Source organism: Triturus cristatus, chromosome 3_1 (genome assembly GCF_964204655.1).
Source record: "Triturus cristatus chromosome 3_1, aTriCri1.1, whole genome shotgun sequence".
Classification (NCBI taxonomy): domain Eukaryota; kingdom Metazoa; phylum Chordata; class Amphibia; order Caudata; family Salamandridae; genus Triturus; species Triturus cristatus.
The window spans coordinates 461,581,118-462,553,764 of record NC_140583.1 but is presented as its reverse complement, the minus strand read 5'-3'; the positions used below and the strand labels follow the sequence as shown (position 1 = coordinate 462,553,764).

At 45.5% G+C, this 972,647-nt stretch overlaps 2 protein-coding genes, 1 long non-coding RNA gene and 1 pseudogene across 5 annotated transcripts; 2 read left to right on the top strand and 2 right to left on the bottom strand.

Annotated features, from left to right (window-relative positions):
• Positions 1 to 43,754: 43,754 nt before the first annotated feature.
• Positions 43,755 to 106,267, bottom strand: LOC146860411 (uncharacterized). The gene is made up of 4 exons (XR_014979146.1): positions 106,235 to 106,267; positions 84,243 to 84,482; positions 51,624 to 51,768; positions 43,755 to 43,941 (listed from the first exon to the last, which is right to left on the bottom strand). It is a non-coding gene; the product is annotated as an uncharacterized LOC146860411 (long non-coding RNA).
• A 42,242-nt stretch (positions 106,268 to 148,509) lies between these two features.
• HDGFL3 (HDGF like 3) lies at positions 148,510 to 389,613 on the top strand. Of its 2 annotated transcripts, XM_085644279.1 has the most exons (6): positions 148,510 to 148,802; positions 236,057 to 236,133; positions 287,118 to 287,256; positions 287,878 to 288,027; positions 312,513 to 312,656; positions 388,416 to 389,613. In XM_085644279.1, the coding sequence occupies exons 1-6, from the start codon at positions 148,719 to 148,721 to the stop codon at positions 388,419 to 388,421; spliced, it is 600 nt and encodes a 199-aa protein (XP_085500405.1). In that variant the 5' UTR covers positions 148,510 to 148,718; the 3' UTR covers positions 388,422 to 389,613. The 2 variants fall into 2 exon arrangements, with proteins under 2 accessions (XP_085500405.1, XP_085500404.1); XM_085644278.1 differs by lacking the exon at positions 287,878 to 288,027 and having other exon boundaries at positions 148,603 to 148,802.
• Positions 389,614 to 448,838: 59,225 nt separating this feature from the next.
• Positions 448,839 to 956,805, bottom strand: TM6SF1 (transmembrane 6 superfamily member 1). Of its 2 annotated transcripts, XM_085644276.1 has the most exons (12): positions 956,265 to 956,752; positions 817,347 to 817,450; positions 810,755 to 810,852; positions 720,249 to 720,352; positions 680,300 to 680,382; positions 652,396 to 652,517; positions 642,995 to 643,099; positions 587,052 to 587,144; positions 565,990 to 566,055; positions 497,945 to 498,064; positions 492,726 to 492,951; positions 448,839 to 450,064 (listed from the first exon to the last, which is right to left on the bottom strand). In XM_085644276.1, the coding sequence occupies exons 1-11, from the start codon at positions 956,354 to 956,356 to the stop codon at positions 492,760 to 492,762; spliced, it is 1,179 nt and encodes a 392-aa protein (XP_085500402.1). In that variant the 5' UTR covers positions 956,357 to 956,752; the 3' UTR covers positions 448,839 to 450,064; positions 492,726 to 492,759. The 2 variants fall into 2 exon arrangements, with proteins under 2 accessions (XP_085500402.1, XP_085500403.1); XM_085644277.1 differs by lacking the exon at positions 565,990 to 566,055 and having other exon boundaries at positions 956,265 to 956,805.
• LOC146860409 (keratin, type I cytoskeletal 19 pseudogene) lies at positions 504,338 to 505,628 on the top strand (annotated as a pseudogene).
• Positions 956,806 to 972,647: the final 15,842 nt, after the last annotated feature.

Genomic DNA, 972,647 nt, shown 5'->3' with positions numbered 1-972,647 from the left:
TTTATATATATTGTTTGGCAAAACGTACAATATATTTAAAACAAATTAAAATGCAAGATGAGAATCTTCACACTGGCTGGGTTGGGTTTTGGCACAGCACTGTTGATAACTCAAGAGGTAGAGAGGAGAGACCTGCAGATCAGCAAAGGGTTGGTAACGGGTATGGAAAACGCATTACGCCTACCAGTTTCAGCAATGAAATTTGCGGCTTATGTCTTTCGAAGCTTGACAATGGCAAACAGTGCTCTGCATGGATGGGGAGAATGCAGGAGGGGAGAGACGAGGGCATGAAGGTGGCTAGTAAGGAGGGGAACAGGCAGTGGAAGGGCCCTGTGTAGACAGAAGCTTAAGAGAGACAAATGACACTGAAAAGCGGGGCACAGGCAGAGGGACAGAAAAGGAAAATATGATGGGCTAGCATCCCATTGACAGTCAGTGGAGTCAAATAAACAATTATAGAATCAGGTGGGTAAGACATAATGGGCAGAGGGGATATGCATTGATGGGGAAATGACCGAAAAAGGGAAGAGGCAGAACGTGGAGTAAGAAAAAAGACCAACAGGAGCGAAGGTCTAAAATGGAGAGGAGCTGCTGTCCAAAGCAAGTAGAATGGAGGGTGCGCGTAGTCCTCTCCAAATTGACAAAAAATGTGGTAAGAGAAGAAGGAAAGCGCAATGAAGCCAAGGAAGTTAGGGAGCTCAGGGGGTAAAAAGGCACAGGGGCCCAGATACAATAAAGGGGTTCTGCTGGTGCTCACGCTGTGCAAACAGCAGCGACAATTAACTTTTTTACGCAAAAGCTATTTACTTTTGAAAGTTGACTCTTGTGCAGCAACAAAACGGCTTTATGTCAAGGACCTTCTAATTTATGCAGGACAGTGCAAAAACTAAAAAAAAATTGGTGTAAAGTCCAAATCTAATCAAGTAACATGGTCTGGCTCTGCACCAAATCCTACTGCCTAATGAAATCAAGCAGAGACTAGGGATCAAGAGATATATAGACCTACGTGTATCCCAGCAGATCTGGTAAAGAGTACTCCCACTATGCTCTCTATAGTATGGTTAGTACTGGGTAGGAGTATAATCATATAGTCGCATAATAATGTCATCATGATTGAATTGTTTACCTTTATTCACCATTTTTGTAATACTGGTTTCAGTGCTTTTTCTTCTTCCTAATCATGGCAGCACATTCCAATAATGCAAGAATAGGATCAATTCAATAAACGTTTGAAAAGCAAAATCGTATATTTCTTGTGTTTCCCTCGGGGATACAAAAAATAAACCATGAAAAGCGCAAGATCTGTTTCCACTTTTTCCCCGGGGTGTCAAAAACTAATCATGTTAGAGATTGCTGATACCATCTGGGACCCTGGGAAGGTTAGGGGTTCAGATGAGGCACTGTGAGCTAGGTAGGAAACAGTGCAACATTTTCTGATGATATGTGAACCTCGGTCCCCATATTCTGAAGCTTCTGTTGTCCAGATGCACAGTCCTACTTAATTCGTAGGAACCGTATAACATTATCACTTATTAACTGTAAGAAGACAATCCAATGATATACTATAGGAGGGGTAGGCTCACAGTAGTGAAAAAATTAATGTAAGTTTTTCGCTACCAGGCTATGTAAAACTTAAAAGTGCATGGCCAATCTTGTAATAACAATGAACCCTTCCCCATGGGCCACCTAGGGCCTGCCTTAGGGGTGACTTATATACAATAAAAGGGAGGTATACGTCTTGGCAAGGAGGCTATGTTGCCAAGTTGAATTGGCAGTTTGAAAAAGTATTCAGACTGCAATGGCAGGCATGGGGCATGTTTTTAGGGCCTACTTAACTGGGTGAGACAATAAGTGCTGCAGGCTCACTAGGAACATTTATTATACAGGCCAATGGTATACCATTATACAAGAGACTTATTAGTAAATTGGATATGCAAATCAGATGCAAGCCAATTTTATCATGTTCAAAGTAGCGAGCACAAGCACTTTAGCACTGGTTAAGAGTGGTAAAGTGCACAGAGTCCCTGAACCAGTAAAATTAATTTCAAGCAAAATGTGGAGGGTAAAGGTAAACAGTTTTGGGGGCAGACTACCCTAAGGCGGACAGGTTTAACACCCTTTTAGGAGAGAGAGTTTTTTGCTTTGCCGACTGTAATTTTGTTTACTAAATAATTTTTATCACTGTATGCACGATAGTTCTCTTGTGGGAAAACTTGCATTCAGTATAGGAGGCCTCAGTTTGTTATTGTGAAAAGCGAATGATAACAGCTCCAGGCCTGATTGGGTCACTAGCAAAAATATTTCTATTGCCATAAGCTTGATCTATTTATTATGAAAAGTTATGATAAACTCATTAGGCCAAACATATTGATTGTGAAAAGCATATGTTAAAATCAATAGGCATTACAAGGTGGATTGTTATTTCTCTGTATTAAAGCCTACAGAGAGATACTTTGTTACATGAAATGTCACAGATTACCTTTGTACGGAACAATTTTTGGTGTTGTTTACTGCCTCTGACAAACCCTATGGGGTAATAAGATTTGCACTCTACTAATTCTTGCTACTGTCTCTTCTTAGCCATATGCCAGGATCCTGTAATAAAACAAAGTCAATAATACATGCGTCCATAAATATAGAAATAGGTATCCACACAGAAACATAGACAGCCTTTGGAACAGCTCTTCTCTGCCATTGGTCTGTCTGAGTGTCATTTACACTCTGCTTCCATCCATGCCAGCAAACTGCTTGAGATAATGGCTCAGTCCACATCAGTCATTGATTCTCTTGCCCTGTGAAAGACGGCATTTTCTGATTATTTGTATCCATTCACCAGAACATTTGTGTGCTTCAGGGTCGTTTGGCAAATCCTTTAGGTTTGAATTTTCTCCTTTTGTAGCCTCCGCATTCATTTTTTTACTTCTCCTCTTAAAAGGATACTACTGCTGTCCAGGTATTGCTTACGCTTAATACATCTGCAGTGCTCCGAATTCTACATGGCCACTCCCTCTAAACCAGGAGACCATTATGGACTGCTGTTGTCCGTAGTATCATTGTTTTACCAATTCAAGATGACCAACACTTTGGTTCTAAATGTGTCTGCCATGCTTGAATTTAAACAACAATAGACTATTTACAATATACCTGCTCACTGCTATGTTCAGTTGTTCTTTTTACAAGCATATGCCTGTCATGTTCAGACAGCAGCATGCTTTCTTTTTTCTAATTGTATTCTTTCAAATTACTTTGGATATGTTGTCGTGTTTGTGTATGTTTTATTGTCATTGTGTCAGGGGATGAATACAAAATTGATTCGGTGGATGGATGAATGGCTACAAAGATGAGGGAAAAAATGTATAATGACTTATTGAGCACTTAAAGTCATCAATAAAACTTTGTTCTCTTCCAGGGGATCCTCATCAATAGTCATTAGAATATTCCCGCCCATGCGCTGGATCCCGGAAACAGTATATTATATGTTCCCCACATATATATATCTCCATACATATATACCTATATGTATAAACAAGCAACTGCAGCCAATAAACACTAGAGCTGAAATATGCTGTAAGGAGGAATTTCCACTATACATAAAAAATAGCATTATAAACATGAGAAACAACATTATAACTTGTTTAGAAACTGTTTTAATGCTCAGAAAACAGCAGAAATTCTTATAAATCACTGAAAGCATAGGAAGCTCCCAGGCTGCATTGCAAATACCCAGTCTAAAAAGACTGAAAAGCTAACTAATAGCTGCATAGCAATAAACTGACACCGTGCCTTTAAGGCACACCTGACCCCCAACTTCCCATCATGCCTCAGGGGTGACAGTTAGGTCCGTTGTTCTTTCCAGCTCCTTCTGGAAGGATCCTGGCAACAGAGCTCCACTTTTTTCTGAGTTTGTCAGAAAATATTGTCTGTTTTACAGCTGTTTTTTCCCTTACTTCGACGTTTTACATCTACAGAAGTAAGAGGCTGTCTTTTTTAGGCAGTTTTGGGCATTTTTTCAACCTTAAAATGCCATCTCTTTTCGATCCTTGCCCTTCTTGTGGCAAGAAGAAGACCAGGACTGACTCTCATAGGGTCTGTATCCTGTGTCTACCGGAGGATCATGATTCTAAGACATGTCCTCACTGCCAGAGACTGTCCAAAAGAACTTTGAAGGACAGGGAGCGAATTCGCATTTATGGCCTGGCACAACCATCAAGAGGACGATCTCCGGTGAGGAAGGGCTCCAAGAGGCCTAGAGCTACTTCTAAAAGCAAGTCCTCTCGTCCTTCCACCTCCGCGTCGGGACCGGCGCTGAGAAAAGATCTTCCGGTAGGTCATGTTTCCATGAAGAGACCTTCGACAGCGGGCTCGCCGTCGAGAGCAGGTACGTCGTCCACGTCGAAGTCTGGACCGCCGTCGTCAACTCAACGGCAATCGGCGTCGAGAACCAGAGCCTCTCCGCCGTCGTCAACCCGGCGACGATTGGCGTCGAGAGACAACACCCCTCCGCCGTCGTCAACCCGGCGACGATTGGCGTCGAGGAGCAGAGAACCTCCGCCGTCGTCAACCCGGCGACGATCGGCGTCGAGGAGTAGAGAGCCTCTCCGCCGTCGTCATCTCGGTGACGATCGGCGTCGAGGAGCAGGGAACCTCCGCCGTCGTCAACCAGGCGACGATCGGCGTCGAGGAGTGTCACCCCTCCGTCGTTGCGAGTCCATCAGCGATCGACGTCGAGAGGGAAGAGTCCAACGCCGTCGTCATCCAGGCGGCGATCGGCGTCGAGGGTACCATCTACGTCGAGAGTGGCAGCATCTCCGCCGGCGTCGAGACGGCGTTCGGTGTCGAGAGAGAGAGAGAGGGCCTCCGTCGTCGGCTTCACACCGCCGTTCGAAGTCGAGGCGGCATTCTTCGCCTGCTGAACATAGACACCGGTCCACATCGAGGCGTCGTTCGACGTTGAGAAGAGGAGAGTCCCGGCGAGAAAGAAGGCGAAGCCACAGATCGACGTCAAGACCACGCTCGACGTCGAGACAGGCCTCGGACAGGTCGGTAGTCCTGGTGACGGAGTCGGCTTCGTGCCATTCCTCCTCACGCTCAGGGGCATCTCCAAGACCAGCAATTCCAAGAGGGTCTACCAGCCAACTCCGCAGGTCTTCCCCTCAGACTCAAGAGACCATTTCTGCGGTACGACTGTCGCCTAGATGGCTGCTGCCAGCACATCATTGGCAGGACTCAGGGGCTACAAGGAGAATGCGGGCATATGTCAGCCAAGTGCATGACTCTCCGCTGCAAAGGTTGGTGGAGGAAGTGGACAGAGCAAGTCCTCCCAGGCCAGCATGTGAGAAGTCACCTGAGAGGCGGCGACGTAAATCGCGCTCCCCCAGGCGGGAGGGGCGTTCAGCCGGATCACGGGCTCGTGATCGTCGCCGGGATAGGAGGTCACCATCAACGTCATCTTCTTCATCCACCAGGTCCTCAATAAGGGACTACTCACCCACGCTATCGGGCAGCCCAGTGTCCAGGGTCTCGCCCATAGACGACATCAACACCTACCATGAGGTGCTGCAGAGGGGTGCGCAGAAGCTGGGGATTGAGATGTCAGTCCCGCAAGTCACCACGTCGGTGATTTTCGAAACACTTCACCAGAAGTCTGCGTCTCGTCCACTACTACCTTTGGTCCCAGGGATCATGGAGCCCGTCATGGACACCTTCCTAACCCCAGCGACCGTAAAAGCGGTTCCGGCTCGTATCCTCAAAAAATATAAGCCGGCTTCCTCTGATCCTGTCTTTGTCAAAATGGACCCTCCTGCCGACTCAGTAATAGTGGTGGCAGCAAGAAAGGGTCATGCTGTATCGGCGTCCTCTTCCTTCCCGCCGGATAAGGAGAGCAGAACCCAGGACTCCTGGGGGCGCAGGGCCTGCTCGTCCGCAGCGGCTTCCCTCAAGGTCTCCAGCGCGGCGGCGCTGTTGGGCAGATACGATAGGGCTCTCTGGGACTCTATGGAGCGGTTCAAATCCAAGCTCCCAAAGGAGGACCAAAAGGACTTCGAAGAAATAGTCACTGAAGGGTCCCTGGTGGCTAATCAGTCGATTAGCACTGCGGCGGATGGTGCGCTGCTATCAGCCCATTCTTACGCACACAGCGTATGCGCCAGAAGGTCATCCTGGTTGAGGCTGACAGGGCTCAAGCCGGATGCGCAGCAAAGGATTTTAAACCTCCCGTTCTCTGGCTCCTCCCTCTTCGGCACTCACACGGATGAGGAGATGGGGCGCATGAAAACTGAGCTGGACACCCTCAAAGCTGTTGGGTTGGAGAAGAAAAAAGAATTCAAGCGCCGTTATAGACCCAACCAACGCAAGGGGCCTCAACAGAGGGTTCAAACACCTCAGTGGTCTCAGAATAAGACCCAAGGAAAATCGCAGTTTAGAGGCGGAAAGTCCACCAGGGGGAGAGGTGGACACCAGCAACAGTCCTCCACTACCAAAAGAGGAGGAAAGTCATGAGCTGTGGCTTCCTCTACGACCGTTGCCCACTCCAGTGGGGGGGGGGGGGGAAGTGCTTCACAACATCTGGCAGAGTGGGACAGCATCACAAAAGATCGCTGGGTGCTGAATATACTGCGAAATGGATTTGCGCTACGTTTTCGAGCGCGTCCAAAAGACATACCGCCAAAAAAGTCCCGTCCTCACCACTTAAAGCTGCTCCAAAAGGAGGTGAGGGCCCTTCATCAAAAACAGGCCATAGAAAAAGTTCCTCCTTCGCAAATCGGAAGAGGAGTGTACTCCAGGTACTTCCTTGTGCCCAAAAAAGATCAAGAGCACAAGTTTCGGCCGATTCTGGACCTTCGTCTCCTAAACAAAGTCATCGTCAAGGAGAAGTTTCGTATGTTGGCGCTTCATCAAATATGTCCACATCTGCAAGTAGGGGATTGGATGTGTTCGGTGGACCTCCAAGATGCGTACTTCCACATTTCAATTGCAAGACATCACCGCAAATACCTGCGGTTTGTGGTCGGAAGCAAGCATTATCAGTACAAGGTCCTTCCATTCGGGCTCAAGTCGGCTCCGCGAGTCTTCACCAAATGTATGGCAGTGGTGGCGGCTTGCCTACACAGGCAGGGTCTATTCGTCTACCCTTACTTAGACGATTGGTTGCTGAAGGCTCCATCCCAGCAACAGGTGAGGAAAGACTTCCAGACCTGTCTGCGACAGTTGCACGATCTCGGCCTTCACGTCAACATGGCAAAGTCCGTGCAGCAGCCCACTCAGACCACCTTGGCTCCGTTCTGGACACAAGCGTGGGAAAAGTGTATCCTTCGGAGGAGAGACTGTCTTCAATGAAGCGGAAATGCAGGCTTATGCAGCAGATGCAGAGGCCGTCAGCCCGGCAGGTAGCATCACTGCTGGGATCCATGGCGTCCTGCATTTTTCTCATTCCCAACGCCAGACTGAGAATGCGACCTTTGCAGCAAGCTCTAGAGGACCAATGGGATCAGTCCACAGGCCGCTGGGGAGATCAAATCTCTCTCTCCCAGGCGGCGAAATCCTCCCTTGCATGGTGGACTCGTCAGGACAATCTGATGGTGGGAGTCCCTTTTCACCAGCCACTTCCGGTGCAATCGGTGGTGACCGACGCGTCTCTGCAAGGTTGGGGGGCACACATGGGGTGCCTCCAGATACAGGGTCGGTGGTCTACAAGAGAGCAGGGCTACCACATAAATATGCTGGAACTCCGGGCAGTCCACATTGCTCTAAAGGCATTCCTCCCTGCAATCAAGGCCGATTCAGTCCTGGTGCAGACCGACAACACCACGACCATGTTCTACTTGAACAAACAGGGCGGGACTCGGTCACGTCCTCTTTCCCTGGAGTCACAGGCGATCTGGCACTGGCTGCTCGCCCGGAACCTCTCGGTAGTGGCAGTGCACCTTCCGGGGGAGTTAAATCTCAAAGCAGACGCACTCAGCAGGCACTTCGAAGATCAGCCAGACTGGGTGCTACACGACGAGGTGATGGCGGACCTGTTCCATTGTTGGGGTCGTCCAGAAATAGATCTGTTTGCAGACGACGAAAATTCAAAATGCCACGCCTTCGCGTCCAGATTCCACCGTCCAGGGACCAGGGGGAATGCTCTTTTGATGGACTGGTCAGTGACATTTGCCTAAACCTTTCCGCCCCTGCCTCTGATTCCGAAGGTGGTATCCAAGCTGCTCAGATCCAACATGAAGATGATCCTCATAGCTCCGGACTGGCCACGCCAGTGGTGGTACCCGGACCTTCTCCATCTTTCGGTGCGACCTCACAGGCGACTGCCTTGCAGGCCGGACCTGCTGTCCAAGATGGGCGGGAGGATTCTTCATCCCAACCTTCCCTCACTGAACTTAACAGCATGGCTCCTGAGGTCCTGTAATACGGACATTTAGGTCTGCCTCCTGATTGCATGCATATTCTGAAAGAAGCGAAGCGACCCTCCACTAGAGCGTCTTATGCGTTTAAGTGGAAGAGGTTTTTCATTTGGTGTAGAGAGAATCACCTTGATCCTACGAAGGGGCAGGAGGATGTCATTCTCCCTTACCTTCTGCACTTAGCAAGATCAGGCTTAAAGTATGCATCAATCAGGGTCCATTTGTCTGCCATTACAGCGTACAGGAGGTCTCCCAATCAACCCTCTTTTTTCCAGATGCAGGTGGTCAAGGACTTCTTACAGGGGTTGAAGAAAGTTTACCCCCCTGTTCGAAACCCTTCTCCGTGGGAGTTGAACTTAGTATTGTCCAAATTGATGGGTCCACCTTTTGAGCCAATCCACAGAGCTTCATTGCAGCGTCTGTCTTGGAAGGCCGCTTTTCTGGTAGCCATTACATCGGCACGCAGAGTAAGCGAGATCCAAGCGCTGTGTACCAAAGAACCTTACACAGTTTTTCACCAGCACAAAGTGGTCTTAAGGGCACATCTGTCTTTTCTCCCTAAGGTAGTGTCTGATTTTCATATTAATCAGTCCATTTCTCTTCCATCCTTCTTCCCGAACCGAGCGACCCCGGCTGAGCGGTCGCTTCATTCCTTAGACCTCAAGAGGGTACTTAAATTCTACCTAGAAAGTACCAAAGGCATTAGGAAGACGGATCAACTATTTGTCAACTATGGCGCCATGAGAACAGGCTTCCCAGCCGCTAAGAGATCCATTTCCAGATGGATTGTTTCCTGCATTACCTTAGCTTACCAGCTGGCGAAAAGGCCCTTACCTTTGGCCCCTAAGGCTCATTCTACTAGGGGGAAAGCGGCCACAGTAGCTTTCTTGCATGACGTTCCAATGGCAGAGATTTGCAAGGCGGCCACCTGGAAATCGGTTCATACCTTTACCAGGCACTACTGCCTAGAATCCGATTCCAGAGCGGATGCTCAAGTAGGCCAAGCCTCCTTGAGGAACCTTTTTGGGTAGCTTGGTCTATCTAAGCATACTGTTCATTCTCTGTTTCTTTCCTTTGCCCGCAGGGGGATGAGGTGAGGCTCGCTATTCTATTCTAATGCTTATGACTATTGACGAGGATCCCCTGGAAAAGAAGGATTAGTTACTTACCTGTAATCCTAGTTCTCTTCCAGAGGTATCCTCATCAACGTCATAAGCAACCCTCCCGCCTCCCCGGGCAAAGGTGTGCTATCTTTTTCAGAGGTTATTATTTCTTTGTGCCATGACTTTTCAGTCTCCGCAAAGAACAACTGACCTAACTGTCACCCCTGAGGCATGATGGGAAGTTGGGGGTCAGGTGTGCCTTAAAGGCACGGTGTCAGTTTATTGCTATGCAGCTATTAGTTCGCTTTTCAGTCTTTTTAGACTGGGTATTTGCAATGCAGCCTGGGAGCTTCCTATGCTTTCAGTGATTTATAAGAATTTCTGCTGTTTTCTGAGCATTAAAACAGTTTCTAAACAAGTTATAATGTTGTTTCTCATGTTTATAATGCTATTTTTTATGTATAGTGGAAATTCCTCTTTACAGCATGTTTCAGCTCTAGTGTTTATTGGCTGCAGTTGCTTGTTTATACATATAGGTATATATGTATGGAGATATATATATGTGGGGCACATATAATATACTGTTTCCGGGATCCCGCGCATGGGCGGGAATATTCTAATGCTTATGACTTTGATGAGGATACCCCTGGAAGAGAACTAGGATTACAGGTAAGTAACTAATCCTTATAAGCCAGACCTATTACCATTGCCAATGCTTGTTTTATAGTACTGCTGGTTTACATTTCTCTTTATATTTAGACTTGGGTACATTGTTCAACGAGATATACAAGCTAAATATTAATCAGATACTAAACCTTTGTATCCAATATTTTCTTTTATTATCTGTTTGAATTCATGAATCGGCCCAAACACATTGCAATTGCAACTAATTTTACAGCCCACAATCTTTATTTATATAATATCTTTTAAGCCTAAACTCAACCAATGAATGCATTAAGCTTCGCTCCAAAAGGAAATGGGCTGCTGTGGTGAAAGCTAGATCATTTTCACAAATATGTTCTGCATGACGTAATTTTAAGAACCTGACAGTCATCCCATTATATTTCTTTCCACACGCACTATCAATTATGTATGCCACAAAGGTACCAAGTCAATCCTTAAAATGTCTAGTGTCATTATTCTTCTCTTTCTTCTCTCCGTTGTTAATTTGTTTTACTGAAGCCCTACCAAAAGAACACATTTTGCAGTGGTCTCATGAGGGAAAAAAAAAACCAGCATTTGCAATGCAATAGGTCTCGAATTACTGATAGTTTGAGGTATTGGCATTGCAAATAATAATGCAATGCCAATAGCTCATACTTTCAGTAATGCGGAACTAGTGCATTGCAAATGCTTGCGTAGTGAGCCAGGAACCAGCATTATATGTCTCAGTGCAGTACCGCAAGCTGCTCCTAGAGGTCCATAGTGAGCAAAGCACCAGCACTGCTGGTCTAGGTGCAGGACCGCAAGCTGTTACTAAAGGTCCCTAGTGAGCAAGGCACCAGCACTGCTTGTCTAGGTGCAGCACCGTAAGCTGCTCCTAGAGGTTCCTAGTGAGCAAGGCACCAACACTGCTTGTCTAGGTGCAGTGCCACAAGCTGCTCCTAGAGGTCCCTAGTGACCAAGGCACCATCACTGCTTGTCTAGGTGCAGGACCGCATGCTGCTTCTAGAGGTTCCTAATGAGCAAGGCACCAGCACTGCTTGTCTAGGTGCAGTACCGCACACTCCTCCTGGAGGTTCCTAGTGAGCAAGGCACCAGCACTGCTTGTCTAGGTGCAGTACCGCACTCTCCTCCTAGAGGTCCCTAATGAGCAAGGCACCAACACTGCTTGTCTAGGTGTAGTACCACAAGCTGCCCCTAGAGGTCCCTAGTGACCTGCTTATCTAGGTGCAGGACCGCAAGCTGCTCCTAGAAGTCCCTAGTGAGCATCATAAACATTTTGGTCACATATTGTACTGCACGCTGCAGAAGATATGGTAAATCCACCCTACCCATAATGCATTGCATGCAAGACAGTACCATGAGTACATTCAAATAGCTATGTCCATATATACAATTAGTAGCTTTGAAATGTGACAAAAGAATTATTATATTAATTCCAGATTAGGTTGTACTCTATGTGTAGCTGATGAAGGGAAATTTATAGAAGGTCTAATATAAATGTAAGATTTGCTGGCGAGTAATGTAACCACTGCCAACCTAGTTTAGGACCAAGTGAGTGTCCTGTCTGAAGGCCCCTAAGAAAATAGTGCCTTGAGGCTGTAATTATAACCTAGGGCGTAACAGCACATGTAACAGGGAGTGTCCTCATGGGAGGTTACAAGAAGAGGCAAGGCGGTACTAAGAAGGGACTACTAAGCCTAATGACTAATGAAAAGCCACCATTTACAAAGGACAGTGACAGGAGCCAATTATAAAGATCGGCGGAAAGTAGGCGGCGCTTTATGCCCATATCCTGAATACAAAAACCTATAGGGGTTAAGCCCAAAGGACCGGTGCCAGGTAGGTCTATTCAAAATTCATAACACAAAACAATTAACCCAGCTCCGTGCTACCGTACACTCCTACTACTCATGGAGTAACGAACAGTCAACTCTTTTATCTGTCCGAATGGAATTTTTATTAGACCATTCCTGTTTCTTTAAAAGTTAATCAAAACAATTTTTTGGGACTGAAAAAGAAACATAGACTTATCAAATGCACACATGGACTTACACGTATATACAATTCACAATAACATACACTTAAAGACAAAAATGGACTTAGAAACTGTGAAAAAATTATTAGCAACAGCTTGCAACATGACAAAATCAGCAAATGAATTCATACCTTAATCTGATACAAAACACATTTTTAGAAAAACAAATCTAAAAATGTGTTTTGCATCAGATGTGTGAATTTGAGAAGTCTGTTTCTTTTTCATTCCCCAAAAAATTGTTTTGATTAACTTTTTAAAATTCCATTCGGACAGATAAAAGAGTTGACTGTTCGTTACTCCATGAGTAGTAGGAGTGTACGGTAGCACGGAGCCGGGTTCATTGTTTTGTGTTCTGCATATCCTGAATACAGCATGTCTCGAAAAGACAGCACAAGCGCTGCCTAGGCGAGACCTACAAAGGGACAAGTGTTTTCTTGAAGCTTTAAACCTCTTAAACCTGTGCAAATGTACACGTGGTCGAATATGCTAATGTTATATGAATGTATTGCATATGACTATGAATTTATAAGTCCTCTTTAGGACTCACGAGGCATCCAATTGGAAGGGTACCCTTACTAGTTACATAAATCGTGCAAATATATTAGATCCAAGTTCATTTTTTCACAAAACAGAAACTAAATACAATAAAAAGGGAAAAAATAAATATGGTTAACTACAGGCAAAAATGTCTAAATAGTAAATCCCATAAAACAGGGAGCCCTAGGGATAATTCATCTGACCTGAAATGGCTCTACACCCCACCCCTACCTGCCAGAAACATACTCCACAGTCACAATTACCATACACCCTACCTGGCTGCAATAACCATGAAGCCCTAACAGGCATACCCTACTCTCCTACCACCCATACACCTGCCTCCTATGATGCTCCGCAGTGAGGTGGTCTCGAGGCAGCGCAGGCAGGAGTCATGGGAATGCCGTTCCCCTGCCGAGGGCTGCAGGAGAGCGGAGCGGTGATGGGGATCGGTGCCTTTAAATAGCCCGTCGCAGAAGGAGCCCTGGGGGTGCCTGGACGGCAGACTCGCAGCCTCAAGGCAGCAGCCCTGGCTGCAGAGGCCTGCCGAGGCCGCAACTGGGTGGAGAGCGCGGCTTCCATGGGTGGAGAGGGGTGCTGTGTGCACCACATTCATTATACATCCGGGCCGGGCACTGCAGCACCTCGCCGGATCGATACCTGGTGGGAAGGGGCGGAGGTAAACTCGCGCGCATTCGTCCTACACCCAGGATAAATGGAAGTCATTTGCAGAGTCATTGGTTATCATGAAAATCTGGCACGGATCGGGCATTCCTTGACCCTTGTGGAACACCTTTTCTCTGCCTCGCGGCAGCACATACGAGACTCTTAGAGGCTGAGGGTGCAACAAGAGGTCAATCCTGTCATGTCACGGGGGTCACTGGTGAGTGAGGCGTCCCCCGCGGTGCTACAGCGTCTGCTGTTGAAAACACAACTCGACCGGGCTAGGGGAAGGAAGCGTTCTACTCTTGACATACTTGTTTTAAACACGTGTGGCATGTTGTATTAAAGCTTCTGTAGGAATATCGGGCTAACTGTGGTATTCAGTATCTGTTCACACCAGGAATGGCGGCCACCAGTGCACTGGACCGGTCTTAACAGCAGCAAGTGACAGTCACATTTGCACAGGCACAGCCAGGAACACAGATTCTTAGCTTCCAAACTTTGCCTTCCTTTTTTTTTTTATCCAAGAGCACTTTGCAGGCTGGGGATTTTGAGCTCAGACTTAAAATATCAAAAGTGAAACTACAAGTCCCATAATGCAACTCAGTGTAGTCTAAATAGGTGGTGCTGATTGGTGGTGTCAAACATGACCTGGGACGACTTGTCAGCTGAAAGGATTTCAAGGGTGAGAAGGCTTTACCACTTCCTACCCCTTCCTATTGTCCCCACAACTCTAACTCTACCCTCACTTAACATCCCTTCTCTGTCCATCACTCCATTGCCTTGTAGTTAGGTTTGAGTTATTTAAATCTCCTTGCATACCTATGCATCTTAAACCCTGAATTGCAATATATAGGCAAGCATCTAAAAACAAGTAACAAGCGGCAGTGAAAGCGATTTTGCAATCGCTATTGTAATTAAAAAAAAAAAAAAAGACACCCACGAGTGGTGCGCGCGTGCCACAGCGAACATGTGGTTTCAATTATCGCGCCCGTGTCTTGGCACGATAATGGAAACCACATGGCCTTTGGTGTGCGTAATAGACACCAATAGGCCATGGGCGGAGCAATGTGTCCGCCTTTGGCCTATTGCGTGCCGTCTTTGGGAAAAACATGCACGCAAAGGCCAATCACGGAAGCCAAAAGGAAAAGCACACGCACAAGCATATGCGTTTCCAGGCTCAGTTTTAAAACCCCATACAAAAGGGCTCTCGCCTGTGCGAGCAGTGCTGCGCACTGCAACGCTAGGGCACAAGCCCTAAACATTAGGAGGAGGGAGAAGACAGGTTTTGGTTTGTGCAATTTTAATCTCAAAATAACTATCAAAGTAACATCTTAAATTGTGTAACTTTTCATATGTAATTGCATTGTAATAAAAAAGCAATACATAAATAAGAGTAGATCAATTTACCCTAATATATGATCTGTGTTTGCTTTAATTGTTTAAATGAATGTTTGGATATATTTGTACTTTCATGTACCTCAACGAATTAAAGTTATGGGCATGTAAAGGTGTAGATAGTGGCTACAACACAAAGCCTAACTCCCACCTTTTTTATGGTGTGTTAATGGTACAAATGAGATGTGAGTACGTGTAATCAAGAGGATGCTGGTAAACGAGTAAGAGTTTGAATGATTCTCTTACAAAATGGTTGGATTGAGACCTGAATGTAAACTGTGACTGCACTGTTGTTTCTATGTCTCACTATACATTTACTCAACTATTATCAAGGACTGGCCTCTGAAGAGCTGTAAAATTTTCTAATTCATTGCCTGTGGAAAGGCAAACTCCTGCTAGCAGGCATGGTGTCACCCTGCACTTATAGTACACTTGAAAGGTGTCAAGTGTGTTCTTAAGTGAGTCCCAAATTGGAGGAAAAGTCACAAGCGACAGGAAGACACACAAGTTATGATAACACTTCCTCCAAGTTAAGAAGACAGTTTAGTTCTAAGATATCATTGCTATTGATAGGTATGCACTTGACCCTTGTTAAGGGACTCAAATGTAGTAAACACTAGTTAAGCTCACTGAAGACCTAGTGACCAACATTCAGTGTGCTTGTTAAGACTCCTAGAACTGAATCCAAAGTGTGGATCCTTGTAGGCTAGGGCTTTTTGAATGTTAGAGATGTGCTTCATAAGTGTCCAAAGATAGGTGCCAGCTGCCTAAATGGCCTCTTCCCAGTAGTGAACAGGGACGTGGGACAGCTGTTAACTATTTTGGGCCTCCGTTTTCTCTTGAAAGAATAAGGTTTTAAAGGGCCCTGTTAGCTGCCAAGTGATTTCTTCAAAGTAAGAAAATACAGATAATGGAGGTCTTGGGCGACCAACAGCTTCCTTGATGTCCTGTTGGCAAACTATTGAGCATGGCAGTGTGGTCAACAGTCGGCACCATCCTGGGTAAAGTAGATCGTTAATATGTGCAATAATTCCCCGTGTCCTACCCTGGGCCATGGCAGAAGGAGCACAACACCACCACTTTGGGTTGGAGGGTGGCCAACAATTAACACCTTTTTCAAGTGGAGACACACAACATTCTTCTGGACCATAGACAAGGTCAGGAGGGCCTGTTAAAATCAAGACATCTGGTAAATTCCTGAGGTGGCATATATAACTCCTCCCTCGCCCTTAGGCAAGGTGCCATCTATTTTTAGAAAGAAAGGGAGCATGGCCAACATAATCCTTTCCAACCACACTGCGAGATCCAATGCCTAGTTGCCTTTGCATATTGAACAGCAGCTCTCCCTCTTTTACCCTTACTTTTTAATATTTGTTACTTTTTTAATGTTTGTTTCTGAAGCTGGCAAATATTGGGAAGTGCAGCAATGTAAGGTGGATTTGAAGAGTGTGTTGCTGTTGTCCAATATGCTTGTGATTAGGGGCTGTGTAATGGTACATCTGGTGTCCAGTGGGAGCCACTTGAAGATTTTAATTAACATGCGAAGGATGTGGAAGCATGAGTAGGAGAGACCTGGGACTTCATGGTGAGGTTGGTTTCCAGGATGAGGACGAGGTTCCTAGCATGGCCGGTTGGCTTGGGTGTGGGTCCAAAATCAGTGGGCCAACAGTTGGAGTACAACGGTGAGCTCTTCTTCCCAAAGATCAGCAGTTTTCTTTAATCCTATTGGACACACTGGTTATGCATTGTTTGAAGGATACCTTGACGGTGATGGTATCGTCTGAGAGCGAAATAATAAGCTGCGTGTCATCGATGTAGGAGATGTTGATACCGTGGGATCTGATGTTGTTTACCAGAGTCATGTATAAGTCGAAAAGTGTTGGCTAATTAATGATCCCTGTGGGATCTGCAAATTAGTTCCTTGGGTTTTAATGTGAACGGTGAGAGCCTGACTCGTTTTTTTCTTCTGGAGAGAAAGGAAGCTATTCATTTGGATGCTCGTCCTTGTATTTCCACTGTGTGTAGTCTGGTGATGAGTGTGTTTGTTGGGAGACGATGTCGAAAGTGGCGTATAGGTTGAGGAGGATGAGAGTGATGGTATGTCTATGGTTGAGGAAGGTGCATATGCTGCCTGTGGCAGTGATGACGGCTGTTTCAGTGCTGTGATTGTTTCAGAATCCTGATGGCAAGTTGTCCAGGGGTTTGTGGCATTCTAGGTGGTTTGAGAGTTGTCTATTGATGTGTGACTTTGGCTGGGAAGGGGAGCAGCTAGATGGGTTGGTAGTTGCTGAGGACTTGGGGATTGGCTGAGGGTTTTTTGAGGAGGGTGGTTATTTCAGCGTGTTTCCAGCTATTTGGGAAGGTGTCTGTTTTGAGGGCGGTGTTGATGATGGAAGTGAGTGCAGGGCTGATTATGGCTCTTCCCAGGTTTTAGATATTGTGGGGGATGGGGTCTGTGGAAGCCCTTGAGTGGATTGTCTTCATTATCATTGCATTGTCCTCAATGGTTAGAGGGTTCCATGCTGTAAATTGGCAGTCTTTGTTTGATTAGATTCACAGACTGGGAAGCATGATGGGTGGTGGCTCGTATTTGAAGTTGCTTTAGATCTTGGTGATTCTTTCATGGAAGAAGTCGGAGAGGTTGTTACAGAATTCTTGTGTAGGGGTGATGGTTTGGGTTGCAGCTGTTGGGTTGGTGAATTCCTTGATGATGGTGAAAAGTTCCCTGCAATTGTTGAAGCTAGATTCGATTCTCAGGGTCAGGGCCTTTTTCTTGATCTCTTTTACTTGATAATAAGTGTCTAAGTGCGGCCTTGTAGATATTTCTTGTGGTGGTTCCTCAGGGCATTCTCCATTTCCTTTTGAGTTTTTGCAAACTCTCTTGGATTCTCTGAGCTCAGCATTGTATCAGCTAGCTTGTTTGCTAGATCTTTTGGGTTTGGTGTTTTTCAAGGGACACCAGGGTATTAGTGCAGGTGGTGATCCAGGTATTAAAGTTGTTAGTGTTTTTTTTATGAGGTCGTTAGTGGGCTCTGGGTAGTGTAGTTGGAGGTCGTTGCGCTGTTCTTTTTCTGTTACCTTATTTCAGCAGCCCCTGGGGGTGTTGCTCGACTCCACAGGGATGATTGGTGGCTCTGTTATGTGGAAGTGGACGATGAAGCGCGCAGACCAAGTTGTTGGAGTGATGTGACAGAATTTAACTGGATCATTAGAGGAGAAGATTGGGTTTAGGGTGTGCCCGGCATTATCGGTTGGGTCTTGTACAAGCGATGTGGTTTAGGCCGATGTTCTGTAGACATTTGAGCAGGTCTATAAAGTTGGACTCCATGGGATCATCGAGATGAAAATTGAAATAGTCTAGGAGTATGAAGTCTTTGGTGCCCATGGTGAGGGGTGCGGTGAGGTCAGTGAGGAGGTTCCTGAAGTGGGTGTGAGACCCTGTGGGCTAGTAGGTGAGGGTGCCTTTAATTGTGGTTTTACTGTCCGTCTGAAGTGTATGTGTTCAATAAAAGTGGCTTCCAGGTACACTTGATGGTGTCTCTGTGGATGATGGCCAGTCACCTTCCTGCTTTATAGGTTCTGTCTGGTGCATGGTTTTATATCCAGTAGTGATGGCTGTGATGATGTTCGGTGACGATGTTGGGTTGAGCCAGGTTTTGGTGAGTAAGAGGAGGTCCCGTGCGCTGGAGTCAATGAGGTCCCAAATTTCAGTGGAGTGCTTACAGAGTGAGAGTGTGCTGAGGAACATACATGCAGATGAGTGTTGTGTGGGGTGGGTGAGTGGTGCTGTGTAATTGTGGGTCTTGAGTTCTGTTTTGGTGAGGGGTGCAGTGTGTGTGGGTGGTCAGAGCAGGTGTGTGGAGGCTGATGAAGTGGCAATGCGATCAGGCAAAGGGGCCCACTTTGGAATGAGGTGCGGCTCGGCAGCAGCTTTCGTGGCTGCATCCAGGGTTGAGCAGGTGGAGTTCAACAGCAGTGTAGCTAAGGGTGGCATTTGGACACTGGCAACGGGCCAGGCACAGAGGGCATGCCTTTGGCACACAAGCAGCGCTGCTGCGCCTTCCCTTCATTATGGCTATGGAGAGTGGGAGGAACGCAGGATAAGGTGAGCGAGCTCAGCAGGAGTGGGTAAGTCCAGTGGGAGTGGCAAGTCGGGAAAAACAGACAGCGGAGGAAGTCAATGGGCAAAAACTGACAGAAGGAATTAATGGGCTATAACAAAAAGAAGAGGGTAAAAAAAACAAATTCGTAGAGACCAATAAGTGAGTGGAAAATACACCAAATTTGTAAAACTGCCCTCACACACAGCAAGCTGTGTCATGCTTCATCATAGGGCTGCTACAACACCTCCGCGCCAGCCAAACGCCTGGAGGTGGAGCAATAGGGGAGGGGACACAAACAAACAACGTACAAAGTAACGTGGAACCAATGGTGAGTTAAAAGTGAAGAACCAGTGATAGAAAGTGATTAAAAACCAATACTGGGAATACCGTAATCCAATTTTAATAATAGGTGCCCAGTTTGGAAATAGAAAAATCAAAAAACGTGGGTGATGGGTTTGGAGAGCTTATAATGAGGTTCCAACCCCCCCACTCTGCATGGATGTCAAGGAATTAATGACCATTTTATTTAGCGTGAAAAAATACCGGAAGGCGTCAAGGCGCTAAAGCAGTTCAACTATCTGACCGGAGCAAAGAATCTCCAAAAGGTCATTTTACAAGGCAAAAAGCCAAGTCTTCAAGGCCGTACAAAAAGAAAGATGTACCTCTAAACAGGAAATAAATAGAGGAAGAGTATTTCAAAGCTTGCCCGCTGCGACTGAAAAAAGCTCTTCCTCCCCATCGCATCCTCCTGTACCTAGGGACAACGAGCTGATTTTTATTAGCCGATCGCAGTTGTGTAGTGGGCACATATTGTTGGAAGATATGCCCGATTCCCTCTAGTCCTGAGTTATGTAGTGCCTTATGCACAATACATAAGGCTTTGAAAAAAATGTGTTTCTCTGCTGGAAGCCAGTGTAGTTTCTCGATGGCAACCAAAATTGAATGATGTTTTGGAACATCTAGGACAAGTCTTGCCGTCGCATTCTGAACAAGTTGTAGCTTATTGATGGAGGCCCTATCTATGTCTAGATATAGGGCATTACAGTAATCCATCTTAGATAAAATAAGTGCCACCGCGGCTTGCTTCCATGTGGTAAAATAGAGAAACAGGAATATCTTCCTAAGGGTCCTTATGACCAAAAAGCAACATTAAACAATCCTATTAACCTGGAGGTTGAAAGATAAGTAGATGTCAACTATGACACCAAGGTTCGTTGCTGAGTCAATGGGACAAGGACATGATCCCAGCATTTCTGGCCATCATGAATGGGTCCATATGGGGTGATGATTACCAAACATCAAAACCTCAGTTTTGTCCCCATATAATTGAAGGTAGTTATTTTTCATCCAGGATGCCACTGACTTCATGCAGTTGTTAAAATTGGCGGCTGAGACCTCTATGTCCTCTGAGATAAACACAATTAAATGTGTGTCATCTGCATAGGATATTACCTCCAGCCCAAAAGATCTGACCAGTTTTGCCAGTGGGGAGACGTATATATTAAAAAGGATAGGGCTCAAAGAGGAGCCCTGTGGAACTCCACTACGATTGAGGGTGGGGTTCGAGTAAAATTGGCCCGTCTTAAATTTCTGTGATCTATTGGTTAAGAAGGAAGCCAACAACTTCAAAGCAGAATCTGTTACCCCGAATTCCTGAAAATGGTTAATCAGCTTTTTTGGCGAAATGGTATCAAATGCCAAAGAAAAGTCCAATAAAATCAACAGCACGGTTTGCCCAGCTTCAGCTGAGGTGCAAATGCTATTTGCTGCAGTTATTGGTGCAGTTTCAGACCCGTTGCAACTTCTAATTCCATACCGAGAAGGATCAACTAGTTGCTGTTGTTCCAAATACATACTCAGTTGTGCATTAAGATGTTTCTCCAGAATCTTAGCAGGAAGCAGAAGTAAGGAGATGGGGTAGTAGTTTTTGAATTCTGTTGAGACAAGAATGTTTTCTTTTTAATAAGGGCTTGAGGACCACTGTTTTCCAATTAAATGGATAGCATCCAGAAGTGATGGCCACATTGAGTGTCGCTGTAAGATAGGGGATGAGAATCTCTCTACCCAACCTCATCAGCATTTGGTAACAAGGTTCCAATGGTGAACCTGATTTAATATCATCTTTAAGCTGGTCAGTCTGTTCATTTGAAAGAGGGAGAAAGGCAGATAGACAGTGATCCCTTTCCATGATATGAGAAGAGCTATGGGATGAGGGATTCATATTTTGGTCAGAATTAAGAGATTTAGAATTAAAATTCTCCAGGGAGGAATACATTTTGGCAATCTTGGAGTGAAAATTCTTTGCCATTCCGTCACAAAAGAACTGTAAGCCCAAGATGCAAAATGCAGCAGTAAGAGGAGCAAAAGATACATAAGGGGGAGTTAAGAGGAACAAAGAATGCCAAAAAGGAGCAGTTAAACAGAGACAGGGGGAAGATAGAACAGACAGCACAAACAAGAGAGAGAAGTTATTGTTGAGAGCAGAGTGAGCAGCTAACAAGAAGAAGCATCGGCAAAGCCAATAGGTCTCGGCAATGCTCGAGCTATTGGCTTTGTCAATGTGAATGTCTTTTAGCTATATTGTCTAGCAGTGCAATCATGGCATGTTGAGCCCCCATGTTTATTGTCCTGCCTCTCCTAACACAAAAAAGCAATATCATGTGGCCTGCACTGTCCTTATCATAGCGCTTTCTTTTCAGTGACTTTCAGCCATGCCATACTGAACAGCAGATATGCTGCTAGACAAATTAGCTAAAAAATAATTCACATTGACCAGGCCTATAGCTCAGGCATTGCTGAGATCTATTGGATTTGCCAATGCTTGTTCGGTGTTGACGGGGTCTTGTTGAACAAATATGGAAATAATAGTGAGAAACAGTTGAGGAGCTTTGAGGCGAGGATGTGACATAAGGCCAGAGCTGCCGTCGGGAACTGGGGAACCCGGTTCGAATCTCAGGTCGGCTGGAAAGTTTGTGATTCTAGGCAAATCGCTTATGGTACCCCCTGTGCACGACAATGAATGTGTCATTGTGTAATGCAACTGTTGAGCACTTAAAGTGCTCCAATACAATCAGGTGGTGTTTGCACTATGGCAAGATTGAGGACGGAACAAGCACTCCAATACCATCGAATCATAAAACAAACAAAAAATTCAAGCAGCGTAGAGTGAGATAGTGCGGGGACAGTTCTAGCAGGAGGTATGCAGAGATGGGCAAGCAACGATGGGAGAGGGCAGGTGGAAGCAATAATGAAGGGGGGAAAAATACCTTTATTGAAGCAGGATCAGCAAGAAAAATGAATGTGTCGTGGAATGTAACTGGTGAGCATTTAAAGCATTCCAATACCAGTGGCTCGTGTTTGTGCTATGGCAAGACGGAGCGAGCGCTTCAATACCATCAGATCGTGCAAAAAAAAAAGTGGTGTTCATATTTCAACAATTTTTTTAAATAAATGCATTTGTTGATGTACTCGCGCATCCATTTTAGTGGTATGTCTGTATGTGTACACGTCAGACTATGGCAATACGGAGGATGGAATGAGCGCTCCAATACCATCGGATTGTACAAAAAAAACGGAAAAAATAGAAGCAGCAGCGATGAGGGAGGTGGTGGGGGATGGGTCAAGCAGGGAAGCAGGAGGGGATTGGGAGAGGGACAAGATTGAACAGGAGTGGGCGTGAGGAAGCAACAATGAAGGAGAAAAAAATTCCTTAATTGAAGCAACAAAAATGAATGTGTCATTGTGGAATGTAATTGGTGAGCACTTAAAGCGCTCCAATGCCATTGGATTGTGTTCGTGCTATGGCAAGAGGGAGGATGGAAAGAGTGCTCCAGTCCAAACAGGCTATTTGTGTTTTAACAGCATTTTAAGAAATGCATTTGTTTATTTACATGCAATGCAGAACGTCATCAAAGAAACTGGGAAGTATGCTGAAATATACCAATGGTAAGAGAGGGGCAGCCTTTAAGCCCACAGATAGAACACAACAGATCTTTTCGAGACAGAGCTTACGCTGTCTAGTCAAGCAGCGTATTCTGGGACCTAAAAACAATAGGTTTCGCACAGGCAAAATTGACTAGCTTTTCCAATGCTCGTTGTGTTTAGAAACAGGGAGATTTAGTAATTTATCTGTAATCACAAAACGTTGATGTAGGAAAGTGCCCCTTTTGACATGATTACCCCCCACTTTTTGCCTGGTATCTGGTGCATCTTTGACTGAGATGTATTGGATCCCTGCTAAATAGGTCCCAGTTTGTGTTCTTTCCCTAAACTGTACGATTGTTCTGCAATGGGAACCCCTTTTAGATACTTGTAAGTCCCCAGTAAGTGGTACCTAGGGCTTTGGAACTAAAGAGGGTCCATAAGGGCTGCAGCACAAATTGTGCCACCCTAATGGCCCCATCACCAAGGTCACGCAAACTGCCATTGCAGCCTGCGTGTCTTGGTGCAGAGAAAACCGAAGAGTCGACATGGCACACATCCCTGTGCGCCATATCAGCAAAACACTGCATGTGGTATAGGTAAGTCACCCCTATGACAGGCCTTACAGCCTGAAGGCAGGGTTCACTATACCCATGTGTGGGCATATCTGCCAGAGTGGATGTTCCCCGGGATATCTGAGTTCACTCTTAGATCTTATGGTTTAACAGGGCAGCCATGACGAGTACATTGGCTGAACACCTGTGGTTACAAGTTCCCCAGCTACATGATGGCTTTACTGTAACCCAGGGTGCTTGGTACCATTCTCCTCAACGTAATAAACCCACACTGATGGCAGGGCTGAATTTATTAATAAATGCACCCAGAGGGAACCTTAGCAGTGCCTTCTGAAAACCTACTGACTATTAGCGTTTTTGACCAGCCAGCCACTACAGACAGGTTTCTGACCTCCTCAGCTTAGAACCTTCACTCTTGGAGGTCAGAAACAAAGCCTGCTCTTGGCGGAGGTGTTCAAACCTCCTCCAAGCATTATGGGCATTCCAGGGCGGGAAGCTTCAAAGGCCCTGCCGCCTTTGTTATGCAACCCTGGGCCTCTACAGATAGTGGAGGTGCCCACCCTCCTGTCTTGACCCCACTTTTTGGCAGCAAGACTGGCAGGAAAATTAGTAAGTTTAGGAGGTATATCCACATTCAGCCAGCCCCACCGCTAGGGTGGGCCAGGTGATGTGGACCCCAATTTTCAGATTGCTTTGGATGGAATTGGCCTTCTAGGGTCAGGGTTATGTCCACCTCCCACAAGAAGTCGTCACATAGTGTGTAGATTCATAGAAGGTAGGCAGCCCATTGGCTACGATCTGTCACTCCCCTTAAACACCCCTAAATTGAGAATGTACGTGGCACTCTTGAACCCAAGAACTCAGATTTGACGGCTAACCAGAAGAAGGACAAAAAAAAGTCACTGCCTGGCGAGAACTGCATCAGTACTTTGGACTTTGGCGCAAAACTCTGCTGTCCTCAGCCATCTTTCAATAATCAGGACAGAGTGACTCATCCTGCAAGCTGAAGAACTACCAAATCCTTGGGTAGCATGCCAGCACTTCAAAACACACCGACAGTCCCCCTCAGGGTAGAGGAGCTACTCCCCTACAGTTCGAAGGCACCCACAAGCAAAGTACAGTCTATTTCTATTGCCTTGCAGCTCCCCGACCGACCAACGCCGCAGATGACCAGGAGAAGGTACTTGTTCTCTGGAAGGTCAGATCTGTATCTCCACCGTGTGAAGACACCTGAACCAACCGGAGTCGGGCAGCACCAACCCCGGGGTACTGGACGCCCTACACCAAGCACCTACAGTGAGAGGGATTCTCACTGCACCAGGACCAAGCAGTCACAGAGGGACTTCAACATGTCTGAAACTGACTTTAAGAGTGTGCGAGCTGCTTTGATTTTGCCTATGCAGCTGTTTGTGCCTGACCACGAGGTGCAGCTTTGCACACCCAGCCATCCAAACCACTCTGCACCCAAGTTACCAGGCCCTGGTCATGACGAACCAGCTGTGCCCCCTTGTTACCTAAGCCCCCATTTGTGAGCCCTCAGACTTGTCCGCAAGTCCCCTTAGGCAGCCTATTTTTGGGTGGCCTCCCCTTCACCGTAGCGCGCCAGATACCAGTCTCACCAGTACCCTGCTCCAGGTAGAACACGGGTAGTTCCCAAAGAACTGCTGGTAGTACTTTGGACCTTGGCCCGCCACAACTCCAAACCTTGAAGGTGAACCCCTGAAACAGACTGTACCTACGTTTATGCATCTTCGATTTTTCCTCCCATAGAATTGTATAGTGCATAAAAGCGCACAGGTTTGAAAGTTTTATTTACCTGTGCATATTGCTATTGAAAACAGTACTCACCTTTGAACGAAGCCCTTGGTTTTAAAACCTATATAAAAAGAAATGTTATGTTTCTAATTTGATCTTGGATATATTCTTTGTGTGTGTGTCTCATTTATTGATTCTGTGAGTACAACAAATAGTTAGCACTACCCTCTGATAAGCCTAAGTGCTCACCCACACTACCACAAACGAAATTGTTAGTATTATTTACTTATGCCTCTGTTAACCAATTGGAGACCCACTGGACTCCCTGCACAGTGTACTACATTTTAGTAGACTATACAGAAAGCCAAATTCCTACAGTGGAACTGAGGCTGAGGCTAGGGAGATGATATGGAGTCCTTTCAGGAGAGGATGGGGTGTAAGGGTCAGAGCTGCCAACTATGGAGCTGGGAAAACCGGTTTGAGTTTCGGCGTCGGCTTAACATCCTTGATTTTGGATAAATCACTTAATCTTGCTGTGCCTAATAGTGTGTCCTCGTGTAAAGTAAATGGTGCTAATGTAAAGCACTCCAATATCTTCTGGTGGTGTTGGTGCTATGTAAAACTGCACAAAGAAAAAGTAACTGGTGGTTATGTAAAGTGCTCCAATAACTTCGGTGATGTTGGCGCTTGTTAGAAGGTGATTCTGACCATCTGAGCCGAACAGATTTTTTTGCTTTTTGAACACATAGGGGCATATTCTCAAGGACTTATCGCAGAGTTATCGGCACATTAGCGCAGCAAAAGTGGCGAAAGAATTCTCTCCCCATTCTCAAGCTGGTGCAAACTGCAGATATCGCCCGTTTTCCAGCGATTGCTTCCGCAAAAAACATGAGAGCGACAACTAACACTAATCATATGCAGAGTAGGCATTCCCGTGCAAAAACACACGAAAACACCACTTCACGATATTCTCAACGACCAGCCAGATCTGCGATCCAAAAACAGGCGATCAGGCGCGTTAGCAGCAGGGATTTAACACCTGCCGTTTGCTGGTGTTAAGCAGTACGACAACCTACAGTATGAAAGGGAGCCCAGACCAGAGCCACATCTGAAGACCAACAGATGCCATGGAGCCAATGATCATGCAGCTTGGAGACCTAAAAGGGCCACATCACCCACCAACCCCACCCGAGCACCCACGGACTACTACTGAGGCAGCGCAGAACAAGACAGCGGACCTTCCGAAATCGCACCAGCCTCAGAGACTTAACGCCAGAGGATGTCATTGCCCACTACAGGCTCAAAAGGACAACCATCCTCCGCATCCTGACACACATTGCCCACAGGCTGACAGTACCAACACAGCGGACAACCAACAACCCTCCACAGACAAAGCTGGTGGCTGTGCTGCACCTGTTGGCCTCTGGTACCTTCCAACCAACAACTGCCAGAGTCGGAGGAGTCTCACAGCCAGCCCAGTCAAACTTACTCGCACGTCTTGGATTCATGTCCACAAAAGCAACGGCGGACCCCTGTATCTGCACCACACGCTAGTCCCAATTTCTAGTGTTCCTGCACAACCAACCCCAACCCCAGCCGTTGCCTGGCGCCTCTGTACTCCAGATCCAAGATTGTAGTTTCTGAAATGGGTGTGTGCCAGGTCATGAAGTCCAGCAGACAACAGTAGTGGAAAAACAGTTCTTTATCACAAAAACATAAATTACCAACACAAAAACATCAGCCGTGTTTCATTCCCACGGGGAACTTCATCAGGGCAACTTGTGGATCCAATTAACTGCATATGATCCGGGAACTCCCCAATACAATTCCATATTCCGAAAGTCCGTATTCAGAAACCTGTTGGATAAATGGTGACAATGGTCAAGTGTCCGTATGGTCACAAATGTAATCTGGTACAGTGTATTGTACTTGGACAAACCGGAATGATAACCGGTATGATCAATCCTGCACAAAAAGACCGTAACAGACGTTCGTGTGGTCGTAACCTTCGTAGGAAAAAAAAAGGAAGGTTACAACCACACAAATCCTGCCTAATGAGACTGTAACAGAAGTTTATCATACCTGTAAGCATCACGGTTTGTATCAGATTGATGCCCCTGCACCGTCACTTCCCCCACACTGCACAGGAACAGCTGGAGACCAAGCAAGGGAACTACGCCATCGCTGGCTTCCCGCACGTGTTGGGGGCAATTGACTGCACACATGTACAACTTGTGACCCCTGCCGACACTGCACACAATCACCGCAACAGAAACCACACGCATTCCATCAATCTGCAGGCAAAAGTGGAGCACCGGGCCCTGTTCACCAATGTCGTCGCAAACTTCTCAGGCAGTGTGCATGATTCCTACATCTCTCGCAAGCACCCCAGACCTGTCTGGCGCCCCGTGATGACTGCCCGACCCTGCGCACCCAGGCCTCAATGCTCACCTGCTGCCACCGGCATGTCTCCAAGAGGGCCCACCACGTGCCGGTGCAACCTCCTCAGCCAACAGCTGAATTCCATGCCACAGGCCCCCAGCGCACCCTGCTGCACCACGCCGCGAAGTCATGTCTGTGCAGTCTGCTGCCTTTGACGTACACGCGGTCCAGCTGGGCTCCCAATTCAAATCGAATCTTGATTGGCAGGACGGCGTATCGAGGTCTACGCATCATTGCAGGCAGCACACCCGCTCAGCTCTGGTGCCACTAACTCTGTGCACTGCATGTCACCATCTCGTGGCGGGAGGCCCGTGCCGGCCAAAGTGCCTCAGCTGCCACCAAATCTGTGCACTGCAAGTCATGGGCCCTTTATGATTGAGTCTCGTGGTGCGGACGCCATCATGTCACCTCCAGGAGTGGGAAATGTAATGTGGTAGGGCCCTAGGCCCTCATGCATAAATAATGTCCACACGGTCACTCTCCGATAGATAGTGGAAATGGCTTCGAGCACGTGCGCCCAGCCCATTTTATTGACAGGGTCACATGTCCTGTGATGCCAGTGCTGGATGGGTGTGGTGTGGGTGTATGGGTGTAAACCAGCCCTCAGGGAGTGGCTGTGGCATGCTGACAACTAGACCTGTGATCAGCAGATTACTACAGGGAAGACCTGGGACATGTAGCGTTGTCGCCACCCCCCCCCCCCCTCCTCCCCTGTAAGCGGAGTGAGCTGGCCTGGGGGCTCTGGGCATCGTTCCGTTCTGGCCTGGACAAGGAAGTAACTAATGCGTGGGTCTCTGTTGTAGTGTCAGCGCCACCCGGACCGCAATCCGTAATGTTGCACCCTGTGACTCAAGTCCCATAACATGAGCAACATGGATGTAAGGGGGAATCCCTGACCCTACATTCAGCCATACTTTCACACTTGAATGATCAGAGACATGACCCATCTGTGTGAATTTGAATGTTTAATGCACATTCAGTGGAGTGTTGTTGCTGGAGCACTATAGGGCCATGCAAACCCCACTTTACATTGTTGGCCCGTGGAGGGCCAGCCAGAGTCCTTCAGGGAATGACAAGTACATCAGAATAGGAAGAGTTCAGTCCGCAGTCTGATAGCTGTGTCATTGGTGACCAAACAGAATATGGCAGTCCATTTTGAGGTCCAAGGGGAGTGTCGAAGAGTGCATCGGGGGACAGTAGAAGTTGATGATGCAGAGGGCAGAAGCAAGCAGAAACAGGCCATATGGCGGAGATGAATGCTTCTGCTTCCTTCTTACCAGTACAGCAGAATCATCCGCATCTTTGTCCTCTAATATTTCATGTGCCTCACATGGTGGTGGTGTTCTGTCTCCAGCACTGTGTGGCACTGACACATCAGGGGGCGGAGTTGTGGATGTTGAAGCAGCAGCAGTATTCGTCTGCGCCAGGCCTTGTGGCAGCAATGCCATGATGAGGGTCTGCAGCGCATGGTAGATACCAGCTACATCACACTGGTGTGCAGCCGTGGCAACCATTCTTTCCGCCTGCACCCGCTCCATGTTCTCCATGGTCCTCCGCATGTGTCCCAACTCCCGGATGACACCGCTGGAGCCACTCTGACTAGACAGTTGTCCTTGTCTCTGAGTCAGGAATCCAGCGATGTCCTCCATGGATCATCGGAGAGCATAGAGCGGACTAAGGTTGATGATTAGGGACTGTAAGTGGTCCCTGATGGGACTTAGACACCCACGTATGGCATCTAGTTTGGCTGCCATGCGGTCGAACCCCACCTGCACCTGATCGGCTATCTTCTCCTGGCACCCTAACACACGTTGTTGGAAGGCCATGTGTTGTTCGTGTGGGTCCTGGGAGACAGCCGTGGTGGTTGGTGCTTCCTGCTGTGTGGTCTGTGCAGGGGGCGAGGTCTCCTCGATGCAGCTGGGCTGCCCTGCTCCTGGGGGTGGGGTGCTGAGAGTGTCCATGAGCTGTTGGAGGGTGTCGGTGTCGAAGGGGGGGGGGGTCCTCTTCATCATCAGTGAAGAGTTGTTGGGTCTGCTCCGCAGGAGGTGTTGATTCTCCCTCTGCAATGTGAAGGGGAGATGCAGTTTAACATTGTGTTCACATGTATGTTGACTCATTGTACAAGTTTACATACAGACTGCATGAAAATGTACATTGTGACTGTTTGGGAGGAGCTGCCTATTTGATGCGGGGCAGTGGACGTTTCGACAACATCACGGATATGTGTTTGTACTTGTACATCATTATCTCACATTTCCCTGCTATGCCAGATTTGATTGGCCAGTTTCTACACACGTGGCAGCAGTTGTGTCCTCTGTTCTGTTGTGAAAGTGTTGCAGTTTGTACCACATTGTTGTCAATGTTGATGTGCTCTGATTCTTGTGTGTGTGTGTGCTGCATTGTGGGCGAGTCGCCCCTGCAGCTCCGATTTTGCTGCCCCTAATTCCTTTCAGGCGGTGTGCATTTCACTTCTGTGCTCATACAGTGCTGAGATGTTGCAGACTTGGGTAAATTGGGGTCTTGGTGGGAGTTGGGACTCTTGGGCATGGTTTGTCTGCAAATATCTTGTTGACGTCAGGGATGATTGTGCACGTGGATGTGTCAGAGCGTGACCTGCTCCTTTACGGATGTTGTCCACAGACAGCCACCTCAGTGTTGTGGCGTGCACCATGTCATGATAATGGGACTGCAGCAATGCTAATCGTCATGCAGTGTCACTTGCATTATCAGTGTCCGGTCCCCCAACTCCTGTCACCGTCTCCACTCTGATGACTGTGGACACCATTTCCTTCATCTCGTCCAGCTCCTCCTGTGGCACTGGACTCGCACCTCCAGTCTGCATTGTTGCCTTCTGGTTGTTGCCGAGTTTCTGCTTGGTTTTGTGCTTCACATCATTCCAGCGCCTCATGACCTCTTCCATTGTCCTCCTCAGCACTCCGATTGCATTCACCTTGTCCACGATGGACTGCCACATTCCATTTTTTGTCGCCAATGACACATTGGAGGTGACAAACAGTTGTTGATGGTATTTTATCACCTCTGTTATCAGAATCCTGTTTTCCTGCGGACTGAACCACGTCTTCCTCTTCTTCTTGTACTTCCCTGACCCCGAGGTCCCGGCCTGGGCCTCCGGGGGACTTGTGGCGTTCTGGTCGTCCTCTGTTCCTGCTACGGCTACCTCCATTGTGCTTCGTAGTTGTTGTTTTTTTGTTTTTGATTTTTTTTTCTGCTTTTATAGTGATTTTTCCCACCTGAAGTGTGTGAATTGCAGGCCTCGCACAGCTTATCACTGATTTTGTCATCGCGGTTGGGCCCAACGCTAGTTTTTTCGCATCCGGGTTTGTATTTGTATTGCCGTCCCGGTAATGTTATCGTGGACATTTGACGCGTTATCTGGACATTATCGCAGGTACAGATAGAATGGTGTGGCACGAATTATGCAGAGTTGGGCGGTGACATGGAATAGGCTTTAGAATGTGGGGAGACACATGTATGGGAAAATCAGTGTGCTTTACTGTTACACGGTAGGAACACTCCATTACTCTCCTATGAAGACCGGTACCACATGGGGTAGTTTCACTGACCTAGGGCTTACAAATTCCAGACACGCACCAAAGTGTACTGTAAGTTGTGTAAAAAGAAGTATATCTGCTGAGTCTAAAGCCATATCTGTACTGCTTCTGGGTCATCCAGAAATTTCATATTCCTCTGACTCCGCTCATAACCAGAGCCTGGCCGGGTGTGACGCTGCCAGGATGGATTAATCACCTTCCTTCCCAAGCTGTAGTATCAGAGGCCCAGCCCTTCACTGCAAGCATTCTAAGAGCGAAGGTCTTCTCTCCAGGAGGGAGAGATGGGGGTGAAGCTGCAGGTTATCCATCAGCAGCTGTCACCCGGTGCCAGGCACCAGGCCTGCTCCGGGTCTGGGCCATGAAGTCAGCAAGGGGGATGAGGGCTTTTTTAGAGACCTTCTGGCATGAGACCCCTGGACGACACCATCTTGAAGTTTCCCAGAGGTCTGTGCAGGAAGGAGGGAGTAGGGGCAGAAAGGTGATGTGTCACTGCAGGGTAGGGCAGAAGTGGCTTCTTGCCAGCCCCCTCCAATTTCTTAAAAGGTCTTGCATAGGAAGGGGAGCTCTCTCTGGGGTGTGGTCTTGCTGAGGAAAACTGGTGTTGGAGCCTGGTGTCATGGGCAGTTGCAAGGATGAACCCCCTGACTGTCCCAGGACTCTGGACTGCGTCTTTGAGGTAGTCCAGGGCCAGTGAGGAGAAGCCTGGACCTCTGCGTAAGAAGAGAGGCCCAGGAGGAAAGCCAGGTGAAATGCTGGCTCAGGGAGCCAGTAAAGACAGCTCCTTGCAGAGTCATCCTCTTGGAGGGTGGTGAAAAGTGCTCCGGGTGGCTAGGGCTGGCCATCAGGAGCAAGAAGAGGCCAAGATGGAGAAAATTGGTACCCTGGGAGCTGAGATATGCCCCCCAGAAGGTAGGCGACCTTTGACCTCTGATGAGACCGAAGACGAAGCGTGTGGCGCTCCGCCACCGGTCTTGAATGTGCCCCAGGGGTTGGTCTGGTACCAGGGGCTGCCCCAGAAGAAAGTAAAGTCGGGGAGTGCCGTAGCGCCCCCTGTAAATTGCCTCCAAGGGGTGCCAGGAGCCCACCATGGCCCCCGACAACAACGGAGTTCGGGGATCACCGTCGCACCCCCCACGAAGAGGTTCCTGAGGCCCGGGACCCCCCAACTCTGGGCCCCACTGAACACGCTCCCCGTGAAGATCTATGGGGCCTGGGATCCCTAACCCTTGGCCTCCGGTGTCTGCTGTGAGGAGGGGGAAGTGCCATCGCACTCCCCCGTGACAACAGAAGACGAAGCCGGAGAGGGCCGTTGCGCTCCCTGTGAAGATCTCTGGGGCCCGGGATCCCCGACTCCAGGCCCCAGTGTCAGCGGGAAGGAGGGGGGAATGCCGTCGCACTCCCCCGTGACAACAGAAGACGAAGCCGGAGAGGGCCGTTGCGCTCCCTGTGAAGATCTCTGGGGCCCGGGATCCCCAACTCCAGGCCCCAGTGTCAGCGGGAAGGAGGGGGGAATGCCGTCGCCTTCCCCTGAGGGGAAACATCCATTAGTACGCGGACATTTGTTTGCGTACCATTACTACGCAACGCGTCGCCTTTAGTACGCGTGCTGTTACATGGCATGTGTTGTACAATGTAGCCGTAGGGGGTGAGCGCCGGTTTTGGAGGTCGTAGGGGGCGGGCGCCGCTTTTGGAGGTCGTCACGGCGGCCATTTACTCCGAGGGTCTGCTGTGGTGCTTTTCCGGGTCTGCTGCTGCTTTTCCGGGTGCAGGCAAGGACTTAGGAAGCCCATGACGGAGGAAGCTGGAGGTACCAGGAAGGGGGAGAAGATTGGAACCACGTGTGGTAAGAGGTAAATGGGGCTGTGTAGGGTCGTGTACTTGTGTTTGTGTAGTGTAGTGTAGAGTAGTGTCGGGGTTGTGCAGGGTAGTGTACCTGTGTTTGTCTGGTGTAGAGTAGGGACAGGACTGGAGCTAGGGGCAGGGTCGTGCTGGGGTTAGTGTTTTAGGGTTTAGGGTAGTGTTGTGGGGTTAGTGTAGGGTAGTGTTTTAGGGTTTAGGGTAGTGTTGGGGGTTGTGCAGTGTAGTGTTTGGGAGTAGGGACAGGACTGGGGCTAGGGGCAGGGTCGTGCTGAGCGTAGTGTTTTATGGTTTAGGGTAGTGTTGTAGTGTTAGTGTACTGTAGTTTACTGTTTTAGTGTTTAGTGTAGTGTCTGGGGGTTGTGATGGGTAGTGAATGAGTGTAGAGAGCGGAGATGGGGAATGTGTAGGTTAGTGCAGGGGGTAGTGATTTAGGGTTTAGTGTAGTGGTGTTTCAGTAGTGTAGTGTTTTAGATGTGTAGGGTAGTGTATTTTCTATAGTGTTGTGTTTTAAACATTTTTTTTTTTAAATATGACATGTTATTCCGCATACCATTTTTATTACTAGGCTAGTTTTTACTTTGTATACATTAACACTTTCAATGTAATGGTATGCGAAGTAAAAACTTGCGTAGTAACGATTATTGTTAAGTAATAACAGCGTAGTAATAGCATGCAAAGTAATGGCATGCGAAATAACGTCTCATATTCTCCCCTGAGGACCCGCCCAACCAGCGGCAGCCTCCATGTCTTCCCGCAGGCAGCAGCAAGCGAGGGTGCTGGCCAGTCCAGGAGCCGGCAGGAGCAGCCGGGGGTGGATCCCCGAGCTGCTCTCCCACTCACCTGTGAGTAAGGGATCTGGGTGGGACCGGACCCCAAACGAAGGGCAAATGCGGTGATACGCCGCCAGCAACAGCAGCGCTGCTCTCCCCGGAGCTGCGGGAGAGCTGTTGCTCGAATATTTTATACGCTGAGTACAAAGCGCCCCATAATGGCTTGCAAGTACCTGTCATTCTAAGGGATGCTTAGACATGTATTCTTGCCACTGTGTTAGTTGAACAACAACCCAGACTGTCCGCCACTGTGATTCAAGGGTGTATACTGTATGGTCAGTATGAGATGCTCAGTCAGGGTTATACGTCACTGTGGCAGGTGTTCCTATTATAAATGCTTGGTGAGATAATGGGGTGGGCCGCCACTGTGATGGTGGGAAAGATCCTCACTCCAGGTTAAGGTAAACTCATCGCATTTGGGGGCAAGATGATGTGCATACATGGGAGTGGTAGTACTAAACCCCCACCCCCCCCCCCCGTGGGAGAGGTGGGCATGTCATGCAAAGTCACAAAGTAATTCCAACAGTTTATGTATATTTGTAAATTGATACATAGTATTGAGGTGTGTGTGTAATAAATTTACTCTTCCTATTTATAAAGAAAAGTATAGACTGGACAATCAATTATTGCGTATTATTTCTGCGTACTTTTAAATGGCGATTACTAGCCCACATCACCTCCCTTGAGTAAGCCTTAGACTGCTCTGCAATGCTACCCTCTGAGAGTGAAGCGCTAGAATGCGGTGTTTGGTTCGCAGTGAAGGACAAATGTAGACATATTGTTTGCGCAGGCCTGACAAATAACAGCGCTACATAAAACTGCACAGAAAAATTTGAAAAATAGTCTGTGCAGGAGGGGATATGTACAACTGAGTTCATCAGGGGCAAGTAGCACCGGGTGGGAGGTGGACAGGCAGCCAAACAGCAAAGACTGGCAGCCACGGGGAGATTAAGTGATTTGCCCATAAACACAAAATATGCAACTGAGGCCGAGGCTAGGGCGAGGATGTGGCGTAATGGCCTGAACTGCTGACTTTAGCGCTAGGAAACCATGTTTTGAGTTTTGGCGTCGGCCTAACATCCTTGATTCTGGGCAAATCACTTAATCTCCCCATGCCTACAAAAATGTATTTGTCCTTGTGTAAAGGAACTGGTGCTAATGAACAGCGCTTCAATACCTTTGGGTGGTGTTGGCACTATAGAAAAGCTGCACACAAAAAAAACTACAAGAATCAGTGTTAGGTTGGTTTATAGTAGTTAACATGAGGAAATACATTACATCGGCAACCACATTAAAAGGTCTGCTTTTGCCAAAGATACTGAGGGACCAGGCAGACATTAATGACATCAAGACTCGGTCTGGCTCCTTTGAAGAGAATTCATATTAGGCTACTATGGCGCACAGAAACACCTAACCGGTGAATGCGGAAATAGTAGGAAAGTGTCCATGTGGGCGAAATTTGAAGAAACAGTCCGACCCGCTGAAATGAACAGCAACAAGCCGAGGCACGAACAGTTCACTCATTTTGCGCTGAAGAAACATGGCTATTAATTGCAGCAGAAGACACCGGTACTTTAGAAGCTCTGACATGACCTGTGACAATGCATACCTGATTCTCTTGAGGTCTGATATTCCAGCTATGAACACCATTGTCGAACAACCACATATCGTGTCTACACACACACCTGGTACCCACGTGTGCAGAAAATAAACAGAGACTACTGATAGAGTGGAAAATTCATATCCTACTTGGGGTACCTGTTAGAGGTGCAATAAAATCATGTGTTGCCTGCACTCGCATATTATTCGTTGTGTAGAGATACTTAAGGTTAGAGACAAGTGTGAACAATCAACGTGTATTGGTGCAAACAAATTCGATTCAATGTGAAGCTTGAGATGTGGCATGTAGAAATGTAATGGACGTGTATAAATTGATGTAATGCATTCACATAGGGCATTAGTGATGTGGTGTGCTGGCACGCTGAATATATTTTGAATGTTTAGTTATTAGATTAATGATGTAAGTGAAATAGTGTATTAATATAGCTAATGATGTGCTCACTGAAAGATAATTAACATGTAAAGTAATTGCTATGTATAACGTTGTACACTTCTTATTTTAGCCTAAGTTGTAGGTCTGATGCCACAGCACATTTAACGTTCTTGTTTCTGAAATGGATGCTTTGATTCTCATGTGAAATGTTGAATGCTGTTTCTTTCTCACGTTTTGCATTGCAGATGAACAGGTGTTTGTTCACGAAGAGCACGGCCTTTGCTTTTTTAGCTATCTGTGGAATGAAGAAAGTTACATTAGTATGGCATGGAGACGATAAGATGGAAGGAGGTGCTTTCACCTGGGAGCAGGAGACTGAATCAAGGACAAATTGATGCAGGGGGAGTGTATGGAGAAGACAATGGAAACGTTTCAGCGTCATGTACATTTTGTGGTTTTATCTATCACAGAGCATGTGCGAAAAAGGCATTATGGGACTTTTGCCGAATATGATTTTGAGAATATGACGCATTGTGACAGGGACATTGCCCCCCTTTATACTTTGCCTCCTGAAGAGAGAGCCCCTGAGAGCTAGTGTCCTCTTTTGCTTGGGATTAGCTTTATGCTGCTTGACCTATCACTTGGTGCGAAGACTTCTTCGGAAGACTCCATCACGGACAACTTTTCTCTTCCAGCCTATTAAAAGTACTTATCGATGTCACTTGTAGAGTTTGTGTAGGGACAGAAAATAACGAATACTTTCTTCTTATGAAGCACCGATGCAGGGAAACTTGGATTCCTGTTTTTTGATTACTTGTATATTGATCATTGAACTCTTTGTTCTTTTCTTGCTGCACCATGTTAAAACGTTCACACGATTTGGTTTCCTGTTATTGCCTCTGTATTTTCACACTCTCATGTTGAGCTGCGTTTATGTCCAGCTATTATTTAAACTGTAATTAACCAGACTAACCTTCATTTGGTCATCTACCTGAGTTTTGTGTTACACTGTATCCTAAATTGACTAACAAAGATTTTCTCCCCTTGACACTTTCATGCTGTTTAAAAGAACCATCGGAAAATTGACATTGAGATGTCACTGAACAAATGGGCCCAGGCCCATTCAATACATTTGTACCAATCAGCACGTCAACTATACACTAAAAGGGCATTAAGAAGGAGAACACCACAACTCACAAGAAGAAAGCAGATTAAAATGGGGGTTTAAAGCAGTGATGGGGTTGGGGGAGGGAGGTGATTTGTTGACAGGGCAAGCACCGGGAGGTGCGACGGAGCAAGCAGAGACAAAGGTAAGATGTTGGGGAAACGGAAAGCTCCAACAAAGGGCAAAGCAGTGACGGGAGGGGTTGATCTGTGGATGGGGCAAGCACCGAGAGTTGTGAGGGAGCAAGCAGCAATGGGGGAGGAGGTGATCTGTGGATGGGGCATGAGGACGGTTGGGAGGAGGCAGAGCTGGTAAAGCACGAGCACTGAATGCTCGTGCTTTACCAGCTCTGCTCTCGGTGGTAAAAACTGGAAAAGGTATGTTTACAAGTACTTGGTCCATGCTCGGGGGCGGGGGGGGGGATTAAACACAAGAAGACGCATGACTATGCATGCCAAGGACAAATGGTGACTAAGAATATGAGACAGACAATGGAGCAAGCAAAAGGTAACCTGTGGGAGGGCTGATACCCACAGATTAAACACAACATGCCTCTTTGAGACAGCACATGCTCTGTCTAGCTGAGACCTAAAAATGGCAGGAGACAGACACCAACACAAGTTAGAAGGGCAAAGTGAGATCAAGGTTCCACAGAAGCAGAAGAACCTAACCAAGCAAGTGTAAAGTGTACAAATGCAAGGACAAATGCAATGTTCTATGCTTCTTTTGTACACTTAACCATTGTGTGCAAGCTTTCGTGGATATATGCAGTACTGCCACGGGCTCACTTCTTGCACCTGAAATCCTGTGGCCAAAATAAACAAACCAGGAATTGAATTAAACCAAGCAATACATATCTATTGCATTGTACTTTGGTTTAGTGGATTTTGACTTCTTCCCGCAGGAATTCACCGACTGCGAGTTCCGTGTTATTTAGAAAAGGGTCGTGTTTGTAACTTTTGAAATCTCTTAAACCAACATGAACAAAAAAATGTGTCGCTCCGCAAAGCTGAATCTTCAAAAGCCGTAGAAATCCTGTTTGATTTAAATTGATCAGAGTAGGAGGCAATGTTATTAATGATCTAACATGTAATTCCCTAGGAGTAAGATGTCAACCTGAACTAGGGAGGTGCACCAGTAAATACACGCTCACACTGTTCACGATTCCCGACTATACGGTGCCCCCCAACAGTGTCAGTTTCATCCCTTGACTTTGCTTGTACATATCAGGTGTGCTGGTTCAATTGGCTCAATTAAAATGAACCAAAACTACAACTGATATGTTAAATGAAATCTGGAACTGGAAAAGGTGTTTCCCAGTGACGTGGAGACACCTGGCTACCCTTCACAACAACTCAGTCGGTCTGAAATCGAAAACTAATGTGCGGAATCGTACAGTGACGTTTTAAGGCATGGGCAAAGTGGGCTCTGGCCCTGGGCCCCAACCTTTCAGGGGGCCCTCTGATAGAGCCAGCTCTGTTCTGCAGATAATCTTGCCTTAATATTCTTGCATAATCCTTAAACAGATTGCTTTAAATACCATTTTCTGTTAATTTATTTTTAATGTGGGTGATGAGTGAGAAGTTATCACAGACATTTTGCAGAAAAATAAATATGTTTATGTTTCATGCAACATCCATAAAAAAGTTTCTTTTAGATCAAACGGGCCATCACATATGAGAAATGGGAGGGTGTCACAGAGATTATTTGCAGTAATATTAGTGAGCTGCTGCTGTGTAACAATATTGAAAACAGACGTCATTGTCCCTGAATATTAGATGTAACACATTAAGAATTTGGACAAGTATGCCTGTGCACTGTCAGTGACCAGGCCAAAGTGGGAACGAAAGAGCTGAAATTGGATCCTAAACTCAAATCTGTTCTGAACGGGCCCCCCAAAATACGTTTGGCCCAGGGCCCCCAAAATCCTTAAAATGTCATGCAGAAAATACAGAAACCTATTAATGAGAAAAATGTTTTTTTTTAAATCTAAAATACACTTTCTCTTTCCCCTCTCTCTGTCGCTCCTCTTTTGACTTTCTAATGCGACGTCAAATCCGTGAAAGATTCTGCAGTAGTGGGACTGTCTTGTATGAAACATCAGGCAAAAGGTATTTCTGTTTTACAATACACAGGAAACGATTCCTAGGACACAGCGACATCTGCTGGAATGAATAATAAACTATAACAGTATCTCTAGTTTTTAGAAATAAATGGAAATGGTTTTTATTTTAGCACATCGCTTCTTATCAAATTAATGAAGCCAGTTATGACCGAATACGTCCACGGATAGATCCTGAATTCGGTGCTATATTACTTTGTCACTTTTGAGAATATACTGTGTTTGTATTTGCACTGCATTTATGCACTTTTATATTTCTAACATCAAAGTATTCATTTCAAAGCTAGTAATGGTTGAACGCCTATCATCACTCGGATTCCATGCCATTCGGAAGGCTGCAGGCAGGCATCACATTAATATATGTGGCGAGTTGTGTTAACACGTTTTCATTCACTACAACTCTTGGAATTTGTTTTGAGTATGTTTTTGTGCTACGTTTAAGGCCCTTGTGTTCGCGCGCTTTAAATGCCCACCTAAAGGGATTACGTTTGGCCCATATTAGCGACGAAGGGTGATAAGCGTTATTTTTAGAGCCTGTCTCTGAACAACACAGGGATTGAAAGGTGTATGAAGGGGAGATCACGAACACAGATGGTCCTTTCTGTCTGAGTATAGTGATTCCTTATACACCATTGCCTCGTCCAGCAGCAACTGGTTCAGCTTTAGCACGTGGCACCAGTCATGGACACAGTATTAGGTCTGGACTAATCACACGAGACAAGACTCGGAAGATAAAGGGAATCCCAGGATCTGCTCCCTATCTAGCAGGGCCCACACAGTTTATTATCACCGATTGCTCCAGTGAAGATCTTCCACAGTCCATTCACACCTCTTCTGTGTGCGCCCTCTGCACCGACACTCCTAGAGCTGGACATGGACACCAGCAGTTCTGTCTGTACTCCATGGCCGCATTCTGTTCAATAATCACTGTATGATTTGCCTTATAACCTTTTTCAGTTTTAAAATGAGTGTGTTGAGAACATAATAAAACATTGGAAAGTGAAACAATATAGTACAAATCAGTCTGCAATAAGAAGAGTTTGGTTGTACAAGCAGAAGAAAACAAGTGTAGTACACATGAATTATATACATAAATGTGTTAACAATAACATATGTAATTATACTAAACGAAAATAAAAAGGGAAGTCAGGGAGGTTGAGGAACTTCTTGTTGGGGGGGGTGTACATGCAAAGGAACGTTGTACACTATCATCTAAGAACTGTGTTACAGGAGACCATAAAATCTGGTGCTTCAAATTTAAAGCAAAACCAAAGGGGATGATGGACGGAGGGTTGAACACTGCAAGCACTCACCCCCAGTCAACTGATCTGGGTTTAATCCATCATCATTCTTTAGCTCACTCCGCCACCCCAGTTCAGATATGGCCATATGCAAATCAGTCTGACCCTGTGCCTCATGGAAACAGTCCAGCCTGAACTGCCAAGCCATGTCATACCTAGACCGGAAACAAGCATCCTGGGACCGGTTTCTGGCTAATCAGCCGTCTTCAAACAGGCTAGCTTGAATCCAGTAGCAAAGTGAGCAAGGGACCCACATCTGGGCATACCCTGCCAACTTGGGGCGAACAAAGCAAAACCAAAGGGGATGATGGACGGAGTGTTGAACATTGCAAGCACTCACCCCCCAGTCAACTGATCTGGGTTTAATCCATCATCATTCTTTAGCTCACTCCGCCACCCCAGTTCAGACATGGCCATATGCAAATCAGTCTGACCCTGTGCCTCATGGGAACAGTCCAGCCCGAACTGCCAAGCCATGTCTTCCCTGGACCAGAAACAAGCATCCTGGGACCGGTTTCTGGCTAATCAGCCGTCATCAGCCAGGCTAGCTTGACTCCAGTGACAAAGTGAGCAAGGGACCCACGTCTGGGCATACCCTGCCAACTTGGGGCGAACAAAGCAAAACCAAAGGGAATGATGGACGGAGTGTTGAACATTGCAAGCACTCACCCCCAGTCAACTGATCTGGGTTTAATCCATCGTCATTCTTTAGCTCACTCCGCCACCCAAGTTCAGACATGACCATATGCAAATCAGTCTGACCCTGTGCCTCATGGGAACAGTCCAGCCCGAACTGCCAAGCCATGTCTTCCCTGGAGCAGAAACAAGCATCCTGAGACCGGTTTCTGGCTAATCAGCCGTCATCAGGCAGACCAGCTTGAATCCAGTGCATTTGTGATCCCGAGTGGTACGGGTATGCCCAGACGTGGGTCCCTTGCTCACTTTGCCACTGGATTCAAGATAGCCTGGCTGATGAGGGTTATGAACCCGAAACCGGTCCCAGGATGCTTGTTTCCAATCCAGGGAAGACATGGTTTGGCAGTTCGGGCTGGACTGTTCCCATGAGGCACAGGGTCAGACTGATTTGCATATGGCCATGTCTGAACTGGGGTGGTGGAGGGAGCTAAAGAATGATGATGGATTAAACCCAGATCAATTGACTGGGGGTGAGTGTTTGATTTGCTCAAACCCTCCGTCCATCATCCCCTTTGGTATTGCTTCAAATTTAAAGACATGGGAGAGACGTAGCTTGTGTCCAGTCTGTGATTATATCAAACCGCATACCACCAAGCCTAAAACACAATTTAGTAAAGTTTTTATAATTCTTGATGATCTGCTGAAAGGCAGCCACCAATAATAGATCCAAAAAACGTGTGTCCCGTGACATTGAGCGCCAAGCTTCAGATAGACTACCTAGGAAGATGGCAGAGAAAGAAAATGGAACTGTAGTGTGAAAAATTAAGTTAACCTGAGCCCAAACCTGTTTTCAGAAGCACAGCACAGAAGGGCATGCAAAAAGTAGATGTTTTAAATCCACCAGTGGAATAGAACATATCCAGCATGTGTGAGATGTAGCTGAATTCATTGTATGAAAAAGTGCAGGAGTCAGTAAGAATATAGCATGCTACAATACATGCAAATACATTGTGTTCCGTAACAACGAACCGCGTTATTACAACAAAATGCCATTACTACGCAAGTCGTTACATCGACTTGCAGTAGATGGCGCTGTAACATTAGGAATGTACAATATACTATTCCAACTCCAGCCTACGCAACAGTAGGGAAGGTGTTGGAATAGTAAATTATACTATTCCTTATGTAAGAGCGCCATCTACTGCAAATTGATGTAATGACTTGCGTAGTAATGGCATTGCGTTGTAACAACACGGTTGTTGTAAAGACTGCATTGTAAAGGCATCGCGGTCTAATGACCGCGATTTAAAGGTTTTTTCCTGTCAGTTAAAGCCTATTATATATTGTTGCAAAGTCATCCTGTGCCGTGGGCACCCCCCAACCTTTTGCTGACTGGTACTGGTGGTAACCTTCTCTGACTGACCCTGGGCTCTGCCTAACCAGGCCCAGGGCCAGTGATATGCTGAAAACACTTAGAATACAGTGAAAACATCTACATACACTAGGGTACACTAAGGGTCGGGGTACCCCTGTGATTGGCATGACCTACCCCATAGGGCCCTAGTACATATTGGGGCAGGGGGATTAAAACTAGCTATCAGTCCCTAGTATAAATAGGGCATGGCATTTTAGAGGCCAGCAGACATTTCTGCACTTGAATGTGTGCACTGCTGAAGCCTGAGGTATCTTTTAAAGTGGCTCTGTGTGGCAGGACTGCTTTTAAAAGTAAATTGTGCCCAAACTCAACTTTTGCATTTGGGGCACATAAAATGGATAACCTACAATGTTTTGGCATATTACGAACCCCCCGGGTCTCCCCTAGGTATCCCAGGGGTGGGGAGTCAGGCATTTATAAGGTGGACCCTTATAAAATGAGTTTTATATGCCCTGGGTTAAGTGAAATGTCACATCACTCCCCACATTATGATAAAGTGCTGCCCAAATTTGACTTTGATGCTAGGAGCACTGTGGAGGGAGGATCTGCAATATTTTTACAGATTCAGAACCCCTAAAGTCTCCCCGAGTTGTTCCATGGGGTGGGGGTGTAGATTTAAGTGGAGTACTTATAGAATATGTTTTTATAAGCCCTAGTGCTGGAAAAATGGCCCAAGTAATTTTTCCCATTGCAAATCCCATGCCACATAGGTTAACATGGCAAGAAGTTATTAACTAATAAATCCTGATAGGAGAATGATAGAATTTCCATTCAAAGACTTCCCAGAATGGTAGTGATAAATGTACATACAAAAAGTTATAAGATTTTCTTGTTTGTAAGTCCAGATTCAGCCTTCCAGTGGTCTCTCCCGATTGGTCAGAGTTAAGTGGATTAGCCAGGCTGCTTTGAAGAGGTGATAAAGAGCCCCTGGGGTTGACCAGCTCTGCTGGGAGTGCAGTGTGCTGCTACACAGGAATTGGTATAGTGAGATTGCCAACAAGGGATTTTACTTGAGGTTACTTAGTTCTATTTCTTTATAATTAAATTTGAAAGTGTACTTTAGATCAATTATACACATGCAATAAATGTTTGTCAAGAACTTATCAAAGATAAAAAGTACACACACGGGATTTGTTGTGAATAAAACACAGGTCTTTTTATATATCAATCAAAATCAAGATAAGGGGGATACAAAAAAGAACAATAAATTTAAAGCAATGTAGCATGAAAGATGGGTTAACTTAAATCCACATTTCATCAAAAAACATCTATTTCCAGGTGGTTTTAACAGAGATTAATTTCATGAATGAAAAGAGATCAGCTGTAATTATCAAATAATGCGGAATTAGATGATGGTGTCGACGTTTCGGTCTTGGTGGCAGAAGTCCGTTAGACCATCTTCAGGACAGTTAATAATTGCACAAAAAAAAACCCTATATGGACATAATACAAACAATTACATTAATGAACACATAACAATTGTAAAAATTACATTCTAGACAACCCGTGTGTGGAGAGTAGTCTCTATATACTGATTTAATCAAACAACTGATTGAATACTGCATAGCAGCAAAATTAAATTAAATATGGAAATTTACCATATTCGAGAGGGATGAGGATCCATTTAAAAATCAGACACAGGAATGCCAGAGCAGGGGGAGGAGTCATAAACCGTGGTCTTCAAAGGGAAAGTCAAAGTGTCATTTACAACTCTACTCTTTTGACCCAAAGTTAGAGCTGGAATTAAGGAAAGAATGAGCAGATGCAAGGGGGAGAGTCTATGGAAAGTAGCCATCCTAGGGGTGTGTTTAGCCAGCTCTTACCTCACTGCTGGAAAATCAGCCATTATGAATTTGGAAGATTTGGTGCACTCTGGGACAAAATTATGCCACACTCTACAGAATGTGGTCATATCCTTGGGGAGTTGCCCTGCTCCCATTGGTCAGGAGTGACCTCCTGCTTGACCCTCAGAACTTGGAATAAGTATCTGAGAGGGGCAGAGTTTCTCAGATCTGCTGCTTGAAACTTCAGCCAGGATAGCCTGATTCCATTGGCACAGTGAGCCCAGGACCCACGTCTGGGCTTACCTGGCTCACTTAGGGCGAGAAAGCAAAAGACACACAACTGATGGATGGAATGCAGAACAAATCAAAACATTCACCCCCAGTCAAGAGATCTGGGTTAAATCCATCATTCTTTTGCTCACCATGCCACCCCAGTTTAGACCTGGCCATATGCAAATCAGTCTTGATCCTGTGCCTCATGGGAACGGTCCAGCCCAAACTGCCAAGCCAGGTTCTCCCTGGTCCGGAAGCAAGCATCCTAGTACCGGTTTCGGGGTTTCACCATCAACTGTTGTTTTTGCATTTGTCACCCCGAGTGGGACGGGTATGCTTAGACATGAGTCCCGAGCTCTCCATGCCACTGGAATCAAGCTATCCTGGCTGAAGAGGGGTGAAACCCCGAAACCGGTCCTAGGATGCTTGGATCCAGTCCAGGGAGGACCTGGCTTGGCAGTTCGGCTTGGCTGTTCCAATGAGGCACAGGGTCAAGACTGATTTGCATATGGCTGGGTTAAAACTGGAATGGCATGGTGAGCAAAAAAACGATGGATTTAGGCCCAGATCTCTGTACTGGGGTGAATGTATGACATTGTTCTGCATTCTGTCCATTAACTGTTGTTTTTGCATTTGAAACTTAAGAGAATCAGAAGGGTTGGTGCTGAAGATTTTGATGTGCATTTCCAAAGGCCTGGACTCTGAGATTGCGCCTTTTTTTTGCACCATTTGAAAATAGGGCCCTGTGGATCAAACCTACTTGAAAAGGACTAAAAGTTTGGACTCGCTGCAATGCTACAGGTTAACAGAGCTCACCTGGACATCACCACAAAGAATCCCCAGCCTGGAGCACTACCAGTGGATTTGTAAGAGTTTTGTTCAAGTGGATTGCGGAATTTAAGCTTCACCCTTCAAGGACCTTCTTGGAGATTCCAGAACCTTGGATTGTGTATTGGATACTTTGGGACCCGCAAGAAGAACTTCAAGGAGTTCTAACTGGACCCAGGCTGCTGAAGGGGGCTTACCAAGAGTGGTGAGAAATCCGTCAGAACAATTGGTAAAGGTGAATGTGTCCCTGTCAGAGCAAACAAAATGACTAAAAGGGGTACTGTTGGTTTCTAAGCACTAGAAAGTGACTAATCTTTAAAAAATCATATCTCTGGTTCCCTGCAGTGGAATGGTTTCGTTTTGGTGTCATTTAAAAGATAACAATATTTCCTATTTTTATAAATTGGTGTTAGATTTTTATTTTGTGTTGTGTCTTAAATATTTACTGAATTGGTGTTTTTAAATGCTTTACATACCTGTCTTTTTAGTTAAGCCTGCCTGCTCGCAGCCACGTTACCAAGGGTGGAGTGTAGAAATAATTTTTTAAGACCTATTCTGCACCCTATACTGTGTTAGTGGCGTTATTGCCAGTGGCAGACCTACCTTTGCCCCTACCAATAATCCACTTTCCAACATATATAATTTTAGAAAAGGGATTGTGTGGTATTTCCCACTCTAGATGATTTCCTGATTTTGGTCAAAATGTTTGTCTAGAGAAGAATTGGCCAGATAACCTCCAAATCAGACTCCCGAAATAACTCCACCTTTGTCTTGGCCCTATTAGAATCAGATGAGAGTAAGTAGGAATAAATAGTAGAGGCTTTGGGCAAAGAATGCAACAGATCGGAACAGTGATTAATAGGGGAAGATGTCGAAGACAGAGAGAATCAAAATTGTTCATAAACACTACAAAGGTCATTGTGCAATTTTCTATACTTGCTCTTGAATGCCAAGGGAAGGTCAAATTGACGGCAAACTTGGGAAAAGGATAAAAAAGTATTATGCTAAACAAGTTGACGTACCCAAATTAAACCTTTATTTCTCCAGGTCTTCCAGGTAAATAGGCTTATTATTAACTAATATAGCCTTATTATGGCAAATGGTAGATCTAAGAAAAGTATCAATGTCCATAGAAAAATTGTGAAGAATGGAGGCTAGTAGTTTGTATGAATGCTTAAGAATAGTTGTAGGGAGAGATTGTGGCTTGCAAGTAAAGGATAAATACTCCTTTAAAGAGAAGGGGAGGAGAAAAGTATTTTCCTCTTCAACCCATAATGGGAACATCGGTGAGGAACTGGAGAGCCATTTAGAAGATTGATGTAATAAAAAAGGCCTTGTGATAATTAGGAAAGTCTGGAAATTTAACCCCCCATCCGACTTTGGACAAGATAATTTAAGTAGGGACATACAAGGTTTTTTATGATTCCAAAAAATGAAACCAGGATAGACTTAATCCTCTGGAAATGTTTAAGGGGGATGGACAACGGGAGATTAGATATGGTAAACAATATAATAGGGCGTAGCATCATTTTAATGGTGTCCAAACATCCCCACCAGGAAAGATGCAAAGGATGCCATCTAGTAGTTAAAGTGGTTAATTTATGTACACATTTTTCTAAATTTAGAGAGACTGAGGAAGAAATAGAGGGAGCAAACCACAGGCCAAGATATTTGATGTGCTGAGGATTCCACGCAAAATTGGATTTAGCAAAATCTTCTTCAAATGTAAATTTTGTCAAGGGTAGTGTTTCACATTTTTCATTATTTAACCTATAGCCAGAGACATTACTGTATGAGGCAACTTCTTGTAAAAAAGCCGGCAATGATTAAAGGGCCTGGGAAAGGAACATTAAGACATCGCAGCAAACGCTTCAAATTTGATCTGCAAACCATTAAAAAAAAATCTGTGAATATCTTTATTCTGTTGCAACCGAGAAAGAAAAGGCTCTAATGCTAAATTAAATAGAAAAGGGGAAAGCGGACAACCTTGACGAACACCCCTTTCTAAAGAAAAATAGCAAGAAGTAAGGCCATTAGCACAAATAGTCGCTCTTGGGACAGAGTACAGGAGAGAAATAAGGGAAATGCTTTTGTGGCCAAAGCCAAATCAACAAAGAGTATGAAAGAGAAAGGGCCAACATGATCAAATGCTTTCTCTGCATCTAAAGCAATTGCCACAATAGACTCAGACTTAAGAGCAGCTTTAGAAAGAATATCAAAAAATAGATGAGTATTATCAGACAAATATCGTCCTTTAACAAACCCAGATTGCTCCCTACCAAGCAGATAAGGGAGGTAGGAATCAATTCTCAGAGCTAAAGCTTTAGAAAATATCTTATAATCAACAATGCCTAGCGAGATAGGCCTGTAGTTTTTCCAAAAATGAGGATCTTTACCTTCTTTAGGGATGAGGCAAATTAAAGCATCTAAAAAGGTGCCCAAAGAAGAACCAGAGCGTGAGAAAGAAATTATGAGATTATGCAATTTGGGGAGGAGTAACTTGTCAAAATATGAATAAAATTCTGCAGTAAATACATCAGGACCAGGGGCTTCATCTTTTTTGTGTGTGGTAAATTTGCGATACATCAGTTTAACAACGAAAGATCAATACACTTATCTGCAGGTCTTAGAAAACATGAAAGATATGGAGAAATGTTTAGGTCAGAAGTTACATTATCAGATGTATATAGAGATACATAGTATTGAACAAATTCATCCAAAAGTTCAGAGTCTTTATATCTTGGTGTTTGAGTTGCATCAATAATTGATTCAATATTACATTTAATGTTCTTAACCTAATTCGCTAATAGTTTACCCCAGTGGTTCCCAAATTTTTTCCACCTGCGGCTCCCTTGACCTACTGGCCGTTGACCGCGGCTCCCCATTATGTTACTTTTTTTGGCGGCTGTGGGAATGTAAGCCCGGCCTCTGGAGTACTTCCATTTTATTCCCTGAAAATAATTGTCATGATGCTGATGAAGGTATTAAAATCATAGATGTAAATAAATAAAAGTATAACAGTTGTTTAATAAAAAAAAAACTTGATTTGGTTAAGTCAGAAAGAATACTCTCCAGCACTGTGGTTTGCATGTAGAATATATATTTTTTTTATTGTTTTAAAAAATTTGGCACTAGCATTGGGTGCTCTCCTACAAATTATTTTAGTTGTTAAGGAGCCACTTTTAATATATAATGCTGCTCCACTAATCCTATTAGCCATTCGTCCACAATAGTAAAGTTTTGGTGTTCTACGTAGATTTATAATTTCTCTTGTATCACTTCTTGTGTTGACGTCAAGTATGGTAATTAGTTCTCACTTTCAATGTGTCTTACGGTTTGAGAACTCTGCAACTGTTGATTTGGTATTGCAAAATGTGACAGACTGGATCTATAAACCTACCCAAGGGTTAAATTAGACAGAGAGACAAGGAGCGGTGGGTTTCTTTAGTGAAAGAACGAAGGCTACAGTTATGCAGTTTACATAAGCAGCAGCTCTTGAGATTGGGAATATACACAGGAAATGCACAAGACTGCTGTTAAAGTAAAACCTAAACTACAGACTTTAGAGGTTGGAAATACGATTGATTTCAAAGTTTTTTGGAGAACAATCAAGAAGCACCGACTTTTACCAACTTCCAGGTTTCAAGAATGGAGGTGTAGATTGCTGCAGAATGACAAGTGGAAGTACAGAGGCAACTGTACAATGCTTAAGTCCCATGGTAAAACAAATCATACAAGCAACATTAAAAAATATAATGAAGCAAGACAGCTATCCCAAAATGGCGCTATTAGCTACAGGTAGCTTTAGTAGTTTTAAACTCACCTGTGGTGGCTGCATGCTTGAAGACAGTCTTTTCGACCAGGTCAGCAGCAGGTAGAGGCTGATCAGGAATTACATCCGAACCCAAGCAAGACAGCTTACAAGCTAAAACTAGAGACTTAACAGGGTCTGCACACTGTTTAGCTTCACCTTAAGTACAGCTTGAGAGGCAGGTACCACTGCCACACCCTCCTTGAATCTCCACTGGAGTGCCTTTTACCATGTCTATTTAATTCTATGTACGAGCCAGGTAGATGGGAATTGTGTTACTTGGCAATCTTCATACAGAAGAAAAAGTGGGACTAGTAAGAAGACCCACTGTATATGACCTGGGCTGCTCGTTGCAGGTCACACTTTCTTTAAAAAAAAGTTTGGGTTACTATATGAAGGAATAATTAGAAATGTGCGTGTCCTTAAAGTGCAGAAACGTCAGGAACTCTTGACAAATCAACGGGCAAATATTTCTAGTTGCTGCAATTTTTGGAGGGTTTCCAGGAAGCACTTGGAGGCCAAGTTTCAAGTGAACTCCTGCTGAGGATATTGTCACGCTTGAATCACTTTAACCACAGACCAGGATGCAATCCAGCCTTGTAAATTAATTCTCAAATGCACACTTAGCTTTCTTTTAGCTAATAATCTCATGAGTCATTCGTGAAGAGTAGACGACTAAGAATAAGATACTTCCTCATCAATTTCATACGTTCCTAACTTCAATAAACTCACCTAATTGCTCTTTTACTTTTTATATGATTTAAACAGCCTTCCCTTGTGCAAGTGTTTATATTTCCTCATCGCTCATACTCTGTGTAAACTGCGTCAATATCTGACAAACGGTAGCAGTGAATGTGCTATTTTACATGTCACACTGCCATCTAGCGGTAGAAGAGGGGGTTTCATCTACCTTTCACAAAACATATTTTAGATAGCGAGCTTACAAAATGCAAGTAATTCCACAAGCCGGGATATTGACGTATTGTGTCGCGGCGCTCCTGGTTTTTTTTGGGGGCGCACCAGGGCGTCGCGGCGCACAGATTGGGAACCACAGGTTTACCCGATTCATTCTGAGCACCATACAACTTTGCGCTAGACTTTAGCAAAAACAAAGAAGCATTATCTGTAGTTTCTTTGTTAAACTGAAGTTTAGTACGGATAAGTTCTGATAAACAGTATTTTGATTTGGACATATAAAAGGAATGTTCCAGTCTCTTTATCTGCGCCAAAAGGTCAGATTATGAATACGTGAAGCCCTCCACTTTTTAGAAACATAGGTGATGAGATAAAATCACGTGCAGATGTTTTGAAGGCATCCGAAATAACAAGAAAAGGGATATTATCTGTTTGATTAATGTGGAAATAATCTTGAAAAAAACAACTCAAAGGAGGTAAAATTAAGATCTAAAAGGAGTGAATTATTAAAAAGTCATCTGCAAGTAGTGCGAGATCAAAAAGGTAGATCCAACAGAAGGGAGACGGGGCATGATCAAATATTAAGAATTGAACCAATATCTGAGGAACAAAGAGATTGTGAGACATTGTGTAATGCAAAAAAGTAGTCAATGCGAGACTGAGTTTAATGAATAGGGGAAAAGGAAGTGTATTCCCTCAAAGTGGGGTTGCAGAGACGCAGGCATCAATTCATTTCCATTGCCTAACAGTATGGACAAAATGTTTGTGAGAATTATTCGGAATAAAAGTAACAGTAGAGTTACGATCGATAAAGGGATCTACTATTTGGTTACAGTCACCAGCAAGAATAAAATTCTCTTCAGGGTATTTTACAAGAATGTGATTCAGGCCAGACCAAAAATGGGATTCATTGACAGTAGGGGCATTAATATTTAACAAAGGGAATCAAACCTTTCCAGTCAGTACTTTAGTATAGAGCCATCTGCCTACATCATCAGATTCCTGGGAAATCAGTTTAGCACACAGTGATTTATGACATAAACTAATAACCCCTTCCTTTTACCATCTGCTGGGGAAAAAAATATGTCACCCTCACATCCCCTCTTTAATTTTAGGGATTCCTGTTCTGTAAGATGCGACCCTGAATTAAAGCTATATTAGCACCCAGATGAGACAAATGGGACAAGACACGCTGTCGTTTGATAGGAGAGTTTAAACCACTGACATTCCAAGGAATGATTTTTAAGGACAGAAACACATTTTAAAAAGTAAAAAGTTTAACAATTCATACCAAACAAGAAAAAAAAGAGATATAAACCATAACATGACAAGTATATACCAAAGGACCATAAAGCATAGATGATAAAGAAGCAGAAGTAGAGAAGAAAAAGAGAGAGAGAAGAAACCATAAAGCAATAAAAGAAAAAAACAGTGAAAGAAAGAGAAAAATCCATAAAACAAGTAGGATACAATGATGACAGGAAAAATGATGAGCAAAACATACCTATGAAGAGTAATAATCCATGCAAGCATGGGGGGGATGAGGCCACATGGGAAAGATGGTACGCCGGGATCCAATGAGGAGAGCACAAGAGGAGCACAGCACATATTACATAAAATGGGGAAGAACACGAATACAAATGAGGTACCTGCAAGAGAAATAAATAAAAATGAATGTTCAATACTAACAATAGCAATGCAAAAGAACATTCCTGAACATTCACAAGGAGTGGCAAAGAGTTGATCATATATAACAGATATATTATATAACCATCATAACTCAAAATCAAATATTCTCAATAAAATAACAGGTTACATAAGTGAACCCCACTTAGGAAGTAGGTTGCCCTGAAGTGTCCATATTTTCTATCCTGCAGGCATTGCTAATGGTCTTCAGCTTGAAAGGATCTTCATATGTAGTAGTCTTGTTTTTGTACATGACTTTAAACTGGCAAGGGTGAAATAGGCCAAAACGAGCTCCAAGTGAATGAAGATCAGACCTCAGAATAATTAATTCTTTACGCCTATCAGCAGTAGTCTTAGCGTAGTCCTGGGAGAAAAATAGAGGATTTACTGACCAAGAGATACGTTTCAGTAACTTGACAGCAGCGAGGACTTTAAGGAGGTCAGTATATTCAAGAAAGTACATGATAACTCCTCTTGGATTACCTGCGTGGGAAATAGATGTTGACTGATGGCCCAACCTATGGTCCCGCTGGATGTTCAGATGGGTATCTTCAGGCATCTTTAAAAGTTTCGGAAGGAAGGACTTTAGAAAAGTGATAGGATCAGATCCTTCCGATCCTTCCAGCAAGCAATAAAGGCAAAGATTATTCATTCTGCTCCTGTTCTCCAAGTTTTCGGCCTGCTTTTGAAGAGAGGAGACCTGGGTGTGAAGAGAGTGTAATTTAATGCAGAACCAAGGTATGCAATGCTCTGCTCTGCCGTATTAAGCCTTTCCTCCATTTGGGACCATTTATCAGTAAGATGCTGCAGGTTAGAATTGGTTTCCTCCGTAAATAGCCTTAAGGCAGGTATCTCTTCCAACAAGAGCTCCATGGAAACAGGTTAAGGAGACTTTGAAGGGGAGGGAGGGTCCTTCTTTAGACGCTTGGCAGTAGCTTTCCTGGTAGTGGATAAGACATGGGTTCTGTTAAATCCAGATGAAGAACTACCTTTGTGTGAAGAAACTAAAGATTCTTCCATATTTAAAAATTTGGAGAATATGGTGGAGATCTTAATGAACTTGTGAGCTGAGGGTGGAAGGGAGGAATTCACTTTTTCAAACGTGCCATATATGTACTGGAATATGTGGAGGTGACTATTAAAAACACAAATATCACCAAAATCCAGCTCCTCAGCGCAAAGTTACACACTCCGACGCAATGTTTGAAGAAAATTTAACAGAGCGGCTCATAGAGACGGTAGTTATGGGGAGAAAATGTGAGGGAAATCCATGGAGAAACAGGTGAAAGGCAGCAGACACAGTAAAAGCCAAAAAACAGGGGCAGAGCAGGACAAAATACCTTCAACAGCTTCAGGCATCATGAAAAAATATGTAAATGTTGGCCCCTGGAGGAATTCACTTCAACATGAAGGGGGATCATTCCCTCACGCAGCAGCTGCATACACAAAATAGCGGCTGGCGCAGTGAGGCGAACCGAGCCGTCAACTGGAACAGAAGCTTCGTGGCGGAATAAAAAGCTGCCAAGCAGGAAGAAATGAAGCCGGGTCTCACCGCATCATTGCTGCTCACACTTGGACCCTCAGAAGTCGCTGGGAGAGCAATAAAGACGCTCACATCCCGTTCCGACTCCCAGAGTTCTACCAGACGCCGCCATCTTCTGTGTGCCTTATAAACTTAATAATAACTATACGATTTATCCTCTATGCACATTGACAAACCGTAAGTTGCTATCAGCCACAGCACATCTCTGTCACCAAAGATGCTTCTGTTATTGCAAATACCATAAGTAAATGGGTTCTGCAGGGCTTGCGTAACACAAACTAAAAACAAAAAGGCCTCCTATCGCTTTTCTCCATCACAGAAACATTTAATCACGAGACCTGCTTTTTATCTTCCCCTACATACAAAACAGCTCATAGACTATATCATTCTTTTCTGATTTCTCATCTTTTTTCTAAAGATCATTTCTTAATTCCTCCATCTGGCATAATCACTTTCTTAAAATTAATAATAAACCCATATTCTGGAAAACTTGGCGAGATAAAGGGTTACTTTGGATCCATCAATTTTACTCTAATGATACTCCACTTACTTTTTCTGAAGCGCAAACTCTTTATAAATTACCAAATTCTTTTTCTGCCAGATTTCATTTGTTGACACAGAGCATCTCCTCTTCTTTATCATCATTATCCTCTGTTCCACCTTTCTTGCCTCTTTATTGTAACATACTTCCCATTTTAAGTGCTCAATCTAGCGCCTCATCTATCTATAAATCTCTTACTATAGCCCCTCATCCGAGATCTAAAACTAAGATAGAACTCCAATGGGAACATGAGTTCCATTCATCGTGGTATGCCACCTTTTGGGATAAAATATGGTCAAAACTTCGTAAAACATCTAGGTCTGCTAGCACATCCCAAACACTCTTTTTTTATCTATAATAGACTTACGTTTACCCCAATGTCCTTACATGCATTTAACTCTACTTACTCCCCAAAATGTTGGTCTCAAGTCAATACCATTTTTCATACACATTTCCCTTACTCACCTGTAGATATTTTTCTGCGTTCCTTGTCTGATCATTGGCACGATTTTCCCTCTAACACTAGTGTGGTGGATTTATTGATTGCGATCGCCTTCCAACAAATAACAAAACATTGGAAACCAGCTGTACAGCTCTCCTTCCAAGCTTAGTGGTATAGTGTTTGCTATAATCACCGTCTCGATCATGCATACATTTCCCCTTTACCTTTACATCTGAAATTACAACTTATATGGTCCCCTGTAACCGATTTTATTGATGTATTAGCACAAAAATCTGCTCAACACCAACCTCTCCTGGAAGAAGTTCCCAAACCGCCCTGAATTGTTTTTATCAACCTATATGTATATCTTATTGTTTATTTAGCTATATAATTCATTCCCCCTTTGTTATTTCATTACACCATTACAGCTATTATTCTATACATGTGATTATCTTTTATAGTGTATTAGGCTCTCCTACCTGTATATTGTATATCTCATTATGATTACTGTTGATTTGCCCCCTTTTTTTTATTTCCTTCCCTCCTCCCTTCCTTTTCCCTCCACTTTCTTTCCTATAATTACAGTATTTATTTTCCCATTTACAACTACTCTGCTTATATTTCATCTTTTTACCTCACTATATAATATTGATTTATTTCTTGATTCTGACCTTTTGTTAGTTTATTCAATGGTTTATACTTGCTTGTATATCTTCCAAAATAAAGATTCTTTGTTTAAACTAAAAAAGAAAAAAAAGAAAAAGGCTCACATTTACTAAAGGGTTGCATTGGCCCTCTTGTAACGTAAAGCATACAGGGCATCGCAACAGCAGCAATGAATCAAGTTGACCGTCGCTCAGCATCTAGACCTTTTTGTGGTAGCCCCCTGTAAATGCCCAGAGGTACCCAATACACCCAATTGGAACCTGGGTTAAAATATACAGTATTTCACAAACCAATGGTTCACTATTGGCTCATGTTAATACTTATTATAATTTTTCAGGCATCACAAGTTACACTGTGATGTCGAAATATGGCTATAAAAATGGTACTAGCCTCTTGATAAACCAACAATTTTAATTAGTGATTAATTATCACTGTTTTTTTGTAGCGTCAAACTTCCAAATTAAAAATACATGTATAAATAACAGACATGTGCTATTCTGAATCCTCAAATGCAAGTGACTAAAGATGTGTGTAGACGAAAAAAGCAAACAACCCCAATCATCAATATGCTAGATATCATAATAAATTTGCTGCAACACCATTTATTCATATAATACAGAAAGAGCTATGTCTTTTTTGTTGCGGTCTCAAAGGCATTTAGGCCTCGTCTAGAATAGTAAGGTGATAATTAGGACTGGGAAAGTATCTGAACTCCTTTATGGAAGAGGGGATTCCTTAACTGAAGAAAAAGCAGTGTAAAAGGAGTTCTTCACCCGTTTGATAAAATTATTAGTCACATTATTAGTCACACATACTGAGACCTGGTAGAGAGCGACATTACCAATATCTAGGCCTCTTATCCAAAATGACAAAGTCAAAAGGTGTGACAACTCAGAAAGCAACAAAAACTTTAGAAAAGTTTGACAGCCAGCTGTCATTGTTGACTGTATTGTCCATCAAACCTTTCCTTCCGTGAAAGGAAACATCATGTAGGTGGTTACTGTCAATATAGAGGGTTGTCCAGAGGGCTGGTGGACAACTCTAAATCTGACAGAGAGAGGTTTTCCGGGACAGTGGAAGAATTATCCTCCACCATCCTGACTGAGTTAACATTGTTCAGTTAACTCAGGCCCATAGTCTTTGTCTCCAGTAAGGCTCTTCTCATCAGGCAGGGACAAGGGGTGCCTCCATTTGGACCGACAATATCAGCACAATCTGTGTAAAGCTCTCCACTTGACTGTCAACAGCCACTTTAGGATCAGCATTTGGGGTAAATAAAAAGTGCATGCCCTGCTTGAAAGGCTGCCTTTACACCTGAAAAGAAACTGCTGATTCACCTCCCACTGCCCACTATCAGCACTGATGGCATTGTTCTGAGAGACATGATCAGCAGGCCATTCCCTTATGGTCACTAATGCATTAGCAAAACAGCCTTGTTTCCATCAGTGTGGGGATTTTCCCTCCAAACCAAGAATGCCAGCAATACAATTCCTTGTCAGGGGAGGATAAACCATGAACTTTATTTGTGCTATGTTGCACCAAGGCTTTTCCTAAATGGACCCCACTGGTCTGGGGAAGCTGACATTTATATTTGTTCCTGCGACTCCAAATTGAAAGTGAAGTCAAATGAATTCCATACAAACCCCCCAAAAAAACATTTTTGCTTGGGTGGGTTTTAAGCACTTGTATGCTGTTCCTATGTTTTACTAAGTTTCAATAAAAATGTTAAATTAGATAAATCTCAAGTCTTGGCCCAGGTATTTCCATGCATTGTGTTTGATGTCATTTGCATTTTGTTTCCTAAGTGTTAGCCAATCATCTCTTGGGATACCTTTGACAAATAAAGACACTGGGAATATTCTGAAGCAAATCATCCCAAAATCTTAAAACATGTGCATCTGAAACCTCAAACTGGTCATTAATATGTGACTGGGGAAAACATAATATTTTTTATGCAGTATTTCCCAATAATTTAGGGACTTAAAGGTAAGGAATAGCCGTTAGAAGATGAATGGGTTCAAACTACTTTGGGATGCGTATACTTCTCTAGTATTCTTTTTCCCTTTCTTTTCTGGCCATTGTTGGTCTTTTTAATTTCTTCTTGTCTTTGTTCTGGGTAATCTATCTCTTCTTGACTAGGATTTAGATCTTGCTATTTTGTTTTTATCTATTTATTTAATCTGTATAGGTGTTCCAAAGTCTCAGGGGGGACTCCTCTGAATTCTAACTGCAATTCACCCATCCCACAAAATCTTGTCAGAAGTCAACAACTCTCCATGAATCTCAAGTCTATTAACAAGTCCTGTAAGAATGATGGTTTTCATCTCAGGTGTGGCGGAGTCTTCAAGAAGCACCCATCCTTGATAGTCTACGTATGCCATATATATATATCAATTTCTTTTTCGTTTTACTTTTTTGGCCCTTGGATGGGTCTCCTTCTGCAGGTGGGAGTGAAAGGATGAAGTTTGCTGGTGCTCAATCCTTTCCAGCTAAGGGCATATTCTCAAATGGAGTGACCCACCAAACATCTGAGCCACCTCATTGATATGAGTTCGATGTTGCATGTGACATCACATGCATATCTGAAGGACAAGAAGAAATACCTAGCTGGTCCCTGGTCCAGCTCCAGGAGGGCACTAGTGGTAGTGTGACAAGCTCCCGCTCCACCGGCCAGAAGCACTTTTTCTTTAGAGGAGTCAAAGGATGGGGGTCAAAGGATCCCTGTTCCATTCACTCTCCATCTCACCTTTCTTCTCACTCAACCAACAGAGGAAATGACCCAGATGGTTGGGATTGGAAGTGGAGGTACTAGGACTTCTCTGAGCACCTCCCCATCCAATCACCATTTCTTAGTTCATTTATTTCATGTTGAGGAGAGCTTCTTTATGTCCATAAGAAGTATTCTGTAAGGAAGGAGCAGCATGCCTGTGTCCCAGCTAGTCACAGTCTGGATTTTCCTTAGCCTAAGAAACTTCTAAACAATTTCTAGCTCTTTTCTGGGACACAGACACTAGTTAGATTTTTTTGTTAGTTAAAGAAAAATCCAAACAGTGCATCGCTCCATGCTGGAGGACAGACACATGGCTCAATCTTTTTAAAGTGGTTTCCATAAAGAAGGAAGCATTCTCAGAGGAAAGAATTCTGTGTGTGTGCCCACACAAGGAGACAGACACTATTTGAATTTTGTATAGGATAGAAAACAAATCCAATCAGCCCTTTGCTTCTTTCTGGGGCACAGATACACAATTAAGTGTTCCATCAAGGACCTAGTCACTGTGTGAAATTTTCTTTATGTTATGAAACAAGCTATACAGTTTCTTGTGCCTTGCTGGGCCTACATGACCCTTTTAGGGGCGCACACTTTCAGCTTCCTCCTCTCACAATGCTTCTGTATTCATTATTAGAGTTCTCAAGTTACTTTCCCAGATACATGAATAAGTAAACCACTCTAAGTTATGATGAGTGGACCTAGATTTGAAATAAAACGCCTGAGATGGATGAAATACTGACATTCCCCATGACTACATGTTTTTCCCTCCTAATTTCTCCCTTGCTCTGTGCTCAGACCTGTATGTTAAGCAATCCACCCCCAACACACATTTTGTGTTAGCCAGGTAGTGAAACCATATACCACCTTTCCCCCCTTAGCAACGGGGATATTCTACATCAGAGAGTGAACGGAGGGTGCTCTGAGACAGCAGTAATCTGCTGTGAGCTGTTTAAGCTGTGGTTTTATAGGGATTGTGCACTTGATTTTTGCCTAGGAGAGTGGGTAAAGTTTTATACAAACAGTGTTGTTAGAGGACAATGTTTGTTAGGCCCTTACCTGCAGAAGTCCAAAGTGTGGATTGAGCCGGTCTATCTCCTAGGAGATTCTGAATAGAGGTGCAGCTTCCAACTCCCAGGCCAGCAAACCTTGCCTGAGGTCACTGGGACCTTATATAGTCTGCTATTGGATGGTATATGTGTGCACTGATTGGTAGTTGCATCTGGTGTTTCTATTGGATTAGGGTTAGTGTTCTCATTGGTTGGTTATTTGAGGGTTCTGATTGGTTCCTGGGTCAGTGATTCTATTGATGTAGGGCTTAGGTTTAGGGTTTCGGATTGGTTCCTGGGGCTGGGCTTTCTATTGGACGAAGGGCTTAGGGTTTCCTGTGTGATTGGTTGCTGGGACTGGGGGTTGGAACTAGGACTAGGGTTAGGCTTTTTATTGGATATAGGGCATTGGGTTTCCTGTGTGAATGGCTGCTGGGACTAGGCATAGGGTTAGGCTTTCTATTGGATATAGCGCTTAGGGTTTCTTGTGTGATTGGTTGCTGGGAATAGGGTTGGGACTAGTGTTGGGATTTAGGCTACATATATTGGATGTAGGGTTTAGGGTTTTGTGCTGATTGAGTGCTTGGACTAGGGCAATTACTGGTTGTAAGTGCTTGGTGTCCTATTGGATCTAGGGTTTAGGGCTAGTGTTGTGATTGGTTAGGGTTAGGGCTAGGGTTCCCATTGGCTGAAGGTGTCGCCTGATTACTAGGGCTATATAAGGCCAGGGATTAGGGTGTCTCAGCCCGGGCGTCTTGGCTAAGGGCAGAGAGGACAAGGGTGAATGCCTGTTTGAGCCTGTTTGAGACTAGGGGTAGAAATGCTGCCCAATTTTATATACACCAGCACCCACCCAACACCACTGCATCCAAAAACAGAATAACACACTCACACCAAATATACTCCACTCATTTACTACAAACTAAGCCTATGCACAATTCAATGTCTCAGCCCCCACTACAAAACCACACAAACCACACCTAAACACCCTTCTATCCCAGCTACCAGACATTTGCACCATCACCTACAAACAGTAAACAACTCTATCCTTTACCACTAGCCAATCCACTCATGACTAACAGAACCCAATCCCACCCACACTGAACTATATCCCATCCAGACACACACTCCCTGCTCCTATTACTCCCTACAGACCTCATTTTGTCACTAACAAATCTATACTCAGGCATCCATCATTTCTCTAACCAACACCCTCATCTTCTTTTGACCACAATAAGACAATCATACAACATCTACACCCCACTACACCACACATCTTATCTCTTGCAGCAAACAAGTCTAAGACAAACACTCACAACTCTACTTCATCCCTTCTTACACACAACATACACTCTACTCACAAACATATCACCACCCTTTTACCTTACAACTTTCAATCACAAACAATACTATACCAATAAATCCATCTCATAAAACAAATACATAGGATCTCCTTTCACTACTCCTCAAAAACAAAACATATCATGCACACCAGCACAACAAAATCTCTCAAGTGCAACACCTCATAATACTTACCATCACAAACTAGAAAAATACACCCACCTTTTCAAATTACACAAATGAACAAACTCTAATACCAAGCTTTTGCTCTCCAGCACAGCCAACACATATACAGCATCACAATCAACTCTCTTTTAACCGCCCCATATCCATTGGACAGTTTAGAACCTTACTACATGACAGACATGCTGCACCACCACCCCTAACTCATACACCTTCCACCCTAAACAGACACAAACAAAATAAACAACATGCCACACCTCACAACTTTGCTTCTCCATGTCTACTGCACAACAATTTTACACTACAAAAACAACACAGCACACCAACTCACTCTCATACACTGTCTCCACCATCTATGCATGCAGACCCATCAAAATGCCCTCTTAGCCTGCTGGATGAAGAACCAATACAGAAAAGCTACATGAGTGCTATCCTGATATACCTAATACCAACACTAAGGACACACCAGCTGCAAATACCACAAAAATACTGCTCACACCCCTACAAAACAAAGTCAGACTATCTCCGAAGCACATTCTCTAAACTGTCTACTAATAAATGCTCGATTGCTCACTTAGAACAAACATTGCATCCACGACCTTCTCACTGATGCAAAGCCAGACATACTATTCATTACTGAATCATGGTTGGGAGATTATATGGCTCTAGTCCTGCATGAAGACGTTCCTCTAGGCTAAACAATCACCCAAAATCATATAGGTAAAAAAGGAGGTGGCCTAGCTGTTGTGTTCAGGCAAACAATTCATATCACTAAAGTTGACAGCGTCTCCATTAAAAATTGTGAGGCCCTTTTGACCAGATGCAATCCTATACCATCTTCCTCCTGTAACTTCCTGCTCCTTTACAGACCTCCAGCTAGCAAGGAAACTTTCCCAGATGCACTTCTAAACATGGTTTCAAACCTGATAACACTACACTTCAACCTATGCGTTCTGGGTGACGTCTACATTTGGTTTGATAAACCAAATATGCCCCATCTAAAAACAATCATCGCTGGCCTAGAAGCACTGAACCTAAATCAGATCATCCAGAAACCCACACACATCGCTGGACACATCCTAAATTTAATTTTTGCTAATAAAGAAGTAGTTACCTTTCAAACAATGACTCCAGTCACATGGTCAGACCACCATTTGCTTGCCTTCCAACATAAAACAACACTAAGTGATGCACCTAAAACCACCTTACATGCATCCACCTATCGGCCGTGGAACAAACTCAATTTGGAACACTTAGAAACAAAACTAATATCTAGTAGGGATCTAGAAACAATACATTCTGTTAAAAAAATATATGAGTGGATACAGGAAGCTTTTGATATCCTGATACCACTAAAAACCACACAACAGAACAAAAGAAAAAAAGCACCTTGGAGAAATACAGAGATAAAAGAGATAAAACAACAAATTAGAAAGCTGCTACGTGCCCGGCTCAAAACAAACGGCAATAAAGACAAACTTTGCCTACAGAAAATTAACAGATTATACAAATCAGTTATCAAAAAAGCGAAGAAACAATAATATTCTGACAGAATTAAAAATGCTAAATGTGCGAATAAAGAATTGTGTGCAATTCGCAATGAATTTTGTAAACGAAATTGCCTAAAAGCAGCTCATCCAATTACTCAAGAGTTCACAGACAAACTGGCAAATCATTACACAGACAAAGCAGACACGTTGGACTCATACTTAAAACAAAGGCAAAGCATCAACACTAATCCTTTTACAAAGCTACAATCCAAAAATACTCTAATCCAGCCTTTTTGTTCCTTCAAACACATTTCATACAATGAATTTATGGACCTGGTCAAAGCAAGCAAGCAAGCCTGCCAAGCAAGCAAGCCTGTCAGCAGACCTACTGACCTGTGTCCATCGCAAACCTTCAAGACAATTCTTCTAACAACCTCTGCTGCCACTCCAGTAAGGAGAATCATCAACAACTCCTTAACAACCGGAATATTTCCATAAGAACTCAAAAAGTCATACATAAGCCCATTACTGAAGAAAACAACTTGGACCAGCTAAACCCTGACAACTACAGAGGGATTTCAAATGGACCTTTCCTGAGCAAACCGATAGAAAGAGCAGTGTTCGCCCAGATTTCACAAATATTTGAAAAGAATGCCATACTTTCAAGCTTCCGAACAGGATTCCGTCCAGGAAGAGGCACAGAATCTGCCCTTCTTGTCTTCTGGGATGACCTGAAGAACACAGTTGAATGCAAAGGGGTTGCTGCGCTAATTCTCTTGGACCTCTTGGCTGCCTTTGACATTGTTGACTATGACACTCTGATACAAAGACTCCACAAAGCTGGCATAGAGGGGACTGCTCTAGACTGGATCACGTTCTACCTTTGCAACAGAACAAATGTCATCCTTACCCCACCTTTGTCGTCCATACGGTAAATCACAAAAGCAGGAGTCCCTCAAGGCACTATTATCTCGCCAATGCCTTTTAACATCTACATGAAATCAGTTCCGGCACTGATCAATTAATTTCACCTCACATGCTACAACTATGCAGATGACATGCAAATACTCCTTCAACTGAAATGCCCAAAAGACATTTGAGTTTCGCCAATTTTCAGTTGTCTCAGAGTTGTGGATCAACGGATGACGTGGAGCCATCTCAAATTGAATGCTTCCAAAACGGAAATACTCATCTGTGGCAATTGGAAACATTATGACCCACTCGCCATGTGGCCTGATGATCCTGGAACACCGCTTAAAATATTGAAGGCGGTAAGAACCCTCGGAATGACCATGGACTCCAAGTTATCGATGATTGCCCAAGTGGACAAACTAGCAAGATCAAGATTTGTTACTATAAAAACTCTGTGACGAATCTTCCCCCATTTGGGATTTCCACAAAAGGTCTAGAATACCATCTCCCTTGTTTTGTCCATACTCGATTAGCCAATAGCCTCTACCATGGATCACCTTTAACGGCCATGAAAAGACCACAACGGATTCAGAACTTGCTAGCCAGACTACTCTTACATATAAAACCGCGAGACCACATCTCCCCTGCCTTGAAATCCCTGCATTGGTTACCGGTTACTAGAAGATCCAAGTTCAAGCTGCGTTGTATCACCCACAAAGCGATACATGGAACAGACCGTTATTCATCAGGAATAAAATCACCAAACACATTCAACAGAGGAACCTTCGCTCTAGAGTGGCACCTAGCTTCAAAATCCCAAGATACAAGAAAAAAAAGTGGGTGGCACATCATTCTCTGTTCAAGCAGCCAAACTATGGAACTCTTTACCCTCCAACATAAGATCCATGGGTGGCCACCTTATCTTCAGAAAACTACTCAAGAATTGGCTCTTCCCCACATAGCCACCATGCTCAAATAGATAGAAATATACAGCATATCTCTCTGTATATAAGCATTTATGTGTACTATAGATATGTACCTATATATATATATATATATGTATTGCTTTATATAAACGTGTAGAATACTTATGTTAAAAAAAAATATTATTTAAAGATATTCATAAGTTATGCTTAACAAATGTACATATTACTGATAGTTACATTATTCTATGTTTTTAACATGTATATAAGTAACTGCATAAATAAGTAAATCTTTTTATCACAACTATTTATCTACAATTGCTTCACTATTGATCTACAAATATATATATATAAAAATAAATAAAAAATAATTGAAAGTACAACAACACTTAAAAGCCAGAGTTTATTTAATGCATCTTTGATCTACATATACTACCTTCCTTTATGCATCTATATACCTTCCATGTACTTATGAATCTATATCTTTATTACTTTTGGATCTATATATTTATTACTTTTACTTAGTTATTACTTTTCTTCTAATTCAGTATATCCAATGCACTACCCTATTTTTCACCCTATACCGCTCTCAATATGTCCTCTAGCTCAACTCTCTGACTCGTCTCAAACCTCTTTCTACTACTCTTTCCAATGCACTAGCTTATTTCTCACTCTATGCCTCTATCAATATATCCATTACCTCCGCTCTCTCATTCATCCCAAACCCCAAAGCACTACTATGGTCCCCAAAATAACCTTTTCGAGACTCTTCCCTACTCCTTCCTTCCTTGCATCATCTCATAACTCTTTTTACTCTTCCGATCCCCCTAAACAAGCCTTTCTAAACCCTCCCTCTGACTCTTACCCCTCCACCTCCGTTTTACTCATCCCCCTCCACCTCCGTTTTACTCATCCCAAGCCTCCTCCTACTGCTAAGAGCTCCAAAACAAACAAACATAAAAAAACAATTTTTCTAAATCCTTCCCTTCTATCCCTCCACTATACTTTTCGATCCAAATAACAGACTAACATACCACCACTCAAATTACTTTCATTTCACTGTACTAATTCAACACTAACACTGTATGGGTTCCAGAGTAGCGTGCTACTCGCCAAAAAAGCGCTTCAATACCCCATCAGGAGTAGCAAACGTTATATAAATGCAAACCTTTTTCACTCTTCTATCCCTCCACTATCCTTCTCAATCCAAATAACTGACTAACATATCCACTACTAAAATTACTTTCATATTTTCACTATACTAATTTACCACTAATCCTTTATGGGTTCTAGAGTAGCGTGCTACTCACCGAAAAAGCACTTCAACGCCTCGTCAGGGATGGTAAGCACTATATGAGTGCCATTACACTACAATACAATTACAATACATGGATGTGGGAAATGTGAGAGCTCTGCATGAGAAGCATTTTGAAAGGCAGCAGCTCTGGGTCTGATATCTTTATGGGGCAGGCACATAGTAAAGAAAAAATCCAAACACTGTCTGGATCCTTGTTGGGGCACAGACACACAAAGCCACACAGCCCTTTACTCACACACAGGGGCATAGCATTGTCAGTAAGATTCAGGGGGAGCGAATCTCAAAATTCCTAACTAAAGAAGCAGTGGGCTGCAGGGTGGTGGGCAATGTTCCCCCTGATTTTTTTCTTCTGTATTTGTCAGTGCCAGATCTCTGTGCGTTGCAGCCAAGGCTATGTGCACAAAGCATGCGAGCGCAGCACACAAGTATCTAAATCTGTGGCAATTACAACTCAAAACTTTTGTTTACAATGAGAACGAAAACAAGTGAATTTCATACATATAGATCTATTAAACAGGGTCTAAAGACAGTTTTGCAATGTGGCTACAGACCATCCTTACATGAATTATTTACTCTAGATGCACCTATACCCCAAACCCGTATCGATTAGGTGGATAGGGGCCATAGAGGAGACAGAGAGAAATGAGAGAGAGAGAGTATATGGCCTGAAAGTGTGTTTACGTGCAGCAAGACTGTAGGAGAAGGTGAGGGAGTGAGAGTGTGCGAGACAATGTTTGTCAGTGTTAGATTTGGGGGTCTCTATTTGGCACAGGTAGGTACTTGTGACAACTAGGGACCCTTGCCTCTAGTCAGGGTAAGGGGGTACACTCCTACAATAACCCCTGCTCACCCCCTGGTAGCTTGCCACGAGCAGACAGGCTTATCTCAGAGGCAGTGTGTAAAGCATTTGTGACCACATACAGTAATCCAGTGACAACACTACAAATGGACACCACACAGGTTTTATATCAAAAATAAGTATACTTTATATAGATTTACCACAAGACCATAAACGACAAAAATACACAATACTATTACTTTAAGATGATAGTTTTTAGCTTAGTTCAGTTCAGTTCTTAAGATGCAACACTTTGCGTCAATGTACCTTACGATGCGTTGCGCTTCCACGACAAGCGATGGAAATGCGGCAAAGTTCTGGTGCAAAGAAATAAAGACGTGAAGATCTTCCAGATGCGGCACGCTTCTCCGGGGATGCGAGAGGTTCTCGGTTCGATGCGTGGACTGCAGCGGCGACACCCTTGTTCAGAAGTGCGACGGCAACAGCTTCAGCTGTGACACTCTTCTCCCAGTTTGCGTGAAGCTTCCGCACAATGCGACAACTACAGCGGCGACATCCTTGTTCAGAAATGAGATGGCAGCAGCTCCGACGGCGGTGCGCTTCTCTTGGGATGCGAGGCGCTTTCCTCGATGCGGTGCAATGTGACAGTTCCAGCGGCCACACCCTTGTTCAGAAGTGCGACAACAGCGACGGCGACACGCTTCTTCCTCGTTGCGAGATCATTCTCTCAATGCGGTGCAGTGCGACAACTCCAGCGGCGACACCCTTGTTCAGAAGTGCGACGGCAGGCAGCAGCGACGGCGACACGCTTCCTCTTTGTTGCGAGACGCTTCTTCTCGATGCGGTGCAGTGCGACAACTCCAGCGGCGACACCCTTGTTCAGAAGTGCAACGGCAGTAGCAGCGACGGCGACACGCTTCGGCTTCGTTGAGTCGCGCTTCCAGCTCCTTGCGACACGCAGGCCCTCAGAAGGCCCAAAACAGCAGCAGGCACTTCCAAAGAACTCTGGGGAGGTGGGGGTTGAAGTCTGTTGTCCCTGAGACTTCAGCAGGAGGCAAGCTCTGTTCCAAGCCCTTGGAGATCCATACAAGTTGAAATAAGCACACAAAGTCTCTTCTCCTTCCTTTGGCAGTCAGGCAAACCACTGCAGGCCAATCTCCTAAGCAGCACTTCAGCTTAGGGATAGTGTCTCCTCAGTTTCTACAGGTTCCGCTCCTCAGTAAAGGTTTCTTCTTGTTCCAAAGTTATCTAAATTCTTGGGATCAGGTTCCCACTACTTATACCCCAAAATCCTTTGTTCTCTGAGGGGAGAGGGGCCTTTGCCCAGTCCAAACCAGTTCCTGAGCACTCTGTTTACCAGACTTCTCCTTTCCTTTCACAGTGTATCGCAGAAACATCAGACGCCCCACATGAGGTGGAGCCAGTATTGTGGAGGGAAAGCCCAGCCCTGGAGCACTTTGTTGACATGATTCCTTCTTTCCTTTCACAGTGCAGGGCAGAGACATCAGACGAACCATAGGGGGTGGAGCCAGCACTGTGGGGGGCAGGCACAGTCCTATTCAGGTCCCAGGTGCAACTCCTCCCTCCCATCTAGATGCAGATCTCTCTATTCACCACTGGGACACCTCACCCTGTCTCCTGGAATTCCCCAGCCCTGTCACTCAAACTCCAGACAGGGAATACACAGCCTAGAAGAGGCAGGTTTGAATGGTTAGACAAGAAAATACCTACTTTCTAAAACACAGAATGTTAAAACCAACTTCACTAAAAGATGTATCTTATCATTCTGATTTCAGGCATACCAAATTTGAATTTCTACCATGTTCCCTGAGCCAGTTTAGGATTATAAAATGTAATAACCAAACTGCCCATTCTGGCCTATAGAGAACAGATAGCCTTGCAATAGTGAAAAACGAAAATGGCTGTAATTCACTATTAGGACATGTAACACACCAGGGCACGTCCTACCTTATACTTACAATGCACCCTGTCCTCGGGCCTACCATAGGGGTGCCTGATATGAAGAAAAGGCAAGGTTTAGGGACTGGCAAGTGGGTGCACTTGCCCAGTCAGCATGACAGTACCAGACTGCACACAGGCTCTGCAATGGCAGACCTTAGACACATTTTACAAGGCTGCTTCTGTGGGTGGCACAACCAGTGCTGCAAGCCCTGGTTTGGATTTACACGCCCTGGGCACACTCAGTGCACTGTACTAGGGTCTGACAAGTAAACCAAATCAGTCAATTATGGAATCACCAATTCATACATCAATTTACAATGCACTTTAGCACTGATCAGCAGTGGTAAAGTGCCCAGAGTCATAAAACAGCCAACAACAGGTCAGAAAAAAAATACAGGAGGAAGGCAAAAAGTTCAGGGATGACTCTGCAAAAAGGCCCAAGTCCAACAGTCAGAGTCTATGTATTCAATGGAAATATAGTAATGGCACATTCTGTGATGTAAAAAGGCTGAACGATAATATCCAGGGCCACTGGAATTATTCAGCAGGGGAAAACACCAAAATATGTGGCGGAGTTGACTAAATTATGCAGCAAGAATAGGCAAATTATGTGGCATAATACAGCACATTTTTTCATAGTGTCACCTAATTATTTTATAATTTTGTTAAACATGGTAATCTTGTCTTGGCAATGATTTCAACTCATTACTACCAGTTTCCCTACCAAATACAGAAATAAGCAACTTAAAGATGCCCAGCTAACCTTCGTGAAGGACCTTCCGTGCATGCAAACATATGTCATGTTTTTGTAACCTTCTTTTGAACTAGGAACTGTTATTTAGGGTTTTAAATCTGTAGATTATGTGGCAGATGATGGATTATGTGGAAAATTCATCCACAACAAATAGCAGTGACCGCAGAATCGCATAATTCCAGTGACCCTGGCAATACCTTATACTTCTGATGCAGCACTGTACCATGTGATTGTGCAAGCCCACCCAGCACAGTTTTAGCCTAGTGATTCTTGTGTAACCTAATAGTGTGTTAAAGGAAGAGAAGGGAGCCCACAGATATAAAGCAGTAGAAGTCTATGCTTGGAGTCTTACAGTACAGCAGCGTGTTTCATAGCTCCTGTGGAAAAGTAGAGTGCTACTGGGACGGTGATGGCACAGAAGTGATAGCAACAACTATTAAATAAACACAAGACTTTTTAGTACATCACACATTCTGAATGCAAGTATTTGGAAATGCTCCCATATGTGATAAAGAACTAACAGGATAATCAGTGAAAACGTATGTGAGCAGTATCACACACTTTGGTCAAACATGAATTGATCCTAGATTTTCCAGTTGCACACTGTGCAATTCAGCCACCAGTTTTATATTTGGGTACTTTTACAAAGCGCGAACCCAGGGCAGATTTAACTAGCGCTTACAGTGATGTCCTCATGTGTTCTTCTTTTCTCACAAAAAGGAATTTACAGTAAATGACATCAGCGCATTATGTGTATATAGGCAAGATTCCCTTTAAAGACTGACTTTAAAAAGGCCCACTTAATAGTTTCAGTGAGAAGCCTTGGATATCTCGGCACTGGCCCACATGAACACATGGAGTCAAGATTTTGTTCTTGGACACTGCAATTAGAGGCGTACTGACTGCTTAGAAACTAGCAGGCCTTCTAGTTTGGGATTACCTGATGTATCACAACATGTTTTTCTATTAAAAGAATGAAAGAGTATGAGAAAATATGTATACTACCCTGAAAACTATGGTAAGAACTACACTCTATGCTGCAGAATGGTGCTGGTTTATGTAAAGCAGAGATCAGTGGTCAAGGTTAAAAACGCGTTCTCCTGTCTCTCCGCTCCTGCCGGGCAGATTTGGGCGATTAACCAGTGCTCAGAGGGGGCCTAGCAGCAAATTTCCCTTTAGGAGGGACGGGTGAAGCAAGGAGTCCCCCCCGGACAAACAATCCCAGAGTCCCGGAGTCATCGCGGGGCGCCTAAGGAGACGGGCGATCCAGCATAGGAGCGGGGCCGGGCTCACGTGGACCCCGCAGATTGGCATAGCAGGCCACGAGGCGGCGAGAGAGAACTGGCAGTGATCTCGGGGACATTGGAGCAGAGAGGGGACACCCTGGGGTGGACCCCTCTCTCCTAGCACTTGGAGGTGCCGCAGAGTACCCGGCCACGTGAACACAGCAAGGGGAAGGAAAGGCCAGGATCGGGCCGCAGTGGAGAGGCCTAGAGGCCCCTGCCTGATCAGGGCATAAGCGCAGGTCCGTCTGGAGGCACCCGGCGAGGCTGCTGCCACTCCTCACCCCGGGACTTCCCTGAAGCGATCTACACAACACAGGCCCAGACTCAAAGGTGAGGTATGCGGCACTGCCCTATGGCACTGGAGGTTGGTGCTGACGGGCTCCCTCTTCTTACTCCCGCTTTGGGGTGTCAACAGCGGCTCACCCTTTGCCTGCAGGGGGTGGAGGACATCAGCGGGAACTAAGGGGCCCCTCCGGTGAACTCAGGCAGGCTAGAGCAGCAAGTGTGGCGGTCCTAGAGGGATGCCGCAGAGTGTGGCCCCAAGTGCTGCAGAGACGGCCCGGTTAGACCAGGTGCGGTTTGTGGCTACCTGGGTGCGCCCCTGCTTGCCAGCTCGCGAGCATCCAACTACCCCTCCTCCTCCAGAAGTGAGCCTCAACAGCGACTCGAGCGAGGACCCCCATCCAGAGCAGCAGAGAGGAGACTGTAGAACCACAGTGAGTTCGCTCCGCCAAGCAGGACCAACTTGCTGCTGACAGCGCACCGAGACCTTGAGGGGACAAAGCCTGCATTATCTAGAGCGCGTCTGCACCGCAGCGAGACATGTTGGCACCGTCAGGGTCAGTATAGAACAATGGGGTAACCCAGTTTTGTGCAGAACCTGGGGATAAGTACTTTAAAGGAACAGTGGTTCTGCCACCTGTTTGCCTAAATGAAGCATAGGATATTTCAATCAATTCTATCTCTCTTTTAAGATGAGACCAACAATCAATGTTAGCTCAATTCCAAACCAAAAAAGTTATAAAAATTCATATGTTCTATTTTCACAATATGATTTTATAGTAAAGTATTTGAAGATTGTGTGATCAATTTAAGCACATATATATATACATACACACACACAGATAAACCATATATAATAACAATTGAAGTGAACACAAAAAGTCACATATATATTTACATATCACAACACATTATGTACATGACACATGAACATGTATCGCAAAAACAAAATAGATACAGTGTGCAGTTCTTTTAAAGAAAGGATCAACCCAGTGTGCGTTTTCTCCTACTATTTTACAAATTATTCTGGGTGATCATATACACTTGACATTAAAGCGTCGATGTTTCGACCCCTGGGCTTAATGGCGATATTCTACTCTGTATGGGGTCTTCTTCAGGACTAGATAATAGATCTGTGTGTGGTTCCACCCTAATATATAATCAGCACTGCAGCTTATACTCAAGCGAGGACGGGAGACCTGATGGTGACGTATGCCTTCACCGTTTTTTCAGTTTGCAGGATAGAAAGCCCAAGAAGTTTCCACAGGTAATTAATCTGCCTATGATACTATCGTCAAAGTTGGTTTTGGAGGCGGAATGCCCCAACAGGCAATTAATTGAAGTTTAAGGAAATGTATCCATGGGACCTCGTGCGCTACACGCCAGAGGAAAGCCTTACCAAAGATGAAATCTTATCGAGTGACCTGAAGGCATACGTCACCATCAGGTCTCCCAGTCCTCGCTTGAGTATAAGCTGCAGTGCTGATTCTATATTAGGGTGTAACCATTTAAGGCCACACACAGATCTATTATCTAGTCCTGAAGAAGACCCCATACAGACGAGTAGAATATCGCCATTAAACCCAGGGGTCGAAACGTCAACGCTTTAATATCAAGTGTATATGATCCGTCAGGGTGGCATGAGCTCCGGGTTATACCCTTGAGGTAATAGAGCAGAGGCGGACTGGCTTGGCCGCCAAGGAGCACTGGCCCTAGTAAGATTGTTCTAAGGGCTGGGCCCTGACCACGACACCTAGAGCCCTACCATAACTGCACATTAAGCCACCAGATTGAAAGTCAAGTGAGGTGGTGGAGACTTTGACCTTATAGTGGTCCTCCCCTCCTAGACATGAGAGTAAGAGATACTAAGGTCACATCCACAGCTACTGAGTGAACCCCTGAGAACTGCGCCTATAGCAGACAAAGGGAGGTGAGAGAGGACCGCAGAAGTGATCCCAGCCATGACAGCAGGCAGACCAAAGAAGGACAGATCAGTCAAAGACATGCTCTTAAAAATGCCCCAATCCGATAACCCATCCATTCAAAGACCCTAGATGGAGACGGAGGCGGGTGGAGATGCCGAGGGACCAGTCTGCCGCTCCTTCTTAGAGTCCCTCTTCTCCTACCTGAGGGAAGACCTCTCCACCATGAAATGAGAGCTGTCAGCAGACATGAGAGGAGTATGACGCAATATAAACTCCCTGGGACAGAGGGTCAGCTCCCTAGAGGACTATGAGTTGAACACGGCGGAGGAGCTTGAGAGCCTCCAACAGGAAGTCATCCGCTTATGAGAGCAAAACTTGGACCTTCAAGGGCACACAGAAGACCTGGAAACAGGTCCCGGCAAAACAACATTCGAATACGCGGCATTGCATCAGGATTGGAGGATACCAACATCGAAGCTATGGTGGTGGACCTGTTCCGCACGCTTCTCGGCGAGTCGGAGGGGTTCTCTATTAAGCTTGATCTTACACCCAAAGTAGGACCTCGAAGGAGCACCTCAGCCCCTCCAGCAGATATTTTTAACCTGTGTCCATGACTACCAGTTAAAGGAACGGATCTTGCGCGCAGCCAGAGACACCCCCACCTTCAAGTATAAATATCAGAAACCTACTTTTTAACAGGACCTGGCTGCCTCAACCCTGTTAAAAAGAAAACCATTTCGACCCATCACCGCACACCTACGATCCATTGGAGTGACATATTCGTGGGGTCATCCATTTAGACTGATTTTCTCTCATAATGGTGAACTTCGCCAACTCCGCTCGGTTGTGGAGGCCAGGAAGCTCCTGGGCATTGCGGATCCTACAGAGGAGGGGACACCGCCAAGTAAACCGACCAGGAACATGTGAAGCGGCCACGATGGAATCGGATCAGGGTCCCTTCTAGCTCACTGAAACCGGACTCAGCCACTATTACCAAAGAGCACCAAGCAGTCTTGGAGTCCCTCACCGGGGGAACATCCGGCGACGGACATTCAGAGTAATAAGCGGTAATAAGTGGACTCTATGAACCCACCTCTGCCTGCATTATTCACTGACGCCTGGTCCGTCCGGTGGGGGTGAAGAAAAACACTGGCCACAGGTACCCCATCCAACTCCTTTTTCACCACCAGGAGCCAGGGCACAGTCCTCGGACCACACACACTCCACGATGTTGGACTTCCGTCCCTTGAGACTTTGTTGTAGGAGTTTCTTTGCTGGGGTTCTTTATCCTTTCCTTTTTTAATTTAGTTTTCTCTCCTGGGTCATGGACCTTTATTGTCCCGTTTGTAGCAGTGGCCATCCGCGATAGGAACGCACCGGATGTCCCGGGGGGGGCGCTAGTTGGGAACACAGGAGGGATCACCAATTTACTCCGCTGGACCTTTTAGGACTCTACAGGTGCAATAGACGACATTAAAATGCTTACCCTGAATGTGATGGGCCTAAATGGCCCGATTAAAAGAAGGGCTCTCCTGTCCTATCTAGAACACTCAGCAGCACAAATTTGCTTATTACAAGAAACTCACCTCCTGACCAGATATACCCACTGACTCAGATTGAGGGCATTCCCTCAACAGGACCCCTCCTCATACACTACCGAAACAGCAGGCGTGGCAATCCTCTCCTCACGCTCTTTCAGGGGCAAAGTGGGGGCGAACAAGGCAGAAATAAAGGGTAGGCTCCTAGCTCTCATGATCACTGTAAACGATCACGACTAACACTTGACTCCATATATGCGCCCAATGAGGGTCAGGAGCCATTCTTAAGATGGGCAGTGATGGATCTCGCTGCCTCTCCAGACTGATTGCTCCTACTGGGCGGTGATATTAATCTAGTGTTCGATAATCAGTTGGATCACTCTGCACATCGTCACTGGGGGACTGGGGTCCGTACACAAGTGGGGAGGAAATGGCGCAAGGTTTGGGTTTAGTAGATATGTGGCGTTCTATGCACCCCAATGATCAAGACTATACTTTCTACTCACATGCGACCAAAACGTATGCTAGGATTGATTATTTTACTGGTTTGCGCTCCCTACTTTCCCACACGCATAGTTCAGACATCGAGCTGCAATCATGCTCTGACCAAGCGGAGCTGACCCTCTCACTCAAACCCCACCCCCAGAACAACCATCGTTCACCTGGCGACTGCACGATACCCTGTTGCATCGCCCGGAGGTGATAAAATGTGTGAATGATGTCATAAAGGAATTCCTTACATTAAATGACACCCCATATCACATTATGGGAAACACTGAAGGTATGCGCAATAGGGGAACCTATAGGTATCTCCGCAACAGACAATAAAATCAGGAAGGAGAGCCAGAGGGATCTCACTGGTCAGGTACAAGAATTAGAACATATTCATAAGCGGACGGGAGCCCCAAGAGTGTGGCGACAGCTGGAGGCCGCTCCCCAACAGCTCACTGGCATCGACTTAGATAGAGCAGAATATGCTGCACTCAGGGTACTTCACTCTGTGCACATGGGGGGTAATCGGTGCGGGTGTCTCCTGGCTAACAAACTCCGAGCAAAACACCAGTCCACTGCAGTTCACATGGTATGTGATGAGACTCGTAATTAATATATAGAAGAGTGTGCTATAACTCAGGAGTTTAGGGATTTCTATGCCAAACTGTACACCGCCCAACAATTAACAGAGCTGGACTAACTCCCTTACTTACAAGGAGCTAGCCTCCCGAGGCTCACCCCAGAACAGGCAGCTAGTCTAGACGATCCCATCCAAACCGAGGAGGTGATCTTGGTCATATCTCGCCTCAAATCTCCAGGCCCGGATGCCTTCTCTAATATGTTCTACAAGACTTTTTGCGCATCACTTGCCCCTATCCTCAGTAGATTAATTAATGCAATAGGAGACACGGGGTCATACCTCCCACAATGCTTGGAGCCTCAATTTTAGTAATCCCAAAACCAGGAAAGGATGTTAGGTTCTGTGCCTCTTAAAGACCAACATCACCCTTAAATGTTGATTTGAAGCTCCTCACGGGCATGTTAGCAGCACACCTAAGCCCGATGATGCCAGGGCTAATGGACCCTGACCAGTCTGGTTTTGTAGCTACCAGACAGTGTAGTGCCAACACAAGAAGGTTACTTCACCTTCTAGACAAAGCGCAGTGCCAAGACACAGAATGGGTCATGGTATCGATTGATGCCGAAAAGGCTTTTGATTGGGTGGATTGGGGGTACTTGAAGATTGTCCTGGAGTGGTTCGGGGTGGGAGGCCGCTTTTTAAAATCGGTGCTTACCGGTTACAGCCAGCCAACGGCCACGGTGTGAGTTAACGGGCGCTCTTCTGAACCCTTCCAGATCTCCCAGGGCACCAGACAGGGGTGTCCTCTCTCCCCATTGCTCTTCGCGCTCTACATAGAGCTGATGGCCCTAAGAGTGCTGGAGAGCCCACAGATTTTCGGGGTGAATTTCGGGGGGAACACTCATGCCATTAGCCTATATGCTGATGACGTGGTCGCCACATTAGAAGAACCTCAGATTTCTATCCCCGCCTTCTTTGCCGAGCTGGAGAGATTTGCAGCATCTTCTGGCTTCAAAGTCAATGTGGCAAATCTCAGGATATGGGGTTCTCAATCCATCCGTCTACCAAGGAGGCTCTGGCACGCTCAATCCAGCTCCAGTGGGACACAGGATCTTTCCCATATTTGGGGATCCAACTTACCAAATCTACCCACAACACAGCAGCCTTGAACTATGAATGCTCCTGTCCAAGGTGCGTGGGGAGTTGGGCGGATGGGGACCCTTCGGTTTCTCTTGACTGGGTAGAGTGGCAGTGATTAAAATGAACTTCTTACCCAAAATCCTATACATTTTTCAGACTCTCTCCATGGAGCCCCCTTCTGGAATTCTTAAACAATTACAGAAGGAGATCAGCTTGTTTGTCTGGGCTAACAAGAAGCCCTGAGTGAGTAAGGAGCAGAGCTATAGACCTCTTAGAGAGGGGGAGCTGGGGGTACCCAATCTGATCCACTACTTCCAGGCCACCCAGTTGCGTGTTCTTTTGGAATGGTCAATGGTCGCGTAGTGAGTCGGAGAAAAACTGGCTCTTCATGGAACGGGCGCTAGCAGGTCGGGCTCAATGGGGGGGTCCCCTTTTCTGCAAATCACAGCATCCAGAAGGCATGTATTATTCGCCAGATATTAGCACTACTTTCAGAGCATGGGATTCCACGGCAATCGAGTACAACCTATCTTCATTTCCATCATCCCCCAAAATTGGGAACAAGGAATTCTCCCCCGGACCAGATTGGAGGGTGTTCTATCACTGGGAGGCCCGGAGATGCCGATCCGTTGGGCAGATGTAGAGGACCCCCTAACGTTTGAAGACCTCAGATCCGCATTTGCTCTGCCAGAAACTGAGTGATACAGCTTCCATCAAGTGAGACACTGGGTGATGCACCCTCAGGTATGCTCTGGGGCCAGAGAAGGTTAACACCATACGAGAAATGGCTTCACACAAAGACAACCAATACGCACCTTATCACTGAACTCTATCATATGCTGTGGCCTCCAGATCAGGCGGCCTCCACGCCAGGAAAACGAAGGTGGGAGACCGAATTGGGCCGAACACTCGCAGGAAGAATGGGGGATATCTATTATTGAGCACGCCACACAGCACGGAACATCTCAAGCATTGAAACCGCAACCAAAATAGCCACCTATTGGTACCTGTTAGATTTGGGGGTCTCTAGTTGGCAGAGGTAAGTACCTTTGACAAATAGGGACCCTTGCGTCTAGTCAGGGTAAGGGGGTACACTCCTAAAATAACCCCTGCTCACCCCCTTGGTAGCTTGGCACAAGCAGACAGGTTTATCTCAGAGGCAGTGGTAAAGCATTTGTCAACACATACAGTAACCAAGTGACAACACTACAGATGGACACCACCCAAGTTTTATATCAAAAATAAGTATTCTTTATATAGACTTATCACAAGACCACAAATGACAAAAATCCGCAATACTGTTCTTAAAATAGCAGAATTAGCTTAGTTCTCTTTAGATGTTAAAATGTGACACTTTGAGTTCAATGTACCTTAAGATGCATAACGCAATACAATGAAGTCTTGCAAGGAAGGTGATGCGTCGGTTTCTTTCACACAAGAACGGTGATGCGAGCCGCGACAGGCCCTGCGACACGCTTCCCGGTGATGCAGTGGCACCTGATGCGACGTCGATCCTCTTCTCTGGCGATGCGAGGTGCTTCGGCAACAATGCGAGCAGCGACAGGCCCTGCGACACGTTTCCCGGTGATGCGGCGGCGTCTGATGTGACGTCGATCCTCTTCTCCGGCGATGCAAGGTGCTTCGGGGACCCTGCGATGATCCAACGGTTCTTCTGGGCCGTGACAGGTCCTGCAAAATGCTTCCCAGTAATGCGGCGGCATCTGATGCAACGTCGATCCTCTTCTCCGGCGATGCGAGGCGCTTTCTCGTTGTGAAGCGATAGCGGCAGTTCGGCGACACGCTTCTTGCTCATGAGTCGCGCTTCCAGCTCCTTGTGACACGCAGTTCCTCAGAAAGCCTTGCAAAACATCAGGCCCTTCCTCTTGGGTAGCTAGTTGGTGAAGTCTGTTGTCCCTGAGACTTCAGCAGGAGCAAGCTCGTTTCTCAAGCCCTTGGAGATCCTTCACAAGTTGAATAATGTATACACAAAGTTCTTTTCTCCTCTCTTTGGCAGTCAGGCAACCACTGCAGGCCAATCCCTCAAGCTTAGGGATAGTCTCTCCTCAGTCTCTCTGGTTCCTCTCCTTGGCAAAGGTTTCTTCTTGTTTCCCAAAGTGATCTAAAGTTCTGGGGTCTGGGTCCCCCTTTTTATACACAGTTTCTCTTTGTTCTCTGAAGGCAGAGAGGCCTTTGCCTAGTCCAAACCAGTTCTGGTCAGTCCTGGGGCACCTTGTGTACATGACTCCTTCTTTCCTTTCACAGTGCAGAGCAGAGACATCAGACGCACCACAGGAGGTGGAGCCAGCATTGTGGAGGGAAGGCACAGCCCTATTCAGGTCCCAGGTGCAACTCCTCCCAACCATCTGCATGCAGATCTCTCTATTCAGTCCTGTGCTGCCTCACCCTGTCTCCTGGAATCCCCCAGCCCCTTTCACTCAAACTCCAGACAAGGAATACGCAACCTAGCAGAAGCAGGTTTGGATAGTTAGTCAAGAAAATACCTACTTTCTAAAAGTGGTATTTTCAAACAGAATGTTAAAACCAACTTCACTAAAAGATGTATTATATCATTCTGAGTTCAGGCATACTAAACTTGAATTTCTACCTAGTTCCTTGAGTCAGTTAGGATTATAAGATGTAATAATCAAACTACCCATTCGGGCCTATGGGGAACTGTTAGCCTTGCAATAGTGAAAAACGAAAATGGCTGTAATTCACTATTAGGACATGCCACACACTCCAGGGCATGTCCTACCTTATACTTACAATGTACCCTGCCCTTGGCCCTACCATAGGGGTGACTAATATGCAGAAAAGAGAAGGTTTAGGGACTGTCAAATGGGTGCACTTGCCCAGTCAGCATGGCAGTACCAGACTGCACACAGGCTTTGCTATGGCAAGCCTTAGACATACTTTAACAGGCTGCTTCTGTGGGTGGCACAACCAGTGCTACAAGCCCACTAGCAGTATTTGGATTACCAGACCTGGGCACTCCTGGTGCACTGTACTAGGGTCTGACAGGAAAACCAAACCAGCCAATCATGGAATCACAAATCCAAAAATCAATTTACAGTAGGGAGCACTTGCACTGTGGCACTGGATAGCAGTGGCACAGTGCTCAAAGCATCTAACACCAGCAAAAACACGAGGCAATAGCAAAAAATGGAAGGGAGACCGACGTCAAGGTGCCAGGTCTAACAGTACCTTACCCCACCCAGAATACATAGATACAAGCCCAACCGCCCCTCACACTGCTAGAGACAATGTGGAGAGGAGGGCACTCTAACTCATTTACTGTGGGGGGGTGTACGCCTCTCCGAGTATTGGGAACAAGTCCTATCAGACATTGATAATCATTTTAACACACAAATCCCGAACTTCCCAGCATATATTGTTTTAGGCTTACGTAATAAGATTACCTTCCCTCTTAAATCTCGCAGAGGTAGGCAGATGGGTTTGGCGCTGGGAGCAGCAATCCAGAACATACAAATCCACTGGGGCACCAATAGGATTCCAACACACCAAGGCTGTTTGGGTAGGTTATGGACTGTGCTGGGCATGGAGAGCATTACACTCATGCTACAGGGGAAGGGGGCCTCGTTTGCAGACTACTGGCGCCCACTTCTATCCATACTTAGTACAGAGATGAGGGAACCAACCTGCCCTAAGTATCTGCGACCTTTGCGACTTGTGGATTGCATACAAGACCCTATCCCATCCACCGCTCTGGACACAGAAGATGAGATACCACAAACAGCTGAGCCTCCAAGATAGAGGGGCTGATGCGTAAGAGTGGAAAGGAGAGAGTTACGACACATAACAGATTAGAACCCAGGAGAACTTTTCCTTTTTCCTTTTGGTTTTCATTTCTCCTGTCAGGAGGAAGGGTGGGAGGTTGGGAGTTAGGACCCTTAATGAAAATTTCATTTTGTAACCTCGCTAAATGCCATGCAGTGTCTCATTGCTTTTTCTGCTCTGTTATCTACAGCATTGTTTGTTTATAATAACTGCAATAAAAACGATTTAATCCTAGAAATCACTGATCTCCTTCTCTGCAAATTCCCTCACTATCACCAGCCGTGGTCCATGCAGGTAAGAGCAGTGGGGCGGTGGGGCCAGGTGGGGGTGCTTTCGACTGACTGCCGATGACGAGAATTTTTTTTTTTTTAATTCCCTTGTCAACGTCCGTTGAAATCCCCCCAAACCGGCTCCACCACTCTTACCTGCACGCGCCGTGTCTGATTATCACCCTCCTTTAGTGCCCCTCATATCTCCAAAGCCCCTCTCTGACGTACATTTAATTTTTTATAGATCTATTCATTGTTTACTCACAGTCAGCTGTGAGCTGCATGGTACACATCAGTCATAAGTTCTTTGCAGCAGGCACATTAACCCTCCGCGCTACTTTAGGATAAGCAGAAACTGCCACTACACAAAACTCCATCTCTCTCACATAGGAACATTAATCACCAGAGATATCTTGACCTTTTTATTGTTGCCTAATGACTGCTGGACACCTAAGGAAATTTGCTGCAACTACTTTTAAGCCCAAAAGTCATTTTTAACACTGTGCCGCCCACCTCACAAGGTCAGTGTCAACAGCTACTCAAACTGGCCCTGATTGAACACACACAGCAACAGAGCAACGCCATAACAAAATCAAAGGAACGCATCATGTGAAATAAAGAAAACATTAAAAAAGCAGTAAAAAAAAGCAGTAGTGAGTGTTTGAAAAACGGCAATATTTACCAACATCATGATTGGGCAAGGCCAGTATGTGAACCTGGCTCCCAGTCTGATCATAATGTTCCCCACCAACAATGCCATTAATGGACTAAGAGGCAAGTCAATAGTTATATAATCCCTCAATGTGACCTATATTCTTACTATAGATAGAGCAACATTATAGTCTATGAAATCAGACATACAAGGTGCTTGTACAGTACACATCCTGACCTAAAGTATTTGAAATGGCTCTCATAGGTGATATGAAAGCAAGGTTGCTCTGTGAAATAAAATGCTTGCCTGGAATCACACAATTGGGACAATCAAGGAAGCTGGTATTGATTCCAGATACATCATTTCACATTTTGAAATTCAGCCACCAAATGTGTTCCTCTGGCTCTCTCTCTCTTCTGTTGTACATCATAGGTCATTGTTTATTCTCGGTGCATGGCAAGAACAAACCATGCAGACATCACAGATCAAACTACCAAGCCATAAATGGCTTTAGTTGGAGGTGTTACACTCCTCCTGAAGCTACACCCCTGTTCACACAATACAGAGGGTCTGTGTATCACAATACAGAGCATGGTTATATGAATGAGCTCAGTGTCTGTGCTCCCACCAAAGGGCTACCAACAATACAGACAGCATATCATATATTTCCTTTAGAGCTATTTCTTTCGGAGTAAGGGTGCAAGGGTGCCACCACCAAGAGGATAAACAGACGGCTAATGAGACGCCCACCCCTGGGTCACTAGCCAAAGTCTATCTAGTGTCAATATGGCCTTCACATAGTCAAAGCTTTGGCCTATTCTTGTCCCATACAATAATACCACCCACATATATGTAGTACACAAGAAAAGTGGGAACATTGGTTGGTAGGATGTGTGCCATTTGCTGGAGGTTCTGTAGTTTCCTGATACAATAAAGTGAGGATATTCTGATATGTGTTTCCCCCCTACTTGGACGACTGCATGGTGTTTCACATAATAAATCATACTGAGGTTCATGCAAGGTACAAATTATATATTCAAATGGGCTCCTGCTTTACAGATATGCGTGGGGTTAGTAGCTTTTCTTGGGTTCTGGCCGACCTATGGCCCAAATACCAATATTTGCTCAATCTTTTTGAAAATCCACACATGCTTGGCATCTTCATGCTCAGTAGCCACAGGGGAACAGATATTTTGCTCAAATTTTGGCAGGAATATAGTGTGGTGTAAGGAACACTAGACAGACTAACATTACAATGTTTTCAGAAAACATTATTCAAAATTGGCAAACATCATGATCAAGGTGTTCTGCAAGCCATCCTATGAGTGATCAAAACCTTAGGATTTGTTAATGTTAAAAATATATGGATGTTATATGTTTCCATACAGTCCAGTCATGATATCTGTAGGCAAAAGAGAGCTACACTAAACCATCATTTCGCTTTCAGTTGCTTTCTGAATTTCTAGAATGACCTGCAGAGTTTTATTGCCTGTCGGTGGCCTGGACACTTAGAAAACAAAGATGCCTGAAACTCTTCTTTTTAGGAGATCCAAAATAACACAAATTTGTGCCAAGCCTTGGCAGGGAAGAATTTCTGCGGGAGGAGGGCTGGAGAAATTTCCATGGTTTGAAAAATGTAATATACAACTAACTGGCTGATCAGGATTGAAGCTATAGGGGACCCAGCTTTAGAAACTTTAGAGTGTAGAGATGTTGAAAATATGTGCTTAGGTAATTTTTCAATACAACTTAGGTGTGATACCTGTGACCATAAGAGAGTTCCCTAAATCAGCATTTTGCTCTCAGTTGATTTCCAAATCCCCTGAATACACTACACCTAGTATATTGCCTGCGGGCATCCCAAACCCGCAGACAAATTATATATGCCTGATATCCCTAGGCTCAAAGGACCCAAAAAACCACAGATGGTGATCAAGTCGTTGCATGAATTTGTTCCCGTGCGAGGGGAACTGGAGGAACATACCAACTTTTGCACAACATTGCTAAAAACCTGGTTTTGCAAACAATTGCTTAAAATCTGGCAAATGTCATCCTCCCCCCATTCCACTAGCCAGTCACTTTTTTGCTTAGATAGTATATAATTAAAAGATATATAGCATTATACTTTCAATTGAATCTGCCACAATGTATTGATCTGCACAATGTTTACATAATTGATTGTGCACTTCTTAGCAAAACCCACATATATTTGGCATTGCCAGACTCCAGAAATTTAGGAAAACATTTCCTTTATTAGCATTTCTCGATTTATGTTTGTTCCTATGATAAATGGAAAAACAAATGAATGAATCTGTACACAAATTAAAAAATCTCCACATGTTCATTGCATTTTTAGACTGCTATTTGATATTGATGTGAAGTTTACACTATAAAGTGCCTAAAATTCTAAAAGGTTTGCATGGGTGCACAGTGTCCAAAGAAGTACATGTGCTTAAACAACTTAACCTCAGCTTTTTTTAAGAACCTCTAGCACAGAAATTGTCAAACAAGCCAGAAATTTAAGGGTTAATTAAAGAAATGTAATTCTGTTGCAGTGCATGATAATTACAGCAGACACCATACTTTGTATAGGTTATGCTGCAGTCAGCATAGATCAGACCAGAACTTGTTGTCTGTCGTTTACATGAATTAACTAGTACGTCACCAGCATTATTTTGTTAATGTATGTATGAGAGTGCAACATACTCATCTGTATTTTTTGACTATTATCTACATTATCAGTGCAACTGTCATTACAAAGAGAAGCTTTGTGAAAATCATAGAAGCACAAATCATGCCTCTCAATTTCCTCTTGTTAAGTTTCATCGAACCCTGACATAAACAGACTGCAACCGAACTAGACGGGTCGTCAGCAGTCTTTTTCCTCTAAATCTTTCCCATATTTACTTGTGCTACCCACTGTGCCAAACTTTGGCAATATTCACTAGTAGGCGTGGCATGGGGGAATTCACAATTGTCCTAGAGAGACTTGCATTAGAAGTCAGTGTTCAACAGATGCTGCTGTGGCTCTGCTGTTGAAAACATATCACTTCAGCTGCCTCTTGTTAAAAAGAGGGAACCCAAAGCTGTGTGAAAGAAAAATCAATTTATTTTTTATAGATGTCCTGCTGCTGCCCGACTTTAAAAGAGGCACTAAAGATTTTAGTGTCTTGTGAGTTAGAGATGACGGACCCTTTGGTTCCTGATGGAATCTGTAGAACATTGAAGTAAGTGCTTGTGTGTGAGTGACAGAATTCATGATGTAGAATGTTGCGGTAACAGTTAAACGCTGAGTAATAAAGACATGTAATCCAATGGTCCGTGTGTGGTGTGACCATTCTCTCCTGGAGAGTTTGCTGTGGTCCAGCAACCTGCTCATGCATGCCACATGTGCCTCACTTGAGTTGACAGTTAGCGTATGTGGAATAAAAGCACTATTTTAGCCAGGGCTAGGCCTGTGAAGAAAGTGAATGACTTACAGAAAGTTTGTTTGTCGTGGGATAGATATTTGCTGATAAGGTCAAGACAAGAGGTACTGCGCCACAACGCGCCACAATGCGCCACAGAGCTGCAAGCAAGCTATAAAAGCAGAAACCTTTCTGACACCAAGAAATGCTAAAGGCTGTGACAACCAGGTACGGAAAGCACAATGAGCGGCGACAGTCAGGTGCAAGAGAATGCTGTGAGCAGAAGCAGGTAAAGGTAGAGAACCATTAGAGGTAATGATGACCAGATATAGAGAATACGATCATGCATACCAGAACCTCAGTAAAGAGTCATCCTACCTCAGTACCAGGTGCCGCAATCCAAGCAGAAGCACGGGAGTTGTGCTTACTATGCTGGTGAATCAAGTTTGACTCAAAGGCCACGAGAGGCAGTCGGAATAGTGAAATATTTCAATGACTGTTGAAAGGAGTGTAATATATGGCCCTGCTGCCTTCTTGAAGCCACTGCTCTCTTCGACGCAAAATATTGGAGACAGATGGACTGCCTGGGTCAAAACCTTTTATGGTTTCATTGATGCACTGGAAGAAGCAGATACAAAAAAAAGGTCACTAAATATGTAAGGAATTTAGCAGTTGAAAAAGTAAAAGAAACGAAAAAGAAATTACCACAAGGTGATGAAGTGATATACCGTCAAATAAAAGAAGCGTTAAACAATCCAATGCCAAATGTTGACTATGAAAGTTACATCTTCAGTCAGGAAGGACAGAGAGCTGGTGAAACAATCGATGAGTTTGTAAAAAGACTTGATTTATTCATAAAGCATTGCAAGTTCAATAAGTTCAACAATGAAGAGACCTTGTATCTCAGGTTAATAGATGGTTGCCTCAGATGGCAAATGCTGAAAGAGTCACTTAGCTTGGAGCGAGTACTCATGGCTGCCAGAGCTGGAGAAAGAGCTGACAGACAAGCAGCTAACATGGAGGTCAGAATGACCCAAAATGAATCAGCGCTGAGTTTGAAAAGTAAGTCAAAATACAAGGTAGAAGGCCATAAAGTACTGTCTCCAAAGAAAAAAGAATCTGTGCTTTCGATGTGGATTATCCTTTCCTTATCAAGGTAACTGTCCCGCCATTGGACAGATATGCAAAGGCTGCGGGGAAAGACAACCATTTTGTGAGTTTCCAAAGTGAGGGAAATAAAGTGCGTCATGTCGGAAAAACAAAATGGAGGCAATATGAAGTGAGTCATGTTGTGAAAAATAAATTGATGTTAGAAAATTGCAACTGCAACGCTCTACGCATGCCCAAAAGGCTAAGCGGCAACATCATTTGAGGCAAGTGAAACTGAACAACGTCGATTGTCATAAAATTCTTCTTCAAAGAGCTCGTCACCGTCATTGTCGAACGACAGTGAGGAAGATTGGTGTGCGATGTCAATGTTGACTGCTGGATGACATGCCCATGTCGGATTAGCTTCGTGCAAGGAAGAATGTCGATCAAAGCTAGGTCGACAAGTGAAAGTGCAAAATTAATTTGGACACTGTCCCAAGATCACACTGAAAGTGTATGGGTGCTTCATACCTTATATCATAGACAGTGGTGCATTGATAAACATTATGCCAGTGAAAAAGTACAATGAACTGTCTTCAGTGCCCCGTTTAACTCTGTTGAAGATCAAAGTCCATACATGGGCTACTTTGACGCCACTACAAAGTCAAGGTTCATTCAGAGCAACTGTGAAGCACAAAAATACAAAAGTACAAGCACCAAATCATGTCTTGCCAGGCACTTCATCAAGTACATGTTTACTCAGTTTCAGCTCTGCTGCTGACTTGGGGTTTATTTCTATAAACTACAATGTCAATGTCTATCATGAGACAGTGAATCAGTTTCTATCTTTATTTCATGGACTAGACAGACTTAAGATCATGAAAGTGCAACTTCACATGAATGAGGACATCCATCCCATTGCATTTAATTTACAAGAGGCTGTTGAGAAAGAACTTGAGATCCTATTAAAGCATGACAACATTGTGCGATCTACTGGTCTGACGCCGTGGGTATCACCCATAGTGGTAATGCTGAAAAATGATAGTGGAGGAGCCATGCACATCTGTGTGGATATGCGCCAAGCAAACAAGGGGATTGGAAGAGAATGACATCCAAGTTCACACATTACTGGCATGATTTCTCAGCTGAATGGAGCCAAAGTATTTTCCACCTTTGATTTGAACAAAAGATTTCATCAGCCTGAACTGGAAGAGAATTGCAGGTACATTACATCCTTTTTGACTCATATTGGTTTATTTAGATACAAAAGGCTACATTTCAGAGTGCCGTAAGCTGCAGAAATTTTTACGGATGTAATTCATTGTATAATACAACCAGTCACAACTGCTTTCAATTACAGTGATGACATACTACTTGTTGGGGCCACGCAAAAGGAACATGATAAAACTCTTGCACAAGTGTGTTGTATCTCGCAGATGCAGGTCTCACTTTGAATTTGGCAAAGTGTGAGTCTCATCAAACAAAACTCAAGTTCTTTGGTCATATCTTTTTTGATGGGAGAATGACCAAGGATCCAAATAAAGTGCACTCCTTCCCCTCAAGATGTAACTATGCTGAGATTCTTCCTTGGTATGGCCAGTTACTGTTCAGGGTATATACATGACTTTGCCACTGTAAGTGCCCCATTGAGAGACTTAACAAAACGAAATGCCCCATTGCAATGGTCGAGTGAATGTGAATAAAGCTTCAAGAAAATCAAGCTTCCAATTGAGAACGCAACTGAAATGGCATACTTTGATCCAAAATTGCAGATGGAGGTTGTTGTGGATGCAAGCCCAATGAGGTTAGGTGCTATCCTTGCTTAGGGGCCCATACTTATAAGATTGGCTTTTCAACCTGACATTTTAATTCCACTGTTTTTATCCCATCTATCTTGGTCTTTCCGTCGTATTCCCCATTCAGCCTGCTACATATACTTATGTAAGTATTGCCTTAGGGATCATGTTGCTGAATTTGGGGCACCATTGCAAGTATAGAGCTGTTTGGATACGTATCTACTACTTTCTCTACTTTAATGTCACTTGGTGGGCTATCCACATTAGAAGGGACATTTTGTTTTGTTATTGCTTTTGTCTATAGGTAATATATTTTTACCTTATACTTATTTCCTCCATATAGACATGTTAGCATTATCCTACTGCATCAGTGTTTATACACCGCGCTGGGTTTTGTTGATTTGTATGTTTACTCATCTGTGAATTCCTCAGCTCTTTTGTGAAAATGTACCCCTTCCCATCATCATCTTATCTCCTTTGTGATCTTAGTATACCATTTGGTTTAGAGCATTCTTTCCTTAGTAGCTATGACTAGCACTCAAGGAACCTCTCATAGTATATTGGACAACCCTGTAGCCATATCTTATAACATAGACATTCTGCAGTTTTCATGTTTCTGACTACCTCTAGTATTGAGCAGTAATTTCGTTTTTAACAGTTTTTTAGTTTGCTAAGTTTCATTACTATTATATTGGAGTCTAGGCTTCACTATTTCGTTTTGTGTTCATTTTTTTCTGTATTTTTACTTTGTTTTGCTTTTGATCTGCTTCTGTTCCCTCAGTCTGTGATTGCCCTATAGAGGTTACCTACTGGCTGTACCTGTCCAAGGTCATAATCCCTGTATTGGATCTTGTTTCAAGTATGTGGACCTTTCTGTATATAACTTACCTTTGGAGGCCGTGCACATGTGATTTAAGACGGTGGCGGCTGGCTCACTCTAGCATCTCTTTCCCCATTCTGTTGTCTCTCTTTATTCTTTAGTCTTCACTTGGTCACCATATATATAACCATATATATAACTCTATACACTCTAACTCGATGTTGGTTATATTTCTCTCATTCTTCTTACTTTTCTGAATCTTATTAGAATGTTTTTTTGCTCATGCCTGCCATGTTTAAGCCTTATATTCTTTTCAAGTATTTATTATATGTTTTTCCCCCCACAGACCAACAATTTTAATGTGAATGAAGCCCGGCATTATTCTGAAAAATATGGTCAGTCCATGGTTTGTTTCAAAATAAACTAACTTATTGCGCTCTGAAGAAGGAGCTCGCTGAGTTGCATGGGATCTCCGAAACGCGCGTTTTTTTCTTTGTTTATTATTTTCCCTATTTGTAGGTTGTATTGTATTTTGTCATTTACTGTCTTGCTGAGTCTTTTTGTTAGTTATTATTGTAGCTTCTTTTTATGTGTACATTTAGGTCCTTTCATGTATTCTCACTTATTGACTCCCTAATTATTTTGTGTGCTGGGCTTAGGTTGTGTTTTATAGTATTATTGTGTCATGTTCTGTATTATATATAAAAATGAAAGAAAAAATGGATATATAATCATCCTGAAAATTAATATATTTTGATAAACAAATACATTTTTTATAATTATACTCTTGGTCTGTGGGTGCTTCTAATTCTATGGATGTATTGCCTATATTTGAAGTATTAGTGTGAGGGAAGTATGTGTGTTCTTTGATAATTGTTATTTCCCTGACTACTTACTCACCAATTTAATTACCTCAGGGTTCCTCTCTTGTGGTTTTGTTGCTATCCTTGCTTAGCACACTGGACATCCCAATGCCCTAAGACACATTGCAACTTATGCTAATCGTAGTCTGTCATTGACAGAACATGCCTATTCACAATCTGAAAAAGAAAGCTTCACTGTGGTGTGGGATTGTGAGCATTTTTATGTGTTCCTCTATAGAAAGCATTACATAGTTGTCACTGATTGCCAAGCATTGCTCACCCTGTTTGGCAATCCTGAAGCCAAGATGCCCTCTCGCATTGAAAGGTGGGTGTTGCAACTGCAGGTGTATGACTACACGATTGTGCATCATCCAGCCAAAATGAAAACCCTGCTGACTACAACTTCTGTGTGCCCGTACAGAGTCATGGCACTACTTTTAAAGCCGCTGATGCTTATGTTAACTTTATTGTGAATTTCAGTACTCCTGCTGCTGTAACAGTTGAACACATCATTTCTGCCCCTCAAATACATTACACATCAGACATTATTACACACCAGTTGTGGCGAAAACATAATCAGCCTCTTCATGATGAACTTGAATACCAGAAATTCAAAAATGTACAGGAAGACCCTTCAGTTACCCCAGAAGGCATCATCTTATGGGGGTCGAGAATTGTCATACCTGAGAGTCTGAGACAACAAGTTATTCAACTGGCTCATGAATGACACTGAGGAGTTGTTGCTATGAAAAAAGCTTTTTGGGACCCAGTGTGGTTCCCGCGTCTTGATAAAATAGTTGAAAAAGAGTTAAAGGCAACTCCACATCCGTGTCAACATGTCTGATGTTCCAAAACATGCATAGGAGAAGATTTCTATTGATTTCTTTGGACCCCTTGACAATGGACATCATCTACTAGTAATTGTTGATGAATATTCCAGCCTTCTACTTGTGGAAGATCTGTCGTCAACTCATGACAAAGCCATTGAGAGATTAGAAAGTATCTTTGCAACATGGGGGGCTCCTTTGATTTTGAATTCTGACAATGGCCCACATTTCAATAGTTGAGAATTTAAAGATTTCCTCACTCAACTAAATGTCGTGCATCAGCAAAGCACTCCTCTCTGGCCACAGGCGAATGGTGTGGTCAAGAGATTTATTAGCACCCTCAAGAAGACAGTTCAGCGCACCCGAAAAGCTGGAACTTAAATGAGTTCTTCAGTCTACGCTTTGTGCATACAGGTCAACTTCGTTTGAAATTCAGCATGGGACTTACCTGATAAAAGTTTGCTTTTAAAGAGTGCTATCCCAGGATAAGCCTGTGCTTTGATGCAAGGAACTCAAATGCTGTTCTAAGATAAAAGAGCTCCTTCTCCTTTGCAAAGATTTTTGTTCTCTTCAAGACTTTAATTTTTAACATAAATGTTCTAAAATGTCAGTATAACAAAATGCAGGACTGGATTCTATTTCCAACAGAAGAAATATTAGGGGGTGTTACAGGATCATTTAAATTAATAATCTCAATTGGTAACCTCGTTAAATTATTTGCAATCCAATTACTAGGGGAAGCACCCTAGTGTGTTTTAGTCATTTTCTGCATTTCTCAAATTCAGTTTGATAGCAGGTGGATACCATAGCTGAGCTAATTTGCCAACCATTCTGTACTGATCTGGTATACTGTAGATTCTATACATCTGAGAGAGGCAGACATTTGTCCTATAATGATCAGCTAATTAATGCTACAATAGGCCTAAGTCCTCCTACCTTTCCATCTGACCTTCTAAGAATAGTGCTTCTCCTTTCTCCCCATCGCAGATCACTTACTTCTGGTCTTCAAGCATCACCATTGTAGTGACCTACCCCAGCCCGGGTACATGCAAATGATCATGCCACACATGGTGCGTGGTATTACATGAATTCTATCACCCATGCACTTATGTCACTGTTCTACGGAGTCCGTCAGAAATTAAAAGGGCCCTGTTATCTCTAACTCACAAGACACTACATCTCCCTCTTTTGTAATAAAAAGTTCTAATATAACATATATACATTACAACTCTTCAATAAGTCATTTTGGTGCTCGAATCAATCGCCCAGATCTGGTCATGTGAGGCTGAGGAGATACCGGAGAAGTGTCCATGACTGGAATTGGTGACGGAGACATTGGTATGGTCATTGGGCTCTCTGGATTCTCAAGTGGCCAAGTCTCACTCTTGACATCTGGAGTTGGTGTAGTGTGAGGTAAGTCCTTGAAAGGCAAACAATCTCACGTAATAGACTTTCCAGGATGGTGAGCAGTCACCATGTGTCTTTTACTAGTCACAACCCTCAGTGGGGCAGCATCAAAAGGCGCGTCAGACTCGTGTTTCCGTTTCTGCCTTACAATAACTTGGTCTCCTCTGTTGAACACAGTGTTCCGAGCACAGCAGTGTCTATGCACATAGGTCTTCAATTGACATTTGTGAGACGAGTCAGTATGCAAAGTTTATCAATGTCAATAAATCTCTCATTGGTCCATTGTTGCCTGTGGCTCTCCCAAACATTAAGGTGGCAGGGCTTTTACCAGTGGTCCTTTGTGTAACAGTCATGCTTCCATAGTTTTCTATGGACAGAATTACTTGAAACCTTTTAAAAGTCATATCTTGAATATTGTATGTTGGATTTTTTTCTTGTTTGATTTAGATACAGAAACGTTATTTTTCTAAACTGGTTTGGTGTCCATTTGTAGTGTGTGTCTGGGTGCAAGTACTTTCCACATTGCCTTTCGGATAAGCCAGTCTGCTCGTACTAAGCTACCAAGGGGGGGAGCAGGGGTTATCTAAAGTGTGTAACTCCCTTAGCCTGACTCAGAGGAAGGTTTCCTACTTGGACTAGGTGCATACCTCCACCAACTAGAAACCCCAATTTCTAACAAGCATCAGTTGTAGACCTTGGGGGTGTAGTATGCTCTCCTGTTCCCTGCTAAACTGTGATGATGGGAACTCCACTCAGTTCTTTCCGGCTCCCAAAGATACCTGGACCTAGTTGCATGCCAAAGAGCAGCCGCCACTGGACCAGGGCTCGGAAGATTGGCTGACCCCGGGGTTGAACAGCCGGCATTCCAGTAGATCACGTAAAAGGCCCACAACCAAACAGGTGGCTAAGGGATGTGCAAAAGCGGTGAAGCAGGTGCTGCAGCAGGCCCGCAATTCCTTTGAGGTCCTGCGTTTGAATCGAGCCTCCAACACCTGCTCAGACACTGGAGACTCTGCTGTTTTAGCCAGTGATGAGCCCCACAGCCTGGCGCTGACACCACATTTGGTGGATGATCTGCTATGATAGGACATTTAGCTCTCCTGGATAGTAAGCCCTATGCCTACCTCTATTGCTGGCCGAACCTCTGAGATACTGGTGGCGGTTGTGACAGGAGGCGGGCATCTAGCGCATGGTAGCTAATGGGCCAGGTAACATTGACTGTTGCTTACCATGCCCGGGATCACCATAATGGACTTGAGTATTGCATTTGTATTTCTGCATTTGCTGCATGTATGTGGCTGGGCCTTGAGGATTTGCTCGGCAAGTGGGGTGGGAGGGGGTTGTTGTTGCTTCTGTTAGATGGGTATTGGAGTTGAGAGTACACGCTTGCCTGACTGTTACTTACACCATTGATACTTACATACTCACTGGGAAAGGATGGAGGAAGGCCACTTCTGGAGAACTACCGTGCTGGTGGGGCATGGCCTCCTTCCTAAATGATGCTCTATATGCTACATGGGCACACCGGACAAGGCTGTGACTCCACAGAATGACGTCTTGACTTGGAGCATGAGCGATATGGCCACTCCAATTAAGTGATACTGCTTTCACACTTACCTTAAGCGAAGACACACACACATGCACTTAATTGTTGGCACTCGTACATATAACAGCTGCCACATGGTGGTGCTTTCTGTCTGATTTTGAAATGAGCACAACAGTTATTTATAATTAGTTATACATTAAAAATGACTAAAACCAGCTGCACAAGCCGTTCTTGAACAAGATGGCCGACAGGTGAGGAGCTCTGGCCACCAGCTCCCAGCTAGGGATTGCCTGTTTTGGCTTAAATCCCCTGATCTCTACCTCCTTATTGGACCCTCTTACTCACCTGAGGTCTTGTTTGCCTGCGGTCCTCGTCGCTTTAATCTCCCGCTTGTGAGCTCGAGATTTTGGGAGAAAAACGGGTGATCAATGCTTTCTTCCGTGGAGAACGACCAATCATGGCCGATGCCCTGTGATCCATGGCCTGCCCAGACAGCTATAGGGGAGACTGGCTCTGGTTCCTCGCCCACAGCCGTCACCTAACCAGTCGGACATCGGGCACAACTCTCCACTGCTTGTTTTCTTCCTCCCCCGCCTTCCCACGAATCTTTAATGACCTGTGGTCGACGGAGCCAGTCTCAGTGACGCTGATGCCTGGTGGAGTTCTCCGGATGGCCGTCGAGGAATTTGGGCTGAGGTTCACACATCCTGACCGTCCCCCTGGCTCTGGGTTCGACTGCTGCTGCTTGCTCTACTGCCAGTCCTCCAGCTTCGCCTCCCGAAAGACGACTGGGACGACTGAGTTTTTTTTTTTTTCCAAATTCGGGGGTGTAGCGGCGGTGAGAATTATGGCACTGTGGTACGGTGCCCTTAAGCTTATCTTCTTCCTTCCGAGCCTGGGAGGCGCGCCCTCCTGGTCCCCGCTGCTGCCTCACTTTCTCTGGGATTGCTGCCTTGTCACCCGAACAGACTTCCCTAACCTGCGGCATACGGATCGCCGACACTGCTGCCCCCGCTGCCCAGAACCTGGGCACGCGGACGGCCCGTTTGTGTTTCGGTAATCTCCATACATCCTCCCTCCCTTGATACTCTGGCTGCATCTCCCTTCCAGCTCCCCCGCTGGAATCAGCTCTCTTGGTTTTCGACTTGGATTTATGTGTACAACGCCATTTTGGGATTATCTTCTATCGGTGCCCATGACCTGGATCCGACATCTTGCGACCTTCGAACTTTCTCTTTTCCGCTGGACTACTCCACGTTTTCGTCTGACTGACCTTTACCTCTACCTCCCCCCCCAGGTTTCCTACACTCCTCTCACCTTTTACTGTCTCCTTTTCCTGGGCTGTTGAGATTTCTGGTCCCATTACCAGTTGTTTATCTTTAGCTTTCACTTTCCTGTCCTGATCTGCTTTCCTTAACCCTTTTTACTTTTCCCCCTTACCTTCTTTGCCCCTTAGGATGTTTTGTGTCTGTTACGCCATGCTCTAATAATTCCATACTACTGTGTAACGTTGCTTCATTATGTATCTTTATTTGCTATTCTTTAGTAACTTGTGTTTTATTGTGGAACACTGTGTAACCAATGTTTAATTTTTTGTAACTTGCAACTCGTTGATCCTCATGTAAAGCGCTCTCATACCTCCGGGTCTAGCCAACGCTATATAAAACTCTTCAAATAAATAAATACATTCTTATAGCTTTGGGCGGCCTGAAATAGTCCAAATTGTGACCTTTGTAGAAGTGTCTTAGTTAGTAGATATTGTCAGCGCAGGCAAGGGCAATGGGTGGCGCAAGCTTCAGTGGCCTACTGACAAGGGCCCTGGCACTTCTTTTTTGTTTTACAAATCAAGCACTGCACACCTGCTACTCTTGCAACAGATGCACATGATGTGAACGGAGCTGCACAGTCTACACGCAAAATGGTGGGGCCGGATTTATGGCACCATGACCTTGGCTTATGCCAAGGGGGTTCTGGTCTGGATGGCCCCAGTAGTTCCATTTATACAAGAGTTGCACAGGTTGACTCCAGTGAACAGATATGTGGTAGTGGAGGGATGTCTGGGCAACAGGCATCTTGTGCTCTTAGCTATTTATGCCCCTAACACTGGTCATTCCACTTTCATGGACCTGCTGATGCCGGCTCTTTTGTGTGATCCCCACACTCCTAACATTTGGGGTGGGGATTTTAATTGCGCCCTGAATGTTAATAAGGACTGGTCAGTCCCGCTGATGGAGGGTCTGACTTGCCACAGAAGCACGCAGCACTTTCGGGACTGGCTGACTAACTACAGGATGTGTGATGTATGGCACTTCTAGCATCTAGAGAGTAGTGAATTCTCGTTTAATTCCCCGGTGCACAGCGTCTACACTTAATTGGACCTCTTCCTGTGCAGTGGATCAATAGGCACCTTAATCCTCCATACGAAATACCTGGTGCGCATGCTACCTAACCACTGCCCGTTCCCAGAAATGGGGGCGCACTCTCCCCCGTATACCGGCATGGAAACTCCAGACTTAATCACTTCTCGATGCCCCCTTCCACGCAGACCTGGCCGCACACTTGGGCCAGAATTTCAAGCATAATGAGGGGTCCGCGCCCTTTTGGACGACAGAATAGGATGCGCACAATGTGGTGGTATGGGTCACTGCATCGCCAAAACATGGGGGTCCATCAGACACTGCATGGGGAACTCCTGACTAAGGAGCAGGATTTGCGTCAGCTGGAGAATGAGCAGTGCTGCATGCTCAAAGGGCGTGGCAACTGTACAAGATATTGTAGTAGCACAGGGACTCAGTGTCGTGATTGGGCCGGCTTGATTCAAAGCAATTCCTCAATAAGAAAAAGGAAGTTTCCCAGCAGCAAAGAAATGGATATAAAAATAAAAATGATTGTGTTCAGGTTTTTTGGCCAGTTAATGGTGATAGTATAGGCCTCCGATTATGCACTCTAAATGTGTGTGGCTTAAATAATTATAATAAAAGGAAGAGAGGGGCTAGAGAGTTACGGCTGGTTCAACCCGATCTGGTGTGTTTGCAGGAGACACATATCTCATGGGCAAAACTGAAGGTTTTAGAAGAAATAGGGTATACGGTATTAGCAGCCTCACGGCAGTTAAGTATGATAAGAGGAGTGACGATATTGGCAAGAAATCATATTCAAACTACTGGGCGCACTTTGGCTGACAATCTGGGATGTTGGGTTATTGTGGAATGCAGGTTAGGGGAGGTGTTATTCACTCTCTGCACAGCTTATGGTTCTAATTTAGATGAAGCTCTAATATTGGAATATTTGAATGGGGAGCTTGCCACTTGGCCCTCCCCTTTATTATTGTGTGGCGACTTAAATATAAACCTAACCAGGGAGGATTTTCAAAATTGTATTGTATTGTATTGTATTTTATTCTTGTAGAGCGTTACTGTCACCCAACGGGTATCCTGGCGCTAGACTGAGATGGTGAGAGAAACTTTAAACCGGTCAGGTAGCCGCATGCAGCCTACAAGAGAGGCCGAGGTCGGCCAAAAGATGCAGGATTAGAAGATCAGGAGATCAGGGGCTTCTCCCTAGGGAATAGCCAGGTTTTCAAGCGGTGCCTAAAGTTCATCAAAGAGTTGGCCTGTCTAATAATCAGCGGAAGATCATTCCAGTACCGTGCTGCCACTGTACTAAAGGCCCTGCCCCCCATCCTAGCTTTCTTGACCTTGCCAGAGGTTAGCAGAAAGGCATTTGAAGAGCGCAGCATCCTTTCAGGCTTATACCAGGACACTTTCTCTTGCAGGGAGATCGGGCCGAGGCCGTGTGCCGCTTTATAGGCAATGCATAAGGCTTTGAAGCTAACCCTTTCCTTTATAGGAAGCCAGTGGAGCTCTTGTAGCGCCATTGTGGTTGAAGATCCGCGTTTCTTATTCAGCGCTAGTTTGGCTGCCAGAGACTGGACCCTCTGCAAGCTCTGAAAGATGTAAAGAGGAGCTCCTAGGTACAGAGAGTTGCAGTAGTCCAGCCTGCTCAAGATGATGCTACGTACCACCAAAGGTCTTTTCTCTGCTGGCAAAAGCGGTAGAATCTTTCGTAGGGCTTTCAAGAGCGCAAAGCAGACCCCCACAGTTTTCTTAGCTTGAGAGGCCATTTGAAGATTGTTGTCAAACATAACCCCCAAATTCCGCACCGTAGCCACAGGGAGAATGGGTTCCGCCTCTGGGGTCAGTCTGAGATCATAGGGCATGTCACATACTCCAGCAGAGGAACAGTAGATCACCTCTGTCTTTCCTCCATTGAACTGCAGTGAGTTGGCCCTGAGCCATTCCGAGGTCTGGCGCATACATATCTGGAAGTCATCCATAGTCAGAGCACCCTTCCCCTCCAATGAGAACACCAATTGGGTGTCATCTGCATAATTGACCACATCGACCCCATGAGACTTGATTATAGAGATCAGTGGCTGCAGGTAAATATTGAAGAGGATGGGGCTAATGGCCGACCCCTGAGGGACCCCATGCTCTACCAGGGTCTTGCTGGAGGTGAAGGGGGACAGGGTGACCACCTGTTGTCTCCCAGTAAGGTAGGAGTGCATCCACCTCAAGGCACGTCCCTTAACTCCCAGAAGTTCCAGTCTGTTCAGCAGGATTCGGTGATTAACCGTGTCGAATGCGGCGGACATATCTAAGAGGACCAGTACAGATGACAGGCCTCTGTCCGCCCGCATCCGCAGATTGTCTAGCACGGTGACCAAAGCCGTCTCCGTACCATGACCTGGCCGGAAGCCGAACTGACTCCTATCCAGAAGATGGAACTCTTCCAGATACCTTGAGAGAGACCTACTCACTACCTTTTCAAGAATTTTTATAGGAAAAGGCAGCAAGGAGATAGGTCGAAAACTAGAGGGATCTTCTGGGTCCAAAGATGGCTTCTTTAACAGGGGCGTGACCACTGCCAGCTTCCATGCATCAGGCACCGCCCCATCCTCCAAGGATTGGCAGCATATCTGCTGCATCCGAGGAAGCAGTGCCTGTGCATGTTCTTTCCAGATCTTATTAGGTAAGGGGTCCAGCGGAGACCCTGACCTCACATTCTGTGCACAGCAATTAAACAACTCCTCTGTGAGCGGTGTAAAATGCTCCAGAGAGGTTACCACCCCTGGTTCTTCCATCGGCCTCTGACTATGAGTATTTTGGGGGGAGACGGCACTCAACGAGAGGCCCCCAACAATCCTAGAAATTTTCTCCTCAAAATGGGAGGCAATTTTGTCACATAGTCCCTGTGAGGCCACCACTTTATTTCCCAGACTAGCGGGCGTAGAGAGGTCTCTAACGATCTTAAAGAGAGCTCTGGCACTATTCGATGAGGACAAGATGGTGTTGGCAAAAAAGTCTGCCTTGGCTTTAACGATCAACTCCTTGTACCGAGCTAACACCCTTTTGAAAGCCTCTTTGTCATGCTCGGCATAGTGCCTACGCCATTTCCTCTCAGCCAGCCGACAGGACCTGCGGGTGGTGCTCAGCTCTTCAGTAAACCACGGTGCAGAATGTTTAGTTTTGACCTTCAGGCGCTTCCGAGGCACGTGCTGATCCAATACTTCATTGATGTAGTTGTGGTACCGACAATAATTTGTCCCCACTGATTCGTGAGGATCAAAAGGAGGCAGGTTTTGAAAAAGCGGCTCCGTCCGACTTTTCATAAGTTTAGCCCAATCTCTCCCCATACGATATTTTACGGGGGATGGCCTAGTTACTTCTCCCGCAGGTATGCGAGTCTGAAACCGGATCAACGAGTGATCAGTCCAGGTCTGGGGTAAAATGTCGGTCACCGCAGTTTCATTACAGTCTGCAAACAGAAGATCCAGAATGTGCCCTCCTTGATGGGTGGGTTGTTGGACCAGCTGATGCAGATTGCAGCTTTCACAGGTTTCCCTGAGATCTCTTAGGTGTCCATCTAAACTGCCATTCTCCCATAGGTTGAAATCGCCCAGGATCAGCATTCTGGAATGTGTCAGTGACTGGGCTGCGATGACATCCAGGAGCGCCTGGTATTGAGTATTAGAGCCCGGGGGTCTGTATCCGACCATCCCAGTAAGGAGCCTTCCCCTCTGTTCTTGTAGGGTGAAGCCCAGTAGTTCAATACCCACCACCTCGTCGACCTTGAACGGGGCAAAATCCCATATATCCCTGAACATCACCCCAACCCCTCCGCCTCTCCCCGTTGTTCTGGGCTTATGAAAGATCTTATAGCCCTCCGGGCAGGCAAGCCCCAGTTCTACCAAGGAGTCACTACTACACCATGTCTCGGTCAAAAATAGCACATCCAGTTGCAGATCTTCCACCAGATTTGATACTTCCAAATGGTGTTTGGCCAAGGAGCGACAGTTGAGCAAGCCACATTCAAGGACCGGGCTGGGCCGCGGCGCCCTAGTGGCCCTCTCTCCCCCACTGACCTTGTTCCTAATATCCAGCAGTTGTTCCTTTGTATATGTAAAAGGACTTTGTGCGGGCCGCACAGCGTATCTGGCGCTAGGAGCGGACGAGGCGCGGACGGGCGCAGACGGGCGCAGACGGGCTTGCCTCTGGCGCGCCTCCGGCGCGCCATCGGCGCGCCCGCTGCGCGCGCGCGCTGCGCGCTAGCATGTCTCCTCCTAAATAGGGCCCGGCTGTGGTATTTCAACTACTAGAGCGTCGACCAAGATGGCGGCGCTCCGGTGTCAACCGGAAGTGGGGGAAAAGCTTCTCGACTACCCGTGCGAAGGACTCAATGTTCCAGCCCAGTGCCCTGTCGCTCGCAAAGTACGAGAGTGGATGAGGAGTTTTACAGTGCGGGTAAGTGCAATATTCAGACGATGTATCACAATACTCCACAGCACTCCACAATGCCCTCCTTCGTCTCTCCCCGCTCCCCAAAGCAATACAGTACAATACACAGTACACAGGAATTAAAAGATAGCAGAGCGCAATACAGTACAGTTCCGATTTAAAAACAGTCTTTGGACCTGCGCGCTAGCATGTCTCCTCCTAAATAGGGCCCGGCTGTGGTATTTCAACTACTAGAGCGTCGACCAAGATGGCGGCGCTCCGGTGTCAACCGGAAGTGGGGGAAAAGCTTCTCGACTACCCGTGCGAAGGACTCAATGTTCCAGCCCAGTGCCCTGTCGCTCGCAAAGTACGAGAGTGGATGAGGAGTTTTACAGTGCGGGTAAGTGCAATATTCAGACGATGTATCACAATACTCCACAGCACTCCACAATGCCCTCCTTCGTCTCTCCCCGCTCCCCAAAGCAATACAGTACAATACACAGTACACAGGAATTAAAAGATAGCAGAGCGCAATACAGTACAGTTCCGATTTAAAAACAGTCTTTGGACTGGAGGGCGGAATTATAAAGGTAGGAAACCCCGGGTTAACAAGGCTCTTTTTCAATTGTTAACTGATCATGGGTTATTGGATGTGTGGAGCAGCCTGCATATACAAAACCCTGGCTTTACATTTTACTCGTATCCTCATAGTCGGCATGTCAGGCTTGATTATTGTGTTGCCCCATCAATACTGTTTACGGGATTGAAAATTACTATATATCCAAGGGTGACTTCGGATCATGCACCCTTGCTAGTTGAAATCCTGATGATTGTTAGATGTGCAGTCCCTCGAATTTTCACATTTGATAGGAAGCACTTGTTGGATGAAAAGTTTATTGAGCATATGAGGGTGTGGGTAAAGGAATTTTTTCAAATTAATAGACATACAGCCCCTTGGGGGGTGGTATGGGATACATTTAAGGCTGGATTTAGAGGGGAACCGCAGAGTTTGGGGTTTTGAAAATATAAAATGGCAAAACAGGTACTGTTGGCTCTCTATGAAGATCTTAAAAAGGCCGAGGAAGAATTAGTTACTGCCCTAGCTGCAGGAGATAATACTACTGTGCTTTTGAATAATTTAGCGAGGTGTAAGGCTAAAATTAATCTGGAATCGAGTAAGGAGATTGCCATAACATATCAAACATTCAAAAAAGAATGCTACGAGTATGGCGAAACTACGGGGCGGTGTCTAGCTCAAAAATTACGAATTAAAGAGGCAGAATATAGAATTAAGGGGATTCAAAACACTGCGGGTGTTATTATATCTGATCCTCAGCAAATTCTTAAAGTATTTCAGGACTTTTATTTAGACTTATCTACTGAGAATCAGAAGGGAAATTGGGGATGCCAGCTGCCTTATGGGGTCAGTTAGATCAAACGGATGTCAAAAGACTTGAGGAACCAATCGCAATGTCGGAATTAGAGCACGCCATCAGCTCATTGGCAGGTGGGAAAGCTGCAGGACCTGATAAACTTCCCTTGGAAGTATTTAAAACCTTTTTTCACGCAATCAAAAACGATATGCTTATAGTGTATCAAACTGCGCAGAAAGGGAGGATTCCTCGAACCTGGTCCGAGGCCAATATCTGTGTATTTAGGAAAAAGGGGAAACCATTGGAACTCCCCGTATCATACCGTCCAATCTCCCCTTGTTAATGCTGATGGTAAAATCTATTAGAAAATCTTAGCCATTCGTTTGGCAAAAATTATACCATCAATAGTGTCGTTAAAACAGCATGACTTTATACCTGGGAGAGGGACGGTAGGTTACGTACGCAGAGTAATAACCCTCTTTGATATTGCACAGGCTGAATCCCGTGAATTAAGTCTGATTCTATTAGATAACAAAAAGGCATTTGACCGGGTTTCGTGGAATTTCCTTTGGCGGGGAATGCAACAAATGGGCTTTGGGCAAGGTTATATACAGGCTTTAACCCCTTCCATGCGGGGCGGATTCCCCCGCGGTGCTGACGGTTGCTTGCGCGGGCGTGGTCATGACGGAACGGTTCCGTCATGAGCACAGCGCAACCGACGCTCATGACGGAACCGTTCCGTCATGAGCGTCGAACGGGTTAAAGGCCCTCTATCCGCTCCCGACAGAGAAAATTTGTTCAATGGGACATTATTCTCATGCTATTGTGATCTCCCGCGGCACACGTCAAGGATGCCCCTGCTCACCACTTTTATTTGCGTTATATATTAATCCTTTTATTCTTATGTTAGAACAAAGTAGAAAGATCCAGCCTTTTATAGTACAACAAGAACGCTATTCTGTATTGGCTTACGCTTATGATATAGCAATTGGCACCTCTAACCCTATTCCCGCTATAGGTGATATAGAATCATTGGCACGGACATTCGGGGCAGTTGCTGGGTATAAACTTAATACTGTAAAAACCCAAATATTATGTACAACTCATGTAATGGATGGAGATGTCAGGTGTGTCAAGGAAGTCACATATCTGGGAATTAAGATCCGCTGTCATGTACAAGAGATTGTTGAAGTTAACTGGGCAGACATCATCTCTGGGCTGAAAAGGTCATTTGAAAGGTGGGAGAATCTCGACCTATCGTTAGTAGGTAGAGCAAATGTGTTGAAAATGAACATCCTACCGCGGGTTATGTATCTCTTTAGGGCAATACCATTGGAGGTGCCACACAAACAAATCCAATATTTACAATCACTGTGTTCTGGGCAGCTCGATATATGACCCTTTCCTGTGAAAGGGGAGGATGGGCCATACCAGACTTTGCTTTCTATTATTATTCATGTATCTTGTGTAATGTGCGATTACTACTTACTGGGGAGGATATCAGTAACTCAGCTGAGGCACCCTCAATTTAGCAGATGATTTTAGGTTCAGAAGTAAAGCAATATCTTTTTAATAGCGTGGATGGTAGCTATTTCAAAAGAACACAATTTAAGGTATTGAATTCTTTGTGTAAAGTGTGGAATACTGTACGGAAGAGTTGTGAGATACCTATACTCTCTATCTATACTCCTATTAATTCAGTAGTACCACCCTCGATTTTCAGGGATCAGGTGGCTATCGGTTGGGGAAAGAGGGGGATTATTTGCCTTGGGGACCTATATTTATTCATTTGCTGAATTGGTGGATAAATGTAATCTACCCTCTATGTATTTTTTCAAGTATTTGCAAATTAGAGACTTCCTGGTGAAACACGTGATTTGTAGTAGGAAGGTTTAAATTGTAGAACTCATCAGGCAACGTGAGAAGATTGGGGCAATTTATAAAGTATTGTTAGAGGGTAGACTTGATGATTTAGAAAAATACAACATGAAATGGAGAGAGTGGTTGGGTAATCCTGGAATTTCATTGGAAGAATCCATAGATTTGGCAAGTAGGATTATATGTGCAGCTAATCTTAAAAGCCAACATTATAAAACGATTTGTAATCTACACCATACCCCGTTAAAAATGATGAAGTGGGGAGGTCAGCATGATGGGAAATGTTTTCGTTGTGGTAAAGACGGTGCTGATATTGTCCATGTTTCTCAGCATGTAAGGCATTGGACCCTTTGAGAGAAGCTATAGAGAAGTTTCTGACAGCAATAACCAGTGAGGTGATCAGAATTTCTCAATCTGTGATGCTGCTTGCTATAGGAGAGGAGGTTGGGGAGCGGCAGCCATTATATAAGTATCGGTATTTAATCTTTATGGCTACCGCTGTTGCTCGATTGGCAATTGCAACTGTGTGGTTACAGCAAGAGCCGTCTTTTGAGCTGTGGCAGGCTAAGTTTCTGAATGTATATAATCTGGAATATAGTTTATACGCCACAAAAGGATCTAGGAAAAGGAAATTAGGATTATCGATATGGGGGGTGATGAGGGAGTATATGACAGGGTAATTTTGGCTATCATATATAACATAGAGGATATAGTTTGATTGTTAATTTGAGGTTACTGATTCAGACTTGGCCTACAAGTGTAATCATTATTGCTGTTTTGTTTTAAGATTTATAGGCTGTATTATATTTCTTTTTTCTTTGTCTGTCATATTTTGCTGCTATGGAACTCTAATAAAAAATTTAAAAAAGCAATTCCTCACCTAGCTGCATGATGAAGGCAACTGTGCCCATAGGATGCTCGTGTGACTGGTTTGTTCAGATGTGGGTGACGTCCTCTACACACAAGGGGATGTTAATGATGCTTTTGAGGACTTTTATGGATTCCTATATGCGGAGGTGGCGGGCTCATCTGGGGCTGAATTGCAAGGCCATTGACGGGGACTTCTGTGGTATTTACTATTGTATTAATTTTGCCATGGCTTCGCCTGGGGACTTCATTCTGTTGCGGAACTCACAGTATGTGTTATGAAGTTAGGTGGAATGTTATACTTTAATTGTAGCACAGTTGGATTCCTGTTGTAAGGAGCTGTCCTACTCCTCAACATGTAGCCTTAAGTATTAAATTATAAGACCGTATCTACATACAGTGTATGAGTATTCACTACAACTTCCACTCCCCCACCTGAATCTGCTACAGCGGACGGAATTGGACACTCCTCTCCAGCTGGAGTAGCTCTGTTTGGTCATCTTCCAAATCGCTGGTAACAAGGCTCTGGGCACAGATGCTTCACCCTTAGAATACTACGCCACTTATAATGCGATCCCGTCCCCAAAGCTGCTGGAGGTCTATAATGAAGTGTGGGAATAGGGCCAACTCCCAGACACACTTCGTGAAGCCCTAATAGTGATGCTTACCAAACCAGGCCAGAACCCGTTAGATGTTTGCTCCTATCAGTCACTATCACTGTTGATTCTTGACTACAAGATCCTGGGGAAGGATCTCGGTAATAGACTCCTCCCCCTTGTTGGTATTTTAGTCCACTTGGATCAAAACAGGTTTATCCCTGGCCATAACACCTTCCGTAGGCTTCTCCGGTTGATGGGGGCTGACCTGGGAGATACTGGGGTACTGGTGGCAGTGTCGCTCGACATTAAAAAAGTTTTTCATACTCTGGGATGGGATTAATTGTTTGCGACACTAGAGGAACTGCAAGTGGGTCCGGGATATCTTTGTGGGATCCGGGCCCTTTATGGCAGCCTCAGCATGAGTTAAGATGGGGCACCTGATATCTGACATGTTTGATATTCACCGGGGCACCAGAGATACCCTCTGTCCTATTGATTTTTGCCTTGGTCATGGAGTTGTTGGCCAGTAAACTGCACATGGAGGCACATCCGTGGGGAATTCAGGCACAGGGGCCACATCCTGTGGCCTCCTTATATGCGGATGACGTGCTTGTCTACTTGCGCGACCTTGGCAATTCGCTCCCTGCAGTGATAGCACTGCTGGATGATATTTGGGCAATGTCGGCCCTCAACGTAAACTGGGTCAAGTAGTGCCAGTTACCACTTGCATGATTCCTGAGCACCATGGGGGGGCTGCCTCAGTCTTGGCTCCTGTGGCAGTTTGATACATTCAAATGCCTGGGCATGCAGATTTATCACACAGGGTGATCTCTTGGAGGGAAATGTTTACAAGGCGCTGGGCTCGGTGCGTAGGTCTATACCGTTTTGGATGTGGCTCCCATTATCTCCGCTAAACAGCAATATCAAATATGTCTGTATTGCACTGCTTTTAAACTATTTTTTAGCCCTTCCGCTCATCTTTGCCACGTGTTTCTTCGCTGATATGAACATGCTTTTACTGGAGCTGATCTGGGGTGAGGGTAGGAGGCAAGTAGCTCTTGCCAAACTGTTTAGACCACTTCATGAGGGTGGCCTTGGTGCACCCAATTAAGAATTATACTACGCGGGCGCTCAGTTACAGTGCCCACTGCGATGGCTTAGGGCGGTCTTGTGTGCACAGAGGGCGGATGTACGGCATCTCCTGGACGGGGTCCTTATCTATACCTGGTTATCGACCCATGGACCTCAGCTCTTGGACGAGATGCACCAGATGCGGATCACCCGGTACAGTTGGCAGAAATATAGTCATGACAGGAGAGCCCACTACCTGTACTGACCCTTGATCCCTGTCTGGCATACAACAGCGCTGCAAGAGATTGACATGCATCATGACTTAACTTGTTGGAGGGAGGAGGGTATAGAACATATGGGGGACTTCTATGCAAAGAGTACTCGTTGGTCCTTTCAGGAGCTCATTAACGCATATGATTTACCAGTGGGACAATTTTGAGATATAGTGCAGTACATCATGCAATCACCTCACGCAGTGACCCACCCATTGCACTGCCACTTCACACAATGCTGTCATATGGTGGCGTGCATGAAGTTATAACAACCCTTTGCCAAGCTCTGTTGGCTCATAGGCAGGTGCTGTATGTTAAGATCCGTGACCACTGTACGCTGGCCCTTCACACGCAGTTCTTTGATACACAGTAAGCCCAGGCCCTGCAGCAGGTTTAGGGAGTACCACAGAATCCCAGTGGTACAAGTTAGTTAGATTGGAAGTGCACGGCGTGACCCTACTTATAAAAATTATTTCAGTCCGTTCCCTTACTTCTTTGTTTTAAAAAAGTATCCCAGAATGGCAGAAATGGTCCTACTTAAAAATTTTAACTTTATCATTCAGCTTGTGTCGTGCACATCGAGGAAGGCCTCTGCAGTGCCCACGACCTACTCCCCCTTTCCCCTATGTATCTAGGGGTCTGCAAAGCAACACTGAAAGGGCCATCAGTCTTAGGTTAGCTTGAAAACTTCTACCTCTGATGGCCCTGCTGCTGCAGTAATTCACGCCTCATTTAGTGAGGAAGGTACCTGCCTGCCCCCACTGTGTCCAATACAATGGTCACATAAGGATGCTTTGGTGGCCCCGCCCTTGACCTCCTCAGCCCTTTATTTTCGGGCTCACGCAGACTGACGGACGCCACTTGGAAAAGAAGAAAAGGGCTTCAGTGAGAAATTCGTGGCTTGCTGTAAATCTGCTCTCCACCCAGCCAGAACTAGAAAATAGGAGGATGGCGGCTGTAGAAGAGGCCCTCCACTGGTCGATGTACCCACAGTAAGCGTGGGCAGAGAACTCCGCTCTACCCGCGGAGTATGCAGAGATTTGCCTACACTGCGTTCCACGAAGAACGCGGAGTAGGCAAATCTCTGCACTCTCTGCGGCGGAGCGGAGTTGACCAGCCCCCGCCTCCAACCCCCCAAGTAAGAATTAAATAAATATACAATATAAGTAAAATAATAAACACTTACCTTGCCTGCGGCGTCCCCGGGCTGCCGTTCTCCTCTTCCTCGGCGCCCGAGAAATGCGCATGCGCGCATGCACAGATCACCGTGAAACACCACGGAAGAGGAGGACGGCAGCCCAGGGACGCCACAGGCAAGTTAAGTGTCTATTATTTTACTTATAATGTATATTCATTTAATTCTTACTGGGGGGCCGGAGGGCAGGCAGCGGAGTAGAGCAGAGTTGGTCCCTAACTCTGTGAACCTCCACGTAGAGCCGCTTCGCCAACTCTGCCGGCTCCGGTCAGGGTTAACCCACAGCTGACCCAGTACCACCAGCCTCTCTCCTGGAAATTGTTCTGCGTGCCTGCCCAGAGGTCCCTAACCCCTCCTTTAAAGCTCTGCTCGTTTCTCTGCACTGGGGCCTGCAAGAGGTGCCTGGACTGCCTCTGAACTCCACGCTCCTAAATACACATCAAGTAAGTTGGGAAAATGAAAGAATACCTGGTGCATTTTATTTTAAATAACTGGATAGTGTCGAATGTCTTATCAGCTGTTTTTTTATGTTCGTATTTTAAATGTTACCACTGCTTTGTCTGTTTTCAGGGATGTGGTCTTTTAAAACAAGCATTTGAAATGCAATAGGTTGCGCATTACTGAAGGTTTGACCTATTGGCTTTGCAAATAATAATGCAATTCCAAAAGATCAAACTTTCAGTAAAGTGAGGCCTATTGCATTGCAAATACTTTGCTTTTTTAGGCACAAGGAGACTAAATGATTTGCCCAGAATCAAAGGATGCTTGAGCCTCCTGCCAGACCCGAACCTGGTTCCCCAGCTTCAGTCATGTAGGTCACTGAAATATGTTGATAATGGCTACTTCTAGAGTTGCCCTTCAGTAGCAGCCTCATTCACTTTGAAGCAAGGTAGAGGTCAGACAGACAAGGGCTGACAAAATACTGTAAATAAGTTTTCAAGCACGTGAGCTGTGCTATTGCAAAGCCAGCGTCGCAACAGCAGCCTGTGGTTCGTTGGTAAATTGCAACATCAGTTCAACTTCACTAGTGTACATGTCAATATTAGTTGCAAAGCGCTTTATACCACTTCTGCCATTTGTGAGCATTATGTATCCAATCTAGCGCTACTCAAATTAACCGACCTGGGAAGGATTAATTGGTTTTGCCAGCGTGATCCATACATGTGAGACGTCAATGACGAGTATTAATTCATTGTGGTATGTTGGCACCTTAGAAATACTGTCCACAGTATCTGCTAGCTGTTTCAGTGCGGTTTGTGTTGGTTACAAGGTGGAAGCCATGCGTGTCACACCCTACCACAAGGGTTGCACAGATACGGAAGAGCGCATTTACTCGGATAGAGAAGGGCACAGGAGTGGTGCTTTATTAACAACCAGGTCAAGTGCCAAATCATGTGTAATTAATCTGCTGGACAATTGTGTACAGGTTTTGACAACATTTTACAGTGATAGTTGCACTGACGATCAGTTACATATCCAAATTTGCACTGATAAATCAGCTAAACATAACATTTTATTTTTCTACCAGTCGGAGGATCCAATTATTGGTACAAAAATTCCCAGCATCCCGGCAAAACTACATGCGACTTGTGCAGATCACGAGACCTGGTCCATAGTATTTTGCACCTGAGCCTCTGTGCTCAAGACAGCCAGTAAAGTGACTGCACTGTCCCTGCTCAGTTCATGATGAACCCTGCAGCCAGTGCTTAATTTGAGCCGGTGGTTCAGAGTGGTTCCATGAGTTAAACACTCACCGCTGAGATCTGCGAACCATTAGTCTGAACCACAGAAAGGTTAACTGAGACCTTGATCCTTCCGTGGTTGGTAAATTAAATATAATTTCACAGGGTATCAGTAACAGATATTGTTTACAATGCTTGAAAGCGTGGGTTGAACCTCGGCATGAAAGGGGTTAATACCCTTAAAATATGGACAATAATAGGAAGGGATGTGAGGAAGGCAGAAGAGAGACAAGGCCACCTGCCTAAAGTTAACTTAATTTTAAGAGCCACTCGTGGCTGAGCACTGCTGAGTGGGTTCAATGAGACCCACCCTGGCTCCCGATTCTAGCCCATTCTATTGACTTCCTCCCCCATCCCCTGTTGCCCACTCAATTCTCAGCGGCCTGGATGCCCTCACAGTCTCAATTAAGAGTCTTCTTATGTGTGAATGGGGCCCTGAATAGTGATGGGTGGCACGCATAGAAGCAGTGTTCCCTTCTGCGTCCCCGTCACCCCTCTTCGCTCATGTTCTCTCTCCCTCACATACCTACACTTAATTCTCCTCCTCTCCATCAGTGCTTCGGAGTGGAGTAGTCAGCCATAAAGCTCATTCCCGCCACCAACTCCATACAGCCCTCTCCTATCCCATTGCAGTGCTCTGAAGTGGCCAGCAGATGACTTGTACTTCTATGAGCTAGTGCATACGATGGCTCTTGAACACCGTGATGCCACACCTGGCCACGCCAAAGATCCATTTATTGTTTTATAAAACACAAACTCCGCGCAAGCAGGTCTCAGAGTGCTGTGCACATAAGGGTGTTCGAACACAAGACAACTGAATTAACTGATGACACAACAGAGCAGAGCAGATTGTTGACAATGAAATATCGGCCCTTGATTAGAAGTGAATTCCAGAACAAGGAGTGTAAATTCCTCTGTGTAGAGGATGCTGTGGTGCAGGGAGGGCAAACAAACTAGTTTATTTTAGCAAACGGACTACACTGAACGAGGTACCTGTGCACCCTAAACTGGAAACACGGTGAATAACACAAGAGACGTGGGATTAGACAGTATCGCAAAATCTGGGACTAGTAGAAAGGCCACGAAGAGGCAGGACTCACAGCTCCTACCCTGAACAGCTGGGAGATCCTCTGCCTTGACAGAGCACCGACTGGGTCACGCAGCTTTCAGTCCACTTATGGCAAGCATGTCTGTGAACCAGCGAGAGGAGAACTTAGCCTCTGGCACAACACAGGAACCTCTGCCTCAGAAAGAGTTCGGCTGGAAGTTACCCTGGCCTTGACCCAAACCCTTCTCTGAACAATACAGCTTCTCTTCAACTCAAAGTCACAGGACTGCAGAACAGATGATTGCGTTCTGCCTTTACTTCTATTCTGTACGGCATGGTCCTAAAAAATTTACAAAATTGTCAAGAAGTTAAAAAAACATTATTATATTTCTTGTTAGAAAGTTTATTTTAAGGGTGCAAACTTTAAAACCTCTGGCAAAAAGAATATGCATAGCAGAGCACAGGCAGGAATTGTACAGGAAGGTCAAAAAGGTAAGTGGTCCTGTGTGAGGGTCCTTAGGAATAACATTAATGTGCTTACCTCAAAGATCTACCCAGAGGCCGCCTTTTGTGTACCAAACTACTCATGTGTATCATTCAGGCGGGAACCCAATTCAAAGGATATACAGGAAGAATCAGTGTCTTACACTAACAGTGATCCGTGACGTTTATATCAAATAAGCATACATATCTGAGGTATTGCATTGAAAAAAGGCTTTACAGTAAATAGGCTGGACTGGCCGTTTCATGCATCAGGCATTTCCCAGGGCAACTGGAAGGGTAGGGGGCCGGTTTCGTTTGTGGGGGGCGGTTTTGCAGCTGTGCAGGAGTTTTAAAAACACTGCAAAGTTCTTTGTATATTCAGCAAGTTTCGGGCAACAATAAAAGTGCCAAGATAGCTCTGATCAAGTCAAGAATAGCTTTATTCAGTTCAAAGAATTGACCATAAAAGTATAACGTACATACAAAAAGAAATGGTAAAATGTGCACATTAAATTTGTTCATCAATACATCATATGACTCAAATACTACATAGTGAGTTTTTTTCCTATTTTAAAAGATTCAAGGTTAAAATTATTTTTTAAAAGCCAAACAGTCATTTCATTTACATTTCATACCGTTTCCATATTAAAAATGCAATTCTAATAAAATTTAATACTGTAGCGCAAATAAATTCAGAGGACAGGGATCGCAGGAAATCAAAACCTTCCTGATAATTGTGGGGGCAACATTTTCTTAAAAATGGCATAAGAAAACGTGTCCTTGGCTCTTTGTAAAGTGCGCAAAAGAAAATAAAGTGCAGGGTGCTTTGTTGTGCTAAACCGTCACAGGGGCAAGGAGTAAGGTTATTGCCCCAGCCAGCCTGTTTATGAAAGGCCACTAAAAAGTGCAATGTGCAAAGCCGAAACCTAGTCAATAAAAATCTGTGCTGCGAGTTCGTAGTAAAGGACAAGTAAAATTGTTGTTGAAAAAGGAACCGATCTTGGAGGGGGTGCAGCCCTAGTTGCTGCCGGAGATTGTTATGCTGAGCAAAATATGCATTTTTTATGATGAGTTTCATATTAGTGTCGATGCTCGATGGATTATCGTAGTAATGCCCTAGGCCTATTTCATAAAATTTTCGTTTCACGTAGCAAAGCTATGAAATGGCCTAAGCATTATCCAGCATCATACAATCCTTAATGATCGCTCTTGTGAGATTTAAATCTTCTGACAACCAGACTTAGGCCCAAAGCATCAATGGGGCAATGTTAATCACATCTGAAATGAAGCCCATCCCTACCTCAAGATGACAAAATCCTGACGGTGCCCTTTTTGGGACCATCAACAATCTTTTTAAAAACTTATTTTCTAGTGTTTGCAGTTGGGTACTTTTGTAATCTCTCCATACTCCCGCCCCGTACGTAGCAATAGACAAACATTTTGCTTTATATAAGGTGATCAATTCCATTACTGGTTTGTGGCCTAACTTACATGCAAAACGAAAAAGGCCTTCCATGGCACGGTTAGTATTCAGCACCCTTGATGTGATAAAAGAGTCCCAGTTCAGTTTTCTGATTAAAAACATTCCACGAATAAGTAAATTTAAAAACCTTATCAATTGACTTTCCCTTTACAGAAAATGTTCTAGATTTGGTGTGTTTTGGACCGCAGACCATAACATAAGATTTAGTGAAGTTTACTTTTAGGTCCAGGGCTGACATAAAATCAATAAAAGCATTCAAGGAGCTATTTCCAGTTAAAGCCATTAAAACCGTGTTGTCCGCATATGACAACAACTGGGCCGGGTTGCCACCGATTTTTGGAAAGTCTAATTTCTGGTCTATCAGGGCTAATTCCAGACCATTTGTATACATGATAAAGAGAAAGGGGGCCAATATGCACCCCTGTGGGACTCCCTCAGTGGAGACGATGGGTCTAGTCCTCTCTCCCCCTGGACATGTCGTATGGCTACCGTGGTGGATGCATGTAGCCTACGCAGGAGGGTGAAGAGAGGTTCCTCGAAACCCATTTCACCCATCATGGACTACAGTTTCCCCCTGTTAACTGTATCGAAGGCGCTAGACAAGTCCATGAAGGCAAGGTGGATTGATCCCTTCCTAGCCTTCATGTACTTGCCCATAATCAAGGCCAAGTTGAGACACTGTTTGTTTGTCTCCATGCCTCTCCTAAATTTGTATTGGGTTTGTGATATTAGCCCCGTTGAATCTGCCCAGGATTCTTGCCGTGCTAAAATGACCCTCCCCATCACCTTGACCGTAGCATTGATCAAGGAGATGGGCCTATAGCAGGCCGAGTCTTCCTTATTACCCTTTTTGTATACAGGTACCACTATAGCCTCCTTCCAAGAGGTTGTAATGGGGCCAATGATTGCGCTCTAAAAACATTTGTTAGGAAGGGTGACCACAGTTGCATATTGCTCTTTAAAAAATCAAGAGGTACCCCAGCCGGCCTTGCAGCTTTGAGTTGTATACCTTTCATAAGAGCATCCTCATCCTCACTTACAGTTAGGGAAGAGCTCAGGTGGTGGGCAGTTACTGGATTTAAGGGGACGTCTAGACTTAATTCCTGGCCAGTGATACCCTTGGGGTTAAATATGTTTGTAAAGTGAGATTCCCATACTTGCCCTGGTATCAGTGAATCCAGCCCCCTTGAATCCAATGTGAATAGGGGCGGTTTATTACCTCCCAAAAGCTCCTACAGTCTTTTAGCGCGCTCGCTCGCTCTAAATCCGCCCAGGCCAGCTTTCTCAGTTCATTCTTCCGCTTAACCACTGCGCTCTTGTAAGCCTGTCTTGCACTCTTGATTACGGATTCATTTCTGGGGCTTATATGTAGTGCCTTTTTAAAATCCTTTTGGGCCCTTGTGCACTCTGTGTTGAACCATTTAGTCCCCCTGGGTTCCCTTGATACTATTGGGGTTGTCAGGTTTTGGGACACATTCCTAAAGATTCTCTCAAATCCCTGTATAACCATTTCTGGGGAGGGAGTCACGGTCTAAGCATTGCAGTTTGGAGTTTAGGTTTGCTTTAACGATGCTCTCCTCAAATTAGTGAGGATTTATCTTGTTCCATTTCATTCTCACCCACTTATTTTAATTATACTGGAGGGGGCGACCATCACCTTTCTCCTCTTGGGCAGTTACGTATAAGAAGGCAGTGAGGAGATTATGATCGCTAGCGTTGTTGGGCTCCACTTTAAAACCATCCACCAGGAAACAAAATTTACTGGATATTAGTATGAAGTCAATAACACTTCCTCTGCCCATGAAGGTAGGATATAGGGTTATTGTGTTACTGACCAAAGTATCGACAAAAAGTAAATCATTCACAATAATTATTTCATTTAAGGTATCTACCTGTGGTGTGTGTACAAAATGCGTCAGGGGTTGGCCCTCGGTGTCCGTTAGCCCGCATGCTCCATTTGTGCTACGCCGACATATGGAGCAATTAAAGTCCCCCACCCAGTATATACACAGGGGCTGCCACTTCCCCGCGATCTTGTCAATTTCCACTTTAAGATTTACAATAATGTCACTACTTTTTGAGTCAAAAGCATTGTAGTACAAATTAATTGAAAGAGTCTTGACCTGAAACAAGTTAGAAATTAAAATCAATTGATACCAGGGTGAGACTTTAACCAAATTCACTTTGATTGACCCATACTTAAGGGATATCAATGTCGCTAATCCTCCTTTCGCTCTGCCTGCTGGTGAGGCAATAGCATGGACATTAAGGGAACAGAAGCCATCTAGTTTGATATTCTCCATTGCCCATGTTTCCTGGGTGCAGATAATGTCAAAAGTATTTATATACTCTAACCACATTTTGTCTTCTAGTTTCGAACAGATACCTGCAATGTTAAAGGAGAGAATTCTGAAAGGACAAGTTTTATTTGTACGTACACCTGGGTTCTTCCTCTTGCTAACAATCAAGAGGTTTAAACCGGACCCCAGCGTCCCTGGACTGTGTGATGTTGAAGGACTAGAAATAACATCCACAGTCTCCCCCCTCCTCGTTGTCAATGTGAGTATCAAGTAATTTAAGTGTAGGGTAGTCTGAATTCTTTGTCCCCAGACTGTTGCCTTCTATTCTAACCTCTCAGGAAAGGTTATCCCTAGTTACCCCCCTGTCCTTAACATCCAGCTTGAGCTATATGGGTCCAAGGGTAGTCAGTCAATTTCTGATCATCCAGATAATGCCTCGAAACAGTTGGGGTGGAACCATACGGGGGCCGAGGGAGCAGGAGTGGGTTTCTAATCTGACGACGCAAACGAGGCATAATGCCCCCTTGATAGGGAGGATAGAAAAAACCCTATGGGCGGGCCTGTATGTGCTTCAATGGGGAGTCTCTAAGATGGCATAGGGCAAAGTCCACCTATCTTTCACCGTTAAAATTCAGGACCACACAATCTCCCTCTCTGTCTTTATATTTTTTCCACAACCAACTTACCCATCTTGCCATTATAATGTGGTTACGCCAGTTTACCTGGGACCCGATTTTACTGGTGCACCAGTTAGCGGATTTATTAATGAGGCTCTGACAGCTTTCGTGATGAACAGGTGGTATGTGTGGTACCCCTGTCAGAACCAATGTGTAGGGGGTGCACTCCCGAGGGAGATTTAATATGATGTTTTTGTCCTGCCTTGTAGACGCAGAGCCCCTGTTTAACCTTTTCCCGTTCCCTGAGCTCACTCTACGATCACTTTCAGTGCTCAGTGAATAGGATTCATTGTGTTCCATCAGACTACAAGGAGCCCTCATCTCTTCACACCTTGCCTGGGTTTGTGGCTCTATTTCAGGATCTATGCAGATGGCCTTATCCCGGGGTAGATCTAATGTGTTGGCCTCTTCACCTCTGTCTAAGGGACCCTCTAAGGATAACCTCCCACTTTTTGGAGCTCCATGGGTGGCCTCAACACCTCTCTCTCGCAGGCCTTTACCCAGGGGACATCTATCAATGAGACCACTTTGCTTGGATGTGTTCCCCTGAGACGACAAGAGTTGGGCCAGTTGCTCCTCTATGCGGGCCAGCCGAAATAAGATAGGTTCCAAGAAATCTGATACTAATTTACCGAAATGCGCTGACATCATGTCCATATCAGACAAAGTCTATGTTTTTACAGGCTCTACTCCCCCACGGGGTTTTCCCCCTAAGGTAGGGGGGTTTTGCCTAGTTCTCTTTGTCTTTGGCATGAGACCCAGGGTCGTTGATCAGTCCTAGGTTTCATTCGGGTCAATGCGCTTCCTTTTTCCCCCCGCCACATTTTGGTCCTCCGTGGTTATTGGGGTTACGACTCCCCTACCTTGTGGCTCTCCATCTGTAACTCCCTGCTTCAAGATAATAACGGTGGGTGAAAGAGCGATTGGTTATTCCTCCTGGGGGGTATGTGGAGATACAGGTATTATTCGATTAGGGTCCTCTACAGTTGTTAGGAGGTCAGACTGAGCAGAGCGCGTGTTCATGGCTGGGAATGGGGGTGATGGACCCAGCGAAAGCCTGCATTCTGCCAGTTCAATTTCCTTGTTTAGGACCCCCACAGCCTTCTGAAGGAAGCCATCTAGAGTGGCTTCAGTACCCTTAGGCATGGACAATGGTTTCTTCCTCCCCATCCTAGTTTATCTTGTGAGTTCTCGGGGTATGCAGAGCGAATTACAGTGCAGGTGAGGGTTATCTCCCCACCACCCCAACCCCACTCCTTACTTTTGGCTCTTTGATGTCTCCGAATATTAAAGCCAGGAGATGTGGCCCAGCCAAGCCTCCTCCGGGCGCGGATGGGCCCTCCCTTGGCCGGGGCTTAGCCCGGGCGCACCCGCGCGTGTCCCGCGAAGTGGGAGCAGCAAGTTACTTTATGCGCTTGAGGGCTCCGGGCTGGTGACGACGCCTCCAGGCGCGAAAGCAGGGCAGACTGGGGGCTGTAGTCCCCCCTGGAGCAGCAAGTGCCGGTGCCAAGATGCACGGTTCTCGCGAAGCGGGAGCCGCGAGTTACTTTTTGGGCCTCCGGGCGCGCTGGCTGGTGACAGCGCCTCCAGGCGGTAAAGCAGGGCAGACTGGGGCTGTAGTCCCCCCTGGAGCAGAAAGTGCCAGTGCCAAGATGCCAATGTACCTGCTGGAGAGAGATGGGAGGGGAGTTTTGTCTAATGGCTATTTTGATTCATCTAAGGTAGCGCAGCGGGTTAATAAGCCTGCAGCAAAGAACGTGTATCATGCATATCAAAGGGCGATATTTTATGTGCATAGCTCAGAGGGTTACTGATTTTTGTTCACTTCCCGAATGAAAATATAATTTTGCCTTTTAATGTCAAGATCTATCTCGTTTTTTGTGAGTAGAAGAGTTGACCAAGCAGGACAATTCAAAAGGTATCCTTTGCAGGACACTTGAATACGTATGTACTATACTATGTTTGAGCAGCTAGCTGGCTGACATGAATATGAAGGAGCCCTGTGGGTTTCCATGAGTCAGATCAGATTCTCCTGAACAGTCCCTTTTTCTTCTGAGCCCTGCTTAACACATGTCTCACGGAGGAGCCCTGTATTCAAGTCCTCAATATTTGAGACGAAAAATACTCATTGATTTCTGAACAATGGGAGTAAAAGCGTTAAGGTAACATGTCGTTCCTGCTTATATTTCCCACGCTTTACATAATCCTGCATTCCCTATGAGTTTTTGCTTTTTCCAGAATGTTGTTACTTTTTTCAGGCAGTGTATAATTTGAATTGAGTCACATCCAGGTGTTTGAATGGGGCAGAATTTGGTTGTAGACAGTGCGAGTTTTGCCCAGTGGGGCAGAAGGGTGTTCGGGGGGTATAAGGATGTGGCACTATAGCCAGAGCTATTGAATTTGGAACTGGGGAACGTGGTTCAGCCTTCATGAGGAGTCCATCAGACCACTCTCCTGAGGGAGCACATTTCCCTGCTAGACACTGAAGCCCTGGTCTCTTAGCACCAGCAGGAGGACCCTACCGGTGACTTTAGTCAAAAAACAGGGCCTCCTTGTCATCAATACATGGCAATCAATACATCACAATCAAAGTACATTACACATTACCAAAGGTGAGGATGGACAGCACAAATGCGATCACAATAACTGAGAGCAAAAAATATATACGTCATGAAAAATTTATTAACAATTTCATTAAAGAAATATATAAAAATTACAATACTGTACTATATATTGTCATATAGCTAATTAAGAAGCAACAACAATATAGACACATTAATACATAATAAAAAGCATCATCAACAATAACAATACAATCAAAATATAAGATTTCGGGACACAATAAAAAAAGGACAAAATGGTCCTATTGGCAGAGGAAGATCACCAAACCAAAAAACTCATTAGTTGCGACCCTGGTTGATATTATTTTCTATTAAATGTGTCACAGAGAGCTGTAATCAAAGATTTTGTGTGATTCCCTCAATTAAGAGCATCGACGTGTTTCGGTGGGCAATAATTCTCGGCCAACACCTTCATCAGGAAAGATAAAAATAGAGCCCCAATAACCGATTACATTAAAACCAATGATCTGAAAAAAAACATAACATGACATATTTTTAGTTACTTACACAATCTATTTGTTCTCTCAGTACTAAGACACATGTATGACTGTCCAACAACTCATCCTCATTAAATAGATTGAAATCATCTATATCAAACAAACACACAGCCGAACCACATTCATCTCAGACATGTTTCTTTTGATAGTGGAAATCCCACCTTTAAAGTGCTATGCAAGGTCTATTTTGATAACGCGTAATACTCGTATAAATTCTACGTAGTAACATAAATTTATGCAATATCTTAAATATATTTTTCATAAGTTCGCGCAGACCCAACTACGCATAGCTATAGACATACTCTCTTATTAGTCTTTTATGTCTATTATAACGGAAAAAGCAGGAAATTCCTTACATTTTATATCCGTGCAATTAGCTATAAAATCAGCACTACTACTTATATTGCGTACTGAAATAGAGTCTATTAGCATTCATAGAGGACCAACTACCTCATTTATTTACGGAGCTGTATTCATACAGGTACCGCCACCAGATCTTTTTATCTTTATCCGCGGCCCAGATAAGTCATTCACGGTGGGTATATGTACACCTAATTAGGTAGAGACACGAAAACTCAAATATTCTGTTTCAGATAACAGTCAGATTAGTACGAAAAAGAACTAATAACGCTTAAAAATACCTTGATTATGTCCACATTGAGTCTAAAAAGACTTCACGGCACATGTATTTCTCTAATTGGGTGTTATTATTATATCTCCCACGAAGACGATTTAGGCACCTATAAACAAAGAATGAGTGCCATGTTGAATTCGTACTAACTCGTATATTTCCTAAGTCATCATAAGGCACCATATCAAGGTCTCACATGATTATCATGAGATGTTTTTTTAAAACACGTTCCCACATATATAAACCTTGAAAAGAAATGCTTTTAAGAGGATACGGAACTATCGGCATTTTTATATGGTTCTTTTACCAAACGGTTCTATTGTTGTCACAGCTATATCTAACACCCACAATTATTTAGAGGCTAGTGTTTCTCTCATTACATTAGAACCCTCAGATACAAGCATCAAAACCCGCGGGAATAATTGAGGGTTACATGTTTACCTTAGGCAACTTTTGTCTATAGAATCCCTGTTTCACCTTCAGATATAGATATAAAAATGTTCGAACCAGGGTTTGGTGCCAATAAAGCACTGCGGAGAAAAAAACAATTTAGTTTAAATTAGAGCAAATCAAGCTCCCACTCTTGCTAGTAATTACAGCTAAGGCCGCCCCTTATCTAAACTTACCTCCGTTTTGCCTGTTGCGGTGCGTGTAGTGAAGCCTTCTGTATCAATACAGCTAACCTCTACTCGAACTGACGGTGTTTATATACACGCGAGGTAACTCATAGCAAAGCCAATGGAAATAGAAACACTACTTCCGGGGCATCAGAGGCATGAAACCAATTATGTTCAAACCTCCGTAAATAACGCCGCCATCTTAGAATTGTCAAAAGACATTCAGTGTCCTGTTTGAAATGCAGATGATTTATTTACCCAAAAACGAGAAACGAACACCAATGCGAACCAGCAATCGCCGATAATTCATAATGGGAAAGTTCGCCCCCAAAAAAAACCTATTATCGACCTAAAAACTACGACATATGTGCGGACGTGTTGTCTGTTGTTGTATCATTCAATAAACCAACAGAATGGCGAGAATTAGAGAAACTCTTTTTAGGAGAAAAAGGGCTAATCCTACATCCTAAACAATCGATTCAGGACTTTTAGGTTATCACCAAAAGGTGATCGGTGCCCCAAGATTCTAGTCATGTTGTGTGGTGACCTTTACATCTATATTCGCCATGTATCCTATGTACAGATAATGGTGCAAACACCAATTGGAGGATCATAAATATATTTTACTGCTGTCTGCTTCCCCAATAAGGGAACGGAGCTGAGAGTATGCATACAATGTGCTAGCGTTACATTATCTTACCGCCAGCAAGTGTTCCCATTCCTCTCTAGAGTTCAATCCTTTACGTGCGGTATTTAAGTAGGAGATCTACCATTGTTCACGTGCTTTTCGCTTATTGGTGATATTACCACCTCTCCTATCAATATTGATCTTTTCCAGGATGAACCACATGAAGTCGTTCTCCCCATGTCCATACTCAAGGAAATGTGGCACCAGGGGCGCAGTTACTTTTCTTGTTTTGATAGCTGATCTGTGCTCTTGTAGTCTCACCCGTAATTCTCTACCTGTCTCGCCCACATATCCAAGCCCACAAGGGCACTGGAGGAAGTAGACCACATTTCTACTCCTACAGTTGTTCAGGGTGTTGGCTCTAATTGTGTATCCATTGTACTTCATCTCTTTGGATTGCAGGCACTGAGGGCAGATGTTGCATGTACCGCATCTGTAATTACCAAATGCTCGATCGTTCGTAATGGTTTGCTGATTATCGGATCTGTCTTCACGATAAGTATGCACTAAAATGTCACGCAAGTTGTTATTTTTCTTAAACGCATACAATGGTTTGTCTAATTTGACCTCCTCCTCATGGTTTAAAATATGCCAATTTCTATTGACAATATTCTTGATTTGGTTGCTCATGTTGCAGAATTTACTAACAAAGACCACTTTGCTGGGTAATTCCTTCCTTACTGCAGGTTTATTCACCAGGGCATCTCGATCATAAAACCTAGCACGTTTTAGAGAATGGGTCAGAAGTTTTTTTGGGTATCCCCTATCTCCAAATTTGCGCTTAAGATCATTGGCGTGTTTGTAGTAGTCTTGTAAGTCCGAACAGTTCCTCCGAAGACGGAGAAACTGGCTAAAGGGGATACTCTCCCTCTGGGATTTGGGGTGAAAACTCGAGAAGTGAAGAAGAGTGTTCTTGGCCATAGGTTTAGTGAACAACTCTACTCCCAAGACTCCATTAACGTCTTTGATGGTGATGTCCAGGAAATCGATTTTGGTCCTGCTGAAATGGAACGTGAATCTTAAGTTGGGATCTCCCAAATTTAACCATTCGAGAAATGTTTCCAGATCCTCAGTGGAGCCTTCCCAGATAAAGAAAATATCGTCAATGTAGCGGTACCAGCCCGCTACATTTTCGAAAAATGGGGCCATCTCATTATATATATGCTTGATTTCAAATTGGCCAACATACAGGCAGGCCAGACTGGGAGCACAGGTGGCCCCCATGCTGGTACCCTTCAGCTGTTTGAAATACTCGTCTTTAAACAGAAAGATGTTATTTTTCAAAATCAGGTTGACACAGCTGACAATGAAGTCAGCATTGGCTCCACCTAGGTCTCGGTCAACCAAAATCTCATGAATTACATTCACTGTGTCATACTGTGGGATATTAGTATAGAGAGACTCAATGTCCAGGGTAACTAGACATTGAGTCTCCCCACAGAACAGTTTCCCTTCGACGAGAGAGATCATGTGAGCGGAGTCCCTCACATAAGAGCGCAACTCACAGACAATGGGGCGCAAAAAGTGATCAACATATTTACTGATGGGCTCCAGGAGAGACCCAATACTACTCACTATTGGTCTCATCGGTGGATCCATACAGTTCTTATGGATCTTTGGCAGACCGTAAATGGCAGGGGTCCTAGGTTCCAAGTTATTGAGGAATTTGAACTCATCCTCACAGATCCAAGATTTTTCTTTGGCTTCTAAAAGCAAGGCTTGGCATTCTCTGGATACAGTAACTAACTGCCTCTCATTTGTCCGTACATAATGTTCCTTGATGTTAAGCAGTTCCAGCATCCTACGCTCATAGTCCAGGGTGTTGAAAACCACCACCCCACCACCCTTATCGGCAGGTTTGATGGTGAGATTTCTGTCCATTTTAAGAGAATTAAGGGCCTGTCTTTCCGCTCTATTGATGTTCTTCTGCCCCGTAAATTTATTTGATTTGTTCAAAATTTTTTGAATGTCACTCTCAACGGCTTTCTCAAAGATTTCAACATTTTTGCCAACCATAGCCAGACTCGGAGTAAATTGTGATTTAGGTTTGAGACCCGAGTGATTAATGCGTTCAAGTGTGTCCCTATTTTCAAAAAATCTCCTCAGTCTCACTTTCCTAAAAAAGGCACGCAAATCTTTTTCTAGCTGAAATTTGTCAACTGATACTGATGGGACAAAGCTTAAGCCCTTACTCAGAATACTAATTTCTGTTTCATTAAGGGACTTGTTAGATAAATTAATCACTGGTGCTCTGTCTGTCGCCAATATCGCTGGCTCCTGGTTCGCATATATTCCTGTTGTTGAGGAGGGCCCCTGTTCATCTGGCCTCTCCCCGAATTCCCATTGTAACGTGACCCCCTCCTCGGGCGCGAGTCTAAAAAAGGCACGTAATCCCTAGTGTTACCCCTATTCCCGGCTTCATCTATTGATATGTTATCATCATCATTGCTAGAGCCAGAAGTATTGGAGAAGGTAACCTGTTTTCTACCACCTCTATTGTATATTTGTTTATTCGGTGGTCTTTCCCAGGCCATGTCATTCCTCTGTTGGAAATAGTTCTCCCTGAGGTAAGGATAAATTTTTTCTTGAGAAAAACGGTCCATATCCTTTCTTAATTTATTTGTTTTTTTGTTCAATAAGTAGTCTCTGTATCCTTCCACGTCTCTATTAATATCCTCTAATTTTTTCTTAGCTTCTTCCAATGCACAACAGTTGTTTAATTCTATCTCCAATTTATCAATGGCCTCTTTTTCAATTATGATGAATTCCTGGGCAGTCTCAATGATCAGAAGCATCCAATCACGGCTACATCTATTGGATATCATTGCCCATGTCTCCAAGAATTTTTTATTTTCTATAAATAGGCCCGGTTCATTACGAACCTGTAGCCCAATGGGAATTGTACCCGACTTTACATATTCAATTAAGAATTCAGCATGGGCCTCAGTGCGTATTAGTTTCTTTTTCAAATTCAGCAGCTTGCCCCAGTTTTCACCTTTCCCTGATATAACGGTAATTTTATTCCCGTTTTTAGTATTAATAATTTTGTTCAGTTGGTCATCACTAAAGCCAAATGTTCTGAATTGGTCCATATGTGGGCAGGTAGCTCTCACTTGGACTCTTAAAATAAAGAGGAAATACCAGCGCAAACTCTCCAGCACTAGGGGCTGTGCACAACGTTTCAGAAGAGACGAGAGGGACCCCAAAGACAAAGGAGAGGGGTACCAATAGTGACTTTAGTCAAAAAACAGGGCCTCCTTGTCATCAATACATGGCAATCAATACATCACAATCAAAGTACATTACACATTACCAAAGGTGAGGATGGACAGCACAAATGCGATCACAATAACTGAGAGAAAAAAATATATACGTCATGAAAAATTTATTAACAATTTCATTAAAGAAATATATAAAAATTACAATACTGTACTATATATTGTCATATAGCTAATTAAGAAGCAACAACAATATAGACACATTAATACATAATAAAAAGCATCATCAACAATAACAATACAATCAAAATATAAGATTTCGGGACACAATAAAAAAGGACAAAATGGTCCTATTGGCAGAGGAAGATCACCAAACCAAAAAACTCATTAGTTGCGACCCTGGTTGATATTATTTTCTATTAAATGTGTCACAGAGAGCTGTAATCAAAGATTTTGTGTGATTCCCTCAATTAAGAGCATCGACGCGTTTCGGTGGGCAATAATTCTCGGCCAACACCTTCATCAGGAAATATAAAAATAGAGTCCCAATAACCGATTACATTAAAACCAATGATCTGAAAAAAAACATAACATGACATATTTTTAGTTACTTACACAATCTATTTGTTCTCTCAGTACTAAGACACATGTATGACTGTCCAACAACTCATCCTCATTAAATAGATTGAAATCATCTATATCAAACAAACACACAGCCGAACCACATTCATCTCATACATGTTTCTTTTGATAGTGGAAATCCCACCTTTAAAGTGCTATGCAAGGTCTATTTTGATAACGCGTAATACTCGTATAAATTCTACGTAGTAACATAAATTTATGCAATATCTTAAATATATTTTTCATAAGTTCGCGCAGACCCAACTACGCATAGCTATAGACATACTCTCTTATTAGTCTTTTATGTCTATTATAACGGAAAAAGCAGGAAATTCCTTACATTTTATATCCGTGCAATTAGCTATAAAATCAGCACTACTACTTATATTGCGTACTGAAATAGAGTCTATTAGCATTCATAGAGGACCAACTACCTCATTTATTTACGGAGCTGTATTCATACAGGTACCGCCACCAGATCTTTTTATCTTTATCCGCGGCCCAGATAAGTCATTCACGGTGGGTATATGTACACCTAATTAGGTAGAGACACGAAAACTCAAATATTCTGTTTCAGATAACAGTCAGATTAGTACGAAAAAGAACTAATAACGCTTAAAAATACCTTGATTATGTCCACATTGAGTCTAAAAAGACTTCACGGCACATGTATTTCTCTAATTGGGTGTTATTATTATATCTCCCACGAAGACGATTTAGGCACCTATAAACAAAGAATGAGTGCCATGTTGAATTCGTACTAACTCGTATATTTCCTAAGTCATCATAAGGCACCATATCAAGGTCTCACATGATTATCATGAGATGTTTTTTTAAAACACGTTCCCACATATATAAACCTTGAAAAGAAATGCTTTTAAGAGGATACGGAACTATCGGCATTTTTATATGGTTCTTTTACCAAACGGTTCTATTGTTGTCACAGCTATATCTAACACCCACAATTATTTAGAGGCTAGTGTTTCTCTCATTACATTAGAACCCTCAGATACAAGCATCAAAACCCGCGGGAATAATTGAGGGTTACATGTTTACCTTAGGCAACTTTTGTCTATAGAATCCCTGTTTCACCTTCAGATATAGATATAAAAATGTTCGAACCAGGGTTTGGTGCCAATAAAGCACTGCGGAGAAAAAAACAATTTAGTTTAAATTAGAGCAAATCAAGCTCCCACTCTTGCTAGTAATGACAGCTAAGGCCGCCCCTTATCTAAACTTACCTCCGTTGTGCCTGTTGCGGTGCGTGTAGTGAAGCCTTCTGTATCAATACAGCTAACCTCTACTCGAACTGACGGTGTTTATATACACGCGAGGTAACTCATAGCAAAGCCAATGGAAATAGAAACACTACTTCCGGGGCATCAGAGGCATGAAACCAATTATGTTCAAACCTCCGTAAATAACGCCGCCATCTTAGAATTGTCAAAAGACATTCAGTGTCCTGTTTGAAATGCAGATGATTTATTTACCCAAAAACGAGAAACGAACACCAATGCGAACCAGCAATCGCCGATAATTCATAATGGGAAAGTTCGCCCCCCAAAAAAACCTATTATCGACCTAAAAACTACGACATATGTGCGGACGTGTTGTCTGTTGTTGTATCATTCAATAAACCAACAGAATGGCGAGAATTAGAGAAACTCTTTTTAGGAGCAAAAGGGCTAATCCTACATCCTAAACAATCGATTCAGGACTTTTAGGTTATCACCAAAAGGTGATCGGTGCCCCAAGATTCTAGTCATGTTGTGTGGTGACCTTTACATCTATATTCGCCATGTATCCTATGTACAGATAATGGTGCAAACACCAATTGGAGGATCATAAATATATTTTACTGCTGTCTGCTTCCCCAATAAGGGAACGGAGCTGAGAGTATGCATACAATGTGCTAGCGTTACATTATCTTACCGCCAGCAAGTGTTCCCATTCCTCTCTAGAGTTCAATCCTTTACGTGCGGTATTTAAGTAGGAGATCTACCATTGTTCACGTGCTTTTCGCTTATTGGTGATATTACCACCTCTCCTATCAATATTGATCTTTTCCAGGATGAACCACATGAAGTCGTTCTCCCCATGTCCATAGGAAATGTGGCACCAGGGGCGCAGTTACTTTTCTTGTTTTGATAGCTGATCTGTGCTCTTGTAGTCTCACCCGTAATTCTCTACCTGTCTCGCCCACATATCCAAGCCCACAAGGGCACTGGAGGAAGTAGACCACATTTCTACTCCTACAGTTGTTCAGGGTGTTGGCTCTAATTGTGTATCCATTGTACTTCATCTCTTTGGATTGCAGGCACTGAGGGCAGATGTTGCATGTACCGCATCTGTAATTACCAAATGCTCGATCGTTCGTAATGGTTTGCTGATTATCGGATCTGTCTTCACGATAAGTATGCACTAAAATGTCACGCAAGTTGTTATTTTTCTTAAACGCATACAATGGTTTGTCTAATTTGACCTCCTCCTCATGGTTTAAAATATGCCAATTTCTATTGACAATATTCTTGATTTGGTTGCTCATGTTGCAGAATTTACTAACAAAGACCACTTTGCTGGGTAATTCCTTCCTTACTGCAGGTTTATTCACCAGGGCATCTCGATCATAAAACCTAGCACGTTTTAGAGAATGGGTCAGAAGTTTTTTTGGGTATCCCCTATCTCCAAATTTGCGCTTAAGATCATTGGCGTGTTTGTAGTAGTCTTGTAAGTCCGAACAGTTCCTCCGAAGACGGAGAAACTGGCTAAAGGGGATACTCTCCCTCTGGGATTTGGGGTGAAAACTCGAGAAGTGAAGAAGAGTGTTCTTGGCCATAGGTTTAGTGAACAACTCTACTCCCAAGACTCCATTAACGTCTTTGATGGTGATGTCCAGGAAATCGATTTTGGTCCTGCTGAAATGGAACGTGAATCTTAAGTTGGGATCTCCCAAATTTAACCATTCGAGAAATGTTTCCAGATCCTCAGTGGAGCCTTCCCAGATAAAGAAAATATCGTCAATGTAGCGGTACCAGCCCGCTACATTTTCGAAAAATGGGGCCATCTCATTATATATATGCTTGATTTCAAATTGGCCAACATACAGGCAGGCCAGACTGGGAGCACAGGTGGCCCCCATGCTGGTACCCTTCAGCTGTTTGAAATACTCGTCTTTAAACAGAAAGATGTTATTTTTCAAAATCAGGTTGACACAGCTGACAATGAAGTCAGCATTGGCTCCACCTAGGTCTCGGTCAACCAAAATCTCACGAATTACATTCACTGTGTCATACTGTGGGATATTAGTATAGAGAGACTCAATGTCCAGGGTAACTAGACATTGAGTCTCCCCACAGAACAGTTTCCCTTCGACGAGAGAGATCATGTGAGCGGAGTCCCTCACATAAGAGCGCAACTCACAGACAATGGGGCGCAAAAAGTGATCAACATATTTACTGATGGGCTCCAGGAGAGACCCAATACTACTCACTATTGGTCTCATCGGTGGATCCATACAGTTCTTATGGATCTTTGGCAGACCGTAAATGGCAGGGGTCCTAGGTTCCAAGTTATTGAGGAATTTGAACTCATCCTCACAGATCCAAGATTTTTCTTTGGCTTCTAAAAGCAAGGCTTGGCATTCTCTGGATACAGTAACTAACTGCCTCTCATTTGTCCGTACATAATGTTCCTTGATGTTAAGCAGTTCCAGCATCCTACGCTCATAGTCCAGGGTGTTGAAAACCACCACCCCACCACCCTTATCGGCAGGTTTGATGGTGAGATTTCTGTCCATTTTAAGAGAATTAAGGGCCTGTCTTTCCGCTCTATTGATGTTCTTCTGCCCCGTAAATTTATTTGATTTGTTCAAAATTTTTTGAATGTCACTCTCAACGGCTTTCTCAAAGATTTCAACATTTTTGCCAACCATAGCCAGACTCGGAGTAAATTGTGATTTAGGTTTGAGACCTGAGTGATTAATGCGTTCAAGTGTGTCCCTATTTTCAAAAAATCTCCTCAGTCTCACTTTCCTAAAAAAGGCACGCAAATCTTTTTCTAGCTGAAATTTGTCAACTGATACTGATGGGACAAAGCTTAAGCCCTTACTCAGAATACTAATTTCTGTTTCATTAAGGGACTTGTTAGATAAATTAATCACTGGTGCTCTGTCTGTCGCCAATATCGCTGGCTCCTGGTTCGCATATATTCCTGTTGTTGAGGAGGGCCCCTGTTCATCTGGCCTCTCCCCAAATTCCCATTGTAACGTGACCCCCTCCTCGGGCGCGAGTCTAAAAAAGGCACGTAATCCCTAGTGTTACCCCTATTCCCGGCTTCATCTATTGATATGTTATCATCATCACTGCTAGAGCCAGAAGTATTGGCCAGTGTAGGTTAACCTTGAAGCCCTGTCCACCACAACCCATACTGAAGTTCACCGCCAGTCTTGCGGGTAGGCCTACGAAGCAGCACACCCTAGAGCAGCAGTGACTTTGTCACTAAGGTCACAGAACCCTTGAGGCTAGTCTGCCTCTCCCATTGGTGCCTCCATTGGCCTTGTTCCAGGAGTACTAATGCAATTCACCAGTGATTGGCATTGCAGGATTTGCATGCACACCAGACTAGGGGGCATGTTTACAAGGGTTTTGCTTCATGCTTGCACCATGCAATGTGGTACATACACAACGCAAAGTTGCCAGTGGCGACTCAACTACACAGAGTATGACCAAGATTTGTACAAAATCGCCCGTCGCCAATACCACAGGTCGATTAAAACGGCCAAAAGGGAATACTACAAGGAAGCCATCAATAATAGCAAGAACAAACAAAAAGAAATTTTCAATATTGTTAACACTTTCCTCAACCCTAAAACTATGCAGAAAGATATCACCCCCTCACAGAGTCTCTGCAACACTATTGCAGACTACTTTGAGGGAAAAATCTTAACCTTGACCAAAGATTTCCCACAACCCCACAGTAATGAGGAGAACAAGGTCATCAACTCCGGACTAAAAATCAATACCTTTGCTTCCTTTCAACCGGTAAGCAAAGAAGAAACACAGACAGAAATCCTTAAACTTACATCCGGATCTCCCTTTGATCCCTGCCCTCCGCTAGTGCTTCATTCACTAATAGTGGTTGTTAATCCATTCATCAATAGCATCATAAACTCTTCACTCACCCAAGGTCTGGTCCCTGAGGAATGGAAAATCGCAGCAGTCAAACCCCTGCAAAAAAAAGCACTACCGGACCCCGCTACCCTTACAAACCTCCGTCCGATCTCCCTACTCCCAGCCTTCTGTAAACTTACAGAGAAAGCTGTTAACAAACAACTTACTGTCTTCATGGAAAATAATAACATCTGGCATCCCAATCAAGCAGGTTTTAGAGCCCAACACTCCACAGAATCAGCCCTGATCTTTTCCTCCGAAACCCTCCGTGGAGCATTAGATCAGGGAAAGAAAGCAGTCCTGGTTCTATTAGACCTGTCCGCGGCGTTTGATACGGTGTCCCATGCCATTCTATTAGACCGTCTAGCCACGGCAGGAATTGTTGGAACCGCATTGGACTGGATAAAGAGCTTTCTCGTAAATAGGAGACAAGTTGTGGTCTTAGGACAGTACAGATCAGAGGAAAAGTTAGTAGGATCTGGAGTCCCTCAAGGATCCTGCTTAAGTCCTACACTTTTCAATATATACATGGCCCCGCTAATCACTCTTATCTCATCCTTTGGCATAGACACCATTGCATATGCAGATGATACTCAGCTCATTCTGATACTGGAAAATGATACCCAAGAAGCCGAAAGAAGGCTCCAAAGCTGCCTTACCGCCACGTTCAGATGGATGAACTTGAATCATCTTAAGTGCAATACTGGGAAAACAGAAATCCTTCCCTTTGGCAAGGATAATTTCTTCAATCCCTCAGTATGGTGGCCTGATGATGCCATTGCTCCCCCTAGCACTGCCTCCTCAGTCCGTAACCTAGGGATCAAATTTGACCCCACCCTGAGTTTCAAACAGCAAGCCTCAGCCGTAGCAGGGACCTGCTTCGGAATCATTAAAGGACTCAGGAAATTCTACGACCTAATTCCCCTTTCCGCAAGGAAAACGGTCGCAGTAGCCCTCATCACCTCCCGCATCGACTATTGTAATAGCCTATATGCAGGGACTAACAAAGAAGTCCGCCATAAATTACAAATGGTACAGCATGCGGCTGCCAGACTAGTACTAGGGTGGAAAAAGAGGACCTCAGCTACGGCAGCAATGAACCTCTTACACTGGCTGCCCATTAACAAAAGGGTGCTCTTTAAAATTCTATTGATCACCTTCAGGGCTTTCAATGGAAAGGGACCCAACTACATACTAAAACTGTTCAAACATTATAACCCCACGCGATGCCTTAGGTCTCAAACGGCCAATCTTCTTACCATCCCTAAGTTCAGACTCAAGACTAAAGGAGGAAAATCTCTGGCAGTACTTGGGTCCAAGGCCTGGAACCTTCTTCCCTCCTCTCTCCGTCAAATCTCTACAGAAGCGACTTTCAGAAAGGCCCTCAAGACTTGGATTTTTGCTCTCCCTGAATGGGAGTGCAAGAATCTAGTCTAATTACCTTCCGCATGGATCATCATCAGGATCTGATTCTTCTCTACAGCGCAAAGATGCTCCCTGGAGTGCAACCTGCGCTTTATAAAAACCCCATTACATTACATTACAAGGGTTTTGCTTCATGCTTGCACCATGCAATGTGGTACATACACAACGCAAAGTTCCAATCATATTTTAAAAGCCACGTAAAGCCACTTTGCATGTCTTTGAATGGCTTCATAAATATGGAGTAATGCAACACACCAAAAACTGCTGCATTGCCTTACTGTGCGCAAGGGAGGTGTTGGGGTGGGTGTTGCGTGGTGAGACTGATTTTGTAACTGGGGACCGGTTTTGCAGCTCTCACAGAATTGGGTGACCTATCCAGAAGGCTGCAGTGGCGTGATATGACCATATGAGGCCGATCGTTCAATACAGATGCTGATTCACCTGGGCCCTTTACTACAACTGCACTAAATGCTGCTGAACGGATGCAGTTTGCTGGTGTAGGACTGCAATAGAACAAAGGCTGTGTTAGCATCAATAGGGCACAGTTCTTTAGGAGCTTAGCAAATAACCTGTAGAAAAGGATGACAATGACTAATGCATCAAATATTTCTAGATGCACAACCACAAACAATGATGAAATAGAATACAAAGAGTTGGTACATAGAATGAAACTCCTGCAACCAGTTTATTGGCCAGATCCAGTAGACATCTTATATGGTGAGGGAGAATTACAAAACCTTTGTAGCAGGTTGCATTTATTTGATATCAGGCAGTACATCATTGGTTTCAGAGAGCGCAAACAAAATAGAAATTGCATCCCTAAAAGCCTGAAACCATTATTGCACATTATAAACACCTTTTGTACCTCCACTGCTAAATGTGAATGGGGCTTTAGTGTAATGAATGATGTGCTCTCACCACTGCGGAACAGAATATCAACCAATCATCTGTCTCCTATAATGGTCATAAAATCGTGGGGCCTCCTGCCATAGAATTTAAACCTGAATTTTATGTTCAGAAATGGTTATAAAAAGGGAGAAGTGCTGATGAAAGAAACTGCATGGCTCGGAGACAAATGGCTTCTGATTCCACTTATAAGTGTATTTGGGACATTCTGTGATTGGAAACATGCCCCACATTGTAACTCCACTCCGCACGGCCCCGTGTGCCCAGATTCTGCTGCTGCTGCCTTCTTGGCCTCTCTTGCTGCCGCCTCTCCTTAAGGCCCCTGCTCTCCAGGCTTGCCCAGGCTTGCCCTCGCTCTACCGCTCTTTCCACCCCCCCTTCCGCTCCCCGCCGCTGCTCTCCTGCGGCCCCGCCCCCTTCTCTTGGCACCCGCTCCCCATTCGCCGCCCGCTCCTACCTCCCAGCTGCTCCTCTCTCCCACTTCGCCATATATGGCGGGGACCGCGCGTACGCGCAGCGGGCGCGCCGATTGCGCGCCGAAGGCGCGCCAAAGGCAAGCCCGTCTACGCCCGTCCAAGCCTGGACCGCGCCCAGCGCCAGAACCCCTGGCCCCCGCCGGAGCCAGCCAACCCGTCAGAGATACGACGCCGCCATCCTCCACGCACTCAACACCGGCCGACGGCCAGCCTGCTACCAAGCCAACCCGAAACGCACCCACGGAGCATTCACCTGCCACGCCTGCAACTTCACCTGCACCCGATCCTGCACCGCAGCCACCAAGCCAGGCTCCAGCAACGACCACCTCAAGTGCATCTTGCTCAACACCCGCTCCATCCACAGGCACACCGTCGAACTCTGGAACCTTCTCGACACAACATCACCAGACGTCGCCTTCCTCACTGAAACATGGATGAACGCCTCCTCAGCTCCCGACATCGCCGTAGCCATCCCGGATGGCTACAAGATCGCCCGGAAGGACCGCGTCAACCAAGGCGGAGGAGGCATCGCCATCGTCCACAGAAACACCATCCGAATCACGACCAACTCCGACGACACCCTCACTACCGCCGAACACCTTCACTTCCAGATACACACCGACCCCAAGACCACCCTCAGAGGCACCCTCGTCTACAGACCCCCGGGACCACGCACACAATTCAGCGAAGCCATCGCAGACTTCGTCAGCCCGCACGCCCTTACCTCCTCGGACTACATCCTCCTAGGAGACCTCAACTTCCACCTGGAGAACAACAATGACAGCAACACCGCCACCCTGCTGGACAACCTCGCCAACCTCGGACTCAAGCAACTGGTGAACACCCCCACCCACATCGCCGGCCACACGCTTGACCCCATCTTCTCCTCCAGCAAGCACATCTCCTTCAGCCACTCCACCGGACTGCACTGGACAGACCACAGCTGCGTCCACTTCAACTTCAGGAGAATCACGACCCACAACCACCCTCAACAGGTTCCCCGCAGAAGCTGGAGCAAGATCACCGCCGCCCAGCTCACCACCTCCCTCAGCCAGAACCCCCCCACCAACACGACGGACCCCAACGAAGCAGCCCGCAACCTCACACAGTGGCTCACCAACTGCGCCGATGACCTCGCACCACTGAAGAACCCCCCAGCAGACACGGCAGCAAGAAAGCCTCCTGGTTCACCAACGACCTCAAAAACTCCAAGAAAACCTGCCGTACCCTCAAGAAAGCCTGGCGCCACGACCAGACTACAGAAAACATGACAGCCCTCAAGAACGCCACCCGCAAACACCACCAACTGATCCGCACCACCAAAAGGACCACATTCAAAGAACGACTGGACAACAATTCCCACAACAGCAAGGAACTCTTCAGCATCGTCAAAGAGCTCTCCAGCCCCAGCGCCTGCAACAATGACATCACACCCTCGCAGGACCTCTGCGACTCACTCGCCTCGTTCTTTCACCGCAAGATTGCCGAGATACACAAAAGTTTTGGCGCACAGACCGCGCACCCTACCACCGATCCGGCGCCCCCCCCCCACCACCCTCCGCACCTGGACGACGGTCAGCACCGAAGATACCACCCACACGATGAACACCATCCGCTCCGGCTCCCCAACCGACCCCTGCCCACACCACATCTTCAACAAAGCCGACTCCATCATCGCACCCCAACTCCGGAACATCATCAACAGCTCCTTCGCATCCGCCACCTTCCCAGAGAGCTGGAAACACGCCGAGCTCAGCGCCCTCCTGAAGAAACCCACCACGGACCCCACGGACCTCAAGAACTTCCGCCCCATCTCGCTCCTCCCCTTTCCGGCCAAAGTCATCGAGAAGATCGTCAACAAACAACTCTCCGCCTTCCTCGAGACCAACGGATCCCTCGACCCCTTGCAGTCTGGCTTCCGAGCAAACCACAGCACCGAGACCGCCCTCATCGCAGCCACTGACGACATCAGTTCCCTGCTCGACAACGGGGAAACAGCTGCCCTCATCCTCCTGGACCTCTCTGCAGCCTTCGACACCGTATGCCACCGCACCCTGATACAGCGCCTCAGCAACATCGGAATCCAAGGAAAGGCCTTGGAATGGATCATCTCGTTCCTCGCCGGCAGAACCCAGAGAGTACGCCTTCCCCCGTTCCGGTCCGTGGCCACCGAAGTCATCTGCGGCGTCCCGCAAGGATCCTCGCTCAGCCCCACCCTCTTCAACGTCTACATGAGCCCCCTCGCAGCCATCGCACGCCAACACAACCTCAACATCATGTCCTACGCCGACGACACCCAGCTCATCCTCTCCCTCACCAACGACCCCGCCACAGCCAGAGCCAACCTCCAGGAAGGAATGAAAGACGTCGCGGAATGGATGAAGCTCAGCCGGCTGAAACTGAACTCAGATAAGACAGAAGTCCTCATCCTGGGAACATCCCCCTCCGCCTGGGACGACTCCTGGTGGCCCCCTGCCCTAGGCTCCGCTCCAAAGCCGACGGACCATGCTCGCAACCTGGGCTTCATCCTGGACTCCTCCCTCGCGATGACCAAGCAAGTCAACGCCGTCTCGTCATCCTGCTTCAACACCCTGCGCATGCTCCGAAAGATCTTCCGGTGGATCCCCACCGACACCAGGAAGACGGTCACCCAGGCCCTCGTCACCAGCCGACTGGACTACGGAAACACCCTCTACGCTGGAACCACAGCCAAACTACAGAAAAGACTCCAGCACATACAGAACGCCTCTGCACGACTTATCCTGGACACCCCCCGCTTCAGCCACATCTCTCCCCAGCTGAGAGACCTGCACTGGCTCCCCATCAGCAAGAGGATCACGTTCAGACTCCTCACCCACGCACACAAGGCTCTCCACGACATGGGTCCCACATACCTCAACAACCGCCTCACATTCTACACACCCACCCGCCACCTCCGCTCCGCCAGCCTCGCCCTCGCCACCGTCCCGTGCGTCTGCAAGACCACCGCCGGAGGAAGATCCTTCTCCTACCTGGCGGCCAAGACATGCAACTCCCTCCCCACCCACCTACGACTGACCCAGAACCATCTCTCCTTCAGGAAACAGCTCAAGACCTGGCTCTTCGAGCAGTAGCGGATCCCCCTCCCCCGAGCGCCTTGAGACCCTACGTGTGAGTAGCGCGCTTTACAAATTCATTGATTGATTGATTGATTGATTGAATGTATTTTAATGTAAACAACTTATATATTAAACCTCAAATAAACATGTGTATTCATTGTTTGAATTAAATAACGTTATAAGCTTTAACTGGTCAGTGAAATGCCAAACGTACTAAAAATTGGTATGTTTTGCTATTTCTAGCCACACCTCTGACTCCGCCCATTGATCCAGTCCTCGGGTTATTCCTGCCCCCTTGACTCTTCGCCCACAGTTCCCCTACTTTTTATCCCCACTACGACCACTGCAGAACCCCCAATTTACCTACCAGCGCCAAACATATCTCTCACCACACCACATTGCACACATGTACCTCACCGCCACTTCATCATGTCCTAGATGTGGGGCTCTTGTTGCAGACTTTCTTCACATGGTGTAGGAGTTTCCGGTGTTTGGGTGGGTTTGGGAGGAGATATCTAGAACTATCTCTACCTTGGATGACAGCATAGTTCTGGCCACTGCTGAATCTTGCTTGTTGGGTATTTGACCCAGGGCCAAGGGGGATAAATACCTTCATAGGTTCACCGACCTGCCATTTATCTTATACAAGTGGAAAATAACAATGGCTTGGGAGTCTCCGGCTGCCCCAGAACTGCAGTACTGGCTCAGCATTTTGTTAAAACAGGCTAAGTCCAAATCAGATGTTCTGGCAGTGTACCGCAGGGAAGTGGCTCCGGACAGGGAGTAACAACATGGGATACATACATCTGAAACTTGGAGACAAAAAATTACATGAGACCCCTGTAGGGACATGGTTATGTACGTTCTTATGTCTTTCTTTCTTCAATTAGACACTGGCGCTCTTCACATTGGGGTACTGCGACCTGAGCTGTGCTCACGCTGGGATTCTATGTTATGATGCATTGTTGTGGAGCAGTTGCGAGTGCAGTTGGTTGTCAGCTGCAGGGCTTCTTTATACTATGGAAGTGGCTTTTCCCCTTCAGAGGTGTATGTTGGCATTTGGATGGGATGATATTTAGTAGGGTGAGATGACGTGCTTAATGTCCGGAATGTTGCATTTGCGAATCTAGGTGCGGGGGTGCTATCAGTACTCCATTGGAAATGTTCTTCTTGTTTTGTACTCTGTAAAATCAATAAAGAACTTGAAAAAATTAGACTGGTGTTGTTCCATTGTCCTATAGCAGTTGTTAATGTTCAGCAACTTGAGACACCGATCAGAATAAAAAGTTACACACTGGATCTGCACATAATACCACAGAGGCCCAAGAGGTAATTGTTACAATTCAACATTAAGGGCTTGACAGAATCCCAGTACATAGGTGCAGGAAACAGTACAGAGGCCCAACAGGAGTCCCACAATCGAGCCAAGTAATATCTAACTCTCCCTAGCTGCAATTAATCAGAGGCCCCTGAAGACGAACACTGGGAAAGGTACATTTGCAACGTTGTAAGGAGAGTTTCTGAAATGAAACTGCAGAAGAAATATAATAAAACTCAGGGCAAAAAAACTTTTGGGACAATGTTCTTGATGTCTGGTTTGAAGATAATCTCTACTGGAGAGCCAGAATACAGGTGAAAAGCTGAGCCTAAACAAAGACACACAGCTGAAGAGCAGAGCCCAAGCAACATCTTCAGCATCATCCAACAATTCACCAAACCCCCAGCGAAGCCACGGACGTCACACCCACCCAGGACCTCTGCAACAAGCTCGGCTCCTACTTCCATCTGAAAATCAAGGCCCTCTAAGACAACTTCAGCGAACAAACTCCAGAAACCACTCCTTCCTCCAGCGACGACAGCCAGCATACCATCGCCACCTGGACCCCAGACAGCCAGCCTACCATCACCACCTGGACCCTGGTCACCACTGAAGATACTATCACGACCATAAAGATCACTCACTCAGGAGCCCCCATGGTCCCTTGCCCGCCACACATCTTCCACAGAGCCGCCGCTGCCATAGCACCGGAGCTACGATGCACCATCAACGCCACCTTCAAATCCGGCACATTCCCTGACGACTGGAAACATGCAGAAGTCAAGCTCCTCCTCAAGAAACCCTCTGCAGGCCCAACAGACCTGAAAATCTACCGACCCATCTCTCTCCTTCCCTTTTGCAGCCAAAGTCTGCGAGAAGATCGTCAATGCCCAGCTGACAAACTTCATCGATGAGAACGCCATCCTCCACCCATCCCAATCCGGAGTCCACAGCAACCACAGCACCGAGACCGCCCTCCTCACCACCACAGACGACATCTGCATGCTCCTTGACCAAGGCCACACGCGGCCCTCATCCTTCTAGACCTCTCCACAGCCTTCCACACCGTCTCCCACCGCACTATCACAGCCAGACTCCACGATGCCGGCATACAGGGAACCGCCCTTGACTGGCTCCGCTCCTTCCTCACCGGCAGAACCCAAAGGATCAGACTTCCGCCCTTCCTCTCCGAACCCACAGAGATTAACTGCGGAGTACCCCAAGGATTGTCACTCAGTCTCACGCTCTTCAACATCTACGTGGCCCCCCTGGCTGCCATCGTCAGTCAGCGTGGACTCAGCATAATACCCTACGCTGACAACACCCAGCTCATCCTCTCCCTCACAAAGGAACCCAGCACCACCAGACTCAGCTTCCAGGAAGAAATGAAAGGCGTTGCATCCTGGATGAGCAGCAGCTGTCTGAAGCTCAACTCGGAGAAGACAGAAGTCCTCATCTTCGGACCCACCCCTCAACTTGGGACAACACCTAATGGCCCACCACCCTCAGTAACCCCCCCGCCCCCACGGACCACGGCCAGAACCTCAGCATCACACTCAACTCCTCCCTCACCATGACCCGCCAGATCAATGCCGTCACCTCCACCTGCTTTAACACCCTCTGCATCCTTCGCAAGACCTTCAAATGGATCCCCCCGAATCCAGAAAGACCGTCACCTACGCACTCATAACAAGCAGACTGGACTACGGAAACCCCTTCTACGCTGGAATCAACAAATCCCTGCTATCCAAACTCTAGACCACCCAGAACACCACAGTCAAACTCATCCTCGGCATCCCATGACATGATCGCATCATCCAACACCTGCGAGACCTCCACTGGCTCCCTGTCAAGGAGAGGGTAACTTTCAAGCTTCTCACCCACGCTTACAAATTCCTCCACAACACCGGACTCAAATACCTCAACCAAAGAGTCTCCTTCCACGTACCCAAGAGAAACCTCCTCTCCGCTGACCTCACCCTAGCAGAAACCCCACGCATCCACAGAACCAGAGCAGGTGGAACAGCCTTCTCCTACATTGTGGCAAAGGTCTGGAATGAGCTCCGCGTCAACATCAGAAGCTCCCCCACTCTGCACACCTTTAGGAAGAGCCTCAAGACCTGGCTCTTCAGCTGACTCAGAGCTGCATCCCTCCCCTCCCCCCCCCAGTGCCCTGAGACCCTCACCGGTGAGTAGCGCGCTTCACAATTCAATGATTGATTGACTGATTGATTGATTGATTGAAGCACACGCTTATGCTCATCAAGAGGGACTAGACTGCAGGATCATTGAATCCTGCAAAAGATCCTCTTTATTTATGTATTGGCTGTTTGTATATTTGTTTTTATTTTAGTGTTGATATGTATTATTTATGAATACTGTTTCGTATCCTAAAAGAATAATACAATTTTGTGGGAAAAACTATGTGGAAATAGATTCCTGTATCTTGAATGATCTTGCTGGGCGTAGGGATGCATATAAGTGTTGTCGTTTGGTTTCCCCCAAAGGTGGCTCCTTCATTATATTCAGGGAAGAATACATTTGGGCCCCTTGGTAACCTTCTTCTGCAATTTTATGATCATACATGCTGCAGGACATTGAGGGGATGATCCTTGTCTCAAGAGGGATCTGCAAGGCATGACAATTGTGACTGCAACTTAAACAGCTAATGAAAGTTGTTATTCTCTGTCTTAAGTGTAATAATAAAGTTATTAAGTGGGCTAGGAAATGCCTTTGGGAGTTCTGCACACTCATCAGTGGTCTCCAGAGGAAAATCTTTGCTCATCTAACTAGAAAGAGCTGGTAGTTCATCGTATGACACTAAAGCCACTCACTCTGGCAAACAATGGCCACCTGAGGTGAATTGGAAGGACAATATGGTGACACAAGCGAATCTGAACTGCATATGATGAGGTTCTGTGCCCTGGTACTACTGGACATCAGGGCTGGATCCAAGGTATGGCACTATGTTAGCATTCTCAGCACTTCACATTAGGGGTGGATAATATGAGAGTGTGAAATGCAAGTAGAATATTTACATCATCACAAGAGTTTTTAGCAATTAGTAAGAAATCTGCTTTTCGTGATGTAGATCTATTTGCGAGCCTGGGCATAACCATCTCCATGTTTTCTGATCTGGTATGTGGAGAATAGTCTTTGTGGAGGTAAACAGTATTATTCCCTTGGCCACATGAGTTGTGGTATACCTTCCATCTGCTCCTACTGATTCCCTTACTATTAATGAGGATTCACAGGGAGGGACAGGGATCCAAGTGACCGTGTGTTTCTGCAATCACCTGGCCTGGTTCCCTTGTTACACCAACAGTAAGTGCCTTCAGATTATGTCTTCCCTTGTGTGGCGTCCACTCCTCCTACCTCTTATACAATCAATAGAGGTTATGGGCATGGATATGAAAACTGAACGAGCTGGGCTCCAAGGGGTTAGGTCTTTCACACGGGGCTCATAGTATCACTTATTTTTATAAGCAATTTTTACAGGATGGATAAGATTTGGGCCTCTTCATAGATACATCAAAGGTCCTTTGGGTGGCTGTTAGGGGCTTCTTTGGAAAGTTGAGGTGACCTAGGAACAGTGGTATCACTCTCAGGTAAACCAAGAAGAGACATTAGTAGCTTATTTAATCCAGGTTTGTTTTTGAACTGTTCTTTGTAATTCAGAAATTATAAAGGAACAAAGAGGACATCAAGAAAAAACTTGAATGGATGAGCTACTTATGCATGATATAATTAACTTAGGAACTCTGTGGTAGGTTTGGCTAATTGCATCACAAGGGTTTTTGCTAGTAGTTAGAGCCACCCATGGGAACTTGTACCCTATTTGGTGAGGCTGTGTCCAGGAGTTCTCCCCACCCACAAGCTGGCACTGGGCATAAATATGACACACCCAGTACCCACCTGAATGTGCCATGTATCTAGGGCACTGGCAGCTATCAGGAGGTCTAATGCTATTGGTGGTTTCCTTCAAGACCATCTGAAACCAGCTGGAATACCCCTTCATATTTCTAACACTGTGGAACGTTTTCTAGAAATACTCCATCTGTGAGAGGGCTAAGGCAGTTGGTTGCTTTGCAGTGCATTTCTTTGCATCTTATTGTTTTCTTGGACATGTTGATTTGCCTAAAACCTGACTTCCTTCCTAGAGTGGAATCTACTTTTCACTTTGAGAAGAAACCAGTATTTACTGTGTCTGTCAAATTTTTCTTGGGCTAATGTAGGAACCCACAGGATGTTCCACAGCAGTGCAAACACTCACAATCAATTTTGGAGCAGAAGGTGGGATCCAGAAGTCCTCAATGCAGGAAAATGCCCTTTTTTGCGTGGTCAACCTCCACTTTTTGGTAGATTTTTCTACTGTCCAGTGTACAGTCTAGGTGCTCTAACACCCTAAGAACAAGTCAAATTAGTATACCCCTAATTGGCATAGTGAAGTTAAATCTAAGTCCCTAGTACATGGAACAAAGTGTACCCAGGGCCAGTAAGTTAAATGTCACTAGTGGACTGCAGCACATATCGTGCTACCACTAAAGTGATAATGCAAAGCATGTCTCCAGGTTTACTCCTGCATACTGGGGGGGCTTATTTACAAGCCCATTGCGCCGCCGGTGCGTCACTTTTAATCTGGGAAAAAATGATGCACGGGCGGCGCAAGAGGCTTGTAAATAAGCCCCTGGGTGTGTAGCTTTAAAACGTTCAATTTGAACTGGCAAAATAAACCTTTTGCCTGACTCACCCTATCTTTTAATACTTTTAGGTCACCCCTAGAGTAGGGGGTAATTGTAAGATGGAAGGTTACATGGTATTTAAAAAGTAGGCCATGTGTATCTTATGTTTTACATGTCCAGGCAGTAAAAATACCCCAAAGTCATTTTTCACAGTGACATGGCAAGGTTGACTATCCCATAGGATGGAACTGGGTTATATTTTAACACCTTATAATACTTAACTTCACTTTGGGAGTAGTTAGAAAAATGATTTGAGGACTTGTTTTAATAGTAATTTAAATCCAACTTAATGTTCAGGTCAGATTTTAAACTTCTATATTGAAAATTACACATTTAGAAAGTCGCCATTTTCCTGCCGTAGTCAAATTTGCCTTTCTGTCATTGCTCACTCTCACCCAGGAGCAGAAAGAATCCTTGATTAGATGTAAAATGGCATCTACAAAGGGAGAGAGGTTGACATTCCCCTGACAGGATGGCCATTTTGGCTGCACCCAGAACATTAATTAACTGCAGAAGATGCCTACTCTGTCACTGGCAGATATAACTCACACCTGGGCCTGCCTACTCCCTTGTCCTGATAGCTAGTCAGGCACCACTCTAAGTGGAAGAAGAGCTGCCCCCAGAACTGGTTTTGAGTGATCACAAGGGAGTGTTTGCCCATTATTATAGAGACACTTCTGGGTGGGCCCAGGGAGTTCTGCACAGGGAAAGAAAGGTTCTGCCATGTCAGATTTAGGTAGGGAGAGGCACTGTTGGATAGGTTACAGTAAAACTCACAGGATGTGCTGCAAAAGTGGATAGGGCCACCCATGGGAACTTGTACCCCATTGGCGAGGGAGTAGCCAGGAGTTTTCCCCACCCACAAGCTGGCAGAGGGCCTAAATGTGGCACACCCAGTGCCCACCTCAACACACCTTCGGACCTGTGGAAGACAGTAGAAGGACTGCACCTGCTGTCGTGACCTGTGAGGGGAACCTTGAGGGCTGGACTGGCTTCCACTTATACCCAGGACTGAGAAGTGGACTCCAACGGTCATTTGGCCTTGAGGAGGACCTAGCAGAGCAGACATGCTGGGGGACCTACTACCAGCATGAATAGGACTAAAGTACGAGCAGGGGCAATAAACTATGTTGTGTTCCCACATCTTCTAGTCCTGACAAGGCAGTTCCGAGGCTCTGCTTTGCTGCTTCTGTAACTGGGCCATAGTTTTGTCTGCTGAGAATATTGGGCACACTATGCTTTTGACTGTGCTAGTTGTGCTGGCTGACACCTCCCTACTGTTCCACTACCACAACCTGCACACATCCATGCTGATGTGGTTTTTTTTTAAATAGTTGGGCCTGCCAACCAGTTGATATCCATGACGGTCTTCCCTGGTGTCATTTTGTCAACCACCGATCCTATCTCTTGAGCTACCATTCTACCTACATCCTCTGCTGTGGTGAAGGAGCTGCTGGGCAAAGTTGCAAAGATGCTGATCTGTTGCATGCACCAATCAAGGATGAATGTTGTCTACATGGCTTGTGTGTCACCTCAGTTTGCTCAGAGGTATGTTGGCTTGCCAATCTGTTGTACTGTACTCCTTGTTGAGGAAGTGCAAGCAGCCATCTTAGCTGCAGTGCTTGGTCACACTTTGATTCCTTTCATATGAAACCAAATGAAGTGTGCCAGCATTGGAGTCAAGCTATCCTGGCTGATGACGGCTGATATCCAGAAACCGGTCCTAGGATGCTTGATTCCGGTCCAGGGAAGACATGGCTTGGCAGTTCGGGCTGGACTGTTCCCATGAGGCACAGGGTCAAGACTGATTTGCATATGGCCATGTCTGAACTGGGGTGGCGTAGTGGGCAAAAGAACGATGGATTTAACCCAGATCTCTTTACTGGGGGAGAATGTCTGCATTGTCAGCATTCCGTCCATCATTTGTTTGTTGTAACGCTTTTCGCCCTAAGTGGGATGGGTATTACCAGACGTGGGACCCGTGCTCACTACGCCACTGGAGTCAAGCTATCCTGGCTGATGACGGCTGATAGCCAGAAACCGGTCCTAGGATGCTTGATTCCAGTCCAGGGAAGACATGGCTTGGCAGTTCGGGCTGGACTGTTCCCATGAGGCACAGGGTCAAGACTGATTTGCATATGGCCATGTCTGAACTGGGGTGGCGTAGTGGGCAAAAGAACGATGGATTTAACCCAGATCTCTTTACTGGGGGAGAATGTCTGCATTGTCAGCATTCCGTCCATCATTTGTTTGTTGTAACGCTTTTCGCCCTAAGTGGGATGGGTATTCCCAGACGTGGGACCCGTGCTCACTATGCCACTGGAGTCAAGCTATCCTGGCTGATGACGGCTGATAGCCAGAAACCGGTCCTAGGATGCTTGATTCCGGTCCAGGGAAGACATGGCTTGGCAGTTCGGGCTGGACTGTTCCCATGAGGCACAGGGTCAAGACTGATTTGCATATGGCCATGTCTGAACTGGGGTGGCGTAGTGGGCAAAAGAACGATGGATTTAACCCAGATCTCTTTACTGGGGGAGAATGTCTGCATTGTCAGCATTCCGTCCATCATTTGTTTGTTGTAACGCTTTTCGCCCTAAGTGGGATGGGTATTCCCAGACGTGGGACCCGTGCTCACTACGCCACTGGAGTCAAGCTATCCTGGCTGATGACGGCTGATAGCCAGAAACCGGTCCTAGGATGATTTATTCCGGTCCAGGGAAGACATGGCTTGGCAGTTCGGGCTGGACTGTTCCCATGAGGCACAGGGTCAAGACTGATTTGCATATGGCCATGTCTGAACTGGGGTGGCGTAGGGGGCAAAAGAACGATGGATTTAACCCAGATCTCTTTACTGGGGGAGAATGTCTGCATTGTCAGCATTCCGACCATCATTTGTTTGTTGTAACGTTTTTCGCCCTAAGTGGGATGGGTATTCCCAGACGTGGGACCCGTGCTCACTACGCCACTGGAGTCAAGCTATCCTGGCTGATGACGGCTGATAGCCAGAAACCGGTCCTAGGATGCTTGATTCCGGTCCAGGGAAGACATGGCTTGGCAGTTCGGGCTGGACTGTTCCCATGAGGCACAGGGTCAAGACTGATTTGCATATGGCCATGTCTGAACTGGGGTGGCGTAGTGGGCAAAAGAACGATGGATTTAACCCAGATCTCTTTACTGGGGGAGAATGTCTGCATTGTCAGCATTCCGTCCATCATTTGTTTGTTGTAACGCTTTTCGCCCTAAGTGGGATGGGTATTCCCAGACGTGGGACCCGTGCTCACTACGCCACTGGAGTCAAGCTATCCTGGCTGATGACGGCTGATAGCCAGAAACCGGTCCTAGGATGCTTGATTCCGGTCCAGGGAAGACATGGCTTGGCAGTTCGGGCTGGACTGTTCCCATGAGGCACAGGGTCAAGACTGATTTGCATATGGCCATGTCTGAACTGGGGTGGCGTAGTGGGCAAAAGAACGATGGATTTAACCCAGATCTCTTTACTGGGGGAGAATGTCTGCATTGTCAGCATTCCGTCCATCATTTGTTTGTTGTAACGCTTTTCGCCCTAAGTGGGATGGGTATTCCCAGACGTGGGACCCATGCTCACTATGCCACTGGAGTCAAGCTATCCTGGCTGATGACGGCTGATAGCCAGAAACCGGTCCTAGGATGCTTGATTCCGGTCCAGGGAAGACATGGCTTGGCAGTTCGGGCTGGACTGCTCCCATGAGGCAAAGGGTCAAGACTGATTTGCATATGGCCATGTCTGAACTGGGGTGGCGTAGTGGGCAAAAGAACGATGGATTTAACCTAGATCTCTTTACTGGGGGAGAATGTCTGCATTGTCAGCATTCCGTCCATCATTTGTTTGTTGTAACGCTTTTCGCCATAAGTGGGATGGGTATTCCCAGACGTGGGACCCGTGCTCACTACGCCACTGGAGTCAAGCTATCCTGGCTGATGACGGCTGATAGCCAGAAACCGGTCCTAGGATGCTTGATTCCGGTCCAGGGAAGACATGGCTTGGCAGTTCGGGCTGGACTGTTCCCATGAGGCACAGGGTCAAGACTGATTTGCATATGGCCATGTCTGAACTGGGGTGGCGTAGTGGGCAAAAGAACGATGGATTTAACCCAGATCTCTTTACTGGGGGAGAATGTCTGCATTGTCAGCATTCCGTCCATCATTTGTTTGTTGTAACGCTTTTCGCCCTAAGTGGGATGGTCATTCCCAGACGTGGGACCCGTGCTCACTACGCCACTGGAGTCAAGCTATCCTGGCTGATGACGGCTGATAGCCAGAAACCGGTCCTAGGATGCTTGATTCCGGTCCAGGGAAGACATGGCTTGGCAGTTCGGGCTGGACTGTTCCCATGAGGCACAGGGTCAAGACTGATTTGCATATGGCCATGTCTGAACTGGGGTGGCGTAGTGGGCAAAAGAACGATGAATTTAACCCAGATCTCTTTACTGGGGGAGAATGTCTGCATTGTCAGCATTCCGTCCATCATTTGTTTGTTGTAGCATTTTGAAGTCAGGCATTTCATCAAAAGTACTGGGGCAAGGCATTGTATCCTGTCTGATATGTGCTGCAGGGAGACTGGCACAGAGATAAAGTGAGAATACTCTGTACCTATTAATATGAAAGCAGCCTCTAACGCATGATTTATTGGGTTGATTGTAAAAACTTAGATCATCCACTGCAAAACTCACAATGTTGAATAAAATAGCGCATGATACTGTTACACCTTACATCCTTGTTTTTGTTGGCTTTAGGACTCTACGCACTTTAACTCTGTTAATCAGTGCTAAAGTGCTTGTGTTCTCTCCCTAAAACATGGTAAAATTGACCTACAACTGATTGGCACAAACAAGTCTGTAATAAAGTGGTACTGCGTTACCCAAGGCCTGTAAATTAAAATCTAATAGTGGGCCTACAGCACTCATTGTGCCACCCACCTAAGTAGCACCTTAAAACATGTCTAAGGCCTGCCACTTAGGGTGTAGTGCAGTCTTAAACTGCCATTTTGAACTGGCAAAATAAACCTTTTTCAAGGTCTTAACCTTCCTTTTTGATACATATATGTCCGCCACAAGGTAGGCCCAAAAGGCACAAAGGGCAGCTTGCGTGGTATCTAAAAGGCATGACATGTGTTCTTAACTGTTATTAGTTGATCATTAATATTAAATTATTAATAGATTTTTAATTAGGGTATTTGTTCATAATTTTGCATACGATATTAATGACTTCTATGTTTCTTACAACAATATTTCTTACCTTAAACTTGATATTCTTGACCACAATATACTTGCTATCGATATTTCTGAGTCACGATATTTCCAACTCGATATTTGTGTAAGTCCACATTTCCAACTCGATATTCTGCCTGAATACCCACAATGAGCACTTCACCTTCATCACAGGGGAAATGCTCATCCTCAACACCCTTGCAAGACCCCACTTTGTGATTTTTTTTTGTTGTACTCTATTTGAAGATCTGTAAACTATGGCAAAGTGACCCTTACGCATACACTTGGCACATGTGCAGTCCTTAGACGGACATAAAATGGCATTTCCCAAATGAGATGGACTGCCACGCCGATAACACTCTAATTGTTTGAATGGATGCCTTTTGATGGACTTGTCTGATACTTTTCCTGTGTCTTCCTTGCCTTTGGTCCTCATATACTTGGATTTTACCGCTAAAACATCATGAGGTTGAGATTCCTCATCTGACACAGTCATTTGACTCATAAAGGATGTTGTACTCTCTATCCTAGAAGCTATTTCCACAGCCTTCTCCACGAAAGCTTAGGTTTTGATAATAACGCCTTCTGGATTTTGTTGTTGTTAGTTTCTCTACCAGTTGGTCCCAGATCATTTCACCCTCAAAATCTCTGTCTTCACATGAAACAGCCAAAAGTCTTACGGCCCCTACATAACTAGCAGATGATTCACCCATAATTTGAACTCTTCTATAAAATGTATGTCTTTCAATTATAACATTTTTCCTTGCTTTAAATCTCAAGTCTAGAGCTCTCATGGCCGTGGCATATTTGCCAATTACACTATGTCCCTCTCCTTTACCTTCTCTAGCCATGATAGGATCACAAGGAATGTGCTTGAGAATTTTGTGCCTTTCTGAACCTAGACAATGACTTAGAATGGCAAATTTATTTTTCTGGGTAAAAGAATCACCTTCTAATGCATCCAAGTACGCCTCAAAGGCTTCCTTCCACAGCCCCCAATCTGATTCAGGAGTGGTAGGACTAGGAGAAAAGCCAGGTAGAGGAACCGGTGACTGCTGCATATTTTAGTAATTCTAGATTGTCTTTTATGCTTAAAATACCCCAAAAGTAAGGTTGAAAAAGAGCTATGTGTGCCACTTGAACAAAATTATTTGAAAAAAATGTAAATTATCTATGTGAGAATTAGAATAGAATGAAAACAGCGAAGATCCAATGACGGGTGAGCAAGTGATGTAAGGTACTGCAAAATGAGGGTGGCAACTTGCTTGAGTATGAGAAATGTGCGTATCACTGATGCTGAATGCAGCAGGTAGGTCTCAGGAAAACAGTTGTAACAACTTTGGTGCTGTCAAATTTAGATTATTGTAATGGCCTATACCTCGGGCTACAGAAACAACATCTGGAAAAACTTCAGATGGTGCAGAATGCTGCAGCCAGGCTTTTAATGAACGTACCTAAGTACCAATCAATCAAAGAGGAGATCCAGAAGCTCCACTGGTTGCCTGTGGCGCAACGTATTAAGTTTAAGGCACTCTGCCTTGCCTATAAAGCAGTGAATAAGATAGGACCGGTACCTCTGAAAAACCTCTTCTCATGGTACCACCCAGGCAGACAGTTAAGATCGACCAATGCCAGATTAATGTTGGTACCTAGGATCCGAACTGTTGGGGAGGCCGTAGTATTGGCTACTGCATGGCCAAGCTATGGAATACACTCCCTGCACACATGAGAGAGGCCAACTCTCTCCTCTCCTTCAGAAAAGAATTGAAAACCTGATTATTTCTAAACTAATCTCCACCTCTCCTACCTCTCAGAGTTATGTTCCAGTTCAGTGCCAAGACACCCCAGGGTATGTGCGCGCTTTAGAAATCATACTAACATTAACATTAACGTCATAGAAGTGTTGCCCCAAATAAATATGGCCGCCAGAAACGAAGAATCCAACCAAAATGGCCTCAGGAAACGAGACAGATGACGTCAGAACGTCGGCGTCTTGTTGATGCGCGGGGCTACGAGCTCGAGCGCAGACACTGCGCGCAACTTGTCGCTCCAGAAATAGAAACATAGTACCTGGATAGGGCCCCTCGAGGATATGGAAGGCCAAGGAGACTCCACGGCCAGGAATGGTACCGAAGGCAAAACAGCAGGGCAGAGATGCAGATGCGAGTCTTCGGAGATCCAGAAGAAAATGAAAAGGCAACTCTTGGAGGACTCGTCCTGTCCCAGTCCAGCTCGTCGCCACTACAAGGACCGGCTCTCGGTAAGTGGAAAAGTCCTTTTTGAGTGCGAGGTAGACAGGACGAGTGTACAGCATACATCTTTACCAACATCCACCACCCGTCTCCAACCGCCTCAATTCCACCGTTCCATTCCCTTGACAACCCCAAGGTTCCACAGAATGTGAGGACCCAAAAAGTCTAGTCAACGGCAATTCGACCTTCCATTGTTCAAGTCATCATCAATAAAGAACAATCAATGAGCATGGGGAAAAGAGGTTGCTGCACAGAAGGATATTCCTTGCTTGCATTTGTCATTATCAGGCTTCCCCATTTGAAATAACCTGGTTCTGGTGTGACACAATTTGATTATATTCTCAGGCACGCCGCACGGCTCTCCAAAACTTACTCGTTGCTATTGTATACTGTGGATCCACGATTGATGTCTTGCCAGGTTAAGTATATATCTCTACAGGTTCCCTGCCAGCTTTCCCATGGCGTGTCTTAATTGTGAATAATAATGGTTCCACAATTGATTTACAGTGCGGTCAACTAAGAAAGAGGCTGTAAGATAGTGACCTTCCATTTCAGAAGTTTCAAGAACTTTTAGAGCTACTCATTACTCAAAGGGTTCTCATTTCTTTTCAGTGCACTTCATTGCTTGGTTTTACTCACCAGAAAGTGTCACATTTAGCAGTTTAACGTCACTCATAAGGGCACTGAAACCATAGAAATGTCACACAAGTAATCTGAAAACGTGGCAGTTATGTGTACTTTTGCAAGAATCTGTGCACCTATGAAATGAACATGCCGAAAAAAATATCTATTTTCTGTCGTTGACTGAATAAGAATTTGAATAGCAAGAGGCATTCATACAGTTAACCCTGCCTCCGAGGCAGCCTGTGTTAGACGTACACCGAGGGCCACCAGGATACGTATCATTAACGCGCACATACGTGTACAGGTGACTGGATTATTATTTCACGCACCATTGTCGACGGAGCATCCGGTCGTCGGACTGAGGGCAAGACGCACAGGTGGATTTTTTCACAGCGTGACAGGCGCGGCCCTGGTTGGCAGCATCAGACGCTGTTTGTTTGCCAGCCCGGGGCTGGTTATTCCGTCATCGCTCACTCTGGCTCAGCGGAAGACTGTCTGTCAGACCGGGAGAGAGCGGACTGTTTTGCCGTCGCGAGCCTTCCTGTGATTGGTTGGTGCTTCGGTGAGGTAGGGTTCCGGTGGTTACAGGGAGACATGGCGCGCCCGCGGCCCCGAGACTACAAGTCTGGAGACCTGGTGTTCGCCAAGATGAAGGGCTATCCCCACTGGCCTGCCAGGGTGAGTACGGAGGCTGGGGGTGCTTATGGAGCAGGAAGGAGGGATGGAAGGAGGGCGGGCGCAGCGGTCCAGCAGCAGGCGATGTGAGATGAGACGCAGCTTTTTTTCTGCTGTGTCGCCTGCAGAGCACAGCACCCCCCAGTTCGCAGTTTTCTATTCGTCATCTTTACCAGAAAGGACCCCTCAATTGCCCACCGTTTGCCCCACTCAAAAAATTGCAGTGCTGCTTCAGGGAGAGCGGCACACTCATCCTCAATTGTGGAAGGCCTGCGCCGATCTTGTACCAGCAGGGAGGCAAGCCCCACCCTTCCAGTCTGGGAGCCGAGCATCTTTTCCAGATAGACACTCTTATACCTCCCCGATAAAAAAAGCTTCGTTTTCGACAGCAAACCACTTATGCTCCTTCTCCCAGGTAGAGACTCACACACTCCGCTCATGCGGGAAACCAGTTCACTCCCCACCTCACATACCACCTAGGAAACTCAGCCAATCCTCTCTCAGGATGTGAACCACGCTTAGAATAACACCACTCGACGCAGCCAGGACACTAGAAACCGACCCCTGTAATACGACCACCCCCTCACCGCCTTCGGGGGAATACGATATGTTCCCTCTAGCCTCTGAACCGGGCAGAGAAGCAGACGTAGTCCAGGTTGACCAATTTCAGACCATCGTAGATCAGGCGCTGTCACCAGTGTTTCTCCTACAGACAGGGAACGTGTTTTTATTCGTAGGCACATAAATGAATTCCACGCCCCCCTGGTTTGAGCGAAGTATCTCCTTTATTAAAGAAGCAGTCGCTTGAGACCAGGTAACCAGGTCTCTGTGTTTTGCATACCGAGACCTATAATGCAAGCACGGGCATCCCCTCGGAGAGTTAGAACCAATGAGCGCCTGTTGGGCGTTAGAACCATCAACGGCCTGCTCCTCCTTCGCAAAACCCCTAAAACTCATCCTTTCAGAAAGAGCCACCCAGGTTTGAAACCCCTCCACCACTACGTGCACACACACACCTCTCCACATAAGTAAATCTTTTCCACATATTTGTACGTCGCGCATGCAGAACTTATGCTTTATTCATTTCCTCGTATGCGTTTAATAGTTATTTCTCTGTTCCTTCTGTTGTTCAAACAACATATGAAAAAAAGATGCCACTGCACTCCCTTTGCCGTTCTTCCAGAGGAGGGACATTCTTATCTCATTGCCACAAGCAGCGCTGTTGAGAATTTGTAATTTTGCATTGGGCTCGTTACAGCTGCAGAGCGCAGTCCTCTGAGGTGTGCGGTAGGAAAGACTGCGTTAATGAGACAGTTGCAATGGCTGTAACTTTAGACGTGTAGTTTAATAACACTCTATAAAATATTCCCTCTTTCTTCTATTCTAAGTGTGTTCTACCTTTCTTTCACTTACATCCCCTCAACAATAAGACCCTATCTCTGTTTCTCAGAGTGTTGAGGACATGCATTTGACGTTGTACTAACACCGTTCAATAGCAAATTATATAGTATAGTGAGACATTAGGTATGTTAAGGTGACATAGTTAGATGTGTTTTTGAGGACTTCCTGAAAGAAGGTAAGGTAGAAATTGTATGTAGAAATTGTATGTTGTTTGGGAATGAGTACCATAACTTAGGAATCACGTGCTGCACAATGGTGTTGCCGATGTCTTCAATTTTAATGCGCATCTGGTTTGAAGAGGTGAAATCTCTGCATAGTGATTTTTCCCTGATTTGTGGTTGGGCTTCACAGCGCAGCTGTCACAAGACAATTAGTTGAGCACCACTAAAGTGGGGCTTTGACTAAGTCTGGGCAGTGAACTCAGCTCCGCTAGCGGAGTTTGTGGAGTTTTCCGCATACCGCGTTACGCAGAGTTCTGAAAAACTCCGGTTCGCAGAGCGGAGCAGAGTTTTTTTTCCTGGCTCGCGTTCGTCAACGTCAAGTTGGCGAGCGAGGAAAATCGACCTTCCGACGAGATTTTTACTCGTTCGTGATCGTCAACATCAAGTTGGCGAGCGCGAATGTGGAAAATCAACCTCCTGGCGAGATTTCTCAACGCAGGCGGTCAGATTTCTCATTGCAAGTGGTTGCGTATGCTCGCGACCGCTCGCATTGAGAAACTGTCCAGTCGCGTTGAGAAAGCTGCCGCTCGAGTAAAATCTATTCGAGCAGCAGAAAGGAAGCAGCACCAGCTTGCGCTGTGCATGGTGCCGTTCGCAATGATTGCACAGTGCGGACAAGCACCTGGCACTGAAAATCACCACAAACAGTATTTATCTAACACACTCTGCTGCTCACAGAGCTCTGCGTAGCGCTGCAGAGTTTTCTTTGCACACGGAACTCCGCAAACTCTTCCCAGGCTCAGCAGCACATATTTTGATTGGGTAGAAGTTGTGTGCTTCCACAAAAAAAGTGCTTGCCCTCACACAACTGTGATCATTTTGTTTATTTATCCAGCTGCGTGGCTTGAATATTCAGGGACACACATGATATAGTAATGCTGTACAAGTGTCTTTGATAACTAGACAATTCATGGTTTTTGTCTTTCTCTGACAGCTGCACAGAGGGGAGGAGGGCAGTCATTAACCTATGTGTATTTATGGGTCTGGACTGACAGTTCAACTGTCACCTGACCTTTTAACTTACACCAATATTATTCTACAGTTCTTTGCTTCCACACAAATACATATCAATTCAAATGCTATTCACTTGTAATGCTTCTCTTTGCTGTACACCATTCCTTTAGAGCCAGACCTATTGACATTGCCAATGCTTGTCTTTTTTAGGTTTGATTGGATTAATCTTTAGTTGTCAACCAGAGCTCAATATGGCAAGGAAAAAAAGAATACAGGGAGGGGCTCTGCTTGTTCTTTGAGCAGTTATACATTTCTTAGAATAACTAAAAGGTAGTTCCATGTGTTATTTCACTATTGTGCTTCCCTGACACAAATGCTGCTTCCAACACCTTCTGGGACATTGATGTGCATCCACAGCAGAGATGAAAGAAACGACCACTTCTGCAACTATAACAGGTACCATCACAGCAACAACGGACAGGACAACAATAACCACAGCTGCTGCAGAAGCTGCCATCATGAAGTGGGCAAGAACAGCTCCCAGAACAGCAAGACCAACAGCAACGACTACTGCTATAACTGCTGCAGTGACCACAGATGCCATCATGACAGGAACAACAGCAGCAATCAGAGCAGCCAGCAAACTCGGGACAACAGCAATACAATAGTAGAAATCAATGTGGTAACAAAACCTGCCATCACAGCAAACACAACAGTTGTCAGTGCCACTTTCTACTTCAGGAGCAACAACAGCTGCATTCACAACAGAGACCACAAGCAGTTTTCACAGCTTTAATGCCAGTAGTGACCACAGGAATGGTCAGAGAAGTGACTACTGCTATATTCACAGTAGAGACCACTGCATCAACCAGAGCTACCACCATAGCCGCGACATCAGCAGCCACAATAGCTTTAATCACAGTATGGATCGAAGAAGATACAAGAGGAGCCATAACATTAGCCACAACCAGCTGCAACCATAGCCACTACAGTTGTAGCAACAACAGTTGCATGCACAGCAGGGACCATATCAATGATGACAGCTATCACCACAACGGCTGCCATTACAGCCAGCTCCAGAGGAGCTACAAAGGCCACAACAGGGACCAAAGCAGCAACCACAGCTGCTACAGTGATAGGAAGGAACAGAGCTGCCACTGTGGCAAGGACCAAAGTAGTGAATGCACCTGTAACCATTGCAAGAACGACAACATTAACCAGACGTGCCACAAAAACAACAACTATAGCAGTAACAAAAGCTTCAAACACATCTGGGACTACGTTAGCAACAATCGTGAGCGCTACCACCACAGCAAAAAAGAAAGTTGCTAGCACATAGTAACAAAAGCTTCCACCACAGTTGTAATTGCATCAGGGACCACTGCAGTGACCACAGCATCTTTGAGGTAGAATCTCTCCGCTCCCCCAGTTTAATATGCAAGCTCCAACGTTTGAGCTGGGCTCTCAACTGCAGTCCAGTCCTTCTTCTTGTTGGGCGGATTGTGCTCAGCTCAATAGGACCCTGGCATCCTTTGATGCTGCTGGCTGAGATCCAAGCCTCGGGTGGGTTAATTCTTGTAGCGCTACCGATGGGCTGTTCATTGAAAGGACAGGGGGGTGTACTCTTTACGGTACTTGTGTGCTATAGACCCCCTGCTGGTGCTATGTCGGCTGTGTCCGAACTTACAGACCTGATTTATGATCTATCTAATTCACACGCCAGACTAATAGTGCTGGGGGATTTTAATCTATGGCCAGGCGGTCCAACAGACTCAGCTTACTCTTGCCTCACTCAGGCATGTAGTAACATCAACCTGGAGCAGTTGGTGGCCTCAAAAACCCATCAGAAGGGCCATGCCCTGGACCTGATCTATGCCAATCATGGTCAGGTAAGGGTGGAAAATATTCTACCACAATGTTGGTCGGACCATGCTTTAGTTCTGGTCTTGGCCGACCTTCCGGAAAATCACCCAAAGTATAGTAGCCGGGGAAATGTCAAGATCGGTAGACAATGGTCTAGGCTCCTGAGGAGTGAACCTCTTCCTAGTCTGCTCCTGAATACCTTCCACCTGGATGAGAATGTGGAGCAAAGCTATGAGATCTTCATTCAGCGTATTACGGCGTCATTAGATAAGTTGGCCCCATTAAGAAAAAGACGAGACAGGAAAAGGGTTGCCATGCCTTGGTTTTCGAGAGAGCTTCTCCAACTAAAACTCCAGTGCAAACGGGCAGAGAGAAAGTGGCGGAAACATTATTTGGCATCAGATCTGCTACTCTTTAGGCGTGAGTTGGCAGCATATAAGATCCAGATTAAAGGCGCAAAAGCAAGGTTCCTTGAGGAGACTTTGTTGTCAGCCTCTAATAAAGCTCAGGCCCTATTTAAAATGGTTAATGAGTTATCTCGACCGGCTAGTGCGTCCACCGCCATTCCTGCCTCTCAGTCACTTTGTGATTCGTTGGCTGCGGCCTTCGAAGACAAGATTGCGACCATCCTGAGTAAAATGAATCCTAACATCTCGGTGATTACTCCCTTGTCTACACTGGAGGCGGAGGATGGAAGAGCAAGGCTGGATAGTTTTCCCGCCCCTTCCTTTACGGAATTTGTGGCTTTAGCTAATAGTGTGTCTTCAGGCTCGCCTCTAGACGTTCTTCCGCACAAGTTCTGGAAGGTGTTTGGGCGGGAGTTGTTTCCTCCTCTCCATGCAATCTGCTGTCAATCTTTAGGCTCTGCCCAGGTCCCGGACAGCTGGAAGCTTGCGGTAGTTTCTCCGCTGTTGAAGAAGGAATCACTGGACCCCTTATCTCCTGCTAATTATAGACCGATCTCATTGCTCCCGTTCCCGATTAAGATCCTGGAGAAATTGGTCACAAGACATCTATCCAATTTCCTGGAAGCTAATGATTATCTAGATGCAGCGCAGTTTGGGTTCAGACCAGCCCATGGAACCGAATCAGCTTTGGTATCCGTTTTGAGCGACCTTCGTTCGCGTGCCGATCATGGTCAGGCAGCCTTTTTAGTGCTGCTTGACATGTCGGCAGCGTTCGATACGGTCAATCATGCCATCTTGACCAGGAGGTTAGAGGAGGCTGGGGTGATGGGCCTGGCCCGAGACTGGCTTGTTTCATACTTGACCAATAGACATCAGGTGATTGCCCTCCCTCCCTTCAAGTCTACCATCAGAAGGGTAGGGCAGGGCGTACCCCAGGGTTCAGCCATCAGCCCTATTCTTTTTAATCTTTACCTCCGTCCCCTGGTCCAATTAATCAAATCTTTTGGCATAACGGTTACCAATTATGCTGATGACACCCAACTCGTCTTCTCCTTTGAGGGGGAGAAAGCGGTGTCATTGGAGGCCTTCCATCACTGTATGGTCTCCACGGCAACATGGCTAAGTAACAACTCGTTGCAATTTAACAGCTCCAAGACGGAGGTGTTGCATTGCTCAGTGGATCGGGTTTCACGTCCTCTACCGCAAGACTTCTGGCCCCCTTCTGTTCAAGGCACAGTAGCAGCAGCAAGCTCGGTTCGCAATCTGGGTGTGACCATGGAACCCAATCTTCAACTTGAGGGTTTCATTGACAAAACAGTGTCTTCCTGTATGGGGCTTCTACGTACCCTACGGAAGATTCTTCCTCTGCTCCCTGCCCATGCCAGACCAGAAGTAGTGCGTAGTATCATTCTTAGTAGACTTGTTTACTGCAACGCACTACTTCTGGGGGCTCCCATCACGGCACTGGGCAAACTGCAACGGGTCCAGAATTTTGCTGCCAAGCTAGCACTCTCTCGCCGACGGTTTGACTCATCATCTGCAGCCCTCAAAGATTTGCATTGGTTGCCTATTGCTCAGCGGGTCGAATATAAAGCTCTGTGTTTGGTCTTCCGGGTCTTACATGGTTTGGGACCACTCCCCTTACAGGAGTTGTTCACTTGGTACAGCCCTGCCAGACTTCTCCGCTCTGCGTCAGCCAGCTTGGTAACGGTCCCCAAAATCCGGAGGAAGCGGATGGGGGGACGCTCGTTTGTCTACATGGCATCTAAGCTGTGGAACAATCTCCCATTGTCGCTTAGATGTGCTGGAGACTTTCTACCTTTCAAAAAACAATTAAAAACTCATCTGTTTCCTAGGATAGAGTAGCCTGTCGCTGTTTATACAGGTTTAGTTGGATTATAGCGCCAGGATGCCCGTTGGGTGATTGGAGCGCTTTACAAATATGTTATACATACATACATATACATACATACATACATGGGCAGGGAGATACAGCGTCTTGGTACTTCACAGGGCAGGTGCACAAACAGCAACTAGCAATGCAGGAACAACAGGATTAACCACAATTTAAACTATAGCAAGGACATCAGTAAAATTGTGTTTCAACATACAAGGGCCACTGTGAGCATATCAGCTCTGGTCCTGCTCCAGTAGGAACAGTCCAGCCATAACTGGTCAGTTGTGCCGCTCTGATTCCGAACACAAGCATTCCCAGACTGATTGGCTTATAGTCAGTTCTTTAAATGGGCCGGTACTGCCGGGTACGGAGAACCGGCACTTATTTATTTTGAGAGGGAGAGTACCGGCACTTCTCAAGAGCGACGTAATACTTTTAATTGGAGAGCACCGGCAATTCTCAGAAACAAGCAGGTACTCTGCTACAGATAACCTTACCTGCACTTCTATTTTTCAATTTCAAGCACTGCTTATAGCAGCACAGTAAATACCGGGCCCATATCTTGGTATACCTCTTGCACGAGGGAAGCTCACTGAGAAAAATATATGAGCATTGGCAAAGCCATTAGGTTGGACCTTAATGTAGTAATTAATGTAAGTAAAGACAGGAATGCACGAATGTGTAGACGATTTTTGCCTCATCTTTGTGTAGACTGCTTTTTTCCTTTTCTCCTGTCTGTGACCTGTTTTTTTTATTTCCCAATATTAGATGCTTGTGGTTCCATACAGTTGATTACACAGTGACTTGGCATGATAGTGTTTGTACATTTTAAATGTCTGGGTTTACATGCATTTTAGCACATTAAAACCAGACCGGTAGGTTTCACAATTTGTGCGTTGTTTCTAAAAGTACATCCGTGGCATAGCATTTTCATTTAAGATTTAATCCATATGGATTTCCAGTTTTCAGCACCATCACATTCACATGAAACATTGCAGCCTCAAATTTCACCTCTATGGCAGTTCAGAAAGAATCACCGACCCATCTAAATTAGTTGTGCTATTTATTTCTGTATATTTTTTATATAATTTGCTGGGCACTAAAGACTTGCAGCATGTGTTTTTGTTGGCTGCGGTGACGTTCGATGGTCGAAGGAGAACTTGGGTGGTATGTGGAAGTGTACCCTTTTTTGAGCATCTCTGTTTTCTGAACTTTCCTGAAACAAATGTATGTTTGGATTTTGCTTAACTGGTTCAATAATAGTAAGGGCTTATTTGAACTGAGTTGTGTTTCATGTCGGCTTTCTTGAAATGGAATCGTGATGTCTAATTTGGATTCATGCGTGGTGGACCATTTGATGAATATATGTCTATTGGGCAGGTGTGTGGAGAGACATTTATAAAACAGGTTAAAGAAGTAGAATCAGCGGTTTAGCTGGAATGGTAAATTCACAGACATTTAAATGCAGAGTAATGTTTTTTTATAACCCTAGAATTGTTATGGCTGCAATGTCTGTGAAATCCTGTTGTGTTTTAATCTTGGTGTTTGCGTATATTGCGTTACAAGAACATATCGTTTGCAGGCCTGCTGTTTTTGCATTATAATTTTCTGATCAAATTGGAAACAATATTTTTTATTTTTCATGGAAAAAAGAATTCTGACTTCTGAGGCTGTTTATTAATGAGTTTATGAACAGTTCCAGCCAAAGATGGGTGTTCATTAGTATTCCTGGGCCTTTTCTTTTTTTTTCTAGAACCTGCTTGTGACTTTTATTGTATGTTGATTTGTGTTACTGTGAATTTGGTACGGAATATGTTTTAGGTGAATTGTGGCAGACACTGTTTTGAAACATATTATTGGTGCTAAGCCATATTTAGTTCTGCTCTCTAAGTGACATGGCCATAGCTTGTACTCACCTCTTTCTGCTCAAGGAGCGTGGATGTGCATGCAGATTATTGGCACCACTTGGAGAGAAGCTTTGTTGGGCGCAAAATATGAGATGCTTGATTTCAGTCAAGGAAACTACATGTCCCATAAATCCGCAGGACTCTCACAAGGCTTGCAAGTCGTTTCTGCCATTTTGAAGTCACAGAGTACAAGTTCTTCCTGGTCCAGAGCGTCCTTGCTTGGCAGTTGAGATACGTTGTTGCAGGTAGCCAGGACCTTGTTGTCATAGGTAGGAAACGTTTTTGGGAACATCCTCAGGAGTGATAAAGTCTGAACTCGTTACATACAGTATTTTTAGGAATCCATTTGTGTTGTGGAGAAATTCACTAATACTAAGTACTGTTTCAAGAACTATCCTAACTTGATTATAAATTTGAATTTGCATCTTCTTATTCAGGGTGAAAATCAGGAATGGTTTTTATCACTTCACAGACTGATACATTTTTGTTTGAAACACAAATTGTATAAATAGTGAGGCAGGTTGGGAAAATGCTTTCTTGTTGTCAGGTGAACTTTATAATTCTAATATATGTATATTATTACAGTTTATGAAATAATTGCTTTTTAAAAAAAAATTTTTATTGAGCAGAGCTTAGGATACATAAGTTCATAGTTACATAATCCGAGAAGAGAAAAGGGGTAAAGTAAAAAAAAAAAAAAGTGAAAAATCCAGTAATACATAATCAATTTGATAGCTTCCATTTTCAAAAATACAACTTTGAATATAAGAAAGATAAGTATTCAATGGCAGCAGCAAATATCATCATCGTCCAGTATTGATCTGGTGCAAATCATTTAAGATAAAGTGCAATAATCAATACGGTTACAAGTTTAAATACATTTAGATAAAATGCAACAGTATAGAGTGCAAGATATTTCTAAAGTACAATACAGATCGGCTAGAACATTGATATAAAAAGTGAGTACTGTAGTCCCTCTCTGAATTTTTCTAAAGTAAAATAAGCAATACGCTTACAGATGTTCCTAAAATACGAAAAAAGTGCAACCATATAAAGTGCAAATGCTACTAAAGTGCAATACAATATAACTAGAACATTAGTATACAAAGTACAACAGTCCCTCTTTAAACTTTTCTAAAGTGCAATAACCAGTGAACTTGCAAATGTTCCTGAAAATATCAATAAAGTTCAACAATATAAAGTGCAAATGCTTCTACAGTACAATATAATACAGCTACAGCATCGATATAAAAAGTGAATACTACAATCCCGCCTTTGACTTTTCTAAATCAATAAAAAACTTCCAATTCTTTTCAAATTTCCTGGATGCCCCAACCCGTCTGGCATAAGCTTTTTCAAATTCTCGGGTCCTTTTCATTTTGTTGAATCATTTCAAATGCGAGGGGATTTCACTACATTTCCAATTCTGGAGAATTAATGAACGAGCTACAGTACACGAAATAAATATAAAAGTTTTCTCTGCCTCCGATAAGATTGTTCCATCTCGACAGATTCCGAATAGCGCGGCCTCTGCCTCGAATGGAGCATGCTTACCGATTGATGACTCAATATCAGCAAAAATTACCTCCCAAAAGGGTCTCCGCAGAGGGCACCCGAAAAAAATATGGTGCCACCCACCTTCCCCATCTGCCTGGCAACGAAAACACTTATACTCAGCTCCTGGATATCTTTTTTCTAAAACGGCCGGAGTTAAATAGGAGAGCAATCGCGAAAGGAAGGCCATCCTTTTAAAATTCACCGCACGCAAAGATTTATTTCCTAGATGGAATATAGCCTCCCAGTCATTCGGGGAAAGGGTACACCCGGTCTCACGATCTATTTTAGCTAAATGACTCACCAACACGGACGTTTGGCCTTGTTTATATATTAGCCGGTACCAGTTCCCCACCCCGCTCACTCTGGCCCCATATAAAGCTACCATCAATTGATCAGGGGTGTCCAAGACACCATTCATTTTTTTTTTTTTTTAAAGTGGCCGATTTGTAGATATTAAAAGAAAAAGGGGTTTTCGATGGTTTTCTGCCCGGGCCATTACCTCTTGCCAAGATATCACCTGATTTTGAATTATAAAATGTCTTAACTCGAGTAATCCACAACTTTCCCAATTCCTGATATATCGAGATTGAAGTTGGAGACCACAGCTGGAAATTTCTCTCAATTTTAAGTATTGGAAACCCGAGGAACCCGTCTTTTTAAAAAATGACTGGAGTCTATAAGCCACATCCTTCAAAGTCTTGTACCTGTTTTTTTTGGGAAGCTTAGAGGTTTTTAAAAATACTGGAGTTTGCGAGTCACTTTCTTGAATCATTTTATCTAAAAAAAGCTATCTTTAATACGTTTAGATCCCATGAGTCCCGAAATTAAATCTATGAAGGCTGCCTCGTAATACGTTCTGAAATGAGGCAAGGCTAAGCCCCCTTGTGCAGTAGATAGTTGAACCACTGTCATTTTGACCCTTGGTACTTTCTTTGCCCAGACAAATTCTATAAATAGACTTTCTAGTTCTTTAAAAAAGGACATATTTATCCTAACTGGGACATTATTAAAAAGAAATATGAGTAACGGGAGTATAGACATTTTAATTAACGAGACTCTTCCTACTATGGATAGGGGAAGTAAAAGCCATTGTTCCAAGAGTTTCTTAATTTTCTCCTTCATCTTTAAATAGTTCAATCTAAATAGCTAATGATATTGGCTAGATACATATATCCCGAGATATCTAATTGGGTCCGATTTAATTGCTTGCCTCCTCAAGCAAGGTGGAAGAGAACTTAAGTCTGCGTTGAGGGCGAGACCTTCCCTTTTATTAGCGTTTATTTTATAGCCACCGATTAACTCAAACCTTTTAAATTCCCTTAGAACCAATTCGAAATCGTTTTTTTCTGGGGTCAAATATAAAATTATATTGTCTGCAAAGAGTTTTAGCTTAGCCATGCCAGAAATTGGAGGTTTAATCGCCATATTATTACGTATTTTAATTGCAAGTGGCTCGATAAAAAAAGTGAAACGCAAAGGCGAAATCGGGCAGTCCTGTCTAGTCCTGCGATTTAAGTTCTTTATGTTTTCAGACCTTGATAAGGGTCAGGCTCTGTTAAAAGAGAATTCAGCAGAGTCTGGTGATTGAATATAGAAGTGTATGGGGAACTACCAGAACTAATGATAATTTGTAGGGTTCCCTTCCCCAAAGATACAATTTGGGCTGGATAGGGAAAATATAATTATCATTATCAATTGAAATGAAGAATATTTTGCCATTAGTTTGTATTAAGATAAATACTTTCGGAAATTATAGAGGGGTCTCCCTTATACTCTGTTTATAGACCTAAGAAGTCAGATGGGATATTTTAAAAAAAAAATTCTCTTTTTGATTACTTTGAAACGTTTTTGTGGGGGGGTTCTTGGGTCGGCGGGGGTCACTTAGGGTGTAATTTCATGACACCCATGAGGGTAGCTGGGAGGGGCGAAATGTGGCCAGCGTGGTTGGAAGGGGTTTCTCCACATTTCAGGGTGGGGATTGCTTTTTTCAGGGTGGTAGAGTGGGGGGGCGCAGGGTTCACTGCAGGGGAAAAAAAAGTAAGAGCAGAAGATACTGAGAATGTACTATTGAAAATGTTGTTAGAAAAATATAATAATGAAAACCAGTAAATGTAAGATCCTATCAGTGAATGTAAATGGAATTTTGAACAAAAAGAAGTATGGTGCTCTGATACAATGGTTGACATCTTTTAACCCTCAAGTTCTATTGTTTCAGGAGACACATTTAAAATCTAATTCTCCTAAATTATTTGTTCCTAGGGTTTTCGCTAATGTTTTTTTGCATCTGCAGGACTTGCTATGAAAGGAGTTGCCATTTATTTTTCTAAACAACTTCCTTGGGAATTTTTACAAATACATAGGGGCTTGCAAGGAAAAATGTTAAATTTTATAAACTATTACGGTCCTGTCTCTGATGATACCTCAGCATTGGTCAAGATAAAAGAGCTTATGTTCGGGGTTCCTGGGCAGTTTATTTTTGGTGGGGACTTTAACTTCATACAGGACCTGAGAAAGGACACCTTTAATAAAAAATAAGACAATTGAAACCTAATACTAAAAAGATAGTGGAAGACATTTGAACAGAGTATCAATTGATAGATCCATGGCGGGAAATGAATCTCGATAAAGAATATTTCACTTGATATCCGCATCGTTTTCGAAGAGCATCACAGATTGATTTTGTTCTTATGTCTAGATCTCTTCAAGTTCTTAAGGCAGATATTGGGTGTAATCCTTTTTCAGATCACGTTTATGTTGGCTTGGAAATGGTACTTTTGAGTGAACGTAGTGAGCGGCCCAGGTGGCAGCTGGACCGACTCCTCTTGCAGGATCAGGACTGGGTCAAGGAATTCAGAAAGTGGATATCTGAATACTTTGATATCAATAAGAACACAGCAGAGCCCTTTGCAGTCTGGGGTGGGTGCAAGGCAGCTGCCCGCGGTCAAATAATTGCTTTTACGGCCGCTCAAGCAAAAACCCGGAGGCTAAAAATAGCTGAACTACAACTAGAGGTGGAAAAGGAATATGCTCTCCAACTTCAGTTGCTTCCTAATCATCTAGATCCAGCAAGAATAGCACTGAAGGATTTTTTTGTTTTGGAGGAGATCTGTAGCTCACAAATGTTCCAACAAAGGGTGTATGAGGAAAGCCAGTTAATAGGTACATTCCTGGCTAACTCAACCAGAAAAAACCAAGAAGCTGCCATAATATCAAAAATGTCCGATCCCCTGACAGGTCTGTATGTAGCCAATAGCAGCGAGATTCCCCAGATATTCCTGGAACACTTCCGCCGACTCTACTCTACTGAATATCTGGTAGAGGAGGAAAAGATCCAGGAGTATTTCTTAAATATGGATATTCCTAAATTATCCGAAAACAGGACTGGTTTAGTTGGATCAGATGTGGAATCAGATGAGATTTCGGCAGCCATCAAAGCAACAGCGGGGGCTAAAGCATGTGGACAGGACGGATTCCCTATTGAATTCTATAAGGTTTTCTTAAGGGAGCTGATCACTCCTTTGAAAAAATTATTTAACTACGTTAAAGGAGGTGGCCTAGTTCCAACAAGCTTTAAGGAATCAATTATTGTATTGTTTGTCAAAAAAGATAAAAACCCGGCGGATGTTAATTCATATAGGCCCATTAGTCTTCTGAATTCAGATTATAAATACTCATGAAAGTGTGGGCTGAGCGTTTTTTATCTGCAGCTCAAGAGATTATTGGTAGTAATCAGACCGGGTTTATAGCGAGCAGATTAATGACGGCGAATACCCAGTTCTTAATACAGGCTTTGGATTTTTTTAATACGAATTCAACCCCGGCCTGCATCGTTATGGTCGATGCAGAGAAAGCGTTTGACCTCGTGAACTGGAGAACCTTGTTTTTCAATTTTGAGCGATTTGGTTTCCCGGTCCAGGTGGTCAATATGCTTCGCAACATATACCAGGGAGCCACGGCCCAGGTAGTCATTAATTCGAAATAATTGCTTTGAAAGTGTTTCCAGAACTTATAAGAAAGAAGGTAGTTTGAAACTCTGCATCTGAAACAGCGATATTGTGAAGATATAGAATGTGTCATAGAGAATATGAGATGCTGTAGCAAGGTTGAGAAGACATTTACAGTCAGAGTGGCAATATCTGGACATCTATTGTATCCAATTCCCCTTTCCATGTGCATTTTACTAACCAATATGGTATTAAATGGATGTTTGCTAGTGGTTTGGAGAAGTGTGGAAACATTCATCAATCCTGTTGGATCCAGATTGCAAAAGTAGTGCTTTCTGACACTAGCAGAGCAAAAGCCTTTGCTGTAATGATGTCTTCTGTGTGATCGTTGATTCAGTTTTCAATTTCTATTTCAATTGTAATATTATTGTTTGATTTGAGCCAACCAAGCTGCACAAACATTAGAAATACTTTCACATTAAACTAACACAAAAAACATCCACATAATTGATCTTACATTCCCACCCCTCTACTCCAATAAAGTGTCCATTGGTTCCTTTAGTATAAAGCGTCTTTGTGTATACATTATAAATATAATAAATAATCAAAGTGCAATTTAACTCCATAGAAGTCGTAATAACCATGATCAATATAATCACACCAATATAGCTTTAAAAAGACGTCAATTATATCACATAGCTTATACTTTATCGGCACTGGCAATACCCACAAATTAAAATTAAAACTCACCTTCTTTGCTCGAACTATTACTATTTCTAAAACTTTACCCACTCTATAGCGTAGTTTGATATTGCTGCATTCCAATATCGAAAATAATAAATCTTGTGCATGCCATATCTGTAGCTCCCTAAAAACAGGTAACATTTTCTTTCTTTTCACATTCAAAAACAAAACAAAAAAGTATTTTTAACATGAGGTTAAAGTGCGGTGTGCACAGTACGTACAGAAAGCCTCTGTCTGGGAATCCTTGTTGGAAATCAAAGTACTATATTTCCACTTTATAAATGACTTCATGGGACCTATTCTCATCTACAGCAGCCAAAGTCTTATGTTTTTTGCTTTTATATCTTTTAGAAACTGTTGTAGCTTGCCTTTGTAATCTGTGTGTAGTAAGTGGGCAAGCTGTGGTTTCTTTCTGCAATCACTAATCTACAATTGCAGAGAATGATTTTTTTATCATGTTTTTTATTTTACTTTTACTAACACTCACTTGGAGTTTGTTATGAATAAAAATTGAAAAGAAATTCATGGCCTGCAATATATTACATAGATTCTTAGTCCAATAGGTTGTATCCCTCCGTTGTAACTGGCATTTTAGGAAATACCTTAAGGAGCCCTTAGGTGATGACCATAGTTTTGCTCCATAATTTAAAATTATCTGCCAATATCTTTGTTTAATGTTAATGATGTCCAATTTCATTACAAGACCGGAGGCTACATTATGCAATAACTTTTATTGCTGCCCAAGACATGCAGCCCTTTAAAGTGTAACAAGTACATCATAGATAACACATTCCAAATAACAATAACAAAGCGCCATGGCAACTAACTATGTTCCTCTTTTAATCACTGCTGCAGGACAGTTAAGTACAACTTCTTCCTATCTCCTACACTTAATGTCTTTTGATGTAATTGTATAGGAGTAAACTTGATTTTATTCAGATTCATCGGAATGGCAAGTAAGCCTATCCACGTAGGCTGCACTTTAGATAATATTATCCTTATCTGGTAAGTTTAACTTTCTGTTCATTGACACCCTTCCAATTTATGGTTGGATTCCCCTCTTTTCCCTTTATTTAAAAAAAAAAAAAAAACTGTTTTATTCAACTTTCGAGCACTTGCTTTTAGCCATTTTTTTGCTAAAAAATCAATGCGTCCACACTGAGGTCAGCTTTCAAACCAATGTGTCCACACTGAGGACAGCTTTCAAACCAATGCGTTCACACTGAGGACAACATTTGCACATCTTTAGCGGACGGCAGACACACTTTAACACAACGTGTCTGCCTCCGCTTTGAATCATAACACGGAGATTACCTCCGATCGCATTAGCTCTTTCCTCAAGCGTTTTACCTCGTTGTGACGAGACGCGCTGCTTCCTTCCCCAAGTGCGGCTTCCCCGAAGGTGACTCACACTCCCGGGCTTTTCCGGCTTCATCGGAAGAGACCCTTTTGTCCAAATTGAGCTTTTCCCTCAATTGTGACCCGCAAGGCACAAATTAGGGGATTTCAAACCCGCTTGTGACTCGCGCTGTGCGTCTCTATGGAGACGCACAGCACTGAGCTAACGGATCCAAAACAGCTGATCTTTCTGCCGGCACGATCACTTTCCTTACTCTTGGTCATTTTAATAATTCCTAACTTGCCCAATAAGGTTTTTGAAAGAAAACTATTTTATTTTTTAAAGGGAAACCTTATTGAAGCAACATCTCTGGGCTTATATTTAATAATAAAAAATAAAAAAAGGAGATTATAAAGGCATTATGTCTCAAGGCGATTCTCAACCTAGTAATGAGTCTCCTCTCACTTAGACCTCTCTGATGAACCGCTTTGAGAGGCAATTAAAGTCCTCCCTTAAGGAAGCTGTGGAGGCAGCACTTGCCAAAAGAAAAAGGGATGTTCCTAGCGAAGACCCAGCACTCTCTTCTGAAGAGGAGCAAGACGCTCTCCCCAAAAAAGGTGGTAAGGTCTTAAAAAAATATAAAAACATTGAGTCTCATGGTAACCTTCGTGCTACCAACGACAGGGTTTTATCGATTGGTAGCCTGTCCGCTACAAATGACCTAGGTGCCCCGAGCGGCACAAAAAGAATGAGCGACCTTCAAGGTGCAAAAAGCACAGGTGTCCCTCGCGGCATACAATGACTAGGTGTCCATCGCGGCACAATAGACATCATCGAAGATAACGATGATTACCTGTTTTTACTTGATATTGATGATGAGGCTGACGAATATGTCTTTGATCTCCAAGAGAAATTTGATGATGACCTCCTTGATGAGGACCTGGGGCAATCTAGCAACAACTCTGACTCTATTAAAGACACGTCAGGGTCTGAGATGTTTAACCCCTCAAAGATCACCCATCCTAGAGGTTCAGAATGGTGGCCTTTAGATCATGTATCTAAATTTATTAAGGCCTGGATAAGGAAACCCCTCGAAAGAGATTCTCGCAATCACATTAAATCTGAGTGTCCAAGACCCTTTTTGGATAACAAGGCTGGCATGACTCCCAACCTTGACCCTGAACGTCTGACTTTCCTATTCAAGACCGGTAGAGATCCTCGCAAGGGCCTGGAACGCTGCCTTAAGCAGTGCCAGGACAAACTATTAGACACACTTGGTCCCCTTGCCAGGATCTTGGACCTAGCTGAGGAGTCCTCAATGAATGGGATCCCGGTTGACACTGAACTCCTACGAGGTTGGAGCCAACGTGCCATTTGCCTGCTCGGAAACGCTAACGCCAATCTAACCTCCGAAAGACGAAGGGCAATATTAATGCCCATAAACCCCAAGTTGGGAGATCTAGCGAACAAAGATGTTCAAGGAGACCCAAATGGTCTACTCTTTGGAGAGACCTTCATTAAGACACTTGGTAAATACGTCTCCACATTCTCTGCCTTTAACAAAGCCCAAACAAACATGAGACGCATGTTCGGAGGAAGAGTTTTTGGAAGGGCTGTCATAGCAGGACCGGCTGCGAGGAATGGATATAACAGGTCCTTTTACCAACAAAACCAACGCGGTTTTTCAAGATACTATCGGGGGAATAACAGCTTCTTCTCCCAGAGGAGACGCAACAGTCGAACACGAGGCGGAAACAATCGAGGAAGATTGCAAGATCAAGGACAACAAGGTAAGGAGCTCTCCTCCTGGTTCTTCTCCCCCAAAGGTAGGGGGAAGGCTCTCTCTTTTCAGCCACAATTGGTCATCCATAACGAACGATGCCTGGGTCCTAGAGACTGTAAAAGGTTTCAAAATAGATTTTATTACTACTCCTTATCAGACCAAACAACCCAGAGAACTTTCACTAGACCAAGAACAATCCACGCTAGTAGATGCCGAAGTGAGTCAAATGTTAGCCAAAGGGGCGATTCTTATTGTTTCAAACATTGGTCCGGGCTTTGTGAGCACCATCTTTCTCGTGAAAAAGAAAGAAAAGGGCTGGCACCCCATAATAAATCTGAAGGAATTAAACTCCTTCCTTGTATACAGACACTTCAAAATGGAAGGTATACATCTTCTGAGAGATATTCTCCAAGAGGGAGATTGGCCCATAAATCTTGACCTCAAGGACGTCTATTTTACAATCCCTATGGATCCAGATTCTCAGAAATACCTAAGGTTTGTATGGAGGAATACAACCTACCAGTTTCGCTGTCTCCCCTTCGGCCTATCCTCAGCTCCTTGGTGCTTCACCAACGTCCCGAGGCCAGTGGTCACCTCTTTAAGGAGAAGAGGAGTACGTCTGATTATCTACCTAGACGACATCTTATTGATGTCTCAAAGCCAGGAAGAATTACTGACTCACATGAAATGGACTGTAGATCTCCTAGAGAGTCTAGGTTTCATTATCAATGTAGAGAAATCCATTATGAACCCTTCATAAAACCTGGAGTTTCTAGGTTTTCAGGTGAACACACCTCTAACTCAATTACAACTTCCCTCGCAGAAATTATCAAAAATAAAGAAAGAAGTTTCCTATGTTTTGTCCAAAGACACAGTGAGCTTGAGGGAACTAGCAAGGATAGTAGGGCTCTTATCTTCATCCATTCAAGCAATTTCCCCAGGACCCCTTCACTACAGGGCCTTACAGAGACTAAAATCTTCAGGAGTGAAGAAAGGTCTTTGGTACTCGGACATCGTTCCACTGTCTCTGGAAGCTCGAGAGGATCTCCTATGGTGGGGCAACAACCTAGACAGTTGGAATGGGAAAGCAATATTCGGGAATACTCCAAATCACACACTGGAATCCGATGCAAGCAATCTAGGCTGGGGTGCCAGACTAGGAAAAATAGAAACTGGGGGGAAATGGTCCCAGGAGGAACTCACCCTACACATAAATTGCTTGGAGATGTTAGCCAGGTATGAATTAATGAAAAACAGTGTCAATAGTATAAGATTAAATAGCCTTGTAATTAATTAATAATATAAGGTCAAATAGCCTTGCCCCCCTTTTTTTTTTTTTTTTAGGTATTGTGAAAGATAAATAACGACTTACGTAGAGAGAAGCAGCTGACCGGGACTGGAGCAAGTAACTGACGTTAGGAAATCTCCCGATCAGTTGCTGCGAGGCGTTGTTGTGGCAACAGGTGTAATACGTTTCATAAGTGAAGCAGAGTACGATGAGGAAGGAAAGGACCTTGGCAACGCGAGTGCGCAATGTCGCTGTTGCTAAGGTTCACTCCTCTAACCCTTAACAACGCTCGTCTGCTCGAGTGAGGGGAGTACGGAGTGATCCAAAAAAGGTAAATAATTAATGTATCTCGCTTGTAGAGACGCGAGAGTCGAGTAGAAGCAACAATAAATATTCCTCAGAGACAAGAATAGTGTTAAGGCATATCGTTCAAAATAGGTAAATGTATATAGGCATACAATAGTCCCAAAATGAAAGGCATACTTACCGGAAGCTGAAAGAAAATGTTAGCGAAAAAGGCAGAGATCACTAATCAAGTAGAGACCACTAATCATTGAAGGATAAATCGTTTAAGGCAAAGGAGAAGGAGGGGAAACATTTCCATAAATTGGAAATCTGAAATCCAGATTCTCTAGTCATGGTAATAGGAGAATCGCAATTTCATTACAAGAACGGAGGCTACATTATGCATGTTGGTAGCTTTGCAAAACTATATTATACATATGCTCGATAGGCTTGCAGTAGTGTCGAGCTAAAGTGCTAGCGTTAGACCAGTCTGCTGCTTTGAGGATGTCATCTAACTTACCTCCAGACCAAAGAGATATACTGGCCATAGCACCTCTAAGTGAATGAGCTTGATATTTTCTTAGATCGATACCAGCTAAAGCCATGACCGTTTTAACCCATCTAGCAATGGAGGTTGAGGTTATACCTTTATGGGATTTAACAAAGGAAATGAGTAATTGCTTTACACCAGGAGCAAGAAGGGTAGACATCCTGCAATCATACTCTCTCATACAATCAACTACACAAAGTTTAGGGCAGGAATCGAAGCGTGGATAAAATATAGACTGCATGGCTGATAAAGAAACTGGCATTATCCCTCCCAACACTCCCTGGTGGATGTTTTATCAATGTTAATTTATATCAAATGTTACTTATATGGATTTATGGAAATAGTCTCTACCAATATTCCTTTTTTCTATTCCAGACTCTACATCTTTGTAAAGAAGTCATAATGACGTTTAACTTGGAAGAAGTTGTCTATCCTTTCGCAGCTCCAAGAGGAACATAGTTAGTTGCCATGGCGCTTTATTATTGTTATTTGGAATGTTTTATCTATGATGTACTTGGTACACTTTAAAGGGCTGCATGTCTTGGGCAGCAATAAAAGTTATTGCATAATATCAGCTTCCGTTGTCTTTAATGAAATCAAGATTCTCTCTGTATGATAATTGGAGAATTGTCATTCCAGTCTAAACGTACTATGAATTGAGCCTTATGAAAGGCTCAACCAGTTTTTCCAAATAGCTATTTCTACTGATTGCAGGTATGATATATCTGCTTCCACCTTGATTTTAGAGCCTTAAAGCAATAGGCTCACAATTTTTAGGGTATATGTTTCTTTTGAAACCTCAACAGACTTGTGCCCCAGAGCAGTATTCATCTTCTTTAAAGACCAGGCGACAGCCTTCATCCTCTGCCGCTGGGAGGCCATATGAGCTTTAAAGTTAAGATTATTTTAAATAATATACCCAAATATTTATATTCCTTTATGACCTCTACTTTATTGGCTCTGATCCACCATTTTAACTGTTTTTGCCTTTTCCTTGCTTTCTAGAATATCATTACTTTAGTTTTTTGCAGTTATAATTTTTGAGCCATTAACTAGGCAATACGTTGTAAAAGCATCCAACTTCTTTTGAAGGCATAATGTTGTACGATCCAATAGAATAGTGTCATCTGCATATAGTATTATGAATTTACTCCCCTCCTAATTTTGGTGGAAGAGTACGATTGGGACATAAATTCACCAGGCTATCTGATATGTATAAGTAGAAGAGCAAAAGTACCAATATATAACTTAAGCGCAACCCATTTGGAATGTGAATTTGCTTAGTTCAGGCTTTTTTGCTTCCTAGTTCTACTTGAGTACAAGAACCACCATGTAGTTGTACAGTCAACTTCAGTAAACCGGGGGTGTATTCCAATTAATATGTTTTTTCAAAGTTTTACTCTATTGATTGTTGTCAGGAACTTAGGGGTAATCAGTTCCCTGAGAAAGAGTTCAGGAAAGAAGTGTAGGGTTGTGATAAAACCCTCTAGTATAAACCCGTGGTATTGACATTGAGGGATAAACGCCATTACAAGATGGCCGGCAAGTGCACTTAGCCTTTTTATTTAGTTGTTCAGAGTTACGAAATCTCGTGAGACTAGAACATACAAGATGCTTGCGCGCGCATTCCACTGCGCACTTCAATTTGCCTTCGTGTGGAGAAGTTCGTTTTTGGAGACGCTCTTCCAGTTAACTCCCTAGGGAAGAGCGTAGTTGAGGGAAGTAGTGCCCGTTAGCCTCAGTTCGGAAATCTTCCCTATTAGTTCCCCTTCCTGACTAACTAGACTCCTGAGAGAAGAGTTTGAGTAAGAGTTCCCCTTTGAAAACCGGAACTCAAACTTTGTGTCAGACCCACGTCGGAGCCTCAGCACATACTGCCTGCACCGCATTGCTCTGGTTGGCTTACCGTGGAGCCCCAGAGTGCGGAATTCAAGAAAACAAGTACATAATCTTCAATTCGCAAGTAAGCAGTAACGATTCCATTTGCTGTCGCTCTGCAATTGCGCACATACTTCATTAACTATCCTACCCAGCGTTCTTTCCTATCACTGTCCTCCCTTTTGTTCCTCCCTTGACCCTTTTTGTGCATTCCCCGCCTAGAAGCTGTGCCTTGAGAATCATCAGAAGCCATTAACAGAATCTACTGGGAAGACTGCTAATGTGAGAGAAGGACTCGCTCAAGTGAAGGAAGAACTGTCCCCCAGAATAAGTTATAAGCTGATTGTACATACCTTTGAGACATATAAATATATATTCTAACCCTTGCTAGAACAAGCAAATTTACAACAGGTAGGGTTACATTAATGTTTTAGTGGGTTAGCGCAATAGAGAGTATGGGAGGATTCATTTGACATTGTTTCCTCTCTGTGAATTAGGATCCATCAGTCAGAACATCTTGTTGATGCTATTAACGAATGAATAGAAGAGGAGCAAATACTCAAGCTGAATCAGGTAGGAGAGGGTAAAGTAGAGAAGTATTTAGAGAGAGAGTAGAAAGGAATAATAGTGAGACTTAACCAAGATTTTTTTCCTCTGTGCATTATGATTTCCCATACTGCCAGTCCAGGTAGAAGAAGAAGTCCAGTTCGGCACTAGTGTCTCTTCTCTGTCCCAATTCCCCTTTCCCCCTTCCTAGAGCAGTTGCTTCATGCAGTGTGTTCTGGAGAGTGAGGGTACTGGGAAAAAAGCACTGTTCCGGCTCCGTGGAGATTTAGCACCTTTGACAATTGTATTGAAAGCAGTAGATACTTATATATACACTGCATAGATGGATTAGCTTCCTTTTACAACTTAGTGCCTAATTACGATGTCAGGCGGACGACACTGTTGCGGAATTGGGACCAACCGACCTCCAGTCGGCAGTCCCAACCGCAGCACTACAATGTGAACGAACATGGTGCAGTCGTGTACTCCTGTTTCTCTATTGGAGCTTGTGCTGCGGCCATAAACTGGCTGTAACACAAGCTCCGATACAGAAATGGGAGAATCTGTTCAACCCTGCACCGCATGGCAGGCATCTCAATGTGCCTGCCACACGGTGCAGGAATTAAGAGCCCCCTCGGCCCCCAACTGGAGGCCACAGGCTGAAGGAGGCCCTGCTAGGGGCCCCCAATGTTGCTTTCCGACAGGCTTTCCATGTCAGAGAGCCCGACATGGAAAGCCTGTCGGAAACCGGCATCGTAATCCCTGCGGTGGAAACACCGTCCATCGGGATTATAGGCAGGCCTCCGACTGGCCGATGGCCCCTAAAGCCCATAGGAATCTAGCCGGAATGACTGATCAGTTTCACTTTCAACCTCCTGCATCGTAACACGGCAGTCGGAACTGAAACCTGCAATGAAACTCGGAAAGTGTCTGAGCTGTGGTCAGAGGCTTTCCGAGTCTCATCGTAATTGGGCCCCAAGTCTTCCACTATAAATTTTAATGATAAAAACATCCATCAACAGTTGAGTGATTCCTTCTAAAACCCAGCTGGACGTTCGGGAGGATATCTTCTTTCTCTGCCCATGCTTGTCCTTTTGCAGATGGAGAAAAAAGGTTGTCATTTTATAATTATTAGGCATTTCTCAAGAACCTTTTTAAAAAATTGAAAATCAAATACTCCCTTGCGAGGACTCTATTCTTGCAAACTATGTTAGCAATCAGGGGGGTTAGAACTCATGCCCAGAGGTCGGGTTCCAATTTTATTATTTCTACTGACAACTCATCAGGGCCTTGGGCACACCAACTCTTTAAGTTCTTTATTATTCTAGCTGTCACCTCCTTTACTGAGTATATTAAATTCTTCTCGTCCTTACGTATATTAGTGATACGTCACCAGATAGCCAAGTATTCATACAAATCATTTTCATTATGATACCTCGCCAGATAGCCAAGTATTCATGCAAATCGTTTTCATTGTTACTTTTATTCTTAACACCGTAAAGGTCGGTATTATACTCAACCCACTGTTCTTCATCAACTAAACAGGCCTCTATGTTTTTTATAGCCCCTAACTCATTACCCAATACTATACAAAACGTTTTACCCCTACCACTGCAGAGGGCTGAAATGACTTGCGTCCATAAAGTCTAAAGTCACCTTCTCTTTCCAATACATCTTTCTTATTTCCTTTCTGAAGTCTCTCCTGTACGCCCTAATCAGCTTATTTCCGATGTCACGATCCAATTTATATGCCTCCCTTATTTTCTTATTCAAAGCTGTCTCTGCTTAAATTTTTCACCCTCAAACCTTGTTTTGACTTTTCTCTTTTTATTAGTATCTCTAGACTAAACTGCGAGTTAGCAATTATCGTTTATCAATTTTTCATTTTCCTTCATCATATCCTGTTATTATATTGTTGAGTGGACTTCTACAGTGTATGGTCAGGAGATTCTGGACCAAATGTTTTACTTTATTCTTAATTTTCAGTGACCACATTATTCTTTGGCCATTCTTACACTAGATATGAGTTGAGTTCCACCAAGTATCTCTTTCTCTAATCACCCAGTCAAGTGTTAATAGAAGAGGACTACGATCACTGCCAACTAATTTCCCTATGACCAAATCAGCAGCTAAATGGTTTTTCTCAATCAATATTATTGCATAATCAATCAAGGAGAACATTTTGCTATTGTCAAATGTAGGTTTATTCTGTTGATCCCCTGTACATCTTCCATTAATTACTATCAAACTAAATTCATTTGAAATATCTCCTATTTTCCTCCCTTTGGCATCGCTAGTTTTATTTATCAATAATTGAGTCGGAATGGAAAACTCATCTCCCGTTCTGCTTGAAATTCGTTGCGCAGATTCAGGGTTAAAAATCTTTGCACTAAAATCCCAAAATAGCAATATTATGCCCTGAGGATATGTTATATTTATCTTATCCAAGAGGAGTGTTAATTGTTGGACTTGCTTGACGCTTATTCAGCGGATAATATGTTTATAACATTAAAAGCATTTGCTCCAGTAGTCCTAGAAGGGAATTTCTGATTAACCATTGTTATTAGGACTGTTAAAAAATCTATAAATTCATTACAGATCTTCCTCCACCTTATGTCTCTCTTTGTCAGTATTAATGTTAGAAGACCACCCAATGCCCTACCATACTGCCCATTCACAGCATTGACATTATAAGAAATAAAATAATTCATCATAACATCATTTGATTCCTGTAATGTAACTGTAATATCACCCATCAGTTTCTGAACAAGTGACTTCTAGTTTCTTCTTAACCCAGCAATATTCCAAAAACTACAACATATAATTTCATCATCGCCTTTTCCAAGGTGGGCATTTCAGTATCTCGCTTTCTGAGCTTGTTGCCGTTGCAATTCAATTCCAATCATCAATTTTCGATGTGAAACTATCATTGCGATTCCTAAGTATTAGGCTTCCCTGGTTGGTTTCTGTTATCACAGTTCGCTAGCTTTCCCCGAAGGCTTGTTTTTCACCAGTCCGGTCATTATCCATAATAGAGGTATTACCTACTTGATTAGAATGACCTAGGTGTTCCCCATACCTCTGGTTTCCTTTTAAATTGGAGACAAAATATCTGTTGTTTTCATAGACATTGTACCAGAACTTAGTAGATCGTCCATGCAGCTTAAGACCATTTCTGCAACTACTCTCCCAAAAAAGTGTATCACTGCGGTTTGGCTATTTTGTTCAAGCAATGTAACCAAGGATATATCTTTAGATGTTATTTTAAATAACTTTTGAAGAGAGATAAAAATTGTCAAAATCCTTGATCGATTTTAAAACGATTCCTGTCCTCCGTCCAAAAATATGTCCACCAACAGCATTATTCTATTATCAATTTCCTGTTTATCTTGGTTCCTCAATTTTACCTAAATGTTCCACTACATCATTTTCTTGGCATCTAGGTTTATCTCCTTGGAACTCATCTTCTGCGACAGGCTTAAGAGAAGATTTATTCATGGCCCAAGAGATAGTAATATGTATTTTTACTGAACAAATTATGGCAGTTAGGGGATCCAATGCTGCACCACCTGAAGTAGTCACTGTGTTGACAAGAACAAGTTGCCCACCTCTAATGGCCAGCTACTCATTGGCCATACGTTAGAGACATTTAAACTATAAAGAGAGTCAACAACCAAACATGTGAGTGCAAAAGCTTAATCTAAAGTAAGACTAGTAGGTCCTTTTCATGTGTATTTGTCTTTTATTCAGGTTCTTCATCCAAAAGCAAAAGCGCAGCCAGTGCATTGCACCTTAACAAAGGATCCCTCTGGTCAGTTTAATCCATACAGATGCACTCTTTTTTTATGGTTTAGTTTCCTTCTCTTCAAGCAGAGCAGTGTGTGTGCATTTTTTTGCCACACAGTAGTGTGAACAAGCAGAGGACAGCGTTGGAACTTAATGCGGCACACCCGATCACCACCAGCCTCTGTTGGCGTGTTGCTAGGCTTGCGTTTCAGATTTAGTATTTTGCTATGTGAAAACATGTGTCTGTGTAGGCAGAGAAAAGCAAACAATGATTTTGAACGTTAAAGTTGCATGTGTGCGAATAGGTAAACGCTTGGTCCTGCCCATTGCCTGCCTCGGCTATGAGTGATTGCGCTGACAGGACTGAGAGGAAAGGCAGCCCACCCTACGTTGGCCGCTTGTCATTGAATGTTGCTGTTGTGCTTGCAGCACCGAGCTTAGCAGCAGTATCTTGTGGCAGGGCCGGGGGTGGGGTGTGCGTCAGTCGTGGGGTGCCCATTGCTGCGCTGTGTGGGTGCCATGTCACTGCTCAGTGAGCTGATCGTGCGCATCTCTTTCCTGACTGCGCCCAACCGGCTTCTGGCCCAAGCCACCTGTTCATGCTGGTGGGCCTGTCTCTTCTAGCCAGCGCTTTGGCCTGAACAGCAGCTCAGCTTGATCTTTGTTACTAAGAGTGAATTGAAAAAAATGTCAAGAAAATACTGGCCACGTGGCATCTCTACGCCCCTCACAACACAGCTCGGTATCAAATTCGAAATCAGTAATGAGGATATTCACAGTCCTCTGAATTAATACAGAGGGAATGATGGATTGCTTCTCTCAATGCTAGTATCTACCGTTGCCTAGAAGTACCTTGTGCTCCTTGCAATAGAATAAATTATAATAAACACTGAAAATAAAATGGTATTTCAAGAAGCTGAGGTTCGGCCTGACTTTGCCGACCTGCCATACTCCACTTTCTTTCGCGATACAGTGACAATATGAGCGTTATAGATACTATACATGAAAGGCGTGGGCTGGAGTCACGTTAAGATCAGGCAGATAGAATGGTACAACTCATTCTCATTGTGCAGTAGGTCATGTATGGTGTTCTCTGCTCATCAGCTTAGCTGGCTAATACATATTTTGCCTGTTCTTAAAATGGCCACCGTTACGGCATAACTCCTCTCACGAGTCCTCCAGCTTTAAGATGTTCCCTTAGTTAGACTGGAAGCATGTGGATTCATGTATTGCACATTCTTTCAGAAGGAGGGGGCAAAGTCTTGGTCATGGGAGTTTTGATCATGGAGGAGGATTGCTCAAGTTGGCCCCTTCGCACCTATTATGGCTCAGAATGTCCAGAATTTTAGATTGTCCCTGACTTTGACGATCAAGTGCGACATCTGTTTGGGCAAGATAGGGTATGGGAAATGCAGACACTGACATACGGGGAAGAGGCGGAAGGTGGAGGCAGAACAGAGATGGAGTTTCATTGCTGTGATGCTTGAGATCTGAGAACTTGCCTAGGCCTGTTGCAGTAATGACCCTTACTAAGAAACATTTTTTTTCACTTCAAATATCACTCCTCTTACTGTAATGCTTGTGACACCTTTATAAACTAAAGTTTTGAAATAGATGTGAAATCCTAGCAAGAATACATGGGCTTAACCGCATTGCTTTGTGGTACATATAGGCTTCTTTTTTAGCACTCTGCACTGTTGGGTAGATATGTAAACAGCTGCAACTGAGAGGACAGTTATGTGGTGTTTCCTGTGGCATCTAATAATAGCTGTTCTAAAAAGGATCCGTGATAGTCAGCCAGAGTTTAAAATTCTCTGAGTGGAGAAATCATGTGCTGGCTGTAAAACAGCAGTTTGTAAAGTCTGTGAAGCAGCAATGTTGTCCAGGTGGGTTGTTTTCTTAGAGGATCTTGTTAAAAGTGAGGAATATGTGGTGCTCCCTTTAATGAGATCTTATTGCGTTCTCTGAGCAGAGTCACAAGGCTGCCCGCTGCGCTTGTGGGCACCGCGGGAAGGGCCTGCTGCTGAAGCGGCCAGAGCGATTTCTCAGATTAAAGAATTGAAAACAAGAACATAAGTGACTACGCTGTTCACTAACTACAAACCTACCCACTGGGGCCCAGTTTTTGAACTTTGGTAGTGTTTTCTTATTTATTACATGCATTTGAATGAATTCCATGGGTGTGACTTGCGCTCCAGACTCAGCATTTGTATAGGGATATCCCTCAAAGCAGAGTAGTTTAACATTAAGTTTGCGTGCCAGCGCAATTGTAGTAAATCAACATTGTCAATATTTTTTTCACAAGGCAATGTAAGGCGCAGTCTCAAACTAAGCAAAACAAAGCAATAATAAAGTAATAACAATAACCCAACCAAGTTCCACATTCTCTATTACACATTTTAAATTTCCTCTTTCCCGTTGTTCTCCCATCCACTCCTTTCATTATATTGTTCACATCCATTTATATAACCATGGATAACTCCTTGACTGTGTGAGGTCTAACTAGTCAAACTGACATTATGTCATAATATTCAGCGACATACTTCCATACATAATGCAGCATCTCATCCAGGGCTCTCCCTATTTCTAGTACATTTTGCTTGGACTAAGATGTACTGCTCTAGTTCACGATGAGCCAGATAAATAGAAGCTCCACTCAACCCATTCCACTAGGTCTTTAGCAAGTTTATTATCCCTCCTTACTTCATGAGGATTTCCTCTGCTGCAGCCAATTCTATTAAATCCCATACCCAGCCATTAGTGGTCGGGGCCTAGTGCTGAAAAAATGTATAGCAATTCTTTTCAGGGCCAGTATTTTCCCTAATATATAACATTTTATGCATGTGCACCCTTTTTTTAGGTCTTGCCTAACAGCGCATGCTTGCGCTGTTACTGCGAGGGGTATTGTATAGAGTAAAGGGTTGGCGCCCATCCATATACCTTTGATAGATTGTCTTTTTTTAACATTCAAAGACCGAGATCTGAAACTTAGCACCAACCTAGTTGTTTTTTTGTCCCCATAAAGGTAAAGCTACCCATTCTGTTCCACACCACACAATTCAGTTCCACACATTTCCAATCTACACCACATAATTTGACACCAAACCACATAATTCAACTCAAAAGCACAATTACACAACACACCACATGCACCCAAACCATACCCCAGAATTTCACAATATACCACCAAATTCAACAGCATGCCACATAATTGAACTCCACTACAAACCATTCCACAACACAAAATACCATTCCACGTAATTACACTCCAGAACACACAATCCCACTTGTTTTAATAGCTTAATATTTGCTTCCAATGATATATCTTCCAACTTTGTTTAGATATTGTTACATTTATCTGATCTTTTCCGGCAGAATCGAAGGGTTTATTTTCCTCATGTTTTTCCATTAACATTGGCCTAAAAATGGCTTAAAAATAGTTCCCTCCCACGCAAGTACTAGTTATTGGGAAAAGCACTCTGCTCAGTTGGGGTGGTGGGTAGTTTGGGAACCGCCGGGCAGGGAGGCAGGGAGGAGGGAGGAAAAAGAGGGACAGTTAATGGTTTTAAGTTTGTTTTGCTTCAGATTATTAGACGGCATACATGACGACCGAATGAGGTGGATACAACGAAATGCTTCACACCCCTACATTGTTACAAGCGCAGATGGCACACACGAACACGCCAACAGACACCACAGGTAACCTGTCCCAGAACTCTGAGGGACTGCCCCCTCCTTTCACGGTGCTGTCATGGAATGTGAACGGACTGGGAGACAAGATTAAAAGGGGACTAGTCCTCCAATACATAAAACGCAAAGGTCCGGCGATAGCACTCATACAAGAAACACATCTGACGGGATCAGCCACTAAAGCCCTAGACAGATGGGGGTACAAAATGGCAATACACTCTGAATTTACCTCCGGCTCTTGAGGGGTGGGAATTCTGGTCAACAAACGCTTCCCGCTGATACTCACTGGATTCAGAACAGATGAACAAGGGCGATTCGCAGTGCTGACATGTCAATGGGAGGGGCGACCATATAACCTAGTCTCAGTATATGTCCCACCAAAACTGCATCAAACGACCTTCCCAGCACTGGGAAAATTTGTACTATCTCTGCCGCAAGGAGAAATTATTATGGGGGGAGATTTCAATGCCATAATAGACGCATCTATTGACAAATGACCGCCTAGGGACCCCGGTAGTGCCAACCTCAAACTAACGGACTTTATTGACGCAACTGATCTAATTGACGTCTAGAGAACCAAGCACCCACAAGACAGACAGTACACATACCACTCGGGGGTACACAATAGTCTCTCTAGAATAGACTACATATTCACGATAGCAGCAGGGTTAGAAAGGGTTTCAGAGATCCAACACCCACCCCGGGGGATATCAGATCACTCGCCTTTACACATTACATACATGTCCCTTAATGCAACGCGACGGCGGCTATTCCCAATACACCCAGGGTATCTCAAAGACCGTAAGATAGACAAGGGACTGCGCACAGCCACAAAGCACTACTTCGCCGAGAACGAACACTCAGTGTCTTCCCCTCTAACACTGTGGGAAGCGTACAAAACAGTACTACGGAGTTATGCAATCTCTCTAATCGTTGGACACAAGAAGTCGCAGAGACAACAGTTGGAAGAATTAGAACAGGGTGCGGCCGAGGCAGAGGGTGATCATGCGCTAGATATCACTGATGACACAACGCATAAGTTAAGTTTAGCGCAGCAGGAATACAAGGCATTTGCACGTGAGGAAGCGAAGGCCAAGCTTACAGCCACACAGCACACCATTTACGAATTGGGCGACAAGGCTGGTAAGCTTCTCGCCTGGTTAGACAAAAAGGATGGGCTCGCAGATGGATAGCCCAACTCCGTTTAGAAAATGGGGATGTGACCTCAGACCCACAGCAAATAGTAGAGGCACTCGCCTCACAATATAGAGCTGTGTACACGCTCACAGCTACAAACACAATTGACGACAATCTAGCCTTCCTGAAAGATATTTGCATGCCCACACTACAGCATGACGCCGCCCTGGCTCTTGACGCCGAGCTGTCCACAGATGAGCTCACCTTAGTTATTGGTGCCCTGAATACGGGAAAAGCCCTAGGACCAAATGGCACCCCGGTAGAATTCTACAAAAGAACAGCGACACAACTCACGCCACACCTACTTAACATGTATAAGGCAAGTCTGGAACTGGGGGAACTGCCCAGGGACAGCGCCTGGTGACCATAGTGGCAATTCACAAGACGGGCAAGCCACCGCAGGAATGCACGTTTTATAGACCTATATCCCTAATAAACGCTGAAGCGAAAATATTGTCCAAAACACTGGCAATGAGACTATAGCCATATCTTACAACACTGATCGACCCAGATCAGTCAGGCTTCATGCCTAATCGTAGCACGGCCCTGAATCTCCGGAGACTCCATAGTGTCATGGCACGAGAGTCTAATATTGCAAAGGACGCAGTTATTTCTCCTTAGATGCATGCATGGCATTCGACATGGTCGAATGGCCCTTCCTCTTTGCAGTTCTCCAACATATGGGCTTTGGGCCAAAATTCTACGAATGGGTACACCTACTATACAATAAACCTATGGCACAAGTTGTAACGAATGGCCGAATTTCGAAGGCTTTCCCCCTTGGTAAAGGAACGAGACAGGGATGCCCACTTTCACCACTCTTATTTGCGATAGTACTGGAACAATTGGTGGCTTTGATACGCCAAGACCCGGTTATCCAGGGGCTGAGGTGGACCATGGGATGGGAAGACCATATATCACTATATGCAGACGATGTATTGCTGTATATGACGTCCCCATCGCGATCCATCAACTGCCTACTAGACATTTGTGCAGCGTATGGTAAAGCTTCAGGTTATACTATCGATTGGTCAAAATCACTTCTCTACATCCTACACGGCCCCCTGCCCAGTTTGCCGCGCAATTGTGAAATCCCGATTTCGGAACAGGGTTTCATGTACCTTGGCATATATATCACCCCTCAAGCCATACACTTCACAGAAGAAAACCTTATGAAGCCCTTGGCCCGATTCCGCCTTGATGTCAAACACTGGCATTCACTACCACTTACCTTATTGGGAAGAGCGGCCGTCTTCAAAATGATGGCACTGCCCAGATTCTTATATATCCTGCAAAATGCCCCTTTCCAGGTTTCCCCCTCTTATTTCACGAAGATAAACACTGAAGTAACCAAACTTTTATGAGACAGCAGATCAGCCCGTATCGCCATGAAGAAACTAGTGAAAGGCTGGAATGACGGAGGAATCGCCCTCCCACACATACAAATGTACTACTGAGCATCACAACTCATTGTGATAAACCAATGGCTTCATGCATCACAGGAGGACCCAGCATTCCGTATGGACCAGCATCTCCTAGAACCCGAAGGGATCATGGGGGCACTCTATAATAGATCTAAGAAACCGATCTACACAGGCCCCACGGCTCACACAATGCAGATTTGGCATGCGGCACAGCGAGCATTGGACTGGGCGGGGACCCTCACGCAGGCGACGCCACTGTGGGACACCCGAGAATTAGGGAGACTAAGAAACACCAAGGGGTTCCAACAATGGGATCTGACAGACATCTCCAGGGTGGAAGACCTGTGGAAAAAAGGCGAGGCTATTCCATTTGCTCAACTACAAGCCACCTACAAACTGGCGCAGACAGAAGCCTAACAGATACGCGCAGGTTAGACATGCACTCATTGCAGTGATCTCGACAGCCATGCAACTCCCGAAGGCTCCTCACTGGAGGACAGACTCCTTACAGATCACCTAAGTAAAAAAGCCATCTCCCTGACATACCGAAAAAGAATAAATAATCAGCCGGTTCCCACGACAGCCCTGAAGGAACGGTGGGAGACAGACCTGGGAGACCTAGATGAGGAGGACTGGCTGGCAGCCCTGGCGTCCCCGAGGGAAGTTGCAATACCTTCTACATTAAAATGAATACAACTAAAAATCCTACATCGCATCTATTACACGCGAACCCTACTGCATAAGTTAGGTAGGACAGATACTCCACTGTGCCTCCGACAATGCAGTGCTACAGGAAACTTCTGGCACGCAACCTGGGACTGCCCAGTAATCACTTGCTTCTGGGAGGCCGTCCTTACCACAATGTCACAAGTTACCAGAGTAGAGATCCCACTGGAACCAAAAAGATGTTAACTTAACATCTGGGAACCCACGGATCTAAATCACACAGATCAAGATTGGGTAACACTGGGAATGACATTAGCGAAGCGTAATATAGCACAGCACTAATTCGGGGGTATCCCCGTCGCATCAGCAGTGGTGCAGGGATATGGACCACACGATGATAACTGAGAAATCAGTATACGTTCACTGGGGTTGTCCCAAAAAATGGGTTCGGTTATGGGGGAAATGGAATCGGTGCCGCGGTGATATTTGTGATCCCCCTCTAGAACAACACGTGCCAGAAGATAGCGATTAACCAGGGAAGAAAGGGTTGACAGGACATGTGCCACAACCCATAACACAACAACAAACACCAAGGGGTTCGTGAAACCTATAAGTTGATGTACAAGATATACCACTGCTAAATATGTCTATATCATCTATTGTATATCCATTGAATAATGCACTGATGTATTGCTTGATTGTATACATATATCTTAAATGCCAATAAAATATTTAACACAAAAAAAAATAGTACCCTCATCAGTGTCAGGTCTAATTATCCTTCTTTTCTAACTGGGGTATGATCCTAATGATTCTCCTACCCTATTTTGTTATCCTTCAATTTTTCCTTTTCTTAAACATTTTTGAATATTTTTTTTTGTTTGCCATCTTTTCCTATCACTATTCTTCTGAAAGATTCAGAAGACATTCTCATATCCCTCATGCTCTTGTCCATCCTCTCTCTCTCAGAGTTAGGAGCTTCGGTAACCCCCTCAATGTCCTTATTCACAATGTTCTTATTAGTAAATTCTGTTTGGGCCTCACGTCTGAGCTTAGCTTCATATTGTGCTAAAGCATTAACCGAAGGAGAATGTCTTCCCCCTAACCTTCCGACATAATCATTGGGATTATCACAATTTTGAGGGTATTTGGGGGTACAACCTCCTACTCCCAATTTAGCGATTTGTCTGGCAGATTTCTCGTTGCTGTTCATGGATTTTAGATTAATTATTATTTGGGAATTGGTGCCAGCTTCAAGATTTACAAGGTGTCGTAACATTAAATATATTTGTATCTCGACTATGATCAATGTAATTAAAAAGTTTCACTAGTAGAAGGGCTATAGATAATGCAGCCATTTGATGTTAATTGACAGTTCAGCCCCTTGCAGGTCTTTATCTAGCGGTGAGCCAATTACCCCTCTTGAGTCTGCTGATCTCTCTCCTGTCATGTTTCTGTTGCCAACCCAAAGTCTTGAGTAGAGGACAAGTCGATGAGATAAAGAAGAGAGAATCTTCTTACGTTACCTAACCTATCTGTCTTCCTGAAGATAGGGTTTACCTCATTCACTTTTATGGGGCAAAGTTTCCCACTGTTGGATATTTTCTGATAATGTTCACTGGTTGTATTTAAAAAAAACTATCATGAACATATGATATTGCAACATGAGGAGATTGTTAATGATCAACAACCAAGTGAAGTTATGTTGACGTTGTCACCTCAGGAAAGTCATCCGACTTATTACCATGCCAGGTAATGTTGTCCACTGCCTAGTCTGGGATTCAGTCAAGGAATGAGATGTCTCAATGCGTTATTTCACAGTGCAAGGCGCATATGGAAGTGCAGCATTGACATCCCGCTCTCAATAACAAAATCGTTTAGAGCATAGAAGCCTGGGCATGGTGGGAGTTCCCTAGACCAATTGGCGAAGACCACATGCTGGTGGATTCACACATGCCCTTAGGTTAGTGATGACAATGTTATGGATTACGACCATTGGCAATGAACTTGAGTGAATTAACGCATTGAGACATCTCATTCCTTGAATGGATCACAGAGTAGGCAGTGGGCAACATTACCTGGCATGGTAATAAGTTGGATGGGGGGTCGAAACGTCGACATAACTTCACTTGGTTGTTAATCATTAACAATCTCCTCATGTTGCAATTGTCATATGCACATGATAGTTTCTTTGTACATACTTACAACCAGTGAACATTATTTTACATTCTTATGTCCTTTTTGTATAATTTATAACTGTTGATACACTGGAGCACAGCGTCGTCTGCACTTTATGTTAAGCACTGCATTATTACCTATATATCTATAAGGAAAGCAATACAAAGAATAACTACAGAAACCTTTTGTCCGCCGTATAAAAAAAAAAAAAGAATTTTTACGTTCTGGATGTAAACGCTACCAAATTCTGTATACCTCTTGGTGCTTCTAAGTAACACATTGATTGGTGGCTTCTACAAATAAATATAAGAGGGTTGCAGAGTGTCCCTAAAGTCATGGCATTTCGTGGAAGATTACATGGGGCTTTGAGTAGTCCTATTTGTAACCATTCCACTGTTATGCCTGTCCCCTTGCTGTCTCCGTACCCCACCCCTTAGTGCAAGATGAAGGTCCCACTGTCTGCCTGTTACCCTCTGTCTGGGTCGGCAAGCTCATGCTTTTGTTTTGCCAGTGCTTGATGAATTCCTTCAGAAGCACTGGCAAAGGCTAACCATTTAAAAATGGCTGCATCCAACTTTCTCAAGTATGAGGTCAGAGCATGACAAAGTTGAACGTATCTAAGGAAATGTCTGTGCAAGCCGTAGCCGCATTGAAGGTCTGTAAACGAGCATGTAATATTTTGTGTCACTACGTCTCCCAACTTGAAGATACCAATGGCATCCTATTCTTTGAATACTTTTAGGGACTGGACTAACTTCAGCATCACACCTACCCATAATGTCAAGTAAGACACCCATGCAGGCGCATCACAGTGGCTACTGTGGTAGGAGGCAAGCCGGACAAAATAGGCCCACCATGAGGAAAGTCTAGTGGGTGGGTGCCACCCATGGATCCCCACTCAACTGTGTAAGTGGGGTCTAATTCTGGGCCATACACCCAGTCACTCCCACCTATAATCTGAGAGGCTTGGTGAAATAATAACATGTGTACCATTCCCAGTATTCCATACAACTGGGACTTGATGTGTTTGTTCATTGCCACTTTAGGATACTATTATGCATAAGAAGTTCTTCATCCCAGAATTGCGGCATATAAATAAATATTAGTGGATTTGGTAGGATAATTTTGGAGCACATAAAAGAGCCTGGGAAGGACACCATCTTAATTTTGGCAACTGACTACGTCAACAATCAAGGGATCAGGGTCCATTATGTGAAATGATCTCATAAGTAATCCAAGAGAGTAGCTATATTCCCTACCAACTTCTGGTTTTGAACCCTTGAACATACATCCTCAGTTATGTAAATTATCGGTCACTGTGGCTTCACCTATTGGGCGTAATACTGATTTAGACTTATTAAATTTCGAAAGGTAAGGGCCTGGTTATTACTCCATTAACCAAGACTTTATCAGTCAGTAAGATGTTGCCAGACCAGATTCAGTGGACCAAAGGGCAGTCAGACTTCCACCGTAACTGTTGGATTCTTTTGCTTCTGGAGACCTGGGGTCCATCCTAGTGTGGAACTGTAAACTGTGTGAGGTATACCCAACCACACTTGACTCAGGGTCAAAAGGGTGAGCAGTCCAAAGTGTCTCGGGACGGTAGTGTGAGAGTGCTTTTCCTTTAAGAAAACCAACAACCAGAGCTGCTTTACTCACACCACTAGTAAATGCTATATATAAGGAATGTGCAGATCTGCTAGGAGGCCATTCTGTGAATACTACAGGGTTACTACACAGGCAATCAAGCTTTAGATTTAAGCAGAGCTGAAGGCTCACTATGGTGAAAGGGGCAGCTTTACTGAGCTCTGTGGCCTGCAGTTCATTACAAATGTTTTAGCTAATCAGAGCTCTTAAATGGATTGCAATAATCTCAACAAAGTTACACCAAAATCTGCTTATCAGGACCTCATTCAGTGTTTTGTTCAGGTTTTACCCTTACCTTAGGTGAACCACAATCTGGATCGTCAAGTGTGTGTGTGTGCTGCGTTCAACAGCATGGTGTGAGTGATTGGGATCACGAGTGCTTGTTTGGGTGGCTTCTCCACTTTTTTTCTGACCAATGGATGCTGGTTGAAGGCACTCTCATCAGGGAGGTCCCTGACTTGCAACCGGGGGATTCTGTTATCCGCTCCAGGATGCAGGGTCATGATTCTTGGAGTGCAGCAAAAGCAAGGTCAGCAGAGAGCCTCTGGTCCTCCTCAGTGGCAGTCACAGAAGAGGTCCCACTGACAAGTTGCAGGTTCACCTTGGCTTGTCTTGGTTATGCAGAGACATTGGGAAACCGTCAGGCACACTCTGTTTAACTCATAGAACATTTCTAGAGTAGACCTCTTCTCTTGGCCTGCTCCTCTTTCCTGACTCAGCAGTTGGGTGTCTCCTCTTCAGACAGACTGCTGTGGGAGGGAATAAGGAGGACTCTGGTAAACCCATGTTTCCTTATTATGACGCACAGACTTGACACAGATGATGCACAGATGATGTACCCTCACCTCTGGGAGACTGGCAATCACTGTATACAGTCCAGACCCTTGTCACAGGAGCTCATTGAGAACTCTGCAAACTCCTGCCTTTCTGGATCAGTGTAGAGGAACTGGAAAAAGTAGGAAAGCTTAGGTCCCACCTTTGTACATGATTTCTAGACAGCAGATGGGAATCAGTTTGGTGCAGTTTCTTTTCAGATTTCATTTTATGGCTGCTGTTCAGACACAGAATTTGTGTAAGGTGATAGCTCTCCTGGTAAGTAGTGATGAGGCAGACTCCTGGGTGTATCCATAACATGTACATAGCCAGGTGAGCTGCTTCACATTTACTATCACCACTCTTCCTGGATGGCCACTGAACGGGGAGACAAATAAGCGAGCACTGCTCAGAAACTTCTCTCGCTCTAACAACTGCATCTGCAGACCCACCCATATTCCCACGCCAAGAACAACAAGCATTGGCAAAGCCAATAGGTCTTGCCTGTATAATTCGGGGGCCTTATCTATTGGTTTGACCAATTCTCGTTTGCTAAGCTTAGTTTTAAAAAAGAAAAATATTAGAAAATGCTGAATACTGCAGGAATACAATAATTTTTAGGTTTTTCAGAATTGCATATTGAATTTAATATTTACAACCTTTATAAAAGGCAAAGTTTATTTTTCAAATATTTTTCACCCAGAAAAAGGTGGAGCTTTCTGTTACTGCTGAGATTCATTCATATGTGCTCCTTTAAAGAAAAACCTTCAAGCCCCTCTAAGTAACACTCCAACATGCTCATCCACCTACTGGTTCCATCAGAATGAACTCTGCTGCCTGATTTTGTCCTCCACGCTACATAATTCTAACGGCACTGAATATAGCCAACATTCTAGGCCATGTTAACATTGCTAACCAGGTCTTCCACTCCACTGCCCAGCTCAGGAGAAAGAATGCAAAGTAAGCCTTAGGGAGCCCAAGCACTTTCCACTGAGACAAGCAACTGGAAAGGATGTCGGGCCCCCGTGTTGAGGGGTTTGCCCTCGGCCTTGCCCAAAGTACAGTGTAGCTGAGAAACATGATTTGAGAAGTTGTCCGAGAACGAAACAAAAGTTACCTGTGAAATTGTTTAGCATCAACAAAACACGGACACCTGTCCTGGGTTGTGATTTCCTGTCATCAAGCAAGAAATGCCCCAAACATGTCAATCCATTCAAATTTATGTTTATTTCTGAAAACTGTGCTCTCCAAGAAGAAAATCCAGAAATTATGAATAATAATACTATTTTTTCATTAGCTGTACTTTGATCATTGTAGCCTACCTTGATGAGCGATCGAAGTTCAATAGAACCAGAGAATAATTGCGAGCACAAAAGGGGGAGGAGGGACTAGGAACGAGTGAAACAGTAAACAAAAACGAGTCTCTTGAGAAACTAAAAGAAAGAAACAGCCCACGAACAAGTGAGTTTGATATTGGCGTAGGAGACGGAGCGATGGGAGAGATATCTATGAGGCACAGATGAAGAAAAAGAAATTACAAAATGAGGAGGAGACGGAAGAGAGGAAAGTCGATATATACATGAGAGACGTTGAGAGTGGAGTGAGCGACAGGAAGAAACAAGGAGAGTATGAAAAGTGAAAAAGAAAAACAGAGAAACGTTAAAAGACACATGAGTCTTCGAAATAAAAAGAAAGAACACAGCACAGATAGGCTGGGATAGAGCGGATACACCCCTCCCCATAGCTGCAAGTCTAGGACTGATTCATGAAAAACCAGGCAGAGTAGAGCAATGCACTGGGCATTCGTAAAGTCAGTGTCATAACCACTAGACAGCTAGAGTAGAGAAGCGAGCAAGTGAAACGGGAGAAAATCTACCGAAAAGTCTGTTTACATTGAAATAACCTGCCTTCGTTCCAGGACGTAAAAACACCTATTGGCTGGAAATCGGTATAATACCAAGCACTTTTGTCGTGTTGGTGGGCTCTATAAAAGAAAGTCGTCAACACAAGGAAGGCGCATGCAGCACTACAGTACATGCTCGTTGCTGGAGACATGTATAAGAATTATCAGGAAACAAGCAGCCGCAAAAGTGACCATGACCGCCATCTGTTTCCAATTAACGCGACAAATGTAAACAAGCGTGGGCGCGATAATTGGAAACAAATGGCGCTGCTGCTCGCTCCGGCAAGGTGGATGTTGTACATGCACGAGTACTCATTGGAAACAGTGCAGTACATGCACAAGTTTTCCAAAAAGTACAGACCAATTCCAAGAGGTCATTTCCTAAGCAGCGCTTGCGCGCTGCGCTATGCTCGACCTAAAAAGGTAGTGCTCAGGAAGGATTAATCAGCAGTTCCCTGCTAAAAAGTTTACTATGTAATTTGTTAAGGTAGCCCTGGCTCCATTCCTCCACACCTAAGTGTGTTGGTGTTCACATTCCATGTCAGTAATGCAGGCAGTATGCTTCCACTGTCTGAGTAGGCTGTATCACAACCTCCATCTTGTGCTTTAACAAGCTTGAGCAATCCAAAATTCATCCTACGGTCATACACTCGTAAACAGTATGGAGTTCTGCTGCCATTTAACATACATACATATGCACTTGACATACAAAGATGTCAGTGCAGGGTCTGACAGGAACTTTACATGAGCAAGCCTGTAGACATTGCACTCTCGTACTTTGAGCTGGTAAAAAATAGGCCTATCCAAAAATGGATAAAAAATGGTATGTTGCTAACTCCACACTCGGTTTATATTCTAGTGACTTTGGGGCCGATTCACAGATCTAATCTGAGACAAAATCATAAACTTACTACTTTGGTATTCACAGAAGGCACTTACGATTTTTGGTATTCACAGAATGCACTTACGACACCTAACTTTAAGTCTGCACTCGGGCCGGAACTTCCACACCCGGACCATACTCTCCGCACCCGGAGCGTTCTCTCCGCACCTGGACCGTGCTCTCTGCACCCGGACCGTGCTCTCTGGCTAGGGCCGTACTCTCCGGCTCGAGCAGTAATCTCTGGCTGGGGCTGGATAAAGTGTAATCAATGGGCCGTATAGCAATTTTTACAAAAAGGAACATTGGGAATTTGTGCTATATGGTACAGGAGGTCATGAAAAACAGTTCAGTCCAGATGACTACATCACATAACCCAGAAAGGTTTTCTCCTCTGCATCATGGTACATGCAGTGCACAATTTCCAGTGGGCCGGAAGGGTGGGGAACAGTTTTGGACTAGTGGGGGCTGTTTTTGCTACTGGGGTCGATTTTGCAGCAGTGCCTCAATATTGGCCCTCTGTAACAAAAGCACTGCAGCAGTGTTTCTGACCAGCAAACGCCACCCCACCCAACGGGCCGGTCCTACATTGTTTGCGTTCTGAGTCTTTGTTAGAAGACTTGTTTTCCAAAGCTGTATGTAAAGTGTGGGGTGTGGGTGTAGGGCTCTTTTGTGTAGATTGATGTGTGAAAGTGAATGTATGAAGGAAAGCCTGTGTTAAAATCGACTAAATAGTCTTCTAAACGGCCATTTTAATAGGTTAATCTACTTGTCTGTTTAAAAACATGGTGGCTATCACCAGACACAAAGATCTATGGTAGCTTTTAGTAGAAGGTCAACATGTTTCTTGCCATTGGATAGTCAATGATAAGTTGGCAATTCGTCAGGACAAAACGTTTTCCTAATCTACACAGTGGTTGGAATCTGGTTATATCAAATGATATGCAATCAGAAATGACCTAGATGTGTCCTTGTAAATGAAGAAGCCGACCCAATTAAGGCGGCAATTTTGTCTCCTCGAGCGGGAGCAGTGGAAACGCTGATTTAGCATGAAAGTCGATATGTAGACACCACCTGACGACCTACTCCTACACTGCTGCAGAGGCCACCAGAACTAGGTCATTTGTGATTGGATATCATTTGATATAACAGCTTGTGCCTGAAGGATCTGCTCCCGTGTAGGCCCTCCAGCAGAAACCCAGGCGCCAACACATGGTCGGCTTTGAGTACTTCATTAGGTGCAGGGGTAATAGGTGCCATTGGCCTGTGCCTTCTGTGAGTCTGCCATGATTATCTCACTACTCTCCTCCGGTCTCTGCACATCTGGGAAGGTCACACTTTCCTCCTGAGACTGGTGTGCAACCTGTGCTCTGGTTAACACAGCTAACAAGGTCCAAGCCTTGTAGACTTCTGGCCCTGTTACTCAACCATGTGCTATCAAGTCATTGCCTAAAAAACATCAAGCATCCTGTTTCTCCCCTACATCTATGACAACTGTGGCAATCTTGTTATTGACTTCTACCTCTACTCCAGCACATAAGTAATCCTTCCTCTCAATGCAGGTACCCTTGCACGATGGTGCAAGAGTGCCAGCGTTGGCGCTAGGCTGCTAAATCTAGTGTCAGCGCAGGGAGAAACACAGGCCTGCTCCCTATTCTTGCAAATACGGTGCTGCCCTGCGTTCCCGAAATGGAGAATTGCGGCGTTAAGCCAACAAGGCTAACGCCGCACTCTGTCACTTCTTTCGTAAATATGCCCCTTGATCTCTCTGGACAGGAACCTTCCTCCCATTAATACCTGCTTCCAACACAAACCAATGGCATTTGGATGGGTGTTATTCATGGTATTGGGTCACATTCCCAAATGTCCATAGCAATTAGGTTAAGAGTGACCAGCCATGTCATCTCTTCTCTCCCACAATTCATGTACTGGTTCCCTAGGTGCAGCAGGCACACAGTATTTTACTTTGCTCTCTTTCTTATAATGCCTCTCATTGCGACACCTAGAACAGGTTACTACATTTTGCATGGAGGAAACTTCCTTCCCTCCTCTTGTTGTTGTAAGCCGTAAAAAAGTGGATTATTATTTGGGGCGGATGTAGGTCATCCATAAGTAACAAGCCCAAAACCTTGTCAGGTGTACCACAAATTTCACTAAATAAAACTGGACTCATCCCCCAGGTAGCAGTAGCTCATAGCATTCAGGCTAAATTGAGAGAACTTGTGTATAGTAGTTAGCAGTTCCAAAACTGTTAATAAAAAGTCAAAATGGAACACCATAAAAAACCTGCAACCAATTCACAAAAATACAAAAAATCTAATAAGTAAAATGGCAGAAACATAACTACAGTTTAATCATGGAAACAGGAGATATAAATCTTTAAAGTTTTTAAGTAAAAAGCACCAAGAAAGAGCATAGCGTGTATGGGTGTTGCTGATCAGGACCTAGGCGTAAATTGAGGCCACCTGTGAAGCACAGCAAACTGGTTCAGGAACCAGTGTCCTTCCCCCATATAAATGGTGTCAGAATGGTATCAAAACACATCTCTCAAAACACCTCTCTTCCCCACATCTAACTTATCATTTCATTATGAATATGTAGGTCTCATACTGATCACTTTCAAGGTAATTAAGTTCCTGGACCCTCCTAGATAGCCTTTCCTGAGATACTTTAAGTCCCATATCCTGCATCCAGGCAATTTTGCCAAGAGGCCCAAGACATTGTCTCTGCTTTGGGAGTAGTTTCCACACCTACTCAAGGGAGAACCACTTCACAGAGAGGGCCGCTGCTGGCAAGATACTGCTAATTAGCCTACTGGAGCTTTAGGTAGGAAAAGTATAACTTTGTAAAATTCAGTTTTCCTCTATAGTTGTAAAAAATTCAACTTCACAAATGAATCGGAGTTTTAAGAAATATTTAAAACAGTGGTCGAAATGAATCTTTAGTTAAGTTGCTTAAATAGTATTTTAATTGCACTTTAGCTTTTCTCATAGAAAAAGATTCTGTCTTAATGCAGTAATAATGGATTTTAGGGGCCAGTCTCTGTAGGAACATGAATACCTTCATTTCCTGCATGTTCCGCTTTTAAATAGCAGGCACACCTTGCCTTGTGAGCTGCAACGGGTGACATACCTAATATTTTAAAGTCATTGTCCCTCTTGTCAAAAGGGTTGTTTTGACTGGTCTACCTACAGGTCTAAAAGTTGCAGTAGTCAGGCTATTCGTGTAGACCTGAAACCTTGTTTTACTAGTCAGCTTGGTGGATGGCATAATACATGTTATTGTATACAGGTGACATTTAACTTCCCTGCCATAGATATATTTCCAAAAAGAACAATTGATGGACAGAATACTGCACAATGCCAAACATTCACCCCAGTACAGAGAGCTGGTCCTAAATTCATCGTTTTTTTTTTTTGCTCAACATGCCTTTCCAGTTCAGACCCAGCCATATGAAAATCAGTCTTGACCCTGCTCCTCATGGAAACAGTCCAGCCCAAACTGCCAGGCCAGGTTCTGCCTGGACTGGAAACAAGCATCCTGGGGCCGGTTTCAGGGCATCACCCTTCATCAGCCAGGCTAGCTTGACTCCAGTGGTATGGCGAACACGGGACCCACATCTGGGCATACCCGTCCCACTCGTCGTGACAAATGCAAAAAGAACAATTGATGGACATAATGCTGCACAATGTCAAACATTCACCCCAGTACAGAGATCTGGGCCTAAATCCATCTGCCTTGTGAGCTGGAAAGGGTGACACACCTAATACTTTAAAGTCATGTTCCCTCTTGTCAAAAGGGTTGTTTTGACAGGTCTACCTAAAAGTTTAAAAGTTGCAGTAGTCAGGCTATTCGTATAGGCCTGATACTGTGTTTTATTAGTCAGATTTGTGGATGGCATAATACATGTTACGAAATACAGGTGACATTTAACTTCCCTGCCATGGATATATTTCCTGCACCATTTGCTATACCTCAATGAAAAGTTAAATGTGCCAACTAGCAGGTAGCCCATTTTGTCATGTCTTAGGGGTCAGAGCACATACAGTGGACAGTGGTGACCCAATATGGAGAATTAAAAAAAACAGAAGCATCAGTAAAAAAAAAATAATAGGGGTGACCACCAAAAGAGAGATATTTTCTCACAAGACAATTCCCTTTTCGTCTTTGTCCACCCTTGGATATTTGGGAAATGCCCTGGTACTTACTCTCCAGTTTGAGACCAGTCTTTTAAAAGTCCTTCTTTCCCTGTTGCTTAAAGAACTGCTACTCCAATCCTTTCTTAACACTCTCCGCTAGTCACTTGTCTGGCAACACTGAATATTTCTGTGGATCCTTGCTTGTCAGATCTGACTAGTATTGCTTAATTAGGACAAAGTGCTCCCTTTAAGACTCTGTTGCCATCAGTTGGTTAATAGAATGAACCTATTCATAAATAGAATGAAAATCCTGTGCCTTCATCTCTTTCTTGCACTCATTCCAGTCATGCTACACAACATGATTATTTTTGCTCTCTTGCTCTTTTTGAGCTTCTGAAGGTACAGAGCTACCTTCATCACAAGCTGTCTAGTCAAAGCGTTCTTTATTCACTCATTGTTCATTTGATCAGCCACAGACTTTCTCTCAACTACAGCTGAACCACCCAAAGGCAAACACTTTTTCTGTCTCAATCCTCAGTTTCTCCTTCTCAAAAGCGAAACCCTCTCTCTCCAATTCTCTATTGTATTCATTCTAGTCTTTCTTCCTTTTCTCTCTCCTCCCGCTGTCTTTTCTTTTCTTCCTGGGCCCATTCCTTTTGTCTCTTCCACCTCGTTTCCTTTTGTACCTTGCGAGCTAGCTTCAGTCTCTCCTTTTCAAAAACTCTTTGGCTTTCTTATCTTCAGCCTTAGCTTTCTGAAGAACCAACTGCAAGTTTGGGGTCTCAGCCAGGCTTAACTCGCACAAAAGAATGACTCTTGGAGTTTGTGACAGAGCTACACCATAGAAATCAGGAGTGGAGATTGTCTCAAGGAAATCACAGAAATCAAATTTATTGAGAAACTTATGTACGCTAAGGGGCTGAGCAAACTTTTTTTTTTTTTTTAAAAGGTTTTTATTGAACAGAAAAAAGGATACAAGCATGGGCCTACAACCATCAGGGCCGGCCGCTAGAATCAAAAAGGATCACACAGTGTTAAAGTCATCAACCGACCCATGGTCCCCAGCCCATCACAGAAGCTCCGGATACTCCTAAGGGAATCAGGATACATACGTTTACCATAAATAACAACTAAAAACAAAAGGCGAGGCGTAGTGACATGAAGTGAGCGTCAGACTACAGCAGGGGGACCCTACATCCGACCACCAGATGGCGGTCAAGGGAAAGGAGGACTAAGAGGTCAGGGGGGGTCACGGGAGAGCCAGGTCTACACTCGGATATTCCAAATACGCAAGGAACCATCAAGGGTCAGGGGGACAAGGCAACCTCGGAAGTGTCCACCAGGGGGGGAGCACAAATATTTCCCCGATACTGATTCCATTGCCCCCAGATTCTACCCCATGCCCCCGGTTTACCACGAGCCACATACACAGTCTTCTCCCTGAACATGCACCAGTCCATGTTCTCCTTCCATACAGACACGGTGGGCGGCCGCTGGGAACCCCAAAGCTGCGCTATATCTCTCTTGGCAATCATGTTCCCCAGGGCCGCCCACCGAGTCTGGGCCGCGTTATAATCATTGGGCTCCCACACATTCAGAACACAGCGACGCACCTCCGGCAACAGAGCGACCCCGGTGACTTGTCCCATTACCACGTGCACCCGGCGCCAGTATTCCGCCACCTCGCGGCACTCCCAAAGGATGTGGAGAAAGGTGGCACTAAGCCCACAGCCCCGCTTACAGAGCCCGTCGTCAGAAAATCCCATCGAAACCAAACGGGGACCCGTCACGTAAACCCGGTGGAGAATCTTAAGCTGGGGGCTGAGCAAACTTGACACCACATTACTCCGTTTCTGGGTTCCTAAAATGGTGCCCTCCCCTGAGTCCATTATAGTATCTCCCCCACCATCCACTTTCTCTAAATCATCCATAATGTACCTCACAAAGTTATCCCTGGCCTTAATTGTAAAAACAGATCCTTGTCATGGCATACTCTCACTAACCTCTCATTTGCAAAGCTGTGTGTGCTAGAGCTGAACCTAATGTTCTCTTGCAGACAGTTAGAACTCAAATTTTCATATCCTACGCCACTTGCTGCAGATTTTCAGACCTGGGGACAGGTAAGAGCTACCGGGCCACAACCATCGGGTTGGGTTGTGGTCTTTTGCCTTTGGTGTCCCACGCTCAATCTCACTGTGGAGCTGTAAACTGGGCCATGTACACCTCTGTACTTGAATCTCGGAGTAGCGAGGGTGAGTAGTCCAAGGAAACTCTGGGACTTTGGACGGGAAAAGACACTTGAGACAGTTAAATTATAGAAACAATAAGTTAATGTTCCGCTCCGTGGTTTTCTTCTAAGGAAAAAAATAACTTTAATTCCACCGCAACACAATATTATACATTAGAAATGTGCAGTACTAAAGGAGCTTTAGACTTAAGTATAGGTACAAGATGTCTGTGGTGAAATAGAGCTGCTTTCCTGAAGCTGAGATCTGTGACCCATTGTCAGTCTGTATGCTTTGCCTAGGCAGTTACATTAAATGTATTTATTGAGCTGCAATAATCTCAACCAAGTCCAACCAAAATATGTTAATCAAGTTCTCAGTCGAAGGTGTTAGCCTTAGCTGAATAGAAGCATACTTCGGATTTGCAATCGCACGTGTGTAGTCTTCAACAACATGGTGCAAGCAATTGCAGTTGCAGGAGGTTTGTGCCTGTGGTCCCTCCTCTTTTCCACAACAGACTGATGGAAGCTGTAGCAGTATGGGCAGAGCTACTCCGATCTGGCAGGTGTGGCGCTCCCAGCTGGGGAATTCCTTCCTGCGTCTGTGGTGCAGGCAGACGCTCCTCGGTGCAAAAAAGGCAGAGCCAGCACAGGCCCTCTGGTTTTCCTCTGTAGTGGTCACTTGAGTGGGCACAGAGGCTAGTCTCTGGTTCACGTTGACTTATTTTGGATCCATAGGGAGGGGTGTAATCTAATTCTTCTGGGCAACTCCTCTCTCCAGACTCATCAAAAGGGCTTCTCCTCTGCCAGAGAGCTCTTGTGGGGCAAGTTGCTTCCTGTCTCTTCTCAGGAGGCAGTGAGACCCACAGCCCTACAATGCGATGCACAGGCTTGAGGTGATGTTCCCCACGTCCAGGAAACTGTCTATCAGTGGTACGGGCTCTGGTTCACAGCAGCTGTCTGCAGAGTCGGCTTGTCCTTGGTCAGTGAAGAAGCTGGGAACTGGAACAAAGTGAGAAAATCTGGGGCATGTCTATATATGCAATTTCAATACAAGAAATGTGGTTCCGCTGTTTAAAGTCTGAGAACTAGCTTGGTGTGGTTCCTTTTCACATTTCATTTTCTGTTTGCATGACAGACACCGTCTTTGTGTACGATGATAGCTCCCCTAGGTGGTAGTGATAAAGCTTACTCCAAGTAGGAGCACCCATCACAAGAGCCCAATAAGTGTGAAGCTCTCCACCTGGGTGCAATTAGCCTTCCTAGATGGGCCACTCAATGGAAGTCAAAAAGGCAGTACTCGACCCAGAAACTTTATTTCTTGTAGCAACTGAGTCTCCTGACAGTCCCGTTCCCGCACCACACCATCAACAAAATGGAACAATTCAGGAATGACTAATCAGCAATCCCATGCTGGAAAGGTTACCATAAAATCTCCAAAGCCAGCCCTGTCTCTATCCACTTACACTTTGGTGTGTAGGCTACCTCTTCCAGCTCAGGAGAGCAGGCAATATTCTTACATTTACACAGTTGGAGCACTGTATCGCAACCTGCATCCTGTACCATGCCAAACCAGGGGCAATCCAAAATGGAGCAAGCCAGAGTTTGGGGCGAGTGTCTGCATGTGCCCCAGTGGAGTGTGCCTGCTGCAACACCAACCGGATATATCAAAGCTAAAGCAAATATCAATGCTGGTTGGGAGACTCTTTTTCTGTTCAGAGGCACGATTCTAGGCTGGCTCTGTGGAATGAAAGAAGAAAGATTTTTGTTGAAGATGAATATGGACATACAGTCAAGTTTCATGGTGCATAGCTTCTTTTTCATCCCATCGAGGGTGTTTTGTTGTTATTTCACATGTTTAGTGCAGTGGGATAAGTCAAGGGTGTGGGGGGATTTGTGCAAGATCACTGCACATGTGGCACGTTCTGCAGGCAAGTTAGTGTCTCAGTCCTTAAAGTTTCAAATCACACAGAATATTCACAACCAAATTCTCAGTTCTTTAAGTTCTTTGAGAATGTGGGTCCATCTGGGCTACAGCTATCACAGGTAAAACGAGTCCCTTAGTGTTGCTCAACACATTTCTCACTAAGTACGGCAGATGAGCACTGGCTGATATAGAATTTTGTGGGCCTTTTCATGGCACAGCATAGCACCTCTAGACCCCTCCAACTCTTATAGGCGGGGCACATTAGCACCGCAATTAAATATTAAAGTGTTTCAAGTTGCAGACCTTGTGTAATAAAGTAACAGGCCTCATCCATCCATATCGCTTTGTCACTTCTGGCCTTTTTCGAAAAATATTCCATCTGTTACTGTGCATGATTGTGCAGCGCATGTCACCACGCCCAGGTACCCTCATTTGTTTAGAGGGTGCATTGTGCCGACTTTGGGCCAAACTGCACGGAACAAACCACAATTGACTCACCATAAGTGTGAAAAAGGCCACTATATTGAAGACAGGTGCACCTTACACAAACATAACCTTGGCCTTTGCCGTACAAAACTACATCTAACTATACAAAATACATCTACGTATTCACCTCCCCCCACCCCTAATGTTTTCCCCAAACACAATTGCACTTTATTTAACATGCCCAAATTAATCAATGACTTTCACCCCTTTAAAACTTTGTAACCTGCTTCTCAACCTATCTAAAGATCTACCAACTTGATCAATAACTGTTCACCCTTAAACCCTGTAACCTCTTCTCTAACTAAGTATAACCTACCTAAACTCATTACCTACCTGTCGCCAACCAAAATTGTAACAGTAATAAACTGGCCAAAGTAGGCAACCGACTCCACTCAGAAATAGTCCTTACGACATTTCTTACACCCCACCCTCTAGGCCTTGTTTAGGATAACGCCTGATGTCCAGTGCAGAATCTAAAACTCCTTTTATCTGAATCAAATGTAACTCCACCCGAAGCGAGACAAATGTACTCCGTCATCCCTGAAAAAATGTTTGACCGATTACTTGTGCTCCGGATAATCCTCCCCAACATACTTTAACTCTGGGTGCTCCACCCTCCCAAAGCCTGGCTCTTTGCAAACACTCTCATCTCCCTGTTTATCTTCCTTCTGGCCTTATCAATGGCCACTGGCCGCTCAGCCCCTCTCCAATGTCTCCTGGGAATAAACTCATTCCAAACTACAAAACATCCAGACCACTGCCTCTTGCGCTCCCTCAAATCCCTCTTAATTTGCTTCAACAGAGACAACCCTTTGCAAACCAGCAAATGATTCTCCCCCAAGTGAAGAACCAGTACATCTGGGCAAATGTGATGGCGCAGTAACTTATTTAAAAGAGGGAAAAGCTTGTGCCACCTCTTGCCTCCCTTCTCGTGCCAAGTAACTTTGAACAAACCCGGGTCCAATCCCAAATGTACTCCTTTTCCTTTGTTACATTTGTGTCTCTCCATCCATTTTACAAAGGAATGCCATATAATCCAGATAGCGATCGCCTCTGACTCGGGCCCAGCCACTGCACCTGAAAAGACACATGCGTGAGAAAAAGCTTTACATGCCCTCTACTTCCCCACCCCCTCCCCCTTCTCCCCGCTTTGATGTGGCGTTTATAACAATCTGATGACCAACGTCCCAGCTGCTTCAACCTCTCTGGGCCCCATCCCAAACTTGCCGCATCTGAAGTCACCCCAATCCTGAAAGAGTGCGTGCCAAAAGACTCAGGCACCTCTCCTCCTAACTGTATTGTCCGCCTCATCACCCAAAGAAGCTACGCCGCCGTGACTTCACGCCCTGATGGCCTGTAGAAAACAGACCCCACCTCCCTCCTTGCACCACCCTGCAAAAAGGCACCCCCATCTCACTGGGCAGGTCATCGGATCCCCTCTAGCCCACATCGTCACCGACCTCCCCATCCCCCTTTGATCTGTCTTTGAGCACCTCAAGAAGATGGAAACTGCTTCACTCCCTGTTTCACAACCCTGTACCTCCTCCCAATGCTGCCCTGGGACCCCTTTCTTTCCCAGCAACTCTGATACGCGGAAAGCTCCACCGTAAAGCCAAGACATTAGTGCAGAAAATAGTAACACCTCCTGCCAACTGCAGCACACCTCTGGCAGCATTGCGTTCAATCTGCCTAATAGCAAAATGTTCACTGGCAACCTGACCTGCTGCTCTCTACCCGACTCCCTGGACCAATCCTCCATCAACCTTTTCCCCTACTCACCCGCCGTTGGAGAATAACCCCACAGTAGCTTGCCAATGAAAGACGTTCCTGCCAGCTTCGCTGCTATGGTAACTCTCGACAAACCCTTACCAATCAAGTCCAAAATTACCTGAACCACGTCTTCTTTCCAGGCCCAAGTCTCACTTCTCCTCTTCGCACCTCCCTGCAGAAACTCCTGCCATGCGAGCACATAGGCCTCCCTTGTGGAAGGTGCTAAAGACCCTACCACCAGTTGCAGCATGCTTTTTCTCTTACGGACCACATCATGTCAGGCACCTGCGTCCTGTGGGTTTCCGCCGCCTCCGTGGCCAACCCATGGAACCTCTCCCACTGCAAACGAGACAAAGCATCAGCAATTTCACTGCCTACATCCAGTACGTGCTTTGCCCTGAACTGAATGTCTTATTGCAAGCAACCCAACATGAATAAGCGCAATAGCTTCAAGACCTGCTCGTCCCTCGCAGACTGCCTGTTGACCACCTGCACCACTGCCACGTTGTCCACCCTGAAAGTAGCCTTTTTGTGCGCCAAGCTACGCCCCCAGTGGGTAACCGCGACCACCAGCGGAAACAATTCCAGGAAAGCAATGCTCCTGCCTCAATTTTTCCAATGATTTGGCCACTCTTCGGCACACCAATTTCCCCTGCCTATACAAATCAAAACCTCCTGATCCTTCTGCGGCAGAGAATATCTGAGCATCTCACTCTGAGTCTTCTGGAGCCGCAATGGGTATCCCATTGAAATCCTCCAAAAACCTGCGCCACATTCTTAGGCCTTCCTTCGTCCCTGCCGACAAACGCATATGGTGGTGTGGCAGAGTGAGGCCTGCCAGTGCGGTTCAACAACAACGGATACTCCCCTATCATATACTCACCTGGGCCCATAAACTTACAGTCCGTAAAACCGCTGTGGTCAAGTTTGTAATTTTTTTTTTTTAAACAAATTTTATTGTGTCAAGCCACAAATATCCCGCAGAGCCCTGAAACCCAGAGAACATCTGCCACATATACGATACAAGAAAAGCATTGACGTTTATGCTTTACAAATTATAAGGCAACATATAATGACAACAAAAGAACATTAATAAACCCCCACCCCACCCCCCCCCCATGCACTGTCAAAATACCCTCCCCCAGCAATTGCAGCTCATCCCTCATAGTGAGAAAAAAACATCACAAAGAAGTACAGAGGAAGGCCCTGGCCAGGCCGAGCCACTCCCGAACTACACTGTAGCATACCTCCTTCAGTGCGCGTCCATACCAAGTGAGGCGGGTTCTAACGAAAGTCCTCTATAATCAGCCCACCGCTTTCAGATCTTTGTGTGTTTACGTGGACATCCCTTGGCCTTGAAGATCGAGAGCTCCAGACCCATATTGAAGTCTAAGCCATTCTTCCATGCCGCCAAGGGGGGTGAGGCAGCCGCCTTCCAATGACGTGCAATGTCGCGTTTAGCTAGCGTAAAACCCAAAAACATTAGGTGGCGTTTGTAAATGTTGCCTCCAATTCCTTCCATAACATGTAAGAGTACTAGCCTAGGTGAATAGGGAAGGTCCCAACCCAGAACCTCCGACAGGCACGCCAACACTCTCTGCCAGAATCTCGCAATCACCCCACACTGCCAAACTGTGTGAAAAAAAGTGCCATCTTCTTGCCCGCAGCGCAGACAAAGCGGAGAGGAGATCGGGCCGGCCCTATATAGATGAGAACGGGTATAATACACTCGGTGTAAATAGTTGAATTGAATTAAGCGGAGCCGCATTGCGATAGCAGCCTCTCTAGGGGAATAAAGAGCCTCCGTCCAGTCTTCGCTTTCCAAGGGGCCTAAATCCTCCTCCCAGGACCCCCGGAGTCTACCCAAAGTGGTGGAACTATTAGTCACTAAGGACAGGTATATTTTGGAGATTTTATGATCCTGGAGATCCCCCATGAACAGTTTGGCTTCAATAGGACTGAAGTCTGGAAGGGACTCCAGTTTAGAAACACTAGGGAGAAGGGCATGGCGGAGCTGCAAATATTTGTAGAATTGGGTCTTGGACATAGTAAAGTCCCACTGAAGTTGCATAAAAGATTTAAGAGTCATACTCTGCATCACATCTCCGAGAGTGGAGATCCCGATGGCATCCCAGTCTCGGAAGCACGCCAGACCAGCCAGTTGGGGCAGCTATCCATTTGACCACAAAGGGGTCTCCTTGGTAAGTCTATCCCACCATCCAATTTTACGCAAGGCTTGCCTCCAAACCCGAAACACCACAGTAGGGTTAGAGGGGAGGACCTGATGCATCGGTGCCGAATAGAGTATGGTATGTAATGAGTGGGTTCCCATGAGTGTTCGCTCCAATAAGTAGGCCGGGCCAGTACGATCCCCATACCACCACTCATTCAGTACAAGCAAGTGGGAGGCCATATAATAGGACAGGATATCGGACGTGCTAAGCCACAGCAATAGGTAGATTGGAAGCAAGTGCGTAGAGCCACCCTAGAGGACTTCCCAGCCCACAGGAATAGCCCCATCACTGAGTTAACCTGGCGAAACCACGACGGAGGGATACTAAAAGGATAATTTTGTAGTTGATTAATAAGCGTGGCAGGGAGACCATTTTGAAAATAGCCGAGCGGCCCGGTAAAGATAGGGGCATACGGGACCATGTTTTCAATTCATCCCGCACCCGCACCCAAATCGATTGGATGTTGCGTTCCTACGAAGTTTCAACAGAAGAGGTCAAAAAGACCCCTAAATATTTCATGCCAAGCGTGGGCGTCTGTACCGTAGAGACCCAGTGTCCAAGAGCCAGCTGATGGCCAAGAACCCAAAGAGTGGACTTATTAGGGTTCATATATAGCCCAGATGTCTCTTCAAAGATCTCCATGATCCGGAGCAATCTAGGGCCGGTCCTATTAACATTGGCCAGGAAGAGAAGGACATCGTCCTTGTATAAGGCAATTCAATCAGACACCCCCTGTGCCCACTCAAAGCCTGCCACCTGTGCATCAACACGTACCCTTGCCGCCAGGGGCTCCATGGCCAGGGCAAAGAGAAACGGCGACAGTGGACATCCCTGTCTGGTTCCTCTGTCCATCGAGAACCTTGACGAGACGGATCCTGCAACGCGGACTGAGGCTGTAATATTCGTATACAAGAGTCTTAATTAGGTTTAAAACCCCTGGCCTAAGTTTAGTCGGTCCAGCAGGGCAAACAAATACATCCAGCTGAGTGAATCGAATGCCCGATCCATGTCTGCGAGGAAGAGGGCTCCCTAGAGACCAAGACGTTAAATAGTATCAACTGCGACCTGGGCGCGGAGGATATTATGCTGTGTCGCCGGATGGGACATAAACCCGGCTTGATCTGAATGAACAACCGAGGTAATATAAGGTACGAGCCTATTAGCCAAGACCTTGGCCAATATCTTTTCAATGTTGAGCAGCGAAATAGGTCGATATGAGGCATGGCAATCAGGGGGTCGACCAGGTTTATGGAAGACCACTATTTCAGCGTGTCGCCAGTCCAGTGGCAGACAACCAAGCTCCCTCGCCTCCTCTATAGTATTTAAAAGATAGGGTCCTAGTTTATTAGAGTAACATTTATAGAATTCACAGGGATACCCGTTCGGGCCCGGCCAATGCTATCCCCAATTCGTCCACCGTAAGCGGACCATCCAGGCTATCGTGAGCCATATCAGAAAAGCGCTGTGGCGGGATGGCATCCAAGAACTGATGACCACCCCCCTGGAACCCCTAGAGAAGCCAGGGTGGACGACCTGTGCAAAACAATAGCGGAGAAGACAGGGTGCCTTGGTACCCAGCAGGTGGGTTTCCTGGAGCATCAGGACATCAGCATGGTCGCGTTTGGCCTGTCGGAGGATAGCGCCCCTCTTGATTTTATCAAGAGCCCCCCGCACATTCCAACTGATTATGCGAATACCTGCAGTATTAGACAGCCGAACCACCCTTGGAGAAGACATGTATAAGTAACATTGCGGAGGTAATGACACCATGGGGCAGACCACCAGGACCCGCCTCTAGAAGACGGCACATTAAGAATGCAATAGCATACACAGTGTATAACAAATAAATGCCATCACTATGGAGAGGACCAGGATCAATCGAGATACGTATATCAACACGAAAAGAGAAGAGACTGTACATAAAAAATCCCCGCCAACCCCAACAACCCCCCACCCCACCAATCCCTCATAACCATTGAAGCATCTGTCACGGTCAAGACAGCCTGGGGGCCCCAACGGGAGCAATGGATCCCAAAGAGCCCATATAACATTTGAGCCCTGACCCCTGGACCTCGGACAGTCAATCAGGGGAGGGGCCTCCTATGGAGCCCCATCGGTCGGGTGATACAATTGTAGAGCAACGCCCCCACATTTCAAGTTTGTGATTTACACAATGTTTAGGATCAGTTATTTATTACTCCTAACTAACCTTTCCCTGATCAATAAGTTCTTTCCTCTGGTCAATGGACCATTAGTTGAACTAGTTGATGGTGATAATTAACTATACCTCTAACTTATTCATTTAAAGGAAATAACCACAAACTCAGGAAGTTTTAAATCTTTATCTAAATTAAATGTATGTGAACCATTTCAAAATACAGTGCAGTCACCGTCCTTCATAGGAGAGAAAATTCCATTCATAAACACCAAGCATATATTTCGGACTCATACAATAATCAATGCTGAGAAAGGGAGAGGACAGAGAGAAAAGACCAACCCCCTGGCCAACTGGCTGGTAAGAGTCCCTCGGCATAGGTCAGGAGACAAAGACTCCAGGACAGGATTCAGGACAGCATAGATGACCTCTCTAGAATACCGACGATTGCGTCGCACCCCTCTCTGACACTCTTACTCCTCAAGATTCTTCCGTGAACTTCTTATCCAACCCAATTAATTAGGATAAAAAGTTCTTCTTCAGTATCTGCATTAGGCTCCTCATCAGCATCTCCCAGCATCTCTCCCAGCAACAGCATCTCCCGCAGAAAGACATCATCCACGACTCACAGCATCTGTGTCTATCTAACTAACTAAAGCTATCTTAATTATACCTTTCGTTCTTCATGTTCCACCCACTAAAGTTTCAATATCTACGAAATATGATTGGTTAGGCAAGGGGGAAGCTCTATCACACCATGCTTACATGTCATTAAAATCAGTTCAACTATTGTTCACAAACCCATCCCCTTAATTTTTATTCATAAATTTGATACTCATACGCTTTCACATGTCACTTTGAAACACTATAATAACATTTTGAATAAGAGTCTTCATCGTTGAACTCTTCACCATCCGTTTCCATGGTGTAACATTCAATCTTGGCTCCCTTTCAACTGCACAGTCATGGCCTTCATGGCTTCACTCAGTGGGCATGCGCAGACTTCGCTTTTTTCCGCATCACTCAGCTTAATCAGTTATATGAGAGTGGCCCATATACGTACTAATGATAGAAGTCAAAAGACAGATGTTACTTTCTAAAATAAAGTGTTTGCACTGTATACCACCCACCTCTACTCTATCCGAATGTATTTATTAATCTCTTTTCCCGCATTAGCATTAGTAAAATAGCTTGTTTTCGTTTCAAGTAAGCAGATGCCATGCACGTGAGTCTTCAAGACTCCATTTGAGTATCTTCTGCTCATGTGCCAGAATTTCCCTCCAAGCATTAATACGTCATACTACGTAGATGCAGTTGACGCATGCGCACAAAAGTTCCCCGTTTAAAGCGGTATTAGTCCGTCTTCATTGTTATCCCCATTAGTACACACATACACAAGGTTCACTAACCCGCGTGTTCGTGTGGTGCGTATTAGTTATTCACAAAACATAATTAATAACTTTGTTAGTGAGTTAACGAGTGGATTGCATCCGGGCAAGTTTCTTTTCTACTAAACCTTGCTCCATCACCCTGCCCAGTCTCAACTCAAAATGTCCGACCCGCACTCACCACCCTGCATGCAAAATTCAAATGCCCCACTAAAACTTGGACCATTCTCACTGTCACTTTCTTTCTGGCCAGCATGTCATCGATCAACAGTCTCATGTGCAATTTTTTGTCCTCCGGCAACCTGGCCTCCATGGCCACAGAATCGAGTTCAATCCCCAGAAGTGACAAAACAGTGCTTGGACCTTGCGTCTTCTCCGATGCCAAGGGGACACCCAGTGTCCCCATGAGCTTTTAGAAACTGTCCAGCTGCTGCTGGCAGCCCGTTGAACCAGGCCGGCCCACCAAGACGAAGTCATCAAGATAATGTGTCACCGTACCTTTACCCGTTTTCCAACAGAAAACCCACTGCAAGAATGAACTGAGCTTCTCAAACAGCGCACATGATATGGAGCACCCCATGGGTAACGCTTTATCCACAAAAATGCTGCCCAGCAACTGGAACTTCTCCGGGTGTACAGGCAAGAGCCAGAAAGCAGCCTTAATTTCGTATTTTGCCATTTCCGCCCATGTCCTACCCTTTCCACCAGTGCCCTAGCTACGTCACTGAAGGGTAAGAGACTGACGCCAAGTCATCAGGAATGAAGTCGATGACTGACCCCCCCCCCCATGCGGCCATTACAAGTGTTGGATCAGACGATACTATCCTCTCTAATTTTTTGGAACCACCCCGACCGGAGAAATAATCAAGTCCCTGATCGGACTGATAGCAAATGGCCCCTCCATGCGCCCTTCCCGTACCTCTTTGTGTAATTTCTCCCAAACGACTGTTTTCTGACCTGCCACTGATTTTAGGTTCCCAGCCCAGCCCACCAACCTCGGTCTTTCGTAACCCAATCTAAAACCCTCTCTGAAACCTGCACTGAGAATCTCTGCATCCTGCTTGCTAGGTAATGTGCGAGCCAGGCCTCTAGGCAATCCAATTTAATGGGTGTATGAGTCTTTGCCCATATAGCCCTGCGCCCACCTACCTCCCCTGCCTCCCATCCCCTGCTGCCCACTGATGGCATTCTGCTGCTGTGGCCCCTGCCCCCCGGCGTGACCTTGTCCTGTGTAACCGGGCCCGAAACACTGCACCAGGGGGTGTCTCCCCGCACATTTTGAGCACTTGTGGTAAAATCTGCAGTAGTTTTGTGCACACATGCCCTTGTTATAATCCCAACAGGTCCCCGGACCTCCTCCTGCGGGCTTTTGTGTGTATCCCATCCCCCCTCCCCCGGGTGGGACGGTTTTGAAAGGGACAGTAAACCAGTGGCAAACTGCTGCCCGTGTAAGTTGTTTTTCCAAACTTCCCTGCCCCCATGGTCTGCTGGTAGAGATCTGCATCAATCTCCCTCCAGTTTGCCTCCGGTTCCTAAGCGAGCCTGGCATGAAATTCTTCGTCATAGTGTGACCAGGCGTAGCCCCCGTACGTCAGATGTGCCCTCCTTACTACATCCATGTATTTAAACAAAGCCACGGACCTATCTGGGTACTTCTCACAGTACACACTTCCAAAATTTAAGAAGTCTGCCGTCCAGTTCTCTATAGTCATGGGTACCCTGGGTCGCCTGGATAACTCCAGCTCTTCTACCTTTGATCCCTCCTTAGAGCGCAATTCCCTATGTAGCAACTTCAACATATCTACATATTCGCCTTTCCATATTTTTTCTTTCGTGGCTAACATGAGGTGCGCTCCCAACGGTTTCGTCACCCCTATGTTCGCCAATTTTGGCAATCGGACCTCCTTGCTTTCCTTGCCTTCCGTCACCTGACCAGCCCCCCCTTCACCTTTGTCACCTGTGCACTTAACAGCTTCTGCGTCCGTCAGTGCCGCTTCATCCGTCCCCCCCCTGACCCCTCCTGTTCTGTCTCCTTGACCCTCGTCTTCCCTTCAGTACCCACCCCGTGTCTCTAACATACCTACCCTTGCATAGTTTGAGCCCGCTGTCTCCTTCCTCACCCCATGTATCCATCCCTGTGGACACCCTCCGTTTTGTGTAATTCATGCCGTTTCGCCCTCCTTTCTTACCTGGCATCAAGGTCGGTGTCCTCACGGAATCCCACCGCATTACCAGTGTTGCCCAGGGTTGAGCCATCCGCGTCGTCGCCGCGTACTCCGCATTGGGTCTCGCCTGCTGCAACAGACTAGGCACAACATTACTGATCCCCCCCCCTTTTCTTCGTCCACTATCTCCCCTTCTTCCAAACTAACCTCCATTCTCGTTACCCACGTGTTCCTGGCCTCGTCCAACAACCTGTCTATTGTGGCTTCAGCCTTCTGCTTCTGCCTGTGCTCTGTCACCACCGCCCTGGAGGGCCCTGCCCCTCCAGGCTGTCGCCCATTCGTGACCATATCCTCGTGCATCACCTTTTCTGTTACCAAATCGGGCATCGGGACGACCTCCGCTGCCTGCCCTTTGATTCCTCTTCTTGCCACCGCCGCCCTAGTAGGCACCTGTGCCCCACTGGGCTGTCGCCCCGCCAAGACCAATGCATACCTCCGTTCCAGTTTGCCACCGTGGTCCCTCGCCGTGCTCCAGCTGGCCGCTGAGGACCCAGCCTTCACTTCTTCTCGGTAGCGAGGAGCCGCATGCAACTCGCCCGCAATGCATGAGCCCCGCGCCTGCTGTACCTGCAACGCAAATGGAAGGTCCGGCATGCCAATGTTAGTGTCCCTGACTGTCCCTACCTGCCCCCGCTCCGGGAACCACTGCCAATATCACCCATACCTACAGCCCTTGGTGGTGCCACTGGGCACCCCCTTCACCCTCCTACCCCTCCCCCTCTCCGGCCCGCCCCACTGAGTGATCCCCCGTGTTGCCGGGCCCACCCCCCTCCTGACACTACCACCCCAGCAGCCCCTGGCTGGCGAGGATCTCTCACACAACCTCCCCGGCCCCTCCTCTTCCCCCTTGCTCCATTCTAAAAGGGAAACCAGCCGCTTTCCCCTTTGCCAGCCTGGGAGGGCCTCCCCTCCTTTACCCAGTCACCCCTCCCCTCCACCCCAGTGGCCCCTGCGCCCACCCCCTCCACAGACCACTTGTCCCCCACCCCCCAGGGTGCACTGTCCAACCACCCCCTGATGACCAGGGCAACCACTGCCGCGTCTCTGGACCCCCCTCCCCCTCTCGTCCTTCCCCATAGGCACCTGGAGCACCCCAGGCCCCCACCCCCCCCTGGGTGGCGCCTGCCCTCCTTGGACACTGGCGAACAAAGCGGTACAAAAGGGGGTGGTGATGGACGGACCATTAGAACCAATCAAACACTCACACCCAGTCAACAGATCTGGGTTTGATCCATCACCGTTCTTTAGCCCACTCTGCCACCCCAGTTCAGACATGGCCATATGCAAATCAGTCTGACCCTGTGCCTCATGGGAACAGTCCAGCCCGAACTGCCAAGCCATGCCTTCCCTGGACCGGAAACAAGCTTCCTAGGACCGGTTTCTGGCATTTCAGCCGTCTTCAGCCAGGCTTGCTTGAATCCAGGGGCAAAGTGAGCAAGGGACTCACGTCTGAGCATAGCCTGGTTGAAGACGGCTGAAATGCCAGAAACCGGTCCTAGGAAGCTTGTTTTCGGTCCAGGGAAGGCATGGCTATAATCAGCCCACCGCTTTCAGATCTTTGTGTGTTTACGTGGACATCCCTTGGCCTTGAAGATCGAGAGCTCCAGACCCATATTGAAGTCTAAGCTATTCTTCCATGCCGCCAAGGGGGGTGAGGCAGCCGCCTTCCAATGACGTGCAATGTCGCATTTAGCTAGCGTAAAACCCAAAGACATTAGGTGGCGTTTGTAAATGTTGCCTCCAATTCCTTCCATAACATGTAGGAGTACTAGCCTAGGTGAATAGGGAAGGTCGCAACCCAGAACCTCCGACAGGCACGCCAACACTCTCTGCCAGAATCGCACAATCACCCCACACTGGCAAACTGTGTGAAAAAAAGTGCCATCTTCTTGCCCGCAGCGCAGACAAAGCGGAGAGGCGATCAGGCCGGCCCTATATAGACGAGAACGGGTATAATACACTCTGTGTAAATAGTTGAATTAAATTAAGCGGAGCCGCATTGCGATAGCAGCCTCTCTAGGGGAATAAAGAGCCTCCGTCCAGTCTTTGCTTTCCAAGGGGCCTAAATCCTCCTCCCAGGACCCCCGGAGTCTACCCAAAGTGGTGGAACTATTAGTCACTAAGGACTGGTATATTTTGGAGATTCTATGATCCTGGAGATCCCACATGAACAGTTTGGCTTCAATAGGACTGAAGTCTGGAAGGGACTCCAGTTTAGAAACACTAGGGAGAAGGGCATGGCTGAGCTGCAAATATTTGTAGAATTGGGTCTTGGACATAGTAAAGTCCCGCTGAAGTTGCATAAAAGATTTAAGAGTCATACCCTGCATCACATCTCCGAGAGTGGAGATCCCGATGGCATCCCAGTCTCGGAAGCCCGCCAGACCAGCCAGTTGGGGCAGCTATCCATTTGACCACAAAGGGGTCTCCTTTGTAAGTCTACCCCACCATCCAATTTTACGCAAGGCTTGCCTCCAAACCCGAAACACCACAGTATGGTTAGAGGGGAGGACCTGATGCATCGGTGCCGAATAGAGTATGGTATGTAATGAGTGGGTTCCCATGAGTGTTCGCTCCAATAAGTAGGCCGGGCCAGTATGATCCCCATACCACCACTCATTCAGTACAAGCAGGTGGGAGGCCATATAATAGGACAGGATATCGGACGTGCTAAGCCACAGCAATAGGTAGATTGGAAGCAAGTGCGTAGAGCCACCCTAGAGGACTTCCCAGCCCACAGGAATAGCTCCATCACTGAGTTAACCTGGCGAAACCACGACGGAGGGATACTAAAAGGATAATTTTGTAGTTGATTATTAAGCGTGGCAGGGAGACCATCTTGAAAATAGCCGAGCGGCCCGGTAAAGATAGGGGCATACGGGACCATGTTTTCAATTCATCCCGCACCCAAATCGATTGGATGTTGCGTTCCTACGAAGTTTCAACAGAAGAGGTCAAAAAGACCCCTAAATATTTCATGCCAAGCGTGGTCGTCTGTACCGTAGAGACCCAGTGTCCAAGAGCCAGCTGATGGCCAAGAACCCAAAGAGTGGACTTATTAGGGTTCATATATAGCCCAGATGTCTCTTCAAAGATCTCCATGATCCGGAGCAATCTAGGGCCGGTCCTATTAACATTGGCCAGGAAGAGAAGGACATCGTCCTTGTATAAGGCAATTCAATCAGACACCCCCTGTGCCCACTCAAAGCCTGCCACCTGTGCATCAACACGTACCCTTGCCGCCAGGGGCTCCATGGCCAGGGCAAAGAGAAACGGCGACAGTGGACATCCCTGTCTGGTTCCTCTGTCCATCGAGAACCTTGACAAGACGGATCCTGCAACGGGGACTGAGGCTGTAATATTCGTATACAAGAGTCTTAATTAGGTTTAAAACCCCTGGCCTAAGTTTAGTCGGTCCAGCAGGGCAAACAAATACATCCAGCTGAGTGAATCGAATGCCCGATCCATGTCTGCGAGGAAGAGGGCTCCCTAGAGACCAAGACGTTAAATAGTATCAACTGCGACCTGGGCGCGGAGGATATTATGCTGTGTCGCCGGATGGGACATAAACCTGGCTTGATCTGAATGAACAACCGAGGTAATACAAGGTACGAGCCTATTAGCCAAGACCTTGGCCAATATCTTTTCAATGTTGAGCAGCGAAATAGGTCGATATGAGGCATGGCAATCAGGGGGTCGACCAGGTTTATGGAAGACCACTATTTCAGCGTGTCGCCAGTCCAGTGGCAGACAACCAAGCTCCCTCGCCTCCTCTATAGTATTTAAAAGATAGGGTCCTAGTTTATTAGAGTAACGTTTATAGAATTCACAGGGATACCCGTTCGGGCCCGGCCAATGCTATCCCCAATTCGTCCACCGTAAGCGGACCATCCAGGCTATCGTGAGCCATATCAGAAAAGCGCTGTGGCGGGATGGCATCCAAGAACTGATGACCACCCCCCTGGAACCCCTAGAGAAGCCAGGGTGGACGACCTGTGCAAAACAATAGCGGAGATGACAGGGTGCCTTGGTACCCAGCAGGTGGGTTTCCTGGCGCATCAGGACATCAGCATGGTCGCGTTTGGCCTGTCGGAGGATAGCGCCCCTCTTGATTTTATCAAGAGCCCCCCGCACATTCCAACTGATTATGCGAAGACCTGCAGTATTAGACAGCCGAACCACCATTGGAGAAGACATGTATAAGTAACATTGCGGAGGTAATGACACCATGGGGCAGACCACCAGGACCCGCCTCTAGAAGACGGCACATTAAGAATGCAATAGCATACACAGTGTATAACAAATAAATGCCATCACTATGGAGAGGACTAGGATCAATCGAGATACGTATATCAACAACAAAAGAGAAGAGACTGTACATAAAAAATCCCCGCCAACCCCAACAACCCCCCACCCCACCAATACCTCATAACCATTGAAGCATCTGTCACGGTCAAGACAGCCTGGGGGCCCCAACGGGAGCAATGGATCCCAAAGAGCCCATATAACATTTGAGCCCTGACCCCTGGACCTCGGACAGTCAATCAGGGGAGGGGCCCCCTATGGAGCCCCATCGGTCGGGTGATACAATTGTAGAGCAACGCCCCCACATTTCAAGTTTGTGATTTACACAATGTTTAGGATTAGTTATTTATTACTCCTAACTAACCTTTCACTGATCAATAAGTTCTTTCCTCTGGTCAATGGACCATTAGTTGAACTAGTTGATGGTGATAATTAACTATACCTCTAACTTATTCATTTAAAGTAAATAACCACAAACTCAGGAAGTTTTAAATCTTTATCTAAATTAAATGTATGTGAACGATTTCAAAATACAGTGCAGTCACCGTCCTTCATAGGAGAGAAAACTCCATTCGTAAACACCAAGCATATATTTCGGACTCATACAATAATCAATGCTGAGAAAGGGAGAGGACAGAGAGAAAAGACCAACCCCCTGGCCAACTGGCTGGTAAGAGTCCCCCGGCATAGGTCAGGAGACAAAGACTCCAGGACAGGATTCAGGACAGCATAGATGACCTCTCTAGAATACCGACGATTGCGTCGCACCCCTCTCTGACACTCTTACTCCTCAAGATTCTTCCGTGAACTTCTTATCCAACCCAATTAATTAGGATAAAAAGTTCTTCAGATTCTGCATTAGGCTCCTCATCAGCATCTCCCAGCATCTCTCCCAGCAACAGCATCTCCCGCAGCAAAGACATCATCCACGACTCACAGCATCTGTGTCTATCTAACTAACTAAAGCTATCTTGATTATACCTTTCGTTCTTCATGTTCCACCCACTAAAGTTTCAATATCTACGAAATATGATTGGTTAGGCAAGGGGGAAGCTCTATCACACCATGCTTACATGTCATTAAAATCAGTTCAACTATTGTTCACAAACCCATCCCCTTAATTTTTATTCATAAATTTGATACTCATACGCTTTCACATGTCACTTTGAAACACTACAATAACATTTTGAATAAGAGTCTTCATCGTTGAACTCTTCACCATCCGTTTCCATGGTGTAACATTCAATCTTGGCTCCCTTTCAACTGCACAGTCATGGCCTTCATGGCTTCACTCAGTGGGCATGCGCAGACTTCGCTTTTTTCGCATTACTCAGCTTAATCAGTTATATGAGAGTGGCCCATATACGTACTAATGATAGAAGTCAAAAGGCAGATGTTACTTTCTAAAATAAAGTGTTTGCACTGTATACCATCCACCTCTACTCTATCCCAATTTATTTATTAATCTCTTTTCCCGCATTAGCATTAGTAAAATAGCTTGTTTTCGTTTCAAGTTAGCAGATGCCATGCACGCGAGTCTTCAAGACTCCATTTTAGTATCTTCTGCTCATGTGCCAGAATTTCCCTCCAAGCATTAATACGTCATACTACGTAGATGCAGTTGACGCATGCGCTCAAAAGTTCCCCGTTTAAATAGGTATTAGTCCGTCTTCATTGTTATCCCCATTAGTACACACATACACAAGGTTTACTAACCCACGTGTTCGTGTGGTGCGTATTAGTTATTCACAAAACATAATTAATAACTTTGTTAGTGAGTTAACGAGTGGATTGCATCCGGGCAAGTTTCTTTTCTACTAAACCTTGCTCCATCACCCTGCCCAGTCTCAACGCAAAATGTCCGACCCGCACTCACCACCCTGCATGCAAAATTCAAATGCCCCACTAAAACTTGGACCATTCTCACTGTCACTTTCTTTCTGGCCAGCATGTCATCGATCAACAGTCTCATGTGCAATTTTTTGTCCTCCGGCAACCTGGCCTCCATGGCCACAGAATCGAGTTCAATCCCCAGAAGTGACAAAACAGTGCTTGGACCTTGCGTCTTCTCCGATGCCAAGGGGACACCCAGTGTCCCCATGAGCTTCTAGAAACTGTCCAGCTGCTGCTGGCAGCCCGTTGAACCAGGCCGGCCCACCAAGACGAAGTCATCAAGATAATGTGTCACCGTACCTTTACCCGTTTTCCAACAGAAACCCCATTGTACGAATGAACTGAGCTTCTCAAACAGCGCACATGATATGGAACACCCCATGGGTAACGCTTTATCCACAAAAATGCTGCCCAGCAACTGGAACTTCTCCGGGTGTACAGGCAAGAGCCGGAAAGCAGCCTTAATTTCGTATTTTGCCATTTCCGCCCATGTCCTACCCTTTCCACCAGTGCCTTAGCTACGTCACTGAAGGGTAAGAGACTGACGCCAAGTCATCAGGAATGAAGTCGATGACTGACCCCCCCCATGCGGCCATTACAAGTGTTGGATCAGACGATACTATCCTCTCTCCTTTTTTGGAACCACCCCGACCGGAGAAATAATCAAGTCCCTGATCGGACTGATCGCAAATGGCCCCTCCATGCGCCCTTCCCGTACCTCTTTGTGTAATTTCTCCCAAACGACTGTTTTCTGACCTGCCACTGATTTTAGGTTCCCAGCCCAGCCCACCAACCTCGGTCTTTCGTAACCCAATCTAAAACCCTCTCTGAAACCTGCACTGAGAATCTCTGCATCCTGCTTGCTAGGTAATGTGCAAGCCAGGCCTCTAGGCAATCCAATTTAATGGGTGTATGAGTCTTTGCCCATATAGCCCTGCGCCCACCTACCTCCCCTGCCTCCCATCCCCTGCTGCCCACTGATGGCATTCTGCTGCTGTGGCCCCTGCCCCCCGGCTTGACCTTGTCCTGTGTAACCGGGCCCGAAACACTGCACCATTGGGTGTCTCCCCGCACATTTTGAGCACTTGTGGTAAAATCTGCAGTAGTTTTGTGCACACATGCCCTTGTTATAATCCCAACAGGTCCCCGGACCTCCTCCTGCGGGCTTTTGTGTGTATCCCATCCCCCCTCCCCCGTGTGGGACGGTTTTGAAAGGGACAGTAAACCAGTGGCAAACTGCTGCCCGTGTAAGTTGTTTTTCCAAACTTCCCCGCCCCCATGGTCTGCTGGTAGAGATCTGCATCAATCTCCCTCCAGTTTGCCTCCGGTTCCTAAGCGAGCCTGGCATGAAATTCTTCGTCATAGTGTGACCAGGCGTAGCCCCCGTACGTCAGATGTGGCCTCCTTACTTCATCCATGTATTTAAACAAAGCCACTGACCTATCTGGGTACTTCTCACAGTACACACTTCCAAAATTTAAGAAGTCTGCCGTCCAGTTCTCTATAGTCATGGGTACCCTGGGTCGCCTGGATAACTCCAGCTCTTCTACCTTTGATCCCTCCTTAGAGCGCAATTCCCTATGTAGCAACTTCAACATATCTAAATATTCGCCTTTCCATATTTTTTATTTCGTGGCTAACATGAGGTGCGCTCCCAACGGTTTCGTCACCCCTATGTTTGCCAATTTTGGCAATCGGACCTCCTTGCTTTCCTTGCCTTCCGTCACCTGACCAGCCCCCCCTTCACCTTTGTCACCTGTACACTTAACAGCTTCTGCGTCCGTCAGTGCCGCTTCATCCGTCGTCCCCCCTGACCGCTCCTGTTCTGTCTCCTTGACCCTCGTCTTCCCTTCAGTACCCACCCCCGTGTCTCTAACATACCAACCCTTGCATAGTTTGAGCCCGCTGTCTCCTTCCTCACCCCATGTATCCATCCCTGTGGACACCCTCCGTTTTGTGTAATTCATGCCGTTTCGCCCTCCTTTCTTACCTGGCGTCAAGGTCGGTGTCCTCACGGAATCCCACCGCATAACCAGTGTTGCCCAGGGTTGAGCCATCCGCGTCGTCGCCGCGTACTCCGCATTGGGTCTCGCCTCCTGCAACAGACTAGGCACAACATTGCTGATCCCCCCTCTTCTTCGTCCACTATCTCCCCTTCTTCCAAACTAACCTCCATTCTCGTTACCCACGTGTTCCTGGCCTCGTCCAACAACCTCTATTGTGGCTTCAGCCTTCTGCTTCTGCCTGTGCTCTGTCACCACCGCCCTGGAGGGCCCTGCCCCTCCAGGCTGTCGCCCATTCGTGACCATATCCTCGTGTATCACCTTTTCTGTTACCAAATCGGGCATCGGGCCGACCTCCGCTGCCTGCCCTTTGATTCCTCTTCTTGCCACCGCCGCCCTAGTAGGCACCTGTGCCCCACTGGGCTGTCGCCCCGCCGTGACCAATGCATACCTCCGTTCCAGTTTGCCACCGTGGTCCCTCGCCGTGCTCCAGCTGGCCGCTGAGGACCCTGCCTTCACTTCTTCCCGGTAGCGAGGAGCCGCATGCAACTCGCCCGCAATGCATGAGCCCCGCGCCTGCTGTACCTGCAACGCAAATGGAAGGTCCGGCATGCCAATGTTAGTGTCCCTGACTGTCCCTACCTGCCCCCGCTCCGGGAACCACTGCCAATATCACCCATACCTACAGCCCTTGGTGGTGCCACTGGGCACCCCTTCACCCTCCTACCCCTCCCCCTCTCCGGCCCGCCCCACTGAGTGATCCCCCGTGTTGCCGGGCCCACCCCCCTCCTGACACTGAGCACCCCCTGGCTGGCGAGGATCTCTCACACAACCTCCCCGGCCCCTCCTCTTCCCCCTTGCTCCATTCTAAAAGGGAAACCAGCCGCTTTCCCCTTTGCCAGCCTGGGAGGGCCTCCCCTCCTTTACCCAGTCACCCCTCCCCTCCACCCCAGTGGCCCCTGCGCCCACCCCCCCTCCACAGACCACTTGTCCCCCACCCCCCAGGGTGCACTGTCCAACCACCCCCTGATGACCAGGGCCACCACCAGGGCCACCACCGCCGCGTCTCTGGACCCCCCTCCCCCTCTCGTCCTTCCCCATAGACACCTGGAGCACCCCAGGCCCCCCCCCAAACACTCACACCCAGTCAACAGATCTGGGTTTGATCCATCACCGTTCTTTAGCCCAATCTGCCACCCCAGTTCAGGCATGGCCATATGCAAATCAGTCTGACCCTGTGCCTTATGGGAACAGTCCATCCCGAACTGCCAAGCCATGCCTTCCCTGGACCGGAAACAAGCTTCCTAGGACCGGTTTCTGGCATTTCAGTCGTCTTCAGCCAGGCTTGCTTGAATCCAGGGGCAAAGTGAGCAAGGGACTCATGTCTGAGCATACCCTGTCAACTTATGGCGAACAAAGCGGTACAAAAGGGGGTGGTGATGGACGGAGCATTAGAACCAATCAAACACTCACACCCAGTCAACAGATCTGGGTGTGATCCATCACCGTTCTTTAGCCCACTCTGCCACCCCAGTTCAGACATGGCCATATGCAAATCAGTCTGACCCTGTGCCTCATGGGAACAGTCCAGCCCGAACTGCCAAGCCATGCCTTCCCTGGACCGGAAACAAGCTTCCTAGGACCGGTTTCTGGCATTTCAGCCGTCTTCAGCCAGGCTTGCTTGAATCCAGGGGCAAAGTGAGCAAGGGACTCACGTCTGAGCATACCCTGTCAACTTATGGCGAACAAAGCGGTACAAAAGGGGGTGGTGATGGACGGAGCATTAGAACCAATCAAACACTCACACCCAGTCAACAGATCTGGGTGTGATCCATCACCGTTCTTTAGCCCACTCTGCCACCCCAGTTCAGACATGGCCATATGCAAATCAGTCTGACCCTGTGCCTCATGGGAACAGTCCAGCCCGAACTGCCAAGCCATGCCTTCCCTGGACCGGAAACAAGCTTCCTAGGACCGGTTTCTGGCATTTCAGCCGTCTTCAGCCGGGCTTGCTTGAATCCAGGGACAAAGTGAGCAAGGGACTCACGTCTGAGCATACCCTGTCAACTTATGGCGAACAAGTTCGCATTTCAGATACCTTGCTTTAAGCCCCCTGCCTTTAAGTTGGGAATGGATGTGGTCTGATGGCTAGATTGACGACTTTGGAGCTGGGAAACCAAGGTTCGAGCGTCGGGGTCGTGTCCACATCCTGTGATTCTGGGCAAATCACATAGGGCCAGATGTAGGTGGCCCAATACCGAGCGTTAACGCAGACAGAAATTCGCAGAATTTCTGCGTTACCGACCAGTATTTGGCTGAGTGCAATGTAGGTGAGTTGAAACCTACTTGCAAAATAAGGAATCGCAAAATAGCGATTCCTTATTTTGCTCTTGCATTTAAGGAATCGGAAATACCGATTCCTTAAATGCAATGTACGTAGCACTAAAAATAGTGCACTTCAGCCTTAAGGAATCGCTAATTACCACCAACTTCAAGTTGGTGGTAAGTAGCGATTTCCTTTGCAATAGCACTTTTTTGCTTTTTTAAATGTGCCATGTGGCACACATCCATGCCCTTAGGGCATGTATGTGCGCCACATGTGCACACATGCACATTTCAGGGGTGCAACAGGGTGTCCTTTGGACACCCTGGCACCCTTGAACTAGCTCCCGCTATTAGCGAATCACTAATAGTGAATATCTTCCCATTTATTCCTATGGGCCTCTTAGCCCATAGGAATGAATTGGTAGGTATTCCTTAATAACGAATCTCAATTACCGATTCGTTATTAAGGAATGTTAAGGAATAGCTATTATTTTAGCGATTCCTACCTACATTCCATTTAGCGAGACCTTAATAGCGATTCGGTAAAAATCGCTATTAAGGATTCGCTAAATTGAAGTTACCTACATCTGGCCCTTAATCTCCCCGTGCCTACCAAAAAATGAATTTGTCCTTGTGTAACGTAACCGGTGCTCGTGGAAAGTGCTCCAATACCTTCGGGTCGAATTTGCGCTATATAAATCTTGCACACACAAAAAAAACAAGCATTTGCAATGCAATATGTCTCGCATTTACGTGAGTTTGAGCTATTGGCATTGTAAATGACAATGCCTTTTATTTATGTTTTATTTTTTAAAACATAAATAAAAGGCATTGTCATTTACAATGCCAATGGCCCAAAGTATATTGAACGGGGGCAGGGGGCCTGGGCAAAAGTGGCCTCACTTGTTTTCAGGTGTGTTTCACCAGTGTAAACTAATCCGTGCATTCCCCCCCCCTTTTTTATACAATTTCGCCGAAGCAGTGTTTTGCTTAAAAGCAATATGCTAATGTGGGCCACTTTTTTTTTGTGTCCGGGCCGATTTTTTTATTCCAATCCAAACCTGGAAGAGGGCGAAGGTCGACAGGAGCGTAGCGCACGCACAGGGTGAGGGGTGCACAGGAGGGGCATGGTTGGGGATCTGTTTATATTTTGACAGTAGAGGTATTCAAAGTAGAAAAACCCAGAGGCGCTGGTCAGCTCTTCTGCACCCAGTGGGATCCCTCCTGCCCCGCGGGCCTTTTGTAAATAAATCTTAGACGACCTCGTCTTCCGTGGGTGGAAGGAGGAGAGCGAAGGATCAAGGACAATGGAGCAGTGACGAACCGAACCCCATTGAACATGAATGTATCATTTTACCTTGGTGTAATGCCACATCCTGATCATCAGCACCAGCGGTGCCGCTCTCCAGGAGAATGCCATACTGTGCTTTGCAATCCTAAACTGCCTCACCCTCCACTCTTTCAAGAGAGATTTTGTCTTAGGAGTAGGACTTGGTTTGAGAATAAATGATCAGCCTCCTTGGTTTCAGTTATAGGCGCCGGCTTCCTAGGGTGTCCCTGCCAGACTCTCTAGCTATTACACCTACACCACAGAAATAGTTTTTGTTTACCATTACATGGTTCTGGGAGGAGAATGAGGAAAAGAGCGAGAGGTAAGGGAGAAAGAAAGTAACAGTGAAAAAGAGAGGTATCCAATGAGACCTAGTCAGAGCGGGACAGTGTGGGGATGAGGAAGAGCAACTGTGGGAATAACACTATTCCGCCGACATTGCCAATAAATAATGAAACAGATATGTTTATAACAAAAGTAAAAAAAAATGTTGATATAAGAAACATGATGTTAAGTTCTGACACGTATTAATTGGACATAAGATAATTTATTCTCGACAGCACGGCAATACATCTTCATGGCAGGCAGCTTCAGGCAAAACTGCCAATACTCTAGAACTACCAACTAACTTCTCAAACAGAACTTGGAACTATACACAAAAGATAACTCAGCACTTGCAGCAGCATGGCTACACATGTAAATGAGCATTTAAAATGACAGTACAATAAATAATAGAATATAAAACATCCCCCTCAATCATAGAAAAGAACAAATAAAAGAAAAACAAAGATGTTAAACATAATCATCCAATTTTTTAGGAAATTGTCTAAGGCGAGTAGACTTCTCAAAACTGGAAGAAAAGGAGTCATCTTTGCCTGTCTTGTTAGATGCAAACACAGATTTTGTATTTGACATGTTAATGTCTCCATTTGCAGCAGAAGGGAAATTAGGAAACATGGCCTGGCGACACTTGGCATCTCTTCTAACATTCCACAGTTTGCCATCTTGAGTAACTACAGAATTTCTAAAAACTCTCTTTATTTGTATGGCAGGACCAAATTTGCTTGAGCCTTTGCTAATGAAACCAGGTTGCAAAATCCTGACCCAGTCACCAACCTTAAAGTTAGGAACCCTAGTTTTCCATTTTCTGTTAAACCAGGATTGAATTTTGTTTTGCTTTCTATCAACTTTGACAGCAGTACTTTCTATACATTTGTTTTCCAAAACATCTTGTTTGCATTTACTTCTAAACCACCAAGGACAAATTTTTTAGGCAAGCTCCCTTCCTTTTAACAATTTGAAAGGACTGACCTCTGTAGTGGAATGAGGTGTAATACGATACATCCAAAGTTTTTCCCTTACCAAATTCAACCAATTTCCCCCATTTTTTACAGCCTCAGAAAAAAAGTTCTTCAAAACTCGGTTGAAACGCTCAACCTGACCATTTTCATGTGGCCCATGAACAGATGTAAAAACATGCTTAATACCGCATTCATTTACAAAAGATTTCATCTCAGATGAAGTAAATTGTACACCATTGTCAGTGACAATGCAAGAAGGACATCCTTCACGTGCAAAAATTTCTCTTAGAAAATTTATAACAGCACTGGTAGTAACCTTAGGAACAAATTTTACCTCGGGCCATTTTGAATGGTAATCAACTAACACCAAAGCAAAACGAAAAGATTCTGGTAAAATATTGGATGGGCCAGAAATATCAAAAGCTAATTTCCTCCACGGTTTTTTAGGCCATTCAACCATCCTCAGTGGAGGAATATGCACACTTAACATTTTATCACTGGATACACAAAATTCACATTCGCTAACAATGCGATCAATAAATCTGTCCATACCAGGCCACCCAAAAAAATTCCTTATAAGATGTTTCATTGAGGATATTCCTGGATGTGTTTTGTGGGCTATTTTAAGAATTACATTCTGCACTACTTTTGGAGGTATGCACTTGCTATTTTTGAACAAAATTTCCCCTTCCAATTCCAGTTCTTCATATACTTTAAAAACTGTAAAAGTTCAGATCTGATCTGCTGTTTCTTAGGCCACCCTACCATAACATACTTTTTGACTTCAATCAAATCATGATCGCTGCTCACAGCCTCATCCCAGATAGACTCAGTGATTTCATCAAACTGTGATGGTATAATGTCACTGTCATTGAGTATAAAATCAGATTCCTTACCAGCACATATTTTATTGTCTGCACATGGTAACCTTGACAAACAGTCTGCTGTGACATTTTTCTTTCCTGGGACATACACGGTTTGAAAATTATATTCTTGAAGTCTAGAGGCTAATCTAGCAATTCTAGCAGTGGAATTCCACCCACCACCAGGGGACAGAATATTGACTAATGGTTTATGGTCAGTTCTCAAGGTGAATTTGCTACCCCACACATAAAGCTTGTAATGCTCTGTAGCCCACACACAAGCAAGTAGTTCTCTTTCAATAACTGCATATTTCCGCTCCGTCTCATTCAATGTCCTAGAAGCAAATGCCACGTTCCATTCATCCTTACCACTTTTTTGTGATAGCACTCCCCCAATGCCATACAGGCTAGCGTCAACTGTAATTATGCATTCTTTTTTTAAACAGAAAGGCTTCAAAGTAGGTGCATTAACAATCTCTTTTTGGATTGCTTCAAAAGCCTTCTCTTGACTATTTGACCAAATAAAATCTACATTTTTCCTTAGGAGTTGCCTAAGAGGTTCCATTTTACATGCAAAATTTTCTACAAATTTGCTGTAGTATTCGCACATTCCTGCAAAACTGAGTAATTGTTCTTTGTTGACTGGAGCAGGTGCATTCAAAATTGCTTCTACATTAGTTTTTTTAGGCACAACTCCATCACCTGATAAAGTGTGCCCTAAATATTCTACAGATTTCTTAAAAAGTTTACATTTGTGTCCCTTCAAAGTAAGACCATGTTTTCCAAGACGCTCACACACTTCATTTAAATGCTGCTCATGTTCACCCTCATTCTTAGAAAATATAAGGATATCATCCTGGAAATATTTGACGAATTGATCAATGTCTCTGAAAATGTGAAACATAACCCTTTGGAAAACAGAAGCGGCCGAAGCCAAGCCAAAAGGCATTCTGGTGTACCGAAACAAACCTTGTGGTGTAATAAAAGCTGCTAAGTTTTTTGAATCGTCCGTTAAACAAATCTGATGATAAGCAGATCTTAAATCCAATGTAGAGAAAACCTTAGCCCCTTCTAACATAGACACAACTTCATTAATGTTAGGAAGCGGATGACAATCTATGACAATATGTTCATTCAAAGCTCTCAAATCAATACACACTCTCAAATTTGTATCTGTCTTCCATACTAAAACAATGGGTGAAACCCATTCTGAAGACTCAATCTCCTCAATTATCCCTTCACTGGTAAGATCTTTTAACACGTTCCTCAATTACTCCCTCACATTAATGGGTACACCTCTGAGTTTTTGTTTAACAGGCCGGGCATTTTCTTTCAAAATTATTTTGTGTTCAAAATTTCTAAGTCTACCTAATTTATCACTGAACACACTATAAAATGTATCCATTAACTGCAAAATTTTGCCTTCACAGTCTATCACGGCTATTCTCCCAGTTGACCAATTTTCATCTAATGTGACAGGTTCTGAAGCACTTGGATTTAATATTGTGCCTAACTTCCATTGGTCGCGCCAACCCAACACATTCACACCTTTGACTGCAATGTATAACTTTATGTCTGCACATCTGATTTTGAAAGTTACGGTAACATTAAAGTAACCTTCCATGTCGATTTTTGACCCATCAAAACTTTCAGCAATAATGTCACTACTATGTAATTCTTTTCCTTTACATAATGTGCTCAACTTTTCAAACCAGTATTGTTTTGATATTATTGTCCAAGGTGAACCAGAGTCAGCCATGAGATGTAATTCTTCTCCTAATATTCTAACCTTGCATTTGGGAGGATCAATTGAAACTTTCCCTCCATTAATGATGGACACTACAAAACCTCTTTCATATCCAGTATTCTCTTCATGACCAATCACACTGCGGACCTCTTTGTTTTCTGAAACAGATGATATTGACCCCCGTAGAGATGGAACAAACTTCCTGTAGTCTCTACACACATTGCTGAAATGTCCAACTCTTCCACACTTCCTGCATTCTTTGTTTCTAGCAGGACATCCATAAAAGGAAGCAATGTGCGATTTACTGCCACACTTATAACATAGATGTTGACTGCCAAAATTATCATTTTGTCTGTTAATATTGTTCCCGTAAAATCTGTTTACCACTGCTTTCTGTTGAACACCCTCTTGCTTATGTTCTTCTTTGTTTTTAACTACGCAGACTTCTTCTACACTGTCTTTTTTAATTTCACATTGTCTTACCGACTCATCCATTTTTCACATTGTTCCAAAGCTTTGGAAGTGTCTATAGTTTCAGACAATTTCGGGTCACCCATAACCCACAAACTTTCTTGTATTTTCTTATTCCTTACATGTACTATGATCTGATCTCTAATCATCTCATCTGCCATAGTCCCAAAATTACACTTCATGCATAGAGATCTTAAAGCTGTGAGAAAATCATCAAAAGGCTTTTCTTCCTTTTGCGCTCTCGTGTAAAATTTAAACCTGTTGAGAGCAATACTAGTGGTAGGTTTAAATCTCTTTTCCATCCTTTGTAACGCTTCTGTGTATACATTTATGTTTTCAGATCCTTCTAGGGGTGTAATCTGTGGTAAAGCCCTGAACACCTCTTGTCCCTCAGAACCTAAACAGTGTAAAAGTATGCTTTTCTTTCTCTCTGCACCCATTCGTTCACCATCAATAGCCTTCATTGACGTCAAAAATTCCTCTTTCCATCTTATCCATGGTAAAGGTGGATCTCCTTTATTCTGTAAAAATTTTGCGGGTGGATCAAATTGCATGTTTTAATTTTTAACTGTGCCTTTATATCCTGACAGTTCCCTTCCTTTATTTTAATAATAAGTTACCAGCTGCAATAAAAAATCTTTCCCCTTTTTTTTTTTTAAACCTCTTTTACATCCCTGTTCATGTTACATGAAGTTTAAAACATTTCCTGCTTGCACCAACTTATCTCTGTGCTCCTCAGCAATCCTTATTGTCACATCTCTTTTGTGTGGTCTTGTTAAATGTTACTTCCTGATATCTGCTGTGCTATGCAGATTAATTCACCCCTTTTTTTTAATTTTGTCATTCAGATCGTTACAATACACTGTGAATGAGCTGTTCTGTTAATTTGCTCGTATCTTGTATACTTTTCTCGTTATAGTAACTATCACACGCAGTGCACTGCAAAACTCGCCCGTAGTTTGTTTATTTGAATTGCCATGACGCCCTCTATTCTCTTAGCGTTGTGCGTATGACTCAGCGCTCATACGTAGATTCTTCCAGCCAAGAGATTCTTCCAGCGCGCACCTCTGACGCTCTGCTTCCTTCGGACTTGCCTCGCGCTGAAACTTTTAGGCTGGGAACACCTCTTCTGCTTAGAATCAACACTCACGGGGCAACATGGAGTAAGCTCTCTCAAACTTTTATTTGCTCACCGTTTCTTAACTTCTTAAATTCACAAGCTCTTGTTTCCTTCTTATAAATCCGTTTTTGATCCGATTTTCGTCTTTGGGTTCACGTAACTCTCCTTCTCCCGTGCTGTCCACGAAGGAGGTTCTACTCGTCGCCAATGTTAAGTTCTGACACGTATTAATTGGACATAAGATAATTTATTCTCGACAGCACGGCAATACATCTTCATGGCAGGTAGCTTCAGGCAAAACTGCCAATACACTAGAACTTCCAACTAACTTCTCAAACAGAACTTGGAACTATACACAAAAGATAACTCAGCGCATGCAGCAGCATGGCTACACATGTAAATGAGCATTTAAAATGACAGTACAATAAATAATAGAATATTACACATGACTATTGAAACACAATCTTGGATAAATGCACATGCCATCAGGGGCTTAGCTCGGGTGGGTGGGTGTTAGTATTACACCTCGCTAAATAATGCGTTTTAACAATATTTCCCAGCTTGATTGCTGGGAAATTCTGCAGCTTACCCCCCACCAAACATACTGACCAGGCTAAGCCCCTCCATGCCCTCAAACACAAATACGTGCAAGAAATAAAACATGAAAAGCCAGTCAAACGTGGCTAGTATTGCAGGAGGCAATTGACGTGTAACGGCTGCTGTGATCGTTTCAAGTGCTTGTTATTACAGGTAAATGGAAAAGGGCAGGTTTCGCCGCCAACAACTGTTTCCACTGTGTTTTTGTAGCTACTACTGTTCTTTCACTTTGCCTCTCACTCGCTGTCCCTCTCTGCCTGTATCTCATACCCTCTCCCCCTCTGTCGCATAAGCATGATGGCAGGGGCACGTTTGCTCACAACTAGAATACGGATGTGGCGCAGCAGCCATGCCTGCTCGAGCACCACAAAGGAAACAAACAGGCCCGAACCAGCTCTCGTGGCGGGCATCGCCTCGCAGCTTTGAACTCGCTAAAACCAACGAGCTGCACTTCCGATAACAAAGCCTCTACCAGAAACAAAACTGCAGGGCTCCTTCATCGGAAACTGCGCCACTTCCTGCCAGCCTCGCGGCCTGCCAGCACTTGCTCTTTATTAGCCCGCCGTTTGCAGCGGAGGGACACTAATTAAGTTTAATTGATCTGTAGTTGAGCTGTGGTGCACTCCAGCCACAGGAAGTGAGGTATCGTGACTTCTGCCGAATTAGAAGGCATCAAACGAAAGTGACCATGCTCTTAACCTATGGTAAGTGTGGGCCAGCTAAAAGCCCCTGCTGAATTTTTTTTTTTAACCACAATAGATCGGTGCCATAGCGACAGCGCATGCGGGCTGCCTACAGACTCGACCTAAAAAGTGCCCATTGCCACACGCGCGATAGAGAGACAGAGAAACTGTGTAAAGGTCCATGACGCCTTATGCATACATTGGACATGTGTCTCTGACCACGGGAGGCCAAATAACGTAGGCAGTCTTTTACACTTATTTGTAAAGTCCAAGAATAAAAACACCCTGACACAAATAACATATATCAGTCATCGGGTGTCTTTTTGTACGTGATTTACATGTGACTGATGGACATTAGTGTTAGTGTTTTCGCGCTTATTTTTATGCAGATCCTTAGTATCAGCCTAAAGCTGGTGGTAAGTGCCCCTGCAAAAACAAGAGTGAGTGCAAATTGCACTCTTCCCCTAATATGAACTAACCAGTTCTTAATTTGGACAATGATATGAGTTGCGTTCCAGGGGCCCAACCTTTTATATTTACATATTAGCAGAGCGACGACCACCACTTCCAGGACTACACATTTCCACTACTGATACCACCTACTGCCACACTGGTACCACCAGCTGCCAATGTGGGTTCTATCCATTGCCTTTAGTGCTAGTACCTCTCAAGCCGTTACATAATATGGCTTAGTGTGTTAAGGAGTGCTTTATTTTTGGCTTAGAGTGTGCCGGTTATTACTCATAACAAATTTACCTTGCCAGGCATGCAATGATGGGTTGTGATGTTTAGATTTTACAGAAGTCATGAAGTATAACCAAATGCTATCAGACATTATGAAAAATAGGCCAGTGAACTAAAAATTTTGTGGTGATAGCTATATACAACCCAAACTCACTGGTTCAAGTCCAAGTAGGTCCATTCAGCTTTTTGTTCTTTTGCAGTGGATATAGTGAGTACCATCGAAATGGGAATAGTAAGAAGCGGCCCCCACAACTGGTTTAGAGTGACTACAGAGGAGGGGTTGCTCTTTTCCAAGGCCACACCTGAGGTGGGCACCCAAGCTCTGTACAGGGGAATAAGGGCTTGGTCATCTTGGTTTTAGTCAAGAGGGATGGGACTGTTTGCATTAGGGCACACAGGAAATGCTGCAAAAGTGAGTAGGATTACTTCTGGCAAGTTTTACCCCATTGGTTATCGGAGAGCCAGGAGTTATCCCCAGCCACAGGCCGATGCAAGGCACTCACAGTACTTTCCTCGGAACATTTCTGGACATGTGGAAGAACAGAAGAGGTCTGGACCTGCTGTCTATAAGTTGAAAAGAGCCTAGTATACAGTTGCTGCTCTCCCTCTCGTTCCCAGAGCAAATAAGTGGACTCCAAGGGTCATAAGCTACAGAGACACAACAAGCTGAAAGAGATTTTGTTCTGCAACTGCCCAGCTGACCAGTTCCTCCTGGACCTTGCTGCTTGCCTGTCCTTGAATGAGTCTTGACCCCCTAAGTGCTGTCCCCAGGGTCCTGGACCCTTGGCCACTGTCAAAGTGTACTCCTAACATTAAATAAAACCTGGAACTTAGAAACATTTTGCACCAACTACCTTTGGAGGACTGGGACCAACCTGCCAAGCCAATCCGACAATAGTGTGTTGCTGATGGGGCAAAGATTGAAGTTGCTACTGCTCAAAGCTTTTCCACAGCAGCAAATCCGATTCAGCGAGACCTTGCAGATAAGCTATCCTCCCTCGTGGATCCCTCTTCAGGTACAGCCTGCAGCCTTGCCCCATTTGAAGAATCTAAGATTCAAAAAAGTGATTCAGTCTGAAGGTAGAAATCTTCACTGGACTAAGGCGCCAAAAGTATCTGGTCAGTGAGGGACCATCCATGGGCTAAAATTCAAATTTCTCTCACTCAGAGCTTTTTTGTCAAAAGTCAGCGGCTTCTTTGGGAACTCGTCCCGTGGCTATCCAACGTCATGGAGCTCTTTTCAGCCATAGCCTGCTTCCTTGCCCGCTGAGCATTTTTGTCTTCTATTTTAGAGACTAAGGGGCTTATTTACAAACCCCTTGCACTGCTGGTACGTCACTTTTTACCATAATAAAAGTGACGCACCTGCGGCGCAAGGGGCTTGTAAATAAGCCCCTAAGTCTAAAGGTTAAACTTCTGACCGTGTCGAACCTGGTTTCTGTATCTGATCCGCACTCCATCACGGTTAGCCTTTACGTTTACCTAGGTACTGTTGAAGTACAACTAGATGGCTGTGGTTGGAGCGTCACCCATTTTCACAATATTTTTATATTTAATCATTAAAAATTCATAACCCCAGTTTCCATGACTTCATTTTTGTTGTTTTGATGTAATTTTATTTATTAAAATGTATTCTGTTTTTCTAATTAATTTTAGGATTTTTATTGTGTGTTATTTCGACCTTAATACTGTTTTGGTGCTGAATAAGTACGTTACACATTGCCCTTAGTTAAGCCTGTCTGCTCTGTGCCATAGCTTCAGGGGTTTAAGCTCAGGTTAATTTACTGGCTTTAAACGTTCATCTTTACAAGTGTTGTTGTTATCACTTGTGGGTTCTGAGCCAGCTCAACTAATGTACCAATTTCTTACAAGCCTGAAATGCAAAGCTGTTTTGTGCTTGCAAAGCCTGCGATTCACAAATTCACAGGGTTTGCAACTGTAAAATGGCTTTTTATTATGCACTAAACCCATGTTGTGATTTGGAAACTAGTTAATAAAATGCAAAATAGGTTTAGAAACCCATAACAAATTGCTATTTGAAAGGCGAATATTTAGGGCGTCCCTTCCGAATAGCAATTCATTATATGTATCAGTGTCTCGCAACCAAAATCTAATCACAAAACATTGAAATTTCATACATCAGGCCCTAAGCATGCTATAACAGTATTCAAAGGTTCTAGCTCTTGTAATGTGGTGCTGATTTGGAAGGGCGCTAGGACCGCCTCGGACTAGGAGGCAGGGAGGGGCGGGACTAGGGAGGGGCAAGGGGATGCCCGGGAAAAAGGAACGGCAGTTAGATGCAGGCTAGCGACGAAGAAGGTCGCGTGTAATAAAGAAAGAGTTGAACCCTCACACGTGTCTGCGTGGTACCTCCGCCGACACTACAACTGGCGAAGAGGGTTGGCCACGAGGCGCATGGTGCATGCCTGGACGGTGGGGCTGCGTGGTCAAGCTCCGCGAGCGTGGAGTGCTCCGGACGAAGATTCGGCGCGAGTCGGGAGCCCACCCCGATCGCGTTCGTGTGTGAGGGCTGCGACGCGGGTGTCTACCCCGGTCGCTTATGAAGTGAGGCCTGCTGTGACTGCGCGTGGCGAGACGCGTCGACGAATTGGGAGCCTACCCCGATCGTGTGCTGCCCGCTCTGAAGTGGATGGTGAGTGGCGGATCGTTTGCGGTGCCCCCCCCCTTCGGTGGAGTTGCTGTGAGGCGGACTGCTCCGGTAGCTGAGATCGTGATCTGGGTGCCCACCCCTGTTGTGTGCTGCCTGCACTGGAGGACTCGTGGTGAGTGCCTCCCCTCGAGGGATACGTGTGGAGCAGTTTGTGGACTGGCTGGAGAGCGGTGGTCTGCGTGTGGAGATCGAGCCTGGAGGGGCATGTGCAACTGAGGCGGCCATCTTGGAGTCAGGCGCCTGCACCTATCCCCTGCGAGGTCGTCCCGGCGGCCATCTTTAAGTCAGGCAGAGGCTGATTTGGGCAACAAGCATTGACACAAGCAACTGCAAGCCCTGAAAATCATCAAGCATTGGTAACATTAAAAGTGAAAGTAGCAACAAGCATTGACACAAGCAATTGCAAGTTCAGAAAACCATCAAGCATTGGTAACATCACGTTGACAGTGGCATCAAGCAGTGACGCATGCAATTGTGAGCCTGAAAATCATCAAGCATTGGTAACGGTTACCGGAAAGAAGCAACAGGCATTGACACAAGCAATTGCAGGCCCAAGAAAACCATCAAGCATGGGTAACAGTAAATTGAAAGCAGCAACAAGCATTGACACGAGCAAGTGCAAGGTCAGAAAACCATCAAGCATTGGTAACATCACATTGACAGTGGCATCAAGCATTGACGCATGCAAGTGCGAGCCTGGACAATCATCAAGCATTGGTAGCATTAAAGGAAATCGTATCAAAAGCACCATCAACGGTGGCAAACGGTCCCTGCCATGTCAACGTCACCGGTCCGCCAGTCTGGGTCTATGTCGCCCACTGCTGGGCAGTTAGGTATGCTTTGGCCGTCTAGTGACAAGAGGGCACAACAGTCGGTGCGTAGGAGACATCGCAGCTCCAGTCGCAACAACAGAAGGAGGGATCGGCGGCTCAAGTGCTATCGCTGTGGGTATGATTTTCCTCACACAGATGGGTGTCCCGCCATGGGTCAGGAGTGCCGTAAGTGCGGAGGGGAAAATCACTTTGAAAATGTTCGCGGTAATCACAGAAGGCGCACATCAAGAGGCCATGACAGGGCTTCTCGATCGGCTGGCACCAGACATCAGGCCAAGGCAGTACGGGATCGGCGGGACTCATCAACGGGTTCCTCTCAGTCCAGTTGTCAGTCATACAAAAGTCACAGACAAAGGCACACGTCGTCTCAAGACTCCAGGTCACTATCGCCCATCTCGCAAGACAGTGACGAGTATGTATGCATGGTCGCGGATCCTGACCGACTCAAAAAGTATCCCCGACTAAGTATACAAGTGGGAAAACATCATACGAAGTTTGTCACGGACAGTGGAGCTTCCTTGAACTACATTCCAGTAGCAGAATACCAGCGAATCAAACCTCGTCCATCACTGCGCCCTGCCCATGTAAAAGTATATACATGGATGTCAAGAAAGCCACTCCCATGCTTGGGGAAATTTTCTACGCAACTCACGTACAGGGATCGGACCATCCCCGCACACATTCACATCATCGAAGGGCCAGAAACTGACTGTCTCCTAAGCCTTCCAACTGCGGAACGACTACGCCTGGTGGACATCCTGTATCGCGTGGATGATGAGCTGGATGTGACACTGAAATTTCCAAAACTGTTCTCTGGCCTGGGGAAGATGACTCACTGCCTGATTCGATTGCATATCAATGACCAGGTAGCGCCCATAGCACAGCATCACCGGCGGATCCCGTTCCACCTGCAACAAGCCGTTGAACGAGAGCTACAAGATTTGCTGGATGCGGATATCATCGAACGGACAGAGGGACCTACACCATGGGTCTCTCCGGTGGTTGATGTGCCAAAGAAGGGCGAACTTGACAAGGTTAGGTTGTGTGTGGACATGAGGGCGCCCAACACTGCCATTGAGCGAGAGAGACACCCAGGGCCGCATATCAGTGATATGATTGCGGCACTAAATGGAGCCACGATATTCTCCAAATTAGATCTAAACAAAGGGTATCACCAACTCGAGTTACACGAAAAATCAAGATACATAACGACGTTTCCCACCCATGTCGGCCTGTTCCGGTATAAGCGACTCAGCTTTGGTGTGTCATCCGCGGCTGAAATATTTCAGGAAGCCATCAGGAAGGTCATCCACCACATTCCTAACACTCTTAACTACAGTGATGACATCCTCGTGTACGGGTCCACCACACAGGATCATGACACTGCATTGGAGCGAGTGTGCCACGCCTTGTTGGAAGCCAATCTCACTCTAAACAAAGCTAAGTGTGAGTTCCACAAATCCACGCTAAAGTTCTTTGGCCACATCTTCTCGCAAGCAGGAATGAGACCGGACCCAGAGAAGGTGGCAGCGCTAAATGATACCCCCAGCCCCTGAGATGTAGGGGACGTTCGATCTTTTCTTGGAATGGCTAGCTACTGATCGCGCTACATCCAAAACTACGCGACAATCAGTTACACGCTGCGGCAGCTCACGAAACAAGGGCACTCGTTTCAGTGGTCAGCGGAGTGTGAACGGGCCTTTAAGGACATCAAGGCAGCTGTGGAGTCTGCCAACAACATGGCATATTTTGATCAAAAGAAGAAAACGGAAATTATGGTGGACGCCAGTCCAGTTGGGTTGGGAGCAATACTGGCTCAATATGAATCAGAGGGAGACCAACGCCACATAATCGCGTACGCGAGCAGGAGTCTGACGGAGGCCGAGAAATCGTACTCACAACCAGAGAAGGAGAACTTGGCCGTTGTCTGGGCCTGCAAACACTTTCACATTTTTGTGTACGGCAAACACTTTACGCTAATCACTGATCATCAAGCTCTTATTACCATCTTTGGCAATCCACGGGCAAAAATGCCCCCCAGAATAGAACGATGGGGTCTTCGCCTTCAAGAGTACACATATACCATTGTGCACAAGCCAGGCAAAGCGGAGAATCCTGCTGACTACATGTCTCGGCATCCCAAGGTAACAACACGGTGCAAATCGTCGGTGGCAGAAGAATACATTTGCTTTGTGGCGGACCAAGCCCGGCCACCAGCTGTCCCGGTCGACGCCATCATCGATGCTACTCTGGAGGACGCCACGCTGATAGAGGTGAAGAGGCGACTGCTACACAATGAATGGAGACATCTGGAAGGTAACAATCAAAACAGAGAGGCTGACAAAACCGAGCTGGCTGCCTTCAGGCACGTGAGAGAGGAACTGTCAGTGGCCCCCAATGGGTTAGTGCTAAGGGACACTCGACTCGTCATCCCCAGAAGGCTCTGTCAGGGAGTAGTCAACTTAGCCCATGAAGGTCATCGCGGAATTGTGGCTACCAAGAGGGCTCTGAGGGAACGAGTGTGGTTCCCAGGTCTTGATGAAATGGTACAAAACACGTTGAGAGACTGTCCTCAATGCCAACTAGTAAGCAGGCCTGATCCTCCTGCACCCCTGCAAATGTCCAGACTACCGGAAGGGGTGTGGCAGCAAGTGGCAGTAGACTTTTTTGGTCCATTTAAGTCGGGACAATACATCTTAGCCATAATGGATGAATACTCTCGCTTCCCCATTGCTCACATCATATCATCCACCAGAGCTTCAAGTCCGATACCTGTGCTAGATGAAGTATTCGCGGCCTGGGGCATCCCTATAACGGTGAAAACAGACAATGGGCCCCCGTTCAATAGTCAGGATTTTGCGGACTTTGCCAAGCATCTAAATTTCAGACATCGCAAAATCACGCCTCTGTGGCCTCAAGCCAATGGGATGATCGAGAGATTCATGTCCACGCTAAAGAAAGCCATTCAGCAAGCAGAGGTGGCCCGGCAAGACATCCAGACACTGCTCAATGAAGTTCTACGGGCATATCGGAACACCCCTCATTCCACGACGGGGAAATGTCCCGCCACGCTAATGCTGGGTCGGCCTGTGCGCACCAGGATCCCGATGGCGGAGTGGTCTGACAAGGCCGTGTGGCCAGAATCAGACACAGATGACATTGCTCGAACGGATCAACTCAAAAAGGAGAAAATGAAAGCGTATGCGGACCATCGTAGGAGGGCTGCTCCATCTGGGATCCAGGAAGGTGACTGGGTCCTGGTGAAACAGGAACAGCAGAAGAAAACGGACTGTCGTTTTAATGAGACTCCTCTGGTGGTCGTCAGACAAAAGGGGACTATGATCACTGCCGAGTCGGATGACAAGAGGATAACCAGGAACGTGACTCACTTTCAGAAATGTAGTCCCAAGGTGCGAGAGTCTCTTGGCAGTGTCAGCCAAAGGGAAACCGGTCCCCGTGAAACTGAGACCAGTACTCTGCCACCAAGAGCGGACTCGAATGAAGGAGGCAGTGATCGTCCTGGAGTCGATGGTCGTCCTCGCCGACACATCAAGAGGCCGAGTAACTGTAACTATGTTGATGTTATTTGAGCATGTACATCAAGTATTAGGATGAGCGTTTTGAATTTTGTTAAGAAAGGGGGAGATGTAATGTGGTGCTGATTTGGAAGGGCGCTAGGACCGCCTCGGACTAAGAGGCAGGGAGGGGCGGGACTAGGGAGGGGCAAGGGGATGCCCGGGAAAAAGGAACAGCAGTTAGATGCAGGCTAGCGACGAAGAAGGTCGCGTGTAATAAAGAAAGAGTTGAACCCTCACACGTGTCTGCGTGGTACCTCCGTCGACACTACAGCTCTCTGCACCAGCTGTAGGTATAGTGCAATAATACAAATGCTGATTTTCACTCAATAGCGTACAGCAGGAGCAGAAAATATTTAAATGCAAAACTACCATCCATCCAGTGTTCCATGGTAGATCTTCGAATAATGGGCACTGGATTCTTAGGCATTAGGAGGACAATAATGTATAGTACTTGAGGGGGGGTCATTTTTATTCACTGCTCTTGTATTCATGCACTTCTTTGTGGCACACAATCAGTGCGCCTCCTGGCTGTCTCTTTGTCTCCGCGCCTGCACCCATAATAAGCAAAAGGCACAGGTGCAGAGGCAAGGTGTGTGCCTCATTAGCTCTAGGGTAGTGAGGGAATGCTCCTTAAGATGACGCCGGAGCTATATGTTCACCAGTGCTATCTGTATTACAGAACGAGACCCAGAAATATCAAGGGCTCTGTGGTTTATAGACAAAAACAAAATAAAACACAAATGATACTTGTGCTATTGAGTTAAATTTTTAGGCCGCACACAAAAGAACTCAAAATAAGATAGTAATATAACCTCGTTTTTGTATTTGATGAAGTGGAATGCTAATAGTAGCATGGAGTAACATGGAAAATTAAATGTCTCAATCTGAAATTGAACTAGCATAGCAAAATTAAATAGTTTAAACTCTTTGGGCCAGACGTATGACCATTTTTAGCAGTCGCAAACAGAAAATCAGGCCATTTGCGACCATTAAAAAGGGTTGTAGCATGTACGATTTTCTTTAAGGAAAATGGACTACATTTGAAAAAAAAAGTTGCTTTTTTTAAACAGCAAACACAGACATGGTGGTCTGATGTCCCCAGCAGGCCACCATCCTCGTGATAGTAGCCCATTCCCAATGAGTCGCAAATTACGAACTGCCTCATAAATATTGATGAGGCAGGTAATTTGCGGCCCCATTGGGAATCGTTAAACGTGTCTGAGACACATTAGTACATTCCGTTTTGCGAGTCGAGACGCGAAAAATTGCAATTAGCGACCCACAAAACGGAATGGTCATACGTCTGGCCCTCTGTGTCCTATTTGGTTTTACAATCAATTTAATGTTTTTTTTTATTTGTTTTGGTATTTGCTGTATGTTTAGAAAATGTTAACAAATGTGTGTTATTGATACTGAAACCACTTTAGTTTCTAAACAATATGTTTTACATTTCTGTTATAATGCATGACTGAAATGAAACACTTTTATATCTACCAGATTGATGAACTCCCAGAGGGTGCTGTGAAGCCACCAGCTACCAAGTATCCAATATTCTTTTTTGGCACTCATGAAACGTAAGTTGGTTACAAGAAAACATGGTCTTTAAAAATTTTGTTGAATTTGATTTAGTTGAAATACCTGATTCATTGCAAAAGAAGTTCTGATTTGGCAAGGAACTAACCATGAACTGCTCAATTCAGTGCTACTCAAACTTCCAAAACTTTGTGGAAAAAGCATCAGTCCTGAATTTGTTAAAGATACCCATGCATTTACCTGGGCCAGTAAATATTTTGCTGTATGGCTAGACCCTTATTTAATTTGTATGTAGACTTTTGTCCTTGTTTTAAATTTGGCTGGCTGATATGAATGGTGAAGTGAAGTCTGCTCTACCACATTTTCATTCACGACAGACTAGTCTGCTTATTTTATAATTGATCCTTGTATGTGGACATTCCCTCCCCAAATTAGCTCCCTCCTCCATGGTGGGAGCTTCTTTTGGGGGAAACGGGCTGTAATGGTTCCTACTCCACTTGACGGAAAAGTGAATCTGCTCTCCCTTTTGTTATTTCCCAAAATAGACCCCAAAGATAGGACCTTTCTTCAGAAATGAACTACCCATAACCCCGCATGCACTGGGAGTTTACTTGGGTGCATTTTACGTTTCTGATGAGGACCACCATGGTCGAAATGGCAGTATTAGACATAGTAGATATCAGCAGGAATGGTGCCCAAAGGCAACCAAAGTTGATGCTCTTGGGCTTTGATGGGCACCTGTTTAAGAATGAATGGGGTGCCAGGGCCATGCTCCAAGCTGGTAGTTTAGCTGATATGACTGCAGCCCATGGGAAAATATTTCTTTAAAATCCATCCCAATATGTGGACTTTTGGTTTCATGTTTGTTCCGCAAGTCCCTTTTGTTCTGGAGAGGGGCTGCACCCCTGAGAAAACATTTTTTCCCGGCGAGAGTGATTGCTGTCAATACCAGAGCCTACCCGGACCCAGCTGGGCCCGAGGCGCAGCCTTATCCTGTGGCATACTGCCGGGGTCAGGGTGGGCCATTTTTCAGGCCGTGGAATCTTGAGAGCTAATTGTACACCAGGGACTGTTGGGTTTCCTGTTTTTTTTAGAGATATGGCACTTCTGCCCTGCATAGAGAGCTAGTGGCCACACAAAAGAGATTGCTGGCCAGTCCTGAGAGATGAGAAATGACCCTCCTTCCTCACTTGCCACCGTGCAGCAGGCCATATCGCTTGAGAACTGCTTCGTGGTCCTGGGGTGGGTAGCATGATGCTTGCTGTGGCCTCTCTGGATGACGCAGGTGGTGTAACCACCCACCATACTCACTTTGATCCTGGGAGGCTCCTGGATGGATTCATCCCCACAGTGTGTGATGTCTCCTATCATGAGCCCACCTGAGGGGGACACAGTTCTTTCGACAGTTTAGAGTGGTGCTCCCCCCAGTAATCTCTCAGCCACACACGTAAGTGGGCTTGTAGGTGGTAAGACAGGGGGAACATAGAGCTGCATCCTGGGAGTAGGTGACTGGGGATCCTGGTCCAGAATGTCAAGCACCCAACTTTAATCTTAGACTTGAAGGGGGGCGTTTGCTTCCGTCCCCCGTGCAGTATTTCCCAGGAGAGCTTGCTACCTTTTTGATTCAGCCGCCACGCAAGAGAAAGTTGCAGCATGAACTAGGGCCCCTGGTCCAGCGATCACTTTAAGCTATGGGAAAAAATTATCCCAAACAGTAAAGAATCCAGTGCGATACACAAGGCCCGAACACTAAACAGTGGAATTCTCCATCGGACCAAACTGAGGCCACCTAAGGAAGAGGAACTGAAGGACCTTCTTAGGAGGTGCAAGTCTGGCTCTTCCTTAAATCCATTCCCCCCTCATATTTTGAACTAAGTAGCTGAGATGATTGGTTCAGTGTATTTAGTTATCCAAAGCCTCCTTGCAGTCTGGGATAGTGCCAGACCCTGGAAAAGGGTAAATGTAATTCCCCTTCTAAAAAACCTAATGCTGACCCTAAATCCTTTTGAATTTTAGACCAGTCTCCCTGCTACCAGCTATTTCAAAGACTCTCAAGATGATTGTGAATACCCAACTCTCAGAGTTTCTAACCATTGGGAATCTTTTCCACCCATACCAATCCGGCTTCCGGGTCTGGCATAATACTGAAACAGCATTACTTGAAATCACGGAATCTATCAAGTTGAGTCTAGATCTTGACCATAACGTTGCATTAATTCTGCTGGATTTACCAACAGCGTTTGATACTGTTTTGCATGAGATCTTGCTCCAAAGGCTGGACACTGTTGGATTGGATGGAATGGCTCTGAAACGGCTGGGCTCTTCCCTAGAGGAGAGAGAGCAAGCAGTATGGATGAAGCCCTTCTATTAAGAGGTGAAGTCATAAAAATCGGAGGTGTTTTTTTAATATTTATATGCCTTCTTTGGCTTTTTTAGCAGAGTAATTCGGCATTAAAATGATCTTGCATGCGGAAGATATGCAGCAGCTGATGTCTTATGAGGGCGTTTGGCCACTGCTAAGCAAACGTTCACATCCTGTGTGACAGCAACGATGGACGCGCTTAGAACAGTGTAACCTGGATATTGCTGTTTTGCCCCGACCCTCTTCAGGGATGGATAGGCACTTGGCCAAGCAGCAGTATTCCACTATCCCCCCATTTGATGTACAGCTCTCCTTCAAAGCCCAAATAGCAGCAGTGGTGAAATCCTGTTTCTGGGTTTCAAGAACGCTGAAGAAATTCCTGGATGCGAGGATAACAGTGGTTAGGGCACTGATTCTGTCTAGATTGGACAACGTCAACGTCCTCTACCTGGGAATTCCAGATTATCTTTTAAACCATCTACAGATGGTGCAGAATACGGCAATCTGTCTTCTGTTCAAACTGTCTAAATGTTCCTTGGTGTCACACCTTTGGGAACAGCTGCACTGGTTTCCGTCCATATGAGAGTGACATTTAAAGCCTTAATGATGGCGCATCGAGCTTTCTGTGCACAGGACCTAAATACCTTAATGAGAGAGTTCTTGAATACTGCCTGACCAGGGCCCTGTGCTCTTGGAATGCATGGATTATAGCTGACTCCTGCTTAAGCAGAAAGTAACAGGGGCTTCCTCCATTGTGGTACTTGTTGCCAAGATTTGGAACCAGCTTCCGTTTCAACATAGAGCCCTCATGGATGAGGCCAGCTTCAAAAAAGCTCTAAAAACCTGCCTGTTTGATCTATAGGTCCTGCTCCCTGTCAGTCTTTTGTCATAGTGCTGGGACACTTGCTGAATAGCTATGCGCTATACAAAACCAGTCATTCATTCATTCATTACTGATGCACGGGATTTTGAACTAAAGACGATATTGGTTAAGATGAAAACCAGTCTGGAAATAATAGATGGGAAAATATACTGTCTAGCCATCCCAGTAGACTACATGCAGTAGAGGACAGTGGACAGATGAGCACGAAACCAGACTGGATGCTGCAGAACAACGCATGTTAAAGACTCTCTTAACACTGGGAAAGTCTGTAAGATAGAGAAAACCCTGAAAAAAGTACAAGCCATAAACCAAGATCTTATTTGGTAGATCCAAGTAAGTAAATGTCAGGATACTTGGTATTCCAGAATTCAGCCAAACTGGTGATGGTTGTATGTGCTTTACCTAAATAAACGGGTTCTGTTGAAATGTTTTAATCGAACCAGTGCTGACAGTTATTATTTTATAAAGAATGGATTTCACCAGGTTGACAAAACCAACATGATGACTAAAACTTCATTTCTTAAGGCAGTTGTTTTTACTCTTTTAAGCAGCAGTGACCACTGCAGGTAAGAGCGGTTTTGCCTCGTGGTCGTCTGTCAAGTCCCTCCCCAACCCGGCCTCACCACTCTTACCTGCACGGGCAGCACCTGCTTTTAAGGAGAGGTGGTGGTGGAGGGCTTAACCCAGTTTATTTTTCAAATTTTTCCAAAGGCCCTCTTCCTTGCCTTCCATGCCCATTATAATATTCCTCCTCCCACTTTAGTCCTTTATTCTTTATAATCCCCTTACTCCTTCTTCCACATTACTCACTGTTGTGATGTAATCCCTTGCTCAAAGCCCCTTCTTCCCCTCCTGCTTAACTCTCATTTTTATACAAGCCCCTTATTACCCCCTATGCTTTGCTCCATTTTAAATATCTGTTACTCACCCTCTTTCTTGCTGTACTCTAGCTTTCTTCACAAACCACGTATTCCTATTCCCACTTTACTCCCTTTTTTCAAATCCTTTACGCCCTCCTTTTTAAAAAAATTTTTTTACAGAGTTTTATATAGCGCGAACTTGACCGAATCCAATCAGGTATCAGAGCGCTTTGCATAGCACCAGTTACGTTACATGAGGACATTTTTTGTTAGGCACAGGGAGATTAAGTGACTTGCGCAGGATCACAGGATGTTTAGCGTCATTACTGCGACTCGAACCTAGTTCCCCAGGTCCGAGGTCGAGCGCCCTAACCGTTAGGCCAACTCCTCTTCCCTTCTTCTTCACTACCGTTTTTTTTACAAACCTTTAACCCCACATCACTACCCTTTTGTTTTTTTAGAAACCCCTAACTGTCTCCACTACCCCATCCACACCTCCCCTGTCCTGTATACCAACCCCATTATCCCTTCTTAATTCTGTCAGATTGTCCTTTAAAATGAACATTTACCTTTTCCAGGAAAGCATATTTTTCATGCAGTAGGAATGTTATTCTTTTTACTTTTCTCTACAATTATATTTCGATAACTTTTTTTAATCAGGCTTACTTTCTTCATCTTAGAAATTCGTCACAATGACAGATCACCACCAATGACAAGGGACAATGAGTGGAGCAACTGTTGAGTACACTTTTTGGTAGAGAATCCGTCCCAGGTATTTTCATTGTTGAGTGGGATCATTGTTGACTCGCTCCTTGATGACCCACCAGACCTAATAACCAAAATGTTAAAAGTATAGCAATAAGGCACTATTTAGCAGCTAGCCAGATTTAAAAAAAAAAAAAAAAACTCTGCATGGGGTACCACAATCTCTTTCTTCCCAGACTACACAGTTGGCTGTATAGGAGGGCAGGAAATCTTTCCTGGAAATTAGGATAAAAACTTCAGGACCTGCAGATTAGGTACATGATGCTCTGCCTTTCTTGACTGCACACTGAAAATATGGGAAACTAGGGTCTGCCCCAAGACGGCAAGATGGCCACACCCTTAGTTTCTCCTGAGAAGGGCGACTGTTTCGGGCTGCATAGCTGTCCATGGGTGTGTTAGACCTGGCATCATTGGCGTGGGTCTCCTTTCCCCTCTTTTTATGTTGGCTGGATTGAGATACTCTGGGCGCCGTGCCACTGCTAATCAGTGCCACAGCGCGAATGCTCCCTGTATATAAATGACTGTATGACTTAGGATAACCATAAGGCCTAGATCTGCGTAGCATGTCCAATAGAGAGTTACCCTCCCTTTCACTGTCGCTACTGTGACACGATCCGTTCTCATAGGCCAGACTGGGCCGGTTGAGGATTACTTTCTATCATTCTATCTGGCCCCAGGAACCTGATAGGAACTTCGAGTTTGATATGTTTGTGCTCAGGACATTGAGAGACACCTTTTAGTAAGGACCGTTTATATATTCCATGATTGATTGATGATGGTCCAGAGCCCAATCGTCCATGGACTCGATAATTCTCGCTTCGGTGCCCACTCTAAGCACGAGTTCACACTATGCAGCTCTGGGCAACAAGCCTGCTTAATCTCCACAACGGCCCCCCGCGGCGGGATGCCTGGCTTTCACCTTGGGGATGCCCAGTACGGGTTATCTTACAGGGAAAAACCAGGACGGGTTCCCAATGCAAGCGCCAAGATGCCCGTAGGGTGATAGCTGCGCTCTATAAGTACATCAATCAATCAATCAATCATATTCCATGTTTAGAAATGCCTCTTCTGAAAACGCAGTAGTTTCTTGCCTAAGCTTTACTGTAGGCTTTGCGAGTATGTGTATTGGCTGTCTGGTTTTGGAGCAGCAGGGCCAGCTGGGTCAGACCTGGTTTGAGATCGAGATCGGTATTCAGAGCCTGGGGAGGGGTGACTCTTTGATCCGAGCAGGGCCGTGCCTGGCAAGGTGAATGATGGCTCTACCTCCCACTGGGCATCTGATAGCAGACCCCCTCATTCTGAAAGGGCAGGATGTCACCTCGTATACCAAGTGCTCTCTGACCCCACCGAACTGGTTCTGACTGGAGTCAGTGATTTGCGACCTTAGAGAAAAAATACTTTTTAGGCATAAAATGCTGCACTGGAAATTTGTCCGTGTGTGTTCCTTCTGGATGTCAAGACAAAACTCTGTCCGAGTGAACAGAGGAAAGGATTTTGAAACTTTCACCAAGCTTGCCGAAGAATGACCTGAATCGAGAGCACCTCCTGCAGTTTTACCAGGGACATTAGACTTCACCCCATCCGCCGTCGGAATTCCTGTGCGAGGAATTCTGCTTGCAGGTGAGGCCTCCGTCAAGTAATCCGGAGTCTCTAGTTCTACTGTGAGGACCACGGAGTGGGCACCTTTGCAACTTTCATTGAACCTGTGCGGGCCGCTGCAGCTAAGAGAGAGCTGCCGCCGCTGAGAGCACGCCTGAATCTGAACCCTTGAACCTTCTGTTGGATCCGTGTGGCCCGCTGCAGCTAAGAGAGAGCTGCCGCTGCAGAGAGCCCGCCTGAATCTGAACCCTTGAACCTTTCGCTGGATTCGTGTGGGCCGCTGCAGCTAAGAGAGTGCTGCCGCCGCTGACTGCCTGCACCCTTGCCAACGTTTGCATCATTGTGGTGCGTCCTGTGGGCCGCCGCAGCTAAGAAAGAGCTGCTGCCGCTGAGTGCCCGCACCCTTTGCCACTGGGCATCATTGTGATTTGTCCTGTGAGCCGCCGCAGCTAAGAGAGAGCTGCTGCCGCTGAGTCCCCACACCCTTGTCAACTTTTGCATCATCGTGATTTATCCTGTGGGCCGCCGCAGCTAAGAGAGAGCTGCTGCCGCTGTGTGCCTGCACCTTGTTCACCCTTGTCGAGGATTGTTGCTATTGTCTCGTGGGCCGCTGCAGCTAAGAGAGAGCTGCTGCCGCTGAATGCCCGCACTTTGTTCACCCTTGTCGAGGATTGTTGCTATCGTCTTGTGTGCTACCGCAGCTAAGAGAAAGCTGCTGCGGCTGTGAGCCAATCACGGAGCTGCATGACGAGAGTCATCTCCACCCCCAGCCCGGGCCGCCGCAGCCGCGTGCTGCTGCCGCTGAGAGCCCGCCTATCCCCGAGTGCCTAAATAATTGTGGGTGCACGCCACGGACCTCTGCAGTCCGGACTTGTGGTCGCTGGCAGTCCGCCTGTCATCGTCTCCGCTTCTTTGAGAAGCTGCGTGCTGTGTCCCCTTTCTCCGACAGGTATCTGTTGCGCAACGGGTCACGTAGGCCCCGGCCTTGAACTCAGTCAGTGTCAAGTTCTGGTGAATACGTATTGCCTTTTGGAGTCCCTACTGGTTGACGTGAATTGTAGTTGTTGAAACGATTTGAGAATTTCAAGTTAAACTGTTAAAGATATTATTTTTCTATACCTACCTGAGTTGTGTCCTTTTGTAGTGTTGTTACTGCTGTGTTGTACGTGGTTATGAATGCTTCACACACTGCCTCTGAGATAGGCCTAACTGCTCGTGCTACGTTGCCACAGGGTTGAGCAGGGGTTGTCAAAGGGGATAGCCCATTTGCCCTGAATTAGGAAGAAGGGTCCCTGTTAGAATTGGGGGTCTCTAGTTGGCAGAGGTAGGTACCTTTGACCAAATAGGGATCCTTACTTCTAGTTATGGTAAAGGGGTACACACTGTTGATAACCCCTGCTCACCTCCTTGGTAGCTTGGCACGAGCAGACAGGCTTATCCCCAAGCCAATGTGTAAAGTATTTGCATCAACACCCACAATAACATTGTGAAACACCACAAAGGGACACCACACAGGTAGTTATCAAAAATAGATTCTTTTTATAGAAATTAGACCAGACCAAATATCAAACGCAAGGCCAGCATACACACTGATCTCTTGTAGCCCAAAACAACGATGTCTGGTAGTGTTCTATTAATTTATAGTTCAATTGTCATCCAACAAGCGCAATCCCAACAAGGGGGGGGGGCTCAATTAAAAATAATGCAGGCAGTCTCTGTGTCCCCGTACTGCAGCGAGTATGGCAATGCTGCTCGTAATTAAACAAACAGGACTCTAACCCTTTTTTTAAGCCCCCGCTGCCCCCTCGCGCTCCCGATCACCTGCTACTGCTGCCGAGTCCAGCCAGGCAACCGGCGCCCCACACAGCCCACCGGCAGTGCCCTCCGTGAGCACTGTGGTAGGTGCTAACTCCCACAAGGGACCGGAGCCAGTTACCTGCTAGACGAGCGCTGGGCAGTCCGGGAGGTTCAACGAGGCTTCCCGGTAAGGCAGGCTCCTTTTTCTCTACGATCCCCGTCCTCCGGCGCAGTTCTCCGCTCCCTGGCAGAAGCGTGGGGAAGCCCTCGAGGCCGGACCAATGGCAGCGAGGCACCACGACGACACTGCGGACCTCTGGAGCGGGTGGGACCAATGGTAGCGCGGCACGCCGATGATGATGCTGCGGGAATCCCGGGCGGCTGGAACCAATCCCAGCGCGGCCCTTCGATGACGAGGAGGGAATCCCTGGTAGTTGAGGCCAATCCCAGCGCGGCACAGCGGTGATGTCGCGGACCTCGGGTCAGCAGCGGTGGAATGTTACGGCGGCTCTCCTCTCCACAACGAACCCGGCCTCGGACTAATTAGCTCGAGATGCGGCGGTGAAGACAAAAGGGGAGATTGCGCAGCGCGCTTGGCAAACGGGGGCCGGTGGTGAAAAGATACTAGCCCTCAGCGCGTACTACTCCTCACGGGTGCTTTCCTTGTGTGCCGACTGCACACCGAAGGACAGACCACTCACAGGCACCGACTGTGCACCCCAACACACGCTCAGCTTGCAGTAAAAGTTTTTTCTGGGAATCTTGGTATCCCTGTGTTCCCAACAGGAGGCCAGCTCTTCTCAGGCCCTTGAAAACTCTAATCAGACACAACACACAGTAAAGTCTTGGTTTCTAGCAGAAGGGCTACTTATGTGGGTGGCACAATCAGTGCTGCAGGCCCTCTAGTAGCATTTGAATCACCTGCCCTGGCACACTTGGTGCACTTTACTAGGGTCTTCCTGGTAACACAAATATGCCAATCATAGATAACCAATTACAATAACAATTTACCTAGGGAGCACTTGCACTTTGACACTGATCAGCAGTGGCAAAGTGCCCAAAGCATCTAAACCAGCAAAAAAACGAAATCCAGCACAGCGTCAAAAATGCAGAAGGTAGAGGCAAAAAGTCAGGGGAAACCACGCCAAAGATGCTTGGATATTGGCGCCCGCCATTGCCAATTAGAGACCCCCATTTCTAACAGGGTGGAATTCTTATAATCTTGAGCAGAACTTTGAAAAAGAAGGTGTCTGCAACATAGATACCAGAGTTTGGATCAGAACACCTCTGTATTCTGTACCAGTTGGTGCCCGATGCCTGCCCACCTTTATTCTAAGACTGCTGACATGACTGCAAGTGACATATGCAGGCCTCCAATTGGAGCTCAAATTAATGCCGTGCTGCGGTGCCCACAGATGTTACAGGGGATCTGTAGTCTTCATGACTCACACCCAAACTGAAGGACCAGTGCATTGTGCACCTTTGGTGAACACAGCATGAGCAGGAGCATGCTGGCAGTTAGGCCACCAGCCTCTTTTCACCCCGTTGGCTAAAACAACATGTATAACATGTGAGCCTGCTAAACCAAGAACTACCCTCAACATGAAGGAGACAAGAGCTATGCAGCTTCGGATCATATGGCAGGATGAGACACACACCAATGTTCAAGCTGCCACCAGACTAACTATGGACAAGGCCTAGAAGCAAACTGAATATACTGCTCGTGTGACAATGAGATCACCCCCGGGCAATCTGGCCAAATGTTGCTTAGCATATTCCACCACTTGGGGAGAAATGAAAGAAACCAGTGCTCCAACACAAGTATGACTGAGAAACCAACACTGCACTAGAGCGTACAACTCCGGAAAAGGAGTACTTTAACTTATCTGGAGTGTACATATATTGTAGCAATTATCCTGTAAGGCATATAAACCGATTTGGAAGAGACATCTAAACTGACCTGGAAGAGGTGTAAGGTCATTCAGGCCCACAATGTAATTCTCCACAGAAGTATAATAGACTGAGGCACAATGAGTCTTAGGAACAAGGACTTGACTTCTGTTCTGTAGAGACTTGCTCACTTACTGATATTCTCCCCAACCACACTAGAGTGCCACAACTGACTCGGGACACTGTTGCCAGAGACTCACATTGCAGTTCTATGAGCTAGCTGTTCCACCTGAGCAAGTGAATGAGAGGCATGCTTGCGTCTCATCACTATGCTGCAAACACACATTCAGCCCTTGAGGAAACATTATGCGTCTCATTCCTATGCTGCAAACGCACATTCAGGCCTGGGGTAAACATTATGGAAATACCGGAATGAGCCTCTTTAACCCCTTCAGTGCCCGCCCCTTTCCCCGCCCTGTGCGGGCCGTTGCATTAGCGGGCGGGGTCTATGACGAGCTGGACTCGTCATGGGCACAGCGCAACCGCGGCCCATGACGAGTCCAGCTCGTCATGGGCACTGAAGGGGTTAAGCATTCATAGCCTACCATTTCTCAAGCTATTTCAGCTCAAGCGGTACACCCGCTGTCCATACTAAGGATTGTCACCTCTCAAAAACCTGTTTGCAGCTCAGTTAGCTTAAATGTCTTTGTCCTGGCCAGCGGGGCAGCTATTGTTTTTAGAAGCAATAGCAGGAATGAAAGAGGAAACAACCACCCTTAATGCTTACCATGCTTTTCAATACCACAGTTACTCTGGCCTTGTTGATGTCAAAACTTTCATAAATTGGTAAATCCATATGTAAAATGAATGGCAAGCTGGGAGGTGTATTAGAAGGGGTGAAAACCAATCTACAAAAGTAGAGAGGGGTTTAGTAAACAAAATAACACCAAAATAACAAAAATCCAAAAAGTAGAACTGGAGATATGAATTTTTAATGTTTTCAGTAGAAATACCACCAAAAAGCACAAAGTGCCAGTCACATTTATCTCATTGTAATAGACCTAGTCAAACTTGAAAGTCAAGGTCAACCTCAATGGAGCACGGGTTGATTACAGGGACCAGGCTCATCCTAGTGGAAGGGTTACCTTCTAACCTAGTCCTATTTCACGTGGGATGAGAAGCTCTTGTCTATGAGGTGCCATTCAGCGGTCGGGCTGCAAGTTGGATCTGGACAGGGTCTTGTTGATGGTGGGTTGCTGAAGTCCCAGGCCTTGGTTGGAGTGACAGTGCAGTTATTGTCAATGTGACTAACTCCGGACGGTGGGTATCAGTGAAGGTCTCGTCAACAGTCAAATGCAGTTCCACCATTTCCCTCAGTAAAGTCTGTTCACATTCTACAGTTTTAAGGTTGGAGGAGTACATTGTAACACGAGCCAAGGGTCCAGGACCGGGTGGGGAGCTTCTTGGGAACGTGGATTTACTCCAGCAGTGGCCAGCAGCGTGGTTCAGGCAGGTCAGCTGGGCAGTTGAAGAGAAAGGCCACGGGAAACTCATTTTGTCCCTGCAGCTCAAACAGGAGGTCAGCCAACTGAAACTTGGAGTCACTTCTGGGGTCCTCGGTTCAATCCGAGCAGGCCCACTTTTCTAAGGCAATCTTGCAGGGCAGTTTTTTTCTGAGTCTCCACAGGTCCAGGAATGTTCTGGTGAGAGGTTCTATGGTTGACAATTTTATATCCAAACCCCAATTTGTCTAACCCTAAATCTGGTTCTGGTCAGTTCTTCCTCTTCCCCTGGGTTTGTCTCCAGTCTGTCTGGGGAAACAAGGGCCTGACAGGCCCAGGTATGGGCTGCATTTGCTAGTGACAGGACAGGCATTTTCTGAAGTCATGAAGGGGCTGGGTACAGCCCTCGGGCTGCCACCCTTCCGCAGGGAATCCTCCTCAGCAGAGCAACACCATTCCACCACACCCAAGGCCCTTTTGTCCCTTGTGTGGTAGGAATACTCATCACACTCCAGGAGAATTATTATCAGGCATGTGACCCTGGACCCTGGCAGAAAGGCACAATTGGTTTAGTCAGAAAAATGGCACCTTCTAAAAGTGGCATTTCGAAGATAGTAATTTAAAATCCAACTTTACCTTTAAGGATGATTTTAAATTGCAGTTCAAATGAGTGGAAGTATTTCTCTAGCTGTTCCCAAATTGAAGTTATCACATAATAAATGTATTAAGGTAACTCAGTGTTAGTCTATGGGTGAGGTACCTTTGCCGCAGTGAAAAACAACTTTGGGGTTTTTTCACTGCCTGGACATATAATCTTAAGTACACTTCCTACTTTTTAAATACAATGCACACTGAGAGTATTTAGGGCCCACCTTAGGAGTGACCTATAAGTATTAAAAAGAAAGTGTTAGGCTTGGCAAAATCTACATTTTAGCAGGTCAAAATGGAAGTTTTAATGCTGCTCTACATACTTTCTTTAGTAGGCCTGAGACACGTTTTACAGTGTTGCATTAGTGGGTGGCACATTGAGTGCTGCAGCTCACTTCTAGCATTTATTGTACAAATAGTACCATTTACGAGGGACTCATAAGTAAATTAAATGTGCCAATTAGGAGTCTACTGATTTTTCCATGTGTGGAAGGGAGCGCTCAAGTACTTTACCACAGGTTAGGAGGAGTAAAGTTCATAGAGTCCTAAGCCAACAAGAGTTAGTTCAGCTGAAAAATAGGATAGTGAATTCAAAAACCTAGGGGAGTACCATGCTAAATATGGTTAGTTACAACAGGTCCTTTTCTGCAGATAGGTTTTTGCGTAAGGTAGCTGTTATTAATATAGTTTGCTCACATTATGCTGCCATGTACCAGTCTATAACCTGGATCCTAGTTAGATTTATATTTGTATCTTTATTCCTCCCAGATCAGCCCTATACCCCCATGCATTTCTCGTGAACACCACCTCCTTGTACCTGAGCCAGCTTGCAATAGACACTCCTCATCTCTGGTTATATACGCTAGGATACCCTTCACTACTCAGATACCGTACATATAGGGGAATCACCTCTCCTAAAATAGCTAGTGCCTGTAAGTCAACATGCTTACAAACAGTGTGTAGTGGTATCTGTAAACGTTAATGGTACGACTCAAGCACAAAATATATTCATGTAACACTCCTCTAAGAAACACATCTGACGGGGACACAGAATCCAGTAGGCTCGGACGTGGTTGGGTAGTAACCATAATTAGTAGCAGTCGTACTGATAGGCTCCACTCACACATCACTAACAAGTGCTATATTTCAAGGAAATGTGGCATTGTCATACTAATAGGAAAATCCCTACCACTTAAAGTCCATAGTAGACTAACTCGGAAGGCAGGTTTGCATTTGGCAAGATAAGAAGATCCAACAAAATGTTTGTTCTTGGATCACTGTACTCTCCCAACATCGACAAAACAGATTTCTTTAATGTGATTTCTCACAAAATCTGACCTTGCACGTATCCTGTTGGAGGAGGAAACAAGACAAATAACAGTCCTTCTTACTGTGGTAATCAGACCTATCTCATGAGATGTTCTTTGGGATTTTGGTCTTACTGACATGTAGAGACCTTTCCACCCTACAGACTACACATGTATATCCGCAGTTCATAACACATAGTCTTGGATAGACTACTTTTTGACCTATGCATACTTCTTTCTGAGACGTTGTTTTGAGACATTTGATAGGAAGACATATCTGATCACACACCTATATGATTGACACCTGAGCTGGGCCAAGTCATTCAGCCACCCTCGTTATGGATAGGGCCACCAAATTGGTACAAAGATCGAGCTGATAAAAAAGACCCATAGAATCCACAGTCAGAATTGTAAAACTTACAGTGAAGGTTTGGTATCCACAGCACAGTTATACTGAGCCACATGCAAAGCAAGCTGGTGAGGGTAATAGAGACTACTCCCTCCCTAAAAAAAGTTTCAAACACAGCAAGGACAACTGGAATCCATAATTCAACACCTCACTGCTAAGTATTGTGTGTCCCAGCAAAGGTACTGCTTTATCCTCAACTAGAAAAAACAAGCTTGCCCTAAATGTATTCTTTACAACTCAGGCAGAAAGCAGGTCTGGGTCCAGACTTAATTTCTAGAGTTAAATGACTCTAACGCATCAGCACAATTAAATTGTAGAGAGCTCGTACCAGAATTATTCCCCATTGTAAGAGGGACAAGGCTGGAATACTTCCTGTTCCCTCTCCTTTTTAGGTCTCGCCTACGCAGCGCGCATGCGTTGCATAGGAGAGACCTAAGGCCATCGGCACAGCTTTGGGGGCAAAAACGTGCACGCGTTGCATTGCTTGCAATGGCAACGCGTGCACGTCTGGCGATTTCCTTGAGGGAGTGCGCGTCGCCATATGGTGGCCCCATATGGACGCACGCTCCCGCAAGGGAATCTCGCAGGCCCCTTCCCCTACGCGATTATAGCAAAAGTAAACAAGCATTGGCATAGCCAATAGCTTTTGGGAACTTATAAGTATGTTTACTTTTGCTATAATCGCGGCACCCGCGTTTTACGTGCCGCGATTATAGCAAAAGTAAATATACTTATAAGGTCCCAAAAGCGAGACCTATTGGCTATGCCAATGCTTGTTAGGTCGAGCCTACAGCGCTTGTGCTGGAGGACGATCTATTGTATGTACTTTGTGGGGGATAACTCCTATCACTTTGGATTGGCTTTTGTCTGTCATTCAAAAAATCATAGCCTCCAAATTGCTAATAGTTGGTACATGTCCCACTTTTTTCTGAAAAGTTACCTCCCATGGAGTATCGCTGCAGCATTTGTCTGCCTCCACTTTTGGTATTGTATTTTGTGTCTTTGAAACTTTTTTTTTTTATTTAGAACGAGCAGCAATGCGCGCACTTTGCTAGTTTTTGTTTGCATCTGCTGGGGCTCAGCTAATGGCTTCCTTTGCTTACACTGGTTACTTTAATTGGTTTGGCTCAAAAACAAATTTGCTGTGCTGAGGACATCATTTTCTTTAATCACACTCAGTTTTCACGTTATAATGTATTGTGAAAAAACACACTGGTTATTACTTTGTCTTGGCTCTGAAACAAACGTGCTTTTTGTTTTCCCCCGACACCGGAGTGAGACGTTCAGTAGAAGTGCAAGGAGGGGAGAATTCCAGCTGTCTTTAAATGCTGGTATGCTGGTATTTGAAGTCTAATTATTGCGCCAACTGTCATGTCTAATTTATGCACAAGTGTCTGATAACAAAAATGAAACCAAACGATTTTGGGTCTGAATACTTTCCCGGAAGACGTGGCATCACCTGACTATCGGCCTAACAACATCACAAGGATTGACTCTCCAATTAAATGACTGAAAGTGGCACCACACAGCTAATAACCTCACCCCTTCCCTGCCCGAAAACCCTGCAGGAAGTAACATCGCCTCCTCCTAGTTTTTACAGAAAATGCTAGCTTGCGCAGTTCAATGGTGCTGAATTTATCTGCATAAATTAAGGCTTGTGCCACCACGCCTGCGCCTCTCCTCTTGGGAGGGTCGAAAGTCACTTGGGGAGTTAATCTTGCCTCATTAAATGTACGAGAGAGTACACATTGCATCAGCAAGGATGGGGAGTGCAAGAGCGCTCCAATCACTTGCTGTGCCAGTGCCCAGCTCCTCCCTGAGAGCACTGACTGTCTCATATCAGACAAGTAACTAACTCTTTTACTTTTTGTGTTATTGCAGCTCTAAATTATAATGAGAAGAGTTAATAGCAGTTACTTGCCTTGTCCAATTATAATGCACTGATATATGGCGGCTCACAAGAATGTCATGCTAACACCTCATAGCTTTGGATAGCACCTTTACCGTGTGTGCTGGACTGGAACATAATCACTTAGGATGGATGGATGGATTGGTTTGGAACAGCTGTACCTTTCAATGCACAGGTAAACCGACGAAAGAAAACAAAGTCCGACTTTTTAAATGGTCCCCAACTTAATTTCTCTTCCCATCACAAATTAATATGAATGAAACAGTCACGTTTCATATTGAAAGCAGACGCATACACCCAAATAGACCCGATTCAGGCTGGAGAATCGATTCTTTTAAAGCCAAACATGGCTATATTTTGGCTAACATGCCTGAAATTGCCTCTGCATCAGTGGAAGCCAATGGGGGCAATATATTCTCCCGAATATTTTTTTTAAATCTCCCACGTTCCTCGCCTGAAATGTTGGTATTTATAACAGAGCATCAATTTATGTCAAAGTAACCAACACTGCTCTGCAGGCATCAACAGAGGGCCTTTAGTCAGTAATGATGCGTGAAGATTGTTTTCACCAGTGTACAGGGCTTTAAGTGGGCCGGTCCCAGTGCTTGATTTGAAGTCATTCCACAAAAGCACAAAGGTGGCAATGCCAATTTGCGAATGCACATCTATATAATACATTAGACCAAGCCCAAATGATGCTGAGGCACAAATGTCAATTGTTGCACCGAAATCACCCCTACATTTGGGAAGCTCTGGAGGTGATACTCTGTCAGGCGCAGGTCTATCCAGGGAAGAATCACCGACATGGGAGGATTCCTTATGCATGAAAATCACCGTACTCATGAGTGCCACACTACGTCCACTAGAAGAGAGACTTGCAAATATTGAAAGCCGACTATCTAACTTTGAACAAGCAACAGTGGGCACCCTAAATAGTCTGGTTAACAATGTATTGGCTCAGGGCAAATCGAACTTGTCGATCCTAGCTGGGGGGGCTGTGACGTACGACAATCCTGCTACCTCTGTGATGCTAACCACACTCCATCTACGGGGGGAACAAATGTATTGTCTTTTAAACTGGGAGTGGGACCCAGGGCTGCCCAGCATACAGTGTCCAGTAGAGCAGGAGGGTCACAGTTCAGTACTACCTCACACGAAGGGCGGGCCACTGCAGATACATGTACAGATACAGGTATAAGCAAGAGGCCTCGTATTGAGCCCTCAGTGGAACTGCCACCAGAAGTGAGTCCCTATCTAATTGTTTTAACAGGGGTCCCGGAAATTAGTATGCCGTATGCTGAATCTTACATTTCTTTGAAAAACAAAGCCATACATTGGCTTAACGTGCATAGACCCCTTCCCCCACATATGACTACTGAAATATCTATGGTCCGAAGGGTGGGATGGGTAGGGCGCACGCCCAAAACTTTAACTGGCGATTGTATACTGGTCAACTTTAGGGATCCAAATATTGTAGACCACATATGTAAATGGAGCTCAGCTAGCACAGACACAAAAATTGAAGTTAGGCCTCTTTCCTATTTCTATTCTAGCAATCAACTGTGTGACTCAGACGAAGCCTGGTCGCTTGTATCACACCGTCGAGAGGGGAGGGGAGGGGTGAACTGGCATGGCCACCACCCATCTGTCCAGAATCAGATCCCATGTTACAATAGGTTCGGCGTCTTAGACCAGGTTGATTGACTGTTTTTGGCTGGGCAGGATATGCAGGATGAGGTCCTGACTCATGAGGAGGCTGCTGGGGATGGCCCGGCTGGGGTGGAGAGAGATCAGGCTTGTGAGCAGCCAGGAGAGCAGAACCCCCTAATAGGTAGCATTAGGAGTGGTGTAATGTCGGTTTTGGGCAGGGAAGTTGATGATCACCTACCAGTATCATCCTTAGCTACCACCAGTTACGAGAATCCTCTAGGGAGAGACGATATTTTGCCCGACAGTATATGTCCTAGTGCGGGGAACACAAAATGTATGTCTATATTGTCATGGAATGTGGCAGGCTTACCAAATAAATTAGCTTGTCCGGAGTGGGGCATTTTTGTGAACAATAGTGATATATGTGTATTCCAAGAAACCTGGGCCAGGGAGGACCGACACAGAGTGGGCTTTGCGGCATTTAATATCGCCGCACAGTGGGGAGGAAAGGGACGCCCATCAGGGGGCCTTACAATCTGGGTTGGGCTACATTTGGGCTGCTCGGGTGAGATCATCCCGACTTACTCTGATGACATTTAGTGCGTTCTCTTGTCCTGGCCAACCCCCTACAAACTTGCCATCGTGAATGTCTACTCACGGCCGACAAGTGTGGCAAAGGAGTCCAAAACAATTGAAGAGTTGTCATCCTTCCTTGGTTCCCTTAGCAGGGATATACATTATTTGGTCGCTGGGGACCTAAACTGTCATTACGAGCCACTTCGTGGCTTAAATGAGGGAGTCCTGACGGGTGAGGACGAATACTGGGGAATTCCGCCATGCCAGTCCCCATATCCGAAGTCCTGGTCCCCACTGGCCATCCAGCTCACGACCCTAACTTTGAATAACTCTATTAGGGCTTGCAACGGTTGGACGCCATCTGATACCCCGTCAAAGTGTACCTTCAATAAGAGGGGACACGAATCAAGACTAGATTATATTATGGTGGAGACATGCCTATGGTCGAAGATTGTCGACTTCGAGGTAATGCCTAGGGTGGACAGCGACCATAATGCACTAAGCCTGAGGATAGAGTGCCCACGGCCTATAGAGAATGAAAAGAAATTTGGCCCGGATGTGGTCGAAGGGCTGACCATAACGAATAATAGACGTAGAGTCAAGTGGGAGAAACTGGTGGTATCACGAGATGCTCTGCCTAAATTATATAGTGCAATTTTACCCTATTTTATGAAGGTGGGCTCTCTAATTTCCCAGCCTCTGGCACTTGACTTTAATGCAGTGCATGCATCAGGACCTAGTAGCCTGTTTAGCGGAATTTTTTAACCCCCCTGGCTCTAACAGGAGGCGCAGGGTTCCTGTATCCACATGGTATAATGCCTCATGCAGGAAGGCAAAATCAGAGCTTATTGTGGCCCTCAAAGATGGGAGGGACAAACTAAAAACTCGCACCCTAAGATCACAATATAAAGAAACAATGAACCTCGCTAGGGAGGAGTGGGATTTGGAGAAATGGTCCAACCTTTCCTCCGCACTGGAAACGAGAGATGAACGCAGATTTGGGGCAATAGTTAGCACGGGGTCAGGAGAGCCCAGATCTGCAATAGAACCCAATATTGGGGCGGGGGTCTGGGAGCTCCATTTTAAGACCTTATATGCGGTAGTTACAGGTCTAGAAAGTCCACTGGCACTTACACCCAGACTGGGGGTACAAAATGATCATGAGTGTACAGTGGAGGAGGTTTACATTGCCATAGGGAAATTGGCCACGGGTAAGGCTCCCGGCCTAGATAGACTCCCCGGTGATTTATTTAGGGATCAACCGGTGATCTGGGCCCCCTACCTATGTGCCCTTTTCAACGCAATTCTGCGAGGTATGGAGGTACCGGGTACTTGGTTGGGAGCAGAGATTGTCCCAATCTTCAAGAAGGGCTCTCCTCTGCTTCCAACCAACTACAGGCCCATTAGCCTCATTGACGTTCCCCAAAAAATCTTCTTGCGTCTAATCCAGGACCGCTTACAGGAGTGGATTGAGTAGTACGATATCCTCAGTCCTTATCAGGCCGGATTTAGGAGGAACACATCGACCATGGACCAGATATTCCGTCTTATGTTATTCTGGAAGACGGTAACACTAGAGGGTGGCAGCCTCTACATGGTCTTTGTGGACCTCCGGTCCTCGTTTGATCTAGTACCTAGGGCCAAACTTTGGGCGGTGCTCTTGGAAATGGGAGTTCCCAACGCAATACTGACGGTGCTGATTAGGTTACATGCACAAAACTACGCACAGGTCAGAAGTGGGAGGGAGGGGGTGCTGTCGTCCTGGTTTCCAGTCTGCAGGGGGGTCAGGCAGGTGTGCGCTCTGGCACCAACACTGTTCTGCCTCTATGTGAATGGTGTTATATCGCATCTGGACGCGGTTCCCAATAATGATGCACCCAGATTGGCAGGCAGGAGGGTGCCAGCGATAATGTTTGCCGATGACACCCTCCTGCTTTCCAAGTCCCCCATAGGGATCCAACGAGTGTTGGACGGCTTTACAGACTTTTGCCGATGCAGCGGACTGGAAATCAATGCCGATAAGACCAAATTTATGATTTTCAGCCCCCCGGCGTCGACCCGCCCAACACCAATCCTGGGTTCGGTTAGACTGGAGAGGGTACAGACTTTCCAATATTTAGGGGTAACGATCAATGAAAATCTTTCCTGGGGCCCCCAACAGGCGAAATCACAACTTAAACTCTCCCAATTAGTGGGCGGCATCCTCAAAATGTCCAAAACATCTACAATCAAGCCAGTGAGCCCCGCACTGGAGATTTACAAAGTGAAGGCGAGGGCATCGGCTCTTTATGGTGGGGAACTCTGGGGGTATACCTGTAGGCCCGAAATTCTTAACGTGGAGAACAAGTTTATGAGGCAGCTACTTGCACTCCCCCAAAGCACACCCCTCCTTCCGCTGAGATTGGACTTAGGACTGAGTTTTATCCAGGACGAGCTAGCTCTGAAACCTCTTAGGTTTTGGCGCAGGCTATGGATAACTCCAGAACTGTCCAATTATAGGCTTGAATTAAAGGATGTGCTGAACCATGGTAGTGCAGCGAAAATCCCCTGGCTTGCATTTGTGAAAAAGGAACTGGGGAAAATGGGTCTATCGGACCTTTGGCATGAGCCAGAACAGGCATGCAGGGGGGTCTCATGCAAAATGCTTGCGAAGTCCTTTATGGACTACAAACAAAATATATGGCTGCATGACTCCAAAGCTGGCCCTCTGACAACGACCTTTTTAACACTTAAACACTCATATGTTTTTGAGGAGTTTTTGAATTTTATTTACCCAGTTGGAGCTATGAAGTTATATATCCAATGGAGATTCGCAACGCTACCACTAAGGGCATTTACAAGTAAGTGGTCTACACCAACGAGTAATTCTTGCCCTGGATGCGGTGCGATTAAGGAAGATGAACTACACATGCTCTTTTTTTGCCCTGCTTACAGTAAAGCCAGAAAGTACTGGTTGGTACTCTTGTGCAAGAACATGGGCTCTGATAAATGTCTTGTTGCAATGAGAGTCCTTAAAACTGACACTTCACCGCACATAGTTTTCGCACTCTCAAAGTTCCTGCTAGCTATGTGGTCCAAGAGATGTTCTCACATTACAGCGGCATCCAGGGGTGATTGTATATTATGATTATCCAGTATTAGGGGTGTCTTTCATAGATTCACATGCCTGAATCATTCCCCGTCGTCGAGACGGGAGCCTCCGGTACATAGAAAAGTAATGTCCTATAGACATACATAGAGAAAAATAGGCCTAAGGGCCTCCCCTTAGTAGCCTATCCTTGTCCTTATGTAAAAAGGACCAAACTCTTAGAGCCAGCCAATCAGCTGTCGCCTCCCTCTAGAACCTTCCTGACAGGAGCCTCAGTCCCTCAGATTTTCTACCGCACGTTGTGCTAGGGAGTCTCCAGCCTGAGTTCTCCTCAGGATTTCTTTAAAACCAGATTGTTCACTTGTTACGTGACTTCTTTCTTCAAGGACTTGAACAGAGATTGCTTCAGGCCACTTATTACTGCAGTGAGTGATTTATTTATTCTAAACTCCTGGCATGTCTGAATCCCAGAAGAAAGCCCTTTTCAGGGCCTGCTCTTCATGTGGGAAGAAGAGGCTACATGTGGACGACAAGCATGACCTCTGCCTATATTGCCTTTATCCTGACCACGTGCCTAAGGACTGTAAAATATGTAGGTCTTTCCCTCACAAGACCTTGAAGGACAGAGAGGGTCGTCTGCTTATCTGGCTGGACAGGCTTAAGGACAGGGAGAGTGTGGTATCCTCAGAGGGAAGCTTTTCTAGAACCTCTGAAGTCTCCCTGAAGAGGCCGAGAGTGACGTCTCCTGGCCCCTCAGACGCTCCTCCTATGAAGACACACAAGAAGTCTTCAGAGGCAAGATCTTCAAAATCTTCAGTGTCTGACAAGGACTCTCAGACTTTTAAGAAGCCTACCCTGTCGGCCAGCAAAATTGCGACAACCTCCTCAGCGCAAAAAAGGGTTGGGGCACCAGGTCATGTCTCCACAGCGACGACAACTGTGTCAACAACGACAGCGTCGTCAGTCTTCTCGTCGACGACGACCACCCCTTCATCGTCGTCAGCAGGTACACCTATTTCGTCTGTTATACTGCTAAAGCCGTCGTCGACGTCTAAGACATCGTCGACGACGAAGATTGTCCCATCGACGACGACATCGTCGATGAGGAGCCCTCCGTCGACGGGAGATTCGACGACGCAGACGTCGACGACGAAGGCATCGACGACGAAGATGCCGACGACGAAGGCATCGACGACGAAGGCATCGACGACGAAGGCGTCGACGACAAATGAATCGTCGACGAGCGCATCGTCGACGAAGACATCGTCGACGAGGAAAACATCGTCGGCGGGGACACCGTCGACGAAGGCCATGCCGTCGACGAGGGTATCGTCGACGGATAAATCTTCGTCGTCCATAGGTATTTCTGAGCCATGGAAGAAATCCAAACTAGTAGGAACGTCGTCTATGACCCTACCACCGTCGACAACAGCACGGACGACGGCAGGGGATCCTGTACAGGGTTCTGGATCTGGCAAACTGACCAGAACACAGATTACACCGGAAACAACGTCTCCAAGTAAGGTGCAAACCCATTTGCCTATGGAGATTCTTCAGAGTGAGGAGTCGGAAGAAGAACTCTTTGATCAGGCTACTTCCCCTTCTGAGCTGCACGTCAAATGTCAGAGCACGGACGAAGAACAGGAGGAGATGAGCGGCCAGGAACTCCCTGTCCGGGAGCAGGTTCGCACGGAGGTCACCCCGATGGTATGCCTTCCCCTGTCGATTGTTAATGACCTCAAATACCTTATCCGGGACTACAAGCAACGTTTCCCGGAATCGCCGGCACTGGAAACAGGGGGCCCGATGCCTACTACAAATCCACCAACGACAGCCCCAAAACAAACACGACCAGCTACTCAGGTCTGCCAGGAGAAAGTGCCACCTCAGGTGATAGAGTCATCGGATGAGGAGGCTGAGGAGATGGAAGAGGGGGAAGTCCAGGAAGACCAGACGGATCAGGATGAGGAGGAGGAGTATGTGGTCTCCTCCCCAGCTTCCCCACAACCGCGCCAAGCTGATTCACCGCCAGTGGATATTGGCGGTTTCCATAAGATAGTTGAACGAGCAGCGACGCGGTTTCATATGGTGATGGAATCGACGGAGACTGAGTGCTTCTTTCATGACTTCAAGGAGCAGACAAAGAAGACGACGAAGTCAATCCCAATTATTGACTTTCTCTGGGACCAGGGAAAGAAACTAATGCTGACGCCGGCCTCCGTACCTGCGGTTGTTCCACGCCTGGATAAAAAGTACAAGGCTCCATCCACGGCGCCAGCTTGCCTTAATGGGCACCCGAAACCGGATTCGGTCGTGACCCAGGCGGCCCAGAAGAATTCTCGCAACCCTTCCTCTTCTCTGTCAGCCCCACCAGACAAGGAAGGCAGAAAGTTGGACACGATTGGTAAAAGGTTTTCTACCACATCGGCAATGACCATCAAGGTGGCCAACTCCATAGCCCTGTTAGGGCGTTATAACCGCCAACTTTGGGAAGATATAGCCCCATATATAGCGGAGCTGCCAAGCGCAGTTCAGGAGGAGGTCAAGGCACTACTTACTGAGGGCCAAACCTCGGCGGCCGAGATCATTGATTGTGCCATAGATGTGGCCATGACAGGCTTTCGTCAACTGGCTGGGGCTGCAGTCCTGCGCCGTCAGGGATGGCTTAAGGCAACGTCGTTCAGGCAGGAAGTGCAGACGAAGGTGCTGGACATGCCCTTCGACGGCCAACACCTTTTCGGGGATAAAATTGACGAGGCGCTCCAAGCTATCAAGAAGGACACTGATACGGCTAGAGCGCTTGGAACTTTGCAGGCAAGGAATCAGTCCTTTCGGGGCAACAAATCCAGAGGCCAGTCCTCCTACAGGGGATCCTACCAGAATAGGTCCTCGTATTCCTTCCAGAATAAATCCCAGTACCAGCAGAAGCAGCAACAAGGTCGGCAGACTTCTTATGGAAGATCAAACTTCAGGGGTAAAAACCAGAAGAGGGGCACCGGCGGACGCCAGTGACCAGTTACTCCAGCCAGTCCAGCGACTATCTCCCTCATCAAAGATTGGAGGAAAATTGACCCATTTCCTGGAAAATTGGCACCTCATCACCACGGATCGATGGGTACTTCAACTAATAAGATTCGCCATTCCCTAGAATTCACCACCATCCCACCTGCAACCCCTCCCCGCAGGTTCCCACACAAACATCTGCGACTGCTACTCCGGGAAATATCTGCGATGTTGAAGAAAGGAGCGATCGAGCTAGTTCCATCGGCTCAGAGGGAGAAAGGATTCTATTCCCGCTTCTTTCTTATACGCAAGAAGGAGAAGAAGTGGAGGCCCATTCTAGACCTCCGGGCACTCAACTCTTTCCTGAAGGGTCAGTCGTTCAGGATGGTGACGATCCAAGAAATACTAGGCATTCTAGAAAAAGGAGATTTCATGACATCTTTGGATCTTCAGGATGCCTACTATCACATCCCGATACTCAGGGGGCACAGAAAGTTTCTACGTTTCGAGGTGGCAGGACAGCACTACCAATTCAAGGTCCTGCCGTTTGGCCTCAAATCCGCTCCGCGGATTTTCGCCAAGTGCCTTTCACCTGTGGCAGCTTTCCTGCGTCAAATGGGTCACCAAGTCTTCCCCTACCTCGACGACTGGCTGGTAAAGGCACTGACAGCTGCAGGCGCAACCAAATCCTCCAACGCCTGCACCAATCTTTTCCAACATCTAGGATTGACTCTCAATCATCAGAAATCCTATATGTCCCCAACAAGAAGCATCACCTTCCTCGGGGCGACCTTGAATACGGAATGCGCAAGGGCATTTCCTTCAGAGGAAAGGAAAAACAAGATAATATCTCTGGCCACGGCGGTGGCATCAAGGAAGTCCCTAAGACTTCGCACCTACAAATCACTCCTGGGAATGATGTCTTCTTGTATACTCCTCATCCCTTACTGCAGACTTCGGATGCGTCTATTGCAAGAAGCCCTCACGAACCAATGGACTCAGAGTACGGGTTCGTTCGAAGACATTGTGAGGATAACACCGCGAATATCCAAGAGCCTGGAATGGTGGAGAGATTACAGGAATCTGTCTATAGGACTGCCATTCCTGCTTCCAGCAGCACCGCTGGTGATCACCACCGATGCATCTCTGGCAGGCTGGGGAGCTGTCCTACAGGACCTCCGAGTAAGCGGCAAATGGTCAGATCAGGAGCAGCATCTCCATATCAATCTTCTGGAGTTGAGGGCTGTGTATCTGGCGCTACAAGCCTTTTTACCATGCATCCAGAACTCCCAGGTGCTCGTCAGAACGGACAACACCACGACGATGCACTATCTCAACAAACAGGGAGGAACGCGTTCGCTCACTCTATCACGCGAATCGCAAAAGATCTGGAACTGGCTTGTTCTCCATGGGATCACTCTCAGAGCGGACTATGTCCCGGGCAAGGACAATACCATTGCAGACGCCCTAAGCAGACAGAAATCCCTCTCCCACGAATGGGAGCTCGACGAGAATACGCTGGCTCACATATTCTCAGAATGGGGTGAAGTACTCCAATTTTTGAGACCCCAGAGGTGCTAGGGGTAGCACCCTATGACTTCGAGTACTTCCTGATGTGGTATTATAAAATTCTGCATATCTTGATAATATCACAAAGAACTTGGCAACAGAAGCTGAAATATGAAAAGACATCTTTATTAAACTCAAATGAGTGAGACTACGTCGCACAGAAGCCTTAGCAACTGAATGAGGCAGTCTCCAGAATAAAAAACAGTCTTCCCTTATATACAGATTCTTGTGCTTCAGGCACACATTCTTCAGTTTATGGTATGGTCATTCAAAAGTATATATTACAAACGAAAGAGCAGAGTCATGATGACCATCCCACATTCCAGTTAAGCCAGCCCGCAATTATTTACCCAGCAAGGCTCAGATCCCACATCAGATATCAACAGGCCCTAGTTGAACACGGGCATCTCCTGTTTAGAAAAACAGGCCATAAAGCAGGAACCGTCAGGTGTGAAAGAGATTAGCCGGAGGCTTGTGTGGGATGAAGAAAGGTTTTATGGTGTGTCATGCCCTTATGCTAATCACAGGTGGCCGGAGGATGGGGAGCTCGTGAGACCGGACTGACCTGGGGCAGCGGAGACCAGCTGCCCAGGTCATGGAGAAGTCAAGCAGAAAGTACATGTATTCTAAAGGCCCGTACTTGCTTATAATGTGTTTGTCTATGTGAGGGCAACTATTAGGATGGCCACCGCTCCAAGATGGAACCCACGGAGTCAATGTATAATAACGTATACATAGTGCATTTGGCAATGGGACGTTATGCAAAGCGCTTGTAAATACCGCATTGACCAATCGCGGTTTGCTAATACATGAATAAACAGGGGTAGGGCCCTGTCTCCTACGCGGTCCCAAATATCAAAGTACGACAGGGGAGTCCCAGGAATCGACCTGTTTGCCACCAAGGAGAACGCCAAATGCCCAAACTACGCAAGCTGGCATCCCCAACCAAGGTCACTCGGAAATGCCTTTTCCATAGGCTGGTTCAGCGTATTTGCATACGCTTTTCCGCCGTTTCCGATGATTTCCAGGGTCCTCAGGAAGATGAAGGCGGAGCCCTGTACCCTGATCCTAATTGCCCCGTTCTGGCCGAGGCAGCACTGGTTCTCGGATCTTCATCGCCTCTCCATCAGGACACCGATTCGTCTGAAACAGCACCCGAACCTGCTGACAATGTCCAACGGGCAGGTGCAATACCCGAACCTGCAATCGCTCAGGTTATCGGCCTGGCTCCTGAGCACAGAGAGTTCTGTCATTTAAACATCCCGCAGGAATGCAGGGACGTGCTGGCAAAAGCGAGAGCGGACAGTACCAACAAAACCTACTCTCTCAAATGGAAACGCTTCTGCGTATGGTGTTTAGGGAAAGGCCTGAGACCACTCCATATCACACCTGAACAGATATTGCCATATCTACTACACTTGGCACAGTCGTCGGGATTGGCGCATGCATCCATAAAGGTGCATCTGGCGGCCATTTCACGTTTCACCAGGACTTACAAAGGCCCGTCTCTCTGGTCCAGTAGGCTTATCAAACAGTTCCTAAAGGGACTATATAGGTCCTTCCCAAGACCTAGACGGGTCCCACCGACGTGGCACCTCAATTTGGTCCTTAACCAACTCATGAAGCACCCTTTTGAGCCCATTCATCGAGCTTCCATCAAGTACATCTCGTGGAAAACGGCTCTCCTGCTCGCTCTAACATCTGCCAGGAGAGTCAGCGAGCTTCAAGCTCTCTCCATTCAGGAGCCCTTCATGCAGTTCAAACAGGACAGGGTGGTGCTGAGGACAAATCCCAAGTTCATACCGAAAGTGCCTTCAGACTTTCACCTCAATGAACCGGTGGTTCTACGTTCCTTCTTTGCAAACCCTACCACGGCAGCAGAGAGGACGCTCCACTCTCTGGACCTCAAAAGGTGTCTTAAGTTTTACATAGACAAAACAAAGAGCTTCAGGAAGTCATCACAGCTATTTGTGGCCTACAGTAGGCCAAGGATGGGTATGCCTCTAACGAAACAGAGCATCTCACGGTGGATCTCCTCAGCGATAGCATTCTGCCATGACGGGGCCGGACGGCCCTTGAGAGACAGGGTGGAAGCACATTCCACCAGAGCGATGTCCACATCAGCAGCACTGTTCGTTGGAGTGCCGATTTTGGACATATGTAGAGCGGCGACGTGGAAGTCACCGCACACCTTCTCCAGACACTACTGCCTGGATGCTGAACTTATGAAGGATGCGGCAGTGGGCCAGGCGGTGCATCGCCATCTATTCCAGTGAGGTGAGCCTTCCAACATCCCGCCATCCTGGTATGCACATCTCTTGCTGATATAATGTATTGATGTATGCCAATGTTTCAAACTTGTATGGTAATATGTGTATTATCTAAAATGACTATATGGCATGTTACATCAGAAATGTGCATAATGTATTGCTGACTACTCTGATTCAGGCATGTGAATCTATGAAAGACACCCCTAATACTGGATAAGAAACGCGTTACTTACCTGTAACAGCAGTTATCCAGTATTGGTGTCTTTCATAGATTCACATGCAACCCTCCCGCCTCCCCTGGAAGGACTCACGTCTCTCTCTAACTATATTACGCCTACCTAGCTTGGTGCGTACGAAAATCTGAGGGACTGAGGCTCCTGTCAGGAAGGTTCTAGAGGGAGGCGACAGCTGATTGGCTGGCTCTAAGAGTTTGGTCCTTTTTACATAAGGACAAGGATAGGCTACTAAGGGGATTTCTCTATGTATGTCTATAGGACATTACTTTTCTATGTACCGGAGGCTCCCGTCTCGACGACGGGGAATGATTCAGGCATGTGAATCTATGAAAGACACCAATACTGGATAACTGCTGTTACAGGTAAGTAACGCGTTTCTTGCATACCCTGTTTGATAATCTGATTTTATGAAATGTTTATTTATCTCTTATGGTTTTATATATGTTTTAACTGTTTTAACTGTAATCTTTTATGACTGAAAAAATTTCGAAATAAAGATCAAATGATGATGATAATACATTAGCTGTCGAGTGTATGAGTATCTGTGTAGTACAATGTGGTTCTCTCAAGGCAGTGAGACCCCTCATTGAAGGCTGGATGCATGCTGGTTCTTTTTCCTTCCAGGCTTATCAGGGCCAAGCAATCAGTCGGTCACCCCTACATTACACGAGTGGAACCAACAGGACGTTTTTGTTGTTCCTTACTGAGACGTGCACTAATTTCTAAGGTATTCTAATAATAAAGAGGTTGAGTACATATTTCCACCTGGTGTGTATAGGACACAATGCTTGCCAACCGCTATTCTGTGACGGACCCCCAAATTCTAGTATGGATTTCCTGCAGGGATGGTCATCCTTTGTTGAAGCTAGAAGCAACTGAACTTCCAATCTTTACACTACATTGTGTGTCTCTGCAGGTATGGGTATTCGTTGTGGAAACTGCGATAGGAGATTTTGAATAAACGCAATTTCTGTGATCCGGCATAGATAGTACAAGAACTTTTGAGTGTTTCAATAATACGACGTCTGCTTACAGATATTCAGAATATTCGCCTTCACATTTTCTACCGGTATGCTGTGCTTTGGTGTGCCGGGTTTCTTTGCCCATACTTCCTAGCCTTGAAAAAGTCCTTTGGATGAAACACGTCGGCTGCCAGTGTGTGTTTTTGTATATGAACCTTTATGAAGAAAAGGATAATAGAATAAAGAGAAAGAAATGCCTTAATGGACTCCCTGTGATTACTGCATTTTCTCCACTGCCTTTGTTACAATATGGACAAAATGTATTTGTGCCTCGGCAAATGTGTATGTCCAGTGCTTGATTTGAGCCAGTGATTTCCGGTGCTCTGCACCCGCACTTAATTGTCAACACCTGTGCTTGTGAGAGTCTGCCACTAGGTGGCGATGTCTGGCTAATTTAGAGAGAAATACAACAACAGTTAATTATATATTCAATATACATTAAAAATGACTGTTATCTGCTTCCCAAGCCATTCTCATTGCTTTGGGGGGCTGAAATAGTCCAAATTGGCACACTTGGAGGAGTGTGGTGGTTAGTAGCTGTGTTGTTACTGTCATTGACAGCGCTGGCAAAGGGAATGTGTGGTGCAAGCAGCAGTAAACCTCCTGACGAGAGCCTTGGCACTTATTTTTTTTTACAAATTAAGATCTAGCCAGTCCAGTCCGTGTCTCAGACCCAGTAGTAATTTAAAAATGGAAATTGAGACGAGTCCCTATCTGGCCTCAAATTCATGCCCTTAACTTTACAGACAAAAACACTGATTGATTTCTAAGCAATGAATGTAAAAAAGTTAAGGTTAATCAATGTCAGCAATGTAATCCCTATTTATATATCACATATTTTACTTAATCTTGCTGTCGCTAAGAGTGTTTGCGTTCTCTATGTTGTGTTTATGTATTTTTTTCATGTTGTGTATTACTCTTGTATAATGCATTCTTTGAACTGAGTCGGCTCCTAGTGTTTATAATGGATCACAATTGAGAGCTCTTGAGCTGAGGCTAAAGGCAGTGCAAGCTTCGTACTATATCAATCAGTGGGTCAGAAAGGTGTTCAGAATAAATGAGCACCCGATTTTATGCCTCTGAAGAGCACACAAAGCAGGGTCACATGTTCCATTTGCAATTGTGATTATGAGTCAGATTCTGTGTGTGGAGGAGTTACACAGTTGTCATAATATTGACTAAGTGAAAGCAAAATAAAATGCTGTGTTTAGAGATGAGTGTGTTGTGTGTGTATATCTGTGGTGCTTATGTTTGTATGTGCATGCATGTGATTTGAAAATATGTATATCTATGGTGCTTGTGATTGTATGTGCATGCATGTGTGTGATTTGAGAGTATGTATAACTGAGGTGCTTCTGTTTGTATTTGCACAAGTGTGATACTATCTGTATATCTTGGGTTTTTGAATATGCACAAGTATTATTTGTGAGTGTGTATATCTGTGGTGCTTGTGTTTATATGTGCACAAGTGTGATTTGTGAGTGTGTATATCTGTGGGGCTTATCTTTCTCCCTGTGTCTGGTCATCTCAGTCAGAACCCCTTCTCCATAAACCATCTCTGCCCCCCACATCCTCGCCACTCCCTTTCTGTGTCTGCTTCTGCTCCAGCACTTCCAAACCCACACCCCCCGCAACTCCAACACGTTCAGTGCATTTGTTATGCGCTCGCAGTAAATATCTTATGATAGCAGAAACCCTCCTTTTGCAATACACCGCCAGCCTTTAGGGGTCAGGCGTGGTGCGCGGAATGAGGCGCTTCCTCTGTTGTTCGACTCCAGATTCCTTGACTTCCGATAAGAGTGAATACAAGTGATCTGCAGCACCTGCAGCTAGCTCGGGGGTAGTGGAGGTGCTTGGCAGGCACTTGGCACATCCTCTGGAGAAGCTACAGGGTGTTTCACTCGAAGCACACAGAATTGCAACAGGAAGCTGAGCTCGCCCTGCTGCTGGCAGTGCTGCTGTGCTGTGCTGGTGAGTCCGCCGTGCACTGGTCTTTTTGTGTGGTGCTACCTGCTGCCTGTAGAGCATACGGCTTCTATGTGATAGTAGCCTATCGTAGCGCTTAGAATGCTCATAGTCCTTTTTGAGGTGCTGAGGGGGTAGAGAAGGGATGACACTACACTGCCTGTTACGTTATTTGGTTTTTGCATAGTGGACCTCTGCTACTGGGAGGGCCTCACATTTTATCCTGACTTTATGTTGTTTGTGTAGCACTTAGAATGCTAATGGTACTAAAGGATTATAGAAGGGATGAAAGTACAATGTTTGTTATGTTACTCAGTTTTTGCATAACGCACATCTGTGACTGTTATGGCCTGGTAGTGCTCGCAACTCCTGCCTCTTGTTTTATACTGATGTTGTTATCTCATATTGGCAGGATAGTGCTTAGAGAACTCATGACCCTTTTCAAAGCACCAGGGGGAAACAAGGGACATGAAGTGTTATGTTATTTATCTATTCCATACTTCAACCATTGCTATAGCGCCATAGTACCCGCAAAATCTGGCATCTGGTAAATCTCCTCTAATATCCTTCCACTACTCGTATTATAATTCATATACTATTTCCCAACCTCTACCCTCCCGTTGTTTATATCTCCCCCTCACCCAAAATAAAACAAGAAAACCTATAACAAACAACCATTAGAACAGGCAGAAAAAAATTCCCAACATTCCAAAAAAAACACAAAACATTTTTTATATGCTTTGTTTAATACTTTGTTCATAATATCATCTTAATTATAGGTAAGGTAACACAAGTACTTATAAAACTTTTTTATTACAACTTTGCAACGTGCTGCACGCAAGCCATACTATTCTTCAACATAGCTTAGACACATTAGCAAAGTCAATAGCTCTGGCTAAACACTTAGAAGGTCCCAGTGGTGAGACCTATTGGCTAAGCCAATGCTAGTTTTCTAATGTGCCTCCTGGAACTCCTCTCTGCTGCGCTACAACAATCTCTTCTGACAAAGGGGATAGTCTGTGTGAAAGGATAGTCTGTGTGAATCAGTAAAGTCATTACGTCTCGCCTAGCAGCGCGCATGCGCTGCATTGCGAGACTTATTGTAAGGGGCTTCAGAAAGCTCACCACACGCACGCTCGTGCACATGTGGCCTATTGCTTGCGGTTACCCGCACGGGCGTCATGTGTTTTGAATTATCGTGCCAAGATGCGTGCGCGATAATTCAAAACACATGGCTCGCAGAAATAGCAACTCCCCAGCACGCTTTCCAGCCTGCTTGAATAACACGCTTTGTTCCGGCTGAGTGCCATCCTCCGTGGAAAGTACGGAATTCAGGCACAAGCCAGGGGCGAGCTCCTCCCAACACAAGGATCTCATTTCAACATCTTGCGACGGCCACGGGCTGACACAACTGTCAAATGTGGGGCCTGAGATACCAAAACCGGGAAACTGCTTAAAACAAGTTACCGATGCTCCAAGTCTCATGGAGAAAAACATACAAAACATTTCTGAATCCTGGGACGTATTTGAATGCCAGCCTTTAAGATGGCTCGATCCAGAGCACACGGTTTGTGTCACAAAATGAATCGCAGCTCCAGTGTGTCATAACTGTTCATTGCATCGTTTTCATAGTTGCCAATATCAAATCTGGTGCAAAAACAAATTTGTGATTTTTTTCTCTTGTAAAACTGCACTTTTCCATTTGTAAGCTATTGCCTACAATTACCACGCAGGGGTTTAATTGGTTCCCAAGACTTTCTTCTGTAAAATAGTTGTACCACTTAGCCACAGTTGATTCAATTGCTCTTTCCGTTTTCAGACTAGTAGCAAGTGTTGAAGCAAGTTAAATTAGGTAATTGGAAGAAATTCCTTCCTAGACCGCATGCCTGAGACTGCTTAAAGTTTGCAGCTGCTTCAAACATGAATAACTATTAAAACAAGCATTGGCATAGCCAATAGGTCTCACCTGTGGGACCTTAAAAGTATTTAGTTATGCAGCACAGTATCCTTACTGCAACAACATTAACTGTTGCATGGTTAAACACTTATAAGGTCCCAAAGGCGAGACCTATTGGCTATGCCAATGCTTGTTTTTATATGTAGATGATATCTCGAGGACAATAACAGATCCATACCAGACCCTAGATGCTCTGATGTCTATAATGGACTCCTATTCAGGCTTATTGGAATATTAGATACACTGGGGGAGCTGCAAGGCCCTAGCAATGTTATGTTATGTTATGTTAACATTATTTATAACGCGCACGGCTACTCACGACTGTCCCAGCGCAGAAGCCAAATGATGGAGGGAAGGAGCTGGACAAAGCAACACATTTATGCCAACAGCCAAGTTTTTACCAGTTTCCTGAACAGCCTTGGGTTAGTAGTGTTCCGTAGTGTGTTGGGCAGAGAGTTCCAGGCTTGAGCTGCCTTGAAAGAGAGGGAGCTGCCCCCCATTTGTACCAGGCGGAATCGAGGGATCACTGCCAACCGCTGGGAGGCTGAGCAGAGCAGTCTTTGTGACACATAGAAGCGGAAGCTAGCAATGTGCTAGATTACCACTGGGAATAGCCTTGGACAGCATAACATGTTCTTGGTACTAGGGCCTTAAAATAGTTTGTCATCGAACTGACAAGGCATTGAATTGGCGGTAAGAGACAATTTGCACCCAGTGATATTTAAAGCACAAAATGACATTACACGTGGGGTCAAATTAGACCTTGCATTGATGGGAGGAGTGTAGATGATGAACACGACAGTTGCGCCCCAGTTCAATTGTGTGTTAGGAATGATACCCCTCCAGACTAGATCTCCGACCTTGAATCAGATTGATAAAGCTATTCAGTCCTTAGTTTGGGGAAAAATGCGGCTGAGAATTAAACCATGTGATCTTCGTGCCCATACTGCAACGACAGATGTGCGAGTCCCGCACACTTGCGCTGTCCTGCATGCATATGCTTTCCCAACTAGTTTACTTGAGGGTCTGATGCTACTGTATGTCTGCTTAAATCCAGTATCGAAGGCTACAAGATATGTCTGGAAGAGAGAACACAGAGAGTTCAGGATTAATCACTTAATCCACAATTATGCTCCTTGAAGGGGAATAGTGCAAGTACGCGCATCGGGGAGCTTGGATAGACTGGATGACGTGGAAGCAAGCAGGGATCACTTTGATTGATGACATTGTTTTCGATTATAAACTTTCCTATACCTGCAAAATCCCTTTGGCAATGCATTTAAATACAACATTTACCTGAAGGGCAGATTTGAAGGGAAAACCATGGTACTACTAGGCTCACCCTTATTATGATACATACTGCCATGTGACACGTCGCGGACTAGTCGCAGGACTAGATGGTGCTGTAATTAAAGGCGTGCATTTTACTCCAATGTGAGCAAGTACCAGATCATATTGGCATACTGTGTTCCTGAAAGAATATGTGAACGACGACAGAGCAAACCTTACTAACCCATCGTCTCAGGTACCTTAGGGAGGTGATATTAAAGTGTTTACATTTTATAATCATCGATAATTGATATTGGACTTCATACAGACTATAGCAAGTACATTGGCCCACCCCACTTGCTGGATATGTGCGACACCCAGATTTGACTTAACCAACATTATATGGCACTGCCCATCCATAACCAGGTACATTTGAGGAAACATAAAAAATGGCATACCTACCCGGATAGAAACGACAGCCCATTTGACCTTCTACATGACACTACTGATTCACCAGGTTTAACACATCATTAAACCTGAGGAGTGTTTAAGGCACTGGTTTCGACAAAACTCTGTATCCTACGGCAATGGGAATAACCGACTACCCTGACACTTTCAGATTGGCTTACATAACTGTTGCAATTAACTATGAATATGAAGTGTACACAATGCAAGACAAAATACACACATTCTTGAATGGTATGGAATCGCTATTTTAATGGCCGCATCCGGTGATGAGATGCACTGATCCACGATCTGCTCCTTCAGTAAGTATGAAATGCTTGATTGAAATGTAGGCAACAAAAACTAATAATCACGGCACAAATCAAAAACGTGGCAGAGCCAAAGCATACCCTGCAAACTCACTGTATAATAATAATATCCAGGATCCATGGCAGTGGGAACAGACTCTCGCCCAGATATTTTCTGTCCCTGTGTAATTAAAAACCCTAATATTGTGCACAAGTATCTATGCATTTGTATTTACAGAGTTGAGTCTCTGTTACATTTATATTTGTGCTTGCAAACCTTATCCGTGGCATAAAAGAAAATATTATAGCTATAAAAGGGGAGTGCTTGACACCTGCATAAAAACGTGACCTGGTCGATACTTGAGAAACTACTAAATAACTCTTCATCTTCATTGAGGTGTGATAATTTGAGCGTTGACAGACACATGCTGGTTACTGACAATGCATAGATAGTGATGTCAATTCACAGGTGACCACTCACTAATATGCTAATAACGAACGTGTTTAATTGACTACAACAAATTTAGGTGCCCTTGATGTGTTACTATTGTTATCTGTATAACTGGGATCATCCATATTACAGGCTAATCATCACAACCATGACAGGACTCTATGTAGGTCTAACATCGCACTAATAGGCCAATAACCTATTTGCCTCCAACGCCAAATGACTTTAGGTGCCCCTTATGTGTCATTGTAGCTATTCATAGAGGCAGAATTACCCCATTGCATGTCATCCCTTAAAACATCACAGGACTCCATATAGATTATTATTGATTAATAATCTTGGACTACTGATAAAATAACGTCCAGCCATTGTGGCAAGTTTCTCATCCCAGCCGAGCCATATGACTCCGGCTTCCCCCATGCCAGGATTGGTCAGCACAGGTTCACCGGTCATTGAGGCAGCATTTCTTTGCCTTGGAGTTTGTGTTGGGCTATAAATTGGTGATTGGGGGCATTGTGGGTGGAGGGTGTAGTTCGGCAGGTAGAAAGTTACAGTGCAGCATGTTACTTGAAAGATAGAGGATAGACATAGGTCACAATTTAATTGACATAGTATACTCCCTAAGGTGTATGTGAAATGATCAATGTGGCTTCACACAGTCAGACCTGCTGAACAATGACTCCCAGAACCCTCGTAAAAAAAAATAAGCTTGAATGTGTGAGGTTTAATAATCATGAAAATGCAACCGGTCCTTACCTTTCTGGACTATCACCAAATAGATATCACACTGCTACAGGGAACTCATTCAAATTCTAAGACAGGTGCAGCATTTGCTCTTAAATGGAGTCAGCTAAGATTTGTCTCTTCCATAATTCGGCCCCAGGGCGTTCATGACATTAATTAGTTGAATTCTTAACTTTCATCGGTGTGACCTCTTGGAGTTGGGTAATTTAGACGTCCTAGAAATAACCCTGGTCAATGTTCATGATCGCAATATGTGTTCCCACAAAGTACTTTTCAGGCGTACAAAACAAATGGCACTCACACAATACATGATTTGGGGCAGTGAATTGATTACACCTCTTGATGCTAACCATGACAGAACCACACAGATTCCCAGACTGCTGCACAGGCATGCAGGAACATCAATCAAATTATGCAAACACAGGGAAACCCTAAGACTAAACACTTAACCTTCTACCAATCAGTGCATAATTCCAGTTCACGCTCAGATTTTCGACTGGCACCATTGGTGGAGGATACAGGATTATTATCCAGAACATTGTCAGACCACTCTCCAACTACATTTGCCTTGAGAAGCTCCCCGTCTCCTCGACGAAGACACACCTTGGGCTTTTGTGGCAATGCATTTTAGGACTCTACATTTGAAAAGGATGACCCAGGAAGGCATTTGTCAGGATGGAATGGTCTTACCTCTTCCAGGTTATTAAATGGAGGACTTCATTAAAAGAGTCCACCTCCTCCATGACCTACCCTCAGCTGACATCAGTTGTCGAGGCTTTTTGTTGCACTCGTTCAGGATCAATCGTGGCACCAAGAAGGGATACCCGCTGTCTCCCTTCTTCTTCTTACTGATGTTGGAACCCCTGGCTCTGGCTCTACGTTGTTCACCTGTAGTTGAAGATATTCGGATGGGAGGTCAGGACATAAAAGCCTTGCTATGTGCAGAGCAAGTCTCCTGATGTCCTGCCCACTACATGTCTCGCATGAATAATGTCTATCATTGATACATTTTCCTCCCTCTCTGGTTATAAGATCAGCTGGCCCAAATGTGAAGCACTAACCATATCCTGGGTTACCTCTCATGTCTGTATAGGGGAATATGATATGAAATGGGTACCCAAAGGACAATAGAGGTACCACCCACATGGTGGAAGACAATTGCGGCCCTCCAATAGAGTGCACAAGACAGGACTTTTTTTTTCTAAATGGCGACACTTGAATCTCTCTAGGGGAGGGTGCAGACAGTTAAAATGACGATGGTCCCCAGATTCAAATATGTCCTGGGAACGTTACCCTTGCAGATCTCCATATATGGTTGCCAGCGATCAAGACTGATATGCGTTCCCATGTTTGGAGCATTCGTAAGAAAAGGCTCAGAGCCTCCCGTTTCTGGGCTGACACAGCATCTGGGGCCCTTCATCTCCCACAGATGACATCATACAGCCTACCTTTTTACGTGTTGCATTTGGCTGCCTACTGTAGTGACTCGAAGGAGATGCCGATATGCGTTTGTGTAGAGCGTCAATTTCTGGGGTACCCTGTCCTCACTCTCAGTTTATCTCACATCAACTCAGGTGTCCTTTGCTAGAAACCAATTCTGTCGCCGACAACACTTGCATGGCACACATTGCACAGATTATTGGGTTTTACCCCACTTCTCCACTGTAAAGCCCCTTTATAGTGTAATACACCTCTATGCATAGGGAATTAAACAAACTATTGGGCTTACTGGTCTAGGAAGGGGATAAAGTACATTGATCAAACGTTCCATAGTGGTTCTCTCAAATCTCTCCCTACCCTCCGAGAGCACTTTGGTCTCCTTAAGACATATGGAAATTTCAAAAGCTCAGCCACTGCCTTAAAGCCACACTTGGCTCCCACTCTATTGACCTGCTTACCTTCCCCATTCCACATTGCATTCAGACATGGAGTTGATATGGGTAGTGGTCTTAGGGCTTAATAGCATCCTGATTGGTGACATACACTCTCGACCTACACTAGCAGTGAGTAGAATGACGTGGCAGACGCTTAAGGGAAGGAAAACATGCCAGAGGCCTGGGCTGTCCTACTCCATTATCACAAAAGAGTCCTTCAGGAATCCAAATAAAAAAATTAAGGTAGAGCACAACTGGTACTGGCCTCCATGGAAATAAAAACATGCCCATCCACTGCCACATGACGGCTGCTAGAGCTATCCTGTAACCAATATCATTTTCGGTGGTCCTGCCCGACCCTACAGCGCTACTGGAAGGAAGTGGGGCAAATCATATGCCACTGTAGCACATTTGGGGCCCCCTTGACAGCCCCTCTGGTGATTTTCCACGACAATGATCAAGTAAGCGATTTGGATGTTCACTCGCATATATGGCTTGTCATGTCCCTAGCAGCAACTAAGTTATGTATCCTCCATCACTTGCGACAAGCTGCGACCCCCAACTTACAAGAGTGGCTTTTGGAAATGTACAGGATTGTGCTCCATGAACAGATCAGTTATACTCTAAATGATGCGCTCAACAAGTTTGACAGGGCTTGGGGCCATGCCTGGTGCAGGAGGAAGACAATCATTTACTGGGGCTGTGTGGTGCCTGGTATCTGTTGGTTGTAACCCCCTTATGCTGCTGTGCAGAACGTATAAATGACATTTTGGATGTGTGTCCCGGGTGGTTCCCTGGGCTCAGTGGCTGCCTGGGGCACTATGTGTAGCGACCAGTGTAATTGTAACCAGATACGGATGACAGTTGTGTAGATGGGGGGAGTCAAACTGTTATCTGCAGCTGTCTATTATATTTACTATTATGTCATTCTGTATTATGCCGTTGGGTCAGTCGGTATAGGAACTATTCTGGGCTACTTGACCTGCACTGTTGTCGTCATTGTTGGGATTCCTACTCCTCCCCATCTTAATTTCTCTTCTTTCCTACCCCCTAACCTCCCTTCTCCCTCCCCTGATACAATGTATGGATGTAATGTTTCAGTTACCGGACCTTCTTCCCACGCCAATACCATCAACAAAACGGAAGTGATCTACCCTGCAGCGGGAGTCTTAATGTGGAGCTATGTTCCTCCAGTTTTTCTTTTGTATTGACTCACGGCACATCATCTGGTGGCGGTGGTCCCCAGACTTGTTTGAATTTTGTCTGCATTTTCCATACAGTTGTAGTTGTTAACTGACGATGATTTATCCCACTATACCTGAATGCCTGTATCATCTACTTGTACATTTCTGAATGAAAACCAATAAACACATTTTCTCTCTAGCTTGTTGTCATCTCTAATGTTCTCAGTTCCGGGGTGAGCACCCTGGCGGGGAGGTTGGGGTGGGGTTGCACTTTGTTACTACGGAGTATCATTCCATATGTTACTTCGCATGCACTGGTTGTTTATTCTCTGATTTTGTACTGCAACAAGAAAACAAATTTGAACCTAAAAATATTAACCAGGTAATGCAAACAAACCATAAGTTTACATCAGGAAAACGTTCCTAGATGGCAAAACAATAACATAAAACGTATTCACTCCTGTATTACAGACGCAGTGATAGCGACTCTACTTATGGTCATGTCAGACTTTCCTTTGAATAAGCAGTTTCTGTTTTCATAACAATTTTGGCTCTATATGAAGATTTTGCACAAGGCTTTTGGAAACAGTACATACACTTTGAGTAGTTTCTGCCAGGTGTTTGTGCAGATTCATCAAGAATGGGACTATAAATAGGGGTTGGAGCGATCCTAAAAGTGGCATTTCTCATTTTAAATCCATAGGATTCTTTGGTTCTCAATAAAGAAAAACCAACTGAATGGAATTACACCAAAGCCAAGCATGTAAATAGAACTTTACAAAAGGAAGTGCCTTTACTTGATTTGATGTATATCTGTTCAGTAGGTTTTGAGAAATTAGCTTCTAAAAACGTGTTCTGGTCTTGGATTGAAGAAGTTAAAACAGAATGTTTTCTTTGTTGGAGGATTTGTGAATTAACATTCGAGATAGCTCTAAAATGTATTCTGTGGGCAGGGATTCCAAATTGAATTCTCTGCTGTTTAATGTAATGCCCTGCCTGCAATTTCCTGCCCAGGGATGGGTGCTGGCTTGGGATCCGGCAGGGACTGCGGGGGCCATGGGGCTCCCCCATGGCCCCCCCTTATGATTTGCCTCATTGTTGTTGCCCCGGGTGGGCACCGGGACACCCACTGTAAAATAACAGTCTGCTCCCACCGGGCATCTACTATGGGTGCTGTCTAAAGGAGCCGTCAGGGGCTCCCCTGTGGCACCTAGTGACTGGTCATGTTTTGGGTGCCATGGGCGGGCAATGACCCTCCCACTTTAAAATAATAGCCAGTTACCACTGTCACCCACTAGGAGAACCAGCAGGGGTCTCCTTGGGGCACCCCGTACGCCCAAAATGTAATACAAAGGTTGGGTGTACTGGGTGAGACTGGCTGATGTGTATGATTTAATGGAAAATCTACCAGAAACCAAAGCGAACGAGACCAAATCATGGGAAACCAATTTGGGAGCCAATAAGGACGTTACACATAAGCTGCAGGGGGTACAGGACTCCGCCGCCAGACTGTTATGTCAAGTTCCTAGAGCTGCTTCGATCTCTAGCTCTCTGCGGGACCTTCATTGGCTCAGGGTAGAGATCCGAATTAAGTTCAAAGCCCTGAGTTATATGTTTAAAATCAAAGCTGGAATGGCTCCTCAATACTTGCACGCCCTGGTTCACCCTTACATGCCTCCATGCCCCCGCCGTTCGGCCACTCAGGCGAAATTCTCCTTTCCAAGAATTAGATCGTCGCGCATGGGCTGTCAATCTTTTGCCAGTTTGGGCCCTTCCTTATGGAATTTACTCCCCATGCCGCTCCGCAATGAAACGATCTACATTAATTTTCGTAGATCCTTAAAAACCTGGATTTGTAACCAATAATTTCCTTCTCCTTTTTGTTCTTTCTGACTGGCGCCGGGAAACCCTTTTTGGGTAGCTGTTGCGCCCTACAAATTAAATGAACATAACATGACCTTATCTAACAACAACAAAAATAAAAAATTAAAGGAAACATTTTAAAGGAAAGATAATTTTAAGGAAAAATAAAAACTTTCACTACACGTGGGTCGAGCTTAGGACTACTGTAAGGGTTTGGGTTCAGGGATGTGTAATGTTTAGGGGGATGAGGGATTTTTAGATGTCAGAAATAATTGGAGTTCGGGTATGGAAGGGTCTTTAGGGTTCAGCGATGGGTGAAGTACGTGGGTGGTTAGGGGTTTTTAGAGTTCACGGATGAGTGGTGTTTAGATGTCTGAGGTGTTTTTAGGGTTCAGGGATGGGTGGAGTGCAAGGGCGTTGATGGGTTTTAGGGTTCATGGATGAGTGCAATGTATCGCTGTTGAGGGTTTTTAAGGTTCTCTTATGGGTAGCAGCTAGGGTGGGGAAGAGTTTTTAGGGTTCAGGATAGGGTGGAGTATAGGGAGGTGAGGGTTTTTAAGGATTTAGGATTGGTGGAGTTTAGATGTAAAAAAGGGCTTTTAGGGTTCAGGTATAAGTAGTTTAGGGTGATGTGGAGTTCTAATGGGTCATGGATGGCAGGTGTTTAAGAGTGGTGAAGGATTTTTAGAGTGCAGGGATGGGTTGAGTTAGGTGTTCTGATGTCTTTTAAGGGCCATGGGATGGGTAGGGTTTAGATGTGGAAAGGGGTTTGTAGGGTTCAGGAATGGGTGGAGTTAGGAGTAGTGAGTGATTCAGTGGTTCCGGGGTGGTTGATTTTGAGGGTAGAAAGGGCTTTTAGGCTTCAGGGATGAGTGTAGTTTAGGTGTGGGGAGGGATTATGGGTGGCAGGGACTGATGGTGTTGAGGGGTTGTGAGGGGTCAATGATGGATGGTGTTTACGGTTGGTGATGTGTCAGTAAATTAAAAGCATCTGAAGTAATTGGCTATATAAAAGATATAAATATGAAATAATGTCCCCTGAAGTAAAGCACTGAAATTAATATCTCCAACAAAACTGTTTCTGAAAGTAAGACCTGCAATCATTGTATTTAGACTTAAAAAATAAGTATTCAAAGGCCATTTATGACCAAAAGATATTCTATTATTTGGTTTCCCCGAAAAGGTCAATGCCATTCATTCCGAAAATTTCCAATAAACAGTGTAGCTGAAATGTTTTCTCAGTAAAGGTATTCCATGATATCACTTTCCTATGAAATCACATGCAAGCACCTTCGGTTTCCCCCGTGGCTGTCGTACAAAGTTTGGGTGAGACTGGAACACCCACCAACTTTTTTTAATGTTGTGGAGGGTTGCAGGGTGTGCAGCAGCACCCCAGGAACATTTTAAACAAGCACTGGCATAGCCAATAGGTCTCGCTTTTGGGACCTTATAAGTGTTTAGCCATGCAACAGTTGATGTTGTTGCACCAAGGATATTGTGCTGCATAACTAAATACTTATAAGGTCCCAAAAGCGAGACCTATTGGCTATGCCAATGCTTGTTTAAGAGTAGGCAATGGTCCGTGGAACAACTGTCTCCACTCAAAAATGTTTTTACACACATTCACAAAGGGGTAGGGGTCCCTTGGGAGCTCTATCCCATTTACAAACGGGTTACTACCAACTTGAAGTTGGAGGTTAATAAAAAATGTTTTGCCAACGTATTTCGGTCACAAAACATGGATACATGCCATAGCGATTCGTTATTAGGAAGGGACGCCCTAAACACGCCCCCTCTTAATACTGAATCACAAACCCAAATTGCGATTCAGTAACAGGTTACCGAATTGCAATTAGGTCTTTGTACATTTGAAAATGCCTTTTTGGGTCCGCAAACAGTCCGATTCTGCGATTCAGGATGTTGCGAACGTAAAAAAGCTTTGTACATCTGGCCTTACAAGTGGCCAAACAAGTGTCCCTTGCGATCAGTGGTGAGGTGCTGTTCCACTGGTGTTCCTTAACTCAAATCAAACAACACTCCCATTCAGTCCTTGGCCTCTCACATAGAATTCCAGTAAAGGGGTTTATAAATGTCAGTGTCAATCCTTGGGCCCTCCCATAGAATTAACTAAAGGGGTTTATAAAGGTCAGTGTCAAATGCAAATGTCTAATGGCTATTGGACGGCAACCCCAGTTCACTGCACAAGTAGAACCGGGTGCAATCCCTCGGTGCGTGCTCTATCTGTACGTGTTTTGATTTGGTGGGCTGACCTTGAGTTGACTTTAGCGGGTGCAGGGAGCAGGTAGATTGGATGCTGATTGGTTTTTGTGTCTGTTATACGTGTTTCCTGCTTTGAAGTAAGCAGCTGGACAGAAATCACATTTTCTGATGCAATCCCAGGAACAATGGAAGCATAAAAGGAGAGAGGTAGAAAAAGATACGAAGGAGCGCGAGAGAAGAAGGAAAGGAGAATGTGAGACTAAAGGACGAAGGGAAGGCAGGGGGAGATGAGAAAAAAGAACTGGAGCTGAATGAAATGGAAAATACAAGAAGGAAGGAAAAGAAACAAGCATTGGCCGCGCGACATTAAAAGTAACGCCTCGCGGCCGTAAAAGCGAAAGTCATCGCGATCACTTTGAAAACGATGATGCGCTAAAGCACGCTAGGGATGCGCGCGCGCTTGTGCGCGTGACAGTAAGCTGGTGGCCGCTTTGGTAGCACTTTTCAAAGCAGCTACTAAATGTCTCGGCCAGTTCAGCGCATGCGCTGGATCAGGCGAGACCTAAAAATGCAGTAATTCTCCTAGGTCATTAAATCCATGACCCTAGGAGAGCTTACCATATTCTTTGAAACTTTAAACTGGAACTGTATGCTCTTTAACTGGAATGTAGAAACCTCTTGTGGTTGGTTTCTTGGCTGCACTTTGTGCCCTGAAAAATGTTAAAAAGAAGACTCAATGACCTGTGTAATGCTTTTTTTTAAAAGAATGCTTTATTGAAAATATGTTGTGACAATTGCGATTATTAAGCATTGCAATGTGAGAATTTAGGATTTGGTGACTTTGTAACAAAGCCGATGGGTCTGCTTTAGATATGTTGATGTGCTGACCCCTTGATAAAGCCTATAGGCCTACCAAGTTTTATATTTTTGTATTCTGACCCTTTAAGAAAGCCAGTAGCTATGAATTGCTTAAAATGCCACCCTTTATATTGTTATGTAGCGGGGGGTTGGGCTCAGGGCTTGACTAAGAGGGTTTCTATCTCCTGTTCTTTGTCCTTTAGTCGAATTGGAAGCTTAGCTATTCCTCGAGTGCTGCCAGTTTCTCATTTAGGTCTAAAGTGGTTGGAGCTAGTTCTATCTAACTCTAGATTCAGGGACCAGAGAAAGTCCCTTTCTGAGTTTCAACCAGCAAGTCCTCCCTCCAGATCTACCAAGGCTGATAGGCTTTCACAAAATGCAGTAGGTGCAAGACCTGCAAAGGGAGCAGCAATCAAAAAACGTACACGCTACCATGGGCAAGACACACTGCACTGACAAGTTTATCACATGTGGAAGTGATTATTGTGTTTATGTTCAACAACGTCCAGGGGGTTACATGTATGTGAGCAGTATAATCTGCTTGGTAAACATGTGAGTTTTGGAGCATTGCAGAGCCATAAAAATTCTGAATAGGCCACATTACAACGCATGCGTGTAGAACACATGCCATTACAACGCGATCATTACAACGATCGCATTGTTACATCGCAGACCATTACGATGCAAGTCATTACAACGGCTCGTGGTGGGGCTCTGGATGTTGGAATAGTATAATTTACTATTCCAACTACAGTCTGTGCAACAGTAGGGACGGTGTTGGATTTAAAATCCAACACCCTCTGCCCCCTACAGCAAGTCATTGTAGCAGCTTGCATTGTAAAGGAATGCAATGTAACAAAGCAGTCGTTGTAATGACTGTGTTGTAATGGCATGCAATGTGTAAACATCGTTGTAAATGATGTTTACCAAAAAATCTTGATGTGAGCTACCCCATGGCCAGGCACTGGGCCAGAGAACATAATCAGCCGGCCAAGCACTTAGAAAATATATTACATTGGGCTTACTGGTAAATTACATTCTCTAAAGGGTTAACTGAGAGAACTGTTAAACCGGGAAACCTTTGGTGTCCTAAAATTGAATGATACCTGTGTAGTTCATCTTTGTTATGCACTAGAAAAATGTGAGTGCAGAATTGAACTCCGCCAGGTATTTTATCCCTGGTATTTATGCTTGTTTTTGAAAAATGGCATCTCTAGATTAGGTTTTGAATTGGATAGCGAACATTGTAGCAATCTATTGATAATAAACATTGAAGCAATCTTAAAATTGATACATTTGTATTCATATTATATTGTTTAAACAGGCCCAACCATATTTATCTTTTACCTTGGAACAAAGTGTTAGGAGATTAATGATGCTACTACTATTGAGCAATTTACCTGCAATGCCCTTGTAGGAAAATGGGCCTCTTGGACAAGTGATCCATATAAGTGCCAATTTTGCCATGGGGTATTGCAGAATATAAATCATGTATTGTACACTTCCCCATTGCTTACAGACCCCAGGAGATGGTTTATGCCACCTTTTTAATTTAAGTATAGCATTACAAGAGCAGAGAAAATTGCGAATTGTATCTTATCACCACCGAATGAACTTGTATGATTTAATCTTTATAAAAAATGTTAAGAGCTTCTCCAAAATATATAAAAAATAAAATTGATGGAACTGTTTTGAATTTTATATTGTATTGTTGACCTAATTTAAGGTCTAAATCAATTCTTTCATATATATGAAATTTGAAATAAATTAGAAATACATCTTTATACTAGTCCTCATTTCTCCCGTGGAGCACAGGTTGAAATGATTGGATTTTGAAAGTCCTTTCTTATTGATGTTGAAAGGAGTTTGGCTTGTTAGTATATACCTCCGTTATTTATGATATTTGGGTGATAAGTCAAGAGTAAAAGAAATCAAGGACTCCAATTTCTAGTGGTGTGATTAGTTATTGAAGACTGGTGTGAACTAAGAAATTAGTCTTTGCCTCATGGTCAAACAAGTCATTTGAACAGAGGGAAATAATCTACCACTGTCCTTTTTATGTGCTTGTGCCCCTGCACTTGTTCATCAGGCCCTATTAGGTGGACTGACATGAAAGCAGAGCAGTGTTGCACAACCTGATTAACTGGCATATCACAATATTACTATTGCCACAGGATTCTTCTATTGCACTTCTTTTTTCTTAGTTGATACAATGGACCTTTATGTTTAAATGAGATGAAATAGATCAACTTCCTTTGACAAGCTATAATGTTGGATCTCAGAAAGGAGAATGTAATTTGATTGCCTATAGACCTTAGGGTGTGTCTCTCTTCAAACTTAGTATTATGTATCTGGATTGCAGTACACAATAAGCCAATTAGAGATTGGCGGTTGTGGTAGGTGTAACTTTGAATATTCTCAGGTTGAAATTATTAAGGCACTTCAAAAGTTATTTCCACAAGTCAAAAGTAGAACAACATTGCAAAGTCTGCCTCAGGATTAGGCCTATCAAGGAAGAGAGGACTTGTGTCAATCAGTGCATGAGAGGTGCTCCAGCTAAATTGCCCATTGATAGTGTTACTTCCTTTGAACACTTAACATTCCAGTACTTCTAGGACAGGGGTAATTTGTCTGGCAAGTTCTCAGACGCCCTTCATTAGAAATCCGACAAACCAAATCACTTTTGCTTATCAGGTTTTTTTAATGTGTGGTTTATATTTAGAACTGCTTTAATTTAACTAACCTTATGTTTAATCATTGGAGATGCTGAGTTTATTCTGCATGTCCAACGTACGAAACATGATGGGTCCCAGCTTGACTACACAAGTCTCAAAAGATCTCCACTCTCATTTCTAGACCATGTTTTTCTAGAATATGAAATTGAGAAACCACAGGGGAGGCCATGTCGATCAATCTGACTATGCTATAAACCTCCAGCTTGCAAGCAAATGGAGGTTGCTGGTGGGGTAGAGTTTGACCTGGGCTAAAGTAAAGTCAGGATCCTGGTGCAGATGTTGGGGTCAGTGGAATCAAATATTGATAAGGGAGCCACATACGTTTCAGATGCAGTAACTCCCATGCCACAAGTGCAAACCAAGATTGCAAAATGCCAAATGAACACTTTGCTCACATTAGATTTGAGGGCGTTGGGTAGAAAGTGTAGTCATCAAGAGCACTAGTAGTGGAAAACCATGTTTCAGCCTAAAAGGCTGGCAGACATGACTAACTGGTCTGGTAAAATTGCCCATTTTATCATTTCGGAGAGATGAGTGTGAGGGTTTGCCTTATACAAAGAAGGTAACAAATTGGCTGATTTTATTTTGGTTAAGGGTGCACACAGCAGGTTAGATTTGGGTCCACAAGTCTCAATTGCATCTCCTCTTCTATATGCATACATTAGTGGAGATGATCAGGGGGGATATGCTTTCTTACTAGATTATGACACATATACGAAGGTACAGATAAAACACGTAGTGGATTTATCACTCAAATACATGACTGGTGGAAGAGATTGTGCACTAGATGCGAGAGAGCAAATTGGTACACAATTTCTTACAAAAATGAAATTCTTGCTATAAAATAAGACAATCCCTCCACACTTCCTTTCAATTGTCTAAATTTGGTGGGAGAAGGCCAACTTTTGGCACCCATAGCAAAAAATCTAGGTGTATAGTTTGATCAGAAATGTATGTGAAGAAACTGATCCCTTGCGATTTTTATAAATCACTAAGAGCAGCGCTTCTGTGGTGTCTAATACTGGTTAGGCTTGATTTTTCATGTGAACTTTATCTGGGCTTACCAATCAACTTCATCCAAAGAATGTAGAAAAAGCAAACACAGCAACCTTATTGCTAACCTGAAAGAATGAGCTGGGCATTAGTCAAACTTTAGTGCCTCGAAGTCAGATATCAGATAGAATTTAAGATACTTCGTTTAGCCTATTAGCCCTCCAGTATAAAAGACCTTTGTATTTGAAAACGGTCTTCAAAACATGCGTTTGAGGAATGGTAACTTCCAGAAAGCAACAGCGAGGGGCATAGTCTGGTAGAGCTGAGGGCAGGATGCCGGAAATCCTTTCCATCATGCACAAACCAATTAGTTTCCAAAGAAAATGTTCAGTGCAAGGCTGCTGGTCCCTAAAGCAGCCCTATGGATGCAAATCTGCAGTAGATATTACAGATTAATGAAGACCCAAAAGGCTGCATATATAATTGGGAAAGGGAAGCACCTAGAAGTGAATTTAGGTGATGGCAACCTATGTTCTATTGAAGAGAACAGCCATGCATTATCTCAAGTTCAGTGTTCTTTTTGTTCATAGACCACTTACGTTTTGACGTGTTGTCCTTTGATTCCCCATGGCAGTTGAATTTGTAATTCGCTGGAACATTGGTGGAGAGATTTGCAGCAGACTGGTAGCAGCTGCCAAAGTTCTTTTATGATGTTTTTAACCTTCTGTTTTACCTTATGAACAGGAATATGTTTTTCACCTTGAGGGACAAATAGTACATGAGCGACCACTCATATTGCAAAGTGGTGGGGCAGGGGGACAGGGAACACAAACAGAAATAACTGAATAATAAATGAAGAAAATTGCACTTAACTGCTCTGACGGCGGGGGCCTTGCTCCTGATCCTTGCATCCCGTCCAGGAACTGCTGCACACTGCGCAGGCTCCCAGCTCCCAAGCCCAGTGCTGCTCTCAGGCTAGGAATACTATTCCCAGCATGTGAGCAGGGCTGATATTGGCCTGAGTGCCTCTGTTCGGTGCTCAGACATAGACTGGGAGCCTGTGTTGGTTTCTCCACACAGCTGTACAACACAGCTCTGGATGAGAAATGCTAAGTGCACATGACGGTTTGCCCCCCCCAAAGAGTTCTGTCCAAACCGTCATGCGCACTTGGCAGTGCCCACTACTTCCCCCTTCTCCCTGGTGCTGCAGCATCAGTGTGGGTGGCAATGCCCCTCCTTCGGTTCACAGTTGCAGCCTGCAGGACGTAGAATAAAATGATAATAAAAATGTTTTATCATTTTATTTTTGTCTTTTGCCTCTGCTCGCTTTCAGCGGGGTGGGGGGGGGGGGGGTGACGCTCCTCCACCATAACGGAGGATCCCCCCTGGTAGTCACGCAAGAGGATATGGATTAAAGTGCCATGTATGGAAGAATGGTGCTGATTTAAAGTTTTCATAGGCAGCTGCTTTATGTCACCAGAACTAGAGTCTGCAGATACAGCGCCACATTAAATGCAGCTTATGGCCTTTCTGCTAGGAAAAGGGTCCCAAGGAAACATTTCTCATTTTGCATCTAGCCCTGAAAGTCCTTGCACTGGGGCAGCCAATAGGAATCTACAAATGAGTATAAGATTCATTGTTATCGTGTGTAGCTATGTCACTTGGTACATACTTTTTCATTGTTTACTCACAACTTGTTAAACGAGAACGTTGGGTCTGTGCTCGCTGTCTGGCTTCCTATTGCAATAATTACACCATTCTTCTTTTGTACCTACAAAGGACATAGCACTCAGGTTTCTTTGGTTTTCTAGAACCATATTTTAAAGTTGCAGTCCTAAATTCTTTGTTCGAAGTTGTTTCTTAAAGGCATTTACATTCAACACCTGCCAGGAGTATGCCATTTTACAGAGTTTGCTTGGGGAGGAAGGTTCAAAAAAATGTGTGCTAGGGTGCTAGAATTCATGGGCCCAATTTACAAAAGTAATCTGAGACAAAATCCAAACTTTACGACTTTCGCTATACACAAAATGCATTTAGGAGTAGTAAAGTTAGGATTCCTAACTTTACTACTCCTAAACTGAGACAAAATCCTAACTTTACAACTTTCGGTATTCACAAAAGGCAATTAGGAGTAGTAAAGTTAGCATTCCTAACTTTACTACTCCTAAATGCCTTTTGTAAATACCGAAAGTTGTAAAGTTAGGATTTATCTCAGTTTAGGAGTAGTAAGGTTAGGATTCCTAACTTTGCTCCTCCTAAATGCCTTTTGTGAATGCCGAAAGTCGTAAAAGTTAGGATTTTTCTCAGTTTAGGAATAGTAAAGTTAGGGATCCTAACATTGTTACTCCTAAATGCCTTTTGTGAATGCTGAAAGTCATAAAGTAAGGATTTTGTCTCAGATTACTTTTGTGAATCGGGTCCCCTGTGTGCTGGAGTTGTCTATTTCTGTTTGTCTGTTAGTCTCTGCAAACCTCTGGACGTGTGGCCTAACTGCTAAATTTTGCACATTTTGAATATTATCTTCCAGATTCTATAGTCAATATAACATGTCAGGTAAACACAGTAGCTCATCCTTCCTGCTCATATCCTCAAACAAATGCCACATGTTTGTAGTGACTTATGTTTTTCAGAAATATCCTCTTTCCGTACAGTGCTCCTGAGTGAGGCCAAAGGAGACATGTGTCCCTATTTCTCAGGTTTACAAAGCCAGAACCCATTAAGGAAAATGATATAATGCATGAGGACATATTTTTATTTACTTAAAAGGAGGTATGTCTGTTTTAAATTGCTAATGTACTTCATATCTGTTTCAATGCAGTGCATTTCTCGGTCCAAAAGACTTGTTCCCATATAAGGAATATAAGGACAAATTTGCCAAGTCAAACAAGCGAAAAGGATTTAATGAAGGCTTATGGGAAATAGAGAATAACCCAGGAGTCAAATTTACTGGATATCAGGTAATAGCTTTGTGTCTTTGTTCTGAAACAAACTGGGTTGTCCAGTTGATCAGTTTTAGCCAAACTTAAACTAGTGTGCATATTTTGAATGGGATTGTCACTGCATTACGTGTTTAGGTCTTGCTTTACAGCATACTTGACTGCAATACAAATTGTTAACACACAGTGGGCTTTGGATTGACCTTCAAGCACATTACCGTCTCACCTCATACTATTGTCTTTTTGGTTTATTCTTGCACTGCTCTTTAAATGCTTAGTTCTTGCAGTGCAATACATGAGGGTCTACTTTACATTTCAAATTTATACTGAATCATTACATGCTTAATTCTTTATCTCATACATGCGCTGTATACAGAGAAGCAACCTTTTTCTGGTTTGTGTGTTTTTTTGCTGCAGCAGGCTTTAAAAAAATATTTTAGTCAGGATTGAAAATGCAAGCCAGACCTACTGACTTTGCCAATACATGTTCTGAAGATGTTTACAACTAATTTTAAATAAAGCTCTTGGAAATATTTCTGTTTTGAATATTTCAGAAGGTATTTAGCGTAAAATATTCATGACTATTGGTATATTTGTTCTTTTAAATGGCATTTGAAAACTGTACTTTTTATGATTTTGTAGGCAATTCACCAGCAGAGCCCTTCCGAAATGGAAGGGGATGGAGGAAATGTGGCAGAGGAGAGCAGTGAAGAAGGTAACAAAGTAGAAGATGGAGATAGCAAGAACAAAAATGAAAAAGGCACTAAGCGAAAGAAAGCATACAATTCAAAGGTTATTCTTTTTTTGCAGATTTTATTAGGCATTACAGAAATTTTGTCATATTTATATATATACATACATACATATATAAATATATATTTAAATAACTGCTGCACTTAACTTCAAATCAAATGTTTACCCTATTTTTCACAGCATCATCAGCTCAGGAAACTCAGTGGTTGTAAATCTGCTCCTCTAGGATTACCAGCTAAGGCAGCTGAGAGGTCTGCTTTAAAGTGGCTTCATCCGCTATGGGAGGAGAAACTTTAGTTCTGAAATATTTCTGTTGGAAATCCAACAATTTTTGTCAGTGCTGATGGAAATTCTGCCAATAAATGTTGGCACTAGGAACGACATCCAACGTGGAAGACACAGCAGTCCCTCCACATGAAGGAAGTATATCCCAGTATATAAGAGACAATATTTTACTGTGTCCTTAAAATCTCCCACCATTTCCATGTTGAACTCCTGTCTGTACCGTGTCTGAAAACCATGAACAAAAGCATCAGATTCTTTGAAAAAGATGTCTCTGCCCCAGATTTACCATCAGTTATGGATATGTGCCATAGTTTTCAGGACATGCATTTTTACATACTGCTCATCAGTAAACATATCAAACTTTTGTGCTTATAAGTCTTAAGACAAAATTAATAGCTGAAAGTCCTATGTTTGGCCTAAAATTGGTGCTACATTCATTTTCTAAATATATGGAGTTGGATGCAGCTTTCCTCTAATGTTACAGCAGTTTTGTTCCTCAATACTTGTGTGACTAGATGATTAAATCACACTCATGTTACAAGGTCACTGAGCAAACCATGATGATGACTCTTCACTGACTCGAACTGTGATGGGTCCAAAGAGCAGCCCCCAGTCGCTGCGCCATCAACCACTGCAGAGACACCTTTGACACTACACGATCTCATGGCGGCAATACAGGAGTTCACACTGCGCTAGAAGTCCAAATCGACTCAACCGCGGCTGAGATTTAATTGCTGACAGCAAATCTCCCTAATATGAACACAAGAGTCAAAGAGGTAGAGGGCTCAACGGTCGCTCTACACCGTGACACTGAAGCCGTCAAGGCCCAGGCCAGTGAGCTACAGGCCAAAATTAAAATAATGAAGGCCCATCTAGAAGGCTATGAAGTGAGATCTCAACTCAATAATGTGTGCATACTAGGGATCCCAAAATGGGCAGAAGGGTCGGCAGTTGACCTATTTGTTGAAGATCTTATCCTCAAGGAACTGCAACCTTGCTGCCTTTCTAAATACTTTTCAGTAGAGCAAGCCCATTGTATTCCAGGCGGACACCCCAAACCGGGAACCTCCCATTGCTCCATTATAGCCCGTATCTTCAACTTTCGGGACCGGAACGTAATACTCCAGATGGCTTGCAATGCTCCTCCAGTGACCTATGAGAATACAATAATAACTTTCTTCCCTGATTTCACGCTTAAGGTCCAGAGGCAACATCACAGTTTTCTCAAAGTCAAAAGGGCCTTGAGGGACAAAGCAGTCAAGTACTCAAGGATTTTTCCAGTAAAGCTATGAGTGGAGTGCAAGGGACGGAATTGGTATTTCTCAACTCCAGAGAAAGTGTCTTGTAGTTCCTAAAAATACTTAGCATCTGTGTGTTTAGACAACATACACTAAGGGATTGGTGTCCAGACTGATTCCAGACACCCCCAAAGGATATGTCAGCCTTCAGACCAGCTAGTTCACAGTGCCCCCTAACCTTACAGAGGAGCGAATAGTTCCTGGCAACTATTGACCATGACAACCCGTTATCCTTCAGGGAATGTGGAAACAGTACAGTACTTTTCGCACAATCAATCAATCTCACTTAGTCTCAGAGAGATACACAAAATAAACGATGGGGACGTTTTCAATAATCATTTATTTAACCATCGTCATTCTAGTATAAAACATGTTTGCTGCGGACAATCATTAGGCAGAAACAGATGTATAAGATTACAAACACCAACAGAGTAAATAAAAGGTAGAATTCTACCATTGTGCTAAAACAGTGAATATATGCAAGCATTTAGATACATGACAGTACTCAAGCGTACTACTAAGATGCTAACCATACCTAGCATGTATGTGGGTGTAAAGCCAAGATTCCCCTAGGAAAGAGCCAACCCCATTACCTGATGGGAGAGAACGAAGGACCACGTTTTGGTCTCGAGTTGGATACTCTGCAAAAGATGTCAGACCGCTGCATTTTGTAGCTTCTGTTGGCCGGTACCTCAGCGTCTAGTGTCAGCATGCAGCTTCTCCTCTACCTATCTAGTCTTGGTATGGTTCTTTTATACCACAAAGATAGCCTCCGGGTTCCTTACAAAATTGATGTGCTTTGTATACGATTATGCAAATGAACCTAGAACAATATCTACGATTATGCAAAGTAGTTATTTCGCCCTAGGATGAAGATGACCATGACTTTTACGCATAATGTGTTCATGCTGTTTTGTACGTCATGTGTAGGGACTTTTCTCAGAATCCTCATGCATAATAAATGAGGCTAGTTTCCAGGAAACAGATCAACATTTATTCAGCACATAACTGGGTAAAAGGTCAGTGCTAGAACCGTTATGCAGAGTAAGGTAGACCAAATGCAGGTAAAAGGTTGTGTAGCTACCTAGGCCTAGAATGGGATACATTGTGGTACACAACATTCCTCATCCGGAGGTTGATAAGGTTAACTAATGCTAAAATAGGCCTGTTTGAAAAGCATAAAAACATTGTCATAAAACTAGTATAAAAAACATCTAAAAACACGGTATATGTCAAAAAATAATGCTATACATAAAAAAAATCCAAAAAAGCTTGATAAGTCTAGAAAATAGTCAATAGAAGTTCAGACCGACTGAGCGCGTAGAAAGCCATGTTGCTCAGTGAGAGTAGAACATTTAAAACAAAACACTGTTTTCACATTCCAATTTGGCTAGTTTTGGAAAAAGGCTATATTGTTCCTATCACACGGAGAGCTAAATGTTTATGTGTCCTGTGTGGGAGACTCAACATCACTGTCACTTGCATCCACAGACGACGGTGCCTGTAACGCCTCTTGTATCAGGTCAATGTAGCAAACATGATCATCTTCAGTTCCCACAGCAGCCGCAGAGGGAGCACTCGATACCTGTGAACTTATTGCCGAGCCGTTATCCGATCCAACAGGAACTGAAGCATCCGAGGGAGCTCTAAGAATGATGTCATCAACATGGGATTATGCTGAGGACACTGTAAAACGTGGGCCTTTAAGGGGTCCAATAGTACATCCATGTCTGGTGGTGCAACCAATGGAAGAGTCAGACATATGTCCAACACGCATTCATATCCGCAGAATAGGCAGCTGAGAAAAGGCAAGATGTAGTCAACCCAGGCTGCTTTGAATTATAGGAACCAATGCTCGCTTAGCTCCCAAAGTCGAGGTGTGCCCAGATGGAGTACCATGCGTTCATGGCAACGTCGCACCAGAAGTGCCTTTTCCATCTCTGGAAGAACTGGGCCGTCCATTTCCCCGACTGGAGCGGGAAGTTCGTACGGACTGATGCCTGTATCTCAGATGAAGACCTTGCAACCTGGAGATTAGAAGTCTCTCGGGCTAAGGTTAAGGCCACATCTTTCTGCAAAAGCATGGCTTTCAGTCCGCTCAGAGAATCTAACTGTATAAAGGAAACATTCGATGAAGGCCTTGGTATTGCCTCCCTAACTGTGTGGGTCGGTGGAAACAATACCTGCATACAGCAAGTAACCCTGAAATGTACTGTGGCTAGATATGCGATGCCCAGTACCATCCCACAACAACCTTGATCATTCAGCATCAAATAGCTTCCATTCGAAAGCAATTTGAACACCGGATGAATTACGGCAGCTGGGGAACCCTTCAAGGGACAGCATAAGTTATCAACCGAAGCATTAAAGGCTTAATGAAGCAAAATATCCTTGCAAACTAGTGACCCACTTAAAGCAGTTTCACAGTCTGAACCTCTGTGAAAACCTTTGGTGCCCCCATTCCTGCATCTAAATCTGTACGGTAATTCCCAGTGCTCATGTATGTATCCCTCTCCTAACGCTTCGTACCTGCCTACCTGCTGGTACTGTAGACAGTATTGAAATTGGAGAGTGTTTTGGGAGATAATGTCCATTCGGGAGCAGGAAAAAGACAGTCACTATACCAATCCAAAGGACTAGGAACAGTAAACCAATTGCAACCCAAAGTTGTATCCAGAGAGAAAGAAAGTAGGTCTTTTTCCGCCAAAGGTAGAACTCATGAATTCTTTGCTTGTGGAAAATAGGCGGTGGCGGTAACTCGTGTTCACTTAGAGCCAAAGAGAAAGTATCAAAATCGATGAAGTAGCCAGATGCAGTTCGATCTATCTTTGGTAGCTCAGCAGGTTTTGTAGAATTGGCAGATGTCTCCATTTGAAACATATTCACATAGATGTCGGTGTTAGGCCGAATTGAGATATGTGTGTCATTTGTAGATTGAAGTAATTGCCACCAAGATGTACCTGTAAGCCCCGTCAGATTGTAAGGGGCCACAGTGGTCCAAATAGAAACATGCAAGAGGTCTGTCTGATATCAGTAATGGTGTTTGTGGCGTACGTGCTACAGTGGAATCTTTCATTTGCTGACATATGTTGCACTTAAGGACATAACCCACGGTCTGTTTAGTAAGACCTGGCCACCAAAAACGCTGCTTCAGTAGTGAAATAGTTGCAGCGATACCTGCGTGTGTTGAACCCAGACCCTTGTGTGCACCTAAAATTAATCCTAATCTGCGATCCATATTTGGTATTACTCTATCCCCTACTCCTGGAATTTGAGCATACTAAATGTTTTGACCATCTAACTTGTAGGAGTACTTGAGCGGAAATGGTGCAAATATCAAGGACCCCCTGTAATACTTCTAGAACTCCTAGGACAGGGTAAATAATACAATGGAAAACAAAACTCCTAGGCAGTCTAAGGTAGACTAAATCGGAACAGTTATTCACTCAGACAGCATGATAAAGAGAACTTAGTGCGAAATTACCTAAACTACATTAAAATATGTTGAAAATGTATTTTATTCATTTTTAATAAAAAAGGGATTATCGTTCAAATGACATTGTGACAAACGTGGTTCTGATACAGCATTATTTCAATACAGTACAAACTAAATACAAATATCACTCAATCAAGACTTATTTGAAAACAGACAAAACATTAATACATATATTTCAGCAAAGTGAAAACAGTGTGAAAAAAAGACTGACAACTTGGAGATCAGAACTCAGGCAGAGGAGCCGCACCGTCTTGAAACAAATTGACTTTAAAAGCTGCTCTCTTATGAGACAATACAAGCACATAAAAATCTCATTTAACAAGGATTCCAAAACTAGCAAGCCAGCTGACAGTAAAGAAGTTGTAATAGTAAGCACACTTCCCAGCCCATTGCAAATAGCATCTTTAGTCTATTTTCCGGCCCACCGAGCCTGCACAGAAAACACATCTCTGTCGTCCAGGACAAGTCCACGCCCTGAAGAGAGTTCTATAAAAATACTGGGAATCAAAACACGTCGGCAGTTTACAGCGCGGGGACCTAGTTAATGGAATTAAGTTTGCCCCAGTAGATATGTTGTGTAAATTCCTAACTACTAGGCACAATGTTTTCTTTCTCCCGTGTATAGCAGCACTGAATAGTTGAAAGACAATTTGAATACAAAAGATTGTCCACTTGCTGATTTTGTTCTATGAACTGTGACTGGTGATGTATCATATTCACTAATTGTTTGTTTGTTGCAATGGTTTTGGCGCAAAGTTGATTTCACTTTTTGTTAAATGGTTTGTTTCAATGTGCACTAATTGATGCGTATCCATGCTTGTCTGACTAATGATATAAATTGGATCAAATTTGTTTAAAAAAAAGAACGACTTTGCAAATAAATGCATAAAGTCCATATTAATTAAGTTTGGGCTCAAGTCTGTTTAATTGCTTTATCAGCACACGAACAAAACGATTAGGACAAACTTTTCTTCTAGTCTAATAGTAAGGCCCTGTCTTTCTGATTAGGGCCAACCCCCTTCCTACTATATCCTTTTTATCACTACAGCAGTCTCTACTGCTTTCAGTATCTTTTCTTTGGATGCAAAACGCATTTCTGCGTTGGTGTACAACTGGGATTTGTATGCAAAGGGTACAGTTTTGGCTTCATTGAAGGTAAGGTGAGTGTACTGTAATTGACCAGCAACTACATGGATCACTAAATTCGTGGTGTGTACACATGTGTGTAAGTGTTTGGAAGCTATCATTCCAGCTTGTACGGAACAGAGAATTTCTGTGTGTTCCTGTGTCCAATGTTGAATTGAAAAATCAGGTCTAATTAAATAATAGAACAGTTTGACCTTTTCTGCATAATCCAAAATGTTGGTTCTTCCAAAATGTAGGAATCCAAAAATGGATTGTAAACCTTTCAGAGTCTTTGGTGGTTGGAGCAGCGCACATTTTTCTGAAAAGGTAGCTGCGAGGCTTTTTCCTGCACTTGTGCAAGTGATCCAATCATTCATCGTCTGTCAGATAAATATCATATACATAGGACAATGCCTCCTCATCACAATTTTGAATTAACTCTGTTACTCTTGCTGACAACAACCTGGGGCTATTCGTATACCCTTGGAACAGTCTACAGAATTGACTATGAGAGCTGAGCGCTGAAAAGGCTTTCAAATGTCTGCTTTCAGGTCAGCTGCAGTCCGTGCAGGTAACAGCGGTGGGGCAGTGGGTTGAGATTAGGTGGGATTTTGAGGGACGATGCAGAGCGAAAATTAATTATTTAATTTTCCCTCTGCATCGTCCCTTGAAACCCCCCCCAACCCAGCCTCACCGCCCAACTGCTGTTACCTGCACGGACTGCAGATGTTTCAGGCGCTATATATTTTGGCAGAAGAAACGATTTGAGATTTCCTGAGTGGTTTTGTATTTCTTCCGCACAATGTTATTCATTAATGCGGCACTGTGTGCATTTTGTACTGCAATTTTTGTGAGCATGTGTTCAAAAGCCTATAGCCTAAAACTAGACTGCATGAATTGTCAAGATTAATTACGGTAAACAGAGGATTATTCATGGGAGAGGTGCAATTTCCAATTACACCTTTGCATTCAAGTTGATCTAAGACCCCCCTGACCTGTTTCTTTGCCTCCTGTTTTATTGGGTACTGCCTCTGTGGTGTAGGAGTAGTTTTAACTGGGATTTCATGGTGAAGTGACTAAGCATCCCATCCTACATGCTTGTGGTAAAGTGTAGGAGCTAGTGCTAAAGCCCACTCCTGCATGTATGTATGTTTTAGTGACCCTAGAACAAGGTCGGAAAAAGCCGGTAAAATAAAATTTCCGCGGTTTGGGCATTCCATGACGAATTCAAGCGCCCAATCTTTTTCAGCTAAAAGAATGTCATATCCATATGTCAGGTTCTCCCAAAAGAGACCATTCACTTTTCTGCGTATGTCCCCCTCCATTTGTTACAAAAGGGGGTGGTGATGGACGGAGCATCAGAACCAATCAAACACTCACACCCAGTCAACAGATCCGGGTTTGATCCATCACCGTTCTTTAGCCCACTCTGCCACCTCAGTTCAGACATGGCCATATGCAAATCAGTCTGACCCTGTGCCTCATGAGAAGAGTCCAGCCCGAACTGCCAAGCCATGCCTTCCCTGGACCGGAAACAAGCTTCCTAGGACCGGTTTCTGGCATTTCAGCCGTCTTCAGCCAGGCTTGCTTGAATCCAGTGGCAAAGTGAGCAAGGGACTCGCGTCTGAGCATACCCTGCCAACTTATGGCGAACAAAGTGGTACAAAAGTGGGTGGTGATGGACGGAGCATCAGAACCAATCAAACACTCACACCCAGTGAACATATCCGGGTTTGATCCATCACCGTTCTTTAGCCCACTCTGCCACCCCAGTTCAGACATGGCCATATGCAAATCAGTCTGACCCTGTGCCTCATGGGAAGAGTCCAGCCCGAACTGCCAAGCCATGCCTTCCCTGGACCGGAAACAAGCTTCCTAGGACCGGTTTCTGGCATTTCAGCCGTCTTCAGCCAGGCTTGCTTGAATCCAGTGGCAAAGTGAGCAAGGGACTCACGTCTGAGCATACCCTGCCAACTTATGGCGAACAAAGCGGTACACAAGGGGGTGGTGATGGACGGAGCATCAGAACCAATCAAACACTCACACCCAGTCAACAGATCCGGGTTTGATCCCTCACCGTTCTTTAGCCCACTCTGCCACCCCAGTTCAGACATGGCCATATGCAAATCAATCTGACCCTGTGCCTCATGGGAAGAGTCCAGCCCGAACTGCCAAGCCATGCCTTCCCTGGACCGGAAACAAGCTTCCTAGGACCGGTTTCTGGCATTTCAGCCGACTTCAGCCAGGCTTGCTTGAATCCAGTGGCAAAGTGAGCAAGGGACTCACGTCCCCCTCCATTTGGAGCGTAATTTTGTATAACTTATGTGGGACACTTACATTCTATCAGGTGTTTCCACCATGATATGTTCATTCAATGTTGCTGTCACCAGAAATTCCATCAGGTTCTGGTAAGCTATTGTTACTTCTGCTAGTACAGCAGAAGTAACAATGGCTTACCAGAACCTGATGGAATTTCTGGTGTAGCATTGTCAGAGCCCATTCCCCGTTCACTGTAGAGTCCTCAGTTGCCTGGGCATTTCTTATTTTAAGGCCAGCCACCTTCTTCTTTTTAAATTGTGGTTTACTTTTTGGTTTATCCTATTGTTTGATAATGTTGTCTGAAATGCGATGTGTGTCTCTTGAGTTTGCTCACTCTTCTGATTTGCGTTCTGACCGTCCTTCCCTCTCCGAATTTTTTGATGAACCCTGAAAGGAACGAGAGGAACATGTATCAGTATCCTGTCAGGTTTTTTTTATATTGACACGGTTTCTAAGATTATATTTTCTATCGGAGGGCTCCTGTTGAGGAGACCCACCCCATGATCCTGATGCATTCTTCTTCTTATTATTTTTTAATTGTTTGTTGTTCCATTTCTTTTTAGAAGAATGGATTACTCGTTAATTGTGGTTTCACAGGTCTAGCTCCCAAGTTATCTCTACCCAAGCGAAGTATAGGTATCTTCGATAATCTTAGGTAGGTCTCGCTCCTGTTGTATTGTAGTGCATTCCCTCAGGCGTTGGCATATAGCCACCGCTGCTGCCTCCCCTTTTATGTTAGCTGACATAATTGTTAATACGTGGGCAAAATTGCCCATCAATTTCATCCCCAAGTCCAGGGCAGGTTCTGCCTCATGCTCATTCTGTATTTATTTCAATACTTCTGATATGACTTCTATTGAGGGGGTACCATGTGTTCTGGTATAAACGGCAACGCAAACTGTACCCCAAGTGGTACAATCCTGTAACGGGGGAGCTATTGCCATTGGCAAGCAAATTGTCAGTATTCTGTGTTTTTCCTGAGGGCTCTTGTGGGGCAACACATCCTCAAGCTGTGCTATTTTCTGTGCTATCCAGAAAGGCATTTGCTCAAGTTTAGTGGGCATTCTTCCCATAATCGCATTCAGCGTTTGTGGGGGGATTTTAGTCAAAGTTTCTTGCGGTTGACCAACTTGAGTACCCTTATTGGTTGAATTGTGAGTGTTCGCATTACGAGCTGTGTAAGGTTTCTCTATAGTTTTACTATCTCCTTGCAAAGGGCACGTAAGTGCTGCTGGCAATGTATCCATCTCTGGATGTGGTGTGTAAGTAGCTAGGACCGTCCAGGTCACTCCTTCTCTGCTGAGCGGACAGAGTCTCTCATTTGTTGTGGTGTTGGGAGGGTACCTTTAAACTAATTAATGTGCTCTTGGTAAATTAAGAGGACTTCTATGTCCTCATATGGAGAGTATTCTTCAGGAGTCTCATCTGGAATGTAAGTAATGAAACACCTTAGTGTGTGCATCTGCAGGTGGAAAAAATTCGACCCATTGATAGAATACCTCTGTCCTGAATGCCTCGTGTGCCTCAATCACAAAGGTAACATGCCCACCCATTGCTGGGAGGCCATAATCTATTAATTTCATAGTGATTGCACGTCTGCAATTTTATGAAATGTTAAGAGCCCCTTCCTGCTCAGCTACCTCTGCACTAGCACCACTCGTACAAGCGTCTCCAGTCTGAGACATTTTGGAAGGAAGTATTTAAGAATATGAGATAAAGTTTTGCACAATGTAGGGAATTATAATCCTTCAAGCTTGAACAAACCTACAGCCAATACATTGGATATACCTACTCAGCTGCAGCGGATTTTCCCTTCCCACTCAAGACGTCTTTGATTGAATATGCGTAGGGGTCTATGAGAAAGCACAACTCAACTACTCAGATTTGACCATTAAATAATAACCAGACCAACGTTGGCTGCACCATGTCGTGTAGTTCCTACAAATACTTAGGATCTGCACGTTCAGACAACATAAACTAAGGGATTGGTGTCCAGACTGATTCCAGAAACCCCAAAGAATATGTCAGCCTTTAGACCAGATGGCACACAGTGCCACCATAAGGCTCCTAACCTTACCGAGTAGCAAAAAGTTTCTGGCAACTATCAAACATGACAACTCTTGATCCTTCACGGATCGTGGAAACAGTACAGTACTTTTCGCTCAGTCATTCGTGCTCACTTAGTCTCAGAGAGATACACAGAATAAACAATGGGGACGTTTTCAATAAGTATTTATTAAACCAGCGTCATTCTAGTATAAAACATGTTTGCTGCGACAATCATTAGACAGAAATAGATGTATAAGATTACAAGCACCAATAGAGTAAATAAAAGGTAGAATTCTACCATGGTGCTAAAACAGTGAATATATGTAGGCATATATATAGATGACAATAATCAAGTGTACTCCTAAGATGCAAGCCCTAACTAAGGGTACCTAAGTGTACCTAGCATGTATGTGGGTGTAAAGCCAAGAATCCCCTAGGAAAGAGCCAACCCCATTACCTCATAGGAGAGAATTAAGGACTCCATCTTGCTCTCGAGTTGGACACCCCGCAAGGGTTGTCAGACAGCTGCGTGTGGTAGCTTCTGCAGGCCGGGACCTTAGGGTCTAGTGTCAGTATGAAGCTTCTCCTCTAACTATGTAGTCTTGGTTTGGTTCTTTTGCACCACAATGATAGCCACGGGGTTTCTTACATAATTGATGTGTTGTGAATTCGATTATGCAAATGAGCCTAGAACAATACCTGCAATTATGCAAAGATGAGGATGACCGTGACTTATACGCAGAATGTGTTCATTCTGTTATGTATGTCATTTGCAGGGAATGAGGCTAGCTTCCAGGAAACAGACCGACATTTATTCAGCACATAACTGGTTAAAAGGTTAGTGCTAGAACTGTTATGCAGAGCAAGGTAGACCAAATATAGGTAAAAGGTTGTGTAGCTACCTAGGCCTGGAATGGGGTACATTGAGGTACATAACAGTGGCTCAAAGGATGGTGGACAGTGGGGGGCAGCGGCTCCAAGGAACAATGGAGGCGACGTGGACAGTGTGCAGAGAGGTCAGCCAGGTAGACAGCGAGGGAACCAGACCAGCATGAAAAAGAATCGCCATAACAACAAGCTCCATGAACAATTATACCTCATCTTTCAATGGCGAACACTAATACTGAACGCTATGTACTCAGTTGGGGGCCCTGAGACTGGGCTTGTTGTTACAGGACCATGTCTACTTCCTTTACACGGCAAGTGGGTACTCAGTCGGAGAGACACTGCTGCGACAAGGGGCTGGTGTGGTTTACTATCCCCTAGGTTACCCCTTTCTTACATCATGGGCCGCTAGTAACACTATGTTTCATAGGTAGGAAGCAGCGGGTGATATCTTGAGTTGACCATGCTCTAGTGTTTTAAGTTGGGTTGGGGTGACAGGCACTCTGCAGAGTTGGGGGAACCAGCAGTTCTAGGACCATCTTGCAGGAGGTGGTGGTGGGGGGTTTGGATTCAACACAGGGGTTGGGAGGAGGAGGGTCAGTTTAGTTGTACTGTTTTTCATGTTTATTTGACTGAATAGCACTGACTTTTCTTTTCCACCATACTGATTGATCTCACAATAGTGTATGTTTGTGATCTGCTCTTTTTCAAGCCACTTGGTGGGGCTGCAGCGGAGGGACTCGATAGACAGAACTGGGTAGGATGGCGCCTACAATGACCTCTTCTGAGATTCGGCCCTTGTCATGGAATGTGAATGGTCTAGGGGATAGAATCAAACTTGGGGTAGTGCTTCAGTATATTAAGAGGCATTCTCCGGATGTGGTCCTTCTACGAGAGCCATATCTCATGGGTAATGCTTGCAAGGCTGTGGACTGGTGGGGATACAAGATGGCGGTCCACTCTGGGTTCACTTCTGGTTCCAGGGGCATGGGAATACTCCTTAGAAAACAGTTACCCTTTACTGTCAATCAAACTTGGTCTGATTAGCTGGGTAGATATATAGCCCTTTCTGGGACTTAGGAAGGCAAAACAATTAATATTCTGTCAGTATATGTTCCACGGGGTATGCATAGCACCACCTTCCCAATTTTGGGTCAACTTTTGCTTGAACTGCCTATGCGAGAACTTATTATGGGGGAGATTTCCACTTAGTGGCCTTCCTCTCAGCCTTAGGAATAGCTGACCTTTCGTGGGCATAATACCCCACTGCACAACTTTATACTTTCCTCTCTGGGGCCTATGGTAGCCTTTCCCGAATTGACTTTATTTTAACATTGGTTTACCGTGTTCCTCACTTTCGAGTTCTACGTCACTCCCCAGTATGGGCAATCTATGGTCTGGACAAGCCACAACCTCAAAGGGCCATTACACCGAATCCCTGGTATCTTAAAATCCCCAGCATGCAAGAGGGATTGGTAAAAGCCATGGAGCACTATTTTACAGAAAATGTGATGTCTGTGGACTCTCTCCCAATTTTCTGGGAGCCCTAGAAACCGTCATTAAGGGAGAGGCCCTCTCTATGATGGTAGGGCCCAAAAAAGAGCCGCGGTGGAGAAGCTTGAACATGACATTTTAGACCTTGTAGCTACTCTGGTATTGGACAAGACCGGGGATGCCGGACACACTCTGGGCCTCAAGCAACAAGAATACAGGGATCTAGTGACAGAGGCATCTAAAGCTCGATACTGTGCGACACAGCATCGTGTGTACGAAGTAGGAGACAAAACAGGGAAACTGCTTGCATGGTTAGACAGACGTGAAAGGGCAACCCGCTGATTAACCAATCTTTGTTCTGCAGATGGGGAACACCTGAGGGATTCACAAGATATTACCAGTGCTTTCGCGACCTATTATACCCATCTTTATTCTCCCGTAGGTACGACTACTACAGTAGACTCTCACGAACTCTTAGCTGATCTGCCCCTTCCGACTTTTTGGAGGAGAGAACCCCCATGGAGAGCAATTCCACATAGGAGGAAGTCAAATTGGTGATTAGAAACATTCAATCTAAGGCGATGGACCCAACAGTCTCCCAATGGAACTTTATAAACTCACGGCATCTAATATAGTGCCTCACTTGTTAGGGGTATATATGGAGAGCCGAACAAAAGGTGCTCTCCTTGAGTATTAAAGGCCGGCCTCAATGACAGTGATACATAAACAGTGTAAACAAACAGATCAATGTACCTCCACCAGACCCATCTCCTCCTCAACACAAAGGCAAAAATCCAAGTCAAGCTTCTGGCATCCCGAGTTATTCAAATAATAAAACAATTGGTGAATCCTGATCAATCAAGCTTTATGCATGGCAGAAATTCGGCCCTTAATGTGCGGCGACTACCATGTTAAGTTCAGTTCACAGAATTCGCGAAAACACAGTGCTCCTGTTGCTTGATGCATGTATGGCCTTTTACACAAATGAATGGCATTACCTATTTGCCATGTTAAAGCGAATGGGCTTCGGTCCCAGGTTTCTGTCCTGGCTGTGACTCCTCTAAGCTAAACCATTAGCTCAGGTGGTTGTGAATGGTCGGACTTCCCAGGTGTTCCCCCTCCAACGGAGTAGGCAGGGATGCCCTCTATCGTCACTTATTTTAGCTCTGATCCTTGAACTGTTGGCTGCTTGGGTGAAAATGGACCCGCTGATTTGTGGCCTACGCGGGACGAAGGAAAGAGAAAATGGGATATCTCAATATGTAGACTACTTCCTGTTATATTTTGGTAAAAATTCTGGATACACCATTAACTAGCCCAAGTCCAGGGTATATGTTCTCTGTGGTAAAATGCCACGCCTAACGCCCGAATGTGGAGCAAGTACAGTGAGAGATGGATTTTGCTGTCTGGGAATCTACGTCACAACGGAACCTGTGATGTTCAATGCTAATAATCTCCAAGGCCCCCTCCTACGTCTCAAAAGTGAGATTCAGTATTGGAAGTCGTTCCCTCTCTCACTGCTCCACAGAGCAGCCTTTTTTTTAAAATATTCAGCGATCCCATCCCTAACCTCATCGCCCCCCCTAGCAATTGACTCTCACCCCTACTTTCTACTCGGGGACCTCAACTTCCACATTGATGACCCAACTGACGCCAACTCAATTACCCTTCAGGAGAACCTGAACAACATTGCCCTCCTCTAACTGGTCACAAAGCCGGACACACACTCAACTCCATTTTCACCTCCAGCGACAGAATCAAATTCAGTCACACCACAGAACTCACTTGGACTCACAACACCATTGTACACTTCACCATCACCACTGACCAGCACACCGTCAGGGGGCGTCATGGCAACGCCCTCTACGCCGGCATCTCTACCCAGCTCATCAGAATACTTCAGACCATACAGAACGCTGCAGCCAGATTTATCCTGGACCTCCCCAAATGAACCCACATTGTCCCCCATCTGAGAGACCTCCACTGACTCCCATCCAGAAGAGATGCCAGTTCAGGATCCTCACACACGCCTACAATGCCATGCATGACCTTGGACCTGCCTGCATCAACCATCTACTGAACTTTCACCAACCCTCTAGATACCTGCACTCTTCTGCACGCTCCCTCGAACAACCCCCTGCATCCGTCGCAGCCTCAGTGGTGGCTGCTACTTGCCCTACATCCCTGCCAGGACCTGGAATGACTTTCCCCTCCAGCCCAGTACAGCACCTCGCTGACAGTCTTCAGATAGAGTCTCTGTTGGGTCTGGGATCTGGCTGAACCCATAAGTGAGTCACAGATAGGTATGGTCTCAAATACCTCAGTACCGAGACCACTGGAAATGCTTCCTTTTGAATTGTTCCCACGAGAAGTATCTTGCTCCTTCTGATAAAGGCTACAGGTTGGTTCAAACCCTCACTGTTCAGCTATGAGAAGACAACCCTAAGGCCATGCTCTGAAACATCCGTTTGATCTAGAAATTCCGTGGTTAAGTCTGGTGCCTTGAGCACTAGTGCTGTGCACATGGCTTCCTCCAGGGGATCAAAAGCCTTCTGGCACTTCTCCGTCCTAATCATATTCTTCAGCTGCTGCTTTTTGGAAGTCAGCTCAGTAAAGGGGGCAACAATGGTACCACATCCCTTAACAAATCTCCTGTTGTACTCAGTGAGACCTAGGAAGGGACTCAGCTCAGTCGAAGCTGCGGGAGGCTCCCAAGCCATGATGGCCTGTATCTGGGGCTAAAGATATGGAACCTTGCCTCCACTGACTAGGTGGCTCAAGTACACCATGGATCCTTGTCCTTACTGGCCTTGATAAGGCTACCTTTTACAGGGCCTGAAGCACTTCCCTGAAGTGGTGCAGCTGTCTCTCCCAGCAGGAACTGAAAATAACGATGTCATCCAAGTAGGCAGCACCAACGTTTTCTAGCACAGCCAGGACCCAGTTGAAAAACCTGAAAGGTGGTAGGCATTCTTTAGTTTCAAAGGCATCACTTTGAACTGAAAGTGTTCCTCTGTGGTGGAGAATGCCCATCTCTTCTTGGCTCCCTCAGTCAGGTTTGGCAGTATCCTGAGGTCAAGTCAAAGTTACTGAGGAACTTGGCAGCTCCCAGTCGATCAATGAGCTCATCAGGTCTGGGGATACAGTAAGCATCCGTCTTGGTGGCTGAATTGAGGCCCCTGTAATCCACACAGAACCTAATATCTGGGGAGGTTTATGGAGAGGAGTTGGCCTAACGGTTAGGGCACTCGACCTCGGACCTGGGGAACTGGGTTCAAGTCTCGGTAATGACGCTGAACATGCTGTGGTTCTGGGCAAATCACTTATTCTCCCCGTGCCTAACAAAAAATGAATGTGTGTCCTAATGTAACTTAACTGGTGCTATGTAAAGCGCTCTGATACCTGACTGGATTCGGGTCAAGTTTGCGCTATATAAAACTCTGCAAAAAAATAAAATAAATGGAGGGCCAGACTTGGGTACCACTACCACTGGATTGGACCAGGGACTACAAAAGGGCTAAATCACCTCCAAATCCAACATCTTAGATACCTCATCCTTGATGCCGACCATCACTCTGTCAGTCAGCTTGTAGATTTTATTCTTGACAGTCATGCTTTCACCTGTAGCTATGGCTTTGGGTACACCAATCCATGAGCCTTAGAGTAACATCGAATGAAGGGGCACACTTCCCCAACAAGTGGTGACAGTCCCTCTGTTGTTCTGGGGTCAGGGTAGGGGAGCGGACAACTCCTTCCACTGACCCATTTTGCTCCGTGGAAGTGTGAAGGTCTGGGAAGGAGTTCACTCTCCTCCTCCTCGCCATCACCTGTCACTAAGAGCATAGTAACTTCAGACCTCTCTAATAGGGACTTGAGGCGGTTCATATGTAGGACCCTTAAGGGGTTCCTAGATATCTTGAGGCCTACCAGGTAGGTGATCTCCCCTCTCGGCTCCTTAATCTCATAGGTCCCAATCCACCAGTAATTTAAGGTGCGGAGCTCCACAGGCTCCATCAACCACACCTTTTGGCCAGGCTGCTACTCTACCAGAGTGGCTTTCCAGTCGGAACAGTGTTTCATGACTTCCTAGCTGCCCTCCAGGTTCTGAGTGGCCTCTTTCCAGAAACACTTTATCTGATACCTTTGGGCCAACATGTAGCTCACTACATCTGGATGAGGTTTCTTGGGAGCTTGCCCCCACCCCTCCTTCACAAGAAGCAGAGAGGTCCATGCACAGGGTGGCCAAACAGAAGTTCAAAGGGACTGAACCCTCCTCCATTCTGAGGTGCTTCCTTTGTGCAGATAGCATATTGCAAGATGATGTCCCACTTAGGCCTCTAGGGCTCTAATAGGTCCATAATCATGTCTTTTATAGTTTTGTTGAAGCTCTCAATAACCGCATATGTCTGGGGTTGGTATGATGTGGAGAACTTGTAGCCTACCCCACAAATGGACCTAATGTAGGCAGACATTAAGTTGTTACCCCTGTCGGGAAACAACCATTACAACGCAGTCATTACAACACACTACCTTTACAACGCAGTCATTACAACGCAACATCCTTTACATTGCATGCCATTATAATGGAGCCATTACAACGCATGTCACTACAACGCATGCCATTACAACACATGCCACTACAACGCATGCCATTACAACGCATTATAAGGTAAGTAATGGGAAATAGTAATTTTTACCCCTACACTATCCAACGCTTACCTTACTGTTGCACTCACTGGAGTGGGAATAGTAATTGTTACCCCTACACTATCCAACACTTACCCTCCTGTTGCACTTACTGGAGTGGGAACAGTATATTTTACCCCTACACTATCCAACACTTACCCTACTGTTGCACTCGCTGGAGTTGGAATAGTAATTTTTACCCCTACACTATACAACACTTACACTACTGTTGCCCTAAAAGTATTATGCGTTGTAATGGTATGCGGTGTAATGGAATGCGTTGTAATGGAATGCATTATAAGTGCAGTTTCTAAAAATGCATTGTGATGGCATGCGCTGTAAAATCATGCGGTGTAATGGATGTTGTGATGTAAAAACCGCGTTGTTAAGGCATGTGTTGTAAAGGTTTGCTTTGTAACGTGCCCCTATTCCCCCTGTCAGACACAACTTACTTGGGCAAACCCACATGGGTAAGTATCCATATCGTTTCCCTGTCCACTGCGGCGGCAGTCACTGACCTCAGCTGATTGTCCTAAGGATTTACCTTTTGTTATGGTCCACAATGATAAGGATGAACCTGTTGCCTAAGGCAGTCTTCGGGTCCAGTGGCCAACAATGTTAATGCCCATCCTCTCAAAGGGTGTTCGCACTACAGGTAAGGGAAGCATTGGTCCATCTGCTTTAACCCTGACTTGCCAGCAGCCTGGAAGTTTGCAGGATCTGCATCCTCATCTGGGGCAAATAAAAGAGGGTGACCAGTCGGTCAAAGGTTTTTGCCTACCCTAGATGTCCTGCCAAAGGGATATAAAGATGCATCTCCAGTGTGAAAGCCCGGTTGCACTGAGGAACCACCAACATACAGGTTGACCGTGGCTCATGGACCCTAAACTTGCTCAACAAGGGACCAGTCTTCCAGTAAATGAGGTGGTCACCAGAGGTGCCGCCAGCTACCTTGGCCTCAGCCTGGTGCCAGAGGCCCTCAAAGCTAGGGTACTCCCCCTGTGCTATGCAGGAATCTACCTGAAACACCCCCTTTCAGTTTATCACCTGGCTCACTTGTGCAAACAGGACAACAATGTCTTCCCCTGTAGGTTCTGGCACCACCCTCAGGATCAGGCTCCTCCCGGACCATAGGAATCTCTGGGTGGGTTTCCCATGCCTCTTGCCCTTCCTCTTCTTGACAGACACCTGGACCACTTTTTCAGGCTCAAGGTCCTTCTGACTCCCTTGATGGGCTGCCATGGACTGTGTAGTCAGGTACACCCACCCAGGTAATCTCAGCAGCTCCAAACGAGACCTGAGCAGGTCCTGTTGTCTTACAGTTTCCACTTTCTCAGTAGGAACCGTTCACTTTTGGGATCGGTTCCTCTGATACCTTGCACCCCCTCAGGATATGTTGACCTATAGACCTTCTAGCTCACAGTGCCACCATTAGTACCCCTAAACCTGGCAAGGTGACAAATGGTTTGGGCAACCTCAGAACATGACAACCCTGACTCCCCAAGGAATCTTCGCAACAGATCTGGAACCTTTTTGCTCAGTCACTCATGCTCGCTCCGAGGGATGCACAAGAAATACACAAAGGGGCATTTTTTATGATTATTGAACCATTGTGATTCTTGTATAAAACATATGTACTGGAATAATCAATAGACAGAAGCAGATAAAAATGATTAGCAATATAAGGACAGTGCAAAGAATTAACAATGCAAAAGCCTGGGGGAATACCACACACAAGGTGGTCATTTCCAACACTCACAATTTTAATTTTGTTTCAAATCCACCTTTATTTCTCAAGCCAATCACACAGGTTTCTTGACAGCATAATGAGCATGTCTTCCTGCTTCTGCACCCAAGTAAGCTTATTTCTTATATATTGCTAACCCCCAGTACTAAGGTATTCAGCAAAATATTGACTGCACAGACCAACAAACTAATGCTGCACTTCCTAGAGGCAAATAAAGTGAGTTCATTAAAAACAGACATAGAAGGGCAGGATAACCTCAGGAGGGTGGCCTACCTAGTAGACAAGGTGGAAGGAAAAATATCCAGCAATACAAATATTTATTGATGCTGGAAAACCTTTTGATCATGAGAGCTGGAACTTTTATTTGAAGTCATATGGAAAGTTGGTATAGGTCCTAATATTGTGGGGTGGGGTCGATTGTAGACAACTATAAAGCTTAGAAAGGGGAATAAAGGGTAAATGGTAGCAAGTCAGACAGCATTATGCTTCGGCGGCGAAAAAGACAAGATTGATCACAATCACCCATGCTCTTTGGGACCCCTAACTATATCAGTACGTATTCATCCTAGTATAGCAGGGATTGTATCGTAGAGGGCGAGAAATACTATATTGTAGATGTTCTGCTAACGGTGACAGTATAAAACATTGATTCCAGTGCTAGCTCTTTTTCTGGAAAGCTTCAAAGAGATTTGGGGCTTTAAAATATTATACTCTTCCACTGGAGCAGTACAAAGTCTTAAAGTTTGATGTCCTTTACAATGGGTGCCTACCAAGAGTAAATACCTCGGCCTTAACATGGCAAATATAGGAGAGGGATGATATCGACCAAACTAGCTGTCGCTGAACCCCCAAACTGTAGAAGACCTGAGACGTTGGCAAGCTTTATACATCTCATGGATGGATAGAATACGTGTGCAAGATGAATACACTCTTGCTGTAACTCTTCTAGTCATGTCTGTTGCCCATTCCGAAACATGAGCTACTTAACCTTCAGGGCAAAATGGTCAAATCTATTTGGTTTGGTAGCAAGACGAGGGTAAGGAGCAGAATCTTATGGGCCAAGATGGAAGGGAAGTCTGGTTTGTCTAGGCATACCAAAGTACTATCAGGCAACACACCTTCAAGTGGACTGTGAGGAAATTGGAGTAGCTGTGGGTATTCATGGACTGGGCAGCAGTGGGGAGCTCAATATAGGTCATGGCTTGGCTGGAAAGGAGTCATCAAAAAATGTGTATATTTTTAACCTGGTAAGAAAACAAACAACCAAAGGCTGGTGCCACTGGAGCCAACCTGTACCTGACTGATAAGACTTAATCAGTGAGACACAGATCTTGGGTTGCGTGTGTTCCAGTTCACAGAGTACAGAGGACCTTTCCTGGCAGCTCCAGCTGGACTGTTCCTATTGGTGCACGGCCAAGACTAATTTGCATATGGTCCAAACTGAGGTGGTATGGTGGGCAAAAGAACAATTATCTGGAATGCTACCCAAGTGATTGCCAGTGATTTGACAAATTACAAGCATTCCTACAATCGCCTTTAGTATGTTTGATGTCAGCCCCTAAGTGGCAAGTGTCAGAACCCCTTTCAGAGGGCCACGAGGCATGCGGGGGTTACTGGGCCCAACCATGGGGTTGAGGCCTTTTACTCTTGTTGTCCTAGAATCCGACCTACTATAGATTCTGAATAACTCTGCCAAGTACCCCTTCTGCACATGACTCTTAGGGTATTAAGGATCGAGCAGTCCAAGGCTCACTCGGCAGGCAGGTGTGGTTACAGGATAGTGAATATAGGCTTACAACTCAAAATGATGCAGCAGCAATAAATCATTGAATAAATCATTTGTATAACAAAAAGATACATATTTTATTTTCCACTGTTTACCAGAACAAAGTTCTTCTGTTTCTTTGGTGATTCCCTTTCCCACTCTCTCCTCGCATTAGCGATCTTGGTTATTCACCATTCAATATTGGTAACATCCTGGTATGCTGCACTAGCAGTCCAAGTCTCAAGAGTCCACTTTGACACCAATTGAAAGTCAATAGTGTTACAGAGTTTCTATACTAACTTAGCAGCAGGTTACCCCTGGGGCAAATAAGTCTGAAACCACTCTTACCTGCACGTGCAGGCGTATCTGGAGTTCCTGAGTGCGCCCCATCAGCAGCTGAGTTCAAGCGAGTCAGTCGTATGCGGCCCAGGCAGCTACAATCATCAGGTGCAGATTCTCTCACTCACGGTTCTGCTCCCCATGTGACCGGAGATTCTTTGTGACTTCATCTGTGGTGTAAGTGTCTGCTTCCTCTCCCAGTGGGGGTTGGTTGTGACAATCCTGTCTAGTGTCCCTCGTCTGGGCAAAGGTCTGCAGGTACTCCCACGTTGTCCTCACTTCTCTGATAGGAGGTGGTGGATCAGGTCACAGTTCTTGATGCTCCCTGTGACCCCTCTGTCATACAGGGTCACCATATCTCACTGTGTTCTGGCTCCTGCCTGACAGCCATGGTGGAATCCTTCTTGACGGCCCCTCCTGGCATACGGAGTTGCTGCCCGCTACTGCACAGGGCTATTACCCTTACTGCACAGCAGTCTTCTTCACGGTGGCCCCAACTGGCATACAGGGTTGCCGACTCATCACTATTCAGGGCACTAGTCCTATCAGCACAGCATGGCACAATTCACAGCTACCCTCTCCTGGCAAACGGGGGTCACCGACTCTGTGCTGCACACGGGCAACAACCATATAAGTGCAGCAGCCGTTTCCTCACACCCCGCACAGGGAGTACTCTCAACTGCTCAGCACTGGACCTTGCTCTCTCCAATGCTCTCTTCCTCCTCTCAGGACACACTCATCTTGGCAAGCGGGCAAGCCCTGGTGCTCCAGTCTCCAGGGCAGGTGGTCTTGGAATCCCTGGGTAACGTGCCCTCACCCAGCAGGGAGACTAGCAAGCCTTTGCTCCCAAACCTGGTTACAGAGATTCTTCATCTCACACAGCCCATCCGGCTGCTTGTCAGAGTACAATATTTTGGGGTCTCAAACTCCCCTTTCTATAGCCCATTTCGAGACACCAAATGTGATTTAGGGTCTGAGCCTTTGAAGTTTTATGTTTGAGTTCTTCTTTTGAAGTGTCCTCTACTCTCTTTTCCTCTTGCAAAACAGTCTGTCATAGCAGGAGAGTCTGCAAAGCTAATAACCCATAACACAGGCCATGGGAATGACTAATGTTCACAACTGGATGTCAGCCATAGTGATATGTGCATCAAAACGTTAGCCCAGAGCCCCCAGTCCTACTCTTTATGATTCTTTTATCAGCCCCATCTCCTTCCTGAGATGGGCCCAGGTCCCTTCCTTGTGACCTCTCACTAAATCAAAAAACACCCATTGACGTGTACAGCGGAAGCCTGGCTCTCCCCTCTCCGGTGTGTGTCCCAGCACAGCACTGTATCCTTGATGTAATGTACCACTCATAGGCACATATGCATTCAGCATATGCATTTAACATGCACGCACTGCATCCTTCATTGTATTGTACCACTCAAAGGTACACATAAACCCAACACATGTATTTATTCCACACACACTGAACAGCATTACATCCTTCCGGCACTGTACTACTCGTAGCCACACATACATTCAGCGAATGCATTTAACATGCATGCATTAAACAGTACTGCATTCTTCCTTTATTATCCCCTTCCCAGGCACACATACACCCAGCACAGATACACCACTGCTGTGCTGCGAAGCACTTCTCACCAAAATGATGTAGGCAATGGGTGAGTTAAGCACTCAGCAACGAAATTTTAGAAATGAGGTGAGATAGGAGGCCTCACTCCAGCGACACAGGTTAAAAAGGACCCGCTCACTTCTACTGATTACTACACGTTATGCTGCCACCACTGTGCTCGTGCTTAACTCCTGGTGAAGGCAGTGGCCTTCGACCACTGAGGGTAGTGCTTTGGGTGCCCCTCCCAGTCCAAACGACTGCAATTCCTGAGACAGACATATGTGATCGTGGACACGCATGATCCATGTTTGCCTATGACAACAAAAATCAGTGTTAGGATCCAGACATCAGTACAGTTGGGCACTCAGGGCAGGGTTGCACGTCCATTAATATGCTGAGGACTTTTCTGTCCCAACAGCAAGGAGTTGCCCAGAGGTTGACCCTGTGCTCACTGTGCACTAGACCCAAACTACACCCAACTGAAGAGCCCCAATCAGTGAGAAACCGATCTTGGGTTGCTTGTGTTCTGCTTCGGAGTGGACTTGGCCTGGCAGTAAGAGCTGGGCTGTTCCTATTGAAGCAGGGTCAAGACTGATTTAGATATAGCTGGGTCCAAACTGATATAGCATACTGAGCAAAATACCGACGTATTGGAATGCTATCTATAGCCAGTAGTTAGACAAATTGCAAGCATTCCTCCCATCACCTTTTGTGTATTTGCTGTACCATTAACTGTCAGGCCTAAAAAGTGCCAAAAGTGAGGAAGGAGTTGATAGAGGAAATGTTTCCTTCTTTCTGAGCTTTGTTGTTCTTTAGCACTAGTATTGAATATGTCTGCATTTCATTACAATTTACCAATTTACGCATGACCTGTTATTTGTTAGCTGAAGGTGGCAAATCATTTAATCAGCCAACAAAATAATGTCTTGGGTGCTTTTCACTGTCTGATAATAATTTTATTGGCAGTCAATGATCAGTGGCACACATATGTTTTGCATTGATTTAAAGTTTCTAGGCATTGCAGTCCTCATGAACTAAAACTTTGCATAATATCAGTGTCTACGTTTCTCAGTATTAGATTTACATTCTTGATGCAGTTCCCAAATCATTTTGCTGGCCCTCTACATTATATAAACATTTATACTTGCAGACAAATGTATCTGATACAATTTGTAGAAATATTTTACTGGAGTGCCACGGGATATACTTATTGATAAACGCAGATGGAAGTATGAAAAAATACCATGAAACTGGAAGTCCTAAATCTGAGATAGTAACCTTTTACTTTTTACAGTACCAACTTTAAGTATCATGGCCAAAGAGGCGAGCCTAAAACTTTTTTTTTAGGGTCCCAATATTCTCTGTAATGAATTTTTAGTCGTTAGGATCAGAGATTGATTTCTTTTGTCTTTACTCTCTAGAAATCATCCAAACAGTTGCGGAAAAGTGCAGGCGGCGAGGGTGAAAAAGATAGCAAGGATGTTGAAAACAAGAGCGGTGCAGACTTTGGAGATGCAAGCAGCGATGCAAAAAAAACGCAAGAGTCACAGAAAATGAATGCAGCGGTACATATGTTTATATATTTGAATCAATCACTCAATTGCAATGTTTATCCAAGAAACTGAGGGTCTGATTTACAGTTTGGCCAACAGGTTATCCCATCACAAACGTGACTGACATCCTGCCCAACCTATTATATTCCAAGAGACTTGTTTGTGATGGGGTAACCGTCCTTCAAACTTTAAAGCATTGTATATTCATTCAAATATGCTTACAGATTGTTATGAACAGTTTTCTAACTGCAAGGTGTGAGTGACTTTTTTCTACATGTAAGTCACGATTAAAATAACAAAGTTTTAAATCCTTTGGGAAGGGGCGGGGCTGGTGGGGCATATGCTGCTGGGGTAGACCTCGCCACGTGATCAGTGCATCAGCTCCCACAAACCACATGGGAAGAGATATATGAGCTTGCTGGCATTAGCAGCCCCCTGGAAACACGCTCAATTATTTGGAGGAGCACATTTGCCATTTCATTTCTGCCACCAGTTTAAGAGTATGAATTAAGTTATGTACACTATATTCTTATGGCCTACATTAGTGCTATTTGACTCGAAATGGGGGGAGGTAGAAGCGCAGATAAGCCTCACTCAGCTTCCAATTAGAATAATATATAAATAAAAGAAGAGTAAGCCACACCAATCTTAGTACCACAGTCTCGCTAATGTTTCGCTAATGTTGTCTCGGAGACCCTCAACCACTTATCATGACCAGCGGTGTATATTATCTCCACTGGAGTGGTGTAGTGGGCAGCGTCATCATCAGGCCTCTCACCTAGTTACTCAGTTCTCGAGGTGAGAAATGCCTCCACCTGGAGGGAGATTGTCTGGGTGAGGATAATGGTGGGAACTGTGCAAAGGGAATACATTACCCTCCAATACCTGTGAGAGTGATTTTGGATGGAAGGGGTATGAGTTTAGCAGTTGAACACTCAGGGCAGACACAGTGCCCATAAAAACCTTAGTTAGCAGTGAGCCCAAGACTATTGTCTAACTAAAAGATTTGAACTTCTCCCATTGCTTCTAGGCACTGCAAATGTTTAACAACTGATTGAGCAGGGGCAGTCCTTTGTGGCCACACCCACTGAAATCTAGACAACATGCTCGAGGTACACAACACCAAAGGGTTTATCAGATGTTGTAGGGAGAGAAAGCGCTGGTCTTACAGCAATATAATGTTTCATTTGTTGAACTATGTTACATTGTTGAACATATTGTTTAGCATTCTTTGGTAAATTTGGCTACCAGACCACTGCTGCAGCATTGCTACTGTCGCACTGATGCCTGCATGAGCAGATGCTAATCGTTCATGAGTTGCCCTAATCAATTATAACCTAACGTTCCCATTACACATTTACCTATCCTAATTCCAAGTATACAAACAATAGGATCTTTGTCTTTTGTGAGACTAAATGTAAATATTCAGAAGGGAAAACATCAGGGGGCTTTAGGCTACATTAATATTTAGAAAGGAATACATCAGGAAGCTTTGCCCCTTTTAAAGTTCACTGTTTCACCACCACTAGACATGCATCAATCTTCAGTTGTGATTGAGTCACAGTAGCAACCTTACAGGTTTGCATCACTGTTTGTTTAAAATCAATAAAAATAAAGTATACGCACCTGATAAATACACATCTGAACGTGCAGCACAGCAATCGCTCAGTCAACTGAGCCATCAATATAAGCCTTCCAACATGTCAGTACTAGAAGTATACGCTCTCCCTATTCAAGTCCAACCAGCACCCTAGGGCTTGCTCAACTTCCTTTGGCTCTCGCTCCCCCATGGCCTCGTCTCAGGCCTTGGGTATGTATGTCTGAATTTCTTCATCCAGGAAGGGGTGTGGGTTTTCAACTCTCTGGAGCGTGATACCACGATACTGGCAGCATGCTGTCCCTATTTCATAATGATTAAGAGAGCATCCCCTAGCTTTGTAGATAGGGATTTCCAGGCTCATGCAGGAGTCCTGCCTAGCATTCCAATGCTCCAAGGTCAGAAGATTGCAGTCTTTCCAAGCTCGGGCAATGTACCTTTTTTTCCAATACTAAGCCCAACCACAACAGCACGGTCCAGTATCTGTCCTCCTCTATCTCCTCTGAAACATGAAGAATAACTATCTTGGGATCCCAGGGCACAGTCCACCCAGTACCCGGTACAGGCATGACAGTACACCCTCCGAGAACAGGGTCACCCATTTACAGGACCAAATAGTGCAGCTCAGGTACCCCTGTTGTGTCAAGCAGCGGAGGCAAGCAGGAGAGGCCACCACCCACATCTTTCACAGCCTTAGACCCAGTGCAAATATTTCCATTGTATGAGATGAAACTGTGAGGCAATGAATGTTTCTCAGGGGATGCACAAGCCTCCCTCCAGTCATCATCGGTGAGGTGTCCCAGCTCTCCTTCCCACGCCCTCCTTAGACTATAATTGAATTAGGAGTGTTAATCACCAGTGAGTGGTATACCTAGGAGATTTTGTAGCTAGTCCGGTCATCCATGATTATTTTAGCTTCCAAGGGGCTCTGTGTAAGGTATGCCGTAGTGGAGATACCAAAAGAACTGTGAGCAATTCAAGTCATATTCTGCTTGCGGCCCCAGAAAGGATTTCAGTTTAGTGCCCAACATAATGTTTCCCAATGTCAAAATAGTATTATTTGCAGCCCTTCAGAGCTGGGACTTGTGGCTCTTAAATTCTGTGCCACAGTGGAGTTTCTTTCGTCAAGCGTCCCACTCACCCAGGGGCGCTATATGTGTCTTTCCATTTCTGAAGAGTTAAGTCATTAGGAGATCATCCATAGGGGTCCCCCTGAATAGGAAATGTAGGAGGGTATCTCCTCCATTGCCTATCTCTTGATATGGAATGCGGAGTCCAGTATATTTCTGCACCACCATTTAATTATTAAAATGAGCTGGGAGGTCCTGTAGTATGAAAGTATGTCTGGGGCCGCATTGCCACCGTCTTACAGGAATTTGTAACTTTTGGTGAGGGCTATCTGAGGTGTATGGTGGCTCCACAGGACGTTCCGTAGTAATGAGTCCAGTTTCTTGAAGAAAGAGGATGGGAGCAGGAATTGGTAGTACTGCAGCTGGTGTAACTGGCGTGGCAAAACAACAATCTTATAAATAGCTGAGCCTCTGAGTGTAGAGAGCCGTAGTGTCTCTCAAAACCTAAATCCTGGTTAATTCGCTCCAGGTGAGGCTGGATATCGCTTGCCCAGGCCCGATCAGGGCTACATGTTACATAGACTTCCAGAGGTTACATAGACTTCCAGATATTGAAAGCCTTCCCGAAAGATCATTATGGCATCTGCCCAACTGAACACCGATGGGTGGCACTCAATAGAGTGAACAGAGGACTTAGCTTTGTTAATGCGGAGGCTCCCATGATCTGGAACACCTAAGGACCAGACTCTTGAGGATCATCTAGAAATATGAGGCTGTTGTCCATGTATAATATGATCCTATCTGAAAACCCCGGGGCCCATTCAAGTCCCCTGACCAGGGCATCCACCCTCAGCCACACTGCTGAGGGTTCAATCGCTATTGCGAGCAGCAGCAGCAACAGGGGACAGCCCTGTGTCATGCCCCTATATATCAGAAATTGATTGGACATCAGACCTTTGACCTTGATCCATAACATGCACGTGGAGACCCGCGTACACAGTTTATACATTAGGTAGACCAAATAGTTCCACCAAACCAAGTCAAATGCCTTGTGGAACGTGTGAATCGTGAGAACGTTCTGTATAAAACACACTCTTATACTTGGGTATAGATAATATGTGTGGTGTTTTGTTGTATGGTTGGTTAAGATTGTTAAAAAGTCCTGTGTTCTAAGTGTAGGATCATTCTCATATTTTATTATCGGTAGTTCGCTTCGAGCCGTTGCACGCAGCACAGATGCGCATCAAGGATGCTTTTTTAGTAGCTGCCTTGTGGGTAGGTATAGGAGAAACTATGACAATCTGTTTCTCCTATGCCACAGTACACTCCTACAATTTGGCCGTCTGTTTTCTATCAACCTATATTAAAACATCACACCCTATAATAAATATAGATAAATAATTAACTGAGTCAAGCATTTATAACAAATATATGATTGTCATGGGCCCAAAAGCAGAAAAGAAGGAAAACAACATGACACTACAACGTGAGATGCCCAACACTAACCTTCCAATACAGATAATAATAATACCAGTATTTGTAAAGCGCAAACAATTACCCGAGGGTGTCAAGGCGCTGGGGGCCATCGGGAAGATTAAGCAGACTATTTCTAAGAGTCTCATGGTACTGGGTCAATCTGCATCCAGCACCGGGGATCGAACCGTGAGCCCCTGTGTTCTGGAGTCAGCCGCCCTGGCCGCTCTACCACACCTCTTGCCAAATGTAACATGATTCCGTGGCTAGGTGCTTTTAAAGGGAGGCAGTTTCAGATGCATGTTATTTACATTGCTACTTTGTCAGACAACCACTAAAACAATGTAAGAAAATGGGTTGTTGGTTGAGGGGGGCTGAAACCCTACTCATGCAACAGCCACAATTCTTGTCATGGTGAACCTGCAAAGTCAATAAATAAACCTGTGCTTACCCTCTGGTAGCTTGGCCCGAAGCAGTCAGTCTTAACTTAGAAGCAATGTTTGACGTTTTTATGCAGCTGTTAAACTATAATAAAGTGAAAACAAAACACAAGAACAATCCCACACCAATTTAGAAAAATAGAGTACGTTTTAATGAATATTTTAACACCAAAATGACAAAAATCTATTCAGTAGAACCAGAGTTTTTAATTTTTAAAGTGAAAAATAGTGTCTAAAAGATCAAATCGCCAACCTTGGAAATCTAGTCATGCGAGACTGGGACAAAGTCGTAAGTTATAGCTGAATGCGATGGAATGTTTGGATAGATGAAGTTGTTTGGGCCTAGTCTTCCAATTTTGGACTTAGAAGAAATTTTGAAGAAAAATATCTGAGAAGGTAGAGTGTAGTGGGGCAAGGCAGCTGGCGGTATCCGGGTAGGAGGCGTCATTATCACGGAGCAGCTGAACGTAGTCCCAGTGAAGATTTCTACATTTAGATTAGTCTCTTTATTGAAGTCGAAAATCTTCAGTGGTACAAAGCTGCATGCTATAGCCAACAGATACCTCTTCTGCGAGGAGCTGTTGAATAGGATTGGCTGCGGCAGAGAAGAGCGTAGCGGGAACTGCCGAGAAGTCGGGCTGACCAGCGATGCACCATCGGCGGATCGGCGAGCAGGTAGGTCCTCTGAGAGTCCTTCTACAGGTCCAGAAGTGAACTGAAGCATGGTCTGAGGGTCCTGATTTTATTACTGGACCCAGCTTTGAAGAGGAAGAAACACTGGAGCACCCCGCCTCCACAGAAGTGGTTGGAATTTCCCACCTCCCTGATCCCAGTCTGTCTACACTCACAATAGGCTTGTGTGACATTTTTGTGTGTGAGCTGAGGCAGGAATCTTTAAAGTGCAAGAGGGTGAGTGAACAACTCCGCCCTCCTATCCTGCTTGGATGGCCCATACTGCCAGCACACAGTCCCTGTGTTGTGTGGCTCTCCAGGAGGAATGCACAAAGGCCAACTACCAACTACACCTAGTCATGTGATCTAGGAAACAGGCTTCAGGCACCAAATAGTTAGTGACTAAAAAATGCCAACGTTCTGAAAGTGGCATTTTCTGAATTCTGACTTAAAATCCAACGTTACCATTGTATAGCCTTTTAAATTGCAATTCCTTAGACGCCAAACATGATATTTCGACCTGCTCCCAATCAAAAGTTATCACTTATTAAATGTAATATGGTAACCCGATGCTATCCTATGGGAGAGATAGGCCTCACAGTAGTAAAAAATGTATTTATGAGTTTTTCACTGTCAGTACATATAACACTTAAAGTTAGATATCCAATGTTTTAAATACAATGCAACCTTCCCTGTGGGCTGTTTAGGGACTACCTTAGGGGTGACATATATTTAATAAAGAGGGCCTGGCAAGAGGTTTATTTTGAAAAGAGGTAATCGCAGTTTAAAACTGCTCAGAGACTGCAATGGGAGGCGTGGGACATATTTTAAGGGGCTACTTAAGTGGATGGCACAATAAGTGCTGGAGGCCCACTAGTAGCATTTAATTTACCAGCCCTGAATATATGGCATGCCACTTTACTAGGGACTTATAAGTAAATTAAATATGCCAATCAGGTGTAAGCCAATTTTGCCATGTTTTAGGGAGTGAGCTCAAGCACTTTAGCACTGGTTAGCAGTAATAATGTGCACACAGTCCTGAGGCCAACAAAACAAGAAGGGAGAAGGCAAAACATCTGGGGGAAGACCACTCTAAGGCTTACAGGTCTAACTGGCACAAAGAGAAACATCTCACAGTGGCAGCTAATAACTGTAATTTCTACACAGAGGGAACAAAACTTATTTCTCTGCTTGCTCAGAGCTGAACGTTTTTTTTTGCTTGACTTGTTGTTGAGCCCTTTGGCAACAACTGTACATTGCTCTCCAAGATTCAATATTCTAGGCAAGGTAACACATTTTCTCCAGTATTGAATCTTTCATAAATTTACTTGTTTAAATCTTCCCCTTTGTCGTTGTGGGAGTCCTGTGGTAATTGCAACAAGCAGGTGAAAGCCAAGCATTTCACAGTAAAGCCCAAAGGAGTGACATGTTATGTTATGTTATGTTACTGCGACTTATAGAGCGCTACAGCTGCCCCAGCAAAGGGGCGTCCCGGCGCCAATACCAAGAAAGACTGACATAAGCAGATGGAATAGACATGGACTATGGTGCAGGGAAGAGGTGGGTCTTGATGGCCTTCCTGAATTCTAGATAGTTGCTAAGGCCACGAATATGCCCAGGAAGTGCATTCCAGAGGATGGCCGCACTACTACAAAAAGAGCGGCCCCCAGCACGAACCCTTCGTGTTCGGGGAATCACCACCAAGTGCTGATCCTGTGAGCAGAGATGTTGTGAGAGGACATATGGTAAAAGGAGATTGGCCAAAATAGAGGGAGTGGTAAGTTTCAAAGCTTTCAAGGAGATACATAAGGCTTTGAATTCAATACGCCTGGCCTCAGGGAACCAATGAAGGCGGCAAATGGCCTTGGACACAGAACAAGGCCTGCGCAGACCTAGAAGGGACCCTGCTGCCGCGTTCTGTGCCCTTTGCAGCCTCGGAACCTCCACCTTGTTGCCCCTCAAATAAAGAGTACAGGCATAATCAAGTCTGGACAATACGGACGCCTGAATGATAACCTGATGCGTAGGTGCATCAAAGAAGCCCAGCAGAGGTCTAAGCCCCCATAGGAGTCCAAAACAGGTCCCTGCCGTCTTTTTGGTTTGGACTCGATAGTTGAGAGAGGAGTCCAGCTATACCCCTAGATTTTTCACTGCCTGCTTGGGGGAGGGGGCCCTGCCCAGGCTAGCTGGCCACCAAAGTTCACTCCACTGCCCATGGTCCTTTCCCACTAACACTACAGCTGGAGACAGTTGGCGGTCATCCACCCAGCCACTGCCACTGCCGCAAGGTCGCCCTGAAACTTAAGGGCGTCCTGCTCGGTGTTATTTGAGAGTGCCACCACCAACTGTGTATCGTCAGCGTAGGAGACTATGGTCAGACCCCTGCTATTGGCTACTGCAGCCAACGGTTGGAAATAGATATTAAATAGCAGGGGACTAAAGGAAGAACCCTGTGGCACCCCTTGTTTAACAGGGTGTTCGCCAGAGGCAACCAGGGGAGCTGTTACCGAGAATGACCTCTCATGGAGGAATGAGGCAAGCCACTCCATGGCCGAACCAATAATTCCGACTTCCCCCAGACGTCTCAGCAGTATGTCATGAGACACCGTGTCAAACGTGGCGCTCAGATCCAGCAGGATCAGCACCGATGGTTGCCCCGCTTCCAGTGCTGACCAGAGATGTTCTGTCACGGCCAGGAGGGCAGACTCTGTACTGTGACCAGGTCGAAAGCCGTTCTGGGATGGGTCCAGTATATTATTCGAGGTCAGGAAGACCGATAAGAGAGAGTTCACATATGCCTCCGTGATTTTTGCCACCCAAGGGAGCAGAGAAATAGGGTGGTAGTTCTCTAATTTGGCTGGATCGAGCGCAGGTTTTTTAAGCAGGGGAATTACCTTGGCCTGCTTCCATGCCCTGGGCACAGTAGCCGTGGCAAGGGACCCGTTTATCACCTGATTCAGGAAGGGTAAGATAGTAGGGAGAACTTTCCTGAATTGGTCTGGTTTAAGCGGGTCGGCAGGAGATCCTGACATGATCCTACTGCAAAATGCTAACAGCTGATCGACAGGGATAGGCGGAAAGGTATCTAGGGTATTAACCTTTTGACAGCACAGCGCCACTGGCACGTTACTGTGTGCAGCCGGAAAGGATCTGTAGATGTCATCTACCTTTCTAACAAAAAAGGTGGCGAGGTCCTCACACTGCTCATTAGATTTAATAGTCGACCCAGCGATGGTCTGCCGGGATTGCAGGCTGGTGAGTATTGAGAAGATGCTCTTAGAAGGATTAGCACTCTCACGGATTTGATTGGCATAAAAGGCTGCTCGTGCCAAATATATGGCCTTGTGATACCTCTTAATTGCCACCCAATAGATATCCTTAGCAGCAGGACTAAAGTCTCTTCTCCATATTCGCTCCAGCCTCTTACAACCCTTGCGCATATCGGCAAGTCCATTTGTTAACCATGGTCACGTTGTTGCTTTACGGTTGACAGACCATTTCTTAGGGATTAGGCTGTCTAACGGCTGGCTTATCCCCTCAGAAAACACCCTATGGGCCTCATTGGAGTCCTCTGGCAAGCTCGAACAGGTGGCCCAATTCAATTTGTGCCAGGGGCGTTTGAGGGTGGTCGTCTGAAGCTCAAGCTGAGCGGAGATTAGGCCATGGAGTGACATCGAGACCAAAAAGTGGTCCATCCATCCCATCGTGATGGGCGCATGCACTGTAATCAACAGTATATTACTAAAAACTGGGTCTAACAGGTGCCCAGCAATATGTGTTGGACCCAGGACCAGTTGTACCAACTGGCAAGCTGCAAGGTCAGCTACCAAATTCGCCATGTCAGTGTCCTCGAGTCTGTACAAATGAAGGTTCAAATCCCCCAGGACTGTGAAGTTGGCGGTATTAACTGCCAATGAGCTGACCGTTTCCACAAGAGCTTCCCTAAATTCTGAGGATGGCTCAGGAGGCTGGTATACTAGGAGCCCTGAAATCGTATAGTTTGGGCTCAGAGTGACCTTGCAGTATGCACATTCGCAACTGGTTACCATCTGTTTTACGAAGGTACAGGGGTAGCAGGTTTTAAAAATAACCGCTATGCCCCCACCTCTAGATGCCCTGTTAAGAGAGAGGATATATAGCCCGCAGGGAGCGCAAAGCCTGGCTCAACTGTAATGACGTCAGAGAGCCATGTCTCAGTGAGAAAGAGGGCGTCCGGAGTAGCGTCCTCTAACAGATCGTAGACATCAGCGTAATGTTTCGCTAGTGAGCGACAATTGAGACTAAGAATACTAATATGCTTTCTGGACCAAGGGAAGTAGCGGCGTGGACGCAGAGTATGTGTTGCCTCGAAGCCACACTGTAGACAGCAAAAGGGGCCCTCCAGGACGTACCCACAAACCTGTTTACAACTGCTCACCACATTCCCAAGCTTCAGCAAATCATTCCGTGTGTAAGTTAGACCTTTCACAAAAAGGGCAGCATGTCTGGTGTCTGGCGGCGCACTGGCCCTGCGCGCGTCTGTTGCGCGTCGGCGCCATAGCCTTTTTAAAGATATTCGAGAGATCGGGGGAGAGACTAGTTCATCACTCCCCCAAGATGGTCACCACTGAAAGTGCCACCGGAAGTGAGGAAGAGCTAAAAACTCCCTCCACAACAAACAGCACAAGTTGCGGTGGAACGGGGAGGAAATGCGACCAAAGGTGAACAAATTACACTTTAAAAGGGTACACAGCACTGTACGGAGTCACAGCTTTTAAAAACACACAAGAATATCGCAAAGTGAGTTAAAAACATGATTTAGCACATAAAACCACTCGCACGCTTCTGACACCTGACAGTATCAATTGCAAATGTCAGCTTTCCATCTGCATTGTTAGCCAATTCACTTCATTTTAGGAAGAATCAAACTCCAGCCATTCAGAGAACAGTCCTTGAATCATCCTTTCCCTCAAGGGTCACCACAGCTCAGATTGCAGAGCATGAGTGAGTAGCCAAAGGAAGCAAATGAGGTATTCAATGTGGTGTGCTCCGCAAAGGGGAGGCGGGAGGATCGCCTGTGAATCTATGAAAGATATCAATACTGGAGAACCACAGTGTACTGGTAAGTAACTTGTTTTTTCTCCAGTATTGAATCTTTCACAGATTCATATGCTTGAATCAAATAGTAAGCAGTAATCAACCTGACAGATAAAAAAGAACATTAGGAGCTGGAGAAATACAATGTACAGCATGTAAGCATTTCTTTATAGGCTAAAGCAGAGTAAAGGTGGCTCACCTCATTGAAATAGGTTACAAAGAACTGCTTGTCCCACAGCCACATCTTGTATGGAAGTAGCATGTAGGCAGTAATGCTTAGTGAACATCACCTAATCTAACTTGGAAGGGAGCACTGGTCTATAACCCTCCTGAGGGAATAAGGACTTCGGTACAAGGCTCATGGAACAGCTGGAACCATTTATCCTAGCATCAGATAATTTTTTGCTCCTGAGGGATTTTTTAATTATCACATTGATAATCAAACTGAAGCAGACACCATGCACCTTTTATCAGACATGCAATCACTTGGTCTCCATCAAATGGTAACAGGCCCTACCATATAGCAGGCCATACCCTTGACCTAATATTTACAGATGCCACTAATTTAGTAGTAGACACTCCTGTTGTGCGGGTGTGGATCGATCACCTCACTGTCGATTTCCACTTAGACATTCAGACTCACAAGGAATCCCTCTGTCAGAGCATTAAACCCATGATATCCTGGAGGAAGGTATTCCCTTCCGCCTTTTTCCCTGTCTTTATTTTCCCTGCCATCAAGGACTATGAAGATATCAATCTTGCCCTAAAAGACTTTGAAGACTCTCACAAAGGCCAAAGACATCCTTTCCCCGCTAAAAAGACAGAAATCAAATGGGTATGACCCCCACCCCCTGGTACTCTGAATCTCTAAAAAAGGAGAAATCCATAGTAAGGAAATTAGAACGCAAATGGAGGAAATCTAAATCAGAGGAGGGAAGACATGCCTATAAAACAGCTCCAAGGACATATTTAAAATACTGTAACACTGCCAGAAGAACTCACATAGCTGAGAGAATTAACTCTTTAAAACACTCTTCTAAAGAGCTCTTTAAAATTCTCAAGGAACTCTCAAACCCGAGCACTATGCCCATTTTACAATCACGTTGCGACAATCTTGCTGCACACTTTGTACAAAAGATCAACAATATCTACAACCCCTTTGCAAACAATATGACGCTAATCATACAGGATCCTCAAGGCCCCTCTCAGCCCTCTACTCTGGAATCATTTGCTCCCATCACAGAGGATCAAACTCATGTCTGAAAAAACACCATAAAATCTGGTTCCCCATCAGATTCTGCCCCCCCCCCTTTATGTGATTACAATTCTGACTTCTTTTTTGCTCACCTCCATTACAGATCTATGCAATCTTTCCTTAAAGTCGGCCACTATTCCTCCTAAATGAAAGACAGCATGCATTAAACCCCTTCTTTAAAAAGCCACCTCAGATCCGCTGGACATTGTAAATTACAGACCTATATCTCTACTTCCTTTCATATCCAAAATCCTAGAGTCCTTAGTGAATCTCCAACTGGTGTCTTACATTGAATCGAATAACCTGCTGGACCTCTCTCGGTCAGGTTTCCGTGCATCTCACAATTTGGAACCAGCGTAAGTGTCACTGACACCATCAAACTGGCTATAGACCTCAGCTTTGCTGGTTCTGCTGGATCTGTCAGCGACTTTTGATACCATCTCCGAGTACAAAAACTAGGGGAGACTGGTATCATGGGTAAAGCCCTGGAATGGATGAAGAACGTCCTGTCTGAACGTACCCATTCGGTTCAGCTGGGCTACTATTCATCTACATCCAAGGTCCTGGACAAAGTGGTGCCTCAGGGTTCAATTGTGAGCCCCACCCTGTTCAATATCTATGTGGCTTCCCCTAGCAAAACTCATCAGGTCATGTGGGTTTGAAACTATCTCTTATGCTGATGACACACAATTGGTCATCACTATGGACCATAACCCAACGCTCACCAAAGCCAAATTTAAGAATTGCTTATTATGAATCTCCACATGAATGACTAACAACTTTCTACAGCTGAACACGAACAAAACAGAGATCCTTTTATTCTCAAAAGCTCATTGAGTCTGGTTGGCCAACTGGTGGCCATCGGAGTTTGGCCTACCACCTATCCCTAAAAAATATGTAAAGAACCTAGGAGTACTTATCAATGATAATCTTTCCATGAGTGAGCATGTCAAAACCGTTTCCGTAACCTGTTTTAGCTTCATGCGAAGGCTCAAGAAAGTCTTTCAATGGACACTACTACAGGCCAGGAACCCCTTGTTCAAGCTCTGATAATAAGTCACATTGATTATGGTAATGCCTTATTGGTGAGATTCAATGAAAGCCTCTTAGCTAGGCTTCAGATGGTGCAGAACTCAGCCGCATGACTTGTCCTGAACCATCCCCCTCGCTCTCCTTCGGAGCCCACCCTCCGCTTCCTCCATTGTCTTCCGATTAACAAGCACTTCCTCTTTAAACTTTTGTGCCTGGTCTGCAAAACTCTTCATGGAAACGGCCCACTCTACCTCAGGAACAAATTTCAGCCATACGTTCCGGCTCGTCAGTTCAGATCCAGTGACCTACTACTTTTACACCCCAAACGTATCCGAACAACAAGGTTTGGGAGCCGCTCTTTCTCATTTCTTGCCCCTCATCACTGGAATCAGCTGGTCTTGTCTATTCGTGCATGCTCTGACTTTACTCTTTTTAAAACACTGAAAACCTGGTTATTTAGTCGATAATCTCACTTCATTCAATGTGATATCCCCTGCTGCAAAGGCACCAAGCGATCCCATAGGGGATGATTTGTGCGCCTAATAGATGAAAAAAAAAAAAATGTATACTGATTTGTCCACATAGCCACTATGCAAATATCAGGGAATGATAGTCCAGCGAACAATGCCGTAGTGAAATATGACTCGTTACTACGCGAGTCATTACATTGCATGGCATTACAACGACCGCGTTGTTACCACGCAATGCCATTAATTCGCAAGTCATTACATCGACTTGCAGTAGATGGCGTGCTAACATTAGAAATGTATAATTTACTATTCCAACTCCAGGCTACGCAACAGTAGGGAAGGTGTTGGAATAGTAAACTATACTATTCCTTATGTTAGCGCGCCATCTACTACAAGTCAGTGTAATGGCTTGCGTAGTAATGGTATTGCGTGGTAACAACGCGGTCGTTGTAACAACCGCGTTGTAATGGCATCACAGTGAAATGACCGCGATGTAAAGGTGGTTTCCCGCCATAGTGGTCGCTATACTTCTAGTCATGTGGGATCTAACCTTAGTGCCCAGTCTTTCTGCCTTTCATGACAGAAGGCTATAGCCGGCGAAACTCATCTGTCTGTGCTGGACCATGGCAATGCTTATTCCTTCTTTGGAGGGGCAAAAGTGACTAGAAGTTGGTCAGACGTTGGATATAGAATTTGAGGCACTATTTACCGTCCAGATAATGAAGTACTCTTTCAGATGTATTTGACAGATTTGTAAAAAAAAAATTAATACAACTGGTTGGTTGAGATGAAAGTCTGTTGGAACCTTAGGAATTAATCAAGGGTCCATCTGTAATATAACCTTGTCCTTTTAAAATTTCATATAAGTTTGCTGAATTGTAAAGGCCTCTATTTTGCAAATTCTCCTTGCCAACATCAATGCTAGAAGGAGGACCATCATCCGTGAGAGAGGTACTGGCTTATGAATTGTTTCAAAAGGCCTTCTCATTTACTGGACCAGTATTGTATTGCGTTGCCATGCAATTGAAGGCTTCTTGATCAAAGGATAAGTTCTAAACAGTCCTTGTAAAAAATCCTTTTAAGGATATATTACACACCAGTCTGATTCAGTACTTGGAAGGGACTATGTAACTTGTTACTGAATCACAATTTCTTGTTTGTGCATAAGAAAAGGAATTCATGTAATCACAAACGACCCGATCCTGCAAATCGGGCTGTTTGCAACCACAAAAATGCTTTGTACATCTGGCCTATTGTACCTATCTTAAAACCAGCCTCAATATAATCTTCCCCATCACTCTTCTCCAGCATTGGAGTTTTCATAAATTTCCATGCTTGACTTAATCCCTGATGTCAGACTGGAACCCTTTGGTAATCAGTGTTAGCAAAGCAGAGAACATATACAAGCAATCAGCATTAAACCAGTCATAGACTGCATGTAGTATTTTATTATCTTATTACTTTAGGCAATTAGGCAGAGAGATACAGAATTACACTTTCTCTCAGATGCTGAGCTGCTCAGAATTTTTAGCACAGCTTTGACTGGGTGGAAGACTCCAGATATTTCTGCTGTTACTATGACAGATACTCCTTAAAAGAAGAAAATATTTGTAAACCTTGCAACAACGGTGAGGCCATAAAAGTTGTGAGTGAGCCTCATTCAAAATGTTTTTTTTGTCTCCACAAATGGAAAAAGCGGGACATTGTTCCTCAGAATGTTCTGCTTATCTGTGGGCGGGATTCAACAACATATTTATCATTGTGTCCCAGAATGCAGTTTACCAACTCCATTTAGTATGCCCGGTTAGGCTGCACATCCAGGATCTTTTTTTCTATTTGATACCTCATAGTCGCCAGCTATCATAAACATTGAGGACATTTTCAAGCAGAAATTGTTGATATTCTTAGCAACTGCCTCACTTAAGACCTACCTTCCGAAGCAGTGGAACGTGCCAGTCTCTAATCTCAAGATTTAGACCTTGTATGTTTTAGTTGTTGTTCACAGCAATATGTTATCATAGTGTTCATTATTAAAAAAAGGGCTTTGCTCTCAGAACAAGGACATATTGATTTTTCTAACATAGAGAGTGAAATATTTGGGGCTTTAGTAAACATTTTCTCCACTGGATCCCTCTAATTTGAAAGTGGATAACTGTACAGTTGTCCAGCCCATTTGGGTATTATTTAGAGTTGTTTACAGGTGGGCTATATATTGGAGGTGGTGATTACTATTGTGTAAATATCTAGTGTTCTAGTATTTGAACAGTTCTCAAGTTCACTTGGCTGGTGTTAAAGATACCAGAAGGGTGGATAGAGAAGCCCTGATTTCTGGTTTTCTAGTTTGTTTTTTTAATAACATAATTTATTAGGTTATTTGCATTAGGAGGGGCAGAAGCACTACAGTGACCTGTATGGATGAAAGGATAATTATTGCATCGGTAACCAATTTTATGATAACAAACAATACCTGCCAAACATGCAGGTAAAACAATGCGAACATTATGCAGACAGATTTCGATCTCCTCAGTAAGACGCATGGTACACCGGATTCAAAATATACATCATAGCAGAGCAGCAGTATCACATAACGTGATACATATCAAGGGGTTCCACTTATGGATCCACCTGAGACAGGGGGGGGAGGGCAGGTCAATTCCTCGGTATGTCGCCCACCGTGTCCAAATCTTACGATATTTCATTGGGCAGCCCCTTGGTTTTCTAGTTTTTGCACTTTTCTTTTTACAATCTGTCCATGTCCTAGGTTCTAGAGTAATTATGTCAAACTGAGGATGTTACATTATTGGCCAAGTATAAAGAGTTGCCATTTCTGGTGGCCTTTAATGTGATGGTGGCGGACTTGAAGATGATGCAGGCGGGACAGGATCGTAATTCCTTCAGAATAGAGGTGATATGGTCACACTCTTAAGCCCTTTTTAGGCCTTTTAGATAGTCTTGATGTGATTTTTTAAAATATAAACGATGTAGGTATCAGAGAGCTGTTTATATTAAGACCTGAGGGAGGTTCAGCAAAGGACTGTTAACCTTAAGTTTTCAGAAATCTTCCCATGGGCGTGCATATAGGCGAGGAGGTCAAGAATATAAACATTGCAGTTGGCTGCCAAATTTGTTAGTGGAGAACAGCAGTTCAAGAGAAGGTTCAAATTAATTTTGCTAAAAGGAAAGGGTTGGCCTGAATATTGTTATGAACTATAAACTGAGCAACAGATTTACCATGAAGTTAAATTTCAAAATCACCAATTTACAGGCTATCCCAGCCCTTTGTAAAAGAGATATCCTAACATTTCTGGATCAGGAGACTACACATTCTAATTTTGCACACTCTAGTTTGAATCCATATGAAACGACCCAGTTTTAAACAGCCCAGTTTCACGAAAGACGCAAACTTTTATACGTTTTATATTCAGCCTTTCTATTTGAAGTCATCACTGAGGGTAATTAGCAAATACACTATTGTGTTTAAGTTTCAAATGTGTTTCTCAAGAAAGGGACCCTCCACAAACTGATGAACTTTATTTCAAAAGAATTCCTTAAGGTCAGGATGGATTGTAAATATAACTCTCATTTTATAAAAAGGTTTCAGCACAGATCTTGCTGAAACAAGGCTTCCAGATCAACCCCAGAAAATATAACTAGGTGGTTCGATGTTTCTTCTTCTGCGACATCCGGTGCAGCCTCAACTAGCATATTTGGCACAGACAATTATAGTGTCAAAACTGAAATGCATCTACAGATTTGAAATTTCCTTTTTCCATAAGTGCCATAACTTTTCTATTTGGATGTAGTCTAGATGAAGACCTACAGAGGGTGTAAATTATGCAGCAGTGGTGTGCTCAGTAGGCAGTGGTAGCCCCTACCTTTTACATGTTTTCATGGTGCTCTGACAAGAAGCCTTTAAATGTGTGGTCAAACTGAAGGCTGACCATTTTATCCACAGCCTGCTTTCACCAGAGGCTGAGGTATTGGCAGAAGTAGGGGTAGAGCTTGGGTCATAATCACCAACACAACCTGATAAAGAATAACTACAGTTGTGCAATCCTCATCCACAGTATACAGGAATGACTTCAGCCGTGGCCCGTGCAGGTTAGAGCGGTGGGACATGGGGGTGGGGGAGGATTTCGACAGTCGACAAGAAGGGACAATTAAATAAATAATTAATTCCCCCTCATTGGCTTCTGTTGAAATCCCCCCCAACCTGGCCCCACCGCTCTTACCTGCACGGGCCACAGCTGTATGACTTCCTGAATGGGCATGGCTAAATTCTGATTCTGAAGTCGGTTGCTGGTGACCAGCTGGTTAACCAGTCCTAAGGTACACTTCCATGGAGCCTGCAGTCTTTAAAATATTAAAACAATAAACCACTGCTGATCAAACAAAATAAGTATGTCTAACATATATATAAGGAATTATAGGAAATGCTTGTATAATATGCATGAAATTGCATTGAACCAAATACCCAAATTGCAGCAATAATGATATATAAGTAAACATGGAAAAGAAAATAATAAACAGAAATTTATAATATGAAAAATATATCTCATACTTATGCACTATCAGAATAATGCAGACACACAACAGTAAAAAACACAGAAAACAGAACAATTTTATTTGCACATTGACTTGCATGGTTATCACGTAGTGGCACAATCATTGGTCCATACAAGAACATATTTTGCTGGTTTTCAGAGCACTTCACTACTTTCAGATTCAGCAGGGTAATCTTCAAGGTCATGATCATAATTCAATGAGGCAGTTTACTCCACAATCCTTGCCTTCTTGGCCGCTGAACTCAAGTGACATATTCCAGGTCCTCCTTTATACTCCATGCATCAATTTTACCTACACTTGCCCAAAGCTAGAACCCTTATCTATTGGGACAAGTCATTCTCTGAGGCTGCAGAAAAGGGATATAGTTTGCTACCACTCTCCTTACGAATATAATCAAGTTTGCCAAGATTTAGGAAAACTCATAAATCCTAACTCCTCTTTTGCTCCTTTTCTCTGTAGGCATGGCACGTTTTTCATATGTTTTAATTGGGTGAAGTTTTTGGTAGTGTGCATTCCTGTATAGAGAAACAATCTTTATATATAAGCACGTAAGTTTGAGATGCTACTATACTGCAGGAGAAACTCCTGGTTAAGCTGATATTTAAATATTAGATAGTGGTTCATGATTTCAGTGTGCCAAGAATAGGCCTTCTGTCGTTTATTAATTTCTTTATATCACTGTTGCATGATCCAAAATGAGGCATGCAGAATAGTGGAATTTGGGAAAAAGCTCTCTTTTGCCAATTCCTTTATGATATTTTCTTATGATAATTTAATAATGTGCCTCAGCATAAATGCAATAGTCCTCTCTACTGAAGTATTTGTGTCTTGTCCTGAGACATTGTCCGTATGGCAAATTATTTCATATGTTCCTTGGATGGATGCTCTGAGAAGGGAAAAAGTTTTCTTATTAATGCTTTTGTTTATGAAATAAATAATTGTACCAGAAATCATAGCAAAATAGATATTAGGAAGTCTCATTCAACAGCCTGTGCTTCCAGTTCCATTGTTGAGCCCGACCCAATACAGAATACAACATAAATGTATCTCTTCCAAAGGGCAAATGAAGAATTGACTGTTGTCGAAGACTCATTTGTTCCTGTATGTTGTCATGAACAGTTAGCTAACTTGGTGGCAGTTTAACATCCTATCATGGTTTCATTTTACATGAATAGTAAGACACAACCTGAGACAGTTGGTCTAACTGAGGGCAAGATTGCATTCTTATGAATTACGGATATAGTGTTCATTGTAGATATGTTTGTTTAAGATGGTCATTTTCTTTTTTGGCTTAACCAATCATCAGCCTTTCCTTACTCAAAGATCTGCCTGAAGTTTTTCTTATTTGTGGTATTGTTCATGACACATTATTTGCATGTTATAGAATTGAGTGTTGTGAATGACAATTCCTCTACCATTATCCAATAGCCTATTTGCAGATGCTCGATTGTCTTTGAGCTTATGGGTTGCCTCAAAATGTTCTCTCAGGTTGCATCATGGATAACTCAGTTATATCGTTCTTAAAAAAGATGTGTTTTCAAACGGAAACATTTCTGCAGGCATTGCTTAAGTAGGAGGTACAAATTTGGAATTGAGAGGAAAATCAATGTCTATGATGTTCAAATAGGGGGCACTTCTTTGTTATTAAAATTCTTTTATAATCTTACAGATCTCAATAAATTGAGATTTTCCAGCACTGAATCTTTCATAGATTCACATTCTTGAATCTTCCCTGTCACCATAGTGGGAGTCCCACGGTAATGATTACAAGTAGTTCATAGAGAATTATTAAAAGCAATAGTAAAATCAAGTGACCGTGTTAACCAATTCACATTGCTTTGCAAGAACCAAAGTTCAGTCAAACAGAACGCATCTCGCTGAGCACTCTTACCCTGCAGAGCCACCATAGCTCTGATTTCTAGCTGCACAGTATGTGTGAAGGAGTCTCCCTGAGCTCTGGTCAGTTCTTCATTGCATCCAGTCAACTTCTTATTTTTTGTCTTCCGTGATTCAGATGTGTTCTTCAAGCAGCAGTTAGGTAACTATTGGCTGTGTTTTTCTGACTGACCATCAAGTCTGAGGGGTTTAAAAACCAGGCTTTTCAGGCCATGTGATTCATGTGGAAAACCAAGATTATTTTCAGAAGATCCACACAAAGAATGTACCCTCTTCATATGCCAAAGGAATGCAAGCATTGCTGGACATTTGTGGCAAAAACCTTAAAAGATGGAGAGGCAATATTACTCCAATGGCTTCAAAAGAAAAAAGCCTGCAACTAGTGATGAAGGATCAGAGTCCATCTTCACCCTCCAGAAAATGCAAACATGAAGGGGATACCTCAAATGGTGGAACGTCTAGGTTGCTTAAACATCATAAAAATCAGCAGTCCAAAAAGGTGATTCAGTCTCTTCTTCCTCTAAAAAACGACCTGAAAAGACTACATCGGAACTTGCTACTCTCGTCAAGGAGTCCTCTTCTCAGAAAACATTGTTAACAACAAACCCGCTATCAAAAAGCAGACCATTGACGGTTGTCACCTTGATGAAGAAATTGGAAGCGATGACAACCACAACTACATCTTCGGACATGGCCTCAAAAAGAATGATGACAGCCACATCCTCATCATTGAAGACAGTGACCACGTCGACTTCATTGACAAAGACGCAGACGGCATTCTCGACTATGAAAATTTTATAGGGAACTCTGAAAATGGCTTCGTCCCAGAACCATGAAGCTACCAAATACATGAAGCCTACTCCGTCGACAGTACTGTCAATGGGCTGTCTGACAGCACATGAAACCTCAATTTTTTATCAAACAGGAAGGTGTCGCTGTGACCATTCAACTGCATCAGACCTCCCAAGGTACTGTGTCACCACTTCCACCTACACATTTACTGTAAGTAGATGATTCAGAGGAAGATGATGGACCCTTTGGTCCATAACACAGTCCCACACAGCTGCACGTGAAGTGCCAGGAGGATGATGAGGATGATACTAAGGACGCATCCTCTTACTGAGATAGACAAGGATCTAAATCTCATCAGTACGAATCTTTTCAGGAACATTATCCTTCTGAGGTGGTATATGAGGAACATCCTCTGTAGTAAAAGAATACCATCCGAGTGCCAATCACATTAGTAACAGATCTACTTCATATGCTTGATGACTATTATAAATGATCCCTGAAACAAATGCACCTGCACTGACAACTCAACAGGCTACCCCGGTATGCCTATACTCCTGGTTCTTCCATTGTGCAACCACTGCAGGAGCAAACCACAACAAGTCACCAGCCTCTATCAGAGCCTCGAGTGTTACCAACCATCACGGTTCACTATGATTATGTGGCAAGTGGGGGGGAACAGCAAAAAATATAGTCAATCTCGTCGGCTGTCCCTGGCGTGACATGCGGCATAGCAACACTGTCCGTTCCAGTCCCATCAGAGTCTGTACCCAGCGATCCTTTCTCTGATTTCGTGTCTGCTACAGATGGGAACAAATGTTCTTGGAAAAGTTCTGATACTACTTGCAGAGCGGCTGATCTCTCTAACTCCGTTTGGGACGCTGTAGGGCCCTGCAGGCCGTTCGGCGCCGCCTCATCCGCTTCGACCTTCGAGGCCATTGGCCATCCGCTGTTGGTTTCCCGCTGCATCCCGCCGCCCCACTCCCAGAATGATAAGACTCCAGCCGGTTCCATGCTTCCTCTGGGTTCCTACAGAAGTGCGTTTTCTCGTCCAGAATTATTCGCAGGCGCGCAGGAAACATTAATGAGTACTGTAGGCACTCATCGCGTAGTGTCTTCTTCACTGCTAAGAAAGAGGACCGGCAGCACTGCACCTCAAGGGTATAGTCTGGCAACAAAGACACTTTGCTATTGTCCACCTTATAGGGGCCGAGGAGCAAGCCTTTTGTAGCAGGAGATCCCTGTCTTTATAATGAAGCAGGCGTGCTACCACAGGTCTAGGAGTCCTGCCCGGCGCCAATGGGCGAGCAGGAACTTTATGCGCTCTTTCTAGGGTGTAGAATTGTGTCAGACCCTCCGGTGCCACTTCAGTCCGCAGCCAGCCTTCCACTCCTTCCGGCAAACCTACTACCCTTATGTTGTTTCTGCGGTTGCAGCCTTCCGTGTCCTCAGCTCTCCACTCCCAACGTCTGGAGTCTATGCATGACATCCCCCATCTGAGCCGCCAGTGCCTTCTGGGCCGGTTCCAGGGTCACCAACGTCGCTTCCGTTTGCTTTACTAGGTCAGCCAGCTTAAAGTGCTCTGCTCTAAGAAGGCCCAACCCCGCCACCACATTAGCAACATACTGTTGTTGTGCGTCCCTAGTGTCCATAATGGCCTTCAGAATTTGGTCCACCTGTTGCTGCATCAGGGTCCCGGGTTGCGGTTCAGGGGAGTCCTGTTTCCCACAGTCCGACGGCAATTCTTCAGGCTCCGGTGGAAACCCCCCCTGCTTTCCTCATGCTTTCCCCATGGCCTCGGGTCCCCAGAGGTTCGAGCCGGTCACCGCTCTCACTCAAAACAGTCCCGCACCTCCAGTATGTGCTTGTGAAGCGCAGATTCCTCGCCACACAGAGTCTGCAGTGGGGAGCCCACCGGACGGCAGAGAGTGACAGGGCTTCGTCACTCCCAGCTGGTGTCCAACAGTGCGCCTCACTCCTCAAGGCCTCCCTTATGGGTGCAGGACTCCGAGTCCACTCAAAGTTCACACCAGCACCCCCAGTCAGCGCAGTACAGCCAAGTAGGCAGCGGAAGCGGCGGCCGCCACAGCTAATTATCTGCCCCCTCACTCGGGTCTCGGTCTAGCAGGGCCTCTCACCTCCGAAGCATCATTGTTCCTGTCAGGGTTCCCACGATCAGCCTGGTGCATCGCCCCAGTGCCTCTTCAGCCTCTGCTGCGTGCCTCAGTCCCGCCACCAACTCCGCCCAGGCGCTTTGGGTCTCTCGGGGCGTTAGCCTCGAGCTTGGCGTGGTCCGCCGGTTCACACCAAAGACAGGCCCATCAGCGATCTCGTTTGTCGTGCACTCAAAATGGCGGCTGGCGCCACGTAGTTCAATCTGGCCAGGGGCATCAACCGGCCTTTCGATGGGGGGGCCACCCCAAAGTCTGCCTCCCATTCGACCTCCAAGAAGGGAACACCAGTATGCTCCGGTAGTCACTCCGTTCTCTCCCTCGTGTAGCGGTGACGCAGTGCCCCGCCCCAGTCAGTGTGAGTCCCACAACAGGAGTAGTACATCAGCAGCGAGGTAACAGGGTCACCAGCTCTACGAACGCCGCTGCAGTCGCTGGATCGCCGCCATTGGGGCCATTTTGAGGAGCTCGGGCTGGTCTCACTGCCACTCTCGGTCACCGCAGCTCGGCATCAGCCTAATTCTATGCTGGATCGCGGCTGGTGGGTCCCAGATCCTTTATCTCTATGTCCTGGCCCTTAATTCCAGAGCAACAGCTCTCTGTGCAGGATAATCGGCGGGGTTGGCGGTAAGCTCCGAGCTCACGCGACTGTCTCCATCGGCTCCGTAGCCACCAATTCAACAACATGATATTGTTGGATTCATCACTACCATTCTGGGAAGTCTTTGAATGGAAGATCTATCATTCTCCTATCAGAAGTTATTAGTTAATATCTTCTTGCCATGTTAACCTATGTGGCATGGGATTTGCAATGGGAAAAATGACTTGGGCCATTTTTCCAGCACTAGGGCTTATAAAAACATATTTACGTACTTTGCTTATATCCAGAGGACCCCCACCCCATGGGACAACTAGGGGAGACTTTAGGGACTCTGAATCTGTTGAAATATTGCAGATCCTCCCTCCACAGTGCTCCTAGCATCAAAGTCGAATTTGGGCAGCACTTTATCACAATGTGGGGAGTGAAATGTGAAATTTCACTTAACCCAGGGCATTTAAAACTCATGTTATTAGGGTCCACCTTATAAATACCTGACCCTCCACCCCTGGGACACCTAGGGGAGACCCTGGGGGTTCCTAATATGCAAAAACATTGTAGGTTATCCATCGAGTTTGGGCACAACTTACATGTTTTAAAGCAGTCCTGCCACACAGCCACTTTTAAAAATACCTCAGGCATCAGCAGTGCACACATTCAACTGCAGAAAGGTCTGCTGGCCTCTAAACTGCTATGCCCTATTTATACTAGGGACTGATAGGTAGTTTCAATCCCCCTGCCCTAATATGTATTAGGGCCCTATGGGGGTAGGTCATGCCAATCACAGGGGTACACCATACCATAGTGTACCCTAGTGTCTGTAGGTGTTTTCACTGTAGTATAAATGTGTGTCTTTCAGCATAGCACTGGCCCTGGGCCTGGTTAGGCAGAGCCCAGGGTTAGTCAGAGTCAGTTACCACCAGTACCAGTTAGCAAAACGTTGGGGGGTGCACAGGGCATAGGGTGACTTTGCAAAAAGCATCTATTGCACTTCCCATTTTGAGGAGATACAACAGACAGATGTGGTCTGATATGGCAGTCTCCCTCAAGTTCTTGCATGAGGATAAAAGAAAATGGCTACAAAAGTACTGTAGGAAGGGAAAAGGGCATCCTCCGAGATTATTGATACTGCAGTGGACGTAGCGTCTAAAGTCTTTTGAAATGACTGGTGTTGCACTTCTACTCTGACAAGGTTGGCAGAAATGTACTTCTTTCCATTTGGAAGTTCAGGCCAAGATCCTTGATATGCCTTTAGGTGGGGAAAATCTTTTTTGGCAAGCATGTGGATGTCACCCTGCTGTCTAGAAAAGCTAATACTGAAACAAACTGTACATTCGCTGGGATTGTCACAGGACTGCCACTTTAAACATTTTGAGGCAACAGAGGAACAGGTACATTTTCCTCTAGAGGCCTGAATTAGCCATATAGATAACATTCTTACCCTACAATCCAGCAGCGGTTGTGGCAGCGCTATGCACCACAGCAACAATATAGAGCACCACCAGCTGCATCATTTATGAGACAAATAGCTCATAGAAGACCCTCAGTGGGAGAAAAAGGTCCTGAGGCGTCCAGATGTCAGTGACAATTAAACAGGCACCAGTCACTTCACTACTACAAACACACTGCATCACATTTGAACACTTATTACAACCAGTGGAAGGACGTCTCCTAGGGCAAATAAGTGCTAGATGTCATCCATCATAGTCGCACCCAGAAATGTGGTCAGCCTCCAAGGAACCCTTCTTGAAAGAGGTCACACCAATTTCTCAGTCTGTTAAAACATCTTGCTTCTCACACAAATGGATTTAAGACTTTTGAACTCATTCATAAATAAACAACAGTTGAGGGTGCTTTCTCTCCAGGAAATTCTGCATCTTCTAAACAGGAGATTTTATGACTTTTCTAGATCTTCTTGGTGCTTATTTTCACATCTCCATTCATGTATAATGCAGAAAGTATCTAAGGTTTGAGATGGAAGGGTGCAATTATCAGTTCAATGTTCCTCATTCGGATTTTGATCTGCTTCCAGAATTTTCACCAAATGTATTATCAATCAAAGGTCCATTTTTCTGCTCTAGAAGAAAATCTACGATGGTCTGCAAACAGCTTTTCAAAGCTCTAGGATTGAAGCTAAACAGGGAAATGTCCCCACTTATCCCATGCAAAAGTATTTGGTTCCTAAGGATGAGCCTGAATACAGAGAGATGCAAAGCATACCCAACAAAAGAAAGGATACAGGGTATAATACATCTAGTATCATCCCTTTCAAGAAAAGAGTCCATTTCTATTTGACTATTCAAATTAATGCTGGAAATGATGTATTTGTGTGTCCCACTAATCCCAAACTGCCAGTTGCAAATGAGACCACATTACTATTGCTTTCAATAATTCTCTAATCACTACTTGTGATCATTAATGTGGTACTCCTATCATGATGACAGGGAAGATTCAAGCATGGAGAACTACAGTGTACAGGTAAGTAACTTGTTTCATTTCAAAACTTATGTCTGGTAATGCCCATGAACCATATTAGGACAAACGACACTTGCCAACATTTCCTGATTTTATCCAAGCCCTTATTCTGTCGGAAGCATCCCCTCCATTTTCTGTGACTTCTCCCTCTACAAAGTTGGTTTCATATACTGTGAGTCGGGCCTGAACGTGTACTTAAAAAGTCAAAGAGTCAGTTAGCTGATATTTCTATGATCAAGTCAGTAGATGATGGGAACACATTATACTTGGTAGTGTTGTAGAGTGTGTATGTTTTCATTTTTTCTGGATAACAGCTTGACTTCAGGTATAAGTAGGTAAGTCTTTTTTCAAAATTAGTAATGTCTGGTATTAATTATGATATTCTTTTGTATGTGTTCTTATAATATTGAGGGGCATATTTACAAAGAAGTAACAGAGCTAGGCATTAGCCTTCTTAGCTTAACCCACGCTCCGCCACTTCTCAAACGCAGGGCTGCACAGTATTTACAACAATGTGGTGCAGCCCTGTGTTTCCTCCTGCACTGGTGCTAAAGTTAGCTACCAAGCCGCAACGCAAACAACCTTGCACCATAGTGCCAGGGTGCCTGCATTGTGGGGAATGATTGTTTATGTGCAGGAAGGTGTCCCTTCTTGCGCATAAACAATCTTAAATGGCGATTTGTAACTTCTATGTGTGCTGCTTCTTGCAGCACACATAGAAGTTGCAACTCGTCATTTTTAAAATGATTGTTTATGTGCAGGAAGGTGCACATAAACAATCATGCATGGCGTTTTGCTGTTTATAAAAACAGCAAACACCAGGAGAAATAAAGCATTTCTCCTCGGTGCGCCCTGTAAAGACTAGGTTTTCCCTGGTCTTAATTTTGGTGCTGCCCCAATAATACACCACTTTTGTAAATATGGGGCAGCGTCAAAATCAATGGCTGTTGCAGCGGAACGCCCACTGCAACATCCATTGCCCACCCCTTTTACGCTAAGTATAGCGTGAAAGGGTGCCTTATTTACAAGGCAGCGTTAAACTAAGCCACATTAAGTGGCTTAACACTGCCTTGTAAATAAGGCCAAGCATGTATCACCATGACAACGTCAAAAAAGTGATGTTCTGGTGGCGAAAGGGGCTTGTAAATATGTCCCTGAATCTGGGGGGCGCAGGCAAGATGTCGGTCGAGCTTCCGTGAGGCTCCCATTATATGGGAGCCTGAAAGCCACAGATGATCCCCCTCGATTTCAGCTGTTCTGGGTTGTTATTCAAGTACGACAGATGCTTCCTGGAGGGAAGTGTGGAGTGGTGGGTGTTGAGTCGATGTACCAGTTGGGCCTTTGGGCTTTATTTGCTGTGTTAACTGTTTTAAGTGTTTTTCCCCTTCAGGTTGTCTAAGGCGAGCACGTACATTACTATCATCACAGATGTAAGGCATGACACAGCAGGTCCTCAGGCTATCATGTTAGACCCTGCTTTCTGGCAGGAATTGCCTCATGCTCTCCGTATACATCATGAACACCCCCCTCGCCCCCCCCAGACTAACGGTGTTATGCTGCAATGTGAAAGACTTGCTAGATCATATTAAATGCTCAGCAGTATTACTGTGTTGGAAAACCACTCCCACACTAGAAGGGGTGGTGGTGGTCTTCCGGACACACTGTGGTAGCTTGGCTCGAGTGGTCAGGAATCAGGCTCCGTGCTAAGCATACAACATACCCAAACAATAATCATGCGTGCATCCGTTCCAAAAACGACTCTACACCGTAAAAATTATAAAAATAACTTTCTTTATCTGCTTTTTCTCTTAGTTGCTGATTGGAGAAAATAAATAACAATCACAATATACAAACTTTTTCGAAAGTGCAGGACAAATAAATACTGGCTTAATGATTCAATAAATAGGGGTGATCATAAATACTGAAGGCATAAATACAAGTGCAATACATACAGGCAATTAAATATTCTGAGGCAATAAATACTGTAACCCAATAAATATTGTGCATCAATAAATACTGTGGACCAATAAATACAGTGGAACAATAAATAGGTTAAATACAATAAATACAGTGCCCCTAATAAATACTTAAAAGCTGACAGTGACACTCATGGAATCAGATCACTTTTGAATTCCTAAGGGCTGATTTGGCCCAGGCACAGCTTGTGGGGATGTGGAAGGCTTGGGGGTGTCTACTCCCTGGCTTGGTCAAGGCTGAGGCCTAAACTGAGGTAGATCAAGGGGGGAATACCAGAGACCTGGCTCTCTCTCTCCACACAACCTCTCTAGATTAGTCCCAGTTCACCCCTGGCGCAGTCAGGTTGGTTCCAGCACCTCCCTAGCCCCTTAGAGCAGTCTCTCAGGTCTCCACAGGGCCTTAGGCGCCCTCTACTCCACTTACTGCCCTTTTTCTGATGCTCCGACGCCGCTGGAGTCGTGTCGACGCCGTGAGGCGGTTCCGGTTCGATGTCGGCGGCCTCGGCATAATGTCAGTTCTTGACGACGCCGGTAGGCGGTTCCGGTTTCGATGTCGGCGGCCTCGGTTCGATCTCGACCTCCGATTCGATGGCGTCGGGCAGTCTTTACTCGATGTCGACTTCGGCCGGCTCCGGTCCGATGGCGACCTCAACTTCGATGACGTCGGCCGGCCTTGACTCGATGTCGGCTTCCGGCGGCTCCGGAGTGCGATCCTCACTCCCGACCTCCGGTGCTCCTCTCCTTAGGTTTCCGGCGACTCCGGAGTGCGACCTCCACTCCCGACCTCCGGCACGATTCTCACAGGTTCCGGCGACTCCGGAGTGCGATCCTCACTCCCGGCCTCCGGTACACCTCACCTCGGTCTCCGACGACTCCGGAGGGCGGACTTCACTCCTCCGATGACGCCGCTCACTCGACCTCAGGTGACTTCCTCCTCGACCTCTGGTACTCCTCACGACCTCTGACGGCGCCCTCTCTCGACCTCTGGCGGCTCCGGGTACGACGTCTGCTTTTCCAGTCAGCGCCGCTTCTCCACCTCGGGCTCCAGGTCTCAGGCTACTCGACGTCGGACTCCAGGGAAACCAGTTTTCAGGTCAGGATCTTGCTGTTCTCTGTTTCTAAGGCCTGTTCCTGCTGTCCAGGTCCTTAGGATGGTGTTTCTGACTTCTTCCCACACAGGGCTCTAGGCTGGGCTCCGTCAGTAGGGACTAGTATCAAGGGTGGGTTTATGGACCCCACTCCAGGCACAAGTTTCCACCCCTGCTGCTTCACTCCTTCCTCCTTCAAGTTTGTGCTGCTCACCCTTCACCAGTCAGGTGCCAACTGCCAGCTCCAACTGCCAACTCTCTGTCTTAGCTTCCCAACATTCTAAACCGCCTCCAACTGTCACAGGGTTCTGGAATGTTCTGGAAGGTGCTGGTAGGTTCCAGTGGATGCTGGTGATGTCACAGGTGGCCACCATTTTGTGCTTCAGGCCCTCAGACAGAAGTTTCAGGGGTAGGTAAAATGGCTCCCTGAATCTGTAGCAACACTAAAAAGTCTGGTGGTTCCCAAAAAGGAAAAATTCAAACAGGGTTTGAGGCAAAAGTGGGACAAAATAAATAATGATGAGGAGGGACCACCCAAAGGGCGGACAGGTCTAACACGCGTCCCCCCCAGCTGAAAGTGGGGAGAGCTACCCAACCCCTTGGGAGTTCTCATCACTAAGGCGGAAATACCTTGAGAGACCGTCTGCATTGGCGTGGTCCACTCCAGGCCGATGTTCCACCTGAAAGTCCATTCCCTGTAGGGAAATAGACCACCTCAACAACTTGGGATTCTCCCCCTTCATTTGCATCAGCCAACGAAGGGGTCTGTGGTCGGTCTGAACCAGGAAGTGCGAGCCAAACAGGTATGGCCGCAACTTCTTCAGAGCCCATACCACTGCAAAGGCTTCACGCTCTATTGCACTCCACTTCTGTTCCCTGGGAAGTAGTCTCCGGGATAGGAAGACCACGGGCTGATCCAGACCCTCTTCGTTGAGTTGCGATAACACTGCCCCAATGCCATGTTCTGATGCATCTGTCTGGACAATGAACTCCTTGGAAAAGTCTGGGGCCCTTAAGACAGGGGCCTCGCACATGGCTTTCTTCAATCTCTCAAAGGCTTGCTGACAAGCCTCCGTCCAGACTACCCGTCGAGGTTGTTTCTTGGACGTGAGCTCCGTGAGGGGGGCTACGATGGTACCGTACCCCTTCACGAAGCGGCGGTAATATCCCGTGAGGCCCAAAAATGCTCGGACCTCAGTCTGTGTCTTGGGGGGTTCCCAGGCCATGATGGCCTCGATCTTCGCCTGGAGGGGTTGCACCGCTCCCCTACCCACCAAGTGTCCAAGGTACACTACCGACCCCTGCCCGATCTGGCACTTGCTGGCCTTGATCGTCAATCCAGCTTGTCTCAGGGCCTGGAGAACAGCTTGCAGGTGACGCAAGTGATCCTCCCAGCTGTTACTGAAGACGGCTATGTCATCCAGATAAGCAGCAGAGAAACTCTCCATTCCGGTGAGGATCTGGTTCACCAGGCGCTGAAAGGTGGCAGGTGCGTTCTTGAGCCCAAAGGGCATCACACAGAACTGGTAGTGGCCATTGGGCGTGGAGAAGGCTGACCTTTCCCTTGCTCCATCAGTCAAAGAGATCTGCCAGTACCCTGAAGTAAGGTCAAAGGTACTTAGATATTGGGCAGCTCCCAGCCGGTCAATCAATTCATCCGCCCTAGGGATCGGATGAGCATCAGTTTTGGTCACTGAATTCAGTCCCCGATAGTCCACACAGAACCTCAGTTCTGGTTGGGCACCCGGTGGTGCAGCTTTTGGTACTAACACCACCGGACTGGACCAGGGGCTGCTAGAAGGTTCGATCACTCCTAGCTCCAGCATCTTAGTGACTTCACTATGAATGCTGGCCTTCACCTTGTCTGACATCCGGTAGATCTTGGACTTCACAGGTGGGCTGTCTCCTGTGTCCACGTCATGGACGCACAGGTGAGTCCTACCCGGGACAAGGGAGAACAACGAGGAGTACTGCCCCAGGACCTGGCGACAGTCCTCCTGCTGTTCAGGAGTTAGAGATGGGGAGAGAATCACTCCCTCCACCGACCCATCCTTCTCTTGAGACGCAAACAGATCAGGGAGAGGCTCGCTTTCCACGTCCTCTCCTCCGTCAGTCACCATCATCAAGATGACTTCGGGCCTCTCGTGGTGGGGTTTGAGGCGGTTGGCATGCAGCACCCGCAGGGGCTGACGAGGGGTCTTCAGGTCCACCAAGTAGGTAGCCTTACCCTTCTTCTCCAACACCTCAAAGGGTCCTGACCAGCGATCCTGGAGGGCACTAAGCTCTCCTGGTTCGATCACCCACACCTTCTGGCCAGGCTCCAACTCCACCGGGTGAGCGTTGTGGTCATACCACGCCTTCATCACTGCTTGGCTGGCTTCCAAGTTGTCAGAAGCTTGCTTCCACAACTTAGCCATTTGGCTCCGGAAGGCCAGCATGTAGCTCACCACATCCTGGGGAAGCTTTCTGGGAGTTCTTTCCCATCCGTCTCTCACCAGGTTGAGAGGTCCACGTACAGGGTGCCCATACAGAAGCTCGAAGGGGCTGAAGCCCACTCCCTTCTGTGGCACTTCCCTGTAGGAAAAAAGTAAACAGGGTAGGAGGACGTCCCATTTCCTCCGCAGGCTTTCAGGCAGACTTCTGATCATGCCCTTCAAGGTTTTGTTAAACCTCTCCACCAGACCATTGGTCTGGGGGTGGTAAGGAGTGGTGAACCGGTATGTCACTCCACACTCCTTCCATGTACGCTGACATGAAGTTGGTCCCCCTGTCGGACACAACTTCTTTGGGAAAACCCACTCGGGTAAAGATTCCCATCAGGGCCCTAGCCACAACAGGTGCTGCTATGGTCCTCAGAGGTATCGCCTCTGGGTACCGTGTGGCATGATCCACCAGAACCAGGATGAACCTGTGACCAGCTGATGTTGGCGGATCTAATGGACCCACAATGTCGATGCCCACCCTTTCAAAGGGGGTGCTAACGACAGGAAGTGGTTCCAGGGGAGCTTTCAGCTTCACCCCTGTTTTCCCACTGGCTTGGCAAGACACACATGTCCGGCAGTAGGTATCGGACGACACTTTCATCTGAGGCCAATAAAAGTGTGGGACAAGACGGGCGAAGGTCTTGTCTTGCCCCAGGTGTCCTGCCAATGGTATCTCGTGAGCCAACTCCAGAAGGAAGGCTCGATAACGTTGAGGAACTACCAAGGCTCGTGACGATCCATGTAGGGGTGCCTTGGGTTCACTGTAGAGGAGGCCATCCTCCCAGTAAACACTGTAGTTCCCTTCAACGTTCCCTGCTGCCTGGGCTTCGGCCTGTCGCCTCAGCCCCTCAAGGGTAGGGCACTCCCTCTGGCCCTGGCAGAATTCCTCCCTGGACGGGCCTCCCTCCACGTGCCACTCGGCCGGGGTGGGTAGGTCCTCCAGGTTGGTAACGTCCCCCACCGCAGACTCCTGGTCCACCACCTCCGGTGGCCTATCCGTCCTACGGGGTGGGGACGCCGAGGCAGGCTCCTCCTGTCCTCGGTTCTTCCCTTGACTGGCAGCTGGCTGGGCCTTTGTTCCAGGCTCCAGCCGAAATGAACTCCCTCTTCGGGTAGTCGCGGACCTTGTGCTAACACAGGCCCAGTCAGGTGTACCCAGCATCTCAGTGTGAGTCCGGTATTCCACCTCCTTCCAAGCGTTGTGCTCCATGTCATTCCCCAGCAGACAATCGACTGGCACGGCAGGGCTTACGGCAACTCGAAGTGAACCTGCAACCCCCCCCCATTCAAAGGGAACCTCGGCCACTGGATAGTGGCCTGTTCTGCCGTCAGCCATCGCGGCTGGGTGGAGTACATCGGGAATTACCTGCTCTGGAGACACCAGTTGGCTACGCACCATAGTCATACTGGCTCCTGTGTCTCTCAGAGCCTCCCCTCTTTGGCCGTTGATGGTGACCCACTGCCCATACTTTGCGGTATTTGCGCGCACCTGGATCTTGGGAACCATCTCCCGTTCTCCCAGGGACACTAAAGTGACACCCGCCCACTCCCTTCCCTTAGTTAAGGGCATCTCCTCCCCGAGCACTACACTAGCTACTCCGGGGGTCTTTCCTCCAATGGGAGGGGGTGGTCGTTTCAGGCACTTCGGATCTCCTTTATAGTGTCCAACGCCACCGCACTCGTAGCAATGGACAACCCTTGGCTGCTGACTCTGGACAGGATTAGGGTTTCTGGGTGGGTTAGCCCTAGGGGTGAATCCTGTTCCCTTCCCTTGGAAGTTATTTTGGGGGCCTTTGGAGAACTCCTTTTTCTTTTCCCCTCCCTCTTTCTTCTGGGGGGCGCCCTGTCCGGCCTTTTGAGTATCCCCTCCAGTCCCCCTTGTGGACACCCGGGTACTAGCCCAAATGTCCGCCTCCTCAGCAAGCTTCCGGGGACTGGTCAGCTTGCTATCCACCAGGTGTTGCCGCAGTTCAGGGAAACATTTCTCGAGCAGGTGTTCCTTCAGTACTAGGTCAAACAACCCCTCGTAGTTCCTCACTTCACTGCCCTGAATCCAACCTTCCAGTGCCTTCTTTGCATAGTCCAGGAAGTCCACCCAATTCTGTGTGCCCAGTTTGTGACTACCCCTGAACTTCTGTCTGTACTTTTCAGGTGTTAGTCCAAACTTTCTGATGAGCGCCAGTTTCATGGTGGGGTAGTGGGTCTGCTCATCCTCCTCGAGGGCCAATAAAGCATCCCTACCAGCTGGAGGCATGTACTTGTACAATCCCCCTCCCCAGTACTTCTCTGGAACCCCATGGGCCCTCAACGAGACCTCATAGGCCGCTAGCCACTTGGCGATATCGTCACCCGCCCCATAGCTAGCTACTATGTCCTTTGGCAGGTATGGTTTAGGTTCCCTGGTGATCTCTTGGGTTTGGCTGCCACCATTAGGAACAGGTTGTGCCCCGATTCTCAAGATCTGAAGATCTATTTCTTTCAGTCGTAATTCATGGGCCATCCTCTGCTCCTCCTTCTCCTTCTCCAGCCTTGCTAAGTCCCATGTGAGCTGTCTTTTCTCCCTCCGGTCTGTTAGCTCCACTTCAGACAAGCCACCGCTAGAGGCACTGCTGCCCTTCCTAGAAATGGTTCTGGGCCCTGCTGACAGGTTCCCCACCTCAGGTTGGTACATTTCAGCCCCCTCGGGGTCAGGCTCTCCATCCCTGTCTTCCTCCTCAGCCTTGCTTTCTCGGCGTGCCTCCCCCCAAGCCCTTAAGCTGGTTTGGAGTGCACCCTTCTTTGCTCCTGGGGGACAGTACACCCCCTCCCGCTGGCAAAACTCCCTGAGCTGGGCCACAGTGTACGTTTCTAGATTTTCTAGTACAAACTCCATCTTGCCCACTCAGGTTAGAGGACAGGTTTTGTGCAGTAACTATGCAGGGGGGTACCTTTAATAATACCTCCTCCCACCACCAGAGTAAATTTGGAAAAAACAAAAACCCACAATTAGGAAGGCCGCTTTGAGAAAACTCCCGGTGTAGGCCTATGGACTACCCACAGTTATTGTTGAGTATACGTAGGCACAGCTCTATCCCACCGCTGAACACCAATTTATGTTGGAAAACCACTCCCACACTAGAAGGGGTGGTGGTGGTCTTCCGGACACACTGTGGTAGCTTGGCTCGAGTGGTCAGGAATCAGGCTCCGTGCTAAGCATACAACATACCCAAACAATAATCATGCGTGCATCCGTTCCAAAAACGACTCTACACCGTAAAAATTATAAAAATAACTTTCTTTATCTGCTTTTTCTCTTAGTTGCTGATTGGAGAAAATAAATAACAATCACAATATACAAACTTTTTCGAAAGTGCAGGACAAATAAATACTGGCTTAATGATTCAATAAATAGGGGTGATCATAAATACTGAAGGCATAAATACAAGTGCAATACATACAGGCAATTAAATATTCTGAGGCAATAAATACTGTAACCCAATAAATATTGTGCATCAATAAATACTGTGGACCAATAAATACAGTGGAACAATAAATAGGTTAAATACAATAAATACAGTGCCCCTAATAAATACTTAAAAGCTGACAGTGACACTCATGGAATCAGATCACTTTTGAATTCCTAAGGGCTGATTTGGCCCAGGCACAGCTTGTGGGGATGTGGAAGGCTTGGGGGTGTCTACTCCCTGGCTTGGTCAAGGCTGAGGCCTAAACTGAGGTAGATCAAGGGGGGAATACCAGAGACCTGGCTCTCTCTCTCCACACAACCTCTCTAGATTAGTCCCAGTTCACCCCTGGCGCAGTCAGGTTGGTTCCAGCACCTCCCTAGCCCCTTAGAGCAGTCTCTCAGGTCTCCACAGGGCCTTAGGCGCCCTCTACTCCACTTACTGCCCTTTTTCTGATGCTCCGACGCCGCTGGAGTCGTGTCGACGCCGTGAGGCGGTTCCGGTTCGATGTCGGCGGCCTCGGCACAATGTCAGTTCTTGACGACGCCGGTAGGCGGTTCCGGTTTCGATGTCGGCGGCCTCGGTTCGATCTCGACCTCCGAATCGATGGCGTCGGGCAGTCTTTACTCGATGTCGACTTCGGCCGGCTCCGGTCCGATGGCGACCTCAACTTCGATGACGTCGGCCGGCCTTGACTCGATGTCGACTTCCGGCGGCTCCGGAGTGCGATCCTCACTCCCGACCTTCGGTGCTCCTCTCCTTAGGTTTCCGGCGACTCCGGAGTGCGACCTCCACTCCCGACCTCCGGCACGATTCTCACAGGTTCCGGCGACTCCGGAGTGCGATCCTCACTCCCGACCTCCGGTGCTCCTCTCCTTAGGTTTCCGGCGACTCCGGAGTGCGACCTCCACTCCCGACCTCCGGCACGATTCTCACAGGTTCCGGCGACTCCGGAGTGCGATCCTCACTCCCGACCTCCGGTACACCTCACCTCGGTCTCCGACGACTCCGGAGGGCGGACTTCACTCCTCCGATGACGCCGCTCACTCGACCTCGGGTGACTTCCTCCTCGACCTCTGGTACTCCTCACGACCTCTGACGGCGCCCTCTCTCGACCTCTGGCGGCTCCGGGTACGACGTCTGCTTTTCCAGTCAGCGCCGCTTCTCCACCTCGGGCTCCAGGTCTCAGGCTACTCGACGTCGGACTCCAGGGAAACCAGTTTTCAGGTCAGGATCTTGCTGTTCTCTGTTTCTAAGGCCTGTTCCTGCTGTCCAGGTCCTTAGGATGGTGTTTCTGACTTCTTCCCACACAGGGCTCTAGGCTGGGCTCTGTCAGTAGGGACTAGTATCAAGGGTGGGTTTATGGACCCCACTCCAGGCACAAGTTTCCACCCCTGCTGCTTCACTCCTTCCTCCTTCAAGTTTGTGCTGCTCACCCTTCACCAGTCAGGTGCCAACTGCCAGCTCCAACTGCCAACTCTCTGTCTTAGCTTCCCAACATTCTAAACCGCCTCCAACTGTCACAGGGTTCTGGAATGTTCTGAAAGGTGCTGGTAGGTTTCAGTGGATGCTGGTGATGTCACAGGTGGCCACCATTTTGTGCTTCAGGCCCTCAGACAGAAGTTTCAGGGGTAGGTAAAATGGCTCCCTGAATCTGTAGCAACACTAAAAAGTCTGGTGGTTCCCAAAAAGGAAAAATTCAAACAGGGTTTGAGGCAAAAGTGGGACAAAATAAATAATGATGAGGAGGGACCACCCAAAGGGCGGACAGGTCTAACATACTGTATATCAGGCGATACAGGCCAGAGGTTGTCTTATTGCAGGAGACCCACAAGATGACTCCAGAGGAGTCGCCATACTGCTGCATAAATCTCTTCTCCTTGCAGTCACGGCGCAACACATTGATGCCCAAGGATGTTACGTGGGTATTGAGGGCCACCTGGAAGCAAGGCATAACAACTTTGTATCCTGTTATGTTCCTCTGCCCCTGCTGCAGCCCTCCCTATAATCACTGCAATCTTTCCTTGTTCCCCGCCCCTCGCTCAGGTTTTACGTGGTTGGAGGAGACTTTTAACGCAGTCCCTGATCTGGATGCCTCCACTGCCCCGTACCCTGGTAGGCACGCCCGGTCAGTCTGTTTGTCCTTGTGGGCTGACTCACTGGGCCTCTGCGATGTATGGCCCTTCTGGCATCCTGCCCAGTGGGCCTGCAGTAACCAATCGCCGGCACGCACAGCGGAGTCCCATATTGACCTGTTGTGTGTAATGGTGGCGGATCTTTTTTTGGTCCAATCTGTGTGCATCCTCCCATGTGGAATCTCTGATCATGCTCCGCTTCTGTTTTCTTGGGTAACCCAACCAGCAGCCCTGCGCCCCGCTTGGAGATTCTGTGCCTGGCATTTACAAAACCTTGAGTGTGCCATTTTCGTTGATGAAGAGCTACAGGCGTTCTTTAAGCTTAATGTAGGCATAGTCTCATCGGCAGCGACGCTTTGGGCATCTAGTAAGCCTTCCTTAGGTGGCCGTCTTAAAGGCTTTGTATGTTGGGTGAAGGCTCATCGCGTGGCACAGCTGACTGACCTCGAAGGTCAGATATTGCGCCTGGAGGCTACCTGACATCGTTGTGACACTGAAAGCACTCATTGTCTCCTGGCCATAGCCCGTACGGAGCTGTGACAAGTCTCTCTTGATGAAGCCAATCACTGCTGGATTTCTTCCATGCATAGGGTGTTTGCAACCGGTGACAAGTTTGGCAAAGTACTGTTTTGGCTGGCGACTCATGGTATCTCAGCCCGGGAGGTCCCAGTGATTTGGGATGCCTCCGGGAGGAGATTCCAGCTAGTGCTCAGACTTTTGCTGATTTCTATCAGGGGTTTTACTCACACCATCTCCCACTGCCTGCAGAGGTCGCGAACCCTCTGCCATCCATACCCAGTGCTCTGGCTCAAGAATTAGACCAGGACCTCATGCTAGAGGAGGTGAACTCCGCGGTGTTGAGATTACAAGCTGGGAAAACTGACTGCCATGACTGGTATCCCACTTAGATAGTGCCACAATGATAGTCCTGCCCATGGAGGGTCTTCCTATAGACCAATGTTCTACTTACCGCCCGATTTCCTTTATTAACATTGACATTAAGATTTATACAAAAGTTATAGCGACACGGTTGGGTCGGGCATTACCACACCTGATCCTTCCAGATCAATGTTGATTTATGCCGGTTGACACCACGCGACATTGTATAAGAAGGGTCCATGTGGCGCTATCCCGGGTGCAGGACCTTTTGTTAGTTGATTTTACCATGGCCTTTGACACAGTGTCATGGGATTTTATGGATAGAGTCTGCCAGCGGGTAGGAATGGGAGAGGGGTTCCGTCGTATGGTCCATCTTCTTTACCATGCCCGAATGCTCAGGACCATGTAAACCGTTTTTGTCTTACGCGTTTCCTAACGTAAACGGCATACACCAGGGGTGTCCGCAGTCCCCAATGCTATTTGCCTTGGTGAAAGAGACCCTAGCACGATGTATACACTGCGATGCCCAGGTTCGGGGCTGGCAGTGGGGCAGTGGCTTTGAGGACCACATAGCGCTATATTCAGGCGATATCCTTCTGTTTCTGAAAGATACACAGCGTTCCAGCCCCTGATGCCTGTCCCTTCTTCGACTATACAGCGAGGCCTCTGGGCTCTGAATTAATGAATGCAAGTCCTGTCTGGTAGAGGTGAAGGGAGATGCCCTAGGGCGTGTTTGGTGCCCCAACATTCCCACTTGGCACAATTCCTTTAAGTATCTAGGGATCCATGTGTCCTCCCTCCCGGAGCTTGCCTGGGCTCCTAACAGCCCTGCCATTGAACCCCAGGGGACGTACTGCCCTCTTTAAGATGGTGTGCCTGCTGCGCTACTTGTATACTCTGGACAACTATCCCTACCACATACCCCGCAAATGGTTTCATTCTCTGACCACCAGAATCACTAATTTTGTGTGGCCGGGGGTTAGGCACAAGGTAGCTTTTCAGTCACTGCGTTGATCCCGCTTTGACGGTGACTTGTGTCTATCCGACATTTACCTATACTACCTTGCAGCCCACTTGGTGGGATGACATAGCGTACCACCTAGAGAGTCACTTGAGGAGTCTGGAATGTCTGCTTGATCTTCTGTATGGGGCTTGGCTGCCCACCACACTACCTTCTTGCACGCCGGTGTCCCTTACCCACTGGAGGACGGCTCTCCGGCTCATTGGCTGGGACCACCGTCTCACTGAGATGACCCCTTTATGGCGGGGCACATGGCTTAATCCGCTCGCGACCGTGGAGGGCCTGTCCCCTGGGACTGAATTTGGATTTCCTATCTGTGGGACGTCTACAGGGGAGCTAGCCTTGTGACATTACAGGACTTAAAGGCTAGATATTTCCTGGCCAATTCACAGTTCTTTTGTTACCTTTAACTATGACATATCCTGCAGGCCCACAATCTCCCAGGCGATGCGCTACCCGTGTTTAGTCTGCTTGAGGCAAAACTTTCTTGGGGCGTTTGAGTAAAGGTGCAATTTTTATGATCTATCGCTCACTGGTAATCCATGCCTCTGACAAGCAAAAACCACCTGCTGTCAGGTGTTGGCACAAGGGGATGGATTGGTGCACGCACCAGCAGAAACTGATTTTTGAGGCCTGTTGCCGTCTTCAAAAGCATGGCCGAATATAGGAAAAATGGTGTAGCTATTACAGACTGTCGATTTGACCCTGAATTGTTTTGCAATATTGATGACTGGGCATGTTGTACTGTTGTGCGTGTACACTGTACTCTTGTGAACTGTGATGCTATGTGTCTTGCTGCAAAATCTTAAATAAAGTTGATTATAAACAAAAATATTGCATTTGTTTTTAATGGTTTCCACTAATTCTTTAGTCTTTGCTGTTGTCCTGATGACTCCTTTGGATTTCTCTTAGTTCTTCTACCTCTTTCAGGCTTTTTCTCTATGTGGTTTTGATGGGAAGGACCATCCAGTTCTTACACCAGTTTTCTAGGGTGACTATAATTTAGTTTAGATTGTGACTGAATAAATGATTATAATTTATTTTGGTCCCAGATCTAAGACAACAACATAAAACAAATGACATATTCGCAAAATAAATAACCCTTCCAATCAGACTGCAAAACAAGGTCCATACGTTGAAAATCATCACCTTACATATCACTTAATTTGGTGAATTCATCAGTATACAATCCTTCCATCTATAGTATAAAAATTGCATATTGTACAAACAAATTTAAAAAAGCGATTAACGAATTTTAATATCTTGTAGCAAGCAATTTCATTTAACGGATTGTATAAAAAACAGCTTGCATTATGTACAGTGGAAATCTTGTTACATATAAAGGCTTTAAAAACTTTTGTTGTTGCAGATGTAATGCTGGAGAGACACAAATTGCATGACTAGTTCCTGGATTTCCTGTGAACAGAGAGGGCATAATCTTTCCTTTCTCTTGATATTACCCCAAGCCCCTTATTGGCAGCATTTCAAGTCTGATAAGTAAAAACAGACGGAAAACTTTGTACTCTATATTCCAACTCAAATAAGGCTGCACTTCTTTTATAGTGTGTGAGGATTGAACCCATTTATACCTGACCTGGTGAAAGCAACGGGCATCTAATTCCATACTTAACTCAGGACTTGAGCCCTTAAGGAAAACTTTTAATTCCAGAGCAGATATGGCCCCCAGTGTGTCTTGCTTTAATTTGGTTTACATTGTTTGCCATCTACAAAGATGATTGGGAGGATTCTTAATTACAATCATTGTAAAACAGCGTTTGATTTAAGATGCTATAATTATATTTTCTCATGGTGCACAGTTTTAGTGTCTTTTTTCTTTAAAAAAACAAAGTGAACCTACATATTACATATTCCGCACAAGAGCTTTGTTTTCTCTGGCCTAGAACCAGCTATAGGGGTAAGTCCCTGGAGAAATCCTTTACCTTGTTGCTCATTTGTGATCAATGGGCAGCCGTCCTCCCCTGGGCAGACAGCGGTGGGGTAAGATCTTACTCTCAGATCTCTCTGACGAAGAAGGTAGAGGGGTATCTTGAATGGGTGGTCTTTACACATAAACACACTACATATATTTGTTCTTCTCAAAGAGGATGATCTAGATGTTTTATTTTTAACAGACTTAGATGTCTTTATCAGGAGTTATTCAGTATTACATTTAGCTAGAGTGAGTAAAGGATCAAGGATTTGGCTGTCATTTTAAAAAGCTGTTTTAAATGTGCCACATTTGATTTGACTGAGTTGCAGAGAGGCTTTAGGCTTCTGCGTTTCGGTATCAGCCAAAATTTCCCTGGCAGATGCTTTGATCTATCTTCCCTCGGGTATGCAGGAGAGTTTCTTGACTCATTGGATGATGCTTTGGCCAAATACCTTTTTCAGTTCTCTAACTTTACGGTTTTGGAAAACTTCAACATACACTTAGATAATGCAGTTAATGCTCAAAGCAGGATACTGCTAGAGAAATTGACATTTAATTTTAAGCAATTTATGAGTCACCCCATTCATTCTGCAGGCTATATTTTAGACCCTATTTTCTCTAACTCTAAGATTGAATTGAGGGACATTAAAAATCTCGACTGGGAGGAGGAGCCTAGCGCTTGACCAAGATGGCCGCGTGAGCTCAGAGCTCCCGAGACCCTCGCGCCCTCCGTCGACTATCCTGTCTCTAATCCTGACGGTATGCATGGCATCGTGTAGCTGAGTTGTCAGGGAGGCGATTGATGCTACCCGCGGTCGGATCGCCCATCGGGAACCGGACTTACGCCTGGCGGAAGATTGCGGCCTATCTCCCGGGGATGCCAGGGGATAGAGTTGGCAGGATGCCCGGCTCCTAGTTGAACAACAACGGCCAGGCGAGGTGTGAACTGTCGGACGGAGGTCCCCGCTCTTTCACTTTCGATTTCGTTCCCTTTGTCAGCCCGGCCACTGGAGAGCTCTGGGTGGCTTTATTACCCCAAGGACGCTCTGCGGGCTACTCTGGCAGCTTACGGCAGAACTGCTCACTCCTTATTCCTCTCCCTGAGAGGGACCAGTCATAACTGCACTGGACTGCCTGGAGTCCATTATGTCGGGCAAAGCAGAAGGGGATCGGCTGAAGGCTAAGTCTACCAGGCGGGGAACGTATACCCAAGTCAACAGCATGGACCGATACGCTCTCCAGAAAGCATCACCGAGTGGACCGAGCCAGGCGCCGGATGCCCAGAAGGAGGACTCGCCGGTGACACCGGAGCTCTCCCTACAGGATGTCATGGGCGCGCTCGACGGGATGCAGACCTCGATGGGGAGACAGTTCGAGGCCCTGGCGCATAAGGTGGATGCCATCCTGGTGGATGTCAATCTGATCCGCTCGGACCTGGGCAAGACGAACGAACGGGTTAAGAACTTGGACCTCAAGACCACGGGCCTCACTGATGATGTTACGGAACTGCAGACCGAGGTCCGTAAGCTGAGGGCCGAGAGTGATCTCGTCGCCCGCCGGCTGGAGGACTTTGAGAGCCGGGCCAGGCGCAACAACGTGCGCGTCATCGGGGTCCCGGAGTCCTCGGATGAGGCTTCGGCGGACCTGCTTGTTGAGGATTTGGTCCTTAATCATCTGAAGCCTAAGGGCCTTGGAAAGTTTTTTGCGGTGGAAAGGGCCCATAGGGTGCCGGGCGGGAGGCCCAAGGCGGGTGCCCCGCCGCGGCCGATCGTCGCCCGGCTCTTTCATTTTCGAGATCGGGACGCTATCCTGCAAGCATCGAGGGTGACGGGCCCAGTTCCCTTCCAGAATGCGTCGGTGAATTTTTATCCGGACTTCACCCAGCAGGTGCAGAGGCAGAGACAGGGCTTCCTGGGGGTGAAGCGGAGGCTCCGGGAACTGGATCTGAAGTATGCCATGCTTTTCCCTGCCAGACTGCGGGTGGTGCACGAAGATCGAACATTCTTTTTTGACTCTCCTGTTATGGCCGACGAATGGCTGGACGCTTTGCCCCGGCGACGGACGAGGGACGACACAGCCGAGGATGGAGACAGTGGCCGGGATGGACAGGGCTGATATCTCGGAGCCGGCCTGAATTGACTTGACTATATTTGAAGATTTGAATAGAGTGCAGTAACTGTGGAGGGTTGCGGGAGGACGAGGGGTGCTCTTTTCCTCCCTTAGGGTACTTTTTGTAGACTTTTGGTTTTGTAGGGCGACAGGCACACTGCAAGTTGGGGGGGCTTTGTAAGCTGCAGCAGGGGTGCAGGGTGGGGGGAGTTTCGGGGATTTGGAGTTTGTTGTTGGGGGGTTTATTTCTGCAAGGCATGATGATCATCTTCAGGGTTGTTCCGTGGTGGCTCCTTGGGTGCGGGGTGGGCCTCTTACCGTTTGAGGATGGGGGGTAGGGGCTTAAGTGTTATAAGCTGGAATGTTAATGGTTTGGGGGATCGCATTAAGAGGGGGATTGTTTTGCAATTTTTGAAACGATCAATGCCGGATGTTGCCCTGCTGCAGGAGACGCATCTTATAGGTAATACGTGCTATGCCCTGAATAGGAAGGGGTATAAATTCATTGCACACTCGGGATTCACTTCTGGGTCCAGGGGTGTGGGCATCCTAGTTAGAGCATCGTTGCCTTTTGAGGTGGACTCCACCATTGTTGACGATAGGGGGAGGTTTGTGGCGGTGGCGGGGCGGTGGGAAGGAAGGACTTTGGTTTTGGTTTCGGTTTATGTCCCGCCGGCCCTGCAGGCCTCCACATTTGCTGATCTGGGCAGGGCTTTGCTGACTCTCCCGGGGGGAATGCTGGTGGTGGGAGGGGATTTCAACGCTGTGGGCTCTGGACTGTTGGATAGATACCCGCCCAGGGACACAGGGGGGGCTCAGAAATGGCTTCCAGATTTCCTAGACACGCTTGGTCTGATAGACTGCTGGAGGCTCCGGCACCCCATACAGAGCCAATACACGTTCCACTCCGGGGCACATGGTAGCCTCTCCAGGATTGATTACCTGCTCACTCTGGCCGCACATGCCTCGTTGGTATCCGAGGCGAGGCACATGGCACGCGGTATCTCTGACCACTCGCCAGTGTGGATCCGGCTGGATCTAGGTCGGGAGGGAGGAGGGAGGGTGGCCCCCATCAACCCATGGTATTTCCGAGACCCCAAGATGCGCAGCGCCCTGGTAAAGAAGGTAGATAATTTCTTCAAGGACAATCTGGGAACCGTGGACTCGGCGGTGTCGCTGTGGGAAGCTTTTAAGACCGTGCTTCGGGGGGAAGCCCTCTCCCTGGTAGTGGCTGCCAAGAGGCGGAGGGATGGCGAGGTACGGCAGGTAGAGGAGGAGATCGCGGCTCTTGAAGGGGCTATGGAGGAGGAGGTTACGGAGTCCTCACTGCATGAGCTTTGCTTGAAGCAGACTGAGTATAGGGACCTGGTGACGAACGCCGCTAAGACCCTCAGTAGGGAACAACAGGGCCGACTGTATGATGTTGGTGATAAGGCAGGGAAACTCCTGGCGTGGTTGGACAGGAAAGAACGGATCAATAGAGTGGTGCCAGAGTTGACGGGAGAGAGGGGAGAGGCGATTGTGGAACCTGAGGGGATTGTAAAGTGTTTCTCGGAGTATTTCTGTAGGGTTTATTCCTCTGTGTCGGATAGGCCGCCCGAGGACTCGAGTAATCTCCTCCGTGATATCGAGTTGCCCTGCCTCTCTGATATGGATAGGGACGATTTGGATGGTGACATAACGGTCGACGAGGTGGCGGGGGCTATTCGCGCGTTAAACTCGGGTAAGGCCTCCGGACCGAACGGATTGCCGATCGACCTGTACAAGCTGTTCCCGGATAGGGTCGCCCCTCACCTGCGCGCCATGTTTTTGGAGGCGCGGGGGGATGGGACCCTTCCGTTGGATCAGCGGCTGGCGTCGATTGTGGTCATACACAAAGAGGGTAAACCCCGAGATAAGTGCGCCTCCTATCGGCCCATTTCACTTCTCAACGCTGAGCCGAAAATTCTGGCTAAACTCCTGGCGACCCGTTTGATTAGGGTACTTGGCGACTTGGTCCACCCGGATCAATCCGGCTTCATCCCGCACCGAAACACAGCGTTAAACCTTAGGCGTCTTCATGGCGTCATCGCCAGGGCGGGCACGCTGCGTGAACCGGCTATTGTGGCGTCTCTTGATGCCACGATGGCCTTTGACACGGTTGAGTGGGCATACTTGTGGGCCGTGCTGGCCAAGTTTGGTTTTGGTCGCGGATTTGTGAGCTGGGTTAGGTTGCTGTACGAGGGGCCGCTAGCGAATGTTGTGGTGAATGGTCGGGCGTCTACTCCGTTTCAGCTTGGGAGGGGTACTCGGCAGGGTTGCCCCCTGTCGCCTCTGTTGTTCGCCCTCGCCCTTGAGCCGTTGGCTGCGTGGATACGTTGGCACCCGGATATACGGGGCCTTCGGTGGTCGCCTGATCACGAGGACCGTATCTCGCTCTATGCCGATGATATCCTGTTGTATCTTGCCTCACCTAAGACGTCACTTATAGTGGTCTGTGACGTACTCACATCGTTCGGTAGGAACTCGGGGCTCGTTATTAATTGGAGCAAATCGTACTTGTACGTCCTTAGTGGCGAGGTCCCACCGATCCCTAGAACATGTTCGATACAGGTCGCCCAGCAGGGTTTCGTGTATTTGGGGATCTTTATATCCATGGACTCTGCTGTGCGCTACGAGAAGAATCTGCTCCCCCCCCTGGCACGCCTGAGGCGAGATGTTGAAGGTTGGCGGAGGCTGCCGCTCTCCCTCGTTGGGCGTGCGGCTCTGTTCAAAATGATGTCCCTCCCCCGCTTCCTTTACGCTCTACAGAATACCTTGGACTGGGTGCCGGCTAAATACTTTCGGGAGGTCGAAGGCCTCCAAAGGACATTGCTGTGGGATGGGCGGCCGCGAATAGCAATTGCAAAGTTGACGCTTCCATGGTACGACGGGGGCATTGCGCTCCCAGACATCCGACGGTACTATTGGGCCACACAGCTGAGTGCGATCAATCATGGGTTTTATGGCCCCGCCCTCAGCCCTGGGTATGCCATGGACAGGTGGTTGCTGCGTGGTGGTAACTACTACAGGGCGTTATATTCGCGGTCCCTAGACTCGTCCCTCACGGGGCCCACTGGTGTGGCAGTGCGTGTGTGGAAGATGGCAACTGACTCGCTGGGCTGGAAGGATAGGCTCACCCTCGCTACCCCATTGTTTGAATCGGAGAGATTGGGAAGGCTTTGGCATACAAAAGGCTTTGATAAGTGGGACCTGATAGGCATCTCCAGGGTGGGAGATGTGCTGCATAAGGGGAGGGTGAAGTCCTTCGAGGAGTTGCAGACTGAGTATGAGCTGGGGCCCTCCGAGTATTTCAGGTATATCCAGCTGCGCCACGCCCTCCGATCAGTCCTCGTGGAGGGTGAGAAGGTGCCGGAGTCCTCTCCCCTTGAGGACCGGGTCCTTGATGGACATATGCCCGAGAGCACGATCTCGCTCATATATAAGAAACTGATTAACGTCCGGGCGGACATGCTTTTGGGGCTGAGAGAACAGTGGACTAGGGATGGCCTTGAATTGGATAATGAGGACTGGCAGTCAGCTGTTTCTTCTCCTAAGGAGGTTGCGATCCCGTCGCGTCTGAGGCTGGTGCAGCTTAAAATACTGCACCGGGTGTATGTGACGGGGCCGAGGCTGGTCCACATGGGGTTCTCGGATGACGGCCTGTGCAGGAGGGGGTGTGGTATGGTGGGTACTTTCCTGCACATCATTTGGGAATGTGGTGTCATTGTGGAATTCTGGAGGAGAGTCCATGCAGTTATGGGGGAGGTGACGGGCACTGTTGTGCAGCCGGAGGCGCGGTGTTGTCTTCTGAATATCTGGGGGCCCACTGACCTCGATGAGGCGCGGATCCAATGGGTGACTCTGGGTAACATGGTCGCTAAAAGGGATATCGCGCGATTGTGGGGCTCCTCGGGACCCCCTACACTGACTGCGTGGAAAGAGAACATGGACTGGAGCATGTTTAGGGAGAAGACGGTCTATTGCTCTAGAGGCCGCCCCCGGAAGTGGCATGCCATCTGGGGGCGGTGGAACCAATACAGGGGGGCAATATGTCTTGCCCCGGATCTGGAACCTCCCGAGGAACAGCTTTTCCCCTGACCTTCCTTCCAGCACAGTTTGGTTTTAGGAACCATTTTGACCTCTGCTGTCCCCCTTCTTCCTCCGTACACTGTCTTGTAACTAGTAGATGAGTGGGGTCCGGCCTCCCCTGGGGGCTCTCACCATGGGCTTTCAATGTTCGTGCCTTGCTGGGGTTTGTTGTGAGTTTTTTTTTTTTTTTTTTTGTGTTCACTTAAAATTGGACCTTTGCACTATTCTTTGTACTGTACTGGGGACACATCACTGTATCTAACTCTTAATGCTGCCGAACCTCCGGGCTGTCGGCTGAATAGCTGTGTCCTGATTTTTGAAATAAAGGTTTTCCAAAAAAAAAAAAAAAAAAATCTCGACTGGTCTGATCATTTTACTATATATTTTAGATGGGCTGTTGAGAATCATTTCCCTGTGCGTTGTTTGAAGAAGCCCACCTCATTTAGGAACCAGTTGAGTCTGGTTCTGGGATTTAGTCCTTTTTAGAGAGTTCTACACCTTCCTTGAGTGGGGGGATAGAGGCACATACTGCAACAGTAAACTATTTTTTATTGAACATGGCCAATACATTAGCCCCTGTGAAAAAGCAGAATCTCGGCACCCTCTCTGGATGGCTTTCATCTACTCTTTGATTTAAATATGAGCTACAGACTATGCATAAACATTTACAAATTTGGAGAGGTTCTGGAGAAGGTTCTATTGTACTGAGGATAAATAACTTTAGAAAAAGGATCTGTATAAATATCATGGAATGATTAAAAAAAGAAAAGTTACCTTTTTCGCTGATCAAATCACAGGTCTAATAATAATTCTAGAGAATCTTTTTTAAATCGTAAAACACTTCCTCCATCCTGCAGCACTTTCTTAGTCTTTAGAAGTTCCTGCCACCTTATGTAATAAGTTGTCAGATTTCTTCGAAGATGAGATCATTGGAATCATTGACAATCTTAGGGTCGATCACACTGACAGTAACTTGGAGAAGATGCTTGAGATTCCTGCTAGACCCCTGACAAACTATCTATGCATGTTGGCTCCTATTTCTCTCGAAGAATCAAACCAGGATATCCTAGTGTGTAAATATTGCTCACTGGATGACCACGGATCTTGATTGCTAGTTTGAAGGTGATCAATCAGATTTTGAACCATTTATTTAACAGTTAAATCCAATTTGCCATTGTACCATCCTGTTGGAAACAGGCTAGATTAATACCACCGATAAAAAAAATCGTTCAGCGTACAGAACAATGCTGAATAATTTTATGCCCATTTCACTGTTAACACGCTCTGTCAGAGATGTTGGAGAAACTAATTAATTGGCAGCTCTCTAAATATTTGGAACAAGGTCAGCTGTTGCATCACTCATAGTCAGGCTTTGGACCACGATTTAGTACTGAATCTGCATAAGTAGAAGTGATAGACTCCATCAAGCTGGCTTTAGAGCAGGGGAAACACGTTGATATTACTCAATCTATCTGCGTTCTTTGACATGGTGTCCCAATCTATTCTTCTCCAGGGTTTGGAGAATATCGATGTAAGAATATTCGCTCTGGCATGGATCGGTTCTTTTTTTGCTCATAGAGATCGATCTGTTTGGATGGCATCATTTGCATCTGACCCTAAAGTGACCAGGTTTGGAGTCCCACAGGGCTCTGCCTTGAGACCTACTTTTTAAAAATCTTTTTGTTTTTTTTTAAAGCAAGAAAGAACTTATGCTCGGAATAAAAACATGCAACAATTGGAACATTCCACATCGTACATGGGACGAGAACAGACAACAATTGATCATAGGTATAGCAAACATTGACGATTAAGCACAAAGTTGATGTAAAAACAATGCTGGTTATCAATAAAGTTTTTTAATGTTACACCACTTCCCCCTGCCCTCCTCTCGCCTGTCCTCATGTTCATTCACCTCAATAGGCGCATCTATTGCCCCACACTTTGTCCCATTTCTTAGGGCAGCCTCTACTCTGATAGACCACTCGGTCTGCTCTTTGGCACCAGTCTAGGTCAGACTTCCTCTCCTCTAGTCAGGGAGAGGACCTTGCACCCAAGGCACGCACACTGTCACTCTTGGCCACAATTGCAGCCGTTGTCAGCCAGATCCTTTGATATCTCAGCCAGACCTCTTCTCCCGAAACATTTAAAAGGAGTAGCTTAGTGTCCAGGGGGACCTTCTGTCCAAGGATATTGCTCATTACCTGCAGCACTCCCGCCCAGTAGAGCTGTATTGATTGCCCACATTCCCTTAGACAAAGTGCAGAAACCCCCCACCCATCTTGTCTTGAAGTACCCTGGGATATTTAGGCCTTGTGAAGTATCTGCAGTTGGATCAACTTGTAGCAGGCTCATTTTGCTACCTCTCTGAGTCTTGAATAGCTTCAGTCCAATTGTCGTCCTCAAGTGTCCCCACGTCCCTCTCCCAGGCATATCTCATGGTGGTCAGGGAAATTGTTCCTTGTTTTTCTATATATCATGGAAACAGCCTTGCGCTCCAGCAGGGCTGAAAGGAAGTGGTCCTCCATTAGGGCTGCGTCCGGTAGTTGGTACCCCTCCAGAATATGACGTTGAAGGTCATGCCCAAGTTGCAAAGATCTGTAGTTCTCGTCTCTGCCATCTGGTAGTTTTGGGGCAAGGATTCAAATGTCACCATCACCTGCCCCCTCCACACATCACCTAGATGCTTGATGCCGATCAGTGCCCATTTCGTCAACCCCCCAATATGGGGTCTGAGGTTCTGGATTTTAAAAAGTCCAGAGGTGTCAGGGAAACAACACCCAAAGACCCCTGAGTTCCTTCCTGTCTCGGTGCACAAATAAACAGAGACGCGGGCTTCTCGATGGTGGCGTCAGAGACCAAGGTTTATTTACTGCAGGGACACAGAACTCATAGGAACCACACAAAGGCAGAATCTACGAGACTGTTCAAATTGCAAGAAGTAGGTTGCTCCTTAAATACACGAAATATGTCTTTAGGCAACATTACACGAATATTTTTCATGCCCAACCCGGTATCCCAAACAGACAATAAACATACATCAAACAATAATTAGTCGTAGGTTTTCGGTATTCGATCAAGGCTCCTTGTCAGTTTTCCATTCTTTGCCCGATCCTCTCCATCATAAAAATCGTATCCTCCCCATTGTAAAAGCCCAGAAGGAGAGGAGCAGAGCCGGGTGTAAGGGATTGAAAAGCAGGATAAGAGGTGTTTATGGATCGTAAACGGGCACGGCTACCGTATTCGGCCTCTCAATCAGGACAATGGACGCGAGAACTAGTATAGCAGGATTGGCCTCAGGCAGGGGAGGCAGCTTGATTCTGCCTAGTCACGCAGCGTCAGCTTCCTCGGGCTTGAGCTTACGTGTCCTTAACAAGGTGATTCTGCCGGGGTCATCGCTCGTCCATTGACTATGTGAGGGCAAGAAACAAAATGGGTGCCGTATCTAAAATGGATGCCATGAAATTACAACAGAATGCCCTATTTCTCAGTGAATTCATGCTCGTAGTGCGGCGAAAACACTGTCATGCATACAATGGATCATTTACGGTTCACTGGTACCAAAATCGTGTCAGTACTACGATACCGACTACACGGGCTCGGATCGCTACAGAACCTCAGACCGTCCTTTTGCCCTTACATAGGCAATAGCTTACTCTATATCAGAGTCCATCTCTATGTTCATCATGTCACTGATATGTTGCTGGAGCATTATTCTATCTCGTGGTGTATCTCGAAAAACAGGTGGTCTTCTTACGCATGTTGAAACACAAAGGCCACATAAGGCAGGACCACACTGAACAATGAGACAGCATGAGAATAAAAATACCAATGCAACACCAGTGACTATCAGAACCTTCCATCCCCATGCAGATAACAGACTCCAGAACCATCCCATTAGTGACCAGTTACCTTCCTCTACATGAATAGAGTCAGAGATTTTGTGTAACTTGGAAATGGCCTTATATACCGTTGGCGCATTATCTGGGATAAAAACACAGCAACTCGATTGGATCATCTTACATACTCCACCTCGATCTGCAAGTAGTACATCAAGGACCATACGATTCTGTAACGTCATGAGGCGATCCGCCTGAAGCTCAGCTGTCAGGTTACTAAGGGCACCCGCAGTTTCGGTAATAGTGGATTCAACTACCCGTGTTAGTTGACGTAAGTTTCTACTGTTGGCCATAGGCCCCCAGAACGGAAGGAAACCCTTGAAGAAGTCTCCTGCTTCTTGGCCAGCAGTGTCTTCCTTATTGAGAACACCTCTCACAACTCTAGTTTTGTGATAATCCGGTGCAGCAGTGTATGTCGGAGGCAATAGTTGAGCGATATAACATGAGCCTGAGAAGTCAGCAGGTAGCCATGTATATGCTCTGTCTTTGCAAACAAAATAGGTGCCCTTAGCAGCTAAAAATGCAGGGGAGGACTGTGACGGGAAAACGTATGTTTCGGTACAGTCGCTCTTCCCTAGTCGAGCTTTCGGATTCCTCCCATTTCCTTGCAAACAGACCTGACCTTGGTGGGGTACGACCCAGATCGGAGTCGAGCTTTTACGTTTGTTCTCACCCAAAGTAATGCCATATTCCGTAACATTCCAACCCATGTAAACTCGCAATTCATCCTTGGGAATAAACGGAGTGTTATTGACGTCTCTAACCATGTCAGTAATTCCTTTTACCAAGGCTCTATTAGCGGAGTTATACCTAGTGGAACGCGGAGGTCGCGGGGGATAGGTCTCTAGAGCATAGGCGAACATGGTCTGAAATGCCCAGAATGATCCATTATAACTAAAGGGCAGAACCAGATAAGGGATACCCTTGTCCATGGTATGTGGTATTAAGCCACACACCCAGCAGTTCGTTGTGTTTACTACTAGTTGGTGTTGGTGCAAGAGCTGAATGAAAGTGTTATTTATAAACTCAGAGCGTCGAGCTTGCTCATGTGCAGGAAAAGGATGGAAAGAATGAAAAGAAACAACAGTCGGAGAAACAGAAACATGGGGAGATACTGTAGATGTAACAGGTGCAAAGATCAATTGAATACCAAAAATAATTCCGCCTACCAGAGTTATTAAAACAATCAGAAATGTCAGAGCACATTGCATTAGAAAACATTTGCTATACAATATTTCATACAGTTTTGTCTTGCGAGCATTTATGACGTTAGCCCGTCGCAGTTCAGGAAGCTCCATCTTCTACAACCGTTCGCAACGGATGGTTTGTACCTGTTAAAAATTGCTTCTGTCTACCCTGGGAGTTCCCAAAATAAACAGAAGAAACCGACCTTGTGTCTGGTTCCCTGCAAGTTAAAACAAGGCACACGTTACGACCCTACGGTAACCCAGATGGCAAGGTGAGAGAACAACAAAAACAAAAAAATAAAAAATTATAGAGCGAACTTCCTGACTGAATGGAATGATAAGATCAAAACAGTTTTCAAATAGAAAGGTAATTGTGCAATGTCATTGGTTCATAGAATGAGAACGTAGGTTATATCTGTACTTTCCGGGTCTTGTCTGATCTTGAAACAATTGTTCTACAGGTACAGTAATGTTCGAGTCCACAGGTGACGAATGTTCGCCTTGTATAGCACTTTGTTCAGGGTTCGAAGGCACAGTTCCTGGTGGGGTATCAGAGTTCTGTGTTTCAGTTCGTTTGTCCGTTATGTACTCTGCCTCACTGAAGGGGATGAGCCTAGGAACAGGTTCTGTCTCGGATACACCAAATCCCTGTCTAACCCAGTTGTCGTAGGGGAGTGGGAGAGGGACACGCTTCGTATGGCTAGCGTGCACCCAATTCTTCCTTCCAGCTAGGCGTACAGCAGTTCTTGTGGCCAGGAGCACCTGAAACGGGCCCACGAATCTTGGCTGGAGGTTCCGGGTTCGCTCAAAATTCCGCACCACAACTTTATCACCGGGTTTCAACGTGTGGCCTGGACTCTCTGTCCGTTTAGGCAAGGATTCAAATACCTGTTGATGAATAAGGCTCAATTTAGCAGTCAGGTCAAAAAGGTAATCAATCAACATTGGATATTCGATCTGTTTGAATTCCTTTGGCCTAGGGACTCCCCAAACATTAGCAGGACGACCAAACACAATCTCATATGGGCTAAGCCCTACTCGAGAGTGTACAGTCGCTCTGGTGGACAATAAAGCTAAAGGCAGTGCGTCTGGCCAAGATAGGCCAGTGGAAGCTTGAATTTTAGCAAGTTTCAGCTTCAAGGTACCATTGTACCCTTCAACCAAACCTGCTGACTGTGGGTGATTCGCACTGTGGAATTTCTGGGTGATCCCCAGACCCGCACACACACTCTTCATAACTTTTCCTACAAACTCACTTCCATTGTCCGACCAAACAATCCGTGGCATACCATACCTGGGGAAGTGCTCTTTGAGGAGGATTTTGGCAGTAGACATAGCAGTGTTATCCTTTAACGGATACGCTTCAATCCATCTTGAAAAGGCACAGACTACCACTAGGACATATTTGAGATTATTACACCTGTCCATGTGGATAAAATCCAACTGAATCACTTCAAAGGGACAAGAAGGGGGAGCAAAGTGACCAGCTGGGGTTGGGGTTCCCTTGCCAGGATTATGCATCAGGCATACCATGCAATTTTTCACGACTCTTTCCGCACACTTAGTAATTCCATCGTTCTTCCATACTGGAGCTAACATTTTACAGATCCCTTTCGAACTAATGTGCGCCACTCCATGCGCCATCGTGACTACCGCCAGCACATACGCATCAGGTAACATCCAACGCTGCTGTTCGGACAAATCAACCCAACATCCACTTGAATCCATTTTACCCGTTTTCTCCTTCCATTCATTCTTCTCATTTTTAGTCGCTTCATTCTGGATTGCCTTTACACTTTCAATCGTATTCTCACACATTCCTGATTCAGCAATCCATCTCGCAGATGTTGCAACGTACATTCGGCTCATCATGTTCTTCGCCGTCTCTTTGGCGACCTCATCAGCAAACGCATTTCCACGGCCAACATCATCCGTAATCTTTCGATGTGCACTGCATTTCACAATCGCAACTTCATTCGGTAGGGTCAGAGATTCCAACAGGTCATTGACTAACTGTCCATGTTGGATCTTAGTCCCATGGGACGTGAGAAAACCTCTTTCTTTCCACAGACGTCCAAAGCTATGTGCTACGCCGAAGGCGTATTGGCTATCAGTAAACACATTCACTCTCTTTCCCTCAGCTAAAACACACGCTCTTGTTAATGCAATTAATTCTGCAGCTTGGGCAGAATTCTGACTCACTCTTGCGGTCTCAACAATCGTACTCAAAGTCGTAACTGCATACGCGGCCGTCACATCACCATTCTGTAGTTTAAAACATGACCCATCAACGTACAAAGTGCCATCTGGATCGAGTAACGGAGTATCTTTTAAATCAATCCTACCTTTTGTCTCTTCCTCAGTTCTAAAACAACAATCATGAGGCTCTGAATCACTCGACTCTTGAGTAGTCGGCAACAGCGTTGCTGGATTCAATATGTTGAATCGCTTGATCTGAATGTGACTTGCCAAAAGTGTCAGCTCATAACCTGATAGTCTAGCACTGGTGAGGTGTTGAGTTTTCGTTCGATTCATGAGTGTATCCACAGCATGTGGAACCATGACTACTAACATGTTGTTCATGACTAGTCCAGCAGACTGTCGAATAGACACTGCAGCTGCTGCTGTAGCTCTCAAACAACTTGGCAATGCTCTGGCTACCGGATCTAATGTGGATGAGAAATACGCACAAGGTCGCTGTTTGTCACCAAATTGTTGCGTTAAAACACTCAATGCACAACCTTCTCTTTCATGGACATATAAAGTAAACGGCTTACTGTAGTCAGGAGTACCCAACACAGGAGCTGAACACAGCGCATCACGTAAGTCGGAGAAGCTCTGTTGACATTCATCAGACCATGGCAAAGGGCTCGGAACACCTTTTCCAGTCAGGGCTACCAATGGTTTTGCCATGAGAGAAAAATTTGGGATCCATTGCCTGCAGTATGATGTAATACCCAAAAACGCACGCACTTCTCTCTGTGTGCTTGGTACAGTCATCTGCGAAATTGCTTTGACTCTCTCTGGGGTCAACCTTCTTCCCTCCTTTGACTAAAGATGACCTAAATAGGTCACTTCTTGGCAACAATATTGTAGTTTAGAAGGTGAAACCTTGTGATGTAAGTCTGACAAATGACGTAATAAAGAAATTGTAGCTGTTTTTCAAGTTTCCTTGTCATCGGCGGCCAGTAAAAGATCATCTACGTATTGGATCAGAGCAACACCAGGAGAAAGTACAAGAGCATCTAATTGACTTTTCAATGCTTGGCTGTAAATTGAAGGGCTCTCACAATAACCTTGTGGGGCGCTCTTGAACCTGAAACTGCGACCACCTAAGGAGAAACCAAAAATGTCTCTACTTTCCTCGGCTATCGGGATGCTGAAAAAGGCATTCTTCAAGTCGATTACCGTAAACCATGTGGCTGAGGCAGGAATCAATGTCAATAATGCAGTGATATCTGGTACCACAGGAAACTGCGGAATCACTATTTTGTTAACCTCTCTGAGGTCAATCACAAATCTGTAGATCGGAGATTTGGAAGGGTCAGTGCGTTTCAAAATTGGCAGAACAGGACTATTGCAGACATTTCCTCTAGTTTCCTCTATCACATCTTTCTGTATTAAGTCCTTCACGATCAGTAAAAGTGCACGTTCACCTTCATTTGAAATCCGATACTGTGGAATTCGTGGGAATCTAACATTCGCTTTCAGACTCACCACATAAGGGGGAATTTCCAAAAGACCTACATCATTAGGACCAGTTGCCCAAAGAGTATCAGGGAGAGAACGCAGCTCCGGTGGGAGCTTATTCATTGACAGGTACATTGGAGAAATGACTCTCTTACCCAACGTGAGCTGTACTCCCGAAGGAGAACAGTACAGTGTCGCATGAAGGCGTTTCAACAGATCTAAACCAAGCAGATTTTCATTACAACCGGTCGTTAGAATGAGGGGTGCTTCTAGTTCGCATGGCCCAACAGAAATTGACAAAGGACTAGAAACAGGATTGTGGACAGGGGCGCCTGAGAAACCTACTGAAGTGTTCGTTAAGCCAGACAAAGGTGCGCCAGGGAGTTTCGCATGCATAATTGAACTTTTTGCCGCACCAGTATCCAACAGAAACGGTTCGACCACGCCTGATGTAACTACTGCGACATAAGGTCCACTCTGATCAACTGGAACTGATACTACTCCCTCTCTTTGCCTGTGGCTGTCCTAGTACTCGCTTTTATGAATCTCTTCATTATTTTCATAATAATCCTCAACATGATACTGTGAAGATCTACCAAGTTGCGTAGATTGTACATTTCGCTGATCCAAATAATTTGATTGGCGATCAGCCTGTGGAGTCATTGTACCACGTCCTCTACCTCTAGGAGCTTGCATAAACCCACCACTACTTCTCTGAGCTGGGACACCATTGGTTTGTGCGTGCAGTACTGGACACTCGTTCTTATAATGACCCTCCTTTTTACAATAGGCACACTGATTCCATGCTAACTGTTGTCGGGGAAGACCATAATCGAATCTTCGGGACATCCCTTGCTGGAATTGTGGCTGTTGCTGAAACTGGGGTCGCTGCTGTGAATCTGACTGATTTGAGCGAGGCGGGTACGCCTGTTGCAAAAGAACTTTAGTTTTCAGATCTTTTGTCTTCTTTTCTGACTTTTCCTTCTCTTCTTTCTCTCTATTCTCGTAATACTGAGCAGTTGCAAGTATTTGTGCTGTCGTCGACACTGCCCATGCACTTTCAGAATCCTTGTTTCTAAGCTCAGGCAGTAAATTAAACATGAACTTGTCGACAAACAACCTCTGACCTCCCTCAGTACTCATATCTTACCCACTGTGGTCTACGAAGGTCTCTTCAAATCTAGTGAAGAAATCAGAGACGCTTTCGTCTTTCTTCTGCTTGCATGCTGATAATTTATCCCAGTTGACCCGTAACGCTGGCATCAGGGTTTTCATCAGATTGATTATTCTACCAGGTAGAGCAGCAATCAGAGGCTCAGGTTTAGCACCACCAACTTGTTGCGCGTCTGCCGCTATAATAGCTGCCCAATCACCTCCTAAGGCGACTGGGTGGTTCTCTTGCCGGATCTTGGCCCATATAGGTTGTGGCACTACATTACCAAATAGCATTTCGATGTCTGCTAAATTCATGACACACGCTTGAACTGTCTGCGTTAACTCTTTATAATATCCAGCAGGATTCTTACGCGGGTCTGGTAACGCCTGTTTTACTGCTAATACTTCGGCCCGCTTCCAAGGGATGTGTATCCACACTCTGTGAAAATGTGCCGGAGCAGCTGCAATACCATTAACCGCATCAGCTTGAACTGCTTCGCACCATATGGGTGGAACTTCCCTCATCGGATATTGACCTCGTCTTTTCCTAGTAATCGGAGAACCATCAGAACCCCTTAGAGACTGAAGAGGAGAGTCATCCCTATAAGCTAAAATCAGTTCTATCGCTTCCCTTACTTCTGAACCTATCACCATTCCTGCGGCGAACTTTTGCTGAATATTTATCAAATCAGAGGGGACTGATCATCGTCCCATTCCTCACGCACAAGAGAACACATCACGTCAAAGACATAACGTTGAGTTGGTTCATTCCATTGCATAAATGTATCTGACACTCTTCGTGTATCATACTTCGCAGCTTTCGACATCCACCTAAGAGCTGTCGAATCTAACATTTCTCGTTCCTGGGGACCAGGAAACTGGCTACGTCTCTGTGTAGAGTCAGAAACGGGAGTCCCAATTAAAGACCTGTAGAGAGGAGTTAAGATATTAGTTACAGAGTCGGTTATTTTCCGACGAACAGAAAGCGGAGTCAGAATGGTTACAGAGTTCGGGAACAGGGCAGCCGGAGCAGATGAAATGGTAAGAGTGGGAGTAGCAGGTAAAGCAGTTGGCGAAACGATAGGCAAAGGCGGAATAGGCAACCCAGGAAGAGGGGGTGCCGAAGGAACATTAACCACAGGAAGGACAGGAGCTTGAATCGAAGGGAGTGGAGCAACTATTCCAGGCTGACCAGCAGCTGGCTGTACAACAGGTAGTAACTGTGGCGCTGCAATACCCTGTGCATACGGTGGGGGTGATCTCAACAGATAAGACAACAGAGGATCCTTTTCAGGGTCCTCTATCGGCTTAGCAGGACAAGATGGCAAGACAGGGTAGCATTTGTCAATCGCCAAATTATGTTTTCTATTCGCCATCTCCATTGCTTTCTCAGTCTCGTTGACATGCAACTGTCTAGCAGACTCCATTAATGTCAACCCTTTCTCTTTCTGTTCCTTCTTCGTCTTCCTAATTTCTCTCTGTTTGGCTTCTTTACGCCACACACGAAAAGTCAAACATTGCCGGCCGGGCTTTCTTTTTAAACAACTTCATTTCTAGATTGTCTAGAATTTCAATTTCAAAGCTACCATGCGGTGGCCAACTAAGGACACCATCTTTTCTGGTATAACGGACCCACACTTCATTATAAGCGATAGGACCTACACCATGTTTACAATAGAGCTCATATGTAGGAGTTCCAATCGGAGGAACCGAACACGGATCCTCCAACCGGGAATCCCCGTTGCAACTTAACCAGGACAGGAAACAATTACTACTGTTAGTCATTATAAACTAAGAGCAGATTCCAACCAAAATGCGCAAAGAACTTTTTAGGCCTACCAAATGAACCAATACCAAAACAAAGATTATCTTAACAAGAGCAACCAATGATAATCTACGAATTCAAAAACAAACGTATCCAGAGAGCAAAACAAGAGCAACAAAGCACAACCAGACTGAGCGCAACCCACTTAATACTTAACTGAAATATGGAAGACGTCACCAAGGAGAACCCGTCTACGTCTCGCCGTACTAAGGTCTGCACCTCGGGTCCAAGACAGGGCGACAGTCAGGGCAGCGGTCCTCTGTAGCCGTCTAGGAACGGGAACCCTCGTGGAAGAGATCGTCGGGCCACTTTTACGACATACAGGGATCGATGAAGCGGGGTACCTCCCTCCGGAATCTTCACACGAAGCTCCTCGAAATTTTCAGGCTTTGGACCGGTACCGGATGACGTCGCCCGACGTTGGGCGCCAATTTGAGGTTCTGGATTTTAAAAAGTCCAGAGGTGTCAGGGAAACAACACCCAAAGACCCCTGAGTTCCTTCCTGTCTCGGTGCACAAATAAACAGAGACGCGGGCTTCTCGATGGTGGCGTCAGAGACCAAGGTTTATTTACTGCAGGGACACAGAAGTCATAGGAACCACACAAAGGCAGAATCTACGAGACTGTTCAAATTGCAAGAAGTGGGTTGCTCCTTAAATACACAAAATATGTCTTTAGGCAACATTACACGAATATTTTTCATGCCCAACCCGGTATCCCAAACAGACAATAAACATACATCAAACAATAATTAGTCGTAGGTTTTCGGTATTCGATCAAGTCTCCTTGTCAGTTTTCCATTCTTTGCCCGATCCTCCCCATCATAAAAATCGTATCCTCCCCATTGTAAAAGCCCAGAAGGAGAGGAGCAAAGCCAGGTGTAAGGGATTGAAAAGCAGGATAAGAGGTGTTTATGGATCGTAAACGGGCACGGCTACCGTATTCGGCCTCTCAATCAGGACAATGGACGCGAGAACTAGTATAGCAGGATTGGCCTCAGGCAGGGGAGGCAGCTTGATTCTGCCTAGTCACGCAGCGTCAGCTTCCTCGGGCTTGAGCTTACGTGTCCTTAACAAGGTGATTCTGCCAGGGTCATCGCTCGTCCATTGACTATGTGAGGGCAAGAAACAAAATGGGTGCCGTATCTAAAATGGATGCCATGAAATTACAACAGAATGCCCTATTTCTCAGTGAATTCATGCTCGTAGTGCGGCGAAAACACTGTCATGCATACAATGGATCATTTACGGTTCACTGGTACCAAAATCGTGTCAGTACTACGATACCGACTACACGGGCTCGGATCGCTACAGAACCTCAGGTCTGGGTCTGGGCTGTCATTTTTCTAGACATTAATTTTTTTTAACAATTACATGGCTCCTTTGGCCTCCTTATTTGAGTCATTTGGGGTCCAGATAGTGTAATACACAGACAATACGCAGCTTCTCACTGAAGCATTTAGGATGTCTAAGAAATGTCTGACAGCTGTTTTGCAGTGGATGCAGGCTAGCAATTTACAATGTAATGCCAGCAAAACTGAGAATTGGTTATTTGGCTTGCCTCCACCTATCTGGGATAGGGAGTGCTGGCCAAGCTGTGTTACCCCACCTCCCCCTCCAGCCATGGTAGCTCAAAGTTTAGGGGTTAAGATCATTATCAGCTTTGTTTAGGTCCACAGGTGTAGACTGTGGTCGGTTCCCATTTTAGGCTCTTAAAGTCTGTAAAGAAATGTTTGTATCTGCTCCCTATTCAGGCACAAAACACAGTGATATATGCACTCATAACCTCATGTTTGAACTATGCCAATGCACTACACAAGGACCTCATCCTATTTGATGAGGAGGTTTCAGTTGGTTCAAAATACGGCAGCACGGACGCTATCAAAAATCCCTAGGCAGACTCCTATTGTCTCTTATTTAAAGGAGCCACATTGGCACCCTATCAAGAAGAGAATGCAGTTTAAAATTTTTGTTCTGCCCCACAGAGTCTTACATGGGACTGGCCCCAGCTATCTTTCTGTGTGGATTATTCATTACCATCCAGCCAGAACCATCCGTTCATCCAAGGCTTGGCTTGCCCTTGTACCATGAGTCAAGTGGAAAGAATAGGGTGATGCGTCCTTCTCCTACCTTGCTGCTTGGGCTTGGAGTGCCCTTACTCCAGGCCAGTGACCATTGAAGGGGGAACTGCTTAAGGCATGCTCTTAAAACCTGATTATTCAAGTCAGTCTTTACAGGGTAATCCATTGTGCGAGAATTTATCTGATGGTCCTTCAGTGCCACTCTTGGAGTATCCGTGCACCTTATAAATCTTTGAATGACTGATTGATTGATTGATTGATTGACTGAATGCTTAATTGACTGTAGGGACACTAGGCATTCAGCTACTGTCTGATGAATGTAATCTCAGGCCTTGTAAATACAGTTTTTAAAATAAGAATGTTCTGGATACTGGAACAGTGGGCCCAATTTTACCAACTGGTAAAATTGTGTGCTGATCTGGTGACAGACAGGGGACCATAAAAAGCTCCCCGATGCCAGCCCACAGTCTCTCCTGCCCCCTAATGTCCTTCCTACCCATTTACCACTTGTTCAAAGAAGGTGGTAAATGGGACTGGATGTGTTCCTGGAAACATAACATAACACAGTAGTTCTCGAGGAAGACAACTCTCTTTATGTAAATAATCATCCTGTCCATCTTTACCTTTTTGAAGGATGACGGCATATTATTACTGGGGCTGAGCTCTGTGAGTAGAAGTAAGCTCCAATCACTTTAATAGCTAAAATTGAAGTGGTGGTTATACTTTTGCATGGAACTACATTTTTAAACAGTTGTTATGACATTTCTACAAATAGTTTTAGAGAAGGGGGGCAAGAAAAACATTTTAGGTATGCATATTTACTAATTTGAAGAGTTTCTGAAGTTCAGTCTAGTAGCCAGGAAATATTTTTAATATTATGTATGTGGAATGGAGGGGGGCGTGGCTTGGTAGCCAACGATGGCAGACGCGTGAGCCTGCTGCTCTGCACCGGCCGGTTTATCATCCTGCAATATCCGGCACAGACCCGGCCTGTGACAGAAAGTGAAACGTGTCCCCAGACCAGGGGAGACACAAGAGGTGCGGAACGCTGCCTAAGCACGGGGAGAGACCAGACAGTCCGAGTTCTGAGGGTTGAGCGGCGAGCCTGTGCTCCCAAGATGGCGGTCTTGGACTCTCGATCTGCGGAGGCAGGGCGGCCCTTTGTGCGGCGACTGGCCCACCTGATATTGAAGGTTCCTGGTGCTGCCTGATTTAATGCATGGAGCCTGTGGCCCTGAGGTGGGGGGTCCACCTCCAAACTGAGGGGCCTGCTGACAGGCGAAACGTCCAGGATGACTGCGGGGGAACGGCAAATCCTGATGTAGCCCCGGGAAGGCCTACGGAACCTAAGGACTTGTATGCAGGCCTCCCCCAGCTTGAGAAAGGAGCAGTGAGAATCAGATTGGACAAGCTGGAGGTTGCTGAGGCCTGACAGAGGTACGGTGAGTGTGGGCGGCCCCCATGGTGCGGTGGACCCTTAGGCCTGACCCCCCCCCAGTATCCATCTCCTGTGCGACACTCCGACCCACACCCTGAGCCAGCCGTCGTGCCCTGACTGCGCTTGGGGAGAGGTGATGGGGTCAGTATTACCGCCCGTGTCCAGTGCGAGTTGCTGCTGGGTCTGAGCCACTGTGGAGACGCACTCCTACAGGGGCCCAGCTTGAGGCGGGTGGGGTCTGAATAATCGGAGTAACTTCCCTGGCCCCCTCTTCTCCTTCTGCAAGTGAGCCCCCTCATGACTGGTGTTGTGAGCTGACTTGAAGCCCGGCTGTGCTGCCCAGGGCCCAACAGAGACTTTGGACTGTCCTGAAGGACTGTCCCGCTGTGGACACCCCATGAACTGCTTTTCATCCGTGCTGTGCTGGCGGATTTGGGCCACAGGCGGTGGTCTGGGGCCCGTACGGTGGCGGCTAATTAATGGGGCTGACCCCCGCCTTGCTGGGGGACTGACGGCTTGAACATGCACAAGTGGCCTTAATGTGGTCTGCTGAAATTTGACCTCTGGTCCTGAGACCACCCTCAACTGCAGCAATACCCCAGAGAAGGGCGACCCGTGAACACAACCACAATAGTTGTTATTGGGTCCGCGCTTTGGGCCCGAGATGGGCAAGGCAAAAGCCCAATTAACAGGAGCACCAGCAGACCAGGAAGATGATCCCATGGAGCAGAAACAAGGGAAACCTGGGTCTTCACTCCCAGCGAACCCAGTGCAACAGCAGCTGACCAAAATATTAGAGGCCATTGCTGACACTAAAGCAACACTGCATTAGCACTGTGTCAGTGGTGCTGGGGCTCCTCAGAGTGGAGCATCATAAGTTAGCAGAGAGTCCTCGATTGCTGATCGCCACTCTACACAGCAAGTACTGTGGCTCCAAGTTGCAGAGCTCTCTGATAAAATCTGCATGCAAGAACACAGGGCCAAAGACGCAGAGGGTCACAATAGAAGAAATAACATTAGGGTGGTGGCCCTCCCTGATGAGGTGAAGGTTGGGGACATAATCTCCTTCCTTGAGCTCTGACTTTGCACAGAGGGCTTGTCGACATTCTACACTATTGAGAGGGCTCACCGTGTTCCGGCCCATCCGATAGCGCCGGGCCACCCCCTCTCCCACTTCCGGGCATGCCAAAGCTTCTGCATACAAAGACGGAGACATACTATTGCACAAAGCATGGACTGAAGGCCCATTTGTAGTAGACAATTGCAAAGTCTCAATATTCCCCGATTAAACATTCAGAGTCCAATAGAGATCAAAGTCCAACAGAGAAGAGCCTCTTTCTTTGAAGTCAAGAAAGCCCTACAGGAGGAGGGTCTACAATATTTCTTGATGTTCCCTGCCCACCTCCGCATAGCATTGGAGGGGAAGACGCATTTTTGTGAATGTCCCAAGACAGCGTGGGAATGGCTTGAGGCCTACTGGTCTGGGGTGCTCCAGGACCCTGGAAGAGATCCAGGAAGAGGTCCAGCGGGGCCCACCGAAGAAACCAAGTCCATCTCGAACCAAGAGGAAAAGGGCTGGGGCCCTTCAGGTGGTGGCCAAGATCATGCAAGATAGGGAAACTCTCTCAGAGGCTGGCTCCAACTCGGTGAAGGAGACTGAGGGATCAGACTCGGATTCCTATGCAACATGCAAAGCCAGAGGTACCCCTTGAAAAGTAATTTGTGTGGTCTGGAAGAAAAGGGGGAACAAGAAATACAAATATATATCAAAAGCCTCCCACTCGACCAACATTTATTTACTCAATGGCTAAAATTAGCTCATACGGGCTGTCCCTTTGTTATAAATGTGACTGAATACAACATAAATTCATTGGTTCATATATTTTATTTTTGTTTTCAGTCTTCTTTTATAATTATATTGCACTAGTCGTAGACCATTTTTTTCATTTGTATTTTTTTCATCTGTATTTTTAAGCTGTAAAGACCATACATTTTCTGTGTTCTTATATACAGTGCAAATCATACATAATTCAACAAAATGACAGTTATCCTAAAATGTGCAGATAAAGCATAATTATGCAATATTAAACATACAAATTGTCATGTTAAAGCTTGTCCCCTTCCGTCATCACAAGTGAACTAACCTCACATACAGGCATCACATACCAATCATACACATACACACATCACATTCATAATTTTCCTGCTTTAAATGGCTTGCAAAATATAACTCATGGCGAGAATTTTTCTTTATTTTCCCTGGTTGTGCCGCCAGCTGGAAAGTGATCAGGCCGACGCACGTTTCAGTGGATAATTCAACTTGAATCGACCTTCATCAGGACCGCTTATTTTCTTTAAATTAATGCAGCGGAGGTTGAAAAGGGGATCAGTAAGCTAAAATCTAATCAATATGGTTTTGCCAATGGCGGGACCAGGTGTCCAATATGGGCGCCTCTGGTGTCCAATATGGGCGCCTCTGGAGATATTTTTAATTATTTAGCATGTTCTCATATGTTGTAGAAGTTCCTACTGGAATGTTCTCTTTTAAGTTTTCAGCGCTCTTATTATAGAGTGGCTCCCTATAATGCAGGTGTTGCATGCTTTGAAATAAATGGGCCACTGTTTTAGTTTAAGCAGCTGTGATGAATCCAATTTTATTTCACCTATTTGCGCTCAGTGGATGTCATCGTGTCTTTCTCGATTTCCGTGTGGCCACCGGCCCGCCTGCTCAAAAGAAAGAGCTCCTCCCATGGGGAACGTGTCACCCTACCGATAGTTACCCCCGGGACTGAGGATGATATCATTTGAAAAAAAGATCAAGCAAGTACAGTGCCTGTTCCCCTCATGATGGGCTGCGCCCTACCTAGCTGGTCTATGGTCTGGATGGGCTTTATTGAAGTCTGGACTGGTGCGGCCTGTGCGAGAGATTGTTCCTTTAAGGCCTGGCCTTCCCCCCTAGAAGGATCACTCCTTCATCTAGTCTGGGTCCTTTACCGAGACTGCTGGTTTACCTACAGTTTAGGCGTTAGGCGTCTGGCTGTTGCCGGGCTGCTCTGGGATCGCGTAAATGTTGACTGTTGGTGTTTTTCTTCTGGTTTGGTTTGCTATGATTGCAGGGGTGGTAATGAATCCTTTATCTGGGAGTGGGATCGGTGGGGATACGGGGATGGGCTGAGTCTGGAAGTCTGTTTTCAATCATGGTATCCGCACATCACAAATTGAAGTTCCTCATGTGGATTATAAGGGGTATGGGCTCAACAGTTAAGAGGCATAATGTGCACAGATACCTGAGACAGCGGGGTGTACAGGTAGCCTTGCTACAGGAGACTCACCTCCTGCAGGGGGAGGAGAAGAAACTATGTAGAAGATGGCGAGGGCAGATTTTTGCGACCTCTTTTTCAGCATACGCCCGGGGTGTGTTAATCTGAATATGGGCAGGGGACCCCTTCGAACCAGTACGTACCTTGATAGATAAGGAGGGCAGATATTGGTTGCTTACTGGGAGACTGTCTGTCCAGGACATTATGTTTGGTAGTGTGTATGCCCCTAACCAGGACCAGGTGACCTTCCTCCATGACCTCCCAGCCCAAATAACCGACCTGACAACAGAGACCATGATACTAGGGGGTGATTTCAATTGTGTGGCTGATATCTCCTTGGATCGTTCTTGCCCCCCCCCCCCCCTTGCCTGGTACCCAGGCCCTCCACACAGCAGCGGGATTTCGTGATGTTGCAGGAGATTTGCGAGGATATCACCAACATGGCCGGGATGCCCTCTGTTGCCCCTTTTATTTGCCCTGTTGATCAAACCTCTAGCCGCACTGTTCCAACAGGGAAGTGAGGAGATGGGTCTGGTGGTGGATGGGTGAGGCTATATCATCTCCCTATATGCAAATGATCTCCTGATTAACTTGAAGGAAGCTGTGGTGGGCTCTGGCACGGCACTATGCCTTCTGGGACGGTTTGAGCTCCTGTCGGGTTTATGGGTCAATAAAAACAAGACTTACCTGTTCCCTGTGGCTGGAGCCCTACCACGACCCCAGGATCTCCCTGTGGATCTTAATTGGGCACACACCACCTTCAAGTATTTGGGAATTCAAAAAGCAGTTAATAAGTAATACAATCAATGATGTGGTATCAACATTCAGCCCCCGTCAGTGCTGTGAGCAACTTATAAACCCCTAATATATACCACAGAAAAGTTTCCCCCGAAAACCCCCTCCCCACATTGGTGCCCATAAGCCCTTATGTCTCTATAAACCTTTACGTATTATACTCTCGAGGGTCCCCTCTGTTGGGTCAAGGTTGTGGGTTAGTCAGGCGCTGCAATTTTAGATATCTGGGGCAAGTGAGTTCTGTGAATTCCTGTGTTAGGAGGGAAATAAACGTCCGCCAAACTCCCCTACATGTGTTCTCTTGTAGTTTGAGTGTCAATGTAAGCCTCTCGATCCCTAGTAGATGCCAGATACGGTGGAGCCACCCCAGTCTAGTTGGGATTCTATCAGGTCCCCAGGATCATTGGTGAGCAGCCCCCAGTGCCAGTGCGATTTGTCTACCTCTCTTAGATTTGAGGTGGAACGTCAGCTGGTTGGGGAGGCCCAATTCCACATAAGCAAGGAACCGGGGGAGTTGAGTGTCAAAGTATTGGTCAATCTCTATCAGGATCTTTTTCCCAAATTGAGACAGTTTAGGGCACTCCCGTAGAATATGCAGAAGTATCCCAAGGGCGTCATGACATCTCCAGCACTTTGCATTTCGCTCCGGATTTCCTCTATGAAGGCGAACTGGTGTCAGATACCAATAGGTGGTGATCTTTGTCATTGTTTGTATGCTGGATTAGAAGCTGTGTGTCTTGCACAATAAAAGATGTCCCACCATTCTTGAAGGGATAGCTCCCACCCCAGGTCCTGCTCCCATCTCAATTGGGCCGCAGATCTAGCATCAGGGGATTTATCTGACAGCAGCTTATATAGGTCAGATACTAGAGGCATATCTGATTCTTTGCTTAGTAGCCATTTCTCGAAATTAGTCAGTGGCCGTTGCGCTGCCTCCTTTATCTCAGGCTGCATCAGTCAGTACTTGATCTGGAAAAATAGGAATCTCTCTCCTTCAGGGATATCATTATCTCTCCTCAAAATGTGAAACTATATAGGGCCCTTTAGGTCAAAGAAATGACAGATCAAGCTACATCCCAGCCTCAGCCACTCCCGGAAAACCACTGTGTTCATTCCTGGAGTGAAGTCTGGATTCTCCACCACCGGGAGAAGCGGGAAGGGGAAAGACGAGAGGCCCCCCTGCTGGCCACAGCATCCCAGACTCGGAGGACAGGGATACATTTTGGGTGATCGGTACGGCCTGGCCAAAAAGGGGATCTTCCAAAGGGATGTTCTGGCTAATGCTCTGTCCATGAAAAGCCAGCTTTTCTCCGATTCTGAGCGTGAAAACTCTACCAGGAACCTGATCTGTGCTGCTTGGAAGTATCGCAAAATACATGGGATACCCAGTCAACCCTCAGCAGTTGTCTGCCAGGTGAGCTCTCTCTGCATACGCGACTGCCGGATCTCCCAAACGTAGTTTTGGAGAACGTTTTGTAGGGCCTGAAGTGTCCAAGATGGGGGCCACAACGGGAGTGTTACAAAGGTGTACTAGATCCTGTGAAGGACTGACATCTTTAAGACTGCGATCCTTCCAAGCCACGACAGGGGGAAGAATCGCCATCTCGCAAGGTCAATCTGCAGTTTGTTAACGAAAATGTGGTAATTTACTTGTGTCACTTCCTGGATGGTTGAAGCTAGGTGGATCCCCAGGTACAATATGTTCCGCTCCCATCGAATGGAAAGAGTTTCCGGGCGATTAAGTCTTTCGTATCTCGCCTTATTGTCAGACTTAGCACCTGTGATTTAACTAAGTTGATTTGGAAGCCTGAGACCGCCCGAACCTCCCCACCGCCCCGTGAAACTCCGCCAGGGACTCCTGGGGGTTATCCAAGGAAACAATCACATCATACACATATAGGGTATGGTTAGGTGTTCCTCTTCCCCAAAATGAATACCTGTAATCTTTGGGTCAACCCGGACTCTGCACGAATGGCTCTATATAAAGCGTGAATAATAGCGGGGAGAGGGGGCACCCCTGCCACGTTCCATGCTCAATGGGGAAACTCCCTGATCTCCTGCCATTTACCCTGACTGTCCCAAGCGCAGAACCTTTCTCCCAGTCCAAAGCTTTTCAGTACCGCAGCTAAAAAGGGCCAATGGACTCTGTTGAAAGCTTTCTCTGCGTCTTCAGAGAAAAGCATCGACTCAGGCTGGGAGCAGGTTGTCCTGTCTATGAGATGGTGGATCTGTTTAATATTATCTGAGCTTTATCTGCCAGGAATAAATCTAGCTTGGTCGGGATCTACCAGTCCCGTCATATAAGGAGCAAGTTGCATCACTAAGATCCCTATTAATAATTTCGCGTTCACATTCAGAATGATAACGGCCGATAAGACGCGCTCAATCGTTTGTCTTTTCCGAGTTTTGCTATGACTACCACCAAGGTTTCCTTCATTTGAGGGGGAAGTGACGCTGAGCTTGAGATTGCATTGAATACAATGGTGAGGAGAAGAGCCACTAGATTACAAAAGGTTTTGTAAAAATAGGCCGAGAAGCCATCTGGACCTGGAGACTTATGTGGTTCAGTCTAGATATAACTGCGATTACTTCCTCTATCCTTATGGGGCTATTCAGGCTCACCGCTTGGTCTTCTGTCATGCCTGTCACTTAGTATTCTCGAGGTACTCAGATATCGTCTGTGATGAGAGGTCATGCGCTGATTACAAGTCTTTATAAAAGGACCCAAACCTCTCTGCCACAGCCTCATCCCCCACCACTTCCGTCCCGTCTTCCACAAGCAGGGCCTCTACTATGTTGGCCTGCCGCTGACCCCTGAGTTTATTTGCGAGCAGTCTCCCAGGTTTGTTCCCTCCTACATAAAACACATGCTTAGGACGGAGAAGCGAGTATTCCGCTCTAAATCTAAACCCGCAAGTTGTTTTCTAACCGCTTCTAGTTGGCGCCACACTCTAGGTGCCCTGGTACAGTGATGTACGTGCTCTAATTGACGGATTTTCTGTTGTAGCTGCATTCAATTGTCGTGTGTATCCTTATTATCTGCCGCGGGTATTGCAATCAGCTCCCCTCTAAGTACAGCCTTCATCCGGTCCCAAATTATTGCAGTCGGGGTCTCCAGAGTATTGTTAACATCTAGGTATCTATGGATCACACTCTCTGTTTGCTTCACTAACTCTGGCCTGTGAAGTAGGGTTACCTGCAGTCACCAGGTGTGGGGCCGTCGTACATTTGGGGGGAGTGCAAGGTCCAACAGGACCACTGAGCGATCCGACAGGGATCTAGGTTCAATTTTACGGCTCGTGTTGCTGCAAGGACTTCCCTAGAGCCAAGGAAATGGTCCAGACTAGCATAGGATTTGTGTGCGTGGGAGTAAAATTTATAGTATCTAGAGTTTTGGTGCAAACTCTGCCAAACGTCCCTCAACCCCAGCTCCTGTAGCCCATGGGCAACCCCTGACCAATCCCCCTATCTGCACCCTATCTCTGGGTCGAGCGGTCCACTACATTTTGTAAAACTAAATTTAGGTCACCCCCAAAGATCACCCATCTATCCTGTGCCGTCAGGATGTCTGCTGCAGCCCAGTGTAGGAACCTCTCCTGTCCCTCGTTAGGGACGTATACTGATCCCAGTACTAGAATGTTGATCAAAATGGACTCTATATCCCAGGAGTCGACCTTCAGTCTCTGCCACTTTTGTCCCCACCTTCTCCTGGAAATATTTTGAGAAGAGCATTGCCACTCCAGCCCTCTTGTGTGGCAAGGAGAAAAAGAAATCCTGTTCCAGTCCCTGCAAAGCAAGTGGTTTCCTGGAGGAGGCATACCTCTGCTTGGGGCTGTTCTAGATATGAAAGAATTGCCCTCCTTTTGACTGGATTATATAAACCCTTGACATTTAAGGTCAGTACCTTAAGGCTGTTTGCAATTGATGTCATTATGGGGGTTCCAATCCCCTCTAATCCACCCTGCTAAACCTTCTTACATCTTCTCCCCTCGACACCCAGTGAGGAGCCCTCCACTCCGTGGATAGACTAGTGTATATGTTCCATTTGTCTAATGGGCACCCTATAATATTCCCCAAAACCAAAACATTAACAACAAAGAACCATAATCCCTGGATCAGAGAAGGAGAGTAAAAGTCCATATTTCTACTAGTGGTGATGTCTCTGTGTGAGAACATGGCCAAGTCAGCTCAATCTCTCCCAGTCTCCCTGTCCCTCCCCCCCGCCCACCGCCAAGCTCTTCACTCAGGCCCGACACTTCAGGCAGGATCATTGGAGGCAGTATCCTCTGCCAGTTTGTCCAGCAGGGCTTTCCTCTCAGATGTAATGGTAGCTCGGTCTGGGCTGGACACCCTCCGTCCCGAGGGGACCTGTCGTCACTTCCAACAGCCATTCCCCCTGGCCCCTGTCGCAGTTCCTCTGAGGCTTCTACCAGGAGCAATGCACATGCCGCAGACAGTGAGCGAACTTGATAAAGCTGGTACTGTCAGCGTAAAATCAGCCGGAAGGGATGCCACCAAGAGTAGGCCACTTTCTTCTCTCGCAGAAAGTTTGTTACTGGGCAGAATTCTCTCAGTTTCTTGAGTGTGGAGGCCGCTAGGTCTTGTAACAGGTAGAGGACCTGGCCCCGGAATGACAATAAGGCCCCTTCTATTGCTTTCTTCAGGATTCACTCTTTCAGAGTGAAGTTATGCATGCAGTTCAGGATGTCCAAGGACCGCGGTGATCCGGGTCCCCATCGTCCGACTCAATGGGTCCTGTCAAGTCCAATCTCCGATTCAGGGATGTCTCCTAGGATTTGCACTAAGAGCTCTGTAAAATAGGCCTCAATGTCGCCTCCCTCGGCATCTCTTGGGGTTCCCCTAATGTGAACATTGTTGCGTCTGGACCGATTTTTATAATCCTCCGCATGTGCTTGTAAGTGCAATTACTGATCTGCAAATGATTTCCTGCTGCAATTGCATTATGTCCTCGTCCCTAGAGGTTTTGCATCCTTCAATGGCGTTAACTTGGTCTCCAATGTCCCTCACCTCTTCGCGTACTGACCGCCAAGAGATCCTCCCTCAAGTCTGAGTACAGGGCCTCCAGGGAAGGACTGGTGACTGGGGCCTCCAAATGCTCCGCAGCTGGTGAGGCAGCCCTGCTCGGTGTCGTCTGGGGGTCACCTTGAGAGCCCGATTGCGTTAGTAGCAAATCTTTGATTAAAACCCCCTTCTTGGCCCTCGCCGCTGCGATCTTCTCGGGACCACCAAAGCCAGGCCCACCTGGGGTTGCCACTGTACCGCTTCGTGCACGAGGCTGAAGTCTCCCACTCTCTTGCTCGGAACTGGCCACATGAGTGTTGCACTTATTATGATTCTAGCTGTATCCAGTAATTACCGCTACAGTTTCTACCGATGGTGGCTCAGTGTGGACCCACATTCCGTCTGCCACGTTGTCTGCGAAAACCCCAGCTCCCAGGGTTCTCTCGGGTCTCTAGGCTGTTGTCTTCCTATGAGGCGCCCTCTTCACTCCACAGGTGCTCCCTTGTTAGGACCAGGGTACATACGATTTGTCTGCCTACTTGGCACGCCTCATCGGGCCACCTACTGTCTCTGCCCTTCTCTTTCACACTGCTCACTGCCTCCGATGGCGTGGGTCCACGCGTCTTATCCGCCCACCGGGCCCAGGCATGTAATGCGGGGATCTTATGCCGCACCAGGCTTTAGACACAGTCTCATATGCCAGTCGGAACATTGCTGGACCCATAGTGCATTCTCAGGCGTCTCTCGCCTGCCTTGTTTTTGTCCGCTGAGGCTCCGCTGCTAAACAGTTCAGACCTAGGCTTTTCGCCGCCTGCTCTGCCTCGTTGTGCAGGATTTTGATGCTCACCGCCTCCGATGGTCCGGGTCTGTCTCTCTGCACCTCTCACCGGTTTTAGGCCTTGAGGCTGTCAATCTTGTGTCCTATGAGGGCCTTGTGTACAGACCCCATGACAATCAGGCTGCCATAGGCCCCGGAGGCAATTCCCAGGCCCCGCTGGTGTCTTTAATCTGTCACGTCTCTGTGCGGGAGGCTTCGTTACCGGGCAACCCGGGCTTAGGTCGCTTGGCGCCAGCTTCGGCTCCCTGCGTCATCCCCACTGGTCACCGTCTTTGATGGCCCAGGTCTGTCCGCCTCACCCTTTCTCCGGGTTCTCGTGTGTGAGCCTTCACTCTAATGTCCTACAAGGCTGCTGATGTCGCCAACATCTTGGTCCGGCCGCAGCCAGACTCTGAGGGGAGGTCCCAGGCCCTGTCAGTGACCCCAGCTCATGGCATTTCAGTCTGGTGAGGCTCAGTTGCGGTGTAGCCCGGGGCCGCTTATCGTCCGTCGCTGCTCCTGTGCACCGGATCATCTCAGCTCTCTCTCCGGTGAGTCTGGAGCTCCTCTGCCACCCTTCTTGCTGGTCGCCTCACCGAGGGAAGTCTAATAGTAAGGCGGTGGGGAAGATCTTTTCAGGCCAGGACGGAGAGACACAAGCCCACGTCTTACTCCATCGCCATCTTGGCCATGCCCCCCATCTTTCACTCTTTTGATGGTGTGAGAGAGGGTAATCTGGACAGGGCTCTTCGGTCCCTTGGGTCCTGCGTTCCTTTTTGGTGCTCTTTGCTATTACCTAACTTAGCCAGAATTTCCCTAGCTAAAATTGTTATGCAACCTCTCGATATCAGTGTCTACAGGATGGTTTCGAGAACTGGACTCCTTATTGTGGGATCTTATTTTGGGGGACGGACGGCAGAGGGTTTCATTGGGCACACTAGGGGTTTAATTGGGGACACTACAGCGTCCCATGTTAGAGTGGGGCTTAAGGGTTCCGAATTTCAAGTTCTATTTCCAGGCTTCTCAGATGCAATGACTAGAGCTGTAGTTGGAGGCAGTAAACGGGATGCTCCGTCCATCACCACCCCCATTTTTGATGGAGCCTGGAACACACCCTAACTTATTACTAGCTAAGCTGCTCGATCCTACAGTGATAGTCCCTTACCAGTCAATACTGCAGACAGCGGCCTTGCAGTGTTGAAAACCCTGCATGACCAAAATGTCCGGGATGCCTTGATATGTCCCGGTGCTGCCCTTGGTTGGTTTGCACCATGGCGACCCACGGTCCCACTGTCAAACAAATGATAGCTTGGACAGAGGCTGGGCTGGAGACAGTAGGGGACTGCTACCAGGAGAAAGGTTTAGCCCCCTTTGAGGATCTAGTTGAAGGCTATCACCTTCCACCTGGGCTGTTCCTGCAGTACGAGGCTCTGGTTCGTACTTTTGGGGCACTGTGGGGGAAGGGTCAGGAGGAACCCGAGACGCATGTGCTATTACACTCACTACTTACATGAGGAACGGATGGGCACCAGGTAAAGTGGTTAAATGTCTCATTGATTAGAACATCCCTTACTCCCTTACAAAAATTGTGGAGGTGATGGGAGACGGTCTTAGACAGAGATCTTACTGACTTGGAATGGGGCAGAATATTCTAGCATCCACCAAGAAGGTTTCTCATAACACGAGGTCCAAATATATACAGTTCAACTTTGTTCATATGACTTATATGACTCCCCATCGCCTTCAAGCTGCTTACGGTGGTGAAGTACGTAGATGGCCGAGATGTTATCACAATAATGCAAACTTTATACACATGGCCTGGGCCTGTTACGTGTTGCGTCCATTTTGGGACGAAGTATTAACAATGATAAGTAGGTAGTTTGGGTGCACACTCAACTCCACGATCAAGGTATGCTTGCTGGGGCTTTTTCCCTTACTGCCCAAACGGAATGTGGGAAATAGGTTCATCGACCTGGCCATGGCCCTAGCTAAAAGGAGGATAGCAATGTCCTGGAAATACACCAATGGGCCACTGATAGGGATCTGGAAACGGTATGTTACCTATTGAGCTACGGGCAAAGGGTAGAATCTTAATTAGGGAAGAGTCGAAAGGACTGAGATGCCATCCCATAGCTGAGCATTGGAAGAAGGTACTAGACACCTGGGAACATCCGATGTAGGCTCATAGCGGTGAAGAGAGGAGTAGGGACAGGAATGAGTTTAAGTAGGAGGGCACTTATGTGGCCTGAGAACCTAGAGTGCGCATGGCTCCTTGTCGAGACGCCCAGACATTGGGAGGCCATCGGAGTTGGACTCTATGAGATCTCGGTGGGAAGAGAGAAGACAGGGATGGGGTGCCCCTCCTACTTATCCGTGTCTCTCCCCAGACCTTCTTGTGTGGCTCCACGATCGTAGTACATAACATGCTGGCCATAGACTTAGCAGGGAACAACTAGAGCTATCCCTTACCCCCCTTCTTAGGAACTGACTCCCTCAGACAATTATCCTGAACTACAGTGTTCACCACCCCAATGCATAGGTTAGTTTGAAGGGTTGATTTTAGTTTTTAATTACCAAACGGATGGGGTTTCCACAATCCCCTTTCTGAGCTGGGTTGATTAATCTTGAAACTGGTGCGATTTTACAAGTCTCAAGTTGTACTGACATGACTTTTACCAAACGTATTGGGGATATTGAGTATTACTGTAGCACTGTATAACATGTTTTTAATGGGTTTAGATTGGAGTGTGCCTCCCAATGCTATACTAAATAGTATTTTGAAATAAGTCATGTACAATGCTGGTATCCTATATGTTCTCTTGCCTATATAATAAATACCAATTAAAATATGTTTGACAAAAACAAATGAATTTAGGTGGAATTTACTTGAGGGCTGTTATTGTTACAGGTAAATAATGTTTCCTTATGCTTCTAAACTATCCTAGCCAAATTCACTATCTTTAGGTTTTATCCACATTGAAAAATAAATACAGAATGGAAAATAAATTGTTCCCTGACTGTATTTATCTTTAAAAATCAGTAAAAACGGAAAACAGGGAGCCTCAGTAATAATATGTAAGATAACTATAATACAGTGACACTGTAGAGAGTTTGTAGACATGATATAATAGGAAGGTGTAGCAGGTGGGTGAAGGTAGTGTAGCTTTTTTTTATACAAGAGTGAGGGTGCTCTTATTAAAGCATGTGAAGGTCGCAGTAGGTCTTACAGGTGAGTTGGTTCCCGTATGGGTGAAATTTTCAGTGCTATTTCTTATTACCTATACAATCTTTCCAGTCAATAGTGGCTCATCATTCTAGCCAAACTGTAATCCACAGGTCTGGAAACATTGGTAAAGTCTTGCATATTAACTCTTTTCTTCACACTCTTATTAAGACGCCTGGAATAATAACATTAAAATTTAAATAAGATCTTGTATAACTAATGAAAGCACTAGTGAAATCTAGCCAAGACGGATCTGCAGCTTATACTATACATAATATTATTTTTCATTGATGTAAACAATAGGATAGTAAGCACACTAGACGTGCACTGTTCTGTATTTATTCCTTTTTATTTAGCACAATATATGCCATTATTATTTGAGCATCATATAACATTACATATAATCATCTATAATATATAAATAATTCAATGTACACCATTAACACCAGCAATATAACAAAGAGCTACAGAAACCAGTAATAAAAACTATTTTGAAATAGAAATGCCCATAAATATTAACATTTACATTAATGTTACCAATCCTAACAAGTTTTCTTTATTTTTTCCAGACTTAACCAACCACTACAACGTAGGATGGAAATCCACACGAAGATTCTATGTTTGAATGTCTGTTACATTTGGATTTGATAGACCCCAAGCATATTCATTGTTGGCATCAACAAAGTCTGTCTCAGTGTACTTTATTTACATTAATCTCTGTTTTATTTGCCTAGCTCACGAAGTGCCCTGTCAGTGAAATTTATTTCAAATTGTCTGGTTGCATACATCTTGATTTGCAGTGAAAGTGAACTATAGCCTTGTATAACTTCAAAAAGATGAATCTGAAATTTAATTCACCTTAAACAATTATCTTCCTTTATGTAGTTACGTGTTTAAGTATGTTAATATTTATGAATGAAGGAATCTAATAAGCTGGACCTAAATACAATATATCCTTAATGTATTTTACAACATTACCCCATATGTAGTACACCATTAATAGGCTGGTCAATGATGTGTTGGGATGATAACATGAAAGTAACATATTTTTAAAGATATTTTAAAATGTTCAAGAGTTACATAATGTATACTGTATAAGAATAGCAGGTGTCATGCCACCTTTACAAAAACATTTAATTTAGTTGGTGTATGTTAAGCAGGTTATGCATACAGTATGAAGTATATTTTCATTGTACTGACGTTTATTAACCTGACCCAGTGGATATTGTTCCAGCAAAGAGTGAGATACATAAGGAAAAATACCCTTGCATTTCAGAGTTGCAGAAAACATGTTTGAAACAAGAGACAAACATGTTAGCTTTGGCATATAAAGGTCTTTCAATTTTTTGCCTTATTAAGAGTGATATTGGTTGAGTAACACAAATCTAAACTACTTTATTATAGGTTTTATATAGAATAAACAACGTGATTCTGAAAATATAATGTTAAACATTAATAACTTTCAGAATTTTTCTTTTATTCATTGGTTTTCTTATAGGAATAAATGTAGTCTTTTAAGTGAGCATTCCAAATAATTATTTGAGGTTCCTAGATGTTGTTAATCTTGGATCATTTTATTTATGTATGCCAGCTTTTATTGTGAATTTGTATATGTAGTCTATTATTCGTTATATTGGTATGCTTGTCTTTGAAACATTTTGCAATGTAAAGGTTTGTAGTTGAAAAATTTACAATGCACAGCAATATTGTTTTTAAAGAATAATGTTGAAATCTGTAACAGAATAAAGGTTTAAGATTGCAAGCAAATAGGCTAAATCATAATGCTTGCGCAGAGGCTTAGCAAAGAATTAAAACTTCACCTAAACTGTTTAAGTGCCCTATTTACAAATGCTTGAAAGAAAGAAACATACTCACTGTTAACAATGGTCTTCCATTGTGTGATTTTCATTAATTTTATTTCCAGAAGCCATCAGTAAACAGACACCTACCTAAAGCCAACACTTTTTTTTTAATAGTGGCAAGTAGAATATAAACCTAACTTGAATAAACACATGGACATTTTAAAAACCTTTTATTCGAAAACAGGGAAAAAAGGATATAAGGTTAGATGGGCAATAGGCTCCTTGAAGAGGAAAGGGAGACTGTCCTTTAGGAAGTAATGTGCACCAAAATCCATAAAGCAGTATTGGCAGTTAGGCTCAGTTAATCTTTTCTCTGTGTGTAGTAAGGGTCCTAGACTGTCGCTTAGCCCTTTCAGCTTTAATACCTGTATTTATCTCTCAGATGTTGAAACCGTTTTTGTGAAGACGTGGTGCATTTTTTCTGTTTTGTTTAAGCAAATACATTCCCACTCCTGAATAATTCATTGACACCATTCTTTCTCTCTAACCAATGTCCCTTCTGTGGTGGCAAAAGGTAATGGTACAAGACGCACATCCTATGCAGTGTTTGTGTTCCTGGCAGTCACACATTAAGGAGATGTCATGTAGGAGACTAAAAAGGCAGATAGGTGACTTGCCTGTCTGAATATCTTGGCATTTATTTGGAACCATACAGAAGAAAGTGCTGAGCACACTGACTGATCTTTAGCCTCAAGCCAGGATATGGCCAAAGGGAGCTATGCCTTCAGCTCTGATTTTGTTGGGACTCACTCTGATACCTGTGGGCAACCAGAGCACATAGGAACCAGTCCCACGATCTTCAGCACTACTATTCTACATCAATTGTTTTGACATAGAGAGGCTAACCAATAGCTTACTTGACACATTTTACTTAATTCCTTTTTTTGTCCACTTAAGGGACCTTCAAAGATGACAATTTTGATTGGCGGTCTTAGTCAATATTGAGGCTTCAAGCTTCAAGACTTAACAGTGATGCACTGCATCCTGCAGATGGGCCTGACAACATACATAATCCTTTCCTACAGGTGTCAAGTGCTAAGTAACATTAATAGCAGTCTAACCAATCACCCCTTCCCAGCCCCGAGAGCCACCATTCTAGAGGCTGCGATAAGCAGAAAGCTGAAGGCCAGCCTAACCTAGAACTACATCTTGATCAAGCAGAGGTGCATCATCCCAGTAAATAGATGCCATTGCAGAAGATCGAATATAGCTGCTACTAAAGATTATCGGCAAATAGCTTTTAAAAGGATTCCAGCTACCAGCCCAATTTCTAGCTGATACTCTGACATCTCCAGACTCTACTCCTTTATTGACTTCCCTGATCAATGATACCACCTCCTTTAGTGTCATTTAAAGCAGAGTTGTAACAAAGCGCAATATGGTGCATCAGATGCAAGATCCTTTAATCTTCGAAACAGTGCAACCCCACACCCCATGTTAAATTTTTTTGTTTGTTTCAAGGCTTTTAGAACCCCTTAAAGAGATTGCCTAGCTCTTGCCTATATTAAATCCAGCAGGCCTAAGCAAGAGTGACATAAGGGGCTAAGAGCCCTTTAGAGCAACCCTCCACCAGTGTTGTCATTGTTCTGCACCACCTGTTAAAAATAATAGATGATTACAATAGGGAATGAGACTGGTGTAACCTCGAACACCTCTTTTAAGTGGGCAAGCCCATATCTTGTTTGGGACACAACAGGGACTGTATAAACTTATTTACTGAACTTTTCACCAAAAGTAAGACTTTTGACTCTGCCATCAGGGTTTTGGCGCCCCTCTCTTCTGATTTGCAGAACTTAAAAATATTGTCTCTCTTACTAAGGTGCCTGCATTTGGCTCCCTGTGGCTTGTTGGCCTTGAGCAACATCCTGCAGCCAGCTCTCCCCAGAAGCAAAGTACGCATGTCCAGGCTTACCTTTCCCCAACCCTTAGTTACCATACTAAAGGTTCTGGAGCAGTGGAGCTGAAGGGGCCTAATGGAATTTATAGCCAGATTTAGAGTTTGGGGAATGAGTACTCCGTCGCAAATCCAACGGAGTGCCCTGTCTGCCCACCTCATGCATGTCTTCCGTTAATAGATCCCCCATTGGCTCCATAATAGAATACTTCTTTAGCTGCTTGACTCAGTGGGAGCCATTGGATGGCGGATTTTTAAACATCTGCCCTATTTAGGTGCCAATTCCGATCCGGTAAAAACCGGGTACGAACCGTCGGACGGAGCCTTTTCTCCGTCCGACTCGTACCCGGTGCGAAATCCATCCGAAAATGCAAGTACGATTCATACGGAAACACCATTTCCGTACGATTCGAACAAAACACCGACCGAACAGAAACTAAACACAATTCCGATCCTGAAAGGAGCCGACGTGACGTCGGTACGCATCCAGCCTACGTTTCACGAACCAGGAAGTACGATTCGAACCGACGTCATCCCGCACGGAAAATATTTACCGGCTGCCAAAAACTGCCGGGAAATCAGGACGACACACGCAAGGAGCAGCTGGACGCGACGAACAGACATGGACCCGAACCTACGTGCCATCCCTGCCCTCCTAGCAGTCCACCTGGCGTACAGGAACCGACGCAGACGCCGCAGAAGGTCAGCACAACAACCAGGGGCAAAGGGGGGGGCAGGGGCAGGACACACAACACCAACACATGGTACCAAATCACACATGGCCTGGACATACCTGACCATCAGGGCCTGGTCACTTCCAGGGGGTGGGGGCGAGGCCAGCAACGCAAGCGTCCGCCACAACGGAAGTGGATGGTCACGCGAACCGGTACGTACCCTACCCAGGCCGCAAGAGCGTGGGTACGGAACGTACCACGCGTCCCCCTACGTCACTCCAACAATAGCGGTACGGCCCGTACCCACGTCAGAAAGGCCTTGGTACAGCTCGTACCAGCATTGCTGGGGTCATGTAGGGGTACGCGTGGTACGACCCGTAGCCACGCCCCCAAGGCCTGTGTACGGTGCGGACCCCACGGCCCCGCAACAATGGTGGGACGCACCGTACCCACCCACCAAAGGCATGGGTACGGCCCGTACCCAGGCACGCAGAGCGTGGGCAGGGGTATGTACGGACCGTACCCCCACCCGTGGAAGTACGGCCCGTACCCCCACCCGTGCATGTACGCCCCGAACCCCCACTCGTGTATGTACGCCCCGAACCCCCACCCGTGTATGTACGCCCCGAACCGCCACCCGTGTATGTACGCACCCAAGCGCCACCCTTGTATGTACGCCCCGAACCCCCACCCCACCCTGGTATGTACGCCCCGAACCCCCACCCGTGTATGTACGGACCGAACCCCCACCCCAGCCGTGTATGTACGCACCAAACCACCACCCGTGTATGTACGCCCCCGAACCCCCCCCAGCCGTGTATGTACGCACCGAACCACCAGCCGTGTATGTACGCACCAAACCCCCACCCCAGCCGTGTATGTACGCACCAAACCACCACCCGTGTATGTACGCACCTAACACCCACCCCAGCAGAGTATGTACGCCCCGAACCCCCACCCGTGTATGTACGGACCGAACCCCCACCCCAGCAGAGTATGTACGCCCCGAACCCCCACCCGTGTATGTACGGACCGAACCCCCACCCGTGTATGTACGCACCCAACCCCCACCCCAGCCGTGTATGTACGCACCGAACCACCAGCCGTGTATGTACGCACCAAACCCCCACCCGTGTATGTACGCACCTAACACCCACCCCAGCCGTGTATGTACGCACCGAACCACCACCCGTGTATGTACGCACCGAACCCCCACCCCAGCAGAGTATGTACGCCCCGAACCCCCACCCGTGTATGTACGGACCGAACCCCCACCCCAGCCGTGTATGTACGCACCAAACCACCACCCGTGTATGTACGCCCCCGAACCCCCCCCAGCCGTGTATGTACGCACCGAACCACCAGCCGTGTATGTACGCACCAAACCCCCACCCCAGCCGTGTATGTACGCACCAAACCACCACCCGTGTATGTACGCACCTAACACCCACCCCAGCAGAGTATGTACGCCCCGAACCCCCACCCGTGTATGTACGGACCGAACCCCCACCCCAGCAGAGTATGTACGCCCCGAACCCCCACCCGTGTATGTACGGACCGAACCCCCACCCGTGTATGTACGCACCCAACCCCCACCCCAGCCGTGTATGTACGCACCGAACCACCAGCCGTGTATGTACGCACCAAACCCCCACCCCAGCCGTGTATGTACGCACCAAACCACCACCCGTGTATGTACGCACCTAACACCCACCCCAGCAGAGTATGTACGCCCCGAACCCCCACCCGTGTATGTACGGACCGAACCCCCACCCCAGCAGAGTATGTACGCCCCGAACCCCCACCCGTGTATGTACGGACCGAACCCCCACCCCAGCCGTGTATGTACGCACAAAACCACCACCCGTGTATGTACGCCCCCGAACCCCCCCCAGCCGTGTATGTACGCACCGAACCACCAGCCGTGTATGTACGCACCAAACCCCCACCCCAGCCGTGTATGTACGCACCAAACCACCACCCGTGTATGTACGCACCTAACACCCACCCCAGCAGAGTATGTACGCCCCGAACCCCCACCCGTGTATGTACGGACCGAACCCCCACCCCAGCAGAGTATGTACGCCCCGAACCCCCACCCGTGTATGTACGGACCGAACCCCCACCCGTGTATGTACGCACCAAACCCCCACCCGTGTATGTACGCACCTAACACCCACCCCAGCCGTGTATGTACGCACCGAACCACCACCCGTGTATGTACGCACCGAACCCCCACCCCAGCAGAGTATGTACGCCCCGAACCCCCACCCGTGTATGTACGGACCGAACCCCCACCCCAGCCGTGTATGTACGCACCAAACCACCACCCGTGTATGTACGCCCCCGAACCCCCCCCAGCCGTGTATGTACGCACCGAACCACCAGCCGTGTATGTACGCACCAAACCCCCACCCCAGCCGTGTATGTACGCACCAAACCACCACCCGTGTATGTACGCACCTAACACCCACCCCAGCAGAGTATGTACGCCCCGAACCCCCACCCGTGTATGTACGGACCGAACCCCCACCCCAGCAGAGTATGTACGCCCCGAACCCCCACCCGTGTATGTACGGACCGAACCCCCACCCGTGTATGTACGCACCTAACACCCACCCGTGTATGTACGCACCTAACACCCACCCCAGCCGTGTATGTACGCACCGAACCACCACCCGTGTATGTACGCACCGAACCCCCACCCCAGCAGAGTATGTACGCCCCGAACCCCCACCCGTGTATGTACGGACCGAACCCCCACCCCAGCCGTGTATGTACGCACAAAACCACCACCCGTGTATGTACGCCCCCGAACCCCCCCCAGCCGTGTATGTACGCACCGAACCACCAGCCGTGTATGTACGCACCAAACCCCCACCCCAGCCGTGTATGTACGCACCAAACCACCACCCGTGTATGTACGCACCTAACACCCACCCCAGCAGAGTATGTACGCCCCGAACCACCACCCGTGTATGTACGGACCGAACCCCCACCCCAGCAGAGTATGTACGCCCCGAACCCCCACCCGTGTATGTACGGACCGAACCCCCACCCGTGTATGTACGCACCCAACCCCCACCCGTGCATGTACGCACCGAACCTGCTATAAGAATGGGGTGTGCAAAACACCCCCAGCAGTGCCCAGACACAGGAGGGGTGGGTGCAGGGTCCTCCCAGCAGTGCCCAGACACAGGAGGGGTGTGTGCCTATCACTCCCAGCAGTGCCCAGACACAGGAGGGGTGTGTACCTATCACTCCCAGCAGTGCCCAGACATCGGACAATATACCCCATCAACAAGTTCAGTGACCTACAAGGGTGATACCCCAGATGCAGGCGGAGCCATCGCTGAGCCAGCATGGCTATATTGAAAGGCAACCCTCACACATCCAGGAAATGTAGACACAGCACAGCACAGCATTTGGGAGACACCCTGCAGGAAAAATGGCCTGGGCCACAGAGGATGGAACACACCTTGGGACAATGTCACCATACAGTGAGAGCAAACATGACCAAATACCATTTGCAGAGACCCTTGTGATGGCACGCAGATGGCAGGGTACACCCCATGAGCAGCACACTCCAACATTTCACAGACCCCTAACACATTATCACCACCCCAACGCAGGGAGCACCAGCACCAACAGCAAGTCCAGGAAAGCATCAGTGTGCAAAACAAAAAGAAAAGGCTTTATTCAGCAGGAAAATATATCAGAGAAAATGTCCACTATGTACAAGGGCCATGGGCCAGCCCAGCAGCAATGTCCGGGGGGGGGGTACACATCGGGACGTGTGTCCCCTAGCTTGCCTGCACAGTTCACAAGTCCATTTCATCCACAGAAGAGGGGGCATCAGGGGGGAGGGTGGAAACAGGCACCGCAGGGACAGGAGGGGAAAGGGTAGGTGTTGTGGGTGCAGGGAGGGATGAATCTGCCACAGGGGGGGTGCCAGCGCCAAAGGTGGAGGACAGAATGGCGCTGCACACGTCGGCAAGTTCCCCCAGCGACTCCCCCGTACCCAATCCAACCACAGGCCCCAAGGAGGGGGGGGGGGGCAAAGGGATGGGTCGCAGCGCCACTGGGGGAGGGTGTGGACAGGGTGGGGGACTCAACTCCCCTGGCCGGGTCCCGCCTCCACCGCTTGCGGGGTGGTGTCATCCTGGGGCTGGGGGGCACACTCGCAGTGGATGATGCTGTCACTGACTGTTGGCCAGGAGAGCTAAGGGGAGTGGATTTGGAGGGAGTGGGTTGTGTGGAATGCGGACTCCCACTGTGGCTGCGTGTTCTACGTTTCCCCCCCGACCCAGTGGGTGTGCCTTCCTCACCCTGTGTGTGCGTGACAGGAGGTGTGCGCTTCGACTTCCCTGGTGGTGTGGTGCCTGTGTCTGTTGGGGTGCGTGCACGCTGACGTCTGGATGTGCGTGGGACAGGCACGGGAGTGGGAATTGTGGATGGGGCAGGGGTAGGGGGTGTTACGCAGCGCTGCAGGAGATCCAGTGCTGCAGTCAGTGTGGAGTCTATGGACCTCAGCAACTGCCGTTGGTCAGACTGCGCAGCCGACATGCCCTCCATGTATGCCTCCATCTGGGTCAGCACCTGGGTGTGGGCATGGAGGACATTTAGCATCGCAGTCTGACCAACCTGCAACTGCCTCAGGATGTCCACAGACTCCGCACTCACCGCAGCAGTGGTGACAGGGGCAGGGGGTGCGGTGCCTGGCAGGAAGGAGACATGTGGGGACCGAGCACGGAGGGAAGGGCCACGAGCATGTGGGAGGCCGGTGATGGAACCTGAGGTGGCGGGGGGATGTGGAGGGCTGCCATCAGCTGGGGGGGCAGACTCCGCCACCTCTGGGAGCTCAGCCTCGGACCCGTCTGCGTCATAGTCTGTGTTGGCAGTCAACAGGTCCTCCGCCTCACTCCCTTCGGCCTCCGTGCCACTCCATGTGCCAGACAGGACAGCACTGCTGGTACTGGTGCTCAATCTCTCCTCCCGGTCCGTGCTAGTGTCTCCTTCCGTGTCCCCCGGCGATGCTGTGGGCAAGGTGAAGAGACAGGAGAAAATCAGACACCTGTACACTTATGTCACATGAGTCAAATATACATAGGTCACATTGCATAGCCTGAAAAGCAACAGGAGTAACACCTACAAAACAATGTACACATGTAGGCCATGGAACACACAGTTTTTCTACCCACCATGCCACTGAGACACAATGGAGATCATGACACAACAGCAAATCACTGCACCTGAAATTTTAGAGAGGAGCCAGCCTCTGGGGACAAATGTGCACAGCACCTGCACCACACTGCGTCGTCAAAAAGGGATGAGCATGAATCATATCCATTTACTCTTGCCGCATGCTGCAAAGGCAATACATGAAACCAGGCCACACATGACAGGGTCACTGCACCTTGAGCGTATGTCCAGTCAAACATCACACACAGGCTAAACCCAGCAAGGAGGATGAAGCTTCTGACATGTAGGCCTTGTACGCACAAACCACCCACACCTGAGACAATCTCATTGAGACGGAGAAAGTATGTACACCTCTTACTCTGGGATGGAAACACATGGCCTCCACTAATTCATGACTGTACACACACAGCCCCTGGTGGCCATGTCCACACATCATTGACAGGCAAACATCATCAGATTGTCTCAACAACACACACAGGTAATGCCCACTGTGAGTATGCACAAGCAAAATGGGTCCCCCTGTACAGTGGACACATGTAGCAACCTGTAGGTCCTAACAGTTGAGCCCAGGGTACAATGCCACCCTACGCAACCCATGGCAAAGACACAGTGAATGGCCATATTGTTGGATGACGCACATGATACCTAGGAAGAGGTGCCCCAGGGCACAGTAGTGCCCACACTCCTCCATGGTCCAGGATGGACATGACTGCAAATTAAGCAACCGTCCCTGCACTTAGCAGGCCTCCCACTCAGGCACATCATGTCAGAGGGCACACAATTGGACATGCATGCTGGAAGGCTGTACATTTTGGAGACACACCCCTATGTCGTGATTCACAATCAGTGCCAAGTGACATGGACACCACAATGACTGAAATTGGCCATGGCACACGCAAGGTCCCCATACCTGTGGCACATCACCCCCACACATGATGCTGATAGCATAGGGCACCTGCATGAACTGCCTGCCTAAATAACCGTGTGCAAGAGTGGCGACAGACCAGGGAACACATTGCAAGGAGGGGAAGGGAGGGAGTGAGAACAGCACTGTGCTACTTTGTGGAGAAGTTGACGCACTGCACAATCAAACCCTGGCAGTGTATCCATGCAACTGCACACTTACATTGGCTGGGGACACACAACTGACACACATGTACCTACCCCCTTCCTGCTGCTGCCTCTCCTGTAGGCGCCTGTCCATATCGGGGAAGACCACCGCCAGCACACGCTTCTGGATGTGGGTCAGACGACGGCGGCCACGGTTCTTACGGCTCTCAGGTGAGTCCCCCAGCAGGAGCCGTGCAATCCTCCTCGTCCAGCACCGGATGTCCTGCCAGCGTTTCCTCACCTGAGACAGGCTCCGCCTCCGACCCTCTGTACCCCTCACGGCACTGACGGCTTCCCTCCAGATCTCCCCCTTGGCAATGGCGCCTACTTGTGAGGATGCAAAAGAGAGAATACATTAATCCACATGAGCAAAGACACAGAGACACACATATAGAACAATCCTCATTATGAACAGGCCATGGTATGCATGCAACTAATTGCACCTTTGTCATAGGGACATTATCCACTGTGGAAGGCCAAATGCACTACGTGCCAGTGGAAGCACACGGGTGGCATGAGGGGTACCACACACTCACTGACCAGGGATCACACTGTGCCTCACAGGCTACACCAGGATTATGTACAGCACCTCACAGCAGTCACCTGCCCCAGCACACTGATGCTACCTCAGCAGAGTACACAGACACACACAGGTACAGGACAATCACATGGCATTGCCAACTGCGGGTACACACCTCACTCTGCCCATGTGCCAGTAGACGGGGGTGTCACAGGTGTGGGGCTGGCTCAGCACGGCATGCACACAGCACTGCTCCCTGCTCACATCCGATGGCCAGGCCATATCCATCCCTCATGCTGCTTGTGTGCAACACTCCCCATATGCACTCACCCACATGACAGGGGACTAACACACACACCAATGTGCAGGGGACGAACACGGCCTTTGGACACTCACAGCACAGGTACACTGAACAAACACACATCCATGGGTACTGACACCTGTCACACTGGGGGGAACACAGGATCACATCAGGACTGTGGAAACAACATCCCCAGGAGGAGTATGCAGGCAGAATGTGGCATGCACCTTGCATTCATTGTCACAGTAGGCACTATGCAAGTGAGGAGTGCACACAGGAAACACAGCATGCTCTGCATGGGTGACATGAGGCCTTCCACACCCTGGGACCCACTCCAAACAACAGTGCATGTCTGTCACACATGGACACAATGCCAGAAGTCACTGTCACACAAAAGGGGCACAGTCTAAGCTAGTGGAGTCTGCACTCACCTGAACCCCTGGTCGACCATACAGGCTCTGGAACTGTGGGAGGATCACATCTATCAGGGCAAGGTTCTCCTCCTGGGTGAATGGCTGTGACCTCTCCACAGTCCTGGACATGGTGCCAGAGGAATCACTATCAGCAGCAGTGGTCATGGATGAATGGATGTGCAGGCAAGTGCTCTCTCATGGGACCTGGCTGCCTTATATATGCCTGGCTGGCCTGTTCATGTATAGGAGTACAGATTGATTGGTCAGTCACATTAGCATCCTACGTTTCATCCAATCCCTTCAAACCTACCCCAGTGTGTGGCTTTGCATGGTTTCAGTTTTGATAATGATGTCAAGTCAACATCCACATTGCAACAATGTAGATTCTTTCAAACTGACTTCTGCTGTGCACCTGGTGCTCAAATTCAAAAATTTAACTCAGTCTCCATGGCAACCATCAGGCATTTAGGCCCTTATACTTGTCCCTCATGTGTCCCCTATGTGTTTTCATACATTTACACACAGGTACGGTGCGTTCCACGCCCTAGGGCACCCCACAAGCAGTGATACCGACCGTACATGCGCTTGTACGGTCCGGATCACAATATTGGCGCTGGCGTATGCGTACGCCACAGTAGTACGGACTGTACACGCGCTTGTGCGGTCCGGATCACAATAAGGGCGCTGGCGTATGCGTACGCCACAGTAGTACGGACTGTACACGCGCTTGTGCGGTCCGGATCACAATATGGGCGCTGGCGTATGCGTACGCCACAGTAGTACGGACTGTACACGCGCTTGTGCGGTCCGGATCACAATATGGGCGCTGGCGTATGCGTACGCCACAGTAGTACGGACCGTACAAGCGCGTGTACAGTCCGTACTACTGTGGCGTACGCATACGCCAGCGCCCTTATTGTGATCCGGACCGCACAAGCGCGTGTACAGTCCGTACTACTGTGGCGTACGCATACGCCAGCGCCCTTATTGTGATCCGGACCGCACAAGCGCGTGTACAGTCCGTACTACTGTGGCGTACGCATACGCCAGCGCCCATATTGTGATCCGGACCGTACAAGCGCGTGTACAGTCCGTACTACTGTGGCGTACGCATACGCCAGCGGCAATATTGGCCCAGGGACCCTATACACGCGCTCCGAGCGTATGTACGGTGCGTATAACAACTGTCAGTGGTGACAGGCGGCACACAGACAGGAATGGAGCGGACAGGTATTGCCAAGGGTGGACACAAATGCATTGTCTGTGCAATACCACCTGTGTGTGACACAGGTGTGTCAGGATGTGATGTGGCACTTTACCCCTGAGGTGTGGGCAAAGCACATGTACGATGAGCTGTGTACACATGTCGTGTGTGATGGTGCGCATTGTACCACACATCCCCTGCACTCCTTTGACATGTGTGCATGTCGTACACACTAGTGGAGCCATGAGTCACTTGCATGTCCCAGTCACGGACACCCGCACCTGTCCCCTGATGCCAGGTACACGGAATATTACATATGACACGTGTATGGCTGCGTTGCATGCTGCAACCATGTCATGTGTGTGGCATGTCTTTCCATGATTTTGCTGTAGGTGTGTGGTTCAATGCGTCAGCAGTTGCTGCTGCCAACATGTGTCTGTGTGTCGATGGGCATGGCACACTGTTCCGCACACCAGCCCACATATGTGATTTGCCATGAGGTGTGTATGTATCCAACTACACGGAGTATCAACACAAGTACATATCCACATGCTCCCTATGTATGTTCTGTCTCGACATGTACTCCTCAAAGGCAATGTGTGTGGCCTGTCCTATTCCTATGACATGTGACCAGTGCATATCGCATCCAACTACCTGTCTGTACCATACGCATACTACTTCTGCACATGTGTGGATGTCTGTGAATCCTGTGATGCGTGTGCATGTTCACTTACACTGGCCCACAGCTAGTCTCATGCCATGTCATCGTGATCTTGCCCCCCTCCGTTAGTGGCTGTCCCTTGGTAGGAGTGTAACCTGACTGGCGTACGTGTCCAGGAACTGTGGCACAGACCTGACTCACAACGTGGCATATGTGTATTGGCTGTGTAACATGTGCTCAGTGCATTGACGATGTTGTTGTACAGTGCTCACTCTTAGGTGTTCCTTCCATTTCACTGCAGGGCTCCGCCTCTCCCTCGACGTATGCCAGACATTGCTGCCCTGCATGAACGGGACTGTATACGCCGCTACAGATTCAGCCAACGGTTGATTGATGAGTTGACTGGCCGGCTGGAAGCACAACTCCTCCCGCGCCACAGGTATCCAAGTGCACTGACACCCAAGTTGAAGGTGATGGCAGCCCTACATTTCCTTGCCACGGGTACGTTCCAACATACCATTGCTGATGTCGGGGGCATGTCTTAGACGATGTTCAGCCGTGTTCTGCATGATTTCTTAGAGGCCATGTTGGTTCACCTGGATGAGTACATTAAATTCCCAAATCGTGAGCAGTTGACAGATGTCAAGCGTGAGTTCTATGCCCTGGGAGGGATGCCCCATGTCATTGGGTCCATAGATGGGACACATGTTGCGTTGGTACCACCACAGGCACAGGAGGTGGTGTATAGGAATCGCAAACATTATCACTCCATTAATGCCCTTGTGGTGTGTCTGTCCAACATGGTGATTTCACATGTCTGTGTTCGCTTTCCAGGATCAGCACACGATGCCTTCATCATGAGGCGTAGCAGGGTGCCAGAAATGATGCTGCAGCTGCGGAACGAGCGAGCATGTATTGTTGGTGGGTAGACTCTGGCAGTTCAGTGTTTGGCGTCATCTTCCAATCTCACTGCCTGTGCTGACACACTTCTGTCCATGATGTTTCCTTGTAGGGGACGCTGGCTATCCCAACATGCCATGGCTGATGACGCCTGTCCGCAACCCCAGCACGGCTGCCGAGCACCGCTACAACAACGCACATGGGCGGACCAGGAGAGTCATTGAGAGGACGTTTGGACTTCTGAAGAGCCGATTCCGGTGCCTCCACAAGACCGGCGGAGCACTCCCATATGCCCCGGTGAAGGTGTGCAAGATCATCATCGTCTGCTGCATGCTGCACAACATGGCAGTGGAGGAAGCTGTTCCACTCATACTGGATCAAGATGACCAGGACCATCCACCCGTGGAGGATGAAGGGCTTGGTGACGGGGCAAGTGATGTGGAGGAGGAGGAGGCTGTGGAGGACATGCGGAGTCGGCTCATACGCAACTTCTTTGCTTAGTGGTGAGTTCCAGTGTCTGAGTGTGCACGCATTGGGCCGTGTGTGGCATGTGTTGCAATGTGTGTGTCCATCTGCATGTCTGCCAAGTGAGTCAGTGGTGTGTATTGAAGTGTCACTCAAGTGATGGCGCAATGGAAGGATGTTGTCTGAGGGTCATCATTGTCACCTGTCATGTTAACAACATGATACGTGTTAAGTACATGCTTGCGGATGTGCTCCTTTGTGCTGAATCCTTGTGTGTCTCTCTTCCACAGGTCCATGTGCATGCTGTCTGCTGGTGGCATTGTTGTGCTCCTGCTACTCCTCATGAACACAGCGACATGTGCTGATTCAGCGTCACATGCACGGGCAAGTGTTGAAATCTCCTCAGGGTAAGGGATGCCTCACGTCGTTTTGGGTGTGTGAATTGTTTGTAGTCTGTGTGCACTTCTCCGGTTCATGTGTGTTCCATTTGCATACATGGTGATCCTACATGGGGAACATGACATGGGGCAGGCTTCACCTGGAGCCATGCTCAGACTTGGTGACTGTCATGTGGCAGGGGATTGGGGATTGTGATGAGGCCATCATTGTGTGTAACACTGGCCTCGGAAACATACAGGTTGCACCGGGTTGACATGGTGTGTGATTGCCCCATCAGGGCCTCAATGGTGTATAGCGGCCTCTCCGTGGTAGCAGGGGGTGTTTAGCTGTTATCCGTCACTTGTGTGCCAGGTCAATGGGATGCCAGCATCTGTGTTGCAATGGGGGGTGCCAGTGTTGCTCCCACATGTACATCCACATGACCTGTGTATGTGTTGACAGAGTATCATTGTCATTCCAACACACATGACTAATAAATTTGTCCCTCTGTCTCCAAGGTGCCTCTTCCCTGTCAATGGTGCCCTGTTGCCACTGTGCGTGCCGCAGGTCTGGCATAGTTTTCATAGGTGGTGCATATGTGTCTATGTGTAGAGTGACAAGATGCTAGGGGTTTGTCAGGGAGTGGGAACTGTATTATGCACAAGATGCACAGTTCCATCCACCTCAAGGCAAGAGAGACCATCCCCCAGGGCAACTACAACATCCGTGTCGAATCCTACCCTGCAGTCTACGGACATGTGCCTCACGACTCCCATGGTACTTGTCCATATCCGGAGTGCATCTGCACAGCTCTGCTACTGCGTCGGGCAACCAGGCCACATCAACGTCCTAACGGGATGGGGGGAATGTTTCACAGCCAGCTGCAGGATGACCTTCTAGATCCACGCCCACACTCATGATGCAGCCCACAACCCCAACACAACCATGTGGCACGGTGATCCTAAACTGCATTCTGGCATCTCCATGCATCCAACCTTGGCCTAGCCACCATTCTCAACATCCGCCTGACGCAAGCATGCTGCACATTGTAGGGACACATGTCTAGACATACCTGGGAGCGGCAAGCCAGGTCACTCAACATGATCCCTGACCTCTGCGCATGACTGTTGCTCCCCTGAATGTGTCTGTAGCCACAGTTGTGCGGGAACCACTCAGCTGGTTGGGCCCAGCACAGGTGAGTTTGGTACTCCATGTCTGTATCAGATGAGACACTGGGACCCATGTGTGTCCTGGGCAAGACTGCGACCCCACGGTTTGGATGGTTGGAGTTAATTCTGAGATCAGGCATGCTTTGACTGTACGACACACACATGTATTGTAATAATGTAGAATCACGGCATCATCTTGTAAGTGTGATTAATTTATTTGTGGTGGGGTACGGGTTTGTGGGGATGACAAGAGGTGCACAGCGGGAGTGTAGAATCCAAAGTTCACTGGGGGAGTTGGTATCCTTGTCGTAGCAAAATGTCAGAGTCCATGCCACAGTCTTCGTCAACATAGGTCAGACAGTGACCAGCAAGTCCATGTGGCAGAGAATGTCATGTGCTGCTATTGGGCCAGAGGGCCAGGTGCCAGGCCAGGTGACCTGGGAGATGGTGATGTTCTGCTGACTCTCACAGTCTTTTTCGTGGACGACCCACCTTCCTGCGGGGACCCTCGGAAGCAGTCCGTGACGATGTCTGTGACGCTCCGTCGGATGAATCCTCCTCCTCCTGATCCCTCCCTGTGTCTGGTAATGGCCTTCGCCTGGTGCCACAGGGAGGGTTGCCCATGTTGTCGGCAATCCGACGGAGTACACCGGTCATTTGGGTTTGCACCGCCACGAGCTCAGCCTGTCTATCCTCCATCCTTCCTTGGTGTTGCAGTTGACAGGCATGTTGCTGGGACTGCAGGGTCTTCATCTCCTGGAGGGTCCCCTTGATGTCATTGAGGGTGGACGCAATCTGGTCCATGCCCCTGGTGTCACGCCGGTATGTATCCAGGATGTTGCTGACCTGGGACACTACCGGGTCCTGAGCTGCCTGGTCAGGTTCGCGCCTCCGCCGTCCTCCACTCCCGCCACCCCTGCCCACGTGCACCTGGCCTGCCGTTGTGGGTGCATCGGGTCTCCGGGACCCCTGAGGGATGGCATCTGCGTTGCCGCCTGCCTCCTCCTGGGTGCCCGGAGGACCGTGTCCCTCCTGGGCATACTGGCTGGGTGGTCGTGTGCGGGCAGGGCTCCTGGACGTCTCCTGGGATGTGGCAGGAATGGGGGTGGTGGTTGGCACAGTTGTACCTGACGCAGGTGCTGCAGGTGGTTGGACACCAGAGGGGCCAGGTTGGTCTGGGTCATCCACGGAGTGGTGAGAGTCATCGCTGGCGGTGGGGTCATCATCCCGCGGAGCCTGGTCCTGTGTGACTTCCCCCCCAGTGTTGGGGGGTGTTCGTCGACGTTGACCTGTGTGTGAGAGAGACAATGTTAACAGTGTCACATGTGGCATCCATGTTGCATGCATTTCTGATTTGGCACTCTTCCTCTGGGTAGTTGGATCTGTCCTGCATTCCTCTCACAGTGCACTTGTGCATGGCTATGTCCCTTGGCCACAGCTGTCAGGGCTTTACGCATGTGTGAGACACAATCTTAGTTGATGCATCTATTTGGGTACACAGTCAGCAGTGTGGTGTGCGGGCGTAGCGAGCCATGCAGAGGCGCCTTACGTGTTGCACTGTACGTGGCCAAATGGTGTTTTGGCAAGGCAATTTGATGTTGCAGGTAGGGGACTGAAGCATTTGTGACAGGGTTCTTACCGACACGGTGGGTGGGTATACTGGGTGTGTGGTTAGGTCTGTGCCTGCAGCACGGATGGACTCGTGCACAGATTGACACATGGACCGGTCTTCATCTACGGAAGGGGGGGTTGAGGCACTGCCAGACCTGGTCTGCATGCACACAGTCCACCGGCTGACGAGTGGACATGGCCACACCACCCAAGGGTGATTTAGTCTCCCTGTGTCTCCCTTCCTCCCTCCCTCTGTCACCCTCCTCCCTCCCTCTGTCGGTCTCCCTCTGTCACCCTACTCCCTCCCTCTGTCTGTCTCCCTGTGTCCCCCCTCTGTCTCCTTCCCTCTCATTCCCCCTCTCCCTCCCTCTCTTTGTCACTCTCTGTCACCTCAGGCCAGCTTCCTGGGCACACACAGTTAGCCGGTCTTTGAATGGCCATTGGCTTGTTCATGTGAGTTAGTCCCTGTTCTCCGGGCACCCATTGGGCAGTGTGTCTGAGTGTAGGCTGCTGCTGTGGCGGTGTGTGCTGAGACTCTATCAGAGCGATGCATCTTCATTGTCTGCTGTTATGTGCAAATTGTGCCTTCAGACCCATGGCATCCTGCATGGCAGCCATCATTTGCAGGCAAGACAGTACTGTGTGGGTACACACAGTTTGTATGGCTGTGCCCTGGGCCATATGGGCTGAGGGCATTGTTGTGTGCTTGTGAGTTGCTCAATGTTAGTTTTGCTGCCCCCACTCCCAGCATCGACCACATCCTGTGTTGTGTTGGTGTTTTGTGTGGCCTGTGACTTGGCATGGCCCTGATTGATGCATGGGGCATGGAGGCGCCAGTGGCATGTGTGTGTTTGTGGAGTGTTGTTGTGTCCGGTGGTGGCTTGGGGGGGGTGGCATGCATGATTGATTGTGTATGGCATCCCCCCCATGTGAGGTGAGTTGTTTGTGTACTCACCAGGGTCTGGGAGTCCTGGCAGTCCGTGTAGTCCCTCCACCGCCAGCGTGGACATCACCTTCTCCTCCCAGGGATGGTATTGTACAGGTCTGGGGGGCGGCCCTCCTCCAGTGATGTTCCCCTGGTTGTGATTGTCAGTCATCTTCCTCTTGACCGTCCTCCGCAGATCGTACCACCTGGATTGGCACTCGTGCCTGGTCCTTCTGGTTGTCCCAACAGCATTCACAGAATCGACGATCCTCTGCCACATGGCGGTTTTTTCGGATATGCTGGTCTGTCTGACCAATGTCCCAAAGAGCTGTGGCTCGACTCTGAGGATTTCGTCGACAAGGATCTCCAGCTCCTCCTTTGTGAACTTTGGATTCTTGGTGGTGGACATGGCGTGGGGTGTGGTTGTGGGGGTGTGGGTGTGGATGGCTGTGGGTGTGTGGGTGTGGTAGTGGAGGTGTGTGTGTGAATGTGATGAGGGGGTGTTTGTGTAGGTGGTTGTGTGAAGGTATGCAAGTGTGAGGTTCAAGTATGGTGGTGTGGGTCGTCTGTGGGCTCTGGCAGCAGTGGGTCTGTTGCAAAGGCTCATGGTTTGTGTGTGTGGTCCATTTTTATTGGTCCATTTGTGGGTGTGGCTGTGTTTGAAATTTGTGTGGGTGTGTTATGAGGAGTGATTGAGTTTTGGGCCTCTGTTTGGCAGTTTGGCAGTTGCAGGTGAGTGTATGTGATGTTTGTGGGGTTGTTGGGCCTGTTTGGTGGTGTGGGGAAACTCTACTTGACTCTCCTTGTGTAAATATGGTTTGTCCGGGTTCAGTACGTGTTTTTTTGGCGTCAGTACGGTCCGTACATGCACTGGTGGGGGTGCGGTCCGTACATTCCCTGGTGGGGTGGTGGTTCGGTGCGTACATACACGGCTGGGGTGGGTGTTTGGTGCGTACATACACGGGTGGTGGTTCGGTGCGTACATACACGGCTGGGGGGGGTTCGGGGGCGTACATACACGGGTGGGTGTTTGGTGCGTACATACACGGCTGGTGGTTCGGTGCGTACATACACGGCTGGGGTGGGGGTTTGGTGCGTACATACACGGCTGTTGGTTCGGTGCGTACATACACGGCTGGGGGGGGTTCGGGGGCGTACATACACGGCTGGTGGTTAGGTGCGTACATACACGGCTGGGAGGGGGTTCGGGGGCGTACATACACGGCTGGTGGTTAGGTGCGTACATACACGGCTGGGGTGGGGGTTTGGTGCGTACATACACGGCTGGTGGTTCGGTGCGTACATACACGGCTGGGGGGGGGTTCGGGGGCGTACATACACGGGTGGGTGTTTGGTGCGTACATACACGGCTGGTGGTTCGGTGCGTACATACACGGCTGGGGGGGGGTTCGGGGGCGTACATACACGGGTGGGTGTTTGGTGCGTACATACACGGCTGGTGGTTCGGTGCGTACATACACGGCTGGGGGGGGTTCGGGGGCGTACATACACGGCTGGTGGTTCGGTGCGTACATACACGGCTGGGGGGGGTTCGGGGGCGTACATACACGGCTGGTGGTTCGGTGCGTACATACACGGCTGGGGGGGGTTCGGGGGCGTACATACACGGCTGGTGGTTCGGTGCGTACATACACGGCTGGGGGGGTTCGGGGGCGTACATACACGGCTGGTGGTTCGGTGCGTACATACACGGCGGGGGGGGGTTCGGGGGCGTAAATACACGGGTGGGTGTTTGGTGCTTACATACACGGCTGGGGGGGGTTCGGGGGCGTACATACACGGCTGGTGGTTCGGTGCGTACATACACGGCTGGGGGGGGTTCGGGGGCGTACATACACGGGTGGGTGTTTGGTGCGTACATACACGGCTGGTGGTTCGGTGCGTACATACACGGCTGGGGGGGGTTCGGGGGCGTACATACACGGCTGGTGGTTCGGTGCGTACATACACGGCTGGGGGGGGTTCGGGGGCGTACATACACGGGTGGGTGTTTGGTGCGTACATACACGGCTGGTGGTTCGGTGCGTACATACACGGCTGGGGGGGGTTCGGGGGCGTACATACACGGCTGGTGGTTCGGTGCGTACATACACGGCTGGGGGGGGTTCGGGGGCGTACATACACGGGTGGGTGTTTGGTGCGTACATACACGGCTGGTGGTTCGGTGCGTACATACACGGCTGGGGGGGGTTCGGGGGCGTACATACACGGCTGGTGGTTCGGTGCGTACATACACGGCTGGGGGGGGGTTCGGGGGCGTACATACACGGCTGGTGGTTAGTTGCGTACATACACGGCTGGGGTGGGGGTTTGGTGCGTACATACACGGGTGGGGGTTTGGTGCGTACATACACGGCTGGTGGTTCGGTGCGTACATACACGGCTGGGGGGGGTTCGGGGGCGTACATACACGGCTGGTGGTTCGGTGCGTACATACACGGCTGGGGGGGTGTTTGGTGCGTACATACACGGCTGGTGGTTCGGTGCGTACATACACGGCTGGGGGGGGTTCGGGGGCGTACATACACGGGTGGGTGTTTGGTGCGTACATACACGGCTGGTGGTTCGGTGCGTACATACACGGCTGGGGGGGGTTCGGGGGCGTACATACACGGCTGGTGGTTCGGTGCGTACATACACGGCTGGGGGGGTGTTTGGTGCGTACATACACGGCTGGTGGTTCGGTGCGTACATACACGGCTGGGGGGGGTTCGGGGGCGTACATACACGGCTGGTGGTTCGGTGCGTACATACACGGCTGGGGGGGGTTCGGGGGCGTACATACACGGGTGGGTGTTTGGTGCGTACATACACGGGTGGGGGTTCGGGGCGTACATACTCTGCTGGGGTGGGGGTTCGGTCCGTACATACACGGGTGGGGGTTAGGGGCGTACATACGCGGGCGGGGGGTGGTGGGGTGTTCGGCGCGTATGCGGGCACATGTCTCCATGGTTGCTATGGGAGTTCGGTTCGGACGGTGTTTTTTGCGTACGGTTGTGAAATGGGGAGGACGGGAGGGATCGTACTTGCGCAGTCGGACTTTATTTTTCCGCACGGTGGGTTTCTCGCCCGGGGACGTGTCGGTGACTTTTCCCGACCCGAGGACGTGTGGGGAAATCTTCCCAATGCGATTCGTATGGACTTTTTTCCGTTCGAATCGTACTTGGCAGTTTGTACGCTACTTTGACGATTCGGACGGAAAAAAATCCGGATACGAGTCGGACGGGGAATTTTTTTACCGGATCGGAATTGGCACCACAGTGTGGACAGTGTAAAGGCTTTTTTCTTCCTGTCCCTCACCTACCAAGAAAAACCTTGCAGTAAGAGACAGGTTAAAAAACAAAATGACCCTCACCACCCTTTATGAGCACTCCCAGGGTGGTGGTAATTTGTTTTTTATTTTTCAAAAACAAACTCCAGCTTTGGGAGTTTCTTTATGAGATACACAAAAACATTAAAATCATCAATGGCATCCATCATAGTTGACGGTACTAACCATCAAACGTCTCTCATATTGAGTGATTTCTGTCAATGTAGAGAGTTGTCCACAGGGTGGATGGACAACTCTAAATTTGACAGGTGGAGGTTCCTTGGGATGGTGGAGTTTTGTCTTGTGCCATCCCAAGAGAAATAACTCCCTCTGACAAACTCTAAATCGGGCCCTTAGTCTTGCTTGCTCAGATGTTAATGCTGGCATCAGACGTTCATGTCACTTTTTACCACGTGCATACATTTATTGCAAGATTCATGCACACTACGCAGTTTCTACCTTTATGAGTATCTCAGCATTTGTTGCTGAGTATTCTATATAGTGAAATATGCTTGGGGCACTTTGAATAATATTACGTTTTAGTTTGTTTGTTTTATTTGTTTCATTTTATTTGTTCAATTTATTTTATGATAGTGACTGCATACATGCCAACCCTCCCAATTCAGATGGGAGACTACCGATTTCAAGGCTAGTCTCCCGCCTCCCGATTCCTGCATGCAAAAATCTGATTCCTTGGCGGGCTTCAGACTACAGGGACTGGTCTTGTGTGACTCTGAGTATGCACTGCCAGTAACCTACTTCTGCAGGCAAGTGCACAACATTTTTGTAACAATCTCTCTGCCTGCCATAGCGATTTCTCTGTGCTTCTGAAAGGTAAGGAAAAAACGTATATTTGTATTTCTGATATCCGCTCTTGCAGCAGGACACTTGCAGGTCCCAAACAAGCCAATAGACCCGATGCAGGACGCAACAAACGTTAATGGGAGAAATACATTCTCCCGGATATTTTTAAAAAGTCTCTCTTACTTTCCTCTTCCAAAATGTTGGCATGTACGTGACTGTATTTCTCTTCCATTACCAGCTGCTTATTCTGTTGTATTGATTTGGTGATGTTTAGTTTCAATTACTCTACTACAGGCGTTTTTTGCTTGTTTATTCAGCAAAATAATTTCTTTGGGTGCGCTGGCAGAAGTGTAGGATATAAAGTTTCAAAACAAATTCAATATAGACATTTGCATAAATCAGAGCAGGAACTATAGGTGCATAAGGTTAAAAAAATCTCTTGTGCATGTTTTTTCCGTATTAAAATATTTATTTTCCTACCCACGGACTACTACAATTTAAAGTTATATTTTAATAATTGGTAGCCTACGTTTATGTTATGGATTAATGTTTCAAACGGAATAGAAATGCTGTCTTGTTGCATCATTCATTTTAGGTCTCGCCTGGGACCGCACATGAGCTCTGGCTTGCCAGTCTATTGTTCTTTACAAATAACTTAAAAAATGTCTAAGAGCTCACCCATTGCTTACCATTTGTAGGCTTACTCGGCACTCTCCTTTCTTTTGTTTTAATTGGTAAGTGGCAGCTCGCACTCAGCTTTCTCTTGCTTTTATTGGCTGGTAGGATCTGGTTTCATTTTGCCCCTCTCGCTCGCTTCAGACGGTTTTGGGAAGATTTTGGTTTCTCTTCTTTCAGTTTGACACACAGGGAAAAAAAACATAGGCAAAGCTAATAGGTCTTGCCTATGTAAGATCCATTGTTTTTATCAGGTTTTTTTTTGCCAACCATCCTATGCAGAGGAAGGGGAACATGGTTATGCGTAATAACCATGCCTACCCTCAGCGGCTCGCGTCAGAAGGCAGTCTTCAATAAAAACAAGCACTTAAATCCATAAACAACTTGTTGGAGGTAAACTAAGTATATTTGGGGAAGAGGGGACAGTGGAGGCCACTTACAACTGGTTTGCGTGAAAAAGGTCGCTTTATTGAGACAGGTGCACATTACAACATAACCTGGGCCTTTGTCTTACAAAACTATATCCTCACTATACATCTTTACTCACCTAAGATCAACTTCCCCCACCCCTAACAGATCCCTTCCCCCGATGACCTCTTGATACTTGAACAACATACATGCATCAGAGCTGCTCAACTGAAAGTGGGACCTCTAAAAAAAGTTCCCCTTTTTCTACCTAAACTACCGTTTTAACCTCATTGAACTTCCCACCTAATGTTTTAACTTCCTGTCTTGTCCAGGTGTAAACATCCTACCCGTTCCGCATCAGCCTGAACTGCAGCTGACAAAGTTGTGTAAACCCTGGCAACTTCCCAGCCCACTGCCACCCAGTACCAGGGGCTACCCCCCTGGTCCAGCCCCCGTCTTACCTGAACAGAAGTGAGTCCCATCCTCAGGGCCCCTTACTCAACACCTTGGCTAGTGCTTACTTCAACTGGAGCAGGTAGAGCTCCATCCCCATTGAAGACAGGTGAACTCTGAGGTCGATAAAATGAGGTACCATTGAGTTGGGTAACAATAAACATCTGTTATTCAGTGTCAAGTGGCCCCTCTTGGTGAATGTGTGCTTTACAAATAGACATGTTATGCTACAAACAGACTGTGAACACAGTTCACTAGACAAATGTAAGCAGACAGACTGTAAACACATCTGTTTCTATGCTGTTTATGCAGACTGGAAACACTACACGGATCACTAATGTGAAGGGCACTGTAAGCCACACCGGCGCTCTGTGAACACTGCACTGTTAGTAAGGTGTGTTTAGTGCAGCCAGAAATAGGCAGACTGTAAACACTGCAAAGATCAGTAGCGTCAGAAGAGGTGAACCAACAAATTACTTTCTATATCCAGGCAAGTTAATAAGAGCATGGGTATTATATAGTAATGTAATTTCATATATAACTCTATTGGCCTCCACAAATATTAATACAATAACCCGCAGCAGTCGGCAGCCAATTGTAGTACATACAGTCTGCATATTACCTGTTTTATACAGTGTAATCCTCTTACACTCACATGACACATCTGCCACGGGTCTTGCCCGTCACTCAGCACTATACTAGCCGATTAACCAGCCATATCCAACTGAATAGGCATGGAATAACTGAAGAGATCTGCCATATGCTGCAAGCAGATCGAAGGCGCCAGTTTCCAACTAGCTACATACTATGATCGCTTCTTGACATCTCACAATGGCAGCTGTGGGATGACAGTAACAAAGTCCATTGAAAACAAAGAGGTATGCAGTTCCTAGGAGTGACGCAGGGTGTGGTAGTATAACTAAGAGGTGCCAAGGTGACAGAGTGAGGGTGTTGAAGTACGCAGGAGAGAAGATCACTCCTTCTGGAAAAGAAGACCCTCACACACCCAACAAGCGGGTGTCTTGCTTCATCACCGGGTCTTGCTCCTTATCGGGCCAGCGGTGCAATGCCCGATCAGGCACCCAAATGGGGCCTTCCTAACGGAGATCTTTATTTCCAATGCCGATGAGTGAGGTGTGTAAGGGGTTACTTCTACTAGCTGGTGTAGGTGCATGTGAAGTGAGTGAGCTAGAACAGGGATAGGTGATCCACTTCAAACTATTTTAATAAAGCATGGTCCCCATCCTGATTAAAACCAAAGTGAAACGCACATTCTCACCTTTAGGTGTGTGAGTCAATGTGCTAAAGGGGTCAACATGTTTCTTGCCTGGTAATTTATTAATTGGCAATTCTTCAGGACCAATAATAATGAGGCTACCTACACTTTTTTGGTGGTGGTCACAACCTGAAGGAGGTATCAATGGTGGCCACACGTACAGCACACTAAAAATGTGTGGTACCAAAAGTTAAATAACACAACCCTCATAAGCTGTGATGAAATCGAGACCAGGGTGGGTGAGCACTAAATTTATAGTGTTGATTCCGTCATGGGGAATGCTCCACAAACCTATAGCCTCACCATCCACCGAGGTATGGTAACAAAGTCCATCCCAGCAGATCTCCCCATCACTCGTCTCTCCAACCATTCCTGCTCAGGACCATAAACTTTTAACTAAAAACTTGGAAAATTGTCAGCCCAGTGCAGTGACTAGCTACGTGGACTATGATCATAAGAAACACCATAAAGGGACCTGCAGAGATGCTCAAGGCCGCCAGCCTACTGACAACCATAAACTGTGCACCTATCTCTCATAGATCTTCATCTAACACACTTCTAAATGCTCCATCCGATAACACAGTAACCACACCATAATGACCTTCATGCTTTTCATATGACCACTTCCCATATAGGATTAGCAAGTAGCATAGTTGCTGTCAGTGTAGCTAAAAGTAAAAGAACACCCCTATGACGTAGCCAGCATTGACCATATCATAGCACTATTTTTTTACTTTCAGCCATGCTATGCAGAAACTGTGCTGGTGCGCAAGATGGCAAAAAAACTGACAGTCAATAGATCTCACACAGGCCAGACCGATTACCTATGTCACTGCTGGTTTATCATGGTACTTTTACTTTTCTGTCAGAAACATTTCTCTTGCGATTTACCTTTAATGGGGCGAGGCAAAATCTCTTTACAGTTCATGGAACACATTTAAAACATTTGTGTCCTGGCAAATGTGTTTCATGAGCTGTAACTGAGATGGCACAATAAATGCAGACTTAGAAAGGTGACATTGCAAACAATTTTATTCTGCAAAGATGACCGCAGACATGCTGGCTCACTCTAATGATCCTTTAGGAGTACGTTGACATTACTGAAGACATGCTGGTTAGCCCTGACATAATAATGGTCCCTTAGAAACATTGTTCAATTCTTCTGGCTATACTGGTTAGAGTGCAAAAATATTGCCCATTAGTGACAAACTGTAGATACTCCTGGAGACATGCTGGATAACCTTCAAAGAATAGTGGTCAATTAGAGACACGCTAGTTAACCCTGACATAGTAATTGCCCATTAGCGAAATAACTGTTTCAACCTGGCTAAACAGATAATGAAATGAAAATGAAAATATAGTGCTTCACGGTGAAATGTCAGCATTTGGAGAAGCTATCAAGTTGATGTTTTGAATAAAGTGACTGAATTTTTAAAATATAGTTATCAATAATGCTTGAGCACAAGTTAATTGATTCTGAGTTTGCGAGATAATGGAGCTTTTGTATCTTCCTGCCATGGTTGTTTTCCATGTTGGATTTGATATCACTGTTATTTACAGCCTGCAGTTGTGAGATTTGTCTAACTATTGAGAGTCTGGGCTATAACACATGAATGAGAATGCCGCAAAGACTCTTTTAGGGCTAGATATAATCGGCTGAAACATGTTGGCAAACATGCGGATAGGAGGGGTGTGGGGTTACTAACTTTCTCTGACACCACCATCCTATATACATTTTTAATACTGACCAGGAAGTCCAGGAATAAAATTGACAGTGGATATTCCTGAGACAGTTTTAAACTTTTATTTCTGCACCATTATTCTTTTCTGGTCCCTGAAAATTTGTGTTAGTATTGTTTAACCCTCTCCCTTTTGCTCTACCCCAGACATTGGTCTGTGCAGGGGGGTTGAGAGCAAAGCCCGATGATGAAGCATGCCACAATTTGTGGGCGAGTGCGGTTTTAAAAAAATGAAGCATGTGCCACATACTACATTAATGATCTGTTCCATTGTACTCCTACTCCTCTTTTGTGTGCATAGACATGCTGTTTCAACTAGGCAAAGCCAGGATCTTGCCCTCCTGTCAAGCGCTGCCTAGGCAGGCGACAAAGACCACCTCCGATGGACCCATCTTTAACCCTGCAGGTGTCAGAGGAAACTGCAGCAGATTTGCAGTGCTGGCTGGGAGTACTGCTATTGGATGAGAAGCAGACCCATCTCCCCCTAGAGTTGATAGACATGACAGAGGCATCTCCGCAGCATTGTGGAGGTCATCTAGGAGAGGTGGAGATCAGAGGAATCTGGGGGCACATCATCAAGGACCGGCGATAATTATCGCTAAGCGCACTTAGCGATAGGATAATTATCGCCAGGTAACGTGGAATTTTATCGCTGAGATAGCGTGCTATTAGCAACGCTTATCTCAAAAGTGATAAAATTCCAAGCGCTAACTGCCAAATGTGAGATTATCGCTGGAAATCCAGCGATAATCTCACAAAGTCTGGCAACAGCTTGATGATAGGGCAAGGCATACTTAGCCATGATATCCACCTTACATAGGATATCATGGCTAAGTCAGTCTTGAATCAGGCGTAAGGAAAGTAGCGATAACAGAGGTTATCGCTACTTTGCTTGTCGCTCTGCAGGTTAGCGTGCCCATTGATAATTGGAGAAATGTCGCTTAGCGACATTTCTCCAGTTATGTCAGGGCAGGAACGCCCACTTTGCATTTCATTAGAGATGCAAAGCTGGGCGTCCAAAAAACAGGCGCTAATGCAAGGATTCACGCGATAGCGTGAACTTGCTGATTAGGCGATAAAATTATTGCTGCTTTTCGTCCGAAAATGGACGCAAAAGTGTCAATAATTTTTTATCGCCTCCTTGATGATATGCCCCCTGGTCTCCTTGCGAAACCCGCATTCACATCAACTTGTTGGAGCTCTCTTGGCATTGAAAGCTTTCCTCTCACCCATCAGGTGAGAACAGGTGCAGTTTCTGACGGTCAACACCATATCCACATGGGACTGCAACAAGCAGGGCGGAGGAGTAGTAGATCCTGTTTCAGGAGGCTCCACACCTTTGCAATTGGCTGAGTCATCAGGTCACCTACAGGTTGTACAACACTTGGCAGGATCATTAAACAATAGGGATAGCAGCCTCAACGTGCATTGCTTAACGGATCATTAATGGCGACTACATTCAGAAGCGGTACAGGGCATCTTCCTGTAATGGGAGCCAACCCTGGCTCAATATTTTCACCACCAAAGAGCATGCAGTGTCCAACAGTTTGAAAGTTGGAGTTCCCAAGGCAGTTTTCATTTGGAGACGCCTTTAGTCAGGATTAGAGCTCAAGACTGCTATTGGTCTTACCGCTTCTACCTCTGCTGCCCAAAACTCTGGCGGTATCATTCTTGATCTTCTTCATCCTAATGGCTCCAGATTGGGCTACAAGAGTGTGATTCCCACAGCATCTGGCTTTGAGCATCTGTCCTCCGATTCGGCTGCCTCTTTGGGAAGACCACATGTCAACAGCAAGGCAAAGCTGGGGCATCGGAGCCTGCACAACTTATACCTCCATGTATAGAGATTCAGCAGCAACATTTGACAGACTTCAATCTTCCCCCAGAAATAATAGATGTAATTTTAGTAGCTGGGCGCCCCTCTACTTAAACCATATATACTGGACTCTGGAGTAGTTTGTTGTTTGGTGTTCTTCCCGACATATCCTACCCTTACAAGACCAGTTGTCTAATGTCCTACTTTTCTCCCTATCACTAGCTCAGTCAACCTTATCTGCTTTTAAAATTGTCTGATCAGACATCTCTATGTAAACCACCTGTTGTGTTGCATTTTTTGAAGGGGCTGACCCATGAAACTCTTTGTGGTGCCCCAGTGGGACCTCAATCATATTCTCACAATCCTGATGTGCACCCCATTCGAGCCAATGCATAGTTGCCTTTGAGACTGCTCACTAAAGAAAGTGTTCTTCATTGCGATCACACCATGCACCTCTTTCTTTATGGACAAGTGACTTTTAAAGACTAAGGTGCTTTCCTTCCGCCTGAAGGTCATAAGACCCCTCCACATTGGGCAGTCTATTACTCTGCAAGTATTCATCACTCCGTTTCATCCATTCAAGGAGGTAGAGGGACTCCTGATTGACAGAAACAGTTATTTTGGACACCAAAGTTTTTCTAAAAATCCTCGTTATTTTGTTTGACAAGGAGATGGCACTCGCAGACGAGGCTAATGTGATTTATCTGATTTGTTTTATTTCTTACAGCTGTGCCATACCTTTAGGCATGGCTATCGCTTTTGTGGAAGCTTGCATTCTCTTGAGGCTAGATTATGTGATTATCTGCTATCTAGGCTTGTCCACTCAAGTTATCTGGAAACTGCACGAATAAAAAATATGAATGTACACCTGGTGTGTAGCCCCCATAGTGCACCATTGCCAAAGATGGACGGTCAGGACAAAATACACAAAATGGAATTTGCATTTGCATTTAAAAATGGGTTTGAGAGAGTTTGGGTAATTTGAAGATCTCTGTGGGCTGGAAAAATGTAACTCCCTGATTCACCATGCTGAGGTCTGGCACCTTCTGAAATTCATGTTGGGGCATTGTCACTTTGGCACTGCCTCACCACGCTACTTTGGAGACTATATTTTCCATTTATTTTCTCTTTCAAAAACATAAACACGTGGTATTTTCAGTTATAGGCGCTGGCTAATGTAGTAATTGGGATGGATTTCTAAAAAACAAACCCCAGAAAATATTGCATCTTAAAAGACATTTTTTTATATTTAATGCTTTTTCCCATGAAAAAAATATAACAAATGTTGACTGTGAATGGTGCTGATGACATCATAGGTTATGAGGCAGAAGATCAATTGGTTTGTAATTGACACCAAAACATGCTGGCAACACTGGACCATTGTTGGACCTGGACCTTTTTGTAGAATCTTTCCCAGAGTTCTGCCTCCTGTTTTGTTGAATTTGTTTTTGTTGGCTTTAGGACTCTGCATACTTGACTACTGCTATCAAGTGCTAAAGTGCTTGTGCTCTATCATTGAAACATGGTAAAATTGGCTTACACCTAATTGGCTAACTTAATTTACTTCTTATTCCTAGTAAATGGTACTATATTTACCCAGGGCCTGCACATGTATGATGCTGGTGGGCCTGCAGCACTCATTGTGCCACCCACGGAAGCAGCCTTTTAAAACATGTCTTAGGCCTACCACTGCAGCATATAGTGTCGTTTTATACTGCCATTTCAGCCTGACAAAACAAAACGTTAGCTAGGCCTAAACCTTCCTGTTTAGGTCAAGCCCAGGCAGCGCATGCGCTGTTTCTTTGAGACAAGCTTTATTCACTCTGTGGGCTTACAGCTCACCCATTGCCTTTGTATTTGTCCCTTTAATTGTCATTCAAAAATACTTGCTTGCTAGTCATTAATTCTTTCTCTTTGTCCCTCCTTTTTGTGTTTGGTTTCCTCCCACAGAGCATCACCCAATAACTGATAACATTACACTTCTGTGTTTATGTGTTCACTTGGAGGGCTATTTTTTTTCTTTGATTCCTGCTCATGTCAACGTTTGCCCGTCTTCGGTGGTTCAGCGCCCGTCACTTAATCTCCCCGTCCCATTTAAATACCAAAATGAAATGTCAGACACTAAAGAATCTGTCTTTGAAATCACCTCTTTATTTTTCTCTGACTTCAAACTGCGAGGATTTCTCCCATGCTGCTCCTGCTTAGCTGCTTGTTGCTTTAGCAAGCCTCAGTCACTGGATCTTCAGCCTTGCAGCACAGTTAAGGGCAAAGCTTGGGTAACTCCAGTTGTATTTTCTCTGATGCTTGTTTGTATAATGTGAACATGAGCGACCTCAAGGTGTTGGAGTGCTTTACATGAACGATACATTTTTGGGGCATTTTTATTGAGCATCAACTCAACTGACCCAAAGGTATTGAAGAGCTTTACAAAAGTGCCAGTTACATTACACATTGTCAGGTTATTTTTTTTCTTTTTAGATGTGCGGATATTAAGTGATGCCGACTCCGACCCTGTTAATTCATTATTTTCCTTCTACCTGACAAATGAGAGCATTTTGTTGTTGTTGCTATGTCCACTGCTCCTATACCCAGGGAGATTGGACAGAGAGCGGGGATGCTGATAAACAGATGGTGCCAGCAGTGTTTGGACTGGAAAACACTGGAGAAGGCTGCCTAATGATTAGAGGCCTGGGGGAGGAGGGCTGTGACGTCTCTGCCATTGAAAAGTACGTCACTGCTTTTTTTCATATGCTGTTCAGTACTCTAGCGATGCAGTCGCACACAAAATGTTATCGTGGTGTTAACTTTCATCAAGGCACTTGTCTTTCTGTCTGTGCATTAAAAAGCATTGGAATGTGTCCATAAATATTTTCTGAGGCAATCAGTATTGCTGAATCACACTGCATGACCCAGTGTGTAGTAATTGTATAGCTCTGGCAGCACAGCACCCAGGATCATGTTCTGCATGGCTAAACACTTAGAAGGTCCCAAAGATAAGACCTATTGACTATGCCAATGTTTGTTAATACGTGATAACATGTGATTGGGAGCAAATACAGATATGCTGTTTAAACTCAAATGAATTGTAATTTGAAATCATCTAATGGTAAAGTCGGATTTTAAGTCACAGTTCTGAAAATGCCACTTTTAGAAATGTGACATTATGTTTTCCTAACCATTTGTGCCTTCTGCCAGTCTCCAGGGTCACATGGCTGTGAAAGGCTCTGTTGTTGGGGTTTGTGTATTCCTTCTACACAGTGACACAAAAGGGGATTAGGTGTGTACATCAGGGGCCATGCTGCGAGGATGGTTGGGGGTGGTGCTTGCATTTCAAAGTGTTTGCCTTCTGACACTAGTCTTTCGTCACCCCAGACTTCTTGGAGCATTGACAGGGGAAGAGAAGAACGTTCCTGAACCAGATGTGAGGGTAGTATAGGGAATACCCCCACTTCAAAGACTAGCACCAGGTATAAATACTGGTCATTCAGAGCCACTCAGTAGTACACTCCTGCACATGTGGACATTAAAGAAGAAGGACTGCCTTGTTCCCCAGAGATCTACCCTCCTGCTTGAGGCCTGCCTTGTTCCCCAGAATATTGCCCTGCTAATTGAGTCCTGCTTTGACTACCAGATGGCTGCCTTGCTGCTTGAGGTAGCCTCTGCTCTCTGAAAAGGAAGACTGGACATGTGCCCTGCATTCCAGGCTACATGAGTGAATCCAAGGGTCAGTTGGCCGACCACCTGCCTGAGCTACAGGGGCTCAACAAGCATCAGAGGCCTCCTTGAAACTGCCCAGCTGACCTGCTGCACTGGACCTGCAACTGGACCTGCATGAGCCCTACTGGCCTATGCTGGAGTGAGTTCCTAATCTCCAAGAGGTGCCTCCTGGAGCCTTGGCTGGCATCCGTTGTGCTCCTCCTGTGAAATAAGGTCAAATCCTGAAATTGTTGGGCTCTTCCCAACATCGAATGGGTTCCTTCACAATCACACCAAGACTCTGCTGCTCGCAATGACCACCAACGCGAAGTTCTGGCGAACCTGAATCTTCGCGCTAGAGACTGCCAACTACAATCAGCAACACAAGATTTGCACTTCACGCTACAGCTACAACAGCCCATGGTGACCAACAACGCGTAGCTTCATCAACAGACATCTGCGATGCCTGACTGGATCTTTAACCTACAATGACAACTGTCCACAATGCCAGATGCCAGTCCTGCTCAGCTCTTCACCCTACATTGACAACCATCCGTGACACTCTCCCAGCTCCTCGCGGCCTCCTCCACCATTAATGGAATTCTTTGCACCAGACTTTGAGAAGGCAACATTTTCAACAATTGGCCTGAACCTGTGACTTTTCCCCAGTCTAGCACAACTAGATGACCACTGGCTCTGGTAGCAGGCATTGTGAATTCAGAACTCAACTGTAAAATGCTGAGCGGCCACGACATTTCCTTATTATAGGCGACTAGGGGTGCCCCAAGTTGCCTGCCATAAGAAAATTAAAGATAGGCATTTACACAAGAATTGAAGGATCCCATACATTATATATGGGATAAAGAACAACCTGCCATATATTATAACAATATTCAAGTCACTGATAAGTTCCTTTATGAGGTCATGGAACTCCAAGGTGGCTTGCAATATTATTTTAATGTACATCAGATGGGACTTTCTCCCCTACAAGGTCACACCATTACCATTCCCACAAATTCTTAGTGGCAGATTTCAAAGATGTCATGCAACGCAACACAGCAACGAAAGTTGTTGCACTGCGTGGCAGGGAGAGAGCAGGACAACACCAATAAGGCTTCCCAGCAACATACAACTTTGCACCATAGTACAACGTTGTCTACGTTATGTCTGGTATAGGTTTTGTAGTAAAAGGGTACCTTTCCAGTACAATATCCTTTCCTTGGACTAACTTTATAACTTTTCTTATGGTTGTGTGCTGTACAGTGTAGCCTACATGCAAAGTGAAAAAAGTTAGAAGAAATAAAAGCATTTCTTGTGTAAAAGCCTGTCTTTCATTTTCTTATCCTTTCCAGTACAATATGCTATGCTTAGACTAACTTTAAAACTTTTCTTATTATGGTTATGTGCTGTACAGTGTAGCCCACATGCAAAGTGAAAAAAGTTAGAAGAAATAAAAGAATTTCTCCTTTCTAACACCAGCTTCAAAGAGGTGCAATTTTTTGGTGCAAAGCTGTCTCCTATTGCAAGGAAAGTTTGCATCAGAAACCATGGGTCATTGCACGGGAATGTCCATGTACCATCCCCATGATGCAATACTTTCAGGCAACTTAAAAATCCAAAATACACATTTTGAGAAGCATCACTTTTCTGAATCAAACCATGCAAAATGTGAGTAAACCTTCCCTTTAGTGTCTCGTTTTTTCATGTTTTATTACAGACTTGACAAATTAATTCCAATTCCAATTCCAAAAATTCTTTATTTCGGTCATATAGACCATAAAAGATGCAGTAAAAACATTACAAACATTAAACATTATTAAAATACATTTAAATAAAATCAACTCTCCCAGCGAGGAGTAATTTAAAGTTGCATTTAGACTGTTCTTTAAAAAGTTCAGGGGGCTTCAGACAATTTTTTCTTTCTGATCAACCATATGGCCATAAGAAATTTGGAAACAGCAAACACAATGTGGCCCAGGGTACTGGTTTTCAAAATCCTGTAAGCTTGCGCGTACTCTCTGAACCCCAGGTTCTTACAGAGTGGTGCTATCCAATATTTTCTGGGCCTTTGGTATGCAGGGCACACAAACAAAATGTGGGGGTCGTCTTCCACATAGTTGTTACAACAGGGACAAGTTTTATCGCCCCCATTTGCCCACTTCGAGGTGTATGAATTGATAGGTAGTGTGCTATACCTCCATTGAACAAACAGTCTCCTTGCCAGGATGGGAAAGATAAAATCCATAAAAGGTTCAAAAACATAAGAATTTTTGGATTCTAAAAATCGCAAGGTTAGGGTGCCGCTATTTTGAGCGTCCGACAAATGTGCAAGGGACCTGGCTTTGTAGATTTGTGCGAGAGCTTTGCGCGAGATTGTACGGCAACCTCGTGCTGGGTCCTCCCACAGGGCACGGAGATTAATGGCAGATAGTTCATTTTCCACGAAGGTGAGCCAGGGGATTTTGGCACTGGAGTTTAAACTCATGACATGGGTAAGATCCTCCCTATAATGATGGAGTTCGTCCGTAGACCAGAGCCTGTGCCAAAACTTCACTGGCTTAGACACAAGCTCCTCTGCAATAGGGGGGAGGCCCATGTCCATTCTTAAGGGCTGGAGCGGCGTGGCGCTTGGAAGAACTAGAAGGCGCCTTAAAAAGCTATTTTCCACTATTGATAGGCCCTTCACCATTTTATGTCCCCATAGCTCACTGCCATACATGGCCGCAGCCTTGGCCTGGGTCTTGTAAGTTTCAAGGGCCGGACTTATGGGCTTGAAAGAAGAAGTGTTAGCCACTTTCAGGATTGCACCCGACAGTTGGGATAATTTGGCCTTGGATCGTACTATCTGTCGATCCCATGCCAAATTCTCCTGCAGTGTGACCCCCAGATATATAAAGGTGGACACCCTCTCAAGACTAATGGTCCCCAAGGTAGGATTGGGCCTAGTTTTTGGTGGTGGGTTGAAGATCATGAACTTGGTCTTCTCTGTGTTCACCTCCAGCCCGTGTTGATGACAGAAAAGACCAAATCCATCCAGGATCCTCTGGATCCCCATGGGGGATTTTGAAAGGAGGAGGGTATCGTCGGCAAACATGATTGCCGGTACCCTCCTACCTGCCAAACAGGGGGCGTCGTTGTCCTTAACGTTTTCCAGGTGGGAGATGACGTTATTAATAAATAGACAAAACAGGGTCGGTGCCAGGACACAACCCTGCCTCACACCTCGACGCACAGGGAACCTGGATGAGAGTCTACCATCTTTCCCACACCTGACTTGCGCATAGTTGTTCTCATGCAGCCTGACCAAGATGTTAAGTAGCTGTGGGGGGATTCCCAACTTTTCCAACACCTCCCAAAGTTTCCTGCGCGGGACTAGGTCAAAGGCTGACCTCAGATCCACGAAGACCATGTACAATCTCCCGCCCTCGATCCTCACCGTCTTCCAGTAGAGGAGAACTAGGCGGAAGATCTGGTCCATGGTCGACGTGTTTCTCCTGAAGCCAGCCTGCAGGGGACTCCAGATGTTATTTTCCTCCACCCAGTCTAATAGATGGTTCAGAATAAGACGCGCAAAAAGCTTTTGGGGAACATCTATCAGGCTAATGGGCCTATAATTTACAGGACTCAAAGGGGACCCTTTCTTATAAATTGGAACTATTTCAGCCCCTAGCCAAGAGGAAGGGATCGCCATACCTCCCAGAATAGCATTGAAAAGGACAAGAAAGTACGGGGCCCAAATGTCAGGGTGGTATCTAAACAAATCACCGGGTAGCTTGTCCAACCCCGGTGCCTTCCCCAGCGCTAAGCCCTCCAATGCTAGCTTCACCTCCCCCATAGAAAATTCCAAGGCCACATCTGGCAGACAGGGGGACTCCACCACCATCCCTTCCGGCCAGAGAGTGGTTTCTTGATATAGTGACCCAAAGTGAGTCTCCCAAATAGAGGGGGCGATGTTGGGTTCTACTGCAGATACCAGATCCCCTGTTCCATTGTTTACCAGAGCCCAAAATTTCCTAAAGTCTTTGGATTTAAGGGCTTCAGACAGGTCGTGCCAATGACTCCAATCCCACTCTGCCCTTGCGTTGGCCAGTACTAACTTATACCCCCTCCTAAGGGCAGCAATCTTCACCTTATCCCTACCCTCTTTAATTGCGGAAAGAAGCTCGGACTTAGTTTTCCTGCAAGTGGAGGTGTACCAAGTTGGAGCACGAGTCTTATTCCTTCTAATAGGCAGGGCCGGATTGAAGACATCTGCAAGGTCCCTCACTAGGGCCTGGTGAATGTCAAATAGTCTCTCATTGTAATCTGAGGGTCTAGATTGGTTAATGAGAGCATCCACCTCCTGGAACCTAGGGAGTGCAATGCCATAGAGGTTTTTTAAAGCTTCTTCTTTGTCAACTAGCTTCCCCCATTTGACTCGGCGCCTACTTGTAGTTAGTAATAAGTCTTCCTGGCCGATCGCAAGGTCGGTAGTTGGCTTCCCTATGGCAGGGGCTGGATGCTGGATCTCCAAGCGAAGGGAATTGTGGTCACTATCTGTTCTCGGGATCACTCTAAAATCTAAGACTTTGGGCCACAGGGAAATATCTATAAAAATGTAGTCCAACCTAGACTCATGGCCCTTTTTGTTGAAGGTGCACACCGAAGGAGTGTCGGAAGGGGTGCGCCCATTACACGCCCTCAGTGCAAAGTTCAGGGTGAGAGAGGTAAGTTGTACAGCCAACGGAGACCAAACTTTGGGGTAAGGTGATGAGGAAGGAGGGACTCCCCAATGGTCGTCCTCGGCAATAAAAGCACCCTCCGTTAGGCCCTCCAGGGGTTCAAAGTGGCAGTTAAAATCTCCTCCCATCACTATTTTCAGGTTACCTGTCAATTGGCCTAAAAAAGATGAGATCAGCTAGGGTGGGGGATTCTTTGCCCACAGCGACTGGTCGGGAGTAGACATTAACAATAGCCCATATACTTTTATCAGGCCATCTGAGGAGCACACACTGAATGTCCGGTGAAAGTGTGTCCATCCCATCCACCTGACACCCAATGTGGCTCCCCACCCAGATTGCCAAACCTCCCGAAGGTCTCCCTCTCCCATTCGATTTTGCTGGGATTTCAAAAATATCGTATCCCCTCCTGAGCTGTGGTACCCTAGCCCATGTCTCTTGGAAGAGGAGTATGTCACTTTTACTGATCAAAATTTCCCACTCCGGGGTATCCACCTTACTTGTGATACCAGCTACATTCCAGGACAGGATAGTCAAACCTGAACCTTGGAATTGGGAACCTTCTTCACTTTGTGCAGACGGGATGTCATGTGCAGAATCACCCAAGTCACCCAAGCCGGTGGTAATGGGCGACCTAGTGGGTACTTCAGCAACCTCCACCAATTGCGCTAGAGCGTCAGTTATTGTGTTTGGTGGATCCTCATCTAGAGCTTGAGTGCTTCCCAGTGTGGACCCCCCGTCATTTACATGGGCCAGGCACCTTTGTTTATTTACCGGAACAGATGTACCTTCCCCCCCCGGATGTAGACCCATGGACAGAATTTATTGGGTGTTGTGGAATGTCCCCCCTTGTTGGTCAATCTACTAGGTCCAGACAGGAGAATCTATTCTGAAGGACCAGATTACCATGGGCGGGCAATAAGTTGTGCTTTGGTCTGTACCGTGAACCATCTACGGCAAAGCCCACTCTGGTCCAACTCCGTTCCCTCCCCACTACTAAGTTGGAAGCATTTGGGTAGAAGTGTGAGAGAGACACCACGTCTATGTTGGATTTAACCCGCCTTACCAGCCAGTTGCAGATGTAAGGAGCAACCAGTGGGCTTTTAAAACTAATTATGATACAGTCACCTGCCCTATTTTTGGTGGTAATTCCAATCCATGGGATCCTTCTAACCATTAGCACATCACCTTTAATGTTAGGAGGGAGGGGCCTATTAATATTAAGCCAACTAATTACCTTGTTACGAAGTGAGTCCTGTGGCTCTTTGGAGTCACCAGTGAGCTCGGGAACTCCTACCATAATCGCTGTGTAGGGCACAGCCTCAGGGGGCAAATTAACCACCCTACGCCTAGTATTAGGACTAATGGGGCTACCAATATATACATCATTAGCACACCCCCCACTCAATGGGGGGGGGGTAATGTTGGGTGCTTGGATCTTCTGGGTGCCGGGACAGGGGGCCTAGACATATGTAAAGAGGGCAGTGGGGGAACATGGCTACCTGTAACACTATCTTGTGCCCCAGCCGGGACCTGTATACTTGTTCCAGCAGTAGATGGTACACTCACTGCAGGATCCCGGGGAACCGTCTGTGCGCTTGGGCCCAACCCCCTGCTAGGACTATTCCTGTTGTGTGCATCCTCTATAGCCTTGAGTCTAGTAACTATGGAATCCAATTTTACAGACAGGGGCTCCAACATGCTCCTAAGGATATCCCTAAAAGAGCCAATCAGAGCCTCCGTCGTATTTAGAGGATCTCTGCCAAATATAAACGGGCCAGAACACCCAGGTACCTCTTTGGGTAATAGCGAGTCTGATGGATCAGACCCAGTTCCCGGAGAGGAAACCACAGGAGGAGCCGGGTTGTCTGAGCTAACATCTAGTGTTGGGTTGGTTTTATCCACTTTGGCCCTTTTTGCCCCTCTAAGTTTCCTTAGCCTTTTCCTTTTTGGGGGATAGTTGACTCTACTACCTACGGAGTCTGTTGGCGCTGCTACTTGCCCATCATCCTGTACCTTAGCCATTTCCGCACAGTTAATGTGCGGAGAGGTCTCCACCACCCTCGAGGGACACAGAGACTCACTATCCCTCCGTAGATTAGACGGAGTCCTAAGTTGTTGAAGGACTGTCTCAATTGTCTGATCGATACTATCCATAAGAGATAGATGGGTGGCGTGAAAGGGTATAGGAGTACTAGCATCAATGGATGAAGAGTCCGAGGGGACCATTGAGACTGAGACATTTTCTGAATTTACCTCAAGGAGAGTGTCAGATGCTATGCGACCTTTGCTGGCCGCAGCACTAGTCTTCTGAAAGAATTCATCCAGTGTGCTAGAGCACTGTTGGGTAGCCTTACTCCTGGATACTCTAGTAGCCATGGCGAGAGGAACAATCAAGCCGCAGGCTAATGGAGTATGGAAGTGAGCCTTGAGACAAGGACAACGTTAGAGAGGGGGCCCGGTCCAGTCTCTGCCGGCCTCTAACGGCCTAAAACGGCCCGCTCTTTGCCCGGTCTTCGCCCACTTCCTCGTCCGCGCGCCTCCCCCGTACGCGTACAGGGCGGGGTTAAAGTAGAGGAGGAAAGAAGGGGGCGGGAAGAGGAACCAGGTGCGCGCGGTGGACGGCGCAAGCACTTCTGGACCACGCAGTCCCGCTCCCTATGCAGGTGACAGCTAAGACACTCCCCCAGCCGAGATGACCGAGCCGCAATGCTCCCAGGCCACGCAGAGGGACTTGAAGAGGGCTCCGCTGCTGCTATTGCCCCTCCGACAACAAGAACACAATCCGCACTCCCTCCTCTTCACGAGCGGCACCCGCGCCAGCGGGGGCCGCGAGGAGTTAAATAAGCAACCAGGAGGGTCCAGGGAGGGTCCAGGGAGGTCCGAGGGAGAAGGGGGCGGGAAGAGGAACCAGGTGCGCACGGTGGACGGCGCAAGCACTTCTGGACCTCGCAGTCCCGCTCCCTATGCAGGTGACAGCTAAGACACTCCCCCAGCCGAGATGACCGAGCCGCAATGCTCCCAGGCCACGCAGAGGGACTTGAAGAGGGCTCCGCTGCTGCTATTGCCCCTCCGACAACAAGAACACAATCCGCACTCCCTCCTCTTCACGAGCGGCAAATTAAAGCAGAATCTGTTCTTCAAATCTAAAAACACTAAATAGCAGTCAATAATATTTACCAAAAGATATGTGGGCTAAGATACTCCCTGCTGTACTTTATAAGGATATTCAGTGACCATGTAAAAGTACAAGGCTGCAGGCAGAGTGACTTTATTGGTCACAAAAGTCTGAGGTGACATACAAGATCCTTATAATGAATAGGAGGTTCTTCTACTGAAAACACATTAAATGGCAGAGAAGTGGCCATGTGTTATGTGTGACCCCTTTTGTGCTCCTGGGCAGGTCTGGCTTCTGGCCCACAGCTCTGGCCTATATCAATTTGCATGTTGGAATTTTCAATTTTGAAACAACACTACATATCCCAGAATGCAATCTCGTGCAAGCTACAAAAGTAGGCTTTGCTGATGGTGGAACACGAGTAGGGGCCTTTAGCAGCTATGCTTAGGCAGCCTCCAGGAATTAGCAGTGCTGGCTCATCCAAAGAACAAAATCAATTACTTTAACGGTTGAAAGGTAGAGTGGCAGGCAAACAAGTTCCTTTAGCCTTTACCTGAAAAAAGTGAATTTTGTTTCTTAGATGGACCATCTCCTCACATTCCTGCAGTCTACTTTCCTTCCCAGAGACAATGAGAGAAGTTAGAATGCGGCACAGACCACTGTCTCTGTGAGATGACAGTTTATTTTAAAAACTGCTGCTAAGGACGCACACAGTACTTGGGTTCACGTGCATCAACTTCCTTTCAGGGGAGTGAAGGTCGCAGTGCCCTTGAGCGACCTTCACTTGAGCAAGTGACGTTAAAAGTAGTTTGTAATATTTTATTACAGTTTTGCGATCTCTAGAGATCAGAGGGGCATATTATCAAGCACGGCGTTAAAATTATCGCCGCTTTAGCGGCAGAAAACTGCCGCTAAAGCGGCGATAATGGGCTTGATAATATGCCGCAGAGAATTCCAATAGAAGCCCTTGTTGACACCAGAACATGGGCTTCTATACGAATTCTCAAGGACATATTATCAAGCCCATTATCACCGCTTTAGCGGCAGTTTCCTACCGCTAAAGCGGCGATAATTTTAACGCCATTTCTTGATAATATGCCCCTAATTTCTTTTTGATCTGACTTATTTAATTTTGTTTGATGTCCTCAACCATAACTGATTTTGCTATTTCATGCAGATGGTCATTTTAGGAGTCACCTGTTTCTTTCAGTGGGTGAATATGTCGATACTATAGTGAGGTCTACAGAGTGAAAAGGTGCTATGGGGAGTCGCTCTTGTTTCTCAGAGTCTCGTATTGGCGGCCTCTGCTCCTCTCCAAAAATTGCCTAGTAGTTGATGTCATGCCTCTCCTAATATGTCGTTCGACATCGACCTAGCTGTCATGGTCTCCAAAGTGCCTATTATGGCACTTAACTCATTGGAGCTGAGAAGTAAATACATATTGATGTCAGGACCTACGATGTTGATTCCAGCATAGAAGACATTGCCATCTTCAGCCTAAGGGACGTGATGTAGGTCTCAAGGTCCCAGGGGATCCACTTCCACTTCAATGATTAAAATAGTTGGTGCAGAAAGAGATGTGAAAGGTGTAGGCGAATTAAAGAGGAAACTAAGATAGAAAACCAGGAGGAGATAAAGGATAAAGCAATGTCAATAAGAAAGAGAATCACAGGCAAATAAATCATGTCCCCGGAGATGTTTGGTGAGCATTTCTGATGGATACTTCTGCCCAGAGATTTCTCACCTTTTTAATCTTCCCAGTCACCAGGATGGATCAGAAAATATTTGCAATAGCTCCGGTAAGTTTGGCGTCCGCTCACATCGCATCTCCATTTCACTTCAAATATGAGGACACTGAGCAACATATAGGTGGTACTTCTGCATACTGGTGTTAGCTCGACGTGGATCCATAGGTCTGCTCTTACCCATTTTGTCAATAAACCGGCTACAAACCATGTCCCGCAGAGGCCGGTATGAAGTACTGGGAATTTTAAGCCCAGCGGTGCAGGGGAACACACCCTATGACTTCGGGTTCTTCCTGTTTCAGACCTACAGAAACACAGAGTCTTCTGGGTGAAGTCAGAGATCAGTTTATTGGCTGCAGACCAATTACAGGTATCCAAGAAGTACAACAGCGTGTATGTTCTTAGGAGACTGCCAAAAATTACAGAAACGGGCTTCTCCTTAAATACAAAATATCCTGCTTCAGGCATACATTCCTTGTTTTATGGCATGGTCATTCATATGTATACATTTCAAACGAATAGGCAGAGTCATGATGACCATCCCACATTCCAGTTAAGCCAGCCCACAATTATTTACCCAGCGAGGCTCAGATCCCACATCAGATATCAACAGGCCCCAATAAACACGAGCATCTCCTGTTTGGAAAACAAGCCATAAAGCAGGAACAGTCAGGTGTGAAAGAGATTAGCTGGAGGCTTGTGTGGGATGAAAAGGCTTTATGGTGTGTCAAACCCTGATGCTAATCACAGGTGGCCAGGGGACGGGGAGCTCGTGGGACCGGACTGACCTGGGGCGGCGGAGCCAAGCTGCCCAGGTCACAGAGAAGTCAAAGGAAAGCACATGTGCTCTAAAAGGCCCGTATTTGCTTCATGATATGTAGCCTATGTGAGGGCAACCATAAGATGGCCACCGCTCCAAGATGGAACCCACAAAGTCAATGTATAATAACGTATACATAGTGCATTCATAGCTAAAACGTTACACAAAGCACTTGTACATACCGCATTGACCATTCGCGGTTCGCTAATACCGCGATAGACAGGGGTAGGGCCCTGCCTCCTACGCGGTCCCAAATTCTAAAGTACGACAGACCCTCCTTTTGCCCTTACATAGGCAATAACCACACTCATTTCAATCCGAGTCTAGGTCAATATTCACAAAGTCATGGAGATGTTGCTGTAGCATCATCCTATTACTTCGCTCGTCCCTCGATACAGGTTTCCTTACACATAATGTAGCACAGAGGCCACATATCGCAGGAGCACACTGTATGCACAGACAGAACAGGAAAAGGATGGCTAAGATCATTCCAATGACCATCAGAATCTTCCAACCCCAGGCAGATATCAGTTCCCAGAACCACCCCACCAGTGACCAATCTCCTTTATCCACGTGTATGGATTCAGATATTCTATGCAGTTTGGAGATGGCTTGATAAACCGTTGGAGCGTTATCTGGTATGAAAATGCAACAACTGGATTGGATAACCTTACATACCCCACCGCGGTCTGCAAGTATGACGTCTAGAACCATGCGGTTCTGCAAAGTCATGAGGCGATCCGCTTGGAGCTCAGCTGTCAAATTACCAAGGGCACCAGCCGTAACATTAACAGTGGATTCAACCACACGAGTCAGTTGTCTCAGGTTCCTACTATTAACCATAGGTCCCCAAAACGGCAGGAAACCCAAAAAGAAGTCTCCCGCTTCTTGACCGGCAGTATCCTCCTTACTAATCACGCCTCTCACAACTCTGGTTTTGTGATAGTCAGAGGCAGCAGTAAATGTTGGCGGTAGCAGATTTGCAATATAACATGTGCCCGAGAAATCAGGGGGCAACCATGTATATGCTCGGTCATTGCAGACAAAATATGTACCCTTGGCAGCCAAAAACGCTGGGGAAAACTGTGACGGAAAAGTGTACGTTTCAGTACAGTCACTTCTCCCCAGTTGAGCTCTTGGATTCTGACCATTACCTTGCAAACAGAACCGACCTATGTGGGGTACAACCCAGATTGGGGATGAAATTTTTCGCTGTCTTTCACCCAGACTAATACTATACCCCGTCGCGTTCCACCCTACATAAGCTCTCAATTCCTCCTTGGGTATAGATGAGTATGCGTCGATATCTCTGCTCATATCGGCAACTCCTTTCATTAAAGCTTTATTATTTGTGCTAGGTCTGATGGAACGCGGTTGTCGCGGGGAGTACGCATCTAGAGCAAAGAGAAACATGGTCTGGAATGCCCATGACGATCCATTGTAACTAAACGGCAGCACTGGATAAGGAATACCCTTATTAATGGTATGTGGCATTAAACCACACACCCAGCAATTGGTTGTATTCATGACTAGTTGGTGCTGGTGCAGGAGCTGAATAAACGAGTTGTTTACAAACTCAGACCGTCTAGCTTGTTCATGTTCAGGCAGAGGGTGAAAGGAGTGTGAGGAGACAGTAGGAGGAGGTATAGGCTGTACAGTGGGTGCAATGGGCTCTTGAGAGGAGAAGAATACAAACCCTACAGTAAATACTACATAATATAAACAGACATAAAAATATAAAACGTTTACTCTTCATTATTTTACACATTCTTGCTTTAAAGTTCATTTCCTCAGCGAGTCTCTCCATCTTGAAAAACTCCATCGTCTAATCGTGCCGCTCGCGGCGGGTGAGTATCTTCTGCTAAGGAGTACGCCTGTCGGTCCAGGGAACGCACTAGGCCAACCAGAACCGTTGACCTAACGTCTTCGGCCTGTACCCCAAAGTCTTGGCACCGCGACCCTGCGGCTGAACCCGGATGGTGGTTCGAAAAACAAAAATCAAGAAAGTCCTTCAGATGGGAGAGCTATGGTATAAAAAAAAAAAAAAAGATAAGGGAAAAGAATATTTATTTGTCCATAGGCCTTGGTCTTAGATTGTAGTGGAAACGGCCAGGTACTGTCTGATCTTGAAACAAGAGTTCAGGCTCTGTGGTGTCCAATCGAATTGACGGTGGCACAACTTCTTGCAAAATATCGTCACTCTGTTGTGCTGAAGTTGTGCCTTTTATGCGTGCATCACTGAACGGCACAAAACGAGGTATAGTGTCTGTTTCAGAGTCAACGATACCCTCCTGGACCCACTGGTCATACGGCAGAGGCAAAGGGATCCTTTTGACGTGGGCGCCGTGGATCCAGTTCTTCTTCCCCTTTACTCGAACAGCTGATCTTGTAGACAGAAGTACGAGATGAGGGCCAATCCAACGGGGCTCATCGTTGCTTTTGCGCTGGAAATTCTTCACCAGAACCCGCGTGCCAGGGTCGATAGGGTGTCCTGGAGCCTCAGAGGCCTGGGGGAGAGTATCATGCACCTGTTGGTGTAAAACACGCAATTTACCCGTCAATTCGTACAAATAATCAAGCAGTACTGGATGTTCGATTTCGCTGAATTTCGCCGGTCTTGGCACACCCCATACATTAGCCGGGCGGCCAAAAATAACCTTGTATGGGCTAAGTCCCACTCGTGAGTGTACGGTCATTCTGGTGGACAGGAGTGCTAGAGGCAGAGCATCAGGCCATTTAAGACCGGAGCTCGCCTGGATTTTGGCCAGCTTGAGTTTTAGAGCGCCATTGTAGCGCTCTACTAATCCAGCTGATTGGGGGTGATTTGCAACGTGGAACTTTTGCTTGATCCCTAATCCCTCACACACATTCTTCATCACTTGACCCACAAACTCACTCCCATTGTCACTCCACCCCATTCTTGGCATTCCAAACCGAGGGAAAAATTCCTTCACAAGGGCTTTGGCTGTGGATAGAGCAGTGTTGTCCTTTAGGGGATAGGCTTCTATCCATTTTGAAAAAGCGCAAACAACCACCAATACATATTTCAGGTTGTTACACCTTTCCATGTGGATAAAATCTAGCTGCAAAACTTCAAATGGATATGATGGAGGCGCAAAATGACCAGCTGGAGTTGGGGTTCCCCTACCAGGGTTGTATTTCAAGCATACCATACAATTCTTGACCACATTCTCTGCACACTTGGGAATTCCAGCATTCTGCCATACTGGAGCCAACAACTTACAGATTCCTTTCGTACTGATATGTGCCATTCCATGTGCCATAGTAACCACTGGAAGCACATATGCATCAGGTAACAACCATCGCCTATGTTCTGACAGATCAATCCAACAACCATTCTCATCCAACTTACCCATACTTTCTCTCCACTTGCTCAACTCTTTCTCTGTGGCTTCAGCTTGAAGGGACTTTACACTCTCTATTGTGTTTTCACACATTCCAACATCACCAACCCATCTTGCAGGGCCTGCAACATACATTCGAGTCTTCACATCTTTTGCTGTTTCTTTCGCGACTTCATCAGCAAACGCGTTACCACGACCAACATCATCAGTGATTTTCTTGTGCGCACTGCATTTCATAATCGCAACTTGTAACGGTAGGGTCAGCGACTCAAGGAGATCATTCAACAACTTGCCATTCTGAATCTTAGCTCCATGCGAAGTCAGGAACCCACGTTCTTTCCACAATCGCCCAAAACTATGAGCCACGCCAAAGGCGTACTGGCTATCCGTATATATGTTCACTTTCATTCCTTCAGACAACACGCATGCTCTCGTAAGGGCAATCAATTCTGCCGCTTGAGCCGAATTTTGTGGCACACGTGCAGTTTCCACAATCGTGTGCAAAGTCGTGATAGCATATGCAGCAGTCGTATCACCATTTGGAAGCTTGAAATACGAACCATCCACCCATAAGGTACCATCACACTCAGTCAGGGGAGTATCTTTAAGATCTACTCTCCCTTTCGTCTCTTCTTCTGTTCTGAACAGACAATCATGTTGCTCAATCTCATCTAGGTCTGCTGGGATTGGTAATAGTGTAGCTGGATTCAACGTGTTGCATCTCTTTATGTGTATATGATTTGCTAACAGTGTCAGCTCATATCCGGATAATCGCGCACTAGTTAAGTGTTGTGTCTTGGTCCTGTTTAACAATGTGTCCACAGCATGTGGAACCATAACAATCAATGTATTATCCATTACTAGGCCAGCAGACTGTCGAATAGACATAGCTGCGGCGGCTGTGGCTCTCAGACAACTTGGCAATGCCCTCGCTACCGGGTCCAAGGTTGACGAAAAATATGCGCATGGACGCGGTCTATCGCCAAAGGGCTGTGTTAACACTGATAATGCGCAACCATCTTTTTCATGAACATACAATGTAAAAGGCTTGCTGTAGTCAGGGGTACCCAACACAGGAGCTCAACATAATGCATTACGCAATTCCCAAAAACTTTTCTGACACTCTTCAGACCATGGAATAGGATTCGGTGTGTCTTTGCATGTTAATGCTAACAAAGGTTTTGCCAGCAAGGAAAAATTTGGAATCCAATGCCTACAGTATGAAGTAATGCCCAAGAAAGCACGCACTTCTCTCTGTGTTCTAGGCACACTCAACTTAGGCACACTCAACTGTGCAATGGCTTGAATTCTTTCTGGGGTCAGTTTCCTTCCCTCCTTCGATAAGAGATGACCTAAGTAGGTCACTTCTTGTCGACAATATTGCAGCTTTGAGAGAGACACTTTGTGATGAAATGCAGACAAATGACGCAACAATGACAAGGTAGCGTTTTTGCAAATCTTTTCAGTATCCGCGGCGATTAGTAAATCGTCAACATACTGAATGAGGATAGCGCCACTAGGTAAAACCAGTGCATCAAGCTGCGCTTTTAAAGCTTGACTATATATTGATGGACTCTCACAGTAGCCCTGGGGAGCGCGTTTAAAGCGGAAGCTGCGACCTCCTAAACTGAAGCCAAAAATGTCTCTGCTCTCCTCTGCAATTGGGATGCTAAAGAAGGCATTCTTCAGATCGATCACTGAGAACCATGCAGCGGATGCTGGAATCATAGTTAACAAGGCAGTTATATCAGGAACAACTGGAAACTGTGGCACAACAATCTTATTAACCTCTCTAAGATCAATCACAAATCTGTAAACAGGTGGCTGTGAAGCGCCGTTCGTTTTAAGACAGGTAAAACAGGACTATTGCAAACGTTGCCTCTTGTCTCTTCAATTACACCCTTTTTAACCAAATCGCTGACAATTGCTAACAAAGCTTTCTGACCTTCATTGGAGATCTTGTACTGGGGAATGCGTGGCAATCTGACATTGGCTTTTAAAGTTACCACATATGGCGGTATTTCCAGGAGACCCACATCATTGGGACCAGTAGCCCAAAGGACATCCGGAAGGGATGATAATTCAGGTGGCATTGCATTTTTAGACAAATACATTGGGGAAATCACTTTCTTACCTAATGTAAGTTGTACTCCTGAGGGAGAACAATATAGTGTTGCATGCAATCTTTTCAACAAATCTAATCCTAGCAGATTTTCACCACATCATGTCGTTAGGATGAGGGGTGCTTTTAGCTCACAAGGTCCAACAGAAAGTGGCATAGGACTAGAAATCGGTTTCCTAACTGGGGCGCCAGAAAAACCTACTGAAACGTTCATTTCGCCAGACAAAGGCGCGCCAGGGAGTTTTGAATGCATGATTGAACTCTTTGCAGCACCAGTATCCAGCAGAAAGGGCTCCGTTACATTTGCTGTAGTTACTTTAACATACGGTCCGCTCTGATCCACTGGCACTGAAACAACTCCCTCTCTCTGTCTAAGGCTGTCCTAGTAATCATTATCTCCTACATTGTCATCTTCTGCATAATAATCATTATTGTAGTACTGAGCTGTATTACCAGTCGCGTTGGCTTGCTGATCAAAGCTATTTATGGTATTTTGAGGCGGAAGAGGAAGCGCGTTCTGGGGAACATTTCCACGCCCTCTGCCTCTAGGAGCTTGCTGACCACCTCTACCTCTTGCGCCATACGCATTACTGTTACGCTGCATTAATTTAGGGCAACTATATCTAAAATGACCTTCCTCTTTGCAATATGAACATTGGTTGGGACCTACAGGGATTCGTGGTTGATAATACCCATTCATTTGCTGATTACTCTGAAACTGTTGGGGTTGCTGATAGATACCTTGTGTTTGCCTATAATTATTCTGTCCTCCACGTGGCGGATAAGCCTGCTGCAAGAGGACCTTTGTTTTCAGTTCTTTCGTTTTCTTATCTGTTCTATCCTTCTCATCTTTGTCTCTATTTTCATAATACTGTGCAGTAGCCAGTATTTGCGCTGAAGAGGAAACAGCCCAAGAACTTTCTGAGTCTTTTAATTTTTTACACAACTCGGGAAGTAAATTCTGAACAAATTTATCAACAAATAACCGTTGGCCACCTTCAGTGCTCATGTCTTGCCCACTGTGGTCGATAAACGTTTCTTCAAACCTGGTGAAGAAATAGGACACTGTCTCATCTTTCTTCTGCTTACATGCGGATAGTTTATCCCAATTTAAGCGCATCGCGGGCATTATAGTTTTCATGTATGTGATAATTCTACCAGGGAGTTCTGCTACCAAAGGATCAGGCTTCGCGCCACCAACTTGTCTAGCGTCTGCAGCAACGATATTAGCCCATGTACCCCCTAGTTCTGCCGCATGATCCGTATTACGGATGGATCCCCATAAAGACTGTGGAACAACATTCCCGAATAACATATCTATGTCAGCCAGATTCATGACAATCGATTCTGCAGTTTGGGATAACTCCTTATAATATCCTGTAGGGTTTTTGCGGGGGTCAGGCAATGTCTGCTTAAGTGCTAACACCTCAGATCGCTTCCATGGGACATGCACACAAACACGCTGAAAATGTGCTAAGACGGGTGGATTAGCATTTGGATCAGCAGGTCTCCAAACTGGGGGAACCTCACGCATCGGGTATTGGCGCGCTTTTACCTTTTTCCCCACAGGGAGTTCCTGTTCGAACAATGATTGCTGACAATCGCCATTTCTAAAGGACAGTAAAATTGAAACTGCTTTATCTACATTGGGACCCACAATTGTACCTGTTTCAAAATCAAACCGCACTCGACACAATTCCTGCGGGTTGGGGTTTGAACCATGGTCCTCCAATTCCTCACAGAGGAATTCACAAATTTTATCAAAGACATACCTCTGTTTCGGGGCATCCCATTGGTGAAAAACGTTAACCACTGATTCCACATCATAGAGTGAAGGGAAACCAATCCACCTACACGCCAGATGATCTAACACCTCTTTCTCGTCGGGACCAGGCAGCTGACTGCGCAATTGCTTACGCTGTAAGCCAGGAGTCGCACTAGATGATCCAAAGAGAGGCGACATTAAACTAGTAACTACATTAGCTAGTCGTTGTCGTGCAGAAGGAGAAGTTGAGGCGAAAACGGGGGGATAGACAGAGGGAAGAAAAACGGATTCAGATACAGGTACCTGGGTAGTGTAAGAAGGAGCGCCAGGGGAAGCCGCTGGCGTGCTAGGCAAAGTCGCAGGAAGCGCAGGGGCAACAGGTAGCAAAACTGGCGGCCCTTGAGAGGGCTGCACTGCAGGGATAGGAGCCAACTGAGGAGGAGCTGGCGGCTGTGGGAAGGCTTGCGGCATATTTACTGGAGGCTGCACATTTACGAGCTGTGGAGGTGCGGTGGCATTTTGCGCATACGGGGGTGGCGAACTTAACAAATGGGACATTAGGGAATCTTTCTCTTTCTCTTTTGTCTCATCTTGCACAAAGGGTGACAAAACAGGGTAACATTTATCAATCCCTAGTTTGCGCTGTTTGTGCAATTGCTCATTCATTTGTTCCTCCTCATTATCTTTAAATTGCACAGCTGCTTGCATCACTGACATACCTCTTTCTCTCTTATTCCTTTTCGCTAGCTTAATTTCCTTCTGTTTGGCTTCCTTTCGCCATAGGCGGAAAGAATCAAACATTGCCGGCCGGGCTTTCTTTTTAAACAATTTCACTTCCAAATTATCTAAGATATCTGTATCGAAACTACCATTTTGGGGCCATTTTAAAACACCGTCCTTTCTGGTATATCGGATCCATACTTCATTATATGCAATGGGGCCCACGCCATGTTTTACATAAAGCTCATAAGTTGGAGTTCCAATTGGAGGAACCGGACATGAATCCTCTAACTGGAAATCCCTTCCACAACTCAAACAAAACAATCTTCCAAATACACTAGCACCAGGCATCTTCGCTCACTAGTCTAGTTCCAAACTTCAAAGGATTATCGATTACGATAGTCTCGTGAATACACGAGTCCTCTGGCTTTGGGGTTTGCAAACTCCAAATCGAAATGTTCCCGAAGGATACCAAAAATCCCTAAGGATACCAAACAAACTGGGAGACGCTCCACTTATACTTAACTGAATATCGATGATCGATGGCCTCACCAGAAGACTCTCTCGGTTGTTTCGCTCAACCAAAATCGTCAAGGGTCCAAAACGGCGATTAATCAGGGCAGCAGTCCTTCGTAGCCGTCGGGACGCGGAGAACCTCGCAGAAAAGACTTTCGGACCACGTCGACATGCAGGGGTCGATGAAGTGGCGGCCTTCCTCCAGAATTTTCACACAAAGCTCCTCACGAACCTCTGGCTTGGACCGGTACCGCTGAAATTGCCCCGAGTTGGGCGCCAACTGAAGTACTGGGAATTTTAAGCCCAGCGGTGCAGGGGAACACACCCTATGACTTCGTGTTCTTCCTGTTTCAGACCTACAGAAACACAGAGTCTTCTGGGTGAAGTCAGAGATCAGTTTATTGGCTGCAGACCAATTACAGGTATCCAAGAAGTACAACAGCGTGTATGTTCTTAGGAGACTGCCAAAAATTACAGAAACGGGCTTCTCCTTAAATACAAAATATCCTGCTTCAGGCATACATTCCTTGTTTTATGGCATGGTCATTCATATGTATACATTTCAAACGAAAAGGCAGAGTCATGATGACCATCCCACATTCCAGTTAAGCCAGCCCACAATTATTTACCCAGCGAGGCTCAGATCCCACATCAGATATCAACAGGCCCCAATAAACACGAGCATCTCCTGTTTGGAAAACAAGCCATAAAGCAGGAACAGTCAGGTGTGAAAGAGATTAGCTGGAGGCTTGTGTGGGATGAAAAGGCTTTATGGTGTGTCAAACCCTGATGCTAATCACAGGTGGCCAGGGGACGGGGAGCTTGTGGGACCGGACTGACCTGGGGCGGCGGAGCCAAGCTGCCCAGGTCACAGAGAAGTCAAAGGAAAGCACATGTGCTCTAAAAGGCCCGTATTTGCTTCATGATATGTAGCCTATGTGAGGGCAACCATAAGATGGCCACCGCTCCAAGATGGAACCCACGAAGTCAATGTATAATAACGTATACATAGTGCATTCATAGCTAAAACGTTACACAAAGCACTTGTACATACCGCATTGACCATTCGCGGTTCGCTAATACCGCGATAGACAGGGGTAGGGCCCTGCCTCCTACGCGGTCCCAAATTCTAAAGTACGACAGGTAACAGACCCATATGACATCTGTTTGTGGTATATGAGGGCCAAACATGGCTCCAAGTCCTGAGATGAACTCTCCTTGATGCACCCAAAGGTTATCTGGCAGTGAGAGGTCAAACTTTAAGTGGCTGATCACAAGAAAAATAGGCTGGTCCCTCTCCACTTGCCCTCATCAGGAACGTCGAAGCATAAGACTCAAAAAGCACAAAACCAAAACCAGAATTCACAACTTCAAGACGCCCCAGTTTGTGGTGCAGGTTACGTAGTCCGTGTCCAAAGGAGCCAACCGTAGCTTTATCTTCAATAGAACCCATTTTCAATCTTGAGGTATTGTGCCCTAAGTGACCTAGCCATCATCAAATCTGCAGCAAGTAGTGGCTTTCAAACAGACCATACTGCAAATCTATTTCACATGACTCCGCTTCCTTTTGGTGCGCCTTCGGACCTCAATGAGCCTAGGTGGCTTCTAGTCGCAATTTCACTGGTGGGCAATTCACCAGCACCAACTGATCCCACTCAGAGTCTGCCTTGATGGTGAACCATGCCTCTACTCTTCTGTTGATGGCGTCCCCTGCTGTTGTCCCACTGGTGCCGCCATCAGGTCCAGCCTGCCAGGACCAAATTCGGATCCTTTGTCAGCAAGAGTCCGCTACATGTAGCATTATACCATTAATAAAGGACAGTGCTGTTTTGAGGGTGATTTTCCAATGGCTCTACTTTCTTGACATTAGTGTTTTGCTGCAATGGAGTCCCTGACAACTCCGATTCTAATGCAATTCTATAGCTATCATAGGTCCAAATAATGTGGATGATGATGAGAAAGCAAACAACTTAGGGCCTGATTAAGAGTGCAGCGGCTTTCCGACCGCCGCACTCGTGTTGGCGCAGCAGTGGCAGTCCACCATCTGCCATATTATGACTCTCACCATCGTACAGGCGGTGGATCACCACCTGCACCAGGGAACCACTGTTCCCTTGCACTGGCATGGCGGAGTGGCAATGTAACATGCTGAGTTACTCCAATGCCAGCCTTTTCATGGTGGTGAGCCTGCAATCAAAAGGCTGGCAGTGGGGGAACAAAAGGGGCCCCCATTCCCCCTGCCATGGGGATGCATTCAGAGGGGCACAACATGTGCCCCCCTGTTTGTGTGCAACCCCCAGTTCCAGCAAAGCATGGACTTCACAGTCCATGCCGTGCTACAACTTTTTGCCGTTCCCATTGCAGTGCTCTTTTTCACAGCACCACCATGGGAAAGGCAAAAAGACCATCCGCCTGCACGACTAGAACTCGTAGTGAGGCAGGCAGTCTTTGTGTGGCTGGCGCCGTCGCGCCCGTGGAGAGCCGGTGCAACTGCGCCAAAGTCGTAATCAGCCCCTTAATTCCTCCAAGTTATGCTGATGTTGATCTTACCTAGATATGAAGGGTATTATTGGCCTTGACATTTCGCCTGAGCCAGGACTTCATTCTCCATGTGCTCCTCCTAGTAAGTAGAGTGCATCATTTGCAGTGGTTGTAATTCCTTCTTCTGCTAGAGGAGACATAAGTCAATTTGCTTACAGGAACCCTACGGTTAGGCCCTCTTTTTTTGGCTTGCTTACTTTTCAATGAAACCCCATCTTGGCTGCTTGGTCTAACCCCTTTTTGAATCTTGCTGTTAGCCACCCATTTCCAGGTGCCACACACCAGCACCTGGGAGCCTGACATTTCTTACACAGCATCCTACAACCGAAAGTCTAGCAGTTTGGGCTTCTTACAACAACCTGAATCCTAGTTATTCCCTTCTATGGGAATCGAAGCAGAACAATGGCATGAGCAAGTTTGCCAGTGAGTCCTAGAATGCTTCTTGCCTTCTAGCCCATTGTTTTCTGTCCAGGATTCAACAAACTCAATTTCCGATGGAAGAGAAATCAACGTTATTATCTGCAGACATTCCAGGATGCATTCTGCTGGATTTTCAGGATACGTACAGGCTTCTTTGATAGATATGCACCCAGCTCTTTGGTGAGAGGCAAATATGCTTTGGGGGAATTTAGCCAGTGGGGGGCTAGATTCAATACTTCCTGGTCCGCTGGCTTTCAAAAACTTTGGACCAACTAGTCTTGCAAATTATCCAAATTGGCTATGCCCTACCCTTCCTGGATATGCTCTCTCCCATAGTTCTGGTTTACAGCCTGTTTTTGATATCTCATGCTCAGAGAGGTACTGATGTTGATCGAATAGGGGCTCAGGTGTTACTCCCCTTACATCCTGGTCCCCAAAAACGACACAGACCTGCAGCTGATTCTAAACCTCAGAATATTTAACTAATTTCCCCTTGCAGGAGAAATTGAAAATGATGACCCTGCGCTAGTTTAGCTGGCTTCATCCACAAGGACTGGATGGTGTCATAAAATGCACTGAACTTCCTTTTGGCCTTACATCAGCCCCTTGGTTTTATAAAAGTCATTTAAGTCCAGTCTATCTTGGTAAGTTGAGGATACATGTGTTCTCATACCTTGATGACTGCTTGTTTACGTTGGGAGCGCCTCAGCTAGCCTCGAAGCACATTCAGAGTTTGATGGCACTGATTTGGGTCTTCCCATCCAAAAATGCCAAATTCCACTTTGAACCCATGCAGAGGGTACCATTCATTGGAGTCATCCAATGTCTACCGTGTAAGGTGGCTAGGCCTGTTGGCTTCATGCATCCTACTGGTGCTCTCCTCTGGGCGGTCCATCTGGGCCCACTAATGGAACTTACACCTACATTAGGCCCAGCACTGGGGTTGCCTGATAGACAAGATCTGCCTTTCTGAATAGCCTTTTGAGGACTTCCAGTGGTGGATGACACACCTCAATCTGAAAGATGACAGGCTATTCTCTCCTCTCCTGCCAGTGGCCACTGTGGTAGGAGATGCAGTATTTTCCCTCAGTTCTGTAGGCAAGGACATGTAAATCTGGGGTGTACCCATCAGAGCCAATCTGGAACATAAACCTTCTAGAACTGCATAATTTTAGAGTAGCCATCAAGACTAGTGCCTTCTGCCATCAATCAGGGGCAAGTCAATCCAGGTATTGACCAACACCACCGCCATGTGATTCCATAACAAGCAGAGCTCACAAGCTCTCAGTCTGGAGGTACCAAGGCTGTTCTAATCCCTTGAACTCAACACATTCAGTGATAGTGGGTAACTTAGTGGGGCACCTTCACACTAGGGAAGATGAGCTCAGTAGGTGGAATTTTGCTGACCATGAATTGCTTTTACACTCCGAGACTCAAGACATCTTCGCCAAATGGAGGTACACTCTTAGTGTACCACTTGCCAACTCTAAAAATACTCCGTTCCCAGTATTTTGTGCTCTTCAGTTCTTGCCTCAAGGAACTCTATTATTATTATTCCTCCTTTGGTATAACTTTTATATGTTTCCTCAGATCCTGCAGTATCCAAGCAAAATGAGGTTGAACAAGTCACAAGTTCTGATGGCTCTGGATGAAGCTTGGAGGGTCTGGCACACTCAACATCTCACCTCAAATTGTCCCCTGGTATGAGGAGGAGCATGTTGACCTTTTGTAGGCAAAGTTTTCTCAAGTACTGTTGTTGGTCTCCGTGGCAACAGAGTATGCTCTTGCCATATTTAAAGATTACTTGTTTACTCCTCTTCATTCCAAACACCTGTTGTGACTTTTTCTCAGCTACTTTTACCATACCACAGTGGGAGCTTGATCTGTTATTGACCTTTCTGATATGGGCACCCTGCTCCATAGCTTCACTCTTTAGCTTCTTACTCTGAATACCTTGTTCCTCGTTGCAAGCACTTCTGCAAATCAGCAAGCTTCCGGCTCAGTACCACATTGACGACCAGCTGGTTTCACCAGTGCGAAGAAGGTAAATGCAGTGCAATAGTGACCATTAATCTGATGTATTATCCTATGCATCAACATGTGGTATGTGTTGGCCAAACAGAACCCTCTTCAGTGCCCTATTGTTCTTTTCACTTGGCTGTGAGTATAGCTAGATTCTCAAGTCTGCAGAGAGGGCAATTTTGCCTAGTACTATTTTGGGGTCTAAGTCCACTCCTCATACCCACCTCCTTTGGAGGGACTATTTTGAACCCGATTAAAAAGGTGAGGAAATCAGCAGGTAGAAGTGTTCAATAGGGGAATAAGTTACTTACCTTTGGTAATTCTTTCTGGTGGATACTCCGGCCATCTACAGATCCTTCACCACCCACACACCTGTTCTGTGGAGGAGACTTTCATGTATTAATAAGGTTCCCAACTAGATGTGCTCACTGCTAGTTGACACATCAATAATTTCAGTCACATTTCCAGGTCTAAAAGCATTGAAAAAAGGAATGAAAAGTGATATTAGCATCAAATGGGTGGTTTCCATATCTGACTCACTGTTGTCTGGGGTGGGATAGGATGGAGCAACGATAGAGGCCAAAGGCACTGCATATCAGAACACAGGACCTACTGAATCTTTTTTCCAGATCTAGTCTTGTACCTGAAAAGATTAAAAAAGCGAGTAATCTGCAAGTAGGCTATCCATCAAAAAGAACATTACCGAAACTACATTACTTATTCATTAGATCACTGAAGCAGATCCATAGGGAACTTGAGAAATCAAGACAACCAACCATGAAGTTTGACCCTGAAAAATACCTGGACCAACCATTCCAGAAGGGCAATTGTTAGCAGCAGTAAAGGGAACACCCTCCCTCCACATTGCTAAACTGGATTCAGTGGTGGCTGCAGCCATGCACCTGTGTTCCATAATCTCTCTAGTGGAGAAGTGGGTGGTGTCAGTGCCACAGAGAAATCAGAATAAGGCAAGTCATGGCCATGAAGATGTCCAGAACAGCGTCCCTCACAATATAAGCATCTTACTTGTTGTTGCTGGTGAGCAGATATAATAGAAAGTATTGGCAAAAACTGGCAAAATTGTTCCTGTTAATGCCAAATAATTGAGTGAGATGAAGCGAAAAAGAAATCTTGAGAGAGGGGAGGTAATCATCCAAACAAGCTACGAAAGCATTCATGAACATAGATGAAGTAAGATTTTACCACACATGTCGGGGTTAGGTTCCCCGATATCCGGTACAGCGGATGTGTACCAGTGTCCTGTTGAATGTCAATACCATGGTGCAAGACAGGCCTTCACCAGCATGGAACTTTTCAGAAAGGAGTTTAGTGTAGTGTTCCTCTTCACCGAGGCCTGCAGTTCAATGGCCACTGAAGTGCTATCAAAGAGTTGCCAAATTTCCTTTCATGGAAAGAGACATTCATGTAAATCAAAAGGTTCTCACCTGCAAAAACGGTTCATTGTTATCCGGTTGTAGGGCTGTCAACACCAGTAGCCCCAGAGGGACCAACTTTGCTTCAGTTCACTATAGTGCACTAGGATAGAGGGATGGCAAACCTGCAGGTCCACAGAGAAGAAAGTGGCAAGTTGATCCTGCTTGGCCAATTAGGTGACATCAGCCACAAATCCTTGATGCTAAATACAATTACTCCAGCTACATAACTGAAGAACATTTGATATCTGACCACACTCTGGAATTCAAAATAAAACCAAACCCTTATCCCTCACAAGGCTGTGAGCAGTCAGGTTAACAGCTTCATCAGCTGTAAACTAAGGTAGTCCTTAGCTGATGAAGCTAGAGCCAGCACCTGAAAGGAACAAGGGGATCTACTTTGGGTACTTCCTGGTGCAGAAGACAGTTAAAGACAAAACCTTATGTTCCATCATAGGCTTAAGCTTTGTCAAAAACTCCTCTAAAGCAGTTGTTGAATGGTTAACATTGTCGTAGATGGAATATCCTCCACATTGATGACGGTGAATACTCATGTCACTCTTCACTCATGCATAACACCTACATAGATAAGACAGGATACTAATCTCGCAAGTTCTTAGAGGGAAGATAATGATATAACAACTAAATAGGTATCTCTAGGATCATTCTCCACTGTTAATGCAGTCCAAACCCAAGTGATTCTCACCCAAGTTTCTACGTGAAAATTAAATCTTGAGGTTTTGTTGGATAGGGCTTCCTATTAGGTATCTGCACAGCAATTATAACACATTTACAAGATACTTAAGAAACAACAGATACAAGAGCAAATGAAAGGGAAGCCATGTAGGTGGGATTAAGAGAGGCTTGCATGTATAAAATGTGTGTGACAAGAACCCACACACCCTCAAAGTAGGCTTTAATTGATGACATCAAAGAGTGCACTGGGGGAAAGTTGTAGTGCCTTAGATAAACCTACCCTTAAGGAATATAGGCAAATGCTACAGAGAGTGAGATAAATAATGTAAATTACTGTTCTGGTTGTTTAAAATGAGAAACCCTTCCCAGTCCTACTGGCTTTAAATGACCCACATAGCTTCCTGGCATTAACATACCTGTACACAAATGAAACACTGAGACTACTCTTGGCTAAACCTTTGTAAATTTCCAGAACCTGTAAGTCAGAACCAGGAATTACTTCTCCCCAGGGTTGAGAAAGATCAGATTGCAGTGCTAGATATAGAGCTACAAATAGAAGAACTACTACAAGTAATCACAGGAATGATGTCGAAGTCGCTGCGCAGAGAAGGCCTCCCTACAAATCAGGATCAAGCTAATAAACTGCAGGTAGCTAACAAACGGAGGCCGTATATGTGAAAACCAAAACATAGACTGCTGTGTGATAGGGTCACTGGTACAAGAGGACCAATGTGGCTTCACCTCTCGAAGGAGCACCCTCATGACTATATGCATACTAACGTACTTTACGCTATAAAACAGGCACACATGGATTGCAATCCTTATGCGTTCAATATCAAAAAATATTTTAATATGATAGAATGGAATTACATGTTGGCATTGTTGGCAGATAGGATTAGGCCATAATATAGTGAAGTGGCTATGTATACTTTATACTGATCCAATCCCGAGAGTGAGAACCAGGTTAATTGTCTCTGAACAATGGTATATAGAGAGTGGCACCAGGCAAGAGTGACTCCTCTTCCCTCTGGCCATGGAACTCATGGCCATAAAGCTTAAGGGGTGTAAATGAACATATTGTGTAAATGTATGTGTATGACAACTTGGGGGCTTATTTGCAAGCCCCATGTCACTTTTAATATGGAAAAAGTGACATACCGGTGCTGCATGCGGCTTGTAAATAAGCCAATAAATGTATATCTTAATCTACCTAAGATTGGTTTCTCTACTACGACAGCATTTAGACAGATTTGGGGAGATAGCAGACCTACAAACTAATTCGAAAAAGTCAGTAAAATTATCATAGGTGATCCCATATCTGCAATTCAGAAGGTATCATTAGACCTGAAAGACGCAAAGCATGTAGATTTTGGGGTGGAGCAAATTAGCTGCTGAGACAGAGCATGTAGATGGGGAGGGGACGTTGAATTGGCAGATCCCTAAATATTAGCATTTAAAGCCATAATTAAACACACTTTAATAACTGAAGTGCTCAAGAGCCAAGTTAACTAGGCATGACTGTTTCCAGCCATCTTTATTAGAAAGTTTGTTGCACAAAAATAGACGAAACAGCTTAGATTTCATATTACACAAATGTAAAATAGTATTCTGAAACATATTTTGATTATACTTGTAAACACCTAAAATTATACACTATGCATTTTACTGTTTTACTCCCAATTTCTTTGTTGGACACAATAAAAAACATGTAAACGAAAGACAATGCTAAACAAATTATGTGTATGTGAAATCTGAAGAGAATTTTAGGGAAAACATACATGAGATAAGATGAACATAACACTTTCAAAACCGTATTTATTCATACGATAAGCAGTGCAATTTGACATGGTGCTAGTAAAATAAGGTAGAAGTACATTTTATTTACTGGACTACAAGCCATCAGGGTAGGATTCAATTTGAGATATTTGGATCATTGCCAACACGGTTAGATTACATTTAATACAGCTGGAAGCGAGCCAACAGACCAGGATACCATTAGCGATAGCTGGTTGCTAGCCAGCCCAGATAGAAGTAGACAAACCTTACACTGTACTTCAAAAGAGAAGTCTGCTTGTACTACCCTAAGTCTAGTGAGTGACATCAGTTTTAACAAATCCATAATGACAACATTTTTGTTGAACAATCCCAGCTGGATACAACTGGAAACTCTAACTACATTTGTGTTTTTGCTATTTGTGCTGTACAGATTAAATTTGTGTTCATCACAGGATCCCAAGTTAGTCCAAAGATTGCTAAAGATTTTTCTGTGTTGGTGAGACACTCCATATTCTGTAGAGATTCCGTCAAGACTCGGTTTCCAGGGATCATGTATTACAGATACACAAAAGTCTGTGGGAACTGTGGGGGCTGGGGAGAATTGCAACAGGAGAATGTATATGCAATGCTGTGATATTGGTAGATTATTATAATAGGTGGCCTGAGGTAAAAAGCACCTAAGAAACAGAATATGATTACATTTTTCAAAGAAGTCTTTGCAATTTGAACATCCACTGTAAGCAAAAAGAGGAACCTACAGTGCGCCTAGATGAGATTTTGGATGATTTTGGCAGCAGCAAATCAACTGTAGAACACAAGCTCATTTTAGGATTTGTGGTAGTCTTCTATCATTTCTTGACTCGTGTTCTGATCTTCGCAGAAATTTCTCTTGGAACGTAAGCACTAGTAGACTTTATCAGCCAAGCCTCTTCATCCCTTCCAGGAGAGCCAACACTGAAACATATTAACAATTGACAGTGCACAAGTAACTCAAGATATCCAAAATATCACAGAAACATACTTCTACTTCATACATTGTTTAAAACAACAGCCACAGGCAAGTAAGAAATGGTGCTTTGGCATATCTCTCTCTCTGACAAATGATCCTATTACGTGCAAAATGACAAGCTTAACTTTTCAGAATTTAATTTACTTGTAAGCTCTTTGGAAAGTGGTATACTAATATACCCAGGGCCTGTAGATTAAATGCTACTAGTGGACATGCGGCACTGATTGTGCCACGCACACAAGTTACTCCTTAAACCTGTCTCAGGCTTGCCACTGCAGAGCCTGAGTGTGCAGTTTTACTGCCACTTCAACTTGGCATTTTAAACCTTTTTATAATACATTCAAAGAAGAGCTCAAGTGCACACCTGTTTCCTTATCACTAGTTTCACTTATCAACGTTTGTTCAGTTTCTGTTGCTTTAGTGTGCAGCTCGGTAACATGGTCTGCCCAAGTGCCAAGTGCAATTGATCAAATTGGAAGTGGGAGCGAATTTACACTCCAACCGGACGCACAGCTTACTCTGTGAATCATGCCACAAAATCTTCCACAATTTATCCTTTTTTCATCAAACCTTTTATTCCTTGTACTCCTTTATATTCCTTTTGTTCTTCAAAACTTTGAATCTTGTCACATGTTGGACACTTAATGTATACAAACGTTTCTTCTGCAACAAATCTGCCAATCCAGGCCTAACTTGATGATATATACATAAACCATCCTCAATAGTGGATCTCTTTAACCCAATGCATTTCGGGCAGAGTCATGGGCTCTTATTTGAAGAGTGAAACAGCAGGAATGAGGCAAATATTGTTTGGCATAAGGAGGGAAAACATCGGGGAGGAGATTACAATGTCAGTTGGATGCAGGTACGCACAAAGGCTAATGGAGGTTTGGCATATGGATACAGGTCACTGTGGAGTTATGTGTAACAACAGGTTATGGAACAGTGTGTGGGGTTATATATGGGCATTAAGGCAAAGAGGGATGGCTATGACGAGTGTGAGAGGCATCACAAAGTATAATTTTAATGGTGTTTAGTTGCCCCTGAGAGGGACAAAGTTAGCTATTAGTAAAAACAGGGCACAGATTGTTTACTGAGGTGCTTAAATGAAGTATAATGGTTTGAGAATAGTGTCTAATGTGAATTTTTAAAACAATTTTAGTGAACCCCTGAGGAAGGGCAATGGCAATTAAATGCCCGAAATGCATTTGGTTAAAGAGATCCACTATTGAGGATGGTTGATGTATATATCATGCTTCAAAGACAGACCTGGATTGGCAGATTTGTTGCAGTAGAAACGTTTGTATACATTAGGTGCCCAACATGTGACAGGATTAAAAGTTTTGAAGAACAAAAGGAATATAAAGGATTACAAGAAATAAAAAATTTGATGAAAAAAGGATAAATTGTGGAAGATTTTGTGGCATGATTCACAGAGTAAGCTGTGCGTCCGGTTGGAGTGTACATTCGCTCCCACTTCCGATTTAAAACATTTTGCCAAGCCTCAAACTCCCCTATTATTACACATAATTCACCTCCCCTCTAAGGTAGGCCCCAGATAGTCCACAGGGCAGGGTGCTGTGTAAGTAAAAGGTAAGACATGCACTGTTGAGTAGTTTTGAATGTCCTGGTAGTGAAAAACACCTAAGTTAATGTTGCAATACTGTGAGGCCTACTCTTCCCATAGGCCAACATTGAGAATTCATTCATAAACTTTTAAGCTGTCATTCCTAATTAGAAACGAGTAACTGTGTCATGTTTTATATCTTTGGAATGGTAATGATAAATCCTTTTTACTGGTAACGTTGGATTTAACACTACTATTTTAGAAATGCCCCTTTTAGAAAGTGGACATTTCTATGCTCTTACAGCTCTGTGTGCATGCAGCCTGTCTCCAATACATGTCTGGGGTGGGTGACAGCTACACTTTGTGCATTCCCTCTAAACACCCACTACCACAAGAAGGTTAGATGTGTCTGAGTACTCATCTGCATTCTGATGGCTCTTCCTGAGCAGGAAGGGAGGGAGGGGCTGACAATTATACCTGAATAGGCAATGCCCTGAACCCACACAAAGGGCTGATTACCCCCTACTGATAGTCTGGAGCCAGGGCTAGGACAAAAGGACCTCTGTGCACTTCAAAGACCGTACTTTGAAGTCAGCCACACTTCAAATGCACAACTGGGTATAAGTACTGGGGCTCTGACCCCACCAAATCAGACACTTCTGGACCTGTAACTGAACTCTGCCGGAAGAGCTGCTGTGCTGCATCAAGGACTAACACTCTGCTGGACTGCTGATCTGGGAGAACTGCTTTTCTGCTGTACCTCCCTACTGCCTGTTCTCTGACTCTGCTGAGGGAGAGCTGGACTCCACAGGGAAGTGAGGCAATGCAGCCACTGTCCGGCTTCAATATTGCCCCGGTCTCTGAACCTCTGAAGAAGATTGTAGCTGCAGTCTGAGCACTGAGCCAGCGGTTCTAGGGGCACGGAGTGTTCAGCGGTTTATCCATCAGTGGCACAGCAGCCCCCCTGACAGTCTGGTTTTGTGGGGCTTGCACCAGCCCCCACCCGATGCTGGGCCTTGACTGGGAGACAGCCCCAGCATGCCAGCATGTGCTCTCTGAACTGAGCTGTGGCCAGGCCTGAGCATGGACAGTGAGTGCCTCAGCAACACCTGTGTCTTGCACTGCTCTTCCAGCAAAAACGCACGCTGCATTACATGGGGGTCTGTCTGCATCTGCAGAGCACTGCAACAGGAGAGCTCTTCTTGCCTCTTAAATGCCAAGCACCCTGAATTAGATTATCCCACACCCAGCAGCGTTTTTGCTGGAAGAGCAGTGCAAGACACAGGGGCACAGACAGTTCCTCCCACTTGGGTCCCAACACTTGAAGGGTGCTCCAGCTTATTGGGGTAGTGCAACAGAGGGGTTAGGGCCTAGCACTCCATGCTTACTCAGAGGACCTCCAGGCATGGACTGCAGATCCCTGCGATACTAATCCTGTGGACTGGTGAACTTCCTTACCCCTCAAAATCTGGTGGTGCACCCCTGCCATAGCACACTAGGGGCACAAACCCTGGCACCTCAGTCAGGCTCTCGTCTCCACCACATAATATGCTGCATGGGTCTCCCCTCTCTCTTATCCTCAGAACCCAATAGCAAGAGACTTGCCAACACCTTGGGAGTGCATGCTGTCTTTTGGCCCCTTGCTCTAACTAGACCTTGCTGAAGGGACTATAGGCCTGGTGGAAGGCATCTTATCAGGGGGCGGAGCAGAGGTGAGATACTGGACGGGCCCTATTCTCTTTTGTCTGGCTGAGTACCCTTGGGCACCATGCAATAACCTAAATTCCTTGAAGATACACTGGCGACCTGTTTATGGAGCAAGCTCCCCCATGCAGACATCAACAAGGATACCCCCCAGGTACAGCCAGCCGAGAGCCCACCCTCAGTGCCGATCTCACAAGACTACATGGACCACTTTTTACAGGAGATTCGCTCCAAAACAGGATTGATTAAAACAGATCTCAAGACTTGCATCAAGGACACTAAGAGGGAGGTCTCCAAGATTGGGGTTGAGTAGATGATCTGGAGCGCACTGTAGATGCCAGGTCTGAGGACCAGGAGATGCTGTGGCGCTTGTAACGGCACTCGAGGAACGGCACATTGAACTACATACTAAACCGGAGGACTTGGAGAACAGGAACTGCCAGAATAGCATACACATCAAGTGGTAGCCAGAGGGGCTTAGGGCAATGAAATCATGTCGTTTACAGCAGAGCTCCTCCACACTATTAGGGGAGATGACAACACCCCCCCACCCATTCTTTATAGGACATACCAAGTGGCCTCTGCCCCGGGTGCTCAGACTCCATCCCTAACATCTTGACACATGTCCATTTCTTCACCTCTATCCTCAAAGCCTCCAAGGACAAAGCTGATCTGGTGTTTCGGAGACACACTATTCATCTGTACCAAGACTTCTCTCCTGTTACACTGCGCCGAAGGTGGGATTTCAAGCCTGTCATAGACAAGCTACGAGAAATGGAAATCCAATGGATGTATGTCGATACTTTGCATACCATTACTTCGCATGATTTTAGTGCGATGTTTTTACTTAGCATAAACCATTACTTCACAAGTTTTAACCGCGCATGCATTTATAACGCGAATGGTTATAAATGTACTATGGTTTATGCTAATTAAAAACATCGCACTAAAATCATTCTTACACTACACTACCTTACACTAACTTACACTGCTTAAACATCACTACACTACCCGAAACCCTAATAGACTACCCCCTGCACGACCTTCCCCCTTCCTGGACCCTACACTCTAACACTACACTTCACCACCCCCCGAAACTAACCTAAACCCTATAATACTACCCTACACTACACAAACACCACACCACTACCCTAAACCACTACTCCCTGCACGACCCTCACCCTTCCCCCAGCCCACTCCTACCACCACAACACTACCCTGCACGACACCCCAACACTACCCTAAACCCTAAAACACTACCCTACTCTACACAAACACCACAACACTAACCTAAACCCTAAAACACTACCCCCTGCACAACCCTCCCCAACCCCAAGTCCTGTTCCTACACCCAAACACTACCCTGCACTACACCCCGACACTACCCTAAACCCTAATACATTACCATACACTACACTAACACCACAACACTACCCTAACCCTAAAACACTACCCCCAGCCTGACCCTGCACCTACCCCCAGTCCCTTCCCTACACTGACACACTACCCTGCACGACCACCTGACACTATTCTAAACACTACCCTATACTACACATACACCACATCACTACCCTAAACCCTAAAACACTAGCCCCAGCACGACCCTACACTACTCAAAGACAACCCTACAACCTAAAAGACTACCCCTGCACGACCCTAAAAAACTACACTTACCTCTCTCTCCTCCGTGGGTCCTTTCTTCTCCGGCTTCCAGCAGCTTCCAGAGACATCAGATCTGCACGTCATTGTTTGGAAACATAAGCTCCTTCCAAACAACAATGTGGATATCGCATACCATTACAACGCATACGTTGTAACAACGCTTGTGATGTAACAACTTGCGTACTAATGGTATGCGTTGTAACATCGCAAGCATAGTAACGCTTGCGACGTAATGGTATGCACACTAGCAGCCGTGCACTAAAGGCTGTTTACCAAATCCAATATCAATGAGGGCACAACGCCACACTACTCTCTGCTTGGGAGGACAAAAGGCGCTCTCTATGATCACTGGTAGAGGCAAAACTGTGGACTTGCCACTGATCCCCGATAGAGAGATCCCTTTCCAGCCCATGCCTCCCCCCCAGGGAAAAGCGGACGTTCATTTGGACTACAGTAAAATCTCCCCGCCAAGACAAACGTCAAGTCAAAACCTCATCCTAGGAGACGAAACAGGATATCATTCAACATCTTCGAAATATGGGGAAGGATACATCCCCGGCACCCTCTGCATCAGGCTCCCTGTAATGGTAGTGACGCTACCATGTCTACTTACACATATCCCCTGCTGCAGGAGCTGAAGATGCGCCCGATCTCATGGCTTTTGGAAGGGCTGGGTCATATTGGGCCAGGGGATCACATTCCTTAAACCTCCCACACCTGAACTTGCTCTTCACCTGATGGTCAGCCCCCCACACTATGCACCCAAGGAGGTTGACTCCTCTGGTGCGTCACAGGTACATTGGTGCCAGTCTCGGATGGAAGAAGATGAAATTGTTGGATCACGTTGGTCTGTTTTATTTGGTTGGTTTAATTACTTTTTTCTCATAGGTCAAACTGCCAGTAAATACTACAGTAGCTATGTGCAGGTGACTGGGCATTCTTTTTATATCAGGTGGGGACTACATGCCATTTTTACCCCCTCTATTGATAGTCTGTGACACCCTATCCTCTTGGAACCGTCAAACCTACACATGAGGGCTATAGAAGCCTGGATTAAGATAGAAAATCCAGGGGTAATCCTGATGCAAGAAACACATATACCAATGTTTAAATCATGGGCTGTGCAGAAAGCTTTCTCATCCTCTTCTGCTGCTGCCCATAGAGCGACAGCTATGTTTTTTAAGTAAGAATATCCAGGTAGAGGTGGTGAACTCTGCGAGTGATCAGGCGGGAAGATGGTGCCGGATCACTTGCAAGGTAAGAAATAGACCCCTGAAATTTGCAAGTTTTTATGCTCCAGTGGAGGATAATCCCACAGTTTATGAAGAATTCTTTCAATATTTAATATTAGGGTCAGGGGAGATAATTGTGGGAGGTGACTTTAATTTGTTGATGAATCCAAAGATCGATTCTTCAACAAAAGGGAAAAAACAGCTAAAGCATCAATCCCTCAAAGTGGTTCAAAGCTACAGCCCAATACTTGATATTGTCGACCCTTGGCGGGCTGCATTTCCTACTGAAACGGCCTACGCTCGTTTTTCAGGGAGATTCCAGTCGTTCTCACGGATTGATTTTTTTCTTATCTCCTGGAGTTTGTGTTTTAAATCACAAAAAAGTCTTCAGAGCAGGATCTCGGACCATGCACTGGTTAGTTTAGAGTTAGAATTAGGGGAAGGTAAGAAAGCCTTAAGAAGATGGCATTTAAATCATCAGTATCTATCAGAGGATACCTGGATTTCCTTAATTAAAATCGAAATTAGAGAGTTTTTCGACTGAAATTATGGCTCAGCCCCTATACATATGATTTGGGACCCTTTAAGGCCTTTTTTCGTGGGCTTGCAGTGGCTAAAGATGTAGAGATCTCAAAGGGAAGGAAAGAGGAAAAACAAATGCTTGAACAAAATTTGCAAAGATTCCTAAATAATTTTCAACCCTACCCCTGCAAACCATCGACAATGGGAGCAGGCCAAACGGAATCTTGCAGAGAATTATTATGTAAAAAGTGAGCTCTCTTATCAGCAGCATAGGCAAAAAATCTATGAGGAGAGTAATTACACCGGCAGATTCCTAGCTTGGCAAGCAAGGGAACGGGCTTTAAGTACCCAAATATTGGCATTAAACTGCCCTATTTCAGGCCACTGCATTGAGGATAGGGAAGTAATACGAGACATTATGCTCAAACATTTTGAGAAGATATATGGTCATGAACAACCCATTAACAAGCCATTGTTGGAAGCGTTTCTTCAGGAAAATGAATTATCCGTTTTAACAGATTTAGGAAATAGCAAGATGATGAGGCTGTTCACAAGAGAAGAGCTAGGGGAAGAAATTAAGAACCTTCCGAATGGTAAAGCCTGTGGTCCAGACGGCCTCCCTTCAGACTTTTTTTAAAAACATTTGCTAGTGAGATTTTGGATTTTTTCCTTACTCTGGCTAATTCAATTTTGGAAGGAGGACCATACCACAAACTTTTAGAGAAGGGAATGTAGTTAGTTTTTTAAAAAAAAGGTAAAAGTGGTGAGGTCCCTAATTCTTACCGCCCGATAATTCTTTTAAATACGGACTTAAAACTAATAACTTTTAGCTAATCGTTTTAATGGGTGTGCGTCGCACTTAATCCACTCTGATCAAAATGGTTTTATTGCAGGAAGGCAATTGGGAACTAATACGCATTTTTTAGCAGAAGCACTGGATTATTTTGACATCCGAAAGATTCCAGCATTAGTTACAATTTTGGACGCTGAAAAGGCCTTTGACTTGGTTATATGGGAGACTTTATTTTGCATTTTAACAAAATTTGGAATCCCTTTCAAAATTATAGATTTGGTGGCGAATCTATATAAGAATGCCTCGTCTAACATCATTTTAATTCTGCGCAGGTCGGTCAGGTAAAAGTAAAAAGGGGAACTAGACAAGGCTGCCCGTTATCTTCGGTGCTATTCGCTTTTTTTATTGAGCCTCTTGCAATTGCGATCAGAAAGAAGCGGCATATTAGTCCTCAGTTTCCGTCTATGACTAAGATTAAATTATATGCCGATGACATTATGCTTTTAATAAAACCTGAAGAGGAATCGCAGCCAAAGCTTTTCAGATGTTTGACTTGTATGAGTCATTTGGCGGCTATAAAATTAATAAAAGAAAAACCGAGATAATTTTGAGTGGATGTACACCGGAGATCTTACACTCCGATATCCTTTCCTGTTTTAATCCGAATCCTAAGCGGTATTTAGGGGTCTACTTCTCACCATTTGTTTCAGATCTGTATGATCTGAATTTTGTTTTGTTATTACGAAAAGTTCAGGACTTATTTTTCCGCCGGGATTCTCTTCCGCTTTCCATCTTAGGAAGGGTTGCCCTGATCAAAATGTCTGTGCCTCCACTGTTTAGTTTTCTATTTTCTATAATTCCCTGCGTACTATTAAATTCCTTTTTTACAAAAATAGAGTCAATGTTTACAGCGTTTCTATGGCATAAGAAAATTCCCAGAATTGCACTCAGCACTTTACATGAGAATGTGGAAGATGGCGGTTTAGCCCTCCCCAATCTCAAAGAATACTATTTTGCGTATTTTGCATAATACAGGTCTAGATTTAAGCAGGGTTTACAGTCGGGTCTTTTTATGAACTTTTTCATGAATTTAATGTTTAAAGACAATCAGATCCATCACCCATTAGCAATATTTCGTTCTCCAAAATTAGTCAGATACAAGTGTCTACACTGGGTTTTTTATAAACATCAGGCCTTTTTTAGACGTTATTCTATCCCACTTATTAATGATATAACTCCCACTGCTGAACTTTTTATCTCAGCAGGTATTAAAGACTCAGCTGTTCTCTCTCAAAACTGGTCGAAAGCTGGGTTTTTGAAGCTCTCCGATTTTGCCCGGAACAATAAATGGATCAGCGTCAGAGAAATGTCTCAATTAATCCCTGGAGATTTTCTCCTCTTAGGGTCATATATTACCCTTAGTAAATTTCTTGAAAATCTCGATTTGTTTCATATTCTTACTCAGAAACAGCTAGTTTATGATCTGTTGGGAGATAAACTAATAAAAAAACCTGGGGAGTGGAAAAAAATGCTAGCTAGAATTAAAGGGTCAGATTTGGAGATTAAGGCAATTACAAAGTGGGGTAAATATGAAAATCAAGAATTTACAGTTAATATTTGGACTACAATCAATAGCTTAAACTTCAATTCAATTAGAGGCGCTAACTGGAGAAGGATGCTTTATTTTAGTAAATGGCTTTTGTATAGAACTCCTGCCTTTATTGCTATGGCCTATCCTAGTCAATCGGGTCAATGTTTCCGTTGCCATATCCATCCAGCCGCAAATTGGACTCACATAACATTACAGTGCCCACTGATTCAGAAGTTTTGGAGTGATATCTGAGTTTTTCACAATAGAATGCGAAATTTCAATTAACTGGAATGACCGATTGATATTGTGGGTCTATGATCCAGATTTACAGGCAGCGCAGAAGCGGATTAAAATACTTTATATTGGTATGGCCGTCGCCAGATCACTTTTACTTCAAAAATGGCGATCGGATTTAATTCCTTCTAAAATTTAATGGATTTGAAAAATGGCTCATGTAAAGAATAGTGAACGAAAATATGCTTTGCGAATAGGGGGACTTAAGAAATTTCAGCAGATTTGGGCAAAGTTCTTTGATCTTGCTCCCTAAAGTTACTATCTGAATCCATTTTCGCTTTTCTAAGTCTGCCATATTGGGTATGAGAGAACATACTCTATAGAAATAGTACTTTTCTGGCTATTAGATCAATCTTGATATAAATAATGGAGATACTTTTAAAAGATGCTAGGTGGGTTATTTTCCTTTTTTAGTTGTTGTTTTTATGACTGTTTAGGATCTACCAAGTATTGATCAATATACGCTATTTATTATGTGTGCAATTATTTTTGATGAAATTTATATGACGTACAGCTAGATTTATTGTATTGTATTACATATGGTCTTCAATAAAAAAAACAAAAAAACATACACATTCTTAGGGCCAGAGCAATTCGGGGAAGAGATGCCCGACCATGCCTTTCTATATCCACTTTCCATCCCTGCTGAGGGGACCATACCACACCGCGGCTCTCCACCCCTCTAACCCCTGACCATGGTGATGGGCATTAAACTACTTTCCCTCAATGTCCACGGTCTCAACTCCCCGAATAAACGCAAGCAGGTCGGGGGGTATATACTGCAACACACATCCGACGTCATATTCCTGCAGGAAACTCATCTTCTGGGAGCAGACAGACATAGATTAGCATATCCGAAATACCCTATAAGTCATTGGGCATACACTAACACGAAAATAGCTGGGAGTGGGCATTTTATGTAAAGCAGGCTTTAGCTCCAGTATCACAAAAGTGGTGAGAGAGAGAGAGGGCCGCTTCTTGACACTACACATGATTCATGGCAAATAGCAGCTCACACTCCTTAATATATATGCCCCTAACACCGCACAGGACTCTTATCTTTGACGCACCCTGTGCGAATAATTAAGAGGAGTAAAGGGCAACATTATAGTTTGCAGCGACTGACTTCAACTTGGTGTGGGATCCAGCGAAGGTCAAAAGCGCAACCACATACCAAGGCAATGAGGCCATGTCAGCACACCTAAAGAGGGACATATCTGACTTAGGACTTCTAGAGGCCTGGAGCTATAAACAACCTGCCGCGTGGGAATATTATTTTTATTCTAATGTCCATACATCATACTCCTGCATCAACTATGTCTTAATACCACATTCCCTCCACCGAAAGCTTGACGTGTCAGAGATTTCTGATACCTCTATTTCTGACCATGCCCACATTGAATTGACTTGGTTTGGCACGCTCTCTCCTCCTAGGGGCCCTCTGCACTGGCATTTACCCCCACGACTACTCTGAGATCCAGTTGATGTGTAGATCCACAAGGGGATCACTGAATACTTCGCTCTTAACTCACTACTGGGTATATCACTACACACAATGTGGGATGGGTTCAAAGCTACCATACAGGGATGACAAGACAAAATAATACTTACATGTCGCAATAAAAGACAACTTGCCATTTTACAAGGCAAACTGTGGGCCCAAAGGAAAAATAGGGTTGAACGTTCCTTTCTAGTGCTTCAACAGTGATATTACGAGGGAGGTAATAAAGTGGGCATGTGCAAAGCTCCAGACTGAAGTCAAGGGATGGGTGATCACTGAGAGCGATAAACAGCAGACGTTCCATGAATACTACCAGACCGTGTACAACGGCAAAGAGGTCTCACCTGTCTTGAGAGAGGATTATCTGGCCTCATGCAAATGGGAACCCCTCCACCCTCAACATGCGGAGAGCCGCGATGCTCCAATCACGTTCCAGGAACCTCACAGCACAGTTCAAGCCCTCCCTTTCTGCAAGACGCCGGGACCAGATGGGCTCCCAGCCAGCTTTTACCAACTGTGCTTGCCTGAATTGAGAGACCACTTGGTGCGACTGTTCAACTCCTTCACATGAGACACGTGCCTCACACCGTCAATGGTAGGGGCAGAGACATCGCTCATACCCAAGCCAGGCAAAGACCTGATGCTTTGCTTGGCTGACCATCCCATTGCCCACCGTAATACAGACGCCAAGATCTTTACTAAGATCCTGGCTACTAGGCTTGAGCGCTACCGCATGCTCCAGCAGTCTCCACCCCCTCACACACTTGTCAGTCTACGTGGCATGCCACTACCACGGAGGGCATATCGCCTAAACAATGGGAAACACTGAGGCAAAACATACCAAAAACATATCGCAGGGAAACCGCACATGAGCACATGTTCCAGTGGTATTACACCCGAGCCCACCTCTCCACCATCTACCCTGGCACGTCTTCCCTTTGTTGGCGATGCAAACCAGAACAATGGGATTTCTGTCATGTCTGGTGGTCCTGCAGCTTCATCGTCACCTTCTGGACTGAGATTTCAAGTCACATCAAAGCCACTGTGGGTATCCCCTCCCAGCCTCCTATGTCACAGTTATCCTTGGGACCACTAGCCTTGAAAGCGATGACCCATGCTGGATGGACACTTGTAAGCTACATATTCCAGGCAGCAAGGCAACTTGTGGCCCTGGAATGGAAAAAGTCAAAGTCCCATTCCGCGTCTCAGTGGTTTTCTCACCTATGGCAAGTAATGGTGATTGAGCATCTCTCATACAACCTAAATAAAATAGCCAGATTCCAATCTTTGGGGCGTCCCTTGATGCAATACCTCACCCATATAGAATTCACTTGTTTCAACCTGCCAAAGCTTAGATCACTACAGCTCTTAAACTAAATCACCCCGCTGGAGCTCCACTTCTCCACTTGGTATATCATTTCCCTATCATAGGAAATGCCTCTGTGATACATTATCACATCACTGAATCGGCAGCAATGTATACAACTGGTCTTGACCTGTAATTCACTCCCCATGTTCTAGTTGTATACCTTGGTTCCTTACCCTTTTTATTTTTCCTCTATATGGTGACTTGTGCTATGGACAATCGTGTACTGTGTCAAACGAACAATGGTCAATGATACTTTTGACAAATCATGCTTTCTGCAGTTGAACTAGCTACTCTGTAATACCTGATCTCCACTTGTACTACAATGTTTGTAGCGACGCAGTCACGTCCTGCTTTTTGTTTTGAAAAATCCAATAAAGAGATTTTGAGCACAAAATAAATAAAAATTTAGCTCATAGCCCTTAGAAAAAGAACCATTAGCATATTCGTATTCTGAAGAGCCACATTGCTGTAGAGATAACCGGAGTACGTCATATCATCGAGCAAGATTCCAAAGCAGCAGCCATGGATCTCACCATCCAGCAGCCCTTCCACAGGTTAATTACTACAGGATGATGATGTAACTGTCCTCTGTTCAGCAACTGCAGCAGCACAACTCCATCTGGGTAAAACTGGGCAGTACTCTATGGGAATAAGCGGGACATGGAAGCAACAGCGGGCTATGCATCTCAACAACTGAGGTTGAGGACACAAGGAGAAGAGACTGCACCAGCGGAACCGCTGCATCAACAGCACAAGGAGGATGATGATTATGTGCTGCATTTTGTTATATATTGCCGCACTGCCCAAAAGGTGTGTGGCTTCTAGAGAAAAAATGACATAATTTTTTAAAAGTCACGGAAGACCATCAAAAGAAAGAACACAGTTGTGCAAAAAATAAAAGAAATTTTAAAAAAAACATAAAAATTATAAAAAATACAAAAATATGGAAAGTTTTCATTGCGCTGTAATGTAGGGGGCAAAGTCGGTAGCGTACTGCTGACTGCTATATTGCCTGGAAAGATTGCCTGTAAGTTTCCCCCCCCCTCTTTTTAAAGAAAAAAACGAAAGGTTATAAAGTAGCTTAATTCTAGCTTGATCCAGCGTTTGCACCTTACTACCCTTCTCTATCGCCTGGCTTACTTGGTTTTGCTCACGTACAGTCTGAAAAGGGAGCATATCTCCTTCAGCTTACAGCCCCTTATAAAGGGGGGCCGGGAAACCAACACAAGCAGCTGTGGCCAGCTGCCATTATCACCCATATCACCCTTGCCTCGCCTTCATCCTCGGCCGCCGTTTTCCTCAAGCCTCGTAAAGAGGGCCGCTGTGGCTGACACTCGTGAGGGGGAAAAGTGCAGGGTGCTTCTCGGCACGGCTCGGCTGTAGGAGCTCCGGCCGGCAGCCGGCATCCATCCGTGCTTAGCTCAGCGTTCACAAAGTGGGCGGAGAATGGGGGGAGCTTCCTGGCGCAAGCGGCTACGTGTGTCTCTCATGGGCTACAGCCAACGAAAGTGAAGAAAGTACCGAGAGCCCATAAGTGGAAAAAACTCAGGAAGGGGAGGTGAGCGGAGAAGCATCAATTCAAAAAATGCTTTTAACTATTTTGAATAAGATTAGGCATTTTAAAAAATCCCAGGCATTGGATATTGCGCAGTTGCATGAAAGATTGGCTAAATTGGAAGTGAACATGTCCAATGCCCCAAAGAGATTAGAATAGGCCGAAAATCGCATCTCCGATCTAGAGGACAAACTATCGGCCATGCAGCAGGACGTGCAAGCTCTGAATAGAAGCAAAAGTCAGATGGAGCTAAGGCTCCAGGACTTAGAAAATTACAATAGGCGTTCAAACCTCCGCCTAGTGGGAATCCCAGAAGGATGTGAAGGCACGGAAGTGGTGGAGTTGGCCGGATCACTACTGAGGAAAGTATTGCCGGAACTACAAGGGGACCTTACAATCACCAGAGCCCATAGGGTCCCAGCACAGAAACAATCAAATGCTAAATTCCTGCGAACAATACTGCTGAACTTTGCGGACTGCAGAGTTAAGGAAAAAATACTAAGCACCGCTATAGCAAAGTGATCCTTCCCCACCACAGAAACTCCACAGTTCAAATTATTCTTGGACATGTCAGCAGCCACAGCACGTAAACGTAAAGGCTCAAGCAGCAATTGTCCAGCAATCAAAGCTCAAAGTACTGGCTAAAGGGACATTTTAGATCTTTGCTGATACCCACGATGCTCAATCACTTCTTGCAGAGCTGTCAGCTGGGAGGGAGTGAGGCTCACCTTGGGTCCTGAAGAGGGTCCTGAAAGGGGTAGTCAAATAGCTCAATAGCTCAGACATTTGTTTGCTTAAGGGTGGACGGGGGGGAAGAGTCAAAGGGCGCATAGGGATGCAACAAATTGGCATCCAGCAAAAAGGGGTGGAAGAAAGGAATAGTGGGTAATTCTGTCCTTCGGGGTGGGAGGTAGGGAGGAAGGTGGAGGGGGTGAAGCAATCACAAAAAAAGAGTTCATGTATGAGTGCTCAAAAAAGTTCTGTGAATAAAACATTACAGGATGCATAGGCTGAACCTTGAAACGACAATTACACTAAGGGTTAGGCTAATAAGGAGGCCTATGTCGCTTTTTGAAAATACAAATGCACTTTAGAAGGCTATATTTGAATACAGTGTCTGCTAAGCGAGTCAGGGGGGCAATTTGTTTATGGTCTGTGTTTGAAGTATTGATCTATGTTAGCACCAGCTACTTTAGATATCCTAGGTACTGTATATACCTTGTATGCACTTTATACTTCTAGCTGCTATGAAATCCAATTGGATGCTTTTTGCACAGCACAAGTCATTTTATGCGCTTTTTACACTTTACAGAGACCTGTTTATCAGCTGTACGAAGCGTATCAGGGCAACATGTTTACAGTCTGTGTTTGCAGTATTGATATATGTTAGCACTAGCCACTTAACATATTATATTCACTGTATATGTTTTGTATGCACTTTAGATTTCTATCTGCTATGGATTTCAATTAGATGCTCTTTGTACAGCACAAGTCACCTTATGCACTTCTCATATTCTATATGCACTCTGACAGGTATTTTACAACTTTAGCCGCTAGGGTATCCAGTTATGAGTGTAATAATCTCTCTAAGGATTGGAGACTTGTTTTAGGCATACAACTTACATGCACTCTAGATCCTTAGATGCTATGAGATTTATTCGGAAGACTCATTTTGGCTTCGGTTTGCACAGCACAAGTCACTTTAAGGCACTCTAGATACTGTAGTTGCACTTCTGATGCAACCTGCAACTAGGGATGGTGTTAGACTTGGCACCTTTTGGCATGTTTCCCCTGAGTTTTTGCTTCCTGCTCTCCCGGTTTTGACTCTGTTTTTGCTGGCGTAGTGTTTCTGCGCACTTTTCTTACTGCCGGTCAGTGGTAAAGTGCAAGTGCTCCTGTGGTAAATTGTGTTATGGATTGGTGTTTCCATAATTTAATATTTAATTTACTTTTTAGTCCCTAGTAAAGTGCACTGAGTGTGCCAGGGCCTGTAAATAAAATACTATTAGTGGGCCTGCAGCACTGATTGTGCCACCCACGTGAGGAGCCGTAAAAAGATAACTCAGACCTGCCATTGCAGAGTCTGCGCGCAGTTGCTAACTGCCATGTCGACTTGGCCAGTGCACACACTTGCCAGTCCCTAACCTTCCCTTTTCTTACATGTCAGGCACCCCTAAGGAAGGCCCAAGGTATCCCTGTGGGCAGGGTGCAGTGTATGTGAAAGGTAGGACATGCCCTGGTGTGTGTGGCATGTCCTGATAGTAAATTACAGCCCATTTCTAAAACGCCACGGTCAGTCAGAACTGTTTGGAATTGTTTGCTCACGATGCCGTGATCGCTTCGGACGGAGCTATCAACATCAAGGAACTGTTTTTAAAGCGTATTTTGATAACTGTATATTTTTAAGTACTGTACTGTGGATTTTTATCGTTTTTGGTCTTGTATATAGAAATATTGGATATTTTCCTAAACTGGTGTGGTGTCCTTTTGTAGTGCTGAAACTGTATTACTGTTGGTTGTGTAAATGCTTTACACACTGCCTCTAAGATAAGCCTGACTGCTCGTGCCAAGCTACCAAGGGGGTGAGCAGGGGTTATTTTAGGAGTGTAACTCCCTTATCCTGATTAGGAAGAAGGGTCCCTATTTGGACAAAGGTGCAAGCCCTTGCCAACTAGAGACCCCCATTTCTAACAGATGGGCTAATAAGAAGGCTTGTTCTGCTGTTTGAATACATATACACCTTAGAACGTCCGACCTGCATACACCGCCTGCAAAGCGAGTCTGGGGGGGTACAGGCTTGCAGGCTATGCCCACAAAATTGGTTTATGATAGCACTAGTCACTTTAGACATTGCAAGCACTTTATGTACCTCATATGGAGACTCAGGTTGCTTTTAGGAAATGCATATGCACCTTAGAAGGCTCTATTTGGATACAGTGTCTGCTAAGCCAGTCTGGGAAGGTGCCAGGTTTATGATCTGTGTTGTACAGCATTGATTTACATCAGCACTAGTCACCTTAGATATTTTAGGTATTGGATATATATTATATGTACTTAGGACTTCTAGCTGTTACAAATTCCGAATTGGGTGTTCTATGTATAACACAAGTCACTTTACGCACTTAGCTGCTAAGATATCTGATTGGTGGGTCTTTAACCATGTTAGCAAAGAGGTCCATTCTTAGCTTTAGTACCAGTTGACAATAAGTGGAAAAGATTTAATTGTACTCTCTTTTAATGCCAATGGACTGAATAACAAGCGCAAGGCCCAGGCAATAGAAAGTTGTCTCAGAAGACATAACCCTGATGCTATTTTTCTACAAAAAAACGATTTACGGAATGCATTGGATGGGAGCAAGATCTTCCAGAAATGGGCTGGCTTCCATTGTTCGGCAAGCGCGGGGTGTGCACAGAAGGGGGTGGGAATATATGTTGGTAAACACGTACAATTCCAAGTAACAAATACGCAGTTGGACCCAGGGGTCAGATGGGTTTTTGCACATGGAAAACTGAATCAGTCAAATGTCACTTTGGCTACAATCTATGCACCAGTTCTCGATAACCCTCTACCCCTGCTCCAGCTCAAACAGGCTCTATCCGGCATCCCTGGCAGGGCCGGACTGGCCATAGCGGGTACCGGGCATTTCCCCGGTAGGCCGCTAGGGTGGGGGCCGGTTTTGGGCCCCTGGGGGCCGTTTTTGTTACCGGGGTCAGCAATATCGGCCCCCTGTAACAAAATCGGCCGAAACCGGCCCTCGCAAACTGCTCAGCTGCACTTCCCCTCACCCCAGGGGTGGCCGGCTGAGCAGTTTGTCAGGGCCGGTTTCTGTTCCCAGTCCGGCCCTGTTCCCTGGGCCTATTATATGGGGGAGGGGGCAATTTTAACGTTCTTCAGAATCCATCATTTGATTCTTCCAAGAAGGCTCGTAAACAAAACAAGCCCCATGTGGCTATTGCTTTGGCTAGCTGTAAAAGTGATTTAGACATGGTAGATCAATGGCGCCTCCAAAACCCAGGAAAACAGGACTTCTCATGCTTCTCGGCAACATACGACACAGCTTCCAGGATAGATTTCTTCCTGATCTTGCATGGCTTTACTATTAATTTGTACGCTCACACTCCAAATGCCTTCCCAGACCATGCACTAGTTAAAATGGTAATAGCTGGAGCGGGGCCAGAAAAAGCACTCAAGAGATGGTATTTTATTAAAATTAATTTAGAAAACGAGAACTGGTGAACAACTAATGAAATGAGTGAATTCTTTGTTAACAATAAAGATACCGCCTCAATAAGTATAGTATGGGATGCATTTAAGGCTACACTACGAGGGATAATTACATCAAAAGAAATCCCTCATCAAAGGTCAAAAAAGGAAAAAAGGCTAGAGATTGACGCAAGACTTGCACAGGCAAATACAGCGTACATAATGATAGAAATTTAGCAACAGAACAAGAGCTGCTACAAGCGAAATTACAAATGCAGCAATATTACTACCAATTAGGGGACACAGCATGGCTTATCTACAAAAGAGGTACGAAGAGAGTGAATATACAGGAAGAAAACTCGCGTGGCAGGAAAAAGAACAGCAGGTCCAAAATAGAATTGAAAACATCAGAGATGAGGAATCAAAAGCTTAACTAACTAGGGGGCATGTTATCATGAAACGGTATTAAAATTAAACTTCCTCTAAAGCGGCGATAATGGGCTTGATAATATGCCCTTGAGAATTCCCATAGAAGCCCATGTTCTGGTGTCAACATGGGCTTCTATTAGAATTCTCTGCAGCATATTATCAAGCACATTATCACCGCTTTAGCAGCAGTTTTCTGCCGCTAAAGCGGCGATAATGTTAACGCCGTGCTTGATAATATGCCCCTAGGTCTGGGGACATCGGGGAGGCATTATAAGAACATTTACCAGCCAGACCAACAAACACTGCCTGACCACATTGTAAGCTTCCTTGACAATCTACCAATCCCCTCCCTAAACAGTGAGATCAGAGAAACATTACTCGAAGGATTTACCATTGAAGAAATAGAAAAGGTGATAGGCTCAATGGTTAACTGTAAAGCGACTGGAGAGGATGGATTGCCGGTAAAAGTATATAAAAGGTTTGCCCCAACTCTTAACGTGCAACTCCTAAAATTGGCTAATCACCTATTAAAGGGGGGTGTACTTCCAGCTTCTTTCCATACAGCAGTGGTAGTCAGCATTCTGAAGAAGGATAAAAATAGGGAAAATATCAACTACTACAGACCAATAAGTCTTCTTAATGTTGACTATAAGATCTTTACAAAGCTCCTTACAAACAGGCTCAATAGAATTGTGGGTTCACTGATCCATGTAGATCAATGTGGCTTTGTGACTGAGAGGCAACTGTCTACTAACACGAAATTTTTAATGGAAGTACAGGATTATTTTAATAAGAATAGCATTGAGGCTCAGGAGTGGTTTTTAGATGCTGTGAAAGCCTTTGTGCCGATGACATGGTTCTATTTTTAAATCCCATGGAGCACACCCAGGAGGAAATTTTAAGAATTTTGGGGAATTCAAGGCAATAGGTGGCTATAAAATAAATAAGGCCAAGACAGAAATTCTGTTATGTAATTGCTCCGCTGACAAACTACTGCCAACCTTCAGACTAGTATATAATTCCCGCCTGAAGAGATACTTGAAGATATATGTGACAGAAAGAGTAGAGGAGCTTTTCATTTGAATTATATCCCCCTGGTACAAAAAGTTAAATGCTGATTAGCAAAATGGAATCAACCCCCAATATCAATACTAGGTCGAGAGGCACTTACACGGATGTCAATCCTACCACTATTTATCTTTGTATTTATTTAACTTTTTATTTGCAGCAGCCCCATGTGCACTACAAACGACTTTTTTAAGGAGATGGATAGTCTTTTTACATTTTCCTATGAGCCAACAAGGTACCAAGTCTAGCATTAAACTACCAGACTGATGAGGGAGGATTGTCCCTCCCAAATATAAGAGAATACTCTCACGCAAATTTTGCACATAACAATCACAGATTTTATACCCAGTCTGACTCCTCAGAGATGGATAATTTTTTGATGGATACAATTTTAAAGGAGTACAAAATTACAGATCCTATGAGAATAGTTAAGAAACCGAAGAAAGTGCGGTATAAAGTTCTCCAATGGATTCTTAAACAAAAAACCCAACTGTTAGCATTTTATGCTATACCCGGAAAAATGGCTACACGAGATTGGCTCATCTTTACACTGGGGAGGATAAGTTGCTGTAAATCGGTGTATTAAAGAAGTGGGAGGACAATGGGTACAGGCAAGTGAGAAACTTTCTTAAATCAGATTCCTGGAAAAAGTGGCCTGAGATAGAAATCGGGCTTATGTACTCCAAGGACATGCTTGAATGGTCATTTATCCACATCAAGTATTTTTTAGAAAATATTGATGCTAGAACGTTAACAGCAAGTTTAGACTTAAGCAAAGCCCTAGAAGCCATTGACAAGCGGTTAGTAAGCGCTTGGGTGAGAATTTTTAATGATAATAAATCTGCTGATATCTATGAAATAGTATGAGATAAATGGCGGAAACAAAGAAGATCTACAGATCCCAAGAGCACCATGGAGCAGAATTAAAAAACGTAATGCTACAGTAATCATAGGTGCCAATTTTAAACTAATGCAATTTAACAGAAAATGGTTACTTTATAGGACTCCATCATTTTTACATAACATATACCCTCAGATTGACGATAGGTGTTTTGGCTGCTCTAGGGAAGGACGAGGCACTTATTCTCATATTGTCTGGGATTGTCCAAAAATTAAGTATCGATGGGAAGAAATTGAGAAATATCTCAGAACAACCTTAGGCCAATCCCTAACTATTGATAACTACATTGCAGTTCTGGTATGCTCTCCAAATGCAACACTGAACAGTTCACAAGAAGAGTGCTTAGTTATATCCGCTTTGGTGGCAAGATCACTAATTGTACAAAATTGGCCTAGTAAAAATGTAGCTACTTTCCAAGCCTGGAGAGCTAAACTCCATAAAGTCAAAGGGCTAGAGAGACAATACGCATTAAGATCAGGGTCTCTTAGGGAATTCGAGAAACGTTGGAACTCCATATGAAATTAGTTTGGGATCTGGGTAAAAAGAATGTTGTTTTAGAAATTGTGCAATCTACGATTGTCTATGGATGTCTTAGGATTCTATGTACTCTCAATTCACAGTTTTTTCTTTTTGATATTGACTTTGTTCTAAGACTAATCTATATTTATGACATGTTATTAACAGCAATCTATACTGAGCACCTACACACTTTACCCTGCATTTGTACACTATATCATGAATTGAACTCTCAATAAAAAAACATTTTTTAAATGGAAAGTTTTAAAACAACAACACAAAAAAACTATTGTCAAGAGTGAAGATTCTAATGTTGCAACATATAATATATATGTAGGTATAGAGATATACACACACACATACATTCATATTTATAAATACACACACAAAGACAGGTACTGCGTCTGAGGTACGCAGTGTCAATGGATTCAGAGTGTGTTCGAAGTTACCACAGGCTGTTATATTGTCACTGTGACCTCTTGTGGGATCTCTATGTGCCAGTAGTGTGCAGTCCACATTTAATATGAAATCGCACAATGTACTTTTACCCCTTTCAAAATGTTTACGCTCTGGTTATAGGGATTGAAGAATAGTAAGTATCTACTTCTTGCTTGTCAACACTATGTTTGCAAACAAAAGATTCTGACAAAAATGATATTACCTTCATTGCAAAGAAAAAACTTAGATGAAAACATTGTGACCTCTTTTTCTCATTTATGTTCACCATTTTTTCAAATTTAACAAATAGTTCCTTCGAGAACAACTTCAGTCATAGACACAAATAGCACCATGCTGAATTGAGAATGTTGTCTAGTTTTCGGGAATGTATGACTTTCAAGGTTGACCCCTGAGTTTCACACTTGTTTTCCCCATAAATTATAAGTAGGCAGACATTGCAAAAACAGTAAATATTGGCTACCACTTTAAAAAACTGTAGTAAACTAAATGTTTTCTTTTTGCCATTCAGCCTGTTTGAAAAAAGTGGGAAAAGGGTGATCTTAGCAAAGCAAGTCTTTTGTTGAGGAACCTTTAGGAAAAAAACATTCACATTTTGGCTTTAATCTTAGGGCCCTCCAGGGAGAATTACAACTCCAGGGTACCCCTCATCAGCACCCGATGTTGCCATAGCCATCCTGGATGGCTACAAGATCACCCGTAGGGACTGCACGAACAGACCGGGAGGAGGAATCGCCATCATCCATAGAAATACACTCAGAATCTCGATCAACACCGAAGACACCCTCAGCTCCTGTACTTCCAGATCCACATTGATCCCAACCCCACCCTCAGAGGAACCCTCATCTACAGACCCCCCCGGACCCCAGCCACAGTTCAGCGACTTCATCACAGACGTCGTCAGATCGCACGCCTTGGGCCTCCACAGACTACATCCTCCTCGGAGACCTGAACTTCCACCTTGAGGACGCCAACAACAGCAACTCCACCACCCTGCTGGACCACCTCGCCAACATTGGACTCAAACAGTTCGTCACGACAACCACCCACTCCACCGGACACACGCTCGACCCCATCTTTTCTGCCAACAGCCACGTCACCTTCAGCCACACCACAAAATCCACTGGACCGACCACCGCTGCATCCACTTCTCCTTAAAAAAAAACACCGCACACAACCACCCGCAACGAATCCCACAAAGCAGCTGGAACAAGGTCACCGAAGACCAGCTAATCACCAACCTCGCCCGAGACCCACCTACCGACCACACTGACACAGCCGCCCACAACCTCAGGCAATGCATCGACGACTGCGCCAACACTCTCGCCCCGATCAAGAAACCCACAAACAGACGCACCGACAGAAGGGCCATCTGGTTACCCACCGACCTCCAGACATCCAAGCAGACCTGCCGAAGACTCGAGAAGTGGCGCCATGAACAGACATCGGACAACGACACAGCCCTCAAAAACGCCAGCCGCAGGCACCACCAACTCATCCGAACAGCCAAAAGGACCTCCTTCAAGGAACGCATCAACAACAATGCACACAACAGCAAAGAGCTCTTCAACATCGTGAAGGAACTCGCCAACCCCAGCTCCAGCTCTTCCGACATCCCGGCGTCACAAGACCTCTGCGTCTCTCTAGCCACCTTCTTCCACTGCAGAATCGTAGACATCCACAACAGCTTCAACACTCAGACCCCCTCCGACAGCTGCCAACACCTCAGACTCACCGCCCTCTAGTCACACTGGCCTCCTGCTCTCCTGGAACCACATAAACTATGAAGACACCATCAAAACCATGAACACCATCCACTCTGGCTCACCATCAGACCCCTTGCCCTCACCACATCTTCAACAAAGCGAGCTCCATCATCACACCCCAACTCCGGAAGATCTTCAACAGCTCCTTCGAGACCGCCACCCTCCCAGAGAGCTGGAAACACGCAGAGATCAACACCCTAGTCAAGAAACCTAAGGCAGACCCAAAGGACCTCAAGAACTTCCGGCCCATCTCCCTGCTCCCGTTCCCGGCGAAAGTCATCGTGAAGATCGTCGACAGACAACTGACCCGCTTCCTTGAAGAGGACAACACCCTGGACTCGTCCCAAACTGGATTCCGCAGCAACCACAGCACCGAAACCGCCCTCATTGCCGCCACCGACGACATCAGGACCCTGCTGGACAACGGCAAAACCATGGCCCTCATCCTCCTAAACCTCTCGGCCGCCTTCGACACCGTCTGCCACCACACCCTACGCACACGCATCCACAACGCAGGAATCCGCGACAAAGCCCTGGACCGGATCACCTCCTTCCTCACCGACAGAACCCAGTGAGTCCACCTCCCTCCATTCCAATCCGAAGCCACCATGATCACCTGCAGCATACCCCAAGGATCAACCCTTTTTAACGTCTACATTACACACAGCTCGCCAACATCGACCAATCGCGCGACCTCAACATTTTCTCATATGCCGAAAACACCCAGCTGATCCTCTCCCCCCACCAAGGACCCCGCCACCACCAAAACCAACTTCCACGAAGGAATGAAGGCCGTCGCCGAATGGATGAAGAACAATCGTCTGAAACTAAACTCGGATAAGACGGAGTTCCTCATCCTCAGCTCCACTCCCTCTGCCTGGGATGAATCCTGGTGGCCAGACCCGCTGGGAGCTGCGCCGACACCCACCGACCACACACGCAACGTGGGGTTCATCCTGGACTCATCACTGTCAATGACCCAGCAAGTCAATGCCGTCTCCTCCTCCTACTTCAACATCCTCCGCATGCTTCGCAAGATCTACAGATGGATCCCAACTGGAACCAGAAGTACGGTCACCCAGGCCCTCGTCACCAGCAGGCTGGACTACGGCAACGCCCTCTATGCGGGAACCTTGGCCAAACTCCAAAAAAGACTTCAACGCATACAGAACTCCTCCGCACGCCTCGTCCTCGACATCCCCTGCCACAGCCACAGCACTGCCCACCTGAGAGACCTGCACTGGCTCCCCTTCAACAAGAGGATCACCTTCAAACTCCTCACCCACGCTCACAAAGCACTCCACGACGCCGCACCAACATACCTCAACAAACGACTCACCTTCTACACTCCCAACCGCCAGCTTCGCTCCGCTGACCTCGCCCCCGTTCCACACATCCACCGAACGACCACCGACAGCAGACCTTTCTCCCACCTCGCCGCCAAGACTTGGAACACCCTCCCCATCGCCTGCGACAGACCTAGGACCTGCTGATCTTCAGGAGACCTCAAGATCTAGCTGTTCAAACAGTAGCAGCTCCCCCCCCCCAGCGCCTTGAGACCCTTGCGGTTGAATAGTGCGCACTACAAACGATTGATTGATTGATTGATTGATTGGTACCTTTAGGGGATGCAAAGTTAGCCGCTTTTGTAGAAAAATGAAGGCTTAGCTGACCATTCAAAAAGTGTGGGGGTGAAAATAAGGAATATTATAAGGAAAGACTATATGGAAGCATGGAGCTTACCTGGGCATTTCAAATTGTTCCATATGTGAATTCACCTTCAACATTAAAGCATTCAAACTGAACAATAATACTGACACATAGACTTTGAAATCACACACCAACTGCAACGACTACCCTGTTGTATGTTGTGTTTGGTTCTTATTTTGAATTCAGCACAATATCCAAGTTAGTAAAGACATCTATAACAAGGCTAGCAACTGCACTCAAAGCCATGTTTCCTAGTATAGCCGGGCCATTGTACAATTCTATTATCTTACCCGTTACAGCCGCTGTATAAACTTAGGGCCTACCTTGCAATATACTGGGATCTTGCTAGAACATTGGGAGGTGTCATTTAGAAAAGGTCACATTATATCGATGTGCATAACATAGTACCCTGACTTTTCTCCTGGAATAGCGGACATCAAATTCTGGAATTGGAGACACCCCATTGCAGTTGGGAAACATGTTTAATAAAGGTAAAGTTACAAGTGATGTAACCGGTTTAGAAGCTTTAGACTAGTCATTGTCGCCTACCGATAACTTGAGACTGAATCAACTGCTTCCCAGTATTTCATCAGACCACTGTAGCAACAGAGTGGATACAGAAACAATACCAAGAGAAATCTATTCCTAATCTTGCACAACAAAGAGTATCTCAAATCTTTGTAAACTGTTAGAAAGAAACTCACAACTATGCAAGTGCAAATATATGGAAAGGTTGTTCCGCCTTAATATCAAACCAAGAATATTGTTGGTACATTATATTGGTGGACAAATACTGTAATTTCAAGAACATTGTAGGGCATAATATGGAATGTAAAAATACAGTTTTTTTTTTACTGTGCAGAAAGTGTTAATGTTAATGTAAATAATATTGATTTCTTGAATATCATATATTATCTATTTTTTTATTAGTGTATTATTTTCCGTTATACATATTTTTAAATTTGTATTTTTGGAATTGTTTTAGTTTGCGACATTTTTATGGTTTAATTTTGAATTTATTTTAGTATTTATAATTTATGTTATGGGTTGTTGGATTCTTAGGTGAGTAGGGTGGGAAGTGTTCCGTATTTGGTTTATTTTAAAGACATTGATTAATGAATTATGTAAAGTATTATTTCATTAATGTTATTAATTTTGCTTTATATTTATCTTTATTTTTTATCATATTTTGTATTAAGGAGCAGCGCACATGGCCCATCACTTGTACTGAAACACCCTTACATAGAAAATAATGGAAGTAGGGACCACAGAGGATGTAATGTTTTTTTTTTTTTTTTTTTTTTTTTAAAACCTTTATTTCGGTAAATGCACAATACACAGCGTCTGCCTACAACCCCTCGGGGCCGGCCGCTATGACATTGTAGAACATAGAACAATAATGTCAGGATAAGAAAAGGTTTAATTTTATGATTTTGTCGAGTACAATGTAGTGAACTACGAAAGGAGTCGAAGCTAACATTGACCAGGAGAGACATAACCGTTCACGGAGCTCCCAGAAGGAGGCGTTATATAGGAAAGCGTTTGCAAGGAAACAGGTGGCCACCATCCGGGAAGTAAGAGCAAACACTATACCACAGAATGATAGAACACGTATAAACTCCCAACTAACACTGAACCCCGACGAAACAAAGAAACATAAAAGAAAAAGAAACCGAAGAAGAAGAGAGAAAGAAAGAGAAAGAGGGCCATAGAGACAAAGAAAAGACATAGAACACATCCCATCCCCCCACCCTGCATACCAGCGGAAGGCCACGGCCCACCCCCCCCCAATAGGCATGCCTGTCGCCCCAAATGAACCCCAAGTAGGAAGAGAGTCCGGAGAGTGGGAAAGAACCTCCCAGTCTCCGACTCCCAGAGAAGGCAGGAGGAGGAAATTTTACATACTCCCGGTCACCACAGCCCCATAAGCATCCCCCACCCTGAATATCATCAGCACAACTGAAGTAGCAAGCAAAGCAGCAGGTGGGGAGACTCCATTCCAAATGTGCAAATAAATCAGATAATTAGCAGTCCCGTCCTAGTACCCGCCCGCCAATACGTACAGCAAACTAAAGGGAATCGCCCAGCCCTGGCCCGATCCTAAGTGGCCCCACAGATCCACCCCCGCAATCAACAATAGCAAATTACACACATGCGGCACAGCAAATACATGGACAAATATTCTAGTCCGGGTCATGCCAGGCGGTCAGGCAGGATCATCAAGGGAGACAACATCAGCCCTGGCCAGAACGCGGAGACCCCACCAAGCATGGCCACCGCTGGGAGTGTACCTCAGGCAGAACAAAGGAGCAAGATGGCCGCTCCCGGCATAGAAGACGCAGAGGGAGAGGAAGCGAGAGTTCCCAATCATAAACCATCACCACAGCGATAGTAACCAACACAGTTTTCCCCACAGAACGGCACACACTCCGGCGTTGTTGAGGAAGCCGTGGCAACACTTGCAGAGGCAGAGTCTCAGCTTGTAAAGTGGAAGGGAGCTTTGTATCTGCAACTTTGTCATTAAGAGAACACTCGACACTGTAGCCAGGGAGAGGACGTTCCACAGTATCCCCCTGTCGCCACATTGTATCCACCTCGAAGGGAATGAGAGGCATTGGGGGGTCAGACAACCGCAGTAGTTCCCTGGATGGCATAGCAGCATCGATCTTCCGCTCCAGTTCTCGAGTGTGTTGGCACCATGTCGCCCTCAAGTCTTCCAGGGCTAGAAGGATATCACCATAGGTCAGGTCTGCTCCTCGCTTCCGCATGTCGGCAGTATGTAAAGGCGCCACCAGGACACCCTCCAGCTCGACAGTAGGCAGGGAAGCGCGCGTCAGGGGTATGGAGGCTTCCGTCTTTCCGGCGAGGTAGACCGGCACCGCCACCATTTTGGCAGTTAGCCCACAGCGGAGGGGTGAGGGCGACTCCATAGGGCGGAGGAATAGTAGTTAAGGCAAGAAAAGTTACCGCTCGCTATACGGGGCTCACTCGATGGGAGAGCCCTCGGCTGTATTGCAATGCAGGTGGTGGGCGCTCTAAAACGGATACCGCTCTGACCGCTGGTAGCAGGACAAAGGAAGGTTCGCCAGCCCAGGCCCAATCCTACAGGAATTCTCTCCGTCGCGAAGAAGGCTCCGCCAAGCCGCCCACTCCACATCCGGTCACATTTCCCCAGGCGCCGGTCCAGCCCCAGGTCGTCTCACCGTACGTGATAAGCGGTGTCCGGTGACGGTGGTCGGGCCAGGGTGCGTGGGCAAGGTCCGAAGTCGGCAAACTCTATGAATCCTCGACCAAAAAAGCCGGCGGGGACATCGGAGGAATGCGGAAAGTATCAGCGCATTCGTGGTTACATTTGCTCGCACCGTAGGCAGGATTAAAGATCAGGATGTCATATAAACAGCAGACGGGCTGCGGAGCCGGGAGCTCAGACGTCCTGTCCGTCCGCCATCTTGGCTCCTCCCCCGGATGTAATGTTAATATACATTACATTATTTAAGCTATTCAAAAATATAAATTATTTAATTTTGCGTAAAATATTCATTTTATTTGTAAATATGTTAATAACTTTTTAAAATATATTTTGATACACTTTTTTAATTTTAGAAATTAATGTAATTTATATTAAACATAATCTAATTACTTTAAATTATTTACATGCCTCACTTTTAATATGTTTTAATAAATTAGAAGAAAACATATATATTTTACTTTTGGTGGGATTCATTTAGCCTCGGGGAAAATAATTTTATTTTAATTTAATATATTCAAAATAATTGCATTTTTAATTTGAAATTAAGTTGTTGATGCTGTAACATGTTAGCATAATATGCTACATTTAAAATAAATATATAAATAAATAAAAGTTAATATTTAAGATACAACTATTTTTCCTAAATATTTTTTTTAAGTTTACACTTTCTCTTTACTTCACATACGGGTATCTTTGGCCTGATTGCAGGGGTACCTATCAAGTGTGTGGAATGTTTACAGGTGTAAAGTCACTACTAGTAGCAACTTTACAGTAGTATTTGATGTTTGAACGGACTCCATCCCATTCAGGGAGTGGAGACCATCAAGTCTGCGCTTTTGAGTAACTTTACACTCATTAATGGGGAATAGTCAACAGTAGTAAAGATACTCAAACGTGTAAGGGAAAACATACTTGTAGTAAACATACACATGTAGATTTACCTTTCTGAATAGACCCTTAGTATCCACATTTAAAAGTTGAACCGGTCTGTTGTATTTGTTTTTGGTTCCCGTTTCTCGCAATGTCTGCAAAATTCTCAATTTTTCATGGGCCACAATAAACAATGCTAATATGTGTGGGGATAAAATGTCTATATACTCTTTAGAAAAAAAACTGTTGTTAGCCCATCAGAACCAGCAGGTATTTTCCTGGGCATAACTTTAATCACTTGGGATAATTTGCCCAAGTGATTAGTTGCCCTAATATTTCGCGGTCTTCGTTCTCAAGCCATGCCAGCGTCACGTTTTCCAGATATTCTTATACTGTGCCATTGTCATGAATGACTTGCAGGTTAATAATGCAGGAGTATCGATTATCAATTCACTATCTTAGGAATCAATTATGACCACATCCTGTGAGGCCCTGAATAGTTCCAGAATGTTTGACAAGGTTCTCCCTGGTCTCTCATCCTCACTGTATTTCCTGGCTATTACAAACTTCCCCTAAAATGTTATCTCTTATTCAGCTTCATACCAGAAATGTTCTAATTTGCTTGAAGTTCTTCAAGGATTGTGTCATTGGGGGGAGGCTGCATGTAATTGTTTAAGTCATGGAAATCTGATTCGAGTCTGTTTAGACTGCTACATTGATTTAAGTATTCCTGATTGCATGGTAGCACATAGGGCGAGATGCATTGAAAAAATGTTTAGCGATTCCCTAATTGCGAATCTTTGCGATTCACAATTAGGGAATCGCAAAACGGCATGCATGAAAGTGTGCAGTACACTTTCTGCAATTCCTAAGGGGTGGCAAATGAACTACCTCATGAATATTAATGAGGTAGGTCACAATTTGCGACCCCCTAGGAATCACAAAAATCACAGGGTGGTGGCCTGCTGAGATTAGCAGACTACCATGTCTGTTATTGCTTTTAAAACGACCAATATATTTTTTTGTAAAGCAGCCCGTTTTCCTTAAAGGAAAACGAGATGCTTTACAAAAAGAAAAATGAAAAGTTTTCTTTTAATTTTTTAAGAGCAGGCAGTGGCCCGTGGGACCACTGCCCGCTCTTAAAAATGCTTTTACAAACATTCACAACGGGGAAGGGGTCCCTTGCAGACCCCTTCGCATTTGCGAATGTCTTACCACCTACTTGAAGTAGGTGGTAATATGCAAATGTTTTGCAACCGCATTCACGATCACAAAACATACACGCATACCATTAGGATTCGCTATTTGGAAGGGACGCCCTAAACATGCCTCCTTGAACATATCTCTACTTTCTACTGTGCTTTCGTTTATCTTGAAATATTATGCTATTTTTACCCAGATTTCGGTTTATATATCATGTCAAGTCGTGCCTCTGTGGGGAAGTGCCACATCCTAGCATGTGTTATCTTTGAGAGAAATGAAAATTGCAGAAGCACAGGTGAATCATCTGAGAGTGTATGTGAAAGAGGTTTACAGTCTCTGATAATGGATATATGTCACATGTGGCAAGCTAATAATAATCTTGGAAGCAGGCCCATGCACTCATAAATCAAACATTAGGGCCAGATCTAGAGTTTGGCGGATAATACTCCGTCTGTCACGGTGGTGGAGAACAGAATGTCTTCCACCATGATTTAGACTACCATATTTAGTAAATTATGTGGTAGCCACTGCATTGTGTCCTGTGTTAATTTGAGACATTCCCAACCTCCATCTCAGTGTTCCTAGACGCATGGTCTGTTGAAGTTTTGAATTTTTTTTATTGCATTCTTAATTAATTGGTTTGCTGTTTGAGGGTCTGTGAAGATGTGGGTGGTATTATTCCAATTAATTCTTAAGGAGGTTCGGTACAGTATGGCGTATGTTAGACTTTTCTTAACTGCAGTGAAGGGCCGAGGGCCTCCTGTACTGCCACAGTAAAATCTGGGTACCAGATATGGTAAATCTTTAATAGTGCAGGTCTCTGTTTTTTACCCGACAGTCTTAGAGCCAAGTTCCTGACTTCATATTTGAGTAAGACGTGCAATGATTTGGTTATGTTTGAGCCCAGGGACCAGCCTCGGGGGCCAGTAATCTGTGGTCTCTATCCACAACAAACCTCTGCAACAAGCTTTCCCTTCCAAAGAATTCTGTGAGCAGAGCTTTACTAAAGTTCTCCATCTATACGATTGAAACTGTTGCTTGAACACTATTGTGATATTTTTCGAGCTAATTCTCTATTTATCTAGCAATTTTACGTCTGCAATCTTCTCACCCTTGCTTTTATAGAATTCCTCTACATCTGAGAATCTCCTCTCAGTCAGTTCTATTCTGACTGCTTGTCTGTCCAGTCTTTCAGACGAGAGATCCATTCTCACAGTAAGAAAGCCTCTTTTTCCAACTATACTATGTAAGCTGCTTCTCATTTCTCTTGAGATATCTTTGGCATCACATTTGTTAAACTCATTGTTGGTATCTGCCGTAATCTTCTCATGTGAGTTACTGTCTTTGTCCCACACCTCTGGGATCAAAAGATAGTTTCATTTGTATCCGATCTGCATTCCCCAAGGGGGATTCGGTTGACTCCGTTCCAGGGCGCATCAAGCAATGTTGCTCCCAGGATTAGTAAGTGGTCCTGTTAGATTGGCAGTCCCAGGCTTCTAATACCATCAGATGCGTGCTACAACGCAGCAATCAATACTTCACTTAGATGCATAGATGTTCGATTTCATTATTTCAATGTCTATAGGGAAAAAACTATGTTTTCTGTTTGAGGTGAATGTATCCTTTTCTGTCAGCGATGCTACACACAGCTTTGGGTTGACCAATGTTTTAAGCACTCATGCATCAGCAAACAATTATTACATGCTGTCTTCTGAATATGAATTGTGTATTATCAGCTAATTCTCAGCATTAGCGACTTTATGCTTGAGTAGGCGGTGGTATTGCTGTTCAGTAAGAGTTACCCTCCGTCTTCTTCTTTTGAAAATGCCTTGTTCGGAGAGATTCTCTGTCTGCATTTTAAGATGGATGCTGTCTGCTTTAGTGGTGCCAAGGGCTGGGCTTTCATGCTGGATGGGCTGTTCGACAGCCGTGGCTTCCAGGACCCCTCGGTCTCTTCACTGCTGCAGAACCAACCTCACTCTACAGCCCAGGAACTAACCGTCAATATGTCTGCCCCGTTTGTTTCGTCCCAGGCCTATCCTCGCCGGTCCCTGACTGACACTGTCCAACTTCAAAAGGGGACCCCATGTGACCAATACAAAGGAGGTACTCAGCTCAGGTCCCCATGCCTCTCCTCCACTCCCGAGAGGGCCTCCTATTCTCCATAGATGCAGAATGGTCTTCTGGGCAGCGGATGCCCACCAACAGCAGGCCCACTTCCCAGTTCCTCACAGCGGTGGTTGTTTCTGCTGCATATTTCTTCTAGCTTTTGAGCATCGACAGGTGTCTGCATTGCACTTATGTGTCTCGATTGTGGCGCATGTTGATTGAGGATTATGGAGGTTATTATTGAAGCGGTTCAGACAGCTTCATTAGATGATGGCCATCTTTGTGGACCGCTAGCTACTCCTCCCAGAGGGACACATTGGGCTTAAGCATAGCTTGATTGGAGCCAATGTACTATCTAATTCAGTATTCAATTGGGGAAAGAGCTGATAATAATTAACAAAGCCTCCATTCAGTGACTGGACAGAATGTAAGCAATAAAAAAAAGAAGCATTAGCAATGCAAATAGGTCTGGCTTATGAATGAAAGTGCCTTTACTGTCATTGATGGTGGATTTAGGCCCCAAGTCGTTATATATGCATTCTGTCACTGATCTTTACACTCTTGCACCCATTCATACATGCACTCTCATTTTTGCATTCACCCTCTGACACAGCCGCAACAAAACACACACAAACATAAAAACATTTGCAAAATACATTTAAAAAACAAAGTAGAAAAAAGATAACATGCTGCCATCTAAACATGATGGGAATATGCCTGCAATAAAAAGCTAAACATAACAGCGGTTGCCCATCTTTCAAAGGTATTGTAAATAGTCTATTATTGTTTCACAGTTGAAGCATAGCCGCCACATTTAGAACCAACGTATTGGCAATCTTGGATTGGTAAAATAATGATACACTATTGACAACAGTATTCCAGAATTTTTACAGAAAGTGGCCATGTGGGATGCGGCACACCACAGATTAAATGAAAAGCTAGCAAGTAACACGTTAGTACTGCCTGGAGATCTGTATTACCTCTTAGAAAACATTAAAGGACTGGCCAAACAGTCCTTTCCAGATGGATGGACACACCTGATCAGAAAATGCCATCAGTCACAGTGCAAGAAAGTCAATGATTGATGTGGACTGAACCAGTATCCCTGCAATTCGTTGTCCTAGACCAATGACCAAACAGAGCTGACCCAACAAACCTCTTAGTATTATAGTGCAAATATTTTCCCCATGAGGTGTGTCAGAGGTAGTAATCAACACCACAATTATTCCCTACAAAGGTAATGTGTGCAATTTCATCAAACAAAATGCCTAACTGTAGGCTATAATACAGAGTAATAATCTACCCTGAAATGCCTATTGACTTCAACATATGCTTTTCACGATCGATATGTAAGGCCTACTGCCTTTATCGTAACTTTTTATTATAAATAACCACACCTACATCCATGATCATAGGCTTGCCACCATAACCAATATCAACAAGGCAAAACTTGCAATGCAAGCACTCTTTTTAGTGGAAGCACACAAATTTGTCTCAATCGAATTGTATGTAATCAAGGGAACCAACATATGGGTGGTGCTTAAGCCCCTATCTGAGAATAATTCTGAAAGCTCTTTTTGGCTGGTCACATAAGCTCAGATGACAGTTGCACTGTCATGCCAGACTTAAAAATCCATTTAGATTAGAGTAGTCCTGAGCCTTCAAACACAAAACTGCACTCTGAAGTTGAAAGTTAATGACTACACTCCTTCAATCTATGCTGCTGTCAGAGAAACACCCTAAATTATCTAGTAATCTAAGATACTTTAATAACATCACAATGTCATGTGTGTGCCCCTGAATGTTCAAGCTTAGTCATATTGCTGCATGCTCAGTCATGTTAAGGCAGCCGGATAACTAAACAAAATGATCAAAGCTGCATGGAGGGCACACATTTTGATTTGTGGAAACACACAACTTCTGCCCAATCAAAACATGTACTCCTAGCTACCAACATGTGGGTGGAGCCAAACCCCGTCTCCTGGTAGTGTTCCTTAAAGCCCTTTTTTAGGTTAATCAAATGTCTACTGACAGCAGCGCTGTCAATACAGGCTTAAAATGACATTCTGAGTCAACCGAGATGCAAATCCTGGTATGTGTTTTTTTCACATCTGATCCACTTAAAGGAGTCGTAGATAAAATGCTAATAAAGAAGTGTAGACCTACATAGGCAGACCACATCAAGGGAGCAGCAAACAGGGATCAGTGAGGCCTCCCAGTGCTAGAACAGTCTACAGTTCACCTAGACTACCTACCGAACAGCCAGGTATTCAAGGCCTTATGGAAAGAAAGTTTGTTGGTTGGGTAGCTGACGCAGTTCAAGGAGAAGTATGTTCCAAAGTTTGGGGGCCAGATGTGAGAAAGAGCGGCCACCCCAACGAGATCTATTGAACTTCGAGCACTGCTCGTCTATCCGCCCAAGGTGCATCGCCAGTCGGTCTGACTTCATGGCAAATCCTGCAATGTTATTTTCTCCACTTGCAAATCCTGTTTGGCAGCTCCTCGCAGAAGAGGTATCTGGCCTCTTCGAGCCCTCGTCGGATACAGCCTGCAGATTCATTCCACTGGAGAACTACGACTTCCAAAAAGACTGAGGCCCATATTTATCAATGTTTTGCATTGCCCTTGCTGCCACGCAAAGAGGTGCAAGGACGACGCAAAACCTAAGTGAGATTTATCTAGCCAAGCAAGGAAACCTTGCGTAGCCCTGAATGGCTTGATAAATCTAGTATAGTGCAAGGCAGCGCAAATCGCTGCCTTGCATTACTCTGCCCCAGGGAGGCGTTCCAAAGGTGGTGTGTGGGTGTTTCCATGCATCCACCCATGGATGTTGCTACATTCCCAGTTTTACCATTAGTGGTAGACCTAGGACTACATCAAAACGCTATGCCTCCCCAGATAAGGCGTAACAAGGAGAAATGTCTTTATTTCTCCTGGTTTCTTCCTCTTACTATGTGTGCTGCATTATGCAGCACACATACAAAAAGGAAAATGCCTCTCATGATTGTTTTTGCGCAGGAAGATGTCCCTACAACGCAAGACTCTTTACTTCATGACATATGGGTACCTGCCTTGGCGCTAGACAGCAAAATGTTAGCCAGCACTAGGAAATTAAAGGAATGCACCTTATAATGGTAAATACTGCGCTTTCACGCAGCGCAGCAATGTGGCTCATTGCGCTGAGTGAAAGAATGATAAATATGGCCCTAATACCAAACAAAGGATTCTTCCCCGAGACTTCAGCCATTCCTGTAATACTAACTGAATAGCTAAAAATTCTTTCTCAATGAAAGTATGCTTTATTTGATGATTAATCAAAATATCAAAAATAAAATATGTCATCAAAATATTGTGGTAAAAATATCTAGATCAAGAATATCATAAAGGTAAGTTTATATGGGTATGCAATGGTTTACTATGTTTAACTCCACATACATGACAATATACATCTCTTCAAGGTGCTTCGATGTGGAGTTAAGAATAGTAAATCTATTCTTACCTATTTGCAGTTACCTTTTCGATAGTCTTGTCCTCAATATTTTTTATGAGATATTTTGGGCACAAAATATTTTTATCTTCTATATTCTATTAGACAACTCTTTATTTCTGTCAGAATGACCGTGTGAGAAAAGGAAGCGCCTGAATATAGTAACCCTGTGGTTGCTGTGTTTGTGACATTACAGAATATGTGGAGCGTCTGTCGCTATGAAGAAGAGATATTCTGGTTATGGATGTTGCAAAAAAGGCAGTAATAAACTGGTCCTAAGGCTTTGAATGCATTTTCCGCTTCTGCATATCAACAAAAGGAGGCTGATATCTTTAATAAACAAGTGATGGGATAAACAAGTGTATAGAAACCCCCGATAAGGCGCTTGTAAACATTTTTAATCTCAAACATTTTGTACTCATTTCATAGTAGGCGGACATCCATAAGTAATCCTGCAGGTAAATTATGAACCCCAAAAACTTAGTTGTTTTTATGTGCCAGCAGGGAAACTATGAACCCCAAAAAGTCAAGTGTTTTTGTGAAATGTACTCTTTTCTGCCATGAACTGCAGTTCTATACAACACAATTGTACCAGCACTGTACTTACATGTTATACGTGATTTCTGTCAGTGGGAAAAACAAGGATATCATTTCAATATACTATTGTGAGTTAGCCCAAACAGCCAGTAAGGGCATTATTGATAAAGGTTTGAAAACTGCAGGGGCATCAGAGAGCCCGAAGTGCATTAGGATGTTTTCAAAAAATCCAAAATGCCATCATCCGCTCACCCCTTTGTCTTACTCTGATCAGATGATAGGATTACAGTAATTGAAGCTTAGTAATTCAAGTAATGCTTTATTAGCATTCGAGAAATACACCCCAAAATGTTTTTTATATTAATAAAATATAAAACTGTACACTGATCAAAAGCTGTAATGCGTTTGTTGCATAATACAATCAAATTCATGTCCACACACACCTGTGCAATGGACTTACAAGCTTTCATTCCATAAGTATGCCTGATAATGGTACAAATGCAGAACCCAGCAGTAGTTACTTTTCGTAGATACCAAAACAGACATTAAAGAAGAGTACTCCCAGATTTATTATGACCTATAATTCAGGAGCCAGATTTTCAACAAACACTGCCATACTTTGTGAAGTCATACCATAATTGACAATTCAATTGCTAATCCTCGCTTTTACACCTACCACAGGTCAAAGTACCCTAGGGATTCCTTGGCAAGAAGTTATGTGGAAAACCCCACAAATTCTAGGTGGTTAAAAGCCCAACGCAGTTTAAATAAAATACAAGAATTTGCGTGGAAAAATTGCAATGGTGTTGATTTATACGAAGTGCCTACTTCCGAAACAAAATGTAAGATAAGATGACCCTTTCATGCAAATCAAATCACACTGAGGAACATATTTACTAAGGTTTCACACAGTGCAGGGCAGCAAGCAAAGTTGCTGCGTTGCATGAAATGGAGAGAGCAGAAATGTGCCATATCTACTAAGATATGGCGCACTTCTGCTCCCTCGTATGCTGCCTAGTCCCAACTTCAGGCACTCTTTCGCCTTGCTGCAAGGCTGCTTGCGAGAGCAGGATTATTTTTGTACATGAAGGGGGTATATTCCAGCACAAAAACAATCATTAAAGGCATTTTCCTTTTTAGGTCGAGCCTAGGCAGTGCGCGGTCTTTCAACATGCTGTAGTCTGTGGGCTTAAGCCCCCCCATAGGCTTGTGATTGGCTTGTTCCTTTGTCACTCTTGTAACCTTTGTTTCTAGCATGCATTTTTCATGCCTCCTTTTGTGTTTATTCCTCCCCGAGTGCAGCAACCCAGTAAAATCTCCTTCCACTGGTTCTCTTTATTAAGTGTTTGTGAAACTTATTTTTTTTGTGCTTGCAGCCGCGCCGCAGCGGCACCGATGACTTGCTCTGTCCGTTAGCTTTACTTTGCTGCACTATTTTAAAATGTTTTTCTTTTTGAGCTGCCCGTGGAACAAAGCTGAGGTCGCTGAGATTTCTAGCTGCACACTTGTTCTCTCGCAACTTTGTTTCCAGCCGCCACGACAACCGATGTGTAGACATCACCACATGCCTGCACCAAATTGATCTGGGAGGCTTTGCGCACCACTAGAGTCCCATGTCTCCCTCTCCCTCCTCGTCTTGGGAACAACATTCCTTGGTCTGTGGCACTGATCCCAGTGAGCACGGTAGTGTCAATGGCTCCTCCTGCCATGGAGAATTGGGGCTCAGAGCGGAGATTGAGGCAAGCTGCTCCCGTGCTCATGGTAGCTAGGTCACTGGTGAACAGACCACTCTGACCCGGGCCTTTTGGAACGTCTGAGCCCCATGCACAGCACCCCTCATGTGGATGAGTAAACCATCGCTTTTATTAGTCTGAGGAAATGCCAAGATGCATCGGCTTGTGCACAACTTGCAGGGTATAGTTATTGGACCCCTCACTCCCCACAGTGTATTCACTATTGTATGCACCATTTTTATATGGGCACTACAACTGTGTATTATGTCAAGATATTGAATGTGCTCTTACTAGTGTGATCACAACCTGCAGGATGTAGCATATACTCACAGTTGAGCTCTAACCTTCAGAGTACACTACGTACAATGTGATTACAATTTGGGTATGTACGCACTAGCAGTGTGTGCACACAGTGGATCTTCACGTGTGAGGACAAATTTTGTATATGTGCTATACGCATTTCATCTTGTTGCTTGTGTGCACAAGTACAATATATGTACTATAGGGGTGAAGGCAGCCTGTGCATACTTAATATCAGTGTGTGCACACCATGCGGGCATTCTCAATAACCAGCATGTTCGTTCTCAATCATCACAGTACATAAACTCACTACCAATGTTTAACAATCAGCAGTTTAAGTTCACTATCACATGCAGAAATTATCACACACCTATACCAGAATTCTTAACATTTGTTTCACCTTAGAATTGGGTGGCTAAACCTTTCTAAAGAGATGTGGTGATAGTTCATGAGGCAAACACACAAAGAAGAACGCAAACTCACATAGCTTACAGGATGGAAATGCGTGCTCATACAGCCAATGGTTTGTAGTGCAAGGCATCATCCTTTCCCCCTCTCTCTCTCTTACTCACTCTCCAACCTCTCTCTTGCTCTCTCACTCTCTCGTCCGCCACTTCCATATTCGCTCACTTCAGATTTTCCTGCATAATTTCTTTCCCGTGCCTTTTCATTCTTTCCGCTCCCCTATCTATCACCACTTGCATAAACTAACTATCCCTCTCGATCTTCCTATCCATCTATTCTGTGCAGTTCTCACCCTTATGTATTCACCATGTCACATAATTCATGTCACATAATTCCAGTACACAAATACGCTACACACCACACAATTCCACCCCACATAATTCCACAGCTAACAATTCCAAATTAAACCCACATAATTCCACTCTAAACCACATATATCCGCTCCAAACCAAAACATATAGGTAAAAACATTGGCATTTACAATGCCAATAGCTCTAACTCTTGCAAATGTGAGACCTATTGCATTGCAAATGTTTGTCCTATATGTGATGCGGAATGCATCACAAATAGAAAAGGAAGTAACGAGAAGAAATACAATTATTTGTCATTGTTACATCTGAGTCTGAGGAGAGCACAATTTTGGCATAATACCAGGTTTACTGACCTTAGTAGATTTGGGATTGCATTAAAATCTATGGGTGGATGCCTGGGAATGCCTCTACGACGCAAGGTAGCGATATACGCTGCTGTGTGTTACTTTTTTTAAAAAAACATTTTTTTATAAGGAGCTGCAAATTGGCCTTCTCGTGGCTTTCTAAATCTCTACTAACATTTTGTGTTTTGGCTGTGCCAAAAGAGTAGCATTGCCATAAGGCAAAATGTTAGTGAAGCTTCATCTGAATATGTACTGCAAAATTCATGTTTCAAACTATATATGGGAAGTACAATGTTTCTTGTGAAAAAGCAAATACTTGAACATATATGAGCAGAAAGAAACCGAGACATCTGGTTGTTAAACTTTTAGCAAATGTACATTACTAACGCTAAAAGGGCCTCTATGATTATGCAGAAAGTATAAAGCAAGGTTATCTATATAATGCTGTGAAGAAAACATGCGCCTCATTCTCTGGCAAAATTATTTTAATCTAAAAATATTACATGTTCTGCTAAAAACATTTTTTGTGAAATCTGCAAATTATGATAATTATGTGGTTAGGTTCATAATTATGTGGTAAACGCTGTAGCCACATTTTGAATCAGACCATAATGACAAGGGGGTATCAGATGCAATCACTTTCTGCTAGAATGTCAGGAAAGACTGTAACAAAGCATTGTTTTACACGTGGACAGTTCTTAGCAAAGCTTTCTACTGTGAACGAGACAGCAATCTGTCCTTGAAGTGGTCTAGTCTGGTCTAACAATGAATTTAGATTCTTTCTGTCGAGCTGCTTCTCACGTGGCAATTAGCAAACCCCACACTTAGGTGCCGATTCCGATCCGTTAAAAATATTCCCCGTACGAATCGTATCCGTATTTTTTTACGTACGAATCGTACAAGTCCCGTACAAACTGGCAAGTACGATTCGTATGTTAAAAAATCCATAAGAATCGCATTGGGAAAATTTCCCGACACGTCCTCGGGTCGGAAAAAGTGTCCGACACGTCCCCGGACATTTTTACGTCCGAATCGGGAAACTGAAGTCCAAGCGCGTAAGTACGATCCGTCCCGTCCGTCCGAATGCACAACCGTATGGAAAAAACACCGTACAGAGCGAACTCCCATAGCAACCATGGAGACGTCCAAACATGTGCCCGCTTATGCGCCGAACACCCCCCCAGCCCACCCCCCCCCCCCCCCCCCAAGTACGCGCCGTACCCCCAGGCCCCCCATGTACGCGCCATACCCCCACCCCACCCCGTAGGTACGGAGCGTACCCTCACCCCGTAGGTACAGTGCGTACCCCTTGTATGTACGGTGCGTACCCCCACCCCCGTATGTACGGTGCGTACCCCTCGTATGTACGGTGCGTACCCCCACCCCGTAGGTACGGTGCATACCCCCACCCCGTAGCTACGCGCTGGGGGTACGCACCGTACATACGGGGGTGGGGGTACGCACCGTACATACGAGGGGTACGCACCGTACATACGGGGGTGGGGGTACGCTCCGTACCTACAGGGTGGGGGTACGCACCGTACATACGAGGGGTACGCTCCGTACATATGGGGGGTGGGGGTATGCACCATACATACGAGGGGTACGCACCGTACATACGGGGGGTGGGGGTACACTCCGTACCTACACGGGGTGGGGGTACGCTCCGTACCTACGGGGTGGGGGTACGCTCCGTACCTACAGGGTGGGGTGGGGGTACGCACCGTACATACGGGGGGTGGGGGTACGCACCGTACATACGGGGGGTGGGGGTACGCACCGTACATATGGGGGTGGGTGTACGCACCATACATACGGGGGTGGGGGTACGGCATGGACATGGGGGGGTGCTGGGGTACGGCGCGGACATGGGGGGGGCTGGGGGTACGGTGCGGATGTGTAGGGATGGGGGTACGGTGCGTACCGGGCCCCCTTTTTGCCATGCATCGTGGCGTACTTAGCTTTTCTGGCACTTTTTGGGTCCCGTAAAAATATTGCAGTGCGAAGTGCTGTGGGTATGAATCGTACTTGCTGGTCCGTAAAACGCTGCCTGCGCGTACGCGGTGTCCTGGATCGGAATTGTGGGTATATTTTAGCCGGTCGGTGTTTTTACGATTCGTACGGAAATGGTGTTTCCGTACGAATCGTACTTGCATGTTTGTAAGGTATTTTTCCCGGGTACGAGTCGGACGGAGAAAACGCTCCGTGCGACGATTCGTACCCGTTTTTTCCAGGATCGGAATCGGCCCCTTAATGTCTGAACTCACATTATTGTCTGGGTTCTAACCCCAGAGCACATCCAAGGTCTGACAAAGCAGCATTTTAGAAACTATTACCTCAACAATTCTAAATAAAACCGATTACTTTCTGATAATTAGCTCACAAATGTAGATGAGAGCGCACAATACTTGCCACAATATTTTACAATTTTCTGCTAATTGAACTTCCCAACCCTTGCTTGGAAATCTTCTCACTTGATTTGTTTGTGGGGCTCACTGGGTACCAAAAAGGGCAAACTGGACCACCACCTAAAAGGGTTGGCCACTCCTGACTGGCAGGTACGTATTTAACTGCAACATACCCAAAACCTCTGTAGAAAGAGAAGATTGATAATTCTCTTACTTGTGTTTTGTCCCTAAATTGTATTGATTACGCAGAACCTCATCCCAAAGTGTCTATAAAGCATTTTCCACTGTTTTGGGGTTAAAGTAAAAGATTTGGTGGGGGAAACTGGTACTAAAGCTTGGGGCATTCTTTTCCACAGTAGGACATGTTTTATTATTGTGTGTTTGAGGAATCAAGAATTGAGCAATGACAAAATTGAATAATTTACTTTAAGAGGTTTCGAAATTACAAATATATGCAATTTTAAAAGTACAGTGTGGTTTTCCGCGTAACGACTGAGCAGATCACTATTACAGGCAGCATTTGAGATCACCATAGCATGACGAAACACGATGTAGACACTAGAACGTACATCTTAGGGATGTTCCTTTTCAAGTATCAATTTAGCCACCCCCGTTCCAAGCATGTATATGGCACGTCTGCTGAATGTCCAATAGAGAGCTCTGTATCACATTCATATGTATTTGTAGAGTTATAGATTCCCTTTACACTTTATGCTATGGTATACATGTTAAACATATGTTATTCTTACATTATTAAGAAAAGTGAAGACAGGCTGCTTCCAGTTACTCGGCTTTGGCATTTTCCTTTGCTTTGACGAAAAACTCTGGCCTGTGGACACATCTGTACGCCAGGCACTGCGGAAGGAGTCCGTACAGGATGTTTATCGAGAGAAAGACCAGTTTCGCCTCCTGCGGGACTCTGTAGATGTAGGGCGTTCTTGCATGAAGAGAGGCACCGATGTGGGAGAACTGAGCCTGTGCACAGGAACACAAAATGACGTCAGCACAAAGTGCATCTTATACTGACAACATAATAACAGCTGCAGTGTTTGGTCATACATTTTAAATGGACATATGTCCGTAATCCTCGCCATTCCACATGCTAGATGCTCCCCATGTTCTGTATGACAGCAATTTAAATTGTGAAATGTCTTTCTGAATACATCATTATCATAATTTATTAGCTACTTGGACAGATACTAGGGCAGAGGTCTTCAAACTTTCGGATGCCGAGACCCCCCTGTCAACATTTTGAGGTGTAAGGACACCCTCCTGACAAAAATTTCTAAACTTGTAGGCAGGGCTACTGGAATTATGAGGCAGGTGAGGACCAAATTACGTGACAGGCTTGACTAAATTGTGTGGGAAGAAAATGTAAATGATGTTATGTGATGCTGCGTATTTTGGGATAGCATTGCTTCATTATTTTGAAATTAATTTTTTACACACAGTAACACTGAGGAAAGATTTTACCCTATCAGTACCTGTTTATAACCAAAATACAGCAATTAACATCAGAAAGATTTCTAGTCAACCTTTATGAAGGGCGTTCCACTCCGCAGGAATACGTGCTGCCACATTAGAAGCTCACCTGGCCCAGGCCGGGAGCAGCAGGGGTCCCTTAAAACCCTGGCGGTCTTGTGCAGAGTTACGCAGTTTACCCATGCCACTTTCCTCTCACCCCCTCCCTTCCATCCCTCTCTTCTCTCCCAACCCCGGATCCCTCTCTCACTTTGCAGGCCATTTTCTTTCACCCCTTTTTACAACTTCTGAACTCTCCCCATTCAACCTCTCACTTCACCTTTAATCACCTCTTGCCATTCTGTCTTTTCACTGCCCTCATCTCTAACAGTCTCTCGCATTTATCTCATGGCCTCTCTGGCCCCTCACCTCCCGTGCCCCTCACCACGTCTCATTCACCTTGTCTCTCCATTCAAATTTTTGTCTATTGAATCTGACACCTCTCCAGTCCCCCCATTCATCTTTCACATCTCCCCTTTCTTCTAACAGAAGCCCTCACCTTTGGTTCATACTCACTTCTTGCGTGTCCACACTTCTCTTCGGCAATTCACATTTCTCCTCATCCCTGACCTCTTCAATCAAATTCTCTCACTCCCTTGCTGTCCTCTCTCATCCTCTCATCTCTCCTCACCAAGCATACAGGTCGGACCCGTATGCTCCTCTCGGCCTTTGCCACTCTGCTTATTGTTCCCTAATTCAAGAGGGCATGAGCTGTCTGTCTCGCTGTTTTGGTGTAGGCCGTGCAGTTATGGAACTTGCACCCTTCTTTGCTTCGCTCCACCAAGAATCTATTATCCTTTAGGAAGATATAAAAACCTTTCTCTATGCTCTGTAAGTTACCCCATTTGGCAGGTTCTCCTTCTCCTTCTGTGTGTTTCTCATTTGCCTTCAGGTAGCAAATGGTTATTAGCCCCAGGACACCTTTTTGTAACAGTAGTGCACTACAAATGTAAATAACAATAATAGGCAGAAGCAGGGGAGCCACTAGACCAGAACTTTGGGGGGGCTAAAACTCCCCAGCCAGGGCTGGCCCTAACACTGGTTGCACACGGTGTAATAGTCTTTTTTGGTGCCCCACCCCCGTTTCCTTCTTTTCCATGAATTCCCTCACTACCACTTACTAACTTCTGACAAACATTTCATTTTTTAATAGCGCTACTCATAGTTTACTCACACTCATTTCTGTGATCTGCATGGTACATATTCTTTGTAGCAGGCACATTAACCCTCTGCACTGTGTGGGTGGCAAGAGTGCCCATGTGAGTGCATTGTGAGCGATGCAACAGTGTGAGAGTAGGGTGAGAGGAGTGACTGTAAGGTGAGTGAGGTGGCCGTACGAATTTGGGTGCGGATGCAAGTTCAGAATGGGACGAATAATAATACTGGAGCTTGTATAGCGCAAACAGCTACCTCAGCAACAGAGGTGTCCCGGCGCTCTAGCAGCAAGCATTGCGTGCAGGAAGGTTTAGCACTGGAGCCAGGCCGAGTCAAGACTAAAGAGCCATGTCTTCAGCGCTTTTCTGAATAGAATGAATGTATGATTACTGATGGGCTTGTTTGAGTGAGATTGCAGACTGAGCAGTGAGGGGGACAGGTGAGTGAAGTGTCACATGAGTGCAGGTTGAGTAGTGTGCTCGTGTGACTGCAGGGTGAGGTATAGGGTGAACAGCGCAAGTGCATTGTGAGTGCAGAGTGATCACTGAGAGTGCATGGTGAACGGGTGAATGTGTGAGTGCATGGTGATCAGTGTGAGTGCATTGTGATCGCTGAGAGTGCAGGGTGAACGTGAAATTGAAGGGTGTGAATGAGGAGTGAGTTGTCTGAATGCAGGGTGCATTCCGATACACTTGAAGTAACTCAGCATGTTATTGACGGCGGCGCAGGGTTTAAGATCTAAGTTAAACTACTGCTATTATGGCATTAATCTGGGATAGAGGGTGGAGGGAATAAATAATGTGCTGATCCTGCAACAAACTTCCAGTCCTATGGTTAGGGTTGCCAGCAGATTATTTTGATGGCCCTGTCAGTACAAAAATAAGCAGTCACCTAAAGCTGTATTTTAAGCACTTATCTGTGCATAGAACAGCAAATATAAATAGAAAGCACTTTTAATTGTGTTCTAGGGCTGCCTCAATGATCCATGACTGATAATTAAAGAGAACAAAGACAGAAAAGTGACAAAATAAAGGAGTACATACTTTTTTATTTATAAGTCTATTTAGTGTGAAGAGGAGGCCTTTGCAGGCTCTTTAAACTTGGCAGGCATTTTTCTTTTGGCAACCCTACTTTATATTTCTTTTCATGAAATGCATTCTCACACTACTGCAGTAAATGTAAAATACAAATGTAAGGAATAGGCAGAGTGGGGACCCAGGGGGTACTGGAACCAGGAAAAAACACTAAGCCTCTGTAACCAGTTTAAAAAGGCATGTCAATATGCAAATGGTGTTTTAAAGACCTGCGAAAAACTCACACGGGCGTGCCAGAGATAAGACTACAGACACTGCCCAGCTGAGCCCCCAGCATCTCGAGTTGCACTGCAGCAGCCCAGGCTGAGACACAGGATGGGGGAAAAGGGGGGGGGGGCTGAAGCCCGTGGGCCTCAGAAGTGTGACTGGGAATGCGCGACCCCCTTTCTATCACTCCATGGCCCCCCTGGGGGTCGCGCCCCACAGTTTGAAGACCCCTGGCCTACTGTCTTGACTTAAATCGGCGATTCTTAAAGGTTAACGGAATAAATAATCATGATCTTATTAAAGACAAGGAGGCAGTATTATCCTGCCCTACCTTCCCAATGAAGTAGTGAAAGGTATTGTGTAGGGGGCTAATAGAGAATGTTTTCTCTTCTTAATAGAGACATAGTAATAATTATAATACAGAAGAGGATGTACATTTTGCTAAACTTTGCTAAAAGTTAATATTAAAGGAAAGATGGTAAATGTGAATTTACTTTTTGATAGATAATTTAGAGAAGAATGGGGAGATCAATAAGAGAAAAAGGAATAATATAGAAGAGACAAACAAAAGAGGAAGAACATGGAAGACAACGATTTTCTATGGGACTAGAGCATCTAATTGATTGCGATGTGCTTTTGTTTTGGTTCTTTTAAGTGTTTCTGCTCAGAAGGAGTGAATAAAGGTTAATGCATAATGCTAGCCTCCTTGTCTTTAATAAAACCCCAATTCTTTATTCAGTTAACCTTTAAGAATTATCATCCTACACTTCTTAATTCTTCATTTTGTTTTCTAAAAATATATTGTTTTATTTATAGTTTACATTTTCATTTAATGACTGATTTCCACACAGGGCCAGTTCAAAAACTCTCTCTAAACTTTGGGTATAAATGATAAACGGTAACTGCCGTTGAAGTTGTCCTCAAGTGAGTTGTTACCAGAATATGTTGGTGCCATGTTTGACAGGTTACCTTGAGGAAAAATACCACAAAGAAAATATTTGCTCATAAAATTATTTCCGATTAACATGTTTCCTCATTTTTGAATGGTGGGGGTTAGGGCTCTCTAGGAGACACTTTTCTTCTGGATTGACAAAAATGGGGGCTCTGTATGCATACTATTTTCTTGAATAGGTGGGGGTTGTAGTTACATGGGGACACCTTTCTACTTGTTTGGCCGATGTTACGGCTGTCTATGGGACACTGTTCCTGTAGATTAGTGAGCTTTAAGGCTCGCTAGAAGTCACTTTTCTCTTGGGTTGAGTTAGATTAGGATTCTGTACAAGATACCATTCTTCTAGACTAGTAGGTGTAAGAGGTCTCTAGTAGGAATTAGGTGTCTGTGGGGAACACATCTGTACTGAGTTGGCAAATATTAGGGCTCTGTAGAAGGCACTGTTCTCCTCGATTTGTTAGGGTTAAGACACCACTCACCAGGATTGGGAGTGGATAGACCTTTCTAGAGGACACCCTTTTCCTGGATTGGTTGGGTTTAGGGCTCCATATGAGACACCCATCTCCTCGATTGATGGGGGGTAATGGCTCCTGAATAGGTGATGGTTAGGGTTCTCTAGGGAAACCTGTTCAGATTAATTGGAGGTGGGTAGGGCTACGAGTATTTTTCTGGAGTTTTGAGAGTGTTTGCTCTCCAGGCAACACTTTGTTCTTACATTAGTAGGGTTAGTTCCCTGCAGGAGATATGTTTCTATTGGGTTGGGAGAACGTAGGTCTCTGTAGGGAGACAACTTTATGCTTGACTGGTGGGGATTAGGTCCTTCCAAGGAACATCTTTCTACTGGATTGATATGTATTTGTTCTCTGTAGGGGATATGTATGTATTGGGTTGGCAGGGTTAGTTCTCTATAGGGCCACTTTTCACCTGGGTTGGTCAGTAGAGTTTATTTTTGCAATTCCCTAATTACCAGTGCATTACAAAATGGCCCGGATAAAATAATTATTTCAAGGTCATACTCTTGATAATATTTTTTGCATACCTGAGCCAGGCCTCCAGCATGTATAAGAGTTAAATCCGGCATCCAAGAACATCCTGGGAATAGCAGTCCGTACAGTGCAATGATGTAATAGGGAACAGAGTAAAACATATACACCAGCATCTGCTCTGACGACAGAAAAACACATTGTTATCGGGTTACCAGATACTATGAACCAGCCAAAGCCCTAGACCAACGTTATTAAAAAAAGAGAGAAGTACAGACTCCAGAATGACTTGTTTGTTTTTGAACGTCCTGCATTATAAGTTAGACAAGAGAATGAAGGCATCAATGGTGATCTCTTAACAACATAATTTGCCTAACCAAATATTTATGTTGTGAACGATTACATTCTTAATAGACCTGCATAAACCAGGATAAATAATGCTAAGTATTAATAGTTCGGTTGCATTTAATAGGCTATCTGGTAGCAATTAGAAGTTCAACTGAAACATCATGCACAGCTAAAAATAAGCATTAGCTTTAAATTAATGTCATAGTACATTAAAACACAGTCCTTGCTGATGGGTATTAGAAATGTTTACTTTATGTTGATGCAAAAGTAAGGCATGCCTAAGGAAAGAGATGTATTATTTTTTAATTTAAGGATGACACTACCTGGCCCAACAACAAAGAAAGTACAGCGTACACAAGTGTATGGGGTATTTATCAGTTTGTCAGACACCTTTAGTAATGTCTAGGATGTATCAGAGGAGACACTGTAAAGAATTCATTATGTAATTGTGAAAATCTCTGTGGCTTACCATCTCAGCTCCTACGTAAATTAGGAGCCTTTTTAGAGGACTCAAAAGGATATATATAGGCTATGTGCTATTTTAGTGTGGTTAAAGGATTCCAACGAAACAGAGTAATTAATAATATGTATTCAGTCATTAAGTAAACATTGCAGCTTAAAAGATTTATCTTCTTTGTAACACAAATCACAGACACAATCTACATATAAACCAGACAGCTGTATAATAAGAGGATGCTGCATTGTGCTCTTAGACAGTCCAAATCTATTCAGAAAATTCAGAGCCAGTGCCTGAGGAAAACCTTATTACAGTATTATTCCAGCTATCACAACACCTTCTTCCCTTCTTCCCCTAGGTCACAGAGTTCTGGAAAAGAGCTAGTGTGTTCACCTTTCTCACAGAATGTGCGTGAACAGGGAGACATGCTTCTATGGGAGACAGTTTGAGATATTTTCAGTTTCTTGAGCGTAAGAGTGAACATTTACATGTAAATGGCTCCAATAACAGCTGCTACAAAGTCCTAAAATAAGTCCACAAATACATCCCTTTACATGTGTTTTTATAATAAATGTAAGGTGTTCCTATCCTGTAAATACTATGTAGTCTATGATTTGTTTCTGTGTGTTTTAAAATATTTGCCTCGTTGTTCTGTCTGATGTACAATGTTACATATTTTAAAGTATGTTTTAACTAATTACCTTTGAATATAGTTGTTTGTGAGAATACAGACACACATTTTCTACAAACAGTAAACGTGTTTTATCATTTCTTTATGTTTAACAATAAAAATTATTCAGAAGCATTTTTATGGAGAAGCAACTTCTGATAAAAGGATGTAGAAGAAAGTCTTACTACCAACAGGAAGGCACATCTGTTCATTTTAAATATGAATTTTGTCTGGAAATAACTCTCTGAGCCTCTATAAGTTCTAATCTCATTCATTTAAAAGGATGACTAAAAACACAGACTACTAAAATGTTACTATTTTAATATTAAGGAGGTAGCAATTGACAAAGAGCTTGGATGATTTGAAGTACATGTGTAAAAAGTGGGTCCTGGGCATAGGTTTAACTATGTTTAGCCCTATAAAAATACATTATGCTCATCAATGACTAAAAACCCACCCTTACCCTTGCATCTTTCATGAGGGAGCTGGCCTGGATTAATCTCATAACAGTTCAATGCTCTTTTATTTCATTCAGCCTGTGCAATAGGAAAGGCTTATATCATCTAAGAGGGCCTTACTCGATCATCAATGTAGAATGTTAGCACTATAGTTTTTCATTAGATCTCTGTTGTGAAGCTGTAGTAGAGTACTGGGAACCGTCTAGCTGTTGTTGCTTTTGGAAGTACATATTTCACAATGCCTGCCAGGTTTGTTTCTCACATGGATGAAAAAAGTATTTTAGAATTTTTAGAAAGGGTGTCCTAATTTTAGATTTCTCGAGCACTCACCATATTTACATAGCACAATTAGACCGCTCATTCTGTTTATTTGCTGCAGTCTCCTCCATAGTAAATACTTTCAATTCTACAGCAACGTGCCATTGTTGTGTGCATCACATTTGTCATCAATATAGAATTAGCAATCTAGTTGCTCATTAGATGACTATGGGTAGAGGTAGGCACAACACTGCAGAATCAACTGACAGAATGCTGCTCCAGGATGTACATGTTTTATTGAACATGTCATGCTTTTTTTCTCTCATATGCATGAGGAAGATTCTTATGAATTTATAGAAAAATGTGTGCTTCATTTACCTCCTCGAGCACTTATTGTAATTTCAATGAGAAAATCAAATATGATTCATCAAATACTAGCAAAATATCAGCATTTTTCCCAGGGTGAAATCACCTTAGAACTCACCAAAATTACAAAACTTAAAATGGTGCCACAAATAAATTATTTGTATTGTGACTAAAATATGTTATTACCCTTTCTAAATGCTCTTTTTTTGACTCTCAAAACCAGACATGCACTACAAAGCATTTTGACTGGGCCAAAATAGCACAGCTTTATCACCTATAACACCAAAACGCAAATTGCGATTCCTTAAGTGCAATGTAAGTAGCACAATAGAAAGTGCACTTTAGCTTTAAGGAATCGCTAATTACCACCAACTTCAAGCTGATGGTAATTAGCGATTTCCTTTAAAAAAAACACTCAAGGTCATGTATGTGCGCCACATGTGCACACATGCACATTTCAGGGGTGCAACAGGCTGTCCTTTTGGAACCCTGGCACCCTTGAAATTGCGCCCGCAATTTGCGAGTGCCTCTGGTGACTCGCAAATTGCGGGAGCAATTCCTATTCATTCCTATGGGCCTCTTGGCCCATAGGAATGAATGGGAAGGTATTCCTTAATTGCGAATCGCAATTTGCGATTCACAATTAAGGAATATTAAGGAATTGCATTAAAATATTGCGATTCCTACCTACATCGCATTTTGCGATTCCTTAACAGCGATTCCCTAAAAATCACTATTAAGGAATCGCAAACATGCATTTACCTACATCTGGCCCACTATCTCTTATTGCTTTTTACGAGGACTCATAACAGTATTAATGTATCATATCTAGCAAATATGTAAAGTATGTAGAGAAAAAAGAGTTTTGTTAATTTTTAAATAGAAAGGTTTTCCAGATTTTAGTAAATTTTTTCCTTTTGCACTATATGCCCCATTTGTTCACCACTATAGTGCAGTGCACATTTAGTTTAATAAATGAGACAAGAAAGTGTGCAGCATTTCATTTCGATTTGGTGATTTCATTATCAGAACATTTTAATGTGAAAACTGTATGTGTGCCTGAATTCCTGTAAATGTGCTTTGAAATTTCGCAATATGAGCTTGGGTTCTTCATCCACGTTACAGATGCTCACAATCAGAAATGTACTTGTCATATAGTAATCGCCTCTAAATGTCCTGTGTAATGCCAAGTCCGTAAAAGGTTTTTCCAACATATTTTGAAATTATCAATTTTTTTCCAGTTAAGTTTCGGTATCTACAATTGCACGTGCATCAAACAACGAGCTAAACAGAATTCATTTGGTTCACAAATGTTGGCAGAAAGTAAACTGAGATGTGTGGGGAACAATGAAGGACACACAGGTTACGAAAGAAGAGAGACTTAGAACTTGTAAAATTGGTGTAAGTGTTGGGCATATTATGCAAACAGAACTTAAAAAAAGATATATGAAGGTGAGAGGGGAATCACAGTCATGCACTCTTTCTCCTCCTTTGGCCATGAGATGCTGCTTGACCTTTTTAATAGAGGAAACCTTAAGCAGTGATAGAAGAAGAAGAATAGTATTGGTGATGCTGTAACAGCCTATAAAGAGTGTAGTGAAGATAAGGACACACCTGCAGACATTGCTAAGTTGGCATGAGTTGGACGCCATTTTGCCGCTTTTGCTCACGTTACTACATGGCACATTTCTAGTAAACATTTTGCTTGCGCGCTTTCACATCAGAACGGTCTGTATTTCATGCATTTAGTTGAACACTCTGCTCCTAGTCTGCAGAGCGTGTTCAAGGTAAAAAAACAATGAGCTCTGTTGAATTGCTTTGGTCAGTCTCACGTACCTAGCCATAACATAGAACACAGCTGCAACCCTGGAAATCTGGTGCTTTTAATATTGCTGTGCATGCATGTTAAGACACTTGGAGAAAACGCTTTCCAGTATAGAAGAGCTGGGCTTGTCCAGAGTTGCAAATTCCTGCATCTGAACTCGGAGGTATGGGGTTCCCCTGACAAATCCTGAAGGTCTTCTATAATTATAATAAACTAACTTCTAGCATGGCGAGGGTGGCAAGGCACTATGGTCCTGTTTTCACTATCATTATAACATGATTTTGTTCTATATATAATTGTAACTATGCTGATTTATTTGATCCTATGCATTTTGCTGCTAGTATTGGCTCGTGTACTGCATTATAGAGCAGGTTAGTTAAAATAAACATTCTAAACTACACTTCAACTCTATTTACTCATGTTGTGGACAAGTACGAGAGTTTGAACGAAAGAGTGTTCTTGTTCCCACGTATCCTGAGAGAGGAGGGAGTAACATGCTCTAGGATGTCTAATCATTGGTAGCTTCGCTGTAGCACGGAGAACGAATGAGACACTATAGCTAGTCGGATAGGAGATCTGGGTACCGAGGTGGGTATCTGGGTACACCACTACACACTGAGGTCCTGGTTTCCTGTGCATAGTTCTGCATATGTGCAGAATCCCTGCAACATGACGCACCTAATATTTGATCTGGTTCTTACTTACGAGACGCTTTAGTAGTACAGCTGTGACGGCATAGCCGACCTATATTGATGTTTTTATAAGTTTTTCTTCAAGCTTGGTTCATGAAAAGGTTTTGAAAGTTCTTTTTGAGTTACTTACATATTGCGCTGCCATGCATTTAGGTTGTTCTTCTTTTCTTTGATATGGCAAAGTGGATATTGCGGCACATAGCCGCGGGGCGCTCTGTCATCATTTGACTACTTTTGGAGTGCCCAACAGGGGTGTCTCACTCATTTTTGTGGTAGGAGCTGCTCCGGCTCACCCATTTGAGGTTTTTTATTCTTGGGTTAGGTTACCAGCAGAGGATGGAGATGATGACTTGTTCCATACATACTCTCCCACTGCAACCCCTATAGCGTATCGGCCATATACAACTCTGGAGGTTCCGATTTCAGCATGGCAACACCGTATTTGCTTTAATGGCACCCTATCACACACCGTGACCCCGGTCCGGTCAGGCCCTTTGTCGATTCCTGGGGCCCCTTGGCCAGTTTTGGCCAGGTACACACCACATCCACGTTATCTAGTGGCACTGTAGATGAGTTACGTGTCTAACACACCTTCTTGATTGAAGTACACAGGGCTCAAGTACAATACGTCTCACGCAATCTTCAGGTGGGAGCACCTGGGGTTGCTGCACAACCAGCTGGACCTGATGGACTAACTGTTAGTTCAGTTATGGTTAATTCTGTTATGTGCAAGCGTCCACAGAATAAGGAAGATTTACTTATTGACTTGCGGAGAAATTTGACCAGCTGGAAGCAGTATTTCCAAATACAACTCCTGTGGAGAAACACAGGATTCTTACTATTAGTTTGCAGAAAGACTTAATACCCAAAGTAACTGATTGTGAAAATTGGGGTAAAGTGTTTGTGGCAGTGTATGCGAAATGTTTCGGGACACCATCTATGACTGTGCTTCCCTCCGTGATTAAACGTGTTCAGGATGAACACGGACCGGAGGCGGCTGTGGAGTTAGGGATGAGGTTGGTCTGAGTGTTTGACGTAGTTGCTGATCTGATCCTTGCGAATGTCAAGGGAGATGCAGTCAACTTTCAAGTGTCTAATGCTTTGCGCCTTGTTCGGGATGAGGAGAAACCCCGCGAATTACCAAATTGTATTGCAGTAGCTTATAGAACAATTGGGCGCAATAGTTTGGGTGTTAAGCCTTTCGCTAGAATACCTGCACAACAGCAGACACAGACGGCTCAGTCTGCTAAAGACGACCGTCCCACTTTTACTAAAACAAATTGGAAAAATAAGAAACAGGGGAAGCAACAACAGACACAGGGGTCGCGTGCAGCGTCACCGGTTCCCGAACTTTGAGCGCACGTCCGACTCCGGGATGGAGCTTGAGGGGAAGAGTGGCTCCTCCAGCAGGGTATCCTCCGTCTACTCGTGGGGCAGCTACCGGCCATCAAGCATCCACGGAGGCAGCGGAGGTAGGAATATCTCCGTGTCCACAGCTAGGTTTGTGTCCTCTGAGGTGGGAGGCAGTATGGGTAGTGGTGCCGGCTATGGCTTTGGTGGCTCTAGGTTTGGCATTGGCCACGGTGTGGGAGATGGTCTGCTGTCCGGTGGCGAGAAGGCCACCATGCAAAACCTGAATGACCGTCTGGCTTCCTACCTGGACAAGGTCCGCTCCCTGGAGCTGGCCAACACTAAGCTGGAACACCAGATCCGCGAGTGGTATGAGAAGCAAGGCCCCTGGCCCTCCCGCGACTACAGCCACTACTACAAGACCATCGAAGACCTGCGAAACAAGATCCACACTGCCACCACGTATAATGCCAAGACCCTGCTGCAGATCGACAATGCAAAGCTGGCAGCTGATGACTTCAGGAGTAAGTACGAGAGTGAGCTGGCCCTTGGCAACAGTGTGGAGGTCGACATCAATGGCCTACTCCGGGTCCTGGATGAGTCGACTCTTGTCAGGTTAGACCTGGAAATCCAAATTGAAAGCCTGAAGGAGGAACTGGCCTATCTTAAGAAGAACCATGAGGAAGAGATGAACGCCCTGCGTGGCCAAGTCGGTGGGCAGGTCAACGTGGAAATGGATACGGCACCAGGTGCTGACCTGGGCAAGATCCTATCTGACATGAGAGCCCAATACGAAGATCTGGTGGAAAAGAACAGCAGAGATGCCGAGGCCTGGTTCTTCAGCAAGACGGAGGAACTTAATCGTAAAGTTGCCACCCACAGTCAACAGATACAGTTCTGCAAGAGCGAGATCACAGACTTAAGGTGCACCCTACAGGGGTTGGAGATAGAGCTACAGACCCAGCTAAGCATGAAATCGGCCCTGGAAGGCCCCCTTGCGGAGACCGAGGGCATGGTTTCCAACGTTGAAGCGCAGCTAGCCGAGCTCAGAAACGACATGGAAAGGCAAAGCCAAGAGTACAAGATCCTCATGGATGTGAAGACGCGCCTGGAAATGGAGATCGCCACCTACTGCCGTCTGCTGGAGGGAGAGGATGCCCAGCTCTCGTCCAGGGCTACCAAAGATGTGCTCCAAACCACCCGACAAGTCAGCACAATCGTTGAAGTGTCCATGGATGGGAAGGTTGTCGCATCCCACGAGAAAGTCCACAAATCTGCCTTCTGAGGGAAACATGAAGAGATCTTGAAGGACCCAAGCTGGCAAATCCTGGGCACATCACTGGATGAAGACAACAGTTGTCCTTTACAGAGCCATCCCAAACCTTATGGCTAGTCCAGCTACACCAGAGATCCTCTAAAATGGGTCCTTCCCATAGAGTTCTTCTTTCTTGTCTGTCTAGAGATGGGGGAGCCAAACACTGCATAATGCAGCCCTGCTGTTTAATCATTTTTGGCTTATTGGCCATTGAAGTGAAGAGAATGAAGAGCTGGCATGAGTCAAACACTACCGTTCATCTTTTGCTTCTGAACGTCAGACTGGATCCATCACCAGGCAACAGCTAGCCATCTTCCATAGGTATCTGCTTCTGTCATGCACAATCCAGATTGCTACTTACATGTAGCAATCTAAGTATACTCTGAGTATTTGATGAGTGATGAGATCATCGGTGATCTGCACCGGAGCTGCTGAAAGACTCATTAATCGCTGCCTCTACCTCCAACCTCCCTTAACTATGTCGCCTGGACTCTATATCTTATGGATTTCCCCCCTGGGACCCATTTTTCAAACAATCTCATATCAGATGCCGAGATGACTCTGCGTGGTGTTTGCTTATTGGCATTGGCCCGAGTATCTATGTGGCCCCACCTGGTTTTGGTCCCACTTGCTCTAACTTTTGGGCCATGGCTTGGCAGTTCGGTCTGGACTGTTCCCATGAGGCACAGGGTCAAGACTGATTTGCATATGGCCATGTCTAAACTGGGGTGGCGTGGTGAGCAAAATAACAATGGATTAAACCCAGATCTGTGACTGGGGGTGAATGTTTTGCCAATGTCCATCATCTTGTGTGTTTTGCTAACTTTTGGGCCTCCATAAGACACTTTTCTTACACTGCCGGTCTACCAGAACTGATCTGCTTCCCTGCCCCCTGTTCTTTTTTTCTCCCCTCACTTCCCTCCTTCCTCTATTGGGGTCCTGATCCCCTATGTTTGATTATGCAACTGTAACTAATGTAACCATCCAAATCTGCTATCTTTGTTATTCCCTACTGTGGAAACCTGAGCAACATGGCTGATGCCCGGTGGAGCTGCTAGACAGCTATAGAAGAGATTGGCCCTGGTTCACCCCCTCGACCATCACCTACCAAGCTAGACATTAGGCATAGTTCTCCTCGTCTCCCCTTTTTGTCTCCCTCCGCCCCCTCCCTCCAACGAACTACTGTTAACTGTGTTCTTTTTCCTGTGTTCTTACTATGCTCTTGTAACGCAACGATCCTCATGTAAAGCGCTCTGATACCTCCGGGTCTAGCCAGCGCTATATAAAACTCTTTAAATAAATAAATAAAATAAATGATTTGCGCGACCGTGCGAGAATTAGGTCTCCTGACAGCTTTCAGGTTCCTGATCAGCGTTCTCCTCGTTCTTCACAGGCAACATCGGGCTCACAAGCCGGTGGAAGGGAACGCCAGGATCACGGCAGAGGTCGAGGTGCCCCGCCAGGACGCGAGCAGCCTCGCCTAGCTGACGGCAAAGGGAAACAGGACGATTTTCCTCGTCAGCGTCCGCCTTTTCAGAAAAAGAAAGTTGCCGCTTTAACAGCGAGATATGCCACAGGCAGTGAGAACCCGGCTCCGGAACCTAACATGGGCAGTAACGCTGCTAGACAGTGCAGCAGAAGTTATCATAGTGCGGCAAGCACTGCGTCCAGGTGACAGCAACTGAAACTTTAATCACAGTAGAGACAGCTGATACCCGAGTGGCTCCCCTTGACAGATTATATGACATAGTTCTTCTCATTGCAGGTGACATACAACGTGTAATAAAAGGGATTTTTTGGGAAAATCTAACTTCATCGTATGACATACTTTTGGCAGAAAAAGATTGGCCGCCACCTTTTGTTCTAGCCGCTCCCCGTGGAGAGGAGGTAATACTCCCAAGATTTTCACATAACGTATCCAAAGAGCAAGCTATGGCTTTTGCAGAAGAGTGGGCTTTGGTGCTTGCGCCTGCTGTGTACCGAAATCAGGTGGGCTGGGATAAAAATTCTCCCCCGCATGAGATACCAATACGGTCTATGCCACAGCCATAACCCCAATATCCCCTCCGGCGGAAGGCTAAGGCTCCCGTAGCCGATATTCTCGATCAACTAGAGTATCAGGGAGTACTTGAGACATGTGTCACCAATGACTAACCCTCTATTTACAGTAGCTAAACCTGATGGGTCGTACCGCTTGGTTTTGGATTACTGACATTTGAGCTCACAATTTTGGACTTTGTGCGGTGCAGAATACCCATAGTTCAGCGTTAGTCGACAGTCTGGTTCGTAAAAAATATAAAACGACACTTGACATTTCCAACGTCTTTTACACGCACAATCTATCACCTGAAAGCAGTCAACGGACCGCCTTCACTGCGGGCGGAAAACAACAAATAAAATTGCGTCTGGCTATGGGCTACAAAAATAGCCCTGGTGTTTCCACCGCCCGTGTTGTCTCTTAGACAGCATAGACGAAGACGCTTTCTCGTACGTTGACGACATTTATCTGACAGACAAATTATGGGCGCATCTTTGTCGCCTGGATTGTATCATAGTATTGTTTGCGGACCACGGTTACAAGTTTAACTTTGCTGAATCACCCATTGCAGAGTACACAGTGTTGTTTTTGGGCTACGAGCTTAATAATGAAGGAAGAAGCTTAGCGGCTCACTTCTTGGAGAAATGCGCACGCTTGAGCCCTTCATCTACACTGAAAAAATTACAGTCTTTACTGTTTTTTTTTTATTTCGGTAGGATTTAAATCCCTGATTATGCCCAGCGTATCAAGCCCTTGTATGCTTTGATACAACCCTCTTTTTCAAAATCCTGCTGGCTTCCGGAACATTCCACTATACTGCAATCTTTGCAGTCTGATCTTATTGAATCCAAATTCTTATTGACTCGTGATAACCATACTAACCTGGTGATAAGAATCGTCCCAGGCCATGAGGGTTTCACATACTTGACGTTTAATGAAGGAGACAGTGCTTATAGCTTACAAGTCACATTTGTACACTTCGGCAGAATTGAGGTTTTCCAATGTTGAAAAAGTTTTAAAAGCAGTACAGATGGCGATCCTAAAGGAACGTGCACTGGCGCAAGGGAAGCGGATTTTGGTTGTAACACCATGTCCCGCACTTGCGGCGGTGACAAAGGCCAGTGTACCAAACTCAAAAGCTTTGCATCCACGTTGGATACAATAGGCCACATCGTTGACCTCTCCAGATGTCACCTTTATTTTTGACTCTTCTTTACGGATGCAGGAGTTTTTGCAGTATGAATTTGTTCATCCTCCTCCTCTGTCGATGCGCCCACTTGAGCAGTACCAATGTGTCATTTACACTGACGGTTCAGCGCAACCAGCAACCGGGTCTAAACATTCTTACTCGGCGGCCTGTGCTATAGTGGCGGGTGCCATAGTGAACGGAGAGTTCAAGTCAAATGTTGTCCATACACAAGCGTGACTGTACCGCACAATTAGCCGAATTGTGCGCTTTGGTACTGGCTTTGGAGTTTGCAGATCCAAAAGTGACTACTTTGATTGCAAGCGATTCTTATTACTGTGTTCAGTTTTTCAATGACAACTTATTCTTTTGGTCTCAAAATGACTGTCGTGATTCTAAGGGCAGCGCAATTAAACATAAAATGCTTTGGGTTCGAGTCGCAGATCTTAAAGACCGCCTGCCTCTCACACAAGTAATTCACACTCTTGGTCATCAGCGCGTAGGAGTACATGCTTTGGCAACAGTTTGGCAGATGAAGCTGCCAAATCAGCTGTAGCCACATGTTCAGTTGCAGCAGTTACAAGATCCATGAATAAGATTGATAATGAAATTTTGGCAGCAATAGCTGCTACTGAGAAGGGTGAGAATTATCCACAGGGTTTCCCTTCCAAAATACTCTTATCATTTAAGTCCTGATAATGTTCCTTATGTGAGAATTAAAGACATTGGTGACAGGTTGATTCCCAAAGTGGACCGCAGGCCTGCACTGATAATAGCCGCACACAAAGGAATGGCCTCGGCGCATGCTGGACTGTCTGCGACTGTTTCTATCTTGCAGCAGCGTTACTGGTGGCTTGGCTTATATTAACAAACCCGTAATTACGTGCTTTCTTGTGACATTTGTCAGTAGATCAAACCGTCTACGGCAACGAGCCCACCACAAACACAGCTATGCATTTCTAATAAACCTTTTGGTTGTGTTTATTTAGATCACCGCAGTCCTTTTTCTTCAGATACTGGCTATATGTTCATCTTAGTTGCAGTTGATTCGTGCACACGCTTTCTATGGGTTTGGCCACAACGCAGTGCTGACGCCTGAACTGTCATCAGGGATTTGCGTGTCTATGTGGGAATTTTTGCATGTGGCACTTTCCATTCGGACCAGGGTTCCGCATTCGCCTCTAAGGCGTACAAGAATACCAGGAGGTCTTTGGGGGTGTAGGTCAAATTTTTGTCTCCATACAGGCCTGAGGGCAATTTAGTTGTGGAACGAATGAACTGTGACTTAAAGCAATCCTTGACAGCTAGGGTCATAGGAACTGGTTCGCCCATTTGGATAGCGTATAATGTGCACTAAATCTCCCTAGAAGATCTCTGGGTGGGCGGACAGCATACGAAATGCTCTTCGGCATGAAAATGTTTGTGCCCGACCTTGATGGTCCAGACATTGTGGCGTCTGCCGCATCCTTTGACGTAGATAATTATTGTGCTGGCAGCCTTGCAAAGGAACACTTGCCCTCACCCACTGATGCTGCGCTGCAGATTCCGGTTGTCGGCTGGCTACCAAAAATCGGAGACCTGGTCTAAGAGAAGGTGGAGAACAAGAAAGGGTTTGGCCCCTCTTATCGAGCACCGGTCCCAGTGCTTGGAGTGCAGGGCACTCGTACAGTCATTTTACCACCACTTCCCGGTCAAAAAAACAACAGATACATCTCAGTTGACAATGTCAAGCTACATCATCTGGCCGATCCTGAATAGCATCACACCAGCGGTGTCTACAACAACAGTATCTAGAGATCCAGGTTTGACCGCTTCTAACACAGCGCAGGATGACACCACCATTGAGATGGATTCTGTTAACAACCCCTTGTTGTTTCTGCCTGCTTCAACAAATAATAAGGAAACTGAATATGCATATCCCAATACAGTGTCATTGCCTGGCTTGTGACCTGAGGCCATTAATGAATCACGTTCTTCCTTTGACTCACATTCCACAGAATCACAGGTCCCTTCCAAATTTTGCATTTTTGTTGCCTGGTTTAAACGAACTTATTTGATTCCACCTTGGACTTACATCTGGTTGGTGCTAATCGTAATTTTTTTGTTCATGATCATTGGTTTTGTGACTTTCTTTTTTCTTCTCATTAATGACCACTATCTTCCTGAACGTTTTGCTCTTAAGCTGGTTGATGGAACTTTGGCTCTGCCCTCATCTTCACACATCATGAAAAGAGACCAGACTTTTGTCACCATCACTGCCTGGCCAGTTATCGACGGCATTGTTTGGGATGCTGTAGATTTTCAAATCCATGGCACTACAGAGATAATTAACGTCCAAAATGTACTTCGTGTTTCAATGGGGGATGTCGTGAAACATAACATAAGATTTGATGATTGGGACGTACAAGCCGTGCAATCCTTGTTTGCAGATTTGATGCTGAAGATTTGTATTTAAATACTTCATATTATTCTGATTTGTTTTGTTTCCAGCACTATGGTCATCATTATCAGCATAAAGCTAATACATTTAGAAATATTTTTAATTATACACAATGGGAACATTGCCAAGCTCCTTTGGGAGGTAGTTCTAAAACATTTTTGAAAAAATCCACTTATTTTACAGATTTTGACACATCAAACCCTTGTTCGTTCTATTTTAAATGAAATGTTTCCTCTAATTCTAAGGTGATGCTCAGCCATACTAAATTATTATATTCTATATCCTTTATAGATGATTTAACAGTTGGGGCTATGAGCTGTGGAAGTCAACAATTGAGCCTAAATCTGTCTGGGGTTATACAACTTGCCAAGTGCACAGAGGCGTTACACCGTGCCTGCCTCATCCCAACACAGATTTTATTTTTAAATTACTCAATTTATCAAACTACCTGTTTTGGTTTGGCAACTTCTAAACAAATGAATGCCCCTGCTATCCCTGCTCTGGCTCCTTATGAGAACAGGAGCAGTTTTACTAATTATTCCATGGATGAATTACAATCACTTTTTAAAAATGACACCTTTAATCTGTCTAGTCCGGACCCCCTAGGATGGTTGGTTTGGCAGACTAGTTCAGATGCTTGTCAACTTTGTTTCCTCGCCAGGGCTCCTGGTTACACACAGGATAGGCCTGATCCTCGCTTTTCAAACACACATTCGGTTACCACATATTCGGTAGGGAAACGTTGTCAAACCTGGTTACAACACTCGTCACTAGCTTCTGTTAAACAACATTTGCCGTTATTATCTGGTGACACAGATTTGACAGATTTTATAAAGGGACTCATGGGTCCTAGATCAAAAAGATTTATATATGCAACTTACAATGAAATCTGGAAATTGATCAGGCTAATCTTGAAAAAGTACTTGCTGTTGTTGATAATAGTATTAACACCCTTTCTTCCCGCATTTACACGTTGGACAATATTGTTTCGTCTGTTGTTGACATCGTGCATGAGGATTTTTCTGTTCTGTATCATGGTCAGAATCAATTGCATTCAGTTATGCAATTTGCATGGACTTTACAGATTCTGAAGATGAGTAAAGTTCCATGGGATTACTTGAACGCATCATCGTTATTTTTGCCATTTAACTTGACAACAAAACAACAGTTTATGTCCATGAAAGATGCTACATATTCTCTTTTGCATATTGAAAGGTTAGACCCGTTAGCATTCCCTATGGCGGAAACAGACTCAGCTGTCTGGCTCATCCATGGAATGATAACTCTCCCGTTTTCCTTGTTTAAATTTACCTCATGCATGAAACACTATCCACTAGGCCGCTATGAACCATTGGGCAGTGCGTTTTTACACGAAGTTTGGTCACTACCTTTCACATACAGATGCCTTAGGGATGACAAAGAAGTATACCTTACAGGGGAATCATGTGAAAACACAATAGGTAATTCCCTTGTCTGTAAAAACATCAAATTACATCGCGTGTGTAACCTTACGGCCCCGAATCTTGCATGTGTTTTGAAAGGTATACCTGTGCTGTGTATAACACCGACTTTCACTCTGCTTGCTAATGGTAGTTATTTGCTTTTAAATAATGAAGAATGCTGTAGCATGTTAGCTGGCATCCCTTACATAGTAACAGTTTCTCAGCGTGTGGTTTGCTGTGAAAATGTCCTATTTCCATCCCCACATGGGAGACTCGATAACTCGATTTGGCCTTCCATTCTGACCTTGAAGGCAGACTTCAACAAGTTGAGCAGAATAAGAGCATCGTTATCCCAAAAAGAAGTTTCTCTCACATCTGCCCGTGAGACATTCGTCCTTCACGTGGCTAACACCCGTACAGAGGTCCAATCCCTTCTTAATACTGACCTCCCACTACACTTCGGTGCGTTAATTCACACTCTTCAATGCTTCTAACACTACTGGCATTGCCCATTTTTTTTAAAGTTGTGGGCTCTGGCCTTGTGACCACTTTCCAAGCTATATTTGGTGTGATACCAGCTTTTATTCATTCTATTTTTTCCAGCGTCTTCGGCAGCGTGCCTTTCTTACTTGCCTTAGCCGCTGGTGTCTTGCTGTTGATTTGCCTGCTACGCAATGGATGCACTTCCTGTGGCTCTGCATGGCGAACTCCGGCTGCAGATACTCCGTAGCCGTATGCTTGAATGCTATGGTGCTCTGCCCTTGGCCACACTAAGCGTGGCTTATGGATTGTCTCTTTGTGCTGCCTACTTCACTTGCATGCAACCGGTCTTCCACTGCTTGGATTGTCCTTTTGAATGGGCATTGGATCTTTGCCTCTCCAATACGGCCTTTCCTCCATCTGATTTTAAACTGCTAATGAGTCCCTTAGTGGCCCATGAGCAGGAATGTTCTGGTGTTGGGATTATGGCCTGCGCAGCGGCGCTGGGAGTTCTGGCTGAATGGGATATCGTTGCAACAGCACATGATTTTCTACAACCTAGTTACATTGAGTATCATGCAAGCTGTCCTTTAATGGTGCTGGAAGCGCCCGTTATTGAAGAACATATATGTACATTCACTCTAGTTAATTGGATGGCAATGCTTTTTTCTGCCAAGAACAATGACTTCCTCTTGGAGGCTATTGCAACATACTGTTCGTACACCCTGCTAGATGTGAATCAGCCACAGTATCCATGTTGGATTTTTTAATTTATTTTTATTTTTATGTGTGCCTTTTTGGGGCACAAACTACTTTTTTTTCTCGCTTTCTTTCTCTTTCCGAATATTCCTCAGAAATCAAAGGTATCACTGATACAAATGCTCTTGATTCTTGCTCAGATTTTTGAAAGGTGTGTTCTCTCTAAGACCACTGTCCCATGGACTGACCAAGGGGAGGGTGTAGTGAGGATAAGGACACACCTGCAGACATTGCTAAGTTGGCATGAGTTGGACGCCATTTTTCCGTTTTTGCTCACGCTACTACATGGCACATTTCTAGTAAACATTTTGCTTGCGCGCTTTCACATGAGAACGGTCTGTATTTCATGCATTTAGTTGAACACAATGAGCTCTGTTGAATAGCTTTGGTCAGTCTCACGTACCTAGCCATAACATAGAACACAGCTGCAACCCTGGAAATCTGGTGCTTTTAATATTGCTGTGCATGCATGTTAAGACACTTGGAGAAAACGCTTTCCAGGATAGAAGAGCTGGGCTTGTCCGGAGCTGTAAATTCCTGCATCAGAACTCGGAGGTATGGGGTCCCCCTGTCAAAGCCTGGAGGTCTTCTATAATTATAATAAACTAGCTTCTAGCACGGAGAAGGTGGCAAGGTGCTATAGTCCTGTTGCCACTATCATTATAACCTGATTTTCCCTTTTGTTCTATATGGCATTATAACTATGCTGATTTTTTTGATCCTATGCATTTTGCTGCTAGTATTGGCTCGTGTCCTGCATTATAGAGCACGTTTGTTAAAAAAAACATTTTAAACTATACTTCGACTCTATTTACTCATGTTGTTGACAAGTACGAGAGTTTGAACGAAAGAGTGTTCTTGTTCCCACGTATCCTGAGAGAGGAGAGAGCAACATGTTCTAGGATGTCTAATCATTGATAGCTTCGCTGTAGCACGGAGAACGAATGAGACACTATAGCTAGTCGGATAGGGGATCTGGGTACCGAGGTGGGTATTTTTGTACACCACTACACACTGAGGTCCTGGATTCCTGCGCATAGTTCTGTATATGTGCAGAATCCCTGTAACAAGAGAAATAATGGACATCTAATAGTGCAGTCTGCTGAACATGATATGACAGCTAAGACTTACTGAAAACAAAAGAAAACAATTATAATAAAGTGTGCAGCAGATGTGGTGGACGAAAAACATTTGTAAAGCAAACTATGTATACATTTAAATTGGGTAACATTTGAAAGTAATAGAATATTGGAATCTCTTGTGAATAATTGGAAAGATTATTACAAGCCAAATGTATTTCCCTTCAAGATAGCTGCTATGTTCATCAAAATAAAGCATGGGGCACCCTGTATACCAATGGAACTACGGTAATTAAGGCCATATAAACAAAAAGGAATTACTCAGAAAAAGCACACAACTCTTCTGCTGGGGGTATTTTACTCAAGGGTCCTGTTGTCACAATTGGAAATTTGGATCATTATTAAATTAGTGCTTTTCATTGGTTGTTTACATATAAAATTTAATGACTATTCCAAAAGGTGAATAGATGCTACAATGTATGGTGTAAATCCGTTCAGTAGTTCCTGATAAATTCAAAAAAGAAAAAATATCGATATGTGAGCACCAAGGAGGATTCACGACCCCTCCCGAGCATGTGCTCAATTCTGATTGGCTGTCAACATTCCAAACCAGGAAGTGGTGGCAGCCATCTTGTGACTCCGTAACGAAGTCACAAGATATCAAAAAAATAAAACATGAAAAAGAAGAAAAGGGGGCAGGGCAGAAACACCCTGACCCCTAGGCCTGCTCAGAGGGTCCCAGAATTCGCGATGGCGTCGCAAATCATGCCGAGAATTTTTTTTAAAACGAAGCGCGGGCTCCCACGCTTCGTTTTCAAAAAGGCCCCGGGTGGGCCAGGTCCCGGGGGCAATCATTGATTTATTTGCGGAAGCCCGTGGCAGCCCCCGCAGCCCCAGGGACCGCCACCTCCCCCGGGCTTATGAAATTGAATGCAGGGGGCATGGGGCTTTGAAATGGAGGGAGGGGGCCACGAGGCCCCCCTCCAGGAGCCCTCAATGGGCCGGCTCCTGCAGTGTCCCAGGGTGCCCACTCCCGGGACACTGCTGTTTGCCATGGCAGATTAGGAGCACGGCTCCCGCCCTGCCATAGCAAACTCTGCTTTGCTTCCTTGAAGCGAGAGCAGGAAAACCTGCTCTCACTTCAAGGCAGCAAAGCAGAATTGTTTTTGAGCAAGGGGAGCTGCATGTCAGCAGCTCCCCTTGCTCAAAAGCAATGCCGGCTCCCGCAGGAGGCAGGGAGCCGGCGGGACCGTGGGGGCATTGGGGCTCCCCCCACAGTCCCCAACATGAGGCCAGGCCCCGGGGGATGGGTTCCCCGGGGCCAGAAGTGATCCAGGAGGGGAGCCACATGGCCCCCCTCCTTCAATAAAATATAAAAAAAAAAAAAAAAAAAAAGAAGGAGGCACAGCCCTGGGGATGGGGTCCCCGGGCCAATAGAGGCCCCAAGGCCCCAAATATTGTAAAAGAAGGGGGGTCACACAACCCCCCCTTCTAAAAAAATGAAATTAATAAAAAAGTCGGCATCTCGACGGAGACCCCGCCCCCTCCCTGCAGCACTCTGCAAACGCGGCCCCTGGTGTGTTATCAATTGGAGAATTAATTCCCCTTGAATACTGAGGGTCTCAACTACAATAAGAAATCTTTAGGTTAATCAATTGTATAATCATGAATGTGGCAAAATTTCAAGCGCTAATAATAATTATGCCAATAACTGTTATAAATGTAATAACATGTTGCCTAAAAATCCTCTTGTAAATATGTAAAATATGTTATATAATCAAATACTACAAATCCCATAATGCCACATGACGGCACAAATGGGATAAATGGTAGAAACAGAAGAGGGCTCACTGACCGTGAACAAAGCCAGGAAGTGCTGAAACGAGTTGGTCTGAGTGCTGCTTTGAAAATAAAATAGCTAAGACTCATGTTTCTGAGTGCCGCGTTACTTGGAGAAAAATTAATGAATTCGGGTCTGGATCCGACCCCTACGCAGAGCACCCGCGAACGAGCGCGCAGGATTCTTTTTGGATCACATTGTGGCAAATGGAATAGTGATCCGGTGGCGCCCATTTCGCTACGAAAAGAATTCGCCCAAAAGCAGATCACCGCAGGTTGAGCGTCGATAGACGGGGTCGGAGGACGTCGCCGAATCGGGAGTCTCCCGGGAGGTGAGTGGTAAACTATTTAGATACATAGTAGCGAAGTGCAGCGGCTCGCGTGTCATCTAATAATAGAACCGCTCCGTAAACAATACGGCGGTTAAGATGGCAGCGAGTAGAAACTGAGGAAGCTCGTTAATCTTGCATGGTTAATTTCGACAGCATTCAGAGGTGAAAAAAGGCAAACATCATCTGGGGCATTACAAAATGGAGGCGCGAGCAGCCAAACGAGCGAGTAAAGCTGCAATCATGTTTAAGAACCCAGAGGGAATACAAACTGAAGTGGCCACCGCTAGTGATAAAAATAAAATACCAAATACTCTGAAACAATTATTTAATGAAGCAGAAAAACTGTAAAAAAAGGAAAAGGAAATAAAAGTTGGGAAATTATTGCCCTGGAAAATTATATAGAAGTAAAAAGAATACCAAGAGGTCTACGTATCTTTACAATGCCCACACATCCAGAAACAAAGGCAGAATTATTAGAAGAATGGGTAGAAAACAATCTACAGTGCTCATTAAACATGATGCGTATACTGATAAAACATGCAAAAACAGATGTAGTGGAGAGCACAAATAAAATAGAGGAAATTGAGGATCTCATCAAACAACAATCCAATAAAGAAGATATTGTGAAACTACGCAAAGAAATGGATGGTAGACTTGAGAAGTATGAAACCGAAATTGAAGAACGTAAACAACGAAAATTTAAAAGGGATGAACAAGATTATGCCCAGGGCAGAATACTAACTTTTGCCAGACGATTCGACACACTAAAAAAGAATTTTCCAATTCAACAACAGATAGGAACTCCTGCCAGTAGCATTGAATCAGATGTGAGTGATGGAGAATTATCCAGTGCCACAAGTGAAATGGCCCCAATGAATTTTTTAGAGGAGATGAGACTCGTGAATTTGGACAAAACACTGACCAGAGGAGGGGGTCGCGGAAGAATGTCGAACCGAGGACGAGGGAGAGGAATAAAGAACAATGGGCAAAATCAAGAACAAGAAAAACAAGAAGAGCGAAAAGATAAAAGACATTATTCTTTAAGAAATCGCAAGAAGAAAATCTAATTGTAAATTTGTCACACTATGAACTTCCAAAAGATGAAAGATCGCTATTAAATAAAGGATTGTCTTTTTGTCCTGAAAGTCACTTCAATTACACTCAAGTCAGGATCGATTTATACAAATACGTCCGGAAACTGAAATTAGCCAAAATACATGCCAATAAGCCAGCAATAAAATCAACAGAAACAATGATACCAAATGAACAAAATACTTTAGAATGGACAATAGAGGAGATACCGGACCTTCAAAACATGTTTGATTTGATGTATAATCAAAACAGTGGAGAAATATCAGAAACACAGTTAATGGATCATCTCAATGTGAATACTGATAAAAGAGTTGATAGTGGTCTAAAAAGAAAATCAAGATATTGTCCGACTCTCTCTCCGGGGAATAAATTCGATTTTTTTTCAGATGCCATCATAGAAGAGCTTGAAAAAATGCCAAAAAAGAGAAATGATAAACAAAAAAGAGAAAATCTCACGAGAAAGGAAATGGAAGCAATAAGAAATCTAGTGGAAAATAACAAACTCACTATCAAACCCGCTGACAAGGGGGGAAACATTGTTCTTATGGACACAAAAGATTATGTTAATGAAGCTTTACGCCAACTGAACGACACAACCAACTATTGCAAAATAGATAATAACCCAATTAACAAAATGACAACGGAATTGAATATGTTTTTACAACTGTGTTATGGCAAAAATCTATTAAGTGAAGAAGAACTGAAGTTTCTCATAAACGACTTCCCAGTAATATCAACAATATATTTCTTACCCAAAATTCACAAGACGCTAACTAATCCACCAGGGAGGCCAATAGTCTCATCCTGTGACTCGTTGTATGAGAATATCTCACAATATGTGGACAGCTTTTTGGCACCAATTGCAAAATCAATGAGTTCATATATACAAGATACGGGAGACTTTCTTCGAATTCTTGATGGAATCACTTGGAGTAAAGAATATCTTCTAATTACCATCGACGTGGTAGCCCTCTACACGTCTATTAGACATGAAGTAGGACTAGAAGCATGCGGATATTTCTTAAAACAAAGAAACATCCCAGAATTACAACATACGAGAATGTTACTCCAAATGATCGAGATGTGCTTGACCAATAATGTGTTTCTTTTTAACAAACAACTGTACAGACAACAATGTGGTACTGCCATGGGCATATCTTTTTCGCCGAACTATGCAAATATAACCATGGGATGGTGGGAAAAAATGATGGCCTGGAACTCTGAAAACCAAGAAGATCTGAATAGGATAATACTATGGGTCCGATACATAGACGATTTATTCATAATATGGAATGGACCATTACAGAGCTTCAATAAATATTACTTGAAATTATGTAACAATGATATCGGCTTGTCTTTCACATGTACTTCAAGTAAAAAGGAAATTGATTTTCTGGATACAAAGATCTATATTGTTGGAAATCAAATTCACTCCACATTATTTCGTAAAAAAAACAGCGACGAACAGTATACTCCACGGGACAAGCTTTCATCCAACAAGCTTGATCACGAGTATCCCGTATGGAGAATTCACTCAAATGAAACAGAATTGTTCTAAACCAAAAGATGCAGAAAATCAAATTCTTGAATCTATGAACAGACTAAGAGCAAGAGGTTACAATGAGAGAGACTTAGAATTGACAAGAAATTAAGAGCGGAAATTTGAACATCAAAAAGCAAATCTCAAGATAAACATGACATACCACGTTTTGTTACAACTTACAGTAAAGAGAGTGGCCAAATTATGACGAAAATCAAAAAATACTGGCACCTAATTTTTGGAGATCTAGATATAGGTAAATTATTGGGAAACAGACCAATGATAACATACAGAAGAACAAGATCCTTGAGGGATGCCTTGGTACCGAGCCATTTTAGAGAAAAAGAACAAACAAATTGGCTGGACAATCAACAAAAAGGTTTTAAAAAATGCAGTATATGCAAGGCATGCAAAATTGGAAAAAACGTAAGGTCATTTAATGAACCCGATCGTAAAGTGTTCAAAATTGATCAAAAAATTCTATGTACATCAACACATGTGGTTTACATAATTGAATGTAAATGCGGGATGCAATACATTGGGAGCACTCTGTGCATGTTAAAGAAGCGGATTCTTGAACACATTAGAGCAGTCAAGAACAAGGACATGTCCTATGCAACAGCGAAACACATGGCATCCTGTCAAAAAAGTGATTGGAGAGCAATGAGCTTCTTTGGAATTCATATGATACAACAAAATGAACGCGGAGGAAACCGAATAAAAAAACTTCGGCAAATAGAATCAAAGTTCATTATTCGACTAAAAACTAAGACCCCAAAAGGGATGAACAATGACGAAGATCACCTGTGGGAACCACCAAGTTTGTAATGCTGGGGTACTATACCGGTACATCAAGATGATTATACAAAACCTTACTTTTTAAGAGATGATTTCATGAATATTGAAAGGGTACTATACCCAATTACAATAAGAAATCTTTAGGTTAATCAATTGTATAATCATGAATGCGGCAAAATTTCAAGCGCTAATAATAATTATGCCAATAACTGTTCTAAATGTAATAACATGTTGCCTAAAAATCCTCTTGTAAATATGTAAAATATGTTATATAATCAAATACTACAAATCCCATAATGCCACATGACGGAAAAAAATGGGATAAATGGTAGAAACAGAAGAGGGCTCACTGACCGTGAACAAAGCCAGGAAGGGCTGAAACGTGTTGGTCTGAGTGCTGCTTTGAAAATAAAATAGCTAAAACTCATGTTTCTGAGTGCCGCGTTACTTGGAGAAAAAAAAAAAAAACAAATTATATATATATATATATATATATATATATATATATATATATATATATATATATATATATATATCCTACTGGCGGTCACCAGTAGGCAGTTATTGTTAGGGCCTCGTTTCTATTCAAAAAGAGTTTTTTGTTTTCCCTATAACTTTGGCGCCGTTTGATGAATCTTCGCAAAATTTTCAAAACTAGTGGAGCGCTCTGGTCAGCTCCTGTCTGGAAAGTTTTGGGGTGATTTGACAAGCGGGAGTGAGAAAAAAGGGGGGTCCCAAAACACTTTTTCTCCATGGAAATTTCCATAGGAACCTTTAGACAAAGCTACAGCCCGAACTGCTGAACGGAATTACACCAAATTTGGCAAAAAGGTAGGTCTTGGTTCAGAAAGAGCCCTTTTTGTTAAATGGTGTAAATCCGTTCAGTAGTTCCTGATAAATTCAAAAAAGAAAAAATATCGATATCTGAGCACCGAGGAGGATTCACGACCCCTCCCGAGCATGAGCTCAATTCTGATTGGCTGTCAACATTCCAAACCAGGAAGTGGTGGCAGCCATCTTGTGACTGCGTAACCAAGTCACAAGATATCAAAAAAATAAAACATGAAAAAGAAGAAAAGGGGGCAGGGTAGAAACACCCTGACCCCCTAGGCCTGCTCAGAGGGTCCCAGAATTCGCGATGGCGTTGCGAATCCTGCTGAGAATTTTGTTTTTTAAACGAAGCGCGGGCTCCCGCGCTTCGTTTTCAAAAAGGCCCCGGGTGGGCCAGGTCCCGGGGGCAATAATTGATTTATTTGCGGAGGCCCGTGGCAGCCCCCGCAGCCCCAGGGACTGCCACCTCCCCCGGGCTTATGAAATTGAATGCAGGGGGCATAGGGCTTTGAAATGGAGGGAGGGGGCCACGAGGACCCCCTCCAGGAGCCCTCGATGGACCGGCTCCTGCAGTGTCCCGGGGTACCCACCCCCGGGCTACTGCTGTTTGCTATGGCAGGTTCGGAGCAAAGCTCCCGCCCTGCCATAGCAAACTCTGCTTTGCTTCCTTGAAGCGAGAGCAGGAAAACCTGCTCTCACTTCAAGGAAGCAAAGCAGAATTGTTTTTGAGCAAGGGGAGCTGCATGTCAGCAGCTCCCCTTGCTCAAAAGCAATGCCGGCTCCCGCAGGAGGCGGGGAGCCGGCGGGACCGTGGGGGCATTGGGGCTCCTCCGACGGTCCCCAACATGAGGCCAGGCCCCGGGGGATGGGTTCCCCGGGGCCAGGAGTGGTCCATGAGGGCAGCCACGTGGCCCCCCTCCCTCAATAAAATATAAAAAAAAAAAAAAAAAAAAAAAGGAGGCACAGCCCTGGGGGATAGGGTCCCTGGGCCAACAGAGGCCCCAGGGCCCCAAATATTGTAAAAGAAGGGGGGTCACACAACTCCCCTTCTAAAAAAAATGAAATTAATAAAAAAGCCCGGCATCTCGCCGGAGACCCCGCCCCCTCCCTGCAGCACTCTGCAAACACGGCCCCTGGTGTGTTGTCACGTGGAGAATTAATTCCCCTTGAATACTGAGGGTCCCTGGGGGCCAACTAGCCCACCAGGTACCTCCAGTATGCACCACAGAGCTGCATTGCAGAGAGGTGGTCCGAGGCCACGCCCCTTTTTACACCACTCTGCAAATGCGCCTCTTGGCACACTTATGGTGGGGTGATGAGGTCCTCTTGTGTCCTGAGGACCTCAGGACACAAGTGGGCTTCATCCCCCGAGCAGCAGTGCGCTAGGAGCTGTGTTTGCAGAGTGGTGTAGAAAGGGGGCGTATCCTCAGACCACCTCTCTGCAACGCAGCACTGTGGCGCATACTCGAGGTACTTGGTGGGCTAGTTGGCCCCCAGGGACCCCCAGGAATGAAGGGGACTTAATACCCCAACTTATAACGTGCCAGGAGGCGGGTTTTGAGAGTGATGGGGAAAGGGAGCGTGGCCTTCATCCACCTCTCAGCAATCCCACTGTGTGGGGCTTACTGGAGGTATGACGTAGGCTAGTTGGCCCCTAAAGGACCCCCAGCAGTGAAGTGGACTTCAATCCCCATCCAAAAGTGTGCCAGGGAGCGCGTTTGCAGAGTGGTGGGCAAAGGGGGCGTGGCCTGCTATGAGAACTTAGCAATTCTGCTGTGTGGGACTTACTGGAAGTAATAGGAGGGGTAGTTGGCCTCCAATGTTGTCGTTGGGGGCAAACTACCCCTCTTGTTACCTGCAGTAAGTCCGAAACAGTGGGATTGCTAAAACGTCTAAGGAGGACATGCCCCCCCTTTCTCCACCACTCTGCAACCGTGCCTCCTGGCAGACTACGGGATGGGGGATGAAGTCTAATTTACTCCGGAGGGACTTTGGGGGCCAAGAAGCCCTCCTGGTACCTCCTGTAAGTCCTACACAACGGAATTCTTGAGCGCTGGTCAGAGGCCCAGCACCCTTTCTTCACCACTCTGCAAACGTGACTACTGCTTAAAGAAGCATCTTTCTGCACCTCTAACTTAGAAGTAGTTTTAATCCCCCTGCCCTATTATGTACTAGAGCCTTACAGAGGAGGTCATGCCAATCACAGGGATACCCCAAAGCATAGTGTTCCCTAGTGTATGTAGGTGTTTTCACTGTATCCTAAGTGTCTTTTAGCATAGCACTGGCTCTAGGCCTGGTTAGTCAGAGTCCGTTACCACCAGTACCCATCAGCAAAAAGTTGGGGGCACAGGATGACTTTGCAACAAGGCCTCGTTCTGCTCCTCTGTTGGTTCTTTGTGTACATTTCCTGCTTCTTTCTGCACCTTTCTAAGACTGGACTTTTGTTGCCTCTTTATGCATTTATCTTGCTTCTTTCGGCACCTTTATTCCTCTTTCTGCACATGTCCTACCTCTGTAGGCATAGTTAGAAATTAGCATTGAAAAAACCTTTGAAATTCACTGAAAAAGCCACAGGTTTCAAGGACATTATAGTTAGAAATTAGCATTGAAAAAACCTTTGAAATTCACCGAAAAAACCACAGGTTTCAGGGACGTGATAGTTAGAAATTAGCATTCAAAAAACCTTTGAAATTCACTGAGAAAACCACAGGTTTCAGGGATGTTATAGTTAGAAATTAGCATTTAAAAAACCTTTGAAATTTACTGAAAAAACCATAGGTTTCATGGACGTTATAGTTAGAAATTAGCATTTAAAAAACCTTTGAAATTCACTGAAAAAAACACAGCTTTCAGGGACGTTCTAGTTAGTTAGCCATTTCACTCGTACAAAACCTGTGAAATTCAGCCGTTATAGTTAGTTCAGTTAACTATAACTCGCGCCCCCGCAATGCACTGCTGGTGACGTCACATATTACATCACTCATGACATGGTCAGTGACATCACTGATGATATCACTGATGACATCTCAAATGACATCACTGATGACATCATCCACATGATAATCTGATGCATCTTCTCACACCCTAATATAAACTTTGATACACCCACTCTGTATTACAGACTGCCATTTTCAAATCCATAGACACTCCAACACCAATAACTACGTACCCACTCACTGATTCCTATGTCTATACAGACATCCACTCACTCACCCATACAGTCACTCATACTTTCGGTAACTCATCAGTACAGGACTGTCATATGCACTCATACACCTATATAGACACTCACACACCGCTAGTCATCCATAGAGTTACTCACACACCTAGTCAGTCATGCAAAGAATTAATCACACTCCCATTTACTCACCTATACAGTTATACACACACCACCTCACTTGCTCATACAGATACTAACACATACTTACGCTCCTCTACAATCACTGATAGAAGCACACACTCATCCATACAGCCACTCTCACAATCACTCACTCTCACATATAGTCATTTATATACTCCAACACTCACATATACTGCCTTTCACATATGTAGTTACTCACACATCAATCATCAGGTGTTTGTTAAGCGTGACTCCTCACCCGTAAGGGTCTCAAGGCGCTGGGGGATTTCTCAGGTTTCAGTCCATCAAGGAGGGGGGTCTGTCGAACAGCCAGGTTTTGAGGTTTCTTGCGAAGATGGGGAGCGATGTCGGTCTGAGGTGGAGCAGAAGGTGGTTCCAGGCTTTGGCCGCGAGGAAGGAGAAGGAGCGGTCTCCCGACCTGGTCTTTCTGGTGTGGGTGACCACGGCATAGGAGATGGGTTGATCGTAGGGTCTTTTAGGGTGTGGGGAATTTGAGTCGACTGGTCAGGTATGCTGGTCCGGTGTTGTGGAGGGCCATGTGAGCGTGGGTGAGCATCTTGAAAGTGGCTTCAATGGGGGAGCCAGTGGAGTGTGCGCAGGTGCTGGGAGATGTGGTAGTATCTTGGCAGGTTGGGGACCAGTCTTACGGATGCATTTTGGATGTTCTGTAGCTTGCGGGTGAGGTTTTTGTTTATTCCGGCATAGAGTGCGTTGCCGTAGTCGAGTCTGCTGGTGGCCAGGGCATGAGTGACGGTCTTTCTGTGTTCGAGGGGGATCCATTTGAAGGTCTTACATAGGAGGCGGAGGGTGTGGAAGCAGGAGGACGAGACGGAGTTGATCTGGCGGTCCATTTTGAGCTCTGAGTCCAGGATGATTTCCAGGTTGCGTGCATGGTCCGTGGGGGTGGGCTTTCTTCCGAGAGCGAGGAGCCACCAGGTGTTGTTCTAGGCGTCGGGGTTTGGGCCCATGATGAGTACTTCCGTTTTGTTGGTGTTTAGTGGTAGGCAGCTGTTTTTCATCCATTTGGCGACGGCTTCCATACCTTCTCGAAAGTTGTGTCTGGCGCTGTTGGGTTCATTGGATAGGGAGAGAATGAGTTGGGTGTCATCTCCGTATGACACAATGTTGAGTCTGTAGGTTCTGACGATGGGGGCGAGTGAAGCCATGTAGATGTTGAAGAGCGTAGGGCTGAGGAAGGACCCCTGGGGGACTCCGCAGGTGGTTGGTGTAGGGTCCGAGAGGGAAGGGGGAGTATGACCCGATGCGTTCTGCCAGAGAGGAAGGAGCGGATCCAGTCAAGGGCTTTGTCTTGGATCCCTGCGTCGTGGAGTCTGCGTATTAGGGTGCGTTGAGAGACTGTGTTGAACGCTGCTGAGAGGTCGAGGAGGATGAGGGCTGCTGTTTCTCCTTTGTTTCTCCTTTGTCCAGTAGGGTGCGGATGTCGTCTGTTGCGGCGAGGAAGGCGGTTTCCGTACTGTGTTTTTTTCTGAAGCCGGATTGGGAGGAGTCGAGGATGCTGTGCTCTTTGATGAATGTGGCAAGTTGGCTATTGATGGCTTTCTCAAAGACTTTCGCAGGGAACGGGAGCAGGGAGATGGGTCTGTAGTTTTTGAGGTCGGTGGGGTCAGCCGAGGGTTTCTTCAGGAGGGGGTTGATCTCTGCATGTTTCCAGTCATCGGGGAAAGAGGCAGTTGCCAGGGAGTGGTTGATGGTGTGGCAGAGCATGGGTGCGATGGTATCAGCGGCTCTGTTGAAAATGTGGTGGGGGCAGGAGTCCGTGGGGGCCCCAGAGTGGATTGACTTCATTGTCTTCAGTGTGTCTTCGGTGGTGAGTGCTGTCCAGTTGTCGATCACTGGCTTCAGCGTGTCGGGGGTGGTTGGTGAGGGTTCAGTGTGTTAGTTGTCTTCATGGAAGTTGTCATAGATGCTCTTGATTTTGTGGTGGCACATGTATCACTGAGACATCCATTCACTCACCAACACACCTATACACACACTCACCCACCCATACAGCCCTTTACAGATGCACTCTTGAATCCATACACGCAGTGAGTCACCCACTCACACATCTATGCACAGTCACACCCCCCACCCACACAAACACTAAGGCACCCATACAGATACTCAGACAACCAATTAATATCCCATATAGACACTCATGTGGCTATTCACCAACCCATGCAGCCGCTTACACACCAACAGACAGACTGATACAGACATTCACATAGTTTAGTCAGTATCACATGCATTCAGTAAGATACATTTAATCTCTCACTTATAGAGTCAGTCACGCACCTACTAAATCATCCGTTGAGACACTCATACACCCACTCATTCTTCAATACAGCTTGGCCTATATATATCAAACATATTTAAACTTTACAGAAACACACAGTCACTGGATGATGTCATCAGTGATGTCATTTGAGATGTCATCAGTGATGTCACTGACCATGTCATGAGTGATGTAATATGTGATGTCATCAGCAGTGCATTGCGGGGGCGCGAGTTATAGTTAGCTGAACTAACTATAACGTCCGAACGTCACAGGTTTTGTATGAACCTGTATGAAATGTCCAACTAACTATAACGTCCCTAAAGCCTGTGGTTATTTTCAGTGAATTTCTAAGGTTTTTTAAATGCTACTTTCTAACTATAACATCCCTGAAACCTATGTTTTTTTCAGTGAATAAAGATATATATTCGATACATGGTGATGCTGTCCTCCACGGTCAGGCTGCCGTGTTCAATATCATCTTAACAAAATGCCCTGAGGCGAGGACGCACTCGGCTACAAATTGGGTTCTTCAACCTTTATTAAAACGAACACCAGCAATTTCAATCTGATTTTCTTAGATTCCTCCTGACGCATTTCGGATGGATCACTGACATAATATCGTCAGTCAAAATATCGAGGTAGCAGAATATCGAGTCCAAAATAGCGATGGACAAAATATTGACTTCCTATCTTCTCTGGACTCATCCTGACGCGTTTCGGAGCTGTGCGCTCCTTAATCATAGGCGGACGCTGGTTAAACGGACATGCCTGCTGGCCCCATTTCCACATGCACTTAAATGGCCCGTCGTAGGCCTCTAAGGTGAGTTACAATTTCTTAGCATGTTGGGACCTCTAGTTTTATTCTCAAGCCAATAATTACCACAGTGGTTTCCGTATGTACCAGTGTCCTCTTACTGGAAACATGTCAACCCCAGTGGGCCTCAGAGTGGAAATCCCTGGTTATTCATACCACACATTTGCAGCACCTGGGGTTAGCACAGTTCAAAACCCCTTCGGCCCCATTTTTCGATTCATAGTGATGCTGTCCTCTGCGGTCGGGCTACTGCCTTCAATAACATCTTCACAAAATGCCCTGAGGCGAGGACGCACTCGGCTGCAAATTGGTTTCTTCAACCTTTATTAAAATGAACACCAGCAATTTCAATCTGATTCTTCTTAGATTGCTCCTGACGCATTTCGGATGGATCACTGACATAATATCGTCAGTCAACATATCGAGGTAGCAGAATATCGAGTCCAAAATATCGATGGACAAAATATCGACTTCCTATCTCCATAAAGGTAAGTACCAAAATATAAAAACCAAAATATCGATGTTAAAATTATAGTTGTATAAAATAACGATTTTTTTTAATGTCTTAAAAATAATATAACATTTATTAAATTATAAATATAATTAAATAAAAGATAGTTAGAATTATTTAAAAAATGTTAAAATTAATAAATAATAAATGTAATGTAACAAAAATATTAAACATGCATACTTCATTTTGTATATATATTAACTTAATAATATTAATACATAATTATTAAATTTAATTGTAAAATGTTAAAAACATAAAATAAATTATAATTAGATATATATCGAAATAAACCTGTAATATACATATAAAAAATAATTTTATATATAATACATTAAATTATTACAATTATTATCTCTTTTAAAAATAATATTTCACACTACATTAATTATAACAGTAGGGAAAACATTGCATAGCGTAGAGGATAAAATTACTATTCTCACTCCAACAAGTGTAACAGTAGGGAAAGTGTTGGTTAGAGGGAGTGTAAAAATTATTATTCCCACGGCAGTGAGTGCAACAGTAGGGAAAGTGTTGAATAGCAGGAGGGTAAAAATTACTATTCCCACTCCAGCAGGTGCAACTGTAGGGAAAGTGTTGGATAGAGTGTGGGAATAATTTACTATTCCCACTCCACCAAGTGTAACAGTATGGAAAGTGTTGGATAGCGGGAGGGTAAAAATGACTATTCCCACTCCAGTGAGTGCAACAGTAGGGAAAGTGTTGGATAGTGGAAGTGTAAAAAATACTATTCCCACTCCAACAAGTGTAACAGTAAGGAAAGTGTTGGATAACGGGTGGGTAAAAATAACTATTCACACTCCACCAAGTATAACAGTAGGGATAGTGTTGGATAGCGTAGGGGATTAATTTAGTAATCCCACTCCTGCAGTATAATTAACATTAACAATTAATTAAAAACATTTTTTTACCTCCTTCCATATTCCCCTATAAACGTCACCACCAATATTGTAAAAAATTAATCAATTAACATAATTAACGATAACATTAATAACCATCAAATATAAATTAATTCACACAATTAACTCTATAAAATAACAAACAAATATATAAAAAATATTACATTTTTTAATAATAATGAAATTACTTCCCACCCTACTCCCCCATCAACCCTCAAATATCAAATTAATAACTAGTTATTCACTTTTTTTTAACACAATTAACATATTTACCAATAAATAAATAATTTTGAATATGTTTATAATTAATTAATAAGTAATTAACTCAGTTAACAATATAAATTATTAAATATTAAAAAATAATAATGTATTTATTAATTAAATTAAATTACTTCCCACCCTATTCCCCTATAAACCCACAACCAGCAACAGAATAAAATTATGCAAAAATTAACATATAATTAAATAATTCAAAAACTATTAATTAATATATTATAATTAAATTACTTCTCACCCTATTCCTCTATAAACCCACAACCCGCTACAGAACTAAAATACGCAAAAATAATGTAACATAAAATTCATTACTTTAAAAAAAATTCAAACATACAATACTAAAATAATATATACTTTTAACACATATACTAACATTTACAACACTAAAAAAAACAATATTTTTAACAACGATATTATGACTGACAATATTATTAACTTCGATATTATGACAAACGATATTTCTTATCTGATATTCTGTACCACTATAATTTTGACAGTCGATATTCTGTCCACTCGATATTTCAAACTCGATATTTTGTCATCTCGATATTTAAAACTCGATATTTAGACTGTGTACCGTTTCGGAGCTGAGCGCTCCTTACTCATAGGGTGATGCTGGTTAAACGGACATGCTTGCTGGCCTCATTTCCGCATGCACTTAAATGGCCCCTCGTGGGCCTCTCAGGTTAGTTACATTTTCTTAGCATACTGGGACCTGTAGTTTTTAAATAATTACCACAGTGAGTTCTGTATGTACCAGTGTCCTCTTACTGGAAATATTTCAACCCCAGTGGGCCTCAGAGTGGAAATCCCAGGTTTTTTATATCACACATTTGCAGCGCCTGGGGTTAGCACAGTTCAAAGCCCCTACGGCCCCATTTTTCGATTCATGGTGATGCTGTCCTCCATGGCCGGGCTGCCGCGTTCAATAACATCTTCACAAAATGCCCTGAGGCGAGGACGCACTAGGATGCAAATTGGGTTCTTCAACATTTATTAAAACGAACACCAGCAATTTCAATCAGAGTCTTCTTAGATTCCTCCTGACGCGTTTTGGAGCTGGGCGCTCCTTACTCATAGGCTGACGCTTGTTAAACGGACATGCTTGCCGGCCCCATTTCCGCATGCACTTAAATGGTCCCTCATGGGTCCCTCAGGTGAGTTACATTTTCTTAGCATGCTGGGACCTGTAGTTTTTCACTCAAGCCAATAATTACCACAGTGGGTTCTGTATGTACCAGTGTCCTCTTACTGGAAATTTTTCAACCCCCGTGGGCCTCAGAGTGGAAATCCCTGGTTATCCATACCACACATTTGCAGCGTCTGGGGTTAGCACAGTTCAAAGCCCCTTCGGCCCCATTTTTTGATTCATGGTGATGCTGTCCTCTGCGGCCGGGCTGCCGCATTCAATAACATCTTCACAAAATGCCCTGAGGAGAGGACGCACTCTGCAGCAAATTGGTTTCTTCAACCTTTATTAAAACGAACACCAGCAGTTTCAATCTGCGTCTTCTTAGATTCCTCCTGATGCGTTTCGGACCTTGGAACTCCTTACTCCTAGGCTGACGCTGGTTAAACGGACATGCTTGCTGGTCCCATTTCCGCATGCACTTAAATAGCCCATCGTGGGGCTTTGGCAAAGACCGTGCTTTTTTTCTCTTAACAATCCTGGAGTGCGGATCTTCTTTGCGCAGCAGCACAAGAATAATTGACATATATATATATATACACATATATATATATATATATACATATACATATATATATACATATTCACTGAAAAAACCATAGGTTTCACACACGTTATGGTTAGGAATTATCATTTACAAAACCTTGCAAATTCACTTAAAAAACCATAGCTTTCACACATGTTATAGTTAGCTGTACATTTCACTCGTAAAAAACCAATGAAATTCCACGTTATAGTTAGATCAGGTAACTATAACTTGCGCGCCCACAATAAACTGCTGATGACGTCACATAGTACATCACTCATGACATGGTCAGTGACATCACTCATGACATCAATGATGACATCTGAAATTACACATTGTGGATTGCGGTCGCGCAAGTTATAGTTACCTGATCTAACTATAACGTGGAATTTCATTGGTTTTTTACGAGTGAAATGTACAGCTAACTATAACATGTGTGAAACCTATGGTTTTTTAAGTGAATTTGCAAGGTTTTGTAAAGGATAATTCCTAATTATAACGTGTGTGAAACCTATGTTTTTTTCAGTGAATTTGTATGGTTTTTTTAAATGCTAAGTTATGTATTTATTTTTTATTTTTTTTCCTGATTTTTCACTATGCGCGCACTGTGGGCGCTCGGTGCGCTTTGCGCACCGAGCTCCCACATTGCGCAGTCCATGCCGTGCGCGCCTCACCTTTTTTTACGCAGTAACATTTGTTTTTTTCTCCCTTGTGGGTCCTTTAATTTATTTAATAAATGTGATTGTTACTTCGTTATTTTTATTTTTTTATTTTTTTTGCCGTGCGCGTACGGTAAGCTTACCGTACGCGTACGCCGCGATTTTTTAAAAAAATTATTAGATTTATTTTTCGTACTTTTGGGTCCTTCTTGGACCCCCTGACAAACACTAGGGGGTCTGCAACTCTCTTCGTTGCCCCCGTTTCACGTTCCCCACCTTTGTTTCTCAGTGCGAGAGACAGAAAATGGCGGCCGACACTTCCTGATTTCGACCGATTCGAATGTTTACAGTCATGTAACCACCAATCAGAATTGAGCTCGCGCACGGCACCGTACGCGTACGGTAAGCTTACGGTAAGCGCACGGAGCGCGCTTACAGATATATATATTGATTTAAATGCTATTTTCTCAGGACCTACTGAACAGATTTACACCAGACCTACAAAAGGCACATCCTTGACCTGAGGACTACCTCTCTGCCAAATTTCAAGAAATTCTGTTCAGCCGTTCGGGCTGTAGCTGTGTCTAAAGGTCCTATGGAAAAATGCATGGGGAAAACGCGTTTTGGGACCCCCCTTTTTTCTCAGCCCCCGCTTGACGAATCCCCCCGAGACTTTCAGGGTAGGAGCGTAGCGTAGCGCCCCATTAGTTTTGAAAATTTCACGAGGATTCGTCGACCGGCGCCAAAGTTATTCCAAATAAAATGTTGCGGATTTCCTATGGAAACACTGTCCTAACTATAACTATCTACTGGCGGCCGCCAGTAGATAATATATACATATATACATATATACATATACATATATATATATACATATACATATATATACACATATACATATATATATATACAGCAAAATTAATGAATGTGCCATGTCGCAATGAACTCAGAAAGAACACTGCATTCTGGGGCTTGTGGTTAACTCAGCAAGCCACATGACCACTTGGACTACAATTTTAAACACACTCACCTATGATCAAGGCTGTTGGCTGAAACGCGTAAGGTATATCAGTGTGTTTGCTTTTCCTCTGCATTTTGACGAATAAAGTCTGCCTGTCAAGAAGTCGGTGTTGGGCTCTTTGTGTGAGGTGGCAGTTTCAAGTTACCAGGATCTCCATTCCTGGCGTCAGAGCCCGCCCTGCAGGATCGGGGGCCCCCGGTAAATGGAGTTGTTTTGGTGATATTAATTGAGGGGGCATGATCCGCTCTCAGAAGCGCCAGCACAGAGGATTTCTACAGCAATTTGGCACTGTTCTGATCGAGAAAGGGAGAAGAGAGGGATGTTTCTCTCTCTGAAGGCACCGCATGGCATGCAATTATTAAGGTAATGCGGAGGAACCTGCACTATGCTAAATGAATTTTGAACATTGGGACATTGCTAGAAAACGCTATTCAGCAAAATTAATGAATGTGCCATGTCGCAATGAACTCAGAAAGAACACTGCATTCTGGGGCTTGTGGTTAACTCAGCAAGCCACATGACCACTTGGACTACAATTTTAAACACACTCACCTGTGATCAAGGCTGTTGGCTGAAACGCGTAAGGTATATCAGTGTGTTTGCTTTTCCTCTGCATTTTGACGAATAAAGTCTGCCTGTCAAGAAGTCGGTGTTGGGCTCTTTGTGTGAGGTGGCAGTTTCAAGTTACCAGGATCTCCATTCCTGGCGTCAGAGCCCGCCCTGCAGGATCGGGGGCCCCCGGTAAATGGAGTTGTTTTGGTGATATTAATTGAGGGGGCATGATCCGCTCTCAGAAGCGCCAGCACAGAGGATTTCTACAGCAATTTGGCACTGTTCTGATCGAGAAAGGGAGAAGAGAGGGATGTTTCTCTCTCTGAAGGCACCGCATGGCATGCAATTATTAAGGTAATGCGGAGGAACCTGCACTATGCTAAATGAATTTTGAACATTGGGACATTGCTAGAAAACGCTATTCAGCAAAATTAATGAATGTGCCATGTTGCAATGAACTCAGAAAGAACACTGCATTCTGGGGCTTGTGGTTAACTCAGCAAGCCACATGACCACTTGGACTACAATTTTAAACACACTCACCTGTGATCAAGGCTGCTGGCTGAAACGCGTAAGGTATATCAGTGTGTTTGCTTTTCCTCTGCATTTTGACGAATAAAGTCTGCCTGTCAAGAAGTCGGTGTTGGGCTCTTTGTGTGAGGTGGCAGTTTCAAGTTACCAGGATCTCCATTCCTGGCGTCAGAGCCCGCCCTGCAGGATCGGGGGCCCCGGTAAATGGAGTTGTTTTGGTGATATTAATTGAGGGGGCATGATCCGCTCTCAGAAGCGCCAGCACAGCGGATTTCTACAGCAATTTGGCACTGTTCTGATCGAGAAAGGGAGAAGAGAGGGATGTTTCTCTCTCTGAAGGCACCGCATGGCATGCAATTATTAAGGTAATGCGGAGGAACCTGCACTATGCTAAATGAATTTTGAACATTGGGACATTGCTAGAAAACGCTATTCAGCAAAATTAATGAATGTGCCATGTCGCAATGAACTCAGAAAGAACACTGCATTCTGGGGCTTGTGGTTAACTCAGCAAGCCACATGACCACTTGGACTACAATTTTAAACACACTCACCTGTGATCAAGGCTGTTGGCTGAAACGCGTAAGGTATATCAGTGTGTTTGCTTTTCCTCTGCATTTTGACGAATAAAGTCTGCCTGTCAAGAAGTCGGTGTTGGGCTCTTTGTGTGAGGTGGCAGTTTCAAGTTACCAGGATCTCCATTCCTGGCGTCAGAGCCCGCCCTGCAGGATCGGGGGCCCCGGTAAATGGAGTTGTTTTGGTGATATTAATTGAGGGGGCATGATCCGCTCTCAGAAGCGCCAGCACAGCGGATTTCTACAGCAATTTGGCACTGTTCTGATCGAGAAAGGGAGAAGAGAGGGATGTTTCTCTCTCTGAAGGCACCGCATGGCATGCAATTATTAAGGTAATGCGGAGGAACCTGCACTATGCTAAATGAATTTTGAACATTGGGACATTGCTAGAAAACGCTATTCAGCAAAATTAATGAATGTGCCATGTCGCAATGAACTCAGAAAGAACACTGCATTCTGGGGCTTGTGGTTAACTCAGCAAGCCACATGACCACTTGGACTACAATTTTAAACACACTCACCTGTGATCAAGGCTGTTGGCTGAAACGCGTAAGGTATATCAGTGTGTTTGCTTTTCCTCTGCATTTTGACGAATAAAGTCTGCCTGTCAAGAAGTCGGTGTTGGGCTCTTTGTGTGAGGTGGCAGTTTCAAGTTACCAGGATCTCCATTCCTGGCGTCAGAGCCCGCCCTGCAGGATCGGGGGCCCCGGTAAATGGAGTTGTTTTGGTGATATTAATTGAGGGGGCATGATCCGCTCTCAGAAGCGCCAGCACAGCGGATTTCTACAGCAATTTGGCACTGTTCTGATCGAGAAAGGGAGAAGAGAGGGATGTTTCTCTCTCTGAAGGCACCGCATGGCATGCAATTATTAAGGTAATGCGGAGGAACCTGCACTGTGCTAAATGAATTTTGAACATTGGGACATTGCTAGAAAACGCTATTCAGCAAAATTAATGAATGTGCCATGTCGCAATGAACTCAGAAAGAACACTGCATTCTGGGGCTTGTGGTTAACTCAGCAAGCCACATGACCACTTGGACTACAATTTTAAACACACTCACCTGTGATCAAGGCTGTTGGCTGAAACGCGTAAGGTATATCAGTGTGTTTGCTTTTCCTCTGCATTTTGACGAATAAAGTCTGCCTGTCAAGAAGTCGGTGTTGGGCTCTTTGTGTGAGGTGGCAGTTTCAAGTTACCAGGATCTCCATTCCTGGCGTCAGAGCCCGCCCTGCAGGATCGGGGGCCCCCGGTAAATGGAGTTGTTTTGGTGATATTAATTGAGGGGGCATGATCCGCTCTCAGAAGCGCCAGCACAGAGGATTTCTACAGCAATTTGGCACTGTTCTGATCGAGAAAGGGAGAAGAGAGGGATGTTTCTCTCTCTGAAGGCACCGCATGGCATGCAATTATTAAGGTAATGCGGAGGAACCTGCACTATGCTAAATGAATTTTGAACATTGGGACATTGCTAGAAAACGCTATTCAGCAAAATTAATGAATGTGCCATGTCGCAATGAACTCAGAAAGAACACTGCATTCTGGGGCTTGTGGTTAACTCAGCAAGCCACATGACCACTTGGACTACAATTTTAAACACACTCACCTTTGATCAAGGCTGTTGGCTGAAACGCGTAAGGTATATCAGTGTGTTTGCTTTTCCTCTGCATTTTGACGAATAAAGTCTGCCTGTCAAGAAGTCGGTGTTGGGCTCTTTGTGTGAGGTGGCAGTTTCAAGTTACCAGGATCTCCATTCCTGGCGTCAGAGCCCGCACTGCAGGATCGGGGGCCCCCGGTAAATGGAGTTGTTTTGGTGATATTAATTGAGGGGGCATGATCCGCTCTCAGAAGCGCCAGCACAGAGGATTTCTACAGCAATTTGGCACTGTTCTGATCGAGAAAGGGAGAAGAGAGGGATGTTTCTCTCTCTGAAGGCACCGCATGGCATGCAATTATTAAGGTAATGCGGAGGAACCTGCACTATGCTAAATGAATTTTGAACATTGGGACATTGCTAGAAAACGCTATTCAGCAAAATTAATGAATGTGCCATGTCGCAATGAACTCAGAAAGAACACTGCATTTTGGGGCTTGTGGTTAACTCAGCAAGCCACATGACCACTTGGACTACAATTTTAAACACACTCACCTGTGATCAAGGCTGTTGGCTGAAACGCGTAAGGTATATCAGTGTGTTTGCTTTTCCTCTGCATTTTGACGAATAAAGTCTGCCTGTCAAGAAGTCGGTGTTGGGCTCTTTTTGTGAGGTGGCAGTTTCAAGTTACCAGGATCTCCATTCCTGGCGTCAGAGCCCGCCCTGCAGGATCGGGGGCCCCCGGTAAATGGAGTAGTTTTGGTGATATTAATTGAGGGGGCATGATCCGCTCTCAGAAGCGCCAGCACAGAGGATTTCTACAGCAATTTGGCACTGTTCTGATCGAGAAAGGGAGAAGAGAGGGATGTTTCTCTCTATGAAGGCACCGCATGGCATGCAATTATTAAGGTAAGGCGGAGGAACCTGCACTATGCTAAATGAATTTTGAACATTGGGACATTGCTAGAAAACGCTATTCAGCAAAATTAATGAATGTGCCATGTCGCAATGAACTCAGAAAGAACACTGCATTCTGGGGCTTGTGGTTAACTCAGCAAGCCACATGACCACTTGGACTACAATTTTAAACACACTCACCTGTGATCAAGGCTGTTGGCTGAAACGCGTAAGGTATATCAGTGTGTTTGCTTTTCCTCTGCATTTTGACGAATAAAGTCTGCCTGTCAAGAAGTCGGTGTTGGGCTCTTTGTGTGAGGTGGCAGTTTCAAGTTACCAGGATCTCCATTCCTGGCGTCAGAGCCCGCCCTGCAGGATCGGGGGCCCCCGGTAAATGGAGTTGTTTTGGTGTTATTAATTGAGGGGGCATGATCCGCTCTCAGAAGCGCCAGCACAGAGGATTTCTACAGCAATTTGGCACTGTTCTGATCGAGAAAGGGAGAAGAGAGGGATGTTTCTCTCTCTGAAGGCACCGCATGGCATGCAATTATTAAGGTAATGCGGAGGAACCTGCACTATGCTAAATGAATTTTGAACATTGGGACATTGCTAGAAAACGCTATTCAGCAAAATTAATGAATGTGCCATGTCGCAATGAACTCAGAAAGAACACTGCATTCTGGGGCTTGTGGTTAACTCAGCAAGCCACATGACCACTTGGACTACAATTTTAAACACACTCACCTGTGATCAAGGCTGTTGGCTGAAACGCGTAAGGTATGTCAGTGTGTTTGCTTTTCCTCTGCATTTTGACGAATAAAGTCTGCCTGTCAAGAAGTCGGTGTTGGGCTCTTTGTGTGAGGTGGCAGTTTCAAGTTACCAGGATCTCCATTCCTGGCGTCAGAGCCCGCCCTGCAGGATCGGGGGCCCCCGGTAAATGGAGTTGTTTTGGTGATATTAATTGAGGGGGCATGATCCGCTCTCAGAAGCGCCAGCACAGAGGATTTCTACAGCAATTTGGCACTGTTCTGATCGAGAAAGGGAGAAGAGAGGGATGTTTCTCTCTCTGAAGGCACCGCATGGCATGCAATTATTAAGGTAATGCGGAGGAACCTGCACTATGCTAAATGAATTTTGAACATTGGGACATTGCTAGAAAACGCTATTCAGCAAAATTAATGAATGTGCCATGTCGCAATGAACTCAGAAAGAACACTGCATTCTGGGGCTTGTGGTTAACTCAGCAAGCCACATGACCACTTGGACTACAATTTTAAACACACTCACCTGTGATCAAGGCTGTTGGCTGAAACGCGTAAGGTATATCAGTGTGTTTGCTTTTCTTCTGCATTTTGACGAATAAAGTCTGCCTGTCAAGAAGTCGGTGTTGGGCTCTTTGTGTGAGGTGGCAGTTTCAAGTTACCAGGATCTCCATTCCTGGCGTCAGAGCCCGCCCTGCAGGATCGGGGGCCCCCGGTAAATGGAGTTGTTTTGGTGATATTAATTGAGGGGGCATGATCCGCTCTCAGAAGCGCCAGCACAGAGGATTTCTACAGCAATTTGGCACTGTTCTGATCGAGAAAGGGAGAAGAGAGGGATGTTTCTCTCTCTGAAGGCACAGCATGGCATGCAATTATTAAGGTAATGCGGAGGAACCTGCACTATGCTAAATGAATTTTGAACATTGGGACATTGCTAGAAAACGCTATTCAGCAAAATTAATGAATGTGCCATGTCGCAATGAACTCAGAAAGAACACTGCATTCTGGGGCTTGTGGTTAACTCAGCAAGCCACATGACCACTTGGACTACAATTTTAAACACACTCACCTGTGATCAAGGCTGTTGGCTGAAACGCGTAAGGTATATCAGTGTGTTTGCTTTTCCTCTGCATTTTGACGAATAAAGTCTGCCTGTCAAGAAGTCGGTGTTGGGCTCTTTGTGTGAGGTGGCAGTTTCAAGTTACCAGGATCTCCATTCCTGGCGTCAGAGCCCGCCCTGCAGGATCGGGGGCCCCCGGTAAATGGAGTTGTTTTGGTGATATTAATTGAGGGGGCATGATCCGCTCTCAGAAGCGCCAGCACAGAGGATTTCTACAGCAATTTAGCACTGTTCTGATCGAGAAAGGGAGAAGAGAGGGATGTTTCTCTCTCTGAAGGCACTGCATGGCATGCAATTATTAAGGTAATGCGTAGGAACCTGCACTATGCTAAATGAATTTTGAACATTGGGACATTGCTAGAAAACGCTATTCAGCAAAATTAATGAATGTGCCATGTCGCAATGAACTCAGAAAGAACACTGCATTCTGGGGCTTGTGGTTAACTCAGCAAGCCACATGAACACTTGGACTACAATTTTAAACACACTCACCTGTGATCAAGGCTGTTGGCTGAAACGCGTAAGGTATATCAGTGTGTTTGCTTTTCCTCTGCATTTTGACGAATAAAGTCTGCCTGTCAAGAAGTCGGTGTTGGGCTCTTTGTGTGAGGTGGCAGTTTCAAGTTACCAGGATCTCCATTCCTGGCATCAGAGCCCGCCCTGCAGGATCGGGGGCCCCCGGTAAATGGAGTTGTTTTGGTGATATTAATTGAGGGGGCATGATCCGCTCTCAGAAACGCCAGCACAGAGGATTTCTACAGCAATTTGGCACTGTTCTGATCGAGAAAGGGAGAAGAGAGGGATGTTTCTCTCTCTGAAGGCACCGCATGGCATGCAATTATTAAGGTAATGCGGAGGAACCTGCACTATGCTAAATGAATTTTGAACATTGGGACATTGCTAGAAAACGCTATTCAGCAAAATTAATGAATGTGCCATGTCGCAATGAACTCAGAAAGAACACTGCATTCTGGGGCTTGTGGTTAACTCAGCAAGCCACATGACCACTTGGACTACAATTTTAAACACACTCACCTGTGATCAAGGCTGTTGGCTGAAACGCGTAAGGTATATCAGTGTGTTTGCTTTTCCTCTGCATTTTGACGAATAAAGTCTGCCTGTCAAGAAGTCGGTGTTGGGGTCTTTGTGTGAGGTGGCAGTTTCAAGTTACCAGGATCTCCATTCCTGGCGTCAGAGCCCGCCCTGCAGGATCGGGGGCCCCCAGTAAATGGAGTTGTTTTGGTGATACATATATATATATATACATATACATATATATATATATACATATACATATATACATATACATATATATACATACATATACATATATATATACATATATATATACACATATTACCTACTGGCGGTCGCCAGTAGGTAGTTATAGTTAGGACCGTGTTTCCATAGGAAATCTCAAAATTCTATTTTGAATAACTTTGGCGCCGGTTGACGAATCCTCGCGAAATTTTCAAAACTAATGGGGCGCTCCGCTCCACTCCTACCCTGAAAGTTTCGTGGTGATTCGTCAAGCGGGGGCCGAGAAAAAAGGGGGGTCCCAAAACGCGTTTTCCCCATGCATTTTTCCATAGGGACTTTAGTCGCAGCTACAGCCCGAACGGCTGAACAGAATTATGTGAAATTTGGCAGAGAGGTAGCCATAAGGTCCATGAAGTGCCTTTTGCAGGTTTGGTGTAAATCTGTTCAGTATTTCCTGAGAAATTAGCATTTAAATCAATATATATATCTGTACGCGCGTACCGTGCGCGCACTGAGTAAGTCCTGTGCGCGCACCTTGCCGTGCACGAGCGCACTTCTGATTGGTTGTCAGATGTCAGTAAACATTTGAATCGGTGGAAATCAGGAAGCGGCGGCCGCCATTTTGTCTCTCGCATAAAGAGGGGGTGATAAACAAAGGGGGAGAACTTGAAAAGGGGGCAGAGTGGGGAGATATTGACCCACTAGGCATTGTAAGGGGGTCACAGTAGGACCTTGTAGGGCAAAAAAAAGATTTATATTTTGAAAAAAAAATATCGCCGAGTGCGCGCACCCAGCGAGCACCCGAAAAAAAACTATTTAAAAAAAATATTAAAAAATCGCATTTAAGTGTTTAGATATAAGGTGGCTCTAAAAAGAGCCCTTGTGTTTATTGTTTGTTTTTTGGTACCTACAAGTAAGTTCCGATGCAGAGTCTAAAGTTCAAGAGGAAGACTCTGTTGCCTTCATCAGTGAAGTGTACACCATCTCCTCTATAAATGTCTTGCATGTTGTAACGCAAGTTGTTGTGGTATATAGAACCCATACCATAGTCTCTGAGGAAAGCAGAAATAGATTTGTTGACGTGCTTCCTTGCTTTGTCAATCTGCGGACAAAATTGGTTGGACCAGTTCCACTTTTGCCTTTGGCATATGTTAGAATATACGAAGGCAGTTTGTGGAAAAAGCGACATCAATTGCACAAAGGTGTCCTTAATAAGCATTTCCAGACCTACCCCAGTTAAAGTGCCTAGGTCATTTCCACCACAGTGCACAATAATAAGGTTAGGCTGTGGGAAATGTAGAAAGGTTTTCACCAAAGGCATTAATTGGTGCCACTTTAACCCTCTCTGACCAATCCATTTAATGTCTACATTTGGCAAAGCAAGGTCTCTCACCATACCTTTTTTTTCTGCAAATTTTTCACTCCAGAAGACATAGCTGTGACCTACAATCCACACTGTGAATATCTTCAAAGGAGATCTGGATGCACTCAGGAGGTGTCTTTCAGTAGAAAGGCAAAAATAAATGAAAGACAGTTGAAAAATGGGGGCACACATACTTTTTTTTATAAAAAGAACTCATTGGCTGTTTCAAACCATTCTACACTAAAAACTAGGCTGTATGTTTAAATTTTAAAAAGCATGTTTTGTATTGGTTCAGAAAAATGTGTGAACAAAGAACATTAGTTTGGATTTGCTGTTAGGTTTGAAAAGTCAAGCACTCTTGCTCTTTGGAAATGAAACATTGTCTGCTGAACTTCTGACCTCTCTGCTCACACCTGTGTTCCATGACCTGTTGCTGTGGTAGCAGGCACAAGTCAAGTTGGGGGAAGGGTACATTTGGAAAGGGGTTGAAGTTTTCAACCAATAGAAATGTGTGATTTAATTTGAAAAAAAGTGGGAAGCACTGAGATTTGTAATTAACATGTATATGTGTGAAAAAAGAGAGGGAACTGTGCCATTAACTGGTTCTGCTGAGAGGAGAGAGGTGTTCAGCTCAGAGATTCTGGTCTGATAAACTGCTGTGTGACTGCCACATTTCTTTCCCAAATAACTAATTTTAAAGGTGAGTTATGAGTTTGAGAGGGGGTGTTTGTGGTTAATTTAGATATAAAAAAAAGAATTGTGATTATTTGTTTAAAGTTGTGATTTACATTTTCTGTTTTGGGAGATATTTAACTGTCTTAAATATGTAAAATATTATGGAGTATATTTTCACCATAAGTTAATGTGTACTGGTAACAATGAGGAATACTGTTTTGTGCCTACCATCAAACCATGAGTCTGTGTGCAGAGAAGAATTGTTGACAGAGATTTAATTTGTGTTGCTGTTGAAAAGTAAGACTTGCAGTTGAAAGAAAAGGACAGCTTCTTTTTAATTGTGATGGTTAGGATTTAGCAGAACTCACTTTGAAAGAAAAGAGAGGAAAATGGCAGCACATTTGAAAAAAGCATTAGTTCTGTAAGAATTGATGACCCAGAAAGGGGCAGCCTGTGTTTTGTGCCTACCAACACAGCATGAGTCTGTGTGCATATAGGAATTGTTGTCTGAGATTTAATTTGTGAAGTTGTTGTTCAGTAAGAAATGCAGTCCCAGGAAAGGGGCAGCCTGTGTTATGTGCGTAAAATGATGGCATGAGTCTGTGTGCGCACAGGAATTGTGGGCAGAGATTTAATTTGTGAAGATGTTGTTCAGTAAAAAATGCAGTCCCAGGAAAGGGGCAGCCTGTTGTGTTTACATAAATTATCCCTTAGCACACATGCACTGTTACATACATCCCTGCAGTCTTCATGCAGTTCTGGAAGTCTCTTTGCTCATCTGTCTTGCACCAGACAATACACAGTCTTCAGAAACACACTCTTGGCACACACACAGCAGCTTCTCCAACACTCTCATGTGTAGTACTCAGCTCTGTGTGCGGTTTCAGATAGCAATGTGTAATGCAAACACATTCAACGTCACCAAGGCCTCATTTAAATTGATCTAGTCTAATCACTCACCCTGTACCACATGGTCATGGTCTTAAGGAGCTGTTAGGACATGTGCTGTTTTCTGCTTCTGTAAATGATAAGGGAAATGTGTCAGGCAGTAACAGTAATTTGGTACTCTTCAGGGACACTGTTTTGTTCAAAAAAACATAGCATGAGTCTGTGTGCGCACAGGAATTGTGGGCAGAGATTTAGTTTGTGAAGTTGTTGTTCAGTAAGAAATGCAGTCCCAGGAAAGGGGCAGCCTGTGTTATGTGCCTAAAATGATGGCATGACTCTGTGTGCACACAGGAATTGTGGGCAGAGATTTAATTTGTGAAGATGTTGTTCAGTAAGAAATGCAGTCCCAGGAAAGGGGCAGCCTGTGTTATGTGCCTAAAATGATGGCATGACTGTGTGCACACAGGAATTGTGGGCAGAGATTTAATTTATGAATTTGTTGTTCAGTAAGAAATGCAGTCCCAGGAAAGAGGCAGCCTGTGTTATGTGCGTAAAATGATGGCATGAGTCTGTGTGCGCACAGGAATTGTGGGCAGAGATTTAATTTGTGAAGATGTTGTTCAGTAAGAAATGCAGTCCCAGGAAAGGGGCAGCCTGTTGTGTTTACACAAATTACCCCTTAGCACACATGCACTGTTACATACATCCCTGCAGTCTTCATGCAGTTCTGGAAGTCTCTTTGCTCATGTCTCTTGCAGCTGACAATACATAGTCTGCAGAAACACACTCTTGGGACACATGCAGCAGCTTCTCAAACACTCCCATGCGTACTACTCAGGACTGTGTGTAATGCAAACACATTCAACGTCACCAAGGCCTCATTTTCTTTGCTCTACTCTAAACACTCACCCAGGTTGCAGATACTTATGGTATGAAGTAGCTGTTAGGAAATGTGCTCTTTTCTGCCTCTGTGATCTACAAGGAAAATGTGTAAGGCTGTAACAGCAATTATCACTTGATCTACCAGAGTAGTAAATGTGCTTTGAATTTGCAAATCAAATTCTGTTTTCTGCTTAGAAGCACACCATGAGGCTGTTTGCGCACAGGAATTGTGGCCACAGATATAATTTGTGTTGCAGTTGTTTTGTAAAACATGCACTTGCAGGAAAGGGGCAGCTTGTTTTTTTTCAACTGTGGTGGTTAGCACTGTGCACAAATTAGTAAATCACAAATGAGAGACAAATGGAAAAACATTTGAAATTAATGAAAAGTAAAAAAAAATATTTTAATGAATTATAATTACAAAAAGGATTTTTTTTTAAGTTCCTTGCAGGTATTGCTGAGCAACAGTGAAAAAAAAATGCCTTTAAGGACAAGAAAGAGGAAAGAAAAGCAACAACAAGTATATCTGGACAAAACTGGGAAAAAAAATAGGAGGAGAAGCTGGTGATGGCAAAAAGAAAAAGTCTACTGGTAAGCAGAGCAGAGATTTCTTAAAAAAGATTTTCAAAAAACAAAAAAATGGCAAAAATAACTGTAAAACAAACAGTATTTTATGTACAAAGCAACAACACAGTCAACAGCAAAAAAAAGCTAATGTACAATCAGAAGTATGTCAAACTGATTTAACACGAAAATTAGATTTTAAAAACATTCGTCGAAAAAAAGAGTGATGTTAAATTTGCTAAAGGATGTGAAAAAATATAAGAAAAAAACAAAATTTATTAAGAACATTTTTTTTATAGAAAATATTGTAAGTAAGGCTTTGGAAATAAAAAGAAAACTTTTTATTCGAATTTTGAATAGGATGCGTAGATTAGATAAATTAGTGAATGCAATGAAGTCACAAAGCAAAAGGAAAAGAGAAGTGAAAAAAGTAACTTTTGTAAAGTGTTCTTGGGAGAATGGAAACACAGTTCAAGTACTGAACCATTTTTTAATGAAGAGAGTTATCTTCAAAGTAATAGTTTGTTGCATGCAGTTGACACCAATGGTAGAGCATATGAAGTTAAGGATGGTTGTGTGATGGAAAAAGAGAAAATGGTCCCAAGAAATGAGGAAGAAGTAATGGCTGCTGAGGCTATGGGGAGACGTCCAAAAGCCCCAGTGTACACTTGGAACTGTAGTAGTATTTGTACTGTGCGTCAGGAATCTATTGATAAATTACGTGACTTTCTAAGAGAATATAGTAAAAAGAGTGTAAAACAGAAGATGAAGGTGCTTCAAACACTAGATCCATGCAGAGTGAGAGAAAATACTGGTTTGCAGGAACATTCTCTGGCTTGTCTATCTAGAAAAGTGTGTAAAAGTGTTTTTCGTCATTTTAGGATGATGGCTGTTCATCATACTGAAATGAGAAAGTTTGTGAGAACATTGTATTTTGCTAAAAGTCCAGCAGTAAAGTTGAATGAGTTGAATAATGCTCTGTTCCGTGGATCTGTATCAGATGTAGTGAAGGTTACTGATGAGATTCAGTTTTGTTACTTTGGTCCAGAACAAGAAAGTGCAGAAAAGGACACAGTAAATGAGGAAAATGAGGAACAGAATGTAGAACTCATTATTACTAAAAATTTTGAGGATGAAATGACAAAATTTACTATCACCTCTAATGAAAGACCAAATATTACTTGTATTTGTTGCCGCAGAAGTCATTATAAAATTCAAACAAGGAATGTTGATCTGTATAAAAAAAGTGAAAATGAAGATAATTATAAGTGGAAGGATTTTGCAACATATATATTTCTTGAAAATTGTTTTGAATTGGGTGAAGATCAGCGTATTTGTAAATACTGTTATAACAAGTTAGAAGAAAATAGAATGCCGACCAGAGCTGTACATAATAATTTAGAATTGGATGCTATTCCTGCCAAACTTTCTGAATTAAATACATATGAGTCTATACTCATTCAATGTGTTCATCCGTTCCAGACCATAGTACGTATGGAGCCCAAAACTGGTAAATTACCTCCTTCTGATTTACTGAGAAGTTTAAAAGGAAGAGTGGTGTATTTGCCCTTGGATTTGAAAAAAAAAAAAATATGGAAACTATTGATGCAGATACTTTGGAAACTGAACCATTAGTAATTCTGGTTAATGGTGTACCTACAAAGAATAAGAAGATTTGGCAGGAGCTGGTGGATGTACGAAAAGTACAAAGAGCAAATTTGTATTTGAAAAAAAAATAATAAAATGGTATGAATCAATTTATATAGATGAAGAAGAAGAAGATTTACAAGAAGACACAGAAACACCAACTGGTCAAATTGAAAAAGTGGACAAGTCAAAGGAAGAAGAAATTTATGAACATTTTAGCATACATCCTCTTCATTCAAAAGAAGTTATGGGAGATACTATTGATCTGTTTCAGATGAAGAAAGCAAAAGGAACTCCCGTGAGTGTATGGGAGAAGAGCTTGGAAGCTCGATGTTTTCCTCAGCTGTTTCCTACAGGAAAAGGTGGACGATACGATGAACGCCCAGAACAGATTCCTGCTTCTGAGTATCGGACTACAAGATTATATGCAGAAGATCCATGATTTCGTCAAAGTATTCCTTATTTGTTCCATCTTTTATTTGAAAGCGACTTGTCTGCATTATCTTATGCAGTAAATCACATTTTAAAAGTGGAGTACATTTACAAAATGTGTCTGCTAAGGATTTTATGGAGAAAGTGCAGCACCGAGATGATCATTTGGAAACACAACTGATCAATCTGATGGCTTGTCAGCGTGGGACAAATGAATATTGGTACCGACGCCATGGTGAATTAAAATGCATGTTACGGAATTTAGGAACTCCTACATGGTTTCTAACCCTAAGCTGTGCCGAGTACGCTTGGGATGATTTACTGGATTTTCTACGAGAGGCAAATTCAAACATTAAAAACATTGAATACAAGACAGCAGGAGAACTGTGCTCATTGGATCCAGTTAATGTTTGCAGATATTTCAATCATAGATTTGAGGCTATGATGTCCTTCATCTGCAATAAAAAAAATCCACCTCTTGGAGAAGTAGTGGATTTCTTTTGGAGAAAAGAGTACCAGCAAGAGGTGCTCCTCATATTCATATGCTGTTGTGGATCAAGGATGCCCCAAAGTTTGGAACAGATACTGATGAAGCAGTGTTATCTTTCATTGAAGAATATGCAACATGTGCCATACCTAAAAGCACAGAAGAGAAAAAGTTAAAAGAACAAGTTTTACGTTTCCAAAGTCATCGGTGTGGAAAATACTGTCGACGGAAGTACAAGACCAAAGATAAATTCTAAAGTAGGAGCCTAGCGCTTGACCAAGATGGCCGCGTGAGCTCTGAGCTCCCGAGACCCTCGCGCCCTCCGTCGACTATCCTGTCTCTAATCCTGTCTGTATGCATGGCATCGTGTAGATGACCTGCCAGGGAGGCGATTGATGCTACCCGCGGTCGGATCGCCCACCGGGAACCGGAGTTATGCATGGCGGAAGATTGCGGCCTATCTCCGAGGAATGCCAGGGGCTAGAGTTGGCAGGACGCCCGACTTCTAGTTGAACAACAACGGCCAGGCGAGGTGTGAACTGTCGGATGGAGGTCCCCGTCCTTTCACTTTCGCTTTCTCTCCCTTTGTCTGCCCTGCCCCTGGAGAGCTCTTGGTGGCTTCATTATCCTTTGGATGCTCCACATGCTACTCTGGCGGCCCATTGCAGAACTGATCACTCCTGATTCCTCTCGTTGAGGGAGGGCCGTCTTATCTGAACCGACCTGCTTGGTACCAACCATGTCGGGCAAAGCAGAGGTGGATCGGCTGAAGCCTAAATCTACCAGGCGGGGTGCCTATACTCAGGTCAATAATATGGACCGCTATGCTCTGCAGAAGGGATCACCGAGTGGGTCGAGCCAGTCGCCAGATACCCAGAAGGAGGCCTCGCCCTTGGCCCCGGAGCTCTCGCTGCAGGATGTCATGGGCGCGCTTGAAGGGATGCAGACTTCGATTGGGAGGCAGTTTGATGCCCTGGCGCATAAGGTGGATGCCATCTTGGTGGATGTCAACCTGATCCGTGCGGACTTGGTCAAAACGAATGAACGGGTTAAAACCCTGGACCTCAAGACCACGGGCCTCGCCGATGATGTCGCGGAACTGCAGACCGAGGTTCGTAAGCTGAGGACCGAGAGTGATCTCGCCGCCCGCAGGCTGGAGGACTTTGAGAGCCGGGCCAGGCGCAACAACATGCGCATTATCGGGGTCCCGGAGTCCTCGGATGAGGCTTCGGTTGACCTGCTCGTCGAGGACTTGGTGCTTAACCATCTGCAGCCTAAGGGTCTTGGGAAGTTCTTTGCGGTTGAAAGGGCCCATAGAGTGCCGGGTGGGAGGCCCAAGGTGGGAGCCCCACCGAGGCCGATTGTCGCCCGGCTCTTTCATTTTCGAGATCGGGACGCTATCCTGCAAGCATCGAGGGTGACGGGCCCGGTCCCCTTCCAGAACGCGTCGGTGAATTTCTATCCGGACTTCACCCAGCAGGTGCAGAGGCAGAAACAGGGCTTTCTGGGGGTGAAGAGGCGACTTCGGGAGAGGGATCTGAAGTATGCCATGCTCTTCCCTGCCAGACTACGTGTGGTGTACGAAGATCGGACATTCTTCTTTGAGTCTCCTGTTATGGCCGATGAATGGCTGGACGCTTTGCCCCGGCGGCGGACGGGAGAGGATACTGCCGCGGATGGGGACAGTGGCCGGGATGGGCAAGGCTGATTTCTCGGAGCCGGTCTGACTCGATTTGACTTTATTTGATGACTTGATTAGAGTGCAGTAAATGCGGAGGGTTGCGGGAGGACGAGGGGAGCTCTTTCCTCCCTTAGGGTGCTTTTTGTAGATGTTGGGTTTTGTAGGGCGACAGGCACACTGCAAGTTGGGGGGGCTTTGTAAGCTGCAGCAGGGGTGCAGGGTGGGGGGGATGGTTGGGATTTTGGGGTTGTTGTTGGGGGGTCTGTTTCTGCAAGGCGTAGTGATCATCTTCGGTATTGTCCCATGGTGGCTCTTGGGGGGGGTGGGCCTCTTTGTGTTTGGGGATGGGGGGGTAGAGGTTTAAGTGTTATTAGCTGGAATGTTAATGGTTTGGGGGATCGCATTAAGCGCGGGATAGTTTTGCAACACTTGAAACGGTCAATGCCAGATGTTGCCCTACTGCAGGAGACACACCTTATAGGTAACACGTGCTATGCTCTTAATAGGAAGGGTTATAAATTCATAGCTCACTCGGGATTCTCCTCCGGGTCTAGGGGTGTGGGCATCCTAGTCAGGGCCTCGCTGCCATTTGAGGTGGACTCCACCGTTGTTGACGATAGGGGGAGGTTTGTGGCGGTGGCGGGGAGGTGGGAAGGTAGAACTTTGGTTTTAGTTTCGGTTTATGTCCCTCCAGCCCTGCAGGCCTCCACGTTTGTGGATCTGGGTAGGGCCTTGCTGGATCTCCCGGGGGGTATGTTAGTGGTAGGGGGGGACTTCAATGCTGTCGGCTCTGGGCTGCTGGATAGGCACCCGCCCAGAGACACAGGGGGGGCTCAGAAGTGGCTTCCAGACTTCCTAGACACACTCGGCCTGATAGACTGCTGGAGGCTCCGACACCCCACACAGCGTCAATACACCTTCCACTCCGGGGCGCATGGTAGCCTTTCTAGGATTGACTATCTGCTCACTTTGGCTGTGCACGCCCCTTTGGTTTCTGAGGCCAGGCACATGGCGCGTGGCATATCGGACCATTCGCCAGTGTGGGTCAGGTTGGATGTTGGCCGAGAGGGAGGGGGCAGGGTGGCTCCTATTAACCCCTGGTACTTTCGAGATTCCAAGATGCGCAGCGCACTGGTGAAGACAGTTGATAATTTTTTCAAGGATAATCAGGGGTCCGTGGACTCGGCAGTGTCGCTCTGGGAAGCATTTAAGAACGTTCTGCGAGGGGAGGCCCTCTCACTTGTAGTGGCGGCCAAGCGGCGGTGAGATGGCGAGGTTATGCAGGTGGAGGAGGAGATCATGGCTTTGGAGGGAGCGCTAGAGGAGGAGGTAACAGCGGCCTCACTGCATGAGCTGAGCTTGAAGCAAGCCGAGTATAAGGACCTTGTGACAAATGCCGCTAAGACCCTCAGTAGGGAGCAGCAGGGCCGCCTGTATGATGTTGGTGACAAGGCCGGGAAGCTCCTAGCTTGGCTGGATAAAAAAGAACGGGTTAATAGAGTAGTGCCGGAGCTGACGGGAGAGGGGGGAGAGGTGATTGTGGAACCTGAGGGGATTGTCCAGTGTTTCTCGGACTATTTCCGTAAGGTTTATGCCTCAGTGTCGGATAGGCCGCCCGGGGACTCGCGTGACCTCTTGCGGGATATCGCTCTGCCCTGTCTTTCTGATGTAGATAGAGATGATCTTGATGGAGACTTAACGGTCGATGAGGTGGCGGGAGCTATTCGCGCGCTGAACTCGGGCAAGGCCTCGGGCCCGAATGGCTTGCCGATTGACCTGTATAAATTGTTCCCGGATAGGGTAGCCCCTCACCTGCACGCCATGTTTGTGGAGGCGCGGGGGAGTGGGACCCTCCCGTTGGACCAGAGGCTGGTGGCAATTGTTGTGATACATAAAGATGGTAAACCCCGAGATAAGTGTGCCTCATATAGGCCCATATCACTCCTCAACGCCGAGCCGAAGATCCTGGCTAAAATCCTGGCGGGCAGATTGGTCAGGGTACTTGGAGACTTGATTCACCCGGATCAATCCGGTTTTATTCCGCATCGCAACACCGCTTTGAACCTTCGGCGCCTTCATGGGGTGATCGCCAGGGCTGGCACGCTGCGAGAACCGGCTATTGTGGCGTCTCTTGATGCCACGATGGCCTTCGATACGGTGGAATGGGAGTATTTGTGGGCTGTGCTAGCCAAGTTCGGCTTTGGCCCTGGTTTTGTGAGCTGGGTGAGGTTGCTGTATGAGGGACCCCTTGCGAGCGTGGTGGTAAATGGCCGGGCATCGACTCCGTTCCGGCTTGGGAGGGGGACTCGGCAGGGCTGCCCCCTGTCGCCTCTGTTGTTCGCCCTTGCTCTTGAACCTCTGGCGGCGTGGATACGCTGGCACCCGGATATACGTGGCCTTCGGTGGTCGCCCGAACACGAGGACCGCATTTCGCTATACGCTGATGACATCTTGTTGTATCTTGCCTCGCCCAAGAACTCACTCATAGTGGTCTGTGACGTTCTTACATCCTTCGGTAGGAATTCGGGTCTCGTCATCAACTGGAGTAAATTGTATTTATACGTCCTGAGTGGTGAGGTTCCGCCGGTCCCGCGAACTTGCTCGATCCAGATTGCTCAGCAGGGCTTCGTGTATCTGGGGATCTTTATCTCCATGGACCCCGCATTGCGGTATGAGAGAAACCTGCTCCCCCCCCTGGCGCGCCTGCGGCGGGATGTTGAGGGCTGGCGGAGGCTGCCGCTCTCCCTCGTCGGGCGCGCTGCCTTGTTCAAAATGATGTCCCTTCCTCGGTTCCTCTACGCATTGCAAAACACTCTAGATTGGGTGCCAGCCAAGTACTTTCGGGAGGTCGAAAGCCTCCAACGGACGCTGTTGTGGGATGGGAGGCCGCGGATAGCGATTGCTAAATTGACGCTTCCATGGTATGACGGGGGTATCGCGCTTCCAGACATCCGACGCTATTACTGGGCCACCCAGTTGTCCGCGATTAACCACGGTTTCTATGGCCCGGCCCTCAGCCCTGGTTATGCCATGGACAGATGGTTGTTGCGCGGTGGGAACTATCTTAGGGCGTTGTACTCGCGGTCCCTCGACTCATCCCTCACGGGGCCCACTGGGGTGGCGGTGCGTGTATGGGAGATGGCGACTGACTCTCTGGGCTGGAAGGATAGGCTCACCTTAGCTGCCCCGTTGTTTGAATCTGAAAGGTTGGGTAGGCTTTGGCATACGAAAGGGTTTGATAAATGGGATTTGATCGGCATTTCCAGGGTTGGAGATATGCTGATTAAGGGTAGGGTGAAGTCCTTTGAAGAGTTGCAGAAGGAGTATGAGTTGGGGGCGTCTGAGTTTTTCCGATATGTTCAGGTGCGTCATGCCCTGCGGTCAGTCCTTGTGGAGGGTGAGAAGGTGCCTGAGTCCTCTCCTTTGGAGGACCGGATCCTTGATGGCCATATGCTGGAGAGCACGATCTCGCTCATCTACAAGAAACTGATAAATGTTCGGGCTGATGTGCTACTGGGGCTGCGGGACCAGTGGACTAGGGACGGACTCGAGTTGGACGATGAGGACTGGCAGTCTGCTGTTTCCTCTCCTAAGGAGGTTGCGATCCCGTCGCGTCTGAGGCTGGTGCAGCTTAAGATCCTGCATCGAGTGTATGTGACGGGGCCGCGACTGGTTCATATGGGATTCTCTGAGGAAGGCCTATGTAGGAGGGGATGCGGTATGGTGGGTACTTTCCTACATATCATCTGGGAATGTGGTGTCATCACGGAATTTTGGAGGCGAGTTCATGCGGTGATGGGGGAGGTGACGGGCATTGCTATGCAGCCGGAGGCGCGGTGTTGAATGTCTGGGGGCCCACTGACCATGATGAGGCACAGACCCAGTGGGTGGCCCTGGGTAACATGGTTGCTAAGAGGGACATCGCGCGCTTGTGGGGTTCCGGGGGGCCCCCCACGTTAACTGCGTGGAAAGAAAATATGGACTGGAGTATGCTCAGGGAGAAGACAGTATATTGCGCCAGAGGCCGCCCTCGGAGGTGGCATGCCATCTGGGGGCGGTGGAACCAATACAGGGGGGGAATATGTCTTGCCCCTGATCTGGATCCCCCCGAGGAACAGCTTTCTTCTTGACCTTCTTTCCAGCTCCGTATGTAGATGTGATGGTTAATTGACTTCTTGGGCCTCTGCTTTTCCCCCTTTTTCCTCTTATCATAGTACTGTGACCGTTAGACGATTGGGGTCCGGCTCCCCCTGAGGGGCTACCACCGTGGGCATTCAGTGTTGTTGCCTTGCTGGGGTTTGTTGTGTGTTTGTAATTATTAAAAATGGAACCTTCTCACTGCTCCTTCAATGTACTGTGGATGATTCTCTATACTCTCCTAATGAAGCTGCCGAACCTCCGGGTTGTCGGCTGAATAGCTGTGTCCAGATTCTTGAAGAAATAAAGGTTTTTAAAAAAAAAAAAAAAAAGATAAATTCTACACAAAGTGTCGATTTGGATTTCCTAGACCTGTTCTTTCAAAAGGAAGAGTCAACAGTTTTATGTCAGCTGTGCGACATACTATAACCAGAAAATCTCCCAAAAATACCTACAACCTAAAAAGAAAAGAAGAGTCAAAATTTATAAATGACTTCAACCCTAGTCATTTTATCCATGTGGAATGCTAACATGGATATTCAGTATGCGGCAGACAATTCTATTGCTGTTGCTCGGTATGTGACATCTTACATCACTAAATCTGAGAAAACAGAATTGAAGGAAATGTGGGAAGAGATTTCTCACGAGAAGACTGTCAGTAAGAAGCTGTACAGTTTCAGTTTAAAGATGTTATCGCATCGAGAAATTGGATCCTACGAATGCTCAGATAGGTTATCATCTGCAAGTCTTTACTCGAAATCCAGAAGAATAATTTGGGTAAGCTTAGGCCTTGCAGGAATGAGAAATCGGGTACTGAAATCTGTTGGAGAAATTGAATATTTGGCCGAGAATGACCCAGAAAGTACAGATATTTTGAAATCAAACATGTTGGACACATATTACCCAAAGAGAAGTCATCATCTTGAGAACATGTGTCTCTATGAAGTGCTGCAGAACTACATTTTTTCACGGAAAGCCACAGAAGACATCAACAATGGAAAATATAAAGTCATTGGTGAGGAAGGATGTTTGGTGAAGCAAACAAAAGGAAGTTTGATAAATCACAGGAAGCTCAGTTGCGAAACTACTGACAAAAAGGAATTTTACTACTTGGCTCTTTTACAGCTGTTTAAACCATGGCGTTCAGAGGACGAACTACTGGGAGAATTTCAAAGCTATGAAGATTCTTTTAATGCTAGCAAAGACAGCATAGAATGCAGTACTTTCACAACTTATGTCCAAATGTTAAATGAAGAAAATGAACAGGAAGCAAAAATTGCGGCTGAAGTAGCTAGAGACAGTTCTCAAGACAGCCAAAGTTCAGGAACACTTAGTCAAGATCCCCTAGGACAACCAATCATAGAAAATGAAGCTGCAGTAGCCATGACTGAAGTAGAAACGGCTATGAATCAAGCACAGGAAGATTCAATCGACTTACTAAATCTGGAACAACAACTGAATGAAGAACAAAAAGGAATTTATGAAGAAGTCACCAAAAAAATTGATCATGGATTACTACATGAAAAGAAAGAGTGCTCATGCACATCATTTGAACCAATCAGGATGTGTGTGAGTGGACAAGCTGGAACTGGTAAAAGTTTCCTAATAAAAGTCATCAGAAGCTACCTACAGCAAAAAACAGCTTCAAATTTGTCTTGTGTGGTAACTGCTCCAACTGGGTTAGCAGCCTATAACATAAAAGGAATTACCTTACATCGCTTGCTAATGTTACCAGTGGAGCATGAGAACAAAATAGAATACCACAAGCTAACTGGAGAAGCATGCCTCGTAGTTTCAAGAGTGTTGAAGAAGATGCAAGTTCTCATTATTGATGAGGTGAGCATGGTTTCAAATTTAATGCTTGCCTTTGTGCATTTAAGAATGCAACAAATTCTTAAGAGAGACTATGACGTGTTATTTGGAGGTAAACACGTCATCGTTTTTGGAGATCTTTTACAGCTCACTCCAGTTAAAGGACAACCAGTGTTTAATACTGTGACACATGAAGACACGAAGAAGTCATTAGGAAGCATTGGTAATGCGAATATTTGGTCATTCTTTGAGTACAAAGAACTCACTACCAATATGAGACAAGCAAACGACGAAGATTATGCAAATATTCTGAAAGATATCAGAATTGGACTACTCACAGAAGTTGGCAAAAAAGCATTACAGAGTCGGTTGCTACATAACTTATTTCCAAATGAAGAAATAGTTGCAGAGAAAATATACCAGAACATTGCAGAAAAAAATACTGTAATCTGCTTAATGCCAACACTACGTGAGTGCTCAATATTCAATGAGGAACTTTTGAAATTGGAAAAGGAAGAGATTAAGAAAATGGAAGCAGAGAACAAAATTCAGCATGAAAGAATTACTTTTACATTAACAGGCAAACTGAAAAATAAATTGGATTCACTAGAGAAGAACATTTCCAAAACAGCTGGATTAGAAAAAAATCTATATGTTTGCATGAATGGTCGAGTGATTTTAAGGAGAAATTTGGATGTAGAAAAAGGTTTAGTGAATGGAGCTATGGGAAGAGTTGTGGGTTTTATTAATTATCAGAAAAAAGAAGGAATTGAATGTTTAAAAATAAAATTTGATCAGATAGAAGAAGTTAAAGACATTTGTCGTTGTTCAGTTCGTTTCATGCTTGTGAAAGACTTATATGTACGTAGGAAGCAGTTTCCGTTTTCTCTAGCATATGCTGTAACTATTCACAAGTCTCAAGGATTGACTGTAGATAGTGCTTTTGTAAACATTGGTTCTACTGTGTTCAAAGAAGGTATGGCATATGTTGCTTTGTCACGAGTGAAAACATTATCTGGTTTATTTATGATAGACTTTGATGACTCAAAAGTTAGTGCTGATACAAACTGTGTAAAGGAGTATAATAGATTAAGAAGAACCTATGCTCCTCATTTAGGTCAGTATCCTGTGATTGAAAAACATGTTGTTTGTCGGAAAAGGAAATTTGAGAATATCTGTAATGTGGATGAACAGAACAAAAAAAAAAGGACAGTGATGTGATAGCAAGGAAAAAGAAAAAGGACAGTGTTGAAGAGGTTGTTGGTTGCTATTTTGAAAATAGCTCTGGTGTCAACTGCTATGCAAATGTAGTGCTGAATGTTGCATTTTATCTTGAAAAGTTGCTAGAACAGATAATAGTAAATCATGGAAAAAGATTGTGTTCTCTGCTGAGTCTCCTTTTTGAGAAGCTGAGTACTGATAAAACTGAAATAGAAAGTGCTTCTGATGTTAGAAATCTTTTAGATGTATGTTGTGGTTCTACACAGTTTAAAGAAAATGTCCAGCAAGATGCACAGGAATTCTTAATATATATTTTGAGTGTACTAGAAGATGAAGGAGTAGAAGTAGAAAACTTATTTGGTGTCTCTTACAAATGGGAACATTGCTGTGAAAACTGTATGAACACATGTAGTAGTAATGTTGATTCAGAAAGGTTCATATTTTTACCATTACCACAAAGTAAATCAGTGACTTTTAGTAAATTAGTTAAAGATGCCAATCACAACATGGAATGTTCTGATTGTAAATCAGACATGTTTTCCACATTATTTTTACAGAAATATGGTCAGTATGTAATTTTAATGATGCAACGTTGTAGAGCTGATGGTTCAAAATTGGAAACTTTAATTAAGAAGTTTACAGGACAGCAATTATCAATTTCTGGAAAAACTTTTGTTACAGTTGCAATAATTTTTCATGAAGGATCTACTGTAACTTCTGGGCATTACACAGTTTATCTTAAATGTGAAAAAGGCTGGACACTGTGTAATGATTCCCAATTGATTTTCAAGCAACGTTTTCCTTATGATTTACCCAATTCTTATTTAATTTTTCTGAAACCTAAATTTTGAAAACTAAAAACTGCAGCTGAACAAAGCATTTTTTGTATTTTTAAAGGATTATAATTGAAGATATCACTTAAAAAGGATTTTAAAATTACTATTTGGCCTAAAGGAAAAGTAATAAAAACAATTGTGCACTCCTTTGACAGAAATTATTTTGGCATGTGTGCTTTTGCGACAAGGTTTAAAGACGGTTTGTCTAGAAAATTTGTATTCATCTAGAGAAGTACTTGTAATATATATGTAATATTTCTAACAAGGTATATTTTAGTGAGGAAAGTTTTAGGGCTTTTTTTAAGCAATCTTTCAGATTGTTTTTTTTTTGCCCGCTGTTAAATGATGAATACAATTGTTTTCACTATTTTAAGTGAAAAATAAAAAGTTCTGAAAACAGCAAAAAAAAGGGCAAAAAATTGCTTTGTAAAATATGTAAAAACATGTAATGCTTTTTGTAATGTATGATTGAATATTAATACTTTTTTTGCAGAACTGGAAAGAAAAAAAAAAAAAAAAAATTCTGTTCCCTTGCAAAATACTTTAAATAATTTTTTTTCTAAAAAATTTATTTTTTAAAAAAAATAAGTGAAAAATATTAGTATTACTCAATCCTCCCTTTTCATGCTTCCATTTCTTCACCTCTTTTTGTACATTAAATTTAAAAAAAAATAAAAAAATTTGGGGGTTTAGTTTATAAGTGGCTCTTAAAAGAGCCCTTGAGTTAATGGAGGGAAACAGGAAGAGAAAAACGAAAAAAATGAAAAAACATCTATGGCCTACTGCACTGATGCGCATCAAATTTTCTCTGAATGAGATCAAGACTGGTCTCACACACAGAAATAAGTTGACCGCAATCATTTTTTTGTCCCTCTGGGAAAGTAAAAAACTGCCATATAAAGCTGTCTTTCGGCTTCCTGCTCCTCTGCCTCTCAAGAGTGTCCTGGTCACTGTCTGAAGATGGTTGCTGTTCAGCCATTGCCTCTCAACAACAGAATAGCTCCTTCTCCAAAGGAATCAGAACTAATAATGAGGGGAGTAGGTGTGGTTTGGGAAGAATCTGGAACTGAAAGTACTTCAAACCAATCAAAAGTGATGATTGTTGATCACATGACTTGCCATGAGGGGATTTGGTGTGGTGTTGAAACAATCAGAAACTGAAAGAAATGATAACCAATAAGAAGTGCTGTTTTATTATGCATATACCCGAGGTGCGCGCACTGCGCAAGCTCCGAGCGCGCACCTCGTGATTACGTATGCGCGAACGCGTAGGAGCGCATGTGCATACGTCATATGCGCGTACGTAGCGCGCATACGTTGAACACGCGTATACGCGACCGTTATTGCGCGTAATTTTAGCGTATGCGGAAGCAAACCGCGTGGAGCGCGTAGGACGCACGCACGCATGCGTACGTACGTACGCATACATACTGGGTGCGCGCTCCCAGCGTGCACTATGACGTATATATGCGTATGTAAATAACGTACGACGGTATTCATAAAAAACTTTTGAAAATGTACTAGGAGCGCGCTCAGAGCGCGCACCCCAAGAATTTATATAAAAAAAAAAAAGTGGAGAAAAATTAATTGCAAAAATTAAAAAAACTGTTCAACTTTATCCTAATTGAAATTTTATTAAAAAAGCAAAAACAAATAAAAAGATACAGATAATATATAAATGAATACATAGGAATTTTATTTTTAATATAAAAAATTTTTTTTAAATTAATTAAAAAATTAGCATTTAAAAAACCGTACAAATTCACTGAAAAAACCAAAGGTTTCACACACGTTATAGTTAGGAATTAGCATTTAAAAAACCTTGCAAATTCACTGAAAAAACCATAGGTTTCACACATGTTATAGTTAGCTGGACATTTCACTCGTGAAAAACCAATGAAATTCCCCCGTTATAGTTAGTTCAGCTAACTATAACTCGCGCCCCCGCAATGCACTGCTGATGACGTCACATATTACATCACTCATGACATGGTCAGTGACATCACTCATGACATCACTGATGACATCTCAAATGACATCACTGATGACATCATCCATGTGACAGAGTGTCAGACCTCCTCTCACCCGAATATAACCTTTGATACAAACATTCAAAATAGAGACTAAAATTTTCAAAAAAATGGACATACCAATACCAGTTACAACAACCTCTTCAGTAATTCTAAGATCCACATACACATCCACTCATTCACCAACAGTCCTGTACAGTCACTCATACATGTACTCACTCATCATATGTACTCATACACCTATACATCCTGTTACACAATGCCTCACATCCACAGAGTTACTGACACACATAGTCACTCATGAAAATAAAGAAAGAAACATACATTTACTTGCATATACATTTATACACACACCACCACTCTTACTTCTACGGGAACTTACACATACTTAGTCTTTTAAACAATCACTTATAGAAACACATATTTATTCATACAGGAACTCTTTCAATCTCTCACTCTCACATATACTCAGTTATATACACCAATAGTCACATATACTAGTTTAAAAAATATGTAGTTACTCATAGAGACACTATTGAGACAGTCATTCACTCACTAACACACCCATGCACACACTCATCCACCCATGCAGTCCTGCAGACATGCTGTCTTCAACACATACAAACAGTGAGTCACTCATTCATGTACCTATGCAGTACGTAATACCCCCCACCGAACCATACACACACTCACACTGATACTAAAAAAAACAACTAATAACCTATATAAACACCCATGTAGCTACTCACCAACCCATGCAGCCACTTATACACAAAGTGAGAGACTGATAAAGATATTTACATATTTAAACATTACTCACTAAGCCATGTATTCACTAAGATACACTTAATCAGTCAGTTATACAATCAATTTTTCAAAAACAAATCATCCATTTAGACACTTATATACCCATTTATTCTTCCATCGTCCTTGAGATATACATATATAAAACATATTTAATTTTCAGAAAAATACACATTCACTGGATGATGTCATCAGTGATGTCATTTGAGATGTCATCAGTGATGTCATGAGTGATGTCACTGACCATGTCATGAGTGATGTAATATGTGACGTCATCAGCAGTGCATTGCGGGGGCGCGAGTTATAGTTAGCTGAACTAACTATAACGGGGGAATTTCATTGGTTTTTCACGAGTGAAATGTCCAGCTAACAATAACATGTGTGAAACCTATGGTTTTTTCAGTGAATATATATATACACACATATACATATATATATACAGTAGGTAGTTATAGTTAGGACCCTGTTTCCATAGGAAAACCGCAACATTCTATTTTGAATAACTTTGGCGCCGGTCGACGAATCATCGCGAATTTTTCAAAATAGGTGGGGTGCTACGCTTTGCTCCTACCCTGAAATTCTCGGGGGGATTCGTCAAGCGGGGGCTGAGATAAAAGGGGGGTCCCAAAACGCGTTTTTCCCATGCATTTTTCCATAGGACCTTTAGACACGAACGGCTGAACAGAATTACTTGAAATTTGGCAGAGAGGTAGTCCTCAGGTCAAGGAAGTGCCTTTTGTAGGTTTGGTGTAAATCTGTTCAGTAGATTCTGAGAAAATAGCCTTTAAATCAATATATATATCTGAGCCAGCGTACGGTGCGCTTACGGTGCGCTTACCATACTCGTACGGTGGCGTGCACGAGCGCGACTCTGATTGGCCCTTAGATCTTAGTAAACATTCGAATCGGTCGAAACCAGGAAGCGGCGGCCGCCATTTTCTCTCTCGCACTCTGACAGGGGGTTGAAAAACCAAGTGCAAAAACATGTAAAGGGGCTGTTTACACAGCTCCCAAGCACCTAGCCATGTCGAGGGAGTCCCCAACGATCCCCCAAGTGAAAAAAGGCAATTTTAATTTTTTCGAAAATTTCGCCGATTACGCTTACCGTACGCGTACGGTAAGAAATAATAATAATAAAAAAAAATATCCACATTCTCCCCACCCCGTATGTAAAAGGTGCCCGAAGGGCACCTTTTGTGCATGGCTTATTAGAGCTAAACAAAACATATATTTTACCTGTCACAACGATGCTCATCATATGTCCTCCATGTGCGCACGGTGTGCGAAGCGCATCGTACGTTCATGGCCCATCTAGCGTAACGTGGGCACGCGGTGCGCGAAGCGCACCGCGTGCTCACTGTGCGTGCACGGTGCGTGAAGCGCACCGTGCGCGCACGGAACGAACTGCATTAAGTGGGCGCGCACGCCACAAATGGCGTAAAGTAACTTAGCATTTACAAAACCGTACAAATTCACTGAAAAAACCATAGGTTTCACACACGTTATAGTTAGGAATTAGCATTTAAAAAACCTTGCAAATTCACTGAAAAAACCATAGGTTTCACACATGTTATAGTTAGCTGGACATTTTACTGATAAAAAACCAATGAAATTCCCCCGTTATAGTTACTGTAGGCAACTATAACTCACGCGACCGTAATCCTCTGCTGATGACATATGTGTCTTTATGAAAAAAAAATATTTGTAATATATGTATAGCTAAAATTTAATGGAAGAAGACATGGGCAAATAAGTGTCTAAATACAGTATTAGCATCAGCAGAGGATTGCGGTCGCGTGAGTTATAGTTGCCTACAGTAACTATAACGGGGGAATTTCATTGGTTTTTTATCAGTAAAATGTCCAGCTAACTATAACATGTGTGAAACCTATGGTTTTTTCAGTGAATATATATATATATATATAGTACCATTGTTGCCCTCAAGACAAAGATGCGCTCATTTGAAGATGAACTTCTAAAGCTCTTTTATTTTCAGGGCTATAAAAACGGCATTCACATCAAAGTTGTTTGTGCGCCTGATGCATTTCGGATCCTCTCGATCCTTGTTCACAGGCTCAAGTAAACCTTGCACTAATGCTTTTAAGCACTCTTATCCACATGTTCCTTTGTTGATAACACTGCCCTCCAGTGGGCCCTCTCAGGCGAATTAATTTTATGTGCAGTTTGGGACTCGTAGTGTCCAAACTTACATTTTATCCTCCATTGGGTGTGCTCATTTATACTTGATTTAATTAATTATGTTCTTAGCCCTCCAGTGGGCCCCTCAGTATAAAGTCCAGTTTTAAATTTCATTTTCATGCAGCCTGCAAATCCGCTTTTCAGATTTAAACAATTCAAACCCAGCAGCCTCACATTTTATTCCAATGGTGGTGCAGCCTTCACGGCTGGACTGCTGTAGTAAATTGTACCATTGTTGCCCTCAAAACGAAGATGCACTCATTTGCAGACAAACTTACAAAGCTTTTTTATTTTCAGGCCAAAAAAAACAGCATTCACATCAAAGTTGTTTGTGTGCCTGACCCGTTTCATATCCTCTCGATCCTTGTTCACAGGCTCAAGTAAACCTTGCACTAACGCTTGGAAGCACTCTTGTCCACATGCTCATTAGTGAAAACCCTCCCCTCAGGAGGGCCCTCTCAGGTGAGTCACTTTTATGTACATGCTGGGACTCGTAGTGTCTAAACGTACTTGTTACCCTCCATGTGGTGTGCTCAGTTATACTTGATTTAATTCATAATGTTCTTAGGCCTCCACTGGGCCCCTCAATGTAAAGTCCAGTTTCAAATGTCATTTTCTTGCCAGCCTGCAAATCTGCTTTTCAGATTTGAACGGTTCAAACCCAGCAGCGTCAAATTTTATTCCAATAGTGGTGCAGTCTTCAGTTGAAGACACACTTGGAAATCAGATGAATTCCACAAATTGTTTATTAAAAGAAAACCAGCATTTTCATTCAGATGCATTTCATTGCGTTGGGCGTTTCAGAGAAGCAGCTCCTTGGTCACAGCCTTCATGAGACTGCGCAGTACAGGTGGAAAGGCACTATCCTCTGCATGTCCTTTATTTAATTAGCCCTAAGTGGGTCTCACAGGTGAGTTCAACTCAGTGTTGCATGCTGGGATCAGTAGTGCACTTTCACAAAGACCTTTCCGTTTAGTAGGTTTCTGCGCTGTAGCATACTGTTCATTTAATTACATAGCCCGTCAGTGGGTCTCCGAAGTGAAAATGTTCAGTTCATTTTTCTGTTCTTCTGATCCACTAATAAAGGACTTGAAGCATCTCCATGCCCTCGTGGCCCCCTGTTCACCTTGACGGGTGGTGCAGTCTTTCAAGCTGGATTGCTGTCATAAATCAATCACCAAATTATCCCCAGTTGAAGAGGCACTTGAAAAGCAGATGGATTCCACTGATCCTTAATTAAGAGAAAACTGAAATTTTCATTCAGATGCATTTAATTGCCTTACGCACTAAAGAGCAGCAGCTCTTTGGTCACAGGCTTCATAATACTGCGCAGTATAGGTGGAAATGCACTCGCCTCTGCAAGTCCTTTATTTAATTAGCCCTTAGTGGCACTCACAGGTGAGTTCATCTTAGTGTTGCATGCTGGGATAGTAGTGCACTTTCATAAATTCTTACCTCTCTAGTAGATTTCTGTGCTGTAGCATACTGTTCATTTAATTACTTAGCCCTACAGTTGGCCACCGAAGTGAACATTTTCAGTTGATTTTTAGGTCAAGCATCGGCGCGCATGCGCTGTCTGCAAGGCCTGCTGTAATCACTCTACGGAGTGTAATTTCCCTTGCAGCTTGCCATTGGTCAACTTCTGCGTCGCTTTCATTACTTGGCTACTTATTGGCCGGTGCTCCCGATACATCACTTTAGTTTTTGAGCTAGGAGCACCAGCCAACTACAGTGTCCCTACACAGTAGGTCTATATGTATTTCTTTGGGGACTACTTTCTATGGGATTTGCTTCATTTGCAGGCACGCACATATGTTTTGTGTACACAGGTGCCGCGCTTTGTTTCAGCATGGCGCCCGCTTTCGTATTTATACACATTACATGCTTCAGAGCAGAGGCTCCCCGCGGTGCACAAGAGAAAGGGAGAATCCTTCAGCTGCACTTTATTTTATTTTATATTGCAGGGCGAGGCTCCCCACCTCCATTTTTTTAATAACTTTCAACTATTCAGCGAGGCGCCCATTTCACGAGCGCTGTGCTTTCGGCTTCAAAGCTCTATCTCCCTGTAGGGTGCCCTCCCTCCCACCACCAAAAACAGGCTGCCTATTTAACTCTCCTAATCCTACTGCCGAGTTAACAAGTTCATCATTGGCCAGATTCAGACTCTCCCGGGTTCATCCTTTATGTTTTGTTGCAGCTTCAACTCTGCCATTCTCTGTAGTGTGCCCGCCCTCACACCACTAAAAACAGGCTGCCTAGTTAACGCACCTCCCTCCCCCTCCCCAAATCCCCATCCTCCCTGCTGCCGGGTTAAGGACACTGCATCTCCATCATCAGCCGGGCTCAGCCTCTCCCGGGATCACCTCTACAGCTGAAGGGCAACGGTGATCAGCCGTTGAGCCTGCCTCAGACGTGCCCACCTCCCTGCAGCTGCCGACAACACCAGAAAGAGTTGTCAAAGACAGGAACTCTGGACTCTGTGCAGGAAGGCAGGAAGTATTGGATTAACCCCATGCTGACTGTTTCTTTTTTTTTCCTTTCTTTTTTTTTTTGCTTAGTAATCGCTGAAATTGTTTTTTTCCCTTCCTGCGGTTTAACTAGAGACTCAGGGCCAAGTTTTCTTTAACAAGGGCAAACAAATACGTGGTTTAATCCCACCCCTACCAGCCCTTTAAAAAACAATCTGGATTTATATTTTGGATATTGGCATCTACTTATTGCACACAACGTTGCAGCCATTTCAAGTAAGCTGTGCTGGCTTTTCAGTTGAAGCCCAAGTGAACCGCTTTTTTGTGCTGTGTCTCGCCTGATGAAATTCACAGATGTATTTTTCTTTCTTTAGAAGCCTTTGCCGTTTCCTGTAGTTTTTCGACTTTCACTGTTTTTATTTCCTAACAAAATACGTGATTTGCCCAGAATTCTAAGAATGTCAGTCAGATAATGGGCCTGGCATTAGAACTCTCTTCGTCCAGGTTCTTAAAACCGTAGTTTCAATACTAGACATCATCAGCCTTGATAGGTTGTGTAATTATTAGTATGACAATAAAGAATAACCGATCCAGATACAATTAAGTTGCATGTTGTGGTTATTTTGGTATTATTTCTTACAACCAGGGGCCTGCCACTGACCAGGTCATACTGAATATTTGTATTTCCAAGGAAGGGAGGGACTGTGTGCCAATTTGACTAGGTCCAGCATACAGGCCCAAAACCTAATACAAAACAAGGTGGTATGCCGTTCCTACTGTGTATTGCAGGTAAATGTATGTGTAGAGAGCACAGGGGTGCTCACCCAGGGCAGGAGAAAAATGTCCTCCTTTCGGAAAGAGACCCACACACACCCACCCAGCTAGGTGTCTTGCTTCATCATTGGGTCTGCTCATTATTGGGTCGGCGCTGCAATACCCGATCGGCACCCATGATGGGGCCTTTTTGGCAGAGATCTTTTTTCCTTTTGCCTTTGGGTGCAGTGCGTGTGAGGGCCCTAGTGAGTGTAGATGTATAAATGTGAAATGTGTAAGGCTAAAACAGGAATTAGTGGTCCACTCAAAACAACTTTAATGAATGTGGTCACTATCCTGATTAAAAACAATAATGCGGGCACACCTGCTCTAAGGTTACAGGGTTTTGCGCTAGAAAATCAGGCCAACATGTTTCTTGCCTTAGGTCAAGTAGACGGCAATTCTTCAGGACTGATGTAAGATTTATCTACACTTTTTGGTGTTGTGTGAATTAGTGAAAAGTTAGTGACCACCCATACAGCACCCTAAAAAGTGGTACCTGTAGATCTACAACATTACCTGCAAAGAGAAAAACTCGTAAAGATTAACGTGTCATTATTCAACAGTCTACAATTCAACAATGATGGTGCAACACTACAATTAAAAAGTGCGCAAAACGCATGCTTCACACTCAAGTGTCTGTGACCATGCGCAAGGTGTTTTAAAACGATAGCAACAGTAGCAGTCAAGAACTCATCGTGCGTAGAGCACGCAATTGAACTCACCCAATTCGGGTCAGCAATGTGTGACAACGTGTACCGGCAAGTGCAGACACTGTTAAGTGCAGTGTCCTAATGGATGGAGAGTTTAAAAAGGAATGAAACGTAAGTATACAGGCAAAATTGACTGCAGGCAGTTACTTGTCAATGGTTGAAACAACAACATGGGACCTGGTAGGTGTAGGTCCCCTCGCAACAAATATCAGCCTGGATATAGAAACAGTGTGCTCCCTGGGTGTTGTTGATAAGAAAAACAAGGTAGGTATCCCTGTAGCACACCCCCAGGACCTCCCCGCATCCAAGCTTGGGTGTCAAGTAGGTCAAATGCGCGTACCGCAGGTCCTCCCCCGGGATTCCTACCAGGTAACAAAATTAGGGTAATCACATGTTAAGCGAGCGACTTTAAAGCATGCATGTCAACCAAGAGGCACAAATCGAGTCTCGTCCTCTCACTGCCCTTCAATTCAGAACGGTTATCAATCCCAGGGAAGCCGTCTTTTGGGCCCCGGGCAGGGTCGGAGTGGGGAGACGCCTGCCGAGTAGCATCATGGGGCGTGCACTCTAAAAATAGGTTAAGCAAGTAATCCTGTGTCGGGAGGTGTCGAGCAAGGTTCCCGCATCTCGGATGTACCACCACACGCCAACTAGTCAAGTTTCAAACTCCGTCGGACGGCGGTCGACCTACCCTCACTCTGCCGGTCCCGGGAGGTATCGGTTCACGTCAGTACTCAATTGTTATACCTCCGGTCGGCTGTCGGTGGGGGCGGGACTTCCGGTTTCAAATGGAAGGGAGAGACTATGGAGCACTAACCGGGTTCAACAAGGGCGCCATGTTGGGATTTCCGCCATATGTATTAATTACTAGTTACCACGGTGAAAGGTTTAGGCTAATGCGAAAGTCAGGGAATTTATTAAATGAAATCCGATTCAACAGTGAACTCGAATTTGCCAGGGATGTGTATAGTCAATGTGGATTAACTGTAAATGAGACATCTCGTGTGTGAAAAACTACCACCTCGGTAAACGCACATCGGCGTGGTGTTATAATGAGTGAACTCATTAACATTTGCTCAATCATTAAGATGTTAATGCCTCAAACAAAAGTACCCTGTGAGGCAGATCACGATCTTCAGAGTAGCTTTATATAAAAGGCATTGTCTCAATGAGAGCAAGAGATTATACCTAGTAGTGTGCCTCACCACGGTATATGTGTCCAAGTAAGACTATTAATATAGGGGAACTTATATGGATGTCATAGCACAGATGGGTCTGGTGGATAATGTCCTACTCATGTTAGTATTAGCCCAAAACAAAGAGTCTCAAAAGGGGAGAGATCATGAAGACAACACAATTACAGGGTCCTCATTCAATCCCTCCTTGTCTGAGGAGAACCTCAGCACCCATCTTTGTTCAATACGGAACAGCGTGTTCTTGTTCATACCCAGGTGCGCTTCAAGCACGACCCTACTGAAGGAGTCAGGTGAATGTTTTTGGTGCTCGAAATGTGTAGTCATTTTGGTATTGGTTTTGTGACACCTGAAGTTACTCCTGTGTACTGTAATCTGTGTTTTCACTGGTCTTGTGGTCATCCCTACGTATAGAAGTCCGCACGGACAGGTCAGTACATAGATACAATTAGTGGCGTTACAATTGGTATGTTTCTTGAAATTCCATTTAACCCTGTTGGTAAATGTCATTTCTTTCGTAGCTCTAGTGAAGGGGCAAACCGAACATGACCCACAAGGGTAGTGTCCCACGACGGGTGGTAAATCCTATAATGCCCTTTGCACATTGGTCTGTTGGGTTTTGGGTCTGGTGTGTATGAGCATATCTTTCAGATTGCTTGTGCTTTTGAACGTGAATCTTGGTACAGGGAGGTCAAGTGTTCTTGTGTTCAAAATTCCCCAGTGTTTCCTGATGATACTTCTCACTCGGCTAGAGTCAGGGGTAAAAGTGGTCACCCAAGTAATTGACCATGGAGCTGCTGCTCTGAAACGCGTAAGGCAATGAAATGCATCTGAATTGAAATGCAGGTTTACTTTAAAATAAAGAATCAGTGGAATTCAACTGCTTTTCGAGTGCGTCTTCAACTGGGGATAATTATCTATATATCTATATTACCTACTGGCAGTCGCCAGTAGGTTATATTTAGGACTATGACAATATCAAAACTAACAGAGGTGACGGACTTAAATGGTAGCACTTCACTTCTAATATGCTGCTGCCTTATCTGGCTGTTAGTGCACAGAAACTCCAGCACCATTCACCTAGTGGTGCCTCAGAAGGGAAATTCTGACAAACAATTTACAATAAATGGAGGTGCACTGAACATAGAAAAGAAGTCCAAAAGTGTTTCTTTTTTTCTTTGTTTAATATTTATTTCAGATAGATAGATACACAACCACAGCCAACGCGTTTCGTTCCTTAAAGATACAATTTCTTAACGGAACTTCTTCAGGGCTCAAAGTGACAGCAAGTTAAATACAGGCTTTAGATTGCAAAAAATGAAGAATGACGAATGAGCAGTATATCTCACTTGGTAATGGAACTATCCAGAGATCAGAAGATATTCAAAATTGGTCGCAGAGGGTCTAAATAAAGCTAAAGAACCAGTAGTTGAAATTTAAAATATTAGGATCCATTTGAATGATGATTGACAAAGATTCTTATTGAGAATCTGTACTGTTCCTTCAATTCAATTCCTGAGGAAGATTGTCAAACGACATCAAAAGTAGATGCTCAGTCTATTGTCAACATACTATTGATTAAACACCTTATTAAGCGTTCTCCGTTCATATCCCGATTCTCCGACCCTTGTTGTGTATCTATCTATCTGAAATAAATATTAAACAAAGAAAAAAAGAAACACTTTTGGACTTCTTTTCTATGTTCAGTGCACCTCCATTTATTGTATATTTAGGACTATGTTGCCATAGGAAGAGCATGTTTTTCTATTGCCAATAACTTTGGCGCCGTTTGACGAATCCTTGAAAATTTTTCAAAATTAGTACATTGCTCACTTCAGCTGCTGTTCTGAAGGTTTCAGGGTGATCTGTCACGCAGGGGCCAAGAAAAGGGGGGGGTCACAAAACTTGTTTTCCCCATGCAAATTCCTATAAGGATTTTAGACATGACTACAGCACGAACTGCTGAGTGGAATTACACCAATTTTGCTGTAGGTTCAGAAACAACCTTTTTGTGAAAAGGGTTGAATCCATTCAGTAGTTTGAGAGATATTAAAGAAAAAACAAATTTAGATATCTGGTGACACAAAGGCTCCACGAACCCTCCCAATCTCATGCTGAGATCTGATCGGCTGCCAACACGTCAAACAGGAAGGGCTGTCCATCATCTTGGGACCTGGCTTCAGCAGAGTCCCAGAATTTTTAAAAAGAAAGAAAGAAAAGGGGGAAGGGTAGGAATACCCTAACCCTTTAGCTCTAGTTGCGAGGTCCCATAGGGACCCTGACAGGGCAAAACAGCATTTTGTTAAAAAAAAATAATAATAAATCGCTGAAAATCACGGTGGACCCACGACTCCGGTTGAGGAAAAAAAACACAAGCGCAGTTTTAACATGAGCCTCCGGGTAGGACGAATCCCAGGGACATGCCCGCACCTCCAGATGATAACCTGACTATTTATTATGTGTACTATTTTTACAAGAAGGGTCCGTTAAGAGCCTGCCAATTCTCGCAAGTCAATTTGAAGGCAATTACGAAACGGGGCCCAAGGGGGCGGGACCATCAATCACCCCAGCGCAAAAGCACCTCTGCCATCCTGTACTGCGAGACAATACACTACCTGAACTTGGTGTCACTAGCCCCTTTTGACCACACCTGGCCTGGGGACCCCATTTCCAACCAGGATATGCACCAGGAGGCGTGAATGCAGAATGGAGCCAAAGGGGGTGGGGCCATCACCCCAGCACTAAAAGCGCCTTTGCTATCCTGTCGTGCAGGACAATACACTACCTGGACATGGGGTCACTAGCCCCTTTTGACCTCATCTGTGCCTGGAGACCCCATTTCCCACCAGGATATGCAAAATGAGATGTAACTGCAGGACGGAGCCCAAGGAAGCAGGGCCATCACCCTAGCGTTAAAAGCGCCTCTGTTATCCCGCTGTGCGGGACAATAGACTACCTGGACTAGGTGTCACTAGCCCCTTTTAACCTCACCTGTGCTTGGGGACCCCATTTACCACCAGGAACCACGCCAAGAGGCACGACTGCAGGACGGAGCCCAAGGGGCGGGCCATCATCCCAGCACTAAAGGCGCATCAGCTATCCATTTGTTTACACCACAGTTACTTCTAGGTACCCTTGTGATCTGGGATGTGGAGGATAGACATTTCATCACGGGGCCACCTCAATTTATTGACTCCGCTCCTTCCCCTGGGAGGCTGTTCCAGGGGAGGAGGGATAAGAAATGGTGCAGACCAAGCGCACCCTATGTCCCATACCCTGTTGATATCTAGAGACCTTCCTCATGCCCCCTCCATAATCAGCCACGTTCCGTGCAGGTAACAGCGGTGGGGCCGGGTAAGTGGGGGATTTCAAGGGGCGATGCTGAGGGAAAATAAAATAAATAATTAATTTTCCCTCTGCATCGTCCCTCAACATCCCCCCTTGCCCCACCGATGTTGTCCATAATACCCTCTGTCCACACAATAGTGCAGGTCTGCAAGTGAATCACATGAGGGGTGCATATGGGGAGGTCGATGAGAGAGGAGATGGGTGGCCTCACAAGACGGCAGGTGAAAACCAACAGGGTGCTCGTGATGCACGTTCTTCATGCCGTGATATAGGAGGACATCTTAACCAAGCAAGAATACAGCAAACAATTGCCTGCATGACACACTAAGCCCTCCACTTCAAAACCCCTAAATAGCTTGCTCAGAAACTAGAACTCTCTGGTGGTTCCAGATCATCCAGAAGCTCCAACACCTTACTTCTGAAACCTCAGAGAAGAAAACTTACAACCGATCTTTCTCTGGGATGGCTCTGAGAATTTGGAACACCTTGCCCCTTGAAATCACAATGAATCCCTCAACTGTATCCTTCAAGAAAGAAGTCAACGTATTCCTTATAAACAAATTTCTTCCCTAGATCCTAAGATATCTAAGCCTGGGCAAAGCACTACGCTACGCTTGCGTAGTTTGCGAAGTTCGTCCTACTTCGCACTACGCGAACTGCACGTAGCACAGTGCGAACATGCGTAGCGTAGTGTTGCGTAGTGCTGCAGTCATTTTTTGCTTGCTCGCGGTCCTCAACGTCAAGTTGGCGACCGCGAGCAAGCAAAATGACATCCCGGCGAGACTTTTTCCTTGTTCGCGATCAGCAACTTCAAGTTGGCGATCGCGAGCATGGAAAATAAACCTCCCGGCGAGATTCCCAACGCGATGAGGTCAGGTTTCTCATTGCGAGTGGTCGCGTATGCTCGCGACCGCTCGCGATGAGATACTACTAGTTCGCATTGAGAAAGCTGAAGCTCGAGTAAAAATCTACTCGAGCAGCAGAAAACTACAGCTCGCACTGTGCAAGATGCCAATTTCAATGATTGCACAGTGCCGGTTGCTTGTCCGCACTGTGCAATCATTGAAAACGACATCTGGCACAGTGCGAACAAGGTACTACGCAGTTCGCGAGGTGCTACGCGTAGCTCGCGTAGTGCGAACTTCACTTTGCGTAGCTTCGCGAAGTGCTACTTTGCGAACTACGCCCAGCCCTAAAGATATCCATTCCGATTCCTCTATTTTCCTCATGACTATGGCATACCGTCTACTTTCTGTTTTCAACTTCTCAGTCCTGACACTACCCTCTATTTTCTCAACTCTGCATGATCCTGCCGTTTTTTTGACTATGATACTTTTGTTTTACTGGTTTATCTCTTGTGCTTTCTGAACATTATAAAGCATACTATTCCTTTCCGGGTATTACTTTATCTTGTATCTCAAACCCACTTGAACATGCATCAAGTGGCAACGCATCGTCCTACTTCAGCCATTGGCTGACTTCACTATGAGTTACGGCATGCTGCCCTTTCACAAGCAGCGCATCCACACACAATGTAAGGCGGACAGTTGCGGTCTCAGGACCGACCGAACTCTCGCCGGCGGTCCCAACACCACAAATACAATGCGACCGCACCATGCAGTCGCAATCTCCCATTACTGCATGGGAGCTTGTGCTGCAGTCAGAAACCTCAGGGTGCCTGCCACAACGGGGAGGGATTAATAGGGGGGCACCATAGGTGTCGTCTGGCTGCTAACCAGAGGCCACTGAACGATGGGGGCCCTCAAAGTTGCTTTCCGAAAGGCTTTTCATGTCTGAAAGTCCGACATGAAAAGCCTGTCGGAAACCTACATCAAAATCCTGACAGCGCAAACACCGTCCATAGAGGATCATGAAAGGTTTCAAACTGGCCTCGGATGTCAGTCTGAAAGACCAGTCAGTTTACACTCCGACCGCCTACATTATAATTGGGCGGTTGGACTGTAAACCTGCCATGTTGGTCGGTAAGCCTCTGACAAGCAGTCGAGGCTTACCGACAGACATCGTAATCGGCCCAAAGTAGTTCTCATCAGTGCCCCGGAGTATTATGGTAATGTGTGATTTTTCAAAGCTTTTTTTAGATTCACAAATACCCAGCAGTTTCCCCCAAAAAATCAAGTTTTGCAGAAGTCATAACAAAACAAAACAAAATATACCAAAAGGCTAACAGATGACACAGACCTATTTACTTTGCCAGTCAATGCATGTTTATCATTTTAAGTCACTCTTGTTTGTTTAAAATGTATTTTCAAGTTACAGCAATTGATAGCCAATGGACCTTTTGCTGGTGCCCATTCAATGTCATAATTTCCTATGATATTCATTGAAACTAAAATGGCTTTTGATATGTTTCTTAGTACATTTGCCAGCTAGGAAGCACCTGTACTGATCTATTAAAATGATGTTAGTAAATTTTTTCTTTTTTTTATTATAAGCATTTGCCTTCACACTTAGGAGGGGGTAAGTTTTATTTTTATTTTTGTAACATTTACTCGTAAAAAAAGATTATTTTTTTTAATGCACCAGCTTGCAAAGGCATTTTTTAAGCTCCCAGGGTCTTCTTTTCAATGCTTCTGTAGCCAAGAATTGACCAAGTGTTTCTATGTTTTCTTTTTGAGGCTCCTAGTTACTTCTCTGTACCCCCTACAGGCCGAGCATTTCTAATGTTTATGAGCTCCATGCTGCTTCACTTCACTGCAGCTGAGCGCCAAGCATTTCTTTAAAAGGTCTGCCTTTAACTTCCTCATACCTTCAAACAGGCATGCACACATGTAGTTTGTATACGTTACCACTTTAAAGCAAGTCATATTGGGTTTGGAAGTGTTGTTATATATTTGTTATAAATGTGTATTTCAAAAATATTTACAGTCGTGGCCTGAGGCGTCAAGATGGCGGTCGCACTCTAAGAGTGCTCCGGACCCCTCCATCATCCACCTCGCATCCTGGTGTTCACAGCAGCCATCCGTGATCCATACCTGCCCGATGCGACTCCCCGGAACAGCGGCATTAGTCTCCTGTGCCCAGAGTGCTGCATAAGGGCTTCTGACGCTGTCCAGAGCCCGCAATCCGTGGAGGCCCGGCATTCCATCATGGCGGCCTTTTACCGGCTGTGCTGCAGCGCCTTTCCCTTGGCTGTGCCGGCTGGAGCTGCTTGACATTTGGCAGCGGAGTCGTCCTGGGCTGTTTCCTGGCCCTGGATAGGCTCTTGGCGATCTGCAGGTGGTTTTGACCCAGCAAATATCGGGGACACCCACCGCCCGCGATGGTGCGGCCCAGAGCACCAGCGGTGGCGGACACCCGGCCGAAGATCTTTGCCCTCTGTCTCTCGACCAGCGGGTCGGCTGGTGTGCCTGGAGCATTTTCCGGAGTGGCGAGTGGTGCCCGGGAGGTCAGGCTGTGGTGCTGTACCCCCGGCTGGGTTCGGTTGGGACCAGGAGGCGGTAACATCTTTCGGTGAGTGGGGTGGAGACCGGCTGTCTTACCGGGCAGCGGCACGTGGGGTGATGCACTCCCCTTCTCCCTTTCAACCTGGTGCGGTGGGGCGCCTCCTCGCCAGACGAATCTGGTGCTGTCCCGAGGGCTGACAGATCCGGGGGAGGCGTGGCTGTGGTTCAGCTGGGCTCCCGGGGAGGTGAGCTGCAGAGGTCTGCCCCCACCTCTGTCACTGCACAAGGGATCCGGCGGCCCGCAACATCCGCGGGGCGGAGACGGGCCGTGTCCCAGGGTCCCAGCTCCTGGTCTGTGGGGGCGGGTGTCTACAGCCACCAGATTGGGTGGCGGTGTAGGGTGGTGCGGTAGGCGACCCCTGGACACAACTTCCTGTGTGCACAGCTTCTGGACTTCCCGGCCTGACCGCTGGTGGCGCCTACCCGCCGCTGCGGATCTCTGCGCTGCCATTGCGACACATGAGGGGCGTCCCATCCCGCAGCTACTCACCTAGCAGTCCATGTACTTGGGGCCGGGCCCGTCCTTTTTCAGGGCCCCTGCTAAAGACTGCTGGACTGTTGGTCCCTCCACCCTTTCCTTCAGGGGGCCCTCTCCGAGGTGACAGCTCCCACCGCCATCCTTGCCACCATCCCTGGCCCCTGCGGACTGCACTGCGGGATGCTCCGGACCACCAGCGGGCTTGACCCTCCTGCTGCCTGCCCCCCACACGAACCCTGCGATTCTACCTGGCGACCTCTTGCTCTGGACGGGGTTCCTGGCTCTCGTATAGGGCTTCCACGGTCCCAGGTCTCTCCCGCCTGGTCCTCGGACTCTCTGTACCTGAAGGATCTGTCATCAACCATGGGGAGAAATAGGGCCCATAAGTCCACACCGGCCCCCACGCAGACGATGATGGACAGCTTCACCACCTCTGACCAGGGCCCCCCTACACAGGCGGAGGGGGCCCCTCCCCCCCAGGACAGGGATCTAAACACCATTCTCTAAGCAATCAGCGCCTCGCAGGCGTCCGTCGAGGGGAAAACTGGGGAGATCAAAGTGGACGTATACCTCCTCCAACAAGACCTCCGTAACGCCACTGTACGACTTACGGAGGCTGAATCTCGCTTATCCACAGTGGAGGGCGACATCTCACAACTGAAGGAGCGGGTAGCACACCTCCGCTCTCACACCAAGGAACTCCACCGGCGTGCGGAGGATGCTCAAAACCACGCACGCCGTTACAACCTCTGCCTGGTGGGCTTTCCCGGGGGGTCGAGACGAACCAGGTAGCCACCTTTGTCGAGGCCTGGTGTACATCATGGATGCCCAAGGATGCCCTCTCGACATGGTTCATGGTTGAGAGAGCTCATCGATCCCTCGCACCTAGGCCACCCCCTGGAGCCCCCCCTCGCCCTATCATATTGAAAGTCCTCAACTTCAAAGACCGGGATGCCATCCTGCGGGCGGCACATGCCAACGGACCCCTCAAATTCTAAAACCACACCGTGATGGTATTTCCGGATTACACTAGGGAGGTGCAAGAACTCTGACGCTCCTACACAGACGTGAAAAAGAAACTGTGCACCCTGGGCCTACAGTACCAACTTCAGTTACCCGCACACCTCCGTGTCATCTTTCAGAGCAAAACTCACTTCTTCGACTCGCCCCAGGCCAGAGGCTAGAGGCGTGATCTGTCTCCAGGACCCACGGGCTCCCAACCCAAGGGGCCACGGTCACCGGGGCGCCGGCGGCGCATGCAGTCTTGTAGAGGGCACCGGTCCCAAGTAGCAGCATCCAGAGCGTGGCAGCCCACGGACTCTGAGACTCCTCCAGCCAGTCGGGCTCTCTGCCCCGCATCAGGCACCAGTCTGCAGACGCTCTACATGGAGTATCCTCATCGCCGGCCCAGGGGGGCTCGCCCAGAATAGACTCGGACCTTTCTCGCACCCTTCGAGGCCTTACTGAGCGAGGCCGGACACCTACTGGCTATGAGGGCGGGAATCTCCTCCGGAGGGGATCTTGAACAATGGTAGACTTTCATGCTCACTTATCTTGTTTTTCTGCCGAACCACTACATATCCGTCTGTATGGAGGGGTCCTCTACGCTCCCAACCTGAACGTTCTAGTTTGGTTACTGTTACAATGGGGGGGGTCGACAGATGCTTCTGTTCTCGAAGTATGGGGGGGGGGTTTGGGATTGTTTTTTCCCCATGACGTTGTTTTTGTTGTTTTGTTGTTTCAGCTACCACGGACCACCTCACGGCTACTCTTCAGGGGCCAAATACGTTGTCATTACTTGTGCTCACCCACACAGATGTGGGCTCCCGCGCGCACTCCCGACTCCCTGTAAGGTCATACGAACCAGATCCATGTACCACCCACCATGACTCATACAGCTGTCCCTAGGGCGTCCCTTCACGTCTTATCGTGGAATGTTAATGGTCTCTTAACGTAGACGTCCTCCGACTTCAAGAAACGCACCTGATGGGTAACTGCTGCTCATTCCTGGCACGCTATGGGTATGATAAAGTATGGCACTCAGGCTTCTCTAGGGATTCCCGTGGGGTGGCTATCCTTCTGAAACGCACCTTGCCATTCGTGCTTACACAGGTCCCTCACGACCTTCAGGGCTTGTCAGTGACCCTCTGCGGTTCCCTGGCTGGTTCTCCTCTTCAACTTATGTCCATTTACTCCCCCCCTCGATGCTCGCAACCACCCTTAAGCACACTGCGGCCCTGTTGACTGCCCTGCCCTTGGGCCCCACCATCATTGGAGGCGATTTTAATGCAGTTTCCTCCCTGACCCTTGACACGACAGGCCCTCCCTCTACCACTAGACTGGCGCAGGCGAAGCAGCTACGGAACTGGGCCGAGTCTCTGGGCCTATGTGATGCATGGCGTACCTGGCACCTCTGCCCCGCCCAATCCACCCACACCTCTGCAGCGCACCATACACAGGCGCGTATAGATGCAACTTTATCCTTCCCAGGGGGATTTCTGACCACTCCCCGGTGCTTCTTCGTATGGGGGCTCCCCCCCCTCAGCCCGCCAAACATGGAGAATGAACGCATGGTTCCTCCAAGATAAGGAATTCAAAAAGGTGATGGGGACGGAGCTCATGCAGCATTTTCTCCCTAATGAAGGGTCGGTAGCTTCTCCGGGTACCCCGTGGGAGGTGGGTAAGGCTACCATTCGGGGTGTCGCGAAGGGCCAGCTCAAAAGCCAGAGACCGGCACAATTGCGGGAAATCACCTCACGGGAGGCGCAGGCACTCCATCTTTAGCAGTCCCTTCCCATGCCTGCTCACCTTCGGGCAGAGATCAAACAGTTATCCCTAGATGCTGCTAAGCTCCTTTGGAGGTCATCAGTAGCAAGTGTCTATGGCTGGGGAGACAAAAATGGCACGATCCTGCATAGATTAGCCACATACCCCAGGGCCAATCGCATTATCCCGGAGGTGGTGGACGAGGATGGAGCGGTACATATCGCCCCACTGGTGATGGCCCGCCCCTTCGCCCATTACTACCAACGACTCTACGAAGTGCGAGCCCCGGGCCTGTCGCTCTCCACCCTCCTCAAGCAGGGAAACGTACGTCTCCCGCGGATGGGTTCGGCCGCCCAGAAAGACCTGGACCGCCCCATTTCTTGGGAGGAAATCAAAGAAGCAATCTCCCTCACCTCGTCGGGCAAGACCCCAGGCCCAGACGGCCTTCCCCAAGAATATTACGCGATGTATCGTGAAACTCTTGTGCCCCGCCTGGTCGACTTATGCGAAGAAGCGTTGGAGAAGGGTTTCTTCCCACCCAAGACGGACATCACCACCATCATGCTCCTACCGAAATCTCAGCCACCCTCCAGTCACTGTGCGGACTATCGTCCCATCTTCCTCATCAACACGGAGATCAAGCTGTACGCCACCATTCCCGCCCTGTCAGGTCGTCAGTAGCATAAAATCTGGAAGGCCACTAACCTCAAAGCTCGGCCAGCAAGGACGATGTCGTGGCGAAAGCCCCCTTCCTCCCCTGGGAACAACCCCACTCAGAGGAACACAAACACAACTGAGGAAGGGAGCTCCCCGGGGAAAAAGGGAAGTGGAGAAAATAATAAACACTGCGGTTTTGGTATGCCGTCTGGATTGCGTCCGGTAGGAAGAGCCGTCCAGCGTTTAGTTAAGACCCCTCATGAGAGAGTATAGCAGACCGCAATGGCTCCGGAGAATGATCCCAGGACAAAGAGAACTGCACCGGGTGGCAAACGGTAATCAGAAGAAGAAATTCCTGTCTCCAATGTCTCCAGGAGATATTAGAGGCTTGTAGCAGTCACAGCGCCGTCATGTCGGCGGTTTCAGGGAAATGCAGGCGCGTGAGAAGAGACACAGTGAAGTTTATCCCACACTTCTTCCAGTAGCCGTAATCACTGTTTACTTCACAGCGAACACGGAATCACAAGGAAGCATAACGCAAACAGTCCACCCCCGTGTCCGGGAGACTGTGTAGTAAAAATAAAGTCGAAAATGCGGGAGGAGCGGGAATCACCACCGCAACCCCGCGAGAAACCTAAATACCTGAAAGGGCTCCTGCGCCCTTCGAAAGCTCAGCAAAATGAAACACCAGTGTCCACGATTCACCACGGGAACATCTAAGGGCCCAGACACAGCATAGGTCTGGAAAATGGCAAAAACGGGCTCAGCAGCTTCGGAAGAAACCAGCGCTCGACCTCCAGTGGGGAATACCATCCGCTTAGCGCTGCATCCACGAGGATAACCAGGAAGTTTGTCTAGCCCCGTTTACAAGAAAGGGTGGGGCTTTATAGCCATCAAATGAATAGGCGGCTCCTGCCGTGATGTGCGGGTCGATGCCCCTTGGCATTTTGGGCTTTGTAGTTTTTCGCTACCTGCGCTCCGTTCTGTGGCGTCCTGTGCTCCCTGGGTCTCAACGTGCCTGCAGTACAAAGGGAGGAGGGTGCAAATATACCCAGATCCCCTCCCTGACTCAGGATCGCGACACCGCCGCCTCGGCGGTTGCCCTGGTTTACCTGGGTACTTGGTATGGAACCGTTCCACCAATCGCGGGAAGTGCAGGTTGGTTACTGGTTCCCAGGTCCTGTCCTCCACACCCTACTCCTTCCAGTCCACTAGATACTGCACTCGTCCCCTCACAAGCCTAGAATCCAACAGTTCTCGAACCTCGTATTCCTCCTCCCCTTCAACTTCTACAGGTAATGGCATAGAGGGTAACCTCATACTGACTGGACAGGGCCGAAGCAAGGCTACGTGGAACACAGGGTGAATGTTCCACAACTGGTGCAAAGACGACCTTATGGCAACAGGGTTAATTATTTGTTCGATATCATAGGGCCCTACGCACCTAGGAGCCAGTTTACCCACCCCTTTTAGATGTAGATTCTTCGTCGCCAACCATACCTTATCTCCCACCTGATAAGTAGGCTCAGGGGTTCTCTTTCTATCAGCGTGACGCTTGTGTGCCCTCTGTGATGCCTCTAGCTGCCTCTTTGCTTCAATGAGCACTGCTCTGAGATGAGTGTGGCGTTCCTGGATGGTGGGATGTTGTGAAACTACAGGCCATTCGAAAGGGAGCATATTTGGATGAAACCCATATAGACAGAAAAAGGGGGAACACCCCAATGTGGAATGTTCTGCGTTGTTGTAGGCAAACTCTGCCCTCCAGATCAATGGGTACCAGTCAGAGGTGTTTTGGAGGGTAAAACAACGCAAGTATTGTTCAAGCGTTTGGTTGAGTCTTTCCGTCTGTCTGGGGGTGGTAGCTGGTGGACATTCGGGCCTTCACTCTCATGGCTTCACATAACGCTCTCCAAAACCGAGAGGTGAACTGGGTACCTCTGTCTGTTATGAGTACCCTGGGTAGTCCGTGAGCCCTCACCACGTGCTGGAGGAAGACAACAGCCAGTTCGGCAGAGGTAGGCAGCAGTTTTAGGGGGATAAAATGTCCCATCTTAGTCAAGTGATCGACCACCACTAGGATGGTGGTGTAACCTTCGCAGGTTGGCATTTCAATGATGAAGTCCATCGACACCGTATGCCAAGGGAGTGGTGGTATGGGTATGGGGCGTAACAATCCCACGGGTTTGGAACTGCTGGCTTTGCCTTGAGCACAGATAGCACAGTTTCTTCGGTAGATCTTGGTGTCGTTTCGTAGTGAGGGTCACCAAAAGGATCTCTCAATGCTGGCTATGGTTTTGTGTTCCCCTAGGTGCCCTACTAACATTGAGTCGTGAGCCCAAGCTAACACTTGTTGTTGTTGAGCCGTTTGGGGGACATCCAAGGCATGGTAGCGGTATAATAGATTGTCGTTGTAGTTCTGTGTTCTGGTCTTCCTGTATCCAGGCGCGGCCATCCACGTGAGCCAAGGAGGTTTTCAGGTCTTTTAGGAAGTCTTTTGACGTGATCAACGCTAAGGTTTCATACTGGAAGGCGTTCTCAGGGAGGACGGAGGGAGGTTCTTGAGGTACATCCAGTTCGGCGTCCGTAGGTTCGTCCAATCGTGACAGTGCGTCGGCCTTATCGTTTTGGGGCCCGGGTCTGTATTTGATGACAAAATCAAAGTCGGAGAAAAACAGAGACCCACCGCAGCTGGCGTGGAGTGAGGGCTCTAGCGGATTTCAGGAACAAAAGATTCCGGTGGTCTGTGAAGATCTCGATCGTGTGTAAAGCTCCCAGGAGGTAGTGCCTCCATTCCTCACATGCTCTTTTGATCACCAATAGCTCTTTGTCTGTGATGGAATAATTAACCTCACTGGGGAGATTTTTTTGGAGTAGTACGCCACTGGATGGAGCTGTCCTGTGTCGGGTTGTCTTTGTGACAGTACTCCTCCTATAGCGTATTGCGATGCATCCGTTTCCACAATGAACGGCAGGCTCGGGTTTCGGTGACGTAAGATAGGAGCTTGGGTGAATCGATTCTTCAACTCTTGGAAGGAACGATCCACTTTTTGGTCCCAGGAAAAAGGGGTATTCTTTCTCAGCAGTCGCGATATAGGGTGTATTATTTTGGAGAAGTCTTTGATGAAACGTCGGTAGTAATTTGCGAACCCAAAGAAGCTCTGTACTGCTTTGACGTGCTGAGGAGCCTTCCATTGCGTGATCGCTTCGACCTTGCCCATGTCCATCTGGAAACCCTGTGCATTGATGACATACCCCAGAAAGGCGACCTCCGTCATGTGGAACAGGCATTTCTCTGGTTTGGCGTACAGCGAATGTTGTTGGAGTCTGTCCAACACCGCCTTCACATGGGTGATGTGTTCTTGGGGGGTAGACGAATAAATGAGGATATCGTCGATGTACACGATGCAGAAGGTGTCCAACAAGCCCCGAAGCACCTCATCCATGAAAAATTGGAACGCTGCCGGGGCATTGCACAGCCCGAAGGGCATCACCTGATATTCGTAGAGCCCGAATTTGGTCCTGAAGGCGGTTTTCCAATCATCGCCGGTTTTGACTCTGACCAAGTGGTACGCCCCTCGGAGATCCATTTTCGTAAAAATTTGTGCTCCTTTTAGCTGATCCAACAGCACCGGTATTAAGGGCAGCGGGTACCTGTTCTTTATGGTTACCTTGTTGATCGCTCTATAGTCGATACACGTCCTCAATTCGTCGCAATCCTTCTTAGTTATAAAGAAGAGAGGAGACGAGGCTGGTGACGATGAATGCCTGATGAAGCCAGAGGCTAGATTCTCTTCCAGGTAATTCTTAAGATAGCGGGTGTCAGGCTCCGTCAGGGCATACACCCTGCTGCAAGGGATGTCAGCTCCAGGCATGAGGTCGATGCGGCAGTCATATGTCCGATGAGGTGGTAAGTGTGTTGCCTCCTGCTTGTCGAAGACGGGCTTATAGTCCTTGTAGACATCTGGTAGCATGATGGAACAGCAATACCCGAGGTCTTCACATCTCTCTGCTAAGAATCCAGCTTGCGTACCAGTGAAAACGTCCGGGTGTACTGGTTGCGTGATACACTGGTCCGTGCAGTATCCGGAGGTTAAGGACACAGTGCGGTCTGCCCACTGGATAACAGGGTCATGAAGTGTTAGCCATGGCATACCCCGGATTAGACGGAAGTGTGGTGCGTCTATTAGGGTAAACTGGATATTTTCGAAGTGGTTCTCTCCTATTCGCATCGTAAGGGGACAAGTATGGTACCTCACCGGTCTGGATGTCAAGGCCTTTCCGTCTACTGCTTTTACTAGTTCAGGTGTTTTCTTGCTTTCGTATGGTACCCCGATGTTCCAGGCGTACTGCTGATCAATGCTGTTTCCAGTGGCTCTGGAATCCAAAAGGGCAGACATGTCAATGGAGTTCTTTTCGGACACCCACAGGGTGACGCACACATTCATGTGAGCCACAGAAGGCTGAATGATATTAGCCAAAGCTAAAGAGATCATGTTAGTTCCTGAACCCAACACAGAGATCCCCTTCTGGCTTGGGTTTTTTAGTTTTCTGTCATCTTTGGGAATATGGCAGCTTGCGTCCTGGAGGTGGTCGGCTTTTCGGGTAGCTTGGCTCTTGCTCGGTACTCTCTGATGAAGTGGCCCCTTTTCCCGCAGTGCAAGCACAGTTTTTGCTGCTGTCTTTTCTTTCTTTCTTCAGCTGTGAGAGGGCCCGGAAGTCCTCCGATTTGCATGGGTTCCGGTCCTTCAGGCTGCTTCGGGTGTTCTTCGGAAGCTGGTTTAGATCGGGGGAGGAAAAAACGGGTATCACTTCTGCCTCTATCTCCCTTCCTTTCCTGTAAGCGATGATCCAGCTGGACAGGGAGGTCGATTAACTCCTCACAGGTTTGAGGTAGTTGGACTACCTGCGACAGTACGTCTTTTAATTCTCCTCACAGTCCCTGATAGAACAGTGTAGTCCATTTCTCTTGGGGCGAGTCTGTTTCCACCAGGAGGCGGTTAAAGGTGGTGATGTAAGTCAACAAATCTTGTGACCCCTGCCGAAGAGTAATTAGTTCCCGGTCCAGAGACACCATGTGTGACTTCCGATCAAACAGCTTCCTCATCTCCAGACAAAAACCCTGAAAATTCTGCAACACTGGATCATTTCGTTCCATCAAGGGGATGGTCCAGCTAGCGGCGTTTCCTCCCACGTAAGACATCATGAAGGAGGTTTTAGCCGCATCTTCCTGAAATACTGAAGGTTTGCAGAGGAAGTGGAGCCTGCATTGGTTAAGGAACATCTCAACCTTCTTGGGGTCCCCATAAAAGCTTTTGGTGGTGCCAGCGGTATCCCATGGTTCTGTATGACATGGACTGTCGAAGTAGACCTATCAGGAGGCACAGTTGCTGCTGGTACCGTAAAGAACCCGGGGCCTGGTGCACCTCCCCCTGATATTGGTGTGGTGGTAGAGACCGAGGGGGGGGGGGGGAGTGTCCACTCCTTAATATATGACTCTTTTCCTGTGGCTTTTCTAGTAATATCTGCTACCTCCCTACGCAGGTGCCCATCTCTTTTTTCAGCTCCTGATTCTCCAAGCGTGAGGTATGTACCTCCTGCTGCAGAGCCGCAATGCTCTCCAGCATCGAAGTCAACACCACGTTGGTGTCCATCATCCGGGCTGGGCAACTAACGTAGGCTTGACAATCTGTCAGGCCATCAGTAGCATAAAATCTGGAAGGCCACTAACCTCAAAGGTCGGCCAGCAGGGACGATGTCGTGAAGAAAGCCCCCTTCCTTCCCTGGGAACAACCCCACTCAGAGGAGCACAAACACCACTGTGCAAGGGAGCTCCCCAGGGAAAAAGTGAAGTGGAGAAAATAATAAACACTGCGGTTTTGGTATGGCGTCTGGATTGCGTATGGTAGGAAGAGCCGTCCAGCGTTTAGTTAAGACCCCTCATGAGAGAGTATAGCAGACCGCAATGGCTCTGGAGAACGATCCCAGGACAAAGAGAACTGTACCGGGTGGCAAACGGTAATCAGAAGAAGAAACTCCTGTCTCAAATGTCTCCAGGAGAAATGAGAGGCTTGTTGCAGTCACAGCGCCTTCATGTCGGCGGTTTCAGGGAAATGCAGGTGCGTGAGAAGAGACACTGTGAAGTTCAGCCCACACTTCTTCCGGTAGCCGTAATCACTGTTTACTTCACAGCGAACACGGAATCACAAGGAAGCATAACGCAAACAGTCCCCCCCCGTGTCTGGGAGACTGCGTAGTGAAAATAAAGTCGAAAATGCGGGGGAAGCGGGAATCACCACTGCAACCCCGCAAGAAACCTAAATACCTGAAAGGGCTCCTGCCCACTTCGAAAGCTCAGCGAAATGAAACACCAGTGTCCATGATTCACCACGGGAACATCGAAAGGCCCAGACACAGCATAGGTCTGGAAAATGGCAAAAATGGGCTCAGCAGCTTTGGAAGAAACCAGCGCTCGACTTCCAGCGAGGAATAACATCCGCTTAGCGCTGCATCCACGGGGATAACCAGGAAGTTTGTCAAGCCCCGTTTACAAGAAAGGGTGGGGCTTTATAGCAGTCGAATGAACAGGCGGCTCCTGCCGTGATGCGCGGGTCGATGCCCCTTGGCCAGCCGCGGTCGGTAGTAGGAGTCCCTGCAGGGCGGTGACGTGGGGAAGGGGAGGGGCAGGGTGGGGGGTAGTAGACTATGGATTATGGAGGTTTACAGGTAAGTAAACATATAAATTAATAAAACGAATTTCGTTGCGTGCACTGCATTGCATTTGGGGATGCAGTGCACGCAACGAAATTCGTTTTATTAATTTATATGTTTACTTACCTGTAAACCTCCGTAATCCATAGTTTACTACCCCCCACCCTGCCCCTCCCCCTCCCCACGTCACCGCCCTGCAGGTACTCCTACTACCGACCGCGGCTGCCCTTGGCATTCTAGGCTTTGTAGTTTTTCGCTACCTGCGCTCCGTTCTGTAGCATCCTGTGCTCCCTGGGCTCAACGTACCCGCATTACAAAGGGAGGAGGGAGCAAATAAACCCAGATCCCCTCCCTAACTCAGGATCGTGACACGCCCAACGACTGAAGCCCTATCTGTCCCTGCAGGTTCACCCGGACCAGTGCGGCTTCATGCCCATGCGAGGTACCCGACACTGTCTTAGGAGGTTACAGCTGGCCCTAGCTCATTGACATTTACTCACTCCATACCTAGCACTCCTTCTCATAGACTTTGAAAAGGCCTTGGACTCGGTGGACTGAGCGTACCTAATGGATGTGTTGGCCGAGATGGGGTTTGGACCCCACTTTAGGGGGCTGGTCCACGTCCTCTATGCCCAGCCACGGGCACGTGTGTTGGTCAATGGTGCGTTGTCAGAGGCCTTGCCCATTAATAGGGGAACAAGGCAGGGTTACCCCCTTTCGCCCCTGCTCTATGCCTTAGCGATGGAGCCCCTGGCCCTCCTGGTGGGGGCCGATGATCGTATTCGTGGGTGGGAATGGCCCAACACAGAGGCGGACAAGATCGCCTTATATGCGGACGATGTCCTGCTCTTCTTGGCAGAACCCGGCTTATCGGGACCGCACTGCCTCCAGATCCTGCAGTCCTTTGGGCAAGCATCCGGTCTTCGGCTGAACCCGGGGAAGTCGGTACTGGTCCCACTGCACCTATCCAGGGACTGTTACGATTGGCAGTCTACCATACCGCTTCGGCATCAATCGTTCAAATACTTGGGGATATGGGTTACCCTTCTTCCTGAACTGGCACCTCTATCCCTATTTCTTGGCTGCACGTCTCCTAGTTATCCACGACTGGTTCAACAGGGGTTGGTCCGACCCAGCTTACCAACTCAAGCTGAGCGAACTAGGCCTACCCAAAATCCAATCACTGATGTACGGGGGGGTCCATTCCATCTCAGCTACCGACGTGACGCGTTCCGTGCTGTTGGCCTGGCGGGCCTCATTGCGTCACACTCACTGGACGCGCAAGCTGACCCAATGTACACCCCTCTGGCAGGGCACTTGGCTCCAAGAGGTTAGTGGGCTGCAAGGGTTTAAATCATGGGACCTTATTGGAATCTCATAACTTGGGAACGTCTGGGCTAGCGGCCATATGCGTTCATTTCAAAACCTCCAGACCCCTTACTCCCTCCACCCATCCTCATTCTACAAATACTTACAGCTGCGGCATGGCCTCCACACGCATATCACAGACGATACTAGGCTCCCTGAATATGGCCCTCCCGAGTCACAGACTATGCTGGGGGACTTGGGCAAAGGGGGTATCTCCCCCATTTACCGAACTTTGGTCAACAACACCCCCACTACACTGGACAGGTTAAGAGACCAATGGGAAGAGTGGGTGGGTCCCCTTGATGAGGAAGACTGGAGTGACACCCTCATGGCGCCCAAGATGGTCACCGCGTCCGCCAAACTCAGACTGATTCAATTATACTACTTGCACGCTGCATATCTCACCCCCTTGCGCCTTCACAGGCCGGGCTTGTGCCTGGATGCATCCTGTGCGAGGTGTGGCCATACCCCAGCCGACTTTTTCCATATGGTCTGGTCATGCCCCCGCTTGGCGCGATTCTGGGGTGATATCGAGGAGGAGCTCACAGAAGTCCTGGGTTGGGTGGTTCCCCATGACCCACGTCACTCCCTCCTGGGGATCACAGATGGGCTGGATGGGTCCAGAAACGAAAAGCTATTTTTTAACACAGCCATGATTGTAGCTAAACATGACATAGCGGCGGCGTGGAAATTTCCAGATCCACCTGGCCCCGGGAAGTGGCGGAGGGGGGTAGACTGGTGCGCGACCCAAGAAAAAACCCTGCCTGCGGCACGAGTGTGTCCCAAGAAGTACCGTAGGGTGTGGGGAAAATGGCTGGGTACCGTGGAATGATTAAAATACTCTGCTCAGTTACTATGTCTGTGTATACCTTCAGAGGTCGGGACTCATGAGATGTTATGCTTCTGTAAATGGTAATGAGTCATCATTTTCCATGTCTAATGCTGTTTGCTTTTCAAAACAAAAAAATTGACTATTAAAAAAAAAATTACGTTACAAAATCGAATGCGGATGCATCAAATATAAAAGGTAGAAATTCCAAAATATACATTGCAGTATATATGATGATTCACAAGCAGCATATACTCCTTTACCTGAAGCTTGGGATAGGCAGCTGGGTCCTTTAGATAAGGCTCTTGAAGCTGAACATAGAATCGACAAAATTCTGCAGGACAATCCAAAGCGATCTAAAGAAAATGACAGCATTGGTGTGGTTATGAGAACAAATGTCATTTCGGCACCTATAGTTACAAGACATAATATAAGCTACATGTTAACTACATATATGATGCATGTTATCTACGTGTATTATTTGATTTGTGTTGCTCAAAGGATCTCTATTTGCTAATGCATGTGTCTCACTTCACATTTAGGTGAGATCGTGAAATTAAGTTCATGGTCATGATAAAACATTACAGTAAAAGAAGTGCTATAAAGTGACTTTTTGGTTTAGATGTTAAGGCTCGGCCTCTTGCTCTACACCTCTGCGCCATGCAATAGGCATTGTGCATGTTGATTAAACACACAATAAGATGGTAGTAAGTCTCATTAGCTGCTCAGCGTTATGGCTTTCCTTTTGCCTTGTCCCACTCCTCTTCACCTTGTTAATGAAGCCATTTTTATACTGTAATCCTGACTTTGCTCTTACTAATGAGGAGGGCCGGTCTGGCTTACATGAGGCTTTGGGGCGTCTACTCGTACAATAACATCTAGGTGGCACTGGATTAGCTCCACTGCAGGTTTGCAGGATGGCTCAGTGAGTAGATCGCTGTTGCAGACTGATGTGGTGATTAGAAGGTCACATGTTTGAAACATGGTCAAGCAGACACAGCCTTCTATCTTTCTAAGGTGGGTAAATTGAGAAATGTTAGATACTATACAAAACGGGACATTATTGTTACTCGCTATTCACACTACGCATGCTCATCTGACGTCATATCCCATCAATCATCCACTCGCTGGCATGGTCATCTACTCGCAAGCATGGCCCCTCTCATCAGGCGCACCTCAGCCTCCTTCTCCTTGTTGATTCCCACACAGCACACTCCCTGGTCCTTGAAAAATTCTCTGGGATGTCTCAATTTCCCATTCACTGTCTGGCGTGACATGGATGGATAGATGTATCCCCATCGCCACTCATACCACTCTGCTCTTTTTTGCCTGCGACGGTGGCTCTTCCATTCACACTGGCTAAGGTGATCTTGAGTTAGGTTGCCTAGCACAGCATTGGGATGAGTGTTGACTAAGGTAATCTGCAGCGGAGCCATCTAGGTAGCACTGAGCGCAGGTCTGCACCTGGGCGGTTCTGGAAGTCACCCTAAGTATGCTAAATCATCATTAATGTCTTCTTCCATTTTATTTAAAACATTATCTAACCTAATCTCGGACTCAAAATCTCAAAAAGTCAGGTATTCAGACAGCAATCCGCCTTTGCTCTGAAAAGCGTTGCACCCAGGCTTCTTATTAATGTATTGCTTCATTTCTAAATTTTTAAAATCAGTGATTTGTAATGTCCTGCTCGCCACATGTGCTATTTAGGAGCCGGAGAATGGCTCTGGCAAGATTACGCCATCGTTAAGAAACTTTGGTGAAGAAACTTCTATAAAGAAATGTCAATATTGCCAATATATTTGTATGAAATAGTGACAGTCATATGCCCAAGGTGAACTCAGCTCGTTAGTCCATGCATGCCGCTATTGTGGTCCTTTTTTCAAGAATTTCATACACAACAAGAATTGATGAATTGGCTGGACGAGCACTCAATCAGCTTAATTATATGTTTTTACTGGGAATATGTGCTTTATCTGTCGCATCTTTTTAAGGCTAAAATGTAAAAGAAATAAAATAATGTTATACTACTATTAACTTATGTTTACGTGTAGGGCGTGCATATCACCCGGGAAGGTATCATGATGCTTTGAGAAGGGATTGCTGCCCTTACTGAGCTCATTGGAAGGGCCACGTTTTCAAATTATTCTTGAATTCTAGGAGTGAGCTGGAGGCTCTAATGTGAAGGGGGAGTTTGTTCTAGGCTTTACGAGCTAAGCACGAGAAGGTTCAGCCTCTGGCTCATCAGATGCATAGGATAGAGGCGAGCAGATGGCTGGTAGATCGAAGGTATCTGGTTTAAAAGTCTATGTTATTGTTCATGTTGGTAGGACCAAGGTTTGTGCAGTGCCTTGTATGTGTGTGTGAGTATTTTGAATTGGGCACACTTGTGGGGAGGGGGCCAGTGGAGTCCTCAAGTAAGCGGATATGTGGGTATGGGATAGGAGGTTAAGTGTGAGACTGGCCACTCTCTTCTACATGATCTGTAGCCTCATGGTGAGTTGGGCGGAGATTCTGATATTGAGTACCTTCCCATAGCCTACCTTGCTGGTGATTATTGCTTGGTTATAGCTCGACAAGTGTTAAGAGGAAGCCTTCTGAAGATCTTTTTGAGGATCTTGAGGGTGTGGAAGCAGGAGGAGAGGATCAAGCTAATCCTGACTGGACATCAATATGTGGTTGTCGATCAGGATCCCCAGGTTTCTGGCTTAGCTGGATGGGGTGGGTGTTGGTCCCAGTTCTGATGGCCACGAGGCCAAGGACGAGAGTTTGGTGTCCCTTCAAAAGAATACCCCTCTATCATATCCAAGTTGAGCGTCAGGCAGTTGGATTTCATTCAGAGAGGGAATTCCGTCATACAGTTGATAAACTTTGCTTGGGTGTTGGCCTTGGAGATGGAGAGGATGAGTTGTGTGTCATCAGCGTATGAGATGATGTTGAGAACATAGGTTCGGACCATGTTGGTGAACGGGGGTCACGTAGACACTGAATAGTGTGGGGGTGCTCATCTGACCTTGTGTGTGGTCTGTGGTGATGGAGCTGATTTAGGTAAGAGCTGTTCTGCAGATCCCTGCCTTGTGGGGACATTGGATGAGGATCAGGGAGGAGACAATGTTGGAAGACACAGAGAGGTCGAGGAGGGTGAAGGCTGCAGCTTTGCCTTGTTCCATGATAAGCCAGATGTTCTTGGTGGAGGCAATAAGCACAGTCTTGTGCTGTGGTTAGGTCTGAATCCTGATTGGGGTGGGTCAATGAGATGATTGTCATTGAGGTGTTTAGCTAGTCTCTTGTTGATGAGTTTCTTCAAGACTTTTGCTAGGTAGAATAGCAGAGAGATACATTTGGAGTTTTCTGGTGAAGTTGGATCTGATATAATTTTTTTCAGTAGTGGCAGTCACTCAAAAACAGTTGCTGTTACAAAAACGACGGGCTAATGAATTAATATAATTGTATAAGATGTTCATGATTCAACCAAATTTAAACTTGTTTTTGTTTATAAACTTGGCCCTGATAGCTTTGTGTCATTATGAACTAGGTGTGTGTGGAATGTGGCCATTGGGGAGGAATGAGATTACAGGCCAAAGGGAAGGGGGATACAGGACAGTGGAGGAGGGGAAAAACCCAAGCATATACATGGTGGAGTTCTAAAACGTTTCCACTGCTATCTCCCTGATGCACACTCAAACCCACGGTATTGAAATAACGCACAATTATCACAAATAAGTCCATAATTACAAGGATGTATGTAGTTACTTGAATCATTCATAGCTTACAATGAATAAACTCCTACCTTTTGTAGTATCAAATGTTTTTGGTGACTGTCTAGGATCATAAAATTCACAATGATTAATTTAGTTTTTTTTACTTTTAGCCTTGCACTATTCTAATTGTTTTATCACTTAAAAAAATATTAAGAAAAACATTTTATATATTAATTCTTGTTTGAGTACTGCTCTGATTAATACATTTTTGGCCAGCATAAAGAAAATAAAAATAACATTGAAAAAATAAAAAAAATAAAGAATTTCTACGCTATCAATATAAATTAAATATGACATATACACATGGGAACAAAGGCCAAGGTTACAAATAGAGACGGAGTTCAGTTTATGGAAGAGGTTAGGCTCAGAGGTATGGCTAGGGCAAAGGTTAGATTCCAGGTGATGTTAACTTAAATTGTTTTTGAGGGCTCTTTATAGTGGGTTCTTTATAAGGGCATTTCTTCATAAAGGTTTTTAATTCCAACCCAAATCCAACCATTGAATATATTCTCAAAGACATTTATTACTGATCTGCTTTTGTAGATGTGGGGGCGTTAGGCGGGTGAGAGTGAGGATGAGTGTAGGTGTCTATTAGGCTAGTGAAAATGTTTGTGGTTGTTTAGGTATGCTGTCCGGTGTTGTGCACACCTTTATGGGTGTAAGTGATGAATTTGAATTGGCTGCGTTTGAAGATGGGTAACCAGTGGAGCTGCCTGAGGTAAGGTGAGATGGGTAAATATGAGACTTGCTGCAGCATTCTGTATGGTCTTAAGTCCGTGTAGAAGTTGCTTGTCGATTCCGGCATAGAATGCGTTGCCATAGTCGAATCTGCTTGTGATGAGTGCACGCATGACGGTTCGCCTGTTGCTTTGTGACAGCCACACGAAGATCTTTTGTAGCATACGTAGAATGTGGGAGCAGGTAGCACTCACTGTATTGACTCTTGCCATCATGTTAAGTTTGCCATCCAGGATGATCCCCAGATTCCTGTGTGTTCAGTGAGTGTTGGTGTTGTTCCTAGTTCTGTCAGCCACCAGGTGTTGTCCGAAGACCAGTGCTTCCGTCTTTTCATGGTTCAGCTTCAGGCAGTTGGTTAATGCTAATAAGACCAAGCTCCCTTTGCTTGGAAGTAACATCATTCATTGGCACAAGAATATAGAGCTTCCACCTACCCATATGCAAAGGATAAAATCCCTGGAGGTTATAACCAAACAGAAACTATCCTTGACAGCACTAAGTGAAGATAGTGACTTCCAGTTACTTTGACATACTATGACTATGAAGAGTAAAATTGCCTTTCCTATCCAAGAAAACGCATTTGGTGTCCTATGTATCATCATGCATTGATTATTGCAATAGCTTATAACTTGGTATTCTTTCCTACTCACTGACATGGCTAAACTGGATTCCGAATCTTTTGGTAAGCTTGGCCTGCAATCAGCAAAACACATTCATGGTCTTATAGAGGATAGTACCGGCTGCTATTTGAACAACATATACAGTTTAAGGGCCCGAGTATGAGTGTGAAGGTACGGCAGCGGGCCCCCCAGCCGATGCACCATCAAACCCGCGTGATGACCGCCCTCCATATAATTACTTTTTTAGTCATTGTCGAACATTTCCTTTTGACGTTCCCACGGTGGTGCCTGTAAAATAGGCACTGCAATGGGAACATCAAAGATGTTACAGCACGACATGGACTGAAATGTTCATGTTGTGCAGGCACTTCTGTGCATCTACAAAGCATGAGGAACATGGGGGCCCTACAGGGCCCCCATTCTTTCCTCACCTACACTGTTTTCATAGAGGTATGACCTCCATGGAATTAGTGGTGGTGATGAAAGTCATAATATACTTAGTGGAACCGTGGTGGTCCCAGCAAGCATATAGATGCCTCTGGACGGCTGCGCCACTGCCAGGGAACCACAGTTCCTTTGTGAAGTCAGGGGTCCTAGGGTGGCACGGCCACTAGGGACATAATGTGGAGGTTGCAAGACTGCTGCGCCACCACGAGTCTGGCCGTCCTCAGACTGTACCGGTAGATGCGTCAAAGTTCAGAAGCCAAACAGCAGCAGCGTCAGAAAACAAAGAGATGCGACACTCCTGAGACCTTGGGGAGGCAATGCGACAGTCCCACTGCACGCAGAGGAAGGGTTGCATCGAATCCGCTCTGTACGGGGAGTGCTGCATCGATTCTTAGTGGCGGTTCCGGTCCGCAGGTGATGCATCGGAAGAACTTGCCGCACAGGTACCATGTGTGGAAATCCGAGATGCGGCAGCGATTGATGCGAGAGGCGCTGCGTCAGTCCTCTTAAGCTGCGATCCCTCGATGAGTCGATTTCTGTAGAGGCGACAGGCGCTGTGAAGGTTTTCGCAGTGGCACGGCAATGCATGGAAATTCTTCTCACGCCGTGGAGATGCGTCAAGAAAACAGCTGCAAGAAGAGCGATGCGCCTATCTTAGCAGTTCTTCATGTTTCTTCTTTCTCCCAGCTCCCAAACAGCAGCAACAACCTCCAGAGGCCCAAAACTGGCACAGGCACCTCTTGGCAGGCTAGAACGCACATCATCAGAGTTCAGGGGAGCTGGGGGTGAAGCGTTTGTGTCCCTGAGACTTCAAAACAGGAGGCCAGCACACTTCAGGCCCTTGGAGATCTCCTTCAAGCAGGGAACACAGCACACAGCAAAGCCCGTCTCCTTTCCTTGGCAGAAACAGCAACTGCAGGCCAACCCCAGAAACACAGCAAGCACAGTACCTCTCCTCAGTCTCTCCAGCTCTTCTCCTTGGCAAAGGTTCCTCTTGAATTACAGGAATGATAAAGCCTGGGGTTTTGGGTCTTATACTTATACCCCAAAATCTTGTTGATCTCTTTGTGCAAGGGGCTCTGAGCCCAGTTCAAACCAGTCCTGGGGCACTCTGCAAGTGCACAACAACATCCATTGTCAGTGTGAGCCTTGGCTCCAGACACCACAGGGGGTGGAGCCAGAATTGTGGAAGGCAGGCACAGACCTATTCAGGTACAGGTGCTACTCCTCCCACCACTCCAAATGCAGATCAGGCTTATTCAGCTTAGTGCTGACTCTTCCAGACTCCTGGAGCCACTGCACCTTCCCAGCCCCTGTCACTCCCAAGCCAGACAGTCAATCCACAAACAGGCAGAGGCACACAGGATGGTTGAACAAGAAAATAACCCCTTTTTAAAAGTGGTATTTTCAAACACACAATTTAAAAACCATCTTTACTAAAAGATGTGTTATTAAATCCTGAGTTCCGGGATACCAAGCTCAATTTTTCAATCTTATCCCTATGGGAAGATATGCTTGTAAAATGTTACAAAGGATTCCCCATGCTGTCCTATGGGGCAAGATAGGCTTTCAATAGTGAAAAACGAAATTGGTAGTATTTCACTATCAGGACATGTTCCACACACCAGTACATGTCCTACCTTTCACATACACTGCACCCTGCCCAGGGGGATACCTTGGGCCTACCATAGGGGTGCCCTGTATGTAAGAGAATAGAAGGTTAGGGCCTGGCAAGTGGGTGCACTTGCCAAGTCGATATGGAAGTTAACAAACTGCACACAGGCACCGCGGTGGCAGGCCTGAGACATCTTCTCAGGGCTACTCATGTGGATGGCACAATCAGTGCTGCAGGCGCACTAGTAGCATTTGATTTATAAGCCCTGGCACACTCAGTGCACTTTACTAGGGACCTACTGGTGAAACAAATATGCCAATCAGGGAGAACCAATCACAATAACAATTTACACAGAGAGCATGTGCACTTTAGTATTGATCAGCAGTGGTAAAGTTCACAAAGTCCTATAGCCTATAGGAAAAAATAGGAGGAAGAAGCAAAACGTTTGGGGATAACCCTGCAAAAAGGCCCATTTCCAACAGTAAATAACCCTCGGTAAATGTCAACCGCCACAGTCTCCTACATAAGTAGCACTGGTGGGAAAGGCAAAGGCTGGTGAGGGATTGAATACTTAATAAGAAGGGCAGGGCAGAAGAAAACATAAAGACTCTCCCAGCAACCTATGCTGTTTCCTTATTTGATTTGATGTTACACACCACATCGCATAGAACAGGAAGTGGAAGAGGAGGTAGAAGAGGAGGTACAGGACAGGAAAAGAAACAGGAAGAGAAATGGTATGAGAAAGTATAGAAGGAAGTCAATGACCTCCATTTAATTACTGTGCTGTTGAGTCCCTTTTAGTCTTTTTAGGCCTAAAGGCTGTTTTGCTAGACTCCCAATCAAAAAGTAATGAATAAAACAAATACGTACACACACAGGTCAGCAATCTTCCACTACTGGACTGGCATTCACATCGCGCTTCCACCGCCACAGCATGGGACAGTGGGTAAGCCCACTACAGTCATTGGCTCTCTTTCTCTGTGAGTGGCATTCATGCTAATCACATGTGCATATCACCCTAACAAGAAGTGCACTGAAGTGCTAGGTCAATTCTTTACTTTGCCAATGTCTTTTTCTCTTCATTCCTTAGCCTGTGTTTACACATTTTTAGCCGTCTTTTTGTGTTCAAACTGTGCCTACAAGCTACAGTAATTCAAAACTAATCAGGCCCTTTCTTTGACCCAAAAAGAATCACATCCATCTAGAAGAAGCATATTTGTTTGTTATTTCCATTCAAATTAAAACAGTTCTCTATACCTCTTCTAAGTACATCTGCCTGCTAGAAAGCACAGTTTTTTGAAATTATATACAAAAGTCCATTTTTTAATTGAACATTTTTACTGAAATATTATGGTTGGCATGGTGTCCTTTTACTTTTTTTTTTATGGCATATGCTATTAAAAAAAAATTAACCATCATAGCAGTTTGGAAAGTACAGACCGTTAGGCTTGGACAGTTCTTTTTTATTTTCATCACCGTCTGGAAGGCTGACCGGCAGATTGCATTTATACTGCGCACACTACTGTTACAGGTCTCTTGGTACCGAAGATCACACAGTAGTCGAGTGCAGGATAAAATAAATGAAAAAAAACTCTGGCAATTGTGAGCTTACTTGGTGGTGTAAATGTTCTAGTATACATGGTTTGTGAAATGCTGCTTTTTGTTTCCAGTACCGTCCTGGAAAATTATAACCACTTATGCTAAATCTGTGGAATGTTAACTAAATACTCCTCAAGAGATCGCCTAAAGCGTATACTAATATAAAGACCCAGTATCAAAGCTCCCAATATGTGGGAAGTATGCTTGCTGCACATGTTATGTTATGTTATTGGCATTTGTAACGCGCACAGCTACTCAAGAGTATCCCGGCGTGAAAGCCAGCAAAAGCAGTGAAACTGAGAGAAGCGCAACTTAGTTAAACAGCAGAGCCTTTAGGTGCTTCTAGAACAGCCTGAGGTCTTGAGTGTTGCGTAGTTCAAAGGGGAGGGCATTCCAGGCTACTGCGGCCCGAAAAGATAAAGAGCTGCTCCCATGCGAGAAAGCCGAAAACGAGGAACCACCACTAAGCGCTGCACAGCTGAGCGCAGTTGTCTCTTGGGCTCATAAAAACTGAAGCGGCTTCTAAGATAGGGCGGCCCCGTTCCATGCAACGCTCCATGAGCGAGAATGAGAGCCTTAAACTGGACACGGCTGGCCACAGGGAGCCAATGTAGGTCCCAAGGTGTTGCTTCATGCTAGATCTTCCGGGAATGCCAAGCAAAACTCTGGCAGCAAAATTTTGTATTGTTTGCAATTCTTTTTAGCTGATAGTTAGGCAAGCCAATGTACAATGCATTGGCATAATCAATGCGTGACAGGATAAGAGCTCGTGTCACCATCTCCTTTGCAGGTCTCGGAAGCATAGGCAAGAACTTTCTAAAAGATTTCAATATGCCGAAGCGCATACCAGCAAGTCTCTTTTCTGAGGGGAGAACCGGAGGTCCTCGCTGAACCACACCCCCAGATTCTTAACTGGATTGCCAATAGATTTTGGCATGGGGTACTCTGTAGGCCAGATCGACTCCCTGAAATATGGGGGAGAAAGAGCCATACAGTAGTATATCCGACTTGCCCTCATTGCACTTGAGCTGTGAGAGTGCAAGCCAATCAAAAATGGTGGAGACACAGTTTTTAGCTTGGTCTGGGGGCAAGTCGTTTTCTTTCCAGGTAAAAAGAAGCTGAGTATCATCAGCATAGGCTATGATCTTCGCTCCCAGTTCCTCTGCTAAGTAGATCAAGGGCGTAACGTAGAGGTTAAAGAGGAGAGGACTCAAAGTAGAGCCCTGTGGAACGGCCGTGGTCACCTTTCTAGAAAATGATTTAATCCAGCCCCGAGCTAGACCAGAAACGCCAATAGTCGAGAGACGAGCGAGTAATTGCCGGTGGGGCACTGTATCGAACGTGGCGGAGAGGTCCAACAAAATGAGTGCTGCTCTACCGCTGGCATCCAAACATTCTCTAATCGCCTCTGATATTTCGACCAAGGCCGTCTCCGTACTATACATTACCCTGAATCCCGATTGAGCAGGGTGGAGGGCTCCTGATGTCTCCACAAAGGTGGCCAACTGCTTGTAAACTGCTTTTTCACACACCTTTGCCACGGCCGGGAGAAGAGATATGGGTCGATAGCTAGCTGGCATATTAGGGTCTAGGGAAGCATTTGTAGGTCTCGGCCTGGCGAAAGCAGCACATGCGCTGTCTGCCATGCAGAGGCTTTTTGGAATCGATACGATTCCAGCGCGCACGCAGGGAGACAAACGAGACAGAAGATGTGCACGCGGGGGGGGGGGGATTGGATGCTTTACTGGCGGCGTGATACACTGGGGACTTTTTTTTTCACCGCCAGTAAAGGCAGTCCCCGCCTGCACATCTTCTGTCCGTCCCAGGATGGGCCGCGCTTGTAATAACTCCTAAGGAGTCATCACATGCTGCACTCGGCTCCTCTCATGTCTCTTTTTTGTATTAAGGTACACCTTCAACTGTGAAGTATTCCTTTATCTCTGAAATAGTTACATTCTTAAATAATTTTATGTTAAGGGATTTTAAACGATTGACGCAGCCGCAAAAAATATGAAAACTAACTTAATATCCTTTAGGTCGTTCAGTTTCCAGCAGTATGGCGAGTTCCGATTCCTTCGCAAAACTCGGTATTTCGAGTTTTTCTGGTAAACAGGTAAATTACAAGTAGAAAAATGCGGGAAAACTAAAAAATAGCTGAAATAGGTGTGGTAAACACCTCTTTTCCCAGGTTATTCCTCATTCCCCTTGGCAATCTCGTAATCACTGATATTTACCACACGCAGTAAATACCTCAAGCCCCGCATTCCAATGCACAAGCAAGGCCCGCTTTCCCTCAGGTGACCCCATCGACTTCTTAGATGAGCAGATAAGTGGATGCCTCAGACAGGAATTTCCGGAAGGACCGGTCTTTCAGGTTTCAACTAATGCATAGAAACCACATAGCAACATCTAACGATACTGTGGAAGCTTCTCACACAACCCCGCCCCTTCCGGCCATAATTTCTGTATGGGTTCTGTTTAAAATACCCAACACACAGCGATGCTCACATTATGCACAGATATTAAACAATGGATGAGGTTAGGGAATAAAAGAACGGTAGGAGAGAATTCAATCGTACTGTTAACACGTACAGTTGTAAAATACATAATTGCTTTGCATTTCTTTAAGGCACAGGAAAAGGATAATAGTATAGCTACAGTGACCAAGTTGACCCGTTTTCTAATTCTCGGATACACAGATTCTTATTTACAGGAACTTTATTAAAGGATGGATATGCCTACGATTTTCCTAAAGATACTCGCTAACGTTTACCTCCTGAGCACAATGTTCAGGAATAAAAAATATGGCGGAAATGGTCAGCCTCCGATTTTAATGTTTTGCCCCTTTTTCTCGATTTAGAAAGTACATGTGGAGAGCTCTCTTTGTTTTCAGTTGCTGAGACTACGGGTGCACCTGGGCTATTTAACACTCTATTTTCACGCTTACAAGACTATTTTCAGCATTACAACGGGCAAATTGAGTTTAAAAGGCCAGAATGAATGTTTGGGAATACTCAAAAAGTTTTATGGGTGACCATCACATTCCATTTACTCACCAGTGCAAACTACCCTGGATGCACCTTAATCCCAATCCAATGTCTTAAATTTAGGACTGCGATGATCCCGCTATATTGGCATATTTTTATTTATTTGCCAGGACCCTGTTATATTATCGTTTTCTCTGCAATATTGTGTGGGAGTTACATTTGGAAAATGCCGCGAATGATCGTTCTATAAATCAGAATTTGAGAATACAAACCTCAAATCTCAACTTTTTGCCGTGATAGTTATAGCGAACGCTGGAGGTTCTGCGGATGTTCATGTAGGCCAGCGCAACAGTATGACCATTGGCCTAAACAGAAGTGAACTTACACGTGGAAGAGCCACTACTGCTGTAATCAGGTCAGTGCTAATGAGTGTAAGGATGTGCTTCATGTATATGATTTTTTATATATTTAAATTTCTCCACATCAGCTCCACAATTTAGGTAAAAAAACATAACTGATCACATGATAATGTTAAAGCGCATACGTGTTATCAGACAGGAGAATCATTTTTGTGGTTGTTACATGAATTGCGACGCACCATGTATGGTAACACAGCCCCCTGCTGTAAGTAAGATTGTCCCCAGCACACGTAGACAGTTTTTACAGTTAGTATAATAGCATACTGTAAGCAACGATTAAATACAGTTGAGTACAAATTGATGACTTTTTTTTCCTCCTTATTGTCAAGTTCTTCTGACAGCCTGTCACGGTGAAATCACAAACCCACTGTAATATTTGAGGATTCTCTTTTCCATCTCTTGGATAGTTGCTTGGGTTACTTTGCCCGATTTATTTAGCATTTGGCCTACCACGTCATTTCCGCCTTTTGCTCTTATATTGCATCTGGAACACTTGTGAAGTAACATTCTGTTATAAATTTCATGTACACGAATTACTTTGTAAGGTGGTACATTGCTTGTTTTGTTTATCTTACACAGCCTTGATAAAGTCGCGGGAGATTGCCCATTAGCAACGAAACACAAGTCGGCTGTCAGGCTGTCAGAAGAACTTGACAATAAAGAGGGAAAAAAAGTCATCAATTTGTACTCAACTGTATTTAATCGTTGCTTACAGTATGCTATTATATTAACCGTAAAAACTGTCTATGTGTGCTGGGGCAAATCTTTCTTATTGCTGCTAGCTACGGCTGGCAAACCTCTGGGGGGGATTAGTGGTGTTCCTCACCCTACAGCACCGTTATCAATATTGACAAAGTATACATACCCACATGATAATTTCCTGAGTGGCGCCATTATTCCTATCTTTAACCACTACTTTACAATTGTCATTGTACTTTAGGAGGCTGCACCAGGTTCATTATGACTACCTTTACAAGAGAGAGACAGAATAGAGACAAAGAGGCTCAGGACCTTTTTAATAACATATCATCCGATAGCACCGCAAATATGGGAGCACATGGCGGACAAGCCCCGAAACAAGAGGGCCTAAGAGAGAAATTTATGAAATTGGAGAAACTGAGGAGAAATGAAATGTCCAGGTGGTGGGACGCGGCCACACTTAAACAATATATACGTGTCAAACGCATACCCAGGGGACGCCGATTACAGATCATACCCACGTATGATGATCTGGAGGTAGACCTATTGGTCACCTAGGAGGCAGAACTGACTGGGAACTCTAACAAACTCATGGAGATTCAACTGTGAGAGAAAAGTCTCCCAATATCAAATAGAAATTGATCTCTTAGAATCTGAAATCATTAAACTTAACCCGAGTGAAGCTACAGAGAAAAACTACAATATTCTCAATGAGGTGTTACAACGTCATTTGGCAGACATAAAGCAACGCAAAACTAGACACCTCAAGAGAGATGAACGAGATTATTTAAGTGGCAGAATATTCATGTTTGCAAAAAAGTACGACCACCTAGTTCCGAAAGAAAGTCAGATAGATGCCACTGATGGTAAATCCACAAGTATTAGCTTGACATCCTTAGATACAGCCCTGTCAAGTGAGAACGAGTCTGAGAAGGGAGAAGGTAGCAACAATCTCTCTAGCAATGGTAGCCGTTTTTTAACTGAGGTACAAAGAATAAAACGTGGGAACAGGGAAACCAAACGTATCATACCTTTAGAAAAACCAGGAGGGGTAAGAGAGGGAGCACAGGGAGACGATCGCACGGGGGTGAGAACCCGATCATGGAACCAGAAAAAGTGAATGAACTTGATCAAGTGAATGTTGTTAATTTGTCTGACGAATGCCTTTCCGACGATGCAGTCTCAGTACTTACTAAGGGCATGAATTTTTGTCCCAACAGTCATGGTGATATATGTGAAGTGAAAATAGATGTGTTTAAGTTGAAAATCAAAAAACATTTTGAAATGTCAGGATGTGCCAATAAAGATTTTGAACAAAATCATGGGATGTTTGAATCAAGCAAAACATACGATACAAGATGTTCTAGATACTAGATTGTTATTATCCCTGACTGAGTGTGAGGATGATGCAGTTACAGCGGAAATGGTTATGCGAGATCTTAACATAACAAGTGACTTAAGCATCACTAGTAAATTAAAAGAAAAATCTAAATGGACTCTGCCTCTGTTCACAGAAAACAATATAGATATATTCCACAAACTAGTGACTGCAGACCTGGACAGACATAACCAAAAAAATAGGACACACATCAAAACCAAACCAGACAACTTAACCAGAGGGGAACGTAGGGCCCTCAAAGACCTTTCCAACAACAAAGACTTGATAATCAAAGAAGCAGACAAAGGGGGCAATATTGTCATCATGCGAAGTACTGACTATGAGAATGACATTCTGACACAACTTAGTGACACTCAATGTTATGAATTCCTATCTGGTCACTCACCAACCACATCAACAGACATCTCAAACAGTGGCATGGACAAGGACTTCTAGATGACAATGAACTCACATATATGAGAGTGGATAAATCGAGGTATCCCTGCATATACACACTCCCAAAGATCCACAAAAATTCAACATTTCCTCCTGGTAAGCCCATTATATCTGGGAATGAGGGACCCACAGAGAGAATCTCAGAGTATGTGGATATTTTTCTGCAACCATTGGTCAAAAATCTGCCATCACACATACGAGACACAAAACATGTTCTGGGTATTATGGCAGATCTGAACTGGAATGACAGTATGACTCTGGTGACACTTGACATCACTGCGCTATATACTAGCATCAGGCGAGAGAGTGGCCTAATGGCGATTAGAAAAATCCTGAACACTAGGTCAGGAAGCGCATGGAGCCACAACGAGATGCTCATTGAGATTATAGAGTTGATACTAGACAACAATGTCTTTCTCTTCGGAGAGAACTGGTATAGACAGAAACAAGGAGTAGCCATGGGCTCCAGATTCTCTCCCTCGTACGCCAATCTTTTCATCGGTTGGTTCAAGGAGAAGAGAGTCTGGGGTTTCATGGGGGCTCAATGGAACAATTCGATCTTATACTGGGGCAGATATATTGATGATTGCCTAATGGTATAGACAGGCTCCACAGAGAAACTTATGCGATTTATCAAACACCTGAACAATGACGAGAACATCAAGTTTACCTTCGAGTACAGTACTAACAAGGTCACATTCTTAGATGTTGAGATTTACGTTAGAGAAGACACAATACAGACTAGACTCTACTGCAAGAAAACAGCATGTAATGCAGTATTACATGCTTCCAGTGCCCATCCTTTACACCAAATAAGATCAATACCATATGGAGAATTGGTCAGGATCAGGCGCAACTGTAGTTATGACCCTGAATTTGAGGAGCACAAGCGCAACATGATGACCCGATTTCAGAACAGAGGGTATAAAACTGAGATACTACAGAAAGCAGAACTTAGTATCCAGAAAACTAAGAGACAGGACACACTCAGAGAACGTGAAAAGCCGGTACAAGGTACAAAAGAAAGAGAAATTACGGATGATAACTGGCTATAACAACTGGTCAAGCGTATTACTTGGCAGCCTCAAAAGACATTGGCATCTGCTTAAAGCAGACAGATCACTCAGCGAGTTTGTCACTGATAAACCCACTATTACATATAGAAGAGGTTTGTCTCTTAGGAATATGATAAGCCCTAGCTATCCCAAAGCAGAGAGAAAAGAGAACTGGTTGACACAACGAAGTAGGGCTTTTTATGGCTGCAACACTTGCAGCGCATGCAAGTGGGCTAGCAACTTCAAAACAGAATTTAAGGGACCCTGTGACGAGACATACAGAATAGAATCAAACATCATCTGCCTGACAAAATATGTAGTCTATATCATTGAATGCAAATGCACAAAAGGATATGTGGGAAGCACCATCAGAACATTACGAGAAAGAGTTAATGAACATATGAGGGCAGTAAAAAAGGAAGATTCGAGATATCCTATTGCTGCACATATAACACAATGTCCCGCACAAACTACTCACAAACGTTTTGAATACTTTGGCATAGAACAGACCCACAGGCATCCGAGAGGGGGTAACAGGGAACTGGCCCTCCGCAGACACGAAGCTCAGTGGATCCTTCGATTGCGGAGTTCCAAAATAGGGCTTAATATTGACCATGAACTGCATTATTTCCTAGGGAAATAATTATAATGCAAGCAATACATAAAATCTTCAAAAAAAGTACGTTAGCATTATGTATGATCATGCTAACCGGGCACAATGTGCAAAGGCTTTTTGCTTCTCATGATGTATTACTGATACTATATGCAAGTTATATGTAAATATGTACAATTTGATATGTGATCAACGCCAAATGACTTTGTGACCACTCATAACATTTCTTTTTTTATATATGCATTGAACTTTTCGTTAAACCCAAAGATGGAAGAGCTGACTTTTATTCAACTGAATCCGATAATAAAATTTAGGTACCTATCGCACATGATGCGAGATACAGAATCACTATAAAGATCACAAATAGATTTTCACACTCACTGCTTGCATGAACTGGCACCCATGAATTTATCATTATATATATATACTTAGCTAACATGTGAAATACCAGCAATACATGAACCCTTTATGAGCCCCATTCCTACTACCCATTTTCACCTCTGAACAAGGATTCTCCTCAAAGAATTCTTTCTTATGACTTTTTTAGGATCACTAAAACACATAATATTGGCTGATTCTTGAATTCAAATATGGCCGCATATTAACTTTCAATACATAACGAGTCCTCTTTTTACTACTTTGCACCGGCAAGATAGAATACACGAAGTCCGCTCTTTATTTTCACCACACCACATCAGAGAGCCGATATATTTACAGGTATGGCGTGCGGTCTCCACCGCGCCCTTCACTCCGGGAGATGCACGGAACGACGTCGGTGACTACACGAGCACCGTAATGGTAAGAGGACGGGGGATGTAGCTAACATTTACTGGATTTATCCGAATAGCAAAATTAGAAGTTCGGAGTATTATTACTCACCAGTATGTATGCAAACAGCCTATTAATTCACGTGTAAGACAGTCGGGAGTACCGGAGGAGATTTAAAGGTTTTGACTCTCGTGGTACATGCTTTATGCGAGGCAGATTTGATAGAACTACTACGCAATTTAGATATCAGTTAGGACGCTAAACTTTTTATCTGTTACTGATTATAGCAAGGAATATATCCACAACTAAGTCCAATCAAATTAACTTGGATTTACAGCACTTTGGTGCCAATTCCGTTCCGGTAAAAATATTTCCCGTACGACTCGTATCCGTTTTTTTTATTTACGAGTCGTACAAGTCCCGGACAAACGGATAGTACGATTCGTACTGTCAAATTACATACAAATTGCCTCGGGAAAAGTCTACGAGATGTCCCCGGACAGATTTACGTACGAGTCGTAAAACTGAAGTCCGAGCGCACAAGTCCGATCCGTACCGGCTTTCCAAATACACAAGCGTATGGAAAACGACCCGTACGGAGCGAACTTTGTATGACCACTACCCCGGTACACTTGGGCACGGGGTACGAGTCGTACAGACCCACCACCCCACCCACGCATGTATGCGTCGTACCCCAGCACCCGCGCATGTACGCGCCGTACCCCCCCACCCCAGCACCCGCACATGTACGTGCCGTACCACCCCACCCCAGCACCCGCGCACGTATGCACCATACCCCCAACCCAGCACCCGCGAATGTACGCGCCGTACCCCCCATCCCAGCACCCGCGTATGTACGCGCCGTACCCCCCACCCCAGCACCCGCACATATACGCGACATACCCCCCACCCCAGCACCCGCACATGTACGCGACGTACCCCCCACCCCAGCACCCGCGCATGTACGCGACGTACCCCAGCACCTGCGTATGGTCGCGCCGTACCCCCCCACCCCAGCACACACGTATGTAAGCGCCGTACCCCTCACCCCAGCCCCATACTCGGACGCACCATACCCCAACACCGTACCACAGCATTGCCCCATGTACGCGTCGTACCCCAGTACACGCGTATGTAAGCGACGTACCCCCCACCCCAGCCCCGTACTCGGACACACCATACCCCAACACCATAACCCAGCATCCCCCATGTACGCGCCATACCCCAGCACACGCGTATGTAAACGCCGTACCCCCACCACAGCACCCGCATATGTACGCCCCGTACACCCCACCCCAGCCCCGTACTTGGACGCACCATACCCCAGCATCGCGTATGTACGAGTGGTACAACACCATTGCACATGTGAACACTGAACAACAACATAGCCATGGACGCACCTTACCTATGCGAAAAAGACTCGTACTGAACCAGGACACTGTAAAACAGCACAAGGACCGTCAATTCCACTCGCACAAACCCACAAAACACGTCTACAGGACAAAAAAATACTAAAAGACTGACCTGGCACATCCAAACAGTCAAACAGAGGCCCAAAATCACAACCACCACTTATAACACACCCACCTAAAGTTCAAACACAGCCACACCCACAAATGGACCAATAAAAAGGGCCCACTAACACAAACCATGAGCCTTTGCAACAGACTCACTGCTGACAGACATCACACACAAACCACTGTACCCATACACCTTAACTCACACACCTTCACACAACCTCCTTCACACAGACCCCCTCTACACATACATACACACACACCTACACCTTCACACCCACACACCCACAACCATCCACACCCACACCCCACACCATGCCCACAGACAAGAATCCAAAGTTCACAACGGCGGAGCTGCACATCCTTGTCAACGAAATCATCAGAGTCGAGCCACAGCTCTTTGGAACATTGGTCAGACAGACCAGCATATCCCAAAAAACTAGCCTGTGGCAGAGGATCGTCGATCGGGTGAATGCTGTTGCGCCCATCTGAAGGACCAGGAATGAATGTCAAGCCAGGTGGTACGATCTGCGCAGGGCAGTCAAGCGCAAACTGAACGAGGAATACACCCAGAGTAACATCACAGGAGGTGGGCTGCCCCTCAGACCGGTACATTACCATCCCTGGGAGGAGAAGGTGATGGCCCTGCTTCCGCCGGTGGGAGTACACCGAAGGAGTCCGAGAGCCTGGTGAGTACACAAACAACTCACGTAACATGGGGGGAATGGCATCCACACCCCAACTACAACAAATGCACTAACCTACCCCCAAGCCTTCACCTGACACAACCACACTCTAAACAACGCTCAGGCCACTAACATGAGTATGCCCCATTTACAAAGCAAGGCCAAGCCATGTCCCAGCCTACACAAACCACAAACCCAAGACAGGATGTCCGGGATGCTGGGAGGGTGGGGATCATTAAACATATAGTAAAACTCAGAAAAAGACACCAATGCCCTCAGCCCATATGGCCCACGTATATACCCATGCACCATGCGCAATGCACAGGGACTGCCAAAGTACTGACAAGGTAGCTGACACTTGACCCAGCTGTAGGCAGCACAAGGCCCTCCTCTGACAACAGAAAAATCTAACACAAACACAACCAGCTCAGATAACTAGGACAGGAACTCACACTCACTGTCATGGCAGCATGCGCCATGGGGGGACAGATACATCACCTGGGAGACCAACCGCAAAATCACACTACACCCACCAGCAGGCACGTCAATCAATCAACAATCGATCTGGGTACTTGTAAGGCGTGCAACTTACCTGTGAGGGTCTCAAGGCGCTGGGGGGAGGGGGGGTTACAATACTGCTCGAAGAGACAGGTCTTGAGGAGACATCAGAAGGCAAGTAGGTCTTGGGTCAGTCGTAGGTGGGTTGGGAGTGTGTTCAAGCTCCTTGCGGCAAGGTCGGAGAAGGATCTGCTGCAGGTGGCCGTACGTTGGATGCGGGGGACAGCTGCGAGGGCGAGGATGCCGGAGCAGAGCTTGCGGGTGGGGGTGTAGAAGCTGAGTCTGATATGCAGGTAGGCATGTCTATGGGTGTGGAGTGCCTTGTGTGCGTGGCTGAAGAGCGTACAGGTGATCCTCTTGTCGATGTGGACCCAGTGTAGGTCTCTCAGGAGGGGGTGATGTGGCTGTGGCGGGGGGCGTTGACGATCACTTGTGCCGAGGCGTTGCAGAAGTGTAGTATCCGCCGTTGGTGTGTGGATGGGAGTCCTGCGTAGAGTGCAGGGGCGTAGTCCAGTCACCTTCTGACGAGGGCCTGTGTCACTGTTCTACTTGTTTAATTCGGGATCCACTAGTAGATCCGGCGGAGCGTGCGTAGGGTGTCGTAGCAGGAGGAGGAGACGCCGTTGACCTGCTTGGACATGGAGAGGAAGGATGCGAGTATAAATCCTAGGTTGCGTGTGTGTTTGGTGGGTGTCGGTGATGTCCCCAGAGCAATTGGCCACCAGGAGTCGCCCCAGGCTGAGTGTGTGTTTCCCAGGATGAGGACCTCCGTCTTGTCCGAGTTCAGTGTCAGATGGCCACTCCGCATCCAGTCGTCTATGGCCCTCAGACCCTCGTGGATGTGTGTCTTGGTGGTGTGAGGGTGCTTGGTGAGGGAGAGCATGCGCTGGGTGTCATCGGCGTAGGAGATGTCTTAGAGGTTGTAGTGGCGGACCACTTGTGTGAGGGGGGCCATGTGGATGTTGAACAGCGTCGGGCTGAGTGATGACCACCCACCCCTCACATGTCTCTGTCCACTGCTGGAAGTGATATGAACCCACCCCTCATATGTCTGTCCACTGCTGGGAGTCCTCTGCACCCACCCCTCACATGTCTCTGTCCACTGCTGGGAGTGATATGCACCCATCCCTCATATGTCTGTCCACTGCTGGGAGTCCTCTGCACCCACCCCTCACATGTCTCTGTCCACTGCTGGGAGTGATATGCACCCACCCCTCATATGTCTGTCCACTGCTGGGAGTCCTCTGCACCCACCCCTCATATGTCTCTGTCCACTGCTGGGAGTGATATGCACCCACCCCTCATATGTCTGTCCACTGCTGGGAGTCCTCTGCACCCACCCCTCACGTGTGTCTGTCCACTGCTGGGAGTCCTCTGCACCCACCCCTCACATGTCTCTGGGCACTGCTGGGAGTGATATGCACCCACCCCTCATATGTCTGGGCACTGCTGGGAGTCCTCTGCACCCACCCCTCACATGTCTCTGTCCACTGCTGGGAGTCCTCTGTACCCACCCCTCACATGTCTCTGTCCACTGCTGGGAGTGATATGCACCCACCCCTCATATGTCTGTCCACTGCTGGGAGTCCACTGCACCCACCCCTCACATGTCTCTGTCCACTGATGGGATTCCTCTGCACCCACCCCTCACATGTCTCTGTCCACTGCTGGGAGTCCTCTGCACCCACCCCTCACATGTGTCTGTCCACTGCTGGGAGTCCTCTGCACCCACCCCTCACATGTCTCTGTCCACTGCTGGGAGTCCTCTGCACCCACCCCTCACATGTGTCTGTCCACTGCTGGGAGTCCTCTGCACCCACCCCTCACATGTCTCTGTCCACTGCTGGTAGTCCTCTGCACCCACCCCTCACATGTCTGTGTCCTCTGCACCCACCCCTCACATGTCTCTGTCCACTGCTGGGAGAGATATGCACCCACCACTCATATGTCTGTCCACTGCTGGGAGTCCTTTGCACCCACCCCTCACATGTCTCTGTCCACCACTGGGAGTGATATGCACCCACCCCTCATATGTCTGTCCACTGCTGGGAGTGGTGTGCACCCACCCCTCACATGTCTCTGTCCACTGCTGGGAGTGGTGTGCACCCACCCCTCACATGTCTGTCCACTGCTGGGAGTGATATGCACCCACCCCTCATATGTCTGGGCACTGCTGGGAGTCCTCTGCACCCACCCCTCACATGTCTCTGTCCACTGCTGGGAGTGATATGCACCACCATTGGAGTGGTGATGTAGGGGTACGCGTGGTACGTGCCGTACCCACACCCTCAGAGCGTGGGTACGGCCCGTACCACCACTGGAGTGGTGAAGTAGGTGTACACGTGGTACGGGCCGTACCAACGCTCTGAAGGCGTGGGTACGGAGCGTACCCCTACATCACCACTCCAATGGTGGTACGGGCCGTACCCACTCTCTGAGGGTGTGGGTACGACGCGTACCACGCGTACCCCTACATCACCACTCCAATGGTGGTAAGGGCCGTACCCACGCTCTGAGGGGGTGGGTACGGCGCGTACCACGCGAACCCCTACATCACCACTCCAATGGTGGTACGGCCCGCACCCACGCTCTGAGGGCGTGGTTACGGGCCGTACCACCATTGTAGTGGTGACGGGTACGCGTGGATTGGTGGACACGCCCCCCGAAGTAACCAGACCCTGGAGGTATTGTTAGGACAATACATGGTATTTTACAAATTTGGTGGAGGTTATGTTTCCTGCCCCTCGCACCGCCTTTGCCCCTGGGTGTTGTGCTGACCTTCTGCGGCGTCTGCGTCGGTTTCTGTGCAACAGGTCGTAGGCTAGGAGGGCCGGGATGACACGTAGGATGGGGTCCATGGCTGTCCGTCGTGTCCCGCAGTTCCTTCTTCTCTACGTCCTCACTTTCCCGGGAGGTTTTGGCTGCCGTAAAAAATGGTCCATGCGGAGTGACGTAGGCACGAATCGTACTTGCTGGTATGTAGAACGCTGCCTGACTCCGTCCGGACATCACGTACGTGATGTCCCGGATCGGAATTGTGGGTATTTTGTCGTCGCACGTAGTTTTTTACGAATCGGACGGAAATGGTATTTCTGTACGAATCGTACTTGCTGGTTTGTAAGGTGCATTTCCCGGGTATGAGTCGTACGGAGAATACGCTCCGTACGACCATTCGTACCCGGGTTTTACCGGATCAGAATCGGCACCATAGTGTTTGTTATTGTGCTTACAGTGCTTTTAAAGGGAATAGTTTTATTTCAAGTTGTTATCAAATACACGATGTCATGTGGCTTTGTATATAAATTTTGAGTTAAAAATTGACAACATACACGTGGCAAATTGTTACGAGAGACATGGAACGACTAGTTGACTTTGGTTAGTTGTTCAATGCACTTTTCTATTCATTATGAGTCGATTAGAAAAGTGTATTGTGCAAATACTGCCATATGTATTTCTATAAGGTGATCTACTCACTCTGTTTAGGTCCATACTTAGGCAAACAATGGGTCCTTGACAGATTGCTGATAAGCTTCTTAACATTAACTTCAGGATATATTGAATCCTGCCTACAGGGACATAACTGGACGCCTGGGCACCTCCTTTAACAATATTGGGATGTCGCGAAGAACAGAACCCCCTTTTTGTGGGTTGGAACTATCACCACAAAACAAGTAGGTCTTTGACTGCTCTATCTCAGGCATCACAAAACCACACAAAGCCTTTCCATCCACAAATTTTATTCTTATAATTTATTTCTACATATTTGCAGATCACTATCAAGAAAGACAAAGGTATTTAAGTTGACAGACCTCAATCTGCACCCTTAACACTTACTTGGGTATATAGGTGGGTGTTGTCTAAACTCAACACTTTCTTTTGCTGCACCATCTGAAACTTTGTCTCATACACATAATCCGTTAGTTGCTCGTGTCACGGTGAAATCACGAACCCACTGTAATATTTGAGGATTCTCTTTTCCATCTCTTGGATAGTTGCTTGGGTTACATTGCCTGATTTATTTGGTATTTGGCCTACCACGTAATTTCCGCCTTTTGCTCTTATATTGCATCTTGAGCACTTATGAAGTAACATTATGTTATAAATTTAATGTACACCAATTACTTTGTAAGGTGGTACATTGTTTGTTTTGTTTATCTTACACAGCCTTGATAAAGTTACGGGAGATTGCCCATTAGCGACGAAACACGTGTCTGCTGTCAAGCTGTCAGAAGAACTTGACAATAAAGAGGAAAAAAAAGTAATCCATTTGTACTCAACTGTATTTAATTGTTGCTTACAGTATGCTATTATATTAACTGTAAAAACTGTCTATGTGTGCTGGGGACAATCTTTCTTATTGCTGCTAGCTACGGCTGGCAAACTTCTGGGGGGATTAGTGGTGTTCCTCACCCTACAGCACCGTTATCAATATTGACAAAGTATACATATCCACATGATAATTTCCTGAGTTGCGCCATTATTCCTATCTTTAACCACTACTTTACAATTGTCCTTCTGTAAGTAATCCACATTTGGAGATAGCCAACCACTGAAAATTGCAAAAATATTGTAACAATATACAAATTCTGATATTTTTAAAAAATCTACTTCTAACGACATTTGGCTGCCATAGTAACAATACTTTTGAATCCTTGAGCAAGAAACATTTTTCCGTCTCTATTATAAACAGCTTTATCTTTCTGTTGGCAAGACCTATTGTCTACAATACATTGAACAACATCAGAGTGGGCTTTGGGTTAGCCCCTTACTCATGATTGGATGGCTTTGTTGTCTATCTCTCTTTCCTGCCCCTGAGTCAAGGGCTTTTCTCTGTATTCTTGTGTAGCCCACTCAGGAGCATTTCGGTCTCACTCTTTCCACTGCTGATGCCAGACTTTGCTGTACAGTGGCTGTGAGGGGCAATTTTTTCTCTGGCTCTCCATCCTGCTCTCTATATCGCTGCTTTCTCTCCACTCAGTGTCCTCTTGCCACCCAACCCTCTTGCTTTACTTTTTAATTATTTTATTTTTTGCTGTCTGATGCGCTTATAGCGAGTGGTCAATCAAAATGTTGTTTGACCATTTCTCACTGGCCGCCTGTAGGTGCGCATACACATGCATGTGCGGTGGGCACCTAAGAAAGGGGTTTGTTTTCTTTTGACACGTACAGTTGGAAACTGACTTTTGGTACATCACGAAAGAACAAGCATTAAAAATGCAATAGGGGAGGAGCCTAGCGCGCAACCAAGATGGCCGCGTAGGTGCGAGGCTCCCGAGGACCTCCGCGACCTCCTGAATTAATCCTGCCGATATCCTGTCCTTGTTGAGGGGACTGTGTCGGTGAACCCGAGCTGAGGCGCCACCCGTTTTTTGGGCTCGAATCGGACCCCGAACACCGGTGGGAGCATCGATTGAAGGTTGCGGCCTTCTCCTCGCGGGCCCCCCGGATTGGAGTAGTGGGGCGATCCGGGGACGAAGTGAATAACAGCGGCGAGCGGGGCTGGGCGACTCGCGTACCCCGCACTTTCACTTTCGCTTTTGCGCCCTCCTTGCCTCAGGCGGGGTCGGGCTGCGGAGCGGGGTGCGGTGGTGTTGCCTTGTCCAGGTGCCCGGCTGACCCGCCGGCGGTGGGTTGACCCGCGGCCCGGTGGTCGCCCCCGCCCCCCCCCCCTGCCACCCGTGATTTGGTGTGGCGGCCCGTTTGGAGATCTTGGTACGACGGTGGAAGGGCCAGCATGTCCACCAAACAAGATGGCGACCGGGCGAAGATGAAGACAACCCGCCGTGGCACGGCGCACCAGGCCAATAGTATGGATCGCTATACGCTCCAGAAGGGTTCTCCGGAGACATCGCGGTCATCCCTGGTGGGCCCGACGGAGGCGCCTGCCCAACCGGTGGATCTGACCCTCCGGGACGTCATGGGCGCCATCGCAGAGATGAAGGCCTCAGTGGACCAGCGTTTCGATACCTTGGCGCAAAAAATTGACTCGGTCCTGGTGGATGTGGGCCTTGTGAGGGCAGACTTGTCAAAAACGAACGACCGAGTTGACTCCCTGGCCCACACCACAACGAGCCTCACTACGGACGTGGTGGCCCTCCAGAAGGAGGTGCGCCGGCTTGGCCAGGCGAGCGCCCTGATGGACCGGCGACTGGAGGATTCCGAGGGTCGGGCCCGGAGGAACAATGTTCGCATTATTGGTGTGCCGGAGGGCCGAGAGGCGGAGGCGGCAGATCTCTTCGTGGAAGAACTGATCCTGACCCATCTCCAGCCCCGGGGGCTGAGTAAGCTTTTTGCGGTGGAGCGTGCTCACCGGGTCCCTGGGGGCCGCCCTAAGACCGGTGCCCCGCCGCGGCCTATTATTGCCCGGATTTTTAATTTCCGGGACAGAGACGCCGTCCTCCAGACCTCCAGGCAACAGGGACCGGTCAGGCTGGACAACATGGATGTACACTTCTACCCAGACTTTACTCCGGCGGTCCAGAAGCAGCGACAGAGCTTTCTTGGTATTAAACGTCGCCTAAGGGACCTAAACCTCAAGTACTCAATGCTCTTTCCGGCTAAGCTGAGGGTGGAGGTGGATGGCCGTACGCACTTCTTCGACCGGCCCGAGGTGGCTGGGGACTGGTTAGATACTTTGCCTGGAGATCGGGGTGGGGGGGGCGCGGCTGGCGGGGAGGGCCCGCCGGATCAGAATTGAGGGGTGACTGTATAGGCCTTGCTCTGGATATTGTTCCTTTACCATATATTGCTTTCGTATGTTCCCCTCCCATGGAGGTCGGGTGGGGTCTGCTGGGGGCTTCCCTCCTCCTCGGGGGGACTAGTTAGTACTTAGCTATGGGGCGACAGGCACACTGCACTTTGGGGGGGCTGTCTGGGCTCATGCAGGGGTGCAGGGAGGGGGGAGTTCTGTTGGGACCGGGGGGTGGGGGGGGTGTGTTGTTTGTTAGCACCGCAAGGCAAACCCGCAACCGTTTTGTTGTTTTTAAGATGCTCGGTGGGGGGCGACCGATTGTTTTGACGTATGATGGGGGGTAGGGATTTGATTGTGTTGTCATGGAATGTTAACGGCCTGGGGGATAGGATTAAGCGTGGTGTGGTCCTGCAGTATTTAAAACGTATTTCTCCAGATGTTGTCTTCCTGCAGGAGACACACCTTATAGGTAACACCTTTCATGCAATGAATCGGCGGGGATATCGTTTGGCGGCCCACTCCGGCTTCACTTCGGGCTCGCGGGGGGTGGGTATTATGGTCAAGAACTCGCTCCCGTTGGAGATTGACGAGGTGCGCCATGATGAGAGGGGACGTTACACTGTTCTGGTGGGACGAATGGAGGGTAGAGTGTTTATCTTTATATCAGTGTACGTCCCGCCTGGGTTACAAGCCACTACATTTGCGGACCTGGGGCGCCTCCTTCTGGACCTTCCGGGTGGCCTGTTGGTGGTTGGAGGGGACTTTAACGCGGTTGCCTCTGGGTCTATGGATCGCCATCCCCCTAGGGACCTCCCCCGGGCACAGGCGTGGCTGCCCGGCCTTTTAGACACGCTGGGCCTGGTGGATTGCTGGCGCTTAAAGCATCCCGTATTGCAACAGTACACCTTCCACTCGGGGGCCCATGGTAGCCTCTCGCGGCTTGATTACATCCTTGTCCCGGCGGCCCAGGCAGGGAGGGTGGGGGAGGTGCGCCATTTGGCACGGGGTATCTCAGACCACTCCCCATTGTTGTTGCATTTCGATGTCTTCCCGAGGGGGGATGGCAGAGTGGCCCCGATCAATGCATGGTATTTGCGCGACCCCACCATTCGTGCCGACTTGATCAAAGCCTTACAGCGCTATTTCGATGAGAATGTGGGGTCGGTCCCGTCTGCCATCTCCCTGTGGGAGGCTTTCAAGGTGGTTCTTAGAGGGGAGGCTCTCTCCTTTATTTCCAATGCCCGGCGGCGCGAGCGGGAGGAGGTGACCCGGGTGGAGGCCGAGATTGCAGAACTGGAGGGTGACCTGGGGAGCGGGGTAACAGACGCCAAGTTGCATGTTTTGCACTTAAAGCAGGCGGCCTATCGGGCCCTCGTCACGGAGGCGGCCAGGGGCCTCAGTAGAGAGCAGCAGGGGCGATTGTATGATGTGGGTGACAAGGCTGGCAAATTGATTGCGTGGTTGGACAAGAGGGAAAGAGCGAGCCACGTGGTGCCTTTGATTGAGAGCGTGGATGGTGTGTGCGTCACTGAGCCGGAAGCCATTGTCTCCTGCTTCGCGGATTATTTCCGCGAAGTCTACTCCCCGGTTTCTCCCTGCTCGGAGGAAGATTCCCATGCCTTGCTTCGGGACATCGCACTGCCCTCCCTTACGGTGGAGGACAGGGATTCGCTGGATGCCCCGCCCACCTCGGACGAAATTGCCTCGGCTATTCGCTCGGTTGCATCCGGCAAGGCCATGGGCCCCAATGGTATTCCCATTGAGCTATACAAGCTACGCCCGGATGTGTTGGCGCCCCACCTGCGCGCGATGTTCCTTGCGGCCCACTCGCAGGGCTCCCTCCCGCCGGACCAGCGTCTGGCTACAATTGTGGTGATCCATAAGGAGGGGAAGCCCCGTGAGCGGGTCACATCCTATAGGCCGATTTCGCTTCTGAACGCGGAGCCCAAAATCCTCGCCAAGGTGTTGGCCAACCGGTTGGTTGGCGTGGTGGGCGATTTGGTCCACCAAGACCAATCGGGCTTTATACCACACCGCAACACGGCGCTTAATCTGCGGCGCTTACACGGGGTGCTCGCGCGTGTCCCATTTGTGCGGGAGCCGGCCATCTTGGCGTCCTTGGACGCCACCATGGCGTTTGATACGCTCGAATGGCCATATGTTTGGGCGATGCTGGCGAAGTTTGGGTTCGGCCCGGGTTTCGTCAGCTGGGTCAAATTGCTATATTCGGGCCCGTTGGCGCAGGTGGTGGTGAATGGGCGAGTATCTGCCCCATTCGCGCTGGGACGGGGCACGCGACAGGGTTGTCCCCTGTCGCCTCTCCTGTTCGCCCTGGCCATGGAGCCCCTGGCGGAGTGGTTGCGGTGGCACCCTTCTATCCGTGGTCTCCGCTGGACCCCCGAGCATGAGGACCGCGTGTCCCTCTATGCTGACGATATCCTTTTGTATCTCGCCTCCCCGCGCAAGTCACTGATCGTCCTGGTTGATGTTTTGCGCTCCTTCGGTCGCAACTCAGGCCTGGTCATCAACTGGGCGAAATCCTGTGTCTATGTGCTCTCCGGGGAGGCCCCGGTCTTGCCACGGGACTGTCCGATCCAGATTGCCTCCCAGGGTTTCCGGTACCTGGGTATATATATCACTCTTGACCCGGAGGCCCGCTATGAGCGGAACTTGCTGCCCCCCCTCCAGCGTCTGAGGGAGGACGTGGTGCGCTGGCGGCGTCTGCCGCTCTCGCCGCTCGGCCGAGCGGCCTTATTTAAAATGATGTCCCTGCCGCGCTTCCTCTACGCCCTCCAGAATACCATGGACCTGGTCCCGGCACGCTACTTTCGCGAGGTGGAGGGCCTCCAGCGGCGCCTGTTCTGGGACGGGAGGCCGCGTATTGCTCTGGCTAAATTGACGCTCCCGTGGTACGATGGAGGGGTCGCCCTCCCGGACATCAAACGGTATTACTGGGCCTCCCAACTAGCTGCAATTAATCATGGCCTTTACGGGCCCGCCTTGAACCCGGCATTTGAGATGGACAGGACGCTTCTGCCCGGTGCCGATTATAATCGAGCGCTTTACTCTGGCGCGCCCGACTCCCGTTTGACGGGACCGACGCGTGTCATGGTGCGTGTCTGGCACGCGGCTAATGCAGCTATGGGGTGGAAGGACCGTTTGACCCGAGCGTCTCCGCTGTATGCATCTGAGAGGTTGGGCTCCCTGTGGACGTCGAAGGGCTTCGAGAAGTGGGACACGATCGGAATCAGCACGGTGGGAGATCTCTGGACGAGGGGGGGATTCAAAACTTTTGAGACGCTGCAGGCGGAGTTTCAGCTGCAGGGCAGTGAGTACTTTCGGTACCTACAGGTCCGCCATGCGCTGGGCTCCGTCTTCCCGGATGTTGCATCCATTCCGGAGTCTTCCCCCCTGGAGGACAGAGTGCTAGATGGCCATGTCCCGGACAGCACGATCTCCCTCATATACAAAAAATTGATTAACGATAGATCGTGTCTGCTGACTAGTCTCCGCGAGGCTTGGGTTGCCGACGGGCTGGAGCTGGACGACGAGGATTGGATCTCCGCGGTGGCCTCTCCGAAAGAGGTGGCCATCCCGGCTCGCCTTCGTTTCGTCCAGCTCAAGATCCTTCACCGGGTCTACATGACGGGGCCAAGGCTTTTACGTATGGGTTTTGCCGGTGATGGAATGTGTAAGCGTGGCTGTGGTGCGTTGGCGACTTTCATGCATATACTGTGGGAGTGCCCGAAGGTGGAGCGATTCTGGCGTGGTGTGCATGAGGTTCTACGAATGGTTACGCGTGTCGCGCTGCTGCCTGAAGCGAGGAGATGCTTGCTGAATGTCTGGGAACCAAATGACTACTCGGTCCCGCAGGCGCGGTGGGTGACTCTGGGATACATGATAGCCAAGCGTGATATTGCCCAATTGTGGGGATCCCAGAGGCCCCCTGCGGTGTCGGCCTGGAAAGAGCATATGGATTGGTGTATGTTTCGTGAAAAGGTGGTGTATGTGGCGAGGGGTAAGCCTGGGGCGTGGATGAAACTCTGGGGCCCCTGGAACGCCTACCGCGGGGGTATTTGTGAGCCGCCGCTGCTACCGGCGGCCCCGCCGGCTCCGTCTCCCTAGATGGCGCCCCTCCCTTGGCCGCGGGCGCGCGGTCCCCCAGTCCCTGATCTACTCCCGTCCCCCTCTTCAGAATTTTGCTGCTGGTTTGGATCCCCCACTTATGGAGCACGTGTTGTCACTTTGGATCGAGGGTTGCCTTGCGGTTGTGGTTTGTTCACGTTGTTTTGCTTTAAGAAAATGGAACCGTACTGTGGGCATGGAGCTGTGAGGCCTGCACCATTGATCACTCCTGTCTTCCTACTGTGCACCGCTGAGAAAGTTTTTTGCTGTATGTATGTAATATGCTTTTGATGCTCTAGCGGCCGGCCGTGTGGTTGTAGGCCCATACCTGTAACTTCTATAAACTGCAATAAACGGTTTCAAAAAAAAAAAAAAAAAAAAAAAAAAAAATGCAATAGGTCTCGCCTTTTATTAAGTTAAAGCCATTTGCTTTGCTAATGGTATTGTATAACAAAGCAAATGGCTTTAACTTAATTAAAGGCGAGACCTATTGCATTTTTAATGCTTGTTTAATAAAGGTAGTAATTTGGCCTGCTTCCACTCAGGTGGAACTAAGGCGGTCTGAAGTGACATGTTTATGATGGTATTGGCATCAGGATTAACCACCTCGACAGCTGCTGCTAGCAATCTTGCTGGACAGGGGTCCCCTGGGGAACCAGATTTCAAGGATTTAAGGTTCAACAAAGAGTCAGGAAAGCGAATGGAAGAGAACACCACCAGGGGAGACACCTGCAAATTGGACCCTGTAAAATTCCCACTGGAAACCGTTTCCTGCACAGGTGAGCTAGTCCCAAAGTTGTCCTGAATCGCCTGAATCTTGTCAATGAAAAAACAAGACAGCCTTTCGCACCAAGCCACAGAGGCTGGTAAGACAGTGCGCTCAGCTTCAGGGGTCAAAAAGCTCTGCATAATAGAAAAAATGTCCTTTGAGTATTTTTGCACATAGCAATCCGTTCCATGTTGTAGCTGCTTTTAGCCTCCCTAATTGCAGCATAATAGCCTCTCTGGGCCTTCCTCAGCGCTGTTTTGGCCATGGGGCAGTAGGCCAATCTCCAGATACGTTTTAATTTTTTACAGAGTTGTTTTAGCTCCTTAAGCTTGCTAGTATACCAGAATTTTGAAGGGGCGTTTCTAGCTCGCTTATTGGCGAGAGGCGGAGAGAAGTATTCTACTGCCCGAGAGATCCAATTACAGAAGCTCTCTAGAGCTCCCACCAAATTTGTAGCAGCGGATGGTCGTGTGTCTAACAGAACCCTACTCAGAGCCGAAGGGTCAATTATTGGAGAAGGTCTACTTTGGAGATGTCCCTTAGTGAAGTGCGGCATCTGAATGGTCCATGAGAACTGGATCAGATAATGATCCGACCAGGATGTTTGATTGGGTTCTTTCATACTGAGGGGAAAATTGGAACAAATCAGGTCTAAACTATGCCCCCCACTATGAGACAGAGAGCTAGTCCATTGGGTGAGATGAGCCAGGTTAAGGGAGTCCCGTAAATCCCTCGTGTCACTTGCCTCCCCTCGATCCCAATGGATATTAAAATCACCAAGGAGCAACAATTTTGAAAACCACAATGCCCTGGGTACAATTACCTCATCCAGAGCTTTCAGAAAGGCTCCTGAAGGGCCGGGGGTCTATACACCAGTGTGCCACCCAGTGTAAAATGGGGCAATAGGACGATGGAAAAATTCAATACCTCACCATCACCGATCACCTGGGGCTCCTCTCAGGTAAAAACTAGGCCTGGGCGAAAATTTTGTTCCGTTTGCGGAAATTGCGATAATTTGACATTTTCGCGTTCCGCGGAGAGCGCGAAAATGTCAAAATTTCCGGTTTCCGCAGCTTGGCGATAATTTGTTTCTTGCTCGCGCTGTAAATTAATACATTCTCGCGCGCGATCGCCTTACCTGAATCCCTGCGTTCGCCGACAAGTTTTCTTGATCCGGTCGCGTTCTCCATGAGATGTTGTATTGTTTTTAGCCATTTGCGCTGTCTCGCGACAGTTCGCGCCCGCAGTGACGTCATGCGTCGCGCGATCACGTCTTTCTTCTCGCGATCATGCACCGCGAGACAACTCAAAACAAGATGGCCGCGCCCGCAAGCAACCACATGGGTAAGTTGGCGACCCGCAACCATGCAGAAAATCTCGCGAACATGCCGGAAAAAAACTTCCGCATCTTCGCGATATTTCCGCTTGTTTGCGATAATTTTAAACATTTTTGCGATAATTTGCGAAAGTTAATTTCGCAAATTCCGCCCACCCCTAGTAAAAACCCACGCCACCACCGCTACTCCACCACCTCTACCCACTATGCGGTCTGCTCTAGCTATTTTATATCCCCTGGGTATAGCCAACTCAATAACTGGGTTAGAAAACTCATTAAGCCATGTTTCTGTCACAAAAAGTAAGTCTAGCTGCTCATCTGACAGTAACTCAAATATATCGGAGGCGTGTTTCACTAGTGAGCGGGATTTATTTAAGCTGCCTGGATACAATGTCCTTTCAGAGTGACTGTAGGGGGGGCAGTGGGATGGGAGCAGATTTCCAATTCAGCACAGAAGCTAAAGTTACAAATATCGCAATTCCTCTGGATATTGTCCAGTACCTCCCAATGATGTTCACTCTTACCCCTGTGTGAATCTAATGATATTAGTTCATCACGGCTGTATGACCGGCGACCCTCTTGTGACTGCGATGGAGCACAGAAGTATCAACCCCAATGGAGTCGTGATGCGTGGTGAGTGGAGCAATGCGATATTTCATTCTAAATCAGACAAGTTTTACCGTTTTCTAAAAACTACAAATCAGTTTTAAAAGACAGTTTCCTTTAAGAACAAGTATGGCAAACCTATATTAAAATTTACAGACAGCAAACGAGTTAAAAATGAGGCTCACTAAGATTTCCTGTCGCCTCTCCTTCCCCAGTTTATCTCTTCATGTTCATCTCTTTATTTTCACTCACGTTTATCTTGTTTTTCTTGTTCTTGACTGAAGGCTCCTCATAATCGAGCTTCGAAGCTGTGTCTATTTTACTATGCGGTCGGCCCGTCATGGGTTGTAGACGACTTGCTGTGTAACATCTGCATAGACAACACCCATCTGCATTTTGCATGCCTACTTAAACTACGTGAGCGGCCCTTCACAGGGTTGTAGGTGACATGCTGTGTACGTGAGAAAAATCCTTCTGGTTCGCTCTTGAAAATAAAAAGACTTAAATTAAATTTTTAAAAAATGGACGCTCAATAAAATGCAGGAAGCACCAGATTAGCGCATGTACAAGTATAATGTATAAAGAGATGTGATTGAGGGGGGAGCAGCCATTTAAATCACCTTTCAGACTAGAACAGATAATCCGATTCCCATCTATCAAGAAATAATAGAAAAGCAACTTGATTAAATATTTGAAATAAAAAGTACCACTGTCCCAGAGCCAGCAAAGAAACTTGGAAATCACTGTATATCCGAGGCTCAATCTTTCATAAACACCTCTCCTGACCGATACCGAAAATAATGCTGTCACTCATTTTTCTATTCAAATGAGAAATGACAACTTCATAAGGATATTCAGACCCAATACTTCTAAATTGTTATTTTTTTTATTGTAAATGTAATGCGGCAGGCCTCTAAGTGAATCAATAATACATTCCAACACACATAGCTGTAGGCGTCCATGAATAATTACTAAAAGGAAATGTTGTATATACACAACTACTACAGTCACCTCAGGAAATCTCTTCACGTAGGTCATACTGGGGTGTCGATAGTGAAACTCTCATTATAAACATCATAGAAGCCTTCCTCTTTAGTCAATTGCTTTACCTCTGATTTTCAGTCTTCATCCGTGTGCAAGGTCAGGGTATAGATTGCACTTCCAATAAAAGAGCTCTTGGCTCATTTTCCAAATGTTCATCTTTTAAGTCCAGGGTTGAGGTGGAATTGATGACTTAGTTCTCAGATGAATTTCCCTTGGCTCACTTCATTTTCATTCACGGTCTCCACCAACTATGCAGCATTCCAAACTCCCCACACTGCAGTCTGTTTCCACCATGTCTCCAACACACAACCTTGGATTTCCTTCCATAACACTCCAGAGAGGAAAGCTTTGTAGTGCCTTGGAACTCCTTCCGCACACCCATAATCATGCATGGATTTCCTCTGGGTGAGCGTGGCCCTTACTTTCTTGAGTGACCACTGTCAGCTCCTCTGGTCTCCTTGTGAGACTGGGGATATTGGTGAAACAAAGTCACTAATCCCCTTGAGGACCTGATTTTGCTTTCTTGGTACCCACTATTGCAGAAGCGTTAGAACCACTGGTGAATTGCATCACCAGGACGAATGATAGTGGCAGGCCAATGGTGACTGCTTTTTCCAACCCCAATCCAAGCGAGCAACTTCCTCACCACTTCTCCATGCCACTGTTGCTTCGGCTATGGGGAGCCTATCCAAAAAAATCCAGTTTGTTCCTCTGGGGCTATCAGTCACTGTCTGGGTTCTCTGTACTGTCCTCTACAATATCTGCAATATTGCTACTAGTCAAACTAGTAGCCCTGGGACTACAGGATGCATTTGGTGTGCACTGCCATGTTGGAAGCCAAGGTGAGGTTGAGCTAGGTGCCAAATCAGTCATTTGGCAGGATGTTGAAAGCTGAGAATCTCTTTAGGGAGACACTGCACGTTCTCACTCCGCACTCATGGCAACAGAACACAAATCCAAGAATGAAGTTGAGTCAGGGCTCCTTAAGAACGCAGCCATCGTGCAGCCCAGCACTCAACTCTTTCAGTGCATTTCTTCTATTGCAGATGCTTTATGAAATACCATGGCATGAGTACTAAAAAGAGCTTTATCTCGGTTATTTCCTCATGAGTTGATATAAGATATCTCATCAGTCGAAAAGCCAGTACCGAAGTTAACTATGCATCAGATACAAGGTTAATCTTACATGTTATTGAAGGCATGGTCTATTACCATAGGATTCATAAATGTCTTCTGTTGTGGGCCTTATATTCTGCAAAGCTGACTCCTGGTGAGATTTTATTTGTTAAAGTCTCTGCTCAATAGCCCTTGTATAGTGTGTCACCATTAAAGTACATTTCTTGCAATGTTTTCAAATTACTGCAATCTTACAATGGATTAATTGTTTCTACAATCACCACATGTTTTATGCAAGTGTTATCACATGAATAAACAAACACATCTCACATTTGCTGCCTTTTCGCACACAGTCTCAACAAGTATATTTTACCACAGAAGAACAAGCATTAATAATGCATCAGTTTCACCTATGTGATGAATAAAGAGCTGTTGTTATCAATCATTGCTCGGGAGAAGGGAAGAGCTCAATGATAAAATAAGAACTTGGGGCCCAAAAAAGTAAATGTATAGTAACCAAATAAAACTGTTCTACCGACCTGTAGGTAAGGAATGAGGAGGTTGTGGTGCCTTATAAAGGAGGAAAAGTTTAATGTTCAATGTGGGTCCGGTGTGGCTTAGTGATAATGAATGAAACCCAACGCTTTGCTCCATCCATGGTACTTTCTCAGTGGGCCCTGCGTGGGTCCTGTAGCCGGCCTGCCCTCCATCGCGGTGGGCCTGAACTCTGGATTTGCACCAGTCCCTCCAAACCTCAAGTTACCTTTTGACTGCTAGTGACTTCTAAGCACTGTTTTTACATTTAATCTGATAGGATTTTTGTTGTTTTTGCCTTGTGTTACTCAGATACATATTATATATTTTTCTAAACATGTATGGAGTACTCTTGTGGTGTATTCATAGTGTTAGTGTGTGTGAATCTGTTGCACAAATACTTTAAACATGGACTCTTTAGAAAAGCCGCCTGACTGCTCTGTGCAGAGCTACCAGGGGTAAGCACAGGTTATTTTTGAGTGTGTATCTGGCTTATCTTGACTTGAGTGGTGGCTCCTGCCGGGCCTGGGTGCACACCTCAGCCAACCAGGAATCCGATTTCTAACAGCACTCCCTTATTAAATTTTAGTAGAATACTTCTTGATCTAAGAACTGAAGAAATCCCTCAGGCCTTTTCTTCTAGCTGTTAAGATTCCATTAAAGTTGACCAGTCTACAGGGCCTCCTACTATGTATCCATCGCCTCTCTAATACCATATAACACAAACATGAAATAACTACCAATCTCTAGTTGAAATTCGATCCTTTGTATGTCAAATTGATTAACGATTCCTAGAACTGTATTTCTGTGGAAATGGTTTGGACATTTAGGGCCTGATTACGAGTACGACACTCTACAGGGCTGCCATACTCGTGGTGGCGGTCTGACCACCGCCACCACTAAAGGCCCAACCATAATATTCTGAGTGTGGCGGTCGGACCGCCATAGGACCAGCGCCTCAGTTGGGATCAGGAGCAGCGATATGCTGTGGCACCACAGAGCATATTAGGAGTTGCCTGTCCACCACCCATTTCATGGCGGTGAGCCCGCCATGAAAAGGGTGGCGGAGATGCAACTAAGAGGGCCCTAACAGGGCCCCCTGCCGCTCCAGGGGACGAATGCGGGGGCACATGTTGTGCCTCCCTGGAATTGCATCCCCGTTCCTGCACAGTGTGGCATGCACGACATGGTGCATGCCACACCGTGCAGGAATGTGTAGTCATCACTCTCACAGCAGCAATCTGCATGTTAGGCTCCACTTTGAGCATAACATACCACTGCTGTGAGACTGCTGCTGCACCGCCTGCCCCGATTTCAACTCTGAATCTGGTGGGTAGGTGCACTACAGCCTTGGGGGTACTCCAGTGGGTGTGGCTGTCCTACATGATTAGAACTGCAAATAACAATTCATGTTTAGCCGCACATTGGATAGGAAAAAAACCCCACTATACTCCAACTGAGGTTCACAATTTTGGATAAAATATTTGTGATACCACACAGAGACACCAATCAACAGTTAGCGCAGAGGGAAACGTCTTGGATAAGACGCTTGAACAATTTGATACCATTTGGTCTCAGTGATAAAATAGAAATGGTTTGCTTCCTTTGACGACCCAAGCTGTTGGCTTGGTAAGCAGATATGTTGTTGTACAGAGCGAGTTTGACTGTTTTTATATTTTAAATTTAGTTCAGCGACCAGGAAACAGCGTGACTGAATAACATATGATCACATCTGTAGACATGCAGCACTTTTTTGATAATGTTGCTATTTAGGGTTCTGTCTCCTTAAATCAGGTTTCGGGGTACTATTAGGATTTATGCTGTTGAACAAAAGCAATTTATCACACTAAGGCATTCACAAGTATTTTTACACACAGTTTTCTACATTGCAACCGCTCATAACATATGGTTCCCACTCAGAGAATTTTGTGCACCAGGTTTCTTGGGGATATAGTCCATTATTTGCATGGGAGTAATTGGTATTGAGTTCACTCATCCATTATTAGCAGTGACATCGGCATAGCATTTTGATTCATTTTACATATCACAGTCAAGATATATCGCATTATGATATTTGCGACTTTGTTACCTACACTTCGCAGTATGCAGTCATTGGTAGGTTTTTTAATGTGATTAAGTCTGTTTGCCTTGTCTATTGAGCACTACGTCATGTCGTTCAGAAACGTGGACACATTTAATTTAAACAAGATCACAGTAGCGCATTTCATTTGAACAATCAGGCTGTGAACGCATGACACCCGGCAGCAGTTTATTGCAAGAGTTAGTTGAAGAGTAACCGAAAGGATAGAAATGGAGTCATGTTTGTTCATTTTTCCCTATTAACTTGTGAATCATGTCACTTTATTTAGAATACGGCGTCGCGCAGTGCTTTTGATTGACCGGCAATGCTCTTTTATCGACTGCTGTTTGAGTAAGTGTTTTTCAGCTTTCGTGCACAGAAAGCCCGCTAGTTATAGGGCCGGTACTGAAGGATCACTTTTTTAGGTCTCGCCTACGCAGCGCGCATGCGCTGCATAGGAAAAAGACCTGAAGCTATCGTTTCGGTTTTGTATGTTCTGTGCTCAATTTATGTTTTTTTTGTTGAGGGTGCTGTTAGTTATGCTATGGGATTTAGTGTACTTTCTTTGATTTCGAGTCTAATGGTTGCAGAATGTAATTACTTTTGAGTACTCCATTTTGTGGAGTTTAGGATTTCAGTACTGCTTTGTGGGGTTGTGTTCCTGATACTTATTCATAGTGTGTTATTCTACTGCTGTGTGTAGTGCGGTGTATTTTGAGGTGTGTTGCCTGAGACTTGTAGTTTGTCAGGTGTACAGTGCAGTGTTTGCGTTTGAGGGTTGGTTGCTGTAGTATCAGCACTAATGTTTCCTTGAAATTTTTTGGTATGTTTGGTGTGGAGCTTTAGTCCACACTTACCGCCCTTACTTCAGGTCTGGGGAAAGGGCTGATTTAAAGCCAGATTTGCGATGAGTGAGGGTTTTGGCCAGTGATTTCTGTTTCCATTGCATTTTATAGAGTGGTGAGCTGTGCACTTTCACATGTTCCATGTGGAGCGCCTTTCCACACGTACTACCCTAACTTCTGGTTTGGTTGAAGGGCTGAGTTGAAGTCAGATTTTGAAAGTGAGTGTTTTCCTTGTGATTGCGGTTTCTCTTACATTTTGTTGGGTGTTGAGTTGTGCATTTGCACATGTTCCGTGTGGAGCACCTTTCCACACGTACCACCCTTACTACGGGTATGGGTGGAAGGCAGTGCTTATGATGTTTGCTGTGGAATTTATTTTCCATATTTCCTACGTTTTTTTTTCTTGCTCTTGTGTGCGTTTCCTACCGCACTTTGTGGTTGGCACTCTATTTACTTTTCTCATGTTTTCCTGGCCAGCTAGCATGTTTTAGGTATCTTGGTTTGTTTGTGGTGTGTGGTGTGGTGTGGTAGTGCATGGGTTTTGTTGTGTTAGAAAGGGAGATGGTGATTCAGTGTATCTTATAGCACTTGTGTTCCCTTTTCCTCTCTCTCTAATTTATTTTGTGTACATGAAATTTTCCACCTTTTCTCTTCATGCTGCAAAGCTGCGTGTCGAGTCAGAGGGTACACTATGGTTCTTCACCAGGCCTGGGACTGGCTCGAAGGCTGGCGAACTGTGGGCAAGCATCCCCATAAATCCGTAGGATGTGCTGGAACTGCTGGTGACCGACGCCGGCGGCAGGTGTCCTCGCCCGACAGTGACTTAGTGACTCAGAGCCCGGAGGGATGAGTGTTGAAGACCGGCAAGTATATGTGACTGTCTCTTGAGTTGGATGACTCCCTGAGCATATAGTTGGTAGCGGCTGTTGGGTTTGGAGTGCTTTACCTTTCGCATGGGTTCCGACAGACCAGAGTTCATATAGATCCACTTCTATTTGGTTCTAGGTTTTTATTCGTGGTCACGATGATGTTCTCTTGTCTATTGCAATAGTTTATTCACTATATTTTGACAACATGTTATGGAATCGTAGGCCGGGGTTGTTCCTGTCTACATGAACTGCTGCCCCAGGGAGTGGCGTTGATTCATGTTCCCGACACTGTTGAGGGTGGGTGACAGGGTATGGCGGGTGGTTTTGTACCCGTTGTGCAGGGAGGCAGGGTGGGGGGTGGGAGTTAAGTGTTGGAAGGGAGTCGGGGGAGGTTTGTATTTGGTGCTTGGTTTTCTGTACTTGTGCAATTCTCGTGTTTGTTTTTCCATCAATCAACGGGCTAATTGTTCTATGCGCATCCTCGCCTTTTCACCACCGGAATCCTATGGGTGGCAAAATGGGGTGCACTTGGGGTGCCGAGAGGGGTGTTCACTTGTCCACTCACAGACCCTACTCTTACTCTACCTGTCTCATGACACACTGCATGCACGCCCGTTTCCATTGCCCCAGTGATACAGCCAGGCGCCTGTCCTCTGAGTCCCAAGATTATGTCGTCCACGCACCTCTATACACATGGTACCCCACTTACGTCTTAAACTCCTCACATGGAATGTCAACGGCCTTGGAGATAAGATTAAGCGGGGAATAGTACTGCAATATGTGAAGCGACAGGCGCTGGACATCGTCCTACTCCAGGAGACGCACTTGGTCGGTAACTCCTGTGGGGCATTAAGTAGATGGGGGTATCGAATTGTTGCAGGAATTCTGCTCATGCACAGAACTATGCGTAGGAAACCAGGACCTCAGTGAATTGTGGTGTACCAGAAACTCACCTCAGAACCCAGAACCCCTATCCAACCAGCATCAGTGTCCCATTCGTTATCCGTATTATCTCGGAGGTCCCAATGTATAGACAACCCAGAACAAGCGACTTAGAGTACTCTCAGGAATGGTGGGAATCAGAAATACCTGTTCGTAATTATCCTCCTATCAGTCCACAACAAGAGTAATCAGAGACACGGTAAAGTTTAAAAGGTTTATTTTATTAACTACGTGTCCTAAGATGCAGTACTTTGGCTAACATAAGCAAACAAATGATTAAAATCAAAACCATCAGCATTGTTACAATACCATAGAAAATGAAAGGAGAAATCATAGTATAAATGACAGTGGAATACAGCCACCTTCCTTTCGCTAGTAAACTAGTATTATTAGACTAGTAGAAGGTCTCTAGGCTTGAATGGGGAACCCCATACCGTAAAGATCAGCTTAGTGGAATCACATCACAGGATCAGGTGTAATCTGCTGCTGGGAAAGCTCTTCGTCCGAATGTGTGTAAAGCATGCAGTCTGCAATATTAAAAGCACTCGACTTTCAGGTATTTGCAGCTGCGTGCGTGTTATGGCTAAATAGTGGGCCGATCAACCTGAACTCAAAAACATGCATTGTCTGGCGACCCAGACTGTTTCTTTACACAATGTTCAGACCAAGGTCGCAGCGCACGTCTAGGGATGTGAACAACAGACAGTTCTCATGTGAAGAAAAAGGCGAGCAAGCAGTTTTCAAATAATAACATGTATCTGCAGTGTCGTGTGCAAAGGCAGCAAAACGTGGCAAGATGGCTTTCTAACATCTAACGCGCTTATGCCAACATAGCAATGTATGTATCTAAATCTCAGCCCTCACTACACCCCCCCTTGATCGGACCACTAGCAAAATAGGGATATAATAAGGGACGCAGAGTTCAAGTTCGATAGAACAGAACTAAGGGCACAAATTAGAAATCCATATAAAAGGTAGTGAAGGTTCGAAGGAAAAAAAACGATAAAAGGAAAAAAAAATTTGAATGGAAAAATTAACGGCAAGGCTCAGAGAGCCCGAATGTCGAATAAAAACCAAAAAGTTTGTGCAAAGGAAAGTTGGAGGACATCCAAGTTAATCCATCAATGTATAGGCACAATAAGTAGCCACAGCTTCCAAGAGGAAGTCATTGGAGTGTTCTGTAAAAGTGTCCGCCATCCAGTCTAGTAAGGCAAATGAACATACATGTTCTTCAACAACTGGGGCCTCTAGTACAATCACACCAAAAATAGTTTGGAAGGAGGTCACGAGGCCGGAGCCCACAATTTTGAAAAAATGTGCCAAGCCAGTTGTTGACGAGGCATTAAAGATAGTTTGAATCAGGGCACCAAAATGAAGTGGGAGATCAGTATTCAAAAGCGCTTGCACCTCGGTGCGCGTATTTGCTACGTGAAGGACAACTGTTTCCCGGAATGAAGTCCGTGCGACTTCTTTTTGAGACAATAGAGCCCTTATTCTGCTCATCTTGTTGAACTCCGCTTTCAAGGTTGGAATGGAAGGCCAGATGGATACATCCAGCCACCCATGCTGGGGTGGGAATAGGACATTCTTTCAGCAGACTACTCTCTGTGATACAGTCACTATGTAGGGAATTCCCACTAACATCCCGCAGCAAGCCTCATTATTTAAAAGCAAAAAACTACCGTTAGCCAGCAGCGTGAAAGAGGGTATAATAGCTGGCACTGGAATCCCTTTCAGGACGCAAGCTAAATTAGGAGCGTGCACATTGCATGTGCCAAGATATTGAATGTGCCTACAGACTACAGAGTGATCAGGTGTGGAAGTGCATTCCTCACCTTTCAAATGGACCTCTCTACCGTCTCTCATGCACCTGTATGTAAATGGGAGTGACTAAACTTCATGCAGGAAGGCAGTACCCAGTTGTTCATATCTACCTAGGGCATAATGTTTCATGCATGAACTGAATTTAAACAAAGGAAACGTCAATGTGATTAACCCGTGGATAAGCCACACAGCGGAATTCCATTCTGCCACAGAGAAAGGCAATGGTTCTAACTTTTAAATATGCAGTAATGAGTAGGTCGCATCTTTCATTGACATGAATTGTTGCTTTGCAGTGAGATTAAAGGGAAGGAACAAAGATGATGTATTCATATAGTCCCTGGGGACTTTCCCAGCCTTTAACGTTTGCAATGTCCATGCAAACTGCATTATAGAACGCAATTGATTTTGACCACGATACAAAACAGACATATCATTCTGCACAATATCAACAACAGAGGAATCAATATTGTCTAAAGTGTAAACTCTGGAAGAAAGGGTGTTAATGCTATTATCTATAACAGCTAGTACTTTTTCCATATTGGCTTGATTAATACCCCTTAATCTGGAAGCAGCTTCAATTTGTGATAACTTCCAAACATCGTTATAAATAGCATACACCAATCTTTTGGACCTACCACCCATAGGACCCTTAACAAAATCATTCAAGTCTATTTTGTCATGTAATTTTGATAAATGAAGTTTAACAGATGCCAAGGTGGAATGTTGCAGCCAAGATTGGCATAACTTCCCTACAGAGTAGGTAGTTACCGAATGAGAAGATTCAAAACAAAGGTCCACGCGAACCTGTGTATACCCAGGTGTCAAACCCAGTAAACGATGTTGACAGGAATCAGAACTTGTCTGCCAAGTCAACCATCCCTCAGAATGCAACTTGGAAATATTGAAGGATGCATTAGTAATGTACGACTGCAACGCATCAAGGGACAGATCTGTATGATTATTCCAATTTGGATAAGCACCCAGATCCGGAGTAGAGGGATAATTTAATTTTTTCGAAGTAGCCAATCCAAAGCAGGTGGTCTGGAAGATTGTTGAATTTAAGAACAACATGTGGTTCGGGATGAGGCAGGCACAATGCAAAGCTTCTGTTCCTTGTACCTGCCACGGTTTGGAACCCCAAAACGATTTAAGATCAATAGAAGCCTTCCACAGATCATAACCTTTGATTGACAAATCATCCATAAAGGATTTGGAATATAATAATTTAGTGTGCGTCAGCCTAACTTTCGAGGCAGACTAAGCCGCCACTTTAAAATAAAAAGAGGCAGGATTTGAAACACTAAAATATGAAAAATATGTGAATTTTTCCACCAACGTGGTGGAGCTACCCAGGATTGGCGTTGGACAATGTTCCCACTGGGTAAAATTTACAAAATTTCGAAAAGTATTGGCTTTATGTAGGAAATAATTGCCATAATGTTGATAGCAAAACTGCTCACCATAATTAGCAGTATCTAAATACAAATCCTCAGCATCAAATGCGGCATAATATTTCAAATCAGAGAACAGTGCCTCTATGGCCTGAACGTCCCAATCATCAGAACGGATGTTTTGTTTAACTACATCACCCATAGAAACACGAAATACATTTGGTAAATTGATAACCTCAGTTGGACCATGAATCTGAAATTTAACAGCATCCCATGCAATCCCATCTAACACTGGCCAGGCAGTAATATTCACAAAAGTCTGGTCCCTCTTCATGATGTGTGATGAGGAGTGGGGGGCCAAAGTTCCATCAATTAGTCTAATTGTAGATCTTTCTTTAAGGTAGTGTCCATTCACAAGACAAAAAAATACCACTACAAATCCAATGGACATGAACAGAAAAATACATATGAGCATCAGCCAAATGTAAGTCCAAGGGGGAATTAAAAAATGTCGTTTGAACCAAACAGCAAAAAAGGAAACCTTTGACGGGGCATTGGAAGTCATTGAGTTAGTGTCAAAGGAGAAACGGGACTGGGTAACTTCGGTTGATTTTAAAACAGGCAATGTTACATCTGCAGGATAAGCATACTCAGTATCTTCAGGTGGACCACCTGCCGGTGGTAGTAACAAAGGATCAGTAACCGTATGCATCTCGATGGTAATATCAGACATGGTGGTAGATGCCAGAGCCAAAACAGAATTTCTCAGCATCGCAGGGCAAGAAACCGCTGGAGACATACTAAGAAGAATCGGCCACTCGCTGTAGTTTGACATTGTCAATGGAGATGTACCTGTTATCCTTGCGACCAGGAAATGGAGGTAAAATGACTGTTCTTGTACCCTGAACTCCAAGCACTGGAACCGGGGCTCGATAAGAGAGGCCGAACTCCTTCTTGTTCTCCACCTTCTCACGGACCAGGTCACCAACTCGAGGTAGCCAGCAAACTACTGGAATCTGAAGCGCAGCATCAGATGTGGAGGGCATATGTTCCTTCGCGAGACTGTCTCTGGCTTCTTGTAGAGTCTGCAATACAGCACAGTGATCATCTACGTCAAAGGGTGCGGCAGGCGCCGCCATGTCTAGACCGTCAAGGTCCGGGACAAAAATTTTTATGCCAAAGAGCATCATGTATGGGGTCCGCCCACCCAGAGACCTTCTAGGGAGATTATTAAGTGCACGTTGGACATCATACAAATGGGCTAACCAGTTCCGGCCAGTGCCTAAAACCCAAGCTGTCAAGGATTGCTTTAAGTCACGGTTCATTCGCTCCACCACATTATTACCCTCAGGTCAGTAGGGAGACGAAAATTTGACTTGGACCCCCAAATTTTTTATGGCTTCTTTGTACACCTTAGAGGCGAACGCAGGGCCCTGATCAGAATGGAAGGTACCAAATGCAAAACTTCCCACAAAGACACGCAAATCCCTGATGACAGTACGGGCATCAGCACTCCTTTGTGGCCATACCCACAGAAAACGTGTGCACGAATCCACTGCAACTAAGATATACTTGTACGCAGTATCAGAGGAGAAAGGACCGCAGTGATCCAAATAAACACAGCCAAGTGGTTTATTGGATATGTACATCTGAGTTTGTGGTGGGCGCGCAGCAGTTGAAGGTTTAATCTGCTGGCAAATGTCACAATCAAGAACATAAGTGCGAGCCTGTTTATATAACCCCCGCCATTAGTAATGTTGTTGTAACAGAGAAACAGTAGCTGCAACGCTGGCGTGGGCAGAGGCCATACCCTCGTGAGCTGCTGTTATCAAGGATGGTCTGCAGTCCGCGTTGGGAATCAATCTGTCACCAACGTCGTTAATTCTCACCAATGGGATGTTATCAGGACTTAAGTGATAATGGTCACGAGAAGGGAAACCTCTCGGGTAATAACTTCCCTTCTCTGTAGCAGCAATAGCAGCCGAGATGTCATTATCGATCTTACTTTTGGATCTTGTAACTGCTGCTACTAGATATGTCGCCACTGCTGTTTTCGCTGCTTCGTCAGCTAAGCTGTTGCCGACAGCGTGGACACTGACTCGCTGGTGCCCAAGAGCGTGAATTTATTCACGAGAGGCAGACGTTCTTTAAGTTCTGACACTCGAACCCAAAGCATTTTATGCTTAATTGTGCTACCTTTGGAATCACGATATTCATTTTGAGACCAAAAGAATAGAATGTCGTTGAAGGATTGAACACAGTAAAACGAGTCACTGACTATAAGAGTAGTGACTCGAGGATCAGCAAACTCCAGTGCAAGCACTAGAGCACGGAGTTCCGCCAACTGTGCGGTACAATCGCCCAATGACTGCGTATGCACGACATCAGATTGGAATTCACCATTTACAATAGTACCTGCCACAATTGCGAAGGCCGCTGAATAGGCATGCTTCGATCCAGTCGCCGGTTTCGCCGAACCGTCAGTGTAAATGACACAATGGTAATCTTCGAGTGGGCGCAAAGACAGAGGAGTGGGATGAACGAACTCATACTGTAAATACTCCTGAGTCTGTAATGAGGCATGAAAGATATAGGTGACATCGGGCGATGTCAAGGAAGTTGCCCATTGTATCCAACGTGGATGCAAAGCTTGAGAATTGGGTAAACTTGCTTTCGTCACTGCCTCTAAGGCAGGATACGGTGTGATCACCAACATGCGTTTTCCTGGCGACAGCACTCGTTCTTTAAAAATCGCCATCTGTACTGCCGTCAAAACTTTCAGCCGAAGTGTACAGGTGTGATTTGTATGCAATGGGGACGGTGTCGCCCTCATTGAACGTCAAGTACGTGAAACCCACTGCGCCTGGCACGATTCTTATTACCAGGTTAGTGTGGTTATCACGTGTCAATAAGTATTTTGAAGCAAGAAGTTCAGCTTGCAAAGATTGCAAAATTGCTGAATGCTCTAGCAGCCAGCTCGTTTTGGAAAAAGTAGGTTGTACCAAGGCATAAAGCGGCTTGATACGCTGGGCATAATCAGGAATGTACGTACAACCGAAATTCAGAAAGCCCAGCAAAGACTGTAATTTTTTCAATGTTGTTGGAGCACGCAAGCATGGGCACTTCTCCAGAAAGTGAGGAGCCAATCCTCGACCCTCATTGTTGAGCTCGTAGCCCAAAAACAACACTGTATACTCTGCAATGTGAGACTTCGCAAAGTTGAATTTGTAACCGAAGTCTTCAAACATAACAATAATGTGATCAACACGACACAGATGCGGCCACAACTCGTCGTTGATATCTATCTGTGAGATAGATATCATCAACAGTACGCATCTGGGTCAATGCTCTCCAATAGAGAGACTACACATGCGGCAAAGACGCCAGGGCTGTTTTTATAGCACATGGCCAATCTTTTAAATTGTTTTTGCTTGCCGCCAGAAGTAAACGCTGTCCACTGACTACTAATAGAGGACAGGTTATGGCTATAAAAGCCATTGGATATGTCAAGTGTGGTTTTAAACCTTTAACGCACAAGACTATCAACGAGGGCAGAACTGTGGGTATTCTGTACCGCGCACATCCGGCAATGAGAGTTTAAATGCCGGTAATCCAAAACTAGGCAGTACGACCCATCAGGCTTCGTTACGGTGAACAAAGGATTATTCATTGGTGACACACATGTTTCAATAACTCCCTGATATTCCAATTGTTCAAGGATGTCCGCGACGTGGGATCTAGCTTCACGACGAATTGGGATATTGGGGCTGTGGCTGGTGCATAGACCGTAATGGAATCTCATGGCTGGGGGACAATTTATCCCAGCCTACTTGAGTCGGAGCAAGCACCTAAGCCCACTCCTCGGCAAACTTTTTAGCGTGTTCCTTTGGCACTGTGTGCTCAAAGGACGGGAGGATTACCTCCTCCCCTCTCGGAGCATCTAAAATGAAAGCCTGGGGCCAGTCTGCCTCCGCCAAAAGAATGCCATAGGAAGAGGTCAGATTATCCCAAAAAATCCCTTGAATAGTACGTTGTATGTCACCTTCGATTAAGAGGTCTATATCATATAGTCTGTCAAGGGGAGCCACTCTAGTGTCCGCAGTTCCTACAGTAATGAACGTGTCAGTTGCTGTCGCCTCCAGATATGGACGTAGTGCTTGCCGCACTACTGTAACCTCCGCTGCGCTGTCGAGCAGCGTTAGCGCCCATGTCAGGTTCCGAAGCAGCGTCCGCAATATCTGTGGCATACCTCGCTGTTAGAGCAGCAACTTTCTTCTTCTGAAACGGGGGACGTTGACGTGCAAACTCGTCTTGCTTGCCTTTAGCGTCAGCCTGACGGGGTTTCTCACGTCCTTGTTGGGCACCCCGACCTTTGCCACGTTCTCCTCCACCGGAGTGCGAGGCCGATGTATCCTGTGAAGAACGAGGAGAACGTTCAGTAACCTGAAATCTATCAGGTGAATTAATACTAGTGCGATCGCCCAAATCGTATGTGCGCTCACTAGTCAGCTGCATGAGAGACGCAGGACGAAACTCCTGTTTCTGTTGCTGCTTTCCCTGGTCCTTTTGTCGCCAATTTTGCTTTGGAAAATTTGGACGATCGTCTTTGATAGATGAGCTCACCTTAGTTTGTTGTATCAAGTCAGGAATGATAATAGCTGGTTTAACCCCTAAACTACTGCGGCCAATTGTTCTATAAGCCTCCGCAATAAATTTAGGCAACTCTTTCGGCTTATCGAGTTCATCGACGCGGGCTAAGCAATTAGCCACTTGAAATTGTACTGCATCTCCTTTGAGATTACCAAGGACGAGAGAGGCAACTACGTCGAATACTCCGACAAGCCGCATTGCCAACTCTACAGCCGCCTCCAGACCGTGGTTATCTTGAACACGTTTAATGACGGAGGGAAGCACAGCCATAGACGGAGTGCAAAAGCACCTCGAGTAGACCGTGGCAAAAACCTTACCCCAGTTGTCACAATCGGACACTTCTGGGACTAAGTCTTTCGGCAAACTAATGGTGAGGATTCTGTGTTTCTCCACAGCGGTAGAGTGTGGAAAAACTGCCTCCAGTTGGTCAAATTTTTCGGCAAGCCAATAAGGCAAATCATCCTTATTCTGGGAGGGGTTTGCCCATCACCGAATTAACTATGACGGGGCTAATAACAACCGCAGGATGACCAGCTGGTAGTCCTGCAACAGCAGGTGCCCCCACCTGCACGCTGCGTGAGACGTGTTGCACCAAAGCCCTATATACTGAAATAAGGGTTGTAGGGAGTGTACGCAACTCACCCACCGCAAAAGTCACATATCGGGGGTGAGGCGTAAATCTGGCCAGCACCGGCAATATGGCCCCTGGAATTGACAAAGGGCCGAGTCTAGCCGGTGCAACCGCATGGGGAAGGGCACCATTAAACCAAATGCTATGCTGCCAGGCTGAAAGGGGAATCTTTAGCGTCCTGTATGGCGTATAATTTGCTGGGACCCGCGTGTGAGTAATCGAGTGAAACGTTTTATCATCTGCATTCACTGCTGGCAGCGTCACCCAAGAGTAAAACAACTCATAAGGGTGGGAGCCATCTGCACTCACCACAAATATAACGGCCATCCCATCGTCCGGCACCCCATACTGCGTCAAATGACGTCGCAAAGGTGCACGGCTATGTGCTGCAATTTCGACCGCCATAAGGACACAGACAATAACAACAACGGATTTTACAGTAGCACAAGGGTTCAGAAATATAAGAAACCTTTTCAATTAACGAGCTTGAAAGAACCTATTAGGCAACCAATAGGTAGGTAAAATCCGTCACTCCCGTTATCCGGAAACAAGAGTGAGGGTGTCGTGGACTAATAGAAGCACTACTAAGGCGTTTCAAATCAAAAGACCAAACGTTAGGTGCGCCATGTTGCAGGGATTCTGCTCATGCACAGAACTATGCGCAGGAAACCAGGACCTCAGTGAATTGTGGTGTACCAGAAACTCACCTCAGAACCCAGAACCCCTATCCGACCAGCAACAGTGTCCCATTTGTTATCCGTATTATCTCGGAGGTCCCAATGTATAGACAACCCAGAACAAGCGACTTAGAGTACTCTCAGGAATGGTGGGAATCAGAAATACCTGTTCGTAATTATCCTCCTATCAGTCCACAACAAGAGTAATCAGAGACACTGTAAAGTTTAAAAGGTTTATTTTATAAACTACGTGTCCTAAGATGCAGTACTTTGGCTAACATAAGCAGACAAATGATTACAATCAATACCATCAGCATTGTTACAATACCATAGAAAATGAAAGGAGAAATCATAGTTTAAATGACAGTGGAATACAGCCACCTTCCTTTCGCTAGTAAACTAGTATTATTAGACTAGTAGAAGGTCTCTAGGCTTGAATGGGGAACCCCATACCGTAAAGATCAGCTTAGTGGAATCACATCACAGGATCAGGTGTACTCTGCTCCTGGGAAAGCTCTTCTTCCGAATGTGTGTAAAGCATGCAGTCTGCAATATTAAAAGCACTTGACTTTCAGGTATTTGCAGCTGCATGCGTGTTATGGCTAAATAGTGGGCCGATCAACCTGAACTCAAACATGCATTGTCTGGCGACCCAGACTGTTTCTTTACATAATGTTCAGACCAAGGTCGCAGTGCACATCTAGGGATGTGAACAACAGACAGTTCTCATGTGAAGAAAAAGGTGAGCAAGCAGTTTTCAAATAATAACATGTATCTGCAGTGTTGTGTGCAAAGGCAGCAAAACGTGGCAAGATGGCTTTCTAATATCTAACGCGCTTATGCCAACATAGCAATGTATGTATCTAAATCTCAGCCCTCACTACAGAATGGTTGCCCCCTCAGGGTTCACTTCGGGTTCACGAAGGGCTGGAGTAATCCTCCGCAGGGGTTGTCCATATATGATACACACGACTTGGATGGATGAACAGGGTAGATATGTAGCACTCTCTGGCACTTGGGAAGGGCAGACTCTTAACATCATATCTGTATATGTCCCCCCCAGATTACAGAGTCCCACGTTGCGGGACATCGGAGCACTCATGCTTGACATGCCCATTGGGGTTATTGGTGTTAGGGGGAGACTTCAATCTGGCATTTGACGGCTCCAGGGATCGCCACACACCCCGTAGGGACCCCCCTGGGAGATCCCATCTGGCTGAATTCTCATCCGCTATGGGTTTGATGGATATCTGGCGATGGCTTAACCCGACCACCATCCAATTTACATTTCAATCTGGGGCCCCCCAATAGTCAGTCACGCATTGACCATATGCTCACTCATGCTCAAGATATTCATGCTTTTTCTGACTCCAGGTGCCTTGCGCAGGGAATCTCTGACCACTCACCCATACTCACGACTTTAACTTTTGGGCAAACCAAGCGCTGCACTACCCTCACTATCAATCCTTGGGCTCTTAAGGTACTCCGCATTAGGCAAAAATTGATCAAGGACACTGACTACTACTTTGCAGAGAATGTGGGGTCGGTCTCCTCTGCCTGTGTACTGTGGGGGGCGTTTGGGGCCATCATTAAGGGCCACGCCTTATCACTGATGGTGGGGCATAGGAGAGAACTCGCGTAGTGGAATTGGAGGAGGACATCCTGCTCACGGAAAGAGCCCTGGCGTGTGCTCCCGACTCAGATGCACAACATGCACTAAATATGGTGCTCCTTGACTATCAGCAACTGCTTACGGAAACCGCCAAAACAAGTTATATCGCCACCCGTCACAAGATACATGAGCATGGCAAACGGACTGGGAAACTCCTGGCCTGGCTAGAAAAGAGGGAACATGCATCTAGGTGGGTACACTTGATAACTGGGACTGACGGGAACCCCTCACTGACCCCCAGCAGATTGCTGAAACATTCACCTCTCGGTGTATTTCTCTGCCGAGATGTCCCAGTCCCAAATGGCCGCGGACCTCCTGTCGACTATTAAAGTCGCCTGTCTTTCCATACAAGACAGAGACTCCCTAGAGAGTGACATCACGGAGACCGAAATCCAAAAAGCCATCCAGGACTTGCGATCCGGTAAGGCTATGGGACCCAATGGACTCCCAATTGAGCTGTTTAAGCCAATGGCCTCCAAGCTCTCTCTCCATTTACTACACATGTATACCAAAAGTTTTGAACTAGGAATCCTACCACCCGAAGTCAGGATGGCCTCAATTGTGGTTATACACAAACCAGGCAAACCAGCAGAGGTTTGCGAATCCTACCACCCTATATCCCTCCTCTCCGTAGAGGCAAAAATAGTAGCAAAATTATTGGCCAACCAACTTATCCCCTATATCACAGAGCCGGTGCATCCGGATCAATCTGGGTTTATGCCAGGGAGGAACACAGCTTTGAACCTGCGACGATTGCATGGGGTGCTCGGCAGAGTAGATAAGATCAGGGAGGATGCGGTCCTGCTTTCATTGGACGCCTCAATGGCGTTTGATACCATTGAGTAGGATTTTCTCTTCGCAGTATTGGTTAGGATGGGCTTCGGACCCAAGTTTATCAAGTGGATCAGATTACTCTACACTCTACACTCAACCGACCGCGCAGGTCAGTAAACAACCATATTTCTTAGAAATTCTCATTGTAGCGGGGCACCAGACAGGGATGTCCCCTATCGCCCTTGGTTTTTGCCTTGGTCTAAGAGGCCCTTGCTGTCTGGGTCAGGGGAGACCCGGAAATAAGGTGACTGAAATGGACAGAGGATCATGATGATCGCATTTCGCTATATGCGGATGATATCCTCCTCTATTTGGCCTCACCTTCGCGGTCCCTTCGCCAAGTTTTACACATATTCCACATTTTTGGTGCCCATTTGGGGTATACGATCAATTGGACAAAGTCCCAACTCTATGTTCTATGGGGGAAACCGCCGCACAGCCCTAGGGGCTACAGCAAACCTGTGGCATTACGGGGCTTCCAGTATCTCGGCATCTTCGTAACCCCGATCAGACTTTATTTTATTAATTCAACCTGCTAAAGTCCTTGATTCATCTGTGATCGGACGCTGGGCACTGGCGTTCTCTCCCCCTGACCCTCCTGGGGCAGCCAGCACTATTTAAGATGTTAGTGCTACCGCTTTCCCTGTACCCACTGCAAAATGCCCCCAATGTGATCCCTGACGCCTATCGACAGCGTTGTTCGAGGATTGCTGTGGGAAGGGCGGGCGCCGTGCATAGCTATTAAGAAACTGAAAATGGGATGGTATGATGGGGGTATTGCATTGCCTGATATACAGCTTTATTACCAAGCGTCTCAACTGGTTGCGGTCAATAGGTGGGTGCATGGGGAGTATGACGACCCAAACTTTCGCACTGACCGTGGCTCTTGGGACTGGAAGGATACAACAGAGCACTATACACAAACCCCCGTAAACTCCACCTCATGGGACCCACAGCACGTACGGTGGAGGTCTGGCACGGAATAAATAAGAAATGGGGCTGGCATAACAAACTAACAAAAGCCATGCCTCTCTGGAAACCAGATATGCTGGGTCAGCTCAGCAAATGTCCTGGATTCGACAGGTGGGACATGATAGGCATTTCAACGGTGGGGGACATGTGGGTTAGGGGTAAACTGGCCACATTTGCTGACTTGCAGGCCAAGTATCAACTAGCGCAAACCGAGACTTTTAGATACTTACAGATCAGACATGCAGTCGCAGCGGCCCTTACCAGGGAGCTACCTCTGCCTGAGTCCTCTCTGCTGGAGGACAAATTGATACTCGACCCAATGTCCACGAAAGCCATATCTCTAACCTACAAAAAGCTGCTAAATATTCGACCCAACCCTATGCAATGCCTGCGGCAAAGTTGGGAGGCGGACCTGGGGGACATGGATGATGAAGACTGGCGTGTCGCACTGGCTTCTCCCAGGGAAATCGCTATCCCAATGAGACTGCGCCTGGTCCAACTAAAAATCCTCCACCGTGTATACTTTGACGCAAAGCCCTTATTCAAACTAGGTAGAAGACCTGACCCCAGCGCCTTCGTCATTGCAGCCAGCCGGGAGCTTTCTTCCATATCCTGTGGGACTGCCCGGTAGTGAGACAATACTGGGAAAGGGTCACAAAGCAAATGGAGCGAGCGTGCAGTAAGACCCTGAAGGCCACCCCCTGTTGTGCCTGCTTAACGTGTGGGAAGCCAAGGACCTCACGCAAATCGAGCAAACATGGGCTTCAATGGGGTGGGCCATTGCTAAGCGCAACATTGCGCAGAGGTGGGGAGTGGGGACATTCCGAGCTTGCGAGATTGGGCAAATGACATGGAGAGGGCAATGATTGCGAGAAGGATGTTTTCAAGCATAGAGGGTGCCCTAAGAAATGGGATCATAAGTGGGGAAAGTGGAATAAATATAGAGGTGATCTATGCTTATCTCCAACAACAGAACTGCAGCAGGATAGACGTTTACTGCTGGATGCGCCTGAGACTGCCACAGTGCCCTCGCCCTAACCCGCACAGGGTACCTACTCTATCACAAGATTACATCTGGTGGGCTCGCATTGTCTGTATGTTAGTCCAACTAAGCACTAGATGCTCATGAACATGGTGGACACTTTCATTCTGGATCAACATTGGGACGTAAAATGTGCTTATTGAACGCTCTGGGCCCGATTCACAGAACTAACTCAGGACAAAATCCTAAACTTACTACTTTTGGTATTCACAGAAGTTAGGATTTTGTCTTAAGTTTGTCTTAAGACAAACTTAAGACAGACTTAAGACAGTCTTAAGACAGACTTAAGACAAACTTAAGTTAGGATTTTGTCTTAAGTCTGTCTTAAGACTGTCTTAAGTCTGTCTTAAGTTTGTCTTAAGACAAACTTAAGACTAAATCCTAACTTCTGTCAATACCAAAAGTAGTAAGTTTAGGATTTTGTCTTAAGTTAGTTCTGTGAATCGGCCCCTCTGTTTTTTGCAATATGTGACTTTGTACTGTAGACCCGAATATTGCTGTGACATTGCCTTGTACTTTTCTTTCTTTTCTCAATAAAAAATGTTTAAGAAAAAAAGCTGGAAAACTAAATTCAAGCACCGGACAGGCCCGCTTTTTTAATTATATATTGTAATACCCCTCAATTCGTGGTGCTGCTTCAGATGCTTGGACAATGAGATGAGTAGATGGTGGTCAAGGCATAGCTTTAACTAGAAAGGGTACCACTTGGGGTATTCCACAGCGGCGTGTGTGTACAAAACAAATAGGAGAAGCAGTCATCATTGATTAACTGTGCTCACCAAATTACTGAAGCTATACGAACAGATTTAGAACTGACGTTATGGTGGAATTTTTTTCAGCAAAAGGGGGCTACCCTAAATGTTGATTGATTTACTGAACTGTCTCTGTGGAGGGGTGTTGATTTGTGTGGGCACCGGGCAGGCAGGAAGGGGAACTGACCTGCTGGTGGTCCTGGAACTTACTGCCCTACCCCGGGATGCCCAGAGTTGACCATTTTGGGGGATTTGCCTGGTGACAAGCATCCCGGCAGGGACGGAGCACTAAGTGGTTCCCTGGTGTACGTGCTGGTATGGAATGGCGGGTATTGCCTGCCCATCCCTCTGAGAGATGAGGGGAAGTTCCTACTAAGGTATGTATACTCTAGATGCCCTTGGGGGAGGGCGTGGGCAGTGGATAAGGAGAGTGGCATTCTGGCACTTTCCATCCTGAAGTGTTCAGCTATGATGATGGTGGAGACAACTTTCTATTGCCTCCACAATCTTTGAACTGTTTTGCTAACCTTATGTCCTGCATTCTCATAACAATAATGTATGTCTTTGCTGATCTTATCTCCTGTATTCTCATAACAATGGCTGCTCAATTATGGTTATCGTTTTGCAATGGTACCATGTGAACAAAATGCTATGCCCTTCGTTAAACCACATTAATTGCATTTGTCTCTCCCCTGCATGTTGTGAGCGCACTATATAAAGGGTATCACTGGGGGTTTTCCACAGCCAGAGTATGTGTACAAAAGAACAAGGAGAAGCATTCACCGTTGATTAACTGTGCTCACCAAGCTATACTAACAGTTTTTGAACTGACTTTATTTTGAATTCAAATGGTAATACACTGTAGAAACAGACTATGCAATTTTCACTTACCATGCCTCGGAATATGCAGAAAGCAGTTGCAAACATTAGGTAGATAGCCAACATTAGATCAACTGGTCTTCTTAACAGTCCCTTTTTCTGGGCTTCTTGTACTACCTAAAAAATACAGGTAAATAGATATGTTTCCAAATATATGTATTTTGATGCTAACTGCACAAACATTTAAAGGAAACATATGCATTTGCAAAGTGTTGGGAAATCACATCATAAAGATATTCTGACTCTGTTCTGCATTTAATTAAAAAGAAATATATATATATATATGTTTTTGGATTTTACTCTACAACTGATAGCCACACAATGAAAGAAACACCCACCAATCCCCAACCTCGTATCTGTGACACCGATCATTGTATCGCATTGTATTGTACTGTATTGTATTGTAGAACATCTATACTGTTTCCCTGTCCCTTTTAGAACCAGACTTGCTCAAAGACAACAGGAAAATGAAATTCAAGCACTGAACAGGCCCGCATTTTTTTTATTCTAGCTTTAGGGCGGGGGTGTTTGGTGTGTGACACCCCCTCAAATAAATGCAGTCTTCGCCTGATATTAAATGCCTGGGGATCTCCAAGGTGGGTCTGGTATCTGTTTCAATGGTTCTCGTGCTGAGCCAATAATGTAAGGCATAATAGTGGCCTAGATGTAAACGAGAGAGAGAGAGAGAGGGACAAATATTCCTATCTGGTGGCTGAATTTCAAAGTGTGAAACCAGATAACCTGGAATCAATACCAGCGTCTCTGGTTGTCCAAATTGTGTGATACTAAGCAATATTTTATTTCACGTAGCCTCCTTTCTTACCATAACATAGAGCACGCTTTTAAATATTTGAGTTCAGAAAGTGCAGTGCTCAATCACCTCTTATGCTTGATTTAATAGATTATAAAGTTGCTCCATCTATAATAAGAACCTAGGCGATGTTTAGGGTTTACATGACTACGAACTTGCCTCTTAGTTCATTAATGCCATTGTTTTTGGGGTTCGAGCCAGAAATAGGTCTAAAAACTCTCCCTTTTAACAAATGCCAATTTATGCAGCTATATAATGTGATGTACTAAGAAGGAACACTTGTGCATATTAAAGAAGTAAACTTTTTTGAAGTTTGAAGATAGTCTATCATAATTTTACATTGTTTGTTGCACAATATAAATGCCAAACATTTTCATAGCTCGGCTTGGAGACTGACCCTTAGAGCCCAGCCATACCCCTGGCTCCGCTCTGGCTCGGTTCGCCCTATAAATTGGCCAGGATGCCCTTGTCTATTTGCAACTCGGGCTTAGTAAATGGAGCCGTCAGTCACTTGATAAACTAATTTGTAGAAGGCGAAGGCTAGAAACATGAAGCCCCAGCCATATGCGCTGCTTTGACAAATCTACCATCACAGTTTCTGGTAGCAGAGTCGAAGAAAAGTGTGCAGTGAAAATACATTTAAGTGATCCCAGAACTCCTGGCAGTTGTACGTGAACATATATTCCCTTACCATATCCTTCTCACTCCTCTTCGGTGTATAAAGATTATGAGCAGCGCACAGCTGTAGGAGATATAAGGGACATTGTCCAACCTTTGAACCTCAAAAACAACTGTAATTTTCAGTGGCCGAGAATTTGTTATAGATAGTATTAACAATCGACTCAAAATATGGACTATACATTAAACAAACCACAGACGTAGAGAGCACAGGCTTAAGCATGGCAGAAAATCTTGGGTTAACATTTACAGATGAGGATGTAAACCAAAATCTTGCTGGACCATCACTACTGACAAACATAAACGTAGAGATATATCAAAAAGGTATGCAGTTCCTAAGGAGGTGATTGGGATGATCAGTAGGGTATGGAATTCCAGGTAAGGGAAGGAAGAAAGGGAGGGGAGAGCCTGCTGCAGCCCAGTGTGTGAGGTGAGAGGTGAAAAAATGGGTTAAAAGGTAGACATGATTCACACCTATGATCTAACGAATGAGCGGCATTTCATCAGGACCGGGGGAACAAAAAACCTAATCTCCTCTGAAGTGTAGGAGACAGTCGGAAAAGGGTGTCCTAAATAGTACCGCCTCTATATCATGGATTCAATAGTAATCCTAAAGGGTGAAGAGGCGGTGCAAGAAATATCTTCCTTCTGGCAAAAACCTAGAAGTGGATTGGGTAGAGCCTAATCTTTGACATCTGGATTACCCGCAACACTGGCGGGAGTAAGCCACCACTCAGTGGGGGCTCCTACTCGTAGGAACTACCTACGTCCGGACGCCTGGGAGGGTTGACAAACATAGCAAAGACAATAGCCCAGACTAATGACTAGGAGGCACTTACGGAAAAGAAAAATCAAAGAATATGAGTGATACTACATTGTGTGATAATGACAGAATATTTGAGAGCCAACGCGTCTCCTAGAGGCCTAATATTTAACAAGGCCACTAGACTATTTATATTAGATACTATATTTCACAAAGAATGGGCCAAGATAGCCTGGCACTGCACCAGAGACTTGCTGTTTTGATTATCAGTATTAGCCAAAGATTATCGGAGAAAATACTAGTCAAAATCCAAAAAAATTCAAGGAGAAATGAGGGCAACAATCACATCTTTCAAAAAAAGACTAGACAAAATAAATAAAGAGACCAATGAATCTAAGGACTATTTAATGCAATCCAAAATATAAAAAACTTTAGACAGACGTGACCCATTTTGCATTCAGCAAGACTTATTCATACTCAATTGCTGACTATAAAATTCCAACAGGGTACAACTCTGATACCTACAATAACAATTCATCGGATGGTAATTCAACCGATTCAGAGCCAACAGGGAGCGATTACAACCAGAATTGGAACAACAAGAGTAGAAATAGAAGATCATGGGCACAGGCATGGCAAGACTTGCTGTCGGGGGTGTGCTGGAGTTTGGAATAGTATAATTTACTATTCCAACTCCAGTCTGTGCAACAGTCGGGAAGGTGTTGGAGTTAAACCCAACACCTTATACCCCCTACAGCAAGCCATTTTCATTGTAATACATGCGTTGTAATGATTGTTTCCTGCATGACAAGGATACAGTTATCCTATACAACCTATGTATCCCCGCACATCCATTCTACCAACCACCTTTCCCCCTGTTTAGTACACACATGCAGCAGTGGGTACCACTGTTCACCAAAATGCTTCCCCCAAATTTCCAAACTACCCAGCGCTCCCCTTTTTTTGGGAGAGGTCAGAACAGAAGGGGAGGGAGAGGAAAGGACAGCAAGATGCATTGGGAGGAGGAAGATACCCGAGTCAACACCAGGAGCATGTTAGCATAACAGGGAGCGAGTACGCCCAAAACTCAGTCACTAACTTATCCAATAAAACATTGACACCCACCCAGATGCAAGTGCTAAACAAGGCATTAGAGTTCGTACCAACACCTGGGTTTGACAAATTCCTCTTTCACTGCTAAGTGGCTGGTTTCTTCCACAAGCTACGCCTGAAGGCTCTTTTTAACGAACAAGAACCAACTGGGTAACTGTCGAATACAGGACTACGTAAAAAATCCACTAACTATCCACTGACACACACCACACCAGTTGAAGTATAAGCTTTTAAGAAAGCAGTATACTCAGAGGTTGAGGATTTAAACCTGACAAGACAGGAAAGGATGGCTTTGACTGAACTTCAGAATGACACTACCATAATAATCAAACCAGCCGATAAAGGTGGGGGCATAGTCATCCAGAATACTGAAGCATACAAAACTGAATGCTTACGGTTGTTAAATGACAGACACAACTACAAGATCCTATCCAAGGATCCAACAACATAGTTGAAATAGAAATTGCAAACTTGGAAAAGGAGGCGGAAAGTGAAGGATGGATAACAAAATTTGGGACCCTCCCCCCCCCCCCCCACCAGGACGACCGATCATGGCAGGTATTGGCTTATTGTTAGAGCCCTTGTCCCAATTCTGCGATTTTTTTTCAAACTTTTTCTACAAAAAACGAAAACATACATAAAAGACACTAAAGATGTGTTGACACAAATTCGAGATTACGTTTACAATGCTCAAGCACACCTGCTATTGAGCTTGGATGTGGAAAGCCTCTATACAAGTCTGCCACAGGATGAGACTCTGGAGGTATTAAGAGAAACCTTACCAAAAGAAGACTGGCATTTTAACACACCAAGAGAATTCATTTTAGAATGTGCAGTTCTAGCTCTGACTAGGAACTTTTTTTAATTTGAGGGAACACTGTACATCAATAGGGAGCACCTTCACTCCAAGCATAGCAGGACTTTGCGTCTTCAAACTAGAAACATAATGTATTCTTCATGAGACAAATCATTATCACAAACACATCTCCATGTGGAAGAGTTATATAGACGACATCTTCAATCTATGGAAGGGAGACAAGAACACAGCCTTAGCCTTTATTGATTGGTTAAATGAACAAGCCGGAAACGTCAAATTCATTCATACCATAGATGAAAATAGTCTCATGTTCATTGATGTCACAATCTTCCATGAAAAGGGTAGGTTACATTCAGACACGTACCATAAAACCACGACAAAAAAAATCTTTAGAGATTTGATATTTTTCATCCGTGCCCTCTGGGATAGAATCTCCCTTATGGCCAGTTTCTCCACCTACGACGCAACTATAGCCAAACAAACGGCTTCAAGAAACAAGCAGAAATATTGAAAAACAACCTGAAAGCCAGGAACTACTCTGAACAACTGATAGAGAAATAAAAAAAAGAGCTAGGAACCAAAACAGGGAGGCACTTTTGGAGGGTGCCACACGCAACAAGACAGATCCCCCCCCCCCCGTGTGCGTCACTAAATATAACAAAGCATCTAACTGAATTAAAAAAAATAATTCAACGTAAAAGGAGAACACTGAATATAGGAGGCAGACTATGTGATCGCTCCTAATCTCTCACAAGAGAGCACAAAGCATTCGGGACAGTCTCGCACACACTAGACTAAGACAACAACAAACACCAGGACAGACAATGCACACGATGCTGGGGTTCCCACCAATCACAGGACATTGCCCACGTGGGCAATGTAGTGTTTGCCACCTGACGTCAGCAACAAAAACTCTAGACCTGGGTCTAAATACCCCGTGGGAGTTGAGAAAACGTACTAATTGCAACACCAAACAAGTGATTGTATGCCCATGTAATCTCAAATACATAGGAATGACAACACAAAACGTAAACACACATATCGAGGAACATAGGAGCACAATACGATGTAGACGCAGTACCACCAAGATAGCGGAACACTTCATAATATGCAATCATGCCCCTAATGATATGAGATGGATAGTTTTAGAACAGGTATCCACAGAGACAATGGAAAAATCCTTTTTGAAAAGGAGAAAAGATGCATTTATAAACTATCTAGTCATACCAGCGGATTAAATGTAGATGTTCCATACTCTAAATATTCTCATTCTTTTTGCAAATAAGTCAAGAATGAGGAATAGTGAAAGTTCTGAATCAAGACACCCCAAATATTGGAATCCCGCTACCTACACAGCGGGAAATACTAGGCATGATAACAACCACAGCCGAATACTCTTGTTATCACCCCCATTGGATGCAACAGGGATAGATGCAACGACTTAACCATCTTGATAATTGCAACTATCTGATTGCTGTTATTGAAAATGGAGTAGGATCATTATACAAATAGGGTTCGATCATGGATAGTTTTGAACCCCGTTTAGGTTTCAAACAAGGTCTTTTAACTTCCATCTCGATTTTGGACTCAAGGTTCCATAATCCTTTGCTCCTGCTACATTGAACGGGAGAATCCACGTTCATGCACACGCAATAAAATTTACTGGTACTGTGACAAAAACCAGCACACCTGCACACAGCCACTGGCAACGAGGCAGTTTATTGTTCTGACCACATACCTGTGGGGGTATTTTGAGGCTCACACAAACACCAGAGTTCTTCAATGCAACTGAAAGAGTGTTTCTTTCATTTTCTTTCCAGTCCCGATCATGTGACCAAAGATCACATGACAAGGATCACACGACAAGGATAAATGGGGCATTTAAAAGGAAAGAACAAACAGACCTTCACCAACATGCAGGGACACGGGGAGGTGCTACGAGCGTGAAGAACGCGTACTCTTGATGAAGTAAGGTATTATTTTTTCTAATTTTACCTCCCATTTGTCTACGCTGATTAGCTGAATTGCTCTGCTAGTGCAGAAATCATTTTTTTTTACAACAAAATGACTTAAAATGAATTTTCTCCGCCTAAAACGTGACTACAGAGTCTGTCCTCCCATGGTACCCCTATGATGTCTGTTGAAAAAACAAGTTGTGTATGTACTAAGGTCTAGTTTGTTTTTCCTTCCAAATGTATTTTCCTTAGTGCTACTTTAAATTTTAACTATGCTGAGTTTCTAGATGTGGTGACAACTATTTTAAGACAAGCATAAGGTTTTGATCTAAATACTTATAGCCTATTTAATAATCTCAATACTGGGGGTGCTCCAAAAAGGTATGAGCGCCCACTGATGCCTAAGCAATCCCCCCCTTTTTTTCTCTTTTCAGTTACAACCATACAAGAAGAAGGTCCTATAAATATGGCCTGTATAGTTTCGTACATGTTTTTTTACTATTTAATTGCACAGAATAATAGCAATCGCAAAAAGCAGGGTAAAAACGAGGTCCTGAGGAAAGCTTACTGACCCTTCACGGGCTATATAAAGGCTGAAACATGTCGACCCATCGAATGCCTGGGAACATTAATTCCTAAAAGCATCACACTGATGTATTTTAACCTAGCCCTAGATTCCAGAATTTGCTACAAAGGATTTAAAGGCTATTTTAATACACTCACTCAACCCTGCTTTCCCTCACTGCTACCACTCAAAGAGCTCCAGTTACAAACGTGTTGAGTCCACCCATTCATGTTCAGTGTCTGGGTGAGGGTCCAATGATTCAAGGACTCCTATCTCAAAATCTCTAATGGTCGCCATGTTGGAGTGATGTTCAATATAACAATTTATATCAGTTACAAACCACTTTATACATTAAAGCACAATGTTCCTATTTATAAGACAAAAACGGTATTTAGCCGTATATCGGCTCAACTTATTTATCTTTATTTTTTTAATATAAGAAATCACTTCCTATTATGCTCAAATCTTAAACATATTGTCGTGTATCGGCTTATTTAAAGAGCATTTAATGGTAGGTCTGTAAATATCTTAAATTGCGATACAGGCACCAACATCTAAATGAATTTAATCTAATCTCATATATCTAAAATGTCATTTATCACACCATCTCAGAGAAAGTTTACTTTCTGAGAAATTGTGAAGCAAGGACCGATTTGCCTGGGTGCATTACTTGTTTCAGATACAGGCATGACAGGCACGGTCACAAATAACTGGGTTTCCCCTCTCCTTGTGTTTATTGTATGTCACCATAGTCATGAGCTCCCAGGGAGAACTATAAGGCCCAGGTGGATTGAGCGGAGGTGATTGAGGTGCGATACCCTTCAAATGCATTCTTAGTTTGGTATTTGGAAATGGGGGCTTGAATCAGTTCTGCTCTGTCTGTGTCAGTTTTTCTTGTCGTTCTCATATCAGTCAGAGGTTTTAACTTTTTCATTTTTGGGCACCATAGAGGTACTCCTTGAATGGGTGCAAATGTACTACTTTTTGAAATTAACTGGTAATCAAGCACCCAAAAGGTGATGGGATGAATGTGTGCAAAAACTCTAACCAGTGGCATCCGCTCCGGTTGCATTCCGACCCATCATTTTTTCACTCACTGTGCCACTCTACACAGAAGCCCACATAATGCAAATCAGTTCTGATCCTGTTCCTCATGGAAACAGCACACCCCAAACCTTGTTCATCTCACTACCCCAACCTGCTGCAGACTGCTTTTTTAGATAACTATAACCTGTTCATTGTGTAACCAAGAGAAGTTGGCCCACCGCCAAATCGTTTAAACCAGGTACAGAAACTGAAAGTTATTATGGACTCTATTCTCTACCTTATGGTACAAGTCAAATTTTTCCTTACCCAAGTTTCCCCATTCAGAGTACAAGTTAACATCCCCTTTATACCCTCTAGACTATATTGTGACAATGGTATGCATCTTGGTACTCTGCTAAATAGAAAATCAAGAAAACTAATGCCAAGAACTACTTACTCCACATATGAAACTTGTATTTCAGGTGGCTAGACATCATACAATGAGGCATCCAAGGAGAGGATTACTCTTCGTCAGCATTAGCTAAAGGTTGGCCTCATTCTTGACCAGCACTCCCTTCAAAAAGTCTCACACTGGTAGAAGCTCCTTCTTATTTCAAAAGACTAAGTAATGTAACTAGTTTTCTGCTAGATTAAGAATAATTGACTAACACCTTGAACTCTGTAGGGACATTACAAATCTAGCTCTTTCCACTCTCATAACTCTATTCCATACACCACTCCTAAAATGGGATGGTATACGCATGCACAACCACATCTATTCTAATGTTTTCCCAACATCTCATGCTTTGCACAGGTACTAGTTCCGAGGCCATGTTTAAAGCAGGTCTCCAAACCTCATGCACCTCACACAACAGCTGCGATACAGTTCTAACTACAGCCAGCATCCTATGAATCATGCACCCTTGAAAGGAGCACCCAGGGTTCACAATATGAATCGAAATGCTTCGACATCTTGTTAGAGGTAGGAATCTTATATACATTTTACAGTACATTACAATACAGCACAATTCACATCAGTGACCTGGTGATATCACACATTAACATTGAGGTTTTCCAAGAAAGGTACATCTACATAATAGCTAACGTAGAATAGGAAGCACAGCCCATTTATAAACTAAAACAAATGGATTACATGCAGCAGTTTCACAAAGCCTTCGCTAGCTCGCATTTCAAAAGAGAAGATAATTTAACATATTGGTGTTTGTCCACCAGGTCTCTAAAACCTCGTTACTTACTGTCAGAGGCACTGGCTACACAGGTATATTACTGGGGGGAAAAAATAAGATACATGTATGATAATTCCCTACTGAGATTTTGATATTGCAAACAAGTATTTGGTGGTACAACCCTCACCTACTGTGAAAGGACCTTACTACCTCTCTCAATGCCACTGAAAAAATACTTCAGTTATATACGCTCGCCTTCCGATAAATGAGAAATATGGCTAGGACACTTGACTTAAGTCAAACAGGGAGCATTTTGTAGTAGACTTATATTGTGCGTTCTAAGACACCCAATAAAGTGCTATAACAGAACATCTAAACATTTTGATTTACATAGTTTCTAAAAAACTGTACACTGACAGATTACAGCCATGAAATATTGACATAGTTATTGTAAAAGAACAACTCTGAAAGCAACAGTTATCTCCTTCAACAAATTACCTTGTTTTTAAGATTATAGCTCACAGATGGTTGATTATAGATTCTGAAACCAGCCCAGATAGGCAAACAAATGTATGGTAAATTCAGAAGGAAAGCAGGGCAGATTCGTGTCCCATATTTGCCTGTTTGGGAAAAAGAATACTGATGAGGAATATGTGAGTTAACATACAACATATATTTACTTCATAGCACTATCACTCTTGGTCATTACTTTGTACGCACACTATGCTGTTAAAACACTATGAGTGATTTAATATGCAGGCCTAACATCTCTTACCATAAGTTTAAGTTTCTTTAGTAGTTGCAGTCATCTCTGATTTTGAAGCACTATTTCAGCTGCTAAATGAGGTGTTTATAGTAGATAAATAGGTGATGTCTGTATTGAAAGAGTTACTTTGTAGTTAGGTATACTATGTTGTTCATGGAGAAATTACGAGGAACAGACTATGCACTAGCATCAAACAATGGCTTGATACATGTATGAGTATCAAGAAGGTGTGCAGTGCCTAGTGAGAGGATCGGGGAAAGGGAGGTCTTTCTTTGTGATGCCCTCACACACCCCGAAGGATGCCATGCTTCATCATTGGGACAAGCTCCTCGTTGCTTTGGCGTTGCAATGCCTGACGGGCTCCCGTAAACGGGGCTCTTTGGCAGAGATCTTTTGAAGAAGCCGTAGGGTGCGTGCGGGTGTGGGGGCTAGGTAGTGCACAAGAAAATGGGTTAAAATAAGTCTATAGCTGTCCTACTCTCATAAGTGTTTATTGATGTGGTAGCTCAGGCTTAATTAAAAGTTATCGGTGCCCTAGATGGATATAATGTTTCTAAAGGGCTGTTGTGGTGTAGTGGGTCAACATCTTTCGTGTCTAATTGCCCCTAATGGGTCAGGTGGCACTTGATAAGGACCATGAACAGTTAAACGTGGAAGGTGCACTATCGACCGTCTGGTACTCGTAATTAAGACTGATGTACAGACGCAGTGGAAGGTACCCTAGTAGGCTTGTACCAGGGTAGGAGACCTGAAGGGGAGAGCGGAGAAAACAGGAAAGAAGAACAACCAATGGAAGATTAATGAAAAAATTCGACTGGAGGCTCTTTTCAGGCAAGTATAAATCATAAAAGACAGGCTAGATGTTATAGTGAGATAGTGGGCACATGCTGGAGTTGTCTTAATATAAATGATTACTGTACCACATGCTTCTCTCATATGTAGTGTATCATAGACACAAGTGTGTTAGTGTGCGCTGAGAACGATTATCATGGAGGTAAGGCATCTGGACAATCCATGCGCAGTCGAAAGTTAGCTGCATTGAATACCATAATCGTGAATCATGTGTGTCATAAGGTGTTCATAATGTCAATGTGCTGGTTGCCGCACAAAATTGTGCGAGTGTGACTCATTTAAAGGACCCCGCTGTGACGTGCCTAGAGCCACAAGCATTGAAGAGTGCCTCTGCGGTGAGCTGCTCATATTAACACTGAACACATTGAAAACTTGGCTATTTGATCTGCCTTAGCCTGTCTGGCGCTGGGTTTTTTCCGCTGCTGAGCGCCGAGACACCACCGTTGGTGGTAACCGTGCACTCTACAAATGAAATGGAATGGAATGGAATGAACTGGAGGAGTGCGAGTGCATCTAATTAAAAATACAAATGCCCCCCTGCGGCATGCCTTAAGCCGAAAGTGTAGCCGTGTGCCTCAGCGGTAAGCCGGGCTATCTCGCACGCAGCACGCAGGGTGTGGGTATGCTCATTGGTGCTAAGGGTAGAAGTGCTGGCATTAACCCAAAAATGGCGCGCATGGAGGTAGAACTGGAGACTGCCAATACAGAGGCTATCTCGAACTTGGCACGCAGAGTGAGCGTATGCTCGTTGGTGCAAAGGGAAAAAGTGCTGGCATTAACCAAAACATGGCACGCATTGAGGTAGAACTGGCAACTGCCGATACAGAGGGTGGGAGTAGCACGCACATTACAAATAAAAATATTCATTATTGCCCAGTGCGAGAAAAACGTATGAACTCCAACGGGACGCGCTCTTTCGGTGCCTTAACGTTGCAGGTGCCATGCAGTTGGATGTGCCTACAGACAACTGAGTGATCAGGTGTGGAAGTGCATTCCTCTCCTTTCAAAAAAAACCTCTTTACCCTCTCTCATGCATCTGTATGTAAATGGGAGTGACCATACTTCATGCCGGAAAGCAGTGCCAAATGGTTCATATCTTCCTAGGGCATAATGTTTCATCCATAAACTGAACTTAAACAACGGAAACGGTAAGGTGATTAAACCGTGGATAAGGTACACAGCTGAGTTCAATTCGGCCACAGAGAAAGGCAAAGGTTCCAACTTTTCAATATGCAATAATGAGTATGTTGCACCTTTCATGGACATGAACTGTTGTTTCGCAGTCAGATTAAACTGCAGGAATAACGATGATGTATCCATGTAGTCCCAGGGAACTTTCCCAGCATTCAATGTTTGCAAAGTCCATGCAAACTGCATTATAGAACGCAATTGATTTTGACCATGGTATAAAACAGACATATCATCCTGTACAATATCCACAACAGATGAAACAATATTATCTAATGTATAAATTCTGGAAGAAAGGGTGTTAATGCTATTATCAATGACAGCTAGCACTTTTTCCAAATTTGCTTGATCAATAGCTCTTAATCTGAAGCAGCTTCAATTTGAGATAATTTACAAACTACGTTATAAATAGCATACACCCATCTTTTAGACCTGCCACCCACAGGACCTTTAACAAAATCATTCAAATCTACTTTGTCATCTAATTTTGCTAAATGAAGTTTAACAGATGCCAAGGTGGAGTGATGCAGCCAGTTCTGACATAACTTTCCGACCGAATAGGTAGTAACAGAATGGGAAGATTCAAATCGGGGATCCACTCTAACCTGAGTATAGCCAGGGTATAGACCCAGGAAACGATGTTGACAGAAGTCTGAGCTCTTCTGCCATATCAACCATCCTTCAGGATCTAGGGTGGAAATGTTGAAGGATGTATTAGTAATATGTGACAGCAACGCATCAAGCGGCAGATCTCTGTGATTATCCCATCTCGGATAGCTGCCCAGATCTGGAATAGAGGGGGTATTCATCTTTTTAGAAGTAGCCAATCCAAAGCAGGTGGTTTACAAAATGGTAGAATTCAAAAACAATATGTTGTTTGGGATAAGGCAAGCACGCTGTAGAGCTTCCGTACCTTGTACCTGCCATGCTTTAGAACCCCAAACTGATTTAAGATCAATGGTATCTTTCCACAGCTCATAGCCCCCAATAGCCAATTCATCCATAAAGGACTTGGAATACAATAATTTAGTGTGGGTCAGTCTAACCGTGGAAGCTGACTCAGCCGCCACTTTAAAATAAAAGGCTTCAGGTTCAGATACACTGAAATCAGTAAAATATGTAAATTAGTACTAGAGTTTTGGAGCTGCCTTCAATAGGTGTCGGGCAATGTTCCCGTTGCGTATAATTAACAAAATTTCTAAATGTATTTTCTTTATGCAGGAAATGATTGCCATAGTGTTGGTAGCAAAACAACTCTCCATAGTTAGCTGTGTCTAAATATAAATCTTCAGCATCAAAAGCAGCATAATATTTCAAATCAGAAAAAAGCGCCTCTACGGCTTGGATATCCCAATCATAAGAGCGGATTTTTTTTTAACAACATCCCCTATAGAGACACGAAGTACATTGGGGACATTAATCACCTCTGTGGGACCATGAATTTGAAATTTAACAGCATCCCATACAATCCTATCCAACACAGGCCAGGCAGTAATATTCACAAAAGTCTGGTCTCTTTTCATGATGTGCGAAGAGGAGTGGGGGGCCAAAGTTCCATCAATTGACATGCTTAGATCCCATCGCCGGTTGCACCGAACCGTCAGTATAAATGACACAATGGTAATCCTCAAGCAGGCGCAAAGACAGAGGAGCTGGATGAACAAATTCATACTGCAAGTACTCCTGAGTGCAATGAGGCATCAAAGATGTAAGTGACATCCGGCGATGTCAAAGAAGTGGCCCATTGTATCCAACGTGGATGCACAGCTTTAGAATTAGGTACACTGGCTTTCGTCACTGCCTCTAGGGCAGGATACGGTGTGACAACCAACATGAGTTTGCCTTGCGATAGCGCTCTCTCTTTCAGAATCGCCATCTGTACTGCAGTCAAAACTTTCTCGACAGTCGAAAAGCGGATCTCAGCCGATGTGTACATGTGTGATTTGTAAGCAATGGGGACTGTGCAGCCCTCATTGAACGTTAAGTACGTGAAACCCACTGCACCAGGCACAATTCTTATTACCAGTTAGTGTGGTTATCACGCGTCAGTAAGTATTTCGAAGCAAGAAGATCAGCCTGCAAAGATTGCAAGGTAGCTGAATGTTCTGGCAGCCAGCTCGATTTGGAAAATGTAGGTTGTACCAAGGCATATAGCGGCTTGATACGCTGGGTATAATCGGGAATGTAAGTACGCCCAAACTTTTAAAAACCCAGCAAAGATTATAGTTTTTTCAGTATCGTTGGAGCACGCAAACATGAGCAATTCTCTAGGAAGTGAGGTGCCAATCCTCAGCCATGGTTGTTGAGTTCATAGCCCAAAAACAACACTGTATACTCTGCAATGTGTGACTTTGCAAAGTTGAATTTGTAACAGAAGTCCGCAAACATGACAATGATGCGGTCAACGCGACATAGATGCGGCCATAATTTGTCATCTGTGAGATAGATATCATCAACATACGAGTACGCATCAGGGTCAATGCTCTCTAACAGAGAGACTACACGTGCGGCAAAGACGCCTGGACTGTTTTTATTGCCAATGGCTAATCTTTTAAACTGTTTTTGTTTGGCGCCAGAAGTAAAGGCTGTCCACTGACTACTAATCGAGGACAGATTATGGCTGTAAAAGCCATTGGAGATGTCAAGTGTGGTCTTAAACCTTTTTCTCACGAGACTATCAACTAGGGCTGAACTGTGGGTATTCTGTACAGCACAGGTATGACAATGAGAGTTCAAATGCCGGTAATCCAAAACTAGGCGGTATGACCCATCAGGTTTAGTTACAGAGAATAGAGGATTATTCATGGGTGACACACATGTTTCAATAACACCTTGATATTCCAATTGTTCAAGGATTTCTGAGACGTGGGACCTAGCCTCGCTGCGCATGGGATATTGGGGTAGTGGCAGGGGCATAGACCGTAATGGAATCTCATGGCTAGGCGACAACTTATCCCACCCAACCTGAGTACGGTACAACGCCGGAGCAAGTACCTGAGCCCACTCTTCTGCTAAGTTCTGAGCCTGATCCTTCGGCACTGTGTGCGCGAAAGATGGGAGGATTACCTCCTCCCCTCTAGGAGCGGCCAAAACAAAAGCTGGGGGCCAGTCTGCCTCTGCTAACAGAATGTCATATGTAGAGGTCAGATTTTCCAAACAAATCCCTTTTATCGTACGTTGTATGTCGCCTTCTATTAAAATGACTATGTCCTATAGTCTGTCAGGGGGAGCCACTCTAGTATCAGCAGTTTCTACAGTGATAAATGTATCAGTTGCTGTCACCTCCAGAAATGGACGCAGTGCTTGCCGCACTACTGTAACCTCCGCTGCGCTGTCGTGCAGCGTTAGTGCCCATGTTAGGTTCTGAAGCTGCGTTCTCACTTTCTGTGGCATACCTCGCTGTTAGTGCAGCAACTTTCTTCATTCGAAACGGGGGTCGTTGGCGTGCAAATTCATCCTGCTTGCCTTTATCGTCAGTCTGGCTGGGTTGCTCACGTCCTTGTTGGGCACCCCGACCTTTGCCACGTTCTCCTCCACCGGACTGTGAGACCGATGTTTCCTGTGAAGAACGAGGAGAACGTTGTTCAGAAACCTGAAATCTATCAGGAGACCTAATCCTAGCGCGATCGCGCAAATCATAAGTGCGCTCAGTAGTCGACTGGACTGGCGACGCGGGACGAGACCCCCTGTTTCTGTTGCTGCTTTACCTGTTTCTTAGTTTTCCAATTTTGTTTCAGAAAAGGTGGACATTCGTCCTTAGAAGACGTCCCTGACTTAGTTTGCGGTTGTGTAGTTGTCGTCTGAACAGAAGGCTTAACCCCTAAACTATTGTGGCCAATGGTCCTATACGCCTCCGCAATAATCTTTGGTAACTCCCGGGGTTTATAGACGTCGTCAACGAGGCGCAGTGCATTTGACACTTGAAAGTTAACCGCATCTCCCTTGACGTTACCAAGGATGAGCGTGGCAACTACGTCAAACATTCCGACAAGCCTCATTCCTAACTCGACGGCCGCCTCCGGACCGTGTTGATCCTGAACACGTTTGATCACGGAGGGCAATACAGCCATAAACTGTGTGCCGAAGCACTTCAAGTAGACTGCTGCAAACACTTTACCCCAGTTATCACAATCAGCTACCTCTGGGACCAAGTCTTTCTGCAAACTAATGGTGAGAACCTGTGTTTTTCCACAGGAGTAGAATTCGGAAAAACCGCTTCCAGCTGGTCAAATTGCTCAGCAAGCCAATAAGGCAGATCGTCCTTATTTTGTGGGCGCTTGCCCATTACCGAATTAACCATGACGGGACTAATAGTAATCCTGGCCGGGCCAGCTGGTTGCCCCGCAACTACAGGTGCCCCTACCTGTACATTGCGTGAAACATATTGCACTAAAGCCAGATGTACCGTAATCAAGGCGGTATGGAGTAGACGTAACTCATCCACCGTGGCCTGCAAATAACGTGGATGTGTTGTAAACCCTGGAATGGACAAGGGACCCAAACTAACTGGATTAAACGTGTGGGGGAGGGTGCCATTGAACCAAATATGATGCTACCAAGCGGAAATTGGAATTTCTTGCGTCCTATATGGCGTGTAATTTGCCGGGGTTGTCGAAGGAGTGTAAGAGTGAAACGTACCATTGTCCGCATTCACCGCCGGCAAAGTAACCCAAGAGTAAAATAGCTCATAGGGATACGCAGCATCGACACTCACCACAAAGATAATAGACATCCCATCGTCAGGCACCCCAAACTGCGTCAAATGACGCCAGAGAGGTGTGCGACTATACGCTACAATTGCGACTTCAGCCATAAGGACACAGAGAAGAAAAACAATCTATATGAACAGTAGCACAAAAAGGGTATAAAATGAAACCTTTTTAATTTCCGTCACTATCCGGAAACAAGAGTGAGGGTAGTTGTGGACGAATACAAGTACTACTAAGGCACCTCAATCATAAGACCAAACGTTAGGTGCGCCATGTTGCAGGGATTCTGCTCATGCACAGAACTATGCGCAGGAAACCAGGACCTCAGTGAATTGCAGTGTACCAAAAACTCACCTCAGTACCCAGAACCCCTATCCGACTAGCATCAGTGTCTCATTCGTTCTCCGTATTATCTCAAAGCTACCAATGATTAGACAACCCAGAACAAGCGACTTAGAGTACTCTCAGGAATGGTGGGAATCAGAAACACCTTTTCGTTATTATTCTCATAACAGTCCGCAACAAGAGTAATCAGAGACACTAAAGTTTAAAATGTTTATTTTTAACTACGTGCCCTAAGGAGCAGTACTTTGGCTAACATAAGCAGACAAATGATTAAAAACAAAACCATTAGCATTGTTACAATACCATAGAAAATGAAGGGAGATACCATGTTATAAATGATAGTGGAATATAGCCACCCTCCCTTCACAAGTAAGCTATTATTATGAAACGAGTAGAAGGTCTCTAGGCTTGAATGGGGAACCCCATACCGTAAATGTCAGCTTAGGTGAATCACATCACAGGATCAGCTCTGCTCTGTGTCTGGAAAAGGTTTTCTCCAAGTGTCTGAATCATGCATGCAAAATGCAATATTAAAGGCACCCGAGTTTAAGATATTTGCAGCTGTGCACGTGTTATGGCTAGAGCGTGGGCCGATCAACATGAATTCAAAAGCATACATTGTTATTTGACCTTGCGGCTTCTGCACACAGTGTTCAGACTAAGGGCGCGGTGCACGTCTAGGGATGTGAACAACAGACCGTTCTCATGTGAAGAAAAAGCGAGCAAGCAGTTTTCTTATAATAACAGCTACCTGCAGTGTTGTGTGCAAAAGCAGCAAAAGGGGCAAGATGGCGTTTTACATCTAGGGCGCTTATGCTAACATAGCAATGTGTGTACATGGAACTCCATCTCCACTACAATACAGTTAATTGGACATAATTTATCTGCTGAATATAATTCTGCTGGTGGCCTTTTTTTTTTTTCGCAGAGTTTTATATAGCGCAAACTTGACCCGAATCCAATCAGGTATCACAGCGCTTTACATAGCACCAGTTACGTTACATGAGGACACACATTCATTTTTTGTTAGGCCTTGACATCTGGATGCAAGATGTCACAATTAGGAGACACAGATGAAGAGGACTGCCGACCTGAGGCAGGTGATGTAGGGTTATGCTCACTCTAGACAGGAAACTGGGGTAGAAATGTTAAATGGGACACTTGATAGGAGTAGATATGTCAGTCTGCATTTTAAATGATCTCAGATGGGATTATCTTGATTGATAATGTTAGTTGTGTGGTGTGGCCTTTTTTTGAGGCTTACTAAAATTCTGTGTACATTTAGACCTGATGTCCTAAAAGCTTAGGGGCAGGCTCCATCATGCTATTTTTGAGTGAATGCACAAACAGCCCAAATGTAGCCAAACCTACACAATTGATACTTGAATTGTTGTCTGGTTGTATGCATCTATGCATATATTATTTCTGTAGTGCAAACCTAGCCAAAAGGTAGCGCTGTACATAGTTACAAACTAGCATAAAGTCAACAAGTAATTGGAAGGAATAGGAGATGCGGATGGTTAATGCATTGTGATATACTGCTCTGAGGCAAGTCAACTTTTCTTTAATAAATTGGAGCAGAGTTGGGGAGTGGTCCTGATGAATACAGAGGGGATGTTCCTGATCCTGGGTGCCTAGATGGAAAGGCCTGCTGCTGTCTTGCTTTTTCTTTTTTACAATTAGTCTGCAGTCTGAGGGTGTCCTGACTACAGGCTTGTCATGATCCACCAGAGGTGGTGAACTGTAGGATACTGGGGTGCCTGTTGTGATAGTTTTATAAATGCAGCTGGGTTTGAAGATGGCTAGGGCCAGAAAGGAAAGACAATTGAGTTTCTTTCAGGAGTACCAAGGAGCTGAATACTTTGGCTTGCACTTACGTATTGTAATTGGGGCGTCGATAGTGACATAGCTTTCCAATAAATTGTCAGGAGCAAGACCACTGACTCATTGTGAGTGAAATTGCTCCCCCTCCCTCGCAGCTCCACCATTAAGTGAGGCCTGCCCCTGCACTTGCACTCTCGTGTGTTGGTGATCGCGACCCTCCTTCACCCGCAGGTTTACCTGCGCCTTATCCCTGGTGGTCCAGTTGACCTCTGTCTCCTTTCTCTTGCTCCACCTTTTACTCGTCTTTTTCACTCGTTTTTCTTCCCTCAATTTCAGCCTCTTTTCTGCACTTTTCTGCTTTATTTTCACTTTGCCCCCTTTTTCCTTTATTCCTCCCTTTCCCTCCTTTCCCTTTCCTGCCCGCTTCCACGCCGCTGCTGCCCTCGCGGACCCTCCCTCCAGCGCGACCGGCCCAATCCAGCTCCCCTCCCCGCCTCCCATCTGTTCAGCCCTCCCCGACCCCTACTTAATGGCGGCTGCGCGCAGTGGGCATGCCGCTGGCGCGCCAACGGCAAGCCAGTCTGTGCCCGTCCTCGTCCAGGAACCCTGGATCTCTGCACCGCCAACGCTACGACCCAGTGGCACTCCACGCTGTCAATCCAGGCCACAACAAATGCAAGCTAGCATCACCAGCTGAAACCCACGGACCCTTCAGCTGTCACCGCTGCCGACACACCTTCAGCAGCACCAAGAGCACGGACACAGTGTAACCCACCCGCAACAACACAACTGAACTGAAGACCCTGCAATGGATCCTCCTCAACGTACGATCCCTCCACAAACACGACACTAAAATGTGGGACCTCCTCGACATCACACCCCGGACGTAGCAGTCTTTACCGAAACCTGGACCAACACCACCTCGCCATCGCCATTCCCCAAGGATACAAGATCTCCAGGAAGGACCGTCCTACCCATCCGGAAGGAGGAATCGCCATCGTCCACAAATCCACCCACCGCCTGAGCACACTCCCGACGAGCCCAAAGACCAGATGGAACACCTTCACTTCAAGATACTGGCAAGCCCTACCTCCACCCTCCGAGGAACCCTCATCTACTGACCCCCTGGACCCTGCAGACCTTTTGCCAACTCCATCACTGACATCATCTCCCCACATGCCATTGCGTCCACCAACTACACCCTACTGGGAGACCTCAACTTCCACATCGACAACCAACTGGAACCCAGCACCGAATCCCTCCTGGACAACCTCCATAACATTGGACTACGTCAGATCGTGACCGAACCCAAGCACTCAGGACACACCCCTGACCCCCTCTTCACAACAGGAAACTCCATCACCTTCAGCCACACCACCGAACTCCCATGGACTGACCATTGATGCGTTCACTTCACCTTCAGAACACCCACCATCCACAGACACCAGCACCTGCTCCCACGAAGAAACTGGACCAGAATCACCGACGACTAGCTAACCTCATCACTCAGCAACTCCACCTCAACCATCACAGAAAAAGATGACCCCAACACTGCAGCCCGTACCCTGCACAGATGGATCTCCGACAACACCAACACCATAGTCCCCCACAAGAAAAACAACAACGCCCATGCCAAGAAAGCCAGATGGTTTACCACTGAACTTCGAGAGTCCAGACACACTTGCCGCCGCCTCGAAAAGACCTGGAGGGACACCAAATCCACAGAAGCTCACAACAACTTCAGAGCCGCCACCAACGCCCACCACCAACTCATCAGAGAAACGAGAAAAAAAGCGATTGAAGACAGAATCTCCACTCATGTACACAACAGCAAAGAACTCTTCAACATCATCAAGGAGTTCGCCCCAACCCACCAGCAAGTCCACCGACATCCCTCCCTCACAAGACCTCTGCGACAAACTCAGTACCTTTTTCCACCACAAAATCAAGAGCATCTACAACAACTTTGACAAAGACAACCAACACACTGAACCCTCACCAACCACCCCCCGACACCCTGAAGTCAACGATTGCTAACTGGACAGCCCTCACCACCGAAAACACTCTGAAGACAATGAAGTCAATCCACTCAGGGGCCCCCACAGATCCCTGCCCCCACCAAATTTTCAACAGAGCCGCTGACACCATCACACCCATGCTCTGCCACACCATCAACCACTCCCTGGCAACCGCCTCGTTCCCTGATGACTGGAAACACGCCGAGATCAACCCCCTCCTGAAGAAACCCTCGGCGGACCCCACCGACCTCAAAAACTACAGACCCATCTCCCTGCTCCCGTTCCCAGCGAAATTCTTCGAGAAAGACATCAACAGCCAACTCGCCACATTCATCGAAGAGCACTACATTCTCAACTCCTCCCAATCCGGCTTCAGAAAAAACCACAGTATGGAAACCGCCCTCCTCGCCGCAACAGACGACATCCGCACCCTACTGGACAAAGGAGAAACAGCAGCCCTCATTCTCCTAGACCTCTCTGCGGCATTCAACACAGTCTCTCACGCACCCTAATAGGCAGACTCCATGACGCAGGGATCCAAGACAAGACCCTCGACTGGATCTGCTCCTTCCTCTCTGGCAGAACGCAGTGGGTCAGACTCCCCCTTTCCTCTCGGACCCTACACCTACCGAGTCCCCCAGGGGTTCTCCCTCAGCCCTACGCTCTTCAACGTCTACATGGCTCCGCTCGCCCCATCATCAGAACCTACGGACTCCACATTGAGTCATACGCAGATACCCAACTCATCCTCTCCCTATCCAAGGAACCCAACACCGCAACTTTCGAGACGGTATGGAAGCCGTCACCAAATGGATGAAAAACAGCTGCCTACAACTAAACACCAACAAAACGGAAGTACTTATCATGGGCCCAAACCCCGACACCTGGAACGACACCTGGTGGCCCCCTGCCCTCGGAAGCCCGCCCACCCCCACGGACCACGCACGCAACCTGGGAATCATCCTGGACTCAGAGCTCAAAATGGACTGCCAGATCAACTCTGTCTCGTCCTCCTGCTTCCACACCCTCCGCCTCCTACGCAAGACCTTCAAATGGATCCCCCTTGAACACAGAAAGACCATCACTCACGCCCTGGTCACCAGCAGACTCGACTATGGCCACGCACTCTACGCCGGAAGAAACAAAAACCTCACCGCAAGTGACAGAACATCCAAAACGCTGCTGCAAGACTGGTCCTCAACCTGCCAAGACACTGCCACATCTCCTAGCACCTGCGCACACTCCACTGGCTCCCCATCGAAGCTAGAGTCACCTTCAAGATACTAACTCACGCTCACAAGGCTCTCCATGACACCGGACCAGCATACCTGAACAGCCGACTCAAATTCCACGCACCCCAAAGGACCCTACGATCAGCTCAGTTCTCCAACGCCGTGGTCCCCCGTGCCAGAAAGACCAGATCGGGAGGCCACCCCTTCTCCTTCCTCGCAGCCAGAGCCTGGAACGACCTTCCGCTCCACCTCAGACAGACATCGCTCCTCATCTTCGCAAGAAACCTCAAAACCTGGCTCTTCAACAGACCCCTCCTTGATGGACTGGAACCTGTGATCCCCGCCGCCCCTCCACTCCCCCCAGTGCCTTGAGACCCTTATGGGTGAGTAGTCGCGCTTAAACACCTGATTGATTGATTAGTTGTGTTTGTGTTAGACTTTTCGTAGGCAGTATTATTTGTGCTGTTTAAAATGTTTGTGTTCCCAGAGCATGTTCAACTGCCAGTGATTGATTAGTGGGAGGGGCTAAACATTTGCAATGCAATAGGTCTTGCATTTGCGAGAGTTTGAGCTATTGGCATTGTAATGGACAATCCCTTTCATGTGTTTTGAAACCTGCAAGTGGTGCGCAGACACGTACTTTGTACTTGTAGACCTTGCTTACAAGGAGCTATGCTGGCAGTAAAAGACGCAGTTACTGCCACCCTTACCTCTCGTAAGCAACAACTATAAGTACAATGTGCATGTTTAAGTATCGCGTGCAGGTTTTCAAAACACATAATGCGAGACCTATTGCATTGCAAATGTTTGTTTGTGTAGTCGCGGAATTTGAGCTGTGGCACAGCTGCCACCCAGGAAAACCAACCAAACCCACGCATTCCTGGAAACAAGACACCCAGGAAAGTCCAGGGTGGTATTATTTGTGTGGATCCTTCAAAAGGCCTTGCAAACCTTAAACTTAGGCTTAAAACACACATCTTTCTCACATTTCTATGAGATAAATTTTCAGAAGCTGTGGGATCCACAAAATTCATTAGTGAGCATTCCCACACTTCTCCAGATAATCACATACCCCAACTGTGTGGCTGGGTCCAGTACCCGCTACACAAAACACACCAAACAAGACATGGGGATATCCTATTTCACCAATTAAAACAGATTCTTTTTTGCACTTTGGGTAGTTGCAGAATTTGAGTTCTGGCTAGGCCGCAAACCAGGGAAACCTACCAGACCCAGGGATTTCTGAAAACTAAACACCCAGGGGTGCCCAGGGTGGTGTGCCTTGTGTGGATTCCACAATTGTTATTTTTTTTGTTTATACAGAAGGCCTTGCAAACCACAAACTTTGGCTCAAACTCACATTTTCCTCACATTTCTGCAATGGAAAGTTCCGTGAGCATCAATGATCTACAAAATTCCAATCACCCAGCATCCACACATGTCTCCTGATAAAAACAATAACCAACTTGTGTGTGGCTCGGCCTAGTCCCCATGACACAAAAAAACCAAAATGAGATGTGGAGACATCCCATTTCACCAATCGAAATCGACCCTTTTTAGTAATGTGGGTAGCTGAAGAATTTGAGTTTTGGCTGGGCTGCAACCCAGGAAAACCAACAAACCCCAGAAATTTCTGAAAACTAGTCAACCGAGGGAATTGACATTGGTGAGGCATGTGTGGATCCCACTAAGTTGTTTTTAACCAGAAGGCATCGCAACTCTCAAACTTTGGCTAAAACCACACATTTCCTCACATTTCTGTGAGTAAAACTTATGGAAGCTATGGGGATCCACAAAATTCCTTCCACCCAGTATTCCCACACTTAATCCAATAAAAACAGTACTTGACTTGTGGGTGGGCCTACCGCCTGTGATTGCAAAAGAACTAACCAGGGACCATGCGAAAACCATAGAGATGTCACAGGGTTCTTGTTTTGATCTTTTCCTGTCATGGGAGCCAAAGGGCCTATTTCAGTTTGCCTTTCTGTGTTATGTCGTGAGTGCGCCATTAGCACTAATAGTCATCACAAAGGAAAATAAAAACAGATTGTGTTGCTGGGAAGCTCTTTTCCAGCAGCCTGACCTGAAAAATAAATGGAATCCCTTTGGTGCCAGCAAAAAAGGGATATCCTGCCCCTCAGTTTTCACATGACCTCCCTATAAAAAGCACGCAGTTATGAACACTCTTGACAGGAAGTCACGTCCATAGCACCCAAGCAGATAAAAGATGACTTGTTTCAATGATCTACCCTCCCCAACTCATCCCCGTCTCGGATTGAACTTTCTGTTCTGGTATTGGTGAGTTGATGAGTCTGTGCAACAAAGGAGTTCTGGTAAGCAACTCCTGTGCAAGTTATTTTGTTGTATATGGATTTGAGAAACAATGTTTTCGACATTCTGATTCAACAACAAGAACCCAGAAAGACTTCTCAAAACAAATTTGTGTACCAAAAGACTCATTATGGGCATACATGATGCAACTATTGCCTATATTCTATAAAACTCGCCTAAAATCTGTTTACATTCCAGGGTTTTATGAAGGAACGAATACCTGCACGTTGTTTTTGTTATTAATGATGGTAAGTGAAGGCGGAAGACACACCAACGAGTATTGCAGTTTATTGGTAGGAGTATAATTTAATTGCACATATTTTTTCTTTTAGGACAAAGAAAGCCTCCATATAAACACAGATATAGGGAGTGAGGCCTGAGACCCAAGACTATGTTGTATCATGTATCCTCATACTATATTGGTGAACACAATAGTTAAACTGAAATGTGATTGTGTTGCAAATCAGAAATAACTGTTTTACTATATTCCATGAATTCTGTCCACATTAACGTGACGTAGAGCATAGTCATCTATGTCTTGGTTTAATTTCGCAGGATTGACTCCCACCAGTCTCTCTCTAGCTAACTTCCCTAATTCCCTTATCCATTAAGAAGTTTTGAGTCATTTTTAACTAGAAGGTTCAAAGCCTAAGGTAGGAAAAATCATCGACACCACATCATTCCAGCAGAGTTCCCGTTCGACCTTGACAGCAGTATCCAGGAACTCATGAGCACAAATTTTAAATCAGAGCCCTGTTGGGGGGATTCATTTAATATTGGACAAGTGTGTCAGTATAAAATTGTGCTCGCATGTTACAACATCCATGATCTAGATACACATTCAAACATTTATGATTGATCAATGAGGCATCTAGTAGGATCCAGGAGTTCAAATGGCAATGGAATGCAATGCAAAGAGGGATGCTAGAAGATGACATTATAGTCAGGCATGTACATGTTATTCATCTTGAAGAGACAAAAGGTGAACCCTTTAAGGCACCAGAGCCGGATAATGGATTTTTCTATGGTGCATTCATTGAGGCAGGTTATTGATTCTATATGAATTCTGTGATATTTCCAGTATATTGCATCCATGCTGCTTGTTGGGACAGGGATGTCCTCTGCATGGTAAACACCTTGAATCTCCGACTGCATGTGAAACTGGTATCCAGAGTTTTATTTTGCGCTTGGAGTCACACCAATCTAGCATTTGCACAGAGGCCTGCTTGTCGATGATAATGATAAGCACAGAATGTGCTTTTTGAACAGAGGGACAAAGCAAGCATGCCCTCTTAGTGGGCACTGGGCTACTGTTCATGCCCTTGGTGTATCACATAGAGAGATATTCTGAGCGAACCATGGTTTGGTTGTTCAGTAGTGTGACTAGACCTGTATCTCATTGACAAGGAGAGGTGAGCCTACTAGCTCTTCTCATGTAAAGTTATGTTAATAGTTATGTGAACAAAGCAAACACAAGGGGATGATGGACGGAGCGCTGACACTTTTCAGACACTCACATCCACTCACACATCTGGTTTGAATCCATCATTGTTCTTTAGCTCAAAATTAATTAAAGCTGGAATTGCACCTAATTAAAACATTACTTAAAGCGCTCAATGAGGTATTAAGATAAGGTCAGTGGTTGCCTCTAGGTTTTTGAACGCCTTCATTCAAATGATAGAGGTTGGGTGCGTTAGTGTTTTTAAATTAGATGGATTCTTTCTTAAACCAATATGCTTCAGATATAATGTTTATGAATTTTGCTCCTACCGAAATAAATTAGCAACAAAGTGGTACAAATCCATGCAATGAATGCTTGAGGATGCAACAGAACTGTAAATACACAGTGCTTATGATAAACAATGTCAAGTTAAAATGGCAGTTACTGCAAGCCTCGCAAAAAGTTGTTAATGTAAGTGGGAATGTACTTTAATGCTTTCAGTTGCACACCTCTATACCGCAAGTTAAACAAAACAAAGAATCGGCATTATGTTGTTCAGGCAAGGCATGTCTTTGGTTTCTTTGCACTTCCATACAACCTATGTCTTTTTCTGGCACATGCAGAGCTGTGTATTGGTCTAAAACCTGTATCAATCTCTCATTTCAGCTTGAGCATATAATGAAAAATGAGAAGATATTTTAATTTTGTAAACAATTTTGCACAACATTTTGCTGCATTTCACAAGTCGACAAACATAAATGAGAGAAGCAGTGTCAGTTCCTATATAGGAGCGGAGGAGCATCGCCCCCCCCCCCACACTGCTGCAGAAAGAGTGAAAAAAAAAATGGTAATACATTTTATTGCCATGTTACTTTTTACTCTGCCCAATGAGTGTGAGGTCGGGCCAGTGCCTCATTCGCACTGAATGGCGTTTTAGACAGCTGGGTTGAAGAACAGGCACAGGCTTCCAGTGCCTTTTGGAGAGCTAAGGCAGCTTGCTACAGCAAATCCAGATCCTTCACTCATGCTGCCTAAGAGCATGAGAGCAGTGTGTCGATTGGATAAAGTAGTTGGCTGTGAGACACCATCTCAAGCTCTGTAGAGTCTGGAGCCAGAGACTGGAGTACATTAAGGACGTGGTTCAGGATAAGGTAAGTAATCTGATTTTTTTTTTCTTAGATGTTTAATGTATGCTTTAATGTAGTTTTTTTCATACGACTATGTTACATTATGTTGCGCCCCACCTTGTTCATATGTCACCAACTGCCACTGGAGAGAAGAGGACCCAAAGGAAATGTTATCCTGAATTTCTGAAGTCCAAAAACAGCAAATATATGTGGGTTTTCTAGGGAATGTAGTCTGCACAATCAATTATGTAATCACAAATTGTGTCAGAATTGCTGTTAAGCTCTCTGAACTCAGAATTTAATAACACATGTTTTTAGGGAGATGTATTTTAAGTTGTGCTATTGAAAATGCCACTTTTAGAAAGTAGGCATTTTCTTGTTTAACCATTCTGTGTGCCTCTGCTGTTTGTGTATTGACGTTTGGTTTTCGAATAACAGGAGCTGGGGATGTGCCTTTACTGCAGACAGTCACAAGGGAGGTTGAAGTGTGCCCTGCCTTTCCTGGGTGACTCATAGAAGGGCTGGATAGACCTTGGCTGCAATTTAAGTAGTAAAACGAGTTTTACTAGCACCTGAATAGTCTGGATCTCCTTTGCACAATACTGTTTCCACCTCCTGTAGTGAAGCTTGGCCAGAGAGGTCAGAACTGGTTTGGAATGGGCTCAGAGAATCTTACCGCAAAAAGAACAAAGAGAAGATGGATTATAAGTATTGGACCTTAAACCCTAGGGAATTAGATCACTTCTGGAGTCAAGAGGAGTCTGTGCAGAGTAGAAGAGCTGGAGAGCTGTTAGGAGTACTGCCCCTGTACTGTGTTGCTTGGCTGGGTTGGCCTGCAGTTGGTGCTTCTGCCAAAGAGAGGACAAAGACTGGAACTTTGCTGTGAACCTGCTTGAAGAAGAATCTCCAAGGACTTGTGAATGGTTACCTCCTGTTCTGAGGTCTCAGGGCCACAAAGACTTCACCTGCATCCACTGACCAGCACGTGGACTCCCCTGTGGAATCCTGTATTCAAAAGGGCACCAATTTCAGTTCCTGGGTCCTACGAATGGCGTGGTTGGTGCTGCAAAGCGAGAAGAACAACTCTGACGCTGTCAGCACTGCCGCCAGTGACCCAGCGACATGAACCGAGATTGGGTGTACTGCTCGTGAAGTGCACGATGCACCGCCCCGCCTGTACTGCAGCTCTGACGTCCGCCGACATCTGCCGATGCCTGCAGTTATCGTCCTTCCCGATACCAGCACTCACACTAACGCCCTCCCTGCCAGTGCCAACCTAACATTATCGCAGAGCCGATAACCGATGAGGGCGACTTTACAAACTCTTAAACGTCGCATCGCCTCACTGCCAACACCATCTAACTTCCCTGTCCTGGACTCAAAGCCTTGCCTCCTTACGGACTCGACGCCTCTCCTCCCCCGTGGCAGAAAGGAATCGGCTTCATCTCAGCATCGACGACTCGCCTCCATGCAGTGCATCGCCTGATTGACTTAGTTTTCCAAGGTACTATTGTTAGGGGGTCTTCGTGACTCAATAGTTCTTCTGAGTGTGGTTTTATAAGCATGGATGGTTTTTCCATGGGTTTGAGTGGAGATTCACATCGTCTCTCCAGAACCGACATCCTCACAGACTTGATGCCTCGCTTCTCCTGTGGCAGAAAGGAACTCGCTTCACCTCGGTACCGACGCCTCACCTCCATGATGCCATGCATCGCCTGATTGGCTTCGTTTTCCAATGTACTGTTGTTTGGCAGTCCGTGTCCGCGCACCTCACAGTTAGCGCTGTACTTTGGATTAGTGCCTGTAACAACATTGTAATAGCCCCAGGTGGAGCTATTTTATTTCTACAGTTCTATTTTTGAAGTAACCGTTTTAAAAGTGATATCTTGATACATGTATGTCAGATTTTTCCGATATACATGTATGTTGGATGTTTGCAATTTTGGTTTAGATAAAGATACTTTATGTTTCTAAACTGGTGTGGTGCCCATTAGTGATGTTGTTACTATGTGTTTGGAGTACAAATACTTTACACATTGCCTTTGGGGAAAGCCTGTCTGCTCGTGCCAAGATACCATGGTGGTGAGCAGGGGTTATCTGAAGTGTGTAACTCCCTTACCCTGACTAGAAGGAAGGGTCCATACATGGACAAAGGTGCATACCTCTGCCAATTAGAGACTCCCATTTCTAACAAAATCTATGACTTTTTTTTAATGAATTGAAGGTACCCAGAAGCAGTAAGTTTGTTACAGTGCATATGGAAATTAAAAAAGTAGGTGCATGCAAAATGCCGGCTAGGGTATTTGTCTTTTTTTTGTCACAGATATCACCCCTGGACCGTACATAAATATACAACAACCATATACTTTTAATAGATGCACATCATAAAGTTCCTATCACTTTGTGCTAGACCACGCTTTTCTAGAATGGCTGAACAATACAGCCATCAGATTTTCAGTTATTTGTAACCATACTTGGTTGTTACCTTAAGTCTTCTTCAGACACAAACATATTTGCCCCGAGGTTTGAAACAAATCTGTTTCCATAGTTCCTCTGATTGTGGTTTTATAAGAACAGATGGGTTTTCCATGGGTTTGAGTTGGGATTCACACACTAGACACCGGGGAATGTTTTTCATAGGGGAGATTCCATGGGGCACCGAAAGCAGAAAACTACCGAACTCTATGGCAAATGTCCAACCATGAAACATTCCCACCCTTTTGCTAAAACACTATTCCACATATGTGGGTTTGCTTCTTGCACAGGAAAGGAATAGGCCAAAATTGTGGCCATGTGAAGACTACTTTGACACTATTATGACTTCACATGTTTACATATTTGGCCATTTCCTATCAGTCATGATATGCCCACCCACACATGTTTGGTACTGTTTTATTAATAGAAGGTGGTAGCAGTGGGTGGTGGGAGCTTTGCTGTTTGCCACACCTTCTGGCACTTTCTCTCAGAGAAATTCTTTTTAACCAATATTCGACCTGTATATGTAATTCAAGTAAGAAAAATTGGTGGCATCCTTGCAAGCCATACCACCCAGTACACCTCCAGTTGTCTCGTGTTCAGAAATGTCTGGGTTTGGTAGGTGTCCCAAGGCACCCCAGGAGCCGCGGCCGGGATGTTTTTTCTATTTGGATTGTTTCTCAGGCGAAAGAAAAAATCCAAAAGGTGGTCCTCCCTGATCGCAAATTATGTGTGTCTGTGCTCCAAGAAAGGAGCAAGTCACTCTTTGGAATATTTCTGAGGCAAAGAAAAAATCTAAACTGCATCCAGGCTTCTCAGTGGGGTGCAGATGGCACTCTTCCCACCACTGGAACCAGAGCCTGCTTCCTACCCAAGTCCAATACCCCCAACCCGCCCCCCTCAAGGTCTTTGCTCCACCCCAACCCCCACCTGCAAAGTCTGACACATTCCCACTCCTCTGCAAGTGGACCTCCAGAAGTGGGGACATAGAGACAGTACTACTGATGCTTTTTAGTGGTTTGCGCCTGAAAATCAGATTCAGCTGCCATCCTGACTTTTAAGATAGACACTCAAATCATCCAGAGCTACTAATATTATTAGTGTTGTACACATCAGACAAGATTGCATTAGTGTCCACCCTATGCATTACTAGCTGTGATCACCTCAGTGCAAGATTGTCAGCAGAAAAGTGAAAAAGGCGTAGTCAATTTGCAATGTCTCTACAAGGGTAACCAAGCTAATAATATTAGAAACATGTCTCCTAATGCTGCATGATTTATCATTCCAATATCAGCTTTAAATATATTTTGGAAATTATGGGTTCTGTAAAAATACAAATTTTCATATCAAATACACACTGAATGAATGAATGAATGAAAGAAAATTTATATTGCGCAACTAAGCCCAAAGGCATCAAGGCGCACACAGGAGAGCTACTGGTAGGTGGTTGAGATTGACCTTGTCTCTTATATGTGCTAATACACTCATGACCGTCTCCTTTTACATACACTGGCATTGGGACACAGATTCCTGGACTTCCATCTCAGAGCCTGAGCAAGATTTAGCCCTATGCCCCTCACCTTTCAGCTGCAATTGCTACCACCCTTATTTTAGTAATCATCTCTTACAGGTCAATTGCTGACTGTGGCACCTGAGCAGTGGTTGTGAGAGGAGGCCATTAACAGAGGGAGAACAGGAGGAGGACTGCTTCTGTGACTCCGCCACCCATCATGAGACTTGCAGAGACTTTTTTAGAGAGGCCCTGAACACCAACAGATGCCAGGGAAAAGCCAAGCATTTACTGCTCCTGCGTCCAAGTACACCGCCTGCTACGGGTCTAGCTGTTTAGCGCATTGACATTGATGGGTTAATCATCTGCCACAGTTTTACTGTCTGGCCGCTGCATGCTGCATGCCGTCTTTGCCTGCCAGGCTGATCATAGGCAGTAATATATGCTACATGATTCCTGACTGCCAGGCTTGCCTCATTGAATCCATGATTCATCAATACTTTGCCGTCCAAGACACTTGTAAAGGCCTACTTTTCTCAACTTCTGCAGTTCTATTATTTGAGGATAGAATAAAAAGTGCTACTGGGAGCCCTTGATGTTATGAAAGGCGGAAAAGCCTTGTCTAGTTAGGTCAGGCCAGATATTAGGAGAGAATAAGAAAAAATAATTTTGGTTTCAAAGCCACAGCCTTCAATAGGTTCCGCATCGGGACAGCATGTCATAGGTCTTTTGGAATGGTGTACGGAAAAGGAAACTTTGATGTAGAACACATTTGTAACAATGAAGCAGAGTCAAATAAGTGTGCTGGTCATCAGTGCTAAAGCTTTGTGACCAATGGTCGGAGACGCAGCGCCATTTTTTGTTGCAAACTCTGAGATTTAATAAATCACAGGGTATGCAACAGCAAATGGTTTTTATGTATGTATTAAACTCATTTTGTGAGCCAAATCGCAACATGGGTTAGCTAACCATATTGAATCACATTTAGGAAAAGATGCAACGGCAATTCGATATGGCATTTATCAATGGTTTGTGACCACAATTGCAGTCTCAAATCAATCAATTATAGTCACGACAAAGGAGGTGGTAACAAATTTGCCAAGGGAAGGGTGCCACCATCTCTTTTATGAATGATGTCAGTTGACCTGAGACAGGATGAAGGGGTAGGTAGTGGTCATTTGCTTGCACCCCGAAAGCTTTCCCAAACAGGCAACCTGTTTTTTAAAGCAGCACCACTTCCATTACGGAATGGGGGCTGGTTTACAAAAAAGCTTCCTTTTTGGGAGTGCAAACCAAGGGTGGTTGTCTGCCGTCCCTTGCATCTCTGTTTTGTAGCCAATTACAGGATGTCACAAATAGAGATCGGCCTAATTAATATTCATTAGGGAGGTCGTTCTGCGACCCTTGCGACTGGACATTTTGTGATGTGGACAATTAATACAAAGGTCGCATTTAAAATCAAAGACAGAGCACAAAAAGTTAGTGCACAATTTGTAACTATTTTTTCTAGACCTGTCTCTTGGTACATCAGCCCCAAGGGAACTCCCAACACCGAACAGGAACTCTTAAAAGCTGGAAGGTCCTTGGCACCCAGGTAAATGAAACAGAGCTAACTACAATCAAGACTAGTGGGGCAAATATTCGATTGAGGATATAGCTGGCCTTCTGTGTCAATCAATACCCACTACTGATGGCAAAGAATGTCCTGGTCAGCTATACGTTTATGTGAGACAGTGAGAGAGGCACATTCCACCAAACTAATACGATTATTAATGACAATAAGCTTCGATGCTAGGAGCAGAATTTATCTCAGCTAGAAAAGAAAAAAACGAAATCACTAACAGAGCACAGGCGGCACTAGATTAGAAGGGAAATTAGAGTAAAAGGGAGTTAGCTAAATAGCATCTAAATCATTAGAATCTATGGGTATTCGGGCCAGAGAAAATTCTCTTAAGCAATCGGTAAAAATATCTCCAGTGGGAAAATGAAAAGAACTGCCATATCAAATCATATCCACTAGGGATAGTACGGGCTATGGCAGGATGTGTCTGTGAGCCAAGACTCATTTATACCCAAATGACTGATCAATCAATAACTCATAGATTCAAAACATTTGACGTTTTAACAATTCAATGTGCATTATCAAGAGCTGCATTATTGACTCTCCCGGATCGACTATCTCCTCACCCTCATGCACCAACTTCCTCACTACTCTGGGGTTCAGCATCTGGCCAGGGGCATCACGGACCACTCCCCACGTTAGGGGATCTTTGGTCTTCACAGAGGACCGGACCACTGAGAGATGACACTTAATCCCTTGTACCTCAACGTTCCTTGCATCAGAGACGGTCTCCTGGAGGCGACAGAGCAATATTTTTCTGAGAACGAGTCCTCAGCTGACTCCACACAGACCTTTTAGGAGGTGCACAAAGCAGTAATTAAAGGGACGGGCCTCTCCCTGATAGTGGGACATAAGGTATGAGAGAGTCAAGTTAGAGACACTCAAGCAAGAGATTCACAACTTAGAAACAGAACTTACTGAGCAGGAGCATACAGAAACTAAGCACGCCCTGGGGCTAAAGGAAAGAAAAATATAGAGATGCAGCAACCGATGCTGTTAGGGCGAGCCATAGGGCCATGCAACACCCCCTTTATGAGGTTGGTAATAAGGCTGGGAAACTTTAAGCCTGGCAGGATAAGCAGGAACATGCTGACCACTGGGAATTCGAGATTAAAACTGCCATTGGCCTATGGGTGAGTGTTAGACAAAATGAGGAAGATGCCTTCGCCTCGTACTACACACAGTTATACTCCCCATCTGTGATTGCTTCGTCAGAGGAGTCCCCAGAGCTCCTTACTGACATTATTTGGTTCCCAAGCTTCTTGAGCTCTGATAGAGCTCTGCTGGAGAAGGAACTTCCAGAGCAGGAAATAATATGCGCAATACATTATCTGAACTTGGGTAAAGCTGTTGGCTCTAATGGTGTGCCAATTGAACTTTACAAACTAGCTGCCTCAAAACTGGCCCCTCATCTGCTAAATATGTTTAAGGAGAGTTGACAAGTGGATTAGCTTCCTAGACATGAAAGATTGGCCACCATTATGATCATACATAAAGATGGTAAACCACCAGACAACTGTGCTTCGTTTCTGCCATTCTCACTCCCAAATGTCGAAATTAAAGATACTGGCTAAGGTGCTGGCCTCTCCACTGATTAAGGTGATCGTGACTCTGGTCCACCTAAACCAATTGGGTTTTATGTCCGGGAGAAGCACCACTCTCAACGTGAGATGCCTGCATGGCAAGCTGAGCCATGTTAACAATTTTGAAGAGTCTGCCCTAGTGCTCTAGCTTGATGCCAGAATGGCATTTGACACAGTGGAGTGGACATACATGCTTGAGGTGTTGGCCAGACTAGACTTTTGCACGCGCTTTACAGCATGCATATTGCTCCTATATACTGAACCACTGGCACAAGTAAAAGTAAATGGGGGGACATCCCAATTGTTCAGGCTACAACGCGGCACCAGACAGAGCTGCATGCTATTGCCACTAATTTTGACCTTGATATTTAAACCTTTGGCAGCCTGGATCAGAAAAGACCCACTGTCCTTGGCCTACATTGGCCCAACCATTGGGAGAAAAAAATATCACCTTATGCAGAGGATAGTCTGCTCTATGTGACAGAACCCCATCCATACATTAGGTAGGTTAATGCAAATACCTACCCTTTTTGGCCACTACTTGGGCTACACCATTAACTGGCGAAAAATCCTTATATATATATCCTTAACAGACAAATACCAAGATTGCCCTGCTACCGAGAGGCAACAATTGCAACAGAAGGATTCCGCTATCTCGGAATATACATAACGACAGACCCGTACATGTTCAACAGCAGTAATCTGACACCGCCTCTGGAACGACTGAAACAAGGTATCTAGCACAAAGGTCCCTGTCATCATTGCTTCTCGCAGATCAGCTCTCTTTAAAATGATGTCCCTACCTCATTTCCTCTATGCCTTGCAAACCACATGCTATCCGGTCCATAGCTCATACCTTAAGGCAACTGAGGGTGGAAATGAGGACATTGCTCTGGATCAGGGGCCCGGCATGAATAGCAATAGATAAACTCACGAGGGGCTGGTTCGATGGAGTGATAGCCCTGCCCGATATCCAGAAATACTACTGTGCTCCACAACTGACTGCTATTAACAACTGGGTTTGCCTCCACCCAGAAGAACCCGCATGTGGGATGGATAGACAGGCTATGCAGCCATTGGGACACCTCAGGGCTATATGTGGAGGTACTAAAATCACAAACCTTTGAGGTCCAACAGCGGTTGTGATTAACCTCCGGCAAACAGCTAGACATGCCTTGGGAAGGAAGGACAAGTTAACACAAGCCACTCCCCTCTGGGATATGGTGAAATTAGGTACACTGGGAAGGCAACCAGGGTTTGATAAATGAGACCTAATTGGCCTCTCCAAAGTAGGGGATCTATGGGGACAAGGGGATGTGATCCCCCTTACAGATCTACAGGGCGAATATCAGCTAGCCCCCACCGAAACACTCCGCCACCTACAGGATTCATCCCGGAGTCTTCGCCCCTAGAGGACAGACAGCTAGATAAATATATGCCCCGGAAAGTCACTTCCCTAATGTACCAAAAATGTACCAAATATGAATTAACAGCCCTCCAGATACCTTGCTGCATCTGTGGGAACAGTGGGCTTGGGACCTCGAGGGACTTGAGGATAATGAATGGACAAAAGCCTTGCCATTCATGAGGGAGGTGGCTATACAGGCAGGATTTCACTTAATGCAGCTAAAAATACCCCACCGGTCCTATTATACACAGACCACTATGGAAAAAAGGGTGGGACAACTGAGATGTTTTGTCGACATCAGTGCAGCCAGGTTGGCACATTCTAACATATTGTGTGGGCCTGCCCGAAGATTCAATGATTCTGGGAGTCAAGGGTTGTATGTATGAATGAGGTGTGGGGGGGCAATATGAGAATCTCATTAAAATGGTGCCCATTGAACATCTGGGATGAGACACCACCAGATGTCTCGCTTGGAGCATACATTGATGACCCTGGGACTGGTAGTAACCAAACGAAACACGGCAAGAATTTGGGGGGGTGGAACAGACACCAAAACTGGGGGAATGGCAGTGTGATCTATGAAAGTTGTATATGAAGGCCGTGGCAGTCCCCACAAGTGGGCGAAAACCTGGGGCTAGGGGGAAGTGGAGTGAATACAGAGGACATTGCTGTGCTTCTCTTGCCCACAATGTCCCAGGGGAGATGCTTCCCAATTACTCTACGTTGGATGTTAATGCCAATTGTGTTCTGGGGTGAGGGGGGGGAGGAGGGGGGGAAGGGAATGTCAAATGTTAAGAGGAAATAGCAGTTTATGGAAACACCAGTGTAAGTAGTGTCTTGTCTTTACTCTTCATTGAATTGTCAATAAAAACGATTTACAACAAGAACTGCATTATCAAAATTTGCAGAAAAGAGCAATATAAATCTTTGGAGAAAAAACGAAAGTCACACTAGAGATCCCGCGCTCAGAGAGATAATGTGAACAACAACCAAGCAACTTCCAAAAAATGATACTAAAAGTATCCTTTTCTTTTAACCTTCCATTTATTCAGTTTGAGGAGAGAGGGGCAGGTTTCTTGTTAAGGTTAGAAGGTTTTTCCTCAGTTGAAGTGGTGAGTGATATTGGTTCTAGAACTATCTGAAATAACAATGCCTGTGCATTCCACGACTTCAATTCAAACCTATAAATGTTTATTAGAATATTGGAGTGTTGGGTGCTTAATTGGACCATTTTTCGGCTTCAAAATGCCAATGAATGTCCTTCCCTTTCTCCCTGTTTAGTTTACAATGTTCTACCCCCAGTGACTAAAATGTTCTAACAGCAATATCGTTATTTTGCTGTGGGCTACACTGGTTGTCAAAGGCCCTCTCCCTCATCATAGGCCGTTGCCTGAGTATTGAATCTATAATTAGAGGGGTCAGGGTATTTTAACAACTAGCATAGCCTTAGCAACATGCTATATAGTAATAGTTATGCTCGACATTGAAGCCTCTCAACAACAAACCCTATTGTGTCTCAGATGTAAACAAAAATGGCACAATTTTGTTAAAGAGCTTCATGTTTTCAGTTTGTGGGGTCATATGCATATGTTGGATTAGACAATAAAAAACAAGCTGCAAGAGAAAAAGAAATTAAAATGAAAGAACCACTTTGTGAAAACGTGAAAAAGATGCGTGGCTTTGGGCTCAACTAATACACTATCAGTAAAATGGTTAAGTTAATAAAGTTACATATCTTGTTAATACAAATTAAAAGTCTAACAGTCTGGCTAGTGTTCCTATGTAAGGAGGCCTAATAAGAAATACCTGTCTGATTAAATTGATTAGTTACAAGTATCATTTTTTACTGTGCCAAACACAGCTAAACGAGGCTTCATAAAATGAAATACTAAATGCCTTTGTTTAATTTTAATTCTTTCGTGAACTAATTTAAAACGTACACAGGAATGTTAACATCTTGTCTGTTCCTTACCTACAAGGTTTCCTGGTAGGAAAACAATAATGCTCATCAGTATAGACCCAACCCAATACAGGCCAATGGTTCTGTAGCTTTCCCTGAAATGCAAATGTTAAAAATTGTATAAATAAAATGACGTGAAGACATTTTATTTGGGTTCAGTCAATTAAAATCAATACTTTTTCCATCGCGTTCCTTGTATCAGCATGACAACCCTTGCCTCCAGGAAACATGTAGCTACAATTCAAAGCATTTCCTGAATCTGCCATGCATTAGAAAAGATGTACCTCCTATAGAAGATTTAAAAGTTCACTAAGTGAATTTCTTTGCTTACACATTATAGGGCCAATTCACAAACTTTTTTTGCACACTTAGGAAAAAATGAAATCTCATCTGCAATCAAGAGTGGGAGAGGATGTGGTGCGTCGGCTTAAACTGCCGACTTTGGTGCCGGAAACTGTGTTCGAGCCTCGAGGACGCGTCCACATCCTGTGACTCTGGGCAAATCACTTAATCTCCCCGTGCCTGAATGTGTAATGTAAATACGGTGCTCATGTAAAGCGTCAAATACCTTCGGGTCGAGTTCGCGCTATATAAACTATGCAACAAAAAAAAAAAAAGAGAGAGAGGAAGATCCCGTTTCACAGAATCAGAATCTGCTGAAATTCATGTGCACACTAGGAACTTAAACAAAATACAGCTATTACTGATTGCTGACAAGTTGAGTGTTAACATTTGGTATACTTCTATTGCTAGCGAAGAGTAATAGAGGTGACCAATGTGAAGGATGTGAACACCAACAAATTCAGAGCTTTGTGGATGTTTGCATACCTTCTCAATGACTTTTAGATCTGCCTCGACAGCACAGATTTTGCTAAACCTTTCCTGATGAACAAGTTAAAGAGCCTTTAGAAACACTACTGAGAGTGAGGCTTTAGCGCTGCCCACATACTGAACTTACACTCGATTTGACTGGGAAGGCGTCGTGTGCTTCAGATGAAAATCAGTGCTTTGAAAATCATATGTTGAAGTAGGCCGCTATGCATGCATTGCTATTACATTGTCTTAAGGTATGTAGATGAGTATTTCTACCGCAGACCCCAGTTTACATACAATATGCATGCATGGCGTATACCCATGACCAGCACAGAAGGAAGGGATTTTTCAGTGTGAGCTCTGAAAAGTAATATAGGAAGGAGTTTTACATTGAACTTGGATGATAGATGGGGGTCACAGGAGCAAAAAACTGCTAAAATTCCCGTGAATAGAGGGGTTTGCCAAGGTTGCGTGTTGGCTCCCACACTTTTCACGCTTTTTGTGAATGGTGTAGTTTCTTTTTTGCTTGAAGACAATGTCGACGCCCCTGTTCTGGCAGGTGATAAAGTCCCTACATTACTTTTTGCGGACGATACGTTATTAGTATCAAAAACACCGGCAGGACTGCAGAAGCTATTGGGTCGCTTCTCTTTGTTTTGCAAGCTGAGGGGCCTTGCCATTAATACTTCTAAAACTAAACTTCTTTATTTTAACCCGAGTAGATCATCCCGATCTACCCTGACTCTCGATGGGATGCCATTGGAGCGCGTCAAAGAGTTTGACTACTTGGGGATTAGAATCTCTGACAAATTTAAATGGCAGCCTCACATTGACAAAATGGCGCTAAATCATAGGCGGGTAGTAGGAGCACTAGGGAGGGAACTTCGTGCTTCTATTACCAAGCCCATTGCACCAGCTCTGGAAATATATGCTGCAAAAGCTGAAGGCTGTGCCCTTTACGGCGCAGAACTATGGGGCTTTGGTTGTGTGGATGTGCTAGTTACCTCAGAAAACAAGTGCTTCAGGGAGCTTGTATCGCTCCCAAGGGGCACCCCAACCAAGCCACTTTTGAGTGATTTGGGCCGGCGATCTATTAAAGACCTAGTCACTTTGCGTCCTCTTTTATATTTGGCGTACCCCAGAGCTTTCTAGATACGCTGATGGCCTAAGAGAGGTCATGAATCTCCAAGGAGCTCATGAAATTGGATGGCTAGTTAACATAAAGAAGCTTCTTTTGGCAATAGGCCTTTTAACTGCCTGGGAGTCTGGGGCACTGTTACCTAAGGCAGAAATTAAGAGAGCCTTTTGGGCATGGGTCGATCACCTGGAGCAGAGGGACCCAAATCAAGGCAGTTTGACTGAGGAATTTCGGCAGCATAAGCCGACGCCCCCCCTGGAGCCCTATCTAGACTTTATTACGAAGCCCAGGGATATATCCCTCTTTATCCAGTTTAGGTTGGGCACCCTTCCTCTCCGTGATCGTACAAGTAAGTGGAACCCCCCGCACCAGACCCCCGTGGACTGTCCAATTTGTTTAGGTGTTATTGAAAATATCCCTCATTTTCTCTTTGTATGCCCAGCCTATTTGAAACCAAGAATGAAATGGCTAAAACCTGTGTGCCTGCAGCTTGGAACTAGGGACCACTCTGTTGCACTTAGAATTCTTAAGGCCGATGTTAGTACCACTATAGTGTGCGGGGTGGCTAAATTTCTTAGTTGGGCATGGTTGATTAGGCAGAAGGCTATATGATGAATTTTATTAAATGTCTTTTAATATTCACAAAGCTGTTACAGTTTAATATATTTCTAAAATATTTATTGTAAAAAAAAGGTGTTTACATGAATTTTTCTTCAATGTATTTTTATGAATTGTGCTTTAATGTGTAAATGTGCTTTTATGATATTTCATATCGAAATAAAGCTTTGTTGATTGATAGAACGATGTTTTACATTGTTAAAGTCACGAACAACACCACAGGAATGGGCTTTAAATGTGGAGCTTAGAGGCAAATACAATAGGAAAGGGGTTTTACAATGAGGACTCTACGACAAATAAAATAGAAAGGGGTTTAGCAACTGTATCATTTTTAGGAACAATTCTGTTTATTAATGAAGGTACACAAGGCAGTTAACACAGCTCGATGCCTACAACCAATGGCCGGCAGCGTATGTCATGAGGGTGGAGAATACACAGCTATGTGCCCACAACCCGGAGGCAGGCAGCGATGTAGGGACAGATTGGACATATATAACAGACCGCTCAAATAAAAAACTGGAAGCCAAACAACACCCCCCCCATCCCTTCACACCAGAAACAGGTCTGTGTTAAGGTACCAGTAAGAGGCTAATTTGTAAGCTGTCTCTGTTCCTGATACACTGTGTACTGTGCTCTATAATAAATGTCGGCCCACTCCTTGGCAGAGAGAGAGCCCCTCAGTTCCTCCTCCCAGCACAGCTGGCCCTTAGTTTTGCACCCCACACTCCCTTCTGACAGCATAGCATAGAGTTCAAAGATGAGGCGCTTGTTATCTCCCTTGCAGACCAGCCATTTTACGAACACAGTAAGGGGGCGGGAGGCAGTCGTCTTATACACCAGAGAGGTCACACAGTGCCTCAGTTGCAGATGATTGAATTAATCCACATTGGGGAGCGAGTAGTCCCGTTGGAGTTGTTCAAAAGGGATAATCCCATTGAGATTAAAAAGAGAACCCACCCGCTTACATCCTTGCTCTAGCCATCGACTAAACACCTCCAAGCCGCACCCCGGAGGGACATCAGAGCTATCAACGATCAGAGACTTCGGGGAAGGTAACAAAGTCAGGCCTGTCTAAGTGCAACGCTATCCCACACTTTCATCGCTGAGGCCGTTACTGGGGAAGAGTGCAAACCACAGCCCGAGTTTGTACTGGAGCCATGCTTCCCGCCAGCTATTCATACCTGCGACTGTCTGGTCCATAAAGGACCAATGCTTTTCAGAGAGAGGTCGATTCCACTCCACAAGATGTATCAGAGGGAGGCCTAGGCCGCCTTCACCTCTGGGCTATGCCAATTGAGTAACTGGGAGATGAAGTTTCTTTACCCCCCCCCCAGACAAATTTGTTGATAGCGAGTTGTAGTGAGCACGGTACCGCGGGAGGGGGGAAAGCGGCAATATTTGAAATATGTAAAGTATATGTGAGAGCAACATCATGTTAACCGCCAGGATACGTCCCATCCAAGCCAGTCTCAAGTGACTCCAAAAGGTTATTGATTTATTCACCTGGTCGAGGAGTGCCCCGTAGTTTGATGCCAGAGTCTTCGATATAGTGGAAAAGAGCTTTATGCCCAGGTACAGCAGAGATTCCGATGCCCACTTCAGAGGAAACTGGGTTCATAAAGCCACTTCGTGGGGGAGGGAGACCAACAGATTTAGGATCTGAGATTTAATGATATTAACCTTGAACCCCGAGACCTCTCCGAATATCCACATTTCGTCCAGTAGCACCGGCAAGGACGTCATGGGGTACGCAAGCGAGAGAATGACATCATCAGCATACAAGTTAATAGCATGAGTATCAGCACCAAGCTGGAAGCCCGCGATCTGCGGATTGTCCCGAATACAGTACGCCATTAGCTTCACATAGAGCGCAAAGAGAAGAGGGAGAGCGGGCTCGAGTGCCCCGAGTTATAGGGTACATAGCCAGTGATATTCTATTGACCTGGGCTGAGGCTCTATGGGCGCTATAGATACAGCCTATCCATCTGATAAATGTTTCCCCGAACCCAAAGTGGCGTAGCGTTTCAAACAGGTAGGCCTTTTCGGCGTCAATGGAAAGGAATAGCGCTTCTTTGGGGGACTTCTGGGTGATGTCCATGAGGTGCAAGAGCCTCTTGGTATTGTCCCCCCCTACATGTATCATTTTTCAGGTCTAACCATAGTAAAAGCTTTCTGTCTACAGAGGAAGAGTAAATGTTCATGCCAATGTATGCTTTGTGTCTGCCCAAATTGTTTGATTGGTCTCACTAAGCAAGAATGACATGGGCAGGTAAATGTACAAATTAAAGTAGATTTGCACGCTTTATTGATTATTAAATGTGGTGACAAAGGCAACAGGCCTCTCGCTATACACAGAAAACAAATTGATAGAGCTTAGCCCTAAACTTTTTGACTGTGAAAAGCCTCATGTTTTCCTATAGGGCTCTGTTTTTTTTTGTTGCATTTTTTAAGCCTGCTGGTTTGCACATTGTCAAATGGCACCTCACATATAACAGGAGCAGAGTACAGTCAAATGGTTATCTGCCTGGAGTGATATTTCTTTAAGGTATGCCATATGAAGTCTGCTTAATTTGCTAGGTCCCTGTTGAAGGAGTTCCAATTTTGACGGGTTTGGGACCAACTGAACTGGATTTCTCACATACAATAGAAAGGGGTTTTACATGTGAACCCTCTGACAAATGCAATAGGAAGACGTTTTACATTTTGAACTACAGGTTTAACTTATTGATTTTTAAAAAATTTGGCAAAAGGGGACATACCTCTTATTTTACATTGAATGATTTGACAAAGTTTGTACCTTAACCTCGGATCATGTAAAGTCTCATATTTTCTAGTAGGATCTTCTAGAACCATTGCTAGTTTTTAAGAATAGAGAATGTTGGTGCGCAAATAGTCATATAGAACCTCCCAAGAAACGGGATCAAGTTACGTTTTCAGGGTTAATTGCCTCTCTGGGATACTTCTCTAGGAAATATGATTTGCACCCCGGTTACTCTGCAAGGCCACTAAAGAAGGGGTTCCAAGTTGGAATTCCATCTCCAATCTTGTAAAGATTTGTAATCTTGATTATAGTATTTAGTAGTGTATGCATTAACATATTTTCCTTCTGAAAAAACACATTGGGTGGGCATTGCTTTATTCTGTGTTATTTAGGTGTGTTGCTCAGTTCTGAGATTCTAGCCCACAACACCAACCGGAGTCAGCCTTGTTCTGCTCTGCTTGAGCTTTACATTGTGAGCTTTTTGACAAATACACTAGGAAGTGGGTTTACAACGTGAACTCTCGAGGAACTCAAAAGGAAAGGGTTTTAGATTAAGAAATCGGTAACAACTACATTCAGGATAAATTCGCTTGATAAATACCATAGGATGTGCTACACATTGTTTAACATTAAGAGACCATATGAAGCAGATCTCTAGTTCAGGTACTGCTGGAGTGTGCTTAATTTCATCATGTTCAGTAATTAGTCCTTTTGTAAAGTAAAACACTGGGCATGGGGGCCCCAGGGGGAGCGGAGAAACAGTCTCCCCTGGGGCTGTTCGCCCGAATGGAACGGGCCACGTAGGGACGTTAGCGAGAGGCGCGCGCGCGCGCATAGTTAATTTTAGTCAGGTGCGCGTTGAGTAGGGAAGCGCGAGCGTGGGGGTAAATGAAGAAACGAAGTCAGCGCTGAAGAAAAAGTTTTCTCTGTGGTAAAAGGACCGGAATCGACGGGGAGGAGCAGGAGAGACATGGAGGACGACGAGAAAGTGAGGGCAGCATTGGAAGTACTGAAGAAGGTGGGGAGAGAAGACCTGCTGTCAGCTGAGGCAAAGGCTGCGTCTGCGCCCAGGGGAAGGTCAATGCGGCGTCGTGCTGCAAGCGGAGTGCAGAGGGCAATAGCGGCCTGCTTGCCTCAGCAGGCTGGTAGAACACGGAGAGCCACGTGCCTCAAGAGCGGAGGTGCACATGGCATTGCGGACAGAGGTATGGAAAAACGCCTTGCACAGCGCCCGGTGATAGCAATGCCTCAGGGAGTTTTACATGGTACCACAGTAGGGCAGGTGGTTAGCATGAGGGGGGCCCCAGTGGCAATTTTTAGGGGGCTCATTTCCAGAAGAAGTAGAGTGAAGGGCAGGAGGGGTTGGGGGAGGGGTGCTGCACCATGCCTCCTCAGCTGGGAGCAACAAGGTAGCATTGCGAAGGTGGGAACGGAGGACCAACAGGTTCGTGATGTGGCAGAACCTCTGGGTATGATTTTACACTCTAAAGGGGAACAAGGTTTTCCGTTGGTGGATTATTCGTCAGACTCAGGGAGTGACAGGGACCAAGAAGAGCTTGTGGGCAGTTTGCGGCCAGCGCAGAACAAGAATAGGCAGAAGACTGGTGGGGGTACTGGTAGCAAGGGAAAAAGGTTACAGCAAGTGAGGAGTGAAGGTTTGGGTATAGGGGAGGAAGGTGTGGATTTTGTGGCGCAGGTGGTAGAGACAAGTGGTGAGTCCAGTGAAGAACAGGATGATTGGGTATATGGCGTAGACCAGCTGGGTGGGAGTTTGTGGCAGGGCGATAATGGGCCCTCTCGTAGGTCAGATCACGACATGGAGGAAAGTATTTTTCCGGAGCCTCGGTTACCACCAGGTCAAATAGCGCAAGGGGATTTAGCAGAGATAGGGTGTGATGCAGGGCAGTGGGTGTGGGTGCCACACTCAGGGCTAAGGGGCGAGGCGCAGGAGAGGGAGGCTGTTAGAAAATCACTGTTTCCGAGAGTACCAGTTGCGGAGCAGCTTACCGGCGGGAAGAGCGCCTGTAGGTCGAAAGCTGTTTCTGGGCGGACTGTAGCTCAAGGCGAGCAGCAGTCTCGACAAGCACCACAAGTAGCGGTGGCTAGCGATTTAGTGCCGCAGGAAGAAAATTTCAGTGCGGATTTTGCACAAAGACGCAGAGCTCAAGCACAGAGTCGTGTTCAAGATTGGCGCTTTTTTGATGGAGGGATAGGAGATGGAGCACTGCCTAGCAGTAGTAGACAAAATGTGGGGTATGGAAAAGAGGGTGGGGATGCAGAGGTGGTTTGGGATGAATTTGGAGAGGAAGATGGTACAGTCAGGCAGAAATTCAGAACGGGAAAAAGGGTAGGGGAGGGAGGGAAGGGGTCAACTGCCTATGTTTCTACCTTACAGAAGTCACGTGAGGACCTGCCAGTTGAAGATTCTCAAAAGAAAAGACATCGGGCGAGTGTGCCAGTGGGCTTGAGGGACAGAGCAGAACATCTTCCGAGAGGTACGACACCATGGTGGGAGGTGTGGGCCCCTTCGGTTTCACATTTAGACTTACCACAGGTGAGGGATATACACAGCGGCTCGAGTCAGCCAAAGGTACTGTCGGGTAAGGTTGGGGGGGAAGAGGCCTCAGTTGTTGAACAATGCACGGACAAAGTAGGGAGTGCGACGGTGCAGAAGACAGGGGGTGACGCGACGCAGGCAGTGGGTAAGGTAGCTAAACGTTTACCTTACATGGGTATAGCGATGCCCCTGGGTACACATTTATCTTTAAAGACGAAAAAGAAAATTTGGGATCATGAGTTTGTCGACATCTTTAAATTACTACACAGGGAGGTCCAGGCAAAAGAAGGTTCTAAAGAGGAGGAGTGGGAACTGGCAAGGCGACCAAGGGTTTCACGTAATGTGGAAAACTGGACGTCTGCGTTTCTCATTTTTGCCAGCATATATAAGGAGAAATACCCTGAGAGAGCAGTGTCCATTTTTAAATATATGGATGTAGTACGAAAAGCTCAGTTACAGTTTGGGGGCTATTGCTGGCTCAATTATGACGAGGAATTTAGGGCCAGGATGAGCATGGCAGCAAATAAACCATGGGGAGAGGTAGACGCAGAATTGTGGCTCCAATGGATGGCTTTAGCTCATCCTTTGGCGACTACTCAGACTGCCAGCGGTCTGCCGGTTACATATAAGCCCTTTCTATCACGTCCCGCTCTATCAGGGGCGGGTGTCACAGGGCGGGGGCAGGCGGCCGGGATTGGAGCCTGCTGGAATATTAATAGGGGATTGTGCACCAGGGAGGCGTGTCGCTTTCGACACGAATGTTCACAATGTGGGGGGCGACCTGCAATTACCCAGTGCTTCACCACATTTAACGCAGCTGGTGGTCAGAGAGGGCCCGAGCAAGGATGGGGGGCCAGGGGTAGAGGGGCACCATTACAATTTATGCCAAAAGGCGGCTATGCCAATTAATTTGGAGGCGATGATACCATGGCTGAAAGCATATCATGATAAGACAGCGGCTAGCACATTGTTTTGGGGTTTGTTGGAGGGTTTCAAGATTAGTTATCAAGGGCCCAGGGAAGGTCGGTGGGCAGAAAATTTGAAATCCGCAACGGATTTCCCTCACGTAGTTCGAGCTAAGCTGTCTGAAGAAGTGTCATTGGGCAGAGTAGCCGGCCCGTTCGAGATGCGTCCCTTGCCAAATTTGATCATTTCGCCTATCGGTGTCATCCCTAAAAAGGCAGCTGGGGAATTTCGAATGATCCAGCACCTGTCTTGGCCAGAAGGCTCTTCTATTAATGATTTTATTGCCCCAGCAGACACGGCAGTGTCTTACACGTCAGTTGATGAGGCCCTGAAACAGGTACATTTTCTAGGTGGAGGTGCACAGCTCGCTAAATGTGATATCAAGTCGGCGTTTAGGCTCCTCCCGATTCATCCAACTGATTTTGAATTGTTGGGAATGTATTTTGAGGGGCACTATTATGTTGACAAAGTGTTACCTATGGGGTGTGCGGTGTCTTACGCCCTCTTTGAGCGATTTAGCACCTTCTTGCATTGGGTTTTTTCGCAGAATTACCAGCAAGGAGCTTCCTGTCACTATTTGGATGATTTCCTCTTCATGGGTCAGGCAGGTACTAGGCCAGGCAGCTTTTTTGTAAATTGATGAAGGAGCTGGGAGTGCCATTAGCGCTGGAAAAAACAGTAGGGCCACAGACCTGTTACACATTTCTTGGCATCGAAATAGACACAGTAGCACAAATAGCCAGGTTGCCAGCAGGAAAAGTACGTGAAATTTGAGAATGTGTGGAAGAAACATTGGGAAAAACGAAGCTCGAGCTTAGGCAGGTTCAGCGCCTACTGGGCTATTTGACGTTCGCTTGCAGAGTAGTAAGGGCAGATAGGACATTTTGTCGGGCCTTAGGCATGGCGCTGTCGGGAGCCTGGCGGCCACATCATAGTGTCCGCATATCCAAAATGGTGGAGGAGGATTTGAGAATATGGTTGGTTTTCTTGGAAAATTTCCATGGAGTGCCGTTACAATTCATTGAAGATCGTTTCATCTGGCAAGTACAGATATATTCGGATGCGGCTGGTTCCAAAGGTTTTGGTATCTTTTGGGACGGTCGGTGGTGGATGACACAAGGGCGTAGTATCGCCTTTTTAGAACTTTTTCCGGCTTTGGTAGCGCTGGTCACATGGGGCAAAGAGCTTCAAAATAGATCTGTTTTGTTCAATATTGATAATATGACTGTGGTGAATCTACTCAATCACCAAAAAGCCAAAGATGTGAGAGTGTTGCGCTTGCTACGGGAGTTTATGTTGGTGAGTTTGCAATGGAATATTATGTTCAGAGGCAAACACATACCTGGGGTAAATAACTGCATTGCTGACGCCCTTTCACGTTTTAATTGGCAGCTTTTTCGCGAACTGGCGCCAGAGGCGGACGACAGCAAAACCCTTCGTCAGACAACATCTGGGCGTTGGGGAACTGACAATTGAAAGGCTCGTGGAAAACTCAGTAGCGAACTCCACAAGGAAATCTTACAGACAAGCGTGGTTACAATTTACGAGTTATGTACAATGTAACAGCGAAGGGTGGAAGAGGCAACATTTTACTCACATTATCTTACATTTTGTTCCTTGGCTGGCGAAACAGGGGTTGTCATCTAATACCATAGCGGGTAAGCTGGCTGGGGTATCCTTTTATGGCCAGTTACACTGGGGCTTTGACCCTGTTGACGGCATTCTGGTGCGAAGAATGTTGAAAGGTTTGAGTAAAAGGAGGGTTACAAGGCGGCTGCCTAGAGCCCCCATTTCTTTTCAGCTGCTGCAGAGACTGGTGCAACAGTTACCACATTGTTGTTATAGCGCTCATGAGACAGCATTGTTCAGGCTGGCAATGATTTGGCTCTTTTTCGGAGCGTTCCGAGTGTCGGAGATATTGGGGGACAGAGGGAAAGGAGGCATACGTTACGACGAAGTGATTTGCGAACAGCAGAGGCTTCGGATATGGTTACGAAGTTCAAAAACTGACCAATTGGGGAGGGGTGTTTGGGTTTTTCTGAATAAAAGTGGCACGGTTGATTGTTGCCCAGTTTTAGAGTGGGAGGGGTTTCAGGACAAATCCATTACCACCACAGCAGCTTATATTTTTGTGCATAAGTCAGGCCACCATGTTACCAGTTCACAGCTTTTGGGGGTGCTGAGGAAGGTTTTGTTGTTAGTGGGAGAATCACCTTCAGAATATGCGACCCATTCATTCAGAATAGGAGCAGCGACCGATGCTGCGAAGTTGGGGTTAGGGTGGGATGCCATTCAGAGAATAGGCAGGTGGAAGTCCAGGTGTTGTACACGTTATGTACGCAAGTAGATTTAATAAATGTTGATAAGGCGTGCTAATTCTTTTTATTTTATATTAGGTGATATCCGCACTTTGTCCGGAAAATGCCACGTATGGATCATCGGACATTCATTTGTCAAATGGGCAGGCCTCTTCGCTGAAAGACAGATTTATGGTTGCAGCCTCGGCCTCCCAAGTGCAGGACATGAGTTGCTTTGGCAGGGAAAAGGCGGCATGAAATGGGAGGAACTGTTCCCAACTCTCAGAAGATTGAGGTATAACAGACGGCCGTCAAACTTGCAATTGATACATTTAGGAGAGAATGATCTCGTATCGCTTTCAGGTCTTATGCTTTTAAAAAACATGAAATTAGATCTAGCGGTGATCAAAGACAACTGGTTGGGAACGACAGTTGTATGGACGGAGTTTGTTTATCGGCAGCATTGGAGGCAGGCGAGAGACCAAGTGGCAATGGACAGAGCACGCAAAAAGCTGAATAAAGAAATGAAAAACTATTGTGCGGTAATGGGCATAAGGTATCTGTCACATGGAAACATCACCAGTACAGAAAGACAGTTATTCAGAGCGGATGGGGTTCATTTGTCAGAGTTGGGCCTGGCATATTACATTTTGGAAATCAGGGATTGTTTGTCAATGGAATTGGCTGTTGACCTTTGGTGCAACAGCAAAGATCGCTGAAGGGAGGTACAGCTCCAATGTTGGGTGGGACAGGAAAACGCTTCAGTTTTCCTGGGTGGCAAGGTTTGGGGTGGGTGAGGCAGGAGCGGTCTTACCCGGCATCCCAGGAAGACGGGTAGGAAAAAGGGGAAGAAAAGAATGACAATGTAAAGGTAACACAGAGAAGTTTGAAGGTTGGTTTAAAGTTTTGAAATGGGGAAATGTGATTTTAGAATTTGTTTTGGCTCAGTATTCTAAATTGTAAAGAGAAATAATAAATTGCCGAGTTTATTTGAGAGTTTATCTGTTCTAAATAAAGTGGCCTTTTCTACTATACAAAGATGTGTGAGGGTCAGTTCGTTTTGGGCGATGATCAATTCATAATTATTGTACAGTTTGTGGAGTTCTTTAACTTGTATTTAAACCCTTTATTCGCTTTAAATTATTCTTTTGGCTTAACATTTTTTCACTGCCGTCTTGGTATTCGAATTCTTATACAACAAAGAGGTAGTAACTATGATATTCTCCTTAAACATCAGGAATTTCTTGTTTTAGTCCTATGTTTGATGACCAACAACATTTTGAATTTAATTGCTGATAACATAGAGGTTTTGGTTTGATTACATCTCCATTAGACTTCAATTTTGCAGTCACTGGTTCTTGGAATACTCCCAGTCCCTGCTATTATGAGTAAATACCATCAGCTTTGGCCATCAGCCGACATGTCAACAATATTGCTGGTTCATGCTACACCCTTTTGAAGACCTTAAGAAAATGTGTCTCTGCCTCTGTGTTGCAGGAAGAAAGTTGGTGAATCAGGCAGGTATCTCATCCTGTTTGGATTGGAGGGATGCAGTCTTGCTTAGTGCACCTCAAAAAAGTTCAAAGTTCAAATAAACTTTATTCGGTTATTATAACAAGATAACCATAAAAGTACAAAGAAGCCAAAAGGAGAAATTTCCACATAAGTTCAGATCACGATTGTTTTTTGTAATTTAAAAGCATTTTTAAAAAATGAGGAAATAAATACAACAGTTAAAATACTATCCAATTTCTGTACAGCTAAAATGGCAGGGTAACAACGGTTGATTTCCATGATCTTTAGCAATGGAACAACATACATTCGTCTAGGTCTAATATAGAATCTAAAAAAAAAAGTATATGCATATCATTTTGAACTGATAAATCATCACAAGGACATTTAATCAAAGTTTTTGACCAGTCATTCATAACTGGAAAGCTGAGTGATCTAAATAATAAGTTAAATCTAAAACGTGTTAGCAAAAACCTTTCATGATCACTCATTAATAACTTCAAATACGGCTGTATGTTCTTGCAAAAAACTATTTGCTCATGAGCTGCCACCGTAGTTTTCTTAATTTCATTTCTGATTCTATTCCCATGCAAGTAGGTCATACTTTTTTCTTTTAAACATTTTCTAGAAATATTGCATAGGGAGGATGGTTCTAGATAATAATTCCCCATGCCTAGTAGCGTGAGAAAATTCTTAATGTAGTTCAACCATCTAATCTTTCCACACTTCTCTAATCCCATCGCATTTTCCATAATCAAGCGGTTCAATCCAGACTCATCCACAGTCCATATTCTGTGCCAAAGTAGAACTGGGGCTGTTTTTTTTTCCAAATATGGCTCCCCAAGTTCCACATGGCAGACATATGTCGAGACACTTTGTTGAACAGCTAAGAGATATTTCATGAAATTATTTTCGACCACTTGCAGAGCACTTACATTAGCGTGGCCCCACAAGCCTGCTTTATATACAGTCAACATATCTTTAATTGGTTTCCTCCCTATTTTATGGCTAAAGTTTTTCAATGCCATAATAGATTTACAGTACAAAAGTTTCTTAGTCTTAATTGTAGTGTTCCAAAGACCTGTACTATCGATTAAAACCCCTAAATAGGGAAACATTAAGGTAGCCTCTACCGGGGTAGAACCAATATAAGTTACTTTTCTCTTTCTATGTGCACCCGACCCACAGTGCATGGTAAATGTCTTGCAATTTATACTCAAATCAAGCCGTTTCATAAAGTCAGAAAAGGAGGTAACTAGCCTCTGCATGGCCTGCGGTGTTCTGGCCATCAGGACCGCGTCATCTGCATATAGCAGGGTTGGGATTGGTCTTTCTCCCACCATCGGCATGTCCCTACACTCAGCCAGCAATTTTTTTTCCTCGTTGTTAATATAGAGTGTAAAAAGGAACGGTGCCAGGACGCAGCCTTGGCGTACACCCCTTTTAATTTCAAAAGATTTGGTACATTCACCACTTTTTCCATATCTGACTTTGGCCGAAGCTCCTGAATAGAGCTCTCTGAGAAAATTAATAACTAGTATGTCTACTCCCATGTTTCCCATAACTAGCCAAAGTTTACTATGTACTACAGAGTCGAATGCAGAGGTAAGATCCACAAAAGTTAGAAACATGCGACCTTCCTTGGCTTTAGTATATTTTTCAGTTAAAATGTTCAGGTTCAAACATTGTTCAATTGTTCCAAGCCCTTTCCTAAAACCATACTGCATGTCACTTAAAATTTTAGTTTCTTCTGCCCATACTTGAAGTCTATTTAAAATTACTCTTCCAAGGATTTTGACAGTGGAGTCCAGGAGTGATATTGGGCGGTAGCACTGACAATTTTCTCGATCGCCCTTTTTAAAAATAGGGACTATCAAGGATTCACGCCACGAAGGGAGAAGACCTTTATGTAGAGTGGCATTAAAAAGGCGTGTAAGAATAGGAGCCCACAATTCCCTGTTATTTTTTATAAAAATCAACCGGAACCCCATCAGGGCCAGGTGCTTTCCCTCCCAAGCAGACATCAAGACATTTGTGTACTTCTGCTACTGTAAGTTCGGGAGCAAAAGTGCTACTGGGGTAAATACATGCTCCCGTTTGGATATTCTCATTTACACATTCCCTCTTATCTTGTTCACTGGAATACAATTTCACAAAGTGTTCAACCCACTCATTCTCGGTTATTGCCACATCTAGTGGGTCTATGTTACTATGATTTAAAAAGGGGCATTGACAACTTTCCAAAATAATGCAGAATCTTTGCTCAGTGAAGCTTCACATAAAGCATCCCATGCTTCTTTCTTTTGAGGAAATATGAATTTTATGATCAGTTGTGTCCCCTATCTTAGACCCCAACGGCTCCATGTACATGCTACAAGTACATGTATGTTCCCTCCAGTTCCAGTTATGAAGACGCAAATACATGTGCGTCCACCGTCAACATGTTCTCTTTCTGATCCGCCATGAATGGGTCAGATATTCCATTCCTAAGTATGAAAGGCAACCGACTTTATGTGGGTCACTTTCCACGTTTTACAGTTCAGGCGAGTAAGCACTGAATTCTGCCATCAAGCCTTTTCCTGCCTTCTGCCTCTGAAAGCTCCAGTCCGAGCCCGCATCTGTATCCATGAACTTTGTCCTACTCCCTGCGCGGCTAACGGTGCCTGATCCGGCCTGTTGCCTGCCAAAAACTGTATTTCACCTTCAAAGATTATCTGCTCTGCTCCTCATCCGATGCATTCCTGTCTAGTAGTTTAGGTAAACATTCTTTCAGCTACCGAGCAAAGGGCCAGGCCTCACTGTCCTCATGCAAGTAATTCATAGCCCTGTTACTATGGAAGATTCCTGCCCCCTCGCATCTCATGTAGACACTTAGACGCTTGTACACGCACTAACAGTCAGTATAGAATAGATTCCGTCCGAGAGACCTTTCCTTTTGGATAATACAGTTCTTTAAACATAAGATAGTAGATATGATTTGGGATTAGGTTGACATGACCCCCCAGACTTCTGTCTCCACATGTAGAGCTAAATGTCAAGTCCCCTTCACCCTCTAGTTGCACGTCAATCACACGTCATGCGGCTGCGCACGCATCTCTGCCAAGTATTTCTGCTGACATTGCAGGATTCTCTTATGGATCCACCCACTTGTGACATCATGTTTAATGACGTTTTTAGTTTACGCCTATGTTTACGCCTTTTTTCATTACGTATGTGTATTATTATCTGTATTATCAGCTGTTACGCCTCCTGCATCTGTCCTAATGTAATGCTTTTCATATAAATATCTTTACTTGTCAATAATGTATTGCCTTCCTTCCTGAACCCTCGTGGTGATGGAATTTGATGCCTATGGTTCGAACCATAATTCCTTTGTAGAGGAATAAAGCCTTTCAGAACCTCTAATACCACGGATTCTGCCTCTTATTTTGACTGAGTTATTCTTACTAGACTTTACCGCATAAAAAATAGTACAGGTAATTAAATATTTACCACATAAATTGGCGCCCGAATAGGGACACTTTCTCATCTCACGCGCCGGAGGTGCGTTGCAGGCCCGGTCTCCTGCCACAGCTGGACGGACAACAACGCGTACCCGCAGGATTTCCTGTATCTCCCTCCGGCCAAGCGGGGGTGACTGAGGCTGCGATCAACACCCAGACGAGGCGGTGAGAAGTGCGAAGTATCCCGACCAGAGCCTAGCTGAGAGAGCAAGATCCGAGGTATACAGAGGCCCACCAGGTTCCGAAGTTCCGAGTCGAGTCGAGTCCAGTCCGGTCCAGTTCAGTTCAGTTCCGAGGCCTTCCGTTCCGAGCTACCCGGTGAGTACCGTTGCCGGGGAGGCATTTAGACGTGCACATAGGTTGTGCCGGTCAAGACGGGTTTGGGTACACAAATCCGGTCTGCACTGTTTCAGCAGTGTATCTGTACTGTTTAGCAGTATATCTAGTAATGTTTTGCATATAATTCAGTATTATCTAGTGTTAGTATTATGTCAGTAACTAGTTTTCTATTAGTTATTATCGTTCGTTAACTGTTAAATGTTAATTGTTTTAATACGTTTTACATATTGTGGTGTGAATGATTGTTCATTATTGTGTTTATTGTATAAAGTGTGTTCAAGTAATAAGGTTTAAAAATGCCGCTCTATTCAAAATTAAGACAGATCAAAACCAGAAAAGGGGTACTCGAAGAAGCTGTTCCCATTCCACCTAGGGACACTCCAGGGTACTTTATGTATCATAAACATGGCCTAGATGCCGTATTATTTCTTGATTTATGGGTGGACTACACCAAAGATTTACCAGAAAGTCAGAGATGGCCCACAGCTGGGACCTGGGATGCAGATTGCATCATGAGAGTAGAAGAAGTATTATGGAAAAATAAAGCCAGACAGTCACAGAAAGATGCCATTGAATTATGGCGTAAAGAATCATATAGACGTACAGAAAAAGCGCTCAGACAGGAAGAGAAAAGTAGGGAGAATTCAAATAAAACCCGAGAAAATATATTAATTGAGGAAGGTACCCGAGTAAAAACAGAACAAGTAGACAGACAAAGAAACACCCTTATGAATGGTATGTATCCTCTTCTGGCCGAAGGGTTACCTCAGGCCACCCCGGAAATACCGAAAGACTTGACACCTCCATTACTCCCGATAAAAGCACATCCCAAAACAGCAAAAGATGTCTTCCTTTCTTCCTATTTAGATGATGTAGCTCCTGAATATGCTAATGCTCTGCCACACACACCGCCCACCGATGGTGCTCAACGCCAAGATCATCCGTCTGTATCCCCGCAACAACAAACTCCTACGCACATTCCCACAGGTCCATCTGCTTCTACTGCTTTTCCTACATCTGCAGTTTCTATCTTACATCCAACAAATCCTTTTGTGACTAGCACCTCAGACGGTGCGACAGGAGGTACAACAGAAATTTTTGCCATGCCACCCCGAGGAAATAAACTATCCCTTAGAGATTTAGCATACGAACGTACACCCCAACTAGCAACTTCCGACATGTTTAAAGAGCATCTAGTGGATTGTAGATATGATCCTGTGCCCGGTAGACGGGACGGTATGCTGCTGTCATCACTACGTATACGACGAGCTTCAAGGTATTTAGCGACGCTACCAGGAATGATGGCACATTTAGACAATATATATCACTTTGTCCAATCAGGGCGAGGCCCTGAAAGTATTGACGAAGCAATGGAATACCAGAAAGTGGATGTACAGAGACAACTGTTACGCTTCTTCATAAACTGTGTGATCAGAAATCAAGACAGGCCCGAGGTAGAGCAGAAGGAAATACAGGTACTTACTAGATGGGGTCAGAATATATCAGAAGGGAAACATGATAAACAGACATGTATAGTAGTTATGTGCCGAAAGATCCGCAAAGAAGTAGAACGAATACATACAGAAAGATTAGGAACAGATCAACGTGAATCAGAGGGAGAGGAGGACGAAGAATCAGAAATGCCCACAGGACACTTAGAAACAATAGCTTATGTAGGTAAAGGAAGATCTTTTAATAATACCAGATGCTTTAATGATCCGATACATCCGATACGTCCAGAATGTAACAGAAATTTTCAAACCCCTATGTTAAATGCAAGGTCTCCTGAACACCTATTCCAAGCTGCTGATAAATTACTCCGAGACCGAAGGGGGTACCATATGCTCGATTCCATGGATGAACAAGAATTAGCCAGGTCAGCAGTACAATGGGCTGACAGTCCCGGCAAATATAGTGAAGATGCACTAGCACACACGTTTCTGAACCTTACCCCATACGAACAGCGTTTAGCTGGTATATACATGATTCAACACCTCCTTATATTATATAAAAGCCAACACTCCGATCCTGGACCCCTACCTGACATATTGACAGAATTACTCACGAATAAATGGAGAGGTTCAGGTACTGATCTAATTAAAGAAATTCTAGAATTTCGAAACCAGTATATAGTTTTTGTATGCCCGGAACATGTTCCAGTTCCCACTATGGGAAGAAAAATGTATCATATAGATAGACAGAATCCCTTACGCGAAGTACACCCAATCAGAGGTGAAGATAATATCTTTAAACGCGTGTTTGTGTACACGCCTATAACTAAAATTGAATTATTAGAAATGAAGAAAGTAGTACCCAGCCATGACAAGGATCCAGCAGGTTTCCACCGTGAGATAAAAGACATGTTACTCATGGGAGAGTATACCTACCCCGACATTATGAAAATATTAAAAGTATTAATGCCTGCCGGTATTTACGAGAAACTCAAAGAAAAGGAATGGGAGGTGGGAGACCAAAAGATAGATTGGACAGCATTAGAAAACGAAGAAAAGGCCCGAGCTGCAGGATCAGGGCTTGGGGAAAAGACTACAGCACTACCAGGATAACTAGTGCAGGTACTGCCACGTTTATTAACTACGAAAAAGGAGGACTGGGGTGCAATCTCAGCCTGTAAACAAAAGCAAGATGAAGACACTAGTGATTTCTATTCCCGATTTGAAAAATGTTTTGGTATTAACAGTGGCATAAAAGCAAGTAGCGAGTCATATCCACATCTGTTTGTGACAAAATTAGTTGAAAATTCCCTACCGCAGGTTAAGAATAGAGTATTAAAATTCGAGAGTACCTGGCAGGGTAACACCCCGTCACAGATGTTACAGATGTTACAATATCACCACAATAGAATTAGAGAAGAACAAGAACATGAACAAAGACGTATGAAAGACACGAAAATGAAAATGCTTGTTGCCCAGTCAGTTCCAGCTGATGGTCATAAAAAGGGTGATTCCGCATGTCCGGCGAAAGGGACATGCAACTATTGTAAACAACAAGGTCATTATATACACAATTGTGCAGTTCTGAAACATAATATCGCCACGGGTAAAACACAGGAAAGACCACGTCCACCTAGACAGGATCAGAATCAACAACAAATCCCTCAGCATGCACAATCTAGGCCAGCTCCGCAACAGGCAGCTCCACAACAGACCGTAGCAACACCACAAGCGCAGCCTATTGCTGCAACACAAGCAACGACACAACAGATGTACCAGTATGCACAAAATGACTATCCCGATTATCAGCGATACACATGAAATAGCCTAGAGAGGGAAGTTGGCGTACCCCTTATCGAGGTTCCTGTAGATCAGAGGGACCTTATGTACATAGTGAACTATTAGGGAAGACAGAAAGTTTTTACTTGATACAGGGGCAAGCAGAACAACTATCCGACACAGTGAAGTTCCAGGGGCACCCCTCTCAGGCTCACAGAATATTTCCCTTGGATTCTCAGGAAAACCTATCATTAATGAAGTAACGCAACCCCTTCCACTTACGGTTGGTCCATTGACACGAACTACAGATTTATTGCTTACTAAATCATGTCCAGAAAACTTGTTAGGTATAAAAACATTGAAAGCTCTAGGAGCTATAATATGTTGTTCTCCGGAAGGAGTACGACTATTTCTACGTGACTTCAAAGGTCACTACGTGCCCAGAGACATGGATCACCGGTTGCAGAATTTACCTACACATTTATGGGCACAAGTCCCCACTGATGTTGGTTGCATGAACATTACACCATATTGAGTCACACTCAAAACAGGAGTAGTATTACCACGAATACGACAATACAAGTTACCACCAGATGCTGTTGTGGCTTTGCTGCAAATCATTGACGAGCTCATTGCACAAGGAGTGGTTGTGGAAACCGACTCCAATGTATGTAATTCCCCGATAATTCCGATTCTCAAAAGAACGGATCCAAAGGCACCACCAGTATATCGATTAGTTATTGATCTGCGCGAATTAAATAAATGTATTGTACCACAATACCCTGTGGTCCCAGATATCTCTTCATTATTAACAGCTATTGACTCAGAAGCAACGTTCTTTACTGTAATTGATCTCAAGAATGCTTTCTTTAGCGTCCCAATAGATCCGGAAAGTCAATATTTGTTCGGATTCAGTTTAAATGGACGAAGTTTTAAATTCACACGCGCACCTCAAGGATTCACAGAAAGCCCCAGCATCTATAGCCAAGCACTGAAACGAGAACTTGACAGTATCCACATGCCAGTTAACACTGCCTTGCTTCAATATGTCGATGATCTGCTGATCACCGCCCGAAGCGAACCTGAATGTGAAGAAGCGTCACTGACGGTTTTACAATTTCTGTCCGACAAGGGGCACAAGGTGTCCCCTTCTAAGCTGCAATTCTGTGTCCAGCAAGTTGTTTACCTTGGGCACTTGCTGTCCAAGGAGGGAAGACAGCTTACACCCGACCGCATCCAGTTAATTGCTAACATGCCACCACCCAAGACACAAAAGGAGGTGCGGGCTTTTATAGGCCTCACTTCATACTGTAGGCAGTGGATCCCTCAATATGCATTTCTAGCAAAACCACTCATCCAGTTGACAACACAGGAGGCAGCCACATCGACTGTCCTCCCTTGGACTCAAGAACATACACAAGCTTTTGAAAGCTTAAAGAAAGCTTTATGTCAAGCACCTGTTTTAGCAACACCATGTTACAGTAAACATTTTACACTCTTTGTTACAGAACGCGAAGGTACTGCCTTGTCAGTACTCACTCAGGAACAAGCAGGATCACACAAACCATGTGCTTATTTTTCTAGTACATTGGATCCCGTAGCTCAGGCTCTTCCTGCGTGCCTGAAATCAGTGGCAGCAACAGCTTTAGCAATCAGACAAAGCGATGCCATAGTATTAGGACATCAATTGACAGTACAAGTACCACACGCAGTAGAGGTTCTCTTGAACCGCACACAAACACAACACTTGACTATAGCAAGACTCACCGGTTATGAATTAACATTGTTCCAGCCACACATAGAAATCAGACGTTGTAACACATTAAATCCTGCCACACTTTTGCCAGTAAATGGAACAGATCCATTAGCACATGATTGTATTGAAGTCATTACTATCACGACGAAACCCAGACAAGACTTGACAGATATCCCTTTATCAGACCCGGACCTAACATTGTATGTAGATGGTTCATGTATGAGAACAAGTACAGGAGAGTTAGTGGCCGCTTACGCAGTCACAACAGACACTGAAGTTATTGAAACAAATTGTATTAACACTTTGTCAGCTCAAGCAGCAGAGCTCATCGCTCTGACACAAGCCTGTATTCAAGCCAAAAATAAGAAAGTCAACATATACACAGATTCACGTTATGCATTCGGAGTCGTCCATGACTTCGGCGTACTGTGGCGAGAGAGAGGTTATTTAACTTCTCACGGTGCCCACATCCAACACGGACCCCTCATTCAAGCTTTATTAGACGCAATTCATCTACCTACTGCAATATCGATTATGAAATGCAAAGCCCATACAAAAGTTACCGATATCATTTCTCAGGGTAACAACCTAGCTGACAGAACAGCTAAACAGACTGCTCAGACCCAGACTCATGCAACTGACACGACAAAGACAATAGTTCCGACACCAACACATTGCATGACAGTTAAGGATCCCGCCCTTGATGTAATTGACATACAGACACATGCTACACCAGAAGAAATAAAGAAATGGACTGAATTAGGAGGGATCCAAACGGATCAAGGATGGATGACGAAGGGAAAATCTATATGGTTTCTTCCCGACTCCATGGTTCAAGTCATCATTAACACAATACATAGTCCAGCGCACCTAGGGGAAAAAGCTATGCTAGACAGCATTCAACACATTTGTTTCAACAAACACTTGCGAGCAGCAGCCAAACAGAAAGTTCGTACCTGTATGATATGTTGTCAGTTTAATCCAGGTAAAAGCATTCCCGTAGAGCAGGGTGGATTTCAACCTCCCGATCACGCTTTTGAAGTCCTCCAGATGGATTATATCCAGATGGAACGATGTCGAGGATTCAAATATGTTCTCGTAGTTGTCTGTGCTCTTTCCCGTTGGACAGAAGCCTACCCGGTTTCAGATTACACTGCCCCAACTACTGCCAAACAGCTAGTTCGAGAATTCTTCCCACGATACGGTTTACCACGTGTTGTATACTCAGATAACGGCCAGCCGTTCTCATCCGAACTAATGAAACACGTTTCACTTCTGTTAGGTTACCAATGGAAATTCCACTGTGTCCGACATCCCGAGGCAGCAGGTCTCGTGGAACGCCATAATCAAACTCTGAAAATTAGATTGTCCAAAATATGTAGAGAAAAAGGTGTCGATTGGATAGTAGCCTTACCAGTTGCGCTCTTTTACATGAGAATGGTAGCACATTCTCGAACAGGGCTATCCCCGTATGAGGTGATCTTCGGTAGACCACCAAATATGTGGGGGACGCCTATACCTCGTAAAATCACTGATGTTGACTGTAATATGCTGACAGATTACCTGGCTTCCTTGATGTCTGCACTACAATCTTGTCGTTCACAGGTAGCTGCAGCTTTTCCCGATAACACTGAGGTGAAGCCCCATGACGTGGTTCCAGGTGACCTGGTTCTTGTGAGGAATTTTGACCGGAAGACCCAGCTGGAGCCCAGGTGGAAGTCGCCCAAATTCGTCCTGCTGACTACAAGGACAGCCGTGAAGATTGAGGGACGTAAAGGGTGGTTACACTCGAGTCATATCAAGAAATTTTATGGACTACAGTCCGATGTGAACACTCAGCCCTGTATTCCCTCACAGACAGACTCAAAGCTCCCCTTGGTTGAAAGGTCGGAGAACGAACTCTATAAACTGAAACTAAGGTCTAGCAAGTCAGACAATTTGATTGTTTAAGTCCTCTCCAAGGTGAATCGGTTGAATTTGTCTCTGACATGTATCCTCTAGACCGAAATAGAGAGAGAAATAGACAGATACAGCTTAAAAAACATGCGTACTGTAAATCGCTTCGTAGTCACTGCACAGTGACAGTATTAATTTTGTTTTTCCTAAGTCTTTTGATCATCATTTCTAGTGTATTGCTACATATGTATTACCCTATTTCTAAGCGTGCTTACAATGCTACTGCTGAACATTCTTTTAGCGAACTACCTCCGCATGAGTTGTCTTATAGATTTGCGCTGCGCAACAACACTTTTATTAGTATGTTACATCATTCTCATCAGACCAGCAATGCTACCAATTGTTGGATCTGTGGCCGACTCCCTCCCTATCAGAACTATAAGGGAGTTTTGCCCCTCTTTCCGTATCCGTTCACACACAATGGCTCCTGTGGAGCATGGTTTAGTTTGATTAATTCCCTAGATTCAAATTCCGTAGTTTATCAAGACAACTGGGTATGGGGAAACCTGAACCTAGTTTTGCTTAAAGTCTGCTACCCTAACAAGGAGGGACTTCCCAAAAGAACAGGAACTGATCTAGAAAATGAAGTATATGGATTAGGTAACTTTACACTTAACCTCATGATTCTGAATGTTGAATCCGAAGCTACACCAATCTTGCCCGCTATGTCAGTATTTCCAGTTAAAGGAGAATTATGTGTAAGAAAGAATGGTTCCATACACATGGGCCATAGTAAATGCACCACTGTAATAAAATTCAGTGATCAAGGCAAGTCTACATTTAGAGCTTCTCGTCATTCCTACTTCATATGTGGCCAGACTGCATATATACGTTTACCTCTAGATTGGGATGGTACCTGTTACATAGCATTCCTTCTGCCACCTGTTTTCCTAGCCCCTCCTGATTATCACAGAAATACCCATTTAGTACACAATAGACAGCAGAGAGATCTCCCGATTGTCGATTACACTGAAACGGCATGGGAGCAATACACAGATTTCAATAAAGGTTTCTTTCCCTATATAGGTACAGTCACTAATAGTAAACTGATACGTAGATTAACTAGAACCCTTGAAGCAGTAGTGAACGAGACTACTTCCGCCTTAGGCAATTTAACAGAAGAGCAGTCTGCGATGCGGATTGTTGTGCTTCAAAATCGTCTTGTCCTTGACGTCATCCTGGCCGATAGGGGCGGAGCTTGTAGGGTCATCGGATCAAGTTGCTGTGTTTTCATACCAGAAAACTCGCCGTCAGTATATAAAGCCATAACTCGCCTTCATAAAATTATAAGCCAGATACACCAGAGTCCAGGCACCTGGACTTGGTCCGGTTGGTTCTGGAGCGTGTTGTCAGCCTGGGGATGGAGGATCCTATCCTTCCTGGGTATTGGCTTCCTCATACTATTCAGTTGCTGCTTATGTCTACAATGTGGGCCAGCGATTTGTGGTCTGTGTGCCACATCGTGTATCCCGCATCCAAGTTTTCGTTCAAGATCCCGGAAGAAGAAAGAAGAACAAATGATGCTATATGAACAAATTGATGGATTGATGAAGATCGATATCTCCTGAGGGTCCGTAGGGGACAAGGAGGGAATGAGGAAATATGAATTTTATGATCAGTTGTGTCCCCTATCTTAGACCCCAACGGCTCCATGTACATGCTACAAGTACATGTATGTTCCCTCCAGTTCCAGTTATGAAGACGCAAATACATGTGCGTCCACCGTCAACATGTCCTCTTTCTGATCCGCCATGAATGGGTCAGATATTCCATTCCTAAGTATGAAAGGCAACCGACTTTATGTGGGTCACTTTCCACGTTTTACAGTTCAGGCGAGTAGGCCCTGAATTCTGCCATCAAGCCTTTTCCTGCCTTCTGCCTCTGAAAGCTCCAGTCCGAGCCCGCATCTGTATCCATGAACTTTGTCCTACTCCCTGCGCGGCTAACGGTGCCTGATCCGGCCTGTTGCCTGCCAAAAACTGTATTTCACCTTCAAAGATTATCTGCTCTGCTCCTCATCCGATGCATTCCTGTCTAGTAGTTTAGGTAAACATTCTTTCAGCTACCGAGCAAAGGGCCAGGCCTCACTGTCCTCATGCAAGTAATTCATAGCCCTGTTACTATGGAAGATTCCTGCCCCCTCGCATCTCATGTAGACACTTAGACGCTTGTACACGCACTAACAGTCAGTATAGAATAGATTCCGTCCGAGAGACCTTTCCTTTTGGATAATACAGTTCTTTAAACATAAGATAGTAGATATGATTTGGGATTAGGTTGACATGACCCCCCAGACTTCTGTCTCCACATGTAGAGCTAAATGTCAAGTCCCCTTCACCCTCTAGTTGCACGTCAATCACACGTCATGCGGCTGCGCACGCATCTCTGCCAAGTATTTCTGCTGACATTGCAGGATTCTCTTATGGATCCACCCACTTGTGACATCATGTTTAATGACGTTTTTAGTTTACGCCTATGTTTACGCCTTTTTTCATTACGTATGTGTATTATTATCTGTATTATCAGCTGTTACGCCTCCTGCATCTGTCCTAATGTAATGCTTTTCATATAAATATCTTTACTTGTCAATAATGTATTGCCTTCCTTCCTGAACCCTCGTGGTGATGGAATTTGATGCCTATGGTTCGAACCATAATTCCTTTGTAGAGGAATAAAGCCTTTCAGAACCTCTAATACCACGGATTCTGCCTCTTATTTTGACTGTGTTATTCTTACTAGACTTTACCGCATAAAAAATAGTACAGGTAATTAAATATTTACCACACTTTAGAGCATTTTTTCTAGTTTTAAGGGTTTGCTTGTAAACATTCCTGCAATTTCTGATTAGGTCAATGTCTTTCACCGAGGCATGTAGGGCTTGCTTTAGACTTGAGCATGCTTTTGTACACTCAGAGTCAAACCACCCCTTCTGCCTCTTATTTCCACCTCTAGTATCAACCCATAGTAACTTTCTAGTTTGGGCAATAATCATCAGAAAATTATCAATCATATCAGAATCATCAATATTCTCATCAGTACATGCATAGAATTGGGGCAACATACTTTTTATTAATTTTTCCTGAAAGTCATCTGGGGTAATTTTTGTCCACTTTAAAGCGTATCCATTTTTACGGGCCATAGTAATATTATCTGCTAACACTTTTGATTTGGCCCTACCAAAAAATTCATTAGATCTCATTCTCATAGTAAAAGTGAGAGGAAAATGGTCGCTAAGTGGACAATCAAGAATACTATAATCCTGTATCATACCCCCATTGCTACTAGTCATTATGACATAATCAATAGTTGTGTTTGCCCCTCTGCCAATAAATGTTGGAAGAAAGGGGACTTCTGGACTAATCAATCTATTGACAAAGTCCATATCATTGTCAAATATAAGTTTGTTTAAATGGTACCCCCATTTAGAATGTTCAAAGTGACTGATACCAATATCTTTATCTAGTTTTACCCCACATGTCCCACTCTCTACGTTCCTACATATTGGGCAATTAAAGTCTCCAGCCCATATAATACAAGTCTCCTTGGACCTCCCCCCTATGGCAGATTTAATATTACTTCCTAATATTCTAGAGACGTCGTCTACGTCCTCTCCTTGGATGTTATTATAAAAGTTAACCAGAACTAAAATCATCCCTTTATTAATTGTGATCCTAATAATATGATAATACGTGTTGTTAAAAACTAATTCAATTTTGGTGCTTACTAGCAAATTTGAAACGGAAGTACACAGACCTCCTTTAGCCCTGCCGTAAGGTGAGCTAACTGCCGGGGAAAAATAGGTTTTAAATCCATTAATGTGTACTGGTTCGATTGTCCAGGTTTCCTGGAGACTTATAACATCGTGGTTAGTTAACAGTTTTTCCCAATTTTCATTACCCAATTTGGATCTTATCCCTGCAATGTTCCAACTCAGAAATGACCATACCTCCCCATTTGTCTGACCGACCACTAAATCAGTATTACTATTTGAATATGTTATATCCCCTTGAGGTACATCAATTTGTGGACTATATTGACACATAGGGCCTTGCATCTTGCTAGTAGCAGCCACCATATCTGTCTCTATATCTATGGTGGTGTTTTCCACCCCTCGATCCTCAGTCTCCGGCTGCCCACTGAGGATTAAATCAATAGGCCTACTATCTTTTTTAAGTCAGTCAATATCTTCAAGCCCTTGCAGGATATGAAATCTATTTGCTAGTGGGACATCAAAATTGGGAATAAGATTATCTCTATATCTAGGCCTATACTCCCCTTGGTACCATGTATTAGTTCTCCTTGAGTTCATTAATGGATAAAAATAAGTCAAAGCTACAGTTTGAATTTTTCCACTACCGTAATTAGGTTCCCAGTGACATATGAAACTTACCGCTCTTCTATCTCTGAGATTGACAATTATACAATCTCCAGGTAAGTCTTTTTGCCTATGACCAATCCACTGTACTCTCCTAACATTCAGAATCTCAACTTGTGTTTGTCCAGGTAAGGGTCTGTTATGATTCAGCCAGTACATTACCTTATTCTTAAGTTCTTGGTAGTTTTCTCCCTTTCCATTACTCAGCTCTGGCACCCCTGCCAACACCACTGTATAAGGGATTGACTGGGGGAGGGGGAGATTAATATGTATATATTTGGCCTTATCATAGGTATTTATAACCTTATCTCGATTAATTGCAATCAAGTCTGTCGTACCTTCCTTCCCTACGGGTCCCCTACCTATCTCCCTCTCTGCTCCTTCTTGTCCCGAGTCCCTATGGATTGACAATTTAGTCCCTATGGGTGTGGTATGAAGTACACGGCCCTTGTCACAGTTTACCACTGGTATTGTAGTTTCGGCTGGTTTTGAGACATCACTAACAACATAATCAGATATTCTAGCATTAGAAGTAGCTATAGGCTTGATTAATATACTCAGATAATTCAGTGTGTCTGAGTTAGCAACTCCCTGATGTTCTAGACCCTCTACTTTTTCTACAAGTACTTTTAGTCTTCCTACTACTGGCAAAATAAGTGAGGTCATTAACTGCTCAATTTTAGTCATAAGATCCACCAAGTCTTGCAATGATGTTCCTTGTTGCGCAGTATTGCCTGTCATTATTACTATGCGTTTCTATGCTAAGTTGTGGCTTACTTTTCTCCCCTTTTTCTTTTAGAGAAATCGATACTATTTTCTTCAGTTTACCTTTTGATTTTCCTCTATTTTTAGTTGCAGTACGCAAATTCCTGTTCGATACAGCTTTAGTTTTTGAGCCTTTCCCAGGTAAACTTTGTGGGGAAATCGCATTATATATTTTTCCTACTGTATTAATATCATTATTTGTACAATTTGTTCGCTCCTCCAAATTATCTGACAGATTGATTAAAAGGGGAGATTCCTCATTTGACCGTAAGTTGGGAGTAAGAGACAGCCTATTTTCCCGACTTAGGAACTCAGCAGGGGGTGTAGCTTGCGAAATGATAACACAATTAGAATCTTTGACAGGAAAATCCACATATGAGTCCATAAGAATTGATTCCTGCGAGTACGCCGTAGTCAAGGTAGTATTCACGTGTGTTGTATTATCTTGAATAAGTTGAATTGGGAAACACATACTAGGAGGTAATGAGAGACGCCTCTCTGTGCTCTTGATTGCATTGGCAACAACCCCTATAGTTTTTTGTAACATCCTGTCTATTGCAGTCAGGCTTGGTAATGGAGTTGTTGGTTGTACTTTTTTCCTTGCAGTGGAGCGAGTTGACATAGGTGTATTTTTGCCCATCCTTACGTTTATCACTTATAATTAAGCTATATGATACACCACTTACCTAGCAAGCAAACTTTTCACAATCAATTGCAAGAATCAAACTTCCTGGTGAAAAATCAAGGGAGGTGGCCCAGCACAGCCGCAGCCAGCCCCGGACGGCCACAGACGGTCCCGCCCTTGTCCCGGGCTTAGCCCGGCGCCGCCCGCGCGCGTCCTGCGACGCGGAGGGAGCCTCGTCCTTTTGAGCGCCTCCGGGCGCGAACACAGTGGAAATGGCCGCTAAGCAGCCTGGGAGCTGTAGTCTTCCCCTGGCGTTGCCGCGCGGTGGAGTTGAGCGGCGTCAGGGGAGACACACAGCGTCTGGGCCCCAGGTGCGGCAGAGTGAACGGATAATCAGGCAGCAGGTCCGCAGGTAGGAAACACCAAAACGCCAGCCACAAGCACCCACTCCACCGAGGGAGCCTCGTCCTTTTGAGCGCCTCCGGGCGCGAACACAGCGGAAATGGCCGCTAAGCAGCCTGGGAGCTGTAGTCTTCCCCTGGCGTTGCCGCGCGATGGAGTTGAGCGGCCTCAGGGGAGACACACAGCGTCTGGGCCCCAGGTGCGGCAGAGTGAACGGATAATCAGGCAGCAGGTTCGCAGATAGGAAACACCAAAACGCCAGCCACAAGCACCCCTTAGTGCACCTAAATATCACACGTGTTGCCTTCATATTGCCCAAATGCAGAAATTGTTCTGAAGTGGTTGCCAGGAGGTGCCTGGCACTAGCTAGTGGATGGAAATCATTTCCTGGCACTCCCTAACCAAGAGGGTGAAAGGTCCTGGGGCAATTTTTCCACTTTTTCAGTAGTTCCTGTTTGCCTTACTGCAGACAGACCCAAATTGCCATGTGTTAGGGTATTTTCAAGACGGCAAAACTCTTTGCCCACACTAAACATAGGCTCTGACAGCTGGATGTGTGTGAGGGAGTGTCAAAGGCAATTCACAAGTGTTCTCTCCCAGGGCTAACTCTAAATTCCAATTTTAAAGTATGTACAGTGCACACAGACGTCTGGTAGGACAAAAGGAGTGTCCTTCAGCAAACAGACAGGGGATCTACAAGAATTATCTTGGCATCCTGTTCTATAACTTGTAACTATACCCTGTAGGAGATGACCATCTTTTACTTGGTGTACCCAAACGTTATTGCCCCTCTGTTTTGTTGGCTGTGCACTTTACCCCTGCTAACCAGTAGTAATGTGTCTGTGCTCCCCATTTAATACAGTTGAATTGGCATAACGCTAATTGGCAAATTTAACTTGCATATAATTCCCTAGTATAGAGTACATGTTGTACCCAGGGTCTGTAAGTTAAATGTCGCTAGTGGACTGCAGCACCTACTGTGCCATCCATTACAGTGCTAGTGCAAACAAGACTCAGGCCTAGCATTCTAGCCTGACTGGAACAGTTTCAAAACTGTAATTCGACCTGTCAAAATAATTCCTTTGACAGCTCCAAACCTTCCATTTAATTATTAAAAAGTCACCCCTTAGTATGCCTTGTACCCCCTACCCACAAGCGGGTGCATATAGGTGGCATTCCCAATACTCTCCTCAGAATGCAATTGGACCTGAGGAAGATCACAAGAAGACTGAACACAATTAACCTGTTGCCTGAGTCCTGAGAAAAGCCCTGAGGAAGTGGACCTGCCCCTTTTTGTACACAGGATAATGAAGTGGAACCCAAGGACCAGAAGCCTGGGAAGATTGCCATTTGACTTGCTCCAACTGAATTTGACCTAGACCCTGCTGGTGGCCTCTGCTGGAGTGAGTCCTGACTACCATGTGCTGTTCCTAAGGTCCTTAAATCCTTGGCTATTATCTGGCTGGTCTTCTCCTACTACCTTTGAAAATCTAGTACTTACAAAGCTTTTTGGCAATTCAATTAAGGGGTTCTGCCCCCAGCCTAAAGTTTCAGCTTTTCACCACTCTGAGCTTTTTCGCGACAGACAATCCTCTGCAGTGGGACCTCACGTAGGCGCTGCCTATCATTTTGGAGCCCTCTTCAGCTACAGCCTACAACCTTCCCCCCTACCCTCCCCCCCCCCCAAAGGAATCTGAGCTTCATCAAAGTGACTAAGTGCGAACAAAGAAATCTTGAACAGGTGACGGTGCTGGAAGTATCTGGCTGGTTTGGAGCATTCCCTGGGCTTCTTTCTCCTGCTCGGAACTTTTGCGCAAAAAAACAACAGCTTCCTCAGGACCTTATCCAATGGAGCCCTCATTGGTTGCAGCCTGCTACCATGCCCCGGTTAAGACGCTGGAATTCTATTTTTGAAATTAAGTTACAAGGTAAATCCTCTAACCGGGTCGAACCTGGTCCTGCATCCAACTTATGCTCCATTATGGTCAGCCTCAAATCGCCCTTAGGTCCCGGTCTACCACAACCAGTTGTCGACAGTTAGTATTTAATGCTTTTTGGAACTATTTTTATTTAAAACTTTTTTTAAAAATCTCTCATTCCTCTTATTAGATTTTTGTCATATTGGTGTGAATTAATTTATTAAAGAATACAATTTTTTCAAATTATTGTTTTGGTACTGCATAAATGCTTTACTCATTGCACTAAGTTAAGCCTGTCTGCTCTGTGCCATAGCTACCAGTGGGTTGAGCTCGGGTTAATTTAGGGACTTTAGTGGTTTACCTTGACAAGGATTTTGTTTTTTTTAGGTGGGTAGTCACCCCCTCAAAAAACAACCTAATATCTTGCATGCCCTCAGTGTTACATGTGGCTCCGCAGATCTATTAATAAGGATTTGACAGTGTGGTGTCACAGTATGCCCACACAGCCCACTGTGAATATTCATTGGAGTTCAGAGGACGCTATCTGTGTTAGATGCTTTAAGAAGAAGTTCCTACACAGGATCGGGGACGGTGTTAAACCTCAAGAATATACCAGGCAATATGTACCTACCAGCACCATCCACACAAACTAAATAAATATAATTTCATAAAATATGCTCTTTGGAGACAGCAGCAAAATATAAACCATGAAGGATTATTAAAATAGTTTAAGGAGCATTATAGAAGGCAAAAATATAGGATTAGTCTCAAATCACTCAAAATACATAACAAATCAATTATCGGGAATTAGCATAATGTGCAGAAATCAGTTGCCATGAAGGCCAACAATATTTAGTCAAATAAATGGTGCACGATCAAAATCTGCAAAATTGACTAAGGTCAAAATATTCAGCAATTGAATATGCTACGAAATCTGGCAACATCCCTAGAGGCTCAAGAGAAAAGTCTGGATCACTCCCAGATTCATTATCCTTTGTTAGAAAATTCACAATAAGAAAATCCCTGACATCCATCTTGAATATCTTGATGTGTTCCAAGAGACAACTGCCAAGGAGTTTCCTCCTCATAGCCCTTTAGATTGTGCCATTAGCATCCTTCCTGAAGCGATAGTTCCTTATTGGTGTATTTTTTCCTTCTCACCCCTGGAACAGCAAGCTCTTAGGGAGTAGCTTGACGCTAGCTTAGCTAATTGTATGATAGTTCCTTTGAAATCTCCTGCCGGAGTCTCTTTGATTTCTGTACCTGAAAAGCAAAACTCTGAACTTCGGCCTTGCTAGATTTGCTGGGGTTTAAATCTAGTAATGGTCAACGAAATTTAGCCATTCACTCTTCAGACATCCTTAAAGCTGTTCAACAAAGTGGATTTACACGGAGCCTATCACCTGATCCGAATCCGATCAGGTGATGAATGGAAAACACTATTCGCAACACTTTTTGGGCACTGCGAGTATTGAGTGTTGCATTCATCCTTTGTAATGTCCCCGCTGTTTTCCAGTTTTTTATGGATGCTATGTTCTCTGATCTGATTTTCCACACAATAGTCGTCTACTTAGATGACATCCTGTTTTTTTCGAAGGATCCTGAAGATCATTAGTTCCACATCAAGAAAGTTCTACAGTGCTTAAGAGAACAAATTACTTGTCAAACCTGAAAAATGACTGTTTGGAAGAGATTCTGTAGATTAATTGGGGTACATTCTTTCCTGTTAAGGAATAACCATGTATGCTCTGAAGGTCCAAGCCCTTTTAGATTGGCCCATTCCTACTTCGATAAAATATACACAAATGCTTTTAGACCTAGCAAATTATTATCACAAATTCTTCAATAATTTCTCTAAGTTTGTCTCATTGATTACTGATCTGCTCAAAAAGAACAAGACTTTTCACTGGAGTAAGAATGGCACTCTAGCCATCAACCGACTTAAGGCAGAGTTCATTTGCACCTCTAATTTGCAACACTCTGATGCCTCTATGCCCTTCATTCAAAGTCTGATGCCTCAGACCCAATCTTGATTCAACTAGGTCAAGAAGGAGAAGAGCAAAACAAATTCCCTAACGGAAATAAACTATTCTATTTTATATAAAGAACTCCTGGCTATCAAGGCACCCTTATCGAGTGGAGACACGTTATTGAACAACTGTTCGTACTCACCACAGAAAGCTTCAAGAGCTCCAACAAGCTGAATGTAGAAATAGCAGGCAAGTAGGTTTTCATACATAAAAAATTACCAGGAGTTCCTCAACAATAAAGAGAGTTGTCTTGTTAAATGCAGGATTTAAGTCAGCTTTAAAAGGCACAGCGAACAACATGCAGGAATCCATCACACAGATAATTGTTACAATGAAAAAGACTTTCAGATGAACACGCAGGATTATTTTAGGATTTTTCAATTCAGAAGCCTCAGGGAACTATATGGACATTAAGGGCCCCAGGTCACAGGTCGGAGGCTTTCCGACCGACATCATAGGATTCACTTTCGACCGCTGTATTACAATGACGGCAGGCGGAAGTGAGACTGCCCTGTTATTACGGCTGGCTTTCGACGGTCTCAAGGAGCCAGTCGGCCAGGCAGAACCGGCACATAATCCCTTCAAGATGGCGTTTCTGTTGTCAGGATTACGATGTTGGCTTCCACAGGCTTTCCATTTCGGGCTTTCCGACATGGAAAGACGGTCGAAAAGCGACTTTGGGGCCCCTAGCATGGCCCCCTTCTCCCTCCAGCCTCCGGATGGGGGCCAAGGGGGCCCCTATGGCACTGTGAGGTGCCTCCCACTTGGTGCAATGATTAACAGAAACTCCCATTTCTCTAGGGGAGCTTGTGCTACTGCCGGTTTACGACTACCATAGAGAAATGGGAGTATGCGACCGCACCATGTGCGGTCGCATTGTAATAGCGATGTCGGGACCGCCCAACATCGTAATAAGGCCCTAAGTCTGTGCAAGCTTTACAGATATTGCTGATCAAAAAAAAAAGTCCTGAAGAGGTTAAAACAGTAGGGCCCAGAGTAACAAACACTTTGAGTTGGGTTTGTGTTGCCTTTTAAACACAAACCTGACACAAAGTGTTAGGTTGGGATTTATAATCCAACACAAATAGTGGTTTGGCATCTGTTGCAATGAAAAGTAACCCAAAGCTGCGCAATGCACTGCTTCGCATTACTCTGCACAAGGGGGCAATCCATAGGTGGTGCATTGGCATTCCCATGTAACCACCCATGGGTTTTGATGCAAATCTCTGTATACAAAGAATTGTAGAGAGGCATTTCTACAACAACAAAAAATATTTCTTCTCTTTTTTACCCATTTGCTTGTGTGCTGCACTTTACAAAGAGGGAAATGCCTTACAGCAAACCTTTGCATAGGAAAGTCTCCTTCATACACAAAACTATACTTACCACAATGTAGACACCCTTGCACTAGGGCGCAAGGGTGTCTGCATTGGTGCATGCTAGTTTAAAGTGTGCCAGCACAGGGAGAGAGCAGAACAGCGCCACATCTTAGTAGATATGATGCTCTTCTTCTCTCCTATGCGCTGTGGTCCATGTTTCTTTTGTAAATCTGGGTCTAGATTTCTCTACATTGTCCTTGGCGTTTGTGGGCTTTCAGACACACATGATTTCTTTGGTTTGTTTTGAAAGTCACTATGTAAACATCTGTTTTTATTTCATTGATGTGCCCCAGTTTATAATGATGTAGGGCATGGAATAGTTAATTTTCCATAATCCTATTATCGATTGGGTAACAAGAACAATATACATAAATCCAGGAGGTTGTATGAATCATTGTTTGGCACCTGAAGAACAAGATCACAGTCATCATTCAAAGGCATTAGCCAAATAACTAAAACAATAGCAGCAGTTAGAGGATATATTTGGTGCCTAACGTTGTCTAAAATGTTAAGCAAATGTGCAGTCATGTGCTGTTTGTGGCCAAATCAACAGTTCTCACACAAAATCCACAGGTCTCTTATGACCAATACCTCTTCCTCCTGGACCGGAGCACAATGTATCCATGTGCTTTTCTGTAGCGCTACCCAAGAACTGAAATTGCAACATCCTAATTATCTATTAAATATTGTAGATACTAACCATGCTTATGGAGTATTATTTTGTATGTGTTATATTTCACATATAATGCTTTGAATAAAAGTAATTTTAACAACAACAACAAAATCAGTAAGCCTTTACAAAGAATACCATAAGAAATGAAAAAAATATATATCGCATTAGAATTCCCCAGTAAGAGTTGGCTGAAAACTTGAAATGTATATATGGGGAATGTTGGTTGCTGCCTTTAGAGTCATAAATTAATGATCAATGGTTACTACAGGTGAGTCTCGACCTTGAGTGGACACAGTGTGGCCAGAGATGAAAGTGTCCAGATGTCTGGCATGGGGGAGCGCATGATCACTACATGTGCTAGGTCCAGATTGGCTATGTGTTCCTAACTCATTTGGCATCTAACTTTATGGTGTTTTTCCAGAGTGCACGTACCCCCTCAGACAATGTGTGCTTTATTGGGGCACTTCCCCCTAATCATTGTAATGTTGTTGCGCCTATCTGTGGAAATGATCAACAGTTTCCTGCCCAAGTGTTTGCCTGCCAGCTACGCACCCTTCCACCTGTGACCTATCATTCATCAATCACCGGGCCTAGGTCTCAGGGCCTGCCTAATGAGTGAATCTGTTAATAGAGACGAAATTTCATTTTCATCGATGTATGCATCGTTTTCCATATTAACATCGGTATATGTTATGTTTGTTATGTTAATAGCTTTAGAGAGAGCACTGTTACTTTATAAATGTGTCCTAGCTCTAATGTAATGTCAATGAGGAAATGAAAACCAAAAACAGAGCTAAGCTATTCAGTATAAAGCAAGGTTTTAAGGCATTAAAAAAAAACATCATATCTTGTGTTGCATGCAGTGGCAATGGAAGAGAGTTTCATAGTCCAGCTGCACTAACTGAGAACGATCTGCCTCTCAAACATTAAACGCCTAAACTTGGGATGATGACCAGGTGCATGTCAGATGACCCAATATGCGGACTGTGCAAACTTATGCTGAAGGTATTAGGGTCTTGTATTTTAGAAGACCTTATGAATACAACAAAGAGATTTTGACATGATCCTCTTGGGCAGAGATAGCCATAGCGCCCAAGGTGGAGGAATGCTGAAGCCATTATAGCACCAGTGGATGCATTTTAAATACACTGCAGTCGATTCAAAATGCCAATGAGGACCCAAAAACAGATTATTGCAGTAGTCACGTATGCTCAAAATAGTCAACTGCATCATCAAAGGACTAATGGAAAGGGGAAGAAGTGTAAAAATTTCCCACAGGACACGCAGCAATGAGAAATAAGTGGCAAATAGCTGACTAATATGATTAGAGAGGAATAGTTTCTCATCCGTATAGACTCAGATTGCGAACTGACCCAGCTGGACAAGGAGCAGAGTCCCAGGAAGTCGATAAAAAGAATCATCAGGCAAAACCCGTGAGGGGCTGTTCTTACAGCAGCGAAGAACATCAGTATTGTCCACAATAAATTTCAATGAGTTGTTGGACAACCAAAAAGTAAGAGACATAATGCACTGAATATAAAGGCTAAAAAGAGTAGGGTTGAGGGCAGAAACTGGAGGAATACTCCATGCCAATAGCTTAAACTCTGACTGGAATGGTGAAAGACGAACAGCCTCACATCTCTCCTCTACACAGGACTCCTACCACTGCAAAGCGGAGCAACAGGTGCCAACCTCAGCCAGTCTGGTGAACATAATGATATGGGACACCATGCCAAATGCAGCAGATAAATCAAGTGATACAATATAGCTAGATGACTAGAGGATATTCTCAGGTCGACAAGGAAAGAATCTATGGCTCTTTCTGTTCCAAGTGCAGGGCGAAATACAGATTGAGCTGAATTTTGTAAATTATGTCTTTCAATAAATTCAGATGCCTGCCCATTTCTAGATTTTTCCAAGATCTTAAAAGGAAAAGGCAACAAAGATACAAAGATAAGCATGATGGGGGTAACATCCAGCATTTTCGTAATGCAGAAGTGTGCACCATAGTTTTAGCTTTATAACTGGCAATGTTCCTTCCTTCCTTGGATTATTCCCTTTGCAAGTCAGCCATTTCAGCCTTCAACAACCACATAACAGCCAGGCATATTAAGTAGCTCGTGGGGCTGTTCTAGAACTGTATTTGTGTGTAATTTCTAGCATTATTGGTGAGAGGAGCAATGGCATGCACCACCAGCAGCGGCCCATGTAGGTAAGATCGGTGGGGCCGGGTTGGGGGTAGATTCGACAGACGACCACGAGGGAAAATTAAATAAATAATACATTTTCCATTGTCGTCTGTCGAAATCTCCCCTCTACCCGGTCCCACCGCTCTTACCTGCGCAGGCTGCTGCTGTGCATCAGTGGACCCTTTTTAATACCACAGTAGAAGGACCATCTCCTTCTGGGTAGTCCTTTCAGCTGTGGCACTGGATTGAACTGTCTTCTGGACCACTAGTCTACATTCTGGTGCCGATTCCGATCCTGTAAAACCCGGGTACAAATGGTCGTACGGAGCGTTTTCTCCGAACGACTCGTACCCGGGAATTCCACCGTACAAACCAGCAAGTACGATTCGTACAGATATACCTTTTCCGTACGAATCGTAAAAAACACCGTGCGGCTAAAAAATACATACAATTCCGATCCTGGACAGCGCGTACGCGACGTCCGCACAGAGTCAGGTAGCTTTTTACGGACCAGCAAGTACGATTCGTACCCACAGCACTCCGCACGGCTATATTTTTACGGGAGCCAAAAAGTGCCGGAAAAGCTAAGTACGCCGCGATGCACGAGGAAAAGAGGGCCCGGTACGCGCCGTACCCCCACTCCCGTATATATGCGCCGTACCCCCACCCCCGTATGTACGCGCCGTACCCCCACCCCCTTATGTACGTTCCGTACCCCCAGCCCCCCCGTATGTACGCGCCGTACCCCCAGCCCCCCGTATGTACGCGCCGTACCCCCAGCCCCCCGTATGTACGCGTCGTACCTCCAGCCCCCCGTATGTACATGCCGTACCCCCACCCCCATATGTACGCACTGTACCCCCAGCGCTATGCGCTGGGGGTACGGTGCGTACATATGAGGTGGGGGTACGGCGCGTACATACAGGGGGCTGGGGGTACGGCACGTACATACGGGGGCTGGGGGTACGGTGCGTACATACAGGGGTGGGGGTACGGTGCGTACATACGGGTGGGCTGGGGTACGGTCCTGGGGTTCGGGGCGTACAGGTGCGGGGGTGGGAGACGGGCCTGGGGTGCGGTGCGTACATGTGCGGGGCTGTTGTATGGTGTTGGGGTACGGTGCGGAGGGGGGTACGGTGCTGACACACGGGGGTACGGTGCTGACATGTGCGGGGTGAGGGGGGCTGTACGACTCGTATCCGGGCACAAGTTTACCCGTGTACATGTGTGCTACAGCGTTCGCTCCGTACGGGGCCTTTTACATGCGGTTGTGTATTCGGACAGGCGGTACAGATCGTACTTGCGCGCTCGGACTTCTGTTTTACGATTTGCACGTAAAAATGTCCAGCTCCCTATCGGACACTTTTCCCGACGCTATTCGGACGTAAAAATTTACGGCTCCCTCTCGGACCATTTTCCCGACGCAATTCGTATGTATTTTTCACGTACGAATCATACTTCGCAGTTTGTACGGTACTTGTACGATTCGCACGTGAAAATATACGGATACGATTCGTACGCAGATTTTTTTACCCGGATCGGAATCGGCACCTCTATGTTGCTGGCAGTGGTACTTTCATTTTAAATGACAAAATTAATGAAAGATTGCATAGTTTATAGGTTTTCAAGAATACACAGGCGATATCTGAAATGTGTTAAAGAATTTAAATATGTGAAAGATCTTGTTTGATAAATCATCAAAATTCTAAGAGATCAAAAACAATGTTTTTACGCATTGTTAAGATTTACAATGACAATATAGGGTTACATGTATAAAACATATTAAACAGTTTTCATAAAGTGCATGTATTACACCTTTTCTAAAACAAACTGCTATGAATATACATTTCTGGTCAACTTAATTTTAGGTGGTCTCGTTTTCATTTATCTTTCTATCTGTATGATTGTTTTAAAATGTGGACTAAACTGGCATGCTGTTGTGTGCGATTTTGAACACTCAGGTTTTAAAGTTAAGGTGTCTCTTCAGGCCAAGGACAGCATGTGCCTGTATTCAAATTGTAGCTATCTATCCTTAGGTATAAAATTCTAGAACCGTCAAGCCACTCATTCCTGTCGCTAGCATTGTGTAACAAAATCACTCTATACATTGTTTAGAAAATGATTAATTGCCCGTACCACACAGAAAAAAACAACTTACTCCCATGCAATTGCTGCCACCATTAAAAGGTACATAAGATAATGAGCAGATCCATCCCAATAGCAGATTAAATGTCCATAGGCAGTGTTCAGATATGGTTGACCCTAGAGAGAAATGCAAAATCAAAATAAAGCCGGACAGATGTTGACTTTCCATTATAAACAGCATTTCATTTTAAAATATATCAAATTATCGTTTTAAGTTCACACTTTATAAGTGACACACACACTCTAGAATTGACTCAAAAGTCACTGCAAAAAAGATTTACCTCCAGCAGTACATTTTGCATTTACAACTCTGAAACAACAATTATGAGCTAGACATGATTCCTTATAGTTTTACGGTGATGTGCCCCTTTGTAAAACCCTCTGTTTTTTGGATAGCAAGAAACAAATATGGTAGTGTGGTTTGATTTCTGCTGGCATCCTTTATCTCAAAGAAGTTTGTACAAGGATCTTTAGCAATACCTTTGTATTTCTGCAATTACAACTTAAACTGGAAAGGAAAGAACAATCTTGTTACAGAGTACTGATGAATTTACAGGACAATAGGAATGATGAATGGTAATGTATGACACAAAGATAAGAGGTTCCTTAATTCTAAAACCTTGAGTTTATTTCCAAGTACTGGTGAAGATAAAGAGACTCAATCTGCTGATAACATTAAACATTTATGGACAATAGTGATATTAGAGAATATATCAAAGAAAACAGATTTAAAGATCTGGTCTGAACTCAGTAATATGAAAATGGATCTTAACGTAATGCTTGTTCCGCCAAGAATATTGTTAGGATATATTGCACGCCAGTGCGAAAAGTTTAAATTATTAGTAATAGACAACTGCTGGGCATATGACTCCATGAACTAATGTTTGGGTCATATGATTTGGAAATGCTTGAAAATTGGATTTGACTTGGGTAATGTTTATGACAGAGTGGAATTGAGTCTTTGGAAAACTTTAGTATGCTCCCCTCTTTGACGGTTTTACATGCTTTCACAGATAACTGAAATTTGACATTAGGATAAAAAAAAGTAGCTTTCATTGCAGCCAATAAATTAATGCGGAAAACACAAGCCACATGTGCCCGAGGAATTGAAGAATGGATTATAGATACGATTTTGTGATTTGGATTTCATAATGTGATATTCTTTAATACTAATCAGATACTTGGAAATGAAAAGGTGAGGACAGTGCAATGGCCTATAACGATAAGTGTTTATTGCTCTGCTAAATCTATGGTGTTGTGTATGTATTTTTATTCTTTGCCTCCAGTCCTTTCCATACTTATATTATTTCACAAAAGCAGATATCTCATTTTGAGAACAGTTGTAGGTGGAAAGGTAATTTTAATTTACTGCATGAATTTATCCTTACCATTAGTATTGTATTACATGTCTTGATTCTTATTGTAAATTTTATAATATAAGAAAAAATTATGTATATAATAAAAGTGAATCACAATATTCGAATTTGGAAGATGCACAGAGTGTTTATAGTCGACAGTACAAGAGGAGTATTAAATAACCAAATTTAGAGGGTCTATACTACATTTCTTACTACAGGTCGATCTAGTACGCATTATGCATCAAAACTAAATAATGAGGAATACACTCAGGACATCATTAATCACTCACCAGGGAGTCATGTGCCACAACCTGCTTTAACACTTAGTAACTCCTTCAAAGAATAGGATGTGTATTACTTTAGTGCAAACTTTTGTACTGGCATTTATTCACGTAATTCAGAAAAATCTGATAGAAATAGTTCATTTGGTCATTCACAGTTCAAACAATTTTTATGGCAATTAAAAAACTGCCTTGCCTTAAAAGTGACATGTTAATCACTTCCACAGAATATTGCAAAATAATTAGCTACGTCAAAATACTGTTCTTCACCTTCCAGAAATATGTTTCAAGCCGAGGACAGTAGTACAACACAGATTAACAAAACACAACTATTGGTGCTAACATCTACATGCTATCCCCAACACTGTTCTTTTTTTAAAGAAAGTGGTCAATGGTCATTTTTGTCTAACATTTCGTGTAACACTCTTCTACTAATGCTTTACCATCCCACTTTGCACCACTCTAGACTTAGTACTCCCCCTCAATTACAGGTCTCGACCTTTAATCTATCACATAGTCCTCAACTGCATTGGCAACCTCTATGTTATATGGAGTCTCTCTCCATGATAATTTCAGAGAAAATCTCACACTTTGAAACGTGGGTGAGAATGCCATACACAATAGCTACATTCCGCACAGCATTTGTAATGCTGATATTAAGTTAAGTAAAACCTTTGCGGTTATTAATCAGCCTCTCTTGTCCCTTTGCCATTTCAGCAGTATAAAAGATTCCACCTGAAAAACTGCATAACAATCTGACGCATGCAATTCAATATTGAATAAACTAGGGGATGTCAAACAGTGACAATAAATTTGCCAAAAATAGTGGTGTTACTCTCCACTGGGATTAATCTACAGGAATGTCACATTTCCTTTAAAAACTACTAAATGACATGACTCTTGCACCTCTGGTTCTCCTAATGACTCTTACACCACCATTAGCTTTAAATCCCATGCCTCCTATCTGTCCTGGCGCAGACACTAGACCTTACTGCATTCTTGTCTTAAGGCCAATTGTCTACTAAATTTAAATGCTCCATTAATCGTTCTCTGTCTCCCTATACCTCATTTCCGTATTTTCAACAATGCACTTTAAATATCAGCCCCTACTCAGCTCAGATACTTTATTGAATCCAAAACGTTCCTTGTGTTTCAGGTCCCCTTTAGACCCAAACACAGTACCGTGCATCCTTCTTGAACTACTGAATAATTTCAGGGTGCTATGTGACATTCATTGTGTCAGTGCACTATTTCAGTTGGCTTGGTCAGCCGTGTTTAAAAAGGTTGATTATGCTATTCTGGTGAACCCCTCTGTGACTCTGGGTTTCATTGTTCCTTTACTGCTTCAGGTGTTTTTCAACTGAGTGGAAGCAGGCAATTGTGGGTCCATTTCCACAGCCATGAGGCAAATGTGAAGTGTCACCCAGTCTTTCTGTCTGTCACCTACCCTTTTCAGTCCTGTTTTGAGTCACTTGCCTCACTCATCTGGTTTAATGGCTTCCACTTGTACGTGTATACAGATGGCTCCCAGTTCCTCCTTTGGTAGCATGGATAGTCTGTGTGTGGAATACAGTGTCTCATGGTGGTGTCCCTCACATCGGTCTAAAAAAGCAAGGCTGTATTGAAATAAACATTAGGTGAGTGGGTAACGGCTTGAGAAAGCCTTGAAACTGTGTGGCTGATTTTCCTCTGTGTGCATATGTCACACTTTTGCTGGAACTTCTGCACTGCAACTTTAATTGATGACCATGAAGGTTTTGTCAATTTAGGGGCTCATTACGATGGCAGAACGATCGCCCGCCATCGTTATGAGGTTTACCCCCGCCAAATTATGATGGCGGTAGGTATCGCGGCGGACGAAAAGTCCGTCCTTCGCTTTTTCACCGGTGGCAATCTTCACAATGGCTGCCGGGTGGAGCAGGGGCACTAATATAGAATATGGTGGCGGTGCCTAGCAGGGGTTGCCGCCATATTAGGATGTCGAGTTTGAAAGGCCTTTCCATGGCGGCGGCAAGGCTGGCGGGTATTGGGTCCAGGGGCCCATTGCGGGCCCCCCTTGTGTCTAGGGGAGGCGGGGTACACTTGGGGGTTCCTATGGTACCCTTCTACATTTCGCTGCACCAAGTGGCAGGCACCGTGTGGTGCCTGCCATGTGGTGCGGTAAAATGCCTGGCATACAATTTTAACATCGCGGCGGGTGGTGTCAGCACCCGCCGCAATGTTAAATTGCAGAATTCGACAGCCATGGTGGCGGTCGCATCCTAATTCCCGGTGCGGGACCGCCGCATGTCTGGCGGTTGGTCCCAACTCCGCGGGGATGGCGGTCGGACTCAGGTCCGCCCGCCATCCTAATGAGCCCCTTAGTTCCTGAAACCCTCCCAGAGTTCCAATGCTCACATAGCACATTTCACAATTCAAATTAGGAACCAAGAACATTCCAAAGAATCCATATGTTCCTACACATTATTGGCTCAAAAATGAACACTGGGGCCACTCAGTTGCTGAATTAAATAAAAATCACTCTCTCAGCCTACTCAAAGTCTCAAACATGTTTATTGACACATAGCAAAGAAGGTAGTAATTATGAAACAAACCAACTTAATTTTGCCCCTCCAATGTTATTGACCATATTATGCTAGCACATCTAGAAATTACATTAATTATATACATTTTCTTCACATAAGCAATGCAACGAGTCACATGACAAAGTAAAACTACTGATAATAGGAGCTTGAACAGGTGCCTCTCATTCTCATGAGAAACAGTTGAAAGATCTTGAACTAAGATACAATACAGATCAGAAACTTCTCTGCTGAGCTAACAGGAATCTAACTTTCTTGCTTACAAGTGCCAAGGTGAAAACAAGGCTTACAGACAAGAAGTCCTGCACATGGTGGTGCATTGTAAACGCGGTTTCAAATTTCCATGGCTGATGTTAAGTGACATTTTCATAATTATAATATTACCCCCTCATTAACATCTGGACGAGTCCCCTGCTATTGAACCTATGGAGATTGGGAGTATCCAGGCATCTCTGGTGTGGGATGAGAAAAAAGACGTAGGAATTGTATTCGACGAATGCATTGTAGCAGGGCAGGATATTTTAAAAGGCCGTGTACAGCTAATATACCGACTGCAGCAAAGGAAACAAGGTGGCCTGCCAGTGAATGAGGAACACATCATTCATCCTGAACTGATTCCTAATGACAGAGCAAGTACTGTGGAAAAGCACAAATATCTTAGTATAATACTGTCCCTTGACAAGAATACTTAAAGAAATCATTGAAAAAGTCTGATAGAGAGCACAACTAAGTTCAGGATTGATAACTGCCAACACCCCAATTCTCTTTTATTTATGTCTTGTTGCCATGGATATACTAAAGCCTTATAGTTTGACCTCAACAATATCCCCCATTGCAAGATCATGCTGAGCCCATCTTGGTTGACCAAATATAATCCTCTAATCAAATGGTGACTCCAGTCATGTCTTTTTCCTCAACTCCTTGAAAGAACTGTTGCTTTGAAGCATTAATGCTATGAAATGTCATGCAGATTTGTGGAGCACACAATCACCTGGAAGGGTATCCTGACACTGAGCAGGTGTAAGTCTAGCCACATCTGGGGCCTGGTGAGACTACTAGAAAAGACAGGTCTTCAGCTTCAAGACATGAGGAGGAGGCTTTTATGTGTAGCTGGATGTTGTTCCACACTTTAGGAGTGACGTAGGAGAAGGTTTCACTGCTGGATCTGGTTTTCCATATGCGTGGGATTTGTGCAAGTAGGAGTCTCGATGAGTGGAGGTGGCATGAAGGTATGTGAAGTGCCCAGAAAGTGTGGATGAGGAGTTTGAATTCTATGTCAGGACCGGAGGCAAGGATTATGCTATTCTTGCTTCACTTTATTGAATAGCAGCCTTTCAAAGTAAAACACAATAAACTATCATTCCCATGAAACCCTGGGAATGTTAAGAGGAACAACAATAGAGTTCAACAGATAGATTGTCCTTTCCGCTTTCCACCAATCAGGGGGCTCAGCCGGATCATAGTCCCTTGTCACTGGCCCTTCCTCCTCTTTCTTCGCTGCTCGCAGCCTGAGATAAGTGCATATTGTTCATTCTCATGTTTGTGGTATCTGCTTGAGTAGAGTTTATTTGATCTGAACTTTGAAAAATTGAGTTTATTTGAACTGAGTATTGACGCGATATGAACATGTGCTCTGATCGAAGTTTATTGCTGCTCGTGCTTCAGGTTACATTCGGCGCTCGTGGTTTGTTTTTTGGGTATTTTGTACTTTGTCTTTAATTCTGTGGGACCACTCTTTGGCGTGGTATTAATTCCTGTGGCCTTGAGCTTGGAGGCCCGGCTACGGAAGCGGGCTCCGCTCCTATGCGGCCGCATTTGGGGCAGGCTCAGTGGTGCTGTCCTCTAACCGTCCGAGGGCGCCTAATTGGCGCTGCTTGGCCACGGCACACACTCTGCATTCTGCGCATACCGCACATTCCTGAAAATGGAGCTGCAGCGCCGCGGGGAGCCTGGTCGGGCTTGAGAGCTTACACATGAATGTGCGTGTCTGTATTGCCTAGTGGCAGAATTTGAATATTTGTTCCTACTGGGGTCAGTGCTGGAGCACTCTGTCAGTTTCATGCCCGTTTAGAGCGCCCGTAACGCTCCCACGCTCTCAATAGTGTGCATGCTCTGTCCTGCTGGGACCATCTCCCAGACCTGTTGCCCTCATAATCTTTGCCCCAGGGCTGCAGTGTCCCGGGCTACGGCCCACAAAAGAGCGAGGCACGCCCTCAGTGTATTAAGGCTGACACCCAGCCCCCGACATAAGGCATACTACATGCCAGGCCAAGTCGTCCTGCTAGCTGTAGGTGTAACACCCCCAAGCTAGGAGTAGCTCCCACATTGAGCCCTATTTGGATGACCAAGGGGTGGAGGAGGACCCACTTGGGGCACTTCCATGGGATGACGGAGTTCTATGATTCGGTGGACGCATCAATCTATAGGGCTTTTCTGAAGCCATGGCTCCTCTAGAGGAGCGCCCTTCGCGCAAGCTTGCGATAAACTGTCCGGAGCCGTCCTGATTTCCGCAACGCCAATCCTACCCAATGCAAGCCCCCCTCCTGACGTACAGCCACCACCACCAAAGCGCTCCCATGATAAAGGGGTAGATATGGATGTGTTTGCCAGGCTTAAGCAGGCATTTTTGGCCAGCACGGTTCCCCAAGCGCTTACCTCAGACCCCACGGATGGGGATCACAGGGACACAGACAATGACGCAGGCCTCTCCCATCCCTGGCTCCCCTCATCACAACACCCCCCCCCCTCCCACAGGCTCAGGCCGACCTGGGTCTATGTGGGGACATGCTGGACCCAGATGAGTTCCTTCCGCCAAGGTCTTCAGAATGGGCTCCCTTGGACAAGGGAGCCCAGGTCGGAATTATCAAAGGCGGAGCGATCTCACCAAGATATCCACACTTTACCATACAGCCCTGAATAAGTCACGGGATACTTCCCATTGTGACGAAACACGTGTTGGCTGGTTGTGTCCATTTATGATAAAGATTAAACAAATTGAAGAAAGTGTAAACAACTTAAGTGGACCTTGTATGGCAACATTATTGATGTAAGAGACTTTGCTTACCATTGTATTTACCCAATAACGTGTGCCCGGGACTTTGGTTGTCTAAATTTGTGCAGGTCTCTGCCCACGCACACATTGGGGTTTTAGGGTATTTCCCCTAACCTGGTTGCACCGTTTCACAGTCATAGCGAACATACTAAATGCAAACATAGCAAGGCGCCATACTTCCTGGCACATCTTAAACCCTACCTTTCAGACAAATCCCAATTTGGAGATCGCAAGTCTGGTTTCCGGTTCCCCTGGAACTTTCTTGGGATTCTCCAATCCCTCTCCCCTGTTCCCAGCTCTCCTTCTCAATCCATCTCACCAGCCCATCTTGCAAGGGTCTCTAGCCCTTATGGCGTGGCAGATTACAGGGGACAATGGTCGGTCCCGGGCCTTTCGGGAGCGGCTGAGAAGTTCATGTCCAAGGCCTGGGCAGACAGTACTGTTAAAAGATACAAATCCACAGGAAGAAGGTGGTCTCATTGGTGTTTGCGACGGGATCTCGATCTCGTGGCAGCAGATTTAACCCACATTTAGAATTTTTTGGCTTACTTGGCCGAGGAGGGTTTGGCGTACAGGTCCATCAATATGTTCAGATCCGGCATATCGGCGGGTCATGTAGTGATGGATGGATCCCCGGTGGGAGAGCATCCTTTTGTTGTGCGCTCCTGTGGGGGATTAGACTTTCCCTTCCCCCGGAACCAACATACTCCTCTCTCTGGGATGTGAACCAAGTGCTCAACCTTTTCCTCTCTTGGCAACAAAAAGATTAGTCTCCCGAAAGGAACTTTCGGCTAAATTGGCTATGCTCCTCTGCCTGATTTCTTGTAGGCGAGTTTCGGACGTCAGGGCTCTGAATGTCTCCAGCAGAATTTTGTCTCCCTCCGGGGTCACTTTAACTATCCGTTGTTGGACAAAGTGTGAAACGAAATCCATTTCTGATCCGGCCTTCCCGGATTCCCCCAAGTTGTGTGTGGTGTCCTGCCTCAAGGCATACGAAGAGATGTCGGAGGAATTCCGCCCTCAGGGCGCACGACAACTTCTTATTGCTCTGCGGAAACCCCACAGAGCTCTTTCCTCTCCCACGATTGCCCGGTGCGGACATTGGGTGATGCAGGAGGCAGGCATTGACCAGCGGATGTTTGGGGCTCATTTTACCAGAGGGGTGATGGCTTCTAAAGCATTTTCCTTGGGAGCTTGTCTGCGAAGACCAGTCTGCAGCATTAAGGATATCCTCCACTCTACCTTCAAATGGTTTTACTTTAAACTGGTTCTGCAGATGGCTCACTTGGTGGTAAGTAAGCTTTAAACAAGCATAATCCTCGCCTCCGGTCCTGATATAGAATGAACAATTTCCTAGCTATTGTAACGGAAAGTTTCAATTCTATTAAGGACTCGGAGTCGAGGATTTTCCCACCCACGGTTCATCTATATATGGAACCTCCTCACCCAGGTTGAGGAGTAAGTAATACTTTGTTTATACATTGAACTTGTATTTTCTTGTAACTGTGTCATTGCTGAAAGATACAAGATTGCGTAAGTTTTTCTTGCAGGCTAATCCGTAGCCATCATGGTGTCCTAAAACATGTCATTTGGATACAGGATCAGACGCAGGCAAACAAGATTCATGAATGGCTGATCTCGCGCGACAAAAGAAGAGGAAGGGCCAGTGACAAGGGACTATGATCCGGCTGGAGCCCCCGTATTGGTGGAAAGCAGAAAGTACAATCTACCTGTTGAACTCTATTGTTGTTTCTCTTAATATTCCCAGGGTTTCATGGGAATTATAGTTTATTGTGTTTTACTTTGAAAGGCTGCTATTCAATATAGTGAAGAAAGAATAGCATAATCCTCGCCTCTGAGTCCTTAATAGAATTAAAACTTTCCATTATGATAGCTAGGAAATTTTTCTTTATGCTCGTTTGTGAATGGGGAGCCAGTAGAGCTCCTGCAGGTGTAGTGTGATGTGAGTGCAGTGTGGGAGATTAGGAGAGTGATTCAGGCAGCCGAGTTATGGTCTGCAGCCTTCCGGTGAGTTTTTTTGTTAATCCAGGCATAGAGGGTGTTACCGTAGTCCAGTTTACTTGTGACCAGGGCATTGATGACTGTTCTCTATTTGCTGATTAGGAGTCATATGAAAATCTTCCTCTGCATCTTCAGGGTGTGGAAAGATGAGGAGGTGACAGCATTGACTTGGGAGGTTATGTTGAGTTTGCTGTCAATGATGACCCCAAGGTTCTTAATCTGCTCACCAAAGAGAAATGCAATATTTACGACAACCATCTCTTCACTTGATCCAAAAATCCATAGATAGAAGCAGCTGCTGTAGTCCATCTGGACATATGATGGGGTTTTCAAAATGTCTTAAGGAAAGAAAGGTAAATATACTTCCTCTGCATAGGGACTTTGATTGTCACAAAGAACTGTGGCCCGGGATCAAATTACCTTGCAGTCACATTTGTGTTTTCACTAGGGCAGAAAACAAGAATCTAAATGAATAAATCTCCAATGACTTAACCCCTCTACTTTGTCCCTACATAGGACAAAGGATGACATAATTGTATGGAGTACAGGGTCTTGAAATGCACCACAGGAACATGAGTCCTTCACCTTAGAGTCCAGCACTTCTTGATTAGGTAAGTCAAGCACTTATTTACACAAAACTGGACCATTTGAATGTAGATCATTTTATGCCATAATGGCTGAGGATTAATTGGAGCAACCAGCCCTCCCTTGTGCCACCTTTACAGATATCAAGTGATTCCGTGTGAGTTATGCAAGGCTCAGGCTGCAAGCCAGGTTTTTTCTCCAACAAGGTGCTTTGGAGGGTTCATTGATGGGCTTGGCAAGTGCCAAGAAGATACATGCATCCATCATCTGGCAACTCTACAGTAGCTTTGTGAAAAACAGCTCTATGTGGAATCAGAAAATTATTAAATGCTTTCCACTTCAGCATTTTGTCTCAGATTCATCCATTTGCGCTCATATGGATGAGGGACAACAATCTGGGCATTTCTGAAGTGTTCTTCCCCACTTGACTATGGCATTTGTAGTGATTCAATCAAAAGTTAAACATTGGTAACACTTGCCACAGCTAGTACAGGAAGAAGTTGTTTCACTGGGATTTGTAAACCAGAATGGATTTTCAGAACCTGAAAGGAGGTTTCATAACCACTATTATATTGCTTCACCCTGAATCTGCAAATACATTGTATAGCTGGATGAGTCAAATGTAGTGATGGGCATGGTTCTTTCGCTCCTACCGCCACAGATTGACCAAATGCAACCATTAGATTATTACACTAGGAATCGCACCCTGGCCTTAAAGGAATATTCTGTAAGTGCTCTAGAGCCTTGAAGTCTTCCTTCAGGTAAGTGTAACAGTACATGTTATGTGCCAACAAGAAGGGCATTTAAACAAGAGATATGGAAGGCAAAGTAGGATTATAATGAAGAGCTATGGAATAAGCTGTTATGTGCAAGCTAATCAAATAACATCAAGGTTTCTTGGGAAATAATCACCAACCTTGAAAATAGCTATTAACCACAGAAAACTCTAATCTGCACGACAGCACATTCCTGTTGGCATAATGATATTGGATGCAAATGAGTGTGTTGTATGTTATGTGTCCTGTATTGTCCCATCTGTCTTTCTTTCACGGATCTGATTATGGGCATCACAGACACAGTCTCTCTCAATACGACTCAGCTAAATGATAATACTAATATTGTAAGAGAAAAATATATCACATGTTTTCCACTAATGGTGATGTGTTTATTGGGTTTTGAATAAAGTTATTAACAGTGTTCCTGGAAAGAGAAACCTTTCTCTCGTATCTTTCCAGATCTAAAAGAAAAAACACTACAGATTGTGTATTGTATTATACATTTATTTTGTCTTGAAATCTATTAAGGAGACCAGTTGTTGAGTCGCTCGCAAAATAGGAGTGTTAACAGGTATCATCTTTGTGGTCCTGTTGAAAAGCCTTGAGGTAAAGGCTTGAGACATGTAGACCTTGAGACACAAAAACGTATGCCTCACAACTTCCCCTTTTTAACCATACCAGCAAAAGGTCAGAATAAAACTTTTGTTCATACATACTTAGCCAGGTATTTTTAACTCTAGATAAGACCCTCCCACTCTTATGCCTATCAACTCTGCTTAGTGTTTGACTAAAAAGTGCTCACACATCTCTGTTGCAATCACAAGGAGATGATGGACGGAGTGCTGAAACTTTTCAGACACTCACCCCCAGTCACAGGTCAGGGTTGAATCCATCATCATTCTTTAGCTCACTTTGCCACCTTAGTTCAGACCCAGCTATATGCAAATCAGTCTTGACCCTGTGCCTCACAGGAACAGCCCAACCCGAACTGCCAAGCCAGGTCTTCCCTGAACCGGAATCAAGCATCCTGGGACCAGTTTTGGGCTAACAGCCCTCATCAGCCAAGCTAGCTTGAATCCAGTGGCAAAGTGTTAGACCTGGCACCTTGGCGTTAGTCTCCCTTCCACTTTTTGTCGCTGTGCCTCATGTGTTTTGCTGGTGTTAGCTGCTCAGAGCACTGTGCCACAGCCAACCAGTGCCACAGTGCAAGTGCTCCCTATTTAAAATGTATATGTTGGTTGGATTCCATGATTGGCTTATTTGGTTTACTGTCAGACAACAGTAAAGTTCACCAGGAGTGCCCAGGGCTTGTAAATACAAATGCTGCTGGTGGGCTTGCAGCACTGGTTGTGCCACCCACAGAAGCGGCCTAGTAAAATGTGCCTAAGGTCTGCCATTGCAGAACCTGCGTGCAGTCTGGTACTGTCATGCTGACTGGGCAAGTGCACCCACTTGCCAGTCCCTAAACCTTCACTTAACTTCATATTAGTCACCCCTATGGTAGGCCCAAGGGCAGGGTGCATTGTAAGCATAAGGTAGGACAAGCTCTGATGTGTGTGGCATGTCCTAATAGTGAATTACAGCCATTTTCGTATTTCACTATTGCAAGGCTACCTGTTCTCCATAGGCCAGAATGGGCTGTTAGAATTGTTACATTTATGATCCTAACAGACCCAGGGAACATGGTAGAAATTCGAGTTTAGTATGCCTGAACTCAGAATAATAAAATACATCTTTTAGTAAAGTTTATTTTAATATTCTGTGTTTGCAAATGCCACTTTTAAAAAGTTGGTATTTGCTTGCCTAACCATTTCAGCCCGATTCTGCTATGATGTGTATCTGCCTGTCTGGTTTGTGTGAGTGACAGAGCTGGGGAATTCCAGAGGGGCAGGGCTAGTTAGCCTGGTGGTGAATAGAGAGATTGACATGCAGATGGGTGGGAGGAGTACACCTGGACTCTGAATAGGGCTGTGCTCTGCCTCCACAATGCTGGCTCCACCTCCTGTGGAGCGGCTGATGTCTCTGCCCTGCACCCTGAATAGAAAGTCAGAGTCATGTCAACAAAGTGCTCAGGAACTGGTTTGGACTGAGCAAAGGCCCCTCTACCGCAGAGGAACAAAGGATTTAGGGGTATAAGTATTGGGACCCTGCTCCCAAGAAATTAGATCCTGCTCGACAAGAAGAACCTCTGCCTGAGGAGAAGGAACTGGGAAAGCTGTAAGGAGGAGTACTGTCCCTGACCTGGGGGATTGGCCTGCAGTGGTTGCCTTGCTGCTGAAAGAGAGGAGAGACTACAAAAGACGTTATTTCAACTTGTGCTTAAAAAGATCTCCAAGGTCCTGAGTAGAGCTGGCCTCCTGTTAAGAAGTCCCAGGAACAAAAGGACTTCACCCCCAGCTTCCCCCTGAACTTTGCTGTGGGAGTTCTGACCCTCCTAGAGTGCTGGAACCAGTTTTGGGGCCTCTGGGAGCTGTGCCTGCTATTGGGAAGCTGGCCAAGAAGAAAGAATTCAAAGATCTCCACTTTTTCACACACAGCCGGCTTAGCGAGAAAATTTCCGCGCTCCGCCTGTTAGCGGGCAGAATTCTATCGCTGCGAACATCGTCGCTCTGAGATAAGCCTTGTCTGCTCGCGCCAAGCTACCTAGAGGATGAGCAGGGGTTATTTTAGGAGTGTAACCCCTTACCCTGACTAGAGGAGAGGGTCCCTGCTTGTCACAAGTACCTACCTGTGCCAACCAGAGATGCCCAATTCTAACATTGGTGGCAGCGGTGGGATCCTGTATTTGCGATTCATGTACAGTGATTGGTGAACACCTCTTAGTGAGTTCAGACCATAACGCAGCTACATACTTTTAATTTTTGTTTGCCAAGAAAATCTCCAGTTTTTTAAATCATGCCTGGTTCAGTCGTTGTGGAAAAGGCAGCATCTGTGATCTCTGATCTTGAAGGAATAGAATGGGAAGACGAAAGATTAGAGGACTACACATTAGCCCAGCTGAAGGGCTTCTGCAAAAAGTTTGGAGTTTCCCCGACTGGGTGCAGAAACAAAACCCAATTCCAAAAGGCGCTGAGGGCCTGGATTGAGTCCAGATCACATGAGGAGGCAGACATAATTGAACCAGCAGTAAGCATCCATAGCTTTGGCAGAGGCCTGTCGCCAGAGGAGTTGGCGGACAGGAAAGAAACCCGAGCACATGAAATAGAGATGGCAAAATTGATTGGGGAGTTGGAAAGCAGAAAGTTGGCTCTGGAAGAGAGAAGAATTCAACTGGAGCATGAAACAAAGTTGAGGGAGATAGAGCTGAAGGCTAGGAGTTTAGAACTCACTCCCTCTGGTGGCAGCACACCGCCAGTGCAGGTAGAATCAAGGGTGTACATACCAAATTCTTTAAAAATGATGACATAGGGCAGTGGTTCAAGGCCTATGAGGTAGCCATGTCCTCCCACCGGGTCCCTGAGAAGGATTGGGGAGCGGGGTTGTGGGGACGGTTCCTGAGTGAGGGGCGGGACACACTGCTAGACTTGCCTTCAGATGTTTATAATTCTTATCCCCATATGAAAGAGGCTTTGATGACCAGGCATGGATTGACCCGAGTTGTATAGGCAAAGGTTCAGGGGTTGCACAAAGATTCCAAACAGTACGTATGTTGAGTATGTAACTTTTTTTTGCAGAGCACTGGATGGTTGGGTGAAGGGTAGCAAGCTTGATGATTTTCAAGGGCTTCTTGATTTAATGGCATGGGAGCACTTGTCCAGTAACTGTTTTCCTGAGCTACGCCAGCACCTGATTGATAGTAGGCTGACTAACCCTAGAAAGCTTGCTAAAGAGGCGGACCGCTGGGTCAGTACCAGGGTCCACAAGGGTCCAGTGGGAGACTCTGCTAAAGGTGGGCAGGGTCCCCAGCAGAAGAGTGGGGGGGACAAGGGTAAACAGAGGGAGTTCCCAAGAAGGCCCCAAAGTAATCCCCAAGGGAACCAAGGTAAAGGTTCTCAGCCTCCCCCACCCCAGAAGCCGACCGGGGCCCCGACAGGTCCCCCTGTTCAGAAGGGGCCCCTAAAATGTTACAAGTGTGGTAACATGGGGCATTTTGCCTCTGATGTAAAGTGTCCCTTGTATGGTAAACCAGCACCCACTGGTGCTTCCCCTGGCAGATGGCTAGTGTAGCCTTGGGGGAGGAGATGGCAGTCCAAGGTGGGTGGGGTCCCGCAGAGATGTCCCTTGTCTCATTAGGAGACTGAGATGGTCCCCCAAACCCAGCTGCATGATAACACTAAGAAATACAGGCAGTGGGTGACCATCAATGGCCGTAGGGTGGAAGCTCTGAGAGATACAGGGGCCAGTGTGACAGCTGTCAAGTGTCACCTGGTGTCTCAAGAGCAGATGGTCCCAGGAGCATTCTATCCGGTTGTTGCCACTGACAACACAGAGTCACTGCAAGGTGGCTCAGGTTCCCTTTGAGTGGGGGGGGGGGGTCTCTGGTACTCTTCAGGTAGCTGTGAGGCACGCCATGCCTGTACACTGTCTGTTAGGGAACGACTTGGAGAGCTCACCTTGGGCTAAGGTGGAGCGGAGTGCTCACCTGGAGATATTGGGTATGCCGGATTGGGCGTGTGTCACCACACGGTCCATGGCAGCAAGTAGAAGTGCTCAAGAGGTCCTGGAGCCTGAGAGGGAGGCCCAGGGACCGGCCTTAGAGAGAAGAGGCAGGGGACGCGGGAAACCGGCCCCTGAAGTTCCCACGGCCCAGGAGGAAGCAGACCTTGAGGGGGATGCCCTGGAGCCTACCGGGGAACAGATAGCTGAACTGGGGGACCTGCCTGAGCTGACCCATTGGCAGCAGGAAGGAGGCCCCTCCAGGGAGGACTTTTGTAAGGCACAGAAAGAATGCCCTTCTCTCGTGGGTATGTGGCAGCAGGCTGCAGACCAGGCCGCAGGTGATCAGTCTGGGTCACATTTCATTTACTGGGAGAATGACCTCCTATATACAGAGCCTAAGGTTGCTGAGCCTGGGTCAGCCCGTGCGCTGGTGGTACCCCAGGACTTCAGAGCCTTCCTACTGGGGCTGGCTCACGATGTGCCATTGGCAGGACATTTGGGGCAGGACAAGACCTTTGAAAGGCTTGTCACCCACTTTTATTGGCCCCAAATGCGCAGGAGTTCCGACACTCACTGCAGGACATGTCAGACTTGCCAGGCAAGTGGAAAGAGTGGAAGGAAGCAGAAGGCTCCACTCTAGCCATTCCCTGTAGTCGGTACCCCATTCCAGCGAGTGGGGATTGACATTGTGGGGCCACTGGACCCCAGGACAGCCATGGGCAACAGGTTTATCCTGGTCCTGGTGGACCATGCCACCCGGTACCCGGAAGCCATCCCTCTGAGGACAGTGACGGTCCCCATGGTGGGACGTGCACTGATGGGAATTTTCTCCAGAGTGGGATTCCCTCTAGATGTGGTGTCTGACCGGGGTACCAACTTCATATCCAAATATATGAAATCCCTTTGGCAAGAGTGAGGTGTAACCTACAAGTTCACCACACCTTACCACCCCCAAGGAAACGGGTTGGTAGAGAGATTCAACCGTACCCTCAAGGGCATGATAATGGGTCTGAAAGAACCCATGAGGCGTAAGTGGGACGTCCTCTTGCCATGCCATCTCTTTGCGTACCGTGAGGTGCCACAGAAGTCTCTAGGGTTCAACCCCTTTGAGCTCCTGTATAGCCACCCAGTGAGAGGACCTCTAAGTCTGGTCAAGGAAGGCTGGGAGCAATCTCCCAGGAAACCTCCACAGAATGTATATAGCTACATGCTGGCCTTCAGGAATCAGACTAGGCGATTCAGGCAACTTGCTGAGGAAAATCTGGAAGCCAGCCAGGAGGAGATGAAGCGATGGTACGACCAGAATGCCACTCTGGTAGAGCTTCAGCCTGGACAGAAGGTGTGGGTCTTGGCCCCCGTGGAGCCTTGTGAGCTCCAGGATAAGTGGACCGGTCCCTTTCAGGTTGTGGAGCGCAAGAGTCCTGTTACCTATTTGGTGGACTTGCGGTCTCCAAGGAACCCCTTAAGGGTCCTTCATGTCAACCGCCTCAAACCCCACTTGGAGAGGTCCCAAGTGGGCATGCTCTTGGCAACAGGTGCTGGGATGGAAGAGGAGACCGAGCCTCTTCCTGACCTCCTGTTAGCCCAGGAGCAAGATGGGTCAGTGGATGGGGTCATCCTCTCTTCCGCCCTGACCCCTGAGCAACAGAATGATTGTCGCCAACTGCTGGGACGATTTTATGATCTGTTTTCCCTGGTTCTCGGTGTCACTGATTGGTGCGTCCATGATGTGGACACTGGGGATAGTACACCTGTGAGGCACAAGGCCTACAGGGTGACTGACAGGGTGAGGGCATGCATCAAGGAGGAGGTCTCCAAGATGTTTGCACTTAGGGTAATGGAGTCCTCCAGCAGTCCTTGGGCCAGCCCAGAGGTCTTGGTCCCAAAGGCTGCAGCGCCGGGAGCCACACCCAAACTCCGGTTCTGTGTGGACTACAGAGGACTCAATTCAGTCACCAGGACTGACGCACACCCCATCCCCAGAGCTGATGAGCTCATAGATCGGCTAGGGGCTGCCAACGACCTCAGCACGTTTGATTTAACGTCTGGGTACTGGCAGATCGCCTTGACCGAGGGGGCCAAAAAAAGGTCAGCATTTTCCACCCCAGATGGGCACTACCAGTTCCGGGTTATGCCCTTTGGGATGAAGAATGCCCATGCCACCTTCCAGAGGTTGGTCAACCAGGTGTTGGCTGGACTGGATTTGTTCAGTGCTGCCTACCTGGATGACATCGCAGTGTTCAGCTCCACTTGGGAAGAACACCTGCGCCACCTCTGGGAAGTGTTGGTGGCGCTGCGGAGGGCAGGCCTCACGATCACGGCGAGTAAGTGCCAGATCGGGCAGGGTTCCGTGGTGTACTTGGGGCACCAGGTGGGGAGCGGCCAGGTGGTGCCCCTTCAACCCAAGATAGAAACCATCCTGAATTGGGAGTCGCCCAAAACCCAGACAGAGGTGAGAGCCTTCCTAGGCCTCACCGGGTACTACAGGAGGTTTGTTAAGGGGTATGGCAACATTGTTGCCCCCTTGACAGCGCTGACTTCTAGGAAGCAGCCCAGGAAAGTGATTTGGACTGACACCTGTCAGAAAGCTTTTGAGGCCCTGAAAGCTGCTATGTGCACGGCGCCCGTGCTCTTGGTTCCCAACTTCTCCAAAGAGTTTATCGTTCAGACAGACGCTTCAGAGCATGGTGTGGGGGCTGTTCTTTCACAGATTAATGAGGAGGGCCTAGATCAACCTGTAGCCTTCCTTAGCAGGAGGTTACTTCCACTGGAACAGAGATGGAGTGCTATTGAGCGTGAGGCATTTGCTGTGGTCTGGGCGCTGAAGAAGCTAAGACCCTACCTGTTTGGGTCTCACTTCCGGGTTCAGACAGACAACAGGCCCCACAGATGGTTGATGCATATTAGGGGTGTGAATCCAAAGCTGTTGAGGATGTCCATTTCCCTACAGGGTATGGATTTCACGGTGGAACATCGCCCTGGTACAGATCACGCCAATGCTGACAGTCTGTCCAGATTTTTCCGCCTTAATGATGAGGAACTCCCTGGGGTAGGGTAGTTCTCCCCACATTTCAGCTGGAGGGGACACGTGTTAGACCTGGCACCTTGGCGTGAGTCTCCCTTCCACTTTTTGTCGCTGTGCCTCATGTGTTTTGCTGGTGTTAGCTGCTCAGAGCACTGTGCCACTGCCAACCAGTGCGACAGTGCAAGTGCTCCCTATTTAAAATGTATATGTTGGTTGGATTCCATGATTGGCTTATTTAGTTTACTGTCAGACCCCAGTAAAGTGCACCAGGAGTGCCCAGGGCTTGTAAATACAAATGCTGCTGGTGGGCTTGCAGCACTGGTTGTGCCACCCACAGAAGCGGCCTAGTAAAATGTGTCTAAGGTCTGCAATTGCAGAACCTGCGTGCAGTCTAGTACTGTCATGCTGACTGGGCAAGTGCACCCACTTGCCAGTCCCTAAACCTTCACTTAACTTCATATTAGACACCCCTATGGTAGGCCCAAGGGCAGGGTGCATTGTAAGCATAAGGTAGGACAAGCCCCGATGTGTGTGGCATGTCCTAATAGTGAATTACAGCCATTTTCCTTTTTCACTATTGCAAGGCTACCTGTTCTCCAAAGGCCAGAATGGGCTGTTAGAATTGTTACATTCTATGATCCTAACAGACCCAGGGAACATGGTAGAAATTCGAGTTTAGTATGCCTGAACTCAGAATAATAAAATACATCTTTTAGTAAAGTTTATTTTAATATTCTGTGTTTGCAAATGCCACTTTTAGAAAGTTGGTATTTGCTTGCCTAACCATTTCAGCCCGCCTCTGCTATGATGTGTATCTGCCTGTCTGGTTTGTGTGAGTGACAGGGCTGGGGAATTCCAGAGGGGCAGGGCTAGGTGATGGTGATGAATAGAGAGATTGACATCCAGGTGGGTGGGAGGAGTACACCTGGACTCTGAATAGGGCTGTGCTCTGCCACCACAATGCTGGCTCCACCTCCTGAGGAGCGGCTGATGTCTCTGCCCTGCACCCTGAATAGAAAGTAAGAGTCATGTCAACAAAGTGCTCAGGAACTGGTTTGGACTGGGCAAAGGCCCCTCTACCCCAGAGGAACAAAGGATTTAGGGGTATAAGTATTGGGACCCTGCTCCCAAGAAATTAGATCCTGCTTGACAAGAAGAACCTCTGCCCGAGGAGAAGGAACTGGGAAAGCTGTAAGGAGGAGTACTGTCCCTGACCTGGGGGATTGGCCTGCAGTGGTTGCCTTGCTGCTGAAGGAGAGGAGAAAGACTACAAAAGACTTTATTTCAACTTGTGCTTAAAAAGATCTCCAAGGGCCTGAGTAGAGCTGGCCTCCTGTTAAGAAGTCCCAGGAACAGAAGGACTTCACCCCCAGATTCCCCCTGAACTCTGCTGTGGGAGTTCTGCCCCTCCTAGATTGCTGGAACCAGTTTTGGGGCCTCTGGGAGCTGTGCCTGCTATTGGGAAGCTGGCCAAGAAGAAAGAAATCAAAGATCTCCACTTTTTTCACGCACAGCCGGCTTAGCGAGAAAATTTCCGCGCTCCGCCTGTTAGCGGGCAGAATTCTATCGCTGCGAACATCGTCGCAGAGCCTGCTGCCGCTGAGCCCGATCAGCGCTAGGAAAATCATCGCACCGCTCGTTAGCGGACCGAATTTGATCGCTACCAGCCCAAGATCCGAGCTCCGCCTGTTAGCGGGAAGAATTCTATCACTGCGAACTTCGTCGCAGAGCCTGCCGCTGCTGTGTGAAATCGTCGCAGAACAAGCCAAGATCATCGCATCGCTAGCGTGAGTAATTTTATCGCTGCGAAAATCGTCGGAGACTCAACCAAGATAACCGCTGGTGAAATTGTCGCCCCACTCGTTAGCGGGCCGAATTTTGTCACATTGTGCCTTAGCGTGTAAATTTCTACCGGATAAGCTACACCTTGATTTTGCCGCTAGGAACTTTTTATCGCATCATAAGGTACTGTGGGTTAAACGGACGCTACGGTGAATGATTTTGTCGCTAACCTGAGAACTCTTTCTACAATCATATTCTTGAACTGTGTATGGTATTTTTGTTGTTATTTGGTCTTGTGCTAAGCCTTTATATAAAAGATCACTATTTTTTTATATAAATCTAGTGTGGTGTCCATTTGTGGTGTTGTCCCTGGGTTACTGTATGTGGTCACAAATGCTTAACCTATAACGCTCTGAGATAAGCCTTGTCTGCTCGCGCCAAGCTACCTAGAGGGTGAGTAGGGGTTATTTTAAGAGTGTAACCCCTTACCCTGACTAGAGGAGAGGGTCCCTGCTTATCACAAGTACCTACCTGTGCCAACCAGAGATCCCCAATTCTAACACAAACTGAGCAAGGGACCCATGTCTGGGCATACCCTGCCAACTTAGGGCGAACAAAGCAAACACAAGGAGGTGATGGACGAAGCGCTGAAACGTTTCAGACACTCACCCCCAGTCACAGATCTGGGTTGAATCCATCATCGTTCTGTAGCTCACTTTGCCACCTCAGTTCAGACCCAGCTATATGCAAATCAGTCTTGACCCTGGGCACAGGGTCAAGACTGATTTACATATGGCTGGGTTCAGACTGCATGGTAGGCAAAAAATGATGGATTTAGGCCCAGATCTCTGTACTGGGGTGAATGTATGACATTATTCTGCATTCTGGCCATCAATTGTTGTTTTTGCATTTGTCACCCAGAGTGGGACGGGTATTCCCAAACGTGGGTCCCATGCTCACCATGCCACTGGAGTCAAGCTATCCTGGCTGATGAGGGGTGAAATCCTGAAACCGGTCCTAGGATACTTGTTTCCAGTCCAGGGAGGGCCTGGCCTGGCAGTTCGTGCTGGACTGTTCCCATTGGGTACACGGTCAAGACTGATTTGGATATATGGCTGGGTTCAAACTGGAATGGCATGGTGAGCAAACAATTATGGATTTAGGCCCAGATCTCTGTACTGGGGTGAATGTATGACATTGCTCTGCATTCTGCCCATCAATTGTTGTTTTTGTGCACGTTTCCGTTGGTCACAGCACACCCCGTTCCGCAGCGGGACGGGAAGAACAAGATGATGAAACATGCCACCAAGGGAAATCTTGGTGGGTGAGGGTTATTTTAAAGACAACTTTCTGTTTTCTAATGTAAGAGTGGAAAAATAATCCAATCAGCCTGGATGTACTCTTTTTGTTTGACATTTACAAAAAACAATAGCTGCGAGGGTCTGGGCTCAATGGCCCACTCTGCACTGATTGCATAGCCTCTGTGAGATCCTTCATGCTATCTCACTCAGACATGAAAATAGCATTATGTGGAATATGAGGTGAGAAGTGTTTGTTTTCTTAGGGATTTTTCTGTACAATTTAAAAACTAGCTGTTGCAGCCATCGGGCAGGGTTGGCTTTAGGGCAGTGGCACTGGTGCAGCCACACTGGGAGCTGACCTGGGAGGGAGGGGCATCAGGGGGCGCTGTGTTTAGCAATAACTTACTATCCTTCAGCTGAGTTTCTTGTGAGTCCAGCGTTCAGGCAACATTAGAAATGTCAAAATAACTCTTGTGATTAATGTTCCTGCTAGAGAGGTTAGAGCTTATGTCTTTTACCCCAGTCTTTTAATATCATTTCCGACTGTTGCTGAAAAGTATTGGTTTGGGTAGATATACATTCTTATTAGTAAAGTCAGCTTTTGCTAGTGCTATAAAACACATGAAATGTATGTGAGAGAGGGGCACTTTTACCTTGTGGTCATGAGGGAATCCACAGAGGTGGTCATAGGGGGTGCCAAAAATGATTGTTGGACCGGGGGCTACCAGAGATAAAGCTGGCCCTGCCATCAGGTAATGTAAGACTACAGCAAATATCGCCCCCTGGTCTATGTGAATCCCTGTTCCTTAATAGCCTTACTATGTCTAAGTAGGATCGACAGAATGCATCACAATAGGATTATACAAGCTACTCCAGAAATTTTAAAAAATAATGCTGCTGGACATTTTTACACTGCCACCAATGTTTTCATTTTAGCAACCTTGGCCAGAACAAACAATAAACAGAACGAGGTGCGTGAACACAAAGGAAGTTTTCTGTATGTGGAGCGAGTTGCCATGACATCAGAGGCGCATAAATATTGGCTTTAAATGATTGATGGTTATCATGAAGCATTCGCCCTTGACAATGTATCCGGAGACATATGCTGTGCTTCTGTAGCAGTTTACAATAACGCATATCTTAGTGTTCGGCCAAATGCCGAAAAGTTGGTTAAGTGGTCCTCAAAACATGCAAACAAATAGCTTTTTTTAAAAAAATCAAAAAACCTTATAGAAGATTTAATAAAAGTAATACAGAACTAATGCATCCTTTTTTCTTTGGTAGGGCATTTGAAATAAAACCTTAAAACACAGTACAAGTTTCACTTCAGTCTTTTTTTATGGGCAGTGGCTAAGTACATTTATAGGTATTTGCCTAAAAACATGAATACATAGATTAAGGCCAGAATGCCTATTTGAAGCTGAAATATCATGAACTAGCGTCTTTAAGCAATAGTGGCAGATTTGAGGTATTGGAAGAAAGAAACAAAGAAAAAAAGAGAAAGAGGAAGAAAAGAAAGAAAGAAAGAAAGAAAGAAAGAAAAGAAGAAAAGTAGGCTGGACAAACCATTTATTACCCAAATTACTTTGAAAGGCCGCAAACTTGACTTTTTCTGACAAGCATAAGTTAGTACTTAGTCCTTTCTGGTATAACAACCCATCACATAACTCCATAGGCTTTTTTCCTGTTTTCATTTCGATTTTTTCTTTAAAAAGAAATTATAACTCTCCCCTGAATAGTTATTATAATTATTAAATAGTGCAGTCCTGAATATACACAGCAGTAAATAATTCCCACTCAAAATGCCACTCTAAAGACCAATGCTCGAGGTATAAAAGGGGAGTAGCTAGCAGTGGTACAGCCGGTGCAGTGGCACTGGTGTACGGCGATGGTAGGGCCCACCAGCTCTGCACGGCTTCAGTAATATAACCAGCCGCCTGCTCACATTTTCTTTTTTTTTTTTTTTTTTTAGAGTGGATGCTCGGGGACTCACTGGCTTTTTATTTACTCGGGCAGATAGGCCTCAGGAGGGCAATAGACCTGTGGCAACTGGCGGCCCTCAACATTTTGAACAGGTGCAGCATCGAGGCTGGGATTACACAGCATCTCGTGGCCGTGCATTCAAAACCTTTTTAAAGAGGTCGCCGCCTGTATAGAGCATACTTACTTAGACTGTGACTGGGTCATGGGTAGGCGAGCCAACAAATTCACGGGGCGGGGCGCGCCGCGCCAGAGCCAAGCCTACGGTCTGGCTCGGCTCCCCCCATATCAAGGGTCTGGCTCGGCTCCCCCCATATCAAGGGTCTGGCTCGGATCTTAGAGTCCGTGCAGAAGCCAAGTCCTTGAAATGCTTGCTACGTAAATCATACACCAAACTTCACATAAAACATGATAAAGTCCCTTCAAAATTCAAAAAAGTGTATTTCTTTAGCTGAAAGTTTTGACATTACGTCACATTACAGCACAGCACTGAAAAGTACTTTTTTGTGATAATTTTTAAACATGAACCTTTAGTGAAATAAAGAGCAAGACAACTGTCATGTAAACCCTGTACTGGCCCAGATTATTATAGAGTAATATTCCTTATGTTAAGGCTTTGCTTTTACCTCTTTGTGCACCTTTCAGGAGTTTTTATAAAGAGTGAACTTGACTCAAAGGTATTGGAGCACTTTACATAAGCACCGATTACATTACACAAGGTCACCATTCTTTATTTATAGGGATGGGTAGATGAAGTGATTTGGACATAATCTAAGGATGTTGAGCGGCACAGCAAATTGAACTGGGCTCCCTAGGTCTAAAGTTAACAGCTCTGGTTCTAACACCACATCCAGGGTACAGGGAGAGAGCTACATGAAGGCTCAGCTAATTATATTAGGCAGAGAGTGCGCCCTTGCCTTTTGGACAAAACATGGAAACATTAATCACGGCAGTCCTAGCGTGGAGGACTGCACCTTCATCGAACTTCAGCATGGGGCCACAGGGTGGGAAGATGCCAAACCGAGAAGTGGCACAGCAGTTTGGATAAAAATAAACCATGCTTGGACTTTTCTGAAGCTCAATGGAGGGCTGAAATCTAAAATAATTAAAGACTGAAACTTTGCAGAACCCACTGAAGGATAAGAATTATTTTTAAAAAAAGACACTACAGATTCCATCATGCTCAGCGAAAGTAACTCACCTGCGAAAACCCATTAGACGGTGATTGAATTGAAAAACAATGGAAATGAAAATGTTTCTGGTAGTGCATCTGCGCAGTTCCAGTTTGCCTATGAATAAGGGCCTGGGGGCCCTGAAACGCGTCAGGCAGGATACAATCGATTGGGAAAGAACATGCCGGTTTTCCCCTGGAATAAATATTCTGTGAATCAAACTGCAGTGAGTGTGTCCTTGCCTTTTGGACAAAACATGGAAACATATATCTATATATATAGATATACACACACATATATTATATTACCTACCTCGCCAGTAGGTAGTTATAGTAAGGACCAAAGTTTTTTGTTTTACCAATAACTTTGGTGCCGCTTGATGAATCTTCATGAAATTTTCAAAAACTTCCACTTTTTGGTTCAGCTGCTATGTTGCAAGTTTCAGGGCGATCTGTCAAGCGGGGGCCGACAAAAAAGGGGGGTCTCAAAACAAGTTTTCCCCATGTTAGGTCTATGGGCATTTTTCATTTTTTGAACAGGACTACAGCCCGTACAGCTGAACTGAATTGCACCAAATTTGGCAGAAAGCTAGATGTTAGTCCAGAAAGCATACTTGTTTGCTGTAAATCCATTCAGTAGTTTTAGATATTTAAGTTTAAAAAATATAAATATCTGGTATCCAAAAATCCTACTGAAACGCTACTGGAATTTGATTGGATGCCAACACTTCAACCAGGAAGTGTTGGCAGCCATCTTCTGACTCAGTTGAACCAAGTCCCACAAAAAATGTAAAAAAAAATAGAAAAATGAAAATAGGGCAGGGTAGAAACACCCTGAACCCCTAGGCCTCTTCGGCAGGGGAGTGGGGGTCCCACTGGGACCCTGCAGGGCCCAAAAATACTTTTTAAAACAAATTTGGCAGGAAGCGTGGATCCGGCCAAAATAAACCTGCTTCATTTATTATAAGACCCTGTGGGCCAAGTCCCTGGGACATTGTTTATTAAGGGAGGGAGGTGCACCGGCCTCCATCCTAGGGTTTAATCTGGACCCATGTGGATGAGGCCAGTATAGCCTCCCCCGGGGATCACCAATTCCTGGGTGGCTTAATTCTTTTTAAACAGGGGGCCTCTCGGACCACCCCCAGCACCAAGGACTGCCTCTTCACTGGGGCAGTATTGTAAATTATTATGGGGGGGGGCACATAGACCCCCCCCCACAACCCCAGGAACCACCACCTCCCCAAATATAAACAACGGAGGGAGGCCATATAGACCCCCTCCTGGAGTCAAAGATGGCCCTGGGTACCGCCACCACCAGGGCCAGCTCCAACAATTACTCGGGGTGCCCACCCCCGTGACATTGTATTTTGCTATGACTTGGCGGGAGCAACGCTCCAGGCAGGATTACTGCTGCAAAAACCACTTCCGCCTGTGGCAGGATGCGGGGAGCCAGCAGGGACCTTGGGAGCCTTAAGGCTCCCCACGCGATCCCTAACTTGAAAAACATGGGTTGCCTGGGTGGGACCAGGGCACCCAGTATTGTGGTCGGGCCCGGAGGATAGGGTCCCCGGGGCCAAATCGGCCCAGGGAAGGAGGGCTATGTGGCCCCCCTCCCTTTATTAAAAAAAAATATTTAAAAAAGGAAAAGCCAGGCCAGAGGAGGGGGGATGCACTGCACCCCTCCCCATTTCATCAAATACTGGCCATGGGGATGGGGTCCCCTGGGCCACAATCGGCCCAGGGACAGGGGCTACACATCCACCTTTCCCTAAAAAAGAAAAAATTAAATAAAAAAAAACTCCAGCAAGTCGCTGGAGGGCACACCTCCTTCACCACCACTCTGCAAATGCACCTCCTGGGGCAGTGGGTTTTGGGGAATGAAGTCCCCTTGAACGCTGAGGGTCTTTGGGGGCCAACAAGCCCTCTTGTTACCTCCAGTAAGCACCAGACAGCGGGACTGCTGAGAAGACTTGGAGGCCATGCCCCTTTCTCCACCACACTGCAAACGTGCCTCCTGGCTCGCTGCTAGTTGGGGAATAAATTCCACTTTCTTTACCTAAGGGCCCCAGGACTAAAGTGGACTTCTTACCCCAACAAGTAGTGTGCCAGTAGGTGTGTCTGCAGAGTGGTGGAAAAGGGGGCGTGGCCTCTGATGACCTCTTAGCAATACAGCTGTGTGGTTCTTACTGGAGGTAACAGGAGATGTAGTTTGCCCCCAAGGATCCTCAACAGCCAATGGGACTTCAATCCCCCAACTAGCAGTGCGCCAGGAGGTGCGTTTGCAGAGTGGTGGAGAAAGGGGGCATGGCCACTGAAAACCTCTCAGCAAACCCAGTGTGTGGGACTTACTGGAGGTAACAGGAGGGGTAGGTGGCCCCCAAGGACCCTCTGGAGCCAAGGGCACTTCATCCCCCTACTAGTAGTGCACCAGGAGGCGTGTTTGCAGAGAGGTGGAGAATGGGGGCGTGGCCTCTGACAACCTCTCAGCAATCCTGCTGAGTGGGACTTACAGGAGGTAACAGAAGGGGTAGTTGACCTTGGGGGGGGCAACTACAGGGAGCACGAGTTATAATTAGTTGAGCTAGCTATAACTGCTGGATTTCACTAGTTTTGTACAAGTGAAACCTGAGCCTAACTATAACGTCACATTCAGTGAATTTTTAAGGTTTTTTAAATGCTAATTCCCAACTATAACATCTCTGTAACCTTAGATTTTTTCAATAAAAAAAAAAATATATATATATATATATATATATCTCGCTCCAAGGTTTTTCCTCTCTCCCGCCCGGGAAGAAGATAGCTGCACTCGCGGGTTAGGTTGGTAACCAGTTTTTTATTTAGCGCTTCACAAACGCGTTTCGGGTCTTCCCTTCGTCAGTGTGTTGTATGACAGATACAGCGCGGCGCCATTTTATATACAAAAAATACATCACAATCACCGTGGATCGGCATTGGTGGATCCACGGCGAGATATGAATTTCATTAGGATTTAACCTATGATGAATTACACTTGACACAGAATGAATTATGTTGAAAACATCTTTGTAAATATTGTACAAAACTTTATTGACAAATAAGTGTAAATACGATATATGTATATTGAAAGATGGCGCCCATAGAAACTATGTGGCAGAAGTCCTTCCTTACTTTCAAGTGACCGCAATGGTGATTGTGATGTATTTTTTGTATATAAAATGGCGCCACGCTGTATCTGTCATACAACACACTGACGAAGGGAAGACCCGAAACGCGTTTGTGAAGCGCTAAATAAAAAACTGGTTACCAACCTAACCCGCGAGTGCAGCTATCTTCTTCCCGGACGGGAGAGAGGAAAAACCTTGGAGCGAGATATTAGACACGGGGCACCACCGTGTGAGCAGCACCCGCCAGCGAGTGAATCCGTTTCCAAAGGTGCGTTGGAGCAGTCATATATATATATATCTATAGAGAGAGAGAGAGAGAGAGATCTTTTTGTAATTTGGTGCAAATCTATTCAGTAGTTTTGGAGTTATTAAAGAAAAGATGTATAGATATCTAGGGATGCAGATCCATTGCAGATCCATTGTGGTGGATCTGCAAATCCACGCACCACCAGTAATGCTGTGATTGGCTGGCTGCAACCTGACAGGAAAGTTGTGGCCACCATTTTATGTATTGGGACATGGTCTGAGGGGCTGAATTAAATGCTTAAAGTAATAGAAGGGGTCATGGTAGAGGTACCCTGACCTCAAGGGTGAGATAGAGGGGTCACAGCGGAACCAGTGATGGGCAAATTACCTAAAAACATTTTTTTCCATTTGTGAGGATCCAGAGATCCATAGCGTTGCTCAGCGTGAAACACTGTGAATCCGCGACAAATCTGGGGATCCAGCCTCAATGACAAAAAAATACAAACACTCACAGACCCACTTACACACTCTTTCACTGACCCATACAGCCACTCACTGACCCATACAGCCATTCACACAATCTCTCACAGACCGATATAGCCACTCACACACCCACATACCCACTTGCACACCGATCCAGCAACTCACACAGCTATTCACAGACCCATACAGCCACTCACACATCTACTCACAGACCCATACACCACTCAGACACCTACTCATACACCCACATAACCACTTACACACCCATATAGCCAACACACCCATACAATTACTTGTACACCTACTCAGACCCATACAGCCACTCATACACCTTCTCACATACCCACATAACGTCTCACACACCCATATAGCCACTCACACACTAACTCAATGATCCATATAGCCACTCACACACCCATTCAAGGACCCATACAGCCACTTACACATCCACTCAGACCCATACATCTACTCACACACACACATACAACCACTAACACACCTACTCAATGACCCATACAGCCACTCACATACCCATACTCATTCACACAGCCACTCACTCACCCCTCACAGACGCATACAGCCACTCACACACCCACATAGCCACTCACACCCCCACTCACCAACCTATACAGCCACTCACACAACCACTCACCAGCCCATACATCCACTCTCACACCCACTCACAGACCAATGCAGCCACTCGCACACCTACTCACATAACTACTTACACACCCACTCACACACCCATACCGCCACTTATACACCCAGACATATACAGTCACTCACCGACCCATGCAGCCACTCACACACCGACTCACTGACCCATATAGCTACTCACACAGCCACTCACATTCATAGTTACTCACAAACCCACTCACAGACCAATGCATCCAATCACACATCCACTCACACAACCATATAGTCATTCACATACCCATAAAGCTACTCACACACCCACACAGCCATTCACACACCCAATAATTGACCCATACAGCCTGTCACATATCTCCACACAGGCACTCACACAACCATACTACCACTCACACCCACTCACATACCCTCTCCCAGACCCACACAGTCACACCCACTGTATGAAATGTGTTGTTGTTGTTGTTTGGAATTGAATGCGTGCTTTGGGTTGAGAATAGATCCATGGGTCCGTTGCGGATCTGCCTGCTATCTAGCCAGCAAAGGATCCACGACAGATCGGAGTGAGAAATTAGGAAAAAGGATTTGGACAGAAAAAGAACAAAGGTTTGGGAAAAGGGTTGGCTCTGAGCCTTTGTGTTTATGATGTGTAGATGATAATTACACATAGAACAGAATGCAGTCTTTCAAACTGTTGAGGAACACCCTGTTGCCTCCATCTGTGAAATACACTCCGTCTTTTCGATATATTCCGTCCATATCGAAGCGCAAGTTGTTATGGTATGTAGAGCCCATGTTGTGGTCTCAGAGGAATTACACTTCTGTCTTTGGCAAATGTTGGAGAATACCAAGGCACTATGTGGGAAACGTGTAATTAGTTTAACAAAGTTATCCTTCATTAGGATTTGTAGTCCTACCCTAGAAATTGTGCCTAGGCCATTGTCACCACAGTTCACAATCATGAGGTCTGGATGATGGCAATCCACAATGCTTCAACCAAAGGCAGCAATTTATGCCATTTTAACCCTATCTGGCCAACCCAAGTAATGTCTACATTAAGTAATCCTAGATCCCTGTCAATGTCACTCTTTCTAGCACTCTCTCTGGCCCAAAACACAAAACTATGGCCCACAATCCAGACTCTGACCATTTTGGAGCAAAGCAGGAGTAGTGCACAGGAAAAGGCTGCAGCAGAATGAAGCAGTTTTGAAGATGAAAGGCAGTTAAAATGGAAGACAGTACCTAAAATATAAAAGAACATATTTGTTTGGATGGTGGAGATGTGCAGGGAAGTAAAATTAGGTAGTGACTTTAAATAAAAAAGTAACTAACTCTGTGATTGGTTTTGAAAACAAAAAGCTATGTTGTTTGGAATTAAAAACAGTCAACCACACCTGCTATTGAAGGTAGTATGCTGCTCAGAGAAAGTCTTGTGAACTTGTGACCTAGTGTTAGCAGAGAGTGTTCCAAACATGGTTACTATGGAAACAGAGCTAATAGAGTGTGGGGGAAGGGAACAAAAGAGACTGCACTGTGAAACTTACAAGCACAGTGGTATAAAAACATTGCTCATTAGGGAGTGTTTGGCTTCTAATTGAGTATTTTGACAAAGTGAAATATAAATAGAAAGCATTAAGAGCAGATTGTAAGAGAAGAGTTGAAGAACAGCAGTTGGAGAATAGCAAAAAGATGTTACTGGGTGTACTGTAAAAAAAAACTATATGTAGAAAAAATTATAACTGCATATAAGCTGAGAGAAAATGTGCACTTTACAATAGAAAGGAGGTTAGATGAGGCCAGTAAGTAAAAACATAGTGACCAGGAAAGGAGAAAGAGGAATTGGTAGACTGAAAGTATAGTTATGAATGAGCATGTTTGAATTTGGAAATGGGTGCTTGCTTATAGTATGCAATTTGATAGTATGTAATTTGTACTCACTAACACAGTGGGATAGCCACTCATACACACAGTTACACTCCCAGAAAAACACTTATGTACACACCACTCATTTAGCTAGACTGTGACTAACACACTTAGAAACACACCAATAAAAACATTTACACATGAATTTACTTACAGATAGATCAAATTACATAGTCATTTACAGATCCATACAGGCAATGTCACACCCACTCACACACCTACAGAGCTATTCATTTACCCAGCTCTTATCTTCAGCATATATATCTTAAGATTAGTACAGCAAGCATAGATAAAATGATCGTTTAAAAAATTGTAGTGTGGAATGTGCTATGTTGCTTATTTGTAGTGGCATACTGTGCAGTTCTGGGTTTCAGTGTATATGATTGTTTTTTTTTGCCAATGTTCAAGGATGATTAATTATATAGTACTTTATTTATGTTTCATAAGTATAAAATCTGACAACAGTAAAAAAGGTAAAATGAAATTTTGATTTTTATTACAACATACCATATGAGCTTAAGGAATGTGTACTGATTGTTTCATATGGTTATGTAGTATAAATTTATACGTTTAATTTGTCATTTTATAAATGGAAATACTAATTTATACTTGTTTTTTCTTTTTTTATACAGATTAATGCCACCATGTATTGGAGTTATGTGGTTTATAAGTTAGCTCTTCCAGTGTTGTTCCATTAGATTACACTGTCAGGGTGTTCCAGACTACAGTTGTAAAAAACATTCGACTTACACAGCCATACACCCACCTATACTCTCATACAACCACTCATACACCCACTCAAGCATCTAGACATTTACTTCTCACACACCTATACAGTTATTGAAACATTGAAACACCCACTTGCAAATCCATAAACATACTCAAACAGCTAGTCGCACACTGACAGACTCTTATAAAGCCACTAACATACCCATAGAGGAACTTACACATCCACTCACAGAGCAACTCTTACACCCACTAACACACCTATCCAGCCATTCTTATACCCACTCGCACACCTACTCTGTTTACATCCCTATTAACAGGTCAGTCACACACAGCTACTGACACCCACACAGCCATTTACAGGCTCATGTATACACCCATTTACAGTCACACATGTGCATTCACACACTCAGACACCCACTAACACACTGATATAGCCACTCGCACACTCACTCACACACTAATACACCCACTTAAGCACCCACACACCCACTCCCACACCAACAAACACTCACAAACCCACACACACACCTATTCACACACCCACTAACAATCCTTTATAGACACTCACATTCTCCCTCGCAGTTTCCCATGTAACAAGTGACCCGCAAGGGCGCTTTATTGCTCTGACTGGCATGTTGTAGGAACAAGTGGTCAGTTTGGTGCGTATTTATGTCCCGCCCGCCTTTCTAAATGCCTGCCTTCAAGACCTTTCTACCCTTTTTTGGCAGCTCCCACACGGGCTTACAGTAATACGGGGTGATTTCAACACAGTGCTGGACCCTGACCTAGATGTCACTGGACCCCCCCCACCAACTCTAGACATACCGGGGAGCGCTATCTCACTGACTGGACCACTACTTCAGGCCTTTGTGGCACCTGGAGGTCGTGGCACACGCGCATTTGCCAATATACACACACCTTATTGGCCCATCATACTCACTCATGGATAGATCTAATTTTATTGCTTGCCCCAGAGTGCTGGTTAATGATCCAAATCCAAATATTGCAATGTCGGATCCGGATTATTCTCCTCTACTCCTTCATCTTGTACCCCCTACATCATTCCTACGCACCATGTGGCGTTTAAATGCCTGGTATGTTCAGGATAAGACATTTGTCCAATCACTTCGCACGGAACTTCAAGCCTACTATCATAACAATACAGGGTCAGTCATGCGAGTAGGTACCTTGTGGACGGCTAGAAAAGTGACAATGTGGGGCTTTGCCAAGAGTGGTATTAGGGCCCGGGAGCGAGAGCGTTCCTCCCTTATCACCCAGTTAGAAGCACACGCTTTTCACCTGGAACAATGGCTAGCGTTGAATCTCCAGTAAGATATCTCCCGTCAATTATGTCTCCTCCATGAATACATCCGTCTGCATACCCTTGAAGTAGCCAAACACCTTTGTCGGGCCACAACACCCAGAATCTACGGCTGGGTAGACAAAAGAGGGAAATTGCTATACTGGCTGGTCTCTCGTCAACAATTGAATAAGATTATCCCCGAAATCAGATGAAACAGCCTGTTCAAGACACTCTCTTCCCGAGATTGCACAGAAATTTGCTCAATATTACGAGAGGTTATATTCAGTGAGCGATTATGCAGCCTCTCCTGGTCCTTTCCTGGATGCAGACCTTCTTCCAAGCATGTCCCCCACTGAATCATGCATACTCAAGGAACCCTTCATGGCCAAAGAGATTGGAGAGGCATTGACTGGCCTGTCATCTGGAGAGACTCCTGGCCCGGACAGCTTTCCTATGGAACATTATACCATGTTTCCATCCACTGTCTTTTATCTCTGTATAGAGAGGTCTGTCAAGCCGGCTCCTTTCCCTCAGATCTGGAATTAGCCCCCATAGTGGTAATACACAAAACACAACCTCCCTACACATCATGTACAAATTACTGCCCAATATCACTCCTCAATTGTGAGGTAAACATTTTTGCTGCGGTATTGGCTACACGACTCAAACACATCCTGACCAAATTTGTACACCCGGACCAATGTGACTTTATGCCAACCCGGAGCACGAGCACTGCCTACGGCAGCTCCACGTGGCCTTAGCCCACCTTCATTGATTTCCTCAAGACCTAGCATTTTTACTCATTGATTTTGAGAAGGCCTTCAACATGGTGGACTGGGTCTACCTCCAAGCGGTGTTAGCCCGAATGGATTTGGACCACGATTCCGTGGCATGGGTTGCGTCCTTTACTCTAACCTTACGGCTCGGTGCAGGTCAATGGGGTCCTCTCCACAACTTTTCCAATTGGACGAGGGACTAGGCAACATTGCCCTCTATCACCCCTTCCCCTTGGCAATAGAGCCTTTGCCACAACTCGACTGTACAGATCCTCAGTTTACTGGATGGACTTGGGACATTGGCAATGAGGACGGCATAGCTCTATACACAGACAACGTCCTCTTATACCTTGTTAAACCCTGCTGTCAGTGGTCCTTGATGTCTTCAACTACTTAAAAGTTTTGAGGCAGCCTCAGGCCTTAGGATGAACCCCTCTAAATCTGTGCCAGTTCCTGAGGCCCCATCTAGAGACTGTTTCGATTGGCAGATGAACATCCCTGTCCGCCAGCATATTTTCAAATATCTGCGTATATGGGTTAGTTTACACTTGGAGCTTACCTATGCTCTCAATCTTCAACCCTTAATTTGAAGGCTAGAGCTGATCTTGCTAGATGGCAAACCCTTTCCCTGAATGTTATGAGGCATATTGCTCTATATGAGATGATGATCCTCCCGCGGTTCCTGTATAACTTTCAGAACCTACCACTTCACTTGTCTCTGCATGGTTTTGTGATCTGGATGGAACTGCAAAAACATTCTTGTGGCGGGGACTCAGGCCACGCCTTGCTTTCATACACTGTCAACAAGGCCTGGTGACCTGGGAATGACTAATTTTACCTTTACAACTTGGCTTCCCATCTTCTTGTTATCCATGATTGGTTTAACGGGGGTAGTCTGATCCTGCTAATCGCCTTGAACTCTCATTGTTAGGTTTTCCTTGCTTCCAAGCAATGCCTAATGGCTCCCTGGTATCTCTTTCCACACCTCAGGTAACTCAAAGGGTGTTCCTTGCATGGAGAGCTGCACTTCGGCATGTGCAATGGGAGTTCAAGCTCACACATCAGACCCCTCTTTGGCATGTTACCTTGTGAAGGGAGGTGGCGGCCCTGCAAGGTTTTAGAACCTGGGACCTATTTGTATCGCTCAATTGGAAGATGTGTGGTCTGGGACACATATACACTCCTTTCAAGAACTTCGACACACCTACACCCTTGCTAACACCCAATTTTATAAATTTCTTCAGCATCGACATGCTCCCTATACTCATTTCCCATCAGCTGAGGCCCTGCCGGAATTCAACCCCCTAGAAGCTGAACTACTTATGGGCAATATATGCTGCGGAGGAATCTCCCAGATTTATCAAACCCTAATCATCAACTTCCCTGGTTCACTGCAACATCTCAGAATCCAATGGGATGGCTGGTTGGGTCCCATGGATGATGAAGATTGGTGAGATGCCTTGATAGCTCCTTGGGAGCTTACCATTTCCTCTTGATTGAGACTGGTACAAACATATTACCTTTATTTTACATTGCCTCTTCCGACCCGCTTGTGCTGAGCAGGCGTTCGCCCTACTACCTCCTGCTCCTGGAGCAGACGTGACCCGGCAGATTTTTACCACATGGTATGGTCCTGTCCAGTGATGCAGTACTACTGGACCAGGGACCCGAGAGCTATCATATGTCTTTGGGTGGAAAGTTCTTCTTTTCCCCCTCACTGATACTACTTGGTGTGTTTGCGGACTCTGGGGGCACGAGGGCTGAAAGGTTATTTCTGGATGGATTTCTCCTACTCCCCCAACCCTATCGAGATGGAGGGGAGTTGGGGATTGGTAGGCACAACAAGAGCATGTAGTTGATGCCAGGGGTTGCCCCCATAAACATGGGCTGGTTTGGGGGAAGTAGTTGGGTCAATTTACCTAAAATTGTAATAGATATTGATTCTTGGACATTGATTATCCTAATCAAGGTGCACTACTTGGGTGTTGCTGCTTTGCTCAGACGTGATACTTTACTTTGTATTGTGATGTATGTGTGTCAACTGTTTATCTTGGTCATCTTCAATGGTCTAAACTCAATAAAACTTGTTTATCAAAAAAACAAAAATATGGTGTGAAATCCTCCGCCACTACAGTGTGGCAGATAAACTTGTAAGAATCATCAGGGACTCTTACAAGGGAATGACCTGCAAGGTAGTCCATGGAGGACAACTTACGGAAGCCTTCGAAGTGAGGACTGGAGTCTGCGAGGGTTGTTTGTTCTCACCTTTTTGGGTCCTGCTGGCCATAGACTGGATCATGAAGACATTCACAGCAAGGGAAAGAAATGGGATCTAGTCGACACTTTGGATACAGCTTGATGACCTAGACTTTGCAGAGGATCTGGCCCTACTCTCTCAGACCCATCTGCAGATGCAAGAGAAGACCAACAAAGAGGCAGCCACATCAGCACAACTTGGCCTCAACATCCACAGGGGGAAAACCAAGATCCTGAAGGCTAACATGTCCAGTACAACTGCAGCCACTGCTGCAGGTGATGTCCTGGAAGAGGTTGAGGCCTTCAACTACCTGAACAGTGTCATAGACAAGCAGGGTGGAACAGTCGCCAAGGCAAGAATTGTCAAAGCAAGGGCTGCCTTCCTTCAGATCTGGTGCTCCAAAGACCTAATGCTGGAAACCAAGATCAGGTTTTTTAACACCAACGTAAAATCATTCTTTCTGTATGGAGCAGAAACTTAGAGGACAAAAGTGCCAACAAAGTCCAGACCTTCATCAACACCTGTCAGAGGAAAATCCTCTAAACCAGTTGGCTAAACACCATCAGCAACAACGACCTATGTCAGCAGACTTTACAACTCCCTGCTCTTGAAGAAATCATGAAAAGGCGCTGGGGCTGGATAGGTCACGTCCTCCGCAAACTGGCATCAACCACCACCAGATAAGCCCTCAACCGGAACCTCTAAGGTAAAAGAAAAAGAGTAAAGCCAAGAAACACCTGGCGTGGAGGTCTCGAGGCGGACATCAAGGAGATGGGTTACACCTGAAGTCAGATTGAAGGAAAAGCTCAGGACAGAGACAGCTGGAGAGTCCTGGTTGATGGCCTATATCCCAGGAGGGGTAGTAAGCATGAGTAAGTAAGTATATATGTTGGCAGTGACTGACATTAAAAAGAACTATGGATTCACTGAAAAAACTAAAGATTAAAGTGACAGTTATAGTTAGGTATTCAAACAAACCTTAGAAATTCACTGAAAAACAAACCAAAGGTTAAAGTCACATTATAGTTAGGTGAAAATGCCAGTTGCAACATAACATTTTATACTAAATAAAGAAACACTGAATTATACCAATTATAGTTAACTCGAGCCCTGAAGTAAAAATAACTGGCGCCTTATTGTTGTAAATAAAACAGCGATATGATTAAGCATTCACTGAAGACATGTGCTCGTCATCTCTGAATTATGTTTTCTGCTTATATTGACTAATGTTCGGACTCCATTTTGCTTAGCTGTTCGCCATCTTGTATGGCCATGAAGCCATGTGCTTTGCACGAGAAGAGTCCTACCTCTTCGCCAGTCACTCCTGAGATCTGCCTAGCAACAGTCTATAAATAACCCCTTTGTGCGTTTGGCGCATGTCCAGAACTGATCACATCTGTCACTAATTAGGCCTTGCTCCAATATGTTTTTACGGGTTTCAAGTAACTGTTAACTCCGCCCACATATCGATCATGCACTGAAAATGTCCATATAAGGTCATAAATCTTTCTTTATGTTGTATCCGCCTGCTTATGAGCCCCTCTATTGTGTATAAAAGGGGACCATGTGCACAAGTTCTTTGTGCTACTCTGTGCAATACTGAAGAGTGTTGCGTAGGTTGTAGGACCACCTTTGAAGGTTAATAAACTTGGTCTTTGTAATTGCAGTTTCCGTGCCAACTTCCTTCTAGTATTTGTACGCAGAAGGGCGAACCCTTTGTACTTGCGGGCCTAGCTGGGGCCTGTATTCATCAATTGGCGCCCAATGTGGGGCTCATTGGCGACTCGGATACTCGAAGGACTGGTCGTGACAAAGGAGTGGAACCTTGCCGGGGACGTGATCACTGCCAGCGGCGTCTTTAGTCCTGGCATCCCGAGGCTTTCTTCCTTCCCTTCCGAGCTGACCCTCTGGGTGGTGCCGGTCCTCGACTGAGACCTCTTCTGTCGGTTTTGCCGTACAATAGCCGTTTGGGCGAATTTGGAACTTGGCAGTTGGAACCTGGACGCTCTTGATTGGTAAGAACCGTTGTACGGTACTTGCTGCGAGCTTTTGAAGCCTGGGTCGGCAAGGCTATTTGGTTTGATTTGTGATGACCGGTCATATTTTGAAAATGAATAATGTGAAAATATATGCGTTGCAACACATATAGGCAGGTAATGTGGAGTTATTTCTCCCGGGTTGTGTGAATTTGAACGGCGCAACGTTTAAGTGCCACTTTTTGATAATATTGCATATTTTGCACTATTCTTGAACATGCCTGCTTTAAGCGCACTCCGTAAGTGGTGCTGCTGCTTTGGAAACCGGTTAAGTCTTGAGGAATCTGAACCAGCCCCCCCAGAGGGGACTCCTAATAGGGATATGTATGTGAAATACGGTCTTTCCCCTATAATGTACAGCACATTGTGGAGGAAAGATACCAAGAAGGATCCTGAGTTGCGATGGCCTTTGTATGGATCGTTTGATATGCGTAAGATTGAGTATGTGGAGCAGTGTATATGTAAGCGGCGTGCGAGACAAGACATGTTTGAATGTATACGATTGTGGGTGAAAGAAGTACGTGAGCGCGGGAAACGTGAAAAAGCGCTGAGTGACAAAGAACGACGGAAAAAGGATCATGTGATAGCACAGGAAGCGAGACAGCTTGAGGAAAAAGAACTGGCGGAAAAACAGGAGAAAGAGCATAGGTTGCAAATATCGGGTAAATATGCTGTTCGGCAGCCTCTTTATCCTGTCCTTAATAATCTTGAGGATGATTTTTCTGTATTAGATCGTTCTGCGCCACCTTATGTTGGCCCGTCCGCTCCGGGAGTCAAGGATTCTGGACTGCTCAAGGAGAAGGTAGACACGCGGTCCATGTTATCAACTGATCGTATGGGTGAGCTTCGGAAAGTTTCTTTTCGTGCGCTCAAAGATAAACTATCTCTCGTTGAATTATTGTCATCTTTGGAAGGATGGCAGGATAGGGAAAAGTTATATTTTGCTGAAGTTTTTTCAGACGAAGTGGTTACTGCTTTTCGGAAATATTCCGATGTTTTTGAGCCTGATGATGTAGTGTTAGATTCTAAAGCATTACGTAACGGTGTCCTTTCTCCCTCTAATGTACCCGATGCGGTTCGGCGGCTGTTTGCGTTACGGGACGCGATGTTTGAACTCAAAGAGAAAGCGCGCCAAAAGAGAGAGGAGGAGGAGCAATCGAATCCGAATGCAGGCGTAAAGCAGTCGTCTATCATTCACTCAGATAAGATTGAATCAGTACATGCTAAGCCGATGCGAGAGGCAGCGCCTCTGTACGTTCCTCCTAAGGGAGCGGGAACTAGTTCGGATATGTCTTCCCCCGATGCTAGAGGGTATTTTGTGTACAATTGGGTTTACACTCCTTGGCATAGGGCTGATGTTATGGCATTAAAGAAAGCACTACCCGATACCCGAAAGAATCCTGCCGCCTTTTATGAGGAAGTTGAGGGGGCCTTAAATTCTTGTACCATGACCTTAGCAGACATAGATTTGTTCTTTGGGCTTATTTTACCACCAGATATGTGGAGATCCATACGGAAAGTAGATGATCAAGCAGCCTTTAAGGCGAAATGGTCTGATATAGAAGATGAGGATAGGGAAAGAAACCCCGCGCAAAAGCCACCTCAGCTTATTTTAGACCTCCCAGCTGCTATTTTGACTAAGTTGAAAACGATTATCCCGCCTAAAAAGATTGATTGGAACATGTTAGCCTCATGCAAACAGAAGGTTGATGAATCCGTTTCTGATTTCTTTACGCGATTCGAGGAAACGTTTCATGATTTTAGCGGTCAGTCACTTACGGATGATACGGGTCGACATCTTTTTGTTGATAAATATGTGTCGAATTTATTACCAGGAGTAGCAGCTCGATTAAAAGCGAGTGAAATCTCTTGGACCACATAGTCTCCAGCATCCCTCCTGACGATGGCTCAGTATTATGAGCGTCAGGAACAAGAAGCGAAGAGTAACGAAGAAAAGAAGTCGAAAGACTTAAAAACGAAGGTGATGTTAGCGCAAGTTTATGGACCGCCTCGCCGGGGTGCTGAGAGAGGTGGAAGAGGGTCTTATGGTCCCCCTTTTGGTCGCCCAGATGTAACTAAGGATCAATGTGCGTATTGCAAACAGTTGGTTCATTGGGCCCGGAATTGTCCGGTATTGCAGGCACAACGCCAGGGGCGTGGCCAGGGGCCGATGAGAGGGAGAGGAGGATTCTTGGGACCTAGAGGACATTTAACTAATCGTGTTCGATTTGATTCTAATATGCGGCCCCGTGATGGGCCTAATGTGTTTGATCGACACAACCAGTATCAAATGTCCGATTGTGAACGCCCTGGGTATCACGATTCACAGCATGCATAGGAGTGCGTAGGATGGGGGGAGGAATCAGTTGAAGTGCCAGTAGATCAGAGGGTCCTTATGTTACAGCACAGGTTTTGGGTTCTACTGATCGGTTTCTGGTTGATACAGGAGCTACTCGTAGCGCTTTGTCCAAACAATTGGTTCCGAGGGCTACCCTGTCTGGCTTAACGGTTACATCGATAGGGTTCGATGGCACACCTTCACTTAGCCCATTATCACAACCCCTTGCATTTCATGTTAATAAGTTTTCTACACCTTGTCCGTTTTTGCTTTCCCCGAACACGCCTGATAACATTGTGGGACTGGATATGCTTAAACATTTCAGAGCTACAATCCGTTGCTCCCCTGAGGGAGTGCGTGTGATTCTAAACGATAACTATCCGAGGACAGGAAGGATGTGTGTGGTTGCGGAGGATACCGTATTGGCTTCTCTACCCCGCACTCTGTGGGCCACCTCGGATACTGATGTGGGACGGATGGTTATCCCCCCGGTACACATTAGGGTAAAGGAGGGAGCTGTATTACCACGCCTACCTCAATATCGTATTTCACAGGAGGGGGAGGAGGCACTCACGCAGATAGTGCAAGATCTCATTAAGGTGGGGGTAGTGGAGGAAGTTCCATACAATGTCTGCAATAGTCCTATCCTTCCGATTTTGAAAAAAGACACTGATACTAGGGTTTATCGTTTTATTATTGATTTGAGGGGAGTGAATAAGATAGTGATACCTCAATACCCAGTGGTTTCTGACATCACGACATTGCTTACCTTTATCCCGCCCACGGCAACCACGTTCTCTGTTATTGATTTAAAAAATGCTTTCTTTTCGATTCCTATTCATCCCGATAGCCGATACCTTTTCGGCTTCACTTTAAACAATCGTTCATACCGATTTTGTAGAGTTCCTCAAGGGTACACAGAAAGTCCTAGTATTTACAGTCAAGCGTTGAAAAGGCAGTTGGATTCCTTTGTTTTACCTGAAGGGGTGGCCCTCATACAATATGTAGATGACATCTTGTTGGCGGCCGATACTCCTGAGCAATGTGAGAAGTGCACGTTATCTTTGCTCTCCTTTTTGGCCTTACATAATCACAAGGTTTCGAAGAAAAAATTGCAATTCTGTAGACCAAAGGTGACCTATCTAGGTCACCTTTTGTCTAAGAAGGGGCGTGCACTCACACTCGATCGCATTCAAGCCATTTTGGACACGCCAGTACCTTCCATGCAGAAGGCTGTGCGCGCATTTTTGGGACTCACTTCTTTCTGTAGGCAATGGATACTGGGTTTTTCACACATAGTTAAACCACTGTTGGCACTTTTGACGAAAGACACTCCAACTCCCCTTCCCTGGTCAGACGAGTGTGGGAGCGCTTTTCAACAATTACGACAAGCCCTTTGTTCAGCACCAGTGCTAGGCACCCCTGATTATACGAAGCCCTTTACATTGTATGTACATGAAAGAGATGGATGTGCGCTATCAGTTTTAGTACAGATGCACGGCGACAAGCAGCGCCCTTGTGCATATTTCTCGGCAGTACTTGATCCTGTTGCCCGAGCGTTGCCTGGTTGTTTTCGCTCGGTCGCGGCGACAGCTGTGTCAATACGCCAAAGCGAAGGAATTGTGTTATCTCATAAGCTATTAGTGCTGGTCCCCCATGCTGTTGACGCCCTGTTGAATCAGACAAAGACGCAGCACTTAACTAGTGCTCGTCTAACAGGATATGAGCTGATGTTGTTGGCTCCTCATATCACATTGAAGAGATGCGCAACACTAAATCCGGCCACATTATTGCCGTTTCCGGAGACTCAGTCTGAGGCACAGGAAACACATTTTTGTAACTGAGGAACAGACAAAGGGTCGTATTGATCTCCAGGATACGCCCTTTACAGATGTAGATGGAGAATTGTGGGTGGATGGGTCGTGCCTGAAGCTACCAGATGGTACGACTTCAGCAGCCTATGCAATCACCACGCTACAAACAATAGTGGAGACAGCACGCATACCGCAGAAATCAGCTCAAGCAGCGGAACTGATAGCTTTAACACGAGCATGTGAGCTTAGTTCAGGACTGTGTGTAAACGTCTATACGGATAGCCGCTATGCCTTCGGGGTAGCGCATGACTTCGGGTTGCTTTGGAAGGAGAGAGGGTTTCTAACGTCACATGGAGCACAGATAATGAACGGAGAGTTAGTTCACAATCTCTTGACTGCATTAACATATCTTAAGAAGATTGCCATAGTTAAATGCAGTGCACATAAGAAGGTGGTAGATAGAGTGGGAGAAGGGAATGCTCTGGCGGATCGAGTAGCACGGGACACTGCGATGCAGCCTGACACTACTGCAATGTATGTTGTGAAGTCGCAGGCAGAAAGATGGCACGATGCTAGGAGAGAAGTGTTAGAGATACAGAGGACAGCTTCCGACAAAGAACGGGAGAAATGGTCTACTGACGGAGAACTGGATGATGAAGGTTGTTGGAGAAATAAGCAAATGGATAAATGGAAGTTACCCATAGCTTTTGTACAACCTATGGTTCAGATGGCACATGGGCTAGCACATGTTGGAGCTTCCGCAATTGTGAAATTGCTTACCCAAGTTTGGGAGCATCCAGAGATTGCTAGCGCGGCAAAGAGAGTGGTGCAAACTTGTATGATTTGCCTAAAGTACAATCCAGGAAAAGGGACACGAACTCCAGCAGGAGGATTTGCAACACCCACTGCACCTTTTGAAGTTTTGCAAATGAATTATATTCAGCTTGAACGCTGTAATAATCTGAAGTATGTTCTAGTAGTGGTTTGTGCCTTCAGTAAATGGATTGAGGCACACCTTACGAAAGACAATACTGCAATTACTACAGCTAAGGTGTTATTGAAGGAGTTCTTCCCTCGATATGGTGTTTGTAGATTGTTGTGGAGTGATAACGGACCTCATTTTATAGCGGACGTTATCAAGTATGTCCTGAAAGGATTAGGAATTACTCAAAAATTCCACGCAGTGTTTCACCCTCAGTCTGCGGGATTGGTTGAGAAGTATAATGGGACCTTAAAACGTAAATTAGCGAAGATACAAGCTTCCACTTCCCTGACTTGGCCGGATGCTTTACCCCTGGCATTATTGTCAATCAGGTCAGTGCCACACTCTCGAACCGGTCTCACGCCATATGAGATCGTGTTTGGACGTCCGATGAACATTTGGGGGCCACCAAAACCGAAGTCAGTGTATGATGTACCTTGTGTAATGATGAGTGATTATTTGGCACAGTTAACTGATAAGTTGGTCTCTATTCATCAACAGGTTCGAGAAGCACTCCCTGATCGGTCCACAGGTGAAGGCCACGATCTCCGGCCCGGCGCTCTAGTCCTGATAAAGGCATTTGAAAGGACGAGCAGCTTAGAACCAAGGTGGTGCGGTCCTGAGCAGGTTTTGCTTGCGACGAGAACGGCTGTCCGGGTCTCTAACCGGAAAAATTGGATACACTCCATACATTGTCGTAGAGTGCCACCCGGATTGGTGGAGCCTGCTGTATTGACCGACCATCGAGAAATCCTGACTGCAAAGAAAGGCCATGCTGTGGACTCGGACGACGCTGAGGAGCTCTTCCTGGACCAATCGACTCCTGGAGTAAGAAGATATAACCTCAGACCGAGGAAGGGAATTTCTGAAGTATTTAAAAATGTTGTCAGAGCAGCCCCTGGGTTAGTGAAACGGAGAGCCAATGAGGCAAGGGGGGGGGATCAGCCCTGCATTAGTGTAGTGACACCCGTCTTGGCCCGATGGTGAAGAAATCAACCGCTGCCTAGGGGGAAGAGTTCTGACAACCCTTTAGTTTCAGGAAGATATGGAGACTTGTTTGAAAATGGAGAAGAAGAAAATTTTTGGTGCAATAGGGTTCATTGTTGCTATAGTGATTACTGCCATAACCACGTGGTTTGTTGAGGATGTAATTCCTGCCCGTGAGTTACTTGTTGCGTCTACTCCAGTGCCTGAGGAGCACTATTTCTACACCCTTCCATATCAAGAATTGAAGCATCGGCAATCCTATCTGAATAATACTTTCATCCAGATGCTGCATCATACCCACATTGCCATGAATGCTACCAATTGTTGGATATGTGGAATGATTTTTTGCCACACGGAAACCTACAGTGGGACGATTACTCTTCAGACTTAACAAAGAGTGTCATCAGGATAAAGAAGGTTACCCGCAAGCCAATGGAACAATATGGGAATGGGAAGAATATCGACCAGACAATGAATCAATTCCCTACATCTTTACGAATACTAGAGATATTCATGGAAATGAGAAATTTGTAATTTCAGTGTCACAAGCCCAAGCGGACATGTGTATCCAAAGTATTGATTATATTCCTGTTGGGGTCAGTGATTGCATTGTTGTACTAAACATAGATGGATTAAATAACAGTACCTTTCTGGCCTCCCACAATACTTATTTTGTGTGCGGCAATAAAGGTTACTATCGTTTGCCAGCCGGATGGTCCGGGGTATGCTATGTGGCCTTTTTATTGCCCCCTGTATTCTTAGCACCTGCGTCTTATCATAAAGACTTGAAATTATTAAACAATGTGACTGTAAATAGGTATAAACGCACTCTATCTGTTGATGATGTTGACCAGACGGATACTAGTTTGCAACAGTATATTGATTTTAATCTAGGATTGTTTTTCTTTGTTGGAGCTGCCCTGAATAGTAGGAAGATTTGACGATTAACTAGGGTTGTAGAGGCTGTGACAAATCAAACTGCTTCTGCTCTTGGGGATATTACGGAAGAATTGCAGATCACTAGAATTGTTACATTACAGAATCGTATGGTATTAGATGTTATGTTAGCAGATAGAGGTGGAGCATGTAGAATTATAGGAAGTAGTTGTGTGTTCATCCCTGATCACACGCCATCAGTTTATGAAGCCATTAATAAACTGCATAAAATTGCTGCTGACATTCATACAGAAAATGGTACTTGGACCTTTTCTGGATGGTTTTGGACCTTAATTACTACATGGGGATGGAAAGTCCTTACTGGTTTATGTGTTATTGTAGCAATTTTGTTCACATGTTGTATGTGTATTCAATGTGGTCCTATGATATGTTCTTTATGTGTTTCATTCTGTATCCCCAATAAGAAAGCTGTTGCTGATGTCACCTATCAAGAGAGTATAAACAAAGAAATTCCTGAAATGATGAGAATCGATATAAATGATGATTATCTCGATTATCCTAGAAAGCCGAAGGTCTTCAGCAAATGCTGAAAGGGTCGTCTGTTGTAAATAAAACAGCAATATGATTAAGCATTCACTGAAGACATGTGCTCGTCATCTCTGAATTATGTTTTCTGCTTATATTGACTAATGTTCGGACTCCATTTTGCTTAGCTGTTCGCCATCTTGTATGGCCATGAAGCCATGTGCTTTGCACGAGAAGAGTCCTACCTCTTCGCCAGTCACTCCTGAGATCTGCCTAGCAACAGTCTATAAATAACCCCTTTGTGCGTTTGGCGCATGTCCAGAACTGATCACATCTGTCACTAATTAGGCCTTGCTCCAATATGTTTTTACGGGTTTCAAGTAACTGTTAACTCCGCCCACATATCGATCATGCACTGAAAGTGTCCATATAAGGTCATAAATCTTGCTTTATGTTGTATCCGCCTGCTTATGAGCCCCTCTATTGTGTATAAAAGGGGACCATGTGCACAAGTTCTTTGTGCTACTCTGTGCAATACTGAAGAGTGTTGCGTAGGTTGTAGGACCACCTTTGAAGGTTAATAAACTTGGTCTTTGTATTTGCAGTTTCCGTGCCAACTTCCTTCTAGTATTTGTACGCAGAAGGGCGAACCCTTTGTACTTGCAGGCCTAGCTGGGGCCTGTATTCATCATTATTATTGTTAACATGTATTGTGTACGGTGTAAATAGAGTGAATTTTGAGAAATAATGTAATCTTCAATGAGGGTCTATCTACACCTAAATTGTTGTTGAGTAGCATTTAATGTGCATAGATAAGATTCTTGGCAGAAATCTTGTGGGTAATCATAGGTTTTATGATCAATGTTTGTCGGTAATTAAAATTAAATCGAAATGTTCAAGTACCAAGACATGACATAACTTTTATTGGCATGCTAGGTATTGTTTTAGTTGGATGCTGAGAAACTACGTTACCCTTGCATTATCTAGGATACTGGCAGTGGCAATCAACTTATATCTATTTTCCTTTAGGGACAGACTTTGGAACATATTTGCACCAGTACAATGTCATTTTTAGGCCATAAAAGTGAGAGGTCCCAACTTTCAAAGCCATTTGCTTTAGCAACTAAGCCTAATGAGTGCAAATATTTACGCTTGATACACATTCACTAAAGGTGGCCCAGTAGTCATAAATGTTTTTACTCCTAAGCAACTGTGGGCCCCAACTGTGTATAATTATATAAAGGATGAGAAATGGGAGGATGAAACTGTGTTTTTTCTTGAACATTTGTGAATGGCCATATACTTGTCAGTTAGTGAGCATTGTTAAATTCCTCTCATATCTTTTCCCATCTTGAAAGCACTTGGAGATTTCCTCTTGCAAATAGCTGGAGTAAAACCCCTTTCAGCGTATGAACGCGATTATAATTTGATTATGGGTTATATCTTGATTTATAACAAGTTCCAGGGAACAACATCAGAATCTTATTTTGCTCAGTCTTATGCAAGCCCCTCTATGGACATTTCTTGGTCTGAATATCCTCAGGAATATCAATGATGCGCCTGCTAGATAGAGTAACAATATGAAATAGAGCATTATTGCTGTTATCAAATTGACTACTTTTTGTGTTAATGTATGTATATGTTTCTGCAATCAGATCTATGTAGAAATCACCATTTAGCCTATTAAAGATGCCATTAGGTAACACTTTATATCTATCAAACGCTGACACATTTTCATAAATTGCACTACATCATAAACTCAATATGAATATACTCTTAGATATATGACATGATAATTGAATAAACGTAGGGGAAAGCCAAACTAATATTAACTTTAGATGTCGTTATAGCGGGCCTCACTAAGGATAATGAATTACAAGTTTCGGAGACTTAGAGCCTGATTCAGAATTCGCGTATGGGTTACTCAGTCACAAATGCAACCGATTTCCCATCCACCTTATTGCAAGTGCATTACATGCTATGGCACATTTAATAAGGTAGATGGGATAAATGTCACGTTTGTGACAGAGTACCACGTCCTTAAACTTTAAATCAGAATCATACTAAAAAGGCTTTTAAGACAAACTGATGTCAGAATCTTGTGATAGATATGTACTTACTCTAGAATGACATTTAGAGATGACTATGTTTCACTCTTAAGATTACGATTAACATATGCAGCATTATTATATCACTTAGCATCATTTTAGCATCCTAACAGATACACTATGTCTGACAAACCTAAAAAAATACTAATTCTGCCAAGACTGTCTGCTATTGGATTACATACTCATATTGTCTTACAGAAAATACAAGTTGTACTTATTAACGTCTATAACTCTACACTGTTGCCTTATTTGTATCTGGATGTCACATATAAATAGGAAATCTGAATGTGTGAAAATGAAATCATAATTATTGTGAGGACTCAACAATTTGGTACTTGTTTCAAAAACTCAAATTCAAATACGTATTATGTAAACACAATATTATCATTAAGACAAATATTAGTGTAAAAATATGTTCCTTGGATTTATCTATATATGGCTTTTTCAAGTCCAGGTCTATTGTAAATTAGACCTTGAACATATGAGCTTGGATTATTTGATTTATGGGCAACTAGATAAATGAAATGTGATGCGAATGACTGCTCCCCACCATCCATAAACCTCTGAAAGAGCATCAGTCCTTTTTCATGCAGTTGACAACTTTAGTTTTTATTACCTCTATCTAACTCTCTCAAACACAAACCTGTCCTCAGCATGTACAAGTAAGATTTCTTTACCCATTGTTTATGGTCACAGACCTTAGTATATAATATCTTATTATTTTATTATACCAGCATAATGGTCGCATTGGATAATTTTACAAAATTGCTCTTTTTCCAGCTATGCCTCAGATTTCTTCAGCTCTTGAGGTGCTGCTAACTATTTTTATTTGTGACATATTTGCCTTTACAGCCTCTCTCATGAGGTAGTTAATACCTGACCATGGAAATTTGGAAGATTTGAAAGGCTGCTTTTTCTGCCCATGGAATTAAACAATCATTGACATGTTTCTTCTAAAGCACTATATTTACCTTAAGGTTTATTGGTGTTCTTGAACAACAGACCCCATAAGAAGAATGTTAATCAGTAACTTTAGCGCAACAGAAAGGTCTTAAAGCTCTTTCTGAAAGTGATATAGTGCTACTCTTCTGCGGTGCAGTGGTTTTAAAGTTTGGTGCCAAGAAAATTGAAAGAGTGACTGCCTTTGTGGACTCATTTGACAATAGGGACTTGTAGAAGAAGTAAACTTTTTCGAGTAAAGGAAAAGAGGGGGAATATATGAGCAGATTAGGTGACATAGTTAGTTTTTTCCGAACTATGACATGCCTTATACATTAAGCAGACTAATTTAAAAGAAATTCTTTAGTCCATGACCAGGGCAACTTTATCCAGGCCTCGGATACCTGGTCATGTTTATTTAGGTAGCTACTAATGTGCGCCTCGGCATAGGTAGGTGTACTGGATGCTTTGAGCTCTTGAGGAAGAAATAGGAAAGCCCTTTTTGGTACCTTCCTCAATATATTAATCAGACTGAAATGTTCAATCAAGTTTTGAAAAAATAATCATGATCCTTTTTTAAAGCTGCAAGGAATAACACAGAATTAATTTTTCGGCATGGCTGATTGCATGCGGCAATAAGGCCCATTCAGCTACAGGCCTTTCTACATTCTTTTGTTTGCAATGTCTTCATTGTGGAGTGTCAGCTGATATTTTATGTATTGAAAAGGGGGATTTGAAGAATGCAGTTACCTGTCCTCAGTGTTCCCCTACTGTTAATGCCAATGGGTATAAGGTAGAATTAAATCCAAATATTTACCATCCCATTATGGGTCCACTGAATTGATATCTCATTTGTTTCTGTATCAGATCAAAGTGAATACTTTCTTCATTTGGCATTGGGCTATGTGCATATAAATATATCAGTTACCATCACACAAATATAATCTTGACTTAAAACCTTTTTAAATTGTACAAATAATTTCTAGATAGTACTACTATTTTAGGGCATTGGCACTTCTATGTATAGTAAACATTAAATTCATTCTGTGAATATAACAGACATATCCTGCAATCCTGACCTGCAGAAGAGGGACAGCAATACCGTGTAGGGGGAACTTTATAAGAACTACCGAGTCAGGCTTCCGGTACTGCTTCTATTAGAAAGCTGCGGTCAGAAATCATCCACGTTTGAGTGATGTTACTCCTAAGGTGATCAAGCAGCTTTTACAACAACTTTCAATAGATTCTGTAAACACAAGCCAGCACTGTGCTTTTCCTCCATTAGCCCCTGTGGTTGTTAAGTGCTGGGTTTATTGGCCACCCTGGCCCAATACTGTTGTGAGCTACAGAGCTGTTGGTGCTTCAATGTCATTGGATATCTGGGTAACTTTTAGGGAAGAAAGACACAAACAAACCAAGCACCAGTACTATATCTCGTAACAACATAAGGAAGATTTAAGGTGAGACAGAATGTGTTCCCTCTAAGAAGTAAGCAACTGCCACATTTGGTCTGTGCTCCAGATCTTTTGCTGTTCTGCAATTCTAATTGCAGCCCTTCTTCTAAACTCTTCAACTTGCCTCTGAAGTTCAATTGTCTGTTTATGGTAAATTTGTGGCTGTTTCAGTCTTTTCATTGTATATTTATTTTGTATTGTGTTTTATTAACAAACACTTTTATACTTTCACAACCAAAGCCCATACTCCAGGTGAAACGTGTACCTACATTTTTGTACCACTTCTAATCAGATCAAACACTCCTCCACTATGTTATAAGTTGTAGGCACATCAGTACAGGTACTCATATATTTCAAGTATATATCATATCAATAGCAGTTATTCCGAGTTTTTTCTTTGCAGATTTCGGTAATAATAGTCCTAAATAATGTCCACCTTTACGAAACCTTATGTTACCAGGTCTCATTAGAGAGGAGTGTCAGAGTCAGACTCTATGGATCCCTGAGATCTGTGTCAAAACTACAGAGCTTGTTTTTGCACCCAGGCATATAAAGAGGCTTATGCAATAACTGTTCACAAAAGCAATACAGGGCCTTTTAATAGTGATATTCCTGAAATATGTATGTGGGCTTGATATTACAAATAAGTGTCCAATACATTCCTCTATCCTTTGGCTATTAAAATCAGAGTCCTGTCAGGTTTCAGGTAAAGAGACAATGTAAAACAGTAAAGAAAAGTATCACATGAAGGAGATGAAGAATGGGGCAGTGGAGGCTAAAATCATGGAGGATGACAGCTTCCAGGGTCCTTTCTGAAACATGCTGCCTCAGCCACCAGAGGACAGGTAGTTAACTTCCAGGTCAGAGAGGGCAGAGCCCTAAATAGTATTTGCAGATGCAGAGGACGGTATCTGGTCAAATCTGTTTCGAATCGATTGACGTTATAGTTAACACCATTGTTATCGTCCACACACCTTTGTTGCTTTTCCCCTTTGTCAGTTACCTCTGTTTCTCTTTCCCTGCTTCCTTGTACGGACTCTTGCATTTATTTTGGACTGACCTTGGTATTTCAAATTAGCTACTTTTTCTGAACCAGCCTAAGTTATCGCCTGCAGTTTGGCATTGTTGATTAGGAATCTGCTTTTGCCCTTGCTACTGCTTTCCCCTTTTTTGTTTGGTGATTACGACTCCACTTTCGAGCGGAGCGCTTACCATCTTCGGCTCTAAGGCAAGTTTCCAGGTTGCCTGGGGGCTAGTTACAGCGATACTCCAACTTACACCGGGTAAGCCGTGTCTAGTATTTCTATAGTACTTACCGTTAAAAACCTCTCCTTCTGTGATCTAAAACTCACTGTCTTCTGCTAACAATAAGTAGTACTGTGCCTCTTTGACACTGTGCCATCCTGTACCTCAAAGAGTCCAGTCCAGGTCTTCTACCAACCCTCCGCCCAGACACAAATGTTATTCACTCTCTCTAAACCCCATACCACCTCTTCCCGCTCGAGAATCAGGTGCTCTCTACTTTTCTGAAGTGTGATACAAGGAGTGAGACCAACTATAAGTGGAGAAAGTGAGAGTATCCCCACTGTTCTTGAGACAGCATTAGAAGGGTCCTGAAAAGTCCTTCCAATCACAATAGTGATTCTTATATCACCTCCATTTTTGATTTAATGGCAGACTCCTAGCTGTCTACAATGAGATTCCTCAAGTCCCAACAGAACATTAAAGGGAGCTGTACAAATGTTTATTTATGAACAGTAGCATACACAAGCAACAGATCTTTTACTGAAACTCTAAAGGTCTTGTGCATCTGGAAACCATCACAGGTGAAAAGCAGCACTCTACCAATCCACCTTACATTACATTATGACTTACGTAACAGTTTAATCATTTAGCCTCAGAAACACAGTGGGCTCCAGCTAAAACAGTCCTTCGACTATAAAGGTCTTACAATGAAATTGAAAGATTCATTGGCCTCAATGTCTTTTGGCCCTAGGAACCATGTTCCACTCTTAGATTTCTTCCTAGAAACAGGTAAAAGTATGAATAAGTAGAAAACGGGCGCAAATACTATAGGCCTCATTCACAAACTGCCCTTTGCAGTACATAAAGGAGTACTACAGCGATTCACAAACCTACAAGTGCAAATCTCCATCTCTCCTATTTTCTCAATGGGGAGATCCTCACACATGTTAGTTTACTACTTAGTAAATGTGGAAGGGACCAGGGAGATGTTTACTGCTAAATGAGAGGGATTTAGGAAGGGGTTAAGGAGAGACATGCACCCACCCACAAAAGAGAAAGCATATTGTTAGTCACAAACTGCACTTAATAGTTACTACAGCCATAAAGAACACCAAAACACAAGTAAATGTACTCTGGCTCACAGCTGCATTTAGTCCAGCACCACATCACATATGGATAGATACTGGGCCTGTAACACGCCCATAGTAAATAGCAGAGGTAAGGACTTAAAATAAAACACCATAGGAAAAGATGTTCAATTAGATTACATTATTTAAACTAGCTAGAAATATCAATTTCATGTTATAAAAATAAAACAATTGTTATCGTATTTCAAACTACTTTAATAACCTTTATCAATTTAAAAATGAATGTAACAGTTTTTTATTGAAATAAAATTACATTAATTTTAATTAATTCTGACATCACTTTAATATTTCTGATTACATAATAAAACTTGTTTTACTCGAGATGGGATTTTCTATCATAAAAATACTTTTATGAATTTTCATTCAACTTTTTTACTTTTCCCTATTCTGTAGCAAAGAGAGATCACCTCCTTGATTAATTAAATATTTAAAAAATGTGAATACATTGGATTAAATTAACATTTTTACAAAATATGTTAAGAGAAATACCGCTAAAATGTTTATATTTATTTATGGTCAACTAAAAATTAGATGACGTTGTGTATGGAATATAAACTAATTTAAATATTGTTTTGAAAGATGCAAGTTATATTTATAGAAGTGTAATCCTGCACATGTAACTTAAGTGTAAGTTTGTGAATAGGCCAGTATTACGCTCAATGTTTTTCTTTTCATACACACAAAGCCCTGCTTATAGCCAAGACAGTACATTTTTTAGAACTTTCACCTAAACCCATTCAGATAAGAGAGCTTAGAGAGTTAGTGACCTAAAGAGTTAAATGAGAGAAAAGGTTTTTTAAACTCAGAGCATACTTTAGACCTTGGCAGTCGGCCTATTGATCTAACAGGTTCTCACCCCATAAAACTGAACACTTAGGTGTTTGGAATTTATTAAATGCAATCATCATAGTCTATTCCAACTTTTTATTTGTAGAAGAAAACGCAGATTATAATTCTTACGACATCAAAACCTTCCCTTTTATTACATATAGTTCACCTCTAAGATAGGCCCTAGGCAACCCTATAGGCAGGGTGCAGTGTATTTAAATGGTAGGACATGTACATTTGAGTTTTACATGTCCTGGTGGTGAAAAACTGCTAAATTCATTTTTCACTTGTGCTAGGCCTATCCTTCCCATAGGTTAACATTGGGATTGCCTTAGAACATCTTTTAAGTATAATTTCCAATTGGGAAAATATAGAAATTTGGAGTTTGGTGTCTCTGGACTCTCAATTTAAAATCACAAAGTCACATTTTAAATAGCAAGTATGAAAACACCACTGTTAGAACGCTGGCATTTTCCTACATTAGTGACTCAAAGGGAGCTGGGGTGTGGCATTTGCATTCTGATGGTCCATCACCAGGCTGATGGGCCTTTCTGAGGTAGATTGGGAGGGAGGAGCTGACAGTTGCACCTGAATAGGGATGTGCCTGTTCCCACACAAAGAGCTGCATACCCCCCTGTAGTGAGTCTGGAGCCAGACTGAGTGCATCGATTTGACTGAGTGCATCAGAACCGACGCATCGAGTCTCCGGCACTTGCTCCATCGAAGGTACTTTCTCAGCGGACCCGCGTGGTTCCTGTAGCCAGCCTACACTCCACACGGTCGGCTTGAACTTTTGATTTACCCCAGTCTAGTGCGACCTCAAGTAACCTTTTAGTGCTATTGACTTCTAAGCACTGTTTTGAGATTTAATCTTTAGAAATTCAAATCTCAAGTTCTACTTATTGCATTTTTGTCTTTTCGGTCTTGTTTTACTCAGGTAAAAATTCTGTGGGCCCGATTCACAGAACTAACTTAAGACAAAATCCTAAACTTACTACTTTTGGTATTCACAGAAGTTAGGATTTTGTCTTAAGTTTGTCTTAAGACAGATTTAAGACAGATTTAAGACAGACTTAGGACAGACTTAGGACAGACTTAGGACAGACTTAGGACAGACTTAGGACAGACTTAGGACAGACTTAGGACAGACTTAGGACAGACTTAGGACAGACTTAGGACAGACTTAGGACAGACTTAGGACAGACTTAAGACAGACTTAAGACAGACTTAAGACAGACTTAAGACAGACTTAAGACAGACTTAAGACAAAATCCTACCTTAAGTCTGTCTTAAGTCTGTCTTAAGTTTGTCTTAAGTCTGTCTTAAGTCTGTCTTACGTGTGTCTTAAGTCTGTCTTAAGTTTGTCTTAAGTCTGTCTTACGTGTGTCTTAAGTCTGTCTTAAGTCTGTCTTAAGTTTGTCTGAAGACAAACTTAAGACAAAATCCTAACTTCTGTGAATACCAAAAGTAGTAAGTTTAGGATTTTGTCTTAAGTTAGTTCTGTGAATCGGGCCCTGTATTTTTCCAAACCGGTGTGGAGTCTTTTTGTGGTGTTTTCACTGTATTACTGTAATTAAAGTGTTGCACAAATACTATGTTCGCCCTAAGTTGGCAGGGTATGCCCACACGTGGGTCCCTTGCTCACTTTGCCACTGGATTCAAGCTAGCCTGGCTGATGAGGAGTGTTACCCCGAAACCGGTCCCAAGATGCTTGTTTCCAGTCCAGGAAGACCTGGCTTGGCAGTTCAGGTCGTTTAATTTTTTTTTTTCTCCTTTTTTTCCAACTCTCCTATCAAATTTTTGTTTAATTCTGGTTATCCCTGCATTATCCTTTTTTTCCATATTTCATGGGTTTTGTTTGTAGCGGACTTTCTCCTGTCTGTACTAGTCTCTAGTTTGCTTCTGTTTGTTAGCAAACATTCCCTCCTCCCTATATATCCTGTGGTACTGTAAGACTAAGAAGAGATTTCTGGTACTCTACTGTGAAGATTGTAGGCCCAAGTAAGCTAGTATTATTCACCACGCATGTTTGATGAGAAGGCTTGTTTTTTCTTGTTCATGCTCTAACAGTTAACGAGAGAGTGGCCATGGTCATTGACCCTCCCCAAACCCCCCAATGTTGTGCCGTAATTATTTATGCAGTATACCAGCTGTTTCCATGACAGTGCAGCATGACTGGAAAGTATGAGGTCCCATAATTGCATTTGCACACCGACACCATATGTCCTTCATTGACCATTATTCCAACCCATAACTGTGCTTCAATGACTCAGAGTCATCATCATAGGCTATAGCTCTGCCCCTTCATTATGAAAAGATTTTGGTTCGCTTGATTACCTGTCTTTTCTAACATTGTCAAATAACAAAATGCCTAAAGTGATTTTTTTGATAGACATTACTGCTAACCAAACTGTACTGAGGTATTGCGGCTGTATTTTTTTGATTAAAAAAAAAAAAGAGGAGTATCTGGCGCCTAAAAAAATTTGTAATTTGTTTTCTAGCCGCACAGACCACCAGTGCTGGGACCAGTTCTTCTGTGGAGGCAGTTGGAGGGGGCGATGCAGCGGGGGCAGTGATGGCAGTGGTAAGTCACATTGCTTGCTTATTGACAATTGTTATTGTCCAACTTTCTTGAGTCAAATGGTCTGCTCCGAGACTCGCAGACCGGCTTCCGTCCCGGCCATGGCACCGACACGGCCCTCCTGGCGGTCGTTGAGGAATCGAGGCGCATCTTAGATTCGGGAGGATCAGTGGCAGTGATCCTCCTGGATCTGAGTGCGGCATTCGACACCGTTGACCACCAGGTGTTGACCCAACGGCTGTCAAAGGTGGGTGTGGCAGGTGTCGCCCTGAAATGGCTCTGCTCATTTCTGGAAGACCGTTCCTATCAGGTCTGGGAAGGAAGCAACAAGTCTCCATCTATTTCTCTCCAGTGGGGGGTGCCGCAGGGCTCGTCCTTGAGCCCGACATTATTTAATGTCTATATGGCCCCCCTGGAGGATGTGGTGACCCCTTATAACATCAAAATCATCAGCTATGCTGATGATACTCAGCTTGTGGTCGCCCTTCCTCGACTGGTGGAGAACCCTGACTTGTTGTACGCATGTCTGGCGGACGTCCACACCTGGATGAGCAGTTCAGCCCTGAAGCTGAACGGCTCTAAAACAGAGATCATGCTGCTTGGAAACAAAGTGCCACCACTGTCACCTTCATGTTGGCCAAGCTGTATGGGCGACTTTCCAACCATGAAAGAGGAGATCAAGAGCTTAGGAGTCTGGCTGGAGCAAGATCTTTCCCTCAGAACTCACGCCAAAAGAACTGCGGGAGTCTGTTTTGCCCTGCTGCGGGCTGCGCGGAAAATCCTTCCGCTTCTTCCTTTTCCATCAAGGAAGTTGTTGATTCAGGGTTTGATAACATCTCGCCTTGATTACAGCAACAGTCTGTTTCTGGGCGCCCCTGAATCGACTTTTAACAAGCTTCAGCAGGTGCAAAACGCGGCAGCTAGACTCCTTATGGGTATCCCCCGAACAGAATCCGCCAGACCCGCTCTCAAGGCACTGCACTGGTTACCGGTGCGGGAGAGAGTACAGTTCAAGGCACTGTCCATCGCCCATAAAACATTCCAGGGCGGCGGGCCTCCTCTTTTAGGGAGCCTGGTAGTACCCTATAAAGCGAATAGAGCACTGAGGTCTGACCAGAGGTGTCTGCTCCAGGTCCCGAGAGTAAAAAGATCACGCACGGGAGGGAGGCGATTCTCTGTGCATACAGCAATGCTCTGGAACTCCCTCCCATTAAAACTCCGAGCTGAGACCTGTACCCTGCGTTTCCGCAGAGGCTTGAAAACACATCTGTTTCCCCTGTGAGTCGCTATCTTTATTCCATGGTCCCACGGTTGATGCACTGTTCATAGCGCCGGGATGCCCCAGGGTAGCTGTGCGCTTTATAAGTTTTAATAATAATAATAATAATAATAATTATTATACTCACTACCTACAAAGGCGTCATACGACTCATGACTCGTAACCCCCCTCCGCTTTAGCAGCTAAATCGGTGGTTGAGTTCATATGGCCTCTTCTATCTGCAACTTTGCAAAAGCTTGCATAATAACCGCTAAAAATTATGGGTTGATGGAAACTGGAAAGAACGGAATGTTAAAAGAAAGAATTGGTGAAATGGTATATGAGTGAAAAGAAGTGTGGATGGGTATTGGGTAAATGGATGGATGGGTGAAAGGATGGTTGAAAGGTCGGAAACTGAATGGATGGATATATGGTTGGATATATGGATTGGAAATTTCGGTGAAAGACTGGATGAGAGAAAGTAAAGTTTAAATCATGTTGGCTATCAATGGGTGAATATAGAAGAATGAAAGGATGAACGAATAATTGCTTGGTTGAAGAAACAATGGAGTTCTTCTGGAGAGGAGCATGCTTACCTACTTTGCTCACTTGATTTTATCAAAGCTATGGTTCAAAGTGAGGGGTATTTAAATTTGTGGTCTACTCCCTTGACTCACTGACGGTGTTTGTTAAGCGAGGCACATAGGGATCCCACCGATCATCATTCAGTACCACCCTCCCTGCCCACAGCATTTCGCCACCCATGACCTAAGTGCAGCACTGTGGCTGCAGTGATGGCTGTGCAACGTGTGTCTACTTCAGTTAAGGAGTCATTTGCAAAGTTTTCAATGCATTGCAAACTGAGCACAAGGTGAATGAATAAGCAGGCACATGATGATGATCAGTCACACCCCACTATCCTATTGCAAAACCTCTACCTGTGCAGTAGGGTAAGTCAAGTTTCCTTTCCTTACTGCCAAGTGAGTTAATTTGTTTGAAATAATAAGTGTTGGAACGCAAGCTCAGCGAGTAAAATCAGACTAAGTGCATAATTTCAAGTTTTCTGATGGTATACTCTGTGACAACTGTTTAGAATACAATCTATATATCTCAACCATAAATGTTTTCTGGAAGGAAATGAAGCAATAAGTATGACACAGTTCAATTAAATGCATTGCAGACAGTCCTTCAGCCCCAGAGACCCACGTTATTATTATATATCTAAATGTTCTGTCATCTAAGTTTGAAAAATACAAATTATGTAGGAGTGAAGTCAACCCACACAGTTCTAAAACAATATTCTTAAAAGAAAAATTATACTGTATTGACAAATCGGGCTGTGCATCTGCATTCTTCTCGGACTGTCTGTCAATCTTGGGTGCCTGACTGAAGCAGTCCGGTAAGACAAGCAGGAGTGTCATGGAACTTTCACCTTTTGTGCAAGAGAAGAGAAGGTCTGTGAATTGTAAAACAGAAACTTAATGAGGAATGTACCAAGAAGATTCAGACATAGTCTGCTGCAATCATTCATTTTATGACTCATGTGGGTTCGATTAACTGAGAAGTGAAAGCAAATTACTTCCAAACAGACAAGTGGCTTCATGTACCGGGCTGATCAATCTCACAACTATCATCATAACATTTAGACAAGTGTGTGCATAATGTGATAATGTGACATCATAGGTCTGTCTCCAGTTACGTACAACAGACCCCCCCACTGTCAACATAATAAAGGAGTTTCAAATTTGAGCCAGCACACACTCAGCAGCGTTGCATTTTCCAAATAACACACCTCTCACCAATCCACAGAACTGAGTATTCCTCTTAGAGTCATCATCATGTTGGTTTGCCAGAAGTTGATAACTTACTGTCTGCCACCACATAAATCATCACTCATTGGAACAAAAGTTACCTGTTCCAATCCAAGCACCGTTGTACACAATTGTTGTTCCTCTTTGATGCACGCAACACACATTGAGCAGTGTTGTAAATCAAATGTTCTGTGGCAGTCCTGCTAGGGGATTAAAAAAAGGATAGGCACTGGACAGAGGCAGGCATTGTCTCTCGAATGTCCTTGAAGGGAATGGAGGAAAGGCTTCTTCAATGCACATTGGTCCATCTAATCCGACCATACATGTGCCTAAAACGGTGGGCTGCATAAGTCAGTCAGACACAATCAAAAAATATATATAATGTTCCCCTAGCTATATCCATTTTTGTTTTGGGCAAAGCAGTTCGGCGATAGAAAGTTCTATGGTGGCCCAGGCATACTCATTCAGGGAAGTAGAGTTCGTCCTCAAACTCAGATGGTTTGCCCAGAAGTTGGTGAGCAAACATACTACTATGACCTGTGTCTGGCCAATCACCCTCATCCTCTTCTTGTGTTATTTCAGGTGTGAGTAATTCAGTGATATAAAGTGTTGGCTCATTTTGATCATGGTCAACCTCTCCATGTTTTGAGCTGAGAGACTAGTCCTTCCCATTGTGACCACTGCACCAGCTGAAACAAACATATGCTCAGCAGACACACTGGCTACTGGACAAGCCATATACTTTACTGCCAGCCTGCTGGGCACTGGCCATTGGCACATCTTCCCATACCAATACAACAATGGGTTTTGCTCCAGATAGACCTCTGTTGGGTAATCCGGATAGTCCAAGATCATGCTCTGAATGGGCCTGGGTGCTGCAACTTGCTCTACCTCTTTTATCTTTGCCTCTGCACAGGACTTAAGACCTGCCACTTGAAACTAAGCCATTGCAGTGTGGCTGTGATGTTGCCAGTGCTCATGTTGCTGGTGATGGTTGCTGTGAGCCAACAGCACTGCCCTCTATGGAAGTTGAAGGCTGTACCCCAGAACTTCTGCCTGAAAGTGGACCTCTAATTTCCAGTTGTTCTTCCAGGCCGCTGGCTTGCTCAGCAATTCAGGTCTTATATTGTGAAACATCCCCTTCTGAAAAAGGAATGAAAGTGGTCAATAATTGTTTGTACCATGGATCAAGAATTGTGGCACAGATGTACTGTTTGGATGACAAAATGTCTCTTTTACAGCCTTGTATTATCAGCCAAGCAAAGGATTAAGCTCTCCACCAGCTCATGCATATATTTTCGTCCACACCTGCGTATATTTCAGACATCTTCTTTAGCTGATACTGTATCAGATGCAATAAGGGGAAAGCTTGGCCCATCGTACAGTCCTCCTTGCGGACTTCCTGTGTGAAAACCTCAAAATGAAGGAGAATCTCTGTCAGGCATTTGACTAGGCCCCATTTGTCCATCTCAACGATCATGCCCTTCCCAGTTACATCCCCTCTTTGCATGACATAATCATTGATTGGTCTGTACTTCTCAAACAGACGTTGCAAAATGCAATAGGCAGAGTGGTAATGTGTTTGCACCTCATGTACGAGGTCTATAACTGTCAAGTTATCATCACACTGAATAATCTTCAACTGCTTCCGGGCTTTAAAAGAATGGCTGAAATGAGTGCAGATTCTTCTGCAGGTGGACAGTAAATTGTTGACTCAGTCTTCATTTTTGAGACAGTCCTGTACAACGATGTTGATGCAGTGTGCCAAACACAGGACCCTGAAATAACCACTATCTTCCATGGCCATAACCATATTACTGCCATTGTACGTGGCAACAAATCTAATGTTGAGGTCCTCTGGGTTGCAGCCATTCAAAGACCTTGCTTTTAAAGTATTTCAAGGTGTTTGCAACTGTATGGGATTTCTCCATGGCGAACATGGCTACTGTTGCATGCTTCCGAGCACTATTAAAATTTCATTAACACCCCAAACCTGAAGATATAATTTCTCTTACCCGTCAAAAGAGATCCAGTGTGCAGCGATACACATGTAATCAGTAGCTTGACAACTGGCCACATGTCTGTCGTCAAGTGAATAGTATGAACAACACTCTGCTGCAAAGCTTGTCCAACAAATTCCAGCACATCGTGAAGGAGCAATGGGTCAGAACTCTGGCAAAATAGGTCCGGCTGGGAAACTTCCATTTTGGGCAGATGGCTGCCATAAATTCTAGAAAACCCACTACTTCCAAAAAAGAAAAAGGGAGGAGGTCCAACGCGAACATTTTAACTAGCTTCCCATTATGCTAACATGTTGTTGAGTGGTTGCGTTCATACTGACTTTTTGCTTAAACATGGAAGTAATAGACTTAATGTGCGTCTCAAGAGAGTCACTGTATGCTGTTGCTGTGGTGCCACCATCTGACTTGTGTGCCATTTCGGCATTACTGATGTGGGTAATGGGCGATACTAGTGCACTGCTAAGGACAGGGCTTCTTTGCGTAAAGATGTCACCCTCTTCTTACTCATCACCTTCACCTTCCGCCATGATCGGATCAGATTACCTGATGTTATCACCTTCTCCAACACCACCAGCAGTAATTGTTTTATGATGTGCCTCCAAGCAAATTGCTCGAAGTTTTTTCATATGGGTTGTTTGGCCTCCAGTACCCCAGTGTGTACGAGGCTTGCCTCGTTGAACACTTGCATAGCAAATAGAGAATATGGCAAAATTATCCTCCTGCTTGCTAACCGTAAACTCTCTCATTGGGCTACTGGTACCACTGCCAATGACCGAAAGAGACCAATCTAATTCAACGTCACTGCTCATTGGCGTTGCCGTGATTGTAGTGGCTGCCTCTAGTCAGACATGAATTGGGCCTAGGTTGGGGTGGGGCCATTAATGCAGGAGTGCTGCTCCCAGCTTGCTTCCCAGAGGCCGGTGTGGCTGGCACATGACATTGGCCATAAAAGGTTTGGTCACACATGCCAGTGATGGGAAGCTGCTTCTTTATCACTGGCCATTTTCTTGGCAGCACCTTTCTTTAAGGCCATCTTGAAGCTGTCTGATGGCAGTGGCACTTAGCTTCACAAACTGATGAGAATGGAGGACAGATGTCACGAGTTGTTATGCGGTCATGCGTCACGTGTACAGGCCTTCTGTCTGGCAGCACTGATGTTGCTTCTCTTGTGCATCTAAAAGCAAACCAGCAAAATAAACATTTGTGAAAAGTTGCATTGTTGCAGTTTGAATTAGTAGAGACAAAGACAATATAATTTAGCGTGGTTACTTAAAGTTTAAATAAATAATTAACAATACAGTGTATCCATTCCAAAATCAAACCACACCAGCATAAGAACATTTAATTTACAATCAGGAAGGATAATTAACAACAACATACAGATGTAGACACATATGGCACTCAGGGGCTGCAGTTGGGAATGGAATAATCCTTGGAAAATGAATGCTGTTGTGCGCCTATTGCAGACGGGGGGGGGTTAATGGATGGTGAGAAAATGTAAAAAAAAATATTTAACTGTTTCCAAAATTTCAAACAAAAAAACTTTTAATACGTACAAAAATGAAAAAGATTGTAAGGAAAATAACATTTGAAAAAAAAGATTAAAAAAAATAGGAAAAACTAATTGACAAAAGAAATTAAAAAAATAAAAATAATACTTGCTGATGTACTCGGGAAATATGAAAAACTCCCTGGGCAAAGAGGTGAGGGTGAAAAATAAAAAAAGCATATAATATAAAACACTGTTCATAATCATAAAATACAATACATTTACTATGAGCAACAAGGCCTCAAGCATATTGTTAAACTGATATCAGGGAAAAATAAAAAAATGAATACAAACAAAAAGGCTTAGGTCTATCCTATTTCCAATTGCATATAAAATGGCTTTAGAAACTGGAAATAAGGGGGGCTGCACAAATAGGCCACCAACAAAGAACGCATGCAGGCCTATGGCAAAAAACACACTGGCTGCCTACACAAAATGGCCACATGGTCAAACAACAACAACCAGCAAGGAGGCATGGCCACAGCAAAGAACACATGCAGGCCCATGCCAAAAGCACACTGGCTGGCAACACGAAATGGCCACATGTTCAAACAACAATATCCAGCAAGAAGGCCTAGCCACAATAATGTAACACATGCAGACCTATGGCAAAAGCACAATGGCTGGCTATACAAAATGGCCACCGGGCACATGGTCAAACAACAACAACCAGCAAGAAGGCATGGCCACAACTAAGAACACATGCAGGCCTATAGCAAAAGCATACTCGCTTGCTACACAAAATGGCCACTGGCCACATGGTCAAACAACAACCAGCTTGTGAGCACCAGGCAAGTCACAACCCACTCACCAGTGCGCGCAAAAACAAGACTCAAGTGCGCAACGGAAAATAAATTCCGCCACGAGGTGGAAAGCAGAATTTATCGGGGAACTCTGTGTTCTCCGAGTAAAGCAGAGTTCCCGAATGAAAAAAACTCAGTGAGTGGAGCAGAGTTTTACACCCCGGCCTTGTGCAAACCTCTGCCAACTAGAAACCCAATTTCTAACAATTAGGATAGAATGCACTTTTAACTAGGTGGATGGGATATCCATCACATTTATGACAGAGTATCTGTCTGTAAAACTCTAAATCAGGCTCTTAATCCTCTGGGGTGTTAGTCCATGTGTTAGATGTAAATTTAATATGCAAGGTTAATATGCACCAGTACCTTTGAGGCTGTGCTTTTCTTAATAAACAGGGGCCGTAAAGAGCCAGGATACCTTCCAGAAAACTTACAAGTCTCAGGTTCCTCACCCTATAAGTTCCATCACTGGAAGTGCTGTCACTTTTAATGTCCAGGGCCCAGGACCTGGAAGTCACGTCAACCACAAACCCAGAGCTCAGATGACAACATTATGCCTAGCTCCCAGAACTGACCCAAGAACCCTAGAAGACCCTCTAAACCAGCCTATGGTGTGTATGGCTCAGAAAGAGATTTAGACAATTATATCCCCTTTGTTGTGCCAGGTAGATATAAGGGTTTCCTGATGTATTTAATGCTCAATGCCAGCACTCAAACATGATAGAAATCCTGCCACTGTTATGAAGAAAATCCTCAACTACTGGTTTCAAAAGCCATAGGCCAGGCAGCGACTAGTGGGCCCGACCGTGATAATTGAGGCGTTTAACCCATGATGTACCAGGGCCCAACGTACTATGGATCTAGAGCAACTGGACCAAGTACCCCTTCTGCACTTGACTATCAATGGATAAAGGTTCTCTTGGGGGTGGGAAGTGTAGATAAAGGTGGGTGAACACAACTTATAACTCAGACTGCACACAGTACTGTCAATAAATCAATATTTAGTCAAATACTCACTTTTATAATAAATAGAAGTATTCTATTTCTAACTCTACACATGCAGGGGTATAACAACATTTGTAAGTAATAACACAATCCCCTTGAGGTCAGGGATCTAGTGTTTGTCAGGCAAATCCCTGTCCCACCCTCTTCAGTTTAGTGCGGTCTGGGTTATTCCACATTCACTGGTGGCCGCATCAAGGGAATGATCACTAGTAGGCCATACTTAACAGTTCCCCCTTTGACTTTTAGGGATTAGTCAAAAGTGTCTATGCTGCGCAGCACCTTTAGCTAGACCTGAGCAACTGCCCAAAATCTTTGGCAATTAGTAACAGTAGCCCCTCGTGGCATACAGGGTTGCTGTGGTGCCTCCGGACACAACGAAGACTCCTTCTGAGCAGTTGCCCATACCACCACAGTACCTCTTGACATACAGGTTTGCCACTACAGCGTTCACGAGTCCTGCCACACTGGTTGTACAAATATTTCAACGGTAGTTCCCTTTGTCAAACAGGGTCACACCGCAACGAGGCAGTATGGGCCTGGTCCTCGCTGCACAAAACTCAATGAATTGCTCAGTTCACAAAGGCCCTCTTCTGGCATTCAGGGGTCGCGGAATACTATCCTGCACATACCCAACAACCCAATCGATGCACAGACGAATCCTCACAACACAAACAGGGAGTTCTGATGGTAGGGTTTCCCACAGGACTTTGCTCCCTCCAACGCTCTCCTCTTCCTCACAAGGCACACTGGTCTTGGAAAACAGGCAGGCGCTGGTGCTCCTGGCTCCAGGACAGGTGATCTTTCTTTCCCTGGGAGATGTTGCCTCACCCAGCAGAGAGGCTAGCAGGCCATGGCAGCCAGTCCTGGTCACAGACAGAAGTCTTGCAGAGCTTACCTTTCTCACACAGCCAGTCTGGTAGCCAAACAGATGACCACTTTTTAGAATCTGAACCGCTCCTTCTTATAGTCATTTTCCAGACACCAAATGGGATTTAGGGTCTGAGACTTTGAAATTTTATGTTGGGGTTCTGCTTCTTAGGAAGTGTACATTTTTCCTTTTCATCTTCCCTCTTGAGGTTGATAGGTCCACAACACAGCTCATGGTAGTAACCAGAGTTCACACCTGATAATCAGCCACCGTGATATGTGCATCAAAAGGTTAATCCGGATATCCCAGGCCTACTCTTTTGAATTCCCTTTCAGCCCCCTCTCCTTCCTGAGATGTGTATATATAGATGTGTCCAGGCCCCTTCCTTGTGATCCATCACTAAATCAAAGAGCACCCTTTTGATATGTAAAGGGGGAGTCTCTTCCTCCCTTCCTTAGGATGTGTCCTACCCAGCTCACAGGAATGAAGCAATATACCAGTCTGTCTAGGAGGTTCCTCTACTCTTCATGTCTTCACCAGGTAGGACTGGGCTTCCCAAAATGGAATCCAGGGACCTCACTGTAATGTACCATTGCAGGCACACTTGCATTCAGTGTACCTTCAGGGCACACATACTCTCCAGTACTGTTAGCTCCATGCATTGTGCCACTACAGACACACATACATTCAGCACACACATGCAGTCCACACACACTGCTCAGTACTGTAGCAATTCTGTATTTTACCAGGGTGTGCTATTTGCATACATACTCACTGCCAGCACATACACTCACCATATGTGCTGCACAACATTGCAACCCTTCATGTATTATGCTTCTCACAAACACACATACATCCAACACATGCTTTTACTGAGCATGCACTGCACGCAATACATCTCTCTTCTAATATATTCCTCGCAGGCATACATATACCCAGTACATGCACTGATCACACATATACTGCACAGTTCTGCTCCAACCTTGTACTGTACCCTTCCCCGGCCCACATACATCCAGTGCAGAGACTACTCTTGCACTGCGCAGCACTCTACATCCACCTAATGAAGGCCAAGGGTGAGTTAAACACACCACAGCAGAACTTTAAAAAGATGAGTGAGCCTGTAGGCCTCAATCCAGTGATACAGGGTAAAAAGGACCTGTTCACTCCTACTGATCACTACAAGGTATGCTGCCACCACAGTGCTTGTGCTGTGTATCTCCTGGTGAAGGCAGTAGCCTTCCAAAAATATGAGGGTAGTGCTTTGGGCGCCCCTCCCAGTCCAAAAAGAATGAAATCTGTGAGACAGGCCTATGTCATGGCGCACAGGTATGATCCCTGTATGCGTATGATTACAAAAATCTGTATTAGGAATCCAGACATTAGTGCAGTTGGGCACTCAGGGCAGGGGTGTTATATTCCATATAGGTACCCTGATATAGGCCCAGGTAACTCCATAACCCTTCACTTATATTCTTCCCTACATTACACTTATAACGGTTTAGAGGGACTGACCTTTTACCTACACTGCATTCAGAACATAGGTTTTCCCTAGTTTGAAATCTCATAAATTAGGCATGAGGATTCTTGAAAGCACAGCAGGACTACCATCTCCTGTATAATCTATGTTTAAAGTTCATGCCCATCATCATCCTTAGTCCGACAGAATAATACAGCGAGGCAGGACCCTTGGGGAGACCTATGGGTATATATAGATCACATCTTGCTAAGATAGACAGGGGAGACCAGGACTTTCCGGCCGACAAAGTGACCAAAGACAGTGAGGTTCCTGCATGCAGAAACTCAAGCTCGCAGTGGTCTAACATCCCTTGTGGGGTGTCCAACCCGAGACCAGGACAGGGTCCCACAGTCTCTCAATCCAGGTAATGGGGTTGACTTTATCCTCGAGGGATTCTTGGTTTAACACCTACACACATGCTAGGTACACTTAGGTACATCTAGTTAGGGAGGCATCGTAGGAGTAAGCATCTTTTTATTGTCACGTATTTTATATACTCGTATGTATTCATGATTATAGCCAGATGGTAGAACTCTATCATCCTTTTACTTTCATAGTGCTTCTAATCATTTATATCTGTTACTGTCTAACGGTTGTGCAGCTCATCTATTGTACACCAGAATAACAACTGTTCAATAAATACTTATTGAAAACTCCCAGCCTGTTTAATCTGCGTATCTCTCTAAGACAGACTAAGTAAGCACGAGTGATTGAGCGAAAAGTGGAATATTGTTTCCACGGTCCTGAGGGATCAGGGTTGTCATGTTCGATGGTTGCCAAGAACTATACTCTCCTTGGTAAGAGAAGATTCTAGTGGCACTGTGAGCTAGCTGATACAAAAAGGCCAACATACGCGGTCGGGGTGTTCAGAATCAGTCTGACAACAATCCTACAGTGTTTGCTGTCCAAACGCACAGATCCTGTATAGGTTTTATAGGAACTACACGACTTGGCGCCACCAACGTTGGTTGGGTACTTATTTAACAGTCAAAACTGAGTAGTTAAGTCGTGCTAGTCTCAGAGACCCCTACTCACAATTCCCCAGAGACGTCTGGAGTGGGTGGGCACAAACTCCGCCACAGCTTAGTAGGCAAAAATCCTATTTATTGGCTGTTGGTTAATCAAGCTTGAAGGACACTTTGAAAAGCTCTTCTTTTCAACAAAAACAAAAACAGTGACTGAAGAAGGGGATAGAGTTGTGCAAGAACTGCATCTCTCAGCAGATGAGGAAGATGCAGATGCAATTCACATTGCAGAAAATTTTAGGAATGCCATCACCATAAAACTAAGTGCACATGGTCAAACATCATGGGGTGGACTGGTAACTTTCATGATTGAGGCACACAAATCATATAGAACAGAGGTATTCTATTCATTGGTTACATTCCCGGTTGCAAATGCAAGAACAAAAAGATTTTATTTCTACACAGAAAGTGGAATACCTGACGAATATTGTCCCTATGAGGACATTGAAGTTCCAATAACTTACCAGGAACATTTATCCTGGTTTAAAGGCGCCCTCCCCATACAAGAAATAAAGTAAGACTTAGTCCACTCAGAAGAGAAGAAGCGACGTGGACAATATTAGCGCCTACACACCACATCCTGATATCAAAACAATGCCAGGAGGAGACTTACACTTCACAAAGAATTGATAAAACTTTACAGAAACATGACAGAGTTTGTCATGAGGACACTTACGGTTTATTGGCATATGCTGCAGTGTAACCTTTTGGACGTCCTTGCCACTGTCGGTGATGGGGGGGGTTGCCATTTCTAAGATGGTGGTGCTACCCCGTCTCCTGTATTTCTTTGCGAATGTACCCCTGGTGGTTCGCCAGTCCACCTTTCACACACTCGATACAATTCTGCTAGAGCTTATTAGGGGTACAGATCGACATAGGGTGAGCCTCAAGAAACTGCAGTTAGATACCCATAAGAGTGGATTAGGGGTACATGACTTTAGGGCCTATTATTATGCTTGCCAGCTTCAATGGTTGTCTTATTGTACAGCAGGCAGGAACCTGCAGGAAATAGAGTATAAGAACCGGGACTTGGAGCGCAGAGCCCTACATACCCTGCTACTACCGAAAGTAAAAATCCCCCCTGTTGTGCCCCCAATACTTAAAATAGCACTCCACTGCTGGAAGAAGACTCTGCTTTACACCTCAGCTGCGATTCTGTACGCTGGTAATATCCCACTATTAGGAATACCAACCGCTTGTGAGAGGCTCACGAAGGCTCGACTAAATGTCTGGGCGGACGCTGACGAAGAGGATTTTGGGTCGCTGTTTGGCGATGGAACCCTTCTTGATCATGACGCCTTTGTACAGTCCACTGGTGTACCGGATCGAATTTATTTAACTCACGCTGCAGTTTCTCACTACGTTAGGACGACATGGGCACCTCAACGTAATGAACCTCCGCAACACGAACTGGTACGATCTCTCTATTATATGGGGGAGGGCAGCCAAATGGTTATACGTTGGTATTCGGATGCAAGCCTTCATTCCACTCACTGACCTTAGAACAAAATGGTCAGAGACAGCTGAAGCTGCATTGACTGAAAGCATGGGCGAGTACTCTAGAACCCCCAAGCATGTATCCTGCAATGTTAGATTGAAATTCATACAATGCATGGTGTTACACAGATCGTATTTGGGGGGATGTATGCCAATGGGGTTGTTTAGGTTATATTGTATTGAATGGTATTTTATATCTTGTGTATGCACCCATTTTTTCATTGTCAAGAGACTATTCGCTCTTATTCTGGCATATGCAAGCAGATTTTTAATCTAAACGACCAAAATATATGTTTACGATTAGAAAACAAAAGAAAATGCCATGCTGTACTTGCCATGACAACTTGAAATCACTTTGTGGTGCTCAATAAAGTTTGCTATAAAAAGAAAATTAGGACAGTTATGGTCCAGCCAGCTACGGCTACAACAACCACAAATACAGTTTAAAATACAAAAACTAAAACACCACAAACCTTACGCCCAGTAATGGGTAAAATGCCCACATAACGTGAACAAATGCCATTATGGGTAGCTCAGAAAATAACATAGCTTATGAAAAACACAGAATGCTAACAATCTGCTTGCCCGTGGGGATCACACCACAGATAGAAGATTGTACCTCTTGGGGTACAGTTTTCGCTGCCATTTATACCAGGGCACATGGTATCCCATCATTAGCAGTAATACCAGATGTATTGAGACATATACGAAATGAGTACAGAGCAGAACCTGCTCTGAACTTAGGGATGAAATTACGAGGTAATTTTGCCAAGGTATCAGCTATAATATTAGAAAATATTAAAGGAGAGGCAGCACCAGTGGCAATCCGTCAACGCCTAAGGGAGTTCATTCCTTTCCAACAGGAACACGAATTACCAAAAATAATTGAGACTGCGTATGCAGAGTTAGGCAGAGACATTTTGGGTGGAAAAGCATTAAAACCCCAACTGATGGGTAGTCCCGAAAAGGACACTTTCAAACAGACACCTGCTTCATCAAAGAAAAAGTGGGACAATAACAAAAAGCAAAAGGTTAAAGAAAATAGATCTCAATCCAGAGGTAGATCTCCTCCACAGGAGCCCTCCGAAAGGAGGTATAACCTTAGGAATAGGGACAATATTAGAAAACCTGACAGGTATCAGGATACTGATACATGTTCCTCTCGTTCAGAGTTCGACGAAAAACTCGGAGAGGGAAGGACGGTCAGACAGACAATAAGAGAGTACAAAGTCCAGAGACAAGCAGCACGCTCAAGAATATACTTCCGAAAAAGAAGATGCAGCCAAACCAAAACCTCAGTTCAAAGAATTCTGAGGACTCAACTAATGAATGGGGAATGGGCTCTGACGATGCTAGACAGTGTGGCAGAAGTAACAATAGCTCGCCAGAACCTGATGGAATTTCTGGTCACATCAGACTTGAACGATTATATCACGGTGAAAACACCTGATACTAGGGTAAGTGCCCCACATAAATTATATGAAAATGCACTCCAAATGGAGTGGGACAAGCCCAGGAAAGTTAGAGGTCTCTTTTGGGAGAAACTGACGTTTGGTTACGGCATTCAATTAGCTGAACAAGATTGGCCACCAGCATTTGTCATGGACTGCCCTAGGGAAGAAAGAGTAATTTTACCAGCCTTTTCCGACCCTGTTCCCAAATATCTAAAATACACATATACACGGGAGTGGGCGGTAGCCCTAGCCCGGGCATTATATAAAAACCATGTTCGATGGGATGAGGATTCAACCCACCACATAATTCCATAAAAAAATACTAATCCTTTGTTTCCCGTAATGAAACCTGACAGCTCATTTAGTCTAGTTTTAGATTACAGACATTTAAACACTTGCACAAAGACATTTGCAGTACAAAATGTACACAGTGCCGCAATAATTAATAATATTGTGCGGAAAAAATACAAAACGACACTAGATATCTCAAATGGATTTCTTTGGCAAAATATAGCGCCTGAAAGCAGGTATTTAACTGCATTTTCAGTGTTAGGCTCACAGTGTCAATTTTGTCGACTCCCCCAGGGGTATCGGAACAGCCCGGGGTTGTTTTCGCCCAGAGTAACTGAATTACTTCAAAATCTGGATGAAGAGGCATTGTCCTATGTGGATGATATTTATCTAACGGATGATGACTTGGAGGAACACATGAATAGAGTAAATACCATAATATTGGGATTTGCCACTGAGGGCTACAAATATAATTTTAAAAAAAATCAGAGATAGCCCACCTCCATGTCCTTTTTCTAGGATATGAGCTTTCACGTGAAGGGAAAATCCTAGCAGCTAACTTGTTAGAAAAATGATTGCTGATCCAACCTCCAAAATCATTAAAGAACTTACAATCAATCCTGGGATTCCTGAACTTTGGCAGAACATACATTTTGTATTACGATTTGATAAAACCTGACTTTTCAGTCAGACAATGGACACAGGAACACACAGAACACACAGATATTCTTCGTTCCCTACAAGCTGATATAATAGCTTCAAAACACTTCTAGACGCGCGTAAATGTACGCAACCTGGTCATCCGTATAGTTGCGGGTCAATCAGGGTACACCTACCTAACATACAATGAAGGTGAAACAGTATCAATAGCATACAAATCACATTTGTACACGAATGCTGAGATGCGCTTTGCATCAACAGAAAAGATTCTTACAGCAGTACTGACTGCTGTAGTGTGAGAAAGAGCATTGACTCAGGGGAAGCGAATAATTGTCGTAACCCCAGTAACAGTCTTAGAGGCTGCAACAAAGGCTAGCGTTACTAACGCTAAAGCCTTACATCCGAGATAGATACAGTAGGCTAATTGTCTCACTGCAACAGATGTAGAATACAGGTACGACCCAAGTCTAAAAACACAAGCATTTTTGCAATACGAACAGGAAAATCCTCACCCTAATGAATGCCTCTAGATCAGTATGAATATATTATTTACACCGACGGATCTACTCAGCCGGCCAAAGGAAGTAAATAGTAATACAGCGCCGCATGCGCAATCATTAAAGATTGCATGCAGGATGGAAAATTTCGGCCAAGTTGTACAAAAACCCAATTCCTGTGAGATTGCACGGCGCAGCTGGCCGAATTAAAAGCACTGTTACTAGCACTAGTGAATACGGATCGAGAATTCCCCACAAAAATTGTGTGTGATTCCTTTTATCATGTACAGTCATACTGTGAGAAGTTGGCCTGATATGTAGTGCTCACTATTCTAGTGATCACTGTATCATTCCAAACGACCCTTATTGATGATTGGTTGTAAGTCAACCGTATAGACCAGCTATCCTAGTAGCGTGGATACGAGCAGTCTTTAGGCTAAACTCTAGAGGGCGTGTTAAGCCAGCTGTTTACCATCACATATACCCCTTGAACACCAAGTGAAAGGACACCACACAAGTTGTTATGAAAATAAAGGATATTTATTTATAACAAGACTACCCTGGCTCTTTATGAGTCAGGGAGCTAAGCACAATACAAAACTCTTATGAAAATACTTCTGGTTGCACAATTTACACAAATGCCCGAAGGGCACGAAACCATTTACACTGCAAGTGGAATGGGAAAGGTTAGATAGTTTAAAGTTACTGATTCCAGAGGAATCCGATCAGTGGGACTAAACGAAAAAGGAACTGGACACTTGTAGAGTGAACCTACGATGGAGCACCGAGATGCTCGAGTTACCTAGCCCAGAGGCTGCGGCTGCGTGGGGTTCAGCAAGATGTCGGGAGTCCTCGTTGTAGTCTCAGGAGCCTGAAAGAAGAAGTTGCTGGCAGGCGACCAGTGTCGATGTTCAGAGAGATCCAAGCCTGGATCGGTGATGAAGGAAATCTGAAAGCAGAGGGGACTCAGATCTCAACCGCTAGCCAGCGATCGTGTGGGTACCAGGAAGGTACCGGCTGAAGTCACCTCGACCAGGTGAGTGGGTGACGTCGGACTCGGCTGTTCCTCGAACAGGAGGCGCGGCGGCGATCAGGATGGAGGGCGAGCTGTCCCACGAAGGTGTCTGCTGTCGATGATGCTGGGCCCAGGAATGGGGCAGCAGGTCTTGGCAGTGGCAAACCCACGCGGTGGAGTCAAGATGGCGTCGGGAGGGGACCAGGAGGGTCTGAGGTACTCCTCTGTTGAAGGGGAGCAAGAGCCAGTCTGGAGCAACCAGACCAGTGATGGAAGTCTGTCGTGGTGCGTCGTGAAGAGGGCCACAAGCCGGTCGGCGAGTGGTCGGACAACGCGGTGAGCAGCAAGGAGCTGAAGGGCCCCCACGCAGATCCCGTGGATGCTGGGGAGGCAGACTTCGGTGCTGGAGCCGCTCAGGGTTAGGGCTTCTCAAACCCTAGGTGCACTCACTCGAGGGTCCCTCGATGGGCGTGCTAGATAAGCGTCGTGCAGGTTCTGAAGATGGCCGGCCCCGCAGGTCTCGTCACACCTACGAATCTCAGCTGAGCTGATGATGTAGGTAGAGGTCAGAGATGGCAGGGAACCCGGGTCTCGTCGAGCTGGGCAGTCTTGATCCGTGGGAGAGACGTGCAGCAAACCGCAAGCGCTTAGGTGGTGCCTGCTGGTGCAGGGTGGCTACTCCTTAGCCACAAGGGAGAGTCTTCAGAAATAGTCAAGAGTTCCTTTCGTGGAAAGTAGTTCAAGATTCAGAATTATCCAATTTGGGAAGGGGACTCGCTCCTACCTTTATTCTAAGAAAAGGGGCTGGCCCGTGACTAGGTCCTACCTATGGGTGGGGCCAGGAGGGGGGTGGTTACACCCCTATCCTTTGTCTGGCTTCGCCCCAGCCCAGGGGCAGGGTTGCCCCCGAAACTGGTTTGAGCCGGGCTATGCGCAGTGAGCACCGGGGTGCCACTTGCAATCACCTTCCTTTCAGCCCTGCCTACCTGGGATACACAAACCCTGTCTGGGAGGGTGCTAACACCGCCCTCGACAGGAAACCCTTTGTCCAAGCTCCCTCCGCTGGAAGGTCTCCCAGCAGCAGGAGGTCAGACTTGTGTCTGGTGGCAGCATCCATTTTGTGATGCTGAGGCTTGAGTCAACTTTTAACCGGGGTTCAAGGTTACTTCCATGTCGTGCCCCTCTAAAAGGGGGGAATGCTAACCCCGTCGCCAGAATTGGCGAGGGGTTCGTATTCCAATTCGTATGACACCTTACTCGACATGTGTAGGTGATGCGATGCCAAAGTTAGCAAATAACCGCAAGGATCATAATGCATTCTAAAGGAGTTGGCCCGCGTCACCATGGAACGGCTATTAGGACTTGGTTCCGCAAGCCGTCAACGGGCTCAGCTCGCGCCAGAGCACCATCCCACATGATTCCCCGCACTCTGCCTTCAGGATCGATAAGGCCTGCCATAGGAGTGACTGATAGGAATCCATGTGTCCATTCTAGGGTTAGGTATAGGAATACTACACCTACAGCAACGGGTGATTACACCACTTTGCCCCAGCTGTCGTGCAGCCAGTTGTGTCAGATTTGGGCGGCCATCCAGGGGTGGCATAATACATGCTGCAGCCCCTGGTAGGCCCTGGGTACACCGATGCCCTGGATACCTGTGGTATGCTGATACAGGGACTGACAAGGCGGCCCAGTTCCAATTAGTGGATGCACCTAATGTACATGTGTGTTAATTTCGAGAGAGAACAGCTAGGCTGTGGGTCTGATTGGCAGGCCCACAGCCAGGGAAAGTCGTAAACCAATGAAGCAAAAGCAAAAAATCTGGGTGATCATAGGATTGCAGACCCTACTCTCCTACACATACAATGAGTGTTTTGCACCACTGGGGACAAAATGGGTTCAAAGATGCAAAAGGTGGCACAATTAAGCACAAAACACTATGAGAACAGGTAGTGGAGTTGAAAAATGAACTACCAGGAGCTCACGTGATACACACATTGAGTCATCAACGTGATGGCGTTCACGTTGAAGGGAATTCATTGGCTGATGAAGCCACAAAGGGGGCTGTATGCACGGCTTCCGTAGCTGCAATCACTCGTTCAAAAACTAGAATAGACGGTGAGATTATGGTTGCAATTATTGCTACTTGCAATAAATCAGCATTACAGAAAAGGTTTCCACTCAAGTACTCCTACAAGTTAGATGCCAACTTTGTTCCATTTGCTCAGATTCCTGGAGTGGGGGATAGAGTAATACCAAATATTGATCACAGGTTAGGTTTAATTCTAGCAGCACACAAGGGTATAGGTGACTGTTTCCCTACTGAAACAAGGCTACTGGTGGCCAGGATTGACAAAGCAGACTAAAGATTATGTCTTGAAATGCAACATCTGTCAGCAGATGAAAGGCTCCACTGTAACACGTCCAGCGCAGACACCACTGCGAATATCATACAAACCACTTGCATTTGTTTATTTGGACCACTGCAGCCCCTTACAAACAGATGTGGCTTAGAGGTATATCATGGTTGCAGTGGATTCCTGCTCTAGATTCCTATGGGTGTGGCCCCAGCGCTTGGCTGATGCTCGAACTGTTATAAAAGACTGGTGAGTCTTTATAGGGACATACACAATTGGCACATTACATTCTGACTGTGGCCCAGCGTTTAGCTCTAGGGTTTACAAGGAAGCCATGGGAGGTATGGGTGTAGCATTGTGGTACTCCTTTCCATACCATCCTGAGGGAAATTAGGTAGTGGATAGGAAAAACCGGGACTTAAAGCAGTCTTTAACAGCTAGAGTATTAGGCACGGGTGAGAGTTGGGTAAAACATTTGTATGAAGTTCAATAAACATTGAATAATATGCTATGAAGTTCTCTAGGAGGTGTAACTCCTTATCATGTCCTATTTGGGACGAGAATGTGGGTACCTGATCTTGATTGTGAAGCCACAGTGGCGGATGAAAAACCTTTTGACACCCATAAACGTTTGGCTGTTTTACAGGATCTGAATGAATCCAGGGAACTACAAAGCAATGTCCAGGTAAAGCGGACCGCCACTGGGGAAGTCAAGTCAGTCACGGCAAAACCTGTCTGGGTCCCTAAAGTTGGGGATCTGGTCAGAGAGAAAATTGCAGACAAACAATATTTAGGCCCATCATACAGAAAGCCTGTACCTGTCCTGGCCGATGAAGGAACAAGAACTGTACTTCTGCTGCCTCTTGCTGGAAAAAAGGAGAAAAGATTTGTCTCAATCAACCTAATCAAACCACATTATGCGGCCGATACTGAATAGTAGGCCTCATGGACTACAGAGTAGCCGACGCCCTCCGCTAGCTACCATACAGGAAGTTGAAACAGAAAGACTCATCACGTTTGAAGAGTCCCATGCATGGAATGATGGACTATGCAATAATGCCATGAAACTTGTTCCCCTTGAAACTGAAGTTTATGATCAGAATCAAAATCAGAACGAAAAACAAATTTCAATTTGACCAAACACAGATGTCTACATCAACATGCCTCAACAAGAGCAAGTTACTGTTTCCACAGGACTGCGGAAATACCGAAAATTGATTGAACAGCATCTGGCTACTTCATAGACTTTGATACCTTTTCATTGGATCCAAGTGAACCTGAAATGATGCCATCCCGAAAAACACGCAAGCAGCAAATTAAAGACTTTCTGAACTTTCTTAAAAAGACTTACCTTGTATCACCTTGGATAGAACTCTGGGTATTTACCGGGCTACTTTTCTTTCTTTTCTGGATAGGCTTAGTAATTGATTTTAGCATGCTTATAAATGGAACACAAAAAGTGAATCTGATTCTGAAAACTTACATATCATCACATCGTGAACAAAGAGACTTATCATCAGTGAACATTACAGCAGTTCCTAAACCTGATGGTATAGTGTGGGACAAGGTTAGTTACGATATGTTTGGTCCGAAATTACTTTTTAAAATTCCACATTTATTTAAAATATCATTGAGTGATATCATTACCTCCAGTACATTTGCCGATGATTGGGATTATGAAACTGTAAATAATATGTTGCCTGATTTAGAAAAATCTGCTGCCTTTTCTAATAGTGAAATGTTGGAAGACACATCAGATTTTGAAACAATGCATTGCTATCAACATTATGGCCATCATTTTCTGCATAATTCTGCTAATCCCAGTAATGATTTTACCTACCACCAGTAGGAACATTGCCCAACACCGCTGAAAAGCAGTTTAAAGACATTTGCACAGAAATGTCCATATTTTTCAGGGTTTAACGCATCAAACCCAGCCTCATATTATTGTAAGGTTGCACCAACACCAGCACAGATAAATATGTTGACAAACACCAAACAGATTTACTCTGCTTCTTTTACTACCCAGTTGTTTGAACAAGGTTTTGACTTATGGAAGGATACTATAGACTTAAAATCTGTCTGGGGTATTAGAGACTGCTAGGTCCAGGGAACAGAAGCACTATTTAGAGCATTCCTCATTCCCCAGCAAATCATGTTTTTGAATGACACCGTGTAACAAACGCCCTGTCTTGGAACAGCCAAGAACAAAGACTTGAATACACCTCGGATGCCCACACCATCACACACCGAGGGTAACATAACATCACAAAAAGGATTACATTAGATAACATGATGCAATACAATAGATCAGACCCCGATTGGAAGGGATGGTTGATTTGGCCCACAGACACCAATAGATGTCAGGAAAGATTTGTGGGAAAAACCAAAGGGTTTAATATCCACAGGCCGTATCCATGCTATGTACAGTGAGAACATCCAGGGGTAATGACATCATACAGTGTTGGGAAGGATTGGCTAAAAACCTCAACACTGTCACAGGTCAAACAACGCTTATCCTTACTTACAAAGGATGTGGACCTACGGGATTTTTTATTGGGTCCTAGAAACCCACGCCAAAATGTTTCTATTATGCGGTCTATAATGAAATCTGGAAAATATCCCAACAAGAGGCCACGGAGAGATTACATGAAATAGATCGTATAAAACTAGAGAAAGCTCAAGCCGTGGTTGACAATGGTTTAATTACACTAACCTGCAGGATATATTCACTGGGCAACATTGTATCTTCTGCAATAGATATACTAGAACAGGATTTGTCCATATTACAACACGGGCAGTCACAATTCCATTCTATTATTTTGTTAAGCTGGACTCTGCAATCTTTGTGCGCAGGCTATGTGCCTTGGCGTTTCATCAACAGTACATCTCTGTTTTCTTCATACAGCCTAACAGAAAAACAGATAGAAATGGCACAATGGCGAGCAAAATATTCAATGCTGCGCACTGAAAAACTGGATACATTAGCCTTTACAGTGGCAGAATCACCGTCCACAGAGTGGTCTATTCATGGTCACATAACTCTACCGGTCACTACTTTTCAATTTCAATATCGCCTTGAACAAAAGCAGGCAGGCAGATATGAAGAAATGGGTAGGGAATTTATCAAGGAATCTTGGGAATTCCGTACAGATTTCGATGCCGGAGTGGGGATAGAGAAGTGTTTTTAAGCAGTACAAACTGTGAGAACACTTTAAGTGGATCACTCATATGTCAGGATATAATGCTGCATGGGGCCTGTAACAATTCAGTAGCGAACTCATCCGGTCACTTGAGGGGTGCACCAGCAGCCGTGATCACTCCAGTGTTCAGGCTACTTTCGAATGGGAGTTACTTGAGGCTGAACGATAAAGGATGCTTCCGGGCATCGCATATCTGGTAACCGTGAGCTTCAGGTTTACATGTTGTATGCAAGTATTGTTTCCACCAACACATACAGTCAGGGAGGCGCCGTTATGGCCTTCGCTAAATGCTTCATTAATACGGTTTGATGCTTTGAGCAGAATGAAAGCCATGCTTTTACAAATGTCCATGTCCTTATCCTCCGCTCGAGAGACTTTTGATCTCCAAATCGCAAGGTTATCAGCAGAGATACAGGCACTCATACGTACGAACTGCCCCTTCCATTTCGCAGAAATGGTAAATCTTATCTTTAAAATGTCTGATATAACAGGCCTCCTCCACCTATTCAAGACCATAGGTTCTGGACTATTAAACACCTTTCAGACAGTTCTCGGAGTTATACCAAATTTTATACACTCCGTATTTGGAAGCATTTTTTGGAGGACTGCAGCTGATCCTGTTCCTAATAGCAGGTATCATGATTGTTATTTTTCTGCTACGCCATGGACGTCCCAGTCACCACCGTGATCGCAAGGTACAACATCTAGGCACACCTCGCCTGAGTGAACTAAGTGCGTCTTGGTTCCTGTCATTTAGACCAGTCTGCATGGACTGTATCTTACCTGTCCTCCGATGCCGGTTTTGCGGAGAAGAATGCGTGTTGGATCTCTGTCTGACACTCCCATCATGTGCGCAACCGGACGTTGATGCTTTACTGGACCCGATAATGGCCCATGTTCTGCAGTGTCCCCAGCGTATTCCAATGTTGATGTCGGCATTCCTAGAGCCACCACAGGTAGTATTGGCTCCTGTTGGCATGCACATTGGCTCCTCCTCTGACACTCAGGCCGTGGATGGCACTCAGGCTGCCCCAGCATCGGCTGTGGACAGTACAGAAGATCATCTGTGCTCAATTGACATAATCTGCGAGGTGTTACAGAGACCGTCATCTGCGGACGCAGGCAACGATAATGTTGCATCTACCAGCCAGGACACATACATTTGCCTCATTTGGCCCGCCGTGTTGTGGGAGAAATTCGACTTTTTGAAAAACAAACTGAAATTGGAACTCCAATACAAAATTGACATTGTTTTTGGGCATGCATGGCTTTTAAATGCTTGTAGTAGTTCGAACTATACCTACAAAACATTAGAGCTATGGCTTGAGTGACAATTTCCTTTTTATAAACTTTTTTTTATTAAAAATATATATATATTTTTTTTTTTTGAGGTTTTATTTTTAACCAAAAACTAATGTTTTTGTAGCTATTTGCGTACCAGTATCTAGTCAGCCTAGTAGCACGTTTAGAATTTTACTAGGTCATCCATTCGGAAGAGGATTGGGTGTTATATTCCATATAGGTACCCGGATATATGCCCAGGTAAAACTCCATAACCCTTTAACTATATTCTTCCCTACATTACACTTATAACGGTTTGCAGGGACTGACCTTTTACCTAGCTACTACACTGCATACAGAACACAGGTTTTCCCTAGTGCAAAATCTTATACATTATCCATGAGGGTTCTTGGAAGCACAGAAGGACAACCATCTCCTGTATAATATCTATGTATAAAGTTCATGACCAATGTCATCCTTGGTCCGACACAGTAATACAGCGATGTAAGACCTCTGGGGAGACCTATGGGTATATATACTTCACATCTTGCTAAAACAGACAGAGGAGACCAGGACTTCCAGGCCGACACACTGCCCAAAGACGCTGAGGTTCCTGCATGCAGATACTCCAGCTCGCAGTGGTCTAACATCCCTTGCGGGGTGTCCAACCCGAGACCAGGACGGGCGTCCACCGTCTCTCAATCCAGGTAATGGGATTGACTTTATCCTGGAGGGATTCTTGGCTTAACACCTACACACATGCTAGGTACACTTAGGTACATCTAGTTAGGGAGGCATCGTAGGAGTACGCATCTTATTATTGTCATGTATTTTATATACTCATATGTATTCATGATTATTGCAAGATGGTAGAACTCGATCATCCTTTTACTTTCATAGTGCTTCTAATCATTTATATCAGTTTCTGGCTAATGGTTGTTGCAGCTCATCGATTTTACACCAGAATAACAACTGTTTAATAAATACTTATTGAAAACGCCCAGCCTGGATATTCTGCATATCTCTCCAAGACAGACTAAGTAAGCACGTGTGACTGAGCGAAAAGTGACAGATTGTTTCCATGGTCCTGAAGGATCAGGATTGTCATGTTCGATGGTTGCCAAGAACTATTCTCTCCTTGGTAAGAGGACATTATAGTGGCACTGTCAACTAGCTGATACAAAAAGGCCAACATACCCGGTGGGGGTGTTCAGAATCAGTCTGACACCAATCCTACAGTTTATGCTGTCCAAACGTGCAGATCCTGTATCGGTTTTGTAGGAACTACACAACAGGGGTACACAACCATTACCATGCAGAAGACTTTTTGCGCCCAACAACTACTGATAAATATTACTGCAATGTGACACCAATGCCTAAAGAAGAGGATACACAACAGAATTGTTCTAAATATGCGGGCCACAAAGTCGCAGGTGTGATGAAGAACTCAGTCAGAATTTAACAAATACTAGACTTAGGGTCTGATTTAGATATCAGCGGATGGGTTACTCAGCCACAACGAATAACCCGTCCACCAAAGTATAAATCCTAGAATATCCTATGGGATTTAGATTTCAGTGGATGGGAAATCCGTCCCTGTTGTGAGGGAGTAACCTGTCCGCCGATATCTAAATCAGGCCCTTAATGATTTACCCCAACAGGATATCTCCTATTAAAGACAGCACCTGTAACAATACCCCCAGTAACAAAATACCATCTAAAAATGATATTTCTGGAATGGAAGGTGTAGAAGAATCTATAAAACCTTTTAACTAAAAGGTATATGAAGTTATGGGTTTTTAGATGAACTGACTCCTGATGTGGTTGTCGTACATGAGTTGCGTCCAAACTCTCATGGTGTTTATGCATCCATGGATCTAAACTTTCAAGTTGTGAGAATTGCCTCTGAACATGCAGAATGTTCTGCAGTGAGTAAAGGTCTTTATTAAGGAGTTAAACTGTGTATGTGGGTATATTTACAATGTTTACTAGAAGATTGTCTTTCTTTCTTTTTTGAACTGCAGAAGGCAACCATAAAAATCATGTGGGCAATTTTTATTGCTTATGCTGTTCAACACAGACTGAACGTTCTGCCATCCACAACAGAAAGCTGTGGGAAGATTGTGCTTCGTTTAATAATATTGGCTAGTCTGTAAAGGAAGCTCTGGGAGTGCCCCTCAAGGACCTACAGGTGGTTAATGATTTTGAAGCTGAGATTGTTAATGCCTATCTCAAACATGAATTTTATATAGTCTGTTATAGCCCTAAAATCAACAATCCACAGTAGGATGCACAAAAGTGTCTACAAAGCTCATACATGTCAAAACCTGCCTAGAGCATATGTTTTTTGTTAGAACCAGACAAAGTTTTGAAATAGTGAAGACAGTGGCACAATTTAATAAGGGAAAAAATGTCCATCCAGATATGATTCAAGTGTTGTCAAACAAAATTCGGAGAGAAAAGCGTGTGTGCATCATTCAGTTGAAAAATATACAATGCAGTGATTGTTTAGTCCACTGAAAGCGGATTTAAAATGCTGCTCCATTTTTTATTTATTACTTATTTTTACATTGTTACTTACTTATGGGAGAGGCTGTGTGAATCTCATTCTAAGGTAGGTCCTAGATACATTTGAGTAGCAAACTTACTATACATGTTGCTTAAAGAGAGAACAGCTGGAATACAGCCCGTAGCTCTGACATATTTGACGTTTTGTATTCCACTAAAGATGCTGTAATGTAATAGCCTGCTGTGCATATCCAACCTGTGCTTCAACATGTGGGTACCTACAACAAATAAATATTCAAACATGTACAAGTTTACAACATAAAGGACCTAGCTCTACATCCAGCAATCAGCTTGCAATTAATTATGTCTTCGAGCTTTTAGTGCAATATTGTTACAGTATTAAAGGATATGTAATATATTACATATATATATATATATATGGTCTTTGAATGCCACAAGTCTCCTAACCAAACGAAGTTATAGAAGAGGTTGAGAGGGTGTTTCGATTGAGCACCTTTGACTTGTAGACCAATTAATTGCAAAACAAGTGACTCTATGATAAGGGGTCTATCATCAGCAAACTCATAAATGTAACAGATGTCCTACTATATATACAAAATGAAATCCACGCAACAACTCCATCAGCAAGAAGCCTTGTCACAAAAACAATGTAAATGGTGTGTTTCTGGTTATCATTTATTTTATTTTCATAAAATAACCTTGCATTTAAAAAATGTCTCTCATTTCATGGGCTGTACAAATGGAAAACATGGCTGATGCTGTTCTAAGGAAGGTTTATTGCAATAATAGTGGGGATGGAAGTTTTAGAAGTGGAGAAGCTCTGTTTAGAATGACCCAAGTTGAAAAAAAGCCTTTTGAAAGAACTCAAATGATGGAATGGTTGTCTGGGGATGAAACGCATTCGCTCCACTAGGCCACTAAAAAGCATTTTAAAAAATGGCCAACTATCGTTAACGCACAAACATATTATCAATGTAAGACAGGCATGATAAGTCTTCAGGATCTTCCTAAATATAATAATGACACGCAGTACATGTTGACTGCCTTAGAAGTATTGTCCTGTACAGCTCTGCAGACATGCTATGAGACAAGACAGGTCTTAGCGTCACCGAGGCCTTTAAGGCCATATTCAGCAAGGGAAGAACCCCTCAAAAACTATATATGGACGATGGACTAAAACAACAGTAAATTCATCATTTTATTACACAATAGAAGGTGAAGATTGTGGCAATGGTTGTTTCAATAAAGGCCAAAACGGGTGAACCTTGGCCTAAGTATTTCAGTACCTTTTTTCCCCATATTCCAACCTAGAATAGGTATTGAGAGGGTGGGGTTCAAATAATATCGGGATAATTACTCTTTTCTAGTATTTTCCCTTTTTCTGGTTCATTTCCATCTACTTTTGTCTTTCCTGCCATTGCTTTGTACAGCCTGTCCCTTTTTAGGTCTTGCGCCTAGCGTTGCAGTGCGCACCACTGCTCGCGCAGCGAGACTTCATGTAGGAGCTTCTGAAAGCTGACCACACACTTGTGCGTGTGGTTTTGTTATCGTTGCAGGCTATTGCGTGCATCTTTCTAGCAAAGACAGCATGCAATTGGGAAAATGCGGGTGCATGTCCCGCATTTGCCCCACCCATGGCCTATTGGTGTCTGTTACCCGCACGGCCGACATCTGTTTTGCATTATCGTGCCCGGTAATGCAAAACAGATGTCTCACTGTGGCGCGGACGTGCAGCACTTGCGTGCTTGTTTACAGGGTCTGTGCCTCTGTAGCTGGGTTTACGCACCCTGGGCCTAAAGCCCCTCCCTTCTCGTACTGGAACGTGTACAAAGTGCTATAAAACGCCACACGCCCACCAGCACCCAACACCCACCTCTCCCCTCCACCGACCACTCTAGTTCCAATCTCGGCGTTGCCACCTAAAGGGAATTATCCTGGGCAAGACCTCCTGTCTTCCTTCTTCCCCGTTCTCTTTCCTGCCAAAGGGCACTCAATGAGTGCGCCCAAAAACCACATGAGGGGGCGGTGGAGGGAGAGGTGGGTGTTGGGTGCTGGTGGGCGTGTGGCGTTTTATAGCACTTTGTACACGTTCCAGTACGAGGAGGGAGGGGCTTTAGGCCCAGGGTGCGTAAACTCAGCTACAGAGGCACAGACCCTGTAAACAAGCACGCAAGTGCTGCGCGTCCGCGCCACAGTGAGACATCTGTTTTGCATTACCGGGCACGATAATGCAAAACAGATGTCGGCCGTGCGGGTAACAGACACCAATAGGCCATGGGTGGGGCAAATGCGGGACATGCACCCGCATTTTCCCAATTGCATGCTGTCTTTGCTAGAAAGATGCACGCAATAGCCTGCAACGATAACAAAACCACACGCACAAGTGTGTGGTCAGCTTTCAGAAGCTCCTACATGAAGTCTCGCTGCGCGAGCAGTGGTGCGCACTGCAACGCTAGGCGCAAGACCTAAAAAGGGACAGGCTGTACAAAGCAATGGCAGGAAAGACAAAAGTAGATGGAAATGAACCAGAAAAAGGGAAAATACTAGAAAAGAGTAATTATCCCGATATTATTTGAACCCCACCCTCTCAATACCTATTCTAGGTTGGAATATGGGGAAAAAAGGTACTGAAATACTTAGGCCAAGGTTCACCCGTTTTGGCCTTTATTGAAACAACCATTGCCACAATCTTCACCTTCTATTGTGTAATAAAATGATGAATTTACTGTTGTTTTAGTCCATCGTCCATATATAGTTTTTGAGGGGTTCTTCCCTTGCTGAATATGGCCTTAAAGGCCTCGGTGACGCTAAGACCTGTCTTGTCTCATAGCATGTCTGCAGAGCTGTACAGGACAATACTTCTAAGGCAGTCAACATGTACTGCGTGTCATTATTATATTTAGGAAGATCCTGAAAACTTATCATGCCTGTCTTACATTGATAATATGTTTGTGCGTTAACGATAGTTGGCCATTTTTCAAAATGCTTTTTAGTGGCCTAGTGGAGCGAATGCGTTTCATCCCCAGACAACCATTCCATCATTTGAGTTCTTTCAAAAGGCTTTTTTTTCAACTTGGGTCATTCTAAACAGAGCTTCTCCACTTCTAAAACTTCCATCCCCACTATTATTGCAATAAACCTTCCTTAGAACAGCATCAGCCATGTTTTCCATTTGTACAGCCCATGAAATGAGAGACATTTTTTAAATGCAAGGTTATTTTATGAAAATAAAATAAATGATAACCAGAAACACACCATTTACATTGTTTTTGTGACAAGGCTTCTTGTTGATGGAGTTGTTGCGTGGATTTCATTTTGTATATATAGTAGGACATCTGTTACATTTATGAGTTTGCTGATGATAGACCCCTTATCATAGAGTCACTTGTTTAGCAATTAATTGGTCTACAAGTCAAAGGGGCTCAATCGAAACACCCTCTCAACCTCTTCTATAACTTCGTTTGGTTAGGAGACTTGTGGCATTCAAAGACCATATATATATATATATGTAATATATTACATATCCTTTAATACTGTAACAATATTGCACTAAAAGCTCTAAGACATAATTAATTGCAAGCTGATTGCTGGATGTAGAGCTAGGTCCTTTATGTTGTAAACTTGTACATGTTTGAATATTTATTTGTTGTAGGTACCCACATGTTGAAGCACAGGTTGGATATGCACAGCAGGCTATTACATTACAGCATCTTTAGTGGAATACAAAACGTCAAATATGTCAGAGCTACGGGCTGTATTCCAGCTGTTCTCTCTTTAAGCAACATGTATAGAAAGTTTGCTACTCAAATGTATCTAGGACCTACCTTAGAATGAGATTCACCCAGCCTCTCCCATAAGTAAGTAACAATGTAAAAATAAGTAATAAATAAAAAATGGAGCAGCATTTTAAATCCGCTTTCAGTGGACTAAACAATCACTGCATTGTATATTTTTCAACTGAATGATGCACACACGCTTTTCTCTCCGAATTTTGTTTGACAACACTTGAATCATATCTGGATGGACATTTTTTCCCTTATTAAATTGTGCCACTGTCTTCACTATTTCAAAACTTTGTCTGGTTCTAACAAAAAACATATGCTCTAGGCAGGTTCTGACATGTATGAGCTTTGTAGACACTTTTGTGCATCCTACTGTGGATTGTTGATTTTAGGGCTATAACAGACTATATAAAATTCATGTTTGAGATAGGCCATAACAATCTCAGCTTCAAAATCATTAACCACCTGTAGGTCCTTGAGGGGCACTCCCAGAGCTTCCTTTACAGACTAGCCAATATTATTAAACGAAGCACAATCTTCCCACAGCTTTCTGTTGTGGATGGTAAAGGTTGTGTACCCCGGTTTTGTAGTTCCTACAAAACCGATACAGGATCTGCACGTTTGGACAGCATACACTGTAGGATTGGTGTCAGACTGATTCTGAACACCCCCACCGGGTATGTTGGCCTTTTTGTATCAGCTAGTTGACAGTGGCACTAGAATGTCCTCTTACCAAGGAGAGAATAGTTCTTGGCAACCATCGAACATGACAATCCTGATCCTGAGCAGTCGGATGTCGCTTTTTAGATAGCGCCTAGAGGAGTTTTAGGATGATTCTCGAAAGAACACGTGTGGGCAGGAAATGCAAATTGACACGCCAGCGGCAAGGCTGGTAAATGCAGAGCCCCTAAACTCTGGAAAGCGGCAGCTATTGTCGCCAAAACCCCCAAACGGGGCTTACGGCGCTTAAAATACGAGCAATAACTACAAGTGGACAGAAACACAGTGGAAAGTGTAACACCACAGGTTTGAATCACCACACCTGTAGATTTCTCACCTGGTTCCACATGGGAAGCAGACCCATAACGTACAACAAACATACATCTCCAACTGATGGCTACTGCAGCCCCTGCCTGCCTCTGAGCCTGGCGGGTCTCCGGCTTCACCCCAGTGCCCCATAGTGCACACCTGCTATTTAGAGCAGAGTTTCTACTCGTCTTACTCCATCCGTGAGCTACATACAGGAAACGATGTTGTCTCTTGGACGGTAAGCAGTGCGATGTCCGGATTCTCTTTTAATTCCCTTCCATCTCGTACCTAGACACACTGCAGCTGCAACACCCCCTCTTGAGCTCTCGGAGACTCACTTCACCACAATCACTCCCCTCTTTCTGAGCTCAACACTGGTACCCCACTCCTCTTCATGGTTCCTGTTGTTTCTCTCTCTCCGGTACTCTCGCCCCCTCAATGCCCCATGTTTCCTTCTTCTCTATTTCTCTCTCCACCTCTATCTCTCGTTCCCTCTGCCCCATCTCCGTTTATTGCTCTGACTGAACCTGGACACACGGACACACGGACACACGCACACACGCACACGGACACACACACACACACATACACCTTATACTCCCTCTCTCATTCTCGTTATCTCACTCGCTTTTTCTTGTTTGCACCATATCTCTCTCTCTTCCTCTCTCTCCTCTCCTCTTCTCTGACTCTTTCTCTCTCTCCACTTCTCTGTCTCTGTCGTGTCCCACAGGATGGGTTCCTCTCTCTTTGTGCACTCCCTTTCTATTATTCTCTACATTTTCCCTATCCCTCATGCAGGCTTCCTATTGCTCTATCTCTTTCCTCTATAGTACTTTTAAAATGGATTCCCATCACTCTTTTATTCTTATACACCCATGCTGGAGTTCTGTCTATTCACTGGGACCCATATTCTTCTCTCTCTCTTTCATCCCTTATTTTCCCTCCCCCCCAATACTTGCTTCCTGTCCCTCTTATCCATATTCCATCCTATATTACCATCCCCTCTCTTTCATGCCCTTAGTCCCTCATTGGTTTCTTCTTCTTCTTTCATATCCTACCCTAGACTTCCTGGACCCCTTTCCCTCTCTTATCTACCTTGTTATGTACATGAAGTGGGCATATTTGTCTTTGTCAGAGGAGAAGATCTTTTTCACTGGGAAGAAATCCCTTCCAGTATGCACCATTAAATAAAGTGGAGCTTCTTACCAAATTCCCATCTTGCCTTTGACAGTAACTTGTGTGGTGTGTATACCCAGGGCTTTAAGTTGGATGAAAAAACAGGGGGGTCTCTCTAAGGGGCATGATCAATGGAATTAAGGGCGTGGCTGAAAAAACGCGTAAGCTAAAAATCTGTGTTCATCATAGTGTGCCGCCCGACTTGTATTTTGCTATTTCGGTCATTGCATCCAGATATATGCTACAACAAGTAACATCTTACCTACAAGTCACATTGGCTTTGTCAATGGTTGATAACTATATAAGATAAATCAGCAGCAACTATAGCTTGTATAAAATATTGAATAAGCTTCGACTTAAAGTCCTGGTGACACCACGACAATGTTGCTGCTCCTGAGTTTCAAAAACAGAAGGGAAATCCAGAGAGAAAATGACTCTTAAGGATTTCCCTTCCCCTTTCAACTCTCACCTGACATGACGTCACGCCGTAAATTCTCCACTAGTGAGAAGTGAGCACAGTGAGCACGTGCACATCGATGTGCCTGCTGTCACTAAGTCCGGAAAAAAATGGACCGCCTGTGTCAGGGCACAAAACAGAGCCCAATAGAAACCCGTTACGAGGCACCGTTAACAAGCATTGGCATAGCCAATAGGTCTCGCCTTTGGGACCTTATAAGTGTTTAGCCATGCAACACTTGATGTTGTGGCGCCAAGGATATTGTGCTGGATAACTAAACACTTTATAAGGTCCCAAAGGCAAGACCTATTGGCTATGCCAATGCTTGTTCTATCTTCTTGATACAGATCTCCTATTTCTATACAAATTGATAAATGGCACGTGAAAATGAATGAAATGTGAAACACAAATGTATATATATATATATATATATATATATATATATATATATATATATATATATATATTGGGCCCAACCTGCAATCAAACAGGGCTATGTAAGGTGTAATTATTAAATTACGATGACATATCATCAATAAATGAAGAAAACTATGCATCATGTGAACCATGACGACATGCTTTGGGTAAACATACCTTAAAGAAAAATTTAACTGCACAATAACAAATTAGATTAATGCATCAACCCAACAACTTGATCATTGAATTAATGAAAGTGTCAAACATTGAGTGAAACACTCACATATTGCCATATACGTGCAATCCTTTGGACAAGATTAGGGCATCAGAGTAACATACCGAAAGAAGTGGTATAGTTCGTGTATTTTGCAGTTCTGGGTTGCAGGCACCGTTTACTGTCAGTCATAATTAAAGTAATTGTTTTTTCTAGCGCTGTATGCATGTGCGTTATTTCGACAAAAATGATACTTATCCATACTGCCAACTGCCTTCCACTTTGGCTTTGCAGAGGGTGTCTCCAGAGTGTTTGGCCAGACTAGCCCCGCAGCAAAGGTATCAAGGCTTTCAGACACCTGGTTTCAGTTTCAGACATGTGGGGGACATAATGGTGCCTGAAGCAAAAGGCAGCCCTTTCTAACACATTCCTTGCAAACCCACTTGACACCTGGTGTTATTGAGGCATTGGCAGAGTGGCGAGTAGATTTAGTTGGGCATGCCAATCCTAGGACTATGTTCTTTGTAAGAGGACATTGTGGGATATGGTTGATATCGGAGATTGGCAATGATTCATATTAAATTCTCTATGAAGGATGGGGGTGGGAAATGGATAAAAAGTGAAAATAGCAGCTGATTTCTTTTTAAGTTACTGTAACCGTGACATAAAAATATGAGTGTGAATATTTCTAAAGATTGGTGAAATTGAAATACCATCTTTAACTGGTTAAACAGGCAAAGGTGCGCAATATAAACAGTATCAAGACACATTCTTTAGAATTGTGCCTAACACCTTACAGGGTACGTTTAATAACAAGTGTGAATCATTATGGTATCTTATGCAGTCCGTCATAAGCGCTCATAATTTCACACAGCAGCTTTAAGGCGCATTAGTTACCTCTTTTAAGTAAATGGTCATGAATCCATCAATAATTCCATCCTGTTCAAGGCCTATTATTAGGTCCACAACACTAGTGAATGAAAATACTGCATAAACTGGTAGAAAGAAAAAAACACACATAAATACATTACAAGTAGAAATATAACAGTACTGCAGTAATACACAGATTTGACCGTTTTGAAATGAATGGTGGACATGTTAAGTCTGTTATTCTGATTGAGAAGGATAGTGGAGGGATAGAAGAGGAAAAGGTTTGCATTTATATAGCACTTGCTACCGCTGTTGAAGCGCTTTTCAGCAAGTAGAGCGCTACTCCAGAACCTAAACAGGATTAGTGGGGAATTAGTATAGGGAAATATGCATTTGAGCGGTGGACATGTCAGTCTGCTATTTGGATTGAAAAGGAACAGTGGAGGGATAGAAGAGGGAAGGGTCTAGAATTTTCTTTTTTTTCTTCTTTTTTTGGAGTTCATTGCAGTAGGAGGGGTTTTGGGATAAGTAAAGGGGAGGTGGAGTGGGAAGAGTCAGAAGGAGGGGTTTAGCAAGACTTGCTTGGGAGATCTGAATAGTAAAAGAGGTATGAGATGGTGCAAGGAGGAGTAGAGTAGGAAAGAGTCTAGAAAGTGTTATTTTGGGGATTGTAGTAGTAGAATGGGGTTTGGGATGAGTGGGCGATTGGAGGTAGAGGATATATTGAGAGAGGTATAGGGTTAGATAAAGGGCAATGCATTGTAATAATTGTGCACATATTTAGCTGATAATACTTTTATATATATATATACATATTTTCCTTGATTCTATATTTATAAATAGAATTGTCTGCACAGCTTTGGACTTTAGAATCCGCTCTGATCCAGGTGATAATTCCGAAGGATTTCTTCCTAGTTCATCATGATGTCATGTGTACTTAATGGCTCCTTCTGTTTTGGTTTGCAAACTTGACAAAGGCTGCCTCGGCTGAAACGTGTTGTTTTTGCACTAAATAAATTACTCGTGGACAGAAGCGGTGTGCCGCTTCCTTTCATTTAGGATTGGATTCTCATGGATATTTGTGGCTTATGCTGCCAAAGCGGGCACCGACACTGAAAGGCAGGCGTACGGCGTTGTGGCAGTCGTCTGTGATTGAGATATATATATATATATATATATATATATATATATACACACACACACACACACACACACACACACACACACACACATACATACACACACACGTCGTATATGTAGATTAAAGTTGCATTTAATAAAACACCAGCTTTCAAGAGTCGTTGTACTTTAGATCAATCTATTTGTTTTTATTTTTTGGCAATCCAATAGTGAAGCCACTGTCAATAAATAGTTATGATAAAAGATTTACTTATTTATGCAGTCACTTATATACATGTTAAAACATAGAATAATGTTATGTAAGTAATATGTACATTTTTAAAGCAGAACTAACGAATATCTATATTGTTAAAAACATAATTATTATACACATTTATACAAAGCAATACACATATGTATGTACACATCTATAGTCCAAATAAATGCTTATATATAGCGGAATATGCTGTATATTATGTTTGAGTATGGTGGTTATGTGGGGAAGAGCCAACTCGAGTAGTCTTTTTAAGATAAGGTAGTTATCTGTGGATCTTATGTTTGGGGGTAAGGAGTTCCATAGTTTCACTGCTTGAACAGAGAAGGATGTACCACCCATGTTTTTTTTTCTTATTCTGTGGGATTTTGAGGCGAGGTGCCACTCTAGATTGGAGGTTCCTTTGTTGAATGTATTTGGTGATTTTATTCCTGATGAAGAGCGGTCCGGTTCCATGTATCGATTTGTGGGAGATACAAAGCAGCTTGAATGTGGCTCTTCTGGTAACCGGTAACAAATGTAGGGCTTTCAAGGCGTGGGGAAATGTGGGCTTGCGGCTTTATATGTAAGAGCAGTCTAGCAGCAGAGTTCTGAATCCTTTGTAGTCTTTTCATAGTGTTTAAAGGTGATCCATGGTAGAGGCTATTGGCAAAATCATGTTTGGATAGGAAAAGAGATGATAGCCTGGACCTTGTGTGTAAATCCCAGATGGGGTAAAATGCATCGCAGAGTTTTAACAGTAACAAAGCTTGATCTTGCTAGGTTGACCACTTGGGCATTCATTGATAGCTTGGAGTCCATGTTCATTCCGAGGTTTCTTACTTCCTTTGATACTTTAGGCGGTGTTCCCAGACCATCAGGCCAGGTGGCGCGTGGGTCATGATATTTCCAGTCGCCACACGCGAGTATTTTCCTTTTTGGAAGCATTCCAATTTGAGATGGCTCCATGTCATCTATTGATTCACGGCTGAAAATTGGTACGTTTCCAATGTCTTTGGGGCATTACAGTTGAAGGAGTATTTGTGTGTCATTTGCATAGTTATAGCATGTGAGGAGAAATCGATTGATCAGTGCCGGTAATGACTTCATGTAGATGTTGAAAAATATGGGTGTGATGATAGAGCCTTGAGGGACACCTGCTTTGGAAAGTACGGTTTGGATGTGAAAGGAGGGGTTCGGATGACATTAGTTCTGTTTTGAAGGTAGGATGTGATCCAGTCTAGAGCAGTCACCTCAATGCCGACTTTGTAGAGTCTTTGTATCAGTGTGTCATGGTGTCAAAGGCAGGTGAGAGGTCCAAGAGAATTAGTGTAGCAACCTTGTTTCAAGCCAACTGTGTTCTTAAGGTCATCCCAGATGGCAACGAGGACAGATTCTGGGCCTCTTCCTGGATGGAATCCCATTTGGAAGTCTGAAAGTATGGCATTATCTTCAATGAATTGTGTAATCTGGGTGAATGCTGCTCTTTCTATCAGTTTGCCCAGAGAAGGTCCATTTGTAATCGGTCTGTAGTTGTCGGGGTTCAGCAGGTCCAGGTTTGTTTTCTTAAGTAATGAACATATGTAGGACTTTTTAGTTCTTCTGGAAATATTCTGGTAGTTAAGGAATTGTTGATGATTCTTCTTACTGATAAAGCAGCAGAGGTTGTTAGAAGAATTGTCTTGAAGTTTTGTGGTGGACATGGGTCAGTGGGGCTGCCGGTGGGCCTGCTTGCTTTGACCAGGCCCATAAATTATTGTGGGAAATTTGTTGGAAGGAATGCAGAGACTGGGTTAGAGTAGTCTTGGATTGTTGTTTCGTAAAAGGGTCGGTGCTGGTGCTTTTTATTTGTTTTAAATATGAGTCCATTGAGTCTGCTTTGGCCGTGTATTGAGTTGCCAGTTTTTTTGTCCGAGTAATAGGAAGAACTTCTTCTAGGCAATTTGGTTCACAAAATTCTGTGAGAAGTTTATATAATTCTTTATTTTGCAAGGTGCCTTGCTGCGCTGCCCTACACCAAAATGCCATAAAAGTATACTGCACTGTATTAAAGCAATACAGTGCATTCCTGTCCTTTCTGCCTGTGCTGGCGCCGTTTTGGAAGCCTAGCGCCAATGTAGGCACCCTTGCACCATGGTGCAAGCGGCCTTTCTTGCAGTCAGGATTTGTTTTTGTGCAGAATGTGGCACCTTCCTAAACAAAAACAATCCTACAAGGCATTTTCCTCTTTCTATGTGTACTGCGGGATTTAGCACACATGGAAAGAGGAAAAACGTGGAGACAAAGATATTTCTCCTCGTTAAGCCTTACCTTGGGAGGCATACGGATTGGTTGCTTCCCTAGGTTTACATCACTTTGTAAAATTACATGGGTATTGCGTGAGAAAACCCACCACAACGCCCATGGAATGTCTACCGGCGATTTGCGCTGTCACATAAATCATGATTTATGAGGTCACTCAAAGTCACGCAAGGTGGCTTTGCGTGGTTTCATAAATCTTTATGAGAGCTCTGCATCACGCATGTACCACTTTACATAGTGCAAAAATTATGCAAGGCTTTCATAAATAAGTCCCTTAGGTTATTGCAACTAATTAAACATTAATAGTTATACCCCATTTTAGAAAACACATTTTTAATCTGACAACTACTGTTGTTTTCATTTGAGTTGCTAAAGAATGTGACACTTCAAAGTATAGTGTGATAATGCTAATAATCCAAATTAATGTGAGGTAGCTGACCGGTAGGAACAGCATGTTTTTCAAAAAACAGCTTTTGCTTTGATAGTCCGTATTCGTTTTCCACTAGAGGGAAGTACTGCATGCTTGAAAAAGAACTATCATGATTAGATAAATCAATTTTGATTCAAGGCGAGCTATTAAATACACAGGCAATCTTAGCCATTTGCATATTAGTTACTGATGACATATTTGGCCAGAATGTAGTACGATACAGCGCAAACATTTACAACACATGCCTTTACATCCCAGTTTTTACATCGCAACATCCATTACAACGCATGATTTTACTTTGCATGCCATCACAACACATTTTTAGAAACTACATTTACAACGCATTTCATTACAACAAATACAATTACAACGCATACCATTACAACTCATATTACGTTTAGGGCAACAGTAAGGTAAGTGTTGGATAGTTTGGGGGGGGTTAAAAATTACTATTCCCACTCCAGTGAGTGCAACAGTAGGGTAAGTGTTGGATAGTGTTGGGGTAAAAATTACTATTCCCACTCCAGTGAGTGCAACAGTAGGGTAAGTGTTGTATAGGGGAGGGGTAAAAATTACTATTACCCATTAAATACCTTATATTGTGTTGTAATGGCATGCGTTTTAGTGACATGCTTTGTAATGATGCGTTGTAATGACGCATTGTAATGACACGCGTTATAATGACACGCGTTATAATGACATGCGTTATAATGACATGCGATGTAATGGCTGCGTTGTAATGGCATGCGATGTAAAGGATGCTGCATTGTAATGACTGCCTTGTAAAGGTAGTGCGATATAATGACTGTGTTGTAAAGGTTGTTTCCCATTTGGCCATCAACTATTAATATTTAAAAGATTTAAAAACAATATTTGCTTAACCAGTCACTGCATATCTAAATATGGTACGCTTTTAGCAAACGCGTCTCTCAAATAAGAGTTCAGTTCTTCCATTATTAAAATGTCCTTTTGGAACCTTACCAATTCCCATGTAAGGACATAACGGTCTGATGAACGTAGCGTATCTTCTGGATATTGGCAAAGCCATAGGTTTGCAGCAGAGTCTGCAAGCGAAGATACAAAACATCCGAGCAACCCACTCGAAGTGTTATGACACAGGTTATGTTGTGATACATTGATGCAGTTTGCTGTACCATTCTTTCTCTTCTCAGTGTGGGGCTTTATACATGATCAGAAAAAAACTGTAGCTCACCCCCCTCTCCAAGCCCCAGTCGGCCACCATGCAAAGTGGTTTTATCAACGAGGTAATACAAGATGTTGCAGTGATGTTCTCGATGTCACAGAAGAAGTCATGGGTGATGTAATATGTGATAAGCCACTATGGAGCCTGACCGTGTACGTTATGTTAACATGTGTAACATCATATTGCAACTGTTTGCAAGGAGCTTGATTCTTAATGTTTCATTGTCTGGAATCTTGATTTGTAACATTTCTTTGCCCAAGTGTCTCATCTAGGAGCAGTCGCAGGCCAAACCCATAATAGTTTATTAGAGATGTTGGTGGGGAAAGTTTCCAATGAGTAGGAACGAGTTGTGGTGTTTGGACCTGTCGTTGCATGCTGCAATGGGCTAAGGACTTGATTACTATAGGCCAAAGCATTTCATTATGTATGAAAAACACTAACGAGCGTTTTATGGGGGTGTATGTGATCAATATAGGATGAACATTTTTTGCAGCTGAGATATATTTTTCTTTGACACAACAGAATGCTGTAATATTAGTAACTTTCCGTTGGTGAAACAGTATTCTTGGAAATTTGTGACTACTTAATTGACATGATTTTTGTTTTTATATGGTGGATGTAATTCTACCATTTACATTTCACTTTAAATTCATGGTGGAAATGTAGACTTGTGAAAAGTCATGTAATATCTTTTCACCCTGATGAAAGCAGAGTAAATTAACAGAAGTCTCCGAAACACTATAGGAGCAGTCAATAGATCGGTGTTTGTGACATAAAAATAGATTACATACATTACAAGGCTACATGTTCTGTACTGAATTTACCCATCAAAATCTGTCTGGTATTTATTTTATGTATGTGTTTTCCGTGTTTTGTGTGTCTTTTGGGAATAGGGGAAGCCAGTGATAAAGGTATTGTATGTGATTGTTAAAATATTTTTATGAAATATGTACATTTGATTTATAATAAATGATATATTTTTATAGATATTGATTGTTTTAGCCAGATATGTGATATATAAAGCTAGGTGGTGCTAAATAAAAATTGGTTTTATCTACGTTTGAATTCTTCAACATAGAGATTCCTAATTTAGTTAAAACCAGGAAAGCCATGTGCTGATACACGGTTTATAAACCATGTCACCTTTTAATTTGAGGATATGCTCTTTTTCGTATTGGGAGGAGCCTGCAAAATCATAGCTGCCTGAGGAATATAGTTCAAGAGGTTACTAAGCCTGAACATTAAAGGGTGATGACAAGACATCCACATTTCGTCTCATTCCATGTTACTGTTCATGCTATCCAACACATACCGTAGAACAGTGGATCTTTGGGTGGCTTCCGTTTCACCATAACACGAGCCATGAGTGCAATGGCTATCAAAATGAGTGCACCAGAAGTCACAATAGCCCAAGAGCTGCAACAAAGAAGACAATAACAGCAGTTTAGTCTGAACGTTCTATCTAATTCAAAATCTGCTTCCCACAAAACCTGTCGTGGAAGAGATTATCTACTGTTGAAATAAAATTGGTATGTTTGTGTGCTATGCTTTCTGTAGGATAAATTTGTTTGAGTTACAATTCATGTGTTTTCTAATTTCTGAATCACTTTAGAAGTTACCCTGAGGGAACTGTTGTTTCTGTTTTGCATGTTCATTTACCACCACCATCAAACGGGGTTAATAGATCAGTAGCTGCACACATTCATTCTACCCTATCTGTAAGCATGTAGCAAGTATTTTGGATATTTTATGTAATTTTCCCTGTGATCTCTGCTGTCCAACATGGCGTACTCTGCCTCGCATAAACGTGGTGTTTCAGTGACTTTAATCACTCTTTGCAGGCCATCTTCTATCAAGGAATAGGGTACTGTGTGAAAAAACGACCGCGGTCTGGCGCAGTGTTATTTACTATTTATCTCTCTCCCTAGAAGGTCTGAGCTTCAGGTTCCTCACTCTCTTCATATACCTGTGTATGTGCAATGCCTTTCCAGTAAGACTCCTGCAACACCCTTCTGGTCTACCATACCCCTTCGAAGCCCAACTGAAACTGCGTTCGAAAGGATAGAACATATCTCTGCCGTACTCAGAGCACTCAACCGGATACTACTTATAGCAGCTTCATTCTAAGATATGAATACATTCATTAAAAGCTGTGCATCATAATTTCCTCCTATACCCAACATATATAATAGACATAATAGGGCTAACAAAGAAACTCTAGAATACATATATGCTCTTATATTTGAGACAGCAACATTCTGTAAATAAAAAAACACTCTGCCAATCCTTTTCTGGTGCAGATCTGAGTCGATGGAACATTCCACAGGAACTTACAAACAACAGTATGAAAAAGTACCTTGAGGCTCCTTAGACCTACTCAAATGCTTTAAAATGGTCATCCTTGAGGCTTGGTGAGTGATGCTTTTTTCTCTTTGAATATGTTATATTGTTTTTAAAAAAAATACAAAAGGCACAAACATGGTATGGGGTTGAGATTTCAGAATCAGGTACAGTGCCAAGTATATATCCACATCACATGAGACCTTTGTTATGGCAGCATAATAGCACACAGGATGGCACAGTTAGTGGTGTCCCATGCCACAATGACCATGTTTAGAATCACTTTGAAGGGCTGTGGGCATGGTTTTCTCAGTGTGTAGGAGTCGGTACTAGGCGCTCGCGAAGTTCCTACTGCAGGGCCAATGGCATGTGGCGTAGGCACAAATTAGTTTTGAAATCATCAGGAATTGGAGACATCAAGGTATTGAAAGGGGCGGGCAAAAACGAAGGAACAACTTTGCCCTTCTCGGGTCTCCCCTGCCCACCACGTCTCCCACATTCCCTCAAAAAAGATGCAACAGAGTGTACATTGCGCACCAGCTGGTCCAACAAATCTTGGACTATGTGAGGGGCTAGCATGTTGGTTTTTGACTGAGATTGCGTTTGCATGAAGCTTGTTTAGAACTCTGCCTTTCCTGTTCTCACTGCATTAGCGGAATGATCTGAGTCAGGGTGTTCTTTGTGTTGAAAATCATGTAACTTAGTGTCCCAGTTAGCAGCAATAGCGATCTTACATAATCCTAAGGTGTCTTCTATCTATAGAGCTGTACTCTCAGCCTGGGCCCATACCTGGAGTGACTGTCTCCAGGCTATCAGAGGAGGAGGCTCAGGTGACTTCCAGCACCTGGTGATCAAGCGATTGGCCGCCAGTAGCTCCAAGTCAAGTTCCTATGAAAAAGTCCCAAGATGCACGTCTCCCACTATTAGGGTACTACTCGTCCATTGCAAGCGGCCAGTTGGGCCGTTACGTATTGCCAGTAAATATCATGTGAAGGAGGTCAGCGTCTGGGAGGAGACACCTGGGGCAAATGGCATTGGCACGACTGAAGTATCTGTTTATCTTGGCAGGAGTGAGGTAAGCTCGCTGAACTATATAGTATTGGATGAGGCAGAAGCGGACTTTCAGAGGAATGAGGACTGGGCTCTCTAATATGGCGACTCACTCTTTGTCTGTGCTCTGGCGGGACAAATCGTCTTCCCAGTGTCACCTCAAAGATGTGAATGGTGCTGCTGTGTGCTGGCGCAAGGAAGCCGTGAACGAATGTGTGAGGTGCCTGCCTGTCCCCATAACGTGCAGATATTAGACAGTAAGATGTGCTGGGGGTTCCCTAGACATGTCCCCTCACCTGTCACTTAATGCTGAGAATATCAAAGCATGCAGAAGGAAGTAGCCCGGTGGTATTGCTTCCTCTTTCACTAATGTCACATAAGGCACCAGGGCACCATCCCAATAAAAATCCCACAGGGTGTGTAGGCCACATCCTGCCAAGCAGAGAGCGCCGTAGGCAAGGTAGTGGTACCACCCCTAAGTGTGCCCAGCAGGGGCACCACTGGCGCATATGGGGTAGTGGAGTGTGTGATGTGTAGGCTACACCAATAGCACCTATATGCAACCTCTAGTAGTAATGCCTCCAGTGGCCATCCGCGGGTGCAAGGGTGAAAATGTCAGAGTATCGCCTATAGAGTCTAGGCCGGTGACAGCATGGCTGTGTCTGGTAGCTGCAACCCCACTACCCATCTCACCACCTACTAGAGGTGAGATGCAAGGTAGTTTTGTTCCAAATTTGCTCCGGCAAGCCCGCCCTGATCAGTGGATTAATACGGTTTAGAAAGTGCCACTCTCCAGCAAGATTTGTTCCAAATGAACTCCCTGATAGTTCAATCGAATGGGTGAAAGAAGGGAGGACTGAATATATAGAGGCAGGTTAGTAAAAAAGTAAAGCAGGCGGGGTAGGACCACCATTTTGAGTAGAGCTATGCGACCCATGACTGACAGTGGGAGCGCGCGCCAGAACGACATCTGGGATCCGATGGAGGTTGTCGCTTTCATAAGATGACTCTCTAACAGGTCTGTGGGTTGATGGTACACCCTGACCTCTAGATATCGAAATATATTGGGTTGCCACACCACTGGGACATCATTAAGGACAATGATGTGGTTAGGATATGAAGGGGTAAACTGTAACAAGCATGACTTGGTCCAATTAACCCGAAGTCCAGAAAGGGCGGCCTAGTCATTGAGCGTCTGGACTAGTGTTTCGGGCACCGATCGCAGGCCTCGGATATACAGGAGAGGTCGTCGGCATACAGAGAGGTCATGTAGGTGCCATCTCTAGTGGGATGCTTCAGTCTGTGCCATGCACCCAGATAGCCCTTGGTGAGGGGTCATGAGCACATCTTTGAGTATCACAAGATATCCTAAATGCAAAATTGTGGCAGGTCATGTATAATAACTCTGTTGGAATCTCATTATAACGTTCACAATGAATTGTCCAATGTGCTTGGGGTATGTAAAAACTGTGATCATTTCATCTCATTGCTTAGATGTTTGTAGAAGAAGTGTGCATCACTGTACTATTGCTGTTTGTGTATATACTGTACTCATATTAAAGCACTCTTGCCACTGAATTAGCCCACAAAATGGAAAAGCCATAAAAATAAAAACAAAAAATAAATTAACACGAATGCAGACAAGATTTTCATCAAAGAGGTATGGTGTTAGTTTCTTAATAAAATGGTTGAAAGAATGCTGCTCCGGATCCTTATTCCATAGTAAAAGAATGTTTGCTCCTGATCCTTATTACATAGTAAAAGAATGTTTGCTCCTGTTTCTTTTATTCCGGGGTTTCATGGTCTTCAGCAGTAGCGATGTCCAAAGTGTGTGCATTGACCTGGTCACTTGAAATCTTGATTTTCTCTGCCAGGTAGAGTGTCGTGGTGAATGTAAGTGCATTGAAGATGGTGCAGATCTTTTTCAAACTCAAATAGTCAAAGGTCAGGTCATAATAAATTAGACTGACCTGAGATGTAGGACTTCAACAGAAACACTACAGATTTGCCTACTTTCTAGTCGCTAGTACATCCAGTCACCCAGTGATTCGGTTTCTGACAGTTTTACCAGATGTTTAGGAAAAAGCGGAAGGGGATGTTGAGAAAGAAGCAGACTTGAACGCACTGGGTCTTCAGATTATACCTAAAAATAACCTCTGCTTTTTCTTTGTGTTTGACTGAGTCAGCATTAAAGTCTGAAGATGCTTTCTTCAGGGCAGACTCAAGGCCTTAACAGATTAATCTGAGAGACTTTCAAAAATAAACCCTCAAGGAACTGAACGTAGTTCTATGATCACTAATGAGTATAGATTACAGGAAACAATGCTTCCTCCATAATGCAAACTTATAATACACAAAAAGTAAAAGGAAAATGACCACCAAACGAAAAGCTAGCCTACAAAAACACTTGTTCACTGACCCCGGAGAAGTGCCTTAATGTAAGTGCACACATCATTATCCTGGACTTGGGCCAGTAGAACCCTCAGGCAAACCTCTGTCTGCAAAACAATGCAGACCATAGGCCCAGCTACTCTTGAAAACTGCTGTCTTGCTTTGGAACAGCCATTTCATATACTTGCCACTTCTCTTTTGAGCACTGTGCCCTCTCTAAAACATGTAGCAGTCTTGACCCATAAGTGGAAACGATTACACGGGCATTGTGCATCGCGCCCCAGCCTCTTCTGGGCCGGTCCAAGCAAGCTTAGTGTGTGTGTAATCTTGTGCTACAACTTGTGAGTCTTGACAATCATAAAAGTGATGTAGGGTGACTGCAGGTGCCAGTGACAATTTATGCAGCACGAGAGTGATCCAATCATATGTCTGACTTTTTTGTTCAGTGGGGTCAAGTTCGTCTTTGGGAAGGTGGTGCCAGGCTGTCTGTGTTTGAGTTCTCTTAACTATTTGGGTCTTCAAAGTGAGGTTGTGCTCGATGTATAAGTTGAGTGAGTTGCCAGTGTCCAAATATGTGAACCATCCAGGTTCATAGCACAGAGCCAAGCTTGCAACTGCACTTGTCTTTTCTCATTGGTCCTGAAGACAAGCTCTGTTTTCAGAGGGTTTGTCTTTAGGTGAACATTAGAAATCTATACAATTCAATAATGGAACTGGAATCTTTCTTGCAGTTGGTCGTGATCTTCAAGTGCAGTTGTGAGTCATTGGCATGCTGGTTGGTTGTGAAGCTCTTGTCAAGCAGTAGTACCATGTAGAGTTTAAAGAGTACCAATAAGAGAATGGAACCCCCACACCTCAAATTCAGAAAGAATCAATAGGTCTCACCCATTTTTTTCTTATAATATTGTTTATTATTTTCCAAGAGCAGCTAAAACACAATTTCACTTCCAAGACATCCTGTTTTCCATGTTACTTATTGGGCATTTAACTACTTTAGTTCTGGAAATTATTTGGTACCCCTGTGCCAAAGTATCCCTCTAAAGATCATGTCCTATTTGCTCATCTTACAGTGATCAAACTTACATCACATTACCATCATCCTCCCATTTCCTCATCTGCCACCTGGGTGTCCGGAGGCTGAAATAAATTCGTCTAGCATTTTTTCCCCCCATGCCTGGAAATCCTCCTTTCTCGGTCCATCAGTGCACACCAAGCTGCATTGTCCTTAATCCTGACCCTTCATGAAACAGTTCTTTCATCTTGCCTCTAATGAGACCTTCTATTACCTCCTGCTTGCTGCCTACTATGTCATCTGTTTGTGATATGCTGCACAACAAGTTACAATAGACTAAATACAAACTAAAACCGAGTGTTCAAAGGTGTTTCAAGATTGAGAAAAACGGGGGCAAGCACTCTCCCAGTGAATTACAGGGCAGATGTGTAAACCTTTGGTGATTCCTCCATCAGGAGCAAAAAAGTCACATACAAATGCAAAAAATAGCAATTTGGAAAGTATGGAACACTGCAAAAGAAAGAACGTTTTGTAGTTTGAGCATCAAAAAATGAACACTTTCATGTGAAAAATCAATAAATCACAAACAGCAACTCAGAAAAGTGTGAGAACAACTAAGGGCAGACAAATTTGCACCAAATCATATGCGTTAGACGTATGCAAGATGCTACCCACACATCCAAAACGTTCAGTGTGCATCGTGCAGCACATAAGAAGTGAAGGGAAAACAGAAGAGGTGTAGAAGGTAGAGGCTTGGAGCTTAAAGGTATTTGGGATTGCAAAGCCAGTGCTGAGGACTTTGTGAATGGAAAGTAACAGTCGCAATGCAGAAACGTGCCCTGCAAACTAACATTTTAGTAGCTCCACACACTAGGATACTTTGGGCTCCAAACTACAAAATTATACAATTTTGTTTAATGTAAAAACAAGACAATATTCTTGCATACAATCCATAAACCTGTATGTGGTTAATATGTGAAAGAAAACTGATTTCTCCCAATATCGCATACTAATAGATGTCTCCAATCAACCCGAAGTATGAATCTCTCACGAGTCACATACCTCCTCCAGAGGGACAACATTTCTTCCATTCCCATTTAAGCTTTATAAACACTGACCAGGTTTCAGCAGAGAGTGATTTGTTGGACTTTTTGCACATTTTTTAGGTCAAGCCAAGACAGCGCTTGTGCAGTCAGGATGATCTGTTGAATGTACTGTGTGGGCTTTGACCCCTCCCATCGCTTTGGATTGGTCTACTCGGTTGTCTTGTAAAAATCCTTGTTTTGCTAGTGGATAATTTGGCTTCCTTTTCCCTCCTTTTTCTAACTCATTTACTCCCCTGGAGCACCGCCCAAGGACTTGTCGGCTTCCGTTTTTTTGTATTTTACTTTCTGCTCCCGAACATTTTTTTTTTAATTCTAAACTGCTCTACAGAGCTCTTCACACAGGTTCGTGCATTTCCCTTCATCAGCACTTCGCCCCGCTTCATCTCCATGATGGCCGTTTCAGGAGGCCAAGCGCCTTTCTTTTTCTCTGCACACGGCCGCAAGTTCCATTTTAATTATAATCAGTGAGACAGCCGCTGCGCTTCATCTTTGAGTGTGGCGGCTGCACACCTTTTTTTTGTCTGTGTTCATTTTTTCTGCTACCCCACCCTGCTCATCCACCATAGCAGCGTGTGAGTACTGTAAAGAACCACATTTGCAGAAGCAAGTCTATATAACTAAGTAGTCGCTACAATTCAGGATTGGATACCGGAAGGAATAAAGGAAGTTAATGAAGGTACAGTGCCCCGTGACTGCTACTTGTCCCATGACTGGTTTCACCCACCCTCCCCTTTGTCGCTTGTCCCTTGTTTTCTCCAGGCATCTGATTTCCCCTCAGATGAATGACAGCAAGTCATTGTACCCCTGAACCCACTGTGAGTATCAGAGGTTTCTCAGGAGATCAGTGTGTAGCTTGAGGGTGGCAGGTATGTACGCTTGTACCAGTAACTTAAAAGTCCAGAAAGGTGCAGAGCCGTTCATAGCAAAGTTGTAAAGTCCATTAGAACAGGACGATCTAAACTACAGCAAACTACATGTATTTTGTTTTGCAGTGTGTTAAGCGCCTCCTCGCAGAGATCTGTGGGTAACCTGATGATCACTGGTTCGGTTCATGCCAACAGCTTTCTTAGCCTGTTATTAATAGAAAATCCTTGCAGTTTTTCAATGCAGACCGTTCAGCTTTGCAAGACGAACCGGAAAATAGGAGAGAAGGGCTTTGAAAGCCACCGCCCTTCTAAATTATAAGTATACTACTTCTGCATGTTCACATACTTTAACCCTTTAGACAGAAGAACGTCTCACTTCTAAAGCAGTGCAGGTGCCAGAGGAGTACTAATATTTTGAATGGCGTCGTTTATTACAAACTCGCTTTCAAGTGACAATTATTTAAACTGTTTTGAGGTTAACATCAATAAATAGTATCCCAGTCTAAGTCATGTTATTGGAAAGTTAGAGTTACACTGTATTTTCAGGGGCAGAGGACCCACATTACAGTTGTGATTGACTGAGCGCCACAACTAACACAAATGCATAATTAAAGGAATCCAGAAGCAGAGGATCCTTTTATTAAACATAGCAGGATGCAATATTTATATAGGTTTTTATTTAGCAGCTTTTATATTTTGAAACTCAGGCTGAAAGGAGACAGAGCACTTTACACGAGGTACAGTATTTGGTAATTTTAATGAGTGTTCTTTTTATTAGTGAAAGTATCTAGAAATATAACAGTAAGTTTGTGTGCGTGTTTGGGGTTATGTGGATCGCCGCGTAAACAAGAACGCTGGCTTTTGCGATTTTGCATGGATGAATGGGCGAGTATGTGTACGATGAATGAGAGGAGTAGAAGGGAGAGTAAAGAATTCTATATTGCCACCAATATCACTGGCCACCTGGGCATCAATTCATCCATAAGTACTCTATTCTTCTTACCATCTAATTGTGTATTCTCTCGCTCATTCAACATGCATTTACCTATCCCTAAACCCACTCACACATCCTTCCATGGCCTTACGCTTATTACCTTCTACTAAGCAATCCTCACAACTGCACCAATACAACTATAAATCAGCGTAGAAGCACTAACATTAAAAAGCTATACTTGTTGGCTTTATCTGTATGTCACTGTGAGTCGGTCTACATGCGCTTTATGTTTGTATATCTGCATCTGGGTGCCAGCAGTCATGTGTCTGAATATGTATGGTTCTATGTATCTGGGTGTGTGTCTGTATGTGGCCTTGTAGACTATTGTGTCTATCTACGCTGGTCTGTGTATTCCTGTGAAATTGGTTTCATTTCTATGTAACACTGTCCATGTATGCCCTGGTAAAGAGAACAAGTCTTGATTGAACATGGCCTCCGAATGATCCCCTCGCTTTATCTGCAGTTTTGAGATACACGTTGATTTGCAATATGGGTTCCCTTGAACTGCCCTAGATAACTCAGAGTGATCATATCAAATAATTGCCCAGAGGATATAGTTTAAGGCGTGAACCGCATAAAGAGTTTCCTCTTCCACGATCTTATTAATAGCACGCATTGCGACTTTAAAAATTGACTGTTCAACTTGCATGCTGTTTCCAAATCTTTTTGCTGTCATCTGAGAACAAGAGTTTTTACTGACGATTTAACATGATTTATTAAAATGTATTTCCCTAATTCGCTTGAGATCATGCATTTCATTCAGTTTCTTCACTCTTGGCGATTTGCTAAGACAGTGTGGAACTATATGGAGGTATCAAAATAATTTCCCTAAAGCCGATGGCAACTTGACACAGAAAATAACGCATACTGTCATCCTATTAAGCAGTGTAAGCTATGTGGCCATGGATGAAAAGTGCACGTGTGCAGGAGGTTAAAGTGTATTCCACAGCAGTTGGCTGGATTAGCCTTCATGGGTCCAGTACGGAATGCTCTGTCATTAAGTCAAGCAAGATCTATCTGCCTGGAGTGAAATACTGGATCATGATCTGACTTATATATTATAAGATCTACAATTAAGGTTCAATCCCCTCAAATTAGCACCTTAGCACATGAGAAAGAAAGAAGGAGTCTGTCCAATGCCCTAAAAAACGGTTTTATTCCCGACTGGGGCATAAATGAAATCTAGAATAATTTTTTGCTGTTGTATAGCCATTTGTATGAACATATAGTGTTCCTATGGATCCTTCCATATCTTACACATATGGAGAGTCCCTTGCAAAATAAAATAGTCACTGCTCTTTAATGGTAGGCCTTGGCAATGCCATTCTCTGTATCGTAGCAAACACAAGGAGATGATGGACAGAGCGCTGAAACTTTTCAGAGACTAACCCCCAGTCACAGATCTGGGTTGAATCCATCATCGTTCTTTAGCTCATTTTGCCACCCCAGTTCAGACACAGCTATATGCAAATCAGTCTTGACCCTGTGCTTCATGGGAACAGCCCAGACCGAACTGCCAAGCCATGTCTTCCCTGGACCGGAAACAAGCATCCTGGGACCGGTATTGAGCTAACAGCCCTCATCAGCCAGGCTAGCATGAATCCAGTGGCAAAGGGACCAAGGGACCTACCTCTGGGCATACCCTGCCAACTTAGGGCAAACAAAGAAAACACAAGGAGATGATGGATGGAGCACTGAAACTTTTCAGACACTCGCCCCCAGTCACAGATCTGGGTTCAATCCATCATCGTGCTTTAGCTTATTTCGCCACCCCAGTTCAGACACAGTTATATGCAAATCAGTCTTGACCCTGGGCCTCATGGGACCAGTCCAGACAGAACTGCCAAACCATGTCTTCCCTGGACCGGAAACAAGCATTCTGGGACCGGTTTCGGGCTAACAGCCCTCATCAGCCAGGCTAGCTTGAATCCATTGGCAAGACTGATTTGTATATGGCTGGGTCCATACTATGGGTGGCATGGTGAGCAAAAGAACAATGGATTTAACCCAGATCTCTTGACTGGGGGTGAATGTATGATTTATTCAGCATTTCGTCCATCATTTGTTTGCGTAGCACTTTTCACCCTAAAGGGATGGGTATGCCCTTGCTCACTGTGGCACTGGATTCAAGCTAGCCTGGCTGATGAAGGGTAATACCCAGAAACTGGTCCAAGGATGCTTGTTTCCGGTCCAGGGAGGACCTGGCTTGGCAGTTCAGTCTGGACTGTTCCCATAAGGCACAGGGTCAAGACTGATTTGCATATGGCTGGGTCCAAACTGGTGTGGCATGGTGAGCAAAGGAATGATGGATGTAACCCTGATCTCTTGACTGGGGGTTAATGTAGGATTTATTCAGCATGTTGTCCATCATTGGTTTGCATAGCAATTCTCTGTATCGTGTCATGAACGTTTACATGCATATTTCAGTCCAGTCTAAGGTTCTAGCTTTCAGTTTGAGAGAGGTGTGTCTCTTGGATCAGTGCATTGTCTGGTTTGGCATTAGGAAGGAATGATAGTATTTTTTATACATCATGTAATGGGTAAGTCCATTAATAATTAGTGAGACGATCACTAGGTCTTGTGAGACCTGCATGATGAGATTTATAGGGCCTGTTGGCCTTACCAAAGGATGGTTAGCGATGCTGGTTAGTGTGGAGCCCTGATAAAGTTATCAACAATAGGGTGGCTTATCTTATGTACTCACTAATGAGTGAAGTAGTATCAGAATGATGCCAGGGTAGGGGTATAGTCAAATATGGGTTAACTAACATACTGAGAAGGCTGCTCTGGGGTAGGTAGGGGAATTTGCAAGTAGGTATGTTATAACTTTGGGTGGTGAATGCAGCCAAGGGTCACAGCCCTTCACCCATGGCACCAATTAAGCTTCTAATAGGTAAAAAAAACCATTTGAAATTGTGAGAAGTTGGCCTGGTATATGCGGTCCACTAGTTCTAGTGGGAACCCTGTACCAGTCCAAACAACCCCTTATTGGTTATAGGTTAAAGACAACCTTTATTGAAAGCTATTCTAGTGGTAGCTATGGAGAGCAGCCTTCAGGCTAAGTCTTGAAGGAATGTAAAGCAGCTTGTTTTACCAGTCAATAATCTCTTGAGTTCCTAAATGAAAGATATCCACCCCAGGTATAAATATATGTATTTATTACTGGACACAACCTCCTGGTCTCTTCAATAATCACAGTAAAATAGCACAGATACATGTCAGGCCCTAGGGGCGAGCCAAACCATATACTAAAATAGTGGTATAAGAACCACAACTTAACTAGACACAAGGCCCAGAGCCTGTAGAATTGCTGGGACCCCAAGGAACCACCCAAGGTAGTGACACAGGGGAGCCACTGCGGCCGTGTGCAGTATGTGAACATAGCCGCAAGCTCCCGTTAGCTTCTTATGGGGAAGTCGCGGTTAGATTTTTAAAGATTAGGGACACTTAGAATGGAGTCAGGACCAAACCCTTATGGACTTAGGAAGTTCTAGGGCTAACACCCATTGGAGCACCAGAGTACTTGTGTTACCTCACCCAGGGAACCCGGGTGCATAGGTGTCTTTTGTTGTCGGGTCGGGTCGTCGACTTCAACGGCAGCTGGCGAAGAAGTGCTGCTGCCGTGAAGATGCGAAGTGTCCGAAGAGATCCAAGCCTGGATCAAAGATGAGAAGAACCTGAAAGCAGAGGGGATAGAGTCTGGGTCACTAGCCAGTGACCAGGAAGGCGATAAGCAGATGCCCACCGATGTCGGGTGATTTCAGGTGAAAGAGGTGAAGCTTGACTCTTCAGCCACGAGGTCCAGGAGGCGTCGAAGACGACCAGGAGCTGGATTCGAGCTGTCCCACGAAGGATGTCGAGTGCTGCAGCGTCAGTGCCCAGATTGGACACAACAAGCCTTGGCAACAGCAACCCATGCAGAAACGAGAAAGATGCTTCGGTGCAGACCAGCAAGGTCTGAGGGACTCACCACCTGGTAGGGAGTCGGGGCCCGTCTGGAGCAACCAGGGAATCCCAAGGAAATTCAAAGTTATCTCTTCAGGGACCCACCAGCCAACGGACCAGGGATCGCGAAGGGACCTCGAGACGAAACACAAAATGGTGGCCCACGGGTCACTCGGAATGACCAGGCCGACAATCTTCGGTGGAATCAGTGCTCGAGGTGGGGGCTACAAATCATCCCAAGCACGACTTCAGGAGAAGTCGACAAGTCAATGCACTTGCAAAAGTGCACGGTGACCAGGAATTCCGGTTCCACGCTACTCACGAGGGCTGCGGGTCTCAGCTTTGCTGGGGACTCAGGTCGGCCTGTGAGATGTCTGGAAATCCTCTTCCTGGGCTGCAAATACTTCGGAGTCCGGCGGAAGCTTCGGAAATGCAGACCGGCAAATTGCTTCATTGGTGCCTGCCTGTGTCTGTGGCTGCAGCATCCATTTTGTGATGCCAGGGCTCTGTTAAGTTTCTACCGGGTAACCCAGTACTGCCATGTCGCTCCCTCTAGAAGGGTGGGATCATACTCCTACACCAGTTACTGGTGTGGGGGTATGATTCCAAGGTGTTTGACACCAAACACGACATGTTTCCGTGCAGCCAGTCCAAAGTCAGCATTTACCGTTGGATTATAATGCACTTAAGAGTATATGGTCAGGCTGCACTATAAACAGCATCAGAGAAGGGTCTCCAAACGCTGCAGAGGGGCTCTGCTCATGCAGGGGGACCCTCTCACATACAAACCAAGCACTCTGCCTTCAGGACTGATAAGGCCTGCCATAGAAGTGACTTATAGGTTTAAATGTGTGTATATATGTAGTGATATAGGTAACCTATATCCCAGTAAGGGGTGCATGCACCACCTTACCCAGGCTGCAGTAGCAGACCTGTGGTATCATCTTGGGTGGCTTTCCAGGGGTGGCATAATACATGCTTCAGCCCCTGGTAGGCCTCTGGGGTACCTATGCCCTGGGTACATAGTATACCATATACTAGGGAATTGAAAGGGCACCTCAGATCCAATCTGTAATGTACCTAAAGTACATGGAATCTTTTTAGAGAGGAAGCAGCTAGGCTGGGGCCCTGAATAGCAGGGTCCCAGCCAGACTAAAGTCAAAAAACAGTGAAACACCAGCAAAAGGTGGGGGTATACATGTGAAGCAGATCCTACTCTCCTACAGAAGGATCCTTTTGAATGTATGCAGACTGGCATATTCCTTATGAAACTAGCTGAATTAGTGTCAAGGTAAGTAGAATCACGTTAGGTCTTCCCCCAACATTGCCCTTCCAAAGCTTTGAATGTGGTATAGATGCCTGCAGGACTCTCACACAATATGACTAAAATAGAAGGAAGAAGAAAAATCTCATACAGTTACATCAGAATCCCTAGGATAGTACCAGTTTCGTCTCCATAATCTAGTCTATATAGGGAACTGAAGAAGCATGAAGTACTTTTCATTGTTCGATGACAGCAGGGTTACCTCCTACGTACATGCTGGGAGAAGGCCCTAGATCACATTCAACAGCAATTTCTACTTGTCCCTCGCAGGCGCTGGTAGGTTCTGGTATTTGGGCCGCCCACTGGCAAGGCTCTGGTGCATTCCTCCAACCAATCTCTTTCAACCTGGACTCGCATTTCAAATAAAATGGATGTGCGAAGGTGATGTGTCTCCAAAGTTGTGGGAAGTGACAATAGCTGATGAATCGAATGGTGTCTAAGAATTCCTTTAACTGCTCTGGGTCCTCAAACTCTTTAGTCAGGCCATCGTTGGTGATTATCATGGTTTCTGGGTATAAATATCCTTAGTGAACGTCCAGTTTTTTCAGTCGGGCCTGAGGGATAGAAAATATTTCCTCTTGAGCATGATTTCTCACGAAAAGTCTTGGGTGACATGTATTTTATGTTCTTCATGTGTGAAAGGTCCCCTGCATCTGGCCACCAGGAGGAAATCCTGGGTGTGCTGATGACGTAGAAAATGGAATCACCTGCTTTGGAGTACCTCTTTTATCTTCTTTCCGAGACCCGATTCTGGAAATTGTGAACTCCAGTGGTAGCTTAAAATTCAGATAAGTGAGCTGTGGGATAAAGCGGGGTATAAAGTTGATCCTTTTCAAAAGCCTCTGGAATTCCTGACAATTTCATGTTATCTTGTCTATTTCTGCTCTGCTATTCGGTAAGCGTCACCTTAGTATGCCAGTGGTCGTGCTCCCAATCTGTTGCGCTTGTCAAGTTCAAGTTCAAATGACCTTTATTCGGGTTTCATAAAATCCATAAAAGTACAACAAAAACACAATTCATTTACACAATAATACAATCCATAAAAACACCATAATCAAGACAATTCATTTTCAATGCAACTCTCATGAAATAATTTTCAGGGATTTTCCATCGTTTTGCGTGCGTGTACTATTAGTCTCAGAAAAGTGCTAGTGCGGAAGATTAATTCATCTGTATCCAGGGAGAATAATAATGAACAGGATTCCCCCAAAGAAAGGGGTCTTAATTTTCTAAAATAGGGAGTTAAAAACCAATTAATATATTTTAGATAAAATTTACAGAAGAATAGGAAGTGGATATCGTTCTGTTTACTAGTGCCATCACATGGACAGGGGTTATATTCTAATGTATGATGATACCCCAGAGGGAAAGCCAACAAGAATTTTACAGAACCTGCCCTTAAACGAAAGAGCAAGGATCGTTCCCAGTTAGACATGGGGAGAGTTAAATAGGATGGTAATGGATACCTACACAGATCATTCCCCATGTATGTGATGACAGAAGATTTAAGTGACTCCCTCCCCATTCTTTCTGAGTTAAAAAGTGCATAAAGTGCTTGTTTAACCACAACCTTATCTTTAGTCTCAATTCTAGTTGGTTCAGAGAAAAGATCGCCTTTATCCATGGCGGTTAATGTGTTAGAGACTTCGGCTAACCAAGGTATTACCATGCCGTGATCACATTTTAGGCAATCCTTAATAATGCTTTTTGTTAAGGTCGCTGAATCGTTTATCCAGATCCTAATCCAGAATAGGGCTGGTCTGGCTCTAATAAAGTCGCAAACATAGGGGAGGTTTAATTATTTATGACAAATGAATTCAGAAGCGGAGAAAGGTGCACCCAAATATTTTTCTGCAAAAACGGTTTTCCTCACGCTGAATCCCTAGATTTCTCCCAGAACCCCATACCTCAGCCCCATACGTGGCTACAGGGATGCACTGTAATTTAAAAAAATTTAAAATAGGTCTAGTGGCACCTATTGTCTTTGGGCGTGGGAGGCTCAATATAGAATTGGTGGCTTTCGAGAACTTGCCCATGGCGTGGGCAGAATGCCCGCTCCATGGGCCGTTCGCAGCGAAAACCAACCCTAAGTACGGAAAAGAGGTTACGGATTCTAGTTTATCCGAGCCTACATTTATAATATTGAGCTTCCTTTTCCCGGGCCCACAAGACATGATAAAAGATTTTTAAAAATTTACACGCAGATCCAATGTCTCCATATGTTGGGCGAATGCTCCAACAAGCAAACGAAGAGCATTAGGAGTGCGGCCCATAAGGACCGCATCGTCTGCATATAATAAGACTGGTAATGGGTTGCCCTGAATAATTGGAACATCTCTCGTCACTTGTTTCAGAGCTTTGGCAAGACCGTTAATATAGATGATAAATAGCAGAGGTGCTAAAACGCACCCCTGCCTGACCCCCCTGCCTATTTTTATGGGTCCGGACACATCGCCACCGGACCCGATCCTGACTTGTGCTTTGAGGTCAGTATGAAGATAAGCCAGAAAATTTACAAGAGCTTCTTCCAGACCATAGTTAGAAAGCATAAGCCATAATTTGGATCTATTAACTAGGTCAAAAGCAGATGAAAGGTCCATGAATGCAAGATAAATTGGACTTGATCGAGCAACATTATACTTATCAACTATCAATTTTAAGTTTAAACATTGCTCCACCGTGCCCACACCGCTCCTGAATCCCATCTGGCACGAGTCCAATAATTCAGTGTCTTCAGTCCACTCTATCATCCTATTATAGATAACTCGTCCAAGGATTTTAAAAGTATTATCCAAGAGTGAGATCGGACGATAGTTAGCTGGGTCTGACCTAATCGCCCTTCTTAAAAATGGGAACTATGGTACTAGTGGCCCAAGTTTCAGGCATAGGCACCATGGGTAAACTGTTAAAAACGTTAAGAGGAATTGGTGCCCATAAATCCGTGTTATGCTTAATAATATCTATGGGAAGTCCATCGGGACCGGGGGCCTTATTGCCAAGGCTCTCTTTAATGGCTATAACTACCTCAGAGAGATCAATCTTGAGGCTGCATAACTCCTCCGAAGTAGAGATGGTTACTTCATTAAGAGGAGTCGCATATATTTTAGCAAAGTGAGCCTCCCAACTACTGCTAGTTATGTTACAGCTGATTGGGGATAAATGTTTCCCCATGTCTCGCGTCTTCCTAACAGCTGACCAGAAGGGGCCACTGCTCTTCAAATTAGCGCTTTCAACCAGTGTTTCCCACTGTTCTGTCAGCAGGGCGGCCTTCCTTTCAGTTGTTTTTAATTTATAATTTTTCCTAGCCAACTGTACCTCTAGTGTACACCTTGGTTTGGAGGACAATGCCTTACGTAGTTCTCTATTCGCCATGGAGCAAGTGGAATCAAACCATCTTGGTTCTTTCGCTGTCTTTGGCAATGGGAATGACAACAGTTTTTTAATTACTAAACACAGTTTGCCAAAATCAGTGATTGTTCTATTATTATTTCCATTTGAAAGTAAACAAGAATTGATTAATTCAGGATAATCATTCCGCACAATTTCTAAAATAGCTCCGCTATCAATTCCCCTCCATTTTAGGCGCAGGCCATCACCTGATGGTGTAATGTCTCTTGCGCCGTTAAATTTCGCATATACAGGGCCAGAGACTAAATGCAGAGTGACTATGAGGGGATTATGATCGCCAAATGATGTCTTCATTACCTTTGATTCCTGCACACGGTCCAATAAATCGGGGGACATAAAAATAAAGTCAATAGTTGAGCAACAATCTCTCCCCCTAAACGTAGGGACATAGTCCATACCAGGTGATTGGGACACTTCCATGGCATTGCTGAGGGTGTGCTCACTTAATATCTTTGCCAGTTCGAGCCCCCTTTTTTCAGCTTGGTCTGTAATATTGTTAATGTCCTTGGCCCAACATTTCTTTATAAGTTTAGCATTAAAATCTCCCCCGATTAAAATCCCTAACTCCTCCTCCGATTCCAGATTTGTTTCCAGTTTCCGTAAAGTCTTGGAGAGTGTTATATAGTTTGTGTTAGGCGTAGAATGAAAATCATTTTTATAAAAATTAATGATATAAATCCTGGATTTTTGTTTCAACTCGAGAACCTGGATATTCGGATTTCCTTCTGATAGATCTGTAATAGTACCTCCCATCAATGTACTAATACCTATAAATAATCCTCCCACTGCACGGCCAAAAATAGGCTTGCTTGAAGTTACACTAAAGCAGTGGTAACCCTCAATAAATAAATTGCTAACAGCCCACGTCTCCTGGAACATAACAATATCTTTATCGTCCAATAGCTTGATCCATTGAGGGTCAAGCAATCTTGGTTCCAACCCGGCGACGTTCCAACTAAGAATAGACAATTTGGAACGTCTTGAAGCACGAGAGATATTATACCCACTAAACTGCTTAAGTTGGGTTGGTAGAATAATTATGTTCTCATGTGTTACTGGGGATATAACCGGAGCAACATATGGTGCCATTATCTCGATTTCGTTGTTTTGTATATAATGAGGATTTTCCCTGATGGTGATAGGTACATCCTCACTCCCTCTATCTCTCTTCCCCAGTCAATCCTGACATTCCAAGTTGGAGAAAGCATGTTCAAAACGATTATGAGTTGGTATGTTGTATATATACCTTGGCTCATTCAGGGGCATATTCAAATTTTGCTTAGGCCTTTCATAAGGTCTCTACCTTGGATTAAAATAAGAGGGAGTGGGGAAAGGTGAATATTGCATTTGATGCGATGGAGGTATGGGTCGATGGCTTGTTGAACGGCCATTCCTAGGATTACAATTAAGATCCTGATGAAGGTATCCATAACCATTAATAATGTTATAGTTCATACCGGGTTGATCTGCTGGAAAATTAAACCCAGGATTAGGGTTAAAATCAATTAAATGTCTATAAAAATACCCAAGGGGAAGCAGAGTAGTATTAAATTCCCAGGGTGAGGGCAATGGGGCTTTTGAAAGTGTGGATTGTACCCATTGTAGGGATCTAAAATGTATAATTATACAATCCCCTTCAAACTTTTTTCTCAATGGGCCCACCCACCCTACTCTTTGAGTATGAATAATCTCCCCTGCTCCGTCCATTGGGAAATTGCAATTTGCAGAGAGCCAATGCAGGGTTCTATTTTTTAAACTTGTATGGTTTTCCTCTTGGGTTTCCCTCAATTTTGGGACATTGACTAAAACCAAGACATATGCTCCACATTCTGGGGGTAGACTAATGCGAGCCGGGATCTGTCTCGTGTTAGTCACTTCAGTTATATCCTGCTTGGCGGTCGGGGGTTGTTGGTCAACATCAATCACTTGTGTTGTTGATGCCCTGTTAATTCTAGCAGTGATTTGATCCCCTCCTCCAGAGCTAGCTGTCTTAGTTGTTTTAATATTAAATACCTGTTTAGATGGAAGTTCCGAGTTTGATAGATCTTTGCTAGTACTCGGTTTGGGTGTTAAGGGAGGGGCGTTGATGTGCGCTATACTTTTCTTGTTGGCCTTAGTAGGTTGTAATTTATCTGTGTTGGTGTTAGTTGTGCCGAGGTGTGATGTAGTTGTAGGGTTACGCTCTGTACCTAATTTTAACACATGATCATCCAATGCCCTCAACCTCTTATCAATATTGAGGACTTGTTGGTTGATAGGTCCTAGGAGGGTAGTTAACAGAGTCTCCATTCTCCCCCAGAACCCTTCATTCCCCAACATTACATTAGTTAGTGTTATTTGTTCATCCTTCTTGCTAGGATAGACTTCGCTATTACCATCGTTTTGCTCTACAGAAGCGGGAGGCCTCCGCAGTTGGGGGCACCCACCATTATCTCTACATTTATCTACTGGTGGCTCAGATTGTTTCCCTTTTCGCTTTGTTTTTTGTTTTCTTGCTTTCTGTCCCCTTGTTCGCATTGGTATGCTATCACTTTTTTCTCTATCTATGATCGATACATCGGTATCTGAACATAATTCTATTCCGTCCGAATATGCCTGCTCATGAACTAGGGATAAAATGGAGTCAGCGCTCTTGTTAGTACTTAATCTTAGCATAGTCGGGGTTAGCGAGAGTCTGTTATCCGTCAAACATTGGTTAGGGGATACTGTGTCCACAGTTCTGCGATTCTCATTAAGTTCTGTGCCTGGTAGCCCCGCATAGGATGTTATATCCGATGTAGCAAGCAGGGATTCCATTGAGTTATCCTGCAGCAAAGGTGGTGGCAGGCTCGATGGGAGCGATAGACGTCTTTCAGTATTTTGAATCGCAGAGGCCACAACACCAATTGTCTTCTGGAGCATTTTGTCAATAGCGGTCAGACTGGGCAATGGAGTGGGGTTTGTGGCAGTGGATGATGAGATTGGCTGCTTACGATTAGTTTTAGGCACAGGTGGTGGTCTTTTCCCCATTTTTCAATATATATCTGGGTATGCTATACAACACTAGATAATTCCCTGTCACAGTATATAATGTACTCACACGAATGGCGATCTCTTGCAGCTAGACCCACACCTTGTTTGGGCCAGGGGGAGTTCCCGGCCCGACCTCCTTCGACCCCGGACGGCCACAGACGGCCCGCCCTCTGCTCGGGCTCAGCCCGGCGCCGCCCACGCGCGTCCCGCGACGCGGGGGGAGCCTCGCGGTATTTCTGCGCCTCCGGGCGCGATGTCGGGTGGAAGTGCCCCGCTCAGGACTCTGGGAAATGTAGTCCGGCAATGTCGAGGTGGCGATAGGGACCACAGAGCACAGCCACACCGGGCGCAGCAGGACAAGACCCTCAGGAGCCTCACAAGCCTCTCGCCACGCCAAGGTAGGTTTTGAAGTAAGCCCCCGCTCCACAAAGGGAGCCTCGCGGTATTTCTGCGCCTCCGGGCGCGATGTCGGGCGGAAGTGCCCCGCTCAGGACTCTGGGAAATGTAGTCCGGCAATGTCGAGGCGGCGATAGGGACCACAGAGCACAGCCACACCGGGTGCAGCAGGACAAGACCCTCAGGAGCCTCACAAGCCTCTCGCCACGCCAAGGTAGGTTTTGAAGTAAGCCCCCGCTCCACAAAGGGAGCCTCGCGGTATTTCTGCGCCTCCGGACGCGATGTCGAGCGGAAGTGCCCCGCTCAGGACTCTGGGAAATGTAGTCCGGCAATGTCGAGGCGGCGATAGGGACCACAGAGCACAGCCACACCGGGCGCAGCAGGACAAGACCCTCAGGAGCCTCACAAGCCTCTTGCCACGCCAAGGTAGGTTTTGAAGTAAGCCCCCAGTTTATGCTCCAAGCTTGTGAGCTGTCGCTCTGCCAATGTTAGTTGACAATTAACGATTACATCTTCTCTCATCAAGGCAACATCAGTTAATGTGTTTAAGTATTTTCTTCATCGAGGAGACCAACGTTCATGGGGCTGCCAGTTCTTTCAAGATGGTCTCTAAGGACGTGATTGTGAGCCATTCCACTGGTATCTTTAAATGTCTTTGAAGATTTGTAAGTAACTGTTTCTGTGAAAAGAAGCTGTTTTGCTGGCTGCAACATCCTTGTGTTCCCAGGTCTGACCAGCAAAACTATCTTGTCAGGAATGAATCACTGTAGAGGCACTTACGGGAGGGAGTGGGGGTGAAGGGGTTCTGTCACAGTTTTGGTTCAAGTTTGAGAGATGCTAGTTATGATGACTCAGATCTACGGGTCAGCCAATAACAGAAAATGTCTACTCTTTGAGCCTGACTCAGAAACTGAGCACAGATGCGGTACTGCAGGACTGCCTCAGTCCTAACTCATCGCCATCGGAAAGGTAGATCAATACTGGTAGCTGAATGCAGGAATAAGCAAAAGGTGGCAGGGCAATTAAAAGTACCTAATAAGAAGAAGACCCCAATTTGCCCCTTATGGTTGGTTTTGCCCTCTGTTTTACAGAGGGGACTGGCAAATTCCCCAAAAATAAGATGCAAAGGCTTCAGTGCCCTATCAAAGGTGACAGCCTCCCGCATAGTCCCAACAATCCTCCTTCTGTTCCAATCACCACCAGGACGGGGTTCTCTGCTCTGATCCATTACCACTTGCCACCAGCCGCGGTCCGTGCAGGTAACAGCGGTGGGGTGGTGGGGCCAGGTAAGGGGGGATTTCGAGGGACGATGCAGAGGGAAAATTAAATAAATAATTGATTTTCCCCTCAGCATCGTCCATCGAAATCCCCCTTACACGGCACCACTACCCCACCGCTGTTACCTGCATGGACCGCTGCTGCTTGCCACCCAGCATTACAGATGCAAAACCAAACTTCCTTGAGGTGGGCACTCAAAGCGCATTAAGCATGAAGGTTAAGCCAGCGGGCATTTCTGCTGCATGGATCAGTACACCATTACAGCAATGGACTTAAGCAGTCCCTCTTCTCCACCACCCATTCTGAGCAGTTTTAGGAGTACTCTTTGCCTCATACTAAACATAGGATTTTAACTAGTACACCTATTGCCAGATGGTGCTTCCAATAATGGTTAAATGAGGGACAGGTGTTTGGAGCGCTAAAAAAGGCACTGCCATGCTTCTTGACGTGAAGCTCCACCTCCAATTTGTTACTTCTGGTTTACAGCACCATTCACAGTGGCCAGTCATAGTATCAGGTTGTTTTAATATAATGGCAGGACTACCCCCTTGTACAAATCGAGTCTTTCTTTCCATGTCTGTATTTACATATATGATAATCTGCTTTTGGATCTTCATGGTAAATTGGTAAATGCTCTATCCTTTTATTTGTCATTCACATATTCTATCACCTAACCTGGTACATGCTCAATGTTTGTAATCTCTGTTTTTGAAACTCTTACTGCTCTCCACAGCTGCACAAAGAATCTGATCATGTCATACATGCTCAACGAACACTAGTGTAGATGAGCTTTTAGTGGCAAGTCAACGGTGACTGTAAAATGTGGCTACAGGTTTGAATTCTCGATGTGCTAGCATTGTCAATGTTGAATCATGAATCTGCATAAAGGTTCACTATTTGCAAAATGACCCCAGTGTACTCCAAAGATTTATTTAAATGTGTATATCAGATTCCTCTCACTCATGCTCAGGTATGATGCTTAAGAGCTTTTCTATCGGTCCTTAATTTTCTATTATCTATGGTGCTATCAAACACTCTGTGGTAATCTATCTGTTATCTGTATGCTAGAGATATGGGCTTGTGGAACGATGGCATTGTCATAAGAAGGTTCCATGTAGAATGTGCCTTTGAAGCGTGGGCAGTTGGAGCGGTGTCCTGAGCCACCAGCAGCTCGCCATGCTGCACCTTGAATTAATCTTATTTAAGAACTTATAGTGAGTGCCCTTCATCCTTGAAGTATGACACTTTTGTTGGTGATGATTGAGTGTTGAGCTGCTGACATGAACCATGTGTTTTGGTGAGCGAAGCTTGTGGCTTGAGGTATTTCGGCACCACAGCATTCCCTCGTCATGAGAGGGTAAGGCTTGAAGCTGTGGAACGCAGAGGACCCACCTGACATGGGGGACTTGGGGGGCAGCCGAACGGGCAGTTTGGGAGGGGTCTGTACTGGCTGGATCGGCCATTTTGTGGTTTGCGGCTCTTTTGGGGTGTAGCCCAATTATAGCCCAAGTAGCCCAAATACCCCTATGCTTACATAATCCTATGAGGGGATTTGTAAGCCACCATTTTAGGTTTTAGTGAGCAGAGTAGATAGTAATAGTTTTCTTGGCTGTTTAATTAGCTGTGTTTAGCGAGTTAGGTATAGTTATGCAGGATTATAAGGTCTTGGAGGTGGTACGCCTGCTGAGCGAGGCAGGCTGCCTTTGATGTATTGATCCCTTCAGCTGCAGAGCTTTCGCGCCCTCCTGGGCATGCTACTGTGGGGGTGGCAGCCGCCGTCCAGGACTCCACATCCCCTAGGCGGGCGAGAAGAAAAGCAGTGAGTTTTAAGGGCCGCACTTAGGCCCGAAGAACAGCCCCTTTCTCTCCAGACACGCTGGAGCCTTGTGCGCATTCCGAGGCTCCAGCGAGAGTGTGAAAGGGCGGTTTTGGGGTTTGGGAGGTGGAGGGGGTATACCCGGTTGGGTTAGGCTAGGTGAGGGCCTGAGTGATTTAGAAGGGGAACTTGGGGTTGGGGAGTGGAGAGTGGAGGACGGTAGAGGGAGTTTGGGCAAGGCCAGGGCTCAAATGGATGTTGGGGCGGGAGAGGAGGGGATCCCGTGGGATTGGGAGACGGACGGGGGTTAGCAATGCCTGGGAAGGTTTAGATATTTTCACCTCATGGAATGAGGAGGTGAGGGCCATTAGTAGAGTGGGTCAAGTAGATGCTTATCTTGCACAGGGAGGGTCAGCAGGTTTGGAGGGCAAAGGTTTAAATTTGAGAAGAGGGGGCAAGGGGGGAGAAGGCAGGGGCAGCAGAAAGCTTGGTGGGGGGGCTCATGGGATAGGTCTTGACCAGAACCGGACAGGGTTAGACATGGCTGGGCTGGATTGGATTGAGGGGAGGAGGGGGGTGGAGTGACAGGGAAGTAGGTGATTTCTTTAAGGTAGGGTGTCAGTGGGTAGAGAAGACTTTGGGCTTAAATAGGAAAAGGAGAAGGAAAACGGGATGAGTATCAGAAGCCCGGCACACCAGACCAATCATTTATATTGCAGGGCGAGGACTCACGTCCGGGTGCGGAGTTGGCAGAGCTGGGTGCAGCTTACTGGCGCCAGCTTACTGGCGCCAAGGAGAAGGGAGGGTGGAGCCTTGCGCGGCGTACCCTTTACCATCGGGAGATCCCGGCGTAGCCAGCACATGTAGGCACAGAGCGGTCTCGCTGGCCCAAACACCAGACTGACCTCAGCGGTCTGTAGGATGGAAAAACAACAGGAGAACGCAGTCAAAGGACTCAGCGGTGTACCGGAGGGTGTGGTCAGCGCCCCTGGAGGCGCGGAGTTATGGGGCCATGAGGGGGCCCCCATGTGGGGTCGCACGAACGCGCAGAGTTTGATTTCGATGAGGAGAGCCTTGAGGAAGGCGAGCTTTGAGATGATTTAGATGGGGTGGGAGGGGGATAAGAGTAATGCCTCTAAGAGTGTTTTTCAGGTTTCCAGAGCGGAGTCAGAGCCTACGGCAAGGCCAACCAAGCTGGGATCGACCACCGGGCCACTGGCAAGGCGGACTGCAGCAACACGGGCACCCTCCTTAGAGCCAGGTAAAACATATGGAAAGAGGGAGGGGTTGGTAATGGTCTCCGTGGGGACGGGAGGAGAGGGTGTTTTGGGGGGGGGGGGGGGGGTAGGTTGCGCAAGGGCAAGTAAGGGAAGAAAGAAGCGCAGATAATAAAGATAAGCTTGAAAGTAAAGAGTTGTAGATTAAGAGACTCCCTTATATGGGAGTGACTCTGCCATTGGGGGCACATTTGATGCTGGCGACTAAAGAGCGCATATGGAAAGGTGAATACGTTGAAATGCAGAAATTATTGCACAGGGAAGTGAGCGCATAAGAAGGGTCTAAAGAAGAGGAATGCGAGCTGGCTAAGCGGCCAAGGGTTCCTCTGACCATAGAGAACTGGACAGCAGCTTTCTTGATTTAGGTTAGTGTTTACTGGGAGAAATTCCCTATTCAAGTATGTGGAGGTCATTTGCAAAGCGCAGGTCTGGGGGGGTTATGCATGAGCACAATTTGATGAGGAATTCAGGGCCCGTATGGCCTGGGATTTTGAGGCAAAAATGGGGGACACTTGAGACGGATTATGGCAGCATACGATTGGGGCTTCCAGGGGCATGGGGGCCTGCTGGGTTTTCAATGAAGGGCGGAGCACGCGCAAATTTTGCAGATTTCGCTATGAGTGATCAAAATGCGTGGGGAAACATCCCTTGGTCAACTGTTTTGGGGGTAGGAGGGGTTGTCAGCAAGGGGGGCAGCAGTAGCAGCTGGGGGGCAACACAGGGGGACAGCAGTAGCAGCATTTTTCGGGGTCAAGGGGAGCTAAGGGTTTTCTGGGACAAAAGGCTCATACACCAGTTAAGGCAGAAGAATTGGAGGCAGCCTTACAGAGTTATGATGACCAGAAGGCTGCAGAAGTACTAAGGGAAAGGTTCAAAGTGGGGTTTTCGTTTGGGGTATGCAGCGCATAGACACAGGCTTTGGTCAGAAAATTTGAAGTCAGCAAAGAACATTCACAGGTTGGGCAAGAGAAATTAGACAAAGAGGTGAGGAAAGGGAGAATGGCGGGCCCTTTCCCAGTTTGGCCTCTGGACAACTTGATTGTGTCACCAATTGGGGTGGTGCCCAAGAAAGAACCCGGAAAATTCAGGCTTATTCAGCATTTATCATGGCCAGAAGGGTGCTCGGTGAATGATTTTAATCGATGAAAAGGAAGCTACCGTTTTTTACTCGTCAGTTGACGCGACCATGTCACTGGTAGTGACGGCGGGCGCAATGGCGGAAATGGCAAAAAGCGACAAAAAAATCGGCTTTCCGGTTGCTTCCAGTCCATCCAGATGATTGGGATCTTCTGCGTATCCATTTCAATGGTAAATGGTACGTGGACAAGGCATTACCGATGGGCTGTTCTACGTCATGCGCATTGTTTGAGGGTTTTAGCACCTTTCTGCAGTGGTTGTTTTAAAAAAGGACAGGGCACATGCTAGTGACCCATTACTTGGATGTTTTTTTCTTTGTTGGAACCTCTTGCTCCACAAAGTGCCAGGAGGCCCTAGAAATCTTCAAAGAGCTGACGGAGGATTTGGGAGTGCCAGTGGCACACGAAAAAATGATGGGACCCAGCACGGCACTGTCTTTTCTTGGAATTGAGATTGACTCCAGAAAAATGCAAGCCCGGTTGCCGGGTGATAAAAGGGATAAAATGCTGGAATTGCTTAACGCAAAGGACTGGGCACATGTTAGTGACCCATTACTTGGATGATTTTTCTTTGTTGGAATCTCTTGCTCTCCGGAGTGCCAGGCGGCCCTGGAAAACCTTGAAGAGCTGACGGAGGAGTTGGGAGTGCCATTGGCACCAGAAAAGATGATGGGCCCCAGCATGGCACTGTCTTTTCTTGGAATTTGGTTGACTCTAGAAAAATGCAAGCCCAGTTGCCAGATGATAAAAGGGATAAAATGCTGGAATTGCTTAACACCATGCTGGCACAGGAAAAAAGTAATGGTCAAAGAGATACAGGCCTTGCTAGGGCATCTCATTTTTGCATGTAGGGTAGTGAGAGTAGGGAGAACCTTTTGTAGGAGGCTAGTGAGGGCATTAACGGGGAACAGATTGCCTCATCATGGGCCTTTCTCTGCAGGCATAAAAGAAGATTTGAGAATGTGACAAGTTTTTCTTCAAACTTTCAATGGCTTTACACTGGCACGGGAGAGGGATCTCATTTGGGATGTGCAGATATTTTCAGATGCAGCAGGCAGCAAAGGTTTTGGCCTCTACTGGCAGGGGAAGTAGTGTGCCGAGTAGTGGCTGACAGAATGGAAGAAAGGGGGTATTTCTGGAGTTCTTCACCTTAGTTGTGGCAGTGACACTATGGGGTAGTCAGCTTGCGCATAGGAAGGTAACTTTTAGAGTTGATAATAAGGCGGTTGTAGAGATTGGGAACCGTCCGTCAGCAAGGGACGAACAAGTGTTACAATTGCTGAGGGTTTTGTCCTAGGTTGTTTGCGTCATGATATAGCGTTTGGAGGACTGCACGTCCCAGGTGTGGACAATGACATAGCAAATGCTTTGTTGCGTTCGCTGGGGGGGAGGGGAGATTCTGTGGGTTGGCCAAGGACGCCAACAGGATCCCGACGCCCATGCCGCAGCAGTTGTGGTATGTAGGCAACACAAAATGCTACAACTGGTGGTAGATTCACTGACTAAGTCTATTAGGATAGGCTATAATCTAGCATGGAAGGAGTTTTGCGGTCAGGTGCCCAGCGGGGCTCGAATGAGTAACAGCGAAGGGACAATGTGATTCAGTTTATCCTGGATATGATTGGAAAATTGCAATCAACACCCAGGGTGTCAACTGTAAGGAAATTAGCGGGAATTGCATTCAGGGGTAAATTGCTCTGGGGTTACATGCCTTCAGTGGGTGAATTGGGCTCAAGGATGCTAGAAGGGTGGGCCAGGGAGCGTGGCCAGCTGAATACAGTCAGGATACCCTTGTCATGGCAGTTGCTGAGCAGCGCAATACAGATTTTGCCTAGTATTTGCACGGACGCCTACGAGTCATGCCTGTTTTCCACATTGATTGTGGATGTTTTTTGGTGCATTTAGAATGTCTGAGTTATTAGGGGACAGAAGGGGTGGGGGGTGGGAAGATGTAGTCTTGCACGATGCGTGTATACATATATGGTTAACAAAATCCAAAAGGGATCAGAAGGGCAAGAGAAAATGGGTGTTGTTGCAGGCTCCATTGCCTAAGTTTACTTGCCCTTATAGATGGGGGCTTCACTGACGAGCAGCATCCAAGGATATCGGGTAGTCAGTTTTTGTGCATGCGAATGGGAAAAGAGTTACAGCCTTCCAACTGCTAGCGGTGCTGAGGAAGGCACTGGAGGAATTGGGCATACACGGTGCAGGTATTGGGGACACACTCTTTCCGGATTGGGGCAGCAGCTGAGGCAAGCAATAGAGGGTGGGGGCAGGGTGATAACATGCACTTGGAGAGCTGATCCTCATATTGTTATAAGCGATACTTGCGCAGCAGGGATAAGGAATTTAGCGCAGTTGTTACAATGCATATGTTCATGCACTGTTTCTCGTTTCAGGTTCGGTGGCTGGCCCCCCTTTCGTTGGAAATGTCAATCTGGGTTGTGGGACACTCCTTCGTGAAGTGGGCGCACGTACAAGCACGAGAAAGTTATTTTGGACAGAATCTTGGTTTTAATAATAAACTGTTTAAAGTGTTATGGAAAGGAAAAGGGAGAATGTTTTGGAAGGAGCTGATTCCGTGTCTTAACGATCTGCTAGTTGGGGGTCAGTGTCCGGACATTTTGGTCGTACATTTGGGTGGAAACGATTTGTGTAAAGAGAAGGGCATAGTCCTGAGGAGACGCGTGAAGAGTGACTTAGCACTTATTAAACAACAGTGGTCAGGATGTTTTGTGCTATGGACTGTGTTGTGCCCCGCTGGGTCTGGCGGGGGGCAGTTAATCCAGGAGCAGTGGACAGACCCAGGAAGAAGCTTAATACAGAGATGTCTCGTTTTTGCAGGGAATTGAGTTTTGGTAGAATTGGGCACAGGGACATTCGTTTTGATGCAGTGGAATTTTTGGGAGGAGACAGGGTCCACTTGTCAAGGCTGGGGATGGACCTTTATTTGTTGGAAATTAGGGAGGCGTTAGACAGAACATTAAATGTTCAGAGCCACCCTAGAAAGTAAGAGGTCTAAAGGATGGTGGGGGGGGCAGAAAAAAAAGAGGGCTAGGCAGTAGTGGCCGTCACCTCCTTTTTCCTGGGTGGCGGGGTTTTGAAAAGTTGGCCAGGGTTGGCACAGGTTTTTCGTTAAGTATTGGAAGTTTGTGAGCAGGGGCAGGAAAAGGGTAGGCAGGTAGTCTAAGTTTCAGGATAGACGTTTGTTAGTTACAGTTGCAGGAAGGCAGGTAGGGAACGGGGTGTCTTTGGGGGAAAACGTTTTAACTGCAATACTGTGTAATGTTGTTGTTATGTTAATGCCAGGGTGGGGGAACTTTTGAAGGGATTGTAGGGGTGGGGGGGATCAGGGGTCCGCTATTTGATGTATAGCAAGGCTTTAGTTTTGTAACGCAGTTGCCAGTTGGTTATTTTTTAATATGCACCCGTTTCAATAAAGTGCCTTTTTTCACACACAAAATGCGTCTCGGTTTGGCTTGCCCCCCTCGCAATATTGCTGATGTTCACAGCGTTGTTTAAAGCAAAGCGTGTCATTTCGCTCATGAGCACAGCATTACTGACATCCCAAAAGTTAGCGCGTTCTCGTTGATGTGCATAGCATTACTGCTATCTCTAATCCTAACACTGTAAACATATTTTAATAACGCTGACACACAGCACTGCCTTAGGCAAGCACGTTATCTCGCTGATGCTCACAGCATTACTTACATCTCAAATTCTGCAGGCTTAACATACCACACGGAAGTTTCAGTTATATAAGCAAATATAATACAGTCTTTCAAAGCTATTGTGGGTGCAGACGCTGATTTGGACAGCTGGAATCACTTTATATGTATATACATATTTTGGCTTTTGAACTTCAGAGTCAACGTCCTTATTGTGTTTTGGCCCAATTGGTGCTAGATATAGGGACACATTTCACCATGTTGGATAGTTTGTCCATATATGTCATTTAAATGAAGAAAGGTTAATATAGGTAACTTTACGTACACAAGTCAAATTGAATAGTGGTGTGTTAAACTTTACTTTTATATGTGTTGTAATTTAACAGGTTTTGTGACATTACAATAGGAAATGCAGGCAGTAAGTCCTCCTCCTCATGTCTTCCAGACACCAGGTGATCCACCTGTGGCTTGGAAACAGTGGTTTGATGTCTTTGAGACCTATTTGGGTTCCCTTGGGACATTACGCTTTCGCCCAGAACTGAAAAAATATGTTGTTGCACTCTTTAGGTTTTGGGGGTAGATCCATTTTGAAACGCTTACCGGATTTAGATGCAGAAGAAGGAGAGGATGCGCTTGATGAATACCAAGAAACTGTCAAAAAGTTGCAGGCTAGGTTTGATGTTCAAAGGGGGCGTGGCTGACTGCCAAATATGGTGGTCGCAACTTAGCAAAGCTCCGTGCCCAGACCAGATATCCTGAAAAATTCAACGAAGCTGGGGGCCATCCACTAAAGCAACACCCCCCAGCCTGAAGTAGAATGGTAGGGGCATCGAACGGTCATTGTGTAAACCACCAGCGTCCTACCGATCCCCGGCGGTGACGGAGAGGCCCAGGCCGAGCGCTGCACACGCACTGGGGCAGTCATGCTCGGGGGCAGACTGGCGGCGCTGCCCCGCAGCTGAACAACATTGCCTGTGAGGACGGAGGGCAATTGCAGTGGCCCCCTCCGCTGCGGGGCTACGGGTCGTTTGCCCTCCCCGAGGATCGAAGGTCAAGGCGGAGTGATGGACTAACGGAGGCCTGCTTCCCCTGCTCTGTGGCACCACGGAGCCCTCCCTGCCTGGAGTAACCTCCAGAGATGCAGCCGAAGACTGTGGATGTAGACTGTGGCATCCTTCCTGCCCCGACCTGGTCTCGCCTGGTGGACGTGCCACCACCTACTATGCGCCGGGCCCAGTGGGCCATACTGGAGGCCAGGCGGTCTAGGCCTACTCTCCGCCTTACCTGGAGACACCAGATGAAGATCAGGGACCAGCGGTGCTACCCTGTGGTGCGGTGAGTCCGGTGGGGGGACGGACGGAGCGCCTCGCCCGCGAGAGCAGCCTGGGTCCCAGACTGGAGCGAGGGCTGAACTCGTGCTAACTCCCGGCGCCTAGGCCCCACACCGTGACCAAACACCCTAGCCAGGCCCAGAGGGGCACTTCCGAAGAGTGGGTCACTAGTGGGGTGGTGGTTGGGAGCGGGGGCCTACAACGGAGGTATACGCAACCTGCCGAGAACCAGAGCTGCCATGCGGAGATCCAGGGCCAGAGGCGACACCCAGAAGTGCGGTGAGCCCGCTTGAACAGAGGGTCACTGACAGAGTGACCTGGCTTCGAACACATGCCCGAGTCCTATGGCCCGGACTGGAGCAGGTCCCGGATTGGGGCTGACCGCCGGCGCCTGGGCCCCACGCCGTCACCTAACATTCAAACGAGAGGGGTGCCTCCAGAGCGCAGCGAACAGGAGATACAGTTGCTGCGTGTGGCGGCCTGCAACCGAGGCATACTTATCCTACTGCGAACCGATGCCACACTTTGACCACGTGGCCTGCACCAGATTTTGGCTGAGTGGAAGAGCGCCAGACCCACATAGGGCACTGGCAGGCAAGAGGCCGCGGCTGTTGAGGCATATATAATCACAATCATTGCTCTGCCCTAGAGCACTTTGGTGGAAATGCGCCCAGAACCCTCCACTATATTGGCGGTGTGCCGCATGCAAGCAGAAGGAGATACGATAGGCACCGATACGTGAATACTCCATGGGCTATGGTCCTGCAATGTGACCGTGAATTGGAGCTGCACTCCGTTGCATCAGAGGAGGCAGGCCTACACGTTGGTCTTACAGTTCCCCCTCCACTGCATACGCAAGAAGGACAGATAAACTTGGCGGGCGTGCCAAGGACCCCAGGACCGTAGAAGTAACAAGGACCTCACCTGAACCCTGGCTTGCCCATATGCCGAACCCGGGTGCCCCGCGCATCGTAGGGTACAGCTACTCCTAAAATCTACCCGAGTCTGCTCATTACCCGAATCGGCTAATGTCGCACCATGGGACGCCCTAAAGGAAAGCTGCCAGATGCAACCACCACGAACACGCAGCAGCAGGACGATACGGACAACACCACCCAAACCCCTCCACTAAGCTACATCCCACCCACAAATATGGAGTCAGCCCCGGATAAGCTGGACTTAAGCCTGCAGGAGGTCAGAGACTCACAAAAAGCAATAGAGCAACAAATAGGCTCACTGACCACTGGCTTTACCCTCCTAAAAGCGGATCACAATAAATTAGCAACTACAGTAAAGGCCAACAAACTAGCCTTGTCAGAAATGCTACCACAACATAAAGGACATTCGGAACAAATAGCACAGTTGCAGCGACAAGTGTCCGGTCTCCAGGATAGGGTCGAAGACGCTGAAGGGCGAACAAGAAAGAACAATGTTCGCATCAACGGCCTTCCGGAACGCTGTGAAGGCCCCAACACCACCAGATTCATAGAAGAGTGGCTGCTTGAGCACGTGGCCCTGGAGGGCCTATCTGACTTCTTCTGAAAGCCCAGAAGATGCGGATAAATGGCTGGAAGTCACGTTCCCCCTACATCGTCTGAAAACTCGTCGCAAAGCACACACCTGAGTCTGAAAAGTGCGACAGGAAGACAAAAATGCCATACCAAAATGGGCCGTAAATCCCACACGAAGAACCTCACACTGGAGCAGGCCCTAAAAGGAAGAGAATCAGCACTCACTGCGATGGCCAAATTCAGGGACCCCTCCACGTCGGAATCGTCGGAAGAAAACACTATGCACTCAGACCCCGAGAACAGTATTGCCTTTTTCCACACTGTGGCCCCCCAAACAGCAGACTACTTCCTGGGCTGACGAGGCGCCCGGCCAGAGAGCCCTATCTTGTCTGAACTGTCTACAAGCACAGCAAAAGAGGTAACCGACGCCAGTGGTACACATATCCCCCCAGCTTCAGTAAACCCCTAGCAAATGAACATGGTCCAGACACTCAGGGACTGACACATTGCCTACTCCATCATGCAAGGGACAAGAGACACCACCCTCATTGCGAAAGCTTACCATTCTTTGGTAAATGTTAACACAGTTGTGTTCTTAGTTTGAACCAGCATAGTTCCAAAGCTGGACCTTGTATTGAATGTTACAAGGGTTTTTGGGATTACTGGTTAACCCCCCACCACACAGCACATACCAACAACTTCGCTACCAAAGGCAGGCCTAGGAAACACACAGAACCACAAGCACATGCTGGGCACGTATAACATAGTTACCTGGAATGTCAGGGGACTGGGCACAATCCATAAGCGCCACAGGATACATGCGCAACGGAACAGGCGAAAAGCACAGGTAGCACTTTTGCAGGAATCGCACCCTATTGACTCCGAAGCGGAATAGTGGAGAGGACAAGTGTTCACTACATCATACTCCGCCTTTGCTAGAGGGGCGACAATATGAATTAGACACAGGGTCCCGTTTTTGGCACTGGAGCAGCGTACAGATCCACAGGGTAAATACATCCTGGTTGATGGCACGTTAGATGGTGCACACATAATAATAGGCAGCCTACATGCCCCGAACTTTCAGCAGGACAAATTTCTTACAAGCCTTAACACAATATTAGCACAGTGGGAGGGCTACCCATGGATACTGGGCGGAGATTACAATGTGGTACTGGACACCCAAATAGACCGCTCACAGCCCCAATTCAAGGCGCAGTTTCTATCAGACAGTCGGAGGCACTATGCAGATGGTCTGGAGGCTGGGCACTGGGAAACATATGGTGTCTAAAAAAAAAAATAAAAAAAAAAAAACAGTCGGGAATGCTCCTTCTACTTCCCGATCCATCAACTCCACACACAGATAGATCGAATACTCTGCTCCCTCTCCCTCACTACACAAGTGGCTCGCACCACTTACCTGGGGAAACTTTCTCAGATCACAACCCGTTAGAAATCACTCTTACATGGGGCAGGATCCCCACACCGGACCCCACCTGGAAACTATGGCCCCAATCGCTGGAAGACGCGGTCTTTCGTGATACTGTGGCATCAGCCATTACCAATTACTTTATGGAGAACACTGATTCGACCTCGTCGTGCCTCATAGAGTGGGACGCATTAAAAAAGTCATATGGGACACTTCTATCAGTACTACAGCAGAGGCGAGACCAGAAATACACTCCAATCTTAAATCTGTCGAAGACAAGATGAACAAATTAGAGCACGAAGCAGCAAGTGACCCATCTAACTGGCACCCCTGCAGGAGGTACGCATTCATCACGCAGATCTGCTGGAGCGTCTCAGGGTCATACAGATCCTATACCCAGATAAAACATGCGGAGGCAGACAGGTCAGTAGTGCTCCTTGCACGCATATTACGAAATGCACCCCCCACTCAACTATATGAAATAACTACGCCAGGAGGAGACACTGCGAACACACAGCAGGAAATAAATGAGGCATTCTGTGCAGACTACGAGTCCCTATACCAAACCCCGACTGAAGTAGCGGGCGACCCAACGGATGTCTTTCTGGACGACCTAACCAATGCCCAACTTACACGGGCAGCACAGGATGACTTGTCAGGTCCTATCAATAGAGCTGAAATTAAAGAGGCCATCCAGGAAATACCACGCAATAAAGCCCCAGGCTTAGATGGCCTGCCAATAGAGTTTTTCAACATTCTCAGATACACTGATTCCCATCTGGAGCAGTTATATCAAACTGCCCTAGATGGGGGAAATCTCCCACTCTCTACTATGCAGGCTTTGGTGGTGTCCCTCCCTAAACCAGGCCGAGGACCCACTGACATTTCAGGGTACCACCTACTGTCACTCCTCGCCACAGAATACAAGATATTGAGAAAAATATTGGCCCTCCGACTACTCCCTTACCTACCAAAGCTAATCCACACGGACCAGTGTGGCTTCGTCCCAGCCTGCAGCACATCTCTGAATATCAGACGCATGAAGTCATGGAGGCCACTCCAATAGAATGCCCGAATGCTGGATGCATCTCCCTGGACCTGAGACAGGCCTTCGACACTCTCAAATGGGACTACATGGTAAAGCCCATCGGAAAGTTTGGCATACCATCCGCATACCTGAACTGAGCAAAGCTCCTGTATACGGCCCCCACGGCGTGAGTCCGCACCGGAAACCACATTTCGCGTCCGTACCTGGTGGGCAGGGGTACTCGCCAAGGATGTTCCCTGTCGCCATTGCTCTTCGTACTTGCGCTTGAACCTCTAGCTATCAGGCTGCGGAGAGAAGCAGGACAAATAGGAATCATAATGGGCAACACTACACGTGCTGTCAGCATATGCAGATGACCGAATAGCATATACCTGACCTGACTGGCGACCTAGAGCCGATGCCAAGCATTTTTCAACACTTCAAATATATTGCGGGCCTCGTCATAAATGAGACGAAATCCCATGCGTTCTTCCTTCATCCTGGAGAACGTCCGGAAACGATCCGGGTCAGGCAATTCTCTCTCTCAGTAGCCAAAAACACATTCAAATACCTAGGCATCTAAATGTATAGGACTCCACAGGACCTACTGGAGGGCAACCTGACCATAACAGTGAGGGGGCTACGCTCCCAGATGACCTTCTGGACTTCACTGCCGCTCTCTGTAATGAGCTGTATAGCCATGTCTAAGATGGTGGTACTCCCACATGTGCTATACTTCTTTACAAACTTGCCGGTATCGATCACTATCTCCCTGTTTAAAATGTTAGACACACTCCTATCGACCTCATCAGGGGTAACGGCCGTAGAAGGGTGAGACTCACCAAACTGCAACTGGAGATAGACAGAGGGGGGCTTGGGGTGCCCGACTTTCGCGCCTGTTACGCAAGCCAACTTCAATGGCTATCGTACTGGCTCGCCGGGCGCAACCTGCACGAACTGGGTTGTACCACACAAGCCATCAATGGAGGTGCCCTACACACTCTACTGCTGCCCCGGAGCACGATCCCGCAAAGAGCCCCAATGCTTTTACATATAGCACACACATACTGGAAAAAGGCACTACACTACAGGCACCAGTGCCCCCCATATGCCAATAACACTCCCTTATTAGGAATCCCCACACCCACTGACTTGATTACTAAACAGAACATCATCGTCTGGTCTGAGGAGGAGGTCACAACAGTAGGGGCGTTGTTTACTAGCGCCGTCCTAATGGACCACGAGAACTTTGCGCAGGCGAACAGGGTTCCATGCAATCTGTTTATGATACATGCTGCCATACTCCGATATGTGAAGAAACACTGGGCTCCCGGTGGAGAAGAACCATTAACACATGAACTTGTACATGCTATGTACTTAATGGGTGAAGGGCGCCACCTCATAAAATGGCTATGCAATGGAACCCGGGCACACACAGGAACCTCCCTCAATAGACTAATTGACAAATGGTCCAGAGACCTGTAGAAGGAGCTGACAGATAAGGAGTGGACCACCCTCTTAGAATACCCCAAAAAGGTATCACACAATGCCAAATTTAAATAAATACATTACATGATACTCCATAGGGCCTACCTCACCCCGTACAGCTTACAGCGCATGTATCCAAACACACAGCACCCCTGCCCTAGATACCAGGCAGAAGAGGCAGACACCTTGCACATGCTATGGTCCTGCCCACGCCTTAGAGGATTCTGGTCGGAAGTCACACACATCGTGAGAAATGCCACAGGCCTCACCGCATGGGACACAGCAGACAGCTGTATAATAGGGCTGCATCGACGTCCTAAATCACAGAAAGTGCCGTTTTGCTTCACTGACCCAGCCTTCCTCATAGCAAAACACTCCATAACAATGTGATGGAAATCGACCCGCCCACCAATGGTCTACACTCGGCACGGGAAGGTGGTATGCTGGAGGGACCAGAAAGTGCAGTCATTAGACAAGAGGAGTGCCGTGGACTGCGGAAGAATCCGATCTCTATGGAATTGGACCTCATACTTGAATCATTCAAAGCCACTGACCCTACCCCCTTCCCCATAACACACGACATATAAGAGAGGCCCTCTGCCTGACACTGCACAATACGGTCCCAACTAAGTTTAAGTCTGACGCACAATACCATACCATACTAAACACGGGCCCCTACATGATGTATCAGGGCAGCAGAGGTAGAACCACACGTAAGTATCACAAATGTGGGGTGAGCCAGAACAGAGGGTGGGGGGAGGGAGGGATTGGATTGCTCAGTATCACTTTGAAATTATTTCTAGATATATTAAGCCAGCACTAATGGAACGACAACGAAGTGTGACCAAATTCTTAAAATATACAAGATAACAACTTCATACAAGCTGTAACTTGTTGGTATTCAACCACTTATGACAAAATGCTTTTCTAATCCAACTATGTACCAACTGTATTCAAGATTGCACAAGGCTTGACAAAATAAAAAAATAATCAATAAAATGTGTTTTTAAAAAAAAGGTTTGATGTTCAACCAAGTTTAGTAGTGGTTAGACAAAAATTGTTTAAGAGCGTCCTAAATGCTGGGCTGGACGCATATATAAGAGCACTCGGGAGACTAGTGGCTGTGTGTCAATTTGAAAACTTTGCAGCTCAACTAGAAAGAGAACAGTTTATAGGGCATTATAGTGATAAAACTATCAAACAAAAATTATTGTCCATGGGAAACCCTTCATTAGAGTTTACTATTAAGATAGCCAAAATCATCAAAACATCTCAGGCTTTGGCAAAGGAACTGGACAATAAGAGTTCGGATCCAGTGGCAGCTGTGAATACCAAGGTGATTCAATTTCCGAAGGATTCTAAATAGGGTGACAAATCCAAGTCTTTTTTCTCACAACAAGATACACGTTTCCGCAGGGCAGAATACATGCATGCAAAAGGTGGGAGACAATGTCCTGCACAAAATGTAATTTGTAGAAAATGCAACAAACATGGGAACTCTGCTAAAGTTGGCCAAAGTCAGAGATTTAGGGTGGCGTCAAATGTTAGTTTTTGCCCGTTGATGAAGAAGGTATTGGGAGAGATCTGAGGGACACGTCCTAGTAGTGATTACACAAGAGCTATTTGACAAAGTATGGCCAGACAGCTAATTATTAACCCTGGATAGGAAGGCTGTGTCATATGAGGGACACAGTATAGACTTGTGTGGTTACATAGATGATATATTGTTGGAGTTTAAAGGTTGAAGAATAGCAGGCAAAATCTATCTGGCCTTAATATTCTAGGTAAGTTTCATCAGGGACTCTTCGGCATGATTCTGAAACTGGGTACTAAAGAACAAGTACTAGCCATTAGAGATGATGAGGACCTAGAAAAGATCATGAACAAATATCCACATGCATTCTCTGGTGAATTGGGCAAGTTTAAACCCAAAAATCATTGTAAAAGTAGGAGAAAGGCAGGTTAAGCACAATCGTAAGGATCTGCAAAAAGATTTGGATATGTTATGTAAAGGGGCATAATTGAACCGATTGAATCCTCACTGTGGTTGTCACCATTGGTAGTGGCTCGCAAACAAAATGGGGAATTGAGAGTATGTGTTGACCTTCGTTGTCTCAACAAGGAGATTTGGGCTGATTCACCTCCCCTACCCAATATCTCTGAGCTGCTGGCAGGGTCGAAAGAGGCTAGAATCTTTTCTAAACTAGATTCGGCTTCAACCTACCATCAGATCAAATTGAAGGTAGAGTCAAGGCATCTGACAGCATTTGTTGCCCCTTTTTGAACTCACCAATAATGCTGTATGCCTTTTAGATTTGGTTTGGCAGCTTCGATCTTGCAAAGGGTAATGGTCAATACGCTCAAAGGGATACAAGGGATCTCTATATTTTAGGACGATGTTCTGATTCATGCTCGAAATCAGGCATCCAATGAGTAGCGCGTGAGCTACTGGTAGCTCTCCAGCTACCTGTAAGCAGCTCTCCTTTGTGAAGCATCAGTCTACTAAATTGGAAGTTTTTACCTCGATTAATTAATATATGTAACCCAAAATTCAATAGCATGTATTCGAGACAAAAATGTATTTATTTTTAGAACTGATAACATGTTTGCAGAAACACTGTAGGATTTCCAAAGTATATTTAAAGCTGATATTTGAATGATAAATCATGAGACACTTGGTGGACTTAATAATATTATTACCTTTGTGTAGCGGGCATTTCATCTGTGGCTATTATGTGTTAATCATGTACATCCATTGCAAATTGATACAGCTGTTTTCGCATTATTGCTGGTAACCCTGCCAGACGTACTGAGGTGACCATTGCTGGTATTATTTCATGAGGTGGCCACTAATGTCATTTTGTCGGACATGATCACATTACCACAGTACAAGTATTGGTAGCTGGGTGTGATTTTCATTGCAAGTAAGTGACTCTTATTACACAAAAAGCTGAAGACCCCTGCTCCAGATAGACAATTTCATGATAAGGTTTTGGATGAAGTGTTGGATAGATTTCAAACTCATGGGGTTATTCTTAGACGGGACACATGTTTTTTTTCTTACTGACAAAGTGCAATATTTGGGACACTTTGTAACAAGTCAGGATATTGATTCTAAGCCCAGTCTTGTGAAGAGCATCACTCAGGCAAAACGACAGGCAGACAAAGCAGGTCTAAATTCATTTCTTGGCTCATGTGAAATTTATTCTAGATTTATACAAAATTATGCAAAAAGGTTGAGACCATTGTCTTGTATGCTAAGGAGAGGCACTGCATTTGAGTGGAACACAGAGTGACATGAAGTTTGAGTGGGTGAAAGGAGTTGACATCACCTAAAGTGTTGAAAAATTATGATCCAGAACTCCAGTGTATATTAACGGTGAATGTGAGTAATGTGGGGTTGGGTGCAGTTCTCAGCCAGAAGAAAGAGTCTCAGTTTCAGACTACTGGGTACACATCTAGGTCTCGTCTGATACTGAAAAACAGTATTCTGTAATTGAAAAGGAACTGTTGGCCTGTTGGTGGGCGGTCATACATTTCTGAACTATGTATGGGGAAAGCGTTTTGTGATCCAGACAGATCACAAACCTTTGGTTTATATTTTGAGTGGAGAGAATTCCAAGGGTTTCACACCCAGCATTGTGAGGCTTTCAACAAAGATGCTGCAATTTGATTTCACGCCAGAGTACATCCCAGGCAGGAACAGTGGATGTGCTGATTTTTTTATAATTCTCCTCTGAATTTGTAGAAGATGATAAGGAGTTGGGATGTGAAGAAGATAAGTGCTTCATTATGGCATCTGTAGATGCACCCCAGTTAGGAGCGCTTATAGAGTAAGACTGGCGTAAGGCATTGAAAGAAGATACCACTTTGGGTTTGGTCATGAGGTAGAGAAACCTTGATTTTGATCTCGACACTTTTGTCAAAGTTGCTTAGGAATTGTCAGTGGAAGATGGTTTATTACTGAGAGCAGATATGTTTGTTTCCCCCATAACTTTGAGAAATGTTATCATAGTTAGGGCTCATGAAGGTCATTTAGGTGCTACCTCGACCAAAAGACGTGTGATATTTACATTTTGGTGGCCAGCTTTGGATTGTGAGATTGATCAAGTGGTTTAAGAACGTGTAATCTGTTCCGGGTGTGATAAGGGTATGACATTAAGGACTCCCCAGTTATGTCCCATTGGATGAACCAAAGGACCATGGGTAAAAGTGGGTATAGATATTGTTGGGCTGTTCCATTAATTAGAGAGTACTTCAAGGTTTGCACTAGTAATGATGGACTATTACAGTAAATGGCCTGAAGTAAGATTTGTGACTGATGTTACATCCAAAGTGGTGGTTGATATTTAAAGGAGGTTTTTTGTAAGAGTGATTTCCAGTCAACTTGGTATCGGACACTGGGGTACAATTTGTTCCTGGTGAAGTGGCATTAAGCATTTTAAGAGTTCATTATTCTATCCCTAAACAAATGGGCTCATTGAGAGAATGACAGTGTTAGGGGTGTGTATTCGGAGAGCTATTGCCAATAAGTGTGTTGTGGCAAATGCGGTGAAAAGTGTGCTGTGGTTTTATCGCACCACTCCTCATGCGGAGAGAGGAGTTTCACCATTTGAATTGTTACGAGTTAGAAGGGCCACTACTTGTTTTTGTCCAGCATGGATGAATAAGTGGCTTAAAGCAAGTCACGACAAATGGTGAGATGAAACCATTAGGTCTAGAGTTACAAAAATGCAAGAGAAACAGAAGTATTTTAAAGATAGGAACAGAGTAAAAGTACCAGACTTCAAGGTGGGTGAAATTGTTGGAGTCTGTAAACCAAATCTGGAGGTCCAGTTAAAGTTGTGAAGGTAAAAGGAAATATGAAAGTGGAAGGTTAACAATGGTAGACCAGCAGAAATGTGATTAAAGTGAACAATACAGTTAAGGTATTGGACTGTAACAGGAGTCAAAGAATTAATCAATTAGGAATTTTTGGAGAGCGCTGCTCACCCGTGAGGGTCTCCAGGCACTGGGGGAAGTAGGGAGGGTTCGAGCAGCTCCATGGTCATCCGAAGAGGCAGGTCTTGAGATCCTTTCTGAAGAGATGCAGTGTCTGGCTTCGTCTGATGCGGAGGGGGAGTTTGTTCAGGTCTTGACCGCGATGTAGGAGAAGGATCTGCCACCCGCTCTGGCCCTGTGGATGCGGGGATTGTGGCTAGGGCTAGGTTGGCAGAGTGGAGGTTTCTCTTGGGGGCGTGGAAGGAGATTCTTTCATTGAGGTATTGGGGTCCATGTTATGGAGGGCTTTGTAGGCGTGTGTGAGCAGTTTGAAGGTTATTATTTTTTCAACAGGGAGCCAGTGGAGGTCGTGGAGGTGTTGGGTGATGTGGTCATGTCATAGGATGTCAAGGATGAGTCTGGCTGCAACGTTCTAGACGGTTTGGAGTTTGAGGAGGAGTGTTTTGTTGATTCCGGCATAGAGCGCATTCCGAAGTCCAGTCTGCTGGTGATGAGTGCATGGGTGACGGTCTTCCTGGAGTCGGGGGGGAATCAATTTAAAGGTCTTGCGGAGTAAGTTGAAGTATGTGGATGACACGGCGTTGATCTGGCGGTTCATGGTGAGTGAAGAGTTGAGTATGATGCCGAGGTTGAGAGCGTGATCTGTAGGGGTGGGTGGGTTTCTGAGGGCGGGGGGGCACCAGGTGTTGTCTCATGCAGAGGGGTTGGATCAGAGGATGAGGACTTCAGTTTTTTCCGAGTTGAGCTTCAGGCAGCTGCTCATCCAGGATGTGACGTCCTTCATCCCTTCTTGTAAATTGTGCTTGGTGATGTTGAGTTCCTTGGGGGGAGAGAGCATGAGCTGGGTGTCGTCACTGTATGAGACTATGTTGAGTCCGTGTTTTCTTACCATGGTTACGAGGAGGGCCATGTAGACGTTGAATAGCGTGGGGTCTCAGGCTCAGGTTCGGTAAAGTCCATGTTGTATGTAGGGACACCCAACTAGAATTCTAGGGTAGCGGAGTCAGACCAATGACTTATTGTGAGGTGCAGTGGTAGAGTGAGGAATTTGCCTTTTTGGTTTAGAGAATGTACTTTGTTGTAGAATTTACATTTTTCCCCTGGTAATTTATTTTAATTACATTCATAGTGATATTATAGTGTTTCTTTGGGGTTACATGTTAGGTTTTTGGGGTTGTGTAATTTGTATGTTCTCTCTCAAGTAGTGGTTCAATTTTAGATTGGAGCAAATATGCTATATAGTTTGGTTTTATTTTTTCAAAAGGTTGGGGTCCAATGTTCATGTAAAATGATGACTAGGTGTATTGTTGAAAAGGAAATTGCCACATGTACTGGTATATGTCAAATGTTCATGTATAAGGGCGTCTAGAGGTATTTTTTCAAAAAGAAAATAGCCATATGATAATCTTTATGTAATCTGTATGCTCGAGGCATGGGCTCGTGAAACCTTGGCATTGCCATGCAAAGGTTCCATGTAGAATGTGCCTTTGGCTAGTAAGCAGTTGGAAGTGTCCTGCGACCACCACCAGCTCGTTGAGTTGACCCTAGAATAAATCTTATTTCAACACTTACAGTGGGTGTCCTCCGCCCTTGAAGTACGACACACTTGTCACATCCTAATCCTAGTCATTATTATTTCCTCCCTTTTCCTTGCCACAGGTGAAACAATATGAATGTGAGTCTTGCACACGGCACAGGAAACTACGCTAGTCTTATAAATATAAAAGCATAATTTTGGTGGATATTAATACTGATCTCCTGCTGTACCCTGATTGAGGTGCCATGGTATACTAGATACCACTCCATATCTTGCTAAGTGTCCTTACTTTTCTTTTAGGGTCTTATTTTTCACTTGCTTGCTATGGGTTCGATGTACTGTGCTGATGTCATGTTTGTACAGCCTTCAAATGGCTGTTTTCAGACACCTAATTGGTCTCTTATTACTGGTTTGTAAGAACGGACCTTTCAAATCGGACTACATTGTAGACAGCCTGGCACTTCTTTCGGGTGATGACTGAATTAGACTGAGTTGTGTATGAAGATTACAGGTAAGTAATTGGGACACTGCCCGCATATTAATAGGGTACTCTTTTAATTTATATCCCACAGTTCCATCTTGGTATGGTTGATTCATGATTCCTGAGCTCCCTTTGCATTTGAAGAACACATGTTACCCTTTCTAGTAGGTAAGCTTCAGCTGAGCTGGAAACAGAATATATGCCTGAAACTTTGGACCAGCCCTCACATGTACATTCCTATAGTTGGATCCCACACAGATCGTTTTCTTTCTCATCCATGTACCCACCTAGCAGAAGTATCAGCAGTAACCTGAGCTCTTGTTACGGTGAACCAATTCCTCTCATGACACACTGATGCAGGTTTGATCTTACCTACCACACTTGATGGAAGGACACTGCCTGGTGCCCCACAAATCACAACTAACGTTTGTTACAATCTCTCCCTGAGAGGTGAAACTCGCTCTAGAAATGGATAAGGGCGCATCCTCCCATCTTCAACTATCTATGCCCCACGCATTCACAATTTCCAAATAAACTGTGGCTTTGACAGCATTGGGGCTTAAACAACCTAGGGTGAGAATAACCAAAACAATTATTATCATGATTTTTGCAATTTAAATATTGCTTTTGACGTGACATTATTTATTATCAACTCTTCATTCTGTTATCAATTTCTGCAGACCTTAATGATATTCAGAACAGAATTTAAGACACACATGGTGTAACCCATCCACCATGTAAACTTCCTATTTTTTCTGTTTAATATGCCCTGAGAAACAACTATGGAACCTGATTTTGCCAATTTCGCTGCACTGAAGCTGCAGGTATGTAACTCCAGGCCCCAAGAACCAAGGCGAACCTGGGTGGAGGGCTGTGAACACCAGGCAAACACTGAAAGATCATTGGGCTCCCAGCGGGATGTTGCCGAGGTGGAGAGCAGGCCCATCTTTGCTCACCATAGCCGGGAGTAGGCTGGCTGGGCCACCTACTTTTCATCATTCATAAGGTACTGTTGGTTCATTATTTAGAACTCTTCAGTGGCACTCCATCTGGCCCTTTAAATGAGGAAGCGTAAGCCCTGCGGTATTCCCCCAAATCCATACCTAGCACTACCTTGGATTGCTTTCTGCAGCGGCCATTATTAATAATGAGACTGAGCTAGCAGTGCGACGCCGGTCCCTTTCCTCCCTCCTTTTTTGTCTCAGCAGTGGCTTATTGCATTCACCTGACGTATCAAATGCTGACTTGGACGTGATGTGAATACTCTAGCTGTGGGGTCATACGTTACAGTTATTCCACCCAACGCCTCTGTTAGTGCCCCTTTTGAGGAGCCCGAGGGGGTGCAACCCAAGTTCACCTTGGTGGAGCCAAAACAAGGGCCCAAGTGTGGAAAAAGGAAGACAGTTGGAAGTGGGGCTAAATCAAAAAGGCCATGCCTATGTCTGTTGACCTTATTGCTCTGTATAGACACTAGAGATTTAGAAAAGGATAGAGTTACGTAGATTATGATGGATCTTTGTGATGAAGTTTTGGCATCACTGATGGGCAAGCTCGAATGATTTTGGATCCTTTGGAGAAAATTGAGTCGGAATTGTCCAAGTTGAACTCTACCCTTGTTGTCCCACCATCATTAGCAGTGCCACCTGTATTCCACTTATAAGGGCCACGTCTTTTAACTCATTGTCTACCCCATCAGAGCCCACTGACTTGTCTAATGTGTCTTCAAAGCAAGTAAGGGGGGCAGGAGCGAGCTAGTCGAAATGGATATTAAACCACAGGAAAGACCAGGGACAAAGGAAAGAACATGGGATAGCTAACAGACCCTCTGAAATCATGGGCAACACCTTCCCCCAGCTTCTACCGGAGTGTACTCCATGTGTTTTAGTTTTGAAAAATGTTCCTGTTCTAACATCACACATGAGAGAGGATTATTTTGGCCTGAAAAATAAACTCATTGGCTAAGGGAAAACTCTGGGTGGCCCCTCGATTTTTCACATGAGGTTTTAATGGTTAGAAGGACTCCCTGGATTGGGCCTGGCAAAAAGAAAGCTCATGGGGACCGAGTTATCAATTTTAAGTCACCCAACATGGGTAAATCATTATTAAAATATTTCTATAACCTATGCTCCATCCAGGTTCTACCATTCGGTTACTTTTTTAGGCCAGAGGTGCTCTCAACCAGATCTGTGTCAGCAAATGTTCTTTCCCCGTGCCTGATAAATCACCCTTTATTGAGTAATCTGGATTGATTTTGCATTATACCCGTGCTAGAACAGGTCTGAGCATCCACACCCATGTTAGGCAAACTCTGCGACAAGAGCCTCTGGACAAGAAGGGACTTCTGTGCGTGGCCCTTTGATGGTTTCAGTGGATTCTATGTCCATTGTAAGGACCGCAATGGTTGATCGTCGAGGTATAAGATTTCTGTCATCGAACATTGTGGGTCCTCACACTAAGAGCCTGATTAGATTTTGGTGGAGGGGAATACTCCAACACAAACATAACAGATATCCTGTCTGCCGTATTACAATCCCATTATATCTTACGGAGATCACAATATACTGGACGGGCTATCCGTCACGTTTGAGACAGAGTATTCCATCCGCAAAGATCTAAAAAAGGCCCTAAGTTATTAAAGCCATATTGGTTTCTGTCATTAACAATGCAGATATTGTCCTATTGCAAGAAACCTGATCTTTAGAGGATGTTAACGTCATTGATTATTACTCATTTTACAGTACAGCTATTCCATCTAGTGCCGGAATAGTAAAGGGTTTTTTTGTTGCTATTTTATGCTCTGTAAAACTAGTAGGTCAGGGCACTCCTCAGAGTAACATTGTGCTATACAGGTGCCCATTCATTCATTCATTCATTCATTCTCTACCAGAATAATCAATTTTGCTTTCAATTTTCAGTTGGTGCCATTGCAGATCCCATATTCTTTTGATGTTATTTTGATTAATCTGTACAATAATATCTTTGACACATGAGTGACAACTGTTATTGAGTGCATGGAGAATGATTTAGTAAATTTTCTGGATAGTCATAATAAGGAGAAATTAATGGTTTGGCCTGGAGACCTTAACACAAGGCTGTGCGGAAATAGTGAACCCTTTTCCTCTGGATTTAAGGCGATGGAGTGGGGGGGATAACTTACATTTCCAACATTCACTCTTTGGGTCGGCTCTAAATGACATTTTGGTCTACACACATTTGGCTTTTGCCAACAAATTCAGGGCAGATGGGATGTCTCTACTTCCTACTTATAATGGGACTACCAATGGAAGCAAGATTTACTTTTACATCCTGTCCCCGGATTTAGTAGAATTAATATTAGAGTACGATGCAACTGCCGCTTGTATAAGTGATCACAACCCCCTTGCCTTGGTCCTTGACTTGCACATGACGAGTACTGTGGGGCATTTGGAGAATTTGCCATTATCCCACTCGTGCCACAAGGGCAGTAGGATAAAATGGGACAAATTAAATAAGGAGGCCTTTATGCACACTCTTGTCAAGGAGAATAATCAAGTTATTTTAACATTGACTTCGGTGGAGGAACCCCCGGGACTATTTTTAGATGCTTTTAGTGTCCTATGCGCATTAGTGGATAAGGGACTGAGGCCTGATAAAACTTTGAAGGTTTCCTTGCCCATAGGTTGGGCTAACCATGCCGGTGCTTCAGCCCATAAGAAGCTGAAATTGGCCCTTTCTAATACCCCGCACTCCAGGAAAGACATTTTGAGTGCAAGAACAATTATAAAGCTACCATGGAGGCTAGGAGAGTGGAGTTAAGAAAGGCTGCTTGGGAGGAGTTGGAAAAGGTCACCAGATTGAGGGATAGCGCAGCTTTCTGGAAGTTCGTTAATCAACCCTTTTTCACTGGGTATGAGAAACCGACACGGTTATACCCGTTGAAGCTTGGGTAGACCATTTTAATAGCATTTTTCATCTAGGAAATAAGGTCACTTATACAGATATTCGAGAACCAGAAGCTTATAATTTAGAGTTGCATTCTGCCCTTATTGAAACCATTAAGATTAAGGATGTGACTGCAGCTATCAATCAGAGCCCTGCTGGAAAGGCTCCAGTACGTGACGGAGTCCCACTGGAACTTTTTCAAGATTATGTTACACTTTGAGTTTTTATTTTAACCAAAGTTTTTAAGGCCTCTATAAGGGGGAAACTTCCGCAGGTCTCGGCTCTGAGTCCAACCCTTTTTAACATCTATATTTAACCCTTGGCAGCAGTAGCCAGGAACAGAGGATTAACCGTGGTATCCTATGCGGACGACATGCAGCTGGTGGTAGCATTAACTGATCACTCTGTGCAGGATGCACTTAAGTTTAAGGAAGATCTCAGCCATTGCTGACTGGATGAGGGCCAATTGCCTCCAATTTAATGCAAGCAAATCTGAGATCTTGGTGGTGGGTAAAGACATTCATCTGTGGAGTGAGCATTGGTGGCCATCCACTTTGGGCCTCCCACCTGCCCCAAAACAGTCAAAAATCGGGGAGTTTGGGTGGATTCCACAGTCACTTTCCAGGCCCAAACTAAAAAGGTATGCTTTGGGCTCCTATGGGGGCTCAAACCAGTGTTGGGCTTCTTTGACCCACCATCCGTCAGGTGATCATCCAGGCTACAATACTATCCAGACTTGACTACGCTAGCTCCCTATACCTTGGGGCCAACAGAGCGGAGATACTTCACCTACAAAGGGCACAAAATGCAGTGGTCCGGACTCTCCTCGGCCTACCGAGAACCTGTTCCACTGCTTACTCTATCCGCATACAGCATTGGCTGCCGGTAGAGAAACGTATCCAATTTAAAACGCTTTGCATTGCCCATAGAATTATGAATCTCCAAGCTCCCGCTATTCTGGCCAGTCTCCTTGTGCCCTATATATCCTGCGTACTATGGGCCAGCATCTGGCGGCCGTTCCCTATGGTAAGAGAGTACCGGCAGGAGGGCGCTCCTTCCGCGTTCTCGCTTTGAAGCTCTGGAACTCCCTCCATGTAAATATCAGAAGCATCCAAAAACATTCACTTCTCCATAAAGCCATTAAAACTTATCTTTTTCCGGCCTCGTGTATGTCAGCCGGTCTGCCTATGACAGTTGCAGTTTAGCACCGGGGCGCCCCGTTGCTGGGGCAGCTGTGCGCTTAATGAAATTTATAACATAACTTATCCTAATGTGGAGAGAAGCGGTAGTTGTTCCCATTTTCAAAAAATGGAACAGAAATTCATTGTCTTGTTATCACCCACTTTCCCTCCTGGATGGCTTCCTCAGGATACTTGGAAGGATTCTCACAGCCAAATTGGAGGTATGAATGGAGGAAAATCTGGCTCTGTCAAGAGTCCAGTATGGGTTTCGCCCAGGGGTTGGCAAAGTAGAACCGTGCCTAAACGGTTCAGGTGATTATCTGTAAATATGTCAAGGCCAGGAGAGTGAAGCTCTGGGACATTATAGCTGGGATGGGAATTGATCAGGCTTTAATAGGACAAGTACAAAGGATGCATTGCGATTCCACAGTTAGGTTCAGATATGGCAAAGACGGTGAATACTCACCTAAAATTAATTCATGGATAGTGGTCAGACAAGGGACTGTCATGGCACTGCTTTTGTTTCTATCTACAGTAATAACTTATAACATCATTTGGGTAAAGTGGGGAAAGATCTGCCTATAATAAAGTCCAGTGTTTTACCAATTTTACTGTATGCAGACGCAGATTTTGTCGCGAACCGCAAATGGGCTGCAACTTCTCTTAGATGCATTTTATACTTTTATTGGGGGTTGGACTTCAAAACTAGTCTAATTAAATCCTTTGCAATGACTATTGGTCCTAGAAACATTAAACTAAGGTAATTTTTTGGGGGCGAGTCTGCAATTCTAAGAGTTAAGACTTTTACCAATTTAGGCTTCACCCTGGATTAGAACTTAACCTGATATAACTAACATAATACCCGGGTTATTCAATGTCAAAGAGCAGTTGAATCGGTTTTTACCTTTGCTCGGAGGCTGGGGCACAAGCTGATTACAGAAATTATAAATATTTATAAAGGTAAATGTATCTCTGTGGCAACCTGTGGAACAGGAGTTTGGGGATATAAGGGTGCCAGCCACTGCAGCAAGTTGAGAACAAATTTTAGCTAAGACTCCTGGCAGTCCCTCAATCGACACCCTCTTATGTGCCAATCTGAGGTTGGTCGGACTCCTATGGGGGATAGGTTAAAGTTAGAACCCTTACTACTCTGGCTTGGAATTGGGAGAAATTCGGAAGCATAATTATCAAGAGATGTGTTGGAAAACTGTCTCTCTCTCTGGATAATGTCTTGGAAATCTCTAGGATTAACTATATTAAATCTATTTTCACATATTTAGGTTTACCAGATTTATTCTCTAATCCTGAGAATATAAATGCAATGGCTGTGCTTCAAGTGAAGGAGGTATTTCAGGAATGGCAAGGTAGACTCCATCAGACGAATTTTAAATCAATCAAATCGTCAATAGGGTGCGAGTCACATCCGATTGATTTCTAATATGAATTTTAGGTTTTATCTTACAAAATTTCATTTTAATATATTGCATCTTTAAGTGGTATTTCCTAGGAAAGCAGATTGGGACTCACTACTGCCAAGATGCCCATGTTGCAATGTTTACCAATTTAGCACATTGCACTTTATTCTTTTTGTCGTTTATATTCCTATACAAGAAAGCGTTTCCTGACTCAAATTTTACGCTCAAATAAGATTAGATCTCATGAGGAGGCATTTGTCTTCCTGAAAAAATAGGGTAATATGGATCTGTGCGTTGCTGTGCCAAACTTTGTCCACGGTGTCCTGAGGATCAGAAACAGAAATGGGACACTGTAATTATTATGAGATTGGTTTTCTGGGTGGTTCATATATCAACCAATCAAACATTTGTAAAGCGCACTACATACCCGCGAGGGTCTCAAGGCGCTGGGGGAGGCTGCTACTGATCGAAAAGCCAGGTCTTGAGTGTTCTCCTGAAGGTCAGCAGGTCTTGGGTTGTCGTAGGCTCAGTGGTAGGCTGTTCCATGTTTTGGCGGCGAGGTGGGAGAAGGATCTCCCGCCGGAGGTAGTTCTTCGGATGCGCGGAACAGTGGCAAGTGCGAGGTCGGCGGATCGTAGCTGGCGGTTGGGGATGTAGAAGGAGAGTCGACTGTTGAGGTAGGCAGCGCCGGTCTTGTGGAGTGCCTTGTGTGCGTGGATGAGGAGCTTGAAGGATATCCTCTTGTTGACGGGGAGCCAGTGCAGGTTTCTCAGGTAGGGGGGTGATGTGGCTGTGGCGTGGTATGTCGAGGATCAGTCGTGCCGAGGCGTTTTGGATGCATTGTAGTTGTTTGATGAGCTTGGTCGGGGCTCCCGCGTAGAGGGCGCTTCCGTAGTCGAGTCTGCTGCTGACGAGGGCCTGGGTGACTGTCTTTCTTGTGTCTGTTCGGATCCATTTGTAGATTTTGCGGAGCATGCGGAGGGTGATGAAGCAGGAGGAGGAGACGGCGTTGACTTGCTTGGTCATTGAGAGAGTTGAGTCTAGGATGAGTCCCAGGTTGCGTGCGTGGTCTGTGGGTGTCGGGGCTGTCCCCAGTGCTGTCGGCCACCAGGAGTCGTCCCAGGCTGAAGGGTTGGAGCCGAGGATGAGGACCTCCGTCTTGTCCGAGTTCACCTTCAGGCGGCTGGCCCTCATCCAGTCGGCGATGGCCTTCATTCCTTCGTGGAGTTTGGCTTTGGCGGTGATGGGGTCCTTGGTGAGGGAGAGGATCAGCGGAGTGTCGTCGGCGTAGGAGATTATGTTGAGGTCGTGCTGTTGGGCGACGTGTGCAAGCGGGGCCATGTAGATGTTGAACAGTGTTGGGCTGAGGGAGGAGCCCTGGGTTACGCCGCAGATGATCTTGGAGGCTTCGGATTGGAATGGGGGAGGCGGACGCTCTGGGTTCTGCCTGAGAGGAAGAATGTGGTCCATTCCAGAGCCTTGTCTCGGATCTCTGCGGCGTGGAGTCGTGCGCATAGTGTGCGGTGGCAGACAGTGTCGAAGGAGGCGGAGAGGTCTAGGAGGATAAGTGCTGCGGTCTCACCGTTGTCCAGCAGGATCCTGATGTTGTCGGTGGCGGCGATGAGGGCGGTCTCGGTGCTGTGGTTGCTGCGGAACCATGACTGAGAAGGGGCTAGGATTCTGTTTTCTGCGAGGTATTGGGTTAGCTGTCTGTTGATCGTCTTCTCGATGACCTTGGCCGGGAACGGGAGTAGAGAGATGGGCAGGAAGTTCTTGAGGTCTCTTGGGTCTGCCTTGGGTTTTTTGAGAAGAGCGTTGATCTCGGCGTGTTTCCAGCTCTCTGGGAAGGTCGCGGTCTCGAGAGAGGGGTTGATGACGTTGCTCAGGTGGGGTGCGAGGGAGCTGCTTGCTTTGTTGAAGACGTGGTGCGGAAATGTGTCTGACGGAGAGCCAGAGTGGATTGTGCTCATGGTCTTGATGGTGTCATCGATGCTCACGCTGGCCCAGGCAAGCAGGGGGTCGTAGTCGATAATGTGAGGAGAGTCTGTTGTGTTGCTGTATGTTGGGGCTATCTGGGTGTTGAAACTGTCATGGATGTCTGCTATCTTGCGGTGGAAGAAAGTGGTGAGGGAGTCGCACAGGGCTTGTGACGGCGTGATGTCGTTGGTGTTGGAGAGTTCCTTCACGATGTTGAAGAGCTCCTTGCGGTCGTGTGCGTTGTTGTCGAGGCGGTCTTTGAAGGAGGTCCTCTTGGCAGCCTTGATGAGGGGGTGGTGGTTGCGGATGGCGTCCTTGTGTGCTGCGAGGCTGTCCGGGGTCTGCTCGCTGTGCCGTGTCTTCTCCAGCTTCCCGCAGGCTTGCTTGGAGGCTAGGAGTTCTGGGGTGAACCAGCTGGCCCTCTTGCTGGTGTCTCTGTGGGGGGGTTTCGTCAGCGGGGCAAGGGTGTTGGCGCAGGCCTCGATCCAGCGTCTGAGGCTGTGGGCAGCATCATCGGCGTTGGAGGGTTCGGTGGGTGGGCTGAGAGCGAGGTTTGCATGAAGTTGGTCTTCGGTGATTTTGCTCCAGCAACGGCGGGGTATCTGTTGGGTGCAATGGTGTGTGGTGGGTTTCTGGAAGGTGAAGTGGATGCAGCGGTGGTCGGTCCAGGGGAGTTCGGTGGTGTGGTTGAAGGAGACGTGCGGGCTTGAGGAGAAGATGGGGTCGAGCGTGTGGCCGGCGGAGTGGGTGGGCGTGGTGACTAGTTGCCTCAGTTCGAGGTTGGCGAGGTTATCGATCAGGGTTGTGGTGTTGCTGTCGTTGTTGTTCTCAAGGTGAAAGTTCAGGTCTCCGAGGAGGATGTAGTCGGTGGAGGTCAGGGCGTGCTGATGAAGTCTGCGATGGAGTCGCTGAACTGGGGGCAGGTTCCGGGGGGTCGGTAGACGAGAGTGCCTCTGAGAGTGGAGTTGGGGTCCGTGTTGATCTGGAAATGCATGCGTTCAGCGGTGCTGAGAGTGTCGTCGGTGCTAGTCGAGATCCTGATGCTGTTCTTGTGGACGATGGCGATTCCTCCTCCGACTCCGTTGGTGTGGTCTCTGCGAGTGATCTTGTAGCCGTCTGGGATGGCTATGGCGATGTCGGGTGCGGAGGAGTCGTTCATCCACTCTGTCAGGAAGGCGACGTCCGGGGATGTTGTGTCGAGCAGGTCACAGAGCTCAACGGCGTGTTTGCGTGCAGAGCGGATGTTCAGAAGTATGCATTGGAGGTGGTTGGGGTCTTGTTTGGCTTCTGGTTCGTCGGTTCGGAGGCTGGCGTAGCTGCAGTTCCGGCAGGTGAAGGGGCCGTGTGTGTGTTTCAGGACGGCCTTGAAGCAGGTGTGGGTCCGTCCGGGTTTGAGAGCGTGCAGGGTACTGGCATCTTAGTGGCGGCGTTCCTTGTGATGGGTGTGGCGACCAGGGGTTCTGGCGCTGGGCGCGGTCCAGGCGCGGACGGGCGTAGACAGGCTTGCCTTAGGCGCGCCTTTGGCACAGCAGCCAGCATATATGGGGAGGTGGGAGGGAGGAGCAGCTGGGAGGTGGGAGGTGGGAGGTGGGGGCAGCGAATGTGCAGTCAGGGGGGTGGGGCCGCAGGGGAGGCAGCAGCGGGAGCGGAGCAGGTCGACGCAGGGTACAGAAGGCAAAAAGGCACAAGTAAAGGGGCAACGAAAGATACAGAAGGCAAGGCAGTTATGGAAATACGGGGCAGCGAGGGGAACAGAGGCAAAAAACGGGCACAGAGACGAGAGTGGAACAGAGGCAAAAATATTGCTGCTGATGGTTTAAGACCCGTTTTTAGATTTTTATGATTGTGCAGTTTTATTATTCTATAAATTTATTTTTTCAGTGTGCTTTTATGGCATCTTACAAGCCTAATAAAGTTTGTTTGACTGACTGACTGTTGGATTCAGTCGTTCTAACCACCATCACTCAAAAATCAAAATCTGTTTGCCCCTAATTAAATGTAAACTCTTTTCTCTACGTATACTGATTCCACGCCCCAGAGCCTAGAAGCAACTCGTGATAGAAAGAAAACAAATGTAAGCATGGTCTTTGAGACCCCATATTTATTCCAAAGAAATGATCTTGTCTCTTGGGGAAAACCTTTATATTCTAGTTAATTTCCATTGCATGTTTATTTCAATTCACGCCTGTACTAGGAATTTCGTCGGAGTGCTCATGGCCAGTAACACAGTGCCAATAGTGTACAAAGTTAATCCTTTGCAGGATTAAAGCAGTAACCTTTAACATTTACAGGAGAAATGAAAGAAGCGTTTCTGTATCACCGGTAGAAAACCACACTGCATAGCAACTGGCAATTAAAGTACAGCACCATTGTTGACAATTTGTCAACGGTGTGACAAATGTCTGGCTTTCTTTCTTTTCCTTTAATAATCCGAGGTCTCTGGCACTTTACTCGAGAGATTTTAATGCACGCCTTTGTTTTTCAGAAATTCTACAATGGCCTTAAGTGTTCTTGGGGCTGAGCCAGCAGCCCAGCCCCTAGTGATGACAAGTTTATGAATTCTCAAAAACCGGGAAAAGGCCGTGGTGAAAGTAACAGAGTACGAATAAGGACGCAACAGAGCAAGTAGAATTCACGTTACCATGAGCTTACTGCGGAACGTTAACATCACCAGGGCTGTGTGATGAATGAAGATTACAGGCTGGTGCGAGGATTATTGCCACTTTAAGTAAAGTACTTTCTAGCTCCACCCTTTTTGGACAAAGAAGGTTAGCTCTGCTGCTTAAAGGAGTAATAATCTGGTATCACCTAGCTTTGCCTTCCCCTAGAAACCATTCCTGCACTTTTCGATAGACTGGTCTTACAATAACACGTCCCAACACACATCACTAAACCTTATCATCTCCCATAGAAATGCATGGCAATAACGGGATTACATGAATACCAGACATGCTACTCTATAATATGCCCCCAACCCCTCCACCCGACATCAACTCTCTCCCCATAGAGTCTCAGACTTCAGTCTGGATGAAAGATATTTCCTGGCTCCTCAGCACTATCGTCTGGGCACAAAGGGTTGGATGTTTTCTTTTTTTTTTTTTTTTTTTTTTTTTGTTGAAACCGTTTATTGCAATCTCAAATATATACAAGTATGGGCCTACAACCTTCCGGCCGGCCGCTAAAGTGACAGAAGCAAATGACATACATACAATAAGGCACCTGACCTTGCAGAGACAATAAAGCAGGAGGTATCAACAACGTGGGCCACATGACTCTGAGCCCACAATACGGTTTCGTTTTATACAACACAACAACATAAAACCACACCCGCAAGGCAACCCGCGATCGAAAATGACGACACGTGCTCCTCCAGTGGGGGACCCCAACCATCCAAAGAAATCCAGAGAGGGGAAGGGAAACAGATCCGGGACTGGGAGAACAATGTGCCCGGGGCTGAGGGAGGGGGTCAACTAGGGGGATGGAGCTGGTGAAGTGGGAGGCAACAACGGCGGCTCGCAAATACCCCCGCGGTAGGCGTTCCAGGGGCCCCATATCTTCACCCATGCCCCAGGCTTACCCCGCGCCACATACACCACCTTTTCTCTGAACATGCACCAATCCATGTGTTCTTTCCAGGCTGACACCGCCGGGGGCCTCTGGGATCCCCACAGTTGAGCAATGTCACGTTTAGCTATCATATATCCCAGAGTCACCCATCGCGTCTGCGGAACCGAGTAATCGGTCGGTTCCCACACATTCAGCAAGCATCTCCTCGCTTCAGGCAACAGCGCGACATGCGTAACCGCTCGCAGGACCTCATGCACACCACGCCAGAATCGCTCCACCCTCGGACATTCCCACAGAATGTGCAAAAAAGTCGCCAAAGCACCACACCCACGCTTACACAATCCATCCTCGGCATAGCCCATACGCAGAAGCCTTGGCCCCGTCATATACACCCGGTGGAGTATCTTAAGCTGGACGAAGCGAAGGCGAGCCGGGATGGCCACCTCCTTCGGAGAGGCCACCGCGGAAATCCAGTCCTCGTCGTCCAACTCCAGCCCATCGGCAACCCAAGCCTCGCGGAGGCCGGTCAGTAAGCCCGAGCGGTCATTTATCAATTTCTTGTAAATGAGGGAGATCGTGCTGTCCGGAACGTGGCCATCTAGCACTCTATCCTCCAGGGGGGAGGACTCCGGGATGGAGGCCACGTCTGGGAAGACGGAACCCAGTGCGTGACGGATCTGCAGGTAGCGAAAGTATTCACTGCCCTGCAGCTGAAACTCCGCCTGCAGCGTCTCGAATGTTTTGAATCCTCCCCTCGTCCAGAGATCTCCCACTGTACTGATACCTATCATGTCCCACCTCTCGAAGCCCTTCGAGGTCCACAAAGAGCCCAGCCTCTCCGACGCATACAACGGTGACGCTCGGGTCAAACGGTCCTTCCATCCCATAGCTGCATTAGCCGCGTGCCATACTCGCACCATGACACGCGTGGGTCCCGTCAAGCGGGAATCGGGCACGCTAGTGTAGAGCGCTCGATTGTAGTCGCCACCGGGCAGGAGCATTTTGTCCATTTCAAATGCCGGGTTTAGGGCGGGCCCATAGAAACCGTGATTAATTGCAGCTAACTGGGAGGCCCAGTAATACCGCTTAATATCCGGGAGGGCAATCCCTCCGTCGTACCACGGGAGCGTCAATTTTGCCAGAGCTATACGCGGCCTCCCGTCCCAAAACAGACGGCGCTGCAAGCTTTCCACCTCACGGAAGTAGCGCGCCGGGACCAAGTCCATAGTGTTCTGGAGAGCGTACAGAAAGCGCGGCAATGACATCATCTTGAACAATGCCGCCCGGCCGAGCGGCGAGAGCGGCAAGCGCCGCCAGCGCGCGACGTCCTCCTTCAAGCGCTGGAGGGGGGGAAGCAAATTTCGCTCGTAGCGGGCCACCGGGTCCAGCGTAATATAGACCCCCAGGTATCGAAATCCCTGCGAGGCAATCTGGATCGGACAGCCCCGAGGGAGGATAGGAGCCTCCCCGGAAAGCACATAGACACAGGATTTAGCCCAGTTGATGACAAGGCCTGAATTACGGCCAAAGGAGCGCAAAACATCGACTAGGACAATCAGTGACTTGCGCGGGGAGGCTAAGTACAAAAGGATATCGTCAGCGTAGAGGGACACGCGGTCCTCATACTCGGGGGTCCAACGGAGACCACGGATAGAAGGGTGCCACCGCAGCCACTCCGCCAGGGGTTCCAAGGCCAGTGCAAAAAGGAGCGGCGACAGGGGACAACCCTGTCGCGTGCCCCGTCCCAGCACGAATGGGGCCGAGACTCGACCATTCACCACCACCTGTGCCAATGGGTCCGAGTACAACAATTTGACCCAACTGATGAATCCCGGGCCAAATCCAAATTTCGCCAGCATCGCCCAGATGTAGGGCCATTCGAGCGTGTCAAACGCCATGGTGGCGTCCAAGGACGCCAAGATGGCCGGCTCCCGCACGAACGGAACACGCGTGAGCACCCCGTGCAAGCGCCGCAGATTAAGGGCCGTATTGCGATGGGGAATAAAGCCGGACTGGTCTTGGTGGACCAAATCGCCCACCACGCCGACCAGCCGGTTGGCGAGCACCTTGGCGAGGATTTTAGGCTCCGCGTTCAAGAGCGAGATAGGCCGGTAGGATGTGACCCGGTCTCGCGGTCTCCCCTCCTTGTGGATAACCACGATGGTAGCCAGACGCTGGTCCGGCGGGAGGGAGCCCCGCGAGTGGGCCGCAAGGAACATTGCGCGGAGATGGGGTGCCAGTACATCCGGTCGCAGTTTATACAACTCGATAGGAATGCCGTTCGGGCCCATGGCCTTGCCAGAAGCGACCGAGCGGATGGCGAGGGCAATTTCGTCCGAGGTGGGGGCGGCATCCATCAACTCCCTGTCCTCCATTGAAAGGGAGGGCAGCGCGATGTCACGCAGCAGGGCATGGGAATCCTCCTCCGGGCAGGGAGAGACCGGGGAATATACCTCACGGAAATAATCTGCGAAGCAAGAGACAATGCCTTCCGGCTCAGTAACACGTACACCATCCATTCTCTCAATCAGCGGGACCACACGACTAGCTCTCTCCTTCTTATCCAACCACGCAATCAACTTGCCAGCCTTATCACCCACATCATACAATCGCCCCTGTTGCTCTCTGCTGAGGCCCCTGGCCGCCTCCGTGACGAGGGACCTATAGGCCGCCTGCTTAAGGTGTAGAACGTGCAGCGCAGCGTCAGTCACCCCACTCCCCAGATCACCCTCCAGTTCAGTAATTTCGGCCTCCACCCGGGTCACCTCCTCCTGTGCGCGCCTCCGGGCATGGGAAATAAAGGAGAGGGCCTCCCCTCTAAGCACTGTCCTGAAAGCCTCCCACAGGGAGATGGCCGACGAGACAGACCCCACATTCTCCTCAAAATACCGTTGCAAGGATTTAATCAAGTCCGCACGAATAGTGGGGTCGCGCAGGTACCAGGCATTGATTGGAGCTACCCTGCCCTCCCCCCTCGGGAAGACATCAAAGTGCAACAGGAGTGGGGAATGATCTGAAATACCCCGCGCCAAATGGCGCACCTCCCCCACTCTCCCGGCATAGGCCGCAGGGACAAGGACATGATCAAGCCGCGAAAGGCTACCATGGGCCCCCGAATGGAAGGTGTATTGCAGCTGAGTGGGATGCTTTAGACGCCAACAGTCCACCAATCCCAGTGTGTCCAAAAGGCCAGACAGCCACGCTTGTGCCCGGGGGAGGTCCCTAGGGGGATAGCGATCCATAGTCCCAGAGGCCACCGCATTGAAGTCCCCCCCCAACCACCAGAAGCCCCCCCGGAAGGTCAAGCAGGAGGCGTCCCAGGTCCGCAAAGGTGGTGGACTGTAACCCCGGTGGGACGTACACTGAGACAAAGACGACTACTTTGCCCTCCATTCTCCCCACCAAGACAGTGTAGCGTCCCCTCTCATCATGGCGCACCTCGTCTATTTCTAGCGGGAGCGAGGTCTTGACCATAATGCCCACCCCTCGTGAGCCTGATGTGAAGCCCGAGTGGGCCACCAAACGATAGCCACGCCGATTCATGGCACAAAAGGTGTTACCAATGAGGTGCGTCTCCTGCAAAAAGACCACATCAGGCGAAATCCGTTTCAGATATTGCAGGACCACACCCCGCTTAATCCTATCACCCAGTCCGTTAACGTTCCAGGACAACAAAGTCAGGTCCCTACCCCCCATCACATACAGAAGCCATCATTTGTCCCCCCGAGAGCATCTCAAAAACACCAATACAATGAAGGGTTTGCCTTGCGGTAGAAACGAACCACACCCCACCCCAACCCACCCATCCCAACTGAACTCCCCCCACCCTGCACCCCTGCATGAGCCCAAACAGCCCCCCCAAAGTGCAGTGTGCCTGTCGCCCCATAGAAAGAAAACTAACTAGTCCCCCAGAGGAGGAGGGAGATCCCCCAAGAGACCCCACACGACCTCCACAGGAGGGGAACTTACCCTAACAGTCAATGGTGACAATAACACAGTCCAGAGCAAGGCCTACCATTAGTCCCTCAGTCCTGATCCGGCGGGCCCTCCCCACCAACCGCTCCCCCCCCACCCCCCCGGCCCCGATCTCCGGGCAAAGTGTCCAGCCAGTCCCCGGCCGCTTCGGGACGATCAAAAAAGTGTGTGCGGCCATCCACCTCCACCCTCAGCTTAGCCGGAAAAAGCATCGCATATTTGAGATTCAGGTCCCGTAGGCGACGTTTGACACCGAGAAAGCTCAGTCTCTGCTTTTGGACCGCCGGAGTAAAGTCAGGATAGAAATTTATATCCATATTATCCAGTCTGACCGGCCCTTGTAGCCTGGAAGTCTGCAGGATAGCGTCCCTGTCCCGGAAATTGAAAATCCGGGCGATGAGAGGCCTCGGAGGGGCTCCGGCCTTAGGCCTACCCCCGGGGACCCTGTGGGCACGTTCCACTGCAAAGAATTTACTCAGCCCCGAGGCTGGAGATGGGTGAGGACCAAGTCCTCCACAAACAGATCCGCTGCCTCTGCCTCGCGTCCTTCCGGCACCCCGATAATGCGGACGTTGTTTCTCCGGGCCCGACCCTCGGAATCCTCCAGTCGACGATGCATCAGGGCGCTCGCCTGGCCAAGCCTGCGCACCTCCTGTTGGAGGGCCGCCACGTCAGACGTGAGGCCCGAGGTAGAGTGGGCCAAAGAATCGACCCGGTCATTTGTTTTTGACAGATCGGCTCTCACGAGGCCCACGTCCACGAGGACCGAGTCGATCTTCTGCGCCAGAGTGTCAAAGCGCTGGTCCACCGAGGCCTTCATCTCGGCGATGGCGCCCATGACGTCTCGGAGGGTCAGGTCCGTGGGCAGAGCAGGAGCATCAGTCGGGCCCGTAGGGGACCTACGCAGCGCCTCTGGAGACCCCTTCTGGTGGGTGTAGCGATCCATGTTGTTGGATTGATGGGCCGCGCCACGACGGGTCGACTTCACCTTAGCCCGGTCGCCATCTTGTTTTGTGGCCATGGTCGCGGTCCCCGAATCGAGCCAATCTCCTCAAAAAGGGGGTAGACAATCCCGTTCAAGGGCTCTGGGAGGGGGCGACCACCGCTCCGCAGGACAAACCGCAGCCGGCAGGCCGGCAGGGCACCCCAACGAGGCCACACCACCGCGACCCTACCTCGCCTGGCAGCAAGGAGGGCGCAAAAGCGAAAGTGAAAGTGCGGGGTGCGCGAGTCGCCCGGCCTTGCCCGCCGCTGTTATTCACTTTGTCGCCGGGTCACCCCACAACTCCAGTACGGGGGGCCGGTGTGGAGAAGGCCGCAAACCTTAATCGGTGCTCCCGCCGGTGTCCGAAGTCCGAATTGAAAACGGAAAACGGGCGTCACCTCAGTTTGGGTTCACAAACACAGTCCCCTCATCTAGGACAGGATTCGGTCAGGATTTATGCAGGAGGTCGCGGAGGTCCTCGGGAGCCTCGCACCTACGCGGCCATCTTGGGTGCGCGCTAGGCTCCTCCCCCCGGGTTGGATGTTTTCAATGTTCAGGTTCGCTTTCTTCTCACAACTCTTGCAGCTTTTCTATTCTGCTCAGCACCACGGCTGCTTCTTTCACTTCCATTCCAATCTCTATCTGCCTTCTCACCTTTCATTTATGCCTTTTTCCATGACATCAGTCCCCTTTTAAACGTGGTTTCTCCTTTCCCCTGTCTTTATGCACCTTCCCTTTTTAGCATTTCCATGTTATCACGGGTTTATCCTTTATTATGTCTCTTCCTATGCATCTTCCTCTGCGCCCTCCTCGTACATCTCTTATTTCCTCCTCTCACCTCTGCTGTACCCCCTCCATCCCCCTCCTCCTAACTTTCAATTCAGACCCTTCCCCTTTCCCAACTAGGTCTACTCCTACAAGACTCCCTCCTACCTCGTACCTCACTTTCAGGAGCTCTACCTCTTCCTGTCGCTATCCTCCTGCAGTTGTTCCTCCCTTCCCCCAACTTTGTTCTACTCTTCCTTCTTCCTCTCACCTCTACCATAGCTCTCTGTTCATTTCTTCTCTTGAGGTCCTCCCTCTTCATTCCATCTCTTCACCAGAAGCTTGATCTTTCCCTCTTCAAATGCAGCTCTCCTTTCCATTTGGCGCCTTTAACCCTTCATCTCTTTCCCACTAAAGCTTGAGTTTTTGTCATTACTTCTCTCCTTGTGCCTCTCCCGATCCCACCTTCTGTATTTCTCTTCATTCTTCATGCTCTTCTCTTCTAGCAGTTCTTCCGCCTGTTAGTTCTCATCTTGTATCTCTTCCTACAGCCTTCCTTTCACTCCTCCTATTACAGCTTACAGTCTGCCTCTTACCTGTCCATCTGAAGCTTTTCCCACTCAACTCTGCATGCAGTTTCATTTCCCCATCCTCACCTCTCATCTCCAGCTCTTCTTCCCTGATATTACGGAAGTTGCCTCTCCCACCCCTCTCACTTCTCCTCCTGATGTTTCGTTTTAGGTCCCACTTCATCCCCTACATCCTTCCCATGCCCTCTCACTCCTCTTCCTTCATCTCCCTTTGCTTTACCTTCTGAAGATATGTTCCTCCCCCTTACTTATTTCGTGCTGCTCTGATGCTCTTCCTACCTCTCCAAGTTCTGCTCCCTTTGCCCAGCTCCTCTTCTCCACTGGCAGATTTCCCTACTTTCTCTCCTCTCCACCAACTGTATCTCATTCCCAAACCTTTCTCCCTGCACCTTCCTTCATCATTCTCATATCTCCAGGAGATCTCAAGTTGTCCTGGAGGTCCTGCACAGTGCAGCCACTGCTCCAACACTGACCAGCCAGGGTAGAGCAGAGGAGCTGCTGCATGACCGCAAGAGTCTGCCTGATCCATTCCTGCCACTTCTTCTCCAGTCTTACACTTCTTTTTCTCCTTGTTCTGCCTTTCTCTGGGTCAAAGTCTAATGGTGAAAAATCAGTCCTGGTCTCCAGTGCTGGAAATGGAAACATTTCCTCCAGGAACCCATAAATAAGTAGTGGAGTCAAGAGGGCTGGAGTCATGAAAAGTGGAGTCTGACGGTCAAGGTACACGCTTATGTTTTAAAACCTCTGCCTTAAGGAATATGGACAAACGTGACAGTAAATCTGGTCTGGCTTACTTAATTGGTCACAAAGAAGCTGCATTTTATAATATTTTTAACACATCTGCTGCAGAGATCTTCGTGTGCCTATCAATTTTCAGGGGATAATAGCAAAGGTAAGAGACCTGGGGAGAGGATGTGATCTAACAGCTAGAGCGGTCGACCTCGAAGCTGGGGAACCGGTTTAGAGTCTTGGCAGGGACACTTAGTCTGTGATTCTGGGAAAATCACGTAATCTCCCTGTGCCTAACAAAAATGAATGTGACCATTGTAACGCAACGGGTGCTCATGAAAAGCGCTCTGATACCTTCGGGCCAAGTTTGCGCTGTGTAAAACACCAGGGAAAAAAAGACCAGTGGTGGTTAGTGCACTTGCTGGAGGGATCTGTGTATTTTCTAGTCACAGTCACTCATAGTAGCATAGAGGGTTTCTCGGCCGCTGCAAAGCACATCGTGTAACAAAACAAAGGAAGGGCTGAGGCCCATCTGGAAATTAAAATAATAAAGCTCCCTCACCAGCTGCCAGTTGCAGCTCCTAACAACATGAGGGCACTGCTGAATGTGTACCGTGTCGACAAAATAAGCTGGAAAAAAAGTCAGTATATTTCACTGGAGTCCGCCTGGATTCCGGATTCTGCTCTGTTATAGCTGCGGGTTCTGGGATGTGGCTGAATTCCCCTCATTTTCTGCACTACTGGCCAATGAAAATAAGTGATGCACTCCACCGCCTGCAAACAACCAGCAAAAATTTAACACTAGTCGGACCAGTGAGTTTGGATGAGTCCTGGAGCCACCACAGCAGGCACTATCTTCAGACAGTAAATACACTATGTTGCCCCTCATTGCCAGCACTATAGGTGAATGTCTATAGAGGTTGCTCCACCTTTATCACATATTTAAAAAAATCACATACATATAGACCAAAGACCTATTTCTGAAGGTATATTACTTCTATTATGTAAATATTCATACAGGCTGTGACTTTAGTGAGCAGATAAATATCTGAGGTTACACACATTTTCCAGATGTTTGTTTAGATAGCAGTGCAGTTACTCTGATTACAGAGAATGTAGAGGGTCAGGCCTCGGAAAGCCAACCTATGTCTCAGTATATGCAAGCCTCAAAATGCCGTTGCTATTCCTCAATTGACAGTCCCCAGGCACCGGCCTCAAACCGCAGCTCCTTCTCAAATGTTTGGGATCCACAAAGCATTGCTATCTATCAGATTACATAGATCTAACAATCCACGACCTTTGACAACAAACATATCCCTGAGATTACAAAGATCTCACAATCTAAGACCTATATTTCATCCTATACTTTTCCTATTACATGACCAATTTAACGTAAACAGATCACTGAGTGGGTTCCTCAGGATCATACAGATTGTCAACATAGAGCTAGGAGCTAGTCTCTGCAAGCAGCCTTCGCAATGCCTATCCACTCTGCACTCTCTCTACCCAGCCCATTCTCTTATAAATGCTGCCTCTTATTACAGTTATGCACCAAATCTGACTCTTTGTAGTGCAGTGATGCAAAACCTTCATGTAAAATCTCTAGTTTACTATTTCTCCTTTCTTTCAACTTTCTCTCCTTTGCTGTCTTTTTCTAATTTTGCTATCTTTCATCACATTCTCTTATTCTCTTACACCCTTTCCCATAACCCCCACTAACCCCATTGCTGTGTTGTAAAACAAATTCCTTGCATTGTTGTGGGCAACTACATTTCCCGAGCTCCGGATGCCTAATTCTCCAGCATGTGTCACTCTTGTATTTCAGTATCTTTTTCTCTCACTCTTACCCTTATTCTCTCTATCTCTCTCTCTCAAACTTTCACTCTTTCTTTTAATGACTATCATACAAATCTCAAATTGAAGGGCAAATCTTTCCGTCTAGAACCCTTTCACCCAAGTACGCCTCTGCTTGCACTAGTGTGACGGAGTTACCAGTGCCCCTAATCAAGCAACTTTCACACAAGCACTAACATTTAAGTTTTTGGTTTGTGTGGTCCCGAAATTCGAAAGCATCATAATAGGAGTTTAACAACAATAACTAAAAATCGTTGCTAAGCTGTACGCTCAGTTAATATAACTCGAAAGTCCCAAAGACATCCAGACACAAGTGTACGTGTAAGTCTAGATCAATGTCGAAAAATAGTACTGTGGAAATGTTTAATATTTTACTTAGCATAAGCGACAGCAATTTTGGCTGTGGTGTCCATTTAGTTTCCTTTGTAATTCTTCCGTCCTCTGCTGCTCGTCTTTTTCACTCTGCTTGTGTTATCTATTTTAGTTGACTTCCTGACTCAGCTAAAGCAATGTACGTGCTGGGGGTTTGTAGCTGCCAGTGCACCTGGTCTCAGATGTTAACTGTTGACCATTTACTGCTGCCATAAGCATTTCTGCTTCCCCTTCCACTTTGCTGACCAAGTGGTTATTCATCTGCCCTGGTTTGCTGATAGCTATTTCTAAAACTGTCCTTTACATTTCTGTTCACATCCTTACATTGCAGAAAACCGGTGTAAAAGGGCCGATGGTTTGTGAATTCAGTGTACTTTCCTGCAGCACTTGAGAGTGTTGTGTGGACGTGGTCCCACTCATGAGTGATTAATAAACTTGTTATTTATTCCAACACCAGTGCCGATCTTTATTTTGGACCCGTGAACAAGAGGGTGACCATGCACCAATGTGCCGACTTTTAAGCACATTCAGGGCCGGACTGGGAACCAAAACTGGCCCTGACAAAATAATCGGCCGGCCCCCACGGGGGCGGCCGAGCACTTTAACAGGGCCGGTCTTCGGCCGATTTTGTTACAGGGCCGATTTTGCATCTATACTGCAAAAGTGGCCCTGTAACAAAAATGGTCCCCAGGGGCCCAAAAACGGCCCCCATCCGTGCGGCACACCGGGTGATTGTCCGGTGTCCGCTACGGCCAGTCCGGCCCTGGGCACATTTCCACAGTTGGCGCCCGCACATGGGGCCCCATCGGAGACGCGGCCGTCCGAAGGAGTGGTCTTGACAGAAAATCAAAATATTACTGAGGATGCGCACTGCATAAGTTCAGCTCTGAGCAAATCTTAAACTGGGTAAAACCGGAACGCGACGCCTATACCTGTAGAGTGGTCTAGGTATGGTAACCACACACTCTAGTGATGACAAATTTTGCCATAATTCCTGTCACTGCCCTTTTAATTGCTACTATTTAATGTTAGTTTGTAGCATTTTCTGCTGCGGTAAAAAGTTACGACAAAGGTAAAACAATATATATATGCTTCTTTTACTGCAGAACATTTGAATTTTCGCTGTGATATTTCTACCACTAACAGTGATAGCATACTACTGGTTGTAAGAAATACCAATGACTCCAAAATTACCACCATGTTTAGTGGTAATCTCTGAGGAGTAATCATTTAACAATTGTAGCATTTCTACAGACTAAGGCTCCTGGTAGCTAATACATGTAGGACTTATATTTTTTTCAGGCCCTTGAAAATGAATTCACCCATCACATGCAGGAGAGCAGTACTGAAATAGCGCATGTGTGTGGTTTAGCAGTGGTAATGCTTCATTTGCTATTTTTGGCGTTGCATGGCTGTGGTTTGTGTTTATTCGCCTCAAGAGCATCGAATCGCTTGGAAAAATGATGTTGTCACAAGGCTCAAGGATAGTCATTTCACTACTGTGAAAGTGTAAAATAATGTTACTGGGGAGATGTTAATTGAGGCACAAGCGGCGAGGCGCAAAAAAACTCATTAGCAAATGACCGCTCGGGAAGGGGCAGGGAAAATCCCGGAGATCAGAGAACAGGCATGGCTGGCGGCTTTGTTCCTTCACATATAGATATACTAAACACCGTCAAAGACACTGCATAGGGTGGGCTCCTGCACCATGTTACACAAAAACTTAGGAAAGAGGCCTTGCATCCTTAGTAGAAAGACATGCTTGGTGTCTGGGTTGATTTAGTGCTTTGAAGCCATGGACCAAAGATTCAGACACCCTTTCTGAAAGGGCAGTCGATGAATTGGCCTCACGCTGTCACTAACAAGAAGGGTCGGCAAACGGGCCATGTTTGATCGGATTTTGAAGAGAGGTGGGCTGATCAATAGTCAATACAGCCGGGCTTTGCACTTTTGAAGCAAGACGGTCAGGGCAGATCAAGCCAGCGACGCTAAGAACATAGGATGGTAGTGGTCGTTACTGCACATATGAGCATTTTCAGCACCACTTTATTTACTGCTTGCCATGCAATTTTCCCCCGGTAAATTTGGTCATGGTCAAACCTGCCTTAATTTGCTTTGTGAAAAGGTGCAATAAACGCATGCACGTGAAACTCGGTGTTGTGAGCATCAAGTTCTACAGGTCATGCCCCATTTTCCAATTAAAAGCTGCTAACAGGATGCATTTACCACAACTGGTAAAAATACCTCACTCCCAACCGACTCATTTGTAATCAAGGGATAAGTAAGTCTTTCTATGCTTGGGACTCTAATAAAATTGCAGTCCTACTTCTGTGTTCATACGATGTCTTGTTTTTTGCTTTACTCCAGACTTCAGAGGAATTTAATTTATGGTAGCTGGTTAGGGATTATTACTATTTCTGGTGTATTTGAATAGACTTCTGTGACCAGATACTCCTGAACAATGTGAAGAAGGTACACTGTTATTGATATAATTTCTTGCATCAGATAATCACAACGTCTCTAGAAAGAAATTGCAATTTTGTAGACAGCAGGTTACCTAGTTAGGTCACCTCCTGACTAAGAGGGACGTGCACTCACATCAGATCGCATTCAGACTATTTTAGATACTCCTGTGCCCCGCACATAGAAGGATGTCCGTGCTCTGATTGTCCTTACTTCTTTTTGTAGGCAGTGGATCCCCAGTTTATCGCACATTATTAAACTTTTGTCGGCCCATTTTGACTAAAGACACCCCGATGCCTTTCCCATGGACTACTGAATGTCAGAATGCCTTCTAACAGTCACACCAAGCTCTTTGTTCTGCACCAGTATTAGGAACTCCAGACTACACTCACTAACAAGAGCATGTGGGCTTAGTACAGCCTTCCTTCAATATTGTTACCGACAGCCAGTACGCATTCGGGGTGGCACACAATTTTGGTAGCTTGTGGAAAGAAAGGGGTTTCCTCACCTCACATGGGACACAGATGGTGCATGGAGAACCTCCTTACTGCCCTAACCTATCCTAAGAAAGTGGCAATTGTTAAATGTAGTGCACACAAGAAAGTGACTGATAAAATAGGAGCAGGTTATGCATTTGCGGATCACACAGACCGTGAGACCGCAATGCAGTGAAGTATTACTTCCATGTATGTGGTGAAGTCACAAGCTGAACGTTTGCATGATGCCAGGCAGGAAGTGCTGGACATGCAACAATCTGCCTCTGCTGATGAACTAGATCAGTGTTTCCCAAACTGTGGTCCGGGGACCCGCAGGGGTCCGTGACACATTCCCGGGGGGTCCTCTGGCAGCAGTTTAAAAAACACTGCAAAGTTCCTTGTATAATTAGCGGTTTTCGAGCAACAATAAAAGGGTCAAGATAACGCCAGTGATTAATGTATCTGCTGGAGAGAGATGGGAGTTTTGTCCAGTAGCAGCGTTGACTTATCTAATGTAGCACAGAGGGTTAATATTCCTACTGCAAAGAAGGTGTACCATGCAATTTAAAAAAACAGTATTTTATATGCGTAGGTCAGTGGGTTATTGCTTTTGTCAAAGAGATTCTTTTGTCACTGTGCAGTTCATAAGTGACAATCGTAACCTAGCACAGTGACCTCTAAATTGGCATCAAAGAGCTGTTTGCAAACTGCATGGTACAAGTTAGTAACTTATGTTTTTTCCCCAGTCTTTCATTATCCTGATGCTGCTAAAAAGGTTTATTTGGGTGGAAATACATTTTTGTTAAAGTCCATGCTAACCACTGTGTTATGTTCTGAATCCTGAGTTTGTGCTTCTCCAGACCAAGCACTCTTTAAAAATGCCTATCAGTATGAATGACGTGAATCCTACACCTTGTAGTCCCCTTTGCCATATGTAACATTTTCTATACACTGATTTACACGTATGATTCATTGTCTCTATATGCGTGTGATGTAAAGTGCTCTGACATCCTACAATGGTATGAGAGAGGCTATGGAGAGATGAGAGGCACTGTTGAAGGGTGCTAGTAAGGGAATCATTGAAGAACCCCAACAAAGACTGTCATATCCTGGTGCATAGTAAGGTCTTCATTTACTATTCTTTCAAAGCTGATACAATTAAATATATAGTGATACATGTGTTGTAGACTGCACTATTGTATCCTAAATTTTTTGGGGAGGAGAGCGTCCCAAAGCCTCCTTTGTAGTGGTCAGGCTCACTCACTGTACTTGGTGTGCACCGTATGGGGACTAGTCTGAAAATATTTGCCAGGGCTGCTTTGGGTTTCCAGTCTGGCCTTGGCAGGAGCCTCGTAGAGCGAAATAAAACCAACCATTTAAAAGTTAGTCACGGAGATGCAGCATCAACCTTCCCATTACAATTTTTAGTTTTCTGCAAATTCTTTCAATATAAAATACTAAAGGGGGATACTTACAACAGAAGTGGCGGAGCATTTTGTTAGCCTCCTTGGCTTAACGACACGCTCCGCCACTTCAGAAACGCAGGGCTGCACCATATTTACAAGAATATGGTGCAGTCCTGCCTTTTCCATTGCGCTACACTTAGCAGTGTAGCACCAAGGCAGGCACCCTTGCGCCAAAGTGCAAGGGCGTCGGCGCTCAGGGGAAGATTTTTTTATGTACTGGAAGGTCCCCCTTGAAATGCAGTTTTGTCACTTCTATGTGTGCTGCTTAATGCAGCACACATGGAAGATAAAAAATGTATTTATTTTTTAAAGATTGTTTATGTGCAGGAAGGGTCACCTTCCTTAACATAAACAATCTAAGGCGTTTTGCTTTTTCCATGTGTGCTGCACAAGGCAGCACACACGGAAAAAGCAAAAACGAGTCGAGAGAAACCATTTCTACTCGTTCGCCAAGTTAAGACCAGGTTTTCCCTGGTCTTAATTTTGGCCCTGCCTCTTATTTATGCTGCCCTTGTAAATAGTGGGCAACGTCAAAATCAATGGGTGTTCCAAGGGAACACCCACTGCCCAACCCTTTCACGCAAAGCATTGCGTGAAAGGGGGCCTTATTTACAAGGCAGTGTTAAGCCACGTTATGTGGCTTAACGCTGCCTTGTAAATAAGGCGAAGCCCCTATCGCCACGGGAACGTCGTAAAAAGTGGCGTTCCCATGGCTATAGGGGCTTGTAAATATGCTCCTAAAATCCTTAGTAATTGGAGTATTTGTTTTGCGTGCACGTGTGTTTATTTTTTTCAAATTACTGTTTTAATGTTTGAAATTTAAATCCTACAAATTGCTTGGGGGTCCCGGCTTCCAGTGGTGACTCAGTGGGGGTCCTCAGGAGTATAAACTTTGGGAACCACTGAACTAGATCAATGGTCTAAGGAGGGAACACTGGATGATGAGGGCTGTTGGAGGAATAAAGATATGACCAAATGGAAGTTACCCACAGCCTACTTGTATCCCTTGATTCACATGGCACATGGGCCGGCACATGTTGGTGCATCCTCAATAGCAAAACAACTCATGCAAGTTTGGAATCATCCTCATATTGCCGGCACTGCTCAATACCACATACACGATCTGGCCTTACACCGCATGAAATTGTTTTTAGCAGGCCAATGAATATTTGGGGGGGTCCCTAAGCCTCGCCCTATACATGATGTTCCCCACGTGATGATGAGTGACTATTTATCCCAGTTAACTGACAGCTTGTCTTCGATTTATCAGCAGGTACAGGAAGCTCTTCCAGACAGGTCACAAGGTGATGGACACAATTTGCGCCCCGGTGATCAAAGTCTTTCAGCGGGTGAATTGCTTGGAACCAGCAGGTCCTCCTTACTACCAGAACTGCAGTGCGAGTGACCAACAGGAAGAACTGGGTGCACGTTACACACTGCAAGAAAGGTCCGTTTGCCTTGGTGGAACCTACTGCGCTGAAAGATCACCGTGACATTCTGATTACCAAGAAAGGGCAAGCTGCGTCACCTGAAGGACCTGAGGAAGACTTCCCGGACCACACGATCCCTGGTACATCTCGATATCTGCTTCGATCCAGGAAGAAAGGCATTTCATCGCAAAAAGAGACTGTTTGAGCCAGTGTCCTGGGTGGTTAAAGACTGACTACAAAGGGGGGTAGCCTTTTAGTGACTACTCGTCTCAACGTTAGTGAAGAAACCAACCCCTGCCCAGGACCTTAGGACACCATCTGTTCTGTTGTTTGCCGACGAGATGAACATACCCGAGGAGAAGAAATCGAATGCTGAAAAAATCTGTAGCAAATACACAATGTTTGTTACTGGACTAACTTCGATTGCGGTTATCATTGCTACGATAATGTGGGTTGTGGAGGAAGAAGCTCCAGCTCGAAACTTACGGACTGCTACTACTCCTGTCTCCACTGAACATTATTATTTCACTCTTCCCTATCATGAGAAGAAGCACCGAATGTCGTATGTCAATAACTTTCATACAAATGTTGGATGATACTCAATGCTACGAACACTACCTACTGATGGGTATGTGGAATGATGCCAGCTCATCAGAAGAAGTGAGGAACGCCTTTCATTCCCTTGCCATTCTCGCATAAATGGCTCCTGTAGAGCCTGGTTCGCATGGTTGTGGGCCTCTGAAATCAGTAATATTACTCTAGCTGATGTAGGAGGGCTTAATTCAAAACGTAATAAAGTTTGTTACCCCGATGAGGAAGGGGACCCACAAGCCAAAGGAACTGTATGGGAAATGGAGGAGTATCGCAAAGGAAATTCCTCCACATGTTATGTTTTCCCCAACACTCTAACGGCCAAGGGTAACGGGCCTTCTGTTATCGCTGTGACTAGACCCCGAGCAAATCTTTGTGTGAGCAGTTTTATTATATTATTTTAATATTGAACATTACTGGAACAAATAATAGCAGTTTTCTATCCTCACACAACACTTACTTCATTTGTGGAAGTAAAGGTTACTATCATCTACCAATTGCATGGTCTGGCATATGCTATGTGTCCTTCTTGCTTTGTCCTGTGTTCTTAGCACCTGCATCTTATCATAAAGATCAAAAACGGTTTAATGACATTTCCTTGAACCGATTCAAACGAACTATAAATAATGATGAAGTGGATCAAACTGACACTGCATTACAACAATATGTTGACTTTAATTTGGGACTCTTTCTTTGTTGGTGCGGCTTTAAATAGTAGGAAGATCAGACGCTTGACTCGTGTAGTAGAAGCTGTGACTAATCAGACAGCAATGGCTCTTGGAAATATTACAGAAGAACGCCAAATTACGAGACTTGTGACTTTGCAAAATAGAATGGTGCTAGACGTTATTCTAGCTGATTGTGGTGGAGCATTTCGCATTATCAGTAGTAGCTACTGTTTGTTCATACCCGACCACGCCTCTTCTGTTTATGATGCCATTTCCAAAATGCATAAAATAGCTGCTGAGATACATCAAGACTCAGGAACATGGACTTGGGCTGGATGGTTCTGGAACATATTTTCTGTATGGGGTCTGAAAATATTGTCGGCCTTATTTAGAATTATTGCAATTCTCTTCTCTTGTTGCTTATGTATCCAATGCGGGCCAATGCTTTGTTCCCTCTGTATTTCCACTTGTACTACTTGTCTACCATCTAAAACGAATATCCAAAATGTAAATGCCAGTTTAGCAATAGACCGAGATGTCAGCCATATGATGCTAATTGATATACATGATATTTATCGTACCCCTTTTGAAGCATATGAAAATGTCTTAGTTTATGCTAAAAAAGTCGTCTGTGGAAATATGTAATATTTTACTTAGCATAAGCAACAGCCATTTTGACTGTGGTGTCCATTAGTTTCCTTCGTAATTCTTCTGTCCCCTGCTGCTCGTCTTTTTCACTCTGCTTGTGTTATCTATTTTAGTTGACTTCCTGACTCAGCTAAAGCAATGTACGTGCTGGGGGTTTGTAGTTGCCAGTGCACCTGGTCTCAGATGTTAACTGTCGACCATTTACTGCTGCCATAAGCATTTCTGCTCCCCTCCCACTTTGCTGACCAAGTGGTTATTCATCTGCCCTTGTTTGCTGATAGCTATTTCTAAAACTGTTCTTTCCATTTCTGTTCACATGCTTACATTGCAGAAAACCGGTATAAAAGGGACGATGGTTTGTGAATTCAGTGTACTACCTTCTGCAGCACTTGAGAGCGTTGTGTGGACGTAGTCCCACTCATGAGTGATTAATAAACGTGTTATTTATTCCAACTTCAGTGCCGATCTCTATTTTGTTGGTCTTTGGACCCGTGGACAAGAGGGTGACCCTTAGGCACATTTCCACAGTACTTGCAATTATTTTTTCATGCAACAAACAAAGAAACGCCAGTGTAAGGAAAACAATATGAGTAAAAACGTGAAATAAAAAAAAAAAAAATACCATAAAACTGGAGCCATGTACGTGAAACTTAAAATACAATTTTGTGGCACTGTATATTGACTATCTAGGCGTAATAGAGCCTTTCGATAGATATCTGAATCAGTTTTAAAAAACTGTGAAAATCTTCCCGTTTTACCTTTGCTTTTTCTTAAATTATGTCAGCTCTATCACACCTGCCAACAAGGATCAATCATACTTTGATGAACTCTGAGAAAGATGTTCAGTACCTCTGTTGCTATTTATGTTGCTTTTCTCCTGAGACATTCAGTGAAAGGTTAAATAGGACACTTAGAGTAAACTTTATAAATGAAGGATGCCGAGCAGAATCCTGAAATAAATGAGCAGGTAAGTGTAGCATCCTCCCCAGCCTGGTAGCATGCAAATGACCATGCCACACATGGAACTCTGCAGTGCATGACTTTATTCTTCAGAGTGCGACCGTTAACTAACTTTACACATTGTGTCATCAACTTTATTAACCACACCCAGACTCATTCAAACAATGACTTCATTTCCGCAGAGTTCATCAGGGACCAGAAGGGTCCTGTTATACATATGTACAAGACACTACATCTCCCTTCTGTTAAATGAAAAGTACAAATATTACACATATACATCATAGTTCCTCAATGAGTCGTCAAGGTGCTTGAACCAGTCTTCCAAACCTAGTCGTGTGAGGTTGACGAATTTGAGGAGCAGAGCCTGCCTGATGCACCAGGGTTGCAGAGGTAGGTGTAGGTGGTAAGCTCTCTGAACTGTCAGGTCGGCAGGTCTCATCTCTGACATTTTGGAGCCACCAAGCATCGAGGTAGTTGCTTGAAATGCGACAAATCTCTTGTTTTGAACTTTCTGGGACATTGAGTGCTCACCATGTGTCCTTTGTTCGTCACAACCCTTGTGGATTTAGCATCGACCAGAGCATCAGACTTATGCATCTGTTTCTGCTTGACCAGGACTCTGTCTCCTTCCTTGAAGACCGTGTTCCGAGCACACCAGCATTTATCAGCAAAGGTCTTCATTGTGGACTTGTCCAAGGAATCTGTCATACGGCTCTCGTCTGCATATGTCAATCTGTGAGTGGTCCTTATACGGCAATTCGATTCCCATAGTTCTCCCAAACATTAAGGTGGCAGGGATTTCACTGCAGTGGAATATGGAGTTGATCTGTAGGCACAAAGAGTTGAACACAGGCCCAATTTGAGATAACTTTCTTCTAGCAAAGCGCACTGGATTATTCTCTTTAGAGTTCCCATGAAGTGCTCCACAAACACTGTTTGCCTGTGGCCAGAGAGAAGTGCTTTTCTGATGTTTGGCATTCATGTTAGTGTGAAACTCTTTAAACACTTGGCTGTTATAGACTGACGGTTGCGCCTACCGGATCTAGGATGCGCAACTACATTTCCCAGGAGTCTTTGTGGCCGTGGAGAGACGTTAAGGTTCAGCTGACGCACGCACAAGTTGTGCGTAATTCTTGTTTCCGGAGTAGTTTCTCTCGTCTGGTGAGAGAAAGCGGCTGCTGGAAGCCGCTCCGTGGACCCTTTGTGTTTCACGCTGAGAGAAGCGTGAAGTTCCTTGCCTCGCCTTCCGAGGAGCTGGTGACAGTCTTCATTCCAGGGGAGAATCAGGCTTAAGTTGATCCCCGGTGAGGTAACCGGCTTGAATTCGATGGTCATTGTCCTGGGCGTGCAGCGGTCAAAGTGGTTTTCCGCTGTCACGTCTGTTTTCAGTTTGAACTTCCTTGTCTGTTGCTTGTTCCTGGCAATTAGGAACTCTGTGGTTCGTCGGAGCGGAATGTAGTGGTGGGGCTTAATCACATATTACCGTTCGGCAAGAAGAGAGGCTTGCCTTTGGGATTATTTACCTGGAAGTCAGAGCAGAGTGTAGTGGTGAAGCTAACCACACATTACAGACTCTGAGGATTAATTACCCTTTCCATTTTTGGTTTGCCTGGGCTTTGGAAGAACTAATACACTTGTGACTTGGAATTATTATCTCTTCCTCATCCAGTATATTCTTCACTGTACAAATGCAGCACCTTTCGTTTATTCTTTTTTTTGTTTCCATTTGGACGTCTTCTTACTTTGGTTAAAGTGTTTTAGTGAATGGTATGTATGGGGGCCTGTATGTAGATTCATTGACTGAGGTGTCATTGGTGTTGGATGCAGAATAATCTGTTCTTTCTGTTTTGAAGACATCATTACTTGGTCAGAAGAAAGATATTCCCAGTGGCATATGTATGATGGTTGTCCCTCATCAAAGCCAGGTATAGATATAGTCTAGTGAGAAATTACCGAGAGTAGCCCTTATGTGTTCATGATTTGATGATATTGTTCTTTGTATTTACAGGTCCTTTTTCCCGGCTGTTCCTTCCCTCACCTGAGGTGGACCCCTTGTTGCTTCGCCTGGATTCTGAGGAAGTCTTATCCCAGACGGCTGGGATTCCTGAAAGAATTACGCACCCACAAAATGGTACTCCTCCCGATCCAGGTGTAGCAATAAGATGGCGTCTTTGGACGATGTTCTACAGGCCTTAGTGTTGGTTCAACAGGAACTGGCCTCGTCCAAAGCCGAAACCGCAGCATTAAGGGAAAAAGTTAAAAGAATGTCAAAAAAATCCCTTTGACGCTTCAGCTTCTACCTCGCAACTACAAGTCACTGTTCCGCCTCCCATCCCTTTGGCTAGTCCAGAAAGATATGCAGGAGATCCTCAGAAGATACAGGTGTTTCTGACTCGGATAATGCTGCACTTCTCGTGCAGGCCCGCCTTCTTCCCCAACAATCATTCTAGGGTAGCATTTGCGATATCGTATTTGGTCGGAGACGCTGCAAGTTGGGAAGTCCCTTCAGTTAGGAATAATGATCTAATGTTATCAGACTGGGTAGCCTTTAGAGCTGAGTTTGAGAGAGGAGAGCCACCACATTTAGTGCTAAACGTGATTTGTTAGATCTGAAAACAAGGGAGAAATTATCTAATTACTTACCTCACGTCTTTTAATCGGTTGGTGGCAGAAACCGTATGGCCAGAGGAGAAGAGAATGTCTCTTTACTATCAGGGATTGAGGGACGACATGAAAGATGTGTTGGCCCAAATTGACCCTCAACCTGTTAACTGTATTGATCTAATTAACCTGACATTGAGATTGGACAGTCGAATTTCAGAGAGAGGGGGAATGAGACAAAAGGTAGAGAGACCCTACTATCGGTCCGACATCAATCCCAGCAGAACAGCAGCACTCAACGATGCCAGGGCTGAGCCAATGGAAATAGGGGCAATCAGAGCTCCATTAACTAGAGAAGAAAGGGAGAGTCGGAGGGTACAAGGACTGTGTATGTACTGTGGAAAAAAAGGGCACTACATACGAGATTGCCCCTCAAAACCCAAGACCTCAGGTGCCTGGGCTAGGAATAAGAAGGTGGCTGTATCGGTCACACGTTCTGAGTTAGACAACCCTGGGGTGGTTGGAGCAGAAGGGGTGGCAGCCCAAAGCTGGAGAATACCATCATTATCCACGGTCGCAGTGAAGGACACAGAATCCCACATTGTGATCCCTAGGAGTCTGGAATGTAATCACCATGTGCATCATGTGTTGGTCATGGTGGACTCAGGGGCGACTGGGAACTTCATTGACAGTGGTTTGGTATCAAATTTTGTAGTAAGAAGAGTCCCTCAGGAGACACCTGAAGAGGTGCTGGCGGTTGATGGCAAGCCTCTAAAGTCTGGCCTCCTTACGGAACAAACCGAAACCATAGTTCTGTCGGTTACCGATGTTAACCAACATCATGTGGAGGAACTGTAGTTGAATATCATAGAGGCACCGCAGTATGAGGGGATCTTGGGGATGCCTTGGTTATGTTACCATAATCCCACCATAGATTGGAGGAAAAAGACAGTTAGGTTTCTTTCAGAGGAATGTAGGAATCATTTCGCACAGGCAGTCCCAACTCAGGTGGTAGCATTAACATATCCTTTTATTGTGGCCACAGCTGTGGAGAAGGAGATGGTGCTGCCCTTGGAGTATGAGCAGTATGCGGCCGGATTCAGTGAAGAAAAGGCAGAACAACACCCACCGCATCGACAATACGATTGCCAGATTGATTTGGTGGAGGGAGCTACCATTCCTGCATGTAGGGTGTATGCATTGTTAGAGCCAGAAACCAAGCACTTGAGAGACTATCTCGAGCATTATCTTGAGATAGGATTTGTTAGGCCTTCTAGGTCCCCAGCAGCCTCTCCGCTTTTTTTCATAGCTAAGGCGAATGGTGATCTCAGAGCTTGTATTGATTATCGTATGTTAAATAGAAACACCCTCCACAACAGATACCTGTTGCAGCTCAACTCGGTGCTACTCGATCAGGTGCGAGATGCCCAGGTGTATACTAGATTGGATTTGCGGGGTGCCTATAACCTGGTCCGCATACATGAGGGGGATGAATGGAAGACCGCTTTTAAGACTCGATATGGCTTGTATGAGTATACTGTCATGCCGTTCGGGCTTTGTAATGCCCCGACGGCCTTTCAGTATTTTTTTAATGATGTTCTGAAGGAGTATGTAGATCATTTTGCAGTGGTCTACATCAATGACATTCTGATCTACTCTGCTACAAAGGCGATATATAGTGAGTATGTTATCCTAGTGCTGCAGAAATTAAGAGAACACCACTTGTATTGCAAGCTTAGCAAGTGTGAGTTTGGAGTGCAAGAAGAAGAATTCTTGGGGGATATGCTTTGTACAGAAGGGTTACATATGGCAGAGCGTAAGGTGCAAGCGGTGCAAGAATTGCCTACCCCTAAAAATGTGAGAGAAGTCCAATGTTTTCTAGAATTTGCAAATTATTATCGCAGATTCATTCATCAGTTTTCCCAAGTGGCTGTTCCCATCTCACGGTTGCTAAGGAAGGGAGTTCCCTTTTTGTGGACTAGTAAAGCGGAAGAGGCCTTTATATTTCTAAAAAGAGCGTTCACCATGGCACCAGTTCTCATGCATCCCAAAATGGAGCAACCGTTTGTGGTGAAAGCCGATGCCTCAGATGAGGCTATTGGTGCCATACTCTCCCAAAGAGACCAACACACTGGACAATTCGCCCATCTCCCTGCTCCCGTTCCCGGCGAAGGTCATCGAGAAGACCGCCAACAAACAACTGACCCGCTACCACGAGGAGAACAGCATCCTGGACCCGTCCCAGGCCGGGTTCCGCAGCAACCACAGCACCGAAACTGCCCTCATCACCGCCACCGATGACATCAGGACCCTGCTAGACAACGGAGAGACTGCAGCCCTCATCCTCCTGGACCTGTCAGCCGCCTTCAACACGGTCTGCCACCACACACTACGCACACGCCTCCACGACACCAGGATCCAAGAGAAGGCCCTGGACTGGACCACCTCCTTCCTCTCCGGCAGAACACAGAGCGTCTGCCTCCCCCCCTTCCGCTCCGAAGCCACCGAGATAATCTGCGGCATACCCCAGGGCTCATCCCTCAGCCCAACGCTGTTCAACATCTACATGGCACCCCTCGCCCACGTCGCCCGACCTCAACATCCTCTCTTACGCCGATGACACCCAGCTGATCCTCTCCCTCACCAAGGACCACCAAAACCAACCTCCACGAAGGAATGAAGGCCGTCGCCGAATGGATGAGGAACAGCCGACTGAAGCTGAACTCGGACAAGACGGAGGTCCTCATCCTCGGATCCACCCCCTCGGCCTGGAACGACTCCTGGTGGCTGACCTCACTGGGAACAGCTCCAACACCCACCGACCACGCACGCAACCTAGGGGTCATCCTCGACTCCACCCTCTCCATGACTAAGCAGGTCAACGCCGTCTCTTCCTCCTGCTTCAACACCCTCCACATGCTCCGCAAGATCTACAAGTGTATCCCCACCGAAACGAGAAGAACAGTCACCCAGGCCCTCGTCAGCAGCAGGTTGGACTACGGAAACGCCCTCTACGCTGGAGCCTTGGCCAAACTCCTGAAACTGCTTCAACGCATCCAGAACGCCTCTGCACGCCTGATCCTCGACATCCCTCGCCGCAGCCACATCACACCCTACCTGAGACCCCTGCACTGGCTCTCCGTCAACAAGAGGATAACCTTCAAGCTCCTCACCCACGCACACAAGGCACTCCACAACACCGGACCTGCGTACCTCAGACAACTCAGCTTCTACACCCCCACCCGCCTGCTACTCTCCGTCGACTTCGCCCTCGCCACAGTCCCTGGCATCGGAAGAGCGACCTCCGGTGGCAGATCTTTCTCCAACCTCGCCGCCAAGACCTGGAACACCCTCCCCATCCACCTACGGCAGACCCAAAACTTGTTGACCTTCAGAAGACTCCTCAAGACCTGGCTCTTCGAGCAGTAGCAGCACTCCCCCCACCCCCCGCAGCATCTTGAGACCCTCACGGGTAAGTAGTGCGCTTTACAAATGCTAGGATTGATTGGCAACTGCACCCGGTGGCCTATCTGTCCAAAAAACTGAATTTGGCTGAAAAGAACTATACTATCGCCGAAAAGGAGCTATTAGCGATCAAAAAGGCATTTCAGGAATGGAGACAGTACTTGTGTGGGGCATGTTTTCCCATTACAGTATACACTGACCATAGGAACCTTCAATACATGAAGACGGCGAGGCATCTGTCACAGAGGCAGATGAGGTGGATGATCTTTGCCGAATATGATTTTGTGTTTACCTTTCGACCAGGTTCTGAAAACCGCATGGCAGAGTCCTTATCCAGACAGGATACAATAGGAAATGTTATTGACCAAAGCGAAGATGCAATCATTGAACTCTCGAAGGTGCTATGTGCTGTAAGGGTGGAAAACTTTGAGGAAGTACGTCACCATAAAACGGCCCCTGTATGGGAGAAGTGGGCTGCACAAGACATTGACCGCACAGTGAAGCAAGGGCTGCCGTTTTTTAGATGCAAATTGTATCTGCTTATCCCAGTTTTGCAGAAGAAAGCCTACATTTGGTGCCATGAATCCCCATTGGAGGGACATCCTGGATGCCTCAAAACAACCTGGTTGGTACAACGCCATTTCTGGTGGAAATCTTTGGACAAAGATATCTCTAATTGGGTCTCCCAGTGTGAAGAATGTGCCAGAGCAAAAGGAGAGACCTCCAAGAAAAAAGGCCTGCTTTTGCTCATGCCTACCCCTCTATGGCCCTGGCAGAATATCAGCCTGGATTTCATAACAGGATTGCCCATGAATCAAGGTTATTTAGCCATCCTAGTAGTCATTGACAGCCTCACTAAAATGGGACATTTTATACCATGTAAGAATCTGCCTACTGCTGGACAAACAGCCCAGTTAGTGATGAGTAATGTTATTCGACTTCATGGAATACCCAAAGTGATCGTGTCGGATAGAGAACCCCAGTTCATTGCGAGTTTCTAGAAGATGTGGAGCAAGGCCTTGCAGATCGATTCCATGTTATCAACAAGTTTCCAGCAGCAAACGGATGGGCAGACAGAGAGATTAAATCAAACTCTGAAGAAGTATCTACGGTGTTATACAAAGGAAGCTCAGGAATCCTGGGTTTCTCTGCTATGGATGGCTGAACTGGCCTACAATAATGCCTGGCATTGCTCAACAGCGGTCTCACCGTTTCTGGCAAATTTTGGGTATGACGCAAGAATGCTCCCCGTCACTATCCCCGAGGACATAGTAAATCAGTCTAAGGTGGATGATCACAAAGAATTTGCAAGCCTTGCATCAGAAAACCAGAGCACACTTGATAAAAGCTAAGCAGGTCTATAAGAAGTGGGAGGATTGTCACCGAGTGAAAGAGAGGCAATATCAGTTTGGAGATCGAGTGTGGTTGTCAACAAAAAAAAAACGTACGTTTCAAACTGCGCAGTGTGTTCCATCCCAGATACATTGGTCCATATGTCATTGTGAAGCAGATTAATCCAGTGGCGTACAAATTGAAGTTGCCAGGCAATCTTCGGATTCACCCTGTGTTTCACTGCCACCTTCTGAAACCTGCTGCGAAGGCGAGACGGCGGGTTTCTTCACCGGTGTCACGTGATGGGGGTTTGGAATAAGAGCTCTTAAGTATTCTGGATTCCAAGCTTTGGAATGGCTGTCTATGGTACCTGGTAGCCTGGAAGGGGTATACCGCGGAGGACGATTCTTGGGAACCTTGGCAGAATGTGCATGCTCCCGCCACGGTTCGCTCTTTCCGCCATAGATACCCCAACAAGCCTGGTCGTAGGATGCCCCTGGCAGGAGGGCCTACTGTCAGGAAATAGACTGACGGTTGCGCCTACCAGATCGAGGATGCGCAACTACATTTCCCAGGAGTCTTTGTGGCCGTGGAGAGATGTTAAGGTTCGGCCGACGCACGCACAAGTTGTGCATAATTCTTGTTTCTGGAGTAGTTTCTCTCGTCTGGTGAGAGAAAGCGGATGCTGGAAGCCGTTCCGTGGACCCTTCGTGTTTCACGCTGAGAGAAGCGTGAAGTTCCTTTGCCTCACCTTCCGAGGAGCTGGTGACAGTCTTCATTCCAGGAGAGAATCAGGCTTCAGTTGATCCCCGGTGAGGTAACCTGCTCATATTCGATGGGCATTGTCCTGGGCGTGCAGCAGTGAAAGTGGTTTTCCGCTGTCACGTCTGTTTTCAGTTTGAACTTCCTTGTCTGTTGCTTGTTCCTGGCAATTAAGAACTCCGTGGTTCGTCAGAGCAGAATGTAGTGGTGGGGCTTAACCACACGTTACCGTTTGGCAAGAGGAGAGGCTTTCCTTTGGTATTATTTACCTGGAAGTCAGAGCAGAGTGTAGTGGTGAATTACCGAGGATTATTTACCCTTTCTATTTTTGGTGTGCCTGGGCTTAGGAAGAACTAATACACTTGTGACTTGGAATTATTCTCTCTTCCTCATCCAGTATATTCTTTACTGTACAAATGAAGCACCTTTTGTTTATTCTTTTTTTGTTTCCATTTGGACGTCTTCACACTTTGGTTAAAGTGTATTAGTGAATGGTATGGATGGGGGTCTGTATGTAGATTCTTTGATTGAGGTGTCATTGGTGTTGCTTGATGCAGAATAATCTGTTCTTTCTGTTTTGTAGATATCATTACTTGGTCAGAAGAAAGAGATATTCCCAGTGGCATATGCATGATGGTTGTTCCTCATCACAGCCAGGTATAGATATAGTCTAGTGAGAAATTACCGAGAGTAGCTCTTATGTGTTCATGGTTTGATGATATTGTTCTTTGTATTTACAGGTCCTTTTTTCCCCGCTGTTCCTTCCCTATCCTTCCCTCACCTGATCGCCTTAACACTCTGTGTATACAGTTCAGAGAGTTGGGGAGGTCTGGAGGTGGACCCCTTGTTGCTTCGCCTGGATTCTGAGGAGGTCTTTTCCCCAGACAGCTGGGATTCCTGACAGTGGAATGGTTGGCAATTGCCGGACTTAATAATGGAGGGGACATCACAGTTTACAAAAATGGCATTTAGGGACCCAACTACTTTTTAATGTGTGGTTGATGACTCAGGGGAAATCGGGAGTGCTCGTAAACAACAACCAATAATGAGGTCTATTGATAAGGGGCCAAAAGAAATCGACTGAAATCATCTCCCTCACTCCCTTTAGGAGGTCAGACATAACTAATGGATGCTGCATTGTTTTGGAAGACAAGCAGTTGCATGAATGACTTGTTGTCGCAGGCTCTCTGGAATGACAAGCCTAGAACCTCGTAATATAAGTCCTTCTGGTGTGCCGGAGTTCCCTCCTCGCATTTTTTTTACTTTTGCATTCAAAATCAACTGTAAGAGGTGGAGTGTGTTTCTTCCAGGCATAATGTCCTTGAGAACACACAGATATCGATCTGTATTTGCAGCAGCAAGAATCTGCTTTACTGAAAGTGCTGCAGGTATGCTTGACTCTACTATGAAGTTAGGCGTTGTACTGTGGCGCAGTACTGGCACTCGTGAAAAGTAGTCAGCAGGAGTTTTATCTTTCCTGGCCTATGCATGATAGTGTAATCATACTCTTGCAATTGCAAACCCACCTCTGGATGCGAGGAGGCATCTTGGCCTTTGGTTTCCCAAAGATGGTGGGTAATGCATGGTAGTCTGTGACATGGGTGAAGTGTTTTCTGTATAGAAACACGTGTAAGTGTTCACAAGCCCACACCAAAGCTAGACTTTCTAGGTTGTAAATAAGCACGCTTGATCTGCGACAGACTCCGGCTTGCATAAGTCACAATGTGCCTTTGAGCGTTGCTGTGTCTACTGTGCTGGGCAAAAATCACATCCAACCCCACCAAACTAGAATCTACTACAATCTCTGAATGAAGTTCAGATCAAAATAGGCCATTTCAGTAGTGTTCTCAGTTGCAGGTTTCATATTCTTGAGGCTCCGGTCGCATTCAGATGACCACTTGAACACAGTGTTCTTTTTTGTCAAGTCTCTCAATGGAGCACTGACTTTGGCAAAATCATGAATATACCCGGAACAGTAGCTGCCCATGCCAAGGAAGGATCACAGCATTTTTATATCTTGTGGTGGAGTAGTGGACGACAAGGCTTTTACCTTAACCAGATCTGGTGTCATCCCTTTTTCAGAGACAATATTCCCAAAGAACTTGAGTTTCATTTAGTGAAATTCACACTTTTCTGCATTCAAAGTGAGATCGGTATCAGACAACTAGTGGCATACTTGTGTCAGGGCTTTGTCATGTTTCAAATGGCCCCAAACACCAGTATATCATCACTATATTTGAAAGCAAGGGTGACAGGCAGTATTATACGTCAAATGACATCTAGAAAAAGTTCGGCAACTGACAGAACCCCAAAACCGGGTCTTTCATTACTGAAAGAGCTAATATGGGTCAAAAAGATAGTGATGTACCTGCAGTTTTCCTCTAGTTCAATTTGATGATACCCTTTGTTCAGATCAAGACGAGAAAATACTTTGGCATCATTCAGCAGTGTAATAATATCTGCAATGTGCAGACCAGGATATCAATTGCCTTGTTAGCTTGGCGCATGTCAGCACAAACGCGCATGGCACCTCCCGTGTCCTTTTTGGGCACCAGCACTATGGGACAAGTACAATGGTCAATAAGATCATGGCTTTAATAGCTTTTCCAGTTCTTTCTCAACAGCTTCCTGAAGGTGAAAGCAATTTGACTATGTTGTTGAGCAACAGGGTGAATGTCCTAATTACAGTTGCACTTTCATGGCCTTAAGCTTTCCCCGTCCATTAAACAATGAAGGAAACTCACTCATTATGTCTGCATGGACATGAATGTTATAGTTGATGGAAATCAGACCCATGTCTGTAGCAGTACTGAAGCTAAGTAAACCGGCACTTGAGGAAGTACATGAATCAGTGCTTGTGCCTTCGTCTTCTTGTTTCGCATGGTGGCTAAAAATGATCCTAGACCTTGCAATGGCGTGGAGGCAACCCAAGTGTATACTTTTGCCTTTGAAGGTGTGAGACGGGGTACCAGCGACATTAATGGTACTTCTGTCGGCATGATGTTTATCAATGCATCCCTATTTATGATAAAAAGGTATGGAACAACCTCATCTTGGGACAAAGTTATTGTTTCATGTGGTGATCTCTCTTGGACTTAGACTCTTCTCTGCATGAAACCAAACACACATGCTCCCAATGCTCACCAGTTGACACCATCATCGCACAGTTATCTTCTTCACTGTCACTCGGCAGTGATGAAGATCATTTAGAGGACGAATTGGATGTTCGACTTTGTTTAGTGGCCACTTGTCTCGACTGGTCTTGTGGGTGTGGCTAGAGGATTTCTGGAACTTTCTGGCGTCCATTTTCTCGTATCAATGTGAAACAGTAGTGGTCTCTTTCACTTTGCAAACTGTTACAAAATGATATTCTTACCTGCAACCCTTGCATGTTTGTCAAATGGCGGGACATATACCTTCATGCAGAGAGGAGATTCAGCATCTGAAACACAATTTCTTCTTCCTCGGAGACATCACTTTATGGCCCTCGACCTTGTGTGCCTGCTTACTTTTATATTCAATGCTTATTAACTCTGGGCTACTCCAGCTTCCATATCAAACGCTTGCTTGTTTTTCTGCTCTCGCAGCTATGAGCCCTCTCTCCAGCCTGAGTGTCTCACGCAGCATACGTCATCTGAACAAGTCGAAAAGGCAACCATCGATGACTCTGAGATGGATGGCTTCTTCATCATTGAGCTCAATGAACTTGCAATGTTTGATGAGGGCCTTAACCCTTTCTGCAAACTAATCCATCGTTTCTCCAGCTTGCTGTCTAACGTGGTTGAAGATGTACAGTTTATAGTGGACGTTCAACATTGTATAAAACTTGACTCCTAATGCCACTTTAATCTGTTGGTAAGATATATTTCATTAGCTTGTGGCATTTTATTTATTGCTTTTTTCATACTGCCACATGCACTGAAGCACTCACCAATTTCTATGTCAAACACTGCATAAACATCAATGATCTTTCACTAAACAGTGATAGGACAGAAATCTTTATTTTAAATAATGGCATTTTACCGCTTTCAAATATCTCATCCTTTACTGGACCTTCAGTCTTGTGATACTTGTCGACTATCATACAAAGCTAAAATTTCAGCGACCATCAAATCAAGAAACTGCCACTTATATACCTACTCTAAAATCACTCCTATCCTAACCATCCAACACAGAAAGCTACTGGTCCACTCAACGGTCCTATGAAAACTATAGTATTGCTTTGCAAAATCCCATAATTTCCCAAACAAAGACATTTCAAAACTGTGCCATTTTCAAAACCTAGCTGTAAGGATCCTCTCTGAACTGAAAAACAACCAGGTCCAACAATTGAATACCAAATAAAACTTCGGGTCCTCTGTCTTATGTGGAAAGCAGTCAATACAAAAGCTCCTGGATACCTAGTTGAACTCTTCAAGTTCCAGCAAACATCAAATGTGATACACTTCACCTCCGAGCACAAACTAATCATCCCAAAATGGAGACTAACATGATTCGGAGGAAAAACCCTGGATGTGACAGGAGGAAGGTCAGAAACAACCAATCCATGGAATTCAGGTCATTAAACAACTATTCAAAAACTACCCACAACAACTGCTACTCTTAAGAAAATAATTATCAATCAATGCTACTTCATAAAATCAAATAACTCTAATAGTCATCCTGCATCCTTTCCTATGCTCTTATGCCCATGAGTTCTCTACCAATAACCCCTCAGTCCTTCTAACTTTCTACAAAATAACAATGTCCATCTAGCAATCCAGAAGATCTCGTAATAATTCCTCCAGTCTATCAGAATTTCCCTACACCCCTCTCATTCCCCATGTAAATGCACCGTTTACTTCCTCTTTATCTATGCTCTCCCCTTCTTTAAATAGATTCATTCAATTTTAACTGCGTTGTTTACTGTTGTCAGTATTTAACCTGTTACCATGCAAAATTGGTTTGTGTGTCACATCTATGTGCTGTGCCTAGACGCTGAACCTCTGGAATTTGCTGCACACTATAAATGTTAATAAATAAATAAATAATCAATGGTGTCCCAGTAGTGTATGTTTTAGATTTTTGAAAGTTGCTTTTAGGCTATTTCTTTCTTGTCACTCATGTTCTGGAAATCATTGTTTATTTCATTAGTGGATATTCAGTTGGACCTGTGAGAAGAGCCTTATTGGCAAATAAATGAGACCTGAAGTAGCACCGATTCCTGGAGGATAATACTTAGCACAATCAATTGACCGTTTATATATTTAAATACATTTAAAACATAGCAAAGATGCACATGCTTTTCCCAGTCTTCTGCTCTCAGCTGATGAAAAAGGTTATTAAAATTTCCACATACCTTACTATCATTTTATCTTTGTCAAAGTCTAGAACATATTTTGCAAACATTCCGTGAGTGGAACAGTACTCATCCCTAAGTCTTGGTGAGGAAAACAGAGTCTTAGAGGCTATTTGCAGATTCTGGCTGGCTCATCCAGCTGGTTAAGCCTAGGGGAGGTACCTGGAGTGCAACCATATAGTGCAGAGGGAGCAGCGAAAACAACTATGAATTGCATGCTTTCCTTTATCGGGAAACAGTGAATGGTCTTTAAAGGGTTTGGGGAGCCCTTTGTAGAAGGTCTTACTGTAGTTCTGTCTCATAATTACCATTGAGGCTTGTGGGAGCATGAATGGATAAAACCTGAAATGCTGGCTAATATAACCACCTTCACAGGGTTAGCTAAGATTAAATGTACTGCCTCAAAACAAAGTTTAACAAGTTTACTAGGATGGGATACAATGCGCAAATGGAAATTTATTAACCACCGAAGATTATCGGGTGGTTCTCTCCACATCCTCTATCTTGGTGTGAATAATCCACATACAATATAAGGAAAATGCAGATATCAGTGCCATTATGAGCAAATGGTATCTCTGTATCCCTCAGTCTGAATTCCAGCTCCTCTAACTTATTGCCCATTCCAGAAAAATGTTGCTCGATGGCAGAGATGAAGGAGCCTTTTTGCTAACTGAATTTTGTAGTGTGTTTAATAATAGTACAATAGTACTACAGATTGCTATTCACAAATTTATATGCAGAGGTCTCTGCCGCCTACTCGCCTATCTTTTATATGCAAAGATAACTGCCTTGAATGCAGAGATCGCCACACAGGTAGCCTACATTTTAGTAGTAAATGTGGGTGGGAAAGAGGGAGAGTGGCTGGAAAATGGGAACTACTACTAAGTGGGAGGTGTTTAGGGAGGAGTAAGGAGATAAGGGAAGGTCAAGGAGGAGTTTAAGGATGGGCATGCACACTCCCACAAACGAGTATGCCCATTGCTAGTCACAAACTTCACCTCTAAAGTTACTACAGTCAAAAAGGACTCAATACAATAGTAAATGTACTCCAACTCATACCTGGATAAGTTCAGCACCACACATGGCAAACACCTGGTACTGCAAAACCCTCCATTAGAAAATAATAGAGGTAGGGACTTACGAATAATACCTAATAGGAAATAATGTTAAATAAACACATTTAATTCAATATCTTAAATATATATATATATACACATTTAAAGGTTAAAAAATATATAAATATCAAATATTTTATTTTAAAATGTTTTAATAGCCCTTTTAATTTAAAAGTAAATGTATCCTTTACAAAATCCTTTAAAATAATTAATAAACAACAATGGTAATTGTGCCTACATAGTAAATAAATATGTTGCTTTAGTTGGGTTTATGTTTTTAATAGATTTTTAAATTAATTATTTAATTTAAATAAATATTTTAAAAAGTAAATATTTAATATATAAGTATGTTAATTCTGTAGCATTTTTGTTCCACATTTAAAAGCCATAAGTAAAATTAATATTGTTATTTAACATAAAAACATTTTTAGGAACAATTAGGTTATCAACTTTTGGTTATTACCCAGCATGGGACTCCAACAAGAGGGGTTGCCATTCTCACCCGAAGAAGGGATATTCTAATTAAAAGGAAATTGGCTGATAAGTGGGGCCGCTGGGCCATGGTAGAATGTTTGATGGGAGGGGGAAATTTTACAGTTTGCTCAGTATATGAGTCTACTGGGGACGACCCGGAGGTATTTGGACTTTTGGATTCCGAATTACCAACATGGTCTACCCCAATAATATTGTGTGGGGATCTTAACATCAATGGGCTGGGTGGGCTATGGGTTAATCGAGGAGGTGGGTATACTGGCCGTAAAAGGAAGGTGTATAAGGCTCTAACTAACTTAATAAGGAATAACGGATTAACTGATATCTGGCCTTATTTAAAGCCCAAAGACCCTGGTAGCACGTTTTATTCAGCCCCTCATAAGGCACTTTATAGATTAGATTACTTTTTTTCGTCACAGTGCTTGTTGGCGAAGGCTGCGATAGAGAAATACCCCGGGGTGCTCTCGGACCATAGCACTCTAGTTTTTACGGTTGGCTTTACAGGAGGGGCGAGAACTAGACGAACCTGGACGTTTGAAAGAGGGTTGGTTCAGGAGCAAAAATATCTACTCCATTTGAAAGAATGGATCAAGGAATTCTGGGAGTTTAATAGGGACAGTACAAGTGCTGGGGTAGTCTGGGACGCATTTAAAGCAGGGGTCAGAGGTGAGACCCTGAGCTATAGTTTGCGTCGGCAGAAGAGGGCGGCTCTGCGAGCGGAAGTACTATGTAGGATCCTGATTGGGATTGAGGAGGAGCTGGCAATTGCTATACATATGGGTAATTCTATTGAGGATATACTGCTCCGGCTGGCTCCAGCGAAAGCAGAAATAGTAGGGCAAACAGCCGATAAAGCGGCCGAAAGATTTTTGGCTAAAAAAGCACAGTGCTATGAATTTAGTGAAAGGGTGGGTCACTTCCTTGCTGTCAGACTGAGGCAAAAGAGCACGGCTGGGGAAGTACTAGAAATAGCAGATGATAGTGGTAAAGTAGTTGCCGACCCTTCCGGTATACGGGAGGTCTTTCAACAATTTTATCAGTGCCTATACAGTGAGGAATCTAAGGGGGCGCAAAATGCAACCCAATAATATCTAAGCAGGATTCCGGTATAGGTATACCTATATCTATACAAGGTATAGATTCAGCAGACAGGGAATCCCTGGAGATTGTATTGACTCGGAATGAGATTTTGCATGCAGTGAAAAACCTCCCCTCAGGGAAAGCTGCAGGACCTGACCAAATCCCTCTAGAGTTTTATAAAATCTTTTGGGATGTCATTGGATGCGATTTGGTGGATATTATGCGTTGGGATCAGCAGGGTGAGGTGGCATCCGAGTCCTTGCCTGGGGCAGATATTGTATTTTTTTTTAAAAAAAGGAAAGGCACCGAGAGAACCTGGGTCTTATCGGCCAATAACAAGGATGAACAGCGAAGCAACGATTTTCTCAAAAGTCTTGGCGACCCGATTGAACTGTATTAGTGGGAAAACAATTAATCCCTGTCAGCATGGTATGATCACAGGGAGAGGAACAACACAGCAAATCCAGCGGGTAATAACTCTATTTGATGCAACGGAGGTCTCAGGGGACCCTATGGCGGTGATGCTTTTGGATGCAGAGAAAGCATTTGAGAGGGTCTCCTGAGACTTCCTCTGGGAAGCTCTGAGATGGTTTGGCATCGGGAGGGGATTTATTAAAGCTATTGGGACTCTGTATAGAGCTCCAACGGCTAGGCTAAGAATATACGGGGGATATGCTGCACCATTCCTGATTTAACACAGTACAAGGCAGGGTTGTCCCTGCTCTCCCCTCCTGTTTGCTATATATATTGACCCCCTCCTTTGATTGCTTGAGGCTAACATTAGAATCGAACCCATTATCAGTCGAGGGCTGGAAACAAAAATTCTGGCATATGCTGATGACGTCGCCATTATTACCAGTAGCCAGTTAACTGCTTTAGCGGCTGTGGAGGAGGTAGCCCAAGATTTTGGGAAGATTGCTGGATATGGCCTAAATAGACAAAAGACCCAGATTGTTAAGAACGGAAAGGTTGATTTGGCCGATGATCGGGTGACAGAAACAGCGGTTTACCTGGGCATTGGTAGAACAGCCGAGCTCGAGAAGATAGGGGCAATAAATATTGAGCCAGTAATCAGGAAGGCAAAACCAGACTTTGACAGGTTTAATAACCTACATTGGTCTCTGGTGGGCCGCTGCAACGTGGTAACAATTATGTTTCTGCCCACAATACTCTGCTTGTTTCGTGCAATACCCCTAGAATTAAAAAAACAATGGTTTGTTGCATTAGAGGGCATAGTTAACAGGTTTATCTGGACATGCGGTAAAACTAGGAGGGCGTATAGGTTTATGCCATTGCCCAGGGACAAAGGTGGCTTTGCTATACCTGATTTTAAAGCTTACTACTAGGCTGCGGCCCTCCAATACATGGGCAATCTAATGGGTGGGTGTATAGTAGATCCTTGGAATGGAGTTGGGTTACCAGATGTGTATAAGTTATTGCTAGGTGATGATGCAGCCAACTGCTTTATGAAAATGAACAAGCTCAGCTATTATAAGAGAACAAGATTCAAGACTTTAATGGCAGCTTTTAAAATTTGGCCTGCACTTAAAAAGAAAATGGGCATAGGGAGACTAAATAGTTATACCCAGCTATATAAAAACCCTGTGCTTCCTGAAATTGTTGCAGATACAATTATGGCAGAATGGGCGAGATGGGGCCTCCGGACAGTTAGGGATTTAATACAGCCAGATGGAATACGTCAGTTCAGTGATATTCAGGCTGATTTTGGAATCAAGAGGACAAATTTCTTTAAATATTTGCAGGTGCGTACTTATCTTGGTAGGAAGGTGGGTGGGACGAGTGGATTCAGTAAAGTGAAAATCATAGATGTTATCAGAGAAGGGAGGGACTGTACCATAAAGAGATTGTATGCTGAACTGGTAGTATTTAAGCAGAATGACAGGGGAAAACATGCGAGGAAGTGGGTTGAGCCATTGGGCATAGAACCGGAGAGTTTTCTGGATTCACTGGAATTGGGACAGACGGTAGTGTGCTCTGCGGGGCTTCAAGCCCAGCATTACAAGACGATTTTTTCACTCTACTACACACCGGCTAAGATCGCCCAATGGAGGGGCAGGTGGGAGTTAGATGTCCTCGATGCGATTCAACAGAAGCCGACTTAGCACATATGTTCATTTCCTGTCCAGGTTTAGAGATTTTATTAAATCCCATAGAGAAATCTTTGAACCAAATACTAGAAGTGAAAGCTACATTAACCCCGGCGGTAATAATTTTGGGGCTTGGTAATAATGGGGAGCGAGACACGGATTATCGATTCCTATTTCGGACTATGGCAGTGGTCTGGATATTCATAGCCTTGGCCTGGCTTGACCCGGTAGCTCCAACATTTCAGCAATGGCTTGCCAGACTGTTGGCTATGTTTAAATTAGAAAGAGGAATTTATGAGAGAAAGGGTAAAAAACTGAAACTTTCTGGAAGGCATATATGGGCTCCCATCCTTAGTTGGAAGGAGGCTCAGGAAGCTAGCGATCCATGAACTATTCATTTTTGGGGTGAAATCTTTATTCTGGTAGGTTGACTGAATTCGATTCTCGTATAGAATTTGTTGTGCTTGAGATTGATGTGTTCATTTTTTTTAAATTTAACAGGATCAATTTAGAAAAAGGGTCTCTTATGCTCTTTAATATCATTTGTGTACATAGCTCAAAAGGTTTTTTGTAAAAATGATTGAACTATATGGTTTGTGAATATCCCTCATGTGAAAAAGTTTTTCTTTCCTTTTTAATTAATAGAGTGCTGTTACCAATAAAAAGTATAATAAAACATATTTAAAAAAATACTTTTTTGGTATTTAAGTTTAAAAAACGCTCCACCTGCTGAATTCAGGGGATCAGAGCATGCAAGTGTACACTTTGTCCCTGATTCGGAGTCTGTCAGAATCAAAGGGATTTTTTCTGCACCAAATAAATAAAAATACCCTTGGGCATATTATTTATCAAGTGCGATGAATAGCAATTATTCAAAGTCTAGGGAATACACATAAATATTGTACACTATTCCCATTATATTATGGCAGGTCTGATATGTCGAAATTTAATGATGGGTAAGATAGTTACTGCACGCAGTAATTACTGGATGTGGTAAATACCACCCAACTGGTCATTCTGACCCCATGGCAAACATGGGTTTACAAACCCGCCAACTCACATGGCGACACCATGTGCACGATTTACGGCTTACACAGTCACATGGTGAGGAGCCAAAATCACCTGGTGGCAGGCAAGAGGAGCTGGAAAACACTGAAGTGTGGATTTCCAGCTCCTCTCTGGGAGCTGTAAGAAGCCAATGTCCCTTAAGAAATTTGAAACTACCCCAGGACATCGGCTGCAGCCCAGCAACCATTGTGATTTTTTATTGCAGGGGGAAGGTGGTTTGATGGGGGCAGGGCACAGCGGTGGATGGGCCTCAAAGGTAGTTCTCAGCATAAAGACTGCACCCTCAAAAGCCGTGCTCCCTTCTCACATGGCAAATTTTAATTTTAAGTTGGCAGGTCTGAGTTTACACCAAGCATTTACACCGAGCATTTAAGAAGGTGGTCGTAAAACACCGACGCACTGTAATCAGGGCCTTTGTAGTAAACTTACACTCGTAAATGGTGAATAGCTATAGGCAGAAAATGTAATACAAAGTATAAGAGTCACTTTACTCATCTAGATTTACTCATGTGTACGTTAACCTTAGTAAACAGACCCCGAAGTATTTAAGGTGGCATTGCTGGAAGCTAATAAATGTCACTAGTTTCTTCATGATGAAATGACAATAGAGTAAAATCAGCAGCAAGAGTTGTCTCATCAGACTCTTTTGGTCCTTTATGTCATTCTACTCGCTGCAAGTTATGCAGTTTTATACAATAACATTAGAACCAATTACTGCTACATTTTGAATACCTAGCCTTGTCGAACTACAGAGTTTAACCCTAAAATTAGAATCAAAATACCTGTTCAGCCGCTAGGTCTGCAACCCAAAAACAGTGGTTTCATAGTAATACGCAAGTTTAAAATTGTGCACATATTTTATCGTAAGTAGAGAGTAATTGTATATTATTATTATGATATTGTGCCTAAATCAACCCAGAAAGTCAGTTAGGACTAACTTATCTCCTACCTAGCCTTGGGACTATGTCATTTGTAATTTTTCCTAAATATCTGAAGAATAGTCTCATTCCTCCAAGGCTGTTCTGTGTTTGTGAAGAACAATGTAGGTTTAATACAGCATCTTCAGCAACCATTTCAAGCAGCTCATCAGTTAAGAAAATACCAAATTTACTTTGACTACAGCGAAAGATGAATACTACCAAAGAAGGTCAATGGCTGGGTCATTGAAACACCATGAATCATGGATACCACATTTCAATCAATAACTCTACCACCTAGAGTAACAGCTATGACAAAATATTTAGGTAAACTCATGTTCCAGGACAAACAAAACTTAAGCTATAAAACATTAAAACACAGGCCTACTGCCGCACAGGTTGAAGAGCAACTCATGCAACACTGTTTCTGAACATCAAACTACGGTAAACTTTTGAACACCTACACTGATCACAGCAGATGTTCTGGTGCTATTTAGAAGGCACACATTCTGCCCCACCTGAAAAACATTAAACTCTTGGAGAGTTTTAGGAGCAATGACTCAGCAAAAAGTCACTTTTCATTCAGGACAATAATTAACTCAAGAGGACAAAATAAAAATTAAAAAACATTGAATTAGACGTAGTTCCCTTGAAGGAACTACAAACATGGTGGGCACACTGACTGTTGAAGCCGAACTATCAAAAAACAAACAAGTAATGGACATCGATGATTACACACAGAAAGAGTACCACCCCCAAATAATGGACAACACTTGATGCAGGGAATGAGTTACAAACCCCGTAAATAAATATACACGAGAATCAAGAGGCAGATGTAAAGGCCCTTTTGCAGTCGTAAACCATACGATTCGTAGAATCAAAGGGTTTTAGACCACAAAATGGCCATTTCTAGTGTAGCACACCCATTTTATGGGCATGCTGTTTTCTTCCGACTCATATAATGCATTTTACGATCACTACTGAATCCCAATTTTATAGAGACAATACCTTTAGGTTTTGCTGTAAAAATTAGAGCGAACGAACTGGAAATACAATTGTCTAAACGGTCGTGCAATAACAAAAGTGACAAAAATTGTGCCTCTTTTAAAATGTTATATTTACTTTGGTATTTTCCAGTGGCGGCTGGTGACTTGAAAAAGGTTAGGCGTAAAAGTTGTGCGTGAGTTACCGGTGGCGAGCGAGCATAGTGAGTGAGCCAAACCGCCAAAGGAGGGGTTCAGGTATTTTCCCTCCTGAGAAGATTTTGAAATAAGAGTGGGCAAATGGTGCATTTTTATGCAAATTTGAGAAAGTAAGTTGGTTAATGAAGCAATTGAGAAAGTATAGTTAGGACATCAATAAATAGATTTCATATGACAATGACATAGGTAGCTGCTTATTCAGTATATCTCCAGAACTTCATAACAGACTTTGTGATAACCCCTTTGAATATGCTAGACATCTGATGCTATGATGGCAGCACTTGAGCAGTGCCTCGTTACAAGAGCAAAACTTACTAGCTGTAATGAGGTAGCTTGTTTTAATATTTGTATGCAATTTTTTTTACTGGATTTGGTTTCAACCTTTTAATGGTTTAAGAGCTGTACCCGAAATAAGCTTAATTTGAAATCACATTTATACCACCAGTTCCCTTTCAGATAATTGAACTCTTTGGTAGTTTAAAAATACAACAGATTCTATTTGTGAATCATTTTGGCGGTCAATCCCCCTTCAACCGAATTTCTGAATCTTCAAGTAATAATGTTGCTATTATGGGCGCTATGAGGCTGAACACTAGGGCATACCTCGATTAATCTGCAAACACCAGTGGCCAAACCACTTGCCAGTGCATAACCTTGTATGTGCGTCTTTGATGCATTCACAAGAGTATGCCATAGTGCTTCACCTGCTTAGATTCCTAGCAGCGCTATCTTCCTGTGATTGAACAACATTCCGTGTTTTCTAGCACAAGCACTGTCACATGCTGTAATTCCTTTGTATGTGATTTTCATTAACCAAGTACAACCATGTTTCCTGCACGGCCTTCGAGGTGATTAATTAATGGAGTGCGCAGATGTAAACAAAATGTGATGTAGCTGTTTGCATGCAGTAACGGGGCTAGCAGTGACTATTTCTCACAATATTTGGCACTGACATAGATTATATTTCTGAACCAAGGTCAATAAAACTTGCTGCTGCACTAACTTTTGTAAATTTGTGAGCATGTATATTTCACATGAGGCCCAAGTACAGAACCCCGCGCAGGCAGGAGCTCCTCTGCTTCCTCGCTGCCGGGGCCCCGTGGGTTGGGTAGAAGATGTGAAGCAGTGAGGCCTGTTAGTAGACTAGTCTCACTTTACTCCATTTTGCCTATGCGAAACCAGGGAGCAAAGGCTGCTCCTAACCTCCCCCCCCCTCCTCTTCCAAGGCATGTTTGCCTATGGTTGACACACACATTTTCACCACGGCTGCAGCAGTGTAATGTTACCCGAGATGAGCGCTTTGCCAGGTCTCCTCGATGCGCAGAAAGGTCAGGCCTGCCAGAAGTGTGTGAGAATAATAACACACAAAGGCGCACACTAAAGCATGTGTGCAGTTAGCAAGGCAATAGAAAGAGTTCAATCTAAAACTTACTAATGAGCCTGATGAGCAGCTCTGCTATGATGACAGAGCACATGACTGCACCACTCATCGACTTCGGAAGTTCGGATTGAAAGCTGCTGCTATTTCTCCTGAGACACAGCCGGGAGCAACGATCTCTTGCTAATTTTTAAAATTGTACTTGTTTGTGTTTTTAAAATTGCTCACCTACCTACCCTTGGCGCATCTAATCTTCCTCGGCCATAGACACCCCCGCACAGCGGATTCAGCGCTGCAGCGGGTGAGGAGTTTGGTGTTATCTTTGCCGCCATTTCCGCGTTCAGCAGGAGACGCCCACCTGCGTTGGCCACGCCCCCTTCACCAAAGCCTACATATAGCGCTGACTACGAGCGCCGCACAGCTCACTTATTTCTCCTGAGGCACAGCCGGGAGCAACGATCTCTTGCTAATTTTTAAAATTGTACTTGTTTGTGTTTTTAAAATTGCTCACCTACCTACCCTTGGCGCATCTAATCTTCCTCGGCCATAGACACCCCCGCACAGCGGATTCAGCGCTGCAGCGGGTGAGGTGTTTGGTGTTATCTTTGCCGCCATTTCCGCGTTCAGCAGGAGACGCCCACCTGCGTTGGCCACGCCCCCTTCCAACCCCCTCCTCTACCTGTATATAGTATGTGTCCCCACCGGAAGCGCAGCGGACGAGCGCAGCGGGCGTGACGATTGCGTGCCGAAGGCACGCCTAAGGCAAGCCCGTCTGCGCCCGTCTGCGCCCGTCCTCGGCCGGCCGGGGCCTGGGGCCCGTCACCCTGCCCAATATACATCTTTTGCCCCTAGGGACTTGATCGCTCTACACACATTCTGGCCGCTGGAATCCACTAGCTACTTAAAATTACAACAACTAGGAATTTTCCAAGCCCGCAGTACTTTTCCAGAGTTCCGGACCCTCCCGTCCTCCCTCATCCCCGAGCACACAGTCACCCCCCCTCCTTCTAAACTCCTGTCCGCTCAGGCACCTGCTAATATGGAACTAGCAATCACATACCTTAACACCCGGTCGTTAGTCAGCCACCAACTTGACATATGCCACCTCCTGGATTCAGACCGACCTGACATTCTACTCTTAACGGAGACTTGGCTGAATGAGGATTCCTCCCCTGACATTTTGGCAGCCATTCCACCTGGGTATTATATTCTCCAAGCCAACCGGCCAGCTGGGAAACCTGGTGGTGGCGTTGCCGCCATTATCAAACTCTTCCTCAGGTTCACTTCCCTCTCCCTACTCACCATTCCCCAGGTTGATTGCCTGGCAATCAGATTCGAATCCTCGGTGTCCCCCCTCACCTGTGTCCTGGTATACCGTCCTCCCCAACCCATGCCCAACTTCCCCTCGCTCTTTGGCGACCTACTTTCCCAGCTCGCAATCAACAACTCCAAACTCCTGGTCTTGGGAGACTTTAACTACTGGCCGTCAGACGAACACGAAAGCTCCCACTCCTTGGCTTTTACCGACCTATTAAGTGGGCTCAATGGCCTTCAACACATCCATACGGCCACTCATTCCAAGGGCCACATCCTAGACCAGGTTTGGACCTACAATCTTGAAATCAAGTCCCTTGCGATCTCACCTTGCCACTGGTCGGACCACTTCTTAATCTCCTTTCTTCTCCTGGTCCCTCCACCGCCCCCCCGTAACCGAGGCCCTAGCCTCCTGGCCCGTAACTGGAACAAAGCAGACCTCGATTTATTTCTCACCTCTTTAACTTCTTCGATTCTGCCCAGCCCCGGTTCCATAGACTCCCAGGAAGCTGCACTTGTCAAATGGCTAGAGTCCGCTAGCGACAAGGTCGCCCCCCTTAAGTTAATTAGAACTAAGCGTCCCCATGACGCACACCAATGGTTTTCAGATAGCCTTAAATCTTTAAAACTGGGACTCCGCCAAGCCGAGCGTCGCTGGCGTAGAAACTATGACCCCTCAGAAAAATTACAATTCTTAAAACTATCTGAAGAATACAAACAGGCAATCTCAGTCGCCAAAACTGCTTACTTTTCTACAAAAATCCTTAATTCCGCGCAAAAATCTAAAGAAATCTTTACCATTGTGGAGGAGCTCTCACACCTGGACAGGGTGACCATCAAACCCCTCCCATCTCAGGCACTATGTGATTCCCTTAACCAATTCTTCACAGATAAAATCAGCAAAATCAAAAACAGTATTTCCTCTGGATCCCCTGTGACGTCCCTCACAGAGGTTACTCCCTTTTTTAACCTCCACTCCCTGACCCAGCTTCCCCCATACTAGAAGGAGATTTTCTCTCTTTGCTTAATAAAGTCTCATCTGGTTCCCCCACGGATTGTTGCCCTCCTGTGATTCTCCGTGCTGCCTTTTCGGCCTGCCCTGCCCCTCCGCTGGCCCTCCTGAACAATTCCCTCCTGCTCGGTGATGTCCCCTGCCAGTTTAAGAACGCTGAGGTGGTTCCCATACTAAAAAAACCAACGCTGACCCCGCGGTTATGGGTAACTTCCGTCCCATCTCCCTTCTCCCTTACCTGAGTAAGGTACTTGAAACACATGTAACCAGCGTCCTCAGTTCTTTTATTGAAGATTCCAACTTCCTAGACTCCCAGCAAGCAGGGTTTAGATCTGCCCATTCTACGGAGGCAGTCATCCTCTCTGTCATGGAGGAACTCCATAGAGGTGCCGACTCCAATATTAGTCAAGCCCTGATCCTCCTGGATCGGTCGGCGGCCTTTGACACGGTCGACCACACCATCTTAGTCGACCGTGTCAAGGAGGCGGGCATCAGTGGGACGGCCCTTAGCTGGGTCTGCTCCTTCCTGACGAACCGCCACCAATCTGTCCGACTTTCCCAGTTCTTGGCTGACAGGATGAAGCTCACCTGCGGCGTCCCGCAGGGTTCGTCCTAGTCACCACTCCTATTCAACTTGTACCTCACCCCCCTGATCCGCTCCCTCCGGGGAAGGAATGTCACTGCATTTAACTATGCAGAGGACATTCAGCTTGTCTTCAACCTCGATTCCTCGGACGAAGCGGCTCAAGACTTTCAGTCTACCCTTTGCCACATCAGTAATTGGATGGGTGCTCACCATCTTAAACTTAACCCCGACAAGACTGAGCTTGTCCTTGTCGGAGGCCCATCCAACCCCTGGAACTCCACCTTCTGGCCCCTTTCCCTTGGCCCCCCTCCCTGCCCCGCGGACAAGGTGAAAAGCTTGGGAGTTTACATCTCCCATGATCTCTCAATGAAGCATGAGGTCAGTGCCACTGTGTCCTCCTGTTTTTTCCAGCAAAAGGAAGATCCGGAAAATAGCTCATTTCTTGACCACCGAAGCCCTCACTTTGGCGCTGCTGGCATTAGTCATCTCCCGGATTGACTATGCCAACGCCCTGTATGCAGGCATCCCACAATATCAAATCAAAAGACTACAGCTGGTACAGAACCAGGCAGCCCGCCTGATCTACCATCAACCCAAACACCACCACGTCCGCCCCCTGCTTAAAGCCCTTCACTGGCTCCCTGTATCGGAGCGCTGAAAGTTCAAACTAGGCTGTTTGACCCACAAATCTCTGGCCGGCATCGGCCCTTCCTTCATCTCCTCTCTTCTGCATCCTTACGTCCCCTCCAGGCACCTCCGATCCTCTCACCATGCGCTCCTCCAGACGCCTAGGTTTAGCCGCAAAAAACACGGAGGTCTCAGATTTTCTTTCCTGGCTCCCTCATTCTGGAACTCACTCCCGTTGGAACTCAGACTCTCTGTCTCCTACCCTCACTTTAGATCTCTCCTCAAAACTCACCTCTTCCACAGCATCTACACATAAGCACTCATCACCTTCCCTTTATGCCATCTTCCCCAAATAAGTGAACAGCACCAAGAAACCGTCCGGTGTAAGCTGCGCTTTACAAGAATTTTTTAAATTACATTACATTACATTACATTACACCCCTCAGGACTCCTCCCCAATGCAAGACACGCAAGCATTGGAGGAGGCGAAGGCTGTGCTCCATGGTCGACACCCACTCCAACATCAACCCCAAGAGCCTGCCCCGCCTACTTCCATTATATGAATAGAGCTTTCCAGATCTCGCCCTGGGCCGGATCAGTATACGCCCAAAATAAAGTCCATGCATCGCCGCTTAACTTCGCAACACCCCCCACAGTGATGTCACGGTCCTGGTTTGTGCCTGCAGGGCGAAAATCATTCACGATCGCTGGGCACATGTGTTGTTTGGTATTCCTGCAAACAAAAACAAACAAAAATTCATTCTGAAAGAGGACCTTGCTCTGCCATCACGGGGGAGGGGGAGAAAAACCAACAAGTATGAGCAGCTATAGTCAAAAGCAACCATTAGCTTTTCGACAAGAGCTGCTCATAGGTTTTTCTCCCCCTTCTCCGTGGTGGCAGGTCAACGCCCCTTTTGCCCTTTAACACCAGCCGCACCTGGTATTTTTGAAGCTTAAATAATACTAAGAAATGTACGTTCGGAGTACAACAGACTATTAAACATGGCGGTCAGATTTTACAAGACCACTGGCATATGTGTGCAGAGAAGTCTCACCCACCCTTGAAAGGGAGAAGTGCAGCTTTGCCGGAAACGGTGATAAACTGCACCATAGAGTAGGCAGTCTTTTTAGCCAACTGAAGGGAGGTCACAAATTACGACCTGTCTAATGAATATTAATTAGGCAAGTCATTCGGATTACATTCGCAAAAAGTGCATACATAATTTGAGACCACTTTGTTATTCGAATCTCCATACATCTGGCCCTACAGGCTTTATTTCCAATCCTTCCAACCAATGCCCACAAGCTTACGAAGATTTGGTTCCTGAAAATCAACCCACACAACTTTCTAATGTTCCTAAAATACACAACCCAGAATACCGTGGCTGGCCAATAATTTCTGAAGAGAAATCCTAGTGAGGAAATACCTTTAGGTTTGCTGTAAAAATAAAAAGATAACAAGCTGAGAATATAATTGCAACTCTTTAGGATAAAAGTATTATTACATTATGTTATAACTGTGGTTTCTGGTGTCAGAGTATGCTCCTTGTACAAGCAGGAACCAACACTGTAGTCAGAGTAAGCTAGATACACAATAAAAGATAACCTGTGCTCACCCTCTGGTAGCTTATCACAGAGCAGTCAGGCGTATCTAAAGAGACAGTGTGTAAACTATTTATGAAACATATGCACACACAGTAACACAATGAAAACACCCCAAAAATACTCCACACAGATTTAGAAAAATGGATTATATTTTTATGAGAAAACCAAGCTGAAAATGACAAAAATCCAATGAGTAGAACCAGAGTTATGAATTTTTAAAAGATTATATCAAAATGTAGTGCTCAGAAGCAAATCCTGCTTAGGGGTAGAGTTGGGGCTGGACCCAGGTAAATCACAAGTTCAGGCCAACCACAATGGAGGGCAGGTCGGCTACAGGAATCACACTGATCCTGCTGAAAAAGTACCTTGGATGGAGGAAGCGTTGACGTCGAAGACTCAATGCGTCGGTTCCGATCCACGCAGGCAATGAAAGCTTCGTCGACAACCCCCTTTACAGTGCAGGCGATGCATTGTGGTCAAGCCACACTGTCTGTCGTCAAGCAGCGCTATGCCCATCCTAGCAATGTCATTGATCAGCTCCTGCGTCGGAGTTAAAGGGCAATGCATCAGTTCTGATTGGCACCCAGTCGTCACTGTGTCAATTTTGATGTCCCTGCACAGCAGAAGCTCATTTTCAAGGGCCCAGGTCTGGTTCCACATCAATTGACAGGGCAGGACTCAAAGATGGCAGAGTCCAAGTGCTGTTGCAGGGTTGAAGGGAGTTTAAGGCCCCGAGAATTCAGAACAGAGAGCAAGCCAGCAAGCCCTTGGAATAATTCTGGGTTCAAGTGAGATGGGCCCAGTCCTTGTCCTCAGCAGGCATAGATCAGCAGGCAACAGGGCAGCAGAGCAAATCAGAAAAGCAGTTCTTCCAGACAGCAGTCAAGCAGAGTGGCAATCCTTGTAGCACAGCAGTCTTTACTCTATGAGGAGTTCTTCACAGGTCCTGTTGTGTACTGTATTGATAGGGTCTGAGCCCCAGTCCTTACACCCAGTTGTGGGGGTGACTGCAAAGAAGGGCCTTTGAAATGCACACAGGCCCCTTCTTCCTAGCCCGGACCCCAGACTATCAGTAGGGGTAATCAGCCCTTTGTTGGGGAACAGTACACTGGATATTCAGGTGTAAGTGTTAGCTCCCCCTGTCTTCTTACCGAGGAAGAGCTATCAGAATGCAGATGAGTTCTCTGTCACATCTACCCTGCATGTGTTTGTGGCTGTCTAGAGGGAATGCACAAAGTGTAGCGGTCACCCACCCCAGACGTTTATTGGCGACACGCAGCAGGCACACAGAGCAGTAAGAGCAGAGAAATGCCCACTTTCTAAACGTAAAAGATACACAAATGATGGACAGAATACAGAAAAAATCAAACATTCACCCACAGTCAAGAGATCTGGGTTAAAACCATTGTTCTTTTTGCTCACCATGCAAACCCAGTTTAGACCCAACCATATGCAAATCAGTCTTGACCCTGCTCTTCGTGGGAACAGTCCAGTCTGAACTGCTAAGCCAATTAATGAGATTTACGAATCCAAATTGAGGAATTGTATTAATCAACTGGAAACATACATGATGATTTAGCGGGTGAAGCATATCCCTCCATACTAAGTGAACCATGGCTGGGGTCCATAGTGTTATGACACACATTTTGATTTTGATATTCGATAGGACACAAGCTGTGTGTGCGCTTAACTACACTCATTTGAAGGCTGTCCCCTGGTTTGTTATCATTTTAGTCCTGAGGAAGACCCAGTATGATGCGTAGTTACTAACACATGATCATATGGTCGAAACATCGACAACATTGTTTTATGTCCAATTTCAGCTATCCTATGCTATAAAACAAAGCTATAAGGATATCCTGAACTTCAAGTCTTTGGAAATTTGACTATATGTTTTCACTGTCAAGTTTTGTGTGTGAACACTGAGATTTTTCATTTTCACTATGTATATGTTTCTGTGATCTATTGTATGTATTTTATATGGTATTGGCAGATCATTTAAAAGCAAAAAAAAGTGAATAATAGGTACCATGCAGAGGAAATTTTAGATTTATGACAAATTAATATATTTAACTAGAAACTGCTTTATGTGTAGTAACTGTGGTTTATTCTTCTTTCAATAACAGTTAGATTCAGGAACAAGTCAATATTCTGCTTCGAAGGGATCACTTTGACTTTTTACATCTTTGTTGAATGGTCAAAATAGATCACAATTCTTGGTGAAGAACTGTGGCACCCAACAGAACTCTTTGTAGTTTAAAAAGCAGGCCCTCTAGTAGCATTTAATTTACAGGTCCTAGGTATATGGTATACCCCCTTATAAGGGACTTACAAGTAAAGTAAATATGCCAATTGTGTACACCAACTTTACCATTTTTAGGGGAGAAGCACGTGCACTTTAGCACTGGTCAGCAGTGGTAAAGTGCTCAAAGCCCAGAGGCCAACAAAAAGAATCAGTAAATGAGCTGATAAGTAGGCAAAAGGTTTTGGGGAAGACCACCCTAAGGATGACAGGTCTAACACATTATAAAATCTACAAACAGCAATAAATCACTTATCAAAGGCATCACATCTTTTAAAACAATAACAAATATGAAGCTAATGCACAGGCTACATCCATATGTTGCATATGAAGCAGAAGTACTTTTGCTTCCGAAATCATTCTTATATTGTATTTTAAAAACAAAGGTTTTTAAAATTTTCAGTCGTTCATCAAAAAAAGAATACAATATTTTGGGTCATTAAACTAATATTTAACCCACAACTGCATGGGCATAACTCACATGAGTCTCTATACATGAACACTATGGTTGGTAAATAGAGCTAGTTTGCACATCAACTGGAATACTTGTGCTGAGCACAAAATTGCTTTCAAAGACTGAATTGTAGCTCACAGTTGAATTTTTATGGTTCATGTGCCCACTGGATAGAGGACTAGTAAAAAGCAAAGCTGGTGCTGTGCCAGTCTTTTGTGAATATCTGTACCTCCGCAGCCAGGCGAGGGATTTCAATGTGGTGTGTCGATATGTCCTCAGCGCTTCCTACTTCTCTGAAAAGCCAAAGACCAGGGGTGGGCCAAGGAACTCCACAAGGCTGTGTGAAGTCAACTTAATGGAATGCATAACGAGCCTGCAGTACATGTAGATCAGAGTCAAAGCAGGCTCACCAACCAATGTTGATGGGGAGTGATGCAGGTAGATCTTGTAGCGTCTTCTGCGACAGCAGCTGAGAGAATTCACGTTTCTGAAGTGGCACAGATCTCATGATGGCTGATTAGCTCCCTTTCTGAGGTACGCTCTGCTTTTGCAGGGTTCATTTCAGAATATCTTTTACAGCAACAGGTCACTTCTCTGTTCAGGGCAGTTCAGTCATGCTTCTGGAAGGATTCCTAGTCCAGACCTATTATTAGTCTAGCAGGGGGAAGCTGTGAGGCAGATTCTTTACCTGGAACTCAATCCTTATAAAATGTACTGGTGCACAGTTCCTTCCCTGGCCATGGGGAATTCTGGAACCTATGATGGGTTAAGCTGTCCAATCAATCCTCTTGCACGGTTCAAGATTTTGGGGCTCCTTCAATCAAATCCAGTGTACCACAGCACAATTTCCTCATACCAGGATAGTGGGCTAGACCTGCTTCTGGGCTCGTTGTAACCAGCCCTGGTAAAGATGATTATTGGGCTTAGACAATAGGTCACATCCCATGTAGATGGGGATCAGGCTTCAAGAGGGGACCAGTTGGAAGTACTCTGACGAAGGCAGATGAGCAAACTTCAAATGGAAGGGGATCTGACATTCCCACCCACAGAAACACTGTGAAATCAAAGCAGGAACTGGGAGTAGTTATGCACAGCGTCCGAGTTCCTAGGTCAGAGACCTGGACATCCTCGGATCAAGCCCACCACCATTTAAGGTTGCCAGCTACATGTGGAATATAAAATAGATTCCACCCTGTCCTCTCCTAGGTGTGTACACATTCAACCTGCAATCTAGACAAAGTGTACTCAAACCGTCCACATATATACCAATCATAAGTAAGAGAACTCTCTTTTTAAAAAGAGGCTGGCACACTTTTTTTTTCACATCAAAGTCAATTCGGTATCCCCCTGGAAGATCAGAGGTAAAACGATCGGTCCCTTCACTACTACTCATGCCGTCACCATTGCCAGTCACAGAAAGAGCATACAGATATGGCCAACGCAACACTTTTAAAAGTGGACTGCACTTTGAGTCTCCTCTGAGGATCGCTACCTTGAAACAATTGAGGGACTTGCATTTCTCAGTGACCTGGGGAGCTATGTTGGTGGGAGCCTGGTCTACTAGCAGGGTGGCCCAGGCTAGACAGGCCAAAGGGTAGAGACCAGATTAAGCAATATCCACTAGTCCACTGGGTTGGGGGCTGCGCACAAGGCTAACAACCTTGTACCATAGAAAGCATTTGTTAAAGAAACAGCAGCAATAACCACAAAAGCTTCTAGGCATGAGGGACGTCCAGAGTCTCTGCACGAGACATGTATGATTGACAGTAGTCAAAGCTACAAAAACAAGCATTGGCATAGCCAATAGGTCTCGCCTTTGGGACCTTAGAAGTGTTTAAAACCATGCAACAGTTAATGTTGTTGCACCAAAGATATCGTGCTGCATAACTAAATACTTATGAGGTCCCAAAAGCGAGACCTATTGGCTATGCCAATACTTTTTTTTTTTTTATAGTGATAGGGGCAGAGTAACTGCGGCAGATGTGTTTTTTTTTTTGTGCAGATTTATATAGCGCAAACTCGACCTGAAGGTATTGGAGCGCTTCACATGAGCACCAGTTTCATTACACAAGGACACATTCATTATTTGGTAGGCGCGGGGAGATTAAGCAATTTGCCCAGAATCACAGGATGGTGAGCCTCGAACCTGGTTCACCTGCTCCAAAGTCTGGCCCTCGGCTCATAGTAAATACCTTCTTCAAACGGCCTCGTATTTCTGCACACACTGAGTGCATTATATTGAATTTAAGTTATCTTAGCTCCGACAGCACATTTAAAGATGGTTTGTTTCCTTACTATTTATGGCCCTGCGTCCACTGACAGCATTTTAACTGGCGACCAAAACAAGTACGTAAAGGGCTTAGTCGAAAAGTTTCCAAAGCTGCCTGGAATGCTGCACATATTGCTGGCCACAAAGCTCGGCACTCCGCTCACTGCGGCCGCAGGTGGCACCTGCGTCCGCCTGGGCGGCGTAAGCCAAAACTGGGCGACTGCACAGCACTTTTAACTAGGAGGGTCCCTTTCTTTTCCTTACAGTTTCAGGAAGCTGAACATAAGAAAAGCGCCGAACTCAGGCGCACATGCATGAAATGTCTGACAATGTAAAGGTAAACCAACGTGCACCTCCCCTGAAAAACACGATATACTATTTCAGAACGGTAGAATTCCAAATCGATGCATGTTACAGGCGTACTTTTGAACACGTTAAAAACACAATAACTCCAAGGGAGTCAAGCAAGTGCAGACAAACACCTCATACCAGTTTACGCGGATGAACGCAGGAGCACCGGTAAGATAAAGTAATACCAATTATGTAAAACCCCGATTTGCAAAATATTAAACTGCTGTTGTTATCAGTAGGTGGGGGCTTTGTTCGTGCGTGTTTTGTACTAAGCTTAGCAACATACCAAAAATGCACAGAATACAGCTAAAGTGCTCATGTAAACTGTATGCCGGGTAAAGTTCAGCAGCCCTTGTGCAGTGATGAAGTGCCCCCGGCACGGCCTCCCAGGGTGACAGTTTGATCAGCGCACTTGGTGTCACTGGCTTTCAAGCCCCATCGCCTGGAACGCGCAGGACCACCCCTTCTGGCGCCCAAGTTCCCACGCCGAACAAGTGCACCGTCCGTCAGGCCACCAGCAACGTGGAGTGAAATGCATGCCATCTTTCTAAACTGTGGGGTACCACATTATCCCCAGCCATGTGCAACGTGTAGAATCAAACTGTGCGACCATCCACCCCTCTATAGACCCACGTTCAACGCTAAATACAACGAAGCATTGGCAAAGCCAATAGGTCTCGCTTTTGGGACCTTAGAAGTATTTAGTTATGCAGCACAATATCCTATAACTGTTGCATGGCTAAACACTTATAAGGTCCCAAAGGCGACACCTATTGGCTATGCCAATGCTTGTTCACCAAGACAACAACTACCAAGAAACGGTCTCCAAAGTTCCCCATGTGGTCAGTGTACCACACATGGTTATTTCATATAGCGCTGATTTATGCCAACCCGATGCAATTCTAAATTGTGCTCTTAACGAGAATTACTCGCATGGAAATAAAATAACCAAAGATCACGCGCTGGGTCAGAAGGAGGTACAAAGCGGAAGGCTGATGGGTGATCGGAGTCTCTCAGTGAGAACGCTGTATATTCACTAGAAGTACACCAATGAGGCATGCTGAACACGCCTAGTGCGCACTTTAGCACGCAGTACACGCAAATCACTGTACAAACAGATTCATATATAGTGTTCCCGGCCATTCCATGCTGTCGATTTTTAAAAAAAGAAGTCCACACATCAGCACATATGCGATTACACGTGTTCCAAAATCATAGCGCAAGTTTTTTTCAAACAAGTATAAAACAACCAGAGCCACTTGGAAATGTTAATATAAATTCAAGTTCGCGCACATATCGTCCGTTCAGAAGTGGACCTGTAACCCGCACACAAGCAATAAACAGTTTAAGCCGTGAATGGGAACACATCAAACCCACGACTCTAAGAGGGCAGAGACAACTGATCAGCAGTCCAGATGCGGTGAGCTATCAGGACCGGAAGTAAACCCGCAGAACAACAAGAGCGCCTTTCGGGAACGAACCCCCAACACAACATAACCCGGGCGGCTCCACTCGCACGTGTCGACGAGGCTCAAGACAGCGGAGTCCGATGGTCTGGCATCGCCAAAGGCGCCCCAGAAAACTTTAGAAGGAAGGAAGGTGACCCCTTAAAGCAAGCATAGTGCCAATATCGGCAACTGTTGTCACAACACACATAAGTACGTAAATAAACCACACAACACATATGTAGGTGGAGAAATATTGCTGCAGGTTTATTAGCATAACCAATATGCAAACATATTACGGGCGATCCGATCCCAGGGCAGGCGAACCCCTATGCCGCCTGCCCGTCTGATAAGCCTGAATCACACCGTGGCAGTCGCCAATTGGTGCATACCAAACCTTGGGAGGGGCCACCCCCTCCCATCAGTGGACCACCAGTCCACTTGCTTACTCACGCCCCCCGTAAGAGGTGGGCGGAGCGTATTATGGCAGCCCCCGGTTGCTCAGACCCACAACCGCCCGTAGGACTAACGGGGCGCCGTAGTTCTTCCAGGGGACAACGCTAGACATCCCTGGGTATCCTGGCTTAGCACCATGCTGTGCTGCTGCATGAAGTACCCCTTGGTATCTACAGACTCTGGATCGCCCTGTAACTCCTCCTGCAACACAAAGTAACATGTTAGAAAGCCTAACCCCCCGTAGTACCTCCGTCTGCTGGGTAAGCGGAGGGGCGGGCAAGGTGAGACGAGAGGGACAAGAGGGCGAGGAAGGAGCACAGCCTATATACCCCTGCCCCCTCCCCCTGGAAGTAGCCATTGCCAGACGTCTTCCCTGGCCTAAGACCAGCAACTAGACCGGCTGCCCCCAGTGCCTTCATGCGGCACTAAGGCGGCCGCCCTTTTAGGGGGGTTGCTGCGCAACCCCCCCGGGCAGCCTTGCATAGTGCCAATATGGGCAACTGTTGTCACAACACACATAAGTACATAAATAAACCACACAACACATATGTAGGTGGAGAAATATTGCTGCAGGTTTATTAGCATAACCAATATGCAAACATGGTGGGTTATCTTACGGGCGATCCGATCCCAGGGCAGTCGAACCCCTATGCCGCCTGCCCGTCTGATAAGCCTGAATCACACTGTGGCAGTCGCCAATTGGTGCATACCAAACCTTGGGAGAGGCCACCCCCTCCCATCAGTGGACCACCAGTCCACTTGCTTACTCACGCCCCCCCGTAAGAGGTGGGCGGAGCGTATTATGGCAGCCCCCGGTTGCTCAGACCCACAACCGCCCGTAGGACTAACGGGGCGCCGTAGTTCTTCCAGGGGACAACGATAAACATCCCTGGGTATCCTGGCTTAGCACCACGCTGTGCTGCTGCATGAAGTACCCCTTGGTATCTGCAGACTCTGGATCGCCCTGTAACTCCTCCACAGCCTTGGGAGTGGCCACCGTCACTACCAGGGCCCCCCACCAAGATAGACCTATTACTTACAACCTGCTGCAGCCAAAGCTTCCCCTAGGTCTAGTAGGAAAAGATCCATGCCTAAACTAGACAGGTGCACCCCATCTCCCTCCAGGCACCTTGTGGACTCAGCGTGTATAAGACCATGCCTGATGAAGCCAAAACCTCTTATTGCCGGGCTTCTCTCAGGTCCAGCCAAAACAAGTCTTAACCAATACAGGACCGGAGGCCAGCATGCCCCATCAGGACAGGTGCCCCCATCCATTCTAAACTCCTCATGGATTTATGACTGAATTGACCTGCCTAAAAATAGGCGATGGTCCAATGATACCTTTGCCCGGCTGAAGAACAAAACCTATGCCTAGCCACTCCTGCCAGGAAGTGCCAATGCGAGTGTAGTTAAGAGTTGACAAGCCCGCTCTACTTCCTCTTTCCTCAGTTATCTGAGTCTAGCACTAGTCTGGGTATGACCATCACCTTCCGACAGTCACCACCCTATGTGAAGCCTTGCCCTCCCAAACTTCTGCTAGCATACCAGGGAGCAGACAGGACAGCGTGACCCAGGGGGGAACTAAAGCATAAATACCTCTCTATGTTGAACACTGGGAATGCCAATAGTTCACCTGCTACTTTGTAGCCCAAATATGTTTCCCAGGAGTTTCCCCCAATCATATGGACCAAATCGCCCCTGTTGGAAGGCCACTTCCACAACCTGCATAGCTGCCAGCCAGTGCTGGAGGGCGGGAGAAGTCGCCAGTTACCTGTTTCGTCGAACTCAAGGACGGGCTACTAAGTGAGCTTACCAGGCTCCGCCCTTGAACCAGGTCAGACCCAAGCCCCTCTAAGTTCTGCTGCTTCACCTGCCCGTTAACACGAATAACTGAAGCAACTGAACCACTTATCGCCGTGCTACATGTCCTCTTGGACAGGTGCACGGGCACCTGTCCAAGCATCCAAACGCAACCAAAAAGTCGAACCGTACCCAGAACGGTAACCCTCAACTGGCCTGGAAGCGAGACAGACAATGCTACTGCATCAACAAGGTATGTCCTTTGCCTATTCCATGTCTGGCTGTAAGAGTTTGACAGTCCCAGTCCCGGGTGAAAATAGGAGCTTTACAGCTGCTGGTGCTAATGATGGAACACGTGGCCTGATGAAGCAGACTGTAATTCCCTTGCTACTGTTGTGCACAAACCCACAACCATTGGCTCTCCATGGTACAATACCTTCATGCTAATCATGGTTTCCTAGGAGGATGTTGACAAGTCTATGTTCAAGAAGTCTAACCGTATCCTGAACATTAACCCCCAACTGGCCCTGATGCGAGACAAACCATGCCAAGGCACATAGGTGATTTTAATAACTAATAGCAGGTCTAACAGCGTCAAAAGGCATCCTAAGCTTACAATAGGAGTGTTGGAGTAAGGGTATCCAGTGAGAATAAAGATGACAGCCTCCCATCTGACCGACCGTGGTGGGAACCACTCCTGTATATTCTAGTACAAATGGTCCCTGTTGACCTGTCACTGCCAGATGTACGTGACCTAGGTACATGGTCCCTTTGCATGGCGGCGTGCCATTGAGACAAACATCCAATCCCCGATAAGTACCACTACCTGCCTACGCTACAATCTTGCCTGGCATTCCTCCATGCCCAGATATACCATGCGATGATTGCTCTACTCCGTCACTTGACCCGACCATACTTCTAAGCACAAACACAGCGTGAAGAAGCGGCCTGTGACCTGCCCCAAAACTCAACGGAATCATCCTATGAGCCAAGTGATATGCGAGCTCGCCGCCAACCTCTGTCAAAGCCTGCCAACCCCACCACTAGTTGGACCCCTATTGCTCCAAAATTGGAGGGGGCAGGGAGGGGCAGTCTTGTCTGGAGATGTGTGTAATGGAGGACATGTGTCCTAGAGTACCTATTGTTTGGGTGCAAATATCAGTACCACAAGTACCTGGTGTGTTCAATACTAATAACAGTACTAACAACTCAATCATCGTCTTAAAACCGTGTGTGACAAACAGGGAGATTAAAGGCAGGCTAACCCCAGTGTGACACAGAAAGACCCACCACGCGGCTGTGCCCCAAAAACCAGCATCCCGCATCAAACAGACCCGATGGAAAGACAACAAGAGCCTAACGCTCTACACCCGCGGATAACCCAGGAAATAACCAATACACTTGAGTAAATAACAACGGATATCCTTTCAGCGTCTGAAGGCCTAGCCATTTCAGAAGTGACCTGGGGACCCAAGGCCAGGCATCAGTGCAGGCCTCGGCACCTGTGGTGTGTGTGATCTTTGCCCACTTCAGTGTGAGCCAGGGCCCGCGATGCATACTGTCTTCATGATCGCTAAAGCACACGTAAACCGCCCTAGCTGTTCCCTGCCGCTAGGTCATCCTACCCTAAGGAGCCCCAATGAACGACCCGGGAACATTAAAACTCCTTCAACCTAAGCTTAACTCTTTGTTTAGCATAGGTGCTGAAGGCAGAGAGACACCTCCCACCTGCTCCCGACCACAGCAGTGAAGCGTCCCAGGAGCACCCGGCTAATATAAAAGACCCCGACAAAACCGAGGGAGCCCTGCGCAAGCTACAATTGTTTTGCAGGGTTAAAACTGGTCTGCAGGGCTACCCAGCTTCCTCAGGTCTGGCTATGGCATACAGACCGGCCACCAGCACACTGCGCATTTACTAGGTGTTCCAAGTCCACTCGGTCTCATTTGCCAATTAAACAAAGCATTGCAACCCAGCCTCCCTCAAACCCAGGCCCAGTCCCCCGCTGCGGCACGAAATACTATCCCCCAACCTCCCATCTCTCCTCCTGTGTCCCTGCAATCAAGGCCCCATCTGTTGGCTACGTCACTGCTTCTTAGATGCCTACTATAAATGCTCCCCAAGCAGCTCAGGCAGTAACTATGGCATGCAGGCCAGGCACTGGCACACCGCACAGATACTAGGTGTCCCGCTCCTTGAAAGCCTGCATGGTCACCATTCATGGCGTTACTCTAATGCGCATGGAGAAATACATGTTAGTTATACAAATGTCTGTGTATGTGAGCGCAAAGGTGATAAACATGAGCTCCAGTTACATGACATACTGCGCACCTAGCACCGCATCTCATATTCACTACGCGAAGAGCACTACCTACCCAAGCCCATCTATCGGCTGATCAGTGCTTATAATTGCATATAGTGAAATAGTGAAATAATTCCCCATCATAACTCAGTTGCAAGGCCCACCGAATGCTATTCTACCTCATGTCAGCCTGCCTACGCGTACGACAGCTGGGCTGTCCCCCCACACCAGTAAACAGCCAATTCTCTTAGGAAAGACACCAACAGCGCCGAGTGCGCCCTGCGCAAGCTTCAAGTATTGAATAAGAGTTAAAAAACACAAACAAAAAAAACTGGTCTGCAGGGCTCCCCAACTAGCTCAGGTTTCCATAGCAGGGAGACACAGTAAGACCTGCAGCCCACTTGTAGCAGTTAATTTACAGGTCCTAGGTACAAATAGCACCATATAATAAGTACTTCTTAGTAAATAAATGTGCGAAATAGGTGTATTGAATTTTACCAGGTTTAAGTGGGAGATCACAAACCTATACTATTGGCTAGCAGGAGTTGAAGTGTACAGTGCCCTGTGGCCGACTAAAACAGGTTCTGTTACAGAAGGCAAAACATTTAAGGGATGCCACACAATGGTCATGTCCTATAATCTGCCGCATAGCTATTACTGGTATACAATTACCATACACTTATCAAAAATTGTTCAGAATGTCGCTGTGCTAAATATGTCACATCTTGATAAGGAAAAGGGGGCACTGCCTTCCAATGGAGCCATGGTATGAAGCCGTAAATATCAGAGATATTCCAAAGTCAATCATTATGGGGAAATTAGGCAGGTAGACAGGAAATGCAGTTCAGTGAATCCTGCTAATACTAATAACAGTATGAACCTAGTTCAGGTATTTTAATGAGGAGTTAAATCACCTCCATAGAGTGACAATTCCAATCAATGATAAGGTGCTACATGTGACGGTGCACTGAAAATGAAGGTAAATGATAAAATAGTACAAGTACAAGTATAATACATATAAAATAACTGTTTCCCAAATAGCAAAATTGCAAGAGTCGCGATTTTAGGGGTGACCCCCCAGTAACATAGCGCTGCCTGCCTTAAGAAACTAATTTGCCCGCAAAATAGGCCCTAAACTCGTTGCAAAGGCTGCAGCATCCTGGTGTCCCCCTTTGGGCCTCCCATCCAAGTGCTAACCAGGCCTGACCCTGCTTAACTTTCAAGATGAACCATGAACGTGCAAATTCCAGAGGAGCCGGCTGCGTGCAAGGTTGCCTGACTAACGCTTAATCACAATCCTCAGCAAGCGCAAAGGGCCCAAAGAGCAACACGAACAAGCCTTGCAGATTCCCCCAAGCCGATAGGCAGCGGCGGTGCGTCCATTGGGGCGTGGGGGCGTAGCCCCCCCCCGCCCGCGCCCGCAGCTCCCCCTCCTCTGTGAATGTCAGTCAGCATGACGTCGGACCGTGGGCGGTCCGGCGTCATGTTGACTGACATCATTGTCAGACGCCTTTGGGAAAGGCAGCACAAGTGCGCATGAGTGGGCATGGAGCTTAATTTTTACTCCGTGGCCAGTCATGCGTACTTGTGTTTTTGCTGCCTTGCGCATGCCCATTAGGAGCCCCTCGGTCTCCTAATGGGCAGGCGGCGGGCGAGGAGTAGGCGGTGCCGTCAGCCAATCCTGGCGCTGCTGCAGCGCCAGGATTGGCTGAGGGCCGGGTTGCAGTCACTTGCGTCACGTGGTGTTCCGGACCGTTTGAAGGGGCAGAGAGGCGCCAACGCGGGCCAGGAGAAGAGGCGGTTACTGGTCAGGTAAGGGTTTTTTAATTTTAGGGTGGTTTGGCTGGGTTGGGGTTGGTCAGGTTTGGCTGGATAATCTGGCCGGGTTGGCGCCTCGGCAGTGCTGGGCTATCCTGTCCTGACAGGGACGCTTAAATGCGTCAAAATGATGTTGGCTTCTTTCATTCTGTAAATGTTATCAGATCTTTTCATAAATATTCCTCCTCACGTTTGAAAAAAAGATATAGGGGCTGATTTAGAGTTCTGACCCTCGCTGTGTCAGACACAGAGACCACTGCGTGTTTAGCTGTTGAGTACATGTTTAGAGTTAACACTTGGGTAAGTTATAGATGTTTGCTGACACAGTTTATATCCCTCCTTTCTGTGCATGTGGCTGAACTTTCTGTTTGCGCCGAGACGGGGTGTTATTTGTAACTTTATCCCATATTTCTGATGCTAATTTGTCTGGAGTCATTTCTGTGGACACTGACCAGACGCCCTTTCCATTCTGGGAGTGTGTAAGTCAGCCCAATGTTGGAAGTTGAGGGTGGCGCTGGCGCTACAACAGCTCCCCAATATTTCGAACGAATCGTGCACACCTGGCACTGGAGCACTGGATTGAGGGAGGCTGAGGGCTCAACGGATGCTAGGCTCAGTCAGGATGCGGCGCAATCTGTCGGTTCCTGAAAGTCTCACGTGGCCCTGCTCTCCGTGGTACGCTTTGCAGCTTTGATTCCTGCAGAGCCCACATAGAGCACCCCATGGGCTAGAAGGCAACATTCAGAGTGAAACCAGACCTATTCAGGGTACAACGTCGGGCATTTCATGCAACTTGCTGCGTTGTGTTCCTTGGCATGTCAGTGGGCTTGCTTGCAGTTTTGCTGGTACTAGTAATGTTGGCCTCCATGTTTAAGACTGTCTTTGCTCTGCATTGCTGCCAGGGCCTAAGTTCGATCTTGGCAGAGGGGGGGGTTCTACCTTATGACGGTCGGGCTTGCTCGCCGTGCGAGCACACCAACAGCCACTCATCCCAAACCTTTACGCCCCACTAATTTCAAATGTCACCAGCCGCACCTGCCGATAGGTAACATCGTGCCCCTCCAATGATCCATAATGAGCGGTAGACTGTCGTGGCACAACGCAAATCTTCCTTTACTACATAAATTTGGCAAGCCTCGCCGCTTCCTTGATCGATAGTGCGCTGTACGAGATGAACAATCGTGCGCCCAACACAAAATTAAGTTACTACATAACAGCAGCGAACATGCTCCGCTGTGCATCATGCCTGCTGTGCGTGGAATGACTCAAATGCTGTAGAACTCACACTTTCGCGGTGAAACGGCAATGCTGTGGCAAAGGGGCAGAGCTTCACGCTGTACATACAAAACGCCAACAGATCAGAATGGTCACACCCTATAGATCCTTGAAGACTACCCCTTCTGCTGTAGGCCCGCTATGACATACCCGCCGAGACACAAAACAGGTCTCCCATCCAAGTACTAACCGGGCCCAACCCTGCTTAACTTACACACAGTGCCCTGGAATCACCGCAAGACTAGTGACTGCATATGAGAGCGATGCCGCGGGAAGAACAATCGTGCGCCTAGCGCTAACGATATCCGTCCATAAAGCAGCAAACCGCTCTGCTGCGCTGGGGAGCGGGCGAAAGCACGCCCTGGTGACCGGGCTGCAGGTCGTGCCTAGTCTCGTGCAAACACTAAATACCCCAGCCCCAGGTGTCGGTGCCCCCCCCCCCCCCGACAGGGCCTGCAGGGAGCCTCTTGAGTAGCTTGTCAGTGATACGCTTGAGCAAAGCGCCTCCACCGCGTATACAACGCCAAGATCCGTGCTTCAACACACTGACGGCGGCCCAACCCCTATCGAGCACGCAAGCGAGCTTCCCGAGCAGGAGCAGGCCCCCAAAATCTGTGGCCATCGCAAACAGCCCACAGGAATATCAGTGCGCCATGGGCCCGAAGGTATGGGAGCGCTTTACATATCGCCGCATTTACATTTACACTCATAGGCGAGGAGAATATTATAATTGCCCCTAACAATCGTGCGCCCAACCCAACATAAGTTACTACATAACAGCAGCAAACACACTCCGCTGCCTATTGTGCCTATTGTGCCTGCTGTGTGTGGAATGACTCAAGTGTTGTAGAACACACACACTCGTGCGGTAAACGGCAATGCTGTGGCAAAGGGGCAGAGCTTCACGCTGTACATACAAAGCGCCAACAGATCAGAATGGTCACAACCTTTAGACCCTTGAAGACTACCCCTTCTGTTCTAGGCCCGCTAAGACATACCCGCTGAGACACCGTGGGCAGGGGGTGGGGGCAAATGTGCGCACCAATGACCGGGCTGCAGGTAGGGCCTAGTCCCGGGTAACACTCATGAAACTAGCCCCACAAGTCAAAGTTGTCTAATAAATATATACATTGCATGTTATATAGCGTGAACTCGACCCGAAGGTAGAGGTGCGCTTACATGAGTCCCCCGGGGCAAGAGCAACATGCAGGCACAGGGAGATTAAGTAATTTGCCCAGCATCACGGGATGTTGACAAGACTTCGAGGCTCGAACTCAGGTTTCCAGCACCAAAGTCGGCCAAACCACTCGGCTGCTCCAGGTGAGGCCCGAACTACAACCTCGGCTTGGCTGTAGGCAAGTACTGCTGACAAAGTTCTGCGCGCTAACCGATTGCCCCACTGGAGCTCACAGCGTAGCCGACGGACCACATCCTCCCCACCTCACCGTAGCACTTGCGGGCTTTTTAAGAATCACGCGGTCGGGCAAATAACGCTGGGGGGACGAGAACCTGAATCGTGCATGGCACTTCGAGGCTATGAGTCCTTTATGATCGTTACTGATAATCAATAAAGTCCGGTGAGATAAGTGAAAGCCTATTTCAGCCGACATCTGGAAAAACGTACATATACAGGGGGGCGGCCCATCCACGGAGATAAGTGCGGCCATCTCATGTCATCCCTACTGTAGGCAGTATAGTTAAAGGTTGGTTGGTGTGAAGAATCACAAGCTCACAGTCGATTTCTAGCCAAATTAACCCTTTTTGCAACATTCATCAATGTTCTAATAATGTATGCATTGCAGTGTGTATGCAGTTCTAGATGAAAGTTTGTAGCTCACTGTTGAATATTAGGACTTTAAGTTATAAATTGCAAGTAACAAAAGGATACCTCTTTTGAAAATAGTAACCAGCTGACCTATTCACACCATACGCACTCTGTAATCTACTTGGCACACGTTCTTTGCAGCAGGCACATTGACCCTCTGCACGAACTTCATCGAAGTCAAAACCTCAACTATACAAAATCCTGCTCGCTCTCCAGGAAGATAATGAATCACACGAGTTATCTGACATTTATGTGAGGCCTGGTAATTGCCGCGGAGAGAAACGCAGCATCCCCAATACCAACCAGTCACAGGGGAGGGTCGCTCAAAATTCATCCTACCCGGCCTCACGCAAAACCTGGACACCTGTGGTACCAACGAACCACGTGAAATGACACGGCATGGAGGCTCTGCGAAAGGGGCAAAACACACCCGGACTACTCGGACTGTGCTGGATTGCTGCACCCCCGCCACCAAAATCCCCAGCAGGGGCAGGGAATGTGAGAGGGCGAGGAAGGGGCGGGGACAGCCTATATACCCCTGCCCCCTCCCCCTGGAAGTAGCCATTACCGGACTTCTTCCCTGGCCTAAGACCAGGAACTAGACCGGCTGCCCCCAGTGCCTTCATGTGGCACTAAGGCGGCCGCCCTTTTAGGGGGGTTGCTGCGCAACCCCCCCGGGCAGCCTTGCATTTCCTATGAAGTAAATTAGCATCACAATAGAAAATATGCAGAACTTTTGAACACAATCCTCGTAGATGTACAAGAGATCAGTGACTCAGTCACCAGGTCTCATGATAAGTTATATATTTGCATATTTGGAACATGTGGTTTCTGGGATTTTGTGCGAGCCGCCTACAGTTCTGCTTTATAATCTAAAGGACAGCAGAGCAAAAAAGGTCAAATAAAGTTGATGGCAAGTGTGGGGGTCCTCATGGGAGCATCAAAGAGAGAAGAGCAAGGCGGGAGAGCAGGGGCGAGGTAAAGAGCAGAGAAGAACAAGCCCGGGAGTTGTGGAAGACACTCGGCCGCGAGTCGCACTCTGTGGTGGGGGAGGAACGTTGAAGCGCGCGCTAGGGATAGACAGCTCCTCACGCTATAAGGAAAACAAGCAGGAAGTGGGATAAGGGAGGGGGTGGCAAATGGTGTGCACTTTCGCGGCCGCTTTGATGTTCTCAGTGGCCGCGCGGCTCACTGAGAACATCAAAGCGGCCGCGAAATGATCACACAGGCTGCCAAATGGTGCGCGCGCCTGGCGCACATGCACTTTAGTTGGCGGCCTGAAAGTACTAGTTTGCACTTCCAAATCCCCAGTTTACAAAAGCTCTCGCGAGAGCAGCGCTAAAGCGCTGGCTCAGGCGTGACCTAAAAACTAGAAATCAATGGGCAGTAATCGAGGTTCCTGTTAGCCAGTCCATGTGGCTCGCATAAGAGCACTCCAGACCAGGCTCTGCTACTGACCTTTTAAAGAGACAACACAAAGGCAAAGTGCGAGTTCATGTGGAAGACAACAAATTAGACAGGCTGCAGTTTGAAGTGAAATTCGCCAACTCACCCCTTCCAAGTGAGACAGCATGTACATGGAGTGTCGGCGTCCCTGTGCAGCCGCGGGGGAGGGAGTCCGGCCGGGATCCACGGTCCTCCTTCCTGACAGCAGACCTGGAGGCAACACTTCCCCTGACAATGTGTGCGCTTTCGCTTCGGTTTTGTTTATTTGCTGGGGGAGGTGGAGGCAGATCTAAACGAGAAGCGGGGTGACCACGGTATGAGAATCTAGACTGGTGTGCTAATGTAAAGAAAATATATGAAAACAGAATCAGCGAGGGGTGAGGAGTCAGTGCTTGCTGGAACTTGAGCAGGAGGGACGAGCGGGTGAGAAACCAGAGGCGTGAGCGCTATAGAAGTAGGATCGTCGGTGTGCCTACGCTCCGAGGGGCATTTCACAGAAGGGACGGGCAGGGGCGCATCAGAAGTACACTTGGGTACAGCCTGCTCGGCTATCCAGCAGCCAGGAGCTGAAAACAACAACAGCAGGCTCGAGCAATGGACACTCGAGGCACCCAAAACTTTCCAGTACAGCCCCAGATATTTACGAGGAAGCAACAGAAAGGCACCGCATCCCGGAGCAAAGGAGCTAAAATGCCACTTTTAGTTCCGCCCTGGCCACCTGCAACAAGAGTAGGGAGTACCTGTCCCTCCCATGTATCTGAGCGACCCCACAGGCTGTGCCGAGGCAGGAAAAGAGATGCACAAAAGGGGAAGACGTGCTGGGCGAGCGGCGGGAGGAGGGAGGCGGACGTCTGCGGGCACCAAACACCCTGGAAGCGAGGGGACGGGAGCCCAAAGTTGTGAGCAGGAGCATGGGCCTGGGGTGCGTGCTGCCAGGATCCAGCGTGCTGCGTGCATTGTTCACTCACGGCCCGGCTGGTGCGTGGCTCCCCTCCCTGCCTCTTTCTGTGTCCCCATTAAATTATTAGTTGTGTTGACTCATCCCTCCTCCGCAGCAGGGGGAGGGGAGAGAGGAGGGGGCCTGCGCCTGTTTCCCTTGCGGGAGCAAGCAGATGGAACCATCTGTTTGAAAGTTAATTACAAACAGATGGTTTCAAAGCTCGCTCCCGCAAGGGAATCGCCAAACGTGCATGCGTTGCTATTGAAAGCAATGCAATGCGTGCACGTTTTTGGGCAAAAAATCGAATCGCGTAGGCGAGACCAAAAAATACTGATGTACATTCTAAGTGCCAAGTGCACGACCAGAATCGGGTTCTGGATTATACGGAATATGTATGACACAGGAAAAGCTTGCTCAAGTAACAACTGAGATGAGGCGCTATGACCTAAACATCCTGCAGGGTGACCAAAAGTAGGTGGACCGAATCTGGCAGATTGAATATCACCACAGGAGATGGCACCCAGGAAGGGATGATGACCAACATTACCAAGGAGTAGCCATCATTCTGAGCACGGAGACGAAGAAATGCCTAATTGAGTGGAAGTCAGGGAACAGCAGACAAATGATAGCTAGGTTAAAAGGCAGACACATCAACCAGTGCTATGCTCCACCAAATAATGCAGAAGAAACAGTCAAGGACATTTTCTGCCAAAAGTGCAAGCAGAGCTGGAAGCCTTGCCAAACCATGATTTTAAGATTGTGTTGGGAGACTTAAATGCTAAAGTGTGAAATGACAGCAGGAACCATGACAGAGCCATGAAAAAGGAAGGCTGTGGAGCAATGATTGACAGTCGAGAAAGACTGTTGGAATTTACGCCACAAATGACATGGTTACAAGAAGGAATGGACTCTCTTCCCCTACCGTGATATTCACAAATTAACAAGGTGCGAAGCCAATGGCAGAGAAAAAAGTAATCAGATTGACCATCTGATGATAAGTGACACCAGGAGATGCTCACTGCAAGATGTCAGAGTGAGGAAGAGAGCAGACATTGGAAGCGATTACTAACTAGTGAGCGCTTTTGTAAAGCTGAAGCTCAGACAAACAGAACACAAAACATCAGGATAAAAATAGCACTTTGATGAGGCAAAATTACAGGACTCCAAGACCAAGAAGGCATTTGTTTAAAAAATCAAAAAAAAGGTTCCAACTCCCAGCAGACACAGAAGATCGGTCTGAGCTGACTGCAGAGGCAGTCAACAAGAAATGGGGTCAGGTCTCTTCAATATATGTGAATAGCAGTGAAACATGCTGGGGTACCAAGACAAGAAAAAGGAAAGAATGGATAAGACAAGACACATGCAGGGTATAAGAAACTTGTAGAGGCCAAATCCGAGAGGCTGCAGGAGCATTGCAAGCAACAGTACACAGAAGCAAACATGGCACTAAAAAGAATTACAAAAGCAGACAATAGGACGTACAAGGATAGCCTTGCCAGCCAAGCAGAGGAGGTGGCAAGTAGAGGAAAACAGGGGAAGATCTTCAAGATCACAAAGATAATCAGTTGTAAATCGTGTGTAACATACAACACTCCTGTCATGGACAAGCAAAGGAGACTACTCACAGCAGAGAAAACGCAGGAAGCACGCTCGGCTGAGCACTTAAAAGAAGACTTGAATAGACCACTACCAACAAAAAAAGTGGGCATCCAAGAAGCAGAGAGATTTGGATGAGAACATCACCACACCACAGAAAGAAGAAACAGTGACTGCAATCTGATCTCTCAATAACAGAAACGCTCCTGGCCAAGACACCCTGAACGCAAAAATGTTTAAGGCATACCCTGACACATCAGCCAGTATCCTCCAACCACTGCTTGCATCAACTTATGAGGGAGATAAAGTACCAGATGACTGGAACCAAAGTATTGTCATCAAGTGTCAAATGATGGGGGTTATTAATCAACTAACTATGGGCGTTTTATCACCCTTCTGTCAATCTCGAGTACAAGTGTGATGAAATCATTATAAAGCATATTTCTGATACTGTGGCAAAGCCGTCAGGAAAAGAAAAGGCTGAGTTCTGCAAGGGCAGATGGTGTGCTGATCAGATCCTTACTTTACATACCATCATAGAGCAGTGCACAGAGTGGCAGAGACAACTATATGTCAACTTCATGGATTTTGAGAAATCCTTTGATGGTTTCCGTAGTGACAACCTCTTGAATAAACTGAGAGCCTATGGCATACTGCAGTAGATAGTTATCCTCAACAAGAGCTTCTATGATAATTATACCTGCAAGGTGGGAGATAGTGAGCATACCTTTGAAGTCAAGATCATTGTGAGGCAGAGATGCGTGTGTCAGCGTTCTTCCACCTAGTCATCAATTGGGTGATGAGATGCAAAACTGAAGACCAAGCCAGAGGCATCAGGTGGACCTTATTCTCTAAACTGGAGGGTCTTCACTATGCGGATGACCTAGATTTGCTATCTCACACTCACCAGCATATGCAGAAAAAAAACTTCTTACCTAAACATCTATGCACAGCAGGTGGGCCAGAAGATCCACACGAAGAAATCAGAAATCATGCCACTCATCATTCCAAACCCTTTGTCAGTCAAGATGGATGGAGAGGATCTAGTCATGACTGAACAGTTCGCCTAACTAGGCAGTTCTGCCGAACATGATGGAGGGACAGGCAGTGACATCAAGAGCAGACTGGACAATGTAAGGAATGCCACACACATTCTGATTGAGAGTGGCTTCTATGCAGACATAGGTCATGGGTATAAATTATCTAGTTTGCAAATTGCAACTCACTCCGATTGAAGGTCAGAGGGATGGAAGCCCGCTTTGGTAGGGAGGCCACCATGTCTGTGATTGCCTTTAACTGAAGTAAACTCTTTTTTTGTGCAGCCCGTTCTCCTTAGTGGAAGCAGTGTAGTATTTAAACATAAAAGTTAACTTTTAAGTTTGATTGAGAGTAGGCAGTGAGATCCCTGGACCACCCCCTCCCCCCAAATAAACATTTTTTTAACATTCACAAAGGAGAAGGCGTTCCAAGTGGACCCTTCCTTTTTTCGATTGGCTTACCACCTTAACTTGGGAGTCAGTACTTTTTCAATGTTTTGCAACTAGATTTTGGCCACAAAACATTGATACGTCATACAGATTGTTAATTGAAGGGATGCCTACAACACACCCCTTCCAAATACCAAATCGGTAAAAAGTTGAATTCCCATTTTAGGAGTCAGTAAACGTTTACGGACTCCTAAACTTTGATTAGAACACTAGAAAAAGCATGTTTGAGATCAGAAACTCTGAATCAGAGTGTTTACGACACTAAACAGGCTTTGCACGTTTGGCTGCTGTTTTAGCACCACCCAAAATTATCTTACACAACACCAGGCTACCCTTATGTGGCCAAACACTGCTCTACTACCACAGTAGCACACTGTCAGGTTTTAGGTGGGTGTCTGTGATGGCACATTTTGGGTTGCTGTGCTTTTCATGCCAATCCTTTTCCAGATAAGGACCACTTGACACTGAAGCCGCTCTCTAATGGTAGGCATGAGACAATGAATTAGAAACATGCTAATTCATGTATAACTTTAAATAATGTTTTGAAAAATAATTTGGATGATGGACTGCTGTAGACTTTCATGGCAAAACTGCTTTTCTGTTGTCTCAATCTTTATGACATTTGATTAAGAAGAATATATCACCAAACAATCATGATTTTGTGTATATTGGGTTATCCTGGCCAAATCAGTTTAGCTCTTTCTGTCTTAATTCCATTACATGCCTAAACCTAGAAGCATCTAGAAGTGATACAATATGTACCTTGCTCTGTGCATGAAAATGCAATTATTTGAGTATTTACCAAGTGGCCACAATGAATGCAGTAAACTTCAGAATGTCCTAACCTTTTGCTTGCGGAGTCTTGCAAGTCCATACTAACAATGGGACAACCAAAATTGGTTAGCCATGTATTCATATTTAGCCAACAGCAGTTTGCATACTGGAAGTATTAAGCATATACGTCTAATGGAGAAAAATAAACTACCACTCACAGGAGGGAAAGTGACGTTTACAAGCCAGAACTTAATTAAGGTGTCACACGTAACATTGAGCTACTTGACCAATTTGCAAATCTAAGAAATGGATCCTGCTAGTGAGCTATCTCAGATCTTGATGTTGATGGGCAATGCAAAACGCTATTTTATAGGCAGTGTGAAATGCTGTGATCTTCAGTGAGCATTCAGGGTGGTAGCTACAGTGGGGTGTTTGAGGTGTGACACACCTCAAATGAATGGATTCTTGGCTTGGTAGTTGAGTCTAGGGACCCAGAATCGGGTCTGCTATCCCATTGTTGGTTTTTCTCACTTATTTAGTTGGAAAATGTGAGATTCACACCTACTGAATCTCACCAACTAAGTTACGCCCCTGTGACCATTGTGATGTGCTTATAGGTAATATGAGTTGGAGCAGTGTTGCAGCCCTACACTGGGGCAGTGAGATAATAGTGGACAGTTTGCAAACTGTATGCTTCTAAGGAAATGAGGATGAGAACAGGGGCCTACATAAGCAGAAGATGATGTCAGTTTATGACGGTATGCACGTGTGAGGTAGAAATAAAAGAGGTTTTTTTATGAAAATGGCAAAATTACGACAAACGCCACGACCCCCTGGTCCTCCTGCCCCCCGATGATACACCATAGCCGAGATCTAAACCCTTGACCCCAGGCCCACAACAAACACTGCCACCGCGCTGAATCATGCTCAAAAGTAAGACCTTTTACCTGCACCCACTGCCACTTCACCTGCCACTGCACACACTCTAGACCACCGACTAGCCCTATCCCAAACACACGACAGACACCACCTGAACAACATTCACTATGCAAGCATTCTCTGAAGTATGGGACCTCATCGCCACCCTCGCACCTGACATCATCTTCCTCACTGAGACCTGGCTCAAACACACATTCATCCCAGACATTGCTACAGCTATCCCCGACAGATATAAAATCACTCACCAAGACAGCACAGCAAGAGGAAAAGCAACCATCCACAAAGAAACCATACAGTATACCATCCCCACCCAAAATACCACCACCCCAATGAAACATCTCAGCTTCAAGCTCCACATAGATGACCAGACAACTATCGGAGAGACACTCTTGCATACCGACCCTCAGGCCCGCACTCTTGCTTCTGCAACTCCATTGCAGACTTCACTGCGCCCATAGCCTTAGACTTCAAGGACTATAGCTTCCTCTGTGACCTAAATTTCCACATCGACGACTCCACTGACAAAAACACTGCACACCTTCTCTACAGTATGAGCAGCCTTGGATTGACCCAGATCATCCATGACCCTACACACACCACTGGTTACACGCTGGACCCAATTTTCACCTCGAGCAACTGCGTCAAATACAGCGATGTCACAGAACTCACATGGACCGATCACTCCATTGTCAACTTCAGCATCTCCAACCCCCACACCGCCACCCCCAAGATGACCAATGCCCCCCACCAGAGGTGGAACAAAATCTCAGAGACCAGTTGGGCGAACGCCCTCAACCCTGCTACCGACACCAACTTCGAACATGGAGTGATAAACTTCAGTCCCTGGATCACCAACTGCACAGACAACATCCTCCCCATCAAGAGCAACATTCAGAGAAAATCCTCCAAGAAAGCAAGCTGGTACAGACAAGAACTCAAAACAGCAAAACGAGACAGCTAACAGTTGGAGAGGAGATGGTACACCAGCGAGGACACCTCTGACAAGGCAGCCTTTAAGACATCCCTCAACCTCTACCATCGCCTGCTGAGGACAACAAAGGAGACAGCCCTTGCTCCAACAACACCAAGGAACTTTCCAACATCGTTAAGAAATTCTCCAACCCGGCTGCCAGCAAAAAAACATCACACCCACAGAGGAACTGTGCGACAACCTTGCTCACTCCTTCCATGACAGGATCACAGCCATATACAGTATACTGTAACCCATGCCTACGGACTTCCTCGACAGATAAGCCACCATCGGAACCGGAACGAACCACACACTGACCATCTGGAACATCCTCTCCACCCAGGCCACCACCTCCACCATGAAATCCATCCACTTGGGGGCTCCCACAGAGCCATGCCTGCACCACATCTTCAACCTCGGAAACCTAATGATCGGCAGGAACTCACCACCCTACTCAACACCTCTATCACCACTGCAACATTTTCCGATGCCTGGAAACATACCGAAGTCTGACCACTACCCAAGAACCCTCCGCCGATCCCAGAAAACTCAAAAACGACCAGCCAATATCCCTGCTACCATTCCCCACGAAGGTACTTGAAAAGATCATCATCAATCAACTCATAACACACCTGGCACAGAACCAGCTACTAGACGCCTCCCAGTCCGGCTTCCACAGGAAACACAGCACGGAAGCCGCCCAAATCGCAGCCACCAACGACATCCGAACCCTCCTCGACAGAGGAGAAGCAGCAGCTTTGATCATCCTCGACCTCTCAGCAGCATTCAACACCGTATTCCACCAAACACTGATCCAAGGGGATGTGCTCAGATGGAACACCTCCATCCTCACCGGAAGAACCCAGAGGATCCACCTTCCACTGTTCACCTCTGAACCCAAGGAGATCACCTGCGGTGTCCCCCAGAGCTCATCCCTCAGCCCCACGCTCTTCAACGCATATTTGACCTCGCTGGCCAATATTGTCAGATCAAGGTCTCAACCTCATTTCCTATGCAGACTCATCCTCTCACTCACAGACGTCCCCACCACCACCAGAACTAACTTCCACAGATGCATGACAAACTTCGCTGACTGGATGAAGAACAACTGCCAGCAGCCTAACACAGACAAGACTGAAGTACTGATCTCTGGCAACAGCAGCAACACATGGAATGACTCCTGGTGGCCATCTGACCTAGGACTCGCATCCACTCCCTCCAACCACGCCAGAAATCTAGGAATCATCATTGAAAACAAGCTCACTATGAAATCACAGAACACCACATCTCCTCCGCCTGCTTCCACACTCTGTGCATGCTATATAATATCTCAAGATGTCTTCAAGTGGATACCCCTACATACGAGATGCACCATGACACATGCAATGCTGACACACCGACTGGAATACAGCAATGCCCTCTACATAGGAATCGCAGCACACCTTCTACAGAGACTTCAGACCATACACAAAGCCACAGCCAGACTCATCCTCGGCCTTACCTGACGAACCCACATCACACCCCACCTCGGGAAACTCTATTGGCTCCCCATACAGAAAATATTGCAATTCAAGCTGCTGACCCACGCACACATGGCTCTACACCACCAAGGACCCACCTACATTAACCACTGTCTAAACTTCCACCAACCATTGAGAAGACTATGCTCCACCTCCCTTTAACTTGCCCATACTCCTGCATCTACCGAAGCAGAAGTGGGGGACGCTTCTTCTCCAACACTGCAGCAAAGAAGGGAAGACCTGGCTGTTCGAATTTGCCTCTGGGGCCCGCAAGCGTTTGGATACCCGATCGTGTGATTAGCTTGCTTTATAAATCGTGATTGATTAACATGATATTTGTGATTTGGGTATAACATTGTGTTTTCAGAGAGTGGCAAGCAGATTTTTGGGGAGAATTTGAAAGAATTTCCAACCTACTGCAAGATTATATTTGTGTGGTTATGCATGCTGGTTTTCAGAGACATTTCTAATGTTAGTGAAACATATCCTTGGTCCTGGAGGGTACTTTCATCCTGTGAAGCCAGTAACTTTCTAACTTTTGTAAAGAGATGTAATGATATATATTGATACATTTTTAGGTCAGGGTTTGACAATGCAGCGATCAACCATGTCTATTGCTTATAATACTACTAGTCTTAGGGTTGGGATATGGTTTGGGGCAATGGTAGGGGCAGTTTTAATGTTGGGGTTACTTTAGCATTAGGGATAGGGCTCAGGTTGTGGTAATGTCGTTGAAGTAAAGACTATTTTAATTTTAGGGACTAGGGGCATGATGCCAAAGATATGGAGTTGAACGAATAGACACTTTAATGCTATGCTTGGTCGAGGTGATGGTGAGTTTTAAGTAATACTAAGTGTAAGTAATGGTAGATGAACTAATGGCACACATTCAACACACTCCCAAACTGTAGTACCAACCACAACATGGATTTAACCACAACATGGCATTCACCCTACAACACCACACAGTACTTCATCCTCTCCATAAACACCATACCACCACACTAACGCAGTGTCAAAATTCAGGTCGGTAGGGTGACCAGATTTTCAGACCATAAAAGCATGACAGCCATAACCATAGAAATAGGATTACATGCTTGCACTCCTATTGTCTTTGAAGGACTACAATAAAAAATCATGAAAACATTTTGGATTGTTTGACACACACAATATATATACTTTTTTTAGATTAAATTTTAGCCACTCAGCACTTTTTTTCAAGCACCATATTTTTGCACATTAATGGGTGTTAATTACATAACAAACACAATAAAAAATATCAAAAAGAAATCGATTAGCAAGTAAAGATACTAGACAGCACTTTTGAGTCCGGGTTCAGACTAAGGTGGATAGATTACCAACGCATTGACTAAACAATATTCTTCTAAAATATCAGCATTGGCAATCCAACATATGAAAATGATTAAAACCAAATAATCTATCTGGATCAGCCTATACTCTGTATAAACACTAATATAGTAAACAAAAAGAGCATTTAGGCAGATCGAATGATTAGGGATTTATCCTACCATACAAATTTTGTGCATGCATTTAATTATGAAATTTTAAAAAAAAAATGATCATGTAATCCAATGTATTTAATCTTCATACAATATTGTTTTTATTGATTTTAGGGGTGTATTTTAAACAAACATTGTGTATTATTTGTATATAATTAAGCATTTAACTATTTATTTATTTAATTGCAAATTTGCACACAATGACTTGCACCTTACTGTTATCCACAGAACAAAGTCTGAATCTTAATTTAAATGATTTAAATCTTGATGACAACAAACACCAAATTTATGTTGATGTTTGCTTTTAAATGTTGTTATTAAACAACTTTAAGTAATAAGCACAACCACAACACATAAAGTTAATGTATTAAAAGAAAAAAAATAGAGAAAAAAACGAAGGAGAAAAAAACAAGCTTTGAAAAAAAGGGTGTATCCTATAAAAAGCATTCCTATTGGCAAATGCGCGTCATGTGATCAAGTCCCCAGGGAGGGACGAAACGCGTAATGGCTGCCGTTCCTGTTGAGTAACCATGAAATAAACTGAGCGGTATTTTGAAAGGATTTTGTGGTCCGTGCTCTTTATATCCAGTATCCAGTAGGAAGGAAATATGGTGAAAGAGTAACAAAGCGATTATATATATATATATATATATATATATATATATATATATATATATATATATATATATATAAGCACCAACCTCCTCGAAGTTTCAAAGGAGAGGAACACCACGGGACTCCAGAGAAGCTGCTTAAAATCCATTTATTTCGGCATTAATGCATGACGCGTTTCGTTTTATTAAAAAACTTTATCAAATGCTGCCGGGATTCAAACATCAATAGTTCTCCCGCCCTCCTTTTAAAGCCAGGTACCTTGCTACGATTGGACAAGGCAACACGGGTGAAATTGTATCACGTCTGTCGAGACCAGTCACCTGTGGTTCGATCTTTTCTTTCTCTATGTTTTTTTAGGACTCGTCTCTTTTGTATACATCACTGTACCTGCCTTTTAAACCTCGCACATTTTGGGCACTGGCCCGTTATAGAGGAATTATTGCATTGAGGTATCATGCTACAAAACTTGAAGTAGACTTCGGAAATGTAATGAAATAGTGTGCACAGGTCATGCATGGAGAAACAAAATATATACTGTACATAATGTGGGGTACACATAGGGCGGCACTGGCCCAAAACCGATGTTATAATTGTAGGACAGCTACACTACACACTAGACGAACTGATATTACTAGTATTATTACTTTGTATATGTGGTCTGTTATGTCCTTACAGTATAGGATATATGGTTTTGGTTACTTTCTTCCACCATGTACCACATTCAGAGTATAGTCACTTATTACCATGTGTACCAAGTACACCACAACGGCAGATATTTAGATATACTTTTCACTGAGTGTATCGGAGCAAGTATGGACAGATCACTTGTCGATGCAATGGGACGGGTAGACACATTTTCAAGTGACTTTATTTAAACACGGGTTTTGTTTTACACATCACGTGACCACCGCATTGGATTATAACACATGTTAAATGAGTTCAAGGGGCCACAGGAAGACAACACTAGAGGAGACAGCAACAGGCATCACACGATGCAAGTCATAGAATATGCTGAACAATACAATGTAACAGGAGGTTATTCAATGTTGTATACAAAAAATTGTCTTACAAAAAAAAATTGTCTTCCATCTGCATATTGTAATGCGGATTTTTATGATTGCTGTATATATATATATATATATATTAATTCAAGACTATCCATTACACTAACGACAAACTGAAATCGCTTTGAGAATTATCAAGGTGTATGCTGTCATTGTATGTACGTAAACCAATGTTAAGATGGCCACTGCTTTTCACGGTCCTGGGAGACGCTCTGCTGAGTTAAGTTCTCTTTTGGTGTCTATGAATGATGCACTGGGTCTACTACGTGTTGTATATATGGGTGACTTAGACTCTTACTTCCGTCTTGTGAACAAGGCGTAACTGCCGAAACGCGTTGCGTGGAAGCTTAATAAATATTCCTGAAGCATCATTATCGTTGAATCTTGAGAGTGCATGATTTTCTCGATGCGATAAGGACTGGATATTCTGTAGTACCTGGTGCTCTCCCGGTGCATGCACCACCCTCCACGGGTCTGTGGTCTCTATTAAGAGCAGTTGGAAGATATATATCTCCTTCCACTTGGCTCGATTAGGCTGGATATATCGGCGCTCTTGGAGGTGCAGCCCCGTAACACGGCAGAGCTTCTCCATACAAATCTTCCATGAGTGCGACCGGACTCTTAACTTTTGTAAAGCTTGGAGGATATATAGAAGTCAATACTTCATTGTGACTTCAGCAAGAAGCAGGCACGGACTCCTTAACCCCTTCGCTGCCAGGCCTTTTCCCCTCCTGTGCCACGCCCTTTTTTGGCTATTTGGGGTAGTGCGCGCTGAGGCCCCTGTAACTTTTTGACCACATAAGGTATCCACGCCAAATTTGCGTCCTTTTCTTCCAACATCATGGGGATTCTGAAGGTACTCAGGGTTTATGGATTCCCCTGGAGGGGTCACAGAAATGAGCCAAAATACAGCAAAATTTAGGTTTTTTGGGGGAAGATGGGAAAAACGGGCTGCAAAGGAAAGCATCTGGGTTTTTCCCTGCAAATGTTATCAAAAAAGGGTTTGTGGGGCTGAAATCACCATTTTCCCAGCTTTTAGGGGATACCAGACTTTTGTCAGAAACCCAAAACTTTACACAATTTTGGCATTTTTCTGGGACATAGCCTATTTTTGCTATTTTTTGTGCTTTCAACCTCCTTCCAGTTAATGGTAGAAATGGGTACAAAAGCAATAATGGATCCTGGAAAGCTATACATTTTAGAGAAGTAGACAAAATTCTGAATTCAGCAAGGGGTCATTTGTGTAGCTCCATCAAGGTTTCTTTATAGAAACTAACAGTTAATATAGGATAAATTGAAACTTTGTTAAAAAAAAGCGCCTTTTGTGTCAACGTTTTCACCTGTAACTTCTTCTAATTATGACAGCTCTTTTAAAGCAATATACCGTTACATCCGCTGGACATTACTGGTTGTGGGGATATATAGGACTTGTAGGTTCACCAAGAACCGGACGAACCCAGAGCCAAAAACTGAGCAGCAACTTGCAATGGTTTTTTATTATGTACCGGGTATATGGTAATGATTCTGTAAAAATGTGTACATGGAAAAATCGGTATGAAAGACACCTATGTATTTCTGAAATGGGAACAAAATATATAGTTTAGAAACAGTAGATATTTGCACATTTCCGAAATTGGGATACTCATACTAGCATGCGAATTATCAGTCATTTTTTAGAATGACTTCTTTTTTTACACAATGTCTTTCATTTGGAAGGCAGAAAGGCATCGAAAGTCAATAGGTAATGACAATTCCTTTACAAATCTGAATTACCCAAGTCTCCCGATAAAAATGGTACCTCACTTGTAGGGGTAGGCATAGTGCCTACGACAGGAAATGGCTTAAAACCCAACGTGAACACACCACATTTTCACATTGCAAAATTACCCTTTTTTAGCAAAGTGCCTAGCTGTAGTTTTGTAACCCTAGCTCTGCCGGCACCTAGGGAAACCTAGCAAACCTATACATTTTTGAAAACTAGACACCCAGGGGAATCCAGGATGGGGTGACTTGACTGCCTCCCACCAGGTTCTGTTACCCAGAATCCTTGCAAACCTAAAAAATTGCCAAAAAAACACCTTTTCCCCACATTTCTCTGGTGGAAAGTTCTGGAATCTGCATGGATACACAAATTTCCACCCACCCCGCGTTCCCCAAAGTCTTCCGAGAAACATGGTACCTCACTTGTGTGGGTCAGCCTAGTGCCCGCAACAGGAAACGGCGCAAAACGTAAGGTGGACACACCTCAATTTCGTAGCGAAAAATGACCCTTTTTTGGCAAAGTGCCTAGCTGTAGTTTTTGAACCATAGCTCTGCCGGCACCTAGGGAAACCTAGCAAACCTATACATTTCTGAAAACTAGACACCCGGGGGATTCCAGGGAGGTATGGCTTGTGTGGATCCCCCAACGTTTCCTTGGGCGTTCCACACGAGTGAGGCACCGTTTTTATCAGGAGACCCGGGGGAACGCTGGGTGGTAGGAAATTTGTGTCAGCCCGGTGATGCCACAACTTTCCCACACAAAAATGTGTGAAAACTGGTGATTTTTTCAGCTAAATTTGAGGTTTGCAGGGCATTCTGGGTAAGGAAACGTTGGGGGATCCACGCAAGCCATACCTCCCTGGAATCCCCCGGGTGTCTAGTTTTCAGAAATGTGTGGGTTTGGTAGGTTCCCCTAGGTGGCCGCCGAGCACCGGGCCAGAAACCCAGGTGACCCCCCTTGCAAAACCAGGTCATTTTGAGGTAGGCAATTTTCATGTCGCCTCAATACGTTTTGGGCCCTTGCCTGACGCGGGCACTAGGCCTACCCGCGCAAGTGAGGTACCATTTTTCCTCTGAAGACTTTGGGGAACGCAGGGTGGGTGGAATTTTGTGGACCCACGCAGATTCCAGAACTTTCCACCACAGAAATGTGAGGAAAATGTGCTATTTTGGACACATTTTTAGGTTTGCAATGGATTCTGGGTAACAGAACCTGGGCAGATTGGGGGCTACAGCTCCCATCTGCCTCCTGGGGGGCAGAAAGACTGTCATTTTTGTGGGGGGGAAAGTTGGGGGCATTGGCGTGCCCACACCCTAAAAACAATTGCGCAAAAAAAATCCCTGGTGTTTAGTGGACTTTCTGCCCCCCCCCCCCCGAAGGGGCAGATTAGGGGCCAATGCCCCATCTGCCCCCCGGGGGGGGGGCAGAAAGACTGTGATAATTGGGGGGGTGGGCAGCCCCCACCCCTATTTTTTTTTTTTAATTCCCTGGTGTCTAGTGGGCTTTTTGCCCCCCCCCCCGGGCGGCAGATTGGGGGCTAATGCCCCCATCTGCCCCCCAGGGGGGCAAAAAGACTAACTGAAGCCAAAATTATTTGGGGAAGCAAAGGCCCTTGCCCAAGGGGCCTCTCCCCCCTCCCTGGTGTCTAGTGAGTGGATCCCTGCTTGGGGATCGCCCTCCTGTGGCGATCCCCAAGCAGGGATCCACTGGGGAGGGGTACCATTGGAAAGGGGAGATTCTCCCCTTTCCAACGATACCTTTCCCGTCTTTCTACGTGCTCAGGGGGCTGAAATAGCCCCCTGAGCACGTACAAAGTGAAACTGAAATGAGCCTCTTGGCTCATTTCAGTTTCATTTTCAGTGTAATGACGTCGGCGCGACGTGCGCGCCGATCGTCATTACACTGAAAGCGGGGGGGGGGGGCCTCTGGAGCTGGGGAAGCTCTTCCCCAGCTCCCGAGGCTATTTTGGTTAAAAGGGAATCCCTCTGGTGCCCGCACCAGAGGGATTCCCCGGGGAATGCCTCATGACGAGCTGGACTCGTCTTGGGCACAGCGCGACCGTGCTCCATGACGAGTCCAGCTCGTCATGGGCACAGAAGGGGTTAAAGGTGCAAAAGTTTTTAATTTGTTATTTTCCTCTTTTGTGCAAGTGCATGTCCCTGACGCGTTTCAGCAGGACTCAAGCGGCCTTGATCACATAAACGCTTTACGGTTCACAGTGTTCCTTTAAACCGAATAACCACGTGGTTAGCACACAGTAGACTTTGACAATAGACCACATAAACATCGATTTACTGCATCTCCAAGAGAACAGCCTTTCCCCATATATACTTTTGTATATATGATCTCATTAATGTTCTCCAGCCAGGTACCAAAATAGAAGGGTTCAGCCTACATTATGGAATAATATTGAACCATGCTTATTACACAATATGATACTCCATTTATACATTCTTTAACTGAAAACATGCTCAAACCGGTGGGACATAGCTTCACTCTAATATGTACTTTGCCTACAGTATCTAATCGCAAATGTCTGAAAATCATCAGAATGTTCATTGCATATTTTGGAATAACATTTCATTAATTACTAGATATGCATACAATAACGATTGCCCTCATTTGCTCTCTGATGTCAACGGCACATCAGGGAGCACACACACACACACACACACACACACACACACACTACACCTTGAAATCATATATACCTTGAGATTACATTATACACAGATTGTTGCATATCTTCCTAAAGACTCCCTCCCCCATGCTTTGTTCCAAGGGCAGACTTGTGATCCCTGTCTTGGGTGATGGCCTTTGTAGATGCTAATACCCCTCTCATTAACTTCTACTGTGTAGCTTGAATGACACCAAGCAGCACAGTAGGAGACACTTACCAAGTAAACTTTGTCACCCCTGTGATGAGTGTCAGTGTAAACATGAGCCTGCACAGCACTGTGAAACTGCGCTTGCTCACCCAACCCTCTATCAAAAACCAGGACGTGTTTATTTTTCCAAGCCATGTCGGTACCCCAGAATAGTCCTTGAAAAAACAGGACTGTCTGGGAAAATCCGGGACATTTGGCCACCCTAGGATGGGGTCAAATATATGGCTAAAGATGCAAAATATTCTCTAACAATTTTGTTGGTCTTTCACCTGCAAGTAACAGCATATAAAAAAAAAACTTAAATTAAAGATAAATGCAAGTATAAGCTATCAGTGGGAAATACATTATTTTACGCTATGACACCTCAATTGGTTAACCCAGTCCCTGCATATGTCTGTTTGTAACTTGAGAGAAACAGAATTGAATCCTGGTTGGAGCTGTGCTGTGTAGTGGCTATGAGGTCCTAGCCTGTGACTGAGAAGACACTGTAAATATGCAAGTCGTTATTTAAAAATTGTATAACACACAGCATAAGATACGTGTCACTCGAAGTGTCACGCATTAGACTCTCAAATGTCACTGAAACATTGGACTTTCACACATAAGCAATCTGAAAACTTGGCACCCCTCTACTGTAACACCATACTCCAGGACCACATTACTATCCAAAAACTGTGCTGTCACCATCCAGTGCCACTCTTCTACCATGAGTGTTCACAGCCCCTACGCAGCACCATGCTAACACATCCCAGTAACTGTTAACCTGACTCACCACAGCAATACATAAAACACTTCTTCATACTCAACAGGTTTTCCCTGTGAAAAACAAACTTATTGGATTCTCAAATGCTTGTTTTTTTATGTTGTTGAGGCACACAGCATTTTGCAGGGCATAAGTCTAGCGTACTCGCGTGTTGACGGCATCTACCCACTCACGGGGTGGACGCCGTTTACAGTGCTGAAGAGGTTGGTCCCCACAGATATTAGGGTAAACTTGTAATTTTCAGACACCAGGACACATTCAGCAGTACCTACACTTTGTCAGCTTTTGTTGGTGGGGAAGGGGCTTATCAGATCCCAGCTGGGGCCAAAAAAAAGTAAGAAGTTAAGGGGCCATACGGTCTCCTTTTGTTGAAGTATTCTGGCTGGGAGCTATCGGGAGCCTCACACCTAAAAGCAATGGAGGGGAAACTAAGGCACACAGCTTAAAACTTCACAGATGCTTTTGACTTTGTTTAGTCCCTTTATATAAGAGACATGCATGCACTATAGGAATGTCAGATGTGTGGGTATGTCTCAATATTTACACAAATAACAATTTAAATAACACAATTTTTTCTTATTTCTTTTATAGCATTATAGTGCTACTAATCCAATTGCAGGGTGTCAAAACACTTTACATCACACACACACATTATACATTGACAATAAATCATATGTGTATAAATCAATATACAGGCTGTATTACATAAAACAGTGAGGGTTACAAGGTGTAGGGGCCACATGGGCTTCATAGCACACCGTGCTATATTAGAAGGATTACAATTTATGAACTGCAAGTAACAAACGGATTTCTGAGTTAAAGGCAGTAACCCACTTACCCATTTAAATAAAAATCTGTCATCTTTGTGTCACATAATATACTTTGCAGGAGACATATTAACTCTATATGCTACTTTGGTTCAAAATTGGGACCAGCAGAATATAGAGCTCTCCAGCAAATACGTTAACGTCCAGCGTTATCTTACCATTATTATAAATTCCCTGAAATTTAGTTAGCACACAAACATCTCTGCAGCAGTTGCCTTAACCTGATGAGATATTTTAAAATGCAGACTTTTCAACCAATTAAGCAGATCAGATTTACTGCCATGTTTCTCCTTGTTGCCAATTTCTTTGTAGTAAAGCTTTAAAAAATAAATGTATAAGTTTAGACCCAGAGTTCTTTGCACAACCCAACACAAAATCTCATTTGTTAAATCTTGTAATGCACTCAATTGCACTCACTGTAGACCTGCTAAACATATGTGTGGTCGAGTTGTGCTGCCACTTCCTGTGATGCCACGTGCAACGTCACAAGGCTTGATGTCACACACTCTGATGTCACTAGCATACTGCCTAACATGGTTAGCCCCCCCAACTTATTTTTTATGATTTGTGCCCTGCATTTAGGTGTCTCCTTTTTCCTCAAAAAGCTCTTCCATCGTTGCGTGTATCATACACATATCTGCCTTTCGCCTACCATACTACCCATTATTTTTCATGGCACTAATCTACATGTCACAAGTTACTTGAGACAGCAGGTTCACAGAGTAAAGTAATATCTGATGTCATCCTTTTCACAATTAACACCATGAATGCCTGAGAATGTAATGGTTTGAATGCTATGTATTTATGTGCGCGCGAATCACAGGATGTGGACGCGACCTTGAGGCTCGAACCCTGGTTTCCAGCACCAAAGTCGGCAGTTTAGCCGACGGACCACATCCTCTACTCGTGTAATAACGCAATCGCGTACAGCCTCGTTCTGAATTGTTCCACGTGCTCTTCTAGATGGTACATCCCTGTCTGTCCCTTCTTGGTGAGCGCGGTTCACCCAGTCTTGGCGTTTCCGTTTTTAGCGGGGCAGGGCAGGGGCTCGCGTTGCAACAACCTGCCAAGCTCGCCAGGCACCCGCAGCTATTGTTGCTAGCGCCCATGCCCACATTTGTCTTCTGACAGTTGCTATAAATAACACACAGGTCTGTATTTCCAAGGAAAGAAAAACAGCCGAACAAAAATGGCTACTGCACAGCTTGGTGGACCTCAAAATAAACTTCGTCTGATCAAAATAAAATGCAGCCTAATGTGAATAAATTGGCAAAAATGCATGCAAGTGGCAGCCAGCCTGGAAACAATCGTTCAAAGGAAGAGGCGTGTTGGTCGAAAACACCACGTGGGCACACAGCCTTTATCTAAAGATGCAAGTAGATAAGCAATGTATATGATCGCTAAATCCCTTAAAACAGTAATCGTGAACCTTATTATGCAGCTTTTTCTTTGCATTAGTCGCCAACCAGTTAAAAAAAACGTGTCGGTTTCCAAGTAACACAGTCTTGGTGCCATGAAGCTACATAGACTACATTGAAGCTGTTGGTGCTGGTTAACGCCCTGCGATACACACATGCACCTACATCGTTGTATCGTGCCACCCCAACTATTTAACATGTCATTCACCCCTTTAAGTTATGCTGTTTTAAAATGTTATGCTTATCGTTGTATGCATCTTATGAAATGCTACACTAAGCTATTTTTTTCCTTGCATGTAAAGCGCTCTGATACCCACGGGTCTAGCTAGTGCTATATAATAAACTTATAAATAAACCTCGCTTGTCGCTATATCACCCTCCAGTTTCCAAATACACTCACAGTCATTCGTCCCGAGTGTTTTTTATACTCTATGATGAAGATTCTGGGAGGTGCATTCCTAAATCTGCCCAGATATGTTGCACAGCTGTGCTGTGGCGCGTGCCTGTATCCCGCGCACCCTGATAGCCAGTTAAGGCAGCTCCACCTCACCTGTTGGTTGCAGCCACAATGTTGAAGAGGTAGGTGGCTGGTATGGCTGTGAGAGACAGCACGAAGACCCCGGTGGCAGCAGAAGCGCTCATTGTGACTTCCGAGTGTATTCTTTTTACCCTAGCACCTTGTTGTATTTTTCTAAGGCACACACGTTGCTTATTTCATTGCTTCTCCCGGCAGACTGCTCATTTCATTGCTTCTCCCTGCGCTGAGTGGAGCAGGCTGGTCTCACAGATGGACCCGCGGTCAGTGCTGCTGGTTCCAAACCTTAAACTTTGTCAAGCCAAGTTTCAGCGCCGGTGACGCCCCTCTCAGCATCCATGGCAAGGTATTTCTCGTGAGAGGAAACCCGCTCCGCCCTGCTACAGCGCAGCCCGGGGAGGTGTCCTGGCTCTCTACGGATAGCAGAAACCCGAGCCGTCCCTTGTTCTCCGCACTGACAGAGCAGACAACTGCTGTCAGGGAGTACAGCGAGGGCGCATTCCAGCGGAGCACGGCCTTTGCCAACGTTCACACGCTGCACGGAAAATATAAATGTGACATCACTCGATCGACACGTCTATGGGCCACTCACAAGGCAGTATGCAAACATTTCACGGCGTTAGGCGGAGCATGGCGCCACAGACGGAATGCATGTTTTGTTATGTGTGCTAGGAGGTCTTGAATAGTTTGTTTATAAGAAAAGCAACTTCAAGGATACAACGTGGATTGTAAAAGGCTGGGCAACTTTTTAGCAAAACACATTTCTGCTTCTTAGGACATCTTCCAGCTCTTACCTCCAAACTCATTTGAACACAAGCATGTCATTAAGTTTGATTAATGGTTTGTTTGCAAAACGAATACCAGGTGATTGCTTTGGGCTCATCGGTTCGCCTGTGCCAAACTAACGAATCGCCCCAGGGAAACCACATTTTCAGATTCCCTATTTTATTGATAATAAATCGGCCTCCAAGGCCCTTGGTCATAAAATATTAAAAATATATTTTGGGTAAAGCGTAGGAGCAGGGTAGTGCTAAGGGAGGGCAAGTGACGAATGCTGTAGAGCGGGGGGGGGGGGGCGGAGGGGGAGTGGGGGTTAAGTAAGGCTTGAGTGGGAGCACAGGCAGAAGGAATGTTGCTGGAAAAATATAAAATTAAGAGTCAATGAGCTCACGAGGCACCTGAGCGAAGGGGATACTCTCTTTCCACGGAGTCTTTTCAGCCTCTTGGAACAGGATCAATGTTTTCTCCACATAAACAGTGCTTTAAGTGGGCAGATACTCAGCACCTGCACTTCATTTATTTGGAAGCGATAGTACGGGCACTTTCCCAGTGTTTTTATTGGGAAAGTACTAGCACTTTTCAGTAGCAGACAGGCACTGGGACAAAGAGTATCTGCACGTCTATATTCCCATTGCAAGCACCTACGAGAAAGATGATGTGTCCTCTTTAATAGTCTGGAAGAATGCTAGCTGGGGCTTCAACCAAGATGGCCGCACCTTCCATTTCCCACGAGAGTACAAACTATTGTGGGAAGTCCCACTGCTCTTGCAAGAACTCTCATTGTTATTGCATCTACAGTAACTACCACTGAAACTGTTCCTACAGGAGTACTTATTATTATCCAGTGCTCCAATATCTCTGTGCACCACACTTGTCTCGTTTTCCTTCTCTTCCCCTTCTTGCATTTTTACTCTATGGTATTGCTGTATGGTGGACTCAAGGGCCTGTGAATTATCTGCCTGATTGCTGTACATTGAATCAGGAGACTTGGGGCCTCTACGCAGAGATACGGAGTCTGTGTGTTGTTAAGAGAGCATACCAGTAGCAGCGATTCCCTACTTTGCTCATCATGTCACAAATACAGCCTACCCGTTGATCCTTGAGAACCAAGTGCATTTTTCACAGCCGGAACACATTCTCTTTCATTGCATATTGACGTAAAGACCATAAGGCCTGACCCAATTTTAAGCAAGCCGAGGCTCCATTTTCTGTATTTTTGCACAATCATGAACACGTCTGCCTTTGACACAGATGTTGTCTGTACATATCTTTCCAAGAACATATGAGTGTCAAGTCACCCTGAGATAGACATCAACAAGAGACCTGGAACAATTGCCATGTCATCTCTAGTTCAAGTAGAACCCCCAGGATATTGCAGCATGGATTAGGAAATTTGGCGCCACATAAATAGAAATTTTGCGGGTCTCTATTTCAATTTTTGCATCATTTTTGCAGCTTCTTATTTTAGTCACATTTAATAGTTATGTCCTAATAAAAAGGGATTCTGCAGGAAAAACACTGGGTGTATGCTCTCCTTATCACAACAGTTTACTGCCTGTCTTCCACACTCTAACTTCATCCTCCAAGACTTAAGGACAAGGCAGTACCGGGCAGTACCTGCCCATTTAAAGCACTAAATGCTCATCGAGTCGCTGATCTGCACAGCATGAAATTAAAAACTTGAGGCTCAATCCCAGCTTTCTGCTTGCTCAAGCTATGTGAGTTTAGGCAAATACTGTTTTTCACTGAGCCTCCTTTTTGTTCATTATCACTTATGAGACAGCCATGAAGTATGTGAGCACAGAATATGCACTGTAAAACAAAAAAGGATCATTTTTGTAGTGCGCACATCCTGATTTAACCTATTGCCAGGCACTCCCATTTGTGTTAATGACCTCATTGGCACATATGAGAGCACCTAGAAATATATGAACTCTAGATGCGTGCTGTATTACAACGCAGGGTGCTAATAGAGCACATAAATAACATTTTGAAGAGTGCAAATCGTGATTCGTGAAATCGCAAAAAGCTTGGGGGTCTGTTCAAGGTCAAACAAGAACAATAGCCAAATGGTTTAGTTTGATCAGTCGTATTTTTTACCTTATTTGTTTGTGAGAATGCGTCTGAGACCAGCATCTTGATGCTCATTGGTTATAGAAGTCATTCCTAAGGTGATGTTGGAAATTCTATCTTAGATAAGATACATTATGAAAGGGCTACCACATAACCACTTGTCAGGAGAGATTCATCGCCCCTGATCATCGTGCAAGCTGCTGCCAGAGAAGATCTTGACTGCCAGATATGCTACTGTTTCAGATTTTCTACTGAGAGCTGAAATCAAGCCCGAGTCCAGGAGAAACTTATGCTGATGCGGCGTGTGTTTGCCTTTCGCAGGGAACACAGCCTCCCTGACTTCTGATAAATACACCTGTTTGCTGTAAACAAGTATTCAGAGCACTGATTCTCCCTAAAAAAACTCTAGTTGCAAGTTATAAACACTCCATGCTCTCCTAGCGTAGTGCATAGAATTAGGTTTTAGGGTGTTCTGTTTTTTAGATGATATTCTAACCATGGTAGAAATGCTCATCTTATTCTTGTTGTTCGAAGCATGCATTTGTGCTGTTTTAATTGTGTTCTGTGTGGTTGTTTTAGATGTGCTAAGCAACAAGGTGCACCTGTTAAAACAACAAAACTTTTTAGTTAAAGTGTCATTTTTTTTAGTGCAGTTTGTGTGTGTGGTATTGAGAAGAACAAAATTGGTTTGTTTTCAGTCAAGATAGTGTCCCTGGTTCCCTGTTTAGGGACTGCTAGTAACCCAAAAGCTTTGACGCCACTTTAACTATGTTTTGGGCGGGGTTCTGCAGGCTACAAAAACCTGTCTTTCACATTCAAGCATTGGTGTATTCAGCTAAGTTGGCTGATGTCACCCTTGGGTGTAAAAACCTTGTAGAGCAGAACCAAAGACTCAGTCTGTGAAAAATTGGTTCCTAGCGCAGGGCCTGGATGTTTTGGGAACCCTTGCGTAGTTTCATTTGGATATGTATACACACATGAAACATTATTACGTTAATAAGGAGATGTCTGTAATAATCATGATTACCACCTACATGGAATAAGAGACCACCTATTGCCGTAGGTTTGTCAAGTTTGACTTTTAAAAGGTTATTCACCATTCTGTGAGTTTTCTAATTCTTTGAATCCATTCCATTTGAATCCGTTCATACGGCGGCCCGTATCATGATAGGAGCCAAATACTGGGAAGCAGTTACGCAGCATCTCAAGCTTTGAGGTGTCACGATGCGGGAGGGTGGGTAGTTATTTATGTAATAAATCAATGATTTAACATACAAAAAAAACAAAAATCTATAATAAATTAAAACATTAAACTATTAAAACATATTTAAACTTAATTTTCACAATACTGTCAGTGCAACAGTAGGCAAAGTGTTGGATAGCGGAGGGGTAAAAATTACTGCTCCCACTCCAATGAGTGCAACAGTAGGGAATGTGTTGGATAGCAGAGAGGCAAAAATTACTATTCACACTCCTACAAAAAATATATATTACAAATTAAGAAAAATTATAATAAAAAAAATATGTTAAAAATTGAAAAACAAAACATTAAGTTGCCGATTCCGATCCGGTAAAACCCGGCTACGAATGGTCGGACAGAGCGTTTTTTCCGTCCGACTCGTAACTGGGAAAAATACCTTACAAACTCGCAAGTACGATTCGCACAGAAACACCATTTCTGTACGAGTCGTAAAAAACACCGACCGGCAAAAAAATACATACAAATCTGAATCTGGACGGCGCATACGCGACGTCCGGACGGAGTCAGGCAGCGTTCTACGGACCAGCAAGTACGATTCGTGCCGACGTCACTCCGCACGCAGCAGTTTTTACGGGAGCCAAAAACTGCCGGGAAATTGTGGACGACGCGAACAAGGAGTACCGGTACGCGACGGACAGCCATGGACCCCAACCTACGCGTCATCCCGGCCCTCATAGCCTACCACCTCGTGTACAGAAACCGACGCAGATGCCGCAGAAGGTCAGAACAACCCCCAGGGGCAAAGGGGGGGGTGGGGTGCAAGGGGCAAGAAACATAACCCACACCCCACAAAATACAAATACAACCTGCACAATAATTACCTCCATGGTCGGGCTACTACGGGGGGCGTGTCCACCAATCCCACGTCCCGCCACAACGGAAGTGGACGTGGACGCGTACCCGTCACCACCACAATGGTGGTACGGGACGTCCCCATGCCCCCCAGAGCGTGGGTATGGACCGTACCACGCCTACCCCTACGTCACACCAACAATGGCGGTATGGCCTGTACCCACGTCCCAAAGGCATGGGTACGGGCCGCACCCCCAAAGTTGGGGTGCCGTAGGGGTACGGGCCGTACCCAGGGCATCAGCGCGTGGGTACGGCACATACCACGCCCACCCCTACGTCACACCAACAATGGCAGCACGGCCGGTACCCACGTCCCAAAGGCATGGGTACGGGCCGCACCCCCAAAGTTGGGGTGCCGCAGGGGTACGGGCTGTACCCAGGACATCAGCGCGTGGGTACGGCTCGTACCACGACAGTGGACACATACATAGGGGTGGGTGCCCATTACTCCCAGCAGTGCCCAGACATATGAGGGGTGGGTGCATAGGACTCCCAGCAGTGCCCAGACATATGAGGGGTGGGTGCCTATCACTCTCAGCAGTGGCCAGACATATGAGGGGTGGGTGCCTATCACTCCCAGCACTGCCCAGACATATGAGGGGTGGGTGCAGAGGACTCCCAGCAGTGCCCAGACACATGAGGGGTGGGTGCCTTTCACTCCCAGCAGTGCCCAGACATATGAGGGGTGGGTGCAGAGGACCCCCAGCAGTGGACAGAGCCATGGGGGTGTGTACATCACCCTGCGATGAGCCAAACTCCATGGGTGCATGAAGGCATACACAATGTGCGACAATGTTGAGAGTGCCATGACAACACATCACTGACTGCAGTGTCCCACTCCCATGAGGATGGATGTCCTTCCCCCACTGCATTACACACCACATGTGGGTGTGATGACAAATTACACATGCATACCCACCCCTGGCGGTGGCAGCACAATACACACACTGAGATCATGCAACAAGACAGTATCCTCATGTCAAACACCACTAAAGTAAGAGAGCCTAAGGGAACACACACTGTCACCCACATACCAGGAATGATAGAAATGCACAGGTGCCGGGGCAGCCAACAAGTTGTAGCCTCCCATGGAAGGAAAAGGGTGGAGGACACACAGATACAATGCCCACAATTGTCAGTCAGGTGCCCAAATACCCTGCAGAACACGTAACACGTGTGTGAGGCAGGGAGTACACACACGCATAGTGCGGAAAAGGGAAAATGTCCACATGAGGTCTTGTCAATACATTCCATACACAAGTACAGTGTCCAGCAAGGATGCCACAAACGATGCAGGTGGAGACATAGCAGAGCATGCATGGCGAAAGTCGAAGGGATGTGTCACACACCCAGGAAATGTTGACACAGCTCAGCACAACAATTGGGAAACACCCTGCAGGGAAGATGGCAGGTGCCACAGAGTAAGGAACACACCTTGGGACAATGTCACGATGCAGTAAGAGCCAACATCACCTAAGAATACATGCAGTCACCTTGTGACGGCATGCAGATACCAGGGTCCACCCCATAAGCAGCACACCACAACATTTCCCAGACACACAACACATCATCACCACCCCAACTCAGGGAGCAGCAGCACCAACAGCAATATCAGAAAAACATACGTTTGCAAAGGAAAAACAAAAAACCACAATCAGCATGTCGAAGAAAAGTAGCTACAGTACACTCTTCACCAAGCCCATGGGCTACGCCAGATGCGAAGTCCTGGGGGGGGGACACGTCGGGACGCGTCTCCCCTAGCTTGCCTGCACAGTGCACTGTACCATATCATCCACAGAGTGGGGGGCATCATGTGGGGGGGGAAGAACCAGGCACCGCAGGGAAAGGAGGGGCACGGGTAGGTGTCGTGGGTGCAGGGACAGACGACTCCACCACAGGGGGTGGGGCAGCGCCAAAGGAGGAGGTCAGTATGGCGCTGCACACGGCAGCAAGCTCTTCCAGTGTCTCCCCTGCACCCGAAGGAACCACAGGCCCCAAGGAGGGGGGGGGGTCGGAGGGATGGGTCGCAGCGCAACTGTGGGAGGGTGTGGACAGGGGGGGGGAATCAACTACCCTGCCCGCGGAATCCCTCAAAAGCTTGCGGGGTGGTGTCACACTGGGGCAGGGGACGGACTGGCCTTGAAGGACTCCCTGTCCGACTGTTGGGCAGGAGAGCCAAGGGGAGTGGGTTCGGAGGTAGTGGCTCGTGAGGACTGCGGACTCCTACTGTGACAGCGTGGCTGCTGTATTCCCCCCGACCCAGTGTCTGTGCCTTCTCCCCCCTGTGTGTGCGTAACAGGAGGTGCGCGCTTGGCCTCCCCTGGTGGTGTGCTGCCTGTGTCTGGTGTGGTGCGAGCATGGGGACGTCTGGGTGTGTATGGGACAGGCATGGGAGTGGGAAGTTCGGATGGTGCCGGGGTAGGGGGGGGGACGGAGCGCTGCAGGAGAGCCACTGCTGCCGTCAGTGACGAGTCCATGGACCTCAGCAACATCCGTTGGTCAGACATCGCTGATGACATGCCCTCCATGTACAACACCATCCGTGTCAGCAGTCTGGTGTGGCCATGGAGGACACGCAGGTGCCATGTCTGACCAACCTGCAACTGGCGCTGAATGTCCACAGACTCTGCATGGACGGCAGCAGGGGAGACAGGGGCAGGGGGTGCGGAGCCTGGCACGAAGGAGACATGTTTGGTGTACCACAAACTCCCCTCAGAACCCAGAACCCCTCATCCGACTAGCTTAGTGTCCCATTCGTTAGCCGAGGTTGAGCTCGGCGGTCCCAATGTATAGACAACCCAGAACAAGCGCATTACAATATTCTCACGAATGCTGGGAATCAGACATACCTGTACGTCATTATTCTCAGATCAGTCCACAACAGAATATACACAGACACTGTAAAGTTGAAAGAGTTCATTCAATGAACCTCGCGTCCTAAGATGCAGTACTGTGGCTAACATAAGCAGACAAATGGTTAAGTTGAGGAGCATCATCAAAGTTGCAATATCATAGACAATGAAAGGAGCAATCATGAGTAAATGACAGTGGAAACAGCAATCTTCCTGTCGCCAGTAAAACAATAGTAGTATAATTCGACGAATAGAAGGTCTCCAGGCTTGAACGGGGGACCCCCCTACCCTACAGATCAGCTCAGTGGTATCACATCACAGGATCATCTAGTCTCTTCTCCTGCGAAAGTTCCCCATCACAATGAAACTCAAACGTGCTGCACTACAATATGGCAAGCATTCGTCTATCAGGTATCTGCAGCTGCGTGTATGTTATGGCCAAATAGTGGGGCAATCAACCTGCACACAACAACATGCACCATCTAGTCACCCAGAATGTTTGTGTACACAATGTACAGTACAAGCTCGCTGCTCACTGTGAAGGATGTCACACAACTGACAGTCCTCATGTGAAGCTAACTCGAGAAGGCATTTTTAAAATGATTACACGCAACTACAGTGTCGCGTGCAAAAGCAGCAAAATTGGCAAGATGGCTCACTAACAACTAACGCGGTGGTGCCAACTTAGCATTGTACATAGGGAGATAGGAATCATGACTACACCCCCCCTTGTTCGTACCACTAACCACTAGGGGCGCTAAATCGAGAACGCAGAGTTCAAGTCTGATACAACGGAACCAAGGGCATGAACTGGAAGTCCATAGAAGGGAAGCGAAAAAGTCAGAAAAGAAATGTCAATGATGAACGATGTTGTAGGGAAATGAACCATGTAAAAGGGGAAAAACATAACATCGATGGATGCACCATGAAATGAGCAGGGCTAAAGTCAGTCCAGCAAGGTATAGGCACAATAGGTCGCAACAGCTTCCAAGAGGAAATCATTCGAACGTTCCGCAAAATTCTCTGCCATCCAGTTCAGCAGGGGGAAATATACACACGTGTTCCTCAACAATCGGGGCATCCAGCACCATTTGTGGACAACAGGTGGGGACATCAAGATAACTTCTGGATAAGAATTCAGTTGCAGCGGTTCCGATGTCCCAACTCCCAAGGACTCCATGTGCTGCAGCACAGGCCATAATCCCGACGCCAGAGCAGTCCAACTCATGAGCCACTAAGGGGCTCATCAGTCGATCATAATCCGGGTCAGGAGACACCGAGTTACACAGGCACAAAGCCAGAGCCCATTCGAATGGACAATCTAGGCAATGAAAGACAGGTTGCACGCAGGTAAAGAAGGGAAACCGTAAGGACAATCCATAGGCACTGCTTAAGGTCGCCAGCGGCAGAGTGCCGTAGAATTCAAGCATCTGTTTCCGAAGATGGAGCAGCCGGTGCATGCTGTCTTCTAACGCAAGTTGTGAAGCCACAGCGTAGTACGCAGATCAACAATAGCACCCTAGCCACGAGTGCGAAAAGCAAAGGGAGCCCTCCGAAGACGCTAGAACAAATCGAATGATGAAATGCGGGGATCACACCAAACAGAGTATGGAAGGAGGTCACGAGGCCAGAGCACACAATTCTGAAAAAAACATCCAGGCCACCTGTTGACGAGGCATGAAAGATAGTCTGAATCCGAGTCCCAAATATGTAGTGGGAGAGCAGTGTCCAAAAGCGCTTGCACCTCTGTGCGCGTGTGAGCTACGTGAAGGACAAATGTTTCTCGGTATGAAGTCAACACGACTTGTTTTTGATACAATAGAGCCCTTATTCTGCACATCTTGTTGAACTCTGCTTTCAAGGTTGGAATGGAAGGCCAGAAGGAGACATCCAGCCGGCCATGCGGGGGTGGGAAAAGGACGTAATGACAGAAAACCACTCGTAGTGATACAGTCACGATGTGGGCAATTCCCGGAAGCATCCCACAGCAAGCTTCTTCATTGAACAGCACATAATTACCATTATCAAGCAGCGCACAAGACGGGGTCATGACTGGCACACGAATCCACCTCAGAATACAAGCTAAATCATGAGCGTGCATATGACCTGCACCATGCAATTGAATCTGCCTACACACCACAGAATGATCCGGAGTGGAAGTGCACCCTTCACCTTTTAAATACACCTCCTTGCCGCCTCTCACGCACCTGTTGTCGCCTAGCACGGACACAAGGGACCCGAGCAAGTGGGAGGGCGGTGATGGGACTGGACAGGTCCTCCGCCTGACTCCTCTCGGCCTCCGTGCCACCTGCTGCGCCAGACTCCCCAGCACTGGTGGCCCCGGTGCTGGATCCCTCCCCCAAGTCCGTGCCAGTGTCTCCCTCGGTGTCCCCCGACGATGCTGTGGTCAAGGTGAAGAGACAGGAAATGATCAGACACCTGTAGACATATGACACATGAGTCCAAACTACATAGGACACAGCGCATTGCATGAACAGCAACATGATTGTCATCTACAATACCACAAACATATGTAGACCCATCATGCCACTGTGAAACAATGGGGAGCATGACACAACAGCAAATTTACTTGATATCAATTGATACAGAGGAGCTACCCTCTGTGGGCAGTCAGGCACTGCATCACTGGCATGGCACAGTCACCTACACCCGCAACTGTCCCCTGATGCCAGGTACACGGATAATGACACCTGACATGTAACTACCGGCGTTGCACGATGTGACTATGTCATGTGTGTGTCAAGTGTTCCCATGAGCTTGCTGTAGTTGTTCCGTGACATGCATCTGCAGTTGCTGCATCCAACATGTGTGTGCGTGTCGATGGGCATGGCACACTATTACGCACACCAGGCCACATGTGGAATCAGACGTAACGGGTGTATGTATGCATCGCACATGGACTTGCGGGACAAGAACATATCTGTGTAGTCTCAATGTATGTGTGATCATTCCTGACATGTACCCCTTCATGGCAAGGTGTGTGGACTGTCCTATTTCAAGGACATGTGACCTGTGCATCTGGTGTTCCGCAACCGGTCTGTATGATGAGACATCCTTCTCATGCACATATGTGGTTGTCTGTCACTCCTGTAATGCGTCTGCCTGTTCACTTACACTGGCACACAGCTAGTTTCATGGCATGTCATGTTGAACTTGAGCACCCACGTGTGTAGCTGACTGTTGGCAGGGCTGTCACCTGGCTGGCATACGTGTCCTGGATGCATTGCACAGTACAGACTCTGTATGTAGCATATGTGTATTAGCTGTTGAACATGTGCTCAGTTCATTGACAGTGGTGTAGTGCTGTACTCAATCTTCGTCATTCCTTCCAAATTTCTGCAGGGCACCGCCTCTCCCCCGACCAATGCCAGACTTGGCTGCCATGAGGGAACGTGACTGTATACGCCTCTACCGCTTCTCCCAACCGTTGATTGACGACTTGACCACAAGGCTGGAACCACACCTCCAACCGCTACACAGGTATCCTACTGCACTGACAGCCAAGATGAAGGTGATGGCAGCCCTACATTTCTTTGCCACGGGTACGTTTCAATTGACTCTAGCTGATGTAGGTGGCATGTCCCAGACCATGTTCAGCCATGTCCTGCATGATGTGTTAGAGGCCATGTTGGTACACCTGGATGAATTCATACATTTCCCGACTCGTGAGAAGTTGACAGGTGTCAAGGGTGAGTTCTATGCCCTGGGAGGGATGCCCCACGTCATTGGGGCCATTGATGGGACACATGTGGCTTTGGTATCACCACACGCACAGGAGGTAGCCTTCCGTAACCGCAAACATTACCACTCCATCAATGCCCTTGTGGTATGTCTTGCTAACATGATGATATCCCATGTCTGTGCCCGTTTTCCAGGATCAGCACACGATGCCTACATCATGAGGCATAGTAGGGTGCCTGAAATGATGCTGCAGCTGCGCAACGAACGTGCATGTCTTGTTGGTGGGTATACTCTGTTAGTCCTGTATTCAGTGGTATCTTCATATCTTACTGCTTCTCCTGACCCACTTCTGTCCATGATGTTTCCATGAAGGGGACGCTGGCTATCCCAACATGCCATGGCTGATGACGCCGCTCCGCAACCCCAGAACATCCGCAGAACACCGGTACAACGACACCCATGGGCAGACGAGGCGCGTGACTGAGAGGACGTTTGGACTCCTGAAGAGCAGATTCCGGTGCCTCCACAAGACCGGCGGCGCACTCCCATATGCCCCGGTGAAGGTCTGCAAAATCTTCCTTGTGTGCTGCATGCTGCACAACATGGCAGTGGAGAAGGCCGTGCCACTCATCCTGGATCCGGATGAGCAGGATAATCCACCCGTGGAGGATGAGGGGCTCGGGCACGGGGCAAGTGAGGATGAGGATGAGGACATCCGGAGTCAGCTCATCCGCAACTTCTTCTCATGATGGTGAGTCCCTGTGTCTGAGTGTGCACGCTTAGGGCCTTGTGTGGCATGTGTTGCAATGTGTGTGTCGAGCTGACTGTGTGCTAAGTGACTTGGAGGTGTGTTCTGATGTGTCATTCAAGTCATGATGTCATTCCCCAAATTTCAGCGGGTACACATATTTCATAATTAGCATGGTGACAACATAAATCCTGTAGAGTGCATGTACATGTCTGCGGATTACTAGCTCTTCGCTGACTTGTTGTGTGTCTGTCCTCCCCAGCTTGCTGCGGCTGTCGTCTGCTCATGTCATCATTGCACTCCTGCTATTCCTCATGAGTATCGCAACGTGGGCTGGAGCAGAGTTACATGCACAGACATGGTGAAAAGTCCTTTTGGGTAAGGAGTGCAGCAAGGCGTTTTGTGGGTGGTACGTGTTTGTGATATGTGGGGACTGCTCCTGTGCATGTTGTATTACCGTGCATACATGTCGATCCACCATGGGCCACCTGACGTGTTGCATGGCTCCCATGAATTGATATCCACCCTTCTTGACAGTCAGCTGTCATGGATTGTGGATTGTGATGAAGGCATCAATGTGTGTATAACGTCCCTCAGGAACATACGGGATGCCAATGGTGGACATGGTGTGGGACATCCCCATATGAGGCTCAATGGGGAATTGTACACTCTCCGTGTGCAGCAAGGGGTGTGAGACTCAACCCCTTCACTTGTGTCCCAGCTCAGTAGGATGTACCACATCTGTGTGTTGCAGGGGGTGTCCAGTGTAGGTCACACATGGTCAGCCGAATGACCTGTGATACTGTTCCAATGGATGCAATTCCATTTGTGTGAGGCTGAGTAATAAAGGTGTTCGTCACACTCCAAGGTGCCTCGTCTCTGTCAATGCAGGTTTCTTGCCACTTGGCATGCAGCATCTCTGGCATACTTGCTGTCGATAATGCATAGGAGTCCATGTGTAGTCTAGCGACATGCATGCAGTTGCTCATGGATTAGGCTCTCTATTGGGCACGAAGTACATGGTTGTGTATGTTTTTTAGCAAGGTCGACCACACAATGGGCCATCACCAGCTGCTGAGGGTGTGTCTTCTGTGCGCAGGTCGCCCTTCAGTTTCCTGATCTGGTGTAATGGCTCTTTGGTGATTGTGCATGCATTGTCTCTGGGTGTGCCATGTGACACTGGACACTCCTTACTTTACACACGCGCCTGTTGCAGTTGTCCTTCTGACATCCTAGTCTTTGTGTGCAAAATGGGGCATTTTTCAGGGAGGTGGCGCCTCCGGCTGCGGGCTCTGCACATGCACCCAGTGGCCACACACACGAGATGTTGTGCATCATGTTTGGCTCACTCGCATATGCCATGCTAGTCCACAGCATCTGTGCCTCATGCTGCAACGCCCTCTGCATCATGCACATGATCCACAGATAGATCCACTCCAAGTTACGACAGACCATCCCCCAGGTCCATGACAACATCCGTCTCATCTACTGGCCTGCCCTCTACGGTGCAAGTACATCCGCACTCCCAGGAACCTGGTCCACTTCCAGGGGGCATCTGCACACCTCAGCTTCTACACCCTGCGCCCCAGCCACCTCACCGTCCACCATAGATAGCTGCAATGGATCACTTTCTGCTGCAGGATGACCTCCACACTCCCCACCCACACTCAGGAGGCAGTCCACAACCCCGACCCCAAACCTACCTTGTGCGTCTGTCATCCTAGATCCCGTTGGGCCATCTCCGTGCATCCAACCTTGCCCTGGCCACCGTTCTTAACATCCACCGTACTCCAGCATACAGGACATTGTTCTCCCACCTGGCAACACATACCTGGGACTCCCTCCCCGGGTACCTCCACATGGGCCATGACCTCTACGCCTTGATGATGATCTCCCAAATAGGTGTGTCCACACAGTTTAGCAAGCCCCCACCTCAGCAGCCAGAGGCCATTACAGGTGAGTGTTGTGCTCAATGCCTACATTGAATGATACCTTGTGACCCATGTGTGTCCTGTACCAGACTCTGATCCCAGCGTATGGATGGCTGGAGTTAGTTCAACACTCAGGCATAGTTAGACATTTCCACACACATATGTCGTTGAATAATGCAAAATGACAGCAACATCTCATGTGCAGAACAATGTGAATTTATTTTTGGTGGGCTGAGTCTTTTGGTAGATGTGCCAAGGTGCTCTACCGGGTGCATAGAATCCAAAGTTCACAGGGGGAGATGGCATCCTTGTCAGTTGGAGTCATCAGAGTCCAGACCACAGTGTTGGTCATCATTGGTCAGACTGTGACCAGCAAGTCCATGTGGCAGAGAATGTCATTGGGTGAGGTGCTGCTGTTGCGCCAGAGGGCCAGGTGCCAGGCCAGGTGACCTGAGAGACGGTGATGGTCCGGTAACTCTCATGGTCTTTTACGTGGACGACCCACCTTCCTCCGGGGAACCTCAGATTCAGGCCTTGACGATGTCAGGGACGCTCCGTCAGATGAATCCTCCTCCTCCTCGTCCCTCCCTGTGTCTGGTCTACGCCTGGTGGTACAGGGAGGGTTTGCCAGGCTTTGGGCGATCTGACGGAGTGATTGTCCCACGTCCCTGTGCACCGCCAGGAGCTCAGCCAGTCTTGCCTCCATCCGTCCTTGGTGTTGTTGATGACTGGCATGATGCTCGACCTGCAGGTTCTTGATCTCATCGAGGGTCCCCTGCATCCCGGAAGGTCTGGACACGACCTGGTCCATGCCTCTGGTGTCACGCCGGTATGAGTCCAGGATGTTGCGTATGTGTGTCAGACCGGGGTCCTGAGCTGGCTGGTCTGGTTCGCGCCTCCGCCTGCCTCCACTCCCACCACCCCTGCCCACACGAGCCTGGCCTGCCGTTGTGGATACATCGGGTCTCCGGGACCCCTGAGGGATGGCATTTGCAGGGTTGCCTGCCTCCTCCTTGGTGCCCGGAGTACCTTGTCCCTCCTGGTCAGACTGGCTGTGTTGTTCAGTGCGAGCAGGGCTCCTGGGTGTCTCCTGGGATGTGGCAGGAATGGGGGTGGTGGTTGGCACAGATGTACCTGACGCAGGTGCTGCAGGGGCTTGTACACCAGAGGGGCCAGGTTGGTTGGGGTCATCCACGGAGTGGTGAGAGTCGTCGCTGCCGGTGGGATCGTCTTCACGCGGTGTCTGGGACTGTGATTCTTCCCCCCCAGTGTTGGGGGGAGATCGTCGATGTTGCCCTGTGTGTGAGAGAGAGACAATGTTAATGCTGTTTCATGCCACATCCATGTTTCATGCATATTCAAGTTGACACAGTTCCCCCAGGTTGTTGGATGTCCCTAGCATTCCTCTCAGTGTCCACTTGGGGATGGGGATGTTGCGGGGGACATATTGGGATGTTCTCCTGAGTGTTTGACCTGTACATTGTTGGCTATGATGCTTATTTGGCTATGGATTGGTCTTGTTGTGTCACATGTCCATTGTGGGAGTGTGTAAATACGTTGCCTGCCCCGGGGGTGTGTGCTTGTGTTAGGGGGGGGGTTGTGACCGGGCCTGGTGTTGTGTGTAGTGTGAGTTGTCATTGGGTCTCCCAGGTGATGTGTGTGTCCCCTCATGGTGCATGCTGGCATGACAGTGAGTGGGAGTTCCTGTGCTAGATACCTGTGCTTGTGGAGTTGGTGAACAGTGGTCCCAGGAGGGCCTTGTGCTGCATACAGCAGGGCCCAGTGTCATCTACCTTGTCAGTACTTTGCCAGTCCCTGTGCATTGTGCATGGGTATGTACCTATGCCATTTGGGCTGAGGACATTGTTGTCTGCGTCTCATTTTGACAATGTGTTGTGTGGGACCCAGCCTCCCGGACATCCAGTCTTGTGTTTGTGGTTGCTGTAGCCTTGGACATGGCCTTGCCTTGATTTGTGATGGGTGAATGGTGACGTTCGTGGCATGGGCATGGTTTCTGGGTGTGGTTGTGTGCGGTGAGTGCTTGGTGGTAGGTGCGTGCATTTGTTGTGGTTGGCAGGCGCACAACACCCATTGGACTCACAGGGCTTCAGCCCCCCCGTCATGTGTGGCAGGCCGGGATGAGACAGCTTGCCGGCGCACTCACAGCCGCACCCGAGCACTTCACAGATCTTTAACAGG

Excerpts from the sequence above, each read along its gene's own strand:
- HDGFL3 (XM_085644279.1), top strand. The coding sequence starts at position 148,719 with ATGGCGCGCCCGCGGCCCCGAGACTACAAGTCTGGAGACCTGGTGTTC. Across the intron at positions 148,803-236,056 it reads ATCCCCACTGGCCTGCCAGG|ATTGATGAACTCCCAGAGGG; the intron begins GTGAGTACGGAG and ends TATATCTACCAG. Across the intron at positions 287,257-287,877 it reads TCAAATTTACTGGATATCAG|GCAATTCACCAGCAGAGCCC; the intron begins GTAATAGCTTTG and ends ATGATTTTGTAG.
- TM6SF1 (XM_085644276.1), bottom strand. The coding sequence starts at position 956,356 with ATGAGCGCTTCTGCTGCCACCGGGGTCTTCGTGCTGTCTCTCACAGCC. Across the intron at positions 817,451-956,264 it reads ATTGTGGCTGCAACCAACAG|CTCTTGGGCTATTGTGACTT; the intron begins GTGAGGTGGAGC and ends TCTTTGTTGCAG. Across the intron at positions 566,056-587,051 it reads CTGCCTATCCCAAGCTTCAG|GACACTGCACTTAACAGTGT; the intron begins GTAAAGGAGTAT and ends TCCATCCATTAG.